The sequence below is a fragment of the Marmota monax genome, unplaced genomic scaffold, assembly GCF_021218885.2.
Source record: "Marmota monax isolate L192 unplaced genomic scaffold, Marmota_monax_Labrador192_F-V1.1 WCK01_AAM20220418_F8-fsc00119, whole genome shotgun sequence".
In the NCBI taxonomy this organism is placed as follows: Eukaryota; Metazoa; Chordata; class Mammalia; order Rodentia; family Sciuridae; genus Marmota; species Marmota monax.
Window position 1 is genome coordinate 1,314,389 of NW_026694771.1, and position 1,153,433 is coordinate 2,467,821.

The following is a 1,153,433-nucleotide window of genomic DNA, read 5'->3' on the forward strand; positions in this document are numbered from 1 at the left end:
ATTAGGTTTTCAATCCAAACCACATTTTTTTCTTAATTTTGGTAGTTTTTATTTCTCTCAATAATGTTGTAGACTTTTCTGCATAGAAATACTCAACACCTTTGGAGAGGTATTCCTACATGTTCACTTTTTAGGAGATGTTTCATTTTGTATTTTATTAATTATGTGCTGTATTTTTGTTTTCTGTATATTTGAGTATGTATTGATCTTGTGCCTTAAGATGTGCTAAAGTCACATCTTTAAAATAATAGTTAGCTTAATATACTTTTGAGTTTCCTCCTTACAATTACTTTGTCTGAAAATCATGATGTCTTTATTTTTTTTCTCTTCTTACAATTTTTTTTGAAATCTATTATTATTTTTTTTGACTGTGAGTAGGATAAATGTTTGAGAGAAACTGAAAATGCTAGGCTCATTCTCATTCCAAAAAGTGAAATAGAGGGATGAATTTCATTAAAAATCAAAATTTTTTTTAGGTACACTATTGTACTAAAGTTACTAAGTAACTTCCCTTGACTTCCCAGTTTGGGAAATGTTGTTTTTGAAATGTATCATGGGTTTTCCTCTCTATTTTGGCATGATTATGAGCAATTTTGCCTTCTTTTATTAATGTCGTGAATTATAAAATCAGTTTTCAAAGGTTAAACCAATGCCATATTCCCCAAATAAAGGCAATTTTGTTGTGACGTGTTTTTTTTTTCTTTTATATCTTTCTGGATTCTGTCTGCAATGTTTTCTTTTTTTTAATTTGTGTCTATATTTATGAAACAAATTGGCCTATAATTTTTCTTTCTTGAAATAGCCTTGTCACATATCAGCTCTGGTAGCATACATATGCATACATATATATATATATATATATATATATATATATATATATATATGAAACTTTTATATATAAAAACTATAATAAGCTTGATATGCATACATATATATGAAACTTTTATATATAAAAACTATAATAAGCTTTTTATGTATAACTTTATATATAGAAAGCCATATAAAATATGTATGTTTACATACTTATATATAAAAGTGTATATATAAATACATGCAAACATACATATATAACTAAGTGTATGTATAGGGAATATGATATCAGAGTTATTCCAGATTTACTAAATACTTTGGAAATTTTCTTATTTATTATCAATAAACACATTTGGGCCTAGAGATTCTTTGAAGGAAAGATTTTGTTTCTGTACAGAACAAAATACAAGTGTATGTGAATTCTTTAGTAACATTAAATCAAATGTGTTGGAGTTTTCTAAATTTTGTATGTTTTAGAAATTTATTTCCTTAAGCTCTACAACAGTACAAAAAAAAAGGAAGGAATGCTCATAATGCAGACAGAATATAAAAGGGTAAAAGTCTACTTCCTGTTTTACAAATCAGTTTTTCTTTTCTAAAGAAATAGTTACCCAGAGCAACAAGACACATTCAACTTTTCTAAGATTCCCTAGCCTGCATTTCCTTTGTAAGGCTATTCTCAGCTGAGAACCACACTTTGTGTGCTTCCACAGACATACATTTGATTTCTTATTTAGTGATTTACTTAGTTATTCTAAATTATCTTGTACAGTTACCTTTGTCCCTTTTCTTTCTCCAGGAAAGGTTCCTTGTTGCTGCTGTTGTCATTGTTGTTGTTTTATTATTAACCAAAGTCTCAAATTTCATTCAAATTTCCTTAATTTTAATATTTTCCTATTGTCCTCTTTCTGTTTCAGAATTCCATCCAGGACATAACATGAAATTTATTGATTATGTCATCTTAGCCTCTTCTTGGTTGGTTCTTGAACTTGTCTTTTTTTTTTTTGATAACTTTTTCTGTTTTGAAAATTACAACTTAGGTATTTTTCAGTATACCCCTCAAGTGAGATTTTTCTGATCTTTTCTCCATAATCAGAGTAGCATAGTATTTCCTAGGAGAAAGACCACACAAAAAGTCACTCTTGATTACATCATATGAAAGGGATACATGGCAAATATCACTTATCACTGTTCATGTCTATCCTGATCTCCTTCATAAGGCAGTGTTTGTTTCTAAGATGTCTGCATGGTACAGTCATCCTCGGTCCCCTTCCATTAAATACTTTTAGAAGAAAGTCATTACTCATAGTTCATATGTAAGGAAATGATTCTATACATATTTAGGGGAAAAATATATAAATTGGAACTCTTCTACAGAAAAGATGTGTTTATTCTGTCTTATTTATTTATTTATTTATTCAACCACTTATTTGTATCAGTGTAACCATAGATGTTTATTTTATACTTTGGGTTAAAATATAATAACAGTCTTACTTAGGTGTTGTTCAAATAGCATCAAGTTTGTTTACTGGGAACTCTTTGACATATCAGCAACATTGCACATGTTTTAAAAACTTTTTTGCACCAAACACATTCACATTTCTTTTTCTTTGTTTTTATTTTTTGTTTAAGCAAATGACAAAGACCCAGTTTACCAGCTTTTTTAAACCTAAGCTTAACATTATATATTTAAACAATTGGCAAAACTTTACTAAGTTGCTTGCATTAATGCATGACTAGAAAACTTCCTTAAGTTTATATTAAGCCAGAAATGTATTACCATTAATGCATTTATATTTTTCATTACTAAATACTAAAAAAAAGAACTGAAATTACTTCTATAGATAATTCTTCCTGGAAATGTTAGCTTCACAGCAGGCTGACACTACTCAATTCTCATGTCAAACACCATGGAAAGCAGATCCATGCTGGTGTTAGAATATAATCTTGTCTTAGCACTACCCAAAAGTCAAAGTTCACCTTGGATTATGTTTTAGAAAAAACCAAAGCACATACAGAGATTACCCCAATTTTAAAGAAAAAAATGATCCTACTGTGTGGTGCCAACAATGAACTCAAAGGTCTATGGCAAATAGGGGCTCTGATGAGCTGTTTATAATAGTTTAGCTTAGGTACATTTATACTTAAAGTGGGTTCAGTTGAAATCTTCAAAAGAATGCTCCTGTTAATCCTCAAATGGTACTTGTTACAGTTTAACATTTCTGTTAAATGTGTGCATTGAATTACTTGCTTTCCAAGTAGAGAAGCTGTTCCTTACCATTCATCCTTAAGGATGTTAACAGGCCATCTTCTTCAAATTCTACTTTTTCTTGACCATTCTTGACAATTCTTTTCGTAGTGATTTTTCTGCCATTTACTACCTTAGTAGAAGTAAATATAGATTTGAACTTGTCCATCTCACTACCACCAAATGACAGGGTCGAGAGTAAAGTGAGCCCCCTGTAACACATTGACCCAAATGAAGTAAATTCTGTATCAAAGGCAGAAAAATCCATCTCTCCTTGACAGAAATCCATTAAAAGCAGAGAAAAGCTAGTCCACACCTTGGTTTCTGCTTCCTAGGGGATCCTTTCAGTTCCCAAAAATGTCTCCAAATGGGTCTTCAAAGAAGTCAAACAAAATGGGTCCCTTTCACCAAAAGAATTCCCTGAAGGCCATCTGGGTTCCAGGATGTGAAGCCAAACTCAACAGGAAAATCAAAATGACTTTCATGTCCTCCTCCAACATGTAATCAATCCTTCCTTGCCATACTTGTCACAGATTTAGCTTCTGATAACCCCTCATATGGCTCAGCTACTTGTTTGAATTTCTTCTCTGCTTCTTCTTTATTCTCAGTTTTTTAAAAAAGTTATTGTCATGTTCCTTTTATTTCCTATGGCATTTGAAAAACAAATGCATAATTATTATAAATATGTTAATGAATACTTCATATATAAAGATGTAATTTGTGACACCAATAACAAAATATTCTCAGGATTTTCATCTGGATGTGACATTAGTGCCAATGTTCAATATGACTTTTGTTTTTGGTCGGGGGGGAGTGGGCTGGGAATTGGACTAAGGAGCATTAGACCACTGAGCCACATCCCCAGCCCTATTTTGTATTATATTTAGAGACAGGGTCTCACTGAATTGCTTAGCGCCTTGAACTACAAGCCTCTGGAGCCTCTGGGCTTGCAGGCATGTGCCACAACCCCTGGCTCAAAATGACTTTTTGATGTCCTGGGTGAGGCATGTCTCTGCACACGTAGAACATAATAGTAATGAGCCATGCTTTAACAGATTTTTAGAACAAGTCCTAGGACACAGAGTGATGCCAGCAGACTTGCAGGGTGGGTTGACTGCTCCTGGTCCAGCAGGGGCTGCGCTGGTGGCAGCTGCATAGCCTCCTCATAGTTTTTCTTGCTGTGCAGTTTGTATAGTTACTTTATATTCTGAGCACTTTCTTAATTTCTGGCACTGCCATATGTTCCAGGTTAATCTCAAATATTTTCTGCCCCAGTCCTAAAATCAGCTATTTCTCAAGGAGTCTTCATTTCTTTTGTTGAAGAATTGGTATTAGAAAACAAAATTCAGGCAGTAAGTATGCCCTATTATATAATTTTGATAAATTATGTGTTCTTAGGAATTTTCATTTTGTTCATATAAAAACAAATTATCAGAACAGATTTCTTTGTAATATGTTCAGATCATCACCTCCACATCTCTATGATCTGTAGTGATGTCACTTTTAACATTTGATATTGGTTGTTTATACATTTCCTTTTTCCTTAAGCATCTTTGCTAAGGGTACATAAATGTTATTATTATTTTCAAAGAAATAACTTTGTCTGCTGAACCCTATTATATACCTTTATTTTAGAAAATTTTAAAATACTCTTTTGGGTTTTTTAAATTTTTATTTAATTATTTTTCCCATTTCTTTAAATTTAATTTACTATTCATTTTACATATTTTTTGAGATGGGTAGATTACTAATAATTAGTTTTTCTGTTTTAATGAGTGGACTTAGATTTGTTTGTGACTCTCTAAGCAGGACATGAGCTGCATTTCACAAGCTATGATATGTCATACTTTTTACTATTTAGTTCAAATTGTTCTTAAATTGCTTTGTAATGTTTCTTTGATTCATGGGTTATTTAAAAATACATTGATGAACATCCTAATATATTGAGATTTTCCAGTCATCTTGTTGATTTCTACTTTATAGTTAAGAGATCATATTCTCTATATGTAGAATACAAATACATTGTTTTCTATCTCACTGTGTAAATGTGGTTATATGCTTATAGTGACTCACATAAAACTATTATTTCAATATAGAGGTTGACTAACCACTTCTAAATAGGAACAAAAGCTAATATTAAGTGAGCAATTACAAATGGCAGGGATTTTATTTGTGGTATATGCTATTTTAGACATTCTAATAACTCTTGAAATAGTTGAGACTATCCTACCTATAGATAAGGAAAGTAAAATATAGAGGCTGTCTTTCTTATACAAAGTAGTACTATTAAGTAGCAGAGGTGGGATTTTAACTTGGGCTTCTCTGTTTCCAAAACTTTTAGTCTTTGGATTATACTGTGTCTAGATTGAGAGGGAGAAAGGAAAATCCATGATACATTTTACCAGGAAAATAATTCATGTAACAAAAAAATTTTTTTTTCAAAAATCTACTGACCTGACCTACTTTACTTTTTTCTCTCTTTTGTTTCTTTGCTCTTCTAATCATAAAAATTATAAAATACAAAATTAAGGGTGAAGATAAACTTGTCAGATGGTATTGTATCATCATTTTAACATTTAGGGTGATGTGTGAATGTCAATAATATAAAAGGTGGTTATAATTTATTTACTGAGAAAAATGTGTACATGCAACTTCTAAATTATATTTTTCAATATTGTATCCTACACTATTTACCCCAAATGACCTCAATTTAGTTATTAAATTTTAAACAGGACATATCCTTAAGCACAGGGGTATAAAGGAAAGCCATACTTTCAATGCTGTTGGCTTTTAGAGAGGCATGACTGCTACAGCCTGCCCTTTCCTAAAACAGAGAAAGAAAAGCAGCTGGAAAAGAGGTGAAGTGTAGAAGCAAGTAACAAATGCAAGGTTAAAGTGAAAGAAAGGAGGAATAATCAGTGTAACAGAAAAGAAAATGAATGTTAAGAAAGGAGACAAAATAAAAGAGAAAGTTCTGGACTTCATTGAGCCAATATCTTCCCTTAATCCTCCACATCCTCTTTTTCTTTGCTCTCTCTGTGTTATCAAAAGATACTCTTACAAATACAAATACTGTCCTCTCTGTTCTATGAATCAGTTCTATTGGTTATACCTCTTCCCTTCTTGGAGTTTACAAGGCTGGTGGCCTGTTCTAAGTATTCCTACATTTTATATAGATAACAGTTTAAATGTAATTCATAGGTAAGTCCAAGGTATGTCATTACCTAGTGATATCTGAAGTGCTGTTAGTGGTGTTAGGAAAAAATAAAAAAGAAAAAAACAAAACATGATAAGAGGAATAAAAGAATGAAGGTGAAAAGGCATATTAGTATCACTGAGGTGAAGTTTGGAAGTGAGAAAAGCATTGAGGCTGAGTACATTTGCAGGAAAACAAAAGAAACAAGTTAGCTTAAAATAAGAAGTCTGTTTTGTCCAAGGTAATGCAAGTCATTGCCTCCCTGCAGGAGGGAGGTGATCTGGAAAGGAAAAAAATAAATGGATGAGATGGTGACTGAGAGTTCTCTGGAAGATGGGCAGGAGGGAGCTCAAGTTCTGAGGCAACAAAAGAAGGGGAATGGGAAAAAAATGCTTTCTAAATTCTGAATGACCAGTAAATACTACTTAAGCCTATGATTTTCTGAATAATAGCTAAATTCAAGGGAAATTGCATAGGAAAGTAGAAGAATTTTCCTTCCTCTTCAGGTTATTTCCTGCTTTGTTTTCAATCTACTGATCTTTCACTTGAAGAACTTGTAGCAAATGGTCTTTTTTGAAAACACACAGTATGTGAAAATATGCAGTGGTTGAAAAGGAGGGAAGGGAACATGCATGCTTTATTTGTGCCCCTGAGGTGTTCAAAAGCAATTTCTTTATTCAACGATAAGACCACAAGAACAATTTATGACTTTAAAAAGTCAAACAGCTGGAAGAGACAGCATGAATGTGCTGACACATCCTGAGTTCCTAATTAATGAGTGATTCAGGTATTTCAGGAATAAAAGATAGCTGTTTCAAATTGTTGTTTTAAGGGAAATTATTTTTAATAGAAACATGAAATTTCAGCACTACAATATATAAATGATCTCTTGACATTTTATTTCTGAGTACTTATGGCTTCACCCTTTATTTCCATACACTAAATCAATAATCCGGCAGATGGGACTTTTGTCCTTTGCATTGTTTCTGCTTTGGGATGGAGGGCTGTGGGGTGTGTGTGTGTGTGTGTGTGTGTGTACACCTGTGTGCGCGCGTGCATTTGAACACTCTGATCCAATTCGGGTTTGGAAGAGAGCTGTAACTGTGACATTTTCATTTTCTCATTTTGCAAACCTGTCCTTATGCAGGCAAAAGGCTGATGGCTTTTATGCTATTATTGCTTTCAATTAATTAGAAAAATCCCCCCCTTTGTCCCTTGCAACGTTTCTCACTCTTTTCCCCAGAGATTAATGGGGGCAGATCAGCAAACACAGATGATTCTGCAGCAGGGATGCCAGATTCATTTTCAGGATTCCATTCTGAGCCAGCATATTGGTTCTACCTGCTGCTTGGTGCTACAATCATTATTGAATTTAGCAGATGGAGGGGGAGAGTTTTAAACTTGGGGACACAGATGGAGAACAGACTTCTGAGAGATTATTCTAGAGTTTAGCAAAAGGTTGTATCGATTCAAAACAAATCCTTAGAACTAGAGAGATTAAATCCCTATACCCAGATACAGAGACAATATACATAATTAAGAGCACCAGACTATTCAACAAACATGGTCTGACCAATAGTTTCAGTTTATCCACCAAGAATTAATGAGACCTGACAAACTAAAAGTTAGCTTTAAAAAAAAAAATCTTTGTAAGTTTCCCTTTAAATCTCCTCTAAGCAGTAACAATAGGAATAAGAAAAGGAATGTGTATTTTTATAACTAATGGAGAAGTAAAGGGAAAAGGTATTGGATACTTCATAAAGGCCTCATAGATTGGTATTACATTCGGGAGTTTAACACTATGTATAGTATGGCCAAAGTCCACCACGGTCAGGAACTTGGTCCTCCAGGAGATGACTCATACTAATCAGATTCCCAAGAGAATGATCTATAAATCCAGAGTGCCAGTTTACTAATTTTCTTTGATAAATGCAGCTGTGTCATAAGAATAGAAATACTCAGATACTCAAATATATCTCTGTATGGAGACCAGTGTGGGAAACAAATTATAATCAGGTTATAAAAAAAATTCAAGGGCTTTGCTACACAGCAAAATGATTTTGTACCATGGAAGCAACTCTTGAAAATTTGTTGAGTGAATTTCTCCAGTAGATATAGGCTGGCAAATGGAACAGGACTATTAAAATTCCTTGTCACTGGGTTTTACAGCAGTCCTATGAGTAGCTGATTTCAGAGTCAGATCATCCAGGTTTAAGTTCAACTCTGCCATTTTACTAGCTATGTGACCTCAGACAAATTATTCAATCCATCTGTGACTCACTCATAGATATCTCATTTATAAATTGAGAATAGTAATACTGCCTACATCATAGTACAATTATGAATATTAAGTGAAATTTATATTTGAAAAAAGCTAGAATTGAGCCTATATATAAGCACTCTGTAATATATGATGTGTATTTCACACAGAACTACCTGTCATTATAAACAATAAGTGATTTTTTATTAAAAAACTAACTTTACTTTTAATACTAAAGGTAATTTTAATTCAGCACAAAAATAGGTATATATATATATATATATATACATATATATATATATAGTATAATATAGATATTATATATGATATATATACACACACATAACTTTACTATTTGTGTGTGTACATGTATATTCTAAAATTATTGTCTGGACTCAATGTTCAAATTGTTTGCTCATTACTTTGGAGATCTCTTCAGCCCAGTTTTCACATTTCCGTATGAGAACATGAGCTTGGATATTTATGTCACTGGGTTGTTTTGAAGATTTAATGAGTAATGCAATTGAAACTTTAGAAAACTGTGTGGCACAAGGTAGATGTCCAATAAATATCCGCTATTATTGTTATTCTCTCCCTGCAGTATACTTAAAAATAATGTACCAGGTTATTTCTCTCAGCTCTAAATTTTCAGAATGCCCTCACCAATTCCATCTAGTTCTTGTGTTCTTTCATTAGATATTTTGTAAATTTGTAACACACATGGATTTCAGGTTTTCTTCTCTTTTACTCCTTGTGAATATGCTTTAATTTATAGAGCTAATGTCAACACATTTAAAGAACTAACTTTGATACAGTGGCATGTACATCTGCATCCTGTGTTACTTTGTACATTAATCATCTCATTCATTAGCACACATCTCTGTGATACAGAAACTGCCTTATAGATACTTAACTGATAATGAATTTGTGACTTGAAAAGGATATATAATTTAACCAAACCCCATCAGTTAGAATTCAAGAGCAGGACTTTTAGACCTGCTGGTCTTTGTTTTTCCCAACCACACTGTGGCAGGCAATTTCACAGGATTCCCATATACTGAGGATAATAACACAAAATTAAAACTTCAAAAAGTAGAACTCGAGACCTGGGCAATGGATATGAATCAAGAATTGCAGAAATAGTTCATCCCATTAAAGCAAAGTGAGGCTCCATTTAAGTATAAAGTCTATATTGAAAATCATTCTTAATTCCAGTTATATTCCTTCTAGCATGATAAATGCTGTAATCTAAGATGTAAATTAGCACAGATTATCAAAATATTGCCAATTCGCCAAAAAAGTACACCACTGACAATAGACCTACCTATCTTTATAAACAAAAATAAATATAAATGATTTTTCATAAAATAACTGATTTTATTTTTAGTTCTAAAGGTAATTTTAATTCAATTCAAAGAATAAAGGTATCTTCCATTATTGCAGATTCTAAATTAGTTGAGTCTTCATTTCCATTCACTATAATTCCATCCAATTGCCTTTGTTTCAATTCTATTTGAGTCAATTCAAGTCAATATGCATTTATGGAGTACTATTATGTGTAAGGCATTTTGCATGGTTTAAGCATTATTAGATTTAATTTTTATCTGTGTTAGGGTAAGTCACATGTAAAGGCAAAAAATTAAGCATTTTGTTTTGTTTTCTTTAATTTATTGAAAATATTAAAAGTTCTAATTATGTATTTTTCAAATTTAGACTATAAAACATTTCTAAATAGACTATCTTATAAATATCTATGAGTTTTATGTTTTTACCTCCTAAAGAAAAATGATAGACAAAAATGTGAAAGGGAGGTGACTATATAAAAGTTGGGTACATTTTACTAGGTTCTCATACAGCCAATAAGGGCCTAGTAATCTGGCTCTCCCTGACTAACAAAAAGAAGTCCTGGGTTTGTAGTATTTGCTGATACCCCTCCCATTTTGGCTAATTACAAGCAATGGATGGTTAACAACCAGATAGCAAAGTACCTGGATATAGCAAATGGCTTTCAGGAGCCATTTCAGGTAGCAGGAAACCTTAGCACAACACTCCTGTGTTTCCTTGATGGGGACAGATTCAGCAGATGTGGTGTGTCTTCTCCATTGGACTGTGCAATGCCCATGCCGTGTTCCAGTCTACCTTGCACCGATTTGCTTTCCAGTTATCTGGCTCAGCACCTGGGGGTTAATAAGGCTTAGTAAATAGTTTGAATGAATTTTGTCTGCGTTGCATCCTCTATACAGAGAATTATCCTCCTTCTGAGCTCTTCAGAGAAGAGATCTAACTGCATAATCCTTTGTTTCACTTAATGTCTTATACTAAAGGATTCCCTGAAGATAGTGGCTACATAATTCTACCCACATTTTTGCAATCACATTTTAATTCAGGTACTTCCTCAATGTGTGGTAACTACAACAACAAATTCTATAAATACAGATATTAAGGATATCAAGATCTCATCAAGGAATTATATTCCAGCTGGAAAGACAGACAAAGACAGTACATTGTGATTAAAGGTGACACCTGTGAGAGGAGCATGCACACGGGGCCTTGGAAACAGAGGGGCCTTGGCAGGATGACATTGAATTGTATCTTTTAGTTTCTGGTATCCCCTATGTTATGGTTTGGATATGAGGTGTCCCCCCAAATCTGTTATTCTCAGAATACTGAGAGGTGAAGTGATTGGATTTTGAGCTGTAACATAATAAGTACATCCTAGTTTTAGTGGATTAACTGGATGGTAATTACAGGCAGGTGAGGAATGGCTGGAGGAGACAGGTCATTAGGGGTGTTCCCTGGAAGGGTTCATCTTCCTTGTAGCCATCCCTTTTCCCTCTTTGCTTCTGGCCGCCATGAATGGACAAGGTATCCTCCACCACCCATTTCCGCCATGATATTCTGCCTCATCTAGGGTCCACAGCAATGGAACAAGCTAGCTATGGACTAAACCCTCTGAAACTGTGAGCAAAATGAACTTTTCCTCCAAGTTCTTGTCAGGTATTTTGGTCATAGCGATGAAAAGCTGAATAACACCTTCCATTTAAGTCCTGCAAAGTGCAAACTCACAAGAGGAGAAATAAACCACTGCTGTTTGTTTTGCTTTACCAGGTATTAGAATTGATCTGAAAACAGAAGGATCGCCATTCTTAAAAGGATGAGGCAAAGCAACAGTTGTCAAATAAAAAGCACTTTATTAGCATACAAGTACATTACTATTAGGTCCATAATTTGGAACTAGAGTGAAATCTGGCATATTTTTCTATTTAATGGTGTAAGTTTAGGGAAATGTCAAGACAATCATAGAATAAAAATTTTAAAAGTAGAACATTTGTTATGCCCCCTGTATTTGTAGCTATATCAATATTCTTGTCCACATCTCATTCCACAGAAAGCACTTGTAAAATCAGGCATAAATTTTATTTAATTAATGCCTTTTTTTCCATCCAGCTGGAGGCAAAATGATTTTTAACTTTCAACCAGAGATATATTAATTAAGCTCTCACCTGCCGGTGGAAATGTGCTAAGCAAAGAACCAACTGGGCTGTTGTAATCTTAAGAGTAATGGAGACTCCTTCACATTCAGACGTGCACCATCTCCACTGTTTATGTCAGCATCTGCTGAGGCACCTCTGTGCCTAAATGATGCCATATTCCAACCTAATCTCAAGGACTTTCCTATTTGCTGCACTTGACCAGATGCAAGAACAACTTCATTCCCACTTCTTTAAAACAGGTTTTTAAAAAGTACGAGTAGCGTGCTACAATAAGATATGATGTAGTCTTTTATCCATATTCAGTTCTAAAATTCTACTCAGCCTAACAAAAGATGGGTAGAAGCTAAAGGGGAACTACACAAACTAAATTGAAGCAGCAAAAAAGGCCTGAATCCTGTAGCTACCACTGTTAGAAGAATAACCAAAGACAGAGAGGTTTTTTGGTTGTTTTTTTTTTGTTGTTGTTGTTGTGGTTTTTAAACCAGGCACCAGGGCTAATGACTTTAACGCTAAGAATTCTCAGCCCGTGGTTGAGGATCAAGCTGACTCATAAAATGCATTCTGTTCAGTTTGCAATCCTGTTGTTTCTCAAATGGCCTTCCCTGGCAAGAAATGAGACTGGGAAGGGAAGCCACATGTAAACACTGGGCAGGGCCAGCAGAACAAGCCTGCATGTGAGCAGCTGCAAACAATCCATTTTAATTCCAAGTCAGTGTTTAAGGACCTTGGGTGTTATAGTTAGGGAGGTAGAAGGGGAGGTGGAAGTAAAAGTAGAATTGAATTTGGCAGGCATACATTTTTCTACAAACTGTGCTCAATTCTTCTAATCATAGTTATTATGAATGTTTCTCTTCAATTCATTCCTTGTGTCACTTTGTGCTTTCACATTCTCCCCACAATCTGCTAGTTGAGGGTACAAGAGTGGTTTTTGATCCTAGAAATAATAAGGCAGAAAGGTGACAACTTTTAAATGACGTAAACACATGCACATGAATCTCCCTTGGCTTCTGCCCTGCCTAGCTAAACGATTGTGGACATTTGTCAAAGGTTAGAATTATCTGAAGCATTCAAGGACCTTGGTCATCTTGTAATTTTCCAAATTGCAATGTCTTGAGTATATCATAGAATTATGTACAGCTGTGTGACCTTGGGTATTTGCCTGCATTCCCTAGGTTTCAGTTTTTTCGTCACAGCAGTAGTAATTCCTAAGATTTTTTTCAGCTATGCCATTATTATTTTACTAGTGATCGTGACAGCAGAGTATCTTTACATTAATCCTTGAAATGGAGATATGAGGCAGGACTAGAAAAGGATTTTTGGTTAGTTGAATTTTAGTTCTATAATTTCCCTGCAATATCTATTTTGTGCATCAATACACTAAGCCTTCAGCACCTTATTCCATCTGTGAATGCACTGCTAATAGTGTAGTCTTTCTGACCCCTCTTGTTCCTAATCTCTGGAAGCATGTGTGTGTGTGTGTGTGTGTGTGTGTGTGTGTGTGTGTTTGATTGGGACATAGTTTACACCATAATTAAAATTGATTTGGTGATGGGAACCATTTTTTCTATTTGTCTTTTAGTCTGAAGTATCTGCTTTACCTTAGATATTCAAGTGCAATTATAATATGGATGGGTTGTTAAAGCTTTAGAAAAGTTTCTCCAGTGTGAAGGGTATTAGAATTGGTATCCTGGCCAAAGTCCAAATGCTTAATTACATTCTTTCCTGCGAAATCTTTTCCTGTAGTTTTAATCGGAGATGACATTCTTCATTTCTTTACCTCAACTAGTATCTATTGTTCTTGAGCATCTGTTAAAACTGCTGCATTTCACTCCAGTGGAGAATTCTTCACAGTAGTTATCCTAGTATTAAATGGCCTCTTAAATATACCCCATTTGAAGCTCATGTGTGGGCGTGAGCAGGTGCGAGTAGCGACTTAAATAAGATGATTTATAAAGTGCCTTGGGATCCTGGATGGAAAGGGCAATTTAGACCTGGGTTATCAGCATTATGTGAAAAACATGCCTCAGTAAACCAGTTACTAATTACACAATTACCTTCTGTGGCACAAGTAAAAAATGATGTGATGCTTTTCAGCAAATTCTAGTTTTAAGTAAATAATTCTTGGAGACAAATGATTAATTGTATTAAGTAGTCTTTACAAGATGCAATTTAGAGTAAGTCATTTTTTAAAAAAAAAATCTAAAACACCATGATAAAGTAATTGTAATTTGTAATAAATTTTTCTCGCTAGAAGAAATTTTATCCAGGGCAAAGAAAAATACCTGATTATTATTTTCCTTTTTAGAAGGGCATTAGTGTATATTAGCTGTAGAAGGAAAGTGTGCAAGGAAAGCTGTTACCTGCTAATGGAATCAAGGTGAAGTTTCTCACAGTGAAGTGATAGTCTGGTAGATCTTATAAACAAAGATACTCCTGATAGAGGCAATTTGGGGACTGGTATTAAATCTGATTTGAGAACAGTTTCAGCTAAGGGACAAATAAAGTCATATGCCACTGCTATCATAAAACAGTTCTTCCTGGCTTGACAAAAACCAATCTGGAACTCTTGAAATTTTGGATTCTAAATTTGTACAATGATGCCCCAACTAAGAAATATATTAATTAGTTATTACAAGCATCCAAACTGGACTATAGCCATCAGTACACAGTAGACAGAGAAGATGCAGTCAATTCTGCAAAGTTCAGGGTACTTCATTTTGAGATTTTTTCCCCAGCTCCTTGTTAATAAGGAATGCAGAGAAAATAAATCACTATCTCCCTCTCCCCTGTGGTAGAAAGGAATATTGTCCTTGTTTTCTCGCACCAAATAGCCTATGATATTGTTAAGATATATTTTAATCAGCCTTTAATATATTTAACTTCTAAAAGATAACGGTTATCTGTCAAAATAAAATATCTGTACACCCCAGTGAGCCTAGCTATTAGACCTTTCCTAAAATAAATCTGAAAACATTTCTTCTGAGGAGATCGCTGTATTCATGGTTTGCATAGACTAACAGGGAACCTGTGGCTCTGCCTATTTTTACAAAAGTGACTGATGTCTACGTAATCTTAACGGATCAATACATTTCATAAAATGATAGATTGGCCCATAGTGACCAGGATTTATTGTGAAAACAACTGAAGTTAGTGGATTATCTGTATCCTAGCCCAATGTGCTCTTCAGTGGAGGGTCTAACCTAATGTCCAGAACAATGAGAACATCCCTAGTAATGTTATTTTGTAACTAAAATTGAACATCTGAGCAGCCATTCAGGAGAGGGCTGGGAGAAGATGATTTTGTTAGAACTACCTATGCCCTCACTCACAGTGAAAATACATTGGATTTGAATCTCTTCCATGGACTTTCTCTGAGATCTCAAGGTGTTAGTAGCCCCAGCGAAATGGCCTATACCACAGAAAATATTCTTGTATTTGCATAATATTTTCGGAGATGCTCAGCTTATCCTGAGCCTGAAGGGATCTGGATGCTCTCTGCATATTTTATGTTGCTTTCATTTTCTAAAAAGACTTGGCCTACATTGCTAGTTGGAAAGGAATATGCAGTGGATGTTTATCATGAACAATGAGCAGGTCATTCTGTGATGAACAAAGGAGAACAATCCCAAATGTAGTTTGTCTTTATTTCAATTATCATGATATTAAAAATTATCAGTGTTTGAATAGAAGAAGGAATTTCCCTTTTCTTATTCAATGTGATTCCTCAACTGAGCAGTCAAGATGCTTTTAGTTTCTTGGTTCGGTGCATTCCCTGTGACAGTGAGTCTTGACTTTTGTATGACACAGCATGTACCTACCTATGTATTCAGCCTGGAATGCTTTCTTTATTTTTTATACTTTTTTTTTATCAGACCCAGCTCAAAACTCATCCATACTAAGAAATCTTTCTTTAATTACCTTTTTCCACAGTGATGCTCTTCCCATAATAAATTCTCTCAGTATCTTGACCCTATCAGCGTAGGAAATAAAGTTTAGGAAGTATTCTTTCGGTTACTTTGTATTTTGTGCATTCTCATTCATCTATTCACCTGTCAAACATCCACTGAGAGCCTAGCATGTGCCGGATTTTTTGCTAGGTTTTGACAAAGCCAGGGGAAAAAAAAGCTTTGACTATGCTCTACAGAAATACATAATCTAATGGATGGCTCAGGAATAAAATCTTCACATACCCTGCCTTCCAGCAACCCCCAAGGGACTGAACACAATCTCATCAGAAACATTGGAGTTCTGTGATAAAGGTCTTCAGGAATTATGATAATGGTGAAGGTGGCAGCGGTAATAGTGATATGGTGGTGATGGCATCAGTATAAGTTTAAATTATGTTCCATGGATTGGGGCTTAGGAGAGAATTGGAAACTAGACTCTTTTTTGCCATAGTCCTGAACCGAAGTTGTAGAATAATAGGGGATCAGCAAGAACTTTTTACACTAAAGTTTTGTGGCTTAAACTAGCTCCTCATGTTATTTTGAATAGCTACAGATATTGGTTTGGGCTTGTTACTAAAACAAGGGTCATAGATATAAAAGTACATATTCTCAGAGTTACAGATGAATTAATTTTTATCCCCATTGTGACAAAAGTAAAGTGTGAGATATTCATAAAACTCTTGGACACAATTCAGAATGGCACCCAATTCAGCGTGGGGGAGTGGTATAGCAAGATATTGGGGGAAAGATCATTTAAAATGAAGAACGAATAGAAACCTACCACCTAGATAAGAGGAAGTGGGGATATTCAGAAGCAGCTGTTACAAGTAGAAGATTCAGCTGTAACAGAGGCTTGTTCGTGCATAAAAGATTGCAAATCCTTGTTTATGGCCTAAGAACATGAAGCGAGTTACAAAGTGAAAGAAGATCCAATTAGTCAGGGAACAAATTATAAGAGGCTTAGATGTTATGCAAAGGATTTGAGGTATTTGGAAAGTTGTTGGAAGAATTAAGAATGGGTCAGCTCTGAGTTTTGGAAAAATCATTTAGGCAGCAGAATAAAGCATGGATTAAGGTTGAGAACAGCGATCAATGAGATGCTCTTAAAGTTTGCCTATTATTTCCTACTGGGCTGAGTTAAGGTAGAAATTATGGAATAGGGAGAAGGGTGTTCCCTTGAAAGGTAATAGGTGCTTTCTGATTCATTGAATATGGGCATGGGTGATAATGGAGTCAGGAATAAAACTCAGAGTTCCCTCTTGGTTCTCAGAGGTCTGTAAGTGGTGCCTTTAAGCAAGACAGGTCTCAGGAACACAGGCATGTAGGGGCAACTGGAATATCCATTCTCTCTGCAACTAGACTGTAGTATGTGGAAGGTCAAAGATCTTTTCTTTCATATTTCTTTATTTTAGCCATTTGCAATGCTCAGAAGTTATATTAACAATTAATTACTAAGCAGAATAAAAAGGCACAGATGAACCATTAGCATTTTACTGAGGGGCACAGTGAAGCATAGGAAATAGTGAAGAGAACCACATGTATATTTGCATTAAATATGCATTACATTTGCATACAATTTGAGTAAATCTGTCAAAATAGTTCCATTTTTTATGTGGGCTTTAAATATTCAAAATCTATTATTGATGTCTTTTAAAGGAGCCAATACCTATTCTAGACAAAACGTCAGTAGCAGGCAAAGGACAGGAAAGAACTGCTATTTATTTATAGCCAAATGCCCCCAACAGAATACATGTTCCTCATTCAAATGGTTGTTTGATATACTTGTAGTTAATACACCATTGGTTAGAGCTTAGCAATAATAACAAAAATCTATATGTTGTTCAGTTTTTATGTAGCAAAACATCGGTTAACAAAGTTCTACTATTGGCAACCTAATCATGGAAGGGTTAAAAGAAACAATAAGATAGCACTCTCTTCTTTCAAATTATGAACATCATGTTCTTCCACTATTCCTTGAATTGTTCTAGAAGGTACTAAACAGCTATTGGAATGATACTATGTACTGAGTGGGAAGTAAAATAGGTGGGTTGTTCCCCAAAGCCAATGCTCATGGTACCAGTCTGGCCACATAAAATCACCTGAAGAGCTTACACAAGGATCAATTAATTCACAGTCCCTATCAATAGAGCTATTGATGCTTTATCAGTAGAGCTATTGTGGAGTATTAACATGCTTAGTTTCCAAACTTTCCTCAGAAAATTCTGAGGCAGAGACAGGATTGGATATCCTCAAAATAAGTGAATTTAGAAGACTTTGTAGACTTACTAGTTCTGGAATTCTTCTTGACACCTGCTTTCAGTGAAGAAGTGATTTGGCTGTGTCTCTGACTCAGTTGATACACCAAGTCTGAGGATGATTCCGAGGCTAAATACATGGAAGTATAATCTCGATCACACCAGGGCCCCACCGGAGTCAGAGATCAATCATACCTGATTTCTTACTTACATGTGGTAATACTCATAAATCTTGGGTTCTTTGAGCCTAGTTGGGCCTTATTGTTAATCAGAATAGCATATATACAATACTTGTGTGATCCTATTTGAGCTCTCTTTACCTAATTTCCTGTTGTTGTTTGGACGTGAGGTATCACCAAAAACTCATGTGAGAGTGCAGGAACATTCAGAGGTAAAATTATTAGATTATGAGTGTTGTGACCTAATCAGTGAATTAATCCACTGACATTGATTAACTGGGTGGCCAAGATAAGCATATAGGGTGTGGCTTGAGAAGGTAAGTCACTGGGTGCCTTTCAAGTGTAGGTTATGTCCCTGGTAAGCAGAGAGTGCCTCTCTCTCTCTCTCTCTCTCTCTCTCTCTCTCTCTCTCTCTCTCTCTCTCCTCTCTCTGTTTCATTGTTGCGATACCCCTTCACTATGATGTTCTGCATCATCTCAGGCCCAGAGCTATGGAGCTGGCTGGCTGTGGAGTGAGCTCTTTGAAACTATGAACCTCAAATAAACTTTTATTCCTTTAATTGTTCTCATCAGGTCTTTTGGTCACAGTAATGAAAAGCTGACTAAAACACTGCCAAATATTTCTTCAATTTCTTTTCTTTCTTTTATCTTCTCCTTTTCTTTTTTCCCCTCCCTGTTATGACTTCCTTTCTCCCTAGCCATGAAAGGAGAATGTTGAATTAAGCATGTTTCTCCTACTAAAGTCCACCTTCAGCCTTGTTTCAGCATGGACTTTCTCCTATTTTTTTTTTAAATTTAAAAATTACTAAAATTTATGTTTTACCCTCAGTCACTTCTTTTATTCCAACCCAGATATAACCACGCATGCTAATATGTTAGATATGTATTCATAAATATGTCTATCTTTGAATAATACATAATGCTATTTTTATATATTATATTACATAAATGAGATTATGCCACAAAGTCTCATTTTCCTATATTTATCCCGAGTTGACTTTTAAGATCTATTTATTGTAGTGTGTGTCATGCAATGTTTTCATTTCTAGTAACTCCACAAGATTGTGCAAGATGATGCCAATACGTTTTATCTGTTCCCATACTGTATATAGATATAGATCACCTTCAACTTTGCACTAACATAAATAGCACTGAAAGAACTTTTTTAGGGTGTTCTACCCCTGAGTTATATCCCCAGTCCTTTTTATTTATTTATTTATTTATTTATTTATTTATTGAGATAGGGTGTCACTAAGTTACCGAGACTGACCTTGAACTTGTGATCCTGGCTTAGCCTCCTGAGTTGCTGAGATTGCAGGGATGGGCAACCATGCCTGGCTGAAAGAACATTTTTATTCAGTTCCACTCCCCTGAAAAAATTTCTCTCTATATATGTCCTGCAATTGCTTTGTCAGAAGCTATATGTTTAATTAATAGCACTGAGTACAGCCATGTTGCTCTTTACTACCTTGTACTAGCTTAAACCTCCATCAGCAATACTTGAGTTTTTCTATTGCCCACTTCATACACAACATTAGGTGTTAATCAGATTTAATTTTTGCCAAGATCTTAGTCATTATGACTCAAATTTTTGGTTTTCATTTTTCTTATTATGAAAGGTTCTGAATATATCTTCATAATTAAGGATTTAGAGTTTGTCTTTGTTGACTATATGTCACATCCAGTTTTCTTATGAACTCCCACAGTTGTAAATTTTAAAGAGTTCCTTGAATAACTAAAACACCAATCTTGCATTGGTTTTATATAGAAAATGGTCTTCTCCCAATCTCACCTGGTACTATTACATGAAAGGTGTTTTGTGATGTTTAATTTATTTGATCACCAATTTTTAATCTCATTGTTTTACATTTTGGATCTTATTAGTAAGACTTTCCCTACCCATAAAACATAAATAGATTCTTCTATTTTTGTTAGCTTTATATTTTTGTTTTTTTTATATTTAGGACTAAAATGCTTTGAGTGCATTTTCAGCATGTTATAGGGAAGAAATCTTTATTTATTTTTCTCTATAATTATAAACCAGTTTTCTTAATAACTTCTAAAAAATCTTATTTTTTCCATTGATATATACTTCATCTTTGTAATATATCAATATTTTTATACTCAAGAACTCTCATTTTTGTATTCAAGGTGTATCACATGACTGCAACACTATCATTTTATGGGCTGGAATGGTTACTTGTCCCTTCTCTTTGATATTCTGTGTTAAAAATTGGCCTTATTGACCTGGGTAGCTCAGTAGCAGAGTGCTTGCCTGGTATGTATGTAACCCTGGGATTGATCCATACCTATACTGCAAAAATAAATAAATACATAAATAAATAATAATGAAAAATAAAATAAAGAAAAAGAAAAATTGGCTTTGTTTTATTTTTTACACTGTGTGTGTGTGTGTAAATATTTGGTAGGTTATACAAAATATTGTGTTGAAAATTTAATGGCATTTCATATAATCATAGACCAAAATTGGGAAAAAACAATGTCTTAATAATATGAATTTTGCTATTTTGATCTTAATATGTCTTCATTTATTTAATTATTGTTCTGTGTTTTTAAGAGAGTTTTTATACAACTCTACATAGACTTTCTGAGCTTATTATACCTCTAAGTTTTCTATCTATATTCAGTATAAAGCATAAGTTTTGGAATACAATTTTATTCACACTAAAGCTCTTTCTTTCCCATATTTTTATTTGTGTGTTATAATTATACATAATGGTTGGATTCATTGTTACGTATTTGTTCATGGCCACAATACAGAAAGCACAATATAATTTGGCCAATATGCTCTAATATTTCCTCGAATAGTACTCTAGTTCCAATTTTCCAAGTTTTAACTGCAAGTAGATGTTTAACATTTATAAATCTATTGAGAAAATTATGTGATTTTTTTCTTCCCTCTGTCTATTAGTGTGTTACATTGCTACCTTTTCTGATGTTAAGTCATAACTTGTGGGATAGAATTATTTCTGATTAAGTATGTGTATATATATGTGTGTATGTATGTGTGTATATATATATATATATATATATATATATATATATATATATATAATTACTCATGAATCTAGTTAATAGTTTATGACTTTCTTATACATGTTCAAATTGAAAATGTATCTGTGCCCCACATACTATTTCAAATGCCACTTATATTTTTTGAAGACTTTCTCTTTAGCCAAATAACTGTTTAGAAAAATTTTTAACATTTCTACACAAATTGTAGAATTTTGGCTCTTTTTATGAGTAACACCTGATTTTATTTTATTTTTTTTCAAATAACATAATCTGAATGATAATGAATCTTCAAATAAATTTATAATTTTTTGAACTAGTTTATAAGATTTGTATGTAGTGGGATGGTAGTGGTCATTGAACTTAAGGGCACTCTGCCACAGAATTGTTACCCCAACCTTTAAAAAAAAATTTATTTAGAGACAGCATGTTACTAAATTATTCAGACAGTCCTTGAACTTTCAGTCCTTCTGCCTCAGACTCCCAAGTTGCTGGGATTACAGTCATGAACCTCCACATCTTACAAGTCTACAAGAATTTTTAGGAATTTTGCATTTATACTCACTTGTAAAGAATATGTATTCAAGGGAGTATAGAGGCAGGAAAGATGTTTAAATGAGATGGACATCATTACCCTACGTGCATGTTTGAGGACATGGGAAAAATGGAGGAACTTTGACTGGGCAAAGAGAAGGGACAGTGGGGAAGGGGCACGGGAGCAGGAAAGATGGTGGAATGAGATGGACAGCATTACCCCAGGTATATGTGTGACTGCACATACGGTGCAATGCTACATCTTGTACAACCAGAGAAATGAAAAGTGTTGCTGCAGTTGTGTACAATAAGTCAAAATTCATTCTGCTGTAATATATACCTAATTAAAATTAATTAATTAATTACTAAAAATAACAAAAAATGCACTGTTCTGTCATATATACCTAATTAAAATAAATAAACAAATAAAAACAAACAAAAGAATATGTATTCATTCATTATAAGGAGTATTTGTCAAATCATGTTCTTTAAATATTCTATAAATTTTCCATTCTTTGCTTTTCTTATTATTTCAATGTCTGGGTTTAAAATTTTAAATAATAGTTGATTCATGTATTCCTTTTATTAGTTTAGCCAGTAACTGTTTCAAATATTTTGGGGCTATGTGATCAAGTGCAAATATGCTCAGACTTTTTTTTAATCTCTTTAATATAAATAATATTTTCTTTTTGGTTACTAATGACTTTTTGATTCAGACATGTATTCATTTGCATGAATTTCTTGAATCTCCAAAGTTAGGAGTCTTTAATATTATTTTCCCCTCCCCAGCTCTTTTGCTATAATAGTAGTTTCATAGCCAGATATTAATGAGGTCAACCAGAAAAGATCCTTTATAAATACTTTCTAATTTCTTTCTTCTTACTTCTTAGTGTTTATGGGCTTCCCAAATCAGAGGGAATACTGTGTACTTAGGTATTACAAAATGAATATTGGCTTTTCACTGCTAATGAGTATCTCACTCTCAAATTGTTAGTAGAGTTGAAAAGAGGCTTCCTCTAAAAGAAAACACATTCCAGCATCTGGAAAGTCTCATTGCATGAACATGGCTATACGGATATGAGAGGACAGGAAGAACATGTGTATTCCATATCCTTCCTGAGATAGACTTTTCTTCATTTTACCAATAAAGGAAATCAAATTCAGTGATGAAATTATGGTTTATCAGTTCCAAGGAATCAATTCACAATGGAAGTCAAATAGAAACATGAATTATTCGGATTCCAGTGTTCATTTTCTTTGAACCAACCCACACTGCCTTTCTCTCTGTGTCAAGGAATTTGAGACAGAATTCCTTTTATTCCAAGATTCTGTTGGGGTTAGAAGTCTAGGAGAGAATACCCTGGTTTTATATTTTGTTCCACGTATGGATAGCAGAACTCTATACAAAGAAATACAAAGAGAAGGGAATATTAGGAAAGGAAAAAAAACAGAAAAGAAAAACAAGTACTCTGACTAACCTAGTATAATATTACTGAATGTGTGTCAAGGATTTTCTAAAAAAAAAAAGCAACAGAGAATTTCAAATTGTTAAAGTTAATTGCAGGATTAAATTGCCATTTGTCAATAGCAATGTAATTTGTGTTATAAATTACAGGACTGTAGCTTTCAGGCATATTTTATCAATATGTTTCCAATAATTTAATAACAATATTTCTCAAAAATAAGCCAAGCCACTTTTTCCTTTTTTTTTTTTTTTAAATGAGCATGTTCGGAGGTTTTTCATCAGCGTGCTAGCCAGCTCTGCAAAATTTCTAGTAAATAAATTATCACCAGGAGGCTCAAAATCCATTACCATAAAAAAAGCCATTTTTCCCTCCCTAATCGATAGCCCACTGTGCGACTGCTAATGGGACCATACACACATGTGGTGCAGAGGGAATGCGTTTTCAGGTTCTCTCTCTTTTCCAGAATTTATTTTACAAAGAATTTCGCACTAAACTCATAAATTAGTCAATGCATAAAATGAACACTTCAGCTTCCAGCAAGAGAAACATTAAGGTTATGCACCTAGAGTATTTTCCAAACTGGTTCCCAAGGAAATAGAGTTAGGCTGCTCTAGTTGCCTGGCAAATACTTCAACACCTGCCTAGAAGATTCAGTCCTTTCCCTGCTCCCTACAAGAGTTTCTATCTTAATTTTGCATCATTTGCTCATGTATCCTTGTGGGCCCACAAATTTCCTATCTGAGGCATTCTATACAACCAGTACACTGAACAATGTTGGCCTTTAAATATAGGAGCTTTGAAGTGATCTCAGGGCAACTGTATCCATTTACCAAGTCATTCCACTTCATTCTCCCAATCCCTTCTTTTACTACCAAACCAATTCTTTATATAGAGTTCTGCTACCCATCCGTGGAACAAAACCAATCCGTTGGTGTGATATAAATTCCCAATTCCTATGACACTGTAATCAGCCCAGAGCTTTGTCTGGCAAATTAGTCATGAACCAGGTAGCCAATCTGAGGGAACAAAATAACATGAGTGGCAGGGTCTATGTCTCCAAATTTTATCCCAACTGAGACACTAAATCCAACGTTTTATTTAGGTTTTATTTCTTTGGGCCTTAATTGTTTCCTTTTACCAAATTATAAATCATTTCAATTCATGAATGATTTTGATCAAGGTAGTATTCTTGTAAAAGATAAAGTCTAAAATCTCATCTGAATTTTCTGATTCTTTATTTTTGGATGAAATGACTTATTTTTTGTTTGTTTGTTTGTTTGTTTCAAGAAATAGTTGAGTGTCAGTGGAACAAAATCAATATGAGGAGGAAATGCCTGCAAAGATTAGGGTGAAGTGAGAGTTGCTAAGAGAAAACAAGACTGAGATAAGATAAAAATAAACACTTAAAGGAACTTGGGGCATAACACTTACAATGGAAGCACTTGGTGGACTTAAGTGATTTTTGTATATAGCAAACATATATTATATGTGTCAGCATATATTACACTTCCTTTAAGATGTTTCTAAATTTCTATTCCAATAAACTATATTTTTCTTATTTTCTCTTTAGGTAAGTTGCTGTACCTGCCTTTAAAAAATCTATTGTCCTGGGAAAACTCATGTATATGAAGCAAGTAAGCAGCCTGTTCATGTTTGGGTAATGGCATCTCTTTGTTTTATCTTAACTGAGGATCTAGTTATAGAGTTTTCAATTATTTAAGGGATCTGAGGATATGGTCACTTGCAGATTGTTACACAAGGACTACAATATTTGTTTGCATATTTATGTTTATTATCAAGTTTGTTATAAATTTCTTGCTGGGGGTTGACTGATAGATCTTGATGAGGCTTCAAAAACTAAATGACACTCCTGCTATTACTGAGTAATGCAAAATGGTGGATTTCAAATTTTATAGTGGAACAATATAGTTCATTTCTCATACAAAAGTTACTCAGTTATTTTTTCATTGTGATTTTTATACTCATCAGAAGAGTAACTTAGAGGGATGTTGGGATCAGCAATTCTTCAGATTATCATGGTCTGACAGAGATGTGAGTGATAAACTCTAGAAATTTCTTTGGTTTTTCTTTGCAATTCTCTAGCTAATGTTTCCTTTCAGGTTGACTCCTGCTTAGTTCCTCTCTTCTAATAAGGTAGAATAAGGATTCAAAGGTAGATAGAAAATGTCTTCACAAGGAATAAAATTGTGGCTATTATGAAAATATCATGGAAAATCATAAAGTATAAGATGCAGATTTAAAATTATAAGCTATATAATTGTTAGTGTTTGTTTTTCTTATAGAGATTTTTTAATGGCATACCCTAAAAAAAAATTACTAACATTTTTTTCTAAGAACAGAGCCCTCAAATATATTTTGTTATAAGGTGTTATATGTGTGTGTGTGTGTGTGTGTGTGTGTGAGAGAGAGAGAGAGAGAGAGAGAGAGAGAGAGCTCACACTTCTGCACATTTCTTGAAACTTCATCTAATTGAATCAGAATTTTCAATGGACGCACCAGTTTGCAGTCCCACCAGCAATGTACAAGAGTACCCTTTTCCCCACATCCTCTCCAGCACTTGTTGTTGTTTGACTTCATAATGGCTGCCAATCTTACTGGAGTGAGATGGTATCTTAGGGTGGTTTTGATTTGCATTTCTCTGACTGCTAGAGATGGTGAGCATTTTTTCATGTACTTGTTGATTGATTGTATGTCCTCCTCTGAGAAGTGTCTGTTCAGGTCTTTGGCCCATTTGTTGATTGGGTTATTTGTTTTCTTATTGTTTAATTTTTTGAGTTCTTTGTATACTCTGGATATTAGGGGGACTGCAAACTGGTGCGGCCAATCTGGAAAGCAGTATGGAGATTCCTGGGAAAGCTGGGAATGGAACCACCATTTGACCCAGCTATTGCCCTTCTTGGACTTTTCCCTGAAGACCTTAAAAGAGCGTACTATAGGGATACTGCTACATCGATGTTCATAGCAGCACAATTCACAATTGCTAGGCTGTGGAACCAACCCAGATGCCCTTCAATAGATGAATGGATAAAAAAAATGTGGCATTTATACACCATGGAGTATTACGCAGCACTAAAAAATGACAAAATCATAGAATTTGCAGGGAAATGGATGGCACTAGAGCAGATTATGCTTAGTGAAGCTAGCCAATCCCTAAAAAACAAATACCAAATGTCTTCTTTGATATAATGAGAGCAACTAAGAACAGAGCAGGGAGGAAGAGCAGGAAGAAAAGATTAACATTAAACAGATACATGAGGTGGGATGGAAAGGGAGAGAAAAGGGAAATTGCATGGTAATGGAGGGAGACCCTCATTGTTATACAAAATTACATATAAGAGGTTGTGAGGGGAATGGGAAAATAAACAAGGAGAGATATGAATTACAGTGGATGGGGTAGAGAGAAAAGATGGGAGGGGAGGGAGGGGGGATGGTAGAGGATAGGAAAGGTAGCAGAATACAACAGTTACTAATAGGGCATTATGTAAAAATGTGGATGTGTAACCGATGTGATTCTGCAATCTGTATTTGGGGTAAAATTGGGAGTTCATAACCAACTTGAATCTAATGTATGAAATATGATATGTCAAGAGCTTTATAATGTTTTGAACAACCAATAAAAAAAATAAAAAAAATTTAAAAAAAGAATTTTCAATGGAGTTAACTGGACATTTTCTAGAATGCCAAAATAGTGGCCCTGGAACAAAGGAAATACAAAAGTAAATCACTGAGTCCTGAAAATAGCCACAGATGTTTAAGAGTTTGAAAATAAATAGCTGTAGTGGGATTTATGGTATTAAAGCTTGGTCTAATTACAAACATTAATTTTCTTTAGTAGCATTGCTATAGCAACTCTATAGCTAGAGGGTCCCAGGCAAGACCCAAATTATATATCTTAGAAATTCTTTTCCCTCAATTATTAACACCTTACATTATTGAAACTTAAAGATAGTTTACATTGCAATAGACTGCAATGGACTTTTCATCAACTCCGTAATTTGTTTTACCTCTTAAAAGATTTAATTATTTAAGAGAGTAAAATTTCTCCATGTTTAGATTGTTTACTTCCTGGTTCTCAGATACTACCTCAAGATTATTTTGTGTTCAGACTTTTAGAACCACAGGAGAACAAATTGAAAATATATGTTTCTTCATTGATATTTTTTTAAAAAAAAGAATTATGGTTGCTGTGGGAACTTTAACAGAGTTTCCTGACTCCTGTGTAATTAAATTTCAGGCTTAATGATATATTAGCATATTTTTGCATATAGTTTCATAAACAAATGTGAAACTGTGTAATAATATAGTCTTGAGTGGCAAATTTAAAACCATATAAGTTAGGTAATTCCTAAACATAAGATACCTTTAGATAAAAATGGAGTAAATTACATGTACACAAACTACTCATTAGAATAGTTAAAATAGTCAATGGTTACTATTATTTCACATTAACCATTATTTTAATTAGTACTAATGAAATTACACATTAATTAAAAATAAATTTGCTTAGGCAAGCTTTTTATCAAGAATATCAAACTCCTTAATCACTAAATATCTATTTATTATTGGTAACTATATTAAGTCCTGTTGAGAATAGATAGATGAGCAAAACACAGATGTTGCTCCCAAGGAGCCTTTAATATTATGGTAGATATAAGTAAGGGATATACATCAACATAATGTTATGTATAATACCTATAAACAAAGCACATGAAGAGTTTTGTGGGTAAATGGGGAAAATAATATTGTAAATTGGGAAATGAGAGAAAAATTTATGATATGATTATTTCTGACCCAGGATTGAAGGATGGATAGAAATTTCACTGACATTGATAGAAAACCCTATAAGCAACACTCAGAGAGAAAAGGAGATTTGAGAGTGAACCCAAAATTGTATTCAAAGAGTTTGTTAATAAATGCAATTATCCACAGGGCATGGTGGCACAGGCCTATAATTCCAGAAGTTTGGGTGTCTGAGGTCTGGGGGTTGTGAGTTCAAAGCCAGCTTCAGCAAAAGCAAGGCTCTAAACAACTCAATGAGACCTTGTCTCTAATTAAAATACAAAATAGGGCTGGGGATGTGGCTTAGTGGTCAAGTGCCCCTGAGTTCAATCCCTGGTTAAAAAAAAAAAAAAGAAAAAAGAAAAAAGAAAGAAAGAAAGGAAGGAAGGAAGGAAGGAAGGAAGGAAGGAAGGAAGGAAGGAAAGAAAACAAATACAATTATCCATAAAACCTTGACATTAGATTAAATTGTTCCTAATTCTTCAGGGTCAATCAGGTGTTTCTGTATATGGTCTGAAGAAGATTGCAAAACCCTTGATTTCATGGATTTCTCTTATTGTTAATCTAATAGTATACATTTAACAGGAGTTTAGTAATACACATCAACAGTGAGTTTATGTACCTACTAGACTGTGAGTACCTACTAGACTGTGGTTTTATAAATTCAATGACAAAGGGATTGAACATTCAATAAAAAAATCATTCATTTCAGTATATCCAATTTTATATAAGTTCTTAGTATACAATTTCCTTTAAATAACTTTATTTAAACTTTGTATAAATATAAATTGTATAAAACAATTTTTAGCCTCTTGACTTATTCTACCAAATCAACCTGATTCAATCCCCTCTTCTCCCCAAATTATTTGACCATGTTCCCTATAAAAAAGCATTTGGATCTTACAAATACTTAACCCAAAGGAGTTTAGGAGAAACTCTGAAATTAGTCTATGATTGAATCTGTTTCACCAAGACACAGCAGTGTATCTTTAATTTCCTCATTCATAAAATGAGGATAAAAAGTCCACAGGTATTTGGAAGACACAGATTATATACTAAACAGAATCATACCTGGTTCAGGATGGATACATATGTGCTGGCTATTTTCATCGTTATTTAGTGCTGAAATATTTGGAAACTAAATTTGGTTAAGATAGAGTGGAGCATGGTATTGTTATAAATAGTTATAATTATATTAAACAATAAATATAATTAAATAGCTATTATAATTTATTAGAACTAGTTAATAAATGGCATGCATACTGTATACCATGATCCTTTTTTAAAATTTATTTATTTAAATATTTTTGTAATTAATCATACGTGACAGAATTCATTTTGACACATTGTATACAAATGGAGCATCCTGTTTTAAGAGACATTTAATATGTGAGAATTTCTTTTAATATAGAATTGTATATGAAGTTGTTTTCAAAGAATAAAGCTGAAGCTAAATAAATATTAGGTGTTGTACTTCATACAAAATGCCTTTGCTGATAAGATCAGTGTTTTATTCCTAGCTAATGTGCTATATACTTTTCCTTTTGACCAGAAATTTTACTGAAGAGGCCAGATTTATCATCTTTGATCCTCTCTTGATTCCTCTAATTTATACTTGTATTGCTATTGCTAACAAACAGTCCTCTGTTATTCAGCTTTCTTAATATTTCTTTCTGAATGATAACTAAAAAGCCTATTTGGTAATAATATGTATTGCTGTTTTCATTTGTCTCAAGTGCTACATTTATTGTCATCTATGCCAGTTTAATGAACCAACCCATGATAGTACTCTTGGATGAGCTGAGAAGTAGGTAATATTTGAATGAAAAGAAAGGCTGACTAGCCAATGACTCAAACATGGAGGTATATGGGATTTTCCCTTAGAACAAGCTTCTCTAGAAGAAACAGTCCAATGGGAACATTTTCCATATTTTTCCATTTTTACATAATAGCAGGAACATATTGAATAATACAATTCAGTTTAGGAACAATTATTTCAGAAGAGCTATTATTTTTCTAAACAGCATTATGATTAATCTTTTTTTTTATGTTGGGGACTGAACTGAGGGGTGCTATACCACTGAACTACATCTCTAGCTCTTTTTACTTTTGGGGGGGGACGAGGATTTGGTCACACTAAATTTCTTAGGGCCTCCCTAAGTTGCTGAGGCTGTCCTCAAACTTGTGACTCATTCCTCAGCCTGCTGAATGGCTGAAATTACAGGTGTTTGCCACTGTGTCCAGCATGATTAGTCTTTATATTGTGCTAAAAAGAATATGTAAGAAATGATATAATCACTTTCATTTATAGTTCAGAGTATACAAATAGTGAACTAAAGGCAAAATACACCGAATGTTTGCATTTAATGAAGATGTTTAGTGGCTTTTACCTATATTTTTTAGAGCAAGCGAAGAATACTCATGAAGCAAAGTTTACTTGAAATGAAAGGGCAGAATATAATTTATAAACAAGAATAAGAGTTAGCCTGGTGTCAGTATGGATGAAATGGCTACAGTTGGTAGGAGGCAATGTAGTAAGTAATACACATGGAACTCGATTTCAGATTTTCTATTCGAGTATTGTGTAGAGGTAAAGTCTGGTCAAGATACTTTCAAAACCTTTCTAGGCTATAAATGATTATGCATATGCCTATAAATATAATTCGTGGAGTTTATTATTTGAGTTTTATGGCCCTTTGAAGATTATTAGCTAACTGTATTTCCCATTGTATAATGTGTGTTAATACATATATGTGTATATGTGTGTGTGATGTGTATATGTGTGCATATATACATCAAACTGATATAGATATAGGAATTTATTGCTTTTTGGTTTCAGATTCACTCCATGTACTTTCCTGCTCTGCTCTGTATTACATTTGCTGTCCCCCACTCCAATATATGTTTTCTAATCCATTGCCAATTGGTTTCGTGGCCTGTTCAGTCAGTGTATTTTACTATTGGGAGACTGGCAGTAACAAATGAGTCAGGTTATTTCTCTTTCTACTTCTGCATCTTTTTACATGGTCCTAGCATCTAAAGAGCGGCCTCTGTTATGATTTCAGTTCCTCTGTGGTGATATGTCTCCTAGGACATGGTGACATCCTCCCTCTTAGATTTTAAATATAGTAGTATCTTTCTGTTCTTTCTATTCCATGGTTTACTTCATTATCTCCTATTTCATTTTCAGATCCTTCAATATCATTAAAACATCTTTCTTGTGCAAAATTCCCTCTAAGGAACTGAATGCCATGAATTTTTGTGTGTGTGTGACGATACCTATACTGATTGTGTAAACTTAAATTTTAATCCATAGACATTCACTCCACGAATCAGGGTTTAAACCATCAGACTGGTGCTAGTGTATGCAACTATGTTACACAGATTTTCATTGCTGTGACCAAAATACCCGACAAGAACAACTTAGTGAAAGTTTCAGAATGATTACAGTTTCAGAGGTCTCAGTCCATAGATGGATGACTCCATTTCTCTTAGCCTAAGATAAGGCAGAATTTCATACTCAAAGAACATGGTAAAAGAATATTTCTTACCTTATGGTAGCCAGAAAGTAGAGAAAGAGAGGGGAAAAGGCCACAGTGAAGAACAATCGTTTCAGGGTATACCTCAGGGACCTACATCCTCCAGCCACATTTCACCTACTTATAGTTTATCGTCAAGTTAGTCTATTCAAAGTATTATGACACTGATTTTTGTTTCAGCTCCCACAATTCAATAATTTTACCCTTGTACATTCCTGCATTAACTCAGAAAATTTTAGGGACTCTTTATATCCAAACCGTAATATTCTGTCTCTGAACCCCTAAAAGCATCCCACAGTGCAAAATGAATTCAGTCCATGTTCAAGAGTCCCATAGTCTTAACAGTTTCAGAATTTCCCAAATAGCCCAGTCCAAAGTTTCATCTGAAACTTAAGATATTAACTCTTGGCTACAAACCTTATAAAAATCAAACACAAGTTTCATGTATCTTGCACAGAGTAAACATTCCCATTCTAAAATAGGAGCATAGAAAGAAGAAATGGGTCCAAAACAAGACTGAACTCCACCCAACAAAATTGGTTCTCTATTTCCTGTTTACCTCCTGGAACACATGGTGGTGAGAAGTGCTATACATAGGACTTGGGGAGCCCTACCCCTATAACCTTGCCATTTGCAGTATACATAAGTTCTTTACCCTGGTTCTCTCCACAGCAAGCAGCTTTTATTGGTAGATATTCATGCAACTGGCATTTCTTAATTCCTAGCATCTCTATTCTATCTTTAGCATCCACATCACAATTTCATACATCACCTTTTTAGGAGCAGACTGCCTGGTCTTCCATTGTGCACTCACACAGAAGCAGCTCATATGAATGACACCAAATTTACCACTAGCAGAAAGTATTTGGACCCCTTGGAATTGTGGCTGAAAGCAACTTTAGCTTTAGAGTGCCTGCACTGCTGAATATGATTAAACAATTTTCTAGGCCACCTTGTATAAGAAGGTGCCCCCATGATGATCTCTTCCCAAAGGAACTTTTCCTTCTAAATCCTTGAAACTACAATGAATGTGATCTTGCAATTTTGTGAGATGCCCTCAAGCCATCTTTTCTATTGTGTGTGTGCAAAGTGCTTAGCATGTCTTTTGTTGCTGTAATCTCTTTAACAACCACAACTGTCTTGGCCCCACTTTTATAAGCATTTTTATGGTCAAACAGCAAGATTTTAAAATCCTTCATCTCTGTTTTCTGCTCCCAATTCTTATAGTAAACTAGCTAAAGCTTCCAGAAATATCCATGCCAATAACATTATGTGTTACCTTGAAATTTTTTCCATCAGATTAATTAGTCCATGACTTTTAAATTCAGCCTCATGCTGGGCACAGTGGTAGAGGCCTATAATCCCAGTGGCTAGGAAGTCTGAGGCAGAAGGAGCTTGAGGATTCAAAGCCAGCCTAGGCAATTTAGCAAGGCCATAAGCAACTTAACAAGACCCTGTCTCTAAATAAAATATAAAAAGTACAGGAGATGTGGTCAGTGGTTGAGTGCCCTTGGATTCAATCCCCAGTTTAAAAAAAAAAAAAAAAAATTCAGGCTCACACAGTCTTAGGAGCTGGGGAAATGTAGATAAGTTCTTTGTCAGAATATAATACGAGTGCCACTTGTCCAATTTTCAATAGTGTTCTCCTTTCCCTCTGAACCCTCAAAAGCACAGTTAGCATTCCTGTTGATGCTTTTGTATTCTGAGCTGCCATCAAAATCACCCATTTAGCTCTGCTTACAGTGTTCTAAAGTTTTGCCAGCTTGCACCATGACTTCTCCAAACTTCTGCCAAATACTGTTTTCAAAGTCTTCTGAACTGGGCTGGGGATGTGGCTCAAGTGGTAGCGCACTCGCCTGGCATGCGTGCAGCCTGGGTTCGATCCTCAGCACCACATACAAACAAAGATGTTGTGTCCGCCGAGAACTAAAAAATAAATATTAAAATTCTCTCTCTCTCTCTCTCTCTCTCTCTCTCTCTCTTTAAAAAAAAAAAGTCTTCTGAACCACATGGTCAGGTTAGTGACAGCAACAACCCCACTTCTTGATACAGTATCTTTTATATGCACCATGAGAACAGTTTTTGGAAAATGAATGCTTTGCAATAGATTTCAGAAAGTACATGTTAACTGATTGAAAGATGAACCGAAGTCATATTTTCAGATTTTTGACATAACATATTCAATACTTATAGTTCATTTTGGGCGAGAGACATCATGTACCCATGCCAAATTATCAATTTAGATATTGTACAACTGATATTAGGAATTATTGTTCTTACTAAATAGCAAGCATATGCAATCTGATCTTATTTAAAAAATGCCTAAAAATGCTATGTCTTGCTGGAGTCTCTGATTATCAAATACAAAGTTAATGAATGTATCCTGAAAGCTTTTACTCAAGATTGGAAAGACTTGAGTGTACCTGACACTTCTGAATATCTGGGGAAAATAACACAAGATAAATTCAAAGTTAAATTAAGCTGTAATAGATTCAACATGTTTTCTTTTCAAATTGAATTAATGCATACTGATGTTTAGCAAGGATAATAGGTAATGTTGAGATTAATAAATCCATTACTTTTGGATGCGTTTTAGAGGCAAATTGGAGGGTTCATTTCTTCTAAGACTCATATCAAATTTCTGATGCAAATGTTCTTAATAAAATTTGTTAAGCCAAATGCAAAAAATAATATAAAGATTATATTTATTAATCTGGTGATCTCCATTAGTTTCTTTGACATCCTAAGCTTACTTAGTCTTCAGGCTAATTATTTAAAAACTTGTGTTTCTTTCTTTTCTTTTTTTATTAGCTACACATGACATTATAATGATCTTGGCAGTTCAAAACTAGTGTTTCTTATAGTGTTACATGTTAGAGTTTATCTGAACCTTCTATGTCTCTTCCTTCATATAGTAGAAAATTGCCTTTTAATAGTAGAAGGAAAACTTTAGTCTTAATAGTGTCTTCTTTCATCCATCCAATAAAAATCCAGACTCAAATGCTAGCAACATAATTTAACAACCGTGAGATTTCCAACAAGTCATGATTTTGGGAAAGCTGTTTCCTTGAAAGTGAAATATGTGTTTTCTAATTTATAGGGTTGTATTTGTGTGTGTGTGTGTGTGTGTGTGTGTGTGTGTGTGATACTTCAGTATCAAAAATTTGAAGGCTCTTTTTCTACTTAATACCATTGACAAATGACAAAAAGCTTCTGAGCGCTGACAGGAAATTTTGTTCAGTGGCCAAAGAATGGAGAAAGGGAGATTCATGCTTTAAAGGTGCATTCTCCCTGAGCAGGTCTGGGCGCTAGGTTTCTGTTTCAACTGTGCTGTGAGCAGGCATGCTAGTTAGGTAGGCTCTCATCAAAGCTTGCATGGAGATGGGAGATTTTCAGGAATTAGGGTCCCACCTTCTTTCTTCTATAACTTGCGTATAGTGGGATCTCTCATGGTGCCAGTGGGTGTGAATTTTTTGTCATTATTATGAGAATATAATGAGTCCAAGGTTGTATGGGGTATCAAAATGGTTCCCAAAGCATGTGTAGCCAGTTTGGAGTTCTCTTTTGTGATTGGAAGTATTCGATAATTTGATGGTCTTGGCAGTTGAAAACATGAGGTTATGGGCGTCCAGCTTAAGATTTTTCAAGCAAGCAATATCTGTAAGCAATGCAACTGATAAGACAAAAGACTGTCATTAATTTGGGGGTTCATTATGGCAACAAGAGAATTAAATGAGGGTTAATGCTGTAGGTGAAAATGCTTTCTCCACTAGTGGAATATATTAACATTAGGGTTTATCTTTTTGTCTTTAAATAACTAGTTTCTAGATGTAAATCGTGGGCTCCTTCTCTCTGGCAGGGCAGGTGGAAAATTAATAGACTATGACCTCTGAACTTAAAAAATATTGGTAATATAGTTAAGTTAAGCAAGTCAATTTATGTTGTTTGGTTTAAAAAATCAGAATAAACCCTTGGAAACAATATTTTCTGAGATTAACACTTATCTTGAAAATTGGGCTTATTTTTCATCTGTTCAAGTGAGTATAATTTAGTGTTATGGAAATCAAATATCAGAGTTGCAAAAATTCTAGCAAGACTTTATTCCAGAGTCCTCAATTTAACAGGTGATAAAGTTACAGGCTAAGTAGACAAAACTTGTCTGAATTCATCCAGCAAAACAGTGAATGTGTCAGGAATACAGCTCTGTTCCTTTTATTTTACATGCAGAAATACTTTCATAGGATTACTTATTTTATTTTTATTTGTTCCAGACTTTCTTGAGCCATAGCTTCCTATATTCTTGGAAACTTTGTATCTAATGTAACAAAAGAAAAAAAATACATGGATGCAAAAGAGAAGACCATAAGCCCAGTGGTCTTTTGTTGCAGGGCTTACCAACAAGGATTTGCCCATCTCAGAATTGCCTATTAGAAAAAAAAAATAGGTCAGAGATGCAAGATTGCGAAGTGTTAAGTTCTCAGAAAGACCAATGTAAATAAAGTATCAGAATTAGATGACAAGTGTATGTGGATTTGAGGAAAGTCAAAGGTAGGCAAAATGTGAGACTTACTATAAACAGTCATTTTATTGGCTTGAAAGTCCTAGGAATTATATACTGACAAGTACCACTTTGGTAGAGAAATAAGGATAATAGGGACTAGAATGAAATCTCCAAAGTTAGTATCTCATCCTGATTTCTAACTGAACTCCAGTTCTGTATCTCCAGTTATGTATGAGCTATCACCAAATTTATACCACAAATTCCCACCACATGCAGAATTAATGAGTTAACATTGTCATATTTACTTTTAATTGCTTTTATAAATAAAGCATTACAAATTGAGTAACACTCTTCTTTCCCAGTACCTTTTTTAACACAATAGATGCTTAGCAAGCATCTCAATTCTATTATGAAAGAATCTATGAATTTCTAGTTATTTCTTAAGTGTCAGTATTTATTTTATTCTATTTTTCATCAAATTTTTGCTATCTAGAATTCTAATTACTATTGAGGAAGAGCTATAAAATTAAAAAGTCATGGAGGATAAGGTGTTTTCTACATTTGACATGTTCTTACTTAAATATCTCCCTTTTTTCTTTTTTTCTCAACCCTTATTATTGTAATTATTTTTATACAACCATTAGTTGAATCTTTTAATTTTTATTTCTATGGTTGCCATGCCCTCAATATTTCAAGGAATCTGAGGAGAAATCAAAAGAGAAGAGCCAGATGTGGAAATGAAGCCTGAATTTTCTGAGTGGTGTCTTATTCAATTAGATAACTCCTTAATTCAAAGCTTTTCTGAGGCAAGGAAGACATAGCCTTAGAATGAATTTTCTATACTCAATTTTAGGGGTAATTGAACAGAAAAATAGCAAGAATCATGGTGAGCTATGTATGGAATAATCCCCCTTAACATATTTTTTATCACTGTAGAAATAGACAAAAGTCCTGATTTTTAAGGGTATAGCAGGTAGAAAGGAAATGATCCAGTGAATTCTTTCCACCTGGAGGATATTAAAAGCCAGAAGATGGTCTCATCTCAGTTTGACATGAAATGTGCACCCAATTCTTGAATATGGATCGTGTCCCAGTTATCCATATATTTTTTTAACCTAGTGCTATATGACTGTAATGGGCTGGTCTCATGACATCTTCAAAGGCCAGCAGGAAGCTCGGGAGCCAGAGCAGGCCAGAAGCATTGGTCTAGTTAGTGAAAGGTCAGGCAGCACATGCATTTACGTGTGTTCTGCTACCAACTCCCCAGTTAGTACACAACTAGAGGTATTGACAAGTCTGAAAAGCCATCTATGGTTCAGGTGTCAACAGAACCTGCAAACAACACAAATCACAGAGAGAATCCTGTGGTTCTATTATTTCAAATTTCCAAAGATCTGTGCTAAGTAATTGCTTTGATTTTGTTTCTATGGGTGCCATGTTCTCTGCTTACCTAATTCAATGCTATTATTAAAACCTGGCTATATTGTGCTATACCCATTTAGGTAGTAGAATACTTGATTTTTACTTAGGATATGCATTTTTCAAAGATATACAATACTCTTCTAATTTGCTCAGTTTTCCCTCTATGGCTCCTGGAAAGTACTATTTTTCTCAGGGGAGGAAGATAAATATTGTCCCATTTAGTCAAATTCACACTGAAAAGAAGACAGGGAGAAGAAAGGAACCATCACAAACTCTTCCTAATACCTCCTTAGAACAGAACCAACCTTCCTTCCTTCCTTCCTTCCTTCCTTCCTTCCTTCCTTCCTTCCTTCCTTCCTTTCGAGTCTGTCACAATCTACAAAACTCACCCAGATCATCCATTAACTGACAAATGTACAGTCTTGAATGAATGATTTCTAGTGTCCAAACCATGTGAAAGAGTATAAATCATGTTCTATTAGTTTTATTTAGAAGAGTTAGACTTTATTTGTAAACTGTTAAGTAGAATTCTTTCCTGAAACATGATAAGTGTAAGAAAATGGAAGCATTTCTTAATATTAAGTAAGCAGCATTGAGTCACCTTGCAATAGTCACAGGTGTCTAATAATGGATGTGCTATTTTCCAAGGTAGTGAGCCTGCACAGATGCTAATATTGCATATCTATGTTACAGGAGGGTTCATGCATTGAGTGTATGTCATGGCCATACTGAAAACAAAACCTCTCAATATTTGAAAAGCTCTTTAAAGCTTGCATGTACTATTATCATTCTTAATTACACTAGCTCTATGAGGAAAATAGATGTAGCGTAATTGTCTTCATTTGATGCATGGGGAAATGCTGAGCATCAGAAAAATTATGTGACTTTCTCAAAGTTATGTACCAGGAAAATTAAAAAGCTAGAACTCACATCCTGTATTTCTGCTGCTGTGTTCTTGCAGTTTGCATCATATATACACATTCATGTTTCTAGTTTTGTGATGGGTAGCATTTGAAGAACTCTCTCTGAAAGATTCACTCTTCTTCTCAGAATTTCTCTCTTTTTTGTGCTCTCTACATCTACTCAATTCTTGTTCCATTCACAAAACACAAATTGCAAAGTCCACATGCACTGGTTAAAGACCTAGAGTGTGATTCAGAATTTGAAAAAAAAAAAAAATTGCCACCCTACTCCCTGACCTGAATCATTCCTCTTCAAACTTTGCCCTGGAATCCAGAATAAGAAGAATACCAAAACGGGTACCATCCTTTGTTATTCTCTCTGCAGTGATGGAATTCTGAAAGGTCATGGGGTGAGAGGAGGAACATTTCTTGCTGTGAATTTCTCTTGAGATGAACACTGCTTTTTAATCTAAATCTGTGGTTATGTAGTCATTCAGCTGGTGACTAATTGGGATGGCTGTGCCCGAGATGGTAGCAGGAAGCCAATTCTATGAGGCTGAGAATGGGCTCCTACCTTGCTATAATTTACTGCCATAATGAGAGGAAAGAGAAAAATACCACTAATATTTCATAACCAGAGTGTTAGCAGACCTTTGTGTTTCCCTCCAACAATCTGAAGCACACCATAAGGAAAAATATGAGTTGCCATCCTGTGTAGATTGGTTCAGTTGCTTTATTTTTTAATATTTCAAGATTAATTCAAACAATTTTTCCATTCTAAAAAAAATAATTTGTTTTCTTAAAAATGGGCTAAATCTGTATAATGCTTATGGTAGTATGGTCATTTTGATAAGATTAATTCTGCCTATCCAAGAGCAAGGTAGATCTTTTCATCTTCTAAGGACTTCTTTGATTTCTTTCTTTAGGGTTCTGTAATTTTCATTATATAGATCTTTCACCTCTTTTGTTAAGTTGATTCCCAAGTATTTTCTTTTTTTGAGGCTATTGTAAATAGGGCAGTTTTCCTTATTTCCCTTTCTGAGGATTTGTCACTGATATATAGAAATGCCTTTGATTTATGGGTGTTGATTTTATATCCTCCTACATTGCTGAATTCATTTATTAGTTCTAGAAGTTTTCTGGTGGAGCTTTTTGGGTCTTCTAGGTATAGAATCATATCATCAGAAAATAGTGCTAATTTGAGTTCTTCTTTTCCTCAGCTAGTAGAAGCATTGGACTTTCCTTTCTTTACATCTTCTCAGGATAGTAAATACAAAGACTTTCTGTAGGCATGAGTGCTACTTAAAGGCTGAGGTATGCTTTCTTTTTATTGCATTTGCTCAAAATTGATTTTTGTATGTAAATTGGTACAAGTCAAAGTTTAATAATAAAATGTATAAACTAATAATGCAAACTTATGTTCCATTATCTTGTATGAAGTCAATGATAAATGGCACGATGTTAGAAACATTTTGCAGTGTTTATTATCTGAGGTAATCTTTTTTATTTAGATTCTAAATAAGTCGTCCTCATTGCTGCTACATATAGTTTATTTTAAATAATCGTAACTGGTATACCTGTTAATTTTTAATTTGATTTCAAAGTATAAAATATACTATTTCTACTTTTAACTACAACCTATAAATTCCCTAAATAAAGTCAACAAATATGGTGAGTAATTAAATGTGAATGAATCGCTATTACTAAACCCATTTTAATTTGCTAAGTGCGTTTCTGATTGACCATCTTGACTGGAAGTAGAAGCGTTCATGTAATCCATCTGAATGTCCTTCTCAGCCTTGTGTTCTTCTCCAGTTGCCTTTCCCTGCTGTGAAACAGTAAGGCAGGCAGACTTGTGGTTGTAGAAACACATAGCCTTTGTTTATATTGTTTGGTCAAGTCATAAATTTATTCCTAGTCAGGATGATTTGTAGAGAAGGCAACATCAAGGAAATAGAATCAGCGAGGAATATTGAAAGGATCGGATCATTACTTTTGCCATTCCAACTTTCATTTGTTTCATTCAACAAATATTGCACACCATATTATGAGCATAAAAAATTTTTAAACTTTGAGTCCTTCTAGTAATTTTCAGCCTTTCCCGAGAGGCATGCAAGCCATAAGACAAGGAACTCTGTTAAAACAATAGGTGAAAGATTCAGTGCTTCCAATGCCAAAAAGGGATCTTGTCTGTGTCTGGGATTCATTTCCCCAGATTAGACACCTGAATCTGAGTAGAATGTCAAAGGGTGAATTTATGAAGTTAATTTAAGGAAAGATCCTTCTAAAGAGTGTGATATTTAAATAAATGGCAGCATGTAGCCACACGTTGTATGCAAGGCAAATACTTTGATGTGACTAAAATCATGTGTATGCTTAAGGTAGTGGCAAAATTTTTGTTTAGAGAGCTATAGAGAGGTAGTTTTTAAAGTTCTCAGAAATGTTTTGAAGGAACCTGGATTTGAGTTGAATAAGTTTTTAGACTGAAGCATTATAAAAAGCCATACTGTTCTAGCATCTGATGGATCGGAGTGGTAACTGGTAAATGCCTTTCTTTTATTTTCTTCCTACTTATACAAATGTCAAGACAGTCCATTTATAGTGCCTTGTCAGGATGGATACAGTTCCTCTCCATTTCTGTGCAGATCAGGTATACAGAAACACTCCATAATCTTAAAAGACTTCCTCTTATGAACTAGACTAAGGCCATCACAGTAGGGGTAGAGAAGGAAGAGGCAGGAAGGAAAAAGTGTGGGGAGCGATAGGACATGATCTTGACCATGTCCCAGGGAACCATTCAGAGTCAAGGGTGAATGAGAACTAACTGGGATAGGAGAGAAATGATAGCATTTTCAATCTGGAAAAGGACTAGGCATGAGCATGAACTGTGATAGAGGAGAAACAACTTAGAATCCCATGTTCAACTTAATTTGATGGATCACATGTAATTCAAAGATTCCGATTATCCCAGATATTTCAAGAGTACTTTTCATGGCTCATTTTATATGACTGTTACTTTAGTAGCATACATAAGTGAATTCTATGTAACTCCTAGAGCTACAAAAAATTACTTAGAATTGTGCACATATAGCATTGTGGGAACAAGAACAAGGAAATCTTTAAGTTTGCATTACTAATAAATTAATTTATAAATATTAATAAAATATAAATAATAATGATAGTGAAAGGCACTATGCACTAGGCCTATATTAAACATACTCCTGTTATCTCATTTAATCCTTACAACCTTGGGAGGAAGGTTGTTTTTGCAAGCAACAAATAAGAGGTAATAAAGTAAAACGGTTGTTTAAGGCATCATGCTGGCGAGTAGTCTTAGTAGGACTTAGACCCAGGCATGGTGAAAAAGTCAAGTGTAGGTGTGTTTGAGGATAACTTGCACATATATAATCTATAAAGCCTCTGTCACTCTGTCATCATGAAGCTCTGAGATGAAAAGGTAATTGTTTAAGAGGTCTAAATTTATTAGGCCAGTGGAAGTATTTATATCAGGAATTCAAGAGAGAGAGGGAAAAATGAAGCGACTGCCATGTATTCATTGCAGGTTATCAGGGAGCTTATACTAGTAGTTGGGAGAACAGAGCCACCCTTAAAGCAATCCTGAAGGAAGTATCTCAGATCCTTTTGGGGCTCCTGACCTGTCTGTGCTCACTGCAGATGTACCTGAAAGTGGCCTCCATGCTGTTCCCACAGGTCTCACCACTGACATCCAGGTGCCCAAACCAAAAGCATGCTTTAGGATGCTAAGGATACCTGTGTGATGGTGCCTGCTAATTTATAAAGGACATTAAGGGCTATGGAACAAACAATTTTTTAGAATTCTGGTTGCCCTAATAGCAGAAAGTAAATTCTAAACTGGACCTTTCTCTTAAAGTATACTTGATAATGAGCTTTCAAGTATGATATCCAACTCCATCCTGTCTTCCTTGTCCCAGTGGTCCTTTTTGTAAGATTTATGATGAGGGAATAAAGGTGCTCCAATGTCTTGGCTTAAATCCAAACCAGGAAATTCTATTAGGCTTCCAAAATAGATTTCTCCAACAGTTTCAATTAGGTTAAAAAAAAGAAAATCTTACTCCCCCACTTTAAGAAAGTGTGACTGCAGGCCCTGCCATCTTCATTTGGATTCATGGAGGCATAAATGCACTTGTTGAGAAATATATTTGACAGCCACACATTGAAGAATTCTGTAGAAATGTGAGGTTACTGCCATATTTCTGTGAAAATCCATAATCCAACCTCTGGCCTCTGAGGGGGAAAAACTGCTCTTTCTACAGTCAAAGTATCCAGTGGCTCCATTATTCCCAACACAGGGAAGTAAACACATAAATAAAATATTAGTGGTGATTTTTAAGAGCATGTTCTGTTTTTTAAAAGTCTTTTATCACTTTTAAAATAGCTTGAACAATGCATCCTGAAATTCACCAAAGGCATTTTTTAAACCCCTTTTTCTGCAGGAAATGTGTACTCATGAACCTTAATTGAGTCTTAAAGGAAAAGGCTTGATTTGTGGGGTATCATTGTTTTTCCTTCTACTTATAAAAAATTCACTCTTGCTGACTTTTTTACTCCTGTCTTCCTCTTGTTTCACCAATCCACAAGATATACTTGTGAAAATGGATACATTGTAAGAGCAAGGATAAGGGGGAGAGAGAATGCCCATGTCTAAACAGCAACAACATGCAAAAGGGAAGCAGTATTGGAGGAGGATTGTGAGAAAATTAAACAGATAAATTCACAGAAACACCAAATAATTCTTTCCATGCATTTCTTTATCTCCCTCCATTATTCTCTTTGAAGAGCACAGGCCCTGTAATTCCTCTCTTTGTCTTTCTTGTCCTCCACCAAATCTCCAGAACTAAAACAAATCAAATCAAGAATTAACCTTTTAAGCATGAAATATATCTCTATGCTATGCTACGCATGTCCTCTATAAATCATTCTATGGGAGAAGTCTGGGAGATCCACACAGCTCTAATTCCCAGGTGACTCCTGGGGAGCGCTAGCAGCAGCCCCCCTCATTTACTATGATGGCTTTTCTCTGGCTGAAATACTGTTTTGCTACAGCCTACGGTAGGAATAAGCTCTTCAAATAATTTCTTCATGCAATATACAGCAACATCACAATTATAAAACTGCACTGCAGCAAGGTTATAGACCCAGAGGGAAAAAAAAATGGTGAAACGTAATTATTTGTGAGTAATGAAGTAATTCCATGGCCTAAGGCTGTAGAATTATGCCAAGACTAAATCACAAGGGAAAAGATCAAGGAGGTAAGGTGGACTCAGGTTCCCAGCTCTTTTTTCCCATGCTGCATTGTGCAAGAGTGGGCTCCCTGCAGGACTCTGAGCTGTTGGCTCCTAGCCATCTCATTACCACCATCACAACAACCGTGAAACTAATAATGGCAACCATTTACTGAATGCCTATAATGTGCCAGGCATGTGGCACTGTTATCTCTGATCCTTCCCTTAGTCCTACAAGTCAGTACCAATATTCACATTTTACAGAGATATTAAATTAGCTTGTCCAAAGAGGGTCACTGACTCAGGATTCAAATATAGGTAAGCCTCATTCTAATGACTTGGCTTGTGAAGTCAACCTATAGGCCTTTGGTGACTTACCTGTCTCTGTAAGTATCTGTGCTCCACATGTATACTCTTTAAGGAAAAGAAAATCCCAAGAGAATAGGGTTTCTCAACTCCTTAAAATATACCTTGGGTTTTCTTATTACCCCTAAAGCCTTCTTAAACAATATCTTTTCTAATTGCCCCTCGAAGCCCCACAATATTATAATACAATAATACAGTATATATCTATTATATATCTTTTGTACTGTGGCCCTTTTGAGGACTGCAGACTTTTGTAACATCTAAGTGTTTTGCATCCCCTGGTGGTGATATTGACCCTGATGGGGATACATGCTCTCAAGTGGCAGTACACCTTGAAGCCCTCCTTTTATTCAGTGGCACCCAAGAGGGATAACAGATTTCTTCTTTCCCTTCTCCTCATCAGGTAGCTGAAATATATAGTATGACAGAACCTCAGTGATGCAGATCTATGGTGGATCATTGTGTAGATTTAGTAAAGAAGGGGAACTATTCGGGGAGCATTCTATAGACTCTTCAGATGGGGAACCTGAAGTGAGGGGAGCAGAACAAGCAAGGCTGCCATTCCCTAAGCTAACTGTGGCTGGCCGTTAATTGTTTTTCTTGTAATTGTTGATTGATCTATAATTTGATTGTCGAATCCAGGCTTTTATAATAAACCATGGGCTGATCTATCCAATTAAGAATCTAGGGGCTCAAAGGAATCCAAAAACATGACTGGACTTACTGAGAAATGGAGGCTGTTTTTAACAGAGGGACCAATTAAAAACTCCTGGAAAGTGGGAAGAGATTTAGATTTAAATTGAATTAGCCTTTATGAAGCGCACACTATTCACTAGGATTGGCCTGGATGTTCTTACATTGCCATATATCTAAGTTTCCCAATCACTGTGAGGCAGATGGAAACCTTTGCCTTTTACAGCCCAGGAAACTGAAGGTCAATGCAGATATTCAAAACTTGCTGAAGAGCACACAACTGTCAAGTGGCAGAGTAAAGAGCGAAGGCCAAGCATGCTTCAGTTTCACTCCAGGTGTTACTTTACTTTTTGTTCCATTTATTCTCCATCTGACACAAATATACATAAAGGTACATTTCTGTATACACCAAAAAACATAACCACCAAATCACAAGACATTAGGGTGGGGTGCATATTTAACAATTACAGTAGACTTATTTAGAAAATTTAAAATTAAATTTTGTTTTCTGTACTTTTTAAATGAAGAAGTTTAGAAAACAATGCATTTTTAAAGTATCTATAAATTGCTGACTGGAAAGGAAAGATGATTTTGTATTTTCTCACCAAGCCTCTTCTGTTCTATTAATTTCATTTTCCTATGTCTAAAACTGTTACAGATCAAAACTCAGAACAAAGGAGTGGAATATAAATTACTGTGCTTGGGTGTGGGATCTAAGCTAATAAGAATCTGTCTTAAATTGACTATAACATGCAAAATTTAAGAAAAAATAATCCTGAGTCTTTCTCTTCATGGCTTAGTCTAGAGAGAGCAGCACACTTTTCCCTTAACTATTTGTATCCCAAGCAAACAATATGAAATAATAGCTATTTAGAAAGTCAGAGTTAATTTACTTATATGACAAATAATAAGTAAGATGGACCAGGTTTTTGCCAGATAATGGCTTTGGCAAAGTTTATTAATTAGACAGGAATCCCTGCCCTCAAGGAGCTATAGTTGCAGTCAAGAAGCTATAGTTGCAGTCAAAGAGACAGAGATTAAACAAGAAACAGGTAGGGGAGTATCTTCTTACAATTTTAATGAACATCAGAATTTCAGAGCCAGGGTCCCTTGATAGAGAATAAAGGTGGCAGTGGTACAAGAGTCAACATTAGTTCTCTGGAGATGAGACCTAATTGGGATGAGAACAGGGCTTTGAGAACAGAATGACGGGCTCTTCAGCCTGAAGCAACAAGTGAGCTCTAGAGAAGAAGTAATGTATTTAAGGGGAAAAAGTGTTGGGAGTGATGTGGCAAGGGGAGAGTGGCCAGAGATTCCTTCCTAGAGTACAGAGATTCTAGAAGGGCCAGTCAGGCAGGCTTGATAGTCATATAAAGAGATGGAGTCCTGTTCTAGAGCTGTAGGAAACCTTTAAGGGTTTTAAGCCAGGGAATGGCAGGGTCTGGTTTATAGATTTAGAAGATCACTTTGTTAACTGGGTTATCAATAAAGATTCTATTACATTATTCAGATGCAAAATGTTTGACTGGAGAACTGTGGTACCCAAGGAAAAAGGGGTTGGTCACTCAACCCCTGATCTTCAAGGAGTGCTATGAGGATGAGTTTCCTGATGACTATACCTGGTGATGGAGAAAATATCTAAGGCTGCTGTACACACCATGGCCAGCCTGTCATTGAGCAGGCTCTACCTTTACCATGATGGAATTGTGTGTGGTTGCTGGTCACCTCATTCTTTCTAGCTGCATGGACTCTGTGACTTCCTTTTTGTCACTGTAACAAAATACCTGAGAAAGTCAACTTAAGGAAAGATTTGTTTGGGCTCATGGTGTCAGAGGTTTTTCTTGGCCCCATTGGGTGAGGCAGAACATCATGGCAGGAAGGATGTGGCAGAGAAAAACTGCTCGCCTCATGGCAACCACAAAAAAAGGAAGGTTAGGAGAGGGGAGGGACAAAATACATCAATCCAAGGCACTCCCTGAGTGACCTACTTCCTCCCAATAGGCCCCACATCCTAAAGCTTCCACACCCCCCCCCCCCATAATATCAGCTGTGGACCAACCCCTCCACTCTTCAGCATTTGAAGGACAATCCAGATCCAAACTACAGCATTTTCCCTTGATGTTTTTTTTTTTTTCAGAAAAACACACACATACACACACATACAAAACACTTGCATATTAAGTAATAAGAATAGGTTTGGAAGAGAGGACTATAGATGTTGATTAGACCTGTGACTTTTTCTTTATAAATCATTTCTTAATTATATGACAGATAATTGAAACATAAAAAAATAAAAACAAAGTACTTAATTTCTTATACCATAGCACCTTAATCTAGAAAATAAAAATGCTACCCTATTGCGCTAGGAAAAATAACCAAAGGGATAAAGTCTTCTATGTAATATAAACATTAGTATGCTACCTAACATGAGTATGTTTGTTATATGTGCACTTTACAGAACTGTAGTACCCAAGCAAAATCATGAAGCATGTGGCAACTCTTAGGGCATTGTGCTCCTGGCTACTTCTGAGATTGCAAACTAGTTTGCTTTTTCTGGGCCACAGCCTAAAATCCAACCTTCATCTTTTACCCAGCTCCAATATGAGGTTTGTGCTTTCAGTGTCTTATTCTAGCTAAGTAGTGATCATGTTAGAAAGCAATATATATATTGCTTTCTAACATGATATGTGAAGGAGTATTTTTGTAGCCTACAATGTGACTAGGCAAGACTTCTGCATTATGACAGAAGACTCTTTGAGCACAGATCCTTGGACTAACAAATATAAGTTTCTACTAGTGAGCTGTCTCCAGGACATGCTGCTGGGCATGTTGTGAGGGTACAGTGGTCTTTTGAGTAGCCTTCCTCTAATCAGGTTGCAGAGCTGTATGGCTGTTCCATATGCCCAGGAGGCCAGCTATGTTGCTCAGGGCTTTGGATAGTTTGTTTTCTCCTCTTATTTATGAGCACAGAAATGACAGCAGCCCTCAGCACTGGAAACTGGCCAGCAGTCAGTCAGCTGGCAAGTATCCCTTAAACACCTCAGGGTGATTGCCCTCTTGGGGTCTTGTCTGGTAGCAGCTTCTACTTTTCTCTGAGCCATACTTTTCCTGACATGACTTAGCTCACAGAGGTTTTTCATTTTGCATGCAAATGTTTATGGGTTAAAAGCTTATTTAAATGTCCCTAGGGCAGGCTGGGTGGGAGACCAGCCTCGCCTTCTTGTCATACACACTGTATTTGGAGCCAGTTAAGGACCGGGAAAAATTGCTTGAAGAGGCATATGTAAATTTAAGAGATAGAAAGCAATCAAGCTACATTTTCTGAAACTAGTGTTAAGATACTGATTGGGAATGGAAATAAATATAAATCAGTCTCTTTTCTTGACAAAATCATCAATACAATTTCCTGATTATCTGGAATGATTTGGGGGATGAGTACTTTTGATCACTGTGTTGAAAGTCATGTTTCATGTCATTTTAAATGTTATAGAATTATTCTCACTATGAATGGATATAGCCGATACCTGTCACTGAAGATATACAGGAAGTAGAGTAGACTCAAAAAGCATTGAACGTGAATTCAGGCTGATATTAACAGGATACACCCTCCCAAACCACTGCATCAACTTCACAAATACATTGCTGCTTGGAAGCAGAGCACTCCCTGACACTGCTAAGGAGAGAGGAGAGATGGTACTTTCTGGACAGGGTGCTGACACTGGCGGGTGCTTCAACACTGGGGCCTTGTTAGCTCTAAGGAAGCAATGTGTTCCGAGTGAGTATGTGAGTGTTATGCATGTATGTGGGGTGTTTGTGTGTAAGCACATGTGTATTTCACAGCCACAGGAAAGTCTACATAGAGGTCTAACTAAAAATTCTATCTAGGCAAAAGTGTTCTAAGATGTCTACACAGTGACTTGATTCAATTGTATTCAGTATTCCCCATATTTTTCCCTAATGGTAGAATTGCCAAAAATTTTTTATAGGCAATGTATATATTTCATATATCTATGAAATATACATAATACCTATAATATATAAAATATATTTTATACATATATTCTATAAATGCGTAAATACATTTCATATATATCATCTCATCCATTCATTATGATCAACATGTTGAAGAATTCTTTCTTTAGCATCTTCCGATCTGTTACAGATTGAGTCCCAGTGCTTTAGTTCAGGCCTTTAGTTTCTTATCTACACAATTTTAAGGGCTTTCTAACTAATTTTGTTACCACCTGCAAAGCCTCTCTCCACCTTGTCCTACTGTTGCCCAAGTGTTTATTTTAAAACACTTTCTAAAATCTTCTCAAATCACTTTTAGCTTAAAATCACTAAGAGGCTCCTCATAGCTTTGTCTAATATCTAATAACTAATAATGTCTTTTAGGTGGTACACGCCAATGCTAGGCATTTTTCATATGGATTGTCCCATGAATCCTTGCTATTTCCTTGTTTTAGGTGCTAGGAATGATTTGCATTCTACAGCATCAGAGTGATTTGTGAGATTGAGAACTCCAAGAAACAAAAATCAGTCAAATGGTGTTCTAGGACCTTTTTGGCTTCAATCTAAAATACCATTCACCAGTATTAAAATATTACCAATGCAATAGGCTGAGACCATGTCACTGATCCCATATCTGAGAGTACCTCTGGGATAAATTCCTAAGAGAAATTCCTCAGCGTGTTTTAATGGATTTACAAATCAGAAAAATATTGCTGGGTTCCACAGAGATTGTGCGATTCATGTAAACAGCAGCAATATTCTTACTGCCTGATTTAAGCCAATCTGATGAATTTAAAACATTACCTTATAGTTTTAATTAGCGCATCCCATTACCAAAGGGAGGTTATAAAAAAGGGGAATCTGACAATGGTTTCCCAGAACAGTTGGGAGATGGGTGTTTTCCTCCCTTTGTGGGGAGGAAACTGGGTCAAGACAATCACAAGCTTAATTATTCAACTGCATGCCATTAATCAAATTTCTCTGGGAAGTTTCCATGCTCACCCATTGTGTTCCAGGTCATTACAGGCACTCCTGTGCTCCCATGTGCACTGGGTTGTTCTTACCCCTGTATCTTTGCACTTGTTGTCCTGACTTTCTGGAATAGGCCCATCTTTCTTTGATCAGCTAATTTGTCCTTTTGTGCTTCAAATCCTTGTCTAAGTATCACCTTCTTCAGAAAGTCTTTCCTTCCCTTATGTCACAAAAATGCCTTTCTTGGGTCTCTAGCTGCTGACCTCTGGCCACATGTCACTGTGACATTCCTGATGGTAGGACTACCTATTAGGTCACCTGGCCCAAGGTCTCATACAAATGATTGACAACAGGTAAATCATTGAAAATTGAACAAATGCTTTTTAAAAGCTGTTGTTACTTAAGGAACACTGACTTATTCTTTGTTTGGATAGGATACAAAGAAAAAGTCTGGTAAAGTCTGATATTTAAGGAATTTTCAATTGAGTTACAGACCCATGGAACCCCCTGTGGGTCCCTGAGACCAACTATAGCGTTGGGAGGCTTCATGGCGCCAGATACCCCTCAGCCCTCAATTCACTTCACCCCCTCAACCAAGGCAAGTTGTTCTCTGTTCTGTGTCTTGGTATCCTGTGTGAGCTTGTTCAATAGAAAGAGTTTGTGACTTTGAAGTATTCTAGACTTTTGTGAAGAAGAAAGCCAGTTCTATAAATGAACAGATTTGGGTTCTAGTCTTGCCTCTGCCTTTGGCTGACTCTGTGACCTCTGCTAATACTAACTCTCTGGGACCCAATGTCTTCTTACTCTTTAGAATGAATCTCCTATGCAGATGAGACCAAAATTCTATAACACTGTGTCAATACCTTGTTTATACCCTGTAATGCATCTAAAAATCAGAAACTTGTCTTATTTAGAATATTATAGTCTAAATTTCCTTTTTATCCACCACTTTGATAATAGAGTCCTATACTCTAAAAGTAGCCCTTAGTTCCTAGTCTCTAATATATTAAGAACAATTTTCTTGTCCTCACTTTCAAAACCTCAACTGGGGTTCCTTTGCCATCCAATTTTCATCTCATAGGTCCACTTGTCTTGTGTGGCATACCCTTGGACATTCACAATCCCTCATACTTCCTTTCTCTCTCTCTGACTGTCTTAGACCTACAAGATCTTTGCTTTTTACTTTATTTGCTTTTATTTAAAAATACTCTGTAAATTATACAGGCTCCATGAAATCAATTCCATCCCAAGAAATAAGGGACAATATTTATTATTTCATTTTATATTGTTCATGAGCCAAAACACATATCATGATAAATAAACTTCATCAATCTAATATGTATGCATATATTACATTCATATATTATACACACATGTATTTATAAATATTTGGCATCTAATCTTTATAGATAAATCTATCATGTAGGTATCATTAATTAGACACTAAACTCCTTTAAGGAATAACATTTATTTTAAGCGCCACATAAAGCTTACAGCAAACCACCTATGTCCATATGTGCAATAACAAGCTTTCTATGTCGACTCAGACTTAAATCATATGGCCTGGAAATTCCTGGTATAGCATCAGAAATGCTTTGAAAGTGAAATGTAATTTAAAAATTATTCTCAGATATTAACTTCTTAGACCTTTTCTGTTGCACCACCTTTCCTATAAATTGAGAACCCTTGTGATTTTGTGAATATCAGCATGTGGCCTCAAATGAAATCCCCTCTGTGTAAGGATAATATCCTAAAAAAAATGGGAGGCATTTTGTGGAGTGAAGGAAATACCACCACTTCTGTCACTTTCTTTGTTCTTTTGTCATTGTCAGAAGCTTCCAAGATTTAAAAAAAAAAATCTGTAACAGGCCACTTTTCCCCACTCCTCTCCCAATTCCTGATCGTTTGCTATTGCTTTGACAACACTGGCCTAAGTTCTGAAGCAGACCTCAGTGACCAAGTCCTCTGCTGCAACACTTCCCTCTTAATGAGCCAGGGTGGTCCCAAGAGGCAGCAGGGGCTTCCCCTCCAGGGGCCTAAGGGCTTCCTCAGCAATCCTAGCAGGGCTCTGTCTCTCCCCAACCTCCCTTTAATGAGCTAATTCTTCCCTTTATCTGGGACATCTCAAAGGCCTGACTCCCTGGGCCACTGTGGGGCGTGGTTTTCTGGCTACCCATTTTTTTTTCCCTTGAGAGTGGTAGTTCTACCTCCTGTGGGGTCAAATTAGTCTCTAAGCTTCAGTATCCTGTCAGTTTACCGGGCTCACTTTCTGCATCTTAGAGAGCAACAGCTGTGTCCTTAGCCATGGATGTGCACAGTGACCCACAGCTTCTTATGAAAAGGAAACCCTCCTCTCATTTTACCACCTCCTGGTAAGTGAAGTTCCCGCCTGTAAAATTCCAGTGTTACCTCAGTTGTGAGTAGTGTAGACAGTGGAGTTCATCAATTCAGTAAGACACATTTTCAGTGCAAATCACAGTCTTTAATCATTTTCAAAAGTCTATTTTCATTCTGAGGGTTTCAGCCCAACACAAAATGACCTATCCAACTAAATAAATTCCCAAAGCCCTGTATACTTACCCTGTCACTCCTCTAACCCCCTGACACTGGATTGTCAAAATATGGAATGAGCTGTAAAACTGTTTTTTTTTTCTCAGCAACCTTAATGAAGAATGGAGAAATAGGAGGCAGAACCTCAGTAACCCTATGTTCCCCTCTCACCACCATCTTTACTATCCTAAGGTGAGGGAGCCCTCTGATTTTATGGTTTAATTTATTCTACAAGTTTCTTTCCATGAGTAAAGCATAAAAGGCAACAGTATTTCACAAATACACTCTAAATCACAGCATTAACACAGCCAGATTCTTAATGTCATCATGATGGTCTGTAGTTCTGATTGCAAAGATGATGTGATATGTGTATATGAGAGAGAGAGAGAGAGAGAGAGAGAGAGAGAGAGAGAGAGACTGATATATGCACACACATACATTATATACACATACAGAGACCCGTATCAGCAATTTCCAGTTTTTCAGATTTTTAAAGTCTAGAAGTTATGAAGACAGAGGTAATGCTCGTAAATAATTTGGATTTTTACATTGCAACTTATTTGAAATACCTGTGCATAGAGACAAGAAAGTAAGACAGGTGGAAGGATAAAATCACCTTTTAAAAATTGTTACTTGTCATGGATGGAAGATTGACATACATCACAGACACGAGTTAGTTTTATTATATCTTGCTTGTCTTTCTTTGCTTTGTGGCCCTGGAGCTTTTCAGCATGCTCCCTTTGGTCTGCCTGAGAGATCTGGACTTTTGGAGGTAGAGCATCAGCTCCAGTGTTTGTTTCCTTCTGCTTCTTGCTTGCAATGCTGTAGTTTGCTCAAATGCTGATCAGAGAAAAACACAGAGGGACTTTCTGAATGTCTGATGCAAAACCAGACTGAGTTTGTCTCTGGCCATTGTAGTTACTCCTGTTGGGACAGTGCTTACTTTCCCTGTATTTCTTGAACAAAAGTCATCCCGTTACATGCTGTTTGGTGCATGCCACACATTTAAAGGTGTGGCTCTTTTAATCACTGTGATACCAATGGTCCTGACTGGCCTTGAAGTGGTAGATTCTTCAGGTCAATTGTACCTTCGGGACAAGTGAGTTAGCTCCAAAGTTTCCTCTTTACTAATATTTGATTGTGCCTTTAGCATGTTAGTTAGATACAAAGATGCATATTTGAAGTCATAATTTGATAATTTGAGGTTTCATAACCACCCCAGTCATAACTGCAGAACACCACCCCTTAATGCTAATGTTCCATAAAGTCAACACACACATTGCCATAATAATACTGAGCCATTGCTTGGAGGGCAAATAGAAAGTTAGGTTCCTAGAAGCCTCAGGTTACCACATTTTTGTTAACTGATGATACCTACCCTTGTTTTCTGTGTGTTTCTCTTTAAAGACACTTTATTGAATATAGAGTGCTGATTCATTAACTCTTAACTCCCACCACCAGCACTGTAAGTCAAGCCTCAGTGAAGCTTATCTTATGCAGATATGTTCTCTGCAAGGCACAGGACAGTTTTCTCTTGCTTAGACACACTAAACAGTACTTCAGCACTGTGCTTGTGGGACAGGGAAATAACCAATAGAAACCACAGCTCTGAAAACATGGCACTAATTAGATCACAAAAAGGTCACTTATGTTCAGGGTGAGAGTTGGTCAAAGGAAGCAGCTCAGCCTGGCACTGTGGTACATGCCTGTAATCCCAGTGGCTTGAGAGGCTGAGGCAGAAGGATCGCAAGTTCTAAGCCAACCTCAGCAAAAGTGAGGTGCTAAGCAACATAGTGAGACTCCGTCTCTAAATAAAATACAGAATAGGGCTGGGGGTGTGGCTCAGTGGTCGAGTGCCCCTGAATTCAATCCCCACTATCAAAAAAATAAAAAAATAAACAATAAAAAGGCAGCTCAGCTGAACATGAACAGGCACATGAAATGTTCATGAAAGAACAGCGAGAATGGGCTTGGGAATTCCTTATAAATTTTAATAAGTAGGAGTATTTGCAGATGATAGAAAAGATAAATGATAAACTGTAATTTGTTATTTGGACTGAAGGACCAAAAAGGCAGGCTCTGAGAGAAAAAAAAAATTCCACCCCATAGACCTCCAAGATCTGGTAAATCTCTTTTATCTTCCAGAAAAACCTCTGGGAAAGATACATCTTCAAATAGCTTTGGGCTAATGAATTTATCTGGTAGGGCACATAACAGTGTGCCTGGGACCATACATCCTTTTGCAGTTGCTTGTGATTTAAATAGGTTCTTACAACACTGGGCTTTTAGATTTTAAAATTTCTTGTGTCCTGCTTAATTGCCTAAAATCTTGCTTGTTATTGTACTTACTTGGCTCATTGCTATCTTAAACCTTGCTTTTCCTTCCTACTTAAAATACTCAGTAAACACCTTGTCCCTTGTGGCTCTCTAGAGGAGTACCTTTCCCAGCCCAGGATGCCTGGCATCTGAGCTAAATGTCAAGTTTCATTCTTCCTCAGGGCCTTATAAAGTAAAATTTGTATTTAAGACTCAAAAAAGAAATTAGTACAATAAAAAAACATGATAGGCTAGAAATTTTACCCAGTAATTCTAGAAAAATTCAGGGTTCTTTTCTAAAGAGCTCCTAAAGCAGAAAGAACAATCAGAGAGGAAAAATTAGTTAGGTATCTATTGATTTTTTTTTTTTTTACAAAGAGTGGCTTTGCTGGGTACAAGGGTGCATGCCCTGTGATAGCAGTGATTGGGGAGTCTGAGGCAGGAGGATCACAAGTTTCAGGTCAACCTCAGCAAATTGGTGAGACCCTGTCTTAAAATCAAAAATAAAAATGAGCTGGTGATGTGGTTCAGTAGTTAAGTACCCCTTGTTTCAATCCCCAGTATAATTGTTAATTAATTAATTTTAAAAAGATATTTTTATCAAAAGATAGAATTGTTTCATTATAATTCCCATCCCCCCCTCCGAAGCTGTGTGGCTTAATGAAGATTTTACATAGTTTGGACATCCCTGTGACAGTTCTTTTCAGACATTTAGCCTCTTTTAGTTTTTCTTCTGAACAGTTAGAAGTAAATAAATATCACTTTTTTGATAACACCAGTGTTCATAACATCTGTCTGTGACTTCCTGTGCCTATGATTCAATTAAGTCCTGAGGGACTTGAAGGTTTACATGTTTCTAAGCTGGCCAGTAGACAACACTTTAAGAATAACTGTCCCTAATACAACTAGTTTACAAAGATATTTAGGGCAGTAATTGGCACATTGTAAGTGCTCAGTAAATTCTTGCCACATATCACCTTCCCTAGCATTCAATAATTTGTCATTTTCACTCCACCTTTTGTTCAGCTGTTTTTGTGTTATAAATATTCTATTTTACCCATGCTTTGCCTACTCTGACCTTTGTTAACTCAGGTAGAATCCCAACTTCTTCTTTTTTTTTTCTTTAATGGCTCTTCCTTATCTGAATATATTTTAATCAATGCCATGCCATTTATTTAACTTTAGTTACATATTGGAATAATATATATACTCAGATTTTTTAAATTTTTTAATTTTTATTTTTTTAATTTATTTTGCATTACAAGTCTTAAAACACCATTATACAAAAATTCATCATATCTCTGATTTTATATAAGATATGTTGACACCAAATTCACATCTTCATACATGTATTTTTGTATAATGATGAGGATCTCCTTGAAGGTACATTTATTTTGAAAGTTGAAGAGAAAATTTCAGTTTCTTTCTCTACACACACACACACACACAGAATCACAAGCAGTTACATATTGGACCAAGCAATTTTTCTTCAGTCAGATGAATACTCTATTGACTTAGATGGTCGAATTATAGTTAATTTTGTACAAAAGGAAGTAACTGCAATATCATTAGGTCTTTCAAATATTTCTCTAGGAAATAACTTTGGTCTAACAGAAACTATGAATTAATTCATTTATTTGTTAATTCATTTAGTAAACATTTACTACATTCCTATGGGTGCTGGACATTACACAAAATATTTCAGAGGATAAAAGGATATATTAAGGGGTGGGGATATAGCACAGTGGTAGAGCACTTTCCCAGCAATTCCAAGGCCCTGGGTTCTATCTCTAGTACTGCAAAAGTTAAAACTGGGGGAAAAAAAAAAAGTATTAGTTATAGGTTCTACTTCCAATTAGTTTGTGGCTACTAGAAAATATATGTCCATAAAGAACTCCATGTTGAGGCAGAAAAAGTTATGTATCTTAAGACAGATTAGATGGGATGCATGTTTGGGAAAGCATAGGACTTCCCATTGGGCACTGGGAAAGACTTTCTGGCGGAAGCTGTATTTAGGTTGGGTCACCAAGGATGCAAGCAGCCATGTGGAGTGGGGGAGGTGAACTGTTCTTTTTAAAACTGGTCTCTCTTCAGACCAGTTAATTCTAGAGAAAGCAAGCTGTCCTGGGATCAGAGCAGAGAAATGTGAATGTGGATTTTCCGTGGTTCCTTTTGACTGGAGCTCACAGGGTGACTAGAAGAAGGCTGGAAGAACTGGCTGCCATCAATGTCAAGCCAAGGAAAGTAGGGTTCACTCTGACATTCACGGGGAAGGCTGTGAAATGAATTGATCTGTGCTTTAATAAGATTAGTCTAACAATAGAGTATAGATTGAATTTTCTCTAAACCTTCTTCGGGTCTCATCTCTGATGTTGATGAATTGGTCTCGTTCTGGCCCGTTTTCCCTCTTGGACTTGGAGAGTTGCAGGAACTTCCTAGAGAATGTTGCTTTCCTCAGTATGAGAGGTCCCTAGGAATTATTGCCACCTTAGTAAAGTGAATTGTCTAGAGGGCTGCAAAGTAGATTAAAAATGTAAATTTCTGGAAGACAGAGTCTGTTTCACTTATATGTATACTTTATTTGATTTTATTCTGTAGTGCCAAGGACCAAACCTAGGCCCTCAAGCATGCTTGATACTACTCTACTACTCCAGCTATCCTCCTAGTTCAGCTGGATTCTTTTTTTTTTCCTTTTTTGTAGTATATGTCCATTTTATGACTAGTTAGACCATCAAATTTCAAAAAGTAATGAAAAATAAAAGTAAGAGAGGCCTTACTCTGCAGCAATACATAGATTTTAGTAACAGTGGTGATTAATATCAAGCCCAAGTTGCTCCAGAGTGAAGGCTGGAGTTGAAGGTGAGCATGGGAGAAGTCATGAGAATGACATCCTGCATGTAACCGAAGCTTCTCCTATAGCACAAGAGCACAGCAGGTACATAGTTTAGGTATCATATTACAGAGTTATAGGGGAGATCTAGAAAGTTGCTGGTTTGAATTATGTTTGGGCAGGGTATATATTCTAAGTGAGAAAAATATGTACTCCCAGAAAACACCATCATTTTTCTTAGACTTTACTTTATCCCTACACCACTGACCCCTTCAGACTTTATTAATGTACTACTAGGCTGATAAGCTTAAGTCAGCATTCTATTTGTTTTAATTGTTAGGGATTTGAGAAAGTTATATAATGCAAATTACAGAAATGAATATTATTAAACCCACCCATACACATTGGACACACTGAAAAATTCACTCCTATATTCTGTAAAACTAATATACCACTTCACACCACAGCCCTAGACTGTTGTGCAGGGAATGTCATTTTCTTTTTATACATCCCAGAACTGGTTGAGCTGCCCTATGTTGCAGCTTTAGAGTGGCCTGCCCCCTCTCCCCTTCCTCCCTCAGCGTGTGCCCCCTCTCTGCAGATGGCTTGGTGCTTGTTTTCCAAAGGCATTAGGCAGGACTTATGTGCAAAAACAGAGCAATTTCGCCCTCATCTGGCCAGAGAAATGGTTGCAGTTTGAGATTCCCTGAGCTTGAGCACAGCAAAAAGACTACAAAATCTTTGAGATATAAAGATGTGCTTTCTTGTGAATTCTAAAGTTTAGAAATTTCCCAAGGCACACTCATTACTGAAGGTATTATTACCTCTTCTGTGGTATTTCTGGAATTATCAAGTGAGAGAAGAAGAATACATGCTAAAGTCCTTGAGGAATAGTACTTATCACTGGCATTTTCCAGACTGCTAGCTAAATGGAGTCAACAAAGGTTTAAGTTCTTAACAGGCACATTGCAGGCCTATGAGGAAAATCTCTAGAAAGGATAAGTGAATGACTCATAACTATTTTTCATTTGTCTCTCTAATTCACCTGTCTGCTTTTTAGGAGGAAATCAGCATTAAACTGATTTAGCGCTTCATAAATCCAAAGATGAATCCAACAAGAAAAAGGGAATAATTTCTCACAGTCTATGGAGGATAGTGACTACACTGAAAGTGGATAAGGAGGGTGAGGATCCTCTCTACAGCCTAAGAGGCCCAAGCAATCCAGTCAGCCCCTTCCATTGAAGAGAGCACTCCCCGACACACTGCCCTGCCCCAAGAGAACTTAGAAACTGCAGTGACAGCAGCAGAAGCCATACTGTACCTGTGGTCTCAGGCTGCTTTGAAAGGGAGCCATGGGTATATGCTTTATGGGCTTACTGGGTATAACTGGTCTGCAATATGAGCAGCCTGACCTTGAGTCCTACTTATTCACTTCAAGCAATCTATCAATAGCTAATAATAAAGCCACTCACAATTTTACTTTTTGAATGTTGCACTTACCTCTTAACAGACTGTGGAATTATGATGCATTAATTTGGGCTTATATATTTTTAGCGAATTTAGGTTTAAAAAATAAAAGCTGGGTGTGGGAACACATACCTGAAACCCAAGTGACTCGGGAAATTGAGACGGGAGGATTGCAAGTTTGAGGCCAGCCTCAGCAACTTAGTGACACCTTGTCTCAAGTTTAAAAAAAAATAAATCTGGTAGTGGGGAGGGTGGGAAAGCTGGGGATACAGTTCAGTGATAAAGTACCCTTAGGCTCAATCCTCAGTACCAAAAAAAAAAAAGAAAGAAAGAATTCTGGTGACCAAGAGGACAGATGTGTTGGTGGATAAGATAGGTGGGGGAGATCTCAACTTAGAGACCTTTCTGGCAAGACAAATACTTAGTTTGCATGATGTGATTGGACCTGAGGTTTTGATAATAAGCATATTGTGAGAAGTCTCTGGACAGTTAGTGTAACAAGTTCTTACTCCATTCCTGAGGTCTAGATTCAAACTCTGCCTTGAATTTTTTTTTTTATATTTTTTATTAGCCACACATTACCTGAAATTTAGCATTTTGAAGATAGACGCTAAGAAAGTGTACAAAATAATAAGTCAGCGTTATCATCTCTACAGTGAATGCATTTCTCCCTCTGACTTATCTTTCTCTCTAGACAGCCTCATCTTCTCACTTTCAGGTTCATTTTCACTACTCTTTATTTCTTGCATATTTTTCCAAACAGATATCCAAACTACCCTGACTCTTCCCTAACTTGCTTCCTTTGTCATTCTTCCACTCACTCACAACACACCACCAGGGTTCTGTCCTGGGTCATAGTTGAGTAAAGCAATGATAGGATAACCTAGTTTCCTACTGCTGGTCTCTCCTTGCTATCATTCACTGTGAATTGAATGAAGGTAGTGTCCTTCATCTGGCTTTCAATGTAATCCAAGGTCTGGCACTGGTCCCTGTTTCTGAAGCTTCCACTCTGTGACCCCACTGAACACAAGTTTGTTCCCATCCCTACTCTGTGCCTGCCAAATTCTCTGCATTTTTCATGCCATCTTTTTTTTTTTTTTAAGAAACACCTCCTTCTTCCCTTTTATTGTAGAAACTACATCCATTTTTCAAAAACAAGCTTACATTTGACTTCGTATTTGTTAACTTCTCTGATTTTCATGACAAGAAAAAAAATCTCATTCTCCATTCTTTTAACCTTCTGTACACAAAAGGGTAATATTTGCCATTCTGTGCAAAAGGTGCATTCTATCCTTGAGCGTCTCCATTTTTTAACCAGAGTATATGATGCTTGAGACCAGAGACAGTACCTCATTTGTCCCTATATTAGATCAAGTACCTACACTATTAGTTCTCTACTCACCTGAAAACATTATTTAGTCAAAAGATTGAAATTGTATTTTAGGAAAATGTATTTTAAAAGCAAATAACCGTATTTTGTCCTTTATGCAAATCAAGACTTTTAACTAAATAGTTTGCTTAAAAATACTAGAATCTATATAGAATCAGGTTTTAAAGGGCATTATAAAGCAATTATCTGGGGTAATTGCTTTGGTGAACAGGTTTAAATCAAATGTAATTAACATATTGATCACTTATACATAAATACTTTTAAAAGTAATGACACAACTTTTTCCTTGCTTTCTGAAATTTACCGAAAGCAACAGAGCATGTTCAATAAATCCTTCTTTACAAACTCTCTGTCCAGCCCATATGCAAACACTTATTTTGCAAAATTGAACAGCAAATTAATGAAATTCTTCTACATTACTTATCCTACATGAACTGTTGTCTGCTTTATACATTTGAATAGAATGATGGTGATGCACTTCATTCAATAAATGTTCACTGAGGAGCAGATACGTGTCTGGCATGGGGGAATTGAGGCTGGCAAGACAGACAAGGTCCTTGTTCTCATTTTCAAGCTTTATGGTAGAAATATGTTTTTCCTAGTCCATTTGCTGTCAGAAATGACATTGTAGGAACCTGAATAATTGCATTTTTATAAAAGAATTGAGGACCATAAGCTGCTAAGCAACATTTCCCTCTCTTGCTTACTTCCTTCTGATGACAGAAAATAATCCAATGACAATTTATTTTTATTCTTTTTGTTGACCACAGGAAAAAGGAACTACAAAGAAAGCTCATCATCAATGTGACTAACATACATTACTGGGTCCCTTCTGATTGACTACATGTACATCCAACCTTGCTTTGTCCTCTCTTCCTCTTCCTATCATATAACACACCAACAATGTACATTCTGGTAGGCATAAAAAGTAAGCACAGAGTTTTATAAAAGTTGAAATTTAGAGTTGAAGGGACCTTTCAGAGGATCTAGTACAACCACTTTATGTTTCCAGACAGGAAAAGAAAACTTAGAAAATAACTTGCTTGAAAGTTCACACTGAATTAGTAGCAGAATCTAGATGAGAAAGACCTCCAGACAAGCAAGCAGTGCAGTTTTTTTTTTTTCTCTCTAAACTACATTGTTTCTGACAGCTAAATTTTTCATTCATTCATATCACACAAATACTATTTCTACAGTGTGTGTGGGGGTGGGGGGAGTGCTCGTAAATCTTCCTGAAGGAGACGAATCCCACTCCAAGTGGTAAAAACAGCAAATAATAATTCTTTGCATTAGAATATATCCGTAAACTGTTACTACAGATGGTGCAAATGCAGGAATCTATGTGGTAAATTTCCTGGGCCTAGGGTCTGAGAGCCATGATAAATGATGAGGCTGGAAATGTAGAAGAGGTCTAGATCATCTGGGATCTCAGATGCTTTGTAGAGAATTGTGTTTTTTTTCTGAACAGTGATAAAGACCTTTTGAAAACTTTTTGTTAGGGAGTAGTGGGTAGATGTGTGTTAATGATTAAGTCTTTGTTTTAGAAACATCATTCCTGTAACTGTGCAGAAGTCAGAGCTTGATGAGACAGAGAAACCAGAGGGAAGATGGAATTAGATGCTTAACTCACACACGTGATAGGAAACTGTCTAAACCTCACCCTCATGACTCATGTTAATCCAAGAAAATGAGAGCATCAGGCATACAAGTCACAGCACTGTAGGCCCACAGATCCTTTGAGTATGAATGAGCATCAGGATGCATAAGCACATGAAAGTGAAATGGATTTGGCACATGTGGCTGTGAGTACTCCTGATGAGATAGATATATCAGTTCCTCAGGGGCATGACACCCCCAAATTTTTAACAACCACGACACTAACAGCCTGCAGGAGTTGAGGCAATACCATCCGTCGTGTGTGACTCCCCACCTAGAAAACCTGGGCTTCCTGGGTAATTACATCAGGGCTTTACATTGAAGAGAAATGACTTTTTGAGACATGTATCTTTTGGCTGAAATTGATGTAGCAGATTTGTAACTCTGCAGAAGCAGTGGTAATTATCATGAGTCTCCCAGAAGAATTTGAGCAGCAATTCATAAAATTTTAGAGAAATAGACTTTAGGTGGTGGAGGTGAGAAACTATCAGAAAAATGAACATTACAGTGGTGTCCCTTAGTAAAATCAGTAGTTTCTGGAATTTCTGGGGCAAAATACAAAACAGAGTCCAGTTTATCTTGACTTTTAGTTGAGATGATGGGGATATACTCTACATTTTTGTAACTTTTTTAAATTCTGAGGGCCTAGAGTGTCACATATTTTACATATTTTAGAAAATAGTAAAGGATGTGAAAAGTCTCCAAACATTGCAATACCTAAATCTACAGAATGTAATGTTTCTGCATATAATAACTAAATATATGAATTGATAGGAACATATGTGTCACCATCTAGATTGCCCAACCTTTAATTAGAAAACCAATGTAATGCTGACTTATTTGGTATTAGTTCCTAGTACTAAGTGTTTTGTATAACATCCTACAGATATTAAGGGAAATATGCCAACTTAGTGGTACCAAATGCAGCGTGGAGCATAGATGCTACCTTTCAGGGCTTATATGCCTATCACTTGCTTCCTATATAGTAAATCCTCAGTTATTGAGAATTTTAACTGGTAGTATTATAAACACAACTTGTTCTTATATTTTGGGTAAATAACACATATAATACTGAGACTTTACTTTTCGTTAAATTTATTGTTGTTTAAATAATCATTTACATATATACATAAGTATGTTTATACACACAATGTATCATGTGAGCTACAAAGCAAAATTTCTTAATGAATTTCCAACCCAAGGACTTGAGTATTGCTCAAGTTTGCATCTACCTATATGCTCCTTTTCTATCTTGTCCTGTTTTCCCTTTACAGAAGGAAATGTTACTGTACATTTTTTATTACTATTCACTTGCTCTTAAAAATAATTTTATCATAAGTATTGAAGCAATAAATTACCTTGTTTCATTTGTTTAAAGTTTTATAAAATAGTATTAATTATATTTAGATTTCTGGAACTTTATCTTTTCGCTCAATAGTATGTTTATTTACAGCAGTGTATAATATTCTATTGGTTGAACCTGCACAACTTATTTATTCCTTCTTTTTTCAGTGGATATTCAAATTGTACTGTTTCTGGCAGAAGTGTTATAAAAAACTTTTCAATGTGTTTTTGCATATTATTTATTTAGAGGTGGTAGGCACTGAACTCAAGGCCTTATGCATAAGTGACAAGCACTCTAACACTGAGTAACAACCCAAATTAATCTCATTTTCATCATCTAAAAATGACAATATCTAGGCTCTGAACCTACTTCTCCATAGATACAAATACTAACAGTTTGTCTCAGCCATGTTCCAAAACTCTTCCCTAGAAATATTTTTTATCAGTCATTTAGCTTTTTTCCTCATATATTTTACTGGTACCCTATAGTTGTTTATAATGGTGAGATTTGTTGTTACATATTTATATATGTACACAATATAACAATATAATTTGTCGAGAATCATTCCCCAGTATTTCCTCTTTCCATCTTCTCCTCCCTCCCCCAGTTCCATTCCTCTGTTCTATTGATCTCCCTTTGATTTTTGTGAGATTTTCTCCACACATCTTTCTTTTAATTTTTTTCTCTGTAGTTTCCACATACGAGAGAAAATATACAGCCCTTGACCTTCTGCGTTTAGCTTAGCTCACATAACATAATGTTCTCAAGTTCTATCCATTTCCCTACAAATGACATAAGTTCATTTTTCTTTATGGCTAAATAAAACTTTATTGTGTGTATATATCACATTTTCTTTTTCCATTCATCCATTGATGGACAGCTAGCATGGTTCCAAAGTTTGGCTATTGTGAATTGTGCTGCTGTAAACACAAGTCCTTATGTATCACTATGTATGCTGAATTAAATTATTTAGGGCATACAATAAGGAGTGCCAGGTCATATGGTTCTGTTCCTAGTCTTTTGAGAAACCTCCATACTGATTTCCATATTGGTTTTACTAACTTGCAATCCCACCAACAGTAGTAAAGTCTTCCTTTATCTCCACATCCTCCCCAGCATGTATTATTGTTTGATTCTTGATGAAAGCCATTCTTGTCAGCTAAATTTTTGACCATTCACTTATTTCCCCTGTTTTCTCAATTAAGATGACCTGCAATGCATTAGGGGTAGTATATAGGAGAGACTTTCCAGATAACAGTATTTTAAATCATAGGCCAAAACTTCCTCTCTCAAGAGTAGTTTTTGTAAACTAGAAAAACATCCTTTTTCTTCATTGGTTGCACCAGCAATAGACCTTTGTCAACATCATGAAAATGTTTGGATCATCTGTAAATCTCCAATGCACATGGAGGGGCTTCAGCTCTCTGCTGTCTCATTTGTTTGGATAACGTGGATTGGATGTGATGCAGGGAGTGCGTTTTATATATTATAAAATAACTGCCAATTTTTTTCTAAAACATTCTGATAAAAATTGCCAATGTACTAAAAGGCACTCCCTGCAGTTATATTGGGCACTTAATCATGAGAAATAAAAATTTATGGTCACAAAGAAATGTACATACAAATGTTTATGACATCTTTACTCATCATAGCTCTAAATTGGAAACAATTAAGATGTCCCTCAATGAGTGATAGATACATATCATGGACTTAATTTAGCAATAAAAATGAAATATATACATATATTAACCTGGATAAATATATATGGAGAGATATATACATCTATCTATCTATCTATCTATCTATGCATACATATATACACATACTTATATTAACCTGGATAAATCTGGGAAAATTATGTTGAATGAAAAAAAAACCCTGATTCCCAAAGTTTACATATTGTGTGATTTCATTTATAAAACAATCTTGAAATAAAGTTATAGAAATGAAGAATACATTAGTGGTTGTCAGAGGCTAAGGATGTGGTAAAAGTTGGAGGTTAGTGGATGTGGCTATGAAAAAACAACATGAGGGATTCTTGCGATGATAATGTATCAGTCAGATTTTCATTGTTGTGACAAAAATATCCAAGAAAAAACACTTAAAAGAGGAAAGATTTATTTTGGCCCAAGGTTTCAAAGTTTCCAGTGCTTGTCAGCTTTCTTTGTTGCTCTGGGCCCAAGGCAAGGCAGAACATTGCGGTGGAAGAGTGTGTGGAACAAAGCTGTTCACCTCATGGAAGCCTGGAAATGGGGACAGGGAAGAAAGAGAATTGAGGAAAATATACATACTTCTGGGGCATGCCCCCAGTGACCAACCTCCTCCAACCAGGCCCCACCTTCCACAGGTTTTACCACCTTCAATTGTCCTGCTATGGTTTGGGTATGATGTGCCCCCTAAAAGCTCCTTTGTTAATGCAAGAATATTCCGAGGCAAAATGATCAGATCCTGAGAGCTTTAACCTAATCAGTCCATCTTAGTTTGAATGGACTGAGTGGTAACTAAACAGCTGGGGTATAGCTGGAGGAGGGGAGGTCACCAGGAGGCATGCCTGGAAGGGTCCACCATCCCTGCAGCCCCCGACCCATCCCCACTTTCTGTCTACTGTGAGTACAGAAGTTGCTCCTCTGCCACCCCCTTCTACCATGATGTTCTGCTTCACCCAAGATCCAGAATAAGAAGTCTGTAGACTGTGGAAGAAACCTCTGAAACTAATCCCAATATAAACTTTTCTCCTCCAAAGTTGTTCCTTTCAAGTAATATGTTCACAGCAAAGAAAAGGTAACTAAAACAAGTCCATTCAATTATGAACCCATGAATGGATTAACCCATTTATGAGTCTCCCTTTGGGGGATATTTCAAATCCAAAGTAAAATAGATGATAATGTTCTGTGTCTTCCATGTAGCTAATTCAGCATTTGGGTTGAGGTGAAGCAGGAAAGATGGGTAAAGTGCATGTGAAATCTCTGTATTATTTGTATCAACTACATTCAAATATATTTGTTCTAAGTTTATAACATGCATTTATGTAAATACATACCTATAAATACATGTATATATGGGCATATATTTATAATTATCACCAGCAGTAGCATCTCCAGCATCATTGCTATTACCACCCTTATTGGAATTACCTATAAACATGAAATCTAGGTAGTTTTGTGTTCTTGTTTGTTCAGCTTTAAATAGAGTGTCATATCTTAGGCAATATTTACAATTGAATTTTCAATAATACCACAAATCTTGCTTTATGAAGTAGTGTTTATAAAAATATTGGATATTTTGAGTATTACCTTGGTCCTCAGAAAATTTTAAGGAGATATCTTCAAATGTTGAGACATAAGAACAAACATTGACTTTACATCCACTTTTCTTATGCTACAAACAATAGCATGATGTTTTCTTTTTTTGTAAATTTATAAGAGTCACAGGTTTTAAAAAAATTAACAAAACAAGATATTTGTCCATCTATGTAAATACTTATGAGCAGACATTGCTACATTATTATTACATTTTCCAAACGCTAAATTGTTTTTGCTGAAATATTAGCACACATTTGAACACATACATGCACAAGGTCACACAGTAGCTTTCATCTTTCTTAAACCAAGGGTCACTGTGTGTAATCAGAACCTAGTAAGACAGCGTTTGGCAACACCACTAACAGAGGTCCAGATGTAGAGCTGTGAAACTGTTCAGGGAAAAGATTCAGCTCAAAAAATAAATATTCTGAATTTCAGAAAATTGTCCTTCATTATACCTAATAATTACTTCTTAACATTTAATACACTTTCCTTTCTAGTACTATTATCTTTTTAGAATGTTAAAACCAAATAAAAAAAAAATCAAACTATATGCATCTCAGTCAATTAACATTTCTAATAGGTTTATTTATTTATACTCATCAGGCATTGTAGCATCTTTTGGGCATTAACTTTCATGAGAAAATACAGTGCATTTACAAGCAGTTTTCTCCATAAGGAAAATATAAGCTGGCAAATGGAACAGCTCTGTCTGCCTTACTATTATCTAATTTATGAATCTATCTTCATCTACAAGTACTTTACTTTGTTCCTTTCTAGTTACTATAGAGGAAGCACCCCTTCCCTCTTACTCCACTGGTGCATCTCTCCAAAATTCTTACAACCTAACTTCCTTCTCTTCATAGGAGACACAGTCTCATAGATTATCACACACAGAGACATATACATAGTCTCCTACATCTTCATTTATTCTCTTTATTATACTCTTCCTATCAGTGTACAAACTACAAATAATGCAAGCAAACACATACCCCTGATTGTGCAATGCCCTTACACTATTGTCCTAACTCCTGTGTACCCTTCACATAAAGCCAACACTGTCCTAAACTCTCTCACTTCCCACTCAATATTATGAATGTTCTTGTTCATTATTTTATGTATGAATTATAAAATATTTCCTCCATTCCATTATTTGTACCTCTCCAGTGTAGCTTTTATCCACCACCATTCTATTAGCATGATTTTTGCTAAATTCGCCCATGACCAACATGTTACTAAATCCAGCAAACATTTTTCATTCCTCATTTTATTTCAGCTCCAAGCATATTTCAGCACTCTATTCTTACAATATCTTTATCACTATCTTCTATGATTTTATTTCCATCTTCCTTCCTGTTCCTCAGTTTCCTTGCCTGACTCATCTCCAACTAACTTCTCAGTGTTGAAATTCTTCAGGTATCACCTTAGGATCCTCTTTCCTTTTCAAAATATATTGTTTTATTAGGTCATCTCAACAATGTCCCTGGTTTTATAGACTATCAAAAGCCAAAACATGGCAATTTTCCGTTTCAGTTCTCTTCTGAGCTCCAGATTTGCATTTCTAATTGTTTTTGTGACATGTCAAGCTTGAATGCAGTGGTTGACTGGTAAAAATCACCAAACCCAGGAGTGATGTGAGTTCCAGTGCTCAGACTGGGCCATCATTTATTTCCACAATAGGCAGAGGGCTAAAAAGCAATGTGCAATTCTGAGCCTAACAATAGCTCTGAAAGGAGAAAAAAGGAGAAAAGTTTTCTCCTCAGTGCCACGAAATCATTCTCCTTTTTAATTTCCATAATATTAGGTTACGATTCTAATAAGATTTTTATAGTTAATGGACCAACCAACAATGGTGCCTCTTATGTGTGTGCATATCTTCTGCATGATGGAGAATATATTAGGAAACTTTAGAACAAATACTTCCTCTAGCAAACAGCCACACCCAGATACTATTCCAACTCAAGGGGTGGGGAGAGGGAAAGAATATATTGTGAAATGAAATAAGGAGATTGAATGAGGTGTGTTTGGATGCAGAAACCCAGAGGAAAAGTAGCATGTCAATATAAATACAAAATACCAATGGGAATTTAAAAAATGTGAGTTTGAGATGCTAGCCTTTATTTTCTGTTCTCCTTACTGCAGCATTTGCTCCTTGGTCTCAGAATGGGTTTCTTCAGATCCACAGCTGTGTGGGTTCCACCATGTTCTGACTGGTGAGCACTAAGCTCTGATGCACCTGGCCCCTTCCTTGATTCTCCTGGTCATAAATCTTATCCTTGTTAGAGTGAAAGGGAAGTAGGAAAGATACTCTGTGACTTCTTTGCAGTTCAGAGATGCTAGTAAAATGTAATAGTTTCCAGCCAAGCAAGGTTACTTGGTAGATACATCAGAACAGACACATAGTCAATCTATAGAAGTACAGCCAGCTGAAGACTTGGATGGAAATTAAGAGTGACTGTGGCTTGGATCATTTTCCTCTTCATCAGGACCCTTATATAAAGCTGGTCTGCACTGAAACTCTAACTGTGGCAGAGAATGTCTGACTCAATTGTTCTCTTTTTGTTATTGCGTGTGAGGAAAAGAAACAAGTGTAAAAACTCAAAAGACCTGCAAGGAGAGAAAAAGACATTAGGAAGAGAATGACAGAAAATCATTGCCATAGTGAATTCCACAAAATAACACCCTTACCGTGGCCATTTTAAAACCAAACCTTGGTAACATTTTATGGATTCAAATTACCTTGAAGCCTTGTGGACTTTTACTGGCTTATTTCAGAATCTAGCAATTAACATCGTTAACATGTTATATCTATTTTAAAATAGTTTCAGGAAAGATCAGTTTAGTTTAATTAAATTCAATGAAGACAGATTGTGTGCCTGCTCTGTTAAGCATTGTAATAAGTGCTGGGATGCCTCAGAAGTCAAGGCAAGTTCAAGGCCAATACTGTTCATGTCCTCATAAAGCTTTCAGTCCAATATGCAAGACAGCATGTAAGATGGGATTTCTAAAGATTTTTAAAGATATTTAAGTTAGCAATTCAAGTGAGATGAACTATAAAGTTAAAAATAAAAAGATTTGGAAATTTATTAAATCAATGACTATTACATACTTTGCCTTGGTCTGGAAAATCTTGGGTTAGATCATCATGTTTGAAGCTTTAGGAAGAAAAAGGAGGTTGGAGAACCATCTTATCTGGTAAAGACTTTTGAGGATAAAAAAAAAAGTTTTTCCTGTGTGCAACAGAGTATTCACTGTGTTTATTGTGTTTAGTTTTCATTGCTGTTTTGGTTTTACAGCATGCCAATACACATCATACTTCTAAGGTGCAGTCTGTGCTATTACTTTAAAGAGTGACTAGAATTAAATCCCCATCAGACTCTCATACCATGCTTTTAATACTTCAGAAACTACAAACGTCTGGTTTTCTTCTCCTTACTCAAGTCAATTTAAGAAAATGAACAGTGTTTGCTAGGTTTGAGTGAATCAGGCTCACATTTTTATTTCTCTCTTTGGTATAAAATGGTATTTCATAATATAATGGAATAAGATAATGAAAAAGTAGGAACATTGACAGTAGAGTATATGGATTACATTTGCTGCATCTTTGACATGGAGCTCTTAACATGAAAAGCAAAATGTAGGAAAGTAATACCATAAAGTGTGTTCAGTGGTTGAAAGGAGAAAATGGAGAAAGGTGTGGAGTAGAAAAATAAGTATGTGTTTAATAGTAGTTTGCTTTGGATTGGAAGTGCATGCATTTTTTACTTCACAAATGGGGAGGTAGAGAACAAGATAAATGACAAGAAACTATTTCAGCAAACATGTATTGAGCAATTACAAAGAGGACCAGGGATGCCAAAGAGCAGGAACCGAGGCAGAGGCAGGAAGCAGACTCTCTTCTCCATGTATTCCTGGAGGGGATGAAAGAAGCAACCAGCAGTGTTGTTAGTCATTTTTTACAGCCTACTCTCCTAACCTATAGCCTGGTTGGAGAACACACTGAAAAAAATATTTATTCATTTTGGAGTGTTTTTAAAATAAAATAATTTAAACTCTTTCTCTTTTAGGTAATGTGAGTCTCATGTCTGTAGTTAAGTGAATTGACCTGAGTATAAAGAGAGGTCAGGAGATGAGACAGAAATTACTGGATTAGATTCTGTACCAGAAAGATTCACATGGGATTTACAAGTATTTTCTACTAATGCTCACAACAAGTCTATGAAAACCTTTTTATTTTCTTTATTTTCTAAGATCATGAATTCAAAATACTGTGAAATTAATTAACTTACCCAAAGTGATACAAATACTAAAGGAAAAATTATACTTTCAATCCACAAAGTGCAGAACTATAATTTGAACTTGGGTCAGTATGACATGAAAAGCCAACTATTTAAGTTTGATCTAATTCCAGAAATAAAATCCTATACATTTACAGAGAGCAAGCACAAAGAAAATAAGATAAATGCTAACATAAATAATAGACTATTGCATTATAGAATTTTGGAGAAGAGCAGTGTGTGTGTGTGTGCGTGTGTGCATGCATGTGGTGTGTGTGTGTGCGTGTGTTAATTAGGTATTATTCTTGGTACTCACTTCATTAGCTATAATCATATATTAGTCACAAGGAATTAGCAACTCAAAACCATTTAGAACTCATGCCTGCTGCAACAAACCACATATCCAGTAGAGGGCGCGTCCATCTCACAATTGAGTGCCCTTCCACAAGACCCGGTGAAATCCTGTTTTTGAAGGGAGCCCTGAGAGGTTCAGGATCACAAATTATTTTCAAGTATAGCATTTGGCAGAAGAATTCCTCATATATGAAAGCATTTTACGGCCTAGATACAAAGAGGAATGTACAAAATTAGTTTCTTGCTGCCTAAATTAAAGTTATTGAAATCCTGTGGAATGTTAGATGTTACCTCTGATTTGTCTTTTTTTTTTTTCCCCCAAAGGCCAGAAAAGACCAGTATTGTCCTGACTATTACTGGGTACTTTATTCCCCTAGATAGTGCTGTGGCATCTCCTGGCCTCATTAATACAGTGATGAATGGTCCATACCAGCCTTCATTGGGTCTCCTCCTGCCCTTTTCTCAACTTATCAGATTGCTGAAGGAAAGGGTAGACTAGATCAGGAAACAAGAAAGAGAGAAATAATAAGTAGGTACTGTGTAGGTGGATATCTATGTGGTTGCATTCCATTCTGTGAAAAAAAAATGGTAATAAAGAAATATCTCAAGTTCAAGTGGAGAAATCAAACCTTAGCTTATTGTTTTTAAAGATGCATTTTCTCTAAAAATTCTCCAATAGAGAAAAGGGTTATCTGGGTTAGATCTCAAATTTATTCTCTATACCTCAGTTTCCTTATTTGTAGGATGGAAACAAAAACCATCATCCCACAGCTTTGCCATGAAAATAAAGTGAGCAGCATCTATCAAGATGATTATGAAAAAAAAATTGAGTATGAAGTAGAGGATGGTTAAAAACATATGATGAAGTAGACAGGGCAAAGGATTTGTCATCAGCAGTTCTGGTTTCTGCTGCAGCATGTTCCAGAAACCTCACTTCTGGCAGGATGTAGAAGATGCAAAGCTTTCAAACCCAAGAAAAGCTTCTGACCTGCTTGCTGATCTTGGATAAGCCATGTAAACTTTGGAATTTCTGTTTCTGTTTTTGAAATGTGAGCATGGGTTGTTTTGGTTTTTAAGTTGACAAGAACAAATGTGATGATCTATGTGGAAATGTGCTGCAGTCAGACAGGAAGGCTGCTTATCACCTCTTCCATTCTCTTAGTGCCACAGCAGCCTTTTGACCTGCCTGCTAGGACCTCCTTTGATTTAAAACTTTTAATTTCAACCAAGCCTTCATTATGCAACCTATTATCATAGGAGCTCTCTAAAATTTAGTCTTTGTCCCAGTCACTATAAGTTTAACATTCTCCATGGATTTGCTGTACACAGTGTCCCTATGTACAAGCTGGGAACACAATCTCCTGTCAGATGCAGCTAACCCAGTTCTGAATCACTGTATATCCTGGAGAAGGATGCAAAAGCCACCATTATTCCTGGCTCACCTCAAACTCATTCTGGCTTCTTCCCAAGTCATACCCCTATTTTATCTCTAATAAATGCTCCAGAACCTTTACAATGAAGACCACCGCAGTATTTTCATCTCAGTGACTGAAAAAGCACCAATTTTTACTGGCATGGCTTCCCACTTCATTGGAACAATAGAAGCCATCTGGTGTGACTACCTCTTCTTTTTAAAATCTCCTCTTTTATTGCCAAAAAAAAGTAATTCTTCTGTTTTCCTCCTACAACTTGACATTTCTCTCTGTCATCTTTGTCCCATGGACATTCCTAAAGTTTAATCCTAAGAGCCCTTAGTTTCCTAGCTGCACTCCAAGTTTTTAGCAAATGCTTCCATTCTTAGAGAGTTAAGAATCACTTTGCCTAGTGGACTTAAAGTCAGTAATACAGCTTTGTTCTATCTCATGAGTTGCACTTTTTTTTTTAATGTCCAACTTCTCTCTGAATTTTTCTGGATTGTTCTATATTCGTTAGAATATAGTATATAGAAAGCAAGAAAAGTATTATCTCATTCTTAGAGAATTTATTATTTTTCCAGTGCTGCTGTAATAAACTTAGTAGCTTAAGACAACACAAACATATTTTCTCACAATTCCATAAGTAAGAAATTCTGCACAGCACAATTGACTCTCAATTAAGACTCAGGTTGAAAGTCTTACAAGAGTATAATCAATGTATCTGAGGAACAATGATTCTCATTCAGGGCCTCAACATCACTGTTTCTGAAAAAGTTCATTTTCATTTCACACTATTCATGTTTCCCTCTCCACCTTCAAGTCAGCAATGCTGAGGGAAGCCTTCTTGCATCCAATCTCCCTGATTTCTCATTTGCTTTTAAACATGCCTTTGATTACATTGGCCCACCCAGATAATCCTAGATAATCTCCCTATTTTAAGGTCAATTTATTAGTAATGTTAATTACATTTTCAAAGTCCCTTTTGCCATGTAAAGTAATACAGACACTATCCTGGAGATTAGAGTATGGAATCTTAATGAGGGCCATGTTTTCCTACCAAAACATCACAGCAGACACATTCTCTTCTCCACATACAAGATTAGAGCTGAAAAGAGTATTAGGAACCACCCTGTCCAATCTCTTTGTTTCCAAGGCAAGGAAAATTAAGATCCAGTTAGACTTGCTAAGGTTGTGTACTGTCCATTAACACCACTGGTCCTTTTCTACTCATTCCCAAGTGCAGTACTTCCATGCATTCCCATTAATTTCATCTCTTAAAATCCCTGCCATTTTTCCTCTTGTTGAAATTATATTCAATCATGAGTCTTACATTAATTTTACCAACTATCTGTCTCAGCTTTTAGGTTATTTTTTTTAACTCCTAATAAAAATGCTAACACAAGATTAAAAAAAAAAAAATAGGTGTTGCCAGGCATGGAGGCACATGCCTTTAATCCCAGTTGCTTAGGAGGTGGAGGTAGGAGGATCACAAGTTCAAAGCCAGCCTCAGCAACTTAGTAAGGCTCTACACAATTTAGTAAAATGCTGTCTCAAAATGAATAATGACATGGTGTAGGGATGTGGCTCAGTAGTTAATTGTTTAAAATATTTCAAAAAAAAATGGAGATCCAAATTAAGCCACTAAAGAAATTATAATCCAACATGAGACCAGTTGTATGTATATATAGTTACACACAGAGACAGACTCACACAGGAGATGTAAACAAGAGGGTTTATTTGTTGCAGAATGAGTTAGACTCTAAGTTTCCTTGGACAGAAGTTTTGAAGTGTTATGCTCGAATTCGCGACCCCCTGAAGACCACCAGAGGCCAAGATCAATGTAAGCAGCAAAGAGGTGTTTATTGCAAGCTAGCTCGGTCCTCTGCGCATGCACACAGCAATAGGTGATGCTAAGAGGCCCCAAGCCCAGGGTTTGCAGCAGTTTTATACATTCTTTGGAGAAGGCAGGGACCCCCACATATATCATAGCATTTCCTAGCAAATCATCACACACCGAGGGAAAATCAAATAACAACTCTAAAACATGATTAGCACATTCACTTGTGGGAACAAGTTGGGTAAGGGTGATTGGTTACTACAAGAGGGGGATTCATTTGAACTGATTGGTTTAAATCTTGAGGATGTACTTGCCAAACTGCAGGGCTTCTAGTTTAGATACTGGTCACCACACCTAGGTGGGGGCCACCTGGAATTTCAGATATGTGGTTATCTTGGCCTATCTTAGGTGATCACCATCTGCGGCTTTTCCACAGAGCTTTTCTGTAGTATTTTCCTGACAACTGTTTCCACAGAGCTTTTCTGTAGTATTTTCCTGACTTTAGGACTACAGTAGGTCAGAGGTTAAGTTTCAGAGCAAAATGAGGTCCCAAGCCGAATGAGATTGCTTAGGTCTTTCAGAAGTAAGATGAAAATTATTGGCAGAAAATAAAGAAGGAGTTGTTATGAAGAGGGAAGGTACATATGTTTGAGTTGGTAAGTCAAGAACATCAAGCAAGTTGGAGTTCATTTTCTGAAATGAAAGGACTCTTTTGAGGAGTAGGCAGAAGGGAGGTAGGGTAGCTAAGAAGGAATCATTTGCTGGTTTTAAATCCGAGTCCACAAGAAGGAACATAGATTGTTTTTTGGAAAAGTAGGTTAAACAGATTTATACAGTATATTCTGGTCATCTGTCTGTTATCTGATGTAGGATGGAGAGAAACCCCAGAGAGAACAAACCAGAAAGGTGTTGTAGAAATCTAGATATGAATTGTGAAATGTGGGAAAGCTCTGGTAATCAGTGGGGGGGAGGGGAAATGAGCAGATAAGGGAAACCTGAGAAGACCTGAAAGGATTTGCTAAGGATTTGCTGATTGAAGGAAGTGCACATAAAAGCATATTTAAGAACTTCAGCTCTTTTGATCTAGAGTATCTGGAGGATGATGTGATATGCCAGCATCCAAGATGGGAGAGTTTGAAAGATGGCTGTTTTCCTCTTATATATCTGGGAATTCATTCAAGGCTGCCATATGCAAACTTCACAGACATTAACAAGTGTAAGCCTTTGCATAGTTAGCTTGTCTTCTTTTTTGTCCTTTTAATTTCCCACATTAAGACCATTACTAATTTTTTTTTTTTTTTAATTTGGACACTATCAGGCTGAGATGGCTCTAGCACCTTGGATTCTTCAGTAAGCAAACTGAATGCCAACATGAACTATAAAACAACACTCAAGTCGGGCCCCATGGTGCATGCCTGTAATCCCAGTGGCTCAGGAGGCAGAGGCAGGAGGATTGTAAGTTTAAAGCCAGCCTCAGCAATTTAGCAAGGTGCTAAGCAACTCATTGAGATCCTGTCTGTAAATAAAATAAAAAATAGGGCTAGGGATGTGGCTCAGTGGTCAAGTGCCCCTGAGTTCAATCCCTGGTACATATCCCACCCCACTCCCTGACCCCTCCCTCCCCCCCCCCAAAAAAAAAAAAACACTCAAAACTTAACCTATCAGAAACTTCCCAATGACCTTGGCTAACTAGACACTATATCAGTCAGAAAGCACCCACTAACCTCCACTAGGGTCTTTTTGCTTTAACCATTCAGATATATTTTCTTTGGCTTGCTTTCACAAACACCTTATGAAATATAAGCCCCTGTCCCTTCCACCTTCTCCCACAGTAGCTCCAGTCTGGTAGTTGTTAATCAATTCATGAGTCACTGAATACTCTAATACACTCTTTCAAATTTCAATGTGTCTTAAGTTTATCTTTTAAGAAGATCAACTGTTCAAAACTAAAGGATTAAAATGAATATTTGGGCTTTGAGGTAGATAAGTTGCTTATTAAATACACAATATTAAAAAAAATTTTAAATACAATTTTTTAAAGGCAGAGATAAGCCATCTTGCATTTATTACTAAATTTTATTTGCAGAAATTCCTGTTAAATTTCTTTCTAATTAATGCTGTGCAGCTCTGCCATTCCTATTCCAAGCAATGCCTGTGACTTCCTCATTAATATCACCTTTGCTGGGCTGGGGATGTGGCTCAAAAGGTGGCACGCTCCCCTGGCATGCGTGCGGCCCGGGTTTGATCCTCAGCACCACATACAAATAAAGATGTTGTGTCCGCCGAGAACTAAAAAAATTAAAAATTCTCTCTGTCTCTCTCTCTCTCTTTCTTAAAAAAAAAAAAATATATATATATATATATATATATATATATCTCACCTTTATATATATATATATATATCACCTTTGCTGTATTTCCATAGGATGGGTCAGTGAATTGTGATAAATTGATTTTGTTTATTTTTAGTCACCTGTCGCAAAAGTACAAATGGTTGGAGAAAAAAATTCCAGCAAGGTAGACTAAGAGTTAGAAAATATTTATTTTTATTTCTATCTATCTATTGCAGCACACTAGATTCCTAATCCCTAGTTTTGGTCTCTTCTATTCCATTAAATTAATTTTCCTAAAATTCCACTTTGATAATAGGACTTTCATTAAAATGTCATGCAAACAGCTGTAGTTACTCCTCATTGCTTAAAGTACATAACTCCAATCCTTAATGTGACTAGTTTTCTGAGATGTCATCCCCCCCCCCCCCAGTGCTTTCTTAACATTCCATTTCTTCTTTGAGACAAGTATCCTGGCTTTGTAACTCCTGCTGTCAGGGGAAGTCTATGGTAGGGAGGCAATCAGAAGTCACCCTAAATTATGACTTTCCCTTTTGTTTTCTTAAAGTCAGACAGTTAAGAGAAACATCAAAAAATAAAAATAAAAAGGTGTGAATAACATGTAGTAATTCTAATTGATGTTGAAATACCTGTTTATTTAGGTGTATAATGAAGTAAGTACACTCTCTTGTGATCAAAATCACTATTTTCCAAGCTCAATACTCATCTCCAGGTTTGCACTCCTACAAGCTACGGCTCTGTATATCCAGCTGCCCCTAGAGAACAACTTTCCCTTCTCCTCCTCCTTGGTAGACATCTTTAGCCAAATTTAAAAAGTTCTTTTTACTCCTTTCTAACTTATTATTATTATTTTTTGTAATGGAAAGTTTAGTGTCACCATGATGCTGTTGCTATGTTCATTGAGCTAGTAACATATTCGTTGTACTTTTACCTGTGAATGGAGCAAAGTAAATGTACAGGGTTTTCTAATAATAATTACCTTTTGAGACCCAGTAAAATCAGCTACATTCTGATGTATTATCTTTTTTCACATACTTCTGAATTTTTGTATTAGTTTTTAATTTTATTTTTTTGGATTTTTGTGTCATGGTCAAGCCTGATTTATAGTTTCCTTTCTAATACAATCCTTGCTTGGCTTTTAATTTATTGGTGTCCTAGCCTCACAACATCAGGCAAGTTTCCTGTTTCTTCACTAGAAAAAATCTTTTAAAAAAGTTATACTGACCTCTTTCTTGAAAGCTTGATAGAACCTTCTGTTAAACTACCTAAGCTAAATCTTTTCTTTACAGGAAGATTTTTAACCATTCATTCTATTTTTAATGATGGATTGCTAAAGTTTTCTACTTCTCCTTGAATCAATTTTGATATGTTGTATGTGTATACATACAACATATGTATTTTTTTTAATTTTCAAATTTATTGTCATAAACTTTGGTCATATACTTTTACTTTTATAATTTGAATTCCTATATGTATGTTGACTCTATTATTATCTATCAGTTTTGACTGAGTTTTGTTGTTTTTTTAGACTTTTCACAGTAATATATTTCCCTTTATTGTTATTTCCTTATCATTATTTTCTATTTTATTAATTTATTCTATCATGTTTCTTAATCTTTTTCTTAATGATTGACTACTTAATATAGAAATTAGAATTGGGTGGGGTAAAAAGTCTTTAAATTCTTAAAGTGCTGCATAATGAAATATTAAACTTATTCTTTTTGATTTTAAGTGACCAAAAAAAAAAAAAGCCTATTTACTTGATGAAATTTAGATGCTAGATTTGGGCCATGAAATGAATAACTCACTAAGGTATGTGGTGGTAAAAAAAATCCATCCTGACAGGAATTGTTCAGAGACTGATCCACCATGAGAGCATGTTGTGTAAAATCTCATCCATGATTTAAAGAGTTCAGTGTGTTAAATATAAGGTCCATTCTTGAATTTGGAGTTCTATGATTTTAAGCTCAATGATCACGGAAAAGAAATTCTGTATTTCCATTTGCTTTATTTTCAATTGCAATATAGAGCTTCCTAAATTAGTTTTATGAATACAGAAAATGAATGTAGAAATAAATAAGTAAATCAGTCAGAACAGCAGCAAATATGCTATTAATGGTCTCTTGGCTTTTCCATTTGGTCTATAATTAATGCAGCTATATACTTTAAAAGGTTGTGCGTGTGTGTGTGTGTGTGTGTGTGTGTTTTAAAGACAAATGGGAGGAGATTATCTGTCAAAATCCAAGCCCTAGAAGTGATTTCTTATTCAGAGTGAGTAAACTCCTCCAATGCCTCAATTCAGTGACACCCTGGAATGTTTTATGGATCAGGTTTCATCACCTGTTAGCAGTAGGACTGAGAGTCTGAGCTACTTTTGATGGATGGCCCTTCAGAGTCTGTCTTTAAAATAGTACCCTTGGCTCACCCCTCCTTGACAATTCTCTTTGTGCAGTATTCTGATCATGTTCTTTCTGCTGGTTCCTGAGTCAGTGTAGGACATCTGCTATCTTCAGTAAACTTTGTTTTCATGTTTTTTAAAAATTTTACTAGTAGTTCTTTTTAGTTATATATAACATTAGGATTCATTTTGATATAATTATAAAAGCATAGACTATAATTTGCTTTAATCCATTCCCCAGTACTTGCCCTTTCCTTCCTCTCCTCCCTCCCCCTCTACTCTACTGATCTTTCTGCTCTTTCCTTAAACTTTTGCCTGCCTTCCCACTTGGAATATAAATTGTACCAGCAAGGCCTGTAATTCTGCCTGGTTTTTAGTCTGTGCACTTCTATCAAGCAATTTTATCATGTGCAGTTCAATAATGGCCATCGTTGGCCCATCTCTGGATTACTGCAGTAGCCTTCTAAATTGTGACCCTGCTTCTAGTTTTGCTTATCTGACCTCCAGTCCAATTCCTGTCTGCATCCACATGATCTTTCAACAACAAAAACGCTTATGATGCAACTTTCCTCTTTAGCCTGCTGCAGTTGTTGCATATCACCTAATGAGTCCCAAGTTCTTAGCACAGCCACGAAAGAGGCTGTGTCATCTGTGACTTGTCCACTATCCTTGACCTCTTGTCAGTACAACTGGCTGTAAGACCTTTAGTTTTTGATAGCAACCATTGTCTCTGTTTTTGTCTAAGGATCTGTGCCAGCTGTTCCTTTGCCCAGAGCCCACACTGGTAATGCCAAGGGAAGTTGGTTTGTGAAAAGGAGAAATGATAGAAACAAGGATGGCAAGGGTTAACTTAAGCCAACAAAGCATATAAAAGATGACTGCTATTTTTGGTTAATGGACTTAAATCTTCACTGCAGGCCCCCATCCTGCAAAATGGGCCAACCAGAGTTCCATCGGCATCTCAGTCATTCAGCTAACTCATGTGTCTACTGTCACTATATGACATAACACATGCTCTGTATTTCTACTGGTGTACCCTTTCTGAGTTTCTAATGTGGCTATGACATCCTCCTGTTTCAGGTCCTTCAATAGCTATCTGTGGTCAATAGGATAAAATAAATTGGTGCCTTCCAGTTTTTCTCTCCATATCTGTCTTTCTGTTATTCCTGGACTTAACTACAAACTATTTCCTAGCCTCTCTTCAAGCTAGATCTGGCCTCTCTCTAAGCTCAAGGCAGCAAGATGATAAATGGAAATCATGTGTGCAAGTCAAGATGATCTCCAAGTACAGACAGTGCTTTCTGATCTGGCTTGGCTTACCTCTCTGTTCTTGTATCTTGGAGTTTCAGAAACCACATACTCCAGCAATAGCAAGTAGCTTGTACTGTGTTGTACTATTTTTACACGTCAACTTTTAGTCCTACTCACCTAGTGTGAAAGACCTTTGGTGCCTTTTTTCATCTTCAAATTTATTCATTATTTACTTATATTTGCAGTACTGGGGGCAGAATACAGCACTTGCCTCATGCTGGGCAAACACTCTACCACTGAACTACATCTCCACCCACTGCCTCTTCAACTTTTAGAGCTTCATTTCCTTTAAGAATCCTTCTTTGTCTTCATTTATTGCTTTTGTTCTAATATGGATTAGATGTCACCCCATGCACTTCCAAAATACCAGGTGTATAAAAAATCTCACATATATCTCTAACATTTCAATTAAGCTAAATGTTTCCCAAAGAAAATGACTGCATTGTATCCTTATATCTTTAAGGCCTAGCTAGTTGTTTGGCACTTACTCCATGATCAACTGGACTCCTTGTACTATTGACCCTGGAGGTACAAGAGTTTAGGTGGTAGGAGGGACTAAAGCATCATGGTTGGTTAAATGCACATGGCAAGAAGCTGGGAGGAGGTGACACCAAGAGGCATCAGTTATACCCTTAACTTGGCAATCTAGAATAATCATATTGCAGTGTAAATGGAAAGAACCTCTGATATGTATTTCCATTTCTCTCTGCATCTGACCTCCCAGCTTCACTTTGTCATGAATAATTCTTGTTTCTCTTTTGCCCTTGGTTTATATTCTCTTACTGCATTCTCCCTTTCTCAGAGCATGCTTTACCCCATTTACAAACTTGGAAGCACAAGACATGCCTTCTTATCACCATTTCACCAAATGTCCAAATTGGACCAGAGAAAACAAAATCATTTCAATTTTTTGATTTGCCTCAAGTATGGAGGAGTGGTGGGATTGGTTAGGTGCAATGTGGTTGGGGACTTGGAAGAAGAAACGTTTTGGGGAAAATATTTCTTTTAAGGTGCAATATCAAACATCATCTGTCATAATTGTTAAATGATGACTGTCATTTGCTTTTATATCAGAAAGGTAATGAACTGGATGACTAAGTGATTCAGATTATTATTTATTCCATGGTCTTCCTGCTCACTGAATTAACAGTCACATCCAAAGATTTTTCTTTGTGTTCTCTACCAGAGACAACTAATTCTTAGATTTTCATCTCTTCAAATATGGCTGGTGATCTGGTGATTGTTATTATATCTTCAGCAGTTCAGTTTGGAGATGGGAAGCATATCAATTTTATCCTCACACAGTACAGACTGAGAATGCATACATCTAACTTCCTATATGCAAATGTCAGCAAGAACACTATTCATTGATGCAACACCTGTTTATGGAGCAATCTCTACATTTGTGCCATGATTTATGACTTAGGTTATTATTTATTTCTTCTTTGTGTGTGTGTGTGTGTGTGGGGGGGGGTATACTGGGGAATAAACTCAGGGGCACTCCATCACTGAGCCATATCCCCAGCCTTATTTTGTATTTTCTTTAGAGACAGGGTCTCAGTGAGTTGCTTAGCCCCTCAATTTTGTGAGGCTGGCTTTGAACTCTCAATCACACTGCCTCGGCCTCCTGAGCTGCTAGGATTTCAGGTATGCACCACTGCTCCCAAGTCTTCTCTTCAGCATTTAGGTCTTTTTTACAATCTTGTCTGGGAATCTGCAGTCCTCCTCAGAATCCCTGCTAAATCTCTAGACCCCTCTTTCCTTTCCTCAGGGTTTGGTATGTGAGTTGCTGCCTGCAGCTCTAATTTCCTGGGAAGATATTGCCCTAGCCAGGCTTCAGAGCACACTCCTGCCCTAGTGAGAAGGCAGAGGCCTGCTGTCCCATTGAGGTATGAGTTAACCCTTAAGGATGAGGGTTTGCCTTTCAAAGACAGAAGTCCTAATAGGGCCTCCAGTACCTACCAGGCTCTAAGCCTCTTTCCTGCATATCTGGGGATAAAATTCCCTCTGTTCTTATATTCTATTGCCTTTCCTTTTGTGTGCATGTGCAGTGATTGCTGGAGTGCTGGGAATTCATGCTAATAAGGAATTCTCAAGAGCAATTTTTCTATTTTTCTTTTTTCCTTTTCTCTCTTTTCCCCTCCCTCTCCCTCTCCCCCAACCCCCCTCTCTCTTCCTCTCTGAGTGTTAGCTTTGAAAAGAATAATTTATCAAATCATTTTTATTCAACTTTGGAGGAAGAAGAAAGAGGAATAGGGAGAGAGAAACCCTTTTGCGGTTTTAATTGCTTTGCAGTTCCTGCGTGAGGCTCTTGCTGGGCTTATCAAAGAGCACACAGCTGAGTCCCCGCGTTCACTGCTCAGCATTGCCTCTTCAGAGCAGCCGGGCTCCACTGATGGACCAGATAGCGCCTCAGCTATCTGATGGCTTCAGTGCTTAGGAGGTTAATTCAAGTGATGAATTGGAAAATTTGGAAAGGTGGAAGGAAGTGGGTAGGGGTCATTTCCTAGGATTTTTAGAATCAGTGAGATTTTTTTTAAATGAGCTCTTATTGTTCCTTTTACTCTTTCCAGGACCTGATAAATTTGTATATGAAAGGGGGAAAATAGTTTCTTCCTTGATGCAAATGTGATAATATGAATTAGACTATCTTGCTTGATATACCATTATCCTTTTCTGATATCCAAGAATATTGGCACAACCTCTTTGAGGAAACCAAAATCCATTGGCATATAAATTTGCAGAAGAGAAGGCAGAGGTGCAATTAATTATTTTCAGTTAAGGCATGGTGTAGATTGTTGTAAGCTGATGGGATGAAATGGTCACAGTCTTTAAGAGGGCAAGGTAGAAGAACATATAGTTAAGTTCATCGTGAGAGAAGCAGGTAAATGCTCAGACAGACTGAAATCCAGTGGTGTGTAAAATGGTTTAGGAGCAGCTTGTGGAATGACCATCCACAGAAGGACTTAACAAGCAGCATTTTAAAAACTGATCTTTATAGTTGGAAAGGGTTGTCACAATTAGCTTGTATTTTTTTTTTGTTGTTGTTGTTGTTGTTTGTTTTCAGGATCTTGTGTTATCTTAAGGAAGTTCAATTTTTTTTGTGTGTTTGGGGGCAGGGGGTACATGTGCTTGAGCAAACACAGAAAAGGCATATGTTTGCTCATGCACAGCCCTCTCCCTGTACTTCATATTGCTCTTAGCTCCTTCCACAGTGGTAAAGAGCATCAACTTGGAAGCTGAGCAGCCTAGGATCACATCCCAATTCTACCATTTCACAGCTGTGTACACTTAGGCTTTTACATAACCTCTCTGTGCTTCAGAGTTTTAATCTCCAAAGTCAGTGTAAATATATTTAATGGATTGCAGTGTTGCCATGTGAATCAGATGCATCAATACTGACATGTGAACTGGCACCTGGGACACAGCAAGTCCTTGGTGAGTCAAGGTGTGTCCATGCTATTTCAATCCATTGTCATGATACAAAGAAGAATAGTTCTTCCCTGGTCCAACTTAAGTACTGTCCAATTATTATGACCCCTTAATTTTCTACTTTCTTATATAGAATGGCTGATGCTAATTTGCCATTCTTAGTGGTGGAAGATCATAATTACTATTATCTCTCCTTGGTGGATATACATACTTAAGTGAGGCCATATATAGTAAGACAGGCAAGGAGCTATAGGATATAACAGAAAGTACATGGGTTTTAGGGTCCAGCAGATCTGGCTGGCTTCAATCTCAGTTTGCTGTCTGTGAGCAGTTTACTTTACCTTTGTGGGTCAGTTTCCTTCACTTAGAAAAATTATGTTGAGGATAAATAATAAGGTGGTGAGATTAGAAATGCAGTTGTAAGCATAGCTGCTTCCCTAATACAAAGAATCAGACAGACGATGGCTGCTTATTGCTGCCAAATCTGGTATTATAGGTAGCCAATGGGGAAAGGGTTTTGTGTGAAAGATTTTAAACATAATATGCTTAAAGTATCTTTTGAATAAGATAATTTATAGGTGCTACTTCTGTCAGCCCACTTAATATATATTTCACATTTAAAAAATTAAGAACACTTTAACTACAATTTTGATTTAATTGTTTAATTGGAGGCAGAATGTGGGCCTATTGCTTGTCACTTATAACTGATAAAGAACCTGTGTTTTCTGGTTAATTCAATTTAAAATAAATCCCATCACTTTAAATATATTAGGAGAGGGAGGGAGCCTTTCTCCCTTGAAAGCAACAATGGAACAATCTATTATTAAATGTAGAAAATGATGCTAATGCAACCTGATGGCTGAGATTTCACAAAACAAAATTCAGAAAATTCAGAGTTCTGTTTCCCACAGCAACCATAACTCTTCTCCCCTTGAGCATGTGTAACATTTCATATTACCAAATATGCACTTAACTTTAGATTATTATATATTCACAATGGGGCTGAATTATAGTCACTGTAGGCACCAGAAATCTGAAATTCCTTACATTTGTGTACTTGAGAATTTAAATTTCAGCAGTGCTTTACTTTTCTTCTTATTTTATATTAGTTACTCAGAATAATCTTTGGAAATATTAAAAATGTTGTCCCTACCTTTGGCCTCAAGGTCCTGTATGCCGTGCTAGTAGGTATCTCTGAGAGCTACAGTAGTGAATTCCAACTGTGCATACCTTGGGAACATGTATGTGCAAGACCCAATTCTGTGCTCTTCAAGATTCATGCTCAATGCCCAGGTCCTTTGGTTTGTAGCTTCCTACTTGACCCTAGAAACCATCAAGCAAGACTGAGCAACAGTTATTGTCTGAAAGTGGTGTTTGTTTGAAAATTCACCCTGAAATTTGCTATCATGAATATTCACAGCCTATGCCCCATCTTAATGCATGTATTTAATTAAACTAGGTGTATAGAACTAGCCCTTTGTTACTAAATTACTGAAGAAAAAACTTTTCAATCATTCTAACTAGTCCATAAAGTTAAAAGATGCTTTAATAAATAGGTAGTATTAGTCATTATAAATACCAGTTTTAAAAGATATTATTCCTGATCAGTTCTTTGGGACTAAACAGAAATATACAGAGATGCTTGGCCTTGGTCTGCAGTCATTGAGGAACCCAGAGGGAAAGAAAGTTACAAAAATAGTCAGGCATTTAGAATCAAAAAATCTTATGGATCATTGGATTAGAAGTTATGATTCATGAAATTTGTCCAAAGCATATAATCAGACAAGGGCACCAAGATATATATGCAGAAACAAGCATCATAGCATAGACTATAATGTAAGAGAGATAAAAATGTGGAGGAAAGAGAGAAACAGAAACAAAATATTGTCATTAAGCACTGGTAGACAAATATTGACAAAACACCATGCTAGGCAGCATTAAGTAATTATTTTACATACACATACACACACAAACACACACATACATGTGTGTGTAAAGAGTTTCAAAATACATTGTTAAATAAAAACACAAATTTCAAAGCCTGAGTACATAACATAATTTGGGAATAGGTATACGTATATGTTTATAATTATATATAAGGCTTTCATTTGTATAGAACGTGAAAAAATCCTGGAAAGATATTTGTAAAATGTTAACAATAATTCTCTCTTGAAGATGGAATTTCAGAATATATATATATATATATATATATATATATATATATATATACACACACACATACACACACATATATAAGATTTAAAACATTTAATTAAATATTTTATATATTTTAATACAATTATAATTTAAGACAATTGTGCTGTGACATGCATGTTGTTATATTTTATTTTTAGTTTTAAACATGTATTAGCACAACCTATGTTGGTATGCACATGTATGCACACATTTATCAATAAGCAACTTCATCTTTTCTCTTTATGTTGGAAAATTAGCCGCAATTTTCTTGTCTATAAAAATGTGAACCTCAGCATTTAGGTTGGAAAGAGAATTTAGAAATTATCTGGTCCAATGTTTTTATTTTGCTGACGCTATTAGATTTTTTTTTTCCAGAATGCAGTTCATTTTATATTACACATATAGAGCACAAGTTTTCAAGTCACTGATTGCACACAGAATATTTTCACACCATTCCTGTCTTCATACATGTACTTAGGGTAGTGATGTCTAACTCATTCCACCATCATTACTACCCCTTTCCTCCCTCCATTCCCCTCCCTCCCCTTTGCCCTATCTAAAGTTCCTCCATTCCTCCCATGCCCCCCCCACCATCATCATTATGAGTCAGCATCCTCATATCAAAAAAACATTAGGTCTTTGGGGTTTTTGGATTGGCTTACTTCACTAGCATTATATTCTCCAACTGCATCCATTTACCTGCAAATGCCATGATTTTATTCTCTTTTAATCCTGAGTAATGTCCCATTGTGTATACATACAAAAGTTTCCCTATCCATTCATCTACTGAAGAGCATCTGGGTTGATTTCACAATTTAGCTATTGTGAATTGTGCTGATATAATAAATATTGATATGGCTGTGTCCCTGTAGTATGCTGTTTTTAAGTGCTTTGGCTATAAACCAAGGAGTGGGATAGCTGGTCAAATGGTGGTTCCATTCAAAGTTTTCCAAGGAATTTCTATACTGCTTTCCAGATTGACTGTCCCACCAATTTGCAGTCCCACCAGCAATGTATGAGTGTGCCTTTTTCCCCACATTCTCAGGAACACTAATTGTTGTTTGTATTCTTGATAGCTGCCATTCTGACTGGAGTGAAATGAAATCTTACAGTAGTTATGATTTGCATTTCTCTAATTGTTAGAGATGTTGAATTTTTTTGTATGTTTGTTGATTGACTATATATCCTCTTCTGAGAAGTGTCTGTTCAATTCCTTTGCCCATTTATTGATTGGGTTATTTGATTTTTTGATGTTAAGGTTTTTGAGTGCTTTATATATCCTAGAGATTAGTGCTCTATCTAATGTGCTTGCAGTAAAGATTTGCTCCCATTCTGTAGGCTCTCTATTCACCTCACTGTTTGTTTCTTTTGGTGAGAAGAAGCTTTTTAATTTAATACTTCACATTTATTGATTCTTGATATTAATTCTTATGCTATAGGAGTCTTATTAAGGAAGTTGGGGCCTAATCCAACATGTCAGAGATTTGGGCCTACTTTTCTTCCATTAGGCACAAGGTCTCTGGTCTGTCTAATGCCTAGGTCCTTGATCTACTTTGAGTGGAGTTTTGTGCATGGTGAGAGATAGAGATTTAGTTTCATGTCGTGACATGTAGATTTCCAGTTTTCCCAGCACCATTTGTTGAAGAGGCTATCTTTTCTCCAATGTACGTTTTTGGTACCTTTGTCTAATATAAGATAACTGTAGTTATGTGGGTTAGTCTCTGTGTCCTCTATTCTGTGCCACTGGTCTACAGGTCTATTTTGGTACCAATGCCATGCTGTTTTTATTACTATTGCTCTATGATATAGATTAAGGTCTGAAATAGTATTGCCAGCGTCACTCTTCTTGCTAAGAATTGCTTTGTCTATTTTGAGTCTCTATTTTTTCAGATGAATTTCATGACTGCATTTTTCCATTTCTATGAGGAATGTCATTGGGATTTTGGTTGGGATTGCATGAATCTGTATAGTACTTTTGGTAGTACGATCATTTGACAATATTAATTCTGCCTATCCAAGAACAAGGTAGATTTTTCCATCTTCTAAGGTCTTTAATTTCTTTCTTTAGCATGCTGTAGTTTTCATTGTAGAGATCTTTCACCTCCTTTGTTACGTTTATTCCCCAAGTATTTTACTTTTTTTTTTTTTTTGAGGCTATGGTATATGGGGTGGTTTTCTAGTTTCTCTTTCAGTGGATTTGTCACTGATGTACAGAAATACCTTTGATTTATGGGTGTTGATTTTATATCCATCTACTTTGCTGAATTCATTTATTAGTTATAGGAGATTTCTGGTGGAATGTTTTGGGTCTTCTAGGTATAGAATCATATTGTCTGCAAATAGTGATAATTTGAGTTCTTCTTTTCCTATTTGTATCCCTTTAATTTCTTTCATCTGTGACTGCTCTGGCTAGAGTTTCAAGGACTATGTTAAATATAAGTGGTGAAAGAGGGCATTCCAGTCTTGTTCCAGTTTTTAGAGAGAATGCTTTCAATTTGTCTCCATTTACAATGATGTTGGCCTGGGGTTTAGCATAGATAGCCTTTCCAATGTTGAGGTATATTTCTGATATCTCTAGTTTTTCTAGTGTTTTGAATATGAAGCAATGCTGTATTTTATCAAATGCTTTCTCTTTACCTGTTGAGATGATCATATGATTTTATCTTTGAATTTATTTATGTGATGAATTATATTTATTGATTTCCGTGTGTTGAACCAACCTTGCATCCCTGGGAGAAACCCCACTTGATCATGGTGCACTATCTTTTTGATATGATTTTGTATTCAATTTGCCAGAATTTTATTGAAAATTTTTGCATCTATATTTATTAGAGATGTTTGTATGAAGTTTTCTTTCTTTGATGTGTCTTTGTCTGGTTTTGGAATTAAGGTGATATTGAGTTTGGAAGTATTCCCTCTTTTTCTATTTAGATAATTTTTTATTGTGCTTTACTTGCACTTTTTTTTAATAATAATAGTATTTATTTTTCTTTATAATATCGAGGATTGAACCCAGGGTGCTTAACAACTAAGTCATACCTCCAGCTCTTTTTTAAAATATTTCATTTTGAGACAGGATCTTGCTAAGTTGCTTAGGGACTCACTAAATTGTTGAGGCTGTCTTTGAACTCCATATTTCCTGTCTCAGCTTCCTGAGTCGCTGGGATTAGGTGTGTGCCACAGTGCCCAGCTAATACTTATAACTTCCAGTATCATTAAAATATTTCATCACTTTAAAATAAATATGTTTATATATGCATAGTCATAAAGGCTTCATTTGGTGCCATTCATTGTACTAGTGCCTATACATAGTAATCATAGACTCTGACATGGTCAAAACTCATATAATGCCACACTTGAAACTTTGTTTGTGTCCAAATCATAACAGATGGCCACAAGTACAAAAGATAACCCTACCTAAAGTGATTTAGTAGGAATCCTTGGATGAGATATTTAAGGCCCAAATTTTCAAACTAAGTTATACTTTTAGAGGCTGAGCAGATAAAGACTTGAAGAGTCTGGGTATGTATCACAGCTTGAATGAAAGGAGTATTGGGTGATGGGTGCTGATATCAAAGCAAATACAAGTGAATGGGTAGAGATGAGCAATAGAGAGCATTTTAGAGGAACAGGGTTATAGTGGGAGCAAAGTATAGATTTTAAGGACATGTTTTTGGATTGATTAGCAGGAAGAGTGGCTGTCAAAAGCCTAGCCTTAGAATATAGTTCAGTCAGAATTTATTGAATGCTTATTTACCAAAAAGCCAGCCAAGCACTGAAGAAGAGATTTAGCAATCAAAAGGGAGAGCAAAGATGACATCCTGATGAAATGAAGAGATAGTGTGTAATAAATGAGCATTGAGCCCACGCCTGGAACACCAAGAGGCAAAACTGAGGCACCTTGGCAGAAAGTCTTCCATTGAAATTTTATACTGTCCTCTTCTTTCCTGATGCCATAACCCTAATCTGAGCTGTTATTTATCTGCTTAACTCATTCATGCAAAATCTTTGTCTATCTGCTATTTGTCAGACACTGTGGCAAATAATTACATCCTGGTGACAAATAATTTATAACCCTGTGCTTAAAATATTACAGTCTGGCAGGGGAGTTGGAGCAGTGTCCAGGTTTTCAAGCACTAAAAGTGCAATGAGAGGGGGAGATACAATGGGAACAACTAATTCAGACTGGTAGATTGAGATAATTAGACATTTTTTTTTGGCTATCATTTTTATAGATTTTTCCATGGGCTTCTTAATTGTTAGACCTGCCTTCTCTCCCTCTAAAATATCATAATGTCGTCATTAGATTCAAACATTCTACAAACATAATTTAAATCTGTCACTTTTTTGTGCATCAATGTATAATGACTCTATATGCTCTTTTCTACACATTCTAAATGTGGTCCTTCCACATTCTCACTAGTCCATATTTCTGCCCAAACTCTTAGTTCCTTATTCATTTAATTGTTTGTATTCCCCCCTCTGAGGACTCTTCAAGTAGCAGAGATGAGTTGGATATGCTCCCTGTCCTCGAGGAGTTCATGGTCTGATAGTTCAGGGTAGGAATATACAACAATGAGTACAATGAATTGATAGTGCTCTGATGGCATTTGTGCAGGAAACAGCAAAAGTTAAAAGGCTGTGAAGTCTACCCTGTCAATGGAGAAGATAATTACTAGTAGACGTTGGACTTCGGCTGTTTTAAAACTAGGTTACAGCTTGCAAGTTAAAGAACAGTTTTTCTTTTCTTTTGGGGTGAGGAGGGTGGTACCAGGAACTGAACTCAGGGATACTCAAACACTGAGCCACATCCCCAGTCCTATTTTGAATTTTATTTAGAGAAAAGGCTTTACTGAGTTGCTTAGTGCCTTACCATTGCTGATGCTGGCTTTGAATTCACGATCCTCCTGTCTCAGCCTCCCAAGCTCATTATAGACATGTGCCACCATGCCCAGCTTTTTGTTATTGTTGTTGTTGTTGTTAAAGGATGACTGTAAGTAAGAAGATTAATAAATAAAGTGACCCATGAATTGGAAAAGAAGTTGACATTGAGATTGAGCTCAAAATAAATGGAAAAATTAGGCTGTGGAGTTGTACAAAGGCTATATTATGATAGGGTCTATTTATTATCCTTATTAGTTTATAGTCTTGACCTCTACTTAGTAGCTCCAGGAGAGAGTGACATGGCCAAATTTCAATTTGGGACAGTGTGTCATATAGACAAGAAGAACAATTCAAAGGCTATTACATTCATCTGAATAAGTATGAATCAATAAAGCACTGAGATAAGTTACAGAAAGGAAAACACTGATGCTAGAGAAGATAAAGGTCAGGCAGGAAGAATTTGTGACTTAACTCCAAGATTTTTCATTTGATGTCTGGATGTATCCCTGATTATTGCCACAGAGATCAGGAGAGTATATGAGGTAGAGCAAGGTGATGAGTTAAGGATCTACTTCATCTGTGAGTCAGAGATGTCTTGGGAGTGATTCAAGCTCAGTTGACTATATGGATTTTAATCCTAAAAAAGGGTTCTAGGCCACTGAGACAAATTTGGAAATCATATAAAAATGATAATTGAAATTATGGGGATGAATCAATCTATTTATTCAATGCATAGTTAATGGAAGCTAATTGTACATCATACAGTCTCTAGATACTAAAGATTTAGAAGTGAGCAAAATATTCTTGGTGTGTATGCCTAACTAAAACAATATGACTAAAGTCCCAGAAGAGCATTATTTTAAATATGTCCAGATATGTCCGGTCATAACCTGACAAGCTGATTTTCTTAATGTAGGAGAAATTTATCCTCTTTCTTGCTGTAAAGCATTCATTCATTATTCATTTATTTTTTGGAATATGAAGTGATGTTCTCTTTTGTCTTTTTTTGTTTGTTCTCTTTAGATAAATATGATGGTAGAATGTATTTTGACATATTATACATATATACCTGTAGTATAACATATTCTAATTAGGGCTTCATTATTCATTATTTATTCCCCTTAATTGCATTCTTCTATTACTAATACCTAGATATTTTTATTATTTCATTTGAGGCCATAATACTCTCAAAGTACTTGATGTAATCAATGCATGGACTATGAGTATGTGTGGGTTTTGAATGTCTCATTTATTTCCACATGTTGAAGGGATTAGTTGCTTGTTTTTTTCCTTCTAACCTCCAAGGAGAGTTCCAGGAAATCCCAAATTGCTCCATGTTCACTGTGCTACCTGAAGCCCAACACTCTTCTACCCACTTCTGTTCTTTATAGAACTGCCATTATTATGGAACTGCAGAGATCTCAAAATTTCTGTTTAGCCTCAGATGTGACTCCTTCACTTTATATATCTTTCTGTTAACTGAATTATTTGTGTTTGAATAGCAATTATTTTTCTTCATCATTTTAAAGCAAAGCAAACTCTCAAATACTCATCTGAAAGTTTCCTTGCATTTAATATGAATTTCTTTTTGTTGTGTCCTGCTTTTTTTCTCAAAGACACACACACACACACACACACACACACAATACCTCTGTTTTGCTTCCCACTTAGTTGAAATGGACAATTGGACACAATTGCATAGCAGTCAGCTTCATAGGCATGACTAAATGTATTCATTGTATTTGTAGGGTATAGGAAAAAGATTTTTTTTAAAAAAACTTTTATTTTTTGCTTTTAACTTTCCCCTGCACTCTGCATTATTATCTACATGGGGGGCATATATATATTTTCCAGTGAACATTGGGCATGGTATCTTGCTACCACACTATATTAGATGTGCACTCCTGGAGTCCACAGAATGAGTCTGTTGTGGGCCATGACTTGAGTTATACTGCATATAGTTTTTGAGCTACATTATTAGCCACAACAATGCTCCCCTTCAATGGTGTGGAAAAATCGAGTGTTAACTGTATTTGCTTTTGAATATTGTTACCATAAATCTCTCCACATTCTCAGATTTCTAAGTGTTATAGAGTGTATCATCTGCCAAGGTAATTTTGGCTTTCCCCTTTATTAAAGACTCCTTGAGTTTAGCCATGAGGGAACCAATGATAGCCAGTACCCTGCAAGCTTAGGATAAACTACACCATAAGTGCAGAGCAAATATCTCACAAAGATACAGTAATTACACAACAAATACCTCTTTGCTAAGCAATGAATTATAGAGACCAATATCCTGTAATTACAAACCATTTATATATCTGTTTAAATTACTGTGGATGCCACTTAGTGTAATCACTTTGATGATTAATCAAACATCATGTGTGGTATGGAATGCTTCAGAGTTCACAGGTGTGCATGTTTTTCAAATGCTTGCCCTAAAATATCAAACTGCAAAGTTGTAGCATTTTATATTCCCCATATTATACAAAAAAAAAAAAAAAAAAACTTCTGTAATCTCTCATTTTTTCTTAAGTACCATGGCTTTATGCTTTCTTTGGAGACTCCATCCTGGTTTTAAGGGTTAAAAATCCATGTTTTAATAGCTGTGATTTTCAGAGCCTTGACATTTGTACACTTCAGGGGGTTAAAATAGAAATAAACTCATCTTGCCAAGGATTTGTTTGGAGTGAAGCTTTAATGGCACAGTCAACTTCTGTCTTCCTGAGCAAGACCTTTAACAGCTTAGTCACAGAGCATTCAAGGAATTGGGCCAAGTGCCTACCAAGGTGATCCTTGAGCAGGGTACAGTTCTGCCCTAAGGCTGTGAATGACAAAGATTAGTCCAGGACTACTGGTCTGAGCCCTGCATTTTTGGCTGCCAAAGACTTTAGTTTAATCTTCCTGGCAACAGTAAATAAGGGTCAAATCGGATTATTCTAAACCAATCTGAGAATAATTTGAGAACAATAGCTGGCTAGGGAGAGAAAGTCATGCAACTGAATTACAGTAAATTATACAGTCTTGCCTTGGAAGAAATAATTTGATCAAAAGACCTGCAAGTAACAATTATTACTGATTGCAGCCAGCACCCCTCAGCAGCTCATAGGGAAACTACCACAGCAATAAGCTACCTGATCCCCACTGTTGGCACATGATCCACATATGTGGATCTGCAGATGTCCATATTGTATAAAAACATTTGCCCTCAGGCAGGTATAATTCTGGTTTGACTGATAGGAACCCTAGATTTTCACAGTAACCCTATGTGGCACCTGTCACTACTCCATTCCATAGATGAAGACACTGAGCATAGTCATTTAAATAACTGGCTCATGGTCACTAAGTGGCAGGGCTGTTTCTCCACCAAGGATGCATAACTTCTATGTTTATAATTCTAAACTCTATATTATAGAAGCCTCTCCTTAGAGTTGAAAATTAGGCCTGGTTGAATTTATACTGTTGGTTTTAATCATATTTTGCATCTCAACTGCATTTATCACAGAAGTCAGTTTCTTTCTGCCAAAGTTTTTGTAGGACTCTCATTTGTGCAACTGAACAAGAATGTCTCGGAGCTCCCACATTTGTTCCATGTGACTCAAACCCAACTGACACTATCATGTGCTATAACAGAGCAGATCATAGGAATAATAACTGGCAATTCAATATCTAGGCTATCAGGTTGCTTACTGGCAATATGGATTTCTACATTTACTTCTGTCAATTTTCTACGTCTCCTTTTGTCTTCTTAACCTTTGTTGTTGTTGTTGTTTTTAATCTTAAAGAAAATAATGTAAAAAGCATTGACTGGAAGGTATATTAGGAACTAAAGAGTTGAATTTCAGATAAACAAAAAGTGAAAAAGAAAGTAAATTTGATACAGAAGTGTTACATAAATCCTAGAATGTAATATATATATATATATATATATATATATATATATATATATATATATATATATGGCTAATGGAGAAAATGAAGGTAAACCATGGGAATGGAGACACTGGAAAGAAAAGTAAAAAAAAAAAAAAAAAGCTTTCATTGACACTAGGAAAAGTAAAGTGTTCTTCCAAATAATTTTGCCCTTGTGAGTCTGCTTTTGGCAAGTACATTAAAAAAAGCACATCGGATTTTTGGAACATAAATATGTTTACTGGGTCACAGTGGACTGGCTTTATCCAAGGCAGGGGGTGGTAAGTACAGAGATATGCTCTAGGGGAAAAAGCAGAGAGAGAAGCAATTTTTTAAAAAGAATCTAGTTATTACAAAAAAGAGAATTAGGAAGCCTGGAAAATTTGAAAAATAAAATAATATTTTATTATTTTTGAGATAGTAACAGAGTAAGAAATTAACTGCCCAATTAGGTAGATGGTAAACATTTTAAAGGGCAGATAAGATTCTCAAGGAACTTGTTGCAGACCAGGCAGGGCTTAAAAAAGACTTGGTAAGTTGCTTAAAACATTTTCTGAAACATGCTTGACATCATTTTAATGTTTGAGGTTCACAGATAAAGCAGCTCAACTCATTTACTCATTCACTTGAACAAATGTCTTTGGAATTCATTCTACATAAGATGGTAGAGTTTGTCCTCACCCTCCAAAGATCAGAGCTATGAGGACAAGAGACATGTTCCTATCTAGCAGCATAAAACTGCTGTTAGAATTCGAGAGAGAGAGAGGGAGGGAGGGAGAGGAAGATAATGCAGAGAGGGAGAAAGGTTGGTTGGGAAAAGCATAACAACAGAGATAACATTAGGCTGGGCCTAAATGGAGATAATTCTACAGGGAGAAGGGAAAAGTTTCATGCAACCTGTTGAAGACCAGGTGTGCTCCTGTGGATCTGAGGGCAGTCTCTACGATTCTTTTCATGAGCATGCAGTCACACAAGATTTTTTTTATGATAGATAGCAAGCTGTTTATAGCCCCCTCAGGACCCCCCCCCCCTAAAAAAAAAAGATGTTAAATGTTTTAAACAGCTTTAAAGGGTTCCAAGCACAGTGGGGGTAGAGCCATAGTAAACAGACAAATTATGATACATACAGGTGTGACAATAAGAGTGGTTAGAACATTGTGCAAATACAGTCTATCTAGAGGTGACATTTAGACAAGACTTAAGTTTTGAGAGGAAGTTTGGCAGGTGAAGGAAAACATTTCCCAATGAGTGAATAGCATGAGGAAAGAGCTAGAATTGTTTCCAATTGTTGGTTTTCATTTCATGGGTTGAACCCCTACCTTGAAGTCTCTGAGTGGAAATTATTCCATTGTTCCTGTATTGTATAGAATATTTTTGCTCCAAATTATGAAGTGATACCCCATCTAATATGTCTGTGATCAGAATTTTTTACTTAGCATAATTGTATTGCATTGCATCTCTCATTAAACCATGGTTTTATGTCTTTTAAGACAAAAGTTGTGAGATTAACATAGGGCATCCTATATCATATGTCCCATTCATTTGAGCTTTGTTTCTGCTTCTTTTCTTAGAGCTGTCAACCTGCCTGTCTGTGTTGGGAGTGGGAGGGAAGAAAGTGTAAAGATATTTGGCAACATATATTTTCACACTAAATAGCATTTTATTTTAGACAATTTCAAATATATGCAAAAGTAGAAAAGTATACTAAACAGTATATATTCATCAAAAAACTCAGCAATTATCAATTCATGACTAATTTTGTTCATTGGTATTCCCATACCATCTCTCCTCTAATCAGCTTGGCATTGAATGGCATTGAATGTCACTGAGTCACTTCATCTGAAATTATTTCAGTCCATATCTCTAAAAGTTGGGATATTTAAAAACCTATCTATAATATCATTGGCACTGAAAATTAGCAATAATTCATTAATAACAAATATTCAGTCATTACTCATATTTCCCTCACTGACAGATTGCTAGATAGGTATACATATAGATATAAGGTTTTATGACTCAAATTTTAAATTGCAATTGGTTCATAATATCTTTAAATCAATAACAGAGATCAGTAAACTATAGCCCATGAACAACAACAACAACAACAAAACAAACTTATCACATCCTGCTTATGTCAAAATTTCACTGAAGCATACCCATGCTCATTTGTTTACATTTCACCAATGGCTGCTTTTATGCTATAGCAGTAGCAATGCTTAATTAAGATGAAGATTGTTTCAAAAAATGATGAAAATATTTACTATCTTTTTCTGTACAGAGAAAGTTTGCTGATTCCTGATCTGTAAGTTCTACCTGCATGCACTCCCCCACACTAATTTCCATCTCATTTGAAAACCAAAATAATTCAGAATATGTCCCATGGGTTTAGAGCACAAGTGTGACTATAAAAGTGTTGCACCCCTCCAGTTCCTCTTTTTTTTTTTAACCATGACATCCTATAAATTCCAAAATTCAGACTGTTTTGGTGAGATGTGGGTGACAAGCAGGTGAAAGATGGAGATGGCAGACCACTTGGCTAGGGCTTCACAAGGTAGAAGTATCTTGCAAAAGTTATTACCTCAGGTCCCCAACTTCCTACATCCTTGACTTTGTCTCTATACTAAAAAATGATGAAGCCACAGGATTAACACACATCTCTCTAACTCAAATTTTTGCCAGCATAACAATTTGCAACAACGTGATAAAATTTATCATGTAATTAAAATTGGAGAGTATTTGTAGCACTGCTCTAAATATTGAACTTACATTAATTTACTCAATTTTCACACAACTGTTATTAGTTCCACTTTACAGATGTGAAAAGTAAGGCACAGTGAAATTAAAGGAATTCCTATGCTAAGTCAAAAATTTATGTCACCTTGCTATTGAATTTTTTTTTCCTCTTGTAGCAAATCTACAAGGGGATTCAGTTATTATAATTAGAAGTTTTCCTGGTGAGCATGGAGCAAAAGCAATTCAATACAGGTAGGCTTTCTTGGTGATAAAGTCTATCAATATAGAATGGTATGATCTGTTCTTCATTCCACCAATAGATTGAAATGTGTGAACTAGAGGTGCATGTTTGCTCATCAAGAAACCCTCTAGGCTGGAGTTTGCTGAAGATACACTGATGACATTTCCTTGCCCTTGAGTTTCCTTTGTGAACCTATGCAAACTATTTTCCTTCTTCTTCAGATTGTTTAAAGTGACAGGTTTCAGCTTTCGTTTTCTAGTCCTGCTTCTGAAAGTTTTTGCCCAAGTCATTTTACTTAAATTTGGGTATTTCCAAATCTGCTTAGTTTCAGGTTTTATAAAATCTCTTTGGAACTTCTACAGATGACTAATCTCTTCTAGTCTGTGCTGCTTCTTGCTAATTTCACTCTCAGTGGGTAAACCGATTTCCATATTCTTAGAAACATTTTACATTAACTCTACTTACTCTTGAGAAGATCAAAACTCTGTCAGAAGGGTTTTTAAAGATAATTTATTTAATTTCTGAGTTCATAACTGTGCACCCAGTATAGTCAGAATTGCTCCTTTTTTATCTATACTCCAGAAGAAAGGGCAAGAGTTACTTTAAAAGTTCATAGACATTCTTAATTCTCCACGCCATACATTTCTGACAGGACAGAGCAAAGATACAGAAAGACAACTTGTCTTGCCACTGTTTATATGCAGCTTGACTGGAAAGATTTCCACTTTCACGTCTATCCAGTCTTCCTATCTTCAGTAGGTGTAACTGCAAGTGAAAACCAGGGGACTGTTCTGGAATCAAGCAGCCACCCAGAGAGATACAAGCCATACTCTTTAATGTGGACTGGGGAATACAGCCTCATAGAAGGAACAAGTGGCCTCAGGACCAAAACTGCCCCATGAAAAACTAAGTGTGGTTACTATCACAAAGAAGCATTTCAGCAAGAGTAAAGTTATATGCTGTAATATGCAGAAATTGACATCTTCTCCCATCTTGTTTTCCCTAGATCTGTCACCTTAGGCTATCTCATTAAAGTGGTATCTCAGGTATCATGGAAAAGGGTCCATGTTCCATGTTTAATTCAGTGTGGAACTGAGATAAATGATGAGTTAAGGCAGCAAGATGAGCATGAGACCAAGAGTGCAGGACATAGAATGAGCAAGATCTGATCATCAGAACACAAGGCCCATGGATTAAGAGGAATCTTGAATAATATCAATAAAACTTTCCACAAATGATAGGATGGGTTCTGAACCAATCTTATTTGGATTATAAATTCAGTACTGGATTATAGAAACAATAAACCATGAAAATTAGGCACTGGATTACAAAAGCAAGTGGGAGGACAGTTCATTATTATGTTCAAGAAACCAATCTAATCTGGTCCAATGTAGATGATTCTAATACCTTCCCATGAGTACCATGTGTCCTTGAACTGTCTTTGTGTATTGGATGTACTAATTTCATTTATGAGGCTTTTTTTTTTAATGACATAAAGAAAATTCTTAACCACTGTATCTTCAAATACTCAATGTTCACTTTAAGTAGGATTGTTTACTGTTAATTTTATGGACATTTGTGTGGTTTCATATTCTGCAAAATGTTGATTATTTGCATTACTTGATGTAAAAATGCCTTATTTTTGTTTTTCCTTAAAGATTCCTGGCAGCCTTTGTACTGACGTCTTACCTGTATTTCTATCTTGCTGCAAACAAGCAAACAAAATCACCTTTCATTTCTTAATTGGAGAGTAAAACAAATATAGTTCCTTCCATTGACACCTATGACCTACTCTCAAAGAGTAGAAACATACTTTCTGCATTAAATTTTTAGGTGTTGTTCATCCATCAAGGGTGAGTGATTTATAATTTCATGCTCAATTTTGAGTTTTTATTTTCATTGGGGCTACTGGGTATTTGGTGCTTTTGAGAACTGCTTTGTATGGGAAAAAAAGATGATCACAGCTTTCAGTTATTTCAAAAATGTTCTTACCCGTTTATTGTGTAGCTGTCAGATGCTATAATAAAACTTCTATTTTCACAGTTGCAACAGAAATGACCACTTCCTTTTATTGAAACTTTTTTTCAGCCATATGAGGTGGGTAGAGTATGTGTCTTGTTATGGGTGGGTTTGATCACACACTTTCTATGAAGGCACAGCTAGATGAGCGACCTGCTAAGATATTTTGTGTGTGTACTGGGATGAGAGTGTCAGACTGTAAAGGCAGAGTAGGCCAAGAGACTCCATGGAGGCTTCTGCATTGTGCTTCTTGAGTGGAGAGCTGAAGGGAAAGAAACTGTTGCCTGTTGCCTTAACGACCAGCATTGCTTGTGACCTTCACTGAATGCCTTTGCATTTTTTAGCAACATTGCTGAGTAGGAGGAAGGCATGGATTAAAGGAAGCATATTCTTGGAGACTATTGTGCACAGCCTAAATAACCATCATAATGCATAAGTGTGAAAAAAAAAACACAAAGCTGCCTAATTGTAAGACTTGAATTGAAAGAGAAATCTGGTGGCATCATAAGGGGCCTTTGGCTCTAGGGTTGTTGAAAGGGTTTTATGTAGGAAGCGCTGATTGGTGTGATTATGGGTCCAGAAACCAAGCTGCCAGCTGTGGCTATGAATACTCAGTGCTTCTGCCATCATACCTGAGTCCTCAGAGAAGGGACCAAATGAATGCTAAGGACTGAGAAGCATATTCAGCTTTATGGCCATGGAAGCAGAATAGAAAAATATCAAGGCCAAAGAAATAGTGGCTGAAATACTGCCCCTGTGTTGAGGTGGTAATGGGAGGGGGGGTCCAATGCTTCACTTTTCTATGTCCCATAGCACTGAAATGGCTGATGAACAAGGTAGTGGCCTTATTAATAAAAGGGGGGGGAGTTGGTCTAATCATGACCCATTGCATATGACAAGCCAGTTCTCCATTCATTCTCTATTCCACTTGGAAATATTTAGCCTCTGCCAAAGAGGAATCTCAGAATCATTTCTAAATTAGAGCAGATTATCCTATGACTGAAAGTGAAGAAAGTAAACACACTATGATTTCCTCACCTATGGTTTTCCTCACCCTTTCAGTGGACACTTGATTTATTTATTGAAAACTTATGACAAAATTATTACATAAGATGACCCCACATACATAACTCACTCTAAGCAAAGGGGCTTGACTGTTAAACAGCTTTATGTGCATAAAATGGTTGTCTTATTTTCTGCTTTTAAGAACTCATAAAACATTGCAACTTCCACATTCCTCAATGGAAAAATGGCCTAGAAGGGTTCATCTTCCCTGCATTCCACCCTCCTCCTTTGCCTCTTTTCTTCGTGGCCACCATAAACAGAACAGAATTCCTCTACCACACCCTTCTGCCATATCGTTCTGCCCAATCCTGGAGCCAAAGCAATGGAGTCAACCAGTCATGAACTGAGACCTCTAAAACCATGAACCAAAACAATTTATTTCCTTCATCCAAGTTGTTATTATCAGATATGTTTTCACAACAATGCAAAAGCTGAATAAAACAGAAATGGGTACCAAGAAATGGTATCTTTGCTGTGACTAATCTGACCATGAGGTTCTGAAGCCTTTGGAACTAGTTTGTGGGAGGAATTTAGAAATATTTGGAGTTGCAGCCTGGAGAAGCCTTTGAATGTTGTAAGGAAGCTTAGGGGGAAATTCTGGTGGGACCTCAGAACAGCAGCATGCTGATAGGAATGTAGATAGTAAAGACTATGCTTATGAGATTTCAGAGGGATGTGAGGATCCTATTGGGAATTGAATTAGAGGCAGTATTTTTTTTTATATATATTCTGGCAAATAACTTGTCTCCAAAGAGCTTAGGCATGTCTGCCCCTTTGGAGATCACATTTTACTCCCATGTGTACCAGATGATGAATGTGGAGGTATAGGTATGTCCAACTGGGTTTCAGTCTTGTTTTTGACTCATCCATTCTTTCTATGCTCACATGCCTCATTTTTGGAATGAGAATGTTTATCTGGGCCATTTTCTATTGGATATATGTAAATTTGATCACTACAGGGGCTCACAACCACTAGCATGCCTTGAGTCTCAGATGTGACTTTGGACTTGGGTAATTCTTTAACTGTTAGCAATGGGAACTCTTGGAGATGGACTAAATGCATTTTGCCTTGTGACATGGGCATGAGATTTTAGAGGCCAAGGGTGAAATTTTATGGTTTGGATATGAGGTATGTTCCCAAAGCTCCTGTGTTAATATAGGAATATTCAGAGATGAAATGATTGGATAATGAGAGCTGCAACCTGATTAATCTATCCTAGTTTGAATACACTAACTGTGTGGTAACTGTAGGCAGGTGAGGTATGGCTATCAGTAACAGGTCACTTTGGGGTGAGAATGCCTTGGAAGGGTTCATCTTCTCTGAAGCCCCTTCCCCTTTCCTTCTCTGTCCTTACTGGACATCATGAGCAGAGTAACACTCATTTAGCATTCTCTTCTGCCATATGGTTCTGCTTCACCTTAGACCCAGAACAATGAATGGACTGAACCTCTGAAACCATGAGCACAAATAATCTTTTCCTCCTCTAAGGTGTTCTTGTCAGGTATTTTGTTCATATTTACAAACAGCTGATTAACACAGAATTATAAAATTATTAAGAAAATAGATATAAGCTCCATTCTCTTGGGTGTCAGAGTTTAGTGAAAGAGACAGACATTAAACAACTCAACACATAAAATTAACACAAATATCAATCATATTAACTATAAAAAGTTTATATTTGAATCAGTTACATAATAATGTAATTTTAAGGTGCCCCAGTAATTTTCTCACAGTTCTTTTTTTAGACCAAAAATTTATTTATTTTATATATATATATATATATATATATATATATATATATATATATTTTTTTTTTTTTTTTAAACTGGACACATGGGTGCCCAGATAAAAAAATATATTTCCCAGTAAGTTCTGACTAATATGAACTGGAAAGTTGTGTTCAAGTTTGGGGCTATTTTCTTAAGAGGAAAAGATGTGTCCTCTTCCCCTTCTTTCCTTCTGGCTACAGTGTGTTAATAATGGCAGAAAATAAAAACATCATGGATCATGACCCAGAAGTTACATGTTGAAAATGGCAACAGGCCCAATGCCATTAAATCACCATACCTGAATCATCAACCTGGACTTTCACATAAGAGACAAACTCACTTCTCTGTTTTTTAAAGTACCTGCTTTTATTTCTTCATACAGCATAACCTGTATCCTGAGTAATATGCCTTTTCTCCTAAAATACTAATATCAGTTTTTAGTTGAAAAACAAATTCCATCCTCCAAAGCAAAACCAAAATGTGCATTTTGTTTTGTTTTGTTTTGCATTTTCCCTATTGAAATTTGTCTAGAATGATTTTACATTTATAATTGTTATTTGTCAATACAACTATAACTAATTACCCAATACTATGTCTAAGACCTCATATATGTTTTAGAATCATATTTCATTTATACAATGATAAAAAGGACAACACAATATATGCTTTAGAGATCATAAAAGAAAAAATCACTAGTCCAAAAATATCTCAATATTATGATGATCTTGGAGGTAGGGAATCACTTGATATTGGTAAAAAGACTGACAAATCAGGAAGAAAGAAGAGAAGATGTTGTCTATCTCAATATAGTCCTCATTTAATTCACAATTTATAGCTTTGAGTTCTTAAAGAAATTTCAATCAGTCATGCTTGCTGGAATGACATGAAATTTCAGAAACTATCTCTTATTTTGTATAAGAATGTTTCATCTCTCTCACCCAAATCTAGAGAGAATTAACTTCACTTATGAACTTAGAAAACTGAAGTCATTTTTTTAGTGCAAAATACATTCTAGAAGAAATTCTAAAATGTTTAATTTTTTAGTTAAAAGGGTATTTTATATGTTCCAAATCAGCTACACTCAGAAAGGCTCAATTGTTTTTATCATGACTGTTTTAAAAATTGGGGGATAGGAAGAAGTGTGTCTTAGAATATTGACATGTTTAGCAAATAAATTCAAATGATACTCCAGATTCCAGGTAGTGGATCAAGTGTTACACATGCGATGTATGTCTTTTCTATCAACAGTTACCATGAGTCTATAAAATACAATAATACAAGAGACTTCTTAATCTTCTTATCACCCCCAAAAAATATTTTAAAAGGATAGGATGAGAATGGAACCTACCTGATTATGTGCACCGAGTGTATATTGTTCAAACTCTTTTACTAAGTTAAAACAAGAAAAGAGATTAACAACATGATTTTTATTGTTAAATTCTGAATACTTTACTCATACAACCATTGGAAAGGTCTGTACTTACATCATAAGAGACAATGATTTTAAAGTTCCATCTATAAACTTTATGTGAATTTAATACACTTTGTCTCATATCCTTGTCATCTTTCATCACTAATGGTCAAGTTCTCATGTCATCTGCTCTCTCCACTGCTTTCATTTCTGAACTAATGATCTGATGATCTAATTCCTCTAATCTAATCTATTTTACCCTCACCCTCAATTTTTATCTGGGTATTCTACAATGTCTGACAATTTAACTTTCATACATCCTCAACTTCTTTCCTCCATTAATTAACTTAAATAAGTCTGATTCAATTCTAAGGACAATATTTACAAAAAGAAAAAAGAAAGGAAGAAAGAAAGAAAAAATTCAAAAAGAAGTGAATAATTGTCATTTGGCAAATGTTTCTAGATTGTCTCTGATCATAATTGTTTATTCTAGACCAATATTCTTCTGTTATCATAAAAACAAACAAAAACATTGTACCATAAATACAAACAAAAATATTTTATCAAGCCTTTTTCTATTTCTTACTATTATTAGTTTCCATCCCTTTAGCTAATCTCTTTTCCACTGTTCCACCCCAAGTACTATCACCATTCTATGTGATTTTAGGTTCTATGAGATTGACTATCATAGTATTCTGATTTAATAATACTTTTTTTGACACATAGAATTTAAATTCAACTTTAATTAATAATACTCATATATAGATGATGAATTCAATTTGTTCGTCTCTTACAATGTGTGTTAGTCTGCTTTTCATTGTTGTGAACAAAAGACCTGACAAGAATAACTTAAAGCAGGAAGAGTTCATGGTTTCAGATTCAGTCCATGGTCAACTGACTCCATAGCTTTGGGCATGAAGTGAGGCAGAGCATCATGGTTGAAGAGCATGGCACAGAAACACTGGTCACTTCATGACAACCAGAAAGCTGTAGTGGGGATAGGGGTGAGAGCAATTGCACATGAGTGAGTGAGCTCCAACCAACAAGGACAAAATATACCCTAAAGGCAAATCTCCACTGGCCTACATCCTCCAATCATACTCTACAGGCCTATAGTCATCATCTAGTATAGGAGTCCTTAAAATTATTAATCCATCAAATAGATTAATCCACTGATGAGGTTCTAGCTCTCATAATCTAATATTGTCACCCCTTAACATTCCTGTCTTGCCTCATACATAGCTTTGGAGGATACCTCATATCTAAATCATAACATGATGTTCACTTGCATATTCTTGGGTTAAAATCCAAATCCCATTTTCTAACCATAGCAACAGTTAAAATTCTTCAACGTTCTCATAATTTAATCCTAGCACATTATCCTTTGTTTCATTTTACCTGCTAATCTTTTACTGTTTTCTCTTTATAGCTCTCTTCCACTTTGGGGGAAGGCAGTGAGAAAACACAAATTCTAATGTCAACATATCAATACTGATAAATTCATACTGGAAATTCATGTATAGTAATATATCTATAGAGAGAGTTGAGAGTTTCCAGGATCAATCTAGATTTGAAACATAATTTAAGAATATTTAGCATTGAGATATCACTTAACAACACGAGCCTGGATGAGACCAATGGACAGAAGTTATTGTTAGAGAAAGTAGGCTTGGCAGGAACAGTGAAATATCTCCACATCTACAAATTTGGTGGAGGAGAAAGGAGTCTAATAATTGACTAGTAGACTAGGGAGAAACCAGGTGGTGTAGAGTATCAAGGAAGTAGAAAGAGGAGGGTGTTTGAGAAAAAGAGTGTCACTTACTGCAAAGAATGCTATAGCATAAGATGATGTAACATGAAATTCCCTAGTGAAAATTAGGTAGAATGTACAATTGAACACCAAACAAAGTAGACAAAAAAGTGATATAAAGGTGAAGCTCTTAAGTTATGAAGGAGAACAAAAAAAAATAATAATATAAAAGCCTAGAAAACCAAGAGTGTTTTGTCAAAGATGGGAGATATAGAGTGTGTTTGTACATGAGTCATTTTTGAATATTTTTATGGAATTGTGAATGATCTAGTGATAAAGGGAAGATTTATCAGATGGGAAAAATAAGGGACCAAAAGTCCTGAGAAAGCACTAGGGACTGGACCTCACTACACTGATAGGGAGAATTTTTTTTTCCTTTTCTGAGGGAAGAAAAGATTTTGTACAGAATGAGGAGAGCCACAAAGGCAATGTGTTTTTTTTCCCCCAAATTATTACTTAGAGTATAAAATAATTCCCTTTAACAGCTCATTTTATTCATGAAGTATGAGGCAGTTATCAATTTACAATGAGGAGAGGAATGGTAATGGGAGATTAGAGGAAAATTTTAAAATATGAAAAAAATATATTCAGAGAGGGAGAAAGCAAATTTACTGAAGGGAAAGAACAGAATGTTGGCAGTGATCAGAGTCCCCTGAGTTTAAGGTCATGACCTGAAGTGAAGTCAGTTATGCTGGTGACACCTACCCGCATGCCAGCACCACTTACCTGTTTGGACATCCACCCGCAAGACATGGTGGAGATGAAGCAAGTATGAGGAGAAAATAAGAGGTGCAGGAATTGTGGGAGATTATAATGATGACCCATGGAACTCAAGGCAGATTATTAACACAGCCAAACATAAAACTCAGCTCACTCTCTTCCCAGTCTCAGATTCTTTTTATTTTCAGTCTTAGCACAGCACTGTCTTTTACTGTTTGGGGATTTTTTTTTTTTTTTACGACTTTAAGACTTATTTCTTGAATGTAGTAGTCTTCCTTGAGGAAATATGCTACATCCTCTTTTACTTACTTTTAATGTAATTTATATATATATATATATATATATATATATATATATATATATATATATATATATATATACACACACATATATATAAATTACATATATATATAAATAAATTATATATATAATTATATATATATATATGTTGATGAATCTTTATTTTATTTATTTATTTATATACAGTGCTGAGACTCAAACCCAGTGCCTCACACATGCTAGGCAAGTGCTCTACCACTGAGCCATAATCCCAGCCCCCTCTTTTACTTTTGTTTCATCATACATAGAGGCATACTGTAGATGCTCAATAAAGTACACTGAATCCATGAATTGGAGAAGGTTATGGGACCTGAATTATTTCAGAAGTTTTACATTAAAATTATTACCCTACCACTCAAAACTTATCCTGAAATATTAGTTTAGTGTGAGTATTTACAGATACAGTACAGTAATTTTAGTGGGATTTTAATTTAGGCTTCATGCAGTATTCCCAATCCATCTGGTAATTGCACTGATTACATCCTCTAGCTGATTACACTGAAAATTGCTAGCCATGCCTCAGGTCAGGCAATGAGAAAGTTGTGGGTTGAACTGTGAGGGAGGATAAATCGGTGTAAATTGAAGTAACAAGCAACTGAAAATAAAGGCAGGAGATGTTTGGAGAGTGTGCTGATTAGTTACCATGCTGAGCATTTTGCCTTCAACAAAGTCTATCTCTGTAGTTAGACTGAAAGAGTAAACTTCTGACTTATATGTGTTTGTCAGATTATTGTTGCTGTGACAAATACCTTAAAAAAGATCACTTAAGGGAAGAGTGATTTATTTTTGGCTCATGGTTTTAGAGGTTTCAGTCCATGGTCTCTTGGCCTCATTATTCTCAAAGCAAGACAAAACATCATGGCAGGTAGCCTGTGGTAGCACAAAGCTGCTCATCTCATGGTGGCGAGGAAGCAAGAGATGTAGGGCCTTGGGACAAAATAAATCCTTCAAGGGCACACCCCAGTGATTTACTTCCTCCAATTGGGATGCACTTCATAAAGTATTCACCATCTTCCAATAGTACAGCTGGAGACCAAGTCATTAGTACATGAGCCTTCGAGGGACATTCCAGATCCAAATTCCAATACTATATTTTCTCTTAAAGTTACCAACTCTGTAAATATGATTTGATTCAATTATTTGTTTAGCTATGGATCACACCTACAATTCCATCTATGAAGAGTATTTTCCTCTGAGGAAGCTGGTCTCAAATTGTTGTTTAAATCCCCTGAGTGTGAGTCATTGAACTCTCTCATCTGACCTTTGACTGGGGAATGTAATTCTCCATATCCAAGGAAGCAGAATCTTGTAGTCCTTAAGACCACAGGATGCAGAGCAAGTCTCACTTAGGCTGGAGTCTTAACCTGAGTATTACCTTAAGTCCTGAGTGTGATCTTATCAGAAGGATGAAAGAAACGGAGAGAAAGAGTGAGAAGCAGATACTCAAATTAAATGTTCTTTTAGGTCTGATGCCTTCTCACAGATACAAAAGCCTAGCTTGAGGCCATAAATAAAAGAAAATAAAAGAAGAAGAAGATTGAGCATTTAAGCAAATCTGAATTTAGCTGATGCAATACACTGAAAGTCTCTTTTAAGCAGCATTTATATTTGCTTTGGGCGCTGTTCTGTTTGGTATTTTTAGCAGTGACTTGGATAACAAAATTGAGGTCCTGCTTATCAAATTTTCAAAAGTCTCTTTTGTGAGGGATATCTAATATTCTGAATAACAAAGTAAAAACTCTAAGACTGCCAGCTTCAATGGTGAGCTAAAGTTAACAAGCTAAAATTTGTTGGGAATGAATGTGAAGTCCAATGCTTAGATTAAAATATCAATTGCACAAGACAGGTTGGGGGAAATGTAACTTAACTGCAATTTATAGTAAAACAAACATTGATTGTTGGTACAATTTATGACAAAAAGCAGAGTGATCTTACACTGAGTTAACAGAAATTAACCTGCAGTTGAAGGAAGGTAAAAATCCAAACATACTCTGCACTGGCTAGATTATCTATGGAATCTTGTGCTTAGCATTAGCCAATATATTTTAAAAGAACCATTAAAGACTAGATGGCAACAGGATGGTAAAAACATCTGTACCCCACCAGAAGAGACGATTAAACTGAAGAGAATTTTCGTAGGGATAGAGATAGCCATTCTTTTATTTGAAGGTTTCCCATGTGGAAGTGAAATTCAACTTGTTGTTCAAAGGTCAAATCTTCCTTCATAAATGAGATTAAATATTGGGCTCAAATTTAAAGAAATCTTTTCCAACACTTGAAGCTATTCAAGAGTTAAAACTGTTTTTTTGCCACAGGGAACACCTTGCTAGAACCCAGTCTGAAAAACAGCCTGGTAGGGTGGGCGTGAAGGGCACCACTGGCAGCAGGGTGGCTGGTCCTGGATATGGTGATCTCTAAGCTCACTCTCACCCTGCTGCTCCATGAGACAGGGCTGGAGCTGGAAGTTAAATCTTTAGGGTGCAAATGGATCAGGCTCAGTGGTGCGCATACACACTATTTTCTCTTTGATTAGCTCATCTTTGTCTGCAGGACAGGTGTGGTACCCAGCAAAGCTGGCTCAGCTTTCTTTGTTTTGGTTACTTTGAAGCAGAGGGATTAATCCCCTCTGGAGATATTTGCTTGTTTTTGCTGTCAGAGCAGTCACACTTTTCCCTTTGTATCTCTTAGCTTGGTTTTTGAAGTTTAGCTTCACAGAGAAATAGGCCTCATGTTTCCTTGGTGATTCGTGAGTCTGCATGGTCCCTCCTCCACCTCCACAAAGTCACTGATGGTTTCTTCATCCTGGTTTGCATTTTGGTCTCCACAAAGCAGGATGAAAGATCACTTTTTGGCACAAAACTTAAAGATATTTTTTTTTGTAAGAAGTACCTCTCAGAGGCCAGGACAGGCCAGAGCCACTTTCATTTCTTTGTTTCTTTCTTTTTTTTTAAAGGTGATTTCTATAATAAAAATGCTAATTTAAGTTTATCTTTAAGAAATCAATGCTTTGATCAAAAGTAAATATAGCAATTCTCTATTAACTTCACTTGGTAAGATCATCAATGACTGCATTTAAACCCTTTGGCATTTTAGGGTCATGGCAAATTGACCTGTCTTGACTTTTTTTGTAGGGCCCTTTTCCAAAACAGGATTATTATAAGGACATGAACTTAGAAACATTGATTAAAACAACTTGAGTTAAATGAAAAAAAGCCTATAAAAATCTTGATGTAAATAAAGTATAAATACTTGTGGGCTACTTTATTCAATACTAATTCATTCATTCCTTAATGCCTATAAAACGAAGAATTTCAATCAAATGTAAATTTTTCCTGAAAATCATCTAGCTATTTGGAATGAAAACACAAGCCATGGACTAAGAGAAAATATTCACAAAGATATGTCTGATAAAAGATTGTAATTCAAAATATACAAAGAACACTTAAAATTCAATAATAAGAAGCAGTCTTACTAAAAATGAGCAGAAGACCTTAAGAGACACCTCACCAGAGAAGATAAAAGATGGCAAATTAACCTATGAAAAAGCACCTCACAAAATATGTCATCAGGGATATGCACACTGAAATAATAATGAGATACTACTAGACATCTATTAGAATGGCCAAAATCCAGAATACTGACATAATGAATGCTGGTGAGAACATGAAACAACAGGAATCCTCACTCATGGTATTACAGAATTGTGGTATTGCAAAAATGGTACAGCCACTTTGTGCAGCAAATAAATATATTTGGCTGTTTGCACAAAATCAGACATACTTATTATACTTTCTGTTATGCTCCATGGTACCAAAAGGAATGGAAAACTTAAGTTCACACGAACAAACACCTACACACAGATGTCTATGGTAAATACATTCATCATTGCCAAACCTTGGTAGCCACAAAATGTCCTTTATTTGGAGAATGGATAAATAAATTGTGGTACATATAAATAATAGAACGTTAATGCTGAAAAGAATTGAGTTATTAAACCATGCAAACACATGGAGGAATCTTAAATACGTCTTACTAAGTGAAAAAAACCAGCTTGAGAAAAGCTACCTGCTATATTCTTCATCATATTACGTTAATGTTAGAAAGCTATGAATTTGGGGTCAAAGCTTTAGTTTGAAACAGTAGTATTAACTCCTGGTTTTAAACTAACTCCTTGTAGTTATCCTGACGCACAGTGTATGGTAAGAGTTTGACAGAATTTAGGGGCCAGAAACCTGAAAAAAAAAAAAAACACACAAATGACATGTCCTAGTATATTTGAGCTACATTTCTGAAGATTTTGATTTATATTATATATAGTAAGTATCCTTACAAATGCACGTTATCTTATTGTGATACCTTGTATTTGTGGATAATCTGAGAACTGAATTAATAGAGTTAGTGAGTAAAAACATGCTAGAATCAGTCACCCAGAGACAGTGGAAACAAGAAACCTGGAGAAAGAATCATTTTCAGTTTGGGTCATTGGTATAATTTTGCCCTAAAAGCACTTCATATCTTATCAACCCCAGGAGAAGAAGAACAGGAGAACAGGTGAAATGAAAACGGGTTTCAAATGTAACCTTGAATTTTTATCTATATGATAAGTATAGTCTAAGTTGTACTGAAGTTCTAGAGTATCTATGCTTATAAGAACAAAGGGTCAGAGATGTTTTTCTTGTGTCTTTCCTGTTTGCCTCAATTATCTTAATAACTGCATAAGATTATTTTAACAATTTGATTATATAATTCACATGGAAGCACTTAGTAAACAGAAAAATACTGAAAGACATAAAATATATGCATATTATATGTGCACATACAACCAGATTTTATTTTTCACTTGCCATTTTCTTGTGTAGGTCAACCCTGATGGTAACCTAAAACCAGGAGCTGCAACTTCTTCTCTTTACACTTCATTGTGTTATTAGCCAGCATCTACACTGAACCAGCAAACGTTCCCTTTCTCTCCTCTTTCTTCAGTCCCATCCTTTTTCTCAGCTTATTCCCAGACCATTCTAAAAAGTTCCCTCTCTTTTCTTGGTGTTTACATTCTTCAAGCGTTTGTAGACAGTTATCATACGCCACCTCAGTTGTTGCTTTGCCAAGCTATACAGATTTAGTCCTTTTCATCTTTCTTCATAAGTCACTGCCTCCATCTCTTTAATCATTTTTCTTGCTGTTCTCTGAATTCCATCCAATTTGTTGATATCTTTCTGGTGCGGAGGTGCCAAGAACGGAGTGTACAGTGTGATTAAGGAGCCGCGTCCATCACTTCTCAGCCAGATGGGATGGTTGTTACTTCAGAGGACAGGCAGAATGTATATTGGGGGGATGAGATAAAGGGAAAGGAAGCAGTAAATCTTGAGAAAGCAGTTCTATGATGCATTGTCCCTAGGGAAAATAAAATAAGCATTTAATTAAAAGATGTATTTCTAGCTTTGTTACTGGCAAACAGATGCTATTTGGGTGAGAAAGGCAGAAATGGCATTATTTAATAAGATAAGAAAATGCAAAAGCATTTTAGCATAAATCAGATCCTTTCTCACATTTGAGGAAACAATGGTAAACTATGAACAAAATTATTGCGAAAAATGCTTTTAGTTACTTTACTCAATAGGAAAGCGAAAAGGCAATTTGGATCAAGTAATTTAAAACATTTAACATATTCCTTGTACCATGCTAATGCTCATAATAAACAATTCATAAAGTATGCCACAAAAAAGATAAATTCTGTAAATTTATATTTATGTAGTGTTTCCATTAAAGACATTTAGGTTGTGTTTCAAGATTTAGGTTTAGATTTACTTGCATCAAAGTGTGAATACTTGTTATCTAGGCTGCCCATAGTTAATATTCAGAATCCAGTATTTTCTAGTGTATTAGACTGAAGCTGAATATAGATATTTCATCCAGATGCTTTATTGAAGCTGAGTTTCATTGCAGCCCTAATTTATCTTTAGCGTTTTGCTTTATGCTTATGTTTAAAGTTTTACAGTACTCATTGAACTGTGCTTGATCATTAATAATGGCAGCTATCTAATGAGATGCATGTCACCCTCTAGCAGGTGGTATGGTCTAATAGTCTGAGCACTGAATTATGAGTCAGAAAGAAAATATTTCTTATATGGGACTTCATTGTAGAATGAGAAAACTATGAGTATCTTAAAAATGGAATAACATTTGAAATGGGAGAATGAAAAAATAAACAAACCAGGTTTTTTATGAATAATAATCATATCCCCTTGGTCCCTGAAAGGAGAAATCATAATTCACATACTGCTATTATGGAATCCAGCAGAAGCTCAGTCAATAAAGTGCTGACATTTTTAGTTGAGATAGTCCATCTGTTATTTTGTGTTGTAAGGAGAAAGAAGAAAAGAGAGTTACTACAATGCGTGTGGATTTTTTAGCATTAAAGCTGCCAGAAAAAATAAGTACACACACCCTCACTTCTTAGAACCCCAAGAACATTTCTGAAGTTGTTTTGGTCTACATACTACCCACATACTGATGGTAATTCTTAGATGTAGGCCTAGCCACAGTGCTGCTTAATTTTGAATTCATATTTTCTCTTTGATGCCTTTGTCCTAACGTGCACATTTTGAAGATGGGAAAGTAAGGTCCATATTTATATGCACAATATGAACCTCCATAATTGTGTGAAGAGTAATAATATTTGGGGGTTTAGCTCATCAATCCATGTGACCTTTGGAAATATCCATACATTTATACCTCCCCGTGTAGTAGGAATGTCCGAGGGGATAACACTTCAAGATCATAGGGAAGGAAGTGCTGTAGGTAAAGGCACATTAGCTTCTTTTTGGTTTTCACTTGTGTAGTAAAGGTATTTGTGTTTCTTTAGTTTTCCTTTCTCTTCACTTCTTGGTTCATTCCTAAAATAATGTTGGGTTAGAAAAAATGCAAATATGTTTTCTAATATGTTTCAGAATAGAGAAAGATAAAATAACTTGCATTTCATGAAATCTCGTACTTACATTTAGAATTTTCTTTCTAAATTAGATTTTATATTTGGAATTTAAAAATACTCTGTAGATAACTAAGGAATGGAAAGTTATTCAAGCTGCAGCTGGGACCCTGTTATCCCATTGCACAGTCATAACCTAGGTGTATGGCTACCATCACTTTTCTAGTCACTTTCTCTTAAAATATTTGGTATCTGAAGGGGTTTGCCCCACCTTCTCTACCATATCTGCATCTCAACAATGTGTTCTGCTGGAAGTTTCCTCTCATCAATCATTATGTACTATGCACCTGTACACACCTGTTGCTGATGTGTCAGGGAAGGTGGCAGACCCATTTTCCCAAAGCAGAGAACTTCCAAATGACCTTGACAAAGAATGGGGAATGCAGTGTAGTTTCTCTTTCAATTTGCTCTTGAGGGAATAGGACTCCAAATAGTTATATGACCATCTATATCAGAGCACCTGCAAAACTATTTTAAAATTAGAAATGTGTAGAAAAATTGAATTTATACACTGAAGTGTTCACTATTTAAGGAAACTTGCTCAGGAAGTTAGAGTGTACTTGGGCATGATCTGTGGGTTTAGCCTTGTTCGTAGTACTATTCCTGGGCTCCCTGATCTCTCCACCTTTCTTGTTCAAAATATTGCCAAACATATCTGCATCCTCATTTTAAGACACTTCATCCTGGAAGTGCAGTAGCTTTCCTAACCACCTTTCTATCTCTAGTAGGATAATTCTACGAGCTTTTAATCTGTAATAATCTGGAATCTATTTCCAAAAGAACAGCCTAGTGTGGACTTTGTCTAAGAGAACAATCTAGGGTGTCATGACAACACCAGTGTTTATTCTCATGGGGCCATAGTTACTTTGTTAATATGCTTCTTTTATTTAGCATCTTGTAGTTAATTACTATATCACATACACAGAAACATATGCACATAGATAGACATTCTGCTTGCTCTTGAATTAGTAATCCCCTAGCCAAATCCAACCCACAGATATATGTTACTTGGCCCATACAACATTTGTTTATTTTTGGAAATTGAGCTAACATTAAAAACTGTACATTTCATATAAAAATTTAGATTTCTAGCTTCTCTTAAAATCATAATAAGATTTTAATACACTAAACCTATAATTCTACATGGCAGAATTCGATCAAACTGAGTAGGGTCTGCCCCCTTGAGGTAAGGCTTATGGTCTTCATTCCAGCAGTCTGTACTAGATGCTGTTCTCCCAAAATGAAGGTCAGACAGTTCCTAGTCATTATGACAGCATTTTTCTTATTCTTGATCTCTTAACTTACTAACATCATATGCCTTACTCTTACAGACTCTGGTCAAAACCCAAGATTCTGAGCTTGGAAAACCAATTAATGTTCTAATTTCTAATTTCTTACTATATATGAAATTAGAACATTAATTACACACACACACATATTGGCAGTAACCGCAGTTCAAATGTGTCATGTATATATGTATAGCAAACTTTCATTTGGGGATCATAAATTAGAATAATAGAGTATAAAGCTGTGAAGGTCTCTCTCTGATCAAAATATAACTATAATAATAAACAAGGGGTAAAGATATAGGAATATATTTATTGGATAGATGACAACCACTGGAAACAATTTTAACTGTTCATGTGCTAAGAAAAGAACAAAGTATATTTGATATGTTTGCAATTCAGAATGTCCTTGAATAAACTCTACATCAGATATGTAACCAGAGATAAATGACAAATTATAAACACAAAATCTATGAGGGAGCAGAAACAAAGCAAATTCTTATTTTTCCCAATTCTGAAAATTTTAACTACCTAATTGTGTTTGAAGGAGAAATAGTCTTTGATTATGAGAGATGGAGTGACCTTACTGACACTTCACTTCCTCAACCCATCATTTAAGTGTAAGGAAACCAAGGAGTGAAACTGCTAAATGAACCACCCCAGTCATTCTACTGAAAGGACAGGAACCCTGGATCTTCAAGCTGGGGTGCTTCCCTGGATTCCTAGAAATTATCTTGGGTTGTGGTATTGGCATCAGTGTTTTATGTTCTCAAGCTGAAAGATGTACCTTTATTATTTTTCATTAAGTCTTGGTCAGTGGACAGGGAGGATAATCACATCACGGACTAGAGAGAATCAAATTGACATAGTTTTCATTTCTATAGGATGCTTCACTTCTGCACCTCTAGGCCATGAGACTTTATGAACTGTGTTTAATTCATTGCTCATTTCACCAAGGCAACATAGTAGAGAGAACAGAGACTGGTAGTGAAGGTAGATAGCTCTGATTTACATTCGGACTCTGCCTAGCTTTAACACTTTGACCAAAACATAATTAATATTTCTGATCCTCACTGTTACCAATACAAAGAAGATAATGCCACCCAGCTTAAAAACAGTTTATTGGACAAGTACCTATGAAACCACTACTGTGTGCCATATATTGTTCTTGGTATTAATAAGGAGCCAGAAAAAAAAACTTCTACCTTAAAAAGGGCCAGATAGTTGTAAGAACGCAATGAATATCTCCAATGGCTTCTGCCACAGAGAATATGCACAATGATTTTCAAATTTTTTCATTTTTCCTTTCGTATCCTATTCTTTTCCCAAGAAAGCATGTAAAATCAGGAGAATTGTTGCTCCCAAGTTTAGGGTAAAGAGTACATAAATTACAAAGAATAGGAGCAAGATCACAAACATGGAAGATCTCAACGCTATGCTATGTTTCTTGTATATGATATTTCATTTAATTTTTATAGTATATAATTGAATACTACAAAATGTAAATAGAAAAATTACAAAAAAAAGTTACATGAACTAAGGATTGTTTTGGGTTTTGCATATATTGTCTATGTTCTTCTGCTACATCAGAAGACTCATCCTATCCCATTAGCCATTGTCACATGGCTCCAAAAGTGTTTCCTAAGCTCTCATCCATTTAATTCCACAGTACACTTTTTTCCAGTATTGGGTAGAGCTATTTGATGTGGTGATCCTTCCCCTAAGATAGATCATGCAGTAAATGAAGAGAATATTGGGATGTCATCAGACATCTCTGACAGCCCTGCCCTAACTGGTTGCATGACATGCAAGACATGTCACATGGTATCTCATGGCCTTGGTTTTCTCATCTGAAAAATAGGAAGAAGCTGAACTAAATGACCTGTAAAGCCAGGTCTTCAAGGATATTGTGTGTGTGTGTGTGTGTGCATGTGTGTGTCTTTAAATTAAATTATTTTTACTATAAAGTATCTGACTGCCCCACTTTTCAAAATATGGGAAATACTCTAATTTATCACACAAAGTAAGATACTATCCTTTCCTCAGAGATGTATATTTGCTATTAACTTTTCAGTCACCCCATGCATGCCTTTTCATTGGCATCTGACCCAGGCACAGTGGTAGAATAGGGAACAGGAAATAAAGAACAGTGCCTGCAGTTCTGCACCTCTTCCTTCAGAACTCTGGATCCTGAACAGATGGAAAAGTGCCTATTCCCTGGCATCTCCTTTCACTGTCCTTCCCTCCCAGTCCATCTGATCTCCTCAGCTAGCCAGTTACTATTCCAGGATAAATGATTTCTGAATAATGTGGCATTACACTTTACCGTCTTAGGTAGTAATAGGAGAAAGCAACTTTCATTTTCTTTCAGATTACAGAAGTAAGTTTTGGTACGGAGGATGGAGAGATACTTTCAAGTATTTTAAACTTTCTGCAAAGCCACATTGTATAGATGACAGGAATAAATAAACATCTACAGTTTCAATGAATATAAAGTGACATGGAAAGTCTTGCACATAGTAGGAGTGAAACAAATTGTAGATCTTATCATTCTTACTTCACGGCTCAGCTCTACATGTTATATAATCTACTCAGATCCCCAGAAAACTTGTCCTCTTTTAAAATTCCCTTGGAGTCTTTGAAACCTGGGTCCATGTTTTAGATTTTAACCTCATGCATTAGTTCTACTATCCATTTTCTCATCTCCTTTCTTTTATCTTTCTCTGGATCTTGCTGCTTCTTGTTTTATTATCCATACCTATATGTTCTCTAATTCCTTTTTTTGGCTTTGAACCATTTACATCCCCTAATATCATTATTATCCAGCCCACCTTGCTTGTGACCATGGGGTAAAATATATTCTCTAGCTTAGAAGAGAGCTTCCTAATATGCAGAAACACCCTACCTGTGATGAGGTGAGAATTTAATACATCCTCTAACCTCCTTCTCCCCACTGCCCCTCCTCTGTTTTCTCTCATATCAAAGAACCAAGAGTCAGACAACCCCATCTCCTGCATTTCTTCATTTTGTGTTGCTTTCTGTCAACTTATGGAGACTAAGTATCAGGGGCTTAAAGGTGAGGCACCTATAATATGAAAGCAGGAAAACAGGGAAGGGGCCTGTGAATATGGAGGAGACCACCACTGCTTTTGTGAGTGCTGTGGGTATTCTTCCATTTCCATAAAATGCATCACTTCATTTTCCTGTACCAACTTCCTGTAATCCCTCCTCCCTGGGTCTTTTCCTATCTGCCACCCAATGCTCAATTTTATCCTCCACTTTTTTTTTTTCATATCATTTCTTTATTCTAGATAACTATTCTCCCTCTTCTTAATATCTCTTTCAATAAGAATGTAAATCTCCCTCATTTCATAAAATGTTGCTAATTATCAATAATATTAAAACATAAATTGTGTACTGTTTTACAAGGTAAGTTTTTTTTCTCATTGTCACATTTTATTCAGTTCTTAAACCCATGAGGTACATATTAAAAAAAAAAAAAAAAGCCCAGAGCCCACACATTCCATGGAACAGCTAAGTATTCTGATTCCTGATAATATGTCCTTGGTGATAGTTGCCTTGTCTTTCCATTTCTGCCTATATTGATCTTACTCTTCACTGATTTATCTTAGGCCTTATAACTGACTCTGTGTAATTTAATATTTAATTATATACCGTATAGAGGTATTCTAAAATTACTTCATAAATCACTTCATATACATTAGTTTATTCATTCGAGCATGATTGTTGACTACATAGAGGTGGGAGTTCTGTATTGTACTTAGTTTCTCTTTGAGTTACTAAGTATTGAAGTCATATATACTTAATATTTTTGACTGAGTTGCAAAATCATTCTTCCTCTTCTGGTAGTTGTAATGATGACAATGACAGGACTTGTTGTTCATCAACTCATCATCTTAGTTCCTATGTGATGACTAAGGGTATTTTATCCTTTAGAATTCCCTCTTCACAGATATGAACCATGAGATAGAGAGCAGAAAACCCACCACTGTCTATAAGGCCCTGTCTCAGTTAATGGCATGATCACTGCCCCCTTTGGAATGCAAATGAAGTAACTATGTTGACCATGGAAGTATTTATGCAAGAGAAAAATAAGATTTTTGAAACAAAAATCAAATGTATAGAATGTCACTTTACAAATCTGGGCAGGCTGAATGCCATTGTGTTACACTAGTCAAACCTTCTGTGCAATATAATATTTTTTAATACCTTTATTTAAAAAAATACTTCTGTGTCTCTCTGGAAGAAATGTATGAGATGAAAGAGCTTGCCTGGATGTTTTCCTTCCAGAAGGAAGAGTACCTCTTAAAGGAGGAAACAGGTGTCAGAGTGGCCTCTTCCCTTTCTGATCCTTACTCTGCTCCTTATTTTTTCCCATCTTCCCAGTTGGCAAGAGAGTCTGGCTCTTATGCACAAGATTTACAGGAAATGTTTCTTCCTCGGCTGAAGAAATATTTAGACAGCAGCAGAGACAGACTTGAATCCCCCACCCACACCAGACCTTCTGGTCCCATCCAGTCTTTCACATGAGAGAAATGAAGCATGAGGGTGTTTTTCAAAAGTTTTAAAATTATTTTTAATAATCATAGTACTCTTTTCCTTAGAGACTACCAGCAGTCTGGAGAATTATTTTTTCTCTCCTCACTAGCTTATATTTCTCAGAATTCTGTTATTTTCTCTTGTCTTCTTTTTGAGAATAAGTAGGAATCCTGCTCTATGTCATCATGCACAGTGTCTTTTAAAACAAAACAGTGGCAAAAATAAATAAATAAGTAAATAAGAAAAGCCAGCTCCACAGTCTGACTAGGAAACAGTGTTAAAGGAAGGGATGCTTTCAGGGAAGAGAGTTTATTCTTTGTTCAAAAACCAGATCAGTGAGAAATGTAGCATATATAATACAAGGCCTGAAAACAGAACAAATGGAATAGCATTAAAGAAAAACAAGGCTATACTCCATAAAAGAAAATGAAGACAATCAGAGCACACAGGCCAGGCAAAAAAGTGTTACTCTTGGTACTGTTAGTGCTCTTTGGTACCCTGATGTTCTGGGATATACAGCATCCTCTGGGAGCTAGTTAGAAATGTAGAATTTGCAGCATCACCTGGATTTCATGTATAATAACCTGCATTTGACCAGATCCCAGGTGACTCACTGGTACCAACGAGGGCATTTGGAATCTTGTCTTCCTTTCCAAATGTGTTTCTGCCTTTTCTGTCTGGCCCCTTTGTTTCTACCTGCCCCTTATTTCAACATGTCTTTACAGAGGATTTTGATCTGACTTCTGGGCTGCTGGATCAAGCTTTCCTGCTTGTAATAAATTGCATAATGCCCCAGAGGGAATCTGTCTTTAGCTAGCAAAACACAATTCTGATGTCAGGCTATCTTTGGGGGTATTGGCCGTGCATGCTGCTGGGTACTCTGTGGTTAATATATAATTTTATTTTTTGTAAGGCAGAAATTAGATCAATGTTTCTTCATTTCCTTGGGTTTAAGAGTAACACATGCCAGGATTAATAGGTCTCAATTTTTTGAAAATGCTAGAATTCGTTCTATGTTGTCAGAACAAGAAATCATTTACTCTCTGAGTTCTTTATGCCCAAGGAATAGTGAAGCAATTATTGACTTTGGCCACAAGATTAAGCCTTGGAAATATTTGCTGATACATTCTTCACCAGGAAATATCACCATTTTCTCTGCCAATTACCATGGGTTAATTATGAACTCCTACAATCTGACCTATTGTTTGTTATGCTTTATGCCAAGAAAACACCACAAAAAATGCCAGAAAATACTCACCAGCTGTTCTCCTCAAGTGCCATGGCATGGGTTTGTTCTACATGTTACTAGGTAATTAAATTCAAACCTGTGCTGGCTCCTAAGGGTATCCTCATGCTGAAAGGTTTTTCTCATACACTAAATAGTTTCGGTATTCAGTTACAGGTGCTAACCTATTGAACATTTTAGCCCTATTTAAAATTGGAATAGGAAAAAAAATGTATGCTTTTTCCCTCTATGCTTGACTACAGAACCATGATATTAACTGGTAAATTAGGAAAGTGTATGATTCAAATCAAAATCAAAATCCATTTTGGCTAAGTAGATTCAACTCTGGGGTATTAAATTTCTTTCATTCTGTCATGTCTACCACTGTGACTAAATTAGCTGTGGCATCCCTAATTCGGTATTTTTAACTTTTAGTCACTAATTCTACAGAAGAGGACTTGATAAACTTTGCAGAAATTTGAATTAGTTTAGTTTTTGTTTCATTTTCTTTTACAGTGTTGGAGATTTAACCCAGGGCCTCATGCATGCTAGGCAAGCACTCTACCACTGAGCTATAGCCCCAGCCCTGAATCTTTTTTTAAATAGAATGTGGAAAAAAACAAACAAACAAACAAACAAAAACCTTTTATCTCTACTACAGGGAAACTCTATGAACACAGTAGGTGCTCAAAAATACTTGTTCTGTTTTGTAGATTATCGATAAAGATATTGAAATTCCACTCTGTTTAGCCTTTATGCCTAAAATCAAAGAAATAGAACACAAGGGGACTTGTTTCTTTTACCTATTATTGAAGATAATACATCATGCTAGAAGAAAAATTCCAACATCAATGGTTCTTTAATCCATTTCTAAGAGATATGCCTTTGCCTAGAGCTATGTTGATTGACCTTCAGGGTAATTTTAAACCCTAAGCACCACATCTGAATTGGAACAAAAATACATATCTTTCTTGCTGAGAGCAATATTCTTTTTAATTCAGTAAGACTTTATCATTTGCCTCGCATTATTGTAGGCAAGGGAAGTGCTAAAGATATAGAAAATATAACCTATATATATATAACATATATATTATTTCATGAAATAGAACAGGGAATGGCACATATAGATTAAGTCATGTTTTACCCAATTGAATCTCCTCTTGCAGCTTGTCTTTTGAGTAGTAGTTACCCAAGCCTCAAGTTCAGATTCATCCCAAGTACTCCCTCTCATTATAGCCAATAGATCATCAATTCCAGTCCTATTTCCTGATATATTTTTCTTCACTTGTTATGCTGGTGATTGAGATTGGCCTGCATTACTTCTGGTTTGGACCATTGCAATATCTTTTTAGCTCTTGACTCATCTCTCTGACCCAGATTTTCTACCTAGCCAGATTCCTAAAACATAGTTATTAATTTTCTTCATCACTCACAAAGCAAAGTCCAGACCCTATTCCCTCTTTTTTTTTTTTTTTTTTTGTGGTTTTGAGGATTGAACCCAGGGATTCAACACTTGCTAGGCAAGTGCTCCACCACTGAGCCACATCACTAGGACTAGGATCCAGAACCTAAGATTTGTCTGTGTATGCACAGACATTTATTTCTTGTGCTCACAGCAGAACATACCCAGCTGTTCCAGCACTTGGATACTACTTCCCTGCTCTTTATACCCCCTCTTCTCTCCACCTAAAAAAGCAACAAAGCATCTTTCAATTTTCTATGTAAAGAAGTTCTTATAATCATCTCCGTAAGTATGATGGACCTTCCTCTTCTTTAGTCCTATCCTATACACTGAGCACACCTTGATTCTCATAATTACAACATTGTATCTACCCCCACTCAGTTATCAGCTCCTCAAAGACAGGATGCAGGCATTCATGCTCTCCATCTCTTCAGAGAGCAAAATATAGCAGGTACTCATCACAAGGCAAATGAAAGAACAAATGAACAAGGAGCATAAAAAATCTTGGCCAGAATGTGATATGCCTATGGAATGATACCCAAGAAGGGGCTCAACCAGTATGTTAATTTCCTGTTGTTGATAAATGAATTTACCACCAACTTTGTAGCTTCTAACAATACAAATTTATAATCCCACATTCCAAGTGAGAACTATAAAATTGGTCAGCAGAAGTGCATTCCTTCTGAAGGCTCTAGAGGAAGATCTGTTTCCTTGTTTTTCCTGCTCTGGAGTCTACTCCCTCTTATTGGCCCATGGGCTCACATCCCTCTGACATCAGCTTGTTGTCACATGTCCTACCCTGACATTTCCACCTCACTCTTCTACTGATTAAGGACCCTTGTGATTATATTATACCCACCAATGTAATTCAGGATAAACTAGAATAATCCTATTTTATCCCCACTCTTAATTAATCACACCTGCAAAATCACTGTTGTCATGTAAAGTAACATATTCAAGGATTTGAATGGGGATATCTCTCTCGGGGGCCATTATTCTGTCTACTACATTGGGATAAAGTCATTGCTTACATATTACAAATACTGGACAGACCTATTATATTGAAAGTAAGGTGAAAAGTAACTTAGCAGGGAGGAGATGTCCACCACTAAATACATTTCTTAAAAATCATAAATGTAAACACCACCTGAGCATTGCAGCAAATTCCCAAGGCTGAGGCAGGAGTATGTGTGCAGGTGCTCCCAGCAAGTGTGTGTGCGCACCTGCACTCACAAAGCTGTTCTGATTCATCTCCACGTCAAGGTTTTCTATAATACTCTCTGGACTCCACATTGCCCTTGTTCTTTTTCTAAAAGATATCTTCTGAAAATGAAGCTTAGTTTGATTTCATGTGTTATGGTGCCCAAGGAAGGCAGAGTGATTTGACTCAGCAACCTCCTGTCTAAAAAGACCCAGATGTTAAAGGGCTCTATTTCTGCACATTTACATCAGTCTTCAAGGCATGACAAGTGACACTCAGATTTCTATTCTTGAAAAGCACCTTCAGAAATTGGTTGGAGTACTTGAAGGAGGAATGTGAATATCTTTGATTTTAGGTGGCTGTAATTTTTCCAAAGAGTTTCTTGCTTTGTTATTCCTTTGAAAAGCCTTGGGAAAACTCAGTCACATTGATTCCAGGCACCCTCATGGCAAGAAATTCAATTTTTCCCATTGATATTGCCTCCTTTTAAAATCCCCCCTGTCCCTGCTAAGGTCACATGTTGTTTGGCATGGCTTTAAATACATTTTTGTCTGTGTGGGGCTGAAAGCTTCTTCAAGATGGTAGCAATACCTTTATCACCTTGAATGATAGTCACATGTGAGTCAGTCAAATGCTGCTTAATTCTTCTGCTTCTATTTTCTTGACCCTCCCTGTACCTATTCAGCAGCTCCTCCCTATATTCTCTCTGTAACTTCTTTATATGTGTATATTTGTGCACATGTGCGAGTGTGTGTGAGTGTGCATGAGTTTCTATATAAGAGCCAAATGTCATTTTTTCCTATTTAATAACTGGATTTCGAATGTAATAAGATAGTGTTCTGAAATATCAGCACTAATGCTCTTGCCCTGCAGAAAATAATGCTAGCATCTTGAAAGTCCTTTAGCCGACTACACTCTATTTCTCTATAACTAGAATCCTCCTTATATCATAAATACTTGTCATGCAAGTGTCTGCAAGTGACAAGATAATGCCTTATCAATCATATATTTTCTAAGTTATGCAGATGTCTCCTTTTCCGTTTGTATTGCCATTTGCAGAGGGTGAGAAAAATAAGTTTGAAGCATAAAAGTGAGAATATTATTGGGTCACTTCCCCCTATACTTGAAAAGTCAAAGATATTTTTCTCAGTGGTTTTAAGAAATACATTGTTATTCATGCAAAATCTGTCAATAGTGATTAGACACTCATTTTATTATGGGACATTGGACGAGGGAAAGAGAATGGCGTGAGGTAACTTTCAGGCAAACTCAAGTTCTGTTGACTGAATTTGATTTTCATAGAATGGCTAACAACCCAAGGGCATTATCCAGAGCTGACAGTTATATAACAAGGAGTTCTCAGAATTTGGCTAAGCTTATTAGGGACAGAATTATCATTTATAAGAAAATTCCATGGGGTTTTTTAAGTACATGGAGTCCTCAAGCAATATGAAACACACACACACACACACACACAGAGTGAACTATGAGATAGGCAGTGCTCAGTCTCCGGAGAATGACAGGTTGTCTTGACCCACGCTGGATTTGAAGCTGAAGTTCGAGATATTGCAGAGCTAAGTTTTAGATCACTAAGTAATCCCCTCTGGCTCATCTTCTCTGCTTAGCCTGTGTCAATTTTTTTTTAAAGTACCTGAATTACATTTTTATGTTGCTCTATAAATAAAGCAATTGTGACACTTTTAATACATTTATAGTTCCTGTAAGTCATTTCTCCTTTCACTTAATTGAAAAGACGGCTGGACGGCTTGAATTTGATGATATAGTATGAAATGGAGTTCAAATTCAACTCAGAAATAAACAAGCTTCTTAAAAATGTGAGTACAAACGAAGCATTAGGATGTTCAAATTGTAACTCAAACGCATCTTATTCAAGTGGCTTAAGTCATTTTATAAACTATTAGAGAAACACACAACCAAGTATAAAGAACAGTTAGCTCTTTAAAGACATAAGGTAGTCATCTCATTTGATTTTTCATTGCCCACTCAATTGTCTAGCACACATTTATTCATTCAACAAATATTAATTTATACCTGCTGTGTTCCAGAGGTATTCTAGGGACTGGAGATGAATATCACAAATGAATATCACAATTCCCTCTTTGAAGGAGAGATATATAGAAAGCTCTGTGGGACAATGTAGGACTGTCATTTTATCTAGCCTAGAGAATGATAAAAGACTTCCTTGAAGAGATGATTCTTGAATTTAATTTTGAAGGGTAGTTCCCTAGGCTAAGGGGTGGCCATTCTGAGAAATGAGAAAGCTTAACAAGAATGGATTGTTGAGTACATGGAATGAGAGTGGCAAAAGTTGATTTTTTAAGCAGAGAAAAATAGCAGTCAAGAAAACCTGAAAAAGCACACTGGAAAGTTTGAGTTCTAATCCAAAGTTCACAGGTAGTTGTTGGAGAGTTTTAAGAATTTGTAGAACATGATCTGCTTTGGGTTTGGAAAGATGACTGACAGAATTCTAGAAAATAGATTGACTCTGGAAAATGATATGAAACTGGAAGGAAGGAGATCAATCAGTGGTGTTTCGAAATCCAGGAGCTGAGTGTGTCTAGCCTAGAGCAGGGTTAGAGGAAACGTGGGATGCAAAGGAAAAAGATGAGCCAGGGGTAAGTTTTCTTTCTTGCTTGGGCAGCTGAGTAAATGCAAAGGTGTTTGCCAAGAGAGGTGATCATGAAGAAGTAGTGCTTGGAGAAAAAAGAGATTTGAGAGCAGAAGAATGTCCCCAGGGTTAGGAGGATGGTGCATAGTAACACCATGGCAAAGAGATACTCATATGCATTGCCTCTCTCCTTCAGCAGGACACTCCCTTCCATCCTTTATAAGTGAAATCTCCTTTATCTACACTCCTCCAATGTCATTAAAAAACATGCCTTTTCTGGGATAGCTAATCACATTCAAAATTTTATCACATTTTCCCCTTCTTTGTAATGCCCACTCTTCTGCTTTTCTCTCATGTATAATTTTGGCTTGTTGGTTACCTCTGTGTCTTATCATTCCTATCTATGCTACATAGTTGAATTTTAGCATTAGATTCACCTTAAGTCCCTTTCAACTCCATCTCTCATTCTGTGAGGTTTTTGTTGTTGTTGTTGTTGTTTTGTTTTTTTTGTGGGTTTTTGTGTGTGTGTGTGTGTGTGTACATGCAGCTTATACATATACCCATATGAGACCTTCTCTTTGCAAATGCTTTGGTATGCCTTTTTCAATGTCAAGTAGATTTTTGGAAGGGTCCCACATGGGACCATCTAAGCCTGAATGAGTTGACTATAACTAATAACTAGCAACAAGTTTTGTCTTTGTATTTTTTGGTACACCATAAATTTCTCATATACTTGTCTACAGATTCCGAATTGAATGAGCTCTAGGACAGAAAGAACAGCTAATTTTCATACTTAACACTTTATTTCTGAGACCTGAGGAATTTGAGCACTTCCAATTTTGCTAAAATTCATGATTTTCTAATAATTGTGCAACAAATGTCTTGGTTGTTACACAAAGGAATGGATTTTTTGTGACTGATCTGTCCAAAAGTTTTAATAATTTCATTATGTTAAAAAAAACAAGGAGTAATACAAATACAATGAAGAAAGTGAATTGTCCAGAAACAAAAGGGGGGGATGATAAGTTTGAGAAGAGAAGATGAACTTTAAAAATGCAAGTGAACATCTTAGGACAGATCATATTTCCATTGTATCAAAAAGTCCTGCTATGATAATCTAATTTTAGATTTTAAGGTCAGACTGGACAACATAAATCTCATCTCTTAAGAAAAACAACATTAAACAGGGATGAGGGATGGGAGGGAAAGGGAGAGAGAAGGGAAATTGCATGGAAATGGAAGGAGACCCTCAGGGTTATACAAAATTACATACAAGAGGAAGTGAGGGGAAAGGGAAAAACAATACAAGGGGGAGAAATAAATGACAGTAGAAGGGGTAGAGAGAGAAGAGGGGAGGGGAGGGGAGGGGAGGGGGGATAGTAGAGGATAGGAAAGGCAGCAGAATACAACAGACACTAGTATGGCAATATGTAAATCAATGGATGTGTAACTGATGTGATTCTGCAATCTGTATACGGGGTAAAAATGGGAGTTCATAACCCACTTGAATCAAAGTGTGAAATATGATATATCAAGAACCATGTAATGTTTTGAACAACCAACAATAAAAATTAAAAAAAATTAAAAATAATTAAAAAAAAAGAAAAACAACAAACAAAAAACATAATTAACAAAAACACACACCCCTGTTCTAACTCTGCATAACAGCGTGCATGGATGTGCTTCTGAGGTGCACTGAAGGGGTATGGTATCTGATACTCCGTGTCTTTTCCAGATAACCACTTGTCTTCCCCACTCACCTCTTTGCAGTCATTATTTACATAAAAAATTCTGTCAGTTTCCCTTGTTCAGTTTATTCAAAATTATTCTATCTCCCATTCAACACTCCCTATCTTCTTCCCCTTCTTTGATTTCATAATTTTAAATTCATTTAACACATTATATATTGAACTTTCTGAAAAAAATGTTCTGTGTCTATGCCCATCTCTCCTTGCACAGCTATAATATATGTATGCCTATACCCTTTACCAGCATATGTGTGTATATCCATATAAATATATGGATAGATAGAAGGTAGATCCTATACACATGTGTCTCCTTTGCTTACTGCTGTATCTGCAACCCCTAAAACAGTCTAGGGCCCATGCTACACATTAGATAAATATTTTCTGAATAAGCTAATGAAATCAATGGTTAACTATTACGGAGCTATTTGCATATTTTAACAATATTTCCTATGAAATTTATTTCCATTAATTTTTATGCACTTAAAAATGTTGTATAACCTTGAAATCATGACCAGAATGGCTATTGTTGAAGCAAAGATGAGAAATAAGTAGTTAATCCCAGAGGATCTCCACTGATACTTATAAAAGAGAGCATGAGAGGGATCTATTTCTAACAGCAGAGATTTAAGGTATTTCTTTTGTGATTCTTGACTTTTAAAATTTTTAAAGGATTTTCATAAAGTGTCTTAGATTTCTTGAGAATTATGCCGTGGCAATATATTGTATAATAGCAGAAAATGGGAAGGGAGGTCTGGTGAATATGTTACTTTTGTTTTTGGAAGATTTTCATTCTCATTTTGTTTGGAAATCATCTCATAGTTGTTCCCCATTATCAGATAGATTCAGAGCTTTTGGAGGAAGACCAGAAAGAAATGAATTAATAGAGTGTTAATTGATGGCTCATGTAAGTAGAATAATATTGTCTCACTAATTTCTGGTTCATGCCAGCTTTTTCAAAGGAGTGGATAGTAAAGGCATTCTATAACCGGATGAGCTAAAACCATACCCTACCCCCTCCATTTATCCCTACTGCATCTTCTTCAACCTGGAAATTCATGGAGATTTTGAGTTATCATTAACTGCAAAACCATATGCCTGAATAAAAGGAGGAGCAAGAATAGAGATTTAGAGACCCAAAGATTAGCTTCGACTTCCTCACTAACTAATCCCTAAACTCTCAAACATGTTTTTAATTTAATATGTTCATAGGTTCATTAATCTATTCAACAATCCTTTTTTTTTTATTTCTTTTTCCATGCCAGGCACTCTAGGCTCTAGCTAGGTGATAATATGGATGTGTTTGTTATTTGAAAAAAAATAAAAGAAAGAAAGAAAAATATATTCTTTGCACCTCTCCTAGTACCAGGCCCTGTTCCAAGGACTAATGATGGAGACGTGAAAACATCAAAGTCTCTGCTTCTACTGAGCTCACATTATATAATGGGAGAATGACAATAAGCAGTGAAACCAAAACAAAAACAAATACACAAATATTGCCAGGTACTGGCAAGTGCCATGATGGAAACTAGAGCCAGGTAATTGTGAATAAATCAAGGGATGAGAATATAGAGATGAGTCGAGAGGAAACAGATTGCAATAATATACTTAGTGATTTTAAACTTGAAAAAAATAGCTCTATAAAATCAGTTTATAAGAGTGAGGCCTGATGGTTAGGTGCCTTTGCTGGTGCGTAGGGCATTGATTGCAATAGCTAGGCTAAGGGCAAAGCAGTGGGTTAGAGAAAAGTATCTATATATGGGTGTGTGTTCTATATACAGAATATATATTGAGAAAGTGTATATATACATATATATATATATATATATATATATATGTATATATATAATCTATAATATACTCTATAACTCTCCGTATATATTACAGGTCTAGAGGAGAAGAAAGAGGAGAAGTGGAGGAGGAATAGGAAACAAAGTACAGAATAGGTATAAACCACATTTAAACAAAACAGAATAGACAGGACTCAGACATTCTTTAACTATTCACTGAGCAGATTCTCTATTGAGGCAATGTGCTAGACACTCAGACACACAGTACATGTGTGCAGGTATACAATATTTTACATAGGAAAGTCTGTTATACAGGAAACAGCATGAACTGGGTTGGCTGCAGAGAATACTTAGCAAATTCATGAATTGTGCCTGCCACATTTTATGTATTTTCCTCAAAAAAGATAATTACTTTTTAGAGTGTGTTAGCAAAGGAAAATGTGTTTTCATTTTAGAGTCATGTTTGTATTACATAAGCTAGTTTTCTTTTCCCCACAGGCCACAAAGTCTGGTCAGCCCTACTTTCACGGAAGGCAGTAATAAAGCCATCAGACTTTCAGTAAGGAAAAAATTGCCTTGGGGACGAGAAGTGTGAGCTTATATATAATTCAAAAATTTTCTGATTTTTTTCCCACCTATGTAGCACCTTCAAGAATTTAGCTACCAATTGAATATCCACATGCACACACATGCATATATCCATATGAACTAATTTTTAGAAAATATTCTCTAGTTCTGATGAGTGTCACTACAAAATGCTTTCTCTTCCCATTAGATTGGATTACTGAGCCAGAGAGTGGAGGGTTTGTCCCTTTCTGACCAGGACACTGATGAGCCTCATAAATTAAAATTTATGTCTTCCCTTGTTACTGATGTACCACCTGGCTCTTTTGAATTATTGCAGCCACCAAATGAATTTTATAGTCCATTGGGGGCTGTCCATGCTTGTTAAGGTGATATTTCCATCTCTGGCGTAGCATGGAATCTCATCTCTTCCTTGGTGAATAATCACTGTGCCTAATCAAAGTGCTACCTTTTCCTTCTTGAAATGGTCTCCAACTTATGTATCCTTTATTAGAAGGCCAGTCAAAAGATGGCATTGTAGACAAACCCTTACGGACTTGATGATTATTGTGTAGCATCCTCCCAAGAAAGCAGCTGGTTTTGTTGTATCTATTCTCTAGATGGTTTTTTTTTTCCCCTATTTCAAATTGATATTTTTCTTATTTCAATTTTTCTAGTTTCTATTATTTTATGCTTTTCTCTCTTCCCCTTTTCTATTCAAGTTAAATTCCCTCCACTAGGAAATTTATATATGTAACTGTATTTAATTATTTCAAGATCTGTATTTCTCTTCTTATATTATAAATGTAAGAAGATTGCCCATGGTCAGGCAGGGAATAAGAAAAAAAAAAGCAGCATTTGACTTGAGATTATAGGATTCTAAAGGCCATGCTTTGTTATCTCTAATACTATCTCTTGGGAAAGAGATGAATTTCCCTCATTCTTCCAAACCTTACTCTAGTACTCTCAGCATCTCCCCACACACTCTCCTGAGAGAAGAGAATGGCAGTACAATATTCACTCCAGCATCTTTCCAGCAATTTTCTTCTAAGTATAAGTCATGAAAGCAATATAGAAAAATAAAGATAAAATATAAAATTTGGACTATGGAGATTTGGTTTTGAATGTAGTTCGGACACTAAATCGTCAGGTGAGCTAGGAAAATTTCATTCCAGTGTAAAGTCATGTATAGCATGTGATACCTTGGGGATGTGAAGAGATTAAAATGAGACCTCACAGAGCTCCCATCTGCTAATATCCCTGGGCACTGTGAATGACCCAAAGGCAAAAAATAGCTGAGGTCAATGGTTTAGATGATAAGGCCTTAATGAAACTACCTGAAAGTTTCTTCAAATCAGGTTCCAAGGGATGCCTATGTTTCTGTTTTTCCTGAGCCATGTATATTCAAATTACTCAGAATAATTACTCTAAAGACTTTGTTTTCAATAAAGTATACCAAAGTAAAATTTTGTGTTTTATGACCCAGAGACTCAGACTAATATAATGCCACTTATAAGTTTCCAGGATTCTGATTGCCATGGGCTCTTAGTGAGACAAGATTCAGCTGGTTACTCTCAGGGGCCAGCATGGCAAGATGGGTTAAATGCACTAGACCATGGACAGTCCCATGGAGTTGGGGCCAGGGATGATGTTAGAGACATCATATATTTCAGTCCTCCTGAGAAGCCTAGCAATCTCACTTCAGGGACCCTTGACTCAAAGGTAATGCAGATCCAGAGAAGATTTAAGGGACAGTTTTAGATGATATGAGGAATTCCTGAGTTTTCTGAGTCTTATTAGATAGCTATGTCTTAGTCACCCTGGAGTGACAGGAAGTTTGGAGATAGATTCTAATTGAAACCCTCTTAATATCCTGAGGAACCCATCTGATGTTGAGGAATAGAGGTTCCTGTTCTAACACTACTATGTGGCAGGTAAGACTGTACCAGAGGAGATAACGTGCTTCATTTTAGCACAGTGGTTATTATGAATTTGGGATTAAAGATTATAAGTCTTGAAAATCATCAAGTTCAAGATGCTGAGTAAGACAGAAAAGGAAGGAAGAAGTAAAGGTTCAAAGGAATTCACTTTTTAATCCCATGAAGAATTGGAGTATAACTCAGTGGTAGAGCACACTTAGTATGTGCAAGGGCCTGGATTCAATCCTCAGCACCAAGGTCGGGGGGAATCTCAAAATTAGCAGTATTAAGGTGAACTTCAGACTTGGATTTGGTTTAGTTTGGGGACAAAACAAAGGTGTGTTGAAGAGATTGTGTGTATGTGATAATTTTGTCTCCATTTGTAATTACATCAAATTGAAATCCTTCCAAAGTTGGCTTGGAGATGACCGAAGAATATCTGATTTCCCAGCAACCAGGGCCATTACTGAACTGTTCTCTATATGGATCTATATTTTATTGTTGATCAAGCATAAGGAGTACACTTGAGATTCATTTATAGGGATTTTTGTCTACCAAGAGTGTGATGATTTTAGGATAATACACGAAGTCAAAATCCAGATGGCTTACCAATATTAAAGATCTATTTTAGGCATATAATTTTCAGGTCTTAACTCATGGTCCCATGGCCAAATCCAAATGTAAGATAATTATTGTCTGCTTTTCTGAATTCCCTCCAACCCTTTCACTGGAATACAGGTCTCTCCTCTGCCCCTGGCTGGTGGTTCTCTTACTGCTATTAAACATCTGAGAGAGCCCATTGAAGGGCGAGTAAACATGACTTCACTTTCTCCCTTACCTCATCAGAGTTCTGGGAATCGCAGGTACAGTGTTTTTAGAAAAGAAAATATATATATATATATATATATATATATAAAATGGAAGATGTTTGAGTCCTTTAGTTGAAAGATGGTGTAAAAGTTGAATAGTTTGCCTCAAGTGAAAAAACAAATTAGATTTGATGTAGAAAGGAAGTCACGGAGATGGGGTGAAGAGTCATTTAGGTCCATTGACTACTTGTCTCAAATTGTTGAACATTTGAATCACCTGTGATACATTAAAAAAGACCAATATCCTGTTCTTAGACCCCCCCATCTAAACAGGTATCTTGGGAGGGAGAAACTTGAGAATTGACATTTTTAAATAAATTCTTAGGGAATTCTAGATCATAGTCAGAATCAAGTATACTTATAGAAATCTGGTTTCAAGTGACTCAGTGATAGATATAATTAGGTACCTACCCCAGTTAGATTATTTCTATGCTGCATTTCCTTTCTTTTCTAACAAATGCTATAATTTGAAGTTATTTTAAATCTTGCCTTAGCAGTTATCTTACCTTTAATTCTTTGGGATGACTATATGGACACTTGGGAAGAAAACCAGTTAATTGATAAGTCAATTATCAGTTCAAAATGCCTTTTGTCAGGGGCTTCTTAAGGCTTTGAAAAAGATCACTTTCAGTGAAATTAGTATTGTTCACAGCAGGCACAGTTCTACACGCTAGTACCAGCAGAGTTTGTGTGGTCCTTAAACTTTACCAAGTAAGCTCCTCTTCCTTGGAACCTCACCGTAACTCTGTAGGTAGGAAAGGATTGCTATACCCATCTAATAGATGAGGAAACTGAGTCTCAAGTTAGTTAATGGTTTTCAAGTACAATTCTACTCTACCCTTTCTGTAGCCCAGTGCTGCTGTAGCTGGGATATCTGTACTCATGCTGGCATTTTCCTATATATAGGAAAACTATTGGTTATATATGCTAGCTTTAGGCTTAGGCTACTTTTGTACTTCTCTGAATGGTCTTTCAAGGTTTGCAGACACACAGACAAAGCATATTTTAATGAGTGTTGCTTCCACATGACTACTAGTATAGAGCTTATTTTGTTATCTTGAGTATTTCCAGTAATTATTAATTTCAGAACAATGTTAAACAATGCTTATAATACCATAAATCTTTTGCTTGGTGCTAACTTTAATGGGAATGTATCTTAACATTTCACCACTAAACATGCCCCTTGGCTTTTAGTTTGAGAAAGAAATTTCTTTGTATGTGTGTGTTTATTATATATTTCTTTGTAAGACATATACACATATAAAATGCAGTATTAACAAGTATCCAACTCATACAACTCTACACCAAAAGGCAAAACACCTATTAAGAAGTGGGGAAGTACTTGAATAGACATTTCTCCAAAGAAGATATATCGTCCAATGAATGTATCAAAAATGCTAACAATAGTAGTCATCCAGGAAATCAGAATCAAGAGCACAGTAAGAAATCTCTTCTAGTGGATTTATCTAGTGGATATATCTCTTCTAGAAATCCACTAGGATAGCTATAACTTAAGAACAAAGTAATACAAAAATGGATGATCAGAAGTGTGGATGAGGTTGTGGAGAAATTGGAATCCTCACATATTACTGGTTGGAATGTAAAATGGTGCATCCACAGTGAGAAACAATTCAGCCTTTCTTCAAAAAGCTAAATGTAGAATTAACAAGTGCCTCAGTAATTTCACTTCTAGGTGTATACTTCAATAACTGGAAATAGATGTTGTTATGGATTGAATTCTATCCCCTCAAAATTCTTATGGTTCTATTGTATTTAGAAATAAGGCATTTAAAGAAGCAATTAAGGTTAAAATCAGGTCACCAGTCATCATGCTTTGTCCTAATTCATTATGATTGTTGTTCTTACAAAAGGAGGAAATAACAGGGATGTCTGTGTATAGAGCAAAGGCCATGTGAGCACATAGCAAGGAGATAGCAGTCTATAAAGCAAGGAAGAAGATCTCAGAGAAAACCAACCCCACATGCACCTTGGTCTTGAACTTCCAGCCACTAGAACTGTGAGAAAATAAATTCTGTTGTTTAAATCACCAGTCTGTGATTTTTTTAGTTATGGCAGACTTCATAGATTAATAAAGATCTTGGTACAAAAACTTGCACATGATTCTCATAGCAAAATTACTCACGATAGCTAAAATGTAGAAACAACACAAATCTATAGTTAAGAAAAATGTGGCATCTTTATATAGTAGAATGTTATTCATCCATAAAAAAAAAAAAGAATGAAGCTGGGTGCAGTGGTGCAAGCCTATAATCCCTGAGACTCAGGAGGCTGACGTAGATAGGAAGACCACAAGTTCAAAGCCAGCCTCAGGAACTTAGGCCCTAATGAATTAGGGCCTGTCTCAAATAAAATAATAAAATAGGTCAGAAATGTGGCTCAATAGTTAAGCACCCCTGGGTTTAATCATCAATTAAAAAAAAAGAAAGAAAGAAATGAAGTACTGATGCCTAGGCCTAAGGCCTATTACAACATGGATGACCCTCAAGAATAAGATGATAAGTGAAAGAAGCTGGAAATAAAGGTCACATATTATTTCAATCCAATTATATACAAAATTCTGAATAGGTACATCCATTCAAACTATAAATTAGTGGTGCCAGAAAAGAGGAGGGGAAATGGGAATGACTGATTAATGAGTATGTTGTTTCAGATTGAAGAAAACATTTAGAAACTAGGTAGATGTAATGGTTCTAAAACATTATGAATGCACTAAATGACTGAATTGTACACTTTAAAAATCATGATGTCGTACACTTAAATTTATGCAATCATGTTTGTCAATTATGCCTCAAACTTGGGAAAATGGATAAAATGATGAATTTTATGTTATGGGAATTTTATCTCAGCAAAAGAAGCACACATAACAAAATAAAATAAATGGCCCATGTATTTTATTCAGATAATTCCAAATGAAAAATTTGAGGGTAATTTTTGAATCTCTGTTTAATATTTTCTACTAAGTTTTCATATTTACCCTCTTTGTATGGTGAATTATATTAATAGATTAACTCATTTGAACCAAACTTGCAATACTGCTATGAAACCTAGTTTCTTTTCTGCTTCATGCTATTAGATAACATTTTAGTTTGTATTTTTGCATCTAAATACATATAATGTACCCACAGTTTCTCTCTTTTTTTGAACTATTTGACAAGTATTTAATTAGATACTGGGGATTGAATCCAGGGGTGTTTTACCACTGAGCTACAGCCCCATCTCTCTTTAAAATTTCTTATTTTGAGACAGGATATTGTTAAGTTGCTGAAGGTCTTGCTATTTGTTGTAGTTTTAATGTGCATTTCTAGCATGACTAATAAAACAGAATATTTTATGATATATGTACTGGCCATTTGGATAGCTTTTTCTGTGAAATTAAAACATGTGGTCAGATTTTCTATGCAGTTGTGTCCCTTTTTCATATTGATATATTTTGATTTTAATTTATTAATATTTGTTATAAATTTATTCCAAACATACTCTTCCAGGCTATGAATTGCCATTTTATCTTATTTTGGTGGTACCATATACTGGCTTCTTTTTTCCTGTTATTACCTTTATTTTGGTTCAGTTTTGGATTTCATTGAAAGTTTGAGGAATCAAGATAGATTTAAGCAAAACTGTCTCATTATGCTTTCTATACTATATATATATATATATATATATATATATATAGTATATAGTATATATATATATATAGTATAGAAATTAGGTCCCCCTTATTTCTAACTTTGAGTTTTCCATTTTTTCTCTTATTTTACAAGCAGGATAGGTTAAGTAACACTCTAGCAGGGATCTTTTTTGCCTGCCCCAAATTAGTCTTTGGATTTATATGTTTTGCAGTTTTTAATATCTTAATTTTGACTTTTATCTTTATTAACACATTATTTTCTCTTAATTGTACCTTTGCTCTAATTTCTTTTGTTGAATAATTAATCTGTGTATTTTATTGTTTCTTTTAAGAAGAAGAAATTTAATTATACAAATATTATTTTAAGCACAGTACTATTTGTTGTAAAATAGTGGGATGGAAAGAATGACTTGGGAAAACATCTTTCAATTCATGTATGTTGTCTCAGAAGATTCTTCTTCTTCAAATTACCAAATGTTCATTTGGTTCTTCCAAGAAGTACACATAGCTCCAAATACATTTAGCAAATGTACAGCCAGTGTGTATAGCAATTTAACATTTAGCCACCTTTTATCTAGCCATTTTTAACCCTAAAACTAATTTTACCTGCTTCTTGAAGAGATGACCTGCAGCAAACACCTGAATACCGGCTTCTTTTTGATCTTCTCACTCCTCAATAAAAAGGACCCTGAGATGATTCCACCACCTATGGTGATTCTCACATGGAGTCTGTAAAAGTTCTGGATCCACTGTAGTAAACCTTTCTTGATTTGTTCTTAATCTTAGTCTGTGTTGCTATTACAGGTCACAACACGTTGGGCAATTTATAAAGAATACAAATTTATCTTTTCACTCTCTGGATATTGGAAATTCAAGATCAAGGCAAGTTGTTTGAGGAGGGACGGTTTCTGCATACAAGATACTAACTACATTGCTGCTTCTTCTGGAAGGGGTGAATGCTATGTCCTTAGGAGGCCTAAATTGGAATTGAAAAAAAAAAAAAAGAACATGGTGCCTCCACAATCTTCTTTATAAGGGTACCTGAGCCAATCCACAAGTGAGATCCTCACTTGAAGAGATGACATGCAGCAAACACCTGAATACCGGCTTCTTTTATAGTCTCTATCTACCACCAGAGCTCTCAAATTAGCCACTAAGCTTCAATACCTGTATTTTGAAGGGGACAAAAGAATTTAAACCATAGCAGTTTCCAAACCTACATCTGTGAAATACTATTCATTAGTTTGGGGTTGATATTGTGACTGTCCACTTGTTTCTAGAACATGGGTTCCCTGCTCTACTTTTCATTGGACTTACAGCTTATAGTTGGCTCTAAGGAGAACAGAAAATGATTTCTAAACTGCCATCTTCAATCAGACTGTGTACCATGTAGAATTTACAAGTTATTTCTATTACTAATGCTTTTATCAAGGAACAAACCATTACAGTTTTGAATGAATGATGTTAAAAAGAAACTTTATGTTTCTACCTGTTATATTTTTATTTAGTGAGGTTCTCTCTCCCACTTTCTCTGGTTGCAACTCTTTACTAATCAAGGTGCAAACACAGTACAATATGTGTTTCTGTGTATACTGTCAATGAAGCAATAAAAGAACATTTGATTAGACAAATGAATGCTTCCTGACAGCATACAATTCTAAGGAAACTATTTGTTTAAAAATTTTCCCCAAAGCATCTAACGGAAGCCTGATTTTTTTTTTCACTCTTTTTCTAACACCCTCTTACTGAGATGGCCCACAGTTCCTCATGGTTTTGTTGCAATGAGCTAGAAAGCTCAATTTTTTTTTTCTAGGATGTTTCTGAAGTTTGGGCCATGAAATATTTATAGGTAATATATTTTTATTTAATTCCCAAATATATTTGGGAATATTTATGGAGGCATATTATTTACTTGATAGGAAGTAAATAATTTAATAACAATTGCAAAGTGTTGACGAAGATGTGGAAAAAAATGTACACTCATACACTGCTGCTGGGACTGCAAACTGGTGCAGCCAATATGGAAAGCAGTATGGAGATTTCTTGGAAAATTGGGAATGGAACCACCATTTGACCCAGCTATCCCTCTCCTAGGTCTATACCCAAAAGACAGCATATTACAGGGACACAACCACATCAATGTTTATAGCAGCACAATTCACAGTAGCTAAACTATGGATCCAACCTAGACTCCCTTCAATAGATGAATGGATAAAAAAAAGAATGTGGCATATATACACAATGAATTATTACTCAGCATAAAATAGAATAAAATCATGGCATTTGCAGGTAAATGGATGGAGTTAGAGAAGATAGTGCTAAGTGAAGTTAGCCAATCCCCCCAAAAAAATTCCAAATGTTTTCTTTGATATAAGGAGGCTGATTCATAGTAGGATAGGGAGAGGGAGCATGGGAGGAATAGAGGAACTCTAGATAGGGCATAGGGTTCGAGGGGAAGGATTGTTATTATCCAAAGTACATGTATGAAGACACGAATTGGTGTGAATATACTTTGTATACAACCAGAGATATGAAAAATTGTGATCTATATGTGTAATAAGAATTGTAATGCATTCCTCTGTCATATATAAATAAAAAATAACAATTGTCACATATATTTAGCAGTAAAATTTTATGAAAGAACTTTAAGAAATGCTTTTGCATATATGCACTATGTGTTTTAATCTTCAAGTATTCTATAAGCATTTTTATTTTTTGATAATAAAATTGAAGCGCTGTAATATTTATTAGCATTTATAATGTTACATGATTAATCTATATCTTTGTGTTGTAAAAATCTATTATTAAGATAGCCACTAATTATGCCACATAACCAAGAGGAAACCAAGGTTCAGAAAGGATCAGTATATTTCCAGAAGGTACATACTTAGCAGGTGGCAGAGTCAGCATTGTCTCTGAATCTTACAGTTTTGAGTGTTACAGTTTCAATATCTTTCAGATATTGAAAGAAGAGTCTTCCTGGCAAAGAGATGGATGGTGGGGGTAGGAAGGACATGTGTTTTTAAGGATACAGAATGCACTTCTTATTAGTTACTTACATTGTGAGGGAGCAAAGCAAGAGATGGGGCTAGAAAAGTCATCAGTGCAATAGGTGTGGTGTATGTATGTTCATGTTCACATGCATAAGGCAGAAGAGATTGAGCTACTTTGGAAATAAAATAAAAAGCTATTGATGCAGGGGACTGCCATGTAAAATTGTGTAATTTTGAAATACTGCTCTGACTGCAAAGTAGAAAATGGATTTGAGAAGAGCGGCATCAGTGATAAGGAGACCAATTAGGAGGGTGTTGTAGTGCTCCGAGAGAAAATTACATTGCCTTCAGTGACAGTGTTGACAGTAACAGTGGAGACATGCAGAGAGATTCAAGCGTTTTATGAATTAGATTCCATGGGATCTGTTATTGATTGTTATTGATTGGATTTAGGGGATGACAGAATGAGTGGAGCCAAGGATAACTACTAAATATCAGACTTGAATATATCGGGATGATCATAAAAATATATTTGTTGGGGGAGAAGAAATTTAGCTTTGGTCATGCCCATTTTTTGAGTTGCCCATAGACATGCATTTAATTAGGCAGTTAGAAACTCAGGCCTGGATCTCCAGAGATGTGTGTGTGTGTGTGTGTGTGTGTGTGTGTGTTAGAGTTCTGCATATATTTAGCAGTGGATACCATGGTACTAGAGAGAATTGCCCTGGGAAGTTTCTAAGAGTAGAAGAATCAGGACCAGGCTTTGAGAAACAGATATTTAAAAGATAAACAGAGAGAGGAGAGAATGCGGAAGAGATTTAAGAAAGATGATAACCATGGCAGCAGGAAGGAGAGGTTTCTCATCTCAGACCTGAAGCCATTAAGAACTAAAAATGCTGAGTGCCATTGAATTTGGCAGAGACTCAAGATGTTGAAAAACATTCCTTTCCTTTACTTTTTGCATTGGCTGAAGGGGCATCTATAATCTCTTTTTGAACCTTCTCTTTTTCACACTTCCTGTTTCCGTAATCATTAGTTTTTGTCTCCAGTTCTGCCAATAGTTGCTGGCTCCATCTAACATAGTACACCTCTAGGTCTTTGAGATGATGATATCAGTCTGGAAGGGGTGGCAAGTCTTTATTATGTGTTTTTAACAGATGTATCTGCAAGATGTAATCTTCAGAGCAGTGCATCTATTAAAAAAAAAAAAAAAAAGATGAATTTCTCTCCTGTTGATATTGGCCCATTCAGGTAACACAACTTTTCTTTATAAGCTATTATGCCAAAAAATTGTCTGGGTTGTTCCTCTGCCTTACCAAACATACTTGCCCCACCACGAGTTCAGAAGGAGAATAAAAAGAGATTAAGTACAAAGAAAATTCTGTCTTGAAATTCCAAATATATATGAAGAAACTATAGAGGAAATGGACATTCTGATGAAATGTGCCCATTTTATACACAAATGAGCAGCAGAGCTCACAAATGTTATCACACTCCTATCAAATCTCATTTAATTTTGAAACCCTTGGTTCAATTTCTGCTTTTAAATAAATATTAAGTCTGCTACATTTTAAGTTAAATCTATTATTATATTTACCTTGGATATTTTGCTCTCAAAGGTACATCATCTATCTTCTAGTTTATCATTAAAAACACTCAAGTTAAGAAATCTTTTACACAATGATGATTTTAACTATAGCAATGGCAATATTGAAACTATTCTGTTTTTTCAGATTTAGATCACTCCCCTTGTTTTTCATTTTTGCTTCATCTAACTTTGTGTTCCTTAGTGATTTTGAAAGTTTCTCTTTATGCGGGGAGGAAGTGGGCATAGCTGGTATTGTTACTGCTGTTGACCATTGAGGAGTCCTTGCTTCCCCAATGTTGAAGAATAACACCAGAGAAGCATAGTGAGGCAAGGTCAGAGTAGAAATTAGAAGTTTATTAAAGGACAGCAGAAAAGATTTCTCCCAGAGGAAGAAGGGGACTCAAGAGGTGGAATCCATGTAAGTGCTGTTGTCTCCCCTTTTTATAGTTCTTTAAGTGATGGAATGTAGGTGGGAAGGCCCGAGGGGTGGGACACAGGTGGGCCAAAGAAGCAATCTGGGCAGGAAGGACTTCATTAACACTTCTTTGGGATGGGCTATCTTCAAATCTGCTGGGGCTATTCATTAACATTTCTTTGGGATGGACTTTGGGCCTAGGGCTCAACTTTTCCGGGAATTCATTCTCAGCATGGCCTCCATTTTAGATTTCACTCTATATTAGACCCGATTTAGCTAACTACACTGTCTACCTAATTTTAAATCTGGCTTCAGTATTACTACTTTTTTTTCTCTGGGCCCTGATTACTTCTCATTTTATTTTTCCACTTCATTTCCATGTTTTTCCAACTCCTACTCAGTGTCCAAAAAAAAAAAAAAAAGAGCTTTTTAATATGTTTTAAAAACAAAAAACCTTTGAAATGATACCATCTCTGTCACTTCACTCTCACTTTTTAAATTATAAACTAAAAGTAAAAATTGGCATATTGATAAAAGCGTCCAAGGATTCTGCCTGCTGCTTCCTGGTGATTAGGTGTGAGGTGGCCTTTCTCAGTTCAGATAAAAAATATGCAAATGATGATATTTAAATCAAAATGACAGTGTAGTTGAAGAGGGAGGGACCCATTTATTCCCTTTCTTCCTTACCTTTTCTCTTTTGTATGGCTATGTAGGGAGCAGTTTATAACTCCTTGATTGAGGAGTTGAAGATTAAGGAAAAGCTCACACACACCTGCACACAGTTCCCCACCTGGGAGAGAAAACATCCCTGACCTTGGTTCAAATATTCTAAGTTGTCCATCCTGTGTTCAGGTGATACTTTAGGTTTTGTGACTTTTCTGCATAGAAAAGAATCACAGGTTTTGAGCACTTGGTATGGGGCAACCTTTGTCCTGGGCTTTTAAATATTTTTTTCATTTATTTCATAGAATAATCCTCCTATCCTTATTTTTTCACATAAAGAAACTGAATGTGGTGATAGGAAGTTTTGAATGCAACATCTAAGATTACTGACCAGAAAGTGAGGGTGGCAGGACTAGATCTGTTTGATTATAAATTACTTGTGATTTGTCCTGTCTGGCAGGACACATCAACGTGGGCAGCGAACCTAGGTGGAGAGGAATGAAGGGACAAGAGACAGGAGAGATGACAGCAAGACAGGAGTTCTGATCAAGCTGCAAACTTTTATTGTTCACACAGGGGTATTTATATGCTGGGGATGGGGAAGCTCTCTAATCAGCAATTGCTGGATGTGGGTGGTAAAACTGCCAGCTGCAAGATGTCTGATGATCCTGATAACCATAACTGCAGGATGTTCCAGGGAGATAGGTAGCTGCAGGATGTCTCCCAGGCAGGATGTCTCCCAGGGGGCTGTCAGGCTATTCTTTGAAGGAGAATTTCCTTCTAGCCCCTGACAGTGATTGTCACCAACAAGAAAATAGATAGATGTGCCCAGGGTGGAAACTACAGAGTGGCCAACATCTTTGAGCCTGAGCTTGTCTCTGAGCATAGCTGAATTGTTGGGACTGTTATAATGACTCAGATTAATCCACATGGATGCTATCCACAAAATGCAAGAATGTGGACAGGGTCTGAAGGCAACATACCATCCACATGGATGCTATCCACAAAATGCAAGAATGTGGACAGGGTCTGAAGGCAACATACTGGCATATAGAGAGACACTTATAACCACTCTATAGAATTCAAATCTGAACTTTCAATTTCCATGATATAGTGTACCATTGAGAGTCACAGTCAATTTGTCATCCAATAAACTGATGCAACCCAGGAATCGGGGTTTCTCTTGTAAATATGTTCCAAGAACTGTGACTATACAAATGCTATGAATATTTTGAAGCTGAACAGGTAAAGGAGCAGAGTGTGAATGCAGGTTTACTGTAGACCTTGACTGGATATGATGTGTGGATCTGTCTTCATGTATCTAGGAGTGTGTTTCTTTGCAGAGGAAAAAAAGAAAGGCTGATGGAAGGATTGTAAAATTGGGATGGATAAAATTTTCCAAACAATATATAGATTTAGTGAGTGAAAGGCAGACAGACAACTCAAATTCCAATTTCCTATTTTTAGGTTGTATTTAAAGTGACAATGACTAGGATTCTGAGAACAGTTCAGATCCGGGATACAAGCAATGTTCCTTTGAAGGCTTGATACCAAAAACAGTCCCTACTGGATCCATAAGTAGAAGAGGCATGGGAATGCATTTTCTCATCAGGAAAGCTAATCTAGGTTGAGAATCTCTGATCCCCAAATTTGAAATGCTCCAAAATCCAAAATTTGAGTGTAACATGAAACAAGTGGAAAATAAATTCCACAGCTGACCTCCCATAATGAGTCACAGTCAAAACACAGATGCACTAAAACTATTGAATAAAATTGCCTTCATGTCTATCTGTATAATGTGAATATGAAACATACAGGAATTTCATGGTTAGACCTGAGTTTCATCCACAGGACATCCTATTATGTATATGCAAGTATTCCTAAAAAAAAAAAAAAAAAATCTGAAATTGAAATATTGCTAGTCCCAAGCATTTCAGGTAAGGGACATTGGATCTGTGCTAACTGACTTAGAATTAAAGCTTCTCCCTCTCCCAATATTACCTAAAGAGTAAATATTTAATTAAAACTTCAGAGAAAGAGGTAGGAAGAAAAACACATGGTGTAGCCAAAGTTCTAATGCGTATTCTTTAGGACAAACAGCTCAATCACTACAGCCCTGCTACTTCTGGTAATGTTTAAATCTCCACATTCCCATTTGTATCTCATGGTTTCATTATGCTGCAACTTCTGATGAAACAGTCTTTGTGATCTCTTTTCTCACAAATGTTCCTTCCTTCAAATGGAGAGACATTGCAGTCTACCTCTGTAGTTTAAAAGAAAATATTTGAGTAGAATTGGACATCTGTGTCTTTTATTTTATCCATGTGGAAGAAACGAAACGAGGAGGGGACAGGAGATTTGGATAGCTGGCACTTTGCCTATGGTGAAGACCATGGGAACCCCAGCAGCTTCCTCTAGAGACAACACATCTCTTTATTCTTTTATCAAAGAGAGTTCATCATGTTGAAAGTCTAAACTCCTTTTAGTAAGAGAGAGACCTGATGGTGTTTTTTTTTTCCTTTTTTCTTTTCTCTCTTTTTTTTCCTCTCTCATCACTCACTCCTGTTTGATCTATGAGCCTTTTGAGAGGTGGGTAGCATGAGACCAGGAACCTGATACTATGTCCACCCCTGCCTCCCCTTTGCTCTTTCTCTTCCTCCACCCAAACCTTATGAGAAGAATGAGAATGAGGCATTGTGAATTTGTAATATAATTCAGCAGGTTGTTTCTGAGTGAGAAGAGGGAGGTAAGCATCCTGTAAGAAGCATAGTTTTTGTTACAGGCCTTACCTTCTCTGTGAGATGTTATATCCAACATGCTCTAACCCAGAATCTGCTCAACATATTTCAAATGCTTATCATAACGACTGGTGATCATGTCAAGGCTGCTTGGTCATTCTTTTTCCTTAAAATTTACATGAAGTCAGAAAAATCACTGGATTCATACGTGCACATGCTTTTAATCTTTATGCATTAGGATTCACCAGTCCTGTGTCAATCATGCATCCTTTCAAGCACACGTGCTAAACATTAAATGAAAGAATGGTTCTCCTTACCTGTATTTGGGGCTTCATTTTCTCTCACTTTGCACAGTAAATAATGTTTATTCTGACAAGAACTAGCACACTGGAACTTAACTCTGGCACTAAACATTTCAAGTTATTGTCAGTGTCCAGGTTCAAGGACATGCTCATCAACAGGATGGCCTTTATTTTAGACATGAGACAGCCATCTAGAGTCAAGGCTACTTTTACTTCTGACCATCTGATTACAAATATTGTGGTTCCCAGTGTTGCAGAGCAAGGTCATCTGTGGTACTGAAGTGACTGTGGATGTCCTTGTTCACCTGTTCTTGTGATCATGTTGGAAAGATTTCAGAGAGGAAAAGAGAAAAGGGAACACTCTCAAGGGAGAGAGTGAGTCCTCTTTGAGGAGAAAGGGATGGCACCCTGCCCTTCTTTTTTATTAGGGGTCCCAGAAAGTTTCTAGAAGATCCTGAGCAGGTTCATCTCTTGTTTTTGACAGACAGCAGGATTGCATCAGAATTCCAAGTCCCTGCAGCACATGGTTCTACCCCATATAGAAGAGATTTTACTATATGACATGCTAAAGAGCCAAGGCAACACTAGGTCACTTTGGCCCATGCTGACTGGTTATAATTGGAATTTTCTCGTAAAGATATTTTGGCTGGGGAGCTTTGCTTCTAATTATCCTGTTTCCCTGAGTTCTGGAATCTATTCTACATAAATGTCATAAAAGCTTGTACCCGCTTCTTTCAGGGTAACTTATGGTCTTCTTTTCCTCTTGGAAGAGTCTTTTGGGCCTACATTTCTCCTAACCACAGCAGGCTACTTGCTGAGGAATAGAGCATATTCTATTGACTTAACACCAGCCATGGCCAGAGTTGCCTCAGGCAGATTGCCCTTCAACAGAAAGCTCTTGGGGGTCAGCACAGTACATCCAGTTTATAGAATTATCCCCATAACCTCATGTTCTCACCAGTCACATCTGTCCATTACCTATCACCAGGACCCCTTCAAGTTTGATGATTTACTTTAACAACGCAAAGAACTCAGGAACGTGCTGTACATATCATTTGAGTTTTATTATGAAAGATAGAAGTCAGAACCAGTCAAAGGCAGAGGCCTACAGGATGATGATTGGAAGAATCTGAATTTCAGAGCTTTTGTGCCTTTCCTTATAGACTCAGGGAACATCATACTCCTAGTACATCAATGTGTTCACCAATCGAGAAGTTCCTCTAAAACCTCAGTATCCATCCAGAAGCTCTTTGGGGGTTCCATTACATAGACATGATTAATTGAATTTAATCTCCAGCCCCATTACCTCCTCAGATGCAGGGTAGTCCAAGTTCCCAACCCCACTAATGGAGTGTTTTGTCTTTGCGCTGACAAGGCCCCACTTTGAAACTTTGTAAGGACCTACTATGAATTTAATTAGTATAAACAAGTCTGAGACAAAAAAAAAAAAAAAAGCAGAATTTTTATCATACTGCAATGTTAGCTCTGATGAGTCTTTTTTTTATTTTTTTTAAATATTTATTTCTTTTTTAGTTTTCGGCGGACACAACATCTTTGTTTGTATGTGGTGTTGAGGATCGAACCAGGGCCGCATGCATGCCAGGCGAGCGTGCTACCGCTTGAGCCACATCCCCAGCCCTCTGATGAGTCTTAAACATTATGCAATTATAAGAATGTTGTTGTTTTAAAAGAGAAAATGGAGGCTCTGGTGTCCTGTTCATCTCATCCTTGATCACAAAACCAGCATGGCAGAGACTGAGAGTGCACCAGGGAACAGGCTGCCTGGTTGCCTGCTGTGTCCTCACTCGCTGTGACTCTCACCACACTTACCTGTGGTATAGTGCCCTCTTGGAGCCAGGCCCATCTCCTGTATTTTGAGATGATCCACTTAAGCTCAAACACAAAATAATTCAACTTTCTCTCTTCCTCTCTTCCTTTGTAGCAAGAGGAAGCACTTGCATCTCATCAAAATGGAGAGATGGTTTCTTAAGGATAAAGCATTTTAAGGAGTAGGGCTTTTGAAGCAATATTTAATGGATGTGGTATTTTGGGTGGGGGATATTCCCATTTTTCATTGAGAAAAATTAAAATTTTCAATAATTCTCGGGGCTGGAGATATAGCTCAGTTGGTAGAGTGCTTGCCTTACATGTACAAGGCGCTGGGTTCAATCCCCAGCACCACATACAATAGAACATATAGAAAATGACTTGTCCTTGATGATGTACTCTTCAGAGTCATTTCTTTTTTCTCCTTATTAAAGGAAGAAAGATCAACTTTCCACTTTTTGAGAATTCATCAATCTACAGTTCAAATGCCTAGATGAAAATAAAACTTAGTTTGTTATTTCTAGACTTATCTTTCTTGTCCTAAATTAAAAAAAAATAGATATTTCTCTGCTGATTCACCTGTCCTCTTGAATATCAAATTCTTACATAGGAATCATTAGTGATCTTTGTGCTTACAGATAATTGTGGCTTATATTCTAGGCTTATTTTGGATTGATTTCAATTGTTTCTTCTTGCCTGCCCTCAAACAGACAGTAAACTTTCTTGTTTCTATTTATTGCCCATTCATTTCCCCCTTTTCTTCTATCTTCCGTTATCCCAGCTATTTAAAGCATAGTGAGCGATTTTAGTTTATATTATTATTATTATTTATTTATTTGGTACTGGCAATTGAACCCAGGGGCACTTTACCACTAAGATATGTCCCCAGACCTTTTTTTTTTTTTTTTTTTTTTTGAGACAGGATCTCACTAAATTGCTGAGGCTGGCATCAAACTTGTGATCCTCTTGCTCAGCCTTCTGAGTCACTGGAATTATAGGCATGCCCCACTGCACTCAGCTGTGATAGTATTTAATCATCCATATCTTCTACTCATCCTATATAATATAGTTGATTTAATGTTTTTAGAAACATAACAAATCATGTCTTTCACCTTAAAAATCTGTTATGATCTTCCATTAACTTAAAATGAAATGCAATATTAGCTTGGCATTCAAGGTTCCTTCTAATATTATTCTTTTCATATATTAGATCTACTTTCAAATGTACCTATGAGACATTTCCTTTATCCTTGTCCATGTGTCTTCAATTGATTTGGTTATACCTACTGTCTAAAATCATGCCTCCTCCTCAGCGGATAAAATTTTGTCATCTTCAAGATCTAGCTTAAATGCCACTTCTGCCAGAAAACTATTCGTTCTGTCCATCTGACCTTTCTTTCTTCTTCACATGGACAACAGACTTCTATTGATGAATCTCCATATGTTAGGCACAGCATCAGTTGTGGGAAATACAATGGTGAATAGAGTAGCAATAAAAGCCTCCTGCCTTTTAAAAATTTTAAAGCCCAGGGAGAGGAGATAGAGAGATACAACAAAGTATAAGGATGTTATAATGGAGGAAGTATAAAGTTCTATAGGGACACATACAAAGAGAACTTGGCCTAGTTTTAAACAAACAAACAAAAAAAAGGATTCTAGGAAAAAATGATGTTTATGCCAAACCTGGAGTAAAAATTTACCACACTTTAGTATGAAGAATTAGGAAGAGGGAAGAGGGTTCCATGCAGGTGAAAAACATGTTAAAGCCCAAAGGTGAGAAAAGCCACATAATATTTGAGAAGTGCACAGAATTTCTACATAATCCAAGCCTAGAAATAAATCATAGAAATAATGAAAACCAACACTGGAAGGAAAGTAAGAGCTTATTTCAGTTGTTACTGAAGTATAATAAGGAGGTTTATCCAATAGAAAATTGGATTTATGGATCAAGAAAGGAGAAAATTAGTATGAAGATTTAGATTAGAGAATCTTCAGTATATTGGTGGTTACTAACTTAATAACAGTGTGATATCACTCAAGATGAGTATGCAGAAATGAAAAATTAGAACAACCCTGAATTATATACTGGTATTTAAGGAATGGTCAACTGATCTAAAAAGGAATAGCCAGAAAGATGGGAGAAAATCAAGTAAGTCTGATAATACAACAAGAAACAAGCTGAAGCTGATCTGTGGGGTCAAAAGCTCTGAAGAAGCTATGTAGGATAAATGTGATATGCTGAATGAATTTAGTATACATGAAATCACTGGTAACTCAAAGTATCTTCAATGGACTCCCTTGGACTGAGATCTCAGTGCTATGCAGGATCCCAACATTGTGCCATTGCAGGAGAGCACTATTCAAAGAAGATTGACCGTAAAGGGATAAATAATGAACATTAGTAGCTAAAGGTAAATATGGGTTGACAGAAGGCCTTTTAAGTTATAAAGTAGATAATATATATGTAACACAGAGGAAAAATCCAGTAGAAAGTTCATTTGCAAATGCAGAAGAGAAAGAAAACTCTTACTAGGTCCATTAGAAGAAAGCCAAGCACCATGAGGAATTAGCCTTAGACAAAAGCTAATTATATGTTTGTAGCAACAAGAGGTTCAGAAAGTTAGGTGTGGATAATGTACAACTTTGGGTTTCCTTAACTCCTACCTCTTGACTTAAACTCTCTCCAGATTTCAATTGTATTTTACATGTAATTTCTTTTAGCATTTACTATCTTGTGTCATCTGTTTTTAGTTTACATTTTTTATGTTAACCAGACTATTTAGATCTTTGCTATCAATAAAAATACAATGTAAGCCACAAATGTGAGTCCCATATGTAGTTTTAAATTTTCAAGAGTTTCATTAAGACATTAAAAAGAGGAAATAAAAAAGGAAATGATAGTTAAAAATATTTTATTTAACTAACATTTTCAGAATGTTATCATATTAACATTAAGAATCAAAATAAAATCAAAACAACATTAAGCACTATTTTTTCCTTTTTGGTATCTTGATTTTTTCAAACCTGATATGTATTTATCACTGACAGTACATATTAATACAGACCAAACATATTTCAAATGCTGATTAGTCACCTTCAACTAGTGACTACCTTACTGTAGAGCACAAAGATGGTAAGTACCAGAAAGTGGATATTTTACTTCCCTTCACTTTTAATCTCTTATGCTCATAGTTATTGAATTAAAATCATATGAAATGAGAGCACTTACCAAAGTAGTGATAGAACATTTAATATTTTTCTTAGAGCATACATGATTGAGCCAATAAATTAAAAATTAGCAAAACCTACCAAACATTGGTCAGCTTAGATGATAGAAAAGTCATTTCTTTCTTCTAGACTTCTAGGAAAATTAGCTCATTTTCACAAACAAAAATGATGCTATGTCAATTTGAGCAACCTGGATGGGATTAGGAGGCATCCTAATCGAGTTATGGTCAGTGACTCTAGGTTAGTTTATCAGAGTCTTTCTTGAAGAGATTTTTATTTAATGAGCATAAATTAATAAAAAAAATTCATCTGATTTTGTATTGGAGAAATCTGTCTTCCTTTCAGCAAACTCTACCATCTGCCTGACAGGTGAATGATCTGGATTAGTGGAAGATCTGGGGGCGCTGGAGGAAACTCACCATTGGAAGTAAATAGATATCAGGCTTTCCTATGAATAGGCCTTGCACAGATCATAGTTTTTGCTTAGAGATATAAACCTTGGTTGTTTCATTGTGCTATATGAGTGAATAAATCATGAAATTGTAGAATGTTAGGGATGGAAGGGACCTTGAAGTTCATCTTATTAGCATATCTACACTCTCCGATCCTCAAATTCTTATTTTACAAGTGAGGAAGTGGTCATAATATTGCATTCTTCTTCTGATACTAAAAACAGAACTGAGACCTGGCATAAGGCTTTCCCCAGAACACTAGAAAATATTTTCATTAAAAGTGTGGCCAAACTAGATTTAATATGTGCTGTTCCCTGCAGAATAATTCTGGCAGAAGTGGCTTTATAAATTTGCAACTGATGAAAAATCACTCTGCACAGATTCTCTTCCTCTAAATATTTAAGGTTTATGTATTCTTGAAGCATCGAGTGTGTCCCTTTAAATGGATTCTCCCATTTATTTTAAATTTCCTAAAATAAAAAAGATCCCTGCTATGTATGGTCTTGTCAGTTTCTGCCACTGTACTCCCAGCTGTGGCTACTGAAGAGCTCCCAACAGATTGCTCTGCTTTGCCTAATTCCTGAATCATTAAGATTCAGGCCTGGTGGTATATTAGAAACTAATTCTCCACCAGCAGGAATAAGAAAATTAGTCTGTAGCCCTATGCCAGGTGTCCCTTTTCTCCCAAGGACTGCATCAGCATCAAGCTGAGCTTTCTCTCTCTAACCACCCTTCCCCCTCTTGGCTCTGCATTTCCAGTCCACTCTACTGAACTGCCTGCCCTCCTGGGTCCCTTGCAACAAAACTTAACCCTGGTCTCTGTTGTCTAGGGCTCTGACCTTCCCTCCTAACTCCTGCAATTCCTTTCTTTTTGGGATCCCTGATCAAACACTTGTGGTAACTGCCTGGTAGCAGGCCTCAATTTCCACACATAATGTCAGGTACCAAACCAATCCCTGTCGGTCTCCCTTGTTTCTCCTTTAAATCAGACCTTTTGGCAACCTACCCCAACCCGAAAGGATTCACTGTGTTATGGTAGTGACTTGGCCATTAGATCCCTGTTACCTGGTATTACCACATCTATTCCTGTCAGCCTTAGTTTCCAGTTAGCTTTTTCTTCCCCACCATTCTGCAGGGCACAGCATGGCTTGGGCTGAAGTTACGCAGTGTATAAGATTCTGGCCATTTTTCAGAAGCAGAATAAGAAATACTTGTTTGTATTATACTATAGCATCTCATTTCAATGGTCCCTAGGAGTCTTTCTGCAAAGTTATAAGACTTTTAGTATCTTTGATGGCTGCCTTACAAAGAAAAATTAAGCATCTAATTTTAAACATCTAGTTTAAAAGGCACTATCAAAACTTTGGCTATAGTATAAGATCTCATAAAAATGAGAAAAGAGATTTTAGTGTTGTCGAGTTCTGTTTATACAGAAAACTGCATATACTGGAGTTAGCGGGGAAGAATGGAAAACCATGACGTGTAGTTCCATTGACTGTTTTCCTCTTCCCTAAAAGAAATCCACTGTATGAAATCAAGATAGATTTTTTTAGATACAAAAATCTCTATTATCAGGACCATGCACACTGGAATACTGGCTCTATATATTAGCCTGCAGAGACTTCATCATATATTAAGCTGCAGAAAAAAAAAAGTGTTTATATATAGCCATCTTGAAAATTGTCAGACAATATATCACTTGAAGGCTGTCATATAAAGTAAAACATTAAGAATAATATTTATAGGGTTTTTTGTGCTATGATAGCATTACAATTCTAATAAATCATTTTGTAGCATGTACTCTTTTTTTTCTTTCTGCCTTTGTAAAAGTTGTGCAGCCTAATAGATAGTTAGAATGTCACAGCCTGATACAATCCTGAACTGGAGGGTGGTGGTTAGACTGCCATCCTGCAGGATGTCACTCTCCAGCCTGTGAGCTCCAAAATGCATATGACCCCTGTGCATATTTTGCACATTCCTTGTATGTAATTAAAACAAGATTGTAATGAGAAAATGGCTGCATAATTTAAAAAGGTATTTCAATTCCCAAATAGCAAATTAAAAAGATGTCAAGTAGTAGCAGTCATTTTGAGCATGTATTGATACCGACCAGTTAAAGACATCATACTAGCAGTTTGAATTTGAGAAATGGAGTATTCCCTGATAGGAAACTCTCCTGTCCTTTCTGGTGCTTTCTTTCTACAGTGATTCCTAAGGCAGGTTGCACATAGCCTTTGGTGAGTGGTAAGAAGCCAAAGATAAAGTTAGCGGCTTTCATTCTGGCAGGTTCCACAATTAAGGGGGATCTGACATTGTGAATAATATTTCTAGGTGCAATTTCTAATAACCCATTCATGTGGGCTACATTGTTGACTTATCCCCAAAGGGCACCTTTTTGCATGATTTAATTTTTACCTTGGATACATTGTGCTGTTTCTCCTGGGTACCAAGTCAGCCTGAGGTGCTAATGAATTCATAATTTGGAAGGAAAGAAAAGGAACTGGACTTGGACTTTGAGTGCCATTAATATTCAGTCAAAAGATTTCACAGTGGGGACCCCTGGCCAACAGGACAGACAGATGTGTGGGGCAGCTAAGAATTCAGGAGAGGAGGATGCTACCCTAGTCCCCACCTTCATTTATATTTCATCTCTGTCCATTAGTTCTTGCCTAAGAGAAAATGATAAGCACCTTTAGGCTTTTATTTTCTTAGTTGTCTTTCCTGTTTATTGCTCATTCTACAGAGATGGAAATGGATGTCCTCCTGTTTGAAAATCTTACATCTTCTCTTCAGGGTTGCTAGGATGGCAGACAGAGAATGAAAAAACACAAAAACAAAAACAATGACATGAAAAAGCAACCATAAAACTAAAAGGAATAAATGAGCACACAATATGAAAGGTAGCAAAATGTGACCCAACTCTTCATTCCTTTTGTTTTACTCTATTGTTTAAGGAAGCCACACCTAACTATAATCTTTATTCTGTAATGTTACGAACATCATGAAATCTAAGATTTGCAATTTTGGACATTCTGTTGATTTGCAATTTTGGACATTCTGATGACCTACAATTCAGTGCAGTGAGCATTATTCATATTGTAGTGACCCTCTCTAAAATTTGTGTGTATATTTTTAATTGCCATTTACTATGCTTACTTTCTCAATTAAAATACATTCCTTGGATTTTCAATTTTTGCCTAAACAAAGATTGGCTTTTTTAAAGTGCCATATATTTCAAACCTTAGATAAGGTTGTACATTTACATAAGTGCATATTAATGTAAAATTTATCAACATTCACTTTATAAAATAAATTGACATAACTGAATTTGCATATGTAATATAAAACTGTTCAAATAATCTGGATTTCCAGGCATTTGCTAATTTGCACATTACTCACAAATGGCACCAAGATGGAATATTATCTAGAATAAAGCTGAAAATAAAGGGTCATAATTCATGGTCTTCCAACCCAAAGCCAAAACTGTGATCTCATGGAAGTTCTTTGACGTTTTGTTTGTAAAGTAAATAGCTGATAATAACACAAATACTGTCACACCTTACTTGTAGAAAACTGTGTAATGAATTTGCCTAAATTAGTGCTCCAAATACTTTGTTTCACTATCCTCACTGTTTCTTCTTCTACTCTGTTAAGTTCTTGAAGACAAAGAACATGGCTATATGGTCCCCACAATTAGTATAGTGATTGACACATATTAGGTGCTCAATAAGAATGATTGCTGTAATGAATGGAAGCTCTTTGTCTTCCTATTCAGGCAGACCTAATATCAGAAACTGGTTAGACCTTACATGATTGAGGCCATCTTGATAAGTCAGCCTCATTGAGCATTTGCTATAGCATAAAGTACAGAGGAAGAAAGAAAGAGGGAAAGCTATATTTTAGGGTAATTGTGAACTTTGAATAAAAGTAATTTACATTAAAAAGGCCCAGCACATATAACTTCTTTACCCACTCCCCACACTCTATATTGATACAATGCATTTTGGAACTCAAGTTCTAAGTAAGAAAAAAATGTTAATATATTTTTCTCTAATCTTTCCACCAAATGATCTCTCTCTCAAATAAAATTGTTAGAAGAATTTGCCTGGGAACAGGAAGAGTGAGTATTCAGAGATTGAAGAAGAAAAAAAGAAGGAAAAATGTTCACTGGCTTTTGGAAATTTCATGGAATATGGGAGATGCTTGCTTTAACTGGTAATCAGTCTCATTGTTGGGCAAAGCTGGAGGCAAGAGACATTCATCTCTGCACTACACTGTTTTCTTCTGGCACTACAAGTCCTCTGTTGGTCTGTTGCCTGACTTCCTAAAGGAACCATAGGCTACTTGCAGTTTACCTAGGGGCATCCTGCTCAGCCCTTCCTTTTCCCTATTTCCTTTGTTATGCTCGAATTCAGGACCCCCAAAGACCACCAGAGACCCAAGATCAATGCAAGCAGCAAAGAGGTGTTTATTGCGAGCTAGCTCGGTCCTCCGCAGGCACACACAGCAACTGGTGATGCTGAGAGGCCCCGAGCCCAGGGTTTGCAGCAGTTTTATACAGTCTTTGGAGAGGGCAGGGACTTCACATACATCATAGCAAATCATCACACACCTCGGGAAAATCAAGTAACAACTCTAAAACATGATTAGCACATTCACTGGCGGGAACAAGTTGGGGAGGGGTGATTGGTCAGTACAAAAGGGGTATTCATTTGTACTGATTGGTTTAAGCCAAGAGGGGTGTACGTGCTGAACTACATGGTTTCCCAACTTGTTATCAACCACCATAAACTGCTGGAAGGGTTATCTGGCATCCCAGGTATTTCCCTGTCTCATGCTGATTGGTGGCTGCTAGGGGGCTGCTATGGATCCCCACCTAGCCTGACTGAGTCAGGGACACCTGGCGCAGCAGATCTCTCCTGTTATTTGTAGATAAACAACTTAGCAGGGTGGGAATGTGCTTAGGAGTGCTCTGTGGGTTTTTCCAAGGACTAAGGTCATGTCCCTTCCTTGGACAGGCTTTGCTCTGACGTAGAGGCTGGTTTTTCACCTTTAAAAATTCTTTTTGTAAGTTACCCATTTCTTCTAAGAAAGTTTTAAAGCAGGGATTTAATCAAATTAAATTTTGATTTCAAAATTATTATTTCTAGAAAATGTGGCATACTTTTTTAATGAAAAGTTTTTGGCTAGTGCTTCTTGGGTCACATAAAACCACCGATATTTGTGCTTATCTGTGCTTACCTGGAAGCTGTTTGGGCCTTAGTGAAGCTGAAAAACTCTAGAGAGAACATTCTTTCTCACTCAAAACAAAAATAGCTTTATTTACTTTTTCTGGTCATTAGAGTAATCTACACATATTATACCAGTATGGATAAGGTATTAAGAATCCCTTGCCAAGGAATCCCTTTTAAGACCTTATCTCCACTCTCAACAATAAGGAGCATATATTTTCTTGGCTTTTTTCCTTAACATAAAAGAAAGTGGAATCACATGGTAGCTTATTCTCTTTTTTTTTTTTTTTTTTTTTGAATAAACAGTATATTATGTAGAGATTTCTATGTCAATAAAGATGGAACTACACAATCATTTTTAATGGTTGCACAGAATTCTACTGCATGTTATCTTACTATGTTCAAGGGCAATAACAAAATTCCATAAATGAGGTAGCTTATAAAAATTAAAATTCATTTCTCAGAGTTCTAGAAGTAAAGATTCATATCTGGTGAGGGTTTCTTCCTGGTTCTTATGAGTTCTTTCTTGCTGAGTCCTCACATGGTGGTAGGGGGCTCTTTACAGCCTCTAATATAAAGACAATAAAGACAATAATCCCACTTATAAAGGCTCCGTCTCCACTGTTAAACTATCTCCTAATACATTATCCCAAGGGTGAGGATTTCAATATAGGACTTTTGAGGAGACATAAATATTCAGACCATCAGATATATTAATATAATTTGTTTAACTATTTCCTCATTTACTTCATCAGGTGCATTGTAATTATTTTCAGTTTTTCATTTTTTGCAAGCAACCCATGGACATCATTAAACATACTTTGATATTTAATCTGCTTATACTCTATTTTAGTCAGCTTTTTTGCTGCTGTGAATAAAGGATCTGACCAGCACAACAGTAAGTTAGGAAAATTTTATTTGAGTGCTCACAGTTTCAGAGGTCTTAGTCCAGAGAAGACTGTCTCCATTCCTCAGGGCTCAAGGTGAGGCTGAACATCATGGCAGGAGAGGAAAGCAACTCACATCAGGGTGATCAAGAAGCAGAGAAAGGGAGACTCCAGCTCCAGATACAAAATATATACCCCATAGCCACGTCCCCAATTAACCACTTTCTCCAGCGACACCCCACCAGCCTCTAGTTCCTACTACTCAGTTAATTAATCATATAGGGGATTAATTCACTGATTGGGTTAAGGCTCTCACAATCCAATCATTTCTCCTCTGAAACTTCTTGCATTGTCTCACATGTGAGGTTTTGGGGAACACCTCATATCTATTTTGGTTAATATTCTTTGTCAATCTGTTAAGTCTAAGGGAGTACATATCTAGAGTTATGATTCATTTTGCTAGATTGCCCCTTCAAATGTTTGAGTCATTTTTCCTTTCCAGTAAGAGAATTTTTAACGAATCCAGTCACTAGGTAATAACCAAACACTATTTGGTATTTGTAAAATGCTGTCACATTTACAGAACCATTCAGCAATAACAATCCTGGGAGGTAGATAAGAGTGTAATAACCAGTGTATACAGCCAAGTAAACTAAAGAAGGTGTAATGTGTATTTCCTTGGTGATCCAACAAGTGCTATTTATCAGGTCTTTGTGGAGTGACTTATTCTGTTTCGTAACAGAATACCTGAGACTGGGTAAGTAACAAAGAATTAAGGTTTATTGCTCTTGGAGGCTGTGCAGTTCAAGATTTAGGGGCTATTTTTTGGTATGGACTTCTTACTGCATCATCCCATGACAGAAGAAAGACAAGGGAAAGGGAAATCTTCAAAGAGAGTAAGAGAGAAAAAGAGGGAGAGAGAAAGAGAATCACTCTCCCTTTTTATGACAAACCCACTCTTGCAATAATGAAACCACTCCTGAGATACATTAATCCATATATTGCACCTTCATGGCCTAATCACCTCTCATTAGTTCCCACATCCCAACACTTGCATTGGGGATTAAGTTTCTAATGCATGCTTTTGGGGGGACACATTCAAACCATATATGAAGGTAGGATGATGTTTTATCATTTTTTTAAAAATATTTTTTAGTTGCCAATGGACCTTTATTATATTTATTTATATTTGGTGCTAAGAATCAAACCCACTGACTCACACATGCTTGGCAAGTGCTCTACCACTGAGCCACCACTCTAGCCCCTGTTTTATCATTAATTAAACTTTAGGTCTGTTTTTAAAATACACAATAGAAAGTGCTACATGGCCTTCATATGTATGCATATCATTTGCATCTAGTTCTTCAGATGTCATTGTTTAGAAAATTCTCTTAGCCCTTTGTTTTGAAAAGTCACTGTGTGTGTGTGTGTGTGTGTGTGTATAAAAGTAACACTCAAACTTTTTTTATTTGTTCTACATTAGTTATATATATTATCTACATTAGTTATAGTTATCTATATTAGTTATGACAATAGAATGCATTTTGATACATCATACCTAAATGGAGTATAACTTCACATTCTTTTGATGTACATAGTGTAGAGTTACAAGGGTCATGTAATCATATAAGCACATAGGGTAAACATGTCCAATTCATTCTACTATCATTCCTACCACATACTCTCTCCCTTCCCTTCACTCCTTTCTATCTAATCCAAAGTACCTCTATTCTTCCTCCCACCCTTTCCATTGTGAATTAGCATCCCCATATAAGAGAAATCATTCAGACTTTGGGTCTTTTGGATTAACTTATTTTGCTTAGCATGATATTCTCCAGTTCCATCCATTTACCAGCAAATGCCATAATGTCATTCTTCCTTAAGACTGTGTCTATATACCATACCACAATTAAAAAAAATTTGTAGTTGTAGATGGACATAATACCTTTATTTTATTTATTTATCTTTATGCCGTGCTGAGGATTGAACCCAGGGCCTCACACATGCTAGGCAAGTGCTCTACCACTGAGCCAGAACCCCAGCCCAATATACCACAAATTTTTATCCAATCATTAGTTGAAGGGCAACTGGGTTGGTTCCATGGTTTAGCTATTGTGAATTGTGCTGCTATAAACATTGATGTGGGTACATTACTGTAGTATACTGATTTTAAATCCTTTGGGTATAAACAGAGGAGTGGGATAACTGGGTCAAATGTTGGTTCCATTTCCAGTTTTCTGAGGAATCTCCATACTGCTTTCCATGTGGCTGCACCAATTTGCAATACCACCAGCAATGTATGAACACTCAAACTTGTAAGGCTGCCACTGGTAAGATACATTGGGAAAGAGAATCTGAATTATGCAATGCCACTCTGCCTGTGAGGATCTTCCTCACTTATAAATTTTCCTCCTAATAATGCTCCTTTTTAGTAATGCCCATGAGAGTTGGTTTCTTGTTTAATACCTTGTCCACAGACTGGATAAATAGCCCTTTACTAACTAACTATATCATCGCCAAGACAAGTCTGAAATATTTAAGCCATACACTGCAGGGAGATCAATAGAAGATGCATGTCATGTAGTTGTGCTGTTACAGACAGTTGAGAACCTGGATATAAACTGTAGAATCTCTTATGATTAAACTATCCAAAAAGAGTCATACAAAAAGGTTTGCATATCAATAAAATCCATTGACTCCCTAAAGATACCAATCTTGTAATCTCCACTAGAGATAACTGATTCAAAAAACTGTATCTGACTCTCTTGGTTTATCATCAACTTCTTTAAAATATTTGTTCTTCCTTGAATCTTTCCTCATCTTAGTGACTAGCAACCAACAATATAACCCTACTTTCCTAGATTTTGTGAAGCAGAAATAAGAAGAAAAAAACAAAACAACACACACACACACACACACACACACACACACACACTTAGTATTACCTAATTTCAGGTCTCCACCTCGAGAGTTTCCAGTTTCTTTGCCAAACTCACATATCAATCAATACCCTGTTCTACACAGACGTCAGTAGGGTTTGTTTTGTGTTGTTTTGTTTTTAATGCTATCTTTCCATACAACAGCCATCTGAACACACATAACAATAGAAAGAGAAAAACAGTAGAGAGCTTAGGTAAGGAAGACCTTCCATCCCTACTCTTGGTTTCTATTTCCCTCAGTTCTTTTCTAATGTTTGATGTTGTTTCCTTTTTGTTTGCTGAAAGAAAGAATTTAAAGTTCTATATTATTTTGTGTTCTAAGAGAGTTTATAACTTGAAAAACTCTTTCTCTTTCTATCTTAAAGCAGTTGCTAGGAGACGCTGACTAAACAACCATAAATCAATAAACCTGTGATCTTATGTTCCCTGAAAGTAGAGGGATAGTGTGTCCTTTTGCAACAGGGAATATGCTAGAGAGAACTGAGCAAAGTACTCAGAGACAAGATCTCCCAGTTCTTAGCAGAGGATGAGAGGGAATGAGAGAAAACAGAATAACAAAGATGATTTTTCTGAAAAAGGAACTTCTGAGATGATATTGAAAACTGGGATTTTATGTAGAACTTAAGATAAGAGTTGATATTAAAAGAATGAAATGGATTTCTATAAAACTAGGTAAAAATTTCTGAAGGAGATGAGTGAGGTTTTGGTCTAGGGCATTGTACTGAGATAGTATGCTATCTGAACTGGACTGAACTGGACGAAACAAATGCCTCTGGTAATTTAGTTGATAAGCCCACCCCAAATTTCTTCATTTTTAAGCCCAAATGAAAGCTGGTTCACCTTTCTTGGCCCCCAGAATAAGCCAGTTGTTCAGTAGGACTTGGAATGTTGGAATGTTGGTCCCCCCAAACAGGTGTTTTTTTTTTTTTTTTTTTTTTTTTTTTTTTTTTTTTTGGTACTGGGAATTAAACTCAGGGATACTCTACCACTGAGCTGCATCCCCAACCCTTTTTATCTTGAAATAGGATCTCACTAATATGCTGAGATGGCCTTGAATTTGCAATCTTCTTGACTTTGCCTCCTGATTCATGGGATTATAGGCATGTGCCTTGGTGCCCAGCCCCTGTTCCCTTTTTAGTGTTCCATAAGTTTAGGGTTAAGCTAAATCAGGACTTCAATTCATTGAGTGATTTGAGGGTAGATAAAAAAAAAGTTTATTTCTCATATACTTTTTGTTTCATGGCTGGAATTTTCTTAATTACAGACTCATTTCCTTACCTAGTATAGATGTGACATGTGGCACACACAGCATTTGGAAAGAAGGAAGAAAAACAGGTTCCCCCCCAACCCTATTGGAGGCTGAGCCCCAGGGCCACCTGCATTCTAGGGAAGCATGCTCTCATTGAACCACACCCCCAGCCTAGAAAGGAAGGAAGGAAGAATGAATGAATCATGGTAAAGGGTAATAACTTCAGGCTTATCAGCAGATACCTATAAGAACTTAGGTGCTGTGGTCTTTGCTAGGATCTGAACAGGATGGATAGATGTGAAGGGTTGAGATCCTGAGATAAGTATTAATTACTTATTTCATTAATTTTTCCAGAAGTTAGTCCAGCCAGATATCCAGATCACATAAACTTTGAGAGGCACATTAGAAAATTAAAATATCCAAATTGGGAGTTCAATTTAGGCTGTTCCCTTGTTCTAGTACAAAGTTAGTTCCCTGTAGCCAGAGGCACCAGAAGCACACTCCATTTCATGATAGTTAGTTATCAGTGTTTTAAAAACTCTATTCTTGTTCAGTAGTTTGGGCTCTTAAAAAGGATCTTAAAATCTCCAGCGTAGAAAATCTCATCACTATACAAATAATGATGAACCAAGTGTTTTCTATGATCACCTGCATACAGGAGGAGAGGGATTCATATTGCATATGCATCTAGTGTCCATTCGGAAAAGCCTGCCTGAGCTTGCTGACTCCCAGTAACCTCAGTTCCAGGCCTTCCTTTAGCCTCAGTATCTCCAGGTTGATCTCCAGGGAGAGGAAACAGCAGCACTTGGTGTCTCAGCTTTGGGAGAAAACCGAGTTCCATTTGTGAATGCTTTAACATTTTAACTTCTGCAGGTCACTTCTATTTTTTTTTTAACTTAATTCCTCCATCTGTACAAGAAAAAAAAATCATTCATTCTTATCAAATAGTAGTTTACTCAGAAACCTACTGTGCATGGGGTACTGTGAGTCTAGATAATTCTTAACTCCCTTTTTGATCTGTAATCCTCTGGCTTTGTTTTTCAGCCCTAGCCCAGGGCAGGGTTCATCACTAAGTCCAATTTGCTGCTGATTATCATGATATGGTCTCTGTGTTCAGCCAGAAGATTATTTTCCTATCTTCCATTCTCTCAGAGACTGGAGTTTTCTCTGTGTGATTGCCAGTCTCCTCATAATCAATACTGCTGTGCCTCTACCTTATAGCCTTGCTTATTAGCGGCTATTGGAGACTCTCTTTCTTGCTGTTCTTTCTCTGCTTCAAAAAATACTTTGGTCTGGCCTATGGCCTGGGTTCTTATGGTCTATATCCTGACTTCCCTGTAGGTTGATTGGTCAGGGCCATGATCCCTGAACAGCCATCCTAGCAATAATCTACCCAGTCTTACCTCCAGGCCACGGATCAGCTCCACTGAGTATACTTGGAGCTGGCTTTCCCTCAACAGAATGATTCTGCCACATTTTCATCCCAGTTCTGAAAGCACTCTGATTAAATACACCAACCAAAAAATAGAATATGCTTATAGCAAATCTTCAGGCAAACACAGCCTTCTTGGGTCAGTTTATTTTTGCTGCTTATCTTAGTAGACATGCCAAACAGCAAGTCTTCCCTATTCTTGTTGGTAACAAACCAAAAGGGAACTAAGTGGCACATTCTGTTGTTTTATCACCCCCTTTTCTGTTTTCCTTTACTTTTGATTCTGTGTCAAATATCTGTCTGTGCATTGCCCTCCTGCCTCTGAAGCATTGGCTCTCTTTGGAGCTTTGGATTTAGAAACATGCACATATATATATGCAATTAAATGCAGGCTTTGACTTTTCGCCTGGGAAACTGGAAGGATAAGGTGAGCTAAGCTTTTAATTACAAGTACCCATTCTGGGAGGCAGGGAGTTTGAGCTTCCAACAGCTACTGCTGCTCAGCCTAATCCCATCTTTCAGGGAAGAAAAGAAAAAGCCGACGTGTATCTATCTACAAAAATGTTGACTTTATGTATTTGATTTTTGTATATGTCTGCTAGAGAAAACTGTTTTTAAACCAGAAAAGAAATATTATTGTTGTTAAATGAAAGTTTTATGTATCTATGATTTTTTGATTCCTTTTAGGTTATTCTATCTTTGTTTTGATTAAAGTTGACTCATGATATACAGAAATACTAGTATTCTGCACTTTTATAACTGCTTTCATTCAGAATCTCAAATCTCTTTACAAATACTAATTACTGTGGTCTAATGTCACTGGATATTGTTAAATATGCCCCAAAGAGGTTAAACACTTTAAATCCCGATTTACAAATTAAAAACTAGGCTGTGGAAAAGCTAAGCTCTATTTGGGGATTTAAATAGGGTTTTGGTTGAAACAACTGGAAATGACAGCTGTCAACTGAGTCCCCTAGTCCTCAAATCTCAGGTGATATCCTAAGTTTCTTGAATTATTATACATGTAGAAAGACAGGTTGCCATTGTGAATTCAGATACTAAAGATCTCTTTTCCTCCAAATAATATACAACACCTTAAAAAAAATCCCTGTAGAGTGGTGACATCTTTTCAGTTCAAACTTTGAAATATTTTTTCTTATGAAATTCAAGCTTTAAGAATAGGAATTTCAATCAATTATGTATTCCTTTCCTCTTCAGCAATTTCTAAATTATCCACCAGATTCAGTTTTGTCATTTAAAATATATATATACATACATCTATCTTATTGGTGGATGTTTATATAAATGTCCATACATATGTATACATTGATATCAGATAATGGGTGTGTGTGTATGATAAGGCAAGGAAAACGATTGCTATTAAGATCTTGATGTAAGGACTAAGTAGGTGGGATCTCCTGTGTGCTATGCAAACCTGTGTCAATATATTTCTAGCATAGCCTTCTTCGCTAAAGGCTTGTCTGTATTTGTAGTTTGGGTAAAGCAGCAAAACATGACATCTGTACACATGGACTCATGGTCTAACTCATCTCACTGTTACCTTGGAATATTTTCCTCTCAAAAATATTGAGCAAGCGGTATTTCCGAGGCCAAACTGCAAGTAGGTACACACAGAACTAGACAGCGTGTCTAGATGACATTGATATTAGATAGATGGTGGTAAAGATTTTATTAGGACTTTTGTAGGCATAAGATAAATAGGACACCATGAGACATCAGAGTAGTTCTGGAGGAGGAGAGTGAAAATGTGCAATATTCTATCATGTACAGTGAAACTGAAAGACTGCCATTAGCATAAATGAGTTTTATTGAAGTTGCAAAGAGGCCTTGCCAATGCAGCATGCAAGGGTTGCTTAGTTTCCTCCTGAGCTACATGCTAGAGCATTGGATGCTTTCTGTCTGAATACAAGGAACAGGTTTTTCTACTTGAATATAAATTAAAAATATTTTTAGATGGCTTCTTTGGAAGTGGGGGGATGTTAGATAAAAAAGATATTGGTTGGTGAATGTATGAGAGACCAATAAAATATTTCACTTAACTGCCAGAAAAACTCTTCATGCTTCTCAAATAATTGTAGTCCTGATGTGTAAACCCATTTATTAGAATTTTTTTTATTTTTAAGAAGTCATCCTAAGTATCCACCCAGCATAAAATGATAAATTTCAGTCTAACATCTTCCTTAAAATAAATCCTTAATTTACCCTAAAATGTACTTTTGTTTAAAAGATCTTGAGTTTTTTTTATCTCAAATTCTATAAGTGGAATGCCATTCTTTCAATTGAACTGATTCATATCAGTCCAACATTAGGAAAATGCTAAAAGATTTGCTGAATTCTACATTAGGTTTGTTTAGAAGATTATAGGCATAAATACCCCTCCCCTTTAATGATAGGCTCATGGTTTCAGATTTCCTCATTTTTGTCTGATGATCAGACAGTTTGAACATTGAATATATGTGTATTAAGGTGAGCTTGAACTGTAAATGGTTTATGTTTACATATCTACACCTCCACATAGGTGTTTGTATTACATGAATTAATTGACATAAAGCACATACAGTAGACCCCTCTTATCTACAGTTTTATTTGCCACTGTTTTAGTTTCCCATGGTCAACCATGATTTGAAAATATAAATGGAAAATTTCAGACATAAACAATGTATGAGCTTTAAATTGTATGCCATTCTGAAATGGCATGATGACATCATGATGAAATTTCATCACCCCTTTGAGTCACCTCTTTTTCCAGCATATTCTCATAGCCCCATACCTGTTAGTCACTTAGTAGCTATCTTGGTTATCAGCTGTCATGATATCTTAGTGCATATGTTCACACAACTGTTTCTTTACTAAGGAACAGTATAATGAAATTAACCAAATGATATTATGTACATGTATGAATATACTACAGTGAATTCCACCTTTATGTATATCTATAAAGCACTAATTTAAAAAATACCATATATAAACTGAAGGAAGACAAGTAGAGTACAGGAAGAAGAGCAGGGAGAGGGAGGAGGGGAGGGGAAGGAAATTACTGGGAACTAAAGGAAATTATGCACCATGAATATATGATGATGTCCAAATGAATCCCCATGTTATATATAACTATAGTGCATTAATAAAAATACACAACAAACAAGAATAGCCTCACAGTGCAAGAGCAGTGATACTTACAATTCAGAAGTGCCAAAGAAAAATGTTCAAGTGCTTATTTTAAGTGGAAAGGTGAAAATTCTTGATTAATAAGGAAAGAATTAAAAAATGTATTCTAAGGTTGCTGAGATCTACAGTAAGAAAGACTCTTCTATCTGTGAAATTGGGAATACAAAAAAAAATCATATTGGTTTTGCTGTTTCACTTAAAACTGCAAAGGTTATGGCCACAACATGTGATCATTGCTTAGTTAAGATGGAAAACACATTAAATTTGTGGATGGAAGACATGTAGAGAAAATGTGTTCCATTTAACAGTAATATATTGTTCCAGAAAGCATTGAGCCTATCCAAAGACTTCAGCAAAAGATCACTTAAAATGAGAGACACTAAGCCATTTACTGCAAGTCAGAGACAGTTATGCCTACTCAGGAACAGGTTTGGATTGAAAAATATAAAAATTACTGGAGAGGCTGCATTTGCTGTTTGCCAATGTAGAAAATGCTGCCGCATTTCCGGCAGAGTTTAAGAAATTGACTAAGGAGAAAGGATATTGTCCAAATCAAGCCTTCAATTGCAGTAAAGGTGGGTTCTCCTGGAAGAAGTTACCCAACAGAAACTATATTCATAAAAGTACAAAGTCAGCACCGGAGCATAAAACATGGAAGGATGGACTACCTCTGGTACTCTGGCAATGTTGCAGGTATATGATAAAGTCAGGCATTGTGTGGACAGAGAAGAACCTATGTAATCTCAAAAAAAAAAAAAAAATGATGTGCCTGTATTACAGTAACATAAAGAGAAATTGTGATGGAGGCCTTCTTGTTTATTTAATGGTTCCTACAATGCTTCTATTAATAATAGAAAAGGCAAAAATGCACCTAGACATCCTAAATATATTTGCTATGAAAATGAAACTTGTGAGGTTGTATTTTTACCTCCAAATAAAACCTCATTGCTTCAGCCCTTTGACCAGGTCATTATTTATTTAGTCAAGGCCATATATACCCACTGTGTATTTGATTGCATTAATCAACAATTGATGTAGACCCTAATCTGGAAAGAATATGATGTTGAAAGTCATTTGCTATTGCTGATGCAATGACATTCATCACATCTGCAGTGGATTAATTGAAACCAGAATCTGTAAATACCTTCTAGAAGAACTTATGGAGTGAAATCATGAATGATTGTAAAGATTTTCTGGGCGTCGATGGAGAACTTAGAAAAAATCAGTCATGCTCTATGACAAGTTGGTGGAGAATGATTTGCTGATACACTTGATGGAGAAATAGAAGAACACATTGAAGACCATTGAAAAGTTTTAATAAATGTGGAGCTGGAAAAAAATTGTTGTGTCTTACACAGAGTAAGAGGGAAATGAAGAAGAAACTGAAACAGAACTGGCAATGTGAACATTACAGTAATTTGTTGATGTTCCAAATTTCACAGATATTAAAGGACAAAAATCATAAAATGAAATCCATGAACACAATGAAGCATTAAAGTCACCCATGTGATTACTAAAGGACTACAGCCTCTGCAGCAATACAGATGAATTAAAAAGAAAGAGATGTCAACTACTGGCTATAATGTTCTTCCAAAATTTTTTAGGAAACAAAATTTAGCTAATGAGGACTACCAAACTTTTACATTATTTGCTGGTGACATACAAACATTAATATTGTCAAGGCTTGATGGTCCAGGATCACCTGAAGCAGACGGCCCTCCTTACAATGTATCATCAGAAGGTCAATTTATAACACTATGTTACAATACCTGTGTCATTTATCTCACTTCTCTCATCATATAGGCATTATATCATCTCACTCATCACAGGAAGAAGAGTGACTTCAGAACAATAAGATATTTTTGAGAAAAAAAGAGAGTCACATACATTTTAGTCCAGTATATTGTTATAATTGTTCTATTATTGTTGTTGTTAGTCTTTTGTGTGTGTGTGTTTGTGTGTGTGTGTCTAATTTACAAATTTAACTTTACTAGAGTAACATAGGTATAGGAAAAATGCAGTATATATAAGGATTGACTCTATAACTTTAGGCATCCACTAGGGGGTCTTAAAATACTTCCCTATCAAATGAATTAGAACAAAATATATTCCATGCTTTTATAATTATGTCAAATGGATTCTACTGCCATGTATTACTAAAAAATACCACCAATAAAAAAATTTTAAGTTTTTAAAAAAGAAATATTTCCCCATGGATAAGAGAGCACTATTATATAAGAGTTTTGGTCCATGGTAACTACTCAATAAGTAGTAGTTGTCACTGTTGTTGTTACTGTGTTACCTTTGTTGTTTTGTTGTAGTTATTATATGAAATAATTACTTTTCTGGGGGAAGTATGAACCATGATTCCAATCAAGACGGGAATCTGCACGATTAGTCTTACCTTGGTGCATCACACACCAAAAGTACTCCCTTCTGTTTTTTCCCCAATAGGGCTGCACCTTCAGACGTTGGCACTTTATACTCCAAAAGGCTCATCTTGATAGCTCGATTTCTGATGCTGTCTCTTGAGAAGAACTGAAAGCCCATCTCAAATATGAGCCATTTTGTATAACCATCTAGTGATCTTTGAGCATACAGTCTTTCTGGAAGATGGAATTTTGGTCTGGACAGGTGTTGGCAGGATTCATAGAGTAAACCACAAGAAGACCTCCCAGGGATTGTCAACAGGGTATTTTCCTTTGGCTTGATGATGTCCAAAAGAATCTTACAGGCTAGTCCTGGGGATTCTGATACTACCTCATACCTGCTCATCCACACGAGAAAAAGCCTGTGTCTAGTGCTACTCATTGTTCTTATTGGTGTCTAGAGAAAGTGAAATTATGTCTGGCTTGGAACTAAGCTATGTAACAAAATGAACTCTGAGTCATGCTTCTTAAGCCCGAAGTTATTATCTATTATCATGTGTGTGAATAACTCTCCATCTTGTCACCCTGTATGTAACATTTTTCTAATTTTTCTCATCTCTGCAGTTCATCTCTGCAGTCCCCAGGCTATGGAGTCTATCCTACCTGCTACCACCAACATCTATACCAATGTATTAACAGGTTACATACATCTGCTAAATTCCTCACATCTTCACAAATTAATAGTGTTACAAGGCTGTTTTGACCATGGGCCTTGGAATCAGTTCATTTTCTAACTTACCAGATGGGTGACCTTGGGCAGATAATTTATCCTGAGCAGTCCATTTATTACCCAGAAAGTGATAATATTATAAATCAATTTAAGGAATTCCTCTTGTGTCTAAAAACAACAGGACATGTTAGGTGCTTGACACATAGCTTTCAACTGAGTAAATGAGATGAATATGCAAAAAAAAAAAAAACTATTTACTAAAATATTTTGGCATGAATAAACCAAAATCTCAGCTTTAAAAATATTGGCTTCTTCTTGGCCCATTTTTTTTCCCCTCAGGTCTTTCTACATCCTCTCCCTCTCGTTTCTAGGCTCTTTGGGATAGAATAATGGAATAATGGATCATCAGTGGTATGGTTTAGGTATGAGTATCCTCCAAATGTTCATGTGTGAGATAATGCAGGAATGTTCAGAATTGAAATGATCAGATCATGAGAGCTATAATCTAATTTTTGGATTAATCTATTTCATGGATTAACTTGAAAGGGCTATTGTACTGGGTACCAACTACAGGTAGGTAGGAGTGGCTGGAAGAGGTAGATTACTGGAGGCTTGCCTTTGGGGTTATATTTTGTCCCTGATCTATTGTTCTCTTTCTCTCTGCTTCCTGGCTGCCATGAACTGAACAATCTTCCTGTCTTCCTCCACCATAATACTCTTCCCCCATGATGTTCTCTCTTACCATGGACCTGAACTTTACCAACCATGGACTGAACCTCTAAAACCATGAACATGAAATAAATGATTTCTCCCCTAAGTTGTTATTGTTGGGTATTTTGGTCACAGCAATAAAAGGATGACTAATACAATCATGACATCCTGCTGCTGAGAATGGGAAGGAATTAAGGTTAGAAAGGAATATCAACCAAATATTATGGGAATTCTTAGGAAGAACTGAATTCTGAGTAAGGAAGGCGGTGTCAAGGAAAGCTTTGCAGGAGGTAGTATTTAAGTTGTTTCTTATTTGTTTGTTTATTTGTTTTTGGTGGTGAACATATACCAAGCTAGGCAGCCTCTACCATTATGCTGCAGCCCTCACCACTGAGATGACTATGGAATGACTAAAAGTGATTGCTTAACACTAAAGAATAAAGGAATAAGAGAAAGCCAGAAAGTCTGATCACACTCACATATATTTGATCTGCCATAATTTTTCAGGTGATAAGAGTGAAATGGGAAAAATGGCTCAGAGCCCTGAGGCTCTGACTATGAGAAAAATATTTATCCATAATAATTTGATGAATATTCATTTATTATATTTCCTTTAACTCTGGAAGAGACTTCAAAGTAAGCAAAAAGAGGTCTAGCTGCTAAATTCTTATTTTTTTGTTTTAAGGCATTTGTAAAACCCATAATGAAATGGATTTTCTTTCAAGAGGCACACTTTTCTGAGTCAGAACTAAGGTCATTTGAGGTTTCATTTTAGAGATTCTCCACAATTCACCCTCCCCCATAAGTTTACATTACCTACAGCTAATACATTTGTATAATCATAAATAAAAATAATAATGAAAATATAAGCATTGCTCTTTTTAAATACTAATTGTGGCTTACCTAAACTTGCTCTGGCTTTTTAAAGACCTCAAAAGCAAATCCTTCCTGACAATGTGGTTGCCTGTGCTCACACATATATCACTTCAAAGAGTATTACAAGATCCAGAGCAGTTGGTGTTAGACTTAGAGGAGAGATTAGCAGGACTCCATTCCAGGAAAATCATTATGGTGATCACTTGTCACTTGTCATTACAGCTTAGTCCTGTTGGTCTTCCTGCTTCATTTTCAGCCTTGGACTTATACTTGAGAAATTGTTCTTTATCTCTCTTCTTCTAGAATTCACTGCATTCCCCTGACTGCCAGTTTACCCTGACTATTCTATTACTCACCTTCAGACTCTCATTCCCTTCCCTAAAACCAACAGAAATAATAGTTCTGTATTAGTGTATAAGAATCAATAGCAATAATCCACTGTGTTAAAAAGGATAACTCAAACGATGGAATATATAAACAAGGAATTTTGGATAGCTCCAAGTGAATTGTTGGATCACCCCTAACCATGTTAATGTCTGTAGAATATTTAGAAATTCCATAATCAGTCATGGTAAAACCCATTGCCCTAAAGTTTACATGCAGAAGTTGGAATCTCTAACTTAGAATTTCTCTTAGGAAAGGAATATTTTCCTGTATCAGTTGGTGTCCTCCAAAGAAATAGAACCATAGGATGTGTACATAGAGATACATAGAAGGAGATTTATTATCAGAGATTTTTTTGAAATTTATTTATTCTAATTTGTTATACATGATGACAGAATGCAATCTATTTAATATTACACACATAGAGCACAATTTTTCAAGTCACTGATTGTACACAAAGTATTTTCACATGATTCATGTCTTCATACGTGTACTTAGGGTAATGATGTCGAACTCATCCCACCATCATTCCTACCCCCTAGCCCCCTCCCTTCTCCTCCCTCCCCTTTGCGCATGTTCCCCTCTATTGCCATTATGAGTCAGCATCCTCATATCAAAGAAAACATTAGGCCTTTGATTTTTTGGGATTGACTAACTTCACTTAGCATTATATTCTCCAACTCCATCCATTTACCTGAAAATACCATAATTTTATCTCTTTTAATGCTGAGTAATATTCCATTGTGTATATATACCAAAGTTTCCCTATCCATTCTCTACTGAAGGGAATCTGGGTTGGTTTCACAATTTAGCTATTGTGAATTGTGCTGATATAATAAACATTGATATGGCTGTGTCCCTCTACATATGCTGTTTTTGTATGCTTTGGATATAAATCAAGGAGTAGGATAGCTGGGTCAAATGGTGGTTCCATTCCAAGTTTTCCAAGGCATCTCCATTCTGCTTTTCCAGATTGGCTGCCAATTTGCATTCTCACCAGCAATTGTGATTTTGCCTTTTCCCCCACATTCTCATCAACCCTTATTGTTGTTAGTATTCTTGATAGCTGCCATTCTGACTGGAGTGAAATGAAATCTTAGAGTAGTTTTGATTTGCATTTCTCTAATTGTTAGAGATGTTGAATGTTTTTTCATATGTTTGTTGATCAATTGTATATCCTCTTCTGCGAAATGTCTGTTCAGTTCCTTTGCCCATTTATTGATTGGGTTATTTGATTTTTTGGTATTAAGATTTTTGAGTGCTTTATATATCCTAGAGATTAGTGCTCTATCTGATGTGCTTGTGGTAAAGATTTGATCCCATTTCTAGGCTCTCTATTCACCTCATTGATTGTTTCTTTTGCTGAGAAGAAGCTTTTTAGTTTAAATCCATCCCATTTACTGATTCTTGGTTTCAATTCTTGTGCTATAGGAGCCTTATTAAGGAAGTTGGGACCTAACCTGACATGATGGAGATTTGTGCCTACTTTTTCTTCCATTAGGCACAAGGTTAAATGCCTAGGTCCTTGATCCACTTTGAGTTGAGTTTTGTTCATGGTGAGAGATAGAGATTTAGTTTCATTTTGTTACATGTGGATTTCCAGTTTTCCCAGCACCATTTTTTGAAGAAGCATTTGACTAATGCATTAGTAAATGAGCAAGAACAGACACTGAGAAGAAACCCTCTAATTCAGACCAAGATTGTTAAACTGCTAATGACCATTGAGTTTACTTTAAAAGTGAATATAGAATAAAACTTCACATTTCAAAACAACTACAATTGCACTCATTACTCCTTTAAATTACAAAATGCCCATATTCATAATTAGGCTCTCACTCTCTTTGAGATAGACCTTCAGCTTCTCTAGGTAATCTCTTTGAGAAATCCCATGTTCCTTCATTAATTTCTGCAACATAAGTTTATGCATTACTGTGACAAAGATGGTTATAATTTCACCAGTCTAGCCTGAGTCTGATCATCATGCCTTGGGATTATCTTTTCTACCAAAGGAGAAATGAGACATAAACTTTAGAGGGTTGACATATTAGAACATAGATTAGAGAATATATTTAGGCACACATGGACCAGGGGTTTAGACGTGGAGGCAGGCCTGACTGTGCAAATGCACAATTGGAGCTGATTAAAATGGGGAATGGATGGGTTTGTTGACCAGAAGAGTAAAGGAGGTACCAAAATGGTAGTGCAGACAAGAAAGGGAGTGATGAGAGTACACATTTTGTCAAGAGCAGGACATAAACACTTCAGTAAGGTGAATTACACTTGTACTGTACATATTAATAAGATAAATATGTTCTCACCTGCAATTGATAGCTTGTTGAAAATGAATAATATCTTCTTCTAGGCAGTAATTTCTACTGATTTACCATTAAGACAGCATTCCTGAGTAAGCATGATTTGTATCCTACATGACAGATAATCTTTCCTTTCTGTCTCTAAGAATATACATAGGATTTTAAAATGATAGAGTCAAATAAAGCAGGATTGACTCCTGAGATCTTTGAGGCTTTTGCTAATATTTAATGCTCCCTAATTGGCATAAACTTTGCACTCTTCTTCAACTCAAGTGATTTTTCTTAGTATGTTCTGCTCACTTGGGAAAATTAAACCTTTTAAATTATGTCAGTAAGAAAAATTTTACTCTATTATAAAACTTTTGTGATTAGTTAGATATCAAATCTGGGTATTGATTGAGATCTAGTGTATATTATGGAATTGGGTAAACCACAAGACTTGGTAATTTAGCAAGTTTGAGTAGGAAAAAGGCAAAGATCCAAAATAGTCTTTGTATGTTATGGTACTTAAATATGAGATAAGTAAAGAAGTGAAGGGCTCTGTTTAGCAATTTTTCTTTGTTTTTCATTTGTTTACTTTGATTTTTTGTGGTAGTACCAAGGATGGAACCCAAGGCTTTGGAGTTGCTAAGAAGGTGCTGAACCAAGCCACATCCCCAACCAGTACTTTGAATGATAGCACTTTAAAAAAGTAATTATTACATGTCTTTTTTTTCTTTTTTGTACATATTAATTGTACAAAATAGTGGGTTTCATTGTGGTATACTGGTACATGCATATAACATTTGTGATCGATTTCCCTCCCAAACCCTCCTATCATCCTCTTCCTGACATCCCATTCTAATACTACAGTGATCCTGGCTTGACAACTCAGAAAGTAGTAAAGAGATTTCTTTAAATTCCAGATAAATTATATGTACATGGCTTCTGCTGTTTGGTTCTGCAGCCACATTCCATTTGTGCCCTAAGAATTTCTTTGCCTTCTTTCATATCCTGACCAACACACTGCTTTCCACTCAGACAGTTATCACCTGACTACATGACTTCCCTCCTTAACCCCCACACCATTTGAAACTTCATATCGCTGTGTCTCTCATGCCTGAGCACATGTTTTCTCCTTGTAAGCATTTGCATCTTTCCTGGTTAATTTTCCTGGGTCTCTAGCTTTTGACAAATGATGTCTGAGCTCAAAACTCAAAAGCCCATGATTTCAGAAGTTCCTATTTCAGATCTTTTCCATTTCTTTTTCTTCTGATTGGTCGATGCTTCTTTCATTTATTTTTAAATGAAGTTTCTCCTCAGGCATGGATTTGATGAGAATTCCTCTGCTTCCCAGAGCCCTAAATCTACCCTAAATCTATTCATAAGCCAAGGGTTTCTTGTCAGTTCATTGATCTGGTGGGAAAGACAGGAAAAGCCAAAGTAACTCTCCACATGCCATATCTGTGCTGCTCTCTCACTTGGTGAAGAAGACAAATCCTGGGTGGGATGGTTTTTAGAACAGCAGGACTCCTCAGGAGAAAAGCATATGAAGAATGCAAACTGAGAAGACTGGTACCACATCAGAAGACACTTCAAGTACACTCTTTTAAGATGCCTGATATGCATGTATTAGAACTTTTCCTACCTTAGTATATACATGAATATAATTTGGCATTAATAATTTGGAATCACTCTGGATAAAGTAGATTAATTAAAAATGTATCAACAGCAATTCAAGCAAAGATGGTTTAACTTGTTAGGAAGTCCCCAGGCAAGGATCCCAGGCATGGCCCTGAATTTATCAATGTATTTATCAAATGAGATCATGGGAGTACAGATCCAGGACGGGGCCTGGGATATAAAAGGCACTCAGTAAGTATAAGCTTTCTTTCTTGCTTTGATATTTCTTCTTTCTCTCTGAATATACTAACCTGAATATTTGCAGATGAGGTGTCATAGTTATTTCTCTTGAAAATCTGAGAATGTATGCCACATCTTATGGTTTTGTGAATTTCAAGCTTTGGAGGTGATTTTACAGTCTTTCCAAAAATATTTGCACAATATCTTTTGCCTTCTTAAATTCTAGCTTCCCATCATCTATGATATGTATCATCTTCCTAAGAGCCTTTTTTAAATATAAATCTATATCATTGCTTGGCCCCATTGTTTTGCTCAATATGAAGCACTACCAGGCAATAGGAGTTCACTTCTTGCTAAATTATCAAAGAAAAATGGAGGATTAGCTATACTCTAACAGTCACAATTTTATTTGGATTATCAAAATAATACATAATTACATGAAGTAAAGCTCTAAATAGACTTAAGTGTACTTTCTATTCAGATCTAAAATAGTTTATTTCACTAAAATTGGCATTATTGAATTATAATTTTATGAACATGAATAAAACTTGGATGGATTAAAAAATAAAACATCTCTCAAGAGCCCACACTTTACTACTTCATTCATTACAACATGGCAAATAGGTCTTTCAATGACACTGAACACAATCGCGTGCATAGTTACAGTGAAGGAATTTGTTTCTCTAACTAGAATTGTCCTAAATGTGTATGAATTTAGCTTATTTAAACTTTTAATAATCTTAGCCATAGTTGTCCTATTATGGATTTCACATTTCTATTGTTGTATTTTTGTTTATCTATTCTGTTCCTTGGCAATACATTCTATGTTTTCAGGCTTCATGACTTATTTAATATTTAAAAAGAGTTATCTATATTGAAATAAAAATCACTCAACAAATACTTATCAAGAGATTATCATATTTAAGTCTTAGTTCAGACTGTTATAACAAAATATTATGGAATGAGTGGCTTATAAACAATAGAAATTCATGTCTCATGTTCTGGAGCCTGGGAGACTAAGATCAAAATGGCAGCAAATCTGTTATCTAGGGAGAGGTCATTTCCTGGTTTCAGTGAGCTGTCATGATTTCTTCTTCAGGACATATATTTCTAATTCTTTTAAGTATTTTACAAGCTGTCATATGTCATATTCTATGCTGGGTCATAGAATAGATGTATGCTCAATTTCAGTGTAAACTGCCAAACACTTCCCCAAATTGTGTCATTTTGTACACTTACCAGTATTGAATAAGTATTGTGATTTCTGTCAACCAATATTTCTTCTCTCTTTGTTTGTTTGTTTTAGCCATACAATTTGGTGGAAAATGGCCAGTTTTTTTTTTTTTTCTGTGTTAATTTGTGTCTATCTGTGTTAATTTGTGTAGCCAATGATGAGCATATTTCCTTAGCTTACTGGTCATTCCAATAACCTCTTTGTGATGTGGCTCTTCAAATGTTTTGTCTAACTGTGTAAATTAGTTGCTTGTCTTTGAATTATTCACTTGTGGAAGTTCTTTATATTTCCTACATATATAAAGAATATATGTGTGTTTCCAAATGCACATAAAAATTACATTTTCTCCTTATTTAGTTTGCCCATTTCATTTTCTTAATGGAGTCATTTGATGAGTAGAAAAGTTCACTTTGAATGAAATCTATTTTATCATTTTTGTTCTTTCAAGTCAATACTTTATGTGTTCTTTTTAATAAAATATTTTACAAGTTTGCAAAACTGTTCTCTATTTTCTAGTATAAAATTTATGATGTTAGCTTTTGCATTCAGTTTGATGATCTCAAATTAAAATGTGGATATTAAATGAAGAAAGGATTGAGAAATTTAATTCTTTGTGGTTATTAATATGCTAAAAAGGTTTTGTTTTCCCTATTGTATTGACTTCTTAGTTAAATCCATATTGGCTGTGTATAACTTATTGTAAAATAGTCACTGGTTTGAACAACATACATACTATGGTAGGCATATCCAGGAAAACAACATAAATGACTATTGAAAGCCTACTTAAATAATTCAAATGATATGTTGCACCAACAGTGGCAAAAGATCTAATTCTGGACATTTGAAGATAAATCAAGAAGATTTTCTAATAGATTCCTTATGTTTTTTTGAGAGAATAAGATGTATGTCAAAGATAGTTTCAAGTTTTTTTGGCCTGGATAACCAGTAGAAAGGGAATAGCCATCTGATGAGATGAGGAATACAACATAGAAATAGAATCAAAGAGAAAAATTGGAGGATGATATGATATATATATATATATATATATGTGTGTGTGTGTATATGTGGAAACCAAATAGAAATTGATTGAAATATATATATTCAATCCCTTGGTTTCCAAGAGGAGATGTTTATAGATGTGAACAATATTCATTTTTATTTTTCTGAATCTATTGTGATTTGGCCATTAGTTAATTTTATTTATACTTACTCAAGGATCTTTATGGACATCTAGATTCATAAATTTAACTTTCCACATGGAATGCTCTCAAGCACCTCAAGATCATTACTGTAAAACTGAACATAGCAATATATTTCCAAATATTTTGTCCCTCCACCATTGTTCTCCACAGTTGGTGTTTTCAGTCAAACAAAAACTATGTAGTAAATCTAGATGCTTCTTTGTTTGCTATATCTATGTCTTATCTTGTATACTTAACAACATATATATTAATAATAGAGCAAAAAAAGACATTTCATTTATATCTCCTTTATTGGTCTTGCTTAAGAATTTTTGAGACCATATTTATAAAAATTCCCACCAACTTCTAATATTTTTGCTTCCCCCACTTCAAAAAAAAAAATACAAGAAAAAACAAATCCAACTCCATTATATGTTGAATGACTTGGGTTATAATCAGGCCTGGATTAGCATTAGAGTTGTACCTGTTAGTAGTTGAATGGCCTCAGGTAAGTGAAGAAGCATCTCTGTAAGATGACAATTTCATAATGACCTTATATAATTGGTGATCAGATTAACATAGTTAATAGCTATAAAGCACATAGTGCTTCATTACCCATGGTGAACTCCCCCTTGAGAGTCAGCCTCATTATCTCCCACTTGGATCATTCCCTGAACTAACCTCCTATATGGCCTCCTGACATCAGGTGGAAACTTTTTCAGTGAATGCTTTCCTCCTAAAATGAGAACCTCTTCAATTTATCCTATTAGTTAAAAGTCCTGTAATGACTCCCACATTGCTTATACGTGGCGTTCATAACATGATCCTCTCTCTCCTCACTCATCCCTCCTAGTCTCAATTTCTGTTGCTTCCTCCACAGATAATGCTCAGTTCACACTACATAGCAGATGCCCACTGAGGCTGTTGACTGCTCCTTCCCCCTTGTCCTGAGGGAATAGTGTTTCTTCTTTACATTCTGTAAAGGCCCTCTCTTTCTATAGGAAACCAACCCTGGGTACCCTTTCCATCCTTTTTTCCTTTTTAGTAGCTTTCAAGTGACTGTACCACAGCATAGAAAAGTGAATGCTTTATTATCTTAGGAGTTGGCTACACAGTTAGTTGGCTCATGTTGCTTATTTGAAAATAAGATTAATTTAGTATTTTGCCCAAAGTAGAAGAAGGAACATTGAGTATCTAGATATCAATAAACATCCAAGAATCAAAATGTAAGTAAAGCTTTTATGTGTCAGAAATAGAGAAAAACAGATGTTTTGTTTGAAATTGGTTCATGAGAGGAAAAGGTAGCCAGTGTGAGATTAGGAACTTCATGGGTGATAAACCAGGGTACACATTACACATCCCTGTGCATGGGAACATAAATGAGTTCCTACAGGGGAACTGCTCAATACTCAGCTTAAAGATGTTTGCTTTTCTTGAAATTCTCCCCTACCTCCTTCATATCTTGAAAACTTTTCTCATGCAGTTTTGTGTACATGGTGCATGTGTGTGCATGCATGTATAGAAAGAAATTCAAGAACATTTAAGGAAATACTGAATTCCATAGCAGGACAATTCCATTTGAATTAGAGACAACACACACATACATACACACACACATGCATGCTCTCTCTCTCTCTCTCTCTCTCTCTCTCTCTCTCTCTCTCTCACACACACACACACACACACACACACACACACACACACTCAGCCCAGATAAATGGATAAGGAGGCTGGGGCAAGTTTCAGGTTCACTATATTTACAGCAAGGGCATGAAGGCTCTTGCTGACAACCTAGTTAGTTACATCAGGGCAGGTATCCTTCTCTTATAAGCTCTCCTAGTACTCCTTCACCTGATTGAATCTCTCACATCAGGTCTCAATCTAAATGTCTCTTCCTCAAGAAAGCTGATTCTCTCTTACAGAGTTCTCTGGGCAGTATTTTTTCTTCCTAGGGAAACTCAGTAAGGTTGGAAAAGTTTTAATTGTTGACTCTGAAAGGAATTGGGGGAAAGGGGTGCTATTAGCATCTAGTAGGGGTAGAGATCAAGAATGTTGCTAAAAATCATATAATATATAAGAAATAATTCAGCTCAGAATGTTAATAGTGTTGAAATAAATAACTGTGGTATAAAGTCTATTATACTTTGCTGTTGTATAATAGGTGTGTGCGTGTGTGTGTGTGTGTGTGTGTGTGTGTGTGTGTGTGTTGGTACGAACATGCATATCTTTTTTCTTTCTTTATTTTTAGTTTTTATTAAACTGTGTCCTCCATAAAAAAAGATTGAGTCAATTTTGTCAATCAGTATATCACTATTGCCTAAACCACTACTTGGAACATGGTATCTACTCAATTACAAAGTTGATACAATGATAGATTGTTACTGTATTTGTTTCTTCATGTGTCTGTTTCTCCACTGGATTTTTTTTCCCCTAAAGGCAAATGAGATAATAATAAGAACTAGGCCTGATGCATGGAAGATAAACCTTAATATTTTGTCAGTAAATGCAAAATTATACTGTGTGTGTATTTGTGTGTGTGTGTGTGTGTGTGTGTGTTTTCAGGAGGATGAAATGCAAGACTAACACATCTCTTGCTCTTCCCAAATATTCAACACCAATTTTCTACATTCTTAGGCTAAAAAGAAATTTAGCCACAAAAATAATTTGTAATGAAAATAGTCTAAAGCTTTGTTTTAAGGCAGAAAAAAAATAATTTTTACTTTTCTGTGAAATAATTACTTTTTTAGCCTTATTTCATATCTAAACAACAGAAGAGGCTGGCAATCATTGGTATTTTTAATTTTTCTACAGTTTTGACTTTCTTGAATGTCATATAATTGAAATCATGTGCTATGTAACTTTTCATTGCCTTTTTTTTTACTTAGCAATATTTAAGATTCACCCCTGTCTTTTCATGGCTTGATCACTCATTTCTTTTTAAAACTAAATAATATTCCTGAATTTTGTTATCTATTCACCCGTTGAAGCAATCTATTGCTTTTAGTTTGAGGAACAGGAAGTTTTTGCTCAATAAAATCAGAAAGCATGGAATTCAATGAGCAAAATGTTGTCTTTAGTCTGGAGATTTAGAAATGGGAACAAACCTAGGTCCTTTCATTTAGTTCAACTTCGACTTCTCTGATGCTTTTTCCTCTTTTGCCCCCCCCCCAACCTTAATTAAGAATTCATTTCCATTGCTCATCAGTGAGACAAGTACTGTATGAAGCAAAATGAACATTTTGCCCAACTATTATGCATATACTGAATTCAATCAGAAGTGGAAGAACCAGGAAAGCTGCACCATCAGTCTCTTTGCCTAAAGAATGAATGGATTGCTTTAGCTATTCTGGGTCTCTTATTTTTCCAAATAAATTTCATGATTGCTTTTTCTATTTCTATGAAGAATATCATTGGGATTTTAATAGGAACTGCATTTAATCTGTATAGCACTTTTGGTAGTATGGCCATTTTGACAATATTAATTCTACCTATCCAGGAGCATGGTAGATCTTTCCATCTTTTGAGGTTTTCTTCAATTTCTTTCTTTAGTGTTCTGTAGTTTTCATTGTAGAGGTCTTTCACCTATTTTGTTAGATTGATTGGTATTTTATTTTACTCTTTTTGAGGCTATTGTGAATTGAGTAGTTTTCCTAATTTCTCTTTCAGGGGAATCATCACTGATGTATATATAGGAATGCAATTGATTTATGGGTGTTGATTTTATATCCTGCTACTTTACTGAATTCATTTATTAGTTCTAGAAGTTTTCTGCTGGAATTTTTTGGATCTTCTAGATATAGAATCATATCATCAGCAAATAGTGATAATTTGAGCTCTTCTTTACCTATTTGTATCCCTTTAATTTCTTTCTTTTTTCTAATTGCTCTGGGTAGAAGTTTTAAGGATGATGTTGAATACAAGTGGTGAAAGAGGACATCCTTGTCTTGTTCCAGTTTTTAGTGGGAATGCTTTCAATTTTCCTCCATTTAGAATGATGCTGTCCTTAGGTTTATCATATATAGCTTTTACAATGTTGAGGCATGTTCCTACTATCCCTAGTTTTTCATGAAGTGTGCGGTATTTGGCAAATGCTTTTTCTGCATCTATTGAGATGATCATATGATTCTTGTTTTTAAGTCTATTAATATGATGAATTATGTTTATTGATTTCCATATATTGAACCATCCCTGCATCTCTGGGATGAACCCCACTTGATCATGCTGCACAATATTTTTAATATGTTTTTTTGTATGTGATTTGCCAGAATTTTATTGAGAATTGTTGCATCTATGTTCATCAGGAATATTGCTCTGAAGTTTTCTTTCCTTGATGTGTCTTTGTCTGGTTTTGGTATCAGGGTGATATTAGCTTCATAGAATGAGTTTGGAAGGGTTCTTTCCTTTTCAATTTCATGAAATACTTTGAGGAGTAGTGGTGTTAATTATTCTTTGAAATTCTTGTAGAACTCGGCTGAAAATCCATTCAGTCCTGGGCTTTTCTTGGTTAGTAGACTTTTGATGCCATTTTTTTTTTAATTTCATTACTTGAAATTGATCTATTTAAATCATGTATGACCTCTTAATTCAGTTTGGGTAGGTCATATGTCTCTAGAAATTTGCTGATGTCTTCAATATTTTCTATTTTATTAGAGATATCAATTTTCAAAAATAGTTTCTAATTTTCTTCTGTTTTTCAGATGTGTCTGTTGTGATATTTCCTTCTTCATCTTGTATTTTAGTAATTTGAGTTTTCTCTTCTTGTTCTCTTCATTAGCATGGCCAGGGGTTTATGTATTTTGTTTATTTTTTCAAAGAACCAACTTTTTGTTTTGTCAGTTTTTTGAATTGTTTCTTTTGTTTCAATTTCATTAAGTTTAGTTTTGATTTTAATGATTTCCTGTCTTCTACTGCTTCTTGTGTTGATTTGTTCTTTTTTTAAAATATTTTTTATATTTAGGGCTTTGAGATATAGCATTAGGTAATTTATTTGTGAACACAAGAAGCAGTAGAAGATAGGAAATAATTAAAATCAGAGCTGAAATTAATGAAAAGTGAAGTAGGGGGCATCATAATACCAGAACTTAAACTATACTACAGAGCTATAGTAATAAAAACATCCTGTTATTGGCACCAAAATAGACTTGTACACCAATGGTACAAAATAGAGGACACGGAGACAAACCCACATAAACATGGTTATGTCATTCTCGACAAAGATGCCAAAAACATTCACTGGAGAAGAGATAGCCTATTCAACAAATGGTGCTTGCAAAACTGGAAATCCATATGTAGCAAAATGAAATTAGACCTCTATCCCTCACCCTGCACAAAAATCAACTCAAAGTGCATCAAAGACTTAGGCACTAGTACAGAGACCCTGCACCTAATAGAAGAAAAAATAGGCCCAAATCTTCACCACATTGGCCTAGAATCTGACTTCCTTAACAAGACCCCTAAAGCACAAGAAGTAAAACCAAGAATTAATAAATGGGATGGATTCAAATTAAAAAGTGTTTTCTCAGCAAAGAAAACAATTAATAAAGTGAGGAAAAAGCCTACAAATTTATCTCCCATAAAGCATTAATCTTTAGGATATATAAAGAACTCAAAAAACTTAACACCAAAAAAACCAAATAATTCACTCAATAAATGGGCTAAGGAACTGAACAGACACTTCACAGAAGAACTACAATTGATCAACAAATATATGGAAAAGTGTTCAACATTTCTATCAATTAAAAGAATGCAAATCAAAACTATTCTAAGATTTCATCTCACTCCTGTCAGAAAGGCAATCATCAAGAATACAGGCAATAATAAACACTGGAAAGGATGTGGTGAAAAAGGAACACTCATACATTGCTGGTGGGACTGCAAGTTAGTGCAACCACTATGGAAAGCAGTATGAAGATTCCTCAGAAAATTGGGAATGGAATCACCATTTGACCCAACTATCCCACTCCTTGGTTTATACCCAAAGGACTTAAAATTAGCATACTATAGTGACACAGCCACATCAATGTTTATAGTAGCTCAATTCACAATAGCTAGACTATGGGACCAACCTAGGTGTCCCTCATAGATGACTGGATAAAGAAAATGTGATATATATACTCAATGGAATATTACTCAGCTTTAAAGTAGAATAAAATTATGGCATTTGCCAGTAAATGCTTGGAGTTGGAGAATGTCATGCAAAGCAAAATAAGCCAATCCCACAAAACCAAAGGCCAAATGTTGTCTCTAATATGAGGATACTAATCCACAATAAGGCAAGGGGCACTAGGGAAGAATAGCATTACCTTAGATTAGATAGAGAGAAGTGATGGTAGGTTAGGGAAGGGGATGTGGAGATAGGAAAGACAGTAGAATGAAACAGACATTATTACTGTATGTATATATGTGACTGCATGACCAATATGATTCTGTAACATGTACACTCAGAAAAATGAGAAACTGTATCCCATCTATGTGTCATATATCAAAGTGCATAAATGTATTCTACTGTCATGTATAACTAATTAAAATAAATTTTAAAATTAAAGAAAAAGAATGAATGGATATAGCCTATGAGAAATAAAAGGGGGAAATGAGCCAAACATACAGTTGTCTTGAAAAGCGCCCCCCACACACACACCCACACAATCTACAAGTATTGTGTTTTTATTCTCATTCTGCAGAATTCCTTATTTTTGGACTCTCATGTATTAGAACTTTAAAGAATAAAAGTTGACAGGTAGATACATGATAAAATACCTGATGGTAAACATTTAACTTCAACAGCAGGTTTATGGTAAATGAAGATACTTTTTTTTTTAATTTCAGTGCACAAAGATCCTCAAAATCTGTCCAGATTGGAAAGTAACACCCTTATATTTTGGAAGCAGAATTCATATTGGGGTACCATCTCTGAAGGAGGAAATAAAACACATCATCTTCACTGAAGCATGCCAATTCCAAGATGATTCACATTCCAAATTGAATTGTTTTGCCTTTCTTAGCTTTCCTTTGAATCTGTTTCCAAGCTATAATCTATAGACAACTGTTCGCCCACATACCTGTGGTTAAGGCATTGTGAGACAGCTTTGCCTTTATTCCATATTAAATGCAAAAATTACTTTAATGCAGCAGTGAAGTAGAAATGCTGTAGGCACTTTAGAAACTAAATGCTAGACATTTCTAACTTAATGGTCCCGCAGAAGAAAAAGCTCAGCTTCATTGTGTATCCTACGCATATCACAATGTACATTTGACATAAAACTGAAAGATAAATAAGATAAGCCACTTTCATCCTACTACTTACTATGAAGGATTAGAAAAACATCCATAGCAAGTTGAGTTCTTATTCTTTTCTCTGTTTTGTTCTTGCATATCTCTCTGGGCAGGGAGTTCTTAAGTCTGATTTCTTCGATGAGCACAGGAGGAGGGGAGCAAATATGCTCAAATAGATTACATTGGCAAATACATATCTTTTCATTAATATAAATTATCAAACTGTTTTTGTACTAAAATAGTTCATTTTTTCATTGTGGATGGATCTTTAATAAAACATTTTTTGAAAGCTTGATTTGGCCATGGAATGCTGATAAATTCTGAAGAGATAAAACATTTCCAAGAAGACAGATCAGATTTATTATCTATATGGAGAAAATAGAGTCAGAAAACATTACTAATACAGGATACAATTAAGTGTTTCCCTGAAAGTGGCACTGGTGGAATTTTTGTGGAAAAGATAACAGGATCTCCTGGGATTACTGGTATCTTTGGAATGCCATAAGACCTTAAAAGAACATGCTAGAATCAGAGTATTTAAGAAAAAACATATTTTAAAAAAATGCAATTGAACTATATCTATTAATTTTTGCTACAAAACAAACCACACCACAATTTGTGGTTTAAAACAACTAATTAATTTAGTTCATGATTTTGTGGATGGTTAGATGGTTGTTCAAGAATACAGGCAACAATAAACGCTGGAAAGGATGTGGTGAAAAAGGTACACTCATACAGGATGTCTCTGCTAATCTCTATAGGGAACTCTCTTGCATGTATAGGTAGCTAGTGGTTGGCTGATAGCTAGCAATTGACGGTGGCCTCAATCAAATGTCTGGTGGTTTTCTGATGTCAAGAGGAAACCTTCTCCATCATAGTAACTAGGGTTCAGGAACATGAAGGTCTCAACAAAAAAATGAAGTCCTACTACCAAACTCTTTTTCTTTCTTCTTTTTTTTTAAAAAAAAATATTATTTGTCCTTTTTAGTTATACATGACAGTGGAATTTATTTTGACATTTCATACATACATGGAGTATAACTTCCCATTTTTGTGGTTGTATATGATGTGGAGTTACACTGGTCATATATTCATATATAAACGTAGGAAAGCTATGTCCAATTAATTTTACTGTATTTTCCATTTCCATCCCTCTTCTCTCCCCCCAACTCCATCCTGTCTAATCCAGTGAAATTCACCTTCTCCATCCCCAACCCTTACTATTGTAACTATTCAAGTATCAGAGAGAACATTCCTCCTTTGTTTTTTGTTGTTGTTGTTTTGTTTTGTTTTGTTTGTGGGTGGGTGGGTTGGCTTATTTCACTTAGCATGACATAACAAACTCCTTTTCAAGTCTTTGCTTGTATCATGTTGCTCTTACCCCTTTAGAAAACTAATCACAAGAGAGTAGAAAATGAGATGCCACATTTTGATTGGACAAACTACAGATTAACTTTGCAAAGTAGCTTTTATGTGAGGATGGAAAAAAATATATGGTCATTTTCTTCAATGTGTCACTGTACAGAAAGCTGTGAGCAAAGATACACAGCTTCAGTGGAGTATAGTTTATATATACATATATACATGTATATATAAAATATATATATTTATATAGTATATATATATATTTATAAACTATATATATTATATAGATAGTATATATATTTATAAACAATATATATATAGCACAAATATATTTATATATAAATATACATATTTAATGTTGAAAAATATATATATATGTATATGTGTGTGTGTGTGTGTGTGTGTGTGTTAACATATAGGTTGTGGATAGCTTGTTTTAATTCAGTGTTTAGGAAAGCAGCTACCAGTGTCTGACATCTAGTAGGTACTCACCAAATAGTTTCTTTATCCTAAACTGAATCAAGATATAAGGTAATAAGGACATGCACAATTGTAATATTATGAAGGTTAAAAAAAAAGTGCCAAATGTGAGAAGTAATGTAGAATGATTTAGCAGCATACTTTGATCAATGATGGATTTGGGAATTAGAGGAGATAAGTAGAAAGAAAAAAAATACATAGCTTCAAAGTTTCAAAGTTTCAATTCTTGGTGTGAGGGAGAGAAGCAATACATTAAACATATATAGAAGGAAGGAAGAATTCATTCTGGGGTGAGATTTTGTTTGGACACATTAAAATAGAGTAGTTGGCAGCGTATTCTATCAATCATATTCAGTACAATATTGGAAATGTGTGTTCAAATGTTGAGAAAGGGCCAGAGACACATGAATAAACAGATATTTTTGTCCATCTTCTACATAAAAATGATTGGCAAGTAATTGGTTGAATTATCCGAGACAGACTATGGGGAGATAATGATAGAATCTTAAAGGATAATCACTGGAAGAACAAAAAGACAAAATAAACCACAGAAGGATAAATAAAGAGAAGAAGAAAGTGATCCAGGAATTGGACAACGGCAGGAATTCAATGTTGTATGTCACACAGGCAAAAATATGAAAGAGTTTCAAAACAATTTCCTGAGTTTTTTTTTTTTAATATATATCAACATTTGAATAGAGAAATTAAATTATAGTGTTTCAAAGGAACAACAAGAGCAACAAAAGAGATTTGCATGAGGTTGTCAGCAATGTTAAAGTGCAGTCTTAAAAGATTAGGGAAACAACAGTAATGATTGCAATAGGAGCTCCCAGTTGCTGGATCCTTTCTCTGGATCAAGGTCCCCATCTCACCATGAAACTCTGTTTCAGCTAATCAGCCAGGCTCACCATTGCACCATTTGAAACAAAGCAATTGGATATTTGAAGACTGAAGACAGGAATTCTCTGATTTAGGCAGTCACATGTGTAGAGTCAACATTTTCTTCATATTGTTCTCCCTTTCCAAAATAATGCATAATTTTTAATTTCTTCACAATGAATGTGTGTTTATTGTTTGCTCAGCCATTTGTTGATTAGGAGTTGTTGTAGAGTTGGAATAGACAGATATCCAAGGGTCACTGTTTACAAAAGTCATTGTGAATAGTGTCCCTAGATGTGTGCACCATATAATATACATAATCACTTGCAGTAATTTAGATGGAAAGGAAAAACATAGCCATTGGCAAAACCCAAAACATTTATTTTACAGAAAAATAAAGCAAAAAAAAAAAAAATCTGTGATAGAAAAAGTTCTGCAAAGATTTTGAGAAGCTTGCTTTTTGTTTGTTTGTTTGTTTGTGTTTTTTGTTTTGTACTGGGGTTTGAACCCAGGGATGCTCTAACGTTGAGCTCCATCCCCAGACCTTTTTACTTGAGATAGGTCTTCCTAAGTTGTGAAGCAGGGCTCAAACTTGCAATCCTCTTGCTTCTGCTTTCCTAGTAAAGTAACTGAGAATACAGGTGTACATCATCAGGGTCAACTTTATTTTTTTCTTTTCTTTCTTTTTTTTTTTTTTTTTTTTTGAAGGCAAATAAATACAACAGGTTCTCTCAAAGACAGCTCAAGTTGGAAGCACATAGATGAGAAACTGGGAAAACTAAATGTGTGGGTCTCAGAATGCCAGATAAAACAACTTGCATATCATCCATGGGCTATGTAGACTCTTGAGTGTTTATAACATGCTCAGGAGAGTGTAGAAGAGTAAAAGAAAGCTGTTAGAGCATGCCCTCAGACCGAATAATTACCTTTATTTTTATTGCAAGAGTTTACCTTTATTTTTTATTGGGAAAATTGTATACATGTTACAGAGCATAAATTAATCTGATCTGCTTAGCTTAGGTAAAATTCTGAAATGAGTTAAATCTAGGATATGCTTTTCAGATTTTTTTTACAATATATTTATGGATTGCTACGGACACTAAATTGGGTACTTTGTAAATTGTAAGTTGGGTACTTTTCACATGAATCCTGATTTTTCTTCTTAGTAATGCAAGAAAATTTAAGTACACACATTGTATAAAAGTTAACAGTGGTTCAAAATGAATTTGCAGTGATCAATGCTGAGCATATTGTCCTATATGTCCTTATTCTTCTACTTGCAATTACATGACATAACTTAAGCCTGTCAAAATCATGTTGGCTTGTTTAATTTGGAGAGCTGGGTTGTCACTGAATTCATAGGAACAAATCAATGGCTAATCAGTTTAAATAGCAATCATTACTGAACATATTCATGGGAACTTAATTACTGTACAGTAGTGCCATGTCAAGTGTGAAAAAGTATTAAAATATACCAGGATGTGTCAACAGGCAATGTCAGAAAGTGCAATGGACTATGAACCCATTAAACTTGTATATTTTTAAGCACTTTACTTGGGCAAATCATCAAATCTCAGTGATAACCTGCAAAATATGCAAATTAGTAATATCGCACTTCTTAGCAAGCCACTACACATTCTTGGCCTATTTGTACATTCACTGCATTCAACACAACTTACCATTAGGGTTGTTATTGTTCAGTACAGAATCTGAAATTCTGACAATGATCTGGGCAGGTGGTTAAAACTGCATTGTCTGTTTAAGCAATTCCATCCAGAGCTATCTTATTTCCTTGCATCATTTTATACTTTATAATCTAGCTTAGTTTATTGGACAAGCTTCCCTTAGAAAACAGGAACATCATGTGTAAAACACTGGAAAGGCAAATTTTAATGCCAGGGTTCAGAACTCCAGAGTTTATAATATTGTTAGGAGAGATTGGGTCTGATCAGAAGCTGAAATGGGGCTCTGTGGGTAATGATGGGGGGAAAGCAAGAGCTTCCAGAGGTGTAGGGACAATGCAAGAAGGAATATGCTTACTTCAGAATTCTGAAATAATTTTAGAATCATAAACCACAAATACACTGATGTTAGGATGGCAACATTTACTGAGAGAGGGATAATTTTGTAGCTAGCTGTCAGTTCTATCCATCTTTCTCTATGTGTCTCAGATATAAGCACACATAGGTCATACATGTGAACACATGCACTCCCAAATATGCACACATCCTCTTTCAGAATACAGACAACAAATATACATTATTGCTACTCTTCTTTCTTCACTACTTCTCTCCTCAGCTCTTCTGCTGAGCTTTTATTGCACACTCTGTTCCAAAAGCTCACTGACCAGTTGGGAGAGAAAATTCTCTTGAAAATTAAGTGAAACATTTTTTTTCTCCTATTTTGATTCATAGGTGAAGGACAAAATAAATGCATCTTTTTTTTTTCCTTCCTGACAGTCTCAAGAGCTTATTGACAAGAACACTGATGTCTTGAGGGCTTTTCTTTTTCATCTGTTATTTCCATAGTTTCTATAACAGTTATGATATTTCTATATATTTCTACCTTAATGAAAATGGTGCTTGGAAAATGGGAGGAAGAATAAGGAAAAGGTAAGAAGAGTTCGTTTTAGTTGAATAATAAATCTAGAGAAGTCAACTTAGCCGGAGAGGTAAGAATCAGGACACATAGTGACTGGCAAAGCCAGAGGAAATAAAGTACAAAGGTATGTAAGCTTTGCCCATAAGCTAGGTATAGAAAAAAGCCACTGATACAGGTTTTCTGTTTTCAAGTCTTAGCTACCTTGTGTACACTCAGAAGCTTCCATATCCTTTTGCAAAAAATTCCCCTAAAAGAAAATGAGCAGTCTCTTGATGGATAGACAGATTGTTGTGATAATTGCACTGCAAATGCAAAGCTCTTTGTTCCCATATTAGGGCTCAGTAGGACTATGGACAGGCAAATGATGTGAGGATTGCTGGCACCTGGTCAATGGTAAACTCCTGCAGCCTCCTGAACAATGGTAATTTATACCATCCCATCTGTACACTCATTTCTTTGAGACACAAACCTGTGTCTGTGTGGTCACATGACCACAACCTAAGAGCTAAGCATACCACAGAATCCCTCCTGGACTCTGAAATACTTTCAAGGTTCAGACATAGAGTCACTGCCAAGAATGAGGACATAGAAGTCAAACTATGTCCTACTAAACTACTTTAAAAGAGAAGGAAGTGTGGTGAGAGAGTACAGCCACACAGCTCTGGCAATTCACAGGGCTTTCACTTTTAGTGTTACTAGTGAAACACAAGTGATGATTTTTCATACTTACTAAATTTTCTTCATCAGATGTATGTAGTGATATCAATATGAATATTACTGTTGGATTACATGGTCAGACAGGTGATGAGAAAAATGAAAAACATTTCCCTGAAATTAAAGAAAGTATGTTCTAAAAACTACAGGATTGTTGTAAGTAATATTTCTTCCAATGTTTTCTCCAAGCAATGTAAGAGAAGAGCTGAACCTGTTGGATATTGAAAGCTGTTGATGAGAAAATTCTGAATTAACTATGCTAACTCTCAAAAATATGATTCCCCAGAAAATTATTCATTTGTCTCTACTCTAAAAATCTGGATTCCTGTGCATTGTCCATTTAATAAGAGTCCAGTTCAAAGGGAAATGAACTGACCTTAAAATTTCAGTTTTCTTGGAATCAATCTTCTCTAAAAGGAGCTCCTGTTTCTCAAACCAAAACTGAAAAATGAAACCCAAACTGAGTCATTAAAATCCTACACTTTCCCAGGCTATCTGTAATGATGACAATAAATAATCAATGTGATTGATTGCACTGTGCCCTTACTACTTCCATTTATCAACACACACATGCATGTAGCATGGTTTGGAGACACTGAAAATATTTCAGGATTGTTTTGAACTCCCGGATTTCAAACTCTATCATTGTTTCTATTACATAATATAACTGAAATGGGTGATGATCTAGGTACAAGAGGAGAAGCTAGTAATGTAACTCTTTTCCCTGTTGTGGGCTTTTGGGGTTTCAGCAGCCCAACACTCTCAGTCCCCAAAATGATACCCAAAGATATGGAATATAAACCACACCACGGTCTAGTGTTAGCTCTCAAATGATAGAACCAGCACATGCTTCCTTTTGGGAAGCCTCTGAGGATCCCAATTATTCTGAATCAAGAGAAAAGTCAGTCAGGCTTGAAGAAAGGGGCTTGCATTTAAAATCAGCAGTAGGGAAAAGTGTGATGAACGGATGAAGTTTCTTGTCTTGTCAAAGCTGCTGAAAACGATTACCATCAAACTTACCACCTCTTTCCTCTCCTCATCTTTTATTGTATTGATAGGACATGCAATCAGATAGTCTTCTTTCTTTTCTTGCAAAAGTATGAGGTTCCTTATTGACTTTCTCTAAATTTTAATTTAAAAAAAAAGTTATTTTTCAGGACAGGATCCTGGACAAAGTCCTAAATCTCTCCTCATTTAGAACTGAAACTCAGGAGGTTCTTCTTAGGGAACAGAAAAGAAGAAATGTCATACAGCTGTGTTTGCTGCCGAAGGACTTAATGAAAGATTGCAGGCGCCACATCCTCTTTAATTGAGTTTCGGCTTGTTTCACACGTGGGAGTCCCTTGTCACAAGGGAATTATAAATGGACACATTGCCCTTCATGGCTGTGGAGGCCACTGGAGTGGAGGATGAGAAGAGAATTATTCACAGAGATTGTCCATGCCTCCTTAGAAGAGGTCAGATGGCAGGAGTCCTTGAAAAGGGAGACACAGGAGCTGTTTCCAGAAAGCATTTGATGGTCCAGCCAGCCAAATGCTAACCATTCTTTAAACACTTCCCCTTTAGTGATTGTGGGAAGAAAATATAACGATCTGCTTCCTGTTTGGTTTCTAAAAACCTGTAGTCCATCTGGATCCTTAACAGACTTAGATGTTCAAGTCACTTTATTATAGATTATGTTCCATGCTTTTAAAAACAATGAACAAATCTTTAATTGTGATTAAAAAAATTACATAGAATTTACCATATTACCTATTTTAAGTGTATATTTTAGTATTATTAAGTATATTCATATTGCTATACAACAGATCTCCAGGACTTTTTCATCTCAGAGAACTGAAAACTCTATTGATCAACAAATACCCATTTCTCTTGCCCTGAAGCCTCCAGCAACTACCATTCAACTTTTTGTATCTATGAATTGAATTATTCTAGATATCTTTATTTTTTTACATTAGATGTTTTTCTATTTATGTAAGTCTTTAATTTCTTTCAAAAATTCTTTGTAACTTTCAGTGTATGTGTCGTGCACTTCTTTTGTTCAATGTAATCCTGTTTTATTCTTGTTTATGTTTTGAGAATGGAATTTACTTTAGTTTTTCCAATTATTTATTGCTAACTTAGAGAAACGGAGTTGATGGTGTATTGATCACATATCCTATAACCATGATGAACACATTCTTTTTTTTTCTGTACGTCAAGTCTTATTATATATGAGATCATGTCATCTGTGAATAGAGACAATTTTTCTTCCTTTGCTATTGAATGGCATGACTCTCAGACTAAACTTTGGTTGGGCTCTTTTGAGACTGCTTTTCAACTAGGTCTTGACCATGGCCAAGTGGAATCATAATGGAATTTGTCAACGTTGTGTTTTAATTTAAGTCATTAATAGTTAGCTACTTCTAATTTGGCAGTAATTCCACAAAGATTGAGTTTGTTAGTTTCAAGCAACTACAGGAAATCCTGAGGAATAGTTTTATAAAACTTACATTCTATAAAGGTAACAGATATTGATCAGCAAGTATTAAATAATGTAATATTCACTATAACAGATATATATATATATATATATATATATATATATAATATATATATCACTTCTATTAATAATCTTGATTATTTTTGTTTAAGTATTTTCTACCATGCTTCTAGAAGCAGATCAGAAATTTTCTCTTGTTTTTATATATTATTACCACAGACTGTCATAAGTATTGTTCATCAATTTTTGTTTTTAGAGAATAATAGTGAAAAGTCTTCTCTACCACTGTTCTTTTTTCTTTTGTATGTCAGGTTTGTGTTCTCTATGCTGTCTATACTGCCTAAGCAGTCTTCTTCATCCTCAAGACCTTAGTGTAAAACCCCTTAGTCATTTTCAAAGGCCTATGTCAGCCTTTTTTCCCCAATTCTGTGAGAAGTTCTTTATTCTTTCTAGATCTTTTAAAAACACTTTTATTAAAAGATATTGTTTGATATATTTTAAACACCCACACAGTAATCTTTGCTTTTAATACTTGTTTCAAAAACAGCTTCTAGAATGGTTGCGGTAGTGCATGCCTATAATCCCAGCTGCTTGGGAAGCTGAGACAGGAGGATTGCTAATTCAAAGCCAGCCTCAGCAAAATTAAGGTGCTAAGCAACTTGGTGAGACGCTGTGTCTAAAAAAAATATATAAAATAGGGCTGGAGATGTGGCTCACTGGTCAAGTGCCCCTGAATTCAATCCCTGGAATGCCTTCTCCCAATCTTCCAAAACAATCATCCTTAAATTTGGATGAATATTCTACTTGCACCTATAATTTCTATTCAAGTTTCTAAAATCATAAAATTGCTGTTCTTAAATGAACCACAAATATCTTTGACACCAGTGCTCTCATTCTGAGAAAAAGGAAATGAAGCAGAATTAGGAAATCACTGTCCAAAGTTAAAATCATTAAAGATACATCCCAGGTTTCTTCTGCCTCAACCAATTGTCCCATTTAAATCAACAGAAGTGGGTCCTGAAAGGTGGGTTTAATGAGTCAGCTTTATTCTTGATAAGTGCTCTGGAAAAATAACAAACCTATCCAACAGCCTTGCCTATCTACATAAAGGTACTTCTATAAGTGACTATCTTCATATCTTCCTGATGTCTCTGATAAGATGCTTTGAATTTATTAGTGCCTATAAATTCTTCCTGATATAATATGGCTCATGTGAAGTATCTGCTTCTTCGACTACTTTGGGAAGACACTTATACTAGCTCTATGTTAGGTGAGACAGATCATTTCTCTCTGTTGTCCTTGTCAGGTCCTCTGTATTTGTGCATTCCTACCACAAGGGATCGCTGACCTCCAGGTGTGTTCCTGCCACTTTATGAGACACTGGGCCTAAATTGTGAAACCAAACAGACTTGGCCTCTCCCTTCAAGTCTCTTTCCTCAGAACCATCTAGCAAGACTGTTGTCTTCTCCAGCTGTATGGGCCTTTAAATAAATATTCCTAGCCTAAAAGAAAAAAGTCCATTCTCTGTCTAGTTATGACCTGCCTATGTTAAACACAGCCCAAGACCACACTCTGTTCTGCATAATTACCTCACAATGAAAAGTTAGTAGATAAAAACTGGGTCCACACATAGGATATCTCATAAAGGATGAGTTCCTTATGTATTCCTGTGACTGTAAATTGAACCAAAGTTTTTCACTTTTAAAGTTGCCAGTGTTAATTTTGAGGGTCAACCAGTGTTTTCTTTCTTTCTTTCCTTTTTTTTTTTTTTTTGGTGGTGGTGGGGAGAAGAAGAGGTACTCCCTTGAGTAGGGCAATTCACCTGTGAAGTGCTTATGCTCTCAATAGTCCATAAGCTGTAAGTATGCTGTGAAGATAGAAGCCTGTCTACCTGGTTAATGGATATGTATTAATTGTTCCTAAAACAGTGCCTGGAAGATGGTAAATAGTCAATAAAAATTATAAAATAAATAAAAGGAAAAATGAACCTGTTATATGCTGGTTGGTCATTTGTCTTCTTCATTCCTCATTCTTAGAAAATGCCATTAATCTGAAAAGGGTTAGTAATTAGAATAAATTTGCATGAACCTTGCTGTAATTACAGCCTGTTAAGGAAAAATGATCTTGAAGGGTCTTCTGTAAAATTCAATAATGTTTCTCCCACATTTTGCTGCTTTCTTCACTCTCCTTGGTTTCTACTATCCTAGAAGCCCTGATATGTGCACCACCTCATAAAGTCTACCTGGAGGAACCTCAGTGAGGCTTGCTTTGTGCAGGGACTGAAATGGGAAGGCTGTGGTTAGCAAGGGGAATTTCTCTTGTATAGCTACTGCCCACAGTCTAATTTATATTCTCACTTTGTGCTTCATCTCTCTGCCTGGGTGATGGACTAGTATAGAAAAGATATGAGACAGTGAATAAAAAACATATATTGGATTAATTTTTTTTTTATTTAGTAATTACTTCACTGCAGCAAACAGAACTGGATCTGAGTGAATGTTGACATCTAATTTTCAGGTTTTGAATTGCTTGGAGAAAAAGCAGATCATTTTTGTTTTTATCTACTAACTTTTCACTGTGAGCTAATTATGCAGAACAGAGTGTGGTCTTGGGCTGTGTTTAACATAGGCAGGTCATAACTAGACAGAGAATGGACTTTTTCTTTTAAGCTAGGAATATTTAAAGGCCCATCATCTTGGAAGATCAAAGGTGATGTCATTTGATACATACACTTTCAGGGAATTGCCTCCTTGAAAGACATGTGTTTTACCCCCAGTTCATTCATAAACTGGCAGCATAATTTGGAAACAAAGACCCTCTTATCTAACTTTGCTTCATTTTTGGGGTACATTCCATCCTCATGAATGAGATATTATGCTTTGTGGCATTCTATTGTCTTTGCTTACTTGCAAATGTATATATGTATATGTTCTGATGTTGTTTTCTTTGGTTTCCAAATGAACAAAGAAATTGGGAAAATGGGACTTCTAATGGAAAGTGGCATGGAATCATGGAACTGAAATATCAGGGCTATAAAGGACCCTCATGATTATATTTTATCACTTTTATGCATCAAAAATAAGCAGACTTTACAATCTCACTATAACGCCCTCACTTAAGAAAGCAGTTAAAAATCCATGGGTCCTCAGGATCATCCTCCCTTCAAATAAGCTAGCTACTTGTTTAGGAATTCCCACAATCAACCTCTAGTTTGGTAACTCATGAAAATGAATAACAGAACTCAGGGAAGTGCTATATTTATTATTTTTGTTTTATTGTAACAAAATAATATAACTTAGAAGTCAAAGAAAAATATGTGTAGGGTGAAATTTGGGATAATGGACTGATTCCATTCCAAATGCAAGTTTACATTGCACTCAGGAACATACTACCTTCCTGACACTGCTGTGTGGTGATATTCAAGTAGCATTGCCAACTAGGGATAGCCATCTGAGCTTTGGTTTCCAGAGGGTTGTTTTTTTGTTTGTTTGTTTGTTTTTTGTTACCAATGATAAAAATCAGGGGCACTTGACCACTGAGCCACATCCTTAGCCCTATTTTGTATTTTATTTAGAGACAGGGTCTCACTGAGATGCTTAGTGCCTTGCTTTTGATGAAACTGGCTTTGAATTTGTGATCCTCTTGCTTCAGCCTACTCAGCCACTGGGATTGCAGGTGTGTGCCGTGGTACCCAGAGTTTTTATTGGAGTTTCATTACATGGGCATGATTCATTGGATTATTGTCTATGTGACTAAATTAAATTTCCAGCCTCCTATTCCTATTCTCTGAGCTCCAATTCTTTAATCACATGACTGCTCTTTCAAATGTGGCCAGCCCTTATTCTGAGTAACTATATTATTATAAACTACCTAGGTATCCACCATGAGACCCTTTTTATCATGAACTATTAAATATGATTGAGGTACACCATCAACAACAAAGACACACTTATCACTAGGGAAATTCCAATTTAGAGACAACCTTCCCAAAGACAGGACAGTGGCTAGCTTGTTCTTCCAGTTAGAGTAAATCTCTTACTATACATATATGTATATGCAAAGTTCAGATTGTTGATTTTGTTTAAGGAGTTCAAAGGTTAGAGGAAAGAACTGTATCCAGGCAAATAGCTCTCCTGATTCACTGTTTAGAACTTCTTTTTCCCACAGCCCCACATTATTACTAGGATATGAAATCTACTTCACAGAAGCTTTTACAGTGGAATACTCTGTCTCATATAAAATGTATAAGGCAATGGTGGTATGATTATTAATTTTATACCTGGTGACTTCATTTATATACTATGACCTGCTTCAAGTGAGGGAGTGAGCTTGAGAATCAGGACAAGTTTCTTAATAAAGAGAAAAAGGTGATGAGTAGAGGAAAAAATCAAGGGGCTTTCTGCTTAGAATCTCAGGAAAAATGATAATCTCAATACTGAAATTTAGTAACTGGATAGAATACTCTGCATTTAAATAAGAGGTCAATAAGAACTTTCTACATCTTGAGTCTTCATCTGCCTAATATAAGGAATGAGTAATCTTAAAAACTGGCGTCATACCAGGACATCTTTTATCCCATTCACAGGAAGTCTGCTACGAAAGCATACAGATTCTAGGCTAAATATTGTAAAACACAAAGGAGGAAATATGAATACATGCATGTATCTACTTATTTTCGCAAAGATACATTAGATACAACCCACATAACAAAAGGAATTGTTTATATCTACAAGTAATTGGCCAGAGTGTAAAGATGGAGGAGAAAGTGAAACTTCTATAACATTTTGTATAATTGGGGTTGTTAGAAACTTATGCTCTACATATAAATAAAAAAAAACCATGAATCAGAATCAGATGAAAACTGATAACTAGCTACCAATAGAAACAATTCCAGTTGTCTTTTAAATGAATGTCATAATGACAGAGGAAAAGACAAAGAACTAATCCAAATATTTCATTATTATATAATTATCAAGATGTCATTTACATTTAATAAAATTCCTCAGTTTCCCTTCCCCATTCATTTTATTTTACTTTGTGAATAAAATAGCAGTCAGTGGATGCATCCTGATAAACAACAAGCAAACCGATAAATAAGGAAGGAATAAGGTCTTCCCAACTGTAGAATACAAGTTAAAAAATGCAGAGAAAGCAATGGATTTGGAAAAACACTATTTTGCAATCATCCCAGAACAAATATTTTTAGGCAAGAATTATCAGTTGGTACTAAATCCAAATTTTTAAAAAGATGACGAGAAGCAGAATATTTGCATAATCCCAAACTGCTCACAGATTCCTTATTAGTTACAACAGGGAAGGTAATAATTATACATTGAAGAAATTGGACCACATTTTGACCTGGATATCCAAATTAATATTACCAGTGAATGAGTGTCAGTTGGGCAAGTCGCCTTCAGAATAGGGCACCCCCTAAGGAGAACCCATCAGTCATGTCATAATCCAGCTGGGTGTGTATTACCTGAATGGAATTAGAAGAAAACATTAAATGTGCCAACTAAATGCAGCAAGTGATTATGAACTATTGGAGGAAAAATATTATGAAGTGCGTAACTGGGTCACTTGACAAAATTGGATCAGATAATGTTGTATCAATGTTAAATTTCCTGAATTTGAAATGTGTGTATGTATAAGAATATATATGTCTAACATATATGTAAGAATATGTTGGAGTCTGTAAACAAGTCAAAATAACACCTGGCATTTTGCCAGGGGAATGTTAGAGTTCATAAACAAGTCTGGATGGTGCCTGGCAAAATGCCAGAGGGAGTGGTTTGAGAAGTAACAAAAGCGAGCCATTAAGTGTGGAGATTCCTGATTGGTTGACTGATGTATCTAGTTTATGCTAATTAGATAAGCTGTGTGGAATGTATAAATACTGCTCCTGTCCTGCAATAAATGGCTCCCACTCCTGCTGTATCAACGTACACAAGTTGTTCGTCCCCCGATTATTCTGCTGCAGCTGGACTGCGGCAAGAATATATACCAAAGCAAAGGTGGCCAAGTAGTGAAGTCATAAACCAGAAAAGGGGATAACAAGTATCTACTTGGTACAAGTTTGAAATCATTTCCAAATTTGAATTTGAAAAAAAGATAGATTTTAACAAATTGTATACTGTTGCAGAAAACATTCTAGGAAAAAAAAAAGAACTAAATTTCTAGGGAATGAGCCCCAAATGTCTTAGCTTATGGCAAGGTAGGCAGATTTTTTGTTTTGTTTTTGTTTTGTTTTCCATTAATTTAAAGAGCCTTGTTTGAATGAAACCTTTCAAATCTTTCATTTTCACATTAGATGAGCTGCCTTTTGTAGACCCTGTCTCTCAATCATGCTTTCCTTCCAGCATACTGATGTCAGGGGAAATGTGGGCTCCTCATTTGCTTCACTTGCATTGTTGTGATCCAGAGGAGGCTCTCAGGAGAGTACCTGGGTGCAAATGCTTCCCCAGTCTGGGCAGATTCCCAGGTCATTCCTTCCTCCAGAGGCCCTTTTCCCTTTCAGCTCCACATCCAATTTTTCACTCAAGGTAAGCAAACAGATGGCTCTCTGGGCCTCTAAGGGGCCTCCAATGTAATGGGAACTCATTTTACACCTTGTACAGGCGATGAGGATTAACAGTCTTAAATGGCCAAATTACATATTGCCTAACATTTGTGATGCCGACAGCAGCCGAAAAGAACTTTAGGGACTTCATTTCATTTACTCTCATGGTTGTTGCAAGGTAAGGGGCATGTATCATAAGCCTCACATTTCAAAAGCAACAACAGATACCCAGATAAATTATGGGCACTACTCAGAGGTTTGGTAAAAGCCTGTGTCTCAGACAAGATAATTTTTACCATATTTGACAGCAAAGTTTTACTTTGAAAAATTCTTTTGAAAATAATAATTTTTTAAAAAGTGATTAGAATTTTTAGTATCTTGCACCAATCTCAGTTCACCATCTATAGCAACTATTGTAGTCTTCCTTTGCACACATGACTTCCAGGGTGTGAGTCTGTGTGTGTGAATATATATGCACATGTGTGTGCAACATGCATGCGTGTACACATGTGCAGGTGCATATAAATACATTCATCTTGTTTTCATTGCCCTGTTAATGGTTTTCATGTGATTATTTCTAGAGAAAGATGATGAGATTATGGAATGCATACTTTTTGCTTTGGGTTTTGCAGAAATAAGATTTTTCCAAAGTTGTACAATCATAGGGTTGAGAGGAACTTGAGACACTGCCACATTGAAGACATTCCTATCTAACAGGATCTTTTTAAAAATAATCCATGGAGATGACATTTTTCTTTTTCATGAATGAAGAGAAAATGGGAACACAATGTAAAAATGGGAGTCATCACCAACATCAATTAGCAGAGTTAGTTTGAACAAATTTCATTTTTTCTGTATATCTCACTGGGGGTCTCAAGTATTGTTACTCTATTATTCATTCTTCATTTCGATCCTAACTATTTTACAGTGTTGAGTTTTCTTTGTGTCCACTTTGACCTGACATTCTTCTTTTACTTTCTCTTCAGCCTGATTCAGTTGTCACATGTTTGTTTGTTTTTTCTCACCCTCTATTGTTGGAAACCCCATATCATGCTGACCAGTGCCATTCCTCCTTCAGATTTAAGACTGAATCTCAAATCTGACTCTACAGTCTAGTCTCTTCCTCAACAAAATGTCAGACATAACAAGAGTGCTGTGATCTTAGAGTAATTTCCAGACTCTTACTTCTTAAGTTAATAAGCATAGTTCTTTGAACAGGGCTTAAACATTGTGGTCCTTATTGATGCTGTGAATTTTTACTTATTTTGTTGTCCAGCATTTTTACATTGAGATTTATTAAAGGAAAGATTATGGAATGTTTGCTGATAGTGCTTCAAATATAACCTCCCCTTAATGCAACACACTTCCACCCAGTACAGACTGAAGCCTGGCTCAGGGCCTTTTGTGGGTGAAAATAATGGAGAGACAGAATTTACTGCAATTTCCCACTTAATTTTCTCTACATAATACTATATTACATATGGCCAATCTCATATTATAATAATTCAGGGAAATTATTGCTCTTTTAGTGTGGAAGCTCAACCAGCTTGTTACTTCATTTTACAAATATTTATTGAGCACTAAAATTATGACACATTGTTTTAGCTGGAACTTAACTGTGGAAGATATAGTGGTCAATGAAACACTGCTCTCAAGAATCTTATATTCTATAGGAAAAGACAAATGATACACTAGCAAACAGACACGGAATAGGGTAGATTCAGGTAGTAATGTATTCTGTGAAGAAAAACAACAAAAAGATGGTGATGTGAAAAAAAATTATGTGGGGTCAGGTAAGTCAGTGGTTAGATTTTGGTGTTCAGAGATGGCCTCTCAGAGAAGCATCTGAATTGGGGTTGGGTAATAAGGGGACTGCCATCAATATTATGGGTATGGACAGAAAGGACCTAAAGTTCAAAAGAGATTAATGCATTTGAAGGACATAAGGAAGGCCATATACCAAGGACAGACAGCAGTGAGGGAGATGGTAGATGATGTCAGAAAGGTAGAGGGACAAGTAGGTATTGGATACAGTAGGCTGATAAGAGGAATTCACCATTTGTGATTTCAAGCATATTTGCATTTATTACAAGTATATGCATTAGAATAAAGGAAGTAGTTTCATAGAACAGATGGTAAAAAGTAAGTTGCTGGTCAAAATTATGCCAGTGAACGTCAGGAAATATAAATTTTGCTCAGCCTTTTAGTCAAAATTTCTAGAACTGCTGAATGAGGAACCATTGGACATTTTGGGGGTGGGAATGTTCTGTGGTTAGAGATGCCATGTCTCCATTTTCAGCTTTAGGTAATCTTTCAACAGTCTGGGGGCAAAAGCCTACCCATCTCTCACTCCCATGGGGTATGTGCTGGTTGTCTCTACTTTTACTTAGAAAGCAGAAGACACATCTATCATTAATTGCTACACCAGCACAGACTGCTTCTCCTTAAACTTCCTTATACTAAAAGAGTTTTGTTTTCTTTTTTTTAAAATAAAATTCCACTCACCCTGGTTTTGGAAGGAAATAATGATAATTATAATCCCAAACAGCAGCTAATGAAAAATGTCATCTATATTTGGTTCTTAATTGTATTAGATTGGTTTGGTATCAGGTTTTAGTTCCTCGCCATTTAGTAGCTATATAACACTGGCCAAGTTACTCAACCTCTCTAAGTCTCCTTTTCCTCTTCTGCATAACTAGGATAATAAGAGTACTCACCTGAGAGGATGGTTGTATGAATTATATTAAACAAGATAACATATGCAAAGCACTTAGCACGATGCCTGTTACCTAATGACCACTCCACACTGTTACAGAAGTTAGCAACAATAATAACCACTCACATTTGCATAATGCTTCCATTTTACAAAACACCTCACATACACAATGCCATTTGATGCTTATAATAATTCCACAAGGCTAAATTCCTTGCACAACTTCCTGCAATTGTAAGTAGTCAAAATTAATTTTAGAATAAATTCCTACACTTAAAGACTGGAAGGAAGGGGACAGGGAAGGCAGAAATAATGACAGAGGGGTCAACAGAGTGGTAAGATGATTCAGTCTACAGTTAACATTTTTTAAACTAAGTAATCTACAAACCAGAGTTTCCTATATGGATAATGAAATGGTCAAGCTATTTTGTGTATTAATTAAAATATCATTAATGCAATCAGTTTCATTTTGTTGGAGAAGTCATGTTAGAATGATTCAAATTGTATTCTAAATTAAATACATACACCACTCTTAATGCAGATGATGTAGTATATTCTAATTTAGACTGATTTCTTTGGCATCTGGTTCATTCTGGGAAGCAGTATGACCCCTCTTCAACAGATATGCAACTACATAAATTTGTCACCCAGGGGTGGCAGAAGGCTCGCCGGTCTACTTCAAATGACAGAGAGATTGGGGGTGACACCACCAGAAAAAAAAAGTACAGTTAAAGTGCTTCTTTGCAGTGCATGTGGCACTCTTAATAAACCCCCATAAGTGGTTAAGCATTCAAACTGGGATTTGGCGAATGCTCTGGAGTGCTCTTTCTCTTCCAGCACAATGCTTTCTCTGGCCAAGCAGGCTAGAAACAACTCTAATTAGATTGATAGGACAATGCCCTCCACCGGGATGTTTTCCTGTGTTGTAGCTTTGTTATCTTCATTCTCATCACTCCACCTTTAGGCACTCTCCTTTTTTACTCAAGGAATAGGACTCCACATGAGAAAGCACATCCTTGACAGACTTGTTATGCCTTCAGGTCAATGCCAGACATACAAAGGTCACTGAATAACAAAGAGAAGAACTATATCTTGCTCTGCCTCCCGGCAGAATACAAGACTGATGTGGCTCAGTGAACCACCTTTGTGTTTTTTCCTAGCCTGAGCTAACCTTAGGCAAAGCTATAATATAGTTCAAGTCTGCTGTGGATCTTTGATTTCTATCTTTCTGTACTCCATTCTTCCTGCTTAGACATTTACTATTACTTGGGGCTTACACAGAGCAAGACACTGTGGGGAAAGTTACACCAGAATACAGAGAGTTATAAGATGGTTCAGTTCTTATCCAGAGGAAGAAGGTGATATTTAATGACCCAAATAGTTTATGGTGACATTTCTGACCTGATAGCACCTGAGAAGGAGGGCTAGTTTAGGTCATGAGGGTTTTATCCAGATTGTGTGCAGCTGAGGGCACTTAACCGCCTTTGAGTGAGACAAGTATACAAAAAATAAAGAAATGGGCATAAGTGCCATGGCCTCTAATGATTTGTTTTTGGAAGAGTCATTGGATTGACATATCATACTGACATTTAAACTCCCCTTATCTCTAGGGTAAAGTACAGATATTTTAAATCAGGAATCATGATTTGAACAACTTCGTGGCATAATTGAAGGACCTACTTTATAGCGCCTGACTGCTGCTCACAATAAATACTCTGTCATGTTCATTGATGATTTTGGACACAAATGCTAGAAAATTCTAACATGTCCTCCACTTGATTTATTTATCACATTTATATAAACTGGTTTTCCAAACTGTTTCACAAAATTCAATAATGTAGTTAACTTCCGCAATAATAAAAAATTGCCAAAAGGAAAAGAAAGTGAGATATGACATAGACACTATATGAAAATACAGAGCACATTTTCAGCTCAAGTTATAAATGAGATGGAGAGTCAATAGTGTTTTCGGTAGTGCTCCAATGAGCAGGGAGTTCACACACAGACGAGGTTACACTGTTGAAATGTTACAGTATAAAACACTAAGACTCATGGTGACATCCCAGAGCTCTAATTTAAGAAGACTGTCCTGACCTCTCACACACGCATACACACACAAACACACACCTAGATCCAGTTCTTATTTCAGCCTACCTTCCATGCAACTTATTTGACCTATAGATTTGGTACAGGCAAAAATCTTCTATTTGTATTGAAGTCTGGAATACATTTTGTCATTCTTCTTTGCTTCCAGTGCAATGCATTATGAAGACTAGTTTGTATGAGAACAGTAGAGTTTGTGTCTTGACTTAGCCATTCATTATCTATGCCCTTTAAAACACTGCTTGTCCTCTCAAACTTTTACTTTGCTTCACATCAAAAGGGAGAAAAATTATAACTTGTAAATGTTGCATAAACATTTCCAAGTATACAATACATATGATAAATATAACCTGGAAAATGTAACTTGGATGCTCATGTAATTGTACTGGGTTCAAGTTGATCCGAATTTAGAGATAGTTCTTATGTTTATCATGAATGATTCTTTCACTTGGTGAATGGAGACTTCAGTTGTGCTTTTGAACAGTATGGTAGTGTGAACTCCATGTGTCAGTTTAATATGTTCAATTGCATGTAACAGAATACCCATTTTGCAGTGATTTTTAAAATAAAGGTTCATTTTTACCATAAATCAGGAAGGTTAGATGTAAGTGGCTATAATTCTTGCTTCAATATCTCCTTGCTGTGGATGTTACATATCTGTAATATTTGGGGGTTTCCTTTATGATTGTAAGATGTTGACCTTGACTCTCAATATCAGATTCCATTCAAGGCAGAAAGAAGAGCAGGGGAATGATGGCCACAAATGTCCTCTTTCATAGGCAAATCAAAAACTAGTGGAAAACATCATCAGATTTCACTTCCTTCCCATTGGCTAGAAACACTGGAGCTACCAGTAGGAACAAAGATTAATGAAAAAAAAATTTGAGTTTTTAACTAAACAAAATGCTTCTGAATGTAATGTGGGATTTTTTAGCAAGAAAGTGGGAGGAAAGCAAAATTGAGGAGTTGTCTCAAAACCTCTGCTTTAAATTAATGTCTTAATGGACTAATTTAAAATTGAGCTATTTTTCCTAATCAGATCCCAATATTTCATTACTGTGATACTTCAGTTCACTCACATACAGTGGCACAGATACAGATGTGTGGAACATTTCTATTTATCCAACAAAGCTAGTTTTTAAACAGGACTGCATTTTTGTTGTTGTTAAAATGGCTTTTCTAATTTTTTATTCCACTCAAGGAACATTTAGCTTCTTAGAGGAGAAACCATGATTTTTTTCCTCCCCGATATGTCTGTAAGTATGGAAATCAGCAAATAAAAAGAACCCTAGCATGAAATTTGCATGTACACACAACTAAGTTTATCATACAGCTAAGTTTATCAGTTTAGATACAACTGGAGTCATTGTATCTGGATGAATTATAAATGATGAAAACTCTACAAATTAGCAACTTTGACTCCAGTTATAGGAAGCTGAATTTAGTTGTATCTGCAAATATTACAAGAACCATTGTACTTCTTACAGGTTTGGAGACACACAAGTGCATGAAGACTTTCTGCTCATTTGATGGGGGTTATAGAGTCATGCCAGTCATATCTCACTGCATTTACGCATGAGTTTGAAAAATTCTGTCTGTATTCATGGAAGTAAATGCAGAAGCATCTATGTGGTCTGCATACAGTGCTAGCAGAATAAGAATTCTGCCCCAGTTATATGATTTAATGATGATTTTGAGGAAGAGCTAGTATACAAAGGAGAGGACATCCAGAGGTGCAGGGAGAGGAATATGTAGAGAGATATTTGGAACAGGAAAAACAATCTATTTATATTGTTAAGTGCCTAGAAGGTATTTCACTGAGTTGCCTTCTCCTGAATCTCCTTGGGCATCTCATTTATTTATCTCAATAAATGGTGGGAGCAACACTAAACACAGCTTGAGTTTGTGGATTGGAAATAAGTTAGACTATGATATAGGCACTTTTAGAGTCTTGGTAAGGAGCATAAGCATGCCTAGCCCTACTTGTCTTAGAATACTTAGGTGTTTATCTCTTTGGAAATTGAATTCTCTCATAGCAGCCAGCTTCATAAAATGGAAAAAAAAATGTGAAAAGTTTCAGAAGCTAAGAACATTTAATAATGGTAGAAATTTACATTTTCATTTTAACTGCCAACAACAAAGCAGTTCCTGATTTTTTTTGTTTTTTTTGGTTTAGAGCATTGATTTTATGGAAACCATATCACTGAATATCAGGTTAGTATCCTTTTTTACTTCCTTTAGAATTCTGTAGGACATTATCCATCAGAAAATCATAGGGTGAAAAGGAATGGTTTGGCTACAGCTTAATATGTGATTTTTCATAAACTCCAACTGCAAGAAAATGGAAGACTAATATATTCTATTAATTTGCTTTTCAAAGTGGAGATCTTTAATTGGTCTAGAAAACTGTGGCTCTCATAAAGGCTGGGTTGCAACCAGAAAGTTGTCAAGTCCACTTGGTGGGTTTTCCTTCAGCACTGTTGATGTTCAGCCCAGCCTGTCCTCATAATTAGTGAAGTGGAGCACTGACACAATGGCCCCATTAGTATGCCAGTACTTACACCACTGTGCTGCAAGCCACCAGGAGCTCAGAGGACACAGTCTGTGTGTGGTCAAGAACATTTTGAGCTCAAGAAAAATATGAATGACATTGTAAACTCTTAAGACATTTAACCAGGAGTATCTGTTGCCAAAAGACGTCCTTAATAATAGCCATGCATGATAACATTAAACAAGAAGACAACATCACTGTGTAACTGGAGAACATGGAGTTCATACTTTACATGACTCAAGAGAACTCTACACAAAGCAGTTTCCATTAAGGATGAAGAACCAGCCTGAACCTTAGATAATGATAAATGGACAGATTTTGGCCAATAAAGAAGAGTATGATTTTTTCAGGTCAAACATCTCTTTCTTTGAGAAATCATCTTGACCTTTCTTTTCTCATCTCTGCTTATGCGTATTTGGACAGAAGTAGGTATTTGACTCAAAACTAGCCAATGAGAATATTTCACTCAAACCCAAGTTATTGTGAGCTGTTGCTAGCACATTTGTGAAAGGTGTCAGTGAAAATACCTCCTGGTGCTGCATGCAACATATTTCCCTTTATGTGGAAGGAAAATATGCTTGAGAATGAAGCCAATGGAAGCCAAAAGCAAAGCTGAGATGGAGGGAGGGTGGAGAGAAGTCTGGATAATGGAGGGAGAGGGAGAGGGAGGAAGAGAGAACCACCGGGGAAACCTGCACCCAGCCATAACTGACTAGATCTGTCTTTGGACTTTTAAGGCCAATAATTTTTTTTCTTAAGCTATTTTGATTTGAGATTGTCTCACTTGGAATGATGAGTATACTATTTTAACACAGATCAAGGCAGGCGGGTTCTTTGTCTCGTGAATTTGAGAAATGAAATCCACAGACACAGTGTGAGAGCAAAGTAATAGGATTTGTTAGAGTGATAGAAAGTGAGCAGAGTTCCCAAAGGGGAGGGAGCCCCAAGAGACGGATGCCAAGTGGTGTCTGCTGTCCAGAGGTTTTTAAAGGTCTATCGGATGGCCCAGCACAGGTAATTGGTGGGTTGAGGGATACCAACATGAACTAATCAAACTCTTCAAGCTCCAAGCTTAATAAGACAATTAGAAGTGCATATTATCTAGGGGTACAGGCAAGAGTAATTAAAGAAGGACTGCTGTTATTGAAGCTGTGAGGAACAGAAACAATCTTGTGGTTAATGCTAACAGAGAGCAGAGAGTTACAGCTTGTCTTTCAGTTTTGAAGTCTCCTTTCCAGTTTCATGATGATCCCCTCCATTCCTGTTCTTTTCCAAGGCCCTTATCCTGGATGCCTATGGGAGATATATATCTTCCTACTTCACTGTCAAATACACAAAATTAAAAATACAATGAATTCCAGAAACTCGGTTATCCTTTACAAGAATTTTTAAGCATAACCAAAACGTCATCCTATAGCAAGCCAAATCACTAGCTTGGCTGTGGTCTAGTAATTTATCATGCCTGGCTCTTTCATGATCTCATCACTGTTATTGTAGGTCATATCTGTAGCAGTCTCTGATCTCATTAGATCCATGCTGTCAGATGACAACAGGAGACTACTTTCATAGTGATTTGAACTCACAGCCCAGTGTAGTGGTAACACATACCAGAAAAACACTCAGCAGTAGTCAGCAGGGCTGTATCTGTAGCTGGAAGCTACTATTACTTTTGCTAGAAACACTAGGAGTTGAAGTTACTATTGCAGAAAAAATTTCCATGAGCCTGTCTTACTTCTTAGTATGTGCTAAGATTTTGCAATGTTTTCCTTGTCTAAGGCAGAAAATGATTCTATTCAGAGTACTATACAGGTTGAGGCAGTGGATCCTTTAAAGAGTTTTGCTTTGATAGGTGACCTAAAATTTAATTTTATATCATTGTTTCTGTACCTTCAACTATTAAACCACATGCAGTACAGGATGTAAAGACTTTTGTATAAACAGCATGTGATAAATGGAATCTTGATTTGAAACTACAAAACAAAATCTAAGGAGAAACACAACCATGTATTTAATTGAAAAAAAGATGACTAGCAATGCTTATCATAGAAGCTACTAATGAAAAAGCCACAGGACAAAAAGGAAAGGAGGACTATGGACCAGAAGTTAAAACTCTTCCAGACTAGGTTCCCTCTGCATCTGGCCACTTAATAGAAATTAGCTCAGTGCTTTTTTTTTTTTTTTTAAACTTAATAAACATGTTGCAGGACTCATCTGGAAACAAGAATCTTGTACACATTGGCTTTTTAACAGCTCCATGAGGGAATTGATCACAGATACTCTCCACTTTTAACCTCAGAGCCTGGGGTGACTTAGTTAAGTGCACTCACTGTCAATATTTCTCCTCCATACATAATGCAGAGCACACTCTCTAAGTCCTAACTGGGTAATTTAGAACCAAAACTTACAAGAATGAAAGAAGAAAAAGCTCACGTTATACTTTTTAACCACCACTGTTTAACACTTAGATTAAAAGCTTTACTGTGATCACACCTTTGATGCATTTTACTTAGAAGGAAATGGCTAAAGATGGTTTATTTCTATTATAGTTTATTCCCCATGGGGAAAACAGTGGATGTCACTGGCCAACACATTAAAAAGTTTCATGCTTTGCACAATTGTTGTGGGGCTGGTGGTGAGGGCCAGAGAGGATGTCATGTTATTCTAAGTCACATATTGCCATAGGATCTATACATTCTGAATTACCATAAACAAATTGTTGCCACTTTTTTCTTTTTTAATTTATATATGACAGAAGAATGCATTACAATTCTTATTACATATATAGAACACAATTTTCATATCTCTGATTGTATACATAGTTTATTAATGTCTTCATACCTGTTCTTTGGATAATAATGATCATCCCATTCTACCATCATTAATTACCCCATGTACCCTCCCTTCCCCTTCAACCTCTCTGCATTATCAAGAGTTCCTCTTTTCCTCCTATGTTCCTTCTCCCTATCCCACTATGAATCAGCCTCCTTATATTAAAGAAAGCATTCACAATTTGTTTTTTTTTTTTTGAGGGATTGGCTAACTTCACTCAGCATTATATTCTCTAACTCCATCCATTTACCTGCAAATGCCATGATTTTATTCTCTTTTATTGCTGAGTAATATTCCATTGTGTATATATGCCACATTTTTTAATCCATTCATCTATTGAAGGGCCTCTAGGTTGGTTCCACAGTTTAGCTATTGTGAATTGTGATGCTATAAACATTGATATGGCTATGTCCCTGTAGTATGCTGTTTTTAAGTCATTTGTGTATAGACCAAGGAGAGGGATAGCTGGGTCAAATGGTGGTTCCATTCCCAATTTTCTAATAAATCTCCATACTGCTTTCCATATTGGCTGCACCAATTTGCAGTCCCACCAGCAGTGTATGAGTGTACCTTTTTCCCCACATCCTCACCAACACTTATTGTTGTTTGTATGCATAATAGCTGCTATTCTAACTGGAGTAAAATGATATCTTAAGAGTAGTTTTGATTTGAATTTCTCTAATTACTAGTAATGATGAACATTCTTTTCATGTATTTGTTGACTGATTGTACATCATCTTCTGAGAAGTGTCTCTTCAGGTCCTTGGCCCATTTATTGATTGGGTTATTTATTTTTTGGGTGCTTAGCTTTCTGAGTTCTTTATATACCTCAGTGATTGGTGTTCTCTCTGATGTGTGAGGAGTAAAGATTTGCTCCCACGATGTAGGCTCTCTATTCACCTCACAGATTTTTTTTTCTGAGAAGAAGCTTTTTAGTTTGAGTCCATCCCATTTATTGATTCTTAATTTTAATTCTTGTGCCATAGAAGTCTTATTAAGGAAGTTGGGGCCTAATTCCACATGATGGAGATTAGGGCTTACTTTTTCTTCTATTAGATGCAGGGTCTCTCATTGTATTCCTAAGTCCTTGATCCATTTGCATTTTTTTTCTTTTAATCATAACATGGATACATATATAGTGCTGTATGTGAGAATATATACTGGAAGGTATTATGGAAGTATGGTTAATGTATTGCATTCCATTAAATCAGGAAGTCTTGCTGCTCCTATTTTCTCATTGACTGACTGCTATTCCCTGGCTCTCCTGATATCCTATTGCACTGACTCTCATTCCAGATGTTTCCATCTCTCTTCCATTGATTTTTTTTTTTCCTGTTTGAATCCCTCATTGTTTCTGGTTGAAGTCTATCAAGATGTTTTCTATGTTCAGTCTGTTACCAAATATACCAAATACATTTATTTCTATATTAATATATTCGCATTTTAAGAGAGGTTCCCTGATAGCACCCAATATGTCAGTTAAAGATGGTTTTTAACAGATAACATGCTAAATCTAAGGGGAAGAGGCTCTTTAAGTTAGTGTGCTCTTCTATCAGTTTCTCCTGGGGAAGTTGACACTGTGAACCAGGGCTTCTCAGGATCTGGCTTATGTACCACTTGCATCAGGTTTCATCCAGAATATGCAATCTAAATTCAGATTTCTAGGCTCTGCTGAAAGATTCTGATTCATCTGCTTTAACAAAACCGGTGGTTGAATCTTATGCCCATGATAGTTTGATACCCACTTCTCTGGAGCTCTTCTAGGTTCCACTTTACAACTGTTACTGAAAACTGAATATACCAGCAGATGTTTCTTGTAAAGGGTGTTAGGCCACTTTGCTCAGAAGTGTATGGACTATCAAGGATGAGCATTATATCAAGCTGAAAAGAACCATGTGCCTCTTGTATGAAAAGAGTTGTATAATGTGTAGAGATGATTTATTCATCAAAAAGACTCTTTTCTTATTTGAGGATCAAACAACAATTTCTTGTCTTGGTTTAAAAAGTACCTTTCATGAACCAATAATGAATGAACCAATAAGTTAAAACCAACTACCATACTTACCGGCATTTTAAGGAGAAAGTTGATTTACTTGCCACATTGTTTCAAATGATTCTACTTTCCATGAAAAAAAAGGCTTAATAAATGTAGATTTTTTTTTTTAAGTAGCCATTTCCAATGCCTTTCCTGTGTGGCATCTGATAGCCCCTGAGATGAAAGAAGCCTTACTATAAGACTGACCAGATCTCCAAGCAGTCAGTGAACAGGAAGAAATGGGTTATTGGAGCCATGTTTCTCTGACACGGTACTGAGTTGTAATATAGGAGCTTTTTCTGTGACTGAAAGTACAGGAAAAAAAAAATCATCCATCCTAGAAACATTGAGGTCTACTGAAGCATATACCAGAAGCAGCCAGAAAAATCGTAGGTCTCTCACTTCAAAGGTGTTAGAAAACTTTCAAGTGCAAATGCCAAAAAGCTAGGACCCTAAGTTGAAAGAGAACACTGTTTTTATTTTTATTTTCAAAGGAGAATATTTTTTCTGGAGTTAATATGAGAGCATTATTTCTAGTGGGGGTAGTTTCCACTTAAGGGTATCTGAAACCAAAACAAAATATATAAAGATGATTGTGACACTTGAAGGCCCTCTCATTCTCCTGGGTCTGTCAGTCATCATATTCCATGCCCATTCTCTCCCAGCTGTATAAATTGGCCCCAGGGTGCAGTATTTGACACAGAAAGCTTTAGTCCCAGAGCATTTCTCTCAACCCAATTTTCCTTAAAATTGATCTAGCTATTAAGTGGAAGACAGAAAATATAACCTTAGTGAGGGAGATACATTCACAAGGACATCTGCTACTCAAAGCAACTGCATTTCCACAGGCACAAAGCACTGGAATGCCCATGTCCATGAAAGAATACCCAAGCATCAAACTGTGGACGCTATTAGCAGATGAGTTCATGGAATTTGCTATAGATTCCTGCACTTGAACAAATTTGGAGCTATTTCCTAGGATCCCCACTCATACAATTTTAAAGTTTTCACTGTTATGAAAACAAAAGGAATAATGTTGTGGATCAGTGGCTACACCAGTAAATCATTTATTTAAAATGGCTTACTACAAGAATCTCTTAGAAACCTATAAAATATAAATAGTGGAAAGAGGTTTACACCTTTTGGAAATCTGGGTATGGACTTGATTCTCTGCTAATGGATGTACTTTGTACAACTTTAGGGTTTTAGCAACCCTGCCTCCCTTTAGGTGTTTGCACTTGCTCTGGAGGAATTGTTCTGTACTGTGATTGGCATCCTGGGTAGTTGGGAAATCTTCAGGAATACACTGAAATAGAACCTCCACAAAATTACACTGTTCACCAAATGTATAAATTAATTACTTTAAGAATGGTTCTTTACAGATTTGCTATAGTCTAACAGAGTCTAGTGAAGACAACAGTGTTAAGATTTTCACTCTTCCTGTGTTCCCTATAAGGACTGTGGAGATAAATTTTAAGGTCTTAATTTTTTAAAATATACCTATAATATTTCACTGAAGCATTAGTGTTTTTTTCCCAACATTTTATGTTTAAGGCTTTGGGAGAAAATATATTCTCCATGTTATTATCTACAGGACAATGTCTGGTGTTTCTTTTAACTATCTCTGCAGTGAGAGGAACAGTGTAGTTCAGATCTGAGTGAAATATCAGAGAGAGTCTTTCATTCACTCATTCTATAAGTATTTATGGCATGTCTAATACAAGATTCATCCAATAGACAAAATTTCTTCTCTCACAGGGCTTCCATTTTACACAAAGAAGTAACGAGGTAATTAAACTAATAAATATGTAATACAACTCTTGTGGAGGAAACCGTATCATTTCCCCTGTTTGTGTTAGGTTCTTTAGCCTGAGCCTGTAAATAAGAATAGCCAAAGACAGATTCACAAAAGAAAACAAATAAAAATGTATTAACCTGAGCATCACACTCACAGATGGGAGTGCTCAGAGATGACTCCGAGAGGTCATCAGAACTTTTATGCATATGTTGCTATACACTAAACAAAGGAAAAAGAGATTTGGGGATTCTAGGCTGGTAGTCAAGTTGTAGGACAGTTACCAGGAAAAGTATGGTAATTATTTTTTTTAATAAAGTTTGTTATTCAAATTTAAGTTTTTTTCCACTGATAAGTCTTCCTTTTCCTGGTATAAGGGAGGAAGGGAGACATCTCTACAAGTAGGATTTTTTTTTTTTTGTAAATATAAACTTCCTTTATAAGGAGAAAACCCTGTTCCAGGCTGAAAACCTTTCTCAGGCTGCTGTTTCTCAGTGACTTGTATTTCAAAATAATCTATATACTCAAAAGGCATATTCTGGGGTGGCCTAATCTGCTACCTTTCACACCACAGGATGACTTAAAGAAAAATAAAAGTAAGGCATAGAAAGTGATAGTGTGGAAGGTAGGTAATAGGGTTATATTCCTATACTTCATCAAACCAAAGAAATCAACAATGAGAAACATGCAACTCTGTTTATCTACCAATTAGAAGGAAAGAAGAGCTTACAATTATAATTGTAACATGCAGTAAATTGTAAGCTGCATACAAATTCTCAGAGATACTAAAATGAAAAAAAATTAAAGTCATCTTAAAATCTTAAATAAACAGAAATAGCACAGATTGGGTTGTCAGGAAGACTTTACTGATAAAGTGGTTTTTAAGCACAGACCAAGGGAATGCAGTGTGGAAGATATAAGACTCTTTTAGGAAGAGCCTTTTGAATGCAGGTACCAAGAGGTGCAAAGTCCTGAAGTGAAAGCATAATCTGAATGCTCATGTTGGAAGAATGGCAAGCAAGCTGGGGTGACCAGAAGGGAGTAGACCAGGGTAAGACCCTGTAGGTTCTTCAGGCCATGGTAAAAAATTTACATTCCACTCTGTGAGGGAAGGAAAGCTGGTAGAGGCTACGAGCAAAGTGGGATGCAATCTGATTTAGAATGTCAAGGAGTCACTCTGGCTGTTCTCTACTCCATAGAGAATAGGGAGAGCAACAGGGTTGGAAGCTATTGAAATAATCCATGGTAGCTTTGACTAATGGGTTAGGTTCTAGCAGTGAAGTTGATAGAAAATGGTTACATTCCTATTGTATGTCAAAGTTACAATCCTTGAGGGCAAGAAGCTATATATAACCCAATATTAAAAGGTTGTCCTGTTCTCAAGTGTTGCTGATCATATTTGTTATGCAATTGACCTGGTACTCTTTAGGTAGAAAAAGATAAAGTTTATTTAAAGTTTTGATGAAATAGCAGAATTTAGAAGTAAGAAAATGTCAATGTTCAGGACCTCTGATGGAAGAACTCCAAGGGAGTATGAATTGGAAAGTGGAATTTCCTTGGAGAGTAAGAATAGCTTGAATGTTCGAGTAGTGAATGTACTGTAAAAAAAAAAAAAAAAGAAAGAAAAGAAAAATGGAACTAGTTAAAATTGGATGAGGAAAAGCTTTGAGTATCTGTGAATCTAGAACTTCATCCAGACAAGCCAATGATCTCAGTCCACACTCTGTTTTGTGAACTCTCTACTTGGTAAACCAATCAATTTATTTTTTGTACTTCCTATAAATATAATTGCGCTTAATAAATTCCATTTTTTCATTACTGAAATGTGAGGTATAATAGTAAATGAATGAAGCAGATTTTAGCTTTGAGGTCCACAAACCTAGGATTGAATGTTAAGGCTGCAACATACCTACTTGGACCTTGGAAGTTTACTTAACTTCTTGGAACTCTTAGCATGAGTCTCTGAAAAATGTTGCTAGTAATAATACCTTCCTCTTTAGATCTTTGAAAATTATGGGGAAACTCATAGTTTGGGCATTCAGCACAACAGGTAGCATGTGGTATGTTTTCAATAAATAGCTGTCATTAAAAGCATTCAAGCATGTGAGGGAGAACATGATACTCTGGAGAACAACACAGTGGCAGTCAGTAGTCATGCTCCCAGTCCAAAAATCAAGGAAGTCTATTGGTCTTCTAAAGACAGAAAAATCTAATTCAGAAGGGGGGAAAAAGGAAGAAGAAGAAGAAGAAGGAGGAGGAGGAGGAGGAGGAGGAGGAGGAGGAGGAGGAGGAGGAGGAGGAGGAGGAGGAGGAGGAGGAGGAGGAGGAGAAGAAGAAGAAGAGGAAGAAGAATTATTCAAATAATGACTCTTTTCCCACCTGGGTTTTCTTCCCCCACACAACTCTTTCCATGCACTTAACTTCAATGGCAATATTGGATCCCCTTAATCCAGTGTGTCCCCTGAGCTCATTAGAATCTCAGTGTTAGCCATGAGAATCTGCTGAGTTAATTAGGTGAGCAGGTGGAAGACCTAGAGGAATAATAAAACACTTGCTATTGTGGGACCCTTAGGGGACCTCTTCTGTGCTCACCTGGGTATCATCATTTGTGGTAATAGTGCACTTTGGATGGACATCTCAAAGAGGCCCTGCTGAATTGGACTGTGTTGAATTTGTTGAACTATATGCTTTGAATTCTATTCAGTGCCTCTCTTCTGACTTTGACTCTTGCTTTTTCCTTCTGTTGCCTGCCTAAAGCATCATCTAGTTCCTCTCATGCCTTTCTCTCCATCTGTTTGTCTCTCACTTTTCCACATATCGGTTGTCTCTACACATTCCTATGGCACCTTCTCTGGAGATCCTCCGAGCTCAACATAGTTGTTACTCAGTGGGCTTTGCAGAACCCTCATCAGTGTTTCTATCAAAGGACCAATTAACTCCCTGCTGCCCTTCACCAACCTGTAGTGTGGCACCATGCTGTTCCTGGTTAGTTTAAGGCAGCAGGGAACTAATTGTTCCCTTCCTCACTGTGGTGGTAAACTCCTTCTAAGATGTTCACAGGTTCACAGTCTGCTCTTAAAAGAACCTATTTTTACTAACTTCTTGGCTGATTACCACCCTGCCTGTAATCCATTCTTATGGCAAGAAAGGTGCTGTCAAGGCAGCTCCAGGCAAAGTGGGATAATACAGTGTTTTTTGACACCTTTCAGTATGAGCTCTGGCTTCCTTAAGTAATGGAGACAGCCTGCATCATTATTTTTAAGGAGAAAGATGTCATTCTGTGGCTGAGTTTGTGTTCACTAATGTGCAGATTTGGGAGGCCATCATTTTCTATTTTCCTCAGATGCATTGTCAAGAGATGGATACACCAGAGTGGGCCCTGCTTCACATTCAATGTTACAGGGCCTTGCAAAATGTAGGCATTCTACAAAAGCTACAATTTACAAACTGTGCTCATTCCCACCTGTGCATTTGTTAGGGTAGAGTTAGCACCTGCATGCATTGTGAATGAGCATTAGAAATATTCATGAAAAATGCTAAGAGCAAGCAACATACATTTTAATAAATTCTCTGCAATACCTGTGAAAAATTCATGTTCTTGATACAATGATGACAAATATATAAAGTAAAAATGTTATCTTGTTCCATAAAGTCCAATTATTGACTAATATTTGTTTGTCCTACCTATGCAATATGCATCCTATGATGCTGCCAGTCATAAGAAAGACACACTTCTACCTGTACCAAAGGTAGAAGTGTGTACAATACATAATAAACTACTACAACTCTAGTAGTTGAAATATAAAAGAAATTATGTAGAATTGACTCTACTTATCATGAGCATGATGATTCTTTTCATCAAAACAATGCACACACCACACACACACACACACACACACACTCAGAGGCATCACATTTTCCCTTTCCACTTGTACTTCCCATCATTCCTTCTCCTCTTGCTCCTTCATCTCCTTTCCTAATGGCTCTCTTTCCCCTGGTCCCTTACAATTTCTTTTATAATGTTATTTCAAATGGTGAAACCAAAATTTTCTTACTATCTTCTAATTAGTGCCTTCCTGCAATTCTCTCTCTCTCTCTCTCTCTCTCTCTCTCTCTCTCTCTCTCTCTCTCTCTCTCTCTCCCCCACCTCTCTCTCATTCAGCTCTATTTCCAAATTTCTCATTTTCTTCCTAAGATTAGACGTCCATTCATTCCAATTGTTGACCTGCTCTCAACCTCTCCTATATACAATTTAACCTTCATAGAGCTTCCAGACATTGTTTCTTTTTCCCCCTCCAACCCCAGTCTACCAATACTTTTCCTAAAACCCTAAGGAGTCAGACCTTGTTTCTAAGCCCAGAATTCAAGACCTTTGATGACTTCCCCCACCAGCTTTCCCAGCAGCATCACTGGTTGCCCTAACTCTCGACATATCTTTACTTTGGCCACATCTGGTTGCCCTGCAGCTCTCACGATGTGGATGTGCTTCTTTCCTGGGTGTAAACACTTTGGACAAGTTGTCTTCTGGGCACCCAGCCAAAGCACAGCCTTCATTTTCTTATGAGGGGGTCCAGCTGCTTGAGTACCTGGAAGTATTGCTGAAGATTATTAGATATCTTTAGGAGTATTCTACTTAGCATCATTTTCCTTCAGATATGAACATTTCTAGCAACCAGCTTTCTTTTTTGCTTTGATTACTTGATAGTATTAAGACATTCTATACAAGTCTTCTTTTTGTTATTAAATTACATACTGATGTTTATCATTGACCTTATTTATAAAATGTTTTTAATTTCTCTTTATCTGGTGTAACATAATAGACGTAATAGTTGCACAGAACTGCTTCATAACTAACAAGTTTCTTACTTTTTTATTGGTGTGTTCCTGTATCACTCTTTTCTTTTCATATAGTTGGGAAAATTTTCCTAGGTAGATTTTAAAAATCCCAAACTATAAATTTTACCTTTTATAGAGTTCTGCACCTAATAACTAACCAAATGTGTTTTGACATACTAAAATAAAATAATAAAATTTACTTTTTAATATTTTAATGTCTCCACTAACAGAAACACTTTTTTTTTGGTCTGTTCTATTCTGCTGATGTTGCTGTACTTTCCAATTGTTTTGGCTATTAATGTTATCTTTTTATCTTTAACATCATACACTGCTTCAGAGCTGAAACTTTGACTTTTATATCTGTGTCTTTGTAGTATAGGACACTTAAAAAGTTGCACTAAAAACATGGTAGGTCCTAAGTAATAATTTGCTGAAAAACCTTAAAAGAAACAAGACTCTCTTCTGTTCAGTAAACAATATATCACAGCACTTGGCAGTGTACCTCTGGAGCCAAGCTGTTTGAGTCTATGTTGGAACTTACTCCTTTAGTAGTGTGACTGAGCATGATACCAGACATTTCTTTGCCTTGCATCAAGCATTTCTAATGTGAAAATTATAGTAATGCCCACTTCACAAAAATGTGGTGAAAATGAAAGTAAGTTAACATATGAGACACATATTAGGGGACAAAAAACGTGGTGAGCAAATATTGCCGAAATTTGTTATTATAAGCATTATAGTTCATGGGGGTAGTTTTCAACTTGATTTTAATCTTTGATAGCTAGAATAATCAGACTTTGTTTGGACTTTTCCTGTAAATAAATGGTTAACAGAGAATTATATTTCTTCTCCAGTAAAATGGTATTAATAATTAATTCTCTTAATATATGAATTTTCAGGGATGCTATTATATAAAAAATGAATAGTACAGTCAAATATGATCTTCAGAGAAAATACAGAACATAAAATTACAAAGCAGAAGCATAACTAATTTTTAATAGTTACTGTAGTAATCTGAGCTGTTGACAAGAAGGATGTATAAAAAAACATTGGCTTTTTCAGGATGATGGCTTTGCGAAAAGGACCTTTTTAGGTTTATCCCTGGAAAATCAGAATTTAAACTTTTGCCCTGAGTAGCTGGATCATACATGATATATTTGACCTTAGCTCAGAATCCCTTCCTCCCCTCACAACCATCTTAAATGTCCAATTCACTCACAAGGCAAATTCTTATTCATATTTCAAAACTCAACTCAGGTGTCATTTTCTAATTCTTTGTTCCTCCACCACTACTTCCGTCCCCCCAAAATAAATCAGTTCCCAAAGCTACTACCACATCTAACTTATATCCCAACATTTTATTTACTGCCTGTGTTCTAATTTATTTGCTTACATGCTTGTCTCCTTTTGACTTAGTTACTTTATGGATAAGTTCTCTATCCCAAGTTTCCAGCCTCATTTCTAGTTTAACTGTCCAAAGTTTTGGTTCTTTACTACTTATTTGATTTTTCAAGTTATTTATAAAACCGTGGAAGAGTTGTTGAATGGAAAGTAAAATAAAGAGCACCAAGGTATAAATCTAGTATTGATAAGAAACTCTTAACAATAAATAAGAAAGGAAACTAAAGACCTATAAAAAAGCAAAGACCCTTAAAATAAGGGTTTTATCCTGAAGAGACGTGTAGAGATTTTTTACTCACATCTGTTACCTATGCATGGGGATAAAAGGACCTAAACCAGAAAAATCTTCAACCATGTTTGTTCATATAAACAAAAGCCTTAAAAACATAAATCATAGAGAGTCAGATACTCAGATAGAATTGGAAGAGTGTTTGTAGATAAGGGATGATTCAGAATGAACTGTAAGAGTCACATGGATTTGGCTTCTAATTCTAGTTGAACAACTTATCAGATGGTTTTAGGGAGCTAACTAATCTTTTCTTTTTTTCCTTGTATTCTCTTTATTTTATTAGTACACTATATTTATACATAATAGTGTGATTCCTTATGCCATGTTTATCCATACACATAACATAGTTTGATCAATTTCATTCTCCAGTTCCTCCCCCCGTCCTCCCCTCTTCTCTTCCTTGGTTTCCTTGTGCTACTCCACTGGTCTCCCTTCTATTACTATTTTAATTAGTGCATTATAAACATGGGACACATGTGGTATGTTTGCACAGGGATATGACATAATTTGGTGGGCTTCATTTCCCAGTACTTGTTCATGCCCTCATTTCCTCCCTCCCTCTTTATCACCTATCTCTACTTCATTGATATTTTTTCATCCCCCTCACTTCCCCTTTTTCTGACTTCAACATATAAAATAAAACATTCAACCCTTGACTTTCTGAGTCTTCCTTATTTCAGTTACCATGATGTACTCCAGTTCCATTCTTTTACCAGCAAATGACATAATTTCATTCTTCTTTATGGCTAAGTAGAACTAGACGGTCAATGTGTACCAAATTTTCTTTATCCTTTCATCTGTTGGTGAACACTAATCTTTTCTTAACATCAGTTTCCTTATGTAGAAAATAAGACCTATCTCTGAAAGCTGCTATGAAACTTAAATACCCCAATTAAATGTTTGACATAATTACCTGCTGAATATATGTTAATTGTTGTCATTAGAGCAGATAAGATCCAGGTTCATTAGTGCAAGCAGTGTAATAATATAATGATTATCTTAGCAGTTTCATTAAATAAAATTCTTGAAGACTAAGTCCATAGAATTTTGTCAAAAATTACTCAAATAGAGGTACTACTAGAAGTGTTATTACTTAATAGTAACATTTTTTTTAAGAACCACCAATTTTCTTACTGTACTCCAATTTATCATTGTATATAATTTATACTTTTAGGAAAGTTGTTTCTTGATTACCAAAAACAATTTTAGTACAGTGAATTAAGTGTAAAATAAAATAATAATGAACTACATTTCTAAGGAAATTAAATATAAAGAGTAGATGATATCTATTCTAGGTTTTCAGTCATTAAGTATTAAATAAGGTTCTAGGTTCATTTCTCATCAGTATTTCAAAAGATAAAGTCATACTTTACACATTGCTAGTGGATAAACATGATAAGCAAATTGATGTGTGGACACAGACACATATAACTGTTATGTACTGATGTATACATTGCTAAAAGTTTGAAGACCATCTCAATATAACTTCACTGAATGCTCCTCCTAAAATTGATGAAACTAGTGAATTATGACCATAGTTTTAGAACAATTAAACATAAGATCTATTTGCATTTCTTCCTCTACCTAAAAGCAAAAGAATTAAGTAAAGAATTAAGTAAAATGTAAAGAATTAAGAATTGTGCTTTGATGGGCTGGGGATGTGGCTCAAGTGGTAGCGTGCTCACCTGGCATGCGTGAGGCCCAGGTTCGATCCTCAGCACCACATACAAACAAAGATGTTGTGTCCGCCAATAACTAAAAAAAAATAAATAAATATTAAAAGTTCTCTCTCTCCTAAAAAAAAAAATTGCTTTAAAAAGTCTTAAGAGTTTCAGTATCAGGAGAAACAGAATTGGCATTTCAAAATTTAATAGCAAGTACATTTTTTAAAAAAAATGAATTTATTATTATACTATACTTTCACTAATAGTTTTACCATCCTTAAGTTCAAGGGAATGGCAATCTAACAAAAACAGAGCAAAACTCTCATATTTCTTTATTTTAAATATTCATTAGAACAGAAAGGTTGAACATCTCCAACCCTGATAATACTGTGGAAACTCAACTAACTGAAACAGTTCACATTCTGTCATGAGGATTATCTTCCATGTAATGTGAGAGTAAAATCTTACACAGTAATATATAATGTTTACATCACATTTTTTAATTGTATGTTTCTTTTAAAAATTTTTTTTTAGTTGTAGACAGATACAATAAGTTATGTTATTTATTTGTTTTTATGTGGTGCTTAGGATCAAACCTAGTGCCTCACACATGCAAGACAAATGTTCTACCAACTGAGCCACAACACCAACCCCTAACTTTTTTTTTCTTTTCTTTTTCATTTTTTTTTCCGTACTGAGGATTGAACCCAGGGCTTTGTGCATGCAAGGCAAGCACTCTACTGATTAAGCTATATCCTCAGCCAATTGTATGTTTCTTGATAGTGTCCCTCTGTGGTAGATTTTGCCTCCTTTTTCAAAAAATCAGGGTAAAGTAAATTTACTGATTTTCTAAAGTCACAAGTGAGGTGAGGCAGAGAGAAGATTCAATGGATAGTGTCAGAATGGCCACTGAAACATTTTATGCTTCTTAGCATTTAGTCAAAAGGCAAACTTTAAAAGATACAGAAGAATTATATTTGCACAGAACAAGATTAGAACATATTTGAGTTAGAAATTCCTTTAATAATGAACTTCTTTGTGGGAACAGTTGTTGTCTAGTCATTGCATTCTGTTCCTCCCCTCCCCTTTCTTTATCTCTAAAGGCTTCCAAACAAATGTCCCCTCACACCATTCACCTCTTCTATACCTTCTGTCTTAGTTTGACAACTAAATCAATTAATCATTACTTGGCATCAAAACTGAGGACCTTTTCACTTGGCAGAAGACAAAAAAGAAAATAATATTACATAGAAGAGAGGAAAAAACAGAAAACATGTTTTAGTAAATTAATACTTTATTTGCATTTACTCTTTCCTTACTTATAAATCAAATGTACTAAATTTCTAACTAAAATTTTTCATTGGCATATAAATGCCAAACTACCTTAAAATATAACGATGCATTAATGCCTTTTATTTCCATCTAATATAGTGCACATGTTGAAATGACACACATACGTTTAATGTTTTAAAAAAAGATACTAATATTCTTTTCCTTTTTCTACATAACTTTAATTAGTATATGAGAATCTGGATTTTGAAATAGAACTTTTTCCTATCTTTACCATTTTCTGTTTCTTAAGATTGTTGCTATCTTACTTCATAGGTCAAAGACAAGTTTCATTTTTTGAAAATAAAAAAATAAATTCTCCCATGAGAACTTATTAAGGAGATAGTTTCAACTTTCTTCAGTATCTGATGGTGGGGGCAGATCTTGAAAGCCCCCAGATGGTTAGAGGTACTGGATGTCTTTAAGCTGGAATCAATCTGCCAGAGATAGTCCATGCTGAAGCCTACCATGAAAGCGGAATGCCTCCATAATAAATGGGGTTATGGTTGTGAATCTATAGGGGATTTTAGTGAGCAACTTAGGCAGCTCACTGGACACAACATGAACTATACTCTCAAATGCAGCAAAAAGCAAATATGAATCTTAATAATGCCTTCATAATTCATGCTTATTCTGTATTTTTGTATTCTTTTTTAAATTTTTGTTTAGTTGTAGATAGATACAATATATTTGTTTTATTTATTTATTTTTATGAGGTGCTGAGGATGGACCCCATTGCCTCACGTGTGCTAGACAGGTGCTCATAATATTTACTTTTGAGGTAGCAATGATTTTAGAGATGAATACCAATCTGAATAGCTGCTTGCCTTATTCTGGCACTGTGCCAAATAAACCCTCACCAGATTGGAAGCCTTTCTGATTTTTACCCTTCAGGACTCCAGGGAAATCACACTTTACATCACTATCCATGGTCCTGAAGCAAAGCCAGTCAGTTTAAACTATGAAGTTTAGATTTCTGTAATTAGACCAAACGCCCCTTTCACAACTATCACAAGTTTGCAACTGCATATTCGGTAACAGGGTGTAAATTTTTCAAATTAGCTTAGAGGTGTCTAACAGAGAATGGCAAAGAAAGGTACATGAAGATGTAAAAGAAATAAATTTAGCAGGTTAATTTGACATGCACTTAGAACAGATGCTCAGTTGGATACACTATTCACTGTCAGTTTCTAAATTTATTTTTTTAGTTTCTAAATTTATAAAAGTATTTTTAAAGTAAAAAATAAAGAAGAAAGTACAAATACTATATAAATTCTTAAAACTTGAAGTACGTCAATTAGAAAATTGGAGAGTTTTATTTACTCATTGATGTGCAGATTTTACACTGTTTGTTAGCCTGAATTCAGAACAAGAAAGAGAAGAAACTTTGATATTTTATGGTTAAGCATTTAAATGGCTCTTGGATTATAGAATTTAATTCAAAGTATCCAAATGACCACAGTTACTATGCCAGGGGTAAGAATTCATTGATAGGCAGGAGGAATGTGTAAAATATCAATTTAAGCCAGGTCTGTCCTTAATGGGGAAAATAAAATCCTCTCCCAGGGTTCTGATAAAGAGAAAAATGCAAACTTCTACCTCCTGCCAGGTATTCCAATGATCATACCTGCTTTATCTTTAACTAGGCACTGAATATAATTGCATTCACCACTGTGTAGCTTTCCAAGGTATCTCTTTAAATTTTGTCCCTTATTACTCCTTGAATTCTACCTACTGTCCCTTCTCTTAGCATATCTAAGACTGAATGTGGGTGAATTCATAGGAAACATCTATCTAAAGATACAGCAAAAGTGGTGAAAGTCCTCAAGCATCAAGCCTCCTTTTCTTCATTTTTTTTTCTTTTTCTATTTTTTTTTATTTTTAAAGCTTTTTGGTACAGACTTCTCCTTTTCTTAATCTAGCTCTTTCTATTAGCTTCATAATTGAAGTGGATTTGAGCATGGATCTTCTATCACTACGGCTCATTGCCCATGTATCAACAATAATCCAGGCACTCTCTTACCACTGTGGAAAATTCTCAATCTTCCAGGAGTGCCATTATTGTCTGGAGAATTCTAAAAAGAACATGAACATTAAAAAAGCATTGACCACCACAGAATTATTGGGGAATGTTGACTTTATTCTAAACAGAACTATAGAGAACTGTGACTTGTTTGAAGATTTCAGGATACTGAAGTTATTATTTGCCATGAGTCTTAGAAAAATGTACATGTTTTATATGTTCAGGTTATAAAGGGTAATTTAGCTTTTTGCATGAAAATTTAATCTGGAATGTGTTTGTACTTTATCATTCCTTCTTTGAACTTTTAGCTTTATGTATTTCAGATGTAAATAGCAGATAAATGCATTTGAAACTAAATTTTCATAGCATTAGCTCATTAAATATTATTTGAGTCATATTATCTCTTTGATGACTTGTGACCAAATTTTTCCTAGTCTGGAATCTTTTTAAATAACTAAAATACTGCTCTGATTAATCATTATTGAAATTTGAGTTATTTTGACTTTTCCTTTTTCTACTCACTGTATCTAACCCACACACTAACTACTGCCATTTCTCTCCCTTTCCATCTTGTTCATTTCTGTCTCCATAAAGCAGGGGTTCACTGCCAGAGACCTGAATTACAGAAGTGGCCTCTAAGTCTCTCCTTTTTTTAATGTGGCCTTCAATCAACCCTGTTCCCCACAATTAAATGACATTTCTAAAACACTATTTTCATGATAATCACCATCTTTTAAAACCTTTCAGGAGATCCCTTCCTTTGGTAAAATGTTTTAATCTGACATTTAAGGCCCAAATTTATCTGACCACAACTGGCTTTCTAAGTCTTTTATCATATTAATTTTCCACCTGAGTCCTTCTTTCTGGATGAAGTCTTCTATACACTGTCTACTAAATATTCTATCCTTACCTCCTGCCTTTCTCAACTCTGATCATGGTATGCTGAGAGCCTGGATTGCATGGATCTATCTTTTCACTTATGAACATTAAGTATAAATCCATATTATTTTCCTTTGTCTTCCTTGAAGGCTGACCTACCAGAATCTCAAAATAATTCCATATCTCATATGTTTACCACTCATTTGTCAGTTATTTTCTTTGGATTATTATATAAGTATTCCCTCTCAGTACCATCCAAAGTAAAATTTCCTCAATTTGTTATTTCTCTTGCTTTTCCAAATTGCTGGGGGAGCATTAAGACAGAGCCCCAATAATCTGTATTCATTTTTTATGTTATAAAAATCAAAATCACGTGTCAGTTCTTAAAGATAGGTGTTTGGGGCTTACAGGTAATAAAAAAAACATGATATTGGTTCACATATTTGCCTTTTCCTTCTTATAAGTTAATATCATTTAGTAAATGTGACACTATATTTAAGCTTCCCATCAACAGATCTCCATAATCAATACTTTTTTATTTCCTTTAATCTATTTCTGCACTACTTTGGTTTGATCAGTTTATGTTCCTTCAGTAATTACTATAGCAGTATGTTCTATTCCACTCTAGTATGTAATCCACAATAACCAAACCTTCACTTACCTTTGGAAGCCAATAACTTAACCTGTAAGTGTAAAGATAAAATTTTTCTGTGCCAAAGAAAACACTGGGATCCTTGAAGATCACAAACACCTGGCTGGGAAAAGAAAAATCTGTTATTTTAAACTTACCTGCATTAATAGGAATAAAGATTAAATTTCCAATTTCAAAAATGGAGCTTATGACAGGACTATGTTGTGGTAAAGCCACTGTCAGTAACAATGGTTTCTCAAAAAGTTAAACATACAATTATATGTGACCTAATAATTTCACTGCTAGGTATATGTAACCAAATGAATTGAAAACAAATATTTAAACAAAACCTTGCATATGAATGTTCATAGAAGCATCATTCACAATATCCAAAACATGGAAACATCCTGAATATTTGTTCATGGATGAATAAATAAGCAAAGTATGGTATTTCCATATAACCTAAGGCTTTTTGGCCACACCAAAAAAAAAACAAAAAAAAAAAAAAAAACCTGACATACTGATTTATACATTAGACTAAGTGGAAAATGCCAATCACCAAAAGACCACATATTTTGTGAAAATATTCAATGAAATATTCAGAATAGGCATATCTATAGAGACAGAAATTAGATTAATGTCTATTTAATGTTGGATGCAGGAAATGAGGGACAGAGTGTAGAGCTAAAAGGTACAGTATTTTTCTTTGTGATGAATATATGTTCTAAATTTGTGTTGATGGTTACATATATCTATGCATATATTAAAAACCATTAAACTGTATACTTTCAATGAATGGATGGAATGGGATTTATTTTTTTGAATGCAAAACAAGCTAATTTAAATGGAACGTAGAACAAGTTCTGTTTAGATAATTGACCAGTTACATAGAGGCATGTATTCACACATGTTAGAGGAGTTAAACACCACCAACAATTTGTAATGTTGCCTATTGACACTCTGGCTCCCTCGGAAAGAAAGTGGAGAGCTATTTTCAATGAGAAGACTACATTAAGAGTTATAGTTTCTATGAAGTCCCCGTAGCACATAATACAACAAGAAAGCCAAGAGTCCTCAGAGAGCTACAGCCTAAGTCAGAGGAAATACTGGAAATCTGTAAGAAGGTCCAAGGCAGGTAAGAAAGGGCCATGTGTGCATATATATTCTTCAGGTTATACTGGAGAAAAATATTTAGATTCCTGCTTTTCTTAGAACACCAGCTAGATGTAGTCTGCACAGTATTTGAGTGTCAAACATGTGTCAAACATCATTTGGAAGTTGACTGAATGTTTAGAGTGATGGATGCATAAAACTTGGAAGACTGAAACGCCCTAAATAAAAGTTTATTAACTGTTTTAGACATGTAGAATTAATGTCCAACTAAATTATTGTATCAATAACATTTTTGTAACTCCTCTCCATGAAGTTTTGTTAGTTAGCTTTATATTTAGAATTTAGAACCTTTATTTCAGGGAATGACCTAAACACAGTATTACCCTCTCTTAGATTTTGCTTGTGAATTATCTCATTTTCACTAATATATAGGATAATTATTCTACAAGTATATATTGTTCAGGTAAAGGCCATAAAATGATATATCCAGAGCTTCAAATATTGCCTGATCCTTCTTCCCTTTGAATTCATTCCCAAACATAAAAAAATTAGAAAATTTAAATGTAAACACCACCTGTCATCAGTTGCAAATCATCCCCTCCCACTATCAGAGGCTTTCTCTTAAAAACAGATTCTAGTGTAGGGAAATGTTTAAAAAGCTCCAAGTTCTGATTAACTTTGTTAATTTTCCACTAAAGTTAATGACATTTTCTGGTGACTATTATAAAATACAGCTTACAAGTGATGTGTCTCATCATGTCACCCACCCAATTTGGAGTGAAAATGTTGGGACACCAGAGGAGAAGAATTTCTGAATAAAATTTCCATTTTATAGTTTAAAACTAAGTTTTATTAAGTGCAACAGAAATACATCATGTGGATTATATGCTAATTTTTTATTACTAGTATCACTGATAGCATCTATGTAGGTCTGAAACTCTTAAATGAAAAATAGAAGAAAATGTATACCTATGACAGTGGGCATCAAACAGTGACCTGTTCACAAATGCAGTTTGCAGAAGAAACTTTTATAGACCATATACAGATATATATGCATGCACAGCATAAATGTTCATGCTTCTTTCCCTGTCTTGTATCTAAGTTCCAGCACCCTCTTCACTCTTGAGAGAATTGATATAATATGGATGTACTAGTTAGTGTACAAGAAACTGCTATGCTAGAAAATGCATATTCCTCAATCATATCCTTCCTGATTCTTTTACATGCTTCACGATGGAAGATTTCATATATGTGTTTCTCTGTGTGTCACCATGTATATTTCTTGGCATATGACAATGCAAAATCTCCATTCTGACAAAGGAGTTTATATTTCTCTTGAGCAATTGTTTTTAAGTGCCCATATTCATATTTCTTCCATCTTCTGTCTCCTTCTCCACACATCATACACTGTTGAGTGGAGTCTTTGATTAGAGCACATGAACCAGAAGAAAAGAATAGGCTCTTGCTGAAAAGAAAATTCCATTGATAATTCTTGAGTTGTTTTCTCAGTTACCTCGAAATGGCTCAAACATCTCAATATTGAGAGGAATGTTGGAGTCCTTCTCCTGTAATTCCAAAGGGAAGGGTTAAGGAATACCAGGTATCTATAATCATTATAAGTAAAATTGCTAAAATTTGCCTAGACTGAAATGAATTTGGAAGTTATAAAATGTGTTCAAGACCCAGCATAATTATCCCCAGTTGGCTCACTGAGAAACATGCCAACAGTTGAGAGTTATTCACTCTCTTTTTTATATAGAACCTTTCCTCTTTTTATCCTTTTCTTATTGTTAAGTTTTGAAAATTTATTTGCTCCCTCTGAAAATTTTTATTAACATGTAATAATTGTATATATGGGGTACAATGTGATGATATATGAGTACATTGTATAATGATCAAATCATGATAATTAACATTTCTATCTCCTCAAACATTTACTATTTCTTTGTTTTGGGAGCTTCAAACTCTTCTACTTCCTTGTACAATATATAATAAGTTGGTATTAATTATGATCACCTGGCTGTGCTATAGGATATTAGAACTCCTGTGTACTTGTGTTTTGGTAATCTCTATCCAATGTTTCTCTATTCTTCCTACCCCCTATCTTTCCTAACCTCTAGTGACCACTATTCTCCTCTCTACTTCTACAAAATCAACAATGGTAACTTTCACTTATGAACAGGAATATTTAGTAATTTTCTTTTTATACCTGGCTTATTTCAAGTATATAACATCTTCTAGTTCTATCCACATTGTCATAAATGACAGGATTTTATTATTTTATGACTGAATGATATTCTATTCTATATTTATATTACCTTTTTTATATTCATCCATCAGTGAACACTCCAGTTTATTCTATATTTTAGCTACTATAATTAATGCCACATAAATAGTATCAGGAGTTTGATATAGTGATTGATTTTCCTTTGGATATATAAAAACTTCTGTAGAATTTTTATACAACAAAAATATATTTCTGTGGAAGAGATCAATGTAGCAAATCAATTCATGATGGCTACAAAAACAAAAACAAAATGTAGAAAGAATTTTAGCCAAGTAAGTGGATAATCTCTACAATGAAAATCACAAAACAGGGACAAAAGAAATTGAGAACACAAAACCATGGAGAGATCCCCATATTCATGTATTAGGAGATTAATATTGTTAAAATATCCATGCTATGAATAGCAATTTGAGATCAGGTTCAGTGGAATCCTCATCAAAATACCAGGGACATTCTTCACAGAACTAGGAAAAAAATTCTAAAATTCATGTGGAACCATAAAATGCCCCAAATAGTCAAACCATTCTTGAGCAAAAAAAAAAAAAAGTACCGGAAATGTCATAAAATTTTGCCTCAAACACACTACAAAGCTGTAGTAATAAAACAGTATGATCCTGGCATAAAATAGACATGTAGACTGTTACAGTTTGGGTATGAGATGTTCCAAATAAACTGAAGTGCTGTACAATAAAGGAAAATTTAGAGGTTTAATTATTAGATTATGAGAGCTAAAACTTAATCAATGGATGTATTTGTACATACCACATATACACACATGCATCTGCTATAGGTGAGATTTTGACTGAGAGTGAATAATAATACAGAAACAAATCTTGATTAGTTAGAAGTGACATCATATGGATTAGACCATTTGAAGGATTAGCAAATTGAATGGATTACTGGATGGTAACCATAGTCAGGTGTGACATCATATGCACACATGGAGGAAAATGAAACTAGACCACTCTCTTTCACCATATACCAAAATCAACTCAAAATGGATCAAAGACTTCAATGTAAGACTTAAAATTATAGAACCACTGCTGATATTTTGGGGGAGAAAATAATGGTCGCAAATTCTTCATAATTTTAAGAGAAAGAATTTTTTTCTTTGCATTTTATTTCACCAAAAACCTCTGCCCCACAAACTCCCAAAAAGTGAATTACTTCTTCATTCTCATTCATTGAAAAGATGGGGCAAGTATACTGTTCAATTGTGTTTTACAAAAGAACAAAATTATTCTTGTAGTGGTGAGCAACATAGAACACTGTGTATCACTTTGTCCCACAAAGAGGAGTGTCCAGGGGTGTGACTGCTACCAGACTGGTTATGCAAATTAACTTTTTATCATAAATCCATAAGATGCCTTTCTAGGGAGGTTATATATTTACTTAAAATGTATTTTATTCCATTTTAACATGTGGGAAGGTAGAATTAAACAGTCAATATTGGTACAGATCACACTTGGAATTCACAAAAATAATACCTCATGATATCATATTGTAAACATCTTTGTTAGAGATTCTCTTTGTTTTCTGCCACCCTCCTAATTTCCATTGAAAGTAATGCCTATAACTGTGAATTATTGAATTTCATACCTACATAGAGTCATCCACTTTGTGTTAGTGTCCATAACTTCCTGAGTAAGCCCAAGATCAGAGACTCCTAAGGTCCCCAAGTCCAGGCAAGCTAGCTGGGAGGCATCTTTACTTTCCCATCATGCAGAGCACAAACATGTTTGTTGAATTTAAACTAATTTACTGAAATTTAAGAAAACTTAAGAGGTCTTTAATCTCTCTTATTACCCCTTTCTTTTATTCCACCTCAGGGTGAAATTATATTGACATTTTGTGATGGAAATGTGATTGGATATTATGTAAACTTTATTGTGTCCCTTATCTGAGAAGACTAAGTTAGTACCAGACATAAGCATGTTAGTTCACAATACTGGATTTGATTTCAGATAAAAGGTAAGTCCCCAAAGAGTGGAGCAAAAAAAGACAATGATCTTGGGCTCTTGCTGTGAAGCTGAGGCTGCTAGCAGGCAAAGAAGTTAGGGAGAAAGAAGGGAAATATTCAAGCCATGGTATCTGTAGGTTCAAAGCCTAGCTAGAAGGGAATAAGGAAAACATACGTGACCTGCTTCTTAATTGCATTGGAGGTAGTTGTCCTTGGGACTTAGTTTTCAAATTTTATATGTTTTTTTTTTTAGTTACTTTCTCACCAATATTTATTGTAAAAAAAAAAAAAACCTTTTTAACAAATGATTCGCATTTCTATATTTGTACATACCACATATACACATATGCATCAGCTATAGGTGAGATTTTTTTTTTTAAATGGATAGCATGCCTTTATTTTATTTGTGTATTTTTTTATGTGGTGCTGAGGATCGTACCCAGTGCCTCTCACATCCAAGGCAAATGCTCTACCACTGAGCTATAGCCCCAGCCCCCTATAGGTGAGATTTTGACTGAGACTAAACAATAATACAGAAACAAATCTTGATTAGAAAAGAATTTTTTTTATACAGAAGCAAAATGACTCACAATCAAGACAACTCATTTCGAGCTAGATGCTACTTAAACATAGATGAATAAGCAAATCAATCAACACAATAGCCATCTTTCATGCTTGGAACTTGGGGAAAAAAAAAAACATTGTTCTTTAATAACCTGTAAAAGTGTGTGTGTATTTGTGTGTGCATAAATATAAAATATTTGAATTATGATTTATCAGTTACTTAGTACTTCTAACAGCAAAGTAAGGATCCAAGCCTTCTTTCACATTGTTTGTGGTATTATATATGGAGACACACCTTTTCCACAAATGTTCATTCAATTCTTACTATGCATGGGATACTGGATGCTGAAAACATGTGCAATGAATTCTTTCCTCAGAAAATCCCTATGAGGATTTTTATTATCCCATTTCAAGATAAGAAATACATCTAGCTTGAATTAACTTGCTCAACATCACATAGCTATTAAATGATAGAAACATGATTTGCACCCAGGCAGGTAAGCTCCTAGGTTTTTAATTTTACCCACAGTGCTATTGAAAAACATTGGACACAATGGAAACACAATTAAGAGAAGTTATTGGGGGGATGTAAGGGTAGCATAGTGAGAAATAAATCAGACCTTATTCTATGTGGGAATGAGGGTCAAGAATTAAGGGAATATAATCAAGGGCTTACTTTTTTGTCATTCATTTTTGTTAGTGATTATTTGTTTTATAATATATTTAGCTACTTCCATTCAATCAGCTATACTTCAATTAAAAATAAGCAAAAAGGTAATATATCATGGTAAAATGAGTTGGCCAGTGTGATAAATGGAGGAAACACACACCCTGCTTAATCAATTGCATGGGGAGGTTTTGGGTGGGGAATCATTGTTTTGATGCAATATAGAGGTGATCAGAAAGCATTCACCAAATATAAAATATCACTCCCACTCTAGTTATGTCTTGGTGTTGTTGCATTTAAGGGATCAGATATTATCTGGAAGGGATGGCCCTTTGATGGTCACTAACACATTAACTTACATGACCTTTATCAGTTCTCAGCAGAGAGCCAAGTGGCTGAAGCCTAAGTAAATGAGGCTCTGAACAAATAGGTTATGACTGGTGGAAATCAGAGAATAAAACTGGGAAGTCTGGACAATACCTTGGAGGCTACAGTGTGCACAAATAGGTAATATGCTGGGTCAAGGGCAGTGATCAGGAGCAATATCAAGGTCCTATTTGTGTTGCCAATATTGCACTAAAATATGTATATGTGGTGATCTTGGAAATATATTTCCAGGAGGAATAAAGAAATTGGTGGGTCCAAATTTGTTTTTTTTTTTCATCTATCTATCTCCATCTATCCCCCTTCAGGATACAGAGTATTGTTAGAGCTCTCCATTCATGGGAAAGAAAAAGTTATTTTTCTTCTTTGACTCATTATGAGTATAGGAGAGAGGACCAGAAAATGTTGGCACTTAGACATTATTCAATTCTGTTCAGTGAAGGTCATCTTTGAGATTCAGTATCACTCTTGTCAATTCAGTCTTCTCTTCAATTTGTGGTATAACCTCCACAAGTCTTGTTGTCCTCAATGGGGCTGATTACCTCATCACTGCCAGATGCAAACTCTGGGGATCTTTACAAGAGCATAGTGCACCTTGCAGGATTATGCTGACACTTAATGGGTTAGGTGTCTCATTTTACCCTCTTCTCTTCCATGGAGAATTTTTATTTCATTGATTTGTTCCTTCTCAAAGATAGATGGCTGAATCTAGGGAACACAAACATCAAGGGCTACCAGAATTTCAAAAGATATGCACTTTTTGTTGTAAGTATATCCCATGTAATATTTGGGACATAACTTATGCTAAAATATTTATTTTGCATATGTGATTCAAATTTAATTTGATGTCTTATGTTTTATCTGCTAACCCCTTTATATGATAGAGAGAACCAACTCAGGTCTTGGTGTTTTGCACAATGGGAATTCAAACCTCAGCTCTGATAACTAACATATGTACCTTTAGAACAATTGCATAGTCTCTCAAAGTCTCTTTCCTCCCCTTAACAATAAAGTTTATACAGCTATCAGTCATAGGTTGGTGAGAGGATTAAATTAGCTAATACATGAACTATGTAGTAGAATAACTCCAAACTGAACTACTCAATAAATATGGGACACAGCAGTATTCAGAGGATCCTATGAAAGCTGGCAACAGTTACTGTTGATAGAATTTAATTCTCTAACTGAAAGGTTTTCATTGTATAGGTACATGATAATTATTTAATTTTCATGTAAATTTCAATATATTTCTAATTTATAATGGGCTTTGGGGTTGTTTTTATATAAAGTGTTTCATAATCTAACTGAAAGCTATTAGAGTTTACATTCCCTATGAAAATTTATCCTATAAAAAGTTTCTCGTGTATGCCTCTGTGCCTGATTCCCGAAGCTGTCCTTTACACTGCCAGTCGCCACACTCTCACTGGTGAAGGAAATTCTGCAGTATTGCAACCTCTGCCAGCAAGATGTCTCCTTTGTCTCTTTCTATTTATCTGTCTGCCTGTTTGTTTCTGTTTCTCTTTTTTTTTCCCACAATATCTTTATTTTACATTTATGTGGTGCTGAGGATGGAACCCAGTGCCTCATGCATGCTAGGTGAGCACTCTACCACTGAGCCACAACCCCAGCCCCTCTTTCTGTCTCTTAAAAACACCTGCAAGTGTACACAAACATTCTCCCCTCTCTCCCCACCCCCGCTTTCTTCTCCCTCTCCCTCTCCCATCTCTCTTTCCCCTTCTTCTTCTCTCTCTCTCTCTCTCTCTCTCTCTCTCTCTCTCTCTCTCTTCTACTTACTGTTGCCTGAGAATAAAGAGCCCATATTTCTGTCTCAAAGAGAATAGGGTAGGCATTCTAGGATTTTTTAAAAATGTATTTTCTACTTAGAGAGGAGAGGGAGAAAAAGGAGGAGGAAGAGAGATAACCCCCAAGAAAGTCAAACTATCTATTTATTTAGTTATGTGTTTTGGGTTGCATTTTGCATTAATCGTCGCCACACACAGGAGCCCTGCAATTTATTACTGGTGATAAGTGTGGACAGTAGCTATTATTTTCTCTCCCTGTTCTAAAATGTGGCATAGTGGGACACTTAGATTTATGAAACATGCATTATTCAAAACTCTAGTCCTAGGATGGCTCAGCATGAAGACTCACAGCTATTTCCATAACCTTTCCTCAAAATTCCTCCTCACTGGCTTTCTTCGTTTCCATATCACAAGGTTAGAAATCATCCGAAACTCAGAATTGGAAGAATTGATCATAGAAATCTATAAATACAACATCGTTCACAAAGGGGAGTGACGAAGAACTCCCTATTCTAAAAAATCTACAGAAAATCCCTGGAGGAAGCAAGTGGATTTTCATTGAAAGCAATTCAATGGGCACCTTTCTCTGTAGCAAATTCCTTAAGTATTAATGTTGTGAGTATACACACACACACACACATACTTATTTTCCATCAAATTTGAGTGTGCTGGTACTCCTAGTGTCATATATGTGCCAGATGTGCCAGATGTGCCAGACACTGGAAGGGAAGAAAAACAAATTAGAAATCTGAAAATGATATACAATAAAAAATAATAAAGCAACAGAAAATACTTTCATTTGTATATGAACACTGTATAAGAAAAGTGGATGAGTTTGTCAATTTGAACCATTTGGAACCCTCAGAGCACAATACTTGTAACTGCTACTAGTAGTAATCATCATTGTATGTGGGTAAATTTATGAGAGGCTCTAAGTGTGAATTGAGCATAATTAAAAGGGATTTGACTTATTCTGTGAAAGAAATTCATCTGAAAATGGCTCTGGACTAATGAGAGAGGTATAAGCTCTCACAAGGGTAGTTAGGATACCTGCCAAAGAAAGAAAACTGAAAATAGCATTTCAGTGTCATGATAACCTAAAAAGAATCAATAGGATAATGTGATCCTTGGCTATGCACAATAAAGAAGAGACAGATAATCTGGAAGTGTGGTTAGTAGCCTGAGTTCAAGATAGTTACTCTATAATTTTAATTCTATTTGACAATTATTTCTTTAGCTCTGAAAAGGTTAGTTCTCTCTGCCTGACTTTCTTCAGATTTGTGATACTATGAATTTCTTAAGGGCAGGAACCATATTTCACATTCCATAGCTCCTAAATGCCTCACATTGAGTCATCATCCATACATCCATACTCAGTTGTGTTTATGTATGACCACCATTTACAGATATCTCTTATAGGTCAGCCACAATAGTATACATATTTTAAGATGTTAGTAAGTTTTATAACGCTGAAAAAATTTTTATTTATTTTTTCATTTTACTGACTCTGATAGGGAAAGTTTTGTTGCTAAAGTCTTAGGAAATTTCTTAATGTTAATATATTTGTTTCTAAATATTTATGAGATTAAGACTTCAGTTCACAAAAATAGCTATTGGGGTTGGGGATTTAGGTTAGTGGCAAAGCACTTGCCTAGCATGTGCAAGGCCCTGGATTTGGTAGTCAGCACCGGGGATTAGGGGTAGGAAGAAATAAGAGCAATTAACTGAGAGTTGATGCTGTGATTTACTACAATTGCTTCATCCAGAGGCTTTAGGGAAGAATCCACCTGGGAAAGAGTCATTCACTGGGTTCAGGCTGGATCTAAATTCTGCCACATTAATTAGACCCTTTACCAGGCACACTTCAGTATACTAATAATGGCTTAAGACTGGGGTTGAATCCCAGTAATGCCATGTGCTGGCCTTGAACATGGGTGGAGTGATAGTAGCCATGTCACAGATTTGTTGTGAGGATTCATGAATGAATGACTTTCTAATGCAGTACCTGGTATATGGAGAGTGCTATGTTAAGTGTCAGCTAATCTGAGTACCTTCACTCTTGTTAAATCCTGGGCAAACTTGGAGACTTCAAGAGGATTTTCTCCATTGGGAATATGCAGAGACCTTCAAATGAGAGCAGAGGAGGCCCCCAGGCTCTGCTAAGTTGAAGTGGAAAGATAATATATAACCTTGAAGCTCCACTCCAGTCTCCTTAAGTCAGTCACAATTTCCTAGGAAAACGGAAATGACAATTCAGACCATTTGAATATCTTATGATTCTAATAGGATGGAATGAGAGCATTCTATCCATCAGTTATAAAATGGAATCCCAAGGTGACCCCTTTCATGGTAATCTTCTGAAGAGACCCTCGCCCAAACTTGACAACTCTGTCCTCCCAAGACTTCATTCATAGCAGAATATTCTGCTCAACAAAGTGAGAAGCATCCTCAAGACAGACATCTTTCTTTACCTCCTTGTTTCCTTGAGTGGGTAGTGTAGGGGAAATGAGGTAGGCAACAAAATAAGGGAAAACAGATTGATTAAAAGTGTTCACAAAATTTGTCTAAGTTGTTCCATGATGCTGTAATTTACTACAATTGCTTCATCCAGAGGCTTTGGGGAAGAATCCACCTGGGAAAGGGTCATTCACTGGGTTCAGGCTGAATCTAAATTCTGCCACATTAATTAGACCCTTTACCAGGCACAGTTCACTATAAGTAATAGTGGCTTCAGACTGGGGTTGAATCCCAGTCTTGTGTTAGAAATCCCAGGGAGACTAAGACCAGAATCAATGTTGTGTTCCAAAAACTGATCTTTCCTAATATAGTGAGCTGAGGAACTTGTTTATAAGAAACATAAGTTATCCTCTGGCTTATAAGCTATTTAAGAATAAGTTTAAAATAGAACTCAAGCATAAATCTGAGTTTTCAGTTACTGGTTGGACAGAAGCTATATTTCAAAAAATGTACCTTGTGTATATAAATTTTTTCTTTATACTAATAGTGCATGTTCACTGATATGTGTATAAAATATATCTATCTTAACACCTAGATGTAGCCAAGTTTAACATTTTGGCATACCATGCCTCACCTTTTATCTATATACCTTTTATCTATAGCAGTGCTATTCAAAGTATTTAGCAATAAGTGTGACAATATAAATTAATATTTTAATCAATATCTAAAAACAAACATTTCAAATTTTACCAAATTTTTTAATATATTAATTTGTATATATGACAAATCTGCTCAAGAATCAATATAAGCCATAGTGCAAACTTTTTATTAACTCATTTTAATAATTTCCAAATTGATTTATCTTTAGAGATAACTGGTTTCCTCTACTCTCCCAGATATGATCTTCTATTTGATATTGTTACCAACAAGGAAATGATTCTATAATTTATATCATGATTTAACATAACAAATCTTACCAAACTCTCTCAATGATGTTTCCTTTAAGTAATAGTCATTGTGTAATTGCGGCCCCAATAATTACACGAGTTCTCTGAACATCAATTTTAATGCCAAGGGTACTTAATCCACTCTCAGCTTCTGTCCATCTAATGGAAATGACAATAAAAATATTCTGTTCTTTACATATTTTCTGACATTTAAAATATATTATAAATACCTTATTATTGACTGAATGATAAATATATTTTTTTCAAAAAATATATTTCAATAGATGGAAACTGTTTTGATAGTTCAAACAAGAAGTGGTAGAATTGAACAATAAGACCTGAGATCCATTTCTGGGTTTCTTTTACTAAAAGTTCTTTCTCTGCTATGTAAGTTCTTAAGGTTTAAATTCTGAACCTGTGCCTCAATTTCGTTGTCTATATACAGGAGTGTTGACGGAAATTATAGTACTAAAATAATGAATATGTTTTAAAACAGGAGTCTGGCATGAAGCATATAAGATTGTCTCTAAAGCTATTAATAAAATTACTAGATTTGTCTCAACATCTAGCAAGAATAAGATGGTCCACTTTAATGTCCTATTAAACATAGATAAATGTCTCATCTTATGGTTATTGCACTCGACAGATATGATGCATGGATACTCCCACATGAGACATCCACTAGTCCTCAGTGGAATAGATTGTCACATGTCCCATCTATCCATCTCAATTACTTTCCTATCACTGGAATGTTGTCACTTTCATCAGAGTATGAAAGACCATGGTTAGTGTCTGTGGGAGAACCCATTATTCCCTTTTACCTATACTCTCTCCTTTCTTGACCTTTGCAGATTTCAGTCCTTCAGAAGGGGTCAGATGAGCACAAACCCTTGTACAACTAGAATGTAAGCCACTTCTAGGAATACTCTTACTCCAGCAGTAGCTGGCTGGCTGATGGACAGGAATGATTAACAAAAACAAATGTGACTTCCTGTAGGTGCACATCTAAGCCTCCTCAGCTAGTACTAGTGGTCTTTGAAGAATCAGAACAGTGGTTATTTACTCACCTGAATGGACCTTTCATTATATATTAACCATTACAAAAAAATCATAATAACCAAAAGATAATAGGAGAAGTGCTGAAGAAAAAAATCTGGGAACTCTCTTTAGAGTGTTGGGTTTTTCATAGTACCCTAGGTTGGTTTCTATTTGTTTTTTAAGTAGAAAGATAGCCTGTATTTATGGTATGCAAATGCTGTACTATATCATTCATTTGCTTTCTACTTTTTCATCATGAATATGGATGCCATTTACTCCTGTAATTAAAATATAGTCTAGTAATTTACACCTGAATTCAATTATGCCTTAAAATAGGTTCTCCACTGAGACCTTACAGAGTAACTCTGAGTTATTTTGCTCCTGCTCTCTTGCTGAGTAATAACACTGAAAAGACATGGTCCACCATCATCAAGTTCTTCTGCTATTGCACGCGCGCGTGCGCGCACACACACACACACACACACACACACTCTGAGTGCTAGTGGTCTTTGAAGAATCAGAACAGTGGTTATTTACTCACCTGAATGGACCTTTCATTATATATTAGCCATTACCAAAAAAATCATAATAACCAAAAGATAATAGGAGAAGTGCTGAAGAAAAAATCTGGGAACTCTCTTTAGAGTGTTGGGTTTTAATGTTTCAGTCTCATTAACCCTAGTTTGATTATACATTCTTCTTGCTGGGCATCCATTCTACTCCCACACTCATAAAGTAATCAAAAGACAATTGTTTTTATATTTCTATACTACATTTGTCATACTTCTGTGTTGCTACTTCTCACTTTGTAGTTTGTTTTTCTTTTTCCTCTAACTACATGGCTCTAGAGAACAGGAATCTATCCAATTCATTTTAGCATCTCTAGCGGTATGTATAGAAGGTATTTAAGATAGGTTAGTGGATGAGTGAACAAGCAAGGAAAGCAAGGTAAGAAATACCCTACTGGGTAAAGCTGTTATTATCTCTGTGCTTATCTTAAATTGTAGTTTAAAAAAAATGGGAGTGACACACTCAGGTAGAAGAATATAATTATTGTCTTTAATTACAATTGTGAGCAATGCATGCTAAATGCCTGTAACTCTATTGAAAACACTTCATGAATGTTTACTTCATTCATGATTTTACCTACTCTTCCCCATCTTGTGCTTTCCAGGATAATAAGCTGGAACTATTACCTTTGTAAGGCAGAATGTTCTTTAACTAGTTCAAAGACAAACTATTTCAAGCCTCAGAAGGAGGCTTCTGTTTAATTAATTTGGAATTTCATGGGTAAGGTCCCTTTTATCAGAGCCATAGCTTCATTGAGTTAGGGATCACTTCCCTTAGCAGTTATATCTAAGAAATATGAAGAGCTTGGGGTTTTGCTCTGTCAACACCTGGCGATGCATATCACTGCTCACATCAATGCCCATCACAATTTTAATCACCCAAGTTGATATTTAATTTTTGAAGACAAAAAAGATGAGGAAAATAAGGTATTTCATTATTAGTTAGAAAAACATGCAATTATAGCATAAGGAAACTTAAGATCTGGATTTTATTTCCAATTCTCTTTTTGATGAAGCCTAGATTCCTGCTGCTTTTCCTTTTGTTCTTCAGAAAAGCAACACTAGTTCACAGTTTTCAGAAATTAATGAAGACAGGATCTAACATCCCATTGTAGACTATACTTGTTAAGCCTTCACTTAATGAAAGGCCCATACTTTTCTGAAAATTCTTTACCAAAGGTATGTGGACATGGACAGGTAAGAGTCCTTTGTCATACAGTGTGTGTGTGTGTGTGTGTGTGTGTGTATACATGAATATATATGTAAAATATAGTCTCAGATCTTCCCACATTTCAATATGCATTAAAGAATTCTTAGTTATTTATAAACCTAATCTTGTACTGTCTAACTCATCTTCCAAAACTTAATAACAGTAGTTAAAACAGGACATAACAAAATAAATAGGTAGATCATCTGTATTTTTCCACCAAAATGTATAATGATTGTTTTGATTTCTATCTCTACCTATTGTCTTAGCCCTTTTGAGCTACTATAGCAAAATACCGCAGACTGGGTAGTTTTATAAATCATTGAAATTAATTTCTTACAGTTTTGGAGGCTGGGAAGTCAGAGATCAAGACACTGACATTCATTAATGTATTTCTATTAACTAAATTTGCCTGGTGCTAACCTTTAGTATGTTCTCATATACTACCTTTTGTTGGTACAGACATCTGTTAAACGATCAGAAACTTCCTACAGAAAATGCAGTACTGAGTATTATCAGGTTTTTGAATGTTATGTTTTATAATTAACAGTAGAAAATGGAGGGATATATACAATATGAGAGAAAATAAACATTTTAAAGGTTTTTTTTTCCCATGAAGAATCCATCTCCATGGAGGATCTGTTCCCATTCAATCCCCCACTGTCTCCGTGAATGCCATTGCCCCACCACACTCCTCTGAGACTGAAGGGCTGTCATCATCACTCTAACACTTGCATAATTACACATAATACATGTCCAATCTGCCAGTCTAAATGTGGAGAGCTGACATTCTGGCATGCTCATGTGTGTGTTCCAGCCAGTCCTCTAAACCCTGCGGCACATCTCAGAACAGCAACTGAATGAGTCAGAATTCAGGGGCTAAAGAACAAGGACATGGGAAAAAGGAGCAATTACCCTGGGGTGTTAGCTCTGATATTTAGGCTATAGGTTTCAGGTTTCAGGAAACTAGAAGATACACCTGGGAAAAGGTTATGCTTTTTTTCCTTTTCCAAACATTACACAAACTTTGGGTTTAAATAATCATAAAAATGTTGAGATATTACTCATCACCAAATATCATAAGCATGGAGTGGAGGCATGAGCAAACCTTTATTGGGCTCCTATAATGATCCAGACAATAATCAAGGCATTTATATATGTGTATATATTACATTTGAATCTCAGAACAATTTTGTGGAGCATGTAGTAAATGATCCATTTTGGGGATGAGAATTCTGCCTCAAAAATGTTAAGTAGTTTGCCTAAGTTTATATGGTTGATAGCAAACAAAACCAAATAAACTTTCTGGTCCTGAACTCCACAATGTTCTTAATACATGGCACAGCCTCCCAGGAATTTTGTGGATAAGGATGTGGTGTCTCTATTTAAGAACATAATTCAAGTCTCTAGGGAAAATATAAGTGAGAAGCTGTAAATATGCCTTTTTTAGATGGTTCTAGGGTCCCAGAGGTCTAGCTAACACCCCAGGGTAATTGCTCCTTTTCCCCATGTCCTTCTTTAGATGGTTCTAGGACCCCTATTGCAGTCCTTAAGGAAGAGGGGCTGCTCTGTGAGTAATGATAAAAAGGAAAATAAAGGGTTGAACAGTGGATAGGAAAGAAATTTGGTCCACTTGACCTTGTACTGAAAGTTCTCACCTTGAAGTTGTCCCAAGTCTGCCTGAATAACGAGGGCTGTCATGAGGGAGACTGATAAAGACTGAATGTCTCATACTGACAACAATAACATTTCATCATTGGTAAAAATGTTTCACAAGGGGCTGATAATATACCCAGGGATCATGCATGACTTATTCACATAATGGCAGTGGCTCCCATTCAGATAACTTCTGAAGACAATGGAATATGGGCTGGAAAAGCGTTTCCGCTCCATCAGCAAAGACATCTTTGTCCAGCAGAGAAGCTGATGAAATAACACTACTTGAATCCTTTCTTTTTTTGAGTGTGTGTCAAAGGTAGAAGGATGAAAGTTTAAGGCAAGATTTAATGGTCTTGTACTTTTATGCAAAATATGAAATTTGGTGGTTCTGTATGTTGGGACATGAAATAGATTTTTAAAGAAAGAAGCAAGAAAAAGATAAAGGTAATTTGGTGTTCTAGAACTGATTGTACAGAGACCCACTTACATCTCAAGCCATGTGTGGTAGCCTTTGAACATTAACATAACCACCTGCCGATCTGGTGGAGTGCGGGTATGTAATGCAAAAGACATTTCATCTGAAAGGTTTGCTTTAAACTGGAGGGAAAAGCAAAAGGAAGACAGTGGGTTAGCTTTATCGAGTTGTTCAATATATAGCTAAACATCCAGTGATGTGGAAAAATAAGAACTTTCTTTTACAGTGGATAGAAACATAAGTTGGTGCAAACATTTTTGAAAGCTATTGAAATATATTAACCAAAAATATAAAATGTATCTTCTATTCATAATATATAAAGTTCATGCAGAGTCATACGTGTAAACAAAGATATAAGTATGCATACACACTTTTCTTCATTTTTTTAGTTGTATCTGGACACAATATATTTATTTATTTTATTTATTTTTTTACGTGGTGCTGAGAATCTAACCCAGTGCCTCACACATGCAAGGCAAGTGCTCAACCACTGAGCCACAACCCTAGCCTTGTAATTTTGTCTTTATAAAACAATGTATACACATATTTATTTTGGTGTACTTGTATGAAGAACACAAGTACATGCACACTCATAAATATATTCATTACAACATTTATCATACTGGCCAAAAAATTGTAAGTTATCCCAATTAATAAAAAATTAACTAGATGAATTTTGGAAGATAATAGACTATTGAACAACTATTATAAAAAAAGGTTTTTATCCAGATGCAGATAAATCTTAAACACATTATGTGAAAAAAGCAAACTAAAAACAGGAAGCATAATATTGTATAAAAATTAAGTAAGAAAAGTTTGTCTAGCTATATACATAGTTTTACAGAACCAGAAAACTTATAAGGGAAAAAAAGTGAAGAGGTATATACTTGATAATGTATATGTGATAATGTATATACCTGATAATGTATATGTAATTGTGAAATTTTAGATGACTCTAAATTTGCACATCATACATTTTATATCTGTTTATTTTTCATTGTATATGTGTATCTTTTAATCAGAAAAACACAAAGTAAATAAAGATAAAAAGAGCAGCAACTTGGGCTTGGAGAAGCTTTTTAAGCTAGTGGATGTGGTTGAATAACCTGATAATACTATTACCGTCTCAGGAGTATACTAAGGAAAACACCACAAAAAACCTCAACAGCACAGGTCGAAATTCGTAGGATTTAGAGTTCTTTGACATTTCCCAGTTCTCGCTAAATAATTTTCTGAGTATATTCATATTTCTCTACCTTCTTTCTCTTTTTTTTTTCTGACTTTTTTTTCCTTACATGACTCTTGATGGATCAGAGGATAAGCAGAAAAAAATCCCTATAAGAACAAAGTAAAATTCAACAGTAGAACATACAACCAAAGATGTTGTATCCGCCGAAAACTAAAATAAATAAATAAACATTAAAAAAAAAATTCTTTAAAAAAAAAAAAAAAAAATTTTGAGATCTGTAGCCTACAATTTGGGAGGTACTGGTTGTTGTAGATTCACATTTATAGGTATATTATAAAGAATGGTACACTGCAATGATTCTTATGAGATATAGGATGGCCAAAGTTGTTCCAAAAGTGTTTTAAGAAGTAATTAGAAGAGGTATAGATTATTATTAAATTATTAGCATTCTCTTTAAGAGACTATAAAAAAATTATCTGTTTGGAAACCTAAGTTTGCCTTGCATTGTTTTTATTTTTATGAAACATATTTGATTTCTTAAAAATGGAAACAATGTTACAACATTTGGGTAGGCCACTGGATATGTTATTTCTCCAGAGCATGGAACTTAATCAGAACCTGATTACAGTATATTTTAACTTCAGCAAATAAATATGGAAACATAATATTGATTCTAGATTCACATGGACACATTTACTGAGGTATTCTTTGTAATGTCTTCTTGCTTATTCCCTTCCTTACACAACTATTTATGTGTTCTGCTACTATAGATGAATTTGTATTTTTATAGTTTATCACATGGACTCATCAAATACTCTTTTCTGATTTTTTATATTTTGAGATCTATCCATATTTTTGTATGTATCAATAACTTATTCCTTTTTATTTCTACATAATAATATATGGGTGGGTTTATTATAATGTATTTATTTATTCATCTATTTATGGAAATATGGGTTGTTTTTAATTATAAGTTTTTCCAATATAGCTTCCATCAGCATTCATGTGCAAGACTTTATGTGTATCTGTGGTCTCCCTTCTTTTGGATAAAATGCCTAACTGTGGAGTTTAATTTTATATTTTCAATAGCTTTGCTCCACTTCCTGACTAATCAATAGGTATTTGGTGGTATATTCATGGTTTTAATTTGTGTTTCTCCACTGCTTAGTGATATTGAACATTTTTTATGTGTTAATGGTCACATGCTTATCTACTTTTTAAATTTTTCTGTTCAACTCTTTGGTCTTTCAATGTTTTTCATCTTATCACTGAATTATATTAATTCTTTGTACATTCTATGTATGTAAGTCCTTTAACTGATATATGTGTTTCAAATATTTTCTCCTTGTCTGGCGCTTGCAGAATTTTTCTCTTAATAGAATCTTTTGAAGAGTAAAAGTTTCAAATTTCTATGTAGTCAAATTTAGCAATTTTTTATATTGTTTCATATTTTTCATGCTCTTTTAACTATACCAACATCACAGTTTATCACCCACATTTTCGTTTAAAAGTTTAATGATTTTATGGTTGTTTTAGTTTTGTGATTCATTTCCAGTTAAGTTTTGTATACGATGTAAAATAAGGGTGAGTTGCTTTTCAGTTGTTTTATTGTTCTTGTTGAAAAGATGATTTCTTTCTCTACTGAATTGCTTTGGCATCTTTTTTTTTTCTTTATATGTATTTTTTTCTTTTAAATTATTTGTAGTTATGTACAACACTAGGATGCACTCCCACATAATCACAAAAGTATGGAACACAACCTGCTCCAATTAAGTCCCCAGCATTTTTCTCCCTCCCCCTCTCTATGTTCCACAGACCCATCTTCAATTCATTTACAGTTTTTTTTTAATTAGTGTCTTTCTACACCTGATGACAAGACCCACCATGTCACTTCCATGCTTCTTTGTGAACAACAGTTGAATCTAACTGTGGTGGTCCATGTCAATTCCACTAATACATGTATAATATATTTTTTTGCAAATATCAAACTGTCTTGATTACTATCTACATTTTCCAGCCTTGTTGAATTTTGCTTGACAAAAATTATATATATATTCAGGCTGTACAATCTGATATTTTGATTCATACCTTGGAAAATGTTTACCATAGTCCTGTTAATTAACATGTCCATCACCTCATATAGCTATTTGTGTGTGTGTGTGTGTGTGTGTGTGTTACGTTAGCTCTTCAGTACTTACAAATATTATACCTAAAGGTTTGTGTCCTTTTCCCTACCTCACCACCAAACCCTTTCTATTCTGTTCCTGAAAGTTCTACTTGTTTTAAAATTCTACATATAAATGAGTTCATACAATATTTATCTTTCTCTGTCTGACATATTTCACTTAGCATATATCCCCAAAGCTCATGCATGTTGAAAATGGCAGAATTTTCTTATTTTTTTTAAAGCTGAGTAAAGTTATATATGTATGTATTTGTGTGTGCATGTGTGTGTATCACTTTTTTTTATCCATTCATCTGTCCACAGTTACTTATGTTGTTTCCATATGTTGCAATTATAAATAATGCTGCAATAGATGTGGGAGTATAGCTTTCTCTTCCAGATAGTGACTTTTACTTGCTTTGCACATACACTCAGTACTGGATTTCCTTTTTAAAGGAAACTCCATCCTGTTTTCCATAATAACTATACCATTAGTGTGCAAGGGTTCAGTTCTCTCTAAATCCTCAACAAACTTCTTATCTTTTGAAGTAATTGGTAATATGAGGTGATATCATATTATGATTTTGATCTTCATTTCATGGATTTTGACACCCTTTCAAAAACCTGTAGGCCAATTGTATGTTTTCTTTGGAAATACATCTATTCAAATCCTTTGCCCATTTTTAATAGGGCTATTTGTTTTGATACTGAGTTCCATGAATTTCTTATATATTTTGAAATATTAACCCATTTTTGGATTTCCAGTATACAGTATGTTTTTCCATTCTACAGATTGTCTTTCCTTTCTGTATTCTTTGCCATGCAGAACTTTAGTTAGCTACAACTTGCCTTTTTTTTTTTTTTGCATTCTCTGTGATTTTGAATTGCTATTGATTTTATAATCAGAAAGTATTTGACATGGTTGTTCTTTTTAAAAACTGCTCTAACTCTTCTGGAATCATTGTTTTTCCAGATAAATTTTAGAATTGACTCATTAGTTATTACAAAAAAAAAAAAAAAAAACTGCTGACATTTTGATTAGTATTTTGTTGACTCTAAGGTGAATATGGGGAAAATTAGCATCTTAAAAATATTGAGTTTTCCAGACAGTGAACACTGAACATGATATATATCTCCCTCATTTGCATCTTCTTTATTTTAGCCAAGCAACTTTTTATTGTTTTTTATGTAGAGAAAGGTTGGACACCTTTTGGATATTTATTCCTAATTATGCATTTCTGAACTATTATAAATGAAATTTTTAAAGAAAATTATTTTCCAATTATATGTTCCTACTATATAAGAATATGATTGATTTCTTACATTATTTCTGAACCCTGTAATACTGCTAAATTTATATATTTGTTCCAGCAACTGTTCTATTGATTTGGTGGTGGCGGGGGGATCAGGGTCGAGCTGTCTATGTAAACCTATCTTCTTCAGATAGTATCAGTGTTCATGTTTTTCAAAACAAAAATCAGTCTTTGAAATTCTCCTTGTTTAATGAGACTTTTACACAGATGGGAAATGAATTTTGCGAAATAATTTCTTTGCACTTAATTAAAATGATCACTTCTGTCTTTTCTATTTTTAATATAACACATTACATTGATTGATCTTTCAAATCTTATCCCAACCTTGCCTTCCTGGGACAAATATCACTTGCTCATGTGTTGTCCTTTGTATATACAGTTGAATTCAGCTTGCCAATATTCTTTTGAGGATCTTCATAACTTTATTTATGAGTGTATTGACCTTCAAGTTTCAGTGTTGATTATGTCCTTGTCAGGTTCTGGTATTAAGTTTATGCAGGCTTCATACAACTAGTTGATGGTGTGTATTCCATATGTTATCTGATAAAGTATATATAAGGCTGATACTTTTCCTTTCTGAGTGTTTGAAAGAATACACTTGTGAAATTACTTGAGTATTAAGTTTTCTTTTAGGAAAGAATTTTCTAACAAATTGAATTTCCTTTAAATGGGTAGGGCTACTCAATTTTCCACTTCCCCTGTGTTAACTTTGGTAAATTGTATTCATCAGAACACTTGTCCATTTCATTCAAGTTCATAACTACTATGCTATTACTATCCTTTTTATATTATAAGGTCTTTATTGATTTTTTGTTCTTGACATTAGTGATTTGTGTCCTTCTCTCTCTCTCTCTCTCTCTCTCTCTCTCTCCCCTCCCCCCCCACAAGATATATGTCAAGTTTCATTATCTTTTCAAATAACTAATTTTAGGTTTAAAAAACTTTCTATGTGATCTGTCTTGCCCTCCTCCACTGATCTCTGTCCTTGTAGTTGTCCTCCTGTCCTGCCCCTTCTCCTCCTCCTCTCTTCCTTAGAATTAATATCAATATTACTATTATTATTATTATTGTATGGCTGGGGATTGAACCCAGTGGTGCTCTACCACAACCCTACATTCACAAGCTTTTTTTAAATTTTTATGTTGATACAGGGTCTTGCTAAGTTGCCTCAACCATTTAAATGTGAGACCTTCCTGCCTTAGACTTCGATAGCATGGGATTACAGGCAGGCATCACAAACCTGGCTTCTCTTATTTTTTTAACATTTTTCACATTACTTTCTATTTCTACTTACCTTGCTATAATTTTTTTTCTTTTTTTTTGATTTTTTAACATCATTATATACATCATTTATTCCGCTGGGTTTTTTTCCTAAAATAGGTATAAAATTCAAATTTCCTTTTAATCACTGCATTGGCTGTCTTTTACAAATCACTATCTGCTGTATTTTTTGTAAACATACATTTCAGTATATTTTCAATACATCTTGTGATTACTTCTTTGATCCACAGCATTATTAATTTTCAGATAATTGGGGATTCCTAGATATCATATTGATCTGTAATTTACTTCTAATATGCTCAAAGAATATTCTTCATATATTTTTGATCCTTCAAAATGTACTCAGACTTATTTATGTTCAAGGATATTTTCTATCTTAGTGAAGAACAAAGTAAACTTGAAAATGTTTGGTGTTACATGGCTATTGTATTCACTGTTCTATGTGTCATTTAGATAAAAGTGGTTGTTATTGTTATTTGATCTCTTATGCATTTACTCATTTTATTTTGATGTTAATATCGCCCTATATCGCTTTTAGCCTTCTTTAATTTTCTATTGATATGGTAAGTATTTTTTAACCACTTCTTCATTTTTCCTTTCCTTTTTTGAAGCATGTCTCATGGAAAACTTCCAGTTGGTTCTTGTGTTTTTATTCCCTCTGTTAATATATGGCTTTTTATAGAAGTAATAAAGTCATTGACATTTAGTATAATTACTGTTATTATTGAATTTATTTCTACCGTTTTATTAGTCTCTTCTCTGGACTCTCCCCTCAATTTTTTCTCCCCAAACTTTACTACCTTTTTGTCGGGTGATTTGAATACTTTTATCGTTGGATTATAATTTAACTATTGGCTATTGACCATATTTCTGTATTATTGCTTTGGATATATAGATATTATTTCATTGCAATACTGATTGGGCATACATTTCCTTCTAAAATATGTACATCTGTATATATTCTTTTTTGTGTGTATAAAATCATGTATGTGTATATATGCACATACGTTGTGTGTATAAAAACTGTACTTAGAACTGATATTGTCAATTTGGATAAAATGTTGAAACTTTGCCACTATAAACGATAAATATCCCATTGCTCTCCCCTACTGTCTTTCATGTCATTGTCATGTACTATATACAACTATATACATTGACAGCACAACCATACAATGTTACAATTTTTGCTTTAAGCAATCACATATATTTTAAAGGATTGAAAGGAAATTGCACTCTACATCCACTGCTTACTCACCTTTTCCATCTTCTTCATCTGTATCTGAAGTAGAAAGTTACCCTCATACCATTTTCTTTCAGTTCTACAAACTTGCTTCAGTATTTCTTAAATAGCAAGTCTACTTGTATTTAATTATCTTATTAATACTTTGCCTTAAGTATATTTATTTTGTCTTCATTCCTGGAAGATATTTTCATTGGAAGAAGTCTAAGTGGACAGTTGTTTTTTCTTTTCAATTTATTCAGTATTTAAAAGATGTTCCATTTTCTTCTGACATCTATTACTTTTCATATGAATTCTGTATTTTATTGGAAATATTGTTTTCCTATACAATATGTCAATTATTTCTAATTACTTTTAAAATATTATTCTTTAGTTTTGACTTTCATTGGTTTGTTTATAATATACCTAAACATATTTCTCTTTGATTTTGTATTTTGTGGGGTTAACTAAGCTTACTAAATCTATAAATTTAGAGGTTTTCAAAATTTAAAAGGCATGGACCATTATTAATTACAATGTATTATTTTTACCCAAACTCTTTATTCCCTCCAATTACATTTTTTGACCTTTTGAATCATATATCTCCTTTCTTATGTATGTATATATATTTATGCTTTTTCTCTGTCCTTTATAGCAGATAATTACTTTTGCCCTGTCTTCAAATCTACCTTAGTTGTGTTGTTTTGTGTTAGTGTACACATGCAGATGATGACACAGTCTGACTTGTGTGGCTTCCTGCACTGTCATTGTTTGTATGTGAGGCATCCCCTAGAAGCTCATGTGTAAGACAATGCAAGAAGGCTTAGAGGCAAAATGGTTGGGTTATGAGAGACTTAACACAATGAATTAATGTCCTGATGGGATTAACTGAGTGGTAACTAAAGGCAGGTAGGGTGTGGCTGGAGCGGGATGGGTCCTTGGAGGTGTGCCTTCAGAGTGTAGATAATGTGAGCTGATCTTACTCTCTCTCCGTTTTCTGATCATCATGTGAACTGCTTCCCTCCACCCACACTCTCCCACCATAATGTTCTGCTTCACCTTGAGCCCCAAGGAATGGACCTGGCTGTCTATAGACTGAGATGTCTGAAACCTTGAGCCCTTAAATAAATTTTCCTCCTCTAATATTGTTCTTAGCAGGTCTTTGGTCACAGCAGTGAAAAGGCTGACTAAAACATGCACAAAACATGAAGCCCCTTTTACCTGCTCCAGTCTGTTGAGGATTTCCTCCTTACTTTCCACTGCTCAGGATCTGTGGTTTCTCTGACAGAGAAGAGCAGATTCCCAAGTAGTAGGCAACATGTTCACTCCCTGAATGAGGGCTCTTATTAAAGCAGAGCATTGAGGGAAAAAAATTATATATATATATATATATATAAAAGAACAGAGAACTCATGCCCCATGCAGGATGCCTATCTAGATTTTGTTTCTCCTTCACATTTTGTATATTTTTTGTCTAATTTTTGAGTCCTTAGAAGTTAGGTTTTGGGTCTTGTTGTGACAGAGGTTTTGGTTGCAACAAGTGGGAGGAATGGGCAGTAGGTTCATTACATAACACTAAGTAACCACAGGTGCCATTGTTCAAGCAGGTTTATGACCAACTAGCTTGTGATGTTATATAAATTACCTAATCTCTCTGAGCTGATTTTGTCACTTGTAAAATAGGGATAAAAAATTTAACTGCTGAGAATCAAATGAAGTATGACATGAAAGTACTCCATAGATATAGAATCAAAATTTTCCTGTTTCATTTAATTTTTAGATGTATGCAAGACTATTTCCTTGAGTTAAACTAAAAAAAAATATGATTGAGTCCTTCAGAGAACTGAACTGCTAATATTTGTTCCCAATCACCCTTCACTTTTCTGAGTCAGGTCTGGTCTAAACTTGAGAAACCTATCTGCTCTTTTCTACATGAATATACTTACTCTTGATTTTTATACCTTTATATTGAAAATCAGCAAGACATAAAATATTAGCTTTAGAAGGGATCTTAGGAATCATTTAGTCTAATTTTCATAGAGAGACTTTTTTAACTTAGCCAAATTTGTACTGATTACTCTGACTACTGTTTTGGAAACTAGTATTTATGTACTCACTTGGAACTCTTTAATGGAAGAATCCATTTTCCCTTTATGTCTACAAAAATGTTAAAAGAACTTTATTAAACTTCACCCATGGGGCTCCAGAATTTAAATGAATGTGATAAATTAAGAGTACAGGTTTCCACCCAGTGTGCATATTCAATAATTCTTCAAAATAATCCGACAGTGTGCCTACAACCTGACTCCATTGTGTATTTTGTAAAGTATCAGACTCAGAACATGTATTTAAGTTGCTGAAATGTAATAATTCCTATTTTTGTAGTCTTTTCCTATATACTCAGAATTACTCTAATGAAGTAGAGAGTTCCTTCTCATTAAAATGCTATGCTCAGGTTTTGCATTCTTGTGATAATCTGTCTTGGACCCTGACTAATACTCTCTAAATAAAGACTGTAAGGTCATTTTGACTGAATGTGTAACAAATAGCTTTGCCTGATCTTTGTGCATCTAAGTGCCCTGTCAGAGACTTGTTATGGAGGATGATTTGTTGTGGGGCTGCAGGGCTTTTGGTTGTTTTGAATCCATTTTTTTTTTTTTTTTTGCAAAAAAGGTAGGGAAGAGTTGTTGTATTTGTACCAGCCAGATAGATGTTGAAAGGGGGTTATCAATTACTGTTCTGACAGGACCAAATCATTTTGAACGAAGTCACAACTAGCCTAGTTCAACTGCAGTTAAGGTAGTAAATATTTCTGCTTTTAAAATATTGTATCACCAAATATGAAGCTGACAGAAATAACACCTGATGCTACAGAAATAACAAAGTTGGTCACACAGCATTTTGCTTCACATTCTAGCTCTGATGCTCCTCTTGTCTTTGTCTCTTTGTTAATCCTCCAGCTATTTTGTAAGCTCCTTGAGGGTAGGAATTATGTACATAGTTATATATAGTTATATACATATAACTATATATATACCCTGTGTAACTGATGTAAAGCAGGCTCTTATTCTTTTGAACATACTCAAAAACAATTCCAAAAAGACTACAATTCAAGATATAACTAGCAGCACACTCCCAAGAGTGATTCCGAATCAACTGTGGATATCTGATTCATTCTTCATATTTAAAATTTCAATGCACTTTTAAATATCAGCTAAGTAGAATTGTTAAGGGGAAAATGAAATTAAAATGATTTTTGGAATTCTCCTTGGAAGATAATGGAGAGTTTATATATAATCTTTGTAGATTGTATTTATTGAATAATGTCACCTCCTCTGGACTCTGAGGTGACAAACTAAACTGTGGTCTCAGTAAATGTTGTTACCATGTGCATTTTGACATCTTATTTTCAGTGCTAACAATGGTGCCTGCCATATAAGTTTTTAATATATAATGGTTGAATTATTTACTGAGGTTTTTCATTAATTGTCACCTGGCCTCATTCTAACAATGATATGGAGAAACTTACATAATTGGACACAAGTAGTACATATACATCAAAACACTGGGGGTAACAGAATGATGGATACAAAGTTGGAACAATCATATATGGAATGTGCTCCTGTTTAGTTGTTTGATATGGGTCTATTTTCACTGTGTACTTTATAGATGCAAAACACATGGAAAAAAAAACAAACAAACCAGTAAACAATGACACTGTAGCTGACACTATCAGTGCCCCTCCATATTGCCCAGGATTTTTTGTGTGCTCTAGCATTTAGCTGACTAAACCTTTATCCATGGCTAGGGTACTTTCCCTTAGAACTAAAGAAAGAAGACTGAAGTGTTACCCCTAAAATCAAATTCAATCAGATTTTTAGTAGTTGGTGTAAAATTATCTTTACTTCCCCACTAATTAGGAGTGACTATTCTAAGCCATGTGTTTGTGTAATTTTCCAGAGTCTCTTCATGGAATTATGTTTCATTATTCAACCCAGGTAGCTTTCTCATCTCTCTTTTACCTTACTCTTTCTTTGCTAGTGTCCCCTGCCCTTCCTAGATAAGCTACCTTCACTGTAGTCCTTGTCTCAGAGTGAGTTTATGGGAGAAGAAAAAAAAAAATAGGATAGACATACAAATTAAAATGAGATTCCAAACCATATTGACAAGAATAAAATTATTCTGTGAAAGAGATTTTTACAGAATCCCTGGGCACTGGATAATAGATAAGACAATATTTTTGATGAAATTGATACGGCAATGTTTTTGTCATACATGGTCATTGTGGCCACTCACTCTGAGAAGAATTTCAGGAAAGGGAAAGAACATTATTTCATCTAGCTGCATAAAGTTGAAAGCAAAGCTTTCATCTCTTTATTCTGGATTCTTTATAAATTGGGAATAGGACTATTCTGTCATTGGTCACTTGACTACCATTCCATTTTCAGCCACAATCATGATCTGTTTTTGTCACTTTGGTTCTAGTCATTAGAAAGCTACTGTTCATTAGCTATGTTGTCACAGTTTTGGATGTCACGCTGCTCACTTTCCAAGTCTATCTACACATTTGGTGTCACACAGTTTCCTTGTAAATTTACCTTTTAGAATAAAATTTGTCATGCATGATCCCTATAGAGATGAGCAGCTTTTCCCTTGTTTTCTCCTGGGGAAGGAAAAGAAATAATAAAGGAAAGGATGATGTGCTGACACACAGAATCCTTAAGCCAGACAGTTCATTAATGGAGCTGGAAGTTTTTGATCATGAGTCTGATGGACAGTGCTAGTCCATTTCCGTGTTTGCTGCCCTTGGACACAGCTAGTTGTCATGTCTCCTGAGCATCTTCCATATAATTCTGGCAAGTAACTGTGTTTAACTTTATATATATATATATATATATATATATATATATATATATATATATATATATATATATATATATTCATTCCTGTTTCTTTTGCCATTCTCTAATTATTCAAGAAAAAATAGGAAAATGAAATTCCAGGAAAGTGAGAGTTAACGAAAAATGGAATGAAGTGAGAGATTCAGGCCAGGCTTAGACAACTGAAAATAAGCAGATTGTGCCATAGTTGTTCTAGTTATTTTAGTTTCTTTGACAGCTTGTTCTGAGCTCTGTAGGCTAGCTGTGATTAATTGTTTGGCTATCACTTGCTAATATGGCAGGGTAAAAAAAAAAAAACAAGAAATTATCAACTATGCTTCTATAGATTAGGTGGCTCATGTAGAGAGAGCAAAAACTTGAGTTTATAGACTCAAAATGAAATATCTTCCTGAATAATTAAGTTGTGACTAATAAGGGCAAACCACTAGTGTGGAAAATTCAGCTTTTCTCAACACCTACACCCTTCTCAGCTTTTCCTTGCGGGCAATTTTGCATTTCACAGGTCTGAATCTGTGCTATCCTTGATAGATACCAAGGCTGTTAGTTTGTTTATATCTGGTAGACAATATAGCTATATTGGTGGAGAAATAACAATGACCTCTATGTAATTTAAGTAAGGTTATATCATGCTAGGTCCTGGAAAGGAGTAGATCAAAAGAATACAGTTGCCTTGAGATAGAGGTCAGTTCAGAGTTGGAAACACATGGACTGTGATAGAGGATTTACTAACAAGAAAAACTGAAAACTGCAAACCTCTCAGTGATAAATTTTCTGTCAAGCCCATTTTAAGCCATTCTAGTTTAATTCATATGATATTTCTAAGGTAATTTATTTCTGTTACAAATGTGGGAATCAAGGCCAAACAATTATCTCTTATCAGGCAGTAAATGGTATAACTGAGCTTTAAATTCAGAAAAATAGATTGATTCCAGAACTAACAGTCATCAAAAAGCCTCAAAACTCAAGCAGCCAGGTAACTTGAGCTAATGAATATCTCATTTCAAAATGAGGAAAGAGCAAGAAGCATCCAGAATTCTATGTAGCTGGGACCACACACACAGAAAGATATTAGTTTCCAACACTTCCAGACTTCCAACTATACCTAAGAGAGACTTTCTAGGAACCCAAGGATGATGAGTAGTGGATCAGGAATGGCTTAGTACTAGGCATTAAAATCAGGTATTTGAGAAAATCTTATATATAAATGAAGTCAACAAATAATACATATGAATACTAGTTTGGTGTGTTATGACTGGATTTCCTAGATGTTAACAACTTGAAAATATCTCCTTCATTGAGATAAGATCTGTGCTTTTTACATTGGTGGCTTACTACTATTTAGACCAACCTTAACAAATACGACATAGTGAGTCCATTGGTTTTCATGTGGGTTTTGCTTTATATTAGTTCAAAAAATTTTTAAACAAGAATGGAAATGAGGGAGAAAATGATTAGTATTTTTAAATGGAATGATATTGAACAATTGGAAGAAAAGAAACCATTATAATAAATCATTGGATGGTTAGTTTGTGTATTACTATTATAACTCTTAATAATTATGTATTAAGTTAGCTTATGTACTATTATTTTTAAAAACAGTTTATAGAAAAAAGTTTGCAAAATATGACCCGTGTTTATCTGTCTTGGATATTTATAATACATATTCTATCTATAAGTCTTGCAGTAAAAAATTTTTACCAATCTGGTTTAATTCCACTTCCCAAATATATTTGATAATAGAACTCTTTTTCTCTCCAGAGAATCCCTATTAATATCTTTATATCTGATGTACTGGGGGGAGATTTCTATGGTTAAATTCCTTCATTTTAGAAATTAAGAAATAAGGAAACAGTTTATTGTTTCTTTATAAACAATATAAATATATACATAAATATAAATATGTAGGGAAATATAAATATATACATAAATATTTAAATTAATTGAGCCTTCACCATATGCCAGGCAGTATTCTAGGTCCTTGATAAAAGGCAAAGATCCCTGCCCTATAGAGGTTGATGATTCTGATGATAAGTTGTCCCCTTTAGCTGTACTTGCAGAAGAGAACAACCTCATTGATAATCAAGAGACTTCAGTCTGTGACTTTCAGAGTCTTTCCAAGAATCAAACTGATATTTCAGAGATTAAAAACTGAAGGGAACATTTGATAGCCCTTCAAAGCTGAGACATGAAATTTAATGAAAGCTGTATCAAAATAAGATATGATTCAAATATCAAATTACATTTGTTTAGCCCAGCACATCTTAATAAATCATAGTCAGATTTAATAAATATTTATCTTGTTTTAATCGCCATTTAGTGTGTTTCAGTGGTCTCATTTCTTGAAATGGCTCACTTTAATATTTATTAGATATATGACTTCCATTCCTAAAGTGATTTATACATCTTTATTTCATATTTATAATTCAAATTTACTTTGCCTATTTCTGAGAGATTTAATTAAGATTATGTTTTGATCTCCAATTTTAAACACAAATTCCTATGCTTTCACAATTAAATCATTACTGAATAACGTAATTTTGGTATTGATGTCCTATAGGGCAATAACAAATAGCAGACACGGCATTAATTATTGTTGGATCTGGAAGTTCTTAAAAGTGAAGTAATTTTGGAATAATTGTACTAAGTAAATATATCAAACGATGATTTAGAAAAAATGTAATAGATGGCAATATTTTTTATTATGTGTTTGACACAATTCCTAGGTTTTATTTAGTAAAATGAAAATACTAAAGAATTTCAAGGAATGTTATCATTCTAGGAGTCATATTAAGTTTGAGTTCTTAAGTGTTCTCAAATTTGAATCTGATTAAAGATCTTATTGTCATTATTACTTTATACAAGAAATACTGTAAGGCTTCACTATTTGTACAACACTGAATTTTATGTGAAGACTCTCTATAAGATGAGAAGCTGTTGTGAAGTTAAACCAGATTGTTGTTAAACAGAGTCTTTGTATTAGATGTATAAGCTTCCTGAGGATAAATCCTGAATCACCATTATACTCTTCAAGAGTCATGGATTTTACATAAAAAGATTTAATAAATATGTGTCAAATGAGTAATTGAATATATAAGTTATTTGGCTAATGAATATAATAGAGAATCCTGGCCACTTCAGTGACTCTTCTCCAAACTTCTCTGAGTTCAGAATTACATGTTGAAGATATGAGACTAATTCGTCATTTGAATTTCTTGGTGTGGAAAAGAAGTAGCCAGTGACTTTGATAATATTTGCTCATTATTACAGACTGCAAAATAGCCATTTCTATTCCAAAGGTGCTGCCTGAGAGTATCCAACAAACTACCATTTCATTCATTTAAGCATAGTTCTAGGTCTGTGCACACCGCAGAGTAATAGATAAATGAATAAATGTTTCCCTGCCTTAATGATTTTATGCAGTTTTAAATAGAAACCAGGTAATAAAATGTGCTATGAAAAAAATAAAAATAATAAAGTGGGATAAGGAAGAGAGAGCATGAATGAGCAACATATCTCAAATAAGATGTTCAGCGAAGGGCCTTTTGATTTTTTTTTTTTTTTAAGTGGAGACCTGAAAAAAAGTGAAGAAGTAAGCCTTTATGTCCTAGTTAATAAAGATTTCTTAAGGCTAGAGGCAAAGACCAGCAAAGAGGTGGTGTGTCTGGGAAAGAAAAATTGAAAGGAACTTTGAGATGAGGTCAGAATGGTAGCATGAAATGGGTAACGTGGGACTTGAAATTGGGAGCCAGTAAGTAGTTTAAAACAGAGTAACAAGACCTGACATATTTTTAAAAGATAATTCTGCTTGTTAAGCAAAGGTAGATTCTGCTACCTTCTGTGAAAGAAGCAATGCTAGTAGGGGCTACTGCAATAGTCCACACAAATAAGCAAATGGCTTGGACTGTGTTGATAGCTATGATAATTTTAAGAAGAGGTCAGTTTCAGGATATATTTTGGTGGAAATGACAGCATGCAATGTGCATAGATTAAACAAAGGTATCAGAGAAAGAGAAAGGTCTAGAATCACTACTTTTAATCTGTGTAATTAGGATAATGGAAATGTTATTTATTGAGATGTGAAAAAACAGAAAGGATCAAATTTGGTGATGGCAGGAGTTGAAGTGCCTTTTTTTTTTTTTTTGGACATGTTGCTTTTGAAATTTGTTCATAATAGAATCAACAGAGATGTTGATTAGGCAGCTATAGGATTCTGGACAAAGTAAGAGCTCTTACATGGAGTTATATATATTTGAATCCTATAACAAGTATATATCAACAAAGGCGATTTTTAAAAAAATTTTATTTGTTTTAATTAGTTACTCATGTCAGTACAATGACCTTGATATATCATACAATTGAATCAGATGGGATATAATTTCTCATTTTTCTGAGTGTACAGGTTGCAGAATCACCTTGGTCATGCAGTCTCGTATATAAACACAGCAAAGGTGATTTTTAAAGGAATAGAAGACATTACCTGGGAATTAAATATAGATAGAAAATAGAAGTAGTTCAACACTGGGTCCTAGGTCATAGAGTAATTCTCATATATAAAGTGATCAGATTTAATTAACATGAAACATTTAGAACTATAACAAAATTAACATTAGAGAAACAAAATATATACTTTGTATTTTGAGATTTAAGACACCGTTATTTCATTATATTTTTCTCTTAGAGGTAAGGCTTTAGAATTAACTATCACCTTTTAAGGTCTGACCCAGATAATTAATGTATTAATCTATTTCCTTGAAAGTTTTACTGACAAAGGATCCTTTTAAATTTTTCTCCTACCTTAGAGACTAAGAATTGTTAAAAGCTAAAATCTCAGCTTCTCTTGATATATTGCAGCCATAGATACTAAAGAGTCTAAATCAGAATTGCGGTAGCCTCTTAGCATGCACCCTGTCAATCATGGTTAAGCTTGAGGAACATGGCCTTTGGTTGTTCAGCCTCCTCTTGAGGAAGTAGAATCTTGACTGCTGGCAGAGACAAGAAACCCCTGTCGTCTTCACAGCATCTTCTGCCTTGTAGGCTAGTAAAAACCTTCCTTCAAATCTTTGAAAGGGAGAAACAGCTCTCTAACTTTCGTCCTCTGATTCCATAGGATACCACCATTTGGATATGGGATCTTTATGGTACTGGGTATCTAGGCAGCTTCTCTGTAATAAGGGCTCTGTGATCAAGGGGATAGGGAAGAGACATTGTGAAAATCACGTACTGCCCAATGTTCTAATTATTCTCTGGTGTTATCAAGAAAGAACATGAAAGAACAGGCTGTGGGAATTAAATTCAACATGAGGAAGTCTATCTTGAAACAAAGGTTGTGATCACTGGAAATGCAATACATTATCATTTTCTAAAAACTTTAGGCATTTGAAGAGGTTGTGGGACTCATTGCTTTTTTTTTTTTTCCCTACTAGGCTTTCAAATTCACAAGTATTTCTATTCTAGAAGTGTTTTAGGGGTTGTTTTAGTCAGTTATTTTTTTTGCCTCTGTGACCTGACAAGAACAATTAGAGAAAGAAAAGTTATTTGGGGGCAGAGGTTTTAGTCCATAGAGGTTGACTCCATTCCTTGGGGTCTGCAAAGATGCAGAACATCATGATGGAAGAGTGTGGTGAAGGAAAGCAGCTCAGGACCAGATTTGGGGCGGGGGGGGGGGTGCGAGAGAGAGAGAGAGAGAGAGAGAGAGAGAGAATATATCCACTTGCCAGATACAAAATTAATACTCCAAAGTTATGACCCCAAGGACTCACCTCCTCCAGCCATACCCTACCTGCCTACAGTTGCCATTCAGTTAATCCCTATAAGGCTTTCATAACCTCTAGACCTTTTATACTGTCCACACATGAGCTTTTGGTGAACACCTCACATCTAAACCAAAACAGGTATGATCTGAATTGGCAGTGGGCATTGTAAATTAATATTTTCCAAAGGACTCATCTGGCATATGATTATATGATTGTGTGTCTTTGGGAAGCTTAGCTTTGTTTACCTTTGGTTGGTGGAGTCATTTTCTCTCTTTCATCCTATTTTCTAGATGAATGAACAAACATTAAAGAGTGCATGGTATAAACAATAAAAAGGAAAAAACAGTATACAACAGAAGAAACCAAGTTAAACAAATAGATCTTCATGTAAAAAAAAAATATATCAAACACCTATCTCTATCATAGCAGGTGGCGATGTTAGAAACCTCTGTGGGGTATTACCTATTCCCTGATCTTCTAAATCTAAACACAGTTAGCTCTACTAAAACTGGTCTGTTACAGTATAAAAGGAAAATAAAGTTATAACTTAAAGGGTACTTAGAATCCAAACTCTGTGAAAGCAACAGATTGCAACCCTGGAATTAATTCTGCCACAATGTGGCAGAATTCTCTCTGTGCATCACTAATGAAATAGTACTCTTCTATTTGATTCTGAGTCCTGAAAGTATACCTTGTCAGAGAAATATCTCTATTATGAATAAAATATTTCATTATATGAGATGAATGCAAATGGATAAAGAACGTTTCTCTTCCAGGATTATTAGATACTGTGAATCCACCTTAAATTTATGAAATTTGGTTGCAAAAGAAATACACACTAAGGCAGATTCCCATTGTTGCTCACCTCCATCATCGTTTATGGTTGCATTAGTTAATTGATTAGTTGATTGACTCTTTCAACTACCTTTATGAAGTAAAGTAGGTACTTCTTTAGTTAGGTTAGGTTTGTCTTCTAACCCTGTGATTCTTTCCTTTTCTTTTTTAAATATTCTTTATTCACTGTATCTAAAAGTACCTTTTCTGCTCATTACTTGTTGCATCCACATTACCCTAAGGACTTAAAAAACAAGGATTTACTATGTTTGTTTCACCACATTCTGATTTTAGTTTCATTTAAGTTTTTCTGTTGTTGTTTAGGCATATCATCCCATACTCCGATGGTCAAGACTGATATCACAGACTTTGCAAATGTACCATGGAATTGCGTGTTTGTCCTAAAGTGAATCATTGACATCAACTGACATAAGAATGGTCTTTACATTCTTTTCCATATACTTATAGCATAGTCAGAATATATTCTGGACATAGAGCAGAGCTATTAAAAGTCTTATTAAGGAATTAGTTTTTTAGCTTTGTTTACCATTCTTACATAAGCCCTGAACTAAAATATTTGCCCAGCAAAGCCTCTTGGAATTAGAGGAGTCACCATCAAGAGGATGATCTATCTTGGTGATGAATCTGTGCAACATCATCGATCGAACAGGCCCTGTACCCAAACTCTCCCCAGTTTCTCTTCCTGCCCTATTTTCTACTGATATTCTGTTTCTTTTTCTACCTAGCTAACAACCTACCTACCTATGTACTTACATATCTATCTATGTGTGTAGGATGTACGTAAGGTTAGGAACTAAAAAAATTTGGCATTATTTTTGAGACATGATCTATACAAGGAGGGCAACTGAATTCCTGCCCTATTGTGTTTGAGTGTGTTCATATTTGTCTGTAAGTGTGTGTAAGAGAGAGATAAAAAGAGAGATTTTGTTAGCTTTTCTTTAGTATCTTCACTTAAGTGCAGCCTCAGGGCTTCTCATATAAAAAGAATTTCAAAACCAGAGGTATAAGTCTCCCTAGATATCCTAGAGAGGCTATATTTTTACATTTATAGTATCCAGGACCTGGACAGTTTAGGTGGCACTACCCATTATCAGCCAAACTTGCACCCTGTACTCATTCTCCCTGATCTTCAATAAGTCACAAACCTTTCTTTTCAACCTACTGTAAATCTAAAATTCTTCCTTCATTAGGAGAAACATAAATCAAATATAAATGACTATAAAGTTCAGGATTATTAAAAGAGAGGAAAAATGAAGGTCAAGTACAAGAACAGTTTAAAAGTCCTCAAGTTTTGCTTATTTTTCATATTTAATATTTTAACTCTTATGTAGAAAAGCAAGGTAAAATATCAAGTGTGATATGTTTAATAAATTAATATTATTTATCAATAGCTATGAGATTTTTTGCCTATCAGAGTAGAATATTTTGAGAACAAATTGAGAGTCATTTTAAAGGTAGTTGAAAGAATCAATCAACTAACATTAATGCAGTAATATCTATAATTTAATGATTATAATAAGCATGTGAGAACTTAGAATTACTATAGGAAGATGGGATTGATTTTTTCTTTATTATGGAGAAGATGGTATTTTTGTCAACTACTAGCAAACAAATTTGCCTGAGCCTAGATTAAGAAACAAATATAATTGCTTTTACATTCATTTATGTCTCCTTGTCACCAAGGTTGAAAAATCATCTGAAGTGCCTAATGCAGTACCACCATTTAGCTGATGTCTGAGTCATAATTGTGGAATGACTGTTTTTGGTGCAATAATGAGAAGCTTCATCCCTAACTCACAAATTGTGCTTGCATAGGCCATGCTCAATGCAGAACATGGTTCCTTATGGAAAGTAGAGTCAGTTCTTTCAAGAGCATTAAGCAGACAGACTGCCTCAGTATTTCTGGGTTCCTGGGGGGATATTTGTGGAACTGTATATAAAAGAAAACAATTTGAGGAAGGTACTCCTGGAGAGTGACCTCTATACCTTGGTTTCCTTTACTAAGCACACTTCCAACACCGCACTTCTGTATGTTATTCTGTACATCCATCAAAGATGAGAATCTTTCCTTCTACCAAATTTTAAGTTTTATCCTGATTTATTTTTCACAAGTTGGTTAACTAAAACAGCCTGCACTGTTTAGAATCTCCCATTATTTGATGTATAGAAAATGCATAGATTTTATAAGTTTGTTGAGTGTCATGAAATATTTTCATCATTACTTTTTAGAAAATTAAGAAACAGTAAAAATTCAAATATCTTCAGGGAATAGTATTTGTGATTGCTTCCCTTCCTATTTTTTTAATGTTTGCCAATGTTATCATGAACATATGTCACTTAAAGTGTTTTATTTCACATGAGCTGCAAAATCAAACATCATAACCCAGTTCTTGTCGTATGATAAATATTATCTGAACTAAATTAGTTGTTGATTCATTGGGATAAAAAAAGATTCATTTTCTTGAGGCCTGTTAACATGGGAAATTAAATAATTTGTGATATTTTGTTGAAACAATATTCATTATTATTCATTTATTAAAGGGGACAGAAAATTGTACACCTCTTGGACTATATCTGTGTGACCACCTAAATTTTGTATATAAAGTGATTTTTGGAACACAGCCATGTTTATTCATTTATATATTGTCCATGGCTATGTATGTTCTCCCATAGCAGAGCTGAATATTTGATCATCTACTGTAAAGTTGTTTAAATTTATTTGCTCTCTGAAATGAAAAAAATGTTTTCTGTCCCATTACTTAGTTGTGATTTGACAGGAGGTAGCTTGTATATATCCCCCAGTTATTTTCTGGTCAAATACCTTGGTAATAAAACAAAAGAAACAAACAAAACAAATATTATTCTTGTTATTTCAGGAAGAGAGGAATTCTGAAATCGTAAAAAAACAAAAAACAAACAAACAAACAAAAAAATTTCTGAGTGCAATAATATAGATACAGAGAAGTATTCTCCCTTGGATTCAACATTTCTATGCAGAGTCAACTTGTACATATTTTAAAAAAATTAATAATGTATTTTAACTTCATTTTCATGAGTCTATATCACTGACCTATGGCTGTTTTCACCTTCCCCTTTTCTCTTCTTGCCATAATATTTAAATTTGTTGTGCTTGAGTGTGTTTGTAAACTGTCTTTAACAGGAAGAAACATTTTTTTATTAACTTGTAATGCATTGGTCACTTTATCCTGCAAACTATCCTTATTTCTAATCCTTAGTAGGACACATTAATAGGACATCATTCAAAGTTTCACAGCTATTATTATGTGTTATTGTTCTTTATTTTACTCATCTCTTCAATTCATAGCCACTTTCATTTTCCATGCCACACTTGGTCTTTCCCAATACAACAGGGTATGGCCTTTGAATACATAATTCCATTTGAGCAAAAGAGATAAAACACAGCAGTTCATGACTGTGAGCAAATTGTCCTGCAATTATCTTGGAGTTTAGAGACTTTTTTCTCTTAATTGGTCTCTGGAGCCTTGAATTTTATTAATTGTTTTTAACAAGCTTTCTCTTTTGGAAAGACTCCTAGGAACAAAGTGCAATATTGGCCACCCCAATAATATTAATTACTGTTAATATCAAGACAGTTTCAAACAGACCTGTCAATCATACAATCTCCTGCATTAAGAAGTTGTGTTCAGTATAATATATGTTAAATGGCATAGAGAATCTATAGTAGCAATTAGGGAAACAAACTTAAAAAGGTTCCAATTACAGGATTGCAAGCTTCTTGAGGGCATGAAACTTATATATAAACTCCTCCTGAATTCCTCTTGATTTGCAACTATGTTCATCAAATAAGAATGAAATAAACTCTAAGAGTTGACTAATGTGCCATGGAAATAGTGGAGGAAGTTTTTTCAAAAATTAGAAAATTAAAAGTGTTATTTGAAGTCCTTTGGAAGGGTTGTTGAACACTCTCTCATCCCTTTTTCACCACTGTGATTGTCTTGCCTCTTTCATTGCAAGAAAATGTAAATAATCATTAACTTTTCTGATCTTTAGTGATACAATCTTAAAGAAATTGAGCAATCTTAAATTTGCCATTATAGGTAAAAATCAATTATGGAGTATGAAATGCATAACCTAAAGGATGAGAATATGAAATATATTTGAAATCATAACAAGCATCTATTAAAAGCTAGAAGATAAGTGTTTATGTGATCACAATCTAATTACATTTCACTGCTCTGTCATAGGAATAATCTGGCATTCATTTCATGGACATCCAAAGTTAGAATCACTAAGGCAGTATGAGAAAGTATATCTGTTAATAATCCATGGAAATATCTGTTTTAAAATGTATAATTTCTTAGTTCTCAATCCTACAAAAAAGAAAGAACATAGATTCTTATTTTCTGGAGCAGTTCCCACTCAAGTCTCCTTAACTTTCAGTTAACTACCTAATTACTATCACTTTCCCGACACTGTCTTAGGCCCAATTGGGCATCACAGTATTCATTCATTCGTTAATTCAATAAAGGATTATTAAGTATTGCTCCTACAATCTGCAAGGGTTAAATATGAAAAATGTAAATCATTACTCTCAGTACTTTGTAATCCAGTTGAAGAAATAAATTCCTTAAAACATGTAGATAAAAAGTAGCAGATGAAAAACATTGTTCAGTTGCTATCAATAAATTTTAAAAACTCAAAGAGACAAACTGCCTATAACTTTGTGGATGGATCAGAGGCAGTGTAAAGGAGGTAGCACTTCATCTGGGTTAAGAAATTGAGCTAATACCATCATTCAGGTCAGTGGAGAGATGGTGAGAGAAAGAAAGACATTCACAAAAAGAGTGGGGTGAAGCAAGTGATTAAGAACCCTCATTTTATAAGTTTTGTATTCATTTCAATGTAATGCCAAGTGTGTAGAGAGGAAATCTCCCCCCCACCAAAAAAAAGAGATAAGAAAACATTTATCCAAGGATGCTAGGGGGTTTATTGCTTCACTAAAAACCACTGTGCCAAAAAAAATTTTTTTTCTAAGTAAAATTTTTTATAATGTTTGACACTCAATGTTTGTCAACTGTGTGTATGTCTATATATCATTATATAATATATAATTGATATGTAATACATAATTTGCATCTAAGAGAATTTGCATGTACTATGAAAACTTTTTAAGCTACTGCTGTTTTAGAGATAATCAATTGGCAATTTTTGAGGAAAATGGAATATTTGTTTTCTGTAACTGTTTTTTTGTAATATCTAAATGTTCATTGCATATTACAATGGCGGAGATCTGACTTTGATAAAGGAGTGTGGATCTGTGTTAGTTACAATGGCATTGGGCTTTGCCAAGTAACTTATGAATTAGTCTTGATTGTTTGCCAGATATTACTTTTTTTGGTAAAAATGACACTGTTCTACTCTAACTTTCTCTTCTATCATCAACCTTACAATCCTAGTGAATCTTTCCTTTTGGGAGCCATATGACACTCTGCCCATCTTAAATATATTTGTAGCATATCTTAATGTATACTAAAAAGAGAAAGTGCCCATCCGCAGTCCCAGGATTTTAACTGTAGAGAAAAATGGATTGCTCCTTTGTCCTTGCTCTCAATGTTTTTTTTTGTTGTTGTTGTTGTTGTTGTTTCTGTATTTGTACAGGCTATCCCGTGGAGTTTTTACCCTTTTCTTGGGTGACTCCTAACTGCCTTAGGTAGGTATTAGAAGTAGCCATTTTTTCACCCTGATTCCTTAGGCACTCTACCAAATTAATATCCTTTCCTTCCCTTGGACATGGCCATATTTGACTTTTAGAGTTCATTCATCCTTCCACATGTCCTAAGAAGTATGTAGGAAAATAAAATTTTCTTAGCAATTTGCTAAAACAAGAATACGCTTCACCCAAATAGAAAAATTAGGTTAAATACACACAAAATAAGGGCAATGGGTATATTTTAAAAAGCAGAGTTTTCAGATATGAATGATTAGGTAAACATGGATTTGGCTTGCGTTGGCAGAGTATGCTGTTAATTTCCCTTACAGCAAATATAAGCGAATTTCTCATGAAGGAAAACACACTTAACCTACACATTGAAACAAATACTCCAAAATTTATTTGGTCTCCCAGAAAGGGCATTGATCTTCAGACCCTCTCAAACCTATTTTAAATTTTGATTTATAGGAAGAGATCCAGGGTTAACCTTTTCACTCTAGAATAAGTTGAAGTTGATTCACTTGACTGGGCCTTGACCTCACTGACCTTTATTTATTTAACACCAAAACATTTGCTCTCCTGTGGATCTCTATATGCAAAACTTTACCTAATTTCCTGACTTATTGTCCTTTATTCCATTTGATTTACCTCCCTAAATGCACACTAACCTCCTGGTAGGGCTGGTTCTCTGTGGGCTGCTAAGTGGTAGGTACCCCTGTTTCCTCCATAAGAGCCCCGTGGTCTTCATGATGGAGTGATATCCTTTCTTGAAGGTTTGTACCCCTCATGTCATCTTACTGTAATTTCTCCCTGCTTTCCCAGTCATCTATTTAATACAAGAATTTGATTTATTGGATCAGTAAAAACTAAATACTAAAGCCAGATGTATAATTAACATGTGGTCCCCACCCTCAATGTGTTTGTGGTCTACTGGGAGGGGTCATTATACATTTATATTATTGATTCATTTTTTTCTCTTACTACCATGTTTAAGTATCCTATCTCAGTAGCCCTATATCTCTGTTTGCAAAGCATAATGGATTGAAATTTTTTGTCCAGTTAGTCCTTAGGTCTTATTTGGCTTAGGTCACCACCTCCCAGTACTTTTTCTTGTTCTCTTTACTGTATCTGCCCTTAATTATTTCTAGTGATATGATGGTCTAGTGTCCTATTACTATAGATATGTGCTGTCAAAATAATTTTATAGTGAGACTCTATATCATAGAGGAATAATGAGAATTGAAAATTTTTTTCAGGGAAGGGAGAGAATAATAGTAAAAGGGAAATTATGAAATTAACAACCGAACTGCAATGCACTTGTATTTTAAAGTAAATATTGGTAACTTTTGCAGGGGGTGAGGAAAATGTCATAATATTAAATGAAAACAATAATAAAAAAGTCATTATTATTCCTGGAAGTTTTAAAGTATTTTTCCCTTTTTTTAAAAATACAGTCAAAACCTTCACTCGTTGCCCATCAAAGTACCCTTAGAAATATGAAAAGTTAGATTTTTCTTTTGTAATTTCTAACTCAGAGATTGATAGTCCTTTATTCTATCCTTTCATGAATTGTCTTGATTTTTTATTTCAATCTCAATATTATAATTCTATTTCATATATATGTTGAGAGGACTTAAGACACCAACATGTATTTTATGCAAATCAATTGAGTATGTACAACGCATTTGGTTTGTTTTTATTTTCCAAAGTTAACCCACATGTGCTTCTTCCTTTAAAATCATATGACATGCAAATGTTTGAACAGTGTCATTCTTTGACCATGGCTTGCTTCTCCTTGGTTGGCATCCTCACTCCAACCCACATCTTCCTTCTTTAGAAGTAGTCCAGTTGTATCTCTCTGTTTAACAGAGAAACCACAAGGTGGCATTCTTTCAGAACACAGGTTTGCCCTTATACTTTGACATCTGCAGTTTGAAGACATGTGAGTCTTTAGTTACATTAAGGAATCAACACAAACATTTCCTGTTGTAGATCTTTTGGCTATCTGATTAAATTCTACAGAAGTGTAGATATTTTAGCACTGAATTTTTTGTTACATTTCATGGTCATTCATCAGATTTAAGATTTTGTAATCAAGTCTCCTACCCCTTTCCCCACCCATAACTAATGTTTTCCTCTGTTCAAAGTGTTTTAAAAGCCCATTTTTTTCTTCCCAACATGTAGAAAATAAATCTCAGTTAATCACAGAATATGCAATAATGCATGGTGGTTGAGAATGTGGTTATAGGAGGCAGACTGATTTGAAAACCCACTATTAATTTTTACATGAAGTCTGACCTTGGGCAAGTTACTTAACCTCTCAGTTTCTTTTTTAGTAGCACAAACCCTCAAAGGTAACAGTTGATATTAAAGGAGATAATGTTTATAAAATACTTAATACATCACCTGGCAAATGTTAGACACTCAATATATTATAACTGTATTTACTAATCACAGCATCATGCTCAAAAAGCACACATCCCCTATCTGTACTGCATGAACCATCTCCTCAATAATAACCTTAGACTTAAGGTGATGCTTTAGAAAGTTATGGAAATAGTAATACGCTATCATTCAATTAATGTGATTTAGTTGGCTAGATTAGCTGTTTTACCTAAGTTTCAAACATGCTACAAAGTAATAACCAAAAGAAACAAGCAAACACCAAACAATTTTGATTTTAAAAAAATTAGGTTGGAGGACATAGAAAGTTCAGAGACAAGGAGTGAGGATGCAAGAGAACAGGACTTGAAGGTAGCATAGCATCCCTATTCAGGAACTGCTTCAAGGCCAGCATATTTGGGGTGCAGATTTAATTTCCTTCCTGTTTTCTAACACTGTTACCTGTCCTAAATTACAAATAATTTTGCCTAATTTAAAATATGAAACAGAATATCTGATGTCCCTAAATTATAGTAAAATTTACTCACTATATTAAAAACACTAGTTAGTCACTTTGAAATTTAACAACACATGTAAACATACATTACTGTTTAAGTCCATACTCTTCTTGACTGTGCTCTATATATCTACACTACTATGGCATCATTTATACTCATGAGTTGAGGAAAGAGAGAGTCCTTTTGTAACTTCTAAGTCCTGGGCTCTCTCCCTATTTTTCTTTATTTATGCACTCAACTATTCATTCATTCATTCACATCCTATTGGTTGAACCGCACTATATATTTTTTTCTTTACCATTTATTTTTGTCAAAAACATTTTTTGTCATTTTAAAAAAGTAGTTATGAGTATTAAAAAGTTTCTGATTTTCAAAATCTTGGGACTTTCAGTCACTCTTACAGTATTTGGTTGCAAGTATATACTCTGTATATGAAAGATAACCATTCTTAGAAATATCAGAAGAAATAGACAATCTGCCAATACAAATGTAAGTCAATTAGAAGGAGATATGTAGTAGATAGGAAATGTTAAACTGCAATAATAGACACCCAGTTTTCAATAGTTTAACATAAAAACCATTTATTCCATGTCTCAGTAGGTATTCAGGTCAGCAGAAAAATTCTACTCCAAATGGTCATTAAGGGACTTGAGTTTCTTCCATCATTGTTTCACTATCCCATAGAGCCATATCATCATAATATCCAGCCAGAGAAATAATAATAATAAAAAAAACATGGAAGAGATAAACCATATTTTATTGTAGCCTCAGTCTAGAAGTGATCCACAATGTATGTGCTTATATTCATTGCCAAAACAGTCACACAGACATACCTAGCTATGGGGTAGGGACCTAGTTATGGGGAAGGGGCCTGTCTAAAGAGAGAGGGACCTAGCTGCAAGCCTATTTCTAGAGGAAGATGCAAAATAGAGTTCAGTGGATAGTGAGAGATTTCTGCCACAGTGTATGAAAGGGAAGCTGTATTTCAATCACATTTTTGTTTACTCTAAAATGATAACTTGCTAGTCTATTGATACTTGTCCCATTTTGCTGAAGAATCCCTCAAGGAATGATAATTTAAATTCTGCCTGTTCCTAAATGAATAACATGTTATTTCGGAGTGTGGGTGGCATTAGTTATAGAAGGGGGTGATCCTTCTTAATGTAATTTTAAATAACAGACCCAATTTAGTGCAGTACCAGCAAAGTATTCAATTAAAATCACATTATTAAAATAAAAATTAATGTTCTGTTGCTGAACTGCTTGGCTGAATGCACCAATTAAAAGTTTTCTTATCTTCCTCGCTTCCTCTCCAATCTCTTTGGAAAGAGAAGACACAAATACACAAATATACACACAACTTTCTGACTAAATATACCGAGTCTGAAGGTAAATATTGTCCCTAAAATACTGTAATTGCACAATTATCTATGGGATTTGTGATGTGTAATGTTGTAAGTAAAGTTTTTTTGAATACATATTGCATATATTTTATTAAAACAAATATATCTTCTACATTCTCATGCTTCAAGCTTGTTTTTCAAACTATATTAACCTTAACATCTTACTTCCTCCTCTTATTTTCATAAAATGACTTGAGGAGTCACCAGGCATAGTTGCAAATTAGGTGGGAAATAGTTAAAGGTAATAAGTGGAGAAAATTTTATACTGTGGCCTCAGATTTTAAATCCAGCTTTTATTCAAGTAGCCAATAGGCTAGGAAAGACACTATCCTAGAGCCAGGAACCTTAAGCAAGCCTTCAGCATGAATTGTACTGCATAAATCTTCCCTACTCATTTTGTCATTATCAAATAATTTCCAAACACTTGTCATTGACTCATGTTTCTTATTTTATTATCCACTCTCTTTGCAAAATATTTTTTACTAAGCCATTCAGGTAAATGTGCTTTTCCAGTCCCTCTCACCTCTGAAGAACACTTCCACATGGACAGTTGCTTTCCTTTCTAGATCTCTTTGTGAATAAAATTCATAAGGGGTTTTGTGAAATAGAGCAGCTTCCATTTAGATTCAGCTGTTATTTCCCATATTCCTGAGCCATTTGACCTTTCAGGAAGTTAGCTTTCCAGTTCTAGTGGAAAAATTGGGGAGTTCATATGTAATGGTTAGCAAATAGTTGAACATCAATTGTGCCCTCACTTTTTCCAACATTCTGCATAGCACTGGGAATGCAAAGATAATCATAGCAACTACCATCAAGTTACAGATAGTCTTTCACATTTGTGTACATTTGCACATGCTGATTGATATATGTTTTGTCAATTGCACAAAAATCAAATTTCCTTATTTTAAAAGAAAGCCCCTCCAAATGTAAATCATCCAAAGTCTTTTTAAAAATGCAGCAAGTGGATTTACCACTAATCTCAATTTTTAAGATAATTCCTTTTGATTACTATGTGATTAGAGAACAAGAGATACGAAGTAGATATTAAAAATGGAAAAAAAAAAAAACGTTGATGCAGCTAGCAATCAGGAATGACTTTTTTCATATACTGGTTTAGAAAAAATCAGAAAATTAAGTCATAAAACAGCAAATGATATTTTTCATAAAACTGAATGTACGTGAAGTATGTTTTCATCAACAACAAACATGCACACCACATAGGAAGACAAAACACCTACACACGCCAATCATGATCATTACTATCCAAAGTACATGTATAAAGACATGAATTGGTGTGAATATACTATGTATATAACCAGAGATATGAAAAATTGTGCTCTATATATGTAATAAGAATTGTAATGCATTCTGCTGTCATGTATAAATAAAAAAATTATATCAAAAAAAGGAAGCAAATGAGAAAGAAAAATCAGTAGAGGAAGAGGCTCTATGGGTAAGTCTTGAGAGCACATTACGAAGCTCCTTTATTCTTCCAAACTTTTTAAATTGTGCAGATGTATCCTGGAGAATGGTTTTAATCAAGACTATAACCTAAGAACATTGTCCCTCACTCTAGGAAATATGTACATTTGTTGTGGAAGTGTAGTAAGACTGGGAACTATGAAGACTTGCTTGGATTATGACTTAGGATACCTGTGAGATAAGCTAATTTAGGAAATATGTTCCTGTTTCCAGAAACTTTATCCATGGTTAATTAGTTATCTCACATGAAGACACATGTCAACTCCATAAAAGGAAGTACATTTGCATTTAATTAATATTAGTTCACATTTTCCTGTATCTGTTTGCTGATGTTTTAAAAGAGGAAGTTGGCTTATGCTTAAGGGCAGTTCATGATGAACTTCCTGTCTTGTCAGTTCAAGGAGCACCAGTCTTTGTTACAAGAAGCCACCAAGCCACAAGAGGCCAGGGATACTTGGCTGATCAGCCTCTTCCCTGGGCCACCTCTCAGTGCCTAAACATACTCACCTAACCTTGAGGAGTTTCACTCATCTACAGTTTCTTTATTTGGCCATTCATGAAAAGTGGTAGTTAATTGTTTCACCAAAATTACTCACATTACCTTAAATTAATATTTTCCCCTTTCTATTTAATTATGTTTAAAAAGAAAAACTCTATATAAGGTTTTATTTTTTAAATGTGGTTTCTATCATACTATGAATAAATAATAATTGTATAAGAAAACAATAAGGATTGTGTGAACAGATTGCTCTCAGTGGGAATGAACTCCAAATATCAGGGAGAGGGATGACCTAGAATCTCAAAAAGCTGAAATGTTCCCAGAAGGAGGCATTCTCTCAGGTACTTTTCTTCCAGACTTGCATAGCTTCTCATCCCTGAGAGGTACACAGTACATATTGAAATAGGTCAGCATGTGGGGAGATATTAAAGTTATGTTATCTGCCTTCTGAATCATGTCATTCAGTGCTTTAAATCACCCTTAGAAACTGAGGAGAGAAAGACCTCATTAAAGCAAATCAGGCCAAATTAATAAGAGAGCACGTTTTGACTCTCTTGTGAAGCATATGCATACTCATATAGCTGAGAGTTAGCTTGAGAGGGTGACACAAGTGGAGGTTGGGGACAGCAAAAGGAAATTGGAATGCACCATTTTTTACCTTATTTATCTTTCACCATGCCTCACACACCTGCATTTGTACCATACAGATATGCTTATACAAGTGTTGCCTGGGATTAAAATAAGCCTGCTTTATAGGTTATGCTTGCAAGGAACAGCTTATAGTCCAAAAGGGACATGGAGAAATGTGAATGGCACATGCAGTTTGAAGGAGTCGGGGAATTACAGTTGCATATAATCTGACTTCGTCTTTTATATCAGGCATTGTACATGGATTATTGCAACTAATTCTCACAAAACTCCAATGTAATGATTATATGCCCAGTTCCATGTGATAGATGAGGGAGCTAGAATGAAGTATGAGCTCAAGGTCATACAGTTTATACACTCATTCTCTTTAAAATTTCTATGTGCTTTGTAGATAACTGTCAGAGAAATTTTAAATACTTGTTTCATCAGTATTTAATTCCTTACTGATTTGTTTCAATGGTCCCCACTGGCTACATAAAACAAAAAACAAACAAAAATATCCCATGATGAATTTCAGACCCTAGAATCAGAGGCCTAATTTTCTGTTCTTTAGGCCTCTATTCTCATAGGACTGACCTGCATATGCCTTCTTTTGCTGTTTCTCATATAACTTTAACTTTCCAATGCCTAAGCCATTTCCCCTACTTACGAACTGGTTAGTTTCTAGGTGATTGGGATGTGAACTTTCCCTGGCACAGAAGAAAGGCCAGTTATCCTGGCTGAGTCTCTTCTTGTTTAGCCTATACCGAGCTTTCCTCCTGCTCTGTTAATCAGACATGCACCAGTTGTCCACCATTAGCAGTATCTGCCTTCTTCCCAGTTGTCTACCCAGAGCAGTTTCCTAGGACTTCTGTTTAGGAAACTACTTCAGTGTGCATGCTTTGAAAAACAGCAATGTCTTGTACAGTTCCGGAGGTTTGACGTCTGAAATCCATGTACTGACAGGGTTGTGCTGAAGAGTCTGTTCTCTGACTCTCCTCTAGCGTCTGGTCATTTTGGGGCAAACTGGCACTCGTTGGCTTGTAGAAGCATCCCCTTGACCATGGTGTACATCTTTATAGGAAGTCACCTGTGCCAATTCCCCATTTCTCTAAGAATATCAGTCACTTTGAGTCAGGACTCACCCTAATTTAACTAATTGTATCTGTAATGATCCTATCACAAATAAAGTCCCATCCAATGTAGATCTTCATCATTTGAAATTGGAAGGGACATATTTTAACCCACAACATTGCCCCATTGTTTACCCAGTGCTCTATTTATGGTATTCTCTGATTTACTTAGGGAATGCTGAATCAAACATCTGAATGCCTTTGTGACTTTATGTGACATCTGGTAACCTCTGCATCATAACAGAAATTTGGGAGATGAAAACAGTTAAAATAGATCCTAGAGTAAGTCACGTCTGATAGCTGTTATCGACCTTATTGCTTCACAGATTAAGAACCAGTAGGGACCAGAAGGGGAATTTGTAGTCTGTTCCTGGGAAAGGAGTACTTTGTAAAATTCAACTTCTTTCTGTTTTGTGTTCTAAGGATGATCTTGTCACCTTGAGCACTTTGGCTAGGTTTGTTTACACACAGGTACAGTCTGCTCATATAAGATTAAGTATGGCTGAAAGTAGAGCTGGAGCCAAGGAAAATATTATCAAATACTTACAAATATCATTAAATCAGTATTTTGGGTCAAATCAGATGGATTAGGTGTTCTCTTCTGGCATCTGGAACAAAAATACAAAAATATAGCTTATCAGTGTCACTTTGAGTTACCATGTAATTCTACAAACACATTACTTTACCCACATAACTCAGGACAGGGCATTCATAATAGTATTAAGATTTCATGGTGTCTACAAATCTGGACTGTTACATCAATGAGATATTTTTAGTTTTGGCATATGTCTCCAGGACTCTGTTCAAGAATCATTTTGTCCTTTTACAATTTTATGAATTAGAAAAAATTTAAAGGTTAAGAAGAGAAATACCAATTTTTGAACCAAGGTTCAGGAAGTATTTTAAAAGATTGTTCTGAAGTTTGTAACTAAGTTGTACAAATGTGCTGTAATCCCATTCCAAAAGAAAGTTCATTCAATATTTACTAGTAATTAAAAAGGATAGAGAGAATATTTTAAAATGTCAAGCGAATGAAAAATAAAGAAGAAAATTATAACTTTGCCTCCAGAGTAAGTATACCAATATTAGAAAGTAGAAGTCAAACGTTTGTAGGTAATTGGCAGAGAATGAAGACTAAATAGATGTTTAACTACTTTTTAAATTCTAACCTTTTCTTGTTTATAGAAAAAAATATATAAAATATATGCTTTATATCTCAGTTCCATCATTTGCTATAAAACTATGGAAAATACTTAAACTTTCAGAACATACTCAGCCTATTTACCATCACCAGTAGATCAAACTAACTAACTTGTGAACGTGATATATACAAAGTCATCTATTTCTTGAGATAACTAGTATCTAGGATTCAGGATAAATTGCCATTTATCCAACCAATAACAATTGTTTTATTTAGAGTTACCCTGTTCTTTATTAAGTTTGGTTGAAGTTGGTCTATAATGCACTTTGGGAGATTTTGACATTTGCTGTCAGAGATTTAAGGTGTCACCATGACAGGGACATTAAAAGTTGGCAACACAGACAGAAATAGGTAGTGGCTTTTAAGACTTTGTGTCAAAAGAAACCAGACTAATAACACTGAAAAATAATGGATGTATGAAGAGGATTAGGGAAAATGACTGCATAGCATAAGTAGATAAGGACACCATGGAACAGTGATGAAGGGCAGAGAGATTCTCCACAGGCCAGCACAGAGCAGAAATCTCAGAGGAATGCACAATGAGACAGTAAGGGGCTTTATGGAAAACCTGCTGGAATTATTATGGTTTTAAATTTTTATAAATCGCATTGATAATAAAAGATTAAAGATTATTTTAAATTATCAAAAAGTAAATAAGTGATCACTTTTTTGGTTACCAAATAAGTACATCATGCTGTATATCTCCCAAGATGCAAGAGAATGGCTTAAAGTTTAAAATGCTTTAGTGAATGAACTGTTCTTACAGAATACAGATGAGGTTTTCAACAGTCCTTTAAAACTTTTCCATTTTAAAAGAGAAGAAGAAAACATGGAGAAATCCAGAATCAGTCAATGCCAAAATGCATTCATACACTCATGTGCACACCAAGTATTATATAGTAGGATATCTCACCACGAAAAAACGTATTTGTTAATTTTTTTTAATCTGTTGTATCTGTCTTTAAAAAATCTAAACTGAGTGGGGAATTAACTTTTGAAGGGCAAAAACAGTTTTGCTTGTTGTGGTGAAACAGTCTATGATACTGTTTTTGAATCTGAGCTCCTTCAAGGAAAGGACTAGGCTGTTCTTCATCCATTCCACTCCCGGTTCAGAGCTAGCTCTAAATATTTATTCACAAGTGAATGAATGAATGGATAAATCATTGATCGGTTAACACATGGTATGAAAATTAAAGGCAAAATTCCCTCATTTCTTACCACAAGTTCTTTTGCTAGTTTGGCAAAGAGATCCTGAAGAGGTATTTTTTGAGAATGCTGAGGAACATTTAAAGCCAGAAATATTACATCAATCAGAAGATTGTAGTGGTCGTTGGCAGCCTTGAGAGAAACCTTTGAATCTAAAGGCCACTGAAAAGCAAATCTGAGGACACATTCCCATGTTGAATGTAAAGGCTGCAAAAGAACTTACTCAAGAACCATCACACTTGCATTTCTCCCTTTTTATGGACTCTTAAGCTAAGAGCTGCAGGGACAGGAAAATTCTTTATCACTGTCTCTGGCACCTCGCCAACATCTGGCCCCCTGTATCTTTGGCCCCTTGGCAACTTCTGGCACACTATTAATGCTTCAATAAGATTTTGGTGAATAAGTCTATGAAGGAATTAATGATATCAGAAAGAGGAAGGTTAAGAATGAAGCACAAGAGCTATGGGTATATGCTGATAGAGTAAAGGATTGACAAAGTGAACTGAATGCTCCATAGAAAGAAAGGAAAGACATTGAATGGATATGAAGGAAGGGTATGAAAAAAGGGTGACAGATTCCAAAAGAATGAACAGCCTGGGGTGTAAGAAGGGGTCTTTGGGTCAAGGTTTGCTATATTGAGTTTGGGTTTATTTTCTCTAACCAAAAAGTGTTTAAACAATTTGGGAAAAAGACAAATCTGAAAATCACAACAAAGCAAGATATGTATTATGTTTCTCCACAGACCTCATAAAAGAGCAATTTACTCTTGCATGTTCTCTAAATGTTTACAAGAGAGAATGTTTTATGGGCTTACTGATTTCAAATTCCCTTCCCATCTCTGATTCTTAACTAATTCACTTAAAAAACAAAAACTTGAAACACTTAGGAAACTACCAAGATCTTTCTAGAGCTTTTTCATTTGAACCTTTGAGTTCTGGGTTGGTCATTTTGTCTCAAAATTAACATAGAAATTGAAAAAAAAAAAACCACAACAATGATGATTATATTTCAATAAAGGTAAGAGTGGTCAGACCTCAGATTTTTCAAAATCCTGTGTTCTTGTCCAACTCTGACTTAGCTCAGAGGAAATGGGTCAGTGGAAGCAGCAGAGAATATTGAGTGATGTCAGTTCATGTTAGCCCGAGGAGTCAGGGCTGTTTACTCCCCAAGCTTATAGATTCATAGTGAATAGATTTTTTTTTTATCACTAGTGAATAGGAGAATAAAAACTCATCAAGCCATGGGACTTAAAAGGCTATTCTTGGACTAATAATCTTTGTTTTGTAGATAAACATAATGAGGAGAAATATGTAAATATGTAACCCTAGTTCAAGGACATAAATGTGAAAAACTCAGGATTTCTGATACTTTATGTAGCATATTTTCATTATATTACATATTGAAAATAAAGATAGTTGATTATGTTAATGACAAAGAGAACACATTGTGGTCTAACACCTTTGAGAGCCTAGAAAAGTTCATTTATTGGATATTCTAAATTTACAAGAGCAAATCTTGTTCATCACTACCTGTCCGTATGCGCTTACAGAAATTTGGCATTTGGTAGGTTCTCTGTGTGTGTGTGCACGCGTGCACGTGTGCTAGCATGTGCACGTGTGTTTTAATTGAGGCATAATTTATATACAATACCATGCACAGATCTTAAATATTCATTTTGTTGAATTTCAAGAATTTTATATATGTGTAACCATGTACAGAATACAAATATTCTGTATATGAGTCCTTTGCCAGACATATGTTTTATGAAAAAGTTTTCCCAGTCTGTGGCATGCCTGTTCTTTTTCTTAATGCTGTCATTTACATTACTCCAGAAAACCCCCTCCTGCCCCTTTATGGTCAGTCTCCCCTTCATTATGCCCACCAAGTGACCACTTTCTGAAATATATCACTACAGTTTATGTTTGCCTATTCTTGGAAATTGTATAAATAAAATAAGTGAGTGAATAGATTTTTTTGTTGTTGGCTGTTTGTTTCAGTCCTAATGTTTTTGAGACATTCATAATGTCTTCTGAAATTTATTCCTGTTGTTGCTTACATCAGTAGTTCCCTCTATATATTACACAGTCGCTATTTTTGAACCAGTATAGCACATTTTGCTTATTCCTCCTTTTGATGAACTTTATGATACTTACCCTTTGGGGTGATTATGACTGTTAAAGATTGATGTAAACTTCTTTTATAAAATGTCTTTTTGGGGGACATTTTGAATGCATTTTCATCTCATTGTTAGCTACTTGTGTTTCTCCTTCATAAGTGACTTAAGTCTTTTACCCATTTCGTGGCTGGGAAATTTGCCTTTTAATTTTAACATATAGGAATTCTACACATATTCTGTATATAATTTTTTAAAAATCTATGTACTGTGAAAACTTTTTCCCAAAATGTTTCTTAGCTATTTGTTTTCTAATAAAGTTGTTGTTAAGGAGCAGTAAATGTTAATGAATTTCAACTTATCTTTCTGTTTCTTTTAGTTACCAATTTTTGTGCACTGTTGAAAACAATTAGCCTACTTCGAGGTTACAAAGATTATTTTTTGTTGTTCAGAGAATATAAGGATTACATTATTACACTAAAATATTTCCTTTCACCTATCAAATCAACATAGTTCCTTGTCCAAAGATTAATTGACACTATATTTGTGGGTCTATTTATGGAATTTGTTTTGTTCCATCAAACTGTATATTATAGGTTTAAGCTAATTATTATATTGTCTTGATTAATATAATTTTATAAAATTAGTAAGACTTACTATAGTAAGTCTTAAAGTTAAGTAGTAGTAAGTCCTTTTAGTTTTTTTTTTATTTTAATTTACTCACATTTTTGGTACATTATAATTATGCATAATTGTGGGATTTCTTATTATATGTTCATATGTTCACATGATACAACAATGTTTTTTGGTCATTATCATTCCCCAGTATTTCCCCTTTACTTTACACTGTTGGTCCCCTTTTAATTTTCAGAAGATCCTCCCATACACTTTTTTTCTTTCCTTCCCCGCCCCCCTGTATCTTCTCAATATGACAGAAAACATACAACTCTTGACTTTCTGAGTTTAGTCTATTTCATTTGACATACTGCTCTTAAGTTCCATCCATTTTCCTATAATTAACAGAATTTAATTCTTCTTTATGGCCAAATAAAACATCATTCCATATATATTCCTCTTTTCTTTATCCATTCATCCATTTGTGGATACCTAGGCTTGTTCCTTAATTTTGATATTGTAAATTGTGCTGCTACAAACATGGATTTGCATGTATAGCTGTAGTAATATTTTAATTATTTAGGATAGACATTGGGGAATGGTATAGTTGGGTCAAATCCTCTGACTTTAAAAAATATATATATTGTTGTTGTTGTTTTTCCATTCAAGATCCTTTGCATCTTCACCCAAATTTTAAAATCAACTTGCCAATAGTTTTAAAATGGTTTGCTGGCAATTCCATAGATATTATATTGAATTTAAAGGGCAATTTGTGGAGAATAGACATCTTTAAAACATTTTCTCTATGAACACAGATATAACTCTCCATTGATTTGAATACCTTAAAATTTTCAGCAGTATTTTATAGTTTTTAGTGTGTAGATATTGCAGAATTTTCAATAGACTTTTTCTATATATTTAGTAGTCTTTGATGACATTGTACACTATTTTTTCTATCTTCAGTCTTAGAATCTAAAAATACAATTGTTTTATTTTAATTTTGGTTTTTTTGAATGATATATAAATAAAATTGTGCATATGCATGAGATATTTAATAATACTCCAATACACATTTATATTGTATAATGTTTAAATTAGGTTAAACATATCTCTCCCCTCAAACATTTATCATTTCCTCATGGTAAAAACATTCAAACTCCTTTTATCCAGCTTTTTGAAATATGCAGTACATTATTGTTTTCTATAGTAATTCTACTGAGCAATAGACCACTAGAATGTCTTGCATCTGTGTAACTATAACTTAGTGCTCTTTGACAAATCTTTCTTCATTCTTCCCTCCCCCTAACTCTCTTCGGTGTAACTACCATTCTATTCTCAAGTTCTGTGTGATTTTATTTTGATGTCAACGATATGAGTGAATTCTTGAAGTACTTGTCTTTCTGTGCCTGACTCATTTTAATTAATATAATGATCTCTAGTTCTATCAATGTTGTTGTGAATGACCAGATTTTATTATTTTTTATGGCTAAATGATATTCCATGATGTGTGTGTATGTATGTATATATGTGTGTGTGTGTGTATGTGTGTGTGTATATATATATATATATATATATATATATATATATATATATCACATTTTCTTTATCAATTCATCAGTTGATGTATATTAGGTTTTTATATTTTTTAGCTATTGCCAATAGTTGTGCAATGAACGTGAGAGAACAGATGTCTTTTTGGCATAATGATCTCACTTTCTTTCACTATGATACCCAGTAGTGGGATAGTTGGATCATATATTATTTCTACCTTCAGTTATCCTAAAAACTGCCATATTGTTTGTCATAAAGACTGCAATAATATTCTCAACAAAAGTATTTAAGGGTTTCCTTTTTTCCACATCTTCATTAGCATTTGTTATTTTGTGTCTTTTGGATAGTAGTTACTTTGAATAGCATGAAATGATATCTCATTGTCGTAGTAATTAGCATTTTAAGATGATTAATGATATTGAACATATTTTCATGTACCTGGCTAATTCTATGTCTTCTTTTAAGAAATGTCTATATAGGTCGATATAGATCTATCCCCCCCCCCCTTTTTAATGTTATGTTATGTTATTTATTTATTTATTTTTGTTATTGCATTTTGGAAGTTTTTAAAAAATATATTTTGGATATTAATCCCTTGTCAGATGTACAGTTTGCAAATATTTTCTCCCATTCAGTAGGTTGTGTGTTGATTCTTCTGATTATTTTCTTGGCTAAGCAGAGCCATTTTAGTTCATTGAATCTCATTTGTCTATTTTTTGTGTGTTTTGCAGGTTTTATCCAAAAAAAGCCTTACTCATTCCAATGTGCTAAATCATTTTCATCATGTTTTCTTCTAGTAATTTTGGGTCTCATATTTAAATCTTTAATCTATTTTTAAAATTCTTTGGTGTTTTCTTTATGAGGGGTTTAAAAGGAATTAAATTCAGGGGCACTTAATTACTGAGACAAATCCCCAGCCCCTTTTATTTATTTATTTTAATAGGTTATTTATTTATTTATTTTGAGACAGGGTCTCATTAAGTTGCTTAGGGCCTCTCTAAATTGCTGATGCTGGCTTTGAACTCACAATCCTCCTGACTCAGCCCCAAGTTACTGAGTTTACAGGTGTGTGCCACCACACCTGGCAAGTCTTTGATTTATTTTGAGTTGATTCTGGGAAATCATGAGAGATAGGGATCAGTTTCATTCTTCTGCAGTATTGCACAAGTCTCAAAAGTTTCATGGAATTATGATCTTTCTTAAGTGTCAAAATGAGGTGCCAGAAACTGACTATATAATCACAAGAATGGACAAATTTTGGACAGAGAATTTAAAAGAGGTGTATTAAGGACATTTGATGAGCTTCAAGAGAACAGAGAAGTGATTCATTATTTTAATGGAGCAACTTAACAGAGGTAAGGAAACAATTTAAAAAAAATCTTGAGTTGAGAAACGTACCAAATGAAGTTAAAATAAAAAATACAATGGAAGGCGTTAGTAGTAAAATAGATCAAACCAAAGAAAGAAATAATGATCTTGAAGTTAGGCTTTTTTTAAAAAAACACAAATTTGGAAGAGAAAAAAGAGCAAAAGAATGAAGAGGAATGAAGAAAGAAGCAAGTTGGGGGATGGGGAACAGGAAATGAAACGGAGTATATTAAATTCCATGCATGTATGATTCTGTCAAAATGAACCCAACTACTATGTACAACTGTAATACTCTAATAAAAAGAAGAAGAAAGCTTACAAGAAATTTGGATAGTATGAAAAGAGCAAATATTCAGAACATTGGGGTTCAAAAAGGACTTGATAATGCCAAAAGCATAGAAAGTTAATTCAAAGAGATAATAACAGAAAAATTCCTACTTCTAGAGAAGGATACAAATATCCAGGTACAGAAAGGTCAACGGCCACCACTTATATTTAACTAAACAAAATGTACTCTAATATAATCTGAAAGATGAGAAATTAAGATTCTCAAGTAAGAGAAAAGAAATTACAAAAGAATTGGTGTTCCAATTCACCTCACATTAGATTTCTCAGAAGATAACTTATAGGTGTAGAATGAGATTTTCACAGCACTGAAGAGGGAGAAAAAGAAAACTTCCAACAAAGAATACTGTATCTAGATAGCAATACTATCGTTTAGAAATGAGGGATAATGCTGGACATGATATTATACACCTCTAGTCCTAGCTACTTGAGAGCCAGAGGTGGTAAGAATGCTGGAGCCCACAAATTTGAGACTAACATGGGCAACATAGCAAGTTAAAAAAAAAAGAAAGAGTAAAAAAAAACCAGATTATACTAAAACAGAAAAAAGTATGCTTGATTGTTGTGAGATGGCATTGAATCCTAAAATTACTCTAACATAGTAACCTCAGTCTCTTTGTAGATTTCATGTGGTATTCTGGATATATAATCACTTTCTCTGCAACTATCTCTTCTAATTATTCCGATTAGTTTTTTAGCTTTTTATTTATTTTCCTGCCTTTCTATACAGAGGGAGAATCTGGGAAAATATTAGTTGAGAGAGGACATTTTCACTTTGTTTTGTAGAATAGGAGAAAAGTCCAAATATTTCTTAATTAGGGATGTTAGCTTTAGAATTTTTTATAGATTTTTTTTTCATCATTTTGGGGAGGATTCCTTCCATACTTAATCTGTTTTAGTTCAGAATATACATACAATTTTGTCAAATGTTATTTTATACATGAATTGAGATAATTGTATGGTTTTTCTCTTTTATTTTGATGTGTGGTAAATTATATCAATTGACTTTTTAGAACATTAAACCACATCTGCTTACCTGAGATAAAATCCATCTGTTCATAACCATCATTCTGCGGCATGTGTGGGCGTGTCCTCAGTTTTTCTTTCTTTTTAAGAATTTTGCATCTGTAATTTTTTGGTCTCGATTTTTATGTAATATCTTTGCCAGATTTTGGTATTAGAGTTTTTCTGACCTCATAATAAAGATTGCATGTTTAAAAGAACTTACATAGAATTAGAATTTCTTACTTGAAATCTTATAACATTTCAGTTAAGCCATCTGAGGCTTGGGTACCTATATAGGCAGATTTTTTTCATTATGAAACTTAACATCTTTTGCAATTTCTAGGCCATTTGTATGTCATGTTTTTTTATGTCAGTTTAGATAAGTATGTTATTCAATTTGTCCATTCATCTCCCTTGTATAATATTTTAGCTTAAAGTTGTTTATTTTCCATACATTTCCTATACTCTCTATGATGTCTCCTTATTGCTCTTGATGCTGATAAATATGTGTGTTCTCTTTTTTCTTGATGAATCTTGATAGTGTCTAGTTTGTTAATCTTATTCATAACATTAATTTCAATGTTTTGGTTATTGGTTGTTTTATAACTCATTGATTTTTTCTTTAGTCTTCATTATTTCATTTCTTTGATTTGCTCTGGGGTTAATTTAGTCTTTTTATCTAGTTTCTTCAGGTAGAAGATTTGATCATTTGTTTTAAACCATCCCTCTTTTCAATATAAACATTTAAACTATAAACTTCCCTGTGGTGATGGTTTAGTGGAATCCTACAAATTTTGATATACTCTTTACTATAATTCCTCTCATAAAATTTTCTAATTCCTTTTATGATATCTTAGCTGACCCATGCTAAAAGTTTTTTGTTAAGTTCTGAATATTTGAGAGTTTTCTATATATCTTTTTTGTTCTCAATTCCTATTTTGATAAAAATATGTACAGAACATGTTCTTTGTATAATTTTAATAATTTTTGAGGGCTTTTTATGGCCTAGTATATGTTCCGTTTGGGTAAATGATCCGTGCACATGGACAGAGACTAGTGGGATGTTACATATACATTGTTCTCTACTAATGTGTTAAATAAAATATCTGAACATAAATGTGGATTTGTCTATTCCAGTTAGTCTGTCAGGTTTTGCTTCATGTATTTTTCAATACTATTTTTCTGGTGCATACATACTTGGAATTGTTATGATTTCCTGATCAATCAATCCCTTCATAATTATGAAATGTTTCTCTTTTTCTCTAGTAATGATCTCTCTCTGGAGGTCAATTTTACTGATGTTAACATAGCCATATGAAATTTCTTAATCTTACTCTTTAAGTAGCATATTTAACCCAACAAATCTTAATCTTAACAGTATGTTTTCTTCATCTTAGTGTTTAAGAAGTATGTTTTTTCATACATTTACTTTTTTTATTTATATATAAAATTTGTTATTTGTAAATGGCATAGATTTGTTTCTTCCATACACACACACACACACACACACATATATTAGTATACAGAAATTTATATCTTAAGATCTCTAACATTTATATAGAATATTTATCTATTAACCTTTATGGTAATTACTGATATAGTCTGATTCAAATGTTCTCTTTTTGTATTGGTTTATATTTTTCCCATTTGTTATTTGTTGTTCTGTTTCCCCTTAATACCATCTTTGAAGAAATAACAGATATTTGAATTCCATTTTAGCTGACAATTATAATATTTAGAAATGTGCCTTTGTACTTGAGTAGCCTATCTAGAAAAGGGATCTCTAAATGAAATTTCAGCAATGATGGAAATATTGTATCTGTTTAGTTCAATATGGTAGCCACTTATAGCCCTGGAAATTTGTTCAGTACAAATGAAGAACTGGGTTTTAAGTTTTTATTTAAATTCCAATCTAAATTTATAGAGCAACGTGTAGCTTGTAAGTACAGTACAAATTAGAAATTACATATCTTTAATTCATTACATTCACCTTCAAATAAAGATATTTCAACAGTGTGTGTATATACAGACACACATACAAATAAACACACACTTAAACAAATTTTATTTTTTTAGAGAAGTTTTAGGTTCATAGCAAAATTTAATGAAAAGTATAGTGTTCCCATACATCCCCTTTCAAGTCCCTCAACACACACAATGTCCCACCATGGACATACCACATCACAGTGATAAACTTGTTACAAAGTAATGAACATGTATGCCTATGTATTATAACTCAAAGTTTATGGCTTACATTACAGTTCCCTCTTGGTGGTGTACATTCTATGAGCTTTGACAAATATATAATGACATGTGTCAACGATAGTACTATGTCATCCAAAAATAGTTTTATTGCCCTAAATAGCTAATGTATTCTGCCAGTTGATCTCTCCCTCTCAGCTCTTCTCTCCAAGCCTTAAGATCTTTGGAAAACTGCCCTCTGTAGAGTAGAGAGGTGAATGCAAGTTTCCTCAGCAGCTGGGAAACTCAGAATCCTAATCTTTCTCAGCAGCATACACACAGGACTTAAAATTTTGGTAAAGATTTGCTTGGTTTCTTCTTAGCTCTGTTCATGGGATATTTTTTTTCTCTTCTTGCTAAACTAGCCAAGGAGGAGAGTGGCTTTGTTCGTCTTCTCACCAAGAGGTATTCTCCAGCAAAATATAATTTATTCAAAGTTTCTTTGCTTTGTTGTTTTCTGAAGGGTTTAGGAAAACTGATTTTATATGTCACTGAATTTATTTTCTTTGTAAGGGTAAAATTGCACTCTCTTATCGCTTTATACCTCACAATTGGATGTGGAATTATCACTTGATATATATTTGTTGGTAGTTTTAAGGAATCAGGAGAATATCCTCTGCTGTAGTAAGTTTTTAAGTTATCAGGTGTATTCTTAATTTGCTCCTTGCTCTATCCTTGACCAGGATTTTGCTTTCCACATTTGTTTCCCTAAATAAAAAAAGGTAGAAATAATTACATCTGATTTATAAACTTTTTGTGAGAACTATATGAACTATATGTTAAACTGCTTAAAATGATGCTTATAACATGGGAAGAATTACATGACCATTATTTCTATTTTTATATGAAATAGTATTTTCTTTGGAAAGATAGAATGTGTTCAAAATCTCTTAGCAAGATAGAGAAAGAATAAAGATAATTACCCCCAACTTTGTAGAGGGTAGAATTTAACACTACTACAATTATTAAAACAAAAGGTGTTTCCATAAATAGATTAATGTTTAATCAACCTGAATAACAACTTACAAGTTGTTGGTGAGCTCAGAGCTTCATGAGTGAAATTAGGTTCTCACAATAATGAGCAGGAAAATACACTAATATGCAAGTTAAAATGATCAAAGGGGTAAGCAGCCCCTCTGGCTCTGAGACAGACTTCATCATTGACTGTCTGTGCACCTTCCTGGACTCCCTCCAGGAAACTGAATATCAGATACATTCACCTGTCTTTTATGCCATCTCTAAGCAGCACTGGATGATGTTGCCTGGTCACAAGTTCCTGAGATTATGTACAAAAATAATCCACAGAAACCACTTGGAACATCTCTTTAGCCGTTAGGTTTTCCCTCTTCTTAGTTCCTCTCTCAAAAGTCTCTCCCCTTTCTTCCTATTGCCATTGCAGTATTTCCAGTTAACTTCCCATTTTCTCTTCCTCTCAACTACCTGAGGCCAAAGTGACAATAATGATAATATAATAATAACTAATATAGTATCACTTATAGACGAAAGTAATGAATTCATGACATTCATCACTGAATACATTTTCTTAATTCAATAACTGTAAAAAATATTAGATATTGTCAAAGGTCTTTAATAATTAGCAAATGAAACAAGAAATAAATGCCAGAACTGTCTAACTTGGGTCTAGCCAGTCAAAATAGGAATCTGACAAAACTGTGGTCACAACCAAAAATTCTTGCAATCCTTAAAAATTCATATCTCTGTATTAAATCTTTTCATGCTGTCATGTTTCTCTCCAGTTATTAAAAAATCTGATCAACCAGTTTTCAGGTAGAGTATTTGCTTAGTTTGTGTAAGTTCCTGGAGTCAACCACCATGATAAGGGGGAAAAAAAATCAATAGCAAGGTAGGGCATTAACTCATAGGAGTACTGAACTTCCCTCCCTCTTTCTCTCAACTTTATTCTTCCCCACATCCTCAAACAAGTCACTCCCTTCCTCTCACCCCCCCCCATACACACACACACACACACACACAGTGAGAGGGCAAGAGAACAATCACAACTGACCTGAAAATAATGTGATCCATCTATTCTGATGCACCTTCAGGTTCTGCTACTACTGGTTCAGGGAGGTGCTTTTAGACAAGGGGCTATTACAGTATAAACAGCCACTCATATGATGTCTGGCTCCTTTCCTAATGAATTTGCCAAGAAACAATGTGCATTTCCTGAAGGAAAAAAATGAAAATGTGCGACCTAGACTGGTTCCCATCTGTTCTTGGGCCCTGCACTAGGTGAAGGACCACCATCAGTCACAGGATCTGCTCCACCCACCCCCCTAATGGATGGTTTCCTCTTTGCCTTGTTTTCAAGGTTGATGCTTTCTGAGCCAGCCAGCCAGCCAGGCAGCTGCAGAGGACAGCAGCACAACTCTTGAATCCTGTAGATAATTGCCAAAGGCAGCTGAGTTCAGAAGCCCCACCTGTTAACGAGCTGCCAATTATTTATATGCTTATAAATCACCTTTTAAACACTAACAAGCACTAATAAGCCTTGGCTGCCAGTTACCATGGAAACTGACCACATCTGAAAAAGGAATGAGACTACTGACATATGGACTGTGGGTCAATGGTCCAGTATCTCCTGGCACTGACGTTTTTATTCCTGCACATGAAACTGTTCTGTCCAAGTATAACCTCAAATTACATGAAAAAGGAGGCATATGACATGATGAAATGCCTGCTTCCTCCCCTGCAGCCCTGGGTGTCTAAAGGGGATAGAATTGTGTCCAGCTCCCCATGAGCTATGGGAACAGGCTGCCCTAACTTGTTAAGTGGCAGTTCCTATGTACAGCCACACAGCTGGCCTGCCCAGGCCACCTGCTGTCAGATATTTTATTCCCCAAAGCTTCCTGGGCTGCTAGGCTCCACTGGTCTGAAGAGGTTTTTCTAATAGATTCAGTTTGCTGTTGCAAATAGATATGATGATAAGCTACTTGTGGGATGCTCAGTAATATTTAGTGAGATGCAAGTAATGGTTTCAGATGAAAAAGAACATATTTTTGCTCCCAGCAAACTGAAGGCATTTTCTCTCTTCTTTTAAAAGCTCAGTGAGAAGGCAACCACCCGTGACCCAAAAACTCTTTTTATAGTAGAGAAAGAAAACTACCTTCTGCCTTCTACTGGTTTTCCAAACTAGATATATAAAAGCTCACCATAAGTGGCATCAGGTATGAGATGGCAGCTCAAAGAAGCTGAGGGACACAGAGCATTAGTGAATAGTGACCTAATCTAGCAATAGAGGAATGTGATTGTATCATATTGCCATGACTGATCCAGAAATGGCTTTTGCCATGGATGCTAAAGGAAACCAGTTTTCAATAGGAAACTACTGATAACACAAAGTTTCCTACCCTTCAACATGTATTCAAATTGATTCTTTTCATCTCTCAACCTGCCCACTGAAGTTATTACTATCACTATCATTTATGTTCTTCATCTTAGCTGGAAGACACAAGAAATGCATGAGGCTCTTTGCAAATCTTCAGATTTTGATGAAATTTATGCTAGTTGGGGGGCAAATTTCCCCCCTCCATCCTGGAAAAAATATATACTCACAGATATTTATATCTACATATCCATATCTACCTTTCATTCTTTAGAGTGATTGATGCATATGCCAGTCTTGAAAAATGTACCCCCCACTACTGTCATTTCCATGGAGAGAGTCTACTTTATATTTGGCTCCTACCAGCCCTCCTTACAATTATCTATCCTTATTAGCTCAAATACTCAGGGATTTACAGTGAACACAAAGAGGCAATGATCAGGTCAAGTCTTTGGTAGTATAATATATATATATATTTGGTAGGGTTGTTCTCCAAAGTAGATACATTGGCATGAGCAGAGTGACTGCAAATAAAAATTCAGTGGTAGAAAAGGTGTAGGACTCATTAGAGGTCAAAACAGGATCAGTTGTCCTATAAATTTATAAAAATGTAAAGAACATAAAGAACACGGAGACATTGCCATTGATAATGGAGGGGTAATCAATCATATGGATTCCTAAGGAATGTTCACAAAGGAACTTATGGCCCTTTGGTCTTGTTCTAGCAGGTTGGTGTTGAGGTTGGAAAAGTGAATTAGTAATTTTTAAATGTATGTATGACTGATTTAATAAGGAATGAAGTCATTTGAAATGTCAAGGGTAAACAGATAGACTAAATTCTTGGGTTGGTGGGAATATGACCGACCTCCCCACAACTCTGAATTTTCTCAATTGGAGTAGTCAAGTGGAAAGAGTGGATCTTGGGAAACAGGACTATAGACCTGTTTGTGCTTTCGAATGGCTGTGTAGCTTTAGACAAGTAATTTCTTAATTTAGGGCCTTAGATCTCACAACCCCTCTGTGAACTTCATAAGGATATATGAGTTTATGCCCATATAATTAATGTGTTATGAAAGCTGCATGTCTCTAAATAAATATTGTCGGTGTGGAAAGTGATAACATTAATAACAATAATCCTGACCCCTCCTGTCTTTTGGCAGTAGACTACTACTCTCAGAATTGATGAGAAAAGGATATTGAAGGAAAAAAAAGAGGGAGAGAAACAAAAACAATACTGTTCTAGACACAGCTTTAAAGTTGCTGATACAAGAAAGGAAAATGGGAACTTTTTAAAGAGAGGATAAACAGATGCCAACAGGATAGAAAGAGATAGTAGAAGTGTAGGTGTAGAAAGGCAGAAAAGATGCTTGGTTGATGAAGACACTGGAGACCTGGTCCTAATCTCGGCTCTGTGACTAAGTGACCTGAAACAAGTTATTGAATCTCTCAAACTGGAATATGTCACCCACTAATAAAAAGATATTTTTATTAAATGAAATTGAAAATGGAACCTCAGTGTATAAAATCAGCGTAACATTCTGTTTCTTTGGTGGACAGCTTCCTGGGCCTGCCCTTTGCTACCACTTCACAATGGGATCTTGAATTGTCTACTTAAAAAAAAAAAAATAAAATTTTGGAAAATCATAGTTTAAAAACTAGGGAACCAGATAGCATCTGGTGGTCTAACAGTATTATTTTTACTTCTGAAATTCAAACACTCCTAAGCCAAATTTGAATTCTCTTGAGGAGGAAATTAAAACTGAGGCTAAAGAATGATTCAGATGGAAAAAGTAGCTTATTGTTGACAAACTTATTCAAAATCAAACATCTAGAAAGTCAAACATTGATCACCATAAAGGAAAGAGGTATTCATTCAGGAGCAGTGTCCCCCAAATGAACACTGTCCTCAGAACATTTATATGAGCAGAGTAGGAAAAGGAGCCATGAAAGTTCTCCATAAAAATCACTTGAATTGAACTCTTCATAGTCATTGATACCTTTTATAGCTGATCAAGTTTGCAACCCAATGGGTTAAACACTTCAAAAGACCCAGTATGGCCTCTTTAGGGATGTAACCTCAGCCTTGTCCCTATAGGCTACTTTCTTTATTCTTTCACTTTTTGTCCATTAATTCCACAGAGAAATACTGAATTCAGTTTCCGTCATCTGACAAGAGGCAGCTGGACAAATTCTGAGCAGATTCATTTGATCTCTTGCAACTAAAAGGAAAGAGAGGGTTTCTGGGGACAGGATCTGCCAGGCTTTCCAATGAAGTCATCAATCTCTACCTTAGGTTTTTTGGAAAATGCTCCTCAGCAATGACTTTACAGAAAGCTCACACAACTCATTCCTGAACTTCAGAACAGGAGTACTATTTTTAAAGCTTTTGGTAAATCCCAAATATTTTCATCTTTTTTTCATGACTGAAATTTCAGTTTCTAAGTTCTAGGTCTCCCAGTATTCTGTACATTTAGCACCCCATGGGCTTCAGTTGAGAGAGGAAATGGAGAAGGCAGCCTTGGGTGGAAAACACATTCATCCAGTAGTCTTCTGACAGCTCCCATCTGTATATGGTTGATTCAGTAACAAGCCCCAGAAACTTGATGTTAAACTATTGTTATTTAATCTCAAAAGAAATCTTTAATATTCTGAATTTTTTAAAAGTCTATTAATAAATGTTTCAAGTTTCCATAACACCCACATTTGTTGGTTTTCAGATCAGATGTTCCTCACTAAGGATTATAAATTGGACATTTGGCTGAAATCTCACTTTTTATGCCTGAAAATCTTGGAAAGTCAGCTATTTTGTAGTTAATATCTGAAGAGGCAAAGTATGAGTAACAGAAAGTAGTGGCTTTAGTTTTAGCCCTTCTTTTCCAAGCTGTTGAAGGACTTACTCCTATTCTCTTCTCTCATAATTTTATGTTTTGTTTTTGCTTTTGCCTGTTCCCCACCTTTTGCTTATTTATTTGGTCTTCTATTGCCTTTCCCAAATCTTCTTGTTAGTGTGAGTGTGTGTGTGTGTGTGTGTGTGTGTGTCTGTGCATGTAGAGCTACAGAAGAAACTAGGCTTAGAGTTTGGGAGAGAAAAGACAGAAGTATTTTAATTTTATTTTTCATTATTTCAAATTCTTCTTAGAGACAGAACTAAGCCATACCCTTAGGATAAGAAAAGTGATCCTGTACCTTACTGATTAGGAAAGACAAAGTGTGTGTGTTTGTGTGTGTGTGTGTGTGTGTGCATGTACACACGCTAGGTCTCAATACAGCTTCAAAGGAAACATGGCCCATATGACCTTACAGATTTGTTCCCTAACCTGTTCCTATTTGGTTGCTAGTGAGATTCAGAAAAAGCTCTCTGATTTGGCTCCTGCCTATCTCTCTAGTCTACCTTTCCTACTGACAGCCCTACTCTAGACATCTTAAACTGCTTGGGGTACCAATTAAATGAAACAATGCATAATTTCCTTCCCACTACTTCCTCTTTTTAATCCTTAATATTTTGATTTGGATCCCGTCTACCATAAACTTGTGCAAAATTATTTGTCCTACTCAAAAACTTTAAAAACAGCTGGGCAAGATGGTGTACCCTATAATCCCAGTGGCTGGAGAGGCTGAGGCAGGAGGATTGTGAGTTCAAAGCCAGCCTCAGCAAAAGTGAGGCACTAAACAACTCAGTGTGACCCTGCCTCTAAATAAAATACAAAATAGGGCTGGGATTTGGCTCAGTGGCTGGGTGCCCCTGAGTTCAATCCCTGGTGCCAAAATTTCAAAAACATTTAATCGGTTCCACATTCATGCTTTTGCTGTTCTTGAAAATGTCTTTCCCAATATGTCAAATTTCTTTTTTTTTTTAAATAGTGTCCTCCGAAGTACCAGAATACTGCTATTTACACATACACACACACACAAAAAAAAAATAGAGCTTGACTAAAGTATAAATGACATACAATGAACTCTTCATGTTTGAAGTACACAGTTATGTAACTTTCAACATGTACACATGCCCAGAACTCATTGCCAAAATTAAGATAATATATACACCCAATGTGTTGATTGGTTGGCTTGAATATATTTCTTGTTCAACTAAATTATGAGAGTAGGAATATGTCTGATCACACCTTATATTCCTAGCATCTGAGTAAGTGTCTGGAACCCAGAAATTTTATATATCTATAATATATGAATAATCTGTACATTATCCTGGTAATGTTCCTCTATTACTAATTACATGTTCTAGTGTATGTAGAGTCTTGCAGGATACTCAGCACATCTATTTCCTTGCTGGTTACTTGGGTTTTGCTGGATATTCTGGATTTCAGGATTGGTTTGCTGTCAAGGTCAGGGCTAGCAGGACATGGCAAGACGGGGAGAGGATCCCACTGGAGGGCCAGCATGTGACTGACCACCAAGCCTGAATCGAGAAGGAATGGCCGCAAGACTAGTGATTGCAGCTGCCTCTGCTGATATGGGCGTAGAAGTCAAGGCCAGCCTTGATTTCAAGAAGGGGGCTGGATGGGCTTGAGAAGCATGGGGTGCTTAAGGTAGTGTTAAGGAAAAGTGAAGCTGTGGCCAACAGTCATGGGTTAAAATCATTAACTTTATGCAACTGTTTTCCTAAAGCCTCTGGGCAGATTCTAATTTGATCCAGTAACAATATCTGCTTGGCTCCAAACTGATGAGCATCTGCTAATTTTTCTAACTGCTTTAATCATTTTGGGGGCTTTGCTTTAGAACCTCTCCAAATCTCCCCCTTCTCACTAAAGTCTCAAGTCTTCAAAGCCTGTGCCAGTTTTAATGAAGGACTACGAGCATTACCTTATGTTCCCACATTTACTATTCCAGTTTAATATTCTCTTCTTTGTCTCACTTAAATATATCAAAATGCAAAGTAGAGATCCTTGAATTTCCAGGAACCAATAACTTACAAAACAAAAATTTGAAATTCAATCTAAGGTCACACATAAGCCCAAAGCAATTTGTGTGTGTGCCTTACCCACAATAGTATAATGCTCTTGAGGACAAGGACTCTGACTTCTTCAATTTGTTCTCTAAGAAGTTAGCACAGTCTCTGGCTTCTTTTTCATTCATTTTGTCAAAAGTAAATACTCTGGGTTAATTTACTGTTTTCATCTTCAAGCACTCCTAATCAAGAGTGATTGGTAACTCAAAACCAATTCGGAAATTAGGAACAACAAAAACTTGGAAAATTTTTTCAGTATCTATTTAAGTACATATATTAGATAATTTTAAAACGTCCAACTCTTTTTTGTCAATGGACCACTGTGTGACATGGGATTATAGTCACGAGGGAAAGGGAAAAAAAATAAATAGTTAAAACATAGAGGGGTACAGAGAAAGGGAGTTTTGCAAATGGAAACTAGATATGAGTTAGAATTATAGGAAAGGTGGGAGAAAACAAAGTGGAAACAGAGAGAAAAGACATGCACCCTGAAACAGGCACATGCCCTGTGAATGATCCCCTAATCTCCCCACTCATCAAAATCTATCACATTTTCATCTGGAGAGGTCCGAACATGAGGCTTAGATGATTCTCCATTAACTGTCTTAGGAGAAACAGATGAACTACATGGCTGTCCCTACTTTGTCTTGTCCTTAAAGGTGTCATTCTCACATTCTAAAATTGTAGCTTTCTCTCAATAGTATATTTTTTAGTCACATAGGAAGAGATGTGAGAATTCAGAAATTCCCTGTTAACAAACCATCAGTTAGTAGACAGGTCATTAGCTGCAGCATCACCTGCTTAAAATGAGTCCTGAAATTCCAGGTTATCTCTGATGACTTTGAAAAAATAGCTATGAATGAATTCAAATTATCCTCTTTGAAGGGAGAGAAGGTAGAAGATTTCAACTGGTCACAAGGAGTTTCAGAATAAGACCTAATGGGAAATGTAGGTGCCACCATTGCTTCTGATATACAAATATTTAACCCACTCTGAAATAACACTAAAATTTTCCAACAGAGTTATGTTTTATATTTTCTAAACATTCCATAGAAATTAAAGCCCCAAGTGATGCCCAAAATGAAATGGGGTTTTTCACAAGTTTTCTTGATTAAGTTGAACTATTTCTACAAACTGTCATGGGATAGTCAGCATCCTTAAGTGCTGTACTAGGACCCATACATTCAAAGGCAAATAGGCCATGGTTCTAATTCTTATGGAGTTTATAAAGTAATAATAATAATAGGTAATACTATCTCTTAATAAAGTGGTGATAATAGTTCAGAATCCACTACAGTGAAATAGGCTGTCTTACTTGCAAAGAACTCTGATGTGTTTGACAGCTATGCTACCAAAATGACTCAAGTGCTATCTCAGAGGGTAAAACAGGGGGCATTGCCTGAGGTAGAGATGGTATTTGGGATGAGTTATAATTAAGGAGGAGGAATTTGCTGCATAAAGTTGAAGGCTGGAAGTAGGGGAGGGAGAGAAGTAGGAAAATTCTACCCACCCCACCCAAGGAAATAGACTAAGCAAAAAGACAAGCACTTACATGTGTACAGACAGTCATATATAATCGCCTTTGCCTGGCTGTCAGCATATTTCAATCAGAGATCTGAACCAAGAGAAAGAAGAAATGATTTCTCATTTTCTGGCTCTACTGTGATCTATTGTGTGACCTTGAGCAAAACTTGTATAATCTTAGAGTCTCAGTTATCCCCATTGTAAAATGAAAGAGTTGGATTCTTTTTTTTTTAATTTTTTATTGTTGGCTGTTCAAAACATTACATAGTACTTGATATATCATATTTCACACTTTGAATCAAGTGGGTTATGAGCTCCCATTTTTACCCCATATACAGATTGCAGAATCACATCAGTTACACATCCATTGATTTACATATTGCCATACTAGTGTCTGTTGTGTTCTGCTGCCTTTCCTATCCTCTACTATCACCCCTCCCCTCCCCTCCCCTCCCCTCTTCTCTCTCTGCCCCCTCTACTGACATTCATTTGTCCCCCTTATATTATTTTTCCCTTCCCCTCACTTCCTCTTGTATGTACTTTTGTATAACTCTGAGGGTCTCCTTCCATTTCCATGCAATTTCCCTTCTCTCTCCCTTTCCCTCCCACCTCTCATCCCTGTTTAATGTTAATCTTCTTCTCATGCTCTTCGACTCTACTCTGTTCTTAGTTACTCTCCTATATCAAAGAAGACATTTGGCATTTGTTTTTTAGGGATTGGCTAGCTTCACTTAGCATAATCTGCTCTAATGCCATCCATTTCCCTGTAAATTCTATGATTTTGTCATTTTTTAATGCAGAGTAATACTCCATTGTGTATAAATGCCACATTTTTTTATCCATTCATCTATTGAAGGGCATCTAGGTTGGTTCCACAGTCTTGCTATTGTGAATTGTGCTGCTATGAACATCAATGTAGCAGTGTCCCTGTAGCATGCTCTTTTTAGGTCTTTAGAGAATAGACCAAGAAGGGGAATAGCTGGGTCAAATGGTGCCTCCATTCCCAGCTTTCCAAGAAATCTCCATACTGCTTTCCAAATTGGCTGCACCAATTTGCAGTCCCACCAGCAATGTACAAGTGTACCCTTTTCCCCACATCCTCGCCAGCACTTGTTGTTGTTTGACTTCATAATGGCTGCCAATCTAACTGGAGTGAGATGGTATCTTAGGGTGGTTTTGATTTGCATTTCTCTGACAGCTAGAGATGGTGAGCATTTTTTCATGTACTTGTTGATTGATTGTATGTCCTCCTCTGAGAAGTGTCTGTTCAGGTCCTTGGCCCATTTGTTGATTGAGTTGTTTGTTCTCTTATTGTCTAATTTTTTGAGTTCTTTGTATACTCTGGATATTAGGGCTCTATCTGAAGTGTGAGGAGTAAAGATTTGTTCCCAGGATGTAGGCTCTCTATTTACCTCTCTTATTGTTTCTTTTGCTGAGAAAAAACTTTCTAGTTTGAGTAAGTCCCATTTGTTGATTCGAGTTATTAACTTTTGTGCTATGGGTGTCCTATTGAGGAATTTAGAGCCCGACCCCACAGTATGTAGATCGTAGCCAACTTTTTCTTCTATCAGACGGCGTGTCTCTGATTTGATATCAAGCTCCTTGATCCATTTTGAATTCACTTTTGTGCATGGCGAGAGAAAGGGATTCAGTTTCATTTTGTTGCATATGGATTTCCAGTTTTCCCAGCACCATTTGTTGAAGATGCTATCCTTCCTCCATTGCATGCTTTTAGCCCCTTTATCAAATATAAGATAGTAGTAGTTTTGTGGATTGGTTTCTGTGTCCTCTATTCTGTACCATTGGTCCACCCGCCTGTTTTGGTACCAGTACCATGCTGTTTTTGTTACTATTGCTCTGTAGTATAGTTTGAAGTCTGGTATCGCTATACCGCCTGATTCACACTTCCTGCTTAGCATTGTTTTTGCTATTCTGGGTCTTTTATTTTTCCATATGAATTTCATGATTGCTTTCTCTATTTCTACAAGAAATGCCATTGGGATTTTGATTGGCATTGCATTAAACCTATAGAGAACTTTTGGTAATATCGCCATTTTGATGATGTTAGTTCTGCCTATCCATGAACAGGGTATATTTTTCCATCTTCTGAGATCTTCTTCTATTTCTCTCTTTAGGGTTCTGTAGTTTTCATTGTATAAGTCTTTCACCTCTTTTGTTAGGTTGATTCCCAAGTATTTTATTTTTTTTGAAGATATTGTGAATGGAGTGGTTGTCCTCATTTCCATTTCAGAGGCTTTGTCGCTGATATACAGGAATGCCTTTGATTTATGCGTGTTGATTTTATATCCTGCCACTTTGCTGAATTCATTTATTAGCTCTAATAGTTTCTTTGTAGACCCTTTTGGGTCTGCTAGGTATAGAATTATGTCATCTGCAAATAGTGATAATTTAAGTTCTTCTTTTCCTATTTTGATGCCTTTAATTTCTTTCATCTGTCTAATTGCTCTGGCCAGTTTTTCGAGAACTATGTTGAACAGAAGTGGTGAGAGAGGGCATCCCTGTCTTTTCCAGATTTTAGAGGGAATGCCTTCAGTTTTTCTACATTCAGAATGATGCTAGCCTGAGGCTTAGCATAGATTGCTTTTACAATATTGAGGTATGTTCCTGTTATCCCTAGTTTTTCTAGAGTTTTGAACATAAAGGGATGCTGTACTTTGTTGAATGCTTTTTCCGCATCTATCGAGATGATCATATGGTTCTTATTTTTAAGTCTATTAATGTGGTGAATAACATTTATTGATTTCAGTATATTGAACCAGCCTTGCATCCCAAGGATGAATCCTACTTGATCATGGTGCACAATTTTTTTGATATGTTTTTGTATCCGATTCGCCAGAATTTTATTGAGGATTTTTGCATCTAGGTTCATTAGAGATATTGGTCTGTAGTTTTCTTTCTTTGAAGTGTCTTTGTCTGGTTTAGGTATCAGGGTGATGTTGGCCTCATAGAATGAATTTGGAAGTTCTCCCTCTTTTTCTATTTCCTGAAGTAGCTTGAAAAGTATTGGTATTAGTTCCTCTTTAAAGGTTTTGTAAAACTCTGCTGTATACCCATCCGGTCCTGGGCTTTTCTTAGTTGGTAGTCTTTTGATGGTTTCTTCTATTTCCTCAATTGATATTGGTCTGTTTAGGTTGTCTATATCCTCCTGACTCAATCTGGGCAGATCATATGACTTAAGAAATTTATCGATGCCTTCACTATCTTCTAATTTATTGGAGTATAAGGATTCAAAATAATTTTTGATTATCTTCTGTATATCTGAAGTGTCTGTTGTGATATTGCCTTTTTCATCCCGTATGCTAGTAATTTGAGTTCTCTCTCTTCTTCTCTTCGCTAGCATGGCTAAGGGTCTGTCGATTTTGTTTATTTTTTCAAAGAACCAACTTTTAGTTTTGTCAATTTTTTCAATTGTTTCTTTTGTTTCGATTTCATTAATTTCAGCTCTGATTTTAATTATTTCTTGCCTTCTACTTCTTTTGCTGTTGTTTTGCTCTTCTTTTTCAAGGATTTTGAGATGAAGTATGAGATCATTTATTTGTTGGTTTTTTCTTTTTTTAAGGAATGAACTCCAAGCAATGAATTTTCCTCTTAGAACTGCTTTCAATGTGTCCCATAGATTCCGATATGTTGTGTCTGTGTTTTCATTAATCTCTAAGAATTTTTTTAATTTCCTCCTTGATGTCTTCTATAACCCATTGATCATTCAGTAACCTATTGTTCATTCTCCAAGTGATGTATTCTTTTTCCTTCCTTCTTTTATCGTTGATTTTCAGTTCCATTCCATTATGATCAGATAGGATGCATGGTATTATCTCTACTCCTTTCTATTGTCTAAGAGTTTCCCTGTGACATAATATATGATCTATTTTTGAGAAGGATCCATGTGCTGCTGAGAAAAAAGTGTAACTGCTTGATGTTGGGTGGTATATTCTATATATGTCAATTAAGTCTAGGTTATTAATTGTGTTATTGAGTTCTATAGTTTCCTTATTCAACTTTTGTTTGGAAGATCTGTCCAGTGGTGAGAGAGGTGTGTTGAAGTCTCCCATGATTATTGTATGGTGGTCTATTAGACTCTTGAACTTGAGAAGAGTTTGTTTGATGAACATAGCTGCACCATTGTTTGGGGCATATATATTTATGATTGTTATGTCCTGTTGATGTATGGTTCCCTTAAGCAGTATGTAGTGTCCCTCTTTATCCCTTTTGATTAACTTTGGCTTGAAATCTATTTTATTTGATATGAGTATGGACACTCCTGCTTGTTTCTGAAGTCCATATGAGTGATATGATTTTTCCCAACCTTTCACCTTCAGCCTATGTATGTCTTTTCCTATCAAATGCGTCTCCTGTAGGCAGCATATTGTTGGGTCTTGTTTTGTGATCCATTCTACTAGCCTGTGTCTCTTAATTGGTGAGTTTAAGCCATTAACATTTAGGGTTATTATTGAGATATGGGTTGTTCTTCCAGCCATATTTGTTTATTTCTGTTACTAAACATGGTTTGTTTTCCTCTTTGATTATTTTTCCCCCCTTTACTGTCCTACCTCCCACTGTTGGTTTTCATTGTTATTTTCCATTTCCTCTTCCTGTAATGTTTTGCCAAGGATGTTTTGAAGAGATGGTTTTCTAGCTGCGAATTCTTTAAACTTTTGTTTATCGTGGAAGGTTTTAATTTCATCTTCCATCCTGAAGCTTAATTTCGCTGGATACACAATTCTTGGTTGGAACCCATTTTCTTTCAGTGTTTGAAATATGTTATTCCGGGATCTTCTAGCTTTCAGAATCTGTGTTGAAAGATCAGCTGTTATCCTGATTGGCTTACCCCTAAATGTAATCTGCTTCCTTTCTCTTGTAGCTTTTAAAATTCTCTCCTTATTCTGTATGTTCGGCATCTTCATTATAATGTGTCTAGGTGTGGATCTCTTATGATTTTGCACATTCGGCGTCCTGTAGGCTTCTAGAATTTGAGATTCTGTCTCATTCTTCAAGTCTGGGAAGTTTTCTTGTATTATTTCATTGAATAGACTGCTCATTCCTTTGGTTTGGAGCTCTGTACCTTCCTGTATCCCAATGACTCTTAAGTTTGGTCTCTTAATGTTATCCCATATTTCTTGGATGTTCTGCTCATGGTTTCTTAACAGTCTTGCTGAGCTGTCTATGTTCTTTTCCAGTTGAAATACTTTGTCTTCATTGTCTGATGTTCTATCTTCTAAGTGTTCTACTCTGCTGGTAGTATTCTCCATTGAGTTTTTAAGTTGGTTTATTGCTTCCTGCATTTCTAGGATTTCTGTTTGTTTGTTTTTTATAACCTCTATCTCCCTGTATAGTTGATCCTTTGCTTCCTGGATTTGTTTGCGTAATTCATTGTCGAAGTGATCTTTCATTGTCTGATTTTGCTGTTTAATGTCTTCCTTGATACTCCAGATCATCTGAAGCATGTATATCCTGAATTCTTTATCTGACATTCCATCTGCTGCAGCTGTTACCTCTTCTAAAGTTGCGTTGACCTGCATTGCTTGTGGTCCTTTCTTTTCTTGTCTTTTCATACTGCTTGCGTATCTTTCCTGCAGGCGCGGGCGGCGGCTCTGCTCTCTCCTTATTCCAATTGGGGTGTCGTGGCTACCACGCCGGCAGGTCACTGGGCCTGTTCTGGGCGCTGGCGGCGGCTCTGTTCTGCTCCTACTCCAATTGGGGTGACAAGTGTACCATGCCAGCAGGCCACCGGGCCTGATCCGCCAGTCGGTTGCAGGTTTGCCTACCCTGCAGGCGCGGGCGGTGGCTCTACTCTGCCCCTACTCCAAATGGGGTGACGTGTCTGTCATACCGGCAGGCCACTGGGCCTGTCATCAGAAAGCGGCGGAGGAGAGAACTTCATCAATACCAGCAGCGACATAAACAGTTGGTCTCCTGGTAGGGGGGGTGAGGCACAGACACCCGAGTCTCCTCAATTTGTTGTCGAGCCAGAGGGGAGGAGCCGGGCCGCCTCCAGCGCCCGGAGCAGGCCCAGCGGCTCGCCAGCATGGTGACCGCGTGACCCCAATTGGAGAGGGGGCGGATCGGAGCCGCCACCCGCACCCGCAAGGTGGGCAGACCCGAGACCCAGTGGTACATGGGCATGTTAGGAGGGGCAGGGTAGAGCCGCCGTTCGCGCTTGCAAGGTAAACAGACCTGTGACAGCCTGGCGGGTCAGGCCCAGTGGCCTGCCAGTGTGGTACACACGTCACCCCAACTGGAGTAGGGGCAGAGCAGATCCTTCTCCCACGCCCGGATCAGGCCCTGCCGGTGTGGTGGTCACGTGACCCCAATTGGAGTGGGGGCGGAGCGGAACCGCCACCCGTGCCCGCAGGGTGAGCAGACCTGTGACCAACCTGCAGATCAGGCCCAGGGGTCCGCAGGTGTGGTAGGAGGGGCAGGGAAGATCCGCCGCCCGCGCCTCCAAGGTAGGCAGACCTGCAACAGACCGGCGGATCAGGCCCAGGAGCCTGCCGGCGTGGTACACACACCACCCTAATTGGAGTAGGGGCAGAGCAGAGTCGCCGCCCGTGCCAGGAACAGGCCCAGCGTCCTGCAGGCGGCATAGTCACGACACCCCAATTGGAGTAGGGGCAGAGCAGAGCCTCCACCCGTGCCCGAAAGGTGGGCAGATCTCTTGTAGCTTTTAAAATTCTCTCCTTATTCTGTATGTTGGGCATCTTCATTATAATGTGTCTAGGTGTGGGTCTCTTATGATTTTGCACATTCGGCGTCCTGTAGGCTTCTAGGATTTGGGATTCTGTCTCATTCTTCAAGTCTGGGAAGTTTTCTCGTATTATTTCATTGAATAGATTGCTCATTCCTTTGGTTTGAAACTCTGTCCCTTCCTGTATCCCAATGACTCTTAAATTTGGTCTCTTGATGTTATCCCATATTTCTTGGATGTTCTGCTCATGGTTTCTTAACAGTCTTGCTGAGCTGTCTATGTTCTTTTCCAGTTGAAATACTTTGTCTTCATTGTCTGATGTTCTATCTTCTAAGTGTTCTACTCTGCTGGTAGTATTCTCCATTGAGTTTTTAAGTTGGTTTATTGCTTCCTGCATTTCTAGGATTTCTGTTTGTTTGTTTTTTATAACCTCTATCTCCCTGTATAGTTGATCCTTTGCTTCCTGGATTTGTTTGCGTAATTCATTGTCGAAGTGATCTTTCATTGTCTGATTTTGCTGTTTAATGTCTTCCTTGATACTCCAGATCATCTGAAGCATGTATATCCTGAATTCTTTATCTGACATTCCATCTGCTGCAGCTATTACCTCTTCTAACGTTGTGTTGACCTGCATTGCTTGTGGTCCTTTCTTTCCTTGTCTCTTCATACTGTTCGCGTTCCTTTCTACTTGGTGAAACTGTTGTGCTATTGAATTTTCCCCCTATATATTTATATTGGTCTTGTATAGTTGCAAAGTCTCCCTCGCAGGCGCGGGCGGTGGCTCTGCCCCTCCTCCAATTGGGGCAATGTGCCTACCACGCTGGCAGGCCGCTGGGCCTGCTCTGCCGGTCGGTAGCCGGTCCACCTACCTTGCAGGCGCGGGCGGCGGCTCTGTCCCTCTGCGGGCCGCTAGGCTTGTTCTGTTGGTGGTCGCAGTTCTGCCTACTTTGCAGGCGCAGGCAGTGGCACTGCCCCTCTGCAGGCCTCTGGGGCTGTTCTGCCAGTGGGTCGCAGGTCCGCCTACCTTGCAGGCGCGGGGGGGTGGCGGCTCTACCCTTTCTCAGGCCACTGGGCCTGTTCTGTCTGTCGGTTGCAGGTCTGGCCTGTTCTGATGTTGGTCACAGTTCCGTCTACCTTGCAGGCGCGGGGGGAGGGGGCGGCTCTGCCTCTCAGCAGGCCGCTGCTCCTATTGTGCCGGTGGGTCGCAGGCCCGCCTACCTTGCAGGAGTGATTGGAAGCTCTGCCCCTCCGCGGGCCACTGGGCCTTTTCTGTCGGTGGTCACAGTTCCGCCTACCTGGCAGGCGCGGGGGGTGGGGGGCGGCTCTGCCCCTCAGCAGGCCGCTGGGCCTGCTCTGTGGGTGGTCACAGTTACCTCTACCTTGCCGGCGCAGGGGGAGGGGGCGGCTCTCAAGAGTTGGATTCTTAATGGAGAGGGCCTTGTGCAATGAAAACATTGAGAAATATAATTAAACTTGTTTGATCTAAAACTGACAGTATAGGGATACAAGAACAGTTTGGGGGAAGAGATCTAAACTCTCCTATGTTTTATTTCATATAAAGTAAAACATTTTAAACTCTCATCAAGAGAAAAAGTAATTGCATATTAAATATGCCTTTCCTGTAATTTTTTTTTTTTTTTTTTGCTGCTTGGTAAAACAGAAAGCTTAGCTATCAATTTGACATTTTCCTATAAAAATAAAGGATACTTATCCTCCTAAATTTTAGATATGAAAAGGCACTGCTGAGCATGAGGACAATGATATATACTACATTATAATACTCTATCTCATCTGCCTAGGCAAGTAGGGATGATAAAGGATCAGGACAGTACACAACACCAAATTCCAGGTGACAAAGAATTGAATGGCTGGAAACAGAGTGGAGTTGTATCAAATCTGCTCATATCTAGATATTTGTAGGATTTTCATTTGTCAAATATGAAAACTCAAACTCAAAAACTATGTATAATACCAAAGATGACCCAGACAGATGCTTCCTTCTGCAAACATCTCTCCAAGGCTTGGAACCCAAGGTTTCTGTTTTTTATTCACTGGTACCTCATTTTCCCCATACAGAAGCAATATGAGCACACTAAGAAGCAGGCATGGAAATTAAACTCTTCCAGTTTATATAGGTAGGCTTGAGTTAAATTAACAATCAGTCACTGGACAAATAACTAATAAGTCACCAACTCTCTAGTTGTTGGTATGTTTGTGTTGGGCATAGAGAAAATATCTTTATGTGGGGAGATGTGTGATATTCTCTTTTCATATAGGATTTAAAAGTTTTTTTAATTATAAATTGGTGTTAGCAACCAGAGGTGTATGTATGTCTGTATATGTGTGTATATATATATATATATATATATATATATATATATATACATATATATACATACATATATATAAACTTATAAAATGCTTATTATACGATTCTAATGGTTAATATTAGAATCTGAAACAGTATTTGCTGAATAAAATTACCACTGCATTGTAAAATGGCATTTTAAAGACTAGATTCCATTTCAGTTGTTTACTAGAAAAAAATTAAACACATATTTAAACTACTCCCACCATAATTGTCCATGACCTGCCATTTGGTAATACTGATGATGATGATGGTGAAGTGAAGGTTTGAGATCTAGTAGATTTCCTTGGGAAGCTGGAAGTCCCACTATATGTAGCAAACATCTGTTGAATTAGGGGAGGTCCCAGGAACTTTGGATAAGGGAGAATGGTACACTGGAAGAGTTAACCACTCTTTTCCTCAGGGTATTTTTCACCTTGTTGCACACATTGGGATTCTTTAGGCTCTCCTACTCTGGATGCCCCTCATCCTTTGGTATTGATCCAAACTACTTAGTCATGAATACAGGTGGTATTCTCCTTGTATTTAAGGGTCTTGAGTATCTATTATTGTTTTCATGTTTATTATCTTAATACCTGACAGTTATAACATCTTTCTTCCAAAGAACTCTCTGGAGTGCTATAAGGTGTCAACTGAAGACAAATGAATGTGAAAGCACTTTCTGCTCCATAGATGAAAGGAGATACACTCTGGCCCTGCTGCTCTCCAAGAAAAACTTTTCTTGCTTTTTCCTTGTTTTTTTTTTTTTTTTTTTTGTCTCCTAGATGGCACACCTTACTTAAGGTTCTGTTCTTAGGTTTTGCTCTCTTTTTCTTCTCTTAATCTGTCAAACATACACATACCTGCATTTTAACTCTTACTTTTACCCTGATGACTTCCAAACCTGCCTTTCACCATGATATACTTTTAAAACCCAGTTCCATATTTATATCTATGCTTTTTTAAAATTTCTTGTTTAATATTTAAACTTAAATTTCACCTTCCCAACATAAAGCTTATTATTTATTTATCTTTATAAAACTATTTCATAACTTTGATATTCAAAATGCATCTTGAAATTGAATGTTCTGGACCCAGTTTGAAACAGACTAGAATAAAGAAAGATATAAGACTTTCAAGGGCAGAGGATGATGAAGAACAATCAAATTCAGTGAGCGTAGCCTGGAATATTTTGGATGGTCTAAGAGTTTGAGGATGAGATCTAGTGAGACCTAAAAAATAAAATCTAGAGTTATATGAAACAAAAGTCAATGATAATCAAACTTCAGTAAATAAGGTTGATGTAAGCCCAGATTTTATTCATATTTTAAGTATATTGTGAAGTGTGTATCACATTTTTTAGAATATAGATATTAGAGAATAATATTTTATTTATTCATTTTAACAAAGATATGCATCAACATTGAAAGGAGTATATGGATTATTTTTCATTTTAAAATTTTTTTCCTAAATTATTCACAGCAGGGAAATTAATGCTGATTGACTAACCTGACCCCACCCACTAACAGGCACACTCCCATCTGAAGGGCAGGCCTGATGAGTATGCAAGATTTGCTCCACACATGGCTCTCCTCATCTCCATACCTATTGTACTGCACTCTACTTTCTCAACTCCCTCCATCTCTATCATTAGGATCTCATTTACCAGAAATGAGAAAGAGAACTCATTTCGTATACCCAGTTAGTCAACAATACTTTGAATCTTCTTTAATAATCTCAATTTTACATTGATCCTTTTCTACCCTCACTGTCAGGTCAGGAGCTCTCCTGCTTCAATTACTGAGACAGTGTCCTACTTGGGCCCTCTATTTTATGGAGCTGCTATTCCAAATTCCACTTTCAAAAACTTGCCCAAGAAAATAAACACTTCTTGTTTCCTAATGCATTAAATTTAGATTTTCAACATCTTATTTGTTTGGCCCTTAGTTCATCTCCATTCTCCTCATCTAAATGAGTGTCCTAGTACTCCCTAGCAGGGATCCTCTTTTCTGGTTAAGGACTTTTCTTCCTTTCCCCATTGGCCTGCTCAAGTGTATAAGCTCCTAATTGTAGGGATTTACCTCTGTTGCTGGGCCTCTTGGATTTTCGTCCATGCTCTTTTGCAACCGTCAACAATTAAATCCTTAAGGAGCCCCTGTCTCAGTGCCACCTTCACAGATTATTTCTCTATTAAGACACAGATCAATTGCCATCTCTTTTAGAAAACATCCCTTTGGTCTATGTTGGATGGCCTCCTTTAGGGAAACACAATATCACATGGATATTTGCATAGCTGATGCTGTTCTGTATAGTCATTGCCCAAATACTTATCTTCCTCTCTCTCTAGGCTGGTCACTCTGGATGCAGGGGTCTGCAACCTGTGCTTCTTCAGTGCCAAAAACCCTAACCACCATCAAGAAGGTCGAAGTGATCTCTGTTTGAATTTCTTAGATTTAAGGGAAATTTCTCAAAATTTAAGACAATTTTATACCACAATCAAATAATTCACTAATATCTGTGTTAATCTTCTTTTTCTAAAGAGGTAAAAAACATTTCTTATGACAGAGAAATTTTATCATAGAGACCACAGTGAATAGTTACCATAGATCTTTCAAAGTACCAGTTACACAGCAGTTGTTCAATCAGTTCTTGTTAAATTAAATAACCAATCACTATTTCTAATAATTAACCAAAAATACTGAAACTACCACTTAGGAGTAGAAACAAGTCACGAATTGTCAAGGAAGTACTGTTCCTTACTAGCAAGGTATCATTTGGTCAAAAGGAAAATAAAACATTAAAACAGGTGCCAGGATTGAACTGACTCATATTAGCTGATAAGTAAAAATGTTCTAGCTCAAGAAATAATTAATCATGCTATAAGTTCCCCTTTACTGGCTTACATCACCCTCTTTCCTTGCATATTGGCTCAGTTCATGTTCCCTCTTATTTTCTTAGTGGTGTCACAATCCATATTTGCTAGCCTGTTATCCTTTTCCTATTCTCCTTCTTCCCCAAACTATCTAGTCTTTATATCCAAGCTAGGTATTTCCTAGATCAAAGCTCTCCCTACAGCCTAATTCTCTTAAAACAGCAAGTATTCCCCGTCTCAGTTTATTCCCATTGCTTCCAAACATCACAAATGGCTTCTAAAGCCTTTTATCAGTCTGATTGTATCATAAGATCAATACTCTGTCAAGCTTTCTTAAAATAGGAAAAGAGAACACCATACAAGAACGAAGACTCTAATTTTTCTACTGAAAAGAAAAAAAGGTGTGAGAATTGTAACTGACCAATTGATAGTGAATATATTGGGAATATTTACCAGACACATTGTGAAGTATTAATATTTATGAAATATCTCTATTGTCTGTTAATTTATATTCGTATATATATAGTATATAAAATTTCACTATTACTAATTTATTTATCTTCTCCTGACCTACGCCTCATAACTATAAAGTTATTTTTTAACAGGCACGCTATGTTAAGTTTGATGGCTTATCCTAAGCTCTCTCTTGTGTGAGTAGATATTATGATCTAATAGATTAAGACCAGATAGATTCTTTAATTTTGGATCGCTAGAGTACCATTTCAGTTGTTGATCCAAAAGTCTTTTATCTCCTGCAAGCAAGAAAGAAGTTTTACTAGAGGATTCTCCCATTCAAAAATATATTTTCTCTTTATTTTACCTTTTAAAAATGTACTGAGTTTGGGAAACTACATAAAATTCATATTGCTACAGAGATTAGAGCTTATGAGTTACTCATACAGAAGTATAAGCTATTTTAATTAGCATTTATTTCTTGCCAAGAGATAAGAGGAGCATCCAATGAGAATGAGAATAACTTTGGAGAGTTGGATGCTGGATGAATAGCCAGAAAATTGCAGGAGACAGTCTATGGGAACTACAGGGCTGTAGGCTGGGGAAGGATAACACATCCCAAGATACTAAGGCATCCTTAAATGTCATCTCAAGCTTTCCTGAAGTTATAGAGCCCAGGGCTGGCAGACCACTGGTCTACTCAAACAGAGACTGTGGTGCAGTGACGTACTTTCCTTTTACTTTGTGTTTGTTCTTCCTTGGGTTTCTCATTCACTTATAAGTTTTAAATAGCTATGGTTAGTTCTGATGCGATGCAGACCTAGCCTTGGAGAATAGGAATTTCCATCCTGCAACTCAGCCTACCTTTGTAAATGCTTCAGTTATGCTCTAAAGTATTAATATCCTGGCGTTGTTAGGCAGGAGGCATGCAACTATAGGAAAGAACATTGTTTGGAGATTTGGGCTCTCAAACTACTAATCTCAGTGTTCCTAAATAACTGCATAAACTCTATGTTTCCATGTCTCAGCTATAAAATAGGGGAAATAAGCAAGACGATTTCTGGATCCTTTCCAGCTTTAACATTGCGCAATTTTTCTAATTACATATGCTTCCTGATTTCCCTCTAATTTCATATGAGAGCTTACTGGCTTGGAGTCTCGAAGTAATTTTCTGACAAGTGTGGTGATAATACTTGCACTGTTTATCTCACAGAGTTGAAGTAAAGATAACATATGAAATTATGTGTGTCACTGTGCATTGTGAACTGCAAAGCCCTATAATTGTACAAAACAAATTAGTATTGGATATTTCTCTTTTTTCTATTATTCTGGTTAAATAAGCACTATGATACCTCAATGTGCAACCAGCAGAGGGAGACAAGTTCAGATTATATTTCTTCTTGGAACATAGAATCAGTTAATTGCTATGTGGACATTTGTTTTTTAAAAATCAAAATGAAATTCATAATTGGCAAATAGTTAATTTGCTTACATGCTCTATAAACATACTAAAGTCACACAAACACGAGAGAGGCTAAGAGAAAAGATAAGAAGGACCAGGAAAATTATGAGGTAAGGAATGTAGTTTTCTGGGCTTAGTTTATTACAGAACTCAGAGATAGCCCTTCTGTGAAGAATGTCATATTCCTATGACAACTTCCTGAATATGTCCATCTGGAAGTGCAAGCTATTTGGGTACCAATTTAGGAACCAACCCAGAATTCTAAAAGTAGAATTTGCAAATTCCCTCTGAAGCTAACTTTTTAAATCAAATTTACCATTTTTATCAGTCTGGACTTCTAGGAGGTGGGGGGTGGGGGAAAGAAACAGGGGGACAGAGACAGAGAGACATAGACATCAGTTGTTTTTTTTTTTTGGTGAAATTTCCCTGAAAGTTTTCACCTCTCTTTTGTTTCCATTGTCATTGCTTTTATCATCTCTTTTCTGACTGTTTCAGAAACTTTATAACTGTTCTTGCCTGACTTTGACTTGTTTCAGGCTATCTCCCATTTCACTGCCGGTTGGTTATCTTTTTAAAACACAGAATCTGATTATGTTACTCCCTTTCTCAAAGTTTTTAATGGTTCCTTACTGCATACAGAATAAAGGCCAAACTCATCAACATGTCTGTCAAGCCCCTCAATGACCCCAACATTAAAAGAGTCATTTTCCATTTTTAACTTTAAGCTCCTACAACTTACCCTCCCCATTAATGGAAAGTTCCTGAGTGAAGGGCTTAATTCCTTCATTGTTTTAGGAAGCAAAAAATCTATATAATCAATACATTTGTGTCTTTCTTATTATTTCATCAACAAGTTTATTAGGCATCTAACTAGTTTGTCTACATTTTTCTACTTGCTAATTTCCCTTTGCCAAAATAATCTCCCAAAACATCAGTATCTCACTTCACTCTTTCAAAACTTAAAATCACCTTCTAACTGTGAGATGAAATGTGATTCTTTATTCAGGCATTCAGGATTCTTAATTAGCCACCTCCCGCCCCCAATTAGAGAAATCTGGCTGTTTTGTTCTTCACTTCAGGCTGGTACTTGTGGCCATCCTTTGCAAAAGATGTTACCATCCTCCATTCTAGTCTTACATATCTTCCAAGAGTGACCTGAAATACATTTTTCCCAAGAACACTTCTGGATTACTTATTCTGACCTCCTGTTGTGTTTTGACTGTGCCTCTTTATAGTCCTCAGTTACTCACCAATCTACCTAATTCTCTGCTTCCTGAGTGTTCCCCTTAATGCTCTGCTTGGTTGCAAATTCCTGGACTCCTGAGGAGGAGGAGGCCTCTGATTTTTATTATTTTGCAGCACTGAACAGCACCAAAGAGAGGATTGGAATATGTGTTGGCTCATTTTGGTCCTGCTCTATGTTGGAGAGCTCATTTAAAAGGCTACATCATAATTGTACAACGATGATGTTCAGTCCCTCTCTAAAAGAACTATTAAAGTTCCTCCCTCATTACAATGGCACAAGGACATGGTGTCAGTTTTGCACTTCAGTGTTTCCTCAGAACTTAGCAAAGTACCTGTTATATAGCAGGTCTCAAAAAATACTGATTATTTGAATGAATATTCTCATACACAGCAATATGGCTGGTGAGGCAGGTCTCATAAATTCCTTTCTCTCATGCAGGCAATGCTCCTCCCACCCAGGAAGTACTCTGCTTTTCTGTATTAAAAGCAAAAAGGGCTAAAGATGTAAATGACAGGACACATATAAAGGAAGATACTTCGAAGCAAGCAGACTTCTGGGACACTTTGAATAATATAATGACCTACCACTAGACTTTCCCTGAAGCTCAATATTGTCAGTAAACTCTAGAGAAAACATATTAGTGTTATTTACATGACTTATAGCCTCAAGATATTTAACTAGGCATTCCATTTAGATTTAGCAGGATAGCTACTGCCTGAAAGATAAATATAGATATGTATAAAATATTTTGTAAAGTTTAGCTGCTAAATAGCATCTGCTTATCTTGTTGTGCGTTTTTTTTAATCTTTAACAAAATACTTTCATTACAGTAATATTCAATTAACATAATAATCATACTAAGGTTGAGCAATATTTATAGTTGAACAACAGCAACAATGGAATCGTTTTTTTTTTTTGTTGTTGTTGTTGTTGTTGTTGTTACTAGCTAATATAAATGACAGTCTACTTGGCATTCTGTCAGTTCTTATTTGCTGAGTGATGGCTTTCTACAAGGGTATGCCACAGTTGAACTACTACAATGAGAAGAAAAGCTGGCATCTAGAAAACACTGACCACATAACCTGTTGGGAAGAGTCTCCCTGTTACAAGACAGTCAAGCCAACTTGATCTTCCCTTTATCTTCATTTTTACCCCACAGTCTAACCCACTTGCCACTGGATGACCAAGATTTCCTTCTATTTGTGTCCTTGCTTCCACTATTATTCTTCTGCATTCCATTCTCCATATGGTAGCAGTCTTTCTAAAATGTAAATCAGATCAGGTCAAACCCTAGCTAAATCGTTTTACTGGCCATTTGAGTTACTAGAAGAAAATCTAAATTCCTTACATTGGAAACTCTGCATTATGACCAATCCCCAGTTTCCAGTTTCATCTACACTTGACAACTACCTACTTCAACCTAGACACAAACCGTGTTCCAGGTTTATTGTCTAGAACAATAACAGGCAGTTTCCTTGTGTATATGCCTTCCTACTTCAGGACCTTTGAATATGCCATATCTTTTACTTTGAAAGATCTTCTTGCTAATATTTCTATGACTGCCTCCTCATGTTTTAGAGTTCAGTTTACTATTAGCTCTTCAAAGAGATTTTGCTTGGCCTCTTTATGTTCCCCTCACCACATCTTAAGGTTATGTACGGTCTATCATACAATTTTTTTCCATAGTATTTACTCTCTACAAATATTTGGATATATATTTATTTGTTTAGTATCTGTATTAAAGACATAAAATAATGAGACAATAAAATAATGAGAGGACATAAAATAATGAGAGCAAAGTCTTGGTCTATCCTTATTCACTGTCATATTAATGAAGGCATACTGCATGGATGAATGAGTAATAAATCTACTAATCATATCAGATGATGGAACTGAACACCTGTCTTGACTATTCCTCATTGCTCCTTGCCCTATGTTTTAATGATAAAAAATTGAGTCAAGACAACATCCACAAATAGAGAGCAGAATCACCTGATTGCCCTCCTGGACTAAGAGCTTGCGATCCTGAAGATGCTGCTCTTGCCATCTTTCTAGATGTTGAACTGTTCTTCCCATAGGTGAAGGGTAGATCATGAAGAGTAGCAGCAATGCAGATGCAGCATTACACCACCATTGCCAACTCTGTGTACAGGATGGCAGAGTGGAAAACATAAATGAGAAATGGACCCAAGGGCTGGTGAACATATTTCTTTGAACAAGTTAGGCATGTGAGAATAAGTTTACTGGTGTGCAAATGCAGCAGTAAATGTAAATAACATGTATGTTTATGGGTAATGAGAAGCAGAAGCAAGAAGTGAGGATGCAAATAGGAGCCTGAGAATGTCAAAAACCTTGTGGAAATTGGGACTGATCCAAGCATTGATGCCTACAAAAACAAAACAAGCGAGCAAAAGACACTCAGAAGCAGAGAAGTGATATAATCATAATGAACCACAAAGGCTCACACTAAATGAAAACAAAAGAGTGATTTTAATTGGACAGAGTTTGGATGGAGTGTTTGACATCACTGGAGGGTCTATAGTAAGAATTTGGCCATTATTTAACTGACATAAAGCTGACTGATTTTGTTAGGCAGTGAGACACATGTGAATGAAGTCGTTGTATTCAAAAGAGGCACATTCCAAAAGAAACTCACATGAGATAGTGCCACGCTTATGAGCATTAACTGAAATACTTGAGCATTGCTAAATTATGATGAAATCATTGTGAATGTCATAGTAGAGATAGTAAGGAGAAGTATTAACAATTCTGGCTTTCTAGTTCATATGAAAAAATGCTAATTCCACTTATGAAAGTAAAGTACAGGCATGGCATTATTATGATTAAGACCCTACAACTGTAGAAATGTAGAGTGGTATATTAATAATGTTATAGACATGTTTAGCATAAAATGCAAGCAATGTAGCTAAATTAATTGTACATTTCAGGCTGCACCTAGATTTCATGTATGCTTATCATCTTACAGAGCTAAACAGAAGAATAAACCTTTTATGCATCTTACTTACGGTACTCAGAAGCTAGCCAGTCTTTGTTTTTCCTGCAACATTTGTCCCTGGAGAGTGCCAGCATCTTCCAAAGCCTCTTTTAGAAAGCAGTATGTTATTTTAAAGTAGTAGTTAAGATCATCTTACTTGGGTGATGATGGCTGTTTCACATGGCTAACAGCCATACTTGCCTCACAAATAACCCAAAAGTATGTTCATTTTTGCCAACCCTCTTGGAAGAATGCATATAGCAGATTACAGAAAAAATAGCATATAGAAATTTCATGAACTTGTCTATTTGTTTACTTTCCACCGAGAAATTAATATTGGGATAGTTTGGGGGCAATGACCAAAAGGATGAGATACATTATCCAATTTGATAGAGTATTGTATTTATTAGAAGGTGGGAGTTCTTAAAGAAGAGAGAAAGAAAAAAAAAGGATAACATAAGGGGAGTAAAAAAGAGAAGTTCTCTGAGAGACCATACTTTTCACAAAAGTAGACTGTGCACACCCATAAATAGATTTATTTACTCTAAGTGGTGAAGTGAACCACGTGGTGAGTGGGGTTGGGCATTCCACCATGTTTCCAGTCTCATGTTCATCCATTATAGCATTCACCCTCTGGGCCAAGTGTTGGGTTAAACAATTGTATTTGAAGTACTGTTTGGCTGTAAATACCAAATATTACATTATTATCTTATATAGTAAACCTCATGACTTTTGTTTTGTTTTTGTAATGGGGATTGAACCCAGGGGTGCTTAACAACCAAGCCACATCCCCAGCCCTTTTTGTCTTTTATTTACAGACAGGGTCTCACTGAGTTGCTTAGGGACTTGCTAAGTTGCTGAGGCTGGCTTTAAACTTGTAATCCTCCTGCCTCAGCCTCCCAAGCCAACGGGATTATAGGCGTGCACTACCACGCCTGGCATAAACTCATGATTTTTAATTGTTCAGGAAGTCAGTCTTATTGAATTAGACTGAATTACTGAACAGTCTAAATTAAAGAATTTCTAAAATAAAGTCCTTTTAAAAACTGTGTTTTATATTAAGTACTTACAGTAAGTCAATTTAGTTTAACAAAAGTTGCCAGGAATTGGACTTTATTTAATGAAGATATTTTAAAAATCTTTAATTGCTGTTTTTGATGTTTTTTCTACACAAATATGTAGTTATAATTGTATATTCTTTGGTTAAGCATTTCCATTCCAATTCTGATTATATTCTTGATTAGCCTAAGATATACTTTATTTTTTCAAATAATTATGGAGACAAACTCCAGATTTGGTTGATATACCAAAAATTCCAAATTCCCACTACTTTGTTGTGAATTATTTTGTGCTCTCTATATTAGTCTGTTTCCTCCTAGCACCACCATTGAAGTTCTACCAGTGACTTTAGATTTCTATTAGTTAACAGTCATGTATAAATATCTTCCACCAATAATATCCTACCACCCCACTATACTTTGTAGTGAAAAAACCTCTTCCTTTCTTTACACAAAATCCAGTCACTGATAAGAGGAAGTACTCATAATATCAATTTGTCTAATCCTTCCCTAGAGCATCTAGGATCCTACCAAGGATAATCCCATCAGTGGGATACCCATGATCCTAGTAGCCCCCAGTCCCTTGCATCTTTCTTTTCTTTGTTCTGACATTGGTGGAACACCACCCAGATGAAGAACACATGCTACTTTTAAACCTTTGCTTGTTAAGCTCATCCCTCATTTCTCAGAGCTCCAAAGAAGATTATCAAGGATGGTCAAGTCAACTAATGGTGGGGAAAGAGTGGGTACTCTTTTCTCTTCAAACTTGACAGAGAGTTATATAAAATCTTTGCACCTCCTGTTGACAACTGAAGCTCAGTTTAGCATTGATATTGAGAAGCACAGGATTATGGGGTTTGTGATTCAACTAACCATTGGATCTAACCATTTTTTTTCTGTCACAAATTGGGCTCCAAGTTTTCAACAGCTGAGTTACAAAGTAGTGGTGAAATATCACTGGTTTCTTAACTGTGGATTGCTTATAAACCCTGAAAGAGGACACCTTGATTTATAGGAAATGAATGCTCAGCACAACAAAATTAATTGACTTGATAAATCTTGGATTTGTGACAATTTGGATTCCAATCCTTCAAAATCTTTTATAAAATCAAAATGCCTTCCTTTTTTCACACAGTATATAAGAGTTCATATATCTTTTAACTGATAAAATGCTGTAGAGAAATCTGATCAGTCTGGGGGAAAGGGAGGTATCAGCACAGTTAGTGCTTTCTTGGGGCTTGTGGGGATTTCCAAACATGTTTCTTTGCATTTATTTCTTTGTATTTATTTGCAAATGTCCTCAGCTAACCATTTGTGTAAATAAGAGGGGTAAGGAAAATACCTTTGTGTGTGTTTGTATATGTTTGTATTTATGTATTTACTTCTTTTATATGTATGGAATATTTATGGCTAGAAATGATCCAGAACAGGGAGACATAAAATGGGGACTCCCAACCTGGAGATTCCCCTATTAGCAGAAGTGGCAGCAAGTTATCGGAATGACTCACAATCACTTTGGTTGAAGCTTTAGAGCTCTCTATGCAAATTTTCTCTCCTTCTATGCTATCACAGAGGGAAGACTTACAAGCAAAGACCTTGCTGGAATACAGAAGCCTGAAGGAGATCAAGTGTGATTATTCTGAGGGTCTGAGGACAGGTTACCTAGCTCCAAGCCTGAAGGAGCCTCACTTCCCTATGCTTCATCCTCATCTCCCATCCTTTGCCCACTTCTTCTGGCTTTCTTCTGTATATATGGAACTAGAAATATGTGTTGCCTCCAGATAGGGGAATTATAGTTGTCTTCCTATTGCCATTTTTTTTTATCCTTTTTTTTTTTTTTTTTTTGGTACTGGGCACTGAACTCAGGGGCACTTGATCACTGAGCCACCTCCCCAGCCCTATTTGTATTTTATTAATACAACTCAGGGTCTCACTGAGTTGCATAGCACCTCACCATTGCCGAGGCTGGCTTTGACCTCCGGATCTTTCTGTCTCAGCCTTCCGAGCCACTGGGATCACAGATGTGCACCCCCATGCAGGTTCCTATTGCCATTTTTAAACTATAGGACAACAACTATAATTAATCCTATAGCAATTTATACCATTTGGTTTTTATATCATGTGAATGCTTTAATTGTTCAGGTAAAATTTAAAAGGAGGAAAAGAGTCCCTAGCTGGCCCAACCCCATTTTCATTGCCAGCATCAGTACTAAGGGACATCTCTAGTATGGGACTCTCACTTGAAGGACTAACAGTGTTGGTTCCTTATGAACCTCATCATTTCCTGGGCTCATGGAGTAGAAGGAGTGAGAAATGATGGTAGCCTGTCTGGCATTCACTAGACTGCTGCATGCAGCCTTAGTGTCTCCCTATAAATGACAGGCCTTGAAATACAAATCCTCTTCCTTGTATATGAACATTTTGAGAAGCAAGTACCAGTAGGAGCTTGGGTGGTGGTCATAGCAATGTGTCATTAGAACAATAATCTTTAAAACCACCACTCATGTGTGGGACTGAGTGAGGGTTTCCTGGAGAGTGAGGTTGATTTAGGGATCAGGGATCAGCTGCTGAGGCTGGCACTTGGAAAAGACAAGCCAAGCATTCACACCCCACACCACTCAATACCAGCATTGTCTCCAATACATCTTTCATAAAGGGGTTCGAAGAGGGGGTGGGGATGAAGGAAGAAGAGAAAATAAACCTTTTTCATCCTATAATAGAAAGTACAGAAGAGAGGAAAAGAATGAACAAGATTTGAGTATGAAAAGCCATTGGCCAGGAATGTTTACTTTGAAATCAACTTTGGCTTTTAATGTGAGAGTCTGCTGTCAAGTTTCTTCACTGTTTTACATTCCTTAGCCCATCTTTCAGGACTTGCACCCCAACCCCCATGCCTTCTATCCTTCCGTTTCACTCCCTCCATTTAGCAAGGTTTGCCTCTTTCCTGCCTCTCTTTCTCCTTCTTCCTTCATCCTTTCCTTCTCCTTTCCTGGACTCTTTTTATGGCTTAAGTCCTTCTCCTTCTTCTCTGTCTTGAACAGTCCCCATGCTCTCCATTCCCTCTTCTTAAGGAAATCAGCCAGGCCTCCTCGGATGGAGCTGTTGTCCTGACAACCTAAAGGCACACCGGGCTTTCATTGAGGCTGACTGCTGCTGAAGGGGGCAGTTGTGCAAAGCGAGGGGCCACTCCGAGGGGAGGGAGGAGGGGATGACGTGGAGGGGCTGTTGAAAACCAGCAGGGTAGGGGGAGGTGCTGATAGAGAGACAGCCGGGGACTGGAGGGAGAAACAGGAAGGGAGGAGGGGGAGAGAGACTCTGAGCTGCCTCTGCCGCTGCTGCGTGGCAGTTTCTTTACACTCCCTGGCAGCTTGGAGCCGGCTCCCTCGCCGGCCTGGGAAAGTGGGTTACACAGGGAAGGAGCTCAGCTCCGACGCTGGCACAGGAGCATCCAACCACAGAGAGACCAGGGAAGCACCTCTGCCTTTGGAAAGCACCTCATCCTTTCTAGAGGGTTTTGCATTTGTACTCTCTGTTGAAATTTTGTTCCTTGGACTTTTCCCCTCACCCCTGCTAGGATTTTATGAGGGCTTTGTTAAGACTTAGAGGGAAAAGAGACTGAGCGAGGTGAAGAGTGGCAAAGTGGAAGGGGCCACAAACTGGAGAAGCCCGACCTGCCTGGGCGGTTGATGACAGCCCGGTGTTAGTAAAGCCCCTCTCCGCTGCGAGCAGCGCGCACAACCCTCGGAGCACCCCGCGGACCCGCACCTCGCCTTGGCCACCATGGTCGGGAGAGTTCAGCCTGATCGGAAACAGTTGCCGCTGGTCCTACTGAGATTGCTCTGCCTTCTTCCCACAGGACTGCCCGTTCGCAGCGTGGATTTTAACCGAGGCACGGACAACATCACCGTGAGGCAGGGGGACACGGCCATCCTCAGGTAGGGCTTTCGGGCAACTTTTCTCCCGCGCGGTTCTGTGTGTGTGTGTGTGTGTGTGTGTGTGTGTGTGTGTTCGTTCCGATGCTGCAGGCTCCGGAGTGTGTGTGTGTGTGTGTGTGTGTGTGTGTGTATCCCTTTCACTGACTGGTAGTAGACTGCCAACAACATTCAAAGGAATTCTGGTCCCTGTCAAGAGCCAATGGTGCTGGTGAAATGTTTGGTTCTTTGGATGTTGTTTCTCTGATCAAGGAAGCCTAACTTCACCTATGGAATTAGTGGAATTCCAGCAGTATTACGGTTTTTGTTAATTGCTCATGCTTTGCCCTCTGGAGTTTTGTTGATGTTTCTTAATCCAGAAAGAAGAGTTGTTGAATTATGGCTCTAAAAGAGTGGTACATGGTACTGCATTCTCCTTGCTTCTCCCGTGAGAGTGTGTGTGTGTGTGTGTGTGTGTGTGTGTGTGTTGTACATCCAGGCTTTCACTCTGCCAGCAGTAGTTCTGATAGAAGACTTTCTGTAAAGATCTTCTAATTGACATCCAGGGAAATAAATCAATCTTAGAACTTTGGTTGGTTACTGAGCCTTTTTTGGACTGTGGATAGAAATCACCACAAGAATGAGGAGAAGAAAAAATAACATTATGTCCAGTTGCTGGCATTTAAGAATAGAAGTGTTAAGCCTAAAGGTTGTGAGAGAATTAACCTAGCATAATCAACATGATTATTGACTTAAAAACTCTTATCTTTGTATAGCTCTGCCAAACTCTGAAATATAATTTGAGATTGAAATTTGGAAAGGAATCGTCCCAAGTCCTTGGGAGTTTGACCCCTATAAGGGACAGTGAGCTAGAGAGACTCAAATGGCACCTCATCTTTATTCTATTTCTAAAAAGCTCCAAGCAGCTTTTCCTGTTTTTCCTCTTATCTCTTCCCCCTCCACCCTTGCTTTTCCAGCTTTACTTGAATTTCTAGCAGATAATAATTTTTTAAAAAGGGGGAAAAATGAAGAAAACAGAAAGAAAATGCTCTCCTTTGAGATCTTTTAAAATCCCATTTCCTCCAAATAAAATGACCCAGTGTCAGTCTATCTATCTAGCTAATATTGCTGGTTGTGGCAATAAAAAACAGTGTGCGATAGAAAATAAACCTCTAATCTGTGTGCAAGGAGCTGATAGTGCATAAACCCTGGGGCATAAGGGAGCAGTTCTGTGGCAGAGCTGCCTACAGCAGCAAAGTTTTCTTTTCTTTTCTCAGAAATAAATTTGGTTGGCTGTCACAGAGTGTCCTGCTTTGGGATCTCTAGCCTTGTTAGAGGAGAAAATGGTGTGTGTGTGTGTGTGTGTGTGTGTGTGTGTGTGTGTGTGTTGTCTATATATGTGTTGTTCCAGATTATAAAAAGTAAGAAAATGCTAATGTGTAAGTACTCCTTTCTTCACTTTCTGAGTGTTGGGTGATTATGAATCCCAAAGATCCTACTATCCAAAGCAGATTTTCTCATGTAACTCTCCATCCTGGTAAAACTGCATGTATGATTTATCCACATGGAGCAATAAGATTTATAGAGTAATTCATCTGTTTGCAAAGAGATTGGACGGACATAATGCAGAACATGTTTTTGCAGGCACACAAGCATGCCCTCTCAACTCCTAATATCCATATTCCCTAACATCATTAACCCTTTATTAGTGAAGAATTCTACATAAATTTATGCTATATCTAGGAATTTTTTTTTCATGTTACAAGATTGAATGTGAGAAAAGTGAATACCTGAAATGTACAAGTTTTTGAGTGTTGGTGAACTTTGTAAGGACTTTCTAAGTACCATCATTGTATCTTAAGCTATAGTTATCTTAGAGTTAGAAAAATATCTAAATGATAATTCAAAAGAAAAAAAGGTATTGAAATTTAAATCTAGGAGATGTAGTCTCACTACACAAATATCTATATACAATACAGAAGTTCTTTATGTCTATGGCCCCAAAGATATGAAATTTTTTTTAAAAATTACACTTTAGTATGTATTATAGTGTGGAAGTGAGGGTTGAGAGAAATGAGAATAAAAACAGAACCAGTTAGTCCTTGGCAAAGAGAAGATAAACAGAGCATGCAAATAAGTCACCTGTGAGAATCCATTGCCTTCCCAGGTCTCCCCTAACATTCTCTATTTTTAATTTCCTTTGCTTTAGACAAGGCTTTATTTTTGGGTTGGTGGAGCTCTATCAGAAGATAAAGAGAGTCCTTTTTTTTTTTTTTAGCTGACCTTCTTCTCAATCTCTTTAACTGGATCCAGTAAGCTTTGTGGGTCAGTTTCCTGCTGAAGAATGGTGTTCTTGCTTTCTGTTTACAAGTCTAGGTTGGGAAGGGCATGCTTCCACTTTATTTGTGACATTTTGCTGGGAGTATGAGTTTCCAGGGGAGGAGAGGAAGGAGAACTTGATTCATTTGGAAGCCACAGTAGATGTTTGGCACTGAGAAAGTGAAATGCCAAGGAGAGGCAAAAAAATCCTCTCTCAGTGAGCCTGTGGCCCTGAATAATGTGCAATGGCAATAGAAGACAAAGGAGGTTTGTAATTCTGGTGGTCCAGTGGCAGAAGTTTGGCCAACTTGTCTTCAAAACATTTACCTTCAGTGCCTTACTTCCATGCAACAAGTAATCTTTAGGAAATGCATGCTCATTTTTATATAACCATAATTACATTAATAATTGTGCATCGTGATAGGAGAGTGCTCTGTAATTTCTTTTTGAGAAAAAAAGGATTATAGAATTATGGTGACAAAACTTGAGGGGGAAAAAAAGAAGGGTTGATAGTTATGTATGCACAGCTAACCTGATGGTTTCTTTGTTGATATTCCAGATCTTTAAGAGAAATTTTATAAAGAGCTAATGAAAACAATACTAACTCCTATCCAACAATAAATAGTCAAAGTGTTATCCACAGACCAGTAGAAGCAGCAGCAGTACCTAGGACTCATTCCTAGATGGAATGAACCAGTGTCTACATTAATAATCCACAGAAAAGTGCCCAATACATTTTTCCACAGGACTTTACTCATGATGCAGCCTAGGTATTTTTCTAAACGGAGCACATATACCTCACTGCCACCCCCTCAAGCAAAGGTGTTCATCAGTTACTGTGTGAATTTCTAACACTGGTCCTTCCAAGCCGCTAGCCTTGTATACAGGCAACCAAAAAGACTTGGCTCCTGCTTAATCTTGATGGATTGAAACCACATAGTTCTCTTGATAAGTTTAACTTAAAAGGAAATAGGAAATATTCCAAATCTCACTTTAAGTTTTATTTTTAATAATCCCTCTGGTTTTGTTTTCAATATCAGCACCATATGTCTAAAAAGATAATCATGAAATACTTGATCCCAAGGAACATGCTAGTCACATAATGCGTTATATTATCAAACATCTGTTCAAAAGTGTAGTTTGTAAATATCACATATACATATATATCTGGACATAGAGCATAAGTGCACATATGATAAAAAATGCAAGGATTTCACAATATTGTGATTTTTAAATATTCTAAATTTGAGGTATTGAGATTTTGTTTCACAAATTGGACCCCTGTTTAATGTTTTCTGGGTATTAAAATATTTTTTTTATGATTTTAACTTTTAAAACTAAATATGCCTAGCAAATATAGCTATTTTTTTAGTTTTTTTCAAATTCTAGATCTTTGCTCCCTATTTGTTTCCATAGTAGGGGGGCAGAGAAGAAACAACCAAAAAGGATGTGATCATTTGATAGTTAAATGTGAAGATTCTGTGCAAACTTCAAGGGAAACATGGTTTCTTTTCTATAAGGCATCATAGAATAGAATGCCTACATTTACTAAAAATGTATCAATATTCATACAAACTCCTGACACAATATATTATTTTTCTACTACTTATAGTTTAGCATTTGAAAACAAACTTTGTGTGTCTACAGGGCAAGTGTGCAACAATTATGAAATTTTCTTTTTCTGTAGCTAAATCACTAGAGCTAAACAAAATTTACTGGTCATCACTGACATTTTAAGGGTCATCCATTGCCCATAAAATCCTGTATTGAATACATGTGGTAAATAATGGGGGGTATAACATAGTATTTATCATCTAGGAATATGGCATTTTATATACACTTTCTTAAAGAATGTTTATGGGCCTGTGAATTAGATCACTTATTGTCATTATGTCCCAGGAAACAATAGAAGACAAATCTCCTGGGATAAATGCAAATTGTGATTATTTATGTTTCCATAAGTATGAAATGTGTAAGTATGTTTACATAAACACTCTACCTAGTAAAGGTGGCTTTGGTGTTTTGTTTCATTTGACTTTAGATGACTTGTTTGTAGAAATATGGAGAAAACAACCAAAGGCGATGACTCAGCCATGGAGTCTGTGGATGAGGGCTGAGCATTGTGTTTCTCAAAGATGATTCCACATAACAGCAAACTCAGGCCTAAAAGGATTAATGCATTTTGTTGTGGCTTGTGAACTCCAAATACAAACAGCTGTGACTCACCTGATAGGAAGTTACCTGAATATGCTTGTCTCCTCCCTGTCATTACCTGAGCTTGAGAGATACCTCTCCTTTAGCCATGGTTATGTGGTATATAGCTATGTGCCCTCTTCTTTGCTGAATGTTTTCCCTGTTAGTTTGCAAGATTCACAAGACCTAGGCTCTAAATTTGGATCTATCCTTGTGTGCTATGACTTTGAGCAAATCCCTGAATTATTCTGAGCTGCAGTTTCATTTACAAAATGCTGAAACTATCTATTTTAGTTACTCTACAGAGTTGTTTTAAGAAGATAATAAGAGGTAAAGTAAAAAAGTTTGTTGAAATGCAAAGTGCTACATAAGCAGAAAGTATCAGTGGTTTTCCATCCATATGTAGCTAGTTGTTTAGATTTTAGGAAACTCTTTTTTAAGGCCAGTGTTTCTCATACTTGAGTGTGTTGTCTAAATTACATGGAAGCCTTGTTTAAACACACTCTGGGTCCCATCTGCAGTGCTTCTGATGCAGTAGGTCTCTAGAAGGGTCTGGAAATTTGCTTTTTTTTAACATATTCTGAGAAGATGCTGTTGCTACAGCCACAGTTCAAGAAACACTGACTTGGACTATTGACTTTGGCTATATTTAAGTGTGGTCCACAGATGGGCATCCTAAGTATCACACAGTCCATTGTTAATCTCAGAGTCTATCCCAAAATGAGCATGTCAGCATCTGCATTCTAACAAGATCCTCAAGTGGTTCATGAACACTTTCTAGTTGGAGAACCATGACTGTAGGTGGTTCATAGCCATGGCAATATGTTACTGTTGACTGGAGAACTTTTTAAAGTAGAGAAGCTGCGTATTTCTTACTCTCAGAAATTCTCATTTCATTAGTTTGGGGAACGACCTGGTTCTTGCTTCTTGATTTAAAGGTTCTGAGATATGCACTGAAGGGAGCACATTACTGTGTGAGAAATCTTTTATAAAATACTGAGGACAACACTTAATAGAAATGCAATAAAAATGTTAAGGTCTTGTTGTATTGTTTGATAAATATGTCAAAAGCCAAAGAGGTCCATCCAAACTCAATTGAGAAAGAGGAAAGAAAGGAAAGAGACTGCCATAGATCCATTTATTTACCACATGATGTCATCACTACATTGTCATGGGAAATGCGGTGACTTTAATATGGATCTGATTTACACAGTATCTACTGCAATAGCATTAAAACTTGATTTTTAAAAAACTGTTGAACTCTGTTTTCTTACTTTTCTTGATTAGATAAAACACAAAGGAGTTAGTTCTAGGTTGGTTGGTTCTGTTATTTTCCTTTTTTGTACTATATGTAAGGGAGGCAAAAGATAATATACAAGGAAAATGTCTTCCAGATTAACTTATTTGAACGGGCTAAATTCTATGCCCTTATGTTTGCATGTACATAAATATATAATTTGAAAAATAATTACAGTTGTAGAAGTCAACTCACCTTTACATGATGATCAATTTTCAGGTAGAATTTATAGACAAGTCTTTGCATCTAGGTCAAGACTTTTCATGAAGGATGTAATAAGTTGTGAATGCTCAATAAGAAGCCAGAATATCAAGACTTAAAGGCATGAACTCTTTTAATCTATGAAAGGAGGAAAACGGACCTCTATTTGGCCTGCAACAAAGCTGTTTTTATGATCAAATGAGATAATGTATACAAAATGTTTTATAAACTGTATAATAGCATAAAATATAACCTCTTTTTAAAAAGTATTATTATTTATATTTACCATAAGAAATAACTTTTAGAAAATTTAGCAAAATGATTTTTATTCTTCTTTCTATGGCTCACGCTGGTCATTTGCTCCAAGGTTTTTTAACTATTTCATTTCAAATTCTTTAAAGTGGCAAGTATATAAGAATACAGTTGCATTTCTTATTAGGAGAGAAGTGAACACTCTTTTGTAGTCGCCTGCAATCAAAACATAATCTCAAGTTAATGTGTGATTGACCTCCAGAAAATAAAACCCTTTACTTCAGACTTTGTTAATTGCTGCCAGAAAAACACAAAGAAGTTTCAAGTAGGAAAGACCTTGGAGATTAGGAAGTCTACCTAATCATTTTAAAGTAATTTAACTGAGAAGACATAAATTTAGTTGGTTGCTCAAAAACTCGAGTTACTATTTGAGAACTGGAATTAATGTCTTGTAATGCTTATTCCACAATATAATGGAGATTATCTTTGTGGTTCTCATTTTTATCTCATGATATGTCATTTTTTTATTATACCCAAATTCTGCTAAAATGTCCATCCCTGTCTTCTCCTCCTTCCTCTACCCTATTCTCCCTTTCCCTTCTCTCTTCTTTCTCCCTTTGCTCTCTCCTTTATCTCATTTCTGCAATTGAATCTGCATTGACTTATAGAGAATCATACATCTAGGGCTGGTCAAAGAGAGTTTTTTGGAAAATGTCCCATCTTTGATATGATCCCTATCTGTGTAAATGAAGTGAATTTTCTTTCTTCCAGTCTCCTCCTCTGGTTTATATTCCCACAGCTATTTCTGTATTTGGCAAGACCCATAGTCTAAATAACTCCCCCACCCTACTTTTAGAAAACTCCCCTTCCTTCTTGCTTCTGGTACCTCTGCCTGTTCATCAGCCTTTCTTGATTTCAAGCCCTTTATCTTAATGACTTCAGTTGTGTTCCTAAACTCCAACGAAACTATACTGCTTTCTGACAAGGACAGCTGCAGGAGGATCAAGGTCTCGGCTTTCAGTTGGTAGGAAGGCTGTCCTTTGAACAGCTTCCAGGGATGCTGTATACACTGTAATCATCATAAACTCCTTAGTTAAAATCCTTTGAGAGATCCAACTGTATTTTTCTGAATTTATACACATTTTAGTTTGGGCTAAAAATGGGATAATTGTTGGTAAACTGGGAGGAACAGGACACAGGATCTAGCTCTGGTTGTTGGGTGGTGAAGACACCATACGATGAACCCTGCAACAGGAACCTGGGATTTCTGGTGTGGCACTCAAAACACCATCTCTTGAAGCTTTACCTGGTGAGAAGTAGACTGGAAAGGTCCGACATGGTTTACCAAGAGAAAGGCAAAGCACAGGAAGGGTAAAATAACAAATCAGCAAGTTCCAGTGAGCCAAAGGGAGATCACAGGGAGGTCTGTCAGCTGGTTATAAAGACTCATAAGTCACAAGTCTTGAGTTCAGAGAAGGAGTAGTATTTTGGGGACAAATGTTGATTTGAGTAGGAAGAGGTCCTGAGAGTAAATGACTTGGATCCTACAGATTACCAAGACAGGTAACTTAGTCAAGGTGTAAAAGAGGGGGCCCCACTCCACAGAACTGAAGCCCTGTTTAAAACCTTTAGTAACACGGGATAACATAAAAGTGAATTTCATAGCTTGGAGGTCTGCCTTTTAAAACTCTTATTGTGTGGTGGCACACATATGTAATCTGAGCCAGATGTCAGAGGTAGGAGGATCACAAGATCAAGACTAGCCTCAGCAACTTAGCAAGACCCTGTCTCAAAATACAAAGGTTCATGGATGTATCTCAGTAATACAGTATTCCTGGGTTCAATCCCAGTACCAGACAAAACAAAACACAGACAAAAATGTCTTTCACTGGTAAAGTTCAGGATCACAAAATCTAGTTCAGCCCTATGGGGAGAAGATAGAAACAAAGTTAAGAAATGAAGTAACAACTGAAGCCATTTTTTTTTCTCTCTGACAGTTAAATTTACTGAGTTACATACATCTGCAATTTACTTAAAACTTCCAGATTCTATGTGGTTGGCCAAATCGGGAGTGTGAATTCACCTCTTGACTATCCCAAGGCAATTGTTTTCTGATATTAGTCTAAAAGTGTCACCAGACCCTTCACAGGTCCCTGATGAGGGACCTTAGGTCAGATAACTCTGTATATCCTCTTACCTCACTGCCCTCACCAATCCAGAGCCATCTGTAGTTTCTGATCACAAACAGGTTTGTGGGAACTGTGCACATACACAGTGCTACTTCCTACCCTTGGAGCTTCCCCTCTTCCCTCTACCCTACTACCCTTTCACACTTCCTTACCAAGTTACCTACTTGTACCTCCTCAAGGTTCAATAGTGGTGCTGTCTTATTCAGAAAATCCTCCCTAATTCTACCAGACTCAATCAGTGCCCTATTTATTATCACTGATAGCCTCTCTTTCTACCTTGCAATTAGCATTTACTCTACTTTAAAAATACATTCTGCTCATTGTATCTTGCCTCAAATACAGACATCACATTTACTTTACTTTTTTTTTTTCCACAGAATTTAGCTTAGTATCTGTAGATACTCAAATAAGTATTTGCCTACTGAATTGAACAGAGAGGGGTGGCCACACTATCAATCAAGCCCACTAGATCTTGATTTATGAAAGTCAAAACATAAGGGGACAGTCTGAAGGAAGACATTTTGGTAGTGAAGTCAATTACCACTAGATGGATTGTGGATGATCAATGGAGGAGGGTAACATAGTAAAACCAGAGGTCAGTCATTCTCTGATCATTGGGGAGTGGATAACAGGATTTGGTCAGGAACACCTTCAACAATTCCTATCTGCTTCTCTCTTCAAGCAGAGTTTTCTTGAAATGCAAAGGGCAAAATATTGTTATTAAAATATGGGGGTATTGGGAGGAAATCCTGGAGCTTCAGAGGTAGAGACTCAAAGTGTGTCCCTTTTCCTGATAGAATTGCAGCTTCTGATAGAACAAAGAGTCACCCAGTAGCCCTGGAATTAAGTAGATCCACAGTCTGTGAAGAGCTGCTCATCATCCAGGTAGCTTTGAGACAAGAATGTACCTTCCCTGAGTTGAGCTGCAAGGGCTTTCTCCCTCTAGTGGTGGCCAAGCACTTTCAGGGACTAAATTAGGGACCAGGGGTTATTTAAGGTAGCAGGATTATGTGCAACAGGTATATTCACTGCCATCCATTTTACTTTCTTGTGAAATGAGGCAAGGTACATATCACTCACATACTTTTTACTAAAAGTAATTACTCATACTGCATAATGATGCCAACCTGGGTTTTGCAGTTTAGAGCTCATTACTCATGCCTGGAGAAATTGAAACCTGAATGTACAGTGGACTTTGTAATAATCCCGAATTCCCTTCTGTATGTCTTAGCATAATGCAGAAGGACATTATTTATTCGAGGTCAGAGGAAAAGACTATAACATTGAGGAAGAATTCAGCACAGCATCCCATACAATAATGCATTATATTTGTTTTATTGTAATATACTGGTAATGCATTTCTATATTAAACCTCTGTATATTGTCTAAAGTTAATTATATCCTTTCTAAAGTTGTGCTTTAGTCATGCTGCTATTTCCCACACTACTCTGTTAGCAACAGAAGATTAAAAAGAATAAAAATGATGCAGTCAATACTCAGTCATAAATGTACCTGTGTGTGAAAACACTGACTGGGAAAAATAATAGTTTTTCTGACTTCTGTTTTTTATGTGTGTCTTTAATCATACTTCACCCTAACATGCATATATCAGAGCTCTTCTTATGAAGTTTGAGCCACATATGGTGGCCAATTTGTGCCTGATCTTTGTCTTCAGATAAATGAAGATTATTGTCACTTCTGGTGTGATAAGGATATGTATATGTATAAGATATATATGAACATATCTTAAAATCAGCTGTTAATATGGCTGAATCATTAATTTAGCAAATGAATGGATTTTTCATTCACTCTTTTTGACCTCTGCTCTTCTGTATGTCTTTTGTGGCTCTAATGATGAATGGATCATCACCACAATAATGAGCTGCCTATGTGTTCTAGATTACACATACCCCTAGTCTGAGCATCCAGGACTTTAAGCTTTGGTTTTGTACAAACCATTAACTGTGTAAACTTAGCTTCCATTATTTCATCTCCAAAGTGATTCTTATTTGCCTCTCAACGATGTTAGTCTGGAGAAGTAACATTATGATTTTTAATATAGTCAAGTTTATTAGAAGAAAAAATACAAGATGTTGTCAATGATGATAATTTAGTCAAATTTTTAAAAAATAATAAAATCTTAAATTTATAAGTGTCCTAGTATGAGAAACATGAAAATGTTTTAAGACTATTGCCTTAATTGTTGCATAAAAATAAAGCAGATTTCAAAATCTACTTCTTTTTAAAAATGAGAGTGTGTATTTATACAGAGTCTGTTAGGATGTGTAAACAATCTGTCATGAATATGCTTGAGCTATATTGTGTGGATATGTTTGAACACAAGATCCTTATTTTTAATTTATGTCTGCATATATTTATAATTACATATAAAAGTAAAACCATAAGTGTGCTTTTTATATATGCATAAAATTTACATACACAAAATATGGATGTGAACATCATTGTGAACTTGGATTACAGCACACTTTAATAAGAACCTAACTAATTTGATGCATCAATGATGGGGATGTTTATTGCATAAAACCAAATTTTTTAGGTCATCAAGGATGTGAACAATATATAAGAAATATTGCACATAATGGCTGTTTTAATTTGTTTTGATTAGTGTTTTATTTTTAATTAATCATTATGCAAGTTGTTAAATTTATTTTGTAAGGGAAACAAAATTTATTTTTTCTTTTTTTTCTTTTTATTATATCCAGGCTATTTTATAGTTCTCAAAGAGTAAAATACAATCTTCTAAATTTTTTTTCCTCCTATTTGCTCATATAGGACAGATATTAATGCTCTATTAGCTAAAGGAGAAATAACTTATAATTAATTCAACGTAACTTTATTTCCTTGTATTTTTTTAATCTCAAGTTCAGACTGAATTTTTTTTTATTCTAAGTTACAAAGAGATGCAGTAACCTGTTAACAAACATATTTGTTCAAGTCTTTTGTATTTAAGATAAATAATTTTATTTTTTATTTTTTTTGCAAGTAGAATAATAAAATTATGTTACTATATCTTTTTTAATTTTAAAAATCCAAGGAATAATGAAAAAATTATTAGAATAATTTAAATAGATTCAGTTCTGAGCCCCACAAACTTATGTCTAGGGCATTAAAATAATTTAAGAACATAAGTGTAGAAAGATTATTGCTAACATTTGAAAACCAGTTGAAAACAGAAACAGTTGCACAATATTCATGACATAAAACATTGTCCTAGTTATAAATAAAAAGGGAAATGGGATTAATATTAAATCAATCAGAAAGAAAAAAGAAAAGAAAAAAAAAAAAACCTAAGTAGGGGAATGTATCAGATTTTGAAAAGGAGGCATGATCACTATAAACCAACCTGGGATTTCCCCAGAATAAAGCATAATATGGTCAATAGGTTACCTTAAAATGAACACCTTAAATTCCAAATTGGTGAATCAGGGAAATGCCATTTGCTTTGAGTATCTGTATTTCAACTATCTTCTTCTGGTAGATTTATGAACAGATTATGTGTCCAAAATGAAGTAGTATACTATTTTTTTCCTCAGTTGATCAGTCATGCCAAAGGAATACTGATGGATAGTTGTAGATAATTCTGTCTATCTTGGACTGTGTTCAATATTTGGGTAAAAACATAGGGAACAAACTTTCAACAGTATGTATGACATAAAGATAAGAGGAGTACTAAGGTGTTTGTTAACAGTACTTTAAAATAAATATGCATGAAAACTATAGGAGGCCAGTTGTAGCTCTGCTAAAAAATGAAGTCTATTTGTGTGAATGCCAAATTATACTGCATCTTATCAAAAAATAAAAACAAAAGTCAGAAAAATAATTTATAATAGTTTATAATTTAAATAGAACATAATTTAGTTGAATAAATAAATGAGTCTGAATGACTTCAAGAATTACCATTACAAAGATATAATGAGGGCTGGAATATAGCTTAGTGGTAGAGGCTTTCCTAGCTTGTATGTGGTTCTGGGTTCCATCCCCAGCACTGCAGGGAGTGGGGAGGAGGGAAAGAGAGAAGAAAATTAAACAAAATGCATAATGAAAATAGCAGAGCTTTTAATCCACAAGATCCAGTTCTAAGGATTACATCTACCAAGTACTGGCTTTGTAAACACAAATTAATCACATACCCCTGCTGGACCTCTGGGTCCTTTTTATAAAATGGAAAAGATAATCCTGATATTTACCCTCTCACCTCAGAAGGTCATTCTAAGAATGTGGACCAACAATTGTAGATCTTGGGGTAGAGGTGTTTTTTGTTTGTTTGTTTTGTTTTGTTTTGTTTTTCCCCCTGAATGTTTCCTTGAAGTTTCTCTTCACCTAATGAACTGGGTTTTTCCTTGTGAGGAAATAATTTTATAATCATTTTGTATTTGAGCAGAGGCCAAGTGACCACATTTAGGAAGTATTTTTATTATTTTTTAAAAAAGAACTTTTATTTAGTAGAAAGTTGAAATGGGTGATTTTAAACATCTCTGCTAGCACTCAATATTCTACAATTCTGATATTCTAAAATTCCACTCTAGTTTGTTTTGTAGTTATTTATTTTTAATTTTCATTGGCATTCCCTTACAATTTTAATTGCTTATGAAGAATTTTATTTGGAAATATGTTCTTTAATAACTTTCAGTTTTAATATTCACAAGTCTATTATTTTCTTCCCACCAGAGAATCTGCAAACATTTCAAAAGTCAGGGTCTATATTCATTATAGTTGAAGGTCTATTTAGACTTTCATCTTACTGTGTAGAGCAATATTAAAACAAATATGATCTTAGAAAGTTATTGTCAGCCTATTCCATAAACATAGATAAGATTATTCAGGTCAAATGGTAACCTCATCTGTCCTTTCTAATGACCTCTGTTACTTTGTCACACATGTTAATACAATTTTGCCTGATGTCCACCCCAAAGTTCTAGATCGCACTGGATATGACATCTCCAATTGAATATTTTGATGTTGTCTGAATTCAGAAATTATGGAAATGGGATTTCCAACTTACCCCTCAAATATGTACCCTTTGTCAATCTCTTAGTCAATATGGCTTGGACCCTTTACTTTTCCAAAGAGTGAGATAGGCTGTGACCTCCAAATCTGTGTTTCACATCAGTTCCCCTCCTACCCTGAGGACTCAGATATCCCAGCTCTTGAACCTCTGCAATCTTGGCTCCTCCTGGACCCTGAGAGCATTCAGCCATCTCCCTGCTCTGTGATATAACCCTTCCCTGTGGTGATTCCACACTGTCAACAGAGAAGGTTTCCAGTAGAAAAGGAATGCAGTTGCAGCTTTGCTAGACTACTTGCCATGGGTTAATCTGCTGTTCCTGAACAAGGGAGTACTTCGAGTACTTTCATGGTATCATTCTTTTATTCTTTGTATCAAGTGTAAACTCACAGGTGATAAAGCAAAAGAAATTGAATTTCTGATTTTCTATTTTTATAATTTGAATAATCTCTACTGGTACTAAATATGAGGTCAAGCAACCAACAGCATCCATAGTAGTAACCATGGCTCCACCTCCTACTCAACTCAGTTCTTTCACCAACATGATCGTTTTTTCTTGTTTACTTTTTATATGCACATTCCCTTATGTTTTCTCTTTTTGTAAAATGACTTTAATTTATCTAAATGTGCAACTGTTAAAAACTTATAAACAGCAATCATCAGAGTATGGAATCATTTCTTTCCTGTCACACTGACAGGCACTCAGCTAATTGCTTCTTCATCCCTTAGTAGTGTTTACAGTGAAAGAAGCACTGAGGCATGGCTTTGTCTGTGGAACCAGGGGACTTTAAAGTGCACAAAGTGGCATTTGGGGAAATAGTTTTGAAAAAAACTCAAAGTTCAAATAAACAAAAGTGGAGATTTAAAAGAAGAATTAAAAGATAAAGACAAGCAGATTAAGGAAGGATCAGGTGTCAGGATTTCAGTAAAGCACAAATGCACCCATTTCAAAGTGGGTCACCTGTGCAAAGCTGAGAATGTTCCCAAGAACATCATAATTTCCTAGTAGAATATCTGAGGATATTAAAATTAAAATTGGGCCTATTAAAATATGACAGGGAATCCTAAGAACAAAGTCCTAAATCAATCAGAGTTAACTCCTTAAAACTAAAGTCTGAATTTCATTGAATTTTAGTCTCAAAAGAAAAGGTAGTCAGTTCTCAAGCCACTGCCTCCTGGGGAATTCTAGAATTATTGTAAAGATTTCAAACTTCCATACAAACTCAAAGTATTATAGACATTATGTATCTCAAATATAAATTAATTAGTTTTTCAAATTTGTGTAAAAACAATCTCTATTATAATGAAAAATTCATTAAAAATTTTTCTAAATATGGTAGTCTTTGGAAAAAATTAGAAATTTCTTTAATTATAAAGAGGTTGGAAAATTGATTTTATGACAAAAGATCTTAATCAAAAAGTTTGCAGATTAGTTCTGTGCAGTGGTGCACGCCTATCATCCCAGCTGTTCAGGAAACTGAGGCAGAAAGATCTCAAGTTCAAAGCCAGCCTCAGCAAACTTAGTGAGGCCCTAAGCAACTCAGCAAGACACTGTCTCTAAATACAATACAACAAAGGGCAGCGGATGTGGCTCAGTGATTAAGTGCCCCTGGGTTCAATTACTGGTACCATAAAAAGAAGTTTGTATACAATCTAGATGAATAGGATGAATAGGAGGTGAGAAAGATGAGAAAGTGCTATAGAGTGAGGAAGAATCTTCAGTCATAAGATAAAGTATGAATGAAGGTACAAATGTGTGAAAAACAGAGAACAACAATTAAAAAGGATATGAAACAAAATAGTAGGTTTGCAAAGTAAAATTAAGTGGCTGAATGGAATTTGAAGTCCCATTAGGTGTTGTAGCAGAGTTGACAGTTAACATGAAACTTGCGAATTGGGGTTCAGGAAAAGCTGAGTTACAAGGGAGTATCAACTGTTTTCCTATTATAGAATAGTTTATAGACAGTGGGTTTAGAAAAAATTGCTAAGAGAAGCAGTTCAACATGGGCAGTTGGTATGTGTGATCCTGTATTGGGGATTAAATCTATGTTCAACATCAGTAGATTTATAACTCAAGCTTCACTCTTGGGGCTTATTACTTGCATGGTCCATTCCGAAGCTTTATCTCTGGATATGTCATTTTTAATTTATCATTTTATATTTTTTAAAAGAAAGACTCTGCACTTTATAAATTTCAGGGCCCACAAGCAGCCTAGAACCATTCTTGTTCTAGCCCCTCAAGGAACTAAATGAAAAACTAAATAACATTTTTTTTTTAGAATGCTCCTAATTGTGGTTCAGATGGCTATTAAAAATTGCTGTGGGTCAATGTGTTACTGTGAACATTTTCAATGAGATCAGTCTTAAGGGTTGTAATCTTAATGGGGACAGAAAATGGATAGGAAGGCAGATATTTCAATAAAAAAGAGGACAAAATAAACAGAATAAACCAATCTCAGGTTGCATGCTACTATTAAAAATTCCAGGAAACCTTTGCTTTCAAGTTCCTTGGCACACTTTTCTACCTAAACGAAGGTAACTAATAATAATGACACCTCATTTTACTGTAGACTACTTTGGCTCCCAAAGTAGTCTGAATTTCATTACTGTGAGATACAGCCTCATTGTACAGTTCACAGCATTGCGTTGTTCCACAATTTGGAAACAAAGTAAGATGATGGCCACAGAAAGAAGACACAGGCAGTCACAGAAGATGTATTCACATTTCAGATTTGTTTTCCCAATTGTGCTGCAGTACTGTTAGGGTTTTATTATTACTATTATTTTGCTTTTATTTTTCCTTATTCTTGGTAAATTTAATGGGCTGTCTCTAAGTAATGAGGCTTCTCTATTCCCACCGCTATCACTATTCCAAATCTTCATCAGTGCATGACAGTATTACTAACTTCAGTCTTTTCATATGTTGAGTTCTTACTTTTTACTAGACTCCAGGCTGAGTACTGGCAATGAGTAGTGACTACAAGAGAGTATATAGTCTAGCCTTTTAGATTTTCACTACATTTTGGATTTTTCTTCAGATGGGTTTTCAGTAAGTCTTTTCCTTGCTCAATAAACTAAAATTGTCCTCCAGTCTATATCATATCAGTCTCATTTTCAGAGCTCTAACAATCTGAGAAGGTCTTTCTGTATTACTCATCCTCTCTCTGTTTTTGTTTGTTTGTTTGTTTGTTTGTTTTGTACAGACAGTGTCTCAATACGTTGGCCAGGCTGGAACTGGGCTGGAGAGATCCTCCTGCCTCAGCCTTCTGAGTAGCTGGGACTACAGATTACATTACTGTGTTAGTTTTATCCTTTCTTTTTGTCCATGCTCATCTTCCCCTTTGTGTATATTGAGATTTTGTTTTCCTTCAAGGTGTGTGGTTACTTTTTCTTCCTCCTTTTACCTAAATTTTACTCAACCTAAGCCTATATTTCTCTTTAATTATTCCATCTTTGTTTTATTATTTCCCTCTTTGATTCATTTAATTATGGATGAGGCAGTGTTTTTAGCTTACAGTTTCCTGCCCTTTAGCTCTGTATCCTCAGCAAGATTGCAAACTCCCTACATCATAGACTCAGGGAAGGCTAGAGAATACTTAGTACCTTGATCTGAGGAACCTCTCCATTAATACTTGTATTGATAGACTCATGCAAGTATAGCACATTCTCTACATTTAGAGAAGAAGAAATAAAACTCCAGGGAAAGTCAATGATTTTCCTATGGTCTGATAACTAGCCCAAGTGGAGACCTCTTCAGATCAGTTCTATTTCCACTGAGTCCATATCTTTCATGCCCCACATATCATTTGAGCCCAGGCTGGACAGGGGGTAGGTTCTTAATAATTTCTTCTAATGGTAAGTACAGAATGAAGTCTATTTGTTGCTGTTTTCTTTTCTATGGACAATATGTGACCAAAGATAAGAGATGATAATAGAACATCTATTTTTCCCTTGTCATAAGTATATATAGGGTGGAAAACTTGTATGGTCAAAGAAAATAACAAAGGCAAACACTTATTTTAAAATTATGTTCATACTGATTTTGGGTGATAATCGCATTCGTAGAGTTGAAGACTTGTCAAAAGCTTTGTGACTTAGACATTGAGAGTCACCACCAGGGCTAAAAGCTCAGAACCCCCCTCCTCCAGTAGGCAATTTATTTGGCTTTGTGGAGACCACTCTTCTTTTTCATTGTTGAAGTTGGCTTCTTGGGGATAACATTTTCAAGAGTAATGCAGATACTTCCTTTCCTATCAATAAGTTGTGATTTACAGTATTTAATCTAGTTGAAAGGAAGGAAAAATAGAAGTCTGCATACAGAAGAAATGAAATTATAATAATATGGCACACTACCCAAAGTTTTCCCAATATGCAGAGTGTTATACTGGCACCCAGCCTTATTTGTGGCATTCAAAGCTCCATCAATCAAAAGAATGGAAAGCTTGGCTTTCCAAAACCCTTACTAAGGCATTTGACTTACTAGATTCTGTCGATTTTACTGGGTAAATAGCATGGTATGGATATTTAATCCATAGTGTCTCCTCTGTTGCTCCATGTAAGCCTGAGTATCTATGTAAAACTTAGAAATGTTCTTTATGTTTTCTATCCTAAACTTATCTGAATTCCAGTCTTTATCCATGTACCACTATGTTCTACTCTGCATTGTTCTATGACCCTCACTTGATTACAAAATATTCAGCTTTCTACTAGAGCTTTTTATGATTTCTTTTCAACCCATAATTGCCCTTTGAAGAAAGTACACATATGGAAAATTAGTAGTGTTTTGTCACTAGCTTAGGAATACTAGAGTGAAATTTAAATCTTTCCCCAATGAACTACAAATTCTTCTCCCTTGCTGAGCCTCAAAAAGTTGAGTGAGATTTAATGTTTTATTCAGCACCAACAATGTATAGCCCCTTCAAAAAAAAGCATTCTGTTTACCTACCACTCTAAAGTTCTAAAGACAAGTCACATACATTGCTTAATTAGTTTTCACCAGACCTTCGAGAAGAAGGAAAGGGGAACATGCCATTACCCTGCACTGGAAATAAAGCTCAGAATTTTTAACCAGATAATTGAAGTGAAAGGACCATAATACAAAAATGAGACATACTCTGATTCTTCCTGCACTAACTATTAAAGGACATTGCTTATTTTTCTCTTCCTTTCCCCCTTTTGAATTATGTGTTTATCCCAATTGTTTTCTTTGTGATTCTGCTATATTTATTCTTCTTCCCTTTGTGCAGAATTGTTGAGCAGCCCATACCCTCTTCCCCTTTTCTCTTATACTTATGGCTGCGTTTAAGCTGTTGTTGTGGGAGGCAGCAGAGAAGGGAAAGCCTGTGTGGACAGTCCCTCTCTCTGGCTCTGGCTGTCTTGCTCTCTCTCTGGTGCTGTGCTCAGTGCAGCTCTCTGTTCTCCTGGAGGCTGCAGTTTGTCTGCTGAATTACTGCTTTGTATACAGCCAGGGACCCTGGAGTATTCCCAGTGTATTTATTTTCTGCTCCTGAGCTGAATGCTGGGTGCTTCTTTGTCCTGATGCCTTCTGCAAAGGAGTTTAGGAGGTGGGAGGTGGAAGGGGGAGGAGGAGGAGGGGTAGGAATGTCAATAAAGCTCTCTCTATCCCCCAGAGGAATGTGTGCAAACTTCTTTACCATTGCTTCACTCTGTGTTCTCCTCTCAGCTGCCCTTGCTCTTAATTGGATCTAGACCCTAGAGAAAACAACTTTGTTAATGGGATGGTTAAAGAAAATGAGAGGTGGAAGTTGGCTGTGTTCAGTTCTGGCAATTTACCCTCTTTGGGAATAAAATTCTCAGTTGCCTGATCTGGGAAAGGGATTCCACTTTCGTGATCATGAGGAAATACCATTTCCTTCTGTTATGGATTTTTTTTTCTTTCTTTCCCTGTCAAAATGGAAGTTTATGTCCTGTTTCTTCTAAAGGTACATGAAATTAATTTGTTTAGCAAATATGACACATGCATTTACTCAGGCATTTATCTAACCATTCATTCATTTATTTTTTCATGCATTTGGCAAATGGCTGCTGAACATGCTTTTGTGCCAGGCACTGTGTTAAGTTGTGGAAATAAAATGTTAAATGAAAGAAATAAAATAATGATTCTCCTGGGACCTACATTCTAATTAAGGAAAAATACAGTAAACATGTGTCAATACAAAATAAAGTAGTTACAGCTTGTGGACAGTGATAAGATTAGAACTAAATAGGATATAATAATAAAAATTACCAAGGCATTACTTTGGATAAATTATGCAGGAAAGGACTCTAAAGGGGTGATACTACAGCTGAGACCTATGCAAATTTATTAGCACCATTTATTTTAGCAATTTTAATGATGTATAACATATATCATAAAATTTAACCCATAAATATTTATATCAATGATTACTATAAAATACATACTGTTGTGCAACCATAATCATACTCTAGTTTTAGAACATTTCCATCAGCCCCCAGATATCCCTGTGCTCATTTTCAGTAAAATCCTGATTCCATCCCTGACCCAGGCCAACCATCAGTCGGCTTTCTTTTTCTATACATTTGCATTTCCCAGATATTTCATACAAATGATACCATAGAATATGTGGTCTTTTGCATCTGGCTTCTTTCATTTAGTGTAATATTTTTCAGGTCCATCCATACCATGGCATGCATCAGCAGTTTTTTTTTCCTTTTATGATGAATAGTATTCCATTTTATATACATGTCTTATTATGTTTAACTATCCACCAGTTACTGAACATATGAATTATGTTCATTATGAACCAAGTTGCTATGGGTATTTGAGTTCAATACTTTGCATAAACATGTATTTTTCTTTGTCTTTAGTAGATACTTGGAATTGGATCATAAATTTATCTTTAAGAAATTAATATATTCTTTCCCAAACTAGTTATACCATTTTTGCACTCCCACTAGCAAAACATGACAGTTTAACTTTCTTAATACCTTTGTCAACACTTACTATTGTCTGTCTTCTTTTGGTATAGCCATTTTCATTGTGATTTTAGTTTACATTTACCTAATTCCTTTTTTTTTTTTTTTGATACCAAGGATTGAACCCACTGAGCCACATTCTCAGTTTTTATTTTTTAATTACTATTATTTTTTATTTTGAGACAGGGTGTAGCTAAGTTGCTGAGGCTGACTTTGAACTTGTAATTCTCTTGCCTCAGCCTCCTGAGCTATTGGGATTACAGGTCTGCACCACCATATCTGGCGTACTTACCTAATTCCTGATGCTGAATATCTTTTCTTGTGCTCATCAGTAATTTATTTAACTTTTTGGCAACATGTTATTAAAATATTTTACTTCTTTTTGATTGTAATGCTTGTCTCTTATTGAATTGCAAGAATTCTTTATGTATTTTGCATGCCTTTTAATATATAACTTTATTTTCTTTTTCTTTTTTGTGGTTCTGGGCATCAAATTCAGGGTTTTGCATATGCTAGACAAGAGTTCTACCTCTGAGCTATACTCCAACCTCTTCTCATTTACTTATGAAGTATGAAAGTTTTTAGTTTTAGAAATGAGTTTATCAAATTTTCTTTCATGAATTGTGCTTTTTTGTAATCTAACAACTCTTCACCCAATCAAATGTTATAAATATTTGCTCATAAATTTTTTTTCTAAAATTGTTAGTATTAGCTATTATATTTGCATCTATGATTTATTTCTCATTAATTTCTCTGTATGCTATGAGGTAGATTCTAAATTTATATTTTTCAAATGTGGATATCCCATTAGACCTGTACCACTTGTTAAAAGACTATACTTTCTCTAAAGAATTTCTTTGGCACTCTACACTATTTACTATTTCTAAACTGCTCCATTTTAGGAGGGAACAATGGCTGATAAAAACTGAAATCTATTAGTATAACCTTGGATCAGTCATTGCCATCTGATGTTGGGTATTTATAGTGCTCATTTATGGTTTCTGCGTGGCTTTCTAAAAGGTAAACAGCGTGTTTTTTTTTTTTTTTTTTCATTGAGTATATGCTTAGGACAAGCAGCTCTGTACTAGGCACAGATAGCTCTGAAGCCTTTTTCTTCTTTGAAAAGTTTTTAACGTGCGAATAAGACTCAGCCTTACCATACAAAGAGTAGGAATAGTACTGCTTTTAGATATATAAGAGAAAAATGAAACAATGTTAGAATTTTCTAAGCCAAAAGAAACTGACCTATAAGAGTTAATTTCATAAAAGAATATGATAAATATATTACTAGTGATTTGATCTTATGTCCAAAATGCTTTGCTATATTTTTATATGGCCTATATAAGTGAATGCATACTAGGGGATATACCCATCTCTGTGTTACACAATAATCAAATTATCACACCTGGGCTTCCTTGTGGTGCCCCTATTGTTGCCTGTTTCTGCGTTTTTCCCCCATTTTTTTTAATGGTGAGATTTGTGTTAGTACCTATCTGTGCATGCACACAATATAATTTGGCCAATATCATTTTTCAGTATCTTTTCCTCTTTTTGGCTTTTCTTTTTAGAGATTATTACTTTATCTCCAAATAAATTCCTTTTAGATCTTCGTCATCTTATCATGCTTTAAATCTTTACCCACTCTGTCTTATCTTTCTCTTCTCCTGTGTTGCTAGTACTACCCTTTAAATCTAACTCCCAGAGCACCCATTTTCTAAAAAAGAAAATTTAAATAATTCTAAAACCAATATGATTTAAAATTTTTAATAACCTATTTATTCCTAAACTTTGTAGAAACAGGAAATTATTTAATTATTAGGATATCCAAATTAAAACAGCATATTATGTATTAGATATCATTTTGGGAATTATAAAAAAGACAGAGAAATTATTAACTGGGAGGATCAGAGATGACTTCAAATGAAGACTCTTGAAGGAGTGTGGATAGATTTTGTATAGATGTGACAAGAATAGAAAAGTAGGGAACCCAGACAGTATAGTTTCATTTATCCATTAATTTATGTCCAGCTATCATGCTACAGTAGAAGAAAGCTTTTGGAGAATGTGAGTCACCATACAGATTGAGAGACAAAGGGAGTACTTCTAGAAAAGGAGACATTAAATATCAATTTATAACATTTTGGAAAGGTTTTATTCATGTTAGTTATAAAGAATGACAGATGTTTTGAGAAGAGGAAAGGAAATATGTAAAGGAAAAGCACATAAATATATGTAGAGAATTCAGGAAACTGGGAATGAGTTGATAGGGATGATAATATGCATGTGGGTGTGAGCAAAAGAGTACACTTGGGAAAGTTCAAGTGATTTTGAAGAAAAGGTTCATTTCACCTGGATGAGGAAATCAAAGAGTTATAACTGGAAATATAAACAAGGATTAGTTGTGAGCCATCTTGAATACCCATATTGATGTTTGAATTTAATTTCATCAGACAAGATGATTCAGTAGTTCACACTGATATAGTTGTGGCCAATGAGAATTTTAAAGTGATGGAAGACTGGCAGCAGAGGCAATATCTAGAAGCTTCTTCTGAAGTATGCATTTGTTGACATGAAGCTAGAGTTGTAGTGTGGTACTGAAAATAAATAAGAAGACATGAGAACAGTTCCAAAGAAATGGTCAGCAAGAATTTTTGGTTGGGTGGCTTAGCATAACAAGTGAAGAGTTAGAGATCCCCTGATGTTTCAACCTAATTGAATATAATTGAGAATTAAGAAAAAGGAGAATTCAGGGTAAGGAAAATGTGATGAATTGGGTGACTGGTCCTGCTGAATTTAGGAAAACACTGAAACATCTAATAAATATTTTCTGCTTGGTGACTCAGATATCTCATGAGTGACATAGTGCCAAAGATGGGATTGGGAAGTTTTTCAAAGTAGGAGATGAAAGAGTGGTACTTTAAAATAAACATAAATGGCATAAAATATAAAAATATATTGAATCTACTATGGCTGAGTAGAAAAATGATTAAGTAGAAATCCATATAACAGCGCAAGGAAAGAAAGAGAACAAACATATTTATGAAATGAATGCTCTAAAGATGGCAGAACTTGTCAATTTTCATCCATGCTAACTCAAGGAAGTTTAGGTTATGAAAGCCACTAAAATCTGTCACCTCTGTTTCTCCAGAATATAAAATTTTCCTTTTCAATATATGAAAGTGGTGCAGGCCCTTTCTGGGATCCTTCCAGCACTAAATTCACAAGACCTACAGGACCTGGACACTGACACTGACACAGACACAGAAAAACACTTTAAAAAAATTTTTTTTAAACTAACAGAATTTCAAAGAAACACAGAAGAGTTGCGCTGTCCTCCTATCATCATTTATTTATCATAATCAAGACTGACAAGTGAAACAAAGAAATTCATTTCCTAAAAGGCACAGGAAACCAAGCCAGTTGATTTTAAAAAAAATAAGGTCAGGACATAAGCCAAACTCACTTTCCCTTCCTTTCTTATCCCCTTGTCCTATTTCTGCTTTGCGTTTTCTTGTCAGCATTTTCTCCAGTGGATCGATTCCTCTTCAGCTAGTACTGATTTTTAAGCAAAGGAAGAAACTTACTCTTTGCAGGTGAAAGATAATCAAATTGAATATTACACAGCCCCTGAAGTGAAGGCAGCTGATAACAAGAGCCAAACTCAATATCCTGACAGATGTTGTCTTGGATTGATTAATCTCTCCTCTCACTCTGGTTAGCCATCCTCCAACATGGACAGCACAGACCCTTGGCCTCATCCCAAATGGGTTTCTGCATGGCTGGGGTTGGCCCAAAGGAATAGCCCTGTTAAATGTGCAATAGAATCCCTTCTTTTTGAAGAGAAGGAAAATAAAAATCAACTTGGTTACCTCTGCTTTGCAATTTGCTCTAGTAGAAGACCTGATTCTGGGCTTACTGTATGATGCTCAGAATAAAGATGTCTTTCCTGTAAGTTTTTTGGCTGAGCCAACACACACACACACACACACACACACACACACACACACACACTTTTGACTCTTATACTTAAAGAATTAAAGGATGCATATTTTGGTTGTGAGAAAAATATGGGAGATTAGAACAAATACCTTTTTAAAACAAAAGGAGAAAAGTAAATAAATTACAAGACAGTATCCAAATATAACTGAGAGAAGAAAAGTTTGCTTCCTTCTTTCACTTTTCCTTCTTGCCTCCTCTCCTTTCCTTCCTTCTTCCATTTTCTCTCTTCCCTCTAAATTCCTTGATTTTTATCATTCCATTGAATGATATATATTGGTTTTTATTAAGGCACTGCTTCCATGTGGAGGCTACAAAGTACAAAACAACAACAACAAAGAGGAGGCCTTTGTCCTATCCTCATGTATATACCTTTTACTTAGCAGGAGGTAGATAAGTTAAAAACAAAACAAAACAAACAAACAAACAAACAAAAAACAGCAGTGTGTTAAGCTCTATGACAGTGCTGTGTGCTTTGGGAAAAGGCAGATACCAGGGGAAGTTCTGTGTAAGAGATGAGGTCTGTCCTGGCTCTTGAGGGATGGTAAGATATTCACTAAAAGGGCAAGGAGAGGAACATTCCTAGCAGAGGTAAACCTATGCAGGAGGAACTTGGTGGAGGTAGCTTAAAAACTGCAGCAGGTTCACTTTGGCTCACCCTAAGGCACCCTGAGTCATCCCTTAACTTTCTAACTCTATGTGTTCTGATCCCCATTTTGTTTCTGTACCTCATTCTCCTTCTCAATGTAGTATCACAAACCAGTGGTCTAGTTTTTCAATTTACTTTACTCTAACTTGGCACTCCCTTAAACTCTGTTTTGCATTTACATGTCACTAAAACTGAGTACAGACACCTTATTACTTTCCTGGTCTTGGGACAAAACACATATAGTCACTGAATAAGGATTAGGGTTGGTACATGGCTTGAAGAGTGAGCAGTTAAGTTTGGCTTCACTGCCACACGGAAGCTCAATTAGTGCTTGTAGAATCATTTATTTCAATAATGCTAATTGAAGGCAAATGGCCCAGAACCATTTCCCATAGTACCTCAGTTTTGCAGAATGAAGTTTTAAATGTATGGAAATAAAACCAATGTGAATTATCTCTCTTCTTCTTTGTATTTATGTATGATTCCAATGTTTCATATGCAAGAATGCATAGTAAAGCCTTTGTGAATGCCATTGCTTTAAGAGGAATGTTTGAATTGGAATAAACATTTTTTTTCTTTTAAAATTTATAAAACTTACAGAATACATTTGCACTAGCCTTCCTCCTTTCACCGCTTTTTCCAACTGTATCACCTGTCTTCCTCCCTGGCAGCTTCACACCTAATCCTTCACTGAGAACCCTGTTGACATATTCCAGAGTTCTTTCATTTGCATTCCCTGCAAGGGCCTATGTTAATTCAATATCAGCATCATTACAATGCAGCATGAAGGGTAAGGCACTATTATTATTTATGATAATACTTTGAGTTTACACATTACCTGTGAGAAGTTTCAAATGCCTGCATCATGCCAGTCAGCAGTAATCATCTATATACCTAACTTGAGGGTATTGAAGCCCTCCAAGATAGTACAACAAAACCAAGACCATCTGCCAGAGCACCAAAGATAATAGTTCCTTCTAAAAAGCTTTAAGGAATTTATTCATTGATTTCAAGCCTAATGTTCAATGAATACATATTAGTGCAGATCTAATGGCAGCCTCAAATGACCATACTCTGATCCTTGTCATTTGAGGCTACCATACCTATAGCCTTGTCTCAAAAATATCTTAAAGCAGGTCATACATATACCTTGTCCAGGATTTTGTTTTTTTAAATAAATCTACCTACAAATCCCTACTTCACCTTTGATGACCACATGTGATTTCATTTCATCCTATGGGCTTTACTTTCTCATCTATATAATGGTCATAATAATAACTATTGTCAGATGAAAGCAAATTTAGATAAGGAGAAGAGCTTTAATCAGAATGAAAGAGTTGCAATAGGGAGAATGTTCTGACATCAAAAATCTATGAGCATCTTCAAATCAAGCGGAGAAAAGTTTTTTTGTTTTTTTTTCTTTCATACCATAAATGGGGTTGAAACAGAGATGAGCAGAATCTTTGGAAGGAAAGCTGAACCAGCAATGGGAAATGACACAACACCTTGCTGTGGCCAGACAATTGCCAGGAAAAACAGATGGGGGAATTGTTCCACTTTTTTTGTGCTTGATCAAGCTTGGGAGCAAGCAGAGTTTAGGAGTCTGTATGAAAGGGTAAAGCCTGGGTAAAGTTTGGACAAGACAAAGCAGAAGATAATTGTGACCACTCAGTACTACTGTTTATGATTACTATGGGAGATTAATGACAGTTTCCATGTAAAGAGCATGTCCTAACATGTAACACATCCCATCAGTAGGTACAACTATAATGCATGAATTAAACAATGTGGGGGGAAAAAAGAGTAAGTTATGGTGACCACATGGTAGAAGTCACTGAAGTACCATGAATCAATAGAAAAAAGATTCAATGATTCTAGTTTGATTTCTCCCAGACTCTAATTCCTCTGGGCACCTCAAGACACATGAAAGAATCAAGCGAGTCTTTCTTGTGAGTGAGATGAGTTTTAGCTGAAATACGCTTCCCACTGAGATGAGAGGAGCCCAAGGTGGGTGATTTCTCTGTCTGCTTCAAGCTGATGACATGCAAGATCTTTGAGGTCAGAAAATACGTTTTCGTTATGTGTCGGATGGAGAAAGAGTGAATGAGTAGATGAATGAAGAAACAAGTGAACTGGAAGGCCCAGGCTGGGCAGGATAGTGAGAGGTTTAGTAATTGTACAGCAAACCTCACAGGGTAGGTGTATAGTTCATTTTGAGAAACCTGCTACTGAAATATTATGGGGTATTTTGGGGAAAGATAAAGGTTTTGCTGTTGTTTTCCCCTCCTGTAGTGAAGACTTCTGCTATTTCTGCTCCCACAGTGTCTATATCTAACAGTGTTAATAATCCCTGGATGAGGTAAAAAAATTGCCCTCCAAAATATAGAAAATTCCCAAAGTGGAAGTTGGTAGGCGATCTGACTACAATAGTCCGTTTAAATCAAAAGAAGTGCTCTTAAAAAGGAATAGTGCCTAGTCCTTCAGGCAGACATTGTTAACCCAGCACCTTTTCCTACCTCCTTCCTCTCCACCTCATTGGAGCTGATTAACAGTAAAAGACAGGCACAGAGTGTAAAGGAGCCAGAAGGACTGCTTTCCCAAAGCAGTTTCCTTTGTCTATTTATTTATATACTTTTTGAGATTAGCAAGTGGCCATTTCCAGCTTACTTTTTCTGCAGGCTCACCAGGTCACCAGTTTGCTGAGGAGGCCTCTGCCTCTTTTGCTAAACATCATTTCACTAGAATGTTTCTCCCTGTTTACTCTACCCAGGATTTGCTGAGCTACAGTTGTTGTCTGGAACTTTTTCTATGGATAATTTGTACTAGCACCCTTGGGTGCAGAGTGGCCTCTCTCTGTTCATTATATGAGTATGGAAACCAGGGGCAGAGAAAGTGCAGGTGTTAGTACTTATTCAGTTTTAAGTATAGTGACCTTGCTCTTGGTGACTGAATCATATGGTTCAGTGAATATCTGGGCTAGGAGTAATTGGACTACACCTCTCTATCTTTCATGGCAAATAAGTACGAAGACATACACATATGGCACATATGAGGAGAGCATCTGATAAATTCATGAATAATTTAAGGATTAAACTATCTGTAAAGTCTACAACAGTGCCTGTAAAATCTAGGATAGTGCCTAAAATAAAGCAGGTGCTCAAGAAATGAGGAAGTGTTTCTTTGCTTTCTAATGATATTTAAAAGCATTTGAGTAGTTTCAGGATATCCCCAAGTCATTTATCCCTTGGGAGAACTTATTTTAAGAAAATATAGATATGTGATTTTAATTATCTCTAATATTATATTATTATATGATTACCTATCATATCTAATATGTAATATGATTATATATAACGCATAATGATATTTATATAGTATAAACATATAATAATATATAATATACCTTATACATAATTATATTTATAATGCCACAAAATTATGCTTTTTCCCCAAAAAACCATGATTAATTTGAGATTTGAGGTTTTTTATTTTATTTTTTTTTAAGGAATGAGTAATTTTAAGAGGGTAATTATAGCTACTGAAATCATTATAGACCAGTAGTTCTTGGAAATTAGCCTGCGTTAGAATCATGTAGAGGGTATATTCAAAAGTGTTTTTGGGTGGAGCTCAACAAGTAGCTTGTCCACCAAATTCCCAGGTGAAGTTGATGTGGTTGGTTTAAGGACACATTTTGAAAATCACTCTTGAAGTCAAATACTGATGGTGAACAACTGTGACTCTTCAGCTTCTTCAATTTTTCCTACCTGGTTAAAGGGGGGAAAAGTACTGACTTCAAGGTGTAAAATTTTACTTCTACATCAATACTATATTTAAGTGCCTATACCTCCTATATGTTCCTTCATATAGGAAAAATAATACTGAACTTTTATTTTCTCATTTATCCTTAAGTTTATGTTATTTCTGTGAGGCTTAGAAAGTCACCAAACTGTAAAAATGTTAAATAATAATATGAAACAATAAAGTCCCCTATGCACTTTATTTTCAAATTTTGGGAGTTTTTTTCCTAAGATTGTTGATGTGACTGCTTCTTTTGACCCAAGCCCGATTTACTGTGTAATTAGTGATTTCGGGAGGATGCTTCTGAACTAGGAACTTGCTGGCAGTGCTTGTTTAATTTTTGTTTGGTAGATAGCTCATGTTCTTATTAAGAACCTTTTTCTCATTGATCTAGGTCCTTGGTTTCTCAAAACATTACTTATCAAGGAGGAAGAGAGTTCTAATGAGTTGCCAAAGATGTAAAAACACTTATCAGTTAAATAAGCATTTGAAACCCTTGATGTGGAGACCTCCAGGATTAGGACTATGTGTTCTTAGGGAGTTTCAGGCAGGCAGCTGAAACAATCCTCTGTGACTCTTTGCAGAGTCATCCTTTAAACTCAACCTTGTCAATTGCTTTGTCTTCTTGTTCATTCATGTTTCCGACTTCATTCTAGTTGGTTGGGTAACATAATTGTGTATGAGCACTTAGAATTTCTAGCTGCCCTTCCAAATTCCTCAGTTGGAGTCTCTTCTGGAGAGCAGAGAGAGGTTATATAATGGTCACTGTAACAGTACAGTGTTACAGACAACCACCTGAGACTTGGAGAAATAGTGTTGCTATATGTTCTTCCCTGCAAGAAGAAAAACCCTATGATAAATTGAGGAAGTAATTAAAAAACATTTGCTGCTCATGCTTGAGAAGCCTAAGTTAGATCTAAGAGATGAAGAGTAGAGGAAACCCATCTTTTCCAGCAGGTTACTAAACATGGGTCTAGAGGGTAAGAGGAGAGGGGACATAGATGGGAGTTTGCATAGAATTCCCAGGAAGGACCAAATGACAGCAGCTTGTACCAGTCTGATCAAGTGTCATTTTCTGTGACCTGAATTTTGCTATGAAAATTTTGGGAAGAAAAGCAGTTAAGGAGTGTTTCAAAACACAAGCTAGCAACAGAAGCAAAAGCAGTTTGTGCCAAGATCAAGAAAAATCAAGGAAAAAAATGACTGATTAGGTAGTCCTACACAGAGTTTACAAATCAGCAATTACTTTTAGAGGTGGATTCTAGCAGATGGCAGAGAAAAATTCTGAGTTTTCTCCAATGCCAAACTTTCTACTTTCTTTGTAGTTCAGCTTCACTGGAGTCCTTTAGAATCACCCTGCACTGGAGGTCTTTGTTTAAAACCCTTTTTTGAGCATTCAAAATTCTTGGCATTTCGATATTTAACTAAACCTCCAATGTTTGGGGGCCAAAAATTGGGTCTTATAAACAAAATTCTGGTTTTCCTATTCAATGTAACTGTCTATTAAGAGTGCTGAGAATCTTATTAGAGTTATGATTTAGGTGTTACATAGAGATTTTGCAAAAACACAGAGATGGTCTTAATGTGATGGAAATTGTACCTTAATTATGAAAACTCAGAAAGGATAGGAGTGTGAGGTTCTCTGGAGATCCATTAAGGAACAGTATTTGAAAGAAATCACTGAAGGAATCTTTGAGTCCCCCTCAGCCTGGCACCAGCCTCTGTGAAATGCCCTGGCAGAAGAGGCAGGGAGTTTGGAATCTGAGCAGACTCCCACTGGGAGAGCCTGCTTTAAACATGCCAATGATTCTTACTTTTCCTTCAGTATAGCTCCATAAATATGCATCTTTCTCCTTCCATTTAGCTCCTCCAAAGCATTTACAGCTTCTTAATTAGACATATGTCTGCTATTTATTACCATTTAAAAGGGCAAGTGGTTAATGTCCCACTGTTGAAAATTCCTGGTAATTAATTATTAACTAAATAAGCACAGCTCCTTCTCTACTTACCTCATCTTCTGTTGGGTCTCCCTGTATTTATATATTAATATGGAGCAATTAAGTGATGGCAGGAAAAGTGCATCTGGGCTGGCTCTTGTCATCTGCATTACAATAGATCTATTGCTCACCTTTCCAGTCTACACTGGTGCTATTTCTAAAGAAAGAATGGAGGGGGCTGATTCCACAATTTGTCCTGACTTCCTTGAGTCACAGGGCAGTTTCCCATAGGTATAAATTGGGAAAGATTACCTTACTTTCATCTTTAAAAGGAAGGTGTGATGACTGAAAACTACAAATTCCAGCTTGCAAAGCAACTTCCTACGACTGATGAGAAAAAGACTTTACATAAAGAGATGTTTCATCTCCCTGAGAAGTCCCCTCAGCAGTAAAGAGCAAGACAGCCCATGTCATCTTAAAGTGCCTCAGCACCAAATTCGGCCTGAAAATTATGCTTTGTCCACACCTCACTTACATTGTGCCTGAGGGATCCAGGAGGAAAATGCTTGAACAAACAGCTGGTGGTTAAGCTTTTACTGTGTCTCATAACAATGTCAATGATAACCTAACACTTTGTACTTAAAAGCATCTCTCATCCAAGAAACTTGAAGAGCTTTATGCACCATAACTCATTAGCACTCCCAACATCCCTCCCAGGTAACCAGGAGGCAAATGTGAACACTGGTATACAGATGGGAAAACCAGTGTAGAAGAAGGGCAAATCTCTTTGTCCATTACTATACAAAGACTCAGCAGCAGTCCTGGAAATAAAATGCATATCTTCTGATTACAGTCCAGCTGGGTAGGCACTGGGTCACATATTTAATGATGAATTCTCCATGAGAAAGATTGTACAACTAAAGGAAAGAAGGATTTATGCTTTATACTCATTGTGTATCTGAGGATCAGCAAGGTAACTAATTTTCAAATTATCAATTATTATGCTCTTATGTAGTTATTATGTTTTTGGTATGACAGATCATTGACTGAAATCAGATAGGCTTGACCATTTAACTCATTGTAAGATGTTGTGTAATCTCCAACCTCTTTGATCCTGAAAATGGGGAAAATAACAACTATCATGCATGATGCCTAAGAGAATTACATGCATATTTTTACTATGGCCATAGTCAGGACTGTATGTTTCTCAGTGTGTTGAACATAAATGAAAAGTTTGTGCCAGTTTTTGAGGTGTGATCATGTTCCTAGGCAGGAAAACTCAATATGTACTGCTTTGTCCCCAGATGAAATAATAAAAGTAGAAGAATGCTAAAGATAATTCTACATTCAGATTTTATTTTCAGAAGTTACGTACTGCAGATTCACCAAAAAAACTCTCTTTTTAGTGAATTTCTCCAAAGAAAGAAAACATTCTTTCTATACATGTGGAACAAACACACCATATTGATAAATGATTCAGGTATCTGTATATTTATTTACTTACAATAACATTCATCACTTTGTGACTATGACCTTAAATCACATTTTCCAATTATAAGCAATGTATGCACATTATATAAAATTTCAATGACACAAACATGTGTAAAGAAGGAAAAAATAGTTTGAGTTGTGTTTAAGACTTTTTCTAAGAATGTTTTTCTCAGAGTCCATGTTTTATCCGTAATTATTGGATAGGAAATATTATGACAAAAGTTTGTGTGATGGTCAACTTAAGGGCTACTCTTAAATTTATTTACTTTAGGCTCTAATGTACCTTCTTACCAACAATGGTTCATGTACAATAGTGTATTTTAATACTTTATAAAATTAAATGAAACTGGAACCTAATAGTGTTTATAGAAACATATGTCTTGGCAGATTGTCAGTATAATGGGTTACCCTGCCTAATGATAGCTGGGCCTTGAGGTAAGAACCAATATCATCAGTGACCACCTGGGAATCTAGGCTTGGGCAGGCACTGGCCTCTGGATAGCTCCTGTCATGCTCAATTTATAAACCCTAGAATGCAAATTCATCATTTTACAGGACAGTGTAAATCGGGCATGCAAATTATACACCATAGTCATGAAAGTACTATATGAAACAATAAACAACAATATCCTAAGATTGAACAACCCTGAGCTTGCCTCCATAAGTTACCTTTGTGCAAATTCTTAGGCTACACTTGGACCTTTCTCCTAAAATAAGCAATTGTTTTTAAGGAATGAAGATAGGAAATATAATCTTGCAGTATACTTTCTGGGGTTGGAAGGTGGCATAGAGATTCCTCAAAGGCTTACTACTATTGAGAATGAATATGATTTAAGATTTGCCATAATCAATATTGACAATCAACTAAAGGCCATCATTCCCTGAGGTCATTTAAATTTGACTTTTGTTTTAATTACCTGTACTTAATTTAAAAAAAAAGATTTCTGCTTTATTACAAAGAACCTTTTTAAATTTTTCTGTGTATCTGCTTCACAGAGGTGTTTGATGGATGTCTGGTTAGAAAGACACATGCATAAATAATATACTAGTATAGACACATCAATAGAAGATAAATAGATGGATATGCAAATGATTATGAACTGAGTATAATGTATGGTGTGTTCCCTTCATAGACAGTTATTCTTGGCTATTTTTTTTTAATCAGTCTTCTAAAAGAACCTGAAATTTAAATTTAAAAAATTCAATTAATGAAAGCAGAAAGTTAAATTTTCTTCATACTCTCACAGCAGATGCTATGAGAATCAAAGACAGGTGGCTTAAGAAGTACTAAAAAGAGCCATCACTTGTCTTTTTCATTTTCTACCTCCCTTTCTTTGTCATAATTTCTTCCTTTGCACTTCTTCTTTTTACTTCTTTCTAGGCTTCATCTTTCTTTTCTTTACACTTAACACTTTTCTACAGTTCTATTTGCAAATCTTTGTTCACAATTGCCCTGTTTTTCTTTTTATGGTTTTGTCTACCTTCTGTCAAAAATGACCAAGCACTTATTGTAGATTTTTCTTTATATGATGATGGTTCAAAGCAGAAGGAGATCAAGAGGGGATAGGCCTTTCAAGAAGAAATATGCGTGGTGCTCTGAATTAGCCATTTTCCTATATTGCAATAGCCATCATTTTCAACCCAGGTCTTAATCAAAAACTGAGAAAGATGTAAATAGAATTTGGAGTTTGGAGTTTAAAGTAAAATTATTTAGGTATCAATTAAAAATAGGAAAGGCAGGAAAAAATGTATTATAGAATGAAAGAAAATGAGCCTCAGAGAGACATAATTAAGAGGGAAATCACCAAGAAAGAATTCATAATAATAGTGTTCCTCCTGAAAAAAGAGCCACCTCCAGGAATTTAAAATCTTTGATAATAAATTTTGGATTCCTTTATCAATTAAAGGATATAGTTCATAATATAAGCCTAACTTACATCTATAGTATCATTCTAGGGCACAGGAAGAGTTTGTGTTTGGATATATCTCTGTACATTAATTTATTCAGCATTGATATTTGTGGTCTATACTGCTTCAAGCAATATACATAAAGACCAGTAGTTTCCTAGGCTCATGCACCAGTAATAAAATTATACTTGTTTCTAGTTTATTCACCTCATGTGGTTCTGTCTTGTTGTTTGTTTCTTGTTTGCCTGCTAAAGTTCACATATACGTGCTTCCCAATCGATCAAAAGAATGAATTCTCCTCCTTCTCCATTATTAACTAATTGCATGGTCTTGGGTAGGTTTCACCCTCTGTTGATCCAATATATTAACCTGCAAAAATCGGTTTATGCTTCCTCCTATAAATCTTATATATCTAAATATTTATGAAAGTCATTAAAATGTTTTCTTCTTTGTTATTTTATACTTACTTCTCCTATTGATCACAGAATGCCCTCATTTGCATGGAGTTTTGCATGTTGTTTACTTGTTCATTTAAAGTCAGGATGCTGCACCCCCTCTCCAACTATTTATCATACTGGAAACATTTCATATTTTAGATGTGTCTGTTACTATCAGTGTGTCAGTCAGACACAACATGTCAAAGAATGGCGTTTTTGCAACCCGGACAGAGGAGTCCCCACCACTGTCTATCTCCCAGACATTCCCCTCCTGTCTTCTGTCCTTATCAGGAAGATAAGTAAGTGGCTCATGTTCCCCATACAAATAATTTAGTAGTTTGTCTAGATGGTAATGGCATAGCATCCATAATTCCTGAAATGCAGCTTTAACAGTGTAATATAATATGACATGAGGCACCCCCAAAGTGCAACCCAGACAGCCCTGTTAAGAGTGGTAAATTGCTCTGACCTCCTAGTCACTGAAATACTGTGTTAGTACTACTCACCTCTGCTTGTTCTTTGAGTCTTTTTGAGCCATCTACCTCTAGGAAAGAAAGATTACTTTTGGACGACCAATCTGATACACACTCAAATTTGAATAGAAATTCTTAGCCTCTGAATTCAATGGCTTTGTGATCTTTTCATCCCCACATCCCAGTGATTTGCCTCTTTTCACTAAATTCTATTGTTTTGTCCAATGTTAACATACCTACAGTCCTGAATTGGATAATTACACCTACTTCCTGCATTGTAAATTGAGATGTTTAGAGGGAGAGAAGCAGAATTGCTATACATTTAAATTCCTATGTAGAAGACAAGAACACTTCTAGAGAAAAAAAAAATGACTCATTTCTCTAGTATGTTCTGAGCATTGCTTTCGATATGTGCCCAAATAAATAGAATTTTGTTCCCCACCTTGTACGCATGTGGACTAAAGAGAAGGAAATCATCTATTTTATTAAATTTATTAGAGTGATTTTGTGACTAATATAGTTACAAAGTAGTTGTCATTGTCATCATTGTAATAATAATGAGAGTACTTCTTTTAACTATACAAAGTTTCTACAATCATCCACCCATTTTCTCATCCTAATCCATTTATTATTTCATCTCTCCATTACATCCATCCAGCCTCCCATGTACCCATCCATTAACCCATCCATCAATCCATTCATTAATTTCACACTTGTTTATGTGTATATACTATTTAAGACACTATGCCAGGAACGAGCAAAGAACTAGAAACTATCTTCATGGTGTTTATGATGTCTAGCTATTCAAGGCAATTTCATCTGATGCTAACATAGTGAATTTTTACTTTATTAGAAACTCCCCAAAGCAGACAGAAATGAACATTTCCTGAGGCTTTAAAAACAGTGAAAATCCCAGCTTTCACCATTAGATCATAAGAACTAGACACTTAAACTTGATTTTGTATTTGTAGCTGAATCAGAAACTTGCAATCAATATAATCATGGAATCAATAGAATATAAATACCCTTTCTTGTTATTAAAAATCCATGCAACATTTCAAATGGTGAACTCTTTTAATACGATTTTTTCTCTTTTTTCCCTTTAACTGTGAATAAAATTTTGGGAGAAAATAGTTTTTCCTTAAATCTCTTATTTTTGACCTACAAAAGATTCTAAGCCTGTATTTCATAACTTTTTCATTTCCTTAATCATTTATGAGAGATATTTACCACATCAATCTTGAAAACAAAATGCATAGTAGTAAAACTTTATGTGTTTCAATCCATACAGTTTTGAGAGCACACAGAAATCATTGCACTTAGACTTTTAGCTAATTTTTATTTCTGTGGATTGTTTAATGCATGCTCTCTCCATGTTGTGAATTGATTAGATTTTCATCAAGGTTTCTTTTTTTTTTTTTCTTTTTTAAAGAATAGACTTTGAAAGCAAATAAAAGAATTTACCACCAATGGTGGATGGTTAAGTGTTCAATAAACAGATTCAAAAATGAATTATAAGATTCTTATCCAGATACCTAAACACATTTATAGTTACTTTTATGGAAGTATAAATCCATTGTTAATTGTTTTCAACACTTCAGTATCTTATTTACTAGTTTCCTCTCTCTACCTCACTGCCTACTCTCCCCATGTTACCACCCTCACTCTTTAGTGAGTCTTTTTTTTTTCACCTTCCAGATAATTTACTTCCTTGCTCTGGTTATTTCTATTCATAAAAAGATAGTTTTTCAGTCCCATTTCCTGCTTCAGTAATAACAATGTAAATGGTGTCTATCTTCATGGACATTTTATTCTAGTAGATATTTTAAGTCACTAAAACTTTCTGTCCCTTAGAAAAATTTCTTTCATTTCTCAAATGAGTACATTATCCCTATGAAAACTAGTTATTCTTGTGATAGTTGTACAATCACTCACATACACACATTCTTATTCTTCAAAGAAATATGGGTACTTAGAGGCATTAAATATTTTATAATGAAAATTTACCCTTTGATATTCAAGTATAGAAATTATTTTTTGATGTTAATTTTGTTGTCATTAAAGAGAAAGCTCATTAGAGGCAAATGATGAATACTGAATTCCATTTACCTGTTATTGATTCTAGAAGCATTTATTAAATTTTCATTTGAGTGAGACATGTAGGAAGTGTATTTCTTTTAGTTAGTTTTCATCACTATGACTAAAATCCTTGACAAGAACAATTTAGAGTAGGACAGTTTATTTTGGCTTATAGTTTCAGAGGTTCAGTCCATGGTCAGCCAAATTCCTAGCTTCGGAGTCACCATGAGGCAGAACATCATGGTGGAAGGGCATGGCAAAGGAAACAGTTGAGGAAATGACAACTAGGAAAGAGAGAGAGAAATAAAGGGAGGGAAAGAGCACAAGAGCACGAGAGAGTGATCCACTCATCAGGGGCAAAATATAAACCCCAAACTCGTACTCCTAGTGACCTACTTTCTCCAGCCACACCCTACCTGCCTATAGTTACCACTCAGTTAACCAATATCAGTAGATTAATCCACCGATTAGGTTACAACTGTCATGGTTTAATCATTTCACCTCTAGACATTCTTGCATTGTTTCACACATGAACTAATGTGGGATATTTTATATCTAAACCATAATAATAATCAAAATGTTTTTCTGAAAGAAGATACACGTTTTCTTAAGAATAACAAGTGTATGCATGATATGAAACAACAAGAACATAATTTAGGATAGACAAATGCATAATATAAATACAGATGGAAATAAAAATAACATGATGAATTATTTACCTACTTGTAAATATTTTAGAAACTTTGATAGGCCTTTTAACCTCTCTGTAGCACTCAGTCTCCTTATCTTTAAAATGAGCAAATTAAATTAGGTGATATACACAAACCCTTTTCTTCAGAGTTCTGCAGGCTGTACAAAACCACATCTTAATAGTTCTAGAAAAATGTAATTTTCTCTAAGATTGTGAATCAGAATGTTCCTTAGGATACAGTGGAACCTGAGGTTTCCTAACTCATGGGAACTTTCTAAAGAGATCATTCATTTCTATTTATTATCCAAAATCATGTTTGCAAGCCTTTTCTCCCAATATAATTACTAATAACTTTCCCTTTTATCTAAAAAATCCACTTTGGATGATGAATTATTTTATTACCCTACCTTAGAAGAAACTGATTAATATAGTTTAGATTTGGTGCCTTTTCTGGGCTAATTAATTTATCAGGGAAATTGAATACAGTGATTGGCTATAGCTGGATCATATGCTAACACTTGAGGCCAGAGACTTGGGGCTTCTGAAACATAAGGAGATTAGAAAAGAGCATTCCCCAAAGGCAAGAGCATTTCTACCAGACAGAAAGAGTAAAGGTATACTTTTTGTCAAGGTTAAACACATGTTTGTCTACTATTTGTCTAAGGTATGTACAAGGAATGCTGACAGGCACTGCCAACATTGGATGGAGTATATAATCATTGAGTATTATGCACTTGATGTTTACTTTAAAACTGAAGATAGTCATAGCACATACCATGAATAAGTCAATGCATTCAATGAGCACATATATTCACATATGTGTGTGTAAATATATATGTAATCTATATGAATGTATATATACTCACATGCAGCCTAAATTTGGCTAAATGCCAATAAATACCAAGTTAATTATTAGAATAATAATATAGGCTCACAATTGTTTATATGCAAGCAAAATGACTTTTTTTTTCTTTGCTTAAACAAATATCTTAGGGATGTTTTTGTTTGTATTTTTAAAGATATTTTTCTTCCTACCAGACATGGTGAAATTAGAGCAGTGTAAGTAACATGTGTACACTTTGCTTTCCTAGCTAGGCTGATCTCAGTCAGCAGTTTCACAGTATGACACTTTTAAGGAAGAGTGGAGATCTTTCTGAAGTGAACAGTGATTATTCATCACAACAGAATTGCAAATAGTACCTTAATGAAGCAATTCACTAATGTCTGTTCAATATTTAGATATGTATTAGTTTAAATTCGGTCTTTAGCCTTAACATGTGAAGTCACAATGAAAATATATAATTATCACTTAAAAATATCATCATATCAGCTGTTTACAGTATATTTAGGATGTTCATCACCAAATGTCTTTCACTATGTTATGTTATAGTGAAATATATTATTTAAAAAATTACTGTGGTTAAATTTTCTGTTTTGGGTTGCTATTTTGAGCACTGGACTCATGAAATAAGATTGTTTATAGAGTAATATAAACAGGTATACCCTACATAGTAGACTACTGTACTACTATATACTACTAGACAGTGGGACATAAAAATATCAAGACCAAGCCTCTCATCTCAAAGAGATCACAATCTGAAGATGGAACAAACTTGGACAATTTAATAAACGTCTATATGTAGCTATATCTGTATATTCCTAATTATACTTGATGACAGGACATTTGTATCCTAACTTGGTCTATAGTCTATAGATAGTGAACTAATTATTAGAGTGATTTTCCTGTGGGAATTGAAATAGTGAAACTAATTCCTCATAAAGAAGAATTCAGGGATCGGTTACATATGACTTGAGAGAGAAATTTCAACATGAATCTTAGAGGTTTAGAAAGGATGATTGAGTCAGCAAAGGAGTATGTAGGTTGATATCAGTAAATCACACCTCAGGTGCATTAGATCCTGGGCAACAAGCTTTTTCCTTGATAGACTGCTGGATGTTATGTGGAAGCTTTGAGCTATTACTGCCTAACAAAGTACAAGTGGATATTGAATGACCATAATTTACTGTAAGCCCTTACCTTGTTCATTTCCCAGATGTCCTTGACACCAGAATTTTCTGAAGAAAATGCATGGTTAAAGCAGATCAACATCATGCTATTGGTGGGTCTTCCCTTGTGAACATCTTCACTTAAGCAATTCCATTCCAAAGGTCAGGGTGAAGGGATAATGCAGTATTTGCTAGTGAATCCATTCCATAGCATTTGCTGCATATGCCCAGGTGACTATACCTGTGTGATCAAACCAGTGCAGAGATATAAAGAAAAGTTAATACTAAAGAAGAAATTAAAAAAAAAAAAAAAACAAGAATAAGGAAAGATGTGCTGTGTAAGAAACTGTGGTGTCTAAGAAGAACAAGATCTGAAGTGACTGAGAGTGGTGCTGATGTGGTGAAGCCAGCCATGGAAGGCACCTGACTTTTGGGATGCTTAATGACAATGCCAAATGTTGACACATCTGCACATCTGGAGGACAAAAGCTGTTAGAGCAAAGGGAAACCTCAACAGAGGATTGTACCCTAGAAATGCAAATTAACAACAAAAGAAATTGGCCAGCTAGTTTCTCTAGGAATATATGAGAGAAGCAAAGACATCCAGGAGCTTTTTAAAAATTTGTAGAGGGTATTAGTTTAGCTTTAATCTTTGTCTGCAGATTTTCCTTAGTTCAGAAGGAATGAAGCAAAGAGACAATTTAAGTCAGAATTCAGCTGTTTTACTTTAACTTTGCAGCTTTTCTTTGCTCTTCTATTTTCTTTCTTCACTTCTGCACATCAAGCTCAGGGAACACATACACACAGCACTCCAAATGTACAATCTTTTACCAGTTCTTTATATACAAGTGAGCCCAAGATAGTTTGCACATGTGTGCCAGAGTTGGTAGTTCTCATAGGCTCTGGACAGGTGGGCAGTAGCTTTTGCTCGGTATATTATAAACTTGTGGATCAAAAGAAAGTCTTTCTCTCCATGCTTCCACAGAGCATCTGATTTCATCCTGCAGAGTCAGAAGACCCAGATTCTCACTATTTGCTTCCCCGCCCCCACCAACCTTCCCACTGCTCACCCACCCAGTCCCTATACTGTCATCAGTCAATCCTGGTTCAGGATTGCTCATTACTGGCACTACTCCTAACTGCTTTGCTCTTTCCCAGTGTTTTCTACACTGCTGGTTTTGCCTAGTTCACTTACTTAACATCTCTCTTCTTTAGCATTTCTGGGCCTGCCCATCCCATAATCTCTACTGAGGCCATTGTTATGTCTGCCTTGGATCTTTGAAAGAGCCTGCAGCCTGCTTCAGTGTTTTCTGTTGCCCCTTCAATCTATTCAACACATTGTAGGCAGAACTTTCTAAATGCTGATTCTACTCTAATAATATCATTGCCTTTCTTATTATGTTTCAATTGCTCCCCACTCTTCTTGAGAATAACATTTAAATTATTTTCTGCCTACTTTCTTTTCCTAACTCACCTTCCTCTTATTTTCCAGTTTATTCAAAATGTAACCACATGGTATGGGCACATCTTCTACTGTGTCATTCTCTTTCCCAATTCTTCTAGACTTTCTTTTTCCTGACTCCAACTTCTCCTTTGATTCTTATCTCAGTTTTCACCTCCATTAGGAAAACTTGATGACCCACCAGGATCTTAGTTAAGAATTATTTTCCTGGGGCTGGGGGTATAGCTCACTTGGTAGAGTTCTTGCCTCAAATGCACAGGGCCTGGGGTTCAATCCCCAGCACCACAGAAAAACAAAAGAACAACAACAACAACAACAAAAAAACCAAAACAAAACAAAAAAAAAACACCTCTTTTCTGTTCAAGACCATCTTGTTGGGTTATTATTCTTATTTTTATTTTCTTAGTTATGCTTCTGCCTCACTATACTGCCAACTCCTTGAGAACACTGATTTCATAGTCATTTTCAGCATCTAGTACAAATGTATATGTTCTTTGAATCTGAACAGTTCCTTTATCTTCTATATTAAAGACCTCTTCCATGCTTTCTTCTTTGGTGTTGGGAATTAAACCAAGAACCTTACCAGGCTGAGAATGTGCTATACCACTGAGCTATACTCCCAATACTTCACCTTTCCTGAACATACTTTCCTAAATATTTCCCAAACATTCATTCTTTGAATGATTTTCTGTATAGTCTAGGCCATTGTTTTCTTTTTCCATTAAATAAACACAAATCCTTAAATCCCTCTATCATTCATGTAGCTTTATCACATAATGAGTCTATATTATTAAAATTATCCATTCACAACTATTTGAATGCCTGAGGAGCTAGACATTCTTCTAGGGGATGTCTCTGATCACATATGATCATCTCAGAATCTTCTCTTTCCTCAATTCTCCCCTCCTCAAGAAGGATTAATTCTCAAGCATAAATTTTAGTGTATATTATTTTCTAAAATGTTCACTCCTTGAACATTTATTGGGCAGATAGTATGAACTAGGCAGTGTTACATATTGAGGACTCTGCAGCTCAGGATTATGATATATTATAAAGCTTAATTATATCTTTTTCCTGTGTTTTAAATCCATGATTCACAATTCTTCATTTTTTTTTTCTGCAACATAGTATAAACTTTGGGATGGTGGAAATCATCTTATTTATCAGCCCTGTATCATAAGTCTACTACTGGATACATAATGCTATGTAAAAGCTATTCAACTCTGCTTTAGAAGTTAAATATCCACATAAAATAATTACGAAATGAGAAAAAAATTACAAAATGTTACATAAAGTTTTCAAAGCACCCAGACTGTATGGCACACACCTGTAATCCCAGCTGAGGCAGCAGGATTGGATAGCAAGTTAGATGTCAGCCTGGGTGATTTAGCAAGACCCTGTCTCAAAATTAAGTTTTAAAAAGGGTTATGGCTATAGCTCAGTGGTAGAATATTTGTTTAGCTTGTAAGAGACTCTGGGTCAATTCTAATAAATTTACAGTTGTGTGTCTAAGACAAAAAGAGTTCCAGGCCTTCCCTGGGGTTATGAAGTAACCAGCAGCTGAGCTGGGCCTGGAGCCTATCACCTCAGCCATATGGGACATATACAGCTATCCATGTCACAAGAGAAATGCACTTTTGCCTACATAGTTGTTTTTTTGTTGTTGTTGTTATTTAAATTCAACAAGGACTTTAGCAAGTATATATTGTGGTGTGTGTTCATGCATTCATTCATTTTTGCATTCATCAAAATAATTGTTGAGCAACTACTTTTTGTCTAGTAACATATTAACATTGGACCCTAGATTAGTGGAAAAAAAAAAAAAAACAGAGATTCTTTTTTAAAAAAAAAAAAAATTTATTTTATTTTTTTAGATGTTGATGGACCTTTATTTTATTCATTCATTTATATGTGGTGCTGAGAATCAAACCCAGTGCCTCACACATGCTAGGTAGAATATTTGTTTAGCTTGTAAGAGACTCTGAGTCAATTCTAACAAAGCTCTACCATTGAGCCACCACCCCAGCCCAAGAGATTCTTATCCTTAAGGTCTATATGTAGTATAAGGAAATAGTCAGAAAATAATTGAAATAAATAAGTGAAAATTTCAGTATATTAACTGGCAATAAATACTATGAAAAACAAAAATTAAGTAGTAGGGAAATAGTTTCCAAAGAGTAGTGTGTGTGTGTGTGTGTGTCTGTCTGTCTGTCTGTCTGTCTGTAGAGGGTGCATTTTAACATGTGTAGCCAGACAGAAAGCACTCCAGATTAAAGGAAGAGCAAGTAAAGAGCTCTAGAGGAAGGAGCTTGCATAGGGATTCAAAAACTAGCAGGATACTAGACTGGAGTAGAATGAGTGATGAAGAAAGAAAATATAATCAATTAGAGAATGGAATGTGAGGTCTACAGGGATTTATAGATCACTGTTAAAATAACACTCACTTCAGTTTGCTATCGGTGACGTTTGAGAAGGAGAATGACATGGTTTGACTTATGTTTTCAAAAACCATCTGACTGCTATGTTAAAAATAGATTTCAGGATGCAGGGCAGAAGTAAGAAGACCAACAGGAGGGTATTGTAATGGTATTGCAATGATTGTGGCTCGGACAAAAGTAATAACAGTGGAAGAAATTATCATACATTTTTTTTTTTTTGCTGATATAAATAAGATTATCTCATGATATATGAGATAGACTATGATGGGAAGCTTAATTGCATGAGCAATTAGAAAGAAGGAGCTTTGAAAAACTGATATACAAAAAACATTGGGCATATGCAAGAAAATTGAAAATTATGTTTCAGATAAAAGATTTTTAATATGTCCGTTAAAATCCCAAAGGAAGATTTTGAGGAAACCAATGGTGGAACAAATCTAGCATCCAAGAAAAATGTGCAGAAATGAGATAGGATGGGTATGTTAGGTTTCACAGGAAATAAAAAAGTTGCTCTAAAATATTACATGTGCTTTCTAGAAATATACATCTACTGACTGAACTTGATAGATACCTAAAAGTGATTACAACAATGCAAAACAATAGAAGTGGTATTTTTAATAAGAATGTCAGTACTAAAGAATGCTGAGGATGATAGATACAAGACCCCTCATAGGAAGGAGATGTACCCTTAAGAAGAGTTTAATAGTGAAGACAGGATTTGAAGTGGCATTGATGTTGTGTTGAATTTCAGTAATTACAAAGGCAAGAGAAATCCCAACTCCAGACAATGGTGAATGAGAACAATACAAAACTGTTAAAACACAGAATAGGTCTTCCTATCTGTCTAAAAATATGTGTGTTTGGAAACCTCAAATTACATTATTAAGGATAAAATTGCACTAGAAGCTAGGTGAACTTGTTTTGGTAAAGGGTATCACTGGTGATTTTGGGTCAAGATAATAAATACATTATTTTCAGTAAATGAATTTGGTGGCAACATTTTACATATTCAGTTTTACAAATCCAGCTTTAGTACCTCCTCTAAAATATTGTTCATTAGAGAGCCCTGGGGCCTAATTAATAATTTTTTTTAAAAAAAAGTATTTAATTGATTTTGAAAACTTTTTATTTTTTGAAAATATATAAGTAGACCTAAAAAAGATATATAAGTATTGTTTATATAAAATGACTAGTATGTTCCTGAGTTCATTTTCGTGACCATTATGAAACAGTAATATTAATGCTATGGATTTGGGCAGTCCAAGGCAGTATATATCTTTTTGCTCTAGGCAGGCTGTCTATCAGCCCTATAAGAAAATAGGCAATTTTCCTGTGGCCAGTAAAAGTCATCCTGCAAAAGAGAAAAGTAACAATAGGAACTAAAGTGCTTGAAAATACTTTAAAAATCAAAACATGTTCCCCTTCCATGAAGTGGTTGTACTTGCCCTGTTTCTAGTCCTACCTTAGTCTTCCAAGCCGACTGTATAATCTGAGTCTTTCTCTAGAGATAATACAGGGTGCAAGCCTCTTCAAAGAAGGGATTTGTGCTTGCTGGCAGCTCCCAGAGCTCTGTTCTGTCTAGTAGTTAAGATCTGCAGAGTGGCTTATGGGCTTTGTGTAATTTCTATCTGCACCCAGACAGCCGGACTTCATTTCGTTTTATTTGCATTTAATAATAAGCCATCTTTCCTTGGCTGTTAAATTGTGAATTATCAAACACTATCAAATCCTCCCTTCCCATATTCTGGCTATACTTACTTTGAAATAGACCCATTGGTAACATGCTGGTTCCAAGGAAAAGCAGGCTGTATGCCATGCATTTCAGGTTGGGAACTACTCTGATATATTTCTTTTGGAACTGCAAATGCCATTTCTGATCTAATGTGAACATTGGCAATGGCGGAGTGATCTTTGTGTTGAATTCATCTTTAATTATTAAAACAGCAGAGATCATTCATGGCTCTTTGAAGTTCTTATTTTATTTTCAGAAAAGGAATGTACAGGTTGCTGCATGTGAAGCAGAGTAGATAGTGATAGTAAAAAGGAAAAAAAAAGGAGCAGAATGATAGGAGAAATGGGAAATGGAGGGGAATAGTGATAACATAGAGGAAAGGAACTGTAGAAAGTGAGAACAAAAGACAGGGGTGTCCTGCCCAGTAGGAAGCTGGTGCATGATTCTTGATAACATTTGAGAGTGGATTTGAAACCTCATCACTAAGTCATTATTGGTTGATATAAATGCACCTGTCTGTTGCCAGTGACTGGACTTATAAAAGCTGATAGGCAAGAGAAGGATAAAGAAGGAGGGGAAAGATTACATATTAAAACTTGTTGAGAGATTGTGTCCTCTTGCAATGGCTTTGGGAAGAAAAATACATATTAGCTCAATAAATCAGGCGAGCGGGAATGGGGTAAAGAGTTGGGAGGAAAAAAGAATCACAGAATAAAGAATCACTGTATATCACGCATCAAAGATCTCAGTGTGTTTTTTTCTTTCTGTCTAAAATTGTCCACTCTTGGCAATTAGGAAGTGAGCATAATGAGGGGGCTGGTCTGAGTCATGATTTAATGAGTCAAAAATTGCAGCAGGCTGGCATCTGTTACACGGAAGCACTAGTGTGTGTGGAGTGGGAGGACAAGGTGTCATTTTTCAGGGGAGAACATTACTGAAGCTTTCCTCTGGCTCAAGGTTTATTGACAGAATTCTTCATGGGCCTAGGCTAGTAGTAGCAGAGGGACCATTAGGGCAGAATTTACGTACATGGCTTCTGTGAATGTTATTCTCAATGTTATTACTATAATTGTGGATAATGTTATGTACATATATCAAAAACTAATCATTTAGTTGCCTTTCCCTCTTTGAGGAATTTGAGACTTCTGGTTTATAGAAAAATACCCATAAGTTCAGTTTGGGTTGAGACTGGGGTAATATTGCTATATACATAATCTGGATGTCAGCCAATGTAGTAAGAGTCCATTATTTAATTGTCTTCTAATTTGACATATATAGGATTAAAATAAACATTCTCCAATTAAAAAAAAAGGAACATGGAAAGAAAACAAAAACTTTTGTATAACAGGTGCCTTAGATACATGGTGGAGTTTGAGGCACTGGAGTTAGCGGATCAGATTTCCCGGTTTTCCATCTATAATATAATCAGTTCCAACCCAGGACATGTTCATGAAACAGGACTCCTGTGGAAATGATAAACAAAAGCCTCACTTCCTTGCCATTGCACACAAATGTACGACCTTATAATCTCATCTATTCTTAATGCCACCAACCTTGCAATACAACAAAAGCTAATTAGAAAGAGATTTTCCGTTTAATCAAGGCATTATATTTAGTTTATCAATAAAATACTATCTCCACAGACTCACTTTAACAGTGCACAGCTATAAGTTGAAAAGATACCTTAGATTGGAAAGTAGACCCTGAGATGGAGAAGTGCATCAAAAAAAATGTATCAGGCATCCTTCCTAGGAAAAACCACTAGAGAAGCAAGTAAATGATTATAGGAGGAGAAAAAATGGAGTGAGAGGAGTGAGTGCGATATCATGAAAAACTGCACTGTTTGTAATATTGGCTCATCCCCCAGGCAAGTTCTAAGGGCAGTGAAAAGCCTACTCACTTCAAGAGTGCCATATTGTAGGCAAAACAAAGTAGCAGGCCATGGACAATCCTCTGACGAAGACCTTCATGAACCACTGTTCTGAGCAAAACTCACAAGGAGACAATATTCAAGATAATTATAGATTCTAAACAGACCAAAGACAAAATCTGCTACAGAGGAGTGGCCCTTTATTGGCTCCAGATTGCCTGCTAAATGTACTGCTCCTTAGTTGGTCCTTGTTTTCCTTCTGTTGCCCTCACCCATTTCCTTCCAGCTTTATAGAACTGCTTCCGTCTCTCAAATGCACCATTTTATTAGGTTTCCTTTCCTTCATATATGGCTTTCTCTATCTAGAATGCTCTTAACTTCCTCCTTTTCTTTGATTGATAAACTCTTTTCTTAATTTATTTTTTTATTTTTAATTTAATTTAATTTTTTAATTAGTTGTTCAAAACATTACATAGTTCTTGACATATCATATTTTATACATTTGATTCAAATGGGTTATGAACTCCCATTTTTACCCCATATACAGATTGCAGAATCACATCGGTTACACATCCACGTTTTTACATACTGCCATACTAGTGTCTGTTGTATTCTGCTGCCTTTCCTATCCTCTACTATCCCCCTTTCCCTCCCCTCCCCTCCCATCTTCTCTCTCTACCCCATCTACTGTAATTCATTTCTCTCCCTTGTTTTTTTCCCTTTCCCCTCATTTCCTCTTATATGTAATTTTGTATAACTAGAGGGTCTCCTTCCATTTCCATGCAATTTCCCTTCTCTCTCCCTGATTGATAAACTCTTGCCCTGGCATTGAAAGCCCTACTCAAGCTCTGCTTCCTCTGTGAGGATTTCTCTGGCAGCACCAGGAAGAATTACCACTCTTTTCATTATGGAACTATGAGATCTTTCATCTCCAACACAAAACATATCCCATTATATTGTATTTTTTTAAAAATTTCTGTGACTCCTTCCTTTGGTTATTTATTTATTTTTGAAAACTCCAAATCGTCAAACTATGTCTGACACAAGGTTTAGATCAGTGAGTGTTACTGGATGTAATAAATGTGTATCTTTAAAATTTGAAGGTAGGAAACAATGAAATTTTTACTTGAAGTTTCCTTGGAAAGTAATCAGATACAAGTTCCCACCCAATGTAGAAAACTCTACAGCATCCACAAATACTTGATGTTTCCTCTGGTTAGTCTAAATAACAGTCCAGCTTAAACTGCCACTTTTTGTTTAATTAGAGAGGATGTGGTGGTAATAACCAAGTGTGGTGGTGCTTGCTCCTTGCACCAAAAGCTCCACACACTTCTCTTAGTAATTAGAACTTGGATTATATGTAAAATTCCTTTTCAGTTTTCTAAATCAAAATTATTTGTATCAACAGTCAATGCTTACTACTTTGAGGAAGCAGTAGAGAATACCAACGTAGAAGATAAATTAATATCATATTCAAAGCTGACAATATCTACTGCTAGACATTTCATGGGCATTCACACTTGTGCATATGTTTTCCTCTTGGTTTATGTCCAGAAAAGGGTTTCCTCTCGCTACTTTTTTTTTTCTGAAACTCTTCCATGCATTAGATCATCATGTGACCAAATGTATCAGTGCAGTTCTGGCTTTTAAGTAGTCTTTATAAGGAAGAATAGGAAATAAATATTCCAAAGCATTTTGTTATTGGAGGAATGACATATGTACAATTTGGACAAGGTACAGGTCTATTTCAGAAGGGGGAAATTATGAATATCTAAGGAGACTTAAAAGACAGAACTTATATAAACATTATTGCAATGCAAAATCATCCAACATCACTGTAGTCAAAGCAATCTTTCTCTCTGCTCATTAGCCTAACTATTAGTAAGTGTCTTTTCTACTCTTATTCCAACTCTCTCAGACTTATTGGAACTTGTATCATCCCTTGCCTATCCTACCACAGCTGGAAATTGGCTAGATTTTGGAAGAGACACTTGAGAGCCCTTGTGTTTGCATTTTTTCCTCAAAGCCATCTGTTCACAGAATGGATTACAGTTGCCTCCAGTTAAAAAGCAGATTGCATTAGCCAAAGGTCGGGGGAAAAGTCTCAGAATTCTGACTACTAAAACCCTCTTTCCCATTCCTCAAAGATACAAATAATAACACCTGCAAATAGAACCTGGGTTCTTCAACTATCCTCTTTTGCTTTTGATCAGGGACCTACTACTGAAAATTGGCTAATGCACCCCTTCTTTCTGTAGGTTGGCCTTCTATTTCTTTATCTAAATGTATTTTCTGTTGGATGCATCTCTTATTTAAAAAAAAAGTAGGAGAAGGAGAGGGAAACTAAGATGAAGGAGAAGAAGAAGTCTCTTGTCAATCTCAATTTACCTTTAAATTTGCTTGTACTCAGAACTTTCAGAAGTGTGGTCCCAATGTACATCACGGTTAGTGGAAAGAGCTGTTGTTCTTTGGCAGATTACGTTGGCATCATCTTCAAAGGAAAGTTTTGGGTATTTCAGTCTCTTTGCTTTGCCTGTTGGGGATCAGGAGTAGAGGAAGAGAGAATACAGTGAAGTTGAAGATTAAAAGTCTTACCAAATTGTGGGGTTACCTCTTTGGAAGATAGGTAAAGAGAAGACATCATGTATGAGCTATCCACCTCCCCTTGTCCAAAGTTTTCTCTTGGCATCTGGTAAAATAATTTTTATGTATGTTTTAGAGCACTTATTTTTATTAAAAAGGATTTAAAAAAGTAGAAGAGTCCTTTAGTTAGTTCCAGCCAATTACAGAACAATGTGCCTTTGAGTTATGGAAGCAGCTGTTGGTATAAATTATCCAACACTATGAAATGGTGGAGGTAATTGAGAATCAAAAGCTAAATGAAAAATACTGAAAATTGGTGTCTTCACCTTTACCTTCAGGGGAACTGATAAAAGGCTTCTTAAAATCTTGGAAAAATAGAATCAATGTAAATTTCTTCCTAATGACTTCCTGATTTCTTAGTCAAGTGGCCTCAATGTTTTTTCTCTACACTTCTGCAGTATTTGCTTTAATACTACACACACTTTGTCATACCTATTTCCTCCTTGGCTACTATGCTTCTTACTGTCACCCTCCCACTATGAATCCAAATGTGAGTATGTTCCTGTGTTTTTCAACTTTTGTCTTTTATTTTTATTTCAAAATATGGAAGTAGATCCTATTTCCAAACACATCAAGCCTATATATATTTCCATATCTACAGCTATATCTATTTATAATGTGTCAGTATTCAGTCTCAGTTTCTATGTTATTTTTATATTTCCATTGGGAAATCCCAATATTGTTTGCCTTCTCATTTAGATACTCACATTTAATACCCAATTTACTTTCTTTTTTCCCAGTGCTGGATGGGGGAAAAATAAAAGACTGCTTTTCTGTTGTTACTTCTGTATTTTATGTTTGGAAATTTTGGACTGTGTTTCTTGAATGCATATTCATTTACCCCAACATCACTAATTAATTATCTAATTATAATTCATTATTTATAATGTCACCTGCTCAGTTACTATCTGTTTCTACACGTTTATTCCTCATAACTCTCCAGAGTCCCTTGTATAGTTACTCTAGCTCCATATTTTCACCTTTCTAGTCTGCCTGCCATTGCCTGACTAGTATTTCTATCCTAATGGTATTCCTGTCAGTGCTTTATTGATATTATATAACAATTAATAACATATAGTTATAACAACTGATTATATAAACTTGCAGTAGAAAGCTGTTTCTCCTTATTCTGGTGTCATATCCTCCATCATGTGTCCTCAAATTTTCTTTTTGAATTTATTTGTCACTGCTTTCCTTCTCTATTCTACATATTGGATAAATATTGTGTCTGAGATATTCTCTAATTCTACTTTATCTTGTCCCATGGCTTTACTTGACCAGACAAATCTTCTCACAAACTCATCTATCCTTCTCCAAAGTTCCAAGCTCTGCCTGTCAGATACCTAGTCATCTTTCAGGATCCAGTTTAAATGTCACTTCTTCCATTAAAACTTCCCTGATCACATTAGCTGGGGGCTCCAGGATGGAAAATAGCATTAAGTGAAAAAGAATGTGTACCATATGACTGTGCTGGGAATACTACAGAGAATTAGTGGGCAATAAGACTGGCAACATATATTATGACCAGATGGTTGGGTAACTTGAAGGTAAGATATAACGGCTTGAAGGTTTTTTTTTTTTTCTTTAATTAGAACGGAATTATAGGAAAATTAGGCCTTTCATTGCATATAGGATCTATTAGAGAGAAAAAAAGCTTCTCAGATACCACTCTGACTCTTAGCATACATATCCCAGGATCCTAACCAGTTTGCCACACTACCTACTCTGTTGTTGAAGATAATGCATGCTAGTCGTCTAAACAGATTTGGGTTACAAATCTTCCTCCACTGCTTTACTAATCATGTATCCTTGGGCCTCTTTCAAAGTTAGTTTCTTCATACATACAATGAGGTAATTATAGCAAGAATTTCCAAAAAAAATTTTGAGGCTTAATTCAGAGTCTGTGATAATACACATAAGGTAGTTATCACAGACTCTGACCCATGGTAAATGCTCAGTAAATGATGACTATTTGTACTACTAGTAGTGATATCAATAATGATAACTACTATAACATATAGTTAATAACAACTGATTATATAAACTTGCAGTAGAAAGTTTTATTCTTCATTTTATTCACATTTCAAAAGTTTTAGTGACACATACCTATTAAAACCACCAAGCTAATCTTCCTTTGCTTATATAAAAATACTACCCTAAACATTACCCAAGGCATTCATTATTTTTTAGATTATGTGCTCTATTTGTTTTCTCAAATATCTACGCAGTCTAGATATTTATATGTAGACACATAGTCATATTTAAGAAATACATTCTTATAAAATTCAGGGATAATTATATAAGAGTCCTTAAACAATTATGTGAGACAAAGCCAGAGATTTATGAATCCTTCAATTTGCAAGGAATAGCAGATAATGGTAACATCCCACTGAGGCAGAGATTGGGATATCTAATAATTCCCTACATTGCAGCTTCCATGGCCCTGAAGTTCAGCTTGGCCCTGGTGAAGTTAAAATTTATTATATTCTTGCATATTTGAGTGTTCTCAAGTAGTGATAATTTAAAAAAAAATCCTTAATGGCAAGAATCTCTCTTACTTGCTAAAAGCAATTTATGTGCACCTTACTCTGCATTACATGAAAGTGTCTCATAGAATCATAATACTTTCCACCTTGCAGAAAATTTAAAGGATTTTAACTAACATTCTCATGTGACAGTTGTTGAAACCAAATCTGCAAGACAGTGAATATGTGGCCAAGCTTTTACAGCTAATTTCAGTTTTCCCTAATTTCAATCTTTCCTTTGAAACTCAGGAACAGAGATATGAACCTGGTATTTCCCATTTACTTCTTTCTCTGGTTTTCTTTTATTATTCCTTATTTATGAGTTTCTTGTGGAAGTAACAGAAGCAAGATTCAGACTGTGTGGCCCAGTATAGCTCAGTGACTAACACACTTTCTGCTTTATCCTAAAATCCAATCAGCCATATGACTGCTTACCCAGCACATCCATAATTCACTTCCCATATCCTACTTGGCGGGTTTTGATATACAGGTTTGAAAGTGAAAGGCCAGGGAGAGCTTTGCATGGCTATTCATGCTGGACCTCTATTGATTAGGAAAATGTAAGCACTTATAAAATAATGTGAAATAATTATTCCTTCTAAAATATGTGACTCAAAATGAAATGTGTTTTCTGTGTGGGTGGACAGGAGGTGATATTAAGAAAAGGGGGAAAATCACAAAACATCTCCTCCAATTTACCTCTTCTCTACTTAGGAATTTTAGATTGTTCACATGTACTGAGAACAATGCACCATATGTCATCAATATTGGGAGTAATCCAAACGATTTGTTAATTTTTTTAACCATGTATGTGGTGAAAAACATATAGTTCACCTCACTGTGTTCCGTACATTAATGAATATATGTTGGAGAATGCAGTAAATCTCAAATTCCCACTATGTATCCGACTCACCTTATGAGCTCAAGACAAATAAACCAACACAGATTTCCAAGTCCAATGTCTAGAAATACTGATTCAAGTGGTCTGGAATGTGGTCTATGAGTTGGTGTGTCTTTTGAAGTGACTCTAATGTAAAGATTGTTGAGAAAAACTAATCTAGTGTTTCCAGAATCAATGGTGATTCATAACTAAGATGGATGAAATAAAAGAGTTCTCTTCACAATAAAGATAATAAAAGAAGAGTTAACTTCATTCTGGGTTGAGATGTGAGGCAGCAGCAGATGAGGAAATAACTGAAGAAGTCTGAAGGATACTGCTGTGGTCTTTTTTCTAAATTACTTGACATTACATTTTAATCAGAGGAAGATGGTAGATTGCTGCACATTGTCATCACAGATGGACCAAATAATTCTCTGGCATGATTAATGAAACTCTTCCCACACAAGTGAAATGGGTTTACACTTATTTAGTTTAACAAAATACCTTTACATGCCTTGGTTTGAGCAAGGTTAACAGGTTTAGATCTCATCTGAAGGAGGAATGTCCTAGACTGCAGCTATTAGACACCAATACCCTAATGAGCCAACTATGACATCTAATCAATGTGTGAAAAATGGGCAGTTCTCACTAATTCCCTGTTAATGTTCTCATAATGATCTGTCAAAGTACTAGAGCTAATGGCTGGCAAAGCAAGGTTGACCCAGGTTCACTGGGATAATCCCAGCATTGGTGAACAACAATATGCATTGCCGGGTTGTCACTTTGATTTTTCTGTTCTGTTTTTCCTCCCCTAGGGAGTGTGCGTGTCATTTTCTGTATACTTTTAAATGTGAACTTACATACCTCATTTTTCTTTCATTATCTTGTTTTCTGACCTTATGCTGCATCTGTTCTCACTATTTCTTTTTTCTTTTTATTAGAAAAGGTCATGATGAGAATACTGGATGGGAACTCTGAAGCCGTAGGGTATCTAGTCTTGGTTCTATTGTGAAGTTATGTTATTTCCTCTTTCTCTGTCTCTTTCCTTTTATGAATAAGGAATGGATAAGTCATAGGTTTCTTTTGCTTTAAAATAATAGAACTCTCCACTTCTGCTGAATGTGCTCAATGTGGCCATAGTACAATTTTTTCCCTTAAGTTTATTACCATGGCAACTTATTTTTGATCCAGGGTACATACAGCAAGAAAGAGAGCAGGCAGGCGAGGTGCCTACTATTAGTCAATGGAACAAGAAATGGGGCTCAAGTGCTGGAGAGACTGAGAAAAAGGAGAAAATAGGACCTTTACATTTGAATACTACTTCCAAGTACATATCAAGGTAACACTGCTACCTCCAAAAAACTTTCTCCTACAACCGTTATTCTTGCAGAAGATTTCTTATTTAGAATCTCTTACTAAATTACCATAGCCCTGTTTTGGATCAATATAGCAACCACTGAATGGCTCAGACTCCTTATCATCAGTTTTTAATGTTCCTGTGAGATAACTGGTGCAGATAATAATTATCCCTACTTTGTTGATGGAAAGCAGGCCATGGGAAGTGAACAATTACCAACAGAATAGATATACGTTGCACATTTTTTTCTGAACAATCCTCTCCTATAGATTGCTCTTTTTCCTCTGTGTGTTTACTATTTTCAGTAAATGGAACTCAACATAGTAAATTTTTTTTTTGAAACACATTACAAATGTAAAAATCAATTTTATCTCAAACTGTACAAAAGCAGGCCATCTGCCAGATTTAACTCCTGGGCTATAGTTTGCCAACTCCTCCCTGAGCATCAGGATGATCTTTCACGGTCCCTAGAAATTTAGGCCAAGAGGAAGAGTGAAGTTCATGAGCATCTTGTTCATAAGAGGGGACGATAGTATATACTGATGCATGAAATGCACATCTAAGAGGTGGTCTCTATGCAGTCAACCTGATAAGTATTGAAAACGAATCTATTTCTTGGAAGTTATAAGCCCTTAATGACTAACACAAAATCCTGAATAGTAGAGTTCTAAATTATGTCAAAAATTCATTAGGGCTCAAGATACAAGTTATTGTGTAGAATGTCTTCAGTTTATATCACTGAAAAGTAATGCTAAAATTGAATATTTTCTGAGCAAGTCTCTTTTCTCTTGTCTTTCCAATATAAATTCGGTGATAACTTCCCCTGAATAAAATATTTTATTGTAAGACATAATACAGTAATAATATTATCCCCTTAATTTTTAGCAATTAACAATATGCACTCTATTCCCTATACAACCCTTAATGAGAAATGTCAAGAGATAATCTGAATGTTCTTTCATACACATTACAATGTACACATGTGGACATGCAGGCATATGTGGACATGCACAAATACACAATTCTAAAAATGGAGCAGTTAGTACTTGTTTCATCATGTATCTGCAGTAAAAGATTTCTTAGTTGAGGGGGACAAATGGAAATGCTTTCTAGAACAGAGCCTACAAATTTATTAAATCTTAATTAAATCTAAATCTGTAACTCACTGATCTGTGATGAAACCAAAAGGCAATAACCAACAAAGAAAGAAGTAAATATCTTTTTGAAAACAAAGCAAACATCCTTCCCATATTAGGATACTATTTCACTTTCTATGAGTTTGGTTACCATTGGTCAACTGTGGTTTGAAAATATAGTAAATTGCAAAACAGATATATGGAGAAAGATAGAGAGATGCCATATTTATATAACTTTCATTAGAGTATATTGTTATAATATTCTATTTTATTATTAATTATTATTATTAATCTCTTACTGTGCCTAGTTTATAAATTAAACTTTATTGTAGGTAGGTTTGCATAGGAAACAAAAACAACCCTTTGTCTATAGAGTTTGATACTGCTCATGGTTTATAGAATTTGCAGAACATCTTGGAACAAGTCAGTGGATAAAGAAGGACAATTGCATTATTTTGTCACATTGCAGTTCAATATGCATAAATTATACTTGTATATAATAAAGAATATATATGTATTTTTATTTATTAATTTTTGTACTGAAATTTGCACCCATGGCTTAATATGCACACTTTCACTGAGCTATACCCTTAGCTCAAAATATATTTTGATGAATTAATCTTATCAGTCACAAGAATGTAACCCACATTGTCTTTACTATAAAAAATTATGGCTTGAAAGAGTAAGTATGAAGTTTGAAACCCTCTCAGAAAAGTATTGCCATTGATGACATTTTTGTTAGTGCCCTAAGAAAACTTTCAGAATATAGAGTTTTAATCTTAAGAAAGCCATTGATTATAGATTGCTGAGTTGATGATTCTGTAAAGAAGGAATCTGGCTGAGACCCAGGATTTATAGTAGTGACTGGGTTTCTATCTTTTAATCCTACATTTGCCAATAAGTGAGCCCCTTACTGACACTGCATCAGGCTGCCCATGAATGGCTATTTTCTTGCTTATTGAAACTTCTCTTAATCTCTAGTTTCCTGCTTACCACAACCTTTGTGAGTCTGATGCTTGTTTCCACCTCTGGCCTGTTATATACATACATGTATTTTCTGCTGTACCCTCTGAGTTCCTATAAAGGATTTTCATTATCACTTGCATCTGGCCTGTTATTTCCATTCCACATGCCCACTTGATCATAAATGACTTTGATATGAACAATCTAACAATGTGAATCAGATCAGGTCAGTCCCTGCACTGCTTAGAACTCTTCAAAAGTCTTTTCATAGCTTCCAAAATAATATCCAAATTTCTTCTCCAGTCTGATCACATATGATCTGGCCCTTTCCAATAACATAAACTATATTCTCCATGTGTTAAAATAACTGTCCTCATGTTGAAATAACCATCTCTGCATTTGTAAAAGTCTTAGTCCTTCTTCTCATTCTCATCTTCTCAGAGAGACTGCTCTCCACCCAATCACCTTTTTCTCTGTGGCCTATTTTAATTCTCAGAATGATACTGAGAACATATGAGGATATATCCTCTCAAGATCAATTAAAAATGGTCATCTTTGTTTGTTTACAATTACCACAGCAATAAAATTTATAGTCAGTAATATAATTAAATTGGTCACTTATGGTGACTGTTATGGTATTTTAAATCCACCTATGCATCAACAACATTCAAAATGCCTTTGAACACACAAATGCTCTTCTCAATAAGAACATGATTTTTTCTATTATGATAGTACTCATTTTTGTTGTTGTTGTTTTGAGCAATTACTAATAAAAAAATGAGCAGACAAAGTATAAGTCACCGAACCCCAGGTTTTCTCCATAGTTCTGAGCCTTATACCACCTGTGGACATCTATCAGCCCTACAGGTGCTTTAAGCCTAGAGGTTTGAACTGAAGAGAGTAGAGACAACTTTGGCTGGCTTTAAGCCCAATGGGGAGACAGAAAGTTAGATACAAATCTTACCAAAGATCAGTCCTTACCTCCAACACCCACATCCCAAGAGGCACAGAGGTGAGGCCCTGAGTGTGAGGAGTAATGGCATTGCTGATGCCTGGGGCATGGTGTTAGGGGATGTGCTAAATGGAGTTGCTGGCTCTAACTCTGGCTTCCAATTAATTGGTTGTTTTCAGACCCAATTAATATCCCTGTCTCTCTGTTGGTTAAAGGGGACCAACAATATTTTTCTAATAAAACTATCAGTATTTTATGCATGTGTTTGTGTGTAATACACAAAAATATACTTTAAAAAATATAAAAGACTATTGAATTGCAATATTATAAAAAATCATAAAAAGCATGACAATAAAAAAATGAATGGACTGACATTGAAGAAAATGTCAAATATTGGACAGTAAGTTCAATAATGAGACCATGCATATTCTGAGAAGTAATATTTGAACTGGTAGACTGAAGAAAGGTGGGAATAAAAGGTAAAATAATTGAACATATTTGTCTTAATATAAGACAGGTTATTTTGATGACTGTTTTAAAATAGAGAGCTAAAAAGTTGTGCTTTATTTAACATTGTTAGATATTAAATAATATCCATGGGCAGGTTAGTGAACAAAGAACTTATTTGACAAATAATATTTTAGAAAGATTAACTTGGCATTAAGTGACAACTTATATAAATATTTACAGGTGCCAATTGACCCCACAGGGGTGCCTTTGAAATGTGTTCTCCTTTTTCAGCTTACTTTAAGTTTTGTTTTGGCATCAGTAAAAATACCTAACCAGGAGATAGCCAGATGCATAAATCAAAAACTGGTCTTACTAATTAAATGTAAAATGTGCACTAAAAAGTGCTTAACAGCAGATTGATTAATAGTACAGAAATATTATTTCTTTGGATGAACCCAAAATACCATCAACAGCAAAATTAAAGTATATCTTTCTTGAAGTATTTTAGGGCTTCAAGGATAAACCTCAATCCTACTATATATAATCCCCTGATATTAGGAGGTATTGTTTGTTTTTGTCTTTTGTTTTTGAGACATCATGTCAAGCATTGGTGTGGCATATAAAAATAAAATATGTTGTTACTGTAATAAGATAAACCTTTTTCATTATATATTTTATACAAAATAAGAGATGGAAAGCTTTTGTATTTGAGAAATAGGTAGTTAGATGCAAAAATACCTCATCATCAGTGTTTAAAATTAATCTACCCAGTGGGTGTTTTAACTTATTATGGTAGTATTTGTCAGAATTCAAAGAATATTCCTTATAAGGAATTGATAAGATACACAACATTTAATTGCAGTACCTCTCCAACTTGCAAATAGATTGTGTTCTGAAAGTTTTTTGGCAGGTATTATTCTAGCTAATTATTTTAAAGTTCTGAACAGTCAATCATGCTATATTAGTAGCAAGCCTCTCTGAATATTAATGAACTTAAGTATATTGTTGAAGTCAAATAAAAATTATAAAAAGTTAATTATATACATAGTAAAAATATGCACAATAGTTATTATCCTACAAAGAAAGTTGTCATAAATGATAAGCAGTTCACATAAAAGTCTACATTTTGAAGTATTTTTGTACAAAACAAGCCTTTAGACCATAGGAAAGTTTATTAGGATTTTAATATTGAAAATGTTAAAGAGAATTCCATGATTAATGTAATAATCTAGAATTATTCAAATTTATTGATTATGTCAAGTTTCTATTCAACATTGATTTCAGGATGATTTTATGATCCTCAACTGTGAAAGTTAAGACAAGGCTTTATTTGACTCTTACAGATGAAATTTACCTAGAACTGTTTTTATTAACAATCCCCAAAAAATTATGTTTAAAAATTTTAAAACAATGAAAATGCAACATTTTATATATACTATAATATGTCTAGTCTAAAAACAAACCCATATGCATAGAAAAAGTCATAATAGACAACAAATTACTAAATTTTAGTACTGTTTGGCATTAGATGGTGGAGCTATGATATTTACTTTTTTTATTTTTATTTTTATTTGTAGGTGTTTTTTAAATTTCCTACCTTTAACAAATACATTTACTCTAAAAGCATTTTTTTTTTTGGTTTTCACATGTTGATTTTCTTAAAAAAAATACCCAGTAACAAACAATAGCCCAAAAATGTTCAGCATGGAACCCTGAGTCCATTCCCCAAAGATTGTTAAAATAGCCTCCCTTTCTTCTCTAAGAATACAATGATAATCATAATAGTGATGATAAAGAAGAAAGCAACCTCCATTTGAGGAGAAGGCATGCATTTCAAAGCAGTTTTCATTTATGTTTACTCATTTGTCCCTCATAATATCAACTCTGAGAAGTAGATGGCAAATGGACAAAATAGAATCAGCTCTTTCCTCTGGCTGGCCCAAGGCAGGAGAAGGATTACAGGAGATTGACAGCTGGCAGAGAAGACATCTTAACTCTTGACTGAACTCTGGTTTACTCACCTAAGGGAAATTATTCATCACCACCTCCTCATTCTCAGAAACTTCAGTGTTAGAAGTTCATGTTTTTGGTCCAGTAGAGCTCAATTTATAACCTTCCTGTTCTCTAGTCTACAGTCAGATGAGTAGCCTCTAGTGAAATTTGTAGGCTGGTTGTAGAGTTTGAGTAACACCAAAGCATATCTAGAAATGAAGTATTAAAAATTATAGTCATTTTGGAAAAGAGTGAGTGCTAACAGTAAGAATTTGCTGGTCATCTTGTGTTTTGTTATTTTTAATTAAAATTTTGTGTTACTCAGGAATAACAGAGCAAAATACAACAAGGAATCTAGTAACTAAAGTCCAGATAACCAGACTTTGGTTTTTATCTTTATGGTTAACTTGGGTCAGACACTTAACCTTTTAGTTTATCAATTTATCTCTAGTTAAATGCTCTTAATGTTGTAATAATACCTGCTAATCTCATTAAAACACACACACACACACACACACACACACAGGTCTTAAGTGTCTCCATAGCCTTGCAATGGCAAATGCCTACCAGTTTCCATAAAGCTTTGCATGAAAACTGAATGTTCCTGTGCAAAATATTAAGTCTTCTCTTGAATGTAGTACAGGCACAGGCACAGTTTCTTACTATATATTAACTGAATGTAATATTAAAAAATGGTTTTTGGAACCACTGCTATCCTCGGCAAAATAGAGAAAATTTCAGTGTTCTACAAGGCAATAATCATGTTTTGGTTTTTTTCCCCAAAAGGTAATTTCAAATGAATTCTGTAGTCTAGTCTCTTTACTGGTAACCTTTCTCACCATATCATTTGAATACTATATGTATCACATTTTCCTTTATATAGGACATTAATAATGGAATATTGTACTAGACATTAAATGAAGAACTCTGAAGAGGTCATTATAATAAAGTTGGAGAATTCTACTTGCTTTGTGTCACCAGACTCTGAGATTTACAAATACTGTGTTTGGTCATACTGATCAATTTAGAATGTTCTTCATTGGTTTAATATATGAGAAATAAACTCAAAAGTTAACTGTCCCATAAAACCTCTATATTGATTACAGATTCTCATTTTAGATTGTGTGAGAATTCAAGTTCTCCCAAATCACCGGACTATTTGAATTCCTTTTTCTTTAAAAACAACAACAACAAAATAGTGGTCCCAATTATGTAGAATGCAAAATATTAAGAATCTTCTTCATTATTACTGAAACTATAGGATATTATTAGGGGCAGGAAATGGATGGAGTTAGGGACATTATATACTTTGCCAACTTTTTTTGTACTCGTTTTGTTGTTGTTGTTATTGTGGTTAAGCCATTTTAAAATGTATAGCGCAGTGGTATTAAGGGTACCCATATTATTTTGCAACCATCACCAACAACCATCTCCATAATTCTTTTCATGTTCCCAAATATAAACTATCACTGAAACAATAACTGTTCCTTCCTTCTTCCCTTCACAAACCCTAGAAACCACCTCTACTTTCTGTTGATTTCTCTAAGTTTTTCATATAAATGGAATCATACAATACTTAATAGTTAATTTCACTCAGCGAAATGCCCTCCAGGTTCATCCATGATGTAGCATGTCAGATTTTCCTTCCTTTGTAAAGCTGATTAATAGTCTTTGTAAGTATATATCACATTGCTCTGTCAGTACACACTTACGTTGCTCTCACATTTTAGCTATTGTGAATAATACTGCTACAAACATGGACACACTAATGTCTCTTTGAAACATTGCTTTCAGTTATTTTGAGTATATACCTAGAAGAGAAATTGCTAAACAACATTGTCTCACTTTTTTAAAAGAAAAAAAATTGTTATTTTTATTTATATATGACAGTAGAGTATATTTTGATATACAAATATGGAATACATGTTATTATCATTAGGATACCAGTCTTGTGGTTGTATATGAGATGGAGATTCACTGTGGTGTGTGTGTGTGTGTGTGTGTGTGTATGAAAGTTAAGCCAGATTCATTCCACTGTCTTTCCTATTCCTGTTCTCCCTCCCTTCCCTTCATTCTCCTTTGTATAATCTATTGAACTTCAATTCTGTCCCCTTCCCTTGTTGTGTGTTAGCATCCATATATCAGAGAGAATATTCAACCTTTGGTTTTGGGGGATTGGCTTATTTTGCTTAGGATAGTAGTGTCTATATCCATCCATTTTCTGGCAAATGTATAAAGTCATTCTTTTTATGGCTGAGTAATATTCCATTGTGTATATTTGGCACATTTTCCTTAGTCATTCATCTGTTTTAGGGTACCTAGGTTTGGTTTTATAACTTAGCTATTGTGAATTGAGCTGCTATAAATATTGAGGTGGCTGTGTCACTGTAGTATGCTGTTTTTAAGTCCTTTGGATATATCCTGAGGAGTGGTATAACTGGATCAAATGTTGGTTTCATTCCAAGTTTTCCGAGGAATCTCCATACTGCCTTCCAGAGTAGTTGAACCAATTTGAAGCCTTACAAGCAATGTATTAGTATACCCTTTCCCCCCACATCCTCACCAACATTTATTGTCACTTGTATTCTTGATTGTTGCCATTCTGACTGGAGTGAAATGGAATCTCAGTGTTTTTTTTTTTTTTTTTTTTTTTTTAGGGGGGTGGTGGGGGGTTCTAGGGATTGCACTTGGGCCCTCAGCCATTGATCACTGAGCCACAACCCTAGCCCAATTTTGTATTTTATTTAGAGACAGAGTCTCACTGAGTTGCTTAGCATCTCGCCATTGCTGAGGCTGGCTTTGAACTTTCAATCCTCCTGCCTCAGCCTCCAGATCCACTGGGATTTCAGGCATGTGCTAATGCACCTGGCTCAATGTGGTTTTAATTTGCATTTCTCTTATTGCTAGAGGTGTCAAACATTACTTCATGTATTTGTTGACCATTCATATTTCTTCTCCTTGAAGTGCCTGTTTAGTTCCACACGCATTTATTGATTGTGTCATTTGTTTTTTTGGGTGTTAACATTTTTGAGTTTTTTATATATCCTGGAGATTAATGCTCTGAAGTGCAGGTGGCAAAGATTTTCTTCCATTCTGTAGACTCTCTTCAAACTCTTGATTGTTTCCTTTGTTGTAAAGAAGTTTTTAGTTTAATACAATCCCCTTTATTGATTCTTGACTTTATTTCTTGTGCTTTAGGAGTCTTGTTGAGTTAGTCAGTTCCTAAGCCAAGATGATGAATATTTTCATCTAGTAGATAAGGATATATAGTCTAATGTCTAGTCTTTGATGCACTTTGAGTTGAGTTTCGTGCAGGGTGAGATAGGGGTTTAATTTTATTCTGCTACATATGGATTTCCAGTTCCCCAGCCCTATTTGTCGAAGAGGTATATTTTCTCCAATGTATGTTTATTGTCTTGTATGAGATAACTGTATTTATGTGAGTTTTTTTTTATGTGTATTCTATTCTCTTCCATTTGTCTTCATGTCTGTTTTGGTCCCAATACAAGGCTTTTTTTGTTACTATAGCTCTGTAGTATAATTTAAGGTCTGTTATTGTGATAACTCCAGCTTTACTTTTCTTGCTAAGTATTGCTTAGGATATTTTACGCCTCTTATTTTTGTAAAATGAATTTCATGATTACTTTTTCCATTTCTATGAAAAAACATCATTGGACTTCTAATAGGAATTGCATTAAGTCTGTATAGTGCTTTTGGTAGTATGACCATTTTGATAATATTAATTTGGCCTATCCAAGAACATAGGAGATTTTCCATCTTCTAAGGTCTTCCTCAATGTTTTCCATTAGTGTTGTGTAGTTTTCATTGTAATGGTCTTTCACCTCTTTTGTTAGATTGATTGATTGATTCCCCGCCCCCCCCCCTTTTTTTGAGTCTATTAAAGAGTAGTTAGTTTTCCTAACTACTCTTTCAGTTGATTCATCATTGATGTACAGGAATGCAATTGATTTAGGGGTATTAATCACATCATCTGCAGAAAGATAATTCTATCTTTTCCTCTCAGATTTGTGTGGCCTTAATTTCTTTCTCTTGTCTGATTGCTCTTGTCTAATCCTGCTACTTTGCTGAATGTGTTTATGAGTTCTAGAAGTTTTCTGGTGAATTTTGTTGGGGGAAGGTCTTCTAAATACTGGATCACATCCTCAGCAAATAGGAATTGTTTAAGTTCTTCTTTTCCTATTCATATCCCTTAATTTCTTTCTTTTGCCTAATTGCTCTGACTAGTGTTTCAAGGACCATGTTGAATAGAAGTGGTCAAAAAGGGCATCCCTGTGTTGTTCCAATTTTTAGAGGGAATGCTTTCAGTTTTTCTCCATTTAGAATGATGTTGGCCTTGGGTTTAATATATACAGCTTTTACAATGTTGAGGTATTCTCCTACTACCATATTTTGAACATGAATGGATGCTGTATTTTGTCAGATGCCTTTTCTGCATCTATTGAGATAATCATGTGATTCTTGTCTTTAAGTCTATTGATGTGGTCAGTTACATTTATTGATTTCCATATGTTGAACCAACCTTGCATCCTAGAATGAAACCAACTCGATCTTGTGCCCTATCTACTTAATGAGTTTTTGTATGCAAATTCACATTGTATTTCTATTTTTCATTTATTGAGTTATTGTCTGATTATTTTCCACAGGATTTTGCATTACCACCAACAGTGTACAAAGATTTCAATTGTGTCATTTATTTTTTGGGTTGTTAACTTTTTTGAGTTTTTTATATATCCTGGAGATTAATGCTAAACAAAATTTATTCTTTTCTTTTTGAAATAGTGTCCATGCCAGTGGTTGTGATTGGCATTACTTTATAGTTTTGATTTCATTTTTTCAAATTAGTTGTGATATTTAACTATTTTTTTCATGTGCTCACTGGCTGTTTTTTATAACTTTGGACAAATTTCTTTTCAAGTCCTTTCCTTATTTTGAATTGGGTTATTTTTAATTATTTTTTTTTTTAGATTTTTCTCTCTATATTCTCAATGTTAATTCTTTATCAGATATGATTTGCAAATATTTTTTACTGTTCCATGGGTTGCCTTTTTACGCTGCAGCTAGGGCCTTTTTGATGTGCAATTTTTTGATTGTCATGAGCTCCAACTTTTCTGTTTTGCTATTCTTTTGTTGCCTGTGCTTTTGTGTCACATCCAAGAAATCATTGTCACCTGTGTTGTGAATCATTTGGTCTTTCTTTGTATAATTTTAGATATTAAAGCATTTTATTCATTTGAATTAATATTTGTATATGATATTAGGTTATTATTTTGGGGGAGGGGCACCGAAGCACTCAACCACTGAGCCACATCCCCAGCTCCTTTTTGTGTTTTGTTTAGAGACAGGGTCTCACTGAATTGCTTAGTGCCTTACCAATGCTGAAGCTGGCTTTGAACCCATGATCCTACTGCAGCGGTGGGGATGATGGGATTACAGGTGTGTGCCACCATGCAGGGCTTCAACTTTATTCTTTGTATGTGGTATCTAATTTTCCCAGAACCTTTGTTGAAGGAACTGAATGGTGTTGGAACTCACATCAAAAAAAAAAAAAATAATGTGACCAGATTTGTGAAGGTTGATTTCTGGACTTGTCTTCTATTCCATGTGTCTGTATATCTGTTGTTATATCAGTAATACACTGTTGATTTGGTAGTTTTGTGGTAATTTTAAAAATCAGGTAGTGTGAGTTTCTCTAGCTTTCCTCTTGTTAAAATTATTTTGGCTATTCAGTGATCCATTCATATTCCATATGAAATTCTAAATGAAAATTTCTATTTATGCCACAAAAAATAATCAGTATTTTGATAGAGGTTGCAATGATTTGTAGATTCTTTTAAGTACTATTATATCTTAAAAAGATTTTCTTCTCATCCATGAACATTGAATGTGTTTCTATTTCTTATGTCTCTTTCTTTTCCTTCAACAATGTTTTATAGTTTTTGTTACATAGTTCTTTTTTTCTCCTTAGTTAAGTTTAATTTCTAAGTGTTTTATTCTCTCTCATACTGTTGTACATTGGATTTTTTCATAATTTTCTTCTCAGATTGTTCATTGTTAAGGTATAAATTGCAAATGATTTTATGTGTTTAGTTTGCATGTTGATATTTTGCTGGTTTTCTTTATTCACTCTTAAACTTTGTGTGTACATGTATATTTTTGAAATCATTAGGGTATTCTACAAATTAGGATCACATCATCTGCAAAAAGATAATTCTATTTTTTCCTCTCAGATTTGGGTGGCCTTAATTTCATTCTCTTATCTAATTGCTCTTGGCTGGGGCTTCCAGTACTATTTCAAATTGGAAAAAGTTAAAGCAGGTGTCCTTGTCTTCTTCCTAATCTTAGAAGAAAAAGTTTCAGTTTTTCACCACTGATTATATTTCCTGTTGATTTTTTCATACATGTCTTTTCTTAACTTCTGGTCCTACTTTGTCCATTGTATTTGTTATAAATGGATGTTGAATGTTAAATTACATTTTTGCATTAATTGAGATGATCATGTACTTTTCCCCATGTGTTCTATTAATGTGTATGATATCGATAGGTTTTTGTGTTAAAAGATCCTATAGTTCAGAAATAAATCCCACTTTGTCATGATGTTAAATTTTTTCAATTGCTGCTGATTATGATTTTATAATATTTTGTTAAGGGGTTTTGCATCAGTATTCATAGGGGTAGTTTAATTGTAGTGCCTTTGTCTCTGATATCAGCTGATCTCATAAATGAATTAAAGATTATTTCCTCTTTTTTATTTTTTTGGGGAACAGTTTTAAAAGTATTGATATTAATTTTTGTTCATTTTTTGTAGAGTTTAACAATAAATCCATAAAGCCCAGGATTTTTCTTTCCATAAGTTTTTTTTTTTTTAATTAATGATTCAATCTTCTTTCTGTTAAGATCTGTTCAGATTTCTTATTTATTAATGGCTTAGTCCCTACAGGTTTTGCATTTCTAGGATTAATACATTTCATCCAGATTGTTCAATTTGTTGAATTACAATCGTTCATATTACTCTCTTAAAATACTTATTTATGTAGGATCTGTAATAATGTTCCTGCTTCTGTTTCCAAGTTCCATGATTTTTGTTTTCTCTTTTTTCCTTAACTCACCAATAGCTAAAACTTGTCAGTGTTGTTGATCTTCTTGAAAAAATCAGCTTTTAAAAATTTCTCTATTCTTTTTTTTTCTTCTTTCTTTTGTAGTTCTGATGATTTACCGTAGGGCCACTTGTCTGCTAGTTAAGTGCTCTATGACTGAGCTACAATCACAGTTCACTTTTTCTATTCTTTATTTCAACTTGCCCCAATGGGAGGAGCAAAAATGATTCATAGCACCTCTTCATCTGCACATGTGTGATCAAAACCAGTAACGAGTAATCAGAGCTCTGATTCCTGATATTTGAAAGACAGGGTCACTTTTGTCCCCTCGCTCCCCCAACCTACATGCAAACTGCTCTAATAATACATGGACATCTGCCTGCCAACGGATTTAGAGGTGGATGTTAGGTATCTACTCTCTAAATACTAATATTGACTGAAATTAGCCACTGTTTACTTTCTAGGTCTTCTCTTAGTTGTGATAAGCCTTCAGTAGACTCAAACCTTCCAACATGGTTAAACAGATTTTGCCAGTACAATTTTTATTTAAGTGGAGGGACAGATTTCTGGTGTTTCTCTACTATCTCCTCAGAACCTTTCAATGTTCCTGATAACTTTTATACTAAATTCTTGATCTTGCTGAATTCTTAATTGAGCATTTAAACTCCTTTCTTACAGCCAGTGTCTTCTCTCTGCCTTGTGTTTCTTTGTACACTTCTCTCTTCTATTACCCCAAACATACAATGACAGAATTACTATATGGGGGAAGTTTTTAAAGGCTTGATAATAAAAGAAGATAGAACATAATAAATTACAACAATATTCTGTCCATTTTATTACTCTGTTTTCATCCTAACATTGCCAGTTCTGTGTATAGTTTACTAGGATTGTGGCTGATATTTGATGACTTAAAGAAGATAAAATTATTTTCTCACAGTTTTGTGCATGATGGAAATTCTAAAATGAAGGCATCGGTTGGGATGGAATTCCCCAAGCCCTCCCTTAGTTTGCTTGCAGATGGCTGCCTTCCTACTGCCTCTTCACTGAGCTCCCTGGGCATACACCCCCTCCCCCACTCCATGTGTCTTCCTGTTCTCTTAAGGATGCTAGTCATGTTGGATTATGGTTCAATACCAAAGTTTTCATTTTAATGTAATCACCTCTTTAAAGACATTAGTTTTAAATATGATTAAGTGGTTGGAACTTTAATGTATGTATTTGGTGGAAGAGGATCAAGTCAGTCTATAACATTCATTTTTACCTACAACCTCTATTTCTCCTACCTTATATTTTTCAAGTGACCCTTCACCTTCCTTTCTCCATATCACTATGCCCCCTTCTTAACTTCTTTCTTCTAGAGCAAACCCATATTTCCTTACTTTTTAGATCTTTGTGTCCCTTGTCTTTGATAGAATCAGCATGGTAGAGGGAGGGGCCACAACCAAGAGAGTTACTAGCAGACATTTTTTGAAAGGTAAGAATGAAGTCCTATTTGGAACCAATACTTCTATCATCATGGCTCAAACCACTGCCAGTGTTTCAAATAATGTTTTTCTTTTCTCTGACAATTCTATGTGTATGAAATTTGGCCTTTCATTAAAATTATTTGATGTATCTGTCAGCATCAACCAGTAGGTTGTAAGGCCTTTCCAGGCATTAGGTATGTCTTATTTATTTTTATATTCTTACAAGCCCTAGTTGAAACCTTCATATCATAAGATCTATATCCTTATTTTTGTTGCTTTTTTATGTTTATGGAAAACAGAACTTCCTTCAATATGCTTAATAATTTTTTTTAAATTTCAAGCTAAATTGTTACATATTAGTTCTTCATATTTGTTCATAAATTGTCCTTAAAACCTACCTACAGGTTCATATGGCAAAATAATACCACAAACCTGTTCTAGAATATTTGTTAATCTCATTGCTCCTTATCAAAAATAAGGTTTCTGAGGCTGGAACTATAGCTCAGAGGTAGAGTGCTTGCCTAGCATGCATGCACACGGTTCTGGAATCCATTCCCAACACTGTAAAAACACACAAAATAAAATAAGTTTTCTCTTTCAGAGAAGTAAAATTCTATTTATTTGCTCATGAGTTTATGTTCCATCTTTTAAAATATTTTCTGTTTTCAAAAAGGTGAAAAACTTACAACCAAGTCTGCATAAGGTTTTTGTTGTTAAATCATATTACTGTATTATAGCTTGTCTTAATACACCATGCAGTCACTAAGTATCCCCTCATTATGACAAATTCACAGAATGAATCCATTAAAAGAATGGCAAAGCTGTCAGCATTGTTTTTTCCTGGGTTTGGGGGCTAAGAAGCCTATTTGACTACAACAGTTTATTCAAAGCAGCCATCTTTTAGAGGAAACTTATGAAATATATTCAGATCCAGACTTCTCCAACCAAATACTATATGTGTAGCTTTGTGAATACTTAACAAAATAAATCTAAGTTCTTTTGTCTTCAATTGGTTCTTTACTTTTTCTACCATCTAGACAATCTCTGTCATTACTAGAGATTTATTAATAAATTCCCCTTCCTTCTGTATTTAAAAAATTTTATGTATACAGAGGTGCAGATGGGCTATATACATATAACAAAATTGTTTTGGTGGGCTTATTGAAGAGTCAACATGAGTCCTGCCCCACTTTCGGTAATTGACTCTTTTGGAGCTGTGAGTACAAGGGTAGCTTCAGTCCCAAGTCCCTGTATGTTAGCCAAGTTTTCACCTGTCAGGGAACATTCTCCACTTCCTCTGTGCACAACCGCAGAAGAGCTCTGTGGGCCTCCTCCTGAGCCTTTACCAGTGCTCTTCTTACACTATTAATTAAATGAGAAATATTATTACAGCATTTTAAAAAACCTATCAGGCAGCTAACATTTTCCGCCTACCCACATTTAGCAGAAGCAATTTTGCTCCCACTCACCCACCTGCCACTCATATCCTTAGGTTAAGAGAATGTTCATTTGTGCTTGCAGACCAGCATATTCCGAGATGGCACATAGTCACAGTCATTAGGCCTGAAATAAATGTATGGGGAAACGAAGATAAGAGAAGCAGTGAATAATTACTCTCACTTTTTAAGCTGTGGATTTTATGTGAAATAAAAGGATAGGAAAAAAAAATCAATGTAGAGAAGAGAAGGCAGCATACCTTATTAAGAAATGAAGAAGCACAGATGAGGTAAGAAGTATACTTCACAGGAGATGAGGCAATAAGAGGGATGCATAAACATCAACATTTTATGAAATTTATTTAAATCTTACTGCCTCTGTAATGGATGGCTGCCTGATTGCTCTTTTTACATTTTACCAAGTATTTAGCATACACGTACTCCATGACCCACTTTAAGAAACAGAACAATGACACTATTTTGAAGATGATGGTAGCTGTGATTTCTCTAATATAAGACCTCAGAAACACATATTCAAGAAATATAGGATCTCATTGGGCTATGTCCCTAACTTTGAGTCTTGTAATGAATGGATTCAATTACTTTAGCATTAATCTCATCAGTTGCCATCGATCCGGTTGTTAATCTGCTTGGTCATGTCTAATATGCCAATTGGAAAGTTTTTGGTTAGGGTATAGGAGTGTTTCACATATTAGATATGTAAGCTGTCTTATTCTGAAAGTGTGGAATACCAAATCAATTCACTCCTCCATACCACCTACATTCCATGAAGGACTAGAAAATACAGATGGTTGGAAGTAGCTCAGGAAGACAAGGTAGGGCATGTATGTGTCATTGATAAGGAAGATTAGAAGAGATTATTAAATCAAAATAAATTGTCTTTTGGCTTTTGTATCTATAATCATTCTCTAATCTTTGGCCATGTTATTGAGTCAAAGCAGAGGATGACCCTAAAGAGCTCAGGATTATCTACATTTTATGAATTTCTACTGCCTCTCACAAAGTAACTATTCAGTAGATTATTTTATAAATCAATAAATGCAGTACTTCTCAGGTTCTTCCTGTCAACCTCCTTGGTGATCATATACCAGGACTTCTTTGAATCTGGAGTTTTTGCCTATATACTATACTTGAGACCTTTAATTCACTTTCATAAAAATAGGTGTGAGGAGGACCCCGAATAACAGTTCTATCACTCATATAATAGCCATTGAAAGACATAAAGAATGAAAAATAATCTGAATAATCAGTGGCAGAAGATGACTTCTGTGGGTGGAAAATACACTAACTCACTCTGTTACTTATTGTTCTTGGTCTTGGACTTTATGAAAAGTTGATGAGTCTTAGAGGTGGTTTTGATGGAAGTAGGATATTGGCCTCAGGCAATCTAGTCTCTCCATGCCCACTTCACTAGGAAAACAAACAGAAAAAGTTTCCTTCAATTAAACTGTAGTTTGCTATCCAGAATAACAAGAGTCAATTCCCTGAAAAGAAGCTGAAGGGCATAGGCCATGCAACATTTACACTGGCAGGAGTTAGGCTCTGACATCTCTTCTGTTTTACCAAGACAACCATGATTGGTCTGACACAGAAAGATTCTACAGGGCTTTGTAGAAGAGAGGCCAAGTCTATGCATTTATTATCCTCAACATAAAAAGCTTCAGCTTCTCAATCTTATTTGGACAATTTTAGGATTTTGGGTTTATATCACACTAAAATTTCTTTTTCTTTAGCACCTGCTAATTGATGGGAAAATAATCTTTTCATATTGATGGACTGATTCTTTAATTATAAATGTATTATACACATATTATATAATTGTATCTCAACTTAGAAGACATCTCAACACAAAAAAGGATATATATATCATATTTTCTCAGTAAGTTCAATATATAATTTACAATATAATATTTGACATTTAGAAAGCTTAAATAACCAAACTTTCTTTCAAGAAAACAAGATTTTCCATCTTTTAATTTAGTAAGACAAAAATAACCTAGAGATTTTATATGTGGTCAGCATATTAAATTCAGCTAAAGAGATATTAAAATGTGATCCTAAGTTATACTAAAAATAACCACTTATTTACATCCTATATTATCCCCAAAATACCTTTTAATAGAAAAGAATAATTATCAAGTATATATTCACATTCATATCTCCTCTGTTAGCAATCTCAACTTTTTATTTGTACTTATTATATTGCTATATTTGAAATGTTATTATAACCAGTAGCACCTGTCCTTAAGATAGAATATTTAAAAGTCTGATAGTTCATATTTTGTAGTAAGGAATTTTACTCAGACAATATTTTTTTTTTGTATAGAAACAGGTCTGCCTAAAAATAGAATGCCTTTCATGTGATATATTATTTGTATTCAAATAAAAAAAATTCCAAACAATGAATTTATTACTAAATTTTAATAATGATTCTACCTAATGGGCTTCCTCCTCCTCCTCTTCCTCCTCCTCCTCTTCTTCTTCTTCTTCGTTTTTAATTCTCCTATCAGGTGTATCCTAGTGTAACAAATTTTTTTCTTCTTTCCAAGTAAGGGGTAGTTAACCTTCTGCACTCTGCAGTCTTATATGCCCTGGTAGATGAGGCTAGGGCCTTGTTCTCAAGGCCTCTAGATTATCATCATCCAACAATTTTCTTAGATTCGTGTATCCTCACCCCCAAGGACCAGCAAATGACTACACTGAGAGTAGATGAAAGATAAATACTTGTGCAATTCTAAGAGGGCTTTAATATCTTGACCTCTCAGAATCCCTTACCCTCATTCCCATATAAGCAAATAGATTTTCCTTAAGGGAATTGTCATCCAGCATGCTACCTAGTGTCTTTCAGACTGTCAGCCAGGAAGCCTTCTCCACCCACATTAGGCAAGTGGACTAAGCAACTCTTTCTAAGCAGTTTGAATTTGGAACATTCCCATGAAAAGATGAAAAGTTATTGGAACTCTTTCATCCTAAGCAACAATCCTGGAGAGACCCCTCCATTAGTCCTTCTTCCAACTCTCTGAAGCTTATTTTCCTAAAGAATGGATATTCAACTTTCTTTCTTTCTTTTTTTTTTTGGCTAGGTGTCTTACATTTTATTTGTTTATTTTCTTTTTTTATTAATTTCTTTTATTTATATATGACAATGGAATGCATTACAATTCTTATATATAATGCACAAATTTTTCATATCTCTGGTTGTATACAATGTATATTCACATCAATTTGTGTCTTCATACATGTACTTTGAATAATAATGTCCATCGCATTCCACCATCATTTCTAACTCCATGCCCCATCTCTTTTCCTCCAACCCCTCTACCTTATCTAGAGTTCATCTATTCCTCCCATGCTCCCCCTCACTACCCCACTATGAATCAGCCTCCTTATATCAGAGAAAACACTTGGCATTTGGTTTTTTGGGATTGGCTAAGTACACTTAGCATTATATTCTCTAACTCTACATATTTGCCTGCATATGCTATAATTTTATTCCCTTTTATTGCTGAGTAATACTCCATTGTGTATACATGCCACGTTTCTTTTTTATCCATTCATCTATTGAAGGGCATCTAGGTTGGTTTCACAGTTTAACTATTGTGAATTGTTCTACTATAAACATTGATGTAGCTGTGTCCCTGTAGTATGCTGTTTTTAAGTCTTTTTAAACCAGTCAGTTTCACTATTTTCCTTGCATTAGTCCCAGCGGAACTTTTCTGTTGATTTTATTGTGGAAAAAATGATATAAATTATTTTTAGACTCTTGTTTTCAGAGTTTATGTATTATTGATTATTAATTTTGGAAACAAATAATTGGGCATGTGGTTGAAAACGTTTCCTAGAACCCATAAAGCATACACATAAAATTTCTCTTAAAATGCAAATTTTAGTTGCATACTGGACCATCATTTTAAGAAGTGTAATCTATGTATGAATATTTATTTTATGGTCTTGTAACATACCAGGTAAATTATACTTTGAAATCTAAACCCAGTCTTCTGGCAATGACTTAGTTATGTGCATGATCTAGAATAATCTTAATTAATTAGTTTTTAAATCTATAGGTATGATCTCTTGTCAATATTTGGACTCATCTCACAAAGATTACTAATTGTCTTTCTTGAACATGAAGATTCAGATTCCATAGTATTCTGTAATTTCACAAAAGATTTATGTGTTAGAAAATTATGGTAATTTATAGGAAAAATGTAAAAAATAATTGCTTTTTAGTATACCATAACCTACTTTTAATTTAATTACATAGTGATTGAATTCTACTCTTCTCATTTTAAACTGTAGTTCTCAGCATGGACTTTAAAAAATATTCTTGTGGTAGTTAGACCTATTGTTCTTATCAGGTAGAGTAGGGCCGAAATCTTGTTTGGGTCTGTAGCTATAAGAAATTGACTTCCTATGGTAAAATTTTGAATTTAGATATTTTCATATAGTAGTAATTTTTAGTTAGTAGAAGAGCATATTTGTTTAGAAAAATAATTATTTTAGAAGAAAAATGAAAAGCATTCTAAATAAATTTTGCTGTAGTTCTTATACAAATCTTAGGATTCAGAATACTTATGAACATATAAATGTGAAAACAAATATATATTATGAAAGCCAAATCATTTTTATGTAGTAGATTTCATTTTAAGGAATCAATAGCTAATAGAATCAGCTACTTATTTGAGTCAATATCGAAACCCAATTGTATATTATTAAATAAGAAACAACAGCATTTATAATGGCATGCTGGAGAATCACTTATTCATTTTGACATTAGTGTGTTCATCTACCCAGTTTTCTGATTCCCCTCTAGTTCTAAAAAATATAGTACTTGTGCACACGCACACACCCACATACAAACACACATGGTGAGAGCTTTTTCTGCAGCTTTGAAGTAATTTCCATGACTTTCTCTATATTTCTTCATGGAATTACAAAACAAATGATGATGTCCAGCACTTATCTGGGCTCTGTTCCCTTTCTTTGACAATGAATGGGGGACTAGATATGTTTGGTCCTTCCCTTGGCAGACTCTAAAGCAACTTACCATAAACACTGTATTTACATGCAACATTGCAGTCCACTTTAAACTTAGAGGATGTCTTCAGTTCCTCTGTGTTCAAAAGTTTTGTGATCTGGAGTTTGCATAGAAGTAAATTTGGGAATACCTGCTTTGGATTTTAATTCAGGGATAGTCCTGGAAGAAATCAGGGATGAATGCCTGGAACACTGGAAGGGACAGGACAATTACTTAATTTCAGGACTTGTGTATAAAGGTAAAGCAAGGCTAATGATCCTACTAATTTACTGCTGTGGAAATCTCAACTGAGATTAAAGGTAGATTTTGGTATTGTGTGGCTCTAGTTCACTGGTGAAAATGAAAGTAAGAATGGGTTCTAACAATCCTGATAATATTGAGTCAAACTTGATTTATTAGTGATGCTCTGGTTGTCAAGTTCGGGATTAAATTTTTAAAAAATATTGAATTATTGTGCATTTGAGAAATCTTAGAAGTACTCTTGTAATGGTTTTCATGAATTTTCTCTCAATTTAATCTTTAAGATAATAGAATCAAGTGATTTTTTTCTGAAGTGGATGTAATAATGTATAATTCCGTGTTTATGTGAATATTCTCATTGTCTTAGTCAAATTTTTTGTTGCTGTGACCAAATACTGGAGAAGAACAACTTAGTAGGATAAAACTTTATTTTGGGCTCACAGTTTCAGAGGTCTCAGTTCATAGTCAGTCTACTCCATTGCCCTGGGGCTGAGGTAAGGTAGAACAACATGGCAGAATGGCAGAAGATCTTGTGTGGAAGACACCTGCTTAGCCTATGGCATCCAGGAAGCAGAGAGAGATCTTGTGTGGGAAGGGAGAGATATAGTCCAAGGCCATGCCCCCCATTAACCTATTTCCTTTTGCCATACCTCACATGCCTATAGTTACCATCCAGTTGTTCATTCAGATGTGCCGCAGTCCGGCTGCAGCAAAATAACCGGGGGGTGACGAACAACTTGTGTATGTTGATACAGCAGGAGAGGGAGCCCTTTATTGTAGGACAGGAGTGGTATTTATACATTCTACACAGCTTATCTTAATTAACATAAACTCGATACAGCAGTCAACCAATAAGGAATCTCCACACTCAATGGCTCATAGTCAACCAATAAGGAATCTCCACACTTAATGGCTCGCTGGTGTTACTTCACAAACCACTCCCTCTGGAATTTTGCCAGGCGCCATCCAGACTTGTTTACAGACTCTAACATTTCTCTGGCAAAATGCCAGGCGCCATCCTGACTTGTTTATAGACTCTAATAATTTCCCCTTTTGTTTAATTTAAATAACGACCATAGTGGTTTTTACACAAACACTATAAATAATCTGCTACAAGCAGAAGGGGAGGATACAAAATGCCACAATACCAAGCCAATTGATGGCTCCATGCAAGAAGCCCTCTGAAAAATTATACCAGCCATGACACCGTTAGCAAAGGTACCGAGTTACAATTTGTTGTAGATTACAGTTTGTTGTCTCAGTCCAGGTAAAGCAGTGTCTCAATAGATTAACTCACAGTTCAGGTAAATCACAGTCCAGGTAAGTTCTGCAGGCAGCTAGCTTAATCCGAAGTCTCTTCCGTTTTTCAGCAACACTGGAAATTCTTCCACCTTGGTCTTTACCAACACTGGGACAAAGGCAGGAACTCCGGATGGCTAAAGAAAATCCTGTAGCATTCTACTAAGAAAACAACCTTCTGAATAATTTAGTACATTATCTCAATGTTTTTTACATTTGAAATAAGCATTAATAGTGCTATTACTCATTAGCTTCCAGGTGTGGGAGAACCATTGTAGCTTAGTTATTGGCATTGAAAATGACCAAACATCAGGGACACCAGTAGCGTCTTCTGCTGGCTGTAGTGTGCTGGGCAGCCCCAGATGGCCCTGGGGAGTGTCCCCGACTCAAACTGCTACTGGGCACAGGGAGCAAGAGCCTGCGAGACTGTGCCTCCGGGTCAGGCTGCTTGGAAAGTCCTTGCTGTGCGATGACCGCCTTGCGCATATGGCAGCTGCCGCAGGGATTCACGCACCATCTGGTAACGAAAAGTATTTAGTAGTAGCCTTTTGCAATTTCTTTCTTGATAATCCTTCCTCCTCTGAACTTTTTTCTTCTTTCTGACTAGAGTTCCTGGGCTTCTATCAACACATGCCCTAACTATTCTTGGTTCCATTGGGGTGCCTTCTTTCCTTAGTAATTTACTTCTCACCCCTTCCATATTTTCGTCACAAAGACAATACAATACACCGAGACAAAACAAGACACAAACATACTGTATCGATCTTCTCCATTTTCTCGAAATCGCCATTTTTCCTCTCGCCCTATCTGCCTAGGGACGAGCAGATTGCTCCCGTCCTATCTATGGATGGGCAAAATAACCGGGGGGTGATGAGCAACTTGTGTAGATTGATACAGCAGGAGTGGAAGCCGTTTATTGTAGGACAACAGAGGTATTTATACATTCCACACAGCTTATCTTAATTAACATAAACTCCATACAGCAGTCAACCAATAAGGAATCTGCACACTTAATGGCTCGCTGGTGTTACTTCACAAACCACTCCCTCTGGAATTTTGCCAGGCACCATCCAGACTTGTTTACAGACTCTAAGATTTCTCTGGCAAAATGCCAGGCGCCATCCTGACTTGTTTATAGACTCTAACACAGATGTCAAAGGATTTATCAAGCAAATGGTTTAATCTAATGATAAGGTCAGAGCCCTAATCAATGTTTAAATGACCCAACTCTGAACCTTTCGGCATTGGTGATCATGTTTTCAAAACATGAGTTTTTTGTGGAATACCCAAGATCAAAACCATAACATTCATTTATGTAAACTTTCAGTGGAAATTTATATAATTAATGCATTCACTATTTTAATTATGGGGTGGAATATATAGATATATATGGATATATAGAGAAATCTAAAATTAGGATAATTAGGATATGTGGGGATATGGAGAAGAATCTAAATTAGGTGCGCGAAGACACAATCACTGCCTTCAAGGAGTGTACAGTCCTGTTAAGAAATAAAACTTATTTTATGAAGCAATTAAATAATAATATCAAGAGAGTTTCAAATAACGTATTAAATATCATCAAGGACCATAATTATACATTTCAAACTGTAATTCCTGTGGGCAGAACTAGCCAGAGTTAATTGATCATCTTGAATAATTTACTAAAAGAGTAGAGGAATGTAATTTATCTTTAATTTTCCCACTTAGATCACCAAACCTTTTTTATAACTTAGACCCATTCCTAGGCATGTGGTATGATTAACCCTCATTTATTCTTAGTTTCCCCGCAGCTATATTTCTGTCTCAATGATCCTTGTGTTTTTGCTTAGCTGTAGCTCCCTGATTAACCAGAGGTCAGACAATATAACTAATCACCAGCATCCAGAATGTACCATGGAACATAAGAACAAATGTAGAAAACTCTAAGGTGTAGAGCCCAGCTGAATGGGTTATAGAAAAAGGTGACCTATATTTGGAATCTTAACCAGGTTGGATATGAAATTCCAAATCCTATAAAAAGAAGCAGGCATTTCTATGTACAGGCGACTAATGACTAAGTAAAGAAACCAAACTGCTAGAAATTTAGGACACTGTTTGAGCCCTTCCATTTTAGTGCAAATATCTCTATGTATGTAGACCACAAGATTCTAAGGAAGCAATTATTAGAGAATGCAGGAAAACAATGGTGCTTCTTGGAATGACATACATGTAAATTAGAGATGGTGATTGATATATTTTATAATTAGTTTCAAGAAAAACTTAAAATGAAAGCATATTTTGAAGACTAAAGACATAACTTTCAAATATTGAGTGTTTTACTTTGCGGCACATCATATTCTCTGGAGCTGTTACTGTGTATCTAACAGGGACTATTTCCATATTAGAGCACTGAACTTCAAAGGAGATTTATTTAGTGACCCATCATCAGTCTCAATGCTGTCCCTAGCTGACACTGAACTGTAAACAAAGTTGATTTGCTTTCCCCCTTTCTTCCATCTCTGTCTGTGACTGCTCTTGCTGCCCTTGGGTTTCTCTTTGCACTACTCTCCTAGTTAGGTCTTTAGTTGCTGTGCAGGTCAGCATTGACTGGCAAGTCCTCACACTCTGGATCTGTCTCACAGTCTTCAGCCCAGCTCTTGTCATTGTTTGCATGTCAGAACCTTGCTCTCTGCTATCATGATAAACTAACCCCACATTAACGTTAAGCAGATATAGTGAGTATATGTGGATTCTAAAGGATCTCACTGTGTTGACAATTTGCCCTAATGGTGGAAATGTCAGAGAAGTCAGGGAGTGTTTTTAAAACAAGTGGAACTTTCTGCTTAAATATCTAGAGTTGATGTCTGCTTCCACTACTCAGACCAATGGCGAAGACTGATGAAACTTTCAGCCAAATAACAGACTTATTGAAAGATCATGCCACAATGTCTGAAGGATTAGCTGAAATTCCACTTGACATCCTTGTTGATATTCCCCACTCGGTTACCTGAAAGAACATATTTCCACATGTTCTGATATTGATATGTAGGGTGCTCATTGGTGAGCACCCCTGGGAAGAAAGGAGTTATGTCTTAGCCAGGCTTTGACTTGAATATTTTCTTGAACTTTTTGGGACATTTCGAGAGCTCCATATATATTTACTTAAGTCATGTGTAAGTCAGAAGAGCCAGTTTGGAGGAAATGATACTGCATAAAGAAAATGCCTTTTGCATTTCCACAGCAGTACAGATAAACAGAAAGCAGCCCTCAGGGCTCTGATTTTATTTATTTAATTAGTTTGCCACTGCCATTCATTCTGCGGTTTCACGTGCAATATTCTTACAATTATTGAAAAGTGTCTGTCTAGTCCAGGCTGATGAGCTCAGACTGCTCTCAGTAGAAAAGTAACATAATTACACATGACATGAGAGCCAAGGATGGACAGACATGTATCAGAATACACTGCCATTTCTGGAAACTTCCTTGGAACCCCTTGCCCACATGGACAGGGTCAGCCTTTCCTACATTTCCTGTGTCAGGTGCTCAAGGTACTTTTCAATTATTTAAGGACATATCCTGCTGCATCCTGCTGGAGTGTCCTTTTCTGTTTCTCCTCTCTTCAGATGTCTAGCTTTTGATCCTTTTCCTGCTTAGTAGCACCTCCACTGGAAGGCTGGGTACAGGAAAGAAACAAAGGTAAAATTCAGACAAATCACTTGCATTGTGTGTAGGGTACAGCAGGTGCACTGCCTTCACGCCCAGGAATGCAACGCAGCACTTTCTTCCTATTCTCTTTCCCCAAACTTCAACTTCAAAAATCATCCTTCCTTTAAGCAGACTCTTTCAACAAATTCTCAGGCATTCTTCAGGGCTGCAAGACGCAACTTCTTCCCAGAAATTCTCAGGATGTTTTATAAGTAAATTTCCTGATGTGAATTGGCATGGAGAACACAGCACCAGAGATTAAGATTTGTTTGTCCTTAACCAACATTTTGACCTTTGTAATCCTCAGTTGCCTTTTCTGCTATCCCAGGAGAGAACTTGAATGGTAAAAGAATACATAGGAGATTCAGCTCAACCAGTGTTTATTGAGCATTTATTCTGTGCTGTCACAGAAAACTAATCTGATTTTTTGGTTAACTTTCATTCTTCAATTACTTTTCTTTGCTTCTTTTCCTTTTTCTTTTTAATTTGTACTAATTTTCTTAATTGATCATTTTAATATCAAAAGTAGCATTTGAACCAATAAGAATGTTTAAGAAAACATCTTTAACCTACTTCAGTCTCACCCCTTCCCAATTGTTAGCCTTCCTCAAATAATTAAATATAATAACTTGGTATATTATTTTTCATGTTTTCTTTCGAATTCAAAACATATGAGCATAACCCTGTGGTCAGAAAAGATACAAACATATTTTTCTTCATCATCTCTTTCAGGATTTTCCTCAACTATTTCTGATTTGGTTTGTTTTGTGGAACTGGGCATTCATTGAAACCAGGGTCTCCTACATGCTAAGCACTCAACCACTGATATCCACCCAGCCCTTCTAAAATATTTTTCCCCACTCTTTACCCAGCCACCATGACTTATCAGAAATTCTGCATGTGCAAGTACACTGCTTTATTTTTCCTGTGACATTTATCATTTATAGATATACTATATATTTTATTTACTTGTTGTGTGTGGGTGTGTTTCCCTGCCCACTAGAATATAAATTTCATGAGGGCCAATAATTACATCTGTTTGGTTTGCTGCTATAACTGTGTTAAAACCATGCCTAAGAGAAAGTGCTCAAAAACTATTTGTAAAATGAATATAAACATATTGTAATATATGCTCATGTATATATGTATGTATCTTGGGGTAGTTATTTTGATTTTTTTTAAAGTGGAATGATATTGAGTAAATAAATTTACTGGCATGCAAAATAATCCCACAGGGAGAATACTCATGTATCTAACTCATTTTTTTTAAATTGCATGTATGTGGGGCTCAACATATAGTTTAGTGATACAGTGCTTAGCATGTGTGAGCCCTAGATTCAATCTCTAGCACCAAAAAAGATATATAATATTCCACAATATAGATTTCATGTTATGTTTTACTATTCTGATAGTAAAAGAAATAGTATTTCCATATTTTCTATTGAAAAAAATATAACAGACTTTTGAAAAAATTTCATTGGTGCATTATATTTATACGTAGTAGTGGAATTCACTATGCCATATTGTACATTTCATATAATTTGATTGCTCTCATTCCTTAAGTACCTTCCCTTTCCCTCCTATTCTCCTTGCCCCATCTACTTAATCCACTAATCTCCCTTCTATAATTGTTATTGTTATTTTAATTAGCAAAATATAATTATATATGTTGAGTATATATATATATATATATATATATATATATATATATATATGGTTCATTGTGGCATATTTGTATATGACATACTTACAACATTAACTCTTATTTTTCCCAATAGTTCTGTGAAATAGGTATAGTTTTTATCCTCATTCAGTGGGATACCATAGAGGAAACTGAGGGGTATAAGGAGTCTAAAGAATGTATCCAAGTTACATGTCTACTGAAAGGCTTAGCCAAGATTCAAATTCCAGTGTTTGCATCCAGAGACTGCTTTCATCTATTATGCTGATTTGGAAACTGGGATCTGCTTGTTAAGGTAGCACATATTTTAAGTGTAATAGTTACTACCAATAAAGATTTTAGAGTTTATCTTGTTACCAATAAAGAAATATGTTTCCCTTTATCCTCTTCAAAAATTTGGTGTTTTTATTTATTTTATGAGTCTTCAGAAAATTACAGAAGTAACAAGTTAAAAGAAGAGCTGTTTTGAATACAGCATCAGTGAAGATTTATCATGTGTTGGGAATTCATACTAGTGTATTGCTTTACTAATAGAAAATGCCTATCATTGTACCTTCAGTGAAATAGGAGTGAAAGCTAATTGCTAGTAGTTGTAGTCTTGGGCCTCTAATTTACAGCTAAGGACACAGAGAAGAAGAAATGCATATTTCTAGTAATGAAGCTGATTCTAACTGCCACTGTCCTTGCCTTTAAAAAGAAAGAATGGATAAATGTTGAATTCCAGGGTGCCTTTTTAAAAAGAAAGGAAGGGGCATGCACGACAGCAGAATTATACTGCCAAGAACACATGGGCTGTTGGTGTTTTAGTATTGGGTTAGAAATTTCCTTATTCTACTATACTAAAGGTTTCTAAGAACAAAATTGTTGAAACTCAGTTTATTTTGACTGGACTCAAATTGTGTGAAGGTGCAAGAAGCACAAGATCTTTAGCAAAAGGATCTACATTATGTACAAGCTCTGAATGAGAAAGGAGAAATAATATATTCACTTATAAAAATTACCTAACTATTGTGCATAATTTCTACCCTTAGAGTGACCGACATTGTTCTAACAGAGTGAAACTTCGAGTAAAAGGATTGCTATCACTAATTATTCTGGGGTAGCAGATATAGACATGTTTCCAAAAAAGTGTGATATATGATTTCTCTACATATCCTAGACATCCATTTCTACTTTTCCCACACACATGCCTCAAAGTCTTTTATACTCTGGATATGAGGTGTCTCCCAAAAGTTCCTGTGTTAATGCAGAAATGTTTGGAGTTAAAGTGATTGTATTATGAGAGCTGTGACCTAATCAGTCCAACCTGGTTTGAATGGACTGATTGGTAACTGTAGGCAGGAGGGGTGTGACTGGAGGAGGAGGATCACTGGAAGGATTCCTTTTCCCTCTGGCCCCTCCCACCTCCCTTACTCTGCTCCCTTGCTGCCATGAGCAGAACAATAGCTTTCCTCTACTGGGTCCTTCCCCTAGGATTTCTATATCACCTTGGATCCAGAACATGGGAATCTGTTTTCTCTGGACTGGAATCTTTGAATCCATGAGCCCCAAATAAACTTTCCTTTCTCTAAGGTGTTCTTGTCTGATATTTGTATATTGTATTTGTCTGATACAAAACCTGAGGAAAACAACCTCTACTTGTAAATACATGTTGGATAAATGATTGACAATAGTATATTCCATCTCATTCAATTCTTGAAATCTGTCTTTTCTTGTCTCTATTCCCTTCTCTCATCTGATATTTTTCTGCACTAACATATTCCTTCAGCCCCAAAATGTTATTTTTACTTCTGGTTATTAAGATTATAAACTATAGAAAAAGATGACCTAAAGTCTACTATGCATTTCCTGGGTTCTAGTGGGATGGACCATAGAACAATGATCTTGTCCTCTTACTTGTTCCTGTGTGTGGTCTTTTTCAGTGTGTCGTAATTCTACCTTGTGCCTATTAAAATCCATTGCATGTGTTATTACTAAAATACAAACTCCATGCTGGGCACGGTAGCACATGCCTATAATTCCACTAACCTGGAAGGTTGAGGCAGGAGGATCATAATTTTGAGGCCAGACTCAGTAACTTAGCAAGGCCCTAAATAATTTAGTGAGACCCTGTCTCAAAATAAAAAATAAAAAATAAAAAGGACTGGGGGTGCAGTTCAGTGATTAAGCACCTCTGGGTTTAATCCCCAGTACTAAAAGCCAAACAAACAGCAACAACAACAACAATAACAACAAAAAGACAAATAAAATACAAAGTCCTGAAATTCAGGAAAAGAATCATATCTGAAAAAAATTTAAAGGGAAAGGCAGGGGGAGAGGATGACAACCAGAGAGAGGGAGGGGGAGACTGAATCAGAAACTAAAAGGAAGAAAGAATGAGAAGGCTTTCCTGATACAAGTGATCAAATTCGTCAACCATAGGAATATCAATTCTCCATGCACACATTAAGTTACCGCCTGACCATGTTAAATGAGACCTAAATTAATTTGCCTATAAGTCTGAAGAGAGCCAATATTTGTTTTCTGAAGCAATTATTTGACTGACCTATCAACTGTGAAAATTCCTCTTCACATTACCAGTTGGAGGGGGAAGAAGAGGCAAGTTCTGTACACACAGCAAAAAATTGACCCTTGCCATCAAAGCTCATATTACGGAGAGTGAATAGAAGGAGGGTATGTTATTATTAGGACTTTGTTTTATTTTGTAAATATAAAATAATTAGCAGTTTAGTGTTCAAGTTGCAGGAATAAGAAAGATTAGAAGATGTTCTGGCAATAATTCTGAGTTTTGTGGGAAAGTTGATTTTCTGTATTATTATTTCATCATAAGTTATTTGGAATATCTCTTGGCTATTTTCCAAAATATAAGTAAATATTTTTTATAGTTTATTTACCAAGTTGAGATACTGATTTTAGGAGTGGAGGAATGAGTTATATAATCTTACTATGATAGGTAAGTCAGCATAGGAATTAAAGCATTGAGTGCAGAAAGGAGACACTTCTTCAGAAGACCACTGTTGTAGGACATTTTAGATTCCAAATTGATGCACAGTAGGTTCTTATGACTTGTTTGTTGAGTAAATGAATTTCCAGAACTGCAAGACACACCCATGTGGCATGTAGCAATACAGTGTCTCCTCTGGTTCTTAGGATTATCTGCAGAATGAAAGCTTTGGAGAAGGACCTTTAAGGGGTTTACATTATAAACAACAAATTATGAATGAGTAATGACACCTGATTCAAAAAGGACTGTTTCCTCTCTAAAGCTCCGTGATTCTTAATGACAATTGATAGCAATAAGAATGATGACAAGAATCAGTTGCAAAGGTCCACATATGTTAAGAAACCATAGACTGCTATTAGAACTCCCATTAATATGATAAAACTAACCTTTATAAAACAAATCACATATTCTGAAGTTCAGTGGAGAGGAACCTCATCATGTATATATGTGTACATAAAAATTTAAAATCTCATTAATAGGAATACGTAATAATACAAAGTATCACTCAACCCCTTTCGAATGCTTATCAATGGAGATATGGTTATTTACAATTAAAAGGTCATTTCTCATTTCATAGATTTTTAGTTGAAGTTTTGGATCTAACAAATTTGGATGCATATTAATTTTAACAATTTATAACCCTGATATTTTAACGAATAGAATATTTATTTTGTTTTTTATTTTATCTCATTTCAAAATGCATTCTTCCTTTAGGTGTATGTGCATTGCACTTCATATTTATTTCTTCACCAAGTATGGCATTCATAATAAACACGCTGATAAGAAGCAATCAGTAGTTATTGCTACCTCTAAATCTTTTTTCTGTTTTTTTGTTGTTGTTGTTGTTGTTGTTGTTGTTTATATCACATGAGGGTCCAAGTTTCTCTAGGCTCAGTAACTGAACTAGCAACTAAAAATGCATACATAATTTTAAACACAATTTGATTGTCTTCCTGGGCTAAATAGTAACAAAATATTTTTTTCCCTTAGCTCATTAAAATACACACACACATAATACACACACATACACACATTAAATTTCTAAAAAAAATAATATTACAGTATTTGGAAATTTTGAAAAATAAAAATCCAAAAACTAAAATTATACAAAACAATGAATTTATATCATTTTACAATTTAATATAACTAAATATCCATCCACCTGGCAGTTCCAGGAAATCACTGGAGACATGCTATTCCAATGATTGTCATGCAAATATAGTAGTTAGTTCACTGTTCATTTACAAATAAAAGAAGATTGGAATATCCTAAGTCCTGAACCCTGGAGTGGGGATGTAGCCCCTCTTATTTCTCCAGGTGATCCCTCCTCTGAGGTTGACAGCCACATAGGATTCTAATTTCTTCATTTTTTACAATATTAAAGTTACTTTATAACTATAATAGTAATAATTATGACAATGGAATAAGCAGGTTGATATCACATATGGCTCAGCCCTTATAGGGCCATACATTTCTTTTTCTAAATCATGAGAAATCAAATCTCTTTATTTTGGAATACATTAGCTGCTGTTTAGTTTTAAAGATCCTTTACTCATCAAGCAGAGTAGACAGATAAAGACAACAATTTCATGAGAACAGAGGCCAATCTGTTTAATCCAAGGTACTTAATACAGTAACCCGTGCAGAATTGTGCAATCAGTAAATATTTGTATTTATAGTTAAATAAATATGCAATATGCATACACACACACTCATACACACACACACACACACACACACACACACACATCACATTGTATTTGCTTATGCCTAAAGAAATTAAATCAAGTTCTATGGAATGCCTGCAGAAAGTGATACAGAAATCAGAGAGCAGGGTTTAAATACAGTTTTTTTTTAAAGGGAATGAAAACAGGAGTGAAATAAAGCACAGCTACACCTCCATCCTTTTTTGTTATTTTATTTTAAGACAAGATCTCCACAAGTTGCCCAGGCTGGCCTTGAACTTGCAGCTCTCTGGCCTCATCTACTCTGGAGTAGATAGTATTACAGGCATACAGGACTACACAAAGCCCTAAATGAATTTATGGAAACCTATTTAGCAAAAGAACTGGTCAAGTATTTTTTTTTCTTTTTACTTTTGTCTTGCTTGCTTTTGATGTACATGACGAGCTTATTGCTCTATAGTCCATGACTATCACCTTAAAATTGTAGCACATAAATTCTCCCATATTATCTAGCTTCTTTCTTGTTCATGAACAATGAATTTTTTATTATATCTGTGTAGTCATGCTGTAATTTGAAAATTACCAACCACCAGGTTTATTTGAAGAAAATCAAGTAGCTGAAGACTATCTACCTGCATATGAAAAGAAGCCGGAGCATGCAGTCTGGCTCATCCTGCATATCCAAGCAGTTCAGCTGAACTGCATTCTGTTTATAGGTACACTGTGTTGACCCAGACTACTTACTTGAAGCTGAAGGGCTGAAGGAATTTATGAGACATGGATAAAGCACTTTTTTGTTGTTGTTTTTTGTTTGTTTATTTTTTAGTTTTGGCCACTAAAAATCAGCACAGAGAACCATACTATCAGTAAACCCTTAGTGACCTGAATCTATCGTAAAGACTGTCTATGACCAGCAGTACAGGTCGTTTCATACATGGTATAATGCATTTTACTGACCATGTTGGCTAAACTGGATGCCCTAGGTGACTATCTTGTTTCCATTAAAACACATATATTAGGAAATTACCTGAAACCCAAGAACCTATTTTCTTTACCATTAGAATATAAATAACAAGTGGATGTTGGTGATTATTATGTTGCTCTCAGTTTCCCTAGCAATCCCTCAGGCCAGTCCATGGCCGCTCTAGAGTGGGATTTTTGCTCTGTTTGCATTGCCTATTTTCAGGGTCACAAACCTGTCCTTTCTATAACTTAGGGGCTCTTCAGTGACCTATGTTTCCACTGTGTGTGCTCTACAGCAGATGTCTGACTCTTTAAAGATCCCCCTGAGCAAGATATCTTGTCTTTCCAAATTCATCACTAGGAAAGGTGCAGGAATTTCATATTTTTCTCCCTTCCACCCCAGGGATCAGTGATGGATGGTTAGTAAAGTTATTTTTTCTTCTTCTTCTTTTTTTCCTTTTGAAGATTTTCCCCTTTTGTTTAATAATCCTACATACTTCATCTCTCACTATGTTCCAAATTATATCTCTCTGGTATTGTAAATACTTAAAATAAGATGACTTTTCTTCTCTCCTTCCCTTTCTCACATTTTCTTTTTTTAAAATTTTTTTATTGTTGGTTGTTCAAAACATTACAAATTTCTTGACATATCATATTCCACACTTTGATTCAAGTGGGTTATGAACTCCCACCTTCACCCCATACACAGATTGCAGAATCACATCAGTTACACATCCATTGATTTACATATTGCCATACTAGTGTCTGTTGTGCTCCGCTGCCTTTCCCATCCTCCACCCTCCCCCTCCCCACCTCTCCCCTCCCCTCCCCTCCTCTCTCTCTACCCCCTCCACTGTATAACCCTGAGGGTCTCCTTCCATTTCCATGCAATTTACCTTCTCTCTCCCTTTCCCTCCCACTTCTCATCCCTGTTAAATGTTAATCTTCTTCTCCTGCTCTTCGTCCCTACTCTGATCTTAGTTACTCTCCTTTAATCAAAGAAGACATTTGGCATTTGTTTTTTAGGGATTGGCTAGCTTCACTTAGCATAATCTGCTCTAATGCCATCCATTTCCCTGCAAATTCTATGATTTTGTCATTTTTTAATGTAGAGTAATACTCCATTGTGTATAAATGCCACATTTCTTTTATCCATTTGTCTATTGAAGGGCATCTAGGTTGGTTCCACAGTCTTGCTATTGTGAATTGTGCTGCTATCTCACATTTTCATTTTGGAAAGAATCCATCAATATTGACTCTTGAATCATGAAAATGATCTCACAGTCATGAATTATAGAGTCATAGAATGTTAGAGCTGGAAATGTTAGGAAAGGAGCTAAGTTATATTTCTCTTGTATCCATACTTCCACTAGAGCATGTCTTGGCTTATTGTAACTGCATGAAAATTTTCCCTATGCAGCCTCATATGTTATAAAGCATGTCGTGCTCTTGATGTTTAGGATTTTAATGAAAAGCCCCAAACATCTATTAAATTGACCCCATTCAATCTCTAAGAATATACTGCAGCTATTTTGGCAGCTATAAGAGGTGCGAGGGGGCACTTCCAAATATAGGCCTTTTCTACCAGAAAGCTTAGAAAATGTGATTCGAAGGGCACAGAGATGACATATCAAAACATGTCTTATCTACTAAACAGAGACTTCTCTGTGGAAAAAAAAAAGATATTATCACATATTGGCATATATTTTGTGCGTATTAAACTATCTCACATATTAGCATCTTGTTATAAAGCAGTTCAGATGCTCTACTTTTCCCCTCTTGTTTTACTTAGAAGGAGAAAGTTACTAGAGATGTATAATCAAAAGGAAAATTTGATGTGGATTTTGGAAGTAGAGATGAAGGAATTAAACTAAAACTGAAGAGTGGGGTGATAAAAAACAAAAAAAAAACAAAACAACAACAACAACAAAAAAAAACCCAGGATTTATAAAGGCCCTGAAACCACAGCATACAACCACAGTGTTTTCTGGTTACAATTCCCAATTGCTCTAGTTTCTCCACCTTGAGAGTGAAAAGAGGACCTTACCATTGCTTACCAGTGACAGTGTGCAAACAAAGGATGGTGGCTAGTGTGGCTGATGTCAGGAGTTGTCTTTGAACAACTAATAATTAAAAAATAAATAAATAAAATAAAATAAAGGCACAATGTAAAGTACTAAAAAAAAATTTATACTAAGTCCACCCCATCCCTTCTTAGACACTGTCTCATGACATTTTCATACCATTGCTATTATTTTACATTTATACAAGACTTTCCTATGAGGAAAATTGCATTCTTCAAATGCTAACTCAGTGCCATCCAGGCCCTGCTTGTCATTGTTTATACAGCCAATGCATATTTAACTCCTTTAATCTTTCCCCATAAATACATCTTTCCATTTCTTTCATCATTTCAGAGCTACCCTCTGAACTCTGTCCCATTTCTCAACATATTTTGAGTGTCGAGGGGCCTGGTGCTATACTTTAGCCTTATCAGAGTCAAGGAAGGTGGAAGTCATTTTTCTATATTTTTGCTCTGCTCCAACATAATGGATCATTGTATTTAGTTCAGAATAGAAGCAGCTCCTTTGGCAGCCATATCACATTGTAAACTGATATCTAATTTGTCCTCCATTATCAGCTCCAGGTCCCTTTTCAGCATCACCATTCTCCAGGTCTCTCCTGTCCATTGAATTATTTTGCTCAAGATGTATTTGTTTTCATTTTTCTAAGCTGAATCTCATTTTGTTATTTTTGACTCATGTCACTACCCTCTCGGGGTCCCTTTATATGACATCTTAAGAGCTTCAGTGGTGCCTGCTATACATCTTCAATTATCACCTGAAAAGTTCATTAATGAGTTATTTCCACTGTTTTCTTATCCAGGAAATCATTAAAATAATGAAGCTAATTGTTCTTCTATGGGTCATTTAAAAAGAGATTTAAATAGGACCTCCACTAACACTTCAGTAACCAAACAAAACCCTACTTTGTAATGCTATTTTTACACCTATGAAGATCATTCTTTCTATTCCTTTCCACTTTGAATTATCTGAATTCATTTGAATTACTTCCTTAGTAGCAGTTTGGAAAGTGTACTAATATTTACATATTTTCATAGAGGCTCCATTTACCTATGCATGTCTTGGAGTGATTAAAACAATATCAGTGCCGCAAGTGTTTAAATGTTATTATCTTAGTTACGTGGAGGCCATCTGGATCCCTAAAAGGATCATTTAGATTCTCTTTCCTCCATATGCCACATAAGAAATCACATCAACCTCTCTTGCAAGAACTGATGAGGACGCATACACAGCTTATCAGAAATCTCTCCATTCTCCTAAGTTGAAAGAGCCAGAGAAAATTACAAAGAATGTGTCTAATGCAGAAATCTAGACATGGGGAAATAAAATGGGGCATTGACTTATCCTAAGAATCCCTATGTTCTGAGGTTTATTAAGTAGTCTAATTCTATAGAAATGCTTTAATTTTACTATATAAAAGTCTATTCTATTCTAATAGAGGCTTGGATCTGTGTTTGTATAGACTGTGTGACAGATATTCACTACTTATTTTTATCAGTATAGATGCTATAGTTAATAATAACATGTGTATTTTTTTCTAACATGAATACTACTATCATATGAAAGCTCAGTGATTATTTTAATATTTCAAAAGAAAAAAGAAATCCTAGTATGGGCAAATGTTAGGTTCACTGATCTGGAAAAATTTTTCAATGTATGTCTCTGTGTAAGGATTATGTTGGAAAGGACAGGATCTGGAGTCTTCCTTCCCATTATGATATTGGTTTGACATGATTTGGATGCATTCTACTGATTTTTTTCAAATATAATAGTTTTTTTTTTTTCTCCACTGGGAAATCTTAGGATTTTTTTTTAATTTAGTATAGTAGACAAAATCAACAACAAAAAAAGGCAATAATTATTAACTGCTAACTATGTCACAGGCTCTGCACCAGGCATGTTCTTACTCTTTACCACAATCTTTAGATAAACATTTCTCTCCATTTTATACATTGGAAAACTGGTCTGAAAGGCCATGGCACATGCCTGTAATCCCAGTAACTTGGGAGGCTGAAGCAGGAGGATCGCAGTTTGAGGCAGGCTAAGCAACTTAGGGAGGATCTAAGCAACTTAGGGAGACAGTGTCTCCAAATAAAAATTTAAAAGGGCTGGAAATGTGACTCAGTGGTTAAGTCACCCTGGATTCAGTCTCCAGTACCAAAACAAACAAACAATGAATAAACAAAAAAGAAACACTTGGTTTTCTGAGAGATGAGAGTTAAATCACATAAAATCATTCGTGATTTATTGAATGATAGGATAATTGGGTGGAAAATCTAGAACTATTGTATTCTACAATTCATGCTCAGTCTCAATGCCTTTCAGGCTTTTTAGACATGCTGCCTGTCCTACCCCACAAGTTGGAACTGTACAACAACCATGTTATTATGCTCTAGACTCTGTGAGTAAGGAACATGGGCAGAATGCTATGAGGACAGCTTATTTCTGTTCTATGATATCTGGAATTCAACTGGGAAGACTCAAATCTGAAGATGGCTTGAGGATTTATAGTGACTCAATGAATAGGGAATAAGAACTAGTAACATCTGGAGGCATCTCCACTTAGATTATGCCAGCTGTTGGCTGGGACCTCACTGGGGGATTCACTTAAGGAACCTCTTCGTGTGAACCATAGCAGCCTGAGATTTAGCTGGTGACTCAGGGGCCTGAAGACAAGTATCTTAAAGGAATCAGGTTGAAGCTTCATTGCCTGTTTTGACCTTACCTTGGAAGTCATGTAGTGTCACATCCTCTGTACTCTATTAGTCAGCCATTCTCCAAGTTTCCTCACATTCAAGGGTAGGGGATGTAGACCACCCTGCTCCATGGAAAGTGTCAAACAATTTTCAGACATGTTTAAAATCCTTTTAATACAGTATCAAAATCACCTTTTTAGTGGCTGTGATGGTCATTCAGTGCTGATCATTGTTTTGAAATTTTGATGTGTGTTCTTGAAGAACCCTCTCACTGGTTGTTTGGTTTACTTAACTGTGGTTGTCAACCATCGCTACAAGTCTTCCTCTCTGAAGAAGCATGATAGACCTATCAGTCCTGGAATTTTCTCCAAATTTACTGAAACAAAACATGTAGAAGGGGGACATGGAAATCTGTAGTTTTACCAAACTCCAAGTGTTTCTTAGACAGCTAGTATTACCTAGCAACTGAATTTAATTAGAGTGCATCCTACAAATGGGGCAGTTCTCAAAAGCCTACCTAGAAAACTCTCTGTCCTCTGCTAGTAAAGTTGCTTGTTTTCTTACCTTTTCCTTCTGCCTAGGAAGAACACCTGAAACTACAAACACCCCCTCCACATTTGCAGGAGGACTCCTGAGAGGCTCCTTCCCCATCTTCTTGGTATTGGATGACAGGATTTTAAGCAAAGACTACTGAAGCTGTCACAGCTGGGGGTATACCAGCTTAAAGCTGTTGGTTGACAATCACTCTACTGTAAATGGTCTGCTAGTAGCACCCAGTGATTCAATTTGCATATTTATAACTTGATGTGTTCACAGAACTGCCTCTTAAGGGTGCCACTGCAGCAGCTCCACTCCATTGAAAACATCTTCAAAGAGCCTTGTCAGCTTCCTTCAGCATTCTTCTCAGGTTTTGAACCAGAGGAGGGTGGCAGTCCACAGCTCAGGAGGAACCCTGATGAAATCCATTAACTCTTTCTCCCCTTAGATGCTCATCTCCGAGCTGCTCCCCTCAGTGAAAATGTGAGCACTACCTGAATTGAAACTAAAACAGGAAGGATACTTCTTTTTTACCTGTCTGATTCCCAGTGTTGACATTATCAGGAATTTTAAAGATTACATGTGGAGATGTCTAGATTCCATACATGGAATGGGAGAGAAGAAACTATAAATTTACAGACAGGAAGGAAGAATTTTGAGGATAGAGTACTGTAAAAAGAGATTTCTGTAGCCTTGAGTCTGGAACCTGGTAGTTGTCTTGAGCAAGGAGCAGGTCACTAAGGAGATTGCCATGGGATTTAGTAGAAAAGGCTGTATATGGGCACCCCACTACATTTATCCATGAGGCAAGAAAATTAAACTTGGCTTGCTCAGCTCACTGGACCATCATCTGACCAAACTTCAGCCACTTCCTCAGGATTATATCTGAAGGAGGATAAGAAGTGATGATAATTAAGAATGATGTTCCCCAAATCTTCCTTCAAGTTGAGAGTCTTGGGGGAAAAGGAAGATAAAACAAGCAAAAAACATTGAAAGCTAAGTCACATTATTTGTAGGACTGAGGCAAGGTTGTGGAGGTCAGGATGCAAATAGGTAGCATTTTTTCTTCCCTTCCTTCCACTAGGGTGATCTCAGACTAGGTACAGCTCTCTAGTTCTTTGCAATCCCAGAGGCTTAGGAGGCTGAGACAGGAGGATCTGAAGTTCAAAGCCACCAACAGTGAGGTGCTAAGCATCTCAGCAGGACCTTCTGTTTAAATAAAATAGGACTGGGGATGTGGCTCAGTAGCCTAGTGCCCTAGAATTCAATCCCCAGGACCCAAAAATAAATAAATAAAAATCTAATTCATATGCAACAAACTCCTTGAAGAGATTTATGGAAAATGAAGATGTCTGGAAACTACCTTTTATCTACTGAATCAGCAACTCTGGGTGTATGGGCCTGGAATCAGAATTTGTAACAAATGAACACTCAGATTAAAGAAGCATTCCTGCTATTTCTGATGTTGGGGAGCTGGGAAGGGTCTTGTTAAAGGTTTCTATTAACATACACACACCTTTTCTCTGTCCTTGCTCTACAAGGGGACCCAGGGGCACTAAAAGGGTCATTTGAAGTTGCATAGTGTTAAATGGTTGACCTTTATAAGGTAGTTAGAGTCTTCTTTGATATTAATTAGTTGTTAGGTCAGCAAACATTCTAAAGGACAGAGCTACCTGGAGTGCAAGATATAGTGAAAATACCTCTTTGCTTTTTGGATAAATGTTAGAGATTACATGCTGTATTTCAACACAGTAAAATTGTTTGTCCAAATGACTGCTACATTTCTCTAGCACTGGAAGTAGCAGTGGAGACTGTGAAATTCTAATCAATGTGGAATTCAAAAAAGATAACAATTTTATTATGTTTCTTTTTAAAATTTTCTATTGTGTGAAAATACAAATAACAAGATTTATTACCTTGACTATTTATGAGAGTGTAGAATAGTGTATTAAATATATGCTAATGTTTTAGAACTGTCACTGCTAACCATTCTTCTAACTGTTTTCGTCTGGTGACACAAAAACTAATACTCATTAAACAATAATTCCCCACCAAATTATTATTTTTCTCTGTGATTATAACTACTTATAAATACCTAATGTAAGTGGAATCACACAATGTTTATCATTTTGTGAATGCCTTATTTCACCTACCATAATGACCTCATCCATCTTGTAGCATATCTCAGAACTGCCTTTCTTTTTAAGGCTGGATAATATTCCATTGTGTGTGTATATACAACACTTTGCTTATCATTCATACAGCAATGGACACTTTGGTTGCTTCCATATTTTAGCTATTGTAACTAATGCTACTGTTGTCACAAGAGAAGAGATATCTCTGAAGAAGTGTCCCAGAAGTTCCTAGAGAGAAGGGTAAACTATACATAAGACTGGCAGTATTCTCGGCATATGTGATGGAAAAGAATTGCAGCACACACCAGTCAGAGGCATAGACAGACATTTATTTAGGAAAGTAGGTACACATTCAAGGGAGAATGCTGGTAATTTCAAGAAAGAGAAATGCCTTTGGGGGGTAAAGCAAAGAATACACAATTAAGAGGGTATGTGGGCCATCACAAGAGTGAAAGAGATGTAGTTTGGGGATTCCCAGTTCTTTTTTAGAGGAAACTTGGTGAAGGGTGGGTAGGGAGTGGTTTGTAAGAATGATATTAGTACAGTGATGTCAAATGGGTTCTGGTGGTCTGGTCAGTCTCAGGATCCTTAGGCTGATGTGGTCTTCATTATCCAATCTTAGATAGTGCTGGGAAGTCCTCCAAATTTTAAGTTCCTCAGGATATCATATCTCTCTTTGCTTAATCTGTTTATTGGGGGGAGGGTTAATTAATAGTACACAGGTAGACATACAGATCTCCAAGGAATTTTGGAGTAACAGTTTGGGGGGTGACATGCAGGTAAAAGTAGTTTCTTGTCCTTTCTTTATGTTTCCTTCCTACTTATTTCTTTTTCCTTCTATTCTACCTCACTAGGAACATTAGTGTACAAGTATCTCTTTGAGGTCCTGCTTTCAATTCTTTTGAATATGTACCTAAAATTGGAACTGTTGGACTGCATGTGTTATTTAATTTTTATATTGAGGAGTTGCTATATTGTTTTCTCCAGATTGCATTTCTACTACCAGTCCCCAAGGGTTCCGATTTCTCTTTAATGCACTGACACTTGTTTTTAACTTCTTTTTCTTTCTTTTTTTTTTTAAATAGTAGTCATCCTAATAGGTAAAAAGTGGTTTTATAGTTCTAATTTGCTTTTCCTTAATGATTAACAATTTTGAGTATCTTTTCATGTGGTTATTATCCATTTGTATATCGTTTTGGATAAATATCTATTCAAGTCCTTGTAACATTTTTTTTATTTTTTATATTATTCTAGAGATGAGGTGGTTCTGTATTTATTCTGGATATCAATCCTTGATCTCATATGATTTTCAAATATTTTCTATCATTCTGTGGGTTGCCTTTTAGTTTTGTTGTTATTTTCTTTCAATATACAATTATTTTTCTCACATATCCTCTCCAATTTATCTATATTTTCTTTTGTTGCTTATGTCTTTGCTAATAAATCATGGTGAAATCTAAAGTTGTGAACATTTTGCCATATGCTTTCTTCTAAGATTTTTATAATTTAAGTCATTTTTTCAATTTGAGTTATTTTTTGTATATAATATTGGATAAGGATCTGACCACATTCTTTTTATGTTGATGTGCAGTTTTCTAACTGTTTATTGAAAAGACTGTTATTTCCCCCATTGAATGGTGATGGCACTGTTATGGCTTGGATCTGGAATATTCTCCAAAGTCTTAGATGTTAAAAGTTTGCTACCCAATGCAACAAGTTTTTTTAGGTGGGGTGTTGGGGAAGTGATTGAATCATGAGAACTCAGATATCATCAATTGATTGATATATTGATAGCTGAATGCACTATTAGGAAGTAAACAAACTGTAGACGGGTGGAGCATGGTTGGAGGAATTTGGTTGCTGGGTGCATTACCTGGGGACTATATTTTGACACTAGCAATTTTCTTCATCTCTTCCCACTTTCTGGTTGCAATGAGGTGAATAGCTTTCCTCTGTCATGCCTTTCTGCTAAGATGTTCTCCCTCACCTCAGGCACAAAGCAATGGAGCCAATTGATCATGGACTGAAACATCTGAACCCATGAGCCAAATATATCTTTCCTCCTTTAAGTTATTCATGTTAGGAATTTTGTTAACAATAAAAACCGATGCCAAGAATGGTGGTACATACCTTAGGTCCCAGTAACTGGAGAGGCTGAGATAAGAGGATTGCGAGTTCAAAGCCAGCCTCAGCAAAAGTGAGGTGTTAAGCAACTCAGTGAGACCCTGACTCTAAACAAAATACAAAATAGGGCTGGAGATGGGGCTCAGAGGTCAAGTGCCACTGAGTGCCTCCCCCCAAAAAAATCAAAAACAAAAAAACAAAATAAAACAACAAAAACTGATGTACAAAGGCACCCTTGTCAAAATCATTTGTCCTTACTATCTGACAGTTAATTTCTGGAATTTCTATTGTGTTCAATTGGTCTATGTATCTGTCTTTATGCCAGTGTCACAGTGTTTTAATTGCTGTAGTTTTGTGGTAAGTTTTGAAATCAAGAAATGTGATGTCTGAATGCTAGAAACAATTGAATGGTTTTCTTAAATTTCTTTTTAGATGGATCATTGTTACAGCATATTCAAATGAATTTTGCAGGTTGAATTTATCCTAGTTTGTTTAATTTATTTATTTGTCCTAACGGTTTCTTTAATTCTTTTTTCAAATTAGTATTTAGGGTTTACCACCTATAAGACTGTATCATGTGCAAACATACCGGCAAAAACAATCACATAGACAAATGGTACAGAATGGTATAGAAGACTCAGAGACAAATCTAAAATATCTACAGTCATCTGATCCTTGACAAAGGTATCGAAAATATACATTGGAGAAAAGACAGCTTTTTAAAAAAATGGTGCAGGGACAACTGGTTCTCTCTATGTAGAAGGATGAAACTAGACCCTTATCTCTCACTTTGCACAAAAATCAACTCAAAAATGAGGTAAACCTAAGAATTAGACCAGAAACTCTGTAACTCCTAGAAGAAAATTTCAGCTTTAGCACAGGCAAGAATTTCTGGATAGGACCCCTAAAGTTCAGGAAGTAATAACAAGAGTTAATAAATGGGATGGCATCCAGTTAAACAGCTTCTGAACAGCAAAGGAAATTATAAGAACTGTGAAGAGGAAACATAAAAAATGGGAGAAAATCTTTGCTAACTATTCTTCTAACAAAAAATTAATATCTGGAATACATAAAGAGCTCAAAAAACCTTTACACCAAAAAATCAAATATCCTAATTAATAAATGCACAAATGAATTAAACAGATACCTCTCAAAAGAAGAAATACAAATGGCCAACAAATACATGGAAAAAAAAGTTAGCGTTTCCAACTGTTAAAATAGAACTATTTCTTCTTTCAAGTCTATCAGTTTTGCTTAACATATCTTGAAAGTCTATTGTTAGGTGTGCAAATATATAGAATTGTTTTTTTCTTCCTACTTTCTTGAACATTTTGTTATCATGCAATTCGCTTTTTTTCATAAATCTTTTTGATTTAAAATTCATTTTTTGTTACTTTTGAACTTTTTTTCATCCTTTCACTTTCAACCTATATATGCATTTCAATCTATAGTGATCCTCTTTTGGACAACATATAGTTTGGTCATACATTTTTACAGATTTTGCTAGTATCTATCTTTTGATTGGAAAAGTTAATCCATTTACATTTAAAGTGATTATAGATGAAGACAGATTTACTTCTTTTTTTGTCATTTGTTTTCTATATGTCATAGAGTATTACAACCCTTATATTTGTATTGTACTATTCTTTTATGATTAATTAATTTCCTACAATGAACTGCTTAAATTCCTTTCTCATTTCTTTTTATACATATTTTACATCCATCCTCTTTATGGGGACTATATTTAAAATCCTAAAGTTATAACACTTTAACTTGAATTGATGGTTCTGTCTTTATACAATGTATTTCCTCACGGGTAATTTAATAATTATTTAAGATGCATTTTCTCTTATATATGACATAAATTGTGATGTTTTAAACAAAGTTACAATGATACCAGTGTTGAGACTAATAATATTATTAAAATATGTTAGACTTTTAAATCCAATAAAAAAGTGAAGTTACATTCCATTGTTTTAATAATAATAGCTTTTGTAACCTCCCTTAGATTGCTTTTATTGAGATTTTTATTTCTTTACTTGCTTCATGTTACTATCCAGTGTACTTAACTTCAATTTTGAGGATTCTCTTGACCATTTCTTGTAGGGCAGGTCTAGTGGGATAAATGTTTTTATCTTTTGCTTATCTGAGAATGTCAATTTTTCCAGCATACATTATTTGGCATCCAAAGTGTCTGATGATAAATATGCTAATTTCCTTATTGAGGATCTCATTTAGTGACGAGTTTCTTCTCTCTTTTCCTTTAAAGATAATTTTTGTCCTTGGATTTCCTATCTTTGGTTATACTGTATCTTATCATGGGTCTTTTTGAGTCCATCTTATTTGGAATTAGCGAGCTTTTTGATTATTTATATTCCTGTCTTGTAGCAAGTTTGGGAAGTGTTTGGTCATTATTCCTTCAAATAAGCTGTTTCTTTCTTTCTCTCTCTTCCTTCCTCTCTCCCTCTCATTTACATCTGTAATGCCCATAATGTGTATATTGGTTGGCTTATTATTGTCACACAGGTCCCTTTGGTTTTGTGTATTTAAAACATTTTTCCCTCTTTTTGTTAATTAGGCTTAATAATTTCCATTACAATTTCTTTAAGCACAAAAATTCTTTCTTCTGTCTTTTGCTCAAATCTGTCTCTGAATCTCTGTAGTGCAGTTTTAATATTAATTTCAATTATTGTACCTTCTAGCCTTGGAATTTCCTCATTTTTTTTAGGTTTTCAATTTTTTAAAATATTTAAATTATATTCACACATGATTTTCTTGACTTTCTTCACATCTTTCCTTAGTTTTTTCAGTATGTGAAGACATTTCTTAATCTTTGTTTAGTAGATGTGTCATCAATTCTTTTTCAGAGACAGTTTCTCCAGAAATAATTTCTCCTTCTGATTTTTTTCATTGTTGTTGTTGAGGTTGTTGAAAATTGGATATTTGAATCTCATAATGTGGTAATAGTGGAAGACAGATTCTCTGCTCCCTCTTTCACAAGGTTTGCTTTTCCTTGATATTGATTCTGTTCATTGCTTTTGTTATTTTTCATTACTATGGACTATTTCTATGACAGGGATCAGCCTAAGGTGTAAATTCATGCCTTAGATTTTATTCTGAGCCTGTACCTTTTCTGAGGCATGTTTGATCACTTTTTAGGTTTGTGGTTATATATATGCAATTATTTCTGAGTGTTCTTGTTTGCATTGCCTGGCTCTCAAAAAGGGAAATGAGAAACATGGACTGGGGAAACAAAATGTTGGCCCTCTAAAGCTCTGGGATTTTTTTGAGTGGGAGGAGATAGAACTTGCATCAAGGACACAGGGTGTAGCTAAATTGCCACCTGTCTCTTTGTGCCTCTGTGATTAGAAGCATCAATCAGACATCAAACCAATAATCCCCTATGTTTGTAGGACAGGATCCTTTATTGTCCACCCTATTTCCCATGATCTGTGTGCAATCTGCTCCAAATATGCCAGCACAGCTCACGCCACAGGCCTAGGGATATGGGATGGGTACTTGTTACTGTGTAAAGGGCTGAAATTGACTGAAATAAACCACACTTCATTATCGAAGATTTCCTCCATAAGGCATAGCCTTCAATAGACTTCAGAGTTCCAAAATATTTATATCCAGATAGATAGATTTTTCAGGGCAATTGTTGTCTAGGTGGGAAAACAGATTCCTGGTGCTTGCTGATCTGCCTTCTTCCCAGAATCCCCTCCTATTCGATGTATTTTAATAACCAAACACTGTATGGATCATGTCAGTTAATTGTCTTTTAGACTAAATTTCTCAGAAGGGTTATGTAGAAAAGAGAAATTCAAAGTAGTAATTATTCAGTGATTGGTATGTTACGAGCACTGTGTTAGGTTGTTAAATCTAAAACTTTTCATTCAATGTAAGTAAGCTTAACATTTGTTTTTAAAAAGCATATTGTTGTGTAAGTTAAATACATTCTTTTTGATTATTTATTCTATGCAATGCTATTTTCCCACTGAATCTTTGAAAACAAAATGGAAGTGATTGGAAAACCATAATTTATGTATTCTGTCATTTAACATTTGGGGTGTGATTAAGTACTATGTTTGTTCTAGTCCATTCTTTACCATCATATCATAACATCCTCCTCCAACATATTTGATACATGTACGAATACCTGGTATCATCAGAATTACCCCTGAATCTTGAAATTCTGTATAACGTTCAATTTACATTTTTATGTTAGTGAATTGACATGTCTAGCATTAGAGAATTTTAGATTTGGCTAACATACTCACTTTTTGAGTAAAGAAACCAAAATTCATATTTATTAAGGAATATTTTCCCTGCTAACAATTTTCACTCTTATTCTTAATTAAGGACATCTACTTTAGTTTCAAAGGCTTTCATTAAGCCAGAAAAACCTGATATTCCTTTGACTAAAATTGTTCATAGAAAAAATTATCACTAAATTTGAAAAGATGCTGCATGCGGCCTTCTCCATTTACAGGTGAGATGTCTTCCACAACACTGCTTTAATTTTTCTCACCCTAAATGTGAATAAAAGATGGCTCAAGTTCATTTGTTTGTTGTAGTAAATAAATGAGAAATATAAACTCAATATTTAGCACAGAACTTATTAAAGCTCAATACCTCTTTCCAACTATTATTTAAATAGGTAAGTTTATAAAGTGTTTTAAATTCCACTTACATACAATAGTCTCTTCTTATTTAAAACTACTCTGTAATTCATATATTTTACTAAACCAAAAGTACCGTACCCTGCATTATTCCGAGCTGTGTAACATTTACATTATTAATATTATGAAATACTGACGACAATGAAATTCTGTACTTCAAAGATCTAGAAATTCATGGATTGGGGGCATGGCTTAGTGGTGGAGCACCTGCCTAGCATGCATATGGCTCAAGGTTTGATTCCCAGAACCACACACACACACACACACACACACACACACACACAAATCTAGAAATGCAAACTCATTTGTTTTTTATTTTTTTCCCCACATACATCATGTCATAGTCCTTCATTGTAGAGTTATTGGAGATTTATTACATATTAAATAATAAGAATATTTTTGTCCTAATTTTCTGCAATAAGCATGTAGAAAATGTACATTCATTTTAAAAGAAAAAAATCTTAATGAAAGTTGCTCATATTTGATGAATGAGAATCATCTTATTTTCAGAGCACTGGTCCTGTAATACCATGCCAACCCTTTTCCACTTTCCTTTGGTAAGGCATCTTGCAGATGGGACTTCTTTGTTGACGAGGCACTAACCATGATGCCTATTACTTTTCAGCTCTTTTCATTAGCTCCTAACAACCTTCATTTATAACAACCGATTCCCCCTTGTTCAGTACATTAAATGTTAACAAATGGTTCTCATTTTACATGACAATTCTAATAATTAATGATTATAGAAGCATATTAGGCACATAATGCCAAAATATATTACCTGTAATGTTAATCACTAATTTGTGTTTCTTTTGTACATTGGGAATAGAATGTGGTATTTAGAGATCACAGTAGGAACACACTTGCATTTCTACACCTCTCCTTTTCAATCTTATCCCTATTAATTTACATCAGTGAAGAATTTTGGATTCAATTTTCCAATTTCAGTGTCAGACTTGCAGAAGAGATCTCTGTGGCAGAGAAGAGGAGCATAGCTACAATTCTTGATGGGAAGGGAAGAAGGTGATGGAGGGAAATATTCTTGGCCTAGCATCTCTTTAGTGCCCAAGTGACTAGAGGAGAAAAATCACTTTGTTTGCATGATGGATTATAACTTTTTCTTTCCTCTGGCTTTGGGAAAGGAGGATGAAAGTAGGGGAATCAGCCTGAACCCTTGGGATCTCAGCTAATGAGCATGAAATGATCATGGACAAAGCACTGGTAAAGAAATGCAAGTGAAATGGAGGTGAGAGAATCAGTGCCTCCTAAAGAATAACAAAGTTGAGGAGCTGATGGAGCTTCATAGACAGTCATCCATCAGGAGTCCTGACCACTTATAATGTCTCCACAAAAATAGGACAAGGACAAGAGAGAGTTACTGATGACCTCAAGGCATATCAGCTAGACTCCAGACTAATCTACTCTTCCTGTTAACATTGTTTAAAGAATCATTTTCTGTTCTTTCTTTTTTTTTCCTTTAATCTTTTTTACAATCACATTCCATTATCAACTGAGTGTCATGTCTTAGTGGAAAACATAATAAGCTATTATGTCATTAGGGACTGACATTCCACCTGATACTCAACTTTTCAGTTAGGGTTGGATCTAAAATTCAGTGTGTTCTTTACACTTTATTAAGTTAAATATTTGCAAGATACTTTAATGTAGAAGTAGAGAACTGGATGGAGTTTTTGTGTGTGATAGCTTTGAGGTCTGTTGAAGTGAAGTAATCACATAAGTGAAAGTTATCATAGAAAAGAGAACAGGGCACCAAGATTAGAAGTTGACAATAATAAAATACTGGAGAAGTTAATATTTTGGCAGAGTCCAAAAGAAAGGTGTAAAGAATGTTATGTAACATAGAAACTAGAATAAACTAAAAAAACCTAGAATATTCTTAATAACTTGTGAATACTTTGATCTGTTTAAAAGATAAAATGAAGAAACACAAGGAAGACAAGTATTAGGAATAATAGGTAATTACTGTTGGGGGCCATGTAGGTCCATGTTACTCAAAATGTCATTATTTACATCCTTCAGCACTGACCTCTAATGAAGTGTATTAGGTTTTTTTTTTTCCAGTATTATAGCAAAATAACTGAGACTGGGAAATTTTATAGAGAGAAGAGGCTGACTTGCCTCCCAGTTCTGGAGATTCACGGGCAGTGCATTGGCATTGGTTCAGCTCTAGTACAAACCTCATAACAGATGGTATCACAATGTTAGGAGCAGGTAGGGAGAACAGATCACATGTCAAAACAGGAAGCCAGAGAAAAATGCATGGGTCAGGCTCAGGCTTTAATAACAACATATTCTTTAGAGAACTCATTCCAGGAGACCAGTATTCCATTCAGAGGGCAGCACCCACAATGTCCTAATCACCTTCCACTAGGTCCCAACTAACTCTTCAAGGTTTCTCAAGCTTCCATACCATCACAATGGAGATGAACTCCCAACACATGAACTTTTGAATGACATACTTAAGCTATATCCAAATCATAGCTTTAGTCTTTTTGGAAATGCATATCCTCTGGCAAGAATTACTACATCAAAACATGAATTTTAGCAAGATATATAGGTAATTCAACTTGCACGTTAAATTGTGAAAAATTCTGGTGTAGTAGCTACTAGTATTTTCCTTCATATCTACGAAAAAACAAAACTTGGAAGGCAGAAGCTTCTCTCAACTACAGTTTCCAACTTTTCTCTCTCTCTCTCTCTCTCTCTCTCTCTCTCTCTCTTTCTCTCTCTCTTTTCCTGACAAAGATTGGACTTTCCAAAATACCTTTAGATTCAGTTTTGATTTTGAATTCCTGCCATCTGCCTCTTAATTTCAATGACAATTATCCCCCATACTGATAAAATCCTGGCATTAAAAGAGCTAGGGCATTAAATTAAAGGAAGGTAGCAAAGACATTTTGGAAAATCCTTAGGGTTAATGATAACTATCAATATTCTTTTATTACATGATGATTATCATTGTTTTCTGGATACATTTACCTCACATCAGTCCTATGGAATCATGATTAATTTCCTCATTTTGCAGACGAGGAAACTGAGAGAAGTAATGTCAATTGTAGAAAAATCATATGGCTATGGAAGTAGCTAAATATGATAACTTCTCATATCATTTTCTTCAAGTTGCCCTCCTAGCTCAAGTGTTTACCTAGCTTTAGCCCAGGTGTTTCCTGACACTGCAATGTACTCTAGCATGTTTATGGAACAGAAGGTCCAAGGATAATGGGAGTTGAGAAAGACATGGAGGAAAGTTCAGTCAGAGGATGGTTGAGTTCCACCTGTTCAAAGGAATCAGTGAAATGTTAAAGCAATTTGATTTTTTTTTTTTTTTTTTGCCTTAAACAGTTCTAAAGTGAAACTGAAGAGTCGGGAAAAAAATTAAATTATTTTTAGATTAATTATAATTGAGAATAGGGATCAAATTCTGATGAAAGTGGCCTCAATTTCCTTTTTCCGCTGCCCAGAAGCACAAAAGATTATGCCGTTAGGGCAAAAACCATTCCACTAAACATGGCCACTCTAAGAGAACTCATCTTAACAATCACATTGAAATGTCTATGTAGATCATTTGATTGATTAAAGTAAGAGCAGTCATTTCTTAAATAATTGAGTTGGACATAAAGATTTGACCAAGAAATATCTTGTCCAAATGTGAATCGGTAGAATCATTCAGGTTTTGATCATCAGTTGAAAATGGACAGAAGGGACTTTGAGGCTTGGGGAATCTTGAATGTTTTGGACATGCTTGTTTTCTTTTCACTCTATTTCCTTAAAAGGTTTAGGATACTAAACATCTCTTTGGTTGGTAGAGAGAATGCAAAGATTTTTTTCATTATCAAAATATAGGTGCTGTTTACATGGTAGTCCTCAAATAAGACATCAATCATTGAGGGTTCCAAATAGTTCTATACTCAGTTCTTCAGCACCAGCAGCTCAGAGGCAAATGGTATTAATCATACCCTGAAACACTCCATCTGAAATATATAGGGAGAAAAAAAATATCTGCTGTAAATTCAGAGAATAGAAAGCACAGAAGGAAAAGGGAAATATTCAAGAGATGAGATTAAGAAAGTGGAAATATGGTGGTGAGACTTCTGTTTGCTCTTATATATAAAATATCTTCCAGCTTTGGAAATTCTACCTCCTGTGAGAAATCAAAATCTTCATTTATTTCAAGGTTTGAGGGACCTCTGTGCCCTCATTGAAATCAAGGATGTTGGCTTTTAAGGGAACTATGTGAGTCTCCCTGGTCACCTTGACATTCCCCTCATAATCACAAGAAACCAGTGAGACAGGGTAAGTGTTTATGACTAGGGTGAGATTGGAGCTGAGCAGAGGAAGCTTCAAAAAGTTTTACATATGGCAATATGTTATCAACACTATCTAAGCATAAAAAAACTGTAATGGAGGGCCATGGAAGGTATGGGAGGGGCTGAGAGCCCAGTCTAACCCAGGAAGTGCTAAAAATGTCATCATGGTCCTTATGACCTGTGAAAAGGAAGAAGGGAGAATTTGCAGGGAATGTAATTGACTGTAAATGTTAAATGTTAATCAATAATGCTAAAGCACACATGTTGTTGTAGACAGTCTTAAATAAGACAAGCTGTTGAAGAGAACAATAAATCCTCTCACCTCTTGGGAAAATGCTATTCACACTGAGGTTATGGAAACCCAGCATGACTTGTTCCAAAATGATGAATTCAGAGAAACCAAAGCTTTGTTGTTGTAATTCAGGTGTTGAAGAGCCCAGAAAGAACAGACTATGAATTTAGTATTATGAAAATATTTTTGACTACAACTGTTTAGATGTCTGTGTAAGTCAGGAGTGGGGACTTTCCAAAGGAAAGATGGTAGAATGAATCTGATATAATTTTCCCATGTATATATTGGAAACAACACAGTGAATCCCACCATCACTAATTAGAATGGGATTCTAATTAGAATAAAATGTATTCCATGCTTGGATAATTATATCAGAATAGATTCTTCTGTCACATATAACTAAAAAGAACCAATAAAAAATCACATGTGGGCTAGGGTTGTAGCTCACGGGTTGGAGTTGTGGCTCAGTGGCAGAGTGTTTGCCTTGCACATGTGAGGCATTGGGTTTTATCCTCAGCACCACATAAAAATAGATAAACAAAATAAAGATATGTGTCCATATATAATTTAAAAAATTTAAATCATATCCATTATTCCTGGCTCTCAGGAGTAGGCATTCATTAAGTGTATATTAAATGGGTGAATGAATGGACATCATGCATGATTTTGTGAGATTTGTGGGGAGTTAAGAAATAGTATAGCACTTTGTTTTACAATCAGTGGTATACAAAGAATTGGAGAATGTAAGGACTGCATTAGATGTCACGACATCCTCAGATTTGTTATTAAATAACCTTGGAACAAATAACCTTGCAATATCTCTACAAAGAAAATCGTTTCATTTATAAAGAACTTCAGAAAGAAGCATTATTAATTATGTTTACTATCCAATAGCAATTTCCAACCAGATAAATGACAAAAAATGTAATAAGATAAATAATATCAAAACATGTTTCCAAATGTGAGATGTAGCAGTTGGGTTCTCCTAGTTTTATAAGATCAAGCCATCACTATTAAGGAAAAAAAATACACACACACACACACACAAACACACACTTACAAGAGATTTCTCTTCTTTATGATAAACTTACTTTAAAGCCCAAGGAAGCAGATTAAAACCTGTATGGTAATTAAGCCAATTTTTCTTGGCACAATCTCAATTGTAGATCTTCTGTCCCTTCATTTTCACACATCTAGTAAATTTGGTTCTATTTGTGGTTTGGAAAATTTGAATCCCATGCTTTTAGCTAGCTTAATATAGTTTACAGAAAAGGGGTTAGGAAAAAAGAAGGAAGGAGGAAGGAAAGTGGAGAAGCAGATAAGGAAGGAAAAAATCCTAGAGGGAGAAAAGGAGGAAAAAAGACTGAAAGAAATAGAGATTAAACGATTCAAAGATTTGAATAGAAAGAATATGATTCAATAAGTGGTTAGCAAATTCCTTTAACTTGGTGCAAAATATGTTCATTCATAGTAATTCTTTTCAAATTATTATCAAAAGAAATATTAATCAATTTCAATAATATTGCATGCCCAAATATATAAGGCCTAAATGTCTGGGTAAACAATATGCCTCTAAGTATAACATAAAATAAACATATTCAAATAGTATTAAGAAAGGGATGATGTTTGTATGTGACTTGTGTTCCAAGAATTCATCTACTGCTGATATTTTCTTACATGAAAAAAATTGAAAAAGGCAGAAGCTTGCTTACAAACCCCAAAATACATTAAGTAAAAATGTCTACAAGTCCCTGGTTCAGTTCATGTAAAGGAGGCCTATTTCCATATAACATCTCAATGGAATGGTTATAGCCACTTCAATAATACAATATAATAAAATTTATTTTTATATTAGATCATAAAATTACTATACCAGAAGTCACCAACAATTTATCAGTTCTCAGAGTGACTAGTATAGGAAGCAACTGAGAAAGGTGTAAAACCTCTGGAATGTGTCTAATTATCCCAAGTTATTCACCCAAGGGAAGTCATCTCATGACCCTTTCTGTTGATCAGTTTATGTTATAAACCATATGGGTTGATGACCCTTACAACATAGTTCTGCTTCAGTGGCTAATGTAACTACAGATCTCTTTTATTGCCCTATAAATATCATGTCTTTCCTTGAACTGGTATTGTATTCATCGTGTGTCTTTCTGAAATTATTTTCTAGCATCATTGTTATTTTATATATTGAACACAGCTAAATTGTATGTAAAATAAATGAAGTTTGGAGAATTGTTAAAAGTGACCCCACATCACACCAGGGAAGCATGTTGAAAATTATTAGTACCAAACTCAAAAGTCTAAACATCTCTCAAGAAGTAGTCCTTAAACCAACCTAGTTGGTGAGAACTGGAAAAGAAGGGAAAATCAAGAAGTCCCCTCTTCTCTCTTAGCCATAAGAATAAATGTGTGTGCGCACACACACACATGCATGCACATATGTGTGTGTGTCAAAAAGAACTTATGAAACATTAGAACTGGCAGAAAAAAAAAGTTAAACTCAGAGAGTACTTAATTTTGAACCCAGGTTCCATAAATTATTAACTGTCTGATCCTGGCTAATTAATCCCCCTCAACTCAGTTTCCTAAGCAATAAAAGTTTAATAGTATATCTTCTCAGATGTTGAGAGGAGTAAGTGAGAAATAGCCTAAAAGTCCCTGAGGTGGTACATGCCACATAATTAGCAAATATAAAGGTGGATCTCCACAGAGCAGTCAGGACTGTTCTTTATTCAGCCAAAGTGATTCAGCCTACTCAAATAAGTGGGCAGAAGGACCTTCTCCTTAATAGCTCCTATGCAAAGATATTTTCACAAAGATGTCATTGAAAGGAGTCAGGGATAGGTTTGGAGCAAGAATCTCTTGCATGATTGACTCTAAGTTGGAAGGAAAATGTTCAGCCTTGATGCTCTTGCAATGATCCTAAAGGCAGAAGAGAGAACTCTGAAGGCAGGTGAGGAGGTGGAGTGAGTTTCCTCCAGGTTGGCATTCTGTTCAGGGCTTCTGATGTGCCAGTCAGTGGGCTAGTGCTGCTGCTGGAATGAGGGTGGGAACTGGGTATAAATGGTGACTGGAAAGACAATTTCGATCCTCAAATATGTTAAGAGTGCAGGGAATGGATGAAGCAGGCAACAGGATGTAGAGAGGCAGGTAAAAGTGAGAATAATGGCATTTCAATTTTGTCTCAATGTTCATTTCCTGATATTTTTCTGACCACTATTTCTGAGCAACACAACCAACTATCTGGCACAGTAGTGTGAGAAAATTCAATACTTCTGGGTTGTGCCAACTGTCACATATATTGACATCAGTAGACAAAGGGAGAGTTATAGGAAAGTTTCTCTTGTGTCACAGATTAATGCCTCACTAATGCAATTAATTATTGTCATTATTTCCAAAGGCTGTGACACTGGAAATGCAGTAAACAGTTTTCTTCTACATTTACCTGAAAGGCTCATGTCTGACATCGTTTGGGAGAAGTAAGAGCAGGGGTGTTACACACATAACATATTGTTTTATGACATATGCAAATGTTTGAAAATTTGAAGTAGAAAAAAATTTGAAGTAGAAAAAAATATAGCATAAATTGTAGTCAAAGAAAAAAAAAAACCTGTTGTTTGGTTTTCCATCTTCCCTGGGGAGCAGCTGCTGATTTCACTCTAATTTTAGCTGCTATTGCTTTGAGCTAAACTTTCCATTTTTATTAAAAAAAAAAACACACAACTTTGAGTCTAGAGGATTACAAGCGCCTGTGCTTTTGATTTTTAATAAAAAGCGAGCATTTACCTCTGAACAGTAGCAGCAAGAAAGGGAATTAAACCTGAGGCTAGTGAGCTGACCTTTAGAAGGGTGCCGATCCAGAGGGAGATGAGGAATTTAACACACATCATTTTCTTTTTCATGTACACACTCTCCCGCTAATATTATTTCTAATATATTTATTTAAATGAAAAGTTCTTTGATTTTTGGAAAGTTTTTATTCATTAATGTTTGCATCTCATGGATTAGACACGAGTCCCTCTAAGTGGTGCATAGGCTGCTGTGGAATGTGCATGGAGATAGTGCTGACATAAGTTGTGGAAAAGAAGAAACCATGCCACCATTTCTATACCAGGTTCTCCTGAACAGGGAATCTGGGGTGGTGCCTGACATAGTGAAACTAATCACTCTAGCTGCTTGCAACTGGAAATACACATACCCAAATTGCAGGAAGATCTCATTCTTTTATCTGTTCAGTTTTTTCTTTTTTTTTTTAAATGGAGGAAAGGAAGCATAGTAAATTTAGTCTAATTTGCATTTGACTTTTCTGTAAAACAAGTGTATTCCTGTGGCATTAAATGAATACCACTATTAAAAGAAAAATGGTCTGTGATCCATGAATTCAGTTTACTAATTACTGTTTGCATTAGCCCCCAACCTTCCCCCACTGACAATTCTACAAGCTGTTTTGTCTTAGCAAAGGAACTCTCCCATAGCTAGTGTAGGCATAAAATGTTTAGTCTTTTGAAATTAGCCTTCCACTCCTTTTACTTTTCCCACTCTCCCCACCTGCTTCTAATGGACAGAGTGTCAGCCTAATAGAATAAAGGTAGGAATTTCATGTTTCTATTAAAAATCATCTATAGTTTTAATTCTGTCAAATGGATCACTGCTCTTATAGCGTGTAATTATCTTCATCATCTAAAATGCCTTGACTTCAGAGAAAATATTTAAGGAAGCTTTAGAAAGAGTATCCAAATAAAATATATTGCACTGATTTTTGTTTTAATAAATTTTGTCTTCTTGTGAGTATTAGCATTAAGTAGATGTGTACATTAAATTGTAACTGACTTATGTTTAATTTCTTTTGTTATTTAACTTTTCATGTAATTTTAAGTTAGTTTAAATCATAGCCACAGGAAGAGCAAAACCTCTCTTGGATTTAATTAAATGACAAGGATAGTTGGTAAAGGTCAGGTTGAAATTTGGCTTGGGAGAAGAAAGGGGATTATTGAGTAAAGAATAGCAGTGGGGTACACACTGTGTGGACTTGGAGAATGTCAGCTATGGTCTGACCCCCTTCTCCTGTGTGGAGACTGAATGGAGCACAGATTTTTACAACTATCAATGACTTTCCATGAAACCTTGAGAAGAATAGCTTAATTTCTCAATGTCTGGCTCCAATAGCCTATTATTAAGACCTCCTTCTTTCCATTAATGGGATGTAGGTTGACCAAGATGCTCAAAGGACTTGGCACCTTTTGCATCTTTAAGAGTGAATGCCGTATTACTGATTTTGTAGAAGACACTTGCATTAAAAGGTTAAGTAAAGAGACTTGTGATATCTTAAAATAAATAGATTCTTGATCCAATCCCTCACATACAAATCTCTTTTCCTGCTACTCATTAAAAACGAACATCTCGGACTATCTACTGCCTTCTTTTTCCATCTTAACATTGCGCAGACAAGAATGGACTCTTGCCCTATCAACAGACCAGCACTCTTGAACACCACGCAAATATCCATTTAGCCACAGTGAATGGCCGCATCTCAGCTTTCATCCTCCTTTACTTCAATTTGGCCTTAATCCCTATGCTTGTCACCTCATAGTTTCAAGCATACTTATTTTCTTTGCCTTTCCACATTGCCCTATCCTATTTTCTCCCAACTTTCTTTTCATATATTCATTCATTCAACAGCCATTTATGGTCACCTACTATTTTCCAGACACTTTTCAGGGATGGGGGGAAAGTTAATGAACAAAAAATGGCTCCTAAAACAACATAAAAAGCATAGTGAGAACAGAACCCTGTAGAGAATATAGGGTTCAATGATGCCATGAGACATCTGCCCAGCAGTGATTCCAAATGATTAGTAGTTTCACTTCAGCAACCCACTGCTTCCTGCAACCTGTGATGGTTCCTGATTATTTGAATTATCACATCTCAACCCTTCAATGTTTATTCATGGTCCTGCATCAGATGTCCTCTTTTCACCTGTCAGTCCTTATTTCTCACCGGGTCTCTCTAGAAAAATCTCTGTGACTTTGTTGAAGTTTGTTCCTCTATTGCAAATGACGCACTTGGTCTGTATTAACTGGTGAAGCTGTACTTTTTGTTTGAACCCCATTTGCTCTGAGCACTTAGATTCTTATTTGAATGGAGCACTTCTTCCCCCTCGGCATGCCATTAGTTTCTGCACATGCAATTGAAATTCCAAACTTTAGCTATATGTCATATACCAAAGACAATATGTTCAAGATATGAATTCTGAAGTCAGTGTTCATCATTTACCAAATGAATTATGGTCCCATGCTTCTATTTTCTTCTTGGTAAAATGGAGATAATAATAGTACCTACCTCCAAGAATAATTGAGATGATAAAATGAAAAGATAAATAAATAGGTAGATGATAGGTAAATATATCTTTTTATAATTTATAATAGTCCTTGAAACATAGCAGACACCCTACAAAATGTTAGATGCTATTATTATTTCATATTTACATTTGGAAATAACTGTTCTCTGGGTATATGTATCATTTCTTGCATCATAAATTCTTTAAAGGCAAAACTATCTTATCTTTTTCCTGTAACCAATAGAGAACTATGGGTACTTGTCCTATAAAGAATACTAAATTAACTGATTGAAGTGTTTAACAGCTATTTTTCTTCTGTATGACTCACCCTTATTTCCAACACAGATATGTGGATTCCCCTCACATGCTTTCAAAAAAAAAGAATGTTGTAGTTGAACAAGTTGTGGGTCCAAACTTAAGAAAATACCTGCAACTGGTACTGGAATACTGGGATTTGAAAAAGAATAATGCAGAAGAGACTGGGCCACTGTTACACCTGGGGAAAATTTTTGATTTCTGTAAGAGACTTTGGGAAGAAAATAGGACCTGCATGAATCTTGGGAGTTTAGCAGATAGACTCTGAGAGGTACATATTGAGAAATGAGTAGGGCCAATACAGATGCAGAGGATGTAATGAGCAAAAGTCTGGGGGCCAGCAAGTTTGGAACCATATTTAGGGAAATAGCAAGTCATTTAGTGTAGCTAGAAAGCGGCGTTCCTTTTGGCACATTATTGGAAAGAAAACTTAGAAAATTGGGATGTGTTTTTTGTTGTTTTGATTTTTGTTTTGTTGGTACTGTGGAATAAACCTGGTGGCCCACATACAAATCCCTGAGCTACATCCCTAGCCCTTTTTATTTTTTAATTTGATACAGGATTTCACTAAGTTGCTTAAGGGTTTACTAATTTGCCAAGGATGGTGTTAAACTTGCCATCCTCCTACCTTAACCTCCCAAGCCACTGGGATTATAGGCATTTACCACTGTACCTAGCTTGGAAATTGGGATGTATGCCAAACTCAAGGGACATACTATTTTGAAATTGAGTATCATTCTATTTAAGGGCCAGTGATGTTTTTATCTACTTTATATTGTTTCAGTATCATTTTTGTTTATTAGATAAATAGAAAAGCAAAACCCAGAAATCAATATTGCTTTTTGACTTCAGGGGACTATGGGGATCTTCTTTTCTCTTCAAGGAAAAAAAAATCATTCATTGTTAATTTCCATATATGGTATTTTTGGATGAGTTCAGTTTTATATAAATGTTGACAGTTCTAAAAACAGCATTACTAATGGTCAAGCTAAGCACTGTGTATATCAACCCCAAAGGGCTTCCAAAAGCAGGCAGGAGAGCTTTGAGCAAAAAATGGCTCCTGGAACTATCTTATCTGTCTTTACCGGTTAAACCCATAACTGTATACTACCACAGCCAATTTCCATAGACACCATTGTGAGTTTTGTTTTCCTTCTATTATTTTCTGTTTTACAGAATGGGAGGTACTCTGCAAGAATTCCCCTCTGAGATGCCACACCATTTTCTTTTTAACTTAATTTTAGTATTTGGCACATCATATCATACTATAATTTTTCTGTTTATGCATCTGCCTTCCTCACTGTCTTAGGAACTCTATTAGAACTTTCTTGAAAACTTTGCTGTGTTTCTGGCATTATGCTAAGACTTTTACATGGAGAATTTATTCACCTTCATAATATTTCTAAGAGGTTGGCACTATTATTAATCTTATCTTACCAATAAGGAACTGATGCATAATATGCAAATAATCTAAAATATATAATGAGTTAAGTTTTGTGCATGGTGAGAGATAGGGATCCAATTTCATTTTGATGCATATGGATTTCCAGTTTTCCCAGCACCATTTGTTGAAGATGCTGTTTTTTTCTCCAGTGCATGTATTTGGCACCTTTGTCTAATATAAGATGATTGCAATGTTGTGGGTTACAAAGACCTAGGAATTAAACCAGAGACTCTGCATCTAATAGAAGAAAAAGTAGGCCTTAATCTTCATCATATGAGATTAGGCCCCAACTTCCTTAATAAGACTCCTATAGCACAAGAATTAAAAACAAGAATCAATAAATAGGATGGATTAAAACTAAAAAGTTTTTTTCTCAGCAAAATAAATAATCTGTGAAGTGAACAGAGAGCCTACATCCCTGGGAGCAAAATTTTACCCTTCACACATCAGATACAGCACTAATCTCTAGGGTATATAAAAAACTCAAAAAGCTAAGCACCAAAAAAAATAAAAATAACCCAATCAATAAATGGGTCAAGGACCTGAACAGACACTTCTTAGAAATGGATATAAAATCAATCAACAAATATATGAAAAAATGCTCATCATCTCTAGCAATCAGAGAAATGCAAATCAAAACTACTCTTAGATATCATCTCACTCCAGTTAGAATGGCCACTATTATGAAGACAAACAACAAGTGTTGGCAAGGATGTGGGAAAAAAGTTACACTCATACATTGCTGGTGGGACTGCGAGTTGGTACAGCCAATTTGGAAAGCAGTATGGAGATTCCTTGAAAATCTTGGAATGGAACCACCATTTGACCCAGCTATTCCTCTTCTCAGACTATACCCAAAGGACTTAAAAACAGCACATCAATGTTTATAGCAGCACAATTCACAATAGCTAAACTATGGAGCTAAACTAGATGTCCTTCAGTGGATGAATGAATAAAAAATGCTGTGGCATTTATACACAATGGAATAATACTCAACATTTAAAAAGAACAAAATCATGGCATTTGCAGGTAAATGGATGGCATTGGAGAAGATATGCTAAGTGAAGTCAACCGACCCCCCAAAAAACAAATGTCGAATGTTTTCTCTGATGTAAGGGAGGTAACTCAGAGTGGAGTAGGGAGGGAGAGCATGGGAGGATTAGATTAATTTTAGATATGGAAGAGGGGTGGGAGGGAAAAGGAGGGGAAGAGGATTAGCAAGGATGGTGGAATGTGATGGTCATCATTATATAAAGTACATGTATGAAGACTTGAATTGGATGTCAACATACCTTATATACAAACAGAGATATGAAAAAGTTGTGGTTTATATGTGTATTAAGAATTGTAATGCAAAAAAAGTACATGTATAATGGCATAAATTGACGTGAACATATTTTATATACAGAGATATGAAAAATTGTGCTCTATATGTGTAATAAGGATTGTAATGCATTCCACCGTTGTTATGTATTTAAAAAATAATAAAATCAATTAAAAATAAAATAAAATATATAATGAGATATTGGAGCCAGAATTTGAACTCAAGCTAATTCTAGAGCCTGAATTCAGAAACACATTAAATAGAAATTAAGACAACTGATTTCTAGTTCTAGGTTAGCTACAAACTAGCCAATTGGTATTAAACTATTCCATTAACTTCTGTATGCCTGCTTTTCTTCATGCTTTCTTCATAAAATGGCAACTATGAAACTTCCTGCATAGGATCATTGTGAGAATTAAGTTTTATGATATCTGTGATACAGCCTATATTTTTACTAAAAGCTAGTTTTCCTTTCTTCTCTTCTTTATCCTAAGAAGACTGTGATCCAACGTTGGCTTTTCTAAGACATAAGACATCCAGCCTCAAGCTATGCCCAACACCCCTGGGCCAGGAGATGCTTGCCCTCACTTGAAGGAGGGAAAACATAGGCAATGCCAGATGATTTTTGAGAGGGCAGAAGAACTGGGTGAGAGTTATTGCAACTGCCTCTTCAGTGACCTATGATGGCAGGGCCATAGGGCTATAGGAACAGGCTCCATGTGGCCATGCTAGCTGACGCACTCTCCTCAGGCCTCTCTGTGCTGCTAATGTGAGTTACACATGTAATTATCCAGGCAATAGTCCAAAATATAACTACCAGCAGCAAAGTTTATCAGCAGAAGGACACATTTTGTTTCATGTAACTCCAGCAGAATAGTGTCAAGTGTTACAAAGCCATAGTGATTAACTGAAGAACCAGTTAGAAAGTCCTGGGTAATATGCTGTCCCCATGATCAGGCCTCCATGGTGAAGCACATCTGAGATTGTCGGAAAGAAAATACCCACACAGGTGTTTTTAACTGTTGGGTTCTCACCAGAATGTGCTTTTCTTCCAAAGAATTGAAGGTTAATATTTTTTGTTATTGAATTCTTGATGTCAAGATTATCACTGGAAATTATGTTTCAGATAAAAAATTTTGTCAGAGAGCAATGTCATGGTAGAATGCATGCATTCTGTCATATGTGTTTCCACAGATCAACACACACACACCCTTGCAAAAACAGACTGAATTTGTTTTTTAAAAAGATAATTTGAATAAAATCCTCATTAATATCTTATTGCTGGGTAGTCACAGCTTCCTTCATATCTCAGCATCTTATCACTACAATGAAATACCTGAGGCAATTAGCTTATAAATAGAAAAGGTTTATTTAGCTCAGGGTTTTGGAAGTTTGGAAGCATGACTCCTGCCTGGATCAGCTCAGTTCGGGTAGGGGCAGTGGATGACACCATATTATGGCAGGAGTATATGACTGGACACGTATTCACATCATGAGGCAGGAAGCAGAGAAAGAGAGAGGACATGTGGGGTCCTACAATCCCTTTCAGTTGCACACCCCAGTGACTTAATGATCTCCCACTAGGCCCTATCTCCTAAAAGTCCTACCACCTTCCAATAGTACCACCTTGGGATCCAAGTCTTAACACATGGGCATTCAGGGGCCCTCCACGTCCAGACCATAGCACACCTTCAACTGACCTTGGTTTCCTGAAAGGCATACTCTGGTGTGTATATGAGGCAAGTTTATACCTTTCCTTGAGAATCAGATAGATAGCCGTCAAGTCCTGTATGCTCTGATGTAAGTGGAAAATGCTTGTGAAATTTTGAGGAGGTTAAAGACAAAGGAAATCATAGACAAGTAAAAGTTAAATGGAATATGGAGTTAATGCAGGGGCCAGGGGGAGTAAAGAATTCAGAGTGAAAAAGGCAGCAAGAGACAATGAGCATGCTACCAGCAGTCACCTCTAGCTCTAGGCAGTGACTGGCTCTGTTAAGAGTCCCCAGACTGGGTCTTAGTGAACAGATGCTCATATTTTATGTCATAGGCTCTAGAGAAGTCCAAGAGAAGTTCAAAAAGAGTGAGGGCTACTAAAGAACATTTATAAACAGCCCCTTTTGCCTGATTTACCTATTTCACTGCCATCTGCACCCAAACTCTCAATATAAATACATCTTGTGTAGCCAGCCAGGATGGTTTTTTTGAAATTTATTTTTTCCTCCTGATTGTTTGTTTTTTGAGGGCATGAGAAAAGGAAAATCTGGATGTACAGGGGAATTTAAAGTAATTAAGCAAATGGTTTAGCTGCCCAGATTTATACCTTTTTTTTTTTTTTTTGCTTATTAATGAGAATGCCAAATGGAACTGAAAAAAATATTATTGATTGATAGATTGCATTTATTGCTTTCCCCTTTCCTGAATGGCTTGCTACTCTGTCTAAGGTGAAAATTAAATTAACTTGGCACACACTGATTTTTCTTCATATAGACATTCATTATTGCTCAGAGTCTAATTTTTTTCTACATCATTGTAGCGAGTTGTTTTAGACATTATTTCAGATTCTGCCTAGTTAAACCAAGAGGTATTCATTGTATGAGCACTATTAAAATTACCACTGCTACTACTTTCACTGTTAATACTACTATCTCTACTACAGCAATCACTTGATTTATCAAAAACTCATTGTGTTTTTAGCTGTCTGCTTGAAGTATAAGCTTATTTATATTTTACAACAAACCTTTTAAGTATACACAATTATATGAACATCTAGGCTCACAGAAGTTTTCTAATTTCCTCCAGGTCATGTAGCTAGTAGTAGCAGGGCTGGAATTCAAACTGTCTGTTTGTTTGGATCTAAACCTTCATACAGATCATTGTGCATGGAATAGGGATAAAGTCTGACTAGAAAAAGAAAAGGAATAAAATTAAGCCTTGCCCCCTATTTTAAAATTTAGTGGATAAAAAACCACATGTATAAATAACTTTAATTGATATTGATATAATGGTATTGAATATTCTGAACAGTGATTCTCAAACAATGTATCAGAATCATTTGGGGAATTTATTTAAACCAGATTTCCAGACTGTAACCAGGAAACTCTGGAATGGCACCAAGGAATCTGTGATTTGAAAAATAATAATAATGTGAAATTCTTTACTTATTCTGAAGTCCAGGCAACTTCTAAAGCTGCTGTTAATCTTGCATAGTTGTAGTGATATATGAAAGTGTGTAATAATTTCAACCAGAGATACTGGGGGTTGAGGAATGGCATTTAAAGCTATCTGTATGATTTTTTTCCAGTCTCAGAAATGGCATCATGATTTGTAAAAATAATAATTGTCAGTAACTTTGGAATGACAACTACTAATTCCTTATATTTATATTTTTATTTGATCATCCAGCCTTTCAGGTAACTTGTTCTAGTAATCTAGTTACTATATCCATAGAAAGAAAAACAATTTATCATCATTATTTTTGTTTTAAATTATAACTGTCAACAGTTCACTTAAACAGTATTTTTATGTTCTTTGTCAAGTCACTTCACCTTTCTGAACCCAAATTTTCCCATGCATAAAATGGAAAGTTGGACTAAGTGATCTTAGATTATGAAAATCCATAAATTTATTATCTTTGGGCCTCATCCATTTTAGCTACTCAGATGTCTTGAGGCATTTTTCTTTAACTGGGAAACTTCTTCATAATTCAGTAAATATAGAATCACAACTTAAAAGGCCAGTTCTAGAATAACTGGGATCTTGCTGGGCAGATTTGAGGCTTACATCTGAAAAGCTATATATACAGAAAGCCTAGAGGATCGAAATAGTCCAGAGCATTTCAGAACTGGACAGCTGATGAGTGGGTAAAGGTTGCCTGTGCCTCACTCTGTCAGCCTGTCATTTTAATGAATATCAAACTTATCCATTCGCCAAATTGAGAAGCCAAGGGCCTCATCTTGACTGAGAGCAAGCCCCTCCCAAAAGCTGGCTTCATTCTATGGAGCAGTCTCAGTAGCCAGTTTTAGTAGCTAAAAGTTTCACTCCCACCTGCTACTGAAAGGACTTATATTGCCAGAATTCTGTGACTTCTCTTGTCCTTGATTATAATATACGCGAAAAACTGCCTTGAAAATATAAAGATATTTTACATGATTTACAGTCTGACCTTAAGATGCTCTTGACGGTATGTCTGAAGGAAAAGAAGGAACGGCTGCTCCCAGACAGGTTGAGTTCTTTCCTTATCAGAAGGGTTAAAATAAATATTCTTTCCCTTCTGTGCCTTCCTAGCATTTCTCTAGCTGATAAAAGGGGAGATGTGTGTGTTGGACTGAGAGTTATGGGAAGCAAATCCAAAGAAATGAGACAAACTTTTCTTTCTGCCAGTGCACATCAAGTTTAAGTTTAGAGGAAAGGAGAAGGAAGGATGTGTCTAACAGACAAGGGGGATGACCAGGCAAAGGAGGTCACCAAAGCAAAGGCAGAGATACCTAAGGAAAGAATTTGCCTGCTGGACTAAGTATTGTAGCATTAGTACCAGTTCATTTCTTTGATCAGGTTATTGTAATTGGATGTCATTATACATTTGAATCATCCAATCAAGTTCTTTGTTCTGATTCTATGCTCCCTTAAGCAGTCTGTGGCCACAATGTTCTTCCCATGGTTGGGGGGATAAAAGAGACTGGGCATGCTAAGAGTCTGTGTGGGAGTTTTCTTTCCCATTATAAAATAATAAATTATTATTCTTTTTGAAGTGTTAATTTGGCTAAGGAGCAAATCTAGTTTATATTTGAATTGCATGTGGAAGGGATCTTCACTCTAAACACTGTGACTGGTTACAAATTTGTTAAATTTGTTAAAAATAAATTACATTGGGGCTGGGGTTATAGCTCAGCGGTAGAGCTCGCCTAGCACGTGCGAGGCCCCGGGTTCAATCCTCAGCACCGCATAAAAGTAGATAAATTGTGTCCAACTACACCTAAAAAATAAATATTTTAAAAAATAAATTACATTAAAAATAATTTCTTTATTCTCACAAACCCCATTCCAAGCATTTAAAAATCATATATGGCTTGAGGTTCCTATCTTGAACTGTGCAGATTATTGAACACTTTTGTTTTGACAGAAAGTTCTCTTGGACAATTTTGGGTTAGAAAGCAATTTTCAATCCCTTTCTCAAACCATACTTATGATCTGCAATAACATACTTAGACCTAGCTGTGTCTTACCTTGTCTATAAAGTAGAAGGATGCTGTCAACAAAACTGGAATTATGTGGGCATCTTAATATAATTGCTAATTGATGCTTTATAAATAGAACGGTGAAGAGAGTTTGTATATTTAAATATTAATGTGATTCACTTTCCTGATTTTCATAGGAACACGTTCAATAATTTCAAACATTTCCATCTTTCTAACAATTTCTCTGTACAATGAAGCAAAAGGAAATATGGAAAGGTTGCCCTTAGAATTTTAAAAGAATTATAGATTGTTAATAAATAGAAACTTCTAAATTCTAAATGAGCAAAGCTTTACCAGAAAAAATAATGATGTTTTCTTATATTTTTGTGCTGCCTTTTGGAAATATTCTCACATGCATTTTCTAATTTGATTCTTAAAATAACCCTGCAAAATAGATGGAGGCAGAGTGTGTATTATCATCCCCATTTTATGTGTTCAAGGTGATGAAATTATTTGTTTAAAGTCATGGTGGTATTGTTAACAAGAGAATCTGAGCTTTGGACTCAAGTTCATATTTTCTTCTATTATACTACCCTGTGTCAGTTATCAGGATAAGTTATTATGTTTTAGGACAGGCAACAATAAACAAACAAACAAACAAACAAACAAAAAAGACTTTTGAGTATTTGGAATCGTGAAATATAGACTGAGAATAGTCTTCCTCTAGGTCAAATTAGTATGCCAGAACCTTTGGAAATGACAGGAAAAGAAATCACTATTCCATCATTCATTCTTTCCTGCTTCACTCATACAGGTTGGCTTGAATTCCTGCACTCATCAAGCCAGCATGGACTGAACCCTTTTTGTGTACTCTATTTGCTAGTCTGTAGGGGTGCTAGAGGAACAAGACACATGCCCAACCCTCATCTTGAGGGTCCATGTTCTTATGGGGAAGGAGATACACATTGATTAACATCATGAGGCATAGATGCAGGAATAGGATTTTTAATGAAGTGCTTTTACAACAAAAAGAAAGACATGATTAATTTTGTCTAGAGAAGGATGATCATGAGAAAAAGGCTTGTACTTTGTGTTAGTGATAATGTGAGCTGGATCTTAGAGGAAAAGCTGGATCATAGGTAAATTTTAGAACAGGGGAAGGGTTCTTAGGTAGAAGAAATAGTATGAGCAAGGTTCTATTGATTTAAAACAAGTAAAAGTGACATCATTTATTGTGCTTCCTGTGTTTCAGTCATTTTAAAAATACATTAAGCATCTCTTTATCATTTCTAGGCACAGAGGCATATGTTTATAAATCCCAACTATGAAGGAGGTGAGGCAGTAGGTATAACCAGCCTTGGCAAATTAGCAAGACTGTTTCAAAATATTTAAAAAAAAATTTAAAAAGGTGGTTTTAGGGATGTTGCTCAGTGGTAGAATGATCCTGGGTTCCATCAATAGTACACAAAATACAAAACAAAAATCTATTCATCCTCAAAACATCCCTGTGGGATATGATATGCACTTTACAAATAGAGAGACTGAGTCTCTGAAAGTTAATAAAATTCACTCCAGATTTAATATCAAATAGCTGACACACTCATTCTCTGAATATAACAGCCAGATTCTATGCTTTTAACCATATAATGGTGATAATACTGTATAGTCAATTTTATAACCTGATTTTTTTTCTTTTTATGGTATATCATAAGCTATTTCCCAAGTCATTAAAATTTTCTATAAATGCTATTTTAATAGTACAAGAACTCATCTTATTGATGTATTATAATTTGTTTAACTAGTCCTTTATTGTTGGATATTAAGTTGTCTCCAGTGTTTTCCTATTTTGAATAATAATGCATGACTATTTCTGTGAGTCAGGACTTTCCTCAGAAGTCCAGTCTAGAGCAGAAAGTCCCATGAGATCTCCTTGTTACTATCACCAAGTTTAAGAGCAGTCCCAGAAGGCAAGAACACATACTAAATGCACTCTATTTTGTATTATTCACTTTGGGAATTGTCCCCAGCATAATGAATACCCAAGTTGGCTCCTTCTGAAGGCCTGAATATTTCCAGGCCTCTGTTACCCAGGTAGTATATTCTGAAGGATTGCAATTTAGTTTTAATATTAACCTAAGAAAAATATAATTAAGAAAGTAAATCAGCTGAAAATGTTATTAAAAATCCAAATAGAGATGATCTTTAGATTATCTGCTTTTCTGAATTTCATATTACATTGCTCTGTCCATTTATGAGATTCTTGGCAGTTTTTGATTGCTTTGCCCTAGGTCAAACTTGGCAGAAAGAAATGTGAAGCTTTAGGTTAAGATGAGAGAAGGTTCTTGTTTCCCCCCCACTCCTAAATAAATGCAATTTAAGTTATCAAGCTTCACTTGACCCATACTGTTTGTACATCTCTTTTCATACTTGGTGATGGCTTCCATTTTAAGGGAGAAACCAAGAAATGCTGAGAGTGAAGAACACACACCCTTCATTTCTGAGAGGTTCATTTCCCACTCTGGTTTTGGACTGACAATGAGTTGTAGTTCAAAGGCTACCCTGCAGGGAAGCTCATATACCCTATAATTTAAAGGGCCTCAGATGCCTCTTGGGAGACTTGGTAAAACATTCTATTTAGAGACATGCTTGCTGATATGACATATATTTTTATAGTTATACCTCTTTATTGCAGGGACATAAAACCTGTTTTCACTCAAAATGTGCCTGCTTTCAGAAAATAGGACAAGAGACATGCAGAAAACAGTGATCCTATTATCGTATATTATGACTTTTGTTTTATAGTTCTGTTTTCCAACTCATCTCTTTTCCCTGAAGCTATAGAGTTTGGACAGCAAAAATCTTCTGGATGTTTCTTCCACTAAACCCAGGTATGATTTTCAGGTTACAGACCTAGCACTTTTAAAACTCTCGTTAACTTTTTACCAGCATCAAGTCCTCTAAGTGCCAGTGTGAAGAATCCTTCATGCATTTATTCCCATTAAAAACCATCTAAATAATCAACATTTCAGAAGCACTAGGTAAGTGCTCAGAATTTTGCTACAAGTTGCCAAGAACACAGACATGAATACAGGATTCTAATCTTACCCTTCCCAACTCTTCCAGTAAATGACTATCCCTTGTAGAATATTGTAGAAAGGAACAGGGGCCACCTCTTGATTCTAAACATTGTAATCTGACTCCACTCAGCTCCATTCCTACATCCCTCCCTTCCTATAAGCTGAGTGTTGAGAGAAGTTTTGTTGTTATATCACACTTCAAACTACTATAACTTTTGTTTTTCTTGGAAAGACATTTCCTTCTGATGTCTACACCAGGTTAGATAATTCCACTCTTCAGTATAAATAATATAAAATATGAGGGCAGTTTGGAAATACATACAAAATCATGAAGAAGAGAAATAATATTTTTTTGTGAAACTAAGAAGTATTTGTTTTTATTGCATTCAGATGTTTACAATTTCATATTAATGTTCTCTCATTTTTCTTTGCATGCTGGTCAATTATTTACTTTAACCTGAAGGAGATAAAAGATTATAGCGGACATGGGAAATGAGACTAGAAGTGTTAGTTTGTGCATGAGTCAGCTTCATTTTGATTCAAGAACATTATGGCTCAGACTGTGGGAGCTTCCATCAATCCTTTATTCAAGATGAATGAGGTGGAATAAAGTAAACAAGACAATGTGTGGTCCAAGATTTTAGATTCATTAGAAGGTGTATGTTTGTCCTCTTGTTCTCATTCACATTTCTATTCATTCTTATTAACCCATTTGTGTAAATGCACTGTTCCTTAAATGAAATCTCACTGATATTCCAGTAACTACTATGAACCATAAATAGGATATATTATGAATAAATTATAATGTATTTAAGCACATTAGAACACTGTCTGCAGGGTTTTTGGACCTACCATAGGAATTGAGAAGGAACTTTAAGCTACATGCTTTAAAAAAGGAGGCTGTTCTGTCTTGATCTTTCTTTAAAAGACAAATCACTATATCAAATTAGCATTGAATATCTGGTACCATCTTTAAATTCTAAAAGTACTTTAAGTGGTGTATTCCCTCTTTCATTATACTAGAACCTATAACTCAGCTTATTACCTTCCTTTTGTTACGAGGAACTCATTCAGAATCAGAAAAGTGACACTTCCCTGTTTCCTTTCCATTTTTTAACTTCCCCACCAAAAATATCACAGCATAAGTTTCCATACACTCTACCTCAGCATCACATGCATATTCTATCAACACCATTGCCTTTTCTTGGGTCTTGCTCAGCAGTCACTAGGGCTATTAGATCAGGATTCTTGATATTCTTCATATTTGCAGCTCACAGCAAAATTCATTTCCCCTACCACTGCCAAAGAAATCTTTCTAAAATACACACCTGACCTCATCTGCTTCAAATGCTTTGTTTTGTCTTCATTTTGGATGAGTACATGGTGTGTGTCATACTGGCCCATGCCTCCTGCAGAGGTTCCCCTCCCATAGTTCCCCATTCTCATCCCCATACTCATTCCTCATATTTTGAACTCAGGCATATCTGCCTCACTTGTTTCCTGGTGGATGCCCTGTCCTTTCACAACATACTCCCTGTAGTTTCCTTTGCCTAATCCAACACCTTCTTCACATCTCCATGATGCTAATGTGATGCTTCACATTCATCATGCTTTCAGATACCAGGAGACACCTCCATGTGCATGAGCTTCACTTTCAACCCCAATACCCATATCATTTGTTTTCCCTCTTCTGCATACCCCATATCCATTTTTCTGTGATATAAGTATGTTATATTAAATCTTTAACACATCTGCTTCTCACTTAATTAACTCTTGGCTCTTTAGGGTAGAGCTGGCCCTCAGGATGTAGCTCATAGTTGTAACTCAAAATCTTTTTTGAGTTGCTTAGAATATTCAACCAAATAAACAGATCACAGCCAATGAAAAAATACACGTTATTCACCATGTCACATTTTAAAAGATATTCTTAAGCTTTAGGTGGATACAATATCTTTATTTTACATTTATGTGATGCTAAGGATCGAACCCAGTGCCTTGTGAATGCTAGGCAAGCACTCTACCACTGAGCCACAGCCCCAACCCCTCATCATGACACATTTTTTTAAGGTGAGAATCATTTCTGACCTCTTTGTAATTATTTTTTGGGAGGGTTTATGCCAGTTCTGTTCTGTTATCATACACCTCATAGATTACCCAAGCCATGCATTTCGGTGATACCATTCCTCCAACTTCCTTGGCTGTTTGAACACTTCCATCAGTTCACACTTGCTTTTCACAATGATATAAGGGATAACAGCCCAAATATCACACACCATGTAAGAAATTGTTCTGTGCATCCAGTTGTTAAATCTGTTATGCTCTGAGTATGCCCGTGCCAATCTGCACATACAGATTATTTGCTCTCAGGGTTAGTGACTGTAACATTTTTGATTAACCTCTCCATGTACTTCACAAGCACTTACGCTAGGCCATGTTCAGATCATGAAGATGCTCTGAATCACTGAGATGTTGCTGAATATCTGTTGACATAGTTTTTACCAGTGTGGAATAGTTACACACTCTTCAATTTAAGGGGAGTCAAAAAACATTTTTTTCTTGTTTTATTTGTTCCTCTCCTAGACACAATGGATACTAAATCACAAACAACATTTATTTGAGATTTGCTTATATTATGCTTACATGCCAAAATTTTTCTACTCATGGCAACACACTCTATTATTTGTTGCCAGGTTAACCAGCCTTTTAAAAGTCTACTTCTTTATTGTTTGCAACTTAAAACAAACAAGATGATTCACATCTTTAATTTCTTTTCTAAACTTCAATGACATATAGCACTTTTCTTAAAATCTTTATTTCTCCCTGATATCTTCTACAAGATGCGTGACTTTTGTAGTTTGCTTAATTCAAGTCAAAGAAAACTTGACATTTCACTTACTATTTACCCTCCTTCGGGATAAAGCCAGGCGTTTGTGTGAGATTGAGACGATATCTCTAGTTGTTTCATTTTTCTATGCTCATTGACACACGTTAATTCCAGAATTTATGTAAATCAAAAACAAAATTCCACAGGATATATATCACATAGAATTTAGGATCATTGATAGAACACATTTAGTTTAAAATTCTAGATTTTCTGATTTAGAAAAAGAACATATTTATTTGATAGGGTGACAAAATATGTATGAAGAGCTTATAGACTCATCCTTCCATCTTGCATACCCTCATGGGAATGTTGCCAGTGTGGTGCTACAAAAATGTCAGTCTCCACCCTAGAGTGATGTCAGTTCTCCATCCAGCAATCCACCCATCTAAATATTCTTTTTATTAAACAACTAGTTGTTGATCTCCTACTGTGATCCTTCTATAAAATGCTTTATAAAAGAATGGTTTAAAAAGAAAACAGTAGGTTTGAATGGCTATTACATTTCACCAAAGCAAACACATGGTAAAACACATAGCCAAGCAGACCAAATTAAAAAAAAAAAAAAAACTACTTATATTTTTTAGTGAAAAGTATTTTTCGACAGTCTACAAAATGTTATGGAGTATCTCCTACATATCAGGCACTACGTTAAGCATTCACATGCTATCCTTCCCAATTTACTTTTTAAAAATTTGTTCTTTATAGTTATACATGACAGTAGAATGTATTTTGACATATTATACATACATGCAGTAGATCTTATTGGGATTAGGCATTCTTGAGGTTGTGCATGATGTGGAGATTCACTGTGGTGTATTCATATATGAACAAGGAAATTTATGTCTGATTCGTCTCACTGTCCTTCCTATTCTGACTTTAGAAAATTAGCAGAATAGAGATATTTTACATGCTTAAAAACTGGTTTGTAGAGGGAGGATTTTATAGAAGTGAATGCTGCCATAAATAACAATTCAAAAAAAATTTTAGGGACTTTGAGTGATGAAACCTGCAAACTAGGAAATGGAAAGAGAAGCAGGTAAAATGAGCATATTTGCAGAGGTGCAGTGAGTCACAGTGAAAAATAGGTACTTGTGTATGATTTTGCCTAGGGCCACCCCAGGCATGTTTTTTTGGAAAGAAAGTTTTTCTGAAAATGTCCTGTGATAAACAAACTGACTACTACTTGTGCATGAATGTACTTGGAATGATTACCAAAGCAAATTGACCTTTTCTATTACATTATTAGGTCATAATTATCAGTACCTTCATTTTAGAACACTTCTTTCTTGACAGATTCCCATGGTCTCTACTATAAATAAGTATTGATTTAATATTTGGAGCCCTAAGCAGTGTCTGCTTCAAAGAAGGGAACTTAGCTAGAGGATCTACCTGGGTGATGCAAATGTGGCTGAATTTTCACAATGTCTACACAGTAGCAATCAACCACATTCCTTTGCGAGAACTTCTGACTGGGGAGGAGGGCAGAACTGCATGTTAAAATCAGATTGCCTGTCCTGTCATGATAGATTTGTGTCACGGAAATAATCTTGCTTGCTATCTGTCTTTATAATTTCTAAACTCATAACTTTATACTTTTATTCTATTTTTTTTCCATTCACCTTCTGAAGCCTTAATTTCATGGTTTGGCAAGAATACTTTTTGCTATGAATATATGTATGAGGAATGGGACCCAGTTATATCTCCATTGACTCATCCAAAGAAATGCATAAATCTCAGGCCATTATTGGAAACACCTACTCCTTTCAAGGTGGACAGCTTTCTCAAGAAACCATTTAAGGCTAGAAGTATAGTCTTAAAAATCAGTAGATAATCTACCTCTTTCTAGGACATAAGGATATGATAAAATGTTATTGCCACAATTTCCTATCATCTTCCCCAGCCTGTTTAGTGGATCATAAGTACATGTTCTATGCCTCTGTTGTCAGTTTTATTTTATTTCCTTTTCTTTGTTTTTGGACTTCAGGTACAGAGAATTGAGTTAATGTTTCTCTTAAGTTCATTGTCAATTATCATTAGTAATCAGTTTGGTTGTCAGAGGTTCATATTTTCATCTATAGCCTACAAGTAATTTAATGGTTTATCCTTCCACTCTGGTGAAATTGTACTTTAGGTCTCAGGCTTACGGGTGTAGCTTTTTATTGCATATTTCTATCCTTGGGTTTTCATTTCAATAGATGTATTTATATTGAAATGATCCTGATTATAGGTGATACCAAAATTTTCCCTTTCATTTTAAAATATTAAATAGGTTATTTTAATTTCCCAAATATGTGAAAAATGTACTCAAGATATTAACTTTTCTCATTTTAGAATACAATAATATTCTGAAGCACTGGATGAATAATCAGGTATTAAAATATATTTCTTTCATTTATTTTCTTTCTTTTTCTTTTTAAGTTGAGTTCACATGACCTGAAAGAGTTAAGTAATTTTCCCAAAATGAGAATATTTTTTCCAGAGATTAAATTGGTCTTTTGTCTTGTGAATATCACACACAGACTTATGTGATGAGATGCAGAGTATCATATTCATTTTAGATGTGACAGATCGTTGGCTGAAGTTTAATTGACTCTATGTATGTTACAGATCAAGTCAATGTGAGAGCAGATAATAAATTCTAAGATCCCCAAACCCTTTTCCAGTACTTCCTTTGTGTAATTATTCTGTGGTTTCTTATGTTGCATGCACTCCAGGTTCAAGCCCCTGGAAACAAGACGGAGCTCTCTTTTGCTCTCTGTGATGGTTTTGCAGGGGCAAGGGCATGGAGAACCAACAGCTACTGCTTGAGCAACCAGTCTGCTTTCTTTCTTCACCTCTCTACTAAATGGATGTGATCAAAATAGTGCCTTGGACACAGGAGTCTAAATAATGGGACAGTGTTTCCTTGTGGAGCTCAGTAATATTTACTGAGCCCAACAGCTTCATTTTCCTCAGTTCCTGCTGCCTTAATGGCTGGCTTCGGGGTGGGAGGTGGAAAGGGAGGGGATGAGGAATTGCTGCGAGGGACTCAGGCGACATGGTTAACGGATGGCCTTATTAGAGACACTTTCCCTAGGCCTAAGTGAAGCCTTTTTGTCTGAGTCGGCAGGAAGTGGGTCATTTTCCTGAGCTGTCAGGCTCAATGCATTCTTGACTTGTGGTTGTAGTTGCAGCAAGCTGTTGGTTTCTGTCTTGGCTTTTGGTTCTGCGAGACATGCTAAGGGCCCTGTGTGCCTTCCCAGAGCTAGACTGGACTTCTCTACAGATCATGTGTTTTTCTTCTGAGCTATAGGCTGCTCATGACTCTACATGCCTCATGCACAACCAGCCAGAGTGCGTGATCTCTGAATCTCTGCCTTTAGGCTGAGACCAATAGTGATCTGGTTCAGTGGTTTTTATATCTAGAGTTAAAAATATATGTCAGAGTTTCTAAATCATATACATATGTAGAAATAGCTGTAGGTAGAATAAAGAGCAAGCCAAACTAATAGATGTATTGCCATTATTTACTAAAGTTATAATGAGTAAGATTTGAGTTCATTTAAAATACTTTTGAATTTATAGCACCATTTTGTCACTACGTACTTTCTCAATCATTGGATATGGAAAGAATGACCCTGGTCCTGTGTAGTTCTGCTGTCTTTTAGCAGTGTTTTCATAATATTTGCCAAGCACTTGCTCTCCATCAGTCCTATTTGCAGTATGTGACATGCTGTCTACTATAGGCTCTACCTGTCAGAGATTATACATAAGTGACCTTTTTGCATGTCAGTATTAATCCTTCCTCCATCCACAGCTGGCGTTTTAGATTTCAGTCATTGGTGTTTCTGCTTCTCCCAGTGCTTCAGCTCAAGGTCTGTGGGTGCTCATTCCCTATGGATATTGAAAGGGCAGAACATTTGGACGATGGAGACTGAAGACAACCTGCATCTGTAACTCAGTAAGACTCTGCTCTGAGTCATTTGCATATGGTTGTCACTTCTGCTATTTAAAATTTTTTTTAATGTTTTGCTTCCATTCTTTCCCTACTCCTCATATCCATTTTATTTTTCAAAGTCATAGTGATTGGCAGATAGCCATTTATAAGGATAGACACTGCTTAATGTTGAGAACCTCTATCAAGATACACTGTGTCTGTTCTTGGTCCTTCCCACAAGAACCTAGCCTACGAGGGGGAAACTAGGTATATCAGGAATTAAGCTCATATTTTTAGATAGTCTCTTTGGGATTTAAAAATTGTAAGTGTTTAAGTAAGCCCAACTTAAAAGTTACTTATATTTTCAACATGAAGAAGAACAAGATAAAAAAATAAGTGAAACTCTGCATTGAAATTAGTTTCAAAACAAATAAAGCCTATTTCAATGGGTAGATAAAGGAACACTTTATGGAACTATTTTTCTCCCAATGCCATAGATTAATGACTACAACTTTAAGGATTGAGAAGAGAGCACATAAATACATTCCCCGTTGAACAGTCCTGCTCAAGATCCCTTGTGCCTCTGGATTCTCTCCCAACCACCCCCTTCCTCAGAAAACAGAAAAGTCTCCTAACTTCAAGTTCTTTCCCTTTAGATCACATATATCCCTCAAACATATTCAGACATGTTGGAACCAGCTGAAAAAAACTGCTGGTTTTAAGTCTATGATTTATTTGCTAAAACTGGGCATGATTTTGGGCAGAAAACCAGAGAAAAGAACAGAAGGTGGGTCTCTCCCTTCTGTCAGGTGGCTCTGCAGGGATTTCTGTTGGAACCAGAAAAGAAGAATCAGACAGAAGGCTTCCTTAGCTTCCAAAAGATAGTAAGTCAATTGTTGTATTATATTTTTGGTACCTGTGTCTGAAAAAAAAAAAAGCACAATGGATAGCTGGATGGATTTATAGATAGATTCCCAGGTAGATGATAAAGAGAAATAGAACATAAGTCGAAGCATTGTTGAAGAAGCATGTCTTTTAGAAGATTATTTGCTGCCAGACACGCCACACATAAGGAAGATAAATGAGAGAGAGCCAAGAAGCAAGAAATCTATTATGACCATAGAATTGTGGATTCTGGAAGAGGAGGTGGTGGTCGGCATTTTATCACTGAAGAAAAATAATGAATTTAACATTAGAAAGCATGAGTAAAACTAAAATGCCATGCTTCTAGCCCCCTTTGTGAGCTCAAAGGACACATACTTAACTTCTGAAAAGTTAGATTTTAATTATTTTATTCTTACTATATGTAAAGAAAACAATGTATAAGGGAAGTTAACTGACTTTTATAAATGTATGTACTGAATCTTAGGATAATCCCATGTGTGTGTGTGTGTGTGTGTGTGTATTTCCATTTAATCTACCCAGAAAGATGCCTCTAGGATAATTCTGAAAAGAATAAGTTAAAGAGATTAAAATGTAGCATAATATATGATCAAACCCAAACTTAGCATTTAGATTTTAAAATAAATCAATAGAAAATATTGTATTGCATATTATCACCTATAAAAGAAAAATTGTCATTTTATCTACCAAGGAGTAACATAAAGATTTTATGTATCATATGCAGTTGAATTTTCACGCAGTATTTTCTGTAGGACAAAATGTGACATACTTCTGATGTCTGCTAAGGTTCTCACAACCATTTGTGACCAAGGGTGAATTTCTTTGCCCCTCCCAATGATACCCAGTCCTGAAGAAGTGAAATGATATCCTCAGGATTCTAATGACCCTTGTTAGAAGATTTTTAATAATCCTTGCAGACTTGTTTTTATAATTTCATAACTCCTCATAGTCTTCCCATCATAGTTTCTTTTGTCTAGATATTTCTATCCACATATCTAAACTCTCTCATTTTCAATTCAGATACAGGATTCAGTCCCTTCACTAAATTCATAAGACATTCAGTCCCAGAATTTTGTTATGTAAGTAGACTTTGCACGAAATGGGGGAAGGGCATACTCTGGTTAGAATCCCAACGTCTTTCTTATTATACGTTTTACCTCACAAAGAATGCAATACATATGAGCAAAAGAATCCTACAAGGACATCTAAGACATGGCTTTCCAGTCTGCCTCTGAGACTGTGATCTGGGGTTGTTACTATCTTCTCTAGGTCCATTTTCTGATTAGCAAAATAAAAGATTTTGACTATTTTCCAGATTGTTCATGGTAATGGATTACAAGGATCTCCCTGGCATAAGGGCTGTCTTCAACACTTTTGAATCTCCCAGTGGGTCTAATGATAGAACCTCAGTAGATATTTATGGATTTCATTAAAAGAAATTCTTATTCTGGTATACCTCTGACATCTAAAGAACTCTCTGGGTACTAACTTACTCAGACAAAGCAAATACTGTTATTGTCAAACAATGTCGTTCTTTACTACCCTTTTCAAATTCTTTTTAGGCTGTATTGTTTGTAGGATGTTTTCATAGTAAAGCAAAGCCTTTAGGGTTAAAATATTCCACAAAATATAATAGATTTGTCTTGTCTGATGCACCTAAGAGGAAAGTTTTTACATTTAGAGTGTAAAAACATAATGGGAAATTAGCTAAGGGAGTAGAAAGCAGCTGCATTATCTGTTCATTTCAGGCCCAACTGATTTGGCTTCTCCACACAGGATTTGGCTACAATAATCACACTCATGCTCATACTCATTGAATCATGTGGCCTGAATGGTTCACTTCCTCTGGCACACAAAGAACTTAGCAGGAATGATGTGCTTTATTCTACACTGGATCTTAATGTCCCACCTGAATCTACATGAGCAAATATGTCGATTTCCTAATGTGATATTTTAAATACACAAATGATGCTCTGGGTCTCCTTGTCAATCTGACGTCTGAAACTTTGGGAGTGTGTTATGTTTCTTCACATGGTGTTTCATTTGTGCACCTACATAGCAAAAGACCTCTTTTTTTTTGGGGGGGGGGGGGCTTGGAAGGTCAATATATAACCCTTATTCATTTCTCAATGAATAGGTATCTCCTTTGATATGAGACAATGATTTCTTTATTCCTAACAACATTAAATAAAGAACAAAGATTGCAGGACCCTTTCTACCACCTCTATATTCCTTTACCTTTCTCTCTTCCTAGTATCTAGATTTTGAGCCTGACCACATGATAAAAAGTTCAACTCTATAGAATATCAACACTTACCTAGAATAATCGCACAATGCATTTGAAGATGTAGGAAAAATACATTACTGCAGCTTGCAGTTTTAAAATAGATTAGCTCTGTCTTGTCAGGAAATATGGGTCCATGAAAATCATCCAATATTGAAACACTCAATCTCAGACAGTCAAATCAGCAAGGTATTACTATATAGGAAGTTCTTCCAGTAGAAATAGAAGCTAGGGAAAGGAGGCATTAGTATTACTTCTATTGGGAATTACTTCCATTGGGAATTAAAGTTTTCCTTAGCATTAGCCAGGTGTATGACCCTCTGAATACTTCTACTGGGAATTAAAATTGTCCTTAGCATTAGCCAGATGTATGACCCGCTGAATAGACTAATGAACAATATCAATTCTGGTCACTTTTTCCTTTTCCCTCAACTGTGGCAATATGATCTCAAGTCCTATTTAATCACCCTCCTTCTTCTAGTATTCCATCAATCTTTTGTGTTTGACACATGACATTCTTATACCTCCTAAGACCAGGGGACAAAACTAACTCTCTTAGTTTAGTTTAACCTTTCTGATACTCATTACAATGAGTTGTAATTGAGCTTTGGGAGACGGTGGTTGGAAAAACTGTGCAACTACAATAACTCCTCTGGCCTATAATCAGTGTAAATACTATCATTTCTATTGGTGACAAATAGAACTTTTACATTCTCTGTCCCCCTCCGTCACTAACCCCCAGTGCAGGCTTGAAATTTAAGTGCAGGTTACCTATGATTTTTGATGTTAATGGTGAAATGGCTACCCCATAATATCTCATGTTAGATATTACCAACAGAACATAATAATTAACCTCTGATTCATAACATTTCTTAATATTTAAATTTAAATGGAAATCTAAGCTTGTAACATTGTATGTTACTTTTAATACTTTGAAGTACAATAGGAAACACTGATTACTATAATGCTAAAATCTGTTATGAATAGTATTTAAAAATCACTGCCACTATGGTAACCAAAGAAAAAAAATCTTTCTTTTTTTAATGAGGATTTCTCTTTACTGCAGATTGATTTTCATATGCTTTTATTCATTTCCTATAAAATGACTTTTCTAAAATAGAAGTGATTATTTATTGTGCTTCTTATTTCTGAATTCTAGAATATTCAAATGCTTTAGCAAACTGTAGTAAGACTCAGCAATCAACATTTGCAATAATTACAGAAAAATCAGGACTCAAAATTGCATAAAAATATTATTTCCCTGAACATTGTCATTTCAGCCTATTTTATGAAATTCAAGCAATAACAATCACTAATCTTCATGTGAATAATCCATTACATGGAATTGTTGTGGACAATGTCCAGCTCAATGTCAAGTGGTTGCACCTCAACTGCCTACCATGGGGTCTACATTCTTACATTGTTTTAGTAGGCACATGGACAAAATGTATAGATTCAAGATGATGATTGTTTTCTATTCTGTTGTACATTTAGTCATTCATTTATTCATCCCCCAAACTATAGAACTAAATAACCAATGAAGAAATCATTATATACTGAAGATGTTGTGTATGTGTCTAGCTCCAAGTTTATGTTGTAAATCACCCAAGAAGAGAAAAGATGTGCTTTCTAGTGTGTTTGTGTGTGCATCCATTCAAAATAATACAGAGAAATACCTCAAAATATTAAAATATAGGACGATTCCTGTCTTACTCCCATCTCAGAATCCTACTTTTTACTTTTAACCATTTTTCTTTGCATTTATTATGCTGATAATTCAATGTCTCACTATAATGCTTATACTATTGTTAATAGATTTATCAACTTTATATATTATCTATTTTCTTCATGGAATAATAGGTAATGATTTTGCTCATCAAACCATCCCATAATTTTTCTAATATGATTATAATTTTGAATTCTCTTAATAGTCACCTTTGTGTGAAGAGCTTATAGCCAAATTTAAACTTCTGTTACAGTTTTATTCCATTGAACCAGGGACATTGTTTCTCAAATTCAAAATACTTAAATTTCTAATTGTTTCTCTAGCTCGAATCTCACCTTAAAAATGTATTTTAATGCAAAAATAAAATAAAGCATTATTTTTCCACATTTGAATATATCATCATAGTTTGAAAAGCTTTTCAGTTGGGGCACAGTCTTTATAACAACTGATAGCCACTATTAGATTAAAAATGAAGGAGTATCTATCTATGGATATTAGCTACATCCTTCATATTGTTTCCTGATGTGACTACAGTCTGACAGCATTCAGTAATAAGTACCTCAAAAGAGAAATCATCTTGGTGGCAGAACCAGTAACAGTGGCCATCCATAAGAGGTATACTGACCTCAGAGAGTATAAAACAAAATGGTGTAAATGAGCATTCATTAGAGATATGATAGTGCCTACAAAAGGGTGAGAATGTTACAAATGAGAACCTATGGGCTGGTATTCATTTATGACATAGAAAGAAAATGGAGAGTTTCTGCCTCCTTTTGTTAAGTTTTACACACACAAGGGTTTAAGAGGTAACCTTCCCATAGGACATGGACTTTAAAAGGTTAATGTGATAGCCTTTGGGTAATTGTACATTTGTATTATTCTAAGCTTTAGCCTTACTTGCCCTTAGGTTCGCTATAGTTTGAATGAATACTTTTAGGTCAACAGAGAAATTACGTGAGCAAACCATTTAAACTTGTGAGCTTCAGTTATCTTCCCTGGAAAATGAATGTGGAGAACAAGATAATTTGTGAAATGATTTTTTTGGTGTTAAATTTTATACAGTGGATCAGAAGTCAGGAGCCTAAACCATTAATACTGAGGATGAAAAAAGGAGCTATAAAGAAATTCTTACATTTGTAAAGGCGGCTATAGATTATAAACTCAAACGGTCTCCTTGCCCTATTGATTTCTCAGAACAACTCTGGGAAACACAATGGGTGCATTTGTCCAAGATCTTATATTTAAATAGTAGCTGAGATGAGATTAGAAACCTGTTTTTCTGTCTCCTAGTAAGGTTTTCTTCTCACCTTCTGAGGTAGGAACACACATGCATACAATGTCTTTCATCGACATTAAAGATTTATTTATATAGGTATGCACTGTTTGTGTCCTGGTATCACCATTTTGAGGATTTATGGTTGGCATCATCTTCTTTTCTTTCTAATACACTGCTGTTTCATAGTGAGACTCAGGATTAAAGATGAGTTGACTTGATGCCCTGACTATTAATATCTTAGGGAGATTAGGATCTTTTGTCAGCATGATATTATTTCCTACTTGTATTTAATTATAAGTTGTATATTCTATTTAAACTGCAGAAATGAAATAAATAAAAGAAGTAGGGGAGATTATCAAAGATAAATTTTAAATTAACTCACTGCTCTGCAGGTCAGAAGAAAAGAAGGCCTCTCGTATGAATATCTTTTATGAGCGATGTCATTTTATAAGGAAAGTGCTCACAGAAATCGTATATTTTAAAAGGTGACAAACTATAGGTCTTTTCAGGAATTTTATTTATCCATTTTTTTTAAACTAGAGTCTGCATTACAGTCTGCATTACTTTTTCACTTTGAAAAAGATTACTGAGTGGTGAACTTAAAGCCTTAAAATTTGCAGGGATGAGGAACAGAATAAGAAGAGCCATAAAGAGCAAAAGTAGTCAAAAGAGCTGTTCCCTGGCAGCTGCTCTGCAATAATGGGAGCTCTGCCAGGCACTTTCATACGTGAGTCAAGGACTATTTTTCCCAAGAAAACTAGATGAATGTAATTTCTGAAGTGTGGTCTACAAATGGATGTGTCTACTTCACAACTGGAGGCCTCTGCCAATGTTTCAAGTACCTTAGAAAAAGTATTAATCCATGGTGGGTGCTGAAAGTTACAGAGAGGCATCTGAAACACCTGGTCCATGAAGGAGAAAAGAAAGAACACTGAAGCCTTCTTATGGATCTGAAGTAAGCCTTTGGATAGATCCCTATCCCCATGTGTAATTCAGGTCATTTCTCAACCTAATGTTGGTTGTAACTAATCAGTTGAAACCAACTCATAATTAGAATGAACCATCTCTCATGGCTTCCTAGAATGAGCAATTGAAGACACCTCAGATGTCATCTAGGCAGAAGCAGTTATTTTGCAGATGAAGATAATGAAACCCCAGGAAGTTTAGTGCCTTGCCCAAGGTTATGTGGGATTAAAGCCAGATCATATAACTCCTAGGCCAGTAGTTTTGGCCAAATTGAATATAATCTATCCATATGATGAAACCATATGAAAGAGTCCTCAAAGGCATAGCTCTGCCCCCAGAAAATCTAAGTTGCTCAGTGTTTTCTTTACAATTATATTTCCAATCTACCTTCCAGTTCTGTTTCCAATATACCTTCTGCCAACACTAATTACTTAAGTACAGACTTTTAATATAGAGCATATATGTAAAAAGAGTAAGTAGGCTAGATTCAGTAAAGAGGCAAAGAGAAACATGCTTAGCAGGGAGAATGACCTGAAAAAAGAATTAAACATGATAATTTCGCTGGTGTCCTTAGTATCCAGGGCAAAGACTAAGAGTTTCCTGTTGGACTAAATGGGTGCAAGAATTTAGAGATATAAAAAAGAATCAAGATATGAGGGCTAGGTATATATCTCAGTTGTAGGGTGCCTGCTTAGAATGTGTGAGCTTTTGATTTGCATTACACATGTGTGCAAGTGTACACACACATACACACACACACACAGAGAACTTTTTTCTTTTTTAAAGTTCAGTGTCGGAGAAAAGGTATCTTCAATGAAATTGCAAAGTTTAGATGTGACTCTGAGTGCAAGTAGAGTTTTTTAAAAAGGGAAGTGGCCTATTGTTATTTAGATTATTTCTGCAATAGCAGAAAATAGGATTGATTATATCATGGAGAATTTCAAGGCATAAGAACCAATTAGGAAAGTATTTTATGTCCAGATAATTTTGCATAAATCTTCAGGAACATGATAGGAAGTTTTCAACTCATAGGCTTCAATTATTTATGTTTACTCATTCTTAAATATGGTACAGTACAGGCAGTAAAAACTTAATATATCCATCATATCATGTAGCAAGGGGCAGTATACAAGGACATGTGATTCAGAAAATCTGACACATACAGTATTTTTTTACAAAGTAAAATGCTAATTATTCATTTCTTCCCTTCCCATGAAAATCACCATAGATTGTTTGAATTGGTTATTTTTATATTTGTCTCAATGAAGGAGTTATATACCTAACCCAAAGATGCTGTTCTAGTGTCCATGAGATCAGGTGATGTGAAAAACTCTACATATTACGGTAACTCATGACTTGCTAATCAATTAAAGTATTGCCTCTGTTATTTTTCTAGGAAATATGAGGACAGGCTATAATGAAAAGGGAAGATTCAAAAAAAAAATGCAGAGATCAAGAGAGGAGGGGAGAGAGAGGGAGAGACCAAGAGCAAGAGAAAGAGAGACAGAGAGAGAGAGAGAGAGAGGAAGGGAGACAGAGATGTATCAAGTAACTAGTTTATACAGCTGCCTAGTCTTCAATAGATTTTTAGGCAAGGTTTAGCTTCAATCTTTGCCTGTCTTGATGATAAATCTTCCTTTCTTAAATTAGCCAGAATGAACCTCTCTTCTTTGTAGCAAACTGATAAGTATAATGAATCAATTTTTTTATATTGTCAATTGGAAAATTAAAAACAGTGAGGTTTGAGTTAGAAAGTAATATTTCTATTAGAATGTGCATCAAGTGAATATTGGGTGATATTTTTCCACTCATAGGATTTTGCCATTGAATCCTTTGAACTTCAAAAACGTCAAATAGAAGATTTTTCTGACTTGAAGTTAGGAACTAAAAGGAACAAAATGCTGGGTTTTGTGGTGCAACTCTGTAATTCCAGCCATTTGGGAGGTTATATGGTGGTATGCATCTGCAATCCCAGCTACTTAGGAGGTTGAGGCAGAAGGACTACAAATTAGAGATCAGCCTGGGCAACTTACTGAGGCTTTGTCTCAAAAATAAAATAAAAAGCTTGTTGCAGTGGCACACATTTATAGTCCCCTGCACTCGTGAAGCTGAGGCAGGGGAAATTCAAATTTAAGGCAACTCACTGAGAACCTGTCTCAAAATTTGAAAAAGTACAAAGAGCTGGAAATGTAGCTCAGTGGGAGAGTACCCAGGGCATCAACACCGCCCCCCCCCCCCCGGGAAATCAGTGAATAAAACAAAATCAAACTAAAAATAAATAAATAAAAAAAAAGGACTGGGGATGTAGCTCAGTGGTCGGGTGTGTCCCAGCATGCATGCAGCCCTGGGTTCAATCCCCAGTATCAATAAAATAAAATAAAAGGAACAAAGTAGCAAGATCGAGGAAATTGATCACTAAGTCAGTGGGTCTTCCTTCAGCAGCTTTTGCTTCATCATTTGGCTATTGATTTAAAAGGACATTTCCTTAATTGTGTCATGACAAACTAGGATATCCTATAAATGTTAGTGGACATTCTGTTTTCCTGAAAAATAACATCTGTTCTAAGTTAATTATGGGTAAGAATTGCAGTTTGAACAAGTAAACCAAATTAAGTGAGTTTCCTGAAAACAAAGACTTTTACTGAAGTTCTGACTTTTTCATCTTAGAGTTCCCTCAATTTTTGAGAAACATTTATTCATATTACAGGGAGATAGCAGGCCTGATTTTGTTTTCTCTCTCCTAAGATGGTGAGTTCTCTTTTCTGTTAAGCTGTCTCAGATGGCTATCCATGATACTGATTGTTTCTCTCATACAATCTTATAAAATATAAACAAATAAAACTCACGATTCTCTGTGTTTAGTTTGTCTTAGTGCACACCATATTTTAAACTAAGTTGTTTTAACCCCAACTAATAAGCCCATGTGATTTAAGACTTGGGAAAGCACAGATTTGGTTTTACTATGTGTGAAATGTTTAAAGGTTCATAGAAAATTGGAACTACTCTTCATTTATACTTAAATGAATTGTCATACTGTTTATTTGTTTTTCTCTTCTTGATCCTGACATGCCTTAAACACTAGATCATCTTATGAAAGAGTACAGCTATGGTTCAAGGTTCTCTTATGAAAGATATTCTACCAGGTGGTTTGGGAGAAAAAGAACTTTCTCACTGCCTTATGCCAGGAAGAAGAATCCTGCTGTGCCGAAGACCCAAAAGATCAGAGCAGCTTGGGAAAAAAAAATTAGCTACCACATGTTTGGAGAAGTTGGCAAATTGAAACTCTTGGTATTTTCGGGGCTTCATCACAGGAAACCTTCAGACTTGGTGAGGGTGAGAATAGCATAATGGAGTGAAGTTTTCAATCTGCTTTTTAAAGTTTAGAAGATTTTAAAGATTTAGAAGTTTTACCAACCTTCACTCTACAGATCTGTAGTGGAGAATCAATAACGTGAAAATAACCACATGGGAAATGATGAGCACACATTTTAATTTATTGCTGGTGATGATGCTGGTCAGAGTAGGGCACAGGCTAAACAGCAGTTTTGCCATTTCTCCAAAAACTGTTCTGTGTTGCCCACAAATAGATGCCTCCTTTCATCTGTCGTTTCTTTGAGAATTCCTTGCAGAGGGAAAAACAGAGAAAGCAGAAGACGCAAAAGGACAGGAAAACAGGAAGTACATCCAATCCAAAGAGAGTATGTGCACCTCATCCAATATTGCATTAAAAAAAAAAAAAAAAACTGTTTTCCCCTGCCCCACCCCCAGAAAGACAAAATAAATGAAACCACCAAGACCATAGACTCTACCTTCACCCTCAAAGGATGAGAAGAAACATATCTGCTTCTTTTACTTGTTTTACTTGGTCATAGTAGCTTACATAATTCTGCCTTCCTTCTGGGGAGGAACCCTATCTGTTCTATCTCAAGGTCAAAGTTATTAGAAATGGAGTGGAAATATCACACTTCCTGAGTCTAAGCCAGCAGGTCTGGAATTACATAAAGTCTGAGGCTTGTGTAGTTTTCTTAGCTAGGGAGGCTTCCCATTAACACTGTGGTTGAGGGCAAACTATGAGCTCTGTAAGAGCAGTCAGAGAAATCTGCATTGTGAGGTGAGTGGCTGGAGCATGAAATGATCCCACTGAAGGTGGGACTTTCAGATATGAGGGTGATGAATATGGTACAGTTAGATAAATGGCCACTGCTTTCAGTTGCTATCTTTTCCATCTGATAAGGAAGGGATGTTTTAGAATCTCTTCCATAAGCTACATTCGGTTTTTTTTTTTTTTTTTTTCAGGCTTATTTTTCTAGTAGATTTACTTTCAGAGTCCTTAATATTTTAAGTCTTTAACTTTTTGTCTTTGGAAAATGTTAAATCCATCAAACTATAGTAATTGATAGAGCTAGATATAGTGCACACAAAGAAGAATAAACCTTTTATAAATAGCTGCTCCTCACCAATACACAGCACCAATACTATGTGAGAGCCCGATTATTATGCCCTCAACCCACTTTGATAGAGGGATTTGTGTGGATTGTAAATTAAGGCTTCCTGCTTGGTAGTACATCTTCTCTTATTACAGGGTCATGTTGGTAGAGCTTTAGGTGAGAAAATTACAGAGGAGCACTAAGCAGTTCTGACCTCACCTCCTTAATGCAAACAATCCCACACCAAGGTGTTATCTCCAAACACAAATTTATAACCCTCCCTGTGTGCAGCACACTATTCCCCCTTTCTCATTCTGCACACACACAACACACACAAACACACACACACACATTGTAAACTTACCATTTATTTAAAAAAGCAAATGGCACATAAATATCTAAAAAAAACTTGCAAATTTCATTCAATTCTTGTTCTGAGTAGCTATTACAAGGCAAACAGTGAGAGACTGGAGTGTTCCATCTCATTCCTTGCTGGGCAGCGATAGGATATGAGGGAGTCACCGCTGGTAGAGGCAGCCTTTTTTATAAACCTTTTAAGCCTTAGTTACTTTTTTTTTTATGTTACCTTTCTAGATTATCAACCTGGTATCAAGGTAAGGAAGAAAGAACAGGGAAAAATCTCTGGTATTAATACTTAACCTTAGGTGCTTGTGCAATAAACTAGTTAGATACTAAACTTGATATCATTTTTTTTTAATCCCAATTCCCTATTTTTGCATGGTACAGATGATTTATGTTACTTTTGAACTAAATAGTTTAAAAATCACTAGTCTTTATTGAAAAATGTGATACCAATTCCTCTGCTAATCAAGGTAAATGAGCCATAGTCAGATAGATGGAAATACAGACCAAAAAAAAAAAAAATGAAAGAAAAGGAAAAAAAAATGCTGGGGGATGGTGAATTAGAGGGAGAGAAGTGATTAAAACCACAGAGGCCTCATCTGACTGAGGACATGAGCCTGAAAGAGAACAGCATCGCTCTGAGCCTGAATTACTGTGAGAGCTGCGTCTTTCCATCATTTTTAATGGAATGTTATTAAAGACAAATCTGGAGTAGTCAACCCTTCAGTGCTTCCTCTTAATTTATTTATTTCTGCAGAAGGAAACCCTGTTAACCCCAGCAGATAATATATTCAACAGCTTGTATCCATGGCAAGGTTGTTTCCTAAAAATTTTATGGGATAAATTTAGTTCAACATTTGCACATATTTACACATGAGGTCTCCATTTCAAGGTCTTTGGCTTAAGTAAGAAAGTCATTCCCAAGGCAGGATGTCTGCCAGGGCTGCAGAGTACATTCCATATGCATCACAAAGCTCCCCTGTTTCCTAGGACATGAAAAGGACATTGCCTCAAATGCCCCTCTTCTCCTCTTGGAATTTCAAAGTTAGGCTGGGACTGCTGGGCACCACAGGAAGCCTTCTATAGCTAAGCCCTCTGGGTCATGTCTCAGACCTAGAATGGCTCCCCCACAGTCCTTGCCCTCCTTTTTGTAAGCTCCAGAGATGAAGCCTGCTTTCCTTTTTCTCTTTAAAAGAACTTTACCCCTCCTATCCCTTTCCCCAGTGGAGCTTCTATGGGATAGCACATACACTGCTCTATCTCCCAGTTCCTATTGATAGACTCACATAAATGTGCAGCCCTTTTCTTTTCTTTCTTTTTCTGGGGTGGTGCTGGTGGTGGGATTTTACAGCTAATACTTATGTGCAGTATGGGGTCGGGGAGGGGAGTGAGAGTAAAAGGGAAACCATTTATATTTACCTTCTATTGATATCTAGTTAAGTACTACACATCTGACCTGTTTCAGAATACAGGGAATGTCATGGAATGGAAGCAAAGTTACTATTTTCATGACTTACATTCTAGTGAGAGAAGACAAGGCATAGTATCAGTTGATTTTTAGAGAAATTCTAGGAAGAAAATTGAAGCAGTAGAAGGGCTCTAGGGATGCAATTGTTTGGGGAAGTGTGTACTATTTTAAAAAAAAATACACATTACTCAGGAGATTATATTAGATCAGAGTCCTGAAAAGAGAATATAAGCCATGTAAAAATTTGGGGGCAAAGAATTCCAGGAGAAAGAAAAGAACAATCACAGAGGCCCCAGGGCAGAGACTAGCTTGGGTTTCCTGAGAGGACTGGCAGGCTCACCAATGTATGTAGAGGAGGAAGGCGAAGGTGGAGGCTGGTGGTAGGTAAGGCTGCTGAGATAGTCCACATTTTCTCCTCTAGAGGTATAGACTAATGGGAGTTGGAGTTTTATTCTATGTGCCTGGGAGGTCATTGCCAGAAAGTGATGCAATGATTGACATCTGAAAAGATCATCTGGTACAGGTAGAGATGAGGATGCTGAAGGATGTTCCCAAACCATGCAGCCCATCTGGGGCTGAGTCAACCCTAAGGATCCTTCTTTGAAGTGGCCCTATCCAGGAATAGAGGATGTGGGTCTTTACTTTGAGACGAAAACTGTTGCTTTCTTTATTTCTTCTGGTATTTGTTTTGGAAAATAGCTAGACTGTTGAGCCATTTACTAAGCAATAACACTTTATTATAGCATAAAGAATATTTGGAATACATACTTGTCATGGCTTATTAAATGTTCATAACTATCATATTTTATGTTTCTTCAAATAGTACTGATGAACAGATAACTAGGTGTTGTGCAATTCTGAATGGGCTTGATTAGTTTTGAAATTATTTGGATGTCAGATTGTATTGATCATTTTAGAGGGACTCCAAAGAAGTGGTCATCTGGGCTCTTTGCATTGGAACCCATGAGATAGAAGTGACCTGCTGATGAGCTGGTTTATATTCAGCAGTGTGACAGCCATGGAGAATTAAATGCAGAATGTAGTGGCGTGTGTATGTATAAAATATTGAATGAAAATACATATATACTTACGGATGTACCTATGTATATGTGTGTTCACACACACACACACACACACACACACACATAATCTTTAGTAAATTGAGTCTATATATTGAAAAAAAAGTTACCAACACCAGAGAGGATTGAGGAGGAAAGTTCCAGTTTTCATTAGGTAAATACTGTTACAACATTTAGCCCTCAAAAAAGCCATATTTACTTACTTATTATTTTCTATTGTTTTGATTTCCATAATCTCTTTAAAATTTATTCACTGGGATAGTTTTCCCCTGTCCTGCCCCAGAATTTTCTGGACAATGTTAGGTAATAAAAACCTCTTAGGTAACTTTAAGCACTAAGCACAGACTTGATTAAAACTTAAATTGTCAATCTCCATTAGTTAGTTAATAGTTTTCTTTTTATTTAAAGGTTTCTATTCTATCTCACATTAAGGTCTACTTTAGTCAAGGAAAAGAGGGTACCAGCTTCTTTCTTTCACCTTTCCCCTCCTTCCCAAGAAATAGCTACTTTTTTTCCCTTTTATCTTTTTATCTTTTGTGTGTGTATTATAATAATTATATGTAAATATTTGTATATATATTTATATATTGTTCTATGTATATATATTCACACATATACATACACACAAATACATACAATGATAAATATTTTGAATATGTATATTTTTATATTTATATGTTTATATCACTTTATGTCTCTATATATATATTTATGGATTATATATATATATATATATATATATATATATATATATATATATATATTTTGAATCTTTCACTTGGAGATTTGGGAGGAGGGAAGAGAGGTGAGGAGGGATGGAAACAGTTTATGGATACTATCATAAGACTATATGTTAAAAAAAGTTTTTTAGAAAAATTTACAGAAAATGCTTAACTCTTTCTCTCATGGAAACCTGCAGAGGTTCTCAGGAGATCCCTTCCTTCTCAGGAAAACTCACCTGCAGGTCTTTTTAGCATACTGCATGTATTCCCTCTTCCAGGGATGTCTGGCTCCTTCTGAAGCCCTAGTAATCCAGTTCTATGATTTCAGCTGATTTTTTCTTAATCCTTCTTTCTTCTACAGGTTGATCTATTTTTCAAAGATCTAAGAGTCCCTCATTTTGGCTCTCTGCCATGTGAGACATATGTCTAATATATAGGAAATACCCAAAGATCATTGGTAATCCTGTGGAATGCATAATGTTATCACCTTGTCTTAACTCCATCTTTATTTCAGTCCTTGCTATTCTGAGTGCTCAAGCTGAAGTCAGGTAAATATCCAGTGTATCCCCCAACTGAGCATAAAGCTCTCTTAAGAGTCTTGTTGAAGCTTGTCTTTGGATGACTGGAGCCATCTCCATCTCCCCCTGGGAGTAGGATCATGGCATAGCCTATTCTCAAGAGTTTTCTTAACATATCTCTCAGTTTTCTAACCATTTAATTGCTGTTGATTTATTTTATCTTATTGGTGATAGGTTCCACAGTCTTCTGATAGGCTTTAAACATATTTTGTCATGAATGCCTTTGATTTTTTAAAATTTAATTTTATTATTAATCATTATTTTGGTATTTGATGTCTCTCTGCACCCCCTCTTCCATTGTCAGTATCCATTCTCAGTATCCCCTATAACACATAACATATTGTTTCTCAGTTAAAATGACCAAGGAAATTGTCCTTCAGATTGCTTCATTTATTGAGGAGCCTTGCAAATGATCTAAATAGGCTATAAGCTTTACCAAAATGTAAACTGTTTATTTTACTTCACCTAATTTATTTGGATAGATAATCCTCAGAAGGAGTATGCCTGGCTGTCTCTACAGGCAGTTGGCCTCTGTCTCATGATTTAATTGCTTTGAAGATATTTCTGTCCTGTAATCACTCTCCTCTTATACCCTCATTTCTACTAATATAAGATTCTTGATGTCCAGAACATTTACTCTGAGTCAGAAAACCTGAACTTCTACCATCTCCATTTCCTCACTCAACACCTCTAGGGTTTATTGCCTATAATACAAGATCTAACTTCTTTGAATTTTGATTTACTTGTTTGTTAAACTTGGGGTTGTCATACTGATTAAATAAGATGAACATTTAAGGGCAATAGAAGTTTTAAAGTGGTCATCAAATCCAAGTTGTCATGAGAACCACTGCTATTATTATTACTATAGCCACCAGGACCACAGTCTGGCTAAGGGAGGAGAGCAGAAGGATGTATCTAGATGGTGGCTAGCTATTACAGAGTAGTGATGAGGTCATGGGTAGCCACAAGCAGGAGGACAGCAATAATCACCTTGCTAGAAGAGAAGCAGCAAGGGAAAAATGTACCGAAAATGGCTTTGACATGAAGCCAAACCCAGCATTGCCATTGAGTTTTCCATGGGCTGTCTTGGCTGAAAGCAAGACATTAGTATCCATTTAGGTCTCAGTGTCAACTGTAAAATGGCCACATGCCTCTCAGATTTCATAGGAACACCACTGGGATTCCTGAGTACTGGGGAGCCTTCTATTGATCAAAAGAGGTACCACGACATTCTTGGCTTAGCTATGTACGAGAACATTGTTGTTGCTATTGTTCTGGAATTGTCTACTTAGCATACAGTTAAAACCCACATGGCACAAGATTTAAGTTGCAGTCACTAAAGGCATCTATATGTATACAAATATTGTGAGATACAGATTAAGGAGCATGAAAAATGTACCCTCATTACTGCTTTACTCACAACATTGATGGAAGTTATATCTTTTAACTTCTGATTTCACAAAGAGGTGCTTATAAAGAAAGAACATATTAAGAGAAAAGAAATGTTACAATGACAGACAAATATTGATTAAACTACATTTAAAATAGAGCTATTTGCCACTGGTTAAAATAACAGATTTTTTTTTCAAATCCCCAAATGATAGGCTATTAAGCGTTGACTTACAAAGATATATTCTGGATATTCACATGGTTTTCTTGCCCTTGTAAAACTGAGTATGGGGGAAACAGACTCTAATCCTTGCCCTTCCTTAACTTCTCTGTTCATCTGATCCTCTATTCCTCCTAACATCAACCCAGAGTGTCAGAAGTTCAGTTAAGTCCTTCCCAGCATGAGCTCTGTTTTCTGATCATGGAATTTTATCAAAATTATCCTCATTTTAGTGAAAAGTGAAGATGTTTTTAAAGAGCATCTTGATTTTCTTATAGAAAATAAACAAAGTAGCAGTACATGCATAATCACTTAAGTAGCATGCCTTTCTACAATGACAGTGAAGCTTCTCATTGCTAATGTCAGAAGGTTAATTAAGGAAGTTGTTAATGTGAAGATGGAGGTATTCAGATTGGCACCTCTCAAGACCTAAGTGTGACTATCACTTGTTGGTTAGTTCTAAACAATGTCTTAGACAATATGGAGACATACCTAGTAGTCACAAAAATTCAAAGTTAAATGTAGAAGGGATAATATATGGAGGACAGAGTCCTGTGATACTCAAAAGAAAATTGTCTTCCTCTCATAAGATATAATTAGTGGCTTTTAATTTAACAGAGAAGTTATTCACCATGAAGAGGCACAGCCTTAGATATGTATCCATGCTAAAAATAATAGTAATAGCATCTTATTTTGGGGGTAACATTTTATATTTTACAAAATTTTTCCATATTCACATTTAGTATTATTACATCTATTTTTTTCAAATGATGGCTTAATGTACATTCTGCTATGTCTGAATCTGACAATTGAAGAGATAAAGTGTAACTCCTCTGTTTGCGTTCATCAGCTATGATAGCTATCATTCTTTCTCATCTAATTACAAAATGATATTAGTCATGAATATTGAGGAAATGGACTACTTCACCAACTTTCTTAATAAGTACTTCTCTTTTTTAATTTTTATTTTGTTTATATATCTTTTTTTTTAATGTGGTGCTGAGGATTGAACCCAGTGCTTCACATGGGTGAGGCAAACGCTCTGCTACTGAGCCACAACCCCAGCCCAGCACTTCTCTTTGAAATCAGCAAGATGTCAGCCCATGTGAAACTTGAAAAATAGATTGTAAGCATTTCAAAGGAGATAGAACTTGCCCTCATCTGCTTCTGTTTCACTCAATTTCCATGCATCTTTAATATCAATTTTTTTCTCATTTCAAGCCTCCTCAAAAATCTCTTCCACAAAATACCCTTAGTCTACTTCCCTTCTCTTCTCCCTCCTTCAGGAGTCCCCCAGGTTTCATGCCTGAACCATTTGAAAGCTAACAACAGTTTTACCACATCTGTTTTTTTCTTTCTTTCTTTGTCTTTATTATACCTCTTCCTTTTACTTTTCTCTTGTGTTTTCTTTTTTCTGTGTTCAGTGACTTCCAGTTTAGTGAGAATGGAGCCATTTCTTTTTACTCATTAGGTAGGGGATTTTGTCCGAAAAAAAAAATATTATATTTTTCAGGGCTTTTCATGAGAAGCGGCATGTGTCATTCCCAATTCACTCCTTGAATGCGTTTTGAGTGATCACTTCCACTGGCTAGAGAGGAACAAAAAGAATTGTGAAAGAATGAAGTAAGGCTATCGAAAAGAAAGAGAAGCCACTGGGCAATAGTCAGCCACCTAGCAAATGCTCTCAGCTGCCTTCTCTTGTAAGTGTGCCATATTCTCAAGAGATGTTTATTTTCAAGTCCATGCAAGTTTATTTAGACACTCCAGGCCTAAGTATCATCCAGTAATACAGCATTTTGAAAAATTCCTGGCTAGCACCATGGAAATGGGTGCCAATACTGGGTCTCTTTTCAGCTGATCGAATCCTGACCTACAGCCAAGCTACTTTAGGAAAGGAGAACAGTGTGGTGCATATTAATTGAAAGTTCCAGTTACCAACCTCTTGAAAATGCCCCTCTTTCTCCACTTAAGAACAGAAAAGAAAGCAGAGGAATAGGACTCAAGGAAACTGGGTCCAGTTCCCACCTGGTCTACTCATGGGTCATATGATCCTGAAATACTTCACTTCTCAGAGCCTCCGTGTCTTTATCCCTGGCGTAAAAATGTCTGCCATGCTTTCCATACAGAGCTGCTGTGCTGAAAAGCAATATGGTTTAGATGAGAAATATGATAGCTAATTTGCTATTATATATTCTTTTAATGCTGTCATCACTATTTTTTCTTTTGGTGTGGATGTTTCTAGTAGACTGTGTTTTGTGTTGTTATACTATGACAAAAGGTTAGGATTATCACTGATAACACTAATTTTTTTATTAAGTATTAAAGATCCTGGGCTGGGGTTGCAGCTCAGTGGTAGAGTACATGTGAAGCACATGTGAAGCACTGGATTTGATCTTCATCATTGCATAATAAATAAATAGGTAAACAAATAAATAAAATAAAGATCTGCTATGAATGAATGTCTATATTCTGACTAATCATTCTGAGTAATTACACATTTCTGAGTGATCCACTTCCTAACCAGGATAAGCCATAAATAATGGTAAATGCTTAGAATTCATTCCTGACATTTATTAAAACAGATGACATTAGAAAAATGGTAAGGGCAGCTGATCTATCAAGTATATACAGAAATCATTTGCAGCAGAATCCAATAATCATTAACTTTGGAGTTTGGGGGAAAATGCTTACCATTTTAGATGAAATGTTCATGTACCATATAAAAACAGATTTCCAAAATTCAATATGGATAATATATATTCTGCAGTCTGCAATCTACATGTAACAGTATTATTGAACATAATTTTATTTCTACAATAATTACAAGCAATAAACTATAATAACCAAGAATATCATTTCTTTAGGCAAGCACATAATTCTTTATAAAAAACATGAAAAATTTATATCACTTTCCAAGATTTGAGACGAGCAGAAGCAAAAATCCCTGCAGAGAATGTTTCACAGGAGACAGATGCAATTACTAATAGGCTCTCTGCTCTTCTACACCGGGTCTCAGTCGGACTATAGTTAACTAAAGACATGATATTTACATGTGGAAAGAAGTCCATGTTCTGGGAAGCCAGGAAAGCTAGTCTAAGGACATGCTGTCATTTTGAAAAGAGCTCATTAGAAATCAGACTGTTAGTGAGAAGGAGATCATTCTGCTGTAGATAGTGCTCTCTTGGGATTCTTTCTCCACTGGAAGAGACACTTGTGACCAACAGTTTATTAAGGCCTAAGAGTTATTGTCTGAGGACCAGGCAGTAGGCTCCCTCACTCTTTCTATGTTCCCTCTCTACCTCTTTTTCTTAAGGACACATAAACTTGGATATAATTTTAAAAGTCAGGATTAAAAATTGGTGAAGGCTTAAAAGTGACTCCTGTTCAAATTGTCAAGTGACAGGCAAAAGCAAAAAAAGAATCTTAATGAAAATTCTCTTATGGCAAAAGTAAAAACCAGGTACAAAATATCGTTGAGAGGACTGGGGATGTAATGTAGTGGTAGAACATTTGCCCTATGAAGGAGGCCCTCGGTTCAATCCTCAGTACTGCGAAACCAAAAACAAATAAACCAAAAATAATTTGCTTTCTTTCTGCTTTACAAAACCGTTTTGTAGAATGAAGTCTCACATACATTCTTCCAGGTCATCAAAAGAGCAGGGTTTTCCTTGGCTGCCCCTGGAACAGGTGACTGTAGCTTGGAATAGCCACCTATATTCTTTGAGGCAGATGAGTTAGTGTTCTTTGGTTAAATACAAAAGTATTTCAAAAGACAGTTAATTGAACACACATCCATTCTACTTTAATAAAGTTGTATTTGTTGTATATCTACTCAAAAACAATCTATTGAACAACATCCAAGTGCCAGGCTTGGTGTTAGGTGTTGTGTTTTAACTTGATTCAAACCAAATATGAGTAATTTTGTCATTGAAGGAGCTAATTTTGCTAAGTATTTGTGCAACAGTACAGAGGTTCCTTTATTCATGGTCACAATTATGTCACCACAGCAGTAACCCTCAGGTAATTCAAATCAGCTAAAGTTAAATCTGCAACTTAGAGGTGAAAACAGCCATAAGTGTGCCCATGTCTCCCCAGAGACCTCTCTCATCCTGATTCTTTCTGCTTTACAAATTCCTCCATTTCTTTTGTTTATTTCCCCCATCTGAATACATGTTCCTGTTTGGGTATTTTGCAGATGAGTATGATATCATGAATTGAGGATAATAACTTCAGGTGGAGAATAAGCAGTAAAAAAAAATGGTTAATAGTTTCATTTAAATGTCCTTAGTAGTAAAGAGCAGGAAGAGGAAATGTAGACAATATATAATCTAGTTGCTGAATTATTTTCAAATGGAATAATTTGCAGAGTTCCACAGAGTGACAATAGCTCTCAAATCACACAAAAGGAAAAGCTTATTTCAGCTTCTGGGTGTGTTTGTGACTTTTTTTGCTCCCCAAAGCTAGAATTGCTCTGATAATCAGCACACAGAAGGTTGTCCTGCTGGGACTAAATTATAAATAAGAGAAACGTTCAGCACTCTCCAAGGATTTTACCTGTGGTAATAATGCTTTCCATCTTTAATACACTTCACTTTTATTATAGGATTATTGCTTTCAGCCCCTCTCTCTAAATGTGCAGTTTTGTCAGCACAATATCTCATATAGATAAATAACATTAAACAGGATTACAGTGATTATTAAACATTGTAGTGACATCTTGTACATCACAGTACTAATACCATGCAAATGCCCAAAAGGTAGGACAATGTATTATATTAAACAGAAAACAGTTTTCTTCTTCTAAATGATAAAAATAAGAATTGACTGGGTCCATCATGATGACCTATTGGTGCCTTTGCACAGGGTGAGCTGTTGCCATGATACCAGGCTGTCATTACCCCTCTGACATATTCAGGTGAGTAGGCAGACTATGGTTGTGCTCTAGCAAATATACAAAATCAAGAAGAGCAAATGAATTGTTAAGTGAAAAGCAAATGTTGAACAGATGAGACAAAATAGCCCCAGAAATTCTCCTACTTAGAGTAGTGCTACATATATGGAAAGTTCAATATATTATTTGAATCAAGATATATTGCCTAAAAATAATTAGATAGTATCAGTCCATGCAAGTCACATGAAAAGTCTACTGGTGCATGATAATATGTTTCTGTGTACAGGTCTAATGTTGTTTGATTTCTCTTATGAGGGGCCAGGTTTCTGATGATTCCTCAAATGTTCATTGAACCACAGAACAAGCTTCCCAAACTGCAGATTCTTCAGTTACTACTGCCTTTACTAACATTTCATGAGTACTAACTTGTAAGTAAGTATGAACTGTCAAACCCTGACCATCAAAAACTTGGTAAACACAGGTGCACTGGAGTCCTAGCCATTTCAGAGCGCCTCCTTGGAAACTGCTGGGCATGAACCCATTCTGCCATGGACATTCTGCTTGACTGCCTCTTAGCAGATTATCTAGAATGCTTTCAATAAGAATCACCCTACTGGGAATACTCCACATGGTTGGACTGACTCTATTTCTTATGGATTTTCTTTACGAACTTCATCCTTTAAGTTTAAATCTGCCATAAAGACCCTGTTCCTATAGTAATAACTTGTATATCCTTTATTCATGAGACTTCCCAAATTTTTGAACTATGATTCCTTTCAACCTTAACTAAGGAAAAGTTATATTTAAGTTCTCTATGTTGCCAAACCATGCATAAAACAGATTGTTTTTTTTTCCAGATGTCTATTTTTGAGGGTTTTAAGAGGTACACTCAACCCTAATATTAAGAGAGCAGGTTTATATAATTTGCTTCTTTCCAATCCACAGATATTTACTAGTTATAAATCATTCTCTGTTTACATCGTTTTCTCTCAAGTTAAAAAGTCTTAAATTGCAGAGCAGTTAGTATATAAAGAAATATGTCCTTAAGGTCATCCAAGAAATTGTCTGTTTGAATGCATGAAATCAATTAACTCTAATATTGAAATAGCCCATCAAAGCCTGGTTATCACTAAAACCTTTTGTCCAAGTTTGTTTTTCTGTCTCCTCACATGTGTGTTTATATGTAGTTCAAAAGCTTAAGGTTTATATAACTTCACCCATTGTATCTTTCCCTGATTTAATTCCGTTTAGAATGATATTATCACTTAACTGTAACTTCCACCAATTTTTTCACTGGGGAACTAATGGAAATGTTTCATCATTTTAAACCACATATAAACCACAGCTATGAGTTGTCAGGGAGAGGAAAAAACCTATGAATTCAGCACCTAGTATGTGCTCAGTAAGTGTTTAAAATGAATATCTGATATTAGTACATGGTTAAGATCTTTGTTTTTTTGTGTACCATATTTTAGGCATAGAAAGGTTGGTACAAAAAGCAAGCAAAGTAGACAAATAGCACAGTGGTATTGTTCAAGTAGAGTTTAATACATAGAAAAGCAATGGTTTTATGAACACTGCACCCTTAGTATTCTCAGTTTTGGAGATCTCTTGTCATTTCTTTATTCTTCCCTTATGTAAGTTCTAATAACAGAAGTAGCAAGATGATTTAGAAAAAATACAACTACAAGCTACATAATAGAATAACAAGTATTTTTAATCATATTCAAATGAAAACTTCATGTTTTCTATATTCTGGCATGTAAGCAAAGTATGCAAATTTGAGAGAAGCTCAAAAGCAGACAGGGGGCAATGTGAATTTTGAAAATAATTTCTTAAATGTGATAAGTAAGGCAAATAAGCCTTTTAAAGTCATTCGTAATGAAGAAATGATGTTTAATAAGAATGCAGAAAGGACATAGAAAATAACAGAAAGGAGATAGAGAAGAATCCTAAACTTGGAAGGACACTTGATGTCCATCTGTCTGACTCTCAGTCCATGATCAGACACCTACAATTCCACAATAGATAGTTAGGACCCTCTGAAGAAGACAGGAGAAAGAGCATGAGAAACATACACATATACATATTCAAAATAAGACCATATTCCACATTCCAGAAAATCAGTAATTAATGTTTTTGTTCTTGGGCTGATACTACAAACCTACAAATATTTGGGCATTCATATTTCCCTTTTTCAGGTGGATGCCTACCCTGTCTCTTGAGATGAATCTTACCTGAATATTCTACTCCTTTTGCCTTTCTTTTTTCCAAAGTGGAGGTGGGTTTTCCCCAATTGATGGAAGAAAAAAAAAAGAAAGAAAGAAAAGAAAAAAAAAAAGAACTAGATAGTGTCTGTGACTGGTCAGAGGTTTTGCAGCAAATCGATTCAGAAGCCAGGATGAGAATGGGAAATCATGGGCATCGTTATGAAGTGCTGCTTAGTCAAGGATAGGGTAAGGTAGAGAGAGGATTGATAAGACAGCAGCTTGGCTGGTGTAGCAGATCACACAGGAACCCACCTTTGATGTACAGATAAGTTCTTCTCTCCTGCTTATCTCTTTTTGAAATTATTAAGTGCTTTGATGACCTTTTGGGAAACAATGAGCAATTCTAAATAGTGTTTAAACAATGAATGACAGCAGTTAATAACACCAAAAAGGGCTCAGGGAACCTAAGGGAACATATTAGCATGTCATAAAGACCTCAAAATAAACTCACCTGTTCTGCAAGGCTGTTTATATATAAAAAAAAAAATGTTGCTTCCGAGACAAAGTAAAAAACTAAACATATTTTTTAATAAAGCTAAGACAGTTAAATCTAACAACAAACCAAAACTTTAGTCCCCCCCCCCACAATTATGTTAGTCTTTTTTTTTTCTTAAAAAAAAAGAAAACTACTTATTTAGGACAGATTCTTATACATACGGCTTGGCATTATTTTTGTGTTCTGAATCTGTGCGACCCATAATCAGAGAAAATAAAGTATTATATAAGTGATATATAGTGTACTTATACACTCTACATTTCTATCTTTATCTACTATCTTTAATAATGAAACCAAATCAAAGGTAAGAAAACATAATGATCAATAGAGACAAAAAATACCAATGTATATCAAGGTCTGTGTTTAAGAATTATAGAGCAAAATAAATTATGTTAATTTTTAATTAAGAAATTGTAACTCCTCATTAGCCAATAGACACCATAAGGCTACCTTGGGGAGCTATACTCAGCTGCTACCCTGGAGCTGTTATTCAGGATAAACAAGTGCAATAAAATTATTCCAGGTAGCCTTTCTACCAACCAATGAGACTTATCTTGCCTGATGACAGAACACCAACTCAAAGTCAAGGTGCTATAGTTTTTGTTGTTGTTGTCTTTTTTTCCCATCTTTCTCTAAATATTAAATTACTGGTCTCCTTCTATCATGGCTCAGGACTCTGAATAAGTCTCTGTCCTTACACAAGTACTTCACTGGGCAGAAGGGTTATACACAGATGAGATTCCTTTGTTTGTTTTTGTTATATACATACTTACTTGTTTGTGAGATTGTAATGTCATGAGAAATATGCATAGCTAGGTGGTCAATGCTACCAAATACAAAGAAACAAAGAAAAAGAGCTCCGTAATTCCAGCTGTCTTTACATCTGTGACCTTTTCCTATACTGACATTCCTAAAGTCCAATCCTCATATCATCACCATTGATTCTCCCTTCCAAAATTGCATGCCAGCCCATTTTTCTCCATGTACAATTCAGATAGAACACATAAGCATTCCTTTTTTGCTTTCTTCTGTCCTTAGTTTCTAGTATTCTTCTCTTAAAGCTCAAGAATGAAAGGAGTAGAAAGGAGCCCAAGAATAAATTTGCATGTCATTGGATTACTCTTCCAACAGAACAGTGATGAAAGTGCAGCCTCTCTTTTAGACTAACTAAAACTTGGCACATTGTCCCTCAGCGAATTGTGTTTTATGCCCTGTCCGTGAAATAGATTATACTTCTATGATATAATGTGGGAAATTTCAAGAGAAGGGTTTCCATTTGTTTCCCACTGCTACTTGAGTGTTCTTGTTCAGTATTCCTAGAGCATCTGGCCCCGACTGTTTAGTAACATAATCCTGTTTATTGTTACTTTTCAACTGAAGAAATCTAAAATTTAAACAAACTAATAAGAGGAACCGAATTATATGTAGTCCTAGCAATCTTAAGGATTTAACCCCTCCGAGTCTGATTCTTCTTCTGAAAGATTAAAAAATAAAAAGACAAAACAACAGCAACAAAACCTACAGTTAATTTATACTTTAGAGAGTAATTTTGCAGCTAAAAAAATATGGGAATAGTATGATACCTTATATTTGCATGCTGAAAGTAAACTTTGTCATATGTCAGAAAAGTTGGCTTCTATGGTTTCATTGTTTTAACTCTTGGGTTCATTCCCTTCATGGCCCTCAGCCCTATAGAGTACAACTACAGTAACATCATTATCTTAAATGTACTTAGGCACTCTACATTTCTCTTTTTAAGAGTTCAAGGAAACACTCCTAGAATGTTAGTTATGAAAGGAATATATAATGTATCCATTTCAATCTTCTAATTTTATGTTTGAAGTAATTAAAATCTGTGAAGGTAGGTTCTCTCTGGGTATCAGAGCTTGGTATCAACACAGCTTGAATTATACTTGGAATTTCCCTGACTTTAATCTGCTGTATTTTTACTGCTTATCATATGTAATGATTCAAGTGAGGTGTTTGGTGGTATGTGGAAAGGCTGGATTTGCCTTAAAATCACCTGCAACAAGACACTCTGCATTTGTAGCTTGAATGAGATAAATGGGGAGCCCTCATAAAAGTCACAGCTCAAAGATTTCCAGAACCTTCCAATATTCTATAAAGACTAAAAAATTCCTCAGCTAGACCCAGTTGTAGGGGTCCAGCAATTAAATTGCCCTGATGCTTCTGGGGGTACATTATCTTGGAATCAACTTAACCAATGTCAACTCGAGATGTTCAGAAAATAATCCATTGCACGTTTTAAAGTATACTTGTACAATGTGTCAGCAATTTCCTTGCCTTAAACAATGAGAGTAATGAACCTGAGTATGTACAACAGTTATCCCATAGTAATTAGTAGTAGTCTGTTAATAGCATCACTCTTCACTTTCCAAAGTGTTCTGGTTTAGATGATAAATTATATGATCAACTTATTGATATGGTGGCTGCACAATCCAATAAGCTCACTGTTAGTCGGAGAGCACAATGGCACTGGACAGATTAAATTTGGCCAGCACTTACAGCAAAGCCATTAGGGTTAGTGATTTTCATTCATTAGATCATTATGCTATGCTCAAACTTTAGAAAATGTTCATTGGGTATTGTGCACCAGGCAATATATACTGTGCCAAGTATCCAACAGTGAGTATAGTCGTAAGTACTTTCCAAAGAAGGATAGATTGTAAATGTGAACAAAATATATCTGTGTTGCACACTATATTTAACACTTCATAAAAGAGACTGCCATTAGCATTATACAAGTGAGGGAAAGGGCTTACAGATGCTTCGTTTCTAGCGTACTGCCACATAGCTTGTACAATAGAAACACTGAAATTCAAGTCACCAGTTATTAAAATCTTGTGCTTATCCCTTTTGTATGTTATCTTGCAGGCAGTACTGATAGACTCATTTAACCACCTCAGGCTTTGAAAGATGGAGGGTTGAACAAAGGTGATGATGAAAGGGTGGACCACTGCTTCACCTAACAGTTTCCTGAGCTATTTGACCCCACACTAGGAAGGCTTCTTTAGACCTACCAGGAAAATGATAAGCATGTGGGTATACTAACCAAAATCTCATGGCTCCTGGGCCCATCAGCTGATCTGATATTACATAGATTCTCCCATCTGTTTGGACTCATCCCAAGAAAATTTCCTTCCATTTATATTCTCTACAGAAATTTCTGCCTCCTGGTAAGAAGGCAGAACTTTGTCCTCCCTCCTTCAAGAGAAGTATACTATTTCTTTAAATGTGCAATCATTTCTAAAATTATTAAAAATTAAGAGTACAATCAAAAGAAACAAAAATGAAAGAAAGGAAATAGGAAAAAAAAAGAACTTGAGAAATCCTTAAATACACACAAAATATTGAGATCTATCCACAAAGGAGATATTCTATGTTTCCCATGTTTCACAAAAAGCAGTGCTTCTGTCTGATGTCCTTGCAAATTGCAGCGTTCTAAGGACGTTAAAGAAGTGTTGTGACCCTCTGGACTCCCTCCTACTCCTCAGGTAATATCTGAGAAAGAAGAACCGAAACAAAACAAAAAGCAAAGTCAAGCCTTACAGGAAGGGTAGTGTATGAATTTATGTTTCATCTTTGAATTACAGCATAGAAAAAGAGTTTTGGTGGCCAGGCATGAGGGGCATTCATAGCTCTCGTATCCACTCTGCTTATCAAGGATTTCTCTTTAGCATCAAGTATAAGAGAAGATGGTGGGCTGGGGATGTGGCTCAAGCGGTAGCACGCTCGCCTGGCATGCGTGCGGCCCGGGTTCGATCCTCAGCACCACATACAAAGATGTTGTGTCTGCCGAGAACTTAAATAAATAAATATTAAAAAAAAAAAGAGAAGATGGCAATATCTTACCAACGATACACCACACACACACACACACACACACACACACATTTTGAAATAACCACTACTGTTAACCTCAGCATTGTAAGAAGAAACTGAAAAAATGGATGTTTTAGATAGAGTTAGATGCATATTACAGAAAACTCAAATAAAATGACTCACATAAAATATTATTGTTATTTTCCTTTTGTGTGAAATAGTGCAGAATAGATATCCATGGATGAAATTATATAAGAATTGTCCTGGTGTATCGTTTTACTGTGCCGTCTTTACTGTATGATTTCCATCCTCATAGTTTAAGGAAACTTTTGGAGTTCCTACCATTATGTTCACATTCAAACATAACTACATGGAGGCTCTCACACCTACATGGAGTCACTTTATGTTGACTTTTATTTATATTTCATTGGCCATTCCATTTGCAAGGAAGGCTGCAGCCTGGAGATTTTTTTGGTAGATTAATTGCTTCATTTCATAATATAGATATTCTCTTGTATAGGAAGAAGGGAAAAATAAATACTGAGTTAAAAAACAGTGTTCTCTTCTGCAGATGAAGTGTGTGTGTATGTATGTATTTCAGTGATATATATATATATCTATACACACACACACACACACACACACACACATATATACACACACACACTTTACCACAGAGCTATACCCAGTACTTTTGTGATAGTGTCTCACTAAATTGCTAAGACTGGCATTGAACTTGTGATCCTCCTATATCAGCCTCCTGGGTTGTTGGGCTTAGTGGCTTCTGCCACTATGTCCAGCTCAGATGAAGATTATACTTTTATTATTAAAAATCACATGATGACTGTAAAATAGATTTTACTAACATAATGAGCAATTAACCAAGGTAGTGGCTGTTCTAGTGACTGTTCAAGTAATAGATGCCAAATGCATGGTTCCCATTCGTCAGAACCATTTCTCCTTCTTTGACTTCCATTTCTATTTTTACAAAAAGTAAAGCACTCTCCCATTCACTTTGACGGCTAATATGACATTGTTTTAGTTTTTTTCTTTAATGAGTACCTTTCATATTCTGGATACAGCAGGCACCAATAGCAAAAGCTGCCATACCTCTCTTGCAGTGGCTCAGTACGTGGAGTGGGAGTATATTCTTCCTGCTCTGCTTCACAAATCCTTAGTTTTAACTTTCTACTTTGAGACAGTGGTTAGAGACACTATGTTCTAGCAGCCTACATGGGTATGATTATAGTGCCCTCTACAATGGGATAACACATGTGAGGTGCCAGGTGCTAGCAGATGCCTGCTGCCCTGGAGAGGAACATTTGGTGAGAGTTGGTCACCACTATCCTTGGCATTAGCATTGGCATTGTTATCTTCTTGCCTCATGCTAACATTCCTGTTTGTTGTTTGTCATCTTTTCCACAATCAGATGCTAGTAATTCTATGTTATATGATTACACACACACACACACACACACACACACACACACACACACTTGTGGTTTCCATTTTGCTTCTTTTTCTGTATCAATTCTCTTTTCTCTAAATACACTTCTCTGTATGACCCTGACCCCACTTCTATATGAAATGCCAATCTTTTCAGACTATCTTTGGGGACTTCTAAACTAATATACTCAAATCTGGACAGTGGCATACATATAAGTAGCTGATCAATAGTTCACTTCCCATATCCTCACCTCCCATTGCTGGGCCCACCAGAAATAATAATGAAAGTTCCTTGTTTATCGACAATACTTGACCATGCACTCTGCACACTCTGTGCTTGCCTGTAAATCACTCAGGTTTTTATGCTCTTTGTTTCAGCTCAGGTGTTGCTTTCTCTGAGTGATTCCCTTGCTTGACCTTTCTGCCCTCTCTTAAAGTTCTTGGCTCACAAGTGGCATAATCAATTCCCATCTCATCATCATTAACTGACAACTGGAAATCCACAACCAGGTGAAGGGTAGAATAGAAGCCCATGTGCTGTCACAAATGCATGCTAGATCTCTAATAGCTCATTAGCATACCATACACAAGCATCTTGCTTTTAATTAGTTACGTGGTGTGATAGTTAAGTAGTATTTCCCTGCAATTTCTCCTGTGTGGGGAAAGAGAGAGGGAACAGGTTGGATAGAGAGGAGAATGGGTGTTAAAGGTAAGTATAAAGCTTTAAATAATTTTGACCATGGGGACAAAATATAGTCAGCAAGCTCTCAAGTCCAGAAAATAAAATACTTTGGTTATGTTCTGTAAAACAAAATAATGGAGACAAAAGACCTCCTCTTTTTATTCTTGCTGGTATTTAAAGAAAAATAAATTTAAAATTTAAACCAAGGATTAAAAAAATACGTAAATAAGAATGCAACAATGCCTTTTGTTATTCTGTCATTTTGGTAGAAGAGTACAGCTTTTGTTAGAAGACTGGTCCAGGTCTAGAAATTAGGGGAACAAAACTGCCAACATCATAAGTCGACTAAGGAACCCTAATGGGATCCTGATGTTTCAACACAGAAATATTTCTAGAAACCTACAAGTCTAACTGCCCCAAGATGATTATATAGTTAAATCCTATCCTTTCTTCTCACCCTTGGGAACATGATATGCCACCTCTCTGGACAGGTGACATACTTTAGTTTAAGGCAAGGCAGTGAGGGAGAAAGTGCCCTTCTGATGAAGTCTGTCATCCTGGAACAAGTGTTTAGGTTACTGTGGTCAGTGCAGCGGGACACATAAACCAAAGCCACGTGCTGCAGGGTACATGTGATCCAATGTCTCCTGATGAGGAAGCAGATGGCCAGTTATGAGCCTTCTATATGCAGCTTTGAAAAGTTACTACATCATCAAAAGGACAGATGTAAACCTGTTATGATATAAAGCACCAAATGCAGTACCACATTGAGTCTTAACGGCCATAGAGTCCTTTATTCTCTCAAAAACCATATGTACTTCCAATAAGGGCCAATTAAAAAAAAAATCCAACATGCATGGTGGCCTTTCTTTAAAAGGCCCTTCCTCAGAAGAGCAAGAGTAAAGTCCACAGCTCTGTTGTTCTGACAATATGCTTTTTCACAAGATAGTGTTATAAAAAATGTATATGGTCTTTGTCACCCTTGTTCCTGGCACACAGCTCCTCAAGCCCTTGGGATTTCCTGAGGAATAGAGTGTCTTTTGCCCAGGAATGACAAGCCCCTTTTGATCATATCTTAGTTTATGCTAATAAGGTAATTTAGGTTGAGCCCAGCCTCAGGATAGGGCGGCTCATCAGAAAGACCAAGTGATTAAGCAGTTGGAACTTTTCACCCCAACATAGGGAACTCTGGAAAAGAGGGGCGTTGGTGCTAGAGTAGAAGCTGTTGTAAAATTCTTGAACTAGCAAGTTTGATGAATTTCCAGGTTGGGGTTGACATACATGTTGAGATTCTGGGAGTGCAGTTCACTTGGAGAGGTCTTGGGAGCTTTTTGTACCTCTTTTCTGAGTTATCCTGTGCACGTCTTTTCTCTGGCAGTCTCAGAGTTTTTGTTTGTTTGTGTTTTGTTGCTTTTTGATATTTTTTTAGTTGTCAGTAGATCTTTTATTTTATTAATTTATTTATATGTGGTACTGAGCATCGAACCCAGGGTCTCACAAATGCCAGGCAAGCACTCTACCACTGAGCCACAACTCCAGCCCCTCAGAGTTGTTGTTTATCATATTCTGGCAAATAAATGTGAAGCATTTGCCTGATTTTTGTAAGCTATTCTAGCAAATTATTGAATCTGAGAAAGGAATCCTGGGAACTCCTGGCTTTTTAGTAGTCAGCCAAACTTATAGGAGGCCCAGACTTATAATTGGCACCTGAGGTGGAGCCAGTCTTGTGGGACTGAGCCCTTACCTTGCAGGGTCTGATGCTAACTCCAGGTAGATAGTGTCACAATTGAATTAAATTATAGGACACCCAGCTGGTATCTGGAGGATCAGAATTGCTTGGTGAGGAAAAACACACATCTGGTGTCAGAAGCGTTATGTGAGTTTAGAGGGAAAAGAATGTTTTTCATCAGACGTGTCAAAGAGGATTGTTAGTAAAATATGTGCAACATTATAAATCTATTTAAAAATGGGACACTATTCTCAAACCAATCTTCTTTGACTGAAAATCAATATACAGAGAAGCAGCAATATAGGTATAGCATATATGGACATTAGAAAACTATTGTTAAAGCTCCAGGAATATTGCCAAAGAAATGGGTGATTCTAAAATAGAGACCTGGAGAATGAATGGCCCGAAAACAGAGTAGGACTGGTGAGTCCATTAGCTGCCCATCACTGCCATTATTTCCATTTTCTTCTCTCTCCTAACTCTCCATCCTTTCCTAGTCTGGTTTCCTTGACAGACACAGCAAAGCAGAAACACTGAACACTCTCTCTTAGCTCCTGTGAGCCTCCTGAAGAGCCTGGCCTTGGAAAGTGAGCTGTGAAGCAATTGATTGGGCTGCCCTAGAGCCATGACTTGGTGTCCTGGATGCCACCTCCTCCTGCATATGGGAGTGTCACAAAGCTACTTCTTTGCCCAAGTCTGGCAAACAATCAAATCCAGACAATTCTCCAACTTGAAATAATGTCCAGACTAAGAATGTAATCTGAAAGAAGAACTGAGGGAGGACTTTCTGATATCCCTGTCCCAGGAGAGGACGCATTTTCATGAGTCCCTCAGAGACAGAAAAAGAGATCAGGGGGTCAGCAGAATATACTTAGATTCTTCTGCTTTTATTTGGTAAGCTGACATACCTAATTAGGGTTCTGCTTTTAGTTGATGAGCTGGTACACCTAATTAGGGATTTGCTGAACTAGCAGACAACATAATATTAACAGGTGATACTTTAGCAGATAACATAATATTAACAGGTGATATACTTCTCTTCAACCTTAAATGGCACAGACAGTGGCAACAGCCAAGTGCAAGTACAGGCTGATACATAGTCTTGTTTCACTGCCAGCCTGTGTGGCACACCATTGTTTTCAGATGGAGCCTTTTAGAGATGATCTGTATTTTTATTTGCTCTTGGTTCTCATTCTTGGAAACAGCTGAGTGTACACCTTTGTCTTTTGAGTAAAGAACCCACAGATGACACTAAAATTTTTAGCAAAAGTCCTGACCTCACAACCTCACTGCCATATTTTCTTAGAAGTCAAAGGATGCAAAAACAAGAGTACAAGTTTTTCTATGCAGGTTAATCTTAGTGGCTGCAATCATTGTTTGAATTGAGCCTTATAAATGCAAGGTCACAGTTTTACATCTGGGCTTTAAAATGTTTTTCCAATAGAAGCAATATAAAAGTGTGTGCAATCTTGATATGTGTCTCATATGTGTGAAGCTGAAATTATTATGTAAACCTGCCATTCAATATATAGTTTCTTACCAAGGATACATCACTATAAACATGTCCATCTTTCTTTTGGTAGGTTAATCTGTTTGTACAATTGGGTTCATAGGTAGTTTGTCATGACCACTTTCCTATCTCTATCCTGATCACATTCTCTGTTGTCTTTGTCAATCACAATTTAAATGAATGATCCTATATCAACATTATTTTTCTTCCTGTCTTATAGAGTGTTATCTTCACTTTGATCATCACAGAGTAGACAAGTTTCCCAGTAAGGATGGGTATAATGACAGAGCTCAACCCAGAAAATCTCTCCCTAAAAAAGATTTGCTTTAAAAGTCTACAAAACATGATCATTGAATCTTCTCACAGGGTCAGTTTCCATGAACACATCTTAAATCTTCCATCCATCCATCTTAAATCTTCCCTCCCTGCACCTTCCTTACAAGGGTCCTAGAAAACTATTCTAAGTACAGAAAGTTGCCAGTTATGCAGCTTGCCTTGATTTTGAGGATTTCATGCTTCCCTTGTGAATGTTGTTTCCTTACTTCTCTTTGTTCTGACACACATGATATCCTCTTGAACTCTTTTCCTGTTCCCCCAGCAACAGGTGCTGAATGATTCATGCCCTGAATTTACTGCCTCCTTTTCTATGCAATGTTGCTTTCTTGATATAAGAGTCTTAAAGTTTTAGTAGCTGTATATTGCGTACACCAAAAAAGTGCCTGCCATCTATCAGCAAACCACAGCGAACACCAGAGTGAACTGAGATTCGTATGCTTCCAACCCAGAAGCCCAGAATCCTAGGGGCTTGAACACCTTGTACTGACAAAAATGGACAAAGCATTCAAACAAAGAGATGCTTTTGTGTAAGGATTCAACACCTCCCATAAGATATCAGGGATAAAATATATCAGCATTTGTATCATTTATTACCTAAAACCAAAAAGCTATCCCACCCCCCAAGAAGGCTGGATTCTTTGTATGTCACAATAGAGGATTTATGATTTTATTTTTTCTACTTCCCTCATGTTTAAAATCAGTATGAGACTCAGCATTACCAAGACAATAACAGCAGGCACAACAGGTGTTTGCTATTGATTCTGTTTGCCTAGGCAATGGAAGAGAGGCCAGAATGCCTTTTCTTTTAGCACAGTAGTCCTTGCATTTAGTCTTAACTGATTTAAAATGACAAATAAAATATGAGTATTTCTTCCTGAATTGGGGTTAGAAAAATGATAAGCAAATGATAAAGAAGGGGATCCATTAGACTGATTGGGGAAGTAATTTAGTATTTGTAACCTTCTTAAATTACTCTTGCGTTATATAGATCACTCTCATAGAGTATTATTTTCTTAACTGATCTCCCTCTGTCTTCTCTCTCTCTAAATATAATGCATACAATCACTCCTTTCTAAATTAATATCTATTAATGTATATTTCCAGATGGAGAATGGCAACCTATTCAAGTGACAGAGAGACTGACCTAACTTAGAGCATTTTGGAAAAGAAGAGTTCTAAATTCTGTGAACCCCTATTAGCAAGAAACTTCTAAAGAATGGAGTCCTTAAAAAACTTGGATATACGGCACTGTTCTAATTTCCTAGATAAATAATTTTTCCTCAACAGGAAATAGTGTAAACCACAGATAACTTGGAACATAGCAAGACTGGAAAGAAATGGAATTCAAAGCAGTGAGAAAGACTGAGATAAAGTGGAAGAATGCTATGAAGAAGAGAGCATCAGATGACAGCTTTCTAAATAGCAGGGTGACATACTGATAATTCAATGTGATGCTAAGATAATAAAAATGCATAAGAGCACTGGCCTCATAAACAGACACATGCTATCACCAAACAGGGAAGCTGCAGCCTGTAGCTCCTGTTTATACAGTAAGGTGAGACGCTATCTAGCATCCATCCCCCTTCTAGGTTTGAGTGCCCCAGGATCAGAAAGATGCTGATAACTAGAAATGAAAGAAAAAACCAACAACAAAATGATTAAAGAACTTTTGGATGCATGCAGAAAGATTAGAAGAATAAAATAGCTCTAGTTTCCCTGTGATAACTAGGAAGGAATATGCATGATCACTATCTACAAGTGCTATATCAGAAAGTTATAAACACTAAGGTGGCAAAGGAATAATTTACAGTACTCTGATACCAAGGTGTATGTGGCTAAGGGTAATAGGATAGAATTACACTTCACAAAGTATAATATGAAAGCGTTGGAATATGTTTTAGAAAAGTTAATTGTGCACAAACTGTTTTCCATGCTCAGAATGTTAATCGGCTGCATACTCCCCCAGGTGATGCATAATCTTGCTCCTCTTTCTCCATCAACAAATGCTGAAGGAGAAGTGCTTCACTGAAGGCCAGATCTCCTTCCGGAAAGGATGCCTGGGATATTGAGTTTTGGACCCAGGTTCTCTTTCTCCTACTCCAAGCCACACAGGCATGCTGATTCCCTTTAACCTCTCTGAGCCTTACTTATGTTGATCTCATTTAGGCTAGAGAAAAAGGGAACAGAGTTTGGAACTGAAGACATATTGCTACACCCATCAAAATGACTTACCCCATGCAAATCCTCAGCCTCTCAAGTGATCATCTATCCCTGTAGCTGTCTAAATGCCATTGCGAATGACCTGGATGATCATGCTGCAGTTTAAAAGAGGATCCAAAGATGATGTACTGAGATTTTGAAGACATTATTAGAAACTCTCTATATTTTTTATTGGTTCATTTTAGTTATACATAACAGTAGAGTCCATTTTGATAAAATTATACAGGCATGGGATATTTCTTATTCTTACTAGGGTCCCAGCCTTGTGGATATACATGATGGTGGGATTCACTGTGGTGTATTCATATATGAACACAGGAAAGTTATGTTAGATTATTTCTATTGTCTTTCCTATTCCTAACCCCACTTCCTTCTCTTCATTCCCCTTTGTCTAATCCTTCGAACTTCTATTTTCCCCACCCCACCACCTTATTGTGAGTTGGCTTCCACATAGCAGAGAAAACATTCACTTTTATTTTGATCTTTTATTTGTATTTTTATATATCTTACACTTATAGTATATTAGCATAACTTATACTATATTGGTATAGCAGTTCATACATATTATTTGAAAATATACATACATATAAGAGATCATGTGTTCAATTAAAAAAAAAACTTTAATCTGTTTTAATATGGAGGAGAGAAGACTCCTAATATTAAAGACACCTATCACTAGGTGGTCTCAATAAATATCTAATGAGATAAAGTGAGTTTTTTTTTTTTTATGCCCTTTGGAAAGTTAAATATGCTATACAAGGTAAAGAAGGAGCCTACCGAAAATGTTAGGAGGAGAAAAAGTTTGTTATTCCTTTCCATGGAAAAAGAACCACCAAAGACTATCTTCTTGAATGTAAATGAAGATTTGACCCTACATGTGAGGCAAAAAGAAAAAGAAAAGAAAACCTGAAATGTAAATTTTCAAGCAACATCTCATACCTGGGAAATCACCAGTGGAGGATGAAGAAAAAGGACTATAGAAAAAAAGGAAAGAAGAAGATTGAAGACGCCTGGCATGGGAACAAAAGAACATACAAATCACATTTTATCTGAGAGTTTTAACTACTATATCTGGCCCAATGTCTCAAAAGTAAGCTAAAAAATGTGTTTTGAGTAAATGCGACTGATTGAGACATGTGCTTAGTTGGTAAAGATAGCTTTGGCATTTTAAGTCTGACAAGCCATCAGATAGATAAATGTATGTTGTGAAATCTATCAGCTCACTGCAGAGCAACTAAACAATTTTGAAAAATTTTGTTGTTTGAGTAACTGAATATGTTGAACAGTATTATAGTACCAATGAACTGATATGTATTAGTAAAACAGACAATTATTGAGTAGAATAAAGCCAAATCTGATATCTACATATTTAGTGAAATAAGAAGAGAATAACTGCAATTGTGTTTGAGGTTTCTTAAAAAGAAATTTCTATTAATAGTTTTCAAAAATATGAATACATAACCTTTTGCTAAGAAAGTACAAATTTATACAGAGATATCATTTTATTTCTGGTTTTTTTTTTCCTATTGAGTGATCTGTACAATATAACACATGCAATAAAAGATCTTTTTAAATGCATATACTCAAATGAAAATAGTAATTCTTTTTTTGCTCTTATGTATTCACCATCAGAAAGAAGAGGTAACATGATTTTTTCATATAAATTCTCTTGGCCATTACTTCTTCATTGATTCAAACTATAGACCTGCCTGTTACTTTGAATATGATGCATTTATTTGAAAGAGATTTCTATCACTTGGTTATACTGCACAATTATAAAACATAATTTTTAAAAACATCACTTTCTTCTGGCATTCTGTAAAAAAAATCATATAATTAAAAAGAAATTTGGGAAAAATTATCCCTTATACTATGTTTAGTACCTTTAAAGATTAGAGTTCTCAAATATTATTATTAGTTTCTTAATGAATATTTTTACCCAGTCAAACGAAAAAGACAGAAAGGAATGGAACTTCCATATTTAAATGTTGTTGATAATACTCAGATAATAAAAGATATTTTGAAAATTCAAAGCAGATGGATACAAATGGTAGAAAAGATTATAATGAGGGTTAGAAAACTATTTAGAGAAGACGGATTTATCCTTAGGTTCACTCATTAGTTTTATAGAAGGCAACCATGTTAAATTTAGTTTGGGAGACCATAGAATTACACATTCTTCATCCTTTTATTAGAAGGAAATACAAGGCAGGAAAACAAGCTGAAATCAGAGAATTGATCAAAAGCAAGTAGGTTGACAAGTTAGGGTCAATAAGGATCAGTTTAAATTCCTCCCATTTTACCTGTCATTTGCCAGGGTATTCATTTCATATTGTTAATTAATATTACTCAGACTTAATGAGGTACTGCAAAATTTTGAGTTATTAAGGAAAGTTAAAATGTGTTTCCATGTTTACTAAGGAAGCAAAGAATACTCTTCAAAAAAATTCAATAGAAGAGGAAAAGCAAAAAAGACACCAAGAATAACTGACATTCATTTAACCTCTCACCAATTTAAATAGTATTTATAGCATACCTACTATTATCAGAAATTTTATGGGTAATAAGGTTACAGAGATAAGTGAGACTAAAATTCTCCATAGGGGTCATGGTGTTTAAACAATTAGGAAAATGACATCACATTACAATTCTACAATTGGAATGAATTCTGTACCAAATCTAAGCTGATTCTGTTTAGCTGCTATTATTTGTTTTGTATTTGATGGTTAATATTTAGAAAAAGTTTATATCTTTATATAAGAAAGTGCAATAACACCTTTTTTCCTAAAATTAAATTCTAGTGCATAAAATTGTCATACTACAGTGCTTTTTAAATGCTGTTTAAAATTTGAGCCCTGTGTGACTACTCAAGAAAATTATCTGAAGAAATTTGGAAAGCAAAAAAAGCCAGAAGAGAAAGGAAATAAGATTAAGAAGAATAAGAGAAAACAAAAAGCATATATAATAGAAAAAAAAGCTTTATATATTGTGTTTGGGGTCTCTCAGTTCTTCGCCGTTTAAGATTCCCTATCCCAGAAGGAGGGAGATTCCCTATCCCAGAAGGAGGGATAGGGAATCTGTTCATAGAAATAGTACACTACATTCATAAATGTGTACTGATTTCATCTGTATGTCTGTAGAAGTTTTCTGGGACCTCTCTGCTGACCAGGAAACTAGGGGACAGGAGACATGACTCTAAAACTGGTAGACAGCTTCTAAACTCCTGTCTCTATTTAAAACATAGAATCCACACCATGTGTACTTCCAATGAAGAGTTCAAAGCTTTCCATGGAAATTATGCCCTGGACCTTGACCAGAAGCACCACCATCATGGTGTTGGAAAGCAGGTCTCCCAAATTACAGTAACTCCAGATATAAAAAGTAGGCAAGAAGTGCTTGCTGCTCTAGAGTACCGCCATTGAAAAATGTTTGATAGGGCTTGGTTCCTACTGCTATGGAAGAGGAACCCCTGCCACTTGTGAAAATGACTCCATGGATGTCAGAATCTGACCCTTCCATCTCATCCTGTCTCTCTCGGAGTGGAGAAAGTGATGGATGAAATGGATCCAATTATTCCACTTTAGAGAAAAGTGAGATGACAAAGACATACAGAAGAAAGAAAGAGACTATCAGCCATAGGAGAAAGGGTCAGATTGTATTTGAGATTTCATCTGGGTTAGATGTTTTAGTCAATTTGGAACTTTTTACTCTCCACCCTTTTCACACTACCTTTGTGGTTATGCTGCTTGTCATTTCAAGTAGATGCATGTTATATCATGTATTAATCATGTCATTAATGGATTGTTCTATTACTCCCTCCAACCAATTCTTCAACTTCACTCAAGCTGCAAGTCACAATATCAAAAATTAAAGATGAAAACCACCTGCAAGGTCATAGCTTGTCCCTTCTCCCAGACAGACTGAGGAAAACCTTAGTATTTTATAAAAGTGATATTCATCTTTCCACACTGGGGTGCAAAAAGGTCAGCCCCAATACACTTACCTTTCTGGTAGGTTTTGCACAGAGACAGGCTTTAAATGCACTAGGGGAAGCAGCTTTTGCTAAATGTTTTATAACGTGTCAGGAAACCTTTATCGAACATTTAATCCAAAACCTGGCTTTGAACCAGGGAGGCATACAATTCTGTAATTAATTTTTTTTACCTTCTTTTGCTAATCGCTGATAAAAAGCTTAATTCTATTAACAACTCGACTTGACAAATTGCACCGCTCAACGGAAGCGTTTAGAAATTAATTACTCATTTTATTGCATTAGATCGGATAAACAGGGAAAGACCAGCAAGAAAAAGGAAAACCCGAAAAGAGGGAAAATTGTCAAATATAAACAACCCATTGGTGTCTGACTATTTCCATTATTAATCAATGGTTACAGATCAATAATAAATAAATAAAATAAACACCCAAACCTCTCAGTACCTTTCATTTAAGTGTGGTTTCACCTCTGGGCCATGTTAATAATACAATTTTCTTTTTCTTAGAAGCACACATTTCCCAACTAAAACCCAAGTTGATTTGGATTCCTAGAAGGCTTTCTTGTCTAATTGTCTTAGAAGCTCAACTCTAAGACATTCTCCAATGTCCCAGGAATCTCTGCATGGCCTTTGGAGATTTAACTAAGAGTAGCAAATTGCAGCAGTAGTTATAATATTGTGCCACTATAGTATTAAAAATGGGAAGAAAAAAAATTAAATTGGCTTCATGTTCACTTCTCTAGTTAAAGTTAAGTGCTCAAACACTGGGAAGGCCATATGCAAATTTTATGGTTTTTTGTCTATAAATATACATGTTTGGAAATGACTGTTGAAAAAGAATTCTGGCACATAATCAAATTGTGCTAGTTTGTAGACTCTTATACTGTGCCTGCTGTAACCAAAAACTTTCATGCTGTAACTAACTCATCAACAAATTCATCTTTAAAGCATTCTGCTCCTCCTTTCTCTTTGCATCTCTCTGACCAATATTTGTTTTTGTAACTTATGGTAAAATATAGTCACACTTTTAGACTTTCTTCTTTAGTTAATAGTGCACTCAGTTGTTCAGTTCTTTTCCATTTCAGTAGTTGTGTCAGTAAATAAATATGTTACTGAAACAAACATCATTCCTGGGATGGTAGGTGGGTCAAGAAGAGGAAGGCCTTGGCTTAAAAATTCGAGTATAGAAGTATTCTGTAAAATAACATGGAAATGTAGAGCAAGTACGTATCTCCTGTCTCATGTAGAAGTACTGTATGCAGACATATACATTAGATGCAAGAGTGAAAAAGTAGGGCTGGGGATGTGGCTCAAGCGGTAGCGCGCTCGCCTGGCATGCGTGCGGCCCGGGTTGGATCCTCAGCACCACATACAAACAAAGATGTTGTATCGCTGAAAACTAAAAATAAATAAATAAATAAATATTAAAAATTCTCTAAAAAAAAAAGAGTGAAAGAGAAAGATGCTTTTCTGATATCTGGCTTCAGTAATTTGTGAGAATTTGAAGAATTCAAATTCAAAGAATTCTCCAATTTGAAGAAGCATAGGGATAAGTCAATTACCAAAAGTCCACTCCAGGCAAACAGACAGGGGATGTCTGGGAGACTGGATAGCATTGACTATGAAAATCAAAGAAAATCAATATTCTTGACAAAGTTAAGAGTTTTTTTAAAGGTAAGATTATATAAATATACATTATGGGTGAACTGGAATTCTGGCAACCTTCTTGGGGAAATAGTGTGAGTACTGAATTTTTTTCCCAAAAAAGTTAAAACTAAGAAGCAAAACCACTAAACACATTGTAGTCAGAGGTTTCGATCAACTCATTGGTAGAAGATGGGATTTTCTAGTTCTGATGAAATCAATGGTGCTTGCTTAAAACTTGAGTCATAGCAGAACTGTATTATGATAGAAACTGAAAGGAAAAGGTATTATAAGCAGGAACAGGGGTTGTTTATTCCGGAGAGGCAGGACTAGAGAAACACACCCAAATGCCACTTTTACTTTGGGCCTTCTTCTCTGGCTTCTACTCCCGCCACTTTCTTTTCTTTTTTTTTTTTTTTTAAACATTCCTCCTTTTCCTTCTCCTTCTACCTTCTTATTTTATTTTTTCCCCATTAAAGTCTATTCACTTCCCATTTTTGTTCTGACCACATTATGTCATAGTTCTTTTCTTTTTCTGAAAAGCAAGTAGGCAGTGGTGGAGTTAGGTTCTATATAAATCTATGTGTTGCATGAATGAATACAGGAACAATTAAATATACTCCTAATTTCTGGATGGACTACATGTTATAAAATGGATACATAAGTTTTATCATCAGTACACACACATGCAGACAAGGGAATATACAAAATTTTCTTTTCCCTAGAAATACACGTTTTCCCTCTAAAGCCCAAATTGATTTGGATTCCTAGACGGATTTCTTTTCTATTTGTTTTAAAGCTTCCCCATCCTACATTCTCCAGCATCTAGTTGTAGGAATCTCTGTTTGGGGATTTAACTAAGAGTAGCAAATTGCAACAGTAGGTATAATATCATGCCACCATAGTATTAATAAATGGGAGGAAAAAATTTAATTGGCTTATGTAAAATATATATATACATATATATGCCTATAAATGCATATATATTATATATGTATATATATTTTTTACCACCTCTGTGCTAGGAAGTATGAGAGACTTGAGATACCATATGACATATACTGACCCATATTCTCAGGGAATATACCATGTGTATTCAAAATATATTGATATAAATTACTCAATTATACTATTATATTGTGTGCATATGTGAATATATAACAACAAATCCCACTATTGTGCATAATTATGCACCAGTAACATAAATAAAATTGCAAAAAAAGATAAATGACCCTTTAGATTAACATTAAATTTCTACATAAAGGGTATGTGCAGTCAATACTGGTAAAATAAAAAAAGTGGAGGATGAACATGGAGTTCTAAAGAAAGGAAGTAATGTGAAGATGCACCTAGTATTTAAATTGAGAAGAACTTGATGGTCTGAAAATATGTGTGCATTTCATAGGATGTTAGGGTTATTGAGGAACGGAAATGATCTTACTGGGCCCTTTTGAGGAGTGCTATTGTTCTAACCTTTTAACACCTTGAATCAAACTGCCTCTGTTCTGTTGTCCTGTCCCGTCCTTAATTATAAATTTACAACTTTCGTAGTTTTATTTAATTTTTGTTCCTATTTTGATACTTCTAAGTTAATTGAAGCAGAACCACTGCTGATTTCTGATATAAAACAACGAATGAAAAAATCTCACAACTGCAAATAGGATGTAGGTAGGCCCTCTTGCAAAATAGCTTCAGCTATGGGAACAAGTGAGAGAGAATTGTTAAGGTTTATTCCACTTAACATTATCTGGAGCTCTTTTCTCTTGCCTCTACAGTCTTATTTTGGGTTGCTATAAATTGTCATCTGCAAAGATGTGAAAGATAAAAGACAAATAATAGTAATAAAACTATGCTGTATGTATCACATATATGCAATGTTCTAGAAAAAAAAAATGTGTTTCTCTGGGGAGTTTAGCTGATGTTTACAACCAACACAGGACTCTTTGTTTGGAGATTGGATGTTGTTAATGGAAAATACCACCTCCCGTTTTCTGTATTTCCATGGGTGACAGCTGATTACTATAAATCACATTATATGGCTGGTCTGTATGTGCAGATGGTGAAGGGTGTTTTATTTCTGCATTTATTCAATTTGAAAATGTATCCGTTTCTTAGACCTCTTGCAATAGTAACATATTAAGAAGATCTCTAGCCCTCCTTTTAGGAGGAAAGCAGGGGAAGGGCTGATCCATATCCTGTGCTCCATAGCTCTGGTAATTCTCCAAGACTGGAACAGCTTTGGGTCTGCTGGCTTAGCTCAAAGTCATGTTGATTAAAAAATTCTGGAAAGAAATAGATTGGATCAATATTTAAGGCCTTTTTTTTTTTTTAAGATGGTCAGGGTGTGGGACAGTGTAGACCTCTCTCTTTGTTAGGAAGTACTTATGCTTTCAACACCTTGTAGTCTGCCTCTAATCTTTGACAACGGGTGTTATAAAGTCGGAGTTTGTTGTAAAGCAGAAAAAAAAATCCTTAAAGTTAAATTGAGGGTGATATTTGTGGAGCCAGAAATGGAGAGTCTGTTAGGTAGGTATTTACTGAAGTAAAGGTCTTCCTTGAGTTATTTCTATTCATGATACTAAAATATTTTCTTTGGAAAAAAAATCCAAAGTAATTGTTAAAATATCTGGTCACTTAGAATCACAAGGACTTATACAATTGCAAGAGCCTCTAGAAATGTTCCAGGTGAACATCACTACCCTCACCTTTTGATGTATTTCCATGAGCTATTGAGAGAGGTATCATGAAAAAGAAAATTATGATACAATTTTTTAACAGCTTCAAAGCCTGGATAAGCATCTGTTTTTGCAGGTCACTGGTACCTGGAACCAATTCCTTTATGACTAGTTTAAAATATATGGCTTAAAAAGTATCTCTTTATCTGCACAATTGATTTAATAAGGTTCTGTTCTTGGTGTGTGAGATTCCTGGGTTTTTTCTCTACCACATCTGAATTGTCCCCAGTGGTGCAGAATACTCGGCCAACTGTCCTGCCCTCCCAAGTATGTACCATTGGTGTGGCCCTCACATTTCCCTCTTTGTGCTTGTAGACTGGGTATGCATTTGTAGACATGGCACAGGATTGACTGTGTATACAGAGCCACCAAAGTCTCCGTATGCTTAGAACAATTAATGTTAATGTTGTTCCTAGCTAGCAGCAAGAAGAGCAGAGAAACTCCTAACGAGGGCTGACACAAGGAGAAATACTGGCTTTTTGTCTCTCTTGTATGTTAAACAATTCATGAGGTTTGGGGTTGACTGAGACATTTAATAAACATTGGCTGCTTGGGCTGCCTACAGCTGGTGATTTGTCACTATTGGTCAAATATATGAGAAGCAGAATGAGTTTTTCAGCTTTGACGACTTAAGTTTTAACAAATAATGCTATTTACCATTCATTCAAATTTGAAGGCACAACATGCTTTAAGTGATAAGTACTAGATTTGGTATGTATAAACAAAAAAAAGGCTACCATAAGATGAAATTAAAATCTTAGCAAATTGAGATGTTTCACAGGATCTAAGCACTGGAATTGTTTTTATATGTCATTCAGCCCAAGTTCCCACTCTTTATAAGAATCCTCCTGAGTAATATGTCACTTATGTATTGTTGCTTGAGCTCTTTGCCTTGCCTCCCTCAGTTCCTTTAAAGAGCTGCCCTCACAGTCTTGACATAAAGGAAATGACTCAACTGCTCTATTTTGCATATACTTTAAGTGTGTCCCCCTGGGGTCCATGTGTTAAAATCTAAGCCCTATTGTGAGGTATGAAGAGGCTGGGAGTTTGATCTGGCTCTGGTGTTAGAGGTGAGGCCTGGGGTAGTGATTAGGGCTAGATCAAGTAACCATGCAGGAGACCCCAGGATTGTACTTCTGATGGCTTTATCAGAAGAGCAGACACCACAAGACAGACACATAGACACAAGCCTGCTCCCTTTCACTTGCCTGTGATAGCCTGTACCACCTTGGGACTGTCACAGCAACAAGGCCATCAACAGACAGTGCCCCTCTACCTTGAACCACCAGAATCATAAGCCAAAATAAACCTCTTTTCTTTTTAGAATCCAGCCACAGATATTTTGTTGTAGTAATGAAAATTTGATTCCTATACCACTCAACCTGCACTATCTTATCTCACCTGCCTATTCCTGTATTTGTACTGTCCTTGCTAATGAATTCACCTACTTTTAATATGACTAACCTCATGGCTTACCCATTTTCTGAGTAACTTTAGCACCCGTGACCAACTTTTGTTACACAGTTTTTCCAACAAAAGGTGAAATTGAGATATTTGCTGTTGCTTTGTACTAACCATGGCCTCCCCCCAAAATCAGCACTAAACTTTGTGACTGAATTAGCAATTCAGATTCCAGAGTTTATGAAATTTGAATGAGGTTTTCATCAGAGAAATCATAAGTTAAATTGCTGTTCAAGTCAGATGTTTCTACCTTAAATTAACAATAATTTATTCCAATCATTTATTGTTTCAGCTAATCTGTGTAAATAGCAGGGACATATTTTGTAAAAGGGAAAACTTTCTTGAGACCATATATTTTAGTAGCGATGCTGAACATATCTTAACCAGAAGGGGATGGAACTTATAGTAACAGATGTGGACATATGGACAGTTAACCTTCTGCCCCTTCAAGGGATTCCAGCCAAGGAATGAGTCATTCATCCATTCTCTGAACATTTTGTTTCATCTCTGAGTTAGATAGGCATGTGGACAAGCAATGAGCTTGCTGTTCCTTTTGTTTTTTCAAATAGTTTTATTACTAGTTGCTCCATTCTTGATAACAATTTTTGTTTAATTTCTATACAGTAACAGTTCTTTCTTAGATTGTTTGTTGTTTGAAGGAATGAATTGAAAATGAGTGGAAATCAGAATACAGTGAAAAAATCCCCTGATAAGGGAGGTGTAAGCAAATGCATAGTCATTGTGGAATCATTCTTCTTGTGTAGCTAGAAAGCCCCAGAAACTCATGGTACTCTGGGTTTGGCATTGTATCTCAGGCAACAAAGATGTTGCCTTGAAATAAGTGCTCATAGGGAAGATAGCAAGACTGTGATTATCTGTATTTAAACTAAGATTAGGGAGGAAATACAGACTAGATGTTGCTGCCAAGCATTCTATCATTTACTTTACTGAATTGAATTCTACATGGCACAAGTCATCATTCTGGGGCAATAAAAGGCATAGCATTTAGAAGATCTGGGTTGTTCTGTGCATTGCTGTAAAACAGCTGAGTGATCCTGGCCATGTCAGTTACCTCTCTAGATCTCAAGTCCATTGTTTATATATGGGTTTTATAGGGCTCATGGGGGAAATTAAATAAGAAAATGTACTTGGAAGCATTCTATAAGTTATAAATGCTAATAGAAGTTATTGATAGTACGATTTTTTGTCAATGATAATATCTGTGAACACAGTGAACCTGTGCTATGGATTTATACTTGTTCATATCTCTGGTTAAGTGTGATCCACAGGGGTCGGTTCTGATTTTCTTAAAACATAATGATTTTATGGGACTCTTCTGGATCTACTTACTAATTTCTAGAAGCTTCTGAGAATGCTATGTCCCAAAGATTAGGTAGACAACTTGCTTTGTCATGTAGGTACCAAGGTAAAAGCAATATCAGATACAGGGACACAAATGAATTGTTAACCCTGAAGTCATGGAATATTACTTTAGATACATGTTGGATCAATACATCCCCCTGACTTTCTCAATATCCAAAGTCATTTAAGTTTTAGTCCATTTAAAAGACATGATGGGGATTGTGTACATTTCAACCCCAAAGACATACACACAGACTCGTGACTATATGTATTCACAGGTATCTTTGGCCTGGCTTCTTGCTCAAGGATCTCCCATGAGGCATGGACCAGGGGAAGGTTGAAGACCTACCTAAGTAGTTCCAAGTGGCTAGGCTTAAAAATGAGCAGGTTAACTAGGACATAGAGCTCAGCCATATCTCCTTAGCCGGACTTTGCCAAGTCAAGCTTGTATCTACAAATGGAGGCCTGTGGACTAAAAGGCTTATGCTGACCCATAGTTCTTGTCCAGATGATATCATGGCAGCTTGGAATGCCCTCCTTTCCTTCTTTAGATGTTGAAATCCCACTTATCTTTAAAGGCCCTCTACGCTGACAACCTCTTGCCTTTCTAAAGCCATTTATAACTTTCCCCAAAAGTATAGCAATCCTTCCCTGCTCCCAAGTGAATTAGTTACATGTGCATAAAGCTTTCTCTCTGATCTTTGAGCTTCTGGTGGAAGGATATGGATCCTATCTATAATGTTGCAGCTATACTATGTAGCATATGACCTGGCACAGAGCTTGATAACTTCCACCACTCAGAAGATAAATAGCATCACCTTTAAAGAATATGTCCTGCAAAATGTCTTCAAGGTCACTGTCCACTATATATTATTTCTTAAAATATAGTGATTTTCTGGGACTCTTCTGGATCTACTAATTTCTAAAAGCTTCTGAGAATGGTATGCCCCAAAGATTAGGTAGGAAACTTGCTTTGTCATGTACTCTCCTGCCATTTCTTTACTGGACAGTGTAACTCGAACCCATCCTGTGTGAGAGGCATTTCAGTATTTTGTTTTAACTTGAGGGAAGAAGTAAATTAAGTCAAGCTCTCTCAGTTGGGTCAATTTAGCCTGACAAAAATTCCCATAGGTCATGTTTTTATTGTCATTTAGATTTAACTTTGTAATTCATTTGTACTTTAAGTAGACCAAAAAATGAGAGATAGACCTTAATTACTAATGTCTCTTGTTTCTAATTCCATATTTGTTTCCAGGCTAAAATTTGGTTTGATATTTCCCCTTGTTTTCTTTTTTTTTTAAACCTTTTTTTAAATTTTTTTTTAGTTGTTGATTGACCTTTATTTATTTACTTATATGTGGTGCTGAGAATCGAACCCAGTGCCTCACACATGAGAGGCAAGTGCTCTACCAACTGAGTCACAACCCCAGCCCTGATATTTCCCCTTGTTTTCTATCCACAAAAATACTTTTCCCTGAAGTTCACCCACTCATAAGTTTACACTCGTCCCCAAACATTTTCATTTCTGTGTCATCTACTTTATTTCCACAATTTCTTCAAAGCATCTCTAATATCTTCATAATTATATTCTTCTATGCCATATTGGGCAAGATTCTCATTCCCAAGTCAGCAACATACCTCTTGATATGTTAACATTTAAAAATATTTCTTAAAACTATTTATTAGTGTCTCAGAGGATATCAGTGTGATATAACAGTTTGCTTTATTCACTCACCAGAAGGAGGGGCATTAACAGAAGCAATTTAAATATTAGTTAATGGTCCCTCCCAGAATTATACTCTCAACTTTCATATTACTTTGTCAAAATCAGAATTTCATGACCAATTTGTTATGTGTACCTGAAAATAGGGTGTCTAAGTGAAAATATCATGAATTGTTAACACCAACCTTTTCTCTATAATTTCACCAATTTGTTTTCTAATCATATATCCATTTCTTGACCATTTATTAGGGGGAAGATGACCACAGTAACACAAAAATCTGGGGATGGGAAAGTTGTTTTGACTCTTAGAATGTTCTGAGATGAACATGATCCCCACCTCTATCTGGCCTCTTTTCTGTCCTATCACCATCACTACCAGGACATTTATAAAACACATGAAAATCTTTCTGTCCTGTGGGTGTTTTGCATCTTTAGAGCTGCTCTCCATTTGTCACTAGTCCAAGTGTTCACTCAGTGCCTCTCCTACCCCACCCTGCTCTATGTATCACTTTGGATGTGACACAGGAGACCACATCCCCTCCTTTCTTGCCCCAAGGTGCTTATGAAGCTCAAAGAATGACATGCAATTGGGTTGTTTATCACGGTGCTGAGAAATGGAAGGATGGCATCGCTACAGGAGCAGATGGCACTGCACGCTTGGCATAATTTTCTCAGACAAACTAGGACTAGGGCTGTGAATACTGGCATTTGCCTGCTATAGTCATTCGCATTAAAACATAACAATGAAAATATGGTTGTTATGCAGAAAAGGTATGGAGATTTTAAAGTACAGGCATTTAAGTGTTGTGAGTTGCACTCCTGACATTTTGTATCAAGCAAAATTTTGTAGATGCAGAATATTTTTTAAAATATCTATCCATGTGGCCATGTACTCCCATAAATATACTGGGGCAGTGATTTATCATAAAATCACATTTAAGCGTGTAGAGAATGTTTGAAAAAGGAGAAAGAAAAAAAATGATGGTAGAAAGAACATGTTTTCAACTCTGGAAGCTAACAAAGGTGTGAAAAAGAAATATGATGTGGAAATGGGACATTGAAATGGCCTTGTTTAGAAAACTTGAATTGAGGTTCTACTACTTATTAACTGGGTGATTTTAAGCAAGTCAAACCTATATGACTTATAGTTTTTCTCATGGTGGAAGTGAAGAATTTGGATTGGATGGTTTCTGCCATTTCTTGCAATTCTAATATTCTTTGATTTGCTCTTTCTATGGGAACAAGTGAAGCAACAATGCAGGCCACCTACGTTTTGGCCTACTTTTGTGAGTTTTTTTTTTTTTTTTTTTAGTTTAAAGAATCATGGAATGAAAGAAGAAAGAACACATTGAAAAAGGCCAGAGGGCTCAGTATGCATATCATTTCTGAAGTACATTCCATTTTTCTTTCTTTTCTCCCTTTTTTTCCCCTTTGAATCAATACTTCTGTGCCTCAGTTTTGATTTCCTTTGAGAAAATGGGAGAACTTCCAGGAAAATGGCTAATGTCTCAAGTGTTTGAATTAACTAACTTATTTTTTTATTCATTCAACAAATTCTGTTCTAGGCAGGTGGTAGGCTACAGGGATATAGTGATGGATAGGATATGTTCCTTGCCCTACAGGAATTGAGAGTCCAGTGGTAGGCATATAGACTATACATATAAGAAATGTGATGCAGTAGTGTTACAATAAAGCACAGGGTACAAAAACAATTTTGTTAAGGAGATACAGAAAAGGTGTCACAAATGAGGTTATAGCAGGTTGGGGGTTTTGAGGAATTGTTATAATTTCTCCAATGAAGGAAAAGCACGTTTTTGCTAAGGGAACAGTACACATTAGAATGTAGGGTCATAAAATGGTCTGGTGTGTTTGGAGAAAAGTGAGAAATTTTATATATGGCTTGAATACAGAGCATAGAGGAAAAAGAAAGGAATTAACAGCTACAGGGAAAAATGGACAAGATTTCAAACAGCTTTGCATTCCTGTCAAAAACATTTGATATCACCTTTTAGGTAACAAGAAAACATGAAAAACTAAATATCATGATCAGATGATTTGTTTTATAATATGCATGAAGTTGCTAGGACAGTCATAACAAAGTATCACCAGACTGAGTGAATTAAATAGCAGAAATTTATTGTCTCACAGTTATATAGGCTAAATGTCCAGGATCAAGGTGAAGGCAGGGTAGATTTCTTATGAGACATCTCTTTGTGACTCATAAATGGCCATCTTCTCCCTGAGTCTATGCATTGCCTTCTCTGTATGTGTGCTTCTGTTTGAATCTGATTATCTTATAAGAACACCCGTCATATTGATTAAGTCCTATCCTAATGACCTAATTTTAATTTAATGACCTCTTTGAAAACTTGATTCCCAAATATAGTCACCTTCTGAGGTAACAGCCTCAATATATGAATTTGGATGACACACTTTAGTTTATAACCTACAGCTATTATTTTAAGGTAATATAAAAGAGGTTTTACCCAAAAAGAGGCTGAATGCTCAGACTGTTTGAAAGAGTCCAAGAAGAAAAAAAAAAAGTTAATGACCTCAACTAAAAGTGAATTAGGGCAAGTATATTTCTGAAATAAAATCAACAAAATGTATTTAACTGGTTGGATATTAATAAAATAAGGTGTTCATTGTTTATTCATTCATTCAGAAATATTTATTAAATACCAATTTTCTGTCAGCAATAAGTAAGTCTAAATTTTTCATTTTGGGGAGCCTATATTGTAATGGAGAGGGGATAGAAAACATAGATAACAAATGAATTACAACATCTTGGTGATAATAATGTTCTGCAGATTATTAATACAGGATTCTGTGTCATTGCCATGGTATAGTAGTTTTAGTTGGTATAGTTAGGTTAGTGTCACTGAGGCAAAGGGGTAAATGACATGAAGGATTAAGCTACCCAGGGTTAAAAATAAGAATATTCAAAAAGAAAGAAATAAAAGAATATACCAGACAAAAGGAAAGGCTCTTATTTTGAAACTTAAGTTGGTGAGGAGAAAAGAAGCAGAGGATGTTTGGAGGGGAAGATGTCTCTATTGAGGACACTGTGGTGGGAGGACACACACTTGCCTGGGAGGCAGCTGAAAATATAATTGTCTACATGTGGAGGAATGGGGTCAATGGACACAAATTTGGAAATAACCATATTATAAAGGGAAAATGAAGTGATCTTATAGTTTAAAAAGAGATAAAGTAGAAAATTTCAAGGAAAGAACCTAACTAATATAAAACTACTGTCAGAAGAGTTGAAAGAGGATAAGACCTAAGTCCCAGATTATCACCGGACTCCAGCGAGAAGGAATAGAGTACTTCCTCCAGCATAAGATGAATAAACCTCTAAGAGTTTGAGTAGAAGGAAGGGAAGTTGAAGAGGATTTTATTTATTTATTTATTTTCTTACTTACTTATTTATTTTTACCTATAGCCTTTGCTTTGAAAGTGATGGGGATATGAACTTTGAAGCAGAGTGGTAAACATTTATGAAATCTTCCAGAGGAAAAGCGTAAGAAAATTGAGTAGGGAGAAAGAAAGATGATTTATCAAGCAACATAGACAGTTACACTGAAATCAGGTTACCCTGTTCTGCTTTTCTACTTGTCACAAGGTTTATAATTAAGAATACAAATTTCATAATTATTAATTTTCTAAAAACTTTAATAAATTAAGTCTGGCTTTTAAATAAGAAACAGATATCCAAGTAATGGAATGTTAGATGGTATTTCCATGTACACCTCTATATCTTCTTACCACATCCCTGTAAACATTTAATACAGTAAAAATGCTATTTGTGAAATAAATAAGGGTTGCAGGTACAAAGTACTCTTTTTTTATTGCTGATGATCTTCAAGCTATATGGATACAGAGGAAATATATTGTGTCTACAAGCAGAAGAATTCTTGAACCCTGGTTGTTTCAGGGTACAAGTTCAAAGCTACAACATGCATCAAGAGATTAAGACTATGAGAAATTAGAAGTTTCCAAATATTTTATATTTTGGACCTCTTATAGGTTATTAACTCCTATTTCAACTCAGGCATTGACAATTTGCTAACATATGGAAGATGAAAAATGGGGAAAAACAAAGAGTGAGAGAGAGAGAGAATAACCTGCTTCTTTCAATGCAAAAGAACTGGTCAAAGCATTGTTGGTCCTCATATTCAACCTCACACTGTCCTGCTTCTGTCTTTGCATTGGGAGGTTGACCCCACCGACTTTGAATCCCAGGGATAAGCTGGTCCTTTACTGGTATCTAGGAGGCATGGTAGAAAATTAGAGAGTAGGAGGAAGAGACAAGCTGGAGTCTTTCTCCGTCCTTTTTGTCTCAGATGGTATTTTGGACTGCTGCTGAATCTCTTCTCTGATTCCAGATCCCAGGGCAGGCTTTCATGGTTCCTGGTTTTGTCCTGGATTGAGGCAATACTGCTTCCTTTGTTCGCATCTCCAACTACAGACTTGGAGTTGCTTCCTGCAGTGACTGATCACTGCATCCCCTGGTTGACTTCTCATCTTCTCCCATCATCTGTTCATCAAATTTATACATTAATTGTCTTTTCTTTTAAGAACTCACAGGGTGTTATGTTTCCTTGATTTGACCTTGACTGAGTAAACTCAGTTACTTACTTTAGAGTATGGGATACTGATATTTTAATCTAAATTGGAATAGAATTCAATAACCATTTGGAGAATTATTTATATCTGAGAGGCAGGACAGAATGAAAGTGCTAGAAATATTCCTTAGAAATCAACCTTAGAATAATTTCTTTTGTGTGTGTGTATTAAAATTCTAGTAAGATAGGTTGAATATGTTTAGGCTACAAAGAGCAGTACACAAGGAAAACATATTTATTAGAGGAAATACGTAGAACCAAAGCTTTAGAACAAAGAGGCAGGAAGAGAATAAGTATTTGGAAAGAATATGTTATAATGATTAAAGGGTGGTAGAGGAAAAAAAAATAATCCAAAAGAAAGAAGGAATAATGGGAAAGCAGGGGATCTAGAAAAGAAAAGCCAGAGTCTTTTATAGAAGAAAAGAGATGGAACTGAAAAAGAACATGCCCTCATGGATGCTGTCCCACTTCCTAGCACCACTGAGCCTTTCTAGAGTAGCCAGAAAGCTTTTTAATTTCAGTTCATGACCAGCGTTTTCCTTCCCCCACTATCAACCTGCTAATGCTTTTCTAATAATTACCATTTTTGAAACTGTTTTGGCTGTTAAAAATGTTTCTTTTTAATAAGCTGATTAAAAGAGGCTGCTTATTAGCATAAGCTCTTTGCTGTTCAGCCCTCTTCCTAATTAAAAGCACTCATCTGTGGAGACCTCGATTTTTACCTTCTCTCTGTGATGGGCTTTTGGATATTTTTCCTTGACAGTTTGTTTTATTTTGCCTTTCTTCCTTTTGGTAGTTTTCTGTTCCTATATTCCTCAGAGATCGAAGCAATCGAACAAAATAACACACGAGAGGGAATGTGCCGTCTGAATGTTTGAGGGAGGAGTGGAAAACACACCCACAAGGTTGAGTCAAAAGACAAATCCTACTTTCATAGGAGCTGAATCAAATTTCCAGGATTGCAAGTTGCCAAAGGTGATATATAAAGATGAAAGGTGATGAATGCCAATCTCTTATTTCTTTCCTAGTGTGATATCTTCAACTCCCTTAGGTTTCCCTTGGAATGTTCCTTCTATAATAGTGATGGTGGTGAGAGGACATATTTGGAAGTTTCTCCTGATACCCTTAGAACACAAAGTGATAGTGGTGATAGGTACTGATCACAGATGGTCCTTATGTCTGTGGCTAGGCAACTTGAGAAGTAATTGGGACCAGAATGGTGTTATTTGTGTCCTAACTTTATTTATTTTAATATAAAGAAATATATACATTAAGATTTTTTGCATAAAGAAATACTAAAGGAAAGGTAGTTTGTATGAAGCATGATTTAAAGGGAAAAAAAGAAAAAATATGTGTAGGTTAAGGAAAACAAATTTTATAAAGATGACATAAGATTTCTTGTTCACTAGGCCTGGTGTATTATTTAATGCTTAGCATTATTTGTTTTATGGACTCTTTTGAGACTGATGAAATGATTGCCTTCTCACTTCTGAAAAATAAATATAACCATATTTTTTTCTTACAATAATTTGGGTCTTACAGATTGTTTAAAGTCTAAGAATCTATGGATCTACAGTGACAGTACTCAGTGCAACTTCTGTAACTGATCCCGCCAACCAAATGGGTTGTTTTTCCCCATTTGGCTTTATTCTGATCTTATGCTCATGAAATTAACTTTTTTTAAATTTTTTATTGTTGGTTGTTCAAAACATTACATAGTTCTTGACATATCATATTTCACACTTTGATTCAAGTGGGTTATGAACTCGCATTTTTACCCCGTATACAGATTACAGAATCATATCAGTTACACATCCATTGATTTACATGTTGCCATACTAGTGTCTGTTGTATTCTGCTGCCTTTCCTATCCTCTACTATCCCCCCTCCCCTCCCCTCCCCTTCCCTCTTCTCTCTCTACCCCCTCTACTGTCATTCATTTCTCCCCCTTGTATTATTTTTCCCTTTCCCCTCACTTCCTCTTGTATGTAATTTTGTATAACCCTGAGGGTCTCCTTCCATTTCCATGCAATTTCCCTTCTCTCTCCCTTTCCCTCCCACCTCTCATCCCTGTTTAATGTTAATCTTCTTCTCATACTCTTCGTCCCTACTCTGTTCCCACTTACTCTCCTTATATCAAAGAAGACATTTGGCATTTGTTTTTTAGGGATTGGCTAGCTTCACTTAGTATAATCTGCTCTAATGCCATCCATTTCCCTGCAAATTCTATGATTTTGTCATTTTTTAATGCAGAGTAATACTCCATTGTGTATAAATGCCACATTTTTTTTTATCCATTCGTCTGTTGAAGGGCATCTAGGTTGGTTCCACAGTCTTGCTATTGTGAATTGTGCTGCTATGAACATCGATGTAGCAGTGTCCCTGTAGCATGCTCTTTTTAGGTCTTTAGGGAATAGACCAAGAAGGGGAATAGCTGGGTCAAATGGTGGTTCCATTCCCAGCTTTCCAGGAAATCTCCATACTGCTTTCCAAATTGGCTGCACCAATTTGCAGTCCCACCAGCAATGTACAAGTGTACCCTTTTCCCTACATCCTCGCCAGCACTTGTTGCTGTTTGACTTCATAATGGCTGCCAATCTTACTGGAGTGAGATGGTATCTTAGGGTGGTTTTGATTTGCATTTCTCTGACTGGTAGAGATGGTGAGCATTTTTTCATGTACTTGTTGATTGATTGTATGTCCTCCTCTGAGAAGTGTCTGTTCAGGTCCTTGGCCCATTTGTTGGTTGGGTTATTTGTTCTCTTATTGTCTAATTTTTTGAGTTCTTTGTATACTCTGGATATTAGGGCTCTATCTGAAGTGTGAGGAGTAAAGATTTGTTCCCAGGGTGTAGGCTCCCTATTTACCTCTCTTATTGTTTCTTTTGCTGAGAAAAAACTTTTTAGCTTGAGTAAGTCCCATTTGTTGATTCTAGTTATTAACTTTTGTGCTATGGGTGTCCTATTGAGGAATTTGGAGCCCGACCCCACCGTATGTAGATCGTAGCCAACTTTTTCTTCTATCAGACGGCGTGTCTCTGATTTGATATCAAGCTCCTTGATCCATTTTGAATTAACTTTTGTGCATGGCGAGAGAAAGGGATTCAGTTTCATTTTGTTGCATATGGATTTCCAGTTTTCCCAGCACCATTTGTTGAAGATGCTATCCTTCCTCCATTGCATGCTTTTAGCCCCTTTATCAAATATAAGGTAGTTGTAGTTTTGTGGATTGGTTTCTGTGTCCTCTATTCTGTACCATTGGTCCACCCGCCTGTTTTGGTACCAGTACCATGCTGTTTTTGTTACTATTGCTCTGTAGTATAGTTTGAAGTCTGGTATCGCTATACCGCCTGATTCACACTTCCTGCTTAGCATTGTTTTTGCTATTCTGGGTCTTTTATTTTTCCATATGAATTTCATGATTGCTTTCTCTATTTCTACAAGAAATGCCGTTGGGATTTTGATTGGCATTGCATTAAACCTATAGAGAACTTTTGGTAATATCGCCATTTTGATGATGTTAGTTCTGCCTATCCATGAACAGGGTATATTTTTCCGTCTTCTAAGATCTTCTTCTATTTCTCTCTTTAGGGTTCTGTAGTTTTCATTGTATAAGTCTTTCACCTCTTTTGTTAGGTTGATTCCCAAGTATTTTATTTTTTTTGAAGATATTTTGAATGGAGTGGTTGTCCTCATTTCCATTTCAGAGGATTTGTCGCTTATATACAGGAATGCCTTTGATTTATGCCTGTTGATTTTATATCCTGCCACTTTGCTGAATTCATTTATTAGCTCTAATAGTTTCTTTGTAGAGCCTTTTGGGTCTCCTAGGTATAGAATCATGTCATCTGCAAATAGTGATAATTTAAGTTCTTCTTTTCCTATTTTGATGCCTTTAATTTCTTTCGTCTGTATAATTGCTCTGGCCAGTGTTTCGAGAACTATGTTGAACAGAAGTGGTGAGAGAGGGCATCCCTGTCTTGTTCCAGATTTTAGAGAAAATGCCTTCAATTTTTCTCCATTCAGAATGATGCTAGCCTGAGGCTTAGCATAGATTGCTTTTACAATATTGAGGTATGTTCCTGTTATCCCTAGTTTTTCTAGAGTTTTGAACATAAAGGGATGCTGTACTTTGTTGAATGCTTTTTCCGCATCTATCAAGATGATCATATGGTTCTTATTTTTAAGTCTATTGATGTGGTGAATAACATTTATTGATTTCCGTATATTGAACCAGCCTTGCATCCCAGGGATGAATCCTACTTGATCATGGTGCACAATTTTTTTGATATGTTTTTGTATCCGATTCGGTATCAATGAAGTTCTCTCCTCCGCTGCTTTCTTATGACATCAGATCTCAGAGGGACCCCATCTCTGCGGGCCAGCCAGGCTGCCTTGGAGTCTGCTCTTGCCAGGTCCTGGGAGCGGCCAGCTCACCGCCCCCTCCTTGGTGTCAGAGTAGCCCCTGAAATTAACTTTTAAATTCAAGTTTTTCTTCTCCTTTAAATAAAGGGGTGAGATTTTGCCAATCATATTTCATATAAATGTTTAGTTTTCTTGTACATTAATAATACCGATTCTTTCTTCCTGTCTTTTCTTGCATCTTGATAGTTTGAATTGACTCCCTCCCCTTCTTGACCCTTTGACCTCATCTGCCACCATTTTATTTTGGCTCCCAAAAAGCAGGAGATAAAGGTCCAATGACATGATACTTTTTGGAAACCCCAAGAAGCCTTGTTTCCATATATCATATTAATAACATGCATGAGATATATTTGTTTTTTTGTCCAATAAAGGCTTCATATTGTCCAGGTCACAAGGGAAAGGTGAAAGAATATTTGTTTCTCTTAACAAATTTTGACTGGTTCTCAGAACTATACTTTTTTATAATAATCATCAATCATATAATTTGAGAATATTTTGTATGTACAAAGATTTTACAAGAACATGAAAATTTCTTATGGTATATGGTAAGTAGTTCATATATAGCTTAATACACATACATTGTGATAATAAAGATGAAAAAAAAGTACAAGGAATCAATGATATCTATCTAGTCTATGTCCAAAAAAAGGGGTTATCTGTATAGTAGTTTGTGGACCATAAACTTGTTTACAGAAAGAAGCTAGAATGTAATTTAACTAATTAAATCTCACCTAGAAACGGAAGTTCAGATAAGACTGTCTCCAAATTCATGTAGAAGTGACATTGCAGGTAGCGGGCTATATTTGTTCTGTATTGATAACAAAGGTCAGAAACAGAGTATGAGATAAATGGAGGGGTAGAGTAGAAAGATCAGAATTCCATAACACAAGTAGATACGACCAACAGAACTATGATGGATTTTTTAAATAGTGAGCTTCTACCTCTGGAAGACATCAAGCAGAGGTCAGATGACCATTTGTCAGGATGACTGTTAAATATATTCTGCATTTGGGTAAAATAAAAATGAGTTCTAAAAATCATCCTAAATCTAAAATGTATGACTCTTCTAAAATAATTCTATTCTGTAACTATCTCACCAGTAATGAGGAGGAATGAGGTCAGTTTTTGCTGTTTAATCCTTTTGTTACTCCTAGGCTTCCTGCAAATTAATTTATCTGTTAAGCTTCATTCATTTAAAATTTTAAGTTATTTTTACTTAGGGTATAATATGTTTACTTATTGTATCAACTAATATATTTTCCAGTATTGTAATTTATTTTATGATTAATTATAAATTTAAGAATAGGATCCCTGATTTTTCTGTTTTAACTCACCAATCTTTTCTTTCCTTTTTTTTTAAAAAATGTATGTTCTAGATAGTATATTCTAGTTTTAAAACTCAAGCTATAATTCCAAAGCCTTGTGATCTATGAAGTCACTTCAGTTTTCTATAGATTATTAAGAGAACTTAATGAATACAGAGACACATGGCTAAGTGAGTATATATGTGTAGTGTGTCCCTAGTTGACCATTCAGTAACATATATTGATTGGGACCCCAAGTCATCCCCTTTACTCTCCCCATGGGAGACTCTATATATTCACAGTCCTATCGTGAGGTCAGCAACCCTCACAGAAGAAAAGCTGGAATAAATTCCCTTTATGCTATACTTCTACTATCACTGGTGTCATGACACAAATGCTTATGTGCTGCTGATATTTCTAAAGGCATAGCTGTGCCTAGCCACATGGAGAGAACTAAGCTGAATTCACTCTCGCCTCATGAATCATCAAAACATTGTCAGTTGGATTATGGTTAGAGGATGTGGTCTTGATGATGCATAGAATGATGGGAAAATAAAAGCACAGAACCCAGTCTGCTGCTCAGATCGCAGGAAGAATTATTTCATAGTTCAATTGAAGAAAAAAAAAGAAAGGCAGAAAGAAAAAAATAATCATTTCACTCTAATATTGAGTGCATTTCCCACAGAAGTCAGAAAATACCAATACAGATTAGATGTCTTTTCAGGTTTATCTTAATTAAGTTTAGAAGAAGGGCAGGTGAACTGGAATCTCCTGGAAGCTCTGATTTTGTTAGTTATAGGCAAAAGAGTTAATAGACTGACATGACAAATGGACAAGGAGTTATACTTCCATTTTAAGTGGATGTATATGAAGGTGTTAAATAGCTTCTTTCTCTTCCCAATTGTTAGAGTCTGTAAACAAGTCAAAATAACACCCGGCATTTTGCCAGGGGAATGTTAGAGTTCGTAAACAAGTCTGGATGGCGCCTGGCAAAATGCCAGAGGGAGTGGTTTGTAAAGTAAGGCCAGCAAGCCATTAAGTGTGGAGATTTCTTATTGGTTGACTGATGTATCTAGTTTATGCTAATTAGATAAGCTCTGTGGAATGTATAAATACTGCTCCTGTCCTGCAATAAACGGCTCCCACTCCTGTTGTATCAACGTACACAAGTTGTTCGTCACCCCCAGGTTATTTTGCTGCAGCCAGACTGCGGCACCCAATGTCCCCCTTCATGCAGACAGCACTCAAGCTGTGAACACAGGGCAAGTGCTCCACACAAATGAACTCAGAAAATGCTGACTAACCACAGTCACATATGACTAACTCTCTGCAGTAATCAGGATGGGTACAAAAGTGGATCATATTTATGTAGGGATATTAAAAAGGGCAAGCAGGGTGTGGTGGAACATACCTGTAATCCCAGCAACTCAGGAGGCTGGGGCAGGAGGATTGGAAGTTCAAAACTAGTCTCAGCAATTTAGTGAGGTCTTAAGCAATTTAGTGAGACTCTGTCTCAAAATAGGCAGGAAGGGTAGGGATGTGGCTTAGTGGGTTAAGTACTCTTGGCTTCAATCTCTAATACCAAGGGAAAAAAAAGTGGGGGGACAAATCCCACCCCCCCTCAAATTACAGCTATTTTATGTTCCTGTTCTAAAATCAACAATTTTTCCAAAATGTGAGGTACAATCAAATTTTGATGAAATGACTGAACATCCTTGATTAGCCTATTGAAGGACCAAATGTTTGGTGCATCTTTGAGGAAGCCAAAGACCTTGCGATGGGCAGGGGAATTCTACTGGCGACTGACTGCTCAGGTGATCATAGTAAATACATTATGTCTCTAGAAGAGATTCTCAACCTGGAATGACTTTGCCCCTTCCTTCACCCCAGGTGATATTTGTAAATGTTTACAGACATTTGTGGTTATCACAGCTTGTTTAGGGATGTTATGCTCATCTAGTGAATAGAAGCCAAGGATGTTGTTAATTTATAGGACTGTTCCTCACAACAAAGAATTGTTTATCTCAAAGTATTAATAGTGCCAGGGCTAAGAAAACTGGCTTGAGAGGTTTGTTTATACCGGCCTTTAGATATCTGACGGCCCCCGTCCTCTCTCTCTCAATTATGAAGTGTACAGGAGAATTTGGTTTGGGGTCTCATTCAATTCTGCTAATTAAGAGCATGTGTTTTGTAGGTGAATGGCTTGGTTTCCCTTCCAGTTAACAAGATCTATGAAATCTTGACATTTACTGTCCTTCCAAACCTCAGCTTCTTCATATATAAAACAGGACAGCAGCATCTTTAAGTATTATGGTGAAGATTTAGCATGAATATAAGCATTCAGTAAATTGTGGTGAAAATAAATAAAAGGGAGAGAAATGGGTATCTTTTTTTTTGAGAATTTTAATATTTATTTTTTAGTTTTTGGCGGACACAACATCTTTGTATGTGGTGCTGAGGATCGAACCCGGCCGCACGCATACCAAGCGAGCGCGCTACCGCTTGAGCCACATCCCCAGCCCAAGAAGTGGGCATCTTAATATAAAAGTATCTCTGTGTACTTGGCACCATGGTAGGAATATTATTCCATGCTTATTCTTCCTCTTCTCCTTCTTAGTATTTTTCAGTATTGGGGAGTGAACCCAGAGCCTGATATGTGCTAGGGAAATACTGCACCATTTAGCTACATCCTCAGCCCTTCATTCTATGCTTCTTTTCTTTGTATGTACTGCTAAAATTTCACACTCACCTTAAAGGGAAAGAAGAAATTTACCAAATTACTACTGATTTAAATAATATGCCTACTTTCCAGAAAACTGAACAGAGTTGCACATACTAAGATTAAAGGAATATACTGTTTATGGGTTCTATATGTGCTATTACTAATAAGGGTGTGAGAATCACATTAGTTTTGCTTCAGTATTGTAGTAGACAGTGGGTAGTAAAGTTTATTAGCATGTTAAAATAGGCTAGGCCTTGTATCCAACTAAATTATAACTGTATGGACATGTTTTCAATGTCATCATCAGAAAGTCATCTTAATGTATTCAGTTTTATCTTCCAGACTTTGAAATGGCTTATTTTAAACATTATATCTGAATATATATATATATATATATATATATATATATGTATATATTGTTTAAACTATAGAGGCAAAGCATTTGGGAAATAAAAAATGACCTTATAAATCTTCTAGTATAGCTCTTTTGTTTTGCAGATAAAGAATCCAAGACCCATCTAAATGTAGTGACATATTCAGTCTAGCTCAAAGCAACATCTGTCTTAACATTTCTTGAATTCATATATTTCATCTCATTCAAATATTTCAAGATAAGGAGATCTAAACAATGGACTTTTCCCTAATATTGTATTACAGACAATATATCGGCTCAAAAGCTGTTAAGTAAGTATTAAATAGTGTACAATTACTTGTCTAGTTATAATCATCAATTGCTGTCCTTTTCAATCCTGGGGGACCTTTTCATTATACCTATTTTAACTTGGAACTAGTAAGAAGCCAGTACCCATCATTATGTCATTTAACACCTCAGAAGTGAAGTGAAGGTGGGCATCAGCTGTCAGTGAGTCAAGATAAAGGCCAAGGTTGAACTAAGCATGGAGAATAGTTTTCTTTATTTTTTAATTTTTTTTTAATTTGGCATTCTTTTCTTTTAGGTTTAATGTGAATCTCAAAGCAGAATTTCAAAACTATATAGTCAAGCTTTTGTGCTAGCCATTACTGAACTGGAAATAAATTCTTTGCCCAATTTTCTAACAAGTATAACTCAGGTCATTTTTGTTTTATGTGTTTTATAGAAAATAGCCCATTTAAAAAATAAATGAACAATTTTCAGAAAATCCAATTCTGAGCAAAATGGGCCTCTTGAACAATAAAAATATATTTTGAAAAGGAATAGAATGAAAACAAAAATTTCACTACACAGATTTTCTTTTCTTTTTGTATCCATAAATCAGGCTTTTTTTTGTATGTACCTTTGCTTTTGATGATGATCAATATAAAGTGTAAGGACACATCAGGTGTAAATGTGCTATCAATCTGTACTATCAAGCAAGACACCAAATAGCATTAACTGAGCACTTACTACACCTTAACTGATATGTTCACATATTTTAACACATGTGTGAAAGACTGGTGTTTGGAAATGAAATCTGAAAACTGAAAAGTAAAAGCTCATGTTATTTTAGTCTAAATCCCATCGTATCTAGGTTAAGACATGCAGACAAGATTTAACCTTCAGTCTTTATTTAAGTGTAAGAACAGAATATAGAAGTCACAGGAGTTATGCAAGAGTACACTTTTCTCTGTATAGTAAGGACATATCTTGGATTTATTCTGATCTCTTCAGAGAAAAATAAATGTTGTTTTCTTACATAACTATTCTGGGTAATTTCATCAAATAACATACAATACACCAAAAATAATCGTGATACATAGTATGTATTTAAATGCTATTTTCCTTTCCTTTACTGACATAGGATTACTTCACTACTACATATGAAGAAAGTTTTAGATGGGGTTGTGGCTTAATGGTGGAGCACATGCCTTACATGTATGTGAGACACTGGGTTGTATCCTCAGCACCACATAAAATAAATAAAGGTATTGCATTTATCTATAACTAAAAAAATGTATTAAAAAAGTTTTAGAGACTAAATTATTTCAGGCTTAGGGCATGATAATGGTCTCTTTCTTGCTCTCTCCACCCCTTTCCTTCTTTTCACCTCTTCTTCCCTTTCTCTTCTGAGTTCTACATTTCTGTGTACTCATGCATGTGTGTGTGCGATCTCAGTCTCCTAGAATATTTTTTTATGCAGAAATGTAATTGTGACGCATTAAAAATTATATGTTCATGGCTGAAAAGCTTGGTGGATGCTGATTTAAAATCTTTCTTCCAGGGCCTCTCAGAGTATTTAGTATCTCTATAAATGTTCTACATTTTCTAAAACCATATTTTTGTTTAAAGTATACCAATGAATCCACATGTTGCATGAAACATGATTTGGGAATGTATATTGCACTTTAAAATTAAAATTGATGGAAAAATAACTGTTTCCATCTGCAGGATCAAGAATCCAGGTACTCATATCCTCAATCCAATAGCCATGGATTAAAATTTCAAATGAGGAAGACAAAATACATTTCATTTTTTCTGAAAAGAACTTGCTTTTGTTATCTTTCAGCTAATATTTTAGAATAATATTTAGTTTAGAAACTATCAGGTTCTAATGTAGCCAGCTCTAATGCTAAGTTTGATTGAATTTTAAGCAAGAATAATTTTCCTTTGGTGCCAATAGTTTTTATTTTTTAAATAAATAAATAGATGAATGAAAGAGTGAATGAAGTCCCCATGCTGGTTCCAATGTCCTTCACCATGTCTCTCTTTTGCCAAGTTCCACTTTATTATCTATTAGGCAGCATTTGGTCATTTCATGAATTATTCTCTGTGTATTTCTGTTCATTCTTCTTTCTTTTAACATTCATATCCCAAGAGAAGTTAAAATGAAAAATGAATGAGCCTGTATTCTCCAATCCATAGGATCTGTGATCATACCTATGAAAACTGAGGAAAAGCCCCTATTCAACACACACACTAGAAAAAGACTGAACTGTTACAGGAAGCATATGCATTGAGACAGAATATGTCCTGGGCAGGCAACTCCAAGATCCCTAATATCACTGTATTTGTTTCTCAGAGCCAAGTTGGAAAGTCTTTGCGCCAGTAGCTGTGAAGGTGCCAGCTGCCAGTCAGCAGTTCTTTGCTTGAACCAGATTGTAAGTCCAGCACTTCAAGTAGAGAGTCTGTCACCAGGAGAATTTTTTTTGCTGCTCACAGAGCATGTCGTTATACCTTCTGGAACAAGGAGGGGAGACACAAGTAAACCATGTGACTGTTCAAAATCGAACTGCAATGTGGAATTCATAGAGGTCATAGGATATCAGTAAATCTCCTTAAACTGGTAATTTACTATCATTTTTATTCCGGCCCATTTTCTCCTACATTGCTTCATTACTTCAAGACCATCTTTTCTTATATGATAAGTATAATCTGGTCCATCATTTCTTAATTAAAATGTGGCTGCACATTTTTTTTTCTTGCAAGCTTTTAGTGTTCTTAATGACAGCCTCCTCTTCTACAAGATTCTAAGGAATGATCAAAAGCAGCTAAGAAAGAGATAAACTGTGCATTTTAGCTTTGTCAGTGCCACAAAACATGACAGTACATTGACACACATCATAAAGGCAGGTTAGGGCGGGGGGAGTCATTAAATAAATTTCCCCTGCTTACTAATTCCTTACAAAAGTGTCAAAGGAATGTTTCCAATTGGTAGCGACTTCTCTCTAGTTTCAGTACTTTGACGGCTGCTCACAAACCCATCTGACATCCTTCAAAATCCAGCTAGGTTCATTTAACCTAATAGCTCTACTTTCTCAGTCTTTAAGACCTGTGCTCATCTGAGACCAGGTCCTTCCTTGCCTCTGGCAGCAAATCTACCCAGCTGCTTTAAAAAAAAAAAAATAGAAGAAGAAAAGGTAAAGAAAAACTCCTCAAACTGTCCCTTCTCAGGCTGAACTAGTTGGAGCTAGGATTGATTTTTTCTCACTTGGAAATTGCAGATGCTCCTCAGTCAAGACCTTTATAAAACATCTGGGCAAACTCCATAGAGCTGATCTGGCTGTCCATAGGCTTCCCATCTTGATATTGCATGAACCAGGTGAACATTTTGTCTAATCATCTTAGGCCAAAGGGAAGTTTTACAAAACCCTCTGTACAAAGAAAACAGTTGCCCTGTATCCACAGGCCATATATTCAGAGACCTCCAGAGGATTCCTGAAACCTCAGATAACACCAAACTCTAATCATACCATGTTTTTTTTCCCTATACATACCTATGATAAAGTTTAATCTATAAACTAGGCACAGTAAGAGATTAACAGCAAGATATAATAATAAAATAGAACAATTATAACAATATACTGTAATAAATAAAAGTTATGTTAATGCAATTGATCTCTTTCAAAATATCTCATTGTACTATAATGACATGAGATGACAGTCATATGAGATGACAGGATGTGAATGATGTAGGCAAAATGACATGTGTTAGGCTACTACGTAAGAGCTTGAACACATGCACTACAGTGCTGGGGCAGATCATCTTAATAACCAAGGAAGCTGCCATGTAACTAATGGGTAAGCAGTATATATAATGTCTTGGTATATGTAATGTGTATATATATATATATATATATATATATATACATATACCATCTTGGTCAACTCAGAGTAAGGGAAATCATAGCAAGTGAAGTGCAGATAAGGTGGAACTACTGTACGGATGATTTTACTAAAAAGAAGGAAAGAAAGAAATCAATGTTGTCCTTAAGTGAAGTTATCTAACTTTCACAATCTGTAAGATTGAGAGGAAAGAAGAAATAGTCATATAATCACACTTACCGATTTCTTGGAAAATTGTCACCTGGTGATGCTGGTGAAGTAGCCCCCAAATATGGAATGGCTGTGGAATTTGGATGACTATTTTTAATGTTTATCAGAGATTATTTGAAAGCTACCAGCTTCTCCTCTTTGATACCATTAAAATCCATGCAGAATACTGTTAATGTGATGTGTGTTTCTGTATATTTGTTTGGTACATGCAACAAAATTCTGACTTTCAAAGGTGAAATGTATGATTCCCCTTTATAAGGTGTGAGAACATGTTTCTGGCTACAAATGGAATGGAGGCATATCTGAGACATAAGGCTTAACCAGGTAGAATTTCTGAAGTGCAAGAATTGATAGAATCCTAAATAGAATCAGAAGAATCTTCCAGATATTGCTAGAATTCCAAAGACAGCCAGAGAAATTCAACCATTATTTACCTGCTCACAGTATAAACGCTTTACTGGCAACTGAGAGATATAAAGATGGCATATTCTAAGCTGTTGTGAAAATTCTTTTCTCCATAACTGTGTTCTTTCTACTGCCCCTATTCTTTGGTTCATTCTCTCCATGAGGTCATTACTGACCTAGGCCCATGGTGTCTCTCATTTCAATTGGACTTACCAAACATGTTAGTCCTTAGTTAGTCATTTCTAAGTGGTTTTTACTTAGCATTATTTCTCTAGCATTTGAGTGCATGAGTTCTTTGGAGAAAAGTGTCATAATTTTCACTGTTTCTGTGACCTCCCGGAGATCCTAATGAAGTCCTAAGGTATGTACTAGGATCTCATTAAGCCCATGTTTGTTGATTAATGGATCACAGTTCCTTTGTGACATTTAGCACATTACACTGTTTTAAAAGAAGCTGTAGCCCTCAAATAGAAGTTGAAAGCTAAATTCAGAAAAATCGGAATAGAGGGCAAGGAACTTGGCTCTTCCTAGTCCTTGGCTTTGGAATGGAAGGAATCAGATTTTTTCACTCAAACTCTATTATAATCAATGACTGAATTTGTCAGGACTATCTCCTGTATAAAGAAGCAGACCTTTTCACTGAATCAAACTTAAAATAATAGCCATCAGATCTAATTAATAATAATATAAAAGCCAATTTCACAGTCCATTACTTCAAGCAGTCTAGTACATGAAAATTAAAGGGGAGGGTCTTAAACAAACATGGGCGTTCATGTTTGTGGTCTTCACAGTGACCCATAGCCAAATCAAGGGAAAGTGTAGCTTCGGTCTCTTCCTTCACCAACTGATCATTTTTGGCTTCATTAACCCAGACTCTAACACAAAGCATGGAGTCAGGAGAAATTTAAAGCCCGACCTCCTCAGTTTGCTTCATTAATAAGGCTACAAACTCTTCAGGTTCCTCCTCCCCCGCCCTCCACTTCTCTTTCCGTTTCGTTGAACTGAAGGCAATTCATCTCATTTTAATTAATTTTTACTTGCAGCATTATCACCCTGAGTATAAAGGCAAAGGCAAAAAGTTTTTTTTTTTTTTTAATTACAAAGCTAACGGCATTAATTACCAGCACAGTAAATGCATCGGCGCACCAAAGCCAAGTGGGTTCCAAGGAGCTGAGGCAGCAGTTGCTGAACATTTCAACAGCTGGAAAGGCTTAGTCACAAAGGAGAAACCTTTCTATGGTAACAATATGAAGGCTGTCTTCACACTGATTGAGCCACTGTTTAATTGAAGGTGACATAGCCTAGGGACAAGGGAGAGCACTATTGCATTACAGTGAAAAGGTTACTCTGAGAGCATCTCTCTGGACTCCCTGCTGGGTCTACTGTCAGACAGGAACCAAAAAAATCAAACAAGTTTTGAACTCTATGAACCATAGCACTATAGTATGTCTGAATATAAAAGCAAACACCTTCTTTTTACCATCTACATAGTGTTTGCTGTTCTATAAGAAATAATCTCATGATGTGCTAAGAAGCTGAAACCCAGTACCTGATACATGGTTAGAGAGGATTGGCCAATGATGAGTTTTTCTAGACACCAGAAATTTTGCATATTAACTGGACAATGACAGGAAAGGGTTCTGCACACAAGCTTGAAAGACTTAATAAGGCATCACAAGACAGCCTGCCACTGCTCAGTACCTGCATTCCCCCAACTTGTATTTTGCCACCAAACTGTCACCAGGAGATATCCCTGTGACCTTGTAGACAACCCATAGAAAAGGTGTACACTGTTTCTGCCCCAACATTGCTTTATACTTCTGCCAAACAGTTATGCACAAATCTGCACATCTAACTTTTGATAATTTCCTCCCAATCACTTTTCTTATTTTCCAAACATTTCTACAAGATTGTTTATGATCCTCCTCTCCTACTACCCACTTCACTCTAATTCAGTGACTTTCTCTCCATTGCATTTTTGAATCAGTACCTAATAATCTTTAAAAATGCTTCTGAAGACATACCTGTGCCACTTGTGAATCTGAAATTATTTAATGGTAAAAGAGAACTTGGCTTAAAATTTACAGAGGCCTTGAAAGGGTACTTCAATCTTTTTCAGAAACTATCAAAGATTTCATATCTCTGATCCCTTTTCAATTTTGCCTACTTTTCCAATGTGTGAAATAATAATATATTCCAAATGGCTTTTTAAATAATTGTGATATATTAATTAATTGTGTCATAGTGATATTATGTAAAAGAGGTGTTTGTGGTCTGACAGATGAACTTAACAACAAATTATAAATGTGTTTCAACAGGGAAAACCTGCTCCCAGGTCCAAATGACTGAAATATAAGTGTACTTTTAGAATGCAAGTTTTGTATGTTGGCACTTAACTGTACATATTTAGTTCAGGAGTTCAACTGAATGACATCTAATAGTAAATCAAAATCTAAAATAAGCAGGTATTTCCAGCTAATTTTAGTTCTATGACTTTTATGTTGAACTGAATTCACATTTTATTCATTAGTACTATTATGACTTCTAGATTTGCCTTTATTTTTCTTAAATAAGTAAATGAATCTTGTGTTCTTATTTGGGGGATTTGAGAGAAAGCCTAGTGTTTCTGCTCATTTTTCTCTGAATATCTTAATTTGGTAGAATACGACTATAATTCTCCCTAAAGAAACACTTTCAAGAGAAGTTCTGGTGTCTGTTGTTTTGCAAAATTCCAATGAAAAAGCTTACAAACCATAATAATGAACAACAATCAGAGAAAATTAATTGTTGAATTTATTTCAATGTTTACGAAATATGACAATTATTTAGCTTTGAATTTGTCAATTTTGTTTTACATTTTTTAAAAATCCAAGTGGGTTCACTGATTCCCTAGAGCAATGTGATATGAGTATATGTTCCCCAAGTAGTTCCTAAAGTTATTTGAAGGAGCCTGTGGGAATGCTGGATGAGATATTGAATATACCACCTGCTCTCCCTAATGCCTCCAGGTTCCTTCCTGAGTCAAGAGGGGATTAATGCTAATCTCCTTGTATAAATTCAGGCAGGCTGCTTTTGGTACCCACATTTGATTTATTTGGCATGTTATCCACATGACAGTATTTAAAATTGCCCCCCTCTTCTTTGACCATTTAATAAGAACAAAATGACCACCACTATGTAACAACTGATGGAGATCATAGCAATATCCATAGCTATGGTGTACTGAGCATGTCCTCTATATACTTACTGCTGAAATTAATCTGTCTTCAGGTCCATTGATCCCCTGTATCAGGTATACACTCTTACTACTCCCATTTTAGATATAAGGAGATAGAGATACAGGGAATTAAGTTCTTCATCAAAGATAATATGATTTGTAGGGATGAAACCTGGAATTGTCTAGCCTCTTATTCTAGAACCAAAATTGTAACTATTCTTGTGGTACTAATGAGGGAATTGTGCATTTGGGGTTCTCTTCCACACTGGCATATCTGTAAAGAAAGTTTACTGAATTGTTTAGTCTCAGCACCATTGACTTATCATGTAGTACTATCAAAGGAGATTTTATGAAGGGTGGTCTGTTCCAACACTTTGCAACCTCTTCAGGTAGAGTTTTGGTGAGTTAAGGAATAATTATGGACCATATCAATAGGGATACATTTTTAAATATTATTTTTATAGAATAAAACAAGAATGGTGTGTTCTCTCTCTCTCTCTCTCTCTCTCTCTCTCTCTCTCTCTCTCTCTCAACAGGATTTATCTAATTTATAAGATAACTTCTTTATGGCCTAGTTTAAACTTCCTTTTAAAAAATAAAAATAAATCAGCTTGTACTTACTACATACAAACATACATTAACATGTTTAATTGAAATACATATATGATTAATATGGATTAGTCAAATGATAGAATGCTTCATTGACACCAGATGGAGGCATCTCTTCCCTATGTGAGCTGCAATCCATAAAATCCAATATAGTGGCAGAGGACAGAGAGAAAAATAAGAAAGAAGGAATGTGGTGAAAATAGGAAAAATAAGAGTTATGGAAGGATAAATAAAAATAGAGATGGAGAAGAGGAAGAATAATTCTTTTCTCAGAGAAAAAATAGTTTGGACTGAAACATAGTTATCAGATGTCAGTGAAGTAAGGTAAACCTGCAATTATATATGCTGTACATCATCCATTTAACATATATTTATTAACCACCTGATAGGTATCTGGTACTGTTGTAGGTATATAATAATGAAAAAAATGATATGTAACATAAAGCCATGTAAGGAAAGTAAATATTAGGACACAAATATTTAAGTACATATTCAGATTAGTGCCATAGTGAGAATGTAACTGGGAGATGTTTCTGAGATTGGTGGCCAAGTAAGACTAGACAAAGAATGGATAAATTGAGACCAGAAAAATGAGAAGACTCTTTTAAGTAAGGAGTAATACAAGTGAAGCTTAGTAGATCTGATTTACAGGCACATGAATAGGTTATATTTGAAAATGTTCATAATGCAGAAAATTAATTTCATGAATCCTTAACAAGTAGCTCTGATGATTTAGATGCTTCACTATGAATGGGGGGTTTGTTTGAGAGAAATTTGGAACACCATGGTAAAACCATGGCTCACCCTAAGGCAGAACCCCATTAATTCCTTGTGTGATACTGATAGACATAATCAAGACAAACCACTAGTTGCATTTTCTGGGGACAAAACAAACAATGGTGTACTCTTATTTGAGTAAATTTGAATTTGTTTGAGTAAAGGGAGAAGAGAGGAAGAGCTGCAAAAGGCAACTCAGTGATTATATGTGGATTGGCAGTCAAGAGGGAACTTGTGGAACCTAGTTCTTCAGAATCCACTGTTGAAGAGGTCAGAAGAGGGAATGTTCCTGATATAACAAGTTGACTATGTGCTTCTTGAAGACCATCTGGTCTACATTACACACACACACACACACACACACAGAGAGAGAGAGAGAGAGAGAGAGAGAGAGAGAGAGAGAGAATGAACAATAACCCTTGAAGGGATTCAGCTAATGCATAGTTCTATGAGTATATGGGCCATAAACAGATGAAGAAAAACCAATACTAAATGTCACTGGCTCCAGACAACATGAGTTTCTGTACTCCTGGGTCTTCAGTGATATTGTAGTAATCAACAGGTAAGTTCTATAGGCCAGAGAGATGGTTTCACGGGGAGATTATTATGACAACAGCTTCTGTTAATAAATGGAACACATTAATGGCTCTGTGTCTTTTAGCAAATATCAGCAATGGGATAAAAGGGAACCAAGAAGCATCAAAAAGAAAATTTCTTTTGTTGGGATCATTTTCCTGTAGAAGGGAAGTAAATGGCAGTTTGTCAAACTTTGTTCTTGCTCCTCTGGGATAGACAATTTGCTCTTTTCTGAAGCTGAGGGGAGACAGGCTGTCATATGCGGACTTGACCATAAAACCTGAGATTGACACTGCCTGGTGCCGAAAGTCCAGAAGCATAAAAGTAGGTTGGGAGAGGACTAGGAAGTTCATGGTTGCTGTTCTAAGTAGAAATTTATCCAGTTTGGGAGAGAATAGAGGTAGAATTTGAGAGAAACCTATTGATTGTACACTGGTTAAATCAATAATTTTAACCTGAGGAAAAGGAAAATTTGAGGAGGTACTGTGAAGAGCTTTCAGTTTGATTTTGAAAATCAGAAAGAGAGATGCATAGAGCATAGTTGTGAAAAGATTAAATAAGTCAGTCACTCATGCAAAGGAAAATTATGAGGTTTAGAGCTTTTCTTTTAGACACTAGAAGATGATTTGTAAAATTAAGTGTCTACTTGGAGAACTGATTGTTATTTTAGTGAAAGAACCAAACACCACAATTTAAGAGAGTTTAGACGAATATTTACTTTCAGCATTTTATTTTTTTCCCAATAAATGGAATAGAGACGATATTATGATAAATTTCCAAATATCCAACCCGAGGTTTAACAGTTATAATCACTTTGCCATATAATCCTACTTCTTATGATATGTTTTAAAGTCAATTAAAGATGTCATATTTTACCTCTATATAATGACATCCAATTAAATATATTTTTCTAACTAGTCTCAGTGTCATTATCACATCTGATACAAATAGCAATAATTCTGATATTCCTTAATACCATCTACCATTAGGTCTGTAACAGTTTATTAGGGTTGCCATAAAATAGCACCACATACTGGGTGGATTAAAGCAGCAGATTGGGAGACCAAAGTGAGAAATCAAGTTGTGTTGATGATATACTTCCTCTGAATCCACACTTTCCTCTTCTAGCTTCTGGTGACTTGCAGAGATCTTCAGCTTGTGGCGGTACAGTATACTGCCATGTTAGCTCTGTCTCTTGTTAATTCTGTCTGCCTCTGTTATAAGGAAATCAGTCATTGGACTTACAAACCACCCTAAACCCAGGATGATCTCATCTGGAGATTCTTTCTTACATCTTCAAAGAGCCTACTTCCAAATAAGGTCACATTCAGAGTAGTGGAACTTAGAACTTGCACCTAATCTTCTCAGGGGCCACTGTTGAAATTTTCAATATTCAAATTCCCTCAAATATCACCAGAAGGACCATTTACAGCTTGTTTGCTTAAATTAATACAAAGACTCACTTATTGGGCAAAGTAAATTATAATCTGAGATTATGTGTAATATTTATATCTTCTATGCTTTTTGTTTCTGAACAGTAAAAATACTATAGATTCATTGATGTAACACACATTTATTAATACTAAGCACTTACTGTAGGCAAGAGAGAGTGTATCCTAGGGACTGGTTATATGGTGGTGAGAATACAGAGTCACTCACATGCTCACCCCAAGGCTGGTACTATCACAGACCTTAATGCTGCTTCAAGATAGATGAGCTCAAGGACCTCACATTCAGGGGTAGAAGAGGCCTATTCCATTGGGTGTGTCTTTTGACCAATATAAAGCTAAGAAGCCTTTTTCTTGGGTCACAAAATTTTTGTCATGTGTTACTTCTTTGGTTACATGTTAATAGGCACATTATAGACCAGAATAATCATTAGTGAGTTAGAAAGTGAACAGACTATGAAGATTCAGAAGAAAAACATTTTTTAGACTCAGAAAAATATATCCCCTTTATCAGTTTGTCTTTATTTATTTTTTAACCAAATATTTATTGTGTTACCTAGTTGTAGATTCTTCTACCAGATTACATTACAGCCAGTGGGTTGAAAAGTTATTATAAGAAGAAAAGGAAGGAACTGAGGAATAATCTATGCTTTTAAAAAATGTCCATAGAAATGTGATTTTTTTAAATATTGCTGAACTGTTTCTTGGATGAGTGATGCGAATGACTAAGTAAAGAAGTCTTATAAAATGCTTGTGGATCTTGGGGTGAAGGGTCTAATTAAGTGAGCATTATTATTTTTATTATTTCCTGGGCATGGTGTAAAATAATTATGGCTGGATAACAGGAATAGTTGTTCCTTGAAATAACTAACTCAGCAGCCTACTAGGGAGGTTATGATCTTGGACTTGTAAGCTTGGTTGAGTCATTAAGTAACAGAGAGCACAATCTAATTAAATTTGACATACTCACATGGGGAATCATACCCACAGGTAGTTCTGCAGTATGGAACTTTAGGAAGGTTTTTTTCTTTTTCTTTTTTAAGAAAAGTTCATTAGAAATAGACGGAGGGGAAAAGTTTGAAAATGAAAATTTATGAAATCTGTGAAGGAACCACTTTAAAATATTCCCCTAGAGGAAGAATTAGAGCTGTGAAAGCATCAGACATTTCCAAAGGGTTATACAATCTTCTATAGAGTTTGTATGCACAAAGGGTCAGGCCTCAGGCAGCAACATTGTGGGACTAGAATCACCATGAACCTTAAGAAGACACTCATGTCATTAAATACTGTCAAATTCAAACAGGTATCATTAGGGAACTTGGCCTGTCTTATTTTGAAACACATGTACAATGGTGTCAACATTAAATACAATCCTAAAAGAATCACTCATAATATCATTGCTTTAATAAAACTCTTTTGCTTTTTTATTTAAATTTCTTTCAATATGAATTCATATTTTATATGGTTGAAATACTAAAATGCAAACCATTTTCTAGCCTGATTTTCTACTTAAAATGATATCCTAAATATTTTCAATACTTTTTATATTCTTAAATATTCTACCTTTAAATGGCTTATAATATTTTAATGAATTAATAAGCCACAGAAGATCAGGGTCTTATTTTTGGACATTTACATTGATTCCTAATTTTGATCACTGTAGAGACATTTGCAATTGATTTCTGGTTATTTAAAAACAGTTTCTGGTATAAGTAAGTATTCAAAAACTATTTGATAAAGAAAATACCATTATTTTTATCCTTCCTTGGCTAGAATTACTAGGGATGTCATTCTGATTTTGGAATTTCTATTACTTATCCACTAAAAGTTTAGACTTTTAGTGCCACCAAATTTTATCAATACGTTTCAGTCTCAACCAAATCCAATATTCATTTTATGTTAAGCATTTAAACATTAATGTGAGCTAATCATTTTTATTTAGCTTGCTTTGCATTTTGTCTACTACAGTAAAGAAGAATGTTTTACCCTTTGTGAATTTTATGCATTTTAAAAAGTGGATATTCATGGGAAAACCACAGACATTTAAGTGCTATTTAAAAATGGGGAGAGGATGAAAGGTGAGAGAAAAGAGCATCAGAGACATGAGAGATGTTAAACTCTTCCGCATCACCCATCCTGGCCTCTCTAAAGTGCTGCACATTGGCCTTTCTTCTCTTTCTTTCCCATTCCCGGCTCTACACTCTGTTCACAACACCAAACTCTCAAGCACAGCTCTTATTTAACAGACTTCACACCCAGACCAAAAGTGCAGCCAACAAAATTAGGATGGAAAATTATGTTTAAGCCTTTTCCTACTCACATTTAAATAGCTAGATATAGGAATGCATTTATACCCTGAAAGGGAAACTTAAAAATTTTAAAATGAGCACCAAATAAGTGGTTATTAAAAAGTAATTTCATCCACGGCAGGTGAACTGTCAGCCCATTGGATGCCAGCACTGTGGAAGTAAGAATGTATCTAATTGTTTTTTTTTTTTTTTTTTTTATTAAGAATAGGCATAACATTATAGAAAGTCAAAGCTGGAAAAAGTCTTAGGGATCACCCTTATTTTACAAATGATGAACTAGGTCCAGAGAGGCAACGTGATTCTCAACCTGTTAGTGTTGAAATCAGAAGCTGAACCCAGATCAATAGGTTTGTAAGTCCCCAACTGTAGATTCTCTCTTGTTCCTGCAAAGAGAAGCAGCCACCTACACCAGGTGATGGAGGTGAAGCCATGAGGTGAGTAGTGTTCTCACACCTATAAGTAATAGATGCTCACCAACTCTCTAGAATGACTCTCACACTGTGAATCTGTGATCAAGAAATCTTTAGGGAAGATCAGTATAAAAAGATCATGTCAATGTTTAGTCACCCTCTACCTGCTCACACACCCCCCTACACACATACACACACTTAAGATTACAAAGTGTTACACGTGGAGGTTTTCAGATGCTTTCTGCAATGTTATGTTTCCTTGGAATCTGACCAGGGTCAGAGTGGGGGTGAAGGGAATACGAAAGCAGAGCTTTTTCTGGTGCCTCAGTAGTCACAGCTCTGTCATGGATCTCACATACCCAAAATTTGTGTGACATTTGTACCCATGATGATTCTGCCTCTTTCATACAAGCAGGTATAAAGACACACATGGGCATGAAGTACACATATGTATATGGAGATTGCTGATAGAAACAAAGCTATCATATGCTACAGAAAAACGTGGAAATTCAAATAAGTGGAATGGCTGAATGTTCTCCTTAGCTAGTTAGGAAGTGAGGTGGGAGAAGGGAGGGCTGTCATTTCAGATTCTGACATTTGAGAGCCAAAACCTGCCTCCATTAGTTTATCAGACGTGTTGACTTAGGGAAGTATTTACTTTCAGAGTCTCAATTTTCTTGTGTATAAAATGGGGTGGATTATATTTTATATAGGTCTTTTTATGATAAAATGAAATAACATAAACAAGTAGCTTATGTATTTGGAATAAATGCTTGCATTATTTTCATTGTTTCCCTTTGTCTTAGTCTCACAGCCAGGACTGGAACCTTGCTACTTGAATCCCATTTAATGCTCTTTTGACTACAGAATGGCTGCTTATTCTGACTATGTCAGAATTGTTTTCCTATCCATCCTGCTTGATTACAGCAGTAGATAAGTGGCCCCCAAATCCCTTATCTCATTCCTCGGTTCCAGTTTGATAAATACAAATCCTGAAACTCCTAAAGGTATGATGTTCGAGAATCCATAATGGCTGCTCCGTAATACAACAAATCCTGACACATGATTGGAATAAGGAATAGGTGCCTCAAACTGCCTACCTTTTCTAATGCTTGGCAACACAAAATGCCCCAAAGTCCCAACACTCCCTTTTCCAATGACTGATAAATTATCCCCCATTATATATTTTCCCATCTTTAGCTTCAGTTCTAATCTTAGCTCCCTCAGTCACTTGTCACTCTTCCTTTGGATTTTTGTTCCTATTAAAGGTGTATTTTCTCTGTGTGTTTGTGTGTGAGTGTGCATATCATACACACATAATGCACATTTCATATTGTATATATTTGCATATATTATATATATATATATTACATATACATGTATGCATACACACACATATATACACATAATACATATGCAAATGAAGGGCAAAATAACAAGAAACGTTATTAAAGTGTATGTAGTTCTAATTCCCCACATCCTCATTAACATTTATTGTCTTTTAGCTTATGAGAATAGCTGCTCTGACAGGTGTGTGGTGAACCTCATTGTAGTTTTGATTTGAATTTCTCTGATGAGTAGTGATGCTGAACATTTTTTTTATACCTGTGGGCCCGCAGTAAATCTTCAGAGTAAATGTCTATTCAAGTCAATAGTCCATTTTTAAAAATCTGGTTATTGGGTGTGTTTATTTTGAATTGAATGAATTCCTTACGTATTTTGGTGTAGGTTTGCAAATACTTTCTCCCATTCCATGGGTTGTCTTTTTACTTTGTAGAGTGTTTCCTTTTGTATACAGAAAAATTTTCAGTTCAATATAGTCTTACTTGCCTATTTTTGTTTTGTTGCCTGGACCTCTTGGACACTGTTGGTGGGAATGTAAAATGGCACATCTACTATGGGAAACAGTATAGAGTTTCCTCAAAAAGTTAAAAATAAAGTACCATATGATCCAGTTATTATTATTTCTGAGTACATAAGAAAAAGAATTCAAATCTGAATTTCAAAGAGAAATTAGCACTCCCATGTTTATTATAGGATTATTCACAATCACTAGGTGTGAGGACCCACTAAATGCCCATCAACAGATGAACAGACACAGGACTTAAACATACAAAAAATGGGAATACTATCCAACTTTAAAAAAAAAAAAAAGAAATTCTGCAATATGAGAAAACATGGATGGCCACTGAGGACATTATGGTAAATTTAATTAAATACAAAAAAAGCAAGTACTTCATGAGTCTATTTATATGAGATATCAAAAATAATCAAATTTATAAAAATCAAGGAGTGGACTGTTGGTTGTCAGGGACTAGGGACAGGGGTAATGGCGAGTTACTAATCAATGGGCTTGAATTTTAGTTAAACAAGATAAATAAGCTCTAGAGCTTTACTGAACAATATGCTTTAGACAACAATAATGCATTGTCTACTTAAAATCTGGTAAAAGTAGAACTCATGTTAATTTCTGTTACCACAATTAAATTTTTTAGACTGTATATAGTTTTTGATGCTAGAACTCAAGGGCAGAAGCATAAATTTTTACTGATAAAATCTCTGAACCCATTCAGAGTAAATTAAAAATGAATTCAAGGGCTGGGGATATAGCTCAGTCGGTAGAGTGCTTGCCTTACAGGCACAAGGCCCTGGGTTCTAAGCCCCAGCAACACACACACACACACACACACACACACAAATGAATGCAGAGGGGAAATGCAGCCTACTTAGTAGTGAAGAACTTGGTCATGAGATTTTATAAGTAAACTCACACAGGACTGCTGGGCACAGAGAAGACCTCAGTGCTGTACATAAATGCTGGAAATGAATTTGGTAAATCTATATTTAAACTGTTGACAAGTGAGGAGAGAGGATAAGGGAGATTCGGTAGAGGCAAGGAGTCTTTTAAGATATATAGCAAAATTGTGAACATATTCTGGTAGTAAATAATCAGAAGAAACCTACTTTCTGTACCTTATAAATAGAGCTTATTTTGTAGAGCATGCAATAATCTTTGCATTCCATAAGTAGTCTCTACAGGTAGGATGTTGACTTTTGAATCATGTTATTTCTGTCTTGTTCTGATTCCATCATAAGTTTGTATCTTCATTCTTTTTGCTCCAGTCTATGAATCTGCCTTTTCTAATGTCTATTGTGCCCTCCCATTCTTGGAAGATGACTACATACATGTTCCTCCTCCCCAACTCCCCACATTTTGCCCCCCTTCTTCATTTCAGACTTCACAGCTACTGCCTTTCTTTATTGCCTGGCTGTACAGTAGCAATTTCACATATTGAAAGAGTTTAAAACTAGACATGTTTTATGCCAAGTTTTAAAATGCGCTATCCTTTCACTGGAACAACAGTTGGGAATGAAGCCTCCCTCAAGCCCTGTGAAGGACTCCCTAGGTTTTGGTCTGACCTGGGAACTTTTCAGGGGTTCCTGTGGTCCCCAATGCATTCCCTATCCCAGCAAGAATGCAGATGCAATCAAAGTGGTATGAAGGTTTGGAACAAAGGTGCCAGGATTAGAAATGCTTAGTTTCAAGCATTAATCTGAGCAAATGGCTTACCCTTTCTAATCATCAGTTTTACCATTTGTAACTGAAGATATTAATACCTTCATAAAACTTTTATGTGAAATAAATAAGAAAGCACAATGTAAAATGTTCATCATAGTTCGTGGCATATGGTGGCACTCCAAAATAAGTGAAGATAAAACTATGATTCAGTGTACTTTTCTCATTAGACTGTAAATTGCTTAAGGTAGGGACTGGCTCTGTGTCAGTGTAGAACATAGTAGGCATTTAATTGATATGAAAGAAATACCAGATTCCATGCATTTGTGAACAAATCATAAAACTGGAGCTCATGGGATTAGGTAAATTGCTCAAAGGCAGTCATTGTTAGAAGAGCTAGAATTTGACACAGATATATTTGATTAGATGTTGCCATTCTCTCTTTGATAATGTGACTGCTTTCATCAGTTTCTTCAGTTTATGAAAGGTTATCTCTTGCTTTTGCAAGCGGATTGTCTTGAGCTATATGGGGTTGGTGATGAAAACAGCTATAAATCCTTGGGACTCGATATTAAACTGTTTTGGCTCAATTACCTGCATGAATTTATCTGTTTGGTGAAGGTGTGGGCTCATACCACAACAGCCACCAGCAGTGAGAATTAATCTCCTGAGTCTTAATTAAAACAGTCTTTGGAGAATACAACTGCCTCAGGAAGTGCCAGAAATCTCATTTGAAAGCTTCCTGATTGTGATATTTCCAATGTCATATTGCAGATTCAAGAAACTTGGGTGTTTGGAATAAGAACAGCCTCACTCTTAGTGCTTATCTTAACCAACAAACCATCTGTTCTTCTTCCATCATGGTTTTGAACAGTACATAAGAACAAGCATTCCTCTTCCTGTCCCATTTTGCATCCGAACATGATCTATTTCCAAAGTAGTTTATTTCTCTCCTTTCCTCATCAAGTAAAGCAGAAACTAGCTGTGAATATTTCAACAGAACTGAAATAATATCCACCCCTTTTGAATACCTCCTCTCCAACACTTTTTAAATTTCCTGTTTTAAACTCATGGTTATTTCAGGGAAGTATTTTTTTTTTTTTTTTTTTTTTTTACTATTCACATCCAATTCATTACTTTGCCTGCTAATTTTGTTTTTCCTAAACAGTTTCTTGTATCTCTCCCTTCCTCTTCACTTCATGCATTATATTATTACAACATTTTTCCCCACTAGATTCTCCTATGTTCATATTATCTCATACAAGATGTAAGAGTAATTGGCTTTAGGTATTAAAGCAGTGCTGCCAGAAAGAATAAACTAATTTGATCATGTGCTCTATTACAAGATGTACAGTACTTAGAACAAGGACAGTGAATGTCACTTTCTTCTCTGTCCTTATCTGAACATACTTAGAGTATCTGGATACAAAAAGACAGCAACAAACTGAAAAAGGTCCATTGCAAAATAATCTGGATAACTACAGACCTGAAGTCATAGGAGGTAAGGGGTAAGCTTAAAATCCTGAGAAAGTTTATTTGAAACTAAAAAGTTTAAAGGACATGACAAGCCTAGATATAAAGGGATGTTATATAGTAGGAAGTTACACTTGTTTTTCTGGCTTTTGCATGATAAAACTTGAACCACTGCTTGGAGAACATGGATAAGTAGATTTTAGATTAATCTCAAAAATAATTTTCTATTGTCCAAAGTTATATAAAAAGGAGTACACACCTGGGGGAAGTAGTCACTTTTCTGTTTAAACAACTGATGCATAGTTATTCCAGATTCCATAGGTCATATTCATGTACAGGGAAGGTGAATAAACCACAAGATCCCTGGAGTCCTTTGCAATGCTGTGTATCTGATTCTACAGTCATTCAAGCCTTGTGATTCACCACTTTCTTACTGAAGCCTTTTTGTATCAATCAACTGCATTATTCTTATATACCATGGTTTATCCTGATTACTGTTCCATTGCACATATATAGCCACAGTCTAGACAGTTCCTGCCCATCATCTTGCTCAAAGTCAATTCAAGGAATCTTCTCTATGTAAACTTACCTTTTAGATTGCATGGTAGTTGGATTAGTTAGGGTGCAGGCTAACTAATATGCCAGGAAGACAAAGAAAACAATCAAACAAACACAGGGACCGAAATGCTATAGAAGTCCATTTCCTCTCAAGTAGTGGTTCAGAAGTAGGCAGCCTAATGAAAGTGGTTTTGCATCTCGATTGATTATCTCCATCTCTGGAAATCAGCTATTGTTCTCCTTCTCACCTTATAGCCTCAGGGCCTAAAAAGGTGCCTAGGAAGTCAGTGCTTGATAGTTTAAACAGCAAACTTGAAGTGGATGCATGTTTCTGGCACTTACACTGAAAACTGGCCTCATGTTTACACTCGACTGCAAGGAAGACACAGTTGAGGAAGAGAGTCTCTTGAGTGACCAAGAACCTACTAAGAATCCATTATAGATGAGAGAGAGAATGGATATTGGAGAATATCCCAACAGTTGGCCAAAGCAACCCCTCAGCAATTTTCTCCTTATTTGTTCCTATACTATTTTTTGTTTGTTACATTTTATGACAGCAAATGTTATAAACTTCTTCAGGGCAGGAATAATAACCCTTATTTTTGATCCGTCTATGCCCCGTGTGTCCAGTATAATACCCTGTACATGTCGAGTTCTTAGTTAAGTCTTCACTGAATGAACAGATGAACAAATAAATAAGGATAACCCAAAGTGTCATTTTAAAGTCCCATTAGCATTTCTTGGAGAGTTTGGTTATTTTATTACCCTCTACTTCTTCTAAGACTTTAAAAAATATTTAGTCACAGTCTGTTGAGATTCAATATTTCTCCTCTTTTCATTATTCTTTTTACTGTGTGGGGATGACTCTGTCATGTCTATTCCCTGCTAGCTCCTTCATATATTTTTAAAGTCGCATGCTTACCCTTTAAACGAGAGCACACCTTCTAAATAGAAACTCAGGGCCTTATGCCACACAACAGAACTTATTCTTGGCTTTTCTGCAGAGGAACATTTTCTCACAGGGAGATCAACAATGCACTTTCACTCTGGGCTAGAGTTGAGGTATAGGGCAATTGGTAGTATGATCAGTTGTTTGAATAGGACCTGATCTGCAGAGCTGAGCTTAATGCACACATTAGTTGAGATAATTATAACCTTTTTTCAAGTTTTATTTTGAACCATAATTTTCCATCAAGTTCCATTAAAAGTTTAGGGATGAATTTGTATGTTTTAAATTTGTGGCTCTTGATCTATTAATAATTTCATCATCCTCTGGTTTTTCAATATGAATTCTCTATGTTTTAAAATGTCCCACAATTCTTTTTGTAAAAATAAATTTATTCTGGTAAAAACACTGACACTGACAATTTTTTAAATGTACAATGTGTGGTTGACTGTAAGTACAGTGCTGCACAGCACATAGCTAGAGATTATTCCTCTTGCTTAAGTGATACTCTATGCTCTTTGATGAGAACCCCCCCCCCCTCATTCCCACACTCCCAGCCCTTGGCAACCTCCATTCTCCTCTTTGATTCTCTGAATTTGATTATTTTAGATACTTCATGGAAGTGGAATCATGCAGTACTTGTCTTTCATGGCTGGTTTATTTCACTTTGCATAACGTCCTCCAAGTCCATCCATTTTGTCCCATATTGTGGGATCTCTTTTTAAAACACCGAGTAATATTCAATTGTATGTTTATACTGCATTTCCACATTTTCTTCATCCATCCACCTGTTATTGGGCATTTAGTTTATTTCTAAGTCCTGTCTGATGTGAATAGTGCTGCAGTGAACATAGTAGTGCTAAGAGCTCTTTGAAGTCCTAATTTCAATTCAAAATAATATAGGTGCTATGGAAAACATGCAGTTTTCACAAAAAAAAAATTAAAAATGGAATAACCATATGATCTAGCAATCCCAATTCTTGGTTATATATCCACAGATCTTTTAAAAGGAGACTTGGTAATGGATAGTGAAGCTTCAGGATCCTTGAATATAGTTTTTAAATGTATAAACTAAAAAGTAATTCATTGCAAATTCTTATGGTACTGGGATTTCTCACTTAATGACAAGACTAGCAAGCTAAATTCTTTATATAGGTTATACTTTTATTGCAGTAAAGCAACATAACTCAGTACCGTAAAAGGCCAATAAATCATTTCCTTGCAATCTGCTGTCTCCATTACCTGCTACCCCAACACCTGCACACAGGTTACACTCATCCAATTGACATACATGGAAGGATGCTAGAAGAAACAAGCAATTAGGCAAACTTCTCTAAAGCTTATGTTGATGATTTTTGTAAGCTTTAAACATTAGTTAGATGATCATTAAATGCTTAAATAAATATTTGTCGTATCTAATCAACTCAGAATGGTGTTTTTGAAGCTCATTTTACTTTTGTAGTTTCTTTGAAGTTGTATTGTGTCTTTAAATAAAGTGCTTTAAATTAAATCTCAGCTTAATAGAATAAATGGCAAAAGCAAAATTATAAAGTGAATATGCTCAGAAGAATGTCAGTCTGTGTAGACTTGTTTGTCAATTAATCCCTTCTTAAGTCTGTTCAGAATTGACTTTTACTGTTATTCTGATCTTTGTCAGGAATTATTGTAGCATTAGCATAAAGGGGTGGGGGAACCTTTCACTTTTAGCATATTTAAAATGTGTTGAGATGGTAACTCTCCTCAAACGTGAGTTGTTTTGCACCTAGGACTGAACTTTGTACATTTTTCCAATTGGCTGATCTTAAGCATTCTCTCAATTCCAACTCCATTTATTTGATATCACAGCACACATGGTTCATTATTTTCCAGAAGTAGTAGACTGTGAATTGCCTCATGGCTGCTCAACAAACTGTGTCAAGCAATAAAATCCTGTGTCATTGGATTGGGTATAAGCCTTCTTCCTTAGTATTCTTTTCATAGTCTTTATCACAAAAGAAGCTGATTGTAACCTGACTTCTCTTCTATTACATGCAGGGAAGCACAATCAGAATACGGACACAAGTTTTAACCCATGAAACCAAGGTTTCCAACCATCAAGTTTCTGCTGCCCATCCTCACCTTTGTTTATTTCTGAAAGTAAATGGGGAAAGATAGCATAGCTCTCATCGAAAAAGAAGTGATATGGGTCTCTTTTTTTTATTTTTTGAGATGAACTCTGACTAAAAATTACTTTAAAAAATATACACAGTAATTGTACATATTTATGGAGTAGAGCATGATCATTCTATACATGCATATGATACATAATGATAAAAATCAAGACAATTATCATTTCCCTGTATTTAAACTTGCATAATTTCTTTGTGTTTAGAGCTTTCAATTTCTTCCTTTTAATTCTTTATAAAATATGGAATAAATTGTAAGCTGTAGGCACCCTACTGTGCTGTAGAACATGAGATCTTATTATTCCCAACTGTATTTTGGTGCCCATTATCCAACCCTCTTCTCCTTTCCTTCCCTTCTCTCCCCAACCTCTAATGATGACTATTCTACTCTCTATTTTCTATAAAATAAATTTTTAGCTTCCATGTATGGCTGAGAACATGTTGCTATTTTTCTGTGACGGACTAATTTAGTTTCTCCCATGTTCTCACCAATAACCTTTTTTTTTTAAAGGTGGAACAGTATTCCATTATATATATATATATATATATATATATATATATATATATATATATATATATAAAATATATCATTCTCCTCCTGTTTTTCTCCACCATCTTCATTAACAACATCATCATTATCACAAATAAAATGTAGACATGTTTACTCTCAAGCAGTTTCCCATCAGGGGGACAGTTTTAGAAAGGTAAAATCCCAAAATGTATTTGTTGAATTTAGGATCCCAAACTAAAGACAAAAATTCCAACTAACTGGTTGATCACTGTTTGCTTTTCTCTGGTCTTTACCTTAACTCATCTTAGTTCTCCAAAATCAAAGCCTCCTTCTGTTCCCCACACATATAAACTTGGTACACACTTACTAAAAGCACAGTAACATAAAAGATACTGCTATTTGAGTCTTACTGGCTTAAATAATCCTACATATTCAAAATGATTAAAAAACTGCATTCATAGGACCAAAAGAAATTTAAAATCAGCACAGATTTTTACAGTGGAGTAGAACATTGAGAAGGTATTTATATAAAAATAATTGATAATATCCCACTCCTTGATCTATGCCCAAAGGACTTAAAATCAGCATACTATAGTAATGCAGCCACATCCATGTTCATAGCAGCTCAATTCACAAAACTAAACTGCGAAGGCAACATAGATGCCCTTCAATAGATGAATGGATAAAGAATCTGTGGTATATATACACAATGGAATATTACTCAGCATTAAAAGAGAATAAAATTATGGCATCTGCAGGTAAATGGATGGATTTGGAGAATATCAAGCTAAGCCAATTAAGCCAGTCCCCCCCAAAACAAAGGCCAAATGTTCTCTCTGATAAGTGGATGCTGATCCATAACTGGGAGCAGGAAGGTGTGGGAATAAATGGAGGGACTTTTACTGGACAAAGGAGAAGGTAGGGAGGGTGCATGGAGCAGGAAATATGGTGAAATGAGACGGACATCATTACCTTAGGTACATGTATGACTGCACATATGATGTGATGCTACATCATGTCCAACCATAGAAATGTTTTTAAGTTGTGCTGCAATTGTGTACAATGAATCAAAATGCATTTGGCTGTCATATATACCTAATTAAAATGAATAAATTAATTTAAAAAAATAAACAAAAAGTTAATTGATAAAATATATCTATTCATGATAAAAACATTTTTTAAATTAGGATCAAAGGAAATTTCCATACCTCATAAAGAAAATCTCAAAATTTTAGAAGATCTTTAATGATGAAATTTATTCAGTAATAATACAAAGATGTTCTATATCATAGCATCTCACTGAAAAGCCCATACTCAGCACAACAAAACAAGTAAAAGAAATAAAAGACTTGAAGACTGGAAAGCAAGAATAGGAATAGGAAAAAAAAAATAGGAAAGCTCTTCCTATTTTTATAAAATATGGTTCTCTACATAAAATTAGAGGATTTATAAACTATTAGAAAATACCAAAACAGTTAGGAAAGTGGTTGGCTGCAAAAATCAATACACAAAAATCAATTGTGTTTGTATATTTCAGCAACAAAGAACACACATTAATGTATCTTCTCTTCTGGTACCTTGAATGGTACTTAACTGGAGGCTTGGATGCTTATCTTGCAGAGTAGGTGAAGGTGAGGGGACTTGCAGCCATAGACAAAAGTAGCAGTATTCTGGAGCAGTGCATTAGGGGAGTAGGAAAGGCTTTCTGGAATAGGAATTACTGGAACTAGCATTGAATATGTGCAGGAATGAGCCAAAGAAAAGAATGTGGCTGGGCGGAACAAGGGGAGTTCTGGCTAAAGTGCTAAGTAATAAAGACATGGGGGCTAGGGCAAACACTGAATTGCAAGAACTACAGAATGAATAGAAGACCTGAGTGGAGGAGGTGAGTTTATTAGCTTGTCAGGTCACACACTAAGTAACTTCCTAAGGGGGAGCTCTAAAGTTCTCTAAGGATGGAATGGAAACTCATGGTGTTTATGCTAATTAAAGATGAAAAGCCAGCACCCTGTATAGGACAGAATGAGCTTATTGGTCTCCCTGCATTTGGTTAACAGTCATTTTTTAAGGGTCAGGGAAGGCTTCAGTCAAGGTCTGAGAGTGGGGGAAAGGAGTCACTACAAGTTCAGGGAACTTGAACAGCTTCAGCTAGTTAGAGTGGCATTGAAACACAGCATTTCAATTCTGTATCTCCTGGGTGAGTGAATTAGTAAGTTGAACAGTTTCCTTTTAGAAAAGTAAAGAAGAGTGACTGGATCTACGTCAGAGGCCTTTTAAGGGGTCTGCTACCCTGTAGGCAACAGGGACTCACTGAAGGGCTCCATAATAGCATGGCACAGACAGATGTTGCCTCAGGCCAGGGCGCTCTGGCAGCCAAGCACAGGAGGGTCCTGATGAGAGTCACAGAGATGAGGTGACTATTTGTGATTCTTCCAAAGAGAAATCAATTTACTTTTATGAAAAGACACTAAAGGCACAAAGATGAGTAAGACACCATCCCGCCTTTCTGAGAAGTGTTAACATTTTGAATGTTTGGATGCGCTTGGTGTAAAGAGGCAAGGCTGTTTTTAAATCTGTACTGGCTGGTGCCGCCTGAGCATTACCAGGGCCTAAAGGGAGGCTGTGCTTTGGAATGGCAATTAACAGTCTGGGCACAGGCTAGGAACCAATGCATGCAAATGAAAAACAAACAAACCTGAAGGTGGGATGGAGAGAGGGAGGAACAGGGGGGAGGGACAGGGAGCTGATGAAACAGAGAACCCACCCATCCGATGAATTCTTCTCTGCTCTCGCTTTCAAACTGCACAGGGTTGGCTAAGCATGCACCTCACTTGTTAATCTCCTTTTTGCATTCCTGTTTTTGTGGCTGTCAGAACTCCATATTATGCAAATTGGGCTTAAGCAATTAAGGCAATAATGTTTCCCTTGAAGAGTTTGACAAGGTGGTGGGAGCTTGGGCTGAATTTCTCAGACAGGAGCTTGGATGCTTATTTACCTACAAATAGAAGAGAACAAGAAAAGGGAAAACACTGCAGCACCAGGCTCACCTGAGCCTAGCTGCTGCTTTCTCTTGCTTTTCCTTGGTTGCTTTAGAGAAGAACAAAGGGTCACTCTATGGCATTAGTGGGTGGTAAATTTAGAACAAATGAACACTTTTTCCCAAGATGTCAGCTTTAACCTGTTGAATTCACAGCTGCAGAAGGCCACTGAATCAATTCCTCTGGCAGGAATTTCGAGCAAACTGGGTGATTTCATGATAAATAACATTTGAAGTCACAGGGCTATGTGTCTCCTGCTTAGGGTCATGAGCTGATTGTCTGCAGAGAAGCCAGGCCAGAAAGCCAGAGTTTGTCTGTGACAAACTGAATTGTACAGTACATGAGAATGACACAGCTACTTTCTTCCAAAAAAATCTACTGTTGAAAGGAAACCAGATAAAATGCATTGGACTTTGAATTGGAAATAGTACATTTCACATTTCTATGTACGAGGAATGATACCTACGTGATGCTACCTTCAATTTGAGCTTGGGGCTAAAAACCCTTCTCTTACAGCAGTTCATACATTATCCCCCTTCTAACACTTATGTGATTGAAACTTCTCAAAATGTCAGGGTGTCCGTAGAAAATGGTACCCTTTCTCTTGTCTGGCATTTAATGTTAACTCCCCAGCCTTTTGTTAATTGGTCAACAAGTAGTTAAGAAATACCTGCTATGCTTGTACCATCATGTGTATGTGTGTATGTGTGTGTTGGAAAAAGTGAGGTTGTACACAACAGTAATAATGTATCTCTCCTCACCTCCTGATTTCTTCTACATGCTTGCATAATTTTCAGATTCCCTCATGTGCAATCATTTGTCAAGCATATTCAAGTTCCTTTTTTTCCCAAAATATAAGCTCAATCACCCAATATCAACACCTAAACACCAATAAGTATTCCCTTAACTTCCAAATTTATCTGAGTATAGGAAATGGTTTCTGCAACCACTTTCTTCTTTCCATAAACTCATCAAAGCACCAATTTCTTACCTATGTCCCCTGAAATAACCATTGTTGTTTTTTAAAGTCTCCAATTAAATAATATTTGCCTAATTCAGTAGAGTTCTCACTCTACTCAACTAGAGTAGGACCCTCCATATTGCTAGCCTAGAAAGTTCATCTTCCCCTGGCCGTTCCTAGACTACCTCTCTGTCTGAAAAATTTCTCTTCTCATTCTACTCATTCATCCATTTTCTCACTTGTTCATTCATTTATTCTGGTAGACATGCATTTAACGTCTACTCTGTGCTGAACACCGTGATGCTTTAGGACCACAAAATTAAATAAGATACAGTCCCAGTCTTAAGAAGACTTTACTTCAGTGGGGATAAAATAAATGCATATGGACATAATACAGCAAGTTCTATGTAATGCTAATGCAAATGAGGCACAAAGGCAGAGAAAAAAGACACATCACTGGTGGGAGGGATATCAGGAAGGCATCTTGGAGGAAGTGACAAGTGAACTGTCTTTTAAAGTTGGTGTTTTGTTTGTTTTTTTTTTTTTTTTTGGTGGGGGAGGATGTACTGAGGATTGAAACCAAGAGAGCCAAACCAAGATTGAAACCACTGAGCCACACACACCCCAACCTCTTATTTTTTTACTTTGAGACAGGGCCTTGGTAAATTGCTTAGGGCCTTGCTAAATTACTGAAGCTGACCTTGAATTTGCTATCCTTGTGAGTCACTGGCATTACAGGTGTGCCTCACCACATGGGCTCTAAGTTTTGAAGTTTTAAGAACAAATTGATCATAGAGCACTTAAAAGTCAGCGTGGCCAACTTTTCCTGTCAACCATTTTCCACTTGGCTTCACCTTTCATGTAGTTTTTACCCTGAAAAAAATACTGATAATTCACAAATATCTCAAAGCTAATTTTTCTAGCACTCTAATTTTGTTATAGAAATTTCCACCAAGATTTCTAACATCATGGTGGAAATTTCTCTTAATCTCCTTCCCTAAATAGCACACTGAAACATCATCTCTTCTGAAAAACTCTTTTTTGTTGGAGTACTCAATCTTGGTTAATAATAAACTCTTTCATTCAGTCACCAACACTTGGAAACTGTGGAAGAATTCTGAGGTTCTCATCCTTCTCCCTTAACCAACATTACACATTAGTCACCAACTTCTGGAGGTTCTGCCTCCCAAAGGAACATCAGATCTGTTTTCTCCCTTTTAACCTCACAACTGTAAGCTGCGGTCTTCACCATTGCTCATCTCCCTGAATTTAGCCTCACAGAAATGCTCATAAAAGACATGCATGCCTTTTTTTTTTTTTTTGGTACTGAGAATTAGACCCAGGCCTGCTTCACCCCTGAGATGTATTCCCATTCCTCACTAAGTTGCTCAGGGCCTTGCTAAATTGCTGAGGCTGACCTCAACCTTGTGATCCTCCTGCTTCAGTCTCCAGTGTTGGTGGAATTACTGGCAGGCACCACCATGTCAAGTAAGTGCAAGCATTTTTAGCATTTCTTTTAAAATTTGTATTACTTTTTGATGGACCTTTACTTATTTATTTGTTTATTTATGGTGCTGAGAATCATACCCAGTGCCTCACACATGCTAGCCAACCACTCTACCACTGAACCACAACCCCAGCCCATTTTTTTTAAATTTGCTTTAATTAGTTATACATAGCAGGAGAATACATTGATATATCATACATAGATGGATATAATTTCCCATTTTTCTGAGTGTACATGTTGCAGAATCATATTGGTCATGTAGTCACACATATACATACAGTAATAATAATGTCTGTTTCATTCTACTATCTTTCCTATCCTCACATCCCCTCCCATAACTTACCTCTACCTAATCTAAGGTAACACTATTCTTCCCTAGTGCAACCCCCCCCCCCTTTTGAGAATTAGCATCCACATATTAGAGAAAACATTTGGCCTTTGGTTTTGTGGGATTGGCTTATTTCGCTTAGTATGATATTCTCCAACTCCAACAATTTACTGGCAAATGCCATAGTTTTACTCTTCTTTGAAGCTGAGTAACATTCCATTGAGTATATATACCACATTTTCTTTATCCATTCATCTACTGAGGGACACCTAGGTTAGTTCCATAGTCTAGCTATTGTGAATTGAGCTATAAACATTGATGTGGCTGTGTCACTATAGAATGCTGATTTTAAGTCCTTAGGGTATAAACCATGGAGTGGGATAGCTGGGTCAAATTGTGGTTCCATTTCCAATTTTCTGAGGAATCTCCATATTGCTTTCCATAGTGGTTGCATCAATTTGCAGTCCCACCAGCAACACATGAGTGTACATTTTTCACCACATCCTCACCAACAGTTTTTGTTCCCTGTATTCTTGATGATTGACACACTAACAGGAGTGAGATAAAATCTTAGAGTAGTTCTGATTTGCATTTCTCTAATTGCTAGAGATGTTGAACAATTTTGATATATTTATTGATCAATTGTATTTCTTCTTTTGTGAAGTGTCTGTCAGTTCCTCAGACCATTTATTGATTGGGTTATTTGGTTTTATGGTGTTAAGTTTTTTGAGTTCTTTATATATCCTAGAGATTAATGCTTTATTGGAGGTGCATGTGGTGAAGATTTTCTCCCAATCTGTAGGCTCTCTCCTCACGTTATTGTTTCCTTTACTGAGAAGAAGCTTTGTAATCTGAATCCATCCCATTTATTGATTCTGATCCTAGGCTAATATGGTGAAGATTTGGACCTATTTTTTCTTCTATTAGGCATGGGATCTCTGTTCTAATACCTAAGTATTTGATCCACTTTGAGTTGATTTTTGTTGCAAGGTGAGAGATAAGGCTTAATTTCATTTTGCTACATATGGAATTCCAGTTTTGCCAGCATTTGTTGAATAGGCTATCTTTTCTCAAGTGATTTTTTTTGGCCCAGCTCATTTTTAGCATTTCATTTTGACTGTTTTCTTTTCAGCCTCATCCTTCCTCATTGTTCTATTTATCTCATGCATTTTATCCACACCAAATAGCTCCCACTTACTTGAACAATTTCTGTTTGTATCCCTATGCCATTTATGACACTTTTTCTTCTCCTGCAATAACCTTTACTCTTTTCTCCGACTGGAGAAATTTAACTTATCCTTCATGTTCCAGTTAATTGCCATATACAGTTTATATCTATACCTATGTAAACCGAACTATGTTTCATATTATAATCACACAACTTTTCATGTATTTGCCACTAGACAAAATGTCACTGGGAACAAGGACTGGATCTTGTATCAGTGCTCAGTAGCTTCCCAAAGAACATATCTGTAGAAGGTCAGTTTGCATACTCTGGCTCTGTTTTCCACTGTTCTTCTGAAGAACCAGAGATCTCATTATTAAAAGTAATTTGAAATAGATAGCTTGACACTAAAATAAAGGGATTAAGACTATAATGACAGGAAAAGAGAACAATCCAAATGATTGGATTACAAAATCTGCTGCCCTGCCTTGAAAGTAGAATAGGGAAGACTCTGAAGAGTTGGCACAGGGCTTTAAGCAATCTTTAACTTAATATGCTGAGTTGAGAGAGTTCTAACTTCTCCGATAAAGCTGAGTAAGGTAAGTTTGTATACTTCAAACTAGTTTGTAAACTATGATTGCCTGGTGTTGTATTTTTTTTTTTTTTAATGATGTCTGCATCTTGAAGCAGCTGGCTCTGTGTGAACTTTGGAGGCGAGATGTCTGGAGGAGGTGTGACAAGGACAAAGTTATAAATGTCTTATCTGGATGCTGCATTCATGCAGTTCTTTTGTTTCTCTCCCAAAACCCATCCTGAAAAAAACAAAGTACAGAGAGAAGGGTAGCAACAGGGAGTGGGCAATAGAACCCAAATGGTGTGTGTGTGTGTGTGTGTGTGTCTGTGTGTGTATACATGTGTGTGAGAAATGAGTGGGAGTTTCTGTTTTTGTTTTACAGCTGAGGAGGGGATCCCCTTTTATCAGAGACTACTGCTAAACAGCATTTATCATTTGGAAGAGAACTTTAAATGGACTCTAGCCTCCTTTTTGTTTAATGGACCTTTAAATAGGTGCACAAAGATTGGCCCCCCAGGTGAAGAGAATAACAGAATGAGAAATAGTGACAGTGAATAACCTAGCAATGAGATACTTTCAGGAGTTAATCAGCAAAGTAGGGAGCTATCCAGAGAATATGAGGGAACCCAAGAAGCATATGATATCTTCAGTGCCTACATTCAGGGTACTCCCAAAAAGAGGAATTCTGGAAAAAAGAAATAAAATGAGTGGCAAGGTGAGACTATAAAAGACCCATACTCTTTGCCTCTTTAACATTGTACCCAGGGAAAGCACTAGTTTTATATTTTGGCTATAAATGACGAGATAGATTTCCAGAGGAGAAAAATTCCTGCAAGATTTTGTTTCTAAATTCTTTCTCTGCCATCACGTTCCCTACACTTTTTATAGAAAATTGAAATTTTTATCCAAGTAAAAGAGCTAATAAAAATCTCTGGAACATGAAAATTATTGCTTTTATAGTTTATCTAAAATCAATATATCTAAAACCAATACATTACTTCGCCTTGTCTACTTGAAAGAGGATGCTCAAATATTTCCCTCTGACCACTGATATATTTGCATGAAATGAATGGGTTTAGTGGAATTCTCATCAACTGACTTGTTGACTATATATATATATATCAATACACACTATCAATACATACATCCATATATATATATATATATGGATGTATGTATTGATAGTGTGGCATTGTATTAGGTTCTGTGTATAAAAAGAGGAATAAGATAATTAATATTATTGAGAAGAACTTACTAGAACCAGGAATTATTCTAGTTGCTATAATAAGATAAAGCCTAACACCAGTATTACTAAATATTAAAATTCGTCCCCTTTAGTAGTTCCTAATAGCCTCCATTAAAAGTAGCATCTCAAAATTTAGGTAATGATCCCTGGCTATAAAGATGTAACTGAATACTCTTGGAAGTCCTTGGAAGGCAGTGGAAACATGGGGTGAAAGGAACTGACATCGTGGCTGTATCTGTTATGCAAATGTTCATATTGCTGAAATATGGGCTTTGTTCCACCTAGCAAACTATTCCTGCAGCCATCATTTCTAACAGTCAACAGCATTCTAGTTTCCTTTATTAGGGCAATGGCTCTCAAAACTTAATATGTATTAAAATAAACTAAGTGACAGTGAATTTGTTTATAAAATAGATTATTGGAAGCAACACACCAAAGATCAGTGTAACTAGAGTAGGAACAAGGAACAATCTAAAATTGTTGACAAGCAACCTCAGTGATTCATGCATAATTATTTATGAAAAATACATTGAGAAACACTATTTTAGAGGTATCCCCCTCCCAATTTTTAAAGACCTCCCTCCTGTTATCTTTTGTTTTTCCTTCTGCTTTTACCACAAATGAATAGGTACTATTAGAGGGTTGCTATTTCATCTTTCTTCTTGTTCATTTTGATCCTTGTTCATGTTCCAGACAATAGCAATTGTAGTAGATTATATGCTGATATTGATTTATTGTCATCTCAATTTGGTAAAAATTTAAACAAAACTGTTTAGAGACATAGTTGGATAGTACATATTGACTACCTAATTATATTTGTGGTATATTGATTAATACTATTATGACAAAAATATTTAACTAGAAATATTGAAACAGATTTAAATAACAAAAAGCCTGAAAAAAAAAGACAATTGGGTCAGGTGAAGATAAAGCCAGGAAAAGAGATCACTCCACTTTTAAATAAAGAAAATTAAATACAAAAAAATGTGTTACACAGATGACGGAATTTTGATAAGCCAGGCAGAGGGTACTGAGGCAACCCAGGAATGAGCATCAACTGGAAAGACTGTGAGAGGAATCAGGGTGACTGGAGCTAAGGCATTGATTTGCAGAGGAGACATAGCCACTGCCAAAGCAGTGACCAAGGCCAAATAAAAGGAAGACAATACACTGGCTTTTCTTCTGCCCTTCCTCTGATGTTCCTTCAGTGCTTCTCAGTGAACCAACACCCTTAATAGGGAGCCTTGGAAATGCAGCAGTGCCAGTGAGTTCTACAGGGACTCAGAGAAGGGGAGGGCTGAGAGGGCTCCTAGAGAGATGGGCCAATGGAGGTATATATTCCCTCTGATCTGCTTTCATTATTTACCCAAATGTACTTGAGTGCCAAGCTAATTAGCTTTGCATATCTCTGGTAATCTTTTTATCTTACCAAACCTGTATCTTGAACAAGTACTTATTTGGAGTCTAAGGCAGTGATTAGAGAGGAGAGAAAAGGTGGGGATGGGCTTACATTAGCACTGCAGTTTGATTCAATGGAAATATGGTGCTTGAGTTCCACAAGGAAAGTAGAAAAAGAAGATGGCTTTTCTCTGCATGCCTATTTCACTATCTGTATTGTCCTAGACTCTTCTCTGTGTTTCTCTCTAGGTCTCACATGAGAGTCATGTGCATTTGGCCATTTTGATCTTTTTTATCCTATTTAGGCAGAATGATGTTATAGCTATTTCCTAATGACCATCACACTTCACATCTCTTACCTCTCCTACTTTCCCCACCTCTTCCCAAAGTGATGTGTTTTTACCCTGACCTACATCTGTCCTGTAAGAGGGGAATTGCTAAGCTTTAGGATGGCCAGTCCAATTACACCTTGGAAGTAGCTACAAATGGTTTTGAGCCTTGTGTCTGAAACTTAGCATGATTTGGCAAACACCTGCAAGACTTAGAGTGGGTGTGGGATTGAACTATAGTCAGCAAAGAGAAGACCTCTGTAGAGCAGATGAGAGTGTGGCATTTAATTCAGTTCCACTAAAGTCTTACAGTTACTATTTTGTGGGTTTAGTTGGGGTTTTAATGTTTGCTTTTGTTGTTTTTTGTCCATCACTTCACCTCGATATTTTACATATTTAGAAGTTATGGGCAAAAAAGTTTTAAGAATATCTTTTACATTTGGGGATTAGGCTTTCTAGTCTTCTCCAGCTTCTGTTTGTAACATGAACTTGAGCTAGTTCCAGTCCCAAAATAAGGCATATTGTTTCAAAATAGGATCAGCCGTCATCTAGCATGGCACCTGGATTACAATAAACATTGTATTTTTGTTTGCAAATAGACCTCTTTTTCCAAGGTTCGCCAAGTCTTTCAGATGGGAGCCATTTCATTTAAATCTGAATTTTTTTTCTCATTACAAAACTTTCCCCAAAGGAATGCTTTTATATAAAATTCTCTAATAAAATTAAAGATTCCGAGGCTTGTGTGACATATCTATTGTGACATGTGACTCTATAGATGAAACTCTGAGGAGGATCCTTCCTGAGTTCAAGTTCTCCAGTTACCTGAAAAACAGAAAATGAGGAAATTAGGCATGGATTCACTTTCTTTTGTGTGTGTTGGGGCTGGGTAGAGGACTGTCTGACTGCCCTGAGTGTCCTGTTTATCTTTGAACAAATCAAACAATTCCAAGTTCAGCATGCTCTCTTGCAAAATGTAGGAAAAGTGACTTTAGTTCATGTTTTTAATGAGGATTTAATGAGTTCATGTATGCAAAAGTGCCTTGTAAACAAAGAGACATTACACAAATAAAGATATTAACATTAACCTCATCCTCATTTTTAATTGCATATGAAACTCTTCATCTACCATAGGATTGTTTCATCACAGTGCAGTGGTTGGCATATCACTACAAAAGTTATCTAATTAAGTGGTAGTTGAAACACCTCTGGTACCAGTGTAATCCAATTACATTTACCAAGTAAAGGAAATTAGTCCGGAAATTTAGTCTGCAGCTTGGACAGCTCCCTGCTCATCAGCCAGCCTTTCAGAGCTGAAAAGGTCCTTAGAGATCATGGATTCCAATAGCCTAATTGCTTCATAAGAGAAACCACTGGAAACCAGGAGAGAATAGCATAGCACTAACCATGAACAAAGTTTTAGCAGAAATGATTTTCAGAGGGGCAGAAACTCTATTCATTTTCCTATGTTTGTTGACTCATCCATTTAATTCTTTCTTTAATTTTATGTTTTTCTAGGCTTCACTTATTGATAATATTTTCGTATTCCTTAAGATCTTCTAATTCACCTTCTCTAATCCCATTCCCCCAGCATATTGGTGGATAAAAGGAGAGGAAGTAGAAAAGACAAAGACCCTGGCAGAAAGAAGGAAAAGGAAAGGTTTGCTGAAAAAGATGGAGAAATTGAGGGATTAATGGAATACAAGGGTTGGTGAAGATGCCTGGTCACAGAAGCAAGTGATTAAGAAAATGGAGTACCAGGGTTTAGGGCTGATTGATATGTGATTTCACCTCTTAAACCTGCTCCTGGGCTGAGGTTGTGGCTCAGTGGTAGAGCACTTGCCTTGCAGGTGTGCGGCCCTAGGTTTGATCCTCAGCACCACATAAAAATAAATAAATAAAATGAAGGTGTTGTGTCCAACTACAACTAAAAAAGAAATATTAAAAATAAAAGAAAAAAATCTGCTCTTATTCCATTTATTCCAGTTCTTAGGTTTATTCCTGTCTCACCACCACAATGAGAGGTGGTTCCCAAACCACCCCTCACAGATAGTTAACAATTCGAAAGCTGTGTGTAAGCCTTTGTTTGCCTCATGAATTATTGTATTAATTTCCAGTACACTGACATGTGCTCTCATGGGTTTAATAATCATTAAGCCACACTAATATTTGACTTTCATAAATAATACCTTGCTGTAATAGGATATTTTAAACTATTTTTAAGGTTAGTTCATGGTCTATTATCTCATTTTTCAACCCTGTAATTCATAAATTTAGACAGATATTTGTATCCCTGACTTAGAGAAGCTGAGGTTTGTGGCTAATATGTACTTTACTGAAGATCATACATCAAGTTAATGTTTAAGTGCTGCAGGAGTTAAATCTTGTCCTTGAACCCAGTAATCAAAATATGGATGGACAGGATCCAGGGATATTATTTGTTTGTTTTTGGCATTTGTTATTCACTAATCATGAAAACTTTCATAGTTCAGAAAACATGGCGATTTGGGAACACTTAGATTTTATTTTTATTTTTGATTAATATATATTAACTGTACATTTTAATGCAGTTCAGTCTGATTTTTCCACACATGTGTGCAGTATACATTTATCAAACCTAGCCTCCCTTTATGCTACTCACCCCAACTTCCAGTCATCAGTATTCTACACTCATGTGAATTATTTTTTAAACTTCCCTACGAGAAAGAGTACATGTGGTATTGTCTTTCTCTATCAGTCATATTTCACATAACCTAATGTCCTCCAGTTCTATTTTACTGCAAATGACAGAGTTTCATTTTTTATGGCTGAATAATATTGCAGGAAGTATGTATGCCATTTTCTTTATTCATCTGTTGATGGCTACCTAGGTTGATTCAGTATTTTAGCTACTGGGAATTGTAATGTAATAAATATGGATGTGCAAATATCTCTACTCGTCCTTTGGCTATATACCCCAAACTGGGATAACTGGTTCTGATAGTAGGTCTGTTTTTAGTTGTATTTACTTATTTATTTTGAGGAACTTCCACATTGTTCCCCATAAAAGTTCTTATAGAGGTCTCTTTAAGGTTCTGAAATAAATCATTGACTAATTGCAGAAATACCACACGGGAATGTCAAGTCACTAGGATGGCACAGAAAATCATTCAAGCTAGCAGAGCTATATCAGAAAATCAAAATAACAGTGAAAATGATTTCCATTTCCTGGGCCAACTGTTGTATTGCCTTAGGACTCAATGAGGCTGGCTATAATCCAAAAATTGAGTGGAATTCTCAGTTTTCCAAAATTGTCTTGTCCCTCTGTCCCCAAGGTTCTTAATCTTCTTTGGACTGAAGACCCATTTAAGAAGCGCAGGGGAAATTGTGTAGTCATAAGAACTCACACAATAAATACTTCATTCAATATCAGGAATTCATAAAATTCCTAAAACCCATCTACATATCCCTTAGAATTGTGTTTCTTAAAGAGTGTCCCTTAGACTATTTCATTAGAATCTTCTAGGCTGCTTGCTTATTAAATGCAGATTCCTGACTCTCATGCCAAACCTGTCAAAGCCATATATATGAAAAGAGTCTATGAATTGCATTTATAGCAAGCAATGTAGCTAATTCTTACAGAGACTAAATTTCTTTGTTCTTCTGTTTGCCCCACCAAACTTGTTCAAGATAGGCTACCTATCTGACTCATCATAAGCCTCAGAAGGCACCTAAGAGTGGTTCTCTATTCCTAGCATCATCTGAAAGAATATTCTAAACCCCTAAAGAAGTCCTGTTCACAAAATGTTATGATCTCATTTATTACAAAGTTCTGCTCATAATAATAGAAAATATTACCTTCCTTGTAGTTTTCCACTGTCCATGACTCATACACTTTTCACATCTCCCACTGGTTTGGAAACATGAAGCCAGCATAGTAAAATGTGAATGAGGCAGTCCTGTTTATTCCCATTAAAATGCTGGTACATACTGTTTGTTTATCTCCCTCTGGAAAACTGTTAGTGTTGGAGAAAATAATAATAAAAAAAAAAGTCTTAAGTGTTGACTCCACATTTTCAGGGCTTGATAAGTCCTTCTGAGTGGAGCACTCTATCACTTTTCTCAGCGGGGTATAATTACTCATAACTTGAAGGTTTTATCTCTGGACTGCCTGTAATAAAAAGGGGGGAAGAAGAAGGTAAATCTGTCATTCACTGAAAGTATAGATTCTTAATGAAGTATCACGTATAATGGTTTGAGTCTCTTATGTGCCAGTTACATAGTCTAGGATTTGGAGTGAGATGAGGAGATTACCCAGCAGATTTATAAGGATTTAGAAGTGAAGAAATTTCTTTATGCATCTCTGTATATATGTATATCTTTGTATGTGTTTCTACTACTGTACCTGGAGCTCATCTTGATGTCTGTTTTGGCTTTTGAATTTCATATTTCTTTTATTCAAAATATAAACCCTTCTCCATAGTTCTCTGTTAAAAAATAATTATTTCTTCTTTTTGTTCTGCTTCTTCCTGTCATCTTTCTTATACAGGCCAATGTCCCTTATACTCAGCATTTACATGGGGTGTCTGATGTCACCACATAGGACACAAAGTAGAAAAAGGAAACTGAAATTCTGTATTGATTTCCAAAAAGAAAAAAAAAAAAAAAGAATCATGACTCCCCTCACAAAAATATAGGATAGTTAAAAACTCACACCAAAAATTCTAAGAAAACCTTGTACTCTGGATCCAACAGATTTAGAAGTTTCTGGGTGCTCTGGTTACAAGCCTCATGTCCTGTGATTCCATTTCTGTTGAAGACATTCTCTGGTACTAAAGTGGTTTTGCCTTTGGAGATCTAAAAAAAAAAAAAAAAAAAAAATAGGCTTGTTCTCTGGGATGGTGGCATTGCTCAGACATTATTTCCTGAATGTCACCCAGACTCAAGGGAAGCCTTGAAGTGTAGCATTTGGCAGTTTCATCATGGTGTCAATATGCCCAATGTGGTCATTTGAGAGGCTCTGCGGTATCTGTGCAGCATTTCCTCTGATCTCAAAATTTCAACCTAACTCTTAACAACAGAAATTGACTGTTGTTCCTCTCTATGTAGGAAAAATTTTTCTTTAGACCACGTTTTATGTCTCTCTACTTCATTTAGGCTTCCATGGAAATATCAGCTTAATGCATGTCCAGTGAGATGCCTTCACTGCCCATGATGAATCTTTATGGAAGTTTTCTTGAACATACATATAATGACTTGGAACTATATATTTACTTGCTTGATATCCATTTCCCCTTCTAGAATATATGCTAAGAAATTAGATATCTTCCTTATTACACCTCCAGAATCTAAAATGAAGCTGGCATGTAGTAGGTGCACAGAAATAATTACTGAACAAATGAATAAAATATATGATTAAACAGTAGCCATGAGATGCAGACTGCAAAGACCACACTATTCTGAAATTTTTAAGCTTTTAGTGAGAAGAATCCACTAATTATTATGTTATGCCTTACTCATTTCTCACTCACCTTTGAGCTGAAGCATCTGTTGCATGTATGTGAGTTTTGTCTGTTAGACTAGGTGCCTCTTAGAGAAAGGTATTATTGACCATTTATCCCTGAATTCTTCAGGCCTAGAATATCATAGAAGCTCAATGGATGAACTCAGCTGATTTTCTTCTTTTCTTATCCCTTGCTTTCCACAAATTATTTGTAATACATCCTTAAGTTAGAATAAAAGGGGCCTATGTGCATCCATCAGGGTTACTAAGAACTTGCAAGCCAAGAGAGAGACTGCATTTTACTCCACAGATCTTTTAGAGGAAGACTAGAAAGTCACTGAATGAAATAAGTTTGGGTAGCTTTCAATGAGAAGCTTCTGGAAGGCCTGGGGCGTTAGACCAAGGAGGAAGAAGCCCAGAGACTTAACAGATTAATGGCTTCTATGGGGCTTTCCCCAGGAAAGAGGTGGATACCAAGCATTCCTAAGTAGGTCATAGGGTATATTAGACTTCTAATCAATGGAGATGCCCAGGATAGTCTCAAAGTTAACTTTTCTTAGAGAGTGTCAGGAAAAGGTGCAATCCTACCAGGAATTCCTTTTGAGGCAGTAGATTTTCTATGTCTGCTTCTCCTTTTATATGGCAGGATCACAAAATGAGGCAAAGAATTCCCATTAGCAAGTGTTCAAGATGGGGAAGATACTTGAGGACAAGTAGGTATGACATTTGACATCAGCAAGGGACACCAACAGACTTGTAAAGATATTCCCCCAGAAAACATGCAGCTCTTTTTATGCGTTAGAATGATTTGCGTGGAATTTAAGAGTATACCCCTGGTTACGGTATGGAAAAAAAAAAAAAAAACAATTCTGAGTGTCATGTACCTTTGGGGCAGGTGTCATGAAGAAGTGTATGCTAGGAAAAGAGGAATGCTGTGGAAGAGGCAGAGGGAAGTAATTCAATAAGTTACTGTGCAGTGTCTATGAAGAAAGAGTTTTTCTCTCAAGAGGGAAAGAAATAGGAAGAACACAAAGCTTTCGTGTTCTCTTAGTCCTTGACACTTTGAAAAAAATGTACTGCTGACATTTTGAGGTAATAGAAAGATCACTATAATGTTCCAAGAAGAGTGGAAAGCAAAGACCAGGCAAAGAAGGAAGGAAAAAAAAGGCTGTTTTATTTTTTTTTTCTTTGCTTCTCTTCCTTCTTCTTCTTCCTCCTGCTCCTCTTCCATCTTCTTTTTTCCCCTTTCTTTGAGAAAGTTGATACCAAAAAGCACCTTCCATTTTTCTCCCCCCTTTTGGGCCAGGATTCCATTTGTGATTTGCTCTAAGCTGCACAGATGGATATTGGCAGTTAGGGCTTGAATCCAGGAGGTATTTGGTTTCTCCTTAAGCTGGTCTATTTACCATTGTACTCCGCTAGATTTTTCAGCCAAATTCATGTAGTACTACCTATATACAAAGTGCAAAATGGAAAGAGTGTGAAAGGAACCAAACAGTTGATCTAGATCTGGAGAATCTAAGAGAGTTCAAGAAATTTAACTTAGGAAAAAAATGAACATAAAGACACAATATACACCCTGTGGTAACAATTATTGTATCCGAGAACATGTACACCATATCCAAGCCCCCAGGTTTTTCCCTGCTACCCCCTCTACCATCACTATGCAAAATATATTCCTGACTAACAAGCCTGTCTTTTATGCTGCCCCAGTTATGCTCAAAGCCACAGACTAGGGTATACTGAGAGCGATGCCCAGCTGCTACAAAATTTGCTGGTCAGATAGGTTTGTTTGTTTGTTTTTGCTACATGGAGGGATACAACCAAATACCAAAGACAAAAAAACACAAATGGAGATGCTAATTCAAGTCTTCTCCAAGTAAAAAGAGATTATATGGTGTAAGAAGCAACAGTGTAGAGAAATGGATTGCAGTCTTCTAATTTCATTGAACTAATTGTGAGTCCTTGAAGCTTAGTTTCCTCTTTAAAAAATGAGGGGTTATGTCATGATGCCCTAACAGTGCCAATGTGATATAATTAAGTCTATTCAAGAAATAATCCTTATCTTGATTAGGTAAATAGGACTTGATTAATTCCACTCTGATTAACCACAGCCTCTCAAAATGTCCTAGAGGTTTCTACCAATTCACCATTTTCTCCCAGCAGAAATGAAAAGTGCCCTAGTATCCCCGAGATAGAGATCAAGCCAAAATCCAAATACTCTAAAACACAAAACATTTCCACAGATGGTTGTGGTTTGTCTTGTGAATGGGATGGCAGTGGTCAGGATAAGATGATGGAGGAAAGGGGAGGGGTAGGTGTAAAAGAGGGTTTCCTTTGAAACATCAAAAAGACTTTATACATCTTTTCTGCCCTTTTATAAAGACTTCATCTGGCAGCCAGATTGCCTTAATGGTCTGCCTAAAAAGGCCCACCCTCGCCTGCCATAGCCAGGCACTCACTCTCAAGCTTTGCTCTGCCTCTTTGATGCTGTCACATGTCCTTCATTTTCCACATTTCATTCATTCTTTGCCTTTAAGCTACAAGGATAAAAGTGCCTGGCATTAAAAAAAATCAGCTTACATTTTTTAAAGGGCCAGACATTTCATGCAGCCTTTGATTTCCTTCCAGGAGAAAATCATTACTTTTTCTTTAGAGGAGAAACCAGAGAGATTTTTTTTTCCTTTTCCTTTTTCTCCTTCTTACCCTTCACCCAAACTTCCCCATTCTCTGCACTAAGTAATAGCACAGAGTGTAGAGCAGGAAAGGGCTACAGAAATAATTGTCTCCTAGAACACTGTTCTGCCATGACAGTGAATTAAAAAGCCCGAACATTCATTTACTGCTAAACAATGACAATGGATAATTAGAATGCTTTAAAGCACTGCACTACATTCAACATCTGTTAAAAACATTGGTGGAAATAGCTCTTCTTAAAACTAGGTGATGTTAAGGGGAGAAGTTAGCAGATAAAGCATAATGCAAGCATAATGCGTGTGGCCTGTAGAATCTATAGGGATGTGTAAAAGGGGTCTGAAGCAGCATGTGTGAAGGAGGTTATAAATGAAAGTAGGGTAAAATCCTTAGAGCACATAAGAAACACTAGAGGATAGAACTGCTACATGTGGAAATACTCAAGTAATAAAATGTGGCCATGGGAATACACATGACACCATCACTCCAAAAAAAAAAAAAAAATGAACTTGACCTTAAAGTATGGAGAGACACAGACCATCAGTAACAAGAAGGGGCGGCACTTGGCCTTATCTGGAGGTTCTGAATATCTTAATGCAGGGGAAAAAAAAGAATCAATGAGTTTTCCAGATAGGATAAGTGACTACATTCTCTACAGCAGGTGTTTAGACGCAAGAGAAAAGAAAATGTCTGGAGATGATCCTTAGATTTGAACCAGAACTAGTGCTGGGGATATGAGTAAATGTGTTATTAAAAAAAAAAAAAAATCACAAAATTCTCGAGTGAGGGGGAAATGAAGAAACCTATCATCAAGTTATTGAACTTCAGGAAAGGAAATTGTGCCAAAATGTGGGAATTGAAAAAAATAAAAATAAGAAGGGAAATTCTGCAAAGTTCAACAAACCATGAAGAATCTGGAAACATTTAAAATACCTCACTAGAAATTCAGGATAAATATATTCTGAGGATGAAATAGACAGAGGACTTGTAAAAGTAAAACAAGCTAGCTGTCTGAATAACCCACAAGGTCAAAGAATCTCTTGTTAGAAAGAGGAAAAAAAAATCAACTACCAACAGAAAGCCTCAACCATGCCAGATTTGAAGGAAGAAGGCACTCAAAATGTACCAGTAACAATCTTTCAGGTCACTGAATCTGTTAGAAACCAATTGTATCTGAAGCTCAAATAGGTTCACATTTCAAGGGAGAGAATTCTTTAGTGAAATTAAAGAACCATTTAATCATCATTAATGAATAATTTGATGGTCAGTGAGCTTAGGACAAAAAAAAAAAGAAAAATCAGAGAGGTTGATTAAAACATTGGCTTCCTTTATTTATTAAATAGGTCAATAAATCTCTGAGTAGCACCAATGTTCCTTCAGAGTAATTAGATAAATAATGACAAAATCACTGGCTTTCCTATTTCCACACTAGTCCTACTAGTGGCGTGCATAATGAATGTAATTTAGAAAATGTTTAAAAACCTTCCTTTGTTGAGAGAGAAGCAGCGAGGCAAGTGCTCTACCACTGAGCTACAACCACAGCCCTCTTTATGTATTCTTAATATTAATCCTCTGTTACACAGATGGGAAAAAAAATTCTCCCATTCTGTAGGCTCTCTCCTCATACTAATTTTCTTCCCTGTGCAGAAACTTTTTAATTTGATGCCATCTCATTTACTAGTTCTTGATATTATTTCCTGAGCTTTGGGAATTCTCTTGAGGAAGTTATTGCCTGTGACTGTATGTGGGAGTGTGAACTCTATGTTTTCTTATAGTAGTTGCAAGAATCCTGGTCTAATTCCTATGTCTTTGATTCATTTTCAGTTGAATTTTGGGCATGGCCTAGTTTCATTCTTCTACATATGGATATTCAATTTCCCTAGAACAATTTGCTTAAAAGGCTGTCTCTTCTTTTTAGTGCCTTTATCAAGGATCAGATGACAGTATCTGGGTGGGTTTGTCTCTGTATGCTTTATTCTCTTGATCTATGATAATACCTTTTGTTAATAGAAAAGAGGATTATAGGACATCTCTGGAAATTAGAAAATATGTAATATTTAGGACAAATACAAAGAAGTTCCACTTTTCATAGTAGATTTTAAATGTTAGAGATTTTTATCTAGAGATTGTAGACACTAAATATATAAATAGTGTAACAAAAGACATATGTGTTCAAAGATAGGTTTTTAGTGATAAGTGGAAAAATATGAATGTTCAAACTTTAGCATAAGTTTGAAAACCAGGACTTCTCACAACTGGTTTAGAATTTTACTTTAGTTTTGTTATGGGGGCTCAAATTCACAGAGGAATAGGGGAAAGCTATCAAGAGAAGATATGACTAACACTATGAAATGTCAAAAATATTATTTAGTGAAGGTGATGAGGACTTTATTAATAAATAAGACTAATTTATGCATATATCCTCCTCTGCAATTCATCTTCTTAACTAATCGCCAGCCTTTAAATTATGCTATGAAGTCCAAAATTAGCCAATGATTTTAGACTTATCTCCAGCTGTGTAGTAACAACATAATCTACTGAAACATAAAAGGGTGATATAGTGTTTTTCCATAGCTTAATAGATATGATATATGTGGTATTGTAATAAATGTTTGATAGGATAAAGATAGATAATAGACATAGAAAGATAGATGATAAGTAGGTGGGTAGATAGATAGATTGATCCATTATAAAGTTACATGGTTAAGAGGTTGTATTCCAGATAATGTTGATGGATAACTCATATAAAAGATTTGGAAACCAGGAGTCTGTTGATTCATCTCTTCAAGACTAAATTTTATTTGGTACATTTATTGTTATAGTTGAATGTGTGGTGTCTCCGAAAAGCTCGTGTATGAGACAATGTAAGGTATAGGGGTGCAAAGATTGGGGTATGAGAGCCTTAACCCAATCAGTGAATTAATCCCAGGAAATAATTTGGCAGTAACTGAAGGCACATAGGGTGTGGCTGAAAAAGGTGGGTCCTTGGGGGCTTGTATTTGGGGTATATATTCTGTATCTAGTGAGTGAAATATCTCTCTTTTTTCTAATTATTTTTGAGCCACTTCCCTCCAACACACTCTTTTGCCATGATGCTCTTCCTCACCTTGGGCCCTAAGAATTGAAGCTAGTTATCTATGGACTGAATCCTCTGAAATCATGAGCCCCCAAATAAACTTTTCCTTCTCTAATTATTCTTATTAGGTCTTTTGTTCACAGCAGTAACAAGGTGACTAAAGCATTCATATTTTCTCTCTTTTTCTCTATCTTCCACTCTTCTTCCACTTACTTTACCTTTACTTTTATATGGATGCATCTGTCAATATCTGCAAACATAATTCCCAAACCTCTCTGCTATTAAATGAACACTACTGTCTCAAATTTCACATTTTAAAGTCACCTCTAAATTTCAGTTACTTTAGTTCAAAGTGTCTGATTGACTCTTGTCTCCCCTTACTTTCTAATTTTCTTACCTAATCCTATGAATTATCATTTGAAACTATACTTTTCAATTTTCCTCTGAGGTTCGGTTTAACACAGCAATCAAGAGTGCAAGCTCTAGCCAGGTTTAGTGGGATACAGATTCTCCTGTAATCCCAGTGATTTGGGAAGCTGAAGCAGGAGAAGGATCACAAATTTGAGGCCAGTCTGGGAAACTTAGAGAAACCCTGACTCAACATAGTTTATAAAAATTTATTTTAAATGATTAATTGTTTTAAAAGAACAGTGGATATAGCTAAGTGGTAGTTCCCCCTGGTTTCAACACTAATTCAAAAGGAAAACAAACAAACAAACAAAAAAAAAAAGAGTGTAAGCTCTAGAGTTAATTGCCAAGGTTTAAATTCTTATGTTTCCACTAAGATTTGTCGAGTAATTAACCTCTTTTTGTCTCTGTTTTCTCATATGTAATCTGAAAATAATAGTAGTAAACAATAGTAGAGTTTAAATTAGTTGAAGCATGCAATACTTGATAAATTTAGCTACTGCAGCTACTACTGATGGTGATAATGATGATGATGGTTATGATGAAGATAATTGTGATGATGATTATGAGGAAGGAGACTTTATTGCCTTCTAATCATTTCTGAGGCTCACCCAGTCTTATAAGGGGTCTCCCAGATTCTGTATTCTATTCTTTCAGGTTTAACCTTTGTACTTCTACAAAGTTTATACTCAAAAGATCATCTGATAATGTTTTCCTCCTGTCAAGGATTTACTGTACAGAATGGCTCGTATGTCCATAAACAAGTATTTTAAGAGCCTCTAATACAGAGATTCAATCAACCCAGCCCCCTATTACTTGCCTTCTGCTCAGAGACCTATTTCCCTTTCCATCTCTCATGTGTTCTACTAGTTCTTTCCTGAGTGTATTCTAGATTTTGGTGTATATTTTTCTTTTTTGCTGTTCTTATTAATAATGCTCTTTCATCCACCTTTGATATTATAATTTTTTAGGGGGGGGTACGGTGTATTGAACCCAGGGGCACTATATCCACAGAGACATACCTGAGTCCTTTTTAGTATTTTATTTAGTGAAAGGGTCTCACTGAGTTGATTTTGGCCTCTCTAAGTTACTGAGTCTGGCTTTGAATTCACAATCCTCCTGCCTCAGCCTCCTGAGCTACTGGGATTACAGGCGTGCAACACCATGGCCAGCTTTACAATTCTTTTATTTATTTTTAATTTTTTTTAATGTTACAATTCTTTCTATGTCTTCTGGGCACAAATTTTTCTCATCACTAAACTATAACAATGATACCAATAATAATACTAAAATAGCAACTGTCATTTATTATTTGGATAATAACAGCATATGGGAAATTCTAGCCTCAGAGGTCAATGCTGTCATTTTCATCAGTTTAAAGATAAGGAAACCTAGGCATTAAAATGACCCAATCAAAAAGTTGAGACTGTTAGGTGTACCCAATTCCATTGCATTCCAGGGCCCATATGTTCTCACTAACCCATTACCTGTGTACATATTTATTTCTCCTGATACTCTCCTCTGTTCCCACAAGCAAAATGCTCTTCAAGTTCAAGGTCCTCCTTGTACATATCTTGCAATAATTCATGCTGTGCCTTCCATACAACCATTTGAATAATTGACTTTCTGACCAAAAAAAAAAGCACTGCCCAATGTATGTTTGGCCATGCTGGGCATGAGATGCAAGCATATTTTGTTTCTTTATATTAAATTTGGGGAGTCTCCTTAAAAGAATATTGTCTATGAGTTTAGTTTAGTTTTACTTTTACTATTTAATCATTCTGTCCCTAGACATCACATAAGATAGTCATATGTATCTCTATATAATATATATTATATTATGTATATCATATATAATATATATTAGCCATATATTTTATATATATATATATATATATATATATTACATAACATATAGTATATATTATAACTCACATCTACTTAAATCCAAAATCCATTGATAACACCAAGTTTGGTTACTCAAAGGTGCTGCTGATAAAAGGTATTTTATTTTATGGTAATATAAATATGCTGATCACTATTAGATTTATGTTGTTACTTCCCCAATCCCCATGTTCTTCATTTGTAGATCTCGCTCAGTAAATCTACAACAGTCACTGTGATGTGAAGACATGAGCCTTTCCTCTCTGTATTATCAATGTGTAGCAGTGTGCCTAGTATAAAATAAAAGCTCAAGTGATATATATTGTTGTCAGCATATATAAACATATATATTGACCCGGCTCAACACCCTTCCTCTATCTCAGATTTAGTTGGAACTCAGACATTACAATTAAAAAACAAACAAGCAAAGAATAACCACAAAAATACAGGTGAATAATTTTAGTGCATTTTATTCCCATTCTATTTCAGAATGACATTAGGGAAGACTTTATAGCATCCTTAGCTTCCCTAACCTTTCCTCTACTCCCTCTTCATATGCATATGCACACATCTTTCCACAGGTTCAGGTGCCATCACCATCTCCAGAGCATACTGTCACAGCACTTCTGATACTTTCATTGCTTGCTTTGATTTTCTGGCTCTTCTGTTAGACTGTAAATTTCACACAGCCTGGACTATTTGTTTTGTTCACTGCCCTGTTTCTCATGCCTGCCTAACACATATGAAGTTCGATATATTTTTAATGAAAAATTGATTGTTTTAATGAGCAAATAAATGAGGCAATTAATTTCTAGAATGTGATATCTATTTGCCTGTAGAGAATATATTTTATGAAAAGAACCTTAGGAATCACTGAAATAGTGCCTTGTGGCAGTGGTATTAGAAAGCATCATTTCCTAGAGGGGGGTTCATGAATGCTCTTGGACTCAAACAGCATCTACAAATATATTTCTATGGGAGAATGATTTCCAGTTCCATTAATTTAAAATAACTTTTTAAACATAACACTTTTGAGGCATACCTGCACAGATCAGGCTAGTAATTCCCATGGAGACTGAAACACAACATGTTCTATTCATTTTTAATAAAACATGTATCTTTTCATTTTTAAATTTTCTTCCAGGATTGCTCCACAACAATGGTTCCTAGATGCAATCATTGGCTAGATTGAAACACAGTCACCCAGGGAATCTTATAAAAATACAGATTCAGGAGTCCTACACAAGGAGCTTTTCATTCAAAAAGTCTGGTAGGATCTGCAAATCTAAATTTGTAACCTAAGGAAATCAGATATGTACCCAGTTGTGAAATCATGCTCTTCAGCCACAGTGGTTGAGGAGAGGAAAGGGGAGCCTGGTGCTTGAGCAGTAATGGCTATCTGCCCTAGTATATTGTGTAGAGCAATAAAAATGATTTGTTTGAAAATGCCTTGTGAAAGTATGGCTGTCAGGTATTTAGGACTATGTAAAAGATTTTACTTTTTGCATCCATCAGACTAATGTTATCAGCATGCGACCTTTGCAAGGGTCTCTGTTACTGTCTGTGAAAGGCATACTTAGATGCATTTTGTGTACCTTAAGTCATCACAGATGTAAATACTCTATGTAGATTTGAATTAAAAAATAATTATACCAGTTCAAAACTCATCATCACTGTCTCACTTGGGGCTGAGAAGTGGTGCATTATGTATTGAGTAGCAACTTTCTCTTTGAGTTAGAGGTCTGTCCTATATTAACACACCACCAGTGAAGGAAGGATCAAGGGAGTTTTAATGCAATGATTTGAGTAAGTGTGTTCGAATTATTATAAGGAGGTAATTCTAAATTTTACAGATAAATTATAGTGGATGAAGTAGGGTAACTGGGAAATTTTTACACAAATGACAGACCATTAGTTAAAATAATTCTTTAGAGCAAAAATACTATGAAAATTAACTTGGACTGTTCTTGGCTGATCTTTAACAGCACTCATCTGCTGTCTTTTATTTGAATAGATCTCTTAGTATTCTACAAATAAGGTCAATGAGTCACTTCTCTCATCCTAGGGATGTGACCATTTTTGATGTAAAAAGAAATAGCTTTTTAACATAGCACTGGCCCAAACAATACCAAATTGAAACTATTATACTCTCTTCAAATCTTTAGAGGAGGTTTATAATAATAATAATAATAGTTATGTTTTTGTGATGTTAGTTGATCAAGGGAGTTTAAATGCTAAAGATATGATTCAATAAAAAAAACCATGATCACTTTTGTATGTGCTAAAATAATTATCCTATAAAATTATTAGTTGTCAAATTCAGTCATATCTTGTATTTACTCCTTCTCCTTCCTCAACTATGAGGACAATAAACTTATTGCATCATAAAATGATTTGTGTGGCTATATACCTTTTTAATTTTTTTTCTTTCACTGTTTATTTTCTTCAATTGCAGAAAAACTTTTATGGATTGATGATACACAGTGGAATTGTTAAATATAGGTAACTAACATCTGCATATTGCATATGTTTTGTCATTTTTGTGGTGAGAACATTTAACCTTAGTCTTTTAGAAGTTTTAAAGAATATATCATCATTAGTTATAGTTACCATGCTATATAATTGATCTCATGACTTTATTTTCCTATCTGACAGTAATTTTATATTCTTTGGTCAACTTGCCAATTGCTCCACCCCCCAACTTTCCTGGCCTCTGATAATCACCATTTTCCTCTCTGATTCTCTGACATAAAACTGTTTAGGTTTCTCCTATAAGTGAGTTCACTCAGTAATTATCCTTTTGTTTCTGGCTTATTTCACTTAGCCTAGTGTCCACCAGATCCATTAATTTATTGTCATAAATTTATTGTCATAAATTTCAGGATTGGATTAATTTTTATGACTGAATAGCATTTCATTGGTGACACATACCATAGTTTCTTCACTATTTATTTATTTATGTACACTTAAATTCATTCCATACATTAGCTATGTTGGATAGTGCTGTCAGAAACATGGGGGTGCATCTTCAACATGCTGATTCCATTTCATTGGGATGAGTAGGATTGCTGGATTATAAAATAGTGAAAATTTTAATTTCTTGAGGAACTTCTTTACTATTTCCCATAATGACTACACCAATTTACATTCCTGCCCAACAGTATGTATGAAAGGGTTCCCTTTTCTTCTCATCCTCACCAACACTTGTTATCCTTTGTCTTTTGATAATAGCCATCCTAACAGAAGCGATGTGATATCTTGTTGTGGTTTTGGTTTCTTTTCCCGGATGATTACTGATACCAAGAATTTGTCATGCATCTGTTAGACATTTGCATGCCTTATTTTGAAATATATATTCATGTTTCTTGCCCATTTTTACATCTGATCATTTGTTTTCTTGCTATTGAGTATTTTGTATTTCTTATATATTTTCAGTATTATTCCTTATCAAATGTGTAATTTGTAAATATTTTCTCCCATTCCATAGATTGTTTCATCACTCTCATTTGCCACTCCCAAGTGTTTCAGTTTCTATAAACTGATATCTGTCAATTTTTCTTTGGTTGCCTATCCATTTGCAGTCATATATAAAATTTTCTCTTCTATAACCAAGAGCAGTCTTCAATTGCACTACCCATGTTCTTCACCCTCCCAGAAATTTTTCTATGGAATAGTTCTTTTCTTAACCATAATCAGTATTCAACATGTTTAACTAATTTCTAATGGTAACTTTTAAAAGAAAAAAAAATGATAATATAAAACACCTTGGAGGGGCTGGGGCTGTAGCTCAGTGGTAGAGTGCTTGCTTTGCACGTGTGAGGCACTGGGTTTGATCCTCAGCACCACATAAAAATGAATAAAGATATTGTGTTCATCTACAAAAAAAATTAAATTTTAAAAAATGAAACACCTTGGATAAGAAAGCTAAACCTTCAAATCTTCATATTCCTACATTTGGATAATGTACTTTCATACCATTCTATATTTTTCTTGTCTTTGCTTTGTAGTTAGAGTCATATGTTCACTTGAGTAATTATTTGTATAATGCCTGTTGCTCTAAGTGCACTATATTTTCCATGACAGAGTCACATCTGTATAATGTCTCACTGCGAATGGCACCTATATATTCATTGTGCATATCATCTCTGACATTCTAGAGACTGAGAATGCTGTTATGATCTTAAAAATATTTGCCATTTGAAAACATGATCTCCAGATCATTTGAGCCTATGCTGTTTGATATAATGATATTACAAATATGTTAGATGTACTTAGAGTAAATAATATTCCTTTGGTCAAGTTTAAGCTAGCTATTTTTTTTTAATTATATAAAGAGGCTAGGAATTCAAAAGTATTTCTTTCTAGTGGCAATTAGTTGGGTACAATTTTCTGACATTTTCCTGACATTAATATCCTTGGGAAGTGTCAACATGTTCACCTAATCAATTATATCCTTTTGAACCCTTTCCTTCTTCTTAAACTCATCTTCTAACAGTCAGGTATTCAGTTTAGACAGTTTTCCCATGGGACTGTTGGAGTACAAAAGTTATATGCCCCAGCTTTAGTACTAGTGCATTTCAGCAGGGGGACTTCTCAAGGAAGCAGAGCTAGATCAAACTAATTCCCAGAGATGTCTGTAAAGGTTTTTGTGGTTTGTGGGGATTGCGGTGGCAGCAGGGAGCTGCATAAGCAGGCAGAAAGAAGTCTTCCTCTGGCAGTCCTTGTTTTCACCTGCCTGATTAAACACTTGTAGAAACTTTAATCATTGTATGATCATAGGGGTCATTCTTCAGGAAAACATGGCCACTAATGTCCACAGACTTTTTTTTATTTTTATTTTTTAATAATCAAAGTTGTGTGGCTGAGACCCTTCTGAAGCACTGGAATAGAACACATTCTTATAGAAGGTAAAGTGATTAAAATCCAATATGATAAAATCCCGAAGACAGAGACTGCTATAGGAGAGAAACAGTGGAAAGAAAAGACAGTGAGAGTAGATTGCACTTGAATGAGCTTAGGATAGAAGATTTTATCAAGATGGCACTGCAGTTTTGTCTAAAACTGCACCTTACTATCTTCTAGTTATTTAATTTTAAAATTTATTTATTTTTGTGATTGTCTGTTTTGGAGTCTAGGATAGAGAAAGAGATGAGAAAGTTGGCTTATCTTGGGCTGCCAAGTGACAAGAATGTTCCCTCCCCCTTTGGTAAACCATCATTAGGGGAGCAGAATATCAGTTATCTACATGTCTTATCCCATCCTCTTCCTTCTTAGCATTCATAGTATCCTCCCTCTAATGCATCCTGTCTTTCATTCTTTCTCTCCAACTTCCCTGGTTTAGGTAAAAAGATCTAAACTTATCATTGCCTCCTAACTGATCTGCCTGCTTCAAATCTTTTCTCTTTTACATGCATATTTTCAGTGTTTTCACATTTAAAATGTAAACTCCTCAATCCAATGTTCAAGATGGCCCATTGATCTAACTTTAGTATCTCTGATAAATCCTTTTGGTTGTCTGCTATTCTAGTATCTAACTATAGAAGTGTGATCTTCTAAATCTAGATTTTGAACTTTTACCAGTCAGAGACAATATTTTATTGCCTCTTACATCCCCTTAGTAACTAGGATATTATTTTCACATAGTAAATGCTCATTGAATACTTGCTAAATAAATGGATGAATGGATGGTTTTCAGTGATATTTTTGAGGCCAATCTCATCTAGGTTGCAAGGAAATCTGATAAAAGTGCTTCCTTCTCTTTTTTCTCCCATGAGATTAATTTTTATATAAACTTTCATGAGATTTTCTAAACTTCTCATCACTGGATAATTCTGAGAAGTGGTATTCTATTTTACTTTGTTTTATTTGTACTCACTTGGTTTTATTCACATTGTGACATTTCACTTTGTCAATTGCAAACAACACTCCTTTGTCCACATTGTTAGAAATCTTAGACCTATTTTACATTTATTTGATCTCTAGTGGCCTGTGTCTTGCCTGCCTTGTGAGACATTCTTGTGTATAGATTCATGTCCCCTCCTTTACCTTCCATCTCACTCCTTTGATTTTTCACTTGTTCCCCTTATTACTTATAAAGTGTGGAATCCAAACAATCCTTATCCTAAATCTTCAGGACATATTACCATCCAGAAATGTCAGCTGTGGTAATTATTGCTCCTTTCTATAATCACTGTTTACACAAAGCTGAAACATGAGAATATAAATACTGTACTTTAGAACTGGACTAAAGCACTCACTGACTCTTTCCGGACAATGGCTATAAACTGTCCCAAGGACCTTGAGTGTTACAGAGATCTCAATATGCTTCCTATGAAAAGAGCTACAATTTTTGCCATATTTGCTTTTATCTCTTTTAAATAACTTGGATTCCAAGTATGATTTTATATAAGAAATATCATGCACAACAATAACATTTCCAAAGCTTTTTTAATGAAATAACTGGGTTAGGAATATAAATACAAAATTATGGAAACCTGGTACTAAACTTAAGCTATTCATGGGATCATTGGAGATTTCTAACATTCATTTCTGATTTTTCTTTAGTATCCATACTATCTGAAGGTGACTTATAGACATGAGATGTTTTTACTCTCTGCTCTTTTTGGTAAAATCATCACACCTACTTCTCCTTTAAAAAAAGGGCACTAAATTTATTCTTCCTCTGAGTATTTACTGACTCCCTCTATGTGCCAGATATTACATATGTTGCTAGTTATAACAGCTGATTAAAACAAACAAGCAAAAATTAGATATGGTTTCAACATCATGTAGTTTATTATCTGGTAGAGATATAATTTTGATGACAATAATTTCTAAAATTAACAAAGAACCTTTGGTGGCTTGATTGATTAGTTAGTTGTCTGCTTATTTAGTTGGTCCATCATTTCATTACTTTGACAATTAAAATTATGGCAGCAGTTGATGCTGGACAAGGTAATGCAATAGTGCTAATTGTTCTTTAGTAAGCAATAGTCTTTGTTAATGCTGCATTGGGTTCCAATTTTAAACATGGCTGTCTACTTTTATATAGTACTATGGTTAACCTTTACCTTCCATTTATTCTCTTCATAATTTTTCTGTGTATTAATACATTCTTACCTTTTTTGAAAGCAAAGTTTATTTCTCACCCATCTATGAATTGCTCCAATCACTACTGCTTCTACTACAATTTTTGCACATATACGGTACTCAATAAAATGTCTGAAAATGCCAGTCACTCTATTCTGGCTCTGCTGGTGAGGATAATGTTTAAAGTATTGCAGGTATTTTTGAGCCTCTTACCATGCTCTCTCAAGATAGAGGATTAATCTTATCAGAAAAAAGTCTATCAAGGGTGTGTGCACCAAGTAAAGGGTTAAATTGGGTGACCTCCAAACATTCTCCCTTTTAACTTTTATAATGCTATGTTGTTGCACAAAGGTGCAGAAAAACAAGTTTGGGTTTAGGTGTTAGGCTTTCATACCCTTCAGTGAGATTTTTCACTGGAGTTACTGTAAGTATTAGCACAATGTTCTTTGCATGGTACCAGAAGTAGGAGGAACCCTGGCTTGCCTCCTAGCACAAAATGTCTGTATCATGAGCCACCCTGCAAATACGTCAGCTTGCATCAATAGGACACCAACTTTGACCCAGTCTATTTTATTCTAAAATCATTAAGAGAACAGCTCTAAATGTGTGTGTGTGTGTGTGTGTGTGTGTATTAGAGAGATAAAGAGAGAGAGAGAGAGAGAGAGAGAGAGAGAGAGAGAGAGAGAGAGCAACAGAGAGAGTATTTGTGTGTACAATTCTATATGGGTATGCATATGCGCTGCACAGATGTTCCCTCTTTATTTTCCATGGGCATACACCTCTCATATGATCACTTGATCAATATTTTTTTTTAATTTTTATTGGTTGTTCAAAACATTACAAAGCTCTTGACATATCATATTTCATACATTTGATTCAAGTGGGTTATGAACTCCCATTTTTACCCCAAATACAGATTGCAGAATCACATCGGTTTCTCACTTCCCAGCATTGCTTTCGTAGAGTGAAATAAATTAGTAGGCATGTCTTTGGCTTTTCAGAAAATAGCCTAAATAATGAAAGTTAAAAAGTAACTACAGAATCATAATCCTACCTGTCCTGAGTCTAATGCTGACCTACTGTGAGAAAAGCTTGATCATGTAGGTTAAATGACAGACAGTTCCAGTGGAGAACATACTGGTTAGTGAAGAATTCTTGGAATTTAGATATGTCCTTTTATAGATGGCAGGGCCATCTGAGAATATAGGCTGTAGACAGGTTGGCATAAACCAATGCAGAGCCAGGCGCCATGGCACATGCCTGTAATCCCAGTGGCTTGGGTGGCTGAGACAGGAGAATCCTGAGTTCAGAGCCAGACTCAGCAATTTTGAGGCTCTAAGCAACTCAGTGAGACCCTATCTCTAAATAAAATACAAAACAAGGGTGGGGATGTGGCTCAGGGTCAAATGCCCTTGAGTTCAATCAAGAACTCAAAGAAAAAAAAATGCAGAAAGCAGATAACAAATACATAATCTGGTATTTGGGTGTGGTGGCACATGCCTGTAATCCCTGTGGCTTGGGAGGCTAAGGAAGGAAGATTACAATTTCAAAGCCAGCCTCAACAACTTAGTGAAGCTGTAAGCAACCTAGTGTGATCATGTCTGAAAATTAAAAAGGGTTGAGGATATGATTCAGTAGTTGAGACTCCTTGGTTCTATCTCTGGTACCAAAAAAAAAAAAAAAAAAAAAAAAAAAAGGATCTAGGTGATGACAAGTGGGTTAAAGCAAAAGTCTCATACATGCAGTCAAGTTCAAAGACAAGGATAGAAAAGAGTAACATATGAGCAAAATGATGGTGATTTCGAAAGGAAGATGATTGAGCTTATATGATGTGACAGGCAGCAAGGAGCCACTCAATGTGATGTGGACGGAGTGAATCCTCTTTTGAGATTCACTAAGGTCTATGTAGAGGAGAAGCAAAGACATAAGAAAGTTATCTAAAAGGTAGTCACAAAATTCTCCTTATGATGTGAAAACTTTCTCATTATCATGGTTATAGAAGTGAAGGAGGAGGGGCAAATATGACATATGACTGAATTTGATGGCCAATAGTTGTATAGGCTAATTCTTTGGGTGCTTTTCAGTGAAGTTGTCATATTTTCTTTACTGAATAATTCATCTGGTCTATGAGTAAGGCAAAAGAGTGAGTACAATAAAAGACACAGTAGTTATAATTGCTATTTTTATAATATCCCTTTTGAGATGTGAAGAGAGAATAATAGTGCTAATGTGGTTTTCTATAGTCCGGTACTATGTTGAACAACTATTACTTTTTATCCTAAGGTAGCTACATTCCCAAAGATGGATGAGGTGATACCCAAGAGTATGGCTTGTAAGTGTATTTAGATTCAGCTCAAACAAAAGACACCCTATGAAAGCAAGTTGTCACTATCAAGAGTCCTAACAGGGCTGTTTGTTATTGTTGAGTTAGGTTGTTTATAAGAACTAATTGCAAAGGTAGTTCATACTGTAGTCATAAGCTGTAAGAAATAATCTTTTGAGTTGTAATATTAAAAATGTCCAAAGGCAACTAAACAGCTTTTGGAAATAAATGAGACTGCTTTGATTTTTACCTGTGACAATGCACAAATCTGGCATTTTCTGATTTGGAAAAGTTCTGAGTCTGGAAATTAAACTGTCACAGTTGAAAAGTATGGGAATGTGAGGACCAAAAACTGTTTAATCAAAGTGCTGGGTACTTTTTCAAAAGGGGTAGGAAATAGATTGTCCAATAACAATGTAACTGTGTGAAATGCATCTTCGGAACAATGAGAGATGGAAGATGAGGAAGAAGGCAAAAGACGCTGCAGATTGCTTCCCCAATTGTAAATGAAAAGCAATGCTTCTCCCCTTTTCCATTTGATCTGTTATGCCAGACATAATATCAACTGTTAAATAAACTATATTTTAACTTTCATCTAAAACATTAGCCTTTTAAATGCTTCTGTAAACCACTGATCCAAATTCTTGGTGCTTCAAAGTCTTTGATTCCAAAGGCATATACATTATAGAAATCTAGTGTGTGTGTGTGTGGGGGGGTGTATTTGCACACCAGTGTGCATGTTCTATCTTTGGGTTTAACTACATCTATCCCTGCTATAAAGACAGTGGTAACAGAAAGCAGCAAATGATAATTTACACATCTTTTAGCTTCTAAAGTATTAGTGGGCATTTGAACTTGGACTATAAATTCTAGAGTTACTATTAATGTTTTAACTAACAGATCTTTGTTATCTGCAATTTGGTCAGCTATTCAGCCATTTAATTGATGAACTAAAAAGGCCACAGCATATATCATGCTCTGCTGTACTGAGGTTTGGGAGAAGCAATTAAGGGAAACGTAGTGGGATTTACCCAAATAGAGGTTGCCTGTGCTACAAGAAGAGGTCCATTTTCTTTTATTCATTCAATATTTATTGAATGCCAGTCTATACCTAGCTCTATTTTTGTGCTAGGATTCCCATGATGAATACAATACTCATAACCTCAAAGAACTTTCATCATAGAAAGAAGAATACTCACCTGCACTTTCAGACAGCATAATATTCACGTATGTTGAGATAAGTGGACCCTAAGCATTGTGAGTAATTAGTCAGGAACGTTCTTTACAATTTGCTTGACTCTGTGTCTTATTTGAGAAGGGAGGACTCTTTTCCCTACTTTCAATCATTTCCCTTTGTATTTTTCAGTATGTGGAGACTTTGTTCTGTTTCCTGTCATGAAGAGGGGGATGAAACACTTCACTCAGCAATGCCAATATAAGTAAACTGATCCTCGCTCTTAGGTTATTGAGCAAAGCTTGAATCATGACACACAACATCAATAACACTAATGATTCTGGAAGCAAGCCTTCTTGAGAGAATAATTGAGAGCAACAAGGTGCTTACATTTCTATCCCAGATCCTCTTAACAATATTGCTACCATCTTCCTTGGGAGTTTTCAAATGCTCTTAAGCCTGGGTTTGAAGTTGTTTTTATCCTTACTGTATTTTCAACTCTCTATCACAAGCTAAAGTAAAAAATATCAGTTGTTTGGAGAGAAACAATATAAAAAAAAAAAAAAACATTCCAGATATTTGTATTCAGTTCCTATGGATATTCTTATCTCTAGCAGAAGTCAGTCATGGATGTTTTAGGTTAAAGGAGCCCAAACCTTGCAACTAGAAAATGTAAGTAGAAAGAGAAATGTAAAATAAAAAAAAAATTGCCAAATGTCAGCTTTACTTCTCACCAGTTGTCTCTGGTATAAAATTTTGTGGGCAAATTTGGAGAGATTGTGAACATATGAACAACCAGCTGTAAAGGGTGCATGGTCAGAGGCCATATCTTCTTTTGTCACTGGCTTGTACCTAGATATTTGCCCAGTGACTCACCAGGAGGTAGCAGTGCAACTGATATTTGTTGAACCGACTTGGAGTTAGGGTATGATAACTTTATTCTGTCTGACTCGCGCTTGTAGTCTTGTAGTTACATGACCGTATGCATTTGTCAAAACTAATAGAATTGTGCACTGAAAGAATAAATTTTATTGTATATAAAGAAAAAAAATCATGTATTCCTTTTTACTACATTCCATGCAGTCTTTTTTTGTTTGTTTGTTTTTTCTGGAAATTAAAATGAACTAGGTAGATGCTGTGTTAAATTCCAAAGAGACACAGATAAATAAATGATCTCCGTTTATCTTCTATAGGAGTTGGTTCTCTCTTCTCTGCCTGCTCCTTATAGTCCCACCTCTTATGGTTCCTTTTGTTGGGACCTTTACTGGATCATGGTTCCTCAGAGGACAGGATTTCCCATGGGTTCTGGTTCTTTGGGCTCAGGTATGACTCTGAGATAAAGTGAAAGTCTTATATCCATGATCAAGTATAACAAGAAGTTTTGCAATTTACTAAATACTCCCCAATGAAACATGTTCCTAGTCCAAACTTACAGGTAAAAATGAAGCCATCAGGTCAGGCTCATCTACTGATTAGTTAATTGATTTTGACTTGTGGAGAAAAGCGATGGGATGATGTTATTAAAATAATAAAAGCAGTGATAAGAGTAAGCATTTTTTGAGGATCAGCCTTGCTTGCCTACTTAATACAATTCAATTTTGTTATATGGTTTTCATTTTCTCACACAATTCAATGAAATGTGACCCTATCTCCAATTAATTTCTTCTGATTAATTAAAACCAAAACAAAACATAGCTAGCATTTTGACTTTTCTGTTACTTTATTTTTGACTTTTGCAGATTGAGAAAAAAAAAATCCAAACTGAATGTTATTTAGTTTTGCATACTATTAAGTATATGCATACTTTTATTATATTGACTTATTAATAAGGAACTTAAAAACATTAATTCCTTCCAAATGTAAGCACTGTGGTAAAGCACACAAACACAACAAATGGATTAAAGATTACCAAGGAAGTTGGCCATGTGATTATGATTTCTCACAGATGAGGGTTAATCGCACCAGTTATCAGTGGCAGTGTCTGCTATCAGTAGCGTTCACAGCCTGTTATTGGGGCACTGGCCTTACACATACTCACATTCAATGTTTTAAGTGTACTGAATGGTAGGTTAAAAATGGATGAGTCTAGTTTCACAGTACCCACAGTAATCAATAGCCTGAGTGGGGAAAAAAATAAATTAGATTTTATAAATCTTTTCAGATGAAAACTTCAGTGATTCTTCTGGTCCTATAAAAGAATGAAATAGGTTTAAAGAAATAGAATTGTCTTTGGAGAATGTTCTTTTAAGATGGGCTTCTTTTGAAGGTTATAAAGGTGAGTTTAATTTTTGAAGAGACTTTGTCATCAACAGTGAAGGCTTTAGCAGTAGGGATCATTCTGGTGGCATTCCTGGCCTCTGGACTTCTTGAGTGTACTCATAAGAGCTGTGCTGGTCATTGATACATCCTTCATACTGGCCAGGAAGGAAGGAAAAGGAAATGTTGCTGGTGTTACTGGAGACAAAGGCCCAGGCCCCAATGGTCCTTACAGACCAAGCTATAACATCCATCCCAGTATGCCAATCAAAATGACGAACACTGGTGAAAAGCAGGAAAGGAACTTTGATCAGCATGATCATGCTGGGAAGAACATATATAGGGTATAGTGACCAAAGATATGTCTGTAAGGGACTGAATGAAACTTTGAGGATTTACAGAAAAGGAGGACAAAGGCACAAGCTGGAGGCTTTCATGCCAGCAGGTTTGTATAGCTGGGAGAGTGGATCACCCTTATCCAACATGGTCTGGTTGATCATTATCTCAGGAATGGATCTGTAAAGTTCTGGGAAGGTCATCATTTCTTGAAGAGATAATTTGGATCCCATTGTGAGATCATTTGCTCATATTTAAGGGACAACCTTATTTCCATCCTGGGGTAATTGCTCCTGATTAGGGTTTGGAACCTCATCATGGGGTGATCTAATTCTGCAAGCCTTGTCATTGTTTAGGGGTACTTTCCATTTTTGTCACAAAGATGGTTATCAACTATGTAGTTCCTGGAATCCAAGGTTATTGCTGAAGATTGAGACAGAAGACAAAAAGTTTAAAAAGCAAATGGTGGTTCCATTCCCAGATTTCCAAGGAATCTCCATACTGCTTTCCATATTGGCTGCACCAATTTGCAGTCCCACCAACAATGTATGAGTGTACCATTTCCCCCACATCCTCGCCAACACTTATTGTTGTTTGTCTTAATAATAGCTGCCATTCTGATTGGAGTAAGATGATATCTTAGAGTAGTTTTGATTTGCATTTCTCTAATTGGTAGAGATGATGAGCTTTTTGCTTTTATATATATATATCTGTTGATTGATTGTATATGCTCTTCTGAGAAGTCTCTGTTCATGTCCTTGGCCCATTAATTGATTGGGTTATTTATTTATTTATTTATTTTTGGTGCTTAGCTTTTTTGAGTTCTCTATATACCCTAGAGATTAGTGCTCTATCTGGGAGGGGTAAAAATTTACTCCCAGTATGTAAGCTCTTTGTTCACCTCACAGATTGTTTCTTTTGCTGAGAAGAAACTTTTTAGTTTGATTCCATCCCATTTATTGATTCTTGGTTTGAATTCTTGCACTATAGGAATCTTATTAAGGAAGTTGGGGCCTAATCCCACATGATGGAGATTAGGGCCTACTTTTTCTTCTATTAGACACAGAGTCTCTGGTTTAATTCCTAGGTCCTTGATCTACTTTAAGTTAAGTTTTGTGCATGGTGAGAGATAGGGGTTTAATTTGTTGCATATGGATTTCCAGTTTTCCCAGCATCATTTGTTGAAGAGGCTATCTTTTGTCCAATGCATGTTTTTGGCACCTTTGTCTAATATAAGATAATTGTAATTTTGTGGGTTAGTCTCTGTGTCCTCTATTCTGTACCATTGGTCTACCTAGTCTGTTTTGGTGCCAATACCATGCTGTTTTTGTTACTATTGCTCTGTAGTATAGTCTCTCTCCTCGGTCTATACCAAAAAGTCTTAAAAACAGCATACTATAGCCACATCAATGTTTATAGCAGCACATTCACAATAGCTAAACTGTGGAGCCAACCTAGATGCTCTTCAGTGGATGAATGGATAAAAAAAATGTGGCATATATACACAATGGAATTTTACTCAGCAATAAAAGAGAATAAAATCATGGCATTTGCAGGTAAATGGATGGCATTGGAGAAGATAATGCTAAGTGAAGTTAGCCAATCCACAAAGACAGATGCTGAATATTTTCTCTGATATAAGGAGGCTGACTCATAATAGGGTAGGGAGGGGGAGCATGGGAGGAATAGATGAATTCTAGATAGGGCAGAGGTGTGGGAGGGAAAAGGAGGGGGCAAGGGATTAGCAAGGATGGTAGAATGTGATAGACATCATTATCCAAAGTACATGAATGAAGACATGAATTGGTATCAACTTACTTTATATACAACCAGAGATATGAAAAATTGTGCTGTATATGTGTAATAAGAATTGTAATGCATTCTACTGTCATTTATTTTTTTAAAAAATCAATAAAAAAATAAAGACAGCTCCCAAACCCACCCCCACCCCCCCAAAAAAGCAAATGGCATCAGAAAGGGACAAAGTGGAGCTGGTTATGTCAGTGACAGGCTCCTCCTTAGGAACAGGGTTTGGGAACTGAATTTGTGGTGACCACCTCCACCCACGTGCGAGCCCTTGCCTAAGTTCACCTCTTATATTCTATCTACTTGTCCAGATGTAAACTGGAAAATAAAATATGTCTTGAGGAATGACTGTTGCACCTGTAGGTAACTAGGGGCAGTTAAGATGAAAAGCAATTTTAAGTTTTGTTGTTTCATGACTTTTCTTTTCTTCTCATCCTTATCCACAACCTAAGTTTAGAGATTGAAAATGTTCAGTCAACAAATTAGTTTACAGACTCACATCTCTGTGGTTTTCAAAACAATCTTTGTTTTAAACAATAACTATGGGTAGGTGAGTAAAAGATAAGTAGAGTGAGGGAAGGGAGTAGGGATTGGGGAAGAGGAGGGGAAAGAGAGGTACTGGGGACTGAATTATAACAAGATATATTCCATGATTTTATAATTATGTAAAAATGGATTCTGCTGTCCTATGTAACTAAAAAAAGAACCAATAAATAAGAAAATAATAATTTCCATTTTTTTTTTTTTTAGAAAAACTGACAATAGTAAGAAAGCAGACTTAGATTTAGTGTTTAGAGATATATAATGAATCATGGTGTGCTTTTTGTTAGTTAAGAACTTTTTGTACAAAAATCTGATCCATATTGGCTTCTTGATTTCCCCTAAGCATTAACCACTAATGATGAAATTTTAGGCTTCAGTAGGGAGAGGTCCATGTAGTTGAAGCTGCCCTACTCCATGTCAACATATAGGATGGGGGCAAAATATATTGCAAAACCAGGGGTATCCCAATCAATCTGTGTCAGACTCAATAAATTAAATGCTCAGGGATCAGATATGTGCAGAGAAAAAGCAGAATAAAATGCCTTCCTTACAAGACTTTTGGGGGACATTCTTAGAGGTTGTAAATGTCAAAATAATCTCATTAAAATTTTACATCTTATCTCTGGGATGAATTTCTATCAAAGAACAACTTGGCAGTCATGGAGAGGGGGTGGATTGATTGGAGCATAACTGACAATGAGATGATGATGGTGTTTTTCTCTCTCATTTCAAATGTAAATGAAGGTCCTTTGATTCTCTGGAAATGCAGCCATAGTTGTGCCTCCCACCATGGCACAGAGAGATGCCCTCCAGGGGCAGCATCTCATAATACCTGACAGACCATGGGTCAGTAAAAACATAACAGCTCTCAGTGTGTATTCCCTGAATCAAAACAGTACTGGAGGAGTCTTCTGTATTTCTTAGAAAAAGGAAGAATTTGAACAATTTTGTTTATTTCCAACAATATACCCTAAAAGGCTTTTTAAAAATACTTGAGGATGGGGCTGGGGTTGTGGCTCAGCGGTAGAGCACTTGCCTGGCATATGCAAGGCCCTGGGTCCCATCTGCAGCACCACATATAAAATGAATATAATAAAGGTATAAAAATTTTTAAAATAAAAATTTAAAAATAAAAGTACTTGAGGGTGTATAGTTGTATTTATCCTAGAAATGTGAGCTCAGCCTGCTAAGACTGCCAGGACAAAGTTGTCATTCTTTCTTTGATTCTACCCTTCCACAGCCCTTTGTTTTCATCTCCTGGCTTCACACTTGCTCTCAATGCTCCTTCACTCAAAGCTACATGCTTCTTTTCCTGATGATCCTGCCTGTATCCCTACTCTGCTTTTGGTCTTTTTTTTTTTTTTAAATTTTTTATTGTTGGCTGTTCAAAACATTACATAGTTCTTGATATATCATATTTCACAATTTGATTCAAGTGGGTTATGAGCTCCCATTTTTACCCCATATACAGATTGCAGAATCACACCAGTTACACATCCATTGATTTACATATTGCCATACTAGTGTCTGTTGTATTCTGCTGCCTTTCCTATCCTCTACTATCCCCCCTCCCCTCCCCTCCCCTCCCCTCCCCTCCCCTCTTCTCTCTCTGCTCCCTCTACTGACATTCGTTTGTCCCCCTTATATTATTTTTCCCCTTCCCCTCACTTCCTCTTGTATGTACTTTTGTATAACTCTGAGAGTCTCCTTCCATTTCCATGCATTTTCCCTTCTCTCTCCCTTTCCCTCCCACCTCTCATCCCTGTTTAATGTTAATCTTCTTCTCATGCTCTTCGACCCTACTCTGTTCTTAGTTACTCTCCTTATATCAAAGAGCATGCTACAGGGACACTGCTACATCGATGTTCATAGCAGCACAATTCACAATAGCTAGACTGTGGAACCAACCTAGATGCCCTTCAATGGATGAACGGATAAAAAAAAATGTGGCATTTATACACAATGGAGTATTACTCTGCATTAAAAAATGACAAAATCATAGAATTTACAGGGAAATGGATGGCATTAGAGCAGATTATGCTAAGTGAAGCTAGCCAATCCCTAAAAAACAAATGCCAAATGCTTTTGGTCTTTACAAATGCACACAGATTTATCTCTGCCCTGTATATATACTGGCTCTGCATACTCACTCTGTATGCAGGGATAAGGACCAGGAAGTGTTGAGAACAGAACATTCCACAAGGTATTCTATGGGACAGGGACAGTGTGTGTGTTGGTCACTACTTACATCTCTCACTTACATAACTTACACAGTGATCGGTACATAGAGGTATTCAATGGATTGATGGATGGATGGACAAATTGAGAGGAATATGGACAAGGTACAAAGGTGATACCCTCTTCATATGATCCAGGACCCTTTCTCATTTCAATTTATCTTCATATGTTTGCACATGGACACATCTTTCTCTCTACCCTTTTTAAGAAGTGGATTTGTATAATAACCTCTCAGCCCAGATGATGTTATTAAAAAAGATGTCTTCTTTTGCAAGCAATACAACTGCATAAATTACAGGTGGAACTGAATAGATTCAGTGATGTGACATCAGGTCACAGGACTCAGCAAATGGACTCTAAATGTCTATAGACTTTTTCTCTAGTAGCAATGACTGTGTGTCATTGGAGCCTCTGGTCAAATGTAATTGCAAAAAGATGCATGCATAATACATACATACATAAACACAGTCACACACAGCCATATGTTGGTGGTATTTTATTTGTGCTGAGTATCTGTAATTGCTTAGGACAATACTGTAAGCTGAAAGCCAGTACAGCATAGCTTCTAAGAACATAGACTGAGTCAAACTGGGTGCAAATACTACTTCTGCCACTTACAACTGAATGTCTCTGGGCCTCTGTTTCCTCATCTAAGAAATAGGAATGATAATAGAACCTACCTCCTAAGTTTTTTGTAAGGGTTAAGAAGGTGAGTATTAGAATTTAGAACAGTGCCTGACTCAGGGCATGTGCTGTATTAAGGGCAGATATGATAAGATACCTGGGGGCTTTCCAATGACTGAAGGCTTCTGCAAGTGTTTTTTTTCCCTCCTAAGTAAGTACTTACTACTACTTCAATACATCATTCATTCATTAATTCAGCATGTCATTGAGCAATGGCATATGATAGGTACTATGATGACAATCACTAGGGATGGATAGAGGGTAAAACACAAAAGTTCCCTGCCTTTAATAATTGTGTGTGTACACACACACACACACACACACACATACATATATGGAAATTTGTGTGCATTTACATACTTAAATGCACATATGTGTACCTGTATGTATATGTGGTATATATGGTATATATGTGTGTGTGTGTGTGTGTGTGTATCTCACAAGATGTTTGAGATAATTTTAAAGGCTTAGCAATTTTACAATAGAGCTAAAAGAATTGGAAGCACCTGTGTGGGGTGGGAAGGGAGCTGAGAGCTCAAAGATAAGAAGCCAATCATGCACAGGGCCAGAGGAAGATATTCCAAGGATCAACACTGCAGGCTTCTAGTGATAACGAACTTGGCATATTGTTGCTTGAGAATGTGGGAGGAAAGAAAGGAAAACAGATGAGACCCGTGGGGTAGAGTAGTACAGCTCACTAAGTACAGCCTGCTCTGTTCACACTTCCCTCCTCATCAAAACCAACCTATCAGGTACTACTTTCATTTTGCTAGGCACAGATAAAGCCCAATTTTTCCTTGAGTATCATCTGCTCTGCTCTTTGATGGATTTCTGGAAGAAATATATATATATATACACACACACACACACACACACACATATATTTATGACATCTGCCTATCTTTATCTCAACTTCTGATTATTCTGGTTTTAATCCATCTACCTAATTGTGCTTTTCTATTTTCTTTTTCTTTATCCTCCAATTGCTCCACTGGGTGGGGGGTCTGGAGGGCAAACACATTCATTATGCTGCCAGCAAACAAGATAGAAATCGCACTGCAGGGGACAAAATTAAATTTACAGCTTTCCCTTGTACATGTCATAAACTATTGATTTAACACGAGAGGAGAAAGCTGCAATGATGAGGCACAACTGCAAAGCAGAGCTGGGTTCTGACTAGGAAGAGGTCAGCGGGGACTGCTGACAACCTCCACCCAGGCATCAGAGAAGAGCACCTGCCCCCAGCCAAAGTGGCAAGGAGGCTAGATTGGTCTGCATGTGGTGCATGCAGAATTTCAACCAGGACCATCCCTGTGAACTTTCTGCCTGGACAAAGCTTTGAGTGACCAAGATGTGGAAGGAAGGTAGTCCATTCAGGAAATGCTTACATCTTAAAGCTACTTGGTATCTTTTATAAAGTTACAACTGAGGATTATAGCAGAGAGGCAGGTAGATTGTTGCAGGTCATCTAATTCAAAAGTAATAGGTTAGTTCTCTTCCTATAGGAAGCCTTCCCTGATACCTAACTACTGGTTGAGGACAGCTTCCTGCATGCTTCCTAATATCATGTGCTTGACACTGAGGCTATTCTCCATATCACCCTCATGAAGCTAGGCATTCCTTGAGGACAGAGAATGATTATGTTCATACTAGTATCTGAAGTGACAAGGAGAGTTTCTGACACACAAAGCCCCCACTGTATGTATTGGTTGAAATAGAGACCACATGTCAATTTCATATTAGATCAGACTTTATAAAATTATCTTTCCCACACCCAGATCATCACCTTGAAACCTCTTCTTTGTCCTCACTTATTTTATTTAGTATTTTGCACAATTCTTATGTGATGGAGTCAGGAGTGAAAGGGAAGGAGAAAGGACTAAGTTTCAAAGGCTTAAAGCACACAGTTGCTGTATCCATCCTGAGAGGGAATTAGTGGATGTTAAAAAATCTGTGAAAACCAGATGCTACTCGTTAACTGCACTTTGAGTCAGTAAATACAACAGGGATTTAAGAAGCACAGTGCATAGTTGGGTTAAAAAACACTATTATCTAACTTACATATGAATATTTGGCATATGCATGATTCAAAAGACTCAACTCAAGCTGAGAAGTTAGCGGGCACAATGTTAAAATACAAAATAAACACAGTAATGCTTAGAAACCTTTCCTAACAGACTTGTACCTTAGCTATGGGTCTATCTAGATAACTCAGAGACTCCCTGGGTTGCATGTGTTATTCTTATTTCCAAACATGAGACTATGGTGAAGACTGTAAAGTATATGTGCATGGCTCTTTTTTTTTGCTGTTCCTTTTCTTTCCATTTTGATGTTATCCCTCTGTCTCTAAACTCCTCCTTTTTTTACAGAGACTGGAAATTTCTAATCACCGGTTGTTCCCACAGCAAGCAGCAGGTTCAAGGATGGGGGAACATGTAGGCTGATGGCCAACTCATAGCAGCCACAATTGATCCTGTCCAGGGAGCGTCTTGAGAGGGAAAATAAAACCTAGAAATCTTTCCAGAACTAGAGGGCACAGAGATTTACCAAAGCTGAGGCATCCAGCAAAATTATACCCTTGCAATGCAAATAAATAAATAAATAGATAAATATTTTAAACTTTATAGACAGAAAGAAAATAAACAGAAAGGTAAAGTTCCATGAGCAGAATTAACACACAAGCCAGAAAATACTAGTGTTTATTTTATTTTATTTTTAATGAAATTGGTAAACCTCTCTTGAGCAATTCCTTAGAAAGATGGTATTATAAACAAGGTATAGTGTGGTGTAGTAAAATGTGCCTGGACTTAGGCATTAGAAAAGCCAAAATTTTAATTCTGAATCTACTACTGATACATTATATGACTTTAACAATAGGAACTTCCATTTCTGCACCAATAACATGCGACAATCAAAATAGTTAGGCCATCAAAAGCTCATAAACTGAGATATGCAATGTAGAAGAGAGCTTTAGAAAACATTATAATAGGGAATAATTTCCCAGCTCTGGTTGCAAAGTGAATCTTTAAGAACAAAGTTGTGAGCTAACAGAGCCCTCACCATACCCAACCATCATCAGGGAAAGATTTAAAGTTGTTGGTTCCAACATTTCTTTCTCTCCCTGTTTTCAGGCCAGGACCAGTGTTCTAGGGGAGGCTCTCCTAGGATCCAGGCAACTTCCCCAAGCTACACAGGTCATGGAACATTGTCAGTACCAGCCCGGGCGCAAGAACATGTATACAGCCAGTCACAGAATTTCTAAAAACAATTCTCTAAGACCGCTTATTACCAGCCACATGAGGTTGTCTAGGATTTTAGTTAGAAAAGCTGTAATTTATTATAGACTAGCACTAGAATTCATTTTCATATGCCAAAATGCTAATGTGAATGTGCAGAAAGAACCTTTGTCTCTAGGGGCAAAGGAGGCAGCGGATCCATTAATGTTCTTTCTTTTCTGCCCTACTTCCCCTTCATTTTCTTTTCTGCTTGGGGGTGAGTTATTTTGACATGATTATGCACTCTCATCCCCCCCATCCAAATCCACTATTCCCCACCCTTGCCTGCCAATCTCCATCTATTTAGGCTCTGTGTATGTATGTGTTTGTGTGTGTGTGTGTGTGTGTGTGTGTGTGTCTGTGTGAAATGCGCACACGTGCATTTCATAGTTTTTCTATGTAAATGCTTCCCCAAAACAGGTCCAATAAAGACAAAGCTTTCCATCCCTGTGAAGGCTGACATAGGAATTCAACTACTTTTTGAAAAGGAATTGCTGTGTCATGTCTTCTTGGTAGGTGGACACTGTGCAATGGCTCTTTGATTTAGAATATTTCTTGGCACTAATCCCATCCATGAGACAGTCTATAATCTCAATTTCTTCTGTCATGGCTTTCTTGGCAGTCAGCATTCCTAGTATTTGATTAGGAAGGGGAGATCTAAGGGTTTGGGGAATTATGTAAGCCCATGACAGGGGCATTTTAAACATGGGTCCAGGTTTACACACTTGACCTGGTCAACCATAGGCAGAGCAGTCATAATTATGAGGTGGCACATCGTCTAATGGCATACCCACTGTCAGGTGTTTGGTGAGTTGTAAGTATAAATAAGTAGAGGTAACCACAGACAGTCCTTTTAGTTTACCCTTTGACTTTGGCTTTACTTGCCATTTACAGACTGGTATAGAAATAAAAAATGTTTACTCTGATAATTCTGAGTGTTAATATAAAATAATACTGCTATACTTACTCATGATTTAGATAGAAGTAGTCTGCCAAAAATGGCATTGATGTTATTCTTATGGAGATGTGTACAGTATTTCTTGCTTACTTACTATGATCATGAAAGATAAACAAAAAACTTGCAGGCTCCTTGTCCCAAAATAAAGTATATTCTAAAGTGAACTCATATGGCAGCTACCAGGCACATGTGGCTATTCAGACATTTAGTAATTAAAACTAAATAAAATTTAAAATCAGTTTGTCATCTGCAGTAGTTACTTTACAAGTTCTCAGGAACCAAATAGGGTTAGCCACTACATCACCAAATAGCACATATAATGAACATTTTCATCATTGCAGAAAATTCCACTGGAAATCTCTGTGAGGAATTATTTCTCCAAATGTGGCTTGTGAAGCAGCTCCCGCTTATTAAAAATACAAATTTCTGGCCTCATTCAAAGTCTTACTAATCAGAATCTCTTGGGTGTAGCCTTGAAATATGCATGTTAACAAACCTCTCCAATATTCATAATGAGCAATGACATTTGACAGTGCTTCGTGGAGTATGTCTTCATGTCCAATACACTCATACCAATCACCAAAATATTGCCAAACATATTTTATTTAAAATAGTCCTTTCCATTGTTTATTTCTACTTTGTTACCTTTTATGTCCTTCTCCTTTGAGATATGTTTTCCCTTTTTGTTTTTAGATCATGAACTAATTGCCATCAGGACAGTAATTACCAAGTGAATTGGTTGAAGTGATCAGCAAGAATCTTTATCCCCGCTATTGCCAATGACTGGGGCATCAGCAATCATAACTAGGGAATAAAGTGCTGAACCCGGGAGGACCCAAGGAAGCAAGCTTCACTGCTGGTTATATGTATCAATAAAATTTCCTCTGAAAGCCTCATAAATCATGCAGCTCCTCAAATCTTCCGTGATGCCCTTTTCTCTTTTGTCAGTTCTTTGACTATTTCTGTCACTCTACGTTATAAAGATAGGTAGAATCTCAGTTTCAGGGATGAAGGGAGTTTTAGAAATGACCTTCCCTTCCTGCTAGAATTTTGTTTGTACCATCACAGAATGATCACCTAGCCCTGAAGTTGCATACCTGCCTTGTCATAAGAATCACCTTGGATCTTGGGTCTGGGCAGTCAAAAAGATCCCCAAATGATTCTGATAATCTGAAAGATTCAGAAACCACTTATCTGAGCTATGACTGACCACCTCCAGTGGACCATATTGAACCTTCTTCCTCAGGCTGCCCGCCCAATTATCACCAAATCCTGAAACAGTCCTTCCTTAGGAGAAGTTGAATTTGACTTTTGAAACATCTATGCACAGGTCTCAGTGCCTCTCTTTAAGGCTCCACAGGGTACCTAATTTTCCACCTTTCACACAATGCCTTTTTCCACTTGAGACTACTGATCATATTTTTCCAGAGGCTTCCTTTCCTTTGGTTATATCTGAATTGTGATTTGCTTTCTTTGTTAACCATTCCATTTAGGTATGGAATTGTGTCATCTCATCATACTTGCCTCTGCTTCCAAAAAGCTGCTATTTTACTTATATTGTTTTAAAAAGTGCCATTCTGAATCATTTGTTTTCTATCAGTAATACCTGGTAACTTGTAATATTTAGTGGCACTATCCCCATAACATCACAGTTCCAGACCCGCCCCCCCCCAAAATCCAGGCGTCCCCATGTGTGCATTGCTGTTCCCTGTGCCATCCTGCCTAAATCCCAATGTGTGTACTGTTCGTTTCACTGTTACTTGTATCATTAAGTGCTCAAATAGAAAATAGATATAACCAGCACTCCTTTCTGCAACCCCATCCCAAATTAGAAGGGCTTTATGTGACATTCTACATTCCTTTACCCAACTTTCAAGATTTCAGCAGTGATATCTATTCCTTACTGTAACAAGTTGTACAAACTAATCTGATCAGCTTTAATACAAGTCTGTCATGGAGGTCTCTATTCCCTTCTTTCATTTTCTTTCCTGCAGTGTGGGATTATAGGTTGGCCATCCCCTGCCTGGGGACTCTGAATGAGACCTAAACAGAGCTGGAATTTTCACCAGTGTCCTAAATCACCATTATTAAGTCCAAAGAGCACATCCTGTACAGGAAAATCGCAGCAGCATATGGGCAGCCCTCTGCACTTCATATGTTATCCATCACATTACAGAGCCCTGCCACATGTTCCTGAAGCGACCAGGGAAGAACTTGGCTCCATACTTGCTGAGTAGGGCCTCTTAATCTGTTTTACAGCAAACAATTTTGCAATTACTGTGGGCATCATAGACCCAGCTGATATTTGAGCTTTGTCCTGACAAGTCTGTAGTAAATAAACATATGACACACAGCTAGTTGACAAAAATCAATGGAAAGGGAACTAGAGAAATGGAAGAAGGGTTTATTGGTTGCAAATATAGAAGAAAAAAAATTACAGCTTCCATTTGAAGAGCTTTTATCTTGACTAAAATATAAATGTATATGTGTCTGTACATACATGTATGTTTCAAATATATAGACAGCTGTGCCCATATACAACTCTATAGTCATTAAATATTTATCAATTGCTTACAATAAATCAGGCAGCATGCTAGGCATTATGAAGGGAAAAATAATAAAAATAGTCCTCAGTGTCTGCCCTTAGTCTAGTGACTGAAAATAGATATTAATCAAACATCCTGGGAAATAAATGGGAAATTATATCTACCATAATACTTCACTTAGAAGTATGTGGTGCTATGGATATTAACAGAATGAGGTTTTGTCTTAGTTTGATGGGTAAAGGAAGGCATTTATGAAGATAGTTAAGCTTAGATCTGAGGCAGTGGACTGAAACATTTTTTGGTACAATAGATTCCAAATATTCATTATATTTGTGTATAAATTGCCTAAACTCCTACTATCCCAACTCCTACTGTTGGGATATTTCAATATTTTTAAAGCATGATTTACTTTGAAGTTTAGATAAACTAAGTAGAAATAAAAGCTATGATTTTGTTTTTCTTCCCCAGTCCCCAGTGGGGTGTCTTGCTTTCCTCTATTTTATTTATTTTTTTTTTGGTGGAGGGTACCCAGGATCAAACACAGAGGCAATCTTGGCCACTGAACCACATCCCCAGCCCTATTTTGTATTTTATTTAGAGACAGGGTCTCACCAAGTTGCTTAGCCCCCCTTTTGCTGAGGCTGGCTTTGAACTTGCGTCTTCCTGCCTCAACCTCCTGAGTTGGTGGAATTGGAGGCATGTGTCAGCACATTAAGCTGCATTTCTGTACTTTGTTAGGCAGTGACTTTGGAGACTTTAATGAAGATGAGGATAGCTGACTAAGCAAAATGAATAGGGATGATGAGAAGGGTGTGTGTCAAGGCCTTAAAGAAAGAGGGAACCAGGTACTTTTGAGGAATTGAAAGAAGCCCAGTGGGGCTGAGTGTGGGTAGGAGTTTGGAAAAGGACTGACATTAGGCGAAGCTAAACAGTTAGGCTCTGGACCAATCAGGCATTGTGGAACCATTACAGTCAGTAGGACCAATAGGAAATATTGAAGTTTACTCAGTGAGAAGATTAGGTTTGAAAAGATCAATTTATTTAATCTTGGAAAATGAATGTGAAGAATGCATCTTAAACCACAGGCAACAGATTTTGGCAGTGAATGGATGGCTTAAGATAAATTAAAGATAATGACATTTTTTTTTGTATGTTCCAAGCTTTCTTATTAAAAATGCTTTTCTAAATTAGACAAGCTACATATGCATCAAATACCATAACAAACATAATTGAATCTTTGGTACTGCAGTTCCTCAAGGTGGGCTAGTATATATTTGTGGTTGATACTTATCCTGACAAAGCTCATTGTTGTCATTTATCTCAGTCACATTGCTCTTGGCATGTTTTGTTATTGTCTGAAAATACATAATAAACCAACAAGTAATTACCTTACTCTCAATGATATTGTTCATTCTCATAACCACTATACAAGGTACATAGGCTCAGGAAAACCCTTAGGTTGCTATTTCATAGGTTATTGTTGTAAGTTAGTCCATATTTTGACTATTTGTCCAAATTGGAGATTTTGTTTGAATAAGTGGACACTGATTTAGAATACTTAGTTTACTAGACCTCTAGTTCCTTGATTTATTTTAATGCTACAAAATTAAAAGCTATTACCAAAATTTTATTTGAAACAATTTCATTAAAAATCTATTTCTTTTCTTTTCTTTTATTTACACAACAAATGTCATTAGCCAAAGTGCTAACTTTGTAGTTGCTCACTACCATACATATTATAATTTAGAGTAGGTTTCAGTTAAAGAGTTATAACTATGATTAAGGAAATTTCAAAAGGTTTAATTAAGAGGTTTCGAGTTAGGGTGTCCTTTGACTCCTGGTATTAGTTTTCAGCCCTACACAAAAAGTAAAAGACACATAATCTGATAGATCCAATGCTGATTCTCCTTTAAATAATATAATAGCATTCACATAGTTTTCTATGAACTGGTAAACACATTATAGTTGCCATCCTACAAAAGGTTTTATTGTTCTGTAATAAGTCAACTATTAGTTTTTTTATATATTCATAATTCTATGCAAAAGAGACAAAACAATAAGTTACACTAATGTACCAAAGTTGAAAAACTGCACTGTTGTGTTAAGGTGAGTGGACAATTTGAAGGTTCCAGATTGGTCTTATTCTTTCTCCTTAATCACTGGAACCATGCTTGGGTATGTGTGTGGCCTTGCCAGCATCAAAACTATTTTCATCTCGTTGAGTTCTTTTTCCTAGTCAATTTACTAGAGAGATAGCACAGTTTGATAAGTCATCTTTTCTTAGGAAAAAAAACAAGCTCTCCATAGCCTGTGGCATAATTTAGAGCCATTATTCAGGAGAAACCCTGCAGAGCCGTGCTCCTGAATATGGAAGCTCTCTTATTTTCCTATAGTTGGGTTGAGTCATTAGCCATGTCATGTAGGTATAGACTGAGAAATCCTTTGCAGATGTCAGATGGTGTGGGAGTGGACTGAAAGATTACAGGGGCTTCTGCTTTGGAGGAGCTCAACCAGAGCTTGGAATCAAATTCCAAGGAATTTTGCAAAGGCATTTAAGGGGGTTCAAGCATTCAGTTTTGCTCTTAATTCTATTTAACTTAGTTTAATGATTAAACAATCGATTTGTGTGTGTGTGTGTGTGTGTTCCCAAATATCAAAACCATGTTCTTGTGCATGCTAGGTGAGCACTCTATCACTGAGCTGGACTCCAAGTCCAAGTTTACTTTTTTTGAGGGAAAAATTCTTTCTCTGGTTTTAATATTTTTCTGACTACTTGTATATGCTTAATGTAGACCTTTTGTACAATAGAAAAGATAATTTTTAAAAAATCATATCACAGAAAAGTAAACACTGATACTATTTCTTATCTCCTAAATACTTATTATTTATTTGCAGAACTAAGGTCATACCAAGAAGCTCTTTTTTAAATAATGATATTGTTTGTTCTCCATGGCATATAAATAATAGAATGTAGAAACTGGTTTTTAGTCCTTGTCTTTTGACTGACATGCTTATAACTTTAGATAAGTTGTGTGTATACATATTTACAATATATTTTGTTTTGTGTCTTATTTTCCTATTTTCAAACGCATACATTGGATTTGATCTCTGGATGTTCTAGAGGCTCTAATTCACAGGATCTGTCATTTCAATGACCACCATTAGGATTTAATCTATGTATGAAAGAGAATGAACTAATGCATATAATTAATGCATAATCATAGACATTTTTGTATTTAAAAAGAAGATTTAAAGAACAGAAAAGCTTTTCTCTTTAGAGCCATACCAAACTACATGTGGTCCCTGACCACAACCATATCTCAGGTCTCTCTGGGTATTTGAACATATTATTTCCTTAGTTTGAAATACTCATTCCTACTTCATGTACTAAGTTAGCCCCTACATATCCTTAACTCAGGGCACCCAGCTCACTCCATCTTCATCCCTCTTCATCCCTACTCAGATGAAGGTAAATAAATACCCCTCCTTTGCAACAGAAAAGCACCCCATGCACATTTCTTGTGTGGTCTAAACAGAATTGGTAATTTCTGCCTTACTAAATTGTTAGATTCTTGATGCCAATAACTTTGAATTTCAGCTCTGTATCCTGGAGGCCTACCTTTACTTAATGTAAAGAAGGATTTCTAAATAATAGGATTTAAAATGGACCATCCATGGCAAGCAGTTCTATAACCACTAGTTAAGGATGGAAATTAGGCAGTGGCAATTTTCCCCAACCCCAAATCAGAGGTTCTGTGCAATGACTCATCTGCTCTAGCAAGACACCACCTGGAAATGTGTGATTAGCTATAGTTTACTTTACATATGCAAAAGTAGTAAAAGTACATTTCTTTAATATATTTTGCAATTTAGATTTTTACCTATTCAGCAGGTTTCTCTTCTCTCCAAATTAGTAGTTTTTATTATACCATTACATCCTCATATTTTTTCCTCTATGTTTTAAAACTTGAGTCTACCATTCTTGGATCAAATTAAAACTACTTGTCCCCTCTCTAAGGGCACTTTCCAACCATTTAAGTAGATAGCTGTATGTCTTGTTTCATTGCATCCTTGATAATTCTGACCTCTATTGCTATTCACTTACTTCAAACTCCTTTGCTTGCTCCTCAGCCCCATGAAGACTTTGACCCCTTTTCTTCATCTTTAGACTTTCTTTGGCCAGGCATATTCCTTTTTTTTTCTTTTTTTTTTAATGGATATTAGAAATACCATTTTCATGTTCAATTCTGCCCCTAAGTAACTGATACTTGAATTATTACATCTACAGCATTCATTCATTAAAATTTCTACAATAGTTTTGCTCAAAATAGCTCCCTATTCTGAGGATTCAAAGGGTTCCTTTAAACAAAATACCTAAGAATTTTTAAGTCAACAGGTACAGATGTTGAAACCAATTATTAGTCAGTGGATCCACAATAGGGAAAGATAGTTAGCTATTTTACAAACTAGAGATCTATTTATACATTAGAAATTAAAGCAAAAATAATTTGTTTACTTAAGTAAACCCTAGGCCTTGATTCCTTGTGTTAGTTTAAATGAAAGATGACTAAACTCAGACTCCTGCTGTGAAAAGTAAGTGTGTGAATTTCTAACACACTCATGAGGTCAGAAGAGTGTAATTTACTAATTAAAACACACTAAATGACTTTAATGAAGTCTGTATACTTTTGAATCTGCTTCGTACATTCCGTTCCAACATTTCACAAGTCATTGAATAATTGAACATATTAATTGCAATCAGATTAATGAAAGTGGTTGATGCTTTTAACTTACATAATCATGAATAATGTTCAGTGTTATGGTTAGGAAGATATTTGCTCATTCTATAGTATGTGAATATTAGTAGGGATGTGGATACGTGAGGAATTTTTGTATCTCTCAGCTGCTGAAGTCTGTATAAGAAATGCTTCCAGTAACTCTGAGATTTTTTTAAAGGATATTTATTCAAAAGCCCCATCAAAAGAGAAGTGCATCACCATTACAACAAAGTCTCCTGTCCAAGATCTTGCCAAGTAACAGTACATATTCAGATAAATGAACCATTGAATGCTGTCTGTAATAGCAACAGCTGGCACCTCTCAGATAACGCTGAACCTCCCAGCCCCCCTAGATCAGAAATAGGCAACAACTAAGTAGAATTTTTATAGATCTGAAATCTGCTGAATACCCATTGAAAGAGAGCAAAATGTGCATTAGGCCTCACTGACAAATGCCCAAGTTTCAATCTCTCAAACGGTTTTGCAGACCAACAAAAAGAGGAGTGAAAGGGATTATCTCCATCCTCAGATTTTCAGCATGGTCAAAGGGACTGTAAAATCCTTCTAGTGAGCAAGCCAGGTTTAATGGTCAGGAACAAATGCTTCTTTAGTCACAGGGCAAGCCTTTTGGATTTGTTGTAATTTCCTGTGAGGGACAGCAAAGATAGAACACACCTGCCACTCCTAACCTACCCTGCTTTCCAGCTCCCTTCCCCATACTGTTTTCCAATCCTCTTTTTTTTTTTTATTTCCCCCATTTTCTTTCATAGAAAATCTAATTGTGCTGCATGGTCTCCTGGAGGTTTCACGTGGAGGGCATGAGTTGCCATACTGCGATCTGTTCACCGCAATTCTGCCCATGAACCCACTCTCTGGAGAAGTAAATATGTACTCGAACTGCTAACTGTATATATAATTGGTGACTAGTGGAAGGTTGAACTGGAGGGAGCACTAAGAACAGCTCATTAAGGGTTGAATAGATGATCTTATGCAATCAGTTGCTCCATGGCTATGTCCCAGCATAGCAGTGGGCCTCCTATTATAACTATTCTTTTCATAGCCTGTGCCATTTTCTCTATTGACTTTTGTGATTGCAGATAGCAGAGAGTAGGCGCTGTTGTCCAAAATCAGTGGTTTGCTATACATTCTTTGAAAACATAGTACGTACTATTGTCCAATATCATTACTCATTTATTCTGAGTCTATAATAGACCCCTCTCTGTTTACCAACCACATGTTAAATTACTCTGACAGATGCATTTTAAAAGGCAAGTAAATTCAATCTTTGAGACAATGTGGAACAAAGATATTGGATGGCTGATCATTGCTTCTAGTGTCATTAACTCTCTAGGGTTTATATATCCATGACATCCCATGGAGTTAGGAACTGCCTGGAATTTATTAAAGTTTTCAGCTTCTTGAGCATTGATTTGTGCCCCAAACTGCTTCTTTTATTTGAAATTAGGAATGACTATAAAATTAATATGACCAATGTCTTTGATGTGTAGCAACATGTACAGTTTGGGCTTAAAAACAGACTAAAGGGGGGGGGGAGTTTGTTTATTTTACTAGCTGTAGATTCTACTGACTTGAGCTCTTTAGTGGTAATCACAAGCCAGAATAAGTGAACAGGGATCACCTGTATGACATTATCTAAGTAGTATTGCAAATCTAGAAAGTGACTCCCTATTCCATTTAAAAGGACATAGACTGAATAATGGATTTGTGTGGTAATCAATGAATTAAACACAATTTCCCATTCTTTGCTTTTTGTTGTTATTGTTTTCTGTTGTTGTGCCCTGAGTGCACAAATTCCAATTGGATACCATTCTTCATTAATAGAAAAACCTCACATTTCTGTATAAAAAAATATCAAAAATTAGACATATCAAAGAAAAATGCCTTAAAATATTAGAAATTTGTAGTGCTTGGAAGTGAGAATTAAGTGAGTTCGGGCTGGGGATGTGGCTCAAGTGGTAGCGTGCTCACCTGGCATGCGCGGGTCGCTGGGTTCGATCCTCAGCACCACATAAAAATAAAATAAAGATGTTGTTTCCACTGAAAACTAAAAAATAAATATTTTTTAAAAAGAATTAAGTGAGTTCAATTACCCTTGTCCAGGAGAAATATGCACCAGTGCCTATTAATAAAATCATAGAGACTTATTTGGGATTTTTGAAAAATCAAGAATAATGGATCAGATGGGAAAACTGGGTCCTCACTTTTTTTAAAGAGTAAGGAAACAGATGCCCAAACCATATAATATAGGCCTGTTGTCAGTACTTAAAAGTTATGAACAAATTGCTAACTCAATTATGAGAAAAGAGAGTGGTGATCTCTACAACTCAAGAGAGAGTCACTAAAAACAAAGTTAGGTCAGACTGAACTCAAATTTTCTGACTACCTTATAAAACTATTGATTAGAAAAATGGAATATATGTAGCATAGACAGATGGTAATAAAACATGACAACACTGGTGACAGAATGGAGGAAAATGAATATAATTTTAATAAAACTGAGTTCACCTGAAGGAAATTTCTTTAGGTATAAGAACCAATTCTTCCAAGAGATTATACAAGGACATAAAACACAGCTGGGGTATGCAACAGGAATGTATATGAGCACGTAACATACCAAATGTCAGACCTAGAATTTTAAGTTTTCAAAAATCTGAAATAATGGTACCAATCTCAGAAAATAAGATAGTAAGAACATATATCAAGGTTAACATTTAAGTATGTGCAAAAATAATTGTGTGTTGAGGGGACATATTTTCAACTTAAATCAGTTACATCAGAAGTAAAGGAAACAAGTTGTGTTAAAATTGAGGGAGATAATGATCCAATTTGACCTTTCTTTACCAAGAAACCCTAGAATCCCAAGTTTGGTGAGACTCTTGAAAGTCATATTCCTCCAACTTTTTTTATGATTCATGTGACCACCAACACTTCAAATAAGTAGTATTTCAGTCTCTTCAATGCTTCAAGAAGAGGCCATTTCATTTTTACATAATAAAAATTATGAGAAATGTCTTCCTTTAGGCCTAAATTGATTTGCCTATAACATTAAATGGATATGATTCTGCTCACTTGACCCACTTGGAAAAGTTCTAATATAAAGTTCTAATATCTTCCATTTGACAACTCTTTGGGTATCTGAGAACCACCATCATTACTCTTCTCAGATTATATTACCCTGAAAAATATATGCCATCATGCCAACTCTTCTCTTTTGTGCATATTGCTATTTATTCATTCATGCAACACAGACTTCCAACTGATGTGGTACTATTGGAGACAGCAAGATTAAGACTTTTTCCCTGCCTTTAAGGAGCCACTTTCTCCAAAAGGCAATGGATAGTATTAGCTCATAGTGGCATTTTTTGGCAGCTAAAATCTCTATGTTCTTTTTCACTTTGGCAAGTAATACTAGCTGCTAAGCCATGTTGCACCTAATTTACTTATACAAAAAGTTAGGTTCCCAATCCAGTATTAATAGTAATAAGTAGTTGAGTCAAAAGAAAGAAATTATAATCTTCAGGTAAGAAATATAAGGAGGACCTTCAAAGCCTGAGAATAACTTGAATTGAGGTTATAATATGACAAAAGATATCTGACAAGAGATGAATTATCTATAGCATAGTCATATGGAGTCAGGCTTTATTGGCAATTAGGAAGCCAGAAGAGTCACTGTTGAATTAAGTTGGATGTTAAAACAGTCTACTCCCTATGAAAAGGGTTTTTTAAAGCTCTGTTAACTGAACTGAAACACTAATTCTTATCGCCATGTCAATTTTTTTAAAAAAAAATCTGCTTTAAAAATTAGACCCCTAGACTGGATCATGTTAAATTAGTCATAGTAAAAGTTAGAGAAAATAGTGTAATTGAAAAGTTTACAAATATATTTAAATGATTATGGTGATGTAAAAGAATATGTCATAATAAAAGAAGATGTTTATCTGAAAAAGACACAATCACAATTTGTTGAAAGAAAAATTACAGTTGAAAAAAAATTGATGCTTAGATTAAATTACAGATTAGACAAATATAGTTAAAGGTACAACTAATGCATTGGAAGTTATATCAGAAAAAAATCAGCTATAATATCAAAACAAAGAGATATCCAATATTAAATATCAATCACTTTATAAACTTTTTATACTTTCTACAAAGGATAGATTATGTGATGATTAATTTTATGGTGTTAATTTGAGTAGGCTTTGTGCCTAGTTGTTTGGTTCAGCACCTTATAGATGTTGCTGTAAGGTGTTTTTTAGATATGATTAACATTGAAATCAGTAGACTTTGAATAAAACAGACTCACCTCCATAACATGTTTGGGCTTCATCCAATTACTTGAGGTCATAAGAGAAATGACTAGGGTCTTCAGAAATTGCCGAGACCATGATGTGAAAATGGACATCTGACAAGAGATTCTGGAAACAGAATTCTTTCATACTCATGACTACAACATTGATGCTGACAGAATTTGGAAACTACTGATGTGCCCTGTTAATTTTTGCTTTCCAGGCCCCTCACAATGATGTGAGATAGTCTAAATCTCTCTCTCTCTTTAATTCAGTGAATAATCTTGACTAATACAGAATGAAAATTGTTCTAATAGGAATTTTTTTTAAAAGAGTACATAAAATTGGAAATAAGAAAGCAAATGGATGATGGACTAGATCTTAAGATATAAATAGCCAAAGTCCAAGCAAATTAAACAAAAGTAGTTTACACTAAGGGATCTTGTAGTGAAACTAAAGACCACCAAAGAAACAGATAATCTAAAAAGAAACCAAACAGAAGAGGATAAAGTATCTAAAAAGATTCATCAATTCAGTTGAAGCCAACATCAGTAACAAAGTGGATGAGAGGACAATGGAGTATCATCTTCAAATTGCTGAAAGAAGATAAACCATTTTTCATATTTCTAAACCCAACTATACTTTTATACATATTTAGTTCAACTGGGCATCTATATTTGAGTGACCATATATAGATATAGCTATAGACATTTTTTAAACTGCAGATGTTCTTAGGATACAGAAAGGTTGAAACAAAAAAAAAAACAGACAAAAAACAAACAAAATTCAAATAAGAATAAATATGATATGAAATGTGACTATATAGGCTGTTTTTCAACAGTATAGAATTCATCTGAGCTAGCATGTAAGAAAATTAAAAAAAATTTAAATTATATTCAGACAAATTTGACCATCTTACAAATAATTTGCAAATATAAACATACTGGAAAATTTAATATAGTCTCACTTAAAACATGTAGATGAGAAAGTCTACAACATTGAAACAATGCCATCAATCACCTTAAGTGTGAAAACCTATAGATCCCCACACAGAACATTTGAAAAATATATATTCTTTTGAAGCATAAATGGTTCATGTAAAAATCAACCACATAATAAGTATCAAAAAGTAGCTCTGATAACAATGCAATGCTTCCTCACTTCCAAAATTGATGTGAATGGAAACTAAAAAACAAACTTCCAAATAAATATTTTATCAAAGCAGAGTTCATAATGGGAATTCCAGAACTTCATGGAGATACTACATGTTTTAAGATTCAGCCAAAGTGAGTTTTGAAGGAAGTTTTGGCATATATTATGAATAAATATGTTTTTAAAGAAATAAGAGTAAAAATTCATGAGCTTAAGTATTAAGTTATAAAGGTTGGGATGGAGAAAAAAATGTTTATTCAAAGAAAATGGAAGGAAATAAAGAATAAGGCAACACATTTATGAAATAAATAAGAAAATAATAGAGAAGATATTCAAATTGAAAAGCTAAGTTTTTTATTTTATTTTATTTATAAAACCTAATAAAATAGAAAGCCTGTGCAATGGTTGATCAAATAAAATGGACATGGCAAAAAATAAATCACTAATAGGTAAAAAGTGGCCATAATTATATTATAGTAGAAATTTTTAAATGTAAGAGCATCAAATAAATTATTGCATGCTAATATATTCAAAAACTGGCATAAAATGGTTCTTTCCTATAGAAAAATAAATGACATTACTAATTTCCAAGGAAATGAGAAACTATTATTACCATTTTTTTTTTACTCATTGTATTCCATGTGCCCTTTGAGGGCCATGCCTGCAAGAATTTCACAACTTATTGAAGAGGCAAAACAGAAAGTACAGAAGCACAATCAATGCCATATCATGCTGCAAAGCAATAAATTTTATTTTATAGATTATAATTATCTAGGGTTAAAGTTATGTAGAATTAAATGAAATATTGCTAGTCAGGGGGATCCCAACCTGAAGCAGAAGCAGAAGGCTAGAGGGAACACACAAACTGGGTGAAGAGATTGTGGACCACTCACCATGATGTAGTAGCCCAATGAGCTGATGCCACCTTCAAGCTTCCTTCCAAAAAGGGTGACATCTGAATCCAATGTCCTTCAGAGGGAAAGTAGTTTTGTTCTGTGACCTTAGTCAAACTGCAAAATATTCTAAGAAGAAAGACTAAGCTCATGAGAAGGCTTTAAACCATTTTATGAATTATAAGCTGTCTTCATCTCTCTGATGGGATAATATGCAGAAAAATTAAATGTGGGTATCATCATCCCTAAAAGGAGAACTAAGATGGATGCATAAGCATCATAGGTGGAGAGAAATGCTCTTTTTTATGTTAAATTGAGATTCTAGCAATTGGAATTTTCAGAATGTGGAATGCCTTATTGGTAGAGATACCGACCTTCTTTTCTTGGAGGGACACAGGCAAGGAATGTGCGGTTACCTACTATGTGAGGGAGGGGACCAAGGCTTCAGAACAGAGACTGGAACAAATGACCTTCTGGGTTTACTTATTTGAAGTACTGAGGAATGAACCCAGGGGTGCTTTACCATTGACATACATCCCAAGCCTTTATTTATTTATTTATTTATTTATTTATTTATTTATTTATTTTTTAATTTTAAGACAATATCTCACTAAGTTGCTCAGGCTGGCCTTGAACCTGCAATTCTCCTGCCTTAGTGTCCAGAGTCTCTGGGATCTCTGGTATACATCACTTCTCCTGACTGGGTTTAATTTTATGAACCTAAAATCTATATGTAGTTTCTGGGTTTGCTTAAGTAGAACATTCCTAGTAACCATTTTCATTCCTCCCATGCTAATTTATGATTTGCTATAAGCAAATGTAAAATAAATCCTTAGCTACACTCTGAGATTAACAAGTCTTAAATGTCTGGAATGGATGCACTGAACTCCTGCAGTCATTAGTGCCTCTGATAATGTGCTTAAGTCCCAAAGAATTAATTCAGTCCTAACCAACCAGGTGCGATTATACCAGTAAGGGCACTTTGCCTCACTGAGGGAATCCAGGTTGCAGTAGTGAGTGTCACAGACCACTGCTCTCATGCCCTCTTCTGGATAAGGAACTCATTCCCAGCTGTTGCGGATGCTGACTACTCAGGTGATTTCTTGTCTGGGAATTACCTTCAGCTAGAGACACCTACTTACCAAATCATGGCCTCTCCCTGAAGACAGTCCACTTCCAATGATTGGTTGGTAAGTGGTATCCCTTGCCTACAGGCTCCCTTTAGACTCCTATCGGCTGTTCAAATATCAAGGACCATTCTAGTTCCAGGACTTCTATAGCCAAACGTTAGCGTCTCACTGACTGTCCTGGGGAACAGAATCTAAGACATGGGGTGAACTCTTAGGTCTTTTTACACATGTGTGAACTAGGCTGATCTCATGATCAGCCATGGTGCCATGGCTGTATTGCCTCTCAGCAATAGTAAGCAATATTGAGGACTCATCTTTCCTGCCACGTTTTGTGACTTAACTTGGGATTGGGTTGGGCCGGGGGAGTAGAAATGAACAGAGCAGAGAAGTGTGTCAAGGAAATGAAGGAGTGGGATAGAAATGAAGTAAGAGGCTGAGAATCTTCCTTCCTTTTCCAGCTCTAAATACATTTCCACCTTCTTTTACTAATACAGCCTTTTCGAAAGCTCCCTCATTCTGTTTCTTCTCACTCTTCTCCCAGCACCGTTCTATGCTTTTCTCTTCAACCTGCCCCAGAATGTAAGTAGAATGCAATTGGTGGTTGGCATATCATGGAGACAGCCCTGTCTATTATAATCAGAGGATCTGAATGTACATCTCAGCTCTGCCACTGTACTCTAAATTAATTTTCATATCACATAATGAAATTCAGTCACCTTGGCAATCAACACAGATGAGACATTTTTACTGGAAATAAACAGAACTTCAGCAACCAGCTCTGACCTGATGGGCAATGAATAGCATTTTCCTTGTAGATGCAGGTACACCTCCTGGCTTTTTAGCTCAGTGGGATTCATTTGTATGACTCCTCAATTCAGACCAGGTAAATTCCTTTTAGTTATTAAGCCCTAAGCCTGTTTCCTTTCCCCTTTCCTTTTCTTCCTACTTTTTTTTTTCAGTAACTTGAATTTCCTATTTTATTTGGGATCATTCCCTTCTCTAGTTTTACGTTCTTAAAATTATGACCACTTTGGCAAATGGATCAAAAATACTCATTTTATCTGTATTAGTTAATGTATACTCTTGAGCAGATGCATCTTCTGGATGAAATATTATGAATGTATATGTTGCTATAAATTGATCTCTACCTATTGTCTTAAAATCTCAATGTTATTCTTGTGTTGCCATCATATAACAAATATGAATTGTCTTTTGCCTTCCCTAATTCAGTTTATCTGATACAGAATTTCAGTGGGGTTTCTGAATATCAACTCTGCAAACTGTTTAATCACTTTGATGATAGATAGCATGATCCACTAATTGTGGTAGATTCAGGGCAAGATTAAGTTTTCTCCTCTGATAGTTGGGTGTGTGATCTCTTCACTTTGAAATAATTGTAATGAAAATAAATTTAGTTCCTGATTTGATTTACTGTTTAAAAGCAATCATGTGATTGTCCATTCACTGGTTTGTTAAAATGTGGCCCCACATACAAAAACCAGTCTTGAGTTCCCTAGAATCAGATTAATTTTAGAAACACTGTCACCTGGTGGTGCATCAGAGTTATTACACTTGGCTTTTCCACAAGTTGTTTCAATGTCCAGGTCTGTAGTAGAAATAAATCAACCTCAAAGAAATTAAACAGCACATCCTAATTTGCCAAGTGTTGTTCAGAGTCAGAACTACACAAACCCTTTCCATCATATCTGATACTTTAAGCCATTATGATCTAAGATCATTTCTCATTCTGAGAAGTCCAAGCTAGCGCTTAGAAACATTTTGTCTCTTAGGCATGTTTCATCACATGCATTTGTAATTTGCAGAAACTTGAAGGAATGTTGGTGATATTTTGGATAGATAAAGCTATCCTTCTGCTATTGTGCTCTTTTTCTAGTGTGTGAAAAGTAGGGCACAGACTATCAGAACCACAGGCAAGATACTGTATCCCCATAGAAACTCTGTCCACAGGGACAAGGCTGTCCTCTCTATACTGAAATGAGTCATAGAATACTTTGCTACAGGGAGAACAGAAAGCAGTGAGCTTGTTGTCTCTAGCCACATCTTTCCCATTTCCTAATGCAAGAGCCATCAGAAGCATTGTAGATCTAAAAATACGTTCCATATGTGCTGTAATATATTGATCTGAATAGGCCTTTAAGAAGGAAAATAAAGGTCTATAGGTTGACAGATAATTTATCTGGCAATAAAGCTGTATATTAAATCCTGTAGCATTTATGTGGCAATTAACTAATTCATTTGACTATTGAAAATATAGCAAATCTTAACATTTCAGACCACTATGTCTACTTTTGAGGTGAAGCGATGCAATTGAAATTCTAAAGACAGAATTTAGTTGTTACTTTAGATTGGGAGATTTGGTTGTGGCATTAAAATATGCATTTTTCCTCTGTATTAACATCACAATGAAGGACTGACTCCAGGTTGGCCTTAAAACCCTAAGTTACCAATTCAGGAAGATTTGTACCTAGCGGAAGACTAAATATTTTGTGGTCTTGAATGCTTCTGAACAAGTAGTTTGAATATGAACAGTTACCCTTTCAAAATTGATTGTTTGTATCTAGAAACATGCTTGCCATGGTGCATAATAGTTGCCCTTTTGTGAGAATTGAAAATTTACTAGGTAGAATTCATGATGCTACAACTTTGTTTGAACCTTCAGACCAACAAACAAACAAACAACAACAACAAAAAGAAACATCTAGAAGCCATAACAATCTTCCAATGCAAAGAAAATATAGCAGATTCCTTAGACAGCTCGTTAAAGACTCTTCTGATAATGTATGTAATTTACACATGTGCATATAATGCTCTGTGTTCATTTTTAGTGGAGAGTATAGACATGTGGACCACTGTCATAATCAAAAAAGTCTCCAGTGGATTCTCATTCAAAACAATTCAACAGCAACCATGAATACTTTGCCTTGCCCATAAACTCACCAGCCTTAACCCAGGCCAAAAAATAAATAAATAAAAAGAGGCACTTGTACTAGTTATGATTTGAACATTTAGAATTATTACTCTAGCATATCTCTTTGGCAATGCATGAAATTAAATTGAACAAAAAAGCAAGAAGTTATCATTTTTCTATGAATTGAATATATTCTGGGAGTATCATCTTTTCTTTATGAGTCATTCCTGTTCATCACTTCATCTGCCAAGATTTGCAGGTTGTAACTCACAGTGCTGTTCTTTCTGATGCTTCTAGATCCAAGCAAGAGTTGTATTTCCATGGCATCTCTTTGAGAACAGTGCCTGAAGACACTCATCTCACCGATGATGGGTTTATCCTTTAAGAGAGAGCCAAATTAAAAGTTTTGGAAAAACATTTTTTCTTTTGGTACCAGGGGTTGAAACCAGGGCTGCTTAGCCACAGAGCCACATCCTTAGCCGCCCCCCCCCCCTTTTTTTGAGACAGGGCCTCACTAAGTTGCTTAGGGCCTCACTAAGTTGCTGAGGTTGGCTTTGAACTTGCAGTCCTCCTGTCTCAGCCTCCTGTGTTGCTGGAATTACAAGTGTGCAACACTGCACCTGGTTTTTAAACGTTTCTAAAGGTAATTCATGTTTTTTTGTATTTATAAAATAGTGCATTTATGTTATTTCCCTGATATCGTTTGAAACAAGGTTGATGCTGAATAATGTTATAACTGAAAAAAAAAATAAAACTACAATTGACTGAGAGAGATACATTGGAGGGCATGAATTATGTTTCACTTATTTTGGTACTTACCACAGTGACTGGTACAGAACAGGAGCACAATGAGGGGATGCTGAATGACTAAAAGGCATGTAATGTGTAGCCTGTGTGACTCTATACTTATTTGCCAACCCCGTTGATCCTCTCCATTTCGTTACTCAGCGTGTTCTTTGGTCATTACTTGACAGTCTGTTAGAAATATGAAATCTTAGGACCTACCACTGACCTATTGCACTAGAATCTGCTATTTAACAAGACCCTCAGAGGATTCATGTGAAAAGCAGTGTTTCTCTATATGTCCGATTCCCTTATTAAAATAGTCTGGCTTTATTTTCCTAAACTCTTTCTCTACAAATTTATTTCTTAGTTTTATGTTTATTCCTGTGAGAGCCTTGATTAAAGGGGGCTCATTGGATCTGTTTATATTCATTATCAATAGGCAACAATGTACCATCCCTGCTTTTGAAAGTTTTCATTTTCTTTTCAAAGAGACATCATTATCTAGGTTAATATCTGCTGTATCTGCTTGATCTTCTCTAACACAAAGCTCTATGGCCTCCTCTCCAGAATATACAAGACTTTATGAGTATTCAAGATTTATCTGTCCTGATTCACACTCTATGAAGATCAATCAATTCTAGAATACATTGATTAGCTGGCATAGTCATAAAAAAATCAGTTTAAACTTTGCTGAATTTTTCTTCCAGCATGGAAGACTACACCTATTTCTAAAAGAACATATGTTATTGGTAATTTTTTCAAAAGAATAAAGAGGAAATTAGTTTAGGTAGATTCTAGATTATCAAATTTAGCAAATAGCTAAATCTTTATACTTTTTTAGTCTTAATATTTATATCATTGCCAAATGAAATGTTTATTCATTGATTTAATAAAGTTATTAATGTATTTTAGTTAATTATAATCCAAATCTATAAATGGTGTAGTGAGTTGAATGATAATTCCTACCCCCCAAAAAATGCTCACCTGGATCCTCAAAATGTAACTTTATCTGGAAAAAGATTTTTAGTCAATGTAATTAAGATAGGGATCTCAATATGAAGTCTTCCTAAATTAGGATGTGCCCTAAATCTAATGACAGACATTTCAATAAGAGACAAAAGAGAAGACAAGGAAGTCTTTTTCTCCCCTGAATAGGGGAGAAAAGTTCTATGAACTAGGAAGCAGAGGTCAGAGGGCTGTTTCTGTAGACCAAGGAACACCAGGGATTGCTAGAAGGAACACAGGAGTTAGAAGAGGCAAGGATTTGCCCCTTGAACCTTTGGGACCTTGGAAACCACTTAGATTTTAGATTTCTGGCCTCCAGATCTTTGAGAAAAAAAAATTCTATTGTTTCTAGCTGCCAAGTTCATGGTTATTTGTTATGGCTGCTTCTACAAACTAATAGAATGAGGTAAGCAAACCCAAAGTTGGATCTTAAGACCTCACCTTACTTCATGTGTCATCTTCTGATCCTGTCTCCATAAGCACAGAAGCACATGAGGGCCAACCACATGCACACAGGTGGATAAAGGCCAAGAAGGCCAGAAAAAGTGGACAAGAAGAGATGATCTTGCCTACAATGGGAAAACTGGCAAAAACAATAAAAAGCAAAGTGATTTAAGAAAAATTTTTTAAAGCACCTTTTGAAACTGGAAGGGCAGGGGTTTGAGGGAAAACAAAGATGTACAATAGATGTGTTTACAAAAGGCCATAACCTTGGGTTTATGTTATTCCCAATACACAAAGAAATTGGTCAATTTAATTCAACAATCACAGTTTAACCCAAGGACTTTGAAGTCTCCTGAGTTATAGTACTGTGTTCTCCTATTTTACCTGTACTGACCTCTGTGAGTGTAGGAAGGTCTGATCCATGTGCATGTGTCTCTGTGCCCAGAGAAGGTCTTTGAAAACACAGGCTTACCTTCCAAGAAGTGTCTGCTATCTCCTATACAACCAAAGTGTGGGTGGGGACAAGGTCACTGGTCTGGTTGAATGAATACCTATGCACTTTGTTCTACACATGCTCCAATCCCTCCCAAAGCTGCTTCATCCAGCAGGGTATTAAAATTATTGATATATTAGGTATGTGAAAGAAATGGGTTGGTTTAAAATAATTTTCTCCATCTGTGTCACTAATGTGGTTCTCGCCACCTTGTAGCCCCACAAATCAACATCCAAATGCAATGACAAACTTTTTGAAAAACATAACTCATTAAGCTTTAGTGCTGCTTAAGACAAGGACCTTGCTTGTGCGAGGCCATCAAGCACCAATATTGACTCTCTAGGACATTTTTAAGGCTATTTATATCACAATAAAGGCGCTTTATTAGCATCATCAATCAAGAGAGTGCAAATTTCACCCTGAAATCAGTCTGCCTGAGCCTCTGGAACATGGAAGGGTGAGAAATTATGGGATGCATTATCTTCAATCTCATTTGAAACTTCCTAAATGAAACAACGGACAAGCACAGTTTATTGCTTATAAAATAAATGAGGGAGGTACCACTAATGCAATAATGAAAGTTTAGGCTTCTGGTTGTTTTTTCCCTACTTGACAGAGATTTGGTGGTCAGCCAGCAGAGTGATTCCTGGTTTCCATAGTTAAGACACAATACAACTGTCATTTGACCAAGATGAATGTACTGGCCATGCAGTAGGGCTGCACCCAGCTTGTAGCAAAGGCCTGGACTGGTGGTTCCTGTCATCTGTGACTTGGCATGCAATACTGTCTTTCTCTGGGTGAGGGAAATGTTATTCCATGCTAGTTAACAGTTCAGTCTCCAGAGTCAGACAAGATTAGGTTCAAATTCTACCTGACCCCTCTCAGTTGGAATTTTTTTCATTTGAAAAATAAGAGTCCTACATCATAGCACTGATTTGAAAAAGTAACATAGGTAATACATAGTGCATAGTAAGTACTCACTGAATCCTCTCTTAATATTACCAGTTTTGGCAGGTTTTCACTTATAGTTGGGTAGCTATGAATGACTGGATTTGAATCCCCCTTGCCACTTATGAACTGTGAGTTATTGAGTAATTAATTTACTTCTTCTGAAGATTTCTTACCTAACTTTCAAATAGTTATCTGATGAGAATTTTGCCCCTTCAAGGCTCTTATGAAGACCAAGTGAAACATCCATGTTTGCAATATGTAAGTGCTTTCTGTATGCCTGGAGAGCCTCAGACATCATGAACAGTACATTCATAGCATTCTTGTATAATTATTGAGAGCTCTCAAATTTTTAAGAGAGAAGTATCAATGAGTATGTCCAGAAATTATTAATTTAGTGAACTTTATACATGTACTCAGCAAATGTGTACTGAGTATATCCTCTAGTGTCTACTGGGAATGCATTGAAGAGCAAGACCAATAAGATGTCTGCTCATTCATCTTATGATAAAGACAAGAAAGATGGGCATTTATTATCACAAAGGAACTAAATCATAAGGTGATGTGAAGACAGCAATTGGACAGGCAGAGGCACCTCTGAAATGATGTAATTTGAACTTCGAAAGAGCAAACAATGAAAATATCAAGGCAGGGGACTGGGATGGGTAAGTCTGGTAAGGAAAGAGAACTGTAAGTGCAAAAGCTCTAAGGCAGAGACAAGCCTGATGAGGAGGGCCAGGGTGCTTGTAAGTAAGGCTGCGAATGGGCAGAATATAAGGCCTGACTGAGTTTAAGGCCAGATTATGTCAAGGTTTGTAGACCATGGTAAGATTTAGATTTATTCTAAGCTTACTGTCAGTCATGGGAAGATTTTTGGAGTTGGTGAATTGGGGATCTGATTCCCACTTTTAAAGGGTAATTCTGACTGCTGGAAAGTAAGAACTAGTGGTAGTTTATACTAGGATAGTAGAAATGTATACTAGGATAGTGGAATGAAAGAAAGTGGATGGGCATAGAATGTATTTTGGTTGTAGCATGTGCTAGTAAATCTCATAAAGAGGACTTTAAAAAAGAAGAGGCAAGGTGGCTTGAAAATAGTTTATTTAAGAAAATTCTTATCTTCTTTAAAAAAAAAAAAAAACTATATTGATTCCCCTTTTATTTGGCTTGGAACTAATTAACTCAAATTAGTCCCAGTCTTTTCTTCTAGGTGATGTTCTGTCTTGTTCAGATCATGTTCTGGCTCACTCCAAAGTCTAATCTCCTACCCACCTTTTTCAAAAGCCTGTAAAAGACCTGAGCGATTTATAACAGAAAAAAAAAAAAAGAGAGTTGGAAATGCCCCAATTAAGAAAGAGAGCTCACCTTGGATACCACATACTGAATTTTAGCATGTGGTAGTTACTATGATTTGGGTTTATTTAAATTATATCATTTAGTTCATTCAACTGTGTTATTAAGTATAATATGAACTTCATGAAATTAGGATTTTGGCTATTTTAATCAAAGTAAATCATGGGCCCTTGGAATAATGCCTATCCTTTCAAAATGTATGTTTAACTGATTGATAGGCATTATTTACTCAATTTAAATGTGGAACCAGACCTATTAAGTTTAAGCCAACTACCCAAAGTCCCATGGGCTGTGGAAATGAGCCGGAATTTGAATTCATCTTCTGTGTGGTCTGTAGCAGGTGAACAAGAAGGCAATTGCTGCTCTTCCAAACCTCCATCCAGAAGCTTCCTGTTATAAAAATGCCCATGCCTTATTCAAATACAGAGAAGAGGCTTGGTTATGTTGCAAATTTTGGCTAAGTGATCTGAGGAACCACTTACCATGGAGATCTCATTCTGTTTTGTCAAGTTCTTTTCTATGGTACATTTTTAGCCACATAGAAGGGGAATGAAGAGATGTTGTGGAGGAATAGAGAATACATTGATAGGAAGCATTGAAATTTTGCTTAGGTGAAGATTATAGGGTGATTGAAGCAAGTGTATTTGGAGACATATATGTACATATGTGTATGTGTGTGTGTGTGTATCTCTATCCATGTAAAGGTCAATATAAACTATGAATTAGTTCACTGACTCCTACCAAAGCATTACTTACTAATTGATGGAAAATTTTTAAATTATTCTACTTAAAAACAAATTGGTACACTATCATGAGAGATGTAGAGGAGAGAACTAAAGGGAGAGAAAAAAAGGGATATTCACAGAGAAATGAAATGATAGAGAACACTGCTCCACACCCCGCAACACACACACAGCTCACCAACCCCTTAAAGATTTGGAGACTTTATATTCATAAGAAGTTCATGTGGATCACATTATATACTGTAAAATTAGACTACTCTATTTGTGTTCAAGTCTTTGTCCCTATTTCATGAAGAAAAGATGAACAACCTTGTCTTATTACAAATAATCCAGCAGGCGCGCAGCAGTGAGGTGAAACAATCTGACCTTCGGCGTTCTGTTCTTCCTGGTCCCTGCTGCCAAGTGGTGCCAGTGAGGCTTATAACAGCTGCTAAATGTCCTGTGGAAAATGATATGTGCTACCAGGTTAAAGATGCTTCTTTTCAAAGCTCCCACAGGACACTAATTCAGAGCCATTTGGACAGTTTCCCCCCCTGCTGGGCAATGGGGAAGCCTCTTGTTTCAAGTATATGAAGATCACAGTGGTCAGACTAGTTCCAAGTGTAGCTTGACCCTTTTCTCTATGCCCTCTTTTACTTGCTCCTCTGTTACATTTTTCCCACTAGACTCTACTCATAGTCACAAGAAGCCTGGAACAGCTCCAGACCTTTCATCTTCTGTGATTTAAATCCCTTGGGGAAGAGAAAAATATCTCTTTCTCGAAAGTCAAAAAAAAGTTTTCAATTGTCTCATTCCTCTTCACTGCCTCTGATTGGGTCACATGTTTGTCCCTAAACCCATAATAGATGTACCACGTGGCTTATCTCTGGGCACCATCTTTGCAGTCACCACATGGGTCTTTACAACCTATAAAGTCTGAAAGTGGTAAAAGTATGGGTCTTTAAAGGGTTGTCACCTAAAGTAAGCTGATCCCAAATGACTAAAAAGCTATACACATTCATTAGAGCAAGACTCAATTAAAGAAGCTGAAGGATTGGGAGGGGCTAGAGAGGGACAGGATGAAAGGAGAAGAAGAAAAGTATCTAAATCAACATGACCTGTATCTGGATAAATACTTAGAGTTTCTAGGTTAGTGTATGATTTTTTGAAATTAATATTTAAAAATCTGTAACTGTATATAAAAACATGTACTTTCTATAAGTCATTAAAATTATATTAACAAAATGTTTAAAAAGAACAGTAAGAATAGAATATAAAAATAATTATAAAAATAATATTAAATTATTTTATTCCCATCATTAGCATGAGGAAACACCTCTATTCAAATTATATTTTCCATACACTCAGTAAAATAAAGAAAAATTGCAAGGGTCTCTCATTGCATTTCGGGGACTTATTTTTTTTAAATGGCAGCATCTATATCCATGTTTATATAGTTTTTTTCCAACCAAGAGACAACAGCACTATGTTTGAAAGGACAAGCTTTTCCATTACCTATATCTGTACATGTGTGCTCATTTGAGATTTAATCAATTTAAGCTTTCCATTATTATGCTTGCGATCTTGGCCTCTGTCTACTAAATCACCCAGCTAAGAGGACTCTTGATCAGTCAAATAACCTTCCAAAGGATTCCAGGGAACAAGTAAGAGAGAAAAGTAATGAGGGACTGGAAGCTATGACAGATATATGAAGTAGAAGAAGGAAGAAAGTCGGCTAGGTAGGGCAGCCATGAAATGGGCTAGAAAGTGTAGTTTTCAGCACAATTACCCAGAACATTTATCTCCTTAAAATATTGTCCTTGAAACTACTGAGAATGCTCTCTGATATGCTTGGGAAAGCTTGTCATCTTTATGTTTGGACTCTGCAAAACAAGAACACTGGGCTGATGTTTCTGGAGTTGGCATCTAGAATGCCACGGACAATTTAAGCAGGATTAATAACACAGTCCCTCTAATCACCCTCCAGATGAACACATAGAATCCAGAGTCCAGTTCATTTCTTAAGGCTTTACTTTCCACTGGGCAGACCTCCAGAAAGAGATGGCACATCCCAGCAGGGTTGGAAGCATCCCCAAGGCCATTCAGACAGAACAAGCAGCATTTCCATGGAAACACTGCATATACTTATGTGTGCACAGACATACCTGGCATCCATCCTTCTAGTGACCAAGCCAAATGATGTGATTTGTGCTATGGCCGCTGGAAGCAAGGCTTGGTGCATTAACACCATAGCAGGATTATAGGGAAAGGGTTTTTGATTTCCTTTAGGCAAAGTGCTTTTCTACTGGGTCCTTGCCAAAGGTCACATTGATGATGTTTTGAGACAAGCTGGGACATACCCTTCACTTACTGCTGTGTGTTTTGTGGCCAGAGTTCCTTTCTGTAAATAAAATCTAGTATAGCAGAGACCTACTTACCTTGGGAGAGGGGGATGCTATTTACACAAGGTAGGAAATTGGCAGTATATTATCAGAGGGTATTTTCTGAGCAAATATTTAATCAGAATCCCTCCTATTTGTCTTCTTTGGCCTGAGGATGTTCTATGAAGTGCAAAGCAGAGCACTCTTATGTTCGTGATTTACCCAGAGCTTTATCACACACTGTTATGTATGCAAAAGAAAGTTCAGTATTTCTAATTATATTGTGTAACTAGCCTATTATCTGACAGTCCTTTCTATTGTCAAATAAATTTTTATTAACACTCCCCATAAACAAATATCAAGGTCCCATGAATTCACATTTTGTTAAGTTTTTCAAGGAGTATCATGAATTGTCCATAGTTAGTTTTACACACTCTTTCTGTAGCGTGTACATCTATGAACACAACAAATTCAGTCTATTTCTGATTTTATATTTTTCACTACCTTGAACATTTATTTTTGACAAATATCCAGCAATGTTGTCATATTGCTGAAAGGTTTTTAGTTAACTCAGGTGACATATGAATGGCATCGAGCAAAAATATTAGTGACATGTTGTTTTAATGTTCTTTTTCTTTGCAGAGGTCACAGGAAAGTGAGAATTAAAAATTTCCCCCTTTTTCTGCATTGTGTTCTTATTCTAATTCTTCATCTTTGTTGAAAAAGCATGTTGTCTGTATCTTATCTCTGTTTTCATAGCACACAGTGGGAAAAATGCTTCATGAAATTAGGATGATGGGGAAGACCTTAAATATAGTGACAATGATCACTTAAATGATATTGTTTTTTGCCATACTGAAGTGATGTCCCACCATATAATCAAAATGGGTAGCCACACAGCTGTTTCCTAAATTTTGTGCTTTATATCACATGATACATACTGCAATGCAAATATAGGAGCTATGGCAATCAACATTTGTTTTGAGGGTGAATAACATGAACAAATACAATTATTCTCTCACCCATGGACATGTGGAAATGTGTGCTAATCTGTTCACTAATCTGTTCGCTAAGAAGAAAGCGGAGAAACTGATCTGCCAATTCTTGGTAACATCATTCAGTAACAAAAAAAGTATGGCTTTTGTAGTCAGGAACTCCTGTGTTTGAATCCTGCTGCTCTTTCTCTCCACCTCTATAAAACTGGTGAAGTACTCTTAGTATCTTCATTGTTTTCTTGGAAAAAATAAAGCTATGTCTATATGGAGAATAGAACACAATACCTGTTCACTCACTGTAATTCTTCCTGCACTATGCTATGATCTTGTTGGGGTAACAATTATAACCTTACCACTGGTATCCCCAAATATACTACGTTTTCTCAAACACAGAAAATGTTCAAAAAATCTCAATTCAATGAATGAGTAAATGTTAACATTTGGCAACGACAACCAATCACACTAGAGATTCAAATTAAAAACTAAAAAAAAAACAACAACAATAAAAACACTCCAAGGATCTGGATCCCCTCCATGGGTCCAGCTATAATCATGAAAATATGACTAAGTCTTGAGGAACTTAATGAACAATTATCAGTGAAGTTTTAAAACATCTAGAGTGATGTATAAAGCTAATCTTTAAAAATACTGGTTTTAGAGGAAATGTATGTTGCTAAAAATTAAATTAACTCTCCTAATGAATAAAAAGCAGAAATATAGAAATATTCCATTTTAAAAAATGTATCTCCATTATGAAGAAAGAGACATCAAAATGTTGTTTCACTACTCTTTCTTCATGAGCCAACATCTGTACAATAAACATCCACAAACAGTGAAAAGAAAACACTTGCCTACTCAGTTTTCAGTCTTTCTAGAGACACTAATTCTTACCATGAGGGAAGGTGTATTTTAAAGGAACTTTGTTTCTCAGATTTTATTTTTAAATGTGAGTATTTTGGTACTTGTGAATTTGCAAATCTCTTGGAGATGACTTAAAGCTTGCAAATGTATTCTGGTAGTAATAATTTGAACATGTGTTGCTCTCCTTTTCTCCTGCCTTCTTTTTTTAAAAAAATTATTTATTGTTTTATTTGTTCTAATCAGTTAGACCTGGCAGTAGAATGCACTTGGATACATTATACATAAATGGTCTATAATTTCTGATTCTTCTGGTTGTACATGATGTAGAATCACACCAGTCGTGTGTGTGTGTGTGTGTGTATATATATATATATATATATATATATATAAATAATGTCTGATTTGTTCTACTATCCTTCCTACCCTCATACCCCAAATATGTTAAGAAATGTTCAATATCTCTAGCAATTAGAGAAATGCAAATCAAAACTACTTTAAGATTTCATCAGTCAGAATGTCAATCATCAAGAATACATACAATAATAAATGTTGGTGAGGATGTGGGGGAAAAAGATATACATTGCTGATGGGACTACAAATTGGTGCCATACTTATGGAAAGCTGTATGGAGATTCCTCCGAAAAGTTGAAATGGAACCACCATTTGACCCAGCTATCTTAGTCTTGGTTTATACCCAAAGGACTTAAAATCAGCATACTACAGTGATGCAGCCACGTCAATGTTTATAGCAGCTCAACTCACAATAGCTAAACTATGGATGATCCAATCTAGGAGTCCTTCAACAGATGAATGAAAAAAAGAAACTGTGGTATTTATACACAATGGGATATTACTCAGCCTTAATGAAGAATAAAATTATGTCGTTTACAGGTAAATGGATGAAGCTGAAGAATATCATGCTAATTGAAATAAGCCACTCCCCCAAAACCAAAGGCCAAATATTTTCTCTGATATGTGGATGTTAAATTCTCAGTAAGGGGGCAATGGCTAGGGAAAAATAACATTTTCCTGCCTTCTCTCCCACTTGTTGGGGGCTCTTTTGATTTACTCAAAATGTCTTCTCTTCATTAAAGAAATGATAATAGTTGAATTCTGCTACCTGACTGATGTGGGGAGGGTGTCTATCAATTGAAAAGAGGTGGGAAGATTGTATTCACATCTCTGGACCAAGGCACATACATGTCACTCGGATATAATTACCCAAATCCACAAAAAAATTTCAAAATAATCAGATGAGCCACTGCATAATTTAGCATATAAACCATACCTGTGTCATATTCAAATTAATAGACCTGTCATACAGTAAGTTTGATAATAGAACTCTACAGTTAACATTCTATTCGTAGGTATCCCTAGACAATTCTGGAGATGCTTCCTATATCACTGTACTTCCTGTAAATAAATCAGATCAATCCAGACACCTGAGAATTTTGAAGAAACAAATAAATTAAGATTGAAACCAGCAATTTTCATCCTAGCTAGATTTCTATTTCACCAAAAAAAAAAAATCTTTAAATATTCTCAGAGCAAGAAAGATTTAGGAACCAGACAAATATCATGTGCAAGTAGTAGAATTTATTAGCCTACTTTCCTCATCTTCCTGGATAGATCCCTAACCCTTCATGGGATCAAGCTCCTCCTATTCATGTCTTCAAATACCCAGCATAGTGCTCACACTCTGGTTTAGGCACTTAACACACATGACATAACCCATGGTGCTATTTTCTCTCATCCATCAGATCTCTTTCTAACCAAAATTTCGAAGAAGGATTCACATCCTCTGGGCTTGTCACACTGATAGATCATCTGTGAGGGGCTTGTCTTCCCTGGGTTTTTGTTTCTTCAGGCCCTCAAATCTCCCCACCTACATTGCGTCAGCTATGGTGGGTCATGAATCATATTGAAGTGGCTGAGATTCAGGTTGAGTTTACACGTTGCCAAGCAGAAAATTCAGTCTGAATTTCAGATGTGTGAGCTGCATGTTTGAGCTCCCCAACTTGTGTCACGATTTTTCTTTTAAACATACACAAAAGTTTAAAAGCTTCAGTTGAATGTATTCAGAGTCCAAAGTCTCATTTACCCCAAACTCCCAAAGAACAAACCTTTTCCCTCATCCTTAGGAACTACAAATGGCTATAAAATGCTGCAGCTTAGGAGTAAAGACACAGAGCCCAGATTTTATTGCCACATTTTCTCCATACCTGTACATTTCTTGGTGTGTGAAGAGATATTATTGGCCCTGAAAGGACAACAAGTGCAGCCACTGATCCTAATTCCCGAACCTTCATTGTCTTTTCTCTTTCAGTTACTAATTATAAATCATTTCTGTTTTTTGTTGTTGCCAAAACAAATACCATCAAAGTACAATTTGCTAAGTTTTTTTTCTTTCTTTATTTATTGGACTGCCCTAGTTTATAAAGCCCATTATGAGTAGTAGATTGAAGGTGAGTTCAGATCAAAACTTCTGGGAACTAGTACACAGTGCTCTTCCACTTCATTGCTTTTCTAGCTGAAATAGGGCAGCAAATACAGGCAACCTGTAGAAAAACAATTCCTATTGAGTTTAGAGAAGTGAAGTTGAGGAAAGTCAAAGAAAGGTGTATTGGAAAACAGGAGTAGACAATGTGGTGAAAGACAAGAAAAGAAGGAAATTGAATCTGGATGAAAACTCTTATCCAGGAAAGGATTGCAAGAAATGAATGAAGACACCAAAAAGAGACAGCATACTGAAGATATAAGGGAAAATAATGTGGGGGTGGGGTGGGGGGCGATGGAGGGGTAAAGCCTATGAATATTAGAGAAAGAGAAAGCAAACAAGATATTCCAAAAAATATTCCCTATTGGTTTATTCTTGGGAAAAATAGACCAAACGAGATTAATTATTATTTTTTAATGTGATCAATATATTTATTTATGACCAACTGTTTGTATATGTGTGTATATCATATATAATTAGGTATATAAGATAATAGAATGCATTTTGATTCATTGAACACAATTGCAGCACAACTTTACATTTCTATGGTTGAACACAATGAAGCATCACACCATATGTTCTCATACTTGTACTGAGGGTAATGATGTCTATCCCATTCCACCATCTTTCCTGCCCCCATGCCCCCTCCCCACCCCTACCTCCCTTTTTTCCTATCAAAATTTCTCCATTTTTCCAATATCCCTCCCATTATGGATCAGCATCCACTTATCAGAGAGAACATTTAGCCTTTGTTTTTTGGGATTGGAGCATGATATCTCCAACTCCATCCATTTACCTGCAAATGCCATAATTTTATTCTCTTTTAATGACTCCTAAAGCACAAGAAATAAAATCAAGAATTAATAAATGGAATGGACTCAAACTAAAAAGCTTCTTTTCAGCAAAAGAAATAATCAATGAGATGAAGAGAGAACCTACATTTGGGGAACAAATTTTTGCCACACGTACATCAGATAGAACACTAATCTCCAGGATATATAAAGGACTCAAAAAACTTGACAGCAAAAAAACCAAATAACCCAATCAATAAATGGGCTAAGGAGCCAAACAGACACTTTTCGGAAGAAGATATATGTTCGGTCAATAAATATATGAAAAAATATTCATATTTTCTTCTTGTTAAAACTCCTTTACATGACAACATTTCAGTGATAACTTAAGACATGGAAAAGAGATTGTCTCTGTTTTGCTTCCTATGAGAGAAGCTATTTCCACTTTCCAGTGGGAGAGAAAAAAGTAGGGGCTAGGAGACAGACATTCTTAAGGGGGGGGGAGACCCTGAAATGCAAGAGTGAGGAATTTATTTTCTAACTCTTCTTCCTTAAAAACTCAAAATTTGGGGCTGGAGTTGTGGTACAGTGTAGTAAGAGTACTTGCCTAGCATGTGTGAGACACTGGGTTCAATTCTCAGCACCACATATAAATAAATGAATAAAATAAAGGCCCATCAATATCTAAAAATAGTTTTAAAAAAACCTCAATATTTACACATCCTTCCAGACACTGTTATAGGATTTGCACTCTCAAAAAAAAAACAAAAAACAAACAAACAAACAAACAAAAAACCAGTCATTTCTTTTTTCCTGTGTAAGTTTAGCAGATAGAGTTTTCAAGTGAAAACAATAACCCTTAGCATGTGGAAAATGAGTACTTTTTTAAACCTCTAAGTATTTATGACCCAATTGTGTTTTCTTCCTTGACCATATCCTTGTCTGTAGCAGTGTATGACTGCTATCAACAGCTTTATTTCTTTAACTGCATCTTACCCTACCACCACCATTCTACAGTTTTAAAGTTTATTGGAGAATATTTTCCCTACACTTTTACATTTTCACTTTGCGTTTTTAAATCTCTCCTGGCCAGAAACATGTTCCCAACTGTAATTTACTTTTATAAATACGGTTGGTGGTAAAAATCAGTCTCTAAAATGTTTTCAAAGTTATTTACATTTTAATGAATTTTAAATGCTTAAATGCTAAGGATATATATTTAGATTTGGTTTTTCCCAAATGATTTAATGCAAATAAACCTCACAAGGTTTGAAACAAAGACCATACTCTGCATAATTTCCTGAGGATTGTATCAGTCTAAAACAAAAATGTGATTGGGTGGTGTATTTCTGAAGCATCTCACAAGGCCTCAGAGCCCACAGATAATTTTCAACAGTGAGAAGCAACAATTTATTTAGTTCTCTGAGGATATGGAATAGATAGATCTTCTATTCAAACTGAGCAGGTTTCAATGGATAAAGGTTTAGAAACTTTTGAGGATCTTAGTCTGTCATAGCTGTTCAAGTACTTCTCATTCTTGCACATCAGTGGAACAACGCCAAGAGATCTCATTGCATTTTCTAGATGAGAAGATCATCATGCGTCACGTGTATGAATAGAATTTCATATGTGCTACTTTTATGCCTGGAAGGTTAACCATGTTAGGTGATAAAGAACTTCTTTCTCTAAAACTGTGTTCTTACAGTTCCTTGGTGATTTGATCTCTTTCTCCATATTTTATCTTGGTGATATGAAAGGGATTGACCTTTTGTTCCAGTGTTATATTCCCATAGTTCCTTAGTATCATACCTTATATTATCTGGAATCCAATGAATAAAGTGATCTCAACATTTATGGGACTACTGCAGAGCATCAAAGGCAAGGAATATACGCTATATGATGGTTGCAAAATTTTACTAATATCTACTGTATCTTAAAGGAGATAGTGGCTCTATTTTTCCTTTTAGGTTTGGCTATATCAAACCCAATATCAAGGACACAGTTAGTAATTTAAAATAGAAATTGTTCCCTTAATTTGTTTATTAGAATACTGTAAAACATCACATTTTTTGTGAAATTATTTGTTATTTTATTGAAACTTTTTTTTTCTATACTTAGGATCAAACCCAGGGAAAGTGCTCTACCAATGAGCTACACCCCCCAACCCCTTAATTTTTTTTTTACTGATACAAAAAAAACATAAAAATTGAACATATTTATGTGGTATCATGTGATTTTTCAATACATGTTTGTATAGGTGTGATGTTTAAATCAGGCTCAACACATCTATTTCCCCAAACATTTTTTTACTTATTTATGATAAGAGCATTCAGCCTTCATTCTTCTAGCTTTTTGAAAATGCAATATATCATTGTTTTCTGTAGTCACCCCAGTAAAATTATATCACTTTTGAAGCACAATCTTTTCAATGAAAGAGATAAAGGAGATAGTGTAGTGATTGAAGCAGATGGGCTTAAACTTGAACTTCCATGGTCAATTCATAATTGGCTTCATCCTCCAACTTCCCTCCCATCATAGAGTTTCCCATGTAGCACAGCTTTGCCTATTGTTCAAATGTCATCAAAGTTGAAGACCTAGACTTCTCTTGCCATATACAACATCAAAGGCACAAGACAAGTTCAGAATAAGTACAAATGATAAACTATTTCTCTGTGGAAAAAAAAAATCATTTCAGCTGTGGCCCACACCTGGAAAAGATATTTGGGTCACTTTCTCAAAGCTTCTATAAAGACATGGATCACTGTCATCCAAAAGATAAGGGGGTCCCTCTACCTTGGGTTATAGCTATTTATAAGTGGACAGACAAGATTAAATGTCAATATTTTCCTATGATTAATTTTATCATGAGAATGGTTTCTTATAATTTATTGATATTGTTTTAATTGAGCCATTTGGCTTCTATTGATTAGAAATTTCCTTAGGAAAGTTTGTCTTTTCTCTGAGTGCCTTCAATTTCTATCATTGTGTATCCTTTATCACTGCACAGTTATTTGTTTTAAAGTTTTTCAAATCTACTAGGTTTAACCTTCCCAGCACAGGGAGCATCTCATCCATGTGTCCCATGGGACAATTAACTAGGATAACACCAGGGAATGTGAGCATGAGCAGAAAGAGAGAATCCACAAGCCTCCTTTGGTATAACTGAAGCTGAGAGGTGTAGTATACTATAGTAGAGTCACGTGTTCTAAATGTGTGTTACCTTTGAGAGATACCATGCATTCATTGTCATTCATTCAATAAATAACTGCACCTACATGACTTTCTGTTATGGGAATACAGAAATTAATAAGATAGACATAGTTTTTACACTCATGAAGATTACTTGCAAATGACGGGAAATTAAAGGCATACAAACAATAATGATAATTAACATCAAAATGTAATATGTAGTGTACAGGAATATAAAAAGAATGACTGGGTATCTACTTGAGATAAGAAGCCAAAAAGATCTTCTAGATAAGGTGACATTTAAATTGAGATCTAGAACAAATGGGAAGAGTGTTCTTGAGAAAATAAATGAAAATCACCTATTTAAAAATGATGTTATAATTACCATCATTAATATTTTGATGTGTATATTATTTGTGAGTGTGTTTCTGTGTGTGTGTGGGGGGATGTATAAATGAGTTTTACTATACAGCTTATTTGCCTTTTGATTCAGCAGTATTTGTGAATATTTTATAAACTCACTAATTTTATTTATATGACCTACATTTTTAAAATGGAGTAGAATTCCATTGAATGGAAATAATATTTTATCAGCTTCCTATTTTTGTTCCCACATTTATCTTGTTTCCAATATTTTAATACCCATATTTTTATTTTTATGTAGCAACAGCCTCTGGAAGAAATATAGCCTCTGATAATGTGCTCATCTGAAATAATGAACAGTGCAATCTCTGGAGCCAATCCACCTGAGTTTTAACCTGGCTCTATTATTTGCTAGCTGTGTGATCACAGGTGGATTGTTTAACTAATCTGTGCTTTAGTTTGTTTTTTTGTTTTTTTGTTTTTTACCTTTAAAGTGGACATAATAATAGTACATACCTCACAGAGTTGTTGGAAGGATGTTTCACCAAGTTGATACTTGCATTGCATATAAAGGAATGCTTGCTGCTATCCGAGCATCTCAATAAATGTGTTCTACAATTTTTAGGTTCTGAAGAAGCTGGAAGAGAATGAAATATACTTTGCTAACCAAACGTTGCCAGTCATTCTCATAACTGTGGGAGAAGTTTGTTATTTCTTCTTAATATTTAAGAAAGTTTTAAGATAAGGTTAAAATTGAGTAAATTAAATTTTCTACCCTAGGCACTGACTCAAGAATAAACATTTTTACACTCTATGAGGTTCATAATTGTACTTTTTTGGCAAGGTCAGAAAAGTTGCAAACTTGTTGCTGGGCCCAATAGTTGAACATTGATAATGTGCTTATCCTTGGCTAACTGGGGGTCTCAACGCTAAGCAAGAATGCAGCATTTCCGATTTCAGTTTTGTATTTTACTCTAAGCAACTATTTGGGGGTGAAAAGGTGTGTAGAAAGGCCAGTAAGTTCAAGTAATGAGAAAAGTGCACGCAAATAAAACGTGATTGGGATAAACAAATAGAAGAGGCTGTGACCTCCTGGACTCTGCGCCATTGGATTGCCCCTCGCCACAGTGTTCTTAACCCAGGGTTCCTGTAATGGAACCAAGTCTGTCATTCACCTGAACATGTTGACATTCTATAATCAGAAGGTTACTGGATGTGCATAGAAGTAAAGTAAAGGGAGTTAATAAGAGTATGCAAATAGTTTCCAGACTCATATTATGATGATAGTCTGACACATACATCAAATTTAGATTGTTTTACTTATATTTTAGAGAAAGCTTTAAAAAGTCTGTGATATCCTTAAAGCTCTGAGCCCAAACCCCATCTTTGCATGAGTGAATATTTAGAAGTTTTTCTATGCAGATGGTAAATAAATTCAGTCATATTTTCAAAGGTATCTGGGAATCAAAAAACAGGTTTAAGGACCACTCATCTAACTTCTTCACTGCTGTAGAACCTAGGGCCAGCCTTCTGGGATCTTTGCTTTGGGGACTGTCCTCACATTGGCGCTACAGAAGCCTATTTCTCTGACTCCACTGCAAGTGAAGAGAGCTGGGCTCCAGGGTCTCCAGTCCCATCCTTCATCCCTGAACCTCAGTCTCCCAAAGAGACTAGTTTCCACACGTGTGTTGTTAGAACTTTCTAATCAATCCTCTTTCCCCCATCAAAAGAATACAAGATCTTAATCTAAGTGGACTCTGCATTATGGTCAGTAGGAGAAAAAGAAACAAGAAGAAATAAAGAAAAGGAAGGAAGAAAAGAAGGACGGAAGGGAGGGAGGGAAGTGAAAGGAAAAGAAAGAAAAAGAGGAACAGTCATGGTTTTATTTCTTACTCTGGAACACAGCCCATGCCCTTCTGCCATTTTACTGAGTAGATCTCTTCCTCCTTTTACCCTGCATGTCTATTTAAATGAATCTTCAAGTTTCTTAGCTCCTAAGAATATATATTTTAAGCTGTTTCCACTCTCCTTCTTAGCTCTAAGATTGTGAGCCCCTTGACAGTTTGTCTTTATCCCTTTATCACTAGCATCTAAATATATGCCTGAACAAATGTATATTAACTAGATTGTCTTATAAGTCCTGTCCTTTAAATTGTTTTTTAAAATATTATATGGAACATCACATGACTTCCTCCTTTGTAAAAGTAAACAAAAAAATTGCCTTTTTAGCCTTAGTGACTTATGTAAATGATTATGTATTCATCTTTGTGCTGACAGCTCAGAGGTATATATTATAAAATCTTGCTATTAACTATAGAAATCATGGCATTTATTTTGTACACTAATCTCAATATTTGTTTTATATCATCTTTCTTATGAGAACTTTCTTTTTATTTTGGTTTCCTTTTCTCTTTTCATAAATATTATTTGCATACATAATTAAGCCACCTTAAATCAGATTGATAAAGTTATGGTATAATGTTGATATACATACATACATATATATCATCATGTAATAATTCTTTGTCCCAACTGTGTTCATGCTGATAATAATCTTATGCTTTAGTAGAATCAAGTTTTATTAACAATATATATTTTAAAGCTGGTTCCACTCTCACATTTAAGACTATATTTTTACTCACCTCATAGTTTGACCTAAGCCTCTAGTCTCTCTAGTCTTTCCTTTCTCTAGACCAACTTAACCTGTGGCTATCCAAGCCCTGAATTGACATATTTTTTTATGCAAATAGTACCTCTGCAACAGAAATGAAATATGAAATGGCATTTTATAAAGCCAGAAAATATAGTACTGTAAATTCACTACTAAGCATTTCAGTGATCTACAACCTTGCTATACAAATTTGCAGTTCTTGGACTAACACAGTCTCAATCCCACCCAAGCTTACTGAACAAGAATCTGCATTTTAAGAGATCTTCAGGGCATTTGAAAGCACATACAATTTTTGACAAGCAATGGTCTGCATGATCTGATGGATGATAAGTTCCATTTATTTTAAATGTTGAAAATACAAACTTTATAATTGATGAAGGATGGAAGTTTAATATAATGTAAAAACTAAAAAATAACTTGGATTTAGAGTGGTATTTGAGTCCTAACGGGCCTCTTCATTGCCTTTAAATGAGACTCAATTGGTACTTATCAACTACTTTTATCAGGATGTATGTGGGTGATGGGTGTGCAAAAGTGAGTCACAGCCTCTGGTCTTGTGGAGCTAGCTTACAAACCTGAGCAAATCTGTGAAAAGATGATTGGAAAAATGTCCAATTTTGCTCAATATTCTGTAAAGAGGAACATACAAAGATGGGGAGAACAAGACAGAGGAGCCCAGCGAGATGAATTTTGGAAGCTGTGAGTCAGATGGATGAGTGAAACTCATTTAGCAGATGTAAAAATATTGAAGCCTAGGTCAGTAATGGGGAAAACTGAGAACCAAAGCAATTCATCTCCCCAAAACTCCAAATATCTCAGGAACTGGCAGCACCACATGTAATTGGAAGTGGGGGAAAATTGGGGTTGGGATGAGCAACAGATAAGGAAGATTATTTGAATGATTTTTAAAAGTCAGTGAAATCTGTGATCCCACCCTTTCCCTATACTTGTAGGTGACTCTGTCTTGCTAATCAAAGCAAAAGAATTTAAGTTCATTCTCTGGAGATGGGCACATAGGCTTTCTGTACTTCGGGATTTCTAGATATTGGTGAAAGTGAGTACATGATATTTCTACATTAAATACTAAGATATCACTGAACACAGTCTGAACTTTCCACCAAATCTCTGGAATATAGGCAGCCAAATATCTGATCTGTAGAAAACTGCAAATCTCTTGAGGAATATGACTAACTCCAAAGAAAAATCTCTAAAAAAACAGACACCATAAAATAAATATTCATGAGTACATGCTGATAAAAATGAATAAATAAATAAATAAATAGATTAATGTTGAGGAGAGGTTAATCTCCCATGCAGAAGAATTCCAAATAATCTATTTAGCTATTGCACTTTCAAGGAACTGGAGTATAATTCCCTTGTTCTGTGTGGGCTGCACAAGGTGCCTTCCTTACAGGAAGTATAGCATGGAAGGAAGAAGAGTACCTTGATACTGGAAAATCCTGACTACCACCTCAGCCATGTGATTAAGCTCAGCAACCACAGGGATGGGATGTGTCCTACTTAATGGATATAGCAAAAATGGTACTTGACCTCTGTGGTTTTCCTAATCAAAACCCTAGTACAGTGTAATCATGAGAAAAACATTGAACAAGGTTCAGTAGAAGGACAATCAGCAAAACACCTGATCATTACTCCTCAAAACTATCAGTCCTCAAACACAAAGAAAGTCTGAGAATTGTCACAGTATAGAAGAATCTAAGGGGACATAGCAGCTAATGTGGTATCCTGGGTAGGAACCTGGAGTAGTAAAAAGGTTCTACATAAAAACAAAAGAAATACAAGTACTGTATGGACTTTAGTTAATAATATTGCATTGCTATTAGCCTATTGATTTTGACAAATACCACCACACCAATGTAAGATGTGCTGTTTATGGAAACTCTGTATAGTCTTTTCAATTTTGCTACAAATCTAAAACTGATATTAAAAAATAAAGTTTATTTTTAAAATAAGAATGAGATAGAAAGGGAGAAAGAAAGTGGGGGAAAAAAGAGGCATGAGTGGCTCTTTTATAAAGTGCAGACCCAAGTTCCGCTGCAGTGACCACCCAAGTCACGGAGTTCCATCCACACACCCAGAACATCCAAATCACCATTTTAAAAAATTTATTAATTCTAATCAGTTATATATGACAGTAGAAAGCTCTTTGATTCATTGTATACAAATGGAGCAGAACTTTTCACTTTTCTGGTTGTGTATGAAGTAGAGTCACACAATTTGTGCAATCATACATGTACCTAGGGTAATGATGTCCATCTCATTCTACCATCTTTCCTACCCCTTTGCCTCCTCCCCCTAACCCCTTTGCCAAAGTCCCCCCACTTATCCCATTGCCCCCCATAAGGATTAGCATGCACTTATCAGAGAAAATATTCAGGCCCTGTTTTTTCTTGAGATTGGCTTAGCATAATATTCCCCAACTCCATCCATTTACCTGCAAATGTCATAATTTTTTTTATCTTTTAATGCTGAGTGATATTCTATTGTGTATATATACCACAGTTTCTTTTATCCATTCATCTATTGAAGGGCATCTAGGTTACTTCTACAGTTTAGCAACGTGAATTGTGCTGCCATAAACACAGAAAGGGCTGTATTACTGTAGTATGCTGTTTTTTAAGTCTTCAGGGTATAGGAGTAAGATAGCTGGGCAAAATGGTGATTCCATTCCAAGTTTTCTAAGGAATGTCCACACTGCTTTCCAGATTGGTTGCACTAATTTGCAGTCCCACCAGCAATGTGTGAGTGTGCCTTTTCCCCCACATCCTCACCAACAATTATTGTTATTTTTATTCTTGATAACTGCCATTCTGACTGGTGTGAGATAAAATCTTTTGCTTTTCTCTAATTACTAGAGGTGTTAAGCATTTTTTCATATATTTGTTGATTGATCCAATCACCATTTTTAAAATCATCGTGCAAGTTACATTTATTTTTCATTTACAAGGAATTTATAGATCAGTTTTCTATGATAGCTCCTTTATGAGTCTAATGTTTCAGTTAACTTTTGTTACATAAAAATAGTCATATCTTAGCAGCTTCAAACAACAATCCTTTGTTCTATCTCTAAATCCATAAATTTAGACAGGACTTGACTAAGTGAATCTGTTGGTCTGAGTGGTATTGACTGAGGTTGCTCCATACTGTTCAGCCCACAGTAGGCTGTTCTGAAGGGTTCAGGAGGCTTCATCACTTGTCATGTACTTTGGCAAGGATGGCTAGAAGACTGAAATTGGCCAGGACTGTTAGTGAACTTATGCATGGCATCTCTAGCAAGTTGGCCTCACAGTACTCAAACTTCTGTCATAGCTCCTGGAAAGATTTGTCACAGAATGCACTTACATTTTCTTTTTTTAATAATTTTTTTAATATTTATTTTTCAGTTTTTCGGTGCACACAACATCTTTATTTTTTATTTTATGTGGTCCTGAGGATCGAACCCAGAGCCCCACGCATGCCAGGCGAGCTCGTTACTGCTTGAGCCACATCCCCAGCCCAATGCACTTACATTTTCTATTCCCCATTTTAATATTTTTTGGGGGGACAGGCACCAGGGATTGATCTCAGGGACACTTCAACCACTGAGCCACATCCCTAGCCCTATTTTGTAATTTATTTAGATATAGGGTCTCACTGAGTTGCTTAGCACCTCACCATTGCTGAGTCTGGCTTTGATCCTCCTGTCTCTGCCTCCCCATAGCTTATGAAGATTTTCAGAAACCTAAGAAATGCCTCTAATAGTCAAGAGAGGAACTAAAAAACAGATAAAAGCAACTTGAAGAAAACAGAGAGGATTTGAGCAGGAGAAAGCTTTTAATTATTATTAATATTCTTAGACAAAGAGGTAATGGGAATTAAAAATATGATGGTAGAAGTGAAAAACTCAGTAGACTCATTGGTATTAACTGCTGAGAAAACCAGTAAATAGAGACAAAAGACAAAAGAACTGGAGATAGGGAAAAAGAGAGAGACGGAGGAAGGAGAGATAGAGGGAGAGAGAGAGAGAACAGTAGTTTAGGAGATTTACCATCCAAGTAATAGTGATTACAGAAAGAGATTGAAGAGAAAAATGAAGGGAGGAAAATGAAATAGTAATAAAAATTTCCTGAACTGAAAGGAATATGTTTTCAGGTTGAGAGAGTGAAAAATATAATCAAAGAAAAGTAACTGCACCCCAAGGCTTTTAGGCATGAAGTTTCATAATACTGGGATCAAGAGAAGAACCAAAAAGCATCCAACTAGGGAAAAGAATAGAAAAACAAATCACATTGAAGGCATCAGTCGTCATTTTGGATTTGTCAATAGCAACACTGGGATTTAAATTTCAAAGGGAAAATATTGTCAAAAATCTGGAGGAAAAGAATTTTCAATGTAGATTTCCCTACAAAATAAAGCTCTGCTTTGTTTTATTCTCATATTTAAAAAATAGAAATAAAATTCACAAAATAATTTAAATCTCATACATCTTAGTTAAGAAGTTACTGGATGATATTTTCCATAAAAATGACTAAATAAAAAGAGAAAGATGTACTAGAGAACAAAAGGAAACTGACCACAGTACAGAGGCAAAAAGAAAAAAACATGAAGAAAGAAAAGTTCCAGCATCATAGTCCTACACAGATAAAGAGAGCAAACAGTTCACAGTGGGCCAGATTCTACTCTCAGTGATGCCATTTTTAACTATGATTTGTGAGCAATTCCTGAGTAATTGATCTATGTAACTCCCTTTCCTCTTCTGGGAAATGTGGTTATCAGAATACACAATGTGGTAAAATATGTAAATACATTTGAGTAGTACCTGGCTCAAAATATATTCTCCACTAATATTGGCCTTTACTATTTATTACTAGGGCCCTTCCAGCTTTGGTATGCATTGAATCTGAATTAAAAGTAATATTGCTGGGCAGGTGGTATATGCCTGTATTCTCAGTTACTAGGAAACCTAAGGCAAAAGGATCACAAGTTCAAGACCAACCCCAGCAATTTAGCAAGACCCTGTCTCAAAAATAAATAAAGAAATAAAAAGGGCTGGATATGTAGCTCAGTCATGATGTTCATGCATAGCATATCTTTGATAAATAAATTCAACAAAAATAAAAATAATACAAATGCATTGGTTCATTTTTTTAAAATAATGACATACCCACATTTTCTTTTCATTTTGTCATTTCATGAATCTAACTAAGCTAAACTAAAAATTCTTTTTAAAGTTCTTCCCAAATCCCACAAAACCTGCACACAATTATAAAGAGATGAATAATAAGCAAAACTGTTCCTTCCACTTCATAAAATACGACTGAAAAGCATCTACATTTGCAAGTCATCCTAGATACTAAGAGCTGTGGTACTTGACTGTTAACCCAGTAGCATAAAATAAAATGAAAACATAATAAAATGCAGGGGACTCTGCATCCTGCTGACATAATAACTAAACTGAATAAACAAGGAATGCACAATTCCTAACTTTATGACCCACATGGAGGAATGATCCACAGTGTAGGCAAACCGATTAGAGTCTAAAATCTACCCAAGGGGTTCACTTTCACTATTTTCATTGTGATTTATTTGGTGGGTATCACAGATTATAAATGTTGAGGATATTATTTTTAGTGTTTTATAAAAGCAAAGTTACAATTTCTCTTAACTATGTGAGTGTAAAAAGTGGTACTATAGCTTTCTTTAAGTGTCTAATTTTATTACAACCCAGGATTTTATTATACTCAGGGATCTCTGGTTTTCTAATAGCAGTCCCTAAGGCACCAGAAAAAATGCATTTCTGAAGTACATATACTTTGTGAACTCAGAGATAACATAATGAGCAAGCCCTTAGTCAAAAAGGAATGAAAGTTCCCCTCTCTATCTTCCTTCACCTAATCAGTGAACACCCAAGACTGCTATGGGCACTGCTCCCAGACCAAGGTTCCCAAAAGTAACCTGGCATGCAAACTTGGTGACACACGTAAAAATCAAAGGGCACCAGACAATTACAGGAATTATATTACCCAAGCTATTGCAATAAAAAGAATATTCATTAATGAAGAAAACGTCAAAGGAACGGAAGGGAGTCTTGGGAGCTGTGGAGCAGGGAGTCATCAGAGTAGATGGGAGTCATGAGGAAAGATAAAGGTGGGTCTCCTCTCATTATATGAGGGCATTGAGTCCTTTGGGGCTGACCATTTCCTGGAATACAAAAGCATTGGAGATTTCCTAATCATTCTTGCTTTCTGGAGCACAGAGCTTAGATAAATTCAGCATTTTCAATGTGGTCTTTTACTTTCTTTCTTCCCATTTAGAAGTTCAACTTATCAAATTACATCTTAATCAGGGTTTTCCTAAGATTTAACATTCCTGAGACCCTACCCATTGCTCCTTATATTTTGCAAATATTAACCTACCTGTTTCAAAACACAAATTTCATATCCAATCTTTCCTCATCCTATTTTTGTGACTAGTAAATATAATAATGATAATGTCATCAATAATATATTTTGATGCCACATCATTAAAGACATTTAAATGTAATAATTTATTAAGCTCCAAAACAATCCAAAGGAGAAACTGAGAGAGTTCAAATAGTTTGCATAAATTATTATAGCTGATGTATTGTGTAGCTGAGATTTGAACTTCCTTAATGTATTCTTGGACATTACACTATACCAACTTCTGAATCTTTCCATACAGTGACTAATGTACCTTGGGAACCTAGCCAAGCATTAGTTAGGAACAGCCTCAGAATCCCTTATGAATCCTGAGAATGGTAATGAGGGATAGTCATTGCTAGCTTAGGAAAACAACCCAGCTAAATTTAATTTTACTGAGAAGAGTGAGTGGACATCAAAGTCTAGGCTCATCCATGGCTTACTACACAGGCATTAACATGGGTTGTCCCAAGTTTCTGTTTTTCAAGGGAATGTATTTAAGAACTAAAGGTACATAGGTAAGCAGGAAATTATAATATTCTATGATTAACATGCCTTAAATACAATAATTTACAAACAGAGTTTAAAAAACATGAATTGAAATGTCAGTTTGATTCCAATGAAATGTACTTATGAGTATGAATTGAAGATAAATTGCCAGAGATAATCATTTTTAATGTTATGATTGGTTTTATTTATCAATCCTTCTCTGTCCTTTCTAAATATTTGATGCAGATCAGATGTTATTTTATGGCCAAAAAACATACAATGTAAATACCCTTATATCTCTAGACTCATTGTTGACTGATCCTTCAGGTTTGATATTTTACAGAAGGTGGGAGAAAGGGTGCAGCTTGAGATGAAGTTGGGCAGGAGGGGGGCAGGAATCACAGCATCTGAATACAAGCATTATTATGTATCTTTTCTGTATATTTTACTTAAAACAAAAAGCTATTCTGAATGTCTACTAGAGAATTTCCTCTGACATTTTATATCACCTCTGTCTCTCTGATTCTCTAATAGTTGTTCTGTAGTCAGTCTCTCTCTTTCTCTATTTCCTTCTTTCTCACTCTCTCACACTGAGTCTTTGTGCATTTCTGCTTCAGATTGTCTCTTTTACTTTTTTCTACATACTACTCATTGTCTTCTCCATCTATCTGAATCTACTAAACACAAAAAGCCAAAGTCTGAATACCAAAGTCTCAAGTTATGGCAGCTCTAGGTACCCAGGGACTGTGAGAAACTTCCATAAAGGGACAGCATAGTTAACTCCCTTAATTGTTCTCTTTTCCAATCAACTTTCTCCTCTTTATCTTCTCCATTTTCTACTATTTCCCAGGAGATCCTAAACCTGTGCTAGAGCTTCTTTCATATCCAGCCTTAACAACTGCAAACTTCCCAGGCTGATTTGGTTAATCATAATAACCATCTATTTAAAAACTAAAGTATAGGTCTGGGGCTATAGCTCAGTGGTAGAGTGCTTGCCTAGCACATGTGAGGCACTGGGTTTGATCCTCAGCACCACATAAAGTAAATAAATAAATATATTTTTAAAAACTATAGTATAGAGATTTTAAATATAATAATTAAAAGAATAACTTCTTTCAGCTTATAAGTCATTCTAATTCCAAGATTGTTTTTAGTTTTCTTATTATAATAATTTGGAAGCTCAATGTCCATCTCCATATACTTTCATTGAGTTTCAGGAAAAGGATTTACCTTGTGGCTGGTTTAGACCAGGTAGCTAAGCTGAATTTTTTTCTTCTCTCACATCTTGCTCTCCCTCATACTATGTGTCCTTTTGGTAGGGCATAACCACATGCTCTCTAACATTAAAATAGTAGATAGTTTTGATCATGTGTGGCCCCATGATCCACATCTCTAAGGGGGATCCCTGTACCTATCTCGAATACTTGAATAATTTCACTATCTCTGCCATAGCTATTCCACATTCCAGATTAGAATGAAATTCTGTTTTATTATTCAGCTAGGAAGTCTTATCTCAGGAAGAAAATAGCTGATGGCATCTGTCCAGGTAAATCCCATTGAGTAATTATAGTTCACATACTGGAGGAGGAGCTGGCTCTGTTAACAAATCCCTTCTGTTCATCAGCACTGGCCCGCAGAAGCAGAGTAGTTTTCACATGCTACCAACTTGTTGCTAGAGTCCTCTTGATTCTATGCCAACATCCATTACAGGTACCACCATAATCTTGCTGAAAACACATTCTAAAGCAGCCAACCAATGTATCTTGTTAATTGAAAAGACTTATAGGGAGAGTAGTGAAAAGGGAATGAATGTCATTAGCCAAATTAATTGATAAATTAGCAGAATTAATGAAACAGAAAAGAAACAGTCTTCATGTATGGGCAATAATGTACTAAAAAATTTCATAACATATGGCAAAAATTGAGTGCTAACACATCAGATAGAGCACTAATCTCTAGGGTGTATAAAGAACTCAAAAAGTTAAACACCAAAAAAACAAATAACCCAATCAATAAATGGGCCAAGGACTTGAACAGACACTTATCAGAAGAGGATATACAATCAATCAATAATATGAAAAAATGTTCAACATCTTTATTAATTAGATAAATGCAAATCAAAACTACTGTAAGATTTCATCTCACTCCTGTCAGAATGTCAGCTATTATGAAGACAAATAACAATAAGTGTTGGCGAGGATGTGGGGGAAAGTTACACTCATACACACTGCTGGTGGGACTGAAAATTGGTGCAGCCAATTTAGAAAGCAGTATGGAGATTCCTTGGAAAACTGGAAATGGAATCACCATTTGACCCAGCTATCCCTCTCGGTCTGTACCCAAAGGACTTAAAAACAGCATACCACAGGGACACAGCCACATCAATGCTTATAGCAGCACAATTCACAGTAGCTAAATTGTGGAACCAACCTAGATGTCCTTCAGTAGATGAATAGATTCTAAAAATGAGGCATATATGTAGAATTTTACTCAGCAATAACAGAATAAAATCATGGCATTTGTAGGTAAATGGATGGCTTTGGAGAAGATAATGCTAAGTGAAGTTAGCCAATCCCCCAAAAAACAAACGTGGAATGTTTTCTCTGATATAAGGAGGCTGATTGATAGTGGGGTATGTAGGGGGAGCATGGAGGAATAGAGGAAGCCTAGATAGGGCAGAGGGGTGGGAGGGAAAGGGAGAGGGCATGGGGTTAGAAATGATGGTGGAATGTGATGAACATCATTATCCAAAGTACATGTATGAAGACATGAATTGGTGTGAATATAATTTATATACAACAAGAGATATGAAAAAATGTGATCTGTATATGTAATATGAATTGTAATGCATTCTGCTGTCATATATTTAAAAAATCAATAAAAATAAAATAAATTAAAAAATTGAGTGCTTAAAGGGAAAGAAGAAAGGAAGAGAAACAATTAACTTCTAAGGTTGTAAACTATACTACTTTTACATAATCTACTTTTACATAGGTGTTACAGGCCCAAGCTCCAAAATAAGGGCATTTTGAAATCAATAGTTATTCTAAGTAAACCTATGGAACATTCTTATTGCTTTGATGAAAATGAAGGATGAGCTTCTGTCTTAGTGAAAATTCATGAACCCACAAGGAAATGCCTTCTGTTAGTCCCCATTCAAAAGAAATAAAACTTACAATTGATCAAAGGAACACATTTACTAACTGTACTAACATTTCTCAATGATAGTGCCTGCTTGGGTCTACAGCACTCCAGATCTAGCTGTCCCACAGTTGACCTCAAAACTGTTCCTACTGACAGGGACTGTGCCTGGCACTCAGCTGACTACATGAGAAGCTGCAAGGTCTTTGTGGCAGTTAGTTCATTCACATCATGTTTCTGCTGTGTCTATACCAGTCTCAAAGGATTGTCTGGCAATACTGTCCCTTTATTCTGGACTGTACATCACCAGCTGTGCCACAACTTATTTTTCTAGTCAAACTGAAAAATATCTCTTCCCAAGTCAAGAGCTCCATAAATATCTCCATCTTACTTACTATCCTGCACTCCAAACTTTCAAAAGACTTCAGGGAACAGTTGGTTCTTCTAAGCTCATACAGCTGATGGTCAAGCACATTTGCTGCCCTATTTATAACAGGCATATGTTTTTAAGTACTGGATGGATACCCAGAAAGCAGTTCTTTTTGAATGTTGTACTATTAGTATGACTGTAAGTATGTTTTTTGAGGATGGCAAGTAAAAGTGTATTTGATAATTAAGGCAGATTTTGGCTTATAGTATGTCCATTTCAGCTTTTCATCACATCAAGCAGGAATGATGTGTAGCTATGATATCTTTTGGGGAGATGTTATCGTAGTCACCTACCAGCAGCACCTCCTAAAAAGGAACAGTGCACAGGTTTAGAGTTGTGAAATAATGTAAGAGAGTTAATTCTATTACCAAATTTGGAGACATGTAGAGAATTTTATTTCAATGTGGTTTAGAAACAATCACACTCTAATAAATACAATGTTACCTATAATATCTCAGTCCTGTGCAAACTCAATATCTGAGTTTCTCTATTATTTAAAAAAATGAGTTTGGGAGAAAATAAAGTGATAGAAAGGGCTAGTATTTGATGTAAAATTGTCAATCTATTCTACTCTTTTTTGCACCATAATAGTAGATTCCCTAGCCACTGCCTCATACCCCCAATCACAGGCAAAGACTCAGTGAATTGCAGGGAGGAACATAAAATGCAAGACTGCTTTGCTTTTATTTTTGGCTTGTTGAGCTTTATTTTAACATTGCCCTGGGCAGATTTGCATCTAACAACATTAGCCTCCTAGAAACATACTTTACTACACAATGGAGACTTTTCTTCACTTATATGTTGCTTGGGGCTAATAGAATGAGCTGTTTTGCACTGAATATGTATCTTTTGATCTTGCTTTATGTTCCTCTTGCCATTTTGTTGCTAAGGGCTGCTAATTAGGAGAAATCCATAAGTGAAAACTGCCAAAAATTTTTGAAATATTGAGATTGGACTCTCTGGCCAGTGCTCACACAGAGTTCTGTGGACCCAGAACTCTTATATAGAACTCAATTATTAGGAAAGAAATCAGCTTGGGCTCTTGGATAGGAAGTCTTGTACTTAGTGAACAATACATTCTTTTACTTCTTATTCTCAGATTCTGACCTCTCAGGGTGGATTTCCTAAATTCCTCTTTTGTTACCCTCATTCACTATCAATGATGATTTGGGGGTTACAGACAAATACCCATCAAAAATGGTGTTTTTGAAATTACCTTTATCATTAGAGAATGTTTTATTAAATGCCTGCAAGATTTTTGTGCACTCAAGTCAGTACTGCACTGATATACTTAGAACAGGGAGGTTAGGAACTCTGACTTCCTTAATTTTATAGTCTAAAAGAAATGTAATTTTTGTATGAAACATCATGTGACATGGCACATGGTTTTCCAGACAGGTGATTGTTCATAAAGATTAAGGATCTCTATTGTATAAGAGCAAAAAGGGAAAGTTATCTGAAGAATCCATTTGCTCACGTTGATTTGTGTCCTGAAAACAAAGAATATTGAAAAAAAAAAGATGGAATGAGAATAAGTGATACAGAAAATATTAACAAAATAAATTATTTATATACTACTAGATTATTATATCCTAGTCTTAAGATAGAATATATATAACTAATACAGTACAGAAACTAGGTCATCTACCTTTGACTAAAGCTACATGAATCAATATTGCTGAGATTTTAATATTAGAATATATCTTGGTGAGCTGTAGTGGCTACATTCTGGAGCTAGAAGAGTGTATAAAAAAGTGTATTTTCTTTTGTAAGATACTATGTTTGAGGTTAATCATGCATTGAGCACTGGTTAGCCCCATCAGGTAGACACACAAAATTACTCTCATTCTTATTTTGGGGAAGTTTTATTCAATCCTGATTGCAGGTTAGACACTGATATCCAGGATGGTGAGTTTGTCCAATAATAATAATAATAATAATAATAATAATAATAATAAAATAAATGTAGGACAAAATTTACCAATAGTAAAAAAAAATGAAACAGTTTTTACTGAATAAGTACAGTGCCTCCTACAACTGGGCGACTCTATATGCCTAAATTTCAGTTGACTCCCAGACAACAAAGATCTGTGGAGAAAATTCCACTTGATGTACCTCTATATTACCTTTTTTGGTTTTCCTTCTTGATTGTATTATTATCTTGAAGCAGAAAATAATTGCTAATTTCACAGTCAAATGAAATGAAGAAAGAAAAATTTTAAGTGTTCTATGAGACCAAATTGATCTATTTCACTAAAGATGAGCAGTGAGAAAATTGATTATAATTTAATCTCAAATCCTCTGTAAATTCAGAGTAGGTTATATTGTCAAGGTGGTTATTCTTTAATGTGACTCAGTATGGATTAAAAAGTGTTCATTCTGTTCCTTAAATATGAGTCACTAGGGCAAGAGACACCACAAGGTAATAATATCAAGGTCCCTAGTAAAATCAACCAAACTCAAAGAGGGGCACTGGTGTATTTGAAACAATTTTTCTTTTTATTCCATAGCACATTTTTAGAAATTTTTGAGTTATACACTTTCCACTGCACATTTTTTAAATTTATTTTTACACATTTATTATATCATAGATGTATAAAAGATGTCATCATTTTCTTTCCAGGCAAAGAGAAGTTAAAAAAAAAATGATAGCTTCAAATAAAAGGAAATGAGATGCCTGGTTTGGATAAGGGGAAAAAATTTTCATTTGGTCACCATATCACCGCTTTCAGAACCACATGGAATTTTTCAGCCTTCAAAGTTTTATTAGGAAGAGAACATCCCTAAGAATGTGAGCTGAGAGGTGAAAGATTCTTGGCACATTTATTCATCCATTGAATAATTATTGAGCGACTTTTTGCGTCAGACTTTTTTTTTTTTACAGGCAACAGAGATGCAAAAGATTGAGAAGACATGGTCTTTGCTCACTCTAAAATAGCAATGAAAGGCAGAAAAACAATGAATATAAATGCTAGCATAAGCTGAAAACAACTAGGGAACTTGGAGAATGCTTCACGAGAGAAGACACATCTGAGGTGGATTTTTGTATCATAAGCAGGAACTTGTCAACAGATGCAAAACACATTTTAGAGAAAAGAAAAAAAAGAGGCAGAAACAGTGAGACTGGAACCTCAACAAAGTTAGAGAGAATATAATGTCAAGAGATGAGGCTAGAAAAGTAGGTTGAGCTGATTTATATTTTTACAGATCTTTTGGAACTTTTAACAGGTAAAAAGACCATGACCATTTAAACAAGAGGATTGTGTGGTCAGCATCATGTATGTTCTGCTCAATATAAAGGATGGATGAAGTAGCTGTGGGCAGGAGAACAACGCTGCAGGCCAGAACACCAGGTGGAGAGTTATGCAGTGATACTGATAACAGATGACAAGGCACTGATCCATAGCTGTAGACATGATGATGGATTGTAGAGATCAATCTTAGGACCAAAATTGTAAAGTAAGATTTGATTGCATAAGTGAAATAAAAAGGACAAGGAAACAGGAATAACTCAGTGGCTACTAAAATAGGGGCACAGATGAATTTTAATTCCATTAACTGAAATGTATGCATGTATTAGAAGAAAAAAAGTGGAATATAGTAAGTTTCAGCTCAGAATGTGTTGAATTTGAGGTACCTTCAGAGACTTACATGAAATAGGTGGGTATGTTGTTTTAAATTCAAGTCAGATGAAGTGTAATTAAAGCCACAATACTGAAGAAATATAATAGAATACTCCATGAGGTCAGGAGAGAAGAAATGTACAATCCTGCAGGGCAACAATATATAAAAGGTGAGTAAAGAAAGAGGAGAACATTATGGAAATTGAGAAGTGATGGGAGTTAGGAGGAGAGACAAGAAAATGAAGAAAGGTAAATGATACACAAAGCTTTGAAGAGATTAAATACTTAAGATAAGCCCATTGGATTTGGCAATTAGTTGATAACCAATGTGCTTCTAAGAGTGGTCCCAACAGAACCAGGCAAATGTGACATCTATGACGGAAAGTGGACATTATTAATTAGTCGATATAAATCATGCTGCTAGGCAGGTCAGATTCCTAAAGCACATATTGAGATTTCAGTAGAGTTTCTGGTACTGTGTCAATAGGTCTTGACCATAAGTATTGATGATTAATCCAGAAGAAATGAGGAACAATTTTAAAACAATACCTTATTAATTACCATTTAGATTCAGCTCTTGCTCTCATCTCCCTGTCTTTTCACTTAACCACCATCTTTGGGGAATCACTGTGAGGGAAGATGCCTCTGTGTAATAAATTTTCAAAGCTAGTTTGGCCTTAGGACAGAGAGTCAGAGGCAGAATATGAATCCCCTTAGGCTAGAAAGGCTTTTGAGTCATAGGGGTCCTCTTAGGGATCACTCATACCTTGAACTGAACCTTAAGCATCCACAGCTCTCTCTTGAACTCAGACTGGCTATGAAATGTCAGAGTTAACTTACATGTAGCATGACCGGGAGCAATGGCCTTTGACTTCTTCTCTCACTCTCTCAAATCTATCTCTCTTCAACTCTATTATGCTACAGGGTCAGTGATTTATGTAGGTTGGGGACTCTGGGCACTTCTATCCTTCTACAGTTTGAGTAGACCAAGGTTGTTACAAGAGCTCTCCCAGATAGGCTTTCATTCAAACTCACCACCTCTTGCTTTTATTCCAATTCTTTCAGTAACTTCTAAAGCTCTTTTTGATCATCTGGCTCCAACTCCCATTTATGAACTGATTGTTGGTCTATTCAAGAGTAACATGTTTTTAGAAAAAGGTTTACATTGGGGTAGGAGGATGTGATGGGGAGAGAGAGGAGAAAAAGAGAAAGGAGAAAAAAAAAAAAACACTAAAATAGGTTGTCGCACAGGGTGAAGGCCTTCTCAGACCACTATCCTTTAGAAGGCAATACCCCGGGGGAAAAAAAGATTTTGAAGACAGGAAAAGTAGGAAGTGAGGTGGAGTAGAAAGTGGGTGATAGAAAAATCAAACATGGGAGTAAGAAAAATCCTTATAATTCTCCATGTGAGCTGTGTCCTTGTGATTTATATGCAATCATCAGTGATCTATCAGCTGCTTGTCAGCTGGGGGAGAGGACCACTGTATTTCCTTCACCTATGATGGATCTGTTTGATAATATCTCCTTCAATTTGCAGTTGCTGGAATCTCCTATTTCATACTTGTGGATACAAAATGCATGTTAAAAAGTGAATACTTTTTTGCTCTTTATATTCATCTGCCTTTAAATTTATCTCTTTTACCTGTATCTTTAACAGTCAAGGAAAACTAGACATCAAAGCCCTTTTCTAATGGTAGCTCTGATGGCAGTACCATTACTTATTTATTTTCTCATATACATACTTTCTATATGTTGACTGTGAAATAGTATGCCTGCTATATCTAGGAGTTGTCCATGTCTTAGAGGCACAATTTGATCTAAATTATATCTAAATGCACGTAATGTAATGATGAGTCATATTATAATATGGTTCTGCTCCAATGATACCATTTGCATAATGCTCTATATGATAAGACTATAAAGTAAGGGGCTAGGTTTTCAAGTGAGGCTTATGGAAAACAGTCTTCAGACTTTATAGCCAAGTTTCATACATCAGAATGTTCATCCTAAGTGCTTTATAATTTATTGTGAGCACTTTTATTTCTCCTTACTGCTGGAATGAGATAAAGAATAAACCCAACCATAGTACAGACCACATTTTTTCCCTTCTAGAACTTAGCATACTTTTGATATTTACTTTGTAATGACTCAAAAGGTAACAGAGTTTTCTTCAAATAGCTGTGGAATTGTTTTTAATTACATAGTGAGTGAGTATTTAAACTACATATCAGAGCCAGGATCCTAAGACTAATTTTACTCTTTCAAAGATACAACTAAAGGCAGCATTTTTTCCTTCTAAATAAAGGGATTTTTCAGAGAATGGAGACTCATAGGGAGAATCAACACAAAAGCAAGATTAAAATTACTGCTCATCTTCTCTCAACCAGATGGGGTGGAAAGAGGAGAATCTGTAGTTCAGTGGACAGGAAAGGTTTGGGGATTATTCCTACTTCATTGAGAGTATAATTGGCACTCGTGAGAAGGAATAGATAGGCCTATTCTTGCAACCTCAGGGTCCACAAAACATACAAAGCATAGAGTATGCCATATTCAATCCAGGTGGCACCACAATTCTGTCAGCAGATCTCTGAAGATCACAAAGCACAACACAGACTGGATGTTGTCCTGCATTCAGACTGTCCTTGAGAGACATTCATATGTAGGCTCTGCCTTTTATGAAACAAACTGCATCTGATGAAAGACATGAAGCATTTAGAGTCTTGTCTATGCACAGGTATCCCAATGCCCCTTTTAAGATGTTCCAGAGATGGAATTTGAGCCTCAGTTTAAACTGCTATGCTATATAACCAGTCCACATCATACTGGATTCAAGTTAAATATTATTGAGCTTTATGAGATCTATTGCTTATAGGAAGGGATGAAGGAGGAATCAGGTATATGAACACCAGACCCCTAAAAGATTTCCCTAGAGATGTGATAAGCAAGGGTTGGTTTTAACTATAATATATAGAGGTTGCTAAATTTAGCTCAAAATTGGAGTTTCTACAGAATGAATATTCAAATTTCTAAGTAAGGAGGGACATGGGGGAAAAATGTTAGACTCTTCTAAAGCTCACTAGGTTCTCTAAATATATTAGCCTATTTAATAATCACAACTATCTTACAAAATAGTTATTATTTCCATGTTGCAGTAGAAAACTAGAGTCTCTTCAACAATATCAGACATCATCAGGCCAGTTACTGCTCTGTATGTCTAAAATTAACCCACACATCATATAATATAATTCCTTAACTCTCAAAGCCACAGCTATTCTAAGTGCCAAAATTTAAAAAAAATGCTACCCTATTCTTTTACAGTCTTGTAATATCACAATGTGATATTTCTGAGCTTTTCATTATAATAAAACATTAGGTAAACATTAGATATCATTAATACAGGCATATCTCAGAGGATTTGCAGGTTTAATTCTAGCCCATCACAAAAAGCAAGTGTCATGAATTTTTTGATTTCCTGGTTCACAGAAGTTATTTTTACACTATACTAATAGTTCATTAAGTGTATAATAACTTTCTGTCTTAAAAAAGTATGTATCTTAATTTTAAAATACTTTATTCCTCAAAATATAAAAGTAAAGGTGGGAGTCAGGGAGCCAGGGAGCTGAAACTGCCTATTGCAGCAAAGACCAGTAGGACTTCCTGAGGGTCAGCAGTGAATCCCCAGAGTTTTTTCTTTCTTTTTTTTTTCTTACTGAGTCTAATCTTAGGACATGGTAATGAAGCAGAGATGATTCAGAATGATTGATAATTCAAAATCCCATAAATTTGGTACTTAGCTAACTTGGTATTTTTGAAAGTGTTTGCATAGTTCTTGGAATTCATTATACTTAAAATAATGTTGCAAAGCCAGACAAAGGACTTCTAACTCAGAATCTGAGCCCGGGATATTTTCATGACAGTTTATGCCATCCTCTTCTTAGAAATTTTCCTGATTCCACACTTTAATGCTGGTAATATATAGCATCACTTCCCAGACCAATTATCTTTCCCTCTAGAATGAAATGATTCTATGATAGTTTTGCTGATTCACTAAGGGTTTTATTTGTAGAATTGAAGTTTCAAAGCAAACAGTATAAAAATAAAGGGCCAACACATTCTTGAAGACTTCCTTCCCATCCACATCTTGAATCTTCCACATTTTACAAAAGAGAGAGATTTGCAAACGTGGAAAAAATAATAAAGCTTAATTTTAAAAAAGTTTTCTTGTGAACAAAAAAGTTAATAATTTCTAAAAAAATCAAAATTTTCCACAACTGAATCAATTTTCCCTTACCTGTCCTGGATTTTACTGATCCATTTTTATAGAGGGAGTAAAATGAAACATTAAGGTTAAATGATTTCTCAGGCATTAAATTAGGAACCAAGCAAGTTATAACTTACCTTTCACTATCAACACTGTACAAGTGTATATTATCTTACAATTATGATGCTAAAATTAAATAGCAAAAGGGGCATGATTCCTTAACTACTGACTTATTTTAATACACTTTTAGTTTTAACTGACACATAATAATTGTATATATTCATGAGGTACAGTGGGAGATTTAAGTACATACATACAACACATAATGACCATATCAGGGTAATTGGTATATCACCTTAATCATAAATAATTGTGTGTGTGTGTGTGTGTGTGTGTGTGTGTGTTGGAAATATCTAAAATCCTATTAGCTATTTTACATATTCAAATAGAATATGAACTTAGAACCAAAGCATCCCTAGGCCTCAGTGCCTTTATCATGAACCTGACTTAACAGTTCAGAGACTTTGCTATTGGCAATCAAAGATCTCATACAGCAAGAAGCACATGCTTATGAAAAAAATGCCTTTGCATAATAGATGTTTGTCCTGTGACTCTGGATATTTAAACCAAGAGATCAAGACCTACCTCAATTTTTCAACCTTGACCTTGTCAAAATTTTTGTCTCCACAAAAAGACATGGATGTTTGGTAACATCCCTGGATGTCAAAATTTTAAATCTATTTTTGTCTCCACAAAAAGACATGGATGTTTGGTAACATCCCTGGCCTATACCCCCTAGATAACAGTAGCACCACCTCTTTCCTTAGTTTTGACAAACGATAAATGCCACCACGCCTTGCTAATGTCAGTGGAGGCACAAACTACATGCACTTGGGATCCCTTACCTAACCATCCTTTCTTAATTTAAGAAACAAAAAAAAATCTCTTCTACCCATCCAGGCACACTACCCCTAGAACCTATAATTTAAAAGAAGGAATATAGTTAACTGGTAAGAGATTAAGTCAAATATATTTGTTGTTTTTGTTTTTTTACCAATCAATACATACAAGATTCTACTCTTGAGAAAAACAGAAAATTTGTACAAAGATAAGTCTGGATAAATACTAATGCTAAGTTAGTATGTTTTTAGCCAATAATGCTTGTTAAATGTGAAGAGCTGTCTAGTAGCAATTGAACAGGCTTAATATCTAGTCGATGTGTATTACTTTCCTTATGGACCCTGACGGTAAATATGCTATTAAGTAATCTATTAGTGCAAACTGAATTTAGTATTTCTTTTTTACCTCCAATTATATTCATCATTTTAGAATTATAATCCCCAGTCTTATGCAGTGTGAGTGGAATTGTCAATGTACCTGTTCATACAATTCTGCATAATATACTTGGTGTTAAGTGTTTGCAGAGATCCAATGCTCAAGATTTTTACGAGTGCATCAATTTTTCATGACACTTTTATGGATTCAGATATACTGAATTGAGAAGTTAAAATTTTGTCTGCTTACCTTTCCTGTTATTTTTAAAGCTGATTAAACACACACACACACACACACAATAACAACAACAACATAGTTTTATAGTTAAGGTAGGCAACCCACCTGGTACTTGAGGGTTCATAGTCAAAGTGGGCAACCTTCTGCACACTTATTTAGTGCTTTATCTTCCTTTTCTTGGTTTCTCACATTCCAGAGATAAACTTCCTTTGTAATGACAAGGAGCACATTTATTCCTTCTTCATTTTCACTTCAATACCACACTTAATAATTCTCTTAAAATTTTCTTCATATCAGGTAATTTTAATGATTTCTTAACAATTTTAAAATAAGTGTCAATATAGTTTTTACCTATTAGACAAGTGGTGAATATCTGATATATGACCTAATAGCAATTTGTTAAATTTGGTGTAGTTGTTCCACATTTCTGCAAGTATCTATTGCACAGATGATGTTTAGGCCACTAATCAGTGAGGGCTCCATAGGTTAATAATAAGAAGATCACTGTCTTTAATAAACCTGCAAGTAAAGTTGAATAGAAATAACCAATGTAATACAGAGTATTATAAGGGAATGACAAGGAGCCAAGGAAAAGGAGGGCATACAAGATTTTCTGTAGAGGAGGCAGTCTCTATTATAATCCTACATCCTCAGCTACCTGCAAGAAATCCCATCCAAAGTGAGAGGAAATTCTCTGATCCTTTCTGTGGGGCACAAGCACCCACCCTCTTCAGGGTGTAATCTGTTCTAAATTTTAGAATAATTTGCAACATTGTGAACTCCTTGAACAAACAATCTATTAAGTCATGCAACACATAACACAAACATTTTATTCTATTTTATTTTACTTTTGGTACTGGGGATTGAAATCAGGGGCCCATTACCACTGAACCACATCCCCAGGCTTTTATTTTATTTTATTTTATTGAGACAGGATCTCACTAAGTTGCTTAAGGTCTTGCTAAGTTGCTGAGGCTGGTCTTGAACTTGCAATGCTCCTGTCTCAGACTACTGAACCACTGGAATTACAGGCATGCACCACTGCTCCTGGCTATACCTACAGATTTTAAAAATACATTTCTTTACACTTTTCCTGCTTTAGCCCAGACTGATTTGGGAGATAAAAATCAGTAGTTATACAATTCTGAACTGCACTACCCAGTCTTGGAGTAGCATTCCATGTGGATGATGCTTCGTTATTATCTTGGTACTATCCTAGCATGGCCCTAGAGTCCTCATTTACTTTGCAGGCCTGCCTAACACCTGGGAGCAAACTCACCTCTTAATGCAAGCCCATCATACTTTTTGTTGAGTTGGTGATTGCTGGGAGCCTGGGTCTGCATTTAGATCAACCATTCTTTTTTTCCCTACAGCCTGGCGATCTATGATTAACCTGTGTGACTTATTATTTTTTCTTAATTAAAAAAAGAGAAACATAGGCTCCTTCAAATTGAGACTACTTTGACTTTTATCATCTTTCTATTATGGATTAAATACTTCCTATAGTTTAAAAAGTTACCACTTTAAATCAAGATTTTAAAAAGGTAAAACTAATAATAGAATAGTTCTGAAATCACATTGTTCTTTTGCTCATTTTTCAATAAGTTTTAGTTAATATTGTAGAGGGATTTATTCTCTAGTTTATAAGGACAACACATTTACTTTGGAACTTTTCACCACGTTAAAAAGAACCCTAAAATATCTGGAGAAGTGATATTTTAAGCATTATATTGTGCTCTGGTGGTTAGAGTTTAGCAAAATACAAATCAATAAAAAGTATATTCCATTTGTTTGTAAGTAAAAGATAGACTTAAAAATTAAATAAGGATAAAAGGAAAAGTAAAAATAAGGTGTTTTGTAGATTGTCATGACAAAATTTGCACATAATGCATTGTTGCAGTAGATGCATTTTTATGGGTCTGGCAATTTTTCTGAAATAGTCGATTACTTTCTTAGGTAAGATAAATCTGAACAGTCTCAGAGAATAATTTGGAATAATGATCTATGCAATTTTAACTTTTCCATTGATAATAATTGTTAAAATGTCAAAGGAACTTAAAAGCCTGACTGAAACTACCTTGTGCTGATAAAGAAATTCACCCAATTGATTTGTGTATATTGTAGGGTAGTTTTTAAGATGGGAGCATGGAATATAAGATACCCTATATTCTTTATCTGCATGTGTGACCCTGTTAGTTTACATGGCAGGTATTTACCTAGAACCCATATTATTGCAGATTACATTTTTCATATATTCAGGTAAATAACATAAAAATCTATGTCTTTGTTTAATTTATAGACCATATTTGTGTCAAATATATTAGATGTTGGTTTTTTTTTTAAATGACCATATCAAGGCCATATTCTGGGCTAAGGATATTCAGGGTACTTCTCTGTGATGTAGCAAGTCTGGTCATTGCTGTGTTGAGCTGTGTAGGTAAGAAAGCACAAAGAGAAACCTGCTGGCGATTTAAAATACATTTGCACAGGTATATTTTTGTCCTCAATAGAAAAGAAAAATATCATAATTTTACATTCAAAAATGTCATTAATGGTCTAAAAGACAGGAAGCAGTCTGTTGATTAATTCAGAAGTGCCCTTAAGTTGAGAGGTGCTGGGAACACCACCAAGGATAGAGAAGTGATATCTCAAAAGAGCAGAGCAAAAAAGGTAAAATCAAGCCTGAAAAGAAGCAGTAAGCATCTGCAAAGTGAGCTCTCTTCTCCTCCTAGGACCTCCAAATTATCAAACACATTTAATTATTCACAAAAATATTGACATGGCTGAGAAACACATTCTGGGAGGTGGAGATACTAAATGATACTTAAATCTAGCTATGTTAATAAAACAAATAGATAAAGCAGAGAAGGAAGATGTGTGTATCTTGACACACAACTTATGTCAAATTCTTATTTGAAATTTAAAAAAAAAAAGGATTCACCTGAAAATAGTGGGAAAAAATAGTCTTGGACCATAGATGAGTTATTTAAAAAGACTCAACAGTTTTCCTCCATATGAGAGACACAAATTGGCCTCTAAGTCTCTCTGTGGTCAGTCTGTGGATTATGTACAGATTTCCTTTCTATGCATGGGTGAGGAATCTCTATGCCTGACTGTTTTCACCTGAGAAAAGAATCTGAATTTGACTCGATTTGGGAAACACAGGGGAATATGGTGTTTTAATTGTTCTGCCATCATACTCTTGACTCTTTCTGTCCATTCCCTCACACCCAGAGTGTCAAGAAGTTGGCTGTGTAGCTGTGAACAGGGTCTGGAACCATCTTTCTGTGGGACAATCATAAATCTTGCCAAGGGGTACACAGAGAGACTTTTTCTTTCTTCCTCACTTTTTTTTTTAATTCATTTATTGCTTGTTTGATTTTTTTTTTCATTGTCAGATTTTCTGCTGGAAAATTGAAAGAAAGAACTTTATTCACCATGAAGTAATTATCCCTTCTCTGCTAACCTGTGTTCTTTGCCCCCTTCTTTGGAGTTTCAGAAAGGGATAATTTCAGTTTACTAAAAAAAATCATTTTGACAAACATTTATCCTTCATCTTCTCTGGAATGACTTACAAAATTGTTTCTTCATCTCCCATGAAAAACTGCATTCATTCAATACGACAAGAAATGCTGGGAGAAAAGTACCTTGTCATTAGATAACCTGCTGCTCTCAGCAGCTAGAACTAGACTTGGGCCAGATGATGCTTGCGTTGATTTTCTTGATACAACACGAATGCACTTGTCCTTGGACTTACACACTTCTTATTTCTTGGAGTGTATTGCAAATTCCTAAGGGTCAGTAGTGAACTCTGAAATCTAGTCTTGTTCTTGCATCAGTGGAGCATAACTTGAGACTACTATCATGCAAGACTTTATGAAATACTTAGGAAAGAATACAAGATGGAGCAAAAGTGACATGATATCATTGTATAATTCTCAAAAATACTTGAGCAAATGGAGTTCTGTGTGAATGAATGACCTTTTCATAAACAAGTTGAAGGTAATCCAGTGGGAAGTCAATACTCATTTAATGTTATTGGCCTGAATTACTAATACTCAGATTGTTTATTGCTGAGCTGAATCTAATATAATGACATTCGTCCGTTGGATGGTAATTAGATCTTAAAGGAAACAGTGAAGTTACTAAGGACCCCAAGAAATGTCATGGTAGTGATTCATTATGCGTATAATTATTTTTCTTGATTGATCTTGTTGAGTCAAATCATGCAGAGAATGAAAGCAGTTACAGTTATGGTTAAGCCACTAACATTATTACTCTGCTCTGTCAGATGTGTTGTAGAAGACAAGAACTCAAAGGTGGCCTGGTTGAACCGTTCTGGTATCATTTTTGCTGGACATGACAAGTGGTCTCTGGATCCCCGGGTTGAGCTGGAGAAACGCCACTCTCTGGAATACAGCCTCCGCATCCAGAAGGTGGATGTCTATGATGAGGGTTCCTACACATGCTCTGTTCAGACACAGCATGAGCCCAAGACCTCCCAAGTTTACTTGATCGTGCAAGGTAAGATAAGAGTGGGATATAAGGTGGTAAGGAAGAGATGCAGTTGGAGAATAAGCATTATATATAAAATATTTACAAAATTCTTTCTAAAAAGGAAAAACTTCCAAATGCAGGATTGCCCTTAAGTATCTGGTTTCCTTCTACAAAATGGATTTTAAGTGAGAGGGCTAAAGAGAATAGAGAGAGTACCCTTGCCACTGTGAGCCAGTACCTTTGACAAGAAGGGTTTCTCCTAGTTCAGAATATAAAAACATACAGCAAAACTTACAGCTATTAAAAAAAAAGGTAAAATAGGAACGTAGGAACATACAGAGTGCTTAGAACCACAGGAAGTTCACTTTACTACCCTACCAGGTACCTGTGTTTCACCAAACTTAAGAGAGTTGGGTTTTACCTCTCCTTGTCCTAATTAAAATTTTTCATTAATTATCTGTTTTTATGACAGAAAGAAATATTTTAGAACAATAATGGTCCCCACAGGCCTTGATATCAGCGGTCCAGCTTTGTGTGATTTGTATCTTCACTACATAACAAGTTACTTGTGACCAAGTCCACTGACAAGGAACTTCAAAGTCATTAGGGACAATTTGCTTTGAGACTGGGGTTTCCACAGGCACATCTGAGTCGGGGTTTTACAGAATGCAAACTCTAAATGGCATATGCATGCTCCTTAACAATAGCTCCCTTGAGTCCCTTTTCTCATAATTGCAAAATGAAAACAAAGCTGATCAGCTGCAAAATTTTTTTGCAAAGTAAAGTCAAACCACCAGCAGTTTCAATCCATCTATCAGGAAAGATCTAAACGCTAACAAATATTAGGGCTGTGTTTGTGTATTCCTGATTTACAATTTTATGTAAATTTAATGCAAATTAGGCATGGCCCTAGGGCTCCTGTCAGGATTCCAGTGCAGTCAGTGGTGTGGCAAAGTTTGACTATAGCTTCTATTAATGTGTTATGGAATTGATTATTGCCGTGTTTAAATTATTGCTCTTCCAGATTGTCTGATTAATAGATTGAAACTAGAATAAAATACATCAGAGACTGGCTGATGCAAGAGTGGTTTAGTCAGGTGGCTGCTATCTTGGTCCATTTTCAATGGCTGACAACTTCATTTTATTCCTAATAAAAGGTGTATCTACTGGTTTGCAAAGTCCCAATCACAGTCAAAACATAGCACACTTTCCTTGTACTTTAGTGAAGAGTGCATGAGCTCTGTAATGAGAGACACTAGGGTTTAGATCTCTGGGACAACATTTAATAAGATATGTAACTAGAAATATGTAAACACATCGAGGCGTTAATTTATCAGCTCCCTTGGAGCACGTACAGGTACACACATGTACAAACACACACACTCCTACCTCAAAAGGAGAATTTTTTTAACCTGATTAAGTGGTAAAGGGAGAAGTGATAACTAAGGCTCTTCAGAACAAATTTTATCTAATGGCCTGTTATTAATACTATCTTGCGATTTTTCTTTCTTAGTATTTATTGTATTTCATTCATATATTTATTTATAATGTTCTATGCTTTAAAAATCCTGCTTAACTCTGAGATTTTTTTAATACAATTTTAGTATCTTTATAGCTTTTATTGTCATTAGAAGGATCCTAGAGAGACCACAATAGATATTTTGTATTGTCCTATACTAAATAAAATTCAATGATCTGACTATTATATTTCTTGGTGAGGAAGAGATGAGAAAAGAAACCATTAAGTGTAAGTTTTTTGCTCAAGATCACACATAATTCAGGGAGCAGTTGAGAGCCAAGCAGATCTGAAGTCAAATTTAAAGCACTTTCTAATAGAAAGGAATCTTCCCTTATAATTTTTTAAGAACTACTATAAGGGTTTTTTATTTAAGTCTGAGCTGATACACAGAGTTTCTTCTTTTATTTTATTTATTTTCTTATTTACCTGTGTACTTTTAAGCTACAAAACATGGCCTTTGCAATAAGGTTAAAACCAGAGCTCAGTTAGATCTTATTATACCAACCTTCATACCATGGAAGTGCTAGTGAAAATTAAGTTAACATAATATTAAGGGTTGGAAAAGAGCTACATTGTCAAGTGCTATTTATTGTCTTGTTTAATTATCATATTACTATTAAGTAGATATAAATAATTTTATATGTATATTAAAACTTTTATACACACACATATATTCAAACAGTTAAAGTTCAGAGATAATAAAAAATATCCAAAGTTCCCTATTGGCTTAGGACAGAGTTTCAAACCCACATCTATCTGATTCAAGATAATATATTTTTTTCTTCTTTTAACATATTGCTTTTTAAAAAAAATTAATTTATTTTTGTTTTTTGCACAAATGGGATGCAACTTTTCATTTCTCTGGTTGTACATTATGTAGAGTCATACTCATACATAGGGTAATAATGTCCATCTCATTCCACCATCTTTCCCTGACACACACCCCTTCCCTTTCTCCCCGTCTCCTCTGTCCAATCCAAAGTTCCTCCATTCTTCCCTTGCCTCCCAAATTATGGATCAGCATCCACTTATCAGAGAAAAAATTTGGCCTTTGGTTTTGGGGGATTGGCTTACTTTACTTAGCATGATATTCTTCATTTACCTGCCAATGCCATAATTTCATTCTTCTTTGAGGCTGAGTAATATTCCATTGTATAAATATACTACAGTTTCTTGCTTTGAGAGAAGCAATGAGGAACAAAACCTGTATTTATAAGGGGTATGAAGACAGGATTGTCTTTTCCTGGAGCCAGTGTCATTGAAAGGAAACTTTTAGACAATTGTATAGATATTGGCATGTGTGACCCCTAGCACCCGATGTCTGCCACTTCTCTTTTATATTCAGCTTTGAAATTGTCAGAGGACTCATCCATTCACATTATTTATTCCCCCTGATTCTTACTCTGTGAATAATCTATATATGTTTTTTACCCCATCCAAGATTCTACTTCTATGTATGACTGACATCATTCTTTTTCCCAGATCCACAGCCCTTTCCTTCAAACTCTAAGAACCTTTAATGTCCTTCCTTGATCACCCTCCATGGTTTCTGCAAATCCATGTAATTTCTTTTCTTTAATCAATGATGAGGACACCCTTAACTCAAAGGAACTCTGAGATAGCATTACAGAATCATGACTCGGCAGTTACACTGCTTGATTCAGATCTTTTTTCCTTCATATTAAATATGTAAATGTTGGGATAAATAACTTGATTTCCTTAAAGCCCGATTGTGCCATATGTGAAGTGGAGATTAAAATTAGGAATTTTAAATCCTCCTAAATTTATCATAAGAAAAAGTTAGGTAGACCACCTAGCTTAATGTCTGGAGACCATGTATTGTAACCCAATAGATGGTGATGATGTTGGTGATGCTGGAGAACAAGACAGTGCTGTTGCTGCTCCCATGTTTCTGTAAGGCTCACCCTTGTGCTGGAGTGCGCCCAGAGTCAAACAGCTGTTTTGACTCTCTTAGGATTGGAGTGGGCTCAGGTTTACTTCTTTGGCACTCTAGAAGGCTTTGTAGACCCATAGCCCTTTGAAGTTCTTACCTATATTTATTAAAGATGTTTGAGTCAAAAATAAAGTTCATACCAACAGCATTTAGAGTGTTTGTTCAATTTTAGATGGGTGAAATCTCCATAGGATTGCTGATTCAGTAGATCTGGGTAGTGTCTGAGAATTTGCATTTATAACAAGTTCCCAGGTGATGCTGATACTGCTGATGTAAGGACCAGATTTTGGGAACCACTGTACCAAAAGATTTGTATTCTTTAATATCACATGGAGGAAAAGAAAGAAAAAAATATGTGTGGGAAGCCATACTGCATAATTTTACTCATTTTCAGATAGTGGTACCACTCCAAATATTCCTAAAATTAATCTTTTTAGACATGAAGACATGAGACAGAGAACAAATAGAACGATAGGTACCTTAACTTTCACACTCCCTTTTAGGCCCTCAAAGATGCTTACATAACTTAGCCCTCTGGAATGAAAATCTTCTCTCTCTCCCTAAACTGTCCCTTTTCAGGTTTTGAAGCAGAAAACAAAATTATTGTGTCATACTGGTTCATGAGGGTCACCACACATAGAATATCCTTGTTGAAATAAATATGCTGAGATTTTTGCTAGACTCTGTGTTTGTCTAAATGATAGCTATACACACTTTCCTCATAAGGTTAACTAAAGAAAGCTTTGCGTCAACAAAATTTATAGTTGCCTTTGAGATCCATTCTAATTTCTTGATATTAAATATTCCATCTGTGTACGTCAAGGGTACCTAAATACAAACATGTATTTGATATACTTAATAAATTGAGAGACCCTTATCTGAAGCCAGATTTTTTTGGTTCCCATGCCAGCAGCTTTATGGAGTCCAAGATCAAAGATTAAAAAAACACCACCCTTAACTTCAGTAAAATAAACAAATGAATATCAATGGCATTATTTTCAATAATAATTTATTCATTTTTTTTCTTCAAATGTTACTGTCCTGTGATTTTGATCTTTCTGATCATGCTGATATGGAAGCATATGTATTAACGCAATGTTTCTCTAGATACGATCCTTGATAACCTGCAGCCAAGTCAACATTATAGTTTTTTATACTTGTTAAAATGCAGATGCCTGAGAACCACATCCAGAACAACTGAAGTAGAATCCTTGTGGATGGGAGCAAAACTTGCACTTTGTAGGTGATTCAGAAAAACACAAAAAAATCTGAGAACTACTATTCTAAGGATCTAAGCAATCAATGAAAGGGATTTACTGCTGACTGACTGCTCATTTTCCCATATGACACTGCATCAAATTGTATTTAAAAGTATGTACAGCAGGTAATAGAGGATTACAATAATAATATTATAAATAAACCTGTGAATTCATTTAAAAAAGTAATCAATCAGGTTGCTTTAGCCCTGAGAATAGTAGCCCTCAAAATAAGTATAATTCTACAACTTCCATGTATATATAAATACCAAGAAAATTATGATATGAGGATTATTTTAAAATGTGAATCTTATTTTTAAATATTCCATTCATTATACTAACTTTTATCCTACCTTAAATGTATGTGACTTGCACTATATAATTCATGGATTGGTATCAATACTAGATATGGACACACACACATAAATAAATATAATATGGAAATGATCATATCCCTGTTGAGAATTTGGCCTTATTCTTATGCCATTCTAATTTATTAGCTTTTTTTTTTTTTCAAAATGGTCTAATGTAGAAAAAACTAATATTGGAGGGTTTTTTTTTTAACATTTTAGAATTTTAAAATGTTTTACAAATAAATTCACTTAGGATTAATAATAACCCAGAAATTTTTCTCACACTATGAATCAAATCATACACATTGCTAGTGGAAATATATTGATTATTTGTCAGGATATTTGTTGCATAATCGCCATCATTAAAACAATGTAATTGTGAAATGATGTGAGAGTGAGACTTCTTTTAGAACCAACATGCTTTGTTTTTCTTTTCAAATTCCCACCCTTAAAAAGTGACATTTCCTGAATCTCATTAATCATAGAACATTTATATTGAAATACAGTTGCAATGCCTATAGCTTCTCTTTCCTTTTAATATTTTTGTTGTTGTTGCAGTTGGACACAATATCTTTACGACACAATTCCTTTATTTAATTTATTTGTTTTTTATGTGGTGCTGAAGATCAAACCCAGCACCTTGCGCCTCGAATGTGCTAGACAAACGCTCTACTGCTGAACCACAACCACAGCCCCTATAAATGCTCTTTTAATTTACTAATTTAAAACTCAAATAAGCATGAATTAATTTTTTCATGAGGAATAGTCTACAACCTAGTATTTCTAGGATCAAATTTTTAGAAGCCAGTTTTACAATTCTGTTAAGAAGTTCTGATGCTAATACCAAAATCTATTACACAGAGCTTTAAGCAGGTATTTTTTTCCTCTCTCAATCCCTTTCTTTATTTCTTTTTTTTTGTTGTTGTTGTTATTTCATTCTTTCTCCCTTCCCTCCTATTCTTTCCTTCCTTAATAAACATCATGTTGCATTGATTATTAATTAAATAATTGATCATTGCCTATAAAATTCCATACAAGTTTTTCCACTGCATTGTTATTAAATTTAGCCTGTAGCTCTTCTCATTTTTAAGTATTCTAATAAAATAAGAATTTGAAATCTTCATTAATTTTATTTGTTCTTAAGATAATTTCTCTTGATTAATGAGATTCCTAGTAATTAGCTGGAATTATCATTGGACTTTATGTGCTAAAGTATACTAATTTTCCTACTCTAGAGCTTAATTTTTCAGACAATAGCCTCTTGATTGGCTGTTAATAGATCAGGTTTAGTCTTAAAAGACATCACTATCCATCACAGTAAAACGATAGTTAATAAGAAGAAGTGATGTTTGAGGAGAAAATATTTGGGAATATTTTCTCATGCTGAGACCTCTCCTTGACCTAAACTTGCCATTCTCCTTGAGGAAGGAATTCAAGTTTTATCCAAGTCAATCCCATCTATTCCTAATTATTTTTTCATTTCAAAGCTTTCTCTATGTATCTGTAGCCCATTTTTTAGTTATTAAAGAGTTTATATCCACACACTGTACAATTCAAACTACATTTGTCTTTCTTGAAGACAACTGTCATCTCAAAGATGAGAAAAAATAAGAGAGAAAAAGTTATTGTATTCCAGTAGTGGCACCAGAGAGGTCTCAGAAAGAAACTGTGGACTTATGTGAAAAAGAAATCTACTTGAAGACAGAGACTAATGAACATTCAGCAAAGTACTCCAATCTTTAATCATTGCTGCACTAGAGATTTTAATACCTATGGTTAGAATTTTGAGGGTTATTAGACAGATTTGGAGATAGATATTTATTCCATATTGGGTTTGAATCTGCTAGATATTATAACAATGTATAGTACAAATGACAAATTATTTTTACTTACATTTTCTTTATATCATACATGGCAACTCAGAGATCTGTCATTTTTACAAAGTTTACCTGAACATTGAAATAAATATATCTATACTTTCAAATATTTAAAAAATAGCATCATAAGCCACTGTAAATCATAATTATATATAGAACATTTATATTTTTCATATATTAGTAGGATACTATAAAACTATGAAAGGCAACATTTTTGGTGGGAATGTAAATTTTTTCTAATTAGTTATAAATGATGATAGAATGCATTTTGACACATTTAAAAGCTCAAGAAAGAGTTCATTATCTGTACTCATATATATACTCACACTATATATATTTCCATATATCTGTATACATATATATATATATATATATATATATATATATATATATATATATACACATACTTACCATAATACATATATGCATATATGTACACACACATATATATGAGCATATATACAAATATACTGTACACACAAACATGCGCATTTTAATTATATCAGTTTGCTATAAATAAGTAGCATTTATTTTGGACAATTATATAATCGATGGGCTCTCTAAAATTTTTCCAGTCTTAGGTCTACGTGAATGACAATCAACTTAAATATACAAAACACGATAAGTCTCCTTTTTTCTTTTTATTCAAAAAGCTTTTAGGCAGGCTAGATTGTTTTGGAAAAACAGCCCAACATGTGTCAGGGATTATACAAGGAGAAATTCTGAGTGCTGGTATCTCTGAAAGACCCAGGTCCCAAACAAGAAAGTGGCTGAGTGGAGAGGAAGTCAAGTAAGGTTAGGACTTTGGCTACATTCAAAAGGAGTAAGTAAGTAAATAAATATGTTTTGGAATAAGTTCTTATTGTTGAGAAGAAATGCATGACTATGAAGAATGAGGAATCTGAAACCCTGTGGTTTGGGATTGAAATTAGAGTTATCAGTGCTCATTCTTGAGGTGCTTATTATTTTAATGGGGATGATAGAGAGAAATATGTGTATGTACTTCATAGCCCTACCATTGAGAGGCCAAGGAACACTGACACCCTAGTAGCACGAGTATTCCTAGGACCTAGCACCCAGATGTGGTTCACTATCTATGAAAAGGAACAAAGATTAGTTGGAGAAATAGGTGATTCAGGGCTGGATGAAGGTGGGAATAATATGAGTATAGAGCATATTTTACACAGGAAAATAAAAAGTACTTAAAATATAATGTTGCATATTTAAGTACCAAAGAGATTTCTACCAGCTAAGTCCAGGATGATTTGGGTATCAAAATAATGATTATAATAGAATATGATACATATATTACATGATAGCATATACATGTAATATATATGTAATAAATTATATGCTAGATATTAAATAAAAATAATATAAATTTCTTTGTTAGAATGGTGACTAATAAATGTAGAAGAAATGATGAAAATTGAAAATTATCATTTGTCAATCATCACAGAAGTAATTTATGCAGACAAAAAATATCAATGGATTCTAAAAGTTGTAAGTAAAAGAAAAATAAGGAATGCAATTTTTAAATAATCTTAAAGTAACTCCCCACAAAGTATTTATTCAAACAAAGGGTGAAAAGAATAGTAAGAAAAGTAGAGAAACCTAGCTGAGACTTTACCAATCAAGTGATCAAAGTGTATACACTACCATCATTAATGCTAACTGGCATCATGTGCCAGAAGAGAGCAAGCAATCCAAACACAGCATTACTTCTGTAATATTTCTTTCAAATGCTTAGTCTAAGTATGACAGGACATTAGGCATATCCAAGCTGACATTTTAGAGCAGAACTCTCTGTCCTCCAATCTTCATAAATATCAGTGCCATTGAAAGTCAGGAGAGATAACGGAACTGCCTAAAGATTGAAAGACACTGGAAAGGTACTACAGTTAGGTATAATACATGATTCTACATGGGATCTTTATGCTAAAAAAGATATGATGGAGCAATAATAAAACTTGGGTGGAGTCACTGGGTACATGGGAATTCTTTGTAAAATTCTTGTAATTTTTCTGTAAATATAAATTATTTCAAAATAAAATGAAACAAACTCTAATAATTAAGGCAAGTATTAGTAATAAAATTAGTGAACAGAATCCAAAATAATATTATTTATGGCATAATTAAATGGAATTTTCAAGCTTAATATACTATAAAAATATGTACAAATATAATCCCAAAATAACAATGGTCACATGTTTTCTCTGATTTATGGAGGCAAACCCAAAATAAGCAGGAAGAGAAGAAGAGTGGAAGTTCACTGTAGTAGACAAAAAAGAATGAAGGAAAGCAAAGGGGAATAGGAGAAGGAAAGACAGTAGAATGCTTCTGACATAATTTTCCTAAGTACATATCTAAATATACCACCCTGAATGCCACCATCATAGACATCCATAAGAGTAGGGTCTTAATTAGAATAAGATATATTTGATGCTTCTGTAATTATATCAAAATGGACTGTACTTTCATGTATAACTAAAAAGAACTGATAAAATAAAAATATATTTTAAATATTACATTAAAAGTCAAATGGAAAAAACATGAGATAATACCAATAACTAATAAAATACTTGTAACATAACTCTACCTCTCAATATTTAAATATTTAATAAATTTAGTCTGGTAAGTATGGACCATATTTTTCTTAACATGAAAAAGACAATTAAACCCATAGTAATAAAAGTTAGGAAAAGGAATACCAACAATTATTATTTTTATTTGACATGAGCTTGAAGATTCTGTTCAATGCAGTCGAAAGAAAATAAAAATGAAAAGATTCAGTTAAGTTGAAGGACGAAATAAACTTATCAATATCTCTAGGCAATTATGATTAATAACTAAACAAATGCTTATAAATTAGCGAGAAAAATATTGTCACTAAAAAATGTTTAATATGTATGTTGTCTGGTTATCTGAAGAAATACATAAAATTAATAATATTTAATTTAGTTATAATAAACACATAAAATCAACTTAAAATGTACACTCACAAAACTGAAAAATTAAAAAATTTACAAATAAATTAGGGTGCAGTAGTATATGCCTATAATCCCAGGAATTTGAGAGGCTGAGACAGCAGGATTACAATTTTGAAGTCAGGCTCAGCAGTTGAACAATAACCTCAGCAACTTAGCATGTTTCAAAATAAAAACCAAAAAAGATTGGGAATGTAGCTCAGCAGTAAAGTGCCCCTGGGTTCAATCCCCATTACTTAAAAAAAATAAAAATAAAAAAGAAAGGAAGAATTAAATAAGCAAGGTAGAAAACCTAAATGCAGAAATTAGAGAATAAAGGAAAAAGTTTTTAGATTTTTTTTTAATGGAACAAAATAACTTTTTAATGGCAACACAAATAAAATTAAAGATGTAAGGATGTTAAAATATATACATGGTAATTTTCCTTAAGATAAATGGGATTTTTCATGTGCCTAAAAATTACTTGGGAGACTTTGTTGAAATTATTTTAAATATATCACATTATTGATGAAGAATAGGTGGTCACAAAAAGCAAACTTTTTAGAAATGTATTTGTTTTATTAGGGATGATGATTTCTACTAGATGCCAAAATATTTATGAAGCCAGGCCTATATATATCTCCCTGTAACCCAGTGACTCCAGAGGCTGAGGCAAGTGGATTGAAAGTTCAAAGCCAGGCTCAGCAATTTAGCAAAGCTCTAAGCAAAACTCTGTCTCAAAATAAAAAAAATAAAAGAGGGCTGTGGATGTGGCTCAGTAGTTAAGTGCTCCTGGATTCAATCCCCAGTAATAACAACAAAAAGAAAAATAAAATACATATATGTCAAAACAGTATGTTTTTGATTTAAGAATGATCACCTCAGTAGATACCAATGAAAGGCCCAAAGCTACCACATTTAATAATGTCACATATAACACAAGATTTTTTTAAATCATGAAGAAAGTATGATTCAGAAATGGTTTTGAATATATTAATTGAAGAAAAAAATAAAGTTATTATTATTATTTAACGAATTATTATTTTTTACTCATAAAAATTGATACCCCATTTCTTAAAATTTTTATAGAAATAAAGCCAAAGACTAAAAGATTCAATAAATATATATTTCAACAGAGTGAGGAAGGCTTGCTTGGCATAAAAGTAAATGAAACGGCAAACAAAAGTCCTGAATAAATTTGACTATATGTATGTACATAAAATATATAAAGTTAAGAGAAGTAGCAAAGTTACTGAAACACAAAATAGGTAACAGATAAAGTTTTCATACCTTTGATATATGAGCAGATTGCAATTAATACAGAAAATAAAGAAAAATCAATAAAGAAAATATAGCTAAAATTCGTCAAAGGACATTGATTGCCAATCTGTAAAAAGAACACATGGAAATAGAAAAACATAGGAAATTATTAAAACCTCAGCAATAATCAAAGAAATAAAAAGAAAAATAGTAACAAATTGTTATTTTTTAAGCTAGCAATACTGGGAAAGGGTTAACAAAAAGAGGATATCCAGAAGTGGCAAATCAATAGTAAAACTGACACTTTTTTATCTCCCTGTCGAGAGTGTAAATTAGTAGAAACTTTCCCTAGGCGAAAGTAGGGATGTCTATCAAAGTTTTTAAATATATATCCATCATTTGACCCAGTAATTTGTCTTCCATGAATATGTAAAAAGAAAAATAGATTTTTGTACCAAGTGGCCAATGCAGAATTATTTTTAAAATATTAAAGGAAGATGTTCAAAATATTGAGAAGGACTTGAGAAGTTACATTGGGGATATTTCCTAAGAACTACTATTAATGTGAACATTATAGTGGCTGCTCAGAATCTAAACCTCTTCCTTACATTAGGAAATTTATCTCCTTGTCGACATTGTCAGGATACAGGCATCACTGCTGGGTGTAAAAGCTGAAATAAAGTTTACATATCCTGAAACTAGGGCTCAGCCATGAAATGCAGTCTTTAAAATTTCAATGTCCCAGATTCAGAATTATTAATCAACATTATTAATATAAGAAACTGAGAATCAAAGAAAATCTATGCATGTAACTGGTGGCAACTGGAGCAGTGGGTTAATGTGGGAGTGTTTGGGTCACTGATACTCCAGTAAGGCTGGATCCATTCTTGGATCTGTATTGCTGCTAGTGGGAACTGCAGCATCTTATGTTCTATTCACCAGTGGTCCTGCCCCTATAACAAACAAGATGCTCAGGCACAATTTTCACTGTGCCTCTTTCCCAAAGGTGTGAGCTACAATGAGTTCCTTTCTATACTAGACAGCCAGAGATGTTTCTCTGTTTCTTCCAAATAAAAGCTCTTGAGATATGCAGCTAAACAGCCATTAACCAGTATATTTTAGAAAATATTTTATTAAATGATAAAAATCTATGCAACTTATGGTCAAATGAAGTGACAGTTTTCTAAACAGCATAACCTCCAGCATTCATTCTGCAAACTGTAGTCAATACACACTCACATCATATGCACTCACATATCCATTAGAAAAAAATGAAGGTAGAATGAAATACACCAAATAATTTTACAATGCTTTGGGGGGTTTTGGCTTCATAGGTAAAATTTTATATTATTTTGTTTCTAATCTTATGTGTACATTGTGTGCATATACTATAGCTAGATAAAGTGCAATTTTTTAAAAAAAATAACAAATATGATTATTGAATGGACAAACTATAAGAAAAAACACTTCTTTTAAATTTCTGTTATGCTTTCTTTCTCCTTTTTCCTTTTAATTTATTTTTCCTTCAGCCCTCCATCATACTCTAAAATGAGCATTCATATTCTTTTTCTTTTTTAAAAAATTTGTTCTAATTAGGTATACATGACAGTAGAACGCATTTTGGCACATCATACATAAATGGAGTATAACTTCTCCTTCTTCTGGTTGTACATCATGTGGAGTTACACAGGTTGTATGGTCATATATGCACATAGGGTAATAATGTCTGATTCCTTCTACTATCATTCCTACCCCCTTATCACCTCCCCTCTCTTTACTCCACTCTGTCTAATCCAAAGTACTTCTACTGAGCTTTCATATTCTTTTCTCATTTCTTTTCTTTTTTAATGGAGGAAGCAAACTGATAAAGTCATCTAAAGCAAGTAGGCCTTAAGTTATTAAGTTATCATGCCTTACAAGGATATATTCTTTTTAAAAGACATAGTATAAAGATAATGTTGCATGCACCTGGGTACATACACACTACAAAGTCTTGGGGAGAAGGAATGAAGTCAGAGATTTTGTGTCGGTAAGACTCTGCCAATCTCCTCAATTCAAGTAAAACTGTAGAAGAAGCATTTTTATGTATAAAGTTTCCAATTTAAATTTTTAAACACCTCAAAAAAAAAAAAAAAACCCTTAATCAGGACCTTGTGGATGCTCCTATAACCATCTGCTGGCTTTACTTCCTTGTCTTCCTAAGCTGGAGCCTGTAATGTGACATTTCAGTGATCCCCTTCACGGCACCAAAACTTCAAGTTTATTTGATCTTATCTTGTTCTGAACTCTCCAGACTCTCATCCATGAGTGACTCCTATAATTCTTTTTCTTCTCTACTTTACAGAGTTTTAAATTATGCTAGGAAATTGGATACCATGACATTTTATTGAGGATCCTACGAACTCATGCTAACCTCATTTGAATCCTCATGTTTTCTGTACATCTTTTCATTCATCATTTGTTTTCAATTCAATTGCCTAAAATAACTTTACTTTTCTTTTTCCATATTCCCTATTTTCATCCTCCCACTGCCCCTGCCTGTCAGTCTTATGTTATTCTCTTTGACCCCTATTTAATTACACTATTTAAAAAGTCCCTCTTTTCCTGCAATCTCTTTTCCCTTTATTTCTGAAATAATGTACTATCCCTATTTTTTACCTCTTAAACTCACTCATCTTGAGTTCTGTGATCTTCATATTTCTGCATTTCACCAGAGCTGTACATGTTTCTCCTTATTTTTGAGATCTTCCACTAATGACCTCATCTTTGACTATAACATCTTTATGTTTTAATTCCAAGTATCCATTGTCAACCTTGCCCTTTATGTTCTGAATTCTAGCCCAGAAAGAACTATTAAACATTTCTTTCTATCTCGTCAGCCACTTCATGTTTATTGTGCTCAGGTCAAAATTAATTTTTACCTCCAAAGAATTTCTTCATTTTTTTCTGATATCCTTATTTCTGATAATGACATGATTTATCTTCCTGAAACAGGTTACTTCTAAATTCTCCATTTCACCTATATCTTTTTTTTTCAATCAATGATTACATTTTTGTGAAGCATGCTTTCTTACATTCTCTAAATTAGACCCTCAGTACCTCTTTCCCAGAATTTTTTTTCAAAAAAAGTGCAATCTATTGCTTTTACCTTTTTGCATTCTAAACTGCCCTGAACACAACTTCTAGATATGTGTGAGATATAGCTCCGATACTCTCTTATCTCAATTCTTAATAGTTCACAATAGTGACAGAATAGTCTAATTTAAAGTGGTTCTCCCCCAACATACTGTTCTAAACTTACTTCTTCCAATGTGTATATACTAGGTCCTGTATGATCAAACTCCTCCCCAAAATTATGAAAATTGAGTCAATCAGGCACAGAATATGAGAAAGTGTACTCCTGGCAGAACCAGAGACTGTGTAAAGGCTAGAACATGGTAGAGCATGGTGAGCGATGAGGGATGAGAAACAGAGGCAGGCTGCTGAGATACAAAGAGCCCTACAAATATGGTGGAGTTTGGTTTTGGTTTGTCTTCTTTTTCAGTGAAGGTGTATAGGGTTCCTAAATTAACAGAAATTGACTAAAGATTTTAAGCAGAGGAGTAACAGTGAATTTCAATTGGAAGTTCTTTTTTTTTCCTTTAGGTAATTATTTTAATTTCAAGTACAATTAATACATGTACATGTATTTTAATTAATACATGAACATGTATTAATTGTACATATTAATGAGTTCAATGTGATATTTCCTTCCATACATGTATACATACCATGTATTAATCAAATTCAACCTCTCTTTATCCACCCTTTCCCCCTCAATATCCTTCCCAGTCACTAGTAATAACTACTCTATATTCAGGTTGACTTTGTTTAGGTGCCACATATGAAAAGGGAAAAGGAACTGTTGTTATACATAGTTGGTAGAAATGTAAATTAGCACAACCATTATGGAGAAGTATGGAGGTTCCTCAAAAAACTAAAGATGGAGCTACCATATGATCCAGTAATCTCACTTCTGTTTATATAGCCAAAGGAAATTTTCAGCATACTAAAGAGAAATATGCATGCTTGTGTTTACTACAGCACTATTCATAATTGCTAAGCTATGGAATCAGTCTATTTGCCCATCAACCCTTGAGTGCATAAAAATGTGGCATATATATGCACAATGGAATATTATATTCCACAACCACAAAGAAGAAAAAAATTCTGTCCTAGAAGTAAATAGATGGACCTAGATGACATTACGTGAAATAAGCTGAACACAGAAAGAAATACCCAGTGAGATATTTATAAAATGTCACCCAGCATACTATATGTAGTTTCTCTGTCATGTCTTACTTGATTTTACCATCCAAAGGCAAGTTCTTCCTTCTCTAGCTCATAAACACATTTATCTCTACCTTAAAACATGTTGTATACTACTTTTTAACACAAGTATTTGATTACACCTTTCCTCCACCAGCACAAAGTTCCCATAGTACATAGAATGGGACTGATTATCTTGAAACCACACAAAGCTTCAGAAAATGGAAACTTCATAGAATACCTGGCAAAAGATGATGAGTCTCATTTTCTAAGAGTGATATCCAGGCTCACAAGGCAGAGTGGGATCACATAAAGAATGTTCAGGCTGTGGATGACAATCTTAGTTTTTATACATTGTGATTTTTTATCCTGCTTCCTTTGTATGGATGGAGCAAATCTTTGTAATTATCTATACCTGCTAACTCTGCTTGAAATAGCAATAAGTATTATCAAATCATTTACCAGGATGTAATGAACAGCATCCAACTCATAATCACTGAATACTTTTCTAAAGAAAATGCTTCATTTTTTCTCCTAATATTTGCTATATTAAATCTGAAAGAAAACTTATTATTTTCTATCACATATCCAGTCAGAAAAGCTGGACCAGGCAGGCCTATAAGTTAGCAAAAATGAGAGCATTTCAGATTGTTCCAAGGAAGAAAAATGTGGGGAGATGTAACTTTCCCGAATGCTGATTGGTTGGTGAGCAGATAATGATTTATGGCACATTTTAAATTACTCTTCTGGATGGAATGGTTTATGGAGTCGGGAAATGGGATTGTTCTTTAATATCCTGAAGCATCTGAAAACCTATGCAACTTTCATTGATCTGCTCTCTGCTGGATAATACTGCTATTTAAAATCGATGACATATTTACTTCTCTCGGAATGCCTCCATGGTTGTAAACCATTCTTTGTTGTTTGTTGAGAAGTAAATTTCTTATTCATTTTCCTGTTTAACTAGGGTTTCTTAGACTTTGGGGTACCCCAGTTTTGTCAGCATTGAGTCTATCTTTTTATTATACTCCCTGTTCCATTTTCACTTCATAATCACTTGAGATAACTTGAGGGTCAATAGTCCTCAACAATCTCTGAAGTATAAAATTGACTACTAAATTCTGCATATTGCTTATTGCTCATCACCCATTTCTCACCAGAATGTTCCCTAACTCTTCTTTAATAAAAAGAAAGAAAGATTAGCTCGATGTTTTCATTTTGTTTTATTCAGGTTTGGAGTATAGTTTTAAATTTTTTTTTAAAGCAATGGCAAGATACAGCAAACTATATGTCCAAAGATGAACAATAAACTTCCTATATCAGAAACTAAGATCAAATTTTATAGCAGCTTATTTTATCATCTTAAAAAAAAAGAAAGTTCTTTAACTGAGTTAAGAGGGGAATAAACCTGTTCAAGAATGTTGCCCTGCCAAAAGGCCCAGGATTGATGAGGCAGCAATAACCAGGGGATATTTGCCAGTTCACCAATGCCAAGTCCTTGGAGTAATTTTGCGGCCGGTGACAGCTGGTATTCTCGACTGGAAGGCTGTTTCTGTATACATCTATGATTTGCATATTTATATACCTCTGGCTGCTGTATGAGGGCTACATTTCACAGCAGTGCATATAAGCTGTGTAGCCTTGCTGCTTGAGTGCCTGTGGGCATGAGATGGTGAATTGATTTGGATAAAAGGAAAATTGTAGGTTTTTGTGTTTTGCAGGGTAGCCAGTAACATCACGTTTTTGTTTCTCTGTCTTCATTGACTTCGGTAATATTTCTGAGGCATCTCTATGATGGGCTACCATGGGAGGCAGTTAGATGGCATGATCGCCAGGCAGGTCCAAGCTCTGACATTAAGACCTCATCAGACAATGCTAGAAAAAATGACATTAAAGAAATAGATCTAGTCAAGTAGAAGACTGACACAAATTGTGGGATTTGCACAGTGAACAGAGATCCCGATGTTTCTAGTTGAACTGTAGAGGACATATGAGGGTAGGAACTGCCATACTAAACCAGACATATGAACTCTGCTGCAGCTTCTCTTTCTAAATAGTAAGAGAACAGGGATTCTGGAACAGAGTGGGATCTGTGAGGACAATTGCCAAAGTTTTAGAAACATCAAGTAGAAAATAATTATTGTGTAGAAAGAAAGGGGGAGGTGTGTTGGATGAAAAACTGAGAGGAATGCAGCTTGAAGGAAACAGAAGTTAGATAAACAACAATGAATAGGTGGAAATGAAATGATTAGGAGGAGATATTAGGGTTGGTGTATGAGATAAATAATTTTTAGGTAATTGATAGAATGTAAATCATCATTTGCTGTGAGATTTTTTAAAAAATAAGGTTATCAGGGTGTTGGTATAAATGGTGGGTGGGGTCTTTGATGGAAAAGATAATCGGAAGTAGGTTGCTTTCAAAGGCAGTCAAAGGAGTGGCATCAAGAAAAAGATAACCAGACTGAAATTTTAATGGAATGGGGCATATTTTTTTTGTGAAAGATTAAAATGTATATTATCTGGCAAAAGTATTCAAATTCTATGTGAAGAATAATGAAGAGTTTAAACGTGAACTGAAGAAGTTCTGGGGAGTAATATTGGCCAAATAATTTCATTATATTTTGTGCATCTACAAATAAATAACAAATCCCACCACTATGTATGGCTATAATGCAGCAATTAAAAAATGGGGGAAAATATTTTTTAAAAGGAGAGGAGGGGGTGAACTGAAGGTATATCTCCAGTGTGTTGCAATCTTAGCAGCGCAGAGTGTAGTCTAATGCGTAGTTCCTGCTTTAAATAACTTACTTATTACAGACTGAGTGTTTGTGCTCTGCCCACCTAATTAATTTTGAAATGTTATTCCCAGTTGGCTAGTATTTAGAGATACGGTCTTTAGAAGGTGATTAGGCTCTCCCCCATGAATGGGACTAGGGTTTTCATAAGGAGGTTCAGAGAGATCTCTTCCTACTTCCCCCATGTGACAACATCTGTGAAACAAATAGCAAATCTCACCAAATGCCAAACCTGCCAACACTTTGACCATGAACTTCCCAGATCCAGAACTGTGAGAAATAAATTTCTGTTGTTTATAAGTTTCCAAATCTATAGTATTTTGTTATAGTTTCCTGAACAGACTGAGACACTGCAATATGTTCCAGATACACATTCATAACAATGAACCTCACATGAAACCTCTAGAGTGAATATTATCAGCTCTATTACAGATGTTGTAATGGAGACAGAAGAATTAATCACTCAGCCATATTTACACAACACATATATGAAAGGGTATGATTCAAACTCAGGTCTGTCATGTTCCAGAAGTTATTTTGGTTTGTTTGCTTATTTTCCCAACATGCTACTTCCTTGGACACAGGGGACTATAAATAAGATAGTGAACAGTTCTCCTGGGTGTATTTAATTTGAGTTGGCAGAGAAATAACTGTCTGGATATGTTACTTTGACAGAGTACTTGCTGGATTTGCTCTCTATGTACCTGTGAAATATGTGATGTAGGTGCTGCGGTTGTCCTTATTTTATAATTTAAAAGCTTGAGAAATAGAGTGGATAGATAACTTGATAATAACAAGACTTGTTTGTGCTAAAAGTGCTTAAAGTGAGGGTAATGCCCAGGGCAGTTTGCATGTATTCCAAGAATAATCCAATGAATGGATGTATGGTTCTCTTCAACTGTACTGTACCATTCAGCTGAAAATCATTTTGATTTGCTATAACTAGACAGTTATAGCAAATAATAATTATTATAACTATTGATGAGATAAAGAATAGAAACTTAAATGCATAGTTATAAAACATAGAGATATAGCTGTTTGAATATTACTATCTCATGAAATGATAAATATCATAAAGTATAAAAAGTCTAATTTTTAAAACTCATCATTATCTCCTTTATTCAGTCTGGCATGGGCCTGGCTCAGAACAGCTTTCAGCATACTGCTCATGTAGCCTGAGCGAACAGCTGTTCACAGAATCTTTTACGGGCCCAGTCACAAAATCAACAAAATGCTATCCACATGTCTAGTAGAAGCCATTTCATATTTGGCCATGTATTCTGAGTAATATCTGACAAAGTGCTATTGCTAAATCCCACTCTTAAACATCAGGTAAATGTTGACCCAAAAAATGAGCTCATACATGGTAAATGATTTAAAAACTATCATTCTTAATTTACACTACTTTTTACTTTTCACTTTACATTTAGTACATTAGGCAATGGATCTCTAAAAATCACAAAACTGGCCTTAAGGATTAGTACACAATGGTTTATGACCAGAGGTACTGGGGACACTTGGTATAAATTATATTCCTGTCTGAATGATTTACTACTGCAAGTTTTATTAAAAAAAAAAAAAGATCCAATAGTAGAACTATTATAGTTGTGATGTGCGCATGTGTGGACATTCAGAAAAAAAATGTATTTTCAAGTCTGTACTCTGTTGTCTGATGTTTAGTAGGTGCTCAGTTAAGATGAATATTAGGGATTATTTTTATTTTATCTATTTTAAAAACACATTAAGTTACTATATCTGAGGTATGGCTTTCCTTCTTTTTTAAAACTAAGAATAATATTTTCAATAAGTCATCAGCCTGGCTTGCCACAGAGGGGAAAATGGTACAAATCCATAATCTGTGCTTAGGAAAGTTTTTGTATTTATCTTCTAGAGGAAACTCCAAACACTTATGACACTGAAGAGAAAGAGGTTAACCCTCTAGGAATTATTAATGACATTTTCTTTTGCCAATTTCTGATTCTCATTAGAACCCTATTCATCTGAGACTAAGTCCCTAGAAGAGACAATGGGGTATGGGAGGTAGGGGGATGACTAGAAGCCACCAGGTGCAGCTTGGGAGAATGAAGCAGGAGGATTGTGAGTTCAAAGCCAGCCTCAGGTGCTAAGCAACTCAGTGAGACTCTTGTCTCTAAATAAAATAAAATATAGGGCTGGGAATATGGCTTAGTGGCTGAATGCCTCTGAGTTCAAATCCCCAGTAATCCCCTCGCCCCCAAAAGACTAGAATCCAGTAATTCACACCTTTACAGCACTGATAATCTGTTGTGTTTATGTAGAACTTCACCAGAGAGACAGCAAAGGAAATAATAGCAGATTAAAGGATGCATCGAAGAGTAGGGTTAAAAAAAACAGAGGTTTGGAGAAAAAAAAGATTTTAAAACAAAAGTTTTGATAGGGTGTCCAGACTTTTGAAGAGAAAATTGTCCTTTTTTTTTTTTTAACAATAGACGCCTTCTTAAAGCTTTATAAGCTCTTTTTAATGAAATGATATGTATATATTTTATTTCCTAATTGATATTTGAGAGTAATTGTTAAGAATTACTGTACTTTATTTACTCTGATCAAGTAGTTAATTTTAAACATATTAATACATTGAAACAATTTTCAGTATTAATTCTATAAGTTAATATCTTTCAGAGTAAAACGTGTAGTTTTAATTTCAATATAATAACATTGTTTTCTAATTTGTGTTTGTTTTCTATGCAATATTGAGCTTTCTTAAAGATAGATATACAGCTATTCTGCTTATTTATGCTATAGTATTGAAGAGCCAATTACTTGGAAACAAGAATTGAGTTGCTTTTGACAATAGATGAGATAACTCCCCCTACATACAGAAAAAAGAAAAAAAAAAGGCTTAGGCTCTATTTTGTGTGTTTTGCTTTTTAAGTGTGTTCCAACAGCTTAATTGCTAAAGTATCTCTAGAATTGTTCTGTGCCTAATTCAAATGGATACTAGAAACTGCAGCAATTTCTGTTGTAAAATTCTTAATGAGGTCTGTCAAATCTAAGGATCAGGGCATCATAAACAGTTATTCAGATTTAGTAGTTAGATTAAATTAGACAAAAAAAAACTTAATCTCTGAATGCAAGTGATTATGTGTGCACACACACAAATAGTTATGGACACAAGGAAACATAATAAATAACAAAATAAATTTATAAACAATATAAGAATTGTTAATGAATTTAAATTAGTTTTAACCTTAAAAATACTTCACAGTACATGAATGGAATCTCTTCCTCTATTGTTAAAGTCTTTCACCATTTGAAGAACTATTCATTCACTGATACATTTATGAATATTAAGAAAATAATTTTTACTATTTTGTGAATGCTTGTTTTCTTTTCAGAACAAAGTGTTACCCAACTTAATTACATACTTTAATTATTAATATCTGAAGAAGGCTTAGTGAATAAATGTCTATTGCCTTGAGTACCATGTTATCAAGATCCTAAAAATCAATAAAATAAGTTCTAGAAGCTGGGGGTGCTGGCACACACCTCTAATCCCAGTGATTCAGGAGACTGAGGAAAGATTGCAAGTTTAAGACCAGATTTGGCAATTTAATGAGACCCTGTCTCAAAATAAAAAAAAATAAAAAGTTTTAGGGATGTAGTTCAGTGGCATAGCACGTCTAGGTTCACTCCCCAAAACTGCACACACATGCACACACACACAAAGGATTCTAAAGGTAATTTAAGTAATTAGTACATTATTTAAATAAGAGTATATTTTTTGAAATAAATTTTATAAAAATCATATGTGTTAGGTTATACTTATCCAGCTGAGACAGGACAAATCTATCTGAATAAGAAAGAAGAAAGAAAGAAACACAGGAGGAACAATAAGAAAAGAAAGGTCACTTCTTCACTTTGTGCTTCACACTAAGTATAAATGGGTGGCCATCTATAATGGTAGGATGAGCAGGAGATCTGTGTTCCATCTCCCTGCATCAGAGATGAGTCCTGTGTATGGGTGGAGCCTTCTTGCACTGTAGATCTTGCATTCAGATCAAAGTAGTGGGCTGTTTGTCCCTCTGGAGATGACCCACATTTTCCCTTAAATGGGTATTCCTTGCTTTACCCCCAGAGCTTATCACTTTCAAGATAACCAACATTCTCCCTTGAATGTGTATTTCTTACTTTACTCCTCCAAATGTCTCTTGCCTGAGATAGCCCACATTCTCCCTTAAGTATGTATCCACTTTCTGATATAAATCTGTGACTCAAAAAAAAAAAAAAGATCAAAGCATTATCAGTCTATAATTTGGGAAATTTATAGCAGAAGTATAGTGTAGGAAAGTAAAACAATAAAGCCCAGATTCAGATTAACTGCAGATTAACTTGATCCAACTTTTGATCTTGGAAGTCCAAAAATAGATAACATAGGCCTTTGTCTAGGAACAAATACATTATTTCAGTTATGTTGTTCTGTAATATGTAGTTTCTAGCATGTGATAAAATATTATAGTAAGCATGATATTGCTTACCAAGCCCCCCCAAAATAGGATGCATCTTAAAAGATACCATAGTCAATAGAAAAAGACCCAGAGACAATTTGAATGTCATAAATATCAGTGCAGTTACTATGATAATTATGTTAAAGGATTTAGTGGGAAATATCAGCAACATATATGAAGAGAAAGAATTTCAAGAGAAAGATGGAAAGTATTAAAAAAAACAAAGGAGAATGTTTAGAATTAATCAAGATAGAATTAATCTGATGACCTTCTCAGCAGAGAGATACAATGGAGAAGTGAATCAATGAACAATAAGATAGGTCAGTATAAATTATTCCAAATGACCACAAACACAGAAAATATAGAGGTAAAAACATGGAAGAAAACATTCTAGATCTATGTGAGAAAGTGAAATGATAGAATTCACAAGGAAAAAGAGAATAAGGCAAAAGAAATATTTAGTGTGACAATTGTCAACATTTTTCCAAAATCAGTAAAATTACACAAATCTCAGATCCAAGAAATGTAGGTTCATTTTGAGATTAAATTTTATCCACATTCACTTGCACACATCAGGTATATGTGATTTGTGTGACTCATATATCTGTTTAACAGTTATACTTTAGTATTATCACTATTACTATTATTTTATTACACTCTAAAAAGAGAAAGTTGTAACACAAAGCTTTTTATATATTGTAGGATTTGGAGAACAAATGAAACTATATTGGTTGGTTGAATTCGCTGAAAGGACATAAAAGAGTATTCCCAACACACACCTTATATCAATGTTTCTTGCTCTATCTTTAATTATATTGTAGCTTTCTGCTTACCACACTATTTTTGTTATTTTTGACTTAAAAAATCAGTTGTCTGTTAATTAGGAGTGTGTCAATCACACGTAAAGCCTGTTAAAAGCAAATTTCATTGGGGAAAATAAGAGTAACAATGACATAATGAAGTAATTCCTTCTTAACACCTTTGTATTTACCTTGTTTTTGATCTTATAAGTAGTTCATGAGCACATTTTTCTTACGTCCAGATAACACAGATAAACTGAAATCTCCCTTACCACTATTTCAATCCTGGTTTCCTCCCCAGGAGGACTATGGTCATTAGATTTAACTCAGTTTCCTTTTTGCATATAGTCACCCCATCTCTCAAGAACAAATGAAATACATTATGGATATTGGTAGAATAGCCTTCTACTTACAATTTTGCTGCCCTCAAATTAGTAAAGATTAATATTTTCAGTGAGCATTGGTTTAGCATCTTCTGTGTGCCTTCTAGATGCCAGGGCAAAGCAGTGGGTATGAACGATTATGGAACTGAACACTGTCACCAATAGAACTTAGATTCCAGACAAGGAACCAACCAGTGGAGAAGTTATACAGGAAAGATACACAATATATCTATGGTGACAGTGCTATGCAGAAAAAGGAAGAAAAGAAGGTCAGGGGAGTTGGAGTTTTGGAATGGGAGCAGTTTGCAGTTTTCAATAGTGTGTCATAGAAATCCTCTCTGCTAAGATGCTGTTTATACTTAGACTGAAGAGGATGAGGTTAGTAATAGTTCGGGCATGGGGGATGATTAAGGCCTGACCAGGCAGGCTGCTTCCTTCACCCTTTCAAGAAAAGGGACCTAAATAATTTATCATAGTTAGTCACATAATTTTCATTTAAAATTATATTCCCTTAAGGGACCTGTACCCAATTCTCTGGTTTATGTGATTTGCTAGAAAGAACATGGGCTTTGGAGCAGAGATACCTGGTTAAGGTCCTAACTCCATTAATTACTAGCTATGTTCTTAAACCAGAAAAGCTTCTGTCATCTCACTTGCAAAATAGAAATAATAATATCAGCCAGATATGGTGGTACATACTATAGTACTTATCTGCTTAGGAGGCTGAGACAGAAGGATTGCTGGTAGAGCCCAGGAATTTGAGGCCATCCTGGGAACAAAGCAGCTCCCATTCTCACACACACCCACACGCTCCCCCCACACACACACACAAACAAAAAAACCCATAATATTAAATAGTTGTTCTGAGAATGCTTCCAAATAAAATAAGATATACTACATAGTGTCCAAGCCACCTCTTATTCTATACATTTACATTTACCCAGCAACTTATGGCCATGCAGCCTTGTCTCCTGATTTCATTCTGTCCACTAGAAAGTAAACATTTAAATAAATAAATTTATTTCCTATTGAGGTATTTTATGTGTTTACATTTTTTATGCAATGAATGGTTTAAAAAAGTATGATTTTTAAAAAAAAATATTTCTTCTTTCAAGAGACCCCATCCTGTCTTGTAGATTTGGAAACTATCTATTCACTAGCATTTACGTTTTCTTAGCTATTAAAATTTCACTGAGTATTTGCCTTGCCTCTTCAAAATGTGATGTATCTTTGTTTTCTCCCAACTCTGTACTTTGAGAGGAAGGAAGGAGAAAAAAAATTCATAGTCAGCTTTTATTTGGTTACCTTTACAACTCTGCTAGTAAACAAGTACATTGCTGTAAAGACTTAGGCAAAAGAGAGGGAGAGAGGGAAAGAAAGTCAAGGGAGTTAAGGAAAGCATAAGGTCAGGAAGGGAGAAAAGAGAAGAGAGAAGAGAGGCAAAGGAAAACCGCCCAAAGGCCTTTCTTTGCATGTTCCCAGTCCTCCACAGCCAGTAATTATTGGCAGCATTCTCTGCCTGAAGACTTTGCTATGTCACATAAATCACAGAATGGCCATGGCAAGCCAGCCATTCCTCCAGCAGGAAGGCTGCATGCTGGGCTAAATGGGTGAGGGCTCCTTATTACCCTGCCAGTGAGTCACACCAGCACCCACATGACAGGGCAAGGGGCATTTCATTAGAGAGGGAGCAGATAATTTTTCATCATCTACAGTTGAGATACAGCCAAGTCCAGCAGTAGAAATCCAGACACCTAGTTAAAAGACCTCATTTACATTTGTTTAACTAATTGTGTGTATAAGACCTTGAGGTTAAATAAGCTGAGCTTTCAGTGAAAACTCCTCTATTAGAAGACACTTGCTCTGCCTTGTGAAGGAGTCCCAGCCCATGACCTCTGAGGTGGCACTATGCTGTTTCCGTCCCGAGGTGAACTGTGGTGTTTGGTGTGGGAAATGCTGAAGGAAGAAGGAAGATAGCTCAGAAAAATAGAACAAAGTTGATAACAATGTCATCTTCAGAATTCTCAGGAGTTAGATACCTTTTCTCACAACTCTTCCTATTCAATAAGCAAAATACCAAGAGGGATATGTGAAGCCCGCTTGAAGGAGCACATCTTTGCCTAATTGTATTTTTCTTGATTTTAATTCATCTGAAACTATGAATGGCTGATAAGAGTGAAGTAAGGCAAGAGGTTTGATATTTTATCTCTGCAGCATGCTAACCAGACTCTATGAAACATATTTACCTCTCTAATCCACCTAGAAGTAAAATAAGATTTTAGGATGGAATCTAAATCATTCAAAGCGTCAGTGGGCCATTTCTAAATGAATTGCCCTCCTGTTTGGACATAGATATTTTCATCTGTGGAGGCTCATCACTTGCAGCTTTACAGATATATTTATGTGTAAGCTCATGTCTATTTTGAACTAGATAGGGGATGTGTCATAGTGCTTTATATATCACAGGTATCTACCATGGTGTCCAACTCAGCATAGGCATGGAGCCAATGTTTGTTGGAAATTATGACAACAAAGCCCACAGAAAACCTTTTGCTTGTTGATGAACAATGTAAGTTGGTGTTTAGTTCCTTTCTTAGTAGTTAAGAAGCTGAAGATTTATATGTGTCATGGGAACACATTTTCTTCAGTCATTTTTATCATGCCTCTCTGTTTACCTTTTATGTTGCAGTGACATAATTTGGTTTGTGCTTTTTCTGGTCCTTGTTTTGAATCTGAATATCTAAAATATTAACACAGACTCCCAAATTAAGTTTTCTTATTTCCATTTTTATGTAAAGGTAAAAGATTCCCAGTGTTCAAATTTGACCAACAGGCTTGGATTAAGTAAGAGCAATCACAGAAGACCGTTATTTTCTGTGAGTAAGTTACTGTATTTCTGGTATAAAATTTGATTTAGGGATTAACTTTGAAGACTGTTAAAAATGGAAGGGACTTAGGGATCATCGAATCCAATGTCTTTAAACGTTCTTTTTTTCAGTTTGCAGCACAGAACCCCTTCAGATGAAAGCCGAATTTCATGTTCAGTAGATTAAACATATATTGAGGCCTCCTCTAGTTTAGAGAGCACAGGTGGAATGGCAGGGTTGTGTGACAGACTGCCCCATCAGATGAGTACAATTCTTTAAAGAAAAGACTCCAGGCAGATAAAAGCAAAATACAACACTACATGAAGACAAATTGCCCATACATGTATAGCTAAAATGCCAAAATAAGATTTCATAAATCAAAATGATTTTACCTGTAATCTACTACCTGGCTGACTCATCAGAGTTTTTTGTTGGTTGGATGGTTGGTTGATTGGTTGGTTGTTTCATCTTAAAGCATCAATAAGAAAAAGCAATATCCAAAGTGAAGGTCCCTTGGGACCAGTGGCTCTGCAACAATCACAATTAGAATAGTCTACAGTGGATCTTGACTTTCAGTGGCAAAGCTGCGAAGAAGCAGTCATGAGAGGTGCAACAGAAAGGGAGGGCCAGGTTTTAGTACAAATGATGTGGGCTGACTTCACAGAGGCTGTACCCATAATTCTTCATGGCTCTGTTTACTACACATTCCTTTATAGTGCACAGAAGGTCATTTCTCTGCCATTCACTTTATAGGTGCCATGTCTGGTATAAAGCTCACAACACAGTAGGTTCTAAGGATTTGTTCATGATTACACAAATCAAAGAATAAAAAATTTCTCAGGGGATGTTGTATCTATATCAAAATCTTAATGAGGATTTTTTTTCGTGGTTACCTTTCCTCCCATAACAGAAAGAAATGTATCTGTGAGCACTCTGAGTCTCTGAGTGTTGAAGCAGACAATGACACAGCAAAACAAAACAAAACAAAAACACAAATACAGAAAATAGAGGAAGTTTTTACAAAATACCTTCTATGCTTAGAGAGTTCATTAGACTTATTCATATACCTAGATTATCTGCTTTTGACTGTATCACTGTATAACATTTTGTGTTTTCTGCTTTTTGTTAATAAAAAGTACAAGTATGTTGTATTTGGGTTAGTTAGTCCAGCTTTTCTGTCTGAATTATGTTCTTTAGTTGTGGGTGCTATTCTAAATAAGATTTTTAGCTCCAGATTTAAACCCGATTTCACTTTTAGCCCAAATGAGATTTTCAAGATATATATTTGTTCACAGAAGAGTATAGGCAGGAATGTGGCTGACCCTATTTGACCTGTCACTAACATGAGAAAGACAGGGCCTAATAACTGTAGCACAGTCAAGTAGATCAGCTGTGTTTTGATCTGAAGAACATTATATTATTATTACAAGACAGTTCGTCTCCTAGTTTATGCTCTTCTTCTGTGGAAGGAATACATACCACAGATGAAAATAAGTAAAGAAAATCAGTATCACAATGCAGATTAAGACCCAATATCTTTCTTTATAATCATGGAACAAAAAACATTTTTTTTTTATAAAAAGCAAGCCCCCAAGCTTGGCAAAGCTGGAGCCTCAATAGTCCTATTGAATCTAAAGAACTGTGAAAGAAAGAAAGAGAGAGAGAGAGAGAGAGAGAGAGAGAGAGAGAGAGAGAAAGAAAGAGTGTCCTTTTTCATCTTTCGCTTAGTTATAATGTTAGTTATACACCAATTTGCAAACTATTTGAAAATAGTGATGATGTAAGAACAGGCGAAAAAATTTTTCAGAATCTACAAGGAATTTGCAAACAGCTCAAAAAATCCTCTCTTGACATATAGACAAAGCAGATTTGTGATATAAGTGATTTAGAAAGGAAGCATATGGGATTTGATATCACTTTTTCTCCAATCATTTTTTACTTTCTCCACATACATTTGAAGAATTACAAATGTGACATTCTGGACTAGGGCCCAGGGTTAGCCAGGACTGAGAAATGAGGTCTGCCTGAGCTTTGAAGAGCTCTGTTCCTCTCATACGTTACTGTGATCTGAGGGAACTGTCAAATGTAGTTATCTCCATTTTTGTGAGGGTGTTAGAGCATAGTGTATTACAAAAGCTGGGGAGGAGAACCTCACCCCTTAAGTCTGACTTGTACAGAAAAGGTTTCTATGTCATTTTAAAGAGACTTTTCAAATCTTCACACTTGTTCATAATCAATCAACTGCTAAATAAGGTAAAGTGAATACACAATTCATGCACCTTTCTCATGCAATGATCACAACTCACTGTTCTTATTTCCAGGTCACTTCTGCCTATTCTTGGCTTCAGGCTCCATATTGTTACTGGGGACACAGTTCCGTCATGCCTGACAAATACCACATGATCAATGAATAGACAGTAACCTCCATCAGTTTTTAACTTTGTTCAAAATATTTGCATGCATATGATTTCTTTTCATAAAACAATGTGTCAATAGCATATATAGAATGAATACTATTTAGTCCCTGATTGACACACAGGGGAACTGAGGTGTGATAATGTTTTTTAATCTGGTCCTAATTGCACAGCAAATCAGGAATAAATGTGGTGTTTGCCTGCATGCCAGGGCAAGAATCACTGTATTGCATTCTTTTACCATCCATATTCAGACTTCACAATATATCTCCATGTACTGGAAGCATGAAAAATACAAAAGAGAATGAGAAAAAAATGCAAGTCTTTCAGAGTGTCAAGTAGTAGAAGGGAGTACCCTAAACACAGGGCAGTATTGTTCTGTGATCTCCTAGCAGGACATTACCACACGGTGGTAAATGTGACTATAAATTACAGCATATATGTTGATAATTTTTCTCTCAAGGACAGAAGAATTATTTCAACTTTTCAAATGTTCAATCCATTCTTTTGCAAAAGTTATTTTTTACCTAAAGTTCTTGTAATATTTAGTATTTTTGTCATTAAGTTCTTGTAACCTTTAATATTTTTGTTAAATCTTTATTCAGTGTTGACCAGAAGCACTACAAAATGGTTGAGTATATAGGTAGGACAATAAAGTTCTGATGAAAGCCCTTCCTCTCTATTTTGATTCACCTATGAGATAAGGTAAGGGTCAGCATGATAACTGACATCTGGGACAGGTCCCGGAGCCCATATTTGTGGCTTCCAACTTACCCTCTCCTTTTGTATTTTATTCTTTGACCTAAGTATGTCTATTGTAAGCAGAATGATGCTCCCTATGCTGAAGATGTCCATGTCCTAATCTTAGAAAACTTGAAATACATTAACCCTCATGGGAAAAAGGACTTTCCAGTTGTGATTACACTAATGACTTTGAGATGAGGAGACTATCCCAGATTATGTAATCACAATCAATATAATCAGATTTGATGTAAGCATGAGAGTCATTAAAAGAATCTGTGAAGGAGATATATGGCAACAAGTGAGTGTCAGAGAGAGATTTGATGATGCTACACTGTTGGCTTGGGAGGTGGGAGGTGGGAGGGGGCCAGGAGCTCAGGAATGCAGGCAGCCTTTAGAATCTGGGGAAGGCAAGGGATGGGTTCTTTCTCAGAGCTTCAGGAAAGATCACAGCCATGCCAGTACCTTGATTTTAGCCCAGGGAAACCTTTTCTGAACTTTTGATCTATAAAGACATAAGATAAGATTTGTGCCTCTTTGAGCTACCAAGTCTGTGTCAATTTGTTATAATAGCAATAGGAGATGAATACAATGTTGAAAAACTGAATTAAATGAGAACTGAAAGAAAATGAGGCTTACCAATTGTTTTTAATCTAAAACATTCCAGCCTACACACCAACTCATTATTTTTGCTGTCTTTCTAAGACACACCAATGGCTGATACCCCCTTCCCATTTAAGTACTTCACCTTATATACTAAGTACCACACTTTGGCCTGACATTCATGAACTTCTTATAGCCTCATATTATATCTCTTATTATATGTACCTACATTCTTCATGTTTCAGTTATGTGTTTGTTGCTTTGAAAAGAACTTTAACCCTGCTGCTTAAGAGCAGACCTCTTCCTTTCCTCTACACTAGCTCAGAGCAGGGTAGACTTGTAAATAGAGATGGTTTACCCTGATTTCATCTGAAAATTCATTTGACTTCAATACCTTTGAACCTTTGTACAAGGTATTCCTTAACCTAGAATTTCCTGTTAGCCTCTTCATTAAAGCATTTTATGTCCACCTTATGTATCCCTAAAGCAAAGTATCATGTTATGTCATCAAAGAGATTGTTCCAGCATCCTTCTTCCTCAAAAATCTTTTGTTATATTCCACTGTGTGGTCTATTTATTGTGCCATCATTGTGCACATGCATGTCTCCTTGCCTAGATCATAAGAACACTGAAAAGAATCCTAAGTAGATTGGGCAGTCTTTACCCATACTTTCTTGTGCCAGGAGCTTGATAAGCATGATATGATGGAACTTAAACTGACCTTTTCAGCATAGGCTGCAAATCCAGAACTGGGACATACAGTGCTCAGGTATCATATAAAGATCTATAGTTCAAGAGTGAATTAAGAATTCTACTTTTGATAACAATGAGCAATAGACTATGGCCAGTGCCAGGTGCTTAACAGCAGATGTCCTCCTTTTCTCTCCATTAGCTCAGAGCAGGAAGGACTTGTAAATAGAGATGCTTTACCCTGATTTCATCTCCAGTCTTTTCACTTTGTATTACACTCTGTTTCTTTTAATAAAACTGAGTTTTGCTTCAGAACTGGTTGACTCTCTGCACCAGGTTAGAAAGACCAGAGAGCATGTACAATCAAATCTCATCCAGCTAAGCAATGAGATGTGAAATAGGTTTGGGAGCACACGATCACCTTCAGTGACATCACACTGACTTGTTTGCTATGGGAATGCTTGAGTGCAGGCCCTTTCAGAAAGAAGTTTCCTGGGTAATTGAGCCTGAATGCCTGGGAACTAGAAAGTAGCAGGTGAGTAATTTCTTGTTAGTGGAGGTTAAACACACAAAACAATCTTGTCTTGTTGCCCTATCAGGCTTTAACTTTGAACTTCTTGGCCTCCATGGGACAGTGTCTGCTTACTAGTAACCTAAAAGCATAAACCATTATGGGTTTTTGTATAAGATCCTGGGAGGAACAATAATAAATTTATACAGAATATAAATTTTATAGAATTGTCTCCATCATTTAAAATAAATGTATATTTGTGAAAACTATAGCCCTAGTGGTTTGATGGAACAAAAAATGAAATGAAAGGCCACATGTAATGTTTCTTCTGTTTTCCTCTAAAATTTTAATTGGCCTGTTTATTTTCCTGCCCCTTTCACTGTCTCACTCTCCTCTTCATTCTCTTCTTTGTCCTTTTCTTCTTCTTTTCTCATCCTCTTCCTCTCCTTTCTTATTTCTGACTCTATGCAGCAATAATTGTTTTTGTTCTTATTAGTTAGACATGATAGTAGAATGTATTTTGACATATTATACATATATGGAAGTATAACTTCTCATTCTTCTGGTTATACGTGATGTAGTATTACATTGGTTTTGTAATAATATATGCACATAGGATAGGATAACAATGTCCAGTTTATTCTATTAGCTTTCCTGTTTCCATTCCCCCTTCCTTCCCTTTATTCCCCCTTGTCTAACCCAAAGTACCTCTATTCTTCCCTAACCTTATCCCTTTTATTGTGAATTAGCATCCATGTATCAGAGAAAACATTTGGCCTTTGGGTTTTGGGGCGTTGACTTATTTCACTTATCATGATATTCTCCAGTTCCATCCATTTACTGGCAAATGCACCAAGGATTTTGTGCATAATCATAAGCTGTTCATCAGGGGATCCTTGAGAAATATCCACTGTTGAACTGCTGTAAATGGTGCTGAAGTATTTGAACTGACCTTTTTTATTTTTAATTTATTTTTTACTTGTAGTTGGACACAACACCTTTATTTCACTTGTTTATTTTTTATGTGGTGCTGAGGATCGAACCCAGGGTTTTGCATGTGTGAGGGGAGCGCTCTACCACTGAGCCACAACCCCAGCCCCTGAACTGACCTTTTGATAACCATGAGCAACAGACTATGGCCTGAGTAGCAAGTCGCCAGCCCATTGCTCCTCTTTCTAGTACTTAATTATCTTCTTTTAGATCTTACCTTCCTCTACTTTCTTTCTCCTACTTCACATCTTAAAACTTCTCATTGTTTTATTCAACAGTTGAGGTTCTGAATCAGTTGGTGGTGATACAACAGCTATTCCACTTATATTCTCACAGAGAGCAATTTTACTCCATCAGGACAGGAAAATTCAATAATCCTTCCTTGATTCCTTGTACCATTTCAGCAGTCATCCCCTGCCAGTGCCTTCCCACTGGGAGCCCTGATACAAATGGGGCCTTAGCCACATCCTACATGGCCACTCTAACTAGAAGTAATATTCCTGTGACTCTACTGGCAACCAGAGCTAGTCAAGAAGCCATATCTCAAAACTTTCTTCTTTCTATAGAGAGGAATAGATTCTGTCTTCCCAAGGCTGTTGGAAAGGACAGGGTGATGGCTTTAAGGTGATATACTTCTTTGAATTCTTACTTACTGATGTCTCCAACGTAAAGAGTGTTGTAGCTGGGAGTTAATCCTCTCCATTTTTTTAAAGGATTTCCAAGCAAAACTCAACTATTTGAAGGGGAGAATGCTACTGCCTTTCCCAGCAAGTTCTGCATTTTCAAAGGGAGATTTGTGCTGCAAGAAGCAGCTTTTGGAAGTCATCTCAGGAGAAGATCCTCTTTTTTTTGCCTCACTAATCAGCCCTTTTGTGCTGTCTGGGTCCAGTGATGAGTCACATGGAACCTGCAGGAAAGCTATTTTAAACCCCTGTTTTGCGTGCCAAATGTATAGGAGGCTAAAACCTGACAAGGGAGGTCACCGTCATTCACCTTGCTGCTCTTGGGCTGGCCATGATGATTCACAACCCTTTGCTCTGCCAGGTACCAGAGTTCTCTTTACCCTCTATTCTTCTTGTTAATTGCAGATTTTAGCACCTCTGGAGGGGAAAATGAGACTCTCAAATATGTCCCTCACTGCTACTGCCACCAGGTTTCTGTTGGAGGAAGACATGGAAGAAACTTTGATTATATCATTATTTCAATTACTTTGTGCTTGTTTTTTTTATTATTTAACTCTTTCCTGGAATTCTAGAGTTGTTTCTGGGAGTCTTTTTGGAATGCTGCATGCTAATAAGCCCTGCCCTAAGCTTTGTGAAGCTCAATTTATCTTTCACAAGATGTCACTGATCACACTCTGATACAAATGAATTGTGTGGTTGTTGGAAAAAAAGAATTTCATAGCAACTCATATTTTGAATCTATTAAAAAATAAGTCATTTTAGAGGTAACTGGGAAATATGCCCTTGGCCTGGGGAGAGAAAAGCTGACTCCAAACCTTTTATTTTGCTATTAAAACCTTGGCTGGGAAACATGTTTTAGTGGGAGAATATGAGCTACATCATAACGGCTAGTATCTGGCATGGGAAATTCATCTACTTTCCTGGTGATTTTCTAGGCTAAACCACTCATCTACTACCCTCTGACTCAGTGGTTGCATTTTTCCCCTAATTTCTCCAATGACCATATTCATGCTTCAGAATGAAGGTAAGTCTGAGCTATAGGGCTTTATCAGTTGAGGTCTCTGCAGAAAACAGATGGCAAACTTAAATTGGATAATTTCAAAGGAGTTTTTAAGAGACTTTAAAAAAATATTTGGGCAGGCAGCAAGGTGTACAGAAGTCAGAGGGGACAGTGCAGTGTACCTGGGTTATTTAGCACTTCTAGCACTGAAGAGGGAAAAGGGAGGGGGCAGTTATTAGAAGTCAGAGAAGCAGGAAGCTGTGTGCAAAAAGCCTCTGACAAGAACTGGAGCTTGTAGAGGAAGCCCATAGCTAGCCCAAGCAGATGCTGTGATGTGGGAAGCCAGGGGAATAAATGGGAATAAATGCCGAGGTCCCCACCCCCCTTCCAAATCTTTCAGCTATGTTCATCATTGATCCATCCCAACTGAAAACCAGAGCTAAAGGATGCCCCAATATAATCCATATCATCAGGTTCCAAGTCCCAATGCAGGGGAATCTGAGGATAGGGTTCAGTGTATAAATGGAGGACATCCTGCAAAATAATGATCCTGGGATTCATGGAACCTTTAACTGTTCTTTAAAGAGAAAGAATCTCTACCCTGTCCAAGAGGGTAAGTGAATAAGACCTTTGGCTTCTCTTCAAGTGAAAATTCATGAGTCATGCCTAACTCAATTGTTTGGTTCAGCAATTGATGTTGGTTAAAATGTATGCGAAACAGAAATATAAAGTAAAACCTCTGTATCTTTTTACCTAATTTCTGAAGGCTGATAATGGATTTTATAATGGTATTATTATAAATTCAGAACTATCCATCATCACAAATAAATGGTTGATTGATACAGGAAGATATAAGTCTGGTCATGTGTGAGGCAGCTATAAATTCTTATACCCATTCAACAAAAGAAAATGTAAGTTAGCTGCTTAATAAATAGTCAACAAAAGTAACTATCCTATTATTTAAGTAACTCAGTGTAACTACCTAATGGACACAGCATTTAAGACAGAGTTTAACAGGAAAATACCATTTATTAAGGGTGGAGAAGACAGGGGGCAGGTGCCACCAAAAAATGTACTATAAATTACTGGAATGGTTCAGATACTTTCTTTCCCAACTAATGGTCACTGGGAAAAGGGAACACTTAAGAACATAGATGCTACTGAAGATGAACTTCCTGCTCCCTGGATTTGCTACAGGCTGGCCCCGAATCATGCTTTACTATCCATAAATTCTACTAACAGCCACTTATGTAGCCAGAAACTGCTCCCAGATTACTAACACTGATGCCTTCTGATTCTGTTTGGCAGAAAGCAGAGATAGCAAAGCCTGGTCAACCCCATTAAGTCTAGGACAGATGGACACCTCTGGCAACAAGATCCAGTAAAGCATTTCAATCCTCTATAATACAAATACTGTATTTACTGTCTCCTAGACATTGTCTGATACTAAACCAGAAGAAGGTTCTGTGCTCAGCTGAATTTTATAGCATCAACTCCTGTAATAGCTACAGTAGCAAAGCTCCCCTCACTCATTCCTGCACTGTCTTTTATACCTTCTCCACTAGTGTGGTGGCCCTCTTTATTTTTAATTTCTATATCCTCTCTACATCATATATTGCTTCCCATTGTAAGGGAGAAAAGAAACACAAAGTTACTATATAGTGAAAGAAGCCATGGCCTTGAAAGGGGAACCTGCTTTGATTCTTTACTTCATCTTTAGCTCTGTGACCTGGATGGTTTATATCATCTCACTAGACCTCAGTTACTATCATTAAAAAGGAAATGATGACAATACCTTGTATAATACAACATGAAAGGACATTCACAATTTCTAATACATAAGTGCTAAATAAATTCTTCACTTTGATTCTCCCCTCTTTTTTCATTAAGGTAGTGTGGATATAAAAGCAGCTCATAGAAATGCTGTGGCTAGATTCATATCTGTTCATTTTATTCATACAGGAAATCCTGTGATGATTGTGTTTATTTCTTCTGGTATTTCTAATTCAGAGTCCAGGGCTAAGTGACACTCTTCAGAGCTTTACTTTTGGTGGTACTTTACACATTATCCATTATCACCCCACTTTCATTCATCATTTTTCAAGGACTCAGATATAATTCACCATCATTTAGCTCTCACAACTTTACTGTACCAAATATTCTTTTCGTGGTAAGACTGGTGATATTTCTGGACACTCTGGTTGTTGTTTCTTTGCTATCTTATGCAAAGAATGAATATACCTGACAAAGTTTTTCCAAAGTGTACATTTGCCACCACTTGGAAGTTGAAAGACACATGATCATTCAGAAGTCCAATCATTGATCCTCTTCTCTAACAATGAATCTACATCATTTGCTACCAAGACAGTTATATTCAGTGGCCAAATTTATTCATGAATTCATCCCTTCAGCAGATATTTATTAAGGGCCTACCATATGCCAAGCACTGTGTCATAGTTTGAAATTCAAAGATGACTAAAAATATAACCCTGACATGATTGACTCAATGCGCATGGATGCTGAGGAGGAAAGTGGAGGGGAGGGAAGAACAGAAGTAGACAAAAACTTATAACGTTCAATAACAAATAAGAAAATGTGAACTAAGTCCATTTGATATGCAAAAAGGGAACAGTTCTTTCTCTGCAATATGAAAGATTTCTCTAAAGAGGAGATGGGGTGGGGCCTTGTAAGACAAAGCTGTTTGGGAAGGCAAGGGGAAAAAAAGAAACAAATGCTTAGGTATAGAAATGCTTGGGATGTTCAGGAAAGAGCACATAATCTCATTTTCCAATGAAATAAAAGGAACATGGAAAACAATTTGAAGATATCAACCTGGAATAATCAGTTGAGACCAGAATGATGGACTTGGAACATCCTGATAAGAATGTTTGACTTTACCTTGCAGACTAGGATAGGTAAAGATTTTCAAAAAGGGAGTGAAATGATTAGAGTCATATTTTACAAAGGCTGCTAGGAGCAGTGAGGGGAAGATTAAGTCTATATCACCTGTAGAAATATTTTCCTGTGTATATGATGTTTTTTTTTGCTTTGGACTTAGACACAGCCTTTTCTTTCTCCATCTTATTTGTAATGCATAACGTTGTGCTGCTTCTGAAAGAGGATCATAATCTTTTAAATGTATTCTTTGAGAGAGTAGTCATCAGTATAGACCAGCTCGGGGAGGATTTCCTTGAGGGCATCAGATGATTTTTCTGACTTGCTCAACTGAAAAACATGTCCCAAAGGATGGGAACTGCATTCCAACATTAGTTAAGTATCTGAGCCTGGCTGAATAAGAAAGAATAAATAAAACAGGAGTTACTTCTCAGTCATTTTCAGTGAGAGATGATTTGGACCACTCTGACCTAACCAGACATTTATCAACTACCCGAGTTGTGTATAGGAGAGCCCCTAGTATAGCCACTGCATATTGTCTATATACAGGAATGAGATCTGGGGAGAGCAGTAAAAAGGTCACTGCTAATGTTTCCTTTTATTGCATGTGTGTTTTGGTTTTGTTGCTCTATAGCAACCTAGTTTGGGCCTTGGAAGTTCTGAAAACACTTATTATTTAAGCAAATGCAGAAAAGGATCGGACTCCACTGCACAACTTCCATGACTCCTTTGCCATTACTGGTTCCTTTCAGAGTTGCCCCAACAGAATTATCTGACACTGCTGGGGTGTTGATAGATTCTGTCTGTTGTAATTGCTCCGTCTGCTGCAGTCTCCCAAACCAGGGCCTTTGAGCTCTGCTCCCCATTTACTCTGTGCCGCCCTACCTAATGACACCCACTAATGTGTGCTAACAGATGTCTGAACAAAAATTAGCCATGGTGTCCAAATCAATTAGACTGGAGTTCTGTGTAGGAACAATTGCTCCACAGACTATGAGGGCTCTATTTCCGCCTTATTTCTCTTTTTCCAAAGGTGAAGTCCTATAGCCCAGGCTGAGATTCCACTCCATATTTTTCTACTTCCAGGCAGTCTACTATGGGGCTTACTGGAATCTGATTGGACCACCCAGATGGAGATGCCTCTACCAGGTATCCCCAGGAACCCATTTTTGAATAGGAGAGCTGCATCACCCCAAAGGCAATGTAGCCCAGAATAAAAGTCATGTTAGCTTCAAGATATCACTTTGGTGTGTGCTTCAAATTCTAAGGAATGTTATGTTAACTAAGTTACCTTATATAGCTCTTTAGCAAAAGACTGACAGTGGTATGAATGGAGAAGGCTTGAGTAGCCAGCATGCTGACTTTAACTTATACAGCAGGATTTCTATTTCCCAACTCCTAATAGGAGGGTCAAAGTAAATGCAGCATGATCAAGTGGAGTAAAGAGCTTCTACTCTGAATTTGGGCAGACGTGGGCTTCAACCCTGTGAACTGTGAGGCTTTGAGGATACATAAACTTGAATCTGGGTTTTTGCTTTAAGAGAGGTGACAATTTTCCTTGAAACATAATCATTTTGATCCTCAGTTTACATGTAAAGAAGGTATCATTACATAAACATCTCAAGGGTAAGTGAGTAAGATAGTCTTAAAACAAGGACTGATGTGTAATACATATTCAATAAATGATAGTCATTTTGTCATGATCCTTTTCATTCCATTTCTCAGAAATTCTCAACACCTAACTTAGTAAGAATTTTCACACTTTATACTTTCTTAACACCCCCACCACCACCAAGAAAAATCTTTCCGAGCTGTCTGGTTTTGCACTATTTGTTTTCACCCTCTCACGTTTTCCCAGGTTTGCCATTGCTCCCCAGAATATCATACCAAACCTCCAACCATCACCACTACCTCCCTCACTCCCTCCTCTACTAGTTTCATGACACCTCCTCTTCAAACACACTCAGTGATCCTCTGTATAAGTTTATGTCGAGGAAATGAATCCTTGTTCCCACAATAGACCAACATTCATAATAAAAATTAATAAAAGAATACCACAGAGAAAAAGAGCAATATTTAAAGGCAGTTGTAAAATGTTAATCTGTTTCTCTTTTATTCTGTGTGCCCATACTCAGAGTTTTATCTTGCTTAGAGTGGAAGATCCTTTTGAACAGCTGTCTTTATGCTGCTCATAATCCTTCAATACCTCACTGCTTACTTATGTATTCCATTTTAGAGTTAACACCCTTGGTGAGGCCCACCTCAGGCAACCCATGTATATGAAATGATCCTATTTTCAAGAACTTCTGACATTTGCTATAAAGGATTTTCAGAAATGGCAGCCTGTCTATTCTCTCTTTTCTTTTCCATTCTGGAAATTTAATCGGCACCATAAGGCATCCAGTGTTTCCCCGGGCAACTTCCACTGCTAAGGGGAATCAGTAGGCAAAGAGAGAAACATAGGTGTCTCCTTGCAGCCTGAGCCCCCACACTCACCTCTCCTCTTCCCATAGGCACAGGTTTTGTTCGCATCCTTCCGGGGCAGTCTTCAGGTCAAGTGGGACTGTGAGAACTGAGGACCATCAGATGTGGGTAACCTCCCAATCAGAAACTAGTGGGGTTTATTTCATCTTCATAAGAATTGCTTGTTTTGTTTTGTATTCATTATTGAAGTAAAATTACATTTATATTTTAGGCTGCTAGCTGTGGCTTACAAATAGAGACCTGCCAGACTCCCCATTTCAGTCCGTCCCCCTTTTGTGTACGAAGCAGTTCCCCATGAACACACAAACATCACACTCAGCTCTGTCAGATCAGCTTCATGGCCACATTTATCAAAATTATCCCAGAGTCCCTTGCAGAAGCGAATATTAATAGGGTTCATTTAAAACCAAGAGTGTTACTAATGCTTTTTTCTATGTGCTAAATGGGAGGAAACAAGAATTACACAAACAAAAAAAAAGGCAGGGTTGTTAGAATAGTTAATAAAGCGAGGTGAAATCTTTGGGCAAGGGAAAATAATGCTGAGCCTTCAGAAATCTTGATACATCAATTTACATATTATTATTCCCATTGCTTTCCATCCTGAAAGCAAAGCAGTGTTTCTCTTGGTACACAACACACTGCCAGGTAATCAACCCTGAATATTTTCTGTGAGTACGTCTGTCTGCCCAGCTATCTATATAGCATTCTTACTCGGTAATGCCTTAATTAAAAGTGGGATATGTTACCTCTGCCTTCAGTTGGTAAAGAGAGCCCAGGAAGGATGAGTCGAGGAACTTTCGAAAGCATACAAAGGAATACAATAAGAATGGATTATCTCCATTTTTCTTCCAATCACATACAGCCATTTGAACACAACAGGCCAGGAGTTACTTGCAGGTAGTTCCACATAGCAGCAAGCTAACATAGTGGTGCTTCTGGTAAGTTTTGTTGGACAGCATTTCATGCTGTGATGTTGCTTTCAGGCCCAGGAAATATCATTTTGTTGCTTTGTCCTAAGGTGGTATCTGACTTAGGTAGATACTCGTTCCTTCTTCAAGCAGAGGAGAGAATTAGGAGCACACTTTTCATATGTCTTGGACTAAATTGACTTTAATAATTTTGTATTACCCTGCCAGAATCTTCATGTTTCATATTCTACAAGGTAGAAGGTAAACAGAAGGCTTGTCTTAGAAACTTGTATACAAGCACATAAAATACAAAGTTTTAAATTAATTTATTACTCAAAAAAAAGTACACAGTGACCAGAAATGAAAGTTTAATAAGTAAAAACTAATGATATTAGGTGAAACCATCATTTATCACTTTTAATTAAATGAAGAAGCATCTCAAGGAATGAATTCAATATTATTCTTCCAGCTGTTAAAAACCTGATTCCATAGTTAATTTTACTATTGGACCAGAGACAAATGAGTAATTAGATTTTAGGGTAAAGAGCTCTATTGTACGAATTGTCATTACCTTTGAGAAAGACAGGTCACACCATCTCCATTTACCAGTAGCCTTGGTAGATCAGCATATCCTTCCTTAGACTGTCCAGCACTAGAGCAGTGACTCTCACATAGGCAAAGTTTTGTCCCCCAGAGACATTTGGCAATGTCTGAAAAGATTTTGGTTGTCCCATCTGTGGGGATTCTACCAGTATCCAATGAACAGAGGACAGTGATTTTGATTAACATCGTGTAAATACACGGGACAATTCTCAATACAAAGAATTATCCAGTCCAAAAATGTCAAAAGAGCCAAGGTTGAGAAATACTTCAGGAGGAATTTATGTAGACATGTACAAAATTTACAATAAGGTCAGGGATAAATTAAGGGAATAAAAGGTATTGGTGCCTAACTTTGCTAGAATTTATAGTGGGAGGACATTGGTATTTATGCAAATTCAAGTCAAAGATTATTCTCTTTGTTCTGCAAGGTCATCCTTTGCTACCAAGCATGCATGTTGGTGAGAGACACATACAGACTGGTAAGAAGGAAAGAGAGCCTGCAGCAAGGTTAGCTGATTCAGACCTGCTTATTAGTAGACTAGCATATGCTGATAGGAAAATAGACAGCAGACCTAGAATTCTAACACAGGCTATATAATCATCTATATAATGGGAATCTGAATGGTACCTATCTCCTAAAGAAGTAAATAAGATTGTGGTGAGCCGCTTCTGCCGTTTCTGCAGACTATGGTCGCCATTACAAGATGGCGCTGGCTCCGCTGTGGTCTGTGACAAACAACTCCTTATTTGGGAGAGTTGGCGCATGGTTTTTCACCACCCTATGAGAAAGCTCCACGTGGCAGCTTCGCATTGGGGCTTGAGATGCTTTATTAAGGCTGGGAGGGGCATCCGAGAGGGAGAAGAAGAAATATCAAGGGCCTGAATAAACTGCTGAAAGAAGATTCCTGAGTTGCGTCTTCCTTGCGGGCAAGGGGTCGCTACATAAGATTAAATAAATTAATATTTACAAAGCAGTGTTATGTATTGTTATCAGAGTGGGGACCTAAGAATAAGTAATATTAATCTTTCATAGAGTCATAAATACTTCAGAATAGTAGGTGAAATTTTCAGGCACTAAAAGTCTTGTTCATCACATAAACTTAATGTTCAGTTAACTTCAATCTAAATTAATTATATAAGATAGAAAATGTTGGTTCTGCTATAGCAGTATGCTGAGGTCTACGTTAAGACAAAGGTAAATAAGGAACATAGTTTACTTCAAGCATGAATTCATCCTCTATGTAAATCCAAGTACAATATCCACAGAGAAAAATAACCTGACATTCAAGAATTTTTCCAAATAGTTCATTCTATCAGGTTAGGTATTTCACTTAAAAATCAAAAGTTTACTTTCATATATTTTTGTGGCACCATGATATCTGCGTGACTTTGCATTTTTTTGGTTGAATTAAAATGAAATGATGTTTCATTTCATAACTAGAATATCAAGAGGTGTGGGGTTGGTATCAAGCATTAGCTTCTACTGCCTTTTCTCCTGCTTCTTCCTTATGGTACAAATCTCTATGGCATAATCAATTGTCATTTTAAAAGTGCAACACCTAAGTTTTGCCATCTTTTTCCCACTCTAAGAACAGACATAAGAGGGGGACATTCAAAATTCAGCCATTTATTTGCAAAAAGACTAAATTTTGAATATGGATTATATTTACCTAAGCCTTAGGCCTTTGATTTCCTATGAGGGGAGAGACTGTTCTGAGATCAGATGTGTTTTGCCCATCTTCAAATGAACCTCGGACATATTTGATATATTGTTGCTCATTAGCAAGGAACTGTGAAATTAAAAAATCATTAGTTTTTTTTATAAACACTTCTTTTGATTATTTTCCTGGATCAATTTGTCATTTTATTGACTAGAATAGAGCTTCAAAACATGTACCTAGTATACTCTAGACACATTATAAAGTCCAAATAAAGTTATCATGGAAGATCCTTCTATGATTAATTCCATGTACACCAAATATGTTCAAAAGGGCATTATTACTATTTGATCTAAGAGTTATCATTATCTTTTGTGTAATTGCTAACATAGTTAATAATAATGGAATTCAGAGATGAGGAACCAAGAGAATAAAAATATACCCTGAGCACAGTGGCGCAAGCTGCAATCCCAGTAGCTCAGGAGGCTGAGGCAGAAGGATTGCAAGTCCAAAGCCAGTCTCAGCAACTTAGTGAGGCCCTAAAGCAACTTATGGAGACCCTGTCTCTAAATAAAATATATTTTTAAAAAGGACTGGGGCGTGGCTCAATGGTTAAGCACCCTTGGGTTCAGTCCCCAGTACCTCCCCCGACTCCCATCCCAATAAAAGAAGAAGAAAAATGGCAGATTACAAAAATAAACAAGGTTTAGCAGGTAGATCATGTAGTCATGTGCATCTACAGGTTATTCAGGTTCTTATATAGAAGGGAATGATTTTTTTTTTTCTTTTTGTCCTGATGAGCTTTATCTTGATAGCAGTCATTTCTCCTTGCTTGTCTGAGACAGGGAGTCAGACAACTATCACCTCCCTCCATCTCCTTTCAATGAAGACAAATTGCTCTCATCAGCCTTCCCATTCTGAACTTTTCTCCCCTGACCTGCATCTCTTAATTCTTATCCTGACAGTAGAAGAAGAAAAAAAAAAAGAAAAACTTTGAATTCTCTTCTATCTATAGAAACCCTGGAGTGAGGTCAGAATCAAGGTGTTTTACTTGAGAGTTTCTCTCCCTTCCATGTGTTTACATAGGTAGGACAAAATCATTCATACAAAACACAGATTTTCTTTGTCTTTAGATATGTCATTCCACTGTTCCACAAACTTTCCACTTACTTCTTTTAAATCTAAATCCCACTTCCAATAAGTAGAGAAGAGGACTAGGACAAATTTTCCAAAAAGAAGCAAGGTAAAGAGTAGTTGTTACCTGAAGCATGAGACTCAAGATGAGACAGGGCTTTGGTGATGTAAGCTGAGGGCTAAAGGGAGGACTTTGAAAGGTGAACCTTAGAGAGGCAAGCTGGTCATTGAAAACTAAATTTCCAACTTGCCTCCAGTGAACAAATGCACCTGCCATTCGTGTTGCAGCCAATTTGCCGTTTCTACTTTTATCTCTCTCACACAGCAGGCTCCAAACTCTCAAAGGTTTTCCTGTGCCTCTTTTTGTGAAGCCCAAACCAGCAGAGCTGTTAGATACTTCTCCGTATGTGTTTCATTCCCTCCTTCTCTCTAACTTTTGCATTAAAATAAATTGAGACAATAATATTCATAAGAGAAGCAAAGTTCTAAGGAGCAACAGCTCTTCCTTCAAACCCTAGTGCTACTGGCAATGGTCCAGCTTTTCAAGATGGTACATGGCATCTCCATGAATCGCAGGCACTGGAGCCTAGCCACCAAGGGAGAGGATCTCTGTGCTGTGAACACGTTTTTGAGGTGTGAATTAATGCTTTTAAACCTACTCTCTGAGAGTGAATAATAGCTTTTGGAAGAAGGCTGCCTTTGAAGGATGGAATTTTGTAAGAAAGGTCTCAGCCCCCAAACATTTTTTCTATGTGCGAAAATGTTTGATAATGAATGATCATCAGGTGACTACTTTTAATTACCTAAACAGGAGGGAGAAACAACATGTTTCCATAAAAAGAATTCGGTGTGCAAATGTAGATTTGCTTATAGGAAAACATCCAGTTCAATCATTTCCAAAAGATTTAATTATTTCAACATGTATTGTTGAGCTTTCATAATAGCTTACATTTCTCAGCCCCAAAAGATGCTTCCAGTTACAGACTTACAATTCTCCTGGCCTGTGGTTCTCAGAAGACACCTCTGTACATTTAAATATAGGCTGTTTCAAACACTGGCAGGGAAGAAAGACAGACCTTGGAACTGCATCAAAGTAGCTTTTTCCCTCCTGTCTCATGAAAACCTGAAGTAAATGTTATGCAAAATATTCTAATGCTGCCTTATGGTTGGTATTTTAATTGCACAAAAGAGAAATTATTCAACCGTGATTTCCCAATCAACTATAACTCTTGCCCAGTATGAAGAACATTCTCAGTCTTAAGGTACAGAGAAAATGACAAGCATTTAAGCAACATTTCTAATCTGCCATCCCTTGCCTTTTGGACTTACACTCCTCTTACTTTTAGGCTTGCCAAATGAATAGCCTTTCATTATAAGTGGAAGTGCTAAGCAGCTGTAGTGTATACTTGAGAGAAGGGGAGCCAGGCTTGAACTCACCTGAAAATGTGAGTTAAATGAGAGAATGAGTTAGATATAGAGAGAAAACATTCCAGGTACTCCACTTGTGAAGAAATAACTACTGTTTAAATGCTTTAGGCTATGCTACAGAGATGTTTTGAATTAAATAGAAGTCGCTGGGGTTTTTTAACCTTTTATCTCCCAAAAGGATATTTCCAGAAAGAACTCTTCTGGTCTTCATTAGTTCATTCATTTATTTATTTTTTCTTCTTTTGTTCCAGAAAAATGACTTAACTCACCTGTCTGATCAGGTGGTACTAGCATATTCAGAGATCAGCCACATTTGTTCTAAGTACTTCCTGTATTCCAGGCATTATGTTGACTATTTCATGTGCATCATCTTATTTAATATTTAAAACCCTGTGAGATATGCTAATTTTCCCATTCAGCAGATGAGAAAACTGAGTCAGAGAAAGATTAACATTAGTAAACTGAGGAACCAGAATTGAAGCCCAGCTCTGAAGCCTAGTGTCTAGCCACTAAATTATTCACCATAAATATATAGGGGAAAGAGATGGTTCCCACCCTGGTATGCTTTCAGATATCGCTGAGTTGTTCCTTTGCTAATTCGAAGTGTATAAACCAAATATACTTTACCTAAATGATTTAGTTAATATTCTTATCCACTCTGGAAAATACAAAAATTGTTATGTGTTATTTTTAATCTTTTTAATGGTAAAGCCACTGAGGTGTGGAGAGATTTCCCTAGCCTAAAGGAGCCCTACTAAGAGGCACAGGAAGTGTGGGGCTCAAAATCTAGGTCTCCTGAAGCCTTGTGTGTAGTGAATGGAGCTGCTGTTGCATAACTCTGTGTGCTTATGTGGGTCAGATCTTATTTTCTATTCAGATCCACACATTTTCAGACTGTCCCATTCACTATTATCCTGCACTTCTCCCTCGTTGACCTTAAAAATAACTCCTGTACTGGAAATATACTCAGTGAACTCCCTTTATGTTTTTCTTATGAAGAAGTGATTGTGTAATAATGAGACCTACAGAATGCAAATACAGAACCATTTCACTATGGGAAAGCTGAGGATGTTCTCAACCCATGTGAGAACCAGTATTTGTTCTGATAAAGTGTAATTTTGTATTTCTGTAAGAGAGACAAATACAGTGGTCCCTGAGTCCTTGCACTGATTATGTAACATAGTTTCCCTAAATAATTCCTGAGGCATTATCTTCCTCTTCTAGCTTCGGGGAGGAAAAAAAGCCCTGCAGGTACAAAAGATACCAAGACAGAGGAAAAGCCAAAAATATAACCTAGGGCTCATTTATTCCAGCAGCTGTGCTATTTACTAGCATATGCAATTGAAGAGAAACTTTGTTATAATACCTACACTACAAAATCAGCATGTTTAGTAGAATGTTTCCTCAGACAATTTCTAGAAATACCTGATACAGTTTCGTGATCTCTACATTTGTGAATATATGTTGTGACTCCCTTGATAAGAGATGCTGTTTTGTTAATTCAAACAGTATTCTTTTACACATCTTTGCTTGGATTTTACAGGGTAATTTTTTCCACATTATGTATCTCAGTCCTAACAATTATGAAAATCAAACTTGAGAATACCAAATTTCTAGGATATGTGACTTATAGATCAAGGATCTGAAAGGAAGCACTTCCAGTTTCTTACCACCAAAGGCTTATAGTCAGGGCCAGTCATGCACACATAGGAAACTTCTAACAGATGGTAAAGAAAGACAAAAGTGAGACACAGCATTAGGCGAAGACTCAATGTCTGATTCTTCACTGTGGTTTCAGTATCACAGAGCAGAAAAGTTCCTGTGCCCCTTATAGATGATGGCAGATGTCAGGTAAGAAGCTTCACTTCATCAGAAAATTAAAAAGAAATAGGTGAATAGACTGGAAGATGAATTATTGTAGTCATTAACAACTACCAATCAAAGTCTCCATTAAGTGGAGAAGAAAGTTTTCATTCAAATATCATGAAATATGAAGGACATTGAGAGGACATCAAATCCCATTTCCAATGTGCAATTCTAAATAAAGGTTGTATACTTTGATCTTTTAATGATGTTTGTTGATTACAGTAATTAATATTGGCTGCCCAGTAGGCACTGCCTAGCTCTTGTGGGTCATCATGTCCACTCCTGGTCAAAGAGCCCTGGGTGACATAGCATTTATGCCATCTGGTCACATATCCACCACTATTTCGTGACAAGGTGACACAAGGCTGAGCAATGCACTTTTTTTTTCTGTTTATTGTTGATTTTGGTTTTTAAGGGATAGGTATGCATATGACTGACCTCACTTTCCCCAACATTTTCTTGGACAGAGCAGAGAATTATATGGTTCTAAACTTACCCCCAAGAGATTGGGAAATATAGTGATTCACATGGATACTTGGTGAACACTAAGAACCTTCCCCATAACCCCCAAGGACATAATCATAAATTCAGAATGCCATTCTGAAGTGCATTGAAAGTTAAAAGTGCACACATTCATCCCTCCAGGAAGCAGACAGACTAAAGGATGAGGCCCACAATTCCCTGACAGAGTATAAACAGGACTAATTTAAGAAATGTCAGGGCAGATAGCTAGTTTGGAAGCCAAGGATTAAATGTTAATGTATTTGTCTTCATTTTCTTCATTGATCTGGAGAATGTAAAGCATTTGAAATATTTTAATGAAGGATGTTAAATAGAAACACATTCAAATAAAGGGTCATATTTTTCATTTTCTCATCCCCTATTCCTTCCCTGTCTGTTACCACTTTACTGTAGCAATCTGACGTTACTCTCAGTCTAGTGTTAAGTAGAATGTTCTCGTAGCCCCATGAGGACCTATAAACTAAGGTATCTGAGTCAAACCATTTAGCATCTGATTAAAGAGAAAGGTTGTAAAGTTTTTAGTGTGCAAATGCTGGATTCAGGTGTCAGGGATAGACATAACCTAACATTGCACACGTGAATGTCTTAATCCCAAATAATGTTATCAGCATAGTGTATTTCTGTTTGGTTGTTAATTTTTCTTTTTTACAGTGTTTTAAGACACTTTAAAAAACATTTATAATAATTTACTCTACTTTGTAATTAGACTTAGTGATTAGAATCTTGCTCACTTACATTGCTGTTTTCCTAAATGGATGGCACCAGCTGGCTTATAGCTGAAACCTGATCTGACTCCCAAAGCTCTCAGAGGGGCCAGAGAAGGTAGAGCCTACTATATTGTATAGTTTTATGAAAAGTTTAATAGAGCGGTGATGTTTTGCATTATTTTCCTTTTCTTTCATAACATTGTGTGCAGGCTAACTATGTTGGAAAAGCTTTTCTTTGAAATTTAAAACTTGTCTACTCTGGGCATATATTTGATTTGCATGATATGGAAAGAGGCTGATATTTTCTTCTCCCACAGCCTCTAATCATTAGAGTAAGGGCAAACAGCTAGAAATCTGTAGTTTGAAGTTGAGCCACTTGGGGTATTTTACTGTTAGGAGATTTCAATGACTGTATAATTAATGGAAGAAGGCATTAGCAAAAGGCCAAGAGAGCAAAGTCATCATGAGTGGCCCTGACTACTGTTTCCATGTAATTTTACGGAGGGTACTGGAGATTCAGTACGTTTTTCCTTCACTCCCTTATCACACCATTAATGAGAAGCCATATTAAGCTAGGCACTGCTTTCATGCTAGTGTGACAGGTATGTGGAAGTCTGACTCATGGAAATGAAATGCTCTCAATGGCCCAAGTCTCCCATGGCCAAGTTCTCCTCCAGATGTCAGGTTAAATGACTTACCCAAAACCCAAGGGAGGGTAAGTAGAGTGACAGATTGAGAGATGTGAGCTTCAAATCAAGAATACTCTTGGGTAGCCATCAGGTCTGGTTCAGTCCATCTCGAGCTGCTTGTTACCTATAAAAACAGGAATCCTACTCCCTGCAGCAGTGTCTTTGTCTCATGGAGTTTGTGACTTACTGAGAACAAAGGAGACTTCTTGTCAGGTACCTTAGTCAGTTGAACCAGGGAGACAAGAGGACAAACTATGCCAACATATGTACAATTGCATGACCACTGTCACCCTGTGTCTTCAATCCTGCTCTGCACCCTGCCTCATGTGGCTGTGGCAGGTTAATGAACAGACTGTGGAAGCATCTCCCTTTCCTCCTCTAAGGCTCAGTTTCCAAGGAATTTTGAATGCACATTCTGTAGACTTGCAGTCTCTGCCTGTGGAGAGGCTGCAATCCCTGCTGGCCACCAGGGTGATACTAAATACAGAGTAGAAACAGAACCTAGCAAGAGAAATTTCTTCTTGCTCCCATAGTGGAGGAGCTGCTGATTCTGAACTGTTCTCCGTGGGGGCATTTGTATCAACTCCTGCTCCCCCACCCCCAACACACCCAGATTTATTTTCCCAGCAGTCAGATTTTTTTTTCCCATATGAGCCAAGAGTTCCAGTGGTAGTTAAAACCATCTCTTGCTGGAAGGGTCAGTGAACACATCGTGCTGTATAAGCACCAGCCTTGTGAGATGGATACAAACACAGTCACTGCTGCCTCAGAAATCATTTGCTCGAGTGCTGTGGCCCCCACAGCAAGTTATCAAGAGACTGCTTTTCCTGAGAATTGATCAGCTCTCCTAAACACAGGTGTTGTGCATGTTTATGTGTGAGACCGGGAGCCAGGTGGGCAAGATTTTGATAGGCAGTGTTTGTTTCCTTAGGACATGGAGGTTTGAATAAAACATCACGGCAGGGTGCAGAAGCAAGAGAAGAGAAATCCTTGACATTTTCTCCATAACATGCCTAGGGCTCTAAACAAACAGGTGGGACCTGAAGTCCCTCTATGTCTAACTTCACATTTATCTCAAGATTAATGAGAGATTTGCCCCATTTGGGATTCATTTATGGAAGCAGAAATGGAATATCCCTACTCACCAATACCGCCGTGTTCCCCCTTGTGAGTTTCAAGAAGAGGAGGGAGAAAGAGAAATCCCACTTCCTGATGGCCCAACTGAGGGAAAGAACACATGAAAGGCAGGAAACAGACTTGCAGAGATGGATCTAGTTACCATAGGAGAACTGTTCATGTTCTTCGGGTTATAGATATGAATATTATCACCATATTTTTAGAAAAATACTCAAAACCAAAAAGCCAATTATTCCCCATAATATTAGAATTGAATATTGCAGAAAAACCTTACTTCAATAAATCAAACTCCCATATCCTCTACATACTCAGCAGCATTTTTACCTCTCCCACCCAGACTTTCCTATTTCTGGCTTTGCCCTGGTTATCTTGGCATCTCACATGTCAGTCCGTGAAACATCCTAGCCTTCTAGACACAACAAGAGAACTGGCTGTAAACTCAGTACTTTCACTCTTCATTGGCCAAGAAATAAATCTTTCTGAGCCTCAGTTACCCAAACAATGAGTGGTCAAGAGAGGGTGACAGTAATACCTGACTCAGCTATCACACAGGGACACGTAGGGACCAAATAAGACAAGACACGCCCCAGTGTTTTGTAAACCGTATAATGTTATGCCACATAACATACATTATTATTATTATTAACATTATTATTATTTATTTTGACTCTCTACTTGTTTGTGTCTTTTTTCATTCTTTAATGCTCGTTTGCCTCTCCAAAAGAGGGCAAGCAAAAATAAGAAGAATAAATCTAACTCCTGTTCATCAATTCAAAGTTTTATTTTTGATTCCTCACTCACCCCAAATCCTGCCCAACCAACCTGTCTACCTCTCTGGAATTTTCAAACCTATTTAAAATTGCAGAAAGTGTTCTATCTCCCCTAGCTACATTTAACCTTTGTAATAACTACTCTGTTTTCTACCATTATGTGTAATTTTGGAAAAATTATAATTGGCATGAATGTATTAATTAATTCATAATAATAACCCTATTTGTTTAGAAGGAAATTATGTGAATGTTCCATATTCTATTCAAAATGGTTCATGGTAAGCTTTGAACAGGGGCACTGCAAAGAAAGAAATTCTAAAAACCTCCTGTCAATCCCATTTTTTTGTCTAAATATTCTATCTTCTGGCCCTCGAGCAGTAGCAGGAAACAACTTTTATTATTTTCATTGTATTCTAGGCATGCTTTAGTTCACCCTGGTTGGTTTCTGTTAGAATCTACCTCCTCCCCTGCATGCAAAGAACACTACATGCCTTAAGCAACTAGAAAAATAGAATTTAGGTGAGTAATGTGGGCATGAAATCATTAAGTTAAGGGGTTCTTACAAGCACAACGGTTATCCTACATATTTCTGGTTCCCAGAATAAAATAAAGAAATGGGATGAAAGGTAAGCATTTTGAAAATGTTAGAGTGACTATTATTATTTTCATGATAACTTCATACTGGCACTTCTGCTGAGATAATAAAACTGGCAGATCTAAAACAATTGTCATTGTTTCACCCCTTCTTACCTCTGCCCAAGAGTAGCACAGGCCCTTTACTGTTATAAAAACTAAAAACTAAAAAAAAAAAAAAAGAAGAAGAAGAAGAAGAAGAAGAAAAGGAAAGGAAAAAAACATATTTTTGTATAATCCTTAAGTATAATAGAGTAGATATTAGATACTCTCTTTGAACACTTATACTTCTGTTTTCTATTTTCTCACAGTTCTTTTCTCTTTGATTTCAAGTCTCTGATTTTGATTTAAGCCTTCTCATTCATAATATTCTCCTCATAACTAAGGTATTCATCCATATGGTATGAACACTATTTTCATATTTCAATTTTTTAAAGAATTAATGGAACAGAAAAAAAATATTTTGTTTGCTCACCAAATATTTTATAGCCTTTAAGGGTATGTCATGGTTTTGAACTAAATTTTGCAGGTTTGTCCTAGAGTAAGGTAGGTTTTTTTAGTAGATGCCAGAAATACCACTTGAATTTTCATCTAGTCTAAGAATTATACTAAACAACTGCCTTTAATACAGAGAAATACATCTTTTATAATGCAAACGAGAGAAAGACACATTTCTCTTTTCTCTGATGAATTCTTAGGGTTCCACTTTCAGACCTTGGAATTCATCCAGTTGCTATTTTGCCACCTACCCAAGGTAACCTAATATTTTTGAACCTCCCTCTGTTCCATACCCCTGTTCCTGCCAAATAAAACCATCTGCTCTGGTTGGACAGTAGCTAAAGCCTGTTCTGCAAGTACAAGAAATGAGAAGATGTTTTGTAAAGGGAAGAGAGCCATTCCATTCAGCCCACCTCTTGGTTAAATCAGCATCTGGAAGCTTAACCAGATTAGCAAAAACAGATATCCAAACAGCTGGAATAGGGATCTGGGAATATGAGATCTCTAAGAAGCTGCTGACTTGCTCCAGGGTTGCAGTCTCAATGAGCAGAGTCAGAATGGCTCCATTTGCACTTATTTAGCAAGGCAATGACCCATCTTCAGGAACAGTCTCTTGACATCCCACAGAGTGTACCTATTGCTGAAGCAGCACTAAAGGACACCCTCAGCTGGCATGAATGCACATCCTGGTGTTTGGATAATTTGTCCTCTTTCTAAAATAACCCACGCATTTACATTTGAAGTGATTCTGAACATTTAATAAATATAGAAAAATTATAACTTAACAAACCTTCTCTTTAGATAGACAAAGGGACTCTTTTTAGATACCCATGCCACACATATATCACCATAAGAATGTATCCAATACTGAGTGGTATATAAGTGAGCTGCATAATGTTTTTCTGTCCCCTGATTACCAAGGTTAGAGCTGTTGAACCCAAATTGACCCTCCTTTTTGATGGTTGCTGCTGTCCTGATGAGTTTCTAGGGGCCATTGTGTTGTAAAGCTGGTGTTCTGGAATAGTACTCAGAGGGCCACTTGAGAATGTGATTAGGTAGGGCTCAAAGGCCCCAAAGAGTATGACTTGCCCACCTTAGATCTTTGTCCAGCACAGTAAAATGTTGGTTACATCTTAGAGCACTATGGTAAGAAGCTTTAGGCATGAACTTTAGTTGCATGTACCGGTCAGAAATGTTGCCTGTCTGATTAAAAGAGGACTAGAAGAAGGTGACTACTTTTTTGACAATGCAATGTTCTAATAGGTCATTTGTATGAGCTTCTCCATTCCAATATCCTTGTATTTACAATATTATCATACACATGGCACCTAGCATCACTTTGATTTATACATACATTTTATCTATTCCAAATAATTAGCATATTATCCCTATTACCTTAACTTATTTGGTTCAGCTTTAATGCATGCACAAACAAGGCATTTATAATCATTCCTGGAAGAGAAATTTGAGTAACTGTCACGTATAATGAGTTTTTTCTAACCTCAGCCTCACCTGACACCCAAGGAACCTATAGTTTCCATACTTCCCTACTCACCATAATATTTGTATCTAAATGGGATCATGTTCCCACAGAACGTGATTCAAATATTGACTTCAGGTGCTGATGCTTCCTGTTTATAAATGGATCCTCATAGTAGTGAAAGCTAGTACTAGTGGAAAAGAAATGATCCCTGCTAGTTGTTTAATTCTACCACAAGGTCTAAAGCTTCAAACACTCAAATTATAGCCATGAAACACCTGGCCACATATGTGTACAAAAACAACAAATTAAAGAAAACCTATATTTTACTGATACTTTTACTATAACTGTGTAATGATGACCAATTTTTTGTAGAAAGAACTATTTCTTGGAGCCCAGGAGTCAGTTGTTTCTAAAAATTATGGTGAAAATTATTTCACTCATGGCTGTACACTCTCAAATCTTTGAATCTTTTTTTAATTATAGTTATAAAATGTATAAATGTTGACTAAAGGACTGAACATATTGGCATAGTTCTACCCATTAGTAGAAAAGAAGTCAATACTTATTTGGGGGATAACTTGTTGTTAATGCCAGTACTAATCATTAATTATGAATTAAAGTAATTACTTATACCTCTTAGCAATAATAGGGTCTGCAAAAATATAACTAGAATGCCATTAGCATAGAAATGCATAAAAAATTTTATCCTGTTATCTTATGAAGGGCTTAGCCAACACTGGTTTATTAGCTAATTTTAACATGTGATATCTAATAGCTGCATTTGTAGAATCTCATAGAATTTACAGATGAAGTTCACATGCATTATTTTATTTGGCCCTAATATCAATCCTATAATATTGCCTAATATAAACTTTGTACATTACCTCCAATTTCCAGATGAGAAAACTGAGATTCAGAGAGATTTAAATAACTGGTTATTAATTTGTTCATTTCAAATCAGTTAAGCACTGACAATATGCCTGATCATGGAGATTCAAAAACAAATATCATAGAACATTCTGTTACATTGTGAGATAGTGGAAGGAAAGAATCAAAATTCCCAGTACTCAATCTAGTGTAGCACTCCTGCTACCTTTTTCAATCCTATCAACCATCCTTGGAAATTCTCAAACCACACAGCAAAATCATGTTTTGGGGGCATTTTCAGAAGTAAAATGTCAGACTGGATGGATGTTTTATGTTTCACAAAATGGCATTTATGTGTTATATTATATATTTTATTTAGTGTTGAATTCTAGGATCATGATTATTAAAGCTGAACACTGTTTAAGAAACATCCTGTGGAGTTCTGAATCCAATACTTATGTAGACTTGCCATACTGTTCCAAAGCCTGTTACATATGCAAATGACCGGGTTCAAGCTTCTTTCATTATACCAAAGAGAAAGTTAGATATTATGGAGCTAATAGTGTTTTGTTTTTTTTTTAACATCCTACTGTCACCACACACACATACAGTAAAAGAAGTACCTTACCCCAAATTTGAAAGAACAATAACTAATGGGACCAAATTGTTGCTAATTTGTTCCATTAGAAATGGCATTTTGAATTAAATTCAATAGCTGCTGATTATTGAAGGTTAGGAAAAGGAGCCAACTGACCACTTTTCTTTCCTATTGGTTTCCTTCTGTTGGTTAGTAGGATAGGAAACTAGGATAAAGGCATTAAACCATACACAGCTGGGGTTAGATGGTTTTGCAGGCCTAGCATTATTTTTAAAGCAACATGTACAGATAGAGAAGAACCAATGATAAACAAGCAACTAAATTAGTCGTTGGAAGCCAAAGGGGTACCTAAGCAGCGATGTCTACAATTTTATTCCAAGGAAAGTTGTCATTTTCCCTTAATGACTCTTTCCCAATTTGTCACAATTAGAATTCTTTGGTTTAAGCAACAAAAATTGATTGGCTAATTGGATGGGAAAAAATAGTGATTCACTGAAAGAATATGGGAGAATTTATAGAATCAAAGTAAAAACAGAAAAATCTTTCTTTGGGAATCACAGAAGCCATGCACCTCTAGAGATCCAATTTATAGAATTTAGTAAAGTGGTTGGCATTTCATGATGTATATTACTAATTATTGATGCTGAACAAATGTGTCAAATTTAGGAGCATAAAAATCATAGTTGTTCTTTATTTCTCCTAAGTGTGAAAGTCAAATAATCTAGGCTCAATCTCACTGGCAGTGACTCTGCTCCTGTGGTCATCAGATTTACTAAATAATATGCCCCGTTAAATTTGAGTTCCAGATAATCAACAAATATTTCAGTGTCATCATGTCCCACACAATAGTTGAAACATACCTGTATTAAAGAGAATATTCACTCCTTTTCCTAATATTAATACAATAGTTAGAACATACCTATATTTAAAAAGAATATTCATTATATTTAACTATGTACCTTATATTTTATCTAGCAATCTCCTTTCCTCCTCCTGTACCAAGAGGTTAAGTTAAGCATGTTCTTCTCATGGCAATTGCAGAGGTACAAGAGTAAGTGAATCCAGTTGTGCCAGCACTTTACAAAACTTCTTCAATTCCACACGCTCACTTTTTAATGAAAGCAAGTTACATGCTCCACATATAGAGAAGTATGTGCCACCTACTGCAGGAGAGCATAGGCATGACAAAGGATGAGGATCCAGGGAGGAGCACAGAATTGGGACAATTAGTACAGTCTTCTACAGGTTGAATCTGTTTCAATGTCTCTCAAGTCATTCCTAATAAAAACCATTTTACAGAAGAGGAGATACTTAACAGGCTAGCTTAGGCCATGCATCCAGCCTTTGGCAAAGGGAGAGTGGGTCAATTGATTGACAGTCCCAATAAACCAATGGCTGTGGGAAAAGTGTTTTGCCAGAAGAAATAGCATCTGTTCTGGGTAGTAGAACAATAGGTATCTACTTTATTTTTGTCCTTGACTCTGCCTACATTTCTACCTCTTGTCATAGATAAGAGATATTTAATCTTAACAAAAAGAAGGAGTGAGTTGAACAGTACAAACATATAACACAGATCTGGCTCCCCCAAACTCAAGACAAACCCTGGAAATATGGTACAGGATTGGTAAATATAATTACAAAACGAAGAGGGAAGTGAAAATATGGGTGGCAGAGCCAGACTGTGGCAGAATCTTACTTAAGGCTGGTTCATTGCACAGCTGAAGGAATCCATGTATTTAAGTTCACATTGAATATAGCATTATTTAAGAAACCACCATTAAATTCATACTCAATTAAGGAAAATGCAAATTTCTTTAACACAGAATTTGTATGTATTTCATGGCAGACTATCACTTAAAAAATTAAAAAGATTAATTTTTAAAGCTATGTTGCTAAAAGTGCTTGGCATGTTAATTTTTTATGGTTTCCCAGAAATAGTCCACTGGCTAGTTGGTAGCACATTATAGGGTGGTTTTTGAAAATCAAGATATTGTATGTATTTCAAATTATTCAACAAATGGTATTGAGGAAATTTCCTTAATAATTTTTTTGGGGGGTCTGATTATCTCTCATACACAAGTAAATTTCAGGTGATTTGAAGAGTTCAATATAAAAGAAACAAGTCAAAGAAAAAGAAAAAATAGAGATAAGTATTAATCTATTCGTATGTTAGAAAGGTATATATCTATGCACAAAAGCAACAGAAGAAAACACAAAGAAAGATTAATAGATATAACAACAAGGAAGGTTTAAACTTTTGCAAAAGAAAAACAATTCCCCCAAAATTTAAAAGCCAAAGAACAAATTGGAAAAATTGCAACATTACAATCAAAGGTCAATTCCATTAAGTGTAAGTAGCACTTATTAGTCACTAAGGGAAACGAAATCATCCAGACAAATTGGAGAGATCACTGAAACCCAATAGGTTGAAAACATTACAAAATGGTTTATGACATTGCATGTAGGAAAATATTATAAATCATACTAACATCCTATTAATAAGAGTTATAAGAGATAGCCCAGAAAGAAAAAGTACTCAAAATATTAGGATAACCTGAGAATGGAGCATAAATCAATATTACAGTGATTCTGAAAAACCATTTATATTTGTTGATACATATAAGATTATCACATTAAATAGTAACTTTCTAGGTATTTATTCTTGCTAAGAATTACATAAAGTGAAAAAATACTATTTGTGTCACTCTTGCAGAAATGAATGGGGTACAGAAAAAGAACAAATTTGGGAAATATACAAAGTATAGGTTTTCACCTTAGCTGTAATTTGCAATGTGATTTTTACCCATTCTGTCCTCTCTGACCACATATGTAAAATGGTGGTAGTAGTAGTAGTAGCAGCAGCAGTAGTGGTAATTATAACAACAACAACAACCTCTACTTTCCAGACTTTCTGTAAAGATTTTAGGAAGTGATAGGAGGAAACTTTTAAATTGTCACCTTGATATTACCAGTGATGTTTTAAATTTAAATATCATGATTTCCTAACTAGTAGGAAGGGACTAGTAAACCACTAGAATAAAGAAGTTATCTCTATCCATATATGGCTCCTCATAGAAAAGGAAATAACTAGTTAAATTTTTTTAAAAAAATCTGTCATTAAGGAAGTTAGACATCGAATGCTTCATGCTTCATATGTGCCTGAAATATATAAACTTATCTCTGCCCCATGGTTTATTTTTTTCATTAAGTCACAGAAGTTGATAGTTAAATATATGACTAGAGAGTTAGCTAAAGAAATATTGATAAAAACTGGATTTTACTGAGCATAAAGAAAGTTTGTACTTTTTTGACAATTCATTGAGATGTCTTCAGTGCAGGGAAGGAGGGGTGGGATTGGAATTTTTCTTTTTCCTCTTTTTTTTTTCTGTTTTTGAATTTACCAACAGTGATTTATTCCAAAAGTAGATTCTATAGTTACTTAATGACTTCATGAACTGCATAACCTTCAGGCTATTCTCCATAAATATTTTTCTTCCAGTTAATTTTTATAGAATTGAGTAACAATGGATATTTTAGAGTACATTCATCAACTGACATATACTTTCATTGTAAATAGTTATATTGCCATTACATATTTTTTATTTTTATTTGTTCTTTTAGTTTTACATGACAGTAGAATGTATTTTAGCAAAGTATGCATACATAGAATATTACTTTTTCAATTTAGTATCCGACTCTTGTTGTTATACATTATGTAAAGTTACCTTGGTTGTGTATTCAAATACAAAGCTAGGAAAGTTATAACCAATTAATTTTACTCTCTTTCCTATTCCCCTGCCCCTCCCTTCCCTTCATTTCCCTTTGTCTAATCCAATGGATTTCTATTATTCCCCTCCCCAACCTCACTTGTTTGGGGTTAGAATCCATAAATCAGAGAGAGCATTCGGCCTTTAGTTTTTTGGGATTGGCTTGTTTCACTTAACATGATATTCTCTAGTTCCATCCATTTGCCTGCAAATGCCATTATTTCATTCTTATTAGAATGAGTAATATTTCACTGTGTATACATGTATTTTATTTACCCATTCATTTATTTAAGAACACCTACTTTGTTTCCATAGTTTGACTATTGTGAGTTGAGCTACTATAAACATTGATTTGTCTGTGTCATTATAGTATGCTGTTTTTAATTCCTTTGGGTATAGATGGAAGAATGGGATAACTGGGTCAAATGGTGGTTCCATTCCAAGCTTCCTAGGGAATCTCCATGTGGTTTTCCAGAGTGGTTGCAACAATTTGCAGTCCCACTAGCAATGTATGAGTGTAGGTTTTTCCCTACATTCTGACCAACATGTATTGTTACTTGTATTCTAGATAATTGCTATTCTGACTGGAGTGAGTTGGAATCTCAGTGTAGTTTTAATTTGCATTTCTCTATTTGCTAGAAATGTTGAACATTTTTTTCGTATATTTTTTGACCATTCATATTTCTTCTTCTGTGAAGTGTCTGTTCAGTTCCTTTGTCCATGTTTGGATTGGGTTATTTGTTTTTCTGGTGTTAAGTTTTTTGAGTTCTTTGTATATCCTGGAAATTAATGCCTTATTTGAGGTACACCAGAAAAATAAATAACCCAAAGATTGGCAAAGATTTTCTCCCATTCTGAAGGGTCTTTGTTCATGTTCTTGATTGTTTTCTTTGCTGTGAAAAATCTTTTCAGTTTGCTACTTTTTTTCTTTTTATTTGTTCTTTTTAGTTATTCATGGGGATTGGAATTTTTCAAATTCTTTTTGAACATCTACTATGTTCCAAGCACTACATTCTCTAAGATTCAGTCATTTGGAAAACAGAGACCCTTCCTTCTGTCTCTTGAACTTTAGTAAAGGGCACAAGTAAGTAGTACAGCAGCTATGATTCAGTGTGGTGGTAGAGAACTACAGGATCCAAATTTAGAACACGTAACACAGCACCTTGTTCCTCATGTCATGTTGGGTGGTGTGGAGTGACAGGAAAGTAAGAAGATCAGCTGACTAACTGAAAGCTGGGTGGGGAAAGGGGATACCCACATGAAGAGTTGAAAGAGGATACTCCATATAGGCAAAACAGAATGTCAAATGCCAGGTATAAGTGAGTAGATCATTTCAAGAACTAGTAACTATTTGGTCTGACTTCAGATATGGATGAAGTAATGGAAAGGGAAGAAGAGTGGTAAGCAGGAGTCACCATGAATGACCTGTTAAGCCATACTAAGAAGTTTGGATTTCATCTTAAAGGCAATGAGGTTAACCAAGAGATATTCAAATTTATAACTCAGTAAAAACACTTGGTTGTAGTGTGGTGAATGTATGTTGGTGAACAAGAGAAAAGGAAGGCTAGAGAAAAAGAACCATTTTCATTCTTTGCAATAATTCAGGCAAAATAAGGAAGAAAGGCCAAAAGAACAAACGGATGAATGAAAAATGCTGATGTCTAAAACATGGCATGGTGGGAGTAAGCACTGGGAATAACGGATGAATCTGAGAGATATTTAAAAGACATATACCACAGAACTTGGGGACTAATTTTTATGTGTGGGCAATGAGAGAGGGCAGTCAGGGAGATACCTTATGGGTTTTTGTTGTTGTTTGTGGTTTGGGTAAATCTGTGCATAATTATACCATTCACTAAAAAAATAACTCAAGTGTTTCATGGGAATATAGATGATGATACTCAGTATCTGTGAGGCATTGATGAAGGTATAGACTAGTCACTTGGAAATATAGAGATAAAGATTATAAGAAAAATCTGGGTTGAAAATACTTATTTAGAAGTCATCTTGACATGACTAGTTTGAAGCTCTAAAGTAGGTAAGATCACTCGATGAATATATAGACTGACATGAAGAAAGAGGATATGCAGATATTTAAGGAAAGGGATAAGATAAGCCCAACAGTTAAATTGGGAAGACTGACCAGAAGGGTAGAGGAAAAGCAGTTGAATTTGGTGTCCTAGAAAACAAGAAAAGAAAGAACTGTAAGAAAGAGGTGATGATCAGCAGAGTTAAATACTTAAAAAAAAAAAAAAAAAAAAAAAACAGGAAAAAGACAAAAATTGCCCATGGACCTAGAAACAGTATGGCTACTGGTAAACTACTTTAGAGCAGTCTCTTTGAAGCATTAAGAGAGAATCCACATTATTGGAGATTAAAGTGTTAATGGGAGATGAAGATGTGGTTCAGAACAATTCCTTCATGAAACTTGGAAAGAGAGGTTGAAAGTTGGTGTGGAGTTGGAGAGAGATTTATTTTGAGAGTAAAAAGACTACATATGAGTGCTTACAGGAAGAAGTCAGTACAAAATAATGTAGGAAAATAATGAAGAAGTGAGACCCATGGAAGTGACCCAGAGACAAGAGGGATTTAAAGAGACAATGTGATTACATTTCTAACTGTTCAACATTTGCTGCCTCTCCAATCTCTGAGATTCAGGACTGAGTATAGTGATCTAAATTAGGAGAAACAATATAGTTAAAAATAACCCTGCCATCAATTATTCTAAATTTCATGTCCAATTTTACTAGTACCTGTCTATGTAAGACTGAGCAAATGGCTTAACTAGCTTGACATGTCCATGCAAAATCCTTAGTTCATATTTCTTTGATTAAAAAAATAAAGAGGTAACAGTAAATTTTAAAATAAAGAAGAATTATATGGGGATAATTCTGTCAACTATAGACTTTTTTCTGTTGTATAAATTTGCATGTTTTTATGTTAGAGATTTGGAATCCCCTTTTGATTAGAAAACAGCTATATTTTCTGTTTATACTGTATCTTTGGTGCAATTCAGTGATTACCATTAACATGGGCTCTTATAATCACTATATATCTTCTTGTTATAGATTTTAGATTACTAAAGAAGACACCTAAGATGTTTAACCTTAGTCTTTGAACATTATCAAAGATTTATATTTTATTGCAGTTGATTTGGAGATTTCCATAACACTGGCTCACTCAGGTGGATATTAGCAACTGTGACTATTAAGCAATAGAACAAATATACACTCAGGAAGTCTGAATTATAAGTCTTGCCATAGTTCTTGAAGGAATCACCCTAGACAAGCTGTTATGAATATCATGTTCTTCCTTATAAAATGGGTATGAACTTTCAAGTCCCCATTATAAAAGTCTGCAGAATATGTTGCAAGTCATTGTATCAATATAAAAAAATGATCCTTAACCCCAATAGCCAAAAGAAGGAATGGAGACTCTAAAATAGAGGTTGTTATATAATGGGAATATTCTGCCATTGGGTTTGATTTGGAGTCATTCTTTTCTGCTCAGAGGTCTTAAAAAATAACACTGTGTTGTAAATATTTTCTCCCAGTCTGTGTCTTACTTATTTCATTTTTGTAATTGTGAATTTTGAGAATTAAAATTTTTAATTAAAAAAAAAACACTGAAAAGAATGCTAAAAGAAGGGGGGGGGTCTTCCTTTCACTTCCTTCTAGTGATATTCTGAACTGGTCAGTTGCCCAAGTACCATCAATATCCCTTCAAGGATTTGCAGGGATCATATGGCTATCAGGGCAGTTACCTCTTTAAACAAAAAGAAAAATGTCTTGTTGGTCAGGAATACAGAGTCCATAGAGGCCAGAAAGAGTTAGAAAAATAAGATTCTTTTATTATTGAACCCCTTCATGTTTTCTCGTCTTCTCTCAGAAACATGCTCTCAGGGACAGTGTGAGCAACTGAGTAAAAAGGAAAAAGGGGGCGGGGATCACAGTCCAACCACAAACCTTTCTATTTGTAATCAGCACATAACCTCTGAGATGAAATTTGTGAATAATTCACATGCCACTTAAGCCTAGCAACGTGGAACCTAATGTTGCCACCCTGAACACTAATGAAGGAATCAGACAGCAGTACTGTTTGCCCTTGGGGACTCATCTCTCACATCACCAAAAAGTAATTTCTGTCATTTTCGGCCATCTGGTGGCCTGGATTGTCAAGATGGAATTTCATTCAGGAAGTGCCTGAGAGCATGATGGGTCCTAAAGTCTGCCTGGATTCAAATTCCTGTTCTGCTTTTTGCCAGATCTCATTTATGCCTCAGTGCCCCTCCTGTAAATAAAATCCTCATAGGATGTCATGTCTTTATTTTAAGAATTTATTAAGATGATACATGTACAGAACCTAGGGGTTTAGATAACTTTAATTAAAGTTATCTATCATTAAATTGTTAGTAGTAGAGGTGATGGGAATATTAAGAATAGTAGTAGTATAGACTTTTTCCAGTGTCTACTTGTTTGTGACATATGCCTTATTAATTCATTTTTATGTTCTAAAGTATATCATGTGGTCTGTTAACACTCTAAAAAATATTTACAAGATTTCTAATGTACTGATTAACCCATGGCTTCCTTCTGTTTCTAAGTGATAAGTACCACATTTTACTAAAAAAAAGTGATGGAATCTTATACTAAATAATGCTTATTCTCCTTGGCATTTGGAGGAGAAATTGGACTATATTATTTATATATATAAGGTAATACATTTAAGCAATAGTGCTAAGAAAAAAAATATTGTTATTTTATATAAATGTATATACCTTTTAATATTTAAAGAATTTTTTATCAGAAAATAGCTACAACATTTTCAATGTATGACTCTGGGTATTTTCTACAGCATTCAGATGGTCATAATGGGAGATATTCTCAACCTTATAGTACAGCTTTAGTACTATAAAGTCACCTTGGTGACTTGGTGAGCACATCTACAAGGATCTTAAAAGTTCCCTGGCTACTTAACATATAAGTTTAAATTAAGAAATTAAAGCTCAAATTTGCCTTTTCAGTAACACAGAAAATGCCACATGCCTGTTTTATTGACATAGTTAAATATTCTATTTGATTTTGTCTTTACAGTTCCACCAAAGATCTCCAACATCTCCTCGGATGTCACTGTGAATGAGGGCAGCAATGTGACTCTGGTCTGTATGGCCAATGGCCGCCCTGAACCTGTTATCACCTGGAGACACCTTACACCAACCGGTAAGCAACCCTCCAGTTTTCAAGATGCCACATTCTATTTAACATTCTGTTAGATCAGAAGGACAAGCATGCATCTTGTTATTAAAATGCTAAGAAAATCAAAACAAGGTCTTATTTCCAGTCCTTATGTTATCTGCTAATGTGTTCATTTCTATAAGTTTAGAATCATAGAATTGAAAATGTGTATGTGTGTTTATGTTTGTGTCTGTATGCATATTCATACATATATATATATATGTAAATACATGTATATACATATTCATATATATACATATTTTAATATGCATATACACATGTATATATACATATATCTTATTTCATTTTTAATAGAATACTTCCAAGGCAAAAAATATAGGAGTATTAAGTGACTTGATTTTATATCTAAAATGTATGTCAGTTTGGAGTTTGAGTGTCTTGGGGCAATGTTTTATTTGAATTAAAATTACAGAGCTTTCTGTAGTTTGTTTTGCTTTGCTTTTAACTATAGTTTTTACTATGTATTACTTTGTGAAGAAATTAGCCAGGAATAATATAATATTGTTTGTGACTTCTGCTGCTCTGTCTTTGGCATCGGGTTCTGTGATGCATCTCTAGCATGGACCAAGCTGCATGAGTTTATCATGGATGCCAGATACTGACACTAATCCAGGAACATCAGAAAAAGATTTCCCAGAAATGTCCTCCGAATCCTCTCCCCACAAAACACCCCTCCTTTCTACCTTCACATCAACTAGGTTCAAAAAACTTCTGGGGTTTTGAAGAGTATTTGAGTATTTTACCAAATTATTTGGGATTAACTACATGTATACTACCCTACTCTACCAATTATATTTTCTTATATGGAAAACTACCTTTCCAAGTATTGTAGTCATTATAGAATGGTGCCTGTTGTTTCATTATTTCAGAAAGAAGACCTATGGATAATTATTCCTATAAAATGTCTTTTTATTTTGATAGATAGCCCCCAAATTTTAATCAGTTTATGCCTCATGTTCTCTTATGGTTTCTTCATAAAATATCTAGAATTTAATTTATAATTTATTCGTTTTGGAATAAACACCTTAAAACCGTGTAAAGCTAGGCATAAAATGGCATATATCTGCCATTGAGATATTTCTAAAAGGCCAGGGTAGTGTTTTGTTTTAATGTCTTTACAAATCTCTGTGTTTTATAATTTGAGAACATGGGGTCCCCTGTAACATTATACCTAATTTCTCAGGTGAAGATTGAACCAACTTATGTATTTCGGCAAGTATTCTTGAAATTGTCACTCAAAATTCTTTCTTATTAATACTCGAAACTCTGCATTTATTGATAATATATGCAAGCAATGTTTGACATACTTATTTGGGAAATCAATGTCAAAATTGTTTTATACCTCACACGGGGGAAAAGACACATATGAAAGATTGAAGATATCATCCATCTTTCCCCTGAAATGAACTAAAAACCTTTGGAGAACATTGTACCTGGATATCACTGTATTAGCCCCAAATCTATTCCACCTACCACTGCACCAAGCAGCATCTTTCTCTGATTACCAATTTGGGATAAATGTAAATGGCCTATATTTTACAGTTTTATCAAAGATAACTTCTAATATCAATGTGTTTGATGTTGCTAAAGATAAATTATTAATATTCTTATGTAATTTTATTTTGAAATGTCCCTTTGAGAAAATTCCCCTTTGTTTTAAATATCTTTATGACTCTTTTCATAAACAATGTTTTTTTTTATAAATAGATCCAATGAGTTTTCATAAATGATCATGAGTCCTTCATTGAATTGACTGTTAGCAAACTCAGAGTCAAATTTATGATCCATCTATAATAGAATGTAAATTATTATATGTAAATTGCATATTAATAAAATTGATTTTTACACAATCTACATAGTAATTTATGGTATCAAATTCATATACAGACCACACTCCTATTTTCACCTGATTTGCTTGGAATTACTTTAATTTTTGTCTTACCATTTATAATTAATTTAAAAGGTTATATAAATATATTATATATAATCTCTTAATCTCTTCTATGGAACAAAGTGATAGATTAAAAACAGGAAAAAGGGAATAAAAAGTGGGAAAATAAATTGTATTCATGTTATGGTCAAGTAATGAGCTACATTAATAGAAGGATATTATTTCTTTTGGTATAATATTGAGTAGTAAATAATAATTTCAGGCAAAAACGCAGTTGCTACCAGAACAAATTATGAATTCTTTCTTGTCTCTTGACTTAGAAAAAAATGTTAGATGGAACCAGTGCTTCAAGGCCTTTGCCAGCCTGTCTAGGAGTTTAGGATTCATGATTAATAAACTTTCCCACAATAATGAACCTCTGATTCACACCCAGAATAAGCTGATTTTCTATGATGTTCAAATCAACAAAAGAACAGAGGACAAGCTCTGTCTTCCAGAGAAAAGCTAGCTCTTGAATATACTCAGAGTCTGCAAAATCAACTAGAAAATTTGATGTACTCTCAAGGATTGCCAATAGTCAATACCAGGGGTCAGCAATCTACAGCCTATAGGCCAAAGCCAAACTGCCCTATTTATGTACTGCTTGTAAATAAGAAAGGTTTTTAAATTGGTAAGTGTTGGGGAAAAATCAAAAGAAAAATCCTGTTTTTCAGCATGCAAAAAAATATGAAGTTCAAATTTCAGTGTACAAACAAAGTTGTATTCCAACACAGCCATACCCATTTGTTTACATTTTGTCTATGGCTTTATTTTTTACTAAAACAGCAAAACTTAGGTTTGCAGCAAAGCTTAAAATTGTATCTGTCTGGCCCATTAGATTTTACAGACCCTTGCTCAAAACCATGGCTTGGGACACAGGACGAGTATTTGCTACATTTGCCATTGGTCCCATAGGGCCTTGCATATGCCTTCCATCAAGTTCCTTCAGACATCTGAAGAAAAGAACTTTCTTTTTCTATAGTTATCTATCTAGACACTCTCTGTGGGTCAAATTCTGTTCTGGCACATGCAAAACTAGCATCCTGATGCATTTGCAGATTCAAAGACAAACTGTTCCCATTACAATGGCTATTAATTCCCAAGCTTATTCTTTCATCTCTTTCACATCTGGCCTAAATAACCACATGATCACAATCATATTCCTGGTGACAGGAGAGAGAACTCGCCTGTGCCATTCTATAAAGGAAACTTAGATGTTTTGTGTGGGGGTTTTTTATTCCTTTCAAAATTTGGAAACTGGGTGATCCTTTTCAGTCTATCATGCAAAGCCTTTTCTTGGAGACACCCAAGGAAGATACTTGGTCCCTGTGTGACAGCAAAGCCTACTGCAAACTGTGGTCATGTGAGGAAAAGAAAAATCCAACTAGCTTTGTTCAATTATTAATTGTGCCTTCCACTGTGCAGAGTAGGACTGTGGTCCAGAGGGGAAAAAAAAAACGTACCTGTAATTAGCTCAACCCCACAGGGACATCAAGCCCTGAAAGGGAAAAGATTCCACACATTTGATGCATGGATTCCATATCATTTGATGACATGAGAAAGAGAAAGGGAAGAAAGATGCATGATATATTTTATTTATTTTAATAAGGAAAAGGATATTTATTATCTCTGAATTTTGTTCTTTTATTTATTTAATTTTTGAACTGTGGCTAGGCTATTTTGTTTCTCTTTCTTTTGATACTTGCAGTTTGTTTTCAAGTATATTGCAAGTATTTCTGAAAAGAGAAATTAGAAGATTGGTGAACTTCTTCTATGTACAAAGTCAATGCACTTACCTGACCAGGACTAGAAGAAATTGATACTTTCTGTGCTTGTCTTTCTTATACTTCTTATTTCTTATTTTTTTCTCCTCTTAGTTAGTTATTTTACATAGTCCAAATGATGTGTCATGCATGTGGTTATTAAATGTGACCTATTTTCTCCCTTAATTAAGTTAGACTTTCATAATCCTGTGACTCCCAGGGGGCAATTGCACCATAACATGTATTTTCTATGGAGTGTTTGATCTCTCTTCTGTGAGCAGTGCTGTTCCCCTTTTCATTTAACTTTGTTTCTAAATCTTTCTCTTACCATCATAAGATAGTCCCTTTCTCCAGTGTTCATCATGTGATGTCAGGTTTGCTCAGGCTTACAGAAACAGTTTTTCTACAAAGTGTTTACAACCTCAGTAGCATTTTAGACCTGGAAAGCTCAAAAGGCATAGTGAGGATTATCCCCTTAAACTGAGAACAACTCAGGAAGTATTGTGTAATTTTCTCTATCCAGAAGCCATATTTGACATCAACACAAAGAGTATAGCAGTGTTACTTAGAAAATATTTTGTATTTTGATGGAGTGAGTGGGAGAACATTGTACTAGGAGAAGCCAAGAATACCCAAGGAGTCTGAAATTCCATTTTCTTATTAAACCCTGGGTTTTAATCGCTTGGTCTGAGATTGTCCTTTCAATTCCTTTTCACATCTGAATCCTATACTAATGGTTCTCTTGAACTCAATTCATGCTCTGTCTTATTTCCATATGTATAGCTCATCTCATTTTACTAGCATAGTCTCTGGCTACACGGGTTTGAGAAAAATATATTTCATGAAACTGAATTCATTTATGTTAGTTAAATTCAAAACTACAAATTATAAGTACCTATTACCTGGCCTTTCCACTTAGCATTTTAGAATATAGGACATCATGTTAACATGTAGAACATATCATCTACGCATTAAGTTCTAGGAAATAATTTCTCTGGGGTTTTCTCATATGAACTTTCCAGCAGGTTCTGTGAGTCCATCTTGGTAGCATATGAATGAATAAGAGTCAAACCTAGGCACTTTGTTGATAAAGACTATTGACCACATGGTCACAATTCAAAGGAGAATAATGGTTCAACTTGTTCTATTAATTGCCTTCATTTTATCCTTGCATTTAAAATTTTTAATATTCCCGTTTTCTTTTTTAAAAAGTAGATAAAATAAGAAAATGTATTGTTTTTACCTCAGCAGATTGTATGTTGATTTCAAGATATGTCATCCATCAATACAAAATTATATTCAGATTAATCTTGATCTCCATCTCACAGATCATTCATTTGGTTGAAATTATTTCCCACAATAATGAACCTCTGATTCACACCCAGAATAAGCTGATTTTCTATGATGTTCAAATCAACAAAAGAACAGAGGACAAGCTCTATCTTCCAGAGAAAAGCTAGCTCTTGAATATACTCAGAGAACTCAGAGTCTGCAAAATCACATTCTGTAAAAAGACACATTGAATAGTAAGACAGACATGGTCCCTGCACAAATGGAGCTTATAGTTCAACAAGATAACAGAGCATTAAACTAATAATTGCATGAGTAACCCTTTAATTAGATTCATACATTATAAAGGAAAATTATAGCATTCAATAAAACAGGGCCATATAGCAAAATCTGCAAGGCCAGCAGAGTCCCCTGAGGGGCTGTTATGCTGAGATCTCAAGAATGAATAGGACCTGGCCAAGAAAATAGGAGAAGAAAGGATATCTTAGGAATGGAAAACAGCATATATAAAGACATACTTCATTTAAGAATTTGCATGGACATCTTTATGGGAAATGGGGATATTAGCTACTGTTTTGTTATAGTAATTTTCAAGTTTCAATCTCTTGTTTTAAACACACAAAAAAGTTGTTCCTGCTTTTTAATATTCCCATGTTTTCTTTCCCAAGGGCAAAAAAATATATATAGGTAAAATGTATGCTTTCTTTTTTTTTTTTGCTTGTATATTGATTTTCAGTACACCAATATGCATCACTATATATACTGCAATATGTAATAATGTATATACTACATTATAGATAGATGTACATACATAAACATTATATACTGCTATATAGTTTCTCTGTGCAACAAATATATGGACAGCTATTTTGTGTATGTATATCTTAAATTTAGGTCAAACACATATTCTTTCCCTATACAGATGACTCCATAAAGTCCAACTAAGTAAATGCAAATTCTTTTCAAGTAACTTCTCATTAAAACAAATGTGTAATTTACAAAATAAGATTACAAATTCAATTGCATGATTACTGGCTGACCCTACCCAAAACTAAAACATCTTGGAAATACAGAAACTCATACTATCACCCTTTAAACAGTGGAAATCTCCACAACCTAATGTGCTGACTCTTCTCGCAAAGGTTGGCAAATGCCCCAGCAATGCCCTCATGCCCCATTCCTACCCTTTTCCAGATGTCACCAAATATCAAGAGTACTCTGTCCAAAGAGAAATGAATTAGCCTAGTGTGTTCTTGAAGGACTACCTTGGACTTCAGTGCTGCAGGCTATTGGGAAATGTTGGATACAGGAAAGGGAGTATCTTAATTAGAACTTTACACACGACTGAATATAGCAGTAATACAAGCCCACACCTCACATAACTTTGTTTTTGCCAATATTCCAAGTAGCTTGTTTTTAAAACAGTTATTAAAATCAAAGAATTTTCATGATAATTAAATAAAAGTATGATGGCAAAGTTAATTATAATTGATATTATTGTTCATATTTATTGTAATTATTAGTTATTTACACTTTAGATGCCAATATTGATAATTTTGAAGGAGATTGATAATTTGACACAAAACAACCTCAATTTTTTCTTTCTTCAAGTTTACCCTCCATTCCAACACAACAACCAGGGGGATTTTAAAATGTTATCACCAAGGCTAATGTTAATATTTTATTTCTTATAATGTATCACATATCAACACACCCACCCAAGTTGTTCTTTTTTCAGTGTGTCTTTTTCACAAGGAAATGATAAAAACAGTGACTTGTTAGAGATTTTCTGGTGTGGCTTGTTTATGTGTCAATCCTTCTCCTTGGGGACAGTTTTCCCAGAGTCTGGCTATTAACTATAGCTATAGAACTTATGAGGGTAAATTACAGCACTTGTTATCTTTTTCCAAGACTGATGTTTCAGAAGAAGATTGTACTATCTTCCAAAAAAAAAAAAAAAAAAGACCTGCAATGTTCAGAAATGAGCCATTGAATAGTAACAGAGGGGTTCTACACAGAAAAGAAATACATACAGACACACACACACACACACACACACATATATACACATACATATAACATGTATAATAATATTATACATATACAGTCAAATGTATTAACAAGATCAAAGTGATCATGAAATTGTTGAAATGAGCAAATATATACCTATTAAAATGTATCAAGTTAAGTGTAGGTTGAGTTACTTGAGATTCAAACAAGCCACTGAAGAAATAACAGGATTCACATCACATTGATATGGCTCACCTAAATGGAGAAAGTTGAGTTAGGTTGCACAGTTCTTCTGGATTGCCCACATTTGGCCCTGGAAACTTGACTGTGGATGTTAGCTTGGACCTAGCCTAATATACTTCAGGAGATGCCAAAGTAGATCTGATTTGGGTCCCTGCCAACAGGGACAGTCACAGGTCCCATGAATCAAGACATGGTTGTCAGAAGCAGAGGGCCCAGAGGATTCATTCCAAGAGGGATTTATGGTAATGGATAAAAGTTGTCCAAACCAGAAATGTGAGAGTGATCCTGGTTTCTTTCTCTTCCTTTTCCCCAGCAGTGATTCGTTTTATACATTGTTTTGATTATTTTAATAACTGTCAATCCATTCACCTGTCCTCATTTACACAGTCACAGTATAGGTCAGCCAATATTTTCTCTCACCTGTATTTCATTAATTTTCCAATTGGACCCCTTTCTTCTATTTTTCAATATAAAAACAGTCAAGTTAATTTTCCTGCCTAATTTCCCAATTTCCCAATGCCTTTTGAATAAAGTTCAAACTACTTAGCAAGGCATTAAAGCCCTTATTCAACTATTCTCCTATCCCTAAATCTCTAACTGCCCAACTTTATGCAGTAGATAGATTATAATACTTATATTTTAAGAATGTGCTTTGTTCATACCTCCTAGTTTTCCACTTGAAACATGATTCATTCTTCCACATGTCATCATTTTGCCAGCATAACTTCTTGCAAGAATTTAAAATGAGTCTTCCTTCAGGAAGAAATATTATACAATTAATGAAATTACATTTATTTGTCTTTTCTCTAGTTTGTAAGATCTCTAAATATGCAGAAACTTTCCCTTATTCATATGTATATTCTCAGGACATTGCTTGGCGTCTTTTAAGTGCTTAATGGAGTTAATTAAGAACTTTATAAAAATAAGAAAGTATTACTGAGAAATAGCTCACAAAGGATAAGTGAAATACATACTGATAAAGCAAAAGTGAATAGAAATAGTACAAAAGAAAGTTACCTTGAAGTGCTGATACCCATCTATCTAGCATCTTTATCCACTGAGCTATGGGGGTGCTATGAAACTTTCATATTCTTTTATCTAAACTTTTGACATTCTTTTACCAATCTTTTGTTATCAGTAATTGTTACTTTCCTTCCCAGGAGTTATCACATTCAGTTATTGTCTTAAAATTTTCTTTACATTTTTTGCAATCTATTTTGTTCATGAAAGCAGGCATCTTCGTGTTGACAGTTTCCATCTTTGTACCAGGCACAGAGCTAGTGCCCAATAAATATTTGTAGTATGAATATTAAATTACTTATTGTAATATTTGTTAAAACTTGTGTAAAGTTTACATTTAAAGAACAGAGCCTCCATAGTTTTGCTGTATTATGTCATATGTGTCTCTAAAATATAGGATATTTTTTTTCCTTAAGACCTTCTGACATGTCTGCTGCAGGTTTCTGTATTTGGGAGAGGACTTTTTTCTTTATATGTGTGTTGACAAAGCTGTCAGCACTGTCACTCCAGTGAATGGGAGCTATAATATGGATGTTTGTGTGACAGTAAAAAGTTTCAAGTCCACCTGGTTTTTGCAGGTAGTAATAGTGCACAGGTTTAGTTAACCTAAAAAAATAAAAAGAAAAGAAACATTCATTGTATAGCTGTTTATAAAGCCTCCTATGCATCTTTATAAAACACCTTTTCTGAAGGTAGCCACCTGTGAAGGAACTGGCATTGCCAAAATTAGTCAACTGGATTTCCAAAATTGGCTGATCATCAGATTTATCCAGAGAAGAGGCAAAGTTTCTAAAAATACAGATTTCTTGCTCATGCCACACTAAATCATCTCTTTTGGTGAAATCAAGTTTCTTATAGAAGTAAACCCTCCCCATCAATCAGATGGCCAGCCAGGTGAGCAGAATGATGACTGTAAGTACAGGACAAAACATTGAAAGGACTCGAATGTGCCGGGAGACTTTTCTGGAAAATCTTATTAAAATGTAAATTCAGATTTAGTAGATTGAGGTGGAGCCTGCAATTCTGCTTTCATAGCATGCGCTCAGGTAATGGGAGTGCTGCTGGTCCCATAGTTTGAGCGTCATTCAAGATCTGCTGGACAAAATAAGTTGCTAGATACAGAGATATGTAGATGTCCTAGCAAAAAGAACAACTAGGTAAGTCTCATAATGTATGTAGAATTCACCAAGTGATGTTATAATTTTTTTTAATTTTTAATTTCAGCATCACATCACCTAGGAACTTATTAGAAATAGATCAGGAAGTAGTACAGATTAAAATAAAAATAAAATGGTTTTGAGAAATAGGATTCTTTCTTCCTATTGCCTGACCATCAAATTTGTCATCACCTTAGAACTTTATAGACATATAGAATATGGGTCCCAGCATGGACCTACTAGATCAGACTCTTCACTCTGTGAAGACCCCCAGGTGGTTTGTATGCAAGATGAAATTTGAAAAGCCCTGAGATAGTAAGGAAGGATCTTGAGTTAAGAGAAAGCCGTTTCCCTTAGCATTTGAAGTGTAGAAATTGAAGACATTTCCCACTTTTCTATCAAGGAGTAATCTTAATCTTCATTCCTTCCCTCCAAATGCATTCTTCCTAGGAAAAGAGAAAAAGCAATGTTGTAGAGATGGGGGTTGGGTACTGTACTGTGCCACTGAATATTTATCACCAGAAAAGAGAACATCTAATGCTCTACCTGCTACATCATATGCCGCTGCTAAATATTTCAGGAAAAATTTAGCTTACTGGATGAAGAGATGCAATCTGAATGACAGTAGGCACTTTTCTCATCATCTTTTATAATAGCTTTATCTGCAAAAGGTAGACAATAATATGTGGCTTGCCTGCCTCGTGCTGCTGCTTTGAGAGATCAAATAAGAAAATGAATATGAAAATAGTTTGAAAAGTGTAAAACTCTCCACAAATGTAAAGCATTGAGAGGGAGAAAGAATGCAGAATTAGGGATTAGAAAACCTGAGTTCGAGCCCCTGCTGTCCATATTATACTGTTGGGGCAGATCCTTTGAACTCTCTACCTTTCATCTGTAAAGTATAAATAATGGAATGGCTACTCATCTACCAAAATCAAGTAGGATAAGGTATAAGAAAATTGCTGTCAATAAGCATATTCAACTGCTATTTATTGTTACCATTGTCTTAGATTCCATAAAGCAAAATGTAGACCTAAATTACAATAGTCATTTTGGTTAAATGATAGAAAGAACTCACTTCAAGAGGCAAAGCATCTGCTTGACCAAAAAAAGAGTAAAACTATAGAGTCTCGCAATAGTCTGCAACAGTTGATCTTAGAGAATGGTCCACAAACCAGCAGCATCACATCACCTAGGAACTTGTTAGAAATGCATGTTATCAAACTGCACACCAGACTTAATTGAAATCAGAAACTCTGGGCATGAAGCTAAACAATTTGTATTTTTTAACAAGCTCTCCAGGTTACTTTGATGCACAATCAACCTAGAGAACCTTTGCACCAAAGAAAATGTGTCTTTCTGAGATAGTGAGGGCTGTGTGCTGTTTCTACCAAGCACAAGTGTAAGAGTAACTGGGATTCTTTCAAAGACCGGGTGTGTGTGTGTGTGTGTGTAAAACGATTTGATATACAAATATGTTATCACATTTCTTTGATTAGAATTTCTGTCACTTTAGATGAAGAGTTTGAAAGAAAGAACTACACAGAAAATTCCCACTTTGTCTTTTTCTATCTACATTCTAATGATGTTTAAGGCTAACATACCACTTAAAATGTGCACACATTTCTGAAATTCTCATCATTCTCTTGGCATATTCATTTGCAAGTCTCCCAGTACACTAAGGCTGCAATTCACCCTAATAAAACAGAGAAACCTCTATAGGTGATTCAAATAGGGTCACACTGCTCACAAAAGACATGCCAATAAAATACCCCATGTCACTTAAGAAACTTTGTGAAAAATAAACTTCTTTGAAAAAAAGGAAAAACAAGAAAGAAATACTTTGTCATTTCCTTTATGTGTCATTTACATTCACTTTATGAATCAAATTAGGTATTTGTCTCAAGTTGGTCAACAATTCAAAAGCACAGGAGGCTCCTTGAAGTCACATGATTGCTAAATTGTGACTGTCTGCTGTTGACTGAAGTGTTAAAATCTCATGAAGGGAAGAAGAAAAAAAAAAACTTTAATAATTCAGCTAACAAATATCAATACAAATAAGATCTAATTCTTCAAGGTATTCTAGTAATAAAAACTGAAATGTCAGTCTTTGAATGACATCAGTCTCATATATATATATATATATATATATATAATTTTTTTTTTCGGCCTGGTCACTGAAGCTCTGTGCTGCTTTGGCTGTGGAAGATAGATCCGGATCAGAGCATGAGGGATTTGAAAGGCAGATGGGAAAATAGGCACAGCAACTTAAGTCCTCAGAGAACAATTTAAGAAATGTTTTCTATTCACGAGAACTCCGTTCTCTTCTATTCCACCAAAAAACCTGCGGGAAATTGTTTGAAATTGCAACAGATTTTGTAGTCCAGAATTTTACCTTAAAACAAAAATCATTTCAATGATAGCATGGAATTGAGGATTTAGCTGCCCATCACTGAGGATCACTTGCTGTGGACATAGAAGTAGTCAGTGGGCAATTCTTTAGGTAATTCTACAATTTAGACAGACTTTCTTTTGGAGCCATCTAAGAGAAGATGAATGAATTTCCCAGCAGAGTTAGATTTCTTTTCTAGTAAAGTATTTAATTGTGGTAACTATGTTTACTGCACATGAAATGATCTCGATAAACCAACCTATTTAAAATAATAAAATAAGCACACTTATTTAAAAAAAAAGTCACTCAGGATATTATCAACTTGAGCTAACATAATAAAATACCATAGACTTGGGTTTAAAGTACAGATATTTATATTCCCACAGTACTGTGGGCTAGAAGTCCATGATCAGTATGGCCACTTGGTCAGTTACTGGGGAAGCTCTTTAGTGGCTTATAGATGGCTGTCGTTTCCCTGGATGCTTCCATTCCTTCTTCTTTTATATTTGTGGAGTCAGTAAGCAAATTATCTGGCATCCCTTCTTAAAAGAGCACTGATCCTCCCATTGTCTTCCAAAGGCCCCACCAGAAATTCCATTACACTGTAGATCAGGGATTCTACATACAGATTTTTGGGAACACAGTTTAGTCCATAGCTTATATCTGCCCTCATAATTCTTGCCACTTGAATTTATGACACATCTGTTTTACTTTGAGCTCTGTAGTCACAGATTTGCCCTGTTGTCATTTTTTTCCTTGAGGATTAGGTGTACCCTAGAGTTAAATTCTCTCTAAAATGCAGAATATGCAGTCTTAATCCAGAAACCAAATGTACCCTATTGCTTTTTGCCTTCCCCAATTCCAAATGCCCTGTGGGTAGAGCCAATCCTGAAAGTCTTCTCTATACAGCCAAAGAAACAGGAGGAGATCCAAAGCACATGCCATTGAGTTATTCCTGTGACACACCAAGGCCAGACTGAAAGGAAAATTTGCTTTACGCATGTGTGAATAGCTGTAACTCTCTAGCCTTGGCAGTTCTGTTACTGATTATTGCTAGAGGAGATAATTCCCCCAGGAACATTTAAGTATTCTAAGCTCTCCACAGCAGGCTGACTCAGCTGCTGCATGTCAGAGTGGATCAGGGGCTCTGCTGAGGCAGTGTGCAATGTTGCTAAGCCTTTGAGAATGTATGTGAATCTTCACTCAGCTCTGTTCCTTGTCAAAGGTGTGGTTCTGCCAAGGAAATGTCTGGCAGCAGGGATAACCCATAATCTTATCTATCCTGCTGTGGAGGAGTAGGAGACTGGTGACTGGGGAGGGATGAAGAGCCACGACTCTGGCTAGCCCATAAGTACTGCATCTTGCTTCTGACCTGATCTTCCTGAAGAGAGAGGCTAAGAGGTATTTTAGCAGATCCAGAAAAGTCATTCTTGATCTTAGCCTCTTGAGGTGGTTCATTTCTGAGTTCAAACAGGTTCTCAATAAATACAGAAACATGAGGAGCCAGTTTTTTTTTTTTTTTTTTTTTTGGGGGGGGAGGGGGTTTCTTTCTTCTACAAGAGAACTTCCAGGAGATTTGAACAAATCCAAATGGTTATTTAAGTCTTTTCTCACCATGGTATCTATTACCACCAGTAACTTTACTGTTGTTGTTGTTACTACTACTGCTACTACTACTACTACTACTACTATAACTAAAAAGAACTTCATTAGTTTGTCAATGATGGGATGCCTATGCCATGCCCATCATGTCTAAAGTACTCTCATTAATAATGACTGATTTTTGTAGAAACTACAAACTACTCACCCTGAGTAATTCCTTAAATTTTCAGGACCTATTCCCAACCCAAGATTATAGCTCTATAGGAGACCCAATATGAATCACTTATCAGGACCAGATAGCCAAGGTAATTTCCAGGGTTTAATTCCTTCACCAGTTAGTAGTAAGGCCTCTGTATACACTTTTCTTCTTGTTGACCTTTCATAAGAAACCAAACATGCAACAAGTGGCATAAAGATGTATACACATAATTGCACACACTCACACACACACACACAAACATACACACAGACACATTTGTTAGATTATTGGTATGATTTGAACTTGATATTATTTTTGTTACCAATTTTAATTAAAATGTTTTGCTTGTTTCACTACAATGATGAACATTAATTATGATGAAATATTAGCTGGGTTTTTTTTTTCCTAATTTTTCACTCTCAGAGCATGGGGAGTTTCCATTCCATTCCTGAAGTGGAAAATAAACCGTTCAGGACCACATTGTATGTGATATTGAAACCTTGCATGCCAACTGAACTTTTTAAATTTTTTTAATAAATACTGTAATGCCTCATGAATTCTCAGTTTATATCATGAGAAATTTCTGAGACCTAGTTGTAATCAGGAATCCCTCAGTTTTCTTTAGTATTATTTGTCAAACTATTTTGATACCTGCATTTGTTTCCTGGAACTATCACAACAAATTATCACAAGCTTGGTGACTTAAACAATACAAATGTATTCTCTCGCTATTTTGGAGACCAGGAGTCCAAAATCAAGGAGTTGATGGGTCCCTCTAACAGTTCTGGGGAGAACCTTTCCTTGCATCTTCCAGCTCTTGGCTTTCCTTAGCTGTGGAACCTGATCTCCTGTCTGCCTGTCTTCACGTGGACTTCTCTTTTGTGTCTCAAATCTCCCTTTTCTTACTTTCATTATTATAACGGTCATTGATTCAGGGTCTCTCTTGATATTATTTAATTAAGTACCTCTGCAAAAACCCTTTTTCTAAATAATGTTCACTGGCACTAGAATTAAGGAATTGGACATCTCATTTTGAGGACTACTATTCAACCTATTGAAATCTGTTTTGCAGAGAAAGTTGGAGTATAACAAGATTTGAGTGGAATAAACCCAAATGACTATTGAAAGGCAAAGTTTGGGGAGTCACATTGATTGTCATAATTAAGTCAAATGTAATCAAATCTTGCCTTTCTATTCAAATAGTCTATGGAAAAGACATTTTATGTGATATGTAATTTTCTGAGTTTATCTAAAAAGACAAAGTTCTTTTTTAGGTAAACACAGAGGAAATATGCATTATATCTAAGAGGGTACAATTAGGAAGTAAGCTAACCTGGGTTTGAATTTTATTCATGATTTCCTAGCTGTCTGACTATGGTTAGATGACTTCCTTAAGCCAAATAATGACCTATAAAATGGAGGCATGATAGGACCTTCTCCTTACTCTTGTAAAAATTAAAGAAATAATGTTGATGAAGCACTTCCCATAATACCTGACTGTTAAACTCTCAATAAAGATAGTTGCTATTATTCTTGTTCCATTAAAATTTCTAAAGAAAAAATATGTGGTCTATGTACAAATCACTAACTCCCAGTGACTGTGCCTCCAGAGTATCTAGAGTATTTGAGTTGTAGCAAATTGTTTCTAGATACTGGGGGTTGAACCCAAGGCCTTGTGCATGCAAGACAAGTACTCTACCAACTGAGCTATATCCCCAGCCCTGTTTTTATGTCTTAACCAGGCTTGAAAACAGTGAAATCACCAGGCATGGTGGCACATACCTGTTATCGTAGTGGCTCAGGAGGCAGAGGCAGGAGGATTGCAAGTTCAAAGCCAGCCTCAGCAATTTAGTGAGGCCTTAAACAACTTAGTGAGACCCAGTCCCACAATAAAAAATTTAAAAGGGATCAGGGGCTGGGGATGTGACCCAGTGGTTAAGTTCACTGGGTTCAATCCCCAGCATGAAATAAAGAAACAGAAAATGGTGAAATTATGGATCTTGTTTTTTCAAACATTGCTTATAAAATATTTGTCAGGTGTCCTATATAAGTTCTAATGGTTTTGCAAATTACAAGGCTTCTGAAGCACCCAAATATGAGGTAAAAGAGAAATATCCAACATAATTCGGAGGCAAGCAGCCAAAGCGAGCTAAGGGCAAAAGGTGAGTAGAGAGGACATTTGTCTATGGCTGAAGAACAGAAGCCCAGGTTTGCTTGACCTGTGTGTACTTTCTTCCTGTCTGGACATTTTGTCCACAGAGCTATAACCTCCCCAGCCCCTTGGCTAGTCTCTCTCTCACAATCTTAGTTTTGACTTTCCCATGTTCTCTTGGTACACTGGGTTTTTTTTTTTTTTTCACTTCAAGGGATGCTCTCCCGCTCCTCTTGCAATGTGCAGAGAGATGCAGAGGTGCACATTGCTGCTAGGAAGGCGGCCAAATCTGCATACTCAAAGGCCTGTCAGATGGCATCCAATGTTCATTCAGTCTGGCTTTCTGCCTCCTCATCTCTCCTGCCCAGTCTCCACTTGTGCTCTCTACTGTCTAGCACCAGGAAAATATTCTCCATTGTTCATGTTTTAACTCCAAATTCTTCCAATTTTTAAATCAAAGCTTTAAGAAAGAGAAGTTTGAGCAACTCCCATCTTCAAACATAAGCAATGGCAGGCCCCTCCAGCCAGATGGGTGCTTGTCTGGTTTGCCCCTTTCCTGCTGGCCTTGACCAGGGGAAGGCAAGAATCTGACAGTAAAACTTCTTATGAGCTTTATTCCAGTAACTATAGGTAATCCCATAAGACAGAATAATGAGTCCCCTAAAATGTCTACATTCTAATCTTCAAGGCCTGTGAATACCTTACCTTACATGGCACAATGAACTTTGCAGATATGATCAAGATCTTTAGACGAGCAGATTATTCTAGATTATTTGGATAGGTCCCGTGTAATCACAAGGGTTTACATCAGAGAGAAACAAGAAGGTCCAAACAAAGAAGGAAATGTGAAAAAGGCAACGTAATTAGTGGAGAGATTTGGAGATTCTACACTCATAGCATAAATGCAGAGGAGGTGGCCAAAAGCCAAAGACTGCAGTCAGTTGCTAGAAGTTGGACATGATAAGAAAACAGATTCTCTCCTATAGCCTCCAGGAGGATCTCAGCTGTGCTGACACTTTTTTTTTTCTTTTTCTTTTTTTTTTTTTTTAGTCCAGGGAGATCCATTCTGCCTGCTCACCTCTAGAATTATATAATAATAAACTTGTATTGTTTTAAACCACTAAATTGTGGTATTTTTTTATATTAGCAACAGGCAACTAATACAAGAAATTTCCCCTCAGAGTTGTTCATAGCCAGAAAGTGTTATAAAATTGGCTTGCGCTTTTGGGAAGAAACAAGAGGATACTGAACATAACGTCTGTACTGAATTACTTGTCTGGCATAATGAGGAAACCTGGGGAATTGAGGTGCTCTGATCAATGATGTCAGCAAATACGTTATCACTTGTGACTAATATTCAAAGAATTGTGTTATTATAAATTATAGTGAAAAAATATGCCAAAAGAAGCTTTTTTTTTATGATCCACAAAGCACTTCAGGAACTTGCACTGCCTCAGGGTAATCGTTGTTAACATCAATTATAATTGTACCAGTGAAGCACAGAAGTGCCACCAGTAGTAATATTTCCAGGTGATGAACACTAGACAAACCATCATTTACTAAGATATAGTGCCTAGACCATGTCTATTAAATTACAACTTTGGGGAAAATGTGGTAATTTGAGATAACTGTTTCAGCATTTAAACTTAATCATTTCAGGTATTGTCTTGAAATTTCATGGGGAGAGAGACAAGGTGAGATAAAAGGAGGTCTCATGGTTACTACTAAGTGAGGCTCTTATGAAATGTTGGCAGGACAGCTCAGCATCCATGTTTTGTTTTAGTCTCACTTGGCAAGTGTGTGGGATGTCCTTAACTTCAGTGTTGTGAATCTGCAAAAAGATGCATTATTTTTCTTACCAATGTTTGAAAAAAATGTCATTTATTTGAGGGAAGAAGCAATATCTTTTATTTCTCACTCCCTCCATCCTTATGTTGTAGCTAACTAAGCTTCATAGACTAGAATCAGCTCCAGAACCAGGTCTGCAGCAGGTACTTGGTGAATAAATAAGTGAATGTGAGTTCTTCAGGTGACAATAGCTCACAGTGGGGTAGCACTGGGTCAATGGAGTGTCCTCCCACAGGTTACTTTGGTTAACACACAGATGCATGATGGAGTGGCCATCAGCCTTTGAAGAGGCATGGTACTGATGCATAGTGACTCCAGAGTCACACAGACAGGGATGGGAAACTGGCTCCATCATGCCCTGCCTGGGCATTATAACAAAATTTTACTGAATTTTCACTGAGTCTCAGTTTTGCGTGTATAAAATAAGCAAATAAATACAGTAGGTAAGAACAGTTTCCATGTCATCAAGTGGTTTATGACAATGAAGTGAGATAGTCCCCATGGTGTGATTTAGCCCCCTGTGCCTGAGACACATCAAGGATTCTGTAAATCACAGATGTTGCCACTTTCAGCTGACAGACAAGGGAAATGAAGACCAGAGGCATAAAATGACTTAGCCAAAGTCCCTAATACCAGAAGGGAAAATCTGGCTCAAATTCTGACCTCTTCCCTCTTTTGTGTAAACACCTGCATTCAGAATCTATAATCTATAATTTCACCTTTTTCTTTTTTTTATTGTTGTACACACACACACACACACACACATACACACACCTGTATTGCTGCCTGGCTTCCGTTGCTGGGGAGAAGCACTGGGGAACTCCACATGTTCCTGTCAGAAACCTGCTAATGGCAGATGACAGCTGTGCAGTGACAGAAGCTGTATGCTGCAGGGGCCAGTCCCCTACAGAGAGGTGCAGTTTCACTTCAGCCCTAAAATGGCATTCAGCTTTATCCTCCTTCCCATGTGAGCCTGTGGCAGTCTCTCTGCCCACCCAACCCCTGTGATCATATGGCAGTTGGTTTATCTTGGTTTATCTACCCTTTATAAATCCACCAACTCCAGGAAAATGGAAAAACCTTTTGGCAGAAGTGGTTCACCAAATCACTCCCAGGCTTCTAAGAAGACAGGGCTGCCGTGGCACTTCCAAAGCTTAGAGAGAGAGATTGGTGTCTTGTCAAATTACAGGCAGCCTTGAGGATTTGAGTCACTTTGCTTATCCTTCTTCCCCTCAAGCTCAGCTTCCAAACCAGCCTCTCTAGTTTATGATATGATGGGTCCCACATATTGGGATAAGCACAGCATATTAGCTCTCCAGGAGCTGCCAAAAGGGCAGTAGCTGTTTCTTTGCTTTAGGTTTTGAGGCGAAGAGAATTTGACAAATGGTTCACGTCCCTGGGGATGAGAAAGCAGCAAGCCTGGAATAGCCAAAGAAGAGGATGATCAAAACAAGGGGGACAGAGACTGACTCTCGATTTTCCCCAAATCTCTCTTTATATAAAGGGGGAAAAACATTCAAGTTGCAAATCCTGCTGCTTGTGATCTGGAAGATTTCTGCCACTGCATATGCAGCTGAGGAGCCCTCTGAGCAGGGGATGATCTCAAAACCTCATCGTTGTTTCCCACACCCCAATCCTGGCATCATTTTTCAAGGGATTTGTTTTGTATTTTCAATGTGAACACACTGAGCTGGGAAAAGATGCCAGCCCTGTGAGCAGCAGCAACACAGCTTGGTAATTGGTTTTTAAATGCTCTTTTGCTTTAAATTGATACCATGGTTCTTTCATTCTTCTTCCCTGGAGGAATGTCAATCTTTTATTTTTTGAAGGGTGACTTTTTTTTTATCCTATGAGAATTCATGGACAAGCTTACAATTCCTAGCTCTCTAATTAAGGACTCTTAAGAGGAGATACATGTTAACCTACCAAGCAGCTACTGGAAAGGATACTGAACCAGGAGATGGGAGAATTGAGTCTCTGGTTCTGCCTCTGCCTCTGATTATCTGTACAACCTTGGACAGATCCCTCTTCCTCTCAATGGACTTGCTTATGAATAATATCAATAACTTAATCTAGATTTGTGTATCTTAAACTTTTCTATGCAGAGCAGTCACCTGGGGGGGTCCTATTAAAATTCAGATTCTGATTCCTCTGGGGGGGTGTGGGATGGTAAGCTCTCAGGTGACAACGATGATGCTGGTCCTTTGAATCATGATTTGAACCTCGAGGATCAAGAACGTTGTTTTCCTAAGCATTGTCTAGTGACCACCGTATGTCTTTCAAGGGTTCCTTCCCTTCCCTTTCCTGAATCCCACATATTGACACCATCTTTTCTGCTAAGCACCATTTCAACCCATCATCTCTATTCTGGGCTACTACTGGTACCCTGCTTCCACTTTCCATGCCCCTCGATTTCCCTTCCAGTCACTAGAACATCCTTTTAAAAATGTAAAGTAGGTCATATCACTCCCCCAGATCAAATGAATGATTCCAATGGGCTTCCAGAATCCCAAGGAAAACAATCCAGGCATTATCCTGGCCTTCCATGATTTAGCGGACCTCTATCCACTCCGTCACCTATCATTCTCCCTCCCACTCTGTGCCCTAATGGAATGGTTCACAGCTGAGAATAGCATTGCTTCCCAGGGAACACTTGCTACCAGCTGGAGAAAATTCTGGTTATTACAACTGGGAGGGTACAACCAATATATGGTGAGTTGGGGCCAGGGACACTGCTAAAATCCTGCAATGCACAGAAAAGCCCCATCCTACAAATACTTATTTAGCCCAAATTGCCAATAGTTCTACTGTTGAGAAACTCTGCTGTAGCTGCACTATATTAATTTGTATTACTCAAGGTTACTAAGTTCTTTCCTACCTCAGGGCCTGTGCTCTTGTTACAGCTTCTGTGCCTGCTCTGCTCAAACTACTAAATACCTACACACACACACACACACACACACACATACACAAACATACACCCACATCTATTTTCAGCTCAAATATTAATTCCCTAAAGAAAGTTGTCCATGATCACCTTTGCTCACACACTCCCAACTACTCTTTTTCCACTGTGCTATTTTAATTCCTTGTAGCACTGTCACTATTTGAAACTTTATTATTTGCTTATTTATGACATTTTTATCTGTAGCTCCACAGTATAATATAAATTCCATAATCCCATGATGGAATTTGCTTATGCCGTCTAATCCACTGCTGTACCCTTGGTGACATTCCACTATCTTAGAAGGGTGACCAGAGCATGTTTACTGCCCACAGATATATGTTGAATTAATGAGCAAATGAAGGAACATACACTTGAATCCACTCAGATGTATATATTTTTTTAAAATATAGAATTCCAAGCCTTTCTCTGGACTTACTGAAACATAATCTGTTGAGCATAGGGTCCAGGATTCTACATGTTTTTTATTTGTTCTATTTAGCTATACAGGAGAGTATATTGTATTTGACATATTATACATACATGGACTATAACTTATTCTAATTAGGATTCCATTCTAGTGGTTGTACATGATGTGGAGTTTCACTGGTTGTGCATTCATACATGAACACAGGAAAGTTATGTCTGATTCATTCTACTGTCTTTCCTGTTTCCATACCCTCTCCCTTCCCTTCATTTCCCTTTGTCTAATCCAATGAACTGCTATTACACCACCCCCCTGCATGTCTGAGAGAACATTTAGCCTTTGGGTTTTTGGTATTGGCCTGTTAGCATGATAGTCTCCAGATCCCTTCATTCACCAGCAAATGCCATAATATTATTCTTCCTTATGGCTGAGTTATATTCCCTTGTGTATATACACCACATTTTCTTGATCCATTCATCTATTAAAGGGCACCAAGATTAGCTCCATAGTTTAGCTATTGTGAATTGAGTTGCTACAAACATTGATATGGTTGTGTTACTGCAGTATGCTGATTTAAAATCCTTTGGGTATAGACCAAGGAGTGGGGTAACTGGGTCAAATGGTTGTTTCATTGCAAGTTTCCTGAGGAATCTCCATACTGCTTTCCATAATTGTTGCACCAATCCGGATTCCTACCAGCAATGAATGAGTGTACCTTCTTCCCTACATCCTTGCCAGCATTCATCATTTCTTGTATTCTTGATGATTGCCATTCTGACTGGAATGAGACGGAATCTCAGTGTAGTTTTAATTTGCATTTCTCTAATTTCTGGAGGTGTTGAACATTTTTTAATGTATTTGTTGACCATTTTTTAATGTATTTGTTGATCATTTGTATTTCTTCTTCTGTAAAGTGCCTGTTCAGAGGAATCTACATTTTAACAATCTCACCTTGTAGTTTCTCCATACTCTAGGGTCAGTCATCTGCTTAGTTGGATAAAAATGACCAAACCCTGTTGCTCACGGGGAGAGAGCCAAGTGCACACTCCCCAGCCTATACATAGACCTACTGGCATACCTGCTCTTCTTCTTTCCTGCCAGGAAAAAAAGCCAGGAATCCCAATTTGGTTTTATTTCCAGGAAAGAAGAATGGGTAGGAAGCCTGGAGCCCGACCGCCCAGGAACTTAACCCATCCTTTCCTTGACATGGAGTAGAGCTGGTATGTTTTTCTTGAAAGTTGAATGGAATCTGAGGGATGGGGAGGCAATGACCTTTTCTGAGCAAATAGTAATAAAGTCAGAAATGAATAAAGGATGAGCAAAAATTATACGAATTTAACTTCAAATAATGAATTTCATGAGGACTTTAGATTTTTTTCTGTTTTTTTTTTCCCCCTAGCCATACTAGTGGCTATGATATCACAGTCAACTTCACATACAGGCTAACAATATAAGGGGAAAACTTTATATTTATTGTTACAAGTGATCTTAATAGATTGTTTTCACTCTTGGAGTCTTTTGGTAAGGCAGTGATGGTGAGGTCTTGTTACGACAGACCAAACAAAACACTAATTCCCTGAAGACCTCCATTGAAAGAAATATGGTAGGGGGGTTATCTATTATCTACATATGTAGTTTAGAAGTCAAAGTCACCTTTGGGATATTATTCTACCATCTAAGTATTCTTAAAATGTAATCAATATCCAATATGTGATCTTTATTATTTCTGCTAGTCTTGGTTTGGTGATTTTAATTGGCTTAATAGATTATTATTAGATTTGATTGCTATATTATTGGTTATGCCCCTTGAATTAATATCAATCCCTTAATCAGAACTATTTAGGAAAAGTTTTTAATCAGTTACAGATCCACTCTTCCATGATACAGGCCATGCATCCCATGTTGCTTACAGAGAATGGTTAGGCAAATGCTTTCTTTAAATTTAAACATGCAGTGTTCCTTTAACCAGTTGATTGGCGATCATAGTTAATTAGTTCCAGGTATTTTTCAGTCTAGGGTTCTGATTGTTAATATACTATGTCTCAAGCTATGCTTTCTCTAATGATTATTCATGTGTCCCCAGGGACAAATCATTGATGCTGCCAAGGAAAAATTTAAAATGCATAGTTTTCCCCATCAACTCCTAATAAAATGTCCATTATCTGGGGAAATTTGATCTTGGACATAAGACAATGGGATCAACTGTAATATTTATAGTTTCTCTCAATCTAATACTGAATGGTGCTTCTGCATTACTAACAACATATAAAGTCAGGTACACTAAAGCATACAACTTCCTACTTGAGTATCCCTTATCCAAAATGCTTGGTACCAGAATTAGTTTGGATTTTGCACTTTTTCAAACTTTAGGATATTTGCATATATATAATGTGATATCTTAGGGAGGAGAGCCAAATCCAAACATGAAAATAATTTTGTTTTCTCATATGTACATTGTACACATAGACCAAAAATAATTTCATTCAATATTTTTAGTTCACCTAAGTTGTGACTGCAACCTGTGACATGAGGTCAAGTGTGGAATTTCCTACTTGTGACATTACATCAATGCTAGGAAAGTTCAGATTTTGTATTTTTACATTAGGGATGTTCAACCTATATTTTCTCCCACTTCCATAAATCTGCTGCAACATTGATTGATAAATAGGTAGTTGCAGGGTAGGAAGCTTAAAATTAACCATCTTCTGAATGCAGTTTGGAATGTATATAGTTCTTTTACTTCACTAACAACAAAAGTGTAAACTCAATAATTTAAGAGTTTGGTATGTCCTCATCAGAGAAGACACTAGTAGTCTGTGGAATGGAATTATTATCACCATCATCAGCAACAAATACTCCCTGAGTATCCTCTATCATGGACAAAGCAGTAAAATAGATTCTGAATGCTGTAGAAGAGGAAAGACACAAAATTATGCAAAGGCTAAAGGCCTCCTAGTCTAGGATCAGCACTGACTTCCACTATCTTTAGGGAAAGATATAACAAAGCCCTGGAAGAGTTGAGCCTATTGATCATGTCTATCCTTAATTAACTGTCTATTTACAGGAATAATGGTGACACAGCATAAGAAAGTGATGGCTCTGGGCACTGGACAGGCTTATTTACTTATCTTTTAAAAGAATTTGTGTAAAAGTCCCTTAATCAAGTCTGTATGGGGAAAACTATTAATCCAGCAAGACCAAAGATGGTAGGTTACATGAACCATTATTTGCACTTGTCTCTGAAAACATGGGCTTTGTGTCATATATAGGCAACCACATTCTCACTTACACCCATATCAAACTTGGTACATCTGTTTCAGAAAGAGTTAGGCAAAGTTATCTCTGCTGGATTCTCTCCCAATGTCTCCAAGTACCTATTACCAACCAAATCTCAAGCCATGTAGACTGCAAAGATAATTACTAAAATTGGCTGCCATTCCTTTCAGAACCATATATTGAAGCTAAAGAAAGACGAAGGTCACCCCTAGTCAAATTTTCTTTTTAATTATTGTATGAACACACCTTCCAAAGGGAGGACCCAATCTCATTGACTCTACCTGAAATTGTTTCTCTTATCCATTGAAATTCCAATACATTCCACTAATGACTTACTACATGCTAAAATGAAGCCATCTTTCAGTGGTTTAACAGGTCACTCTAGTGATTACTCAGCCACACAATGTATCAGTGACAGACATATACTAAAACACGTTAGGAAAAAAAGTAAGCTTTATGGAAGAGGCAGAAGGACCCTGACTTTTTATAATGGAATAACTTTATAGCTGATTTTATCAAATAAGTTGTGTTTCAGAGGGTGGTGGTTGCATTTATCATAGTGTGAAAGCCCTCTTCTTGCTTATAGTGAGGTCCATTTCTGTTCTTTGAGTCACTCCTCCTAATTCCCCAGACAGTAGGCTCATGAAATTCCATCCTGCTTCTTCCCTCTTGCCCTGAAGTTTATTGCTTCTTTTTCTGAATGTGCCTCCATTAAGAGCAGGAGACCTGGGGAGCTGGTATCATGTTGCCATCCCGGAAGTCACTGTCCTCATTGCTATTGTCATTGCTGTGATGCTGGCTAGTCCCAGATCATTTCCAAAAGCCAGGTTTAAATCACAGGGTGAAGAACAAAATAGCAACTGAAATCACTTTATCCCAACTTCCACCATCTGGAAGCTCTAGGACTTGAAACCTCCTTTCTATTCTCTGGAAGATATTTCTGAATTATTTCTAAAATATCCACTGATATGAAACAATAGCACCATTCTTTTCAGATATAACTTGTGTTTGCTGAGAAAAATCAACATTCATATCTTGATTCATTCATTTATCAGGAATAAAAATATTGCCTTCAAATAAAAGAAGGGAAAGAGATTAGGAATATAAGGAGAATGGAGTAACCCAATCATTTTACATTTTACAGAGATAACTCAATTTCTACATTAATTTTTTTAAACCACCATTACAGAAGTGTCATGATTTTGAGGACAAAAGGTAAAAAGTGTATGTTCATCTCTGATAAGACATGAAATCTGTTTCTTTAAGAACACAGAGGAAATAATCATTATAATAGAAATCACATTAGCATGAACTGTCATGATTTAGAATCTTTTAAGAGATAAGTTATGAACAAATTTCCAAAAAGAAATAGGTGAATTAGTTTGCCTTGTCATTAAATGTTAATAAGATTATCTGAACCTTATTCAGATAATCAGTTGGAAAAGTGAAGTAATCAAAAATTTTGAGGAATTGGTTCCTTTACAAAATATTAAATTCTGTCCCCAAAAGCAGTAAGATCAGGGAAAAGCACCACTGCGATAACACAGCAGTAGGAATGAAAACAAAAGATGAATTTTCCCTAAATATTTTTTTTTCAAGCCTGTCAAGAGGACATGTTGGATTTTACAGTAGGGATGAGCACAGGGTTGTGACGCTTATTCAAACTGTCACTAGAAAAATTTAGGAGGGGTTATTGTCTGTTTCTTTTTCCAAGAATTTGTTTATCACCTTCTCCAAAAAATCTCTGTGCAGGTCTTAAATATATGACTTGTAGATAATATGAAAGACCACTTATAGTATGTAGGGGACATATAAAATTATTCCTAGTTTACAGAATAAAAAAATGAGGCATATATAGCTTTCAAGGCAGATGTCTGTGTGCAACATCAAGATTTACAAACCTGAAAACAGTGCAAGAAAAATCGCCACCACCCGTACATCTAGCATCAGCCAGGTAAAGACAGAAAGAGAAACAGATGAGAGGGCTCTCCCAAGTTCTTCAAGTTCTAGTGGGAGAGAACTAGCTGGCTGAGAGAGGCCACTGTTATCCCCACAGTATTAATTAAAGTTACAGGTAGATATGCAAGCAGTCATATCAGGCAGCTGTTCATTATCCATCTCAAGATACCTTTGTTTTTGTTGTAAGTTTGCTTTTCTTCACTCCAGTCTGTTTCAGTCAGCTTTTGCATCACTGTGGACAGAACACCCAACAAGAACAAATTAGAGGAGGAGAAGTTTATTTGCAGTTCAAGTTTTCAGAGCTCTCAGTCCATAGATAGCTGACTCCATTGCTCTGGGCCCAAGATGAGACCACACATTACGGGGGAGGAGCCAATAGCAGAAAATACTTAGTTTGTGATGGGATCAGGAAGCAGAGAGAGAAAAGGATGGGGAAAAGGGGCCAAAGGGAAGTTGTACCCTTCCATAGCACAGGGCCAGTGACCCACCCAGTCATGACCCCTCTTCCTTCAGTTACTAACTATTCAAAGTAGGATGGACTGATTAGGTTACAGCTCTTGTAGTCCAATCATTTACATCTGAATATTCCTGCATTAACAAGAACTTCTGGGGGACACCTTATATCCAAACCATAACATACTCTATCATGACTCTTTAGTTATCCTTATAAACTATGTCAACATTATCTCTCAGTTCTCTGCAAGGGAAGAAAGGCTGTTTAATAAACAATATAAATTCATTTTTAAATGTTTCTATAAAAACATTTTGTAAGATGAATCATTTTTATATTCATTTGTATTATATGAGAAGATTTGACTCTGAAGTTTTAAATGGCCAAATCTACTCAATAGTTTTATCTGATTTGCATGTTGATTTTAATTCAATAATAGAGGAAGAAGAGTGATTTTGATCATCTTGCTCATTTGTAGGCACACACATGTGCATCTTCAGAACTATAAAATAAGAAAATAAAAGAAGCCATAGCATCACAACAAACAAACAAACAAACAAATTTACCCTGGGGAGAGCTGCAGTTAGGGAAAAACCGCATCACACTCAGCTGCAGTTAGGGAAAAACCGCATCACACTCAGCTGCAGTTAGGGAAATAGTCACCACATCACCCTCACCCACTCCCTGGTTCTCATTAACTGCAGGTGCCATCCTGATTGGGTGCCTGTCAGTGTCACACTAGGCTGACACTGATGCAGCATTGGAGCTGGGGGCCAAGGACATCTACTGTGGGAAAAAGAATCCAATGTATTATTCTTTAGCTAACATATTTTGTAAAGTGTATCATAATGAAATTGTGTTTTTGCACATTTTATATTCTCAAACTATACTGGAGGCAAAGAAAATAACTTTGTTCTCACAGCTGTATTATCTGCTGTGTCCTTGCAGAACAACTCACTGAGATATTTGTGGGGGAAAAAACATTCAGGTAAAATATGTAAGAACAATATAAGTGGGGAAGACAGTACCAGATGAGCTTTACCCTAAAGCATGGCATTCCACTCAAGATTGAGAACTACTACAGTAAGATATTGTGTTGTGCTCACCTTAGTGTAACCAGTTGTTGGCCAATGCAGTTAATGATAGAAAAAATGGTATGTTTTCAGTGGATATAGTCAGAGACTTTCCCCAAAATTACACAATGAGAATAGTAATGTTAGTTTTGGAAATCAGGTGCATCAAATGGCTACATTTGAAATTCGTGAGGAAGTGGAAGCTGGTTGGTGTATTCAGACTGTCAATATGGATGACTGACTGGGAGGAGCATAAGCGTTTTGAAGACAACTTATTTTACATGATGACCTTGTGTGCAAGCTAAGATGCCTACTACTAGGTCACAGAGTTTATTCAAAAGAAATGAGCATTTTTACCAAAGGTTTTGCAATGTGCACTAATCAGAAACTGCCTGTCAAGTTGAAGTAGCATCAAGAGGCTCAGAATAAGAGCTCTTGGGTGTTAAATGGTTCCTACCAAATACCAAACCTATTATCATGATTGGCTGTTATAGCCCTCCAAACGGCAAAGTGATTAAATTGGTCATTATGAAACCCTAAAGATGCATAATTATGACAAATAAGACTCAAGTGCAGGGAGATTTCTATCTCACTGACTGGATTACATTTCAAGGAGGAATCAATGGAGAAATATTTTTAAAACCACTATCTGCTGTGCAGAAGCTGGTTAAGAACTAGATTCTCCTGATCTTCATACCAATCTCATTTCATGCATCTGAACACACTTAGTTCAGGAACCTCTCCAGATCTTATCCTAAATGTCAATCCTGCACAAAAACTTCTTTCCATTTTCATTATAGCCCTCTTTTTTCATAGAATTCTCTATTTCATCATTTGCCTAGAATCAGGTGCCTCTCCTAGGATCTTGAGTTTATTCTGAGTCACTCTAACTTGCTCTTCATCAAGTCATCAGCCTGGATGTCCTCATTGATTTACTTATCATGACAAATTATGAGGATTTAAAAAGTGGACTTTTACAAAAGTCAGGCATGGGGGTACAGGTAGGTCTATGAACCCAGAAACTCAGGAGGTTGAGGCAGGAGGATCACAAGTTCAAGGCCAGGCTTTTCAACTTAGGGAACACTATCTCAAATAAACCAATAAAAAGGACTAGAGATGTAATTCAGTGGTAATTCCACTACTGGATCAATACCCAGTACTAGGAAGGAAGGAAGGAAGGAAGGAAGGAAGGAGGAGGGGGAAAGGGGAGAAAGGGAGAAAGGGAAGGGGGAGGCAGAGGAAGGGAAGGGGAGGGAAGAGAAGGAAAGGGAAGGGAGAGCAGAGGAAAAGAGAAGACAAGAGAAGAGGAGGCAAGGCAAGGCAGAAGGAATAGGCCTTCATCACTAACAATAAGGACATACTAGATTGTACCAGGAAAGTCTAGCATATAGACAAATATGTTTTTCTTTAGCAATACAGAGGAGATAAATCAGATGAATCCAATTACTTGATTCAACTCTTTTTTAATTATTACAGATTGACAAAGAATTTAACGAAGACTTACCTGTTCTTTTGAAAGTTAGCAATCAAATATAACACTAGTGTGGTATCACTTCATTTGCAGTATAAAGCTTTATCATTAATACAAACTAAAGTACTATTTATTGAGTTCTAATATTGGTCTAATTACCAATATCTTCTTGGAACTACGTCCCTTCCAAGAATGTGGTATGAGGGACAACACAAACTATATTTGTGTTTGTTTCCTTGAAAGAGAAATTCACTGGGAATGCAATTAGCATTTATTCTGTTTTATTGTATGCACAGCATAAGCTAGTCGTGTTTCACTTTTTCCTTTTTGTTTCTTCTCTCCCATGATTTTTTTTTCATTTTCCTGGGTTATATTTGCCACATAACTTGAACTCATCTTCTGAACAACTCATTTAGTGTGAAAATTGAATGCCCTTTAAGAAATGAATTGTCAGTGTTTAATATCACTGTACTTCTCTTTGGAGAAATGCTATGGTTTTATTTAGTAGAGAGAAAATAGCAGGAGAAGGGGAGTCATCTCAAAGGATGGGAGGATTTTAATTGGTTTCAAATACATTTTTTAATACTATCATAACTACATAGGAAAGAGAGCACAATAGATGATGATGATGAAAATAAGAAAGGGTGTCCAGACCACATTTTTTGTAAATCAACTACAAGAACCCATATCAAATCATGACTTATAAAATACTGGCCATGTTGTTTTACCAAGAAAAATGAAAATAATCAGAAAAGTATATAAAATATTAATGTGTTTAAACTTTTAGTTCTCTCATTTCATGACTATGCCCTCTCTTCAAGGCTCAGACTATCTCTACCCACAATTAATTGATACCACAACTCTCTTTCTCTGAAGATGTTCTATACCTTGCTTTGATAGATCATATTTAAATTTGGTTCCAGAGAAAGTTTGAGAAACAACTGTTACGTTGGTACTACTCTTTCCCAAATGCCCATGTTGGTTAATTCAATGTACATATGGAACTAAATTGGACACCATTTAAGGAAAGTGAACTATATAATTTTAAGTGAAATACAGTAGATCAGAAAGAAAATAAATTGTTTACATAATATTTGGGGGCATTTGTAGTAAAATATTTCATATAATCTTGTTATCAATTAACATTAAGGAATAAAGAGTTTACCCATTCTAGTAGCTTGTCTTTATCTGTTTTCCTTGGAGTTAGAAAGCTTTTGAATGAGGTGCATCTCCTCATATTTGCAGAGGAAAAAGGACAATGGATATATTGGCAGTATAGAAAATCAGTCAGTTAGAGTATGGTTGGATAGGACATGCATATTAAGCGTCAGACAAATCACACACAGAGAGTTTTGTTGTTGTTGTTGTTGTTGTTTATAATCACTCCTGTATAGAGAAAAGTTTAGAAGGAAAGTAAAATTTCTGGCCTTCTATTAGTCACCTTTTCATGATGTGACCAAAATACCTGACCTAAACAACTTAAAAGGAAGAAAGGTTTATTTTGTCTCTTGGTTTCAGAGGTTTCAGTCCAGGTTGGCCAGCTCCATTGCTTTGGGTCTAAAGTGAGGCAGACCATCATGGCAAAAGCACATGGCATAGGACAGCTGCTCAACTCATGGCAGCCAGGAAGCAGAGGGAGAAAGAGAGGAAAGGCCCAGAGACAAAATGTCATTCCCAAAGGCACACATACAAGGACCCATTCTTTAACCAGGTCCCACTTCCCAGTTGTCACCACTTCCAGGAGTCCGCTCAGCTGTCAATGGATTAGCTAACTGATGAGGTCAGAGTCCTCATGATCCAATCCCTCCCAGAACAGTACTGTGTTGGAGACCAAACCTCTAACATGGACATTTGGGAAACATTCCACATCCAAACCATAACAGACTTGTTGGAAGAATTTGTAGAATTTGAAAGCTTTTATGAATGCAATGATAGGGCAGCTATTCTGTGCAATTATTTAGATAGAATTCTGGTTTTCAAGCATTTTTTTTCTGATTTCACAATATGCCTAGATTAAAGGTCCCATAGTAGAGGCATTATGTGAAGGTGTAGTACAGAACTCATATATGATAAAATGATCCTAATAGTCATATAATAACATGTACATGAATTTATAAATGATACAAGAAAGCACTCAACAAATGAAACATTGTAAAACTAAATTTTATCTAATTAATGCTTCCTATATTTTAAGAATGTTTACCAACACAACATTCAATTGTAGATGTTTTTACTGTTCTTATGCAGGTTGGAGAAGATAAGGGAATATCTACATCAACAGGATAGCTCAATGTTAAGCAAGCATTGCTTCAACACAATAAAAACCTATTCCTCCTTCACATTATAATCCTATGTATATCATTCTTCACACTGTAGTTTTCCTCTCTAAAAACATGGTCCCAAGGGTCTCTGGGATGAAGGAAAAGGGAAAGGGCAGGGAATGCACTAGCTCATAACTACCTCAGCCAGAAGAAATAAATACTCTACTTCTATTCACAATTCATTAACCAGAACTTATCCTATGGTGCTACCCACCTGCAGAAGACGCTCAGGAATGTGGCCTTGATTATACTCAGGATGCAGAAAATGAAATGATATATGGCAATTATAAAGTGTTTTCTCTGCTCTGGTCAGCCTTTGGCCTCCAGAGAGCTATATACTTCTTTTTACACATGGAATGCCATTGACTTCTCCCTCAAGTAATAAAACGAATAGCTACATGTACCTCCAGTTCCACATCTATACCCAAAATGCACAGCCATACCCATGAGATCCAAGTATAATTCCTCCTTATCAGCAAAAAAGGAAATTAAATAGGACTTGTCTGTTTTCTCCCTTCTACCATCATAATCGTGTGTGTGCATGTGTGTGTGTGTGTGTGTGTGAGAGACAGAGAGAGAGAGAGAGAGGGAGAAAGAGAGAGAGAGAGAGAGAGAGAGAGAGAGAGAGAGAGAGAGATATTGATGGAATTGAGATGGGATTATTTCACTAAACTATTTTGCTGGGAAAAAAGATGAATGGAAGATACATTTTGGTTCTTGTTCTAAAGCAATTCCAGTACTCCGCTGCATGTTTTAAAAGTCTCTCCTTCAATCAGATGGTAAGGCATGATTGGTGCTAATCCTCTGATTTTGTGTTCTTGCCCGCTTGTTTCTCAGTGGCTCCTAGATCTTCAGGTAGGGATTATCACTCACTCATCACTTCTCTGATCACATCTGAAGTGAGAATTTGGAAATATGCTCTTCTCAGAGGGTACGCTACTTTAACAGTTCACCTCTTTCCCATAGTGGCTCAAGATATTTTTCAAAATATCTAACAGTGAAATTCATCAGCCAATTTCTCAACTACATACAAATTCAAAAATTATATTTTTCCCCAAAGTTCTGATTTTTTTAGTTTGAGGTCACAATGTTTTGTAGACACATTTCCCTCAAAACCTAGTAGACTTCTGACCCATCTCCTTGTAGTCAGTAACATGTGCTAATAACTATGCCCACTGTTCTTTTAGAAAATTGTTCTGAAGCATGTTTGACTTTTTAATTCCTACATTCTCTCTCCAACTAACTTAATTCTAGCTATCGAGCCCCTTCCAATAAGTTGAATTTTTCCCTGAGTTTCTTCAATAAAGTTACAGATTTTTTTTTCTCTTTGTCATTCTAAGTCATTTAAAATCCCATTTAGAATCAAGAAACAGTTCATTTTTATGGCTTTCAAAGCCCCAAATTTCTGGACACTATTTTTGTTAGTTTCTTTTTGCAGACTTGTCAATTCTCTCTTTTGCTCATATCTTCCAAAGGCAATCATATTAGTTATATATTGCTGAGCAACAAAATGATTCAAAAGTTAGTGGCTAAAAACCGCAAAGATTTATTATCTCACAATGTCCGTGGGCTGAAAATTCAGGAGCACTTTAGCTGTGGGGTTTTGCATTAGTCTCTCATGAGATTATAGTCGAACAGCTGAAAATACAGTCTCTGAAGAACTGATAGGAACTGGATAATCTACTTCCAAATTAATCTTCAGGGTTGTTGAAGCTTGGCAGGAGTCTTCTGTTTTTCACCACACAAGCCTTCCGACTGAGTCTATCATAATGTGACTCCCTTGGACATGTGTACTCCAAGAAAAGTAAGTACATGAGCAAGAGAGCACTTAAGACTGAAATTGTCTTTTACAACCTAATCTTGGAAGTGACATGCCATCATTTCTGCCTAAGCTATTGGTGACTCATACCAACCCTAGTACAACATGGCTGCAAAGAGTGAATACCAGGACTCAAAGGTCATTGGGACCATTTTAGAAGCTGGTTACCAAAGAAAGCCCATAGTAGCAAAAATAAAGGTTTGGGTTGCTTTCTGATCTGCTGGTCCAGTAAGCATGTATCCTACCTCACAAATTAACACAGGTGAAAATTTTGCCATATACAGTCATATACTACATGGCCATGTTTCTGTCAATGGCAGAACCTATTTAAGAAGGTGCTCCCATAAGATGATATTGCTTAGTGATATGTGATATATGTCTTCATTTGTGTAAGTTCTCTCTCTCTCTCTCTCTCTCTCTCTCTCTCTCTCTCTCTCTCTCTCTCTCCAATGACCAAATCAACTAACAGCATGTTTCTCTGAATTTATCCCATCACTGAGTGAGATATGGCTGTGTTTTCCTGCTTCATATCATAGATCACATGTGTAGTCTTTAACTGGCCACCAACCTTTCAGTTTACTTATCAATTAACCAGTAAGGCATTAACACATTTTATATTCTTGCCCTAGCACATTCTATTCCCAGTACTGACTTTTTTTTTAAGCCAGGGTATTTAAGAATAGCTATTACAATAAACCCTAAATTATCCTACATATTTCTTATCACCAATCTCTGTATAACCAATCCTTCCTCTCCAAAGTGACCAAAATTAGTCTATGAATGAATGAAAACTCTCTGGTCTTGTGCCTTTAGGACAAAATTTATCTCCTTACTGTTGCTTACAAGGCCTTTTATAATCTGAGCCTAGTCTATTTTTTAGCTTCATTTCCAATTACTCCGACTTCGGTACTTTTGTCCATACTTTTGTTTTGTACACGCTGATCACTTTCCCTAAGCTTCCTTGCCATCTCCCCAAACCAGTCTGAACCCTCGCATCACTCCCTCTTTCGCCATGCTGCCACTGTGATACACGCACACCTTTACTGTAGCACTCTTTATAGTGAATTATGTCTCCTGCACTACAGTGTTTATTCCTCAGAGGAGCAACACCAGAAATTAATTTGCATTACCGCAGGGCTTTACCAATCTTCCTAACTTACTGGATTCCTAGCAGTAATCATATAATAAATATTTATTGAATGCATAAGTGAATACATAAATGAATTGACAGGCATCTTTCCTTCTTCCTATTCTAACAATATAATTTAACTCCCAAATCTCCTTTTACATATAGTTGACCCTTAATATGTGTCCAACCATTGTAAAATGCATGAAAATAACTGGTTCTTCATGCTGTACCTATTCTCCTTTGTTGATCTCTTTTAAACATACATCCATTTCAACCTGTACCCTAATATAATTCTTTGATGAAAATCTTCATTTATAGTTCCCACATAAACTCGAATTCAATATGCACAAAATTGAATTTGTCCACTTCACTTTGAACACATTTGTACTCCCATATTTACATAAGTCAGCCAGAAGTGAGGGTGTCAGGCCAGAATCTCCCCACTTATCTGCTTCCCTATCCAAAATATATCTTAAGTTTGTAGTTTAAATGCCTCTTAAACTGTTTTTTTTTTTTTTTCTCTGCTTGTTTTCAATTTCAGTCTTGTCTAGGTTACTGCAAGAGTCCCCTAACTGGTCTCCTTTCTTCTGTCTGACATTCCTCTGGTTTATTTTCCATACTGCTCCCAAATGATTGTTCTACAGCACAGATTTGTCATCTGTCAACTCAGCTTAAACACGGTCCATAGTTTCCCATTGCCTCAGTGTTAACATCACCACATCTGTGCCAACACAGAGAATTCTCTGGTTTTACCCTCACCTATCTGTGGAATCACATTTCTTACCTGTCCCCCTTCTGAAAGGTGAGCAGCCATACCTAACTAACCTAATAATTTGCAGTTTCCATAAGGTGCTATCCTTTTTTCATGCTGTACCTGTTATCCTTTGTTGACCTCTTTTAAACATACATCCATTTCAACCTGTACCCTAATCTAATTCTTTGATGAAAATCTTCTACTATCTGCTTTTTCCCCATGTGTCCATTGTCCTGACTATAGGTCAACTCCTTATCCCAGGCAGTATTTCTTATAGAGGCCCATCTGTAAATAGTTGTTGACTGGACACATGATGACCAGAATTCTGTGCACTGCAGAGCACAAAACCTAAAAAGAGAATGTACTTTGTAATTTGGCCATTGATTTCTTCATTGATACTGCTAAATGCCACCTTAGATATTACAGTTTTCCTATAGTGACCCAGATGTTCCATCCCCATTTTCTCTTTTGTGTCTCAGAAAGCCAAGTTCTAATTTGGATTTGTTTTTTTATTGTATTTTGGTGTTACGGCAGCAAAGACAAAGTAGAACATAGAAAAGTTTGACTTTCTATAGTATCACTTTTGTATAGAATCGCAACTGACCTCTCTGGCAAGCTGTTTATACTTTGCCTTAGACTGGATTTAGAAAAATGAAAAAAAAAAAAAAAGTCTCTTTGGGCAATGATTGGTTAAAACAGAGAAAAGAGATAATGATACACCCACGGGAGGAGGCTGAGATAAGCAGATAGTGACAGGCAGATAAACAGAAAAGAAGGAAGCAGTTAAAAATAAAAAGTCTTGGGTACCTGAAAAGCCCTGGCTGAGACAGTGAGAGAGATAAAAGGCGAACAAGGAGAAATACAATCAGTACTGCTGGTAATTGGAGAGGCTGGAGGGATGAGTGGGGTGGCAACTCAGAGGGGGCAGACAGGCAAAGAGAGAGAATGTATAATAAGGGGGAAAGAAACACAGGAAGAGATTTTGAAACTCGAAAAAACTATTCAAACAGTGTGGAAGATGGGAACTTGAGAGCCTGAAACCCTCTTGGATCTCACTTCTCAGCTGTTTTGATGACTTCTGAACCAGTAGCATCAGGGGCAGTTTGGAGAATTTTCCCCTTTTATTCAAAATAAGTAAATAAATATTTAAATAAATAATCACTGTCCTGTGAAACAAAGTGTGGACTAATCACAGGCCTCCAAATGATTTGGAAACTCAGTTGCTAACCTAGGAAGTTGGAGAACTTGGCAGACTCGCCTACCGAACAGTTGTGCTATCTGATTCTACAGTTGCCTCCCATTCCTGACTTTCTGTCGATAAATTTCTTTATACACAAAAATCCATCTTTGCACATCCTTCAGCTGAAGAAAGGTGTTCTTGCCTATCCTTCATCAGTAATAGTTGAATTTTTCAACTCTATCTCTTCTCTTCTCTATCTGTAAAATGGATGGATAGTGATGATTAAGTTTTATTCTATAGATTCTACTTCCTTCAAAGATGAATAAAGTGTGGAAGCATTGTTGTCTCCAAATTGCCCTTCTTTTCTGAAGAAAAAAATATTTGACCAACAACATGGAAGTGATTAAGATAGGTATGCTTTGAACCTCCAGTTCACATTTTGCCACTGTTAGTGACTCTGTCATCTTTATTGCTAGACACCAAATAAATCCACATAGATTTGCCGCCTTCTGTGTCTATGCAAAGGTTTTTTTGCAGGACCATTGAAAGGAAGGTGCCATAAAAAGAATAATGTAATTTTCATAGCTGGAGTTCTGCCTTGGAAATTGGAAGGAAACAGGGTTCTTGGTTAGAATTCTGATGTGCAGATTTATTTTTTTGTTGCCTGATTTTGTTGTTGTTGTTGTTTTTAAATAATGCTCTCAGAAATCAGTTCTGCAAGAGAACATGGGACAATATTGACTGAGGCACAAAACAATTCAAGTGACCTTCATGCTTCTGAACAACGAGCCAATCAGAATTCATAGCAAGTAGATGTCATCCAATCAGTATTCATTTTGCATGGCTAGCAACATGCTGATTGCCGCAGTCTGGCTGGGCACAAATGCCGCAGTCTGGCTGGGCACACAATCACGAGTCACCACACAGCTTGTAGATTCAAACAGCAACTCTTTATTCCCGAACTCACACCAGCCGTCTACAATCACGTTCTGGGGAAATCCACGTTCTCTGCCCAAATCCACGTTCTCTGCCCAAATCCACCTCCACTGGGCTTCTATCTCCAAAATATACTGTCTGAATCCCGTGAGAACTCAAGGGGAACTCAGGCAGCAGGATATGCCCTATTCCCAGCAGGAATAATCTTAAACCTTAAACCTGGAACCTAAACTGGGAACGCCCTAAACACGATTATCTTAAAACCGGGAACACCCTAATCTGCCTTGGTCCTTGAGCAAGGTCACTTACATTCAATGTCACTGCAACATGTCAGCAACATGGGGTACGCTGGCAAGGAAATTGTCATACCTACTTGGCTAATGGCTCCCAGCATCTCCCCCCTTCTGATTAATTAAACAACAAGCAATGTGGCTTAAGGACCGTGCCTGGTAGGTTGTCCAATTCAACATATGGTTCTTACCCGTCATGGGAAAAACTGACCTTTAGGCGTCAGCCTCCTGTCTTAGGTTGATACCACTGCAATTGAATCATACCCGTCACTGACTACCGGTCCAGCATACAGCCATACTTGTGGATAGGTCTATGCACCAGTGGGGGGGTGAGGTTCTTTGCCTCACCTCTGTTGGCCCCCAAATTTGGCCTTGGTGCCAGCGGGGGAGTGAGGTTAATATGGCTTATGGACCGTGCCTGGTAGGTTGTCCAATTCAACATATGGTTCTTACCCGTCATCGGAAAACTGACCTTTAGGCGTCAGCCTCCTGTCTTAGGTTGATACCACTGCAATTGGATCATACCCGTCACTGACTACCGGTCCAGCATAAGCCATTGGCCCCCAAATTTTAGACCATCACTAGCAGAAGGGAGGAGGATACAGAAATGCCACGACACCAAGCCAATTGACGGCTCCTTGGGAAAAATTGCATCACTGGTGACACCATCAGCAAAGATATGCCAGCATTACCACAATTCGCTGCACCAAACGATAGTTACATAGTCCAGGCAAGTTCTGCAAGCAGTTCAAAGCGGAGGAATCTATCAATATGTCCATTTCCTCCCAAAATCCGTTTCCTCCCAAAGTAAGTTGACTCTTTGATTGAGCATTACTTGTTGAGTTATATTCATTGATGCATCAGTTTATACAGTTTACTGTGATAGCTATCATAGAAGCTGTAGTCTGGTTTTATCTTTGTCTTCACCGGCACTGGGATGGAGATAGGAATTCTGGCAATGATGCTAAAAAGACATTATCCTGAAAAGAATTATTAAATATAATGAAAAGGAAAGGTGAAAGTAAACAAACAGATCTGTTAACCTACTTTAAAAACAATCCTTAACAGCTTTTTACCTAATTTAAATTAGTAAACAAACAGATCTGTTAACCACCTTTAAAAACAATCCTTAACAGCTGTTTACATAATTTAAATTAAACCATTTAAATCACGTGAATAAAAAAAAATAATAATAATTCGGATCCATTTTTTCATGAGCGCTCCTCATACAAGAAATATGGACATACGCACATACAGACATACAACACAAAACACAAGAGTGTACACAAACGTACAACACATAAGAAAATAGTAAAGGCCTTGTAGCTTTACCTAGGTGAAATCTCCATTGCAATGTTTAAAAACTCCACAGTCAAAAAATAAAACTGATCAGAAAAACATTAACCTAGGTTTGTATGAGCTCAAAAAATAAAAATAGAACCTTATGATGTGGAAAAATGCAATAATAAAATAGCTATTGAAAAAAGCATCCTGGTTAATCACTGTCGCAGATGTAAGAATGGCCAAGCTGGAGTTCTGGATATCAACTGTTATGGATTTGAGTCAAATCATCTTCTTTTCGATCTGTAGAAACTGTTTTAGTTAATCTCTCTGGAATCCAAATGGGCTGCTGTTCTCCCTGTGGAAAAACACAAACAGACCCCGGACTCCAGACAATCACTGGGTCAGGACCTTTCCATTGTCCTGTTAGAATATCTTTCCAAAGTACTTTAGGCTTATGTACATTTTTTGGATACATATGCCTTTCCGCAGCACTAAGTCCTGATGAATCCAAATTTAAAAAGTTTAGAGTAAAAAGCGTTATTTTAAGTTTATCTTTGGGGGATATATACCCCCTTCCAATTCCCTCTTTTTGCTTTAATAAGTATGTTTTAATAGTTTGATGAGCTCTTTCAACTATGCCTTGTCCCTGTGGATTGTATGGGATTCCTGTTATATGAGTAATACCAAATGATGAGCAAAATTGTTTAAAAGAGGTAGAGGTATAGCCAGGACCATTATCGGTTTTTAACTGTTTAGGAACGCCCACAGTGGCAAAATTTTGTAAGCAATGAGCTATAACATCTTTAGTTTTTTCTCCGGCATGAAGGGAGCCCATCAAAAATCCAGAAGAAGTATCGACTGTAACGTGTAAATATTTTAATTTTCCAAATTCTGGCAAGTGTGTGACGTCCATCTGCCAAATATGGTTAGGTATCAGTCCTCTAGGATTGACTCCAAGATTAACTTGTGGTAAAAATGTCACACAATTTTGACATTGTTTTATTATATGTCTGGCTTGTTCCTTAGTTATTTTAAAACGCTTTTGTAAAGTATTAGCATTAACATGAAACCTTTTATGAAAATTTGTAGCTTCTTCAAATGTAGAGAAAATATGTATGTCATGTGTAGTTTTATCTGCTAAATCATTGCCTAAACTAAGGGCTCCAGGCAATCCTGTATGTGCCCTAATATGTCCTATAAAGAATGGATCTTTTCTGTCCCAGATTAGACTTTGTATAGTGGAAAACAAAGAGAAAACAGTAGAAGAAGGGGAAATCCTACCAGCATCTTCAAGAGTTACTATAGCATTAACTACATACTGACTATCAGAAAATAAATTAAATACAGAATCTTTAAACATCACAAAAGCTTGTAAAACTGCATTAAGCTCTACCTTTTGAGCTGATTGTTTGGGTACTAAAAATGTAAAAGTTTGATCAGGGGTAACTACTGCTGCTGTACCATTATTTGACCCATCAGTGAATATATTTGGAGCATTCATGATAGGTGTTTTTCTTGTCATTTTAGGAAAAACTACAGGATGCTTAGACCAAAAAGACAACAAAGGATTAGATGGTAAATGATTATCAAATGAAACATTAGATTTACACATGATTATTGCCCAAGTATTTAACTCATTAGCTAACTCATCAATTTGATCCATAGTATATGGAGTAATAATTTTATTGGGAGAAATTCCAAACACTCCCTTCGCTGCTTTTATTCCTTTGAGTATTAATTGTCCTACAGCCTCAGGATACCTAGTAAGAATAGTGTTAGGAGAATAAGATAAATGTATCCACAATAATGGACCTTCTTGCCAAAATACTCCTGTAGGAATATTTTTTGTTGGTAGTACAATAAATAATAAAGGCAAACTTATATCAATTCTATCCAAATGTATGTTTTCCATATATGTTTCAATAATTTTTAATGCCTTTCTTGCTTTAGGAGTTAACATGCGGGGTGAATTTGGATCTGATGGACCTTTTAGAATATCAAATAAAGGTCCCAATTCTCCTGTTGGTATACCTAGATAAGGCCTTATCCAATTTATGTCTCCCAATAACTTTTGAAAGTCGTTAAGTGATTTGAGTTGATCTACTCGTATTTGAATTTTTGGTGGACGGACCATGGTTGAGGATAATAGAACTCCTAAATAATTAATTGGAAAATTTAATTGTACTTTATCTATTGCTATCTCTAGATTATAATTTTTTAATAAGTTTGTAAGTGTGGCATAACATTCCAGCAATATGTTTTTATCTTTATGTGCCAATAATACATCATCCATATAGTGAAATATTTGTAGTTCAGGATTTTGATTTCTAAGTGGCTGGATTGCTTTGTTAACATATATTTGACACATAGTTGGACTGTTAGCCATCCCTTGAGGGAGTACTTTCCATTCATATCTCTGATCAGGACCTTCATGATTTAATGCAGGGATAGTAAATGCAAAACGTGGACTATCCTCGGGATGAATTGGAATTGAAAAAAAACAATCTTTAATATCTATAGCTAAAACATGCCAGGTTTTTGGCAAAGCAGACAATTGAGGAATCCCTGATTGAGCAGGTCCCATAACAACCATCTCATTATTAATGGCTCTTAAATCTTGCAATAATCTCCATTTACCAGATTTCTTTTTGATGACAAAAATGGGAGTATTATGGGGAGATATGGAAGGTTGTATATGTCCTTCCGTTAATTGTTGTTTGACCAGATCATGGGCTACTTGTATCTTTTCTTTAGTCAGGGGCCACTGAGGAACCCACACTGGTCTTTCTGATTTCCAAGTAATTTTGATTGTCTCAGTGGCCCTTTCTGAAAATCCAACCCATGTCTGTCTGTTCCTTGATCTATTTGTACTGGTGCTGCTATACCTTGCCCTTGTTTTCCTAATCTTTTTTCTTTCCTAAAGCCTTGTCTAGCTCTAGTAGTGGGCACATTAGGATTGATATTATTTGTTAACGTCAAACCTAATTGATCTAGGACATCTCGTCCCCATAAATTTATAGGAAGATGATCCAATACATATGGCTGTATAGTTCCTTCACATCCTTCAGGATCCTTCCAATCTAATATCATAGAACTTCTATGGGGATTAGTCGCCACTCCTAGGCCTCGAAGCGTTTGAGTGGCTTGTTGTAATGGCCAATGTTTTGGCCATTCTTGACGAGATATGATGCTAAGGTCAGCTCCTGTGTCCAGTAGCCCATTAAACTCATGACCTTGAATATTTAGTTTTAGCATTGGGCGAGAATCTAAATTTAAAGACAACATAGCCCAATCTACACCTGTGGAGCCTAATCCCCTGGAACCTCTTTCTACACTATGACTAGGAAATTTATTATGTAGGCTGGGTATTATTAACAACTGTGCTATTCTATCTCCAGGTGAAATTACTGATATACCTCTTGGAGAACTAGCTATAATTTTTATTTCACCTACATAATCGGGATCAATTACCCCAGGACTTATCATAAGTCCTTTTAATGTAGATGAACTACGTCCCAGTAATAAGCCTACTGTTCCTTGGGGAAGAGGTCCTTTTACTCCTGTGGGAATGATTTGAACTCCCATCTCTGGAGTTAATACTGCTCTGGCAGAGGCACAGATGTCCAACCCTGCGCTCCCTCGGGTTTGTCTGATGAGGGATTTAATGGACAATGTGTCCTGGGCACTACCCTGATGGTGTTGCTGGGATCCTCCACTGCCCCGTATATTTGTGGTTGTGGGCCCCGGAGCATTGGGCCCCCCTGTCCGTTTTTTGGCAATGGAGCCTGATGCCTTTCTCCACGATATCTTGGATAAATACCTGGTCTTTGTCCGTTTTTTGATAAGGGAGTACCTTCTATGGTGGTTTGAGAACGGCATTCATTAGCCCAATGTCTCCCTCTATGGCATCGTGGGCAAATACCTGGTATTCTATTCCTTTGATACCTACTTTTGTTAAACCCTCCTCTTATGGGGCAATTCCTTTTAAAATGTCCTGTTTGTTCACAATCATAGCATGTTTTTGGCCTGGCATCTAAAGCCTGTTGTACTGCAGCTGCCAAGACTTGCCCTTGTTCATTAATATCTCTACATAATTTAATATATGTGTTTAAATCTTCATGTCTCCATGGTCTAATAACCTCTCTGCAGCAATGATTTGCTTGGTCATAAGCCAGTTGTTTTATTAATGGCATTGCTTGTTCTGTATCCCCAAAAATTTTGGCAGCCGTTTGAATTAGCCTATCTACAAAGTCAGCGTAAGGTTCATTAGCTCTCTGTATTACCTTAGATAGCTGACCTTGTAAATCTCCATGTCCTTGTAAAGTCTTCCATGCCCTAACTGCGTCTGCAGCAATTTGTGCATATATAGCAGGATCATATTCAATTTGTTGCCGTTGACCCTCATAAGGTCCTTTTCCTAACAACATATCTAGATTTCTTTGAGGGTAACCGGCTGCTGCATTTCGCCTAGCTGTCTCCGTGCAAAATTCCTCATTGGCAACCTTCCATAACAAATATTGTCCTCCATTTAGTACAGATTTACACATGCTAGCCCAATCTGCTGGCGTCATGTCCAAGTTAGTAATGGACTCAACCATGCTTACCGTGAAGGGAGCTTGGGGACCATAGGTTGTTACAGCCTCCTTTAACTGCTTCACTGTTTTAAAATCTAAAGCACGGTGAATTCGCTGCCCTCCTGCCTGTTCAAGTACAGGGCATGCTAATCTTTGAGGTCCTGTCTCAGGATCCCATTTATCAACTACGGGGTTTGAGGGCCACTCAGCTGTCTCCATCGGTGGGGCTGTTGGTTGAATTACGCCCTCTTGTGATAAAATGGAGTTAGTAACAGCCTCCTGTTGTGGCCTTTTTCCTAACAACCCCTTTTCCTTTAAATTTTCTTCCTCTGTCTGACTAGCTTGAGAGACCTTCTTTTTTGCTTGATCTAAAATGTCTTTCTCCATGGTCTGAACCTCTAACAATTTACTTAACATCTTTTCGGTTTGTTTTTTACTAATTTCTAATCTACTATAAAGATAACGCAACCCAATAAGATAGCACAAAACAAAGCCGAAACTGAATGAAACAAAAACGGAATAAAAAATCATTGTATCAATTTTCTCTTCCTCAGGGCCGACAAACTTCAAACCTTTAGTCAACCATTTTTTCCAGTTTGCCTGAGAAATTTCTAGGGATAGGCAGCTTGAAACAAAAACAAGATAAATCAAAACAATAACACATTGTTTTTTGAATTGGTCACCCATTCTTTCGCTCTTCCTCAGGGGCAAGCAATTTCACTTACCTCCAAGCTTCAGAAGTTCCCCGTACGGGCCACCAAATGCCGCAGTCTGGCTGGGCACAAATGCCGCAGTCTGGCTGGGCACACAATCACGAGTCACCACACAGCTTGTAGATTCAAACAGCAACTCTTTATTCCCGAACTCACACCAGCCGTCTACAATCACGTTCTGGGGAAATCCACGTTCTCTGCCCAAATCCACGTTCTCTGCCCAAATCCACCTCCACTGGGCTTCTATCTCCAAAATATACTGTCTGAATCCCGTGAGAACTCAAGGGGAACTCAGGCAGCAGGATACGCCCTATTCCCAGCAGGAATAATCTTAAACCTTAAACCTGGAACCTAAACTGGGAACGCCCTAAACACGATTATCTTAAAACCGGGAACACCCTAATCTGCCTTGGTCCTTGAGCAAGGTCACTTACATTCAATGTCACTGCAACATGTCAGCAACATGGGGTACGCTGGCAAGGAAATTGTCATACCTACTTGGCTAATGGCTCCCAGCAGCTGATGTCAGAAAATGGATGAAAAGCAGCACTGAAGTATGTAATATGACTATAAAATAATGGATTGGAGTGCAATTCTACAAAATCTACAGGGTTAATGGATTTGGGAGAATGTATTTTGTAGCTTTAGAAAAGATACCGTTTATTTATTTATCTATCTATCTATTTATTTTTGTGAGATCATACTATTAACGGTGGCAAAAAATAAAAACAAGCAGAAGCTAAAACAAGAAAAAAGGGATTTATAGCAATACCTGTTGTTTTCTTTTGATTGCAAACTTTATATAAATATCTAATAACTTATAAGAAAGAATATTACTATAAAGACTTATTGGATATTAGATATTATTGGATCCTGACATGTTTCTGGAAACATAGTTTTGGAGGGCAGGACCTTTTATTTTCATTCTATTTGATCACTGAGGTTACTTCCTTTCTTCCTTTTATATATATTTTTCATAATGCAGCGATTTCTTATGGTACAACATTCATTTCACATCAGAATACCATGCCATTGTTGGATTATAGTTTGAAGAGCTCAGTCTGGGATACTGGCATTGTGACCCAGGGTCAAAAACAATTCTTGGAGGTACTCCTCAAAGCTCTGGTTATCACTAGTGAAATAACAATTCACCTCTCTGTTTTCTTTCACTGAAACCAACACTGTAAGTAACAAAATGTAGTGAGGTTTCAAAGAAAGGAAAATGACCTTTAAATTTTCTGAAGCATAAAGGCCACTTCATGCAACAGAGAACAGCAAAAGATACATGGCCTTAGGAGGTGAGTGAGATGACTCAGATTAGGGGATAAAAGGGGAACGCATCTGGGACCTTGGGGCTTGTCCTTTCTGAAGTCACAAGGACTGAGGTCTCCTTTAAATGGAAAATAGAGGTGGATGAACCTCAAAAGACTTGGTACAGATAATAACCCAAAGATCTCAATAATATGCAAAGTACCTGAGACTTCCAAAGTGGGTCAGCCAAATTGCTGTATTTCAATATTTTTCTTTGTGCTTGTTTAAAACCAGAACTGAAGGGAATGTGTATAAAAATTCATAGAGAAATGTTTCCTACTATCTGTAATCTCAAAGTGGAAATTGAGACTCTTTTCTTTCTTTTTTTATTTTTCATTTTACATTCAAAGAAAGGAAAACTCCAAACTAAGAATCACTATAGGTCTTATTTTTTTTTTCTTTTATACAGGAAAAAAAATATTGAGGCATTGCAAAACATTATCTGTTTGGAAGTTCTGAGAACTGTGGAAAATTTCAAAATTAAAAAGACAAGATTTCAACAGCTAATTTTAATTTTAAAAAACACACAATCTATTTTTTAGTATTTTATGAAACTTTAAATGAATATATATATATATATATATATATATATATATATATATATATATATATATATAAAGAGATTGTTATTTAAGGGACAAAAGAATTGGCAAAGAATTAACAGTCTGAAAATTTGAAAGGGTATTTTTCCACATGTCAACACTACTCCCAATCTTATGGTAAACTTTAGGAGTTTAATGAGCCATCTCATGTATTTTGTACAGCAAACCTAAGAAGTACAGTGCATTTCTAAATTTTAAAGTGAGTTGAAATACAAGTTGAATTTAGAGCTCAACATATGACTAACAATAGTCTATGTAAGGGAAATGGTGAAATAAATACACTAATGATTAAAAAGACATCTTTAAGCAGAAAAATCACGAGCCTTGCTAACTGTATTTCAATCTCTCTAAAGCCTATTAACACTTAGAATTAGCAAACATTTATTAAACACCTGTTGTATGCAAAGCTAAATATTTGCACTGATGAAATATACACCATGATTTAGAGTAGAGAAACCTCATGTATGATGATCAGAATTATTCATGGAATCACAGGTCTCAAAAGACTTTCCTTGTTTATTCTATTCTGGAGATTTTAGGGAACGAGAATTCATCTATCTCCTTTGGAAGTTTAGTCCAAGGTTATATCAAGAAACTATTTTCTAAGCCTCCAATCTGGATAGTAGCCACTGTGTAATTTCTGTTTATATTCCTGAGTCTTATGATACTTCCTGAGAAAAACATAGAATCATCACAGCCATGCTTCTAATACCAGCTGAATCCTCACTGCTGGAAAGAACTTGTACCTAACTCTTTCTGAATATCTCACATGCATTTCATATTAGAAATGACAAGCATTTGCCATTCACTTCAAATTTGTAAATCCCACAGTATTCTTGGCTTCTCTAGCCTCTTTCTGTCGCATCAGCTAGAGTTGTTGAACATCAGCATTTTCACTTCCCTTTGCTCCTCTTCAAACTAGCCCTCCTAAAACAAAGACTGGTCTAAGCTAAGCATTGTTCTAGGATTAATGGAGAAGCTCCCACAGAACCAACCTAGCCATTTCTCCTCCCTCTCTCTCTTCCTTACCCTTCTTCCCCAAGTCTAAACCCTCCACCTGTGTGTACTTTTCCTATCTTTTAAATATTCTACTTCTTCAGCCCCCAGGTATTGATCTCCTTTTGCCTTTTCAATTTCTCTCTATTCATACTTAGTTCTCTGCCTTAAATGCATAAAGCTCAGTTTTATTGATTTTTTTTCCTACTTTAAAATACTGTCCTATCAATAAATGAATTTCTTATTCCTTTTGTGCCAAATTTCTAAAAACAGTTGACTTCATCTCCTTACTGGTCTCCTTTGCTTCCAATTAAATTTGGCTATCACCAGTTTCTTCTTTACTGTAAAAATTAGAACAGTTTTGGCAACATCTTAATTTTCCTTGTACCATGGTAGAATTCAACTTCTCGACAACCCAAGTTTCCATCAGCAAGGCCATTGTGAGGTCATAAATGATAGCCTGCCATATATATTTCATTTTATTTCTTTTCCTTTTTCTTTATAACTACTCTTCACATTTTTTAAGAACTTCTTTTCACCCTCTCATTTTTTTTCTGTGTTGCCTTAGGGGTAATTCCTAAAGCGTAGAATTTATTTACATAGTAGAAATAGTTAATAATCCTGCACTTCTGAATTTAATTTCTCCCTATAAGTTGTCATTATTATAAAAGAAATGAAATTTCTTACTAGGCACTATTGTTTTTCAAAACTTCATATTAAATTATTGCTGGAAGATTACAAATCAGAATGTTAAAAGATCTTGGTGAAGGATGACAAGTCCCATAGACTAGGTAAATGATAAAGAAAAGAAGTTTATTTTGGATCACAGCTGCAAGGTCCTGAATCTGGTGATAACCTTCTTGCTGGCAGAGTCCTGAGGCAGTCCAATGCATGATATAGTGAGAGAAAGCACCTGTGTGTGTGTGTTGTGTGTGTGTCTGTGTGTGATCTCACTTCCTCTTCGCCTAAAAGCACTAGGATACAATCATGAGGACACCACTCCAATGACCTATGTAAAACTAATCATTTCCCAAAGACCGACCTATAAACACAACAATCAGCAAGGTTTCTAACCTCTTAATATTGCACAGTGAACATGAAATTTCAACCCATGAAGATCTGTGGGACACACAAACCTTCTCCTAACCACAGCATCATCTTTTCTACCCTGAGTGTAGAAAAGAATGTAAATCTCTCTTCTCTCTACCCACTGGTCTTAATGTTCTGGTCTTGTCCATATTGAATAAGTTAAAATAACTTTCTTCTCAGTCATTCTTCATATATTTAAAAGACATCTCAGAATATGGTAAATCTTATTTTCAAGCCAATTATCATCAGTTCCTTCAACAATATTTTATATAATATGAAAGTATTCCATTTTCTTCATTCAACATCAAGTTCCTCTTAAGTTTGCAATTTTTCTATATGCATCTTAAAGGGTAATACCTAGTACTGAGTGATCATAACCAATATGAAAAAATAATACTGCACTGTCATAGATCTATCTCCTTTGGAAGCTTAATTCAAGTTTATATCATACTCTTCCATTTGTTTCTGAAATCTTTTTTCCTTAAATAGAAGACCCTTCAACGGTGATAACCCTTCTTGTTGGTTATTTATGCTCAGCTACTTCTAATTCAGATTGAGTTTATTATCCCATATATATATTGTCTCCAATAAAATTAGTCACCTTAGTTTTGCAGCTGCTAAACCAGTTCTTCCTTCCATACCTTTCTGTCTTTCTTTATCTTGTCCTTGTGCTCTTAATTGTTTTGAACCCAAATAAAAGAGTTGTTATTCTCTCTGAAAAACTGGAGATATTTTATGGAGAGTATTCATGGAAAGGCTTATAAATTTTCCCTTAATTAAGTAGACAGTGAGAAGCCACCAACAATTTTGACATGATCGTATTTCTCTTTAAGGAGACTAATATAATGGCCACAAATAAGACAGATTGAAATGAGGGGAGACAGGAATACAGTCTGGAGAAGACTTCAATTGCCCCTAGAGTAATGACAAAGAAAATGAAGAGAGTTAAACATGGTGACAGAAGACAAATAATTTATTAATTATTGATGTGGAAAAAAAGAGGAAAATCAAAGTTTTCAAAAAAGTTTTGACCTGTAATGATCAGAATTGTGAAATGATAAAAACCAAGGAGAAAATTTGCTTTGGGAAGAGAGGACTTAGGACCTGCCTAGTTTGCATCTGAGATAGGTAGACAAGTGAAGATATGTAAAAATGACTACATAGAGGGTTAGAAATAATAGCTAGAGCTCATGAAAAATATAAGGATTACAAATATATACTTGTGTTTTATTTACACAGAAGATGTTATTTAAGAATGTCAAGAGCTCAATAATGTAGCATATTGCAGAAAGTTTGTCTAGGATGCTGACCAAAGAAAAGCCAGTGGTTTGTTGGTTTAGAAATCTCTGTGGCCAGAAAAGTAGGATAACTAGGAAGATAGAGAAATGAAGAAGAATTTGTTCTTAAAATGAATCTATTCACTGTCTCTAACCATCATCTCCCTTCTCTGTCACTCTTGAATTTCATTTCATCAGGTTCATACCCTAACAGATCTACTGAAATTGATTGGTCAGGAAATATTATGCTCTCAGCCACTTGTTCTATCCCCTTTTATCTCCTAAATGCAAGAATCCACCAAAACTGTGCCTCAGTCCTGTGTGTCAATCATCTGTGTAAATCAGAAAAATGCTAAGACTATATCTCAACCTCTTTCATTAGTTCCACACCTGTATTTACAATGGTTTGATCATAAAATTCACATGAGTGGCTCTCATGTTCTTATCACAAACAGAAAACTATCCTAAACAGAACCCATAATCCAATGATAAATTCCTTTAGTGACCCAGAAATACTCGTCCAAGATGCCCAGGTTGTAACTTTCAAAATAGCTCTGACTTGTTTCTCTCTGGCTTCTTACTGTCCTCCACCAAAGCCAAATCCTATCAATTCCACCTAAAAAACATAGGCCAAATTCACACTGTCTGCATAATTCCTTTCACCACCACCACCATTCTAATTCAAGACCCCATTGTTCCTTAACATGTGGTCTTATTCTCCTATAGGGACTTCCCACATCTAGCCATTCTCATCTCTAATTTGCCCTTATAGATTGCTGCCAAATTAATCTTTCTAAAGTACAATTTAAATCATGTCATTCTACTACTCCAAAATGTTTAATCGCTTTTTATTATCCATTGAATAAGATCCAAACTCCTTAAAATAACATTTAACACCATCCACCATCTGGTGATATCCCATATTTCTAGATGTATCTCCCCTTTCTCTCTTTCAAAGATCTATACTGCATTCAGACTACAACATGTCCTTCTCCTGCCTCAATCCCTTTTTTCATTCTATCCTCTTTACCAGTAAGTAATACCCTTTCTTTTCACCCTTCTCTGATAAGCTTTTGTTAATTGCCCTGGCAGAAAACAACACATAATTCAAATTTTATTGTGCTATATGTTAAGGGTATTATATATATATTCTCCTGCTAATTTCTCAAAATAATCCTATCACTTATCTGCTTTCAAATTTTTACCAATAAGTAAGCTGATGTTTATATGAATTTGTTGATTAGTGCAAAATCACATGATTCTCTGATCTCAAAGCCAGTGCTCTTCATCTTAATGCAAATGTTTTAAAATGTATCATTATCCCTTCAGGTAGAATAATAAGTCCAGTGGCTTCACTGAAGCCATAGTAATAGGGAAAATTTAGCATACAGATTTATTAATTTGCTATTTCTACTTTCCTTTTTCCTACACTCTTCTTTTAAAGTGAAATGATTTATTTTTGCAGCTACCCTTAGTAGTTTAGTCTAGTTTCAATTTTTTTTTTAACTTTCCTTTCAACTTACTATTTCTTTGAACGTTCTGAATGCTGGCAACATGGTTTTTAGTAATTCTCTGAATTTTATTTATGAACTGAAGTTTGTTCATAGGTGAGAAGTTGGAGTTTGTTCAAAGAATGAGAAGCTAAGTAAGTCTATAGTTATGCCAAAAATTCATAGATTTTTCTCCCTTTAGATCCTTCCTATTAGTGTTCTAAACCAAATAAAATTTATACTCCTGAACTTATTTTCTTCATTTTTATCTAATCCACTTATATAATGTTTAAGACATATATTGTTGTACAGACATAAAACTATTTCAGAAAATATACCTTCTCAAATGATACTGCAGATATTCTCAAATTCAATTGCAAATGCAATCCCAAGGGAAAATGTAGGAATGCAAACTACTTTTCCAGAAGTCACATTTCTGCTAAACCTATATGAATAATTTGTTCTTCACTGAATTAATATTTATTGAGTACCTACTATGTAAAATACTATGAAACTTTTTATTAAGCATATTATAGATATAGATTTTCTGATTGACAAAGTCCATGTATTATAGGTTTAAAAAATTCCAGGGTGATATTTACTTTAATGAGCGTTAATAATAGCCAAGTTAACTAAATGTTGAAGTCACCAAAAGACTAAGAAGAATTTTATGATTTTTGCTAACTTTTAGGAAGAACTAACAAGATAATATGTAGCATATTTTTGAAGTTCAGTAAAAGTGAAATACCAGTAATTAACAGGACAAGACTTGAAGCCAGAAGTGATTTCAAAGCTTCACTAGTACTAGGTCCATCCTTTCACTGAAATTAAGAGGACTTGTTTTCATATAAAAGCAAGTATCTTGAAAGCATCAGAAAATATTCCTCTGAGGGCTTTTGAAGATAAGATAAAGCCCTTTGAAACAGCTTTATCATGAAAGTTCTAACAATAGTCTTTCCTGACATTGTAATATAAACATGTCAACTTTTTTTGACCTCTCTTTTTATTGTGAAATTTTTGAGAAAATGGATAAATACATGTACAGGCTTGCCTCATCATAATATATGCCTCATTAGTTGTACAGGCACCATTTTGAACTTTTAAAATGAAAAGTGAGGAGCCTGTTTTATATCCCTTTCTTCACTCCAGGATCACTGCTTCATAGCTGCTCCCCCAGCCTCATCTGTACTACCTGTGTACTTCACCATTAATTCACACGCCTTCCAAGGATCTGAATAGGTACTAGAATTTTCTGGCCCTAACATGCCTTCGAAGGCTCAGTGAATGGTTCCCGCCACTCTTCTTCTCTCTCCCATCCACAACACTCATAACATGTCATTAAAATTAAAAAAAATAAAATAAAGGAATCATAATGCACAGGGATTATTATATAAACCACATGATACATATAGATAATAGGTCTTATGGTAACACATACATCACTGAATTTAGAGGAGAAAGAGCTCTCTCACCTATCTCACCTGCTAACCAGCAGTACCAAAATTATCTCTTTTAATAAGAAGGTAAATATCCTATTTTTAAAGAATTTTTACAAGTACAAAAGTGTCATGCTCCTGCCCTAACAATCTGAATTTTCACACCCCATAGAAATGTCTACATATATCTGTGATATATACATTCAAATGCACAGCTAAAATATTCAAATATACACAAAAAATCAAATTAAGAACTTCTTTATTCTGTCCTAAAAATACCTGGTTAGTGCAGATGTCCAAGATAGACAGCCTCAAATACACTAAGTTTCAAGGGCATGAAAGAGCCTTTACTTATGTAGACTAACAAATGGATTCATGCAAATTAGTGTGTGATCCTGAAGATACTAGCATGACAAACTGATTGGAACAGACATGCTGCCAACAGGAAAGCACCAGCGAGGCAGGGTTATTATTACTGCTATAATTGTTGCCAAAACCACAAGACCTTAAAGCTTTCTGGATGAAAGGCTTGCAAGGGAAAAACAATCTATCCTAGGGTTTGCTCCGTGGACTTGAAATTACTTTTCAACCTTTTCTTCTTATTTATCCAACTCATTTCAAAAGATGAAACACCTATTCCAAGGTGAGGAAAGAGGCTTCTGGGGAAAGGAAAAAATAAATTCTTAAGGATGGTCTTATTATTTTCTGCTCATTCTCCTGATCCTTCCTCCCACCTCCCCCCCCAAGCCTGTTTCCCTGGTTTTAATTTGTCTTACTTCATTGCTATCCTTTTGCCCTCAATTTTTCAGTATGTCCTTCATATTCTCTCTGTGTCTCATCTTCCAACCTCTCAGAGGTATTGTCAGTAATCAGATATATATATATATATATATATATATATATATATATATATATATATATTCACTCTATTCTTCCTTTTCTGTTACTCCTTTAAAACATCTCCACAAACTGCTTCAGAGAAGTCATGGTACCCATTATTATTGTAACTGAATGAATGACAGTAAAAATAGTCAGATTTGAAATGAGTGCTACAGAACAGTAAGTAGTATGATATAGGGGTTGAGAAGTTACATTTTGGAAACACATGGGTTTGCATTTGAACCTAGGAAATGACTGCCATTTAGTAGCTATGACAAGTCTACCTCATTCCCTGTGCTGAGCCTCAGTTCCAACAGATCTTATGAAGGATTAATAATATCTAGCTCACTGTATAATTGGGGATTAATTGAAATAATGAAATAAAATACCTAATAAAATATCAGGAACACTAAACTAATGGTACCAACTAATGATATGAAGATGATAGGGAAAGGGTAACAGTGGTGGAGGCAGCTATGAACCTGACAATTATAAATATGAGCTTTCACAGAATCTTTTTGCCAGTAGGGATTCTTACCTTTGCCCATTTGGTATTTCTGAGTTACTCTAGGCCCTTTGTTCTTACTCACAAATTTTAAAACCAGTTTATCAAGTTCAACAACAAGAAAAAGGTTGCATAGTAAATCTATTTATCAATTTAAAAAAAACAGACATCTGTACACATGAGGTATTCTTATTCATGAGTATCTGGGTTATTGAGCTTTTCATCACTGTATAAATACCTGAGAAAAACAATGTAAGAGGAATAATTTATTTTGGTTCTTTGTTGCTTTGTTTCAGAGGTTTCTGTTGATGGTTGGATGGGTCTGTTGCTTTGGGCATGTGGTGAGGCAGAGCATCGTGATGGAAGTATGTGATAGAGGAAAACTGATCAGCTTATAGCAGCTGAGAGAGAGAGAGAGGAAAGAGAGAGAGAGAGACAAAGAGAGAGAGAGAGAAAGAAAGAGAGAGAGAGAGAGAGAGAGAGAGAGAGAGAGAGAGAAAGAGAGAAAGATGGACAAGGACAAGAAATACCCTAAGGTTATGCCCCTAATGACCTGCATCCTCTAACTGGGCCCTGCCTCCTAGACTTTCTATCACCTCCTCAATAATGCCATCAAACTTTAATCATCAGTGCATTAGTACACTGATGAGGTCAGAGCCATCATGAGCCAATCATTCCAAGAAATCCCACCTCAGGAAACTGTTGTTTGGGGGTTCAAGCCTTAACCCATGGGCCTTTGGGGAAATTCCAGATTCAAATCATAACACTATGTTATTCTTTTCATTTGTTTTTCTTTCATGGCTTTCAGTTATGTTTTATGATTTTAGTTATAACAGTCCAGCAAATAATGTGTTACATTTATCCCTACATGTGTGATAATGGTGATATTGCTAGTGTTTTCTTTATAGAAATAAATATTCTTTTTCAAGCTGCTTTTTTACTGTTGTATAGAAATGCAATTAATTTTGTTTCTTCATTCTTCAACCATCCGGTTTTCTAAACTCCCTCTATTCCAAAAATGTATAGATTGAGTTTGTATATAGAAAATGTTATCATCTGTGTGCATAATGAATGTTTTGTTTCTTTCTGTTTTGTCCTTATATTTCTTTTTATTCTTGTCCTATAATACTGTGTGGGACCTCCAACATAATACAAAATAGAAGTGGTGGATAGAGAGCCTTCTTGTACTGTTCTAATTTTAAAAGAAATACTTAATAGCACCTGTCCATTAAGAATGAAAGAGTAATATTTTATGTAAGGAGGTACTTTTTAGACATATTCAGACACACACACACACACACACACACACACACATAAAATGACAAATGCACTGCACCATAATTGATTAACTTGATCTTTTTGATTAAATGGTTATAATATCCAAAGCCTAGCCTAGCTGCTATGTGAGATTCTAAGATGAATCTGACACAAGCCCCATACCCAAAGAGTTAACTACCTATAAGAAATGATGAGAACAGGGGCAGGGGTTATGGCTCAGCGGTAGAGTGCTTGCCTCACACATGCGTGGCCCTGGGTTTGATCTTCAGCACCACATAAAAATGAATAAATAAAAAGTAAAGGTATTGTGTCCAACTACAACTAAAAAATAAATATTAAAAAAAGAAATGATGAGAATGAAGTAAAACTAAGCACAATAAAACACAGAAAGTAAGAAATACCATTAAATTATTTTCAAATAAGGTAAAATGAAAGTTCAAAGAATAGAGCAAACACTGCTGATTATAGACGTCAGGAAAATCTTTATAGTTATGATGCCATTTAAACCAGCATTAAAAAATAGGTATAGTTTGGATTGGAAAAAAAAAGCATTCTGGGTATAGGAACAGTATGAACAAAGGCCTCAATTTCTTATATCTGTGCTCTGAGTGAAGCTAAAAGCCTCTTACACAAATTTAAAATAGATCTAAAATAGGTAGATGTAGCCACTAAATCCTCAATCAAAATATTTTTTTTTTGCATTATTAGTTATTGAACCCAGGGGCACTCTACCCCTGGTTTACATCTCCAGCCCACCCCCCTTTTTAAAAAAATTTGAGATGGTCTCAATAAGTTTCCCTGGCTGGCTTCACATTTGCAATCCTCCTGCCTCAACCTCCTGAGTAGCTAGAATTGCAAGCAGGTGCCAGTGATCCTGGCTTCAAATTCAGTTTTATGCTTGTGTAAAATCTATGGCTGCAGTTTTGTTCTATTATGCTCTATCCTCTCATAGGGCCATATAAGTAACGAGATGGGTCCTTCAAATAACCACAAGAAGGATTCTTCTGCTTGATCACCTGCCATAATAACCAAAGTATATCCAAACATCTTCTAGTTAACTCCAAATTCAAATATACCCTCAGAGGACAATTTGCCACCTCTGAGAATATTCAGAATAATAAATGAGTGCATAAAAGCAGCTGTCAAAGGATATCCTACTTTTAGCCATGGTGGTATCATTAGAACAAGTGTACAAATTTGCAAAGTGACTCTTTCAAAGCAAGCACCATTTGGATGAATTGACTATGGTACATTTGTTAAAATCCCAGTCATGTTATTTAATAGTTGTACTTACATAGTGTTTCTAGATCACTTGTTACAAAGATGCATGGGGATTCTGTGACCTCACATATCAAGGTGTTCAGAACGTTTTTTATGATGGAAAATAAGAAGAAGAAAATTAGAGGGGAAAAAAAAACTTAATAGATAACCAGAGCCCTTCTCTCATCTGATTGCTCAATAGTAATTTAGTCCCTGGCTAATGTATTACTCATAATTTATTGCAAATTTATTAAAACTCAGAAGCTTAGAATCCTGGTAGCTTATGGATGATCCTCTAATTAGTGGAATTAGAGGATGATACTGTTTCCTTTGATTAATTGGCACATGTGGAGACTGGGTACCCTCTGAGGCTCATATTTGCATATTAAGTTACCACATATCAATGTGCTGAAATCTGAAGGGCTGGGGGCCCCATCTACCCACGTGAAGGCAATGTCCTGTGGATCTAATTAAATTACTATCTTCTTGCCCCTTTCCTTTTCTACCCACTTTGGCACAATTTTCCAAGGAGTAACCTAAAAGTTAAAATATGAATAAACAATTTATGTATATGCAGCTGTTCCATTTACAAATTCCTTTCACATCTATTATCCTGTTTAACTCTCACAACTCTCTTGAGGACATACAGTTTTATTCCCATTTTACCAATAGATGGTATGATTGATAGGCCTCCCAATTTACAAGGTGGTAATTGATCAAGCTGGGATACACACCTGGATCTTCTTACACCAAGGTCATTCATAGCACCACTATGTCCTGTTGAGTCATTAGAGAAATATCCCAAATGGTATAATAAAAGACAAGAAGAAAATGTTACTCTTCCAACACTGGCAATGTTCTGTACAAGCAATGTTATACTCATTGCTTTTGAGCTAAGAGGTAGGTTAAATGGAATTAATTTTAGAGAGCTTTATTTAGCACATAAAGGGAAATCATGTTCAGTGAGAGTCAATAAACAGAATGTAGTCACTTCTATAATTCTTCATCCCAGGTTTTTGGACAGAGATGAGTGGCCACTTGATTACAATTCTAATTCACATGTCAGGTGTGTGGTCGAACATGTTGTTCACCAAGGTCTTCTTGTCAAGTTTATTCTTTTAAAAACACAGCAAACTGCTTTGTGGGGTCAAAAAAATCTCCAGGTCAGTGTCTCTGCTGGGCATCTGTCAGAGTCAGGACATAAATAAGGGAGTTATTTTAGTCAACAGGTGGTTCCAGTAGCCAAAAGCTGTGTAGTCATCTCCTAGGCACTTGTCACAAAGCATATTATCTTTGCTGAATGGAAGCAAGAGGGTATATTTGAAAGGATTTAATAAAAGTTCTGAAGGACTCTCTTGGTATAAATACCTGTTATTGTTGTCAATGTTATTTAAGAACAGCAGGAGGGAAGCATTTCAAATCCAAGTTTAGCTTGTATTCCCAGGGGCCCCTCCAGATTCAGAACTTTGGCAGTCTTTATGCAATCTCTGTACCTGGCTTCCAGGAAAAGAGAGGCAAGAGAAGGTCACCCTGTCCCATGTGACAGGATGCTCTTCTTGCTAGCTCAGGGTATTGGTTGAAGAACTGTTGTTTTCTGTTTAGTTACAGAGTGGCTTCTCCTTCTGGTCCTGTTGCCAGAGGCTGAGATCCCCCACCTTGACAGCATGGGGTAGACAGCTCCAGCAGCTCCCCCATGGTGACATACATTGTGAATTTGCTTCCAGCCAGACTGGTCTAAGAGGAGGAAAACAACTTGTGCTTTTCTTCGTGTTTCTCACTGTGATTTCCAAAAGAATCCCCAACCCTGAAACTGTAGCTCATCCTGGGAGTTGCAAAGAGAAAAATGAGAATTGGCAGTGTCCTTCAATTTGTCGATAAGATAAAACTTGTGTGAGGGTGGCCAGCTTGCTGTGATTTAGGTGCTTAGTCACTCATCTTCCACTGTCTCTTCTGACTTCAGGAGGTTGAAAAACCCATCTGCATGGAAATGACAACATGAGAAGAGCTCATGAGAAAAACCCTGTTGCTTAATGGCCTATATCTAGCTTTTCTCCACTACTGCTCCTTCCTCAGCTTCTCCCAGTTCCTCTGAAACAGCATTTGCCTCTTGGTGATGCCAGCTCCCTCACCTCGTTAAGCTGCTTCTGCAAAGGAGACCCAGGGATTGATGGCAGACAGGTTTAATGTGGCTGGCATACAGCAGTCAAGTTTGGCACATGGGAGGCAGCTCAGGTTTGCTGCCTGATTGAGGTTGCTGTGAATTGACAACTAATGGGGGAACTTTCTTTGATAGCCGTTTCATTTGGGGTGCACTGGATTAAAAAATACCATACCCTCCATAGGGAAAATAATTAATGATTTTGTTTGTTTGCCTTTTATTTAGCAGTTGATTTCAGGTTATTCCAGAGGTATTATTTTAGTCAGCATTATTTTGTCTGGTAGAAACCTGGATTGCTAGCTCTCTCTAAATCCTTTCTGTAGGCGGTGAATATGCCAGGCCCCAGGGGCAGCTGAACGAAACGGAAGCATATTGGAGATGCCATTACAATTACTCTGGAAGGAGAGGAGATGGGGGAAAAGCTGACTGAAATATGTCAGTGAAGAAAGCAAAAATGCTGATTTGGGGGTGCCTAAGAGATCCCAACATATGACAGAAACACTTCACTTAGGGAGAAGGAAAAGCATGGCTGAAATTCCAGGGGAATACCAGACTTCATCTTTTTTCCCTGAGGGTGGATTGGTGAAGAAAAGCCATCAATCTGAATTAAACTAAAATATGAATTCTCCAGTGCTTGCTGTGGCACCCTAACAAAGTGCCTCAGACTGGGCTGCTTAACAACAGAAACTCAGCTCCTCACAGTTCTGAGCTAAGCTTGCTCTAGTGCCTTCCCCAGGTTCTTCACATTGCCTTTCCTCTGTAGGCTTCTGGATCCAGATTTCCTCTTAGGAGAACACCAGTCATATTGGCTTGGGGCTCACCCTAATGACTTCATTTAATCTTAATTACCCCTTAAAAGACCTCATTCCCAAATACAGCCACATTCTGAGGTACTAAGGATTTGAACGTCAAAATATGAATTTTAGGGGAGGGCAAAGTCCAGCTCATATCAGTAATGAACACAAATATGGCATATTGAGCCAGCCACCATGACTCAGATCCTCAGATACCATCGGCCCTTGGCGTATCTCTCTCTCTCTCTATTCTCTTTGCCACCAGAATATTTTGTGCTCCTTTTCAATGAGTAAGGGTTTAATATAGGAATCTCAATTCACCCTATTGGAATAGACCTAATGCTAATAGGGGGAAAAAAAAACAGCAACACTAACATTATAATATCAACTTCCTTTTAGTGAGTGCTTACTGTCTTATGTAGAAATATAGAGTATTTCCATGTATTACCTGATTTAGACCTCATTATGAGCCTGTGGGGGTAGGCACAATTATTTCCTTATTGCCATAGATACAGAAACTAAGGACCAGTAAGGGTGAGTTAGATGCAGAGCTATATTCTGCCTATAACTGACACTCATGTTCTGAACTGCTACATTTTATCTTATGAACCAGCCATTTCCTAAATCAGAGTTGTAAAACTATCTTTTAGTTACAAAACCCTCTATTTTTTGAAGCCAAACTCTTCCATTGAACTCTATCATATTGCACAACTTACGACCCATAAGTAGAGGAGAGGGACACTAAATCCTGCTATTTCCTCTTCTTGGTATGCCCAACAATTTGAAAGGGCACAGCCCTAAATCTTAACTGAAGCCCTCACACTTTCAGACTGGATGTGTTGAATAATCTCTCCTGTGCTCTGGTTTCTTTTGCTTCTGCAAACACTCACAGAAAAAATCTAGGGCTAAAATCCACAATAACTTGCCCATTGCATTTCCCAGTGCACTAGATTATTAGTGGCATCTAGTGATAGTAATGAAAGAATGTGGCCATATTCAGAACATAGAACATTATAGATTACTGATAAGAACAATGGAAACTTCTGTATCAGCAGACAATTCCAAAATCTGTGTTCTAACTTCAGGATGTGATTTGCTGAGGAAAGAGAGGAAACTGGCAATCACTAGACACCCCTCTAGGGACAATGCTGTGTGCTCCACAGGGGTCTTATTTATGCCTCACCAGAGCCTCTGGGAAGACCTGCTCTCCTGGCCTCACTTCCATGAGCTTCCCCTAACAATAGGAATGCCCAGAAATTGATCTCATTCAAGGGGAAAAGTTGTATCGTTTGGAGACGAAAATAAGAAAAGCGCTTAACGCTTCACTTGCTGAATCCTGGGTAGAAAAACAGCCTTTGCAGCCGCCCATCTGCAGAAACGAACCCTGACACAGAATATTATTTTCTCATCCTTGCTGCCATATGTTCAAGCAATCTGTGTTCCACAGTCTATATTAATGCATTGCGTCAGAGGCAGTGGGGTACAGTGGGCTAAGCAACAGTCTGGAAAATTGAGGGGTGTGAGTTCTAATTCTGTCCTTCCCTCTAGCTTGCTGGCTGACCTTCAGGGACATTATATCAACCTCACTGCTCCCTCCATTTCCTCTTCACTTCTCCTCCAGGGTTTACAGTGTCTGAGCAAATCGGAAGAGAAGCACTAACAATGACAGCATAGAGTTTCTCTGAAACTTTCTAAGGCCCACCATTGAAAAACACTGTTTTGAGACTGTCAAAGTGTCATACAGAAACGATCCTCACACCTTAATCATCTGTAATCTAGGTGGAAAATTAAAACAGAGTGAAAATTTGTTGAAATCAACATCACATTACTGACAGATAATCATTCCCCCCCCTTAAAGTTACATTATTCTTACAATGATTAAAAAGATTAATTAAAATTAAAAATTAATTAAAATTAAAAAGATATCAAGAAAGGTACTTTTCAACTGCTAAAACAATACATTTATGTAACAATTCAAATTCTTCATAAAATGAGCCTAGAGGGGCTGGGGTTGTGGTTTAGCACTAGAGTGCTCCCCTAGCACGTGCAGGGTGCTGGGTTCTATCCTCAGCACCACATAAAAAATAAAATAAAGCTATTGTGTCCAACCACAACTAAAAAACAAAATATTCTTAAAAAATGAGCCAAGGTATATATGTATACATCTACACATATATTTATATTAAGAGATAAAATTTAATTATGTTCATTTCAAAAAATATAACAGGCTCAAAAGTAATTAATGTTGCACTCTTGGTAAGAAGAGAACTTTCTCCTATCTTCTCTCATTCAGGGACCAGAAGAGCTTTCTCCCTCTTTCACTCCAGTTCTTAGAAACCTAGCAGTGTACATCTGAAAGTGTTGGACAAAATATAAAGGGGACATGGGGATAGTTGATAAAGACTCTCCATAACAAGATGGAAATTTAGTTACAGATGGAAGTCATATTGTTCAGGAGAGCATATTTTTGAAAGTTCTTCTGCAGATGATGGCTACCATAAAATGGCACAAAGTGGTCTTGCTGTATACACCAAACTATAAGAATAGCAGTAGGTCTTTGAGATGGAAAATAATCATCACATTCATCGAAATTATACTATGCAGGCATTTGAGGCTGACACGTATAATACAGATTCCCCAACTATTTTGACCTGGTATTGAACTCAATAGTGATAGCAAGAAAACTGATGATTAATTATTGCTCTCAGGGTCCCTTTGAGGATCAAGTGGTTTCATTGGGTTACCACAAATGTATTTGAGTTTAAGTCATCTCAAACAAGGGACACAGATAAAAATAGATATATTGGTTATATGACCTTAGGATTTGCAGGATTTAATTTAAACCCAATACAGTATTGACCAAGCATCACTGAATAGTAGGATAGTCTATGTTCACAAAGTACTCATGAAAGTTCCATAAGGAAATAGATTTTGTTTTCCAACACAAGCCATTTGCATAGTGTTTGTGGCCCTTGGGGATGCATGTGACATGGAAGGAACCCCCCCCCCCCCCATCTATCATCAGTGCAGCTCCCTGGTTGTCTGATACATGCTTTGACCTTTTATGAGTTCTAGGCTTCTTCACATAAAAAGACCAGAATTCTCATATTTGTCATGGGTATCTTTACCCCCACATAAATTATTTAGTTAATTTGAGTTAAACTTCAATAAAATATTCATAAATGAGCACAGGGACAGCATCAGGTTACCCTTAAACTTGGAGAAATGAAGAGGTTTGGGTATTAATTCTGATCATAACTGGTTGTTCGAGGTATATTTAAATAAAATGGGCTTTCAAAAAGGCTTTTGAAAATACCTGTTGCAGAGAAACAGATTTTCAGATTCTAGATAGCCTCTGGAAGCTGAAGGATACTTATTCTACAAGAAACCTATGAAGAGAGGTTAAGGTTGAAGGGATATCCAAGAACAGAGTTGCGGGATATTCTGTATGTGCAGGTCCCAATCTAATGATCTCAATACCCCAATATTTTGCCAGGTCTTCCCCTTTAAGCTGTAACTTTCCCAGCACAGCTAAGTGGAAAAAATAATAACAGGAACAGTCCCAAACTCTTCCCAAAGGGCAGTATGTCTCCAGGTAAAGTTTTGGACAAGAAGGAAGATCAGGGTAGCTTATATATGAACTGAGTCATATACCTGCTGAGCCTGTTACATAGCTCAGGTTAAGTTTTTATCTTTGGCAGCAGTTTGAATTCTCTACAAAAACTCCTTTAGTCTTTTTTTTTGGGGCGGGGAGATACTAGAGATCAAGTTTAGGACCTTGCACATGCTAGATAAACACTCTACCATTGAATTACCTCCCCAGCTCTCTGCCAAAACACACATACAAAAAATGTCTAACACTGGCTCAATAAGTGCTGTGGGGTTTTTAACACAGTATCTCCATCCTTGCAAAGGCCCCATAATTAAGTGAAGGAGGTCAGTGACCTTCTCAGGACCCTTAGCATTCATGCCGGGGATTTATGTTGTCAGTAACTTCAAAACCTCACACACTCCTTGCCCAGAATAGTGTGGTGCCATAAGTGCAGCAACTATAGGAAACTTCTGACCTATGCCTTACATCTCAGTTTAGATAGCATTTCCTCCAGAAAGTTTTACCTCATCCACACACACAGGAGCATGCATGTGAGAATGCACACACACACACACACACATACACACACAGCTACCTACCTACTAGTATCCCTCTTCTTTTCCCATTGAGGGTTAATACAATAGCTTTTGAAAATTCCTGTTGCTCACACCAACTTATAAGTTTCCTGAGAGCAAATACTGTGCTGCATTTGTTTATAGTTGTATCCCCTGTCCTTAGTAGAGTGTCTATGTACAGTGGGTGCATAATATATTTTTGTAAAAGAATTAATAAAGTTTGATATAACTATTAACCACTATGTTGTTTGTTTGTTTTTGTTTTGTTTTGTTTTGTTTTCTTGAGTGAGATGTGAACATGATCTTTCAGGATATTTTAGTAAAAAGAGAATCAAGACTAACCCAGGAACATGGGTAGAAAAGGTTTTAATTTTTGAGATACAGGAAACCAGAGAAATCCTATTCAGATACAAGTACTGGTGTGAGATCAAGGCTTACCACCAAAACATTACTAAGCAGAAAGATGGAAGAGTGATGCAAAAGTCAAATACAAACTGCCTAGCATAAGATACTAGGACTAGGTGGACCCATGGAGTCTGGAATCAACAGAAACAAATCTTCTAAAAGGATTTAGTTCACTGAGGAGGAAATAATTACGTAGCTATTTTAGAAGACTGGGCCAGTATCTTCTTTGATAAAAGACTATCATAAAGGTAGCATCTAATAAATGCTGAGTTCCTGAAGGAGAATGCCTTTTATTTGCCACCCATCTTAAAATCATGTTTGGTTAAAAACACATTGCCCTTTTATTCTAATCTATATTTGTCCTCAACATTGAAAGAGTTTGGCTTTAGTACAAATGAGGGCTGTATTTTGGTGCTGCAGCTAATGCATCTAAGAGGAACATATCACACCCTTGCATTTTCCTAGGGCTCTTTCTCTATTTGCCGTATCTGTTTCAACTTCTCTAGCCTCTTACTGAAAAAGTCCCTGCACATTCAGAACTTGATTTTTCATGCTTCCTATGGTAATATCCCCATACCTGTCTATCAAGATGAGCCTGCAGTTCAGTTTCATCCCATCAGCATAATCTCACAGAGCTAAGTACATGAATGCCTGAGGGTGAAGGAGTAGAGGTAGGGCACTGTCCTTCAGCAATAGCACACCCAATGTGAGCTGTCCACAGTCAAACTATGCTTCTGGGCTAGCTGCACCTGGCAGCCCAGATGCCAGAGATGGATTGGGAAAATTTACCGGTATTGCAAATAGACAGGCTCAGACAATAGTAAATTAAAAAAAATATACAAATAAATAAAATAAATAAATCTTTAACACATATTTATAAAGTTTCTTATTGATATAATATGATAGCAGGGAATCAGGAAGCAGGATGAGAGATTAAGCAGAAAATAAAACAGTTAAAAAGCAAATGATACAGGCTCAGTGGTGCACAACTGATGCATGCCTATAATCCCAGCAACTTGGGAAGCTGAAGCAGAAGGATTGCAAGTTCAAATTCAGCCTCAGCAAATTAATGAGACCATAAGCAACTTAGTGAGATGCTATCTCAAAATAAAACATAAAAAAGGTAAACTGACCCTGGGTTCAAAACCTAGTACAAAAAAATAAAAAATAAAAAGGTAAATGAGCAAAATATTCTTATATGGTTATATGTGATACGAAAGAAGTACAACAATTTCTGACATCTTCCCCCTCAGTACTGTAGGTACTTCTTTTGCATTATTATGCCATCTGCAAATAATGACTCTTTATTTCTTTCTTTACAATTATCATAGCCTCAATTACTTTTCTTGCCTTATTTCATTATCTGAGAACGTCAGTATAATATTACTAGAAAAGACAGCAGATAACCTTATAATTAGATCCTTCACACTTTTTAGGAAAATTTTAATTGTGCACCATCTTCCTTAAACATATATTAGACTAATCTAATGTAAATATTTTCTGACATTTCTTGTAAATTTTGATTAACCATTTTCCAAGATATATCTTAGTTTCATTCAGTTTTCCAAATTAATTTGCACAATGTTGTTTACAACATTCACATAGTATATTCTTAATGTCATTAATTTTTTTTAGTATTGTCTATCTATTCATTCCTGACAGTTTTGGTGATTATCTTTCTGTAAATTATCTTACATGTAGTTTATCAATTTTATTTGTCTTTCCATAGAACTAATAATAGGCTTTATTTTCTTTATAGTATACCTGACTTCAATTAATTTTTACCTTTTGCTGTTTCTTTTCTTTTTATTACTAATTATATATTTTCTATTTTATTGATTTAATTTGTCATTCATTTTATTATTACTTAAAATTAAAATTGTATTATTGAGTTCTGGCCTTTTCTTTATTGATACATTTATTTAAAGATATAAATTTATTAGTTTAGCTTCACTTTCAAGACTTTATATGTCTTGCTTTATTGTTACACTGTTCAAAATAGTCCTAATTCCCATTGTAATTTCTTTCTTTGACCTGTGACTTATTTAGAAAATGTTCATTATTTGAAATATTTGGAGTTGTCTTAGCTACCTTTCCATTGTTGAGTCCTAGATTTTTTTTTTAATTGCAGTCAGATCACATACTCTCTGAAAGATTGGAGCTCTTTCAAAATTACTGAGTCTTACTTTATGGCCCAGGATATTATAAATTTCTGTAAATGTCCTAGGTGCACTTTAAAAAAATATGTTTTATTCTTCAATACTGTACACTGCTTTTAGGCCAGTTAGGTCACTATTCAATTAAGTTTTTCAAATCTTCTGTATCTTTTTTTTTTTTTTCCGGCTGTTCTACCACCTACTGAAAAAGGTTTTAAACTATTCTACTGTGATTGTAAATTTTTCTATTTATCCCTTTGTATCCGAAAATTTTTGCTTTATATAATCTGAAAGTATGAAATTAGGTGTATCCTACTTTTCCATTGTGTTATCTTCTGCTTATTATTTTATTATTACAAAATGTACTTCTTTACCTCTAATAGTAAACGCTGCTCTCTTTTGGTTTTAATCCTAGGTTAAATATTGAACATTTTTGTTCAACATTTGCATGTTGTAGCTTTTTCAACTTCTTTTTTTTTCTTTTTTAACTTTCCATCTTTTTGTACCCTTATATTTAAGGTGTATCTCTTTGAACTAGCACATAATTTGGCATTAATTAATTCTCCTTAATAATTTGGTAACCAATTTGAAAATCAGTATCCTAATTGCACTGTTTCGTTTATTTGTACTTAATACAATTGTTGACATTGTATGCTATCATATTATTAATTTTCTCTTTCTTAGACCTATATTTTCATTCTTATTTTTCTTAATTCATGTCTTCACTTGGGGTATTAGTTCCCAGGGCCCCTTAGCAAGCTTAATTTCAATTTTCACCTCTTAGTACCCTCTCTGCTTAGATTTCCTAGGCTGCGAGTAGCTGTTTTCTGCTTGATTTCTCAGCATCTTGCCCTCACATACCCATCTTGGAAGTGCATGGGTCCTCAGGGAATATTTCTTGCAGATCCCAGGGTTGTGACCTATCAAGCCCTGGCTCTTTTGATAGCACCGCATTTCAGTTTAGGGACTGCTGCCTTCTTGCAGACTCTTTGGCCCATACTATGTGTCAACAAATGGCCCCCAAATCTAACTACTTTGGTTGCTCAATGATACATTCAATGATTTTTGTAGGTTTTTAAACTTTAAAAAAAAATTAAATTTATTCCTGTAGTTGCTTATATTTATTGTGTACAATATGATATTTTGATATTTGATATAACTTGTGGAATGATTAATGAAGCTAATTAACATAGTATTTCCTCACATATTTATTTTATGTGGTAAAAACATTAAGTCTTTCAGGGATTCTTAAGCATACAATACATCATTATTAACTATAGTTAATAATTGTACAATAGATTCTCCTCTTATTTAACTGAAATTCCATACCTATTGACTAATATCTCCCTAGGTCTATCATACTCTCTCCACTGAGCCCCTGGGAACCGCCATTCTATCTTCTGCTTCTCTGAGTTGGACTTCTTTTAATACCACATATAAGTGGGATCATGCATTATTGTGTTTTTTTTAAGTCCTAGCATAATTTTTCTCAACAGGAGGTTTATCATAATGTCAATTACTTTGTCATACCTAGAAATGGGAAGTTTTCTTAGGGCATTAATTTTTATACTGACTAATATGCTTTATACAATCAAAATGTGTTAAATTTGTAAGCAGACTTTTCAGGGGATATTCTATTTAAAAGTTTGACTTTAAAAGAGTCTTTCCTTCAAACTCTTATTGTGTTTTAAAACTTCAGAAGACAAGTACACCAAAGTTGCCTTAACAGAGATTTAACTGTATTGAATAGGTAATGATGTCAATAGGAACTCAAAAGCAAAATTTGCTTTTGATGATCCACCTGTGAATAATTGAGAGGTATCTACTTGAGCAGAGTCTCTATAATAGTGCAGACTCTATTAAATTTTTTAAAAAGCTGCTAAATCGTTGTATTTCTGAAAGCTAAGATCTGATTTCTTCTGAAGTTTCCAGGTACATTACAAAGGAAAATTGTTGGACTCCAGGACGAGAAAAATTGATGGCACGATATTTTAAATGTCACTAGTCGTTCTGTTTGTGTCAGCATGATGTAGTAAAAATAATTCTGCTCTGGTGTGAAGGTGATCTGAATCACGCGTCAGTGGTTTTGAAGCTTCAGAGTTGTGTGACCTTTGGTAATTTAGTTTCTCCTGCCTCTCCTCCCCCACCACTTGATAATATCAGAAGCCTTATAGGGCCCAGACACTCACATCCCAACTCTCAGTCCTCTGAATGGGGAGACAGAAGCATGTGATCCTTGGTCCCCATAAATGAAGACCTGATTTGGACAAATGCTTATTCTGAGCCCTGACCCAGACTAATCTTAGGAATTCTTTCAGCAAATTATATTCTATAAGTATTCATTGAGAAAACCCATTATGTGAAAACTATTGGAGGAAGCCTTTTAGGTATATGGATGAACCACAATTGAAGAGTTCACATTGAATAGCCAAATAGTGAAGGCGAAAATAAGGTAAGAACATACAAATTGTAAGGAAGGTGCTGAGAGTACCCAAACACAGAACCTATATGGGGTTATAGGTGTGTAGAGAAAAGAAAAGGAAAATTAGGATAAACTTCATAGAAAAAGAATGGTATTTAATATCAACCTTGAAAAATATATAGACTTCTATAAAATATAGAGAAGGAAAGGAATGTCCGTGGGGAATTATTCAGGTTGTGCAGATAGTATGAGCAAATGCACAGTGGTGAAGAACATGCATGGGTTCAGTGGATCAGAGAGAGGCATTAGAGCTCTGGTTCTGGAGTTATTCTTGGGTTCCAATTCTGGTTCTGCTGTTTTCGAGACATTTGACCTTGAACAGGATCTTAACTCTCTGGGTCTCAATTTCTTTATTTGTAAAATGTGAGTAATGACACAAAGAGCAATTATAATTAATAACCAAGATAAGTTGCAATGTATTTGTCATTGTGTTCCACTCTCCAGAAAAGGTAGCTAAGACTACTTCAGGCTTGGTAGAACCAGGTGTACTGGGACAGCAGAGTTTTTTTAATCCACCATTTTTATTTCCATCAGGAGCAAGGAAATTATAAGGAGATGAAGTTGAAGGGAGCTAAATATTTGGAGGATGAAGTCCCCTTTAAAGTTTCGAATTGACAATCGCCCAAGGGTTCACTGTGAAACATGAGGCTGAATTTCAAAGAGGCAAAACTGAGGAGTTATTGATAACAATGCATGTATCCAAAGAGATTGTCTTTAATTGCCTAGGGTCGATATGTTCTTAGTTTCAATGAGAGCTAATACCTCACCTTCAGCCCTTCATCTCTTCAGCAACATAAGCAAGGACATAAGTTTAACACTAACTCTCAATGCCTCCAGCCAGCATCAGCTTCCTTCCCTGGAGAGCCTCTGGCAAGATTGTAGAGTCAGAAATTTATCATTACCACCAGCTGTCATCCTCATTAAGTACCGTGGGAAAACTGTATTAATGATTGTTTTTAATGCTGCTCTGAAAATCTGTAAGTTTGGTTAGGTATCATTTCCTTCTTCGAAATCCCTGGATTTGGAGCCACCAGGATAGCTGCTGGGAAATTGTTCCTAAACAAGCCTGTTACAAAGAGATGTATCTTCCCTCAGGGAGAAAGAGAAGCAGTTAGAAGGCAGTTGGGAATTTCCCCAAAGACTTGTTTGAGGACTGGTTCAGATGTTCTTGTCGAAGTGGGCTCTTCTAAGAGATACCCACACCCCCAGATCCTGCCCAGAGCTCTCCAGGGGCAGAGGTAAGGGCAGATGAAAAGCAGAAAGCTCTGAATTTCCGTATGTGCAGTTTAGTTCCAGCTTCATATTAGACCTAAGAAGGTGACACAGCATTTTGGGTAAGTGCCCACTTAAGTGAGAACAGCTTAATGAGGACTTACAGATGCCTATTATTTAAGAAAATTTTTCACGGTAGGAGCTTAAAGAAGTAAGATCCAAGAGAGTTAAGAGCAGACACTGCTACTCATATGGTCAGAGTCTAACTGATTTTAGAGGATGACAGTCAGTCTAATAACAGGAGCAGAGCAGCAAGAAACAGGTATCCAACTTCTTCTATGAGGGCACAAACCTCAGTGAAGGGGAATAGAGAGGTTCATTTTGACTTTCCTATAAAAGAAAGAATAGCCAGTTCTCCAACTCCCCAGAAAGGTGTGTGCAGTGGGTGGACAGGAAGAGTCAGTACATATGAAGTTTTCTGAAGAAAATTCAGAACCAAATCATGGGACAGTCGGAATAAGCTCATAAACCAATTCTTAGCTCAGCAGACCACCCCAGGTCCTCTTTCTAATACTCCTCGACATAGGTCCTTTATTCCTACCTAACTGGCTCACCTGTGCACCACAGGTCAATCCTTCTTTTCCAGGTGTTTTTTCCTACCTTTTTCCAATACTGAAATCCTCCCCCATAAATGCTCACCTTTCAAATCTCACTTCAAAATGAATTCATCTCTTGAACCTTATAATTAAAAATGGTATTTTCTTCCTCTCAGTTTTTCTTAAATTATATCATTCACATATGAAACTTAATAAGTATTTTTTTAAATTATTTCATTGTATTGTTCTTATTTGAGCTTCTCTCCTTCCACCAGACTATAAAATTGATCTAATAAAGCACTAATGTTGATGATTGTATGTGGATGGTTTGTTAAAGCTGTGGATGGTAAATACGCAAGATAGTTTCTGTCTAGTTTCCCAAGTGTGGCTGCAGATATCTAGCATGAAAACTTATTGGAAATCTTTAAAAATATTCACACGTTCAGCCTTACCACAGATCTACTGAATCAAAACTCCAGAAGTGGAACCTGGAAATAAGCATTTTAACAAATTTAGCACATCAGGGGTTTCTAGGTCAAAGTAAAACTTGAAATGATGGATTCATTATGTTTATGGTTGTAAAATAAAGCACAAAATTAAGATATGAATGAAAATGTAAGCATTGCAGTGTAAATTTTGTACACAAGGGAACATAACTTTTTTTCTGACTCTCGTATTCTCTTTAAGCACAGATTGTCCACAATTGCTTCTGTAACAATGGGGGATTGTTATCAGCTGATAGGGGAGAAACTGACTCAATCATTGTAGTCTGACTTTGTCTGATGACAAAGTTTTCCAAGTAGACAACTTTTGCTTCTTTGAATACTGATAGACTTTTGACCCTCAATGATGATGGGATGCAGGTTTCCTATAAAAGAGAAAGTAATAAAGACACACTTGAAGCTGGATAACATTTATGATGGGACTCAAAAGAGACACTAAATTTGTTTGCAAATTTATTTGTTTTCCTTTTTTAACCTCCCATGCCTGTCTTTTTATATCGTCTATTATTTCTTATTTTATCAACTAGACAGAATACTATTCTCCTTTGATAAAGATATTTTTACAAGATAAATATATTTATCTTACTAAAATTTACTGAATACCAAGTTATTACACATTAGGAAAAATGCAACAAAACAATTTTAATTTAAAATATTTAATTCAAAATAAAGCTTGTATGTGTTCAAGACATACTATGCAATGATTTGATCTCTATACATGTTATACTGCTTAATTAATTATATCACCATTCAAGCTGAACATTAAGTCCTCAGAACTTGCTCATTCTATGGCTAAACATTTATAACCTTTGAGCACTATTTCCCATTTTTTCACCTCCCATCAGCCCCTCACAGACACCATTGTATTCTGTTTCTCCACATGTAAGTAATATCATACAGTATTTATCTTTCTTAATATTAATGGCTTACTTAGCATAACATCCTCCCATTTCATATAGTAATCCTGTTTTGTTTTTTTATCTTTGGAAGTCTGCTGTTGTTTTTTTATTTGTTCTTTTTAGATATAAATGATAGTGAAGTATATTTTGACATATTACACATACATAGGGTATAACTTATTCTAATTAGGATCCTGTTTCTAATTTTTTGAGAAATCATCATACTGTTTTTTTTTGTAACAACTATGTCAATTTACATTCTCACCAACAATGTACAAGGGTTTTCTTTTTTACACAAACTTTTGACACTTATCTGTTGTCTCTTTGATGACAGCCATCCTAATAGGTGTAAGATGATATCTCATTGTAAGTTTGTTTGTAATCATTAATGATTAGTAATGTTGAGAATATTTTTATATATCTGTTCACTATTTGCATATCTTCTTTGGAAAACTGTCTATTCAGGTCCACTGTACATTATCCTGGTCTTTGAAGGTTTGCTTTCTTTCTATTGAGTTGGGTGGGTTCGGTGGATCTCTAATATGTTTTGATCATTCACTCTTTGTCAGATATGATTGGTCATTTTTTCCTCTCATTTCATAGATTTCCTTTTTCATTTTGTTGTTTCTTTTAATGTTCAGAAACATTTTAGAAAGAATAATTCTAAAATTTGTCTGCATTCATAGAAGTTGAGAGTAGAATTGTGATTACCAGAGGGTGAGGAGAGTAGGAAGAGAGGGAGGGATAAGGAAAATGTGTTCCGTTTGAACTAAGGGAAAGTTTGATGGGAACAAGAAGCTTTGATGTGCTATTACACAGTTAGGTAGCCGTAGATAACAGTAATGAACTGTACATTTAAAAAAAAAAAACTAGAAGAAAGTATTGTGTAAGTTTTACTATAAAGAAATGATAAACGTTTGAGGAAATAGATATTTTTAACCTCACTTAAACATTAAACAATGTGTATGTGTATGAAAACATCACATTACCCCACTAATGTGTATTAATCTGTACACCTTTATGGTTTTTGTACCAGTTAAAACTACATTTAATAAAAGAGATTCCTATGGAACCACAAAAAATACTAAGTAGCCAAAATAGTCTTGAGAAAGAACAAATGGAGGCACATATGCCCTGATTTCAAATTATATTTTAAAACAAAGTAATCAGAGCAGCATGGTACTGACACAGAAACGGACACATGACCAATAGAATAGAATAGAGAGCCTAGAAAGGACCCTTACTTATATGGCTAACTAATCTTTGGCAAAGCAATAAGAATACACAATGGGGAAAGGAAAGTCTCTTCAATAAATAGCAATGAGAAGATTGAATATCCATATTGATTTAAAAAAAAGGAAATTGCATTTTTGTCTTACACCATATACAAAAATGTCCTCAAAAAGACATAAAAACTTAAATATAGCATCTGAAACCATAAAACTCTTAGAAGAAAACATAGTGAAATAGCTTCTTGACATTGATTTTGACAATTATTTTTTATTGTATCATAAAAAATGTATTCCATAAACATTTCAATTTTTAAAAAAGCAAAAATGAATAATGGGAGTACATCAAACAAAAAACAGTTTTAAAAATAAAATAAAACCTTATCCTTGAGGTAGCAATCCAATATAGTTAAAGGAGCATAATGCGAAATCCTGAACATGTCATGGCTTGCTTGTTCTTTTCTAATTTAGGATACATCCCTACCACTACTTTTTGATTTATGTCTTCTTAGGATGAGGAAACTAAGACCAGGGCTTTACTGAAAACATACACCTCGATGCTGAATGTATTTATTATCTGTGAGAAACAGTTATTTATTAATGGAACATTTCTAGTCCTATTCAATAAATTAATTTTTGACAGATATCAAGTCATTTATGTGAACTTCAATTCCTGTTTTCAAAGAGCCTTCCTTTTGTTGTTTTGTTCCTAAAAATCCCAAGTCTTAGATCCAGCATCTGAAAGCCACTGAGGCATTTAGAATAAACACTATTTAGTTCTGTGTTCTTTGATTAATATTTACCAAATATTTGCATTTCTGGTGTTAGGCATCCAAAGAAAAATGACCCAGTACTAAGATGGATTAATTTACTATCTCATAAGAAAGACATTTTCGTAAGCATAAAATATACTTTAAGTTGAAGGAGATTTATACAATTTGGTTTATTTTGCTAGCCTTATGTGACTGCAGTTGTTAACCTACTGGAACTCACTACTAATCCTTTTATATAGACATGCTCACATATAATAAGATGTGTCTAGACAATTAAATTTGTGTGTGTTATGCATCTTCTTTTGTGTCTGCATTTTATGTAAGGGAACTCCTTCTTAAAACCTTTTGTAAATGAAATTTATATTATTTAGGATTAATTCTACCGTGGAAAGACTGGATTCATATTTTATTTAGCCAGAATCATATGTCTCTGCTATATGAGCCTAAACATAGTTTACAGTTTATTCAACATGCCTTCTCTGATAAATATGATTCTTGATATTTTGTCCTGGACTTGGGATATACTCACTATAGAAAGAAACTTATAGAAAGAGTAAAATAGGAAACTTATTGGAAAAGTCAATTCAAATATGAAAATCATAAAAAATATATTTTATAAACAATTAAATTTTTAATGTTCACAAATGAGTATATATTCATTCCCTCATCTATTGATTTAGAATCAAGTGAATTTTGTGAGTATGGGTCTGTTTCACTAGAGTTCTGTGTCATTTTTTCTCATAACCTATACCCATCATAAATTACCTTAAATTTCTTGTTTTGGATTCTTTTAAGTGCAATGAAAACCTAAAGGATTTTGTAAAGTAACCTGAATGCACTATTTTTCTCTATAATTAGTTGCTTTCATTCTTTTGCAGTTATCTTGTCCATAGGTAACACACACACACAAAAAAAAAAAAAACATAAAGTAGCTTTCCTTTAATGAAACATTGCAAAGTATTCAATATAGTTTAAATAGACATCTTTCTTTCACAGGTATTTCAGTAGTCTACATAATATGAAGTGAAATTATTTGTTTGTAATACAACTGCAAGAAAGAAGTTTGGTCATAAGCAGAACCATTTCATAGTAAGCATACAAATTTACTATGGAAGAAATAGGTAGCCATATAGCACTGGCCAATACCATTCAGCATCATATGGGCATCCCTCTTATAGAGGGATAGAGTGTTGTTATCCAAGAATGCATAAATTTGAGGCTGGTTAGGAGATTAACCACTGTATTGTAAAATATCTTAATCACTCTGAATGTTACATTTTTGTGCAACCATATTTCAATTTTTAAAACTGCAATTCATGTAAAAATCCACTGCATTAAAGATATACTTCATTCATTGTGTTTGAAATCCAGCAAGCTGACACCAGGTGCTGCTGTTAATAATTTGATAGATAAAATAATAGGTTTTCCTCAAAAAAATTTGTGCATAAAACAGAGAAAAGAGATGAGAGGACAGATGGATGATAGATGAATGGATAGACAGACAGATGACAGGGCAAATATATTTTCAGGTAAAATAATGTTTCAGCTCTTAAAATAAACTCTTAATGATGCACACCAGTTTAATGATGCCTTTAGTATAATTCGTGATTGTATGAAAATGATACAACGTGAAGAAAAGTTTAAACTAATGAAATATATATACTTAACTAAATGACAACTATTATGAGTAGCTAGTATTCACAGTACCTATTGTGATATGACTATATCTAATTTCTGAGGTTTCCCAGATTTAATTTGCACATTTTCCCAACTATCTTTCATGGAGTCAGAATTCTTTCAACTTAGCTGAACTTAGTCTGGAAACTCTGCTGTGTGCTTGGTTATATATATGCCCAGAATATCTTATGGCCTTAACCTGATAATTTTTAATGAATGAATCAAAAAAATGAATTTTGGATCTCACCTCTTCTCTGGCTTAAAACTTCCTTTCAGACTCCTAAAGGCTAATATTTTATATTGGTGCTTTCCCTTGTCACCTATAAGTCTTACTTTTCCTCCTTCACTCTGGGGAATAGGGATAGATCTTCATCAACTCCCTGAAAGATTAGAGCAAAAATGACCTTCTATCATCACTACCTATCTTCTGTCAAAGGGGCTGTCAAACTATCATCTGTTGTTTTCCTGACCACTGATCTCCATTAGGAAAATTTTATTATTTTCCCAATTATATTATTATGCTGATAATATTATTAAGTCATGATCTTAAGCAAACTAAACCTTTAAAACACATTTGAATGAACACATCCAAATCATTTTTTTATATTTCAGAACTTTCTCATAACATATGTAAAGAACATCATTTAATGACCAACAGAACTGTAAAGGAAAGAAATGATGACAGAACACAGTTCCTACTAAAGTAAGAAACTCATATAGGATCAATAATTAGTTCAGAGTCCCATGACCACTATAAAGTAGATAAGGATGCTTTTCCCATGATTGCATACTTGTTCTGCATTTTCAGAATGGATTAACAAATAGGGGGGAAAAAGAACACTGAATTAATAAAGGCATGCAGAGCTCAAAGTGAAGATGCATTTAATTTTGTGCCAGTAATACCAATAATTCTTTCTGCATGCTGGTTTTTACTTACAGTTCAAATATGACCTACAGAATTTTCGGCAAAACCCACATTCCCAACTCAAATAAAGATCCAAGTGAATGTAGTCAGTTAGCCATCCCAGCCTACAAGTAATACTGAGTTTGTACCTCAAACCTGTGATGCTTTAAGTAGCAAAATACTGGGAGACACTGGAAGTGTTATAAGAAAAGGTAGTTCTCTCCGACTTCCAGCTCAATTTGCTTGTTGAAAGAGGTTTGGATGTGACTCACAGTGAAGGTTAATGACCTCGCCTTGTGGGTGTTCAATAAATGTTAATTGAACTGAATTGAATTGAGACCCAAGTTCAAATCCAATTTAATACCAAAATAGTGAAAGTTTGGTCAGATCACAAAGTCACAGCTGACAGGATTGCCCAGGACAGGTATCACAGCATGTGTAGTGGGCAGGAAGAGGGAGGGGGTTAGCAGGACACCTCAAATTACATTCCAGGTTCTGAAAGAGTGCTATTTACAGCCAAGAAGTGTCATGACACCATGCTAGCTTTTACAGGTACTAAACGTTTTTCTATTTCTTGAAATTGTCATGATGATGAGAAAAATCTTTGTCTCTTTCTGTTCTCCTCCCCCAAAGACATACCCCTATTCTGCCACTCTGATATGGGAGTCTCTTCTCATAAAAAATACAGTAGGTGCAAAACTATGTCTCAAAACCAGAAACAAAGTAGCAACTGCCCAATTAACTCCCAGAAATGAGGACTTCTAAAATCATTTGCCAGGAGCAGCAGGATAGGGGATAGGTAGGTGATCAAGTGGCAGAAAAACAGCAGAGCCTCCCATGCATAGTGGACTTCCATTCTGCTGAATCCAAAAGGGCTTGAACTTGCTCTATCCACTGTCTTTTTGAGGACCACCAAGGCAAGATTACAGTTTGCCATTGTCTGTAGTTCTTTCCACTTAACTTTCTCAAAAGGCTCATTATCACTCTCAGCAAAGAAGTCATCTCTCAGCATCTCTCTTGCCTCAAATTCATTCATCATCCTCAAAGTCAAATCTTTCTTCCATTTGATATTGTGCACTGTTCAAACTTCAAATATCAAATGAGCTTTACTTCACCTGTTCCTTTCCTCCCTCTCTCCTCTTCTATCCCACTTCCCAGATAGGTTATAGCTAAAGAGGCTGTCAGGTATCTGGCAAAATGATTGTAAGTTGGGAGAATGCTTCATGGATTCTTATTCTATAATCCAAAAGAAGATCATGTCTGAGATTGCCATATGACCACAAAAAACACTGTACTCTCAAATTTTATTTATCAAATTATCCTCTCTCTCTCTCTCTCTCTCTCTCTCTCTCTCTCTCTCTCTCTCTCTCTCTCTCTCTCTCTGATTATATATAAAACATTCCAGAGACTGTCATTCTTTTTTTTTCTCATTTGGTGAATTCTATATATTTGAACCTATTCATGTCTTTATTTCCAGATAAACAACTGAGGGCACAGTTCTTGAAACTATTTTTCCCTTCAACCTTTACCAATATTCCAATCCTACCCATCACAGGTGCACAATATTCTTAAAACCTTCCCTTCAAGAGAGCTATAGCAAGAAAGAGAAGCATAACATTTTCTAGCTATAATATGCCTAAGAGAATTCTGAGTCTGGAATCTTTATTTTTAGAAAATGGAATAGATGCCCAGAGAAATCAATTAATTTTCCCCAAGCTTCAAAGTTGATCAGTGACAAACCCAGAACCATTATTAACATAATTCTATGTAATTCTTCTACATATGGATGGAAAGCCAGACATAGTGATCTGGTCAGAAAATAAAACAAAATTTCCTGACATAATGTCAAAACACACAGTCTATTTGCTAAAAACATTAGTTCATCAAGTAGTGCTGTCTTACATAATACAACATCCAATTTCTCAAGGTCCAGAGGTTCAAATAAAATATAGTATACTTGTGTTTTGTACAGGATTTTATTTAGTTTAATAATTAAGGCAGTGTAAGTTATATGTTCAAGAAACCATTTTGGAGAACTATGTTAGGGTAAATAGATTCATGCTTTTGAGTTGCAAAGCCATTTTCAAAAGTCATTGCTAGAATTATGTTTTCCTAGTAAATAGCTTCCTTTAACAGTGCTAGTTCTTCAAACTACTGCTTCATCTTTCTCTTTCCTTTCAATGCCAACATTGTGAAAAGAAGGAATTACATTTATTGCCTCTGTGTCCCTGGCCTACATTAATTCTACATGCTGACTAATGTTCCAAATGGTCTACTACTTCCTCCCTGTAAGAATACCAAAACCAAATGGCACATCCTCATTGATATCACTGCAGCTTTGAGGCTAACTCTCCTCTCCTTGTTCCCATCACACTTTACTAAATGTCTGCTTTCACTTGAGATGGCCACTCATCTCCATGACATTTGAATATAGTCTTCATGTTTCTGCCACTGATCTCTCTTCACACCCTTCCCAGGCTGCTCCCATGCACACGTAGACCACAGCTTAAAAGTAGGCTGTGGTGAGCTCCAGACCTGTTTTTTCCTGCTTGCTGATTATGCTACTTGGACATTTTGCAAATACCTCAATGTCAACATGATACATAGCTCTTCTCTTCTATATAGTTGGTCACTCTTCATGGTTATAATTCTTTTTCTATTCATTCAGCATTATCTTGATTCCTTTTTCTACTTTGGTCCCTAAGTTCAGTCATTGAAAAAAGCCTTTTGATCTTCTTTCTGTAACCTTTCTCAGCCCATACTGTCATTTGCATTGTCACTGTTATTATCACTTACTTGAGCTGGAGCTGTAGAATTCCAATGAGTCTTTGGATCCTTCAGCCATTCAAAATTAGCACTTTAGAGTCAAATTCTTGTGCTCTGCTTCTCTGCTGCTGTCACTATCCCATGAACAACCTTCATTGGTTCTCTATCCACTTCCTAGTTAGAGTCCCAACTCAGCTGGGCATGCAGGGTCATGACAGAGCCTCCCCATAATCATATAGACTTAAACTACTGTCTTCTGTGAGTTCCATGCTCTGGCTTCTTCATCTACTTCTCACTTACAGATAGATGAATTTTAAAATTTTTTAAATTTTAATTTGTTAATTTTAATTTGACAAAAATCACTCCATTTCCCAACTGTATTTTCTTCTTCTTCCCTTTTGTCTTAGTCCATTGTATGTTGCTATAACAGAAAAACACAGACTAGGTAATTTATAAAGTAAAGTTTATTTCTTATAATTCTGGGTGCTGAGAAGTCTAAGGTGAAGTGGTCCACATCTAGTTAAGGTCCTTTATGCAGCACTGTCCCATGGTAGGAGTAAAAGGGCAAGAGAGCATGAGCAAATGTGAGGGCCAAACTCACCTTTATAACAAATCCTTTCTCAAACTAAAGAGCACACACCCATAATAGTGACATTAATCTGCTCATAATAGCAGATCCTTCATGACCTCCTCACCTTTTAAAGTTCCCACCAATCAACTCTTTTGCATTGGGGATTAAGTTTCTAAAACATAAACTTTGGGAGGACACATTCATTCCATAGCACCCTTGAGTTATTAGCCTTTGAAGGAATGTTCAAGTGTTAGTTTTGACTCCTTCCTCCAGCAGCCAGCCCACCACCTATCTCCATTGTGTGCCTAATCTTCAGCATGGGGAGCTATTTTTGCTGGTATTTTATCTCTTTATTTGAAGTGTATGTTTCTTGCCCATCACTCTCTTATTTATCCAGAGATTTGAACATTAGTAATTGAAAATATTTTTAGTGAAATGAATATTTCTCAAAAAACTGAAGCATGAGATTGATGATTTTTAAAATTTTTTAAAATTTTTAATTTTTTATTATATTTGACAACAGAATGCATTATAATTTATATTATACATATAGAGCACATTTTTTCATATCTCTGGTTGTACACAAAGTAGAGTCACATTCTTCGTGTCTTCATACATATACTTAGGGTAATAATGGCCATTGCCTCCCACTGTCTTTCCAGCCCTTATGCCTCCTCCCTTGGACTCCCTCCCCTTTTCTCCTTTGCCCTATCTAGAGTTCATTTAATCCTCCCATCACCCTGCAGCATATTATGAATCAGCATCCTTAAATCACAAAAATCATTCAGCATTTGTTTTTTGGAGGATGGGCTAATTTCACTTAGCATTATATTCTCCAGCTCCATCCATTTACCTGCAAATGCCATGATTTTATTCTCTTTTAATGCTGAATAATATTTCATTGTGTACATATACCACATTTTCTTTATCCATTCATCTACTGAAGGGCATCTAGGTTGGTTCCACAGTTTAACTATTGTGAATTGTGCTGATATAAACATTGATGTGGCTTTTTCCCTGTTGTATGTTCTTTTTAAGTTCTTTGAGTATAGACTGAGGAGTGGGATAGCTGGGTCAAATGGTGGTTTCATTCCCAGTGTTCCAAGAATTTCCATACTGCTTTCCATATTGGCTGCACCAATTTGCCGTTCCACCAGCAATGTATGAGTGTGGAGATAGATGATTTTTAAGAATGGTTACTGTGTTGGAAAAGACTATATACTAGTAAAAACAGAGTATCAAGAAATGGTCTAGAGGACTATTTCATGTGTCACAGTTCTTCCTCAAAATTGACTGTTTTATGATTTTCATAATGGATAAGTTATAAAACAGGATCTATGTGATCATTTTTTAGGCTTTAGGTTTAGCAATGAACTTTCTGCTCTCTATTCACAATTGACTGTCCAGGGATTCTGGAGCCTACCCTGCTATCCTGGAGTCTACTCTGTTATCCTAATCCACTTTTTTGCATTTGCACACCTTTTTATTTTTTCCTGCCTGGAATAACTTCTACCTACTTTCTAACACAAACTTTTCTTATAAAAATGTATTAATGCATACCCAACTAAAATTACCATTTCTCTGTAAAGTTGTCCCCTGCCACTCAATTAGTATAATGTAAAAGGCAAGAATATAGACACTATGGTCAGAAGCTCCAGACCAAATTCTCTTTCTCCCATTTCTCATTGATTTAGGGTAAAGTACTACTTCATAATCTATAACATGGGAATAATCATAGTATCAACTTCATAATGTGTTATCAGATTCATAATAACATAATAAATGAAAACTATTTTATTATTATCTTACTCCCACCTTGGTATTATCAAAACATTTCCTTTGTACCCATGTGATACAGTAAGTTTTCATATTTTTTCCCATACTGTCTTTCTATAATTTAGTACATGACTGTCTCAACAACTACATTGTAAGCTACTTAAAGCCATGACCTGTCCTGTTTCATCTTTTCATCCCCTGCAGTGCTCAGTTCTGTGCTAAGCGTCTGACTTACTATATAGCATAGGGTTTGAGCTTATGTATTTATAGACAGATAAAACTGGGTTAAAATCTCCACTCTGCTATATACTATCACTCTGTTTTGAAGCAAGTTGCTTGATGTTTCTGAACCTCAGTTTTCTTTTAAATAAACTTGGGTTAATAATAGCTTACCTCATAAGCTTGTCATTAAGTCAGTCAACATATAATACATATATGTAGAATGAGCTAAATGCTCAAGAGTAGATATATGTCAGATTCCCTGAATCTTCCTGGAAATTTGTTCCAGTATTTACATAGTAAATCCTTTCCATAATTTTAAAGGTGGTTTGTGATAAGGAAACATGGTGCTCTCAATAGAACCCTCTCTGGTCCACACACTGGCTTGTACCTGCAGTCTGACCCTATGCCTCAGAGAATAAGAACCACTTTGATCCAACCCCCTGAAACTTGATTTCATTCTTCTCTTAGTGAAACAATCTCATTAGAGAAATCCTGCTGCTGAGAAAGCAGGTCACTCAGCTGGGGGCGGGCAAAGAAAGTCTTGCTTGGCTTCATCATGACCTCTGTGAAAAGTGAAGCATTAGTGAGGGGCCCAGGGATTTGCAGCATGCCATGGCCAAGCTTTTCACTGGAGGCTGCTGGGAGTTTGGACAGAAAGAAGAGTAATGAACGGGTTGACTGAATTGCTGCTGTGGGTGTTAGCATCAATTCTCCCCTCCCGGTTAGTAATGATCTCCCTCCCCATCTGGTAGGGAATCCCAGGTGCAAAGAAGAAGAGGATGCTGCCAAGGGTGATACTGGCAGTGATATATTTAGAACAAACACCCAAATGGGTTGCTCATCATTTGCAGTCAACAATGACCTTATCACATTTCCTACGAGAAGAGACGGAACCTAGGACTAACTTCAATTTAAGACTATTTCTTTCCGGCCAATTTATGTAAGATTTTCTTATCATCTTTATAAACTATAATGGCAACCACACACACACACACAAAAAAAAAAGCCAACAGGACACTTCATTAAGATTATTAAACTTGCTTCCTCATTCCATGTGTATATATGTGCAGGACCAGCTGACTTCCATAGAACAATCCAGGGAAAAAACCCTGGTTTCAGAGTGTTAAGTGAAAGAACTTTGAAAAACAGAAGTTATTATGAATCTGCTCTTATCTGAGTTGAACATGGGAAAGTTAGCATCCGGTAACCTTTGCTGCACTTTAAAGCTATTTCTACCTAAGGTTCACAGAGGCTCATGGTGCGCTTGGATGGTGAACTGTTGGCTGATCCAACATCAAGAAATAAAGATAATGAAAGCTAGGACCATTTTGCTAAAGTAGGTTTTCTTCCTTGTCATAACTATCTTTTGATTTACTGTGGTATTGTTTTCTCAAATGGATCTATCAGGGAATGTACTGACCACGAGTCTACTCTAACTTAAAAAAAAAAAAAAAGTTCCTTTCCCTAGAAGCAAATTGGCCACAACAGAGCCATATGGTTACTATCAAATTTCTTAGTATTTTTTTCCAAAGGAAGTGCTCAGGCAATAAAAGCAAAAGGAGCAAAAGTTGTGCCTAGCCCACGACTCATGCTTTTCTTATGTGTCCTTTTTTTTTTTTTTTTTATTTTAGCCTTAGAAACACAAAAAGGCTATATTATGACTCTCAGAACCAAATCAGTAATTTTGACTAACAGAGGTTATTTTCTTATTTTAAAATGCTGAGAAAGGATTACTTTTACCTTTCTTTTACAGCAACATACCAAACAGTAAAATGGATGAAATTGGTGTAGAGTCAGTCCTACCCCAAGCTGCTGGTAATGAAGTTAATCCTTTTCCCACTCTAAATTCTAAGTACCCATAGGTCTCAATACCTCACAAACCTACCTTATGGGTCACTCAAAAATAAAACAATTTGGTAGGCTAGTCAACATGGCACATGGTTATACCAGCAACCTCAGCAATTTCGAGAGACTCTATCTCAAAATAAAAAAATAAAAAGGGCTGGGGATGTAGCCCAGTAATGGAGCAGCCCTGGGTTCAATCTCCGGAAGCACAAAGTGAAAAAAAAAAATCTGTAAATATACAGCTCTGGATAATAAGCAGTTGTTATGTTTTGGACATTAGCCCTTCTAGGAATTCTAGTGTTCTTGAGATGACCACTGGAATAAAACTATGCTTGATCATGAAAGATTGAAACAAAGAACAGAATTTCAGAGAACTAGAGGGTGGAAGGTGGAAGGGAACCACTTAGTCCTTTCAAGTCATCTTGAAGTTTCCCAATTTTATTAGAACTAGCCCTGGACATCTCAGGAGGGGTACTTGTAAAATCAATTAAGAATTTTATTGCATCTTTGAATAGGAAAATATTTATGACCTATTCAACAAATGAAATTTACTTTTCTCAAGGTAAGCAACTGATTCAATGTATGAGCTTATGTTGAACATCAAATTATCTGACTCTCTTCCAGGACCTTTATAAAAGAAACCAAGCTCCTGTTTCTGTGTATATTTTCATCCGCCTGCCTGGTAGATCTGGAGACTTTTTTCTCTTCAGAGTTGCCACTAAGAAACTAAGACAGAGATTCCTTTATTTTCTCACTCATTCCACTTTGGTACAAAATATTTGATTTGTTCAAAAGCCATCTATTTGAGGATGGTGGATTGAGGATGGTAGATGGTGTTACAAGTAGAGTTCTAGATATACTTTTTAGCTTTGCCTGATTTAGAGCTCTCACCAATCCTTAAAGACACTTCCTGTTTCTTGAACTTGTCATGCTGCTCCTCCTGACTGTTTGGGACTTTGATGTTTCTTTGGTTTATTTTCAACTAGTCTCCACTGCTTTCTATTCCTTGTTGCTGAGTTAATGTATTATATTTATATCCCCATTTGCTGCACTAGAAGATTAAGATTTTTTGCTTCTCCTAGTAGGTTCTAGGGACACCCCTTTATCTTGTTATTTTCAGCACTCAGATAAACCAGCCAAAATTTCTATAGACTATTCTTAAAACTAAGATCTCCCTAACTAGCCATGTTCAACTTCCTGTGGTGTAAAACTGTGGATATCAAAAACGCACACTATAAACCATAAGTCAAAAAGGAAAAAGAAGGCATGTCAACACTCCATCATGCATAATACAGGTCTTCTCCCCTGTATCCCTGCCTCTGAACCCCTCTTAACCAAATGGAAATACCTTATCATTCCTTTTGAATCTCCATTTCCTTACCCTGGCCTGCAACCTGCATTCACAGTTACAAGTATGGTGCCTACACTAGGGGTCAAGTTCCCCAAGTATTCTGTACCCATGCTCTCCTTTCATCTTTATCCTGTGCACTCCCTCTGCAGGACTCTGCAGCCCTTTCTACCAGGGGTCTTCTCACTTAGCTATAATTCAATAAACCCTGTAAAACATCTCTAGAGATTCACAATATGCAGTTAACATTTCAAAGGCAGCTTTCCATCTTTCTCACAATCCCTGATTTCCATTAAGCAATTAAAGCTATTAAGTTTCTCACATTTACATTTTTAGCAAAGGAAATGTAGTGTAAGCCTTTTTGCTAACCCACACTCCTTGCAAATAGGATATTTTTGTCAATGTGTTTCCTTGTAGACACATCCTGTGCTACTTGGGACTGTTTCTCTTGCTTTTGCCTCCTTCATGAGCTCATGAGGTGTTCTAATGCAGCTTGGTCTTAACCGAGTGTTGTTGAATATGATCACTGAAGAATGGAAGCAAGCAGGAATACAGGGTGGAAGATGAAGTCCAAAGGTCAAGGCATTTCTAAGTTCTTTTATGTGCGTTAGTGAATCATTTCCTTGATTTTGTTTAATTTTGCTATTTATTCCTTTGTAATGCAGAGACCATTTATTGAGCATGTATATATACTAGACATGTTTCTATACATAAGAATGCAATTTCAAGCCATAGATAGTTGCCTGCCTTCATAAGCATTCTAGCTGGAGAAAGTATTTCAGAAAGGCAAATGCTAATCAATTAGACATAATAAATTACAAAAGGATATTAACAAGTACATGGAAAAATGAAAAGCATAGAGCAGGATAAAGGCTACAGAAGTATGTGGAAATAAAAGATTTGCTGTTTTAAATATGCTTGTCAAATTTAGAGTCTGAGAAGGTGAAATCTGAGGAAAGCCTTGATGCAGAGCTGGGAGAGAGCCAAGTGGCCTTCTGGAGGAAGACCTCTCCATACAGTTTTACAGCCAGTGCAAAAGTCCAAGGTAGGCGTATGCCTGCTAGGCTTAAAGGAGAGTAAGAAGTTGCATGAGACTGAAGTGGAATGAGTAAGAATGGAGTGCCTGAGTAGGAGAGAGGGGAAGCCAAAGAACTATGAAAAGAAGAAGTGCAAGTCTTTTCCATGAGAAATGAAACAATATACAACCCTGGTTAGGTGGAGGTCAAGCCAGCCCTCCCTTTGGGAAGTAGGAGGAAGGACTGTCTGGGAGTGGGTGGCCAGGTAGCAAGCTGCTGTTAGGGAAGCAGGTAGGAGGCAGAAGGTAGCAGTGCACATCTGTTATTTTAGAGTGTGGTGACTATTTCAACAGTCAGCTGCCATAGGCAACTTCTCAGCAGTCTACTTCACTCCAGTGCTCTCCGGATCCTTTTTAATTCTGTTGTCTTTTGTGCCAACTTTCTCCTCATCTTCTTCTTCTTCTTCACTATTCCCTATCTAATCTCTGAATGGGCAGAAACTTTTGAGATCAATCAAATGGCATACTGTCCATGATGCAAGATATCTCTCAAAATATCTTTTAAAAAAAATAATGGTCATCAAGCCTGGGTTCGAGAATCTTCCCCATCAGTGAGGAGAATCATTCAATCTGTCAAACACTCAACCAACAAATATGCGCTCATTCACACACTTGTCTATTGGCTGATTTAACAAGTATGTGCTGATCACACATGATGTCGGACTTCCTTCCAACCATTGACCATGAAGCAGGGAATAGCACAAAGTTATGCTCTCACAGTGACTGTAACCTACAGTGGCAAAGAGAACAACTAACAGAAAAGAATTTCAGATAGGGGTAAATATGAAGAAAAGAAAAGAAGAGAAAGTAAGCAAGGCAAGGGGAAGATATGGAAGATGGGCCTACTTAAGATCTGAGTGAAGTGAGGAAGCAAAACTCTCAGAAGTCTGGAGAATAGTGTTTTAGGCAGAGAGAAGAGCAAATTCAAACTCCAGGTTCAAGAACTTAACAAGCCTTTAGCATGTGCTGGGCTTTGTTCTTTGCAGCATACTTGGTCCTCACCTCCTGATGCACTTCAGCCTCCTTATGGAATTTTTCAGGACCCCAGAGCAGCACACACTAAAAAGACCTCCTAAATCCAAATCTCTGGTGATTTGATGCTGAGCATGATTATTTTCTCAAAAGTCTCCACAAGATGTTCATTGAGGTTTGAGAACCACTACACTAGGTATCTAACTATGAACAGACAGAGGTCTGTCTATGGAACATTTTCTCTGTACTCATGGAACTTTGTAGGTGAACTCTCAATGCTAGAAACTTGTTAAAGAATATCGAGTCCAAAATCATCTCCCTGTGAATTCCTTATCTTTGCCCAGATGTCCTCTGAACTACAAAGAAGTTTACTTCCATTTGCATATGGTAGTTGTTAGTCAACTTTTCATCACTTCTATAAAATATCTAACAAGAACAACTTAGAGGGAAAAAAGTTTATTTTGGTTTATGGTTTCAGAGTTTCCCTACATGGTTGGGCAGCTCCAAGGCTTCTAGCAACATCATGGTGGAAAGGAGAGATGGAGGAATGATGCTCTGTTCGTGGCAGCTAGGAAGCAAAGAAAGCAGACAGGAACAAGATGTAGTCCCCAAGGGCATATCCCCAGCAACTCACCTCCTCTAGCCACAGCCCTGCCAATAGTTACTGCCCAATAGTAAATGCAAATTATTAATCCATGAAACAAATTAATTCATTCATGAGGTTACAACTCTCATAAAGCAATCTTTTTTACCTCTAAACTTTGAGGCATTGATTAACATAGAAGCTTTGGAGGACACATTCCTGGATACAAACCACAATAGCAGTCCATCAGGTATTTGAGGATAGCATTTGATCTAATGACTTTCCTCAATCTCTGCATTAGAAATATCAGAATTTTTCCATCCCATTCTAAGTATACTCCGAAGCCCACATTTGTTTTTAAATCCAGTGCCCAGAATTAACAGAAAATTCCTCTTTATAATCATGGAGGTAGTATCAGCTCATCTCCAGGCACCTGTTTCCCACAATTCCTCACAATAGTTCAGCACAATCTCTTACAAGTGTTTTTCTCTCTTTTTGAAGGGAAGGAAGGTTCTTAAGTTTTATTAATGTTTTTTTAAACTGATTCTTATTTTTTCCAAGTAACTATGCTGCCACTTGCATAAACTAGTCAAATTTTCAACATGCTTAAAGGCAAACATATTTATGTCGTTGAGAAAATATTTGTATTTATTATACAAAATATACTTATAGAAATGGCTGAAATTCAAAGAACCTATCTTAACACAAGTACATTTCTTTAGATTTTGCTTTTAATTTTATCAAAGATTTGAACCATTTTTATGTTTCTATTTGTGCATTATTCTTATACATAATAGTGGGGTTCATTTTGACATAATTGTAAATACATATATGTTTGCTCATTCTCAATCTCCCATACATCCCCTTTCCATCTCCTCCTCCCTTCCCCTAGTTCCCTTCTCTACTCTACTGGTCTTCCTTGTATTTATTTATTTATTTATTAAATTGGCACATTGTAGTTAAACATAAAAGTGGAATCATCGTGATGTATTCAGACATGGAAAAGCATAATTTGATCATCTTCAATCTGCAGTTGCTCACTGTTTCTTTTTAATGAACTCTAGAATGTACTGTGATCCTTGTCTGTTAATATCTTTACATCTCATGTAATTATCATTTATGTTGATCATTTTTCTTTCAAAGTTTTGCCCTTTTGACAGCAAGATCTCCCCAGGTAGACTAATTGAGTTCTTCTGGTTTTCATTCTAAAAACCATTTAATTGATTCAGTCCATCATCTTCCTGTTTTCCTGAACTAAGCATGTCAAAATCTTCTATAGATTCACAAATAATATTATTCAGAAAAATGTTGATTGGCCCAATTAATTGGAACACTCAATCTGTGCCATTTCACTTTAGAATAAAAAGGGAAATATTACATAAAGAGCTAATAACAGAGTTCAATTAAAAAGAACTTCAAGGTATATTTCAGATTAATTCAAATTAAATAGATCCCAAAACTTTGCAATGTATCTGATTCATCATTCTCAAATGCTTTTATTGTTATACAGGTTGCAATTATCAAAGCAAATGTAGGTTTTTTTCACAATACTTAATACTTACCAAAGCAGAGTGGGCTGTATCCTAACACTGTGAGTCTTTGAGCAAAAGTAAAAATGGAGGCTGATAATCTATAACTATATATTTAAAATCTATAAACCAAACTAAAAATATTCTATCATCTAACTTACAAAATTTTTTTATAATGGCAGGGAAGCCAGGTTTGAATTTAGAATTACTAGATACTTCCAAGCTCAGTACCAGAATACGATGATAGTGACAGCTGAATTCTCAATCCTGGTTCATAGCTGATCACTCTCCTCTTTTCACAGTTGGCTTCATCCCACAGCACAAGGGGCTTTGTGAACACATATGTGGGCACCTTAGTCCATGTTTCCAACTTCCATCCACACTCACCGCCAACAGCTGTCATCTGTTCACCCCCTGGGCTTGGGAACATACAGACCTGGGAAATGACCCACTCTCAAAGAATGGACTAGGAATGAAGTACAGGTAGAATCAGAAAGCAAACTAGGAATGATGAGGGCAGAGAATTTCGGGAGCCCATTTACCTACTACATGGTTTCAAAGGTTACAGAATAGATACTGGCTATTGGAGGACATGCTCCAGTGGTTCCATGGATTCCTTGTCTCATGAAAAGGAGCACACAAAGAGAAAGGCTAGAATAAGACCTTCTGATTCTCTAACCTCCATCTCAGCATAGTACAGTACTAAGGGAGAAGTAGAGCTCTTTTTATAAGGTTTTTAATTGCAAAGACTAAATAAAATAGGTTTCTGGTTCACTTTAATTTAACCAACATTTATTTAGGCATAATTTCTAACACAAGCATTTTAGAAGATATCCTATCTTCCTCCAGAATCTTCTAACAGACTGTAAAAGGAATTTCTGGAGGACAATGATGTTTTTGCCTCATCAACCTAGGTTATGTAAATTGGAATGATCTCAAAAGTGACTTAACCCAAACCCACAATGAGGCAATATCTCCTTTGTCTCTGAATGACCAAAGAACTACAGATAAGTTACTGTACCCCTCTGGGAAATAAGAAGACATAATTTGGAGAGTCTGTAAGGTCTCTTCCAGTCTGACATTTTCTCTTACACTATGCATTCACTGTTATCCTGGAGGTCTAGAAAACAGGTCCATTGACACTTGTTAAATTTAATGAAAGCCATGTTTAGAAGGAACACAAGAGAACCAGAAGAAAAAAGAAAAATGGAACCTATGTGTTGATGAAGTTCTGATCCAAATAAAAATTAGATGTCAGTTACTGAAGGGGCATAAGGTAATTAGTATAATGCTACAAAAAAAGTGTTATAACAGAGGCAAGGAACTCACTATTTCATTTCAGGTGAAAATTTTCATCAAGACCAGAAACTTCTGATTAGGAAATAAGCAGGACATACCAGCAAACCTCAGTATGCCCTGCTAATGTGAATCTGACTCAGACTCCTAAATTCAGATTAAAGCAGCATGATGGTCCTATATAATTGAATTTGTAAAATCTTAATGAGCAGTTCATGCTGGTCACCTTGCTAGGTGCTGGACAAATAACAGAAAGTACAGGAATCATGAATGGAAATACAGATAAACAGGTATGATTACTCTCCTGAAGAAGTTTAGTGATAACATGATGCTAAAATCTATTAAAATGTAACTTTATATGATTCCTATTATAAAATTTTTAAAAAGTACTCTGAAAATTATAGAAGAAAAACTTTTTCTCTGGTAACTAACAGTGAAGATGACATTGAGAATTGTTCTGTAAAGCTGAGTAGGAGTTCACTGGGCGTAATGGAGAAGAAAAGCCATTCCTATCAGAAAAGCCTATATAAGAAATGAAATATTATATCCAGCAAAACTATCCTGCAAAAACTAAAAAGAAATAAATTATTGCCCATATTAGCCAAACCTGAGGGAGTTCATCACTACTACTTAAAATTGAATTAAAAGAATGCTAAACAGATTAAAACATACGAACCATTATGAAAAGCAACATGGAGATTCCTCAGAAAACTTGTAATGGAACCAACATTTGACCCAGCTATCCCACTCCTCAGTTTATATCCAAAGGACCTAAAGTCATCATAATACACACATCAATGTTTATAGCATCCCAAATCACAATAGCCAAACTATGGAACCAACCTAGATGTCCTTTAACAGGTAAATGGATAAAGAAAATGTGATATATATACACAATGAGATATTATTCAGCCTTAAAGAAGAATGAAATTATGGCATTTACAGGTACATGGATGTAGCTGGAGAATAGCATGCTAAGTGAAATAAGCCTATCCCAAAACAACAAAGGGGCCAAATGTTTTCTCTGATATGTGGATGCTAATTCACAATGAGGGGTGGTAGGGAAAAATAGAGGCATTTTGTATTAGGCAGAGGGGAGTGAAGGAAGGGGAGGGGGATATAGGAGTAGGGAGGATATTAGAATAAATCATACATTATTATCCTATGTACAATGATTGGTGTGATTCTACATTATGTACAATCAGAAGAATGAGAAATTGTTCTCCATTTATGTATGATATGTCAAAATGCATTCTGCTATCATGTATAACTAATTAGAACAAATTAAAAATACCACACTGTAAAAATAATAGCTACAAAAAACAACCATTAAAGTATAGGAAAGCTCACTTGTAAATGAACACACATGTGAATGTGTGTTCTGACTCAGATTCCTAAATTCAGATTAAAGCAGCATATAAAATAAAATATAAAATACTCTAATGCTGGGGTTGGGGTTGTGGCTCAGTGGTAGAATGCTCACCTAGCATGCAGGAGGCACTGGACTTGATCCTCAACACCACATAAAAATAAAATAAAGGTATTGTGTCCACCTACAACTAAAAATATATATTTTTTACAAAAAAATACTCTAATGCCATATTGATAGTGCATAAATCACCTTTATTCTGGTATAGAACTTTTAAATGTATAAAAGTAAGCTGTAAAATACATTAATGGATACATAATATTAAAGATATAATTTGTGGCATCAATAAAATAACATACGTAAGGAAAAGAAAAAGTATAAAGATTCATATACAATTGAAATAAATTGTTATCATCATAAAATAGATTGCTGTAACTATAAGGTGTCAGATGTAAGTCCCAAGATGATAAAGGAATCAGTGCATGTCAATATAACAACAAAAAAGTCAACAAAACACAAAGGTTGAAAACGTAAGAGAAAGAAATAGGGACAAAACAGTTACAAGACAGAAAATAATAAAGTGGCAATAATTCTTTCCTGTCAATGATTACTTTAAAAGTTAATAAATTAAATTCACCAATTAAAAAAAAACAGAGTGAAAAAAGACCCAACAACATGAAATCTGCAAGAGATTAGGTTTATGGACATATGCAATCTAAAAGTGAAAGGATGAAAAAAGATATTGCATGCCAATGATAACTAAAAGAAAGCAGGGTTGTCATACTTCTGTCAATCAAATAGACTTAAAGTCAAAAACTGGCAAGAGAAAAAGGACATTGTATAATGATAAAAATGTCAAGTCACAGCAAGATGTGACAATTGTAAATATATAAGCACCCAGTATCAGCACCTAAATACATGAAACAAACATTAACAAAACTGAACAGAGAAATAGATAGCAACATAATACAGATCTCTATACCTTGCTTACAATAAAGGATAGAACATTCAGATAGCAGATCAATAAAGAGAGAACTTGAACAACACTATAGTTCAAATAAAACAGACATGTACAGAACATTCCAGACAAGTAGAGTACATATGGAATATTATTCAGAATATGTTATGTTAGGTCACAATACTAGCCTTTTAAAAATTAAGAATATTTCACTCAATAGTAAAAATAAAAGCAATTAAAAATCGGCACAGAACTTGAATAGACATGTTTTATAAATTAGACACACAAATAACCCATGGGTATATAAAAGATGAGCAACATCACTAACCAGCAAGGAAAATTAATTGGCTTTTGTATATTAAAAAATAAGAAAATAACAAGTATTAGGGAGGATGTGGAGAAATTGGGACCTTTTTGCACTATTGGTGAGAAAGTAAAATGGTACGCCTACTACAAGAAACAGTAAGAAGGATCCTTAAAACTTCTTAAACAAACCTATTATATGATCTAGAAATCCTACTTCTGAGTATTTATTCAAAAGAATTAAAGCAGATTCTTAAACAGATATCTATGCTGCCATGTACACTGAAGCATTATGCATAATATGCAAGAGGTAGAAACTACTAAAATGTCCACTGATGGATGAATGGATAAAGAAAATATGGACTGTAAAGGCAGTAGGACAGTATTTGTCCATAAAGAGAGAGAGAGAGAGAAATTTAAATTTGTTTGATGCTACATTAGGATTGGCCCTTGAGGCCTAAGTGATAGTTACAGAAGACAAATGCTAAATCATTCCACGGATATGAGATATCTAAAGTAATCAAATTCATAGAAATGAAAAAGTAAAATGAACATTAATGGGAGCAGTGGAGAGGTGGAAATGGGGATTTATTTTTAAGTGAGTGTAGAATTTTAGTCATGCAAGATGAAAATTTTCTAGAGATCTGCCCTATAACATGCCAATAATTAATAGTACTGTATTGTACACTTAAACTTTGTTAAGAGGGTAGATAATATGTTACATGGGGAACTTTTTTTTTAGTTGCAGATAGACACAATAGCTTTATTTTGTTTATTTATTTTTATGTGGCGCTGAGGATCGAACCCACTGCCTCACAAGTGCAAGGCAAGTGCTCTACCACTGAGCCACAACCCCAGCCACTATGTGGAGGATTTCTAACCTTAATAATAATAATAAAATATTATGACAACCCTACCAATAACTGCTACTCTAATTTGAAAATAAGGGTCTTGAGGCAGGGGCTTAATTTTATAAGGTCTCACAGCTACCAAGTAGGGAAGCTGGAATGTAAAATGCTTATATCCAGGACCCATATTTTAGAACACTATGCTATTCTCCTTCTTTTAAATGATTTTATAAAGATAAGTAATGAAACATTACACATACCTTGCTAAGGAGTTTGCATTTTTCAAGAATCATTGAATCTTTAGCAAACATACATATATGTGAGTGTTTGAACCTGTTTTGTAGCACTTTCAAGAGCAGGAAAGAAAGAAATAAGCAAAGGCAATGCTGCCTATTCACATCCCAGAACTCCAATGATACACACACAATATGTTAACACCTATATTCTCTCTCTCTCTCTCTCACACACACACACACACACCCAAAATAGCACTCGAGAAGTACAGTGGGAAACAAAGCACTGACCAGCAAAACTCTGAGCCTATTATGAGGCATTTATACCCCTCTTTCCCTCTCAGCTGGTGTGGCTGAGACACTTAACTATAGACCATGTATTTATGAATGCAGCAGGCACAAAAAAGAAAAGTCACCTGTGACCTTTTCCCTTAGGTCCAAACAAACCCAGGTATACAGAGTCTGAGTAGATTCTGTTGGCATTTAATTTCTAGATCCAGGAAGCTAAATTTAGAATGTCCTATTGACAACCTCCAATCTAGCAGGACAGAGGGAGGGAGATCAGAACTTTTCAAGTGCTGTGGGTCTATCCTACAGGAATTAGGGAAGCCTGGGCTCTTCTGTAGCAGGTAATTCACCTGTCCCTATGCATCTCCACAGATGTTGTAGATAGTGTTAAGATTAGATGCTTGAGTGAATTGGATCTGAGTTTTCCCTCTGCTCGTTTTATAGCAATCGTTTTAGGCAATCATTTAACCTCTTCCTCATTGGATTGGTATGGGATTAAATGAGATAATGCATGCAAGTAGTCTGTTACCATGGCTGGTACATAGAAAGCACTAAATAAATCGTATCTATTATCTAATCTCCTCAATTTTAACTCATTTCACAATCCTTTGTAGGTATGTAAGAGTAGCTCTCATCTGTCTGATCTATAAGCACCATAGAAATGAGGGCAAACTCTTTCTTTTAACAACTTGTCTCTAATTTTAAAATAAAGCTGTCTGGGGATTTACCCTGAGCAAAGCAACCACAGAGAGCAGCAGTTCATCATCATTCAGCCAAAGCCATAGTCAGGGCCAGAATAATTGAGCTGACTTTAGGGTAGGTCCCTGTGCCTTCCATCACAGCTGTGCTAGGGGAAATGAAAGTAGGAAGGAGTCTTGGCCAGAGAGAAAGTAGAATGTTCTTCCCCCACCTCAAAATTTAGCAGGCTAATCTAAGACGTTATCATGATTTTGTGAAGTCTTGCTAGAATGATTGAATCTGGATTTGTTTTTACTGAAAACATGTCATATCATACCAGATAACATCATTTATTTCTCAGCTTTGGGAGAAATCTTTGAGCATTTGATTACACTTGGGTGTTTTCTACCTTAGCCAGAAAGAATAATCCTCAACCTTTGCATTGCTCAAAATAACGTGATCTTATCCTGGACACATGCTAGTAATCTCTCTTGGTAACCAATAGCTCAGGGGTCTTAATGGCCCTTGAAAGAGTAAAACTTCTTTGTCCCTCACTAAGAGTCAATGCCCACTGACCTAAAGGATCATAAAGCCAAAGAGGTCAGTAGATAGAAAAGTGCAGCTGAACCTGACCCCTGCCCATAGCCACACCATTGGTTGGGGTTCTGCTCTGCTTCTTATGCCGCTTTTATTGAAGAGTACTTACATTTTGAAGATTGCCTCAATTTGGAAAAGGAGGTGCTGTTAGGAAATAATAATATATCATTAAAATCTCTCTGATGAAAGAAGAAAATTTTTATATTCAGGGAAGTTGCCGAGGCAGCAGATTTTTAGTCATTAGCATATTTGCAAGGTTAATGTACTGTACTTAATAAAATAAATAAAGTGATTTATAATTTCTTAGGCAAATTGTATAAATGGAAAAAGTGAAGGAAATTCCATTCCATTTTGAGTATCTGAGGCAACAAATTAACCCATCTCCCTACTGAAGGTTTAATTCTTCTCCGAAGCAAGCATTCAGATACCTAACAGTTATGATGAACTTGAAAGTAAATATTCTTTTTAAAAAGTGATGCAATGGAAAATGTCTGTCAGTTTTCCAATACCGTAACATATACCAGAAATAATCATCTTACCAAGAGGAAAGGCTTATTTTGAATCATGGTTTCAGAGGGTTCAATCCATGGTTCTTTGTTGCTTTGGGCCTATAGCAGCACAGTACTTCATGGTGTGATGGGTAGAGCTGCTTACCTCATGGCAGCTGAGAAGCAAAGAGAGAGAAACAGGAAGGGATCAGTGGCCCAATATCCCATTCAAGAGTATATCCCCAGGAACTTAACTTCCTTCCATTAGGTCCTACCTCCAAAAGGTTCTGACATCTCCCAATAACTCCAAAGGCAGGGGAACAAGCCTTCACCACATGGTTCTTGGGAGACATTCAAGACCCAAATTATAGCAGGGAGCAATGTAATAAATTGATAAGAGAATGTGTGAATATATAGTGACCTTTTGGGATGGTACAAAACAAAGAGACATGGGTTATGTGAGTTTTGAGAATGGAAAAAAGTAAAGGGAAATATGTTTTAGTTTCAGGATAGAAGATGAGGTGGTAATAGCAATACTTGGGAATGACTTCGGGGAAAGTAATAAAAAGAAAATCACTGAAAGATGGGGCCTATTGCTGCCGAGGTTCTATGATCCCTAGATTGAAACATTTTATTTCAGAAGTCAGCAACAATATAGGAGCAAAGGCAAGTAATAAACAATCAGCTAAAGTGGTAGAAAGGAAAGGTTGGTTGCAAGTCAGAAGTAGGGAAGCAAGTGTCCGTGGATTGCTCAAGGCTATTGAGCATTTTTTAATGTCCTAATTCAATCTTCACCTTAATATTTTATTTTTCCCTTAAGTTTACCAACCCAGGAAATATCTGAAACCATCTGCAGTGAGTCAGTATGTGCCTAGGGATGCAATCATTTCCTTCTTCCCAGCTGTAAGCCCCAGGCAAGTTTCAGAAAATCATTAGCAGTGGCCCTTGTTCCTCTGCTTGGAATTTTGCACAACTACTGGCCTCTTATTTAGAGTTTTAATAATAAACACATTGGAGATCTGATTCATAGAAAAGTGAAATTACTTTTTACAAAGAAAATATTGACATTTACTTTCTATTCGTATACCCCCAAGGCTCTAAAATTATAATGGCATGCATACAAAATGCTTTCATGACAGACCGACAGACTTGGTTTTAATTCTGAGGAAGTGACTTAAAATACCCTAGCTTTCCTATCTGCAATATGAGGCTAGTGTCTGCTTCATTGGATTGTTGACCCAAGAAATATATGAAATTACATTCACCCTTTTTCTTACCCTAGAATTATTTTTAAGTGTCTATTGGTTATAATACCTGGAATGTTGGATTTCAAAGTAGAATTCCTCAATGAAATAATGAATAAATAAAATTAGTAAAAAAAAAAAGAAGATAAAGGAGATTCATAATAGATATTTTTCTAAGTTTGATTTACTTATAGGAAAATATTATAAATGATTGAATGGGCCTTTATTCTCTTGGTCTGAGCTATAGGACAATTACAATATCTTTGTTAATAGGAATTTACACTTGAGATGAAGAGGTGATATTTGATGGATATTTTATAGAAGATTAAATTTCTTCTTGCCTATTGTATATTTCAGATGTGTTAACTTTCATACTCTATTATATAAATAGTTCATGTTTTGGGTGCAGAATCTCTTGTGCATTCCATTGCTTTTGCTTTGCTTTGCTTTGCTTTGCTGCTTTTTCATTATGAATTCCTCTACTGTTCACACTACGGCTGATCTAGCCCATTAAGCAGTAGGCTTTGAAGAGATGAGGCAGGTTGGAGATACTCCTAAAGCAGGGCTGAGCATCCTCTATGCCTCCAGTGCCTGCTCATGTCTACTTCTCTGTTGGATGATTGATGTTGGACCTTAAGCTTTAATATTCTACACTGTGGTTTAACATTCTACCAGATGTGGTTCATTCATCTGGAAAATAACAAAATCTCACTCATACCCTGCCAAATAATGACTTAAAACAGGGTGGTCATCATGAGGTATTTGTGGTTACTTGAATGTTGACTGCCCTCTCTCCGGGCCAGAGTTAGCATAAAAGTCTAGGGCTTGTACCTAGTGTAATATCTTCCCATTCCCTGATCTCTTCCCTGAGACTGGCATTAAAGGCTGCATCATGAGAAGCTTTACACACAGTGATGGAGAAGAAAGAGCCAGAAGCAAGAAGATGCAGATCCACAACCACATTAGCCATTAATTAGCTGGGAGGTCTAAGTCACATTGCCTCACCTTCCTAAAGTCCTTTTTTCCTACCTATAAAATAAGGGAGGAGTTGACCTAGTTGATCTCTAAGGTCTCTTCCAGCAGCAAAATTCTGAAGTCAGCAAAACTTTTTACAACTAGGCAAGCAGACACTATAGAAACCCCATCTCATTTCTCCACTTCTAAATTTATCACTTCAGTCATCAACAAGACATTGCCCAATATAAGTGAGCTGAGTTGGCCATATTTAATAACAAGGCAGTTGTCCCAGCCAAGTTAGGAATGTCAAACTCCTCCAGAGTATTTGGTCACAGTCAGTCGAAGAAAAGCAAAGGAAATGGAAGGGCTTAGCATCCTGGTGCCCCAATTGCAGTTTAACTTACATGACTTTCAGCAAAGAAAGGAGAAGAGGGCATCCCTTTCAGCCAGTTTCTATATCACAGCAAGACCCCAGCCTTTCACTGCCTTTGCCTTCCAGGTAAATAAAAGAAGTAAATACCCCCCCTCCTTTTATGCCCCTCCCCATTCCTCTGAATACAACTCTGAATTCAAGGAGGTGATTTCGCTCTTTCTCTTTGGAGTCTAACCCAAGATACAGACTTTTCAAGTTTAAAAATGTACTTCCCAATTCCATCTTACCAGCAGTGCAATAGAAATCCTAAGAAGTTTGGAAGAATGTAGAAGGCTCAGAAATCTAGGTGCCTGACAGTACTTAATATACCATTCTTTTAGCACAATAGATTGGTTTTTATGTGGTTTGCAGTTAAAAAGGACATGTCAGAGTAAATCAAGGACTTGTCTTATCTGCCAGTGAAAAATATGCTATTTCTTCAGTTTTAGAAGTAAAAGAAAGAAATATAATAACAGAGAAGGAGGAGTAAAGAGTTTGCCTCCCTAGCCTTCTGAATTTAGATTTGTTTAATTATATATATATATATATATATATATATATATATATATATATATATATACCTATTAAAACAGTGTCAAGACACTGCAACCTGGGAAACAAATTGAACTCAACTCTGAATACAAGAACAAATGGGGATTGATAGCTAGGGACCAGGTTAAGGTCCAGTTCGCAGGATGGGGAAGACAGTGGATGGATGCAAATTTACTTAGAGGAAGCATCAAGGATCTGGGGATTCTTGCTAAACAGAGCTAAGAGAATTCTTGGTGAAGGTGAGGCCAAGGGAATCAGGTATCAAGGTTGGGATGGTGAAGGATGACAAATTTGATCAGAAATGGGGAGTTAGGGGATTCCTTCTAAACTGACTTAGCAGGATGCATGCTAAACCCAGGCTGTCCAGACCCAACAAAATTGGGAGAAGGAAGGCAGTAAAGCAAGGTCAAAGTCACAGGAGATTGACTTAAGTTGATCAAGGAAATAGTCTTTGTGACTCTCTGAATCTTCAATGTCTTTCAGGAATTTCATTCTTTAAATAAATTCATATTATTCTTTTGTATTTCCTGAGCTGCCTCAGTCACATAATTGTCTCATGAAATTTGCTGGTCTTAACAGTTTTTGGACTCTTTATCTTCTCATCTTTTCTTTCTTTCTTTCTTTCTTTCTTTCTTTCTTTCTTTCTTTCTTAAGTCTCAACTATGCTTTTGGATAGGCAAAATTTGGTTCCCTGGATATTCTCTTTTCAACATCCACACAGGGGTTAAAGCGTGATTATCACTTAGTATGACTTTAAACAAATTTCAGCCCTTACTTTGTGCGAGGCACCGTGCTAGGCACAAAGAAAACATAAATGAAAAGGCAGCATCTGTCCTTATGGAAAAACTGATGTGTTGTGGCAGAGCCCACCTAAACTATGCATTACCCTGCTTTCTATTCCACTTTCATGTCAAATACAAATTCCTCATCAACAGAGAGTAAAGTTCTTGTATTTATGTATTTTTCTTTTCTTAATATAGAACTCAGACCAAGCTTCAAAGGAGCTTTGTTAAAGAAAGACATTTCCAGGGCATTTTTTTTATATAGCACCTAAAGCACCTGTGCATTCTTCTGCTGTCTGCAGTCCCTTCCTTGGGGATGCTTAAGGCCATTGAATGCAAGATACTGCTAGTCAGCTACACTTGCAGCACAAGTCACTCCCACAAGGCATTTATAGCTATTTGACTGACAGCAGCCTGCAGGTCAGAAGGGTTATGGCTTTGTCACACCATCAGGTGAGCTGGAGATGCAAATATGTCTGAGTGAGTTAGAGAAAAGACACTGGAAAATGAGTTACTACAAGTAGAGAAGAATATGAAATCAGCAGGGGGTGGAAATGGTACCAATTATATTCTCTCCACTAGGGGTCATCATGTGGGCAGATTATACAACTGATGAAGATCTGATTTGGTTGGGTTTTGTTTGTTTCTTGTTTGTTTTCTCCTCTCTTTTTTAATCATCAATATAAAAATCCTGTAATTTATTCAAGCATCTGTCCTCCCTATAGCCTTGTGTTATGGACTTTGAAGAGCATATTAAAATAACATAGCTAGCTTGCCTGAATAAACATGATATATTTTCAAGACCATCAAGTTTTACTTAAAAATAAATTAGGGGAAATCCATTTCTGTGAAGCTTAAGCAGACATATTTTTCTTGATTCTTCCAAATAAATATGAATGAAGACCCTGGATTTCACATATAAAACCAAACACTAAAGATTGAAAAGAAAACTAGGTAAGACCTTGGGATGCAAGGAACCACATGGTCATAAACCCCTGAAGGGGAGTGATGTTTATTTATTTGTAATTTTGTTTATTTTATTTAGGAGCTTTTTCTTGCTTTGCTGGGAATCTAACCCAGGGCCTTGTACTTGCTGAGTACATGGTGTAGCATTGAGCTGAATCCCAGCTATTTTGTGTGTGTGTTATATATCCCAGAGTTGGAGCTGAAGAAGCTGAAATTCAAAGTGCCAATAGACACTGACAAAGAAAGTCCTAACTGAAGCCTGCTCTCTACAGCTAAAGAATAAAGAAAGTGGCAAACAAAAACAGAAAAAAAAACTTTCAGCCAGTAACCTGATACCATAGCAATACCTGGCTACTACTCTGTTCATGCCCAGAAATGTCAAGAACAGAACAGAACCTAGGTTTCTACACTAATTGGCTGTGATGAGGCACTGCAATACCTTGCCAAGGTGGTGCCAGAGCAGGCCACGTAAGAAGCTGGGACTTTCATATTTCCTGGCTAAGAATAGCACCCCACCCCTGGCACTGGGTATCAGTGTACTCCATATGGACTGCCTGGACTTCCTCACCCACCTGCCGCAGTCTGGCTGGGCACAAAATAGCCGAGCCACCACACACCTTGTAGATTCAAACAGCAACTCTGTATTCTCGAACTGTCACCGGCACTCTACAGGCACGTTCTGGGAAAATCCACACACTCCACCAGGCTCTGCATACCAAATACCCTCTGAATCCCCTGAGAACTCAACGGGAACTCAAGGAGCGGGCGCCTGAGGCAGCAGGATAGGCCCTATTCCCAGCAGGATCCACACCCTAAACCCGGATCCACCCTAAACCCCGATCTGCCTTAATCCGTGAGCAAGGTCACCTTTCAAATCAAAACTCTCAAACATTCATGCAATGTCACTGCAAATGACCTGGGTCCAAGACAAGCCCATTTCCACAATGGAGAGTCCTCCCTCTAAGCAACATTGGGTAGGCTGGCAAGGAAATTGCCATGTGTCATTCCTACTTGGCTATGGCTCTCAGCACCCACCCAGCTGTATCAAGCTCCTCTCCCTCCTGGATGGGTGGTCATCTACAAATTTATGTGTAGCAATAAATAGATAAACAAACATTGATTTAGATCTAACACCTTATGCAAAATTAACTCAAAATGGATCACAGATTTAAATGTAAAAACTATAAAACTTTGAGAAAAAAAATCTTCATAATCTGGGGCCAGACACAGTTTGCAGAGTTAACTCCAAAAGCATGATTCATAAAAGGAAAAATTAACAAATTAAATTTCATCAAAATAAAAGAATAAATAAAATAAAATTCAGCTTTATATAAGACCCTGTAAAAAGAATGAAATGAGAGTTACAGAGAGGGAGAAACTGTATATTAGGCAAAGGGCTGATATCTAGAGTGTATAAAGAACTCTCAACAGTAAAAAAAAAAAAAATTAATAATCCAATTAGAATATGGGCAAAAGAAGTGAAGAAACACTTCACTAACAAGGATATAGAGAACTTAAATAAGCCCATTAAGACATGGTGAACATCTCCAGCCTTTAGGAGAATGCAAATTAAAGCCACAATAATACTACATACCTTACCAAAATGGCTAAAATTAAAAATATTGCAGTGGCAAAAGATGACAGGAATGAGGACAAAGTGAATCACTCATACATTACTTGTGGGAGTGTAAAATGACTTGATTACTCTGGAAAATATTTCAAATATCCCAGAATAATAAAAGAGTTATATTCACACAAAACCAAATATTCAAGTGTTTATTGCAGTTTTATTCATAATAGGTAAAAACCAGAAACAACTTAGTAGTGAATAAACTGTGGTATATCCCTTCAACAGAATATTACACAGCAATAGAAGGAAAAAAATGATTGATATGTCAATAAGCAGAATGATTCTCCAGTGACTTGTTGAATTGAAAAAAAAAAACCTATTCTATAATTTCATTTATATAACACTCTTTAAAGGACAAAATTATAGAAATGAACAAATTAGGGCTGGGCCTAGTGATCCAAGCCTGTAGTTCCAGAGTCTGAGGCAGAAGGATCACTTGAGCCCCAAAGTCCAAGACCAGACTGAGCAATACAGTAAGACCCCATCTCAAAAACAACCCCATCAAAGCAAGACAAAACCAAAACAAACAAAATAATACCTTTAAAACTGGTTTCCAGAGTAAAGAAGAGAATTGGGACAAGTTCAATATAGAAGAGTAACATGTAGGATCCCTATAGTGATGGGAATTCTATTTCTTAACTCTGTCAGTGTCAATATCCTGGTTTTGATATTGTGCTATGATTTTGCAAGATGTTACCATTGTGGAAAACTGGGTAGAGGGCATACAGGGATTTGTGTATTATTTCTTACAACTGTGAGTCTCTTTTTTATTATCTCAAAAATTTAAAAAATCAGAAATCAAATGGGGGGTAGAGAAGACATTGCACATCTTCTAATAAACACTAATATATTATGGATATAAGGCAAAATTTGTCTGATTATTTTTTATAAACCATGAAACACTGAGAAATTTCACATTAATAACAGAATTTTTGAGCTATATTTCAGACTCCTAGGAACAAGAATTCATATAACTCTCTTTCCTAGGTATATGTGTTGGGGGGCGGGGAGCAATCATGAGGAATGTTTGGTGGAAAGAAGAGAGGATTTTATGAAATACCTAGATCCTGCTTCTTATTGCCTTTGGGACTTTAAACATTTCACTTAATTTCTCCAAGCTTTTGCCCCCTCCACTGTAAACCAGGAATAATAAAGACAAGCAAAAAGTAACTATATAAACATATTCATGCAAACAGAACAAAGATTTTTATTGTTTTAGAAGAGTAAAACACAGGTGCTTTAAACTTATGTAAACAGCTAGACTCGAATAAACTCACTTCCTTTCTAAGAAATAAACTTCCCATTAAAATATATTTATCTTTGGTTTCTTGCTACTCCCTCATCCTCCCTCCACCCCCAAAATTGATGAAACACAGATACAATTCAGCTATTTAGAATATTTTGAGCTTCATCTTTGTGATACCATTTCTTAAAAATCAAATAGGAAAAGAAGATCTTCAAATTATTAAAGAGGTGATGCATTTCGTGATTTAAAAAAAAAAAATAATCCAGCCATCGCCTACAAAGAGAACCTAAATAGATGTACTAAGGGGTGGGATGAGGCAGTGAGTGATCTTATATTACTGCTAAAGAGGAGACATGTATTGTTGCAAGCTACATGAATGACTGTAACACAGAAATAAACACCTGGATGTTTGACATTGGTTTATACCGAGGCATCTGACATTCACTTGGAGGTCTTTCACCTTGTTCTTACACTGTATCTTGTGACAAGGACAAACATGAAAGGACCACTTGTAGGATTGCACAGAATCAAAGAAGCCAGATGGGGACCTAGCAACCATGTGTTATTTGGGCTGGTAGACAGAGAATCAGAGCCCTAAACCCAAGACAACCAATTAGAATTCTAGAAAACAATTGGCATCAAAAATCTGTGTCATTGGGATGGCCAAAAGGGGATCAAAGCTAAGATGGGAATGAAGAGAGGAAAAGACTTTATAACAAGGCCTAAGTAGATATTGAACCAGAACAGGCAATTGGGACAGAGGAGGTAGTAGGTACAACCTTAAAATTTAGGTATTTTCAGAATTAGAGTCAAAGTGGAGTCTTTGAGAAAAAGGCAAAAGTTATGCTATTTAAATTTAAAAAGAAGGTCATCATTTGCAAAACAAACAACAAGGCTGACATGGTTTGTATCCTAAAGAGTGAACTAGAGTACCTTATGTCACTCTTTTCCTGGACTGGAGGGATTCAGTGCCTGGGGGCAAGGGTGATCCTTAGGCAGGTTGAAAGTGAAGGCAGGCAAGCTGTAAGAAAGCAGTAAAGGCCTGACACAGGTACTTTATTTCTTGAAAATTCCCTGTCTAAATGACTCAAAAGTGATTTTTTTTTGTACTAAAAGAGATACAATATTAACAGCAACCAGAATAATAATTCTACCCCTTGTGATTTTCCTCCTACCTTCTTCTTTTGTGCTCTGATCACAGCAGAAATAAGTTCTGTATAAATATCAGAGCCTGCATATCTGAAAAATCATGGGGAAAAAAGGTCAGGCTATAAGCAACTTCAGAATTATGCTTTCAGAGGATCAGAACAGGAGTCAGCCTCATCCTTTCCTTTGTTAAACACCAAGGTAGGTTCTTGTGCTCCCGTTTTCACAGATCTGGCCATCTGCAGTGTTCTCTTCTGAGGCTAGCAGGTAGATAGACATGCCAGAGAATTTGTGTCAGCAAGGTAACTGCAAGATTATAAATGGTAAGTTTACAATTAAATAAACCTGCTACCACTTACTTTCGTAAGATATAAGGTGCACTAAAATCATTCAGTTGGATATTGGAGGATAGGTTTTGAATATTATTCAGGTGATGTTTTTCCTAAGAAAATATTTTACAAGCTGTCTTATCTCCCACTTACAGTTAAACACCAACATTTAATATTTCCCCATGAATTAAATATAGGGTATTAACCTCTTAACATTAAATATCCATTTTTTTATGTACTTGAATTTATCTGTGACATAAGACTAGATGATATTATCTGTTTGGAAACTGTCTAGGACGTGCCATGGTGATCTTCAGGCTACAAAGGCTTTGAGAAGCCCCCAACTTAACTGAGTACTAATTAGTAAATATGCTTTCTTTTTCTTCAGCAACATACTTCACATAAGCTTTGATTTTTGCTTTGATTATAAACTAAGTCATTTCGGTGAAAAAGTTTTACTATTGAGTGTATATTATACTCACAAGCTGTTTCTCAACTATTTGGGGTCCACTTTGTGCTAATTTGGCTTTCTTGTGTGTAGTTTTTTGTTTTGTTTGTTTTTAAAGGAAGTGGAGTTTGTTTTAAATATTCAAATTATTTTGATACTTTAATGGTGCTAACATTAAAGTATTAAGATTTTTGTTTACCTTTTTATTTGGATTGTCTTTCTAAAACCTGACTAAGAATTCAAATAAGTCCCCAAAGTTTTGTTGCACATTCTCTGAAATCAAAGCAGCAAAGGTATAATTAGCTGTCCTTAATTCAGTTTAATTTGTAATACCTGTTTATTGGACCACATCTTATCTCTGAGCTCTCAGAGAATATGTGTATAAAGTAAGGAATAGAACTTAACATGCAATGGGCACCTGCTGTGTGCCAAAAATTGTGCCAGACTCTTTAAACATAGTAATTTATTTAAAGCCTTCAGCAAACAAAGTTATAAGCTTTACTTTACAGATGAATAAATTAAAGCTTTGATGGTTGAAGTAACTTGCTCCTGGATATGCAGCTAGTAGGAGAGAAATGGGATTCCAAAGTTAAAGCTCCTTCTGCTCTTCCATGCAGTCACTCCCTTTGGATTACAGAGCTGTGAACTGCCTGCTCTTTGAAGTCTAGTTTGCAGAAAACTAGATGGTGCAATACCTACGATAACAACTAATAATAAAGTTGGTCTCCTAGCAATACCTACACTTAGACAACATCTGATTCATTTAAGTCATTTGCTCTCTAGAGCAATATCATTTTCCCCAAGACTTACATGCAAAAACAATAAAAGAAAACTGAGGGGAAATCAAGTGTGATCTCAGTACCATGTTTAATAAACGCTGGTCTTGTATAGATGAAACCACATAAATACAAGTAACTTCTTTTAGTTACCTCTGTTTTCCCAGAGACAAAGTGACACATGTTATAAGTCACAGAACTCCACCACTAAACACACTGCTGGCATAAGATTGAAAGAGAGAGCCACATAGTGAAATTCCCTGGGTTAGTAATCTCATCTCTTTTTCTTCCCTTTCACATTGGCAAAAGCCTGTAATCTGAATGGGAACTCTAACGGCTCTCCATAAGGTTCCAGCACCTGTTTCCAAGGTCCAGTAGTCAGATGAATTCCAAAAGTCATGTTTGCTATTTCTAGTTCTTCCCTAGCCTTATGACCTTGGCATTCTGGTGTTCTGAAACCTCATGCCATCTCTCCAATATTTTGCAAAAACAAATGCCCAGTAATTTCCAACTACCAAAATGTCCTAAGGTTTTTTTTTAGTTCCTTGACATTTTAGAATAGAAGATGCCCCTGAGGAGCAAACAAGATGAGACCTCCTCATCTGGGGAGAACTGAAGGTATTGATGCAGGTGCGGGGAATGAACACGTTGGCATCTTTGGCCAGGTTCATGTGCTGAGCCTCCCATGTTTTGTAGATCAGTGACTTTTCTATGTAAGTCTATATTTTCTACAGCACATGTTCCCAAGTATGCCCCATGCAGCTGAGCAGCCTGTGACTTTAATAACTCTCAAAGCCTTTTCCTGGTTTTGTGTTACTGACTCAATAGCAAAGGATCAATTTATATTAAAGGCCAAATATTAAAAATTCTAGGGAGGACTCTGGGGTACCTATTTTGGAATTTAATTGAAATCAGTGTTATGTTGTTCACAGATGAAAAACCGAACAGGTATATTTGGGGGTTTATAATGATAGGTCTGTATGGTGAAATGAAACTCAGCAGGGAGGAGGTAAAACATTGATTTTTTTTCAGGATACTATAAGTGTGTGCACTAAAGAATACTTCCCAGAATCATCTCTATTATACCAACTGTGAGCTTCCTATTTTTGAGGTACTTATGAGAGAAAGGTGATTCTTTTATTATAAATTCCAAACTTATGAAAAAATTTTCATAACTAATAAAGACATAGGCTAACCTAGATGTAGGCTGTATTCCAAAAGTGTAATTTGGGATGTTCTTTGTAACCTAGAATATATTTTCCTATAGAAAGAGGATTTTTGCTTGATGATTAGGACAAGTTGTTCAAAAGGCATTTCATCTGTGATATGCCGTGAAGTAAACTATGACCCACAACAGCCCAGACATGTACAACGTCATGCAAACCCACAGATTCCTCAAGGAATTCACAGTATCTTGAGAAAGACAAACATTTCTAGAAATCATAGCTCAATGTGGTTTGATAGGTCTGTGAAGAACATAGCAAAAATCTGGTAGTGGTTCATAAAAGGTACCAACTAAATCTTATTTTAAAAGATGAGATTGTGAAGGCGGAGAACCAGCAAGTGAACCCTTTGGAAAAGAGCAAGAACAGAACAATGGGGCTCAGGTTGGAAAGGCAGGTATGAGATGAGACAAAGAGGGAGACAGGACACCATAGGAAGGAACAGCAGCATTTGCCCTGGTGTTGATGAAGAGCCGCGGAAAGGATGTCCCTAAGAAATTGGCATGATCAGATGTACATCTGAGAAAGATCACACTGAAAGTGAGGGGTAGATCTGGGATAGATGAGACAGAAGACAAGGACTCAAGCTAGGAGAGAATTTTAAGGTTTTGCCAGCCTAAAAAAAAATGAATTGTGATAAGAATGTAAGAAGGGTGTGGTGAATTTGGATTGTTTCTATTATTATTTTCATCAATATTTAGTAGAACTTTGTTATCATTTTATCTGAGCATGATGTTTCTTTTGCCAACATGTAAATTTCTTAAGGGGCAATAAAACTATGAATATTTTCTATTTCCTTTTGAATCCATTTTTCTAAATTATATGGTTTTAGGCATTTGAAATTTTTATCTGTATTTTAAAAAGTATTGACATACATTTCTCTTAAATGTAGAAGGTAGAGAGGAAAAAGGAAAAGAAAAGTAGAAGGTGAGAATCTCATTTTAAAAATCAAAGAAAATCAGTAGGGGAAAGAAAGGGAGCAGGGGATGATAAGAAGAAGGAGGGAAGAAGTGCTGAGGGGTTTTGATATCGACCAATTTATATAATTACATTGTAAGCATGTATGAATATATAACATAAATCCCATCATTCTGTACAACTATAATGTTGTATATTTTTTTTATTCTATTTTTAATTTTTTATTGTGGGTTGTTCAAAACATTACAAATTTCTTGACATATCATATTCCACACTTTGATTCAAGTGGGTTATGAACTCCCACCTTCACCCCATACACAGATTGCAGAATCACATCAGTTACACATCCATTGATTTACATATTGCCATACTAGTGTCTGTTGTGCTCCGCTGCCTTTCCCATCCTCCACCCTCCCCCCTCCCCACCTCTCCCCTCCCCTCCCCTCCTCTCTCTCTACCCCCTCCACTGTATAACCCTGAGGGTCTCCTTCCATTACCATGCAATTTCCCTTCTCTCTCCCTTTCCCTCCCACCTCTCATCCCTGTTAAATGTTAATCTTCTTCTCCTGCTCTTCGTCCCTACTCTGATCTTAGTTACTCTCCTTATATCAAAGAAGACATTTGGCATTTGTTTTTTAGGGATTGGCTAGCTTCACTTAGCATAATCTGCTCTAATGCCATCCATTTTCCTGTAAATTCTATGATTTTGTCATTTTTTAATGCAGAGTAATACTCCATTGTGTATAAATGCCACATTTTTTTATCCATTCGTCTATTGAAGGGCATCTAGGTTGGTTCCACAGTCTTGCTATTGTGAACTGTGCTGCTATGAACATCGATGTAGCAGTGTCCCTGTAGCATGCTCTTTTTAGGTCTTTAGGGAATAGACCAAGAAGGGTAATAGCTGGGTCAAATGGTGGCTCCATTCCCAGCTTTCCAAGAAATCTCCATACTGCTTTCCAAATTGGCTGCACCAATCTGCAGTCCCACCAGCAATGTACAAGTGTACCCTTTTCCCCACATCCTCGCCAGCACTTGTTGTTGTTTGACTTCATAATGGCTGCCAATCTTACTGGAGTGAGATGGTATCTTAGGGTGGTTTTGATTTGCATTTCTCTGAAAGCTAGAGATGGTGAGCATTTTTTCATGTACTTGTTGATTGACTGTATGTCCTCCTCTGAGAAGTGTCTGTTCAGGTCCTTGGCCCATTTGTTGATTGGGTTGTTTGTTCTCTTATTGTCTAATTTTTTGAGTTCTTTGTATACTCTGGATATTAGGGCTCTATCTGAAGTGTGAGGAGTAAAGATTTGTTCCCAGGGTGTAGGCTCCCTATTTACCTCTCTTATTGTTTCTTTTGCTGAGAAAAAACTTTTTAGTTTGAGTAAGTCCCATTTGTTGATTCTAGTTATTAACTTTTGTGCTATGGGTGTCCTATTGAGGAATTTGGAGCCCGACCCCACCGACTGTAGATCGTAGCCAACTTTTTCTTCTATCAGACGGCGCGTCTCTGATTTGATATCAAGCTCCTTGATCCATTTTGAATTCACTTTTGTGCATGGCGAGAGAAAGGGATTCAGTTTCATTTTGTTGCATATGGATTTCCAGTTTTCCCAGCACCATTTGTTGAAGATGCTATCCTTCCTCCATTGCATGCTTTTAGCCCCTTTATCAAATATAAGATAGTTGTAGTTTTGTGGATTGGTTTCTGTGTCCTCTATTCTGTACCATTGGTCCACCCGCCTGTTTTGGTACCAGTACCATGCTGTTTTTGTTACTATTGCTCTGTAGTATAGTTTGAAGTCTGGTATCGCTATACCGCCTGATTCACACTTCCTGCTTAGCATTGTTTTTGCTATTCTGGGTCTTTTATTTTTCCATATGAATTTCATGATTGCTTTCTCTATTTCTACAAGAAATGCCGTTGGGATTTTGATTGGCATTGCATTAAACCTATAGAGAACTTTTGGTAATATCGCCATTTTGATGATGTTAGTTCTGCCTATCCATGAACAGGGTATATTTTTCCATCTTCTAAGATCTTCTTCTATTTCTCTCTTTAGGGTTCTGTAGTTTTCATTGTATAAGTCTTTCACCTCTTTTGTTAGGTTGATTCCCAAGTATTTTATTTTTTTTTGAAGATATTGTGAATGGAGTGGTTGTCCTCACTTCCATTTCAGAGGATTTGTCGCTGATATACAGGAATGCCTTTGATTTATGCGTGTTGATTTTATATCCTGCCACTTTGCTGAATTCATTTATTAGCTCTAATAGTTTCTTTGTAGAGCCTTTTGGGTCTGCTAGGTATAGAATCATATCATCTGCAAATAGTGATAATTTAATTTCTTCTTTTCCTATTTTTATGCCTTTAATTTCTTTCGTCTGTCTAATTGCTGTGGCCAGTGTTTCGAGAACTATGTTGAACAGAAGTGGTGAGAGAGGGCATCCCTGTCTTGTTCCAGATTTTAGAGGGAATGCCTTCAGTTTTTCTCCATTCAGAATGATGCTAGCCTGAGGCTTAGCATAGATTGCTTTTACAATATTGAGGTATGTTCCTGTTATCCCTAGTTTTTCTAGAGTTTTGAACATAAAGGGATGCTGTACTTTGTCGAATGCTTTTTCCGCATCTATCCAGATGATCATATGGTTCTTATTTTTAAGTCTATTGATGTGGTGAATAACATTTATTGATTTCCGTATATTGAACCAGCCTTGCATCCCAGGGATGAATCCTACTTGATCATGGTGTACAATTTTTTTGATATGTTTTTGTATCCGATTCGCCAGAATTTTATTGAGGATTTTTGCATCTAGGTTCATTAGAGATATTGGTCTGTAGTTTTCTTTCTTTGAAGTGTCTTTGTCTGGTTTAGGTATCAGGGTGATGTTGGCCTCATAGAATGAATTTGGAAGTTCTCCCTCCTTTTCTATTTCCTGAAGTAGCTTGAAAAGTATTGGTATTAGTTCTTCTTTAAAGGTTTTGTAAAATTCTGCTGTATACCCATCCGGTCCTGGGCTTTTCTTAGTTGGTAGTCTTTTTATGGTTTCTTCTATTTCCTCAATTGATATTGGTCTGTTTAGGTTTTCTATATCCTCCTGACTCAATCTGGGCAGATCATATGACTTAAGAAATTTATCTATGCCTTCACTATCTTCTAATTTATTGGAGAATAAGGATTCAAAATAGTTTTTGATTATCTTCTGTATTTCTGAAGTGTCTGTTCTGATATTGCCTTTTTCATCCCATATGCTAGTAATTTGAGTTCTCTCTCTTCTTCTCTTCGTTAGCATCACTAAGGGTCTGTCGATTTTGTTTATTTTTTCAAAGAACCAACTTTTAGTTTTGTCAATTTTTTCAATTGTTTCTTTTGTTTCGATTTCATTAATTTCAGCTCTGATTTTAATTATTTCTTGCCTTCTACTTCTTTTGCTGTTGTTTTGTTCTTCTTTTTCAAGGATTTTGAGATGAAGTATGAGATCATTTATTTGTTGGTTTTTTCTTTTTTTAAGGAATGAACTCCAAGCAATGAATTTTCCTCTTAGAACTGCTTTCAATGTGTCCCATAAATTCCGATATGTTGTGTCTGTGTTTTCATTTATCTCTAAGAATTTTTTAATTTCCTCCTTGATGTCTTCTATAACCCATTGATCATTCAGTAACCTATTGTTCATTCTCCAATTGATGTATGCTTTTTCCTTCCTTCTTTTATCGTTGATTTTCAGTTTCATTCCATTATGATCAGATAAGATGCATGGTATTATCTCTACTCCTTTATATTGTCTAAGAGTTGCCCTGTGACATAATATATGATCTATTTTTGAGAAGGATCCATGTGCTGCTGAGAAAAAAGTGTAACTGCTTGATGTTGGGTGGTATACTCTATATATGTCAATTAGGTCTAGGTTATTAATAGTGTTATTGAGTTCTATAGTTTCCTTATTCAACTTTTGTTTGGAAGATCTGTCCAGTGGCGAGAGAGGTGTGTTGAAGTCTCCCATGATAATGGTATGCTGGTCTATTAGACTCTTGAACTTGAGAAGAGTTTGTTTGACGAACATAGCTGCACCATTGTTTGGGGCATAAATATTTATGATTGTTATGTCTTGTTGGTGTATGGTTCCCTTAAGCAGTATGTAGTGTCCCTCTTTATCCCTTTTGATTAACTTTGGCTTGAAATCTATTTTATTTGATATGAGTATGGACACTCCTGCTTGTTTCCGAAGTCCATATGAGTGATATGATTTTTCCCAACCTTTCACCTTCAGCCTATGTATGTCTTTTCCTATCAAATGCATCTCCTGTAGGCAGCATATTGTTGGGTCTTGTTTTGTGATCCATTCTACTAGCCTGTGTCTCTTGATTGGTGAGTTTAAGCCATTAACATTTAGGGTTATTATTGAGATATGGGTTGTTCTTCCAGCCATATTTGTTTATTTCTGTTACTAAACATGGTTTGTTTTCCTCTTTGATTATTTTCCCCCCCTTTACTGTCCTACCTCCCACTGTTGGTTTTCATTGTTATTTTCCATTTCCTCTTCCTGTAATGCTTTGGCGAGGATGTTTTGAAGAGATGGTTTTCTAGCTGCGAATTCTTTAAACTTTTGTTATCGTGGAAGGTTTTAATTTCATCTTCCATCCTGAAGCTTAATTTCGCTGGATACACAATTCTTGGTTGGAACTCATTTTCTTTCAGTGTTTGAAATATGTTATTCCAGGATCTTCTAGCTTTCAGAGTCTGTGTTGAAAGATCAGCTGTTATCCTGATTGGCTTACCCCTAAATGTAATCTGCTTCCTTTCTCTTGTAGCTTTTAAAATTCTCTCCTTATTCTGTATGTTGGGCATCTTCATTATAATGTGTCTAGGTATGGATCTCTCATGATTTTGCACATTCGGCGTCCTGTAGGCTTCTAGGATTTGGGATTCTGTCTCATTCTTCAAGTCTGGGAAGTTTTCTCGTATTATTTCATTGAATAGACTGCTCATTCCTTTGGTTTGGAGCTCTGTACCTTCCTGTATCCCAATGACTCTTAAGTTTGGTCTCTTAATGTTATCCCATATTTCTTGGATGTTCTGCTCATGGTTTCTTAACAGTCTTGCTGAGCTGTCTATGTTCTTTTCCAGTTGAAATACTTTGTCTTCATTGTCTGATGTTCTATCTTCTAAGTGTTCTACTCTGCTGGTAGTAGTCTCCATTGAGTTTTTAAGTTGGTTTATTGCTTCCTGCATTTCTAGGATTTCTGTTTGTTTGTTTTTTATAACCTCTATCTCCCTGTATAGTTGATCCTTTGCTTCCTGGATTTGTTTGCGTAATTCATTGTCGAAGTGATCTTTCATTGTCTGATTTTGCTGTTTAATGTCTTCCTTGATACTCCAGATCATCTGAAGCATGTATATCCTGAATTCTTTATCTGACATTCCATCTGCTGCAGCTGTTACCTCTTCTAAAGTTGCGTTGACCTGCATTGCTTGTGGTCCTTTCTTTCCTTGTCTTTTCATACTGCTTGCGTATCTTTCCTGCAGGTGCGGGCGGCTGCTCTGCTCTCTCCTTATTCCAATTGGGGTGTCGTGGCTACCACGCCGGCAGGTCACTGGGCCTGTTCTGGGCACTGGTGGCGGCTCTGTTCTGCCGCTGCTCCAATTGGGGTGACAAGTATACCACGCCAGCAGGCCACCGGGCCTGATCCGCCAGTCGGTTGCAGGTTTGCCTACTCTGCAGGCGCGGGCGGCGGCTCTACTCTGCCCCTACTCCAAATGGGGTGACGTGTCTGTCGTACCGGCAGGCCACTGGGCCTGTCCCGCTGGTCGGTCGCAGATCTGCCCACCTTTCGGGCACAGGTGGAGGCTCTGCTCTGCCCCTACTCCAATTGGGGTGTCGTGACTACCCCGCCTGCAGGACGCTGGGCCTGTTCCTGGCACGGGCGGCGACTCTGCTCTGCCCCTACTCCAATTAGGGTGGTGTGTGTACCACGCCGGCAGGCTCCTGGGCCTGATCCGCCGGTCTGTTGCAGGTCTGCCTACCTTGGAGGCGCGGGCGGCGGATCTGCCCTGCCCCTCCTACCACGCCTGCGGACCCCTGGGCCTGATCTGCAGATTGGTCACAGGTCTGCTCACCCTGCGGGCACGGGTGGCGGTTCCGCTCCGCCCCCACTCCAATTGGGGTCACGTGACCACCACACCGGCAGGGCCTGATCCGGGCGTGGGAGAAGGATCTGCTCTGCCCCTACTCAAGTTGGGGTGACGTGTGTACCACACTGGCAGGCCACTGGGCCTGACCCGCCAGGCTGTCACAGGTCTGTTTACCTTGCAAGCGCGAATGGCGGCTCTGCCCTGCCCCTCCTACCATGCCCATGTACCACTGGGTCGCAGGTCTGCCCACCTTGCGGGTGCGGGTGGCGGCTCCTCTCTGCCCCCTCTCCAATTGGGGTCACGCGGTCACCACGCTGGCGAGCCGCTGGGCCTGCTCCGGGCGCTCGCAGCGGCCCGTCTCCTCCCCTCTGGCTCGACGACAAATTGAGGAGACTCGGGTGTCTGTGCCTCACCCCCCCTACCAGGAGACCAACTGTTTATGTTGCCGCTGGTATTGATGAAGTTCTCTCCTCCGCCGCTTTCTGATGACATCAGATCTCTGCCATGTTGGTATCCTATGCGAATGGCAGCATTTCGTTCCCCTTGCCGGGCAACCAAAGCAACGGGTGAGTCCTGACCGGCCCTCAGCAGGACCCGGACCGAGAAGCAGTTTCCGCGGGATCCTAGCCTCGGGCCAGGGAAGTTCCGGGAGCCGGAACTCGGCCACTCCGTGCTCGGTGTAAGCTCCTATAAGTGTAGGTTCCAAGAAGCAGTCCCCGAGGGCTCAGTTCCGGGAGCCGGAATTCGGCCGCTTAGTGCTTGGTGTATGCTCTGATAGGAGCAGGGTCCAAGAAGCAGCCTCCGCAGGCTCCGCAGCCCTGGGCCAGGGTGGTTCCGGGACGGTTCCGGGAGCCGGAACTCGGCCGCCCCGCGCTCGGTGTTCGCTCAGATAAGATCAGGTTCTAAGAAGCACCCAGGCACTGAACCCTAGCAATCTGTCTGCAAGCCACAGGCGAATTGCAGCCTGAAATTACCTGTTCTATGGCTGAATGAGCTGCGGTCAGTTGAAAACAGGTATGGTGACGTCAGCTTTCCAACATGGTGGCTGCTGGCCTCCTCTGTGGTCTGACCGGTGTGGAGAACCGAGATGGACCGCTTCCTTCCCCCGTCTCGAACCCAGAATTCAGCCCTGAGTACGGTGCTTGCACAGCTGGCAGAAACTGCAGCGCTGTATCCCTGCGTCACTATCTCCTCGTTTCCCAGCGCGCGCTGCAGACTCTAGCCGCGGGGCGATTTGCTGAATAAGCAGTGTTAACCTCCGTGCGACAAACCTCTCGCGTTTGAGTCCCTGTAGCCGATCCTCGTGCGATGGAAATCCTTCCTCCAGGTTCCGGAGCACCCCACTATTTCTGGAAATTCCTAACAAGATATCCTTTAGCCGTCCTGACTTGTCATACTCCCACACAGTGAAGCAGCACACGGGGGCAATGCACTCCCCTCGCCGCCATCTTCCTGTTTCTGTTGTATATTTTTTATTTAAAAAAAGTGAAAAGAAAAAGTATTTGACATAAATATTTCTAAATTTCCAATAAGTAATTTCTCAAATATATATGATGGTGCTTCATTTTTAAAATAACATCCAATTATCCAATGGGATGACATCCACTTTTTGACTAGAATCTGCGTAGTCTTTTCTACTTTTTTCCTTCTCTCCTTTTCTTTCTTTTTTTCCTGAGTACTCCTAACAGGTAATTCTTAATCTTTTTAAAGAACAAAATAGTTTTTGGTTTTTTATTGTTAGTTGCCTGTTGTTCTCCACTAATTTGAGCTCAAGTTTTTATTATCATTTTCTTTTCTCTTTCTGGAGTTTTTTACAGAAGAAGGAGATTTTTACAAATTGTTCTTTATATAAGTTCTAAAACTACATGCTGATTTTATTTATTTATAAATAATAACATTTATTTCTTTATAAAATAATAGTTAAAGCCAGGCATGGTGGGGCATGCTTGTAATCCCAGTGCACAGGAGGCTGAGGCAGGAGGACTGGGAGTTCAAAGCCAGCCTCAGCAACTTAGCAAGGCCCTAAGAAACTCAGTGAGACCCTGTCTCTAAATAAAATACAAAAATAAGACTGGGGATGTGCCTCGGTGGTTAAGTGCTCGTGGGTTCAATCCTTGGTATCAAAATAATGATGATGATGATGATGATGATACTTAAGGACTTAGATTACCCACTAAAAGTCACAAAACTGATGTGTATTATTGCTTATTCACATTTTGATATTTTTCTGTTGATTATTTAGAGTTTCTAAATGGACAGAATTTTTCCGAGTTAAATCTTGTTACTGATTTATAATTTAATTGACTTTGCTAGAGACTGTGGTCTATAGATCACAATCCTAATTATTGAGAATTTATTTTTTCCTAAATATATACAACTTTTGCAAACAACCCATATTCATTTAAGAGATGTTTATACTCCATTTATAAGGCACAGTATGCTATATATGCCCATGGATTAAATTTCATTGCCCCTGAGATAACATAAAATGTTGAGCAAAGCCATGATAATGGAAAATGGAAGAGGTAGATTTGTTGGAGTGACATGTAGAAGATCTTATTTGGTAATTAATTGAATGTTGGCTACTATGGCAAGTGAAAATCCAGGAAAATTTAATAATATTTTGGCTTAGATTGTTGAGTGAAGTTAGGTACACATTGAAGCAGAAAATACAGGGGGACAAGCTGGTTTGCAGAAATGGGATGAAAGTCTGGATTTTGACATGTTGCTTTTAGAAATGCTGGTGTGACATCAGGTTAATATGTGTAGGAGATAGTTGAAAATAGGTATGTGCAGCTCAGCAAAGAGACCTAGTCTGGAAACACTATTTTGGGATGCATCCACATCAAGGGAGTAATTACAGCACAAGCAAAGTAGGTAGAATGAGAAGAAAAGGCAGCCAAGGACACACTTTGAAACCTATAAAAATGTATTATAATATATATTACTGCCTCACATGCCTTCCTCTTTTTGTATTTTGCTGCAAAATTGGCAAAAGGCAGTGATTATGTAAGTTGTTCTTGGCTGCCATTTCTGACAGGTTAAGCTCACGCTCTCAGACCCAGATTGTTTCCAGTGGCAAAACCTCCCAAGGCTTATCCAGAGCAGCTGGACAGAGTCTCTTCCCACTATCATGCTCCTGCTGCTTTAGCTTTTCTTACCAGGCTTACAGAGTGCCTGCTATTCACAAGTAAAGCAAAGAGGGATAATACAGAAGGGATGAGGAGAACATGAGTGGGTGGAAGAAATGGAAATTTTTGTTTTGTTTTGTTTTGTCACAATTGATAGGGGAGAAAGCAAAACTTTTCAGCAAAGAATATTTCTAAATAAATAAAAAATAATGTTTCAGGCTGTTCCAGACGTATCTGACTCCAAGTTCATGAGCCCCAATCAGCTCTGTTCATCCAGATGCAGAATCCACATATCAACACCAAGGCCCAGGAAGGCAACTAGAAAAAATATTATATTTTGTCCAGTTCACCCTCATTCTTTTGCTTACTGCTTCTGCTTTAATGCAGAAGACAAGAGACAAGAATCAAATAAATGGGAGCAGCAAACATCTCTCCTTTTAAACGCATACCTACCCATTTATCCTTCTATCCTTCCATGATGCAGAACAGTAGCAAACATAGATGAGCTCCAAATCTGCAGTTGCTAACCTTCAGCATTAGAATTCCTAGGAAAATCTGGCTTTCATATCTAATGGTAATTTGAGTTTAGGCGAAGCTCTTCTTATCCTGCCTCAGTTTCTTCACCTGAAAAATTTGCACTTAGACAGAAAGTGGTATCTTTGAGATCACAACCCACACTGGAACATTCTGATTTGTTGAGTTTAAGAAGATATGTAAAGAAATAGACATTCTGGGATTAAATCTTTAGGTACAATTCCACATCCAAACTATGTATTATGCTTCGATCAACCAACTGAGGACAGGATGGATTATAATACACAGAGGCCATTCCTGTTCTCTTTGTTTTCACATCTTAAGAAAGCAGGCTATTCCTAATGGTCATCAGGAAGACCATCTTTCAGTTTGGAAACTGGGTCTGTCCCTCTGAAATAAATTAGATGTGAATAAATATAGACTCAAATGTCATTTTTAGAGAGTTCTGTTTTCAAAAGTAAGCACAGTTTAAAGTGGAGCCAGATGCCATGTCCCCTTCCCAGGATATTTAAGAATCTAGATTGTTGCTGATTGTGCAAAGTTCATGTTTGGACTATGTATAGAGATAGATACAAAATCATTCTAATCAACAGAGTAAAACAGCATCACATTTAGATTTCATGGCAATCTGACACAAAAGATTTAGTGGATGTGCAGGATTGAATTATTGGAAGAGTTCAGGCTACATCTTTTATTGAATGCTTATTGTGTTCCAAGGACAAGGCTTAAAAATAGACATCATGCCATTGTGCATAAAAGAGTAATCACAACTCTCATAATAATAATTTTTTTAAAGTACCTTTTTATTATTCTTCAAGGAAAGCAGACTCATTATTGATAGGAATTGTGAATGCTCTGCTCTGCCTCTTCTCTTCAAAGTAAGGCATCGTTTTTCATATAATTCCTTTTCTGGTGTGTATCCTAGGAAGGCAGTACCCTCTGAAACAAACAGGTGCTAAAGAAAATCTGATGCAAATAAGGACTCCTGCTGCCACAGAGACACATGCTTTGTACCTATATAAATGCATTTCTCAGAAAGCTCTCAGTGTTGAGAATAACTGTTTGAAAGGAACCCAAGCAAGCTAAAAATGTTATTCTTTGTACCCTGAATACATCTGCTTCTGTTTCAGATTGGCTGCCTTAGTTATGTGTGTGTGTTTAACATATTAAAATGAGGCTTCTTTATCCTTTTCCACGATTTCAGCATAATTCTCTCCTTTGGGTTCTGGGTACTGAACTGATTTGCTTCAATTTATATTGTGGTGTCATCTGAGACTCCCGTGCTATACACATTGATGCACAGCTCCAAATGACCATTGCCTGACAGGTCCTCGGTTCCTTCAGCACATACTTGAAGGGTGTTTGTTCACAGGGGTTAAAAAGAACTCACCATGCACTCGCTCCTCCCTTGCCTGGCTCTAGCTATTTGGTGGGGTGGTCACCATGGCCAGTTCCCACAGCCTTCAAATAGGGAAGCACTGAGTTCCCCACTTCCATGTCTGAGTTTTCCACTAAGTGAGGCATGCATGGTGCCAGCACAGCAAGGGAGGATGGTAGTTGGCTGAATCCCAGGTGAATGTCATTCTAATTATACTTGTTAAACTCAGAAAAATCTCTTTCAGGTAACTGTATGTACTCATTGCATGCAGACCCTAGGACAAATTTAGAGAATCATATTGCTACCAACATGTTCTGACATGCAACCTAAATAGCTAGTGCAGACTGCAACTTTTTTGGCTCTTCTCTGGATTTAACTCTCCAGAAAATCCTGAGGAAACCCAAAAAGAAAATATCTGTAAATGTCCCCAGAACAGTGTTTCCCAAAGTGTAACTATGACTTGTCCTGCTAAATGCTCTGGAAAACAGTCCCATGATAAAATATATTTGGGAAACCACTGCTTTATCATTGGGAAATTCATAGTACACATTAACATTTTAAAGGTTTTAAGAACTCCTATTGTTGAAAATGTGTTGATTCTTTTTTATATTCTCTTGCATTTTGCAATAAAAACTTTCTTTTCTTTTCCTTCTTTCTTTCTTTTTTTAATAGTATTTATTATCCAAACTCTGGAGAAACACTAAACCCCCAAACAGTCACAGAAAAATCCAGAAGCTCCTTGTTGTTCCAGATTTCTAAATCCTTAAGCAAGATCTCCCTTGAGCTTATTTAAACCCCTGGGCTTCCTCAAGGAGAATATTATGGACTAGTATTTTGGATCTGGAGTGGGATTTGAATTCAGAGTGGAAGGCTATGCTGGCCAGATGTGCACACTGCTTCACGTGAAGTGGCACTCTGCCTGCCAGCATGGATTCCTGACATTGTTCCTTTCATACATAAAATCTACCCTCCCAAGTTAATTAACATTAGAGCTTGGAGGTGGGAAAGCCAGTGAGTTTTGCTAGAGGCACTTCTGAATTTATTCTAGCAGGCAGTGAGTCAGTGCTCATCTTTTCATTTTAAAGGAAGTCCAGACATTCTTAAAGCATGTTCTATTTTTAACAAAACACTATTAAACTGTCACATACCCTTCTTTCTGTTTTCTTCTCCACTGCTGCTGATGGTGACCAAGATATTTGTAAGGGAATAAAAGCTGTCTCCTTTATATTCAACTGACGTCTCTCCTTCCTTGATATTATTATTTTGCATTTCTATAGACTTTATCTTTCCAAAAGCCTTTACAATAATTTATTAGTTATTTGTCCCAGCTTCCCTATTGGGTCGAACACAGTGATTTACCACTTTTACCATTTCATCTCCTACCATTTCATTCAGTTCCTTCCCTCTTCTTTTGGTGGAGAGAAGTGACAGGTAAACAACTAAATAATAAGGGCCTACTGTGTGTCAAGCACTTTTTTTATCATGTAATCACCATAATCCTCTAAGAATAATATGATTTCTGGATGGGGTGTAGTGAGATTCATGCTGTTCTGCCTTCCTCCCTACAAGATTGCTGTGGAGAAAATTGAATATACAACAACAGCCCTGGCCAACTGAAAGGACAAATGATCAGCTTTAATAATAGCTGTTTCAAAATAAAAAAAAAAAAAGTTAAAAAGACTGAGGATGTAGCTCAGGATAAAGAACCTCTGGGATCCAACCCCACAACCAAAAAATAACAATGATGATGATGATGATAATACCTGGGCAAGTATCTGAGGAGGTTGTGCTCCCCCATCACCAATGCACACTCTTACACTTCTAGAGCTCAACCCTAGTTGAGCTGTGTGGAGTGTGGAGTGTCTGTCAGGGGGCGCCAGTGGGAAGCCTAGATTTGTAGTCATACAGTGAGGTTTTTATCCCTTCTGACAATATAGAAGCAGTCATGAAGTGACCATATAGAAACCCGAGAGCAGGTTTTATTCAGGGACTTTCCAGGTAGGGCAAAAGGTCTTCCCTGAATGAGCACAGAATTCAGGGAGACATGGAACTTAGAAACATATTTTTAAGGCATAGAAATCCCACACTGATTAACTGTGAAGATAAAAGCTGAGGTTCTGTTCCATTGAATTAGAAAGTCCCTCCATGAAGGGTAGTGAAGTGTGGACTCCATGGAAAAATAGTGGAAGCAGCTTCACATGTGACCAGTTTAGAAAAAATGAGGAGAGCAGCAGCCATGTTTTTTTCCTTCTCACAGGTGTTATTAATTATCAAAACTATTTTACAAATGAAAAAACAAGTCACAGGTGTTTGAATGAATGGTACAAGGTCATACCAGGCAGTGACAGGTAGACCAGATGAAGCCCTCTAACAGTTCACAATGCCCCAGTGTCTTCTGTCTCTTGAATCCAGAGCCACTTGCCTTGCAGCTACTAGTTCCATTTTTTTCTTCCCTCACGCCATTTTTATCTCAGGAATTACTGTGTAGTGTAGCCGCAGAAAGAACATATTACTCTTCATCTATCTTCCTAGGTACAGGCTACCTTATAACTACACCTACCTAGGACCAGGTATCAGTCAATTTCAGAAAAGTACTTTTGTGACATCTATTGTAGCAGCTAAGGCCATTAATTTTGGTACGAATGCACTTTTTCATAGAAAGACTCTGTTAGGACCTTTATTATGGGGCCTTTTATTTAAAAGTTTTGTACATTCCCAAGAACTAGATTTAATGCATTGGTGACTTAGTTTTAAGTTTTAGCAGATAAGATGAAATAAATTAAAGAGGTAAAGAATCTTAGAAAAATGAGAAATGGCCAAGAATAATAGTTAACAGCCTGACCAGGGGGAAAAAAAGGAAAAAAAATTTAAATGCAAAAACTTAAAACTCATAGCAGTGTAAAGATACTGAGTAAAAGTCAAAGAGCCCAAAATATTATTCAATGAATTTTAAAGAGATCAATGTATTGTACAATACTAAATACTCCTGCTGGTTCTTGAAGGAAACAAGTTGAATTAATAGGAGTTTTTCTTTGGAAATGACTAGAATGTATATGCTAGGTATTTAAGAAGATTTCCATTCCAAGAAGTCAAATGTAAAATTGGTGTTTAAAGAGGTAACCCTTTAGATATTTAAAAAAAATGAATTAAAAAATATTGAGGGTTTTACAGAATGATAAATGTGGTCTTAGGGATATATTTTGTACTCTTCCGGGAATAAGTACACTGGAAGGGAATTACAAATTTGCCGCATTTTTTATGGATTAAGCACACATACGCCTTGTTATATATATTTTTAAATCTTTATTTTGTTTATTTATTTATTTTTATATGTGATGCTGAGGATCGAACCCAGTGCCTCACGCGTTCGAGGCAAGTGCTCAACCACTGAGCTACAGCCCAGCCCCCCCACACACACACTTGTTATATAATTCCTTTACATTCTGTACAATCATTCAAAAGAAATATATCATCTCTTGATGTACTACCCCCAAAGCGGAACTTATACTGAAAATTTTGTTGTTTATGTGAAATTCAAGATAAGCTGGGAATTCTGTACCACTATTCATTCCCTCTAGAAATCATACTCAGGAAGTTCCAATGATCAGCCAACCTGTGGAACTAATGGGGGTTCTGCTCCCCTGTAGAGACCTACACTCCCAGATGAGCACCCTTGTTGCCTGAAACTTATAATCAGCTGGCCCATTGACCTGGTTCCTTGATGAGGATTTGGTCTCTCCACTGTCAGTAGAAGAGTGCTGACCCACAATATCAAAATGCTATACCCCTGATGTCCTTAGTGATGTTTCTACGAAGCCTCAAAGACCCCACAATTCAGTCAAGAGACTGGCCTGCTTTGATGACAAGAACTCGGCTAATAAAACAGAAAAAATAAAGAATCACAGAAAAACAATGGATTCTATGAGAAAGGACAAAAGCCTGTATTTATACCTGATGATTCTGGCAATTGTCAGTGGGAAGGAAGCATAGCACAGATTATTTTTATAGGCCATGAATAAACACAGTACTCCCTTTTTTACTTCTGTCTGAATTTAGGAAGGTAGATTAACCCTTAATTTTCCTTCCTTTCATTCTCCTTCTTTGCTCATATGCATTTAGCTGTTTTGAGAATAATGAAAGGAAATCAAAGTGCCTTTGTCAGATTTGACAACCAAGTGCAAATAGATTGATTAAAAACATGATATTTCTTTTCTTCAGTTTAAATAGAGGAGAGATTTGTGGGTAATATGCATATTATGTGTTCACTGGTCACAAGCTAGCAGTGGGAAGAGGGAGGAAATATGGAGGCACCAGCACTGCTGTTCTGCTTTTAAGCATGAGATTGATTTTAAATTTTTTCCTGTGTGTCAGTTTCATTACAACCAAATTAATCCTTCTTTCAGTGACTTGAGACTTTTTTTTCTGAGCCCCTCGTAGGAAAAAATATGTACAGATGCTTCTCATTTTTCACAAACAGTGAGTTGTCTGAATGCTGAGTTAGTGGTCTTAACTCAGAAGAAGGTAGTTTAAATAAAATAGCTTATCAAAGAAGGCCTTTACTTTTAACTTAATTGTGTTTCCTCTCTCCTTGAATTCTAGCATGAAGGTAGAGAGCTCAGAATAAACTCATTTTTTTTTTGCACTCATATAGAATTTCAATTTGAGGATACTCCTTCATTTAGAAAACCTTGAAGGTCTTAAACAAGCTCATGTATGGTCAGCAAATACCTCATTTGCCTGCTTCTCTCCTTTGCCCATAGATGCTTCATGGAAATAGATAAAATGGGAGCAGAACCAGGTACTAGGTGAGGAATTGTAGGTGATGGGGAAATATTTGGTTTGAGCCAAGACCCAGGCAAGAGTCCTGGATGAAGGTAGGTATAACATAGAACCTTGTTCAATTGGACTAGAAGAAAAATAGTTTAAATTTGTGGAGAAGAATTTAGCATCTAAGTTATCCATGCTTATTTCCCTAATTTAAATTATATCGTATACAGAATTGTCTAAATTAGGAGTGAGAAAGAACAAAGAAAGGTAGTAGAGGGAAAAAAACAAAAACAAAGAAAATGAGGGAAAAAAAGGCCTGGTCTTGGTATAGGAGAGCAGTCTATTGCCCTTCTTGGACTTTTCCCTGAAGACCTTAAAAGAGCGTACTACAGGGATACTGCTACATCGATGTTCATAGCAGCACAATTCACAATTGCTAGACTGTGGAACCAACCCAGATGCCCTTCAATAGATGAATGGATAAAAAAAATGTGGCATTTATACACCATGGAGTATTACGCAGCACTAAAAAATGACAAAATCATAGAATTTGCAGGGAAATGGATGGCACTAGAGCAGATTATGCTTAGTGAAGCTAGCCAATCCCTAAAAAACAAATACCAAATGTCTTCTTTGATATAAGGAGAGCAACTAAGAACAGAGCAGGGAGGAAGAGCAGGAAGAAAAGATTAACATTAAACAGATACATGAGGTGGGATGGAAAGGGAGAGAAAAGGGAAATTGCATGGTAATGGAGGGAGACCCTCATTGTTATACAAAATTACATATAAGAGGTTGTGAGGGGAATGGGAAAATAAACAAGGAGAGATATGAATTACAGTGGATGGGGTAGAGAGAGAAGATGGGAGGGGAGGGAGGGGGGATGGTAGAGGATAGGAAAGGTAGCAGAATACAACAGTTACTAATAGGGCATTATGTAAAAATGTGGATGTGTAACCGATGTGATTCTGCAATCTGTATTTGGGGTAAAATTGGGAGTTCATAACCAACTTGAATCTAATGTATGAAATATGATATGTGAAGAGCTTTATAATGTTTTGAACAACCAATAAAAAAAAATTAAAAAAAAAAAAGAAGAAGGTTGGAAGGAATTTGATATGATGATAGCCCACTTACCAAGAGACAGCATTATAATTGGTACACATAGCTGTGAAGTACACATGTCCGTTCCCTGTGTGGGCATCTATGTTTTCTGCAATCTAACCTTACATCTTGCAAGACTTCTAAAAAAGAAGAATTGAATCAGATATAAAAATCAATTTTTATTTACAGTAAAAATACAAGTTGCAATAAATTATAAACTTTAAGAACTGGTTTATAGAATAAACATAAAATCAAGAGAATATGATCATTATTTTATGAATTAACTGTCCAAAATATAATTAATATTTTAAACCTTACCCTTTTGTTGAATATATTTTGATTGCTTCTTCATAAGACTATGCCTCTATAATAATTTCTATAGAGGAAATGAAAGAGAATTTAATTTTCCTCTACTACTATTAATCAAAAATTGTATTTTCATATTGATTATTTTAAAAGTCCTTTGATTTTTGCAACTCTTATTGGTAATATCATGCAAATGTTTAGAATTGTTATCAACTTAGGGAAAAGGAAATGTCTACTGACATTCTTTTATTTATGAGCTTTAAGATGTAAGAACACTGAGAATTTTCTTGCACAATGATTATTTTTAACTACTATTTGAGTTGACAGCACTCATTAATTTGTTTATGGCCAGCATTCCCATTCTAGTGGCAAATTAAGAGTAACTATCTTTGTTGATTTTCTTAATTTGTATAAAGTTAACAAGAAACTTAAAAATTTCTCAAATGAGTGAAATTTCACGTTTAACTTCACAACCATCATACATGAAGACTGTAGTACTCTGACAGACTCCCATTCTTTCCTATAGGAAAGAATTTCCATTTGGGTGACAGTGGAATCCTCTGTTTATAATTTTTCAGATATCTTTGTAAGACACATACATACTGAAATATGACCATGTATGGCTCAATACATTCTCACAAATGCACATTCATGAAATTGACATCATGATCAAGAACTGGAGAGTCTCCCCCGTGCCTCTTGGTTACCACTCCCATAGGAGGAATCACTATCTGAATTATACCTGTAGAAATCCATCTTGTGCCTGGCTTCTTTCACTCAATTTTGTGTTTGTGATATACATGTAGTTTATATGGTTTATTCCTGTGCTGTAGTTTTTCAGTATGCAAACACATCTCAATTTAAAAATCTTTTTCTATTATTTATAGATATTGAGTGTTTTTTAGTTTGGGGCTACTATAAATAATGCTGTGAAGAACATTCTTTGAATGTCACTTAGTGAACAAATGAAACCACTTCTGTGAGTTATGTTTTTGGAACTGATATTACTAGATCCTTAAGTACACAGATTCTTTCAAATAGTTTTCCCAAGTTATTGAGCTAATCTGCATAACTTTTACATGTTTGATGTTTGGAACAATTTTCTATTGACTTCTGGCTTTGTACATATCCAACTTTGACCTTTACCGTTCATTTCAATCTGGTGCTGGATGATATAAAATAATGTTCATATAATATTACTACCTTTGTCTCTTCAATGCTAAGCAAAATAACACCTGGGAAGAAAGGATATTCCTACTAGGTGCTAATAATTTTCAAGAAATGAATCATGATCTCAATTAAATTCTATTCTACCTCACTATATGCAGTACCAACTCAACTAATAGTTTAAGACAATTCACAAAATAACTGGAGCCACTAAAATGCCACCTACTACTAGAAGAAGTATTATTGAAGAAAAGACAGTTGGAAGGAGGCAACAGTTGTACTCTATTGTAACTAGAATATCAAGATTTTTGCAAATTTTAAAAATCATATGACTAAATCGAACAAATTACTAAAATCTTCCTCTGGAATTTGCAAAAGGGCCTTGTCAGGGAGTGGTCCTGAAGCACTAGATTATCCATTACCTGTTGCTTGAATGTTGTCACTTTGAGGTAAAAAAAATTACAAAAATTAATTTGACATTCAACATTAAGCATATTTTGTTCTGTGTCAAATGTGGTTGACCAAGTAGTTCTGCTAATTTTATCTAAGATCACTTGGATGTTAGGGGAGGTCAACTGATCTAAGGAAACTTTGACCAGGAGGATTTGGCATGCTTCAGATCTTTTCGAGTTCTTCCATGAAGCCAGTCCAAGGTTTGTCTCCTCTCTTGGCAGGAACTGGGAGCATGAACAGAACAAGCTCCAATGTGCAAAACCATTTTAAATCTCAGTTGCATCACATTTACCAATTTCTTTTTCTTTTTTTTTTTTTTGCAACTGACCACCAAAAACTGTTCAATCATCCAACATATCACCAAAATCTCTGAGGGAGTAGGAACCTCCATTAGATGATTCTAGAATACTTATTTTTAGAATGACTCAGTAAGTAAAAGGAAAAATAAAAACTATCATAAAATGCTGTGATTTGAACATGTAACTTTTTGGTATTTTATTATTTGTTTTTTTAGATATATGTGACAGTAGAGTATATTTTGACATATTACATATACATGGTGCATAACATTCTAATTAGGATTCTATTCTTGTGATTGTATATGATGTGGAGTTTCACTGGTGGTATATTCATATATGAACGTAGGAAAATTATGTCTGATTCATTCCATTGTCTTTCCTATTCCCATCCTTCTTCCCTTCCCTTCATTCCCCTTTGTCTAAACCCACTGACCTTCTATTCTTCACATTTACTAATTTCTTGATTGTCATGGAAAACCATATGGGTAATTCCAAAGTGAAAAGTGGGATTGGGCTACAAAATTCTGTAGCAACAAGCATTGATAAAAAGGAGGAGGAAGATTAAAATCATGCCATCAAAATGTGACAATTGGATACCTAGGAAATTTGCCTCTGGTCATCCCAATCTTCCTTCCATTCATATCAGAAGTACCATTTGGGGTAAGAGGGTTGGAAGAGCAAAGTAGATAGAAGACACAGCTATTGTATAATTTTTGTCTTAAAGGAAATATTCCCCATTCAAAATGTCTGCTTTCTTGCTACCTAAGCCTTCCATAAATTCTTTTCACATAGAAAAGAGCAAGGGAAATTTTTCACATTTTCTAGGGCTACATGGAAAATGATGATATCTTTATAGCATACTGTACTGGGCTGCTTCTGGTGAGGGCCAAACTGGGTGAGTTCCCTAAGGTCTGTGATGCTTCCTATCTTTATAAGCCTGGAACTAATTCCTGTCAGATCTTTGCAATTCAGAGAACTAGTTTGCAAAGTCTTCATTTTAAATTAAGCCTGAGGCTGCTCAGGTTTTCACCACTAGGTAATCCTGCCTTGGGTGTATGAATTGCTTTTCATATAGAAGCCCTTCAAGAATGACATAATGTAAGTTTTATCAGTCACTCACATGTGAGTACAGAAAGGTTGACCGTGTCTCTCTTTTACTGAGGTTTCATTGTCATTTGTTTGGTGTTATTTTCTGGGAAAAAGAAAAGGGAGAAGTGTGAAAATTGAAGCAGGAAAGAATAGGAAAAGATGTGCTTTGGAAATTCAGAGGGAAAAAAAGAGTAGACGGTCCCCTTTCCAATTTGGGGACTGGCATTAATATTCTATTATTAATCATTCCACTCACTGTGAGAACATCTTATTCTTGACTAGAAAAGTAAGAAATATCTTCATCCCAAACTACTAATGTATTATGAAAGAGATGTCCAACCTGAACTACCAGGACGATGTTGTTTTGTAGAAAGTTTAGATATAGTAGGGAAGTTAGGCATTCTTTTTGCATTACCAAATAGAGTTATATAACTGTTAATCTGTTAGGTCATTGACTATTTTAGTTGGTTGATGTCCTGATATCCTCTATATACATTGAAGAAATAGTTCATGAAATGTCCTAGAGAAAACACATTAACATTTTCTGTATTGAATCTGTATGTAGAGTTACAAATGCTTTTGAGATTTAAGAATTAAGGTAAAAACTTATTTTAGTCAACTTGAAGAGAAATCAGAATTGCAGTATTGAATAGAAATCTCATTAAAATGGAAGTTTATTGCTGTAGAGGATGAAGGGATATATTGTTTATTGAGTTTTTTATTTGTTTCCATAAAACAAATGTTAGGTATGCACTGTGTCTGCAAACAATAACAAATGGAAGAGTTGCAAAAGAGTATATTCCTGCCAGTTCCCAAGGAGTACCTACAATTATCCTTTCTGCTGCAGCTGTATTTAAATGTAATATAAGATGTTCTTCATATGATTGGTGTGTTTTTCACATTTTGTTAGTGGTGTGTTTTTCACATTTTGTTAGTAGTTGATGGAAGCATGGACAGAATTTCTTTCATACTATTCAATTTTTAGAACTATGTCTTAGACAATAGCTTGGTAGGGATGCTTTAAACGAATTACTAGTACCATGTTGTTCATATTTAGAGAGTTCATATTTAGTAAGGAAGTAAATTATTCTTGTAAGATTTTCATGTGTCATTATAGAATATTAATCTCTGAGGTCATTGCCATTTGTACTAAATTTCACTCTCTAAGGCCATTTCATTGACACTCCAAGGCTGTGTTTATTTGAGGGCCAAAACTGAAAACCTTCTGAGATTTAATTTAGTGATTTTTTTCATTTAGAAATATCATCTTTGCCTGGATTTGGATCTACTCACAGATTTTATAGTTTGATACCTTCTTAAGTCTCTGAGCTTATGTAAATATAACTCTAGTTTGGGCCTCAGAGTGTAAGTTTCATCTTTAGTAACCCCTATACACAGGTGTGAATACACACTTCCCTAGCAGTGCATAGGACTGAGAAAATTCACCAACACAATAGCCAGCATTAAATGTATTGATATTACACAGATATTCAACTTCCAATTTTACATGTATTTTCAAACAAGTAACATGGTCTTCAAGTAGAATATTAGGTAACTGCCCTGTGGGTTTTCGATACAAGAAGACTTTGCCATCCTCAGGTTCAGTCCTTCAGTTTCAGTTGGCTGTATCCAGAGTGGATGGGGAAATCCTAAATAAATTCCTACCCAGCCGGCATAGGGTGGGAGTGCTTCAGGGGAAATGAGATTATTCAGAGGAGCCAGCTGTCTCCGCAAAGAGTATAAATGAGTCATACTGCTGCCCTATTGCCTTTCTTTTTCTTCCTGTCTGTCCTCTGTTTGGTGTAAGACAGAGACTTACCTTAAAAGGGACTAAAATCTTTAGAGATCAAAAGATCAGTATGGAGTGTCTTTCCTCAGAACTCACTTTTTTTTTTCCTAGCCACAGACTTAGAGTAGACAGGATTCCATTCCATTCCATTCTAAATAATCGCACCCATCCAATTTTGCCACATAGTTGACTTTCTTCTTTTCTACATTACCATACCTCCATTCTGAGATCAGGGCAGAACAGAGGGAAAAGAGGTGTGAAAAGATAGATAGGAATAGGTTGGATTCGTTCAAACTAAGCATTCTTTATGTGGATTTTTCAAAACTCCAAAAAGAAGGCTTAGAAATTTCAAGAGACCCAGCAGTAATTGTGAAAGTCTAGTTCTCTCAGAAATCATGGACCATATGTTGGATTGGATTAGGGTCAGTTTATGTATATTCCCCATCTTTGTTTTCAAATGTGTTGGGAAGATGTTTATTTTAGAGAGAAAAAATGGGGATACTTGCAACTCTGAATAACAGGAGGGATGATTTATGGTAAAGACACTGAGCATGATTGAGGTTAGATGCATTGTAGAATAGCAAAAGTGTGAAAGAAGTAATTGAGTACTTTCTAAATGAAATCTGGGTTTTGGAACAGATGGGACTACAAACAGCAGAAAAAGCTGAGGGTGGTGATAGGAAGATAATCACAAATGTATTAATACAAGGAGCTCTTACTATATTTATGTCAATGACAAGATAATTAATTAGTACTTCAGAAGTTTTACTTCTTTAAACCTTGCCATAGTATTGCATAGCTTATGACAAGAAAATGAAATAATGATTTTTATGCAGCTTTCCTAATCAATTGTGTAAATAAATAGCTACACACACATCTACATTTACATGTATATACATACGATTTTTGAGTGAGCATTTATAAGGACAAATCTTTCTTACTCGTCAATGCCTGACCTAAATCCAATTACATAACTAGATTATTTTTTTTTCCTTAAAAATATCTACTATTGGGCTGGGGACATAGCTCAGTTGGTAGAGTGCTTGCCTTGAATGCACAAGGTCCTGGGTTCAAACCCCAGCACCAACTCAAAAAAAAATCTATTACTTAGCCAGTACTTGCTTCTGGCATCTCTTTCCATGATAATGTTGTGTAACAAACCCCCTTCAAAAATATGCATTTCCTCTCCTCTTCATAGATTTGCCAGCTAACTTTGTCTTGACTGACCTAGACAAGGCTCAGCTATGTGACTGTGTTGCAGGTTGCAGGTCAGATGGGCTTGCCGCCAGCCTGCAATTTAGGTTTCGTTGAACTTCACATATATTCATGCTGGAACCCGGGCTTCAGAAGCAAGACATGTTCTTCTCCTGGCAAATTAAATGAGCTCAGTCGAGTGAGCCAAAATACCATACAAATATAGTTTCATTACAGAGAAAGCCAACTATCACTATGTATTTGGTGCTTGTTTTTAGATCTTAGACTGACTTATATATTTCATATTTACACTTTGCAGTCAAAACAAAGAAGTATAGAATTTCTTCAGTCCAGGAATCACCAAGTAGACACCATCCTAGTATCCAGTCTGATATAATTTTCTTTGGGTTTGGTACAATCCACTTATAAACCATACGTCTGGTGCATGGCCCTTCATCTAAGATAAAATTTTCAATAATGATGAAGAGAATTTCATTCTATGTTATGGTTTGGATGTGAGGTATTCCCCCAAAGCTCATGTGTGTCATAATGCAAGGAGGTTTAGAAATCAAATGATTTGGGTCATAAAAGCCTTAATCCAATCATTGAATTGGTTGTTCCCCTAATGGGATTAGCTTGAGTAGTGACTAAAAGCAGATAGGGTGTTGTTGGAGGAGGTGGGTCACTGAGGGCATGTCTTTGGGGTATATATTTTGTGTGTTGACATTAGTCTCTCTGCTTCGTGGTGGCCATGTCTGAAGCCACTTTCTTCTGCAATACTCTTCCACCATGATATTCTAACTTGCCTCAGGTCCCAAAGAATGGAGTTGGCAGCCTAGGGACTAAGACTTCTGAAACCATGAGCCCCCAGATAAACTTTTCTTCCTCTAATTGTTCTTGTTAGGTCTTTTGGTCTCAGAAACAACAACAGCAACAACAACAAAAAAATGACTAAAACCCTCCATCCCTTATTTTACCACAAACCTTTAGATTTTAATGATTACAGCTATAAGAACAAAGAGTAATATAAAAATTCTGATCCATGGGGCATTGAGACTTCAGTTCTTTCGCCTTTGCAATGTGAAGAACCCTGAGATATGGAGACTATGGTTCCATTACTCCTCATTAAATAGGTTAATATTTTAGATTCAATGAGGAAAATACACTCATAAAGCACTTATTACTTTAGAAATAACAATGCATGCTTTACTCTGTGGCCTCCAGGCATGATTATGATCACTGTAACCAGGTAAAGTAGATCTGTGACTTGTAAAGCAGAATATGTAATTCACTTGTCTCCCCTAGATCACCTGCTATAAATTCATATTTCCTATCCACCCATGATGTCATTTAAAATATTGTTGCTGTGTAAGAATACCAAATGCTTGATGACTTGATAATTCATTAAAACCCTATTTTCTGTAAAAAATAAAAAAAAATCAGAAAATATTTAACCCATATCCTATCCCTATTTCTCAAAATTGACTGCAACTTGGACAATGGGTTAAATGTATCTAAAATATTTATCTTCCAACATTCATTCATTTAATATAGTTGTTCTACTTAATTCAAAACCAAAGAGCAACATCTGAGTTGAATAAAATTACTAAATGGCAGACACTCGTTAAAGCATTGCATTCATTTTATCAACTACTGTGAAGTGGTTTTAATATGTGTAGAATTTTGTTTGTTGCTATTTATTAGAATAAAATCTATCTTTACTTTGATTTTATCTTCCAAGGTAAAAATTACAAGTTTTTCTTACAGCTCCTGATATTTGAAAAAATATGTAGATGTATAAAATTATACAAACAATATACATCATAGAAAAGATAGGAGTATCTCTTGTGTATTCATCCCTAAAGTCATAATCCATCCCATTGTAGTCTACACATTTAATATTAGAAAATATCAAGAGTTTCTTAAAACTAATTGAATCTGCTAACATCTTGATTGAAAAAAAAATGGGGCTTTTATGGAGGCCATGCCAGTTTCTGTAGACCGTTCCTTTGTACCATGCTTTAAGGTCAAGAAGGGGTCAAAGAACACTTGTTGTTCTAATATCAAAATATGTAAAATGCCTTACATGTTAGTTTTTACTGATGCTGATATGGCATTTTGCATTTGACCTCTGTCACAGGAGAATGGTTTTAAAAAATAATTAAAGCTAAGCATATTTATCCAAGGGAACATTATTGCTAAACTTTATTTTCATAAGATAGCAATGAAACATTCAACCATTAGAACAGAAATATTTGATAGTAATATCTAAAGGTGGTTTCTGATTTCCAAAATATAGAAGGAATGATGATGCATTCTTAATCTTCAAACATTCCATCCTTAGAAGCAACTGCTCCCTTTCTTCTTGAATCACAAGTGAAATGGGTTTGTAGTAATGTGGCTTTAGTCTATTCAAGAAGCTCCATCATCCCCCTCTGTTTCTGATAACCTCTGAAAAAAAGGATTGGGACCAGGTTAGCTAAAGGAACAAAAGGTCAGAACTGAAAGTAGTATTAACAATTTTGTTTAGGCAAAATCCAGCAATAAAAATGCTAACAAAATTTCAAATCAAAGGAAACAATGAAGACTTTAGAGTTGAATTTTGGACCTTTACTGACTTGGCGTGTCATCTTCTTCCTCTGTAAACATTTTAACTGTTCTAATTTCTAATGTTGTGTGTTGTCCCTTATGTCACTGCTACTCAAAAGTATGGCCCATAGACTGATCCAGGGCTAACTGGTAAACTGAAATGAACCACACTGAGATGAACATAAAAATTGAGAAGGAATGTTTGAGTAAGCATATTTACCTGGTATGATGGTTAATTTTATATGTAAGTTTGACTGGATTAACAATGCCAAGATAACTAATAAACTAATAAACATTATTAATTTCTTTATGTGTGTGTATTTGGGGAAGAAAGTAGCATTTAAATCAGTAGACTGAGTAAAGAACATCTGTTCTCACCTATATGGGTGGGCATCATCCAAACTTTTGAGAACTCAATTAGAACAAAAGTGCAGTGGAAGGGCAAATTCTCTCTCTTCTTGAGCTGGGAATCTTTCATTGCCCTTAGGTATTAGAACTCCTGATTCTGTAAATCACAGAAGAATCTGTGCTCTCAAAGAAGAAGTCTCTGTCAAAGACTTAGCAAAATTAATTTTCCATTAAAGTAAAATCTGGACAAAGCCCTGTTGCAGATGGAAACTCCAAAATAGCTCTTCATCGAGTGCTGTAAGAACTTACATGCTACAGCTGGTGTTAAAGTATTTGCCTAGCATGCCCAAGGTCCTGGTTTCAATCCCCAGCACTGGAGAGTTAAAAAAAAAAAAAACAAACAAACACTTTACATGCTCATCTCATGTTGAGATTATAGAGCAGCTAGGTCTTCAGACCCTCCAGCACAATGGGAACCACTGTTTCAGACCCTAGCAGTAGTATTAAGTTTTGGCTGTAACTCAAGCCTTGCTTTTCTAAGTTGTTTCTAATATCCTGTTTGGTTAAACAAAGTATCTAAATCAGATAAGAAAATACTTTTAATTATACTGTAGAGAGTTATCCACCTAAAAATATGTTTTTCTTTCCAATCGACCTCTGTTGGTCATAGCATGCATGAGTCCAGCTTGGATTCAGACAAGCTGCCCAAGCCAAGAGTTAATATTAAACCTACCTCCTTTAATCTATCTTGTAAAATACTTTTCTTAGTCAATATGACCTCAGTCAATATGACATAGCTTCTCCTCTAGTATTCTAGTTTTTCTTTAGAATTGAAAACCATGGAATTGTAATATATTGAAAGGAATTGAGATCATGTCTCCCAAGCACTTAAAAAAATTCCATAATCATAATGAATCTTTGATCTCTACTTACTTCACTATCCTTTTGAAAATCACCACATTTGCTATTCTCAAAATTCTTGAACACAAGGCAGAATCTGTTGTTTGTAAGTCTCTCTCCCAAAGAAGAATAAAACACTGAAAGACAGTAATGGACAAATGCAAATCTATTTTTCTACTTCCCTTAGAATATCAACCACATTGTTTTGTACACTGAAGATGTTAAATTTAAGTACTCGTTAAATGAAGTTGCAACATTCTTATAGCTTCTCCTATTCATTAGTTTTTGCTCTTCTCTTTTTTGAATCTACTCAATTTTTATATTTGGATTGTAAATATATTTAATTAAATTTTACACGTTTAATATAGTTTCTTCTGTGAATGCCTTACTTAGTATTTTGCATATGCTATAAAATAACATTTCTCTTTAAAATCTATTTGCCTGACCTTTACAGAGTGCTTCCTTACAGTCAACATCTAAAACAGCAGATCTTTTGTTTACATTTGCTGTATGCAGAATATATTTGTGTTTCTTATCATCATTCATGCTTATTCTTTTTTCAGTGTTGTTTATCTCTAGGCTCATCTTCTTAGTGAATATGAGTGTCTGTTAGATTGTTTTATCCTATGCTAAAGCATGTATCTTTTCCAAGCTCAATCTTATTTTAGTTGTTTTCTGCTCACATTTGTAAATGTGTTAGCAATCCTTACATTATTTGCAGTTCACTGACATTTGCAATATCTTTAAATCTAGGGCCATCTGCAACCTCTCCATAGTCAGCTTCCATACAGTGATGAACCTTTTAATAGCCTCACGAAGAGTTTGCCAAAAGTAGATCTCCAATCATTAATGATCAGTCTTCACTAATTGCCAAATCAATAGTATTAATTTCAGATTAAATTAGAATTGAATTAGAATTTTAACATCTATTTTATATTAATTGAAACTCAACTGTAACAGTGGTCTTTATTACTTGCTTATGATTTCATCCACTATAAAACTATCGGAAATGATGTCCACCATTTGTTCTTCTCAAGATAATATTGCTTATCTGTCATCTTGATGTTTATGATTGTTCTCTAAGAACATCTGTTCCTTTTAAAAACTGCTTATGTCAGCCTCCAAAATCATTCTCTTTACCTATTATGAAGATTAGTTCCATTCACCCATTATTACTACATCTTTTAGATATACATAGAGCTCTCTCTTTTTTCCATACCTTTGCAAAAATCAAATTTAATCACTCTGACACCCAACCATTAAGTCAATTTTCCAATTATTCCATTCTCTGTTATTCAGAACTGTTTTTGTAGAATTTTAATTATATCACAATCATACAGAGTAATCTTATTTTATTAAAGTAAAATTTAAGAACTTATCTGAGTCTCTCAGATTTGGACTTATTAATGTCATGTGTCCCATTTTTTCATTCTGTTTATTCAATTCTTTCATCTTTCTTGGCATCACTTGAGGTTTTAAAATACCTTTGAACACGTGAGTCAGCCCTGACTCATCCTTCTTTTGTACTATTCTTTAAAAAAAATTCTACATTATAATACCCTACCATTGACACTATACTAGTACATAAATGGAAGACAGTCAGGGTTACTATGGCATACTAGATTCAGATTCAGATTTCTGCAACCCCAGAGGGAGTTTCAGTGCTTTCTTGGAAACCCAGTCAGCTACTCCTTGAACCTGTTTTCATATATACTCTGTCTGTAGACTTTATCTATACCATATAAACTGTAGGCCCACTACCATACCCAGGACCTCAAGCCCATGGAGTATCCACCTATTCAGCCTGAATGTTGAATATTTCCTATCCCTAGTTCAACAAAGTACATGCCCACCAGGGCTATGGTTTCAACCTCCCTGAAGACCATCCCAAGCAAAGGGCAAACTTTTAGTAAAGCGGTTACACTGGACAGTGAGAAGGCTCCTCTTGTGTATTATATTGGTTCCCACTCTCTGTTCCCCATTACTTTTTCTTCCATTTGCCTTGTACATATCCTTTCACGTCCTTACCTTCATGCTCTTCTTCTCTTTTAATAATTTGTTTCTTTTTTAACTCAAATCTGTTCCAATCAAATAAAGACTGATAAAAAAAATCTCCATTCCATCAAGATATTCTGAATCCCTTGCTAGTTGCCTACTCATTCTGGTGAAAATAGATGGAATGATTTATGGAATTAAATATAATACACACACACACATTTGCATATATAAACTCTTCCTTGTAGCAATCCACCCTCACATCCAGCATAAAGAAACAAGTGAAAAGAGCTGAATTTGATCAGCATGAAGTAAACTCAGCAGGATGAGGTCAAAATGTTATAACTATAAAAATAGGATGAAAGTCCAAAAATAAGAATGGGGGAAGGCAAGGGAGAGAAGTTTCCTGTAAATTTCTTTGATATCAATACAGTACCAAGTAAAGCAGCATCTTCTTTATAGTAGTGAGGTTTATGAAAATTCATATTTCAAAATTGATAATTTTAGTTGTTAATTATTCTGTTTACAAAAGTATTAAAATAGTGCTTTTAATAGCATCTCCCTTATGTCATTTCAAATATGACTCTATTTACAGAAACTCTATTATATAACAGCCTTTTGAATAAAAATAAGTGTATCAAATGTAACAATGTATGGATTCAGAGAAATGGGAAAATTGTGAATTAAGCAAATCATTTATTATTCAGCAACTATTGTATCAGAATCCATTTGGATAAATCCACAAAGGCGAAAACATTGAGTCATTGGTGAAAAGGAAAATGTTTTATTCAAATTTTTAGCCTTTGTCTAGTACCCAGCATAAAATAGATAATTATCATTGGTTATATTCCTTAGTTCACAAAACCTGAGATGAGGACTTAGGCATACACAATTTATTGAGGAGTATTGCTTAAGAAAATTATGTAAGTGGGAAAGTAGGATAGGAAAGGAGAAAGACCCAAAAAAGATATTGCCTTAGGAAAACTCTTAACTTACCCTGGTACATGTTAAGACTCTGGATTGTGGCATGACTGCAGAGTTGTCCCACCTTCAGAAAAACCAAATAGACTGAGCTTTTAAAACCTGGAATCAGTCAATCATTAATCAACTGGGAACAAAGAAATTGTAACCAGCCAGGAATTTCTACACATCTTGGATTCCATCCCCCAACAGAAGAAGCTGCAAATCCAACCAGCTAACCATAGTTCTCAAATAGCTGAAAGACAAGGGCACCTTCTGGAAAGGAAATTTTGACTGTGCCATCCACTGTGGTAAGAAATACATGTTTGTTCGGTGAATGTAGGGATGCGTGTGATACAATCAAATCTCACATTTTATAGGAGGACCAATATTTTCTACTTTTTTATGGCAATAAATTTTATTCAGCATGCTTCGCACGTCCCATCTGGCTGAAGCAGTGTTATTTTGGAACCCACATTTAAGTTATAAGTGAATATCAACAGCTACCAAGCCGAAGAACACAACCAGTCAAGGCTCAGCAAAGGATATTTGTAAGCTTAGTATAGCTCTATTGACAGAGTAAAAGCAAGATATTTCAACAGATTCATAGACAGATGGATAGGTTGAGACCATTAACAAACCAGATAGAATAAATGATAGCAATGCACATTAAATCAAGGCCCGCCCAAAACAATGCAGAATGGCTCACAATCATTGGCAAAAAGAATATTAAAAATATAAGGTAGACAAGTAACACCCAAGTAAATCCAAACATGGATTGCTTTTTCCAAACAGACCCATTCTTCAATGAAAGAAGACACTGAAGTAGGTCTTAGGTCTCCAATGGAAGAAGGCACAGGAGTAACAATTTTATTTACTGATGCTGGGGAAGTTTTCAAGAATTTACAGTTTGTCAAACAACAATGGCTACGAGCATAATTCTTTAAGTGAACACAGGCATACAGCTGTTGTAGCAGCAGCATTTATGAATACAAGTGGGAAAACTATTAAAATGTCAATAGTTCAAGTACAACACTAATAACATGGGTGTGAGGGGGCTGGGGCTTTTGGTTCAGTGGTGAGCACTTGCCTAGCATGTGTGAGGCACTGGGTTCAATCCTCAGCACCACCTAAAAAAAAAAAAGTTAAATAAAGGCATTCTGTCCATACATAACCACACACAAAAAAAAAAATTAAAAAAAAAATAACATGGAGTTCATAACCCAATTGAGTCAAATGTATGAAAGATGATATATCATGAGCTTTGTAATGTTTTGAACAACCAATTAAAAAAAAATAACATGGGTGTAATGGTGATAGAATCTCACTGGAAATGTTACATGAAACATTATCAACATTTTAATAAAGTGACTTCAAATTTTAGGCTTTAATACAACAATGATCATTTGATCCAATTTTCAACTCATTAAAAACATTCTCCATTTGACAGTGTATTCATCATCTTTGTGTCATTTTGACCAAAATACCTGAAAAGAACTACTTAAGAGAAAGAAAATTTTTTTGGCTTGTGATTTCAGAGTTTTTCAGTCTATGGTCAGCTGGCTTCACTTCTTTGAGCCTAAGGTGAGGCAAAACATCAGGGCACAAGGGAATGGTAGAGGAAGGCTGCTCACCTTGTGGTGGCCAGAAAGCGGAGAAAAAAAAGAAGGGAAGGGGCCAAGGAGAACATACACTCTTCCAAGGCAGGCTCCTATGTCATACTTCCACCAACAAGTTCCCACCTCCCAGTAGTCCATCCATCTATGAGGTCAAAACCCTCAAGATCTAATCATTACCTAAAAGTCCCTTCTCTGCATTGAGGACCATGCTTCCAACACATGAGCTTTGGAGGAACATTTCAGATCCATCCCATAATAGCTAGTAAGTGATTAAATATATTTCATTCATAATTCTGACCTTAGATTTTCCCAATGATATAGAAGTTTTGGTAATTAAACACAATTTTTGGGGTAATTTTTATCAAAAAAGAGGCTATAAATAGAGACTCTTGAGAAATAAAAGCTGTTCTCAAGAGCATTTCAGGAGGGAAAGTTAGTTGTCAAACATTTATTTCTGTTAATGTCTCTTGGTTGTAAGCGACAGAAACCAAGTGACCTAAGATAAGAAATAGAAAGTGTATTGGGAATTTGCAGGACAGGTCACAGATTAAAAGGAAAAACTGAATAATGTGTCCTCGGTAAGGCAGAAGTCTTCAGCAGGAGTTGCGTAGGGATTTTCTATAGGGCATGATGCCATTACTGAAACTCATCTCATTCTTTGAGAGTCTCCATTCAGGTTTCACACTTCCAGGGGAGAGTTTTGTTAGACAGGCTTAAGACATTGTTCCCTCTGGGTCAGTGGAGCTGTCTACAGATGAGTGACACAAAAATGGTTACCAGAGTAATCACTGGTGTCCATGCATGCACCTCTCCCAGTTTTTATTGACTGGAGTATTAGAGTTTTTCCCTTGAGTAGTAAGAATTTTCAAATTTGTCAGAACTTTTAGTTATTTTTATTTATGTGCTTCTTTGGTGTCTCTTGGTTCCAATGAGAGCATTTTTAAAATGTGAAATGAATGCATTTCATAGGCACCACGCTTAATGTTTTATGTTAACATTTTTAAGTCAAATACAGGATTTTGATCATAATAAATGGATTGCCATAAAAACTCTTAAATCAGAAAAGAAAGCCTATATCTGTGGTAATCAGTGTTTATTTCATGATTTATAATTTTACTTTTTTGAAAAGTTATTTTCTTTCTTAATAAGATGCCATTTTTTTCTCATCTGCACATTGGCTTAACCAATCAGCCAATTTTCAATTGTTCAGGGATTACTGTGTAGTCTCAAAATTGTCACTCAAATGTGGTCCCCTGAAGGGCAGGAACACTGCCCTCCATTTGTAGAGCCCATGCTTAGTGGAGCATATTATAGGCACTGATGATATGTTAGTGGAATGGGTGAGTGAATGACTACATTTCCTCTTCCTACATCCTTATGTCAGCTTTTCATTTATGATTAACAATATAAACTGGTGTGTACAAGCTCTGAATAAACATATAAGACCCAGATTGTTAGTTTTCCCATCTGATAGTAAGTAATAGATGCTTCAGTGATAAAAGAGGGATTTAAAATTAGTTAACAATATAAATTTTGAGCTATAGCTTTGAGTTTCACTTGTGTATTTATGATATTTCAAGTATGCAATGGCTTGAGTAATTTGAAATTGACAATTTCCATTAATTTTGTTAAAGACACACATTTGTAGATCTGTGTCTTGGGCAACAGAAAAGGGTAGATTAGTGTATCTTCACAATAAATCTGAACCCATTTACTTGCTTGGCTGGACTTGTACTTCTTGGATCATAAAATTTGTCCTCTGTGAGCCCAAGAATGGTAATAATGACACAAACTTGAATGAACTTGCAGCCCCAAAAGCATGAAAGTGATTATGTAGAGCCTATCATAAATTTGCTATCATGTAACTTTCATCAAAATTTTGAGACGTGGATACTGCAGAGTTGGAGTAACATATTCAACTTGCAGATGGTGCAAATGCCAACACTTAGAAGCAGGTTTTGACAACTCATGTTGACCCTGTACTTCATCAAAAATGAATTGGATTCACCAAATCTTTTGTAGCCGCCCCACATGTAGATCCCTTCCCAAGTCATTCTCACTTCTGAAATTGGTACACATTGTTATTGATTTTATTAGAACAACCTGTTTTCAAAATCCCAAGTAAATCTTTCATCAATTCCTAATGTCTAAGGTGGATGCATTCTTTGTTCCTCCCTCATTTATTACTTTTTATAACCAGAACAAAAGCGTTTCATCAATGTGCTTTGTTTTACAATGTTATATCCCATGAACAAAGATATTAGTTTGATACAAAATATCTTGCATCTCCTTTTCTTTGCTCCACTTCTATCCAGGCTGCTTCATGCTGAGCAACATTATTGTTCTGAGGACAGTCTTTCGAGTCTCACTTCTCTATGAGATTACCCTTCTAAGTCTTGATTATCTTTCCACGACCCTGTGGATGCTGAGAATCTTCATTTTAGCATGCCATCATTGGCATTCTCATACCTCATACATGCGACAGAAATATTCTGTCGCTACAGCTCAGGGAGACCAAGCACATTGGCCTGGTGGCACACATTCTTTCCTGTTGAGTTGTGGTAGAAGATCAAAACACCCATTACAGTGCATATTACTGCAAACCATCATTTATTTGTTTGCTTTGCTATCTCTCCAGTAGCTTTCCATATGCTTAAGGATGGAAGGATGAGAACCACATTTTCTTTATTTTTGCAGTTCCAAATGGAAGAGCACCTGACACGTAGCTACTAATGCCTCCACTGACCAAAAGATTTCTTTGCTGAAGTTCACAGAGGGAGCATAAGCACATGATTGGAAGTCTTAGCCAGAATATCACACATTTGTGGCAGCAAACTAAAAATAGAGCGAAACATTAAAATAGGAGAAAAGGGGAGAGATGTGTTGAAAATCCAGAGACTTCTCTCTGTCGCCAGTCAGGAACTGATGTCTTTTATGGAACAAAACACTACACTCTGGGCTCGTGTTCCTGATGAGATCGGCACATAATGCTGATAAGATCTGAGCTACGTCGTCGTTCTGTTTTATTTTTTGTAAGCATTGCATTCATGTATAAATGTTTGAAAAAGGAAAAAAAACCTACTCATTTTGAAATGTTATGTCTGTGAATAAAATATGTACATGTATTTGAGACTCAGTTTGACACTACAACAGTATATTTAAGATAAACTATTTATCTTTCGCAAACACATTTCACTGTTTTAACACATCCATTTGTTTCTGGATGAAGGCAGAGGCACGAGGGTGGGAGGAAGGAGAGGAGTCAGGAAGGAGAAAGAAACAGTCAGGGAGCTTTGTGTTGTGATATTTCAGCTTTCCTCTTGATGGCAAATTCTAACTGGAATACGGTTTTGTTATTCCGGATGTCAGTTCACAAATCATGAATTAAGCAGCTCAAGCCAAGTGGCACCTAGCAGTAAAACTGGCATTTCTCAAAATATTGGCAGATCGAGCAAGCAACTGTTGATTTTAAATGTTTAATGAGCAATATGTTACTTATTCCAGTAATATTGTCGTGTTTGCCTAACCTTTCTCAGACTGCCTCCTTCTGCTTTATTGCTGGGGAGCTTCCAGATTGGAAGGGTGAGTTGGGGAGGGGAGAGTGCGGACAGTTCTCAGGAGGAATATGTATATGAAAAGATTCATTAAAATCGCTCTCCTGATGGTAGGGAAGGATCCATTTCTCCTCCGAATCCTAACTCAGGGACTTATCTGGTGTTATAGAATCCCAGTATGTTTTCGCTCACACACTTATGATCCTAATGGAGTTAAAAGAAAAAAAAATGGGATGGAAGAGGGGCAGATAAATTTGCCAAGGGTTAGAAGTACATAGAACAGTCATGAGGTTCTGGATGAGGAGGTCTGAAGAGTGAGATCATGATGGCAGAAACCAGCGTAATGTCACAGCACTCAGTTGTGATGAGGAGACTTGATCCAGAGAATGAACATGTGGCAGAATTTCAACAAAATCAAATCACAGAGCAGAGGGGTAAAAGAGAAATCAATAGTAACTTCATACCCTGTGGCAGGAGCCCTTGGCTTCTTGGTCCCCTGTACAGTTAAACACTCCCAACACACGCTCATTTCTCAACAGTACTGGTCGGTAAGTCTGAATGTATGGTCAGCATGTGTAAAATATCTGAAGGAAATTAAACCTCCATCAAGGTAAAGTTAATGAGACCTACGCAAACCATGGGTATCATTTGTTGCCTAAAAAAAAAAAAAATCAATTAGCTTTCTTTATCAGAACAATTTCTGTTAGCAAAAGTGAATGAGAAACTTGAGGCATTACTGAGTAAGTTTGAAATCCTCTACAGGGCTAATGGAGATAATTCATGCAAAAGATCTGGAGCAGTAGGGGTGTTAAAATGGAGATAACCATATGACTGATTAGCATAAAAAATTAGCTACCGAGGCAAATCTCCTGAACAGAGCTCTCATTATATTTGGGAACAGAAAGGAATTCCTCAGTGCTCTAAGAATTAAAATGAAAGAAAGAAATCAATTACCTGTTTGTGGAAGTTAGGGAAGGATTTTGCCTTTATATAAACGTACTGTCAGCCTGTGGTTGTTACAGCACTGGGGATGTTGTTCTGAAGTTTCAATTGAAAAACATGGCCATGTACATCTCATCCAGGATCATATTTTGCAAAGTTATTTCAAAATATATACATATTTGCACTCTTCCATGTTTGTTTTCATATAGAAAGAAGCCAGGATTTTCCTTAATGCAATCAAAAGGCCTATTTTGTTGTTAAGCCCCAGAACCCTGGAAATAATGCTAATGGGGTCAGAACAACAAAGACAGTCTCCCATAATCTGATAAGCTTTGCTTTTGTCCTTGGTTACAGTATTTAACCCCGGCAGTGACCCCATCCCTAATGAATCTTCAGTCACAGCAACAGTAGCCTGTCAGAGGAAAGTCATTTGAGGTTCACCATTAACAAGTCATCATTTATTGAGCATCTACTATGTGATAGGCACAGTGCACAGTGATATTTGGGATAATAGTATAATTATTCTATAAACTGAAGTTATAGATTTCTATTTGTAGAGACATGACTAGAGTACAGCAATTTTGATAACCCACTCTTTTGTGAAAATGAAGTTCAGCTACCACTTATCCAACCCCAATTCTGATATCTCACTCAGTTAAATATTTCAGTACTGAAATAGAAAAAAAAAATGAAGAAAATCTGTTTTGGAGGTGAAGATAGAACAAATAATGCTAGAGTTGACAATGTACCTCAGTAGTAGAGTGTGTGTTTTGCATGTGTGAGGCGTGGGTTCAATCCCCAGCACCACAGACAAAAAAAGAATTGAACTGGAATAATAAATTCAAATGTGAGATTAGCTTTATTTGGCTTGCTTTCTCTGACAAAAAGGAAAAGAGACAACATTTTTCCTCAGAAGAATATTTGGGAGAGGATCTTTAGAATAGTTTGTGATTACGTCTGAAAGCAGTAGACACTTAGTGTGACCTTTCACTCCGTGTCCAATTCCTAATCTATCCTTTTTGAAGTTGTCATAAAAAGAAATTAAAGGAACAATATTCTCTCACATGGTTGTTGCAAGAAGAACCTGAGGTAGAAAGCCGGTTTTAGTCAGCTTTTTTGCGACTATGAACAAAAGACCTGACAGAAATAATTTTAGAGGAGTAAAAGTTTATTTGAGGCTCAGAGTTTCGGAGATCTCAGTCCGTAGACAGCTGGTTCATTGCTCTGTGCCCAAGCTGAGGGAGAACATCGTGGCGTAAGGGCATGGCACAGGAAAGCAGCCTAGGACATTAGACCAGGAAGAGAAGATAAAGCTGAGCTCACCAAGAACAAAATACAGATCCCAACAGCATGCCCCCAGTGACTCACCTCCTCAGCCACATATCTGCTTACAGTTACTGCCCACTTCATCCCTACTAAAGGATTAATGCACTGATTAGGTTAAGACTCTCATTACCCAAACATTTCACCTCTAAGCGTTTTTGCATTGTCTCACACATAAGTTTCTGAGCAATAACTCATATCTAAACCATAACAAAGCCTTAAATTTAAAAAAAAACTATTTCATTAAATTTATCTGTTTTTATTTAACAACAACTATTCTTTTCTGATATGCCTACTATGTTCTAGAAACCTCTCTTTAAGTAACAAACTACTTATCCTTCAGATCTCACTGCGAGTGACTTTTTCTCAAATGACCTGAATCACCTTGATAACCAGATGAAATTTGTCTACCAGATATCTTGCCTTCTCATCCCTGAACAGTTTTAAATTATACTTAATCGAATAATCACACATACATACGTTTGACATGGAAACTTCATGAAAGTGAAAATGGATTGGTTTTTTCACCACCAAGTTCCATCAGCACCTCTTACAGTGTGTGGTGTGTTGTGGGCATTCAATAATATATTGGATTGAATGTACAGACACATCCAAATCAGTGAATGAATGGGAGGAATATAAAAATAAATAGACTTGGAGTACTGACCTTACAAATCTTAGTGTAGTTGGGAAGACCTTAATGTGTACCAATGATGACAGTTCAACCTGAATCTAGGACACGACCACTTAAGCACACAATGCTTTGAGAGTGTAGGGAGACCTAAAAGACCTGGGGGTTGGGAATACAGGTACTTTGAACAAGAGGTTAGGAAAAGGAGACAGGAGAAGGAAAGATGCTGACAAAGACTTCATGAAGCCAATGGCATTTGGGCTGGTTCTTAAGGGTCACACAGAAGGAGCCCAGACAAACTAAGGAATATATTTCTGGACAATGGGGATTCACATGAGCTCTTTGCAATAATCTTTGCACTAAAATCTTAAAGTTCCAACTCAGTTGCATCAAACAAAATAAGTCAATGTTTTGCCATATTCAGAAGCAATATTCAAAGCTTGATTAGATTTAAATATACAATAAAAAATTATGGAAAGGCTCCAAGAGGGAAAAATAAACCTACAAAATTGCAGAAGCTCAGAGTGTAAAATATTTCTAAGAGCATGGGGACCCTGACATCCTGTAAATTGGTAGAGGTCAGCTCCTTCAGGCATGCACCTTCATGGTCTGATTCCTAAGTGGAAGGTCAAATCCTGGGATGCTCTGCAGAAAGGACAGAGGGGAAGCAAGCTGGAGGCTCTCCAGCAGCCTACAACAAGAGAGCTATTAAACTTAACTATGTGCATTTACTTACATATGTATAATACTTGGTAATTTGCATATATTTCTGCTTTTGAACTTTTTAGCAACCTTATGAGGTCAATCTTATGAAGACAGGTGTTATGTCTTTTATAGATGAAGAAAATGAAATTTGGAGATTTTTGAATGACTTGTCCAAAGTTAACGACAGACTATGAATTCCAGTTCCCTGAATCCAGAGCCAGTACTCTGTTACACTCTCCAAGCTTGATTATTTTGTAAAATAAAAACAATAAAATAAAACAGAATGAACAGAAAAAAAATATAATCGAAATGTTAAAATAAATTCTCTAGATCTCTTGGTTTATCAAAAAGTTTTTAAATCTAATCACCAAATAGTTTGTATTTAAGATACTTCCTTTCTCCTTTCTCATACTGTGTATACTTGTGCTACCTCAGGACATAGGTCTCATTTAATTCTAATCCTTTTTGTTGTTTCTAAAATAGAACTTCTGCTCTTGTTATTTAAAAAGCACAGACTGGGGCTGGGTTGTAGCTCAGTGTTAGAGCAAATACTTGGCATGTATGGGGCACTAGGTTTGATTATCCAGCACAGAACACAAACAACAAGGTATGGACTTTGGAGCTAGGCAGAGCTGAATTCAAATCCTAATTCCACCACTTACTAGTTTTATAAGCTTAAAAAACTAATTCAGATATCTGTTTCTCACCTACATCCATAAGTAGGAATGGTTGTATAAAGAAAGTGATGGATGGATATCATATATATCATAATGTTATTTTCCCTTGATCAAAGTAGTATGTGTGGAATTCCCTAGCAGATGACTGGTTCACAATGAGCTCTCAAATATTTATTTAGTGAATGAATATTAATTCTCTTCTCCTGACTCACTGTATGATCTTAAACCAAATACTTCATAACTCTTAGCCTCAGTTACCTCATCTGTTGGGATAAAAATACTTGTATTGCAGAGTTTTCAAGATGGTTACATAATATAATTCCTGTGAGAATTCTAAGCATATAGCTTTCACCGAATAAGTCCTTGTGTTCCTTCTTCTTTATTTTCTTTTTACGCAGCGTTTAAACTTTCCTATCCACCTTTCGGTTCTCGGGATCTCAGTCTGTCCTCTTTTCCACCTGCTGTTGCTCTGCTTCTCTTGGCACTTAGACCTCTCCTTTCTGGACCTCCACTTCCTGTTTTCTCCTGTACTCCTTCTGTTGTTCCCCCTTTTTGAACCCTGGCTGCCTTATGTTCTGAACAACACCTACAAAAGGGTTTTTGTGAATCCAGAATGCCAGCAATCTCTTAATGTAGTAAACTTTTCATCAGCGAAATGAGGGGTGTCTGCCTCTTGATTCCTCCCCTTCCTCATTTGTGTGCACATGTGTGCAACACATATAAACACACACACACACACACACACACACACACAAGCCTACCCAAGAATTATGCATCCTATCATTTCTTCACCCAGTCTGTGGGCTCTTTTATCTTTGTATTTATATTTAATTCTTCACTCATTTTCAGAGCCTCAAAAATAATTGAGTGTGTAAATCAACAGAAATCTAAGAGAGAAAAAGAACATAAAAAGGGAGTTGCTGAGATCTGTCAGCTAGACACGAACCATTTAACTCTCTTAGACCCAGCGCTCTCTCAACTGTACTAGCCAAGCTGTCCACTTGTTCTAAGCAGTTTGTAACTCTCTCTTCTTTCCCACCAGGGCCCCTGCTACATGGTGTAGAGATGTTTCTGAGTCCAGCTGGTGATCACTTTATAGCCTGAGGCAAAAGGATTGATGGTGTGTGCCATGCTTTTCCTAGGTTGTATAATGCAGAGGCTATTCCTGCTCTGCTCTGTCACATAAATGTTTAATTCTTCCTAGAATCTTACGAACCATACCCCAGGAAAGTCAGGCAATGGGGCACCCTCGGGTTAGAGAAAAACAATAAGGAACAAAAAGTTGGAGATCCCTCTCTCTCTCTCACTGGTCTCTCTCTCTCTCTCTCACACACACACACACACACACACACACACACACACAGATACACTTTGGTTTTCTTTGGATGGAGTTGTTCTCTGTGCACCAAAACAATATAAACAAGCCATCTTATCTTTGTATTCCTCTTTATTTCAGCACTACTTCAGCTAATGTTTTTTCCCTTTGAGTGAGTCTCTTGTCTTTCCTGAGACCTTCTAGTGTCTCTCAGACTTCTAGAATTTCCAGTGAAAGGCTGATTTCTGAGAACCACACTTTTCTAAGAATGATTGTCTTCTGATTCCCCAAAGCCATGGTTTCTCAATGCCTGCTGAATAGATTTAAGCTGCATCTTGAGCCTTGACCAGGGCAAAGAGGCCAATTTAAAAACAGGGGGAAATGAATCCCTCCATGTTTCAGGGTCTAAACCACGTGGCCATCCCAGGTCGCCAGTCCCTGTGAGAATACCATGCATTCCATGGTCTATCAATTTTAAGAACTCCCAGCCAGAATAAAATGAGAAAGAGGTTTATTGTGAATTTGGGGTAATATGGCTCTCAGAGGGGACACATTTCAGCTATTGGAAATATAATTTCTAGTTTATTAATTTGAAACCTCATTGACTGATTCTTATGCATTTCTCTCCCATCTTGTTGGGCATTTATGTGTGAGTTTACATAATGGCTTTTTCTGGGGGGACCTGAAACACAGCACAACTTACAGAGCTGTGATCACCTTCTCTCCCGCAGGCAAAAGAAATGCCTGGAGCCTTTTCAGCTTTTTTAGAGAGAAACAAGTGTAAGGCTGTTAGTCTGATTCTAACTTTTACTGCATTTCTCCTGAGAATAACTCCACAGCAAGAGCAGCAATCTCTTCCCTAGAAAGTCTCAGGATGCAAGATAAAATAGTTCAGTTCATACCAGCACTGAGGGCTTTTAAAGCTTTTTTTTACAGCATGGCTGGTTTCCTAAGGCCAGGGTGAAGGAATTGGTGAACTGAGCTGCCTTTGCAAAGCTCCAACAGTGTACATGTACATTGGAATCAACCCTGGAGTGTTGAAGACTCCTGGGATTGTCTGGGACCTGTTGCCTGAGGACTTCTGCAAATAGGCCTGAGAGGCTGCCTCTTTAAAGAATTCCCCCTGAGATTTTTCCTGGTTTTGGAGCCACAGTTTTAGAAGGGTATCTAGGATGACAAAAGGTATAACTGAACAGATAGATGTTAATATTATAATTATTGGAAAATAATTAAATGATACTTAGCTCATAGACTGTTACTTCTGAAATATGCTTTTCTTATCCTCTACTATAATCCCCAATTTTAAAAATAACAATCCAACGAAAAATAGTTTGTCAGATTTATAAGTTAGCAGTTGTCCCTTCATACCAGGGATAAGCAAAATTTTTCTATAGAGCAAAAAGGTAGTAAATATTTTAAAATTTGAAGTCATATAACACCCATTACAGCTAACTAGATTGCAGTAAAAAGCAGTCACAGACAAGAAGTAAGTACTCAGGCATATGTCCCAATTAAATGTCATTTATAAATACTGAAATTTGAATTTTATATAAATTTCATGTGCAATATAATACTTCTTTTGTTGAAATTTTTTAATCACTTAAAAATGCAGAACTCGTTCTTACCTATGAGCTGTACAAAATCAAGCAGCAGGTCAAATTTGGCCCCTGTGACATAGATTCCAGCCCCTATTCTCTAGTTCTGCTGGTTCCAATTTAAATTTGGAAAAGAATAAACAGCAGCCTTGGGACATAATTATATGGACAGTATAATTGTATATATACATATGTGACATAATCTAAAATTTTTGTTCAGAGAAGACATCTGTGTTAAATTTCAAATCTTACATTTTACAAGTAAAAACTCTCAGACACAGATATAGCAGAAAGAGAAGGGCTAAAAGAAATTAACATTTAATGAATACATAACATTTCTGCACACTGTTCAAAAGTCAAAAGTATGGAACTAGATTATCTAAAAGTAATGAGTGTTAACAGTAGGAGCAAATTTAAGTCATTATTTATTTTTATCAATGTAATAATCATTTCCTAAACTGTCACATCACCTTTACTCTTAGTTTTATATTGTTCTCTTTTGTTGTATCTTTCCTGTGCAGTGTTGGACATATACCTGCTATCAAACTAAATTCTTTATTTTGCTTTTTACTCAAAAGCAACTGGTACATATACATTAAAAAGAAATCTACAAAAGGAGAACCATCCTTCCTATATTTGTAATCTCTCTCTCTCTCTCTCTCTCTCTCTCTCTTTCCACACACAAACACACACACACACACACACACACACACAAACACACACACTATGGATTCAGCCCTTTATTTGGCTTTTCACTATCAAATTTGGACAGTTGGCAGTGGATCTATGCAACAGCCACGCTCTAATCATCCCTTTAAAGTACTTGATTTTAGTTTATTCCTTGAGTTTAGTTGCACTGATTTGCCCTTCTAGAAATTATTTGAATGACTTTTAAACTATGTGTTAAGGAACACTGATGTTCCTGAAACTGACATTAGCTGTTAAGACACTAAAATGGAATGCTGGTAATCTTTTCCTAGTTTATATGGGGATATTTATATTGCCTAGTAAGATTTTGTTGATTGAAGGTTGTCCCATAAAATATTCTTAAATTATTTTTGGTGTCTGCACCATTTTTCTAAATTAAAATCTAACAATCCACTGAAGGATAAGCACAAAATCACATAATCAAATATTTTGCTTTCTGAATTTAGATTTGCCATTCAAACAGTTTTGGGAATCTGTGTCCCGGATTATCATTTGGAAAATTTAGTAGTATCTATTCCAGAAAAGAGAGATGAAATCTGCGTGGTTTTGTTTAAATCTGATGAAATTACTTTAGAAATTTCCTTCAACCAAATATCATTTTAAATGCTTGTCTCAAGTGTCTTCAACCCTAGAGAAAATGTATTTCCACTAGCTTAGGGAATAATTGCATGTTCCTACTAACCTAAACCCAGCCACGCACTTTTCTCCAATTATTCCTGAATGTATCTTTCACTCACATGTTCACATGCACCACACATACATACACCACTCACATTCCTTTTTTCTTTCAAGTACTTCTCATTCTTACATTGCTTTATAAATTCTGACTTTGACTACTTTGATGTAGAAGAAAGATTTCCCAATGGCTTGAATTGGTGGAGGGAGAGCTCAAGCCTTTTACTCTTGAAATTCCATCTGTTTTGATTAATATGCATCCAACTTAGTCATGCTCCTTCCACCATTTACCTAGCTCCATCATAGCCATGCAGTTAGGGTGTGGCCCATTTCCCACAGCAATGGTCCGTGGCTCTGCTCTGTCTCTAGGTAGACATTCCACTAGATAAGAGTTGAAATTAGAGACAAAACGTCTTTCATTATCTCTAATCAAAGTACCTTGATCACCTGCCCACATCTGAATCTAAAGCCCATAGGCCACCTGGAATTATTTCAGAACACAAATACTGGTTTTAAAAACCCTGAAATGTGTTTGGGTCTCCAGTTCTTTAAAGAGGACTAAAGCTTATTACTCCGTTTTCAGGAGTGACAGCTCCAGACTTCAGGGAATCTGAAGCTTTTCTATACCCAGCCACCTTTGCAATCATTTGTTTTTGTCTACTCACTTATTCTCAGATCTGTGGAATGCCTGGCCACCACCTCTCAGAAAGATCATCCCGTATCATATCAAAATGCAGCCTTTTATAAAGTGAAGACACTTCAGGATCCACCAGCCTAAACAAACTGTGTGCCCATCCTGAGTACCAGCAAGGCTTCTTTCTTTCTTTTTTGCGGGGTGGAGAGGTGTGTGACTCTACTTTAGGCTATTGCAATCCTGGTAGCTTTTACTTTCTGTTTTTATTCTTCCCCGTGGAGTGATGAGCCTGGCTTCTATGATCTCCCTATGCCCTGCTCTGTTACCTTCTCCTTTGCTTCAGGACTTCTCCCTCATGCTGTCCGTCCTTCACATCTTCTCTGTGGCCTCCTCTGCCCCTCAACACATTGGGTCAGGCAGCTCTGCCAAGGACCGCTTCTAAGTTTGCCTGTTTGTGAAATCACATGCCAAAAGGAGATGATTTAAGAGTTTTAACTTCATTCACCTTGAAATTGAAAGTTTTTTTTAAACAACCAGGAAACTAAAACTGCTTGAGCACATGATATGTTAAGATATTGATATAATTAGATTTGGCCTTCCAGAAACCAACATTATTTTAAATTAGTACACAAGGAAGGGAAAGATGAGTTTTGAAAACCTAGCAATTTACTGAACATATTTCAAGACCTCCTGCTTAGAACTTTCCCAATTATCATCTGAAAAAGTGGGTCATTATTGTCCTCATCAAGAATTGGATCAGCAAGTTTAAAAGTCCACTTAACTTTACCTCAAATGCACCCAAAGACTTACAGTTTGCCTTGTACTCATTCTAGGATTGGTGTGTGTATGTGTGTGTGTGTGTGTGTGTGTATAAAATGCACATAAGATTTATATAAATTATTTATCTATACCTGCATTTAATTTCACATCAAGGCTCACATATTAGTGACAATGATTTTCTGTCACAGTATTTACTCACTTCCTAGTTACCCCAAACATTTATACAAATTAAGTCAGAGCTGTGCAAAATGTGACATCTGAATTTGTCACCTCCACCTTCCCCTCACAGTGTCCTCCACTTCCATTCTAGTCTGCCAGGTTTTCAAAAACCAATTCCCACAACTACCCATTCTGATTGCTTGCAGCCTGAGAAATCCCGTAGGTTTTAATCGAGAATTAAGACATTAGCTGATAAAAGGTAGAGCCACTTGCATTAATATTTGCATTGTAAAAGGAGTCTTAATGGAAAAATAATTAAGCTTTAAAGATTGATATCTTTGAGGCAATTTATCCTTCCTGGCAACCTGTCAAATCTCTTCACACAGAGCCTGTGCTTTGCATCCCCTTCCCTACCCACACTTCGGGTTGCCACAGATAATCTCAATGTAATTCTGCAACAACACAACAAAAATATGCGGTGGGATATCTCTGAATCCTACATGACATGATCTAAAGAAATTTTAAATCTCTCACTTGTTATAAATTAATTTATTCTTTGGGAATCTTCCAACTCTTCAAGGTCAGCCACCATCCACCTATCGTTCTTCAAGTACACTAATAGATTAAACAACCATTAAAAGTGCTCTATGACAAAACTCATGTATAATAGAGCAAGGAAAGGTGATGTGCACTTCCATGGTCAACTTTTCATGTAAATGACCTATTCTCAATGACTTCTATAATATGAAAGTCTAGTGATCATACCAGGCAATACAGAGGAGATCATAGGATGGGAAGGAAAGTAAAAAACAGCTAACATTTGGGAGTTCAGACCAAGGCTTTCTTTGGAGTTCTAAGCAGGCAAGAAGATAGTCTGCACAGGCTTTTGTCAAGAACTTTTAGAATTTGTCAGGAACTGTTTAGAATTTGTAGGTATGATGGTAGTCAATCACAGGAACATAATTGAATCTTTGAAAATATAGGATAATGGATTAAAACATTAGACTGCCCCCCTTATTTATTTATTTATTTATTTATTTATTTATTTATTACTGGAAATTGAACCCAAGGACCCTTTACCACTGAGTCACATCCCCAGCCCTTATTACTTTTTTTTTTTTTTTGAGAAAGGGTCTTGCTAAGTTGCTTAGACTGGCCTTGAATCTATAATTCTCCTGCCTCATGCTCCTGAGTCACTAGGATTACAGGCATGCTGGCCTGGCTAAAACATTAGACCATGTACTATCTATATGATATTAGGAACTTACTTAACTTTATTGAACTTCATTTGCTTCACTTGTAAAGAAAGAGAAAGTAAACTTATACAGAAGAATGAACTAACATAGGTAAGCAGCCATGTGATACAAAGTAGTACCCAACAAACACAGGCTGAATTGTCAGTTCAGGAATGGAAATTTAGCTCAATACAGAATTTTGTGCATTCCCCTCAATATAATTTAACTTTCTTCCTTCAGTCTCACCTGACCCCAGGCCAAGTTGACTCCTGCAAGCTGGAGTGAATTGAACTTCTCTGATAAAAGAAAAGGGATGTTCATCTGAATGTCAGACTTCTAAAATCAGATAGATGGATACCAAATGTAGGAGTCCCTGACCATCACCTTGGGGACTTTATGAACATGGATTCCTACATCTTAACACTAGATATTTTGATTCGTCAAGTCTATGAAGGTCACAGTCTGTGATCTGCATGGATAGCAGCTCCCATTGTGATTCCTATATAGAGGATTTATGGATCACACTTTAAGAAACACTAGAAAAGGTGCTGACCGGATCCTGATATGAGTTAATCACTACATATGAGCAATATATTTGCATAATTTTTCTAAAGTGAAAGCAAAAGGGAAAATACATTGATTTACATAGCTATTCTTTGGAAACAAAAAAAAAGTTTAAAAAGTCAGTTGAAGAGTCTTTTTTTTTTTCCCTGAAAAATATCTGGTGTATAGAGTCCTTTTTTAAAAAAAAAAAGATTGATCAGTGTGCTAGACAATATATTTCACTGAAATTTATGAAATTCATAGAAAATGTGTTTAAAAGGGTAATGTTTTTGATAGTCCTTATAGAAAAGCTGTGGTCTCACTTCAGTGAAGCCATTTCTAGGAAGTGCTGAAATAATTATGGTCCAAATGGCTTGCATTCTAAATACGTGATCCTTGGATGGAATCCAGGGACTCTTAAATAAATGGATAGTAGTATGTGAGTAGATATGCCTTGCAATTATCAAGCGTCTTAAACAAGCATTTGACAGGTCCTGGGTTGAAATCCATTAGCGACTGAATCTCTGGACAGTTGTGCTATGTGGTTGCACTGAAGGCTTATGTGACAGAGATGGGAGGCGGGGGCTAAACCTCCCAAGCACACTGGCCAGCTACCCAGAGTACGATGAAATGGCTTCAGTACACAGCTGAGAAGTTACACAACCTTTTTCTCTGATATAAATAAATGATTGAGTACATTTAAGTGCTTGGTTGAGATCCAAAAAGTTCTGCTCCATGTAACAAGGAAAAATAAGTATTGAGTCTGATATTTTCACATGGCAGGTATTAGTTATCACCTACTCTCTCCACCCGTAAAAGTTCTCCATATAGACTCTATTAGTTATATGCATTTGAGCACTGAGGATGTAGCTCAGTGATAGAGCACTTGCCTAGCATGTGCGAGGCCCTGGGTTCAATCCCCCAGGCTGTTTGAGAGAATATTTTTTTGTGATTTATTCCTCTTAGCAACTCCTACTGAGGGGAGAGGTGCTAAGCCACTAGGAAACTAAACTTTCCCAATGAGACAGAAAGATAAGCTGACTTTTCTTGGGCCGAGGGAGTGTAAAAGAAGAAATGAACTAGAACAGAGGGTGAATTGTTTATTGCTACCTCCACCACAGACCTCTTCCCATTTCTTGTAGGACTCATAGTTTGTATCATTAAGGAAACTCAGTTTGGGATCATTCCCCAAATATCTGTATTTAAAGGGACATGACAATAGCAGGGCACTGTGATTTTTTGTGCTACATCAAGGTTTACAGTCCATTAGTCAGGAATAAAGCATGGTAAAAAGGGTCCAGCCTTGTAGGAAAGGTATAGTAACCACCAGATGAGGGTCAAGTTCATGGTTCAGCCCAACTTTAGCCCTTGCCGGGAACAGGAGTGCAATTTGACTGCCAGTGGCAAGGACCAAAGCGCTAGCAGGTAAATTGATGCTATAGGGTGAAGAAGGGGTAAGAAAAATGGATTTGAGTACATACAGGTACTGCCACCTCTAAGATCCAGACCTCTCTCAACAGTGGAGAAAGGGCTTCTAACAGTTGGCCAGATCAAGTCTCCCTGCTTGGGGCTAAGTGAACCAAGCCTGCAGTTTCTGTTCTTGAATAGCTACAGGAGGGCAGCACAGGAGGTAGGCTAGAGCACAATGCCTGTGTGCAGTCACTAAAACCCTTGAATGTCCATTTAATTAGAAAATTGTTCTAATTTTATAAAATATCAGCTTGCTTGCCACTATTCTTCCTGTCATTTGGAATTGCTGTCTTATTTCCCTTAATTTGTCTTTCTTATGCCAGCAATAGAAAAATCTCAAAGATTTTCTTTTTCATTGTGAGAAACTTGCCCTTGGGATATAGCTACTCGGGCAGGTATATCTTTTTCCTATACCAAAATTGTTGTATTCAATTCCACTTTTTAAAAATCTCTCATTATAAAGGTAATATATGATCTGTGTCAAAAATTCAAGCAGGGTAAGGTAGCACAATATGAGGGCAATTCCCAAACTATTCGCTTCTGATATTACTGATCCTATAACCCAAAAGTAGAACTTTTAATGACATTGTATAGACATCATACATAGACAACCAAGTGTACTAAATGTCATATATATAAATACATATATGTACATTATTGTGTGCCTATAACTTTTCTAACACAAAGAACATATTATACAGAGCATTCCATGTTTTTATGACTAGATAACGTAATGTGACATTATATGAATTAAATTGTCTTAAGTGAATTAATTTATATAAACATCATGACTCATAGTAAACATCTAATGAGTGCTATGTATAACAATACTATTTTTTAAAGAAAATCCTCTTCTTGCTTTGCTTTGTGATTTTTTTCAACTACATAGCCTCCCTGGAAAATACAGATTAGTTTCACCTATCTATAATTTTCATGTGATAGTAGTCATACTGTTGTTCATGTTGCCTCTGATAGCTGTCATTTATTCATTTTCTTTTCTGTATAATATTCCACTGTGTGAAAGTACAAAAATTTATTAGCTCTAATGTGACTGCTTCCAATGCTGTAGTGAATATCACTGCACACAATAATGGAATTGCTAGATAATATGCATATTTCCAATTTAGTAGATATGACCAAACTATCTCCCAAAAGGGTAGATCATCCTATTGGCTTCAAAAATTCAACTTTTTTAAGAAATTTGTTCCTTTTGTTCCATATAAACCATAAATGCAGTTTTTTTGGTCTTGTTATTTATATGTTAACTTTGATGGCCAGAGTTTTGTGCTGTGGAGAAATTTTTACTTTTTCACCATCATAATGATCAATCTCTTTTTTTGTGGTTTGTTCATGGGTTGCTTAAAAAGGTTCTTTTCCTTGATGTTATCAAACTCTTATGAGTATGGAGTGTCCCCAAAGCTCCTGTTAATGCAGGAATATTCAGAGGTGTCTGTGATTTTATTGTATTATTACATAAGAGGTTCATCCTATTTTGAATGAGTAGGTGGTAACTATAGTCCAGTGGGATGTGGCCGGAAGAGATGGGTCACTGGGGTTGTGCCCTAGAAAGATACATCTTCCCTGCCTCCCCTGCCCTTTCCTGACCCAGACATGAACTGGGTAGCTTTCCTCCACTGCATCCTTCCACCATAGTGTGCTGCCTCACCTTAGGCCCAGAGCAGTAGAGTTGGCCCTCTGTGAACTGACATCCGTGAAACCATGAGCCCCAAATAAACTTTTCCTCCTCTAAATCGTTCTTGTCAGGTATTTCAGCTCAGCTATAGCAAAGCTAAAACTGGCTAAAACACGACTTTGACTTTTAGTAGTATTATGGCTTAATATTTAATCTTGTGTCCTTTGATTTATCTGAATGTGCTTTTGTGAATGACAGGAGGGTATTATTTTTTTTCAAAAACAATATTCTAACATCATTTCAGCCACAATAAGAGAAAAACATAATTGAATAGGTAGCAGTTACAATAACATACAACTATGTTTTTTCTAAATATGACTAGTATCAGTTAAATTACAGCAAAAGGGACCCTATTAACTAGAAATAAGAAAATATAACATCTATCATAATAAACTTAACATAAAACTACAAGGGGGAAAATCACTCATGGGTAAGTAAATACGATGCAAATGTGATTGATTATTCCTGAAGAGAAAAACATCAGGATTGTGAAGATATATCTCATCTCACTACATTAATCTATAAGTTCAAAATAAACACCATCACAGATAACAATTATTTACATTTGTTTCATTTGTGAAATAATTCCAAAATTCATAGGAAATACATATGTAGAACAAATCAGGAAGATCCTGAGAAATAACTATTCATATCAGTAATTAAAATGCATTATGAAGTTGTGATAATTAAAACAGTAACATACTGACCCAGGAACAGATAAAAAGAATTTTTAAAAAAAGAGAGTCAGAAAAAAAAATCAGGTTTTAAATAACATAAGCATTTTAAATGGCTGAGGAAAATATGATTAATGGTCTTAAAACTAGCAGACAAAATTCAAATATTGTTCTCAAAGCATTCAATCTGTTTCCTTCACTTCCATCTGAAATGAAGTCAAAGGCTTCCAGAGCTGTCTGTAATGTTTATCCCTGATGAGAACATAAGTTCCCTGAGAGTTTACATCTTTCTGCCCCTTCCTGTTTCTTTCACTTCCTGGTTGGTCCTGCTGGCTGGGACGTGGTTGCAGTAGATATTTGCCAAATGAGTTTTTATAATTATACTAGGAATCTCTGTTCTACTATTCATATCACAATCAACTTGCATATACATCTTAAAGTATTCAGGCCTTTTTATATTGAAAGATAATATTTTACTCAATGGTCAGAAATACTCTGTCTCCATCCCCTTCACCTGCTTGATGACTAATTTCTTCTTTTTGCCTACAGTTATCTTCTCCTGATTTTAAAGTTCTCAAAAAAATGAATTAATAGGTAAAGAAATGAAGTGCAGAGGAAGGTGTTTTATACCTCATTTCTGTGTCATCCTTTAGAAGGAATCTCCATTTGAATGTCCTTTAAACATTCAAATCCAACAGATTAAAAAAAAAATCTGAATTTATTCCTCCCCCAATCTTCTCCATTAAAATACCATGGCACGGGGCATTAAAATATCACCCAGCGCCTCTTTAATTAGTGAGGAGTTGGTGCAAGCAGCCCCTTCCCTCCAACATCTGTCCACAGGTCAGGCTAAGACCCTCTTGTGAACTCTCTTCATTTCAGCCATTCAAACCTCTGTGGTGGCCTTTTCTTCTCCTTTTGTTTTTATTTAAAAAGAAGTAGAGGAAACATCCTCATGCAGCGCTTTTTAAATGAAGTGACTTGTCAAGTCCGAGACTGTAGCAGTAATCTGAAAGGCAGTAAATTTAGCAACCCTCACTTGCACTGACAGCCTGTCGAGCTCTTGAAACATAAATAGCAGTGGAGACAAATCGCTGCTGTTTTCCTATTAAGCTTTGGCCCACTGGCCTCATAGCCTTTCAGGAGCTTGTGGGCCCAGCCTGGGAGAGCAGCTGCTTTCAAGAGCAGGCAGGAGCTCTCGGGTTGGCTCCCACTCCCCCTGGAGGTGTGCTCCTGACACTGCAGCTGGGCCCCACCCCACTGGGATCCATCAGCTTCCCAAAAAGGCTGAAAAACCTGGGCCAAGACGGGGGGGGGGGGGGGGGGGGGGGGTGCTGGTAAGCAAAGGCCTGCAATCCAAAATGAACATCAAGAAGGCAATTCCTAGCTCATGCATTTTGGACTTAAATCAAGAAGCCAATTGCCAGACCCCTTATTATGGTTGTGTCGACCCTGACTGGTCACCAAAGGCTGCCCACCTCGTGTTAAATAGAAATGTTTTAAGAACATCCCTTTAGTTCATGCTTAAACCATTTCTTTTCCTGTTCCGCTCCCAACACTCACCCTTATTTTTCTCTTCATTACTTATGTATTGACTTTAAGCAAGAGCAGTTCTCTAAATTGGATCAAACAGCTCATTCAGCACGGCCTACCAGAAGAAGCGGAACTGGGATTTTGGGGTGAGCCCAAATGAGATCACAACAACATCAGGACCGGTAAAGAAAGAGTAGAGGACCAAATGGGGTTATCATCTTCTACTGTGTTTTAATTACATTTCAAAGGCCTCTCTGGCAGCCACAAAACCCTGCCTAGCAATCCTTCCACAATGCAATTGCCCTGCTGAGTTTAACACACTCACTTACAAAATGCCAATTGATTTATGTGACTCTCAAAAACAGCAACCGCTGCTCTCATCTCTCTTGATATTTAATCCTCAGCCATTGCAAAATCACTAATGACAAGTCAGGTGTTACCCTGCAGTTCTGATGACAATAGCAAAAGATCTTGGTTGTTGCTACCTCTGTCCAGCAATTCAAATCTTTCCCTACCTCCCCTAGTAAGAGGTAGGCTGGAAAACAACCAACAACTGCAGGAATCCTTATTTCTCTTTTATTCTCCCAAAACTCTTTTGAGTATTTTTGGTATATTTTCTTTTCCTCTTTTTCAGTTTTACCTCTTTGCATCTTCTACCCCATGCCCTTTGGGTAGTCAAAGTGAAATAGGACAGTGAGTGCTTGCTTTATGACATAGTGCTTGTATTTGTCCATTTTCCACTGCTACCAAAAATACCTGAGGCTAGCTTATGTATAAAGAAAAGAGGTTTATTTAGCTCATAATTGTGGAGGCTGGAAGTCCAAACACCATTGCAACCACTCTGCCCCCAGGTTATATCAGATCCTGGTAGATGGCATCATGGCAGGAGCATGAGCAAAAGGGAGGGATCACATGGCAAGAGAAGGAGGGGGGAGGGGCTCCTCTCCTACAACAACCCTTCATCCAGAACTAATCTGAGAACTAATCTGGGTCCCATATAAATACATGTCCTTCTAAGGACAGTACCTACAATGACCCAATCACTTCCCATGAGGCTCCCCCTTTTCAAGATTGCACATTATGCCAGACAGGCACAGTGGTACATGCCTGTAATCCCAGCAGCTCCAGAGGCTGAGACAGGAGAATCACAAGTTCAAAGCCAGCCTCAGCAAAAGTGAGGCACTAAGCAACTCAGTGAAACCCTATCTCTAAATAAAATACAAAATAGGGCTGGGGAAGTGGTTCAGTGGTCAAGCACCCCTGAATTCAATCCCTGGTGCAAAAAAAAAAAAAAAAAAAAGTACCACATTACCTTCCCTAACATCACCACTTTGGAGACCAATCTTCCAATCCTTAGGGGACACACTCAAATCATATCCAACACCTGACAATGCTATATCTAGTGGTTTGAATTACCACTGATGTGCAGAAAATACATTCAAATCCACATTCAACCTGAATCTCTTATCAACCCCATATTTCTATTGAAAGTACTCAACAGAATATCTCCAGGAAATCCTGATACCAAACATGTCCAGAATGACAGTCATTAATTCACTCAAAAAAAAACAAAAACAAAAACACTTCTTAATTTCCCAAGTAATACCAACTGCGTTTGCACCAGGAAGTCACTAGCTCCCAACCAACACACCACATTTAGAATATATTTCTCTGGCTGGGGATGTGGCTCAAGCCGTAACGCGCTCGCCTGGCATGCGTGAGGCCCGGGTTCGAACCTCAGCACCACATACAAACAAAGATGTTGTGTCCGCTGATAACTAAAAAAAGTAAATATTAGAATTCTCACTCTCTCTCTCACTTTAAAAAAAATAGAATATATTTCTTCATACTCGAGAATGTCAGCATTTTTGTGCAACAATGGGTTTATATTGCTAATGGAGGAGCTCCTAAAAAATGAGTGGAGACTTAAATTTTTAAATACCAATTTTTTCTCATTTATTGCTTTATTTGATTCTCTCAATAAGGATGTTCAATGAAGTGGGCAATCCACAAAAAAAGATAAAGTCTTTCTTTTTTACCTCCTTTATCTGTAACTGAGTTGCAATGCTTTGGAAATTCCCCAAGTGCCCCCATTCTCAGCTTCCCACTTTATACTCTGTAGAAAGAAATAGAACAGATGCAAAGAAATTAGAATTCAGCAAACTCTAGCCTTTCCCAGCAATTCAATGATAAGGACAGCATGCCTAGTTAGGAATATGGACTCCAAATGTCCACAGACCTGGTTTAAACCTCAAATCTCCCTGACTATCATTATAAACTTGGGAAAGTTCCTCGTCTACTATAAATGTGTGTTTCCTTGTGTTCCACATCTGTAAGCAAACCCCCAAGCATCATGAATTAAATAAGATAATGTATCTTGAGTGTTATTACTCAGTGAATTAGCATAGTTCCTGGCAAGTGTTTAAGTGGTAGCTCATGCAACACTGACTCTACACTGTTTTCTTGAATTTTCAGTGGTTTCTAACATTGTCCTGCATCCTGGGGATACAGTGATGGGCAAAACCAGATGAGGTCCCTACAGTGGGAAAGTCTTACAATGTAATCATAACTATTCTTTGTGCAATTTCCCTCAAAGAACTAAACATAGTGGACCTAAACTTCAAGCATTGCATTTAGAAGAACAATATATAATAATTGATAACAAGTATAGAGTAAAGGTTTAGTATTATTAAAGAATGCCAAGACTGAAATGATGTGCAGATGGCAGTCCCAGGTCAGATGCTGAACTAAAACTATGTCAGCTAGCAAAAAAAAAAAAAAAAAAAAATACCTATGAAGCAAAACTGCAAATCATAGTGAATTGGGTCTTTCTAGAGGCCAGGAAAAAATAATGCCAGAGTGTTTTTCATTTTTTGCCCATGCACATCCATTGAGCCAAAGAAGTTATGAATTTTCTCTGGCTTATCACTGGTTTTTAGGTAATAACTACACCCTTCCAGGCTACAGAAGGCATGGGTCAATATACCAAATTCACATCCTGCTGTATCTTACTGTTTCCATAAGGAATATTGCTCTATCTGAGTGACTTTCCTCTTGCACCTCAAATATCTTAATAGTTCAATGCCTCTCTCTCTAGGGAACTCTCCCTTCCTTTCATTTCCATTCCTCTGGCTTAAAAATCACCCTCATTGCACCACCTCTGTGTTTTTCTTCCTTTACTCCCTTAATGCGCTGTTTTTCCTTATTCTTCTATGATTGTTGCTCTGGCAAGGGTGGCTGCTCCCTTTCCACCTTCTTTTTATCAGGATCACTTACCACTTCTCACCCCTCCCTTTCAGTGATGAAAAGCGGGGATGAGAAGTGGGTTCCACCTTTGGACAGCAACCTTGTCAAACACTAAAGGATGTCTCAGGTGAAATATAAAGCTGAGAAACAAAATCTTCAAAGGATCTGGAGGGAGACCTGGCTAGAGATACAAACAGAACCCTATCACAGCTCTCCTTTCTAGAGTCTTCTCTCTGTTCTTTCCCTCTTCTTCTTCTTCTTAGGATTTGTGTGTAGACCATGCTATGCAGAAAAGTAGGCAAGGGAACAAAACCAGAAATAGGTGAGCATGTCCTTAGGAAGAAAGGAAAGAAAAGAACATAAAACATATTGTAAGAACAGACACTTGTTACCACATTTGAAATTTGCCCAGGAAACTTCAAATGGCATCATTGATTTTGTGATTCTGTTTTTCTTTTATTTTTATAGGCAGAAGTTCATAGCTTGCTTGTGCTCACTTTCTTGACTCTCTATTCCAAACACAGACTCATACAACACACAAATACACACCCACATACCCTGCAGGATGAATTTCAGTTCTTGCTTTTCTTTAAATTAGGTGTGTTTGTGTTGATAGCTAATGTGTTTACAGCCACTTGCTTACACATAAATACTCAAATTCAGTTGAGTTAAGGGAATGTCAGTGCCATTCCAAACACATCTTTCCTTTAGCAAAACATTGATGTACTGAGATGTTACAAGTCTCATCTCAGAATAGTGGGGGGGAAAAATGTATCCGTTTCCTGATGTCCTTAGATTTCTACATTTATAAATGAAATACTCAAATTAAGCAAGTTCCCTCAATTGTATTTCTTGCATCTCAAACAAAGGGAAAGAAAGACAGATATCTTAATGATTATTAGGGTAATAGTATTGTTTTACAAATCTTTTTAATGCAAATAAAAGAGAAGTTTTCATGTCCTGGGGAGTTTTCAAGAATAGTGCTCTGTTTGGGGAGCAAATATTAGTAGGTTAATGAATTTGCATGGTGTTTGCTAAAAGTTAAGAGCAGAAAGCTTATACATAAATAAGTAGCTGCAGGGGTGGGGCAGCAGAAAGAGAAGAGGAGAAACAGGAAGACAGTGGGAAGAAAAGAGGGAAAGAGAGGAAAGAGAAAAGAAAGAGAAAAAGAAGCACCATGGAAATGAATTTAATTCCAAATAAATGCTTGCTTAGGAATGCCTGGTTGACCTTGGAATCTCAATAAATGAACATTTTGGATTCAAACTACAGATTTCACCAAAATGTGTTCTTCTGAGGCATAGTACTCAGAAGGCAACACCTGGCAGACTTTAATTGGGGTTACCCTGGCTGACTTTTCTCCACATTAGGGAATGCCAAAGAGAGCATTTTTCTCTTGCCATGAGCTCTAGGCACTTCTTTCTGACTTATAAAGAAATATTAAAGGAACTAATATGTACAACTTGAGTAAACGGTGACTAAGAGGGCATACGCTAATTATGCACAAGAGTTTGAAAGGTGCAGACACGGGGGAGGATGAGAAGTTCTTTAGGCTGGTAGCTGAATATTGCCAGGAGACACCCAAGCACATTAAGCAAAGGGAGATTTAAACTAAACACTAGATCCCAGAATAAATATAACATTCCGCTACATGAGCAAGCTGGTGGAAACTGGTTGAGATGTTTAAAATACCAAAATATTGAAATTTGCATTTCAAGTCAATATTTAAACAAGGTTAGGAAATAATAGAAATCAGAAAGGACCTGAGTTGTAGTCAGAGGGCAAGTCATCAGAGAACTTCCACAACAGGCTATGTGTTTCTGGCCTGAAATTTTTAAGTTTAGAGAGTCCAGGAAATGGTGGCCAGATCCTAGTCAAAGTGACTTGAAAGAACTGGAGAATAGGTACAACTATGGGCACAGGCACACTGGGGCAAAGGGGAAAAAAGCAGGAGAATCTGAGTGCATTTTAGAATTTTGTGTCTCAAAATTAATGTGATCTATTCCAGGCCTTAAAATAAGAACTGCCATTGCTGAGAGGAAAAAAGATGGCATCTTATCAGGCCTGTGTCCACAGGGGCCTCTGCTAATTTCTGAACTGATAACTATACACCACAGTCACAACCTCAGGACATGGCCAGTGAGCCTCTTCCCTAACAGCAGAGTGCTCCTACATACCCTTTCTTCTCCCAACGAAGTGGGGCTCTATTAGAATCATTTAAAGGGAATGGGCTTTTATGACAGCATCTCTCCCAGAAATGCCGACCACCTTTGGTTATCTAGCTCCATTCTCTTAAGCTGTATGAATTGTTGGATCTGACTTCTATCTGCTATGTATCTTAATTCAAGTCATCCGTGTATTACTTCATCAAGGTTGCCATACCAAAATTACTATATACCTACAAATAAGGTTTATGGATATGGAGGAGGGCAAGGAAGAAATCCTAAAATACTCTGAATCATCTTTACATCTTCTCATTATAATCTAGCATTACTCTCAAAATCAATAGTGCTACTTTACTATCTATTCCACTTCTGCACTCCAGGTTTCTAATTAGCTTATACCTATTTCAGCCTGTTAAATAAAAACTGATTGTCAACATTGCCATTAGTCTTCAGAGTACTAATGTTCAGCTAGAAGACCGGTGGCATCGAACAAATAGCATGACTTAGTCCATAAATGTATATAAACACACAAGATTTTTTTCCCTCCAAGCCCAAATCCTGCCCAGTTAATTTAATAAAAGGGCTTATTACTCCAAGATTTCTGTTTTCTTTCCAAATGCATTTCACTCCTATAACATGAAATTAGATCTGACTTCTTGCTTGAAAATGGAAAAATAAAAAGAACACAGATAGGAAAAATAACTAAACCTTTTATAAATAATATTCAGCTCTATACCATAGGCCAATTCTGTAACATTTTCAGTTGAAGAATGTACTAGAGATTGTCCAGAATTTCAGAACCAAATAATTGTATGTAACGATTGCCTGTTAGTTGTTGGAATTGCCAAGTTTCCTCAAAACTAGTGGTACTGATGTTGACAGAGACTTAATGCTTAGAGTATTCCTGACAGTTGAGTTATAGAACATTATCAAAGGGGTCCTATGTTCTGTTGGGAGCCTAGTTAACAAGCTTAGCTGACATATTTAGACAGTGAATTCATGTCCATGCTGGCTGGCTGTTATGTTGATTTGGCCATCAGGGAATTTCTAGAAAAGGAAAACAGCTTGTGACATTTCAGCAGAGCTATTAATTGGTAACATTTAATGTAGGATGACCAGGAGCAAGATTCCATCATGGTGATGGACTGTATTCTTGAACACCCTCTCCAGTTGCTCTATCCTAACCCAATAAGCAGTGGAGTCTTGAAATCTGGAGGTGAAGGGATTTCAATTCAACTGAAGTCCACAGGCCTTTTTAGCCAAGCTCTGGCTAAGCTCTTCCTGCTGTGCAATCTTTCTTTTCTCCACCTTCTCTTTCCCTTTTTTCATTCTCTCTCCTTCCACTTCCTCATCCCTCTTTCTCTCAATCTACTCAGAAATTTTATTTAATCAGTTATGATCCATGTGAGGAAAATTTAAACAAACTTTCTTGTCTTGAAATTTCTTTACTAAAATGGACATAGCCAATTTTGTAGATCTTTTTAGAGCTGCTATGTCCCCAGCCCCAGGTGCCACAATCTGTTGCAAAACGTACCATCAATAGCACATTCTCATGGATCTAACTCATGGCCTGAAAGTCTCAATGATGATATTATTTTATACAAAATAAGGAACCCATAATAGCAAGACAGGGTTTAGCACTTGATCCTTGTGAAAAAAAAAATTGCACATAAAGTGGCAGAGTGGTGATTTCACAAAAGGAAGCCACTTCTCCTTCTAATAGCTACTTTGAAGTTTAAAAGTATAATTGATGATGTCAGTGCTTCACCCACACCCTTCAGAGTGCTTGACAACTTGTATGGACCTCCCCGCAACTACTACTTTATACCAAACCCTTAAATAATGACTGGTGCATATGAATATATAAACACTCCAGCTTTGTACCTCATGATCAAGATGTCTTTAAGTGGGACATGTGTTGTCCCCAGAGCTTCCTGAAAGATCGACTCAAGGTTGCTTTTGGGGGGACTCAGCTTGGTATCACACTCTTGTTTGGTTTCCTTCTCTTCCAGATTCCCTTTTTCCACTCCTTTATCAGCATCTTACAACAACAGTTCCCATTTAATCACTTTTTACAAGATTTTTGTCTTAGGGTTTGTGTCTGTCAAATATAACCTCAGAAAAAGCATATTGTCAAAGTATTGAAAAGTCATGTCAGTTTATTGCTTTTAAAAAGAAAAATGAGACAGTCTGCTGTGATTTCAACTTTAAAAAAAAATCATACAAACTTTTTTTTTTCAGGAAGAGAATTTGAAGGAGAAGAAGAATATCTGGAGATTCTTGGCATCACCAGGGAGCAGTCAGGCAAATATGAGTGCAAAGCTGCCAATGAGGTCTCCTCAGCGGATGTCAAACAAGTCAAGGTCACTGTGAACTGTGAGTATGGTGGCCACAGCAGCAGGTGCTACATGCCCAGGACATGCACCTCCACCTCCAGCAAACTCGAAAGATTCCATTAGCAAAAGAGCGTCACAGTTCAAGCGGATGCTCTTTTGGTCAGGGATACACATTTATACATCGGACACATCCAAGGGCAGGATTTGGCCTTTGAGTTTGATAAATCAACTCTACCAATTCTAAATATAACCCATAATACATTTAACAATAGCCTTTGTCTTTTACTCGGGCTGCAGAATTAAGAAAACATGATCAGACAACACTAGCATTTCTGGCACTCATTATTCTGGCCTTTGTGGACACCAAGGTCATATTACTTTGGAAAAACCAACCATTTGTGTCTGCTTTAGCTAGAATTTCTATATTAATGCATTGTTTGTCAAAAGGTAATAGGCCAAGATTATATTTTATCCTCTGCTATTTAACTAATTGACCTTCTTGAAAACAAATTCAAGCCACTGTGGTCAGATGCCATGTGTTCCTGATGGCTATCAGGGATGCCTCATAAGTTAATTTTAGTTATCTATTTGTCCCAAAGTACAGGCATTAGAAAAGAAGATTTCACTAAGATGCATAGGTAAGTGAGCATACTTTGAACTTCTTAGATGAAAGAATCCTTAGATGTAGTTCAAAAGGGGGAGGGAGAGAGGGAGGATCTATAAGATGTGTGTCACCAGCAAAGGAATAAAGAGAATTTGTTTGCCTTATTCAGTTAGGAGTATCTTTCTGTATCATTCAAATTTACATTTCTACATCACACAATTGTGGTTAGTGACAGGGATGAAGAGATATCCTGACAGGTCTTCCCTTCTAGGAATTTCACATATATACATACCCCCCCTCATATACCCTACCTACACACATATGCACACATATTCACACATAACACACAAAGGCACATGTACACACAGGCACAAGCATTTAAACCCACCTTTGAAAGTGTGCTTTAGACTTTGTTGAGTTGCATTCTGTCATCTCACGTCCTCCATAACAATCACCTCTGTGCCATCATCTGTATAAATTCTATGCATTCTTCCCCAAAAAACCTGGCAAGATAGGTATACTTGACTCCACTTTAAAATTTGAGAAACTGAAGCCTAAGGAGTTGAAATGCAACATGGAAAAAGAACATGGAAAGCAAATATAAGAATAGGGAATGAGCCTCAGGTCCATTTAATTAAAAAAAAAAAAACATGCTCTCAAGAAGAAGAGAGAAAGGGGAGGAATTATCAATTCTTTTTATCTACTATGAACATCTTAGAATTAAAGGATTTACTTTTTATTTAAACTTCATAATAAACCTATGAGATAAAAATTATTAGTCTTAATTTGGAAATTAGGAAATGCTTGTGGAAAAAAAAACAATAAAATAAAAGGTGACTCATCATACACACACCCAAAAACAAAATTAGGAAACTGAGGCTAGAGAGCTGATGAGCCCTGCATGAGATGACTCAGTATGTTAGTCACCCTTCTGTCACTGTGACCAAAATGCCTGATAAGAACAACTCAGGATGAAAAATTTATTTTGGGCTCATGATTTCAGATGTCCATGGTCAGCTGACTCCTTTGCTCTGGGCAGAACATCATGGCAAAAGGGCATGGTGGAGGAAAGCTACTCAGTTCACAGCAGCCAGGTAGGAGAGAGAGCAATAGAGACAAATAGTCCAAGGCCACACTTCCAGTAATCTACTGCAGTGACCTACTTACTCTAACCATACCTACACCTACAGTTATCATCCATTAGCCTATTTAACTATCAAAGGATTGATCCAGCAAATGGATAAAGCCAGTGATCAGGTCACAGTCCTAGTGGTTACCCAAAATCTCCATCTCTGAGCCTTGCTACACTGGGGGATCATATATTCAAAATGTAAGTTTTTAGGAGACATTCCAGATCCAACCATAACACTGAGCCTACACTTGGGGTGTTCTAATACCCAGGGTCTTGCTCAGCCTTTTAGCTTTCTAAAATAGTGAAATCTTTATACCATAGATGGAAGAATCCAGTAGATACAGCTGTGCTATGCACATTTATGGTCTTCATTTCCAAGAGCAAGAGGCGGCATTTGATGATCTATGATGTGCTTTTATTCCTAGCTGTCTCCAATTTTTTTAGTAATAGAGTTTTGAAATGCCAGTATTATTATTCTTTTCTAGTACTGGGTGTGTTTCAAAGACACATTAATGATCTCAATGTTATAAAATGCTTTAGGTCCTTTTTTCACATGAAAGGCAATTTCTCTGGATGTTTATATAAGTTTATAATTAGGTTAGTTAGCTTCTTTTATGTACACATAACTATGCCATCATCTTCCACCTCTTTCCTGACTTTTGGAGTGAAGATTTCATTTTCTCTTAATTGACCTTCAACTTAATTAGATTTCTGAAAGTCCAATCACGGAGTAAATAGAAAATATTTATGCTTCCATTGTATGAAACATCAAAGTGGTCTGGATTGCAGATGGTTCCCAAGATCAAAGCTAGCCGTCTGGGCCCTATTATTATTGGAGCAATTAGTCTGACATTGCTCCTTCTTCACTGTCCCCAAAGTGTAATTTAGGACAGAAGAAAATACTGATAATTTTCAAGAAAAGACTTTTATGAAAATGTGAGCTTTTGCTAGTGAGGAGTGAACCACAGAAGAATAAGGACAGAACCTGAAAATTCTAAAAGGACACATCATAACACATTATATGGAAAGCTATAATGAGTCTAATCAAACATCCAATATGCCCTATCCAGCAGGACCCAGCACATACCTGATCTTATAAAAATTGCTCAGTAGATATTTACCAAAGAGGTAGCAAAAACACAAAGTAAACGCTGCACCCCTAACATCTCTCCAAACTTCACAAATGATACTGATTATAATTCAGCAAGAACATTCTAATATCAATTTCTTTTGGAATCACCTTTTTACCAAAACTTCATAAACCACATCTACATTATATTGGAGCAAGGCATCGCACCAGTTGTCATGTTCAAACAGCTCATCTAAACATTATTGTATTAAGTAGAGGAAGTCCCCAAGATTAAATTATGGAGGCAGACTGCCTGGTAAAACCCTTGCATATCCAGAGATGTATCCAGGATCACTACTGAGGCTTCAGTTAAGCTTCCTGATTCCTCTTCCTTTTCAAAACACAGGCTTAGGCATAGAGTGAAGGGATCAGGACGGCTAAGATAACTACTGGCTAAAGAGATTATTAGAAAGAACAGACCCCCAAATACCACTTAAAATCCCACACTGGTAACTTTCTCCTGCCACCACTCCATTGATTCATTTGCTCAGTTGCCAACAGATGTTTGTTCCAGGGCACTGAGAGGCCAGCGCCGTAAACCAGAGAGACATAACAGTTCCGCCTGTTGAGCTCACAAGCTGGATCCTACAGTTTCTTCTTTTTACTTCTCTGTGATAACCCTTCTCTGTGGTAGGTCTACAGCATAGCACATAGCCATTTTACAGGCAAAATCTATTTTCTAAGTTGTAGGAGGTCTTGGAATTTATGGAAAGCTAAATTATTGGCTCAAAATCTCTTCAATTAAATAAGCTTAGTAAAATTTATGAAATAGACAGGACTCCTGGCTTTCTGTATCTTCCCCAGAGCATGACTGCTGATTTTTTCCAGTTACCTGCCCTAGGGAAGAGTCTGTCCTTTCATTGCAGATTCCAGGTATAATCCCTCAATTTCAGTTCCCACAGTGCATTAAAAATTTCTACTTATGAGTCTGTCTCACCCCAGTGCCCACTATCCCTCGGATAATATCTAGCACATAGCAAATGCTCAATAAATACAGGCTATTAGTTTTATTTGGACTCTCCCTTTAATGGACCTTTTTCCTATTTCCAGAGAAATTCTTCCTAAAAGCTTCTTCCAGCTCTCAAGTCTATTCCCTCCCCCATTGGTCTGCTCATCTTTTCCCCCCTCTTCTGCCTTTTCATAACGCTCCACGTAGGTCCACACTATCACTCTTCACAATTTCTTTTTTCTGTTCTTATCTCCCTTTTCACACAACTCTGCTTCATTCCGCTGTCCAGAGTTAACCAAGCCAATGAGCACAGATGGTGGGAGACATGAGACGTAGGAGCTTCTACAGCCCAAGCTTGTATTTGATAGCTGCTTATTTAGAGGAAGCAGAGTATTCACTACTGAATCCACAGGTAAGCCTGGAGATACCAGTTGTCTCCAGATAGTAGATAGATATTTTAACTGGACTCTTCAGGGCTTTGATTCCAAAATCACCTAATGAGGAAACTTTAGGAAAATAGTTCTTCACTATTGAACATGATAATGTGGAATAGTCACCTTCTCTAGGTAGTCATAACTATACCTATCCAGTCCCCATGCTGACCTTTAGTTTATTCTTGCATTTTGGAAGGTGACAGGAAAGACACATCCTAAAATCTATTATGAGATCTTCAGAGGAAATATTCAGCAAAAAAAAAAAAAAAAAATTCATCCAGTGTGTTATAAATTTCCACCATAATTTTACTTTGTGGAGAAGAACCATGATTTTTCTGAGAACTTTCAGAGGACCAAGACAATCCTGAGATTCCACATACATTTACTATAATCATCACACTGACAGAAACCAACCAAGTGAAGAGGTGTAATGGGCCTGGTCTGCCTCAGAGAGGAGGAATAGCAACTTTATTATAGACCTTTTAATAAATTTAGTATTGCTGGTACATAGTAAGTAATTTAAAAAATGACAACTTGAATCAGTCTTACTGTTAGTCTTACTGTTTCTAAATTTTCTGCAGGACAGAGCCTTTATTATTGCCTGCACCCTCTACTTCTGCCGCCTTCTTACACTACTGCACACTAACCTTGGAAGATAATCGATATCATTTCCATATAGACAGGACAAAAACAAAGCTCAGAAAATGTAAGCATTCTCTGGCACACAATCAAAGAACTTGTGAGAGGCAGACCTGGGACTCTAACCCAGGTCTAACTCCCAAGCCCTCCCACCTTTCATGAAAATACCTGAGTAACAGTAGTTGAAAGAAAGAAAGAGAGAAAGAAAGGAGGAAAGAAAGAAGGGAAGGAAGGAAGGAAGGAAGGAAGGAAGGAAGGAAGGAAGTTAGGAAGGAAGGAAGGAAGGAAGGAAGGAAGGAAGGAAGGAAGGAAGGAAGGAAGGAAGAACTTCAATGTTGAAAGTGCTTTCCTGGGTATGGCATTTGATATTTACCTTTATATCATTTGATATTAACCTTAAAACCTGTATGTGAGATAAGTAGGCAGGTGCTGTTATTCACAGGTGAGGGACTGCAGGAAAACATGTCTATGGTAACCACCTAAGTGGCACAGGGAGGTGCAGAATGGAGCCCGAATCTCCTAAATTCTAAAGTGGCATTGTATCTACTATGTCAGTCCATGTTATGACATTTTTTTTGTTTCCTGTGAATAGTAGAAATATGTAACACTTACCTTTCAAGCTATCAGTGTCCTCTCTTAAATGGCATTTTTTTTTCCTTTTTAGGAATTCATTGCTGACTAAAAAAGCTCATTCAAATGGACTTAGAGCAGAGAGGTTCAGAGCATAGGTTCCAGAACATGATAGATGGGTCCAAATCCATACTGCTCCAAACACTGGCCTTATGAATTTGGAAAAATTTAACCCTCTGTGTGCTTGTCTTCTCATTCGTCAAATGGGGTTAATGAGACAGCGCTGTGACAATTATTTGAATAAAGAGGATTTCTAAAGCCTAGTACAGTGCTGTTCATGCCTATGAATGCTATAAATTATATCCTTCATTCAAATTTTGTTCTTTTACACGATTATTCCCAAAATTAAGAAGATTAAGTGAGTGACATTTTATTTCTTAAGCCACTGTTATTGTTATCATATTCATTCTAATTCAAAGAATCTTGTTATTGGTGATGTAAGAATAAGAAAGCCCTTATTAATATTTTCAGAACCTGGAATTTTGAAGTAATAAAAACTGGAAGAGTCCTCTGACAATTGTAAGCTATTCCAAAGTCACGTAAAGAATAACAATGGATCTCTGTGCAGCATTTTTATGAAGCCTCATTTTTATTATAACCATATTTGGAGCAAGGACATCTATTATTTTAACTACAGTAGGCATGCTGCAACATGATTTGTAATAATCTTTCTTAGCCTCGTCTATACAGAATTCATTACAAATGAATTTTGAAATGTTCATTCCAATAAGCCATGAAAGAACAGACCTGCACCATAGTGTCATTTGAGAAATATTAGGAACAATGAGCTCTTTACATGCCTATCAGTATTCATGAATTTACTTTAGCACAAGAAACTTCCTAGGTTTTGAAAGAGAGAAGCAAGTGGTTGGCCTTGATAATTGACCAGTGTCATCCTTTCTCAAGATTAATGCCCTTAAAAGTGTTCAACCTAGTTTCTTGCCAGCCACAGCATGCTGGAACCTCTGATGGGCTAATGAATGTCACTTACCCATTCAGGTTCACAACAAATTGGGAAATAAGTAAAGGAATATGTGAGACACAAATGCCCCATGTTTAGAGGTAGTAGCTTAGTGGGTTTGACTTATCCACCCCCCTAGATCTGGCTGCCCTGGGCTGGGGAAGCCCACCCACATGCGAACAGGAAGAAGGGGCCCAGACAGACTTCTAGCTTAGAGAAACAGAGGAAAACCTCTGCTCCTGCTAGAACTTGGCTCTAAAGGACAAAGGAGAAGCCATGAGCCAAGCAGGCCCAATTTATTCCTCCCAAATATTTCAATTGGAAAAAAAAAATCATTTCCCCTGAGTCCCTGTGCACATACTGCTCTGGGACCCAGAACATGAAAGAACTCTCCACAAACTATACCTCTGGTACCTGCATTCCACATTCCACATTTCAAAAAGTTTTGCACTTTGCTCAGAGTCACTTTAATACCCTCATCAATAAATTGTTGGAACCAGGCACAAGGAGGACCATTTGAATGTGGTAGGAGTTGTGGTGGTGGTAGGAAGTGTGGAGTCTTACCCAGGTTCAGGGCTGGTTTAGTGAAGCCATAGTCACCATTATGAATTTATCAGTTATAACCACGTAACTATAGAAACTTGCAAGCACTATTGAATGCCCATTTTGAAATGGGAAAATTGAGCAAACCTATAGAATCACTAATAAAAAACTCTCTTCAGTCAACATTAATGGATCACTGTGCTACAAATTTTGACATCAGAGGCAGCTCATATAGTGAGAAAATCAACTCTGAGGCCTCATATATCTCCGATCTTTCCCTCCATTCAGCATCTTCCCAAATCTAATGCAAAATATCTCTGCATTCCTTCAGCAGCTTCCAAATGGTCCTCCTTGCTCCTGTTTCCAACAATTTATTGATGAGGGTATTAAAGCAACTCTGAGAAAAGTGCTAAACTTTTTTGAAAATGAGGAAGAACATGAGGGAGAGAGTCTGGATTTGAGCTCAAGTCTATCAAATTTCAATCTGAGCTCATGACCTCTACTAATATGCTTTAGCCCTCCTTTCCCCACCAGTGTAACTACCTGCAATTCTTGCATTAGCCTTTGAGCCTATGTGCTCTAATGACCTCTATAACCAATCACAGAATGACTTTCACATGTAACTGTTGTGATCCTTTTAAGTAGTTTCATCTTTTAAAACATAAAGCTGGAGGTGAGGCTCAATGGTAGAAAACTTGCCTAGGATGCACATGGCCCTAAGGCCCAATTCCCAGCACTGCAAAAAATAAAAAAATAAAAAATGATGAGGGAAAAAAAAGGCTTAAATCAGTACAGACAGTTACCCAGACCAAGTTCTGGCTAAGGGTAGAGTCAAAATTCAGATTTCAGGTTTAATGTTCCTGACTGCTAATACTCATTCTTAACCCATTAGAACACATTAATGGATTATAATTTGGAAAGTTAGTAATTTAAAGGTTAAATGAATTAAGGCTATGAAAACATGTGGCAATGATACCAACAGTCCAGTTATAAGGAGAGGCTGTTTCTACTGGAGTTGAGATATTTTGTGTCTGGGAAGGTTACTACAGATCATTAAAGCATGGTTCCCTCATTTTAAAGGTAATAAGACCAAGGCCCCAAAAATCAAGGGTGTAGAGGGAGGTCCACACAGCCAAGAGACATTCCAGGACTCCTCTTTTCCTGTCTAGGCTTCTTTTTTTACATCATCTTCCCATTTTGTGCCTATATGAAAAAATGAACAGATTAAATTCAAAGTGAAACAACAACAACAAAACCCCTACTCTGACACTCCGGTTTACATTCAGGCTGACAGTGTTGACCCAAACAGACTCTCATGCCTCTCTCTGATGGTGATTTAAAGACTTCCAAGCTGACAGGAAATGACATGGGGTTGGAAATCATAGATGAACCTGATGCTTTTGTACAATCCTTTTTAACTCAGTCTTCTATAGTCACAAAACTTCAGAAATAGTTTCCAAAAATAAGATGGACCAGGTGCCAAAATATAGTTTCAATGAAATTGATACACTGAAGTTGACTGTAAAGTGCCTTAAATAAGTTTTTCTTTCACAAAGTCTAAACTGATTGTTTGGGTCTGTTTTTTCCCATATGTTATTTTCTGGCTAATGACCTTTGAGCAGAAAAGTGCTTTTCTCCTTGAAGATCCACAAAGCATCACCAGGCCCAGGATCTCTCCCCTCACACACTGTCTTCCTCGCATGGGCCTGTAAACAGTTGCTCTACCTTCATAGGAGTGTTTGAAAGAATCATGGCAAACCAGAATTTCAGATGCACTTCTGAGTTCATGTCAAGACTGTCACAGGCCCAGTCATAGGCAGAAAAACTCAAGAATAGAACAGCAATTATATAACTGATACACCAAGAAGTCCTTTATGCATTAGGATAAACCCCATAAACAAAAGCAAATTTTACCTGGGTCACAGAAATCAGGACACACATAGGAAAAAAGAAGAAATCACATAATCTTAGATTTTTGTTTGTTTGTTAGTTTTTTAATTGCTTCAAAAATACCAGGTTAGCCTTGGATTGAACAGACTTTAGGCCTCTATTATTTTCATCAGACTCCTCAAACTCAGACCATCTCAAACCACAGTGATAATAATGAGGATGATGGCAGAAAAAGAAAAAAAAAGAAAAATGGTGAAATCATATGTTTAATATCCCATGTTTTTCAGTCTCACTTCTTGATTTATGTACAAAAATACAATATGAATATTATAATCCATGGTTAGAATAATTAAGAATTGATTAGATGAGAGAGAAAGAGATCCCAGGTTCCATTTCCATAGCACCCTGCTGAGTGCCTCATTTAGGAAAACCAGGTCTATTTTCTTTAATCATCTCTTATTTTTGTTGAGTTCTGTAGTGGTCAGACCCACTTAGCTGATCACATGATTCATATCAGTGGAGCTTTCAGACAATCCCTTTCTACCTTGCTCCAATCAGAGGGTCCTTTCTGATTCCTCCCTGGATGGAAATTCTGGAGCTCCCTGTCCCCCTTTGGTTCTCCTGTAAACACATGTGCCTGTCCTTCCTACAGATCCTCCCACCATCACAGAGTCCAAGAGCAATGAAGCCACCACAGGCCGACAAGCTTCACTCAAATGCGAGGCTTCTGCAGTACCCGCGCCTGACTTTGAGTGGTACCGGGATGACACCAGGTATGTACCAAATCTGCCATGCCCCCAGTGCCCCACCTGGTGGTGCTGAAGGCCTCAGAAGCCCAACAACAAAACAGCTCAGTTGTAATTATGAAGACCTATTCTGTTTGGCTCTTCCTTTTCAGTATCTCTTTACCAAGTGCTTTAGGGCCTGTAACCCTTCAACTGAAGCCCAAAAGCACTCAGTTAAAATATAAAAAGTTAAGTAGCTGGTTTAAAGGATCATTTCCACCTGCATGCCTTTCTCTCAGATAGCAGAAATTTAAGCCTAATGAAAGTCAACCATTCCAGAGTCTTCTCTTGAGGGACATTGATCTTGACAATAGGGATTGCACAATTAAGATGAGGAATTGAGCTAGGCATAACAAATTTTGTTTCTTTTCTCTTCTTCCTCCAATATAAAGATGGGGAAGAAAGTTAAAACCTTCATCGGTGTTCCTTTTAACTCTCCTGTTTTTGAATTCTTAGGATAAACAGCGCCAATGGCCTTGAGATCAAGAGCACGGAGGGCCAGTCCTCCCTGACGGTGACCAACGTCACTGAGGAGCATTATGGCAACTATACCTGCGTGGCTGCCAACAAGCTGGGGGTCACCAATGCCAGCCTAGTCCTTTTCAGTAAGTATGCCAAAGCAGGGTCCAGCTCGACATAATTACATGGGTAGAGATTTCTTGTGGAAAGTTGGAGTTCAACCCCTTTGTTATTAAAGGCAAACATTATAAAAATAAGAATATACTCACCAAAACAAAAGCACAGTTTTCTCAATTCCTGGACACAAGATTTTCAAATGGAAGAATTTCTGTCTGTATTCTCTTACTTTTGGTAGGTGCCCTGTTTTTTTTTTCTTTTTCCCTCCCCCTTAGTTTTGTTTCTTCCTGGTTGGCTAAACTGCTAGTATATTCAGAGAGCACATATTTCTTTGGTGGTAGCCTCTTTAAGAAACAGAGGTGCTGTACGAGACTGAAAATTGATGGTTGTTACAAAAAATCAGTGATGAGAGTGGTTGAAGACAAAATATTCAATGAGGATGGACAAGCAGTTGAGAGAAGGGAGAAGCTGGAAAAGGAAATATATTTTTAACAACTCAAGAGGAAGGGTGGTATTAATGATTAAAGCATAATATAAAATGCAAAGGAGGAAAATGGTTGCATAAAGGATTCAATATGACAGCAAAAGACATTACTTGTCCAATGTTTTTCCTAACAGAGATGAGAATGTAGGCAAGGAAACATTTATGAAGAGCAGAAAAGATCTTGAGAGTAGACTAAGGAGGAATCAGCCATTTCCAAGTTATCAATATTAGTAGGAAGCTCCACCTTCGAGTCTTACTTTTGAGCAGCATGCTGTAGTGAAGACTCTAAATCCCTGTCTTGTTGGTCAGGAAGCTACGAGTATAGAAGCAAATGTCCCCTGAGAAACAGAAAGATGATGGATGGGAAATTAATATATTTAGAATAGGGACAGGTTCATCAGAATAAGTAAAGCAATCAAAAAAATTAGCACATACTGAGAAACAAAGTTCATTTGGACCAAAGAATGTACTATTATTCTTTTGGAATAACAAACTGCTAATTTTTTTTTCTGCACAAGTTCAGTTGGGAAAAACTAGAAATACTATGGCCAGGAGAGATGTCTTCATCTTATTTTATTCCGTTTAGATGAGCCTTCGTGGAAAAAAAAATCTTAGAAGAAAATCAATTTAAGTGAGAGTTCTCTTGAAATGCAGAGCTAAAGCCATTTTAAAACTGCTCCAGATACAGCTCCACTTATGAAAAACAACAACCACAAACTACCCAAAATTCAGCCTTCACTTTCTCATTCATAACTCCAATTGACGTCAGTCTATGACAGTTTGATAGGATATAGCTATACAAATGTTGCCTCAATATGAAGTTTAAAATTCATATCCCTGTTTACTTGTCTCCAAAGACCAAGCATCAGTGTTCTTTGCTTCAGCAGAAACATCAATATCCACAAGACACTTGGGAAGATAAGTATTAAGAAATGTAGTTACCCATTCATTCCTGATATTAGGGATTTCAAAAATAGGGGCAAAAACCTAGCCTCATCTATAAATTCAAGGTACTGACATATCTAAGGTGACCTAGTTAAGTCGAATAATATATACTTAACAAAAAGTTTTATAGGGATTGAAAAAGAGAAAATGGACTGCAGAGAGTGAGAGATGATACATTTGCATTAAAATGCTTTCTTCTCATCACTGAGAATATGAAGTATGATAACAATATATTTCAAATAACAAAATATTGCCTGTATATGGAGAGAGAGACTAAGTGAGGTAGAATAATGGAATAGTTGGGGAAGGTAGAGAAAGAGAATGGGTGGGGTCAAAGATAATGAAAATATTAGTAGAAGTAATTGACCTAACACAAAAGTCCATTTGAAGGACTTAAACTAGTAAAATTAAGAATAGAAACTTACAGAACTTCTGATTATAATTTGATAAACAGGGAATAAGGCAATTGTATCATAATGCCCTTGGTGATTTGGAAGAAATCACCCTCAGTTATACATTTGAGAAGTGCACGGTGCCCTGTTTAATGATGTTCCACCCCTCACGGGCCCACGCTGCCCTCTACACCACAGCCCACAGGGGTATCAGTTCTGCATTTAGAAGCATGCATAGGCAGCTCGTGATCAGCATTTAGTTCAGAATTGATTTCCCACCTTATGGTGTTATACTTGCTGAAGAATACAATATGAAAGGTCATTAGACTTTGAGGTGAAAAGGAGCTTAGGAGAATCACAGAAAATTAGTCAATCATCTGACCTGTTTCTTAGACCCAAAGCCTAATTGTGGATGTTTTAAGGGGGAAGCAGCTGCTTCTCTTGTAACAAATATGGCACTCCCTGCCAGTCCTACAGCCACCAGTCAGTTGTGGAAAGCACGTTGTTACAGTCTGCTGTGTAGCTGGAGCCTTTGAAGATGAGGCTCTATGGGAGCACTGTTCAGAGAGAGAGAGAGAGAGAGAGAGAGAGAGAGAGAGAGAGAGAAAGTAGAGGAAGGGAGAGAATGAGATAGGAAAGAAGGAAGGAAGGAAAGGAGAGCACAAGGGAAGGGAAGGGAAGAAAGAAAACATCAGGGTAAATGTACGTGTGGTGGCCCTTTGCCTGGTGTCAGAGTAAACGGGGTTCATGGAAGGAGCACAGTGAGCAAGCGTTCCTGCTGCGACTGTTCCATGAGCAGGGGCATGAGGAGCTGTCTGTAGCGGGGACCCTGACGGAAGCACTGTGCAGGCAGCAGGGAACTCTGCTGACCAAGGCAGTGTGCAGCAGATGGGGCAGCTGGTGAGCTCCTGACAGCCAGAGGCAGCAGCAGGTAGACTCAGAGCCAGTACCCTGAAGAGTCTGCGATTCTTCATCCTTGTTGGTGGTCAGCACATTTTCAGCCCTGTCGGTCCTAGTGACATGCTGACTTTTTGCAGTGTCATTTGTGACCACTTGTCCTCAGCAACTCATATGTGTACCACTCTACTCTAATCAAACACCAGTCTCCAAAGGGGTCAGCATAATTGAATGAGAATGTAAGAATACATTGCAATCATAGTAATTTCATCCTCATCTAGCGGAAGCATTTCTCAATTGTTCTTCTCACATTCTAGCATTCTGTTAAAGACTACTTCAGTAGTGCCTTTTAGTTCTGTCTTCATTCCCAGAATGTTTATATATATATATATATATATATATATATATATATATATATATATATATATTTTTTTTTTTTTTTTTTTAATGCATTAATCCAGTGGTGCAACGCGTATGGGTAAGGATTCAGCTTGGTCTTTGTCAGATAGGGGAATGTGCATAATGTAGATGAAGACTAGGACGGCTGGTGATGGCAAGAAAAGTTCTATTGCCTGCTTATGTAACATAACAAGTTCCATGTTCCCACACTGATGACCAAGTTGTAACCCACAAAGGTGATAGATTTATCTGTTTCACTGCTTATGTTGAGTTACAAATAGGGAGGAAGAATAAAGATGATGACTAATATGTCATCATTTCTTATCAAGTGAGTTCTTACAAGGTACCCTGCAGTATGTGCTGTACTTTGCATACATGACCTCATTTAATCATGGCAACCTTGCTATGCACTCATGTTTCTCCATTACACAAAGAGGTTATGTCATTAGTGCAACTACACAAGGTTGAGCTTGGGATTTAAATTTGGGTAATCTGTTTCCAGAGTCCAGTTAGAAACTGGACTTCTTCTTCTTCTTTATAAACCATTCTTAGTTATTATTCCAGGGGCTTGGTGATAAACACACACCATTCAATGATGCTAGAAGACCAAAGCTATTTATGTATGTAGGCAAAAATGTTAGGAGATACGGCTTGCAGTTTAGAAGGGAGGAGACATCTAATGTCTTCTTTCCCTTCATGAGACCTTTCTAACTGGCCTAATACTACTGTGGTCCCTTCAGATCCAAGAGCACTGCTTCGGCCACCTCCCACTTCCATTCCCATTAACTCTCATCTGCAGGTTGAGATTATCAGACTCATTTTATTTTTGGCTTGCTAAGGATTTCAACTAATATTCCAGCCTAGTTGCTTGAGCAGGGGGTTATTTCCACATGGTAAAGGATAGTCCTACTGATCAAAACAAAGGAGTAAAAATACAAAGCAACCTACTATATTGGTTTCTACTGGACCATTCCACATCAGTGTGTAGGAGGTATTTTTTTCATTTTCTTTTTAATTTTAAAATATCATGAACTTGTAAACCTATAATTGACTAGATTTTAAATGCCACCTCAGCAACCCAACACTATAGTAAGTCTTTACACTACGGGCCTCCCCTTCTTCTTCGGAAACCATTCTTAGTTATTATTCCAGGGGCTTGGTGATAAACATACACCACTCAATGATGCTAGTTAAGACTCGGGAGGCCTCTTAACCAGATTCTTTTAGATGGCACATAATACAACAATCTGAGCTGCTATTTGAACACTAACCCCATGTTGTTTGAAAGACTAGCTGCAAAGTCCCTCGTAAAAAGGCTCTCTGTGGATAAAAGGAAAAGGGTGGGCACTTAGTTGCACTACTTTTCATTTCAAGCATAGGCACCAAATAGGTTAACTTCCTGAAAGACCACTGTACCTTTGTTATGCTCATTGGAAAAGAAAAGAAAATCTTGTTTGAGCTAGTAAATTCCCTTGATATAAACACCGACCTTCCCTTGACTGCAGCTTTTTTTTTCCCCCTTTGGTCATTTATTGTCTTAATTCAAGTGTTTCCTTATGAAGTGTTAATCCCCTTCTGGCTGTTTCTTATGATATTCAGCAGAATCAGCCAGTCACACCCCACCCCACACTCCTGCCACCATTTTTCTGTTAAAAAAAAAAAAAAAAAAAAAAAAACAACTAAGCATTCAGAGACTTGCTAAAGGAGTTCTGCTCCTGACACCTCCTCAGGTGTTCACAGCCCAAGGAGAAGCATGTTCCACCAAGATTCCTGCCCTCCCTTGCTTTTGAAAATCAAAAGTTGAAAATTTTTCATGTTAAATGGTATTTACTTCACTTTATACTCTTACAGAAACCCATAAACCCTGACCTAAACTATAAAACAGCAAGAATCATGGTGGAAGATTAAGGATAAAAAGTGGGAATCGGGGAGCATCTAAAGAAAGAGAAGTCAGAAGGAGAGAATTAAGAGAATAAGGCTAATTAATGGGGTGTGATAAGCCCGAAATGATGATAACAGGGTGGAGCTAAGAGAGTGATAACAAGCTGGGAAGCAGTTGAAAGGCGATGAAAGTCGAGTGGGTGAGATGGTTTAGCAGTATAAATGGTCTTGTGGAAATGAGGGCAGAGTGCATTTACCCAGCTGTGAAGAGTCTGATGAGAAAATATGAAGCTGAGTCCTTTAAACAGTCCAAATAATAATAGTAATAATAAAAATAAAATACAGTAGAAAGAGTATAATATGGGACAGCGGTCTCCAACTGCTACATAAATGCTGAAAGCAGTTTAGCTATTTATTTTCAAAGCTGGAAACTTAATACCAAATAACCAGTGAAGGTTTAAACCATTTTTCTACTTGACACTCGTGTAACTAAGACACAATTGTTCACTGGGCGATTATTGACTTGCTCCATCTTAATGCACTTAGGAAACTTTCACATTTAAGCTACAACTTTCAGCTAGAGAGAGGTCACTGACTTGGCTCAGTGTCCAGATGTATCAATGTCCAAAGACCTTGCTAAAATTGAGTATTTTTTGGTTTATGGTATATGATGGCATGCAGATCAAATTTGAATATGTACCTATGCTTATCTTGATATGGTTTGGGTTTTTGTTAATTTTCATTTTTCATTGGTCATTATTTAAACAAACTTCTAGGAAGGATGCAGAAAGTTTGTGCTACTTTGTTACATTGCAGTGTTCAGGGGTAGCAAGTACTGCATCCTATCCCTAAGGTGCCATTTATTCTTTCTGCAAGAACCTCAGGGAGGATTTAGAGTTAAGCCTAGGATTTTAGTGAGCTATGCAAAGGGTACCTGAAAGCCTGAACTCTTGTCTGCACATTCAGTTTGCACTGGTAGCTCCAATATGGGACTGTGAGAGTCCCATAAGCTTAGGAACCAAGTTTTCAATAGAAAAGTACTCCTTATTCCTCAACAGGGTGTGTGATCAAGCAAGTTTGATTGGCTGAACAAATTTCAGATGAAATTATATTATAACAGGAGGTTGGGATTAAGAAAGTCTAAAAATAAAGTGATATAATTCCAAGAAATGTATACTTGCTCAGGTATACTCTTGCACTGATGTCATTGATATGGAAGTTAAAACCTGAGAGAAAACTTGAATTAGTATTTCACAAAATAAAGTTTCCATATGCTTGACTAATGCTGATATGGGCTATAGAGCTGATCCAAAGAAGTCTGTAGCTCCCAGAGGTCCATCTGTTAGGAGCTAAAGAGTGGGGACTCAGGACCAAGTACTTGGATTTGATTACTTCAATGAATGCTTTCTATTCCAATTCTCTAAAATAGCTAAAATCTTGGCCGTGGGTGTTGCCAGTGGACAGAAGGATCCAGTATGCAAAATTACCATAATATGATGTTGTCTCCCTATTGTAGACATATTTTTTAATGTTTTTGTAATTTTAATTTTATTAATACGTGTCTATGATACTTTAGTGTTACAGAAAGAACAAATAAATATTTCATGAGAGAGATGATCCTACAGGCAAGGAAATTCATCTGATTTCTAATTGTTTGAGTAGCTTAACATGAGAAAGAAATAGATAAGATCGATATTTTTAAACTCTCCATGATGTTTACTATTTTTTTCCCCTTCAGAGCGTGTTTTACCCACAATCCCCCACCCCATTCAAGGTCAGTATGATTTTTATCACTGTAGCTCTGTTGCTGGGTCATTCTCCAACATCTATAATGAGAAAAAGACATAAAGGAGAATTATATGTTTCCAAAATGTGCATCCAATAGACATTATTTTTTTCCTTAACCATTGCAAATAAAGTTAATCCATTGTCCCACACCAGTTGACAGGTTTGTAACAGGTATGCCACCTGCCTAAACTTCAGTAACTGGGAAGAAAATGTCAGAGAGAGATTTTTTTCTTCAGTCAGAATTGATTACAGGTAACCATGAACTCTCATAATTTGGAACACAGCCACTTAAATTCTGTAGCTCTTTAGCCCACAGAAATACAAATCCTCCCACCATCCAAACTCACATTTGGAGATTTATACTATCTGAATTTTAAGTCACTGATACTACTTATAAAAATGAACTTATATACTAACAAAGGTTACACTCAACCAGAATATTAGGACACTACTTTTTCTTAAACTCTTGGCCAACTCACGGGTTTTTCCTTTTAAACATAACTACTTTAGAAAACACATACACACACACTCTAAAGTAGTCATTCTGTATTCCTTTTCATAAGACTTTCTATGTACCCAAATTAAATTTTGCCTTCTACATCACATTTAGATGCAAGTTGCAGCCAAGACTTTCTAGCTTAAGGCTATTTAAAGGCAAATTGGCAAATAAAATTAAAATAATACAAAAAAAAAATCTGAAATGAAACCAACCTACCATTGAAATTAAATTCCAGAAAAGTGATTTGCAAATAGCACTCAAAGACCTGAGAAAAAAATGGAAACTAGGCCATGCGGGGCCTAGTGTGGAAAAAATAAATCCAATTAAACAAGATTATCATAGACACTATAAAAAATGTGCTCAGAATTAAAGGTAAAAAGCTACTGTTTTGTAAGTTTGAAGATGGATCATATTTCATTAAACATTTGTCCAGACTAAAAATTAGAGCAAAACTGGGTACAGATATTTAGTGTCAATAATACGATGTTTTGCATATGTGTGCACTCGCATATATGAAAACTAACTTTAATTATATTTGAAGTAAGTATTGCAAGGTTTACAGGATCCAAAACATAGCTTAATAAAACAATGATTCCTAAATTGTGAGAAGAGTCCAAACATTTTTCAGTATACAAGCTTGGAAGAGCTCTTTTAAAAAAAAAAAAAAAATTCTAAAACATTAATAAAATCTATGTCTTATCCCAGCTCCTAAAAATAAAACTGTTAAAATTGTGTCTGTTTTTTTAGACTTGACATGAAACTTAGTATTCGTGGAAAATATCCCATCTTTGAATTCCTGACATGCCACAATTATTTTAAGACATTTGTCTTCTGGTGTTGCTGCCAAGATTGACACCATTTTATCATGTTGCCATCGTGCAAGTATCTTGATATGGAAAACACACACATACACATTTGTCCCAATGGATAACGTTTTTCAAAGAGGTCATGCCCCATCCACGTTGAGCTTTGTACAGTGTCAGGATGACTCTAGGTGTCCTTTGTGAGAGCAGTTCTGCAGCTACAAACTCAAATATTTATCTGATCATACATTATGATATATGTAACACTGAACAAAGTGAGGCCAGACGTTGCTCTCAAAGGGCAGCTGTCAGATATTGAAAAACAGTCTTGTCTAGGGATGGAGCATGTGGGATTTTGTTGAACTTTTTATTTCCCACAAACTGCATTGCTGATTGGAGAATGACCCTAGTTTGATTTTATGTTGTAGGTAGACTGTAGTTAGCTTTCTTAGATTTGATAGTTTTTAGAGAACTTAGTTTTCTTACTACTAATACTTTGGGCTTCTGCTAGTGGAAATTGAAAAGCTGTTCATTAAGACTTGGGATAGCAGATGTGAGAGGTTGCTATTGAAGATGTCCCCCTCTCTTCGTTACAGGGACTCTAACTTCCCAGGAATATAATCACTTTTTCCTCCTGTTTCCAAGCAAGACGGCAACCCAAGGGAAACCCAGTTTTCCATTTAAATAAAAGCTAAAAATATAATGCTTAATTCTTTAGGGTGTCAACTTATACCCAAATAGCTATGAAAAGCATGCCTTATGGTGTTTACCACTACAGTGCAGACTCCTTCATTGGATCAAATATCATATGTTGTCATCATCTACATGGAGCACTAAGTGTCATCCTCAAAGCAGTTGGTTAACAGAAATGGCCTGAAGAATTTTGAACCAACTAATTTCCAGGGGTTTTGAAAGTAGAAAGTCACAAAGATCCTTTTCTGCCCACCCATGATAAAAAGAGAATCCTCTCTCTTCATTTCCAACCTAAAAGAAATATATATTACATTGCAGCTGCTTCATTATTATCATCTTTCATTGGAGAGTAACCTCCCTCATCCCCACTCTCTGTGGCTCTTCAAGCTGGCTGGGAATGTGCTGTAGAGTCACAGCCAGAATGCAGTCCTAAACCCCTTCAAGCTGTGATTAAACAAAAACCAGGCTCAATAAATCAAATGCATTTCCCTTGGGTTTCCTTCATCATATTGCTTGATTTTCTGCAGCGATAATAATAATACTGGAATTATACCAAAGGGTAATGTGTATCGGCTGTGGCCAATTAGAAATCTTCAAATGTCCTTTCCCCTGTGCCAAAACCCAAACAAAACAAAATGACAACAACAACAACACAACAAAAACAGTGTGCTTCCCTGCTCCTTAATTTAAAAGATACATATAAAAATAAGCAAGCAAAATAAGTAGCGTTCTGTTCCTGATCTGTTTCTGATAGGTGTTTTTCCCCATTAATTTTAATTCAGGTTTACTTATTCTAAAATGAGTGCTGAATTGCATATATTTGCATAAATACCCCTGACTATATCGCTGCAGAAAACCCACTGAATTGTAAAATGAGGAAATAGTCAACTCTAATGTCTGAGGGAACTTTTCTCGCTTTGTTTGACTCAAATCATTTCCTGGGGCTCTGAATACTGGGCAATGATAATGTTCCTCCCCATCAACCTACTGGCGCATAGCCCGTCTTCATAACAGAAGTGCACCTAGCAATGTCCTCATGTTGAGGAAGACCACGAATTCAGGTGAAGCGATGAAACCAACCTTAGAAAGTTAAAAATCAAGTGAAAGAAGGGAAAAGGACAAGGACAAATCACCATTGTTTTGTTTTCACAATTATCAAGCCAAAAAACTCCCTTGAGCTGGTGGCTCTCTGGGCTCTATGAGCCCATCCTTCTCCAATCACTGCCTCTTGAAACAAAACAAAAAAAACCCTGGAATGTGTCTCACTTGTTTGCCTCCCATCTGATTATTTATCCCAAGTGAACAGCCTTTCCAATCACTAACCCCGTGTGGCGAATGGATCTGGGAAATGTTGAGATTATCTTCCAGGTTCAGGCTTTGCACCAGGTTTGTTCTCAGCTGCTTGCCATTCAGTCCCTGTTTTTCCATTGATAAAACACATTGCACATGGCTGGGTTTGCATGATTAATACAGCTGTCTAAAGCTCTCTCTGAAAACAAACAAAACCCCCCAAAATTAAAGTTTTAAAAAAAATTCAAATCCAACCCACAAACAAACCAGGCTTGCATAAATCTGCAGTCCCGTATGTTTCCTCCTAAAGGGAGACAGGTGTTCTTATGGACAGGTCTAGCATCAGAACAGCCAGATTCTATCTACAGTCAGAGGAGGGGAGAGCCCTGTCCTCACTCAGCACTCCCAGGAATGGGTTCTAAAGCCCATATTCCAAAGGGATGGAAGGGAAAATGGATAGGACAGCCTACCTATCTCATGCCAAAAAGATCACTGGATAATTTCTACAGTTTCATTTATTTTCTGTAGGATATCATCCTGGGAATCAATGAGAAAATGCCTCTTCTCAGCCCTTTAATATAACAGGAGTTTCATCTTGCCCAACAATGGTCATATTCGAAGTAATAACAATAGTTAACCCGCTTAGTTGGCTTCTCATGTACCAATAGAGTTCTAAGGTCTTTTGCATGTATAACTCAATTGACTCCTACAACCCTCAAAAAATAACATGAACTTTCTGCCACACTTTTTAAAGATCAAAGTATATCCAGATTCCAATCCACAACTTGCTGTACCCAGGCACACACATAAATCTATACTACATTATAAATAACCATTATGTATGCATTCATAATGTTCATTAGATACGCATCTATATAATGAATTTTAAACATCCATCTAATTTATTTTATATATTACAATATTCATAATACATAACAGTTACTTTAATGTCCATGTGTTTTTACAAAGTCCATTTTCAAATATGCTCAACAGAGAGAGATGTATGCCTGACTCCCAGAAATTTCTATGAAAGCATTCATCTTTTTAAAAACATGAGCAGAGCTATCTGGCATCAGCACATCTAATTTCACACACTTATTCAGATTGATTTGCATACACACCTCTATTAATCATGGATAATTACTAGCATTGTTCTCTCTAATTCAGTTTTTCCAACTGTGAAATGGGAAAGAAATTATATTTTCCATGCCTACAAGCTCAAAGTGGTATTTTAAATAAAATACAAAAGAGAACTTTAAGTTCCTAGAAAAAAAAGTGTATTGAATTTAAAATAATCATATTCAGATACACATATTTCTTTTAATTTTTAAAAATACTGTATTTAGAGATATTCCTGTGCCACTTTGCATGGACATTAGCTAGATATAAATTCAGTGTGTTTTCATTGTAGTTTGATATATTATGGAGTCTAAGAATGTCTGAAAGGCTCACATTTCTATGAAGTTTAGAATTCCAAAGACAAATAAAAAAATTTTTTTCATTGTTTTCACCAAGTATCATAATATTGCACATAAAAGGAGCAGTAAAATTTCAGCATTCTTCATTGTGTGGCATGTACACATTTTTAGCAACTGCCCATCATGCACATCACCACATGTCAGTAATCCATAGTATTCAACTCAAAGAATCTGCCCTTTTTTCTGGTTGAAGATAGAAAGCATATCTTGGGAACAGTTTCAGTTTTTAATTGTAACTCTCCTTTCCCATTGCCAACAGAAATAAGGATCTTCTTTCTACTTATAGATAGATAAGTATATCTTATCTGTCTTATGTATACCTGATACAGCCATATCAACACAAATTTACAGCAGTGTCATTTCCCTGATTAATACACACGAAAATGATGAAAAGTCAGACTTAATACTTGGTCCACTGCTCCTTCACTGAGAACAGCAGTCTGAATTCCTCCTGGTTTTTGTTAGTAGGGGAAATCAAGTGGCTGTACCAGTATTTCACATCGAATCAGTAGTACACTCATTGTAGATCCAATGATTTAGACCCAACTGTAATAGGTCATTCCCATTTCTAGGTCTTAACTCTTCCAAACCTTCCTACTCCTCCTTCTGCTCTGTTTCCTGAACTGTTTTTGTTAAAATTTGTTAATAAGAATCCATCTGAAATGTATTCACACCATTTTTTAAAAGTTCGACAGGCTTGGAAGTGTTATTTCTCTGAATTTACATTTAGCTTCAAGCAAAATGGCAAAAAAAAAAAAAAAAAATCCTGTAGTGTCAATTTTAAGGTTGGAAAAATTTTAGTAATGGGATTCTTTTCTAGTGCCTTTTCCTTGTCTGGATCTGCCTACCCCAGTGAGACTTTCCTGGTGATCTTCCTGTGTTCATTGCCTTGCTATGCTATTTAGACTTCTAGAGCCAGCAGGGATTTGAAAATGAATTTAAAAAAAAAAAAATCTGAGCTTCTACTAAATTTTAATTTGATGGAAATATTGCTCTTCTATGAGCTTTATGGAAAAATTTTTTCAAAGTAACAATTACATTTGGGGATTAAGTTTAAGTAATTGGCAGTCTTGTCTTTTTAATTAGAAGGAATAAAGCTGCCTAAGAAGAGCTCAATGAGATTTGCAATGGAAAATGTTGGCACACTGCCCCAAAGGGTAAGAAGACTTGAGATCTTCCATGGACAGAAAAAGCTGACTCAGGCTCCTCTGGTCTTCAGAGCGCACCCCCAATGGAGCTTGACTTGGTGCTTGCACCATATGCTATTTAGCATGAAGGTTGAAGTCTGCTGTGAGAAGCATTCTGGTTATAGCAAGGATAGATCCTTTCTTTGGGAGCTTATTTCTGGGTTCAGGAACAAGGTAGGAAGATCGAGAGACCTTAGAGGAAGTGGTACTACTTAGAGTCAAAAAGATAAAAGGAATACATGTTTACCAAGTATTAAGTCATCACTGCAGTCCCAGCCCCTGACAAATATCATATCATAGCCTCTCAAAATACAAGCCTCAAGTTTAAACTGTCCCTTGGCACCCTCCTTCTCTGTCAGCTATAATTCTGATTCTTGATTTTTCTTTTTTCTACATTTTCTTACACATTTACCCTGCATTCCATATACATCTCCTTCTGACATCCTTCCAACAAAATCAAGGAAAAAGTTTGGATCGTGTTAGCATGCACTGCTAAACACTGGTTACCAGCCATGCAGGCACCACAAAGTCATTGTCTCATCTATCGGGAGGAAATATTGACTTCTAAAGAGGCAAGATACAAATTAACCTTAGTAACAACTTCCCTTCACAGTCACTCTGTCCCTCACTACGCTCTTTCATCATCACAGGTTATTTGTAGGTATTAAATTAAAGGAGCACCTCAATGGGGGAAAAGAATCAGCGTAAATGGAGCCACCTTACATCTCCCCTTGTACACTGCTGTGAGGAAACACACCTGCCAAGTCAGAACACAGCATGACATAATGAGATTGGAATTCCAATTTAAGGTGTCCGTATGCACCAGATGCACGAGGGGAGTAGGCAGACTACTCACCAGGACTCCACTGAGAATTGTCAGCTTACATCCACCACAAATCAGTGGGGGGAGAGACCTTACAAGTCATTTATCATGCTTCCTAATTGGATGCTGGGGACCCACACACCGCCATAGTTTACTACACTATTTTGTTTATCACTGTGCTAATGGTAAAAGAAAATGCTTCCCACATCTCCTGTAACACATACGCACATTTAGCACCTAGACATTACCACTAACGTATCCTCAGTATCATCTGTGCATCCTATTTTTCATCTGCCCCATACAAAGATTCTGACTAGATCCCCTACCTTGTAGGCCTTGCATTTCTAGGAGGACACTTTTAACTGCTCAAGAACACCTTGGGGCAAGAGTGACAACCTGTGGTTGCAGGGAGTAGAGGCAGAAAAGATGGCTGAGCTTCAAATCTCCATACTCTTTAGATCACAGAGCTCCAAGCATCCCCAGCCATGTCGTATGTTGAAAAGTCACTTGGCCATTTTACCATACTTTCTCAACTAGATGTGTGGATTTTGTAAGAATTGGAAGCAGCAATTGTTTGGAGAACAAAAACCAAGCAGTACCTTGCACCTCTCTGTTGAATTGCAAGCTAGTGTACCTTGGGAATTTGTATACATATATGTAAAACCTGGAGTTCCAGACCACAGGTAAGTTCATTATTGACAGCTGCTAAGAGTAGCAGTGTCACAAAAGACAGAGTGGTTCATTCATTGGAGGTTGGTGTCCCTTGGGGATTCAACCCTCCCACGCTAACTCATTAATAATGTGACTTCTTAGGTGTACTCTCCACTGGCTTTTCCCTGTGCTTTGTAGAGTTTCTTTTAGAGTTGACGTTTTCTTTTCCTTATGATTTCTAACATTAGGAACACAAGAAAGAGCTTTCATTCTGAATGGAGTTAAAACTAATTTGGGGCGCAGGTTACATTTATTTGGCAAAGCACAATATTGTGAGGACACCATGCATTCAGTCTAACAAATGTTATCCTAGAATTTGCTCTGATTGGGGTCTCAGGGATGACTGTACTCACAGGACGACTCTGTACTAACAGAGTTCACCGCCAAGATGGACAAGCCACCACAACAAGCTTTGCTACATCCTTGTTAGGGTACCTGCAAGATATTTGAGGGAAACAGAGCAGGATTCAGCAAAAGCTTCTAGGAGAAAGTGAAGTGTACAAGGCAGGAAGGGGAGAAGGGAAAGAGGAGCAGAATATTCTAGTATATACAAAAGTGTAGAATCCAGAAAGAGCCTAACTTATAGGGATTCAATATAAAATCTAATTAAAGTCTGAAATCTAGAAAAAATGACTTTGCCCTAAGTTTCTTACTCTGTTCTTTTACATTTTGTCTGTGGAAGAAAAAAATAAAATAAAATAAAAGGAAGGAAGGAAGAAAGAGGGAGGGAGGTAATGGAGGGCAGGCAGGCAGGAGTGAGGGGTCAGGCATACCACCTCTGTTACACCTCAGGAGGAGGAAGAGCAGGTGTTGGTTTAATGTATAGACACTTGTCCATACCAAGTGTTGTGTGGTAGGTGGCACTATGCAGGGTTAGCTTGCTGGATTGTACTGAGAGTGTGTTATCTAGCAGAATATCTAGAGAAAATTTACAGTCTTTCAACAGAGAAGTTTCAGGTAGGTTTTATTTTCGTGGCAGGAATGGTCAGCTGCAAAGAGCCATCAGCACTCTCAGAGCGTTGCACCAGAACCAGGCGGCAGCGCTAGGTTTGGAGCCAGTGACGCGGTAGCAGCTGTAGATAAACCAGTCTTGTCATTGAGGCATCCCAGAACTCTAAGGAACAAAGTCACTGCAAAGGGCCCCAGGCAGATGCCTTTACCAAGTGCAGCACGGTGGTAGTTGATGCCACAGAGGATATGCGAGGGTCACTGGGAGCATACCAACATTCTTTAATCCCTTATCTTCCTATTTCCAGGAGCTTTAAAACCCTAGGAAATCTCACAAATTCACTTATTATCTCTGCATTCAAATTCCGCAGGCCAGTTACCTAGTTTCATGGTATTTGAATGTTTTTGATTTTTTGAAACATACAAAATGAAAACACACATTACATGGATTAAAGACGGTCCTGAGTCCCTTAGGATTTTGAATCCAAGATGTATTTTAAAATGTATCTGAGAAATTCACAATTTAGAGCTCAGGAACAGGAAGTGAGGAGTGAAACCGAAAAAGACAAAAATCTCTAGAGACTTACCTAAACCTGTGCTTTTAATCCTTTTTAGCAAGTCAAATAGGTAGAAAAGCTTTAAAATATACACTTTATCTATATTTTAGAATATAGATAAAGTGTGGAATATAGATAAAGTGTATATTTTAAAACAGAAAATATAATCTGCTTTCTGTTTTAAGAGCTAAGAAACAACAACAAAGTTTGGAACTGGAAGGTAGTTCTTTATTAAGTGAGTTAGCTGATGTCTTATTTAATTGCAGCAAGGGCAGAGGACCAGGAATGTACCTGCAGGCGTAATGGGTACATTGTAGGCCCAAGGGACTCAACATTTACTTCTTCTTTAAGACAGAAAATGCACACCTGGTCCTGAGTGCTATACTGACAACTGCTTCAAATGAATTTAACTTCTAGAGTTGTGGGGTTTTTTTTCCCCTAATCTTATACATACTTTCAGATAGTGTAGTCCAGAGGAATTCCTTTGTTAAACTTTAACCCTTTGGGCATTCTTAAACACTTTTAATTCATTGGTTATTAAAAATTAAACCTCTCAGGCTGAATAGGAAACACTCAGCTGGTTTGGTGTAAGAGAGTTGATGAAGTCCTGGGTCCACTTGAGGGTGCTTAGTGAGGCTGCATCTTCTCTAACAGTCCATAGCACCACCGTGCAGAGCCCACGGCCGGTAAAGTCAAGCCATGTAATTCTGGTATTCTATAGGACAATTAACAAATACGCCAAGCTTATGGTCGGAAGGACCTCATAAACCTATATAACACATTTTTATTGCATTGATATTTCATGCTCTTAAGTCCCTGTTCCTCATAGAAATTAGACCTCACCCCATCTTTTAGCTTCTTTTAATTTTACTGTATGATACTGGCCAGCTAAAACATGAGAAAGAAACTTCAGTTTCCTTGGAATGTTGTCCAATCAGAAAGAGGTTATTTGCTTTTCCTGAGATGCAGAGGGTCTTAAATTTTGTTTTGTTTTGTCTTCTATTCTGATAATAAATGTAATACATTCTCATTACAGGAGATCTGAAAATGTATGAAACTATAAAGAAGAAAATAAAGATCATATGCAATCCCTTTCCGCAGAGATAACATCATTAGCATGAATGTTTTGTCTGAAGGTCTGAACGTGGGTGTACTGTAGAGTGTTCCCTGCATTTCGCCCTCTCTGAGGCTGGGCCTGTTTCTGTGACTCGCTCAAGGTTGTAGCAGAGGCAGGCCCAGGGGCAGCCCTCCTGGGCCCAGGGCTCTCTCCACAGTGACAGGCCCCTTCCAGCTCTTTCAGATCCTAACTTACGCCTGACTCACTTCACAAAAGCCTTTCTGGATCACCTCTAGGATTCCCAAGAAGGATCCCTCTTTCAGGTGTGTGAGTGCTGATATTCTTTCTCAAAATTTAAATAATAATAGTTTCCCTTTTGTAGATTTTTTTTTTTTTGCTTTTTAATACAATGGGTTTTAAAATCTAAAATCATTTTTTTCCCTCATTCTATCCATTATAGAACTTTGGTTTATACAGCTTGGGTCATCCAATAGGTGAGAGGAAGTGAGGCTCAAATATTTTATTCACATTTTATAACAAGAAATTATACCATCATTAATTTTTTGCTCAAGGTCATTCATTTATTCATTCAACAATGAGCATATGTGTCCATGGTTTCAAGGTTCTGATACTTCTACTTATATCTGTGTCATCATTTGCTCTAAAACAGCATCAACCAGCTGAAGTCTATTTTTGGTCTGTCGACTATATGAGGAAAATCCCTTTGAAGATTTGAAAGTCAAGTGTGGGATTCCTTTTTGGCCCAAGTCTAGTTAAGGGAGGCCAATTTCTTTCCTCAAATATGGAGAGAATGCTAGGAGTTCTGTTTTTTCTCAGCCAGTGTGATACAATCTCTCAGTCACAAGGACAATCGTCCACCTACGTAATAGGCACACCCGTATAACTTTATGTCGAGATGTAGATTCATTTCTCTGTTTTGACTTTTACACCCACCATGATGACTGTGGTTCTCAGAGAACATTATTCTAGAAATGTTAGGCATTAGGATTTATTCAAAATGTATCATACATGGGAGAAAATCAAAAGCTTTAATGCTACAAATAGGAATCACAGGCCATATCTTTTTCTATGGAAAAATAAAAAAGTAATCATACTTGTAAGTAGAAGCTGCTAATCCGTAAAGCCTCTGAGTAGAGCCAAGAAACCCTTGGGAAAAAAATTAATAACTTTCAAAGTATGATTTTGAAAATTGAATTAATAAAATTGTCCCCCTTTTAAGCCACTATAATAATACATAGTAATAAAGGTCTTATTTTTCAAAACCTTGCCCCCCACAAAATCAAGTCAGAGGACAAAAAATCATAAATTTCCATGGAAGAACTTCATACTGATTATGTTTCAGGTCCTCAGTAACAGTGAGGCAAGAAACAGTAGCAGATCAAATAACCTCCTTTGTTTCTTTTATTAAATGTCTTAATGAGTTTAACTCAGTCTCTCTCTCTCTCTCTCTCTCTCTCTCTCTCTCTCTCTCTCTCTCTCTCTCACACACACACACACACACACACACACACACACACTTTCCAGGTAACTAGAGGATGGGATCTTTATTGGATTTAGCATACCCCCATACACACACCTGTCCCACAAGCACACACTCTGACTTGCTCTGGCTCAGAGAAAAAAAAAAAAGCACCATTAAATATTTTAAGTCCTCTAACTAATATGTCATTCAAACCTGTCAGAGGACTGACCTTATAGACAGAGTGTGTCTATTACACACAAAGAGAGAACATTTCCTTATTTAAATGGCTATGGCCAGTAAAAAAAAGAGAGAGAGAGAGAGAGAGAGAGAGAGAGAGAGAGAGAGAGAGAGAGAGAGATTTATGTTAAAGTACACATCCTGGAATTAGAACAACTGCAACCAAGGTAAGACCCAAAACTCTAATATTCTACCCATGGATGAGAATGAGTGCTTGTAAGTAGGACCAGAGTCATTATCTAGAGTCAAAACACTGAAAACCAATCCTTGCCTCCTCTCCCAGAGAGGAGAAGAAAAAAAATCCCAAAATTTCCCATGTCCAAAGATATGAAAGTTTCACAAGACAATGAGAAAATTCCCAAAATATAAACTCTGGAGCTTCCAATGAAGCATCTCTCACCTTTGCAACACCGGCATAAATTTTGAGCAAGAAAGAAAAAGAGAGAGAAAGAGAGACAGAAGGAGAAAGAGAGAGTTAAAGAGAAAGAAATATAACAGAATGAAAGTGTAAGGAAGTAAGGGGAACATGATGATAGGAACTTCTGGCTCCATGTGATTCTTCAAATGTCTGAATTTCCAACAATAGTCTTGCTTTTGGGTTAAGGCACTAAGATTCCCCCCCCAAAAAAAAAAAGAAGAAAGAAGAAGAAGAAGAAGAAGAAGAAGAAGAAGAAGAAGAAGAAGAAGAAGAAGAAGAAGAGGAGGAGGAGGAGGAGGAGGAGGAGGAGGAGGAGGAGGAAGAGGAGGACGACGAGGAGGAGGAGGACGACGAGGAGGAGGAGGAGGAGGAGGACGACAATCTACCCTTCCTAGAACCTTACCTAGGGCAGCTCCTGAAGTAGTAACAGATTCCATTGTTCATTCATGTACTCATATATTTGTTCAGCAAATCTATCAGATACACCCTCAACTAGAGAGATAAGCTGAGGACACAGTAACAGGAGAGACATATTGTCTGTGCTAGTGAGGGGTTGAATCAACTGGTTTTTATTTTGTTTTTGTTTTTTTCAGTTCTGGGAATTGAACCCAGGACTTCACCCATGCTTGGCAAGCACTCTACCACCAAGCTATACCCCCTAACTGTTTTTGGTGATGCAGGTTTGTTTGATATGACTGTCAAAAGTCAAATATTAATGTAAACAAATCCAGCAAGATATTTTCCCTTTCTAGTATTAATTTCTCCTCTTCATACCACCTCATCAGGAGCTAATATCTAAGCTGATAAGAATCCCTAATGTTTTTGTCCATTGATGCTGCAGCAGACTTTTCTGTTTATATTATACTTCAAAACTGCAGTACCAGGATGGCTTGTTAAGTGTATTTACTAAAGCTAGATCAATATGTAGGGAAAAGTTTTCATGAAAGGCATAAAAATCATAGGCTCCAGGTATGTTCTAATGAATTTGTCCAGGGAATTCCTTCCAAATCACATCCCTGGCAATGCAGTTTTCTTCAAGTACATAAAATTGCCTTTTCATTTGAAGAATTTTCAGTTGTTAAGGACCAAAATATTTGTTGTTGTTGTTGTTGTTTGTTTATAATAACAGGAAATACCTCTCCTTGAAGAATATTTTAGGTCTGACACTTAAAAAAAAAAAAAAAAAAAAAAATTCTCTCCTTACTGCCATCTTGTGGACAGAGATGATATCTTCAGAGAGCACATAGGAACATGTCTTAGTATTGCCACAAGATGGCAGCACATAACCAAGAAGTGCCAAAAATTTAACTTATAACTTATTTGTATTTCTAAAATATTTCAAGGAGAAATTGAATTCTCCCTGAATTTTTTCTGATAATAATTTCTCTATAGAGTGAAGTAGTTGAGAATGTTTTTAAATCTTTATTTTATGTAGGTCTTTGTATTCAATTGTGAAATATCTGCCTCTAACATATCATCTAGAGGTTACAACCCATTCCAGTGACTGGGTCATCGGGGCACATTGCCACTTCTATTCTGAACAAAGTTCTGCCTGAGCTATCTGCTTTTTATCACTTTTGTGTGTGTGTCCCTAGTGTTTTGTGTATCCTAGTGCCACAACAGATTTATTTTTATGTGCACGCTCTTGATGTTTTAGAATTGCACTATCATGGCTTAATTTATTGGGATATCTTTTTCTCTTGCCACAGAAATTGCACTAATAATCCTCTGTAGAAGATATTTTACCATAGAACTGGCAATAATACCTCTATGTAAGCACTTACTAGGTGTCTGGCACCATTCCAAGAAGAGCATATAGATTAATTTATCTAATCCACGGCACAGATTTCTAAGGGTTAGCTTTACTAAACTCATTTTACAGAAGATGAAACTGAGGAAAAAAAGAGGGTAAGAGATGCTTTCTAGCTTAAGCAGAATCATTGGCCTCCCTGCCTGACCCAGTTCCTGCATAATCCCTTGACATTTGTTCTGTTTAGATATGAGGTGTCTCCCAAAAGCTCATGTGTGAGACAGAGCAAGAATTTTCAGATGTAAAATTATTAGCTCAGGGGAATTCTGACTTATCAGTGGATCAATTCACTGATATTCATGAACTGGTTGGTTAAGAGTAGGCAGGTAGGGTATGGCTGGAGGAAGTAAGTCCCTAGGGGTGTGACTTGGGGGTTTTTAGTTTGTCCCTGGTGAGCAGAGTTCTCTCTGCTTTCTAATTACCATGGCCTGAGCTGCTTTCCTCTGTCAGACCCTTCCACCATAAAGTTCTGCCTCACCTGGGCCTAAGAGCTATGGATTTGACCCACCATGGACTGAACCTCTGAAATTGTGAGCCTAAATAAACTTTCCCTCCTCTGAATTGTTCTGGTTAGCTCTTAAAAGCTGACTAAAGCAATATTGTTTCCACGGAAGCCTGTGGAGCTAATAGAGAGCATGGGGAACTTGGTGGTCTTTATCTGAAAAAGGTTCCATTGAGGATTTAGACCCCTTTGAGTAAAGATTATCAATCTGTTGCCTGAATGGTCCCTATAAATTCTCAAGGATACTAAGACAAGAGTTTTGGCCCAAGAAAGGAGAGCTGCACTTTGCACAAGAGCAGACCCTTTTTGTCCAGTATTGCATCATTCAAATGTCCCAGCAATACTGCTAGAGTTATAGAGGACTTGCTTTTTTTTTTTTTTTTTTTTGGTACCTGGGAATGAACTCAGGGACATGCAATCACTGAACCACATCCATGGCCCTGTTTTGTATTTTATTTAGAGACAGAGTCTCACTGAGTTGCTTAGCGCCTGGCTTTTTGCTGAGGCTGGCTTTGAACTCAGGATCCTCCTGCCTCAGCCTCCGGAGATGCTGGGATTACAGGCTTGTAACACCACTCCCAGCTGAGGCCTCGCTTTTATACAAAAAAATGCCAGAGGGTATGAGAGAAAAATGTACTAGGTTCTAGTTAGAGAACTGGGAATAGTGAATTTCAGTCCCAGTTCTGCCTTTTGCTATCTGTGTGATCTGGGCCTCAATTTCTTCATACTAACATGAGCACATTCTCAGCTGTGCCTTTCCAACAATTTTGAAGGAAATATGTTAATTTCAAAGTAAAGGTGTCAAAAAGGTATGAAGAAAGAAAATTAGTGGGAGTATGTTTGAAATACAGTTGAAACGTTTGTGGTTGGATGATGAGACCTACAGAGAAGGCTGTCAATATCAGACATCAGTATTCTATATATTGAGAGATCCTGGCTTCCCATTTCAGGGTACTTATGGCAACCATTGCTGGCTTCTGCCAGGGAAGGACAATTCTTTACTCAGTCCTGTATGAACTTGCCTTGTGTTGCATCTGTCAACTGGAATATCTTCAAGTAGCATAGTTCAAGGACAGAAAAGCAGGTGCTAACATATTTGAACATCCTCAAAGCTCCACCAGTAATCACAATACAGAAAAACATCCTCTTCCACATCTGGTCAGTTTAGGGAAACTGTCCTTACCTGCAGACACCACCAGCTCTTAGGAACTGTGAGTCTGACTGGCACTAGTTTTGCTAATGCTACACTGTAGCCAAACACTTTCAGACTTGAGACACTAGGACAATCTTTCTGTTCTTTATAGTTATCATAAGAATGCCAGAAAATATTATACTTCTGTGACCTACTTTTGATGGACAGATGAAAAATGTATGAGGAAGCGGATTCATAGGTTGCACTGAACCTTGGAGTCTTTACAGACCTGGTCTCTCAGTGCTAAATCAGTATAAATAATTTAGCTCCTCAGATTCCCATGTTTTTAGGTTAGAAGGATGTTTGGCATATATTTGTTCTTCTCATGCTTCAGGGATTCTAGATCTTCTGTTTTTGGACCACTGTGCATTCAGAGTGTCCATCATGCACTGGCTTGATTACAACAGCCCACAATAGCAGACACAGCCCCTGCCTCCAGGGACTCAATGTCCAGTGGGGAAGACAGACATTAATCAAAGCATTAGACAAGCACATTTGAAGTTAAGTGAAGTGCATACTATGATAGGAAGCAGAACTTATAATAAAGTTTTATCAGGGAGGTCAGGGAAGATTTCCCTGTGGAAGTGAGAACCCAGTTCTGAAGGAGGCGTGAGATTACTAGTGGAGATATCACTGGGCCATAAGCCCGATGGCAGAGAAAATATCGTGCCAGAGAGAACACAGGAGAGAGTTGGAAAAATGATAGATGTGGATGAGGCTGGAAGACAGGGGTGCTAGGGAGAGCCATAGGAGCCATGATAAGGATTTTGATCTTTACCCTTGAAGCCACAAGAAAGCTTGAACAAATTTCAAGCAGCACTGTAGGGTGACCAGATGTCCAATTAAAACATCTTTCTCTGGCTGAAGAGCCCATCACTTTTCATCTTTAGTGAAATCATGTTACTCGGTTGTACAGGGCTATCTCCTGAGGTTCACAGAGAACAATGTCTGGGCCCTACAGCCAGTTTGGGCTACTATAGTTAACTAATCATTGAGTCGGTCCTCAGATTCAAAGGGATAAGGAAATGTTACATATTTATTTCTAATGATGCAAGATTATTTGGGGTTATTTGATAAAGATACTTAAAAGGGAATCCAAATATTTTATCCATATGATCTGATTTAACCCTGACATTTATTGACACATGCTACAAATATTTATTGAAACCTACTGCACACCAGGGTCTAGTCTAAGCATTATGGATTCAGTGGCTAACAAGACATACACTGTGCTGCCCTCGGGGAGCATGTATCCTAACAGAGGAGACATACCATAAACCAGCAGAGAAGGAAATGTGGAATGTGATGCCAGGTAGAGATCACTGTCCTTAGATGAGTCAAGCACCTTGAAGAAATAGAGAAATAACAGAGGATACAAGTTTTGAAAAAGTGATGGGAAAATCCCTCCCTAGTTGATGAGATTTCAGCAGAAATCTAAATGAAGTGACTGTGAGACCTGAGGAAAAAGCATTTCAGGCAGAAAAAACAATGAGTGCAAAGGGTTCAAGGTTGGAATAGACTTTCCTGTTAAAAGAGCAAGAGGCCAATCGACTTGAGTGGCATGAACCGAGAGCAAAATGGTAGGATGAGGCTGGGGACCAGACAGTCTATGGTTGCATTAAATTGCAGTCAAGGGTACTTTTACATTCCATACTCCAGGGTCCTCACATTTGTCTACCTGCACAACATGTAGCATCAAGAATACATATTGGCAAACCACTTTTGCTACGTCCAACTGCACAACATTTGTTTTAACATAGCAGTCTCTATTTGCCTTTTATTCAATTTCTACCAATCTCTGTTTCCACTAAAGTGTTCCTTCTGTCTTCTCTCATTCTCCTTTCAGTGGAGAGTACGAGACTACCATTACGTTCATTTCAATTGATAAAACTTTTTGGTTTTGTTTTGCTAAAATGTTTCTTTTTTAGAAATTGGCACCACCGTGCACTTCAAGCAAAAAGGTATGGTTTTTATTTCAAATTACCTTCTAAATGTTAAAATTAAGATTTCACAGGAATATATTGTGGTCTTATATACTTGAGTTTATTTCACTTCAGTAATTTGCAATAATAATTTCCATAGCACATTTAGCACTATTTGTTTTTCCAAGTAGTAAGTTTTCTTCTTTACAAAAATTCCCTGGTCCAACCCATAACCCCTGTATTGCTTTTGATACTCATTCACTTTTAAATACCTGAAACCCAGCTAGTTATTCTATACCCTGCTCTCCCCTTGTCCCTTACTGTCCATGGTTAGCTCTTGCAGAGCTGATTTTTTTTAATAGTAGCTGCTTAATGACAAGTGCTCTTAGAAGACACCCAAAGTCTATTTTACAGTCACCTGTCTGTCAGATATTCAAGTAAATATGTTGCTAAATATAACATCTAGATATCAAGTAGATATCCAGATATCTCTTAAAATGAAACACGTGAGCGGTGAATATTTCCTCCTCTCTCATCATTTTCCCAGGTCTTTATAAAGCCTCATGATGCTGCAGTACACCTGGGCTAGTGGGTCCTCCCAGGAAAGCCTTGTGATGCCCTCCTACTGTCCCATGGCCACCAGCCATGTGACATATCATGCACATACTCATCTCTACAAGGACAGGGCAAGCAGATCAAAGCTGCATAAATTGATCCAAAATGCAAACAATTACTATGTCTTCAGTGCCCCCTGCACAATGGATAATCCCCAAAAGTTTGTAACCCCAGACCAGAGCCACAGAGGCACATATGTGGCCGGGCACCACACTCCTCGAGTCCTGTGGTCACACACTTGATTGGTAATTGTCTCATAGGAAGGTGTCCTCCTCTCTGAATCTCAAAAAGGAATGAGACAACCAAGATCACTTACAATAGTGAGAAATCATTTTTGTGGGCTCCAGGCCTTCCCAGCCTCCAGAAGCCACAGAGATTATAAGGACTGTGGTGCTTACTCCCACAAAAGGTCCAGCACCTTGTTTATGGCCAGTTCTAGCCTGTTCTCACAGAAGGCAGCAGGAAAGAGGCAGCCAGGAATATATACTTGGGAAGAGCATTATCTGAGGCAAAAAGACAAAAAATTGTCTTCTTCTGCTCTTCTCTCCCCAGTGCTATGATTACCAAATTACCATTTACATTTGAATCTAACTTGCCTAGTGCTGTTATGTGATACCTTAGGGCTTTGATGTGGATGATGACATAGGCATAGTATTTTTCTCTTAATTTCAAAGATCATCAAGATAAACTGCCAGCCAGGGGTGGTGGCACATGCCTGTAATCCCAGCAGCTTTGGAGGCTGAGGCAGGAGGATTGGGAGTTCAAGGTCATCCTCAGCAAAAGTGAGGGGCTAAGCAACTCAGTGAGACCCTGTATCTAGATAAAATACAAAATAGGGCTGGGGATGTGGCTCAGTGGTTGAATGCCTCTGAGTTCAATCCCTAGTATGACAAAAAAAAAAAAGATAAACTTCCAATGTCACCAAAAGTAGGACCTGAAAGTTTTTAAACTGGGTGTGCCATATATATGATGCCATTTTGATGGGAAAGATGTTATGATTCCAGATTTACTATGAGACTAGTTCAGTCCACCAAAATCTCACTTTATAGAGGGTGGAGAAAGTGCATGAATGGCCCATATTTAATCCTAAAACCCAGGGCTCAAAGAGAAAATCAGTATTTTCCTTCCTCTAATTTGCTCCACCCTGGTGATTATAGACTTTAATCCAAAATTCAATCACCCAGGTGAAGTGGTACTGGCAGAAAATGGACAGCAGGTGGCGCCAAAGTCCGTCTTCTCATTCTTCCCTATCGACATGGCTTCCCAGGACCCCAGCGTGCCTTAATTTGCACACCTAGATAATATCAAAGATCCATACTTGGGAGATTCTGTAGATTATTGCTCTCCTTCGTTTAACAATTGTTTTATAAGTTGTTTATACTTTTATTTTATTTTCAGTCACTTCATCAGCCCTTAACAGTTCTAAAAAGAATTCAAACTTAAATTCCTCAAACATTTTTTCTTCTTGTATGGCTTCTTTAAAAAAAAAATATATATATATATATATATACATATATATACATATATATATATATATATATATACACACACACACACACACACACGTGTGTGTGCGTGTGTGCGTATGTGTGTGTAGGAATAAAATATGCCTAATTCTGACTCCTTCATGGCTGAAAAGAATTCCCAAGGATCATTGATGGCATGTTGAAGACCACTTTGAATAAATCTAGTCCTAAATCCAGGAAATGGGCCCTAAGGACTCAGAAGAAGCAACAAAAAACTGTTGGTCCAATTTGAATTACAAAGTATCTGCAAGCACACACACTACAAAACAGGTGGTGAAAAACCACCTGTCCTTTCTTTGAGATTTTGCTGAAAGACAAATGAATTGACTGAGTATCCTACATCAGATTTGTAGTGTAGAGACTGGTCAAAAAAAAAAATTCTCATAACCCTCAATTTCTGGATGTTTTATCAATCTTGCCCTGAATTACAAATTTTGCCCTTTTTTAAGCATTGATGTGGCAAAGCACAATCCAGTATTCATCTTGGCACAGTCTCACTTACCTTACCAGGTTGAGAATCTTGACCTGGTGTGTTGACTCATGGCTTACAGTGTTGCTGCAGCTGCATTGTGGCCCTGATGATCAAACATTAAAGCCTTGACCCCATTCACAAAACAATACCTTTAATTCAGGTTGGTATTTTATTCATTTTTGTAGCTTGAACATCTGTGTCAATAATAATAATAATGCTACCATGTAATGAATATTTATCAGAAACCACACATTTCGTGTACATGCAAACATATAACACATATGTACAATGTGGTTAACTATCAAGACATGATATTTGTCTGTTATGTGAAAAACATGTAGCAAGTTTTTATATTGTGGTTCTATTTGCCCATCTATTCTTAAGGCTAATTTATGTTTGCAGACTCTTGCTTTCATTATATCTGTCAGTATATGAAAGCACTTGCTGAGCTTGGCCATCTGGCATGGGAAATAAGATTTATCATTTGCATTTCCACAAATAAGCAGAAATTTTGTAACTATGAACTAAAACATAATTAATGATTTTGCTGATTATTCTTCCCTGAAATAGCCATTAACTGAAGTAGTCTCCTATGCAGTCATATATATCCATAATTGCATACGCACTTGTGATGATTCCCCAACTATCACGCGCTTACCCTGGTATTTCTCAAGTCTGTTTACTCTCAAAATCAATTATCACAAGAGCAAGTCACATAAGCCATCAAATAGCTATATGAAGGCACTTAATGAATAATAATTGATAGAAATGAAGATACTTTAAACAAATTCACACGGTGCATTTCAAATATATAATGACATTATGAAGGATAAAATGAAAGATTATTAACATAATCACATTGGAATTTCCTATTATAATACAGAATAAAATATGAAGGTAACAAGTAATTATGTATTATATGTACTAAAAGACCAATAATATAAGTGTATATATAACTATAATGTAGATATTTCTCTGTGTGTATATATATAGATGTACATATATGTATATATACATTCATTAGTAAGAATGTTACGTTTGAGCATGCTTATTCAGATTGATAACTTGCTGAGAGTCTTGCTAAATTTGCTGAGGCTGGCCTCAAACTTTCGATGCTCCTACCTCGGTCTCCCACTCTGTAATTTTTGCTTTCTTAAATATTTACTCCCATTTGAATAAAATGATAAGACTAGTCTTGTTAGCTTTCCCCAGATACCATTCAGTTCCCAGATGTCAGGAAAACAATTGAGCCTGACTTAATGCTACAAATTAGATTATGGAAATAAGCAAAATTGGACTTTTTCTGAAAACCCTTTTCACACTATCCCTGAGGCAAAACAGAAATTGCTTTTGCTTTACTCTGTAGGACCTTAATGTGTGTGTAGTTTTTTTTTTGTTTGTTTGTGTTTTTTTTTTTTTTCTGTTTTGAAAGCCTCACGGATGCAATACTGCAAACAAATGTGCCAATAATCTCATCTCGCCCTGTGTATGCAGAGGGTTTAAAACATTGCTGCCAGGCCAGGAGACTGGGGAGTTTTCTTGAAGAGAGTTTGAAGGTTCTCAAAGTCCATCAGGTGTAGGGGGGAAGACATGGAGAAGGTGGATAGGGAAGGACAATGAGCTGAGCCTCAGGACACCTGGACTCCAGCACTAGTCCACAAATGCTAATCAGGTGCCTTATGCAGCATATATAATCTTGAACCTGAAATAGACCTTTTGATAATATGATCCCACAGCTAATCAGAAAATCAGACAATTAGTTGGTTGATTAATTTGTTTATATTGTGCCTTCATAGCTTTATATGTGATAAGCTCATTTTACATAGTACTTATGCTGTTCCAAATTTGTACATGTTCATATTTTTAAATTAAATAATATTGTCAATATTTTCAAGAAGGCATTTTAACCAAAAATATTCTTTCAAAATCATTTTTTGCAAAAATAATGGATGTTCCCCCTTTAGTTTCTGTTTGTGCTGGCTGTCATTTTAATCAAGCCCAAGTTTCATTTCTCAAATGTTTGACAGAGACTCACCAGAGTACATGGCCATTGAGCCACACAGTGTCCTGGTGTCAGGCAATACCTCGGAACCAGATGCAGGTTAGAAACCTCAGCTTCTCTGCTGACAAGTGGTATCAACTTTTACCATGGACTTAATCTCTCTCTGCCTCCATTATTTCACTGGAAAGTGTGTTTTATTCTAATGCCCATCCCATAGCACAGCTGTGTGCTTTTATTTATTAAGAATTTATAACAATACCTTGTAGTGAGTGCTGCATAATCATTTGCTGGGTTTGTTTTATTGCTATTGCTTTTATTATTTGCATAAAACATAGATTAGGAGGCCATTCTTGAATTCAGCATTTTCCTGTTAGCCTACCTTCAATCTGGTATGTTTGTAAACAGTTTGGGGAAATTCACATACCAGAAGATGCTTCCATTGCACTTGCAAATCACAGATTTACACACATTACCACACACATTGATCTGCATATGTATTCTAAAAACTTCAAATTACAGTCCTACCAGTTTCTTTTTTGAATATCATTGTGGAGCTATGTGGCTTTTAAAGCCAGTCTCTGCAGTGAAAGTGTTTTTATTTCCTTTATTGGAATATGAACAGAACAACACAAAAGGAGAAGATGGACACACAAAGCTTAGGAGACACACTCCTGAGTTGAACCCACAAATTCTGCCCCAATCCTATTCTTGCCACCATAACACAAACCCCTTCTCCTCCTTCCTTTCCTCCCGCTTTCCCTCTCAGACCCACAGTCACATCCCCAGTTACACTCGGGTGGCAGCAGGGAATACAGCTGCCATGCCAGGCTCAATCCTGGGTGAGTTCAAATCAGTTCTGCTCCAGGTTTGAACCTGCTTCTAAACCCCCCAGGTTTGGGTGGGTTGTTTGTAGGTTTTGATTTTTAAAAGATCAGTGAAGAATCTGGGCAAGATGATCCCTGCTTCCTCGTAAGACTATACAGTGTTTCTGCCTTGATAAGATGCCACCCATCCATAAAGTTTCTTGGTTACAATGCCCCTCCCAACTGACAAATAATTAGTGCTTCTCCCCCAAGGAACAAGGGAGTCAGGGGGCAGCTCCAGGTTTTATTGATGCTGTGAAAAATTGACAGGAACAGCCCACACGAGCTGGTGAAGTACCTTCGCCAATGCATCACCTGGGGCAGAGCATGCAGGAGGAGGCTGGGTGAACAAGAGCCTGTAGCACCGCCAGACAGCAGTGACAGCCAGCTTAAGGACTGCTTCAGCAAGAGCACTTTGTATGTAGAGGCAATTCAACAAATGATACCTCTTAACTTACTTGGACCTCAAGGAGGACAAGGATATAGGAAAGGTTTTCAGCCCTTCCTGGGCTGCATGTAAGAGCACTGACGTTGTGGCCTCAGTCCTGGCTAGGCCTCACCTCCGACAACATCAGCAGTCAGCTGTGACCTGGATTGGTCAGGATGTAACTTCTCTTTTCTCTCTCTCCTTTTATTGTTCTGCAGGACCTGGGTCGGTGAGAGGAATAAATGGATCCATCAGTCTGGCCGTACCACTGTGGCTGCTGGCAGCATCTCTGCTCTGCCTTCTCAGCAAATGTTAATAGAATAAAAATTTAAAAATAATTTAAAAAACACACAAAAATGCGTCACACAGGATATAGAGAGAGAGTGGGAGAGAGAGAGAGAGAGAGAGCGCGCGATGGGGGGAGACTGTTTATTTCACAACTTTGTGTGTTTATAAATGAAGGGGGGAAATATGAAAATGAAGACGAAAATACAACATTGGAAACAATTTTAAAGTCCATCAATAAAAATTTGGTATGATCAGGGTGGGAAAAGCTCTATCAGGATGTGTGTATATCTACTAAGGAAATGAATGCCGTGCTAAGGACATCCAGATGTTGTAAAAACAGGACAAGTAAAGAAGTACCAGATGGAGACTGACTCCCCCACGCACACTTATCCTTCCTTCCTTCATCTTTCGTCATCTGTGGGGAAAAAAATAAGGTCTTGCCTTTGGTGTTATACTTCCATAACTTTCTATTGTGTTTTCCATTCAAGCTGACCTGTAGCCATTTCAGACTCTCCATAGAGTCTTATGTTCAGCCTTTTATCGGACTCTCTTGCCTCTGCTATCTCTCCAACTTTTGAGATCATCCCCTCTCCCTCCAGAGTGTTCTATCTCCCACGCTCATTCCAAATAGTCCCTTTTTGCCCACCCACCCCAACTCTCTTCACCCCCTCCAACCGCCCCCTGAGCACCAATCACGCCGCAAATGCTAGGAAGTGCCATTTTAATTTTCTCCACTGTGTGCGTGTGCTCAAGTCTCTCCCTCTCACGTGGGTGTACATGTGTGTGAGCGTGTGTGTGTCTCTCTCTAAAGCATGCCAAGGGAATGGTCCATGTGTACATAGACTCATCGTGCTGTAGATACTGTCCTGCATTGTAATTGTGAGATGCGGCTGTAACCAGTTGCTGGGGGAGATGGCAGGGAGGGAGGCAAGGAGCAGAGGCCTCCCCTGTCCACGCCTGTCACATGACATCAGTGTGTATTCAAACCAAGTTGTGCCCCTTCCAAGGGCAGGACCCCATATTCCTCCCAATCCCATCATCAGAATCTAGTCAGGAGTCACTCAGAATATCACTGTAAATGAAAGTGCCTACCATTGATGGGGTGAGCAAACAGTGGGGAAAAAAAATTAGTGATGGGGATGAAATGGCCTAGGAGAGAAGGTTTCTGATTTCACTCTTATTTCATGAGTTTGAGGGATTCATATGTTTTCCGGTGTTTAACAGGCTGAGCCCTGCTCTGCTGCAGGGCTGATCAACATATATTGAACAAATCCCCAGAAACAGAAAGTGTTATCTCCCATCTGGAGAATGATGAGCCACATGGAGATCCTAAGCAATCCTGTTTTGCCTCCTCCCTAACCTTCAAATAACATGAATTTGCCCCATGGATCCCCCTGAGCAGAGATTGTTTCCTCTTTCAGATCAATACAGTGAGAGTGAGCAAGACAGGCAAAGTAGACAGATGCCCAAATCCCATCCCATGTTCTGAAGATACTGTCAGAGCATTAAGAAAAAACATTGGCTATACCAAAAGGGAATTCATTCCTTAAGATCCTTTGCAGATTTTTGTTCTGATGTTCTTGGCTAACTCTTGATTTAGCCATGCATGTCATCCCCCTGCTGCTGTTCCACTGATATCTGTAGGACCACACTTTTTTTTTTTTTTTTGGTACCAAGGATTGAACCCAGAGGCACTTAACCCTGAGCCACATCCCCAGCCCTTTTATTATATTTTATTTAGAGACAGGGTCTCACTGAGTTGCTGAGGCTGGCTTTGAACCCCCAATCCTCCTGCATCAGCGTCCCAAGCCGCTGGGATTACAGGTGTGTGCCACTGTGCCTGGCTGTAGCACCACTCTTCTTGATGATTCATCATTATCCTAGACCAGACCACTAGAAATTGCATTATATTCACCTTTCCTGCTCTATTTAAATTTATGTCTCTGAGAATCATCTGGATATTCACACTGAAATAAGAGCTCATTTCTTCACCAGAAGATCTGAGCAACTTGTAATTAATTTAGGCAGAAAGTGTCTGAATACCACAAAGCTTGGCATTACCGCATCACCATAGGTCTTACAGGGAGAGCTGGCACTCTGCATATAGACTTCTTTGTCTACATGAAACCAACTGCTGTTCTGTTAGACTATAGGATGCACTGGAAATGGTCAGCTCATGACGGGGAAGAGGATTATTGTTGAGGTCATTATTGAAAGCAATCCCACAGAACAAATGTGGCAGCTCATCAAGTTTTCAAATCTTGATAATAGCTGAGACATGATATTAAATGAAAAACTTCATTAGCAGAAAGAGGAAGGAAGGAAAGAAAGAGAGAAGTAGGGAGAGAGAAGGAAGGAAGAAAAGAAGGGAGGGAGGGACAGATCTGAGAATATTTAAAAATCTCTTCTAGGTGGTTCTATGGTTTGTTTTGGATGCATATCACATTCTTCTTTTAGGATTTTGCTGTTTAGAATTGAAAACAGAGGACAAATTGGACATGGCAGTAAGAGTACTTATGGCAGATCGTGAGATAGGACAGAAATTCTTATCCAAGAAGGCAGCTAGTCAAATACAGGGAAAGCGAGCCATACTCCTATGCAGCATCAATTTATTGACAATCAGGGATTTCTCTAACAGTTTGGTCTTCTTTGTACAGGAACAAAGGTTATTACCTTTGATGGTTGAAGAAGCTGTCATACCCTTAAGTAGAAACCAAGAGAGCACATGGTGATTGAAAGATACAGGAAGAGAAAAAGAGCAGGAATTGATTTCAGTACCATTCATTATCAGTTTCAGGAACAGAGCCTGTGGCATATTACAAGCTTTAATGCCCAGCAGGCCTTTTTACTGTTTCTACCTTATCATAAGGACCAGGTTAGTGGAAGGAGCATGTCCATTGGAAGAAATGTCTTGGCCATTGCTCTCTTGGTTTTTAACATGGTGGACCATAAATTAAACATACATTTTCAAAATATGGTATTTGCCTATATCTAGCAGGATCTGGGATTTGCAAAACTTTGCTACTTGCTCCTCTTTCATCATTGGCCCTAGAAATCTCATAAGTTTAACAATGTCTCTAAGTAACTTGGGGAATGGAGGGAAAGATAGATTGGAGAAAGTCTCAACACAAGATTTCTTGGAATTGAGTTCATCATATTGCCATAACTTCCTCCCTCAACCCCCAGCATCTTGTCCTTTGATAATCAAAGCACTGAAAAACACCAATTATTTGGAAATACCATATTGAGAGAAGTGGAAAGCATCTAATAATGTTAATGGCTAATACATTTTGCATGCTTTTCATACAAAGTGAAACTCTACCATTCACAAAATAAGATCCTTAGCCCCAACTTTCAGTGATGTGGAAATTACCTTGACCCAGGGACTTCTTGAAGGATGAGAACTAGCCTAGGTTTCACAACTGCAGAATTGTAATTAGACTCTCTGTTCAATTCTTCATCAAGAGGCCTTGCTTTATTGGAGGACTTTTTTGGTTTTGTTTGTTTAAGATATAAAATCCCTCTGTCCTAAAAGAACTAAGGCATATGGAAAAGTGGATGTGTTTTCTGTTGGGAAGGATTGTTCTATCGGCCTTTTCCAGAAGAATTCTTGAACTTGAACTCTCCCTTGCTATGGGCTTTTTAAAAATAATAATAATAATAATAATAATAATAACAATTATTATTATTATTATTATGTGATCAGACAACTGGGGCTATTTATAGAGACCTTGTAAAAGTACTCGTGATTTTCATGTTCTTGGAGGGCAGAAATAAAAATCTGTTTCCCCTCCAAAAATGGACTTACCTCCTTTGCACATAAAGACAAAACTCCTCAGCATAAAATGATTTGAGTTGTTACCCACCAAGTTGTTAACCTTCTTATCTAGAGTTGCAGGCACAATCCTGAACTGATTAGGGCTCCACCATTTCTCTGGGTTCGTCTCCCTGAATTCCTCATTTTGTTCTTTGCAGGCTTTGAATTATTTGTGGAAAAATAATATATGTGTGTATGTATTTTTTTAATCTTATCTTTACAGATGCTATATTTACAATAATGTATGTATTATAAGAAAAATTTAGAATAACAGCTTAAACTTAAAAGAAGAAAGTGCAGAATTTGGTTTATTTAAAGAAAAAAAGAGCTATGTTTCATAAGGAAAGGCATGGAGACCCATTTTTTTCCCACTTTTAAATTGTTTGCTGACAGATCAAATACTATGGGAATAACCATGTCCTCATTTTTTTCTTCATCTTTGTAAGCTTTTAGCCTGGATTTAGTCTTGGTCCCCAGTAAGTATCAATTTCTACAGCGAGTGTAATGCTGTATCTGGCCTAAAAACTATTAAACATTTTAAGACAAATAAGCAGACCACAAAAATAGTGAGATAAGACCCTGAGTTAAGAAGCACAAATCTAGTTTAGGAAACCCCATTCTTTCTTCAGTATTTAAAATATTTCTCCTCCAAAGACCAATTGCCCCAGTAATGTAAATTTTCCATCATGGTTGGCACCCTATCCATAAACATCTCACTAAATGCAAAATGGAGTTTACATTTATGTGCATACTAGTGGAGGAGAAGTAAACTATTCTCATTTGCATTTAGCTATGCTGTTCAAATGTCGCCAACTGAAATTCAAAAAAGAATTTGTTTTCACCCAGCAAAGTACATCACTTTCCTCTTGGCAAGGAAGCTGGTGTTAACATTAGGTTTAGGTTTAACATTTACACCAGCGAATGTTTATGGATATTGTGGGAAACGTATTTTAAAATCTTGATTTCTTTTCAGCGCATTTACATACTGTGTGCTGATTAATAAATTAGGGACCAATCATGTGTAAATCAATGTAAATCACTAGTTTATGTACATAATACAAACGATGTAAACTTCATTTTTCATGCAGAGGCCAAGTTCAGCTAAACCCATAAATGTTAAAGGAAAAAAAAATCAAATAAAGTAAAACCAAAGCAAGTCACAGGTCAAAATGGGAAGAAGTAGGAACAGAATGCCCAAACGCAAGGTTGTCTCAGCCAAAGGAAATAGAGGACAGGGGCACCTACAGGTTTCCATGATGATGCAGTCACAGTTACGGGTTACCTTCTTGTTCCTTCAAGACGTAAGTGCAGATTCTCCCAGCTGTCACCATCATTTTCTCACGGGATCCTCCAGCAAGGGAGTAAAGAGTAAGAGAGTGTTTGAGGGCTCCTGGGCCTATTTCATCAGCTCTCAGGCATCTGGTTATTTCTCCCTCACCCCAAATCCAAGGAAGTCAGCCATACCTTGGTGAGCACAATACTACCCAGTTTCTGTTACCCACTCAATAAAAGCATTGGGAAAGCTTCTCTGTCATCTGAATTCTAATAAATTGTTAGGTAGAAGAAATAGGTGACATCCTTGAGAAATATCTTGGTGAGTCATCTTCGAAAAAATAACTGCCTTTGCTTTATCTAATACTCTTGTGTTCCAACACATCTATACTGAATTCTACAAATAAAGGACAGAATCACTTCATTTTGGAGTCTCTCTCTCAGGCATTATCTCTTACAGTCTTTCTGATGTGCCTGATGTGTTTAACAGAAATATATATATATATATATATATATATATATATATATATATATATCCCTTTCCTATAATCTGAACAATTGGTAGATTACAGATCCCTAAAAAAAAAAAAAAAATGACTTCAGGAACCACATGAATGTTCTACCAGAACTGTTCTTGAAAGAAATTTAGGTCACATTAACATGAGACTCAAAGTGCTCTCTGCCTCCTAAGATAAGTGATAACTTGAAAGTAGAGGTGTATTGGATTGGGAGTCAGGAAAATTGCTCTGTAAACCGAGGTCTAGTCATAAAAGAGCTGTATGACACTAGCAAGCCATTTAACTTTCCTGAATCTTGGTCTTCTCACCCTGAAAGTGAGGTATTTGAATGACATCTTTAGAATCCCTTTTGCCTCTAAACTTGGATCCTGAATAAGAATTTAATACTCAGTGCTGTGCTCACCTAACCGTTCGTTCTAAGCTGCTGTTTGTCATCTCCAGTTTGATCTCATAACCTTCATCCTAGCATCTCCATTTCAAAATCTAAAACTTTCTAGGGAACAGGGTCTCAGGACTGACTCTATAATCCTCTTCTGACCAAAACTTCTTAGTGATCTAGAGAGGTGATATATTCAGAATAAACTGAGGGCTTTGAAATAGCTAGGGCTGTTTCCTTGTTTATAATATTATAAAATCTAACTGTTGAACTATATCCTAATGACCTTTCATAGGAAGGAAAATAGCCAGATTGGGCATTATGCATGTAACAAATGAGGAAGTTGTGCATATGAAAGGAAACATCGGTTTTCTTTCATCCTGGGCCAAGCGCCTCATTATAGTAAACGTGTGTCCTTGGAAACTCTTGGCTTGTGCTGATGGCAGTAAGCATGTGGTCTGAGGCAAGTTCAATAGGCTGGTCTGTGAGAAACAGACAAGACAATACATCTTTTTTGGGAGAGAATTTCTCATGGGATGAGTTTCCTGAACTTGAGTTACAAGCTGTGAAATCAGGCAGGTGGATGGAGAGCAAACAGGCCTCGTTTTTTTAAAAAGTACAGGTCTGTGCTGTTTAAAGAAGATAAACTGAAAATAAGACCAAAATAAACACATTTTGAAAGGCCACGGTTGAAGACACAAAAAGCTGTCGTAAAAGCGGAAATCAAATGTGAAAGTCAAGCTCTCTGAGAAGAGGTTTTACAGGAAGGATGGTTTTTGAGGCAGTGAAGGAGGAATTATTTTCTTGTGCCATGTTGTGGGGTGGACTGAGCATAGCCTCACTTATCCCAAACTATCCTAGACGCTCAGCTTAGCATCTGTCCAAAGTGATCTTTTCATTTAATGCCTGAAAGAACTGAAGGAATTTGAGTGTCCCGGCACTGAAGAGCAGGATTTATTCATGATTTTCCAAGTGATGCACTAGCATCACTTGGTGTAGCTAAGGATGTATCGGGACTTAAGGTACTCATGAAGCTCTCTTGAAGTGGGAATAACCCCCATCCCCCACCCCTGCTCCCATCCCTTGGCCCACAGGACAACTCCCCATTTCCACAGTTATGTCACATTTACCTCTTTTGGGTGGTGCTCCTGAATCCACTCCTACAGCTATACTCTTCTTTGAATAAGCCCTCTCTATGTAAAGCCAGGCACAGTAAAAATCTGCTTCTTGCAAATGAAGAAAACATTTGGAACCACTAGCTTCAGGAACTGATCCCAGGATATCAGGAGTCTTTTATGAACCCACTTCCCTAAGTCTTGAGAATGTGAATGGTTTCTTCCTGGCAAGTTGTGGCCAAGTTCTGCTCCCTAAGTATTCACTGGGAGGGAGGAGGCTGAAGGGAGGAGGTTGCAGGGGGAGAGAAGCAGAGGATACCTCCAGCCTCTTCTCCTCACCCTGCTTCATCCTTTCCTTCTCTCTGCTCTACTGAAGGGTGTAAAAATCCTGCCCTTGGTTAGAATTCTCCTTATTAACAGTGTTATATACATATAAATATATATATATAAATATATTCCTTTTTTCAGCCCTGTAGACATGAACTGATCTTCCCTTGATGATACAAACACATGGCCATTTTTTGGTTTGGGTTTTTTGTTGCTCAAGGTATTTTATTTTTGTTTATTGGGTGGATTTTTTTCCCTGGATACTAGCTCTGTGAAGGAAAATAAAAAGCGCAGTGTGTGTTTAAAATAATCAAAATTAAAAAAAAGCTTTTTTTTTCTTTTCTTTTTAAATGTATTTAAATTCTGTTTCTCTCTTCTGTTACTTTACACGTATGAATGCTCTGCTCTTCTGTGAACTTAAAACAAAATGAAATAAACGTGAAAAGGAGATGTGTCTGCATTGGCCTGTGTCAGTGATCTTGGGGTTGGCTACACTGCTTCTTGAAGGTTTTTCATGAGCAAGTTAGGAAATGATAGTGAGCATCTAGTCAGGGAGGGGTAAACAAAATACTGAAAAATCACTTGGAGGCTTTCTAACATTTCTTCTACCCAGAAGTAAACACACTATTTACAATAATTGTCTTCAGCTCAGCAAAGAGATTCTCTGAATTCCCCCTTTTCCCTCTTCCTTAAGAGATTATAACAAATTACCACAGGGAAGCTTCATTAAAACATTAAAGAAGTTTGTGAGTGAGAATTTGACCGAGAACTTGGAATATGAAATCCAGCAACAACAAAACATTAGGGAGTACACCCTTTCTTTAAAGTATCCATTACAGGAGTCATTGTTAAGGTTTAGCTTTTTTTTTTCCAACTTTTTTTTATTGGTGCATGCATACTGATGGGATTTGTTGTTATATATTCGTACATGCTCACAATACATAATATAACAATATAATTTAAGGGTTAGTTTTAATGAGCTCCTATGCGATAGTGGCAGGAGGAATTAATTTACCTCCCTAAACCACCTATTATTTCTACTTGTAAAAAAACAGTTTGTTTTCTACTCTTGCTGTGAGCTACTATCTTCACATAATGTTTCTAGAATCTTCATAGAATCCCTATAGCATTAGACAGGACCGTTAGGAGATGGCAAGAGAAAACAAGAAACAAGCAATCCATGTTTGAAAGAGGTGAGGTTGGCTAATTGTATATCAGAAGAGACTGAAGAATCTGAGGTTTTACTCCTCCAAGTCAAAGCAAGTCTGAAACACCTCTAAGAGAATGGATCTCAATTTGGGATGATGGGGAGGAGGGAGGTGAGGAATCATACTCAGCTTCCATAAGGAGAAAAGCATCTCAAAAGCAAACTGTCCCCTCTGGTTCAAAGAGACAGATGAAGAGCCCAGTCTCCCCACTTTTGAATTTTATTAAAAAATTTGAAAATGCCTTTCTGTAACATGGTTACCCGACTCAAACTCAAGGTTAAAGTCACAATCATCAAACAAAACTTCCCTCACTTCAGACACCAGCTGCATTTCTGGATTAGATAACCCTGGTTTTTGACCAGCTGACTACAAACTCAAAAGTTTCTTACTACCCCTGCAGGTTCAGGAGTTTGCTAGAATGACACAGAACTAAGGAAAGTAGTATACTTAGAATTTTAATTCTAGTATAGCAAAAAACAAAACACATTAGAAGCAGCCAGTGGGAAAAACTCACAGGCAAGGTCAGGGAGAGTTACAAATGGGAAGTTTCCATTGTCTTCTCCCCAGGGAGTTAGGACACAAGCCCTCCTAGCACTCTAATGTGTGACATCAGTGTATTGTTAACTAGGAAAGTTGAGTTTTGTTGTTCAAGGCTCCTTTTGAAACCTTACAGAGGCATGACAGAATGAATCAGCCACATGCTTGAATATAATCTCTAACTCCTCTCCTTTGCCCAGAGGTTAGGAAGACATCATGAGATTCAAAGCCCCAACCTGCTAATCACTTGGGCCAACTTTCTAGTGCTGCCAGCCACCATGCTGAGTCATAAACTACCTAGAGGCACACCGCGAGTCTGCTCTTAAACATAAATTATCAGGTGTCCAACATGAATAACAGAGGAACAGCTATCTCTTGGAAAATTTCAGAGAATTAGAGTTAATTTGCTTGTGAACAAAAGCCAACCAAAATCTTTATGATGTATTTTTCATTACAAAAAAAAAAAATTGAAACCTCTTTCCAGATGGCCTGAGATTTTATTTCCTTTAAGTCACAGTAGATCCAGGATTAGAAAGTCAGCACATCCTTGGGCTTCCCTATCAATAGTGCTTCAAAATAAATTTTCTGTTACATCCCCATTTTCTACTCCCTTTACATCTCTCTCTATTAGTATGTCTGAAGCAGCTTGTGAAGACTGAAAATGAGGTGAGTCTTTGACTCTAATTTGTTATGGAAGGAACCTGTTCTTTTTCACCTTTGTGATTCTTTTGGAGCTAGCACAGGGCATACCACAGCCTTAGCCAACATTTGTCACAATAAAATTGAGTTGTGTTCAATTCCTCCAATGAATCTACTGGATGTGGAATTCTTATCTATCAATCACTCTGATTTGATCATAGTTATGGAGGATTTCTGAAGCCAAGCCTGTGAAACAAAAAGATGGATCCTTGCCTCACATAAAAAAAAAAAAAAAAAGATCTGAAACCTGTCACTCAAACATGAAAAACTTAACTTAGTTGCCTGGAAACCCAAGACTGGAGTATTAATGGTCATGGATAGGAAAAGACCTCTTCACTTTCCTTTTTGAATTCTTCTTTTCTACTTTCTACACTAGCTACTGGCCAACTGGCGTAACATGTTATCTGTGTCCTAGCCTTTGTCCAGGATTTCTTGTGAACCCTGGGAACTGTTTCTAAGGACACACATTGGAAGAGAACATCTAACTTAATCTGATTTTATAGATGTAGCTGTTCTCAACGAGGAGGCACTGCTGACTAGTCATTTGCTTTCAGAATAAAACTTCAGTTTTTATTGTACAAGACCATAAAATTTTGACCAACTGTGCCATCTTTACTTTGCATCATTCTACCTGCTTTTTCCCCTATCTAATTCCCCCATCCCCAGATCAAATAAGAAATCCACTAATTGTATAGTTCTTCATGTTCTGTCCCCTCCCCACCACCAAAAAAAAAAAAAAGTTCAAATTAGTGGTAGCAAACACAGGAGGCAGACCCTGATCAGAAACTCAAGAATGGAGAAAAATACTGCTCAGTTTAAGTTACGGCTCTGAGCAATTCCAGTTTGAGTCTTTAGAAGCTACCAGGCAATTATCACTAGAAAATCTTCTGTAACCACAAGTTCCATCCAGAAACTATGAACACTCCAAATCCCTAGCATATGAACAAACTTCCCAGTTCTTTCATTATATTATGACTTTTAGACAAGTAGCCCAAACTACACTGGAGAGTTTTCCTCCTTAATCTTAATATACAAACCCATAGCCTTTACTAGCAATCGGGGGATTGTAGAGTCTTCAGATAGCATTAATATTTGAGCAAATCCTCAAAGGAAAGCTAAGCAAACAAAAGTAAAATTCTCAGAATCAGGAGGATTCACCAGGGAAAATGACTGAGAACTTTTTCTAGATGGAGATGTTTCCTAAGTGCAAGATAGTTGCATTGTACACTTAACAAAGCTCCTTATAAATATGCTTCCCAGGTCTGGTCAGCTTCTCCCCATTAAGCCCTTCCCCAGCCCTAGCTAGTCAACTGTCCTGAACCTATTAGCCAGGACAAGTGAGTCATGTAGCTCAGCCAAGAAACACATGAGTCAAGAAAAGGCATGGGTCATATCCATTAAATATACAGGGATCTGCCAAGATGCCAAGTCCCTTCTGTCTACCCTGCAGTTTCACCATGCACGCATGTTCTAGATTTGGAGAATCTGTCTCAGAGTATAACTAGTGATACAAACAAGAAAAACACAAGACTCTTATATGCATCTATTAATACTTTGTGTTACGAGTTCCATCTTCCAAGTGAGAACCCACGTCTAAGTCAGTGTTCTCGTTCTGGAAGAAGATTTCTTATTCCTAAATAGCAACATCTTGGTACTTTTCTCTTTTTAATTCCAATTTGTGGTAGAATAATAGTACTATCAGGAAAACAATAGATTTGCTTATGAACTAGTTGGACTCTCAGGTATCCTAATTGCCCACTTCTTGTCTCACATCCTAAATAATTGTGAAGGAAAAAAAAGATTAAAAAAAAATAAGAGTTAGTCTTCAAGTATGGTTAGGGTTAATAGTGTAGGCCTACAGTTCCTGGGCTGCTGTGCACAGAAATTAGATCTACTTCCACGGTTTGAAGCACCATACATAGGCAATAGGCTCCTCATCTTCCCAAAGACCTTTTGAAAATAAGCAGAGGTTAAAACAAAAATTCCTGGTGGTTGCAATTAGTTTTCATTACCATTTTAAATGGTTATTTTTAATGGCACATTTAACTAAAGCTAACTTATCCATGAGAAGAGAATGTGGCCATTAAGATCAGCATCTGTTGAACAAACTGAGGCTCTACACTCGGTGATGCATGATTCCAACACCAAGAATACTGCATGCAAACAGCAGACTCATTAGCATTAATTGCTGCATTTAGTCCCACTTAAAACCTCCTGTATCTGGAACAGTTTCTGAATACATTATCCTTTTTGCAAAAAAATACACCCTAAAATATTATCATGTATTTAACAATAGAACTAATTTATGGTGTGCTTGTATGTACAGTGATGAGGACTAAAGAAAGTATTGCTGATAACCCTATACTGACAATTTGACGATGGAAAAGCACCACTTGTTGGCAAGGTGTGAAATTCAGCTTAAAAAGGGAGGGTTGACCAGAAAAGTGTGAGGTAGATGAGGATGTAAGGTCAGATATAAGGTCGCTATGTGGTAGTGAACAAGATGATCTACCTGAGCAGTGAAAAGACTCTGGAGAGGTGTGACTATGGAGCTGCAAATCTCTGAGCTGGTGTCAAATCCCCAGGAAGAAAAGCCTAGTGCTGGGCACCATGCTGAGCCACCTGCTTCCTCAGGGCAAGCTCCAGGCCTCTTGTCTTCTGGGCTCACACAGACATTTAACAAAGATCGGTAAGTCAGTCCTTTCATGATGCAAATAAAATACTTTAATAACACTTTCACCGTGCTGCCCTTTGCTCAAACAGATTTGCCTGGAGCCAGGTCTAGGTAGAATTGGGATCAGTAAAACATTGGAGCTAAGAACACCCTCTATGAATGGAAAAGGCAACTACTAGAAGCCCTCTGCCATATGCAATATCCTAATCTCTCCTTTTCCATTTATTTTATTTTATATTTTGCAGATATGGGGATTGAACTCAGAGGTGTTCTACCACTGAATTACACACCCAGCCTTTTTAAATTGTACTTTGAGGCAGGATCTTGCTAAATTGCCAAGTCTGGCCACTGGCCTCCAACATGAGATCCTCTTACTGCAGCCATTAGAGTTGCTGGAATTCCAGGTGTGTGCCACCACACCCAGATAATCCTTCCTTTTCCTTTTAAAGAATTTGTTTCTGATTCTGATCTCTACTTCCTGCCCTCCCTTTCAGAATGTCCCTCTCACACACACACACTCACACACATATATACCTTCCTCCTTATCATGTTTTTTGGCTTCAGATTCCATGCTATTCTCCCTCATTATCTTTACCAGAAATTTCTCCCACTTACTTCCTGTCGCTGAAAAATAGGCTTAGTATTTTTTCAGTAGTATCTTGGTTACACATGGTTCATTTAGTCATTCATTAATATATATTTCTGAGTCATCATCTGCCAAGTACTATGCTAGGTGCTGGAAATGCAGATGAATGCAGGTGACCAAGGTTTTATCCTCTTCTCCTATTTACACTTCAGGCTGAGATGTTATGTTTAAAAAGGTGTAAGTGGGATGAATCATGGCTACTTATAAACATTTCCTATTGAAAGAAATGGCTATGACTCATGTATGTGTTACGCCAACAGTGACTCTAATGGAGAGGAGATGATAGATCTGCCAAGGAGCATACAAGAATGCTTTTTGCATCTTCACAAAGGTGCACAGTTTCACCATCATTGAAAGCTGGGTGGGGACAAGAAGAAGAGGAAAAACCACACTGAAGAAAATATTGTTCTCATTAGCACAAAAGAATATGACAAACATCATTCAGATACCCAAATCAGGAGTAGAGCTGAACTTCATTTAGAGGTCAATTAGTATATGGGAAGAAGCAAGGGAAAGAGTTTAAAGAAACAATTAATGATGATGATGTTGGTGATGAAGATAAATTATTTTCAAGCTTTACCTCTATTATTTACCCTAATTTTCATATGTGTTCTGTGTGGTTGTTTCTATTACTGGGTATACTTTACAGAAGAGGAAACTGAATCTTTCAGAACTAAATGATGACCCAAAAGAAGTATTATGGTTAAAATGTATTCTTTAATAAATATATGTTGAACAGAAGTATTATGGTTAAAATGTATTCTTTAATAAATATATGTTGAACACTTAATTCTGAATGCATAAAATTGGGCATAGGAGCCTAATCAGATGTGATTAGGACATGAGGGCAGAGTGAATAGATTAATGCTGTTTTCATAAGAGTGGGTTCCTTATGAAAGAGGGATGGTATACAAAAAAGGACCTTGACAGACTCCCGCCCCACAATTTTCTCATCCTCCAGAATTATAAGCCAAACATACATACATACATATATGTGTGTGTGTGTGTGTGTGTGTGTATTATAAATTGCTCTTCACTATAAGTTTGAAATAGCAGAAAATGGGTTAAGATTGGAAATACACAAAGGGAAGGCTATGTGAAGACATGTGAAGGTGGCTGTCCAGAAACCAAGGAGAGAAGCCTCAGGAGATACTGCATCCACCCACATATCCAACTCCAACTTCCAGCCTTCATAATGTGAGAAATATAATTTCTGTTTAAACCACCCAGACTGTGGGTCCATCTGAGGTATTACATTTTTTTAATCCTAGGATGATAGTTACTGTACAAACATACATCTCTACCCTCAATCCAAATTTGTGGGAAATTCACCGAGTCCTATAATGTGATAAATTCTGTGTGTAGGTGAAGAAGCAATGGTGGATGTGTGAGAGGGATGAAGGTAGACATTATGAGATTTTACAGACACACACATACTTATCATCACATTTCTACTATCAATAGAAAATACAGCTAGAGAGGTTATCATAAGGACATAGGTTCACAGAATGTATGCATGCTTTGTGATGCCCTCTCTTTTGAGATGGACATCATTACCCTAAGTACACGTATGAAGACATGAATGATGTGACTCTACTTTGTGTACAACCAGAGACATGAAAAAATGTGCTCTAAATTTGTACTATGAATTGAAATGCATTCTTCTGTCATGTATAATAAATTAGAATAAATAAATAAATTTTAAAAAACTGTTTATTTGTTTATTTATTGGTGATACTGGGGAATCAAACCCAGGGCCTTGTGCATGCTAAGCAAGCACTCTACCCCTGAGCTACATCCCCAGTCCCATAAACAAGTATTTAATGATTGGGAGATAGAGAACATAGGTAACTGGTTAACACCAGTGGAAAATATATTTTTCCCTGTGGCACCATTTTGCCTTAGCTCTGGGGAACATCTTTTAAGTTTCCAAAGCATGTTCCATATATATATCAAATCTTTTGAACCTCATGACAACTTACCAAACAAGAATAATATAATTCCCCTCATTTGATAATAACCATTTTACAGAAAGGTTTTGTATTTCAAGGTCTGAAAGCATTTTTTCTTCCCATTGCTTATCTGCATCACAATCCATTGACCAAAATGAAAAATAGTCTATTTCCAACTGAATTCCTATCTTCAAATATCCCTAGCATGTCCCAGAATGAAAATCAAATACAAAGATGGCCACTCCCCTGAGAGCTTCCTCTGAGTAAACTAAATAAAACTGACCAGGGAGATGTCCAATTCCCCCACACAATCATACAGATAGGCAACACTGCTCAATATGGCAAAATAAACTGTATTGACCAAAACATTTTCATGAAACCATTTGTTGTGGCAAATGAGTTTGGGCATTACTGCCCACGCCCATATGCAATGATTCATCTTCTGCCAAAACAGTTTTTATCATCCTGCCCAGGCTTTCTAAATGTGACCCCGCCTCCCCAAATCTGGAACAAGACTGGGTAATGTTGGCAAAATAGTAACTAAGGATGGGGTATAGAAAATTCCTTTCAACCTTTTCACAGCTTGCAGGGAGCTGAAACTAACACATACCCTGCAAATTCTCTCTGCTTTTGTTCTTTTAGAGAAGATTAAAGAGATTAGGTCAGGAGTTACAGATGTGATTCAACTAACAAAATTTTGTGTCTATTTGTTGCTGTTTGGGACTTGGTTTTGCTTGTTTGTTGATGAGAAAGTGGCAGAAGCATTTGCAAAAATGTTTGTCACATATATTTGGATTCTGAGCAGCTACTAGTCTATTTCCCAGAGGACAAGAGAGTCCATAGAGGTCAGTGGAGAGAGAGAGAAAGTAGGCACGTGAAATATGAATCAGAATAACAAAAGCAGATGTAGCTGATGGCGGCTGGGCAAGGTGGGAGTTAATATGCCAGCATGCACGGAGGCTTCTGTCAGACGCGGGGAAATCTACGGCATAATTGTTTCTGCCTCTAATGATCTTGGTGATGTGGGAGACAAGAGAATATTAAAACAAGACAGAAAAATGGAAACTCATTTCTAGCAGCTGCCAAACAAAATGGGATGTAAAATAGGAGAGAGGTATATTGAAATGTTCACAAGGTTCACTTCACCAAAATGAAACTTTACCTCTCACAGATGTCAAATCCTCCCCTCTCTTGCAAGCGTTAAGTCCCCTCCCATTTCCCATCAAACTGTTGCTCCCTGCATTCTTTCTGCGTCCTCCGCTGTCACTCTAGTCCCTCATCACTGTCACTTCCTCCTTTGCTTTTTAATCTTTCATTTTTCCTATTCCTTTTTTTTCCTCCCCATTATCCTGTCACCACAAACAACATTCTTTTATACTTGTTCTCCCCTTCCCTCTTTCTCTCTCAAACATACACACACACACACACACACACACACACACACACACACACACATTCTCATTCATTAATAATAACACTGGGAACCATATCTCCTAACCCCAGAGGTTGAATGAAGCTGTAAAAACATTCCTTTTGAAAAACGCCCAGGAGTGACACTCCTAGGCTGCGGGTGGGCGGTGGTGTCGCCGCTGCTGAGATGCTCACACCTGCCACGAGGGGGCGGAGGAGCGCTCCAATGGGCAAGCGCTCCTGTCAGACACACTGGAAAGTGCTTGGAAGGCGACCGCCGCTTATTCCGTGTCACCCATCACAGCGGTTGACAGCCTGCGTAAAGATTCTGACCGCGTCCCGGGCGGCCTCGGATGAGCGCAGCAAATAAGCAGACGATCCCTGATGAGTGCGGGTGGGGTGAATTCCGCTTCAGGCCAATACAGATAGATCTTTTCCAGAAACAAAGGAGTGAGTCATGCTGCTTCTGATTAGAGAAGGAAACGAGGCAAAGCTGGGCGAGTCCCTGGGAACCCGGCAGCCCTTGCATCTCCCCTGCTCCCCTCTCCTCCTTCCTAACCCCTGTGGTCGTCCTGTGGTCCCCGCGCTCGCTCACACTCATCCCTATTCTCTCTCTCTGGTAGCTAGATCAGTCACCCTGTCGCCAGGTCAAGAGGAATCTAAAAGGCAGGGTTATTTGGTCACCTGGGGGTCAGACCGTGATGGAACCGACCCATAGGTTATGTGCATGTTTGGGGAGAGAAGGTTGATTAGCATCGCATCCCTACCCTGAGGGTGTGGCTTCGAGCTGCCTGGTGAACTCAACTGCAGGTGGCAGTAACGCTTCTGTCAATCTACAGCCTCAAAGCGGTTGGAGATCAGAGTTCTGCAAATGTCAGACACACACACACACACACACACACACACACACAGGGTCCTTGTATCCCGCTGGGATTCCACTCCCTCTAACATACTCCGTAATAGAATACAGATGGGTGACAACATTAATAATATTGTAATTGCAATCATGTATTGAGGGCTATGCGCCAGGCATAAACTGCTTTTATTTGATGGATAGTAAAATAATGATAATTAATGACAATACGACAAAACAATATTGATTGAGAAATTAGCAATATCTTATTTCCTTGATTTTAGGTGGACAGAATGCAGAAGTTTTGTTTGTTTGTTGCCCCCCTCCCACAAAGAAAGTAGCTGGGTCTGATTATCCCCATCTCTAGAGAAGCAAGAGGCCTTATTTATTTGGTTTAGAAAATCTAGAATTATTCAAGTACTTTGGGCAGAATTTAGCCTATGGACTATCCCTCCCCGCCCCACAACAGGAAATTTTTATGTAGCTGTCCAAACTTATAGCTCCCCCAGAACAAGTAGAATATTTGGAGACACTGGATCTAAACAGCAACCACTGGTGGGAGTTGAGGAGCTGTTACTACCATTAGAAGGGGCAAATGGCTGTGTGATTTCTGCCGTACTCACCTAGCCCTACTGTACCATAAACAACTTTTTCACCTGCGTGGCCATATTAGGCATTAGAGCCTGAAACCCCTGGTCTACTTGGGACCATGGAGACAGGGAACTGAGAAGAGGTTGTCTCCAAATATTGGATAGGAAGAGGTGGCTGTTCTGAGGAAAGAACTAGACACAGGACAGGGAAGAATAGACTGATAAAGGTGTCACTGATAGACCTGTACTCTTACTCCACACAATGCCCTAGGGATGGCTAAACCTCAGGAACAAAGGAGTGTTGAGTTACCTGGAGCCTGAGCTATGAGAGCAGTGTAGGCCCTACTGGTTAGTGTGATGGCAAAGGAGGGCCCATTATTTATAGAGTTCCCTGCCTTGGTATAACTCCCATGTGGGTTTGGTCAAGGAGATGAATAGAGATCACTCACTAAAAAAACACTTTGTGAATGCCTTTAAGTCCCCCGAGATCCATGCATAATCCCAAAGGAGATAGACAGAACCTCAAAAAGTTCTGATACGTGGGAAATGAACCATCTTTCCATTTGACTTTGGCAAATAAAGAAATGCGACTTTTCCCCAAAGCATGCAAATATTTATAATACTAACAGAGGTCCTGTACCAAGGATGTTGTTGAATAAGGCTTAGTATATTAAAAATGATAATTTTTTGCTGGGGCTGTGGCTCAGTGGTAGAGCGCTTGCCTCGCACGTGTGAGACCCTGGGTTCAATCCTCAGCACCACATAAAAATAAGTAAAATAAAGATTTTTTTTAAAAAAATTCAAAATAAAAAAATAAAAATAAAAATGATAATTTTCATTGTGTCCCTCAGCTTAATCCCTCACCACCTACCTAGGCTTCTCCATCTCTGAAATGACCCACCTTCCACAAAATTTCTCAATTCAACAGTCAGAGTCAACTTTGCCTTCCTTCTTTCCCTCATTTCATTAACTAGCTATGTCACCTGGATCACCCAAATAGGTCTTGAATATTTTAAACTCTGCTGCCACCACCAAAACATATGCCTGTTCTGCTGTCACAGCTTTCTGTTTTCCTACTGTTGTTTTCTTCCTTCGAACCCATTCTCCAAATGGCAGCCAGAATGTTAGTAAAAAAAAAGATGAATCACACTATGTATTAAAGTTTATAAGGTCTGTATCCACTATATTATCCTAGATGTCAACGTGAAGTTTCTGGAGCAGAATGGATTCTTCTTTACTTACACAAATAACATACTACCTCCTCTTTGCCCTAGTTCTTACCCCTGGGGTGACATGGTGAAAACTAGATGTCATCGTACATGTCAGGAAGTAGACTATTGGCGAGGAGCCCAGAAGCAGGAAGCTGGGAATTTATATAGAAAAAAAAGAGAGGCTGCTGTGCCCCCATGTCTGGCTTTTCAACCCAGAGGTGGCTTATCGCCCGGTCAGGGATCTTCTCCCCACTAGGAAGATAAACGGTTAAGTTCAGGAGATAAATCTCCCCATTACTCAAGACCTTGTCTGTTTTTGCTCTCACCTGTTGTTCCCTCTGTGCTCTACTCACACTGCTGTTTCTTCTAAATCACACAAGGTTGTTCCTTTCTTAGGTGCTTTGGGTTTGTTGTTCTGTAGCTTTTTGCAAAGCCTGTTTCTTCTTATCATTAAGAATTGAGTTCAAATATGACTTCCTCAGGCAGGTCGTCCCTGACTACACTCAATGCACAGCATCTTGGCATCCTTATTATACCATCTTATTTCATTCCTTTCATTTCAGTTAAGATGATAGGGAAAAAACACCTTACTTATAGAATTATTTGCTTCTTTATGGTTTTCTTTTCAACTAGACTGAGAGTAAGGACTTTTTTCTGTTTACCACCTTGTCACTAAAGCACATAGTAGTATCTGGCACATCATAAATGTTCAAAAAATGTGTGCTAACGGCCTGAACACATACTTCACTGAGTCCCGTAGGGTCTGCCTGGATCATTCAGGCTCACACAGCCTTCTGAGCTGCATACAGAGCCAGTTTAGAGGTATACCAAATGATCCCATGTGGGCTAATTTATCCAAGAAAAGATGCCACAATAGGAAGCTCATGGGCTTTGAATCAGAAAGTTAGAAGGTCAAATCCCAATTCTAACACTTACTTGCAATATGCCCTTCTAAGGATGAGCAATCTGGGGCAGTGGCTTGTCTAATGGGCATAAATAACAACACCCGCTTTGTGGGATCTTTGTAAGAATAAAGAGTGAAATGTTCACTTTAGTATCGTGCCCTTCCCTTCCCAGCCTTTGCACTCACTCAGTGTCACCTTTGAGTCCTCTTTGATGCCCAGCCCTACAGTTCATCAGCCACCGATCATCTACAAAGGAAGGACTCCTACTACACATGGAAGACCTAGATGACAACTCCAGGGCATGAGTACACTTGACCAAATGCAATGTCTGCAGGAAGCAGACACCTGCCTTTCTGGTTCCCTGTTCAAAGCTTCTCTGTTTTAGCAAGGACTCCAAAGGGCTGTATAAAGAGGTACACTGACATCAGAGGCTGATTCCCACCCTGTGGTGATCATAGCCTTCTTGTTCCATACTTTCTGATTCAAAATTAAACACATAAATAAATTACCATGGTCCAATCTGTCTCCTACTGTTCCATACTAAATTAAATATTTAAATAAAGGGTGAGTGGTTTGAAAGCACAATGTGCTGAATAATGTAATGTGCTATGGGATCAGGCCCTATGAGGAAGTTAGAGTCAGAATTGGCTGCAGGCCCTAAAGGGGAAATGTTCACCTTTCTATAGAAATAAAAAAAATATAATACTTGTCCACTGAGATCTCAATTCTAGTGGTCTCCAAATTTTTGATCACATAACCAATCTGGGAAAAAAAAAAAAAATATATATATATATATATATATATATATATAATTTGAGGATGTGTCTTGAAACATGTACTTAATCATAAAGAATGTGGCTGCCTTTCTGTATTAATAAATCGTACATAATTCAAAACATGTACAATTTTAAGCTCATTAAAAGGCTGATTTAAAAATACACAAAGAGAAATTATAATTTTTTGTGCTCTACTGGATGAGCTTGCACATAACCTACTTTAGAAAAACCTCTGATTAAATTATAGATCCATTTATTTTTAAATATTTTAATGGATTGAAAAGCTAATCCTAAATCTTACAGTTTGCACAAGTAAATTGTCCTGTGTTTGCCACATGACCAACGGGGTGGGATTAGAAAGAAAAGGTCAATCTATGACCTTTCTCGCCACCCTCACCCTTATCACCTCCCCCAGTTGCTACATAGAGAAAGAACTGCAAAAAGATAAGAGAAAGGAGGACACCACAGGGACCATGGACGTGTTCATGCACACACATGCACACACCAATTCCCCCCAGACACAAGGATTTTCTCTTTAAATAACTACGCATTAGATATTGGCCCATTTTGCAAAAATGAGTCAAGGATTGAATTGTAATCACAATTTGTACAAATTAGGACTATGGTCACTCCCATTGCTTTTGAGCTTAAATGAAGTTACAGAGCATGTAATCAGTTCCACCAAGCACCTGGGTAACATGAATTAAAAGAGTGGGGCAATTACCACTCTCTGGGACTGATTTTGTCTAAGAAAAAGAAAAGGGCCTATCAGACAAACCCTTCTTTCTTCCTGCCCTCAAAAACTACTCTGTATTAGTTTGGTCCAAGTTACTTTATCTAGAAAACATTTCAAACACCTGTTTTTTTTTTTTTTTTGTTTTGTTTTGTTGTTGTTGTTTGCTTGTTTTGTTTTGTTTTGTTTTTATGACATGGGGCTCACTTGGTAACTTCCCACATTGGGAGTGGTAGTATGTTCACATTCAGAACCTCTCATCATTTATAGCTCTTGTGTGAAAGGTTCACACCTGAGATCTGTACCAAATGTTTTGAAACCCCCACAACATTCTTTGGACCAAAGAACACCTAATTCAGAGACTATCTCTTTAACCTTGGGTATCCAGCTTCCTACAGATGTCAGAAAGAAGTGCTGGGCCATCTTCCTTTACTGGGATTTGGGTTTGTACAATTCAAGTGAATGAGGTTGATTATTTGTGGGTGCTGGGATTGTTAATTCTGAGAGCTGGAGAGGTTGCTTTGGGCCATTGGTAGTGACGCCTCTATAGAGAGAAGCAAATATCAGACCCTAAATAAACAATGGGTGGAAATGATCGGATAAGTCCAGAGGGAGAAAGATAAAGCAGCTGCCTTGTTTGTTTGCAGTTCCCGGATGTATTTCCCATAGGGTCGGGCTATTTTTTGTTTCTCAATTTTAATTATGACAGCACTCTCTGCATGTCTGCATTCTTTCCTTGTGACTTATATAGGTCTCCGTACTCTACAATTACAAATGTCTCTGACTAAAGCATTATTGCTACCCAATATCTATCAAAAGCCCGGTTGAGAGAGCAGGTGAAGCCTGAGGGCACCTTACACTCACCTGTCCAGAAACATAAGAATCTGCCTCTGGATCAAGTCAGCAGAAAGCTGAAAAGCGGATGAACTTAGTATCAGCAACCCTTCTCCAGACCCCACCGGTCAGCTTCTTCTCCATTGTGTCTTATGTGTTTCTACCAGACTTTTCTTGTGGATTTCTCTAGGAAGCAGCCTTAGGAAATGCATTGCTTAAATATAAGAATATTGTTAAAGAATTCATTTATAATATTGTGGCATACTTTGCAATAAAATGTCTCAGAGAAATGTCTTTCTATTAAATAAATAAATAAACAAACAAACCTATTCCTCACCTAGAAAAACTCATTTTTGCTAGCATCTTTTAGTTTTAGAATTTATATAAATGTATGTTAGACCAGAATAGGAAGCTATTTTGAATTACCTACACTTCTGATTCTAATTTATGTTCTGACCTACTGTTTAATGTTTCTTTCTCATTTGCTTCTAATTTATATTATCTTGCTGTGTGACACATATCTTTGAAGCTATCTTAAATCCTTTCTGAAGTAATTCAGATATAAAATAAAATATCTCCAATACCAATAACCCAGAGGACACAAAAATTGTGACATTATTTATGACAACAGAGTTTTAAAAATCAAAAGGGTTATACTCACAAACTGTTAACTAGTTTTCAAAATAAAACAAGCCTTTCTAAGATAACAAGTTCAGAGAATTAGCTAGTTTTCAAAGTTGTATATTTCTACGTTAGGGAGTTAAAAATACCAATCACTATACACAGATAATGATTGCAATATAAGCTTGGGGGGAAAATCAAGAACCCAGAGACCATCCATCACAGTTTGTCTTGCATTGATCTGAATTTTTGACATCAGTCTAGGAACCTCTAATAAAGTATAGTGGCATTCAGTAATAAAAAGAAGGCAATATAAAATTGTTGTTATCAATATGGCCTGTCTACAAAGCTCCATTTTCTAATAGGACTGAGTGAGTTTAAGAAGCCCTGTTAACTGCCCATCTGACCCTCCCTTTACTTTTCTTTGCAATGCCTAGAAGAGGGATCTAGCTGCTCTTTCTAAAAGCTCTTTGCATTCATGGCAAAAGTAATGCTTTTTCTATGCTCCCTTCAGTTTATTGCTGCCCCTTCCCAATTTTCCTATTTCCCTCCCATAAGCTTTCTCTTCTTTTCTATATACTACTACCTTCAATTTATTTGAATTCACTGCACAAGGAGAAAGATGCAGTTCCTGGTCCTTGGCTTTACTGCATTCTACCCATGGTAGACTATACATAAAGTGATTCAGTCCTGACATCTAATCCTTTACTTTTCATTTGATTAAAGAATACACCTTTCAATGGAGCCATTCCAAATTTGAGCCCATCTTTCTCCCTGATAAACCAACTTCCTTCCCATATTCTGCCTGTTTTGAATAGGAGACTCCAGTGAGGGTTCAGGAGAGGGAGGATCTTGTTCATCAGTTTCCTGCTTCCTCTTCAGCATAAGAAGATCAGATAATTTATTTCATGAAAGGAAAAGATAAAGTGGCTTTATGGGATCAATTTTTGAAAACACTAAGCTATGGACTTTGGAGGTCTCCATGGAATGGAAAGAATCAATATGTTGCCAATTCACACAAAAACATAACATTTCATGTGTGAGGACTTTAGAGATAATCTGATGTTCTTTTACAGATGAAGGTATGGGCTCTAAGAAGTATGACTGACTCTTCCCTGAATCACATTCTTTTGGAACCCGACGAACATGAGGCTATGGAAAAGGTCATATGGCTCCATCAGAAAATTAATTCATGCCTCTGCATCTTCTGACCCACATTTCCTGTTCCCCCATATGGCACTGCAATGTCATACTCAGACCTGAGCATTTACTTATTCTGTTTCTCTAGCCAGGAAACTCTCCTACCTCATTTCTGCCTATTAAAATCGATTTTTTAACTGAATTCCTCAACAAGATTCCTAAAGCTCAAGAAGTAAGATTTAAAAAATCAATAAATGGGATGATATGAAACAAAAAAAATTTTCTTCAAGCAAACAATCAAGAATGTGAAGAGAAAGCCTACAGAATGTAAGAAAATCTTTACTACCTACACCTCAGAGCATCAATCTCCATGATTTATGAAAAACTCAAAAAAACTTAACACCAGAAAAATAAATAACCCAATAAATAAATGGGCAAAGGAACTGAGCAGACACTTCACAGAAGAAGAAATACAATTGGTCAACATATATATGAAAAAAAATGTTCAACATCTCTGCAATTAGAGAAATGCAAATCAAACTACTCTTAAGATTTCATCTTACTCTAGTCAGAATGGCAATTATCAAGAATACAAGTAACAACAAATGTGGGTGAGGACTTGGAGGAAAAGGTTCACTCATTTATTGCTGGTGAGACTGCAAATTGGTGCAACCACTCTGAAAAGCAGTGTGGAGATTCCTCAGAAAACATGGAATGGAACCACCATTTGACCCAGTTATCCCACTCCTTGGTATATACCCAAAGCACTTAAAATCAGTATACGATAATGACACAGCCACATCAAACTTCATGGCAGCTCAATTCACAATAGCTAAGCTATGAAACCAACCTGGATGCCCTTCAGCAGATGAATGGATAAACATGTGGTATATATACACAATGGAATATCAAAATGTATTCTACTGTCATGTATAAATAAAAAGGACAAATAAAATTTTTTAAAAATCTGATTTATTTTCAGGTCTAATAACTTTTTTTGTACCAGGTATTGAACCTATGGGTGCTTAATCACTGAGCCACATCCCCAGTCCTTTTTATTTTTTATTTTGAGACAAGGTGTCACTAAGTTGCTTAGCACTTGCTAAATGTTGAGGCTGGCTTTTAAATTGTGAACCTCCTTCCTCAGTTTCCTAAGCTGCCTGGCCAAGGCCTTCTTTTCTGTGGGAATGTCTCTGAATTCCCCAATAAGAATTATTCTGATTGGAAGAACTGTAGAATAGTGGCCAAAAGCAGATTCTTTATTGAGAATATAGTCTGAAAGCATATGCCCCAAATATTTATCAATTATAAAGGAACACAATTTTACAGTAGAGAAATCTAAGATATCAACCAAATGTTATGCATCTGGGGCATAAATATCATGAAAGTGGTGGAGTTTTTGCTATTGAGTGAATATTTGTGAAAACAGCAGTCAGGTCAAAATTGAGACATATTTTACAAGATAACTGACTAATGAGTGTTTAAAATGTCATGTTTTTGAAAAAAATATAAAATAACAAGTTGTCACAGATTGGAAGAGACTAAGAAGACAATAAAAACAATTAAATGCAAGATGGCCCCCTAGATTGAGAGGGTAAAAATTGGTGGTATCCAAATAAACTTAATATATTAGTTAATAATCTTTTGAAAGCATTTATTTACTGTTTTTTGTAAGTGTACTATGGCTATGCAAGATGTTAACATGAATGTAAGTCAAGAATAGGGAATATTGAAGGAACTCTGCCTTTGCTTTTTTTATAGTACATTCCCTATAAGCCAGTTTTCCTGTGTTCAAATCTTGGTTCACTACTGGTTATTTGGATGGCCTTTGGCAAATTACACTTCTATGTTTTTTCATCCTTAAACAGAGATAATAGCCAGGTGATGTGACACTACCACCCCTGTGAGCCTAGCAACTTGGAAGGATAAGGTAGGAAGATTTCAAGTTCAAGACCAGCTCTCAACAACTTAGAGAGATACTATCTCAAAATTAAATAAATAAACAAACAAACAAATGAATGAATAAATAAATAGGACTGGGCATGTAGCATAGACATACAGTACCCCTTGGTTCAATTTCTAGTACCAAAACAAACTAAAAAACAGGGATAAAAATAGTATTCACCTCACTGAATGGTTATGAGGATGAAATGACTTCAAACTTGTGTGTTCAGGCAGTGTCTGACACTTAATAAACTCAACGTATATTGGATAGTTTTATCATTTCTCTGTTCTACTAATTTTTCTTCTATTCTTCCATACTTTCTTTCTTTTTAGGAACTGGTGATGGAACCCGGGTACTCTACCACAGAGCTACATCTTCAACACTGGGATTACAGGCACCTAATTTACTTGGTCTTCATCATATCATATTATTCATAGTTGGCCTTATATTGTAGACGTTTCCAGGCTTTCAAAACAAGTTCAGCTTTGTGCTCACACATGAGCTTAGGCAAGTTACTTAACCTTCTAAACTACTTTTCACTTATAAAAATAAATATTAATAGAATGCCAGATTGCTTTATGAGATTAATTAATGTATGTGAAATGCCTAGCAAAGCTCCATGCCTCACAGTAAGTATTCAATAAGTGTTAGCAACATTTCCACTTTCCCTTCTTCCAATAACCTCTAAATACATTTTTTGTCATATTAGTAGAGTTTATTCCCCCTAAGACCTTCAATTGCAATATACATGTCCATGACACACAATATACATAGCACATTGATATCACACACGGAGGCACATGTGTGAACTTGCATAGGTCTTAGTAGATAACTATGGTAAAGGCTGGCACATTCTGTACTTGGAAGACTGTGGGGAAATATAATGAAAGCCAAAAGACTTCCCTTACTTGCTTAAGTTGAGTGAGCTTCAGTTCTTTGTTATATAAAATCTTAGATAAGATAAAAGCAAGAGAAATAAATTTCTCTATATAGCTAACTTTCATTTTATAAAATTGCTCTTATTTATTTCTAGCAGGAAGACCATAAGCCATTTCTATTAAAAAAAATCAAATAAACTTAGACGAATTCCAACTTTACAAGCCACAGTATTAGTTAGGCCCCCAAATAGTTCAATCTCACATATAGTAGTATTCAAAGGAACCATACATTTAGCTCTACAAAACTTGAAAACAGATATAGACTTTCACTTTGGATTTTTATATAGATAGTTGAAAGGTTTTATATAGCAATGTAAGTTTATAATCCATTACCCAATCTGGATGGGTCTTGAAAGAGTGAAATTTATTTTAAAAAATAAATCATAATAGGCCAACCAGCAAAAATCAAAACAAACCAAGCAAATGTAGACATATGGTTATCCTAGATCTGTGCCATTCAACACAAGGACCCTTCTCAAATATTCTGTTCAGTGATTTTTTTTTTCTTCTAAATTTTCCAATGTCCAGCTCCCTCCAAACATTGCTCTTTCTACTCCAGAGAGCTGCCTCTCATCCCTTTATTTTTCTTTTTCTGCTGCTATTGGCTACATCATATCCTTGTTAGAAGTCACTTTGAGGCATTCTGTTCCTTCCTATACCAAGCCAATCTAGGAAGGTTACAGGACACAATGGCTCCATTCAGCCATTCCTCCTTTGCTTCCTGAGGAGAAAGGCAACTTGAACCCCTGATAAATTTAGTTTCTCTAGATAATTTTCTTACAAGAAATATGTACTGAATAAAATTCTCAACTTCGTTATATTTTCCTTCTACTTAACATTTACACTTCTCTGCACAGAGGGGCATAATATATGTTCAAATCCCTCAAAAGTCTTAGATCAAATATCATATTCAAAGAATCCTTTCTCATCATCCCTTTCACTAACAAATCAGCCTATTTTATTTACTTCATAATCTTGAGTATCATCAGAAATTTTCTTAATATTTATAAGTTTTACTTGTTTATTTTTTATTTCCCTCCAAGAAGATGCAAGCTGCATGAGGGCAGGTATCTTGCCAACCTTATTCTTCTCCCTGCACTTAGGAGACTGGCTGTGCATCAGGTCTGAGGCCATGACCCTTTACCCCCTTATCAAATGAAAGGAGACATGTGCTGTCAGTATTATATACAGCTTTCTCAGAATTTCTCCAGCTCACCTCCAGGGTTCATTATTAGGCATGTACACTCAAAGAAAATCATCTCTGCACCAACGAGAGGTCAAGTGTGAATCCAAACAGGAGATCCTGTATCTTTTAAGTCAATAGGAGAATTATGAACTGAGACTGAGCTTATGACTCCTGCAGCTCTTTTGACTCCATTATCATGGGTGAAGAGGGAGCCTCAGAATCATATTCTTTTCCAGTCCACAAAACACAGCCCCGTCATCCCTGGAATTAATCATATCACCCCTCAACTCTTAAGTATTAATTCACATAAAGCTCTTTACATTCCTACTCAGTAATTTTCCCTCCATTCTCACCTGTTTCAGTCTTAGTTCTACAGAGAAAACAGAACCAATAGGAAGCAAACACACACACACACACACACACACACACACAGTCAGCCTTCCATATGTGTGGGTTTTGCATCCTTGAGTCCATCAAGAGTGGATAGAAAATATTCCAGGGGGAAAAAAAACTGCTTCTGTATTAAAGACACACAAATATTTTCTTGTTATTATTCTCTTAGCAATATAGTATAATAATTATTTTCATGCAATTTACACTATATCAGGTATTATAAGTAATCTAGAGATGATTTAAAGTAAATTGAGAATGTCTCTAGGCTCTATGCAAACATAGGCCATTGTATGTAAGGAACATGAGTATCTGTGGGGTGTCCTGGAATCAATCCCCATGGAAGCTGAGGGACAACTGTGTATGTACGGAGATTTAATATAAGGAAATGGCTCATGCGATTATGGGAGATTGGAAAGCCCAAAATTTGTAGTGTGGGCCAGCAGCTGGAGATACAGGAGATGCCACGGTGTAAATGAAGTCTACTTGTGTACAGAGGCAAGTCATTTAGTTCTATTGACCTTCGTCTGACTGGATAAGGCCTCTGAACATCATTAAGGGCAGTCAGCTGTACTTGAAGTTTATCAAATTAAATGCTAATTTTTCCCCAAAATATGATCCAAATTGATAGAAAGAATCAGCAATCACTACAACCTTCCAACCAAAATCTTCCAAAATATTTTCTTTGAGTTCCCCTGGAATTCCATTATCATTATTAGTAAAAGTATCCATATCAAACTTGTTTATGATGCTCCCTTACCCCTTTCTTATAATGTCTCTTTCAACTACCAAATTTGTTCAGCACAGAACAGGATACATCCTTCCCTAATTTTTCCCCTCTTTCTCTCTTATTTAATGGACTCATAAAATATATAAGATAAAAAATATATTATTAACTCAAATCATTGTAAAAAACTGACAAAGTCTTCCAAAGGACTTTAATAAAGTCATCTGCTAATTGATTTACTAGAATTTAACAAAAATGTAGACTCTTTTGGATCAGACAAGTGGAACTAAATATTAACCAGAATGATGTCCTAAGATAAGTTATAGAATTTTATCAGGGCACGTGATGCCCTTAAAGCAACAGTAGCACCTACACTTAGGAAGATGATCATACATTATCCAGAGATTTATTCAGTGATGGAGTGATGGAAGAAGATGCAGAGTAGTATATAATAATTCTAATACAGTAATAGTAATAAATACAGCTGACACTTATTATGTGTTAATAACCTGACACACTGTATCCATTAATCTGATCATCTCCACAACTCTAGAAAGAACATGCAAGTTTTATTTTATTTTCCTCCAAGGGTCACAAATCTAATAAGTGAGATAACCAGAATTCCATCCTGGATATCTGACTATACTTGTTGTTATTTAAGTTTTGTGCTCTCCTGAAGGAGGTTTTTCCATAATCATTTGTCAGCCCTTATGGGCAAAGGAAATCAAATTTGTGATCATAATATTAAAATATTTTTAAGATTATTTCAAATACCTGAAATTGAAATCCCATAAACTCCAAGAAAGGTTTAAGCAACAAGGTCCCAACAGGAACTCACTAGAGTAGCTCACAAGATTCAGACACAGAAGCTCAAGACTTTCCCTAAGAAAGTCTACCACTATCATAATCCACACATACCTGCTACTCCCTATATTTCAGTTCAAATTTATTTTCCCCATTCATAAAATAAAGGATAAGCAGTTGAGCTTGGATTTGCTGTCCAACTGTGGCTAACATAGAAAAGGCATGGAGTAGAAATCTGATTTCCAGAGACTAAAGACAAGGGTTTGCAAAAATACACCAATATATTTATTGCATGACTACTTTTCAGAAAGCTTTTGGTCACAAAAGAGCATAAGACTTTTGTGGGGGATGGGGCATGTACTGGGAATTGAACCAGAGGTGATTTACCACTGAGCCACATCCCCAGCCCTTTTTATTTTGTTATTTTGAGACATAGTCACACTGAGTTGCTTAGGGTCTTGCTAAGTTGGTGAGGCTTCCTTGAGCTTGTAATCCTCCTGCTTCAGCCTCTTGAGTCACTGGCAGTACAGGCATGCACCACTACATCAGCTCATTAAAAGTTTATGAACAGATTAAGAAAAAAGTAGGAAGAACATTCATGATTAGGAGGACCTAACAGGTACCACTAGACTAGAAAGGCAAGCCCCTATATCCAAGAAGTCAGGAAATATTTAGGAATAATATTTCAATTCCAGACTCTACAGCAAGGGTCAGGGTCTGTAAGAGCTGGGAACTGCCTTTAGCAGAACAAGTGGTTGACCACATCAGAAATTATAACATGATCTTTACAGAAATAAAGACATTTAGAAGGGAAAGTTACAAGAATTATTATTTACTACTCCGAGTCTTCTCCCATCACCTCTATCACTGAATAAATCTCTGGCTACTGTGTGATCAACTTGAATTAACAAATATAGAAGTGTCTTTTAAAGTTTCAAAAATAATGAATCTAGCCAGGTGAAGTGGCACATGTCTGTAATCCCAGCGGCTCTGGAGCCTGAGGCAGGAGGATCCTAAATTCAAAGCCAGCCTCAAGAAAGGCGAGGTGCTAAGCAACTCAGCAAGACCTCTCTAAACAAAATACAGATTAAGGCTGGGGATGTGGCTCAGTGGCCAAGTGCCCCTGAGTTCAATCCCCAGTACCAAAAAAACAAACAAGCAAAGAAACAAACAAACAAAAAAACCCAACAAGTAATGAATCTCAGAATCAGAACAGGATTTGTGAGGTATCTTCCTGAGGCATCTGATGAAGAAGTGATTACATAAGCCAACTTCAAAACTGGTCCAAGGTATAACTACAGGTATGTCCAGGGGCCAAACACTTGATAGACATAATTCAGCAGGTTTTCTCTAGTGTGCAAGATAAAAAAGAAAATGGAATTGTTCTGCAGCACAGAAAAGGATACATGAAAATAAGGAGAAAATGAGTTTTGGTCTGAATCAATACAAACTAAATCATCTGGGGAAAATATCCAAAGCGCCACATATTAAATAAGCAGGAGCACACTGAAATGTGAAATGAGATTGAGAGAGATCTTGAGGAGACCATGGACAGCACTCTTTGTGTGAGCTGGCAGTCAGAAGTGGCCAATTTGGGATACAAGATGCAGGAGGAGAGGTAGCATAGTTATCCTTCCCAAGCTTCTCAGGGAACTGTATCTGGAATGTGTGTTTCACTCTAGACCTCTAGAACCACTAAAATGGGGTCATGGGATTGCATCATTAAAATAACTTGAAAATTAGGTTTTTGAAGAGTCAATGGAGAGGCAAGGTACTTCCAAATGGAAATTGAGGATTTAGTACAATGTCCCTAAACTCCTCTTAATTTGTTGAGTTGGTTTGTATGGGTGAAAGCAGGTATTTCTTTCTTCTTCTGAAACAAAATAGAAAGTTGTCCTGGTTCTTCTTTCCTGAACAATTTGTAAAAATATCCAGTAGATCAGAAGTCAATTCTTGAAATTCTCCTTAGATTAGGTAGAGGGAAGTGAAAAGGAAGGCAGAGGATGTGGGGATAAGAAAAATAGTAGAATGAAACAGACATTATTACTGTATGTATGTATGTGACTGTATGACCCATGTAATTCCACAATATGTATACTCAGAAAAATGAGACATTATATCCCATCTATGTATGAAACATCAAAGTATATAAGTGCTTTCTACTGCCATATATAACTAATTAAAACAAAATTTTAAAAAACAATTAATTAATTAAAATTCCTTGGATAGATGATCTCATTGGTCTAACTGGGCCAGAGATCTACTCCTTGTCCAAAAAGCTGTGGTCAGATTTGTAGGGTCATAGGCTACTCAGGAAGAGGGGACAAGTGAACTTTTTAGAGAACTTTTTTTCCTTACAGCCAGAAGTATAGACACAGGTGAGAAATGATGAACAAAATCAAAATTAAAAAACAAAGTAATTTAAGCCTTTTATTTTATTTTTTTAATTGAGATCCTTAGCTGTTAGGTGGAAGGGCTTTTAATTTTGTATGGTAAATAATTCAATCTATTCATATTCCAATAATTTAAACCATTTAATCAAAAGAGAGCTAAACAAAGCATTACTATTATAAGATTACTCTAGCAGCAGGAGAAACTGAAGAACAGAATGATGGAAGACACAAAGACCAGAATAAAGATTGCAATAACCTCATTTTAGCATGATAAGATTTTAAGCTGGGTGGTGACAGAGAAAACAGAAATAGAAGGATTTGAGAGTCATCCCACTGAGAATTGGTTACACTCTGTTGTAGGGATCAAGATAATGTATGTGAATACATGTTATAAGCATAAGAGTCCTCTGTAATGTACCAATAAATGTGTCAGGAAGTGAAGGATGAGGAGCGTAGTGATATTTGGATACCAGACACAGATTTAAAGGAAAACCATGTGATAATGTCTGACAACTATTGGAAAAGCAAATCCAGAGCTGAGCAGAGGGTACAGACTGAAGATAGGGATGTGGGTGACTCTTCCTGGACTTGAATCTTGATCAAAATAAAAGGAAATCTGGGTGGGTTCCTTTTATAAGGGATGGTAGGGAATGAAAAAATTTCTAAAGGAGATAAGATTTTTTACCTACTTATAAAATTGTTATAATAATAAGATTTCTTCCTCTTACTCCCTCTTCAAAAAAAAAAAAATAAAATAAAATAAAAAATTTAGACTCTCTTTCCTGATCTGATCCTGAGAATTCAGCTATGGTTTTGAAACAAAAATTGATCTTTCTAGCCTTTAAGTGCTCCCCTCTTTCCTACAAAACAAGATATGGGCATGACCTCACACAGCTGCTTTTCATGGGCCTTTGCTAAATTTTTGATTGTGTAATTTCCCCATCACCAGATGATTATGCATGGAAGGCTGATTCAGAAGCCATTGTCTGTTTTGAAATGAACCCCTAGAGTGCACTAATGGGATTTTATGCCATTAATGCTGAATAGAGTGGGATGAGAAATCACAGTTCCAATCTGTCTGCTCTGTGGTCTCAGTACTCCATGAGAGTATGAGTGACCACCGTGAGAAAAAGGATTCACTGAGATCCTGGCCCCTTCCGGTCAACCCCCAAATCTTTTCTGTGAGTTAAGAGGGCCTCACCTTTCCTGTCTTTTTATGTTTTCTGCTTAATTTGAAAACATCAAACCATGACCAGTTGGTAGGGGTGGAGGAGTCATCTGTCAGCATGAGAGAGAGAGAGAGAGAGAGAGAGAGAGAGAGAGAGAGAGAGAGAGAGAGAGAGGGGAGAGAATGTGTGTGTGTGTGTGTGTGTGTGTGTATTGGGGCTCTGCACTGTCATCCGTGGGTGTTTGTAAAAATTTGCGATCACGGGGGTTAGAGAGGAGTTGGGAACAGCAATAACAGAGGAGTTTGCAGATGTGAGAATTTCAGAGATGAGAAAATGAAAAAACTTTGAGCAAGGCTCAGACATTAAAAGTTGAGGGTAAATCAGGTGACCATTACCTGTGCTGCAAAAAGCACTCGAGGCGCCCCTGCTGTGCCAGCACAAAAGCCATCTCAGCCTGTTTGATTTCAGCCAGCCACACCAGCAGGAGTCACTTCCCCATTTCTCCTCTAGCAGGTGTCTAATTTAACCCTAGAAGTGACCTGATATGAAAGGATTGCCATCACAATTTACAGACAGGCAACAGAAGCTAAAAGTGAGAGAGGTAACCTGGCCAAGGCTAGAAGCACCAAGTTTGAAAGAAATATAAAAGGCTAGTGCTGACTCCCAGGCTTTCTACTATGCCACACTAACTTCAGGCTTCTAAAGTTAATGTAAAATTTTATATGTAAAGTGGAAAGCCTGGTGAAAAGTTTTAACTTTAAACATAGAACATATGCTAATTCATGGGGACTTTTTATTACAGAATATATACTTGCAGGTTTTTTGAATTTCATAACATAATAGCAATAATTAGGCATTCAATTGTATAGGCAATGATCCATGTTCTAGAGGAATTTGAAATGCTACTAATATTAGGACAATTGCATTTTAGGGTGGGAAGTATGAATAAAAATTGCCTCCCTCCTTTATGTTTTTTCTGTATCTAAGGGGGATGGCAAAACAAAGGCAATATATTTCTGCTTATAAGAAATTAAATTTAGGAAATATGCACCTCCACAGAGAGAAAACAAACCTTGGCTCAGAAATAATAGTTGTATAAAATATAAAATTAAATCTATTTGCTACATGCCCCCTGGAGTGGACATTTCCTTCCCCAAGGCTGAGGATTTCTGCAGGGCTGGCCTCTAGAATTTACTATGGTATTCACCAGCAAAGTGCACCCTGGTTTTCTCTTCCTCTAGATAACTGCTCCAATAATTTAGTTTGCAGATGGCTCTGTGTCTCCAGAAGGCAGTTGGATAGTAGCACCCTTCCTCTCTCAGTGATATACCTTTGTAGAACAATCTGCGGAAGATGTGTGACTACCTGGTAATTGGAAGAATTCTGGCACATTAGTATGATTTCATGACACAGCAGCACAATCTGTGAACACTTACATAAACACATCATTCTTAGAGAGTGTGAAGGTGGTCAGATGAGTGTTTTCACATTTAAATAAATATGTGAATATTGTGCCCCTGTCGCCGTTCCACCCTTCTGCCATCCTACCTTCCAACCATGTGTGTATGAATTTGTGTGTGTGTGTGTGTGTGTGTGTGTGTGTCCATTTGTGTAAATTTACAAACACAGTTCCATATAAATGTATTGTTGTGCCTGGGAAAAAGTAAAAAAGCATGTATCCTAAAATGGATGTATTAAATCTTTAAATCTTTGAAACAAGGAATCTGGGTCCCTACAAGCCGGTAGGACCAGTGAATCCACTGGACATCACTCTGGGGATCTGAAATAGTCTGGTTTTCAGATAAATGTGAGGGAGAGCAGGTGATTAATTTTAGACAACTCAGGTTGAAGCTTTAGTTGTCCCTAACAAAAACACCTGCCACTATTGCCTACTCAAAAGTTCTAGTTTGAATCCTATTTTTTCCAAACCAGAAGAAAGAACATCATCCAGGTACATATTGGGTGGTTTTAAACACAGAGATATAGGTCAGGAGAGAGTCTAATCTCATGGTGCAGTTTTGAATCATGGGTCCCCAGGGTGTAGATGAACCAAGAGAGAAGGAGAAGAGTGCTCAGGGAGGAGGTACAGCCTGGGTGGGGATGAAAACTGAGGCCAATGGCTGGTCACATTCACATTAAAGAACAGGAGAAGGAGAAGTCTTAAAGAAGATGGAATGTGTTCTTTTCAGCAGTAAAAGCTAAGAGGAGATGGTTTTAGGAGAAGCCAAGAAGAAATGGTTTTAAGGAGTTGTACTGAAGAGATCAAGTGTAGTTTTTAATCCTTCTGAATAATAAATAGAGGAAGTATCTTAGCAAAAATGTCAAGGTAGGTATTATTAATACTAATATTATTTGAGTGCCCACTGATCGTGCTTTACTCGATACTAGAACTCAAAAGTTCTAGTATTTTAAAACATTTTGAAATGGCTAAATTGAGTTCATTATATGCATTATCTATATACTTATCATTTCTTTTATAGAGAGAACACTTAACATTTATTGTCTTAGCAATTTTCCAATATACAATATTTTAATTACTTATAGTTGCCATGATGTACAGTAGATCTCTTGAACTTATACCTCCTGTTGAATCCAATTAGAACTACCTGAATGCCAAGGCAAAACTTTTTTTTATCTTGTGATCAATGTCTCCTCAATCCCCCTAGTCCCTAATAACCATCATTCCACTCCTTATTACTATGAGTTTGACTTTTTTGATTCCACAGACATGTGAGATCACATAGTATTTGCCATTCTGTGTCTGACACATTGGTAAAACTTACAATCTGATGCTACTTCTAGCATTTTGGTCTAGTGCCATGTGAAAAAATAACCTTGAGAAGATGCGGCTTATGACAAGAGAAAGCAGTGTTGGAATATTCTCAGGCATGGCCCATAATTCTGATGACTTCCAGTGGTTCACCCCTGTGTTCTGCAACAAGGAAACACATTTTTTTTCCTGATTTGCCTTATTTCATTTAGATTTCTGTTATTTTGTTAACCAAGCAATGCTAGAATAATATAATGATGGAAAAGGAATACATTCATTTAGTAGGGTTTTTAGGAAGAGGTACTTAAAATAATTTGATGGGTGAAATAAAAAGGTAGTATTTTAAAAATTAGACCCTTTGCATTGTATTGGGTTTTGTAATGATGTAAGAATGGAAAATAATTCTACCTGAGATAAGCCTACTGGAAAAAATAGCAACGTGTGCTCATCATGCTGTGTTTTTGTAAAAGAAGAGAGAATACAGTTTTGTATTTCTTATAAGAATAATTCTCTATATTCTTCATTAATGTTTATAAGCTAAAATGTGAATTTTTTCTCTTATATTTGTCCAAATTCTAACATAATTGAAAGCTACAAAATAAGTCATATTTCTAAAGATCTTTTCCTACGAAGTATTCATTCTAATTTAGAACTTTGATGTAAGTACATGAAGATGAATCTTTTCAAAAGCAATCTTGAATTTAAATTGTACTAACATATATTTAAACAGGAATTTCTTACTATGTATGGCTTGTATGCCTTGATATGTATATATCTTCACACAAGCAATATGTAGCTTAGTATAATTAGAAGGAATAATTAGATTTGTCTTGATAAGTAACCTGACAATTTATTTTTAAAATAATATTTTAAAAGAATACATAAAATTTCATATATTTATGGGGTGCCATTTGACATTTCTTTATATATATATACATTGAGTAATTTTCAGATTAGGAATATCATGCTAGTTTCTTCAAACATTTACATTTCTTTGTGCTGAAAACATTCAAAAATCCTTTTCTCTAGCTTTTTGGAAATATACAGAACATTACTGTTATCTAAATCCAGTCCACTGCAAAATAGAACATCTATAACTTTAGTGCCTATACACCAACTTTTCTCCATTCCTCAAGTGCATTTTTAAGGAATTATGGATCCTAATTTCATGCCTGCCAGATTCATTCAACAGTAACCTGGAATAAAACCTGCTACTTTTGGAATTTAGTTTTTTATTCATAAAATGAGGCAGAATTGGAAACCTATCCAAGTTTCTATTCAATGCTTTTTACTGATTCTGGAAAGTGTCCTAAAAGTATCCTGCATGCTGAGTAGAGCCCTGTAACATGGTGGTTAAAAGCAAGACCTCTGGAGTCCATCACCTAAGTTTTCAGCTCCATTGCATTTGTTTATCTGTTTGTTGAGGGAGATTATTCAGCTTTTCTGTACTTTAGTTTCCTCATGTATAAAATACCAAAAATAATAGTTCCATACCATACTAGATGATTATAATAATAAATTACATAATCCAATACTTATAAAGTCATTAGTTCCTGGAACATAGTAAGTGCTCAATAATGGTTTTGTACTTAGTGGTGGTGATATTGCTATACCCATCCCAGGTAAGGGAATTATAAGCTTTGATATTTTAAAATTCTGATTTCACAATCAAAACTCAGCAGGAAACAACCAGTCTAGTAGAAGAGGGATTGTTTCAGACTTTGCTTGATTGAGCAATTAAAATCATAGCTTTAAAAGTGTTTGGTTAATAGCCAAATAATCAGCAAAATTTTTAAGCATCAAACTTTTATGCTATGTTTTTTCTTCTGATTCTTGCTTACGCTGGGAAATTGTGTTAATCTAATTTCAAATAATGGAGGGAAGGGGAAGTGACGGCCCATATGTTGCATCAACACATTGCATTAATGTTACTGTTGGCAGTTTGGTCCAGGCTTCTACTCAGGATGGTGTTTGAAAAGTTGGACCAAGGTCAACCCAGACTAAAATCACTCAGGACAATGGTATGATTGTTCTTCATTCAATCAATAACATTTGTTATTAAACGCATGTTCCAGCCAGTTAATAACAGTAAGTTTAAGCATCTGGACTGTGAAATATACTTTCATAGTAAGCACATCTAAATACATATATGTGTGTAGCATATCTGCCAAATCAACCTTATGGGAGAATATAATGTACTTGCAATTAAGAAAGACTTGGCCAAATTTCTGTGTTCCATGATTCAATTTTAAATCTAAATCAGGATGAAAGCAGTGTGCTTATAATTGTTGTCAACTGGGCTACAAGGCTTCCTGAAGAGCAGGTAATTTGGACCATCATAGGGAATCTTAATGACCATGCCACACACACCTGTTTTGTTTGATTTTCAAATTTTATTTTTTCTCTTCTAAACAGGAAATTGTACTGCAGAGCAAAATTTAGAGTTGTGGTTCTCAAAGTTGGCTGCACATTAGAATCATCTGGGGAGATTTTTTTAAAATCCCAATGCCCAGCCCACACCATATACCAATTAAATGAGAGATTCTGGGGCTTGGACCCAAGCTTAGCTTTTTTATTTTTAAGAGTCCCAGATGATTCTAGTGTGCAGCCAAGCTAGAGAACCAAAGTCTGAGAACTTTACTATTCAATCTCGCTATTTGATTCAGGACTTTTATTTGTAAAGGTATGACATAAATTCACTCAAATTGTGGTATGTACTTTAAAGTTTGAGAAAGTTTCCCTATAATATTGGTTTTTATCTATAATTAAGAATGACTTAAGAAATTTGTTAAGTATACAGATTCTGATGCTTTTACCCTTAAGTTCTGACTCAGTCTGCGATAGAGCCAAGAAATGTGAAATTTTAAACAAATATCCTAGGTTTGAGTTTAGGAGATTATAAAGTTGTAGAAGCCTGGGCTACACCCCTGAGTCTTCAATGAATCAGTAAGCTCTTACCTCACAATGAATCACCCAAAATTTAAGAACTTAAAATAGCAACCATTTCCTGATTCTTCTGCCAACAACTGGCTTAACTCATGCATGCCTAGTAAGATGGGTACTGGCTATGCTGAAGTTGGCGGGATTCTCTCATGTTGGGTACTGGATAGCTATTGAGATATTGTGTGTCCCAGGACAACCTTGGTTCTTTTCCATGTTTCTCCTATATTCCTCTAGTAGGATAGCCCAAGTTGATTCATGAAAAGGGCAGCAGAGCAACAGAGAGCAAAAACCTGAAAGTCAAGCCATCACTTCTGTCACATTCTATTGGACAAAGCAGGTACAAGGCCAGTCTAGGGTACCTAGACAGGGAATAAGATTGCATCATCATGGGGAGGTGTTCCATAATCATGCTGCAGAGGACTTGAACACAAGGAGGTGATCAAGAGCAGCAGCCATTTTTTATCCATAAATATACCAGGCATTTTTATTAACATTCTTGCATAAATTATTTCACGTGATCTTTACAATAATCTGATGTACTGTGTATTAGCTCCCTTTTACTGGAGACAAAGGACTACAGAGCTCCCAGAGGATGGTGAGATAGTTGCTAATGATGTGTAAGAACAGGCTTTGGGTACTCTTTGCAGATAAATATTTTAACCTAAAGAGCAGCAAAAGATGACATCAACACAGTTTGGCAGTGAGGGTATGTTACAAGTGTAAAGGTGCTGATTATGTGAGATGAAAATATTTTATGAAAGAAGGGATGACATTCAAGTTTCAGTTTCATTTAGATTGCAAAGCTGCCTTTTAGACCCTAATCCTGATATGTTTTATCAGATTCTGACGCAGTGGGGTATATGCAGTTGATGGCTGATGCTTATGTTCAGCTCTGTTTCAGACTTTAGAGAGTGAAAACTGGAGGATTATATTTATTTGACCTTTGGGGAGAAATTGCCTGGTGATCTAGTTGATTGAGGTTACAAGGGAGATTATGAAATCAGCTAGGATGATTTTGTAATACCATTTTGTGTTTTAAAGCCTCTGCAAGAAAAGTTACCTTGCATACAGAGAAAAAAATACATATCAACAAGGAATAGAAATATTTTATGATCAAGCCCCTTAATCTGCTGCACCATTTATCAGCTCTGCTTTTCTTATCTCAGTGAGCAGGAACCCTCCACCCTTCTGACAGAACTGAGCTTTATTTTTACTACTGTCTTTTCACCCTATCAGGCCAAGAAAGTCAAATGGTTTTTCAGATAAAACCAGAGCTCATTTTTAGACTTAATGTTGATTTTTACCTTTTATCTTAGAAATTGAGTTATAAGAGAAGGGTGTAAAATAATTTAATGAGCTTTTATATTTAATTAATTAACATATTATACTTAAGAAATTCTGTAGTCATTTAACATTAGCCCCTTATAAGGAATGAGTTCATTTTTTTCTGGGCTTCTGGGGCCTATCTTCACTGAAATGTGAAAATAAAACTGAATATTTGGGAGCTTGGGTAAGAGGTCAGAGGTGAGAGGTCTGGGGCCAAGCTTTATTTTCTTAAGAGACTATGAGATCCATGGGAGAATTTTTCAGGTATTTTTGTCATCTTGAGGCCTAGTTCATACCCAGAAGTAGTTCCATGGTGGATTAAAGATTAAGATCTGGAAACAGACTTCCTGAGTCTATTCTTTTTATTGGGGGGTGGAGGTGGGGTAATCAGGGATTGAACTCAGGGGCATTCAATCACTGAGCCACATCCCCTGCCCTATTTTGTGTTTTATTTAGAGACAAGGTCTCATTGAGTTGCTTAGCACTGTGCCTTTGCTAAGGTTGGTTTTGAACTTGTGATCCTCTGCCTCAGCCTCCAGAGCCTCTGGGATTACAGGTGGGTGCCATGTGCCCAATGAGTTTATTCTTGAGTCTATTCTTCTATTTCTGTCTCTTGCTCAGTGACCTTCAACAAACTATGTAACCTCTCTGTGCTTTGTTGCTCATCTTTAAGTGGTAATAAAATAATATCTACTTCATATCACTCTGAGGATCAACTGTGATAATACAAATGAAATATTTAGATCAGTGCCTAGAACATAATAAGTAGTTAATAAATGTTGGATGTCACTGCTCAATAAATATACATTCAGTAAGTAGAAATAGATGTTATATTAATGTCCTATAATCTGACATAGATTTTCATTATTTTAAATGAAAGAACTCTCAGGCAAAGAGTGGACAATATTTAAGATCCAAAGAAGTAGCATTAGTGACTAATCTCATTTTTTAGCCACTCTTTTCCTATCTTGTTTGTTTATTGCATCTCTCAGTTTTGTCTAGCTTTTTCATTGTAGATGTCAGTGCAGTTTCATAGCTCCTTCCCCTAGGAATTATCCCATTTAACATGATATATAATCCAATTACATAATACAGTATTTATATAAGCAAACAAAGAACAATTATGATTTTATTCAGTTTATGCTCAATTTATTTTTAATGTATTCATCTAATTGGTATTATGCAAAGATCCCCCCCAGCTTAAAATTAGAGTAGCTCATTCTGGTTCAAAAATAATTTTTGTTTATCAATTTTTTAATGGTATTAAAGTTTGGAACTCTCAAATTTCCTTTAATAAGACAGCCAGAAAAGGCAAAAGAGTTTGGGCTTTGATGTCAGAGTATATTTCAAACTCTCAGGTCTTCTAATAAAGACTTAAAGTGCTTTGATGTCTAGGAGGCTCAATTTCCATATCTTTTAGAGATAATTATATTTACACGAGAAGATTATCATGGTAACTGGCACATAGTAGGTACTTAGTAAAGTGTAGCTATTAGAAGAAACAGACTGCACTAGAAAGGGATTCATACTGGGTATATAGTTATCAAGTAAAAGGCTTTTAGTTAATGGATTCCACTTCTGTGTATTCAACCAAGCATTGGTCAAGAATACACAAAAAATCATAATTTTGCTTATACTGAACAGGTACAGAATTTTGTTTTTGTTATAATTCCTTATGCAATATAGTACAACAAATATTTACATTTACATAGCATGTTTCTTGCCTTTGGTATTATGAGTAATACAGAGATTATTTAAAGTATAGGAAGGATATACATAGGTTGTATGCAAATAATATGCCATTTTATATAAGGGAGTTAAGAGTGTGTGTGTGCGTGTGTGTGTGTGTGTCTATGTGTGTAATTATTTTAGTATACAGGATTCAAGTCCCTGGTCCTCTAAGCTTCTAATTTCTGTTTCTCCAGACTGCATTTCCAAATGTTTCCAAATTCCTCCCACAAATCAGTTTCAAAGTCTTCTGATCTACATGATTAGGTTAGTCACAGCAAGACCCCACTCTCAGTGCCAATTTCTGTGCTAGTCAGCTTTGCATCCCTGTGACCAAAATACCCAACAAGATCTACTTAGAGGCACAAGTTTATTTGGGCTCAAAGATTTAGAGGTTCAGTCCATGGTCAGCTGACTCCATTGCTTTAGGCCAAAGGCGAGACAGAACATCATGGTGGAAGAGCATAACAGAGGAGCTCTGCTTGCCTCATGATGGTTGAGAAGCAGAGAAAGGGACAGTGGCTTCAGAGATATTGAACTCTTCTAGGGCATGCCCACAGTGACCCATCTCCTCCAGCCACACCCCACCTGCCTAAGTTACCACTCATTCCATTCAAAATAAAATGGACTGATTAGATTATAGCTCTCACAATCTAATCATTTTACCTCTGAAAGTTCTTGCATTAACACAGGAATATTAGGAGGACATCTCATATTCAAAACATAACAGTAGATATGTTCCTTGGCGGATAACCATTATCTTTCTCGTCTCTCCTCCCTGAGTTGGAGTAAGCATTCCAACATCTATCTGCTGCACCAGCGTCCTCTCCTCTAATTCCTTCAAGGTTTCTTTCTTTCCCAATGGAGGAGGAGGTGAACATGAAAGAAACTGCTAAAGGCCTATGAATATTTCAAAGGAAAAAGCCAAGGGACTCCATTAAACCTTGTACACTCTTCTATAAATGGACAAAGAGGCTGAATAATGAAATGCTCAGAGGTACTGAGGCAATTTCAGAGTAAAACAGGCAGATATAAAATAAAATGCCTCTCACCACAAATAAATCTCAAATTTCTTCCCCAGTCTTCTCTCTCTGCCAGTTCTTTTCAGACCTCTAACCTCTTGTATATCACCACAAATGGCACAGGAGGACAAATAATACAGTGGTTGAAAACAAGAACTTTCTAGTTCAAGGGTCCTTGTTGAAGTCTCATTTGTTGCATTGATTATCTAAATTTATAGTGCTCACTTCAGCTTGTAATTTAATGTGGCAAAACACATAAATCTCAGAGATAGACTAATCTCTTATTAAATATGTCTTATTATGTATTCTTCTTTCACACTGTTTTTTTTTTCCTATATAGAAATGTTCTTCTATTCTTTCTAAAGTATAGCTGTTCAAGGCCCCTGCCCCTGCATTCAGGTCATTGGCCAGCCCTGGCATTTCTAGTGCTGATCAGCCAAAGTCGGCTCAACAGACACATATGTTGCAGCAGACCTGTCCTCCTTATAATGGCCCTGGGGGAATAGGGCTTTTAAGCCTGAACATGCATGCGACAGGCTAGGAGCCTTTATTAATGGCCCATGTGCTGTCAGGATCAGTTAAGTCAGTTGGTGTGTAGCTTGTGATACCTTCTGCCTTCTGGCCTAGCAGAAAAATACGTGCTCTTTTCTTTCCCTTTCTTTAGCTACCTTCACAAAAATACAAAAATCACGTTTGAGTTTCAGACCATCCATGTTTTACATTATTAAGACAAAGCTCAACGGGGCATCTCTTTGGAACTCTGCCATTGGTAGAGTAGGAAAGTGAGAAATGTTTTTCCTTCACGATCTCATCTCTGTATAAACCCCTTGAAGGCAGAAGTGGCATAGGTATTTACCAAGGTGTTTTGAATCAGTTCATCTGTATTCTATACATCACAGAATTTTTCCCTGAGCCATTGAACAACACTGCATTCCACTCACAAGTATTATTTCATGTCTATTTGTCAGCCACGATGCTAGATTCTGTCTGTGCAAAGAAGATTTTGTCCCTACCTTTAGTGTCCTAGTGTTTGATACAGAAGGAATAAAATGAATAAAATGGGTGATTATAACACAGTGAAAGGCTAACATGGAAGTTCAATGCCAGGGCAAGATCCATGTGCAACAGCCCTAAAGCAGACTGAAGAGTTAGCTCTGAGCAATGGTGATATCTGAACAGAATGCTGGGAAATGTTGGTAGGAATTAACCAATTGTTCTGTATAATGCACAATTTCTGTCTCATCAAAGCAAATTTTTCAAATATAATGCTATATAATTGCTCTGAAATCTCATTTTTGTATGAAGACTCCACAACAACTGTTTTATCACAAATTAATCTCACCTGTTTTTGATCTTCTATAACTCATTAGATCTCTGTCAGAAACTAACAAACCTTGAATTGCTTTTACAAAACTACTGCAAATCTTTTTACTTCTAAATAAATCGTGGAATTCCTAAGTTTACAGTTTTTATTAACGTGAATTTTAAATTCCCAATATTTCCTGTGTGGTTTTGTAGAAAGTTGGCTTATTGGGAGGGAAAAACCAGTGGGTTCTGTTTCTGATATGAAAGTGTTTACATGACTTGCTAAAATTCTCATGCAGAGCAATTGCCAGTTGCTTGTCTCATCTCTAAACTGGTATAATATTTTCTTCCAGTCACCACATTCTGTTAGCACTACGTTTGAAAAATATAGTAAAATATCATAAAATTCATTTAACGAATATGTTTCCAATAATGCCCTTTGTTGAATTTAATGCTAGAAATTTTACTCATTGCTGCCTATATCAGTCAAGATAGGTAAGAGTAGACTGGGATAATGAACATCCCCAAATCTCGTGACTTAAATCAGTCAAGTGTTATTCTTATTTATTGCACTCATCCCTTCTGGATTGTAGTTAGGGCCTGAGCACTCTGCTCATTGTAGTCACTCAAGGACACCAACCATTGGCCAGCTGCCACCTTGAGAACATTCAGTTGCAATGACAGACAAAAAGAGAATCTGGGTGTCTCACCTGGGCACATACATGCTCATGCCAGGAAGTCACTGCTACTTATAATTCAGTACCTAGGACTAGTCACATTACTCCACAGAGATGAAAAAGAGATCAAGTATAATCCCACTATGGGACCAGAAGACAAAAAGCTGTAAAGATTCTGAATAGTAAGTATGTTCTGGTGTGCCAGTGTGCTGGTGCACACCTATAATCCCAGTGGCTAGGGAGACTGAGGCAGGAGGATTACGAGTTCAAAGCCAGCCTCAGCAATGGCAAGGCACTAAGCAACTCAGTGAGACTCTGTCTCTAAATTAAAACATACCAAAAAAAAAAAAAAAAAAAAAAAAGGGCTGGGGTTGTGGCTCAGTGGTCAAGCTTCCCTGAGTTCAATACTTGGTATTCCCCACCAAAAAAAAAAAAAAAAAGAAAGTTCTGGTGGTACAATGTATGAATTGCCCACTGCCTATGAGCAGCCCATAGCCTATAGAAAAGAGATGAGTAATAATTTCAAAAAATGACAGCAATAAGAAGTGAATTCATACAGCTAAGGGATATAGATGGTGAGACTATTCATTTGCTTAAGAAACATTTATTGAGGACCTACATGATACCAGGAACCAGAGATTCCAAGAACCCAATCTCCTGCCCTCAAGGAGCACATTTTCTTAGCAAGATAAAGAAAGAAACCCATGGGTACCACCTGTTTACCAAGCTCTGTGGTATGTTTTCTATTTAATTCCTGCACAATCCAACAAGATTTTTCTTGTCCCTATGTTAAGTATAACCAAGTCATTGCTAGAGTCACAGTGTTACAGTGACAGAGCTGGACCTGGAATCCGGTCTTCAAAAACACTGCTTCAAAAGCACTGCTTTTTTCTTCTCAGTGATCCAGTGGTCAAAGAGAGAGAATATATAACCAGCAAATTACAGCACGAGAAATATTATCATAGCAGCATGAACAGTGTCTGCACTGTGTACTCTGTGGGCTCTGGAGAGGCAACTTAATGCCTGGGGAGTGTCTGAAAGGCTTCTCCATGGAGGTGAAATTTTAGTGGGGGCTTTTGAAAGATGAGTCAATATTTGCCATGCAGAAATCGATTCAGTCTAAGTAGTAATAAATGGGGCTTAAAGAGGCAAACAGCCAAGTTGTTTATCTAATGTCAAATATAACTGCAATCACACATTCCCATCCATCTTCCTTGCCACCGGCATTTCTCTAAAATCTCAGTCTTATAATCCTACAGCCATTTCCTCTGTCTTCCACTCTTTCAAATTCTGACAAATTCTCCCAGCATTAATTCTTAGGAGTCCTCAATATGACCAAATCCCAAAGAGAGTGTTTTTCTGGAGGAGAGGAAGGTTGGTAGTTGTTATCATGAGCCTTCCATCTGCTCTTGTTTCCTCATCAGCAGCTGAGCTGGACAGAGCTCTTGTCTCACACAATTTCAGCAACTGGCAGCTTTAGCTCTGCCTGGTTCTGGCAAGGGAAGAAGGGAAAGGGCAATGTGATTGCTTCAGCAGTAGTAAAGTTGAAGCTGGCATAGCAGAAGAAGCTACCCTACTTACAATAAGAATGCATTCGCACATCCCTGCAGATGTTCCCTTCTTTAGCTCCTTACAAAATGTAAAGAAAGATATTTTTGTCTTTAAAAAAACCCTTTTGCTTTTATTTGATAAATGAGCTTACTTATCAAAACAGGTTTTAAAAAGAAAAAGTGAAAATATTAACATTAATGATACTCTGGGTTTATTCTTTACTCTCTCTTAAGTACTCAACATGATCAGGCCCACCAGAACATGTTCTTTTCTTTTCTCTGTGAGCAGCCTTATAAATTTTATCCATCTTTGGGAAATCCAAATATCCTTTATTTTTCTTATATTAAATAAAGACCAAGCCATTTGCAAATGATCCCGAAATTTTGTCAGAGATACATGATTCAGCTTGGGAATGCCCTCAGTTAAGGGCTGACCTGTGCTAAGGAAGATTTAGCCGACAGGATGCCAAGAACAAAGAGGGCAATAGTGCCATTCTTCAGGTGGACTGATACACACTTAAGTCTTCTCAGTAATTGCATTTGAACCATATATTATGGTCATCCTCCACTAAACCTGGGAGATGACCTCTAAACTAGATTGGGTGTGTCTAAAACATTCTGCAAGGAGAGATGCTATAGTTTGGATCCGGATTGTCTCCGAAATCCTCAATTGTTGAAGTCTTTGTTGCCAACCTATTGCACTATTTGGAGTTGGTGCAGTCTTTAGGAAGAAGGGCCTAGTGGAAGGAAGTTAGGTCATTGGGGGTGCCCTTGAAGGAAATGTTGGAAACTGGACCCTTCCTCTCTCCTTGACTCCTGGACACCGTGAATTACACAGCTTAGCTCTACCATGCACTTTCTGTCATGCTGTTCTCTCTTACCACAGGCCCCAAACAACAGAGGTTTCATGGACTGAAACCTTAGACACTGTGAGCCAAAATAAACCTTTCCTCCTTTTAAGTTGTTTATCTCAGGTGTTTGTCCCAGTGACAGAAAGCTGACAAACATAAAAGATTTTTGAGAGTCTTGAGAAATGGAATAAACAGTGTCAGTTCTGAATCCAAATAAAGAATGAAGAAAAACAGGTCCTCTCCAATAAATGTAAGAAAGATATGAGAAAGGGTAAAAAGAGAAAAAACTTGGAGAGTAATGGGAGTTTTCTACACTTGAACTGTGATAAGGGTTGCAAAAGGTATATATACATTTGTAAAATATACTGAACAGGATAGTTAAAATATGATCACTTAATGTCATGTAAACTATACATCGATAAAGTAGAGTTTTATTTTATTTTCATAAAGTTGACCATTATTTCCTTTTGGAAAAACTCTTTTTCTCAAAAATTTCACACATTTGTGGTCTTCTTTCTTTCTTTTTATTGCTTCTATGTTTTCCTCGAGGTTCCTCAGCAGGAATACCCCAGAGTTTGGTCCTGAGCCCTTTCTTCTCTCCTTTCTTTAAGTCAATTTAAATACTATGTGTGTATCAATGCCTCTCAAATTCTATAACTCCAGTTCTGATCTTTCTTTTGTGAGATTCACAAAACATCCTTCTACCTGACGTCTCCAATTAAACGTATTATAGGAATCTCCAAATTAACTTATGTGTGTACCCACAAAATTCATATGTTGAGAACTAATCCCCAGTGCAGTGGTATTAACAGGTTGGGCCTTTGAGAGATGATAAGGTCATGAGGGCTCCACCCACATGAATGGGATTAGTGCTCTTATAAAAAGTCTAAAGGATTATAATATGAATTGTAATGCATTCTGTTGTCATATATAACAAATTTAAATTAAAAATTTAAAAAATGATTAAAAAAATCTAAAAGATCTTGTTTGCTCTTCTGTTATGTGAGAAAGCAGCAAGAAAGTGCCTTTGATGAGAATGGTCCCTCACTAGACACCAAATCTGTTGGCACCTTGATCTTGGATTTCTCAAATTGTAGAACTGTAGGAAATTTTACTATTTAGAAATTATCCTGCCTAACTTATTTTCTTATAGCAGTCCAAATGGACTAGGACAGAAATTGGGACCAGACATAAAGGTACTACTATAAAAAATACCTAAAAATGTGGAAGTGACTTTGTAACTGTGTAATGGGTAGATGCTGGAAGAGTTTTTAAAGTATACACTAGAGAAAACCTATATTGACATGAATAGACTGTAAAGGGATATTCTGGTGAGGGCTTAGAAGAAGAGAAAAGCTGTAGAAAAAGCCTTATCTTCTTAGCAATTACCTAAGTGGTCATTATCAGAATATTGGTATAAATGCAGACATTAAAAGTTATTCTAAGGAAATCTCAGACTGAAATGAAGAACATGTTACTGGAAACTGGATGAAAGGCAATATTTTTTGAAGATGAAGAACTTGCCTGATTTTTGTTTGTGTCCTAGCGTTTTATGGAAGGTGGAGATTATGTGTGATAAAACTGAATATTTGATGGAAGAAAACTGATATCTAGATAAAAAGTATGCAGAGTGTGATATGGCTTCTCTTGCTTGCTTATAATAAATTGCAAGAAGGGAGAAACAATTTTAAGACAGAATTTATAAATGAAGGGGAAGCAGAAATTAATTTTTTTAAAGAAATTCTCAGCCTGGCCATGTTGCAAAGATGGAAAGAACACCAATGGTGTGGCCAAGTCCACACCCATGGTATGACTCACCTCTGAAGAGGACTGTACAGCAGATAGCACCATGGTGGGGGCACATGTGAAAAAAGAGAGCACATGGCCAGATTTCAGGAAGCTAGAGAGAACCAAGAGGGGCCAGTTTTGCCCTTTTGTGACAACTCATTCTCTCAGGATGTAACTGGTGTCCCACAGAACTATGTAATTCCTTCAGAGGGCCATGTTGAGGACCAAGCCCCCATGTGTGAATCCTCTAGGGAGAAACCCATTTAAACCATAGCAGAGGGAAATCTACTTTACTCATAGTTCATGGAGTTGAATGTAAATCTTATCCAAAACACTCACAGAAACACCCAGAACGTTAAACTGATTATTTGCATATGGTAGCCTAATCAAATTGACAGATAGAATTAATCATCATCCCATTTTTAACTTCTTCCTTCTTTCTCCACCACCATCCTTCTGTTGGCCTCCCAGTTGCATTTCTTTATTCCTTCATTCTTCTCTTTATACATGACACATCAAGTGACATTGCCTTCTTAGCTTAAAGTTTTTAAGTGTCTTCTTTGTCCCTTTAGGATAATATATTGTCTCACCAGGGCTACAATGACCAGAGGACTGGCCCCTCCTGCCCTGATAGTTCACACTGCCCTGCTTTCCCCTCAGCTCACCAATTTCTAGCATACTGCTGTGTTTCTTTTTCCTAGAACAAAGGTGCCCACTTCAGGGATTGGCAACTATTATGTCCACTGCCTCCTCTGCTGCAGTCTGGCTGGGCAAACTAACGGGGGGGGGGGGGGGGTTGACAAGCAACTTGTGAAGATTGACACAGCGGGAACCGCTTTATTGCAGGACGGCAGAGGTATATATACTTAACTAATTACACACAGCTTATCTTAATTAACACAAGCTAGATACAGCAGTCAACCAATAAGGAATCATCATCTTAATGATTACACACAGCTTAACTTAATTGACATAATCTAGACACAGCAGTCAGTCATTAAGGAATCTCTATCATCTTAATGGCTCGCTGGCGTTACTTCTCAAACCACTCCTCTTGGCAAAGTGCCAGGCGCCATCTTGACTTGTCTGTGGCTCTCAACACTCCTCTTCTTTTCCCCACTTCTTCCAGTTTTCTTCTTTAAGCTCTATTCCCAGTACACTGTTCCTCCCCCATCATCTCTCAGTTAAACAATAACTATAGCCTGCTAACGAAGGCCTCCATCTTCCCAGCTTCTTTGTACTCTACCGTGTTACAGTTTTCCTCCTCATGCACAAATCCAGTCTCTAAAATATCTCCAACACTAGGTTTCTTCATGTTTTATAAACTGCAGATTCTTTTACACTAGAAAAAACATATCATCCTTCTCAGAATTTTTTTTTAAAAAAATCACAAAATCATGTGCATTTATTCTCATATTTGTTCTAATATAAATATTTTTGTGTGTGTGTGAAGAACAATTACCACAGTGAAAGATTTCAAGAACCCATTAAATAAGAAGGTAACAGCAGTAGATCTTCTAAGTACCCAAATTTTGGAGAAGTAAATATCAAAATATTATTTCTAGATATCTGCAATAACTATAATATGAAACAAAAATGCCTGATTTATTTGGGTGACCACAGGTACTACTAGTACTTCTGATTTGATAGCTACACCAGTAATTGAAGGAATTGCTGAATTCCTTCAATCAGTAAAAATGGACATAAATTTTATTTTCCGTACATGTTTACCAGCCCCTGGAAATCTAACACAGGTATATCTAGCAGTTGAGTCCCTGAACACCACTGGTTATGTATGCAGTAGTCTAAAGTCCTTAGTTGGTTTTCTAAATGATTTACAGATATCTGTAACATTTTTTTTTCTAGCCTCCTCCATATACAAAGCTGAGAACATAAGTATTCTAACTGCTGGACATATAGACCTCCTGCCATTTCCAGTCAAACCCAGCTCTTTGGAGTCCTTAGGTCTCTGCAGCTGGAATATCTTTTTCATATTTCTTCCTCTGATAAACTCTTCTATATCATTGAAGACTAAGTTTTTCTGATTTCTTCTCCTCTAGAAAGCTTTCCTTAATGGCTACAGAGTTGAGGTGCATCTTTGCTTGCTTCCCAGCTCAGTGTAGTCCTCTACATAGCCATCACGACCTTGTTCTGTCTTGTTTGATGCATGATTTCTTTTGTTATCTCCTGTCTACAGCAGTACAAATGTGTAACTCATTTTTGTGGAATCAGCTGATGACATCTTGAACCTATAGTAGCTTTTAGACTCCTGTGAAGTAGCCATAAAAACAAAAATTGAGTATGTATAAAGAAGTGAGTCCATTGGTTGTCCTGGTCATGACTTGACAGTCCAGATGAGGACTTGGACTCAACAGCACAGAGCTTGATGCAGTGGTTCCAACCAGCTCACAGACTACTAGGAGAAAACGCCAGGAACAGGACAGGGACACACACTATGACTGCCTGCTCAAGAACACAACCAAACACCCTTCCAGGGCAAGACTTGGCACTGGCTAATGATCTTGATTTTAAGAGCTATCCTGCTAAAATAAGCTCTTTCTGTTTCCTAGTTCCTTTGGATCCAGGATGGGTACAAAAGACACTGGATTCTGTGCTACTAATGTTAAAGTGAGGCTTTAGTGTTTTTGTTTTAATTTTGTTTTCAATTTCATATTTATTATCTAATTTTTCTACATCTTATCAAATTATATCCATGCATATAAAAAGTAAACATATATATCCATATATGTATAAATATGCACACTTATATGAGTATATATATGTACATAGATAGTATTTTCTACCCTAGGCAATAAAATCATACTAATTTTCAATTTGTTAAACACCCACTCTATTGTAGCATAACAGTGCTATATCCAGAGTAAATATTTTAAAATATTTGCTCAACATAATTTTCTAATAAAAAAGGATTCATGTTTATTAAAATGTATAATTATTTTTATAACATGCTTTTCTGATGTAAATTAAGGTTATGTTTTTTAATAAAACACCTATGATTTTAAGATTAGATTGTATTCCATATCCTGTCCTTCTAAAACTAAATGTGCCTTATGATTTCCACTCTAAGTTTGAAAATCCAAACTGTGTTATTGGTAATTTTTCACCTTATTTTGAACCTTAAGTGTATGTTACTATATGTTCTGTCCTCTGTGAACACAATGATTGTCCATGCTCTCATCAGTTGTAGACTAAATATTGAAAAAATCTTGTTAACCACTCGGAGGGTGATGACATGTACACACATTAAGGCCAAAAAAAAACAAAAAAAAAAAACACATCATGTTTATGTCACACTGTGAACCTGTCCAGGAGTCAAGAAACCAAGACCAGGTGAATAGGCATATCACACAGAGGAGGTCCACTCAAGAGTGTGTGGATATTGGAGCTGAAACAAGGGGCTTATAATGTTAAGGATCATTTAAGCACAATTTAAGCAAGCTTAATCAAAAAATGATATTAACACATATAACTAAGAAGCCAAAGAACTATACTTGCTTTAGGCACCGTTAAGTCTTTAGGACCAAGGATATTAGCAGGATTTTGTCTTTTTCCCTTTATTTCCACATGGTAAGCAAACAGCCCCTATTTGTGGAAGAATCACATTTATTTGTTTAGAAATTTACCAGGATGAAATGGTTCGGTTTTTATTTTTGTTTTCCTGCCAGGTCTGTCAGAAAATTCCAGGTGAGGACATGATTTAAATCATATGCCCATGCTTAAAGCAATCACTGTAGCAAAGATATGTGATGGTCCAATTTTCCAGGCATGGTTCTTGGGTCTGCTTTATCCTGAAGGTGAAAGGAGAATTAAGATAAGCTTTATCAAAACTAAATAGAATAAGAATATTCTCAGGGCTGGGGATATAGCTTAGTTGGTAGAGTGCTTGCCTCACATGCACAAGTCCCTGGGTTTGATCCCAGCACCACACACACACACACACACACACACACACACACACAAATCCTCTTATCAGAGGAATGGGAAAAGGTGTTGAGTGGGGAACCAGGATGTTTCCTACTAAGAAATGTAGAAGGATGTGATCCCTGAATGAAGGCTATAGTTGGGAGAAACTAATTTTAAAAGTGAGAACATCAAAAAATGTGTGCCAAATTCAAAGATCAAATTAAAAAAGAAATTTGTGGTTGCATTTTTGAGGAAAATTCATTCAGATGCTATTTCTTGAAATCCTCTGCATTCCATGCCTTAAGAGTTGGAGGCACAAACAAAACAGGAAAGTTCTTACTTTCATGAAGCTTATATTAAAAGGATGGAAGACAGGCATATAAAATAATTAAGTAAGAAGTATAGTATTGTAAGGAGACAAGGCTTATTTCTATTTGAAATACTTCCACTGGAAAAGGTGAGAGAAAATATTGAGTGAGTTGGGCATGTAAGGCTTCAATGAGAAGGCAGTATTTGTGGAACAACCTGAAAAATGCCACTTGGATATTGGAAGAAAGGCCTTCCAAGGAGAGGAAACAACAAGTACAAATGTGAAAAGAAGTCATGGAAGCCCCACAGTGCATCAGGAGCAGAGCAAACAAGGACAGTGAGAAAGCCACTGTGACTGGATTGTTCAGCTGCCATGTAGGGGGTGAATGAAATATATCAGATTAACTTGCTCCAAGTTCATCATCAGGTGTGATATGTGAGAGTTCTGAACTTTCAGTGAAAAACTTCTCCCAAAGGGCCTGAGTTGTATCTTGGTACTCCTATGGGAGTTTGTGAAGTCAAAGGGAGACAAAAGGAGAGAGGTTGGTAGGAATTAGAAGTTTGTTTGCTCAGTTGTTCATTTGTGCATTTCTTCTGGATATGTCTGCTATTTTCAGATCCTCACAGGTAACTAGATTATAAAACCATACAGGACAAAATTCTCATGCTTAAGGACTTTAAAGTCTAGCAGGAGACCTCTAAGCAGACAAGGTTGACTACATCATGGAGGAGAAGAGGAGATGCACAGGGGTAAGCTAGCAGGGTGTCCAGAGGCAGGTCAGAAGGGAGCAGCACAGCAGAACACTATTGGTGATCTCTGATATGAAGTAGGAGGCGGCTGAGCCCTCCCCAGGTAGAGGAGATGGTTACAGATTTCACCGAATTTTGCCAATCTTAAAGCTGGTACACAGGTGCTGCCTCTGTCAGGCTGCATCTCCATGTTTGTCCTTGCTTAAGGAGCCCTGACCCCAGTGCCTCCAGACCAAGACTCCCTCATCTCCTTCATTTTTTTGCTAAAGGAAGAAGAGGAAAGGAGTAGGGGGAGGTAGACAAACAGAAAGACATAAATGTTCCTCCTTTTGTTTACATTCTGGCTGTTAAAAATAGTGTTAAGTATTATTTTCCTCCCATGCTTTTCTTTTGATATTATTTAGAGAGAGAGAGACAGACAGAAAGACACACAGACATCTTTTTTTTTTCTCAGTACAAAATGAAATATCAGTCTTCTTCTGATCTGTAGCTTAAATATAAATTTGCTTTCAAGGTGAGCTAATGAGTACTTAGCCTCCACAATACCTACTAATCTTCAGATTTATAAGAGGCCCAAGTTAATCAGCTTCTTCAGGAACATGATTCTTCAAGTGACCAAGATCAGTTTCATAACCAAGTTCTTCCCAGACAAATGCAACCCTGATTGATGGTAAAATAACTATCAGGCATCATAAATTGGTGGTTGGGTTTGTTATGCCTGTGTTGTTCTTGTTTGTAATTTATTTTTAGAGAACTTAGGAAGAACTTATTCTTCATGCCTCCACCGTCCAAACCAGTTCCTAACTACTCTGAGTTGTCTGTATTCAGTTGTTTCATAGTCTCTATTTTCTTAGTCGGTTTGCGCTGCTATAACAAAAGTACCACAGATTTAGCAGCTTATACACAACAGCAATATATTTCTTCTTTTTTTATTAGTGCTTTATAGTTATACATAATATTGGCATTTGTTTTAAAATAATTATGAAAGCCTGAAATATACATATATATGAGAAAAGAGAGGTAAAATTCACTGTGGTATATTCATATATGTACATCGAATAGTTTGGTTATTTTCTTTCCACCATTCCTTCCTTTTCCCATTGTTTAAATCAGATTTTTCACTGCTGTGACCAAAAGAGCTAACAAGAACAATTTTAATGGAGGAAAAGTTTATTTTCAGCTCACAGTTTCAGAGGTCTCAGTCCCTAGATAGTCAACTCCATTGCTCTGGTCATGAGGTGAGGTAGTACATCAAGGCAGAAGGGCATGGGGTAGGAAGGCAGCTCAGGACATAAGAATTGGGAAGCAGAGAGAGGGTTCTGCTCACCAGGTACAAAATATATACCCCAAAGTCCTTCCCTCAGAGACAGACTCCTCCAGCTATACCCTATGTGTCTATAGTTACCACCAAATTAATCCCTGTCAAGAGATTAATGGTTTGATTATTGGTCTGATTATGTTCTCAAACCAAATTGTTTCACCTCTAAACTTTCTTTCATTGTTTCACACATGAGCTTTTGTGGGATATCTCATACCTAAACCACAATACCCATCTCTCCTCTCTCTCAATCCTCTTTTTCACTTCATTGATCTCTCTTCTATTTTCATGAGCTATATATCCCCTGCAAGTCCCACTTAGTTTCCCCCTTATTTTGGTCTAGCTTCCACAAGCGAGAGAAAACATTTGACCCTTGACTTTCTGGATTTGGCTTATTTCACTTAGCATGGTGCTCTCCACTTCCATTCATCTGCCAGGAGATGCCATAATTTCATTGTTCTTTATGACCAAGTAAAATTCCTTTGTGTATGTGTGTGTGTTTGTGTGTGTGTGTATATATATATATATATATATATATATATATACACACACATATAATGTTTTCTTTATCCATTCGTCTGTTGATGGGACATTCACATTGTCTATTGTGAATTTTGTTGTATCCCTATAGTATGTTGAATTTAGATCTTTTGTATACATCCCAAGGAATGAGATAGATGGAGCTGGGTCATATGGTGGTTGCATTCCTAATGGGTTTTGAGGAATCTCCCTACTGCTTTTCAGAGCCAAAAACATACATTGGAGAAAAGATAGCCATTTAAATAAATGGTGCTGGGAGAACTGGATATCAGTATGTAGAAGAATGAAACTTGATCTGTATCTCTGTCAACTGCACAAAAGTCAACTCAAAGTGGAGCAAAGACCTAGAAATTAGACCAGAAACTATGTAACTTCTAGAAGAAAATATAGGCTCAACACTCCAAGATATTAGCACAGACACCCACTTCCTTATGATGACTTTTATAGCACAAGAAATAAAACTAAGAATCAATAAGTGGATCCAGTCAATAAGCATCCAATTTAAAAGCTTCTGCACAGCAAATGAAACAAGTATATGAAGACAGAACCTAGAGAATGGAAGATCCTGGCCAACTGCTGCTCAGATAGGGAATTAATATATATATATATATATATATATATATATATATATATATATATATATCCAGAATATACAAAGAACCAAAATAAATAAATAAATAATAAAATAAAATAAAACCAAAAACCCAAGTAATACATGGATAAAAGAACTAAACATAGATTTCTCAAAAGAAAAAATGCAAATAGCCAGAAAACACAGGAAAAAACTGTTCCACATCTCTAGCAACCACGGAAATGCAAATCAGAACTACATTGAGATCTGATCTCACTCCTGTCAGAATGGCAATTATCAAGAATACAAATAATAATAAATGATGGTGAGGAAGTAGGGAAAAAGGTGCATTTACACATTGTTGGTGGGGCTGCAAATGAGTACAGAAATATGCTTTTTACAGTTCTGAAGGCTGGAAGCCTGCCATCTGGGTGCCAGCATGGTCAGGTTCTATTGAAGCTTCTTTTACAAGTTTCAGAATCTACCTTCTGACTTCTAACTTGGCAGAAAGCAGATAGGAGGCACATCTCCTCTTTTAACAAGGGCACTAATCCCATCACAAAGGCTCCACCCTCCTGACCTCATTACCTCCCAAAGGCCCACCTCCCAATACCCTCATTTTGGAATCAGGCATCACCATATGAATTACCAGGGTATGAACACTCATTTCATAGCAATATCTTCTCTAGAAAGCAGGGAAACTTCTTACTTTCATCCTTTTAACTTTCTAGGGATATTAGCAATTTAATTCCCAGATTCTGATATCCTCATTCAATCTCAAGCTCTATGATTCCTGGTATCACCAAGACCTCACATAATCGCAGCTGCCTAAAAACTATCAAAAAAATGTTTGTCGAGTCAGCTTTTCATCTCTATCACAAATAGGTTACTATGAGGTAAAGAGAGGCTTATTTAGATAACAGTTTGTGGAGCTGAAAATTCAAAGGACACAGTGCTGATCTATATACACCATGGGTGACTGCATCACCTCATGGTGCAGATAGCAATGATGGAAACCCATGTAGGAGGAGTAAATGACCACATCTTTAACAAGGAGCAGAGAGCTGGGTGGGACCAGACTTGATCCCTTCATAACAATAGAAATCAAAGGACCAATTGAGAACTATCAAGGGATTCCATGGGAACTGCCTTTCACCCCTGAAACTTTTACTAGACCCAACTTTCAACATCACCACCCTGGAGAATGAGTCTTTAAGCACAATGGACACTAGGGGGACATCAAACCATATCAAAACCTTGACATCTGAAAACCAATGATTCTGGCGTTTCTTTCACAAGCAGCTGGAGCAGGATTAAGAGGAAGCAAAGAAACACTTGCCTCAAGTGCAAAATTGAAGGTTATACCAAAAAAGTTAGTAATCAAGATAGTATTTGAATGCAATGTTTTCAAAATCAAAATCAATGCGAAAAGACCCTATTAGAAAAATTTTTTAAATGAAGATCATTTGTTGTCTGTTTTTTTTTTTTTTTCTGCTTTATTGTGTAATGGGACCAGTCCTTTCTAGTCAGCCTCCATTTCCAGGGCCTTGCAAAGTAATGCAGCCCTGTGTCTATCAGCTGGCAGATTTGTGGGCATTGACAGTGGCATGTCAATAGATTGAGCAACACAAGATTTTATATATAGTTTTGCTTTTGAATGTAGAGCTTTTATAACTTTCCCACTTGGTTCAAACTATGGGGTAATACTTTGGTCATATACATTGTGTCGCACAGTTTTCTTTTGTCTCAGGCTTCAACAGGGCTCAGCATGACACTGGGACGCAGCACTGGTAACCAGGAATTTTAAAGACCTCTCCCTCTGATATGGCAAGCTATGTGAAAATCTTTAAAGCACTTGCCCTTTGATCCAATATTTCCATTTTTTAGGGGGCTGGTTAAATAAATTCTCTTATAAATACATTATAAAACCAGTGAAGCTATTAAAATGCATTGTTGTAAATGTGTATCTATTGATGTAAGATTCCTGCAATTTGCTGTTGAATGTCTAAAACAGTTTACAAAATAAAATGCACAGCATGAACCAATTTTTGTCTGAAACATACAATGTTGTCTGAAATAAACAGATGTCTCTCTCTATATATATATGAATATAGATAAATAAATAAGTGAATGATATATGGCAAGAGACAAAGATAAGCAGGCACACTATATAAGGCTACATCTTTATCTCTTAATTTTCAGTGGTAAGATGTATTATTTTTATCTTCATTTTTCTTATTTATATTTTCTACCTTTCTACAACAACATAGCATTATTTGAGTAGTTAAACAATAAAACTATTTTTAAAAATTCTTGTGTTAAGGCCATGTGTTCCATAGCCTAGTCTTATGTGATAGGAGATTAAATGGCAACATTTTAAAGTTGCTTTGCTGTCCTTCTCCTGCCTCAACCTCCCTAATCTCTGTTGATTACAGGCTCATGTCAAGAAACCCTCCTTTCTTATGTTCATTTGCTGCATTTTGCTAGAAAGGTCACCAACCAAGTTTTTTTTATATCCAACTAAACAGAAGCTGTGGTTCCATGAAAAGAGACACTGTATGGCAAGATGAAGGAAAAAAAATAAAAAGTTAATGGAACCTATGGTGATCTTGATAAGGCTCTATGGAAATCTTTCAGAAAGCTGGTTTTTCTATTGTTCCAGGCTTCCTTGCCAACTGTACTATTGGTTTTTGTGGTGCTGCCCTTGTTGAGAATAATGCATTTTTGAGACCTCCAAGTGTTTTAACCCAGGTTTTTGAGAGAGGGTATTTACCAATCCTTTCCTAACTCCTCTTAGGAGACGTGTATGGGAAGCAACTTCTGAGGAAGAACACTTAGAACACCTTACACTAGTCAAGGGAAGGGCAGGAGTGTCCAGAGCAGTAGGCCCAAGTTTCATTATCATTCTCTTCTAGCATTCATGGAAGCAGGTTTGCTCATGAATCAAATGTTATGTAAAGAAAAGAAAAATCAGGCTACATTCCGGATTTCTGACCTAAACCACTGAGTAGAGAGGATGGAAATAATTGGAGGATCAGCAAAGTGGGTATGGTAGGTTGATGGGAATAAAGAATTCTATTTTAGAAATCCCTTTATCTTCAAAAAGACTCAAATTGTATTGCATCATGGCTGAACATTTTAGATCCAAATACTGCTACTTGGTCAAAAGACCTTGTTTCCTGCAGACAAGGGCATGTTTTTGCTACCAATAAGATATTGGGTCTGATGCTCAGGATATGATCTTATTTCCATTCAAAAGCATCACCTGTCTATGTTGAGGCCCTTTGTACTTGTCCTCAACCTAGTTTTACTTTTCAAAGTAATCCAGATGCAGATGTTTCAGTGTCAACAACCTACATTGCTGCAGAATTTAGAATCTTTACTTCCATGTCTTGAGTGGTTTATACTTTTCAGACATACCCCGATTTTAAACGTGTTGTGTATAAGTTTGAGTCACATTATTTTGCCTCAAAGTGAACTGACATCTTTTTTGGTATGATTATTATAATGTTATTATTATAATGTCTACTTCCCACATTTTAGATTCTATTAAGAAATTGAGACTATACAAATGAAAAAAAAATAGACACACAAAAGGAAAAATAAAATCTCAACTCTGACACAAGAAGGAAAGCCACTAAATAGTGTATGTTAATACATGCTTTAAAACCCTATGCTCATGTTTTTGGTGTGAAGGTGAATTCATTGGAAAAAGTTTAGAAATGCTGCTTTAAGGTAAAGATTTGGGACATTAAACATTTATATGTCCCATATATGTATGTATTTACATACATATGTATATCAATATTGAGGTAAAATAAAATTCCTAAAGCAGTAGGTTACTTGCCAGCCACACCAATGGATGCCCTTTTCCCACACCTTGACTCACATCTTGTGAGACTTTCATTAGATGAAATTTGAGCCTCTGACACTTGCTCCAAAGACTCCCATGGAAATCTTACCAACTCAGAATGAAGTCAAACTGTTGCTTTAATATATGGTATTGATGCTTCCTGACACTTTTCTTTATAGTGACTTCTCCCAATGAAAACTTCACTTTGTGTTGGTAGCCAAGGAGAGAACTTGACCCAGGGAAGACTCATGTTTCAGAGGACATCAGAGCTGATCAGAGACATCAAGCTATAAGTTTTACCTCCTGTCATTGTGATTTTGAGGACTTTTGTTTCACTTGGTTTTCTCTTCCTTGCTTAGAAATCCTAAGTGCAGGTGAGTGTAGGAAGCTGAAGGGAATTTCTTGGTCATTTATGTCCATGGGAGGAGACCAGGGCCAGGGTGGAACATGACCTGTTTTTGCACCAGGATAGAATTAGGAAATTAGGGAGGAATGAACAGCATGGATTCTTCTGGATTTAGGAACATTGTTGTGTTTCTCAGGTGAACTATTTACCTTCTAACAGAAGGTACTTTAAAAACTGGAAATGGAGGGAAATTTGAAAAGAACTAACAGTGGATGTACTACAGGTAGTCTTTTCTTTATGGACCACCACCATCAGCAGGTGCAATGATTATGACCAGTCAAGAATCTGACACATGCCTGGCATGGGGTTATAATGCCAGTAGAAATTCATAAACTGAAAAAGATAGAAAAGACTGGCGCAACGTTTGGGTTAAAACAAGACATGTAAACAAAAGTTGGGGATGTCTAAGAGTTATGTATATAGCTGTAATATTTAACCTAGCAAAACCTAGAATAGTCTTCATTGGATAAGACAAACTTTTTCTGAACCCTGAAAATATTCTGTGGTTACTTTATGAAAATAAAGTCTTAATGTGTCTCATGGGCTGAACTTCCTTAACTCCTCCCCTAATTCATATGTTGATATTCTTCACCCTTGCACCTTAGACTGTGACCGTATTTACAGGCAAGGCCTTATAGAGGTAATGAAGTAAAAGTGAGGCCATGAGAGTGGATCCTAATTTAATATGATTGGTATCCTTAGAAAAAGGGAAAATTTGAACCCAGAGACATACATAGAGAGAAGTTGCAAGGTGACACAGGGAGAAGATACACATCTATAAACTATGGAGAGAGGCCTACGACCAATCATTTCCTTACAGGCCTCAGAAGGAACCAACACTGCCAACAACTTGATTTGAGACTTCCAGCCGTCAGCACTCTCAGACAATCAATACCTGTTGTTAAAGCCACCCAGTCTGTGGGACTTTGTTATAGCAGCCTTAGCAAGCTACTGCAGCGCCCAGCTATTTCATCCAGGCCTGAAGTCATCAGTACTAACCAGAACCTTGGGCTTCATCTGTGTTTTCCTTATCAAGGTTGCTGGGGTCAGATGGAGACACCAGAGAAAAGATGAAATGTAAGATCCCAATTTACTACAGCAACTAAGGGAGATGGAACAGAAACACGGAGCCACTGGAGTTTGATTACTCTCATGATTTATTAATATTCAGATTGAAAAAGGAGCCTTAGAGCCGCAAGTTACGCTAATTGGCACATTTGCTTTATTTATTTATTTTTAAAACAAACTGGGTTTTTGAATTTTTTTCCTTTTTGTTCATTCCATCACATTGAAAAGGAGAAAAACAAAATGGTTTTGAATTCACTCAATATTTTGGACTCCTCAGATGAACGGAACATTGCACACACACTTGGAACAGAGAGATAGAGAGGAAAGTGGACTCCCACAGGGCCACACGCACCAGATCAAAAAACTGGGATACAGTGCAAGAATTTCCCAAAATGATTGGATCATCATTACCAAAAACTCGCCATAACAACACCAAGAAACAAAAAATTTTTAAGCCACACTGTTTGACTTGGGATCTTTCCTGCTTTTTTTTTTTTTTTAAATGTTTGCCACACAGAGAGAAAGAGGGCTAGTGGGCGGGAGAGGACAGACTCACAGACGTGAGCAGGACAGGAAGGGAAACTTCAGAGTGGAGTTGAGAGAGGGCAGGAGAGACAGGGCTCAGGAGAGGGGAGGGTGGGGACGTGGAAAGCCATTTCTTAAAGTTCAGGCATGTTCCTGGTCAGCCTCACGTTCTTCTTCTTTACCCTCATCCTGCCGGGCACTTTCCTTAGGTTTGGTTTCATCTACAGCTTCTGAGGAAGAAAGCAAGATGGGGCGAGAGAAAAAAGAGTTAGTATTTTGTCTCATTGGATTGTACATTGGCACAGTGCATTTCTTTTTTTTTTTTTTTTTAATTTGTTATTTTTAGTTACACATGACAGTAGAGTATATTTTGACAGATTTATACAAACATGGAGTTCATCTTATTCTAACTAGGATCTCAGTCTTGAGGTTCTACATGTGGTATATTCATATATGTATACATGAAAGTTATATCAGATTCATTCCACTGTCTTTCCTACACCATTATATAAGAACTTTAGGATAAAAAAGAGATCATTGTTATTCATCAATACAATTTCCATGTTTGGAAGAGTTTACTTCTAGGAAGCTGTTCAGTGGCACATACAGAAGTGCTCAGGAACAAAAAGCATAATGTTAGGGACAAGTGGTCCGCTCAGAAAAAATTATTGTGTTTTTAACCTCTTAGTCTTACAATAAAAGTACCAACATATGTGATATTCACATGGGAAATCAAAAACAATCTTTTTTCTTGCTCCATAAGTGTCAGACAGTGGTGACAGATAATTTATATGGAGCACTGAGAATTCATTCTAACTATTTTGCCCCCTTGTTTCTAGTACTATAATGACCCCAAAGTAAAATACTTGAATTTCCAGCTTCTGTTGGAGCTGGGGGTGGCCAATAGGCAGTGCTGGTCACATAGAGATCAAATGGAGTGGGCTGAGTTGTTTTTTTCTTTTGCAAAAAAAAAAAAAACCCCTTGAGCCTACAGGTCCAGAATTCATACTGGGAACTGGTCATGTAGGTACCCTTTACTTAATACAACAAATCCAGCACCTCAGAAGGAGAAAAACTATTCAGTGTAAACCACATTGAAGGCTCAATGATTTCAGTTTTTCTTAGAAAGATAAACTGGAGTCGATGGAATCTTGTTAGGCTAACAAGTTTGTATTTAATTGAAGATAATGGATAGGCTTTGAAAACCCTTGGAAGCTTGTATCTGCCTTCTGCCAATCTTTACCCCAGGTAACTTTTCCTTTGCTTCTATTGCTTTGTGCCCTTTCACTGTAATCAGTTATAGCCAACTAAACAAAGACATATAATACAGATATGCTTAAAGATTAAGCTAGGAGTACCAAATAAAATATATTTGGGAGACAATGTTGTGATTACAGAAATGGGGCCCCATAGAGGACTTCATAAAAAAAAAAAAGTTTTACTCCTCAAATCAGTCAGCTATATGTTTATATTCAAGTGAAGATAAAAATTTATATTCGAATAAGACCACCACTGTTAGACACATTTTTGGAACACCTTTATCTTTTAAATATCTTCAGGAGAAGAAAATGCTTACTTTCGTGAAAATATATTTAGTTTCTAGGCTCACACCAGGCTGGTCTGGTCTAGTGAAAAATGTAAGAAGCTATGACAGGTAATTTCACCTCACAGTGATTCATTTGTCACTAAAGTTTTATTTATCTTGTAGGGATCATAACTCACTCTGAGCTATCTTCAACATGTAGCTATTCTAGTGATGATAACTACTACTGCTTAGAGCAATTTTTTTTTAAAATCTGTAGCTTTCCAAATGAATAATTATTAACTCTTGAACAACAAAGTGCCAATACAAGTTCTAGGTTAAAACTTCTTTCTAAACATCATAATATCTACGTATCAGCAGTACTCGTCAGGGATCATAGAACATTGGTGTGCTCATCAATCATATATTTTTGCCAGAAGAAAGCTTCTAGATTTATTTCAGTGAGGTCCTTCTCTAGCAATCTGAAGTTCTTTCAGAGAATCCGAGTTGTTCCTCTGCCCTACCCAAAGGTTTGGATACCACAAGTATTCCCAGGGTAGTTTAATATCTTTATCAGCTCCAAAACAACAACAACAACAACAACATTTTTAGAGCCATTTTCCAAACCAAAAGAGGAACATAATATTGAATTAAACTGTCCTGAAGCATTTAGAAGAATCCATTGTAGGAGCAGGACAAGGAGTCACATCTCTCTGACTAAAACAAAAACTTGGGAACCATTTTGTATGATGTGAGGGAAGATTGGGAAACTGAAGAATAAAGGGAAAGTGTATTGGGTTTATATTTGTGGAATAAGAAGGAAGAAAATCCACAGGGGAGAAACAGAAGAGCAGAAATTCAGATGATTCTGAGATAAAGCCATGCTTTTGTCCCTGTTCAAATGGAATCAGGTCAGATCCTTCCACATGCCCTCACTTTCTCTTGTTATCTTTTGCCTGGGCCTAGGATAAAGGTAAAATTTGGTACAAATCTCTTCCATTAGGACAGAAAGTCATGGCTGTCTGTTCCCTATTAAAAGAGCTTCAATAGCTACATATGCTTTCCCTTTAATGCTTTGAAGTGTTTTTCATATGGTTATTTGTTTATTTGTTCAATTTGTCGTTGGGCACCTGCCACATGCTAGGCATTCTTCTCTGTGTGGAGGAGAGGCAGTAGGAAAAGATAGGAAGTATTTCTCTTCTGAGATCTTCCATAATATATCTTTAACAGATAATAAAATTCATAATCATAAAGTGTTGTCAATGAAAGGGCTCTTTAAAATCACCCACTCACTAAACCATAAACTCTGTAAGGCAACAACATTATCTACTTTTGTTCACTTTGAATCCCCAGTGTGCAGACAGACTTAATACAGGGAAAAGCCTCAATAAATATTTGTTAATGGATAGAAGACACATCCTCACTTTATAGATGAGGAAATTAAAGTCCAGATACATAAATCTTTTGGTTTGCTCAGGGCTCAGCCAGAACTAATGCTCAGATTGTCTACTTGTTCAAGTTGTCTCATTAGAGCAGGTGGGCAAATTCAAGCAGCAAGGGTCAAGGACAAACCTATTTCAGCAATTTAGCACCCAGATTCCAAATAGTTGAAATCTATGAGCTTTTAGAGACATATAAAACTTCTGAGATTTAAAAAAAATGGTTCTAAAATATAAAAACCATAAAATTAAAATCAATGAAATTCAATTAGATGATTAAAAAAGGAAATGTCAATCATTCATATGAAACTCAATTCAACTGAACCTATAACTATGTATACATTTTATTTTGTATGAGTTGAGAGCAATTTTTTTTTTTACTTGATATTATTGAACATTAAGCAGAGGGGTTGTCTTTGTTTTAGATGAAGGGTTGACTAGTTGGCGAAAATAAAGTGGGTTAAGTCAGTGGATTCAGTGAAATTTTTATAGGTAGGCCAGCAAGAATTTTTGGGGAGAAAAGCAAAACACTCAAAGGACCAAAGGACTAATCTTTCACAACCAAAAAGGTGAGGTTAGGTAAGAACTCATAATGATGTTTATAAAAAACCCTACATATAAATGAAGGAAACGATCGTTACGTGTGAACTTATACTTATTCCAGCTACAACTACTCAATGGGAAACTAAACATGAGTTTGGGAAAGGTTTAGACTCAGACAAAGGAGAAATTGTTATAAATAGAATCCTATTTGTGTATATATAGATTCATATGAGTTTGAATGCAGGAGAAAACTTCTCCATGGTGCTAACTTGCTTCTTCTTTCATTGATGTCAATTCTAAATAAGTCATTATAGATAATAAATCCTGTTGGCCATATAGCTGTATGTGTACATTTGTGTGTGGCAGGGGCAGGAGAAGGGTATATTGGCATTGAATCCAGGGATGTTTTACTTCTGAGTTACACCCTCAGTCCTTTTATTTATTTATTTATTTTCATTTCAAGACAGGGTCTTGGTAAGTTGCCCAGGCTGTTCTTGAACTTTTGATTCTCCTGCCTCAGCCTCTCAAGTAACTGAGATTACAGGTGTGCACTACCACACCTGGCTCTATGTCTATATTTTCTAAACTGTCCTTTTTCAGCAGCCTCAATGACTGGAAAGAACTGTAAATCATGACATTCCTGATCTTTGTATATAACTATAGCTAATATTGTAAAGCCCCTATTATGTGCTCAGAACAGTTCTAAGTATACTAGTATCATTTCATTTCATCCTCACCTAAAGGTGGGTGGGGACTTGGGGGGTGATTGGATCGTAAGGGTGGAGTGCTCAGAAGAGTTATAAGTGTGTTTATATCATTCCATTTCATTTCATCCTCAAAGCTTTCTTAATCACCCTGTTTTACATCTGGGGAAGTTGAGGTACATGGAGATTAAATAATTTATCTCAGGTCACACTGATAGTAAGTGGCAGCAATTCCAACCTAGGGCAGAGCCATGCTGACAGGTTCTACTTTAAATTGCTTCCCCTGCTCTTATCTCAGTCCAACAAGGATAAATGGACTCAGAGTGGGAACCAGCATAAGGAATACACAGACAGAGACCTGGAGCCTAGTTTAAAAACTGACCTTGTTAAAAGCAGCTCAAAATGGAAGGAAGAGCCCTGACTAGTCTTTCATAATATGAAATCTGGGCTTGGCACTTTCTGGCACTAATTGCATAATTTGCAAATGTTAGAGATGGGTTAATATGTAATCTTCAGTATTTTGTGCAAAAACTTTGATCATCATGGTGAGTGTCAAAGACAGATGAATGTCTGAGGCCAGCTGTCACTCCAATTACCGCTATCCAATTAGCGTAAATAACCACATTCCTCATCTAGAGGATCAACCTCCCTCTGTGACAGTTGTTACTTAAGAGGCTATAGAAGCTAAGAGACTGAAGTGAGATTCTCCGTGCCAAGGGACATTGAACAAGGGAGCAGAAGTAACCAGGCCTGAAACTGGCAAGTGAGAAAGACCTGGAATTGCTGATGTAACTGCAAAAAACCAGCAAGTCCATGAGTAGATTAAACTTCCTTATTCAGGTTAGCTCTGAATAGTACTTTTACTTTTAGTAAACATGAAAACCTAATATTAATAGTGTCATTTTGGCTAAGACATTACAGGAAATGCAAGATTAAGTAAATCACAGTGTTATGGTATGAATGTTTTGTGTCCCTTCAAATTCCATATGTCAAAATTCTAATCCTCAAGGTGATGGTATTAGGGGATGGGGCCTTTAGAGGAGGATTAGATCATAAAGGTGGAGCATCCATGTTTGAGATTAGTGTCTTATAAAAGAGACATGGAGAGATAGAGACCTGGAGAGATAGAGATAGAGAACATGAGATAGGATCCATCATGAGATAGCAGGCCTTCATCTGACAAACTGATTCAGCTGCCATCTTGGCTTTGGACTTCCCAGCCTCCAGAACCATGAGGAGTACATTTTTTATTGTTCAAAAGCCATCCAGTTTATAGTATTTTGTTACAGCAGCAAGGCTCTGACACACAATATATATAAATGTGTAATTTGTACCCATATATGCCACGTGACTGTTAAGAGTCATTACTGTCATGGACCTAATGATGACCTCCCCCAATCAGTTTTCACCAGGGCAAAGTCAGTCCTTCAAAATCTAATTCTGAGACACACTGTATCCAAAACAGAAAGTGCTGATGTGTTTTAGTGATTTACACTAAAAAGAAAAACATTTTCGGGGGGGGTGGGGGTACCAGGTATTGAACTCAGTATTGAACTCAGGGGCATTCAACTACTGAGCCACATCCCCAGCCTTATTTAGTATTTTATTTTGGGGTCTATTTTATTTAGAGTCTCACTGAGTTGCTTAGTGCCTCACTATTGCTGAGGCTGGCTTTTAACTTTCGATCCTCTTGTCTCAGCCTCCCTAGCTGCTGGGATTACAGGCGTGCACCACCTCGCCCAGGAAGAAAATCATTTTTTTTTTTTTTTAATATAAGAAATTGGGTATTTTTTCACATGAAACATGATCATATTTTCAGGAGAAAATAACTTTATTAATAGTAGAAGTTTAAGCTACGGGGTCAAAAACTTGTTTAATTTGCCTTCTTGATGTGCCATGATTTAAATGATACAAATTTCATTTGGCCTCAAAAAGTATATTTAGTCAATTTGGACAGATGATGGTAGAGTATGACAAATAGGTATGACCTGACCATGTTATGACATCTTAGCTTTGGGAAAACATCACTCTTCCAAGCCCAAAGACCTCTTAGAAATCACCATGTTCGCTGGAAGCCCTGTAAATTTTATCAATTGTTAACATAAAAAGGGAGTGTTCACATCTTATTAAAATCATGTATTCCTCATGCTTGAGAGTTGAAGGATGCTTAAAAACAGAAGGAAAAATATCTTCATTCATTCATTTATTTATTCATCTAATGAAAAGAATGGAGCCTTCCTGTGTGCCACATATTGTTCTACAAACTGAAAAATACAGTGGTGGTGTATGAAAATATGAAATCAAAATCTCTACCTTCTTGGATTTTCCATGCTAATATTACTATAATGATGCCCTGTTTTTTGGAGAAAGAGTGGCAAAGGAAAAAAAGAATAGCTAGAAAAAAAGAACTCAGCCCAAAGGGGTATAGTTTCTCCTGGATTTGCAAAGTTGAGTTATAAATGAATCTTATATATTTTGAAAAGTGGAAAACCCTAGCAGTTTCACATTCTTGATCCACAACTATCATTGTTAAGAAAAATAAAGACATATTAAGATGTCCATAAAGATGCTAAGTTATTTTTATATGCATTTGACACAGCTCAATTACATTCTTAAAAGACAAAGAGATTTGGGTAGACAACTTCACAGTGGTCCTTTAAAGGTATGTCACACTCAATCTCTGATTCTTGCTGAAACAGATTCTGGAAGCAGCTCTTGCCTTTATGCATTCCATTCATTTCCTCGAAAGGGTGAGAATAGCATGTCTGTGCATTCTGTTGGGGAGCAAATACCAAGAGCATATGCAGCAGCCTGGTTGCAGTGTTGCTGGAGGGATGGCGGTGTTCCCAGCTGCCATCGCCCACACTGAGCTCTAATGGCCCTGTTTCCTGGCTTGGGTCCAGGCCCCTTCACAGCCCTACATTACTGAAATTAGGTTGAGTGGATTTCGAGTAAAACATTACCTCTTGGGACCTGCCCAGCTCTCCCCAGTCTTGTCAACATTGATTAAATAGAAGCTGCTATCATCCTGGGGCCATGCCCACAATCCTCCACCAATCACCACTGGGATTCAGAGTTTGCTTGTTTGCTTCCTTTCCCTTTTTATTTTCATCTTTCCTGAATATTAAGCATTATCACCTCAAAAGCTTAGAGGAAAACAAAAAGCCATTTGGTAGTTGACTCACATACAGCCCTTTTGTTACTTACATGGTCTTTCTCTTGAGTCATGTACCAGATATCAGACTGGAACCCAAGTCATGGTCTTTGATGACCACTGTTATCTATACTGGGATCCACATTTACTCTTATATCATCACTAATTTCATATTTTAAATCACATTCAAAATCCTGGGCCCATACATATATAATTTTGATGTTGAGATAATGGCCCAAATAACCCCTGTGCCTCCACTCTTGCTTTCTGAGCCTTGGGAAGATAATAAACTTATCACTTACATCACAAAACACTTAAGAATTTCAAAGAATAATTAAAACAAATTTTAACCCAGAAGAAAACTCAGAGGATGAATAATGGGGTCCCAAGTGATATCTGAAACATATTTTTGTATTTTGACTTCTCTTGTCAAATGCTTTGGATAATCAAGCTAACTTATATTGTAGCCTTGAGTCTCCCAGCAACTAAGCATATGGACCCAGACAGGTTAGTTTTCCTTTGTTTGCTTCAGTTTTTTCATATTTAAATAGTATGGTTATTAAAGTCTGTTCTTTAATGGCCGTATCATTTATTGCAGGTTATTTGGAAGTTGTAGAAAGACATTAGAAAAACTTTGTAAAATTCAAACTACAGGATGTAGTATACTGAGATTTTAATCCAATCTGTGGGATTCAGGGTTTGTTGGATTATAGTCCAACCTATGGATTTGGGAAATCCACTCAGCCTAATTTGAATTATTATATTTAACATTTTTGTGTCAGGAGGAAAAAAGCAATTTCCCGAAGGAGAAAAGATCTTATTTCCCAGATAAATGATTAAGAGTTTCTTAATCATTCTTTACCCCAGAATATTTCTGTAAAGTCTCTGACTCAGAAAATAAGGATATAATTGATTATTAATTAAAGAAAGCTATTCTTATAGAAGTTAAGACAATGTACAGGGTTTCATTTCACATAACAAAAATTAATGGTTTTATTTGAAAGATGAGAACCACAGCTTTAAAAGCCATCCAAACAAAAGCCAAAGAAGGCACAGATTGACAGATATCCTTGGAAATTTCTTAAACATTATCTATTCAGAGTTTCTACCAAATCGTCAAAAGTTAGTGTTCTATCTTCTTCTCCCATTTGAGACCCACAGAAAGATCAATAACTACAATTTATGTGACTTACATTGTAGCCATCAATAATTTTTTGAATAAGATTAAGTAAATATATAAAATTAAATTATGTTAACTTTATCTTTTTATTTATTTCAATGATGGGGATTGAACCCAGAGACTCACATAAGTTACCCAAGTGCTCTGTCACTTAACTATACTCTTAGCCTATTAATTTACCATGTTTCTTACCATAATCACAATGAATAAGTCAACTACTAAAAGTTAAAATCAAAACAAAAATTTGGAGGTATTGTCATTCCAGCATAACAGTTAATAGACATATCCCACATTCCTCTTCCTGGATAAATTACATGCCAAGGTGTAGCTGGATCTGGTTGTATCAAGCATTACTTCTGTTAGTATATGAGATGAAAGGAATAATGTGGAGTCAACACAATGATAAACAATCATGGCACCTGTGACAGAAATTTTGAGAAATGTCACATCAGAAATAGAAAGATAACATTGCCATATCAAGTATCACTAATAGTGTTGATCAGAAACAATTTAACCTAGGAATTTTTGCTTTCATCTTTCCTGTGGACCATTTATATATTTTTAAATAAAGTTCAAAATCCCATCTGACAGGACAGAAGTATGTGCTCAAAATTCATCACAGACTTCTACAGATTTAAGTTCCAGGAGATCTGTTTTCTTAGTCTCTGCAAATTCTCATGAGCTTGCCAATAGTTGATTGCAAATGGTCAGTACCACATTAGGAATGTTGGCCTGTAGCATTTTGCCTTCCAATGATTTGAAAATTTCTTTTGAAACGAGAGAGGGAGGAAATTTTAAACACGTGCACACAACGTATGCATACAGGCACATGTGGGAATATTTTATAGATTTACTTTTTAAAAAAAATAAAAACTTTCAGATATGGTAGAAACACAGAATCCTGAGGCTTAAAAAGATGTAAGAGATATTCTAAATATGTCCAATTTTTTTGATGATAAAGTTGAGACTACCTGGTAAGCAGAATTGTTAAGTATTTCTTTTGTCCAAAGGATGCCATAAAATAAATTGCTTAGTCATAAACCAAGGACATCATAAACCATGAAAACCTTTGTTTAAAATTAATATATAAGTTAGTTGCTGACATATATATATATATATATATATATATATATATATATATATCTTCACATACACTTGCAAAATAAAGTAAAAATTGAGACTTATATGGGACTTTAGTTCATTGTTAGGATGGTTAAAATAAGTGATTATCCAGTAACAGCTTTTTTTTTTCATATTAGCATGGTAAAGAAGTTAATATCTGTACATCACTTTGAACATGAAAAAAGGTTTATGATTTGATTCATTACCATGTATTCTTTGACCAAGGACTTGGGGTGAAATAATCAAATTATATAGTCAATTTATGTTGTTGGTTTAGGAAACGATGAATTTACTTATATTTAATTCTGGGGGAGTCAATGTAAATTGTACACGCTTAAATATGTTTAACATCCAGAAGACAAGTTTACAACAAACAGAGGTACAATTTCAACTCTCTATCTCTTTTCCACTTCATAAGGTCCTAGGTGAGGGTCCTAGCTGGGAGAAAATCTTAGCTGTACCTCTCTGGCTTTATTAACTCAATTGTCTAATAGGTCAATAAGTAACATTAATATGAATACTTGACCATGGGTAAAATTGATTGTGGGGTCTATGAGGAATTCCACAGTGCAGATTTTGTCTTTAAGAACTAATTTCAAGTCAGAGTCTCTAGATCATAGTGTTACCTTTCTTATTTTGCTAAATTTAAATTACCTTCATTCTAGACTTTTTAGTGAATGAGTAAAAAATAAATACTATCCCAGACTTTATAAATGGCCTCCCCAAAAAATCAATTCAATATTATCTCTTTCCTCATTTGCTATTCAAATATTTTCTATATCTCGTCACCCTCCCTTCTAGATGTAGCCAATGCTACTGGTGATCCTTTCAGATCTTAGTTTACCAGGCTCAGGCACCCATTCCCCAGCTGCTGGAGGTTTGCCTTCCAACAATTCACATCTGCCTCCTTTGGTAGGGGAGGTGAATTGAGAGCTGCTTCAATGTTAGGTGTGAGAGATCATGTCCCCTCTGACTCCTTTTGCTTTTGAGCTAAACAACTTCTATGATAGAATTCATGCTTCAGAGCTCTCTGTAGGATGAGGCAGGACTACCCTTCTCCTGAACTCTCACCTTTGCCTGGATTCTTCCTCTGTGCTATCCTCTTTGCTTACTCCTTTAAAAGGCTCCACCAACATATTATTTGCACAGGAATTTCCACCTTAGGGTCTGATTCTAGGGATTTAGACCAAAGAAATCCCTTAAACCAAGTTTAAGGACTGTAGTTGAGAGGCAGAGCAGCCAGCCTACTACTTTACTATATAGTAAATCTCTATGAATCATTTGGATTTTTGCTTATCATCCCTCAAAACCCAGCTCAAATGATGTTTCCAACATCAAACCTACTTTAGGCAAAACTAATCACTTCCTTCTCTTCATACAGAAATTATGTTTCTTGCATTATATGCTAGTTTTTGAAATTCTTCTTTGATTATGAACTAATGTTGCAAAAGGAGACACTGGAATTTAAACTCCATGTAAGCAGAGATTTTTCAACTTTTTTCACTAACAAATTCCAAGTGCCTAAAACATGCCTGGGGTTGGGGATATCTAGAGGCATCTATAATACCCTGACTCCCAGTATCATACATATCAGATGATGGACATTTAATGTTTTCACCCATAAAAATATTGAAAAAAGTGTTCTGCATGTAGTTCAGTGGTAAAGTGCTTGCCTAACACGCGAGGCCCCGGGTTTATACTAAGGACTTAAATATATATATATATATATATATATATATATATATATATATATAATTAAAATATATAAATAAATAATATATATTTATTATTTATATATTTAAAATATATAAATAAATAATATATAAAATATATAAAATTATATTTAAGATTTATTTATATATCAAAAGCACTCTTGGGATATATATATCCCAAGCAGAAAAAGTGATGACTAGTTATTATGACTGAAGGAAATAGCAAAAGTTGGTCTACATTTCAAAATTTTGAATTAGAAAAATAAATCCCAAGATTATTCTGGTTCATGGTCATGGAAGCATGTGCTTACAATCCTCCATTTCTTTGCTAATTTTGATTTCATAACTACTAATTTTATAAAAAATTGTTTAGCTACAAAAGAAGGTAAAAATAGATATCTACTTGAAGCATAACTCTTTTTAGATCAGAGGACAGTGGTTAAAGGAATTGATTCTAGAGCAAGACTTTGCATTTAATTCTGACACCATGGCTTTGGATAAGTTACTAAATCTCTTACTACTCATTTTCCTTAGATATAATTGGTAGTAATATGGGTATCTTCTTCATGAGGTTGTTGTTTTGTTTTTATTTTTGAGGGTTTTTTGTTTTGTTTTGTTTTGTTTTGTTTTGGTACTTGGAATTGAGCTCGGGGGATTTTTACCACTAAGCCACTTCCCCAGACCTTTTTATTTTTTTATTTTGAGGCAGAGTCTCACTAAGTTGCTTAGGACCTTGCTAAATTGCTGAGGCTGGTTTTGAACTTGTGGTCCTCCTGCCTCAAGACTTCAGAGTCCCTGGGATTTCAGGCATGAACCACCATGCCTGGCTTCATGGGATTGTTATGAGAATTAAATGTGTTGATTTAAAAGTACTAAACAAGGAATGTTCAAGTAACATGTTTAAGTAAATGGCCAAATGTACTGGCTCTTATTGGGGGGTCTCTAAGGGAACTAATATTGGTTTAATGTTTACCAGGTGTCAAGCATTGCACTAAGGAGTCTCTCATGTTAAAGACACAAAAGTCTGGGCTTATAAAGGTTTTGCTTGTAGAGTGAAAAAAAGAACAACAACAACCCGCCCCCCCCCCCAAAAAAAAAAAAAAAAAAAAAAAACTTTTTGGAGAAGGCTATGATGAAGTTAGGGTCCAAAGACCAGAAATGATTTCAAAGGCAATGATTTCACTGGCCAGACTTTAAGAGTAGCAAAGAAGAAAAGTCAGCAGGAGCCGTGGTACATGCCGGTAATCCCAGTGGCTCAGGAGGCTGAGGCAGGAGGATCACAAGTTCAAAGCCAGCCTCAGCAAAAAAGCAAGACACTAAGCAACTCAGTGAGAGCCTGTCTCTAAATAAAATACAAAATAAGAATGGGGATGTGGCTCATTGGTTGAGTGTCCCTGAGTTCAATTCCTGGTACCGCCCCCCCCACCAAAAAAAGAGTCAGCATTCCTGTCATACAAGAACCAAGACTGCTAAACAGTAATGTGAAAAAGGCGAAGTCTCTTCTGCTACTGCCTCCACTTAAAGACAGAACATTTTCTACTTCACACCCAAACAACAGCAGTCAGTTGATTTCAAAAGGAAATAACCTTATCCCTTGGCTTAGCTCCATTTGTAGAAAATTATGCTTACCATACTGAAGGCAAGAGCCAAATTACCGCCTACCCCCAGCTGTGTAGTAAATCTTGCATCCACTCAGTAGGCAAGTTACTCAGGGAATGGCAATTCTCCAGGCTTAAGATATCACATCCAATTTTAAGAAAAATTCCTTTATTATAGAATTCTTCATTTGAAAAAGACTAAGACTTCCTGTTGATAATTAGTCCCTTAAATTAAAAAAAAAAAAAAGTATGTTCAGTGAGATTGTTCAGCTTTTTATGGGGAAGGTTTTTCCATTTCCAGGAAATCTTGCAGCATCTGTGGACAGGGCATCTGTCAAGGGAGACATCCCTGGGGAAGACTGCTCTGGTGAGGTTTTTGTCTCTACTTATACACAATACTCGCTCATTTCTGGGTTGTCTCGAAAAGGGATCCCTGGAGAATAGGAAGAATCAAGTTAGGATAATTTAAGGATGTAGCTGTCCTCTTAAAAAGGTTTCTGGGAAAGAAATGTCAAATTCCTTTTGGACTCTTTTTTTCAGACATGATTGAAGTTAGCATCTCACTCTGTCTCACCTAACTTCCAAAAGAATGTTCTATAAATCTAGAACTGCATTTAGGAGGAAGCTAAAATTTCAGATATCATGTAGTTTAGCCTTATTATTTAGTTTCATACTTAGGAGAAGAGGAAAAATTAAACAGGCTAATTATGTTTCTTGTTATTTTTCATTAAACCTTCTCTCTTAATTTTCTTTCTCACAGTTTTTCACATTTATTGAAGTAGACTGTTTAGGCATTAGGCCATTTCAAAGAGTCACTATTGACCTATCTAGTGATCATTTATAAAAGTTTCAATGTAGAAATTTGAATCTGAAAGAACTTTAATAGTTGTACTAATTCCATTTAAATATTCAGTTAATCATTTGTACTGTTTTAATATACAGTGAGTTAACATTCCTTATTGCAAAGCTGATAGTTCCAATATTCATCTCTGGAGCAAAAGTAAATGTGGTTTTGTTAAATCCTATAATTTAATATTGGATAAAATCCTTTTATTATCTGTTTTCATGTTAAAAGTCACAAAGACAAAGCTGTACATAACTCTAACTCTACAAAGTCCTACCCATATTTTTAGGCTATGGCTGCCTAAAAGTATTTCCTACTTGAGAATATCTATTGTCTGGGTAACATTTAAATTTTTAAAATAAAAACTCTGCATTCATTAGTCATATTCTACTCATGCCTTGCCATGCCCAGCCATGATGTGTTTGGGTAGAACTTGAGATTAGGCAGACAATTATTTATCTTTGTTGTTTAATTTTCTCTTATGGCTTTTTCTACACAACACAAAGAAAACCAGAGACTTGGCAGTTGTCTTGCTAATTTTATCAATGCAAATGGATAAACTACATAATTCAGGACAAAAATCCTGAATCTGTATACATTGTCACAGACTTGGCTTGTAATTGTTCATAAAATTACATAAAATTGTTCCTGTAATTAGTGGAAGCTGAAGGAGCCCTTGTAGATCATCTCTGATCTCAGCCCCCATTCCCTATGAGAAAAACCGAAGACAGAGCATTTTTTATGACTTGCCCAAAGTCACACAGCAAATTGGAATTCAGCAACCCTTCCCTAAGACCAGACTGCCTTTCACGACCTCTGGGGATGAGCGGGTTCCCCTGACTTAAACTTGAATCTCTCCCCAGCGGTCCTAAATACACTGAGTGACTTTACTCCCTCTTTCCTTTCTGATCCTTCCTCCCTTCTTCCATTCTGATTTTTCTTTGTGAAATACAAGGTAACTCAATACAATTTTTCTTCAAGGGTCACCAAAAGTCACTTTAGTTACTCTGGAGGCTTGCCAAACCAGAGTTGAAGATTATTGCTTTATCAAATTTCACTATGTTATGTTCAAATTGTGGGAGGCAATTTTTTGTATTCTACACACACAAAAAAAAAATAGAAAAAAAGGACCTCTGGAATTAGTAATTTAGCCTGAATAGTTATCACTAATTATGACAGGCTTCATAAATAAAATGGCAAAAAATTATTGGATAATAAAAGTACGTAAGTAGCTAAAATTATTACAAATGCTGTCATGTTTAAGAATTGATAAGAAATCACTTCTATATCCTAAAGTAGAAGAAATAAAAGTATACATATATAAAAGGATATATATATATATATAATTTATATACATAATAAAATCATACATATATACATGTATATATATACATGTATATAATTTCCCCATTCTACCCTCGGCATCACTGTGCTGGCAGACAGTTAAAAAGCCAACAATAAGGTTTAACTATAAAGGTTTTGAAGATAATTTTAAAAATATTATTGTAACAAGAAAGCCTTATAAAAGATGTGTGTATTATATGTTTTCATGTGGGTAAATAAATGCAATCTCCATCTCTTACTGGGACAATTCATTTTCTACTCATTGTGTGCTTTGACTTCCTAGGGCCTATCAAATTATGGGGCTGCCATTGAGTAAGCTTTAAGAATCAATAGCACTCACTGGAACACAACCACAACTATATTGGAAACGTACTATTAATATTTGTACCGATTTTTCTTTTTTTAGTCAAGATCTCCAAGTTCTTACTTATATTCAGTGACAAAAAATGTTATAGCTTTGGCTCTTTGGGTATATTGGGACAATAAGCAGGAAAGAATAAAGATTCATGGGGAGTCTGAGTCTGTGTCTTATCTGGGCTAGAACTACAGGTTTGTAAATACCCTATCCACCATATAAAACTGCCATTTGCAAAATCATCCTTGTCTTTTGTTCTTCACCCACTATTTTTTTCTTTAATAAAACCATTTTCCAAAATATACCTCATGCCTAGAAACAACCTACTATTATCTTCCTTTTTTCAAAACTCTGTTTATTTAAAAGTAAACCTAATATATACAGAAACCTTAGAGTAAAAAGACATCTTGGAGATCCCCCAGCCACCGCTATCCACTCAGGAATCCCCCATGACACCCTAGTGGATGGACAGAGGCCACTGCAACAGGGCATTCCAGCTCCAGCTGGAATGTAAGTTATTCCAGATATCCTGCTGAAATTTACCTTCCTGAAGCCTTGCAGAGTTGTTTCTGTAACAACAGAGCAAATATATCAATATAGTTCCTCTTGCCCAAGATTGCCTTTCAAAAATCCAAAGATAGCCTCTTTCCTCATGAAGCCTTTAGACCCATTCTTTTTCTTTTTGAAATTTCATGAAAGAATAAACAATTATGCCATCTTTACCTCACCTTCCTTATTTCTCTGTCAGCTGACTTTAACATACAATTTTTCAAACAATGCTTTCCAAAACAAAATTCTATTCCAAACCCTCATTAACCATATTTCTGCATCTTTCTTTGCCTGTTCTTTCTTAAGGGTACTCCATGAAATGGCTTACTGTAGAGAACGTCTTCTCCGTACAATCTGCTACCTACCCTTTCTCAGGACTCCCATAAGACTCAGGGATGACATCCTTTTTTACTTATAATAAGATGAAAAATTGACCTGTCCCCTTTTGCCTAAACTGACAAAAACAGGCAGAGATTCTCCACATTCTCATTTTTTGTCTCTTGAATATTCATTTGAAATTAGAATTATTTGTCCTTTTGAAATGATCTAGATATATAGAATAATCCTGTTCAGTTAATGAGGTTTCCCTGGATTGCAAAACAGTACTAGTTATAAAGCATACCACCTGTAATTTGTCTTTTCTCCCTATAAAAGTGTAACAATAAACCACCCTGTTCAGACACTATGATATTGGGACCTGGGGTTCCTCTTGAAACACAAGAGGAAAGAGCTTGAACACCATCATTTTACTTATTGATGTACTTTGGTTTTGACATCTTCTTAAAATATTATTCTTTCTTGATTTCAGTGAAGACTATTTTCTGGGTTTATTTCTGCTATTTTCTGGAATTTATTTATTTATTTATTCATTCATTCATTTATGTAGCCATTGTGAAGCTAGATTTTTCTCTCCCTGTCTTCTAATACAACCATAATCCAAGATTTAATTCTACATTATCTTTATAGACTTTTTATCAAAAAAACTTATAATCCCTAATAACTTCAGTCCTACATTCTACCCAGATAGCTGGTAAATTTATCACTGTCATATTCTTAATCCTTAGACACCACTATAAGCATATTACTTTTTTTAGTCACAAAGTTTTAATGATTCCTTCTGTCAGATGCATCAAGTTCCAGATGCCATTGTCAAATATGTCTCTATATCCTTGGCTCCACTCCTAACTTCAATATTATATTTTAATCTCTACTGAACATCATCTGATCACTATCACTGCAAATATAACAAGATTGACCTTATCATTCTCCCAAAGATCCAAGTTTAAAATCCCCTTTCTCCATATGTATCTGTATCTGTTGATTCTTCTTTCTCCAAGGCACACCTCTCTGAATGAGGCCATAAAATAGAAAATATGTAGATAAATAAATAAGAAATGTACTGATAAAGCCAATGAAAAACATGCCAGATTCACAGGGAATAGAGGCTTGCTATAAAACTACTGCTTGGCATGGCGCCAGTAGTAAGCAATGGGAAGAGGTGGCAGTGGCTGGGGGTTGTACATCGAAAGTACATGGTTAAGGTCAATAGTCCAGCAGGAGGTAAATTGCAGTGGTAGTCCATAAGCAACAAGCATTGGAGCCTGGCAGATGACAGCAAATAGGAAGGGGCCAATGCAGACGACTATGGGCATTTAGGGAAACCTACCAGTAAGAAAAAAGGGCTCCTAATCACAGATCTAAGAACAATATTTCTGTCTCTAATAGGATGAGTGAACATAAGATAGACCTTAGTCTCAGAGAAAGCAGAATCTCATAAAGAAATGAGTGAAATAGGGATTTAGGTAATGCAAACTAAGCAGAAGTCTAGTTTGTGGAACTGTTCTCAATTAAGAGACCAATTATTAATGGGCACAAGTTGACATGATGCTGAGACAACTGAGTGAGGGTCTTTAAATTGCCCTTGCCTAGGAATGAAGATGATACTGATTCCAAAGCCACGTATAGAACTAAACCTGAAAAAGAGGTGATGAGTGACCTCTTCAGTGGGACCTAGAGGGATGCATGACCATATTACACCAACTTGACACTTCAAGATGTGAGAAGACACCAGTAACTGACCAACTCAGTCATTTCTTAACATTTCTTTCTGCTCCCAAGGTGGCCCTCTTCAAAACTTCTCCGCTATGAATAGTGAGAGCTAAAATACTTAATTAATGTTAATGCATGATAAAAAAGGAAGGAGATGTTGCTGCCCAAACAAATTCTCTGATACCACTGATTATGAAACAGGATATAATTTTCCTTGTAATTTAAATGAAAGTATACTAAATTTAAAATTTGTGTCATACTAGCACTATAATTTTGCCTGGGCATGTTTAAGGTCTGCTGTCTGATTCATATGTCATTATCAATGCAGACTTGGGTCATAAAGGAGTAATAAGAAAGCTTTCCAAATCATCCAGTTCCCCCAAGTTACCTTGTCTAATTATTGAGATCAAAGATGGATAAATAATAAACACAGAAAAAAATGAGTTAATTTTGTTTTTAAGGTCTTATGAGATCTTAGAAGGCAAATCAGTGAATTCAGGGAGGTATCATAATAAATGTGGGGGAAAGATAATATAGCACATACTCAGATGTGAGAGAAAGTGAGGAAAATTTTTTTATTATTGACGTAAACTTTAGTGTACAAAATATAGAAAAACATTCTATGGAGTGTTAACACCTTCTAGTCAGAGACCACCAGGAGCACATATGTAGTAGAACACGATTGGGTTTATTGATAGTCTGTAGCCAGGATGAACATATACCATGGAGAACCACAAGACTTCTCAGAAAGGATTAGGAAGGACTTGGTGTGAGTGTTAGATGGTTGGGAGATGAATTCAAGGGAGCAGAACACAGTACTACATTGGAATACTGTCATGAAATGAGTAATTTTACGATTGATCATTCCAATAAATATCATCTAAAAAGAAGCCATCATGAAGAAAGCATTTTTATTCCTATTAGCCAGACGAAGGAAATATTTGGCCAAGTTGTGTTTGGATAATGTTCATATTTAGTCTGTGCTCAGATATGATATTGGTGGTCATGTTTTGTCATGATGCACCACACAAAGCACCCTTGTCTGATGTTGGTATTTCATAAAACTGTTTACATCCACAGGAGAACGCTATTGCAGACTTGTGGGCACCAGGCCACATTTGAATGTCAGATGGCTGTTCTCTCTCTGGAGAAATAAAGGAGCTTTAAACTTGACTTTATCAGATCTGAGATGTCACTAAAGGGCCTTACTCATGTTCAACTATATTCCCCTCCATAGTTTCCCATCTAGTAATACTAAAAACGAGCAATTCCCCTGAGCAACATAGAAATGGAAATTACATTGATTGCCTGGAAAGAGTGAAAAAACTCTACCTGAACTCTGTGCCATCAGCTGAAGCCCTCTCCTGAAAATGTATTTACTGGCTCTTAAAGATGCTTAAGACTCCCAGTAGACTAATGGCACTATATTCTAATTTAAAATATTTTAATTAAATAAAATCCTTCATGAGGAAGAAATAACAAGCCAGATCAGAGTCTGTCACCTCAGTTGTCTTCTCATTGCACTGATCTGACAAGACAGTAAATTTGGGTTTTTTTTATCCTCTCTCTCTTCCCCTCCTTCCTTTAATGGCCTGTCAAAAGGAAACTCCATCCAGTGTTGGCATTAATGCCTGCTGTAAATAAAAAGGAAATGGAGGGAAAGAGGAGGAGGGAAGAGAGCAGGGTGTGTGATAGAAGTTAGATTTGCAGCTCAATTGCAAGGCATCTCTCAGAGTGTCTAGACACCAGCTGCCTGGTTACCATGGAAACCCACTAACTTTGGCTGATGGGTTGAGTGGTAACGACTCTCAGGAGATCTGGGTGGGAGCATAGTGGTGGCGGAAGAGGAAGGAAGGTTGGGGTGGTGGCACAGAGGGCGTTAGAGTAATGTGGGACGCAATAAGAGAAAACAAAATTGTCTCTGTGAAAGGGTAGCATGTCCACCCATGCGCATCTACACGTGGAGACAAGGTACAAATCTGCCACACCCAGCAGGTGTCAGGACACAGGTTGCTAAAGATGAATAGCTGAGCTGGAACAATTACATTCCCATTCTAATCTCCTGCCCACAGTAAACCAAAGCATACCACGGTAAACAGACACAATCAGCAATTGTCCACCCAAGTCTCAGAAGGAAATTCTAGTCTCCAAGAATGATTGCCACTATTACAAGCACTCAGCAGATTCATCACAGCACTTTCCTCCCTTCTTGTTCCTCCCATTATCCCATGCCATCTGTGACAGTGGGCAGTCATTTGAAGAAGGAAGATGGTAGTGGGAACGCTGAAGGGGTGAATAAGAAATGAAGGGTTACTGGTTTAGGGTTAAATCATTGGGTATACAAATATAAATTGTTATCTTATTCATATATAGACTCTTGTTGTTAGAGTCCTCCAATCCATAGTGGAGAACTTTACAGTGGCTTGCTGGTGTCCTGGTCCTCTACTACCGGACCTTCCTTTTGGTTGGGATTTTCAGGTGACACAGGCACCCCCATCTTCTCACTCACCTAGTTTTCTTCCCATTCTCCCCTCCCTGCTCACCTTTTTTTGGAGGTGGGGGTAACCAGAGATTGATTTCAGGGGCACTCAGACACTGAGCCACATCCCCAGCCCTATTTTTGTATTTTATTTAGAGACAGGGTCTCACTGAGTTCCTTACGCCTTGCTTTTTTCTGAGGCTGGCTTTGAACTTGCAATCCACCTGCCTCACCCTCCCCAGCCACTGGGATTACAGGCATGTGCCACCACACCCCACCCACTGCCCACATCTTTCCACTCCACTTCCTAAGGGTTACCACACATAAACACACCCCACAGAGACCTCCAGGCCATTTGGGAATAATGAGCAGCCCTTCTTCACCAAAGCTTGTCTATAGTTACACAGACTAGATTTATTGTTTGTCTCTCAATGCTTTACCAATCATGGTGAGAATCCAAGACCCAACAGCTTTATTCTGGGTCACAAAAATCTTCTAAATGGGCCAAGCAAGTAGATGGCATGAAATTTAATTCTTAGACTCTGATTGATCATGACCAACAGAGCCTGAGTCAATCAATCTATCTACCTATCTATCTATGTTGCTTTTAATATATTAACATGTTCTTATGTGTTAGTTATAGTTTTATAAATAGCTCCCATATGAAAACATGTCCCCATAACATTAAGCTATAATCAACATGTGAGCAGTTTCAACATACTAAATAAAAATGGCTAGAGGTAAATGCTGAATTAACTGCAATTTAGAGTACAACACAAAACTTTCAATACACCAGACTCTATTAGACATTGAAGCTTTGACTGAGTGATTCACCATGAAGAAAGGCAGCTCATTTGCAAGCAGAGGTGTGTTCTGCTATCTATTAATAACCAGGGCAGAACTACCAGTGGTTTGGATTAAGAGATGAAACTATTTCCTCCCCATGGCTTGTCCTCTGTGCAGGTGAGATTGCAAAGCAGTGAGGCTAGTGCCTCACAGATTGGATACCCTAGTGCCACAGACAAAACTCCAGTTGTTGTCACTGTGCACTGCCAAATTCTTCCCATCATTAGGAGGGATGGCACTATGTGTGAGAACTCTGTGGGTCACCAGAGAACTTGTAGGGGCAAAGGGCGATCGGGCAACATCTGCCCAGGTGGCTGAGAGGAAGTTTCTTCAGTGGTGATAAAGAAGAACCCAATCGAATGTGAGTGATTCAGGGTCACCTTTGCCACCTTTGCCACATCAGAATCAACTACTTTGATCCTAAATAGTCACAACCAATAGTGCTGCCTGACATATTTATCTGCTAGGTAACTTCTTTGCCTTTTAAATGAACAAATGTCTACTGACATTTGTCTACCTGTTCAGGTTCCTGGGGATACAGCAGTGTGCCAGACAATACTAAAGCCCCAAATGCGGGATCCTCATGGGGCTTATATTATACCATAAATAGACAGTAGGTAGGTAGGTAAGTAGGTAGATAGATAGATAGATAGATAGATAAAAATATGAGAGGTCCCCTAGTGGAAAGAGGGTCATGACATTTTAAGGACTTGGCTGTTATTGAAGTCTTATGGGTGCTACATAAAGCAAGATGTGCTGAGATTCTAGAGACAGTCTGAGGCAAAAAAGATCTTCTTATAAAAGGAAAAATATGAATCAGGGAGAATTCTAAGCCCTATGGGGCCTAAGCACAAGGAAAAGATGATTCGACCTTTTCTGAGATGAGGAAGACTGGTAGAGGAGCAGGGTTAGAGAAAAAATTGGAGTTTGGTTTTCAAAATGGTTAGTTTGAGATGTCTGTCATACATACAGGCTGACATGTAAAAGGGGCAGTTCTCTGGAGTCGGGGGAGAGTTCTGGGCTACAGATAGAACCCTGGGTTTTTCATGCTGTGATATTTAAAGCCATGAACTGGGTATGGTCACCAAAGACATAAATGTACACAGAGAGGGGATATCCAAGAACAACATTGTAGGGAACTCAAAAATTTAGAAAGCAGGGAGGTAAGAAGGAAGGATGAAAGAAAGTGAAGAGACTATTCAGTTGGTAAGGAAAAAAAAAATCAAGAATAGCTAATGTACAGGAAGAGCAGTAATGAAAGTGTTTCAGAGAGAACCAAGTGACCAACCATCCAATGCTGGGCAGAGGAGAGGAGGCCTTAGGGCTATCCACTGGAGTTTAGCAATCTCATTTGTGACCTTGGCAGGAGTTGTTTCCCTTGAAGGTGGAAGTGTAGATGGACTTGTTGTGGGAACAGGAGAGAAGAGGAAGAAGCAAGCTGGAGATGTGCATGTGGACAACCCTAGTGGGGATTACAGACCCTAGTCCAGACTTGGGAGCTAGACTACCGAGTTTGAATCTGAAACCTGCCATTTCCCATGTGATACCTTAGGCATGTTAGGTGACCTCTCTATACCTTGATTTCTTCATCTATAAAAATTGCAGGTATCGTACTCATCTCATAGTGTTGTGGTAAAGGATGACACATGTAAACTGCCGAAATGATATACTCAGTGTTAACTAAAACTGTCTTTATTGTCACTTCTCCTAATCCTTAAAAAGGTGGGGGTTCTTGTAAACCAATTCTATTATCAATTCTGGAGACTAAAATCATAAAAATTGATGCTTGAGCAACTATGATGAAAATTCTGCCAATGCAGATCTACTTCCACTGTGCTTTATGACACATTTGGATTGAACCACCTCAAAGAGATGTCATCTTCCATTCTTCACACAGTACAGGTTCAAATTTTAAAGAGCATAGTCTAGTGATATCCAGAGGATTAATGAAGACTGGTTGAGAAGCAGTGAATTTAAGATTTTCCCAGCACTAATATTCTTTACTCTGAAAGATCTCAAAGACTTCTTTTCTGATCACATTGAACCTCAGTGGCAGTTTACATAGAAAGTACTTTGAAATGCATAATATTCAAAATGGTAAGGCAGATATTTCCATGTTATAAAAACAGTGCATCTAGCATTCTGTCAAAAAGAAGTCTTTATCAACAAACCCTTCTGATTTATAATAAAAATTGACATTTGTATAATGGTCCTGAAACATTTTATTACTGTGATTGCTGTATTTCTAATCTAGTGTATGGTTTATCATATCCCAAATCTTTCCCAACTGGAAATTCAATAATGATATAGATGGCAATTATGAATCAAAATGTTCTATTAAGCAGGATGTTCCATTTCCCCAATTACGGTGGATCACATAGGATTTACTGTAAAAATGTTTTGTTTTGTTTTGTTTTTTTCTATTTCAAGGACACTCATGTTAAACAACAAAGGGAGAATGAAAGTAATTATAAAGAGGAAACAAACATGAATCCCTATTGTGTTCGTTCATGCTAGCTCTGTGGCCTACAATATGTCATTTGAGTTCTCCTGCTCCTGTTTCCTCATCTGTAAAAACGAGTCCAGGATACCCCTTATCCTAGAATCATTGTGAGAAGTCAACAAAAAACTTCCTGTAGAGTATTTAGCACAGAGACTGGCACAAATAAAAACTATCTGCCCTTTTCTCCTCATCAGTATAATTATTGCCATTTTAATTACTCTATGTGAGGACCTAATAAGCAAACACCAGATCAAAGACTGAGTAATTCGAAGCTATCAAATATGTATTAGGTTGGCTTCATATTTTAATTAAGGCTCCAGTTAATATTAGAAATATAGAGTCACCATTGTTTTTGTGAGGAAGACTCAATTAATTATAGGAGCTCAATAAACATTCAGGGTATGCAATATATTCACATGGATTTATTCCAGATGGATGGCTTTTAGGGTGGTACTAGAAAAAACAGTCTCCACTTGTACTTCTGGGATGCTTGCAACAGAGGCAGCAGCCACTGGGGCTTCAGGAGACATTCTTGAGAATGCCTTCTGAATGACTGCACCCCCCTGAAGTGACAGGGGACAAATGGCCACTGTCTTTCCACGCAGCTTAGCTTCCCATAGCCTCTACCCTCCCACCAGGTCGCCAGGCACGTGCCAACAATGAGCTCCCTGCCTCACTGGGATCCTCAGCCCCATTAATAAGCCCTGGAAGGCTGATAATTGGGGATTTGTGGTGCCTGCAGCCTTTCAATAAGCCAGGTTGTTATGGAAACCAGAAGCAGACCTCCATGTCCATATTATTGATCCTTAAAAAAAATAAAATAAAAATGAAGAACTGGGGAGGACCATTTCAATCCATCCTCTTCCACCTCACGCCTGCTCCCATCATGTTATTTTAGAAGTTTACCACCAATTTACACACATGAGAATTCACAACTCTTCTCCTTTGGTTTCTTTCTCAGCACTCTCCCATCTCTTTCTTAATTACAAATGAATGTTTTTTTCACCTCTGGCAGAAAAATCAGCTGAGCAAGGAACCAAAGGAACACCAGAGCAGACACTCTAAATCTAATTTAACACCATGGCATTAATTCTAATTATTTGAGCCAAGAAAATCAGCAATGAATATCAATGTGCTTTCTTCACCATTAAAAAAAAAATGATAATTGAACAGAATTAAGAAATGACTTCAGAGTTTCCCCCAAGTCTCTCAAGACAATTGTGCAGTATCAAGATGGCCACCCCCTACATTGAGTCATGGTAGTGAGTTCAAGGAAGGGGAGTCCAATTTGCAAACTGTCAGCGTAAAGGGGGGCTGTTTTCTGCATTACCTTTAAAAATCAGCAGACAACCTCCTTACCATAAAAATCCAATTATTCCTTTCAGTTAATGAATTCAGGCATGATGCCAGAGCATACCTGACTGGGAGGACAATAAATAGTACTAAATGAATCCTGCCTGGAGGCTGCTGTGGGCCTAGAGTCCCTGATTCTGAAAAGACCAGGGTACCATTGTTTCTTGCTGAACTTCCCATCTCCTGCCAGCAGAGGGCACCAGTGTAATACCATTCCCAGCTGCGGAGCCTGGGTGGCAGGCACACACCAGCAATCTCTCCAGGAAGGACTCCCAGAGACAATGTGTGATAGGGTAGGAACAACTTACTGCGACTGGTTCCTACTATAACGCTGTCTTGCAGTTTAATTCTTACTTTTTTTGGTCTGTAAATTTATCAGAAAGTAAGTCTAGAAATACTGTTAAAATCAGCTGAATAAATAAAGTACAATTATTATTAATCTTTGGACTAAATTTAGTGTGGATGGTCATTTGTAGAGACCTTGTAAAGACATCAAAATCATTTTAGGAGCAAATATAATAACTTCAACCACCTCCTCTTTGAAGGCTCTAGTCACACCAAGTCACACTTCCCTCACTGACACAAGCTATTGAGGCTGCCCGGCTCACCACTGTTCCATAATGATGTCCATTTCTTTCCTTCAGGCCCCACCTGCCATCCTGGCCTCTGAATCACTTTTCCCCAATTACAGACTGCAGCTTGCAAGCAGGCACAAACTTACATTGATCTTGACTAGCCCTGAGTTCTTTCTCTTTTTGTCTTAAGAGACTTACTTTTTTTCTCCAACCAGGTTGTAACATCTATGATAAAAGATATTCATCACTTTTATACAGCTACATCCTGCTTAATGCCTAGTGCACAAAGGGAATGATACAGATTAATTAGTACAAATTATTTCAATGACAGTCAAATAAAATCCTTGGGACATCTGGATTCATCTTCTCTACTCTGATTCTAAATTAATATGTGACCATGGACAGACCATGCATCCTGAATCCTGGAACAAGCTTCATCTTTCACACAAACACACACATATACAACCTCTCCTAGAGATTGTTCAAATATAGTTGATCTAATCTTCATGAGTAATGGTCCCAGCTGGGTGTCTGATGAAAGACAGGGACATTCTCCTAAGAAAATCCTCTCTAGGCACACACACAGTATAACATGTTGCAAATTATTTCAGGAGATGAAACCTTTCTGAAACCCTCCAATTTCCAGGTTTAGGCAATTATAACTCTCCTTTCAGTTGTAAGACTGTAAGATTAAAATCCAAGATATGACAGTTTATGCCAATGACAGTTTATGCCAGTATTTACCTAGAAAGAGTATATTAGCTGTATCCCCTAAGGGTTCCCGACATTTTTTATCGAATCCTTGGACTGCAGTTTCTGAGGGACCAATTATATGAAGCCTAAATTAATCTTAACATCACTACCTGGTGGCCTTGGCTAACATCCAGGTTCAATCATTACTGATAATGTAAGGAGTTGGGAATGTTGCTGAGCTACAAAGCAGGCCAAATAGAATCGTCTCTGACTCCCAGAAGAGACTGCAAATCATTATGTGTCTCTCTTGCCGGTCATAAATCAAGTCATATTTGCACATTAGTTTCTGTTATGAAATCAGAGATGTAGTCCAAGGAGGAAAGAAAGTTTTCCAATAGCTTCAGTTGAAAGGAAGAGAAACAATAGTGATTTTTCTATTAGGCACTTACTATGTGCTCAATAAAACACCATAGCAGGCACTTTACATGTAATCTATTTAATACCAACAACCATTAGGTTCAGCAATGAGGGTATTCTATTACTTCAGGATGATAAAACTAATGTTTCAGCTAGTGACATAGAGCTGGTTAGGGACAGTGCCTTTGCTTCATACATATAGTTTTAATTCTAACACCTGTGATTTTTCTCTTGCATTGCTGCCAAAGAAGAGATTTGACTAAACCCAGGGCTGCTGTAATTCTATTATTACAGTATTCATTGAATAATAAATTTTCTTTTGTAGTACTTTATACTTTTTGAAATACTTCACTCAGGATCTCTTTATTTACTGGATGAGAGAAGCTTTTTAACTAACTATTTTATCTATGGGTGGAAGAGAGACAACGCTTGCTTTTACCATCTCCACTTTGAAGATCTGATCAGATGATCCTGTATGGAAAGAGGTAATAGCAGTATGAGGAGTAATTATTTCAGATCAGCAGAGGAAAAGTGAGACTAAATGATGTTAGTCGAGGGCTTACTCTGTACCCAATTCTTCAGACGTATTACACCATTAAATCCTAACAACTGCACAAGGCAGACTTCCTTATTTTCATCTTATAGATAAAGAGACTGGGGTTTGAACAAATCATTCGAACTTGCAGCGAGAAACCTGGAACTGAACCCAGGACTGTGCAATTCCAAGACGGCTTCTCCAAGAGGCATTCTAAGTGAAAAAGTATTTCTCAAATATTCCTTGGAATCCACAATACATTAGTAAAAACATAGGCTTATAAATATGGGGATAATGAAGCTCGACTCCTCTTTTCCTGACTGGAAGCAAGCAGAGGCAGTGGCTCTTGGATTGTGAGGCAGGGCTGGCTGGGCACTGATGCTGCAGAGGGCTCAAATGTGTGTGTGTGTGTGTGTGTGTGTGTGTGTGTGGTGTTGGTTGGGGGGCGGGGGTCTCTCCTTGGGGAGCCGGGCCCCATCTGCCACTTAGATCTGCTCAAAGACAGAAAATCCATTTGCCAGGAGCCCTTCAGGGCCTGCTGTTTGAGAAGCCAAGAAGAGCGAGTGCTAGTGATGGAAGATCTCTTAAAAACTATCAGCTGTTACCACCGAGGAAGGTAAATTTGCCCTGCTGGTGGCCAGGGAGCTTGTTGCAGCAGAGCTCTGGGGGATCCTGCGTGCATCTCGTCCACCTGCCTGTTCCTGCTCTTCACTGCCCCTCTGGCCCTGCTTCTTCCAAGCCTCAAACTTCTTCCCTCTCACCTCCACTTTCTCTTTACTAGCCTTCTTTCTCCTTTTGCTCCTTTGTTATTCTTTTTACTTCCTCTGATACTTCCATTTCTGGTTCCTCCCATTTTTCTCCTCCCTCTTCTTCCTCCCCTGTTGTACCCCATTCCTCTTTTCCTCTTTAATTCATTAACAGTCCCCATCCGCACCCTGCCTGCTTCTTCCTAGGAACCCACACTTATTTATTCTGACCAATTTTTCTTTTGAGTCAAATACCCTCCTTTATACTCAGAGTGTCTGGGTGCCTGGGAAATATCTAGAAATAGGTCATGAGAAGGAAGTTGCTGATTTATAACATTTAAAAGAAATGGGCCATAAGCAAATAAAATAGACAACCCTTCCTTTAAGTCAGGTTTCAAATTCGAAAAATGAAGTTGTTCCTTCCCTTCAAAGCTATTTATGAAGAGAAATCTCTCCACTGGAGAAATTGATACGACCAGTCAATCAGTGGGTGTTCATTGAGGATCTTCTATGTGCTAAGCTCTATTCAGAGCACTGTGCTAAAAGATGTCAAGCTCCTACCTTTAAGGAACAGAAAGTCTGTGACAGAGAGACAATAAACACTTCACAGAGATAAACAGTCATTCTAGACTTTAAAAATGCTACAGAGAAAATAAATTGGTTATTGTGGTAGACTTCATAAGGTGGGCAGGCATGGCTCTGTTCTGACCAAAAGGTCAGGAAAGTCATCTCAGATCAGGTGACATTCAAATGGAACCCTACATGCAAAGAGGCAGTCATGAGGAGAGCAAGGGAGGAAGCAAGTGCAAAGGTCCTGGGATAGGAATGAACTGAGTGCTTCCGAGACATTAAGGAAGCTAATAATGCTAGTGAGGAGTGCAGACGGGAAGAGCAGAAGAACCTAAAATCAGAAAGAAGAAGTCAGATCACAAGGTGCCTCATCAGCAATGGTGAAAATTTAGATCTTATTACTTAATACAACATTTGGAGGTGACTGAGACCAATCCTATCCATGACTGAACAATAGGATTATAATACAGGTCAGTTTTCTGTGGGCCTAAATAAGACACATAATCTATGTAATACTTATTGTGGAGATCAGTTTATATAAAATAAGATTAACTGACATTAATCATCTTTCTGGCCATATGTAGACAGAGTATCAGAGAAATTTCTTAAATTTGTGTTTTCAAAATGTAACTTAGAGCTCAGAGATGATTCATTTAGAGGGGAGGGGCAGAAGCAAAGGAAAAGGGGCTTTGGACATCTCTAGCCTACTCTACTACCCCCATGTCTTCTTCAACCATAACATCAGAGCATCTCTGCTTTAGGGATGGAAGTATAGATAGATGGATTAGACAGATAGATAGATAGATAGATAGATAGATAGATAGATAATTAACTCAATCTAATGGTGGCCAATCAGACTAACAATGTGGAAGACTTCTGCCCTCAATAATTGCTGACTAATCTTACCCCACCCTCTGTGAATATTTTACAATGTTTCTCCTACCATTAAAATCAGTATAAGGAAAGAAACGAGATAATTCTTTGTCTGCATTAGAAATTAGAAAAGTCAGCAATGGTTGCAATTCAAACTGAATCCTGAATTCACCTCTGAAAAAATTAAAATAAAGCAACTTTCAGGGCAGGGTTTGTGGCTCAGTGGTAGAGTGCTTGCTTAGTGCACGTGAGGCACTGGGTTCAATCCTCAGCACCACATAAAAATAAAATAAAGGTATAAAAAAAAGGTGGGGGAGAAACTTTCAATCCAATTCAAAAGATGCAACTTAGCTCACACTTTTGAGGACAATGTGTCCAGGCTCCAGAAGCAATTATTTTTCTTGCTGAATACCAGGTATAATTCTAAATTTTACCCTTTTCCTTAATCATTTGAACAAGTGAACGATGCTCAATATAAATGATTGCAAATGTTAAAGCTAGTTTTCATGGTATCACACACCTATGTACATAATTATGCAGTTCATAAATGGATATTTATGTGCTTCTATACCAAAACATTATTTGGGAGTTGATGATTGCTATTTTAGTATTTTATGAGTTACCAAATGTAAAATTAATTAAATCATTAAAATATATTGATTTTAGATATGCCAGAGCTTGTTCATGTATCATCATTGTCTATTTTGTATTTTTTATTTAGAGACAGGGTCTCACTGAGTTGCTCCTCAGTTCAATCACCAGTAACCCCACCACCCCATCCAGAAAAAAAAAATGATGAGAAGCCACATGTAGCTTGTCTATCACCTGCGCTATCTCTTCTCAGGATGTGTGGAAGCCCAATTCTAAACACTTAGCCCAATCGTTGACTTCTAAGGAAAAATTGCTAACATCACATTCTAACTTCTTGTTCAGTGGCAACATATCAGTGGCCTGAAATCAGCCACGACGGGAGTATTTACACCACAGATATTGGCAGACAATAAAATCAGGGCCTTTAAAAGTTTTTTTTCCACTTGGTTTTCATCCTAGAAAAATATAATTACCCCCATGGAGTGAATGCTGCAGCCACACTGCTAAACTCTATGCTCTCTTAACGCTTTAAGTCAGAATAGAGTTTCACTCCACAGCCCTTTTTTTGTTTTGTTTTATTTTATTTTAAGAGACAGGGTCTTACTGAGTTGCTTGGGACCTCACTAAATTGCTGAGGCTGGCTTTGAACTCATGATCCTCCTGCCTCAGCCTCCCAAGCCGCTGGGATTATAGGCTTACGCCACAGCGCTCAGCTCTTTTTGTCTTTTTACCAATTACATGAGTTATTTCAAGTTGCAGTATAGGCATGTGGAAGAATCTTATCAATCTTCCACTCTGCTGTGGTCTATAATCTGAATGGCTCACAGGCTGTACACAAATTATATTTGCATTACTGCAGAAAAGGGGAATAGACAATGGGGGTGAGAAAGAAAGCCTGCATTCTGAATCAACATTGTTGATTGGGAAATTCATCCTATAGTGGGCAGCAGCAGGTTGGGTAGACTCTGACCCACCTTGTAAAGATTACTTGAATGTGTCAGATGAGGGAAAGGAGCCAAGGAAACTGGCAGATTATTCCTTCCCTGGGTGTACCTGTCACACACTGACAAGAACCACCCACAGGTCACTCATGGGGCGGGAATGAAATTAATTACCTGCTTTTAGAAGGGAGGAGCCTTGCTTTCCTCTAGTTCTCAATATGTTTCTAAACATGATGCAAAATGCTCACATTGTCTATGAAGCCCAAATTGGTTTGAATTCTGGCAACCACAGGGAAGACTTATGGCTCAGAGTTTCCAGTGAGCTTCTGTTCTCAGCATCCAAACTAGCAGAAAGGTTGGTGGCACTGGACCTTTTTGTTTGAGCAAGTGTCTGCTTCCCTTTGCTACTTAGCATCTGCATACGAAGTGAGATATTATAACTAAGGCTTTGTCAAACTCTTAGAAGTAGAGGTGATTTTGAGATATTATCTGTCAAATATTTTTTGTTGTTTTATGAAAGGGTAAACTCACACTCAGAGAACCTAAAGAATTTGTCTGCACAAAATTTTAAGGTTAGAATCCAGTCTTTGGGTAAGTTTAGGACTTTCTCTACTGAATGATACTACGTATTCCTTCTTAACTCATTCATCAAATACTTATTGATTATATCCTATCTCCGAGTCATTGAAATAGATGCAAGAGATTCAATATTCAACAAAACAGATCATGGAGCCATTTTTTCCACAGAGTGTTAATTTTAAATATTTCCTGCTAAACTATGACTTTTAAATTATTTGTATTTTTTTATTAATTCAAATAAAACGTGGCTTCTCAAGTTTTGTGATAAATGATATCCCTTTTCATTACTTACATTTTGTCCTTCAAGACTCAGATGATGAAACCTTTATACCAAGACATCTCCCTCTAATTAGCTTAAATAGAATTTTAATTGTTTGACACCATAAATTTCATCATTGATGGTCTTAGTCACAACTTCTTGTCTTCCCTATCCCATTGTAGATTGAACCAGCAGAGAAAGAACAATTATTCTCCACAGACACCCTCCAAACACTCTCAAACAGAAAGATATTCCTGGAGCCATTCTCATTCCCATTCCCATTTCTTATTGCCCAAAAGGTGAAGAAAATGTGTAGCTCATTGTTCTTCTAGATTTTCTCCGATATCCTAAAGCCTTGGGAAGCCTTGCTACAAGAGAAGTACCCTTGTATTGAACATGATTTCTAAGGAAGGTAAATAGCCTTCGTTGTGTATGTTTTCCTCCCTAAAAATACTTTTAGAACTCCATTCCCCTTCTTGGCCACATGATGTGAGATGATCAAACTGAAATATTTTATCTTCTGCCATCCCTGATTTTGCAACTTGAAAACTAAAAATAAGTATTAGAAATGATGAGGCTGGGCATGGTGGATCACACCTATAATTCCAGCAGCTTGAGAGGCTGAGACAGGAAGATCACAGGTTCAAAGCCAGCCTCAGCAATAGTGAGGCATTAAGCTACTCAGTGAGACCCTGTCTCTAAATAAAAAAATAAAAAATAGGGCTGGGGATGTGTCTCAGTGATTGAGTGCCCCTGAGTTCAATCCCTGATAACCCCACTTCCACCATCCAGAAAAAAAAAAGAAAAAAAAAAAGATGAGCAGCCACATATAGCTTGTCTATCACCTGTGCTATCTCTTCTCAGGATGTATGGAAGCCCAATTCGAAACACTTAGGCCTGCTATCCAGTTTCACAACTGGTTGAGGATACTGTTACTGTGAATATAAGTTAAAAAAAAAGAATTAGAAGAAAGTTGCATTATACCTATTCATATAGTGTTTATGTTTTAATGACAGTCTAGGGACAAGATTTTTAAAAGCTTATCAGATGTCTTCCAGATGCTTCCTTTGCTCCACAAGAATCTAAGTTTTTATAAGCTCCTGAAGATGTTTTAATTACTTCATGCTTTAATTACTTAATGAAATTAGGTGAATATAAAAGTAAATTCATTTACTTTAATAAAAGTAAATTAATAACATTAAGTCTAAGAGGAAAGTGAAAATTCTAATGGCCAATTATGGTCAACATAGCTGTGGACTTGCATTTCAGAAACAGGATTAAGAAGAATATAAGCAGGAGAACAACCATATCAGAAAATATAACTTTCAATTCTTTATTTTCATTGCTAGTGTAAAATGAATGTCTCAAGGAACGCCATTCAGATTTCCTTGTTGTCTGTTGGGCCTCCCGTGTAACTATTTGCTTTCTTAGAGCTGACTTTTCTTAGATTATTTTCCACTCTATCCCAACTTCTCTACTATCAACCCCTTCTCCCAAACCCACTGTGTAATAAATAAGAAAATAAGAAACTACAGTAAGTGAGGTGGTTGAGACACCAAATACCCCACTCTGCAAAGATGCCTACTTGGTCTCCATAGCAAGCTTGCCTCTTGGACTAGGAAGGCAGAGAAGAACTAGGCAAACACACTTTCTTTACAGTATCTGAACTAAGGCCAAGAAAGAGAAAGCCTGACCTGAAATCAGCAGACTCTCATCAAGAACCCAAATCTCTTGATTTTAGGTGACATCACTCTGTTATGCTAAAAATACAGAGCTATGGCTCCATACATATTCTGCAAGATATTGGATCTATTAAAAACATACTATCCATCAACATTATGAAAACAACTATGACAGCTCTTTCAAATAAACCCCCAAATAGATATTTCTTAGAGAGCCAAGGTTTGTTGTTGTAAGACCGATAACTGGTAAAAGCTTTTATGAAGAAAATCATAGTTCAAAGTTTCTTGACCACATGAATTGAAATGAGGTTCAGTGCCTGATTTAGTTATTTTGTTGTATGGGGGTAGGATTGGAGATTAAACCCAGAGGAATTTTACCACTGAGCTACATTCCCAGTCCTTTTTTCCTTTTTCCCTTTAAAACAGGATCTCACTGATTGTTTAGGAACTCTGTAAATTGCGAAGGCTAAGCCTCAAACTTGAGATCCTCCTATCCCAGCCTCCCGAGTTGCTGCTGGGATTACAGGTGTGTGCCACCACACCTACCTAGTCATTTTCTTTCTTTCTTTCTTCTTATTTTTTTTCCTTGTCTTTTGAGCCCAGGGACACCCTTTTAAAATATTTTATTTAGAGATAGGGTCTCACTAAGTTGCTTAGGGCTATGCTAAGTTGCTGAGCCTGTTTTTTGAACTTGTGATCCTCCTGCCTCAGACTCCCAAGCCACTGGGTTTACAGGCATTTGCCCCATGCTCAGCCCAGCTACCCATTTTCTTTCAACATAAAATTAAAACATGACTAAGAATGATGGCAAAAGGTACACAGCCTTTCAAATCCCCCACTTCTTTATGCTTTAAACCAGATAATTTGAGGAAATCTTCAAGGACATAGTTCTAGTAGCTTTAAGCAACATGATTGGTTTCCTTTTCTCTTCCACTCTCTCTGGCTCCAGGAAGTGTTCTTTCTTCATTTAATGAAATTGTGACTGAGAACAAAACAAGAGCAATGACCACTCAACACTCTCTAGTCCATTAGGTTCAGGGCTCTGCTCTTGCTCCATGGTTAGCCACAGGCTTATTGTGCAACTCTTGGGCTCTTTTTTCTTCCTTTTCTCTGTTTTTTAAAAATATGTCTAGAATTGTGTGTGTGTGTGTGTGTGAGAGAGAGAGAGAGAGAGAGAGAGACAGAGAGAGAGAGACAGAGAGAGAGAGAGAGAGAAGTTGCATGTACATGTAGAGAAAAAAGTAAAATACTTATGAGTACCAATTATGTCTGAAAAACATTCTATGTGTTAAGAAATATTGTTTGATTCTCAGTGCCAAATATAATTTCACAACTTTAAAATCGGGGAGGCTACTTACATGCCCTTCTGTTTATTAGCTTCTTTTATGGGGTGATAGAAATAATTTAATGAATAATGAAAGAATAAACAGAAACCCTCAACAATGTGAGTTTTGCTGGGCACAGTGGCACATGCCTGTAATCCCAGCAGCTCGGGAGGCTGAGGCAAGAGGCTCACAAGTTCAAAGCCAGCCTCAGCAAAAGTGAGGGGCTAAGTAACTCAGTGAGATCCTGTCTCTAAATAAAATACAAAAAGGCCTGGGGATGTGGCTCAATGGTTGAGTGCCCCCAAAAGAAAAAAAAAGAAAAAAAGACAGGAAAATGCATTTCATGACTCTAAAACCAATTTCTTCATTCTCTCTGTGCTTGCTTCCTTTCTTAACTAAAGAAATAAAGACTGTTCTCCAAATTATCTTTTCTACTATTCTTTAATATTTTAGTTACGCATATCATAAGCTTTTCCAGATCCTTTGGAAATGTGCCAAAGAGGGGTAGGTAGATCTGACTAAGAAAATAAAAAAGATACTAATTCTAATAAGCTGAATTTAGGGTAGAAATTGTGTAGAATAAATAAAATTACTTTCATCCATTTGAGATATTAAGTTTTCAATTTCTAATTTTCAGTTCCTCCAGGCACAGTTGGCAAAATCAGTAATATTTCTGTTAAGAACAACCAATTTCATCTGGTCTTTACAGCTCTTTTAGGTCTAATAAAACAGCACTGGAAGCACTTCTGAAATGATAACCTAAGAATCAGAACTAGTTTAATATTCCTTTTAATTCTGAGATGATGGAACTGTGAGTGAATTATGATCCAGGATGATGGTAGTTATTGGATACCTATCTGTAAATATGATCGCTAATAATTCACAGATAAGAGTTGGGATTAAAACATGACATTGCGGTCTTCAGACATTTCTTTTCTTTTTGTTCCTTCCAGAACAGCACTTGTCACAGATCAGCATGTGACTCAGCCACTAGACTGTTGTTGTTTGTTTTCTGGTTCAACACATCTTAGCCATTGAGAATGATTAAGTGCCACATCATCCATAATCCTCAACTTCCTCATCTTTAAGTGGAGAAGGGGAAATTACATTATTTATACCACAGAGTGGTTATGACAATGAAATGGGATAATTCCTAGCACCTAATAAAGAGCTCATTAAATGCTACCTCTAGTTGGACTTTTACATTTTAATCCTTAAAATACTTTTAAAATTAACTATCTTATCCTGTCATTTGATGACACCCAGAGAAGCAATACATTGCCTAAGGTCCCAATTGGATGGCAGAAATATTATACCCAGAATCCTGATCTCCTTATTCCTGTCTAGTGTTCTTCCCCTACATACCTTATAGAACATTATAGAATGGAGAACGCCCTATAAATGTCCCTATTGGTATCTCCCTGAAATAATTGGAAAGTGTTGCAATTACCAAGATAAGGAAAGAAAAATGCAGCAATTGAGATAAAACAACAACTTAAATCAAGGCAAAAGTTAAGGTAAGGATTTAGAAGTTCATCAATTTGACCTCTGGTTTGTCATGGACTGTGTCTTTGGAAAGAACACCCAATGACTTTGCCTTCAGAATGTAAAAATAGTAAGGAAAATATTATCAAATGACACTGGATTATTCTCAAGAAAAGCCAATAAAAATGATTAGCAATATAGAAGTGTTCCGTAAAAGCTTAATAATCAACAGTATTTAAGCAGCATACCACTAAGTATCTGACAGGATGCCCATGTTTTATAAACAGCATTTATGGACTTTCACAACTCAAATGTTCTCTCTTTATGAGTTGCGTATAAATTTGGGAAGTGGTTGAAACCACATTTCAAATCAAAACCGTTTATGAGGCACCCTGCCAAATAAGTGTAAATATCCCTGGGAAATCTCACATCGAACACACAGCTCAGTAGAAATGGAGCTGTTTTTCTGGAAAGCTAAGAGGTGAATGGTTCCTTTGGGTCTTAGAAAAATGTTGTTCTGGGAAACATAAAGAATTTCCCTAAACCCAAAAATGTGGGATGGGTATTTCATTTTTTTTACACATAATTATCATTCTAGATTTTGCATCTCTTCTTTATGCTAGTAATTTGGCTACTGTGATACACATTACATAAAACTTATTTAATAGCATAGATCAAAACTGCACCTTGGCCACTGAAGCACTCATTCATATTTTGTCCTGAAGTATATTAGCATACAGAGGTATTCCACACCTATTTGCATAATTTAATTGAGGTTATCAATGATAGTTTTAAAAGCTATCTCTTTAATTTCCACAACCAAATGAGAAACCTCTAAGATCAAAGGATCACATCATATTCATTTTTGTGACACCAATACCTAGCACAGCAGAAAGTTACTACAAATGGAAGGGAAAAAAGGAAAGAAAAATAGAAGGGAGAAGGACCATAAACAAAAGGAGAAGAAGAGAGGGAAGGAAGAAAAAGAAAAGGAGGAAGGATGAAGATACTAATTTTTCTATTACAATAGAGAATGGCAAACAGAAAATTTCCTCCTCCCCAGATCATTACTAATGAGCCCTATTTGAAAGATGTAATGAGACCATGAAAATAAAAAATGCAGCTAATATCAACCCACAGGACATCTAGAGTAACTCAGAGTTATACTTCCAACTAGCACCTATCAAATACCCAATCACCATCACTTGTTGACAGCCACATGGAAGGGTTACCTTGGAATACTATATCCCTGAATATGGCCACAGCATCCATTTTGGAGTCCTCTACGGGGGAAAGTCAATAGGCTGTCTTAGAGAAGACACAGTAGAGAACTCCTTCATGGAGAGCCAATGAGCACACTGCTCAGCAGGAGACTCAAAGGACATAATCACTAAAAGGGGCTCAAAAATTCTCTCCTCATGGATGAAGGGGGCAGTGTCCTACAGATACTTTAAATGCTTCTCTTTCTATAAAGGAATCATCATCAGAAACACACTGAGCTAGTGGCACACACCTGTAATACCAGTGGCTTAGGAGGCTGAGGCAGGAGGATCACAAGTTCAAAGACAGCCTCAGCAACTTAGCAAGGTCCTAAGCAAGTCAGTGAGACCCTCTCTGTCTCTAAATAAAATATAAAAAAGGGATGGGGATGAGGCTCAGTGGTTAAGCACCCCTCAGTTCAATCCCCAATACCAAAAAAATGAACACACTGAAATCTTTTGGTGATAGGCACATATAAAGCTGGGCGGGCAGAGTGGTGAAAACAGGAAGGGGAGATATGTTTGTTTATATTAAAACCAAAAATATTAAAAAAGAAGAAAATGAACTAATTTCAAAGGTCCTCAGTGCAAATGGCATCCATCAGTTATAACTAGACCACAAATACTAAAAGAAGAAAAATACATGACATATTTATAATTTACAAATCATTTCCATATGAATTAAAGCAGTGATCAGATTTGATTCAAACTGTTTGATCCTCTTACTGGTAGAAATTATTTTCTTAGATTCTTTCTTTTGAATTATTTTGCTGCCACCTCCACTGTACACTCTTAGCCTCTCTCTGTGTGCCCCTCTAGGTAGCCATAGAATTCTAAATCAACCCATGGTAACCATCCATTTCCAAACAGGATAGCCCAATTGCAAGCATTGCTGTTTTAACCTAGGTGAGAATGAAGCTGAATGGGAGATGGAGGAAATGTGACACAGAGCCTCTGGGAATTTGGGACTGATATGAAGTGATAGATCTCCTTGTCAGATTTAGTTTCTGTGATTCTGTGCTATTCACCACAACTAAGCAATTTGTGCTTGTCATAAATAGCAGGCAACGCTAATAGATAACTCAGTCCAGAAAGAAACTATAGACAGCATGTTAGAATCTAACCAGGAGGACAATATCTACCCAAAGCTAAGAAACAATATAAATAAACTGCCCTTGCTGATTGCCTTCAAGTTGAACTTCAGCTACACTTCCGATCATCTTGCAATGAGTGTTACACAATCCCATTAGTTGAGATAATTTTCAAATGGAATTTGTATAATTTAGAACACGGTATTATCTCTATTTACTTACAGTGATCAGACACATTGTAAATCAAATAACTGAATAAAATTTTTAAAAGGTACAGGAGAAATATATGAATGGTGAACAAAAATTATTTTCTATAAATTAAATCTAATTAATTTTCATTGATTCAACTTTTGACATTTATTAAGCACTTACCCATAAAATAGTCCATTTACAATAATCATTACTTGAAAAATAGCAAAATGAAATTTCCTTACATTACATATTAGACTTTTCATTGATTCAAGAGGTCCTTCTTGCTATCAGTCTCAGTCAAGGATAGATTCCTAAAATCACATCATGTCTTTGTATATATACTCAAAACTTTAGAAATCCTGGTGAAAATATGGTCTGAGCAATGCCAACTATGTTGTGCATTTAAAGGCATAATTAATTTCCAAGGTTTATATAATGACATGACACATAATTGTCCCTATGCAGAATGTTTTCCAGACAAGAAGCTCAACCCTTAAAGAAAAGGAATTAACACCACTTATTTTGCTGAGTAGATTAAAACGAACACCCCATTCTTTATCACATACCTTACCTTTTCTGGGGAAAAATTCCCATCTTCTTAACCACAAGGTCAGGCCCCTGGGGCAGGTACATAGTTACAATAAAGATTTAAAATAAGTCACTGGTAAAAAGAAGCATGAGATAGTTCTGGAGCTAGAGTATGAGAGTATGCCAATAACAGTGATAACTAATACATTATAGATTCTTACAGGATTTTAGGGGTAAGATAAAATAAATAGAACTGAAAATATCTAGAATGATTGATTATCTGCCATCCTGTAGTATCTAATTTGGAGAAATGGCTATCAAAGCAAATGGTCAGTGGTTAATTTCCTGATCCATCTGATAGCAAAATGCCAAAATATATCCCAGACCAATCTCATAAAGTAGTTCCTCTCCCAAGGGCATACTGTGGTCTAGTCTATATTTGGACCCTTGGTCACATGGTTGGTTAAATCTCTGAGGCTCTAAAGCGGTAAATCCAAACTTTTAAGTTGGTACAGAAAAAACTTTACCTCTAAGGATCTTTGGGGTTGAAAGGCCAACTAGAGAAAGACCTAGGAGACTGTTGACATCCTTCATCACTGTGAATTTGTTAGGGTGAGGGACAAATCTAGTCTCCAGAGAAGAAAGTTCCATTCTATTCCAATTCTGCAATGGCTTTTTGTGCAGTAATAGTGGAAACCCTCAAACTTGAGTTACAGCTCCAAACCAAAGAGAATCCAATAATCATAGTCAACATTGAATTATTTATGCATATGAAAGAAAATAGTGTCTTCAAAAGGAAAATAATAATTTACGTTTGACTTCGCAACACGTATTTGGAGTTGTTTTTTTTTTTTTTTTTTTTTTTTTTGCTTTTGCTTTTGGCAATATCAACAGACTTATTTGCATAATTATGTTTGACCTCAATTAATGTCACAATTAACATTCTCTGAGCCTACACACACTAATACACGTTACTTACCAATTGATGGTGGGTGGAATGCCCAGAAACATATTGTAGGATAGGGAAAAGTGGTCTGAGATTATGTTTTTGCTGTGGGCAATTCACACACTAGATAATCTGGTTCAATAGTGTTGGCTATATTCACACCTCTCTCTCTCTCTTCCTGGAGCCAATTAATCACATTAGCTAATCTCCATCCATAAAAAATATATGTAGCCTCAGTAATTACTTATTAAACTAAGTCTATCAGCACACTGAATATTTTCTTTTCACCAGAATTATCTAGCTTGACTGTTTATATCAATCCAATTAAGCTCTCTCTAGCCCTGGCTGCCATACAGATCTTTCTGAGTTTTCTCTCAGCCTTGGAGAAGAAATTTGGGGGGGAAATTAAACAACTCCCTTGCTTCCCAGTTAATTCTATCTAGACGTTTCCCCTCTCCCCTGACAGTCAGGGGGGCCTGGCCATCTGAATGGATGCCCTGGAGCATCCGCCCACTGCATAGCTCACCTATCTTCTCTTCGGCTTGGCTGCTCTCGGCAGTCTCCGTCGGAGGCTGGGCTGTTGCCTTGACGGCAGCATCCTCTGCAGCAGGGGTGGTGGCAGCAGCAGCAGTGACAGCAGCAGGCACATCGGCTTGTTTAGGCTCCTCCTTGGCGGGCACGTCTTCGGCCTTGGAGGACGGCGAGTTGTCAGTGGAAGCTTTAGCGGCACTTTCTGTCTCAGCAGAGCCGGCCTTCTCCTCCGAGGGGGCAGGTGCCTGGGGGGCCGCCTGCTCGGGGGCAGCATCGGGGGCGCCCTCCGCTTTCTTCTCCTCGGAAGGGGTGTCTCCTGCTTTGCCGGCCTCGTCAGCCTTGGCTGGGGCCCCTTCGGCAGCCGGGCCTTCTCCCTCCTTCTTCCCCACCCCGTCGGCAGCGGGGGCTTCCTCCTTCTTCTCATTAGCTTCGGCCTCAGCAGCTTGGGCATCGCCCTTCTTCTCTCCTTTGAGCTTTTTCCTTGTTATGTGTCCACGGAAGCTAGCCTGAATTTTGGTCGCGGCCTTATGAGCTTTGTCTTCTGGTTTGATTCCATCTTGTTCAATCTTTTGGTCCTCATCATTTTTTTCCACCTTCGTGGAGAAAAGAAGGGGGGGGGGGAGAAAAAAAAGAAGTTCGAGTAATGTGCTTTTCCTTCAAGTCACAACATTCGACAAATCTGTATTGAGTCATTTATCCTGTGCCAGGCACCATACTGGGAGTTAGGGAATCAACAACACTCTGACGTTCAAGTCAAGGCTCCTCTCTCCCACAGTATTTTATGGGGATTCCCTTGACCTTCCAGAATCACTGGCATTATTTCATACTTACTTCCTTTCTCCAGCTCAATGTTACTCCACTGCCAAACTAACACTTTGGCTTTAGATGTACCTTCAAGATTCAAATCTCATTCACCGTAGGCTCACCAAAGAGCTCTGAAAGATTAGGATTTTAGTATCTCTGAGAGCAACTCTTTTTGCTCTCGGAGATACTAAAATTGTAAAACTTTTTAAAAAATTAAGTAAAAGTCTATATTCACCTCAAGAGTTCAAACTTAATAAGGAAATTAATATTTTTTAAAAAATAGTACAGTAAAGGTTTACATAGTAAATCCCATCAGGATTTTATACAAAATACAAATGAATTCCAGGACTTTGAAGGTTTTGTGCAGAATGTGACAATTCAGAATACTGGTCATAAAATTATATCTAACTTTCTTCTATGTGTGGTCCAACGTCAGTAATAAACATATCAAACCTTTGAAATTTGAATATAGAAAACTGTTGTTATTTTTTAAATTAAAAATGAGAGCTGCTTTTCCATTTTTCAAAAAGCAGTATAGATTTACTAAACCACAATTTCTTATCCCCAAAGCAATGTTAAACCTAAAATTAGCTTTCATTATCATAATAAAATCAACCTAGTATGAAAGACAAGAGACTAGAATGCAATATTGTGTGCTTGTGTGTGTTTCTGTGTGTGTGTGTGTGTGTGAGTGTGTGTGTAATGTTGGAGATTGAATCCAGGGTTGCTCTACCACTGAGCTTCATACTCAGACCCTTCTATTTTCAAATTTTGTAACAAGGTCTCACTAAGTTGAGGAGGCTCTCCTTGAACTTATGATCCTCCTGCCTCAGCCTACTAAGTCCCTGGATTATAGGTGCTCACTGTGGATGTATAGAATGCAAAATTTTTGGATGGCAATATTTGCAGCCTTACATGTGCTGCAAATGATGTTTTCCACTTGGAAAATAAATCAGAAGATAATAATATAAGGTAAATAAGGTACAATCTAATAGTAGTGGGGAAGAAAAGTCTGCACAAGTACACAAGTTTCTCTATAGCTCCATTGCTTATCTTGGTGATCCAGCTAGCTAATGACAGTACCCATTAATTCCTTCCTTTAACTTTTAAACATTTAACTTTTTCTTGGTTTGTGAACACTCTTCTAGCTACTGAGATATATAGCAATTACCAGTATCTTTCCTCCAAAAGGCCACTAGTAAAAGAGTGTTTATCATGTATAATGTCCTGTGCTTAGTCCCAAACTTGGCCTTAGCCTTGAACTTGGCCTTAGCTGCAGTTAAGGAGGTAAACCACAGTAGCCAAAACACAGTATGTTTTCCACCTGCCATACCAGCTGTGCCCCAGTGACCCAGATCCTGCTAATCATGATGTAGTCCTGTTTGACATTCTTTGGACAAGCACACAGGACTGTTATTGTTTAAAACAAGGTACAGGATTGATGATTTTCTCAGTAAAATTCAAGATAGGTTTTCCTTCTTCTTCAGTTAAGCATACATGTATCCACACAAAGAAGGGAAAGGTAGGGGGAAAGCACTTTGGAAAAGCCCCTCCTATCCCCCTCCTCCCAGCCCCATGATGCAACTGCTTCTCCCTCTGCTACACTACCACCTTGCCGCCATCCTGCTGTTCTTGATGATTCCTACTGGGATGCACACAGCACAATCTGGGGCATAGGAGCAGCTGTCTCTGCCAGGAGCTCTCTGCTCAGAGATGGAATCATAACCCTGTAAAATTAACAGTTGTGAATGGAGCATGGAGCCAAGATGCTGTTATTTATTTTATTCTATCTTGAGTTTTCTGAATGAGACACTATCTTATACGTTAGGACATCTGTACTTGGGCACTGATGCCAAGTGGTTCTCCAATACAAATGCTGCTCCTCATAAAGGTTAAAAAAAAAAAAAAAAGATTATTTCAGAGTCAGCAGGTGTACAGAAAAGACCCTCTAGTAACTCAAGAATTCTTAGAGCTTTGTTTTCCCTATAAAAACATGAAGAGGATGAAGCACTTTAAAAAGCTGGAAAATACAAAAATAAGAAAGCTGAGAATCTGCATATAATTTAAAAACTACACAGAGAAAGCAAAAGCTCTTCTCAATTCTCCTCTTTCACAGAGCATCTGCTACTTTGACTTTACAGATGATCAGGATTTAAGTTGGTGTCTATAGCATCTCTGTTAAAATGACTATCTAGAAAGGTTCAGACTAGACTTGGATGCTTATCCAATAATTTGACTGCTAATCAGGAATATAAAGAAAACAAGAGAAGAAGATGAGAAAATCAGGAAAGACCAACTACAGTCAGGAGGGAGAAGTGAAGCCAATTCCATAAGATCCAGGTACCCAAAAAGGTAGGTAGGTAGGTCCACTCAAGGAGATGTTCCAAGTACTCCACAGACATGCAGCTTCTCCTGGAGGATCTCAACTTCATTAGAGATTTAAAGAAACTAGATATTAGGGGCTGATTGGGAAAAAGACAACCACCACTCTAAATATTTTCCAGATAGATTGAAAAAAAAGAGGAAAGGGGAAAGGAGTGGTGGGAACAGAGTAGAAAGGGGAGATGGGTATAAAATGTGGATGTAAAACAGACAAGACTGGGTTGGGTATGTGTGTGTCTCTTTTGCATTTGTAATTGATTCTGTTAATAAGGCTTAAATTACAGGCTATTCTTCTGGTAAAGATCTTTTTGTCGTACTTAAAGTAACTGGTCCGGAAGTGTATTTTGTTAAGGGAGGAGTCAAGGAGAAAAAGAGCATTTCCCTAGATTGGTTGCTGGGGTAGTGCAAGGTATGGGGATACTTAAAACTTTCCCCCTCAAGAAAGAGAAGAAAAGGGACATTTAAGCCCAGAGAACCAGAGATCACCAGAAAATTCAGCACAATGCTTTCAGTTTCTAAAAGGGGAATACATAGCTCTCAAAAGTTAAATGACTTCCAGAATTCATAGAGTGAGTGAGTCAGTGGCCTAACTTTTATTTGAACTCGGGTTCTCTTCTCTAAGTTCACCTACCTTCCAAGTTCAACTTTATTGCACCTAGAATAGTTTGGAATTTCCTGTAGCAGAAAATCCATAAAGCATCATATCAACATTCTCATTCATTTACTCATTTGACAATTCTGAATTTTTATGCTAAGCACTACAGGAATGCACATGCAATACACACACGCACACAAACACACATTCACATGTGAGGAGATGGATGCTGTCTCTACCCATGCAGGATTCTTTCTTAAGTACACTTAAATAACTTCATAGTAATGTATCGATAATTTTCCAGAAATTCATAGTAGATGTCTGATCTTACTCTCAACTTGTAAAATAAGACCAATAGTCCAAAATTATGAGTTCCAAATGGAAGATGTTCAGAAAAGGGATCAGTGTTGAATGACTAGAGATTCAGCTCATAAGTTTCAGTAAATATTGATTTCTTTTTTAACTCAGTCTTGCCACAGATAAACTTTGTGCTAAGCTCCGATGTTTTCTGAGGGAATTTCAAGATTCTTTGATTTTACATGGAATTCTCGCTATCTGTGAATTAACTGAAGGGGACATTAGATGTAGTACATCATATGTAGAAAGAGTATCATTATGAATTGCCATGATCATTTCATGAATCTTTATTGCTAAGGTTTAATTTTTTTAATGAATGTTGTATTTACAAGCTGTGTAATTTGTGAAATTTATAGGAAACCCAACTACATGAGCACTTGATTTTTCAGAAAAACATTAAGATCTTGGGTGAACATTGGTCTGATGAAGTAGTACCATTATCCTAACATTTTGGAACCTAGTTAAATTTCTAAATTGATTAGACAAAAGAATGATAATTTTTATTGACATTTAATAATCACAGATGAGAAATCCAGAAAAATCTGTTTGAATATGCAGTTTTGTTGCTCTGGTTAATGTTTCCTTTCTCTTTGGGCAGAAAGAAGGAATAGACAACTTAAGTTTTATTCTAAAATGTCCAAACATTTGCATCCATTATGTTACAAAGAGCAGTAGGCAAAACCCCATGGCTTTCAGAACTAAAAATAACATCATTCATCTTCCTGGGATACCTCAATCCATTTAAATTTTTCCAATTATCATAGGAATACCTCGACCTTCCAAGCAAAGAAAAACTTGGCGCTCTCTCTTCTGCTGTTACTAAAAATAATACTATTATAGCACTTCCAATGTTTTTTTTAAGTATTGATTTTTAAATGCCTTTAAAATTATTGACAAATACCAATTCTTCTAAGAATATCTTTAGTAAACCAAATTGTTGTCAAATTGAACCCAAGACATTTTTGAGATGCAAAATTAAAGAGGCAAAGATATCCTAAGAATGCTTTCTTAAGCATGTTTTCATTTTCATGCTCATCCGATTTTTACGTACCCTGAGAAGCAGAATAAAGTGTTGGTGGATATACATGAAATCTGGCCAGCATCTAGTTATGGCTCATTCTACTTTTTGTTAATAATTTAGTGTGTTAAAATCCACATAATTTCACTCTGTTTTTAAGCATCATTGATACTCTTTCTATATACTTTAGAGAAAATATCCAAGTACAGTAGAGCTTTTATACTTTGTTTGAACCTAGTCAAAGACCAGAAATACAGTAGAGTGTCCCTAATAAATGAAAAAAAAATGGAGGATGGATAAACTTCCTCCAGTTCTATAGATGAAATATCTTTGCATGTTTCTGGGCAATGTAGGAAAGCAGGTGTTATTTAAAAGATGAATAGTCACATCTGGGATACATAGGGATCCCTCAACACCAAGTCTGGTTTGAAGGTCTAACTATGAATGGAATGAGAAGCAGAAAAGGAAACTTGAAAATGCTGACAGAGGGGTAGTGAAGGAACTCCCAGGGGACACTGAGCCACATTCCCAGCCCTTTTTATTTTTTATTGTGAAACAGGGTTTCTCTGAGTTGCTGAGGCTGGCCTCAAACTTGTGATTCTCCTATCTCAGCCTCCCAAGTAGTCGGGATTACAGATGTGCCCCACAGCACCCCATCCTTATCCCCTTTAAATAAATGTATAGCATCATACTACAGCTTCAGAGTCATAATAGTGGACAAGCAATGTTCATTGATTGACTGACTACATAAGAAAACCAAATATCCTATGTAATTGTAATGTTAATTTTTCAGGAAATAGCTAGTGATTAAAAGATAAGTCTTTGGTCCATTTTCATATATTTCTTATTTAACCTGTATGGCTCACATACTTCCAAAATAATATGAGACAGTATATTTAGCACATTATAAAACACTATTGGAGAAAAATTCAGTTTCCATTCAGAAAAGTTTTCTTTCAGTTTATTTTGTATATTTGCAAACCTATTTTCCACAGAGACAAAAAGAGAAAGGTAAAAAGCACATTACAATGGACATCTTCTAACAGATAAAACTCAGTATATAAGAAAGATATCTATTTTGCTGCTGATTCCCCATTTTCTAGAATGGTACCTGACACACAGCAGGTGCTCAATTAATATTTGCTTAATGAATCAAAAATTTCAGCTTCTAAAGTAGCATCACTTCACAAAAATGGAACAGGAGGCTGAGGATTGCAAGTTCAAAGCCAGCCTCTGCACTTAGCAAGGCCTAAGCAAATTAGTGAGATCCTATTTCTAAATAAAAAATAAAATGGGCTGAGGATGTGGCTGAGTGGTTAAGTGCCCCGGATTCAATCCCTACTACAAAAAAAAAAAAAAAAAAAAAAAAAAAAAACCAGACAGGACAGGCAAAGAAGTTGGGATTTCTTTGATTGATTGATTGATTGATTGATTTTTTAATATGGAACATTTCAGGAAGTTTCATGTCATCCTTGCACAGGGGCCATGCTAATCTTCTCTGTATCATTCAATTTTAGTATATGTGCTGCCGAAGCATGCACTGAGATTTAATTTTGTTAACTTTTATTAAAATTCTTCACTTCCCAATGATAAACTTCAAGAGCATCTGATTAAAATAAATGTTTTTCCAATTATAGATGTGAATTCGAGGGGTCCAACAGGAGAGACTTAACAAAACTGTTGACATGCCATTAATAATAACAGTAACAAGCAGTTAGAAATAGCAAAGATATAAACAACAAAGATAAAGACAACTGACATTCATCTTTCTATGTATTAGATAGACTCATATCAATAAAATTAGTTTTCATGGGGAATTGTTGAAGAATCTCTATTTCCCTCTATTAATACTTAATCTGTGTATTCTCCAAGGTCTAAGAAAAATAGATTGGGGAGTCTGGTCCTTTAGTTATTAAAAAAAAAAAGACCCATTTCCTCAAACTGGGGTTGGGAAGAGCCTAGAGTTGAGATATTTATGCTGGTCATCTGTCAGGGCACATTCTGGACAGAATCTGACTGAGCTCTTCCAGATAACCTTTGGGTATGGTAGGCATAGTTACAAGGTGTCTAACTAAACCAAGGACCAAAGTCACTGACACTCAGGTAAAAACCTGGTGAGAATCTGCCCTTGGAGAAAGGGATCTTCTGCTCTTGAGCAATGGAAACCACTCTTCTGATGTTTCCTGCTGCCAGAAGCTTATGTTGACAACCTCTAGAGGTGGCACACTCAAAGGAGAGAAGGGCAGGGGAGGTGAGGGAGACACTAAACTCAGCTCTCAGATCACTTTGCCTGTAGTGGCTACTGAGGTGGAAACAAAAGGGAGGGACTCCCCATCAGGCTGCTAAAAAGGCTGACATCACAGACCAGGCCATGAGAGGGACTGTGAGGCTTCGGCTGACAACTGGAGGAAGACTAGAATAGCAGGCAGCCAATACATCTGGGTGGGGGGGGGGGGGACAGAAAAGCATCCTACCAGCTGACAGCCCCCTGTACCATCACCAGAGGTGAATCCTTCCCCATGAGACCCCAAGAGCAAAACACATACTAAGTGCTAGAGATGGTCAGAGCCAATCAGCAGGAAGGGAGCCCCTAAGCCTGTGGAAGTTAATAAAACAAACTTCTTTCCAGATAAGACCCAACAAAATGTCTCTTATTGGACAATCACGAATACAAGATACAATGAGATAAATATTTATTTAAATCACTATGTTCCTTCTATTATATGAAACATGACCATTGATCTATCTTTCGGTAATTAAGCCCCTTTGTAAATTATATTCTGAGTCAGCAAGTGCTTGCTTGGTACATTTTGTTCAATGAGTAAGAGTCCTTCCTCACCCTCTCTAACATACACCTTTCCCCAGATATTACCACCCTTGGTCTGCTTATGTTATAGTTTGCTATAGTTTTTGAGGTGTCCCCCCAAAAGTTGTTAATGCAGGAATGTTGAGACAAATCTATCAGATTATGCAAGCCATAATCTAATCAATGGATCAAGCTGTTTAGTGGATTAATAATTTGAGTGGATTCCTGCTGGTAATTGTAACAGATGGGGCATGATAGGAGAAAGTAGGTCCCTGGGGGGTATGCCTTTGGGGATTATATCTTGTCCCTGGCTCCTTGCTCTCTTGCTTCTGGACTGCCATCAGCTGATGGCAGCTTTTCTCGGCCATGTCATGCTCCTCTGCCACAGTTCTTCCTCACCTCAGGTGCAGAACTATGGAGTAGGTCACCCATGGACCAAACTTCCGAAAGTGAGCCCAAATAAACTTTTCCTCTCAAAGTTGTTCCTGTCAAGTATTTTGCCCACAGTGATGAAAACCTGACCAACACAACTTGCCTTGCTTTTCCTTTTTGGTATTTCCAATCATCTGTCATATGTTTTTATTTCATTAATAATTAAAACTTTCCATGAAAGTTTTAATTATTAAACTCTGAGGAAAAAACCCTGTCAGTTTTGTACAATCCTCAAAACTTTAATTGCTAAAACACCTCCAGGACCCAGTTGACCGTTGAAAAGTACTTATTGGTAGTTGTTAAGAGACTACATGCCACATGGCATTGGTGATCACAGAGCCTATAAGCGGGAGGCTTTCAGTCAACTGGGTATCTCTGCTCTGTTCTGCTGTGGTGCTGGGAAATTTCATCAAGACTCTCTCTAGCAGTCATCTTTCTCTAATCTCTTACATTTATGAGTGGATAGTATATGCATTTGGCATTTAAATTCAATCCTTGAAATAATTGTGAGAGTGGAACACATCACTCTGTTTTTCATAATCAAGCCACCTAAGAAAACAGAAGATCTAGTGCTATCCAGCTTCCAAATGACAGGCCCGTCTTCTGTCCTACTCCTTGTCAGTGCCTTTTAAAGTACAAGGTAGAAAGCCAATAGTGCTTGCTCTTTAAGAGCATGGGTTATGAAGTTAGACATGTGGAGGTGTGAAACCCAACTCTACCACTCACCAACTCTTGACCTTGAACAAGTCATCCTCCGGTTCCTTATTTGTAAAGTAGAAGAATAACAGGAAGATCCTATTGGGTTGTTGTAAAGAGTAAACAAATTAGTATACTTGCACAGTCCCTGACACATAGTATATGCTGGAAAAGGAGTACATGCTACTATTTTTATCATCATCATCATTGTCATTATGATTATCCTTCTCAGAGTATCTTCTACATCATCAAGAGACTAAGCTAAGACATGTGAGTAAGATAAATACCAAAGGAAGTTTGGTCATTATACCTCACTCACCCCGTAATCAACTGACATCCTCACCTGGGAGGGGAGATGTTCTTTAACTCTATGGTCATACTGAGCAATCTCTCCTCAAAGAGATAAGCAGAAAACTATCTTAAAATATGCCACAATATTCGAATAAGTTTGTTCCTATCCCTACGAAGTGTGGTGATCTGATTACATTGTCAAGGTTAAATCACAGTCCTTTCTTCTACCAACTGATTTCCTCTCAATCTTTACCTTTATCCAACCCTCAAACCTCCACATGTTCCATCAGCTTAGTGATAAAGTCTATTTATTTTCAAAATATGAACTTCACCTGACACTCAACTCATTCCACAAAAAAAAACCCTCATTTAGCTACTGTTTTATTTATCAACCCAGCACTGACCCAGATATATCCCTTACACATCCAGTAAAACAATTGCCTATATAGTTTCTAAAAGCTACTCTATATATTTATGTCTGGTAATCCTCATATCTGGTAAGAGTTATGAATGCAGACATTTGTGGGGGACTAGCTTAGAAGCATCTGTTCTTAAGGAGAAAGAGCATTATAATCTCAGATTCCCAACTCTATGGCCAGTGCTCCCCCACATGCTAGTTAATAGTACCTAAGTGTCATGTATCTAATATCTAGTAAAAATAAATATATGCTATCTTCAGAGTGCAAGTTATTATAATGTCTTCTGGTGAGAGAAATGGAGAAGAATTTGCGACTCCAAAAAAGAAAAAATGACAAGGGCTTAAACCCGTGAATTACACACTATGATGTACTTTCAAGTTAAATTTTTTCCTCAAGGAATTACAGTGAAATAGACTGAGTAAATGTGCTATCATATTTGCAAAATGAGGAAACAGATTGGTGGAAAGCTCTATAGTTAGGAGAATATGTCTTAAATTTAAGTCTCCAATCTCTTACATTTTAGAGAACCTAACAAAATCAAACTAAAAATTCAGTGCTAAATATTCAGGAAGTATCATAGAATAAATAGCATTACTAACATAAACTCTGAGACTACTGGAAGTACTTTTGTTTGTTTGTTTGTTTTTTGGGGGGGTACCAGGGATTGAACTCAGGGGCATTCCACCACTGAGTCACATCCCCATCCCTGTTTTGTATTTTATTTACAGATAGGGTCTCACCGAGTTGCTTGGCGCCTGGCTTTTTGCTGAGGCTTTGAACTCAAGATCCTCCTGTCTCAGCCTCCCAAGCTGCTGGGATTACAGAGGTGCCCTAGTGCCTTGCTGGAAGAATTAACAGAACAGAACCAGTCTTTATTTCAGGCCTTAGGAAAGAAGTACCTTCAGAAATCTTTTAAAATAAACCTTTGTATTTGAAGTGGCTGATAGGATGATCTTATAGGGCTCTGCCATCTGTCAGAAATAATTTTACACATACCTTAATGTTCTATATCAGACACCAGGTGGTTTTCCTTTTAGAACAGTACTTGGGAAATCTCACCAAAAAAAAAAAAAAAAAAAAAAAAAAAGAGCAAGTATGTTTCTCCCCAATTTGAGAAGATACATTGTTAGATTCTTCCATATGTGAAAAAAAAATCAATTAAAATTTTTCTTTGTTAGGCTGAGGCAGAGGACAGAGGGCAGGTGAGGGAGTGAAGTGGGATGTTGGGTACAGGTCATATAATTGTGAGTATGAATACACTATAATTTTAATTGAATCTTCATCCCCACGCAGCTGAATTATTTAATGTAAATACACAAGAACCTACAAAAATCTGTAAATCATCCAGGCACAGTGGCTTATGCCTGTAATCCCAGTGCCTGGGAGGCTGAGGCAGGAGAAGCTCAAGTTCAAGACCAGTCTCAGCAACTTAGTGAGGCCCTAAGCAACTTACCAAGACCCTGTCTCAAAATAAAAATCAAAAGGGCTGAGGATGTACCTGAGTGCTAAAGGATCCCTGGGTTCAGTACCCAAAAGGGAAAAAGCTCTTCTAAGTTTGTTCTAGTTGCTCACGTTGATACTGTGCTTATTCTTTCTTTCTTGCCACTCCCTTTGTTTCTGGAATTCAGTTTTCTCTTCATCATCAGTCATGGACATTCATCAGTTACATGTTTCCTGACATGACATGGGAGTTAAACAATTTGAGTTTGAATCTTGGCTCAGGTACACAGTGTATATATATATATATATATATATATATATATATATGGCAGAGGGAGGAAGAGAGAGCCAATGGCAGATTACTTATTTTCTTTAGGAATTCAATTTCTTCATCCTTCATATTAGTATACTAACATCTATTGGGCAAAATTTTCTTGAGAGAAAATAAAATTTGTAAAATGCATGTAATGGGATAATACAAATTAAGTAAAAATTACTACTTTCTGGAGACTAGGAATTGGATGAATTATTTGATAAATATTTTAGTTTTCTCTCTTTGACAGCTCCATGAAGAGATGTTTCAAGGGTTTGTACATCTGAAAAACAATATATCCCCCCCTTAAAACAACATTAGAAGTAATGATTGCAAAATACCCCCATATCCTTGGTGAACATACTACTAATAACAAATTGAAACATTATATCACACTAAGTATCAAGCACTCTTCTAAGTACTTTATTATGATTTATATATTTATGCCAAAACATATTTATTTACTAGTTATATTTTTATATATTAACTGGTTTAATTCTAACAATATTTTTTAACTCTTTGTTTAAATATTTATTTTTTAGGTGTAGATGGACACAACACAATGCCTTTATTTTTATGTGGTGCTGAGAATTGAACCTGGGTCCTGACCATGCTAAGGGGGCGCTCTACCGCTGAACCACAATTCCAGCCCCATCAAAACATTGTTTTATGATGGATATAATTATTATTCAGAGGAAAAAGAGCATGGGGCATTAAGTAACTTGTTCTAAATCACACAGCTAGTAAGTGGCAGAGCCCGGATTTGAGTGCAAAATGTTTAAATGGGTTATGCGTGAAGTAGGATGAGTCTTAGAAGCCAAGAAGTCAAGAAGCCAAGTTAGGCTGAGACAGATGTAATCTCTGCAAGTTTTTCCTCAAAGCTCCCGGGCCAGGTGAAGAGCAAAGAATGGGACAATTCAGAGTGGAACTTTGTCACTGCCAGTGCCCGCCAATGCTAATTTAGAGTGTGTAAAGGATGAAACACACAGAGCTGTCACCCCAATCTCCTCTTCTTCTTCAAAATCTATTCACAAAAGAAAAGTAGAAATAAATTTCCAAAGCAGAGGCTGTGGCATCACGACCTCATCACCAGATGAGGCCGTGATTTATTTTCCTTGTGAAGGTTTTGATGGGGAAGATTCACACTTGAGATGTTGAGAACAGCCCAGAGACCAACTTTCCTATTAATTCTGGAAGCAGGAGAGAGAAATTATCAGAGAATGGAGAATGCAATACTGGGAGAAGAGGGAGGGAGGGGGTCTTAGGTCAGGAATTATGGCTATTTAATTAAATGAGGAAAGCAAACAGATGAAGTCGTTAGTTACCCTTATGTGTTCTTATCACAAGGAAGGGTTTGAGCAGGTGGTAAAGGGCAGGTTCTGTGATCTATTCCTGAGTCTGAGGATTTACATTCAGCCCAAGTTCCTGAATTAAACATGTCCTTACCCTTGAACCAGCTATCTCTGTTTTCTTACAACTGTAGTGAGGCAGATAGGGAAATTCACTGAGAACTATTCCAAGGATGTGATGCCAGCTCATAGCAGTTATGCCACATAGCTCCTTGGAGGAAAGTACTGTTTGTTTAGTAACTGCTCGTTGTGGCACCAGCACTGGAACACCTCCCATTTTGTGGTCCTACAGGGGAAAACTCTGCATCCTTTGAAGCCATCAACAAGAGAAAATTCCCTCTTATCCTTTTCTGAGATTACATAAGCATATTTTACAACTTCTGAATTAATTCATCTGAAGCAGCCTTCCAGGGATTTATGATAACCCAGTCTTTGGGCAGAACACTTAGGCTGAATTAGGTAAAATAGGGTGATATTGTCTGATCCTGGGGTCTTGATGTCAGCGAAAGCTATTTTCCTTCCTCTGATGTCTAAATAACTATGAGATGCTCCATAATCTCATATGCAATGTCACATGACTCAAAGGGACACACAAGGCACCGATCTGTCCCTGGCACAATGTGTTTGCACATTGATGTATTGCACGCGGAAAGCCTGAAGGCTCTCCTGAGTGCCCAAGATGAGGGAAGTCAGGATGATGCCACACTCTCCCCATGATTCTGGTTTACTCTCCAGAAACTAGTGGTTCCTCCCATTTCTGTTTCAGCTCAAAACTAGGAATAAAAGATTGCCAGAGGGTTCCATTAATCATCTTCAACCACAGATGGTTGAAGCAACATACTGACTTGTAGCTAAAAGAATTCACTAGTTTCTCCCCAAGTCAAATTAACAGTTAAAAATCCTATCAGAGTCCAGTAAGTTTAACAAACCAAAGCTGCTCTGCAGCTTCTGGTTAATGTGTGCAATAGTTCATGTCATGAAACAGAAGAAGTCTAGAAATATGCAACAGAAGCTGTAAATCACTGTGGAGAATCAAGGCAATATTAGAGTGGCTGATGGTCCTGATGGAGCAGTTGTGCAGGAAAGACCTAGACAAAGACATGTCTTTCACCAAATGCTGAAATTCTGCCTTGGAGCATTATTTCCATATTCTAAGGCTTAAAATTGACACTAAAAATTAATAGTATACTATTCAATTAAAGAAGCTCTCTTATTTTATCTGTCTTTCACTCAATGCTGTATATTTTTCCATACTAAGTTAAAATAGTTATGATTTATCATAATATACATATCCCTCCTTTACTTAAAAAAAAAAAACTTTCAGTTCTTATTGTTTAGCAAGCTAAGAAGATTTTAATTGCTTTGGCATTTAAGAAATTCATGGATGGACCCAATATGTCTTTTCTACTTTTCGTATGAATATGCCCTGAACTTCAGCCAAGTAAAAATTCACCATTCATGTGCTCCCCACTGGCCTGGTTCTGTGTCCTCACTGACAACATGGCCTCCTCACGCAGCTATCTAGCTTATGTGTTGTTTAAAGACTATACAACCTTCATGACTTTTCCCAGTCCTCATCTCTTTGTTTGGAGAGGTTTTTTTTGCTCTGTCTCAATTGGAGAGAGCAGAAATGAACAACCTTTTTCTGCAAAGGGCCAAACTGAGAATGTCTTGAGCCATATGGTCTCTATCACTACCATTCAACTATGGTGGTAGTGTGAAATAAGCCATGGACAATACTTAATGAATGACCATGGCTGTGTTCCAATAAAACTTTATAAATAGTAAAATTTAAATTTCAGATAATTTTGAGGTACCACAAAATATTATTTTTTAAAATTTTGTTTCACCATTTAAAAATGATAAAATCTGTTCTTTCAGACCATAGTTTGCCAACCTCTGGGACAGAGTGTACCTTGATGTTAAATTCCAAGTGCACTCTAAAATATTCTTCTTTTTGTATTATAGTTCATGATGTCATTAGTTCCCAAACACTCTACTGGTCTATAAATTCTTTGAGGGAAAGAAGACTGTCTTAATAATAATAATAGGGGCTAGTTTTTATTGATCACCTTGTAAAAGACACTGAGCTTTGCATATAAAATCTCACAAGAATGTATAAGGTAGATATTTTTATTGTATTTTGATGCTGGGTAGTAAATCCAGGGGTGTTTTACCACTGAGCTACATCCCTAGTCCTTTTATTTTATTATATTTTTTTGGGAAGACAGTGTCTTCTTAAATTGCTGAGGCTGTCCTTGAACTTGCCATCTACCTTCCACAGCCTCTTGAATTTCTGGGATTACAGGTGTGGGCCAAATTGCCTGGATTAATGTAGGTATTATTATTTTTATTATTACTGATAAGGAATAAATACTTGAGGAGGTTCTGAAATTAATAAATGGTAAAGCTATGAGCTGACTGTCTCAGCAGACTCACTCCAGAGCCCAACATCTCTATCACTGTTTTATATATTCTACTCTCATGTATAACTAATTAGAACAATTTTTTAAAATTATTTAAAAAATTTAACCCCCCCCCCAAAAAAAAAAAACACAACTTAATACATGCATGGGAAATGAGCATTTAATTTTGGAATAAACTTCTGAGATAAGGTGACAATTTCAAAGCCTCAAAACAAGCTCACAGAGAAACTTAAAGAACCACAGCAGAGGCATTTTGGGGGAGGGCAAGCTGCAAAGAACTAAATGAGAAGACGATGACACCAAAGTGTGCCTGCCTTAGAAGAGCCTTTGCCCTGTTATCGCTCTCTCTTTTTTTTTTAATATTTATTTTTTAGCTGTAGTTGGATAATAATGTGTTCAACTCAGATGATGCACAAATCCTGATGCAACATACAGACATGCAGACAGAACTGAGTGGTGGGAAATGCACAAAATCGTTGCTGAGCCCCAGTGGAAGGGCCAGGCCTATGAGCGAGCAGCAAGCATGCCAGCTGCTCTCGCAGAAGGAGAGAAATGAGTGCAGCTGGGAGGACACTTGTGCAATAGAAAACGACTTTTTCTTTTTCTTCTTTTTTCTTAACCACCAGATTTGAGCAAATTGCTTATGTGTAGAAGGTTTTGTGGAACCAAGCTAAATGGTGCTATGTCACTAGAAAAAAGATCACACCCTCCAGCTCAAGACACCTATCTCTAGAGACTATTTCTAACAATCTAAGTCTAGATGAGGACAGGCAGTGAACAGCATCCAGATCAGCTAAGGGCACACAGTGACCCGGCAACAGGAATAACAAAAGATTCTTAAATCCCCAGGGCTGTTGTATCAGTGAGAAGAGAAAGCTGAGGAGAAAAGATGCCCTCTGCAGCCTTGTTGCTCCCTGTGTGGACCAGCAGCACCTATACAGGCTGGGTAAGGCAGGGCGGGCTGGCAATCTAAATTCTCACCCAGTTCAAAGTCAACTGAATTAGGATCAGTCTTTAGCAAATCCTTTGCACATTAGTATGTGAAATATGCTGGCCACATCACTAACCATACCTGTTGTGGGAAATCCACAGCTTCTTTTGAATGGTTCTATAAATGAAAGAACAAATTCAAAGGTTCCTCTCCATGAAATTTGGAGAAACAAGAAGCCGCAAGTAAGTAGTAAAAGTCCTGGACCCTGACTGTATCCCTGATTCATCCCAAACTGACTGCAACCTGTGATATATCCTCATTTCTCAGGGCCTCAGTTTGTTCCACTGTACTCTAAGAGAGCTGACTAGATGATTTAGGGCTCAAACGTTCAAAATATAGAAGTTTAGATTGTGTGCATATGTATGTTCTGATTTCCTATTTCCTAGAAAAAGAAAGCATCTAAGAAGTTATTTGTGATCTAATCCTAGAATCTGGAATAGACAGGGTCTCCTCTATGGACTTTGGCCTCAACTGTCACTTATATTTTAATATCATATATATATATATATATATGATATTTATATATACACACATACATGTCCCAATTACATATGTAAATATATAATTAGTATTATACACAATATATTTGCATGTAGAACTAGTTATATACATACATGCATGTACATATATAAAGATATGTATGTGTGTATGAGAGAGAGAGGGAGAGAGAGAGAGAATGGGCCAGTTCCAAATGGATCACCAAACCAAAAGAACAAAATCTTGTCTATAAGCCAGGCTCCCATGCTGGCAAGACACTTGAGTCTGTACAGTTCAGGATGCCTCTACTTTCATGCTCCTATGAACTGGCAAATGACCCATCTCATCATAAAGACGTTACTATCTTTTAGACACCTAAATCCAACCCTGTCCGAATGCAGGATTGCATGATTCATTAGTCAGTAAAAAGCGACATTTGCCCCTAAGCCTCTATGATGAAAGAGTGAAGGATTCTAAAGGAATGTCCTACTTGACAATTTGTAAAGCCATGTTGTCAGTATGTGTAGAAAATCTGAATGAAATATACTGTTCTAGTTGGAGGGGAAGAAGGAAACTGCTAAATAAGTAAATAAGATATATAAATCACTGTTATCCTCTGCCACACTCGCTTTTATTTCAGCAAGAAAACCGGGAAAGATAATTCTAACTCCCATCAGCTTTCTACTCTCATACCTGGCAAATGCAGTATTGTCTTGCTCTACAGCTCCTTGGAGATCCCAGATCCCCTTGCAGTCACCAGCATCCAGGACTGAGAGCCATTGAAGCTGGCTGCCTGACATCTTGGCTCTTATTTCTTCCTTTTGGCTTCCTTCTCACGTGGACGTGAAGTCATTACAGCCCATCACATTGTGAATGTTCAATGCTCATTCATATTACTGAGTGAATGAACAAATGCATGCTGGTGCCACGCGTTTCCAGACTAAGCAGAAATCTCACACCAAGTCTAAATTTGGTTACATGTAGAGTCATAGCACTTCTTCCCACCTGCTTCATTTACTGCCCTCCCCGGAAAAAAAGAAATTGTTTGCAATTGTCTATAGAGCCTGCATTTCATAATGGGGAATGGAATTCTCAAAGGAAGAAGCCTAGGAAAACCTAAAATAATAATTACGAAGGATCATCGTTTTCCAAATGGATCCTCTAGCCTTGACTCCTTAGCTAGTTTTCTCTCCTATGCTATTCTCTAATGACAAGGCATTCCTGTTTATTTTTCAAAGATCTGCTTCTGCTGACATAAAGAAACCTTCCTGCCTGCTGCTCTGATCTCGCTGCACAGGAGAAATGATGCAAACAGCCCCAGCCCAGGAATGCTAATGTGCACTTTGCAGCCTCCAAGGCAAGGAAAAATTGGAGAGACAAGCCAATTTGCAAGTGACCCAGCTTCTCTCTTTTTTCTCCTCCCACTGTGTAACCTTGACACCGCCCAGGACTCAGTCCGCGGAAGCAGGCTACTGCTGATGCAGGCGAACCACCTAATGAAGGGCCAAAGTAGGCGCCTGCTCCTTGTCCCTCGCTGCTCTTCTACCAAGGGGCGGCTTGCGGTATAGACTGAAGCTTTTGTTCTCCAAGCCACAGGAAGGAGCAATTATCTCCCAAACAAGAGTTTGTGGAGGTTGCGAAAATAAAACCAAACTCCCGATTGCTCTGGAGGAACAAGAGACCTCCCCCAGCACTTGAAGAGTTGGAGGAGGGGCTCTGCAGGTAGCAGGTCCAGCGCTGCCTGCGGGAGGAACTGACGCAGCTGGTGGAGGGCCCGCCCCATGCGCTGTGTGCGCCACTCCACGTCCCTAAGGTCCCAGCCTCTCAGACCACGCCCGCCACTCCTGCAGCCCGCAGGCTAGCTGGAGGTGGGGGCGCCGAGAGTCACAGAGAAGAAACAAAGGGATGAGATCACCGCGAAGAGGGGCCAGAAGGATTGTGAAAGAGAAAACGAAAAGGGGCTGCTGGACTGAAACAGGAATTAAAAATGCTGGGGTTGGGGCAAAGAGACCAAGAAGTCTGGTGGGGCGCACGAGAGCGGAAACAGTGGGGAGAGGGACCAGTCAAAACTAGCCCTGCTTTGGAAAAAAGAAGAAAATTTGCTTAAATCCTATCCTCTGCTTCCTATCATGTTGTTTCCCCCAAACACCCACGTTCGTGTCAGTTGTTTTAAATTATATGCATAAGTTTTCTAAGGCTGGAGTTTAAGAATGGACTTCAGGGTGTCCCTGAATCTGAAGCAGCAGGCAGAGCTTTTAGTTTATAATTACATTTTGTTGAATGTCCAAGACTGTCAGAGAAAAATGTCAGCGTGAGGTAAGATGGAAGACATAGGTAAAAAGGAGACATAAAGGACAAGAAAATAAGATTTTAATTCAGAAGTTTTGCATACTTTTCTAGGTCTGTCACCCCCCTAAGCCTGTCTCCTTCCAGTCGTAAATCTACCTGTGTACTGTTAATTAACCTCCCAATAAATCAATTAAGTCAAGAGAGATACGATATCTTGAGGAGCCAATAATTTAGGGGACTTTTCAGCACTACCAATCAGATAATGAAGAGCACATCAGCTAAGGATCCTGAGACTGACCAGACCACAAAAAACAGGTTTGGGATTATAGGACAGATACCATTCCTACAATCCTTTCCATACCCGCCCCTCATAAAGTTTCCTTTAAAAGAATGGCAACGAACCCCCAAATCAGGACTCTCACTCTTAAGATGGCCCACATTCTCCCTTGAATCCTTTTCTTATTTCACCCCCAGAGACAGAGAGAGATTGCCCCCATTCTCCCTTGAACATTTATAAACTTCTGTGCATCTGCTGTGTGCTAAAATTCTTTTACCTCAAGTATCCCAAGAACCCTGCCCTGCTGGTCCTGAGTTGACTTCCCCCTTCTCTCCAGAAACTTATTGGACTCTTTAGAGACACCTCTTCTCCCATGACAAGAGGTGTACACTACCACCCACCAAAGGTTAAATAGACTTCAAGCTTGTGGAAAAGAAAAAATAATAAGAAGAAAAAACATGAAATGCAAATGGTACCAGTGGTGAGAAATTTAGTAACATCTCTTTTTGGTTAAGATGAACAATTTGAAGACAGGGCCAAAAGCAAATGTGTTTTTATTTGAGGGAAGACTGCAGACTAGATCATGGAAGACCAAGAGGTAGGAGAGAAGGGCAGCCTATGAGGCATGCCAGCCAGGTTGAAACATCAAGGTATGGGTAGCTAATGGAGAAAAACAAATGCTGGGGCTGTCTTTTGGTTTTGCCTGATTTGGCCTTTAGACAAGGAAACCAAAGAACAACTTTGCAAACCTCATTACATAAGAAGAATATTAACTACTGAAGACTTTAATTTGTATCTGGAGTCATCCTTGGACCTATTAGCTTCTCACTCAGATATAACTTGATTGAGGACAGAAATTTTGTCTGGTCTGCCATTTTAGCATCTGTCCCTAGCATAGTTCAAAAGACAGAGGGCACTCAATGAACTGTTATGGAGGAAGTGAATGAACTGCCAAGTGATTTGCACATTCTTCTTTCCTCCTACCCCACAACTGAGGTCAATTTCATAGTCTGGTGGTAACCATGGATCATTAAAAATCTCTTACCCAGTATTCCTTTCTTTCCCTGGGGGTGACAGACACCCAATAAGCTTTTCTCCCTAGACCTGTTACACATACACTTCAACTCATCACCTGCTCCACTAATGCACCAATTTCCTCCTTTTTGTTTTCTCCTTGCCCTTCTTCCTTCCCTCCCAATAGTGTGTCTTCTCCATGTTGCCAAATCAACATGGGAAATTTCCTTTTCAGTCTATCCCTCTTAAGAATCTCATTATGACACAAAGGAACCTAATGAACAAGACTGTTGATATAATTTTCATTCTCACTGCACAGATAGAACCAAAAACAGAAATGTGTATGTGATCTCTCTCTCTCTCTCTCTCTCTCTCTCTCTCATATATATATATATATATATATATATATATATATATATATATATATATATATGTGTGTGTGTGTGTGTTTTCAAACGAAATTATATATAAGAAATGACCCTATTACTCTATAAAACCCAGTAACATTATTTATTCCTATGTTTCCATGGCAAACATGCAGAATCTCTGCTACATTTAGTGTCAAATAGAGCTAGAAATTTTAATACCATTTTTTTTCTGTTTTTGTGGGGAAAGTTTTGCATTTCATGTTTAACAATTTAGTTTTGAAATACAATCCATTTGTGCCTGGGAAATGGCCTGCTTTTTTCTAAGAAGCTATTTGTTAAGAGGTTGTTCCGCTAAGATACTAACAATTTTACTTTTGGGAAATGGGAGAAGATAGATAATATTTCCATGGTTACAAAACAGATTACTGGATCCCTCCCTCCAGTGATGCTGATTGAGGGAGAGGAGTGTAAAGCGTCCAAAATGTATTTTAATTGGTGCCCTAGTGGGCTGCTTGTTATAAGTGGTCCTTGGGCCACAATGTAGCTTTCTTGATTTTATTGAAAATGTCTATATTGAGTAAGTCAGAATTTTCTACTCTTGCCACACTGCCTCCTGACTTTGAAGTCATGGATACCCAGAGGCAGCTGTCACACACAAATGACCAAGAAACTCTATGCTAAATTTCAGCATACATAGCCCCACTGAACACAGACACAAGGCGTAGACAAGACCATTACATCATGTTATTTCATAGCCATGGAAACACACCTAGAGTGTGAACCAATCAGTGATATAGCTGGGACTAGCCCTCATCACCTTCTGTTTTCCCTTGAGTCCTCAGGACCACAGAGAATGAGAAGACTGAATTTGGGACAAAGTAGATAACTGAATTAGATCATTAGTGTCAAAAGGCATGCTTTAGCCTCAGGCATTTGGCAGGTCTCAATTTATTATCCTTCCATTCTGGGCCTGAAAGATTCAGATTAGCAGACTAGATTGCTCCTCTGTTACATTTCAATCATAGAGATATGATTTGGTGCTTCTGTGTAGCTAGTATGGGATCATAAAAGATGAGGAAGAATATAGCCTGAAAAGAACAGATTATGTTTTTTCTGCCCCAGAAGCAAAACTCCAGAGTTTTGCATAATGTCATTGAATATTATAATATGTAATGTAAATGCAAATTCACTTTTTAGTGTTTTATCACATTTTAGTAAATTATAGGATGCATTTTGTTCTTTAGCAGATTCAGTACACCTGGAAGTAGAGATAGCCCTGAAGAAATCCCATCTTTAGGCACACACTGGATCATTGTATAATATTCTGCATACAAGGGGATGTTGTTTAAGAGCAAAAGAAAATTTATACAGAAAGAAGGCAGTGAAACTTTCAGTGATATACGTATTTGTGAAAACAGCCCTGTTCAATAAGCTATTCTAATACAATAAGCTAGTTGATGTTGTTTCCTTTTGATTTTCAGAGTTAACACTGATTACCATATAATCATATAAACATACATCCTTGGAAAAGCAAATATCCACAGTACAATAAATTCTTTAATATAAATTATTTCATTTAATTATTTTTGTTGTCTCCAAAGTAGCACAGACTTTTGAAATAGGAGACACTGGATTCTAGTTTTCTGGAACTCTTATCCTTCCAGATCTTTCTGTGGTAAGTTTAGGAATATTCTGGTGTTCACACACCAAAAGTACAATCAATTTGATATAATCTAGCTCCCTTGAAGTCTTGTTTACATCTAAGAAGCACCAGTCTCAGAAGCATAATGGGGTATCAGAAGTTCCTAGTTCCATCTTCTATTCACTACATACTTCTTACCTGCAAAACTTTAGAATTGAAGATTTGTTACCACCTTCTTTGGATGTGGAGATTTGTCCAAGATCACCAGGAATTTTTGAACACAGCAAAACATCTAATTCACTTTCTAGGTGCCCCTGGACTTTTTTGCTACATGCCCCACAGAGTTTCTATATTCTTTAAGTGCAAGCACATTCAATTATAGACACTGAAGGGACCTCTACACAGAATGTTACAGCTGTACGGCACTGTGTACATTTCTGGAAAGTGGACTTGGTATTATTTCCCCCCAAGAAACCACCAATTTACACATCTGTTCTTTGCAGCGATGGATATAATTACCATGATGTTGTTTGTAGTCATATGACCCTCTGAAGGGGCATTGGTTAAACATCTGTAAACAGGGATAAACATCATATTGTGTCTCTTTCTCAAGCAATTTCAGCAATTTTTGCTGCAGGGGGAAAAAAAAGGCATCTTTTGTCCTGGCAATGTTCAGCAGTATCTGCCTTCCTGAAAGTGTGACTGTGAGATTGGTCTTGCCCCCAGGAAGGCAGATTTTGCTGAAGCACTCTTTTGACTCAGAAACAGTGTTCAAAGTAAAACAGGGCTTTAAAAAAACAGACTGTAAGAGAAGTGTGCTGTAGTAGTAATGGGTTTGCTCATCATTTTCTCCAATCTTCCTGGGCAGAGTGAGGCTCTTCAATAAAGACAGTTTGTATTTCTTAAGTGTCTTTCTCCAGAGAAAAATTTTCCACACAGACTTGTACATCACTGTTTCATCTACTATAGGTGGCTAGATGACCAAATGTATGACATGCTTAAGTGCCATCCAATTCTGTTTTATACATATAGAGGGCAACTAATAAATTAAAATAAGGGCAATACAATGCTTGAAAGATGGAATGTTTTACACCAAAGCAGAAAACTTCAAGCCCAAGACAATCAATTGAGCAGTTTTCCAGCTTTAGCAAAAGGCAAAATTATCTTGTCACAGAAGTCATGCATAAATGCCTATATACAGTAGATTTAAAATAAGAAGAATGTACAGGAGAGAGAAGAAAACCAACATTTCCTCCCTATGTTGTTCATATATTTTAGAAAATATTCTTTGGTGTCAATTTTTAATTTTTCAAATACTAAGTAATTGAAAAGTTAGAAATGTCTGGTTTTTTTCCTGGGAAAATCTATTAAACATGAACAAGACAAATGTTAATATAATATATATATATATATATATATATATATATATGAAATTACCAAACTCTAGGGCCAGCACAGAACTGGGCTTTAGATATAAGGCTCAAAGGTGAGGTTGGAAAATCTAACATACATGATTCGGAGGGAGGACTTTATCTTTAAACAAGAGGTTTGGAAGAGCCCATCAAGTTCCCATCTCTTTAATTCTAAGAGGTATAAAAACTACCCCATATTTTGGTTTAAAAAAATGAAAGCAAATATATTCCCTCATGCTCAGTATTCTTCCACATGATTTGTAGAAACCTGGTCGCAGAGTTTTAGCTCAACCTTAGCTCTCATTTAGCTGCTTGCCTAACCAACTCTAAGATCCTACAACTTGCCCCATACATTTTTTAGCTAGTAGTTCTTCTTTCAGAGGTTCTGAATAGCAGAACACATTCAGTGTTCTGCACAAGATTGTGCAGAATCTACTATTAATAATAAATTTCAAAAATTATCCTATCAGCAAATTTATTAACTCCCATTTTGTCTCAAGATGGTAGTCTGTACCAAAGTTAAATCTTCTTATGTACTAATTATCATTAAATCTTTTAACCCTTTCAAAAATTATCTGCGAGACCTGTATGTACAAAAAGATTAGCAACTTAGTTGAAAGATCTTAATAATAACCATTTATTGAACACTAGATTGGAATCAGGAATACAGAGATGTAGAAAATGCAGTTCTTGCCTTCTGAATTGTTACCATTTATATCTGGATAAAAACAAAAATGAAATTAAAAAATTAAATAACACAAGGCAGGCTATACTTGGAATTAAATGGATGGTACAGTTAATATGTGGCTTGGAATTTTAAAACAGAACCATCACTCAGACCAGAAGAAATTCAAGAAAGAGGGGAAATTCAAAGAAAAAGCAGGGTTTTGGAAAAAGGTTATGGACTTGGTTTCAATTATAAAGCTTTTCAAAGGAAAAGATATCCAGTAAGATGTAAGTACACATCCAGTAAGCAATTAGAAGCATCTTAGTACAGGAAACATAAACTTGAGAGTATTTATGAAAATGTGAGAAGGTGGATAAGATTTCTGATGAAGATAATTAGGAATAAAAGGTCAGAAAGACTAAGATCTTGTTCTGGGAAATATTTATATTTAGAAACTAAAAGAAGAAAGTTGATGTGTGAAAGTCAGCCTCATGAAACAGAGTAAGAATTGAAAGAGTCAAAATACAAAATAGGAGCAACAGGAAAAGGTGTATAAGAAGGTGTACATGTTGAAGTGGAAACGTTAGGTGAAAGCTGAAAAACATGCTTTTTGGAGGAAATAAAGAGGCCACTAGGGACCTCAGAGAACAATTTTAGAACAGGGCAGCAGGGAGGAAAGGATAGATTACATGTGTTTATGAAAAGCATAGGTCAGATAAAAACAAAGGAAATTACAATATTCTTTTCAGATGTTTATCAGAGAAGAAAACAGATGAACCAAAGCCTTCTTTCTGCATTGCTAAGTAAAATGGGATGTAGAGAGAGGCAAGAATAAGTAAAAGTAATATGAAATGAGTGTAGGAAATGTTTACTTTTTTGTTGTTGTTGTTACTGGAGATTGAACCCAGGGCGCTTTACCACTTAGCCACATCCTCAGCCCATTTTTATGTTTGATTTTGAGACAGGGTCTCACTGAGTTTCTAAATGTCTAGGTGCCTCACTAATCTACTGAGGCTGGCTTTAAACTGATGATCCTCCTGCCTCAGCCTCCAGAGTTGCTGGGATTACAGATGTGAGCCACCGTGCCCAATTGGAAATGCTGACTCTTAATGGCAGAGTTCAACTCAATATTGTGGCATTGAACTTCTCACCCTAGGTAACCGGTAATAAATTTTTTTCTTGCCAAACAAAATAAGTTCTCAGCTAACCTACTAACCAACCAGTCAATGAAATAGTGTAACTTTTCAAACAAAATAAAACAACAGCTCCCTCTCTCTTGGTTTGTGAGTGATTGCATGTGAGTGTGTGCATAAGAGAGAGAGAGAGAGAGAGAGAGAGAGAGAGAACAAGAGAGAAAGAGAGAGAAACTTCACAGAAGCTCATCATGCTATAATTCCCAGAACCCCACCACTAGTGTCTCTGCTTCCTTCTCTGAGGGCCTCCTGTATGTGGGCTACAAATGACAAAAGGTATCCCAGTGTGACAGAATTGGATTTTACTTTCTTTCTCACTCTTTTTCCCCCTTTAGTCTTTTTAAAGTGTGAGACTAGATTAAAATCATAATATGTCTAAGTTATGCAAGAAGTCAGGTTAGCAAGCAAGCATCTGGCTATTTATGTGCATGTTTGAAAACTCTAGGAACTAAATATCTGATGCTAGGAACTAAATATCTGATTTTAGGAACTAAAATTCTAATGCTGACTCTCTAAGGTAGAGGTTGACATATAGAACCATAAAGACTACAGAACCAAGAGCCTGCACCAGTGCATAATGGGGTAAATTTTACTCTTTGCCTTGGAAATATACCTAGCAAAAGTAATATTATGAAAGATGTGAAGATTAAAATGACCACAGGATGAGAGGCAATGGAGCTTCCTATTAGGCTCCCAAATTAGGAAGTGCTTTCAAGATGGCTCCACCTCCCAGCAGGACTCTGATGACTCTGGTACCTTTGCAAGATCTGAGGCCTTAGAACTGCAGTCTGTCCTCCACAAATAATTTCTGAAAGTTTCTCCAGAAGATGCCAAGTCAAAGTATCCATAAAACAGTTGGGAAAGTCCTGCTTATCCCCATTTTTGTCATTTAGTACCCTCCCTTGAATGTTTCTGTTTCCCCATTTTTACTCTGAACAACTGATCAAAGCTCTTCACTGAAATAAGTAAGTGAATAAGGTTTAGCCTTTTAGTAAGACACTTAGAATTATACCACCCCCAACTAACACAGTTATCTTTGTGCTCTTTTTCCTTTCTGTTTCAAGCTTATGTATAGTTACTTCACAAGGAACCCTCTTGAAATCTTGAGTTTTTGAACCTCTCTCTTCTTTGATGCCACAATGACTTCCTCCTTGTTCAGGTTTCCTTCTACTCTTCTTTCCTCTGCTTTAACACAGGTTTCTCCATAGCTTGAAAAATAGCACCCTTATAGGAATTCAGATTGACAGGACTACAGCCATCTTGAGTGGTAACCTCCATGATTGCTCCTGAATACCCCTACACACCATGCCTTAGGTAGATCCCCAGCATCCTACAAAAGAATCTTTAGAGTGGTATGGCTTTGCAACCCTGACTCTAGTTCTATCAGTGCCAGAAATGTGCCCGATGTCCTTGATAGCAGCTTAAGATAAACCAGACACTCCACCATGGATGTTGTGTGTGACCACTTTATAAGTTCCCTTCTTCTTACCCAAATCATAAGGATCCACCTGGTCTTGCTGCCTCTCAGGACCAGACTTTTTCCAGTAAGTCAACAGTACAGTGCTCTCTGCAATCTGGATCTGTCTGTTCCTTCAGTCTCATAGCACCTTGGGGCCAGGTTTCATACTCTAAGACCAGGTTATTCAGGAGCAGCTCTTTTTAGACCATCTAGTTTCTTTTCCTCCATTCAATACTGCTATGGTTCAAAAGTTTGTGTCTCTCCAAAATGTAGGAGTCCCAGATATAACTATATTGAGAGAAGGGGCCTTAAGGAGATGGTTAACCCATGGGGTTCGGCGCTCATGAATGGAATGAGTGCTCTTAAAAAGTATAGGAGAGTGAATTTGTCCCTTTTTACCCTTCTGCCACATTAGTACATAGCAAGAAGGTGCCAGCTTGGAAACAAAGAGTGAATCCTCACTAGACACCAAATCTACTGGCATCTTAAGGTCAGAATGCCCAGGCTCTAGAATGGAGCGAAATAAATTTCTATTCTTTATAAATTCCTCAATCTGTGATATTTTGCAATAGCAGCAGTACCTAAACAAACAACAAATTTCTAGATAAGTGGTCTATGCCAGTTGTCTCTAGTCCTGCCACCCCAATCTCCTAAACCCCTAAAATTTGGCTTTCATCCTTGCCACTCCACTAAATTGCATATTCAGAGGCTATCTCAATGGACCCCTTGTTCCTATAGTCAATGGCCTTTTCTTCATTCTCATCTATCTTGATTACTCTGATTTAATCGTACTGACCGTTCTAATTTAAAGCTTTCTCCTAATGTGCTTCTCTGATTCCCTGTACTTGTTCTTTCCTTAACTATTCATTTCTTCCATCCCTTCTTTCCTTGGAATGGGGACTGAATTCATGGCCACTTTGCCATGAAACTTCATTCCCAGCCTTTTTTTTTTTTTTTTAAGACACAGTCTCCCTAAGTTGCCAAGGCTGATCTTTAACTCCTATCTCAGGCTCCAGAGTCTCTGGTATTATAGGCTTGGGCCACCATACCGAGTTCTTTCTGTTTCTTTCAATGAAATATTTTCTGCCACTGAAGAGAGAATAAGCCCTTCCAAGCTCTTCTCTAAGTCTCCCTCAACCGAAGCCATGAGTCTGTCCCTATAACCCACTGAGTCACTTGCACCCGTCCTCCATGCCTTTACTTCTGAACCTTCAATTAAGCATTCCTTTCTGAATGCTTCACTCATACTGACCATGCTAGAAATGTGAACAATTGTCTTCCTTACCAAATCAATTCTTCCTTTCAATTTTGTCCATCCCACCAATAGTGTTTCCACTTGACAAAATCTAAGTTAGAAATATTAGAATCATGTTCACTTCTCTACCCATCACAGAGCAAGTAAGGGGGACTGGCCTGACTCAGAGTGTTCAGTGGGTTTGTAATGGGGTAATGGAGTTCAATGCTAGATAGAGATGGTGTCCAAGGTTAGAGAACCAGAGTGAGAGCAGAGGCCAGTGAGCAGAGGATTCCCACTCTCGGAGGTAAAAGAGGGATATCTGATAGGGTACACCTGAAGGAGTCAGAAACAGAAAATAAGGTTAGGTAATAGAAATAGCAATCTAAGAATCAAATCTAAGAATCAAATGAAAATGAAAAACAAGGATATATGAAGAAGAGCCTCGAGTAACCAACTAAAAATGAGGACTGCTTCTATGAGTCACCTTATCAGACCACGTATAGCACATGTCAATTGGTTAGCCGAATTGGAAAGGTCACACATCAGACATATTCACAGAGACTCTTCTTCACATTCCTTAATACTGAAAATGACCCATTTCTCTTCAAAGCATTTTCAATTTGCTTCCCATTTAAGTTCCAATTATGAAGATCCTACTCCAAGGTTTCATTTCCTCATCCGTGCATCCTCATTTCAAGTCTCCCAGTGCAATCCTGCGTGCATAACCACCACAATGCCTTTCATCATGTCATCCCTTAGCCAAAAGTACGAAAGGCAAAAATCTCTTATCACATCAGGCGATTTTTTTTTTTTTTTTTTGGTGGGGTGGGGTTAGACCCAATCCTACACACCCATTTCCACCCTTGTTCTTCCCATCGAGCATTCTTCACTATTTTCACGATGGTCTCCCCAACACTCCATGAACATTCTCCTTGTCATCCCACAACACTGAAGTGCCCTCTCTTCTCTCCTTGTATTGAACGCTCTCCTGGTGTCCTCATCTTTAGAGCTCTTAGGTTCCTCTGCCTCCCCCAGTGAGTCCTCACGGACTCTCACAGCTCCTGTATCCTTTAATTATAGACAGCTTTGCTTTGCTTTTGTTTTGTTTTGAGTATTAGTTCTCAGTTCGTACATATTTCCTAAATACCAGCCTTTTTCCCCCCTCTTTGTGCCGATATAACAAAACACCACAACTGGGTAGCTTATAAGCAACAGAAAGATTATTCCTGGGGCTGGGGATGTGGCTCAAGCGGTAGCGCGCTCGCCTGGCATGTGTGTGGCCCGGGTTCGATCCTCAGCACCACATGCAAGCAAAGATGTTGTGTCCTCCAAAAACGAAAAAAATAAATATAAAAAAATTCTCTCTCTCTCCCCCCTCTCTCTTTAAAAAAAAAAAAAAAAGATTATTCCTTATAGTTCTAGAGACTGGGATGTCCAAGACTACAGTGTCAGCAGATTTGGTGTCTGGTCAACTTTATCTGTTTTCTGCCCTCAGACAGAGCCTTCTTGTGTTCTCATATAGTGGAAGGGGCGAGACAACTGTGTGAGGTTTTGTTATACAGGCACTTAGCCCATTCATGAAGCCTCTGTTTTTATGACCAGATCAACATCCAAAGGCCTCACCTCTTATTACCATCACATTGGGGTTAAGATTTCATCAGATGAATGTTTGGGGGACATAAACATTCAGAACATAGTACCCTCCATGGTGATAGTGACCTACTCCCATCACAATATGTCCCATATCACCTGATAGACTTAAGTCCATCTTAGGGATTCAAGAAAAACACATTGTTTTTTTAGGTTCTTGAGAGAAGATACTTAATTTATAAAACAGGGTGAGAAGAGGGTTTCTGAGATATAATATGGCACTCAATTGCAAACAACTCTCAATGGAGAGATCTTTCACTCAGGGCCCATCTTAATTATGTGTTCTCTATGAGAGATGATAGTCTACTTAATTAGGCAATTGTTTCTCTGAGGATTTATGTTTAATTCAGGATCCTGTAGGACTTCCCTTCCTTTGGCCACCTATAACAACCATCCTTGAGTCTTTGTTACATCACCAAGGTATATAGTGCAAAGCTTGTGTGCTCTATCTAATCTTGAGGTCTTCTCCTGTAGCTTTTATCCCTGAACAAAAGGCACAGGTTTTTTAAGCCTTTATAGGATCCAGTAAATAGGGAAGAGAAGGAGAAGGAGAAGGAGAAGAAGGAGGAGGAGGAAAAAGAAAATGAATTTCCTAGCAGAGCAGTAGCAATTAGTTTTATAAGCAAAACAAACCTGGGAAATAACAGCTTTGGAAGTTTCCACTGTGCATATATAACAGTTGACACCAGCAGAGCTGCTTGCAGGAAAAATCTTTATAGGTCACAAATGTTGGACAGATTGGTGGCCTAGGCCAGACAATCTGTTTATCTAAGGCTGACTTACCCTTGGCACTGTTTCTGGATCCTGACGGTGAGAGAATAATAGGAGACTCTTAGATCATGGTTTAAGAATAATCTTATCAAGAGAAATAATACAATGGTTTTTAGTAACATATTTTGAAATTAAGAAAGTTAATATAACATTTAAATTTTTATGAATTTTCACTAAACCAAAGTTCTGATAAATGACAATTGATCATTATCTTAGACCCAAACTAGAAGTCTCAAAGATCCCCAAAATTTCATAATTTGCATTTTTCATGTTTACATGACTTTTTTTTATTTCGTGACACTTCATAATACCTTAAGTATTGCTAAGACCAATGCTGAAAAGCTTCAAGAAATATTTTCCTTAAGTTACTTCTAAGTGTTTTACAAATGTAGGAATTTCATTTTAAACCATTTGGATTTATTCCAAAGCTTGAATTTTTCTATACAAATGAATATAAAGTGAATTGATGAGGCTTCATTTAATAACAAGGAACATTATTTTGAAATATATTGAGGTTTTGGGATATTTTTGTGGCATTAATAATCTGATATTTATTGAGTTAAAAATATCCAAATTTGGTATTTAAGTCCTATCTCCACGTAAGCATGGAGAATGATCAGGTAGAGTGAATTTGAGAAAGGTCAAAAACTACAAGATAAGCAGGCATGGGGGTGCACACTTGAGGCAGAAGGATGATCCAAGTTCCAGGCCAGAATCAGCATCTTAACAAGACCCTGTCTCAAAATAAATAAATAAATAATGACTGTGGATGTAACTCAGTGATATTGTACCCCTGGATTCAATCTCCAGTAAGAGAAAGAAAGAAAAAAAAAAAGGGTTGGTAAAGAAGAGAAAGCTGAAAGAGTTCACCAAATTAACTGTTTAGCACTTCTATTCTGATTCTATTTGACATTTTGAATAAGGAATAAACACAATTTGGCCAGGCCTCACTAATCTTTTAAGTGAAATGCTATAGCAGATGAACAGCAGCATCACACAAAATACTGAGGATACTGCATCAAAGACTGAACTTCAACCTAACAAAGATGTCATAAAGAGGAATGAACGTACCCTGTCTGGTCCATGTTTTAATCTATGTCCCTTGTAGTAGTCACCAAATAAATACTTCTTGATGAATAAATGAGTAATTCGTAGGCAAGGTGACTTCTAAAAATCACTGCTAACTCAGACATACTGTGAAAGTGATAGGTGATCTATTGATAAACCAAGATAACACTGGGGCCGGCCATACATATACTTGAAAGATGTCTCTCTCTGGGGAAAGATGAAAGATTGAATAGCTTCATTAGCCTTCCTGCCTCAACAAGACTCTTCACTAGAATCAGACATGTTAAGAAACCCTGAAGCCTGACTTCTGTCTGGAATGAAGCCTCTGGTGGAGACAGGGCTTTGATGTGAGCTCCGGTGACAATCACAGGACCTGGTGCCTGACTTAGCGCTACTTGCCATCATTAGTTTTATCCTTTGGTTCCCACAAATCAAATTTTCTCTTAGAAAGTCTTTTTTTTTTTTTTTTTTTAAGAGAGAGAGAATTTTTTTAATATTTATTTTTTAGTTTTTTTTTTTTTTCCGGTGGACACAACATCTTTATTTTATTTGTATGTGGTGCTGAGGATCGAACTCAGAGCCCCGAGCATGCCAGGCGAGCATGTTACCTCTTGAGCCACATCCCCAGCCCCATCTTAGACTGTCTTAAACTGTTCTGAAGGGTTGGGTTTTTGTTTGTTTGTTTGTTTAATCTCCATCTATAAATCACTGATGCTAAGAAACATGCTGAATTCTAGGCACAGCCACAATGGCATGGAAAGGCAGCATATTCAGTAACCATAAAGGATTTTTCTTTTAGCTTTGAGACTTAAATCTTTTCTAGAAGATCTTGCTCGTTTTATCTTGGAATGTTTTTTGCCATGTCGACTCTTTGAAGATTAACCTGGAATGCAAATAGGACATGGATTGGATGTTCTATCTTATTCAGGGCTTAGAATGCCTCATAGTGTCTGACTTATTGCTACAGGTTTGTTATCCTTTTTCAACCAGTGTTTGAACTCCCCTCCTTCTCACCCATTTATCACCCTGATAGTCCTGTCCAAAGACTATCAGGTAAAATGCAATAATCAGTCAAAGCCAGATGGTGCCAGTGGCAAAAGCAAGCATTTCCCCAGGAGTGCTTGCAATAAATAAATAAATAATACAGTCACATTTGACAATTTAATGAGTATAAATTTACCACAGCAGGAAAATCCTCCCCGAATATTTAAACAATTAAAATGTTAAAAGGAGAAATAAATAAGCATTTTATAGTGGAAGGCAGGACAAAATTCCCCTTCTATTACTCTTTGGAAACCCACTGCATCACATATCTTAGACTGACAGCTACACTGAAAGAAATATATGAGATGCTGCTGGTCAAGAATAGACATGGGGAAAGATGGAATGGATTCATAAGCTACGGCATATATTTGGCTTATTCCTTATACTTCTGAACAGAACTTAAGTGCATGCATTCAATCTTTCAATAAAGATTTATTGAGCAGCTGATATGTAACAGGCACTGTGCTAAGTTCTCAGAAATGTAACTCATTAATAGAGATATGAAGACCTCATGGAGTTTACATGCCAAATGTGAAAAGATTAAATAAGTATCTAAAGTAGATACATACAAGGGCTAGAAATGAAAGAGAATAAAATGGGGCATATAGGAACTGAAGATGTGAAGTGCTGTTTTATATAGGGCAATGAGAGAGTCTTCTTGATGAAATTTACCAGGTGAGATTTGAATAAATATCTGAGAAGGTAAGGGAGCATATGCTGCAAAGAAGCATTTCTTACAGAGGAAACACAAGTGCAATATCCCCTGGTCAATTGCAATAATCCAAGTAAGAAATGTTAGTACCTTTGGCTAGATTTTTGAATATAGGATTGTATTAGTAAGATTCTAGAGTGCAGGCAGAGAACCTAGCTTGAATTAGGATAATGTCTGAATTCACATCATTGATGAGAAAGACACAGTCAGGAACCAAGGAAAGGTGGGCCTAGGAAAGCTTCAAAGAGAGTCCCCTCACTGATTAGAATAAGGGTCCTTGGACTGGATGCCACAACCACTAAGGATAATTTGCAATTTTCATTGTGCTTTTGCATCATTCTTTGACGACTCAAAGCAGCCAAGTGTAGGTGCTGAGATGCCCACGTTCCAGCTTCCTGGGAGGGATGAGCCTCTTCAGCTCTAAGTTGATGCAGGACCAAATTTCTATTTCTCCTGCAGTGCCATGTCTGTAAGAAATACTAATTATACCTGAATTCCAGACCCAACAATCAATATATATTAGCCCTACAGAGTGTTGAGAGCACCGAGCATGTGAGGTTTAAGTCAGTTGCATTAAATTTTCACTCCTCAGTTAATATTTCATTGAACTTCAGATAACTATGCACACATATACAAAGATATGCAAAAACACACATACTACACCCAATCCACAAAATAGTCCTTTAAGAACTCCTACAAAGAGAGATTGAAATACATGATTCATTTAACATGCATACAACAACATGGTCATCAACAGAATCAATAATAAACAATAGCTAACAAGAAGTGCTTACCACATGCCAGGTAGAGTTTTAAGTTTGAAGTACTGAACATGTATTAACACATTTAATCACCTAAAATCTTTTGGAGTTGTGGTGTTTAAGGTTTTAGACCTGTGAATGTCTTTTTATTTACAAAGTTCACCCTCCAACCTCCAAGGCTGGTTGCATATTCCATCAATACAAAAGAAACACTACTGTGTTATTCCTACCCTGGGAAAAAAACCTTGAATAATTAGGAAAATAACACCTGGGAGTAATAAAATTATTTAGAGCACATTTTAAAATACAGACTTTTAAGGTGCCACACATAGTCTGCCATGCTATGTTATAATCTACATTGGGGTAGAAATTGTTTCTTTTAAAATATATTATCTCTATATTTTCAGCACTTGACATAGATCTTAGCTTATAGTAGATGATTAATGTTTGTTGCATGAATAAATGATTTCTATACAATATTTTATAAGAAAAATATGTTCTCCAGTAATTAGTCTTGATGAAAAAGACTAATATAAGAGCCAAAAGGAGAAAAAGAGAAAAATAACATCTAGTCTTAATGTATGAAAGAACCATGCTCATTGATGCCTACTTAAATTTAGAAAATTTAAGGATTCATACATTCGGAAATTGAAAGCATGATCTTCTTTCACAGATACAGGAAGGAATTCTAGTTTGGCCCTTGAGTTGAATGACCTTGAGCCCAGAACTTCCCAACATTCACACCATGAAGGATTGGATGTAAATCGGTGTTTTAAAAACTGTTTTCCAGGCATCATCAGCGGGTCTCAGAGGAGTAAAGATATGGCTGATTAGACAGATTTCTGGGCCATCAAGTCTGCCTTAGCCATAGCAGCATCTTTTATTTATTTGATATATTTGGATTCTAGGAAATGTTTCATCTTGGGTCAAAAAGTTTATGTAGCCAAAAAGAAGTTTTAAAAAATCCTAGATAATCCCTAAAATCTTTTTATCTACTACCACTCAATGATGATAATTATCATTATGTATTCAGCAAAGAGGATGACAACCTATCCCCGGGAGATAAAATAATAGTGGTTTTAACAGTAGACTCAATAAGTACAATCTTTGTACAGTGCCTTGTGCCGTCTAGAATAGGAAAGAAAACCCAGGAGTGAAACTTACACAATCTCTAAGTAAACAGGAAAGGGTAATACATAAAAAATATCCTTGTGAGATATATATATATATATATATATATATATATATATATATATATATATATATTCACAAGCATACATATGCATATACACACATATGTTTTACATGTATGTATCTGTTTGCATATGTATGTGAGAGAGAGCGAGAAACACATAAACAACTTGAGGAGGGGAAGTTTCAAGGGAGGTTACTATAGTGAATGAAATATGAAACAATAGGGAATGGGAAAATATCTGAATAATTTTATGAAAAAGGTGATATTTCAACACATTTTTTGAAATTAGACTATAGTTTGGCAAATTGGAGGTAAGAAACCTCTCCAGTGGAGGAAATAATACTATTTTGTTTGTTTGTTTTTTGAGGAGTACTAGAGATTGAACTCAGGGGCATATATTTTATTTAGGGACAGGGTCTCACTGAGTTGCTTAGCACCTCGCTTTTGCTGAGGCTGGCTTTGAACTTGAGAACAGTAAAGAAAACCCAGAAAAACCCTCTTACCTCAGCCTCCCCAGCTGCTGGGATTACACGCATGCACCAGTACCTGGCAATGGTACTGGTTTTAATATTAAGAGGTAGTAACAGCTCATATGCGGGAAAAATGGCTAGAATATTTTGTCATCCCCTGGTCTAATCTGATATTCTTATACCAAAATACACCTAACTTGTTGACATTTCACTGGAATCAGAAGGAAATTCTCTTCTTAGTTCCAGAAAATTTGACTTCAATGTGCTTTAATTAGAATAACCCAGATTTGCTGGTTATTCCTGGAAGATCATGTGCTTATTGGCAACTTAAAATTTATGGTGGCCTGACACTGCAATGTCTATAGTTGTACACCAAGGACTCCAGAGTCTTGATGTGGAAATGGTTTTGCACTCTCTAGAAGGGTTCTGTTGAGAAAGCAGACAAATAGAAAGTGTGAAAACTGAAATCAAAATAGTGTATAGCTAGATCAGTAAGATGGCAAATGGACTTTCTTCTGAAATGGCTGCACTGGTTGTTTCATGTCTGGTGGGTCTCACAAAGTTCTACCATACCCTTGAAACCAATTTCTCCAGTGTCAATTACCTGCCTCTCTAATCTACTTTATCAACAACCCATACTACTCATGCATCTTCCCTACCTCCCACATAATTACCAAAATAAAAATAAATGTACAACTGAGAAAAGTGACTCACATTTTTTTTAGATAGTCTTGTTTCATTTTGCTTTCCTTATGATCATCTGATCCCTAAACTGGAAAATTATATTCTTTTGGTACTTCCCAAATTTGATTTTAGACTGAACACTATCACAATCTAAAAATGAAATGTGTTTCCAAAGTTTGCTTTTCAAGTTATCAGTTTGAAACTTACACTATAATTTCTTGAAGAAATAAATAAAAAGTAATGTATGTTTCCCATCCAGACCAAAAAACAAACAAAAGCCATATTTAATGTTTTAATTCAATAGCACCTAGCTACCTAATGATCATAGACCATTGTTTTCCCTTTTTGATACTCACAACTATTCTTACAAAGAAAGCAAATTCAATTAGGATATTTTTCCCTCACTAGAATTCCAAAGGAGAGCCAAATTCCTTCTCAGCTCTACTTCCCAGGAATCACATCACTGTGTGTAACAGATATAGGGTAGATGTTGGCAAATCATTGATTTCCTGGCCATTTGCTCTATGGCTATGAAAAAATCTTCTAGTATCTTTTCTTCTTATTATCAGTTTGGAGTAAGTACAACAACAGTAGACAGAGGGTGCCTCCTTAGTATAGAAGGGTCAGGAAAAGCAACAACTGAGCATTATGGTGCATAATTTTCCTAACTAGAAATTAAAGAGTGAACATCAAGACACAGTGTACCTGCAGCTACATTATTAACAAGAAGGAAACTGTACCAGAATTCCCAAGAGAGTAGTACAAATAATAATAACAGCAGTTTTAAATGTGAGGAAAGGGGTGGACATCTGGATGTCCACCACCTGGCTCAGGAGGCAGAATCATTGGCTATGAAGACAATGTTGCATATTTAAAGTTACTACTTATCTTCAGCCCAGGTAGTTAGTACTTTATAGTGTCAAGTATGGCTATCTTCCTGACCATGATCAATATCATTCTACAAAATGGTGGTTGTTATTTGTTGAAACACCCAGGTGGCACTGCTTGGGTGAAATCCAAGTCTGTGTGGTCTTAGCTCTGGGTGAGATAGCTATTAGGTGCCCTATTATGGACTGTGCCAAAAATGGGCACCTACTATGATTTGACTGTGGGAGTTAAAAAACCTTTGCCTTAGTTCTAATCAAATTTGGCTATCACATACTACTTACTGGACACTGGTACACTCATTTGTGTAAGCTCCCTTTATTCCACTATTTATTGACAGCCTATAGTGTGCTAAGCACCAAATGAGAACTGCATGTAGGCAACAAGTGAACAAGTGAAACATGAATCCTATTCTAAAGGAGAATGCACATACAGGGATACTTATACTAGAGTCTGTATGACACAACGATGGCACAAAGAAGAAAACAACTGTAGACATGTCATGGAAACAACTGGAAATAAGCAGAAAAGGAGTGCAGGAAAGACTGTAATCAGGTAAAATGAACAGTATTTGGAAAGAAACTGTGAAATAATTTGGGTCATTCCATTAAGCAACATAATTGTAATAGGGTGTGAAGAGGGGTGGGCCTTTGAAGTTGGAAGAGGGAAGTAGGGAATAGATTAACAAATGTTTCGTTTTGTTTTAATCAGATTGTAAACAGTCCTACAAAGAAAATTTTTAAAAAGTGTGATGTCTCAGGAAGTAGCTTGGACACTGCAGAGATGGGTAGGCCTCTCAAGTAAAGAGCTACAGAAAGAGGATCCTGTGCTCAAGAAATATGCTTGATAGGTTTTACAAACTAAAAAGGACAGGACATTCAGTGACCAAGATGGGTATGGTTTGAAGAAGTCAGAGGAGCAAGGCTTAGATCATGTAGGAATTTACAGGCCTTGGTAATTATGAGTTTGGTTTTGTTTCTAAGTGAAATGGAAAACCATTAGAGATTTTTAAATAGGAAGAGACACAAGATCATAGACACTTAAAAAAAAATTGTTCTGGCTCCTGAGGGCAAACTGATTAGTAAGGGGTTAAAGGTAGAAGAAGGGATACTAAAGGGGAGCCTATCACATGAGTTTCCATGACATTAGATTACATTAGAGATGACTAGAAAAGAAGAATGATGAGAGAAAAGGAGAAACGAAGGTTTGGGGTTTGTTTTTTCTCTTATAGCAACTAGGAGGAAAGTAGTAGCATCTAACGATATAAGGAAGATATGGGAAATGAGTCCAGTGTTCTATTTCTGAATTAGATGATTGTATGACACAGAAGAGATCTGGAAATATGAAATCATGACTTGTGTTTAGGAAATGTTGAGATTGGGGTTACTGTGGATCATCAGAAGAGATTTTCAGGGGATAGTTATATACAAAGCTCTAGAGCTCAGAAGTAGATTTGGCTGGAGAACCTAGAAAATTTGAGACCCACTATTCCATGTGAGAGTTTTGGCCATGGGTTAGATTATTCATGGAGATTGCTTATTACAAACATGAGAATAATGGCAAAAGCCTTAGTAATACCAATTTTTCAGAGATTGGCAGAAATAAATAAAGCCAAATTGGGATTGAGATAAAGTATGTAACCTACAATTTAGGATGAACAATCCAACAGAAATGGGTGTATGAACACCAGGGAAATAAATAAATTCAAGAGGGAAGCCATCTTTAATGATGCCCAATGTTCTAGAGAAGTCAAGCAAGATAGTTCTACTTGTCTTTCTGAGAGTTCACTAAGCCTTCTATTTGTCTCAGATAATCCCTCAGAGTCTAATACAGAGCTGATCAAAGAATAGACATCAATCAATATTTCAGTCATGTTTCTTGAGGTAGACACTGTACTGGATAACTTACCTTCAAAGAGTTTGCAAACTAGTTGTGGGAATCAGGCACAAATAAATACAACTGATGATTAGGTAAGGCTCTGATTGATGAAATGGCAAGGGAAAGGGACAGGGAGTACATACTACAGAAGATCTAGGAGGGAAAGAGGTCACAAAGGATCACTGCAATCAGGAAAGTCTTCATGAATGAGAAAGCTCTCTCTCAGGCATCTTGGTTTGGATAGGATTGAGCTAAGAATAAAAGGGACTTTCCAAGGTAGTGACAATGACAATGTACAGATCTATAGGAAAAAGTCATACTTAAATCCCTACCAAGTCTGCCTGGGGCAGAATGCCCAAAAACAAAGAGATGACTTTTTCTATAGAATCTGTTATGCTATGAGCTGGAAACCTTGGAGAAAACTTTGTTCAATACCTTTGTTATTCATAAAAGGAAAAGACAACCCATAGAGACTAAATTTGTTTGAATTCACAGGGTAATCAAGGCCAGAGCCAGTAGAAGAGAAAGTAAAAATAGATTATTGGTAACTCTGAAAAACAATCATGAAAGTGCAAGTTTAAATTAACTCTGTAAACAAAGAAAAACCCTTGAAATTTTGGAAAAGGGACAAATTCAATAATAGATTAATCAATAGGCAATGTGCAGACTTGATATGGAAAACAGGGAATTTGGGTGACTAACCACATTTTTCACCAGGGGTTTCTCATCTGAATCACAGATCACAAAAAAGTAAATGATAATACTCTCTTCTTCCAAGCATGGTATATAAATATGATCAATCAGATGTAACAGAGAGGGTTAATTAGTTAATTACAATTATGCATCAGTACTGTAGGGACTTGGGGTCTATTCTCTTCTGAAATATTGACTGAAAAGGTTTATAGAAGATAGAAAAGATTAGTGTAAAAGACATTGCAAAGGAGGTGGGGATGGAGCTCTGCTACGCTAGAGACCGTAGGTTCAATCCCAGCACCAAAAAAAAAAAAAAGAATATGGTAACTGGTATTGTTGTCTTAGTAAGAGAAAAAAAATAACTAATTATTTCTGTGTTAAAAGCTGGGAAACTTGGAATGTGCTATTAGATCTAAAAGATATTGTGAAGAGTATGGAAGTCAGATCTAATCTACAAAAAAATAAAAAGATAATAGGGGGCTGGGACTGTAGCTCAGTTGGTAGAGTGCTTGCCTAGCATGTGTGGCTTTGCTCCCACATAAAAATATAATAAAGGTATTGTGTCCATCTACTATAAAAATATTTTTTAAAAAAGAAGATATTAGTGTGAATTTTTTTGAGATGACAATAAAGAATAGAAAAAAAATAACATTTTTAACATCTGGAAAACTTGAATAATGGGAAAGTTGATTTTCTACTGATTTTCCTTTCATTTTTACTGATAGATACATATTATACACCCAAAGCGATTCAAATTTATAATTTTTGTAAGACATGTTTATAAAATAAACTTAAGTATGTACACAAAAAGTCAGTTTCCAGTGAAACTGGACTGTCAATGTAGTAAAATTGTAGAGGATTGCAGAAAAACTCTTAATTGCTGAAAGATATTATTTAGCTTACGATAACAATAGCTGTGACAACAAAATTGGCATTTCTCTTTTTTGGCCAAGAATCAATAATGTCTTCCCACTAAATGAAGATAAAAATTGAATTTAGTTCTAATTACAGTTAAGTATATTTAAGTATACTAGCACCCAAACTTCTTGAATTTTTTTTCTGAATAATATTTCTCTTGGGCATATTTTGTTTTCCAGATGGTGTTCAGAAGGGGGGTCTGAGCCATTTGTGGTCATTAACGTTCCTGTGACAGTTTTTACTAGAGGGTTATGGCCCAATTCCAAACTGAGTGATTTTATTTTATATCTGTAGCTGCTTCCTCCCTTTTCCAGTTAGAGAAGTCCTCAATTTATCTTCTCTACTGGTTTCACCTAAGAGGTATGAAGTATGAAGTTCTAGATGGAGGAAAGAATGTACAAAAAACTAAGTCTTTTGGTAGGTTTTCTTCTTTTCTGGGGGGTGGGGGCAGGGGTGGGGTACTGGGTGCTTAGCCACAACCCCACCTTTTTTTATTTTTTATTTTGAGACAGGGTCTCAACTAAGTTGCTGAGGCTAACTTTGAACCTGTGAACCACCTCAGCCTCCCTCGTTGCTGAGATTACAGACATGCACCCAGCTTGTTCTTAAATTTCCCATATAACTCTCCAAATAATTGTTCAACAATATGGAAACTTAAGTTTGGCTGAGTTATCAAAAAACCATCACCTTGTATCTTTCAATCAAAGGCTATCCAAACCCTGAGGAACACTGCGTTAAGAAGATTTGTATGAAAGGCTTTGTCAAGTGAATATGCAATACCTACCTAAAGTCTCCAGAGGAGATTTTCCAGATGATGAAGAAAACATTTCCCTCTATTTCATTGGGGTTACTTCAAACAATGCTCTTAAGAAAAAAGGATGTTTGAATAAATCAAGTCCCCAACTCAGATTTAACTAAAGAAAGATAGTGAATTTTTTGAGTGATCAATGTCATTCTCCCCTTCTTTTTGAAATTCTCAAAATATTTTAGAAATATTTATCCAATAAAACTTGGGGGAAAAATCTCTTCAAATGTCGAGATGAAGATATAATGGAGGGGGTTTTGCAATGAATCATTAATCTTTCTCATCTCTCCAATGAAGTATTTATTTTCTTCATTGATTAAAAGAAAGAACTTTAAAATGTAATGTGCACCCCAAATACACCTAACACCCATTCTTCTTCCCACATTAGTACCCTGAATAAAGTCACTTTGGATAATCAAAGTAAGCCACCTAACTAATGCAACATGTGCAGTTGAACTGCCATTCAACTACTTAGAAACTGGGAGTTTCTTTTAAAGAGAAATCTTCCTTCCTTCCTGTAAATAATGGAGGAATTTGAGTAGAACTACAGAATACATTTCTTCGGAAGCAGCTGTCATTAAGATCTAGTTTGGTCATTAAGAGGAACTTTCAATTCTTAGCTTATACTCAAAGCAGGAAAATTGGTCTCTGAACCAAGGCAAAGTAAGAATGGGCAGAAGATGTGCATCCTAAAAGCTTCTTCTCAAGCCTAGTTCCTCAGCTAGTTATAGGGACTAAGAAATTCTAAATCCACTCTTATAAGTAGCCAATTCCTGAGTTTGCTTAGCCTTTGAAGGTCATTCCATTTATTTTTTTTTTTCCTTTACCTCATCTGGCTCTTTCATGTAGTTATTAATGGGAAGATATTAGGGTTTTTACAGTTTTCATTTAAAAATAGCATTTTAAATAGTTATTGGAACTGAGATTACAAATAATGGATGTAAGGCTAATTACCAACATTCTACATTTAGAGCAAACTGGTGCATATGGAGACAACAGCTCAAAATTTTACAAAGTGCCAATTTGCTAAAAATAGATAAATATGGTGATGATTGCTGGAATTAATTCAAGAACATGCAAAATGAAATGACTAATATCAAGGAGTAGCATTTCTCTCATATAAATTGAGTGGAGCTATTTTACTCCAATTATTGCCCAATCTTTTTTACAGAAATTGATCTTACAAATAAAAAAAAAAAAGAACAAAACTACTTTGTGCCAAATGAGCAAGAGTATATGACAGCTAGAGCTTCTCTTAGTCAGGTGGTACCTTCCAGAATTAGGTTTCTGGGAAACAGTAAAAATCTAGTGTTTACCATCTCCAGGTTTAGAGATTTTTCCTAAACTTCTTTTTTTTAAGGTATATAAGCTCAGTTATTTGTGTGATTACTGCTTCCATTTTGAACCCTACCAATAGTAAGAGTATGTAATAACAAATTGAAAACAGAGATGGATGTATAGAAATATTCCACAGGGTACTTTTTGTCAGCCAATTTGTCCTTTCATAGATTCACAGGTATGGGTTTCCAGAAACTATGTGACCTAGCTCTTCTTCCAATCAGGAAAGACTGGCCCAGAGGTAGTAGCTAACCCAAGCAGGACCATTCAAATTCACTTATTATTATTCATTCTATTATCTATCTATCTATATCTCACTTAGAATTTTGAAGTGAGGAATCTAGGATTGTTAGTTTTGAATTGTTTTGAATTGTTTTTTGATTGTTTTGAAGAGAATCTAGGATTATTAGTTACTGAGTCTTTTAACTGCAAGGCCCCAGACAGTTTTTTTAATTCCTGCCATTGGGGTTCCCAGATCTACCCTGTTTCCCACAGGCTTAGCTGTTGAATTTCTTCCTTTTATATAATCTCTAGTTTCCTTTCAGTTGATTCTTTTTATGAACCCTGAATGGCAATTTCTGTAACCTGTCCTGAATCAAAGAACATATAAATAATAGAAGTGTCTGTATGGAGAGAGAGACAGAGATGAAGAGAGGAAAAGAGGGAGAGGTGGTTACAGTGAAGGTTTGCAGGTGATATATTAGACCATTCTAACTACCAATATAATTATATAAATTATCATTTCCTTCTGGGCACCAGCTAGAAATTTCCAGTTAGCATAATTTTCTATTGCAGACTTTAAGAGTCCCCTACATAATAGTGTTTTTGAAAAACAAGTATGATACTAACATTTTAAGGGAGATGTTTGGTTATGTCAAATAAAATCTCTCACACTAATGATCTAACTATTATAATTTAAATATATTTCCAAATATTATCTGTGTATTTAAAACTCAGTTTCTTGGGATTGTACAATTCCATTGCTTGTATGAGAATTTGAAAAAACAATATTTGTATTAAGATGGTAGTTTATCCCAATAATAAGCAGAGATACAGGAGAATTAAAATATCCTCTGTGGAGATTCTGAGGACTTAGAAAACTATTTATGAGTTTTAGAGTTAAATTTAACAAGGTTTAAGATTTTATCCTCTTCTGATAAAGGTTTATTCCTAATGCACTGAGGAACCCTGAAACTGTGATGAAAGGTGCCCAGGTAATAATCTGGAGTATGCTTCCAACCAGGCTGCATCTCCATTTTCAATCTCCCAACAGGCTCTCCCTTCCCTCTCCACTCTTCTGCCTGACTGGGCCCTCATGTGATGGATGTGAGCACAGCATGTCTGGTAATCTTAGTGCTGAGAACCCAGTTTGGAGGTGAAGTGCGGGTGGGGGGTGGGGACAAGCAGCATACTTAGCAAATGAAGAACAGAATGTAAAGGAAAGAGTAAAACAGAAAGAGGTAAAAAGGAAAACAACAGATATTCATAATGAAATTTGGAGCTAATGACAACTGGAATATTTTCTTATCTAAATTCTGTCACTGAAATTTCTGAAGGGAAATGATCAAAATGCACTACCCATCAGCATGGTGGTTTTACTTTACTTTGTAGAGAATAGGAGAGGGGTGGGGACAGAGGAAGAACATCCTCTACAGAGAGTCAAGGGACTTCTTCTTTGAATAAAGCTATGCGTACCTTAGGAATTGTTATGTAAAATTAATAATACCTTATTTTTGAAAAATACATTGTTTGCAAAACACTTTAATTTTTAATCACTTCATTTTACCTCATAATGAAGCCATCTACCAACCTAGTAAAAAAGGCAAGTCAAGATTTAGAGGGTTTCTTGTGCCTACTACATGGATGAATAAACTGAGGCTCAGAAAGATTAAGTTACTTACCCAAGACCACAGGACAAGCAATTGGCAGAGCCAGGTCTAGAACCCAAGGGAAGGGTTTATTCCACTACAAAGACATGAAACAGGACATTAAACAAACAACATCTAAGAAAACAAGAACTGTAAGTAATTAAGGATAGGAAATTTGGGAGATCATATTGCCATACTAACCCAAATAGACTGCGGGTATGTCACTGTGACCTAAGCAGGCAGGAGAGGGAATTATAATTTTAACCACATCACTTTGTGAAAAGGACCAATAGACTTGAGTGTACATTTATACAAAGCCTGCTCTGAATAAATACACAGGAATGGTCTTCTGTCCCAGGACATCTCCTCTAATAACCCATGATGACGGCCCCTCTCTTCCTACACTTATCCCTCAAACAAATATTTGTTGAGAATCTACTATGTACTAGACATAACTTACAGTACCCATTTTGATTTAAACACTTATTTTGAAAGTTGTTCCTAACACGCTTTTCTTAAAAGTTCTCCTTCTATAGCCCCATCCACTAAACACTAGCATGAAATGGAACTATTTAATCAGAAAAACTTCACTGGGATCTGAGGGGAGGAAAGAAGGAAAAGAAAACTCAGTGCCAAAGAGACTGGGAGCATTGAGCAAGATATAGAATAAAGGAATAGCAGTTAAGGAACACTACACAACTTTAGCAGTTAAAAGACGAACTTCACCTCTACATCACTTTGTTTTGCTGCTCTTCTTAAGGACATGGCCATGTCAGTCAGAGAAAACACACTATTTAATGTTTGGCAAAGGGTATTTTATGGAAACCTGTTGTTGCAATTTTCCCCATATATAGGCACAAGAGGCCTACTTTGGCATCCAAATCCCTTTAGTTTATTCAATCCTAAGGAAGACAAAACTGATCTAATTCTCATGCATTTAGCACACTTTTGAGAGACTGCTTAACATTCACCCTCCCCTACTTCCTATGCAAGATGTTTACGGGTATTATTATGTGGATATTTCAGTGGGAGGAAAAAATATCTAAAGGCAAAATTAATTCTTGAGCACTCACCCCTATGTGCATTTTTAAAAGTTTTTGAGATCAATAAACAAATCAACTAAAAGCAACAAGAGATTGATTCAGGGTCATGTGTAATAATTTTGGAGCAAAACAATTGAGGCTCCAAAGGAAGGATACCTGAGGATCCAAGAGTACAGTAGTCCTGTATCTAAATGAGGATTCCATTAAGCTTGGAAGGGTGGGCCTATCACTCTGGTTGATGAAGGTCAAAGACATGGAAGGAAGGTTTCCACATAACACCAGTTAAGGCAGTCTAGAGGACTACAGTGAACAAATGGGCTCATTGTTCTGCCTGCTTTCATAGTTGTCACAAGTCAATAACAAGAGTCAAGGATGATCAGCTCCACTTTATTTATTTATTTTGGAGTATTGGGGGTTGAATCCAGGGCCTCACACATGCCAGGCAGAGTTCTTCCCTTGAGCTATACCCCTAGCCTTTTTAAATTTTTATCATGAGACAGCACCTAGCTAAATTTCCCAGGCTGATCTCCAACTTGAATCATCCTGCCTCAGCCTCCCAAGTCACTGGTATTACAGGTATGTGCCACCCTGATTGGCTGATCAGCTACACTTGAAAATTTCATGCCAATAGATTAAAAAAAAAAAAAACTATTAGTTTTAATATTCTGTTTAAATATGCCATAACTTGGGGGAAGGCTATAAATCTGGTTCTATACTCATTCAGCAAACAGATTATTCATCATTAAAACCATTTACTTTAGGTATCAAGCAGTATGATAGGGACCAGGGATAGAAAAAGAATTAAGATTTTGTCCTTTTCCTCAAGTAGCTCACAGTGTGGGGAAAAAAATTAATTCTACATAGTAAAATAAGTGGCCACCAAGATAGTACAAAATATAGTATGGACACAAACAAGGTTGGAGAAAACCATTTGGGAAGTTAAGAGTGGTTTCAAACAGCTAACTCTTCCAGAAGAAATGGAAATTGTCCAGGCTGAGAGGGAAGTGTCATGTAGGCAGATGACAGTCAAGTGTGAGCAAAGGCCGGAAATATTGATGTGGTGTCACAGGTGAGTAGGAGAAGGACTTCGAAGAGGGCCCTGGGAGGTGGGACAAGACTAGCTTGTGCCTCCATGCTGAAGAGCATGTATTTTAGCTTGCACTTAAATTGAACAATCATAGGATGTCCAAAGTAGTATAACCAGATCACCATTAGGTAAAGATAACTCCAGAGTTATGTGCGAGGAGAATGGGAAGACAAAAACATGGAGAAACAGCTATTGCCTTGATGAGAAAGAAGAAATTCTGAATCAAATTGTTTATATAAACAGATAGGGTTGAAAAGCAGAGAAAATACTAGAAAATCTTTTTAACTGGAGTCAAGAATTAATAACTGGATGTGTGGGTTGAAAGAAAGAAGTATATTTGTGATTCCCCCAGGTTCCTAGAGCGCTAAAGCTGGATGGACAGTGTTTTAGTAATAAGTGGAGTAAGGAAGACCAGGAGGGGTACATAACAGAGAACAGCACATTTGGTTTCATACATTCTGAACTTGGGTGTCTTTGAAATACTTCAAGGTATCTTCATATGGATCAAGAGCTCAAGACAGATGTCTGATCTATGGATTTGGAAATCACACAGGGGGTTACAACTGGACATGGATGAGATCTTCTAATATTAGTTAAATAAGAGAAGTAGTAGATCAAGATTATGGTCTAGGAGGTTATTATTAATATTTTGGGGAGAAGAGAGTGAGAGAAACCAGGAAAGCAGTCTTTGTAGGTCCTCTCTGAGAGGAGAAAGAGGAGAACTTTCAATAGAGTGCAGTGAGAAGAGTTTCAGGAAGGGGAGTGGACAAGAATGCCCCTGAGAGGTCGCCCTGGGGTGGTGCCCTTTCAGAATGTCTCAGTGGGATTCAGGGAAGCCTCATTAAAGCTGGTGGAAGAGTTATTAGGGAGCCATGAAAAAAAAAAAAAAGAAGGTGTAGAGCACTTTTAGGAACTTTGTTCTACATGGAGGGTGAGATGGAGCCCTGTGCAGATCCAGATGTAGAGTCAGGAGAGGATCTTTAAAGATAAAAGAGATGAGCATATTCATGGGCTGTGGGGAGAAGAGTTAATACAGCTTGTGATAAGGAATTGGGAGGAGGGCAGGAGGGAGTCAGGCCCCAGATAAAAGAGGAGTAGAAGAGTACACAGAGCTTCACCCAGGATCAGGAGGAACTAATCTCTAACAGAAAAGGTCACACTAAGTAGGTACCACGTGAGTCTGAAAAACTGGTGATTCTGTCAAGCCTTCCATTACAAACCTTGGAGAAAAATTTCTTATAGTTGATCTTTGGTTTCACGTAAATTATGTTTAATCTTTATAAAAATCCTTTAAGATAACCAGGGTGGGTTTGATGGGTTTTGTTGTTTATTTTTTAGTCCCCGTTTGTCAGGAGGAAACAAAAACCCAAGGGGACCACATGATTCGTCTGTTCAAGATCACAGAATCAATGTGTGGCATCAACTAAGGGCTCACCCAAGAGCAAAGTGCTCTTCCCAACATCTCCAAGCACATTAGGAAAAGTTCATTACAATGGTACAGAAATTCAAAAGGAAGAATTCTTGTGCATGTTCCACTTCTTTGGTTCACAACAGACTCTGCTGGGGGGTCCAAATGCCTCTATTCTAGTGAGGAGGGAAGTGAAGAGTTAAATGCTGTGCCTTCCCTTGAGATGAACTGGCTACCTGCATTCTTTGAACTATTAATAGAGGGCGACTTTCGATGTGTCTTGCTTTATCAATTTGAACAAGGAGAACATTGGGTTAATATATATGTTCTATTATTCTCTGAAAGACTCCCACCCTATCCTTATGGGCCAGGTAAAACTGCAGTCTGTGGATGAATTCAGCCTCAGGCATATCACTGACAACTTCACCATGATGGAGGGGAAGGAAACCCTGAGCCCTCCTGGTGAACAGGAGCTTCCCTTTAGCAGGAAACATCAAAGAAGGTTTCTGTAGTTTTCCGCCAGCTCAGCAAGAAAGAAAATTAACCCCCTGTTTTCTCATTCCAGTTGCTTCTGTATGGGGAGAGAGGCACAGGGAACAGAGTTCCACAGATTTCTTTCAGCAGGAGAGATCAGGGCTCATTGTGTATTCACCCTGGCATGGGTTAGGAAGAATTACAGAAATGAACACATTTCTAGAATCACCACAAATTTTCTAGGGTTCTCTGTGAGATCAAATAATTGGGTAGAAAAAAAAATGCTCTTTAAGTAATTTCTTCTGTTTAAATTTGGAAATGTGTGGTGGAAACCACAATTTTTAAAAATGAGCAACTTCAATTATATTAAGTAGAATGCCTCCATTTAATTAATTCACTAAGTCCCTGGATGACACTGGGTGTGGCTCAGAGAGATTTAGGAGGAATCCAATTCATCACTAGGAAGAAGGTCTGCACCAGGCAGCCAGACTGTGTCCTTCTACACCTTCCCCACCCTGCAAGGGTTGCAGATAGGTTTGAATTCCAACTACACATCACCCTCTCAAAAATAAGAATTATTTGTTGTATGGAGAAAAAAGCAGGTATCAGCAGGGTTAAGGACTGGGGAACAGAGGGGTTCCTTGCTTGCAGTGTATTCTTTATACTTCAGTTACAAACTAAAGTCACTGTTTTTAAACAAAGGAAAAATTTCACAGTTTTCTTGCTTTATAGACATACTTCACACCTTACAAGTTTTCAATCATCTGCAATATGTGTGGTAATTGAGCTAAATTTAAAGAAAGCCCCAAGATATTTGAAAATCATAAACCAATAAAAATCCCCAGGATTCTTTTATTTCTCTTTTGCCCATTTCTTTACTATCTTTTCATGTCCATCCGACTCCCTTTCTCTTCTTCTGCTATAAAAATCTAGAGTGCTAACTAATAGCTAATATAGACCACTTCTGCTTTCTCCTTACCCATTGGCAATGTATTACAACTTAGAAATCTGAGACTGCTTCTTTATACTGCTCAAGTGGAAGAGGAAGGAAGTGCAAGCCCTCCAGCCCCCTCCCACGTTTCTGCTGGATTTCATGGGTGTGGCAGAGTTTAGACCTTTGCAGGTCTGTGCCCTTGTTTTATTCCCTGTTAAGGACTAGGATGATGAACAGATGTCAGAAGAAGGATGGACACCACTGGATTCTGCCATGAATGATAGAAGATCATTTCACCCACAAGCAGGAAGCCTGCGTGAGACTTAAGTATTCACACTATATAAAATGTCAGTCAGTGTAGTGTGAGCCCACACCCTGAATACACCATTTCCTTCGGTCTGATTTAATAGTATCTCAAACACTAACAAATGTGAATGATACCTAACGGTGTTATATAGGAGATGTGACCATTTCACACATAAGTACACATTTATATAATGTATGCATTAAAAGGACCATTTCTATACCTTTCATTTGCTCTTTTGCATATGAATGATGCTGAAACATAGGAAGGCATGGAAACCACATAGTACATGCATGACTGTTACATATGAAGTATGCGGATACTATACACATTTACATGCAAATTTCTACAACTACCTAAACACACAATTTCATCTTCATCACTTTGCACATCAGTGAATTCTTAGGGCTGTTGACAAGATAGAACCTGAGTGAAAGTGGCTGCCCTCATTTTGGGAAGGGAATTCCATTAGCCCCAATTTCCTTTCTAAAAATCTTATTTTCCTTTATCAAAGAAGATATTCATATACCTGCACATGTATAAATAGGATGGGAACAAGTTGTAAACCAGTATATTTTTCTTCCACAGCATTAAAGCTTTTTTAATGAACAGCACTGGCTTCCTTAGGGCTCCGCCTTCCTAAATTTTATTTCCCCAGCTCAGCAGTGGGGTAACCTTAGAACCTTTTTTTGACAGTGTGCTTAACCCAGACACCTGTGTCTATTATATTTATATATTAAAATGAAGGAAGACAAGGGGAGGAAATGTCCTAGTTTTTAAAATGATCCAATGGCAGCATCAGTCTCTGGAACCAAAGAGTGCTTTAGAGAAATGCTGCAAATAGCCACCCCACCCCCCAAGCTGACTTTTCTCCAAACATCCAAGGATGTCTTCTACTTCATTCATTCATTCATTCATTCATTCATTCGTTTTGGCCTTGCCTCTCCACCCACTGCTCTTACATTCTGCTCCTCTCTTCCTCTACCTTCTCCTTCATCCTCACTCCCCACCCCTCCTTCCAGGGCGCTGGCTAAATTCAAGGCTGGCAGGCTGTTTTTTCTCCACTCTCCTCCACCCCCTTCGGATTCAAGGAGTGTATTACAAATTGCCCAATTTCCAATACCTGCTCAGGAATAATACCCAAATCCCATCTCTTGTACCCCAGCCCTAAAGCAATGAATCTGCAAAGGGCTTCCTTAAGGAAGACTGCCCCCCACCCACACCCCACCCCACACCCCGGCAATGGGCATGTATACTACACACACACACACACACACACACACACACAGGCACGCACGCACACATGCACACACCCACACCCCACACCCAATTTTCTCCTTAATCTTTGCCAAAATCACTCAAACGTGTTCCAACAAATGTTAGAAGGCTTCTTTGGGGGAATGTCACTGCACTGTCTGTTACTGCGGAATACCGAACTCGTCATTCCTCCCCACCTTCACCCCCAATCAAGTTTCTAAAATGTCTTTCAAGAAATAAGTGAGCAATTGGAAATGGAAGAAAAATCTAGGCAGTGGGGGAGGGAAGGAAGAGATTTGGATTCTTTCTAATCTTGGATGTGTCCCTCTTCCTGATGAAAATGAGTCACCATGCTTATTATCCAGGGTGCTAGCATGTCTCTGGTCACTGATAATCCAAGGAGAAAAGCAAGGGAAGGGGAAAAGGAAAAAGACCTGGTTTCCAACAGGTAATACCCGGCTCGGCTTGTCTTTCCCATCCCATCGGAGCTCAAAGCTCCTAGGGGCGTGGTCCACCCTCTTCTCCGACCAGCTGGTGCACAATCGGCTACTGATCTTAGGAAGGGGATTTTCCCCTTCTACACAACCAATTTCTCCCCCAGCCCCAGTGGTCTTGAGGTTCTCTTTTTTAAAATCCCAAATCATAGTTTCATTCATTCATTGAAAAATAAATAAATAAAATGTGCACATGCTTTTTCCATGAATACCTGAGCCCCTTTGAAGCTCATGCACACAGGAAATAAGGCATCTTCCGCAGCACATGTGAGAAAATTGAACGACCGAACCGGCAATACTCAACCCTGAATATAAATCCCTCAACCCTGCTTTTTTGCAAATAATATAAAGGATCGCCTTCCTATCTTGTAAGAGAGCCCACGTCTTCCCCACACCCCTTTCTACATCCACACCCTCGAAACTAGAGACCTAAAACGCTGAGCATTTACTAATAGTCAAAAAAGCAATCGTATTTCTAGCCAAACGGGCATATTTTTCCACACTTATCCTAATTAGTAGCAGCATTCCAAAATCAGAGCATGAAAGGCAGAAAAGAATAAAAGCTGGGATGCAACCATCAGTTACCATATGCTAAGGAAACGCGAGCACCATGCCAGAGCAGAAGCAGTTAAAATATTTTTTTTTCTGCCTTTACAGGGAAATACTGTACTGTGGTAATTTCACAACAGCAAGAAGTAAAAATCTTTAGCTCTACCTGTTTGGTTCTTCTCATACAGCACAGCATGGTTGTATCGTCCCTTGCCTTCTTCCTGCCTTCTCTCCTTTCCTCCTCTCTCTTTCTTATTCCCCCCCTCTCCACCTCTTTTCTGCTCGCTTGCTCACTCGCTCTCTCGCGCTAGCGCGCTCTCTCTCCCTCCCTCCCTCTCTCTCTCTCTCTCCCTCACACACACCAGGGCAGTTAGCAGCAACTGTAAGGTCCACAGCTATTGCTCATCGCACATGCTCGCTCTCGATCTCTCTCTCTCTCTCTCTCTCTCTCTCTCTCTCTCTCTCTCTCTCTCTCTCTCTCTCTCTCTCTCTCTCTTCCTCCCTCCCTCTTCTCTCTTCTCTTCTTTTCCCTCTTCTCCACCCGCCCCAGATCCCTGATTTTTCTTCTCTCCTGGTCTCTTTCTCAGAATTGTTCACTAGCTTTCAATGACTAATCACTTCCTGTAGCCCCTACCCCATTGAGACAGTCGCCCCCTCCCAGTCCCCTGCCAGCCTCATGAATATTTAAACACCTCCAATCTGGACCCAATTACCCACCGACTTTCCCACTGCACTGGGAGGGTGGTAGGGAGAGAGCACTGCAGGATATTCCAGCCAGTTCAAGAGATAGGAAGGAGTATGTTTTAGGGAATAGGGGCCTGGTGCATGAAAGCTTGTATTTTTCCCTCCATCTCTTCTCCTTTTTTCCTAATACCATAAAAGCAAAGAACAGCTAATCAGCTGCTACTTATATTTTATACCCAGTTAATAATTGTTAGTGTTCAGTTCCCTTAAAAATACACTATATGTATATTCTCCTCAGTATATGCATAAACTAAGACAAATACAAGCATGTAATAATCCTAGGTATACATGACTACACCTTCTACATGCTTCAATATTCTGAAGAATTCCACACGAATATATAGCATTTAAACATTCTAAGGACTGAAATTTGGAAATAATAGCTAATGTTTAGGAATCAACATCTATATCTAAAATCACATTTTTTTTCCTCAATGTTGATACACTTAATTGAAAATTGTGGGTTTTTTCTTACTTTACTGAAACAGCTGAGCACATGTGAACAGCAGCTCTGTGTAATATTGATGGTGATATTTTACAACTTGGGCAAGATGAATAAAAGTAAAGTCACCTGTGAAAAATAGAAGAGACACATCATGGGGCTGGGTGCAGTAGCTCAGAAGACTGAGACAGGAGGATCGGGAGTTCAAAGCCAGACTCAGCAAGGTGAGGCATAAACTGTCTCTAAATAAAATTAAAAAAAAATAGGGCTAGGGATGTGGCTCAGTGGTTGAGTATTCTTGAGTTCAATCCCCAGTACCAAAAATAAAATAAGAGACATATCATGAAACCAACTTCAATTCCTTCTGTGGTTTCTCATAATTTGGGAGGGGGGTACATGATTGGTAAAGTTCATATAACACAATTTTTAGATATTTAGTACTGTCTGGGTTTTGGAAGCTCTTTGCACCTAATTTTCTCATCTGTAAAATGGGGATCATAATGTCAGCCTTGCCAACATGTTATAGAACCCAATAATATAATGTATGCAAAGCACAAGAGAGCTCTCCTCTCTTAATGCATAGCAACTTCACCCCAGACTATTTTCCTGGGAGTTTGATGGTGTTTTCAAATGACTATCTCAAAGAACTTTTCAAACTATTTCTCGTTGTTCATTAGTGATGACAAGCACCTCTAATTAAACAGCTCATATTCTTTTTAGTCTCTTCTAGACATAAGGCTGTTTAATAGGTGGCAACCAGACAGCTTGTTACCATGCATATTTCAGGATCACTGAGCACAATGGGTGCTTAATGCATTTTAACAAAATTCAAGATACACCTCCCCCCCACCCCAGAACAGACTCAGAAAGACATGCAGAGTTGATGGGTATAAACAGAGGCTGATGATTATCAATTTTCTGTAGGACTCTCCCAGATTCAGACCAGTTGATCTTTTCTTTTCAGTTTGCATCTAAGTTTTCATAGTTTATGATAAAAGTTAGAAATCCATTCTGAGTTGAATGGTTGTTTAATTTTTGCAATTTGCCTGGTTAGAGCTGAGCTTTCAAAAGAAATCTTCCATGAATTTAAGTGATAAAAGAGGGCAAAGGATAGATTAGAAATGGCTCCCAACTGAGACATTCCAGCTGTGGATTAGGATCCTCCTGCTAATGGCTAGAAAGTGAAGAAGGAGCAAAGGAGTGGGGGCTGTGGGTAAAAGAGAAGAAATTGCTTCTTTTGGAGTTTAAACAGGCATATATAGCATGATTGATCAGATAATTTCATTAGTTGTGTGGCCAAATTTAAGAGTGGGGTCAATTTCTTTCTCTTTCATTGTACTCATCTCAGCCTTCCCATCTATACTTTCTTTCCCTTTTATTTATTGGAAGGAACCTTGGAAATGATGTGATATAATGAAGACAGATAAACTGGACTCAAAACCAGGCACAAACATTGATGGATTTTTTTGACTAAGTACCTTAAACCATGCAGTTTGGCATCAGTTTCCTTATCTGTGTCCTTATCATCTAACACGCTGTGAAAGAGGTGCAAACATTTATTCAATTTTGATGGGGTAGAAGGCAAAGAAAATTTAGGTGCCTTGATGAGGTCACCCAACTGATAACAGGTAACACTAGGACTCTAATATCCTTTCTACCACTCAAACTGCATCACCACTCAATAGGCTTCTGTACCTTATTACTTCTGGTCCTTAAGAGATTAAAATATCAAGTAGAAGTTTTTGTGTTGAAATGAAATCAAAGTCTACTGATTAGGCCCAACCCTTACCACCCAAGCCTCATAAACAAACTGATACCTTCATCCAATTGAGAGCTCCCATCTATTTCAAATCAAAGGTCAACTCCTTCAAACTCTCAGTTGCCTCAGTGTGTAGGATCCTCAACATCTAGACATACTATTGGGAACTTCTATAATTCTATCCCAAACTCTTTTCAAGTAATATGAAATCAATTCCAAAGTATTTCTCTAGGCAATGGAGATCATGGGATGGCAAAAGAATATGGAAGAGTAAAGCACACATTGATCGGATCTTGGAAAAAAAGATATATATCTTTTATAACTATATGTAAAATAAGGAAATAAAACCAGCCATGGTTGTATTAATCCCTACCAGGCAACTACATAATGAATTCACTAATGTTTATGTATTTACCAACAGTCTCAGAAAATACATATTCTTAAGCCTCATGACTGAACATTACAAAGTTTTATATTGGCAGATTAATTAGTGGGATTATCAGCTATTTTCCTGACTATGTCAATAATGTCATTCTAGAAAAAGATGAAGGCCAGGTTCCAGTTCCACTCTGGGATCTATTTGAACTTCATACTAAATTGATAGTGTTTTCAAAATCCAGAAGTCATTCAGCTTTCCTAATGACTAACAAACAGAAATAAGAAAAAAAAGAGCCAGGTGCAGTGGCACACACCTGTAAATCCCAGCAACTCAGGAGGCTGAAACAAAAGGATTGCAAATTTGAGACCAGCCTCAGGGAGACCCTGTTTCAAAACAGAAAGGATTGGGGATGTGGCTTAGTGGTTTAGTGCCTCTGGGTTTAATCTCCAAGAAATAAAGAAGTAGCATTTAAGAAAAGAGAGTGTCAATGGTTCAGATAGAAAATATGTTTCTTCTTTATTTTTTAACTATTTTGGGGGGTTGCTTACAGTTAAATTGCTTAGGGCCTTGTTAAATTGCTGAGATTAGCCTTGAACTTGCTATCCTTCTGTTGTGTCTCAGTCTTCCAAATTGCTGGGGTTACAGGTGTGTACCATCATACTCTGCGATTTTTAAAACTCTTAGCCTTAGACTTTTACCTGATGTATTAGTTTATTAGGGCTACCATAAAAAAGCATTAGAGACTGGGTGGCTTAAACAACAGAAATTTAGTTTCTCACAGTTCTGGAGTCTGGAATCCAAGACTAACTGTGCCACTTGGCTTGGTTTTCTCTGGGAGCTAGGAGGGAAGTATGTGTCCAAATCTATCCTGAGTTTGATTACAGCCGCCCTCTTGCTGCCTACATGCTGTGGCCATTCCTGGGAGCACTGTGCACCTCTGGTGTCTGTTTCTGAATGTCCTATTCCTCTTATAGAGACAACAGTCAGATTGAATTAGGACCTACCCCTAAGAAAAAGACCATTTAACCTTAATTATCTCTTTAAAGGTCCTAATCACAAATACAGCCATAGATTGCTGGGGGTTAGAGCTTCAGCATATAAATGGGGGTTGGGGGTTGGACAAGACAGTTGACCATAACTCCTGCATCCTCTGTCAACACTTGCTGACTTCATTTACTTACTCAGCCTTTAGTAAATTTGAAAAACCCTCCTGCCCTCAAGGAGATACACATTTATGGGAAAAGCAAAACATGCTATTTAAACAAAACATGATTCAGTGTCAAATGTGTGCTATAAAAATTCAGAACAGGAAAGAAACCAGGCCTACTAGGACTGGCCTTTTATTTTATGATTAGAACAAGTAGGGAAGACACATGAGTTTTAGAGAAGAAAAGGGGATCCATTTGAAAAGGCCAACCACACAAATAATCCCTGCATGATAAAGGGACAGTCCCTGTGCCAGTGGGGGGCAGCTGTGAAGGGCAGTAGTAGGAAAAAAGGTTGGGGGTGGGGATTAAGTTTTGATTAAGAGGAACCTTAAAGATTGGACAAGAAAAAAAAAAAGAAAAAAACCAAAATCTTGTCATTTGTAACAACACGGATAAATAGGAACTCAGTATGTTAAGTAAAATAAGCCAAGTCCAGAAATACAAAGATGTCATGATCTCACTTCTATGTGAAATCTTAAAAAGCTGATCTCATGAGTTGAGAGTAGAATGGTGGTTACCCAAGGAGGTAAGGGAAAGAAGGGATGGGAAAAAGAGGATCAGCAGGTATTAGGTTACAGCTGGAGAGGAGCAAGAGACTGGTGTGTCATGGCACAGCGGGCTGACTGTAGATAAACAGAATGTGCAGTACATTTCAAAAACTAGAAAAAAAAATTCCGAAGTTTTCACCATAAAGACATGATATATATCTCTGACGGTGTAGATATAGTTAACCTGATTTAAACACTGCACAATGTATATATGTAGTGAAACATCACATAGTACTCTATTAACATGTACAATTTTTATGTGTTTATGTATCAGTTTTTAAAAATCAATTTTAAAAAAACAGGCTTAGGGGATATACTGGTTTCCTAGGATTTCCATGACAAATTTCCACAAATGTGGTGACTTAAAATGACAAAAAAAAAAAAAAAATTCTTTCTATCTGACTTAGTATTTCTACCCTCCATTAGGCTGATCTCCTCTTAAGATTCTTAAATTAATTATACCTGCAAAGATGTCAGTTTTTCCAAATAAGGGCACATTCAGTAGTACTATGGATTAGGGAGTGGATATAGCTTTTTGAGGGACATAAATCAACCCAGTACAAAAGATTAGATTCAAGGACCTTGTATGTTCCAGGTGTCACATATTGTGTGTTTTGTATATTTTGCTTCCTTTATTTCACAGGACATACCTAGGAGAAAAGGAAAATGAAAGGACCAAAAATTGTATGGAGATTTAACGTAGGTAGCCTGGAGAATAAGAACTCAAAAAATAGATGTGAGGAGTTTCAGAAAGGGAGGTAGTTTTATGAGGAAGGTGATGAGTTGTGCATTTAATAGAAATATTGAAATGACCAAGTGTGAGACAGCATTAGATTATAAGAAACAAGACACAGAATTGTCTTTCCATGGGTGATTGTTGGAGCTATCCAAAATAATTCATTTTCTGAGCTACCATGTGCTACTGAAATCAGAAGACCAAGGAATAAACTTTTAAAATGTTAAAGATTAAGTAACCCAAAGACAGGATAAAAAAAAAAAAAGCAATCAGATGGAAAGCTAAAGGCAAAATTATTCTCCAAAATGCTTGAGAAAAAAATCGTAATTGTCATCTGCTTAAAATTGCATTTTTAAATTCAACTGGCAGGTCATTATTTAAATACTTTTGCAACTAAAGACAGCTAAGAGTGATTTCATAAGTATTCATAGGTAGAACTGTTCACAGAATAGCAAACCTCTTTCTAGGGGCAGGGTACTTTCTATTCTGTGCTTTCTTAATACATTATTCTCAAACATCCTGAATGGACATATTATAATTCAAAATCCATGACAATGGTTCATCAGTAAATTATATCTCATCAAGACCCAAGATTTAAAGTAGGACACCATGGAAGACATTACTGAATAAATCTTTCTGCCAAAATGGAATAAAACAAGAAACAAAGCCCCAATAAAAATCCTTAGCTCTCAGTTGTTGAATTAACAAAGCATATGGTTTCCACACCTTCACCATTACAGCAGGGCACCATCCACACCTGGATGCCTTGTGGGCATCTAAAAGGTGAAGAAGCACGGCAGCAGAAACCACAAAATTAGATCCTTGCTCTACATAAATCAAGATGCAACAATAATGATACTAAGAGTGTACAGGGAAATTTTTAATTCTCCTGCAGACACATAAGTACTCTTAAAGAGCACTCAGAGCCTTCTATTTGGAGCACAACTCTCTATATTTGTTAGCACCAAACCAACCATGAATATAGATTCCTCATGCATACTATGTCCCTTGGGTTGGTAGTGAGCTGTATAGTGGAGGGTGAAGTCTCTCTCAGTAGGGACTTTAGAACTGGGTATTCAATTCCTTGAATTCAATTGGAGTATTTAATTGAAATGCATAGAGATGTCTGATAGATACTATAATCTCAAACTAAAGCTGACCTTGACAGAAGCCATCTTTCTTGTCTTTCTGTAGATTCAGTGTTAGTGAAGTGCTACCTCATCCATCATTCACTGAGTCATCATCACATCCTTCTTCTTCATCACCACCAACATTCCACTACCAACCAGTGTTCACTATCTCCAAAATATTCTTTCCATCTTCATCTCTGAAATTTTGTTTCAAATCTTTCTTTTCTGTTTCTTATTCCATTCCCTTCTCTCAAACTTTCAGTATTCCTTGCCAAGACTAATACAATAGCCTTTTTATTCACTATTTTGTGTATATCCACATTTTTGAGTTTTACCTTCCACCCAGATAGATCTACTTAAAATAATATTCCTCCTTATACTTAAAATCTCTCTGGATCCTTATGTCATAATTAGTATCTTATTTTTATTGCACATAGAGTCTCCTGAGGATCTTGTTAAATATCCAGATCCTTTGGACATCTTTAACAAATAATTGAACTCAATAGATGTGAGATTGGGTTTAAAATCTGCAGTGTGTATAGTTACACTCAGATATTTTGATAGTAATAATCTTGTGCCATATTTTGAGAAAGAATAGTCTGAGGAATAAGGCTCAAGCTCAATCCTATAAAGCATCTTTTACTACTCCAACTATGTCATCAACCTGAGCTCACATTATATTTCACAATATAGTGAATAGTCCAACGAACAAATCATCTTATTTCAATTTCTTTAGGCCATTCTATTTCACATACTTAAAAAAACTCACCTACTTTATGAATGTTGAAAACGGAATAAGCTTTAACCAGATAAATCATAAATTTCTCTTAAAAGCCTTCCTTGAACCCCAGAAGTGGAATTCTATTCTCCTGGGTACCATGGCATCCAGTCAGAGCATAGATTATTATTGGTACCTACCACTCAACTGTGAATCCTTGTTTGCAGGGATCTTCTCTTATTCATCTTCATACCCCTAGCACCTGGCCCAGGGGCTGGCACATAATAGATATCCAGTAAATATTTTCTGTCTGTATCTGGAAGGCTAGTCTGGGATACTATTGCCAGACAAAGCCTGCCAAAGGCTCCCAGGCAAACATGGCTGCTTCTGGTTCCAAGGAGAGTTTTGCCTCTATGATATGATGTCACCATCTTAATTAAGCTGATAGCACTTCAGTGAGACCTTGATGCCAGAATTCACCCTACTTCCTCTAGGCAGAAAAGATTTCTGAAGACAGAAACTGGACAATTTTGAAGATCCTCTAAATCTGTGTTTATCTTTCCAGTTTCATGTCCAGATTCATGTCAAGTCCTCTCGTAATTTCTCCTTCCAGCATACCCTAAAGGCCATCTGAATCTCTGAGTAGCTAATATTCCAGAGCAAAGAGAGGGAACCATGTGCTAGCAGCACTAGGTGATAAGATGAGAGGCATGTAGCCCATAATCTAAGACTTGACACCTTGCTATAGAGGAAGTTTGTGGTTACGCATGTGAACAAATCTAACTCGATAGCTTATTCATTAAGCAGAAGATGTGAAAAAAATCCCACACTACATTATACCAACCTCTCCCACCAGCACACTATCAGAGTCTGAAATCACAAAATTGCATTTGGCTTGGTCACTGAAGGAACCATAACTTTTCTCAGGCCTCTTTTCTAGTCCCCATTCAGTATTGTCATCATTTATTTACCATAGTTTATCTACTTTCTTCCCTGGAAGGCATATTTCTGGGTGGCAATACCATGTCTTAGTTTTAAAATTTGTTCTTGAAATTTCCAGCATGGGCATATAAGGGTTTTGTGGGATCTCAAGCTTATATGATTCAGAGGGACTTCCTTAAGAGAAAGAATAAGTTAAACATACAATGAATATTTATTTAAACAAGGAAAGAAATCACAAGTTATATGTTTTTAAAAATTAATAACTACAACTGATATCACAATATTCAAGAAATATAATATTTTATAATAACAATCTAACACATCTCTATAACATTTTTTTAGCTACTGACTCTTTGATCACCTCTTTCTATGACATTGGCTTTGTAATATAAGTTTTGAAAGGCAAATGGAAATATGATATCATCTTTCTTCTAACATAGTTGATTGATTTGCGTTTATTACTCAGAATTGGAGGTTTAAAACATGAATCTTTATGAACGGATGTATTTGCTGTGTAGGGCAAGAGCAGTAGTACAAAAACATGGGAATTCTGAGAAATTCTATTTTGAACAATTGTTATTGAAAGAGAAAAATACACGTGAAATATTTATAATTGTATATGTTACCTTATCAAATTTATTTCTGACGGAAAGAACTTTGGTTTTGATCAGGTTTCAGTGAGACCTGATTCTCCCATTTAAATTTCTTAAAAGTATTTATTTTTTAGTTATAGTTTAATACAATATCTTTGTTTATTTATTTTTATGTGGTGCTGAGGATCGAACCCAGGGCCTCACGCGCGCTAGGTGAGCGCTCTACCACTGAGCCACAACCCCAGCCTCCCCCATTTAAAATTTTACACAGCAGATGACTGGAAATTTTTCTTACAACTAGTTTCTGGATTCATTCATTCCACACCTTGTTTATCATCTTAACCATGTGACTTGGGGGCCAGGTGATATAGGACATATTCATGTTGTAATTCAACCTTTGGCTCTACACTTCTGACTGACATGCCTAGGAAGTTGTCACACTGTTTCTTGATGCCTTTCCTATTCCAGGATGGTGAGTGATCGATCATTCCATATAAAAGCTCCTAGGAGAAATATAAATATATTCCATTGAAAACAACCTACACTAACACCAGTGTAACTCCTCATCTTTGCGCTGGTTCCTCAAACTACCAACAGACATTCAATACAACCTGACATGAGGTTTTTGCAAAGGGCAAAACCTAGTGGAGAAACTTAGCAATCTTAATGGATTTGTATTACTTTACCATTTCAAGTTTTATACAAATGCACACCCATGTGGCACATGGCCCATCCAAGTGAGGAACCCTAAAGGCTACATTACTTCTTGGTTAATCTTCTCTGGTTTCTAGGATCAAGTACAGAGTATTAAGTCTTCAGTAAATAATTAGGAAAGAAAATGAATGAGCTAGCAATGGGGAGATTATAGAGAAAAAAAGGAAATAAGAGAAAAAGTAAAGGTAGAAAATGGGACCAAATTTTAAGCATTGATTTTCAGCGTACTCAATTATTTCAATCTGCAGTAGTGATTTGTTCTACACAGCCTTGACATAGGCTGTTACCATTTCCTTTATATCCTGAACTCGTGCCATTCTAAACTTCCTTCTGGAGTGCACATGGCTTGGAGAAATAATGAAATGCAGCCTTCCTGGTGGGCTCAAACATAAAGCTCCTCATTGGGGTTCCATTAAATGCCAGGTGCCATCACATGGCAACTAAAGGAGGAGTCCTGTTCAATGACTATATCCCTACATCTGTCACCTTGTATGTTCTTTAGAGTCTCATGGTAATTCTTCAATTTTGATACCTCCTTCTAAAATACGCTATTTTCCACAAACTGCAGCAGGGTTAGGAGATTTCATATACTAAGCAATATGTAGTGGTTGGATAAGAGAGATTTCAGATATATAGTTTCATATTAATTTGCTTGTCTTTACTTGAAGCACTGATAGATTTACTGACTTCGATAGTTTTTTCAAAGATGGCAGTATGTCCTATAATCCAGTCTCTCGGGTTATTTTTCCCCATATACTTTGTTTCACCCACTATGATTAATTATGTCAAGTCCAAAAAAGACCTTTTTGCTTAACAGCCTATGTCCTTTTATGTCTGAAATCCAAGTCTACCCTTCTTCTTTATACAAATATTCTTTATGGTGAAGTTATTTGAAGCACTCTTGGAGATGCTAATGTACACTGTCCACCTAATTTTCATGAACAAACTTCTCCATTCTTAGTTCTTAAGGCTCTGGGATAAATATTCCCAACAATTCTTCATTTGATTTTCCTTTAAATTGTTTCTAGTATCTGATCATTCCTCCAAAATTCCTTTTTTAATTTTCAGTTCTCTACTGCCAAGCTCTATGTACCAAGTTCTTTATTACTTCCTTCATCTCAAAATCCCAAACTTCTCTAAAATTCAACCATTCAGTCATCTTAAAATTCTTTGTGGATTAGAGTACCTCTCTCTGAGTTTCCAAGCAAAATTGGCATGTGATCATTCTCCCATCTTCAACTGCACTACTCTTCAGTCCATAGTATAGTTTCCCTAATCCACATATAAATGATGAGTTTTTGGAAAGTGATACTGTATTTATATTAGTTTATCTTTGTCCATTTCTATGGATTATACAACATTGAAAAGTTAGAGTTTGTTTTTAATTGAACTTCAAAAATGTCATATTTTTTATCTCTTCCTGCCACTAACTAATCACTCCAAAGTTTCTTTTTTACTTCTATCTTTTTTTTTTTTAAACCAAGGGAGACTTTTATTAAAGTTTTGTCTATCTCATTCCTGATATCTGTTGTATCAGGATCCTCCTTCCCTGGAGTTAGTAAATTGTCATCTTTGGGCTTCCATCAAAGTGGATGTGTTTAATGGTCTGAATGACAATGAGGATGTGGGCTTCCTCTTAATAAGCCTTGAAATAATTAGCTTCACAGAAATTGGTCCCTGCATGCCTTCAGTCATTTGCATTGCATGCCATTGAACTTCAAAGATTCCAGGTTAGACAACATCTATAAGATCCTGGGCACAGCTCCCCATTTGATGTTAGCAAATGTTAAAATATCTTGTGCTGAAGAAAAGTGTGTTACTTTCAAAGTTTTTCATTTTTAACTTTGGACAACTGTCGGGATATTCTTTCCTATAGAAACTATTTGTGTCCCTGCTTGGTTCATTTGTTAGTCCAGTTTGCATGCGTTGGGGCCACTACAAACAAAATCTTTCACACATTATCTCAGCAAGTTTCTCAATACAATTCATTCTTCTTCCCTGAGTCTTCTGCATGGTAAGCAACTTTGGAGCTCATTTAAGAAGATATTGAATTCCTCCACTTTGGAGGTTACCTTATCTCTTTTCAACATACTACCATTCATCTCTATTCCTTAAAATGCAGCATCCATAACTAATAATTATATTTGGGGTAAGAAAGGATTTGATGGGAAGAGTGAGTATACCACTGCCATAATTTTAGAAAATAAGTATTAATACAGCACAGAACTGCAAGAGCTCTCTCTCTCTCTCTCTCTTTCTGTGTGTGTGTGTGTGTGTGTACATGCGTGTGCCCCATCATCATACCAGTTAATTGTAAAATTATTCAGTGGTGTGCTGTAAACGTTTAACAACTGGCTCTCAGGGGATGGGGGAAGATGTGATTTGTAGCATTTTCCAATCTCTAAGATGTAAATACTCCCACCATGGTATATTTCAAGTCACAAATGTGGTGTCACCAAATGCAGAGCTGGAAAGATACGCACAACAAAGCGACATTATACAGTATTTTCACCATATAGATGCAATAGACATCTAAGAGCACAGAAAATAGAAAAATATAATAAAATAATTGGAAGTAATGCACTTTGGGTTTTAATTACCTTCATTTTTATTAAAATTATTTAATTTTGAGTTTATCTAATTCGAAATTTTTAATAAGGGCTCTGTTTAACAACTGACTTTCAAATTTTTGAAAACATAACAGTTGGTTCACAGAAGTTCAGGAGGGCCATGTCTAGTATATCAGTAATTTATTCTAGCCAGGATTTTGAAACACTTGTTTACATGTGATTTTGCTGAAGTAAACACCTTTTACTGCACTCTGAAGTTGTTTAGTTCTATTGTTAAGATTTGTGTTTCTTCTTGAATCAAATGTATGAAAGATGATATGTCATGAGCTTTGTAATGTTTTGAACAACCAATAAAAATAAATAAATAAATCAACGAAATAAAAAAAGATTTGTGTTTCTTAACTATGTAAAACACTATCTATGTGTTCTTATTTATTTTCGTCTTATTAGATTCAACCAATCATTTCATCATGTCAATAACTCTTTAGATCCTAATTCTGTCATCTCATATCTCTGTCAGCTTTATCCTTTCTGGCTTCATGTCATCCACACATTTGATGAGTTAGCCTTATATTTTTCTGTTCAAGGCATTGAATTAAAAGGAAAATGCCTGACAGGACAGAGCCAAGGACAGAATTCTTGGCCATGCAAATAGAATTCTCCCTCCATACAAGCCTCAGACCATTAATCAGCATTGATTCAATAAGGTATTTGTCTACTGAATTGCCTTTGCATCCAATCCAAATTTCTCTACCTTGTCCATAATACTCTGGAGAGATTATTAATGAAATGCATGACTAAGTCCAGAAATTGTCACTATTTCCTTCTCATGTCAAAGAAAAAGATTATATTTCTACTATGCAAAGCTGATCACTTTCTCCAGGTTCATCAGTTATGCCTCCTTTCTTTCTTCTTTTCAACTTGACTCTTCTATTTCCACCCCCCTGCCCTATACACATAAAAGCAGTGCTTTCTTTTTCCTACTCTGCTCTTTCTACAAATTGGAATATTTCAGATTTCGATTTTTTCTGCCTCCTCCTTGGGTTTGCCGTTCCATTTTAGATGACTGATACCACGTCCTTAGTCCTACTTGCAAAGTAGATGTGTACAGGCAGAGACTCCACCCATTTTCCACTCATTTGCTAATTTGCCTCCTTCAGATGTGGAAGCAGGAGAACCTGGACAAGGAATTATCGTCTTCTCATCACTGCTCAGAGACCTTGGTTCTCTTATTCTCTTTCTTATATCATTCACCCTGTTCCTCTGAGCTGAATCTTTAGCTTAATCTTTTCAAAGACTCTTCCTTTTTTTTTTTTCATTAGTAAAACATCCTCCTTCAACCCTAGCTTTCTTTTTGTACCTTTTTCCCACCATCTTTACCTTTTCACTAATTCTTCGATTGCAGCAAGTTACCTTTTACATTTACTACTTCACTGGGTTTAATAAGGTTACTAGGAACTTCATAGTTGCTCACACACACACACACACACACACACACACTTCATTTCTTACCTTAACAAGGCTTCTCTGAAGAGAAGAAGTCTTAGACTCACCGTTCTTGCTTTGTTTCATTTTTCTTTAGTCTCATCTTTGTTTCAATGACTTCTCACTCTCATACTTTTGCTTCTCTATCTCTGGATGTCTTCTCCTTCTTCTTGTCAGGTTTATCTTTCTCAGTCACCACTTGCCTGGGCATTCTCAGCAGTGCCCACAGCTTCCACCACCACCCCATCTCTATGTATGACTGTCAATTCTCTATTTTCAGTCCAGACCTCTTGCTTCAAATGCAGATCTCCATATGCATGATTCATTCTCCCAAAATGAACATCTAATCTTCCCCCCTGTGTTCTCTCACCAAAATATGTACCTCTTCCTGCAATTCCTATTCTGGTTTTTAGGACCACAGCTCACCCACTTGCCCAGGATAGAAATATTCTTTGAAAAAAAACAAAACAAAAAAAAACCCTCTCTTTCTCTTTAATTCCATTCACAAACTCTCAAAACCCTCAAGATGTCAAAACTTCAAGTTTTCATTTCTTGATTTCTTGACATTTTTGATAGCTTTCTAATTACTTCACCTGTCTCACCCTCCTTTAATCTTTCTTCTGCTTACAAACAGAATCATCTTTCTAGAAACACCTGCCAGATCATGGGCCTCCTTGACTTACTACCCCATGGTGATTCCCAATTCACTGCAGGATAATATCCAAATGCCTGATCTTCATATAGCCTGCCTACCTACCTCTTCAATGACATCCCTAAACATGTAATTTACTCACTTTCTACAGAGCTCTGTGTCCTAATTATCTCCATACCTTTATATCCACTGATTTCAATTCACAGAATGATTTCCCCTAATTGTTTAGATGAAATTCTTTTTTGTCTAAGTAACAACACAAACAGACTGTAAAGTGAAACATGACCAGTCTCCTCAGGACACCATGTCTTATATGCTACTATTCTTTCTCATGCAGCCTTCTGTCCAGCACTTATCATACATTATTTGCCTTCTTATTTTAGTCAATGAATAGAAACTAAGAAATTAACAAGGGAAGGAATTTAATTTTATTTAACTTTGAATCTCCAGTTCTTTGCACACAGCCCAGTACACAGTAGGTAATCCAGTAAATCATCACTAAATGAATGAATTTTCATTGTTTAATATTTAATGCCTAAATCCAAGAAAGAAATGTGGAAACTAGCATGATTTGTTCTTGGTGAATAGATGCTGGTTCTTTGAGATTAACACTTTTTCATCTATTTTCAAAAAGGATTATAGTGTTTACTTCTAGATTAGTGCACTAATATTAAACTCATTAGTTCATGGGAAAACTTTTTTCTCTTAGTTTTAATTTTTTAAAACAAATACAATTTGCCCAAATATGGCTCTCCTGCCCCAGATCTGCAACTGTAGATACTCTATCATTGAAATAGGATTGATCATTATAAGGCAAAATTTTTGTACTATGTAAGTGTGAGTATAAAACCAGAAGCAAATAGGATATATCACGAAGGTTTTAGAGGTGTGATTAAGTAAATCTAATTAATCATTTTTGTTATGGTTTAGATTTGAGGTGTCCTTCAAAAGTTTTTATGTGAGACAATGCAGAGGTAAATGATCATGAGTCGTACCCTAATCAGTAGATTAATCCAATTAGCTGGTATTGATTAATGAGTGGTAACTATAGGCAGGTAAGGTAGGACAGGAGGAAGTAGGTCACTGGGAGCACGCGTTTAAGTTTCATATTTTGTCCTTAGTGAGCAGGGGTCACTCTGCTTGTTCGTTGTCATGTCTAAAGCTGTTCCCTTTGCCACATCCTTCTGCCATGATATATTCTGTCTCACCTCAGGCCCAGAGCTATGGAGATGGCTGACTATGGACTGAACCACTGAAACTATGAAATAAAATAAAATTTTCTCCTTCCAAGTTGTGCTGTTCAAGTCTTTTGGTCACAGCAACAAAAAGGCTTACTTAAAAAATGACTTTAAAAATAAGAGTTAAACTTCTTTATATTAAAGAAAGTGTGTAGTAGTGATTTTTTTGCACTTGTTTATCTTGTAGGTAGCATCATTAGAAACCAGACTCTCTACTCTGGGATGGCTCTAACATCTTTAGCTTTTATTTATTTATTTATTTTTTAACTTTGGTCCTACTTCACCCCCAATCTTATGGGTGATACACCTAATTAGATGATAAATGACTGCTGAGCTTTCTGGGTAGATTTGAGGGGAAAGAGCAGAACTGATATCTGTTTCTTTTATAAGAAAGTCAAGGCTATCCCTCAAGAAGACTTTACCACATGTGACACTGGTCAGATGGTCAGAACTCAGTTGGGTGATAATACCTATACAACAGGGAGTTTGGAAAAGTAAGTATTGTGCTGTGTGTGTGTGTGTGTGTGTGTGTGTATTTGTGTGATGTCCATATTTGAAAAGTGAGGGTGTGGTATGGGAATTTCAAAAACAGCTCTGGTCTACCTTTGGGGATAAGATCAGGTGTCTCTGACTAATTACTGCTATATTTTTCCCAATTAGTATTGGCTATTAACTTATGTTACTCCATTGCTTTCTTAATTCAAAAATTTTACCCAACTTGTCCTAAGATAGTTTGGACCTGGTTCCTGCTGTCTTTCTCGCCTACATAGCATCTGTTTTGAATAATTTTCTATTCTGATACATTCAATGTTTAAAATCTTTCACAATTCTCATCTTTTCTATTTATCTTTCTAAGCTCTTTAAGTCCATTTATATTATTTTGACTAAAATAACTAAAAATTTTTAAAAGTTGTAAATTTTACTAGTGTGCTGCTTACTTCCTCTTCTAGATCATGAATTTTGTATTAAATGGAACCAAAATGAAATGTATAATATTGACCTTTAAGTCTTCCTAATGCAAACAATTCTGACCAATTATATGTATGTTCATTTTACAATTTTTTTCACATCTCTAACCCAAAACTTAAGACTTCCTGTGAAGTTAAATAAGATCAGAACTAAAAGGAGCTTTGGGAATTATGCTCCAACACCCTTCATTTTATAGTTTACGTAACGGAGATGGAGAATGTCAAAATGATTTGTGTTTGAGACAAAGCTAGAAATGCTTGTTTCATGGTCCCCATTTTGATGTTTCTTCCATTAGATTGAGGTGTCTGCTTTTACATGAGAAACGTGTTAGATGTTAGAAACAGGACTCATGAAGCAGGTGCCAAGAAGATGAAACTAAAGAGTTGGTCCCTGAAAGAGAAGAAAAATGTCCAGCTGGAAAACATGGAGTAAGCTCAGGCACTGGTCAGGCAATCTTGAGCATCAGGTCCAATGTGGAAGGACAGAGCACAGCAGTGGGTGAGCCCTTGGGAGCCAGGCAGGTGGCAGTCATGATCTGGGAGATATGCCCATATGTTGCAGAATCTCTGCCAGAAGGCTCAATTTGGGCAAGATTCCAGTTCCTGGGGTGGAGAGCTGACAGGTGCCAGGTGGGGTTCAGGCCCTAGCCAGATGTACTTCAGAAGAAAGTGGGTATGGGCATCCAGAGGGGATGCCCATCTCAGGACAACTGGTCATAAACCAAAAAGGAGGAAGATAGGCAAAAGTAACACAATAGGGCCAATATCAGTGGTAGTATCAAGACATGGGCCAGATAAGCATCCAGGGCTCATCCTAGAATTTAAGTGATTGGGTCTGACTACAGGAAAAGGCAGTTGTAGGGCATGAAAGAAGTCCAGTCGCCATAGCTACATCTTCACAGCTTAGGTCTACGGATATAAATTGATTCAAGGCCTTGTCAGTTATATGGATTGGGGATGGGGGATGAGACCAAGCCCAAAGGTTTGCAGCACTGTTGAGTGCAGAAAGAAATAGGCCACCACACCCTGCAGTTGCTGGAATCTGATTTACACTTAAAATTTGATCCAAAATTATGTTGGGAGTGAGGAATGGCATAAAATATGTCAAGATCTACAAACCTTAATCTAACAATTCCACAGGCAAAGTTTATCTTGCAGCCGTTTTTAAAAAAGCTTCTCAGTTGTAGGTGGTATTCATGAATTCATTATCTACAATATGTTTACAGATTTGTATGTCTTAATATAGTTACATTGTTGGTTGTGTTAATTTTAGAATTCCTTTAGCAGCAATTCATTCTCTGAGACTTAAAAAATATAGAGACAGCATAGAAACAGATATAAGGACAGTATATGGATGATAAGAATATATCAATTGAAGATGAGGAGAATGCCTGGTGACCAGGCTTCTCTATAGTCAATACATTATCAAGGTGACCAAGATCACCAGACCATGAAGCACTTGGTCCAATCATTTCATCCATCTTAATGACCAAATCAACCAACTGCACAATGATACAATCAATTGCTCAGTAACTATACATTACGATGGCAGAAAATGAAACAAAGTAAATTGTCAGTATTTGATCAGTTCAGTAAAGCTACAGCTGACAAGATTTCCAGATAGGTGCTGGTTCTTCCTTTTTAAAAATCTTTTTGTGATTTAGATGCATTTACTCCATTTCAACTGCTTAGAAATACTCAACTCCTGGAGATTTTATCTACAAGCTTGCTCATTGCCATTAGTTTCTGTCTATTTAATTTATCTTATTAGCAACAAATTTTTAAAGCAATTGGTCTTCATTTTTTTAGTTGTCATTCATTTTATAACCCTATTTAATTATTTTGCCTTATTAGAAAATCTGTTTTCTCCTATATTTTCATTTTCTCTGCCTCATTTATATGAACCTTTTAATTTGCCTTCTAGTTAAAAACATTAATACAAGCAAAACACTAGTAGAAATTATATTTTACATATAAGCAAAGATATAATAAAAGCATCTGGGTTTTTTTTTTTTTTGTTGTTGTTGTTGTTTTTCTATTTTGCACCTATATATTGGCTTAGACATATACCTACCTGTGAATTTTTGGATTAGCTACAATCCACTTCCAAATACTTGGACTGTCTATTCTTAATTTGTCATGTTCGTATCTTGCAAGTAGATTAATCTATTTTCTCTTTCTTGAATTCTACATAACTATATACCTAGTTTTAAAATTTCATATTTTTATAGTGTACAAATTGCAGTGCTTTAATCACCTTTTGTTCTCCTTAGCTTTTCTAGGCTGGGTCTCTACAACACTTCATCAGTCAGGAGTTGAGTATTTGGTAAACTAATAGCTGTTCATTCTGTGCAGTTGGGTAAAAAATCAACTTTTTTCTTTTCTTTCTTTCTTTCTTTCTTTTTTTTTTTTTTTTTTTTTTTTACTGATTTCTATAATTATCAGAACTAAATGCTTTGGTAGATGTACCCACAAAAATAATTTTTAATTTTTATTTAATTTTATTTTTTGTGATACCAGGGATTGAACCACTAGATGCTCTACTATGAATGTACATCTCCAGACCAGCTTATAATTTATGTTGAAACAGGATCTTGCTAAATTGCCCAGGCTGACCTCAAACCTGTGATTCTTCTGCCTCAGCCTCCTGAGTTACTGGACTTACAGGTATACACCACCATGCCTGGTTCACAGAAATAATTTTTAAAACTTTGTTTCCTAAAACTAAACTTTTGACTGAGAATGCTGTATATTAACAATACAGTTTTATTTTATTTTTGGTAATGGGATTAACCCAGGGGCACTCTGCCACTGAGCTACAACCCCAGACCTTTTATGTTTTTATTTAAGACAGGATCTTCCTAACTTGTGATCCTTTTGCCTTAGCTTCCTGAGTCACTGGGATTAAAGGAATGCATCATTGTGCCCTGCAATACAGCTTTCTTTTAAAAAAGGATAAAAATTATCTCTACTTTCCATCAATTAGTTTTACAAAAACCTATACGATTTAAGTGTTGCCAGTTTGGGTGTGGACATGTGTGTGTCTGCAATTGAGTGCATGAGTGCATGTATATGATCACATGCTGGTTTTTCTTGGCAGTATTGCTGTTGAATATTAGTAGTAGCAGATTCAATAACTGCCATAACTGGAGTGCAGACACTGTGTGAATTTCTCTCATGCTCTGCTATAGGAGTTGATGGTGGTTGAGGTCAGATTAGGTCATGGCTAACCAATTGGACCAAAGAACTGATTATAAGGATTAATGACAGGGTGATAGGGGTCAAGGTGGGCAGCTGTTCTTGAGGGTGCTTGAAATCAGAGAGACAAAGTTCCCGCCCAGACAGAGGTGTGGGTAACTCTGGATATATAGGAGAGAACTACAAGTAAAATCTACCTGAGGTCCAAACAGCTCCCTGGAAGTGGCTTTTACAAATAACCGTCCTTGGAAGGCCTTTTGTTTTCAAAGTTTCAGATTTCTATATTGTCTCATCCAGATAGCACAACTCCAGTTAGCTTAGTTGACCCAAACCTTTGTCTCATGAGTATATATCCTCTGATCCTTATTTTACTCTGACCAAAAGCTCAGTCCTTGTCCCTGATGCCAATTTAATAAGGAAGACAGGGTTTTGAGAAAAAGAAAAAAGCAGGCTTATTTCTTTGCTAGCAAAGGGAACTCCAATCCCAGAGGCTGTGTTTCTGACCATCAGGAAGAACAGAGGGTTTTTAAAGAAACTCATCAAAGAATGTTTCCAGGTGTGCCCTGACAGGGGGTCCCAGATGCACCCTGATGGTGTGCTGATATTCATTTGTTAATTTGAGATATAGTACCCCCCCCCCCAGGTCTTCCAGCAACAACTTCCTGTGCAGGGTGTATGCTTAAGGACAGATAACAGCCTTGGATGGGAAAAGGTAATCTTGTTCCCTTACCCCAGGTTAGGGAGGGGGAGGAGGAGGAGGAGGAGGAGGAGGAGGAGGAGGAGGAGGAGGAGGAGGAGGAGGAGGAGGAGGAGGAGGAGGAGGAGGAGGAGGAGAAGAAGAAGAAGAAGAAGAAGAAGAAGAAGAAGAAGAAGAAGAAGAAGGAGAAGAAGAAGAAGAAAAAGAAGAAGAAGAAATAATATCCCTTTTAAAATAAGCAGACAGGGCTATGTTCAAAAGGTGAAATGGGCCACAGTTACTTTAACCTAAAGAATCATCTCCATAATGTAAAGAACTGACAGTTTTCATGTTAGACAGAAAATCTGTCCTTTCTACTGCAAATTGGGCTGTTGAAAAAGGACAATGGCTAGAAAGTTTGACAAGATGAGGATTTCATAACACATATCTGTATTTCCAGGATTTATGGCTAACAAGATGGAGAAAAAGAAATAGGGAAATGTCGTATAATAAGAAATATATTTGGTCTTTGTTCCCTGTTCCTGGCACAGGGGTCCTAAAACCCTTGGAATTTTTTGATGATAGAGGTATCTTTTGCTATGTATAAGGAGTCCCTTTGATCGTGCCTGAATTTATTTTAATAAGACAACTTAGTTTGGGACTTCTAGATAGTCTCAAGATGAGGACTGTTCACCAGAAACACAAAACACATGATTAGAGAATGGAAATTTTTAGCTACACCTCCTGAACTCTGAGGAAGAAAAGGAGGGCTATAGATTGTATTACAAAAACTTTTTTTTTTTTTTTTTCTGGTGCTGGGGATCTAATCCAAGGATCCTTTCCATTGAACCACATCCCCAGTCTTTTTTAAGAATATTTTTCAGTTGTAGTTGGACACAATATCTTTATTTTATTTATTTTTATGTGGTGCTGAGGATCGAACCCAGGGCCTCACATTTACTAGGCAAGTGCTCTACTGCTGAGCTACAACCCCAGACCCCCCAAGTCCTTTTTTAAGTTTTTATTTTGAGACAGGGTCTTGTTAAGTTGAGAAGGCTGGCCTCGAACTTGTTATCCTCTTGCCTCAGTCTCCTGAGTAACTGGGGTTACAGGTATGTGCTATGTCCAGCTGCAAAAAAACTCCTGAATAAAGATGTTTAAAGAGCTTTCAGGTTGGTGAAACACATCCTCTTGCCACAAGTAAACATAAGCAAAGTGCTTTCTTGAGTTCTGTGAGCCATTCTAGCAAATTAAGCAAGAGGAAGTTGTAGGACCCTCTGATTAATGACTTGTCAATCAGAAGTATGGGTAGCCATTAAGACTGCTGTCTGCCATAATAGAAGTCTTATGTGACTGAGCCTTTAACCTGTGGGGTCTGGGCTAACTCCAGATAATGAGTATCAGAATTGACTTGAACCATTGGAGGCCAAGTTGATGTTAGAGAATTGGTTGGTGTTGAGAAAATACCCTAGAGGCAAAGATTAGTTTGAAAGTCACTGCAGAATTCAATCAGTCAGTTTATAGGTTTGGGGAGGGGGAGGTAAAACAGGTACAGGGTTCTTGATTTAGTGGTACCATATATCTTTCCATGAAAAAAAAAAAGGAAAAATCTTTAATCTACCCTGATAGTGGAGGATGAAGGATGGGTAATTTTAGGGCAATTTATGATACATTAGTTGAAGAAGCCTAATATAATTTTCCAGTAATTCAGTTTAATTTCTATATCTCACTCCCCCAAAGCCAAAATATCAGAAGAATGAACTTACTTTGTATTACTTCCAAAATGATAAAAGCCCAAGCTGCTTGATCAACACTAAATTACAGTTAGAGAGAAAGAGAGCAGCATTCATGTTTAACCCTATTCTTCACTTTTCAATATAATGAACTTTTGAAGATTGGACTAGAAAACACAGAAAAGGAAAGATGCTACCTATATTAGTTTGGATCTATTCAGGCTGTAAATAACAGAAACCCACAAAAGAATGGCATAAATTTCAAGGCTGACATGACCATCTTATGGAGCCAAGGTTGTTTTCTCTTCCTGCTTCACCATCCCTAGCACAGAACTTCCATTGCTGTGGTTTCAAGATAAACATCATATTTATGCAAATCATGTCCATGTTCCAGGCAGGAGAACAAGTGAATGACAAAAACAAATGGAGGTTAAAAAACTAGTTGTCTGTCTCCTTTTAAAAGGCTTTTCATAAAGACCTCATTGGTGATTTTGCTTGATTGTGTGTCCATTCCCTGCTGAAGATAGTTTGGGGTCATTAGTATTTTAGTTGAGCATAATACACACTTGTAAAAACAACAATGTAGTTTGGATGCACCAATTCAGGGAAAATGGTTGCGCTAAGAAGCACTGATGGTTTCACTGGCTGTAGTATAAACAGTAGCACCCACAAAACAAATAACGTCACAGCTACTGACCAAAAAAATTCCAGATCAGACATTACTTGACTGTAATACACACTCCACAGAAGATCTATACCTCTTCCTCTCTTCTCTATCCTTCTTCTATTCTTCCCATTCTTTCCATCAAATCTTTCCTCTCTCGTCTGTCTTCCCTGGGCATTCCCCTCTCCTCTATCTCCAATTCTCTCCTTCCATTTCTCTGTCCTATTGTAACTCACTTTTAATGAGAACTTACCACTTGTTTTATTTCTGTATAACAAACCACTGATGAAGTTACTGGCTTAAAACAGGGACAGCAAACTTTTCTTATAAAGGTTGTATATAAGGAACATTTTCAGCTTGGTGGATCAAAGAGTCTCTGCCTTTGTATTGCAAAAATGGCCACATATGATATATGAACAAATAAATGTGACAGTGTATCAATAAAACTTTACTTACAAAGAGCTGGTGGAACAAAATTTGGCCTGAAGAATGTATTTTCAAGCAAAAAAAATGATTTCCCATTTTTCACAATTCTGTGAGTTGATTGACTTAGCAATTTTATTTTTCTACACGGGGTAATGAGGTCAGTTCTTACTTTGAATATTTTACCAGCTGGAGATACTAGAAATGAGAAGCAGTTATTATTGTCTAATCCAGAAAGTTGTGCGTTGGAAATAGTTCCTCTAAATTCTGCTTGAAAATTGAAGAGTACTCTCCTCAGTTTCTATTTCACTTTCAATATCTCATCACAGATAACCGAAAACACCATTTGGCACATATAATATTCTGCCTGGAACTCGCTTAAGCTAAATTCTCAACTCTATTAGTTATATTTTCTATCTTTTAAGTTACCATCAGTGAAAATTCCCTTCATTTTTTCTATAATATATATCACAGGTCCCTTTTTCTCCAATTTTCTATAGAAATTTTATTGTTCTTCCAGGCTCTACTCATAGTTCCCTCATTCTTCAGTTTCCATCCAGTTCCCAATGTTTTATTAATTATTATTTTTTTAAAATTCTAAATGTTATAATGATTTGACATCTTGGGGCCTGAGGGACCTTGGAGAGACTGCCCCTTTCAGAGGTTGCTAATTTCTAGAGATAGCAAGAAACTCCTGAGGCCACACCTTTCAAATGAAAACGACTATCTCAGTCCTATCCAGCTACTATAACAAAGCACAGATTTTGTGTTTTCAACTATAATTCCTTATATTTCTGGAGGCTGGGAAGTCCAAAATCTAGACGCTTGCCTCATCTAATTCCTGGCATGGGGTCTCTCACATGTCCTCACATGGCAGAGAGAGAAAGCTCTAGTCCCTTCCTTTAATGACTGGTCCTATTCTGGGGTCATATCCTCATGATCTCATTTCAATCTCATTACCTCCCTAAGGACCAAAGTCCAAATACTATTGTAAGGGGATGGATAGATGAGAATGATGGCAACACAAGGTTAAGAGAATAATTCTATAAAATTGTCCCACTGTGCTGACCGCAATCCGTCCCCTCCAACCCACATACTTTCTTTGCCAAAAAAGCAATCTGCCTGCAGCTCTGCCTGGCCTAGGCAGGGGCAAAGGTCAGGCAGTCAGTGTAGGATGGGGTCAGTAGAGAAAGGATAGGGACTGGTTATTAAAGAAAGAACAATGTGTTGTTAACCTTTGCTATCTGCTCCTGAGTACTCCGGGGTTGCTAACAATTAACCTCCGTGTCCCTTCACGTGCCTGCTCCCAGGCACATATACTGAGAAAAAAGAGAAGGCAATAATTAAATGAGGGCTTCTGGTGTCTATAAAAGAGCAAGATGCACCCTCTCCCATGGACACCCAGCCATGGAGCCCCGTCTCTTACATAAAACTTGCTTTCTATGTTTGCCTCAGTGTTTCTGGGGAAGAAGCACCTATTCCTAATATCCAAGGCCAGTGTCATTATCACCTTGGAGATCAGGGCTTCAAAATATGAATTTTGGTGAGACACAGATATTCAGCCTATAACACCAATTAATCTATACCCATACCTTCCTGATACCTGCTTTATCAAGCTCTCACCTGTCACCCCCTGCCTTAATCACCTGAGGGGCAGGTAACATTCCACTCAGGACAGTGTCAGTACCCTGGAGCCTACTACAGTGATTCGAAGCAGACAATCTCAAGGACTTCACTCTGCTCAGCCTGCCCCACTCATTCCTTCCTACAATAAAGGCTCTTGTCCCTTCTCCCTGCCAACTCCTTTTGCCTCCTAAGAGACCCTGGTACTTTCTCATGTGGCCTTGCATTAAATGGCATTCCACCTGATCTTAAGAGCCTTGAATAAAAAATTTTCTTTTGGATGGGAATTGTCTCCTACTCTGTTGGTTTCATCATACCTCAATAAAAACAAAATCCCAGGTATTTTTTTTTTAAACAATGCCATATGTTTAGATTTTTGTTACAGAAACACCCTCCCTCTAGGTACCAATTGTTATGTTAATTACTTGCTACTATATAACAGTTACTTCAGAAACCAATGGCTTAAAACATCAACAATGTGTCATTCCTCACAGTTCTCTGGGTTTGCCAGCTCAGCTGTGCCATTCTGTATTCCTTGTGGAAGGGAGGTCTCTCAACTGGCTATCTTCATATAGGATCCCAGCTAGGGCTGGAGTATCACAGATGGTCCTCGAAGGCCTTTCTCCACTTCTCTTCTCATTATTCCACCATCATCACTGAGCTTCTTTATAATCTGCCAAGTGGCTTCTGAAAGTGAATGTTCTAGAAGACAAGCCCAAAGTGCCAATATCAAGTCTCACTCTGCTGGAGTCATGCTTACCAACATTTCACTAGCCAAACCAATGGTTAGTTCAAATTCTGTGTGGCAGGGGACTGCACAATAGTAGAATATCAAGAGGTGTGGTCTGTTGGGCCCAGTGGCACAGGCCTGTAATCCCAGCAACTCAGGAGGCTGAGGCAGGAGGATCCTGAGTTCAAAGCCAGCCTCAGCAAAAAGTGAGACACTAAGCAATTGAGTGAGACCCTGTCCCTAAATAAAACACAAAATTGGGCTGGGGATGTAGCTTATTGGTCAAGTGCCCTGAGTTCAATCCTGGTACCAAAAAAAAAAAAAAAAAAAAAAAGGTGTGGCCCTTGGAGATCAGTGATTGACAATCTACCACACTGACACCATTATGCATGCTGCCATTCCAAGTTTCTTTTTACTCTGGGGAATAGTCCATGGAATATATAGTAGAAGGTACACATGTAGAGCTGTGTCAGAGACAAAAGCCCAAGAAAAAAACGACAAAGAACAAACAACCCTGATGGGCTTGATTTTTACTATTCAACTGGCCATTTTGGTATTCTGGAGACACAAATGGTCATTTCCTAGAACACATCTTCAGTTTGGCTTAAATAGTGTTGCATTTCCAATATACTTTAAATTGATATACTATTGATATTCAATAGGCCTTGTACAGCTAACTTTATGTGAGATTACAAGATTTTACATTTACTTAATTTTTTAAAAAATCATTGTTACTGTTCCTGTTCCTTTTTCTCCAGAGGTTCCTCTGGTTACATTGACATTCTGAGAAGAGATTGTCCTTAGCAATTATCCACGTGGAAACATTACTACTTATGGCAGTCTGCTTTTGCTTGTTTCCTGTCTTGCTAATTTTGTGAAATTGGCTATTTGTGAATAGTTACTTGATTGCAGAAATAACTTGCTTCAGCCTAGAATTGTGGTACAGACTTAGACAATTATGGTCATCTATGTGAGTGTGAAACACTGAAATGAAGAAAGAAATATCCGGGCTACAATCTAACTATTGAACATTTAGATATTTGAGAATATATTTGGGCTTTCAAAGCATGTAGATAGAGAAAGCCAAACTGAGAGGTACTTTATCGAGAAGTTAAAAATATAGCCAAGCCTGAGCCCATCAGACCACTCACTCCAGATATAGTTTTGAGTCAGGCATCTCCCAAATACACATTATGTACATTAACCCCTGTCACACCTTCAGTTGATGATGCATTGCCACTTCTGTGTCCCACATTTGTTTATATAATCTTGGCACTGGAGTTCTCTGCAGGGTTTTCAAAGTAGGATCCACCTATAACATGCATAAAAAGTCACTCAAAGTGTCATCTATATCTTAAAATATAGATCCCTGAGCCTTACCTAAGATTCACTACATCAAATCTCTTAGGATGGAATTCAGACATACATATTTCTAAAGTGTTCATGTCAGCTTTTATGTACCATGAATGTCAAGAGGCATTATCTAATGGAAAAGATCAAAATGGGGCATGAGACCCAAAGCTGAGTTAAATGGCATATTTTGACATCTAAGAAGAAGGCTAAGATCTGGTTTTGGAAAAATTCAGAACTGAGGTTTGTCTTTGGAGACCTTCTCATCTCCCTTTCATTACTGATCCTTCTCATTCTTTAAAAGCTGAACAGTAATTGTCATTTGTCCAGCTTCCACTACGAGTTCACACTGGACCTCGAGTTTCACAAAATCGTGTGGGGTGAGTAAAAGTATCATCCCTATATTTTTGCAAGTAAAGATGTTGAGGTCTATTGAGGTTGTGAAATTTGTTGAAGCCAGGAGCTAAGAAAAGGTAGAGCTGAGATTTGAACTTGACAAACTAATTCACAGCACAGAATTAGAGGTGTTATTGAATGTTCCTCCTCTGTTTCTTAGAACCTTTTATGCCAGCACCTCTCAGAAGCATCTTTCTCCTTCATTTCTAAATCACTCTCCAATTTCCTTAGTGGGGAGTTCTCCCAATTCCTTGTAGAAAGGATCAGCAGTGGATGGCCAGTACCCTCTCCACCTCAGCCATCTCTGGAATGCTAGTTATTGGGTAAAATGAAGTGTCTGGTTACATGATTGGCCAAACATCTTATAGTGGGAAAAGTGAATACAGAACTTACTACGGAAGTCCTTTATTCTGCATGAGTGACATCGCAGAGCACAAACTCCACATCTGTTTCAATCACTGTCCAATCTGCAGCACCAAGAAGACCACACGGTAAACAGGACCCACTAAATCATAAATAAGTGAAAAGGAAACCCCATTTTAATGCTATGACTCTCATCAGAAACTCCGAAGGTAGAATAACTAAGATCTGGGTTGAAAGTTCTGGGAAGGTGTTGTGAGTGAGCTATGCCATTAACATAGACCAAACACATTTGTGTCTTCCTACAATGCCAGGATATATTGAATAACAATAAATTTACAAGTTACACTACTTTGGATAGTGGCCATTCACCAAAAACTGGGAGGTCACCTAATAGTCATATCAAAAATCCTTTTATTCCATTACAATCTTAATTTTTATTATCTATGAACACTAAGGTTCCACATCATACCTTTACACATGGTATATATAGGTCACAGAAAACTAAGATGGAGTAAGGCTGCTGAAGGGTTACAGAATGCTGTGCAATTAGCACAAAGAGTCACTGTAGGTGGTCAGATAAAGAATTTAATGGGCCAGTTATGCAGAGTTGTCAAGGCAGGAGGTTGGAACCCATGGTAGTTTTGCTCCATTTGAGAGTATAGCTTAAGTGTCAGCTCAAGGTGTGAGCCTGGAGTGAGCCATACATCATCATCACAGGCAGGAGAAACCACACTGTTGAAGCCCAAAGGAATAAGAAATCAGAGGCTCATCACTGTGGCGATCTTCCTGGACAAATTTGAACATGATCCTAGATGGGGCAACCCCATCCTTTGCATTGACCTTAGTATGGTACAAACTGTGGTTATGACCCATTGTGTGGTCAAGGAATAGGAATCCATTTACTTCACTATGAATATCCAGACAAATGATAATGGGAGACTGTACATATTAAAGCTGCCTATTTTCCAACAAACCTAGGTATTCATGCTTTTTCTTATGAAACAAATGTTTATTGAGCACCTGCTAGGTACCAGGCACAGTCCTAGGCACTGAGAACACAGCAGTAGGAAAAAAATCTAGCTTTCATAGAGTTTGTTGTATTCTACATGGTGGCTGAGGGCAGGTAGTGGTTCCTAAGCTTCACTGTGAAGTTTGTAGTTCAGGGTCTGCTACTTTGAATTCTACAGAAATCCTGAGCTTGTGAATCAGAAGCTGACATGAAGTGAGTGATGTGTGCAGACAAAGATTGTGCCTGCTTACCTTGGACTTGTGGCAGCACGAGGTGGCATTGACTGGGAAGATCACTTTCATACCTTGCTCCCTCACCTGGGACCAGCCCCACTGGGCCTGGGCCTCACTAACGCAGGAAGTTCCTAGTTCCCCAGGACTTAAGAGGATTCTCCCTTCTGAGAACTCAAACATTTATTTTGGCAATGTCATAGAGAAGCTGGAGGGTCTTTCCTCCCTCGCTCAATGCATGTGCTTGCAAGCTTATTCTGTGGGTTTTTGTGTTCACCCATCCTTAGACATGGACGGGTGGGATTCATGGTCCTCGGAATATCTTTTTCTCTTTTTCTAGAAAACAAATTGATCTACTTCTGTTTGGAGACTGGTACATTTTACCAGTGTCTCAATCTTTCTTTATTTCTTTTAAAATGCAAATATTCAAGGGAGAGTTAAATTACTGAATTCCCAGTGCATGTGTGTGAAATAGTTTCTCAAGTAGGTAGCAAGAGAACCGAGAATAAAATACCAACTGCTAGGGTAGGTAAAAGAGGTGGGGGACTGGGAGAAAGAAAATGAAAGGGAATAAAAATAAACATGCTTTCACACACAGACACACAGAAGCACACAGTCTGGAACCACAAAAGTCCAACTTCTTAGCTACTCTTCCTTGGAACATGCCCAATGTGTGGAAGTTCCACTGCAAGCTATATGAGTAAGTCCTCAAGTTCTGGATTTGGACAAAATAGGTTCTAAGCCCACCTTATTTCTGCATCTTTCTATGATCCATTGCCAGTTCTTGACTTTTTCTGAGTCTTTATTATCCCTATCTGTAAAAAAAAGGGATAATGACAGTTATTTCTTAAGATTGTTCTGAGGATTATATAACATGATGGATGTTGAGTGATTGGCATGGAGCCTAGTACATCACAAACCCAATCCATGTGCCCTGAGCTTCAGGATGTTTTGGGGAGGTCTCCCCATCTTGTAGTAGAAAAGCCAGAGGACCTCAAGTCCCTTTTTGTCACCTCTGTTGTCTTATCCCTTTGGAAAAGATTAGGACCAGGAGACATGGAAGAATAGGTGCTATACCTGTGCTGTTCATGCTGGCCTGCAGATTCTGCAGAGATTTTTTTTCCAAACCAGATGACACAGAGGTGTGTGTTTATCTCACTGCATAGTGACTTTCATCTCTAGCTACTGCTTCTCCAGCCAGCACCCAATTCAGCAGGATGGCTAGTTCCTTTTGGATCTCTATATTGGAAGGAGACATTACAGGATAGCATTGTGTAGCTCTCTTAGTGCCAGCCTCTTGGAGCTGGGAGAGCTGCCACATCAACAATAAATGTAAAGCCCTTCCCCCACCATTGGCAGGCACTCTCTTCTGTTCTTCCTGCTTCCACACAATATACACAATCACATTTCCCCTCTCATTCTGTTTGTAAAACTCATTTTACCTTTTGCTCTCATCCTCAGGCTTCTGCCAGGGAATATTGGAGGGTGAAAGTAGCATTCAGATTCACTTTTATAAACAAAAGCCCAGATTCCCAGGGCAGCTGCCATCTCTCCAGTTTCTATGCCAGCCTCAAACTTTGCCCTTATGCATCCTGGTTCATTGACTGTCGGGCTTCCAGTAAACTCTTGGCAATAAAAAGAACATGGGAGAGAGCCTCCCTGGGCTTCTGAGCAGAAAGAGAGCAGTTGAAGCAATAATACCTCAGGTCATTATCAAGGGCAGCTAATAGATTAATCAGTGCCATTGTAGTAAGCCTTGAATATGAGTTAGAAATTAGTTTGGTTAAATACTCAGGGCTGTAGTGTGTGTGCTCATGCATATGTAAAGACAAGGGATTTGGTGAGCCATCTGAGAACTGCTTCTTTCTCCAAGACTTACTTTCTCCACCCATTTCCACTTGCACTACCAATGTGCTTAATTTTAATTTCATGCTGTCTCAAGCTTCAACCTGAGCATCATTAGTAAGGTAAGGATGGGCTCCTGCCCAGCTATACAGTGTTCATTCATTAATTTGGCATCTCCCATAATAACTGAGAGCTGGCAAGAATGTCTATATGGAGACTGTAGGATCAGGTTGCTCAAGCCTGAAATCTCTCTGGGGCACGCTTACTCTTATGCACAGAATCAATGTAAAACTCAATTTCTTCCCCAATAAAATGTGAATAGCAGGACCTATTTCCAAGGTTTACAGAAGGGTTAACTGAGCTAATTAACATAAAGTGCCAGCACAGTACCTGGCACATAATAAGTACTTAATAAATATAAGATGCCATTAATAATTTTCTACATTTTTACAGCTGTTAATTATTTTCAAAGTACTTTCACACAGGCTCACATGACTCTCCTAACCAACCCATCAGGTGTAAGATGCAAAGCATGTAGTATTGTCCTCATTATTACAATTAGAAAACTGAATTAGTAAAGGATAAAGTGCTACAGCTAGAATTAATGAGAATCCAATTTAGGCTGCTTCACACCTTTTCTGCCACCTATAGTTGCTTTAAGAAATCAGACTAGGGGGCAGGGAATGTAGTTCAGTGGTATATTGCTTTCCTCTCATGCATAAGGCCCTGGGTTCAATCCCAGGGTGGGGTGGGGGGGAACCAGACTAGGAGAAGTTCACTATTCAACTAAAAAACATTAGGAGATCTGAGTAGAACCCATGAACCCACCTAAGACAGTGTTTGCACTTGTGGTACTGGAGGGCTAATAACCTGTGGTCTTCAGCTCTCCTGAAACAATGAGGCTTGATCCACAGATATGCAGTAAGGAGAGATGGCCAAGAGCTCATCAGTCCTCACCTCTCCCTCTCACATGACCCTCAGAACAGATGAGCTGTGTGACAGCTACTTCTGAGAATGTATTATCTTCTGGTATGGCTTGAATCTGGAATGTCCCCCCAAAGCAGAAAAATCCAGAGATGGGGCTTTTGGAAAGAAATTAGATCATAAGGATCTAGCCTCATGGGTGGATGAATCTGTTTAATGGATTGATACGTTGAGTGGTCCCAGAGACACACACCATAATCACAGGTTAGTGTGAAGAACTAAAAGAGACCTCTTCTTGCGTATACCAGCATTAGTCTTTCAAGATCTTGCTTGAAAGTGAGTGTGCCCCTGAGACATGTACCAAAGAGAGCGAGAAGGACCCTTGCCTGGGGTAACAGATAATGGTCCAGCAAATGTGAGGGCAGGGATTACACATACAGACACACACACTGCTGCCCTCCATCAGTGTTCCCTTTCTGCACAGTCACCAGGTAGCCACAAAATCCTCTGGAACACAGAGTCTTAAGCAGCCAGAATAAATGAACAGGAACCAAGATGTCAGATGAAATCTATTTGCTCTCTCTGATGTAGGGAGCACATTTACAGAGAGAGGCAATTACATCAATGACATTCTTTCCTCTCCCCATGCTTTTTAGATTGGAATTTGAAAGAAAAACATTTTGCATCTTTTATGCAAATCTGGTAACTTTAACTTAGTTAAAGATTGTGTCTTTATAAGGTTTCCTTGACTATGATCATAAGTAACTGAGGGTCCAGGTCATTGTATATGCTACAGCCAACTTTGCCATTCCTTTAAAATTAAACTTTATCATGAGATCAGAGTTGAATAGTCAACCCATATACAAAATTGATAGGCTATTTGGGAAAATATAAACAGGCAAATGTTAAAGAAATCCAAATATGTATTATTATATTATAGCAATATATAACTTTTAATTGTTATAAATGCATGTTTAATTTAATTCTGATTCTAGCATGGGATATCTGTCAAACAACCATCCAGAAATTTTTCTAATGGACAAAAACATCTCAAGATTTATACTCAGTTTCTGGTTTTCTGTATTGGCTTGTCATCAAAGGCCCTCATGGGAAACCTTAATCCTTCTGCTTAGAACATGTACCATCTGATAGTCCAGTTGTTCTGCTTACTCTTTAAATTTTTTACATTTCAAAATGGTTAATTTCTTTTTTTGTTGTTTAAAATTAAAAAAAAATTGTAGTTGTAGATGGACAGAATGCCTTTATTTTATTTGCTTATTTTTTATGTGGCGCTGAGGATCCAACCCAGTGCCTCACACGTGCAAGGCAAGTGCACTTCCACTGAGTTACAGCCCTAGCCCTTTTCTCTTTTTTTCCTTCATTATTCCTCTCTTTCTCTTTCTTTCTTCCTTGCCTTCTTCCCCCCCTTTATATACATATTGTTCATGATTCCAAAAGCAGACTTACAAGATTTCAAAGTCCTATGTGAAAACCTATTTTCCAATAGATTTATTTTTACCAAACAACTTTCTTTTACACAAGAATGTCTTTCAAAACGTAGGGCTGAACACCGACATACAAATTAAATTTTTTATTAATTACATTTGGTGGGGGGGGGTCGATACGGGAACTGAACTCAGGGGCACTCAACCACTGAGCCCCATCCCCAGTCCTTTTATGTATTTTATTTAGAGACAGGGTCTCTCTAACTTGCTTAGTACCTGGCTTTTGCTGAGACTGGCTTTGAACTCGCCATCTTCCTGCCTCAGCCTCCCGAGCTGCTGGGATTATTTATATCCCTGTGCCACCACATCCAGCGATTAATTACATTTTTACTTCAAATTTCCAGCTGGTCTTCTATCAAAAGCCCATGACAAAAAATGCTTTTTAAAAAAACAAACAGAACATAAAAAGAAGTAAAATTTCCCCCAACTTATTATTTTGAAATGACTTTAAGGTTGGAGAAAATATTTCAGAAAAATAAAAGTAACTTTTATATTCTCTTACTACAAATTTATCAGTTAAGCTTTGCCACATTTGCTTTATATCTTTTTCCATACAATTGGTACCATTTTCCTAAACCATTTGAAAAAAAAAAGTTTAGAAATCATGTTCCTCTACTCCTCAATATCTCAATATTTGCTAAAAACAAGGACATACTCTTACAAAAGCATAGTACAATTATTTAATTGGAGAAATGGGATATTTATTCAGTACCATTATCTGTTACAGGGTTCATTATCAAAATTTGCCACTTATTAACAATAGTGTCCATTTATAACAATCCCTCCTGGTCCCACCATGTCCAATTCAGAATTCAGTCCAGGATAACACACTTTATTTAGTTGAAATGTGCTTTTAGTTTTCTTTAATCTGGAATAGTTTTTCAGTCTTTCATCATCTTTTATGATATCAACATGTTTAGAACACAGGTCAATTGTTTGGAGTTAATCTGATATTTCCCCCGGTTTTCAGGCAGGTTGTGCATTTCCAGCAGATGTAGTGGGTAAGAAATGTCTTATTTTTCCATGTGCATAACATCAGGAAGCACAAGACATCCGGCTGTCCCATTGTTGATGATGTTAATTTTGGTCACTGGGTTGAGACAGCATGTGTCAGATTTTTTCATTATGAAGTTACCATTTATTCCTGTCAGACTCTGTGGATAGAAATTTTCTCATCAAACTTTCACCAATCATTAGTCTTACCTGATTACTATGGATGACTGCATAATGGTGATTTTTAAATTCTATCATTCTTTGTACCTTTATGATATAACCATCTACTGTTTTCTATTATTTTGTATTTATGTCTTTCCTTATCATCAATATAAACTCATCCATTCTTATTTTATTCAATTGATTATAATGAATCATCATAATATTTCAGGCACTAAATGTCACATATTTTACCAAAGAGAGCCCTTTCCAGTTGGCCATTTTATTCTTTTGATAGTTTCTCATTATTTTTTCAATCGCTTTCTTTTATATTCTCTTAAATTCTTAGTTTAAAGCCCAGCAAGGTGTTTTAACTCCATCTTGTATTTTCTCTGACCACCTCTATAATAATCCCTGGTCAATTTTAATGGGGAATAGTACTTAGAAACTCAAATTTAGATACACAATTTGATTTTTAAAAATGTATTTTAAGTGATATTCAGTGTTTTTTTTTTTTGTCATGGTTAAGTGCTAGTTGGGCAAATCTAACAGTTTAAACAGTGAGCCACCTATATAGATAGACCTAGTCTTATAAATCTTAACAAAAATGTAAAATACTACAGCATTTCTTCTATTTTAAGACCATAAGATATACTCTAGTTTTAATAATGGCTTCTTGTAGGTAGAAGGAGGGTAAAGATTCAACATTAAATGCTCACATTGATTAGAAGGCATCCACTAATTTAAAAAACATCAAAATGCAGGAAATTTGCATCTTAAAATCAAGAAGATAAGCAATTTCTCTCAAAGAAGATCCTATCACTATGGCTTCATGCAGAATCATTCAAATGATTTAAGGAAAACATTGAATAATATAAACATATTTGTCATTATCCATAACTATACATCCTTTTATTTTCAGTAAGTTGTAATAAAACTTTAAGGGGCAGATTGAATGGAGTCTTTTTTTTTTTTTCTTTTTGTCTGTAGTTCTGGAGATTGAACCCAAGGTCTTGCAGATGCAAGGCAAGAGTTCTACTACTGAGATACACTCCTAGAGCCTATTTTACTTTTTACAAATACATAATAGATGAGAAGAAATCACAGCCAGATCTTCTATTTCTCACTGACTAAGGTTAGAGAATATGTGTTACCACTATAAATATGTTGATCTCTCCCATATTTTCTCATGTGCCTAAGTTTTAATAGGTCTATCATACAATTTCTAGGAATCAGAAAAATAAATGATTTTTTCTCTTTTTGTGTGGGTACTGCGGATTAAATCTAGGGGTGCTTTCACACTAAATCACACCCCCAGTCTTTTTTAATTTTTTATTTTGCGAAAAGTCTGACTAAGTTCCTGGGGGGGGGGGGGTCTCACTAAGTTGTTGAGGCTGGTCTCGAAATTGTGATGCTCCTGCCTGAGCCTCCTGAGTTATTGGGATTATAGGCATGCACCACCATGCCAGGCTAGACAACTTAATAATTTTAACAGCAAGAATATTTTACATATGGTTATGACTTTGTAGTTAACAAACACTTTGCAAAGGCACTCTTATAATGGGTAGCATAGTGTTTTAACTAATTAAAAATCCGTCCTAGGGATCTGATTGCCTGGGACAAGTCCTGTCTCTGCTGTTTATTAGATTTTTACTCACTTGACTTCTCTAGGCCTTAGTTTTCCCACTTGTCAGTGCAAAATAATATCCCAAAGGAAGACCTACCCCAAAAAGTCATTGTGAAGATGAAATGTGAGAATTAAGGGAAAAATGCATAGACTGGTGCCTGGTACTCAGTAAACTCTTTGATCAATGGTAGCTAATAAAAAGTAGTTCAAGATGCAGCTAAGCATCATTCCAGTATCTCAAATGAATATTTTTCTTTGTACATCTTCATAAGATAATTTAGTACTTTTTATTTATTTTTTCCTATGTAAGAATCTCTTATGTGTCAGGAATATGAATTAGGAAGATGCACCACAGTGATCAAGTGCACCTGCTCATAGTATCTGTTTTCTATCTCCCATTTTACTGGCAACCAGCACATTTGCCAAATCCATTATCTGTCTTCTCAACTACTATACTCCCATCTACAGAAAAACCATGACTTCTAGGACCCATTCATTGGTCAGAAATCTGAACAGACATTTTTGAGCCCAGATAGAGAAAAGTAGAGAAGGACACAAACTCAGCAAATTTGGATTGCCATGTCTCACTGAGTTTTTTCTGCACTCAGATGATTCTCTCTGTGTCCTAATGCCACTAGTGCAGAGGTACTTATGCTGAGACAACACAATAGAGATGTCAGCATTTTAACAAAAACAACAACAACAAAAAAGACACCTTTGATCCTGGGTGATAAGAGCCTCATCATTTCCCTTTGCATTCTTAATTGGCTTTTCTATCTAGAGAGATTTGCTCCTTTATTTGGCAGTGGTTGGCTGGGATCTGTGTGGTTTCTGCAAGACCAGGTCAGATTGTTTGCTTCTTAAAGAAATTCTGGGGACTTCCTACTGCTTTCTAGGGTTTCTTTCACGCTCTTCAAGGCTTTAGAGAACTGATGTCAAAGATGATCCATTAGTGTGCAGAAGAAGGAAGCTGGGACTCTATAATTTATTTCAAAGCAATTACATCACTCACTTTGGCACATCTCCCAGAATGTCATTGTGCAGTGGTGGATGAAGCAAAGGTGTGATCAGACTGTCACAGGTCCCCTGCCATTTATACACCACTTGTCCTATAAAGTTTTAGCAGCTACAGGTCTAACTCTTGGGAGAATCTCCTAAATTCCTCCTGTTAAATTGGTTTGTCCAAAAGTTCTACCTGAGCTGAAAAAGAAAGGAATTGTTTGGAAAATATTATAGCATATGGCAACATGTGGGATAACAGCGTGGAACATAGTTCACTCCCGGTTACACTACAGTGTGGCTTAAACAAATAACATTAGAACAAAAAACAAAAACATAATTACATGATCATCACAAAAAGCAATTTGTAACAATTAACTCTTCAGGGAGGCCTCTTCCCATCTTGCCCTGAGCAAACCTCAGGTGTTTATTCCAAAGGACCAAATCCACAAATTGTAAAAGTCTTTAAAAACTGCCTGGAGCTTTGCATTTTAGTGTTCAGACAATTCTGCTCAATTAAGATCCTCCCCTAACACACACACACACACACACACACACCTGACCCTCAGAACCCTGAGCCCTACCACCCAAAGTGCATAAGGCTCAGAAGTGTCTCAAGTTCCTACTTTCTCTCTTGCTCTGGACAGGGAATTAATGCTTTTTAAAAACTGGGTGTTTGCCTCATTCCTTCCAGCTACCAGTTTACTGACTATGGTCTTTAGTTTGACCCTTTGACTTGGGGGTTTTCATGGTAATTCCTGGTATGAGGTTTCCTTGCTCGAGTTCAGTGGCTTACCGAAGATCTAATTCAGCAGACTGTCTATTGTGGCTCCTTAATTAGTTCCCTAGAGGCTTTTCTTGAAAGTCCTTCTGGATCATTTTGAAAGGGGTATTTCCTGTATATAAAGCTTCTCCCATCAGGAGGTATAGCTTAAAGTTTGCCTATCCATCCCATCAATAGCTTAACAAAGCCTCTGATTATGAAAACATGCTAGGAGAAGGATTAAGGATGGAATAATTTCCCTCTTTATGCTTTTGTTTACTCAACTGATGTTACTTGACTACGTATTGTATTTAATACACAGAGAGGGCTACAGTGATGGATGCATTTCCATTCCCATCTTAGAGGACTTAACAGTCTCAGGCAATGGTTCTTACACTTCATTGTGCATAAAAATCACCTGGGGAGCTTATTAAAAACCAGATACAAATGTTCTGTAACTGAGATTACGATTCCATCTGTGTAAAATGGATCCTGAGAATCTGTATTCTTGATACCTCAGAAAACTGATATGAGAGACCCTGTGGATACTTTAAGAAACATTTATATAAGAGAGAAACTTCAAGTTTATGTCATTCCCTCTTAGGTACACAGTTGTGGAAACCAATAGAAAAACATGGTCTATATGTTGGCTTATTCTAAATACAATGTGGAATTTATGTTGTACCTTATTGTTTAGTTTTATCAAGCTAAATTTTATCAAATTGCTTTATTTTCCTTGAGCTCTCTGGCCTTTGTCAGAGGGGATCAGCATGTGTGTCTATTTTAGGGACACAGAAGTTGAAAACTACCACTTGATCTGCCACACATTAAACATCAAGCCATTGCAAGTTCAGGTTTCTAACAAGACTCACTACCTTTGCAGCATAACAAGACAAGATTCTTCACATTCAGATAATGTATTGATGTCCCCAAGCTCCTGTGTGCATTGATTATCCAACAGGCATAAATAAGAAACAGATTGACTTCCTTAGGATCACTAAGCCATGAAAGGGACCCAGGAATCTGAAGCTTTTGGGTTTCCAGGTGGGGATGCTTCTTTCAACCACAGCAACCAGGAGGTATATGCAGAATGTACAGAAGAGGATGAGGCGAGTCTTCCCACCTGCCTATCTCACCACCATTGCAGTGTTCAATTTCAGCATATTCAAATTCGTGATCTTGTCTGTTCTTCTCCTCTGAAATCCTACCCCCAAATATTTTCTTGTTTCCATTTCCCCTTGCAAAAACACTCAGGGCACAATTCCATCTGTTTATTTGGAGTAGCATTTGTCTTTTTTCCATCTGTAGTTGTCTAAGTCCATTCATTTCCAGTTTGAAGCCTGCAGATTCTGTTATCTAAATTATGCTGGTGTTGATAGGTCCTCTCAGGAGTACAGAAAATTACAGGTAAGACAAATACACATATAGTAAATGGATCTTAGGTGTCTATATATAGGTGATTTGCATTTTGAAAATCTGAAAAGAAAATACATCATCAATCCTTTCCTTTCAACCCCACCTACCACCTTCTACTTCCAGTATTATATGATGTTTATATCAGAACAATTTCTAATGCAAACTGTAAGTACTTATTTGCTGGCTATCCTCCAATTCAGGGAAATGCTTTGTAGACAGATATGTCAAACTCATGTCAGGCATCCTAAAATGGAAGGAAGGCTTTAAAAAAAATCCATAAGTATCCTACTCTATATAATCTCAAATTTCAAAACTGGTTCATAGTAAAACCATGAGGAGCGCTAATATTCTCCTGGGTTCCAGCTCCTCTTCTTTAAGTGCTATAAATACTTTATTATTAACAATTCCTTTGGTCTAATGCAAGATTCAGTATCCTCAATTCTGAAGAAAATATAGATGCTTATTTTTTTTTTTTCTCTGAGGAGCATTAGAAAGCTCTTGGTGCAGTGAAACAAGTGAGATTTTGGAATCTATAGACATTGACTCGAACCCTGCTCTTCTCCTTATTAGCTCTTGACCTTGGGCCAATTGTATGACCTCTCTTAACTTCAGTTTCTTCAGCTCTAAAGTAAAGTTAATAATAGTGCCTCCTTTAAAAGGGGTGTTGTAAAGATCACATAAAAAGAGGCACACAAATGCTTAGCATAGCATAGAACCGTAGTAAGTATTCAGTAAAAGTTAAACTTTACTATTACTTATTAGTCTTGGGAACACTTATATTTCCATTGGTATTAGAACTTTAAGAAAAATAAAGGACAGTCCTCAACAAGAATATCAGCAAGCAAACACACAAGAATTTATGGGGTGCTCAATAAATGTTCTAGCCTGAAAGAATTCTGCTGGCTTTTTATAGTCTGGCTGCTGGATATCTCGGGAAGTCCTGGTTTTCTTCACATTTATTCATTCTGTATAACTATACTTTGCGCATATTCTATAAATTACATCTCAATAAATTAAACAATGCACAACTGTACTGTGTACTCTCCTATAAGCAGTGCACTGAGATAGATCAAGATAAATCAAGCATGGCTCCTGCCCCCAGAATGTGAACATTAGCTAATCAGAACTTAGTTCATGTCCTGACTCACCGTCTCCCACATTCCTAAAGCAGATTTCATCCCTCAAAGTAGAATGGGCCTAAATGAATCATTGTTGAGAATGGAACAAGAGGTCTCCCTCTGTGAATCACCTGACAGACCTTCAAGGTATGTGGGACCCATGAGAGGTCTTTTCCATTCCACATGCCTTCCTCACCCAGCCTGGTGGCAGGCTGACCTTGGTCCTATCAAGAGTCTGTTTAGAAGGAATTGGGAAATGGTTACTTTGGGAATGGTAAGGATCATAGCAAAGACCAGAATTTTATAATACAACTACTACATTTGTACTAACAATTTGGAGAAATGGCATAAAAAGTGGAGAAAGGAAATTCCCTGCCACTTTGGATTTGAAACTTTACATGATGTAAATTCTCAGTTGCTACAAGAATGGGCAAATATCCCTTGTCAGGGCAAAGCTATTTCTTTCATCCCCCACTCCACAGACTTAGGTGCAGAAGCATCATTAGAAGTTTTCCATTATTCTCCTTTTATTTTTTTAAGAAGAAAGAAAAAGTGGTAATTTCCAGGGCAATATCAAATGAAATATAGTTTAAAACAACTAGAGTAGCAAAAATTAGTTGTAAACCAAATATTATTCTGACTCCATTAAATTGAAACTTAAAAATAGACTCTTAAGGATGATGATTCTTTGGCTAAAATAGCAAGGGTAGCTGTGAATCCTGAACTGGGGGATTAGTTAAGAAGCATGGATCTCATTCAGGCTACCACTGGTCTCTGTGCCCTTGAATAAGTTGCACATACCTCTCCATGGTAAAGAAAACTATATGATCTGTAAGACCTCTGCCATCTTGGACACACCATCTGCCTTTGAACTATAAGAATGTAACATCACATTGGACCTATTTGGATTAGTGGATGAATTTTCTTTCTATATCTCATCCTGGTTATCAACATGCAGTTATTACAGATTGTCGGGCACATACTTTTAACTCTAGATATTGCCTTTTCAAACCTTAAGCCTAAATAATTCCTAAGACTGACACTATATTTCTTCTAGCCAACTATTTTGTTTGGTGGCTTACAAATCCATTTCACATTCAACATTTTATTTAAATTATCATCATCACTCTGTGAGGTATTATTTTTTTCCAATTATTGATTAGGAAAAAAATGAGCTCAAAGAAATGGAATACTTTCTATTTCACTCAAGAGAATATTTTCACTTGGACTCAGAAAAATATTTTGACTTTCACGTTACTTCTTTTGTGCTGTCTTTGAGGTCCTGGTTAATGTGGAAAGAGGTATAACTCTTTTATTTAAAAAAAAAAGTTGAAAAGTTGAAATATTTCTATTATATGTAACCTGAAGCCCTACCTACTTTTAATGGCACTAATTAGCTGCCACTGGTCCATGTGAGACACTGACCAAAAAAGAGCTAGAGCCATGGCTTCAATAACACCACCAAGTCAGATGTAGCATCCTCTTTCTTCATCTTATCAGTACACCAACATCATTTATGTATTACCCAATCCCAAAACCCCAGTCATTTTTTACTTTTTTCATTGTTATCTCCAATATCTTAGAGGTCATAGATCTTGTACTTTTTTCCTTAGAAATATCTTAAATCCATCTCCCCCACCTATACCAATTCCAAATTACCAGGGTCAGCTCAAAATCATCCAGTCCCCCTGACTCAAGCTTTACTGGTACTAATCCATTTAAAACATACCAGCAATTATTATTATTTTTTTTTTAGAATCAGACTTTTTAACTATGAGACTTGTCTTCTTAAGAAACTTTAGCCTACACCCACCAGTCCTTTTGACATTTTCCCAAAATTAGACTCTATGTTATGGCTTTAATATCCTTTTCCAACCAGCTTCCAACTTCAGTCTTTATTTCTTCTTTCTCCCAACTTTTACCTTACACTTAAAGTGTAAGAAGAAAGAAAAAGTGGTAATTTCCAGGGCAAGAGCAAATGAAATATAGTTTAAAACAGCTAGAGTAGCAAAAATTAGTTGTAAACCAAATATTATTCTGACTCCATTAAATTGAAATTTAAAAATAGACTCTTAAGAATGATGATTCTTTGGCTAAAATGAAATGTCTCCACTTTATCCCAGGAGAGAAGATCTAGAAAGAGAAGAAATGAAACAGTCTAATTCTAGAAACATCAATATTTAAAGGTTGATTGAAAGAAGACGAATCAGCCAGTGGAACTGAGAAGAACTTGAGGTAAAAGGTACTGGATTAGTTAAGCAATGATGTGCAGCAACATTTTTCTTTCTGCCCTTTTTTTTCCCCCAGGGACTTTTTTTCTTTTTAAGATCTGAGCATAGCTGAAACATTTTTGGAAGTATAAAGGGGTTATAGAGGGTACAAAGGAATAGAGAACAGGAGGCCAGGCAAAGGGAAGGGCTGAACTGATTGGAAATGGGTGCTTTGGAACAGACAGCTCTGTAGATCTCACTTTAATACCAGGGTCTGTTTGTGATCTGATTAATAAGATTCTCATACATAAATTATCCTCAACTGGTGATTCATTTGTTCAGCAAGGATTTCCTGAATGCTTAGTAGAAGAATAAGAAGTTCAGTTAAGTAAGGGTGACCCAGGAATTAATAAGAAAAAAAAAGAGGGCGGGGGCAGGGAATCTTAAAGAAAAAGAAGAAAAAATTTAAATATGACAGTCCTGGTATTCAAGAAGCCCATGACCCAGTGTTTGGGGCTAACAAGTAAACAGAACAAGGAAAAGGCAGGGTACTGGGGGTAGATAGAACCCTGAGGAATCTAGGAAGTTTTCGTTACATGGAAGATGATGTGGGGGTGATTTGGGAAGCTTTAGCCTCAACTAAACTCTTGGACTTTGAAAGACTTTGGCATATAGTAAGTATTAGGCTCCATTAGTGTGACAGTGTGAGATTACAATAACCTAAGTACCCCAATTGTAATGGTTCTGTCACACTTGCCTGTGTGATAGGATTTCTTCCACTTACCTTATTGACCTGGTCCTCTCCTGCCCTGGAGACCAGCATGGTGGTATCCAACCAGGCTCCTTTGTCAGTCTGGGCCTCTTTCTCTTCCCCCAGTTCTTAGTGCTCTGGACTTACTAATCTCATCATATGGTTTATTACATATCTGCAGATATCCTGCTGTGATTTGAGACTCTAATCTCTCTAGTAAATTCTGGAACATTCCAGTAGCCTTGGGGTGGGGCAGAGACTGTTCCCTGAGTAATAATCTACTGAAATCACAGAAGACAACTTCTCTTCACCCTTCATGGCACAGTTGAGCACGGGCTATGTTGTTAATAGAACTTTACTGAAGTTCCTTGTTAGCAGAAGAGTCTTGCAGACCACCAAGTAACACAGCTGTATCTGGATGTGAATACTCTTAGAGCTAAGGTCCAATCAGGGCACATTTCCAGGTTCACTGGATTGGTACCTAGTGAGCTACACAGCTTCCTGGCTGCTTCTAAGCCTTTCTCTGAAGTGGGGACTATAACCTTATAACCTTATAAACTGACATGTGTCCAAGTAATCCTAAAAACTCTAGAATTGTGATTACAACACCCAAGGTCCTTTGTGAACTATAATAATAAAAGCCACAACGAATCCAAGAAGGGAAGAAGTTCTACTTGGTGAAGGAATAGATGTCCTACTTTCCCAGATCCCATTGTATCTCTAGAGGTCAGCAGCCTGCCGGAATGAGTACAATGAAATAACAACTTTTTTATTAGACAACTATCCCATCCTACCCATTGACGTGACCCTGTTCTCAGATTCCAAGTCGCAGAATTTCAGAAAAGATAATAATGAAATAATAGTAAATGTTTTATTGTGCCAATTTAGAGGTAGTGTTATGAGCACCTACATTAATTCATCTAATTGTTAAAAATATCTCATGAAGTGAATGCAGCACAGAGTAAAGAAGCAACTTGTCCAAAATCACATAGCTATTAAGTGACAGGGTTGATACTTTAACCCAGGAAGTCTGGTTCCAGAGCCCACACTGTTATCTACTATATCATACCAGCTTACATCCAGGAGAACTATATTTCCCAAACCCTGAATCATTCACTTTTTAAAAATTCTGATTTAATTTATATTCCTTATAACCAACGCATTTAAAATGTGCAGTTCAGGCTGGGCGTGGTGGCACATGCCTGTAATCCCAGCAGCTCTGGAGGTTGAGGCAGGCTTGAGTTCAAGGTCAGCCTCAGCAATTTAGCAAGGATCTAACCAACTCAGGAAGATCCTGTCTCTAAATAAAATATAAAAAGAGTTGGAGATGTTGCTCAGTGGTTAAGCACCCCTGGGTTCTATTCCTGTACTACTACTACTAATAATAATAATTTAATTAATTAAAAATACAATGTGCAGTTCAAGGTTTTCAGTATATTTTGAAAGTTGCCTATAAATAACCTTATATTAATTAGCAGTTGTTTCCCACCCTGGTATATTCCCTGGTTATGACCACTTCTTCTTTATAGATTTTTCTATTCTGAACCTTTCATATAAATGGAAACAAATAATCCATAGTCCTCTGTGACTATCTTAACTCATTAGCATAATACCTTCAAGGTTCACTCATATTTATCAGAACTTTATTTTTCATTGCCAAATTACACTCCACTCTATGGCTATACTATATGGTTCTAGGCATTCACCAGCTGATGGACATCTGGATTGTTTTCACTTTGGGGTATTATGAATGTTCATGTACAAGATTTTGTGTGGCCATGTTTTCTTATTCTTTTCTGGGATTGAACTCAGGGGCATTTAACCACTGAACCAAAACCCTAGCCCCATTTTTTAGTTTTCATTTTGAGACAGGGTCTCACTAAGTTGCTGAGGCTGGCTTTGAACTTGCAGTCCTCCTGCCTCAGCTTCCGAAGTCACTGGGATTACAGATGTGTACCACTACGCCCGGCTTATATTTTTTCACTTCTCTTGGGCATATAGCTAATAGAAGTTTTAAATTATTTAAAATACAGGTCATTACAAGCACAGCCTTGAAGGGATTTCCACTGATTTTCTTTAGTTATTTACCTCTTTGAAATGTTTTTACTGTGAGAAATGAAAATCCAGTCAGTAGTTCTTACCAATTGGAGGACTCAGTTCAATGATCTGGAGATCCAAGGACACACACACACACACACACACACACTTTCAAAGACACATACTCACATGTTTGCATGCATAAAATTTTACCAGTATTATAAGGAAGAATACACAGTACAGGCACAAATCCCTATAGAGAAATATATATATATATACATATATATCTCCAATCCCCACCCCTGCCCTGCCCCAGAGCAGCCCTTTGAAGGAAGATTTCTCTGGCTCAGAATCACATTACAATTCACCCCTTGGTTTCTAACTGAGAAGCATCTGCATTTAGATGAATGCTTTCTTGGCAGCATTTATTTTTTAAAAGAACACTGGGTAGATACTTGCTTAGCATTTCTGTAACTGCAGAGTTATTTTGGTGGTTTTTTGTTGACCAAGGGACAAATATTTCCTAAAAGAGCAAGTCTCCCTTTCTCGTATATCAGAAAACCACTTCAGCTCTTTCAAGGTTTGGGGAAGAAAAAAAAGGTCATTTAATAATTTATTCTCTATATAAGTTTGTTTCTTCTAAAGAGAATGCCTCTTTAGATTTACATTTTACTTTCAGCTAAAATAGTCTTTAGGTAATTTAAAATTCAACTGATTTTTTTTTCAGCTTGAACATATTGTAAAAATGCCAAAACAAACAAATTTTGCTGAATGGGTTTAAAGTCAAATGCAGTGCCCCAAAGGACTAAAACACTCTAACAAAGTATCAAAGAGTTGACACATATGAAAACATAACAAATATCTCACTTGTGATTTAACCATTCCTGGCTCCCCAAACTGAACACTGTCCAACATTTTTGCCCCACTCTTTCTCCACTCACTGAAGTCTCAGTAGTTTTGCCTTGGAGAAGATGCCTGTCCTTTATTTTTTTCCTCTTCCTCCATGGAATCCCTTCCACACAAGGCCTGCTTATCCATCCACTTAAAAGTGCAAAGCCAACTCTGCTACAATGGAAGGAAAGTGGAAGTGCGAGGACTATGTATAGAGGTAGACCTTGAAAAAGGTGAGCCTGTTCCTCTTGTGTCAACAGGCTTTGTTCTCGGTGCTTCCCATAGTACCTGGCTCACTCCTTTAACCTCTCTTTGTCCTTGTGTTTCTCAGGCACTGTTATTACCTGAGACACCAGTGCCCCTGCAACCATAAGTCAATGTTACTGTCCTCAGAGCCACCTGAGCATGGCCCACATTTCTAGTTATCAAGCATCCCTTCCCCAGGGAATGTCCTTAGGATTAAAAAAATACAAGTTTGAAAATTTTTTGAAATAGCCAAATAGAACCTTAAGATATTTTGCCTAGAGGTAGAAAACTTCTTGGATTATCGTCATCATCATCATCACTGTCAACATCATCATAATACAACAAAACTCCTTCCACAGCAATGACTTCTAGAGACTGGTGGCCCTTTTAGACATGAGTCCTAAAGCCACAGCCTTGTATATGATTAGATGGATGCTCTTTGATCTTGGTGATTCATCTCTTTTATCTCATCAAATAGGCTTTGGGTGCATCTGTCTTAAACCACTACCTCTTCTTTTCTTCTCTCCAGTTAGGTGACTGACTTCCCTCCTCTAACCTCAAGGCCTGAGCGGTTCTTACTACTTTTCCAGTAAAAGTATCTAAGAAATTGCTGTGTAGGACAGAGCTCTGCTGCAGAACCAAGAGATCAGCAGTTCCCTGGTTGCTGTTGCTCCTGTCTACTTGGCTTCTTCCCCTCCTTCTTAGGCTGTCCCCTCTTGGGTTCTCACACCTGCCTGCCTACCTGGGTTTCTGGTAAGGATCCATTTATGTCACAAGCCGTCCTTAGGCTCTGACCTTCCTTTCTGGTGTTGAGTCGTTTCCCACCATGGCCACCATTCCTGTTGCCTTGCAGACCTGTTCCTACTCTATCAGTGTATTGATCAGTGTGGGCCTCTCCTTGCTCTCCTGATTCAGGTACCCCACTTCATCCACAGGCTCTGCTGCTGCTGAGGGGTCAGCAGGACCTGGAACATTTACTCCTATGGCATCAAGTTTCTAGCCTCTGCTCTGCATCAAAAGATTCTTGGCCAACATGGGTTTAATTCTATCCCCTTTTCTATTCCCATTTAATTTCAACAAAATCCATATAGGTTACTAGAGAGAAAGAGATAGAGAGAGATGTAGAGAGAGAGGAAGGAAAATACAGAAAGCAGGAAGAATATTGCAGGCCACATTTTAAAATGATGATTTGAAAATTGTCAGTGAATCTGGGTAAAAAGCCATCATTTGATTAAAAAGATAGAGCTACTCTAAATCTAGCATAACTTAAACTCACTAAATTAAGTAAATTTACATATTATTTTTAAAAGGGAAATATTCAAAGGAGGGTGGAAGAAAAGTAATTTAAATCTATCATTGCCTAACATTTTAATATAAAAAATTGAAATTTGAAGGCTTTAACAAGCCCAGTTTTACATATGAGGTGGTATCAGAAATACTATCAGATGTAAAATTGGAAATGAGGCATTCACTCAACTTACTCAACATAGGTGCTTGAACTGAAAGTTAAACTAATTAATTTGGGTTTCAAAATTAGATTCAATTATGTTGACTGTCACAAAATATAATAGCTAAGTTTCCATTATGTGCCAAGAATGGTGTTGAAAGCTTTAGATACATTTCTCAATTTAATCCTAAGAAGAACCTTTCTAGGTAGATATTATTAGTCCATTTTAGTGGTAGAAATGCTGAGGCCTAGATAGATTAACTAGTTCCCTCAAGGTCACTTACCTGTTAAAATTTGGATTACTGATTCCAACCTAGGCTACCTGACTCCAAAATCAGCACAATCAACCAACAAGTTCATCTGTGAGAGAATTTACATTGTCCCTTTTATTCTCCGTATTTCTGCACTATGTTCTTGAAGGAAAACTACCATTTTGATTCATTTGAGCTGTGTTGCTTATGTCAGTGGAGGAATCAAAGGTTAGGTCAGTGAATGCATTCTTAAAAATAATATTGTATAAAAATGTATTTTCACATGATATTTATTCCTCAGTACCTGAACAGACTACCAGCAATGGAAGAATTAAATACAAGTTAACAGTACATTTTTCTGGTCTTCATAAGGAGTTCAACAGCCAGAACATTCATGAGCCATAATATGGACAATGTGAAATTCATAATTTTTTATAATACAACTTAGGATGTTTTATGATAGCTATTACATATTTACTGTACATATTTAGTGTATTTTTCTTCAGCTGAATTGTCCATAATAGACACTCTCCTTTGAAAGCTTATGACCCCCATTCCTGACCGTCTGACTTCTTCATCTTTCTTTTTCCAGTTTCTCCTTTGAATAATTGGACCCATTTATCTCTCAGACACCACCTCCTCCCCTCACTATGTTTTCTCAGCAATCTTTTCCCATGCATGCCCTTCAGATTAAACACTATCATTTTCTTTTGCCCTAAATTTATTATCAACATATATTCTGCACACAGATTAAATAACTTTAAAAAAGAAATCAATTCCATTCTAAAATATACTTTTCCAATAAGTCCAACTGTAATTTTTTTCCTTGTTTAATTCTGACCCCCCTCCTTACCTATGGCACTAATATCTTTATGGTTTTTTTGTCCAAATCTCCCTCTGCTTATCATGTTTACATAAAGGCTTTTCTCACAGTGCTTGGGTGCTTGAGTATCTAAGTCCTCCCTTCTTTGGCAGTAGGTCCATCTGTATCTCAGCTGCCTTGTTCATCTGCATCATCAACAGCCATGTCTGTCTGTCCCTATGTTTTCTCCTAAGTGATTCTCCCACCCCAGCTGACCTTTCTTCTCTAGTTGCCCCCTTTCCCTTGTCTAACAGAAGAGAACACTGACAAATGAGATCCGTTTACAGTCTCTCCACGTTTTCTCTGCAGGTTGCAGGCATGATTTGTTTCAGAACATTGGAGAGGCAGAGAGTGGCTGTCGATGTGTCTGCCCAAAGAGACCGTATGCCTGACATAAATCCAGAGAAAAGGGCCCTGACCCATGATCCCTTGACCCTTTCTCTCAGAATTTTTATTAACACAGAACATTTTTTTCCAAGTACTTCTCTGTCATACAATTGATGTATACAATTACCTGAAACTTCTACATTTTAAAGACACAGTATTAAATTATAAGTGCAAAGGTAAGTGATTTTTAGAGAGCAGGATGAATACTTCTCTCACTGATAGTTGTGTCAATAATTATATTGGAAAGCCCTTCCATTGGGTTGATTTGTATAATGCATTTAGAAGGGCTGAAAGGAAAATATTTGGTCAAGTTCAGTCTCCATCAAAGCCATTACCAGTGGTTTGCCACCTGCCCACACCAGCATCTCCAGGGAGACAGTGGATTTCACTGCTGCATCACCAACCTGTTGCCAAGGAAACAAGAGGGCAAAAAAATCCTCAATGACATACAATTTCAAGGAAGTCAAGACACCCCTGAAAGGAATTTCAACAGTCCTATGAAGGAAGCTTAAATAGGCTTCTAATTATAAATTCTAAGTCATCTCCTTTTGCACCAGGTATTCTATCTGTCTAGATCTCAGTCTTTCATTCATTCTGTTTATCAAGCATATATGCCAGACGTCAGGATAGCAAGAGAACTTTCCTGAAGGGAGGAAGAAGCAAGGGGAGAAAAGAACAGCTAGGGGTGAGAATGGGTAGTGGTGAAGTAGTTAAAAATACAACACATTTCTAAGGCAATTGAAGTCATACTTTCTAACCTAAGCAGTACTGGCATAAATATTAGTCTATATTTATAAGGTTTAAAATGCATATGCAAGTGTGTTTGTGGTGGGAGCAGATTGAAAAATTCTGTACACATACATGCATATATTAGAAAGTATGAGACTTGATCTAGCATTTGTGTTCTTGATTTTCATTAAGGTACAAAACACAGAAGCAGACCTTATGAGTAACTGCTTTGCCTGAGTTAGTTCATCTTTCCTCTATACCCAATCATATACAGAAAACACTAGACTTAATTTATTAGTTTCAAGTGTGTAAAGATTTAGCTATAATGTTATGTCTGGGGACACATAAGTAATCATGTGGAAGAGGGTGTAGATATGTAACACACACCCTTGTGAGGACATTGATGTGTCCACCAGTGTGGAAGGCAGGAGATCTTGATTGATGCCTTGACCTCCCCACACCACCCAGCTGCCTATCCTTAGTTGTTTATCAGAAAAAGGAGAGTGTCTGGTTTTCTTCTGCTTCCCCCTCCCACACAATCAACACAGAATGTTTCTATGATCCCAGAGGATGCAGAGGTTTCTCTCTACCAGCAAGCAAGCAATTCTGCAGTGGACACCAGCTGAGTATCCTCTAATTTACTTCTGTTCTGACACTATCAACCTGGAGATAGCATCAGATCCCATAGGTTGAGGGTTCAGTCCTCAACTGGGTCTACACTTCAAAACCAGCACCAGTCCTGACCTCCAGAACTCATTATAATCAACTGGCTACAAATTTGGATTCCAATGACCCTGTCCTCAGGTTTGATTAATTGGCTGAAGCCCACCACAGAACTCAGAGAAACAATATACTTATATTTATTGGCTTATTATAAAAAAAATCACATGCATTAATGGCAATCAAATAAAGAATAATTTAAGGAATACCAATAAGCAGCCAGATGAAGGAGTACAGGGGACAAAGTCTAGAAGCATCCAGAGTGCTGATGCTTCTGTGCCCATGGAGTTGGTGTGTGCCACTCTTCAGCATGTGAATGTGTTCTTATTAACCTTCTTATGAGTTTCCATGTGTTCAGCTCTTCAGAACGCCTCTAAACCCTGCCCTTTGTGGTTTTCCAAGAGACTTCATTCACATAGCCCTGACTGAATCATGGATGATTTTAGGGGAAACCCAGTGTGAGACCTGTCAGTTTCAGAATTGTTCTGGCCTATTTATAGAGCATCCCTCCCTCCAGAGTATGAGACAAGAACTTTCTGGAATGATAGGTTAGAGAATTTTTTTTTTCTTTCTCCAGTTTATGGCTAGTTCCAAGACAGAGTTGGTTGAAGTTTAGAGATGCCATTATTTGCTTTGGAAAAGAGAAATTCTAGTTTCTAGGGCCTTGGGGTAAGAGAGGAGCTAGGAAACATGGACAAGAAAACAAATAATTTATATCATGATGTCATGTAGTGTTCTGCCCTGGGTTTCCAGTCACCTCCTGTCTCTCCAGCAGTAATTTTCCATGCTGGCCAACCTTTTGCCCTCACTCTTGGTGCCTGGTGGAATTTAAGGCTTTTTCAGATCCCTGAGTCTCAGAACAATGTTTTCTAAGATAAGTACCTATGAAATGCCTTCGACTAGTGCTTTTCAACCTTTCGTGTATATCTGAATCACCCAGATTCTTTCTCAGTAGGTCTAGTCACTAGTCTCTCCCAGGTGGTATCAAGTTTGCTGGTCCAAGATGCTAGAACATAAACACCCTGAAGACAGCAGTGAATTCTGATTAACACCTAATGCAGTGCCTAGCAGGAAATGTATTTTTTATACTTAATGCATTTTCCTTTACGTGTAAACTTTGAACAATTTAAATTTTTTGTCACCTCATGCATATTACAGTGGCTGACATGCAGTACAAGATTAAGTTTGCTTTATGAATTAGTAAATAAAGATGTCATTATTATTTAGTCATTCACATGTTCAATTTATAGAGCACCTGCTGTAAGTATTATTCCACTTTCCTGTCCCATAAAAAAGAAAGGAGAACAAAAATAAAGCTAATTTAACTATGCTTAGATTTTAGTTTCTTTTTGAGGGCACAGATGGTAATAGGTAAGGGGAGGGGAAAAGATATGCTTCATAGGCATCTTTACCTTCATTCCATGGTATGTGTGACCTTTCTATGACGGATTTGATTTCCATAAGAAACTTGATCACACAGAATAAAATAAGAGTGAATAAAACGGTGTTGGAAAGTATGTAGAGAATTATATGAAGGTGATTCAGTACTGGGCACAACAGAATGGAAAATTATAAAGAAGTTAAGGGGAAAATGTATATAAATGTATACATGAAGCACATACTGTATGTTTCTATATATGGCATATACATACATATAGTAGGTATATTATATACATATAATAGGCATATTCCTTGTGTAGTATAATTGAATTTCTCACATGTTATTCATAATCTTTCCAATTCTTATAAAGTGAACATTTTCTCTTACAGTCCAGGAAATTAAGTCTCACAGAAGACAGGTGAATGATCTGATAATTTGAACTCATATCCACCCGATTTCAAAGCTCAGTTTCTTCCCACCTCATTACATAGGGGGAAAAAATGTACTTAGGGAAACTTTGTGACAAAATGTATGAACACAAAATGATCCTGAAAATTTCAGGACTTGTGGTTGTTGTAGGTACTTTGTGGGAATTTATAAGCCACCACACCAGAAAAACACATTGTTTGGTTTTTCTCCTTCCAAGAGAAGTAGTCATGCTGGGTGTGTGAAGTTCTTTTGAGATGAATGGAGGAGGAAGGGGCACTGCCAGGAGATTATCATATGGTTTCTGAAATGGAGGCAGAAATGAAATCATCTGATCCCATACTAGGGAGGGCTATGAGGGATATGGAGGCTGTTCTCACATTATAACTTGAACAAAGTATTATAAATAAAAACCTTAGGTTTCTTGACCTCTAAACCTCTGCCTTTTCACTGGGATAGCCTTTCTACACCTGAAGATGTGGGTCAGAAGTAGGCTATTGGCTCTATCATATCTCTTTAAACTTTAAAACCTTTCATATTCCTTTGGGTTGACCTTTGAAGCTAATATCTGAATAGAGGCACCACATGGGACTTCCTAATAGATCTACCTGCACCTATTCCTATAAAGAAACTCAATCCTCCTAAATTTTCAAATTTAGCTTTATTTTTTTTTTAAATTTTATTTTCTAAACAATCCATTTGGAAATCTTTCCTGAAGTTCACCATGAATATCTCAAGTTTCATCCTGCAACCTAACCCAATGAGTAGTACTATTCTTTCCCTCTTCTAATTACAATATTATTCCCAGTTCATATCATGATATTATATTTGCATTTTTCCAAAATTGTTTTGTGAATGTAAATCTTGTTGACTTAATTGGATTGTTAGAGATGGGAAAGTATCTTGCCACCATATGTAAGTTCCTTAAGCATAGGGCCTTCACCTCTGTGACTCTCACAGCTCCTACAGCACTTGTGTATGTACTTATTGCTTATAAATATTTGGCAAATGAATTCAGCTTCTTTAGAGTCCTATATTGCCTGATTTAGTGCAGGTTCCTAGCAAAGTATATGTGTAACTGCAATCCCCATATATACAGAGTCTGAATTATTCTTTGTTGGGTCCCTAGCTCCTAGCACAGTGAATGTCCCATGGAAGGTGCTCAATAAATACATGTTGAGTAAATGAATTAGCTTTATGAATGTTTATTGTATATTTACCATGGATTCTCCTTCCATTCCTCCATATATACAAAGGAAATTGCATAGATTGAAACTTCTCAAATTCTAACATTCTTATGAATCACCTGGGCATATTGTTAATATCCAGATTCTGCTTCTGTACATTTTGGATGGGGCCAGATTTCCAAGGTGTGAGTGGGCATTTCTAACTAGATCTTAGGTGATGTACAAGTAGTCTATAAATCACATTTTCAGTAGCAAAGATATAGATAAGCCCATAAAAGATTCAGGGATTCCACTTTTAAATTGAATGCTATCAGTGAACATCAGCCCAAGTCTTTCATAAAATGTATTTGAAGATCTTCATTTTCCAACCTCTTGGGGAAAAGGCCCTGGGACACTAAATCTGTACATGCCAAGATCAGGATTATATACTTGTTGGAACAACACCAACAATAGTCAATCATCCAGGTCTGCCAAATAAGTATTGATCAAATATAATTCTGCTCAGGAAGTAGCAGGGAATGAATTGGAGAAAATTATATTCCATCTTTGTGTAATTATGTCAAAGTGAACCCCAATAGTATGTATAACTAAAATGAACTAATAAAATTTTTTAAAAGATAAAAAGAATTCTGCTCAGTATTAGTTCTGATGAGAATAAAACCAAAAATGAAAGGGTGAACCCAAGAATGGCTCACATTAGAGTCTGACTAATGAGTTGCGGTGTGTGTGTGTGTGTGTGTGTGTGTGTGTGTGTATTACAAAGAGGCAGTAACAATGCTGGAGAAATAAAGGAAGATTATCCATGGGAATGAAGATTTCTAATTCCTGGAAAAGAGAGAGAGAGAGAAAAAAAAGCTTTCAAACCATATAAGCAATCAGCCTATTATTTGTTTTTAATGAGCTGATACCAAAGAATGTCAAACTAACTGTAGTGAGTTCAAGTCTTAGGAACAAGGGGAAAAAACAATGTAAATGCTTAACTGTGATTGTGATTGTGATATAATTTAAAGAAATATCTTTTTTCCCAGATATTTCAGGTATCAAGAGCTACTACCTGCAAAGGAAATAATCAAGAACACGAAGAGAGAGCCTACAAAATAGGAGAAAACCTTTGCCACTTGCACCTCAGATAGAGTGTTAATCTTCAGGATTTATAAAGAACTCAAAAAAGTTAACAACAAAAAACCAAATAACCCAATCAATAAATGGGTAAAGGAACTGAACAGATATTCTACAGAAGAAATACAATCAGTCAACAAATATATAAAAAGTGTTCAACATCACTAGCAACTAGAGAAATGCAAATTAAAACTACACTGAGATTTCATCTCACTCTAGTCAGAATGGCAATTATCAAGAATACAAGTGAGGACTGGGGATGTGGCTCAAGTGGTAGTACACTCGCCTAGCATGTGTGGGGCACTGGGTTCGATTCTCAGCACCACATAAATGTAAAATAAAGATATTGTGTCCACCTAAAAAAACTGAAAAATAAATACACTTTTTAAAAAAAGAATACAAGTAATAATAAATGTTGGTGAGGATGTGGGGAAAAATGTACATTCACATGTTGCTGGTGGGACTGCAAATTCATGCAAACATTCTGGAAAGCAATATGGAATTCCTCAGAAAAGATGGAATGGAACCACCATTTGACCCAGTTATGCCACTCTGTGGTATATACCCAAAGAACTTAAAATCAGCATAGTATAGTGGTAAGACCACATCAAAGTTTATAGCAGCTCAATTCACAATAGCTAAGCTATTGAACCAATCTAGGTGCCCTTCAATAGATGAATGGATGAAGAAAATGTGGTACATACACACAATGGAATACTACTCAGTCATAAACTCAGAATTTGCCAGTAAATGGATGGAACTAAAGACAATTATGCTAAGTGAAATAAGTCAATCCCAAAATACCAAAGGCTGAATATTCTTTCTGATATGTGGGTGCTGACTCACAATAGATGGTGGGAACAGAGGAGTGGAAGTTCTCAGGATTGGACAGGGGGAATGGGGGAAGGGGTGGGGATAGGAATGGGAAAGATAGTAGAATGAGTCAGACATAACTTTCCTGTGTTCATATATAAATATACAACCAGTGTAACTCCCCATCATGTACAACTACAAGAGCAGGAAGTTATACTCCATGTACATGTGATATGTCAATACAATCTACTGTCATGTATAACCAAGCAGAACAAATTTTAAAAATGTTGACTAGTGGCAAAAAAAAAAAAAAAAAAAAAAAAAAAAAAGCTACTGGCCACCATACTCAGGAGTTAGGAAAGGGTATTTGTTAGTTGTCATTTAATCACCTCCTCTCTCTCCTCAAATACTTTGCAATTAGGGTCACTGTCTACACCCTAAATACTTTAAAATGATAATTGGCAAGCTCCATGCTATACAAACCATAGGTAGGGTAGATAATAACAGCTTCTACTGATTATTAAGCAGTGCTATGTTGTAGTCAAAGCCTAAGAGCTCAATTCAGTTGTGAAAGGAACTGATTTTTCATTTGTTGTTATTGCAGTAGATGCCATAGTAATCATCATTATTGCTGTTATTCTGCAGAAAGGCATCCATTTTAGAAGCTTTGAGTACATTTTTTAGAATGAGTAATCAAATTTACTCTAACTACCTGCGCATATCATGGAGCGTTTTGTATCTATTCAGGTAATGCTTTGATACTGAGCCTCATACATGCAACTTTATACCATGTCCAAGATGAAAACACACCATGGCGATGTCTGAAAGGATCTTAGAGGATAGTTGAGTAGAACAGATTCCAGGAAATGATACAAATTAGACAGTCAACCCCCTTTTCCTCTCTTTTTTCCTGATCCTGATAACCCACACTTCACTCTCCCACAATGACTCTTGAGATATGGGCAGAGGGTTTATGGAGAAAAAGAGGGGGAAACAGCATTAGAGTATTGGGATAGGTGTTATCAATACAGAAAGGGGGGAGAAGAAGGAGGAGAGGAGGAGGAGGAGAAGAAGAAGAAGGGGAGGAGGGGGGAGGGGGAAGGAGAGAGGCGGAGGAGGAAATAAGAAGGAAGAGGGGTGAGGAGGAGATAAAGAGGAGGAGAAAAAGAAGAAGAGAAAGGGGAAAGGAAGAAGAAGAGGAAGCAGCAGCAGCAGCAGCAAGAGGTGGAGAAACTAAGGATTCAAGGAAGGGATATGGTTGACTTTGGAAAATCAGGACATGGGAAAGGAAGGAACCTGCATAGGGAAGATAAGTAAAATCTGTCTTAATGAGCCTCAGAAGTTTCAAAAAGACTTGTAAGTAAAATGTGAACAAAAGAGAATGGTAGCTTTCATTCTCTTTCACTTACTTTAACTTTCAAAATAAGTCCCTGGGAGATTTCAGTTCTTAGATTACGGTCATTATCATTGACCTTATTCCTATCACTATTCATTACAGTTTCCATGTCCACATAGACAGGCCTAATTTGCCATCCCAGTTGCATGACCCCCTTTCAGCTCTACAGACTGCTGTCACTGTCACTTTTATCTTTGCAGCTCATTGTCTCTAGAACCATGACTGAAACATTCCTTGGACATCACCAGATCACCAGTTCCTCACTGCACTTCACCCCTCTTGGGTCCTCACTTCCCTCCTTAAACAGCTTAAATCCCATGGTTTGTTAGAATATGTATACTTTCACACATTCTCAATTCCTTTCCCTCTCTCTGTCATGATTTTAATTTAACAGAACTTCATCCTAGCTTAATTCTAATTCTCCTTTTACTCCTAATCTCACTCCTGCAGCTATCTATTACTGGAGAAAAACACATGAAATGTTTCACTGTTATCCTCAAACAGCCCTTATTTCTCTGCTCTGTTTAGTTTCTCACTTTGCAAGATGGTTACACACGCTCCTTGGTTATGATGGGATTATATCCCAGTGAACCCATCATAAGGTGAAAAAATTGTGTAAGTAAAAAAAAAAAAAAAGCCAACATGTGCTTAATGCACCTAATCTACTGAACATCATAGTGCACCAGCACAGTACACTATGGACTCTTGATTCCCCTGTTGATCTCATGGACTATCAAAAGCTGCAGTTCACTGTCCCTGCCTAGTATTATACTGCATATGCTTAGCCTGGGAAAAAAATTAACATCCAAAATTCAAAGTGTGGTTTCTACTGAATGTGATTTCCTTTACTCAATTATAATATTAAAAAAATCATAAATTAAACCATTGTAAGTTGAACACCATCTGTTTTTCTTTTTTTGTTAAATTCTTTTTTGTAGTTGTAGAAGGATAGCATGTCTTTATTTTATATGTTTATTTTTATATGATGCTGAGGATCGAACCCAGTGCCTCACATGTGTGCAAGGCAAGCACTCTGCCACTGAGCTACAGCCCCAGCTCACCATCTGTTTTTCTTATCTTCTTTTCTTAAAACTTCTACCACCTCCTTCCCCATCTTCAGTCTCATCTCATGACACTGGTTCCCAGTATACTGAAAGACACAGAAATAATGAGAAAATAACTTCCACAAGGTTCCACAACCCCATTTAAACAGCCTATTTGAAAGCCTGTGTCAAGAAATTCTGCCTTTCTTTTTATTCCTATGGGATATCATCCTAATGCTAACTTGCCATTTGCACATTAGATAAGAATTATTTTTCTTTACTGGAGGATGAAATTTTTCTTGCTATTAGGTTATCCCTACTATCTTATAAAGGTGATATTATTCTTTTTTTTGGCAGGGGTGGTGGTGGTGATGCTGAGGATTGAACCCAGGGCCTTATGCCTGCTAGGCCAGCACTCTACCAACTGAGCTATATCCGTAGCACCCCTCTATTCTTTCCATCTTTTAAGACAAAAAAAGGTATTGATACTAAGACAAATTCAAGGGTTTATTTTATAAATTGTTATTTTATAAATAATGAGTTTATTTCCCATATGGCACTGAAAGTTTTATTTATTTATTTATGAGAGTGGAATGCATTAAAATTCTATTACACATATAGAGCACAATTTTTCATATCTCTGGTTGTATACAAAGTATATTCACACCTATTCGTGTTTTCATACATGTACTTTGGATAATAATGGTCATCACATACCACCATCATTTATAACCCAATGCCTCCTCCCTTCCCCTCCAACCCCTCTGCCCTTTATAGAGTTCTTCTATTCCTCCCATGCTCCCCCTCCCTATCCCACTAAACAGCATACTACAGGGACACAGCCACATCAATGTTTATAGCAACACAATCACAATAGCTAAACTGTGGAACCAACATAGATGCCCTTCAATAGGTGAATGGATAAAAAAAATGTGGCATATATACACAATGGAATATTACTCAGCAATAAAAGAGAATAAAATCATGGCATTTGCAGGTAAATGGATGGAGTTAGAGAAGATAATGCTAAGTGAAGTTAGCCAATCCCAAAAAAAACAACTGCCGAATGTTTTCTTTGATATAAGGAGGCTGAAAGTTTTTTTGACTCCACTTTCCTCTCTAGCCACCTTCCTCCCTGAACTCATTCCAGAAAGGATTAACTCTCTACAGTCCCAGAGACCTGCCTTGCTCCTTCCACCCTGTAAGTTTTCAGAAAGAAGACTACAGGGTCTGACCCAGAAGTGTGCTCTCACCAGATACCGAATCTACCAATACTTTTAGAGTTCTCAGTCTCAAGAACTGGGGGAAATAAATTTTCTGTCATTTGTAAGTCACCCGGTTTATGGTGTTTTGTTGTAGCAGCCTGAAAAGAATAAGATGAAGTTTTAACTCTGACCTCCCTGCTTTAGCTCTTTACCCACTATGTCCTAACAGCTGATTGATCATTGGAAAATAGAAGTCAGATTCTATCACCCTGTTCATAACCCTTCAATTACTTCTGGTATCATTGCAAACAAAAGGAAAAAGTCCACAAGGATACTAGGCCTCTTGGTTCCTCTCTGACTTTCTTACTATTTTCCACATTGCTTCACTTAACTATTCCTTGAACATACCAGGCACATCTCATCTGAGAGCGGTTGTACTGTTTGTTTCATCTGCATGGAGCAGCTTTCATTCCAGATAGCCACAGGATTTACTTCTGTACCTCCTTTTGGACTTATTTTTCTATCCTACCTTCTCAGGCCTTCTCTGACCCCTCTCAGATTGCAATCATAGATTCCCATTCCCCCTCTTTTTATTTTCTTCATGTATGTCTGGTCATCTGATACCATTTATTAGTGTTTTACTTATTATCTCCTCACTCAAATGTAAGTTACATGAGAAGTGGGAATTTTCTTTTCACTATTGTATACACCACAGCTAAATTTTTAGGTAGCCAATAAGTATTTATTGAATGAATAAGTGAAGTATAACATTCATGTTTTTCTTTATGACTAGCATATAATATAGAGGGAAATCTCAAACCCAGGTGGTTTTGCAGGAAGAGTCTGAAGTCATTAATCTAACTCAACACTAAACCACTACAATTAAATAAGAAATATCCAGCTGGTTATCCAGATGTTTTAATTGTCTACAAGAATCTATCCAAATAATACAAAATTTCTCATATCTTCTTTTAGTAACTAAAATGGTTTTAGGATGATTGGATTCCAGGTGACAAAGCCTGGGTCACTGTTTTACTACTTAGGTAGGAAAACCATTAGAATAAAAATAAATTAAATCTTTCATTTAAAAATAGAAAATCATATGCGAGGCCCTGGGATTGATTCCCAGCATGGCAAAAATAAATAAATAATATAGAAACCAGAACCAATGGAAAATAGGATTCAACACAAAAATTCACTTTCAGTAAAATCTATCAATTATAATCAATTTAGTGTATCAGGCAATATTCACAGTGGTCACTAATAACATAAATATGTTCACTATTGCATGACAAACACCACCTATATGCTCACCACCTATTTTACATAAATTTGTGAATAAAATACCCAAATTGCATATTTGTAAAAATAATACATGAATAATTTAAGAGTATATGGAATTTACTGGCAGAAATGTTGTAGATTAATTTTCTTCCTTTCATTAATATTTTGCAATGATTTTAATGCTATCCATGGAAGAAAATTGTGTTCCTATTAGAGTTTCAGGCAATAACAGGCTGAAGAGACTTTGGGTTGTGCTTGTTTCAATGAGAACCTTCTTGCCTCTGTTAGTCTTGGATAATCATGTTGTTGGCCTTGAAAAGATTTGGATATTTGATTTGCTCAAAGTAATAAAAAGTTGTATTCCCCTTTTTACCCTGCTTAGGTTGGAAAAAAAGCAGGAAGACCTGGATTCATAGAGAAGCATATGGGATATATTATGAGGGGAGGGAATGAGGGAAAGAAGATACTGGAGTCCTGATGGACAATTTTATCACACTAAGGATTTTGTTGAGATACCCATCCTATTTATCTTCTTATGCACTAGAATGTAAGCCTCCAGATACTTCTTGTCCTAAAGGACTAAACATATTTGTATTTTTAGTGACTGCTATGTATTTTATTTGATGTAGATTTGATTATTCCAGTGCAGTTGCCTTGAAAGCAAATTTTAATGTTGGTGATACCCAAGTCCTGCTTCTCCATCTCTCCCTTACCCTAGCTTGCTGCCTTAACCATTGTCCCAGTGTGCTCTAAGACAAAGAATATCCACATTCCTACTGTGTCCTTTCCCAGGCCTTTCTAGACCTGGGTCTCCCATTCCCTACTTTTTGTAGCTCAGACTTTCCCTATTGCCTCTAACCTCAATTTCACTAACCCCTCTGTAAAACTTGGGAATTTAGTTAATTAGATGTGGAAGATAGCAACTAGAGACACCTTGAGTAGGAACAGAAAGGTAGAGAATATATGAGAGACTGGGCTGGACATGAGGATTAGGGCAAAATATCCTATTACAGAATTGAGTCAAACCAAAGGTAATCTCAGAGAAAATAAAAACTCCTACCTTTAGAGTTTAAGAAATTCATGATATATATATACATACATACACACACACACACACCATGATACATATATATACATCATATATATATATATATATATATATATATATATATATATATAGAGAGAGAGAGAGAGAGAGAGAGAGAGAGAGAGAGATGGTTCATTGAGGGTGTGCCTTTGGGGTTTTCTATTTTGTCCATGGTGAGGGGAATTCTCTCTTTGCTTTCTAATTGTCATGTCCTGAACTGCTTTCCTCCACCACACCCTCTGCCATGATGTTATGCCTCATCTTGGACCCAGAGAAATAAATAAATAAATAAATATATATATATATATATATATATATATATATATATATATACATATATATATAATAATGAATTTATATATATATATATATATATATATATATATATATATAATGAATAAAGCAAGAATGGTCTTAGAGAAAGTCATCTTATATGTATAAGCACCAACAAAGTGAGAGAGGTAAACTGAATTTTATTTGCAAGTAATAGTAATTCCAAGGGCTGCAATGTGCTCTGCTTCTAGGGGAGGGCTAGGCTTCAGGGAACTTTTTGAACATGGGTACTTGTTACAGACACTTTAACTATTCTTATCTCTGTTTGTGTATATCTTGGCTAAAAATTATAGGAAACGCTGAAAACATCATTCCTAACTAGAAATGGAGATCTGTATTTTTTATGGTTTAAATATTAGGTGTTCCCCCAAAGCTCATGTGTAATACAATGCAAGAAAGTTCAGAGGTGAAATAATTGGGTTATGAGAGTCTTAACTTAATCAGTGCGTTAGTCTCCTGATAAGAGATTAACAGGATGGTGACTGTAGGCAGGTAGCAATTGTTTGGAGGAGATGGGTCATTGAGGGGCTTTTGGAGTTTTCTATTTTGTCCACAGTGAGGGCAGTTCTCTCTTTGCTTTCTAATTGTCATGTCCTAAACTGCTTTCCTCTACCACACCCTCTGCCATGATGTTCTGTCTCACCTTGGACCCAGAGAAATAGAGTCAGCCATTTATGAACTGAGATCACTGAAACCATGAACCCCTACATTAACTTTTCCTTCTCTAACTCTTCTTTTTCAGGTCTTTTGGTCACAGTGGTGAAAAAGCTAAGTAATATTTTCTTTTTCTTTCCTTTTTTTTTTTAACATTATGTGAAAGAACGAAAGTCTAATTTTCTCCTTGCAATGCTATATTATGTTTTTAATCTTCACATGGTCTGAACAAAAAACCAAAATGTTAGAATCTTGCTAATAACACAGTACTAATCAGAGTTAATTATGTGTTAAATGAATAATGGTATGCCAGATAAATAATATATATTAGTTGGAAATCAGTATCTATTCAAAACCACATCTGCTGAGCCTGCCTGTATATTAGGTGGTGGAGATGAGAGAAATATAAGATATGGTCGGTCCTGCCCTCGAGGAGCTCACAGCTTAGTATATTGCTTCTCAAAATTTAGTATATGTAAGAATAACCTGGGGATTTATAGAAATAGAGATTCTCAAGTTCCACTGAGACAAATTCTGATGTATAGAGAATGGAAAGAGACAAGCAACTCATATTTTGAATATGTTGTCTCAGGTGAATCTAATGAAAGTGTCCTGTGACCATGCTTTGACAAATGCATATTGTTTTAGTCAGCTGTTTTCCTGCTATGACTAAAATATCCAACAATAATAATTTTAAAGGAGAAAAAGTTAAAAATTATAGGAAATTAAAAATTGGCTAAAAATGATAGGAAACACTGAAAACGTCATAGATAGCCAAATCCATTCCAAATTCATTCCTCATTATATTCTGAAGCAGAATATAATGGCAGAAGAGTCTGGTGGGGAAAAGGGGCTCAGGACATGATCAAGAAGCAGAAAGAGAGAGACTTCACTCATCATGTACAAAATATACACCCCAAAGGCAGGCCCCTAATGACCCACCTTCTCCAGCCACACTCCACATTGCTATCCAGGGATTGATTCACCCATTGGGTTAAGGTTCTCATACCTTAATCATTTCACCTCTAAAACTTTCTTGCATTGTTTCACCTGTAAGCTTTTGGGGGACACTTCATACCTAAACCAAAACACAAATATAACAAGATAATTAGATACATAAACTGACAAATTATAAAAGATAGTAAATGTTATAACAAAGGATGGTAGTAGAGACCCATCAAGTGCCACTGACTGAAAAAGTCCAGGTGGGTCCCTTAAGGAGGGAATCAGAGTTTGCCAGGTAGAGAAGAAGAAGAAATTCCAGATCTTGTGCAGAGAAAAATGTTTCAAATGTGAAGATGGAGGCATCTAGAGAGTGGCATGGGATTTATTGTGAAAGAAACAATTTCGTGTGTAATAGAATGACACCAGAAAATAGACTGAATTCCAATCTGCAGTGTTTGTATATTTAAAACTGTAGGTACTGGAAAACAAAAGAGATTTGTAATCAGGAGACAGAAATGATCACATTAAGCTTTTGAGTCAAATGTTTCCATCTGCATGGTAAAGGATGGATGGGAGAGTAAAGATCTGGTAGCCAGGACAAAAATCCATGAAGCAGATGAAAGAACTGCAGGGATTTAAGTGACACCCATGTGGAATCCAAACCCAAGGTAGAACCACTGGGGTAAGACAAAGGTTGTGAGGGAAGAAATTGTTGCAGATGATATCAAACTTTCTAGTCTAGACAAATAAGTGTCACAATGAAATAGATCCAGAATAACAAATGCTACTGAGAGCAAGGTGAATTGGAGGGATGACTATTTATCAAATCAATTCACTTCCATCCACATCTACTTCCATCAGTTAGCACAGCTGCCAGCATCCCTCATTTGAACTTCAACAGCCTCTTAATTAATCCCACTTTCTTAGTAGCAAGAGTAATAGCATAAAATGAATCAGACTACATCAATTGTCTGTTTAAAATGATTCAGTGACTCTCAAATCTACCTAGAATAAAAATCTAAGACTTCAGGATCCTACATTGTCTTATAACTATGTACCTCCCCGAACTCATCTCAGGTCATTCTCTCCCATGTTAATCGTCATCCAGTCATAAAGTAAGCAATATTTTCCCATGGCAGGACCTTAACTCATGCCATTCCACTCAGTTGGAACAATCTTCCTTTGAAGACTCACACAAGGCTATTTTCTTTTCATCATTCAATTTCCTCCTAAATGCCTTTTCCTCAGAGAATCCACCCTACCAATCCTATTTGGTAGTAGGTCTCCTATACTCTCATTCTCATCTTCTTGTTTGATTTCTGTATGTAAATCATTCTAATGCATAATTATTTTCATTCATTTGCTTGTTTACTTGCTTTCGTGTCTTTCTCCACTAGACCATGTCCTATTTATGTGTGCTTGGATTTCCAACTTTCTGCAAAGTGCTTGGGAAAGAGGAAATGCTCACTAGTTTTAAATGAATGGATAACTGTGAGAAAATCAGAGATAGAGTTAGTAACATATAAATAATAGTTGAATGTTCAGAAATCAATGAGGTCATAGAGATGCATGTGGATCAAGCAGTAGACTGTGGGCAAAAATGTAGAAATACCTTAATATTTATGGTATAGAGCAGAAGAGAAGGGCCTGCTAAAGAGGTGGAGGAAGATATAAATGCCTTGAGGAAAGACAGGACTACTAGCAGAGTAGTAGTAAAGCTCACCATGCCCTGGGTTAGCTCCCCAGCACCCAGCACAATATCTGGTGTTCGGTAGGCAAACAACATGTGCCCATCTCTGGGGTGAAAATCGAAAGAATAAGGGGAATGGGTTCAATTATATCAAATGGCTTGAAGAAATCAAGGAAGATAAGGTTTTATAATAATTAAGAGGCTACTGGCCACCATGACAGAAAAAATTACTTTATAATATATTGAACAATTAATTTGCTTAATTTGTTTACTTCTATTGTTTACCTCCCTTGCTAGAATGGGTACCACATGAGGTCAGGAAATCTTTCATTATGCACTGATGTATCCCCATCTCCCTGAATAATTCCTAAAAAAAAGTCATGGAAATGTGTATCAGATTTTTTTTTTTTTGAAGTCTCAGTTTATGTACACAAGGAATTGTCTTTTGGGATGTCTATTTCTTCAGTGAGCCCATACAATAAGAGCATGGACTATGTTATCAAACCTATCCATTATTCTCCCAGTAAATCCCTTGGACATTATATAGTTCAAGGTTTGTGCTCGATCATTCCCCCAACCCCCACAGATTTACTGTGTGATCTGGAGATAGGTTTAAATGTCAGTAGCCATTATTTATAATAGTCTGCTCAACGGAAGCCAGTCTTTTACATCTTTTCATGCAACAATAGGACCAAAGACCAGAGGACCCGTTTTTTGTCTGTCTCGTCAAAGTCCACACCCCTTCCCACTCACTGAAGCTATGGCAGGGAACATTCATTACATGAGGAATTCATTTAAGGCCAAGAAAGCCTGACATTTACTGAAGATCCAGGCTTCACCACCTGAAAGAAATCTACAAACACCTTTCCTAACCAACAGGACTCATCTGCAGATTATTGCACATGTATAATGCATTCATTTTTAGAAATCAGGCTCTGCTTCCAAAGGCTCTAACTTATTTCTTTATTCATTTTTCTTGAGTTTTTCTGAGAAGCAGAGTTGTTTTTATTTCTTGAATTCAATAGGGAAATATAATATTTCCTTTTTCATGTTTCTAGTCATTGAACCTTCTTGTTCTTCTGAATAAAGCATGTTTTTAAACTGGTCTTTTTATCATCCCTAAAATTAGATAGAGCTTTAACTTGACTTGCATTTATATATTTCTTGATGTTGTAGAAATTGCTATATGCCAGCTAGACTGAGGTAGTTTGGGATATAAGTAAGTTGATAGTATGAGGAAATATGATAAGTAAAAAAATTAAGGAGTGGAGGATGTGTGAGAATTTGAGTGAATGTTTTACAGGGATATCAAATTGCCTATGTAAGGGTCTGAACATGAAGGGTGGCAATTTTAAAACTAAGAATTTTTACAACTGATTTTTAAAATAACAGATGTGTGTCATATACTTAAACATTGAAGAACTACCCCTACAAGTGGCATCAGAGCTAAAAGGAGTATAATATCAGGACATCAATTCATCAAGTCTGCAGAGGAGAGGAGGCATATGTTCTGACTACTCTCCACTGATTGGTCAGCTGCTGTTTCCATAGCAATCCATGTACAGCTCAGACATATTTTTTTCTCTCCTATCCTGCATTACCTCCATTGCATAGCAAAGAACATCAGATTTATAACCAGACATGCTTCGTAAACACAATGTGGTTCTTCACCATTTTTGTTGTGGCTGATTATTACAATTGTACAATAGTTGCAGTCTATACCACACTCCTGACTACTGACAAAGCGGGGAGGGAAAAGCCTTATATTTTGATCTATCATTGGGAAAAGATGACTTTTATTTAAATAGTATTTTTATATAGATAGTGTAGGCTTAGGAAAATAATCATGTTTTCTTTAAACCGGAATGAATTAATCCACTAGCATTTCTCTAAATTTCTTTTTTTTTACATGTATACTCAAATTTTTGCATGTAGAATTTATCTAAATATGGCTCACATCCAAACAGTTCTTTCAGACTAAAACTAGTGTTGTATACTATAAATGTGAAAAACAGTAATCACTACTCTCAGAAACTTGAACCAGGGAGATATTTTTATTATAGATAGCTATTTTTCACTGTTTATTTCACTAGATGCAATCAAACATTTCTTAGTCTTCATCATAGTGAAATTGGCTTCTGTGGTAAAACTGGCTATCTGCTTTTCATTCACTCTACTATTAAAAATAGCACAGGTTTATCTTTAGATCTTTAGGGGAATTATCCCATCTCCATTCTGAGACCACATGCTTGGCACAGCTAGCACCTTCTCAGCTCCAGCTGAGTAGAAGGTCAGTCTAGGTCTGACCAATCAGTGCCTCATGTTCTCCTGGTGACTGGGTCAATAATAAAGGCCAAGGCCAATATAGAAGCCAGGGCCAAATAGTTAATTTTGAAATTTTCTCCTGAGCAACTAGAAAAGAGGCAAGATTTGGACTCTGGACTTGGGCCTGAGAGAATGAATCTGGAGCAACTAGTGAAAGAAAATCTTTGAGGGATGAATTAATAGAGATGAAAAGAGTGAAAATGAGATAGAGCTGTAAAATAGGACTCATACTATTTTTGTTATGAAATCTTATGAGAATAAAATGAATTAGTTCTTTCAAGTACTTAAACAGAGCTTGACATAGAGTCACTGCTCAAAAAAGTGTTAGTGATTATTATCATTATTAATGGTTTGACCATACCTAAACTCCAGCCTTTTCTCAGATCTTTTCAGTTATATGGACCACAATGGTTCTTCCATCCCTCCTCCCAATTTTCTGTTATTTGTAATTTAAAAAATTTCTGTCTCATCTCTGTCTCTGTCTCTCTCTCTCTCTCTCTGTGTGTGTGTGTGTGTGTGTGTGTGTGTGTTTCTGTCCCTGTTTATCTCAAAGGTATTATTTTCCCTCTAGAATTTGCAATCTTTACCTAGCTATTCTACTTACAAGCACATATCTGAAATATAATGAAGTTTATATACACATATAGTCATTATAGGGCTTATATACTATCCCCCCGCCAAAAAATATCAAACCTGATTGTTAAAAAAAAAGGTTAAGCACCTTAAATTCTGTCCATATACTCATATATTAAACTGTCATTAAAAAGATGCCCATTAAGCCAGGTATGGTGTTGCAACCTGTAATCCCAGCAGCTTGGGAGCCTGAGGCAGGAGGATCCACTTTCAAAGCCACCCTTAGCAATTTAGTGAGTCCCTAAGCAACTCAGTGAGGCCCTGTCTCTAGATAAAATATAAAAAAAAAGAACTGGGGATGTGAATTAGTGGTTAAGCTCCTCTGGGTTTAATCTGCATTACCAAAATAAATAAATAAATAAATAACCAAACAACGACCACACACACACACACACACACACAAAAGCAGGATGCCCATTAAGTATTTTAAATCTATTGGCTTATTTATAACAATGTACATATAGTATGATTTTGCATACATTAAATAGTGTTCTATAGAAAGAAGAATGGAAGGAAAAACACAAAGATATTAATGCTTATTTTCTCTGTGTCTTGAAATGATGAGTGACTTGAATTTTTTTCTTTCACTGTATTTTGTGTTATGTATCATAAGCACTTAGTGTTTTGAATTGATTTTTCATTACCTATACATTTGTAGAATTTTACATGCTCCAAAAAAACAGATTTGCTATGATTTTAACACATGCTAATAAAAAGGAATTTAGAATAATTAGAAAACGTAAAAATTCTTAGAAACGTTCTCTGATTTCATCATCTTTGCAAAGTTGACTGGAAGAAGAGGCTGAGGAGTTGTAACTTATTCAATATCTCACACTATTAGCTAATATTTTAGGGTTCAGAAGACACTAATGTGAATCATATTTCAGTTCTCTCATTTCTATTATAACACATTTAAAAAAATATGTAGTACAGAGTGGATGTGGAGATCTAAATTTGCATCTGGTCTCCATAGTAACTGTTTTTTGACTTTGAACATTAGGTACCACCTGTTGTTCTGTGGACAAACCTCCAGATAACACCACTGATTATAGAGTGGAAGAAAGGTTGCATATTCCTGCCTAAAATTGCACTTCCCTAATATACTAGTTCAGTGATGACTAGTCACCCACTATCATATACCTCAAATACCTAAAACACTATTGTATATCTTACCATATCTGTGCATACAGTCATGACTTTAAAAATATTAAATCCTTACTTTCACACACTGTTATGCATGCCAACATGGAGCTCACAACCAGACATACTAGAATACTGCATGTAGAACTATACTACTATGCTGCTTATTTCATGTGACATTTGATGACTGTGAAAACTATAACATAGTCAAAAATTCTCTCACAAAGGTTTTCTGGTTTCCTACATTTGCACAAGAACATGCACACACACACACACACACACAGAGTCACACTTCCAAATATATCAAGTTATTTTAGAAATTGTGTAAACCCTTTTTCTCTGATTCATTTTTAGTTTTTCCTATTTGTAAGAAAACCAGCTGTTGGGGAAGACTTGGGGGTTTTCCTTAATTAAAATGATTTCTCATTACTTTGATTTAAAGACTCTAAATTATAATAGGAAGAATCTCCCTCTTTGGAAAGACTTCCTTTGCAAAGGATGAAGGGATTTTCAGAAACTAGCTTCCTTAGGTTTTATCATCCCTTGAAAATAATCATATATATATATATATATATATATATATATATATATATATATATGATTAACTATTTAGTATTTAAAATATTAACTTTTAGTATTTAAAAACTCTTAGTATTTAAAATACTAAGAGAAGACTCAAGTGCATTTTAAAAAATGATTAACTGATCAAAAAGTTGTATAGAATATATCATGAAAGAATGTGGCTTACAGTCTAAATCCACTGAAACACAAATGCTTCTGTGCAAACAATGAATATTTACATTATTTTAATTAGCTTTTTTTTGCTCAACAAAAAACTGTCATTAAAAGGATGCCCATTAAGCCAGTGCTAATGCTCAAATAATAAATTTGTTCAAAGCAAATGGAGAAACAGGTCAGCTTATGTTAAAATTGATCAATTCTTTGTGAAAACATCCTTGAGTGGAAGCTCACAGACGTTTAGTGTGAGTCTGTCCGTAGTGGTTCCAGTCCCAAATGCAAAGGAAAGTGACACAGCAAGAATTTCCCCTTTTGGATCAAGTAATGTCCTCACTTAAGTTTTTAGCCCAGCCTCCTTTCAACCTAGTATCCAAGTCAAGAGTTCTGAGCAGTGGATCATATTCGGCCCATGTGTTTCAACTGCTGTTGTCCACTTGCTTTTGTGAAGGCCTGGTTCCCCTCTCCACTATGCATTCCTTCTCCTCTCTCTTCTTCATTGTGGGGCATGGGAAAGGGTTAGATCTGAAGACAAACAGACCTAGTTAGAACCTCTGCTGCATATGCATTAGCCACATAACCTGTCTGAGCCTCATGTTCTCTGCAGAGGTACCAACACTCATTCCACATGGTAAAGTGAGAATGAGATATAGGAAAGCATATATCACTAAGCATGATACTTGGTAGGCACTCATGAATTTTATTTCCTGGATCTTTCTCCACTCATAAGGTTTTCATGTATCCTCTGTTGGAGGCTCAAGTAGTCACCTCCTGGTTCTACTGAGACACCAGTAATCCTTCCTGCCACACAGTTGCTGCATGGCCTTTATCCTTAACTCCTCTGTCCTAGTTGTCCACAGCAGTGGCAACAGGAGTGACCTCAAGACTTCAAAGAAATAAAACTCACTTCTGTATCACAAACAGTTATGATCTGCTGGTTCCACATCACAGTAAAGCAGAAGATGATTTTCCAACTCCTGAAAAGAAGCAATAAAAACTGGATTATAGGAGATGGTATTTGCAGAGTCTTAGCACAGTGCCTTGCACACAGTAAATGCTCAGAGAATGTTATACATTCCCATAAATTATTTTTGGAATGAATGGCTAAACAGGTCCGTGAGGGCACTACTGGATCCTTAGTTGAACAGTATTAAATGAACTGATAATGATGGTGACCATGAACATGAAACCAATTTCTGATTTAACAGGAATTTGCAGAGATAAAATTTCAGATGAAACATAAAGGATAGGATACTTCACTTTTCTCAAGACAGAGTGGTAGGTTAAATTAAGTGGAGATATAAGCCACAATACAGACATTTATTTAGCTCTTAGCTGATATCAGCTTACAATGACTCCCCCAAGTCTTTCACCTTGAATTTCAGAAATATTATTCTGGAACATAGTGATCTCTAATGTGAACAAGAGGGAAAGGTGAAATTGTTCTGAACTTTTCATGAGAGCTGCAAGATTCTGTCAACTCTTCCATTAAAACAGAGAAAAAAAATGGATTTAAAGGAAAATGTTATATTGCTGGTCTGAAAGCTATAAAGATGAAAGTCACTCATTCCATCACCAAGTCCTGTCACTATGGTCTGAAGGAATGCTAGTATTGCGTGTAATAGCATATTAAGTTAATAACATGTTAGAGGTCAGAAACATCCTAAAGGTTACTTTGTTCAGGACTTCTTAACCTGGAGCACATGGGGTAAATTTGAGGGGAGTGTCTGTGAACCCTTTAGAATCATGTGCCAAGCCAGGCTCAGTGGCACATGCCTGTAATCCCAGTGGCATATGCCTGTAATCTCAGTGGCTTGGGAAGCTGAGGCAGGAGAACTGCAGGTTCAAAGCCAGCCTCAGCAATTTATCAAGACTGTAAAGAAACCAGTGAGATCCTGTCTCAAAATAAAAAATTAAAAAAAAAAAGGATTGGATGTGGCTCAGTGGTTATGTATCTCTGGGTTCAATCTCTGGTACCAAAATAAATAAATAAATAACTATGTGCCGTGTGTGTGTGTGTGTGTGTGTGTGTGTGTGTGTCTGTATAGGGAAATAACTACTGGAATACTTGAAAGCTGAATGTGAAAATAACAGCACTGATTTTACCTTTTCCCTGGATAAGAATGTGGCTAAGCTGATGCTATCTGATTCAAGAATGAAGGATCAACTCTTTGTGAAAACATCCTTGAGTGGAAGCTCACAGACTTTTAGTGTGAGTCTATCGGTAGTGGTTCCAGTCCCAAATGCAAAGGAAAGTGAAACACAACAAGAATTTCCCCTTTTGGATTAAGTAATGTCCTCACTTGCACACATAATATGATCATTCCCATGGTTAGACGTCTGGGCCCAAGAGAAACTACACAATGATGGATTGTGCCTGCCCATGCTCTATGTGGCCACTCCATTTTTAAAATATTTCATACTTTTGGATCAATCAATTAGTGAGCTAATATAGCTTTGAAGAGGAGGTCTCCTGTGTGTGTGTGTGTGTGGGGGGGTATTTCTTGTTATTGCATAATATTGTAGTAGCATAATTCTATGGATAGAATTTGTGCCTTTTATTAGATTCTCATCAGATACTTGACCTAAAGGGCTTAAGAACCATTCATCTAGAGAAATAAAATGGTTTTACAGATCTGGAAAGTTGAATCTTGGAGAGGTTAGAAGATGTAACCCAGTACTCTTGGCAGAATTACAGTTAGTAAATGATTTTGTCCCTTTCCAGTTCATAAACTCTAATAGAAACTAATACTTTAGGGGCTTGTGGGATGATTACATAACCTAATATCAATATCACACTACTCAAAATCTGGAGTCAGAAGTCATTCCATGGTTTGTGTCATCCTTTCTTTCTAATCTTGGTTTCAGAAGGAACAGGATAAACCAAGGCACCTAGACAACTGGATAACAGAATCAAGGTACCCACGATCCACAAGATCTTAGACAGATATGGTTATAGTTATAGATCTTCTGTTATTACTCAGTGAATGTTTCATAAGCATAAAGAACAACATCGTTTGCTATTAACAAGATGCTTTCCTGGAAAATCCATCGTTCCACACACTGTGGAGGCAGCATCCAGTGACAACGTATGCATCTCCCTCTTGGTTTTAGCTGCACTATAAAATTACCTCAGAAACCAAAGCTCTTTTGACAGTTTTGTGCTTCTACCTACATCAGCTCACTTGTTTTTATCTCTAATGACACTGACCCATGAGACTGCTTAAGAGAATATTCCAGGGAAGATCTCTTGTCACTTTGACAGAACTTTTCACTTAAAACAGCATCTCAACCCAATGGTTCTTTATGGTCTTTCCTAGTTTCCTGCTCTTGGTTTTGGTTCCCTCTTTATCTGTTATCCTGCTTCTAATATCACTTTTTTTTGGTGGGGGGGGGGGGGGTTGGGTTCATCTGCCTTGCTTTATTCAGTTACTTATCTTCCTTCACAGGTTAAATGAGTATTTAACTGTGACGACTACTATATCACATAGTTTGGTAAGGAACTTCTTAAACTATTCATCAACATGGCAGCAAAAAAGGCTTTCTTGAATATAAGAATATAAGACATGCTATTCTAAATTTAAACAAATAGCCCATTTTATGTAGTGTTCTTGTCTTATAGAGTAACACCAAGATGTCTTGAAACACATGGAAGCACTCTGTGTAACCAAAATCTAATGCAAAGTATTCTGAGCATCATCAGTTTCTTCCTAATAACTATCATTCCATCAGTAACAACACAGAATGTTTACTAAGTACCTATATATGTTAGACATTGTGTAAAGTTCTTAAGTGCTTTTTCTCGTTTAATTTTTTGTTAGTAATCACAAGCACCATAATCATCTCAACCTTATAGATGTGCAAACAAGCAGAGACAGAATGGTAGAGCTGATTTCTAACCCAGGCCAGTCTGCCTTCATAGCCATAGCTACACATATTATATGCATATATTTAAAACCCTTAAACATACATGTTAATAATTTTAGTTTAAACTACCTCTTGGTGTTAACTCCATGTTATTACTATAGAACACACTGATTCTCTGTGTTAAAAAGAATACTTTCAAATTCAATAATCTAGGTTAGCATTTGTTGAATGAACCCACATTTATTTTAACACACCATATCTAAACTTTAATTAGTAAATGCCTCAGAAAACAAAAAAAAGGGATATGATGAGGGACAATTTCTTGAAGAAACAATACAAGAACAGTTTCTGGAGCAAAAAGACAAGGGTCTTGGGTCCACTGAATCCCCAGCACAGTAATAGGGGAAAAAAAAAAGATACTCCTATCATGGAAATTCTGTACAGTAAGAGTAAAAACAAAATTTTTAAAGTTTCTAAGGAGAAAAACATATCACATAGAAAAGAGAAGTTTCAAACTCCTTAGCAACCACATGCAAGAATCCAGAAGACGTTAGAAAC

General features: G+C 36.3%; 2 protein-coding genes, 2 long non-coding RNA genes, 2 other non-coding genes and 1 pseudogene across 10 annotated transcripts; 2 read left to right on the forward strand and 5 right to left on the reverse strand.

The window, feature by feature from the left end:
- Window positions 1-3,053: 3,053 nt before the first annotated feature.
- LOC124079573 (dnaJ homolog subfamily B member 6-like) lies at window positions 3,054-4,214 on the reverse strand (annotated as a pseudogene).
- A 266,263-nt stretch (window positions 4,215-270,477) lies between these two features.
- Window positions 270,478-290,607, reverse strand: LOC124079589 (uncharacterized). 2 transcript variants are annotated; one of them, XR_006847401.1, is made up of 3 exons: window positions 290,518-290,607; window positions 277,394-277,454; window positions 270,478-270,660 (listed from the first exon to the last, which is right to left on the reverse strand). It is a non-coding gene; the product is annotated as an uncharacterized LOC124079589 (long non-coding RNA). The 2 variants fall into 2 exon arrangements; XR_006847400.1 differs by having other exon boundaries at window positions 270,478-270,727.
- Window positions 290,608-320,755: 30,148 nt separating this feature from the next.
- On the forward strand, window positions 320,756-929,638 carry Lsamp (limbic system associated membrane protein). 3 transcript variants are annotated; one of them, XM_046425212.2, is made up of 9 exons: window positions 320,756-321,395; window positions 647,342-647,574; window positions 711,742-711,867; window positions 880,808-880,942; window positions 890,466-890,586; window positions 891,055-891,203; window positions 897,911-897,946; window positions 915,577-915,609; window positions 921,694-929,638. In XM_046425212.2, the coding sequence occupies exons 1-9, from the start codon at window positions 321,241-321,243 to the stop codon at window positions 921,789-921,791; spliced, it is 1,086 nt and encodes a 361-aa protein (XP_046281168.1). In that variant the 5' UTR covers window positions 320,756-321,240; the 3' UTR covers window positions 921,792-929,638. The 3 variants fall into 3 exon arrangements, with proteins under 3 accessions (XP_046281168.1, XP_058428807.1, XP_046281169.1); XM_058572824.1 differs by lacking the exon at window positions 915,577-915,609; XM_046425213.2 differs by lacking the exons at window positions 897,911-897,946; window positions 915,577-915,609 and having other exon boundaries at window positions 320,759-321,395.
- Window positions 843,716-843,795, forward strand: Trnas-uga (transfer RNA serine (anticodon UGA)). The gene has a single exon. It is a non-coding gene; the product is annotated as a tRNA-Ser (tRNA).
- LOC124079579 (uncharacterized) lies at window positions 846,075-850,776 on the reverse strand. The gene is made up of 3 exons (XR_006847396.1): window positions 850,727-850,776; window positions 847,769-847,872; window positions 846,075-846,349 (listed from the first exon to the last, which is right to left on the reverse strand). It is a non-coding gene; the product is annotated as an uncharacterized LOC124079579 (long non-coding RNA).
- Window positions 929,639-984,299: 54,661 nt separating the features above from the next.
- Window positions 984,300-1,092,654, reverse strand: Gap43 (growth associated protein 43). Of its 2 annotated transcripts, none has more exons than XM_058572825.1 (3): window positions 1,092,507-1,092,654; window positions 1,025,863-1,026,460; window positions 984,300-984,983 (listed from the first exon to the last, which is right to left on the reverse strand). In XM_058572825.1, exons 1-3 carry the CDS (start codon window positions 1,092,564-1,092,566, stop codon window positions 984,895-984,897), a joined length of 747 nt encoding a protein of 248 aa, XP_058428808.1. In that variant the 5' UTR covers window positions 1,092,567-1,092,654; the 3' UTR covers window positions 984,300-984,894. The 2 variants fall into 2 exon arrangements, with proteins under 2 accessions (XP_058428808.1, XP_046281201.1); XM_046425245.2 differs by lacking the exon at window positions 1,092,507-1,092,654 and adding an exon at window positions 1,078,678-1,078,836.
- Window positions 1,032,459-1,032,564, reverse strand: LOC124079603 (U6 spliceosomal RNA). The gene has a single exon (XR_006847409.1). It is a non-coding gene; the product is annotated as a U6 spliceosomal RNA (small nuclear RNA).
- Window positions 1,092,655-1,153,433: the final 60,779 nt, after the last annotated feature.

Bases quoted from the DNA above. Each gene is read 5' to 3' on its own strand.
- Lsamp (XM_046425212.2), top strand. From the start codon at position 321,241: ATGGTCGGGAGAGTTCAGCCTGATCGGAAACAGTTGCCGCTGGTCCTA. The intron at 880,943-890,465 runs GTGAGTATGGTG...TCCTTCCTACAG, and splicing joins AGTCAAGGTCACTGTGAACT to ATCCTCCCACCATCACAGAG. The intron at 915,610-921,693 runs GTATGGTTTTTA...ATTGTTCTGCAG, and splicing joins CGTGCACTTCAAGCAAAAAG to GACCTGGGTCGGTGAGAGGA.
- Gap43 (XM_058572825.1), bottom strand. From the start codon at position 1,092,566: ATGAAACAAAGCAAGAACGGTGAGTCTAAGACTTCTTCTCTTCAGAGA. The intron at 1,026,461-1,092,506 runs GTAAGAAATGAA...TTCTCCACGAAG, and splicing joins TTCAGAGAAGCCTTGTTAAG to GTGGAAAAAAATGATGAGGA. The intron at 984,984-1,025,862 runs GTGAGCTATGCA...TTTCTTCCTCAG, and splicing joins CCAAGCCGAAGAGAAGATAG to AAGCTGTAGATGAAACCAAA.